Raw genomic sequence first — 860497 nt, 5'->3', positions numbered from 1 at the left:
AGATGTTTCGAGCTGTATTGGCTGCTAACACGCGTGCGCGGATTTTATCGTCGTAGCTGTTATCGGTTGTGATTTTCGACCCTAGAGAGGATAAATTATCAACGGTCTCAAAGTTGTAGTCTCCTATCTTTATTCTTCCCGTTTGACCAGTGCCGTTTGATGTTGTTGATTGATTGGTTTTTGGTGCTGACGTTGGCACCGTATTTTGTCTTGCCTTTATTGATATGCAGGCTGGGATCTCGCACCGCCTCCTCGATCTGGATGAAGGCAGCTTGTACGTCTCGGGCTGGTCTTTCCATGGTGTCGATATTGGTAGTATAGGCCAGTAGTTGGGGGTACTTAAAGAGGATCGTACTCTTAGCTTTTACCTCAGCATCACGGATCACTTTTTCCAGGGCCAGGTTAAAGAGGACGCATGATATGGCATACCCTTGTCGTAGACCGTTGTTTATGTTGAACGGTCTTGAGAGTGAGCATGCTGCTTTTATCTGGCCTCGTACATTGGTCAGAGTCACTCTGGTCAGTCTTATTAATTTCATCGGCATGCCGAATTCTCTCCAGGGCGTGTACAGTTTCTCCCTGGCTATGCTATCATAGGCGGCTTTAAAGTCGATGAATAGATGGTGCAACTGATATCGTCAGCAATCGATTCGCTATCCCACACCTTGAGCATAAGTTGATGAACCACTTGGTTTAATTGGTCGCCAACATATTTAACCAATTCGGCTGTAATTCCATCGGCTCCTTTCCACTTATGATTTTTAAGCCGATTAATTGCACGGCCTGTTTTTTCATGGTGGTGGCAGTATTTGTCCGTCGTCGTCAGTTGGAGGGACCTCCAACTCGCTGATGTTCTGACTGTTCAGCAGTTCATGAAAGTACACAACCCATCGCTACAATATGTCCATTCGGTTGGAAATCAAATTTCCCTCGTTGTCTCGGCAGGATGGGCATCGAGGTGTGTAAGGCTTCATCCTGCTGATTTGTTGGTAAAACTGACGTGCTGGTGCTTCTTGTACTTTTCGAGTTCACAGACCTGTTGCTTCTCCCAGGCTCCCTTTTTCCGTTTGTGTATTCGCTTCTTCGCTCATCGGAGCTCGCGATAAGTCTCCGCGCTTGCCCGCGTCCTCTGAGAATGCAACATTACTCGGTATGCGGCATTCTTCCGTTCCGTTGCTAGCTTACATCTGGGCTGCTGGGATCAAGTATGTTTGTGGTCATATTCATGATAACGTTCTTCAAGTGGTTACGAAGGTCATTTATAGATGCTTGATCTCCAGGATCTCTGTTAACTACGGCTATTGAGGCATCCATTCACCCCTTATAGGTGTTGCCGAGGGTTGCGCTGTAGATGACTTCAGTGTTAACTCTCATCTGATTGTCAAGGCGATTCTGGGCGGTGTTGTTAGTTCGGAGCATTAAGCCGTGATCCGAGTCGTATGGCCCTCCTATATGTTCTGACATTCATCAAGGCTGAGAGGTGGTGGCGTTCGATCAACACGTGGTCAATTTGGTTGAAAGTGGTACAATCTGGAGAGGCCCACGTTTGTTTTTGGGCAGCTTTCCGCGCAAACCAGGTGCTACAACGTATCGACTAAATACGGGCTCCGTCCGCTGGCTGTTAAAATTCCCAAGTATGATTTTAATATCATTACTGCGACAGGCTTCGAGGTTTCGTTCTACTGCCTTATAAAAGGCATCCTTCTCCGACTCTGCAATCTCCTCCTTAATGAGGCTTATATTTCTAAATCTGTCTTCTAAGCACAGACTGCATAGCCCTTGGCTTATGTTTTCAAATCCGATAACAGCAGATTTAATTTTTTGGCCTTACTAAGAAACCTATCTACCTACCAAGCACGTGGTTTGTTGGATGTGCGCTATAATATATGGTGTAGTGGCTCTTCTTAAGGAAACCGGTCCTCGTCCAACGCATCTCCTGTAATGCTGTTACATCAGCCCTACAGTGGTGTGGCGCAGCGGGGTTAATTCCATTGACAGTCGCCACCATCGCTGTTCTCCGTGGCGGAGCAGGCCGTGATTTGAGAAAAATAATTTATTTTGAAAAATGAATTAGATCTCAGTTTTTAAGAAAGACAGTTTACAAAAATTTTAGTTCCTCTTATATAATAAACTTATTTACATTCTTAAATAAAATAAAGTTATATGGTTGTTTTGCATTATTCGGAAACCTCTGCACGACATTTCAATTTTATAAAACTAAATAGATATATAATATGAGGAGATTTAATTAACAGTCAATAAATTGGGACAGCTGCTTGGCAGTTCCATTGCTGTACAAAGAGCGCATATTCCATGAAAAAATGAGCAAATTGTTATTCCGTTGTCGTTGCCGGGTCCGTCGTTTTGCGATCCATTCTTTCCGAGGCTCCTGTTGTGGCTTCGTAGCTTTGGTTTTCCGTGTAGGGTTGTCAGTCCTACCCAACCCCCAACTGAAGGACTAGTTGATACAATTTGTCCCGGTTTTAGGCTCGGGAGACTCGCGACATCTCTCTCCGACTGCAAGATTTCGTTAAGAAAGAGCTACCAACGGGCACTACGTGGAGGTGGAGATAGTGTTTCGTAGTAGAGCTATTTCTGTTGGTTCTGCAGGCGTTTGCCAGGTTTTATGCTCCATCGTGGCTACCAATCCACATTTCACCCTGGGACCTATACTACCCTTTGACCACCGACGACCATCACGACATAGCAGCACGAGTGTTCAGCAGAAACTCAAAGCGCTCATGAACTTCATTGTCAAATATAATGGCTTCGGAAAGGTACGATGTTGAATGTATTCTAAAGAGTGGCAAAAGAGACGACTACCTCATGCGCGTATTCTCCTATGGATGGTTGAAAAAATAAGACCGAATGAAATTGATTCCATTCGATTTCTGCGCAATCCATGATTTCGAGGCAGATCCAGAACTGTATGAAATAGTAGATAAGAACACGATTCATGGACCGTGAGGTGAACACAATTGTGAATCACCGTATATGATCGACAACAAATGTTGGAACCGTTATCCGCGTGCTTTGTTGGCTGATACAATTACAGGCAGTGTTGGTTACCCTCTGCATCGTCGTCGCTTTGTAGAAGATAACGGGAGAATAATATCGTTGCAAGTCATATTCGCTGTTACTTTCGAGAACATTTAAGGCACATTGTAATGTTGAGTACTGCAATTCGGTGAAGTCGATTAAATATGTTTGCAAGTATGTCACAAAAGGAAACGACATGGCTGTGCTTAGTATTGCAGCTTTAAATAATAATGATGAAATTTTAAACTATTAGATGTTAGTAGCAATGAGGCAGTTTGGAGAGTTTTTTCATTTTCTATACATGAACGTCATCCCACCAGTAGTCCATTTATAATAGTTGTTCACCTAGAGAATGGACAACAAGTTTATTTTACGGCAGAAAACGCAATGCAAAGAGCGGAACCGCTATTAGCGACAACGCTAACAAGCTTCTTTGCGACAGGCGCAAACGATCCATTTACAAGAACATTGCATTACTCACAAATGGCAAAATATTTTACATAGAATGCATCATCCAAAAAATTTAAACCTCGGAAACAAGGACAGCCTGTACGAGGATACGTGAGTGTATATTCAACGGATGCATTGGTGCGCATTAACACAGTTCACCCAAGCAAACACGAATGTTTTTACTTGCGTTTGTTAGTAGTTAATATTCGTGGACCAACTTCATTCGAATTTCTACGAATGATCAATGGTGAATTGTGCGCAACATATCGAGAAGCCTGTCAACTTTTACATTTATTGGAGGATGATGTTCATTGGGATCACACACTCGCTGATGTTTTTATTTCATCTACTTTAAAGCAAATTCGATCACTTTTTTGCAATCCTAATTTCAACATGCTTTGCATCGAATCCACATAATTTGTGGAACAAATATAAGGACAATATGGCTGAAGACATTTTGCATAAAAGACGTTCAACAACGGCTAATTCTCAACTTGAAATTTGGGCAGAGATAGATAATGAGGTATTGGTATCTTCAAAGGATTTGTGAAGATGGCCGGCAAGATGGGATGCCTGCTCCTAATCATCCCATGCACGATGCATTCAGTCGAGAATTAGCACGAGAATGGCAATATGATAGAATTGCTTTGAGTCAATCTGTACAAAGTAAAGTGCCACTTTTAAATCAGCAGCAGAAAATAGCTTACGATAAAATAATGAAAGCAGTTAATGTCGGCAACTGAGGATTTTATTTCCTTGATGCACCAGGTGGAATTTTAGATACAATTCGTCCACAAGGTAGCGCTGGCAATGGCATCATCTGGGATCGCTGCTATTTTGTTAGAAAGTGGACGAACTGCTCACTCTACTCTCAAGCTGCTATCAAATTTGCAAACAACAAATGAACCAACGTGTAATATAACTACTTGCTACTTGCTGGAGATTTTCGCCAAACGCTACCAGTCATTCCGAGATCAACAGCCAACGATGAATTACATTCTTCCTTGAAGGCATCAAATTTATGGAGATACGTGAAAAACCTCAAGTTAACAAATAATATGCGAGTGGCGTTACAAAATGACATATCGGCGGAAGTATTTTCAAATACATTATTATGGTAATAGGAAAATTCATGTTGACTCTTCTACTGCCCTCATTTCGTTTCCACCAAATTTTTGTCAACTCACAACGTCAATGGAAGAATTAATATCGAGGGCGTTCCCAAATCTTTCTATCAATTATAAAAACCATGTTTGGTTGAACAAATGAGTCATTTTAGCAGCGAAAAATAAGAACGTAGATGGTTTAATTATAAAAATTCCGAGTCAAATTGATGGACAAACGCATTCATTCAAGTCAAACGATTCAATTATCAATACAAATGAAGTAGTCAATTACCCAATTGAATTCCTAAATTCATTGGATTTGTCAGGATTACCGTCACATAATTTACAGCTCAAGGTTGGCTCTGTGATAATTATGTTACGCAGGACTCGCTATAAAAAAATTAAAAAATATTATAATTAAAGGAAAGTTTGAAGGTGAGGACGTGCTTATTCCAAGAGAACCACTAATGCCAACTGAATTTCCTTTTGAATTTAAACGTGTCTAGTTTCCAGTACGCCTTGCATATGCAATGACTTAATAAATGGCAAGGCGAATCGTTAGAAGTGTGTGGAATAAATCTTGAATTGCCATGTTTTTCGCATTTACAGTTGTACCTTGCGTGGTCAAGAGTCGGCAAACCATCGGCACTATTTGTTTTCTCTCCAGAAGTAAAAAGGAAAAATATTGTACATAACAAAGCATCACCATAATTATTGCCGAATAATTTAATTGTAATGTTATTTCATTACGACCATATAGTCGTATTGTAAAAAGAAGATTTTGTTTCATTTTTTGTCATTAAATAATAACGTTGACGGTAATTATTAATTTGATGGGTTAATACTTTCGATACATCAAACCAGTCAATATATTGTGAAATTATTGATAATCCAACTGATTCGATTTTACCGGAAGGGTTATATTTCCTCAGTCACGACTGGAGAAATAAAATATGGCAGTAAGAAGTTCGCAGGTCAGCTAGTTTTTTTATGAAAAAGTCTGGCAGAAACCATCAAAATGTGGATAATTTTTTTCTGGTAAGTCGAGATTTTTTTATCCTTATGCCACCTTTTCCACCCAAAAAAATCTATATTCTATTTTCCCACGTAGTCTCAGAATTGATATATTTAAGCAACTAGATTTGATTTCGGAAAGTGACGATGAGAACAGTGTTAGCCCTAACGAACTAAATTAGTATAAACCCGCGTAATAGGGTGAGTCAAAATAACTCCATGTTAATATTATTAATACAATGCCAAACGCAGGCAACAAAGTAGTCATGACTATTGTCGATATATTTAATTCTCGTCGTGTCCGGGGCGCAATAAAAGATCTCCCAAAGTTCGAAAGAAATCCACGACTTCTTTTTGATTTTCTGGGTAATAATAATAATAATCGTTGGCACAGCAATCCATGTTGGATCGGGGCCTTGAAGTGTGTTAGAGACTTCATTCAAGACCGTAACGGTACACTAGGAGGCAATGTGGTCAGCATTGCGCTCGCCCGAGATTATTACCCTGATTTGACCCAGGTCATTCACAGCTGAGTCGACTGGTATCCGACGTCAAATCATGATACAAATTCCACTGCCACCAGTGAGATTTGAACCGCGACCTTCCGTACGACAGCCTTGCGCTCTAACCACTCAGCTATCCGGACACACGGGTAAGGTGAATGAAATTCTATTTCAGTTAGTGCCATAAGTGGTACCCCTTCTGGGTAACTCATTGCGAGGGCTATACGGAGCGAAATAGTTGGCAAAGACAACAAAGTGCTTAATAAATACGGGACGCCCTTAGAGTGGGACAATTTAATCCTCCATTATTCAGATAAGAGAAATGAGACTTCTCTTATCAGAACCTCCACGGTCTACGGCAGAACAACGATTCTTTACGAAAATTCTACAACAACATCCTCGAAGTGCTTTGCAGTATGAATTCTAATGCAAACATATATGAGACAGAGGCTATTGTGGCAGAAAAGTCTTTATTTTCAGAAATGTGTCTGAATGCTTCCTTACCGACTTAAAAAAACCACTTGATTCAACCATCCGAGCAATTAAACCTGGAGCATCAGCACATGCTTGTTGTATTAAAGAACATAATATATATTATTCCAAATCTGATATGAATTAACACTTCCCCAACCTTAACCCACTCAATAATTCTAAACCGAATTCCCAACAAACAACAGAATAAATCTTATCAAAGACCAGGCCACCACATTTCACGTGCTAACCGGATTTAATCTGAGACCTCCCCATACCCAACCATAACCATCCTCCCTATAGCGATCCTTGGTTATCAAACACAGTAACCATTTTTGTCACCAGTATTACAACACCCCAAACCATTCCCCCAATTGTAACCCATTTATGATTCCGAGGAATAATTTTAGATCCAATCCAACTCAAAAGACCCTTACTCTCCAAAATAGACAACCGTCCTTTAGAAAACCAAATAATAACACCTACCCAAGACCTTACATACCTTAACTCTCAACCAGTATTGAAATACACTGTGGAATAATTGTCTAACATCTCGGAATATAGTCAAATTATCATCCATACAATAATAAATTTAATAATAAATTTTCCTCCGGTAGATTACCCCGGAAACCCAGATTTTGCAAACCCTTACGGACACTTTATAATTGATCCCCAAGACACTCATTACGATCAAAACCTATCTTCGAAGTTGACGATGAAAATTTTTAATTGAGTGCCTTGGTAGCCCAGTTGGCCAGTTAGATTCAGATATCTTCCTCTTTTGGAAGATCCCTCAACCTTTTGATAAATACCGGCGCATCGTCGTCTTTTAGAAATCGTGAATATGTAGACCCTCGCGACGTAAAACCAACAAAACCTACTTCAATCGCAACAATCCTAGCAAAACATGAAGTGAAGCAAGAAGCCACGCTTCCTGATTTTGTTGAATTATACGTCTTCTAGGTATTGATGCGCTATCCCACCAACGTAAGTAGCAGCATACAAATTTACTGCCAAATTGCCCGTAGACTCACGAAATGAAGAGGTCTTAAACCTATTTAGATTACCTCAGAATTTATAATTTCTGGAAGCATATATACAACTACCAATCGAGGTAACTAACATATCTCCAAATAAAACAAGTCGCTTCGGGTATAAATTTGTTGTGTTCATATTATGTGTAAACATCTCTGAACGTTCGTTTTGAGAATGAAGGGGGTCCTAAGTCCGCATCAACTTAATGCAGGACCGGACCAATTGAGGAGCAACTTACTCCTTCTTTTCTGGTCCACGGACCCCTCGCTTAGGGCTTGCACCCAAACACCCAGGGCAGAGGCAAATCGATTTGCCTCTGCCCTGGTAAGAAACCGTAAAGCCGTCGTCGCTTGACTTTTTTTAAAAAAGTTTGGGTGCAAGCCCTAAGCGAGGGGTCCGTGGACCAGAAAAGAAGGAGTAAGTTGCTCCTCAATTGGTCCGGTCCTGCATTAAGTTGATGCGGACTTAGGACCCCCTTCATTCTCAAAACGAATATTTCAGCTCTGGCCAGCTTTGGTCAATAAGGCGGATTTGCGCTCAATATAATTCGTAGGCATGTCGTGTTTTACGAATTATATAAAGGAGCATTCAACATCTGCGAGCCGCTACGGTCACGCTGCTCCCAGGGCAGAGGTGAGGCAGCGTCTGACGATTTGCCTCTGCCCTGGTAAGAAACCGTAAAGCCGTCGTCGCTTGACTTTTTTTTAAAAAAGTTTGGGTGCAAGCCCTAAGCGAGGGGTCCGTGGACCAGAAAAGAAGGAGTAAGTTGCTCCTCAATTGGTCCGGTCCTGCATTAAGTTGATGCGGACTTAGGACCCCCTTCATTCTCAAAACGAATATTTCAGCTCTGGCCAGCTTTGGTCAATAAGGCGGATTTGCGCTCAATATAATTCGTAGGCATGTCGTGTTTTACGAATTATATAAAGGAGCATTCAACATCTGCGAGCCGCTACGGTCACGCTGCTCCCAGGGCAGAGGTGAGGCAGCGTCTGACAATTTGCCTCTGCTCTGGTAAGAAACCGTAAAGCCGTCGTCGCTTGACTTTTTTTATCTCTGAACGATTTTCAATCCGTACACAGCTAAGAATAAAACAAGTCGGTATAGCCGTTTCTGAGAATAGTGCCTGTGACAGACAGACAGACATTGAACCGATTTTAATAAGGTTTTGTTTTACAAACAAAACCTTAAAAAGATAAAACGGAGTGTCAAATGTGAAGCACTATTTCAAAGTAGTAATCTGGTTAGGAATCATGGAGAGCAAAACCCTGGAGCAGAGGAATTACCCTTCACACAGCTTGGTGCAAAAATAGTGGAGATGTCTGAGTTCATCAAGGACAAGCACAAGCACCAAGCCGTAAAAAATATGGTGAGAGCAATTAGAGTGATCTACAACAAATCGGAGCAGGAGGAACGAAATTCGAAGGGGAAGTCGAAATCTGTTGCCCCAACGATATCACAGGCGGCCCAAGTGACACCTAATCGTATTGCAATCAACCTGCCACCAAATAAGAGAGTGCGGGAAGGAGAGGGTCGAAGGACGAAGAGTCCATTGTGAGTTTTGCGGAAAGCCTATGGCAATACTCAAACGGCCACAGTGCGATTGCCAGTGGACGCAGCGCAGAAGTTATTGGTGGCCGGGAAGGGTCGAATTGGATGGGTTGTTTGCTGTCTGAGAGAGAAGATTTCTTGAAGGAGGTGCTTGAAGTGCCTCGCGTTGGGCCATTTCGCGAAGGCATGCACCAGCGGCATTGATCGATCCGATCAATGCAGAAGGTGTAGGGAGAAAGGCCATATTGCCAAAGCTTGCAAGAGGGACCCCAAATGCTTATTGTGCGAAGGAAGTGAGGGACTGGACTACTGGTATATTGCCGGAAGTACCAAATGCTCGAAATTTAGGAAGGCGCTGACTTCAATGAGAAAATGAGGTTTACTCAAATAAACCTCAATCATTGCAGGGTCGCTCAAGAGTTACTCGACCAGATCATCTACGAGTCCGAGGTGGAAATTGCATAGTTAGCGAAGCCTATAAAAACCGTCATGGTGGCGTATAGGTTAAGATCCGACTGGTGGAGCGGCGATATGGGCATGCGGGTCGACAAGCCATACAATGTACTGGGAATCAAACATACAGCGGCTTTGTGTGGCCGAAAATAAACGGGATATACATGAACAGCTGTTACGCCCCACCAAGCCTGATACTGTCTGAATTTGAGGAAATGCTTGACATTCTTGTTCTCGACGCAAGAGGTCGTAGTCCAAGGGTGATTGCTGGTCACTTCAATTCTTGGGCCCGTGAGTGGGGTAGCAGACATACAAATGCAAGGGGCCGCAGTCTATTAAACGCTTTCGCACAGTTGAATATCAATCTGGCCAACGGAGGATATAAACACCTTTCAGAAAGGGGGTCTATCGGGGGTCAATCGTAGACCTAACTTTTGTCAGCCCTGACACGTGGTATGTCTTGGTGCGTCAGCTAGCACTTCACCCACAGCGATCACCAGGCAATCTTCTTTGGGCTATGGGTGGGGTCACCGGGTATAAGACCATCATAACCGAAACCGAGAAAGATGTCAGGCTGGTCCGCTTAAGCTCTGGATGAGCAGACCTTCATGGAGGTGTCGTTAGACCAAGCTAATAAAGCAAGCGCCTCTACGGAATGAGCTGTCCATATGTCCCAATGCATCGCCAAAGCATGTAATGCTTCCATGCCTAGGAGGTGCTCATTCCCCAGTAGAAGACCAAACTACTGGTGGAATGCTGAACTGGCCAGCCATCGATCACCCAGCCATCAAGCCAGAAGAGCAGCTCAAAGAGCGGCAGAATTGACCAAGGGCAAAAAGGGTGCGCCTATAAGGAAGCCCGCAAAGCCCTCAAGCTCGCCATCCAACGGAGCAAGAGGGAACGCTTTAAGGAGTTCTGTTTAGAAGCGGACGTAATCCCGACTCAGAGACCGATCATCTCCGCAGATCACGCGCCCTTCACTCTTGTTAAAAATTATCCAGGGGTTACTCCCCCGGCAAGAGGAGGGCATAGAAAGCTTCCAGCGACCTCTGAACGACACGGCAATACTGCCAGTCACCAGTGACAAGCTGCTGGAGATTTGCACTAGGATAGGAAATAACAAAGTTGCGGGTCCGGACGGCGTGTCAAATAGGGCCCTTAAGCTTGCCGTGAAATCCAGACCGTGCATGTCCGAGGGGATATTTCTGGCATTATAGAAACGACAGAAGTTGGTGCTACCGCCTAAGGCTGGCAAACCTCCAGGTGAGCCAACCTCCTACAGACCTATTTGTCTTTTGGGTACTGTGGGAAAAATGCTAGAGCGAGTAATCTATAATAGATTACTCCTGGTTGTTGAGAGCCAGGGAGATCTGTCAGATCGGAAGTATGGGTTCCGTCAAGCCAGATTAACCATTGATGCCATCAAAATGTTTACTGGCTTGGCCGAAGATGCAATTCACGTAAAGGGCAGTATTTGCAAATATTGCCTAGTAGTCACGCTGGATGTTAGAAATGCATTCAATCCGACTAATTGGAACCTAATACGGGAATCTCTGGAGAAGACTGGTGTTCCCGCTTATCTTGCAGCTATTGTGAACAACTATTTCCAAGAACGGAGGCTTTGGTATGACACCGATAATGGGCCCCAGGAGCACGTTGTTTCCGCGGGTGTCCCACAGGGTTTCGTACTGGACCCGCTGCTGTGGAACATCAGGTACAACGATGTTCTTAATCTTCCCTTTCCGGAGGAAGCCACAGTGGTGGGCTACGCCGATGACATAGCACTGGTTGTGGTCGCAAAGCACCTTGAAGATGCTGAGTTATACTCATGCGAAGCGATCAGTGCTGTTAAGGGTTCACTAGAGAGTTCTGGTCTGACATTTGCGGAGGAAAGAACACCAATTGGAAAGGCAAAGATAGGCTAAAAGGAGATAATTGGCCAAAAAAGGCGATTTCGACACCCATCGGACTTGAACAAGAGGTACTCCAACAGGAGCAAATAGATCCATTCAGGAGAAGCTCATCAATTTTACCATCACCTCCAACATGAAAGCCGGTAAAGGAGAAAGTCCTTGGGAGCTCAGTAATTGAAAAACGAGAAGGAGTCAGTAAAAGGAGTAATCTGGCCAAGACTCACCGAGAACAGAGCCCTGAGCTAGAAGAACTGCCTTTTATCCAGCTTGGGACTAAAATAGTTGAGCTGTCCGATTTCATCAAGGACAAGCACAACGTGCACTAAGCGATTAAGAACATGGTGAGAGCCATCAGGGTGCTTTACAGTAGGTCCCAGGAAGAAGCAAGAAAGCCTAAGGAAAAGCCGAACATTCCAGCCCCAACGGTATCACAGGCGACCCAAGTGACACCAATGCACAAGGTCATCGATCATCAATCAAGTAAGCGAGTGCGAGACAAAGAAGGCGAAGCTTTGGAGAATCAACAGGCACCAAAAACGAAGAAAGGAGTCTCGACCAGTCCAACAAACGGAACTAAAAGTTCAGAAGGACCCAAAGTGCCTAAAGTAGGAACGTCGGCTAGCGAAGCGAAACCGAGAGCAAATAAGAGTGGTGGTTGGACTAAGGTCGTGAACAAGAAAGACACAGGAAACCAAAGATGCGAATTCGCCCGGAGGCAATTGTAATCTCCAGCGGAGGACATCTAACGTATGCGGAGATACTGAAGAAGGTGAAATCTGACCCCGACCTAATAGACGTAGGCGAAAATGTCAGCAAAATCCGGAGGACCTAGAAAGGGGATCTCATGTTTGAGCTGAAAAAATCCAGCGTGGGGAAAACTAACAACTTTCGTAACCAAGTTTTAAACTCACTTGGGGAGATTGTAGCGGTTCGTTCCCAAAAACACGAGATCTCGATAAGGTAACATCCACAGAAGAGATCTGCACTGCCTTGAAGCAACAATTCAAGTTGGAGGAATTCAGCGAAGGATCTATCGTGAGCCTAAGAAAAGCGTAAGGTGGTACTCAAACGGCCACAATGCAACTGCCAGTGGAGTCAGCGTAGAAATTGTTGGCCGTGGGGAACGTTCGAATTGGGTGGGTTGTTTGCCGACTAAAGGAACAGATCTCCTTAAAAAGGTGCTTCAAATGCCTAATGTTTGGCACTTCGCGAAGGGATGCACTAGCGGCATCAATCGGTCTGATCGATGTCGAAGATGTGGGGAAGACCCAATCATTGGTGGAATAGTGAACTTGCCAGCCTTCGATCGATTTGCCACAGAGCCAGACGAATGGCTCAGAGAGCAATAGGTAGGATCGATCAAGAGCAAATGGGGTATGCCTTTAGGGACGCTCGCAAGAACCTCAAGCTCGCCATCCAGCGGAGCCAGAGGGAATGTTTCAAGGAGCTCTGTTTAGAAGTGGACATAAATCCGTGGGGTAGCGCCTATAAAGTCGTTACAGGACGATTCAGAGGCCGATCGTCTCCGCAGATCACGTGCCCTATGCTCTTGTTAATAATAATCTAGGGGTTATTTCCCCAACAAGAGCGGGGTACTAACACTTTCCAGCGTGCCCTGAATGTGACGCCGATTCCACCAGTTACCAGGGACGAGCTGCAGTCGAATAGGCGACAGCAAAGCTCCGGGTCTGGACGGCATACCGAATAAGGCCCTCAAACTTGCAGTGAAATTTAGACTTTGCAAACAAAACCTTAAGAACATCCGCTATACTTTGCCAAACTCCAAGATACACATATGTACATACATATTAACGACATAAATACTGTGTTCGTTCAAAATGGAAACAAGTCGGGAAACCGGAAGCTTGGCACCTCAGGTATGAAAGGTTTTGTTTGCTTCTTCTGTGAGTATATTTAAATGTAGAACTATCCCATTTGTACGTAGCCCGTTGTGTATATGCATTTAGCATGTCTGACTACCCACTTTAGTGTGATATTGATATTCAGTTGCAGTAAATTTCCACGGTAAAGTCAACTTTGAGCTACTGTAACTTTGTTACTAATAGTATGATTTTCATCAATAATATGCTTCATGTTATATTTTATACTACTACCAACTTTTATAATTCTACATACATACACTTAAGGGGGGTTTTACTAAATTTCCCCAAAAATATGGTAATATACTATTATTAACTTAATTTGGATAGATATCGATATGGAGAGTATTTTGAGGCCTGGGCACCACATAGTGGCTACTTCATGATTTTTTCAGATTTTTCGGTTAGTTAGTTTCTGAGAATGGGTTCGTTAAAGAAGTCATCACTTTCGACCCCTCCCACTCCCCGCCTTTCTAAAAAATCTCAAAACTAAGACTGGTTTCGAAAAGTACTAATCGATACATTTCATTTAATACCCCACATGAATATATTTGGTGAAAAAATGGTTACTACCAGCAAGCTTTATTACACATGCATATACATATACATGTATTCCTCGAGTAATACACAGCATACACATGTCTTCCTCGAGTACTTGACATCAAAATCCAAAACGCCTCCATCGGCCCCCCCGTTCATAAAAGTTCACTTTTACATGATGTTGACGTCATACATGTTTTAGAATGCAATAAATTTACCTGAAATGCGAAACTTTAACCTTCTATGACTTTGTTAACATTAGTTTCATTATGTCCAAATTTTCCAGAATTGTGTCCTATATTATCACCTATGCTGATTTTGTGCTTCTGCGATGAACTTACGGAGGGCTTTCCGGTAAATTTCTAAAACACGTCAATATACTACTACCGGGATTTATTTTGAGGCCTAGATTTCGTATAGATGCATCACACTTTTCAGATTTTTGTTTGGATAGGTTCTGAGAACGATACCTGTTTCACATTTTAGGGCCCATATTTTGAACCATATTTCCCCTATGTATCCCTCAAAAGACGTACAAACTGCCTTCATCCAGATCGAGCAGGCGGCGCGTGATCTTGGGCTGCACATCAATGAAGGCAAGACAAAAAATATATGGTGGCAACGTCAGCACCGAAGACGAATCAACCAACAACATCAAACCGCACTGGCCAAACACAAACACGAAGAAGAATAAGGATAGGAGAATACAACTTTGAGACCGTTGACAATTTCTCCTATCTAGGGTCGAAAATCACAACCGATAACAACTACGATGATGAAATCCGCGCACGGTTGTTGGCAGCCAACAGAGCCTATTTCAGGTTACAAAGACTGTTCCGCTCGAAACGTTTCACCATAGGGTCAAAGCTCTTACTGTACAAGACAATGATCTTGCCAGTACTGTATTCCTCGGAAACTTGGGTTCTTAGCAAGAAAAATTGCGAACTCTTGGCCGCGTTCGAGAGAAGAATCCTCCGAAGAATTTTTGGCCCCTACATGAGGATAGACGATTCCGTAGCCTACACAATGACGAAATTTATGAGCGATACCATTACCGTCCGGTTGTGGATAAAATCCGGCTCAATAGGTTACGGTGGGCGGGTCACTTAATCCGTATGGATGAAGATAATCCCACCCGGAGAGTCTATAAGGGCAATATCTATGGTAGCAAAAGAAGACGAGGCAGACCCTGCCTAAGATGGAGCGATGGCGTGGGCCAGGACGTCAGACAGGGATATCGAATTGGTGGACCTCGGCGCAAAGCCGGGATGTCTGGAGTTCCTTATTAAGGCAGGCCTAGACCGGATACCGGTTGTTGCGCCGTTGATGATGATGATCCCTCAATATTAGAAATAAAATCAGTTTTCGGAAATAACTAATCGGACCCTTTCATTTGATACCCCACATGATTGTATTCTGTGAAAAAAAGTGCACCCCTTTTTCGCAAATATATAGAGCCACCACCACCACATGTTCTGACCAAATTTCGTGATTATCAGTTCAGCTGTTTCCAAGTGTGGCAGGCAGGACGAGAGACGGACGGACGGACAGACGGACAGAAAGACAGACGGACAGACGGACGGACAGACACTCACGGGGCATGGAGGATATCTCTAATACCTTCACAGGTTTAAATTGGAGACCTCACCCCATTGTCTAAATTGCGATGGAGAGGACCCAAAGCACGTATTCTTCCACTGTCTGAGATTTGTGGAAGAAAGGAGGAATCTAGAGGAGACTCTAGGAGAAGTGCTGGTACCAGAAAATCTGGTGCCGAAAATGCTACCACATCAAAAGAATTGGGATGTGGTCAACTCCATGATCGCATCTATCCAAAATAAACTGCGAAAAGCAGAGGGAAGGAGAAAAGCGCGGTCACGTGCGCCCCGTATAGAAGAAAGGTGACTAAGCTGGAGTGAGCTGACTTCTCCCCGTGATGTAATACTTTATGGTGGTTCCGCGGTGAGGGAGTCGGGGGTGATTTTAGTGGGTAAAAATCCCACACGCTGGTGTGTCCCGACCAGTGTCTTTTGAAGATTTCCAGAGACGGGCAGGCGGACAGACGGACAGCTTTGAGCTGAGAAAATCCACCGTGGGGAAAACTGACGGCTTTCGTAAAGTTATAAACTCACTTGAGGAGAATGTCGCGGTTCGTTCCCAAAAACATGAGGTCTATATCCAGTGCAAGGATCTCAATGAGGTAACATTTAGACTAGAGATCTGCATTGTCTTGGAGTAACAATTCAAGTTGGAAGAATTCAGCGAAAGATCTATCGTGAGCCTAAGAAAAGCTAATGGCGATATTCAAACGGCCACAACGCGACTGCCAGTGGAGTCAGCGCAGAAGTTGTTCGCCATGGGGAAGGTTCGGATTGGATGGGTTGTTTGCCGACTAAGGGAATAGATCTCTTTAAAAGTGTGCTTCAAATGCCTAATGTTTGGACACTTCGCGAAGGGATGCACTAGCAGCATTGATCGGTCCGATTGATGTCCAAGGTGTGGGGAAAAAGGACATATTGTCAAAGAGTGCAATAGAGACCCCAAATGCATTTTGTGCGAAGAAAAGTAGGGAAGGGATAGCCGGGATCTTGCCGGAAATAGTAAATGACTAGAATTTAGGCAGGCGTTGACTACAGTGAAAAAAATGAGGTTAATACAAATAAACCTTAATCATTGCAGGGTCGCACGAGATTTCCTGGCGCAGACCATTTACGAATCCGCGATGGAGGTTGCTATCATTGGTGAAACGTACAGAAATCATGACGGCGATGTATGGGTCACAGATTCGACTGGTGGAGCAGCGATGTAGCTGTTACGCCCCACGACGATCTTGTTCACGAGGCAAGAGGATGAGGTCCAAAGGTGATAGCCGGTGACTTTAGTACCTGGGCTATCGAGTAGTGCAGCAAAGAGAATAACGCAAGAGGGCGGTTCTTATTAAAAGCATTCGCCCAGTTGGATGTAGTTCTAGCCAACGAAGGCGATGTAAACACTTATCCGAAAAGGGGAACTGGTTCAATTGTAGATCTGACTTTTGTCAGCCCTGCGTTAGGACGTGACATGTCCTGGTAAGTTAGCAAGGACTTCACGTACAGCGACCACTAGGCAATCACCTTTGAACTAAGGACGGAGCCACAAGGCAGTAGACCCGCACCCCGGAAGCCGAAATCTAAAAGAACACAGGATGGTCTGCAAAAGCTTAATATAGGACTTGCCTAGCAAAGCAGGCACCTCCTCGGATAGAGCTCTCCATGTCAGACAGAGCATCTCTAAAGCATGTGACGCGTCGATGCCTAGAAAATGCTCATTTCCCACTAGAAGACTCAATTATTGGTGGAATAATGAACTTGCCAGCCTTCGATCGATTTGCCACAGAGCCAAACAAACGACTCAGAGGCCAACAGCTAGGATCGATCAAGGGCATGAGGGGCATGCCTATAGGCAAGCTCGCCATCCAGCGCAATAAAAGGTAGTGTTTTAAGGAGCTCTGCTTGGAAGTGGACAGAAACCCGAATTAGAGGCCGATCATCTCCGGAGATCACGTGCCCAATCCTCTTGTTGAAAATAATCCAGGGGTTATTTCCCCAGCAAGTGTTGGGATGACACCTTCCAGCGCCCCTGAATGTGATGCCGATTCCACCAGTCACCAGGGACGAGCTGCTGGAGGTCGGAAGTCTAAAGCCCCGGGTCTGGACGGCATACCGAATAAGGCCCTGAAACTTGCAGTCAAATGTAGACCGGATATGTTCGCAGAGCTGTTCGAAACGTGCATGTGCGAGGGTATTTTCCTGAACCATGGAGGCCGCAGAAGCTGGTGTTGTTGCCTAAGGTTGGCAAACCGCCAGGGGAACCGTCCTCCTACAGACCCATATGCCTTCTAGACACTATGGGGAAAGTGTTGGAGCGGGTCATTTACAATAGATTACTTCCAGTCGTCGAGAGCCGAAGGGGCCTTTCAGATAGGCAGTATGGGTTCCGTAAAGCCAGATCAACTATTGATGCCATCAAAATGGTTACTGGCTTGGCCGAAAATGCAATTCACGGAAATGGTTGTACCAGCAAATATTGCGTGGTGGTGACCCTGGATGTGAGGAATGCATTTAACTCGGCCAATTAGAACCTTATACGAAAGTCTCTGGTGACGATTGGTGTTCCCACCTACCTCGCCGCTATTATCGATAGCTACTTGAAAGAGCGGACACCCTGGTATGATACCGATGGTGGACCTGTCTTTCTTCGCGGGTGTCCCACAGGGCTCCTTACTGGGCCAGCTACTGTGGAACATCATCATGTATAATGATGTACCTTCCGGTACCGGAGGAGGCCACAGTGGTGCGTTACGCCGATGATATAGCGCTGGCTGTGGTCGCAAAGCATCTCGAGGATGCTGAGTTGTACACAAGCGAAGCAATCAGTGCTGTTAAGGTTTGGTTAGGGAGTGCTGGACTGGCACTCGCGGAGGAAAAGACTGAAGCGGTCCTTATCACTAAGCGCCGCAAAAGAAATTACGCTTGCATTAGAATCAGGAATCGGATCATCACTTCCAAGCCGGCCATCAAATACTTGGGAGTGAGGATAGACGGAGGACTTAATTTTAAGCAGCATATAGAGCATATCTGTAAAAGGGCATACACCACGAGTATTGCTCTGGCAAGGATGATGCCGAACGTACGAGGCCCGCGGCATAATTGCAGGCTGCTCATAGCCAGTGTGGTGAGCTCTCTCATTCTGTATCCTGTCTCATTTTGGGGAAAAGCACTGCAGGTTTTAGGCAATACACATAAACTGAGTACGGTTTACAGAAGAACATCCCTAAGGGTGTGTTCTGCCTTCAGGGCCGTCCCAGACGATGCAGCGTTCGTCATCTCGGGAATGATGGCGATTGACATTCTTTTTTTTTTTTTTGGGGTAGGGTAGGCGAATGCATTAACGCACACAGTGTTGGACTGTCGATTCGGTACGTCGTCGGACTACCAACTAAACACCTCCCCATCGTCAGAGAGCTAGCCTGGAACCGTTTGTCACATTACTTCGGGCCAGCCCACGAACTCTCCCGCCTTGCGGAGCCTTCAAATCAGGGAATTCCTTTCACTAACGGGAGGGGAGAGGAGGAAGGGAACTGTCAGTTCAAGGAACCCCCTGCAATCCGGCTCCTCCACCGGTCGAGTTCTATCTTCTTAGCAACGGGAAGGGCCCGAACGTAATGGGCAACACGGTTCCACCTGTCAGCAGTCCTCAGCATCTCTTCCACAATGTTGTCTGGAGAGAGATCCCCCGTGTTTAAATAGAGCTGCTGACGAACCCCATCCCACCTTCCACAAGAAAAAAAAGTGTGGTGGGCATCGTCCACAACTCCATTGCAAAACACACAATGCGGAGAACGCGCCTTTCCAATCTTGTGCAGGTAAGACTGAAAATTTCCATGCCCACTTAAAAATTGGGTAAGGAAATAGTCAATCTCACCATGCTTCCGATTCAGCCACGCACCTAAGTTGTCGATGAGCCGCGCAGTCCATCTACCTCTAGTTTCATTTTGCCAAGAGAGCTGCCAATGGTCTAGAGTGTGTTGCCGTTCTTCGCGAGCAATCACCTCCCTTGGCTCATCTCCCTTGCGCTTGTATATGGCCTGACGCTCCCTAGCAAGAAGGGCAACGGGGATAACTCCCGCGATCACCATCACGGCCGGTTCAGAGACTGAGCGGTACGCAGACGCCACCCGTAAAGCTCCCCGTCTCTGTACTTGCGCGAGGCGTCTACGATATACCTCCTTGTTAAGAGCGCCAGCCCATACCTCTGCACCGTAGAGCATGGCAGACTGCGTTGAACTCATCAGGAGACGTCGCCTACTAGACGTAGGACCCCCAATGTTTGCCATTAGCCTACTTAACGCCGAAACTCCAGCCGCAGCTTTGTTTGCTGCTGCTTGGATTTGCTCAGAAAAGCTCATCTTTGAATCAAGAGTCAACCCGAGGTACTTTACCGCTGATTTTGACTCGATTATCGACTCGCCGAACGATATGGGACGCAGGGTCGGAATTCTCTTCTTAGTCGGGATGTCTAGTTCCGTTTTTTCCAGTGCAAGGTTGAAACCATGAGTAGTCATCCATCCACTTACCCGTCGCATCAATATGCCGAGTCTGTTTTGCGCCTGTTCGACAGTGCGTCCAGCAACAAGCGCTGCGACATCATCTGCGTAGCCGACCAGGCGCGACTCTTCTGGCATGTCGAGTTTAAGCAGACTGTCATAGGTAGCGTTCCAGAGATCCGGCCCTAAGATGGATCCCTGTGCTACCCCCAACGTGACCTCCATCCACCTTTGACCCTCTAGTGTTTCATAGAGCAGGGAGCGGTTCCTCAGATAGTGCCTCAAAATCCGTAAGAGATAGTTCGGCACGTTGAAGGTATTGTCTAGTGTGTGTGTCTAGAATGTCTTTCCATCTTACGGAATTGAAGGCGTTTCTGACGTCAAGGGTTACGAGTAGCACCACCCGTCGAGTTCGGCGGCTATGTGCCTCTGCTCGTCGAACGGCGTCGACGACCTGCATGACAGCATCAATTGTCGATCTCCCTGCCCTAAAACCAAACTGCCGGGGAGATAAATCTCCGGCAGCGCGTATCGCTTCAGCGAGTCTATTTCTGATGAGCTTTTCGAGCAATTTCCCAGCAGTATCAAGCATACATAGTGGACGGTATGAAGACGGCAGTTCGGGATCGCCTTTCCCTTTAGGGATCAGCGCAAGCCTCGCAACTTTCAAACGAGCAGGGAAAATGCCCTCTTTCAGGCAAGCGTTGAATGCGCCGAGCAGTAGGTCTGGCCTGTGTTGGAATACCAGTTTGTACACCTCTGCTGAAATACCATCGGGTCCTGGCACCTTCTTATTTTTCATAGAGAGGACTGCCTGTTCCAACTCTTTCACAGAGAAAAGTGGACAGTCCTCTGCGCTCTCCGCGACGACGTCACCATCCCATACGGGGTAGGCAGGGAAGAGTGCCCTCACAATGCGGTCCATCTGCTTGGCCTTAAGTGAACAGGGTTTCCGCAGAGCCCCGATTTTTCGAGTTACAAGTTTGTAACCGAGTCCCCACGGATCCCCGTTCACTTTGTCGACCAGATCTTGCCAGCAGCGAGCTTTGCTCTTGTTGATTGCGCTGCGGAGTCTCCTTTTGGCTGATTTGTACTAAATCATTATGGTACATGCCTCCTCCCGGTCGCCCAGACGTTGTGTTAAGCGGCGGAGCCTGTGACACTCCTTCCGGAGCTCTGCGATTTCCACTGTCCACCAATACATGGAAGGTTTGCCGCGCCTCGATGGCTTCCTGGGTATAGAGGCTCCGTAGACCGTCGTTATCAGGTTCATAGCTGAATTTACGACAGTGTCAGCAGCGGCGCCACCGCCTCCAAGAGTACCCTTCAGCGTGGCCCCACCTGTTCCCAGAGTTTCGACAAACTTTCCGATGTTCACTTTCGCGACGTTCCATACACAGAACGATCGCTGGAAGGGCGCATACCGAGAGTTTGTATCCACCACTTCGAAAGCAATGTATTGGTGGTCACTTGCCGAAAAGTCTTCCAGAACTCGCCACCCGTCCACCAGCGATGCGAAGGTTACGTCTGGAATGCTTCCTTCGCAACCCGGGCGCCGGAACGTTGGGGTGGAACCGGTGTTTAGAACTACCAGTCCTGTTCTCGCCGCCATTTCCAGAATTCGTTTCCCTCTGGAATCTGTGTGAGGCATGCCCCATTCAAGTGCCCTAGCATTGAAGTCACCCCCGACCAGGATCCGCCCATCCGTGCTTAAGATAGCGTCCTCCAAGGCCTCAAGCCTCCGACGAAAGTCCGGCATCGTCTCATTCGGCGTAAGATAGACACTAAAAAACGTTATCCCTGAACACCGAATCCAGACAAAGCCGTCCCCTCGGCCTTGGGCAAGAACCCCCAGGAGGGTGCCGTCCCGAACCCAGATGGCAGCGGTACCTGATATGTCTGGGTGCCATGTTTCGGTACTGCTCACTGATGAGTACTAAATCAGCTTTGGTCTCCGCAGCGAACTGCGCTAGCAACTCGTGAGCGGTTGCACTACGGTGCATATTGATTTGTAGTATGCGAATCATGTTGACCGTACCCTAATTCTTTCCAGTTCTGCTCTGAAAACTGGACACCGCCCCGATCCCGCAGTGTGCGCAATGCTCTCATCAGTCGCGCCACGGTCCCTGCATAGGACGCAGCTTTCCTTTTCATTGCAGCTGTTCGTTTTATGACCTGCCTGACCGCATTTACGGCATGTTGCCCTTCCCCGACAGTTTGCTGATGTGTGCCCGTAATCCAAACATCTGTAACATTTGGTTGGGGCGGCCCGAATTCGTATTCTAAACACTACCCAACCAATTCTTATTTTCCCGCTTTTTAGAAGCTTCCTCGCGTATTGCTCGGCAACTTCCACCACAGCGAGTTTTTGGCCTCGGGAGTTTGCGGAGGTGATACCAATCCGGACATTGGTTACCTCCGGGCATTCGCGTTTGATGGCCTCTTCTACCTCGTTCTTTTCCGTGGGACAGTCAAGGTCTCGGATTTCTAAAGCACACGTGGGTTCCAGGCTAGAAACCAAAGCTTTTTCTCCTAGAAGCCCCTTGACTGCTTGACAAAAGGTGACTTTATTTATAGTCTTCGGGTCTTTCGTTTTACGTATGGAAGACACCTCCGCTCCGTTGTCTTCGGGTTTCGGCGATTGCCTTTCTGGCAACCGAAATAATGAACATTTATAACACTAGGTCCATCTCTCCCTTATCTCAGCTTAAAAAAGCCAAAAAGGATGAGATCCATAAGCAGATGGCAACCGCGATGGGACTAGTCAGAAAAGGGTCGTTGGACTTACAGGTTGATGGGGAGATCAATTATAATCTCAACCAGTGTCTCACCGGCCATGGAAGGTACTGTCAATACCTGTACAGGTTTAAATTCGACACCTCGCCTAATTGTCCAAACTGCGGCGTCCCAGAGGACCCAGTGCACGTTTTCTTCCAGTGTCCTAGGTTCGTGGAAGAAAGAAGGAACCTAGAGGCAACTCTAGGTGAAGTGCTATCACCGGAAAATTTTGTCCGGAGAATGGTAGCCTGTCAGGAAGAATGGAATGCGATCAATTCCATGATCGCAGTAAACCACTATAAATTGCGAAAAGCAGAAGAAGTGAGGAAGACGCGGTTACGAACCCTGCGGGTAGACGAAAGGAGACCTAGCTAAAGTAAACTAACTCCGCCCCGTGATGTAATACCTAAAGGGGGTTCCACGGGGTAGGGAGGGAGTCGGCGGTGGTTTTAGTGGGTAAAAATCCTACACTCTTGCGTGCCCAGGCCAGAGTCATTTCAAGATTTCCACCTCATCAAAACAAAAAAAAGACGGACAGACGGACAGGCAGGCGGACAGACGGGCAGACGGACAGACGGAAAAAGCCTGCAAAGGAAAACCCAATTGTCTATTCTGTAGGCAAATAAACGACATTGGCAGCGCCCATGTCACAGGCAGCAGCACATGTCCGGTGTATAGAAAGGCGATTAACACTACGCACAAGTGAGGTTCCTACAGCCAAACCTGAGCCATTGCCAAGCGGCTCAGGACCTGCTCTCCCAGACGATATTGGAAAACCAAATCGACGTTTGCTATTATATGTGAGCAGTACAAAAATCTAGACAGGAGTATGGGTCGCGGATAAAAGCGGAAAGGGAACGATATGGACATGCGGAAATCGGGCCATAGAAGGAACTACCCAGATCCTCGAGAATGGCTTCACTAGAGCAAAAATAGGCGGAATATCTATTTACAGCTATTATGCGGCTCCAAGCCTTACGACAGAGGAGTTACATTGTTTGGTGGAGAGGCCAGCAACAGATGCACACAACCATAGTCCTAGGATAGTGGCTGGAGATTTCAACGCATGGGCTGAAGAATGGCAGCCGAGAAACGAACGCAAGAGGACGTATATTACTCGAAGCTCTTTCTCGTCTGAATCTTGTAGTTGCTAACACTGAATGCGTGAACACTTTCCGTAAGAGAGAAATGGGGTCAGTGGTATGTCAGTGATGAATATACACATAGCGACCACCTGGCCATCGTTTTTGAAATCACGCATGGTAAACGAATGAAACGGTCTCGGACGAGAGCTGAAAGGTGGACGAGAGCTGAAAGGATTTTCGGAGAAGTTCTGCAGCAAAATACAGCACTTGAAGGAAGCGCAGAAAATAAAGCTTTGCAGATTGGCGAGAAGTTGCGACGGGCATGTGACACTTCCATCCCAAGGTATATTGTATCACAGAAGCGAGTTCCGGAACTTTTGGTAGAATTCTGAAATCGGAGAATGCCGCAAGGCCAGAAGGCGCAGTTAGCAAAATAGAAACCGATCTGAATACGAGCAATTACATGAAGAATATAAAAACGCTCGGAAGAAACTACATGTGGCCATTATGAAAAGTAAAAGCGAACATTTTAAGTGACTGTGTAATGAAGCTGACACAAACCCCTGGGGTGGCGTCTATAAAACCGTAATATCAAAAGTTAAAGGCAAACGCTCCCCACCGTTCTCGTCCCCTACTCTGCTTGATGGAATAGTAACAGATCTTTTCCCACAGAATGTGAGTACCGCTAACCTTCCCACTGTCGAGGTAGACACCGCCGAAGTCCCCATGGTAAGCGAAAAGGAGGTCCTCGAAGCTGCGGATAAAATAGTTGGAAATAAAGCACCTGGCTTGGATAGCATCCCCCAAAAAAACTTGCAAGGCAGTTGTCAAAATAGCTCCAAATATGTTTGCCGAAGCGTTCACCACATGCCCTAAAGAAGGAGCATTTCCTACACAATGGAAGAAGCAGAAATTAATTCTAGTCCCAAGCCAAACAAACCTTTGGGTGAAGCTTCGTCCTACAGACCGATACGCCTGCTAAATAATACTGGCAAACTATTCGAACGAGTAATCCATAACAGATTAATTTGAATTGCCGAAAAGAGTAGTGGTCTCTCCGAAAATTAGTTCGGTTTTCGAAAGGGGAGGTCTACAACAGATGCACTTGTCCTAGTAGCTAACACATCTAAGACCGCACTTGACGAAGATAAATGTTGTGCAGTGATTACACCTGATGTGAAGAATGCCTTCAATTCCGCCAGATGGAGCAAGCTGCTTGAGTCCCTAATCAACTTAGGCGTGGCGAAGTACCTGGTGCGTATTGTTGCCGACTTCCTAATCGATAGGATTCTGTGCTGCGAATTAGATGAAGGAATGAAATCATACCAAACGACATGCGGAGTTCCACAAGCGTCTGTCCTAGGGCCACTCTTGTGGATCATTATGTATAACGGGGTACTGACCCTAAACCTTCCTACTGGTGTGGCCTCCATTGGTTTCGCGGACGATATCGGTGTGGCGGTTGTGGCACGCCTTCTCGAAGAAGTCGAGCTCTATGCAAATGAAGCAGTCTATGAGATTAAATCCTGGATAGAGAATGCTGGTCTACAGCTCGCAGAGCATAAGACGCAAGTAATACTTATTACCAAGCGGAGAAAGTGCACTTCCATGAAGATTAAAGTTGGAGCGCAAACAATTCATTCCAAGCGTGCACTTGAGTACTTATGTGTAATGATTGACCAGAGGTTGAATTTCAGATTGCATGTGGAGGGTGCAGCAACCAAGGCATAAGCATTGGAGCGCTGGTTGCGAGAATGCTACCAAATATAGGTGACCCAAGACCGAGCCGTCGACTCCTTATTTCAAGGGTAATCAGTTCGATCCTACTGTATGCAGCCCCAGTATGGGCAGATGCACTGGAAAATATAGTAAATAAGAGAAAGATTGAAGCTGCGTATCGCATAAGTGTACTTCGAACATGTTGCGCTTACAGAACAATTTCCAAAGAAGCAGCTTGCGTGATAGCAGGAATGGTCCCGATTGTGATTCTGGCGAAAGAAATACAACGACGTTACGATCCAGCGTACCTCACCGGAGAGTCTCCTGCCCGTCGGCGACAGTTCGCACGAGTTGAAACTGTCGCGGAATGGCAAGAGAAATGGGACGAGTCAGAGAAAGGCCGCTGGCCTCAGAAAATCATATGGGATATACGGAAATGGATCGAGCGTCCTCACGGCGAAGTAGGTTTCGACCTAACTCAATTCTTGAGCGGACACGGAGGCTATCGAGCATATCTGTATCGATTTGGGCGTGATGATTCGCCATATTGCCCACAGTGTGCAAACATTCCAGAGGACGCAAAACACGTCTTTTTTCACTACCCCAGATTCGAAACCTAAAGGGCTACATTAGAAGCTACAACTGGGGAGCACTTTACACCCGAAAATATCATGGAACTTATGGTGAAAGCCAAGGGGATATGGACCGAAGATGAAAAAGTGATTACAGCTATCGGAAAGAAGCTTAGGCAGGAGAAAGTCATCCGAAAGAATGAACGCGAGAGGAACACGAATGTTGACATGAGCGCAGAATAAATTTTGATCCAGCCCCGCGACGTAATATCAAATGGGAGTCCCGTGGGGAGAGTGGAAGGAGAAGGAGGTGGTCTTAGTGGACCTTCCATCGGCAAAAAAAAAGACGGGCAGACGGACAGATGGACAGATGGACAGATGGACAGATGGACAGATGGACAGATGGACAGGTGGACAGACGGACAGACGGACAGGCAGACAGATGGACAGACGGACAGGCAGACAGATGGACAGACGGGCAGACGGGCCTGTGAGGAGTGGCCAGATCTCCCATCAGGCGCGACCCCAGCTGGCGGATTGGGGCATACCTATTGATGTGTAAATATGTGTTCATGCACTTTCCTTTTCTGACTGTGCATGGGCTAGTGTTTGCTCATCTCTGGTGCGCGGACCAAAATGGCTATGGGAAGGATACCCAGAACATAAAACCACCATGGAAGACGAGAGAAGGAGGAGACTTACGGTGCAGGGGCTCGGAACCCCAGTGCCGGCGGCTTTTGGGAGTGAGCAAGCGGGCTCCCGGTCGTCGATATCCCTCGACCGCAGTGCCTCGGTGGTGGACAACTTGGCCACCTTGACATATAATGCTACAAGTGATTTGGATCTGGAGAAGGAGGTATTCAAGCGAAGTACGACTTTACCGAGAACACCAATAACAAGACCAAACAAAGATGAACTAAAAGCAGCTTTTTGGACAACAAAAACCGTGACAGCACCCACCGCACATGTTCAAGATGCTCGAAAGCAGGAGGTGCTCCTGGAACAAGGAAGAGATCCATTCAAAAGAAGCTCAACACCTTTGAGATCTCCACCAATGCCAAAGACGATGAAGGATAAAGTACAGGCCAAAAGTGAAGGACCATGTAAAAGGAGTAACCCTGCCGGGACTAATAGGGAGCGGAGTCCCGATTCGGAGGAATTACCCTTCACCCAGCTTGGGGAAAAAATAGTTGAGCTGTCCGAGTTTATCAAAGACAAGCACAACGTGCACCAAGCCATAAAGAATAGGGTGAGGGCTATTAGAGTCCTCAATAATAGATCACAGATGGAGGAAAAGGATAATAAGAACACGCCGAACCCCGCAGTACCAACAGTATCACAAGCGACCCAAGTGACGCCTAACCGTACTACTATCGAATCGAAAAACAAGGGGATCCTTTAAATAATCAGCAGGCGTCTAAGAGAAAAAGAAGGCGACAGGACATCCTGAAAATCAACACCAACAGCTCAGAAGGAGGAAAGCATACAGCGAATCTAGGAAACTCGACCAGCGTTGCGAAGCCCAAAACGAACGAAAACGATGAATGGACTAAAGTTACCAACAAAAAAGCGAAACGAAAAGCAAAAGTGCGAACTCGTCCAGATGCGATTGTTATCTCGAGTAAGGGTAATCTGTCCTACGCGGAGATACTCAAAAGGGGATCTCATGTTCGTGCTGAAAAGATCCAGCGGTGGCAAAACTGATGACTTTCGAACTCAAGTGAAAAACTCACTGCACCAGCAGCATTGATCGGTCCGATCGATGCAGAAGGTCTGGGGAGAAAGGCCATATTACCAGAGAGTGCAATAGGGACCCTAAATGCTTACTGTGCGAAGCAAAAGAGGGACTGGGTAACCGGCATATTGCCGGAAGTGGCAAATGTCCCGAATTTGGGAAGGCGCTCACTGCAATGAGAAAATGAGGTTTATTCAAATAAACCTCAATCATTGCAGGGTCGCACAGGATTTACTTGAGCAGACTACGTTCGAATCTAAGATGGAAGTTGCCATCATAAGTGAACCATATAGAAACCGTCACGGGACAGGCCATATAATGTGCTGCAAGTCAGGCAGCCAGTGGCTTTGTGTGGGCGAAAATAAATGGTGTATATGTATACAGCTGCTACACCCCGCCAAGTTTGACACTGCCTGAATTTGAGCAAATGCTTGATAATCTTGTTCTCGACGCAAGTTGACGAAGTCCAAAGGTAATTGCTGGTGATTTCAATGCTTGGGCAGCAGAGAATCCAATGCTAAGGGGCGCAGTCTATTAGAAGCTTTTGCGCAGATGGACATGGTTTTGGCTAACGAAGGTGCTGTAAACACCTTTCAGAAAGGGGGGTCAGGCTCGGTTGTAGACCTGACTTTTATCAGCCCTTCCTTGGAGCGTGGTATGTCCTGGTGCGTCAGCGAATGCTACACCCACAGCGATCACCAGGCAATCCTCTTTGAGACATGTGTCTAGCCACAGGGCAAAGAGCTATCATGCGTGAAACCGAAAAAGGTTTCAGGCTGGTCTGCAAAATCTTTGGATGAGCAGACCTTCATACAGGTGTGGTTAAATCAACCTGATAAAGCAGGCGCCTCTACGGAAAGAGCCGTCCATCTGGCTCAATGCATCGCCAAAGCATGTGACGCGTCTATGCCTAGGAGGTGCTTATTCCCCAGTAGAAGACCAAACTACTGGTGGAATAATAAACTGGCCGGTCTTCGATCAGCCTGCCACCGAGCCAGAAGAGCAACTCAGAGGGCAGTAGGTAGGGTCGATCAGGGGCAGAAAGAGTGCGCCTATAAGGCAGCCCGCAAAACCCTCAAGCTCGCCATCCAGCGAAGCAAGGCGAAATGCTTTAAGGAGCTCTGCTCAGCGGCGGACATAAACCCGTGGGGGAGTGCTTATAGAATAGTGATGGGACGATTCAGAGGCCGCGCCTCTCCGCAGATCACGTGTCCCACCCTCTTGCTGAAAATCATCCAGGGGTTATTCCCCCAGCAAAAGGAGATCACCGTCATATTCCAACCACCTCTGCAGCAGAATAGGAGACAATAAAGCGCCGGGCCTGGATGGAGTACCGAATTTTTGCTCATCTCTGGCGCGTGGACCAAAATGGCTATGGAAAGACTACCCAGAACATAAAACTACTGCGGAAGACGTAAGAAGGAGGAAACTTACGGTGCAGGGACTCGGAATCCCAGTACCGGTGGCTTTTGGGAGTGAGCAAGTGAGCTCCCGGTCGTCGATATCCCTCGGTGGTGGACAACTTGGCCACCTTGACATATAATGTTACAAGTGATTTGGTCACTGTGGCATCTAATGCTATCAATGTTCTAGATTTGGAAAAGGAAATGTTCAAGCGAAGTACCCCACCAGTAACAAAATCGAAGTAAGATGAATTGAATTCAGATCGCTAAACGACAAAAAGGGCAACAACACCGACCACACATATTCAAGAGGAGCAGCACCAGGAGGTACTGCAGGACCAGGAAAAGGATCCATTCAGAAGAAGTTCGTCAATTTTGAGATCTCCCCCAAAGCCAAACATCAGAAAAGATAAAACGGAGGGAAGGTCAATGACTGCCAAATGTGAAGGACTATTTAAAAGTAGTAATCCGGTTAGGACTCGTGGAGAGCAGAGCCCTGAAGCAGAGGATTTACTCATCACACAGTTTGGTGTAAAAATAGTAGAGAACTATTAGACTGCTCTACAACAAATTGCAAAGGAAAGTATAAATCTGTTGCCCCAACGGTGTCACAGGCGACCCAAGTGACACCTAATCGTATTGCAATCAACCTGGAACCAAAGAAGAGAGTGCGAGAAAGAGTTATGGATCTTCTGCGAAATCAGCAGGCGCCTAAGAGGAAAAAGGCCATACAAATAGTTTCGAAAACGGAACTAAAAGCACCGAAGAGAGAAAGCATGTCCCCGAAGTGCGAACTCCGGCAATTCAATCAGCAAAATCCAAGGGGAATGAAAACTGTGGATAGACCAAGGAAGTTGAGAAAAAAGCGAAGAAAAAGGCAAAAGTGCGAATTCGCCCAGAAACAATGGAAGTTTGTCCTTCGCGGAAATAAAAAGAAAAGAGAAAAACAGGTTAGCTGACCCCGACCTAAAAGATCTAAGCGGAAATGTCAGCAAGATTCGAAGGACCCCTCCCCCCCCATATTTGAGCTGAAAAAACCAGCTTGGGGAAAACTGATGGCTTCCACATTTAGGTTAAGAATTCACCTGGGGAGATTGTCACGGTACGGACCCAAAAGCATGAGGTCTGTATACAGGGCAAGGATCTCAATGAGGTGACATCCAAAGGAGAAATTTGAACTGCCTCGGTGGAACAGTTCAGGTTGGAGGAACTTGCCGAAGAGTCCATTGTGAGTTCGAAATGGATGGGTTGTTTGCCGTCCGAGAGAGCAGATTTCTCTAAAGAGGTACTTCAAGTGCCTTGCGTTTGGTCATTTCGCGAAGGCATGCACCAGCCGCATTGATCGGTCCGATCAATGCAGAAGGTGTGAGGAGAAAGGCCATATTGCCAAAGCTTGCAAGAGGGACCCCAAATGCTTATTGTGCGAAGGAAGTGAGGAACTGGACCACTGGTGTATTGCCGGAAGTACCAAACGCTCGAAATTTAGGAAGGCGCTGACTTCAATGAAAAAATGTCATGGTGGCGTATGGGTTACCGATTCGACTGGTGGAGCGGCGACATAGGCATGCGGTCGACAAGCCATACAATGTACTGGGTATCAGACATGCAGCGGATTTGTGTGGGCGAAAATAAATGGGGTATATTTGTACAGCTGTTACCCCACCAAGTCTGATACTGTCCGAATTCCACGAAATGCTTGTCATTCTTGTTCTCGATGCAAGAGGTCGTACCCCAAGGGTGATTGCTGATGACTTCAATGCTTGGGGTCGTGAGTCGGGTAACAGGGAGGCAAATGCAAGGGGTCGCAGTTTATTAGACGCTTTTACACAGTTGGATATCATTCTGACCAACGAAGGATATGAAAACACCTTTCAGAAAGGGCGTCTGCCTCAATGAAAGACCTAACTTTTGTTAGCCCTGCACTGGCACGTGGTATGTCCTGGTGCGTCAGCGAGGCCTACACCCACAGCGATCACCAGGCAATCTTCTGTGGGCTATGGTTGGAGCCACCGGGTATAAGACCATCATACCCGAAACCGAGAAAGATTTCAGGCTGGACTGCTAAAGCTCTGGATGAGCAGAGCTCCATAGGGGTGTGGTTAGATCAACCTAATAAAGCAGGCGTCTTTACAGAAAGAGCTGTCCATGTGGCCCAATGCGTCGCCAAAGCATGGGACGCGTCCATGCCCAGGAGGTGCTCATTCCCCAGTAAAAGGCCAAACTACTGGTGGAATACTGAACTGGCCAGCCTTCGATAAGCTTGTCACCGAGCCGGTAGGCAGAATCGATCAAGGGCGAAAAGAGCGTGCATATAAGGAAGCCGGCAAAACCCTCAAACTCATCCAATGGAGCAAGAGGGAAAGCTTTAAGGAGCTCTGTTTGGAAGCGGACGTAGACCCGTGAGGAGCGCCTATACAATCGTAGTGGCGCTGAGGTACTCGTAGCAGAGAATCTGGTGCGAAGAATGTTAGCATGTCAGGATGACTGGGATGCGATCAACTTAATGGTCGCATCTATCCAGAGTAAACTACGAAAGGCAGAGGAAACTAGAACAGCGCGGTTACATGCACCGCGTACAGACAAAAGGGGGCAAGCTAAAATGAACTGATTCCGCCCCGTAATATAATACCATATGGTATTTCCACGGGGCTTTGGGGAGCCGGGGTGGTGTTAGTGGATAAGAATCCCACGCGAGTCAAGGCAGCGTCTTTTGAAGATTTCCACTTCGTCAACAAAAAAAAACACACGCAGACAGACGGATATACTCACAGACAGACAGACGGACTCCTCTGAGGAGTTGCCAGATCTCGTATGGGGCGCGGCCCCAAGGTGCGGATAGGTCATACCTGTTGATGTGTAAATATGTGTTCATGCACTTTTCTTTTTGGACTGTGCATGAGCTAGTGTTTGCTCATCTCTGGGGCGTTGATCAAAATGGCTATTTTAAGGATACCCAGAAAGCAAGACAAACACGGACGAATTTATAAGGAGCAAAGTTACGGTGCAGGGGCTGGGAACCCCAGTGCCGGTGGCTTTCGGGAGTGAACACGCGGGCTCCCGGTGGTCGATATCCCTCGACCGCACTGCATCGGTGGTGGACAACTTGACTACCGTGGTATCTAATGCTACAAGTGTTTTATATTTTGGAGAAGGAAGTATTCAAACGAAGTACAACTATGCAAAGAATACTAATTGCCAAGGCAACGAATGATGGGCTAAAAGGAGGTAGCTGGCCAAAAAAAACGATTTCGAGACCCATCGGATCTGATCAAGAAGTACTCCAGCAGCAGCAATTAGATACATTCAGGAGAAGCTCATCAATTTTATGATCTCCTTTAATACCAAAGGCAGCAAAAGAGAAAGCTAATGGGAGCTCAGCAATTGTAAAAGGTGAAGGACTCAGTAAAAGGAGTAACCTGGACAACACTCATCGAGAACAGCGCCTTGACCCAGAAGAACTACCTTTTATGCAGGTTCGGACTTAAATGGTTAAGCTGTCCAAATTCATCAAGGGGAAGCACAATGTGCTCCAAACTGCTAAGAACATGGTGAGAGCCATAAGGGTGCTTTATAATAGGTCGCAGGAAGAAGAAATAAAGCCTAAAGTCGGACACCCCAGACCCAAAAATGTCACAGATGAACCAAGTGACACGACAGCACAAGGTCGTGGACTTTCGATCAAGTAAGAAAATGCGAGACAAAAAGCGGAAAGCTTTGGAGAATTAACAGGCATCAAAAAAGAAACAAGTCGGGAGACCGGAAACTGGACGCTTCAAGTACGAAAGGTTTTGTCTGTTTCTTAGTACGTAGCACGCAAATATATGCATATATTATGTAAAAAATCCACTTTCGGGTGATATTGGCATTCATAGTCTTGAATTTTCAAAGAAGTAACAACTTTGACGTATTATAACTTTGTTAATAATAGTATGATTTCCACCAAACTTGGTAAGATGTCCTCTATATTATAGCTTACATCTTGGTGTTTTTTTTTTTTTTTTGGGAGTAGGGTAGGTGAATGCGTTTACGCACAGAGTGTTGGACTCCCGCAACAGCACGCTGGCGGACTACCAACTAAACACCTCCCTGTCATCAGAGAACTAGCCTGGAACGGTTTGACACATTACTTCGGGCTAGCCCTCCCGCTCTCCCGGCTTTGGGAGCCTTCAAGTCAGGGAATTCCTTTCACCAACGGGAGGGGAGGGGAGGAAGGGAGTTGTTAGTTCAGGGAACCCCTTACCGTCCGATCCCTCTGCCGGTCGAGTTCAATCTTCTTCGTAGTAAGAAGAGCCCGAACATAATGCGCAATACGATTCCAGCTGCCAGCGCTCTTCAGCATCTCTCTGTCAATGTTGTCTGGAGAGAGCTCCCCTGTGTCTGCATAAAGCTGCTGGCGGAGGCCGTCCCACCTCTCGCAAGAGAAAAAGGTGTGTTCAGCGTCATCCGCCACTCTATTGCAGAACACACAGTCAGGAGATCGCGCCTTCCCAACCCTGTGCAGGTAAGACTGAAAACCTCCATGCCCACTTAGAAGTTGGGTAAGGAAGTAATCAATCTCACCGTGCTTTCTGTTCAACCACGGGTCTAATTTGTCGATGAGCCGGGCAGTCCACCTGCCCCTTGGCTCATTTTGCCAAGAAAGCTGCCACTCGTTAAGGGTGCGTTGACGTTCTTCACGGGCAACCACCTCTCTTAAGTTTTCGCCCCTACGGCGATAGATAGCTTTGCGCTCCTTGGCAAGGAGGGCAACGGGGATCACTCCCGCAATCACCATCACAGCCGGTTCGGAGACAGTGCGATAAGCAGACGCCACTCGCAAAGCTCCCCGCCTCTGCACTTGAGCGAGGCGTTTACGATGCACCTCCTTGTCAAGGGCATCAGCCCATACCTCCGCCCCATAGAGAAGGACGGACTGCGTTGCTCCCATGAGGAGACGTCTCCTAGTTGATATAGGGCCGCCGACATTCGCCATTAGCCGACTCAAGGCCGCGACTCCTGCTGCAGCCCTGTCCGCGGCTGCTTTGATTTGCTCGAAGAAGCTCATCTTCGAGTCGAGCATTAAACCAAGGTATTTAACCGTTGGTTTTGACTCTATAGTCAACTCGCCGATCGATATGGGACGCAAGGTCGGGATTCTTCTTCTGGTCAGGATGACTACTTCGGTTTTTTCCAGCGCAAGGTTGAAACCGTGAACAGTCATCCATCCGCTTACCCGTCGCATCAATATGCCAAGTCTGCTTTGCGCCTGTTCAACAGTGCGTCCGGCAACAAGTGCCGCAACGTCGTCTGCATAACCGACCAGGCGCGACTCTTCAGGCATATCGAGTCTCAGCAGACTATCGTAGGAAGCGTTCCAGAGGTCCGGCCCTAGGATGGATCCCTGCGCTACTCCCGACGTGATTTCCATCCTCCTCTGGCCCTCTAGCGTCTCATAGAACAGGGAGCGGTCTTTCAGATAATCCCTCAATATCCGCAAGAGATAGCTTGGCACGTGAAAGGAGTTCTCTAGTGTGCCCAGCATATCTGTCCATCTTACGGAATTGAAGGCATTTCTGACATCAAGCGTTATGAGGAGCACTATCCGTCGAGATCGGCGGCTGTGTGCCCCGGCTCGATTAAACGCATCTACGACCTCCATAACAGCATCCACTGTAGATTTCCCTGTTCTAAACCCGAACTGCCTTGCGGATAAGTCCCCGGTAGCACGGATCGCTTCAGCGAGTCTACCCCTGATGAGCTTCTCGAGCACTTTTCCGGCCGTGTCAAGCATACACAGCGGTTGGTATGCAGACGGGAGCTCCGGATCTCCTTTACCCTTACGGATCAACACGAGTCTGGCCACTTTCCAGCGAGAAGGAAAAATGCCCTCCTTCAAGCACGCGTTAAACGCTTCGAGCAGCAATTCTGGCCGTTGGTGGAACACCAGTTCGTAAACTTCCGCCGGGATGCCATCAGGACCTGGCGCCTTCCTGTTTTTCATAGTGAGAACCGCTTCTTCGAGTTCTCCCATTGTGAAAAGGGGGCAATCCACGACGCTTTCCGCGCTGTTTACATCAAGCCGTACAGGGTGTCTGGGGAACAATGCCCGCACAATGCGATCCATCTGATCGGTGCTCAGTATGCAGGGCTTCCGCAGAGCCCCGATTTTCCGAGTGACAAGCTTATAGCCAAGTCCCCACGGGTCATCATTCACCTCATTAATAAGATTTTGCCAGCCGCGAGCTTTGCTTTTATTTATAGCGCTGCGGAGTCTCCTTTTTGCTGATCTATATTGTGCCTTTATGGCACATGCCTCCTCGTTGGCGTACAAACGTTGTGCCAAACGGCGGAGCTTATGACACTCCTTCCGTAGGTCGGCAATTTCCGCCGTCCACCAGTACATAGAAGGCTTGGTGTTAGGATGAACTTAAGGGAGGTTTTGCAGCCAATTACTAAAAATTATGGTAATATGCTATTATTAACTTTATTTGAAGAGATAGCGGTATGAAAGATATTCCGGAGCCCAGGAATCATGGTGCCATAGTGGCAGCCTCTTGATTTTTTTCAAATTTTCCAGTTGGGCAGTTTCTGAGAATGGCCCCTTTAAACAATTTTCAAAACTAAGACCGGCTTCGAAAAGTACTAATCGAGACCTTTCATTTAATACCCCACATGACTATATTTGATAAAAAATATGTACAACCCCTTTTGCATGGGGGGGGGGGGTAAAAGGATTTAACTCACTGTACGCGTGAGCGTTCACAGTTCCCACCTTTCTACCAAATCTGGTATCAATCGCTACAACCGTCTCCGAGAGTAAACCGATTTTAATAAGGTTTTGTTTTACCCAAAACCACCAGTCCAACAAATGAAACAAATGGAACAGTTCAGAAAAGCCCAGAGTGCCCAAAGTAGGAATGCCGGCTAGTGAAGCGAAATTGAAGGAAAATAAAAACGGTGGTTGGACTAAGGTCGTGAAAAAAAAGAAACAAGAAACCGACGGTGCGAATTCACCCGGAGGCAATCGTAATCTCCAGCAGAGGACATCTAACGTATGCGGAGATACTAAAAAAGATGCAATCTGACCAGGACCAAAAGGACCAAGGCGAAAATGTCAGCCGAATCCGGAGGACCCAGAAAGGGGATCTCATGTTTGAGCTGAAAAAATCCAGCGTTGGAAAAACTGACGGTTTTCGATAAACTCACTGGGGGGGGGGGGGGGGGGGGGATATTGCGGTTCGTTCCAAAAAACATAAAATCTATATACAGTGCAAGGATCTCGATGAATTAACATCCAGAGAAGAGATCTGCGCTGCCTTGAAGCAACAATTCAAGTTGGAAGAATTCAGCAAAGAATCCATTGTGACCCCAAGAAAAGCTTATGGCGGTACTCAAACGGATTGGATGGATTGTTTGCCGACTAAGGGAACAGATCTCTCTGCTTCAAATGCCTAATGTTTGGACTTTTCGCGAAGGCATACACTATCGGCATCGATGTCGAAGGTATGGGAAGGAAGGGCATATTGCCAAGGAGTGCAATAGCATTTTGTGCGAAGGAAAGAAGGGAAGGGATAACCGGCATATTGCCGGAAAAGGTAAATACCGAGAATTTAAGAAGGCGTTAACTACAGTGAAAAAAATGAGGTTAATGCAAATAAACCTCAACCATTGCAGGGTCGCACAAGATTTGCTGGAGCAGACCACTTACGAATTCGCGATGGAGTAATATCTACGGTGGGGAATGGGTCTCAGAAATAGGCGATATATTCGTATAGAACTGCTACACCCCACCGAGCCTCACACTGTCTGAGACCTGTTAGACGATTTTGTTCACAACGCAAGGGGTGATTTTAATGCGTGCTTATTAGAAGCCGTTGCCCAGTTGGATGTAGTTCTAGCCAACGAAGATGATGTAAAAACTTAACGGCAAGGGCGGACTGGTTAGATTGCAGATCTGACTTTTGTCCGCCCTGCGCTAGCACGTGACATGTTTTGGAAAGTTAGCGAGGACTTCACGTCCAGCGACCACTTTGAACTAAGGACGGAGCCACAAGGCGGGAGACCCTCACCCCGGAAGCCGAAATCCAAAAGAACACCAGGATGGTCTGCAAAAGCGATGGATGAGCAAACATTCATGGAAGTGTGGCTAGACTTGCCTAGCAAAGCAGGCAACTCCTCGGATAGAGCTCTCCATGTCAGACAGAGCATCTCTAAAACATGTGACGCGTCGATGCCTAGGAAATGCTCATTCTCCACTAGAAGACCCAATTATTGGTGAAATAATGAACTTGCCAGCCTCCGATCGATTTGCCACAGAGCCAGACAAACGGCTCAGAGGGCAATAGGTAGGATCGATCAAGGGCAAGAGGAGCATGCCCATAGGGAAGCTCCCAAGAACCTCAAGCTCGCCATCCAGCGCAGTAAGAGGTAATGTTCTAAGGAGCTCTGCTTGGAAGTGGACATAAATCCGTGGCGTAATGCCTATAAAATCGTGACAGGACAATTCAGAGGCCGATCATCTCCGGAGATCACGTGCCCAATCCTCTTGTTTAAAATAATCCAGGGGTTATTTCCCCAGCAAGTGGAGGAGTACTGACACCTTCCAGCGCCCCTTGAATGTGACGCCGATTCCGCCAGTCACCAGGGACGAGCTGCTGGAAATCTGCAGTCGAATAGGCGGCAGCAAAGCCCTGGGTCTGGACGGGATACCGAATAAGGTCCTCAAACTTGCAGTCAAATTTAGACCGGATTTGTTCGCGGAGCTGTTCGAAACGTGCATGTGCGAGGGTATTTTCCTGAACCATGGAGGCCGCAGAAGCTGGTGCTGTTGCCTAAGGCTGGCAAACCTCCAAACCTATTATCAATAGCTACCTGCAAGAGCGGATGCTCTGGTATAATACCGATGACGAACCCAAGGAGTACACTGCCTCCGCGGGTGTCCCACAGGACTCTGTACTGGGCCCACTACTGCGGAACATCATGTATAATGATGTGCTTAACCTTCGAGGATGCTGAGTTGTACTCAAGCGAAGCAATCAGTGTTGTTATGGCTTGGTTAGAGAGTGCTAGACTCGCACTCGCCGAGAAAAAGGCAGAAGCGGTACTCATCACTAAGCGCCGCAGGAGAAATTACGCCTGGATTAGAATGGGGAATCGAATCATCACTTCCAAGCCAGCATCAAATACTTGAGGGTGACGATAGACGGAAACTTAACCTTCAGTAGCAAGTAGAGCATACTGATAAAGAAGCATCCACCACGAGTATGGATGTGGCAAGGATGATGCCGAACATAGGAGGGCCGCGGCATACCCCCCGACTGCTCATAACCTGGATGGATTTCTGAAGTTCTGTCATGTTGTATGCAGTGCCAGTTTGGGGAAGAGCACTGCCTGTTTTAGACAATGCACATGCATTTTGTACGGTTTACAAAAGAACAGCCTTAAGGGTTTATTCTGCCTTGAGGACCGTCTCAGATGATGCAACGTTTGTCATCTCGGGAATGACCCCGATTGACTTCCTGGCAACCGAAATGATGAACATTTATATCACCAGGTCCATCTCTCCCTTATCCCAGGTGGAAAAATCCCAAAGGGGGAGATCCATAAGCAGATGGCAACAACGATGGGACCAGTCAGAAAAGGGGCGTTAGACTTACAGTTTGATTCCTTCCATCGGGGAGTGGTTAGAGAGAAAGCATGGGGAGATAAATTATAATCTCATCCCGTTTCTCTCAGTCTCCAGTTCTTCAGTGTCCAAACTGCGATGGGGTACCAGAAGACCCAGAGCACGTATTCTTCCAATGCCCTAGGTTCATGGATGAAAGGAGTAACCTAGAGGAAACTCTAGGTGAAGTGCTATCACCGGAAAATTTGATCGGAGAATGGTAGCTTGCCAGGGGAGGAAGGACACCTAGCTAAAGTAAGCTAGCTCCGCCCCGTGATGTAATACCTAAAGGTGCGTAGGAGGGAGGGAGGGGGAGTCCGGGGTGGTTTTGGTGGGTAAAATCCCACAGTCTGGCGTGCAATTCCAACCTCCTTAAAAAAAAGATGGGCAGACTGACAGACGGATCGACGGACAGACGGAGCTGTGAGGAGTGGTCAGATCTCCCATCAAGCGGGATCCCAGCTGGCCGATAAGGGCATACCTATTGATGTGTAGATATGCGTCCATGCACTTTTCTTTCTTGACTGTGCATGGGCTAATGTTTGCTCATCCCTGGTGCGTGGACCAAAATGACTATGGGAAGGATACCCAGAACATAAAACCACCATGGAAAACGAGAGAAGGAGTAAACTTACGGTGCAGGGGCTCGGAACCCCAGTACCGGCGGCTTTTGGGAGTAAGCAAGTGGACTCCCGGTCGTCGATATCCCTCGACCGCAGTGCCTCGGTGGTGGACAACTTGGCCACCTTGACATATAATGTTACAAGTGATTTGGATCTGGAGAAGGAAGTGTTCAAGCGAAGTACCCCCTTACCGAGAACACCAGTATCAAGACCAAACAAAGATGAACTGAAGGTTGATCGTTGGGGAGGTGCTCCAAGAACAAGGAAGGGATCCATTCGAAAGAAGCTCATCAACTTGGAGATCTCCACCAATGCCAAAGATGGTGAAGGATTAGGTATAGGCAAAAATCAAAAAACGCCAAAAGTGAAGGATATAAAAGTTATAGAGTAACCCCGCCGGGGCTTAAAAGGAGCAGAGTCCCGATCCGTAGGAATTACCCTTCACCCAGCTTGAGCTGTTCGAGTTTATCAAGTACAAACAAAACGTGCACCAAGCCATAAATAATATGGTTAGGGCTATTAAAGGCCTTTATAATAGATCGCAGGTGGAGCAAAAGAATAATAAGGATACGCCGAACGCGGCTGTGTCATAAACGACCCAAGTAACGCCTAACCGTACTACCATCGAACCACGGCGAAATAAATGAGTACGTGAAAAAAAGGGGGATCCTCTACCAAATCGGCAGGCGGACGCCAAGACGAACGAAAATGATGGATGGACTAAAGTTACCAACAAAAAAGCGAAACGAAAAGCAAAAGTGCGAACTCGTCCAGATGCGATTGTTATCTCCCATAAGGGCAACCTGTCCTATGCGGAAGTACTCAAAAAGGTCAAAGCTGATCCCCACCTAAAAGATCTGAGCGGAAATGAGTACAGAATCCGAAGAACCCAGAAAGGAGATCTCATATTCGAGCTGAAAAGATCCAGCGTAGGCTAAACTGATGACTTTCGAACTCAAGTGAGAAATTCACTTGGGGAGAACACACAGTGCGTGCCCAAAAACATGAGATCTATATACAATGTAAGGATCTCGATGAAGTAACATCGAAGCGAGAAATGTGTACTGTTCTGAAGCAACAATTCAAGTTGAAAAAACGTACCGAGGAGTCTATTGTAGGCTTGCGAAAAGCCTATCGTGGTACTTAAACAGCCACAATACGAGTACCAGCGGAGGCAGCGTAAATGTTGTTGCCTGCCGGAAGGGTTCAGATTGGGTTGTCTGCCGTTTAAGAGAATAAATTTCACTAAAGATGTGATTTAAATGCCTGATTACAGGGTCGCTCAGGATTTACTTGAGCAGACCACGTTCGAACATGAGATGGAAATTACCATCATAAATGAACTGTATAGAAACCGTCACGGTGGCATATGGGTTACAGATTCGACTGGTGGAGCAGCGATGTAGGATTGCGGTCGACAGGCCATATAATGGACTGCAAGTCAGAAAGCCAGTGGCTTTGTGTAGGCGAAAATAAGTGGTGTATAAGTATACAGCTGCTACGGCTCACCAAGTTTGGTACTGTCTGAATTCGAGGAAATGCTTGATAACCTTGTTCTCGACGTGAAGGGACGAAATCCAAAGGTGATTGCTGGTGATATCAATGCTTGGGCCCTAGAGTGGGATAGCAAAGAATCAAATGCAAGGGAGCGCAGTTTATTAGAAGCTTTTGCGCAGACGGACATAGTTTTGGCTAACGAGGATGCTGTAAACACCTTTCAGGCTCGGTTTCAGCCTCGGTTGTAGACCAGACCTTTGGCAGCCCCTGCGCTGGCGCGTGGTAAGTCCTGGTGCGTCAGCGAACACTAAACATACAGCGATCATCAGGCAACCTTCTTTGAGACATATATCGAACCACAGGGCAAATAGTTATCATGCCGGAAACCGGAAAAGATTTCAGGTTGGTCTGTAAAATCTTTGGATGAGCAGATCTTCATACAGGTGTGGTTAGATTAACCTGATAAAGCAGGCGCCTGTATGGAAAGAGCTGTCCATATGGCTCAATGCATCGCCAAAGCATGTGACGCGTCCATGCTTAGGAGATGCTTATTCCCCAGGAGAAAACCAAACTACCGGTGGAATGATGAACTGACCAGCCTTTGATCAGCCTGCCACCGAGCCAGAAGAGCTGCTCAGAGGGCGGAAGATAGTTTCAATCAGTGCTAGAAAGAGTTCGCCTATAAGGCAACACCCAAAACCCTCAAGCTCGCCATCCAGTGAAGCAAGAGGTAATGCTCTAGGGAGCTCTGCTCAGAAGCGGACGTAAACCCATGGGGCACTGTTTATAGAATTGTGATGGGACGACTCAGAGGCCGTTCACCTCCGCAGATCACGTATACCACCCTTTTGTTGAAAATCATCCAGGTGTCATTCGCCGAGCAAGAGGAGAGCATGGACACATTCCAACCACCTCTGAATGTGACGGCAATTCCGCTAGTCACCATAGATAAGTTGCTGAATATCCGCGGTAGAATAGAAGACAATAAGGCGCCGGGCCTGGACGGAGTACCGACTAAGGCCCTTAATAATAATAATAATCGTTGGCGCAACAATCCATATTGGATCAAGGCCTTGAAGTGTGTTAGAGCACTTCATTCAAGACCGTAACGGTACACCACAGTACACTGTGGGAGGCACTGTGGTCAGCATTGCGCTCGCCCGAGATTATTACCCTGATTTGACTCAGGTACTCATTCACAGCTGAGTCAACTGGTGTCCGACATCCAATCACGATAACAAATTCCTCTGCCCTCAGCGAGATTTGAACCGCGACCTTCCGCTACGATAGCCCAGCGCTCTAACCACTTGAGCCATCCGGACACCCTTAAGCTTGCCGTAAAATCCAGGCCGGACATGTTCGAAGCGTGTATGTCCGAGGGAATATTTCCAGCGGCATGGAAGCGGCAAAAGTTGGTATTTCTGCCTAAGCCTGGTAGACCTCCAGGTGAGCCAACCTCATACCAACCCATATGTCTTTTGGACACTGTGTGGAAAATGTTAGAGCGGGTAATCTATAAAAAATACATTCAATTCGGCCAATTGGAATCTAATCCCTAGCGAAGGTTGGTATTCCCGTCTACCTCGCTGCTACCGTTGATAGTTATTTAGCTGAAAGGAGGCTCTGGTATGACACTGATGACGGACCCCAGGAGTACGTTGTTTTCGCGGGTGTCCCGCAGGGCTCCCTATGGGGCCTACTACTGTGGAATATCATGTACAACGATGCGCTTAATCTTCCCGTTCCAAGAGAGGCCACAGTGGTGGGTTACGCTGACGACATAGTGCTGGTTATACTGAAGCGAGGCAATCAGTGCTGTTAAAAGTTGGCTAGAGGGCTCTGGTCTGACACTTGCGGAGGAAGAAACAGAAGGGGTCCTCATCACTAAGCGCCGGAAGAGAAATTACGCCTGTAATAAAATCGGGAATCATATCATCACTTCTAAGGCGAGCATGAAATATTTGGGGGTGCTGGTAGACAGGATGCTCAGCTATAGGCAGCACGTACAGTATAATAATAATCATAACAATTTGGAGGGAGGCGTTGCGGATGTCAGTTAACACTAACAAACTGAGTGCAGTCTGAGGTATGCTCTACCTTCAGGACTGTCTCAGATGATGCAGCGTTCGTCATCTCTGGGATGATGCTTATTGACATCTCGGCATCAATCTCTCCTTTATCGCGGACGAAGAACGCTGAGAGAAAGACTTTCATAAATAGATGGCAAGAGCGGTGGGAACGCTTGGGAAAGGACCGATGGACTCACGGCTCATTCCTGCCATCAAGGAGTGCTTGGAGAGATAGACGGTGAGGTTAATTACAATCTCACCCAGTTTTTCAAAGGGCATGGAGAAAATCGACAATACCTACAAAGGTTTAAATTGGAGACCTCACCCCATTGTCCAAATTGCGATGGAGTCCCAGAGGACCCAGAGCATGTCTTCTTGTCCGAGATTTGTGGAGGAAAGAAGGAATCAAGAGTAGACCCAAGGAGAAGTGTTGATACCGCTCAATCTGGTGCCGAGAATGGTAGCACAACAAGAGAATTGGGATGCGGTCAACTCCATAATCGCATCTATCCAAAATAAACTGCGAAAGGCAGAGGAGAGGAGAAAAACACGGTCACGTACGCCACGTCTAGAAGAAAGGTGTTAAGTTAGAATGACTCCGCTCCATGATGTAACACCTTATGGTGGTTCCGCGGGGCAGGGAGGGAGTCGTTGGTGGTTTTAGTGGGTAAAAATCTCACACGGGTGTGTCCAGACTAGACTCTTTAGAAGATTTCCACCTCTTCAAGAAAACAAGACGGACAGACAGACATTGAATCGATTTTAATAAGGTTTCGTTCACAAAAAACCTTAAAAATTTGTTTTTATTGAACAATCGCTAATGGTTGAAAAAATTTCCAGAAATTATGAACAAACCCACTAATTCAAATGATCTCATTGACCTGCTACTGATTTCATATCTGAATCAAGAAGAAAAGAAAATATTATTCAAAATTTGACGTTAGTATGAAAGTGATCAAGATCCAACATGTATTAACCATGTGAAACACAGAACTAATACCAATGACAATTGCCCAACTGCACCAAATCATACAAATATCCCTATAGTCATAAACAAGAAGTTCAAAGGCAAAATGAAGACATAGATAAACAGGAGATAATCCTCCCTAGCTTTTCTCCTTGGTGCTCACCCGTGCGGAAAAGTTCCGAAAAAGGCAGACGCTAGTGGTAAACAAAAGTAGAGGTTGATGATGGATTACCGGAAGCTCAACGAAAAAAACCGTAAGTGTTAGATACCCACTTCCTAATACTAACGAAATACTAGACAAGTTGGATAAGTCTATGTATTTCTCAACACTGGAGCTTTCCCCTGGGTTCCATAAAATCGAAATGGGACCCAGAGTTATCCCGAAAACTGCGTTCACAATTGAAGGCGGACATTATGAATATGTCCGACCATCTTTCGGCCCAAAAAACCCTCCTCCCACATTTCAGCGTGTGATGGAAAAAGTGTTAAAAGATCTTTTAGGCGAAGTCTGCCTATCTTCTCTATATAGAGAATATGGGGAAAATTTAAACTAGTCGGCATACCGGAAGCTCGCGCTTCGGGTATAAAGGTTTTAGGTTCATCTTATGCGAAAAACTTCTACGTACATTTTTCCATTTATATATAGAAACAACATATTCCGTCATATTTTTCCAAACTAGAAGGTATTACAGATACAGATATTATCCTCATCCTAAACAAACTAACTACCCATACCGAATACTGTACACATTTATATATTTACTTATACAAATGTATTTTCTTCTTCTTTTCCTTCAACCTTTGTCCGGTTCACAGGAGAGGTCGGGTCGTCGTGATCAATTTCGCTATGTTTCGGCCTACCTTTCGGTCGCTCACCATCAAAGTTCTGACCAATCTTGGCAAATTAATTTTCGTTAGCGCGAATTACGCCACCATACTGTCGAAGATGCCTCTCTCGTAATTTTTCCACGATCGGTACAACCCCATATCGAACGCGGATATCCTAATTTCGGATGTCATCAAAACGTGTCACGCCAATACTCCAATGCAACATCTTCGTCTCCATTACCGCAAGACGGCGTTCATTGTCTATTATATTCGGCCAACACTCAGAACCATAGAGAGTGGCAGGACGGGCGACATTGCAGTAAATTTTAGATTTGAGACGAAGGACATGTCGATCACAATGAACACTAGTTGTGGAATGCCACTTCATCCAGGCTGCGTTAATGCGTGAAGCAATTTCATAATGCAGTTTTCTATTGGACCCGAGATATTTAAACCACTCAGTTCTGGGCAGGTCACTGCCGATGACAGTGATTGTCAATGTGATTCATTAATATGTACATACTGTACAGGTAAATTTTGGGAACGAAAGAAAACAAACACATATATATTTCAGAAAAACGGCAAGAAATACATTTGATTATTTCCAAAATCAAGTATAGAGTAGCGTGCGCAATATATAAAGTGCACAACTAGTCATCATTTCAATATGTATAAGATAAGAACAACGTACTTACTATTACACGTCACACAAACACACAAAATGGCGGCCGGCTCTTCTTTCTACACTAAGATATCAGCAGAATCAATGAAATTCTTCTTGCTAATGCTAATGCTAATGTTAATGCTAATGCAATTGCAATTGCAATAACAACGTGCAAATGTCGCACGGTGGCGGCTTCGTTCTTGATGCTGCGGCGCCGGCTATACAGATGGAAAAATTGTCGACAGTGATTGTCACTGCCACCACCAAGTTCAGGAGAAACAGTCCGTGCAATTCATCGGCTAAAAAATCATAAGTCGCCAGGAGCCGATGGAATTACAGCCGAATTGGTTAAATATGGAGGCGACCAGTTACACCAAGTGGTTCATCAACTTGTGCTCAAGGTATGGGACAGTGAATCAATGCCTGACGATTGGCAACGAGGTATTATCTGTCTCATACATAAACAAGTCGGGAAACCGGAAGCTAGACGCTTCAGGTATGAAAGGTTTTGTGTATTTCTTTTATAAAGAGATTTGGGTGTGCATTTGTCCCATTAGCATGTAGCACGTAAAATATGCATATATTATGTGAAAATAGCCACTTTCAAGTGATATTGACATTCATAGTCTCGAATTTGCAGAGAAGCGACAGCTTTAACCTAGTATTACTTTGCTAGTAATAGTGCGATTTCCACCAAATTTGGCAGGATCATGCTCTATGCTGTAGCCTATATTGCTGCAAAATTTTGTGATTCTAGGGTGAACTTAAGGGGGGTTTTCTTGTCAATTACTAAAAATTATAGTAATGTACTATTATTAACTTTATTTGAAAAGGTATCGGTATGGAGGGTATTTCGAAGCCTAGGCACCATATAGTGACAGCCCCCTGATTTCAGATTTTTCGGTTGGGTAGTTTCTGAGAATGGGTTCGTTAAAGAAATGACCACTTTCAACCCCCCGCACCCCCCACCTTCTCAACAAATGTCAAAACTAAGACCGGCTTCGAAAAGTACTAATCGAGACCTTTAATTTGATACCCCACATGACTATATTTGTTGAAAAAAAAATTTACACCCTCCCTTTGCATGTATGGGGACCCCCCCTTAAATTCGTCGCAAAAGGATGTAACTCACTATATGCATGAGCGTTCACAGTTTTCACCTTTTTACCAAATTTGGTGCCAATCGCTACAACCGTCTTCGAGAAAAGTGCGTGTGACGGACAGACAGACAGACAGACAGACGGACAGACAGACAGACAGTAAACCGATTTTAATAAGGTTTTGTTTTACACAAAACCTTAAAAAGGAGATATCACACAGTGTAGCAATTATAGAGGTATCACGTTGCTGAGTACCATCTACAAGATATTCTGTGCTATCTTACTAGGCCGGATAGCCCCATACGCCCAGACCATCATTGGCCCATTCCAAACAGACGTCACTCCCGGCAAATCAGCAACAGATCATATTTTCTCTCTGCGGCAAACGATGGAAAAACTGTTGGAATATGGACAACATCTATTCATCGACTTTAAAGCTGCATATGATATGATGATATGATAGCCAGGGTAAAACTGTACACGGCCATGAGAGAATTAGGAATCCCGACGAAATTAATATGACTGACTAGGCTGACCCTGACCAATGTGCGAGCACTACCACCATATACGAATCAACCAACAACATCAAACCGCACTGATCAAACAGGAAGAATGAAGGACGAAGAACGCTCGAAACGTTTCACCATAGGGTCGAAGCTTATACTGTACAAGACTATGATCTTGCCAGTCCTCATGTATTCCTTGGAAACTTGGGTTCTTAGCAGGAAAAATTGCAAACTTTCGGCCGCGTTCGAGAGAAGAATCCTCCGAAGAATTTTTGGCCCCCTACATGAGGATCGACGATTCCGTAGCGTACACAATACCATACCACGATACCATGACTATCCGGTTGTGGATAAAATCCGGCTCAATAGGTTACGGACGGGTCACTTAACCCGTATGGATGAGGATGATCCCACCCGGAAAGTCTATAAGGGTAATATCTATGGTAGAAAAAGAAGACGAGGCAGACCCTGCCTAAGATGGAGCGATGGCGTAGGTCAGGACGCCAGACAGCTTTTAGGGATGTCGAATTGGTGGGCCTCGGAGTTCCTTATTAAGACAGACCTAGACCGGATACCGGTCGTTGCACCGTTGATGATGATTGTCAAGAATGCGTTCAAAACTCTTCATGGTATGGAAAAGTAACCAGATCGGACTGTGATTTGAACATTCTGCTCGACTACCTTTCTTTTTCCATATTCGAACTGTGGTGTATGTTCTACCTTCCTCAATCACCCGATTAAAGAATTCACCGAGCTACAGTATTGGGTTCCAGCTCTTTGCTTTCCAGAGCTATTATTATTATACTGTTAAGGGAAAGTCGCACCGCGTCCTTGAAGAACTATTGTGCCCCTTTTACTGGTTATAGTGTACCTATTGATCATAGTATCTCAAGCAGGCCTGTGACCGTTAGGAACTTTAGTATGTTCCCCACTTCCAGATGTTTCAGCTTTGCATCTGGTATTAAGTGTTCTCCCAGATGTCTCAACCTACTTTGCACAAGTGCCGAACACTGTCCCAGGACGTGAGAGAGAGGTTTCGTCTTCCTCCTCATAAAACCAGCAGGCAGTGTCCGTAGATATCTGTAGCTTCCCTAGGTGATAGTTCAGCCGACAATGACCAGTGAGAATTTCCACCATGATTCGGAGGTTCTTTTTGATGAGGTTTAAGCAATCCTTTGTACGCATGGGTTCGTATCCCTCAATAAGCACCCTGAACTACTCCATCCCTGGTAGGCCCGCCCAATATAGTTCCCTCAACCGTTTCTCTTCGTTTCTTAGATTCATAACCATGAAACCGTTTCCGATTGCACAGAAGGGTTCTGGCCCGTGTAAAGGCATCCCTGCTCCCTTCTTGGCTAGTTCATCCGCTGCCTCGTTGCCTTCCAACCCAGCATGGTCTGGAACCCAAAGTATCCAGACCTTGTTGGACGAGCCGAGTGCATTCAGTCTCTCAAGGCATTCCCATACCAGTTTAGAGTTCACCTGGTTGAACCTAAGTGCCTAAGTGCCGAAGCAGCGATCAGCTGCTTGGCTATCGGTGAGAATACCTACGTTCTGCCCCCATTAGTTTCTTTGCAGATTAAAGGAGGCACATTTGTGTATGGTGTATGCTTCCGCCTGGAATATGCTAGTGTACCTGCCCATTGGCTCAAAGTACATTTTCCTTGGACCAATGACACCGGCACCCGCTTTCTCTACTGGGAGGGATCCGTCAGTGTACCAAGTAATCAGTTGCTGGTTTAAGCCGTATGTTGCAGCCACGCTCTCCCAGTTTGCCTTGTTACTCCAACATGTTTCAAACTTCTTATCGAAGTGAACCCTCGTTGTCATGTTGTCCCTCGGTATCAGTAATTCGGGATACCGCCTAGAAAGGATATCAATCTTCCTTCGATTTAGGCAGCTCCCCGCCTCACTCATACTACCGGCCATCCTGAATATTGATCTCCTTGCCTGCATCTGTATGTGCAGATGAGAGGGGTTAATCCCAGAAGGACCTACAGGGATGCTGTTGGGCATATCCTCATTGCCCCACTGATACACACGCAAGCCAGCCTTTGGAGCTTATGTAATTCCCTGGCTTGTGTGCTGAGTTCGGTTCTTTCTGCCCAGATTACCGCTCCATAGGTAATCATTGTCCTTACTATTGCAGTATATATCCAAAGTAGTATCTTCGGGCTGCAACTCCATTTTTTTCCTGCTATGGATCTGCAAGTCATCAGAGTCCTCGTGGCTTTCCGACAAGTGTTTCCGACATGTGTCTTCCAGAGTAATTTTTGGTCTAGCGTGATTCCCAAATATTCGACCTCTGTTTCTCGTTTCAGATCCATATCATGCAATGTTATGGCTTTCAGGTGATCCAGCTTACGCCTCCCAGTGAATGGTACTATGGTGGTTTTGGTTGGGTTGATCCGCAGTCCCACCTTCCTGCACCAGGCACTAGTAACCTTTAATGCAGTTTGGATTCTATCATATAGGGTATCTTCATATTTGCCCCTACAGATTAAAACAATGTCGTCCGCGTAACCCTGGACTTGTATTCCAGTATTAGTTAACACGTCCAGGAGTTCATCCACTACCATACTCCACATCAGCAGCGATACTACTCCACCCTGTGGACAGCCTTGAATGATGTTCATGAGAATAGAATTTGTACCTGTTTGTACCTCTATTTGTCTGCTTTCTAGTATTTTGCCCATCCAGAGTGCCAGGGTGTTTCCCACTCCTTTGCGGCTCAGGGCATCCCGTATCTCTTTGTGCGATGTGTTGTCGAATGCTCCTTCGATATTCAAAAATGCGCACAGTGCAATTTCTTTTGTTTCTATGGCGTCCCGTAGTACCACTGTCAGCTGATACAGAGCAGTTTCAGTTGACCGTCCTGCCCGGTAAGCGTGTTGACAGTGATGTTGGGGATTACGCTTTAGAGCGTTAGTTCTAATATAGTTGTCTATGACCTTCTCCAACGTTTTGAGTACGAATGATGTTAGGCAGATTGGTCTGAAAGATTTAGGGTGAAAAGGATCCTTTTTACCCGCTTTCGGAATAAAGACCACTTTTGCCCGTCTCCATGCCCTTGGTATGTAACCCAGTGCTATGCTCCCCCTTACCACCCTCAGAAGAGACTCTAAGGTAATTCCTAGGCCTCTCTGGATAAGTGCTGGGAAAATGTCGTCTACTCCGGTAGATTTCATTAGTTTAAAAGTTCCCACTGCCCATCTTAGCCTAGCTTCAGAGCATACCTCTTTTGCCAGTTTCCAGCTCTCTTTCCCTCTCTTTCGTTGTTGGGGGGTCAGGCAGATTGTTGTCGCCTGCCACCGAGGGGTAGGACCCCGGGAAATCCAGCGCTAAATATAGAAGAAAATAATTTATGCACAAACGCATACATATGTACATACACAACATACAAACTTCATTAGCACGTATATATGCCTACATACACATATAAGTCTACCTGGAGTAATCGATATTGAAATACAAATAACTAAAAAGCTAAAACAAAATATTTCCTTGGACCCCTCGCAAAAAATTGAGAAGTTTCACTCTCTATAACTTTGTTAATAATACAATAGTTGGATTCTTCTTCACCAGCGCAAAATTTTGTGCATCTAGAATAGGGGGGTGTTGTTGCTGGGTAAATTGCTAGAATATGAAAATATGCTATTATTATTTTTTCTTTTGCAAATATCGGAAACCAATATATTTTGAGCCTGGATTTCGTAGAGATGAACCAATGTGATTTTTTTCAGATTTTTCGAATGGAGACGTTCTGATTTTGAGCCTAACCTTTCAACTAATATCAGAAACAAGATCATTTTCAAAAAGTACTAACAGAGCCCTTGCATTTGATACCCAACCCACCGTATTCTACGAAAAAAGTTCACATATTTGTATATCTAGGAAGCGTGGTTTCTGACGACGGCGGCACCAAACTAGATGTCGCCCGGCGCATTAACAGCGTTAGATCCGCTTTTGTGCCCTCAAAAATCTGGAACTGTGTTTTTCTCAGCACCAAGATCAAGTTGAAATTGTTCTGTGCTAGTGTTCTTTCTGTATTACTATATGCGAGTAGCACATGGAGAGTGAACCCCACTGTTAACCAAAAGCTCCAAACTTTCGTCAATACGTGTCTGCGTCGTATCATCGGAGTATTCCGCTATTTCAAACGAACAACTTGGTCGTTCAACTTGGTGGTTCATACTGTAACAACCGCAGGAATAAAGCCCAATTCCCAAAAGATTCATACGATACTCGACTATCTAAGACATATCCCTTTTTTAAAAAGGGTTCGTAATATATACTATAATTACAAACGTGCTTACAAAAAAATGTAATAATCTTCATATGAATGATCCAATTCTGCAATATCCCGTTTTAACAAGCCTTTTATTTTAACAACTGAGGCAAGTTACTTTGTAATTGAAGCCGTTCTGTCACAGGGCCTTATTGGTAGTGACCGTCCAATTTGCTTTGCGAGCATAACCTTAAGTGACTCAGAAATTAATTACTCCACAATAAAAAAGAAGTTATTGCCCATTGTATGGATCACCAAATATTTCCGACTGTATCTGTTTGGAGGTGCTCAGAGGTGGCGGTGAGGAAGACGGGCCGGCAACCCTATCGGCCAAACCAAAACCAACTGGCCGAGGAGAACCTCCATAGTGGTGGCACCGGGAGACGCTGTACTCACTTTGGTTTGCCGGCCGTGATGCAATAGGTGAATGCTCCAAAGGCCTAATTAGGGCGATCAGACCCGAGTCTGCACGGGGACTCATCTGAAGTGGCAAATTGGTGACGAAACCTTACCAGGGGTATACTGGTACCATGGGAACCGGGATAGCTCCTGGACTCTCACCCTTCACCCTTCGGATGACCTCCCGTTGTATGTGAGTACAGCTCGGTTATTTGCGGTAGACCCCCTAGTGGGAGTTTCACGGAGTTGTGGTTATGTTCAAGCGAGAAGAGGCCTTGGCGTGGTGTTGCGTTTCAAGAGGGGTGCCGTACTCCTTAGTTCGGTAGAGATTTAGGTATGTCTTGCATCCACCAGTATGAATGCTAAGCCATGCACTTGGTATAGACTGGTACCGTTGTCGCTTGTCTTAGCGGGACTCTGATTGTGGTCACAAAATCAATCCGTGTCTGAAGAGGACCGTAGGATTAAGTCTCCATGGCAGGTACCTACGTTAAACACTCAAGGGCTTAACTGTATATGTTTGGAAAAAGTTTAAGATCATAACCGATCATAAGGCGTTAATTTGGATGATGAGTTTGAAAGACCGGAACTATAGGTTAATCCGTTGGAGGCTTAAACTTAAGGAATTCAATTACAATATTATTTATTAAAAGGGCAGCCAAAATAGCAACGCTGTTGCCCTGAATAGGATAAAAAACCCAAACAGTATCAATGTAGAGAAAACTGCAACCGCTCCGTCAAGCATTTCTGCGCAAAGCATTAGAGGTACCTCAGTATATTCAGCAGAGGATATGAACTATATTGAGAAATCTTCCTTAAGAAGGATGACGGCGAGCCTCCCGCCCCTAAAAACGGGACCAAATGTACCTATTGGTCCTCCCGGTTGGGCATTGTGCAGAGCTGACAACCCTACACGGAAAACCAATGTTACGTAGCCACGGAAGGAACCTCGGGCAGGATGGATCCTGCAACGAAGAACCCGGCAACGACAACGGATTAACGATTTGCGCATTTTCTCATGTAACATGCGCTTCCTATACAGAAATGAAGCTGCTGAGCAGCTAGTTGATACCCTGTCCCAATATAAGGCTGATGTAACAGCATTGCAGGAGATGCGTTGGACCTGTTTCCTGGAGAAGAGTCGCTACACCATATATTATAGTGACCATCCAGTAAACCATGAGCTCGGAGTAGGTTTCTTAAAATGAAAAAAAAAATGAAACCTGCTGTTATCGGCTTTGAAAACATAAGTGAACGGCTATGCACTCTGCGCTTGCGAGGCAAGTTTAGAAATATAAGCCTCAGTTACATTCACGTCCCTACAGAGGAGACTGCAGAGTCGGAAAAGGATACCTTCTACGAGGCATTTGAGCGGACCCTCGAAGCCTGTCTCAAGTATGACATCAAAATCATACCTGGAGATTTCAACAGTAAAGTAGGAAAGGAGCCCGTATTCAGGTGGTGCGCCCGTTTCCATAGCTTACATAGGAATACAAATGACAACGGACTGCGGATTATTCAGTTAGCAGTATCGCACGAAATGGTTGTTTAAAGTACCTAGTTTGCGTGAAAAGCGGCCCACAAACATACGTTGACCTCTCCAGAACGCCGCTACCTCTCAGCCTTGATGAATATCTGAACATATAAGGGGGCCAATATAGACTCGGACCACTGTCTCGTTGGCATGGTGCTCCGAGCTCGAGTTACGGCCACACCTACAATCCCTCTCTGACAATCAGGTGAAAGTGGATACCGAAGCTATTGACAACACAGCCCTCCGTAACACCCATAAGTGCGAAATGGATGCCCCAATAACCGTAGTGAACAGAGAACCTGGAGATGAAGCATCTACAAATGATCTTCACAACCACCTGGAGAACGTTTTCATTGATACGGCCACAAAGATACTTGGACCCTGCCGGAAGGAAAGTCGAAACGGCTGGTTTGACGATGAATATAAGCTAGCAACGGAACGGAAGAATGCTGCATACCGAGTAATGTTCTATTCTCAAAGAATGCGGGCACGCGCAGAGACTTATCACGAACTCCGTCCAGCGGAGAAGCCACTTCACAGATAGAAAACGGAAGCCTGGGAGAACCAACAAGTCTGTGAACTAGAAAAGTACAGGGAGAAACCGCACCAGGCGGGGAAGTTATACCAACAGCAGTATGAAGCCTAATACACCCCAATGCTAATCCCGCCGAGACAACGAGGGAAATCTGATTTCCGACAGAATGGGCATATCGGAGCGATGGGTTGAGTATTTCGATGACCCCGCTTGTGAACGGGACAAAGACTGAAGAAAAAGAAGAAGAAGGTCAACAACCACAATATCGGCGAGTTGGAGGTCCCACCAACTGAAGACGGCGGACAAATACTGCCACCACCAAGTATAGAAGAAACAGTCCGTGCAATTCATCGGCTTAAAAATCATAAGTCGCCAGGAGCCGATGGAATTACAGCCGAATTGGTTAAATATGGAGGCAGCCAATTACACCAAGTGGTCCATCAACTTGTGCTCAATGTGTGGGACATTGGGGGGGGGGGATCTGTCTCATACACAAAAAGGGGGATATTACGCAGTGCACAAATTATAGAGGTATCACGTTGCTGAGTACCATCTATAAGATATTCTCCTCTATCTTGCTAGGCCGGATAGCCCCATACGCCCAAAATATCATTGGCCCATATTAAAGAGGCTTCACTTCAGGCAAATCAGCAACAGATCATATTTTCTCTCTGCGGCAAGCGATGGAAAAATTGTGGTTATGATAGTATAGCCAGGTTAAGGCTGTACACGGCCATGAGCCGGTATCCCGACGAAATTGATAAGACTGACTGACAGACAAGTAAAAGCAGCATGATCACTTTTAAGACTATTCAACATCAACAACGATCTAGGACAAGCGGAGTCACTATCATGCGTCCTCTTTAACCTGGCTCTGGAAAAATTGAGTCGTGATGCCGATGTAAATGCGAGAGGCATCATCCTCTTCAAGTATACCCAACTACTGGCCTACGCTGACGATAGCGACATCACGAAGTACATGGTGGCGACGTCAGCGTCAAAACCAAAAGGACGAGCAACATCGAATCGCACTGGTCAAATGAAAGCAATGGAGATTGGAGACTACAACTTTGAGACCGTTGAAAATTTCTCCTGTCTACGGTCGAAAATCACAACCAATAACAGCTATGGCGATGAAATCTGCGCACGGTTGTTGGCAGCCAACAGAGCCTATTTCAGCTTAGAAAAACTGTTTTGTTCGTAAAGTCTCACCGTAGGGTCAAAGCTCTTACTGTACAAGACCTTGCCAGTCCTTATGTATTCCTCGGAGACTTGGATTTTTAGCAAAAAAAACTGTGAACTCTTGGCCGCGTTCGAGAGAAGAATTCCCCGATCAATTTCTGACCCCCTACATGAGGATGGACCATTCCGTACCCTAGATAACGACGAAATCTATGAGCAATACCATGACCGTCCGATTGTGGATAAAATCCGGCTCAATATGTTATGGTGGGCGGGTCACTTAATCCGTATGGATGAGGAAGATCCACCAGCGAGGCGGAAAATCTATAAGGGCACTATCTATGGTAGCAAAAGAAGACGAGGCAGACCCTGCCTAAGATGGAGCAATGGCGTAGGTCAGGACGCCAGACAGCTTTTAGGGATATCGAATTGGTGGACCTCGGCGCAAAACCGGGATGTTTGGAGTTCCTTATTAAGGCAGGACTAGACTGGATACCGGTTGTTGCGCCGTTGATGATGATGATGATCTTCCTTGCGGGCTAAGGAGGATGAGGGAAAAGGGAGTCCTCAAATCAAAGAAAATTATCTAGAATTCATAAAAATATAAAACTAAATATAATAAAAATGAATCCGGTAAAAAGACCGAACAATAAAAAAATAATTCTTACTTCCTCACCGTAGCTGGTCCCAAGTCCGGTTGCGAAAGGAGGAGGGATAGACAGCTTCAGTTTGAATGGCTGGACCCCACCGTCTCAGGGGTAGGTGAAGAAAGTGCAGGAATTTTGCAGTCTTGTAGATTACTCACTGAGGAAGGTATCACCACACCTGGCAAGTAGGTATAAAATGCAAACTCAAAAATGAGGAGAGAAAAATTTGAGGTCCGGTACGGATAACTGACGCGAGTCATCTGGGCTCCCGTATTGGACAGCACTGTGTTGAAACCGCTAATCGTGGGGTGGTTCGACCTCTAGGCACCATGATGATCAGGAGCATTGCTCCACCTGATGCAGCTGTTTCGTCACAATCAGTGGCGACCACTTCAGCAGGTTCGCGTAGGAAGTGGACTGAAGAAATAAGCTTCTTCCTCCGCCGCTCCCACTATGAAATAACGGCGAGGGTGGGTACAACATTCCAAAGCGAACTTCTTGAATTTACAAAGAAGCAACAGTTTTGTCCAATTGTAACTTTGTTAGCGATATCGCCATTTACACCAAACTAGGATCATAATATCTAATATAGCCTACATAGCTTCAAAATTTCGTAGTTCTAGGATGAACTTACGGGAGGTTTTGCAACCAATTACTAAAACTTATAGTAATATACTTTATTTTGGAACGCCATGCTATTAACATAGTATGTTTTTCCCAAGCCCAGGTAACGGAGGAGAGTCTGAGGCAACGTACTCTGCACTATCCTCAATAAAACAAAAATAAAATGCTGAGATCAGGTAAAGAGATAAATAGAATATAGTTGGAGTTATTCCACTATGCTAAATCCTACCTGACCACGACAGGACGACCAAGAAAATGCATACAATGTCGTTACAAACATGATGATTGGATTGAGTCACAAGCCTCGGAGAAATGCTAGGGCGTCAACCTCAGACGACGCGGCAGGACGGGCCCCAGTGCTTGCAAAGTCGTTCCCTATAAGACCATCGACCTCAGCATCGGCCGTCGATTGCCGTCCTGCAAATTAAGCCACCGATAAAACAGCGCACTGGTTGACAGAAACGATCTCACTCACACAAGACACGATCCACAAAGCGGCCTCTCCAACCCTCGGGGTCACCAAGCCGGGTAAGAGGTACATCAACCGAGATACTTTGGAATGATGATGTTGAAATGAAGGTCCGTGAAAAGAAACCCCTCTACTACAAATTTCTCGACGATAAAACGCCTGCTAATTGGCAAATTTATAAGAATGCCAACCGGGAAGCAAAGAAAGTGGTCGCACTCCTGTTGCGTTAATGGCAAGAATGGTACTTTGCTTACCAACCGCCGAGCCGCAACAGATAGATGGCAAGAATGGTACTTTGCTTACCAACCGTCGAGCCGCAACGGATAGATGGCAAGAATACTTCAACCAGATTTCAACTGAAAAATTTGCTCTTCCTCCTCTTCCACAATTATTGCCGACATTTGGAGCTGTTCTACCTGTCTACGCAACTTAGTGCTCAGAGGTGGCGGTGAGGAAGACGGGCCGGCAACCCTATCGGCCAAACCAAAACCAACTGGCCGAGGAGAACCTCCATAGTGGTGGCACCGGGAGACGCTATACTCACTTTGGTTTGCCGGCCGTGATGCAATAGGCGAATGCTCCAAAGGCCTAATTAGAGCGATCAGACCCGAGTCTGCACGGGGACTCATCTGAAGTGGCAAATTGGTGACGAAACCTTACCAGGGGTATACTGGTCCCATGGGAACCGGGATAGCTCCTGGACTCTCACCCTTCACCTTTCGGGTGACCTCCCGTTGTATGTGAGTACAGCTCGGTTATTTGCGGTAGACCCCCTAGTGGGAGTTTCACGGAGTTGTGGTTATGTTCAAGCGAGAAGAGGCCTTGGCGTGGTGTTGCGTTTCAAGAGGGGTGCCGTACTCCTTAGTTCGGTAGAGATTTAGGTATGCCTTGCATCCACCACTGGTACCGTTATTGCTTGTCTCAGCGGGGCTCTGATTGTGGTCACAAAATCAATCCGTGTCTGAAGAGGACCGTAGCATTAAGTCTCCACGACAGGTACCTACGTTAAACACTCAAGGATTTAACTATTAAGCGCGACTGAAGTCGAGGAGGCAATAAAACGAATGAAATCGGGGGAAAGCCACAGGACGACATCGCATCTGAGCTCTGGAAAGCGAAGAGCTGGGATCCAATACTGTGGCTCAGTAAATTCTTTAATCGGTTTATTCAGGAAAGAAGAACACCATCTGACTGGCAAAAAAGTACCACTGTTCCAATATGGAGAAAGAAAGGTAGTCCAGCAGAATGTTCAAATTACCGTCCGATCCGTATACTTTCCCATACCATGAAGATTTTTGAACGCATTCCTGACAGCCGTATTTGTTTGAAATTGTTCAAATAATCGTGAATCAAGCCAGATTTGTCAAATACTGGAGAAACACCGTGAGAAGCACCGCCCTCTTTACATTACCTTTTTGGATCTAGAGAGCATTTGACCGTGTACCACACGAACTCATTTGGTATGCTCTTCGACAACACTTAGTGCCAGAAGAACTTGTGCGCTGGATTCAATTGCTCTACCACGATCCGAAAAGTAAAGGCCGAAGTATGGCGGGTGTATAAAAAGCACTTCGTGTCTCTGTTGGTGTTCATCAAGGAAGCGCCCTCTCATCACTTCTCTTTGTTCTTGTTATGCCATCACACCGGATATCCAACGTCCAGCGCCCTACACACTGATTTATGCAGATGATATTTTTCTAGCATCTGATAGCAAAAATGATCTCGAGCAACTTGTTCAAAAATGGAATGATCACCTCATGCAACACGGTATTAGATTGAATCTAAACAAAACTAAATTTTTGACGACCGATCCCCATGAAACAGGCCCAATCACTGTCAGCGGCAGTGATCTGCCCAGAACTGAGTGATTTAAATACCTCGAGTCAACGCAATCAGCCAATGCCTATGCCTCGCCCAGAAACAAAAGAGCGGCTAAGGCATGTACCCAACAACACGGTGATCTCTTCACTATGCCGGAACGTTGCGTTGCGAAAACAACAACAAAGTTCCAAAATGAGGTATGTATAAACAAATGAGCTGAATGTACATTATCATATTATTTGTTTGCATAGTGCAAATGGTGAAATTAAAATAAAATTTGGAAAATGTTAGTTTAGTTTACTGGAGGGAGCCGCAACTCTGAGCACTCAGGCCACTGTTAGGCCCATTGTAATATCCCCGTAAATCGCCTATTCAATGCGGTTATTTATTGTCTTCTATTTGTAGTTAAGTCTAAAATTGATCGCCCAGTAGCTTACTTCAAACTACAACTTTATTTTATTTTATTATTATTATTATATATTTCGGGAGCAACTTACTCCCTTCATCAGTACAAGGTTACCTCCTATTCAATTGTTTCCCACCTACGGTGCCCGCAGGTTGAGAATATTCTCCAGAGGCAGAGAGTGTGCAGGTTGTTCATTAAAGCAAACCTTACCAAGATGTCAGCGTCTGGGACCAGAGAAAGCCGGGCAGCTGCATATAAAGTCTCCTCCTTCTCCTCACATTCGCTCTACATAGCCGAAACCACCACCCCAATCTTTTCCATATGGTAGTTTAAGGAGCAGTGTCCCGTTACAAGCCCTACTAGGGTTTTTATATCCCACTTCTTAATGGACAACAAAAACGCCGCTCTGGCGACCCCAGCTTCTTTCACAAGGATTTTCGCCTGCCGGCAAGATTTCAGTTGTGTGAATCCTTGCTATTTCACCCTTCAGAGTAGACTTCACAGTGGTTGGTCGGGTGCCAAAGCTGGTTCTGGCTGTGGGCTGTGGATTTAGACCTTCGGCGAGCCAGTGTGTCCTTTCCACGCTCTAATGGTATGGGAGTCTATATGCGTTGTTGGCTGCTTTCCTTTTCACCTCGAAGTGAATGGGAGGTAGATTCAGGATAGCTTCAAGTGCGCAGTCGGCGTAGTACTCATTGCTCCAGTAATACTTAGGTAATCACGCCTCCGTTAGCAGCTTCCTGCTGTTAGCAAAGTTTAGTTTCGGCCACCAGATAATACATGCATACATCAAAATGGCTTTTATTATAGATGTATACATCCAATGTATCCATTTTGGTGAAAGCCCCCAGGTTTTACCTATCCTAATCCTACAGCACCAGAGCAATCTGATATTGTTCCTGGATGTGGTTCTTCCACGTTAACTTGGACTAGAAATGTACTCCTAAATACTTGACTGTTTGCGCCAGCTGGTCTTCCGCCCCTGCTAAATAAATAAATAAATAAATTCCACCAACTGTGGATTTCATGCAGAGTTGCATTCAAGCGGTCACATACTGTGTCGGCAAACTTGCCGGTAATTATTGCCGCTAGATAGTTCGCAAATGCTTGCGCGGAGACTTTTTTGTCCTCCAGGAGCGATAGCAAAGTATTCATTATCAGGACCCATAACAGAGGAGAGAGAACCTCTCCCTGTGGGCAACCCCTAAGAAATCCTGCCTCAATAGACTTCTGGCCGACCAATATGTGGATATTTCTCTACCTGATTAACAGCGATTCCATTCCATACTGTCTTGCCGCCTCACAAATTGTTGCGAATGACCTAACATGTATTCTTTTTCGGCTATGTGCCCTTTTAATTTTTGCTGTGAGTGCATGGAGTGCTGTCTCCGTGAATTTGCTTTTCTAGTGAGCCTGTTGCCTATTGTGAAGTGGTCACTTAGGAATGTATATATCCCTTATGAACCGATGACGTTAGATTGATCGGTCAGAAGCTTTTTGGGTCCGTGTAGGTGGGTTTCCCTGGTTTGGGAATAAATATCACCTCCACATCACGCTGTTAATTTGAATATAAGCGTGTGTTGTGTAGACCATGGGATCTATTCCCTCTATTACAAGCGCAGGAATGATGCCATCCGGACTTGCAGACTTGCATCTATGGTACGAGTTAAATGCCCGTTTCACTCGCTTCAGTGATAGTATTTTGCATGCTAGATTCCAGTCTGTTCGTTGAGGACTGCATCTACCTGATGGCCCCGAGATAAGATTTTAGATGCTGCCTGGAAAGTGCACTTCAAGCAAATGGTTTACCTTTTCTTCATCGCTTTCCGTGTACCTCCTGCTCTGTAAACGTATATAACCCAGCTTCTGGCTAAGCTTTTTAACAAGGATCCGCTTCAGCTTTGAGGTTACCTCAAGAGAGAGCTTTTCACAAAAGCGTCTCCATGGTGATCGTTTAGCCGACCTTGTCTCTTCTTTATAGCCTTTTGTGCCTCTTTATAACGATTCAAGCCAGCGGCTGAATCACATGAAAGAGCAAGATTGAGGAATAACTTTGTCGTTCTCCCCTGTTTTGCCAAATACGAGCTCTACTATGGTGTTTTACCCTTCTTTAGCGTCTTGAGTGGCCAGCTTTCTTCGAAAACTTCCCTCATGCTGATTGTGATCATCTGGGTTGTCTTCTCAATTCCAGCAATGGATTTGATGCGCTTCCCAGGGTTCGTGACTCGGTGGCTCAGTTCCATTTTATACGTCACCCAATCTGTCTTTCGTGGATTCCAAAATGGAGTGGGTGGAGGTGGATGCCCATTACGAAATCAATACGTCTATGATCTGGGAGTGTAACATCGTTTGAAACTCTCCACTCTCCGACCAGAGCCGCAATGTCAGGGGATGCCACCGTGATGTCGGTGACCTCCCGCCTGACCACGTTCATCACCCAAATTAAGCATCTGCAGATCGGTTCCTACAAGATTCTCCCGCAGTCTCTCTTGACATCCCATCCTGCTATTATTCCATTACCTTTACTTTGGCATATTAAATAGCTCTAATGAATGTTCTACTGGGAACTTCTTCCACGTATAGGGGAAATATGCAGAGCGCCATAGTATCTTTTTATCACCCTGTTGACTTTTTATGGTTAGTTTAGCCGATGTGGTGTCGCCATCACATAGGTCGTTAACCAAATTAACCTGTAAGTCTTTTAAGATTACTATGCAGGAGCGGGATCGATCACTTCCAGTGGCATACAACATGTCAGTATGTTGAAAATTTAGGCCCCTGACTACCCTACCGACAACTCACGGTTCTTGTATGAGGTATACGAATGTCCTGCAGCTATTAATCCGACGACTGATAAGTGCAGTCCCCGCTGTACAATCCTGCTAATTTATTTGAGAAATACAACATCTCATCTACGCTTCAGATGAAGATGCCGAGAGTTGTGGGTTCCCTTCAATGGTTTTAAGAGCCGATATTGGTAACGTGATGGTCTCTAGCTTGTGGTAGAGGCGGTAGCCCCCTTTGTTCCCCAACGTTCTTAACACCAGGTTCGGGAACGCCGATAGTAAGGAAATTTCTCGGCTTATCGGCTCTCTCCCCTGTTATGCTGCCTAGCAGCATCTAGGTGGAGGTGTTTAGGTTATTCTGGACACCAATGTGTTCCAGAAATTCATCACCATTACGCTCTTCTTCTGGTAGTCAGAAGAACCACTTTTTGAGCGATGGCAGCTCAGAGACCCTTCTCAGGCTTAGTCGCGCACCTTCTAACATATCGTTGAGGGAGGAGCAGTATTGTCTGAGCCACATAACATTTTACGGAATACACCTACCGACTCGAAACGAATCTTAATGCCTTGTGAGGATGCAGACCTGACAGTTAGGAGGAATTGCCTCCTAAGCTCAGTATCATCAGCTTCGACAGCCTTGGCGGCAAATGAAGGTTAGGCCTTTGCCGGCAGAGCTGCCTGTTGTGGCGAGAGTTAGGATCGTCCAAGGACCGCTGCCGTTTCGGTTTCCCCTTAGCCACAGGTGCCCGCACGAACCTTTCCCCTCAACCTTGGCACAGCTCGTGGGTTGTAATTTGCCAGAAAGGGGTTTACCCAGAGGTGGTCTGCCCGGAGGCGATTTGCCCAAAGGCGGTTCGCCCGGAGGCGGTTTGCTGTCCGTGGACAGGCACTTACCCATGGACACGAATTTAGCCTCTGCAAGTGTCGTAATTGGAGCCCGAGGTTAGGAGTGCTGGCGGAAGGGGCCTGCTTCAGCTCGTCCGTTGAGGACTGGCTCCCAATTTAATTGGTTCCCACTTGAGGAAGTGGAGAATCTGAATCTAGACTCAGGTTCTCCATCGATGAGCGTAGGATGGCCCTTTCACTCGGGGTTGGATCGTCACGATCAAGATTTAATTTTAGTTTTTTAAAAGGTTGTTGTTGTTGTTTATTTTTGCTCATGATTGGCTGCCATGGCTTCAGTTTTATCGGGGAAAGTAAGTCGATCTGGGCAGAGCCTGTTTTTGTCAAGACAAGGGACAACCCAAAGTTCAGCGTTTACGGCCACATCTTAACTCCTGTGACCATTTAACCCTCTGCACGGTAATCAAACCTTGGCTTGGGGTTTTGATAGCCGCTTGGCGTCAGGGGTCACCTTTCTTTTCCTAGAGGATCCTTCTTACTGAGCTTCCTCACTACGACAAGGTAGGTAATCGTCGAGGGAGTGTGCAAATGTAAATAAATACTTGGGGTTCGGGGAACAGAACCAGTATTAGCGTTATTAAATAAATAAAAGTAATTAATTTAAAAGTTATATATATATTCCTTGTTTAAGTTAAAAGTTGAAATTGGAATGTAAGTCCATTCCCATACCTTTTTTAAAAATACTAAACTGGGAAGACCAAGCAGAATTAGGACGGGAAAAAACAGAGGAATATTGCATATTATTAAATGCATTTTTCCGCCGGATGTTGGGAATTGGTAAATTAAAAATACTAAATTGGAAAGGCTAAGAAGCCCTGGGACATGAAAAAAACGAAGGAATATTGCATATTATTAAATGCATTTCCCCGTCAGATTGCCTCTAGACAAGGCCAAGAAAATGACGCAATACCACGGCCACTACATCAAACACGTGACATACTTACGACTTGGGAACATTATGGAACTCGGCCCATCTTTAGGGATAACCAAAGATAAGCTTGCTTAAAGTTAACAATGAAAGTACTTCCTTTGTTCCCTACAGTTCATTTGAAGCAATACTATTAAAAGGAAAAGTTTCCAGTTTTAATTAGTAATGAAATTAATAAAGTACCCAAAAAATACCCCAAGATTTAAATATAAAATCCAACGAAGATACATACGCATGTTTATGAATTGCTAAGCCTTCAAGCCCACTTCAATACCTCTAATATAATCTTTAAGATTAGAGTCGCCATCATACAAAGAGAAAGTTACCTCTTATATCATATTATCTATCTCCCCATTAACAGAGCCAAAACCATCCTAACGAAACCGTTCCTCCTATTAAAAATACGCATTACTACTTGAGAACAACAATTGGAAGCTGACGCTTTGGGTATAAAGGTTCATGTCATGTCAAAAACTTTCTACGCACACTTTTCCATTCGTATTCGGACGTAGATAACAAACATCGCCTATTGCCTAGAATACTATACCATACTTAGCCATGCACGTCTATAAATTGATCGTAAACATATTTTCGATTTAATGCGTGCATAAAAGTATATATATATATATGTATATGAAAGTACGTAAATTGAATACCGCTTCCTCAAAATACAAATATATTTATCTGAATTAGGCACTACCCCAAGGCTTCATTTACATATACATATAAATACATACATATGTCTGAAATGATTAAAAAACTAAAACAAAATGTTTCCCTGCGCCCCCCTTCCTCGTGAGTCCACTTTGTGGTGACATTGACGAATTGATATGTTATGATGAAGTCATACACGTTTTAGAATGCACGAAATTCAAACAAAATGTACAAATTTTACCTTCTATAACTTCGTTAATAATAATTGGATTTCCTTCCAACATCAAACATCACCTACTGTTATGTCATGAACACTTGAACCTCAATTTAAATTTTTCCATGAGAATGTAAAATTGCTTCCTGTTGTACAATTAAACATTCGGTGCAACCTAATAACAAAGCATGCCCTGTAGCTCAGTATTTTTTTTTTAATTTAAGTAAGAAGTAAAGTGTAGAATTTGCAGTTAAGATTGGATTGTAATAGAGGAAGCACTGCCGGAATACCCTCGTAAGAGAGTTGTCACATACAAGACGCGTGGACTTATATATTTCCACGGGCTGTTGGTACCGGCTTAACACCTCTCTGGTAAGTCAGTCAATCGGTAGTAAACTACCTAAAGATTGCTTCTCTACTCGGAGAATTTTAATTCGAAACAGCAGCTGCCCATATTGCTGCATTATATTCACCACTGCCAGTTGGCCTTTTTACTTTACAAATAAAATTAATCAGGATATTTGTTACTTTCATGATCATACTACTTACTTACTTACTTAGCTTACTTTCACCAACTAAACACCTCCCCATCGTCAGAGAGCTAGCCTGGAACCGTTTGCCACATTACTGCGGGCTAGTCCCCAAACTCTCCCGCCTCGTGGAGCCTTCAAATCAGGGAATTCCTTTCACCAACGAGAGGGGAGAGGAGGAAGGGAACTGTCAGTTCAAGGAACCCCCTGCCATCCCGCTCCTCCACCGGTCGAGCTCCATCTTCTTAGCAACGAGAAGGGCCCGAACGTAATGGGCAACACGGTTCCACCTGTCAGCAGTCCTCAGCATCTCTTCGACAATATTGTCTGGAGAGAGATCCCCTGTGTTTAAATAGAGCTGCTGACGAACCCCATCCCACCTTCCACAAAAAACAAGTCGGAATACCGGAAGCTGGCGCTTCGGGTATAAAGGTTTTGTGCGTTCATCTTATCTAAGAAATTTCAACTGACATTTTTCTATCCGTATACAGCTACAAATCTATGAGACATACGTACATATTACAGCCGTAGATGTTATGTTCACCCTAAACAAACAAACTGCCTATTTTCGAATACTGTACACATATAGGCACGTATATAAATTGATCGTACCCATATTTCCAATTTACTTCTTATATCTATCTGAATTAGGCACTACCCGCAAAGTCCATCAGCACGCATATATAATACTACATACACACGTGTCCCGTTGGAATAATTGATATTCATATACAAATGATTAAAAAACTAACACAAAATAATTCTTTTCCACCCAATTCATATGAACTTCGTTGTGGTACTGACGAATTGATATGTGATGATGACGTCATGCAGGTTGTAGAGTGCACGAAATTCACAGAAAATTGTAAAGTTTTACCCCCTATATCTTTGTTAATAATAGTTTGATTTTCTTCAAACTTCACCAAAATGTGCATTATGTTCTTCATTATACGCGTGCTAAATTTTGTACTTCTGAGATGAACATAAGGGGGGTGCCGGGTAAATTTCTAAAATGTGGAAATATACTATTATTAACTTTATTTGTGCAGATATCGGAACCGGATATATTTTGAGGCCTAGATTTCGTAGAGATGCACTACCGCGATTTTTTTCAGATTTTTCGGTTGGATTGGTTCTGAGAACGAGACCTGTTACACTTTTTGGGGGTCATATTTTGAGCCCTCACTCCTCTATGTTTCACTCAACATCAAATATTGAACCAGTTTCGAAAAGTACTAATTGAGACCTTTCATTTGATACCCCACATGGCTACATTCTGTCAAAAAAAATGTTGCACCCTATTTTCACATGTATGGGGAGCCCCCCCTTAAACTTAACACAAAATGGCGTCAGTTACTGCATGTAAAGGGAACAGCAGATTACATATTCCTACCAATTTTTGTGACGATCGGTCCAGCCGTTTCCGAATAAATCGGCTGTGACAGACAGACAGACAGACAGACAGACAGACGGACAGACAGCCTGTGAGGAGTGGCCAGATCTCCCATCAGGCGCGACCCCAGCTGGCGGATAGGGGCATACCTATTGATGTGTAAATATGTGTTCATGCACTTTTCTTTTTTGATTGTGCATGGGCTAGTGTTTGCTCATCTCTGGTGCGCGGACCAAAATGGCTATGGGAAGGATACCCAGAACATAAAACCACCATGGAAGACGAGAGAAGGAGGAAACTTACGGTGCAGGGGCTCGGAACCCCAGTACCGGCGGCTTTTGGGAGTGAGCAAGCGGGCTCCCGGTCGTCGATATCCCTCGACCGCAGTGCCTCGGTGGTGGACAACTTGGCCACCTTGGCATATAATGCTACAAGTGATTTGGATCTGGAGAAGGAAGTATTCAAGCGAAGTACGACTTTACCGAGAACACCAATAACAAGACCAAACAAAGATGAACTAAAAGCAGCTTTTTGGACAACAAAAATCGTGACAACACCCACCGCACATGTTCAAGATGCTCGACAGCAGGAGGTGCTCCAGGAACAAGGAAGAGATCCATTCAAAAGAAGCTCATCAACTTTGAGATCTCCACCAATGCCAAAGACGATGAAGGATAAAGTACAGGCCAAAAGTGAAGGACCATGTAAAAGGAGTAACCCTGCCGGGACTTATAGGGAGCAGAGTCCCGATCCGGAGGAATTACCCTTCACCCAGCTTGGGGCAAAAATAGTTGAGCTGTCCGAGTTTATCAAGGACAAGCACAACGTGCACCAAGCCATAAAGAATATGGTGAGGGCTATTAGAGTTCTCTATAATAGATCACAGATGGAGGAAAAGAATAATAAGAACACGCCGAACCCCGCTGTGCCAACAGTATCACAAGCGACCCAAGTGACGCCTAACCGTACTACCATCGAATCCCAGCGAAATAAGCGAGTACGTGAAAAAGAGGGGGACCTTTTAAGTAATCAGCAGGCGCCTAAGAGAAAAAAAGGCGGACAGGACATCCGGAAAACCAACACCAACAGGTCAGAAGGAGGAAACCGTATAGCGAATCTAGGAAACTCGACCAGCGTTGCGAAGCCTAAGACCAGCGAAAACGATGGATGGACTAAAGTTACCAACAAAAAAGCGGAACGAAAGGCAAAAGTGCGAACTCGTCCAGATGTAATTGTTATCTCCAGTAAGGGCAATCTGTCCTACGCGGAGATACTCAAAAAGGTCAAAGCGGATCCCGACCTAAAAGATCTGAGCGGAAATGTAAACCGAATCCGAAGAACCCAGAAAGGGGATCTCATGTTCGAGCTGAAAAGATCCAGCGTGGGCAAAACTGATGACTTTCGCACTCAAGTGAAAAACTCACTTGGGGAGAATGCCGCTGTGCGTGCCCAAAAACATGAGATCTACCTTCAATGTAAGGATCTCGATGAAGTAACATCGAAAGAAGAAATTTGTATTGCTCTGAAGGAGCAATTCAAGTTGAAAGAACTCACCGAGGAGTCTATTGTGGGCTTACGAAAAGCCTATGGTGGTACTCAAACAGCCACAATACGAGTACCAGCGGAGGCAGCACAGATGTTATTGGCTGCCGGAAGGGTTCGGATTGGATGGGTTGTCTGCCGTTTAAGGGAACAAATTTCACTGAAGAGGTGCTTTAAATGCCTCATGTTTGGACACTTCGCGAAGGCATGCACCAGCAGCATTGATCGATCCGATCGATGCAGAAGGTGTGGGGAGAAAGGCCATATTGCCAGAGAGTGCAATAGGGACCCCAAGTGCTTATTGTGCGAAGTAAAAGAGGGACAGGATAACCGGCATATTGCCGGGAGTGGTAAATGTCCAGAATTTAGGAAGGCGCTCACTGCAATGAGAAAATGAGGTTTATTCAAATAAACCTGAATCATTGCAGGGTCGCTCAGGATTTACTTGAGCAGACCACGTTCGAATCTGAGATGGAAATCGCCATCATAAGCGAACCGTATAGACACCGTCACGGTGGCATATGGGTCAAAGATTCGACTGGTGGAGCGGCGATATGGGCTTGCGGTCAACAGGCCATACAATGTACTGCAAGTCAGGCAGCCAGTGGCTTCGTGTGGGCGAAAATAAGTGGTGTATATGTATACAGCTGCTACGCCCCGCCAAGTTTGACACTGTCTGAATTCGAGCAAATGCTTGATAATCTTGTTCTCGACGCGAAGGGGCGAAGTCCAAAGGTGATTGCTGGTGATTTCAATGCTTGGGCCCTAGAGTGGGGTAGTAGGGAATCAAATGCTAGGGGGCGCAGTTTATTAGAAGCTTTTGCGCAGATGGACATAGTTTTGGCTAACGAAGGTACTGTAAACACCTTCCAGAAAGGGGGATCAGGCTCGGTTGTAGACCTGACCTTTGTCAGCCCTTCGCTGGCGCGTGGTATGTCCTGGTACGTCAGTGAACGCTACACCCACAGTGATCACCAGGCAGTTTTCTTTGAGACATGTGTCGAACCTCAGGGCAAAGAGCTATCATGCCCGAAACCGAAAAAGATTTCAGGCTGGTCTGCAAAATCTTTGGACGAGCAGAGCTTCTTAGAGGTGTGGTTGGATCAACCTGATATAGCAGGCGCCTCTACGGAAAGAGCTGTCCATCTGGCTCAATGCATCGCCAAAGCATGTGACGCGTCCATGCCTAGGAGGTGCGCATTCCCCCGTAGAAGACCAAACTACTGGTGGAATGATGAACTGACCGGCCTTCGATCAGCCTGCCACCGAGCGAGAAGAGCGGCTCAGAGGGCGGTAGGTAGAGTCGATCAAGGGCAGAAAGAGTGCGCCTACAAGGCAGCCCGCAAAACCCTCAAGCTCGCCATCCAGCGAAGCAAGAGGAAATGCTTTAGGGAGCTCTGCTCAGAAGCGGACGTAAATCCGTGGGGGAGAGCTTATGGAATCGTGATGGGACGATTTAGAGGCCGTTCGTCTCCGCAGATCACGTGCTCCGCCCTCTTGTTGAAAATCATTCAGGGGTTATTCCCCCAGCAAGAGGAGAACACCGACACATTCCAACCACCTCTGAATGTGACGGCAATCCCGCCAGTCACCAGAGACGAGCTCCTGGAGATTTGCGGCAGAATAGGAGACAATAAAGCACCGGGTCTGGACGGAGTACCGAATAAGGCCCTTAAGCTTGCCGTGAAATCCAGGCCGGACATGTTTGCTGAGTTGTTCGAAGTGTGCATGTCCGAGGGAATATTTCCAGCGGTATGGAAGCGGCAGAAGTTGGTGCTTCTGCCTAAGCCTGGTAAACCACCAGGTGAACCATCCTCATACCGACCCATATGTCTTTTGGACACGGTGGGGAAAATGCTAGAGCGGGTAATCTATAATAGATTACTCCCGGTAGTTGAGAGCCAAGGCGGCCTTTCAGATCGGCAGTATGGGTTCCGAAAAGCCAGATCAACCATTGATGCCATCAAATTGGTTACTGGCTTGGCCGAGGATGCAATCCACGGAAAGGGTAGTACCAGCAAATATTGCGTGGTAGTAACCCTGGACGTGAAAAATGCATTCAATTCGGCCAATTGGAATTTAATCCGGAAATCCCTAGCGAAGGTTGGTATTCCCGCCTACCTCGCCGCAATTGTCGATAGTTATTTAACTGAAAGGAGGCTCTGGTACGACACTGATGACGGACCGCAGGAGTACGTCGTTTCCGCGGGTGTCCCGCAGGGCTCCGTATTGGGCCCACTACTGTGGAACATCATCTACAACGATGTACTTAATCTTCCCCTTCCGGAGGAAGCCACAGTGGTGGGTTACGCTGACGACATTGCACTGATTGTTGTCGCAAAGCATCTCGAAGATGCTGAGTTATACTCAAGCGAGGCAATCAGTGCTGTCAAATGCTGGTTGGAGAGCTCTGGTCTGATGCTTGCGGAGGAAAAAACGGAAGCAGTCCTCATCACGAAGCGCCGGAAGAGAAATTACGCCTGCGTTAGAGTCGGGAATCATATCATCACTTCCAAGCCGGCCATCAAATACTTGGGGGTGGTGATAGACAGGAAGCTCAGCTATAAGCAACACGTACGGTATGTTTGTAATAAATCATCCACTGCCAGTATGGCCCTGGCCAGGATGATGCCGAACGTGGGAGGGTCACGGCATACCTCTAGGCTGCTTATAGCCAGGGTGGTGACCTCAATCATGCTCTATGCGACCCCAGTTTGGAGCGAGGCGTTGCGGATGTCAGTTAACACTAGCAAACTGAATGCAGTCTACAGGAGGACAGCTCTGAGGGTATGCTCTGCCTTCAGGACTGTTTCAGATGATGCAGCATTCGTCATCTCTGGAATGATGCCCATTGACATCTTGGCAGATGAGATGGCGAATGTATACCATGCGAAGCCAATCTCTCCCTTATTGCAGACGAAGAAGGCTGAGAGGGAGAGATCCATAAATAGATGGCAAGAGCGGTGGGAACGCTCGGGAAAGGGTCGGTGGACTCACAGGCTCATTCCTGCCATCAAGGAGTGGTTGGAGAGACGACACGGTGAGATTAATTATAATCTCACCCAGTTTCTCACGGGACATGGAGGATATCTCCAATACCTTCACAGGTTTAAATTGGAGACCTCACCCGACTGTCCAAATTGCAATGGAGTCCCAGAGGACCCAGAGCATGTATTCTTCCACTGTCCGAGATTTGTGGAAGAAAGGAGGAATCTAGAGGAGACTCTAGGAGAGGTGCTGGTACCAGAAAATCTGGTACCGAAAATGCTAGCACATCAAGAGAATTGGGATGCGGTCAACTCCATGATCGCATCTATTCAAGATAAATTGCGAAAGGCAGAGGAAAGGAGAAAAGCGCGGTCACGTGCGCCGCGTCTAGAAGAAAGGTGACAAAGCTAGAGTGAGCTGACTCCGCCCCGTGATGTAATACCTTATGGTGGTTCCGCGGGGCAGGGAGGGAGTCGGGGGTGGTTTTAGTGGGTAAAAATCCCACACGCTGGTGTGTCCAGACCAGTGTCTTTTGAAGATTTCCACCTCCTCAAAAAAAAAAAAAAAAAAATAATAAGGTTTTGTTTCACACAAAACCTTAAAAAGTGTGCTGGGTGAGGTGACTCATTGGGCGCGACCTAGAAGTATGTAATCGATATTGTGATGGAAAGTGCAAGCTTTGTATTACAATATGCGGAACATACTTGTCGGTGAGTATTGTGTTGGAAAATGTTTAGTGTTTGCATAACAGCACTGACCTCTTAATCATGTTTTGAGGTAATCGTGGTTCGTCAAATGAGAATAAGAAAGTAGGTTAAGGTAAGTCTAGAATAAGCATAAGGAAATATAAGCGTCAGTCGATTTGTAAAAGCGAACCCGAAAGGTAGGGACAGTTTAAGTAGTGTAGAGTAACGAAAACGTAAGTGTAAGTGTAATTTAAGTATAATAACTAATAAAATTTGATTAGAAACGGAACTAAAGAGTTCGAGTGTTAAAAAGAAGTGAACAGTGAAAGTGGAGGTCACGACATTTGGCGCAGCCGGTATTAGGTAAGTGTTTTTACATTCCTGATTTTACACAAATTATAATTTATATAATTGAATAATTGAGTGAATCCTGCGTGGGGAAGTTAGTGTGCCATTAAATTTTGTGTGATGTTAAATTTATTGTGCCGTTGTGGAGTCCTGAGGGTGGGACTAAATGACCAACGTGTTGACAAAAGAGGAGTTTGCTCTTTTTCAATCGCTGCAAGTCGAGCAAGGTTTGTGGGCGGACACTATGGCTCAGCTGAAAAAGGATCAGGCAGACACAATCAAAAGCCTTTTCCTTCTTGCGGAGCAAATAGAAACCGAATTAAGGGCTCGGGGAGAGCAAGTAAATATAAAGGGTGATACTCTTAGTGCGGTGGAGGTTGTGGATACTCTACTATCTAGCCTGCTAGAAAGTGTGCAGCATAGGGAGGAAGGATTGGAGGGGAAATTAGCGCAAAGGGATAAAGACTTGGAACAATTAAGTAAGATAGTGAGTGAACTAAAGCGACAATTAAGGGAAGCAGAAGAGTGCAACGTGGAATTGGAAAAGCAGCTAGACATAAAAAGCGTAAATATTGAACAAGGTGGTCGCGGAAGTAAGGAATTGAATAAATACGAAAGGAGGAAAAGTGTCAGTGGCGTGAGTGGAATAGAAAGTGCTGTTGTCACTTCATTGAAAACGCGCGCAAGTGAAGTACAGGCTGGGTCCAGAAACGAAATTAACAAAATGGCTCCGGTAGAGAATGATATCTATGATAGGGTCAATGGTGATAAAGTTCGATCCTTCTTTTTCGGGGGAAAGATCACACTTCCTCGTTTCGGAACTATGTAAATTTTTAGACTGCGTGACGGAGCTTTATGAGCGACTACCAGATGAGCAAAAGGTTGTTCTGTTTAGTTGCATCAAATACAGGCTGACAGGGGATGCCTACTATTTGATATCCACGGCGGACTGTAGAACAATCAGAGATTTGGAATTGACTCTGAGCAATGCGTACGTCTCAAAGAGATCATTAGATGAGCTTCGAGATGAACTGAGAATGTGGAGGAATATGCGCAGCGGGTTAGCTTATTGCTAAAACGGACGCAGGATGCCATTAGCATGAAGTATCCTGGGGGTGATGAAGGTCTTAAAAAAGAATTTGAGCGCGATTGTATCGGTGCTTTTAACGTAGGTGTATTGAATGATGGTACAAGAGGGCATCTGGTGGGTAGAAGTTTCACGACATTGGAACAAGCTAAAGCAGATGCCATTTGTTATGAGGACGACTGCCGAAGGCTTTTAGGTTATTCGCGTTTTAGTGATCGCCCCTTCGGACAGTTTCCGGGAAGTAGCTTTGAGGCTACCAGCAGGGTTCCTTTCGGGAGTATGTCATATACGACCTTGGGAAACTACAAGCCACCTTTGGAATCTGCACAGTACCCGCCGGTCTCTAATAATGTCAGCAGTCACAATAACACTTCTTCCTCCTCGGCTGGACAGGATCCCCGCCAATGTCCTTCGTCGAGTTCAGGACCACCCCTTGGCAGGAAAGGGAAAATTGTAGATTGTTTCAATTGTGGGAAATTCGGGCACCGGGCAAGGGAGTGTAGAATGAGATAGGTTGAGCCTTTTTGGGTTCACTGCCGGAAGTACGGACATACTTCGGGACAATGCTCTCGACAGAAATCTCCCCGGTCTTCCCAGCAGGGTCGACGTAGCGTAAACTTTGTAGGATTACAGGATGATGAGGGGGCGCAACATATTAGCGAGCAGGGGTTGCCACAGTATTGCGACTTTTGCGCTACGCGGGATCACGACCCTTCGAATTGCTTGCGCAAGTACCTGGCGGAACTGGTTCTGTTCCGAGTAGAAGCCGTCCTTGAGGGAGATGAGACGAAGAGTGAGATACAGGAATTGGAATTTTCAGAAGTTGAAGTGTACTGTGATGGAGTGACTGAAGTCCCCGTTAATATAGGAATTAGAACAAAACTATTATTACTTGTAGACACAGGGGCGGCGTGTTACTTAATAAACAATTCAGTAGTGAGGAAAAGAGTAGGTTTAGATATAACCGAACAAATTAGGATTAGTGAACTGTTTGGGGAAGAAAGGAAAACACTTGGCAGATGAATCAACATTTGGAGGACGATATAATTGAGCCAAGTGATAGTCCGTACAACTCCCCATTCATTCTGGTACCAAAGAAGCAGCTAAAGGGCGGGGAAAAAACTTTTCGCCTATGTGTAGATTTCCGTGACCTTAACACTAAAGTGGTACCTAAGTCATATCCATTGCCACGGATTGAGGATATCTTGGATGAACTTGGGAACTCAAGATACTTCTCTACACTCGATTCGGCGCAAGGGTGCCACCAAGTGCTTATCGATGAGGAGGATAGGTGTAAAACTGCATTCAGTCTCTTGTACCAGCACCTGCAGTTTAAGAGGGTGCCTTTTGGTATTAAAACTGCTCCTGCATTTTTCCAGTCTTTGCTGAACCAGGTTTTGTCAGGCTTACAGGGTATAAAATGCTTTGTATGGATGGATGGTCTGGATGATGTAGTCGTGTTTGCCAAAAACCTGGACGAGCACAACCGAAAATTGAGAGAGATATTTCAACGATTCCGTGAAGGCAGGCTGAGACTTCATCCAGCGAAGTGTCAGTTCCTGCGAAAGGAGATAACTTACTTGGGGCACGTTTGCTCAGAAGATGGAATTAGACCCGATCCCAAACCAACAGAGAAAGTCAGGGATTTCCCAAGGCCAAAAACTCCCAAGCAGATAAAATCTTTCCTTGGGTTGGCCAATTACTGTAGAAGATTTGTACCCGGTTTTGCGAATATTGCCGCGCCTATTAATCGCCTGATGAGGAAAAATGTGAAGTTTGAATGGGATGAAGGGTGCGAGAAGGCTTTTGAGAGATTGAAGAAAGAACTAGTCTCGGCGCCCGTCTTGGCGTATCCGCAATTCGATAAGGAATTTACATTGGTGACAGATGCTAGTGGAGAAGCTCTGGGTGCGGTACTGGAATAGGAGGGACGGCCAGGGGGGTATGCGAGTCGTATGCTGAACCCAGCGGAGAAGAATTACTCAACTTCTGAGCGAGAACTTTTGGCACTGACATGGGTGACAAAAAATTACCGTTGTTACCTCCTGGGGAGGCCATTTAAATTGTTCACGGATCACAAGCCGTTGAAGGGAATGCTAAAGGCTAGAGACACCACTAGCCGGATGCTTCAGCTTCAACAGAAGTTGTCTGAGTATGATTACGAATTGCTATCTAAGCCGGGCCGTAATATGCAGATGCTTTGAGTAGGGTGGTACAGCGAGAAGTCTCAGCAGAGCCGGGGTCTGATTGGTTAGTGGTAACGAGATCAAGAGGACAGGTGCAAATAGAAGATGAAAAGCGCACTGGTAAGGAGGAGTTAGGGCAGCCTAAGGTCCGAGAGAGGCAAGACGTCCAAGAAATAAGGAGTCCAGAGGAAATACGGCTAGCCCTTAGAGACTATCATGACTCACGGTTCGGAGGCCACTTTGGGGCTAGTAAAACTTTCGCTAGAGTCAGTAGGTTTTTCAGGTGGAAGGGGATGAAAAAAGACGTCCAGCGACATGCGGCCAAGTGTCTTAAATGCCAGAAGAACAAGAATCATCGTCAAACGAGGATGCCGTTGATGGTTACTTCGGTATCGGACAGGCCATTCGATAAGATATATATCGATTTGGTGGGACCGTTGCCTGAGACCCCGAGGGGTCACAAGTACATTCTGTCGATGGTGGATGACTTGACAAGGTTTGTGGATTTCGCTGCACTGCCTGACCAGGAAGCTAATACAGTGACCAAGGTGTTGTTTAATGAAATAATTAGCCGCTATTTTTTACCACGGTCCATTATGACGGATCAAGGGACAAATTTCACAGGTGAGGTTTTCAAGTCTTTATGTAAACTTTTGAATGTGAAGAAGTTGCAAACGACGGCATATCATCCGCAGTCTAATGCTGTAGAAAGGCAGCATTCGACCTTGGGGAACTATTTGAGATGTTTCGTGGATTATGCGCCTGGAGATTGGGACGAATACCTCAAGACGGCGGCTCACACCTACAATAACACGCCCCACTCTGGAACGGGGCTGTGTCCGATGGAAACCCTTTTCGGATTTGTGTCAGATATACCGAGTAGTCTAAAGAGAACCTCTGAGCCGGTTTACAATGACTAACTGTACCATAAGCAGCTGCGTAGGAAACTGCAAGTTGCTTTCAAGAATGGGAAAAAAAATTGATGAACGCTAAGGGGGTATCTAAGAGGGGGTACGACAGGAAGATGAATTCTATTCAGGTACACATTGGTGATAGTGTCCTTCTGAAAGATACGCGAAGATCTAGTAAACTGGATTCTATCTTCTGAGGCCCGTACAAGGTTGTCAATGTCCATTCTCCTGAAAATATATCCATTCTAGTGAATGGGAAGTTGCGAAGAGTTCACGTGAATAGAGTAAGAATTTTTAATGCGTAGAAGGTAAAATGAATAATGTTGTTTTTTTGCTAGGTGAACGGACGGTTTTCTCAACTAGGCAAGCAAGCGGACTGGCGACGGGTGCTGTAATTGCGGTGAATAAGTATAATCGTTTCCCATTTGTATAAATCCCTCTTTAGGCGACCAAATTGAGTTTGTTTCTCTCTTTACAGGCATCAGCTGCTGCTACTCCCACCATTAGAGTAAAATTTTCAGTAGTTAGTAGTAGATAAGTAGGGAAAAGAAAAGAAAAAAAAAATATTGTATAATAGAAATAAGGCGACATGCACATTGCTGCTAATTCCGTGGTGGTGGACACTGGTTTGCGCCGGAATGCTGCAGGTGAAGCAGGTCGAGCCTACAGGAGCCCTGTTTGAGGAGATAGGGCGTTTGCATTTTTTCGCGTCCCGATGGTCTATCTTGACGAAAATCCAACTAGGAGATACGAGCGAATCGTGGAAAATGGTGGCAGACATCTCTAAGGATGCAGACAGGCTATGTGCACAGCTGAATGGAATTGACGCGAGGTGTGGAGTTCTGGCAGCAACCATACATCGCTGGCTGGATGAAGGGGAAAGCGAAAGGAGACAACTTCTCCACGTGGTAACAGAAACCCCTCGGCGTGGAAGGCGATCTTTCTTTGATGGTATTGGGAGGCTTAGCAAGACTCTCTTTGGTACTATGCATTCCACAGATGAGAAGCGAATTAATAACGGGCTGGCGGAGTTGGATGCCAAGGAGAATTGGACTTTCCATTTACTGGAGGAACAAGTGAGCGTGATGAAGTCCAATTACGAATTATATAACGAGACGAGGGGGCAGGAAGCAAAAGAACGAAAGCGAACCTTTAGCAGCAGCCTTGAATTCGACAGCGAGTGCGGTGAACTTCGAGGAGCGACGGAGTGATGTAATCGAGCTCTTTTTATTAGCGCAGTTGGAAATTCAGATTTTACTGGACCGTCAACGAACTCTAAGGGGGATAATTGAGAGCGCGAAATATGGAAGGCTACACCCAGGTCTACTTCATAATCAAGACCTCCTAGCACTCTTGAAACAGCTACCAAATCGGGATCCTCTGAATGTGGAGACTTTGAGTCTGGATCATCAATTGCTGGATCAATTGATGAAGGTTTAAATGGTGCAAAGTGGTCGCGAGCTGCTGTTCCGACTTGATGTGCCATTGCTAGAGAAGCGATTGTTTCAACTTTTCCGAGCGTATGCTATTCCGGCGGCCCTGGATGGAGGGTTTCATTACTACCATTTGGAAGCCGACTATTTGGCGGTTAGTAGTGCCGCCCAACATTTCGCCCTAATGAGTGAAAAGGGAATTAGCGAATGTACCCCGATGTTGTTGGCAGCTGATGAGACACGCTTCGCATGTGAAAAGAAAGTCCCTTTCATTGTGTCGGCTGAAAGGATGTGTGTGACCAGCATTTTTGCCAAAATTGGTAATAAGAGCTGCCGTGGCAGTTGGGCTAGCCCTTGGGATGGAATAATTAAAATGAATACACGTAATTACTGGCTCTTTATCCTGAGGAAGGTAGTGGCAGTTACCCTCCTCTGCTCAGATGGGCAAGGAGAGGATAGAACCCTCAGCGGAATGGGAGTGTTGTTACTTGGAGAGCGGTGCGTTTTGCGGGTGACGGGTTTCGCTTGACGTCGCAAGATGTGGTAAAGAAAGAGGTCTTCATTCATACGGGTCAATGCTGTGACGTGGTTCAACCGTTGCCGGAAGAGATTCGTGGGCTCGTGCGACTTAACGAAACAAGGCCCTTGCACGAATTGAGCGCTAAAGGATTAGGTGAGCGGTGGCGCAGCGAAGGTCGGGCGGTGGAGGAGCTAACAAGACGAGTTAAGGAGGAGGAATTCGTTCGATAATATCAGGCAGCGGGAAGACTGCATATGTACACATAAGCAGGTACACTAGGCATTATGTTCGTTATTATCATTGCAGTGGCGTTGATGGCATATGTGAGGTGGAGGAGGACAGCAGGACGAAATCAATCGATTAAGTGAAATGCAGAAAAAGGGGCGTCTTCGGTCGACAGCCAGCAAGCAGATATATTAAGAAAAGGAACACTCTTATCGAGCAGCAACCTGTCAAGGAGCCGTCCAGTGAAAGTTCCGATTCCACCACCTTTGCCGTTGGACACACGCACAGACACCATACAACAAGAGGGGTTAGCATCATCGAGCCAGGTTTTGTCAAGGAAAAATAGTGCCGAATGTCAGCAGCATCAATCTCGACTAGAAATACCTTCACCCAGCGATATTGGACATTGTCCACAGAAATCATCGGCATGTTGATCATTGTTTAAGTTAAGTTAAGTGAATTGCAATTATATTAATAGGAAAACTATTTATTTCTTATATATTGTTTGGGGCAAAAGGCATTGTAACGATAATATATAGTAATATGTTGTATAATGATAATATATAGTAATTGCTAATTAAGTTAGTAGTATCATTTAGCAGGCCAAGATTAACTCGGAGCAATTGTAAGGTCGCTCTCAGGGATAGCTCCATCTCGGGTGGGAGGGATGAGGTGACTCATTGGGCGCGACCTAGAAGTGTGTAATCGATATTGTGATAGAAAGTGCAAGCTTTGTAGTACAATATGCGGAACATACTTGTCGGTCAGTATTGTGTTGTAAAATGCTGAGTGTTTACATAACAGCACTGACCTCTTAATCATGTTTTGAGGTAATCGTGGGTCGTCAAATGAGAATAAGAAAGTAGGTTAAGGTAAATCTAGAATAAGCATAAGGAAATATAAGCGTCAGTCGATTTGTAAAAGCGAACCCGAAAGGTAGGGAAAGTTTAAGTAGTGTAGAGTAACGAAAACGTAAGTGTAAGTGTAATTTAAGTATAATAACTAATAAAATTTGATTAGAAACGGAACTAAAGAGTTTGAGTGTTAAAAAGAAGTGAACAGTGAAAGTGGAGGTCACGACACTGGGCGTCGTCCACAACTCCATTGCAAAACACACAATCCGGAGAACGCGCCTTTCCATGCAGGTAAGACTGAAAACTTTCATGCCCACTTAAGGATTGGGTAAGGAAATAGTCAGTCTCACCATGCTTCCGATTCAGCCACGCACCTAAGTTGCCGATGAGCCGCGCAGTCCATCTACCTCTAGTTTCATTTTGCCAAGAGAGCTGCCAATGGTCTAGAGTGTGTTGCCGTTCTTCGCGAGCAACCACCTCCCTTGGCTCATCTCCCTTGCGCTTGTATATGGCCTGACGCTCCCTAGCAAGAAGGGCAACGGGGATAACTCCCGCGATCACCATCACGGCCAGTTCAGAGACTGTGCGGTACGCAGATGCCACCCGTAAAGTCTCGCGTTGACGATATACCTCCTTGCTAAGAGCGCCAGCCCATACCTATGCGCCGTAGAGCAGGACAAACTGCGTTGAACTCATCAGGAGACGTCGCCTACTAGACGTAGGACCCCCAATGTTTGCCGTTAGCCTACTTAACGCCAAAACTACAGCTGCAGCTTTGTTCGCTGCTGATTTGATTTGCTCAGAAAAGTTCATCTTTGAGTCAAGAGTCAACCCGAGGTACTTTACCGCTGATTTTGACTCGATTATCGACTCGCCGAACGATAAGGGACGCAGGGTCGGAATTCTCTTCTTAGTCAGGATGACTACTTCCGTTTTTTCCAGTGCAAGGTTGAAACCACTTACCCGTCGCATCAATATGCCGAGTCTGCTTTGCGCCTGTTCGACAGTACGTCGAGCAACAAGCGCTGCGACATAATCTGCGTAGCCGACCAGGCGCGACTCTTCTGGCATGTCGAGTTTAAGTAGACTGTCATAGGTAGGGTTCCAGAGGTCCGGCCCTAGGATGGATCCCTGTGCTACCCCCGACGTGACCTCCATCCACCTTTGACCCTCTAGTGTTTCATAGAGGAGGGAGCAGTTCCTCAGATAGTCCCTCAAAATCCGTAAGAGATAGTTCGGCACGTTGAAGGTATTGTCTAGTGTGCCTAGAATGTCTTACCATCTTACGGAATTGAAGGCGTTTCTAACGTCAGGCGTTACGAGGAGCACCACCCGTCGAGTTTGACGGCTATGTGCCTCTGCTCGTCGAACGGCGTCCACGACTGATGACAGCATCAATTGTCGATCTCCCTGCCCTAAAACCAAACTGCCGGGGAGATAAATCTCCGGCAGCGCGTATCGATTCAGCGAGTCTACTTCTGATGAGCTTTTCGAGCACTTTCCCAGCAATGTCAAGCATACATAGTGGGCGGTATGAAGACGGCAATTCGGAGTCGCCTTTCTCTTTAGGGACCAGCGCAAGCGTCGCAACGTTCCAACGAGCAGGGAAAATGCCCTCTTTCAGGCAAGCGTTGAATGCGCCGAGCAGTAGGTCTGGCCGGTGTTTACTTTCACCTTAACAACCATATTAATCTTAAAGAAAAGGTGGGAATGACCGCTTTTTTAAGGTTTTGTTTGCAAAATAAAATCGAATTAAAACCGGTTCGTCTATCTGTCTGTCATACGCATTTTCATCAGAAACGACTAAGCCGATTGATACGAAATTTGTTGTGAAGGTGGAAACTATGAACGCTATGAAAGGCGGGCAGTGCAGGTGGAACAAGTTGGGCTTACTCTTTTTGAATACTTTATGAACTTCCCCAAAGGTTTGATGTTCTGTTGAGAGAATAATTTGCTTTGTTGTGACGCTGCATTCAGAGGAGACAGACAAAAGACTAGCCCTGGAAAGCACAAATTCCTCTTAAGTACTGGCACATATTGTCTGCGCAAGCTCCGGAATCGATGCAGCAAAAAGCCATTTGTCATGAAGCTTGTTTCACATAGTGGTCTCCAGCTTGAATTGGAAAGTGACTCAGATAAAGACTATCGGCAGTGATGGAAACATTGCTATCTTCGAATGACTTATATAATATTCGAAGTGCTCTTTCTAGCATTACTTCGGTTTTGTCAACAATATCAGCTAGGTTCTCTGGGTTCAATTCTACTAAAATGACTCGAATAAAGAATCAAAGCCCGCCCATCCTGAGGATTCCTTCAGCATCAATGAACGGTAGGAGTCGTGATAATTTCAAAGAACCTTTAACTGGTTTTCTTTTCGATAGTAATTTGACTTCTCCCGAGAAATGGATATTCTGCGGTATCCTCACACAGGCCTTCGTCGCTTCCTTTATGTTAAAAACTTTATATTATTTTTTTCTTCCAAAGCACTTGCGGTAATCAACGACTCGGATTCACTTTGAAAAACTCGAAAACCTACTTAAGGGGGTTATCTCGTGTGTGGGATCCAAGGAATCGAATTTTTTTGGTATCAATTGTATCTAGATATAGTGTAGAATATATAGGCAAAGTGATTTTTCGATATTCGGAGTCGTTCGTAAATTATAGTGTTAAACACGTGATAAGTCACATGCTAGATTTATGTCGATCGTCGTAATAAAGCTCGTATTTATCGATCCTAAAGACGTTCGGATGACTTCCCTAAAAGGACAAGAATTGAAACCAAGGCTGTACATGTGTCTCTTCAAGAAACCTAAGGTTTATCGACTAGGTATAGCAGATTAATAGTCAGTTAGGGTTTTATGGGTAAAAATCGCATTCTACTTTTTGAAAATCGGCTGCCACCATAGCCCACAATCTATCCACGAAATTCTTTGAAATTTTCACGACTTATTCAGAACATATTTCTACCGTCCGAAAACTAGGATAATTGCGATTCATTCAGTAGTTTTTTTTTATTCATTGAAGAAGCCGTGAAAAACATCAAAGTTCAAAGAAAAAAGTTTACAAGGCACCTAAAATGTAGCTTTTAATATTTTTTTAATAATCCCAGTTTGCGGACTGTAGTTAAGTCTGTACGGTAAAATGCCGTTTATATATAATAAATACCTTTTTTGGAGATGGGTGTATTAATTGCTCTGTATTTCAATAACGAACTATGCAAACGAGATGGAAAAATTACTGTGCACGCTCAGGATATTAATAAATCTATGGTGAAAAATTCGTATTTGTATCTTTATCCAGTTCTTCATAAAAAAAATTCTGAAAAAAGCCAAAAAAAACGGCCTTCACACGGGATGGCCCCCTTAAAATCTCAACATCTGCAGATGGCTCTACAACCACTGATACCGCAATTCGTTCATCCATCTTTGCTGCACTATCATCTCCATTCCAACCAGATGCATAGCTAATAACCGGACTCGATAAAAATTCAACTACACACCACCATTTCTTGTTGCATATATGTTAAGAGGTAATCATTCCCCTAGAGGCAATATCAGCCGGATTATCTGCTGACCTGACATGACTCTACTGCTTCACATGAGTATGTGCTTGAATCTCACTGACTCGGTTTACAATATATGTTTTCCACCATGATGCGTGATCACTAAGCCAATCCAGTACAACTGTGGAGTCCGTCCAATATCGGATCACATTGATGTTCAGTTCACTGATCGCTGTCTGGACCGGTGACATCAACTTCATCAACATTAAAATTGCATTCAACTCCAATCGGGGAATCGACTGTGTTCTTACTGGTGCTACCTTCGTTTTCGATGCTGTAAGATGGACTTGTGATAACATGTTTGGTGCTAATATACGTGAATATATCGCAACTCCCATGGCTCGCTCCGAAGCGTCAGCGAATCCATCGTGGCACTCGTATTTGCTGTAATTCTGGAAGCGTTGAGACAAAAAAAGCCCTCACTCCCTGGCCATTTCTTCAGGTAGATCGTCATCCCAATCCAGATTAGTGAGCCACAACATTTGAATGAATATTTTTCCAATGACTATTGCTGGCTGTAGCCATCCTAAAGAATCAAAATGTTTCGCAACTGCTGATGTCACTGATCTTTTTATAACTTTGTAATGCTGCAACATTAAACATGAAGGTATCCTTCCGTGGGTGTCATTCCAAATTTAATATCTTCACAGTGTTGGCCGAGTTTATACTTAGTTGATACGTTGTTCCTTGATATTCTTCTGGAATCTGCTCCATAACCATTTGATTGTTGGATGTCCATTTGCGCATGTTAAAACAACCCATCTTGAGCAGACTTTTTAGACGCTTCTGCAATTTAATCGTCTTTTCCTCAGTTTCTGCATACGTCAACATATCATCCTGCTTTACACAATCTGGAAATCTATCCTTCTAAGTTTTTGCGAACTCATTCAAACTTCTCGTCCTCAAATAGCTTCTACAGGTCTCTCCAAATACCACAGTTTTAATTCGAAAATATTTTATTGTATCCGAAGATGATAACCGATAAACAATTCGTTGGAAATCAATCCTTGCTGATCACTTACATCATCGTATACATTTTCTCTATGTCTCCATTGAGACCAATACGATGAGTTCTCCATCTTAGCAAAATTTCAAAAATGACCTTTTGAACTGCAGGACCTACTAGTAGAATGTCGTGAATTGACTGGCCAGTGGATGTTTTTTGGGAAGCATTAAATGCAACTCGGACCTTTGTAGTGGTTTTGTCTGGCCTTAATACTGCTTGATGAGGCAAGTAATACGACAGTCTACTATAAATTTCCTCTTTAGGCACTTTCTCCATATGGCCTAACTCAAGATATTCACGGATGCATTTGTCATATTCAGCATGAAAATCTTGACCTCGATGTAGCTAGGACTCCAATTGATTATAACGAACAATCGTGGGTTTCGTAGAAGGAACCAACACGGCCCTTGGATCTTCCTCCAAAGGCAGCCGCACGATATATCTTCCATTTTCACATCTTATTGTGATCTGTTGATAATGCTTCTCAGCCTCCTCTTCTTCTATCGTAAACAGAATTTTCAGAATTTTTTCGTCGGTATTTCTCCCTGTTCCCAAAATTGTCGAAGTTGCTTGTCCAACTGCGTCGTGCTCACAATTAGCACTACGTTGTTATTGCCATGGGACCCAAAAATATGCATCCAATTTTGGTCTGCTTTGCAGCGGGTTGACTGTGAATAATACTCGGCATTAGCAAACATCCATTAATGTCAACACATAGCAAGAAGTCTATGTTTGATTTAACATCGAACTGAAGACCTGCTAAGTCCTCCCTGGGTAAAATTACTCGCAGCTTTAGCAAATCAAGGGTAGGTAACAGCTCTACCAACTTTAAGGGGGTCATCCCGTGTGAAGGCCGTCTTTTTTGGCTTTTTTAGAAATTTTTTGTGAAGAACTGGATGAAGATACAAATACGAATTTTTTTGCCATATATTTATTAATATCCTGAGCGTGCAAGTAATTTTTCCAGGCCAATCGCACAGTTCGTTATTGAAATACAGAGCAATTTATACACCTATCTCGAAAAAAAGGTGTTTTTCTCCTGCCACGCTGGAGGGCGCTACGATCATCTTAAGGAAAAAAAGTAAACGGAATTTTAACGTACAGACTTAACTACAGTCCGCAAACTAGGATATTAAATAGGATATATTAAAAGCTAAATTTTTGGTGCTTTGTTAAATTTTTTTTTGAATTTTGGTATTTTTTTACGGCTTCAATGAATAAAAAAAACTACTGAATGAATCGCAATAATCCTAGTTTGCGGACGCTAAAATGGTGTCACTTACACGATTACCAACCATTACGAATGTGGAAGAATCGTGGAAATAAATGAAAGACACGCTGAAAGACAAACCGGTCTCTGCTGCCCTCGATGTCACCAAGCGGGGAAGCGGTACATCAACCGAGATACTTGGCTTTAGAATGCCGATCTTAAAATGAAGGTAAATGAAAGGAAACCCCTCTACTACAAATTTTTAGACGATAAATCACTGACCCATTAGCAAATTTATAAGAATGCCAACCGGGAGGCAAAGAAAGCAGTTACTGGCGCCCGAGCGGACCATTACAAAAATCTTTAGTATAAACTCGACATTCGGGATTGCGAGAGAGATCTGTATCCACTTACCAATAGCCGAAACGAATACACACAGGATTTCGAACACTTCTGTTCCGTTAATGACAAAAACGGTATTTTGGTTACCAAGCGTCGAGCCGTAACGGATAGATGGCGAGAATACTGAAGAATTTGCTCATCCTCCACTTCCACAATCATTGCCGACATTTGGAGCAGTTCCACCTGTAAGCGCAACTGAAGTCGAGGAAGCAATAAAACGAATGAAATCGGGGAAAGCCACAGGATCGGACGACATCGCATCTCAGCTCTGGAAAGCGAAGAGTTGGAATTGGGTTCCAGCTGTGGCTCAGCGAATTCTTTAATCGTGCTATTCAGGAAGGAAGAGCACCATCTGACTAACAAGAAAGTACCACAGTTCCAATATGGAACAAGTCTGAAAACCGTAAGCTAGACGCTTCAGGTACCAAAGGTTTTGTGTATTTCTTTTATAAAGAGATTTGAGTGTGCATTTGCCTCATTAGTACGTAGCACGTAATATATGTATATATTATGTGAAAATATCCACTTTCAAGTGATACTACATTCTAAGTCTTGAATTTGCACTGAAGCGACAACTTTGACCTATTATAACTTTGTTAGTAATAGTGCGATTTTCGCCAAATTAGGTCCATGCTCTATACTCTAGTCTATATTGCTGCAAAATTTCGTGATTCTAGGATGAACTTAAGGGGGGTTTTCCTGCCAATTACTAAAAATTATAGTAATGTACTATTATTAACTTTATTTGAACAGGTATCCGTATGGAGGGTATTTCGGAGCCTAGGCAGCCTCTTGATTTTTTTCAGATTTTTCGGTTTGGTAGTTCTGAGAATGGGTTCGTTAAAAAAAAGATCACTTTCAACCCCCCTCACTCCCCACCTTTCCAACAAATGTTAAATCCAAGACCGGCTACGAAAAGTACTAATTGAGACCTTTAATTTGATACCTCACGTGGCTGTATTTGATGAAAAACAAATTTACACCCCTCTTTTGCATGTATGGGCACCCCCTTTAAATTCGACATAAAAGGATGCAACTCACTGTATGCGTGACTGTTTACAGTTCCCACCTTCCTACCAAATTTGGTGTCAATCGCTATAACCGTTTCCGAGAAAAATGCGTGTGACGGACAGACAGACAGACAGACAGTGAACCGATTTTAATAATAAGGTTTTGTGTTTACACAAAAAAAAGGAAGGTAGTCTAACAGAATGTTCAAATTACCGTCCGATCCGATTACTTTCCCATACTGGAAGATTTTTGAACGCATTCTTGACAACCGTATTCGCGAAATCGTAGAAATTACCGTGAATGAAGCCGGGTTTGTCAAGAACTGTGGAACTACTGACGCGATACACGCTGCGCGGTTACTCATGGGGAAACACTGTGAGAATCATCGCCCTCTTTAACAAGTCGATTTCACACTTGTTTTCATTTATTCCGGGATGATAAATGGGATGAGACTGGGGTGGGTGGGTAATTAAGATGGGTTGTGTATTATTATGCATTTGCGTTTCAGTTCGATTTCAGTTATTGGGTAGTATTGATCTCGATGAGTAGTGACCGCTAAGTAGTTGCATGATTGTCACGCCATTGTTAAAGACTGCTGGAATGGGAAATATCCTGAATAATTTTAACTTGGAATATAGCGCACTTGGCCGTTAGTCGACCCTCTGCTGATGTGAGTCTGTACAACTGAATTTTGTCTTCTGGTTCAACGAGAAGGTGGACGTTAATCGGGAGACGACATTTTATTTTGATAGTTTCTTGTTGAAATTAGTGTAGCGACAGCAAGCGTTAACTGGTGAGTATACGATAACACGTCTTGTATCGTCTTTGGTATTTTTTCTATACTGCCCATAATATTCAGGCTGACCAGGATGAAAAGAGTTATTGAAACTGAAATTTATGGAGGGCATCCGTTGCATTGTTGGCTCGATCTTCAACTTTTCAGAAATGTTCTTCAAGGACCTTATATCGTTGATCTATGGCTTCCTGATTTTTTCTCATCAAATTAACTGTATCCACTATGGAAGTGTGGTTTTTGAAAAGTGATAAAAGCAAGTCGTCGTTTTTGTGTTTTCAAGCACGCCCGATTGTGGGCTGGCGACTGTTCCTACGATGTTGAAGGCGCGTCGTTTCATTCTCCCAGGCCTTTGTTTCGCAACAAGTAGATCGTTTACTTCCGCAAGATGTAAGCAGCGGTGTCGAATCTGGTGTTTACATGGGCCCTTGTAGAGACGTTGCTGGCAAAACTGTTGCAGGATTATTGTACTACCTTTCAAAGCTCGGAATTCATCTTGATAAGGTTGCAGATGGAAATAAACTACTAGCTTCCAATAGGAAGGGACCAATTTTATCTCTCCTTGGCTTTCGAAATGAACCCCTGATTGCTCGCTAAATCTCACTACCTCGACTTCCTTGCTATCGGAACTAGCAAGCAAGTGAGCAATATTTTCATGAGCACTTTCCCACCGTTCGCTTCTCCCGTCTCGGTAGGCTCGAAGGCTGACGTCTGCTGTGCTCCTTCACCTTCCTGATGGTTACGCTTTCTGTATTCCTCGCTTTCTGATTTCCACAAGGTGAGCCGTTGTTTCCTTTATGTTCTGAGCTGATGGCTAAGGGCGCTAGCCTTTCAGGATACTCGACATCGTGAGTATTCCTGCCACCTTTGCCAAGCCGTCGTCACTGTAATGCACCTTGATTATTCTCCGCAGAGGCCACTTCATGGTGAAAATATTATCTTCCTTGAAGATCACGATTGTGTCTTCTTGGACATTTTCTGCCAGCGTTTCCCAGCTATTGCGCTACTGAAGTTCCGACAAGAACTCTTGGGACCAGCGTTTCCAAAATTCTTCCTTGATGCGCGACATCAGTTTTCGCCGATGAGAAAATGTCCTGTTGTTAAGGCAGCTAAATCATTAGGGTCCAGGGATAGGGGTGTGAGTGGCCTTGAATTTAGAATTCCTTTCACTTCTACACTCCAGGTGCATAATTCCTCATAGGTTAATGAGGCTAACGCAATTTTTTCCCGAGGCAGATGTTTTGCCTATTTAATCGCTGCTTTCCAAAGACCAGGAAATATGATGCTCTTGGAAGGATGAAATTAAAGGTAATCTGTTTTGCTCTGCATTCATTCAAAATTCTCTCCTGTGCGTCTTGAGAATATATTGTTGACATTAGCTCGTTCAATTGCCGTTTTGCTCCTACAAAATTGGTGGCATTATCGCAGTAAAAGTTCTGACAATGTCCACGTCGTCTAATAAACCGTTTAAGTGCCCTATAGAAAGCATCAGTAGACAAGTTGCTAACTACTTCAAGATGTACCGCCTTCGCGCTGAAGTAGCAGAATACTGCCAGACAACTTTTTTTGTGGACGACTTCCTCGTGAGCGATAGTGAATCCAGATAGGCCCGCAGAAATCCACTACCCAGTTAATGAATGGCCATGCTGGTTGTACCGGATGTGGTGGTAAATAACCATGCTTTTAACGTGCAAGTCCATCATCAAACATTTCGCGATTAGATGCGCATAAGGTAGAAGTACGGGGTGTTTTGCCTCGAACGAAAGATTGGATCTTCCAATTTTCCTTTCGCTCGTAATAATTCTACCTCGTCAAGGAATACAGCGAGTCCGAGCAGCGCACTTTTCTTGTCGACTACCTTGTGCAGTCTTAAATGGACCGTATCACCTTGGAAGCTGCGTCCAACTCTTGTGGAGTCAATAGTTTATTGTTTGGCACTACCTTTGAACATATCCGGGTGTTTCCTGGAGGCCCAATTTTGCCATCCTTGTTTCATAAAAGTTTTATGAAACGGAGGCAATATGCTGGTATCGTTTGAAGTTTTTCAAACGAATTAGAATGTTGAATTTTGTTGACGAAACTGCCTTCGATCAGCCTTTTGGTTCTCGTCGTGCTCGTCGTGGTGTTTGTCGATCCTGGATTTTGGCTTGTGTTTGGCTTAAAGACTGCGGACCACAATCACTCTTGGCCATGGAAGGATGTCGGTCCATAGAACCATAAGTAATGCGGAAGAAGTTTTTCTGGGGGTATGCCCCTTGACAAAATATCTGCTGGATTATGAGCTAACCTTACAAGCCGCCACTGACCCTTGTTCATAGTGCATGAATTCTGGCTATTCGGCGCCTAACGAAGGCTGGCTGTGCTTCGTTTTCAGCGTGAATCCAGCGAAGAACGATCTGGGAATCTGTCCACAGATACAAGGTAGCTCCTTCTTTCTGCGTGAGGATAACTGTGCGTCTAATACCGCAGCGCAAAGTGCGAGGCGTGGAATTGTAAGGCTTATCTCGCCTACTGATGTTTTGGATATTTGATCTACTCGAGACAGCACAGCAACCTAACTATTACTGTACAGTCGGTTTTCACGGATCTGATGAATGCTGCAGCGCCATATGCCTTTTCAGATGCACCTGAGAATATATGAATCTGTACAGACGTTGGCACACTTTGAGGAAATACGTATCTTGGGATCTTCACCTTATCTAGCGACGGTAACCCTTCTCTGGATGTATACCATCGTGTCTGCATTCCCAATGCATCTCAATCTCAATCATATCGGAGTGCCCACAGTTTCTGAAGGACGAGTTTTGCAACAATTATCTCTGGAGGCATCATGTCAAGTGGATCGAAGATTCTCGCAATGTCCGGCGCAACTGTTCTTTTGGTTGCCCTACGCTGGAATACGCCGGTCGGAATATCCCACAACAGGGTTTTATGATTCGAACTCCATTTCCTAAGTTTAAAGCCTCCTTTTTGTAGGACTGTCACTAGCCAAAAATTCTTCGGAAGACGCGGCCAATAGTTCGCAATTTTCCTTGCTAACAACCCACATCTTCGAGGAGTACATAAGGACTGGCAAGATCATTGTCTTGTACAGTAAGAGCTTTGATCCAATGGTGAGATCTTTCAAGCGGAATAGTTTTTGTATGATGAAATAGGCTGTATTGGCTGCCAACAACCGTGCCAGGTTAAAGAGGACGCATAATAGGACATCCTCCTGTCGTAGACCGTTGTTGATGTTGAATGGTCTCGAGGGTGATCCTGCTGCTTTTATCTGACCCCGCACATTTGTCAGGGTCAGCCTTGTCGATCTTTTCAATTTCGTCGGGATACCGAATTCTCCCTTAGCTGTGTACAGTTTTACCCTGGCTATGCTATCATAGGCGGCTTTAAAGTCGATGAAGAAATGGTGCAACTGGTATCTATATTCCAAAAGTTTTTCCATCGCTTGCCGCACCGAGAAAATCTAATCTGTTGCTGATTTGCCTTGAGTGAAGCCTCTTTGGTATGGGCCAATGATGTATTGAACGTATGGGGCTATCCGGCCTAGTAAGATAGGGGAGAATATCTATAGATGGTACTGAGCAACGTGATACCTCTATAATTGCTTCACTGTGTGATATCTCCCTTTTTATGCATGAGACAGATAATGCCTCTTGGCCAGTCGTCAGGCATTGATTCGCTGTGCCACACCTTGGGCACAAATTGATGAACCACTTGGTGTAACTGGTTGCCTCCAGATTTAATCAATTCGGCTGTAATTCCATCAGCTCCTGGTGACTTATGATTTATAACCCGATAAATTACATGGATTGTTTCTTCTATGATTGGTGGTGGCAGCATTTGTCCGTCGTCTGCAGTTAGCGGTTGTTCAGCAGTTCATCAAAGTACTCAATCCATCGCTCCAATATGCACATTTTGTCGGAAACCAGATTTCCCTCTTTGTCTCGGAAGGATGAATATCGAGGTGTACAAGGCTTCATCCTGCTGACTTGTTGGTAAATCTTCCGCGCCTGGTGCGGTTGCTCCCTGTACTTTTCGAGTTCGCAGACCTGTTGCTTTTTTCAGGCTTCCTTTTTAAGTCTTCTCGTTCGTCGCTTCTCCGCTCGCCGGAATTCGCGTGCCTGCGTCTTTTGATAATGCAACATTACTCGGTATGCAGCATTACTCCGTTCTGTTGCTAGCTTACATTCATCGGTGAACCAGCCGTTCTGACTTTTTTTACGGCTGGGGCCAATTATGTTTGTGGCCGTATTTATGATTGTTTTTCAGGTGATTTGTTGATGCTTCGTCTCCAGGATCTCTGTTGACTGCGATTATTACGGCATCAATTTCTTTCTTATAGGTGTTGCGGAGGTCTGTGTTGTGGATGGCTTCAGTGCTAACTCTCGCCTGATTGTCAGAGGGGAGCCTGGGTGGTATTGTTATTCAAGCGCGGAGCACCATACCAGTGAGATAGTGATTCGAGTCTATATTGGCCCCCCTATATGTTCTCACATTCATCAAGGCTGAGAGGTGGAGGCGTTCAGTCAGCACGTGGTCGATTTGGTTGAAAGTGGTCCCGTCTTGGGAGGCCCACATATGTTTGTGGACTGCTTTCCGCGCAAACCAGTTACTTTCAACAACCATTGCATGTAACACTTCTAATTGAATAATCCGCAGTCCGTTATCATTTGTATATTGATGTAAGCTATGAGAGCCAACGTATCGCCTGAATAAAATAAAATAAAATAAAATCCCCAAATATGATTTTGATATCAGATCTGGGGCAGGCTTGGAGGGTTCGTTCTACTGCCTCGTAGAAGGTATCCTTCTCCGACTCTGCAGTCTCCTCTGCAAGGGTGTGAACGTTAATGAGGCTTATATTTCTAAATTTGCCCCACAAGTGCAGAGTGCATAGCCGTTCGCTTATGTTTTCAAAGCCATGGTTTATTGGACGGCCGCTATGATATCTGGTGCAGTGGCTTTTCTTCAAGAAACCGGTCCCTGTCCATCGCATCTCCTGTAACACTGTTACGTCAGCCATATGTTGGAACAGGGTATTGGCTAGCTGCTTGGTAGCTTCATCTCTGTACAGGGAGCGCACGTAAGAAAATGCGCAAATCGTTATTCGTTTGCTGTTGCCGGGTTCGTCGTTGTGTTATCCGTCCTGGAGGTGGAGATAGGGTTTGGTAGTACAACTGCTGGTGTTGGTTCAGCAGGCGTTTATCAGGTTTTATGCTCCATCGTAGGTACCAATCTACGTTTCGTTCTTGGACCTATACTACCCTTTAACCACCATCTTAGAATCTAAGATCGCTCGGCAGCTAACTGTACTTCCATCCCATCACTCCATATTAACGAACGCTGTACTGAGAAACACGTAACTAGTTTTCCGTTTGCTTTATCGTTGCTAACCGCAGCTAGTGTATCTTTCTCATTTTCTGCCTTTGCAGCCTTTCGACTCGAACTGTTTTGCGCAAGACTCTGCTTTTGGCCGTTTGACGAGGCTTCCTCCCGCACTTTGTCCGCAAAATGACCACCCTTCAGACAACTAACGGTAGTGACAGTCATCGTTGTCCTTGGTAATTTCTTCTTCACATCCTCTACCTTAGTATTCTTAGTACCTAGCGCTTCTAGCGACTGGAAACTTTCGAATCCGACTAAGCTAAATCTCTTATTAGACGTTTCGCTTCGCCCCCAAGATTCATTTTCAGATGCCACATTTTTTCACATGGTGCGATCTGCTGCTTATCCACTGTAAATAATCTCCTTCAAACTTGAACACAGTCAGTTTTGGTAAATTGGTGCTAACATTGTTGCTAGCAACGGGCCTGTCTGTGCACAGTGAATTAATTGTCCTTGCTATCACGACGAGCGTGTGTTTGAGTTGCTGCTCTGGTTGGAAAAAAGCATCAAAGTTGCATCCAATTGCCTCTGGATCATCGGAAGCCTCCCAAACACCAACTCAAGCTTAACTCAGTCAATCGTCCCTAGTAGCATCACTAGGGGAAAATAAAAAGGCTTGATGTAGCCACTTGGACTGAACAATTCGTTATTTAAAACATTCTCTTAAATACAGTTTTTGTGCTTACGTAAAATACACGGGAGAATAATATTCGTACAATGCACCTAGACATTGACCTTCATAGATTGTAAATTGCAAACACGTAACAAGCCGGGAAACCGGAAGCTAGACGCTTCAGGTATGAAAGGTTTTGTGTATTTCTTTTATAAAGAGATTTGAGTGTGCATTTGTCCCATTAGCATGTAGCACGTAAAATATGCATATATTATGTGAAAATAGCCACTTTCAAGTGATATTGACATTCATAGTCTTGAATTTGCAGAGGAGCGACCTAGTGTAACTTTGTTAGTAATAGTGCGATTTTCACCAAATTTGACCAAATCGTGCTCTATACTATAGCCTACATTGCTGCATGTAGGGTGAATTTAAGGGGGGTTTTCCTGTCAATTACTAAAAATTATAGTAATATACTATTATTAACTTTATTTGAACAGGTATCGGTATGGAGGGTATTTCGGAGCCTAGGCACCATATAGTGGCAGCCCCCTGATTTTTTTCTGATTTTTCGATTTGGTAGTTCCTGAGAATGGGTTTGTTAAAAAAATGACCATTTTCAACCCCCCGTACTCCCCACTTTTTCAACAAAAGTCAAAACTAAGACCGGCTTCGAAAAGTACTAATTGAGACATTTCATTTGATACCCCACATGACTATATTTGATGAAAAAAAAATGTACACCCCCCTTTTGCATGTATGAGGACCCCCCCCCCCTTAAATTCGTCGTAAAAATATGTAATTCACTACATGCGTGAGCGTTTACAGTTCCCATCTTCCTACCCAATTTGGTGTCAATCGCTATAACCGTCTCCGAGAAAAATGCGTGTGACGGGCAGACTGACAGACAGACAAACAGACAGACAGACAGACAGTAAACCGATTTTAAAAAGGTTTTGTGTTTACACAAGACCTTAAAAAGATGTGCTCACAGATTTCCATGATGTTATCGACGATAATTAATTTCTGTGTATTTTAAGTTTGCACAAAAGTTAAGTTTAATATTATGCCCGGGGCGGTATTGATGTTGATTGTGTAAAAACATCAGGGACATGGAGATCAACAGTATGTTATGTACGTACATTAAAAACCGCTGGTAACTAGGTACACACATGTCTATTATATTGGTTACTACCCACAAGGATGAATTGAAGGGGTGTTTCCGACTGAATTTCTAAAACATGGCAATATTCTATTATTAACTTTATTTTTGCAGATATCGGAACGGTATGTATTTTGAGGCTTAGATTTAATATAAATGCATTACTGTGATTTTTTTCAGATTTTTCGGTTGCATCGGTTCTGAGAACGAGATCTGTTTCACTTTTTGGGGCACACATTTTGAACCTTCACTCCCTTATATTTCATCTAATATCAGAAATAAGAAAGAACTAATCGAGCCCTTTCATTTGATTCATTTGAATATTGTTTTACAAAAAACCTTAAAAACCCAAAAAAGCAAAACTAAAACATCCCCATGTACCCCGCCGTTCATATAAATTCACTTCACGTCTTAGGGTGTAATAAATTTACCGGAAATGCGAAATTTCGACTTTCAACTTTTTTAATGATAGTTGAGTTGAATTCAAATTTTCCAGAATTATGTCCTATGTTACCGCGTCTGCTGATGTCAAATGTTGTATTTCTAGGATGAATTTAAGGTGGGTTTTTCGCTAAATTTCTAAAACATGGTAATATACTCTTATTAACTTTATCTGTGCGGATATCGGATTGGGATGTATTTACAATCCTAGATTCCATACAGATGCATTGCTGTGATTTTTTTCAGGTTTTTCGATTGGGTAGGTTCCTGTGCCCCTTTATTTTACCCAATATCAGAAATAAAATCAGTTTCTAGAAGTAATAATCGAGCCCTTTCATTTTATAATCCGCATGACTACATTCTGTGAAAAAAAAAATGTACACCCCTTTTTCCCATGTATAGGGAGTCGGCCGTCAAACTCAATACAAACTGGTGCTACTTGCTACATCTGAGACACACAGAATACATGTACTCACAAAATTTTGTGCTAATCGGTTCAGCCATTTTCGAGTAAATTGGCTGTGACAGACGGACAGACAGACAATGAATAGATTTTAATAAGGTTTTGTTTCACACATCTCGAAGGACCAGTGTTGGCTTTACAAATTGAAAATTGTTTGCCTGAGTATCTACGAACCTGGTGACTTTAAACGCACAGAATTCTGATAGGCACTAGTTTATTCACTAATCACATGACTGACTTTACATTTAATATACTTACACTAAATTAGGTTGCTTTGCATTGAATATCATACAATTATTCAAAGTAAATAACCGGTAAGAAGAAATTTCCGCATGCTGGACGCAATATCTGTAAATACTGTCAATTCCATAATAATCTTTCATGAGCCAATTGCGGAAAGAACATATCCGTATTTAGGACAACATGAAAAGAATTTTATAATTACGTATTTGAATAATTGATTAAAGAACTAACTGAATCTAATAATAATAAAACTAATCGATCATTGGAAAAATGAAGTTCAAATTCCCTACTAGCATATATAATTGGTCTCCCCTTCTGCTCTAATAAAACTCCAAAGTTCGGATATGCTAATACGGAGAGTAGAGGTGAACTTGTCTTTCAGTACAATAAATACCCTCTCACATTCATCGCTCCAAACGAACTTCACTTCCTTCCGCTACAATTTGTTAATGGGCGCTATAATTTTCCCGTAACCAGGTACAAATTTTCGATATTAATTAGCCAACCCCAACAACGACTTTACTTTTCTAACGGTCTTCACTCTAGGGAAGTTTCTCACCTTTTGGTTAACCTGGGAAACGGCCTAAATCCTTCTTGGGACCACACATGCCCTAGGTAAGTTACCTCTCTTTCAAAAATTGAAAATTGGCTGGTTGTAGTTTAAGATTAGTCTCACGAAACCGTTGAAAGACTTTCCTTAACTTTTGGTTATGCTCGTATAAATTTTTAACAAAGATTTTAGCGAAGATCATCAAGCTATACAAAACATGTTATGCCTTGAAGACCCGTTAGAATCTGGTTCAGCAGGGATTGAAAGAAAGCAGGTGCTGTTTTTGTATCAAATGGCAGTCTCTTGGTAACGCAGTTTTCCCCCATCCTCTTTATTTATCAAAACTTGATTGTGGCCCTGTGCCAAATCTAATGTGAAAAAATACCGCAAATTACCAAGTTCATCGAGAATATCATCTCCTTGGTAAAGGGTGCGATATTAATATGCAGGCGGAAACTTCTTTTGCCCCTTTCCAACTATTCTTTCAGTATGAAGATAAACGGGGAATTATGTGAGCTATAACTCGGTGGTAGTATGTCGTTGTTTAAGAGCTTATTAACCTGCTTCCGGCATTCCTCATGAAGATCTATGAGAACATTATTATAGAAAGTTTAACAGACAAAAAGAACCAATTGTTCTTAACCCAAAAAAATTATTTTGTTCTTAACCCAAATAGAGCACATTGTAACGCCAAGAGCAACCTAAAGGAAATACAGGAAAAATAATATGGACCTGATCAAAAGAAAAACAGAGAATCGAACACCCAAAAAACTGCGAAAATGGCTTGTCACATAAGTAGGACATCCAAAAAACAAGTTTTCCCTAAACTCCAGTACTACCAGCACCAGGGGAACATATGCAAAAGGATGTATTTTTTATTGATAACCAACAATACATACCATGCATAGGCAGGCATCACATACCGAACATCTTCCCAAAAATAGAAAACTTAACAAGGGATAATGAAAGTGTATTCACAGGAGCAATAACCCAAAGTCTTCTGAAACAATTAAATATATCGTATCATACTGTACACATAAACCATTTAATAACTAATGCGAACATTGAACAAATTCATTCTACATTGAGCGACTTCTAACTACACAAAATAATACCACCTTTCGAGATAAGGTATGTAAGGCAATATATCAGTACAATAACACCATTCATTTCGTAACAAATAAAAAGCCCGTAGAAATTAATTTTAACAAAGAAAGGTATAGACATCTATCAAAATAATTAACAAATATTCAACAAAAAAGTAAAGTTACGAAAGCACGGATCTTCGCAAAGAATAACAGAAGGAATGAAGCGCAGAAAATATATAAAAAGTACATAGTAAAGAAAGACCGCGGGACACGATTTTTACAATCACCGGCGGGATCATACACAAAAATAATATACGGAATCAAAAAACTAAGACCCTACTAATGATAACATTAATAATCAAAACAGCACAGACAACTTACATAACCAACGTATCCGATAAAATATCAACAAAAAGAGATGAGACTTTTACCTTCGAGAACATAATTACTATATCATCTAACCAATTTAGAAGTAGTAGCGAATACTGTACTGGTTAATGTATTAATTAAGAGAATAAAAACACTATTGGAGCAAGTCGATAACCACCGTCGCACAGAAGAGCAATAGATTTTCTAGGAACACTAATAAAATTCAAAACAGGAAATCCCGATAATAACGCCTTAATTGAAATGAAAACTACATTAAATAAATTAATTAGTAACAACGAAAAACAAAGAATGGTAAACACTGATTTTGATCAATGTATCGGGAAACTACAAAAAATCACTATGCACTATAATTTCTTATTAATGAAATATATAATACTTCAATTTAAAAAAAAATATAGAAGCAATCAATCTAGCAAAAAAAAACATTTTCGATCATAATCAAACCAGAAGAAATTAAGAACATATAGTAATACAACATAAAACGATTGAAATACTATAAGCGCCATTAGAATATTGAGTAATCAAGCTAAATGATAATATAACACAAATATCCTATTAAAACGCAAAAAATGGAATATTATTATGTAACACCCATAAGAAAATACGATATGGATAAACACATAGTTTAATAAACGACAAATATGTGCTATTGACAAATTGTAGGAACTGTTTGAACAAAAATATTTGTAAAATTAAGAATCCAGATAAATGAAGCATAGAACTTATAAGTAACCATATATGCATATTGCAATATGATAAAAGAAAACAATATTCCTTCTTGAGAATAAATCCAGGAACAATTCTAATTGACGGAATAAATATTGTAGGCAACAAAACATATATAGGTACATACCTAATAGCCTTTAAAACTGAAACTATAATTAACAACGAAAAATATGTAAACTATGAGAGTGCAGTAAAGGAAATTTTGCACGAATTTCAATATTAGATATACTAGAATCAGTAACGGAACATAAATTTACAAATATTCGATGTTGAAATAAATTCGTATTGCCCATAGAAAATTATCCAGTAGTTAGCATACTTAACCTTTCCGGAACTATACTTGCCGTTTCACTACTAACCCCCATAATTGTAAAGATTTCCAAACGATATAATGAGTACAAACAGAATAAATTTACCAAAGATCAAACGAATTTTACATGAGAATTCAACGAGAAAACAATGTTCCTATTGGTGAATCAAATTAAGAAAAGTGAGGATACTTTTAAATGGTGGACTCATATTGAACCACAAATAAAAATATCCATATGGCATGCGGACTATACCTAAGTTCGCACACATTATACTGACCATAAATGACTCACCGAGGTAAGAAAAATAAATAGGAAATTTAGTTAAGGACTCATAATAACTCCGCCGAAGCCGGTCCCAAGCCCGGTTGTGAAATAAGGAGGGATGGATAGCTTCAGTCTGAATGGCTGTACACCACCGCGACGTCTCAGGGGGTAGGTGAGGAAAGTGCAGGAATTTTGCAGTCTTGCAGATTACTCACCCCACACCTGGCAGTTAAGTATAAAATACAAATCCATTCAATGAGAAGAAGGAGGAATTTGAGGTCCGGTACGGATAACTGGCGGGAGTCGTCTGACTTGGTGACTGGGTGGAGCTCCCGTAATGGACAGCAGGGCATCGAAACCGCTAGTTGTGGGGCGGTTGGACATCTAGGCCCCATGACGACCAGGAGCATACCTCCGCCTGCTGCTGCTGTTTCGCCCCAATCTGTGGCGACCACTTCAAGAGGTTTGCTTAGGCAGCGGATGAAATGGACTAAAGAAATGAACCTTTTCATCATGCGCTCCTACTACGAAATAACGGAGAGGAGGCGGGTACAACATCTTACCACCCCTTGTTGCACCAGAGATTCGTCGAGCGTTTCCCGCAATTCGCGCACGAGACTGTGCAGCGAGTCGCACACCAGTACCACTCTGCTACTCGCAGCGACATAATCTTCGCCACCATCAGGAAGCGTGTTCGACTTGAGGTCATCGGGGAAACTGGTAACCGAGAGTCGATGGGAGCGGAGTCGGTGGCATCAACCACACCGCGCTGCACTGCTGCACGCCGTCCCGCTGAGGCTTCCACTGAGATTCGGGACGAATTCCAAAGAGCGTGTATAGAATTCTCGAATATAGATCCTTTGCATAGACCAGGTATTCCCAGGCTCTATGCATCTCCAGCGACTCCGGGAATTCTATCTCAAATCAATGATGAGATTGTGTCTCGGTTGTCACTTGTGTATTGTGGTGCAGTTGCGGCTATCAGATTGCACGGTCAGAAGATTCGCTTTCGTGTTATTGCTTTGAGTGACCAAAGAGATGCACCATGGAAAATTCATCTGGAACGTCGGCGGGACTCAACAAAGCGGGACATTGTTAGACTAATTCAGATCAGCACTGGCAATGCCAGCATACGGGTGAGAAATAAAGTGCAGAGGGTTTACCGGAACTATACCATCCCCATTGAGACACCCGTAGTTGAAATTCTGGGCACACTAAAATAGAAACTTTCTGTCATATGCAGTCGGTTACGACGGTATGGCGAAAGGTATTCCAGACGTGTCCAGAATGCAACATACGCGAGGAACCAGCGGAGCTTTTTTAGATCTCTCAACGAATCCCAACAGAGCGTCCAGACAATACAGTTCTCGGTGACGGAAGCGAAAGAGTATTGGGGTGGACTTTGGGGGTTACCTGCCCAGCATCCTGAGCATGCTGAGTGGATCACCGCCATGCCAATACGCTTGGCATGAATTTTGCGGATGTTACCGAAGAGGAAGTTCGACGGGCCATAGCAGCATTTCTGGTATAAGAAATTTACCAGCGTACCCAGTCGTTTGGCACGCAGTATAAATGAGGTCATGAGTCGGCCGACCTCACTGCGGGAATTTCCCTTATCCCTAAGAAGGACACGGTGCAGGACCCCGCAGACACAAGACCAATCACTTGCTTACTAACCCTCTACAAATTCATCACGTCCATTATTAGTGAAGGATCAATGCCCACCTCGAGACCAACAACATTCTGCCCGAGGAGCAGAAGGACTGCCGAGTTGGGTCAAGGGGTTGAAAAGAGCAACTCACTCAGTAGTTGTAGGACAAGCAACTAGAGGCCAAAGAAACCTCTTCAGTTGCTATACCGATTATTACAAGGCTTTTGATAGTTTGATAGTTCCGCATACCTGGTTAATCGATATCCTACATATGTATCGCATTGATCCGAAACTAATATAGTTTTGGCGACAGTCATGGAAGGGGTGGCATACCACCTTCTCGGTGCGTACATCTGAGGCTGCTAATACTTTGGTTTTGTTTGGCACTGAACCCCTTTCATGGCTACTGAATGATGCTAGAGGGCATGGTTTTGCAATAAAGTATGGCCTAGGTGCTAAGTGTAAACTGACACACTTGATGTACTTAGATGACATCAAGCTGTATGCTGGGACTGACGACCATCTTAGAAGTCTACTGCGAATAATAGACATGTTCAGCCGTGATATTCGGATCGAGTTTGGATTACACAAGTGTCGAATGCCGGACATAGCATTGGTAACCTCCACATCGAAGCTATGACCAAGACAGACTTCTACAAGTACCTAGGAATCCTACAAGGAACCCATGCTCGAGTTAGTGATCAGAAGGATGCTCCGCTGTCCGAATTTCTGCGACGTGTAAAGCTGGTCCTGAAATCGCATCTCTCGGGGAAGAATAAAATAACCGCGATATGTTGTATGTAAGGTTATTCATCAAAACCTTGCATACAAGCATGGGCTGATCAAGGGAACATGTCCGGTTTACCGATATGAGCCGGAAGCAGTACTTGATAGTTCTGCTTACAGCATGTATTGGCACCGGCAAGTTCTGACTGATCGCCACACTCTACACAACCAGCCTGACGTACTGTTAGTTGATAAGACGGGTCGCTTCGGGTATATTTTTGATGTTGCTATCCCCCATAATAGCAACATTGAACGGAAATACGTGGAGAAGAAGGTGAACTATGAGCCATTGGCTCGGGAAATCAAAGAAATTTTGCGTCTCGAGCGGGTGGTTGTACTTCCCATAATATTGTCAGCTACAGGTATTGTACCTACCTCACGGCTTCCTTTGATGTCCTGGGACTTTCGCACAGTCTGGTTCAAACTAAGCAGAAGTACACCATTCTGCATACGTGCTCGATGTTGCGGGAAATACTCGACGGATTCTCAGACTGACCTACCAACGGCTACCACCATCATCGCCCCTTTAGTTTTTAAGTAGGTAGGATCGTCCGAGCTTAAATGCTTGGCACTTAGTGCTAGTATTAGGTAAAATCCGGCATCTGCCGAGATTGTGCTAACTCGGTAATAATAATCGTTGGCGCAACAATCCATATTGGATCAGGACCTTCAAGTGTATTACATCACTACATTCAGGACTGAAACGGTACGCTTCAGTACACTGTAGGAGGCAATCTGGTCAGCATTGTACTCGCCCGAGATTATTACCCTGAGTTGACTCAGGTACTCATTGACAGCTGAGTCAACTGGTATCTGACGTCAAATCACGACACAAATTCCCCTGCCACCAGTGAGATTTGAATCGCAACCTTCCGTACGATAGCCTTGTGCTCTAACCACTCAGTTATCCGGACACCGGAGTTAAAAAAGCATAAAGAACCACAAATAAAAATCTCAACATATGTTATAAGGACCTCACCCAAGACCGCATGCATCATACTGATCATAAATGACCAACCGACCAAAATGAGAAGAATCCTAATGCAAAAAAATAATAAAACAATATAAGGTAAGGATTTCAGTTAGAATAAGCATAGAAGACGAATTATATTGGTAACCAAGTTCCCGGTTACAGTGCGGTTGCACGTCTGTGAGCAAATTCTTCATACAAACTCAGGTTACGGCAACGGTTGCAGGAATATCAAAATATTTTGATATTTTGTGGGCGGCGTCTCTAAATGTGAACCGGCTGCGAATCGGTTAATTATTTGCAAAGCTTTCGAGCGACTTTGATGGATTGCAATCTATTGAGCAGTTCACATCTGTATGATAACAATTTGAACGCATCACATGATATAAAATACACATCTCCAAGAGTTTAGAAGATGTTTATTTTATAAAAGATTTTGAAACGTGAGAGCTGGATTAGATTTTTATGGATGAATTTGTAGGGCACGATATTGATTGAAGTATTATAGTATCTAATAAGTGGAGCGCGCGCATTCTTGACAACCGTATTCGTTTGAAATTATTCAAATAAACGTGAATCAAGCCGGATTTGTCAAGAACTATGGAACTACTGACGCAATATACGATGCGCGGTTACTCATGGAGAAACACCGTTAGAAATATCGCCCTCTTTACATTGCATTTCTGAATTTAGAGAAAGCTTTTGACCGTGTGCCACACGAACTCATCTGGTATGCTCTACGACAATACTTAGTGCCAGAAGAATTTGTGCGCTGGGTTCAATTGCTCTATCACGATCCGAAAAGTAAAGCTCGAAGTATGACGGGTGTATCAAAACCACTTCGTGTCTCTGTTGGTGTTCATCAAGGAAGCGCCCTCTCATCACTTCTCTTTGTTCTTGTTATGAACACCATCACACGGGACATCCAACGACCTGCTTTATGCAGATGATGTTTTCCTAGCATCTAATAGCAAAAGTGGTCTCGAGCAACTTGTCCAAAAATGAAACGATTGTCTCATGCAACACGGTCTTAGATTCAATCTAAACAAATGATGAGAGAGATTGAATCTAAATAAAACTGAATTTTTGACGGCCAATCCCCATGAAACAGGCTTGTGCCTGCCACTGCCACTGCCAGCGGCAGTGATCTGCCCAGAACTGAGAGATTTAAATACCTCGGGTCAACGCTATCAGCCAATGGAGAACTGCATTTTGAAATTACTTCACACATTAACGCAACCTGGATGAAGTGGCGTTCCACAACTGGTGTTCTTTATGATCGATGTATCAACAACGTCTCAAATCCGTCCTGCCGCTCGCTATGGTTCTGGGTGTTGACTGACTATAAAATACAATGAACGACGTCTTGCGGTAATGGAGACGGATATGTCTCGACCTGACCCGCCCCCGCCGCTTGTGAATGGAACAAAGGCTGAAGAAAAATAAGAAAAAGTGGAGTTTGGTGAGAATTATATTTATTATATCTGTTTTGATAGTATGGGGTGTTGTTTGGGTGGTTTATGGGTAGATTGGAAGCGGAATACTATCAGGTTAAAACTATATTGTTACGAACATCGAACAACGAAACTTTGGAACATTATGTGTGACGTCAATGTGAACCATAGTTATGACAATTAGCCAAGACACCAAAATTGTATAACATTAGGGCGAATATTTAGTTAAGATAATTGTTAACAGGTGTATGTGTGTGTGTGTATGGTAGGGAGAAGCTACAGCTTCTGAGCACTCAGGCCGTGTTGGCCCATTGTACTCGCTTCCCCCGTCTAACGGAATATTCTGGATTCGTTAACGTATCGCAGGATTTCCGTTAGTGGCACCAAAGATCTGATGCCTGATGCGTCCACAGGCGGGGCATTAACATAGGAAATGCTCCGTGGATTCCGCTTCCTCATTACAGGAGGCACACGTATCATCTTCGGTAATTCCTATTCTGAACATATGCCCAGCTAGTGAATTATGGCCTGTCAGAATGCCTACAATACACCTGCAAATCCTCCTGCTTTTCGACAGGATAAACTTTGCGGTACGTATGTTCGGTTCTGGCAGGAAAAGTTTGGTGTGTCGAGCAGCATTTAGGCTCTGCCACCTGTCATTATGGAAAACTTGTTCCCAGCTTTTGAAAACAGATTTAGCCAATGCTACTGATACCCCAATTGCTGGCTCCAGTCCCGGCATAGGGGAGATTGACCCCTTTTTCGCTAAGGCGTCCGAGATTTCATTCCCCTCTATCCCACAGTGACCAGGTACCCAGAGTAGTTCCACCGTATTGAATCTAGACATAGAGTTCAAACGGTTTCTGCATTCCTGAACGATTTTCGAGGTGATCAAAGGGCTGCTCAATGCCCTCAGTGCAGCTTGACTGTCACTGCAGATTGCGATGCGCCTGTCCTTCAACCGTTCGTCAGTCACCCAGTTTGCCACCCTTAGGATCGCATAAACTTCGGCTTGAAAAACCGTTGCATATTGTCTCAAAGGAAAAGCCCACTTCTCGTTTTTATTCGGGAGGTAGACTCCGGCTCCAGAACCCTCTTTTGTTTTTGAGCCATCGGTGTAGAAGACTTCCGTATATCCCTCCACGCATTCCTCTGGGTCTTCCCAGTCCTCTCTACGCTTCAGGGTAACTACATATCTTCTACCAAACAGATGTATGGGGACACGAGAATCGGAAGGCATTGTAAGAACTGTATTTAGTCCTCCCAGTAACTCTTCCAATGCTCTGTGCCCCCCACATCCGTTGTTTTCCCATAGATCTAATCGAATTAGCCTATGAGCTGCTCTCATTGCAGTGCTTTGAATAAATATATCCAGGGGCTGCAAATTGAGTAGTGCATTCAGAGCTGCGCCGGATGTCGTGCTCATGGCACCAGTGATACCCAGACAAACAGTTCTTTCCAGTGCAGCTAGTTCACGGTGAAAACCTTTTTGTCTCACCTTAACCCATCACACTACGGATGCATATACGAACATCGGCCTAATGAAGGCAACGTATATCCACATTACCACATGAGGCCTGAGTCCCCATGTCGAGGCAAAGGCCCGTCTGCACAGCCCATAAGCTGTGAGAACTCGTTTCATCTTTACCTCTACATGTTTGTTCCAAAGAAGTTTTTTATCGAGAGTAACCCCCAGGTATTTCACTTCTTCAGAGAGTTGAAGGGTAGTACCCCTCATCTCAGGGAGGCAAAGTCCATCCAGTTTTCTCCTTTTTGGTAATAAAACCATTGTGGTTTTATTTAGATTAACTGGCAAACCATGTCTAAGGCACCAGCTGTCTATCAAATCAATGGCACGCTGTATATTCCTACACACCGTTCCAAGATCCCGATCAACAGCAAGTACAGCCACGTCATCAGCATAAGCTTGAGCCTGTATTGGCAAATTTTGCAGTTCGCATAGCAGTGAGTCGATCAGCATACTCCACAGAAGCGGCGAAAGCACACCTCCTTGGGGGCAGCCCTTCGTTGCCTCCGTAGTCAGGTAGCGATCGACCCCTACCTCAGCGCACAGCAATCTTTGCGTTAGCATAGCATGGATCCACTTAATTAAAGCATCATCAACACCATGCGCTCTGGCGGCATCACAAAGTTTTTGAAAAGGCGCACAGTCAAAAGCCCCTTCAATGTCCACGAACACCCCCATCGCCATTCAAAGTTGCATCCTCTATCTTTGTGACCAAAGAATGAAGAGCAGACTCACAGGACTTTCCACGTTGGTAAGCATGTTGGTTTTCACTAAGTGGGTGTGACCTAAGTGCCTTTCCACGAATGTGACGCTCCACCAGTCTCTCCAAACCTTTCAGCAAGAATTAAGTCAAGCTGATCTGTCTGAAGTTCTTTGGATTAGAATAGTCGTCTTTCCCAGGTTTCGGTATGAAAACTACTTTAACCTGTTGCCAAGAAGAAGGCACGTAGCCCAGAGCAAGACATCCTCGAAAAATATTTCTTAGAGGTCGCTCTAAATGCTCCATACCCTCCTTTAGCATTGCCGGATAGATGCCATCCATGCCAGGTGCTTTGAAATGTTCAAAGGACAGTATCGCAGTTCTCACCTTTTCAAGGGTAACAACCGCTTTCACAGTGTTCCAGTTCCTCTTGCAACACTTGCGTGTTGAAGGCGTTGCAAGAACCGCCAACTCTCCCCCTACCATTTCTCTCACCCGTTCCCCCGGGTGGTGTACTTCCAGGAGGGTCTGTACTGAGTCCAGTCTGGAGCTCGTGAAAGTACCGTCGGGTTTTCTAAGAGAATCCAACTTGGCCGACTCATCCCTTTTCAGGACTCTGCACAGCCTTGAAGTCTCCCTTTCGCCTTCTAGTTCCTCACAGTACGTTCTAAAGGAGTCTCGTTTCGAGCACCTCACGAGCCTCTTATATTCACGTTGTGAGTTCCTGAAATTTAACCAGTCTTCGTCCTTGTTACTTTTGCAAGCACGATTTAGAAGTCGCCTGGTTGATTTCCTGAGTTTTTGCAGTTCTCGGTTCCACCAAGGAACTGTTTTACCGCTTTGGCCTCGGGAAATAGGACAAGCCTCTTCATAACACTCTAAAAGTGTGTAGTTCAGAGTTTTCAATTCATCTTCCAGCACCAAAGGAGTCCTTAGTCGCCTAGGGAACTGTACTTTATTGCCAAGAAGTTCATTGAACTTTGCCCAATCCGTTTTCCTAGGGTTCCGTCTTTGTACTGCAGACTGTTCGCCCGCAATAGTCAGAGTGAATTCTAGATATCGGTGATCTGACAGTGAGACCTCGTCTAGCACTCGCCAGTGTGTAATCAACTCTAACAATTTTGGGGTACAGATTGTTAGGTCAATTACTTCGCTTCTTCTCGGTCCCACGAACGTAGGGCCGCACCCCACGTTTGCAGTCATAAGACCAGCTGAAGTGATGAAACAGGTGACTCTAATGCCGGTAGAAAGATCCTGTTGCAAAGTAGTTTTCTAGTAAAGTGTTTACATGCCTTTCTGGCATGCTCCACAGGGTATAAAAGGGACGGAAATCCGCCCACAAAGGCAGTCAAGTTTCAGAAGTGGATTTAAACGCGTCGGTTATAAATACGCCCCGAATTCTACTAGTTAAAGGAATTGTTCTATAATTAATTCTGCAGTACGTTTGTGTAATTTAGTGGTTCATAAATGCTTGTAATAAAGTTATAGAACGGTATTTTGTTTAATGCTACGCAATCCAGTGATCCGAGCCTACGCAAAGCAAGTACTGTAACGAGTACGAATAGATAAGAACATAACAATTGGTGACAGCGACGGGGTTACGTATAGGAAATCGTAACAATTGGTGACAGCAGTAAAAGTACGTAAAAGCAAATTCGTAACAATTGGTGACAGCGGTGGGATTGCGTAAGCTAGGATATTTAAATTCGAGCGCTTGAAAATGGAGCAACTGAAAAGGAAGCTGCTAGCGTTAGAGCTCCCTACGACGGGAACTAAAGCAAAACTGCAGAAAAGACTTCGCGAAGCTTTGGAGTCGCGAGGTATTAATGTCGAGGAGCGTGAATTCCAGTGTGAGCCTATACCGTCGCGATGAACAACAACGACATAGTAGCTCTAGCGCAAGCTATGTATAGAATACAACAAGAAGAATTTAGAAAGCAACAAGAAGAATTTAGAAAGCAACAAGAAGAATCTAGAAAGCAACAAGAAGAATCTAGAAAGCAACAAAAAAAGTTTAGAAAGCAACTAGAAGAATTTGTAAGATGGCAAGAGGAGAAGGAAGCACGACAAGAGGAGAAGGAAGTACGACAGGACGAAAGGCTGACAAAATTTATGAAAGAGATGACAAGTCAACAAGAAGAATCTAGAGAAGAGCATAAAGAAAACATGAGCAAAATGAACGAAGTGATCGAATGGTTTGCAAAACGACAGAAAGAAGAGATCAAACAGCATATGGGAAACCTTGATACCAAATATGACGAGATCACCGGAAAACTCGATTCAAAAGTCGAGGATTTGAACATTAAATTTAAGGATCTACAACTAAGCCTGGAATGTAATTCAGGAAAAATAGTGAAGTTGGAGCAAGAGCTACAAAAAATTAAACTGGGTGGATGTTCGATTGTATTCAAAGACAACCCGCTAATAAAGTTCAAGGCTCTCCCCTATGATGAAACAACTGCAGTTTGAAACCGCGGCCGGCCAAAATCACCATAGTGATGCAGATTCTGCTGCTGCGTTAGTAGTAGCACTCAAAGGTGCCGCAGCAGAAGTATTACAGACGGTACCGGAGAACGAGCGAAATAACTATACAGCGGTCATGACAGCGTTTCAGCGGAAATATGGAAGAATATAGAAAACAAGTCTTTCGAATGGAGTTGAAGAATAGGCTCCAAAGAGTTGGTGAAGCACTGCAAGACTTTACAGCAGAAGTCCCAAGATTGCCGCATATGGCGCATGCAGATTGCTCGCTAGACTACATCGAGCGATGCAAAATTGAAACATTTGTAGACGGCATTCGTGATCCTGAACCGAAGCGAATGGCTATCATCTCGCCAAAGCAAACTTTCATGGAGATTGTTTCGAACACATTAGCGTTGGAAGCTGCCTCCGCAGTATGTCGACCAGCCTACATAGTACGGAATCTGGAGTGCGAAGATGACGAATTCGAAATGAAAGTTCTCCGTGTTGTGAAAACTTTGGGACTACCAGCGCCTCAAGGCTTTAAAGGCAAATGTTTTAATTACGATAAGGTAGGACATATGGCTCGAGCCTGCCGAAAGGCCCGAAAAAAATCCAGTACGTCCGAATCGCATGAGGGAGGAAATAAAAAGAAATGGATAGACAAAAGCCAATAGGAGTCAGTTTAAAGGGGCATGAACTGGCTCCCAAAACGGACTGCCCCAGCATCTCCATTTACCAACTATCACGAAACGTAAACAGCCTAACGGTAGATCTAATATATTACCTTTACGATGGCATTGGACACAGGAGCATCACATTCGATTGTCCGAAGTGACCTAGTTGATGGAGGGGAGCCAGTCATAGGAATTCATCTGAGGAACGCTACTGGCGAGAAAACACCTGTATTGAGAAAAATCAATGAAGATATTACAATTGGTACAAGAACCGTGAAGCATGAATTTATAGTAGCAGACATTGTCGACAATATCATTTTGGGAATAGATTTCATGATAAGAGAAGTTTAGAATATAGAAATTTAGAAATACCGTTAAATTTAAACTGTGAAAAGGCACCGTCTATTCAGGAGGCCTCTGTTATACAGCGAGAAATCGTTCCCGCCAACACTCAAGCTATTCTATGGGTAAAACTAAGTGGAGATTCTGGTAAAGGTTCATTGTGGTTAGTCGAGCCTAATGAAGAAGATATACCGGATGGAATAGTTATTGGCAAAACGCTGGTTGAAAGGAAGGAAACTGAATTGGTACCAGTAAGAGTACTCAATTTGAGCAACACGCGAAAAGTGCTGAAGAAAGGAACAATCATTGCTCGATGTCAAACAGTTACGACAGTTGTCAATCGCAATCCCCAAGAAGATGACAACGTTAATCCCGGAAAAGTGGAGCATATCAAGAAGCTACAAAACAGTTGGAATGACAAGCTTTGTAGAAAAGAAAAGCGCAAAGCTGAACAACTGCTAAAGAATTATTTTGGATTGTTTGATAAAAACAACAATGGTAGCACTTCAATAGTGAAACATAGGATTGATACAGGTGAAGCTTATCCGATCCGCCAAGCTTCCCGAAGACTACTATAGAGTTAAGTTGCACGTCCTTTGTAGTATGGTGGCGAAATTTTGAAATGAAAAATCACTAATGCAAAATCACTTTATAGTCGCCGGCCACTTCCAACCTCCTTCGTGGTTGAGACAGAAGAGACCGGCTTATTTCCATGCGGTCTTTTCTGTCCCAACCACAGTAGATCTACTATAGGCAGTACCCTTACTAAAATGACCCCACTTGCGAATGTGGTTGCAGAAGCTTATCTGTACACATCAGAGACGCTAAACAAGGAAAAGGCATAATCTTCGTCAAATCGTATTGGTAAGAGAGAGATCGGTGAGCTTTTGCTATTCTGGTACTACGGCGTGCTCACCCATATAGCAAAAAGTTGTTTCACGTATTCACTTATACATAAGCAAAAACTTTCCAATCTCACCAATACATTGGCAAGTTCGGACGGTATGTCAAACACAGCTGATCGGATTTTTGTTACATCTCGCTCATGCTCAAGGGCAAAACAATTTGAAATCGTGTGTACTCGCACTGTTTTGCCCCCTTGAGGGGCAAGGGGGAGTGTGGTAGCTGTGGTCCCAACCAACGGCACATTCTCACCGCTAATTCTCCACTCTCGTGGCGAGTTCTAAAACGAGTCAGAGTTCCGCGCCATCTACGTGTCCGCATTCGCAACATTCGAAATAAATTTCGAATGCTGCGGATCCTGTCGCGCCACATCACTCCGCCCCCAGATGAAACCTAGGGGGTTTCGGCGACCGATCCAGAATTCGTTCCCCGTCAATCCACAAAGGGGACACGACGCTACTTCGGGGCGCACATGGGTTTCAGCCTGGACAAAGAGACCGCCTTTTTGTGTCCACCGATCTCGAGTTGGAAGAAATGTTCTCCCCGCTCGAGAACGCGGTACGGGCCCTCATATGGAAGCTGCAGCGGCTTCCGGACGGCAACCGTCCTGACCAGAACGTGCGTGCACGTGTCCAGTTCCTTGGGCGAACAGGCAGGTGTGGACGAGTGTCGAGTGGGTGGTGGCGCTTTGATGCGTCGGAGATTGTCCCTCAGCAGACGCACCAACCCCAACTCTATGAGACCCGATCTCTTGTCGAAGACCGGATCGCTTGGGAGTCTTAGGTTCTCCCCGTATACTAGCTCCGAAGGGCTAGCAGCAAATTCCTCTCGGCGGGTTGTACGTAGGCCGAGTAGGACGAGAGGCAAGACTTGAGTCCAGGACGGATAGTCACGTGCCATAATGGCGGCTTTCAGCGTCCGGTGCCAACGTTCTAGCATCCCATTGGATTGCGGGTGGTATGCAATAGTCCGCTGGCGTTTAAAACCCAGGAGTTTGTCTAACTCCGAGAAAAGGGTGGATTCAAATTGCATTCCCTGGTCAGTGATGACCACTGCAGGGACGCCAAAGCGAGGTATCCACTCTCGGCAGAGGGCTTCGGCACAAGATTGCGCCGTAATGTCTTTCAGAGGTATTGCCTCAGGCCACCGCGTGAACCTGTCGATGATTGTGAGGCAATACTTGTAACCATGCGAGTCTCGCAAAGGCCCTACTATGTCGAGGTGTATTGTGAGGAAACGCTTGGTAGTGCGGGGGAATGAACCCACTTCTTTCCTTACATGCCTGGAGACTTTACACTTCTGGCATGCGATGCACTCGCTGGCCCAGGAATTGATATCCTTGTTCATAGAGGGCCAGAAGTATTTTCCGGTGACTAATCGATTTGTTGTCCTGATGCCTGGATGCGCCAAGTCGTGAACTGCGTGGAACACTTCCTTGCGAAATGTGGCCGGAATGTATGGCCGAGGTCCCTTTTCCGAGTCTTCGCAGCAGAGAGAGAGGTTTGAGCCAAAGATGGGTAACTCCCGAAATTTGTATTTGGGGTTGGATTTGAAGCTCTAAAGTGCTGCGTCATCCTCCTGCGCCTTGGCAATAGCCGAGAAATCGAGTGAGGCGGGGATGTTAACCTCGGAGACACGACACAAAGCGTCAGCAACTATGTTGTCCTTGCCGGACACGTGCTGGATGTCTGACGCAAACTGGCTTATAAAGCTCAGGTGTCGAAGCTGACGAGGGGACGCTTTGTCGGGCTTTTGTTTCAAAGCATACATGAGAGGCTTATGGTCCGTGAACACTGTGAACGGCCTGCCTTCTAGGGAGAAACGGAAGTATTTAATGCTCAAGTACGCGGCGAGCAGTTCGCGATCGTAGGTACTGTAGTTCCGTTGAGCGGGATTTAACTGTTTCGAGAAGAAGCTCAACGGCTGTCAAACTTGATCCACCTTTTGGTGAAGGGCAGGGGTGCATCTTGCAGAGGAAATGCCAAGAGTGTAGCATGAGCCAGTTGCTGTCGGGATTTATCGAACGCGCGGACAGCCTCTTCAGACCACACAATCTCTCGTGTGTCTTTTGTTTTGGGGCCAGACAAGTACGCGTTCAAAACGGACTGATGATGGGCGGCCTTGGGCAGGAAACGACGGTAGAAGTTTAGCATGCCCAATAACCTCCTCAACTCCCTCACTGTCTTCGGACGCGGGAAGCTTGTAATTGCTTGCACCTTGTCTGGGTCGGGCTGTATTCCTTCAGGGAAAATGGAGTGGCCGAGGAATCTCACCAGTTTTTGAAGGAATTTGCATTTCTCAACGTTTAGGACTAAACCGGCCTCAAGGAGACGTTGAAAAATGCACTCGAGATGGGCTAAGTGCTCAGACTCAGTGGAAGAAGCGACGAAAACATCATCCAAATACACGAAACAGAAATCGAGATTTCGCAGGACTGCGTGAATGAATGCACAATCCGAAAGTCATTCGGGTGAACTGAAGAGTCCAAAGGGTGTGCATATTGCCGTCTTTGGAATGCCTTCAGGAGCTACTGGGATTTGGTGGTAAGCCTTGGCTAAGTCTAAGGTCGAAAATATGCGGCAATTCGCGAGGTGATGCGCAATGTCGTGGATGAGTGGAATTGGGTATCAGTCAGGAACAGTCTGTGCATTTAGCCTTCTGTAATCCCCACCACTCCAAGGAACCGGAGACGCAAGCTAGGATCGCCTGGGTGCCCTGCGGGAGCCGTCGCAGCCAGAGATGGTCAGGTCATCGCCAATCTTGCTCCCACCCAATTGCCTCATTTCGCGAAGCAATTGGCTGGGAGTTCGATCACCCAACGTTAAACCTGCCAGCAAGTGGTCTAATTTTGCTGACTCGCTTACCGACAGGCGCCTGATCAACTCGCTCTTGAGCTGCGAGTATGATGCCGACTTCACTACGTCGGACACCAGAAGAATCGACTCTTCATCCAGGCTGACCATCGCATAGTTGAAGCGGGTCGCGTCCGATGTGATTCCGAACATGTGGAACTGCGCTTCCAAATGTATGAACCACAGCTCCGGGTTCCGTCGCCAAAACGGAGGAACGCGTACGGCGAGGGCGGTCACTTGCGGGTCCGATGGGCCTGCCGGGTCTTTGTTGTCGAACGACATCTTGAGTAACAAAAAGTAGGAGTTTGCAATGAAAACGCGGTGAGTTTGTAATGAAAACGCGTTGAATTTGCTCCGACACGGCAGGCCGCACCCACAAATGACCGCACGAACAGAGTAGATAACACAACCCGAAGCGGACGCTCTCAAGCGCAGACCGAAATTAAGGAGGAACTCGCCAAAAGAATGGAGAACCCGCGGTGAATATAAATGCCTTGAAGCCGTCTCTTGCAGCGATTATTACTTTAATTGATTTAGGATTCGATTTTTAAAATGAATATAACTTAATATTACTATTAACTTTTTCAATAGTTCACAGCACAGTTGAAATGAAACTTAGAGCAATATAATTCGACAAACTCAGCACCCTAGGCACTTTTCCTTCTTTTGGACGTTGCAATGGTCCTTACAATTAAAGTTGCAAAAACAATACTAAAAGTAATGAATTTCACTTATTTACTAATTCACAAAGGTGCTGCAATTGTTGACGTGCGGGGCTGCGGTGATGGCGTCGGGGCTGTAGCGGCGGCTTTTTCGGTGGTAGTGGAAACTGCTGTGGCATCGACTACGGCGGCGGCGCCTTATAGCTGCGGCGGCGCTGGCGGTGCTGGAGACGGTGAGGGTGACTGCGGCGGCGGCGCTGGTGTTGGCGGCTGCTGCGGTGGCGATGGTTATGGCGGCGGCGTAAATGTTGGAGCCGGCGAGCGTGATTGCGGTGGCGGCGCTTTGCTGCGCGTTCTCGGGGTCACCAATATAGAGTTAAATTGCACATCTTTTGTAGTATGGTGGCGAAATTTTGAAATGCAAAATCACTAATGCAAAATCACTTTATAGTCGCCGGCCACTTCCAACCTCCTTCGTGGTTGAGACAGAAGAGACCGGCTTATTTCCATGCGGTCTTTTCTGTCCCAACCAACGGCACTTTCTCACCGCTAATCCTCCACTCTCCTGGCGAGTTCTAAAACGAGTGGAGAGTTCCGCGGCATCTACGTGTCCGCATTCGCAACATTCGAAATAAATTTCAAATGCTGCGGATCCTGCCGTGCCACACTACCATTGGCAAAGCGAGATGAGGTCGAAAAACTGATAGAAGAAATGCAGCAAAGCAAAGTCATTGAGCCATCAGCTTGTCCATGGAGTTCCCCAGTTGTACTCCTGAAAAAGGAGGATGGCGGTACACGGTACGGTGTGGATTATAGGAAATTGGACGATATAACAATAATCGAATCGATGACACTCTGGATACACTATCCGGCAGCAAATGGTTTTCTACCCTGGACCTGCAAAGCGGATACTGGCAAGTAGAAATCGATGAAAGAAATCGAGATAAAACTGCATTCAGCGTTGGTAATGCCTTTTGGACTATGCAACCCTGCGGCAACATTGGAAAGATTAAAGTCTACGACATTATTGTTATGGGAAAAGACTTCAACGACCATCTGAAGAACTTAAGGGAAGTGTTGCAACGAATTCAAGATGCCGGGCTCACACTGAATGCAAAAAAGTGTTCGCTGTTTCAGAAAAAGGTGAGGTATCTGGGCCATAAAATTACGGCAGAGGGAGTAAGTACCGATGAAGACAAGATTGCAGTAGTGAAAAGCTGGCCGAGACCCAATAACTTACACAAGCTGCGAAGTTTCCTTGGTTTGTGTACTTACTACCGCCGATTTGTACCCGGCTTTGCAGATGTTGCTAGCAGTTTACATCGGCTTACGAAAAAGGAGTGTAAATACCCGTGGGTTAAGAAGTTGCAGTGCACCGATTTTGGCATACCCTATTCCAGGAGAAAAGTTCGGAATTGGAGGAATTTTGTCACAGGTTATTGATGGACAAGAAAAAGTTGTAGGGTATTTTAGTAGCAGTAGTCCTAGGGAAACTTGAAAGAAACTACTGTGTCACGCGACGGGAGTTGTTGGCAGTAGTTAAATCGGTGAAACATTTCCATTAGTACCTCTATGAACAGCCATTTCATTTGAGGACAGACCATGCTGCTTTACGGTGGCTTCTACAGTTCAAGAATCCGGAGGGACAATTGGCTCGTGGGATTGAGAGACTCGAAAGTTATGGTTTTCATATCGAACATCGTAAAGGAGGGCAGCAGGGGAACGCGGATGCAATGTCAAGACGACCGTGTGATGTGGAGTGTAAGTTCTGTAACCGTGCAGAAGGAAAAGACGGAATCATCGATACTCGTCTACTAAAGGTTTTACCCGATGAAGAATGGACTAAGGAACAGATACGAAAAGACCAGAAAGATGATTCTAATCTAGCCATAGTAATAGAGTTTAAGGAGAAAAACCAGAAGCATATTTGGAAAGAAATTTCAAATGAAAATCCAACCGAAAAGGCTTACTGGGCTCAATGGCAAAGCCTCCAGTTGGAAGATGGATGTAATTATCGTGTCTGGGAAAGCGAGGATGGAGAAACCTTACAAAAGCTGATCATCGTTCCCAAGGCGCAAATAAATGAAATCATTAAGGAATACCACAATGGAACAAGCGGTGGACACCTGGGTGTAACCAAAACCGTTGAGGAAATCAAGCGTCGATTTTATTGGATTGGCTGCCGACAATCCGTGGCCGACTGGATAGGAACATGCGTGCAATGTATATCCGCAAAAGGACCGCAAACACGAAGTCGGGGAACCCTACGGAAATATAAAGTAGAAACACCATTCGAACGCATTGCCATAGATTTAGCCGGACCGTTTCCAGTGAGCACCAAAGGCTCGTCGTTATCGACTATTTTAGTAAATGGCCGGAAGTATACCCAATACCCAACTAGGAGGCAAAAACGTGCGCGGGAGTATTTGTGGAAAATTGGGTGTGTCGATTTGGGGTTTCGTTGGAATCACACACAGACCAGGGAAGAAACTTTGAATCGGAGGTTTTCAAGAATATATGTGAATCATTAGGAATTCGGAAGACCTGAACAACGTCAATGGGTCCGCAATTAGACGGAATGGTAGAAAGATTTAATCAAACACTGGAAGAGCATCTTAAGCAGGTCGACAAGGATCAGAGAAACTGGGACGAGGCAATACCACTACTTTTGATGGCATATCGATCGGCAATTCATGACACAACGTCAAATACTCCAGCAAAGATGATCTTCGGGTCTGATTTGCGGCTTCCAGCGGGCCTGAAATTCGGAATTTCTCACACGATGAAGGGAGGCGACGAAGATTATGCGCTACAGAAGCGTAAGGAACTCGATATGATCCACGAAATAGTCAGAGGACAATTACGAATCGTGAGCGACAGATGAAGGCAAGGTACGACTTAAGGGAAAATTCTGAAGGCACTCAACACAACAGGTGTTACTTCATAATCCACAACGCAGAAAAGGGAAATTGCCAAAATTGCAGTCACAATGGGAAGGGCCTTATCGAGTAGTGAAAAGATTAAATGACGTCGTCTGTAGGATTCAAAAGTTTGGGAATAATAAGGAAAAATTGAAAGTAGTGCACCTGGACAGACTAGCATCGTTTAAAACGTCCGGAGGATAGCAGCGATTCTTGTTCGGGACGAACAAGTTTAGGCGGTGGGCAGTGTTACGAAAATCACTTTGGAAAATTATGTGTGACGTCAATGTAAATCGTATTTATGACAATTAGCCAAGACACCAAAATTTTATAACAGTAGGGCGAATATTTAGTTAAGATAATTGTAGAAAGATCCTGTTGCAAAGGAGTTTTCTAGTAATAAAGTTATAGAACGGTATTTTGTTTAGTGCTACGCAATCCAGTGATCCGAGCCTACGCAAAGCAAGTTCTGTAACGAGTACGAATAGATAAGAACGTAACAATTGGTGACAGCGACAGGGTTACGTATAGGAAATCGTAACAATTGGTGACAGTAGCAGAAGTACGTAAAAGCAAATTCGTAACAATATGATTACATTGATATGATGTAGATCCTGCCACTATGTAAAATTAAAGTGGAAAACTTTAAATTATGCAGTCGCTCTTGTGCGCTCATATCCTTTTCTTAAAATTCATTTATCTTATTTCGAATGTACGTACATTACTGTGGTATCTTATAATGTTCTTTATCCTTGAATATTCAAACAGATATGCATTCGATATTTCATACATTTTATTATTGGTTTGGAATGCGCTTTGAATTCCTTATCTTCCAGTTGAATGGCTTATAATTCCTATTTGAACAAGTATTTAGGGTAGTGAAACGTACATTGGAAGGTGGCGACATTGAATTGATATTTGAACTAAGATGTGAGAATTGCCAGTATCCCATTAGGATCCCCTATAGTTTATCCAAAACTTTGAAGGACCTTTCAAAGCATGTATTTTCAGTTTCGGAGATGTATGTGATTATTTGCTCATTTTTTCCAGAATTAGAGTCTATGATTTGAGCAATAGTAGCCGAATATTATAAAAGAGAGGGAGTTGTTCTTTCTTAGCTGATTCCTACTGTGAGTTAGTTGTCCGTGTTTATATTAATTCTTAAAGAAAAGATTTACGGACACGTTTACGTTAATGCTTTCTTAATTATAAAAGAATTTTGCCTGTTTTGTTCTGTATTAACGAAACCTAATTAACACGTTTGGGTATTGCCCAAATAGGTATTTCGTTAATTTAAAAAATGGGTTTCCGATGTATCATACCTGGACATGCCTTGCATTTGCTAAAAATGTGAAATTATGGTCAAACTGGTCCTTTCTTTCATCTTTAAATCAAGAAGTTAATTAAGTTGCAACACGAAATCAAAGAAAAATCATTCAAGAAACGATAATCAGCAATTCGCTCAACATGCCGTTAATTTCTTTTTGTATTTATAAACATCGAATTAAATTAAATTATGCACAGTAAAAAATAAGAAGTCGATCTACCAAATTCTAATTAACCAATTGGTGAAAGATGACATAGATATGTTTTCATGTTTATTACTGCACTCCCTCTATGTGCATTATTATCGTGCTAGGGCTGGTCAATCCTTTCGTGAAGATCGTTTCATTGCGCTACAAGCATTCGCTACCAAAAATGATGGTGCCACAATAATGACTAATGATGGCCAAAGACATGCTGACAAATAGAAAACAAGTCGGGAACGGACGCTTGAGGTATGAAAGGTTTTGTGTATTTCTTATATAAAGACATTTGAGTGTTCATTTGCCCCATTAGTACGTAGCATGTAATATGTTACGTGAGAGTATTCACTTTCGGGTGGTGTTGACATTCATAGTGTTGAATATGCAGAGAAGCGACAACTTTAACCTATTATAACTTTGTTAGTAAACTTAATATTATTCTCTTCAATATAGCTGACATCGCTGAGCTGCTCTCATTACAGTGCTTTGAATAAATATATCCAGGGGCTGCAAATTGGGAAATGCATTAAGAGTTGCGCCAGATGTCGTGTTAATGGCACCGGTAATACCCAGCCACACAGTTCATTGCAGTGTGGCTAGTTTACAGTGAAAACTCTTTTGTTTCATCTTAACCCACCACACTGCGGATGCATAAGCGAACATCGCTCTAATGATAACAATATACATATGTCCACATTACCCCATGTAGCCTGAGTGCCTATGTCGAAGTGAAGGTCCGTCTGCACAGCCCTATACATGTTTGTTCCAAAGGCGGTTTTTCTTTAAAATGATTTCCAGATCGTTCACTTCTCCGAAGAGTTTAAGGCTTGTACCCCTTATCTTTGGTAGGCAAAGTCCATCCAGCTTTGTGCTTTTTGTGAATAATACCATTTTATTTGGATTAGCTGAAAGCTTATGCCTGAGGTCCCAACTGTCAATCAAACTAAAGATACGTTGTATATTTCTACACACCGTTTCCAGACTCCAATCAGCGAGCACAGTTACATCATCAACATAGGTTTGAGTGTGTATTGGAAAATGTGATAGTTCGCATAGTAGTGAGTCGATCAGCTTTTCGTTGATTCTGCATGTAGTAATCGACACCCAATTCACAGTAGATATACTATAGGCAGTACCCTTACAAAAATGACCCCACTTGCAAATGTGCTTGCAGAAGCTTATCTGTACACATCAGAGACGCTAAACAAGGAAAAGGCATAATCTTCGTCAAATCGTATTGGTAAGAGAGAGATCGGTGAGCTTTTGCTATTCTGGTACTACGGCGTGCTCACCCATATAGCAAAAAGTTGTTTCACGTATTCACTTATACATAAGCAAAAACTTCCCAATCTCACCAATACATTGGCAAGTCCGGGCGGTATGTCAAACACAGCTGATCGGGTTTCCGGTACACCTCGCTCATGCTCAGGGGCAAAACAATTTGAAATCGTGTGTACTCGCACTTGAGGGGCAAGGGGGAGTGAGGTAGCTGTCTAGTATCTAACTGTGACCCAATTCAGCAGAGCGCTAGCATGGCATAGATCCACCTAAATAAAGTATCATCGACACCATGCGTTTATGAAAAGGGGCACAGTAAAACGCCCTTTCAATGTCCACGAATATCTCCATTGCGTACTTAGATTTCATAGTTGTATCCACGATCGTTGGAACCAAACAATGAAGAGCAGTCTCACAAGACGCTGGTAAGCATTGTGGCGAAGTGAGCAACTTACGTGTCGGATGCATGCAACAATTTTTGACAGCGAACATTGTTTTCGGTGTGAGTGCACGAGAGTGCAGAATGAAGTCAAGAAAAGAGGGAAAAATAAACGGGAAAAACTGCAGCGTCCAAGAAACATGAATAATTTCATTTTATTTATTACATGGCTTGCAATCCTAAATGAAAAAAATACTGAACAAGTCGGAATACCGGAAGCTCGCTCTTCAGATATAAAAGTTTTGTGTTCATCTTATGTAAGAAACTTCAGTGTACATTTTTCTATCCGTATGTAGCTACAAATCCAATATATTCCAAGAAACAAACGGCCTATTTCCGAAAACTTCCGAATTTGAACGTATATAAATTGATCACACCCATATTTCCGATTTACTTCGTGCACAAAAGCATACATATGCACACATATAGGACGTATATTAAATACGGCTGGTTTAATGTACAAATATATCTATCTGAATTAGGCACTACCCGCAAAGTTAATTAGGAGGCATATACAATATACTTACATACACACAGGTCTGTTTGGAGTAATTGATATTCATATACAAATAACTAAAAAACTAAAACAATAATAATTCCTTGAGAACCCATTCATAAGAACCATTTCGTTCTGGTATTGATGAATTGAAATTTGATGATGACGTCATGCAGGGTGTAGAATGCACGAAATTCACAAAAATGGTAACGTTCTACCCCCTATAACTTCATTAATAATAGTTGGATTTTCTTCAAACTTGACCAACTTGTGCATTATGTACTTCGTTACACCCATGCCATTTTATAGTTCTGGGATGAACATAAGGGGGGTTGCCGGGTAAATTTCTAAAATGTGAAAATGTGCTATTATTAACTTCATTTGTGCAGATATCGGAACCGGATGTATTTTGAAGCCTAGATTTCGTAGAGATGCACCACTGAGTTTTTTTTTCAGATTTTTCGGTTGGGTATGTTCTGAGAACGAGACCTGTTACACTTTTTGTGGGTCATATTTTGAGCCCTCACTCCCCTACGTTTCACCCAATATCAAATATGGGACCAGTTTCGAAAAGTACTAATTAAGCGCTTAGCTTTAATATCCCACATGGGCACATTTTCTGAAAAAAAATTTGACCCTTGCATTCACATGTACGGGTAGCCCCATCCCCTTAAACTTAGCACAAAATGGCGCCATTTACTGCATGCAAAGGGAACAACAGATTACATACTCCTACCAATTTTCGTGACAATCGGTGCCGCCGTTTCCGAATAAATCGGCTGTGACAGACAGACGGGCAGTCAGACAGATAGAACAAAAGGGAAAGCAAAAGTGCGAACCCGTCCAGATGCGATTGTTATCTCCAGTAAGGGCAATCTGTTCTACGTGCAGATACTCAGAAAGGTCAAAGCAGATCCTGACCTAAAAGATATGAGCGGAAATGTGAACCGAATCCGAAGAACCCAGAAAGTGGATCTCATATTCGAGCTGAAAAGATCCAGCGTGGACAAAACTGGTGACTTTCGCACTCAAGTGAAAATCTCACTTGGGGAGAATGCCGCAGTGCGTGCCCAAAACATGAGATCTATATACAATGTAAGGATCTCGATGAAGTGACATCGAAAGGAGAAATTTGTACTGTTCTGAAGGAGCAATTCAAGTTGGAAGAACTTGCCGAGGAGTCTGTTGTAAGTTTACGAAAAGCCTATGGCGGTACTCAAACGGCCACAATACGAGTACCAGCGGAGGCAGCGCGGAAGTCGTTGGCGGCCGGAAAAATTCGGCCTGGTTGAGTTGTCTGCCGTTTAAGAGAGCAGACTTCACTAAAGAGGTGCTTTAAAAGCCTCATGTTTGGGCACTTCGCCAAGGTATGCACCAGCAGCATTGATCGATCTGATCGATGCTGAAAGTGTGGGGAAAAGTGCCATATTCCCAGGGAGTGCAATAGAGACCCCAAATGCCTATTGTGCGAGGTGAAAGAGGGACAGGATAACCGGCATATTGCCGGAAGTGGTAAATGTCCGGAATTTAGGAAGGCACTCACTGCAATGAGATAATGCGGTTTATTCAAATAAACCTGAATCATTCCAGGGTCGCTCAGCATTTACCCAGACCACGTTCGAATCTGAGATGGAAATCGCCATCATAAGCGAACCGTATAGACACCGTCACGGTGGCATATGGGTCAAAGATTCAACTCGTGGAGCGGCCATATGGGCATGCGGTCGACAGGCCATACAATGTACTGCAAGTCAGGCAGCCAGTGGCTTTGTGTGGGCGAAAATAAATGCTGTATGTGTATACAGCTACTACCCCCCACCAAGTTTGACACTGCCTGACTTGATAAGCAAATGCTTGATAATCTTGCTCTCGACGCAAGGGGACGAAGTCCAAAGGTGATTGCTGGTGATTTCAATGCTTGGGCCCTAGAGTGGGGTAGTAGGAAATCAAATTCTAGGGGGCGCAGTTTATTGGAAGCTTTTGCGCAGATGGACATAGTTTTGGCTAACGAAGGTGTAGTAAACACTTTTCAGAAAGGAAGGTCAGGCTCAGTTGTCGACCTAACTTTTGTCACCCCTGCGCTGACGCGAGGTATGTCCTGGTGCGTCAATGAACGTCACACCCACAGCGATCACCAGGCAATCTTCTCTGAGACATGTGTTGAGCCACAGGGCAAAGAGTTATCATGCCCGAAACCGAAAAAGATTTCAGGCTGGTCTAAAATCTTTGGATGAGCAGACCTTCATACAGGTGTGGGTAGATCAACCTGATAAAGCAGGTGCCTCTACGCAAAGAGCCGTCCATCTGACTCAATGCATCGCCAAAGCATGTGACGCGTCCATGCCTAGAAGGTGTTCATTTCCCAGTAGAAGGTCAAACTACTGGTGGAATGATGAACTGACCGGCCTTCGATCAGCCTGCCACCGACCCAGAAGAGCGGCTCAGAGGGCGGTAGGTAGGGTCGATCAGGGGCAAAAAGAGTGCGCCTATAAGGCAGCCCGCAAAAACATCAAGCTCGCCATCCAGCGAAGCAAGAGGGAGTGCTTTAAGGAGCTCTGCTCAGAAGCGGACATAAACCCGTGGGGGAGTGCCTACAGAATCGTGATGGAACGATTCAGAGGCCGTTCATTTCTGCAGATCACGTGTCCCACCCTCTTGCTAAAAATCATCCAGGTGTTATTTCCCCAGCAAGAGGAGAGCACCGACACATTCCAACCACCTCTGAATGTGACGGGAATTCCACCAGCCATCAGAGACGAGCTGTTGGATATCTGCGGTAGAATAGAAGACAGTGAAGCGCCGGGCCTGGGCAGAGTACCGAATAAGGCCCTTAAGCTTGCCGTGAAATCCCGACCGGACATGTTCGCTCAATTGTTCGAAGCATGCATGTCCGAGGGGATAATTCCAGCGGCATGAAAGCGGCAGAAATTGGTACTTCTGCCTAAGCCAGGTAAACCTCCAGGTGAACCATCCTCATACCGACCCATATGTCTTCTGCACACGATGGGGAAATGCTAGAGCGGGTAATCTATAATAGATTACTCTCGGTTGTTGAGAGCCAAGGCAGATTGGCAGTATGGGGTCCGTAAAGCCAGATCAACCATTGATGCAATCAAATTGGTTACTGGCTTGGCCGAAGATGTAATTCACGGAAAGGGTAGTATGTGGTAGTAACCCTGCATGTGAAAAATGTATTCAATTCGGTCAGTTGGATTCTAATACGGAAATCTTTAGCGAAGGTTGGTAATCCCGCCTATCTCGCTGCTATCGTCGATAGTTATTTAACTGAAAGGAGGCTCTGGTATGACACTGATGACGGACCCCAGGAATACGTTGTTTCCGCTGGTATCCCGCAGGGCTCCGTATTGGGCCCACTACTGTGGAACATCATGTAAAACGATGTAATTAATCTTCCCCTTCCGGAGGAAGCCACAGTGGTGGGTTTCGCTGACGACGTAGCGCTGGTTGTTGTCACAAAGCATCTCGAAGATGCTGAGTTATACTCAAGCGTGGCAATCAGTGCTGTTGAAAGTTGGTCAGAGAGCTTAGGTCTGACACTGGCGGAGGAAAAAACAGAAGCGGTCCTCATCACTAAGCGCGGAAGAGAAATTACGCATGTATTAGAATGGGGAATCAAATCATCACTTCCAAGCCGACCATCAAATACTTGGGGTTGGTGACAGACAGGAAGCTTAGCTATAAACAACATGTGCAGTATGTTTGCGACAAATCATCAACTGCAAGTATTGCCCTGGCAAGGATGATGTCGAACGTGGGAAGGCCACGGCATTCCTCTAGGTTGCTTATAGACAGGATGGCGATCTCGATCATGCTCTATGCAACCCCAGTTTGGAGGGAGGTGTTGCGGATGTCAGGGAACGCTACGAAACTGAGCACAGTCTACAGGAGGACAGCCCTGAGGGTATGCTCTGCCCTCAGGAGTGTCTCAGATGATGCAGCATTCGTCATCTCTGGAATAATGCCGATTGACATCTTGGCAGATGAGATGGCGAACATATACAATGCGAAGCCAACCTCTTCCTCGTCGCGGGCGAAGAAGACTGAAAGGGAGAGATCCATAAATAGATGGCAAGAGCGGGTGGAACGCTCGGGAAAGGATCGGTGGACTCACAGGCTCATTCCTGCCATCAAGCAGTGGTTGGAGAGTCCACACGATGAGATTAATTATAATCTCACGCAGTTTCTCACGGGGCAAGGAGGATATCTCCAATACCTGCACAGGTTTAAATTGGAGACCTCACTCGACTGTCCAAATTGCGATGGACTCCCAGAGGACCCAGAGCATGTGTTCTTCCACTGTCCGAGACTTGTGGAAGAAAGGAGGAATCTAGAGGAGACTCTAGGAGAGGTGCTGGTACTACAAAATCTGGTGCCGAAAATGCTAGCACATCAAGAGAATTGGGATGCGGTCAACTCCATGATCGCATCTATCCAAAATAAACTGCGAAAAGCAAAGGAGAGGAGAAAAACGCGGTCACGTGCGCCGTGTATAGCAAAAAGATGACTAAGTTAGAGTGAGCTGACTCGCCCCGTGATGTTATATCTTATGGTGGTGGTTCCGCGGGGTAGGGAGGGAGTCGGGGGTGGTTTTAGTGGGTAAAAATCCCACACACTGATGTGTCCAGACCAGTGTCTTTAGAAGAATTCCACACCCTCAAAAAAAAAAAAAGGAAAGGAAAGACAGACGGACAGGCAGAGATCGACTCGATTCTAAAAATACGATTCTAATACGCTGGATGAGGATTTAAAAGCCTCAAGATTGCATCCAGATCAGGCATTTGATATAGCCAAATGACGAAACCGATCTCGACGAGCCGACCTCACTTATGAACGGGACAAAGGCTGAAGAAGAAGAAGATTTGAAAATATATGCCTTTCAGAGTTCCTGATCGGGGAACTTGTGGCTATTCAAGTTTCACTGGAAGGCGAAGGGAGCACTCGAGGGGCAGTCGAGGTATCGGGCTACTTCCCAGGAGACGACATCCGGGCCCCGCCGGAGCGAGTCGTTAAACTGGTGAAGCACTGTGAGTGAAGAGCGGTGTCCAAACAAACCGAGGACTGGCCGAGGCAACGAATCGCAATCAGGGAAGCGAAACAGAACACCTTCAGGGAATTCTGTGAAGGCACAGAAGCAACCAGTCTTCACAAAATTGGAGCCAAAGAAAGGGCAATATTTTTTGTCTGTTTGAAGAAGAAGGATGTTATATTTACCGACAATGACCGGGGTTCTACCCCACGGCGGCAGACGACAACATTCTTCCTGACACCCCAACAACGAATAAAAGGGGATGAAAGGAGAACCTGAAACTAGCAAAAGAGGTTTTGTTTTTGTTTTTAAAATCATTTTTATTTTTAAGAAATAGGTAACAATAAAAAACAGTCTTTTAAAATAACAAAAATAACTTAAATCTAATGGCCACTGTGGGCTCTCAAAGTTTTCGAATAACAATTTACAAACAGAGAAGAGAAACAGTAAGAAATAAAAATCTAATTTAACAATAAGTTGTCGTGAAATGGTCAAAAATCCGACAGAATTCACTTGGCCCTAGTGGCAAATAAAGAAATATAAAAGTAATAATAGTAATAAATGTTTTATCGCTTCAAAAGATACTTTTAACTTAAATTATTGTGCTTAAAACTATCACAATTATATATTTTATATTATATACATTTTTTTTTTATTTTTCTACAATAACAATACAATAGAAAAGGTAATAATAACAGTTGTAATATTTACAAGAAAAAAAAATTATAACGTATGTATGTATAAGTTATTATACAACTGGAGGTAAAATCAGCGCCCGTTCAATATGTACATATTTACAAAGCCCCACCAAGAAACAAATGGCAGAACTGAGCACGGCCACCGCTAACCGGCATCCCGCAGCCACCAGTACCAGGATTTCTCTTTTTCATCCCGCTTCATATCAATTGCTCTCGCTCTGGAGTATCTCCAGTCGAATTCCGGAGCCCCCACTGTCAAACTCGGGGGGTATTCTATCCTTTTGTCCGTGGCCCGTCTATGTATATGATACATAACCGGATCACCGGCAGAATCAAAAATTAGACCATTCCTGTCAAGATACACGAACGCTTCGGGAGGAATGAAGCCTGTCGTGAGAGTTTTCTCGAAATACCCATCATTTAGGTAGAACGGCTGCGAAACCCAAGGGTTCTCACCATACAAAGCAGATCGCACTATATGATTCCGAATCAATCCGACGATAACTGTGTCGATTCTTGGCACAGCAGCAGCTGCATACATCACTTCATTAGTTACATAGTGCTCAAGCACGCAGACATTTGCTTTCAAAGATCCTTATTTTCTCCATTTGGCTAGCACTCAAATTAAACCAGATAGCACACCCGTAGGTGAGCACCCGTCTAACAAAGTAAGATAACAAATAATCTTAACCTTCCGGCTAAGATGTGGAGCATAAAAGAGTCTTCGAAGAGACATGAATGCCTTGCGAGCGCTTTCTAGCGCGACTTTAACATGCTGGTTAAATTGGAGACGCTCGTCAAGACGCACACCCAGGTATCTAACGCACTTCTTACGAGGAATGCGCTCAGAACTATCCTCGTTCGCGACAATGTGGAAATCTCTCCAATTCCTTTTCAAGTTCCTACTGGCATACGCCAAGGAATTTCGAAACAGAATCGTTTCACACTTTTGCGCATTGATTTTCATCCGCCAACTGTTCGTGAAGAACTTAATATCATTGAAGATCTTCTGAAGTTCAACTTGCACCTCAATTACCTTCTTGTGCGCCGTGTAGGCTATCAGATCGTCAGCAAAGGCAACCAACGACCTTTTAGGAGATTTATTAAAATCGAAAGAATTGAGTAATTCGCCGGCAAATACCGCAAAAAGTGTAGGCGCAGTCACTGTCCTTTGCTGTAATCCATTCAGAACATGAAATTCTCTGCTAGTAGTGAGATTTCCGTCCGTAATGACAAAGCACTTGCCATACAGCATACTACACATCATCGCTACAAGGTGGCTGGGAAACTCATTCTTCAGGAGCCTGAAAATCAGTCCATCCAACCAGACGGTATCAAAGGCTTTCTCCATGTCTATAAGGCAAGCGCCTACGCACTCACCATTGTTAATCCGCCAGCAAATATCAGACGTTACCTTCGTTATTGCATGTATTGTCGAATGTCCAGATCGAAATCCAAATTGCGCGTTCAGCAATAATTCCTTCTTCTTGATATGCCCGTTCAAGGTTTTCAATACCAAAACCTCAAGCACTTTGCTGATGTTAGGCAGCAAACTGATTGGGCGGTAGCTTTGAGGGCTGGATGAATCCTTCCCTCTCTTTAAAATCGGGAATACTCGGGCTTTCTTCCATTGTCCTGGAAAGAAGGAATTGTTCAATATATTATTGAACAAAATGCAATAATTACGAATGGCAATGTCTGGTAAATGCCTGAGGACCACGTTGGGAATACCATCCATACCGGATGATCCCTTATTGTTTACTCTTCTGAATATGGAAGTTAACTCTACACATGAGACAAAGTAATCAAGCAGATTATCACTCGGTATGGGATCAGCCTGCAACGCAGAGCTAAATTGGAGAACTGTGGTGCCGTTCAGCCTATATTTGAAATTGTGGACATCTCGTTCTACAATTTCCGAAAGTCGCGTTGGCTCTAAGTCCGTTCTGGGCCGATGCACCGATTCAAGCTCCCCTATAAGTTCGAGTTTCAGAGCATCATCCATCACGATGTAATTGCCTTCCGCATCAGCAGTTACACTATTCGTGTCCATACCTGAGTCAATAAGGTGTTGTACCTCGCTGCCACCGACTTCAATTCTCGGTACAGTTATTCGTGACTTCTTCCGAAATAACGTATTTATCTTAGTAAACATGGAATCTAAATCGCTTGGTGAAATACCCTTTAACTTCTCCCGCCATTGGAAGTTCACTTCATTTACGTAATGTTGACGGATAAAATCCCGCGCGATCTTTAGAAGTGATTTGAACTCAACCAATATGGGATGATGATAGTCCCCATATCTCCGATAGATTTTGTTGACGCGAGTGAGCAGAAGGCTTTTCACTTTTTTCAACCGTTTTATGGCTGCAGTTTCATATCCTTCCGTATTATTGCGAGGTTTAATCTTAGGGACGACTTGTTCAATTGTTTCCAGTGTCAAGTTCTCCAGCTTGAGAAGATACTGAAGTATTTCCTCGTTTCACAAGTTCCTGTCACCTGGTGCAATTGTACTATTGTTTTCCCCATCAAGAGGTGAGCATTCCTCTCGATATCCCCGAATAAACCTCTCTTGGTATTTCTTCCAATTTGTTTGTTTAAAGTTCAGCTTGTGGACGCCACTGTCCATCGGCAGAAGGCGAACTCTTCGTCCATCAAACAGAAATTCAAGAAGAATAGCGTTATGGTCGCTATCGTAAGGAAGAGTCTGTAGTTTCCCTTGAGGATTCCTAAAATTAAAGTTCAAGCGCGCGTCCGCAATGCACAAATCCAGATAGGAATTTACCCTAGTTGGACTCTCTGACCCATATAATTCGCATTTATACTCTATTTGGTATTGCTCCATCCAAGATTTGAGGAATACCGCTCTGGGATTGTTTGTGGCGTTTAGTCACGAGGTATGCTTAGCATTCAAGTCGCCAGCTATAATATAGTAATTATGTAGCCTATTCAGTTCGAGTATCGTAAACAGAGAATGGAATTCCTCCTTGAACTTGGCTCGGTTGTTTCCCACTGCATAGACTGACAGAATGTATAAATTCCCTCCTCTAGGCAGTGGAAAAAGAATACATGAGACTTCGATACACTCAAAGGTTTCAAATTCAGGCCTATTAATATGCCTGAAACGATAATGGCGACCCACAAGTATTCCGGTACCACCTCCCCCATCACAATTTCGTCTATCGTTCCTCACGAATTCAAAATCCTTGAATGTTAGCGAATGCCTCGGATTGAGGTGGGTTTCTGAAATCAAGACTATGTCAGGCTGTTGTCTGGCAGCGAAATCAAGGAGCTCCGCTCTTCGATGGATTCCTACGATGGAATTCACATTAATCGCGATGATCCGGAGACCATCCAGTGGTACCGCTGTGACTGCAGACCTAGCAACGGACATGCTGTTTGTGTGAATATTCTGTTATGCTATTTATTTTTGTATTGTGTACGTGTAGCGTATGCTGCATGTTTTCACACATGGTTAGTATTTTATTGAGGATAGTATTTATCCCGCCACTTGCATCTTGTTGGGGCTTCTTAGCTCCCCTTTGTCGAACTACTTCTGCAAATGGGATCCCCGAGACGATTGGTGCCGAAGGGACGGTACCGTCCAACGCCGCTGGCACCTTCCTTCTTTGGGCCGATCTCGGTACCTGCTGCCTTGTGACCTTAACATTGCGGTATGCAGGACATCCACGATACGAAGCCGAATGCCCTCCGCTTCCGCAGTTAAAACAGAAAGTTTTTTCCTTGCCATCTGCTTCAGTCAGGGAACATTCGACTGCGGTATGGTCTTTCCCGCACTTTACACATCGTAAGGTCATTTGACAGTTCACTGCCGAGTGACCATAGCGCATAGCAGGCGCATAGCAGGCGCTCAAAACGAATGGCCTGGTAACTAAGCGACCTGATGCCGATCAGATCGCTTCCCCGGCTCTCCAGGCTTATCTGCACGAGAAAGTGCGGCAGGATTCGTTTTTCCAAAACGGATCTCCTCGTACTAAACCGTGACACTGAGAGGAACTTGACCTCAGTTCCCGTCTCCCGGAGCATCTTGAGCACCTCATCGGGCTTTTCCTCCGCATCCAAGCCTTTCAGAAGGGAGGTTTGCACCTTCTCTTCCTTTGGAGTGTAGGTGAAGTGAGGAGCCTTCGCTCGCTCGAGGACCTCCCGTGCTTTTTTGTAATCTGCAATTTTATTACATTTGACTTGGGCTCTCTCGGCCCCCGTCTTTTTAATAACAAAATTTGAGAGCCCCGCGCTCCTATTAAGTAAAGTGGCTAAATCTCTACCACCTAATTTATAAACATTAATGGGGGGCACCCTTTTCCCCTTTTCTTGGGGCGCTAATTGTATCCCCAGTCGGACCATTTTTTAAATTTTCACTCGTACTTGCATTATTTTTTAAATTTTCACTCGTACTTGCATTATTTTTTACATTATTTAACATTTTTTCTTGAGTTTTGTTTTTTTTCTTTAATTTTTTGGAAACATAGACCAAAAACTCACCCAATTTTCCATCTTCACTACTGCAACTTGCCTGGTTAGCACCCTCTCCTGGGACATTTCCATCGCCACCGTTGTCGCTGACTCTCGTATCGTCTGCTTTACCGCTCTCTATGTCCTCCATACGGACAGATTCGCTGTCGAAAACTTATTCGCCTTCAAGACAGCCCGGTTCCTTCATGACTGCAAAAGTAGTCGAAGAAAGCTTAACCTTTTTTCTGGCTACCTTTGGAGACGGCGGGCCCGCCTCCCCAGCCATTAGCTGCTCTGTAAGCTTTCCATTTTTTTTTATCAATATTGTTATTTGATTTTTCAAATCTTCGAGTGTCTTCGCCAGCTCGCCATTTCTTCTTTCAAGATTGGCTATCCTCACTTTGGCTATTTTCAAGTCTGGATCCTCCTCGTTGCGGACTCCACGACCGACCCGAGGGCCCCTAGGCCTTAGGGTGGGGGGCCGGTCCGGTCCGCCACCCGCCGACGGAGAAAAAAACGATTTTTTTCTCAAAACTTTTTAAGGAAAAGTAACTTAGATAACAAATCGAAAGTGAATTAGTTTCAATTAAGTTTTAAATTATATATTATTAATTAAGTAATATAAGTATCTTTTTATATTCTTGATAAAAGTTAATTTAATTTTAATTTTAAATTATTTTTATTAATAATATCAATTTGTAGACAGGTCCGTTCTCTACAAATGTCAGCCTCTGCCTTAGCAAAAGAGGTATGCCTGCAAGCTAGGGTAAGGTGACAATTGTGAACTGTTAAACCACTGAAATCACCCGGAGTAGATAGTATTTTCCCCACGCTAATCCGCGGAGGCCTAGAAATCTGAGTCTCTGGGGCAGTATAGCACTGGGCATTAAGGCGGGCAAAAATGGTCTTTATTTCTAAAAAGGATCGTTTTCACCCTAAATTTTTCAGATCAATTTGCTTAACATCGTTCGTACTGGAAACAGTGATGAAGGTGATAAATAAATGCATTAGAACTAGCGTTCTAAAGCGTAATCCCCTCCATCAGTGCTAACATACTTAACCGGGCAGGACGACCCGAAACTGCACTGCATCTGCTGGCGGATAAACTAGGGGATGCCATAGAAACAAAAAAATAGCACTGTGTGCGTTTTTAGATATTGGAGGAGCATTCGATAATACATCGCACACCGAGATACAAGATGCCCCAGTCCGCAAGGGAGTGGGAAACACGCTTTCTTCTTTTATGGGAGGAATTTTATAGACTAGGCAAATAAAAGTACCAACAGTTATGAATTCTATTATAATGAATACTACTCAAGGTTGGCCACAGGGCGGGGTACTTTTTTTTTTTTTTATGGATGGAGGTGGAAATATTAGAAAGACGCTGCTGCGCTAGGTTGCAGCAGTGTGTGGGATTCACACCCACTAAAACCACCCCCACTCTTCCGCCCCTCCCCGCGGGACCACCGTGAAGTATTACTTCACGGGGGAGGCTCTGGTTCGCTATACCAGCTCGTCCATGTCACGTCTCCGTCGCGCCGCCTTCCGAGCTCGATCCAACTCCAGGCTACTGCCTCATTTACCGCCATCCAGTTTTCCTCCGACTTCAGCATCTCTTCCACCAGGTTGGAGGGCTCGATGTCCGCCCCTAAGATGCTGTTCAACCTCCTTTTCTGCTGCAGAAATCTGGGACAATAGAACATAACGTGCTCCGGGTCCTCGAGTGTAGCACCGCATTCAGGACAGTTGGGAGACTCGTCCAACTCGAAGCAATACAAGTACTTCCTATAGCCACCGTGTCCCGTAAGGAACTGTGTCAGGTGGTAATTCAATTCTCCGTGCTTTCGGTTGACCCATTTCTCGATGCACGGGATCAATATATGGGTCCACCTGCCCTTGTCGCAGTTATCCCATCGTTGTTGCCACTTTCCACACAACTCTCTCCTGATGGCTTTTCGGAAATCCGCATTCACCTCGGCTGGATTTGCCTTCCGTTTTTCGTAGAGCCAGTGTGCCTCGCTCGCTAGAAGATCTACAGGGATCATTCCTGCGATTGCACACACTGCCTCCGTCGACGCCGTCCTAAATGCGCTGCACACTCTTAGCGCAATTGGCCGGTATGGCCAACATATCTTCCTCCGGTTGACAGCGTGGTTCAACGCTCCCGCCCAGACAGGGGCCGCGTATAGCAAGATCGACCTCACCACTCCCGCGATGAGTAGCCTGCGACTATACTTCGGCCCTCCCACGTTAGGCATCATCCTCGCAAGGGATGAGCTGGCATTTGCTGCCTTTTCTCGCGCATAATCCAAGTGTCCCTTGAAACTCAGCTTGGCATCGATCATCACTCCCAGGTATTTGACAACCGATTTTGAGACGACCTCACGATTACCAACCCGGATGGTAACCGTGTTGTTCTTCCTACGGTTGGTAATGAGGACCGCCTCCGTCTTTTCGTCCGCCAGGTCCAGCTTGGCCATTCGTAACCATGACTTGATGGTATGAATGGCTTCATTTGCATAAAGCTCCACGTCCTCGGGATGCTTTGCAATTGCAACTACCGCCAAGTCGTCCGCAAAACCAATCAGCGTTGTCTCCTCCGGCACGCGAAGGCCAAGCACTCCGTCGTATATTATGTTCCACAGCAGCGGTCCCAATACAGAACCTTGAGGCACACCTGCTGTCACAATGTACTCCTCCGGCCCGTCGTCCGTCTCGTACCAGAGAAGTCTGTCCGAAAAGTAACTCTCGATGAGCCGAGCCAAGTAGCTAGGAACACCCAGTTTGGCCAAAGCGGCCCTTAATCCAGCTCCAGTTGGCTGAGTTAAAAGCATTTTGGACGTCCAGCGTCACCAGAGCACAGCATTTGCCCATGGCCATCGCATTTCGAGCCAATTCCACAACCTTTGCTACTGCATCGACCGTAGAACGGGCTCGCCGAAACCCATATTGCCGCTCTGAAAGACCACCCGCAAGCTCGATGAACGGGAGCAGCCTGTTGTATATCACCCTCTCCAACATCTTCCCCATGGTGTCTAAGAGACAAATAGGGCGATATGAAGAGGGCATGCCGGGTGGTTTTCGAGGCTTCGGTAGCAAGACCAGTTTCTGCCTCTTCCACTGGGCGGGAGACACTCCTTCCGCCATGCACGATTCGAATGTCCTTGCGAACCACCTTGGTCTGGCCTTGACCGCCACCTTCCGAGCCCTGTTCGGAATTCCGTCCAATCCCGGAGCCTTCCTGTCCCCAATACGTCTGCAGATTTCCCAAAGTTCCTCTTCGGTAACATCAGGGATCGAGAAGACGTCCTGCTGAGCTGCCAGTTGGGGTTCTTTTTCGTCCTGCTCCTGCTGCGGGAAAAGAGTTGTAATTATTTGCAACAAGAGCCGTGGCCATGTTACCTGAGGTGATTTTCGCCCGCGGATCTTCTTCATTACAACTTGGTAGGCTGTACCCCACGGATTCGTATTAGCCTCCATGCAGAGCTTCTGGTAGCATTCCCGCTTGCTTCTCCGAATGGCCTTCTTAAGGTTGCTTCGCATATCTCTGTATTCCTCATCACGCTCCTGGTGCTCCGGCCTTCCTCTTGTCCTGTGGGAAAGTCTCCTCGCTCGGAGACAAGAGGATCTCAAGGCAGCGATCTCCGTGTTCCACCAGTAGTTTGGCCTCTTGCCGTGGTGCAAACGTCGTCGTGGCATCGTAGCGTCGCATGCTTCGGTTACACGCTGAGACAGCTGTGTGACCCTTTCCACCGCTGTTCCATCCGGATCATGGGCTCCCTCCAATGCGACCAAGAATGTCTCCTCGTCGAAAGCTCCGATAGACCAGCCAACCGCCTTAGCCTTTCCACCTCCAGAGCGTCGTTGACTGCTTCCCCGGTTCCCAATGCGGAGGAAGATGGCCTGGTGGTCACTGTGGGTGTAGTGCTCACTCACTTGCCAAGCCATTCCCCTCACCAGTGAAGTGCTAACAAATGTCAGGTCAACGATCGAACCCGACCCTCTTCCTCGAAAGGTGGGCACGCATCCAACGTTGGCCAGCACGATGTCCAGCTCCGCAAATGACTCCAACAGAATTTGACCTCTGGTGTTCGTCGATCGGCTTCCCCACTCCAGGACCCACGCGTTGAAATCGCCCGCAATGATTTTAGGGCTGCGGTCCCTAGCATCCAACACCAGACTGTCTAACATCTCCTCATATTGTGCTAAGGTTGGACTAGGAGGAGACACCGTTGACCTTCGTCCTTATAAAACCGGCTGCCGGGGGGGGGCCATGACTTCCTGAATGGCCTGTCTTCCGCACGCCCAGATTGCCGCGTTGCCAGACACATCCACCGCCCAAGTCGCACCGCCGTAGTTTCTGTACGGCTCGCAAATAACCGCGACATCGACATTCGACTCTCGAATGGTTTGCGAGAGCAGGTCCTGAGCTGCCTCACAGTGATTGAGATTGATTTGTATCAATCTCATTTTCCTGTGCGGTTCAGCTCCCTCCTATATACCGGACATCTGCTACTTCCCGCAATATGCCGGCCGTCCACGCCCTCTTTCCCACTACATAACATACACCGTGGATCTTCAGTGCAATCTTTGATGAGGTGGCCCTCTTCCCCACACTTCCTGCAACTCCTCGACCTATCATGCTGGCTAGTGCATGCCGCCGCAAAATGGCCGATATCGAGGCATCTGAAGCATCTCTTTAGAGAGATTTGTTCCCTGAGCCTGCACACGACCCAACCTACTCTTACCTTGCCCGCGGTAATCAACTTAATAGCTGATTCCGCCGGCAAACTAATAATAGCGGTCTGTGTGCCACCATATGCCTTCTTCATCCTTTTTATGGCACTCTGGTCTATATCGCCAAGGTTGAACTGCTGCTTTAGCGCAGCACAGATGTCCTCCCGTGAGGTGACTTCATCTAGGTCCTTGCATTCAACGACTATCTCCTGTTTCCTAGCTCTTACCTCAGCTTCCTCTCCAAGTACACTTTCCACCTTCCCGCGGAAGTTATCGGCCGACTTGTCGGCGGATTTACTTAACTCCAGCATCAGATCCCCTTTTTGTGTTCGCCTAATACGGCTCACATTATCCCCCAAATCCTTCAATTCCGGGTCTGACTTCACCTTTCGGAGGATGTCGGCATAGGACATATTTCCCTTCTTGGAAATAATTATTATTTCCGGGCGGAGCTTCTTTTTGTCCTTTTGCCTCTTGTTGCTAACCTTAGTCCATTGTTCGGGCCACCGGGCGTTGGTTTTTTCCACTTTTGTAGGTGTTGTGGCTGCAATCGTGTGATTACCGACTTTCGCGGGTACTCTCGCCGGCTCCGCCTTCTTTGGTGAAGAGGCTTTTTTCTTCTTCGGGACTTGCTGTGGTCCAAGAGGCTCGCTGGTACCGTCTCTAGCCCGTTTTCCTGTCTTCCCGCCTGCTTTATCACGGGGAGGCGTCACCTGCGTTTCCCTTGTGACCTTGCCAACTGATATAAGACAATTTAATGCCTCTTATCAAGGCTCGAATATTTTGGTGGATATTCCGCCTCTCCTTGATGAACTCGCACAGTTCATTTATTCGTTCCCCGAGTGTAACGAACGCCATTCTGGTATGTTCCCGTTTGCTTTCGCGCCTTGCGCCACAAGGAATGATCTCGATTAAGGGACTATTCGTATTTCTTTCAGAGTCCCGCGACGAATCTCGACTACCAAAAAGAACCATTGTTCTCGGTGGTGATCTCCCAAGCTTCGAACTCCTCCTAAAGGTATCCGGTGTGGACCTAATTTCCACTCTACCATTATCTCTTGTAGCATTAGATGCCACAGTAGCCAAGTTTCCCACTACTGAGGCACTGCGGTCGTTGGATATCGACGGCCGGGAGCCCGCTTGCTCACTCCCAAAAACCGCCGGCACTGGGTTTCCGAAGCCCTGCACCGTAAAAAAACTACTTTTCTCCTCTTCCATATTTGGTTTAATTTCTGGGTGTCCTTCCCATAGCCATAGCCATAGCATAAGCATGCCCATACACGCATATCTCCGGATGCGTGCATGTGCATGCCCATGACACATTCACCGAGCATTCCCTTATCCGCACGAAGGGACGCGCCTGATGGGAGATTTGGCAACTCCGCACAGGAGTGGGAAACACGCTTTCTTCTTTTATGGGAGAAATTTTAGAGACTAGGCAAATAAAAGTACCAACAGTTATGAATTCTATTATAATGAATACTACTCAAGGTTGTCCACAGGGCGGAGTACTATCACCCATTATGTGGTGCATGGTAGTGGACGAACTCCTGCACGAGCTAACAAAACTGGAATGTAGGTCCAGGGTTACGTCGACGACATTGCTTTAATCTGTAGGAACAAATATGTGGATACCCTACGCGATAGATTCCAAACTTGATTAAGGGTTACAAATGCCAACTGAACGGGGGGTGGAGCTGCGTATCAATCTAGCTAAAACAGCCATAGTACCATTCATTAGGGAACATAAGCTTGATCACCTTAGCGCCATAAGGTTACAAGAAATGGGAGTAAAACGAGAAACAGAGGTTAAATATTTGGGAATGATGCTAGATCAAAAATTACTCTGGAAAACGTATGTCGGAAATATAATACTTGTCTGAAAGCTACAAGGGCTCTAATGGCTTGCAAGTCCATAGCAGGAAAAAATTGGGCTTGTACCCCGAAAATACTACTTTGGATATACACTGCAGTAGTAAGGCCGATGAATACCTACGAGGCGGTAATATGGGCAGAAAGAACTGAACTTAGCATACAAGTTACATTTACACAAACTTTAAAGACTGTTTTGTGTGTATCAGTGGGGCAATGAGGATACCAACTAGACTAAAAGGGAGCAGGAATGCCTTTACACAGCTTAGAACGCTTCTATAGAACCGGAAACAGGTTCGTGGCTATAACATTAAAACATGAAGAGGAACGGTTGACGGAACTACACTGAGCGAGTCTACCAGGAATGAAGCAGTCCAGGGTGCTTATTGGGGAATATGAACCCAATCGCACAGAGGACTGTTTAAACGTCACCGAGAATAACCTCCGAATCCTTGTGTGAATTCTCACTGGTCACTGCCGGCTAAACTATAACATAGGGAAGCTTGGGATGTCCACGGGCAATACCTGCAGGTTCTGTGCATAGTGTTTTGAAACCTCTATACACATTCTGGGACAGTGTCCGGCACTTGTGCAAAGTAGGTCGAGCACCTGAGAGAACACTTAATACCAGATGTCAAGTTGAAAATTTTGCAAGTAGGGAATATACTAATATTCCTAACAGTTATAGGCTTAATTGAGGTATTATAGTTAATAGATACACTATAACCAGTAAAAGCAGCGCAATAGTTCTTTAAAGACGCAGTGCAACTTCCCTTAACAGAATAATCGTAACAAGGGGGCCCCCATACATGCGAAAGGTGGGAGCAACTTTTTTTTTCATATGGGGTATCAAACGAAAGGGTCAAAATAGTACTTTTTGAAAATGATTTTATTTGTGACGTTGGGTAAAATGTGAGCGAATGGGGACTACCCCAGAAAGTGAACCAGGTCCTGTTTTCGGAATGAAGTTGTGCGGTTGTGCTATTTTATTTACAAAAGACCTGATGTGGGTTTAGTCGTGAGGCCTGCGAATCACCATCCAATATGAAGCCAACTTACTCCAGAAAGCACCGAAAAACGGTAAATAAATCGCTTGCTCAGATCGTCCGAAGGTTTATATTGTACAAACGAAAAGGCTGGTAATGCCTGGACTTAGGGAGCATATGAAGGAGGCCGATGTAGTACTCCCGAAAATCTATCAAATCCAATGGTAGCTAAGAATATTGGTTAATAAGCCCACTTAAGAGCAGGACTGTTGAAGGGAATAAGTGGTTCCCAAGAAAATCGGTATTTGCAAGCATTAAGCTACTTTTACTAGCGAATAGAAGAGAAAGAAATTTACCTTGTGTATCTCAACCCATTCAACCCGCTTTGGGTCCATAAATCCGCATAAATGTTTGTAGGTTGAGAATATGCGGTTACTGTTATATCGTGAGAAATGTCTTTTCATTGTATCCTTGTTTCAATAAGATCGTATCGCATAAAATAAAATCACCACTTCCAGATCTCCGCAATACGTTTATAAAGTCCTCCTTATTGAAATATTGTAATAAATGCACTTCCTAACCTACGATAATTTTGAGCCGCCGGTCAGTTGAACGTAAATCAAATTAAGCTTCGTTGAGGCCAGGAAGGCCGACAATATCTCATAAAAACTCTTGGCGATCCGCACGCAGTTTCGCTTGTTTCAATAATCGGGCTTCTTCTCAATCCCTCCGATGAACTACCTTTAGCATTTCCTATATCTACTATTCCTTTAGAATTTATTTACTATTCCCTTAGAGTTTATCCTAAATACACATCAAGAAATTCCCTCATGTTTTTCTTTTTCGTCGATCACTACACCAATCTTCCATAAACCCTTCATCGCCGGTCCACCTTCCTCAGCACGTCCATGCCCAGTCGCTCTTGCTTGACCTGCACTTTGAACTTCAAATTCCCTATCGATGGTAGCAAAAGCAAAAATTACATCAAATTTTTCCCATTCTCCCCAGCCAGAAACAAACATGGATATAGTTTGCACCCAATAATATGCAGTAGAGATGGGTAGATGATGTATTTAATATTTCAAAAGTGATATCACTTTTTAATGTGGTATCACATTACCATTACCGAGCGAGATGCAAATATTACAACTTCACTAAACATTATAACATTATCGCTTTACTAAGCAACATCGCATTGCAAAAGTGATGTTGTAATATAACATAACCTAACATTACTGCAACACCAAGCACGCATTACAAAAATGATGTCGTAATATATCATTACCGTTCTTCGTAGTACTAGTTACGATGGCGATGCCGAGCATCGAGCTGGCTTTGAGCTAACCTCGGGCTGGCTTTGAGCTAACCTCGGGCTGGCTTTTGGTGTGGTTTCGGGGTAATAAATGATTTCGGGTGCATGTAAAAGTGGGGATCCAGATTCTCGTCTTTAAGTAATTGATTTATAATGTTACGGTTTAGAATGAATGTCGGCTGCTGGTTGATGTGTGTACAACGCTGGTCTATGCAATATTCCCTGGTACAAGTTGCTGACCTGATATCAATTATCGGTTGTGTTTTCTGGACTTGCGTTGCTGTGAAAAATTGATTGCAATTTTGTATGTGATAAGGCAAACTTTAATTATGCCAAGCAAAGATAACATGAAAGTGCAGCAATATTCGTTTGGAAAAATCATAATTCCCTGATATTAGCATATGAAAATATTGTTCTATCTATTATTTTATATCCTTACAGGATCTTTCTTTTTCTTTTTTTTTCTTCTCTATAAATCATAAGTACGATTAGGGCAGTGAGTAGTGATGTTTGTGAAATAACTTTGTAATATCACCTTTTTAAAAAGTGATATATCACATTACCTACTAAGGTGGCGTTTCGCGCACCTCTAATGGACAGGTTTGTTTGGAAACAAAAGATCGACGATCCATTCGCAATATTGGAAAATTCCATATTCAAATTTAAAATATTCAAATAGAAATGGGTTATATACAGTTTTTTGGAATGATACAAGGTAAAAGTAAAATTTCAGCCAGAAATTACTAATAATCTTGACACAGTAGAATTAGTATGCACCACTTGATTTGAAGTAAATAAAAGGGTGAATTAATTGATAAATTGTAACGTTAATAGGCATATTGGTCTATAAGTCGAAGGATCACCCAGAGGTTTATTTGGCTTCAAGATTAGTACAAGTTTCTGTTTCCTCCACTTTTCCGGAAAAATCTTTTCTTTGAGACACATCGTAAATGTTTCAGCCAACTTCCAGAGCTTTTATTCGGAATGCCATCTAAGCCTGGAGTTTCATTTTCGACAATTTTCTTCATGGCTTTCAAGACTTCTTCAGTGGTTACCTTGGGAATTTCATCTTGACCCTATCTGGTGGGTAGCTTTGATTCACTTGAAGCTTATGAGAAGAGAGTATTAGACTGTCTTGTCTGCACCTCCTCATAGGTCAGAGTTGGCTTCCTTGCATAATCTCTAAATTTTACTTCTAGATATGCTCCTTGCCTTTTTTATTGGTTGTGAAACTCTTCAGACTCAGACTCCCGCCGCCTACGTTAGCTTGAGTAAATCCATATTCTGTGGTATCGTCTTCTGGGCGCTCTTGCTTTCGATTGTTGGTTTTCGAAGGTCCAGATTGCCGTTTTGTCGCTTCTGTCTGATACAAAAACATAAGCGTGGAAATCTTTGTAATAATCGCATATGATGGCAGCGTCAATCTCATTTTGAAACACACTTTGGGAGAGCAGTTCTTGAGCTTTCCTGGCAATGGTTTAAATTTAGCTGTAGGAATTTCATTTACAAAAAGCTGAAATCGCCTTCTAGCGTTCAAATATCTGTAACTGCCTGTGATATGGATGATGTTACTCTCATGTGTTTCTCTACATTAGTAGGGATTTAGAGTTCCCATTGCCACTTTTGTTAATATGCATGTTCGATACAACTTTGACCTTTCGTACTGGTTTGAAGAATTTATCGAAATATGTCCACTCCACGCATTTGAAACACCTTTTTGGCGATATCTGTTCTCGCAGTCAGCTGTCGCAAATATTTCCAGCAATAACTTTTCTCGCCGTTTGGAATAAGAGTTGAGTCGTTAAGACGCTGCAGATCTCGGTTTTTGTGGTCATTTCAGTATTCAGCCCTGGCACACTTTTACCTTTGTTGCTCTGTTCAGTGATGACTTGATCTTCTTATGGAGATCGTGGAACTTGCTCACTTGAAAAGGAAATTGCCTTTCTGGGCGTGTTTTATTCAGTTCACGCGTTCACCCAACCCCACGAGGCAATAGTCTGTCTTTACCTTCCGCTAAATTTGTGCATATCTCAACTCACTTGTTGATTTTATTATATATTCACCGCATCTGGCCAGGATCTATTTTGCGGCCTTCCGTTTCTCTCTACTTTGACGCAAGTAGAGTAATTGCCGCGTGTCTCGAGATGGCTCGGTAGAATTTGCCCAGGTAAGTTTGGATTATTTGGGGTTATTTATTTTCAAGCCGTTTGTGCTGCCACTGTGCTGTGCTGTTGCTTTTCCTTCTTTACAGCAGCGTAGCTCGTTTCGATCTAATAGACCGTACTTGGCTTTTTATTTCAACGTGCGCTTTCTTTCGGGGACCTACAAACTCGATATGAGATCATCACCCCTAGCTTTGAAAACGTATCTTTGTCCTCACCATTTGCAGCATTAACGCCGTTAGCTGCTGAGTTTTTTGTTCCACTTGCAATTGTTATATGCTCCAATTTCCGATCCCCACTATTTTTTCCTGTGGGTGATTTCAATACTTAAGCGCTATGCCGAAAAAATCGTTTCTAAATAATTCCGTGTTAGCACATTCGCTAGTGGATTGCCGCTTTCTGTCGTTATACCATTCGACAACGGGGTAAACATTTCTCCTTTGTGTTAAGTCTCACGTCGCATCCTTTAACTGTATTTGCAAAATTAAGTTAATAATTGACGATTTAAAAAAATTAGCCACTACAACAACTGCTCAAGACAAAACCATGAAAATTTACTTTCAGCAAAATACCCGGCTCAGTCCAGGATTGATCTCAATGCGGTGAAAGCATGCGCACACGCCGAATGTTTGTATCCGTCTCAATGTAACACTTCCTAGCTTTCACTCATTACGATAAACGAAATATAAATTATAAATTGCTGACCGTCTATTTTTATGTAAAATTAAACCTTATTAAAATAGTTTCAATATATGTCTGTCTATCTGTCACATCCGATTTACTCGAAAACGAGCATACGACCATAATAGTTGTGACTAGTGGGAGGATGTGGCGCGGCAGGATTCGCAGCATTCGAAATTTATTTCGAAAGTCGCGAATGCGAACGAATAGATGGCCGGGATCTATCCACTTTGCGGAGCTCGCCACGGGAGTGGAGGACCGGCGAGAAAAGTGTGCCATGAGTTAGGGGCAGAAAAGAAACACATGAAGCGAGACTCTCTTCTGCCTCTAACGAGCATACGGTGACACAAAATATTAAAGTTAAAATACAAAAGTCTAAATATTACGCGCATTCAAATGATCAAAGTTCACTTAAAGAAATTCTATTAAAATGATTCATGTTCACAATGTTTGGCTTAATAATTCTCATAGGAATTAACTGCAAAGAAAGTTAAACTGGTGACCCCGGGGCGAACATCGCAGCAAGGAGCCAGCGTGTCCAGCCCCGCTCCGCAGTCTATAACGCCAATCGTTAGCGTGAACCAATCAAGCGGGCAGATCATCGCACAAAACGTGAACATTGCCTCCTCCGCGACTATCGTTCCACTGGCTATTCCGTCGCAAACTCCAAATGTGATTACCAGCAGAGCCAGGGCACGCACTGGTTCAGCCAAAGTTAACCAAACATCAGCACCGCAGCCCCAGACGCCAGCACCGCAGCGCTAGACGTTAGCATCACTGCCGCAGCCACCATCAATTCAACGAGCGCGACCACCTTTCAACATAGACAACGCAGCAACGGCGGAACGATTCAAAATCCCATCGAGGTACAACAATATCAGCCTCAAGCTCAACAACATCATAATCAACAGCAGCAACAACAGCCACCACAAAATCAGCAGTTCGCTTCAATCAACTCGCAGGTTTAGTTTGAGTTTGGTGCCATCGTATCGTTCCCTGCAATTGAGTGCTCGTGCCAAATGAACTAGACGCCGCATCGCAACCCATCAGCGCTACGATCCGACGACATTATCATTAGTTTTGAATTTGTGCACTAATTGTTTATTATAGTATTAAAATTTAAAAATTGTGATAATAATAATCGAAAATCGCTGCAAGAGACGGCGTTAGGTGTTTCACATCGCGGGTTCTCCGTTTCCTTGGTGGTGTTTTTGGTCTGCGCTAGAGAGCGTCCGCTTCGGTCGTCATTTCTCTGTTCGTGCGTGCATTTGTGGGTGCGGCCTGCCGTGTCGGAGCAAAATTCACCGCGTTTAGGATTCGCAGCATTTCATCATAAACTCACCGGGTGTTCATTACTTTACTTACTTTTGTATTACTTTTTTTTTTTGTTGTTACTCGAGATGTCGTTTGACAGTAAAGACGCGGCAGGCCCATCGGACCCGCAAGTGACCGCCCTTGCCGTACGCGTTCCTCCGTCTTGGCGGCGGAACCCGGAGCTGTGGTTCGTGCATTTGGAAGCGCAGTTCCAAAGGTCCGGCATCACATCGGACGCGACCCGCTTCAACTACGCGGTGGTCGGCCTGGACGAGGAGTCTATTCTTCTGGTGTCCGACGTAGTGAAGTCGGCATCGTACACACAGCTCAAGAGTGAGTTGATCAGGCGCCTGTCGGCAAGCGAGTCGGCAAAATTAGACCACTTGCTGGCGCGTTTAACGTTGGGTGATCGAACTCCCAGCCAATTGCTTCGCGAAATGAGGCAATTGGGTGGGAGCAAGATTGGCGATGACCTGATCAAGTCGCTCTGGCTGCGACGGCTCCCGGAGGGCATCCAGGCGATCCTCGCTTGCGTCTCCGGTTCCTTGGAGGAACTGGCAGCGACGGCCGACCAGGTCCAGGAGGTGTACGTACGCCCAACCTTGGCGGCCGTTCAACCACCGTCGGATGAGGTGGGTGACTTGAGGCGCGAGATAGCCGCTTTAACAGCCAGTGTGGCCGAGATGCGGGCGACGTTGGACGCTCAGCGTTCGGGCGCCAGATCGCGAGCACGCTCGCGGTCTGCCACCCGAAAAGGGCGATCAGGTAGCAGGTCGTCAGGACAGTCCGCAGGCCGAGGGATTTGCTGGTACCACCGCAGATTCGGGGATAAAGCGACAAGATGTACGCTACCGTGTAGATTCTCTCCTACCGCAAAAAATTAGGTCCGCGGGGGGTCTTGGCGACGGCCACCCAGAGCGCAGCGCCACGTCGCCTAACTATTTTCGACCCCCTCAGCGGGCGCAGCTGCCTCATCGATACTGGTGCGGAGGTTTCGGTTCTTCCCGTACCTCAGCAACATCAACTTTTCCCACAACCGCTCAAACTTGCGGCAGCAAATTCCTCCCGCATAAACACGTACGGGTATAGGCAAGTGGACGTGAGTCTTGGCTTGCGTAGGACGTTTTCGTGGCGTTTCATCCTGGCGGATGTCAGCTTCCCCATACTAGGCGCAGACTTCCTGTGTCACTATGGATTGCTGGTGGACTTGCAAAACAAGTCGCTTATAGATTCCACGACCAACCTTAATTCGTCGGGACATATGGTATCTCACCCAGGCTATAATCTTTCCGTTCTTTTGGAAGACATTACCGACTCTCGTGTTCGGGCACTTCTCAAAAAGTTCAGCCAGATTACTACCAAGTGTAGTCTCTCCAAACCAGTGAAGCACAATGTGCAGCACCACATTATCACTACTGGTTCCCCGATCTTCTCGAAGGTGCGTCCTCTACCATCTCAGAAACTGGCAATTGCACGGAAAGAGTTTGAACAACTCGTTCAACAGGGTATCTGCAGGCCCTCAAACAGCTGTTGGTCTTCCCCACTGCATATGGTCCCTAAGCCAAACGGCGAATGGCGCCCATGTGGGGATTACAGAAGGCTAAATGCACAGACTGTTCCTGACCGATATCCAATTCCACTCATCCACGACTTTGCGCATCACCTCACGAATTGCCGCATTTTTTCGATTTTGGACTTAACAAAGGCTTATCACCAAATCCCAGTAGCTCCTGAAGACATTCCAAAGACGGCAAAATGCACACCCTTTGGACTCTTCGAGTTCACCCGGATGACTTTCGGATTGTGCAATGCGGCGCAAACCTTTCAAAGGTTCATTCACTCAGTCCTGCGAAACCTCGATTTCTGTTTCGTGTATTTGGATGATGTTTTCGTCGCTTCTTCCACTGAGTCTGAGCACTTAGCCCATCTCGAGTGCATTTTTCAACGTCTCCTTGAGGCCGGTTTAGTCCTAAACGTTGAGAAATGCAAATTCCTTCAACAACAGGTGAGATTCCTCGGCCATTTCATTTCCCCTGAAGGAATACAGCCCGACCCAGACAAGGTGCAAGCGATAACAAGCTTCCCGCGTCCAAAGACAGTGAGGGAGTTGAGGAGGTTCTTGGGCATGCTGAACTTCTACCGTCGTTTCCTGCCCAAGGCCGCCCATCTCCAGTCCATTTTGAACGCGTACTTGTCTGGCCCCAAAACTAAGGACACACGAGAGATCGTGTGGTCTGAAGAGGCTATCTGCGCGTTTGACAAATCCCGTCAACAATTGGTCGACGCTACACTCTTGGCATTCCCTCTGCAAGATGCACCCCTAGCCGTTTTTGTTGATGCCTCTAACATCGCAGTAGGTGCTGCAGCCGTTGAGCTTCTTCTCGAAGCAGTTGAATTCCGCTCAACGGAACTACAGTACCTACGATCGCGAGCTGCTCGCCGCGTATTTGAGCATCAAATACTTCCGTTTCTCCCTAGAAGGCAGGCCGTTCACAGTGTTCACGGACCATAAGCCTCTCACGTATGCTTTGAAACAGAAGCCCGACAAAGCGTCCCCTCGTCAACTTCGTCATCTGAGCTTTATAAGCCAGTTTACGTCAGACATCCAGCACGTGTCCGGCAAGGACAACATAGTTGCTGACGCTTTGTCTCGTGTCTCCGAGGTTAACATCCCCGCCTCACTCGATTTCTCGGCTATTGCCAAGGTGCAGGAGGATGACGCAGCACTTCAGAGCCTCAAATCCAACCCCAAATACAAATTTCGGGAGTTGCCCATCTTCGGCTCAAACCTCTCTCTCTGCTGCGAAGACTCGGAAAAGGGACCTCGGCCATACATTCCGGCCACATTTCGCAAGGAAGTGTCCCACGCAGTTCACGACTTGGCGCATCCCGGCATCAGGACAACAAACCGGTTAGTCACCGGAAAATACTTCTGGCCCTCCATGAACAAGGATATCAATTCCTGGGCCAGAGAGTGCATCGCATGCCAAGGCAATGCCTGAGGCAATACCTCTGAAAGACATTACGGCGCAATCATGTGCTGAAGCCCTCTGTCGAGAGTGGATACCTCGCTTTGGCGTCCCTGCAGTGGTCATCACTGACCAGGGAATGCAATTTGAGTCCACCCTTTTCTCCGAGTTAGGCAAACTCCTTGGTTTTAAACGCCAGCGGACTACTGCATACCACCCGCAATCCAATGGGATGCTAGAACGTTGGCACCGGACGCTGAAAGCCGCCATTATGGCACGTGACGATCCGTCCTGGTCCCAAGTCTTGCCTCTCGTCCTACTCGGCCTGCGTACAACCCGACGAGAGGAATTTGCTGCCAGCCCCGCAGAGCTAGTATACGGGGAGAACCCAAGACTCCCAAACGATCCGGTCTTCGACAAGAGATCGGGTCTCACGGAGTCGGGGTTGGTGCGTCTGCTGAGGGACAATCTCCGACGCATCAAAGCGCCACCACCCACTCGACACTCGTCCATACCTGCTTGTTCGCCCAAGGAACTGGACACATGCACGCACGTGTTGATCAGGACGGATGCCGTCCGGAAGCCGCTGCAGCCTCCATATGAGGGCCCGTATCGCGTTCTCGAGCGGGGAGAACATTTCTTCCAGCTCGAGATCGGTGGACGCAGGAAGGCGGTCTCTCTGTCCAGGCTGAAACCCGTGTCCGCCCCGAAGCAGCGTCGTGTCCGTTTTGTGGATTGACGGCGAACGAAGTTCCGGGATCAGTCGCCGAAACCCCTAGGTTTCATCTGGGGGCGGAGTGATGTGGCGCGGCAGGATTCGCAGCATTCGAAATTTATTTCGAATGTTGCGAATGCGAACGAATAGATGGCGCGGATCTATCCACTTTGCGGAGCTCGCCACGGGAGTGGAGGACCGGCGAGAAAAGTGTGCCATGAGTTAGGGGCAGAAAAGAAACACATGAAGCGAGACTCTCTTCTGCCTCTAACGAGCATACGGTGACACAAAATATTAAAGTTAAAATACAAAAGTCTAAATATTACGCGCATTCAAATGATCAAAGTTCACTTAAAGAAATTCTATTAAAATGATTCATGTTCACAATGTTTGGCTTAATAATTCTCATAGGAATTAACTGTAAAGAAAGTTAAAAGGATGTGGTTTATAAATCCCTTTACATATATGAGAAAGGGGAGCGCAAAATTTTTTTTGAAGAAAGTGTTCGTGTGGGGTATCAAATAAAAGGACTCAATTAGTACTTTTCGAAAATGATCTTATTTCTGGAGTGAATGTGGGATTGTTCTGGAGTGAGGACCGAAAATGTGTGCCCCAAAAAGTAAAACAGGTCTCGTTTTCAGAACCGACTGAAATGTCTAAAAAAAATCGTACTGAATTACATATACAAAATCTAATCCGCAAAATACATCCCATCTCTATATCTGGTCAAATAAAGTTAATAATAACACATTACTACGTCTGTCCGCCTTTCTGTCTGTCTGCTACGCCCGATTTGCCCAGAAACGGCTGAACCGATTGTCATCAAATTTGTTTGGAACATGTGGTCTGTATGTCCCTCTACATGGCATTCTTTTGTGTTGGAATTAAGGGAGGCCCTCCATATATGCGCAAGGGGGTGTACATTTTTTTCCACAGAATACAGTCATGTGGGGTACTAATGAGAGGGTTCGATAATTACTTTGTGAAAATGATCGTATTTCTGATAGTAGGTGAAACATAGGGGAGTGAGAGTTCAAAATGTTTGCCCCAAAATATTCTCAGAACCTACCCAACCGAAAAATCTGGAAAAAATGCATCTATATTAAATTTAGGCCTCAAAATACATCCCGTTTCGATATCTGCACAAATATCGTTAACAATTTTATATTAACACATTTGAGACATTTAATCGAAAACCTCCTCAAGTTCATCCTAGAAGTACAAAATCAGGTATCAGGCGATAATATAGAACATAATTGTGGAAAGCCTGAATGCAGTATAATCATTATTCACAAAGTTATAGAAGGTCAAAGTTTGCTTTTCACGTAAATTTATTGCACTCTAAGACCGGTATGTCACCATATAAAGTTAACTTATTTATATCTTGGAGTTTAGCAGTACCATGTATATTTTCGATTCTTGGCTATAGAGGAGTGGAAAAACGTGCGTAGAAAGTTGCTCAGATAAGATGGACACGGCACTCCGGCTTGTTTAGCTATTTGGATATTAGTATGAATTACTCGAGACAGACATATGTATGTATATGGATGGGCAAATTAAGTTTACGGGTAGTGACCAGTAGGATAGACTTGTGTGTACGTTAGTACTAGTGGTATGCCTTTGTGCACGGAATAAAGTGGAAATGCGTGAAGATGCGCTAGATCAATTTGGTTGAGCAACGTTTTACTATTTAGGATTACCACAGTGTTTTTGATATTTTTGATATGTATATGATGTTGGATGTTTTTGATATGTATATCTGGATTTTAGCAATTAATGAAGGAATATTTTGCATTTTTAGCTATGTACGAATTAAACCGATAAGGAGTTTTTCATGTCTCAACTTCAGTATCCAGACTTATTTCGTTTTGTTTCGACTAAGTGATCCCAAACACAAACATAATACCTCAGATTAAATGCTATTTATGAGTCAAATAAGAACTTTAATTTAAATTAGAATGGAACCTGAGTCCAAAGGACGCCCTTACAACACACCGCCTAGAACAGTTTTTAAGTTTTTGTATGAAACAAAATCTTATTAGAATCGATTCGATGTCTATCTGTCTATGACACCTAATTTATTCGGAAACCGGCAGACCGATTGTCACGAAATTGTGTGTGAATTGTGAGAATATATGGTCTGTGAATCCCCTTACATATAGCAAGTGGCGCTAGTTTATGTTTAGTTTAAGAAGAAGCTCACCGTACATGCGAAAAGAGGGTGCAAATTTTTTTTGCAGAATATGGTCGTGTGGGGTATCAAATTAAAGGGCTCAGTACTTTTCACTGTTACTCGCAAGTTATGTAAAGGGATTCACAGACCACACGTTCTCACCAAATTTCGGGACGACCCGTCTAGCCGTTTCTGAATAAATCGGGTGTGGCAGATAGACAGACTAGTGTGCGAAGTAAAAAAGAGATAGGGTAACCGGCATATTACAAGAAGTAGAAAATGTCCGGAATTCAAGAAGGCGATCACTGCAATCAGAAAATGAAATTTATTCAAATAAACCTCGATCATCAGGATCAGGGTCGCTCAGGATTTACTTGAACAGACCACGAATCTGAGATGGAAGTCACCATCATGAGTGAACCGTATAGAAACAGTCACGGTAGTATATGAGCTACAGATTCGACTAGTGGAGCGGCGATATGAGCTTGTGGTCGACAGGCCATACAATGTACTGCAAGTCAGGAAGCCAGTGACTTTGGGTATGCAGCTGCTACGTCCCACTAAATTTGGCACTGTCTGAATTCGAGTAAATGCTTGATAATCTTGTTCTCGACGAAAGGGGGCGAAGCCCAAAGGTGATTGCTGGTGATATCAATGCTTGGAACTTTGAGTGGGGTAGCAGAGAATCAAATACAAGGGGGCGCAGTTTATTACAAGCTTTCGCGCAAATAGTTTTGTCTAACGAAGGCTTTGCAAACACTTTTCACAAAGAGAGGTTCTCTGAGCTATGTGTCGAGCCACAGGGCAAAGATCCATAATGCCCGAAACCGAGAAAGATTTTAACTTTGAATGAGCAGATCTTCATGGAGGTGTGGTTAGATCAACCTGATAAAGCAGACGCCTCTACGGAAAGAGCCGTCCATGTGGGGCAATGCATCGCCAAAGCATGTGACGCGTCTATGCCTAGGAGGTGCTCATTCCCACTAGAAGCCCAAACTACTGGTGGAATGATAAAGTGGCCAGCCTTTGATCAACCTGCAACCGAGCCAGAAGAGCGGCGGTAGGTAGATTCGATAAGAATCAAAAGAATGCGCCTATAAGGCAGCCCGCAAAACTGTCAAGCTCGCCGTCTAGCAAAGCGAGAGGAAATGCTCCACACATACCCGTGGAGGAGTGCTTCAAGAATCGTGATGGGACGATTCAGAGGTCGTTTATCATCGCAGATCACATGCCCTACACTCTCAATGCGACAGCAATTCCACCAGCCACCTGAGGCGAGTTGCTAAAGATCTACAGACAGAAGATAACAGAGCGCCGGGCCTGGACGGAGTACCAAATAAGGCCCTTAAGCTTGCCATGAAATGCAGATCGGATATGTTCGCTGAGTTATTCGGAACGTGCATGTTCGAGGAGATATTTACTGCGTCATACAACCGGCAGAAGTTGGTACTTCTGCCTAAGCCTAATAAACTTCCAGGTGAACCATATTCATACAGGCCTATAAGTGTTGTGAATACTCCCGGTTGTTGAGAGTCGAGGCGGCCTTTCAGATCAGCGGTATGGGTTCCGTAAAGAGAGATTCATCATCATCAACGGCGCAGCAACCGGTACCCGGTCTAGGCCTGCCTTCATAAGGAACTCCAGACATCCCGGTTTTGCGCGACGTATACCAATTCGGCATCCCTAAAAGTTGTTTGGGGTCTACCATAAATATTGCCTTCATAGACTTTCCGGGCTGGATCATCCCGATCCATACGGATTAAGTGACCCGCCCTTCGTAACCTACTGAGCCGAATTTTATGCACAACTTGACGATCATGGTATCGCTCATAGATTTCGTCGTTATGTAGGCCAGGGAATCGTCCATCCTCATGTAGGGGCCAAAAATTCTTCGGAAGAAGATTCTTCTCCCGAACGCGGCCAAGAGTTCGCAATTTTCTTCTAGGAACCCAAGTTTCCGAGGAATACATGAGGACTGGCAAGATCATTGACTTGTACAGTAAGAGCTTTGGCTCTATGGTGACACGTTTTGAACGGGACAGTCTTTGTAAGCTGAAATAGGCTCTGTTGGTTGACAACAACCGTGCGCGGATTTCATCATCGTAGCTGTTATCGGTTATGATTTTCGAACCTAGATAGGAGAAATCATCAACGGTCTCAAACTTGTATTCTTCTATCTTTATCCTTCCTATTTGACCAGTGCGGTTTGATGTTGCTGGTTGATTCGTCTTCGGAGCTGACGTTGCAACCATATACTTTCTCCTGTCTTCTTGATGTGCAGCCTAAGACCTCGCGCCGCCTGCTCGATCTGAATGAAAGCAGTTTGTACGTCTCGGGTGGTTCTTCCCATGATGTCGATATCGTCAGCATACGCTAGTAGTTTGGTGGACTTGAAGAGGATCGTAGCTCTTGCATTTACCTCAGCATCACGGATCACTTTCTCGAGGGCCAGGGTAAAGAGGACACATGATAGGGCATCCCCCTGTCGTAGACCGTTGTTGATGTCGAATGGTCTTAAGAGTGATACCGCTGCTTTCACCTGGCCTCGTACATCAGCCGTCAGCCGTCTTATCAATTTCGTCGGGATACCGAATTTTTCCATGGCCTTGTACGGTTTTACCCTATGCTATGCTATCATAGGCGGCTTTAAAGTCGATGAATAGATGGTGCAACTGGTGTCCATATTCCAACAGCGATGGAAAGCTTACCGCAAAGAGAAAATCTGATCTGTTGCTGATTTGCCTGGAGTGAAGTCTTTTTGGTATGGGTATTCCGTCGGAAATCAGATTTCCCTTTTTGTCTCGGCAGGATGAAGATCGAGGTGTGTAAGCCTTAATCTTGCTGACTTGTTGGTAAAACTTGCGCGCATGATGCGGTTGCTTTCAGTACTTTTCGAGTTCACAGACTTGTTGGTTCTTCCAGGCTTCCTTTTTTCGCCTGTGAAGTCGCTTCTCCGCTCGCCGGAGTTCGTGATAAGCCGTCGCGCGTGCTCGCGTCCTCTGAGAATGGAACATTACTCGGTATGCAGTATTCTTCCGTTCCATTGCTAGCGTACATTCATCGTCAAACTAGCCGTTCCGACTCCTTGTGTGACACTGCTCATTTGATAATCCTCAGTCCGTTATCATTTGCATTTTGATGTAAGCTATGGGAGCCAACGTATCGCCTTAATACGAGCTCCGTCCCTACCTGGCTGTTAAAATCCCCAAATATGATTTTGATATCAAATCTGGGGCAGGCTTCGAGAGTTCGTTCTACTGCCTCGTAGAAGGTATACTTCTCCGACTCTGCAGTAGGAACGTGAACGTTAATGCGGTTTATATTTTTAAACTTGCCTCACAAGCGCAGAATGGATAGCCGTTCGCTTATGTTTTCAAAGCCGATAACATGAGGTTTCTTTTTTTGGGTGACTAAGAAACCGACTCCGAGCACATGGTTTACCGGATGGCCGCTATGATATATGGAGTAGCGACTCTTCTCCAGGAAACAGGTCCCTGTCCAACGCATCTACTGTAACGCTATTACATCAGCCCTATATTGGGACAGGGTATCAGTCAGATTCTCATGTTGTGGATTCGTAACTTCGGTTTTCCGTGTAGGTTTGTCAGCCCAGCCCCCCAACCTGGAGGACCAGGTGGTACAATTTCTGCCGGTTTCAGGCGCGGGAGACTCGCCTTCAACCTTCTTCGCCTGCCACTTTTCGTTAAGAAAGAGCTCCCAACGGTCACCACGTGGAGGGGGAGATAGGGTTTGTCAGTAGAGCTGTTGGTGTTGGTTCAGCAGGCATCTCCCAGGTTTTATGCTCCATCGTGGGTACCAATCCACGTCTCGCCTTTGGACCTATACTACCTTTTGACCACCAGATCGACCATTGGCGCCATTAAATTGGTGACTGGCCGGACCGGGAATACAATTCCCGGGAAGGGTAGTGGCCAGCTAATATTGCGTGGTAATAACCCTGGCCGTGAAAAATGCATTCAATTCGTCCAGTTGGAATCTAATACAGAAATTCCTAGCGAAAGTTGGTATTCCCACCTACCATGTTGCTATTGTTGATAGTTATTTAGCTGAAAGGAGGCTCTGATATGACACCGATGACGGACCCAAGGAGTACTTTGTTTACACTGGTGTCCCCCAGAGTTCCGTATTGCGGCCACTATTGTCGAAAATCTTGTACAACGATGTACTTAATCTTCCTCTTCTGGGTGAAGCCACGGTGATGGGTTACGCTGGTGATATAGCTCTGGTTGTTGTTGCAAAGCATCTCGAAGATTCAGAGTTATATTCGGGCGAGGCAATCAGCGTTAAAATTTGGCTAGAGAGCTCTGGTCTGACAGTTTCGGCTGAAAAAACGGAAACGGTTTTCATCACTAAGCGCCGAAAGGGGAATTAGTCCTACATTAAAATAGGAAACCACATCATCACTTCCAAGCCGACCGGGGACGGTGATAGACAGAGACCTCACTTATAGACAACACTTGTAATCTGTTTGCGATAAATCATCCACTGCAAGTATGGCCCTAGCAAGGATGATGCCGATCGTGGGAGGACCACGTTGTACTTCTAAGTTGTTTATAGCATCGGTGGTGACCTCAGTTGTGCTCTATGCGGCCCCAGTTTGGAGGGAGGCGTTGCGGATGTCAGTGAACTCTAACATACTGAGTGCAGTCTACAGAAGCACAGCCCCGAGGGTATGCTCTGCTTTCAGGACTGTCTCAGATGATGCGTCATTTTGGGAATGATGCCGATTGACATCTTGGCAGGTGAGATGGGAAACATTTACCATGCAAAACCAATCCGTCCCTTATCGCAGACGAAGAACGTTGAGAGGGAAAAATCGACAAATAGATAGCAAGAACGATGGGAACGCTCGGGAAAGGGTCGATGGACTGACAAGCTCATTCCTGCCGGCAAGGAATGCTTGGATAGGCAGACGGTTAGATTAATTACAATCTCACCCAGTTTCTCAAGGGGCACGGAGCATACCGCCAATACCTGCACAGGTTTAAACTGGAGACCTTACCCGACTTCCAAATTGTGATGGAGTCCCAGAGGACCCAGAACATGTATTCCTCCACTATTTGAGATTTGTGGAGGAAAGGAGGAATCTAGAGGAGATTCTAGGAGAGGCGTTTGTACCAGAGAATCTGGTGCCGAAAATGATAGCACGGCAAGGAAATTGGGATGCGGTCAACTCCATGATTGCATATATCCAGAACAAACTGCAAAAGTCAGAGGAGATTAGAAAAGCGCGGCCACTTTCGCCGCGTATAGAAGAAATGTGAAAAAACTAGAGTGAGCTGACTCCGCCTCGTGATGCAATACCTTATGCAGCTTCCATGGGGCAGGGGGGAGTCGGAATTATGGCTGCCAAGGAAGGAATTACTAGCGTATCGCTTCCGTTGAAGACGACTCATATCAAAGATACAGCTGGAGGTTTCTCATGATCTAAATTGTTTATTTCACACTAGCAATCGCACGACAAATCGGAAGGAAGTTAAACTTGGTTTACCACTTACTAATGTTAATGGTGCGTAGCGCTCTCAGGACATTAGGTATGGTGCAGGAATCATCGTTGTGGGTTTGCTTGTAAACGGGACATGCTGCCTATATGAATGCTAATATCAACTAAATAGGACATCACTGCTGGCTTGTCGGAATGTATTCCAGAAACCTACACCGGTAAAGAGTATCGGTTGGAGAACGCAATCTTGCTGAACTCCAATTGAATTGGAAATTTTATCTACCAAGTTTTACCTCTATATGACGCGTGACATTTGCCTTCACCATATGTCGCTATTACAATAGTTATTAGTTTCTGGAAAGAATTCCCGAAATATTCCATATTCTTTATTTAAAAAGTCGACGATAATATTTAAGAGTATCCAAAATACCAAAATAGTTGTTTTGATTCATCTGCAATTGATATCCTTTAAAATTAATTCTAGAGATACATATTTATTGCCTGTGCAAAGCATATCATGTACAATTAAATAGAAAAGCTTTTTGCAAATCTTACAATTATTGATAAATTTACAGTTAACCTAATGTATAAAAATTAGTTAATATAAAGCCTCCCATACCTAAAACTTTAAACTTTCGGTGTGCCCCTTCATAAAGAATGACGAGTTCTGTAAAACTACCTAATGCTTTTTCTGAGCATGGATGGAAGATTTAGAGCGTTTAAAGTAGTGCAAAAGTGCATGCTAACATTAAAGGTGACAGAATCCCAAGAAATTAGAAATTTATGGAGAAAACCATACTGTGTTAGGCGTTTTGGCTACTATTTGTATGTTTCTGAAGTCGTGTTAAATTCTTTTCATTGCTTGCTGCCTCTGCAAATATGTAAATGCATACAAAACTTTTTTGTTCAACAAGTTTCCCATTATTGTTCGGCTATACATGCATACATGCCTACATACGTTACATTCATATATCAGAATCGCGTACTCCCCAGTAAATTTACGTCATATTCGTATTTTTACAGGTTCCCCTTCACGTCCTGTGGTGTTAGTCAAAGGAGAACATACACTGCAAAAATTTCAAGGACCGTGGGCGTATGACGCAACAATACCCTGAATTTTAGTGGAAAGTATGAAAAAGTTCACACAATTCAAATTGTTTCGTTCATTAATCGATGGGAACACCTTTTGCACTCACTATCATGTTTACGCGTTAATCGAAACCGTATATCTCAATAACCAAACGTGAGTTGTTTACCTAGGGTGCAAGGAAATGTGTTTAGAAACTATTAAACAATTTTCCACATTAGCTCTATTTCCAAAATTACTGCTTCCCAGCATACATTTACAACATTTCTACGTATGTGTATACCTATGGATATCACATCCACTTCATGGTAGTTGTTGGCTTATTTGGAAGGGGGACTCGGGGCATGCGCAAATGAACTAAAGTGAGTATGAGCAAGCAAAGTGGGTGGTGATGAACGTAAGAAATTCATACCTGCATATATATAACGACTAGCTGGAGAAATTCACGTCCACATGCTTTCCCGCTTTTGAATTTTGTAATACAAGCTGGGTGCCCGGAGTTGGCAGATGGAAAGTAATGTAGCCGCTGTTGGACACTCGCTAACATATCTGCGCATGTAAATTTTGTAGTTTTAATTACGCTATATTCTCTTCTGTCCCCTTTTGAGGAGAACACAAAACATTGCCTGTATTTGTAGAAAATATACATAGGTCCTGATAGCGTTACGCACAGCCAGTATGCATCAATGTATTCACTGACTACAAGGAATCTCTTTGGGAAATATCTGGACTTAAAATGGGTAACGAACGAATAAATTCGTGGACAACGTTCATGTATGCAATCACAACAGGATTGCACACCAAGTTGAAAAAAAATATGGTAATTGAACGCAACAGCGTTGGACTTCGGTCTAGAAGAAAGAGAATACACAGACAGAATAATTTCACTATTATTTATCGTATTTGCTACAATTAACACCAGTACTGCTTGACTTGCGTAAGGGTCGATTCAGCCATGTACGTATAACGAAGGGGAGCAAATTTTAAGAGGAGTTTTTTATCTGTCTTATTTTGGTGAGTGTTTGAAATTCTCGTCCTTTCAGTCTCTGACAAAATTTTGTGTAGTTAGGTCGTCATACTTTATTGGCTACGCGTTAACACATATATGTACATATATTTGCACTTGTACACACTGAATCTGCTTTATACTTAGTGTCCTCGCTTTATCATTATCGATTTCTCTTAATTTTAACATTCCCAATTCATTGAAATAAAGTCTTTCGGCAAGCTCCAGCACACACAGAGGTGAATGCAAAAATGCGCAATGTCAGCTAAGGGTATATGGCCACTGAAATAAATAAATACAGTAACTATTCCAAAATCCGTGAGCAACAACAAGTGACTTCAGTTCGTCCTCCAAGTGCATCAAGTGGTTTCTGGTAGTGCATGTATGTTTTCCAATCGATGTTTTGTGTGCGATAATAAAGTTTCGACTCCTGTTTTAAAAACTGAAATTACCTCAATTTCGAGACAGTCACCAGAATTTTTACTTTTGTCAGAGTGCGCAAATTCAATTCTCACCTAATTTCCAATTTAGACACAGAATCGGTGATAAAAAAACAGACAATTTGTGATAATCTAGCAGAAAGTGATTGTGTAATCTTATAGTCATATTAAGAACAGGAAATTTGCATTGGAATCTAGTTTTGATTAGTTTTAGAATAAATACATTAAGAAAGTTCCTCAGCAAAGTTTAAATAAAATTCCATATGGTACATATGATTGAAATTGTTCATCCAGGGAAGGTGGACTTTCCTCAACAAGTAATAGTAAGTATCCTTTACAAAATCTCAAGGGTAATAGCGTTGTAGTTCTGTCAGTTATTTTCATTAATAGTGGTTAAAATCGATCGAATAGCTTCCAAAGAAAACTCTAGATATATCTCGAGTTCGCAGTTTTGAATATCGACCCATCAGAACATCATGCCGCTTATTGGCTTTATTTCACTTTAGTTTTGCAACTCCGCGCAGAGGGAAGAGAAAGCTAAAGGACAAAATGGGGTCACACCATTATTTCGACAAAATTGTTGATTCAAGTCAAATATTTATACATTTATACAATTTACTTAGAAAAACATGCTAATATACTGGCGTTTTTTCATTTTAAGCGCCTTTGAATAAAGAGTAAAGTTCCTTTCATCGTAAACGATGTAGCGAAGTTCAAATATTTCGAGTTGACGCATTTGGTGGTTGTACCTGCTTAAAATTTGTTTAATTCATTATTTCTGAATTATAGATATTTTCATAAAGACATCCCGATGTCAAAATCAAAATTGCATATTAAAAGAAACTCACAACTGATTTCTCAAGCATCTAGAATTAGTAACCAAATAATAAGAGCTGCTGGAATGAAAGCTCCTTGGCAATAATCCGTTCGGAAAGAAAAGCTTCGTATGCGTATGTATTATACACACATTTATAAGGTTTACAGTGTACGCAAAAAGCAACCTATTAGGAAACTTAATATGGCAAGTATTTTTTTTTTGGAATTTTATGCTCATTATAAACTTACACTTTCTTCTGTTCTATAATGAATTTGCTCTGATCTGATGATTTCTTAAGGTAATTCTTTTTAAAGGTTTGAATTCCGACATCAAAGTACAATTAAAACAGCTTCTTTAATAGTGGCGTTTAGAAGATTACGCGTTTAATGCAAAATGGATTTTTTATCCAAATTATCATATTAGCTACCTATCTGCGTACCGTGTCCGGATAGCTGAGCAGTTATGGCACAAGGCTGTCGTACGGAAGGTATCGTGATTTGACGTCGGATACCAGTCGACTCAGCTGTGAATGAGTACGTGAATCAAATCAGGGTAATAATCTCGGGCGAGCACAATGCCGAGCACATTGCCTTCTACAGTGTACTGTGGTGTACCGTTATGGTCTTGATGAACACAACACACTTCAAGGCCCTGATCCAATTGGATTGTTGCACCAACGATTATTATTATTTTTATCTGCGTACAGCACATATTGTACTCATAAATATTGACACCCATATTGGAAATTTTCTAGAGAGCCATAACGATTACATTAAACGCTGTCTCTATAGGAAATTAGACATTTTCTTTATATCTTCAGAAGAGAATCGCGAAAGAATAAAATAATCAAAATGATCTACCATTGACACAGAAAAACATAGTAATAAATATACACATCTGTTTATACATTTATATGCTGCATTCCTAGATACAAAATCAATCACTGTTTTTCAACTGGAGTAACTCCTAAGCAGAAAACCACATTTGAGCCGGTAAACGCTTACTTTTCAAAGAAACTTGGTCCAGTATTACAATAATCAGTAACCTGCTGGGATAGCAGAGTGGAGTTAACAGTTTTTTTATGAACTATATTGTTGTGATTTCGAAAAGTTATAGGGCTTTGAAACTTCAAACGCTCTTTTCACGAAACTTTGTTTTCGAAGCCGATGAGCAGTAAAATTCGAAGAGTTTTCATCCGATCAATATGAATTTTTTTAAAATAAATCTCTTCAGGGGGATGAGAACGGATATAACTTCTTAAAGACATTTCCAGAAATTTATTTCATAAACTATATACAGAACCTCATGTTGTTGCTTCATTGATATCAGTGTAAATACATCAATCAATTTGATGCCGTTCCCTGAGTATCAGGTGGCCCGAAAATCAGCTTGATTCTCAAAAAAAAGTACAATTATTTTAAAAAAAAAAGTACAATTATTTTAAATAATTACGCAGTTGTTGTTTTTTCGCTAGAATTATTCATTTTATTTGCATATACCGATATTTCGAAAACGAAGCCTGTACCCGACAATCGCTCGGTTCTATGCCCATAAAATCTTAAAGACCAGGAATTACGTTTTGAAATTTCTTTAGCTATGCAATAAAATTCTGAAAACCTCTTAATGTGGTTTCCTCCTTAAGGTGCAGCCCATCTGCTCGATTTGGATGAAAGTAGAATCTACATCTCGGATTGTTCTTCCCATAATGCCACTATCGTCAGTATAGGCCAGTAGTTGGGTGCACTTGAAGAAGATTAAGATGCGTTAACATTAGCATCGCGAATTACTTTCCCGGGTTAGGTTAAAAAGGATGCATGGTGGGATATCCACTTGTCTTAGACCGTTATTGATGTCAAATGGTCTCAATAGTGATCCTGCTACATATTAGTCAATGTTTGCCTCGTCAGTATTATCAATTTGGCTGGGATACCAAATTCTCTCATGGGCATGTATGGTTTTCCCATGGCTATGCTATCAAAGGCGGCCTTGAAGTAGATGAAAAGATGTTGCAACTGGCGGCCATGTTTCAATAGTTTTCCCATCGCTTTCCACAAGGAGAAATTTTTTTTTGTTGCTCATTTACCTGGAGCGAAATCTCTTTGGTATAGATTGATGATGTCCTGGACATATGGAGCTATCAGGCCTAACTAGGTAATGTCGAATATCTCATAGATCGTTGCCAGTCATCAAGCATTGATTTTCTATCCCACAACTTGAGCACCAGTTTGTGAGCCAATTGGCATAGTTGGTATAGGTATAGAGTAAATGATGTATTCGCCAGCTTTGATTTTCAATATTTCTGATTAAAACTATTTTTGTTTTATTATCAGCAAGCGATAGGTCGGAATTTTTTAACCAGAAGGTCTTCCATATCGCTTTTTTGCATCTCGTCTAGGCGTTTTTGATCCTTTTTAACCTTTTTAACTTTATCAAAATCGGTTTATTGTCTGTTTGTCTGTCTGTCACACGCATTTTCTCGAAGCGGTTGTAACCATTGGTACCAAATTTAAGAGCAGGGGGTCCTCATAAATGCTAAAGGGGGGTGTACATTTTTTTTACTAAATATAATCATTTATTGGAAAGATTGGCAGTGCAGGGGGTCGAAAGTGATTATTTCTTTCACGGACCCATTTTAAGAAACTACACAGCCGAAAAATGTGAAAAAAAGTGAAAAGCTGCCACTGCAGGGTGCCTAGGCTCCGGAATAGTTTCCATACCGATATCTATTCAAAAGTTAACAATAGTATATTACTATAAGCAAAATCCCCTTTAAGTTTATCCTAGAAATTACTATGCACTAAGTGCAACATTGAAGCGTGAAAATATCTATAGCAAAATCCGTCTTTTTACGTTTGTTTTTCTGCTACTCCATTCTTCTGTCTGTGCGTTGAAGTTGCCGGCTGTTATTTAGGGATTGGCTTCCTCTTATGTGAGGCTCGGTGTTCCGTTGCAACTATTGGTATATCTATATATACACCCTGGCACGTGTGAATTCGTCCTCAGGTTCCAGGTTTTCGAATTATTTGCACACAATGGCTACTTCCACATTGATTTCGAACTCACTCTAGGAAAGCAGGTCTTGGGCCGCTCGGCAGTGATTGGGATTTCGTTAAATAAACTCTATTTGCATCTATTAATGGACAGCCTTTCGAACACTGGGTATTTGCTGCTTTCTTCAATGCGGGCACTGTCATTATGTTCGGTTCCCATGCGAAAGCCGCATTTAGCTTTTCCGTTGCAGTCCTTGTGAGTTTGACGTTGGCCTCCGCATTTGATTGGAATGCCTTGTGAGCTAAAAACAATAGAATTTTCGCTTATCAAAAAACAATCTTTTTCATTTCACTGAAACATAGGACAACCAAAAAGTTCAACGTTACAAAGTCATGGAAGATCAAAGCATTGTATTTCACGTGAATTTATTGCACTCCACGATCAGACAGATCTATCATTCACAGAGCATTTATAAAAAATGTGCATCAACGATAAAAATACGCATAAAATTATCGCTTACTGTTTAGACACACATGAAATAATGATGATGATAAAATTCATCACCTCAAATAAGTACCGGTTTTCCTTCTCTCCTTTCGGGTGGTGGGATGGCCAAATCGTTTTCCATTCGATCATCGGCCGCCCGAAACTGATAGACTATACGTATTTCACTAACACTCCAGCCCTCGGTTGCCTGGGGGTATTCAGGCGTAATTAACAGGCCGAATTGATCGCGGATGGCAGCCTGACCTGACAGACGTGTATCTCGTCATCATCAAAAAAAGCAAACTCATATGCGCAGTAGGGTCCTTAGGAACACCTTAGTATGCTTTAAGGCTGAACCGACCCGAACGAAATTTGGTGGAGATATGGGAACTATGAAAACCTACGCATACAGTGAGTGACGTAAATTCACGTGGAGTTTAAAGGGGACTCCAGAGAGGATGTAAACTTTGTCTTCACCGAATATAGTCATGTTAGGTATCAAATCACAGGTCCCAATTAGTACTTTACGAAATTGCTATTTGGCGTAAATTGTAAGGTGTGCGAGTGTGGAGTCAAAATGTACACACTTGAAGTGAGACAGTACTCATTTTCAAAAACAACCCAACCTAAAAAATATGAAAAAATTCAAGATGCTCAAATGAACTTAGTAATATTACTAACTTTTGGAAATTAACTAAAAAACCCTTCTTAGGTTCATCCTAAGAGTACTAAACTACCAGGATAGACAACAATATCGCACATACGCAAGCCATGTGTTATATAAAAATCTAGCTATTACTTTCAAAGTTATAGGAGTTCAAACTTATCAATTTCGTACGAATTTATTGTATAAGATATAAATAAAATCCTATCGTCATAATTATTGAAAACCGTTTACTGTCTGTCACACGCACTTTCCTCAGAAGCAGTTGTACCGATCGATACCAAATTTTTTGGGGAGGTGGGAACTGTGTACGCCCACGCATCCAATGAGTTATATCGTTCTGTGTGGAATCATTTTTTTTCAGCCAATATAGAAATGTGCGGTATCAAATGAAAAGCCTCGATCAGTACGAAACCAAGTCTTAGTTTTGGAGGCTATTGTGAAATGGAGGAGTGGGGAGGGTAGTAAAAGGCTCACTAAAATTAAGGAGCCATTCTCAGAAACTACCCAATAGTAAAATTTGAAGAAAATTATGATGATGCCTCTATACGGCCTCTAGGCTCCGAAGTACCCTCTGCACTGATATCGGCCAAAATGAAGTTAATAGTAGTATATTAATTTATTTTTAAAATTTACTATATTTTGCATTAATATGAAGCAGCAAGGATTGAGTGAGTTTTTAACTTGAGTGCGAAACCTGTCAGTTTTGCACACGCTGGATTTTTTGAACTCAAACATCTGAGGTAGTGGCTTTTTTACATTCCATTGACATTTCTACAGAGATCCTTTAGATCGAGATAAGCTTGTCCTTGCTGAAGATTACAATGGCCTCTGGGTTAATTGGCGCTTTTGATTTCCTGTTCGTCTATTTGTTGGCAATTTTGATCCATTAAGTGTTTTCGTTTCGCTACACTACCCGAAATTCCCACTTTGACTATGTGTTTTTACTTTCTCCACTTTTAGTTCTGCTTTCCGGAAGTGCTTGTAAGCCCTTCTTTCCCTTAGGGGACTGTTGATTTAAAGGTCCCCATCCTTTTCCCGTACTATCTTATTCGAACTTAATTCGACAGCAGTACGGTTAGGCGTTATTTGAGTGGCCTGTGACACGTTTGGGACGGCTGGTTTCGACTGCTCTTTGGGATTTGTTTTGTCCTCCTGCGATCTGTTATAGAGAACTTCGATAGCCCTGCCCATATTCTTCATGGGTTGGTACAAGCCCATCCTTGTTAAACTCGGACAGGTCAACTGTTTTGCGCAACGCTGCGTGAAGGGCAATTCCTCCCTATCAGAGCTCTGTTCTTTATGAGCCCCGACGGCATTACTCGTTTTATATGCTTCACCTTTGACCTGCATAGACTGTACTGTATCTTCTTAGTTGACAAGTATCTATTGAATGTGTCCCTTTCTTGGTCCCGCAATACCTTCCGCTTTCGGCCCTGGTGGTGGGCTTTCTGGGGTTGTTACCGCTTTCATAGTATAGCGATCTTCTTTTAACTCATCCTTCTTTAGCTTGGTTCCTGGTGTTCTCGGTAAGGTGGTACTACATTTGGACACTTGTCTCTCCGAATCTAAAACACTTTTAGTATAATGTCACACTGCGGCCAAGTTGTCCACCACCAAGACACTGCGATCTGGGAATATCGACGACCAGGAGCCAGCTGCTTACTATCCATAGCCGCCTTTACTGCAGTTCGGAGTCCCCGCAGCGAAAGTTTCCTCCTTCTATCACCTTCCATGTTGATTTTATTATATATTTTGGTCCACGTACCAAATATGAGCAAACGCTAACCCATGCAAAGCCTGAAAAGCACATCAATAGGCTGCCCCAATCCGCCACCTATGGTTACGTCTGATGCGGGATCTGGGACCTCCTCACATGTCTGTCTGTCTGTCAGGCTGTCTGTCACACGCAGTTTTCCCAGAAACGGTGACATGAAATTTGAATGAAAGGAACGGAACCTTGAACCGCCGCATACGTGATGATGTACATTGCTCAACTTTGAACTTCAGGGGGTGGGGGTATCTATACACGTTAAAAATGAATTATTTTTTTTTTCATCCAATAGCCGTGTGGAGTATCAAGTGAAAGACATTAATTAGTATTTATCGGACAGGTATTACTTTCGACATTTTTCTCAGAAATTATCCAACCCAATCTAAAAAAAAATATGGCCATATCGCCTTCAATAAATTTAGTACTAACATTTTATTACATTTTGAAAATTACCCGCGGACACCCTTAGATTTATCGTAGCAGTGTAGTGTCCGCAGTTTTGTGACATGTGCACTATTTAATTTGTCTCGTCCAGTGACAATTTGACGAAGGAGTGCATTTGATACTATGCAGCATTTCGTCATCTTTTCTCACGTTCCAGAACCTCTTTCACTTTTTCAGTATCCTTCTTTCCATTTGTTAATTTCCAGCCCGAAGTTTACTTATATTTAATATTTAAAATCATTTCATTTTATTCACCAAAACCTGCCTTGCATCTCTCCCCAAATTTTAATTTAACTTTTCCTAATGTTGCCAAATGCTTCTAGATAGACTTTCTCACGCTGTTTGTGGAGGCAACCTGACGTTGTTATAGCTATCTGGGGCCGATGAGAATTTGCTCACGCAATGGGAAAAATTTGATCTAATTTTCATTTTTTCTACTGCCGATTTGAAATTCGCGGGACCTGAACAGGAGGGATATTACACATGTTCTACCACGATCCAGCTGGATCGCCGGCTGAGGAAATCCGTTTTGACGAGACAGAGAGCGTACATGGGATCATTTTAGTTTTCTCTTTTAAAGTTTTGTGTAAAACAAAACTTTATTGAAATCGATTCACTGTCTGTCTGTCTGCCTCACCCACTTTTCTCCAAAACCGCTAAACCGATCCGAAAGGAAATTTGGTGGACAGATGGGAACCATGAAACCCCATGCATACAGCGAGTGACATAAATTTAGGTGGAGTTTAAAGGGGGCTCCCCATACATGCAAAGGGGGGATTTAAAAAAAAATTCACCGGATATAGGGATAGAGTATCAAATGAAAGGTCTCGATTTGTACTTTCTGAAACTGACATTAGTTTTGGCGTAAATTTCAAAGTGCGTGAGTAAGGAGTCAAAATGTACGGACATAAAGTGAGACAAAACTCATTTTTGGAAACTACCCATCCCAAAAATCCGAAAAAATTAAGAAAGTGCGCTTAGATGAAATCTAGGCCTTAAAATATGTCCAATTCCGATATCTGCTCAAATAAACTTACTAATAGTTCTTTTAGAAATTTACTGAAAACAAAAACCCATTAAATTCATCCTAGTACTACCAGATTTCGTGTCAGCATAGAGAACCACATTTCGCATATACATGCCAATTTTATGGAAATCTGACCATTAACGCTAAAGTTATAGCAGTTCAAACCTAGCAATTTGGCGCGAATTCACTGCTTTCAAAGCCATGCAAATAAAATGCTGACGTCTTAATTAACATCATAATCTAAGCTTCGAGAGATGTCCCATTACGATATCTGTTCAAATAAACTTAAAAATAGTATATTATCAACTTTTTGAAATTGGCTAAAAAACCCCCTTAAGTTCATCCTAGGAGTACTAAATTTTGCATCGTCCTAGAGAGTAGTATCGTGCACACGCATGCCATCCAACTATTAGTGTCAAAGTTACCGCAGCTCAAACTTATCAATTTCGTGCTAATTAACAGCATCCTAAGCCATGCAAATAATATGATGACGTCAAACTTAACGAGAATATTTGACATTTGAGTGAAATATTAAAATTCCATTCATGAAGGATCTACTTCTCCCCAGCCATTTTTAAGGTTTTGTGTGAAACGAAACCTTCTTAGAATCATTTCGGTGTCTATCTGTCCGTCTGTCTCTCTATCACACCCGATTTATTCGAAAATGGCTTGACCGATTGTCACGAAAATTGGTAAGAGTATTGTCATCTAAGGTATCGAATGCAAAGTCTCAATTAGCACTTTTCGAAACTGGTTCCATATTTGATATTGGATGAAACGTTGGTGAGTGCGGGCTCAAAATACGACCATCAAGAAGTATAACAGGTCTCGTTCTCAGAACCTATCCTACCGAAAAATCTGAAAAAATCACAGTGGTGCATCGAAATCTAGGCCTCAAAATACATCCGGTTCCGATATCTGCCCAAATACAGTTAATAATAGTATATTTTTACATTTTAGAAATTTACCCGGCAACCCCCATGTGTCCATACCTCTTCTTTTTCTTCAGCCTTTGTCCCGTTCACAAGCGGGGTCGGCTCGTCGTGATCGGCTTCGCCATTTGGCTCGATCGAATGCCTGATCTGGGTGCAATCTCGAGGCTTTCAAATCCCCATCCAGCGTATCAAGCCACCGTTGCTTAGGTCTGCCTTTTGGTCGTTTACCATCGACATCGATGTTCAGACCAATCTTTGCAAGTGAATTCTCGTTTGCACGAATTGCGTGACCATACCATCGAAGACGCCTCTCTCGCAACTTTTCCACGATCGGTGCAACCCCATAACGATCGCGGATATCCTCATTTCGGATGTGATCAAACGTGTGACGCCACTAGTCCAACGTAGCATCTTCGTCTCCATTACCGCGAGACGCCGTTCATTGTCTTTTATGGTCGGCCAACACTCAGAACCATAGAGAGCGACTGGACGGACGACATTGCGGTAAATTTTAGATTTGAGACGTTCGTTGATACGTCGATCACAAAGGACACCAATTGTGGAACGCCATTTCATCCAGGTTGCGTTAATGCGTGAAGCAATTTCATAACGCAGCTCTCCATTGACTGATAGCGTTGACCCGAGGTATTTAAATCGCTCAGTTCTGGGCAGATCACTGCCGCTGACAGTGATTGTGCCTGTTTCATGGGGATCGGTCGTCAAAAATTCAGTTTTGTTTAAATTCAATCTGAGACCGTGTTGCATGAGGCGATCATTCCATTTTTGAACAAGTTGCCGAGATCATTTTTGCTATCAGATGCTAGGAAAACATCATCTGCATAAAGCAGTGTGTAGGGCGCTGGACGTTGGATATCCCGTGTGACGGTGTCCATAACAAGGACAAAGAGGAGTGGTGAGAGGGCACTTCCTTGATGAACTCCAACAGAGACACGAAGCGGTTTTGATACACCCGCCATACTTCGAACTTTACTTTTCGGATCGTGGTAGAGCAATTGAACCCAGTGCACGAGTTCTTCTGGCACGAAGTGTTGTCGTAAAGCATACCAGATGAGTTCGTGTGGTACACGGTCAAACGCTTTCTCTAGATCCAGAAAGGCAATGTAAAGAGGGCGATGCTTCTCACGGTGTTTCTCCATGAGTAACCGCGCAGCGTGTATTGCGTCAGTAGTTCCGCAGTTCTTGACAAATCCGGCTTGATTCACGGTTATTTCAACGATTTCGTGAATACGGTTGTCAAGAATGCGTTCAAAAATCTTCATGGTATGGGAAAGTAACCGGATCGGACGGTAATTTGAACATTCTGCTGGGCTACCTTTCTTTTTCCATATTGGAACAGTGGTACTTTCTTGCCAGTCAGATGGTGTTCTTCCTTCCTGAATAACCCGGTTAAAGAATTCACTGAGCCACAGTGTTGGGTCCCAGCTCTTCGCTTTCCAGAGCTCAGATGCGATGTCGTCAGGTCCTGTTGCTTTCCTCGATTTCATTTGTTTTATTGCCTCCTCTACTTCAGTTGCGCTGACTGGTGGAACTGCTCCAAATGTCGGCAATGATTGTGGAAGTGGAGGATGAGCAAATTCTTCAGTTGAAATCTGCTCGAAGTATTCTCGCCATCTATCTGTTGCGGCTCGACGGTTGGTAAGCAAAGTACCGTTCTTGTCATTAACACAACAGAAGTGTTGGATATCCTGTGTGCGTTTATCACGGCTTTTAGCAAGTCGATACAAATCTCTCTCGCCACCCCGAGTGTCCACTTTATCGTAAAGATTTTTGAAATGATTCGCTCGGGTGACAGCGACCGCTTTCTTTGCTTCCCGGTTGGCATTCTTATAAATTTGCCAATTACCAGGCGTTTTATCGTCGAGAAATTTGTGGTAGAGGCGTTTCTTTTCACGGACCTTCATTTCAACATCATCATTCTAAAGCCAAGTATCTCGGTTGATGTACCGCTTACCCGGCTTGGTGACCCCGAGGGTTGCAGAGGCCGCTTTGTGGATCGTGTCTTTCATTTGGTTCCATGATTCTTCCACATTCGCAATGGTTGGCAATCGTATGAGTGAGACCGTTTCTTCATTCTTCTCACCAAATTGCCACCATTTAATGCGCGGCGGGCCAGTGCGTTCCTCACGCCGTTTTATCGGTGGCTTAATTCGCAGGACGGCAATCAACGGCCGATGCTGAAGTGCGATGGTCTCATAGGGAACGACTTTGCAATCAGTGACAGTGGTAAAATGTTGACGTCTTATGAGAATATAGTCGATTTGCGTTTTATTGTTCCCACTATAAAATGTGGGAAGATGAGGCAATCGTTTGATGAACCATGTATTCATAAGTACAAGGTCATGGGTGTCCGCAAAATCGATTATACGCTCGCCACCTTCATTGCGCGCTCCGAACCCCTTTCCCCCATGGCACCTGTTACCGTCTGCCTTTTCACCCACATGACCATTAAGGTCGCCGGCAATGATTATGTAATCGTCAGCAGGCACGTGACAAGTCTTTTCATCGAGAAGTTGCCAGAAGGCATCTTTCTCGGCATCTGGTCGGCCTGTCTGTGGTGCATACGTGGTGAAGAAGTAAATAGTGCGATCAGCTGATATAATGGTGAGCTTCATCAGCCGATCATCAAATCGTTCGACTTCTTTAATGGCATCACGGAAACCCTCTGAGATGGCAATGCCAACACCATATTGAGTGTGTGGGTTACCAAAATAGAGAAGTTTGTAGCCATTTTTACCGCGTTCGCGTTCAATGTCGCAGCTTTTGGAACCAGACCATCGGGTTTCTTGCAGAGCGCAGATGTCAATGCACCTTTTCCGAAGGGCTCTTGCGAGTTCCTCGGTCTTTCCTGTTAGGGTACCAACATTTAGCGTGCAGACACGTATTTGTTTTGTTCGTTGTGTGCGGACTAACTCGCTTACGCCCTGACGTCGTCCATGCGTCAAGAACCCTTGCCCATTTCTCGACAGGACCGGGGCCCGTCCTGCCGCGTCGACTGAGGTGGACGCCCTAGCATTTCTCCGAGGCCTGTGACTTAATCCGATCATCATGTTTGTAACGACATTCTATGCATTTTCTTGGTCGACCTGTCGCGGGGCCTGTCACCAGGAGAGATCAGGTAGGATTTAGCATAGTAGAATAACTTCAACTATACTCGATTTATCTCTTTCCCTGATCTCAGCATTTTATTTTTGTTTTACTGAGGATAGTACAGAGTACGTTGCCTCAAACCCTCCTCCTTTACCTGGGCTTGGGACCAGCATACTATGTTAATAGCATGGCGGAGTTCCCATGTGTCCATACCAGAAGTACAAAATTTGGCATGGGGGTAACTGATAACACAGTGCACAATTCAAAATTGAAGAAAATCCATCTATTATTAACAAAGTTATAGGGGGTGAAACTTTGCCATTTTTTTTTAATTTCGTGCATTCTACAACCTTTTCGTCATCACGTCATCATCACATTTCAATTCATTAATACCAGAACGAAATAAGTTTTTATGAATGGCGTCGGAAAGAATTATATTGTTTTAGTTTTTTAGTCGTTTGTACAGGGTGCGGCAGCATAACTTCCTTTTTTAAAATGCGCGCCACTCAGTTAGTTGATGTCATAGCGGAGCGCTAGTGGTCTCGTTCAAGAGGGGATACTGTAAAGTTTTGTCCCGACACGGTTCAGTCGCCATCATGTGTTGGAATAGTGAGGAGCGTGCCTTTGCCGATGAGGTTTACTTTTAAAGCGGATGTCCGGTTATTGCAACACAGCGTGCATTTCGGAATCGCTTTAATTTAGCCCCGTTGGCTCCCGTCCCAGACCGCAAATCAATAGTTACATGGATCACTACATTCAGACAAACTGCAAGTGTGACAGAAGGAAGAACTGGAGTCCCTCGGCCCGTTAGATCACCTGAGAACATTGAAGCAGTGAGAGCGTCAATGTTGCGATCGCACGGCGTTCTGCGCGCAAACACGCATCTGCCCTTGGACTATCCGATCGTTCTGTGAGAAGAATCTTCGTGATGATCTTCATTTTCATCCCTATAAAACGGCGATAGTGCAGGAAATTTCAGAACGTGACTTCAATTCTCGGATAAACGCGTGTGAGCTTCTTCTTGATGTCGTTCCCGAGGGTGCTATTGTTTTTTTAGCGATGAAGCCCATTTTCATTTGTGTGGGTCGGTTAACAAACAAACCATGCGCTACTGGGCTGACACCAACCCTCGAGAATTGCATCAAAAGCCTTTGCATTCATCCAAAGTCACAGTGTGGTGTGCCATTTGCTCAGCTGGAATTATTGGTCCCTGGTTTTTTGAAGAAAATGAGGTTACAGTGACAGTGAATTCGGACCGGTATGTAAACATGCTGCAGAATTCTTTTTTTTCCATGGCTAGAAAATTTGGATTTGGGGAACACTTGGTTCCAACAACCCGATGCAACAGCACACACTTCAAGAGCATCGATGGCTGTTTTCAGGGAACACTTTCCAGAGCGCCTTATCTCAATTAGAGGCGATTTGGAATGGCGGTCCACAAAGAGACGGGACCAGTTTCAACCAAATTGACCACGTGTTGATCGAACGATACAACCTCTCACCCTTGATGAATGTCAGAACATATAGGGAGGGCCAATATAGACTCGAATCACTATCTCATTGGAATGGTGCTCCGAGCCCGAATAACAACAGCGCCCAGATTCTCTCTGACAATCAGGTGAGAGTTAACACGTAAGCCATTCACAACATAGCCATCTGCAATGGGGAAATGGAGGCCGCAATAATCATAGTGACCAAAGATCCTGGAGAATAAGTATCAACAAATGATCTTCACAATGACCTGAAAAACGTTAACATAAATAGGACCACAAATATGCTTGGCCCAGCCGCAAAAGGAGTTGGAAGGCCGATTGGACGATGAATGTATGCGGGAGAATGCCGCATACCGGGTAATGTTGCATTCTCAAAAACGGAAAAAGACGTACCTCGTACCTCGATCCTCATCCTACCGAGACAAAGAGCGAAATCTTATATCCAACAGAATGGGCATATTGGAGCGACGGAGTATTTTTATGAACTGCTCAACAACCAAAACATCGGCGAGCTGGAGGTCTCGCCAACAGAAGACGACAGACAAATGCTGCCACCACCAAGTATAGAAGAAACAGTCCGTGCAAATTAACAGTAATTATAGAGGTATCACATCGCTGAGTACCATCTATAAGATCCCCTCCGCTATCTTGCTAAGATGGATAGCCCCACACGCCCAGAACATCATTGGCCAATACCAAAGAGGCTTCACTCCAGGCAAACCAGCAACAGATCAGATTTTCTCTTGATAGCAAAACAAGGGTTAAACTGTACACGGCCATGAGAGAATTCGGTATCCCGACGAAATTAATAAGACTGACTAATATACAAGGCCAGATAAAAGCAGCAGGATCACTCTCGAGACCATTTGACATCAACAGCGGTCTAAGACAAGGGGATGATCTTTCATGTGTCCTCTTCAACCTGGCCTTCGAAAAAGTCATCCGTGACGCTAAGTTAAATGCGAAGGACAAAGACAAAATATATGATAGTTTAGTGTATTTGTTCAACTGGTTTCACACCTTTTATTGATTTATTGATATAAACATGGTATTAAAATGCTGCATGAATCGGGACAACCATTGAATTATTTTATGAGAACTAATTAGAATAAATTGAAGATTATTCCTTGTCAACTCTCTTCTTTCTCCTCGCTTTTAAGTTGAATAAATATGTATCGCGATCTAATTTTAAGGTAAAATAAATTGTTCTACTCTATCCCAAGTCCTTTAATTGTAACGAACTAAGGGATACCGTACAATACACACTATTGCAACGATTTCTTTTTATTTCTTTACGTCTGCTCTCCACTCCTCTGGCGAGGTCTAAACTGAGTGGAGAGCGCCAGTGGCGTCATCTGTCCGTTTGCATTCACAGCATACCAAATAAATTTCGAATGCCGCGAATCCTGCCGCGCCACATCACTCCGCCCCAGATGAAACCGAGGGGTTTCAGCGACTGAATCCGGAACTGTGTTCTCCCATCAGTCCTTGAAGCGAACGCGCCGTTGTTTAGGGGTGCCCACGGGCTTCAGCCTGGACAGGGAGACCGCCTTTTTGTGCCCACCGATCTCGAGCTGGAAGAACTGTTCTCTCCGCTTGAGAACGCGGTACGGGCCTTCATAAGGGGGCTGCAGTGGCTTCCGGACGGCATCCGTCCTGACCAGGACGTGCGTACACGTGTCCAGTTCCTTGGGCGTACAGACAGGTGTGGACGAGTGTTGGGTGGGAGGAGTGGCCCTGATGCGTCGGGGATTATCTCTCAGAAACCGCACCCACCCCGAATCTGTGAGACCCGATCTCTTGACGAAGACCGGAACACTTGGGAGTCCCGGGTTCTCCCCGTATACCAGCTCCGCGGGGCTGGCAGCAAATTCTTCTCGGCGTGTTATACGTAGGCCGAGTAGGACGAGAGGCAAGACTTGGGTCCAGGATGGATCGTCGCGTGCTATAGTGGCGACTTTCAGCGTTCGGTGCCAACGTTCTAGCATTCCATTGGATTGCGGGTGGTATGCAATAGTCCGCTGGCGTTTAAACCCTAGGAGTTTGCCTAACTCCAAGAAAAATTGCATTCCCTGGTCAGTGATGACCACTGCCGGGACGCCAAAGCAAGGTATCCACTCCCGAGAGAGGGCTTTGGCACAAGATTGCGCCGTAATGTCTATCAGAGGCATTGCCTGAGGCCACCGCGTAAACCTGCCGATGATTGTGAGACAGTACTTGTAACCGTGACAGTCTTGCAAAGGCCCTACTATGTGGAGGTGTATTGTGTGGAACCGCTTGGTAGTGCGGGGCAATAAGCCCACTTCTTTCCTTACATGCCTGGTAACTTTACACTTTTGGCATGCGATGCACTCTCTGGCCCAGGAATTGACATCCTTGTTCATGGAGGGCCAGAAGTATTTACCGGTGACTAACCAATTTGTTGTCCTGATGCCTGGATGCGCTAAGTCGTGAACCGCGTGCAACACTTCCTTGCGAAAGGTGGCCGGAATGTAAGGCCGAGGTCCCTTCTCCGAGTCTTCGCAGCAGAGAGAGAGGTTCGAGCCGAAGATGGGCAACTCCCGAAATTTGTATTTGGGGTTGGATTTGAGGCTCTGAAGTGCTGCATCATCCTCCTGCGCCTTGGCAATCCGAGAAGTTGAGTGAGGCGAGGATGTTAACCTCGGAGACACGAGACAAAGCGTCAGCAACTATGTTGTCCTTGCCGGACACGTGCTGGATGTCTGACGTAAACTGGCTTATAAAGCTGAGATGTCGAAGCTGGCAAGGGGACGCTTTGTCGGGATTTTGTTTCAAAGTATATCCCTTCAAGGGAGAAGCGGAAGTATTTGATGCTCAAGTACGCGGCGAGCAGTTCACGATCGTAGGTACTGTAGTTCCGTTGAGCGGGGTTCAACTGCCTAGAGAAGAAGCTCAACGGTTGGCAGACGTGATTCACCTTTTGGTGAAGAGCGCCACCTACTGCGGTGTCAGAGGTATCAACAAAAACGGCTATAGGTGTATCTTGCAGAGGAAATGCCAAGTGTGCCAGTTGCTGTCGGGATTTATTGAACGTGCGGACAGCCTCTTCAGACCACACGATCTCTCGTGTGTCCTCAGTTTTGGGGCCAGACGAGTACGCGTTGGGTGGCCTTGGGCAGGAAACGACGATAGAAGTTTAGCATGCCCAAGAACCTCCGCAAATCCTTTACAGTTTTAGGACGCGGAAAGCTTGTAAGCGCTTGCACCTTGTCTGAGTCGGGTTGAATTCCTTCAGGAAAAATGGAATGGCCGAGGAATCTCACCAGTGTTTGAAGGAATTTACATTTCTCAACGTTTAGGACTAACCTGGCCTCAAGGACACGTTGAAAAATACACTCGAGATGGGCTAAGTGCTCAGACTCTGAGGAAGAAGCGACCAAAACATCATCCAAATATACGAAACAGAAGTCGAGATTTCGCAGGACCGAGTGAATGAACCTTTGAAAGGTTTTCGCCGCATTGCACAATCCGAAAGTCGTCTGGGTGAACTCGAAGAGTCCAAAGGGTGTACGTATTGCCGTCTTTGGAATGTCTTCTGGAGCTACAGGGATTTGACGATAAGCCTTTGTTAAGTCCAAGGTCGAAAAGATGCGGCAATTCGCGAGGTGATGCGCAAAGTCGTGGATGAGTGGAATTGGATATCGGTCAGGAACAGTCTGTGCATTTAGCCTTCTGTAATCCCCACATGGGCGCCATTCGCCGTTTGGCTTAGGGACCATATGCAGTGGGGAAGACCAACAGCTGTTTGAGGGCCTGCAGGTACCCTGTTGAACGAGTTCAAACTCTTTCCGCGCAATAGCCAGTTTCTGGGATGGTAGAGGACGCACCTTCGAGAAAATCGGGGAAGCAGTAGTGTTAATGTGGTGCTGCACATTATGCTTCAATGGTTTTGAAAGACTACACTCGGTAGTAATCAGGCTGAACTTTTGGAGAAGTGCCCGAACACGAGAGTCGGTAATGTCTTCTAAAAGAACGGAAAGATTATTGCCTGGGTAAGATACCATTTGTCCCGACGACACACAAGAAGTCTGCACCTAGTATGAGGAAGCTGACATCCGCCAGGATGAAACGCCACGAAAATGTCCTACGCAAGCCAAGACTCACGTCCACTTGCCTATACCCGTACGTGTCGATACGGGAGGAATTTGCCGCTGCTAGTTTCAGGGATCGTGGAAATAGTTTATGGTGCTGGGGTATGGGAATAGCTGAAACCTCCGCGCCAGTATCCACGAGGTAGTTGTGCCTGCTGAGAGGGTCGTAAATTGTTAGGCGACGTGGCGCTGCGTTCTGGGTGGCCGTCGCCAGGACCCCCCACGGACCTAGTTTTTAGCGGCAGGCGGAATTGCACATTTAGTGGCTTTTTCGCCGAATCCCTCGGTCCGTGGACTGTCTTGACGACCTGTTACCTGATCGCCCTTTTTGAATGGCAGACCGCGAGTGAGCTCGTGATCTGTGGCGGCAGCGATGTCGGCTGCTGCGTCTGTAACGGCACCGATGGCAGCTGCTGCGTCTGTGGCGGCGACGGCGACAGCGGGGCTGCGGTGACGGCGGCGGCTTCGACCCCTGCGGCGTTGGTGGAAACGACTGCGGCTGCGGTTGTTCACGCAATTATGGTGCGTGCTCCGAGATTATCAATTTAGACACTTCTTTATTTTGTTCAACTGGTTTCACACCTTTTATTGATTTTATAAACATGGTATTAAAACGCTACATGAATCGAGACAACCATTGAAATATTTTATGAGAACTAATTAGAATAAATTGAAGATTATTCCTTGTCAACTCTCTTCTTTCTCCTCGCTTTTAAGTTGAATAAACATGTATCGCGATCTAAGTTACAGGGTAAAATAAATTGTTCTATTTTATCCGAAGTCCTTTAATTGTAACGAACTAAGGGATACCGTACAATACACACTATTACAACGACTTCTTTTCATTTCTTTACGTCATACCGTCAAGTCATGGCACTCTGCTTTCCACTCCTCTGACGAGGTCTAAACTGAGTGGAGAGCGCCAGTGGCGTCATCTGTCCGCTCTCATTTGCAACATTCGAAATAAATTTCGAATGCCGCGAATCCTGCCGCGCCACAATGGTAACGTCAACGCCAAAAACCAACCAATCAACGGAAGAATAAAGATAGGAGACTACAAATTTGATAATTTCTCCTAGCTAGGGTTGAAAATCATAACCGATAACAGCTACGCCGATGCAATCCGCGCACGATTATTGGCAGCCAACTGAGCCTTTTTCAGCTTACGAAAACTGTTCCACTCGAAACGTCTCACCATAGGGTCAAAGTTCTTACTGTACAAGACAATGATCTTGCCAATCCTCATGTATTCCTCGGAGACTTGGGTTCTTAGCAAGAAGAATTGCGAACCCTTGGCCGCGTTTGAGAGAAGAATCCTCCGAAGAATTTTTGACTCGCTAGATGAGGATGGACGATTCCGTAGCCTACATAACGACGAAATCTATGAGCGACACCATGACCGAGAGATTGTGGATATAATCCGGCTGAATAGGTTGCAGTGGGCGGGTCACTTAATCCGTATGGATCGGGATGATCCAGCCCGGAAAAGTCTATAAGGGCAATATCTATGGTAGAAAAAGAAGACAAGCAAACCCTACCTGAGATGGAACGATGGCGTAGGCCAGGAATCCAGACAGCTTTCAGGGATATCGAATTGGTCGACCTGGGCGCAGAACCGGGATATCTTCTCATGCTTAGGTTTTTTTAAGGTTTTGTTTGTAAACAAAAATCGGTTCACAGGTCTGTCACAGGCACTTTTCTCAGAAACGGTTACATCGATTGACACGAAATTCGATAAGAAGGTGGGACCTGCGTACCCCCAGACATGCAGTGAGTGGTATCCTCCTACGTTGAGATTTAGGGGGGTCCCCATACATGTAAAAGGGGGGTGTAAAAAGGAATGGTCTCGATTAGAACTTTTCGAAGCCGATCTTAGTTTTGAGATAGGTTAAAAGGGCAGGGAGTGGGAGGGGTGGAAAGTGATGATTTCTTTAACGGATCCATTGTCAGAAACTACCCAACCGAAATATCTGAAAAAAATCATGCTTCCTTTATATGGTGCCCAGGCCTCAAAAAATACTTTCCATATCGATATTTGTTCAAATTAAGTTAATAATAGTATATTACCATATTTTTGGGAAAATTGAGTAAAACCTCCCTTAAGTTTATCTCAGAGTTATAAAAGTTGGTAGTAGTATGAAACATAATATAAAGCATATTACCTCCAAGCTTGATCAAAATCATACCATTAGTAACAAAGTTACAGTAGCTCAAAGTTGTCTTAACCGGATAAATTTACAACCCGAAATACTAAATCTGATAGGCTAAATGCATATTCTTAACGGGCTACGTACAAATCGGGTTGTCTACACTCAAATATACTCACACAAGAAGCAAACAAAACCTTTCATACCTGAGACGCCCAGATTCCGGTTTCCTGACTTGTTAATTATTTGAATGTCAGGGTCAATTACTGGATACAGGCATGTGTGTCTATACGTATATGCTAATGAAATTTTCAGGTAGCATTCAATAAGATGGGTGCGTGTGTACGTATCTATGCTTTCGCACACAGAGTAAAGTGCAAATGCGTGATCAATTTTCTGCGCAATTTTGAAGGTTTTGTTTGCAAAACAAAATCTTATTAAAATCGGTTCAATGTCTGTCTGTCTATCACAGGCACTTTTATCAGAAATGGCTATACCGATTGACACGAAATTTGGTGAGAAGGTGGGACCTGTAGACCCCCAGACACGCAGTAAGGGATATCCTTCTACGTTAAAATTTAGAGGGGTCCCCATACATGTAAAAGAGGGTGAAAAATCTTTTTTCCTCAAATATAGTCATGTGGGGTATCAAATGAAAGGTCTTGATTAGTACTTTTCGAAATCGGTCCTAGTTTTGAGATTTGTTAAAAAGGTGGGGAGCGGGAGGGGTGGATTTCTTTAACGGACCCATTCTCAGAAACTACCCAATCGAAAAATCTGAACAACATCATGAAGCTGCCTCTATATGGTGCCCAGGCCTCAAAATACTGTCCATATCGATATCTCTTCAAATTAAATTAATAAGAGTATATTACCATATTTTTGGGAAAATTGAGTTAAACCTCCCTTAAGTTTATCTCAGAGTTATAAGAGTTAGTAGTAGTATATATATAGTAGTATATGCAGCATATTATCCCCAAGTTTGATCAAAATCATAATATCAGTGACAAAGTTACAGTAGCTCAAAGTTGTCTTTACCGTGCAAATTTACAACCTGAAGTACTAAATCTGACATCTAAATGCATATTCTTCACGGGTTACGTACAAATGGGACAGTTCTACACTCAAATGTACACAAGAATCAAACAAAACCTTTCCTACCTGAAGCGCCAACTTCCGGTTTCCCGACTTGTTATGTGTTTAATCTGTATGTTCACATGCATATTTTCTTTGGAAATATATGACGGAACATTTTCCGTTCTTGTATATATGTATGAATGGAAAATGGTTGGTAGAGAATTGCTTACATAAGATGAACGCAAAACCGTTAAATCTGAAGCGCCGACCTTCCGGTATTCCGACTTGTTTATATAAGAATATTGGAGTGGACATTTGTTTAATTTGTACTTTGCACGCACGTTTATGCATATATTATGTCAGAATATTTTCTTAAATTCTTAAAATTTGGACGTAACCGACAGTTTTGACCTACTATAGTAATAGTCGGATGTCCACCAAATTTTCCAGGATCGTGCTTTACTAGAACTCATATTGCTACAAAATTTCATGGTTCTACGATGAACTTCATTGGGGTTTCACAGTCAATTGCTAACAACTCGGAATACCGGAAGCTCGCGCTTCGGGTATAAAGGTTTTGTGTTCATCTTATGTAAGAAACTTCAACGCACATTTTTCTATCCGTATACAGCTACAAACCCAACATATTCCTTCATATTTTTCCAAACTACAAGACGCACGTATATATTACAGCCATAGATATTATGCTCACTCTAAACAAACAAATTGCCTATTTCCGAATACTGTACATATATACGCACGTATATAAATTGATCGTACCCATATTTCCGATTTCCTTCGAGCACAAAAGCATACATATGTACACACATAGTACGTATGTTAAATACGGCTGGTTTAATATACAAATTTATCTGAATTAGACACTCCCCGCAAACTTCATTAGCACGCACATGCCACACATGTCTATTTGGAGTAATTAATATTCATATACAAATGACTAAAAAACTAAAACAAAATAATTCTTTCCGACCCCATTCATAAGAACTCATTTCGTTCTGGTATTGATGAATTAAAATGTGATGATGACGTCATACAGGCTGTAGAATGCACGAAATTCACAGAAAATGGCAAAGTTTCACCCCCTATAACTTTGTTAGTAGTAGATGGATTTTCTTCAATTTTGAATTGTGCACTGTGTTATCAGTTACCCCCATGCCAAATTTTGTACTTCTGGGATGGACATAAGGGGGTTGCCGGGTAAATTTCTAAAATGTGGAAATATACTATTATTAATTTTATTGATTTTTTTCGGATTTGTGGGATGGGTAGTTTCCGAAAATGAATTTTGTCTCACTTTATGTGCGTACATTTTGACTCCTTACTCAGGCACTTTGATATTTACGCCAAAACTAATGTCAGTTTCAGAAAGTACAAATCAAGACCTTTCATTTGATACACTATCCCTATATCCAGCAAAAATTTTTTTTAAATACCCTCTTTGCATGTATGGGGAGCCCCCCTTTAAACTTCACCTAAATTTATGTCACTCGCTGTATCCATGGGATTTCATAGTGCCCTTCTATCCACTAAATTCCACCCGTTCGGATCGGTTTAGCCGTTTTTGGAGAAAAGTGCGTGTGACAGACAGAGAGATAGGCAGACAGACAAGCAGACAGCGAATCGATTTTGTTTTACACAAAACCTAAAAATTATAGCGTTGTATTATTAACTTTATTTGAACAGACATCGGCATGGAGGTATTTCGGATCCAGGGCGCAGTATAGTAGTAGCTTTGTAATTTCTTTGTTCTAAGAATGGGCAGCTGAAAGAAATGTCCACTGTCCAGCCCCGTTTTCCCTCCTTTGGCACTAAATGTTAGAACTCTGTATTGAAAAATACTTATCGGGACCTTTCATCCGATACCCCACATTGCTATATTTGGCAGGAAAATTGTACACCGTCCTTTTGCATGTACTTTTTTTTTTTTTTTTTTTGGGGGGTAGGGTAGGTGAATGCATTTACGCACACAGTGTTGGACTCCCGATTCGGTACGTTGTCGGACTACCAACTAAACACCTCCCCATCGTCAGAGAGCTAGCCTGGAACCGTTTGTCACATTACTTCGGGCCAGCCCACGAACTCTCCCGCCTTGCGGAGCCTTCAAATCAGGGAATTCCTTTCACCAACGGGAGTGGAGAGGAGGAAGGGAACTGTCAGTTCAAGGAACCCCCTGCCATCCGGCTCCTCCACCGGTCGAGTTCTATCTTCTTAGCAACGAGGAGGGCCCGAACGTAATGGGCAACACGGTTCCAGCTGTCAGCAGTCCTCAGCATCTCTTCCACAATGTTGTCTGGAGAGGGATCCCCTGTGTTTAAATAGAGCTGCTGACGAACCCCATCCCACCTTCCACAAGAAAAAAAAGTGTGGTGGTCATCGTCCACAACTCCATTGCAAAACACACAATCCGGAGAACGCGCCTTTCCAATCTTGTGCAGGTAAGACTGAAAACTTCCATGCTCACTTAAAAATTGGGTAAGGAAATAATCAGTCTCACCATGCTTCCGATTCAGCCACGCACCTAAATTGCCGATGAGCCGCGCAGTCAATCTGCCTCTAGTTTCATTTTGCCAAGAGAGCTGCCACTCGTCTAGAGTGTGTTGCCGTTCTTCGCGAGCAACCACCTCCCTTGGCTCATCTCCCTTGCGCTTGTATATGGCCTGACGCTCCCTAGCAAGAAGGGCAACGGGGATAACTCCCGCGATCACCATCACGGCCGGTTCAGAGACTGTGCGGTACGCAGACGCCACCCGTAAAGCTCCCCGTCTCTGTACTTGCGCGAGGCGTTTACGATATACCTCCTTGTTAAGAGCGCCAGCCCATACCTCTGCACCATAGAGCAGGGCAGACTGCCTTGAGCTCATCAGGAGACGTCGCCTACTAGACGTAGGACCCCCAATGTTTGCCATTAGCCTACTTAACGCCGAAACTCCAGCCGCAGCCTTGTTCGCTGCTGCTTGGATTTGCTCAGAAAAGCTCATCTTTGAGTCAAGAGTCCACCCGAGGTACTTTACCGCTGATTTTGACTCGATTATCGACTCGCCGAACGATATGGGACGCAAGGTCGGAATTCTCTTCTTAGTCAGGATGACTACTTCGGTTTTTTCCAGTGCAAGGTTGAAACCATGAGTAGTCATCCATTCAGTTACCCGTCGCATCAATATGCCGAGTCTGCTTTGCGCTGCGACATCATCTGCGTAGCCGACCAGGCGCGACTCTTCTGGCATGTCGAGTTTAAGCAGACTGTCATAGGTAGCGTTCCAGAGGTCCGGCCCTAGGATGGATCCCTGTGCTACCCCCGACGTGACCTCCATCCACCTTTGACCCTCTAGTGTTTCATAGAGCAGGGAGCGGTTTGCATGTACTTCACTGCGTGCATAGGCGCTCACAGTTCCTACCTTCCTACCAAATTTGGTGTCAACGATTGCAGTTTCTGAGAAAAGTGTATGTGGCAGACAGACAGACACACAGTAAACCAATTTTAATGGGGCTTTATTTTACAAAAGACCTTAAAACAACTGCCCCAAAATCTTTCACACAGGTAATTGCAAAGGGAAGCAAACTGCAGTGAAAAATCAGATTTGCTTCTTCGGTTTGAACTGGGACAGTATTGAGTGTTTAACTCTTTTAAAGATAATGTAAAACAATTATGCAACTAATGTATACTTAAAGCACGCAATTAAAATGTGAATTCAACAGAAATCTTGATGGAATTTAGGCCATTTATGAGTTTCATCTTTATCGATTTATTTTACTATTTTATTATATCTCCGTGAACCAACCCTTGAGCTCTACATAAGGGGTATTTTAAACTTTTCTTTTCTCTTTTTATGAGTAATATTTTGTTATATTTTGATTTATTTTATTTCTATTTGGTAATCTTTTTATTATTTTTTGTTCTTATTTTATTTCCTACTTATCATAATCTCGGCAGGTACCGGATTTTACCTAATATTAATACTACGTGCCAAGCATTTAGGTTCAGATCATGCTTCCTACTTAAAAAAATATAAAGGGGTTCTGGTAGTAGCCGATGGTAGGTTTGTGGGAGAATTCGCCGAGAACTCCTCGCAATATAAAACACAATGTTGTGTTCAATGTGTTGTATGGTGTATTTCTGCATGGTTTGTGAGAGACCCAGGGCAACAAGGAAAGTGGTGACGAAATGAGGCACAAAACCTGCTGACAATATTATAGGAACTACAAATATCCTCTCAAGATGCTAAATTTCTTTTATTTTCCGAGCTAGTGGACCATATTTCACTTTCTTCTCCACGTATTTCAGTTCATTGTTGCTATTATGAGGATAATAACATCAATAATATACGCGGAGCTACCTGCTTTGTCAATTAAGAACACGGCAGGCGTGTTGTGCGGTATGTGGCGATCAGTTAGAACTTGCCGATTCAAATACATGTCGTTGTAGCTTGCACATTTATTAATTATTAATTATGAAAACTCAATTACAAAACAATGTCATTTATAAACGTCCACTTGCCTGTAACCGTAAGTACATATGGATGAAGAATTTACCGCCGGTACTTTGAGTTGATGCGGAATCAGTTTGTGATTCCGCAATACCGGCGAGCGGCCGCTGAAGCTCCCAACGAGTTTAGTTTTTTGAAGCCGTGAAGGCAAAGATACGATAATTCCAGTAAATTGCAGGACTCGTTGAGGACCTCGACACACGACTACCCAATCGCCCATTTCGGTTGACGGACCGCGAACGAGTTCGGGACCTATCACCCGAACGCAAAGCTCGAAACGTTGCCGCGGGTGTGGCCACCATCCGCTGAAGCTCAGAGATTTGGCCCGTGGCTTCCCGCGCACTTCGCTGCCCGCGAGGCGCGCGTGCACCAAGATGGCCTTAATACTTTCAAACACAGGGACTTCAGAGGCCCAACCCCAACTGTATCCCCGCACAACTGCTTTATTTCACGCAGCTCGGGGGAAAAATTGCCTAAAGTGAGCTCCGTCAGCAAGTGATTCAGCTTTGTCGACTCACTTACCGAAAGTCGGTTGATGAGGGTGCCCTTTAACTACGAATAGGAACACTCCTCGAGAAAATCGACAACGAATCCAATCGACTCCTCATCCAGGCCGACGAGCGCCTGCTTAAACCCTGTGACAGCAGCAATGATGCCAGCGAGCGCGAACTGCCCGCGCCTTCAATTACTGGAACCAGGCCTTTGGGTAACGTTGCGAAAATAGTGACACTTTTACCGCCAGTCCGGCCACGTGGAGTGCGGATGTGCCGGAGGCGTTTGCCCCGCCGGTATCACAGTTAGATACTAGACAGCTACCACACTCCCCCTTGCCCCTCAAGGAGGGAAATCAGTGCCAGTATGCACGATTTCAAATTGTTTTGTCCTTGAGCATGAGCGAGATGTAACGAAAATCCGATCAGCTATGTTTGACATACCGCCCGGACTAGGCAATGTATTGGTAAGATTGGCAAGTTTTTGCTTATGTATAAGTAAATACGTGATACAACTTTTTGCTATATGGGCGAGCATGGCAGTCCTACCAGAATACCAAAAGCTCACTGATCTCTCTCTTACCAATACGATTTGACGAAGATTATGCCTTTTCCTTGTTTAGCGTCTCTGATGTGTACAGATAAACTTCTGCAACACATTCGCAAGTGGGGTCATTTTAGTGTGGGTACTGCCTATAGTAGGTCTACTGTGGCCGATATTAATTGACATTCACGAAAATAAACGAATTACTTAGAGACAATGAAGGGAAAAACTCAGTCACCAAGAGGAACTCACATACACCGGCAGCGGAATGATAACCAGGAGAACCAAATGAGCAATAGAGGAACAGGGTGCTCAACTTCGTTGGTTCCAAAATTCAAATGTAAATAATCAAATATTTAAAATAAATAATCGACGAATCTAATTTAATTTATAAATGTTTGTAATTTAGTGACGAGCGCTGCACGACAATACCTTCTCCATACACAAATAACCTACGGGAATCTACCACTGCTGTCGGCAACGAAACAATGCAAGCAAGCAACGCCGCTTTTCATAGCATGCTCGGCCAGATGCACACACTGGAAACTTGCACGATGTCGATGACGCCGATACTTGGTGCTTCTGGTTGTTGCGTTGCAATTGTCTGCCGATCTTGATGCTGTTGTGAATGGCCTAAAAGTCGGTTGTAGTATCGTAGATCAAATATTGTAGGAGCAATCCGAGTGCTTCGAACCCATTATTAGCGTGCACTTAATGCAAATCCACAAGTCCCTTGAATGACTTCACTTATTGATGCTGTTGTTTCTACTTATGAATTTGGATTCACCACTGTATGTAGAGCACCGCCGCTAATGTTGCTGTGCAAAACTCCAGCGGGTGGCGGAGATTGTGGCAGTGAATATGCCGATGTTGGAGTTGTGTTTGCTGTTGACGATGCATTAGCGGAGAATCCTCTTGGCAAACAGTTGTTTCTGTCGCGGTGTTTCTCTGCTTCTTTGATGTTTGATTGTCAAATCTCGATGCGTTGGGTCTGCGTTTTCTCTTCGGTTGCTCCTCAATTTCCACTAGCTCCGTTCGAATACCTTGATCCTGAATCTGCCTTGATAACTTGACGAGTATCTGACACGGAGTTGTAGTATAATAATAATAATAATCGTTGGCGCAACAACCCATATTGGATCAAGGCCTTGAAGTGTGTTAGAGCACTTCATTCAAGACCGTAACGGTACACCACAGTATCTGTGGGAGGCAATGTGGTCAGCATTGCGCTCGCCCGAGATTTTTACCCTGATTTGACTCAGGTACTCATTCACAGCTGAGTCGACTGGTGTCCGACATCCAATCACGATAAAAAATTCCTCTGCCCCCAGCGAGAATTGAACCGCGACCTTCCGCTACGACAGCCCAGCGCTCTAACCATTTGAGCCATCCGGAGTTGTAGCATGGGTCTATATAATCACGGTGTCATTGGTGGAGGGCGGTGATTGTTTTGTCGGTATTATCTTGAATTTGTTGGAATCAATGACAGAAAGCACCGTGCTGCTTTCTGTACGGGGTCAACAATAGTGCACACTTAAATTGCGACTAATGCATCAAGGAAATTTAAATCATTTATTGATTATGAAAACTCAATTACAAACATTTATGAATTATGAAAATTCAATTACAAAATTTTTTTTTTAAATTTAAAACTTTTTAAATCCAGAGGAAACTTTATTCAACTCTATTTCACCGATCACTGTTTAATATTTTTCTACTTCCATGGTTGCTCCGCCAGCTTCGTGACTTTCACCTCGGTACTTGGTACTCGAGCCACTCAGGCGGGTGAGTTTTACTCCGTGTTGAATTGCGTCATTCTCGTACGGAACTCGGGCGAATCCTCGCTAATCAGCTTGCGTCTTAACATCGTAAGCAGAACTATCGAGTGTGCTCGTGATCAACCCGCGCTTGTTCACACGGTTTTAATGATTCACCTTATGTACAGCATTATATTTGTTCGTGTATTGCACCGGTGGCGTAACAGTTCAACCAGAAATGAGATGATCCAGCGTCTCTAACTCCGAACGCGAAAATCTGAACTGGTCGTTCTCCACCCGCTCTGTCATTATCAGCTTTTTATAAACTCGGGCGCAAATCGTGCCGTCCTCAATGGTACCCATATATCTCTTCGCCTCAGCAGTCATCATAAAACTTGATTTTATCTAACTACACCAAATGTGTCAACTCGCAGTTAGCATGTAGACCATATTTGATTGCAAAACCATGCCCTCTAGCATCATTCAGTAGATATGAAAGTGGGTTCAGTGCCATACAGAACCAAAGAGCAGTCAATGAATCTTCTGGAAAATACCTCTTCATATGCGGTTGGGCTCTGAGATGTTAGTAGCCAAACTTTCATGATTGTCGCAAAAAAAATGTTATTATCTTGTAGGACATTGATTAGCCAGGTCTGAGCGTAACCGACACAGTAACTTGGCAGCACTTCTGCTACTTGTACAGAATGTTGTTGATCTCGAGGTGCGCATTGACCCTTCCACTAATAATGGAAGTTATTAACTTATAGAGTGTTGATAATCAAATAATCGGTCTTGTGTCCTGTTCCTGCGCCGTGTCCTTGTTAGCGATAAAGTTGGATCCCCGCAATAAGGAAAACTGGAAGTTCCTCCGGTCGCCTAATGGCCTGGTTTATGCAACTCTCTGTACCAGAAATACTGCATCCGGTCGAGACCAGGCCCCCTGCAGTTCTTCGAGCTGTTTATGGGTCGTCGGTAATATTTGCAAAATTCATGTCCAGTACCGTGGCAATGCAAATGCCTTCAGCAGTAATTCCCTTAACAGTGAGTAGTCTCCAAAGAGCATCCCATACACTTTGCTTCAATTTCTTTCTCTGGTCGTTCTATTGGGATTCGTTAAGTAATATGAACAAACTTCGCGTGATCGTGACTTTCCCCATACTTTTGCAATGGCCTGCATACTATAGAAAGTTTCTGCTTTAGTGTGTTCAGAATTTCAACTACGGAGGAGTCTCATTGGCGATAGGATAGTTTCGATAAACCCTTTGTACCTTGTGCTTCACCCGTCTGCTGTCGTTGCCAGTGCAGCATTTTGGAATTCGTCCCGGTGGTGGTGAAGAGTTCTTTGGTGAATAATAAAATTGTTGCGCGCAGTGCGGCAAGGAGTTGTTGATGCCCCTACCTCTGCGCCTTATCGCCTATTGTAGTGACCGCGGCTGTAGAGAATAGTGGTGGATTTCGTTGTGAACAGTGGGCGAAAAAAAGAAGTTTGGATTGGGAGTCTTGTGAACTGTTGGCGAAAGAAAGAAGTTTTTTTGATTTGCTTGTGAACTGTTGGCGAAAGAGGATTTGGGGTGCGAATTGTTGGGAGAAGAGAAACGTTGGGTGGAAGTCGGAATCGTTTTTGAAAGAGGTGAAGATTTTCGGAAGAAGAAAAGAAAAGAATTCGACCAAGAAAACTGACACCACATCGTGCTAAACCATTAGTCAAGTGTATTTAAACAAAGGATTCCGAGAGTGGGTTCAAATCGTAGAGTAACAAATGATAAATGCACAAGCAAAAACGAGAGTGCTTTGTTTTTTTTTTTTGGAGACGGTATTTGTTGGAATTTTCGAACGTTGGTGGAAATTCGGAAAAAATTGTCGTTCGTAGGAAACGACAGATTTTGAACAGCTAAGAAACGTGCGGATTCTAGAATAATATATTAATCGTTTCTGTAAGAATTTAAGCAATACGCCTGCTTGGTGCCAAGTGTTTCATATTTTGTTCGAGAAGGAATCGTCAAGTTATAATAAACTAAATAAATAGAGAAGAATTAATCTTTTTATAAATTATTTTAGAATTTGTACCAGAATCATCCCGAGCTCGGAGTCTTATCTTTATCTTTTAATTTTTTTTCTCTTGGTTTTCGATAAATTTTTGTTTTCTCTTTTAGTTTTTTTTTCCTTTGTTTCTTGAATTTGATTTAATTATTTTTTTATTTTTGTTATTATTTATATTTATAAATTTGTTTTTATTTTTTTTTTTTGCATGATAATACATAATGTTTGTTGAGTAAGTTTGGTGTAATTTGAGGACTTCCCTCTCTTTTCCTCCTTGCTCCCGCAGAACCTTTATCAAAGGGACATCCTCAAAAAAAATGATAAACTGGCCTGAGGATGTCGAGAAAGGGTGGGAACCTCAGGGGCCGCGCCTCATTCAAAATCTGGGGCAATAATTGGGACTCTGATCCGTCGTGGATCGTCCCCTCCTTGATCGCGGCACTCGGGTCTGGAGACTTACGGCTCCACGCGCGCGGTCGAGCGGTTTTTTTATTTTACAATTTCAGTTCGCGTTCGGGTTGCTATTTGATAGGCCGTCGCGAAGTCCCTATTAATGTCTATTTTGGAATCCGGTGCGACCCACGCATCGGAATAGACACGTTGATTTGTAGTGAAGCGTGAGGGATCAAAGCGCTCAAAGGACCCCCCACATTCCCGAGCCTGGCTAGCATAGAGGCGTGCAAGAACGTGTCGAGCGAGCACTTTGATGGAGCTTCAATCGTTGCGGGCGGACCTTCACGGTCAACTTAGCCAATTTTTTTTTTAGGTATCTGGGATAGCTCTGCCCTCTAGGTCGTTGTCGGCCAGTTAGGATGATCGACCTGATCTTCCTATCTACTCATACCATTACAAATGGCGCCCAACGTGGGGCCCAACATTTCCTGGATTCAGGCTTAATTACTTATTTGCAGGTGTTCTCAATCAAGTGGAAGATAGCCTATTCCGGCTCACAACTTCGTTTGGCGGTGTCGAATAGAGAATCAATAGATTCTCAATATTGTTCCCGGCTAGGCTCCACGTACTTTTGCCTTCAGATTTCTGGTTTTAGGTTTCACGCCTTTTTTCCCGGAAGCAAGTGTTCCTAAGCCTCATTTTCCTTTCTCACCTTGTAACGTAGAGTTTCCTGTCCTATCCTTGGTAGAATACCATAAGAGCTAGTCGTTTGTTGTGTTTGTCTTGAGATTTAACGTCTCGTAGGTGATTGCCTTCCAGAAGCCTCTGGATCTACGGGCCTTTGCGGCTATAAGCTGAAAGGTATTGCCGTCCGAGCTTCTAAGGAGTGTCCTTCCCTACCTGTGTGTGAAACGGCTATCTCTTCGTTTCAGCATTTGAAAAAAAATAAATATTCTTTCTTCTTCGTAGGGATGAAGTGACGGGTGAGATGAAGCCTTGATGGAATACGGAGGTAGTCGGCTATATGCTGTGCCGTTCCGTCCTCAAAGATTCATCTTCACTTTGTTCTCTGACTTCAGACGAGGAAGACTGAATTCTCGCGATCCATTTTTGCTTGTTTTTTTATTTAATAATATTCTGCGATGGGGAGCAACTCAATTGTTGTCTCTTCATGAAAAAAAAACACTGTGTGTGGAAGTTTTCTGAACACAGATGGAAAAAATTTATGAGGTTGGGATGGCTTTTTGGTCATCCGAGAGTTTTGCAGGAATTGAATATGTTGTTGACAATTTAGAGAGAGAGGAGTCCTCGCAATTCATTTTTCCTTTCTTATTGCGAATGTGTGATTAATTGGTTCGATTTAGATTATTATATTAGTTAATTTTTTTTTATTTCCTTTCCTTTGCCTTATTTTTTTTTTCTTTTCTTCGTTTCTTCTTTTCGCTTGATTCGATCATTTTACTCTTTTTAAGGTTCCAATTTATTGCTTCTTTTCGCCTTAGAATTTCGTTTCGTTCTTCTTTTTTTGGACTTCCTTTTGGTGGTTTCCAATTTTATTTATTTTTATTTTTATAAATGACATGTCACATCGACGCGATCACAGGTCTCGCGACCTTTATCGTCTCCCTTCCACACTACCTCCAGGTCAATGGAGTTCTGCTGAGCTTGACCTGCCAACACGTCGTGACGACTGACGGTGGCATGAAGCGGCGAGGAGAGATCCTGTGGGTTGGGTTGATCCTTTCACGCGGGATGCTAGGGCGACGGATGCTTCACGGGTTGAAGGATTGATTCGAGAGCAATTTGTTGCGCTTCGATTTTCGAATCCGAACACGCACTCACTGCATCAGGCAGCTCAATATCAGCCTGCTTCAACTCGTACAGTACATTTTGAGGACAGACGTGACTATGGACAGAATAATGACAATTTTTACACACCTGACCATAGACGTAACATTGATTTTTACGGACTTAGCGACAGGTCCGGATCCGAGAACTTTCACCGACATGATGACAGATCTGGGCTCGACTATATGTACAATTTTTACGACTCTGTCGATGACGATGGATGCCAGGCACGACCGCTTAATACCAAGTCAGCGGATCGTTTTTATTCAATTTTGGCATCCTGGAACTTGGTTTTTGATGGCACATCGAAAGCTTTGCCCATCAACCAATTCCTCTTCCGCGTGGAGGCTTTGAGCAACACAACCTTACAGGGGGATTTCGGCCTGTTGTGTACTTATGTACACACCCTTTTCAGAGACAGAGCAACTATCATCAGTCTGTCGGACGAATCGAGTGGACCGCTTTTCGTGAGGCTCTTCGCCAGGAGTTTAAGGATTCTCTAGATGACTGGATATCCTTGAACTGATGAGGGAGCGCATGCAAGGTCCATCCGAAGATTTCGACAGTTACTATAAAGCTGTGCGTTCACTAGCCTATAGGCTAGAAAATTCCTTAATGGAAGACAAGTTGGTAGAGTTGTTACGTCGTGGGCTGAGACCCGACGTTCAGAGGCAACTTTTCTGTGTTCTGGCTAGTACGGTTCGCGAGCTGCATAAGTTAGAGCAGCAAAGCGAAATTTTAGAGGAGCGTCTCTCAAGCAGGCTTTCTCACCAATTACACAGCTATTCTGCTGAATCTGAAGAGGGTGTTGACATAAAGAACATCTCACCGAATCCTCAGTCAAAGATTCAGAAAAGAGATTTGGACTTGATCTGCTGGAATTGTCGGCAAATTGGACATTTGTTTGAAGACTGTTGGGGGAATCCCAAAGTTTTTAGTTTCGGTTGCGGGCGCCCGAACACTCGTAAGCCCGTATGAGCAAACTGTCGAGTTCCAGAGCCCCCGTTGCGACAACATCTTCCACAGTAACTCCGAAAGTTACCGTGTTGAAGCGGTCCGACAAACTAGATATGACCTACCCGGATGTGACCCCACTACCAATTGTTTCAAGGAAATCGATGCTTTCAGTTCTGAGGCCGTTGCACGTGAGACTGCAACAATATCAAGCGGCCAGCGAGCGGATCTTTGGAGTAGCGGAGATGGCAACGAAAAAACCGAAGCGCTCAACTCTTCGCTTACGCCAATATTGGATGCGAATAATGCGTAACCGTCGTCTTTACTACTCTGCCATTCTCACGAGTCGGCCCAATAATGATATTTGCCCGTAAGAGGATGTCACAGTCTTGGGTGAGCGTGTTTCAGGACTGATTGATACCGGAGCCACCGTAAGTTGCTTAGCTTCGGATTTCGCCCAGAAAATTATTGTGGGTGGGAGAGATTACGCATCGATCTCAGGACAGCTGATGGGACTAGCCACTTGACAGTAGGCAGAGTGTCGGCTGACATCACGTTTCGTGATCGAACGGAATCGATGCCGTTCCTCCTTATCCCGTCGTTAACGCAAAATCTTTACCTTGGAGCTGATTTTGTGCGCAAGTTCGGTCTCGCACAGGACTTACTTGTACCTTCCATTTGTTCAATCGAAAATTTTGAGAACGTCAATCAACACCAGTTGACGACACACCAGCGAGCAAGGTTCGAGGCTGTCATTGGCAGTTTTCCATGCTGGCTTTGGGAGTCATCGAAAAATCGCAAAGCGCCTGATTTTCGCCAGTTACCCTTGTGGTGAAACCTGATAAAGTGCGACTTTGCCTTGATGCACGTAAAGTGAATAGTGTAACAGTGAAGGACGCTTATCCTTTACCTCTCATCGAGGGGATCTTCAGTCGTCTCCCGAAGGCTACATTCATTACAAGTCTTGATCTGAAGGATGCGTTCTGGCAAATTCCTCTGGATGAGGCGTCCAAGGATAAGACTGCCTTCACTGTCCCAGGTCGGCCACTCTATCAGTTTGTGACCATGCCGTTTGGGCTCTGCAATGCACCTCAAATCATGCAGCGACTGATGGATAAGGTCCTCCCTGTCCACTTACGTCATCAAGTCTTTGTATATTTAGATGACTTGCTGCTTATTACAGAGACCTTCGACCAGCACCTGCTGCTCTTAAGCGAAGTAGCGCTCTGTATGAGACGCGCTGGCTTGACGTTGAACATCCGGAAGAGCAAGTTTGTCATGAAGGAAGTTCGATACTTGGAGCACATCATCGGTAACGGGACGATTTGTACCGATCCCGACAAGGTACACGCCATCAAAGATTTTCCGCGGCCGAAAACCGTTAAGCAACTGCGGCGGTTTGTTGGGATGTGTGGGTGGTATCAGCGATTTGTGCCAAACTACGCTTCGCTGACTGCACCGTTGACAGACATTCTTTAGAAGAAGCGTCACTTTTGCTGGTCTGAGGAAGCTATCTCGGCCTTCGACGCTCTGAAAACGAGTCTCTCCTCGGCTCCAGTTCTGCATAGCCCCGACTTCTACAAGCCTTTCGCCATACATTGTGACGCAAGTCAACATGGTATAGGAGCGGTGCTGATGCAGAAGACAGAGGAGGGACATGAAGTTCCTATAGCGTATATGTCGAAGAAGCTTACACAGCCTTAGCGAAACTACACTGTCACTGAGCAGGAATGTCTGGTAGCGGTGGAGGCAGTGCGCAAATTCCGAGCGTATGTTGAAGGCACCACATTCGAAATGGTAACTGACCACGCTTCGCTCAAATGGCTGATGAACCAGTCCGACCTTCACGGCAGACTGGCCAGATGGGCATTGAAGCTTCAAGGATTCTCGTTCATCATTAAACACAGAAAGGGATCTCAACATCTGGTTCTGGATTCTTTATCTCGAATGTATTCACCAGCGGAGGTGGATGCTTTGGAGAGAAGTGGGAACAACGCAGAAGTGGATTTTGATTCACCACATTTTCGGTCTTCGGACTAACTGATAACTGATAGAGCGTATTAGGGAGAATTCCAATAAACTCCCTGATCTGCAGGTGTGCGATGGATTGGTATACAAGCGAACCAATCATGCCTCAGGAGATGAGCTGCAGGAACAACATGCTTGGAAGCTTTGAATTCCGGAGGAGCTGACGATGGAGGTGATCACCCGTGCCCATGATCATCCTTTGAGTGCACATGGGGGGGTTGGTAAAACCTTGGGTAGACTGCAGTTGTGGTTTTATTGGCCTAAAATGGTTTCTTAGGTCAAGGACTATATACGCAATTATGAAACGTGCAAGACGTCAAAAGCTGCCAACCAAACGCTCCGACCTCTAATGGGAAAAGCGCTCATCTCCGATCGGGTATTTCAACGTTTGTATATCAATTTGATTGGCCCATACCCCAGATCTCGCGCCGGAAATATCGGAGCAATAGTCGTTCCCGATTCTTTATCGAAGTTTTCATTTGTGGAGCCGATTAAACGGCTTACCGCGAACGTGCCGACTAAATACTTGAAGAAGAGAATCTTTCATGTGTTTGGAATCCCTGAGTCGATCACCTCTGATAATGGGGTACAGTTCAAATCCGTGGCTTTCAACGATCTTCTGAACCAGTATGGCATTCAACACATTTACACTGCCTCATACTTCCCGCAGGCAAACGCCTCGGAGCGAGTAAATCGCTCATTGTTGGTTGCTATACGCGCTTATATCGGTCTTGATCAAAGAGATTGGGATAACAAGCTGCCATCCATCAACTGTGCCTTGCGCTCAGCAAAACACGTCTCGATAGGGGCTTCACCCTATCACGTCGTTTTTGGGCAAAGCATCGTCACCCATGGGAGTACCTACGCCCTTTTACGACGCCTGAACGCCTTGTCTGATGCGACCTTGGAGGTCTGTTCTCAGGATAAACTTGCTATTCTGAGAGCAGAGGTTCAGGGGCGCATCCTTCAGGCAAGAGAGACACAGGAAAGGGGTTACAACTTGCGATCCCGAGCTCGTGAATTTCAGGTCGGAGATGTCGTGCATAAGCGGCTCTTCAACTTAAGCAGTGCAGCAAAGCGGTACAATGCCAAATTGGATCAGAAGTTCGTGAAGGCGAAGGTCATCGGTCGAGTCGGAACGGTTCAATACGAGCTGGAGGACATGGAGGGTCGCAACCTGGGCGTCGCTCACGCAAAAGACCTTAAGGCGTAACGTAGATTTGGATCTCGGGCTGCCTTTCCTCGTAAGTACGCCAACATTCAGCCGCTATCAGCAGTGATGACCTCACTGGTCCTCAGCTGTCTTTCCTCGAGCGGGTCTCGAAAACCCAGCTGCCCTGTAGGGACCGCGGCTGCGCGACCGGAGCGGAATCTCATTCGACTCTTTCTTAATTAATTTGCTTAAACAATGCATTTAATAATGTGCAATTGCCCCAATGTTCGCCGCAGATTGCACATTATTGAATGCATTCGGGCGAATTGATCTTGACAAGAGGCGAATGATTTCCCGCATCCGCGGGCGCATGCGCATGTTGCCGCAACATTGCCTAGAGAGAGTTGAAGACTATGTAGCGGCAAATGAAGCGGTGCGGCAAGAACGAAGAGGAGGCGAAGCGGGACAGAGGAAGAAAAACGGAAGGCCGAGGGCCGAGAGTTCGGTGGTTTTGGTCTTGTGAACTGTTGGCGAAAGAAAAGAGGTTTTTTTTGGATTTCGTTGTGAACAGTGGGCGAAAAAAAGAAGTTTGGATTGGGGGTCTTGTGAACTGTTGGCAAAAGAAAGAAGTTTTTTTTTGATTTCGTTGTGAATTGTTGGCGAAAAAAAGAAGTTTTTTTGATTTGGGTGTGAACTGTTGGCGAAAGAGGATTTGGGGTGCGAATTTTTGGGGGAAGAGAAAAGTTGGGTGGAATTCGGAATCCTTTTTGAAAGAGGTGAAGATTTCCGGAAGAAGAAAAGAAAAGAATCCGACCAAGAAAACTGACACCACATCGTGCTAAACCATTAGTCAAGTGTATTTAAACAAAGGATTCCGAGAGTGGGTTCAAATCGTAGAGTAACAATAAGCAAAAACGAGAGTGCTTTGTTTTTTTTTTGGAGACGGTATTTGTTGGAATTTTCGAACGTTGGTGGAAATTCGGAAAAAATTGTCGTTCGTAGAAAACGACAGATTTTGAACAGCTAAGAAAAGTGCGGATTCTAGAATAATATATTAATCGTTTCTGCAAGAATTTAAGCAATACGCCTGCTTGGTGCCAAGTGTTTCATATTTTGTTCGAGAAGGAATCGTCAAGTTATAATAAACTAAATAAATAGAGAAGAATTAATTTTTTTATAAATTATTTTAGAATTTGTACCAGAATCATCCCGAGCTCGGAGTCTTATCTTTATCTTTTAATTTTTTTTTTCTTGGTTTTCGATAAATTTTTTTTTTCTCTTTTAGTTTTTTTCCTTTGTTTTTGTTTTGTTTTCTTGAATTCGATTTAATTATTTTTTTATTTTTGTTATTATTTATATTTATAAATTTGTTTTTATTTTTTTTTGGAATGACAATACATAATGTTTTTTAAGTAACTCTGGTGTAATTTGAGGACTTCCTCCCTCTCTTTTCCTCCTTGCTCCCGCAGAACCTTTATCAAAGGGACATCCTCAAAAAAAATGATAAACTGGCCTGAGGATGTCGAGAAAGGGTGGGAACCTCAGGGGCCGCGTCTCCTTCAAAATCTGGGGCAGTAGAGGCAATAATTGGGACTCTGATCCGCCATGGATCGTCCGGGTTGCTATTTGATAGGCCGTCGCGAAGTCCCTATTAATGTCTATTTTGGAATCCGGTGCGACCCACGCATCGGAATAGACACGAACGGGTTGCTATTTAATAGGCCGTCGCGAAGTCCCTATTAATGTCTATTTTGGAATCCGGTGCGACCCACGCATCGGAATAGACACGTTGATTTGTAGTGAAGCGTGAGGGATCAAAGCGCTCAAAGGACCCCCCACATTCCCGAGCCTGGCTAGCATAGAGGCGTGCAAGAACGTGTCGAGCGAGCACTTTGATGGAGCTTCAATCTTTGCGGGCGGACCTTCACGGTCAACTTAGCCAATTTTTTTTAGGTTTCTAGGATAGCTCTGCCCTCTAGGTCGTTGTCGGCCACTTAGGATGATCGACCTGATCTTCATATCTACACTTACCATTACACTGTGATGTGTGTTGATCTCAGGTCGGACGTGCTCCCTGATGACGGCCGGGATTTTGCCACTACGAGTAATTAAGCTGTATTGGTCTGCGACTCGCTACGCAGTCACATGCTCATATTTCGGGAAACACTTGATGGATCTCCGATGCAACAAGTGGTGGTAAGATGTTGTACTTGCCCCCGTCGTTCTTATTCTCTACTAGGAGCGGATGATAAAGATTTTTTTTTGAGAATGTGGGGTCCTAAGTCCGCATCAACTTAATGCCCGACCGGACCAAATGGAGAACAACTTACTCCCCCTTTTTTTGGTCCACGGACCCCTAGTTTAGGGCTTAGCACCCAAACTTTAAAAAAATGTCTTGCGATGACGGCTTTACGTTTCCTTACCAGAGCAGAGGCAAATTGTCAGATGATAAAGAGTTTTATATCCTCAGTCCACTTTACCCACTGCCTAAGCGAACTTGCTGATGTGGTTGCCGCAGATTGTGGCGAAATATCTGCAGCATTCGGAGCCATGTTCTTGGTTGCCGTCGAATAGTACAAGATTAGCGGTTTTGACGATGTCTACTACAAGAGTCCTACCCAGCCACCAGATCAGATGACTTCCACCGGTTACCCGTACCAAACTTCACGGCTAGGTGTAGTGGTAGCTTCCTCAGTGCATAATCTGCAAGGCTACAAAGTTCCTGCCCTTTGCTCACCTACCGCCTGAGCCGATGGGATGGCTTACAGCCAGTTAGACCAAATCTATCCATCATTCACTTTTCACAACCGAGCTTGGGACCGTGTTCGGGTGGTTTTTTTTTTATTATTTTACTTTAATATTTTACTTTAATTTGAATTTGTTTTTGAATACAGAGATGTGAATTGTTCGAATCAATAAAGTGAGTGTCCAATCGTCGAAAACAGTCATATTTCCGACCATTATCCTGAATTGAAGTGACGAATGCTTCCGACTCGTAAAATAGTATGTACTCATATTTTCCCGAGCAGCTCTGTTTTCCGGACAAAATCCACACGCCGCTCAAATTCCCCCAGATTTAATCATTGCCATACCAAGTGTTATTACTCAGTTGGCGAGGTATTTGTATATGTCGTCTGAATCATCATCATTAATGGCGTAACGACTGGTATCCGGCTTAGACCTGCCTTAATAAGGAACTCCAGACATTCTGGTTTATTCGACGAGATCCACCAATTCGATATTCCTAAAAGTCATGGCTCCATCTGAGGTAGTGTCACATCTTCTTTTAAGGTTTTGTGTAAAACAAAACCTTATTAAAATCGGTTTTCTGTCTGTCTGCCTGTCGGTCCGTTTGCCTATTACACCTTCCATCTCAGAAACGGTTACTTTTATTGATACGAAACCTGTTGAAAAGTTGGAACTTGTGAATACTCTTGCCTGCATTAAGTAAATGGTTCCATGATGAGTTTGAAAGGGTGTCGCCATACATGCAAAAGGAATATATAGTCATGTGGAGAATCAAATTAAAGGTATTGATTACTACTTTCCGAAGCCGATATTAATTTTGACATTTGTTGCCAACTGAAGAAGTGCAGGGTTTCGAAAAGCGTTAGTTACTTTAAGGAGCGTTCTGAGAAATTGTTCAACCCAAATATCTGAGAATATTACTCTCCATATCAACACCTGTTGAAAAAAAGTTAATACTAGTATATTACCAAACATAATATTAATACATTCTTTAGAAATTGGCTGGGAAACCCTCTTAATTTTATCCTAGAATTAGGATAGCACAGACTATACCATAATACATGATGCTGCCAAGTTTGGTGGAAATCGCCCCATAACTAACACCATCAGAATAGGTCAAAATTGTCACCTTTGCGCAAATTTCTTGCACTGTAAGATTTTGAATGCATAAATATTATTAAGAGCTAGGTACAAAAGTATGCTTATATATGCAATACTCAAAACTTTTCATACCTGGAGTCTTCAGATAGTACAGATTGAAAATGCCATGTTTGACTTGAAAGCCGTTTTTGTTTTCATGCAAGATGGGATAACAGATTCAAAGCCAAACGATGTTTGAAAATATGTAAATATAGCGATAGTTTCATGCTCCAATTCTTCATCGCTGTTCATAAAAGAAGTATCATTTTCACGGTTGTTGCATCGATTATAACATCTTCTTCTTTAGAGCCTCTGTAACCATCTGCAAAACCTTTTTGCACCTCGGCTATCAATATGTGAATATCAAGATGTTTCGAAATATTTCCACAGAGAACTCAAGTAAGAATTTTGTAGACGGTAGGAAGACAAGTAATTCGTGGTCAGGGAAGGTCAGAGGCACCCTGTTCCTTGGCGATATGATGACGGCCTTCGTGAAAAATGGTAAAACTTCTTTCGCGTCAGCAATCATCTGAAGTTGTGAATCTTATCAAGTCCTGGCCCCTTCCAATTACCTGATTTTCCAAGAGTTGTTTCAATGGGAATTTCAGTTATATCAGGCCTAGTCATTTCAGGGAAGGGCCACGCATGAAAGCATAACATTTGGAAGACATGCTATTTCTAATTTAGAACTTTAGGGTTTCTGAAAATATTTTTGCAGAAGTCTTCTGCCTTACCAGATCGGGGCTGCTTTTCCGACTTGAGTTGGTGAAATCATGCTCGGCTTCGAAAGACAGGTTTTTGTGTCCTTCGTTGTAAGCTTTTTTAATATCTGCGGATGCGGTTGGAACACACCGCATTCTATTCTATTCTATTTTAGCAGTCCGAGGATTTCAGTGAACAGTAGCTTCCAACATCATTCGCAACATATATATGCGCTCTTGGTGATGCATTTGCAAGTTGTGCTTGTGTGGCGCAGCTTTCCAACTCTTTTGTTGAGTCGAAATACCCAGAACGGTAAAGTTCCCCTGCGCATACTTATGTGATACGCTCCAAAATGTTGATTGTGAAGATAAATAACTTTGACAACCGTAACGTAAATCAAGCTACGAAGTCTCATAGCAGTAATCTTGCTAGTCAAACCATCAACCAAAAAGTACTGTATTTCTGAAATCCTTGATATAGAGTCAGATAGAGTCTCAGCATATTCCGCAAACGGGGCTTGAAATACGGTCAAAGCCCCGTTATAAATTGGGTCGACATCTTTAGTTACTAATTTTTTCCTAATTAATGGGTTTATGGGGTGCCTTACGGATGGAGTATTTGAGTTGCTTCTTTGATCAGTCCGGTTTGTTGATGACTTCTCACCAAGTTCAAGCGAAATTTCTTGGAAAATTGTTGGCAGGGCAACTCGATTTTTATTCACTTCACATTCGTTTAGATATTTTAGTAGTGGAGCCATTATGGACACTCAGAAACAAAGAATCCTTCAGGATGCTTACAATATAGTCCAAGGTACTTATTATTCGATTTTATCAACGTAACTGTGCTAACTTGTTGACTTTAAATCAATCATGAATATAGAAGAAACCTCCAACAAATTTAATAGTTTTCGTTATATTGTCATGCTGCGCTCACAAAATTTAAGTTCTAACAACAGATACTAGCCAATTATTTTTAGTATCACTACACTACGTTACTATCATCTAATGAGCAACAGTTTGATGTCGATGCTGTTTTGCTGTTTCTCTGGAAAATTAGTTGGTAGCACGTGCGAATCCAGTGTCGCCGCAATGTGCACTTTCTTGACCTGGGAGCAAGCTTCTGACAAACTTCTAACTGCAAGATTCCGGTCGAGGTTAAGGAAGATCACAATTGTAGAATGCTGCGCACCAACGGAGATTTCCGATGTAGTGGAGAAGGATGCTTTCTACGAGTAATTAAACACAATTCAGGGGACCTCCCAGAGACGACATTGTGATTGTGATGGCTGATCTGAATGCTAAGATGGAGTTCTGTTCAGACATGTAATCGGGAAATATGATTTTGCCGACTGCAACGGTAATGATGCAAGGTTCGTGAAATGCAATTTCCGCTACACATTGTTTGAGCACGAAACCTATCATAAGGTCAGTTAGGTTTCAACTGGCTGACGCCGTACGAGCAATCAGATCGACCACTTCGCTATCAGCAGTAGTGCTAGAAGTTATCTCCTGGATGTGAACAACAAGAGAGACACTGACACTGGCCTCGAAAAAAATCACCATCTGGTGGTAGCTTACGTTCGTATTGTGTATACCACTACTAGCAAGCTTGTGGAGCCGCGACTCCTTAAGTTCAACTTCTACCACTTGTATCGGGGACTCCAAAATGCTCGTGTTTTTCCAACTCGAGTGAGACGAAATGGACATGCTGGCTTTAAATAAAGAGGGATGGTGGGACTCTGTAGGGTATTCCACGTCTGGCGCTTGACATTGGCAGAGTTATCTCGCTGAGCAACTCGCCTAAGAATATCAATGAGAATTAGGCCCCTATCAAAAATGCTCTTTTCTCGGGTGCTACAGAGGCTGTCCGCCACGTCCCGAAGGACCATCACAACATCTGGTTGACTTCGCAATTATGAAAGCGAGAAATTCAGCTAAGTGTATAAGGTGAGAAGAGAGTATATGCTATTTCGCTGGTCAGAGAAGCGGAAGATGCCGCAGATCGCAATGATTTCAGAAATGTATACCGTATCACGAAAGAGTTTGTATGTGGTCACAAATCTTTCGATAGTCCTGTGAAAGACGTCAACGGCCCACTTCTCACCCACAATGATGAGGAATTGAAGAGGTGGAAAGAACACTTCATCATGGTTCTTAATCGTATCACATCGGGTGAGGTACATCCTCTTATGGATGAAATGGCTAGTGACCATAACATGCGGGTACGGACTATTATTACAAGCAGCCAAAATGGTATATTTTCGGCTATCAATGCATTCAAATTGAGTAAAACCGCTGGGCTGGACGGTCTCCGTGCGGAGTTATTTATCTATTGCGTCTGCACACAGTGGAGATCTGCTGCTTTCATTAGTACGGAAATCTTGGGAATCAGCGACATTTCCCAAAGAGTGATAGAAGGAGATGACCATCAAGATCCCAAAGAAGGAGAACCGTTGTAAATCTGCCAATTGGATGGGTATCTGCGTGTTCCCTGCCATTTCGAAGAGAGTAGCGAAAATAATCTTTGAACGCATCAAAGAACATCTCGAAAGCTTCATCCACAGAGAGCAGGCTGGTTTTTTTTTCCGGATTCTCCTGCATTGACCATATCAGCCCCCTATCGATCATTTTTGAACAGTGCGTGAGGTTCATTCCGGATAAACTAATAGCTTTTGTCAGAGGGATATATGATGACGCCAAATGTCACGTGTTGAACCGAGGTAAAATCTCGGAGCATTTTTAGGTCCAAAGCAAAGTCCGCCAGGGTTGTATGCAGTCACCGATACTATTTCTTCTTGTTATCGATAACGTTCTTTATGCTGCCTTGTCTCCAGGACGCGGAGGAATTCAACGGGTGATGATATCTTTTTTCAACCACCACGATTACGCTGATGATATCTGTTTGTTTTTTTCACAGGGCCATGGTCCTTGGCCAAATGTCGCTAGATTTGGAAATTTTTTCGTCTGTAATGACTTCGATGTGTTTCTTCGGGAGAGGAAGAGTATATTAGGACATCATCCATATTGATATATGCGAACTGCCCAAGTGATCTAAGTATATCGTCAACGTTCGGAACATAAAATATCACGTTTTCGCCAAAAACGTTTAAAATGCTTTTGTGATAGATTTTTAAAATACCAGGCATTCTCTTTGTTACAATTACTTCAAAAACTCATCGAGAAAGAGGACAACCGGTCCTCGGAATTTCGATATATAATAAAAATAGAAAAACTCATTATTCGGCATTTAAAATAAAATAATAAAATTTGTCTTTTTAAGGTTTTGTTTTTCATTAATTTCAACTAGTCTTACATTTTTTCCTATTCTAATCTAGTAATAGAGGTATTTCTAACCGATTTGGTTTTTAAGGTTTTGTGTAAAACAAACAATATACAAGGTACTAATGGGACAAATGCACACTCAAATGTCTTTATAAAAGAAATACACAAAAACTTTCATACCTGAAGCATCCAGCTTCCAGTTTCCTTGCTTGTTAATTTTAAATGTGGTAAGACGTTCCAAATTCTAAAAAATTACTGCCGTCAAATTCGCCTGTCTTTTTAGATTCGTTTATCGATTATTAAAACGGTTTGAGGAGTGTCGAAATTCTCTCTTAGTTTGTCGGTACTTATTATAAGATGAGTAGTTAGTATAAAATGACCCTTTATTATGACGTCTTGATTATGATTCTGAATCTGATTTCTGTTTCGGAAATGATTTTCCTTTTCTATGCTGGAATTGATTATGTTCGAAGATTGGTTGTTGTGGACGTTGAGCATATCTCGGCGATAATGAAGGTTTCAAGATGTGATTCAATCCTTGACATTGCGTGTCATGATACATTGTCTGTGATAAAGCGTATGATTCACCCAGTGTTCTCGGATTCTGTCCATACAACATATTGCGTGTAGCTATACTTTTTAATCCATGGATAAATGTTCTGATCGCCTTTTGCTCTATTTCTGCAGTTAGGGCGTTTATGACTTCTTCCTTTCCATGAGTCATTTTTGTTTTTGAAATTATCAGATTGATATCGATATTCAGTTTATTACTGAAGGTTTCAAGGTTAATTCATCCTCGTCCGATTGAAGCCATCTCGTTTTCCAGGACGTACACGTTTATCTGAATACGTCGCGTCTGATCGTTCAATTATGGTTTCAAAGTTTTATCTCGTATTTTTAGACCTTATTATGATCAAGATTTAGGTAGGTAGGTAGGTATTTGTTTGTTTCAATTTTTTTAGCGTGTCGTGTAATAATACTGACATTTTTCTCCAAGGGCGACACCCGCTTTCTATCCCAGAAAATGTATGCAGATTTTCAAATATATTGATATTAACTTTCATTCATACATTTGATCTGCGAAGACTAAATCCACTTAACACAAATATACCAAATTGAGGAGATTTAATCTCTCGTTCTGTGTGGTTACTGATTTTTCTAGACGAGCAATTTGATGTTTACCCACTTCGCACTGGGCGCGTAATATGGTCATGTTCATTTTATTCTTACTACCTAATTTCAATTTGTTTAATTTATTGACTATATCATCCAATTCACTTAGTTTCTGTCTCACCAATTGTGGACAGTAGCGAATTCTGCTGTCTTTGCAATGCACTTAGTTAAGTATTTCTTCTGTCTCACTAAGCACGGATAGTCACGAGTTTTCCTAAAATTCAGTGGCAATTTGCGACTTACTTTCGCTCCACAGTTTTATTTCCCAATTTCTGATGTATTATTTTGCTAAACTCTACTCACGGTGGCTAGTCTCAGCGAATTCCTTTTAACTTGTTGGTTGACTTCCTTCTGGTGTGTCTGCCTTTGTTCTCCGAATTTCTCGGCTGGTGTTGATTGAAGTTCTTTTAGTCGTATGTTTGATCTATACCCTCAGGAAGTTGGCTTGAATGCAGGTTGGTTTTATGGAACTTAGCTGGATATTTCGTGGCTTACCTAGATACTCGTTAAAAAAACTGCTATATTTTATCCTTGTTGCCGCTGCCGGTTCACTTTCACTGCACCGCAATTGAGCCCCAATTAAATCTTTATACTTATTGCCAATAATAAACAAGTCGGGAAACCGGAAGCTAGACGCTTCAGGTATGAAAGGTTTTGTTTATTTCTTTTATAAAGAGATTTGGGTGTGCATTTACCCCATTAGCATGTAGCACGTAAAATATGCATATATTATGTGAAAATAGCCACTTTCAAGTGATATTGACATTCATAGTCTCGAATTTGCAGAGAAGCGACAGCTTTGACTTAGTATTACTTTGTTAGTAATAGTGCGATTTTCACCAAATTTGGTAGGATCATGCTCTATGCTATCGCCTATATTGTTGCAAAATTTTACGATTCTAGGGTGAACTTAAGGGGGGTTTTCCTGTCAATTGCTGAAAATTATAGTAATGTACTATTATTAACTTTATTTGAACAGGTATCGGTATGAAGGGTATTTCGGAGCCTAGGCACCATATAGTGACAGCCCCCTGATTTTTTTCAGATTTTTCGGTTGGGTAGTCTCTGAGAATGGGTTCGTTAAAAAAATGACCACTTTCAACCCCCCGCACCCCCCACCTTTTCAACAAATGTCAAAACTAAGACTGGCTTCGAAAAGTACTAATCGAGACCTTTAATTTGATACCCCGCATGACTATATTTGATGAAAAAAAAGTTTATACCCTCCCTTTGCATGTATGGGGACCCCCCCTTAAATTCGAGGTAAAAGGATGTAACTCACTATATGCGTGAGCGTTCACAGTTCCCACCTTTCTACCAAATTTGGTGTTAATCGCTACAACCGTGTCCGAGAAAAATGCGTGTGACGGACAGACAGACAGACAGACAGACAGACAGACAGACGGACAGACAGACAGACAGTAAACCGATTTTAATAAGGTTTTGTTTTACAAACAAAACCTTAAAAAAATACTTTGCAAATTGGCGTAAATTCTTTATTTGGATTCTGTTAAAATATTGCTGCTTAAAATTATATTGGTCTAGTAGAACTACGTTTCATAACAGAACTCGCGTCCGTTATAGGTTCAGTGTTTTTATAGCCTCCGTTTATCCTCTGCGTAACTGGCGTGCTTACCTTATATTGTTTCTAGTTGGACTGACGATAAACACAAACAGAACCAAGGTTTTCAATCCATTCCTAATGCAGATAGAGAGACTGCGATGATCCCAGTGTCTCTATCTGCATTAATGGACGGAGCATCGAAAGGGTTGATAAATTTGTATATCTAGGAAGCGTGGTTCCTGCCGACGGTGGCACCTATCTGGATGTCGCTCGACGCATTAACCGCGCCAGATCCCCCTTCGCTGCTCTGTCTAAACCCTGGAAATGCAATTATCTCAACACCAACATTAAGTTGAGACTGTTCTGTGCTAGTGTTCTTTCTGCGTTGCTATATAGGAATAGCACGTGACCATCAACACGCTGGCGTTACACTATCTCAAACGATCGCACTGTGATCGGAAGATGGAAGTGGCACTGGATAGTTTACATGTTAAGGAGGCGCGGGAATTCCATTCGAGGCTACTCCATGCAATGAAATCTATTCTCCCAACATGGCCGACGAGTAGGTCGTCCTAAGAATACTTGGCGCAGCACCGTAGAGAAGGAATGCGAGTGTCTCGGCAAATTGTGAGGAGAGTTGAGGAAAGTTTCAGGTAATCACGAACGATGGCGGTTATGTGTGGTAGATGCGCAATACCCCACCAAGGGGTTAATGACAACCATATGTGCACAATGCAAATTTCCGGTATAGTTTGGAAAGATGCTTCCATGAAAAATTACACGTTGCTCAGGAGAGCTTCCTTAGAAGTAACATTGTGATCGAAATGGGCGCTCTGAATGCCAGGGTAGACTCTGACAACATCTTGCCCGGACATGTTATGGGGGACACGACCTTGGCGGCCGAAACGATAATGGTGGGAGATTTACTGATCTCTGGAGCTTAAACTGCCTTGTCATTGGTAACACATTATTCGAGCAGAGAGCTTGTCGTAAGGTCAGTTAAGTTCCCGCACTGGTCACGATCCCAATTAACGATTAGATAACGTAACGTTGTTGTGATTGCAGTGACGATTCCATTAGCAGAGATGAGCACAGGAACAATATAGAATAGCTATATTGTTAATGGTAGTTTTAATCGGAAGATAATATGCTCTGCCATGATGCATCCTTCAATAGTTATGATATTATGCAGCTCTAGTAAATCGTTCGATTTAGTTGGCACCCGTAAATGTGGGGTAATTCCTCCCTGATGTTGGATAACTCCTGTTGTAGTTGTTGTGGTGCCAACAATTGCGGGTTAAATTTTCCATGGTGTGTCTCAATAAGGATGTCTACTAAACTTGTTTGTACCTTTTGATAGTAGTTGACTGATAATCAGAGCTGCAATGCTGCTGATGAAAAGTCTGCATCACTTCTTGCTCCCACACTTCCTTGGCTATTTTGTTTGTTTGTGTAGCGGTATGGTTGAGAGCTGCGTTTAGAGTTTGCATCGATTTGTGGGTTGATTTCTCCAAGTTCATCATTACATTGACCGTGGAGTCAACGATGGACGTCTGGTTTTTCACTAATTGCAGGAGATGTTCGTCGTTCCCCTTTAAGTTCTTTATAGTTTCTGACATCTTTGTAGTATAGTCAGAATCGACTACTCAGAAGAATGAGTTGGCAAGGTTACCAACGATATCTAGGGCTCCTCTTTTATGTCTTCGTGACATCTCGTTATTGAATGGCCGTAACAGTTCGTTATTAACTGCTATATCGCTTAAGAGAAGGTTAAGCTGCATTGTGTTGGCTAAACAGGAGTTATTGTTGTGTAGTTAGTTACAAATATTGTGAAGTCTCGCAATTCCTGTTTGTAGGTTGTCCATGTTCTTCCAGTATGATGTGAGGTTGTAATAGATTATCAAATTCCAATCGTTCAGGATCAAGTGGGCGGCTCCTAAATTTTCGAAGTAGATACCTGGTGGAGATTGGAAAGGGGTGATCCGTGCTGGGTTGGCTAGAACGGGTAGGATTAAACTAGTCCACAGTAGCAGGTTTACGGGGGAGTGCGAAATTCTCTTCTTCTTCGCTCTTGAACATCGAGTTCCTTCTGAGTTTTGCGTGTAGGTATCTATAATCCGTTCCTTTGATGGAGCTGGGGGTTTTTGCTGCGAGGAGTCTTCGGTGTCGTTCGGTTCTACCGGTAACGGTGCTAAGTTATGAATTGCTCTCTGTAGGACTCCTGACGATGTTTTGATATCTGCTATTCTTATTAGACCATCTCGACCTTTTATCCCCTTTATTATTCGCCCCTATCTCCACTGCAGAACGGGAATATTGTCTTCTTTGATAGCCATCAGCATTCCAGGTTTTACGTTTTCGCAGCTCTGTTTCCATTTTTGACGCAGTTGCAGTTCCGCCAAATATTCGCTTGACCATCTTTGCCAGAATCTATTCTTTATGTCGTTGATTTCCTTCCATCTTTGCAGTAAATCGGCCTTTACTGCTTGGACGTGGACATCAACTGGGTTCGTTAGTGGTTCCCCAATTAAGAAATGGCCTGGGGTTAATGCCGTAAGGTCTCACCGCCTTTGCTGCAAAGCAACAAAAGACAGCCAGGTACGCCTTTTGCGAACGATTGCCTCTCCCCTTAAAGTGAATCCATAGAGGGCCGGCGAAGTCGATACCAGTATTCGTGAATGGTCTGGCTGGTTGTACTCAATGGGCGGGCAGGTTTCCCATGAGCTGCGTGATGAGTTTTGGTTTCGCCCTTGCGCATTTCATACAGCTCTGCACGATAGATCTATGGCTGCTTTGCCCTTGATAGGCCAAAATCGTTGTCTCGCTATTGCCAATAAGGCTTGTGGTCCGGTGTGAAGATGCTTATGGTGCAGATCATTTAACATCAATCGAGTTACGTAATGGCCGTAAGGAAGGATGATCGAGTGTTTGGTATCATAAGTTAAATTTGAAGCTTCAAGCCGACCCCCGACTCTCAAAAGTCCGAATTCGTCTAAGAATGGATGCAGACTGCTCAATGGATCGCTGTTGTTTAATTGATTGTTACATGTTAGTTGCTGCATGGATTCTCGATACACATCCCATTGAGCTTCCTTTACTATTACTCGCAAGGCTTCCTTCATTTCGCTTGCAGTTAAGAGTGATTTTTCCCGTTCCTTGTGGTTCGTTGTTCGTGCATTCCTAACGAACCGTAGCACATGTGCCATTATGCGTTTCAGTCGTTGAAAAGAGTTTTGATGGTCGATTTAATTGATAAGGGAAATTGAGTCCTTCACTATGGACAATACCATTTTTGAACGTTTTTTCTCCAAGTTGGTATCTACACTATGAAACCTTTCCGGCCAACACTCTTCAGTCCCATGAAGAAATATAGGCCCATGAAACCAGAGGGCATAATTCTGCAGTTTTCCAGGAGCGACATCTCTCGATACCAAATCTGCTGGATTCTCCTTTGAATGTATGTGCCTCCATTGCTTGGGTGAGGATTTTTGTTGTATAACAGCGACTCGATTAGCCACGAACGTATAAAATGACGATGCTTCCGCATTGATCCAATTTAGGACAATTTCGGAGTCGGTCCAGTAAAAGCAATTATAGTCTGGAATTTCTATGTCCCGTTTAAGCCGATGAACGAGTTCAGCTGCTAGCCTTGCTGCACAGAATTCCAATCTTGGTAGGGTCACTCGTTTTAATGGTGCCACCTTCGACTTTGCACATAAAAGACGAACTGTGCGAACCCCATCTGACTGAATAGCTCGTAAATATACCGCTGCACAATACGCCTTTTCCGACGCGTCCGGAAAGACATGTAACTGTATTTTTCCAAGTGCCTTCCCCCCAAATATGTGACGAGGTACCTTAATTTGATTCAGCCACTGCAAGTCATTATAATATCTTGACCATTCCGCCTGTAGTTCTAAAGGAATTCCTTTATCTTAACCTATTTTGAGACTCCATAGCCTTTGAAGGAAGATTTTAGCAGTAACTGTAACTGGTGCCATCAATCCTAGCGGATCGAACAGATGAGTGATATCTGATAGCGCTGATCTCTTTGTATGGGCATTTAATTTGAAATTCATCTGTCTTGGGAGTCCGAATTAATCCTAGTGTCTTCACGTTTTCCTCCCTTTCTTGGGTTATGTCCAGTTGGAGTGCCTGATCTTCAACAGCAATTTTGTTAAAAGATTCTTGTTGTTTGCACACCACTTTCGAAGCTTAAAGCCGACCGATTGCAAAATTGTGCGAAGTTGATGTTGGGTCTCAATAGCTTCTGTCAAGGTGTTTGCACCTGACATCACATCGTCCATATAAAAATCCCGTCTTAATGCAGTTGAACCGGATGGGTATTTGTGCCTTTTCTGTGATGACAATTCTTGTAGGCATTTGGTGGCTAGATATGGTGCAGAGGAAGTACCATATGTGACCGTGTTCAGCTGATAACATCTTATAGGTTCATTAGGCTCATCTCGCCATAGAATTAGTTGAAATCTCTTGTCTTCCTCCGACACCTGGACTTGTCGATACATCTTTTCGATGTCAGCAGTAAAAACAAAGCATGGCAGCCGGAATCTTACGAGAATGGTGAATAATTCGGATTGAATGGTAGGGCCTGTAGCAAGTACATCGTTCAAACTGTATTCAGAAGAAGTTTCCGAACAGGCGTCAAAAACTACTCTAAGTTTAGTGGTGGTGCTCTCTGGCTTCAGAACGCTATGATGGGGAAGAAAGTAATGAAGACTCGGAATACTTCCTTCATCTTTTTCCGTCATATGCCCCAGTTGTTTGTATTCGTCCATAAATTTATTGTACTGTTTGCGTAGTTCTGGATTTCGTGCTAATCTCCATTCTAATTTGAAAAGTCGCCTCTCCGCATTGCCCCTAGATTTGCCGAGTTTTGCTGGATCAGCCTTGAAAGGCAGTTTCACAATGAAACGTCCATTGTTCGTTCGTTTCATGGTTTGAGCAAAATGATTTTCACACTTTATTTCTTGTGTTGTCATCGCAAAGTCCTTTGTAGATTCTGGTTCCTCCAATTTCCTGAATTCGGACCTTGCGATGGTTGAGAGGATGTCATATGTGGTAAAACTATAGCGTCTATCTTCCGTCCAAACGTAGTGATTCTTGATTGCAATGACAACGTTACCTTCTGTTGCGATTGTTGCGACGCTCCGCCCAGACCACGAATGTGTATATGGTAACTAGTTGGTTGCAGTCTCAGTTTTCTCACAGCCGTTTCTATAATTATGTTTATTTGGGAGCCACTATCCAACGGAGCTCTCATTTCTATCGACTTGCCCTTTTGGTTTGTCACCTTGATGAGTGCAGTAGCTAATAGAACAAAAGGCCCCTCTGATGCAGATATTTCCGTTGATAATGCAATAGAATGGTTGACATTTGTAGAACCCTTGTCCTTTACAATACGTGATATTTGCTTGCGTTGGCTGTTGTTTGAATTCCGGTGATAGAGGGCGTTGTTTTGTCTTGATTGTTGGCGTCCATATGTAGTAGAGTGTTGTGCTTCTTGCCACATTTAAGGCAACTTCCTGCGCTGCACTGTGCACTTCGATGTCCTTCCCGTAGGCAGTTCAAACATAGCCTTAGCTGCTTGGTTTTAGCTACTCGATCCCAGATGGACAATTGTTTAAAGGCTTCAGATGTGTAGATTCGATGGCTTCCCTTGCAGTTTTTGCACTGTAAAGCTTGACTGTCCTTGGTGGATATTAAAGCCGAGGTTCGGTTTGTTTTGACTCGTACTCCTCTTGTCGCTACACAAGGCCTCTAACGACTGAAAGCGCCTTTCTAAAAACGCGAGAAATTCATCAACCGGCTGCAGTTCTCGTGGTGAAGTCAAAGTTTGTTCGTATAAGGCGCCACTCTCCGTTTTTATGATCGGCACAAGCCTAATGAAGATGACCCATTCGAATGATCACCCAAAGGTTTATTTTGCTTCCGGATTTATTAGTGATATTTGCTAGAACGACATTCAGACATGAACATTTTTAAGCAATCGTCGGCACAAGCTTTAAAGTCGGCGGCTATTATGATAAGTTTTTGGCGGCTAGCTGCTAATCTTTCCACCATTGGTATGAATTCATCTAGTGACAGGCTTGGCGTAACATTGCAGCTGAATATGTGAATGCCGCCTCCCTTAGCTCAAGTGAATCCGTATTCTGGGCTATTGTCTTGTAGGCGTTCGCGCTTTTGCTTGCTTTATTTTCGCAGGTCCAGCATGCCACTTTGCTGTCACGTTGGTGGAGATCTTTGAAATATTCGCAAATGATGCAGGTCTTGAGCTGCCTGGCAATGGTTTAAATCGAGCTGTGGGTATTTCATTTACGAACGCCAGATATCTGTAACTACCTGTAATGTGGCGCCTGTTACACTCCCATTTTTCTCTGCATAGCAGCTATTTGGGATTCCCATCGCACTCTTTGGCAATATGCCCTTCTTCTTCGCATCTTCAGCATAAGTTAGAACCATCGTACTCGCTTGAACAATTTGAAATATGTCCAAATTCCAAGCATTTGAAATACTTCGTTGGTGGTATTTATTCAGTCAGCCGACAGCTGACACGAACTTTTCCATCAATAGCTTTTTCACAAATTTGTGAGCGTCTGAATCCCAATATGTAGCTTTATCTTGTTGGACTCAAAGATAGAATCTACCCCGAATTGAGTCTTTAAGGTCTCGCCTCTCTACTTTTGTGGTGATCTCGTCCACATAGATCCTTCCTTGTACTCAATTAGCATTGAGTCCTGGTTCATTTTTACCTTCGTTGCTTTGTCCAGTGATGATCGATCTTTTTGTCAAGATTTTTCTACGCACGTCTTTCCAATTCACGTGTTCACCTTCACCAAGATTTCCGCATATGTCAGCCCACTTGTTCATTTTATATTCAACATATTGGTTTTGAGGGCATTTGTGTTGCTACTTCTACTTTTTAAGGTTTTGTGTAAACACAAAACCTTATTAAAATCGGTTTACTGTCTGTCTGTCTTTTTTTTTTCATCTTTGGAAGGTGGAAAGGTTCAAAACCTACTGCTGGCTCCTGCCAAACAGTTATGTGAGACTTCTACTCACTAAAACCACCTCCTTCCTCTTCCACTCTCCCCACGGGACTGCTATAAGCATTGCATCGTGGGGCTGGATCAGTTCTTAACTGCGGCGCATTATTGTTCGCTCCCTTTCTTGCTTTCTTCGCAGTTCTTCATGCCTTAGCTGTTCATGAATCATTTTCAGCTCAATTACCACTTGATTCCAAGCCTCCGTTGATTCCAACATAAACTCCACTATATTTCCAGGTGTTAAGCGCCTGTCTGCGATCGCCTCCAGCCTAGTTCGGTGTGCTGTGAACCTTGGGCACTCAAACACAACATGCTCCGCATTCTCAGCGACGTTACCACATCTTGGGCACCATGGTGACTCGTCGTGTCCAAATCGATAAAGATAAGCCCGATAACCTCCATGTCCACTTAAAAACTGTGTTAGCTCGTAGCTTTGTTCCCCGTGATTCCTTTCCATCCATCTTCGAATGTGTGGAATGATATGGTAGGTCCAACGGCCAGTTTGTGCCTCGTTCCACCTCTTTTGCCATTTTGCGATGGATTCTCGCCGTGCTAGTTGCCGTCGAAGTACAATAGACTCACCGATTGCATACATATTGTCGTAGAGACGCCGACCTTCATCCGCCAAAATGTCTATGGGGATTGTCCCTGCCAGTACATATGCTGCTTCTCCTGATGTCGTCCGATAAGCACTGCATACCCGGAGTGCGCTTAGTCGATACGCCATTCCTAGTTTTCTGCAGTTTGATTTGTTTTCCAGAACGGTTGCCCAAACTGGAGCTGCGTAGAGTAGCACGGAACTAACTACCCTTGAAATAAGACGACGTCGACTTTGTCTTGGTCCACCAATGTTCGGTAGTATCCTCGAGATCGTTACAGCGATGGAAGATGCTTTAGTTGCAGCGCACTCAATGTGTTTTTTAAAGTTGAGTCTTTTGTCAATCATTACTCCCAAATATTTAAGCGACTCTTGGGAGTAAATTGTTTTTCCACCAGCTTTAATTTTCACGGTCGTGTCTTTCCTTCTTTTGCTGATTAGCACTAGTTCCGTTTTATGTTCAGCAAGTGATAGACCGGACTTCTTCAACCAGGAATTGATCTCCCATATCGCTTCATTTGCATAGATTTCGATCTCGTCTAAGCGTTTTGCCACTATTGTTACCCCGATATCGTCCGCAAAACCAATAGTTGTCACGCCTTTAGGAAGGCGTAGCGTCAGCACTCCGTTGTACATAATTAACCACAGTAAGGGACCTAAGACAGGTGGGGAGCGCTTGCCTTTCAGTGATGACATTACAGACCTGTAGGCGCCACCCCATGGATCAGAATCAGCTTCGGTACACATCCGCTTGAAATGTTCGGATTTGCTCTTCGTGATAGCTACTTGCAATTTTTTCCTCGCGTTCTTGTATTGCATGTGCAGCTCAACGAATTCAGGTTGATTTCTTCTGCGCTGGGAGCATCTCCTAGCTCTGAGGCAGTTTTTCCGACATTCCTCAATTTCTGAATTCCACCAGAAATTGGGATTTCGTCTTCGGAAAGCGCTAGGCCGTGGCATAATGGCATCGCATGCCCGCTGCAATTTTTTCCGCGGCCTGTAAAGCTTTTTCTTGTGCGCTTCTCGATACTAATGTGTCATCTAGAAGTCCGTCCGTCTGTCTGTCTGTGTGTCTGTCTGTCTGTCCGTCACACGCATTTTTCTCGGAGACGGTTATAGCGATGAACACCAAATTTGGTAGAAAGGTGGGAACTGTGAACGCTCACGCATACAGTGAATTACATCCTTTTACTTCGAATTTAAGGGGGGGTCCCCATACATGCAAAAGGGGGGTGTAAAATTTTTTTGCAGAAAATATAGTCATGTGGGGTATCAAATTAAAGGTCTGAATTAGTACTTTTCAAAACCGGTCTTAGTTTTGACATTCGTTGGAAGGGTGAGGAGCGCGGGGGGTTGAAAGTGATCACTTCTTTAAGGGGGCCATTCTCAGAAACTACCAAACCGAAAAATCTGAAAAAAATCAGGAGGCTGCCACTATATGGTGCCTGGGCTCCGAAATACCTTCCATGCCGATATCTGTTTAAGTAAAGTTAATAATAGTATATTACTGCAATTTTTTGTAATTAGTTAGAAACCCCCCTTAGGTTCATCCATCATGGTAGTACCATGAAATTTTGCAGTGATATAGGCTATAATATAGAGCATGATCTTGCCAAGTTTGGTGGAAATCGCACTATTACTAACAAAGTTATAACACCTCAAATTTGTTGCTTCTTTGAAAATTGAAGACTATGAATGTCAATATCACCGGAAAGTGGATAATCTCACATAATATATGGATATATTACGTGCTACGTACTAAGAAATACACAAAACCTTTCGTACCTGAAGCGTCCAGCTTTCGGTTTCCCGGCTTGTTCTTTCTTGGAGCAGTGCAACTCATTTTATGGTTCAAAATACATTGATATTATGGATGGTACTTGACTTTCTGTTTCACCGAGCATGTTGTGTCGGGGACCTGAGAACTCCATCAGGTTCCAGATCGTCACCACAAGCTTTGGAATTGCGTCGCGTCGTTTGAAGCGATAATGCCGTTTGCTGCTAAGCTTTTTGTTATACTTGCAATTGGTGTACGCTCCGATTTCCAACCCCATCACTTTTTCCTGCCGGTGATCTCAGCGCTGCTGCAAATAAAACGATGGCTTACGTTCCTAAACGATTCCTCTTTAGCAGATTCCTTAGTGGATTGACTAGATAGACATTTCTCTCGTGTTGAATCTGCTCCATCTTCTGCTTGAATATATAAATTAATAACTGACAATTTATAAAATTAGCCACTGCAAATACCGTCAGCCATGGTACTTGTCCGAATAGCTATTATAACATTTACACACATCGATCGATCTAGCATTTTATTTCAAATAATTTGTATGCAGCATCGGTATCCCCGACAGCACTGTGATTATTGAAAATAGCGCAGGTTTCATACAACTTACTTATTTGCTACGATACCATTTTCTATTTTCTGTTTCTGTATTTGAAACATTTGTTTTTTGGATTGGTCAGAAACATTTCGAGAATGCTATTATATATATTTGCTTTTTTAAGGCTTTGTGTAAAACAAAATCTTATTAAAATTGGTTTACTGTCTGTCTGTATGCCTTTTTGATGCTGTTTTTATGAGGTAGAAACCTTCAAAGGAGGCTGGCATGGGCATGCCATAGTGAAGGACTTTTACCCACTAAAACCATCCCCGAGTCCCCCTTCCTTATGGAACCACCTTGCGGTATTATATCACGGGGGGAAGTTAGCTTATTTTAGCTAGGTCATTTTCCGTCTCCGCGCCTTCCTCATTCCTTTGCTTTCCGCAGTTTATCCTGGATTACTGCCATCATGGAGTTGATATAAGGATATAACGTCGGCGTAACACACCAACACCGCGGTGGTCTTCTCTGGAATCGGAAGGTTAAGTACATCATTATACATGATGTTCCACAGTAGTGGCCCAGTACATAGCCCTGTGGGATACCCGTGAAGACAATGACTTCTCGGGTCCATCATCGGTATTATGCCAGAGCGCTCGCTCAGGAAGCTATCGATAATAGCGGCGAGGTAGGTAGTAACACCAATGGTCGCCAGAGACTTTCGTATAGGATTCCCATTGGCCAAGTTGGATGCATTCCCCACATCCAGAGTCACCACCACACAATATCTGCTGGAACAACCCCTTTCGTGAATTACGTTTTTGGCTAAACCAGTAATGGTTTTAATGGCATCAACGGTTGATCTAGGTTTACGGAAACCATACCCTGGCTCTCGACGACTGGGAGTAATCTATTAAAAATTACCCGCTCCAATATTTTCTCCGCAGTGTCTAGAAGACATGTTGGGTCTATAGGAGGATGGTTCTCCTGGAGGTTTGCTAGCCTCAGGCAGTGGCGCCATCTTCTGTAACTTTCATAGTGAAGGAAAGATACCCTCGGACACGCACGCTTCGAACAACTCCGTCAACATATGCGGTCTGCAAGTTTGAGGGGCTTATTCGGTATGCTGTCTAGACCCGCGGCTTGTTGTCGCCCTTTCGACTGCAGATCTCCAGCATCTCGTCCTTGGTGACTGGTGGAATTGCCATCATAGTATCCGCCTATTCATCATCATCAACGGCGTAACAACCGGTATCCGGTCTAGGCCTGCCTTAATAAGGAACTCCAGACATCCCGGTTTTGCGCCGAGGTCCGCCTATTACTGGGAAAATATTCCCTGGATTACTTTTAACAAGATCATAGAGCACGTGATCTGCGGTGAAAAACGGCCTCTGAATCGTCCTGTTACGATTTTATTGGCGATACCTCACGGATTTATGTCCGATTCCGAACAGAGCTCCTTAAAACATTTTCTTCTACTCCATTGGATAGCGAGCTTGAGGTTCTTTCAGGCTTCCCTGTAGGCTTGTTCCCTGATCGATTCTACCTATTGCTCTCTGAGCCGTTCGTTTGGCTCGGTGGCAAATCTACCGAAAGCTGACAAGTTCACTATTCCATCAATAATTGGGTCTATTAGTGGGGAATGAGCATCTCCTAGGCATCAACTTTGGAAATGTTTTATGGCATGGCGAGCTCTATCCGTGGAGGTGCCTGCTTAGCTAGGCAGGTCTAACCACACCTCCATGGATGTTTGCTCATCCATCGCTTTTGCAGGCCATCCTGGTGTTCTTTTGGATTTCGGCTTCCGGGATGCGGATCTCCTGCCTTGTGGCTCCGTCATTAGTTCAAAGGTGATGGCCTGGTGGTCGCTATGCGTGAAGTCTTCGCAAACTTGCCAGGACATATGACGTGCCAGCGCAGGGCTGACAAAAATCAGATATAAATTTAACTAGATCTTCCTTTCCGATAAGTGTTTACATCACCTTCATCAGCTACAACTACATCCAATCGGGCTTCTAATAAGCACCGCCCCCTTGCGTTAGCCTCTTCGTTGCTGCACTCGATGACCCACGCATTAAAGTCACCGGCTGTCACCTTTGGACCTCATCCCCTTGCGTCATCAACAAAGTAAAGGTCTAACAGGTCTTCAAACTCAGGCAGTGTAAGGCTCGGTGGAGTGTAGCAGCTGTATACGAATATACTGCTTATTTTTGCCCACACGAAGCTACTAGCCGCCTGACCTATGCTGTATTCTATGACATCGCTAGTGCATGCCTTCGTCCACACATTAGGCATTTGAAGCATCTCTTTAGAAGATCTGTTTCGTTAGTCGGCAAACAACCCATCCAATCCGAACCTTCCTCACTGCTAACATATTCTTCGCTGTCTCCACTGCCAGTCTCATTGTGGCCATTTGAGTACAGCCATAAGCTTTTCTTAGGCTCTAAGTAGATTCTTCCCTGAATTCCTTCAACTTGAATTGTTGCTTCAAGGCAGTGCAGATCTCTTCTCTGGATGTTACTTCATCGACATCGACGCGACATTCTCCCCAATGTCTACAGCTTGGTTACGAAAGCCGCCAGTTTTTCCCACTCTGAATTTTTTCAGCTCAAACATGAGATTCCCTTTCTGGGTCCTCCGCTGATATTTCCGCCTAGGTCTTTTAGGTCGAGATCAAGTTTCTCTTTTTTGAGTATGTTCGCATACAACAGATTTCTTTTGCTGGAGATTAACAATTGCCTCCAGGCGAATTCGCACTTTCGGTTTCTTGTTTCTTGTTTTCTTCATGATTTTAGTTCAACCACCGTTCTTATTTTCCTTCGGCTTCCCTTCGTTAGCTGGCATTCCTACTTTGGGCAATTTGGGCCCTTGTGAAATTTTAGCCCCGTTTGTAGGACTGGTCAAGACTCCTTTTTTCTTTTTTGATGCCTGTTGATTCCCTAAAGTGTCGCACTCTCTTACCTGATCGAACGTCCCTGTGCTTTGGTGTCACTTGGGACGCGCGACACTGTTAGGGCTGGGATGTTCGGCTTTTCCTTAGGCTTTCTTTCTTCTTCCTGTGACCTATTATAAAGCACCCTGATAGTTTTCACCATGCTCTTAATGGCTTGTTGCACATTGTGCTTATCCTTGATGAATTTGGTCAATTGTCCGCTACATAAAATCTAAAACTGTCAGCTACATAAAATCTAGTTCTGCTTGGTAAGGGCTCTGTTCCCGCTTCTCGGTTTTTCAAGCTCCCATGAGTTTCTGTTTTGCCGTCTTTGCTATTGGAGGAGATCATAAAATGGATGAGCTTCTCGCGAATGGATCTATTTGCTGCTGCTGAAGTACCTCTTGATCTGATCCGACGGATTTCGAAATCGCCTTTTTTGGCCATCATTCTTCGCCTTTGCAATTGGTATTCTTGGCAGAGTATTGGTTCGTTTGAACACCTCCTTCTCCAAATCTAAAACACTTGTAACATTAGATGCCACGGTGGCCAAGTTGTCCACCACCGAAGCACCGCGGTTGAGGGATATCGACGGCCAGGAGCCCGTTTGCTCACTACCAAAAGTCGCCGATACTGAGGTTCTGAGCCCCTTCACCGTTACTTTACGAACACATATTTACACATCAATAGGAATGCCCCCAACCGCCACCTGGTCTATCCTCACAGGTCTGTCTACCTGTTTGTCTGTCTGTCCGTCACACATATTTTTCTCGGAGACGGATGTAGCGATTCATACCCAATTTGGTGGAAAGTTGGGAACTGTGAACGCTCACGCATTCAATGAGCTACATAATTCTACATCGAATTTAAGGGGGCGGTCCCCATACATGCAAAAGGGGGGTGTACATTTTTTTTACCCAATGTAGTCATGTGGGGTATCAAAGTAAAGGTCTTGTCTGGCAGCTTCAGAAGCTATGACATTAGTTGGAAAGGTGAGGAGGGCGGGGGGTTGAAGGTGATAATTTTTTTAACAGACCCATTCTTGGAAACTATCCAACCCAAAAATCTGAAAAAGATCAGCAGGCTGCCTAGGCTCCGAAATACCCTATAGTATATCATATTAGTAATGTAATGCAAAACCCTCCTTAAGCTCATTCTACCACGACGAAATTTTGTAGAGTATAACATAGAGCGTGATCCTACCAAGTTTGTTGGAAATACCAGTATCACTAACATAGGTTAAAGTTGTCAGTTGAATTTTTAACTATGTTCACGCGGAACTGTCATGCCCTCATCGTACCTCACATAGGAAAACAGAAAACGCTTTATACCTGAATGGTCCAGCTTCCGGTTTCCCGACTTATTTCTGCATCGTTTTAGTGCAATGTGCTCGCGGACTACGACTTATGCGAATCTTTCTAGCATCGAACCAGTTAGTTTTTGTTTTCGTGGCAATGCCCAACTTTTTATGCAGTGATGCCGGGAACCAAAACTATTTGCGACAGTACCAGATATATGGCTCATTGAATTTTGCTTCATTCTCTTTTCATTTTTTTAATACAGATGAAAAAATTAAAGAAATATCAAGCCGGAAATAAGATACGCCAAGTAGAATGATTGTGAGGTTTTCTATTGTGTATTTACTTACCTAAATTGTGTTATAGTAGCCTAAATAATACATTTATGAAACTGTCTGTAAATGTACATTCCTCCCACCTCCTCACCGAAATCCGCGAACTGGACAAGTCCATTCGCGAACGAACCTTACCCTATATTCCCAATATCTCCACAAACGCCTCTCCAACACCGAACTGAACCCTGGTATATACAGGGAACTCAGAAAGACCTGCCCGCATTTGGGCAAATCAGTCCAACAAAACGCGATCCTTCCCCAAAACATCCCACCCACAGAAAAAGTGAAAGTCCTCGCGGACCACTTCCTGCAAGCTCACCACTGCACCCTCCACTTCCGTGAACCAAATTTCGATAACGAGGTAAACGGAAAGATCTCCCAACTTCTAACCCACCCTTCCTACCTCATTCCCCAACCCGCACAAAATCCCTTCACCAATCCCTTCGCCGACACAAGTCAGCGAGAGAATATCCTCCCCATCCACTTTGTCAGTCCAGACTCCGTCAGGGTTGGGCTTGACAAAATCCCCTCCATCGTCCTTAAGAAATGCGCCCCAAGCATTGCCCCTATTATGTCCTCCATCATCAACCACTGCCTTATCAACGCCCACTTCTCAACAGATTGGAAGAGTGCCCGAATTGTTCCTATCCCCAAAAAAAACCAAAACCCACTAAATCCCGATAGCTACAGGCCTATCTCAATCCTCTCATCCTCCGCCAAGATTTTCGAGCGGATCATCAAATTCGTTATCGACGAGCACTGTGACTCCAACCATTCAATCTGACAATTCCAATTCGCCAACCGCCCCAAACACTCAGTAGCATGCGCTACTCGTGCTCAAATCGGACGTCCTCCTTGGTCTCAACCGGAACGCTCCGACCATAGCCTGTCTCCTCGACATAAAGAAGGCTTTCGACTCCAATACGGACTCGCATACAAGCTTTCATCCGCACCTCTGCAAGCTAATTCTTAGCTTTCTTGATGGGCGGAAATCCCAAGTGCAACTCCATGAACTCCTCTCCCCCCATATTCTAGCCCTCCAGGCATCCCTCAGGGGTCAGTCCTCTCCGCTACCCTCTTTTCCCTGTTTACCGCAGCCCTTCCTAAACCAACTCCACACCCAAATCCAATTCGAATCCTTCAATACGCGGATGATCTCATCCTCTACACGTCCATCAGAAACATCCCTGCCGGCGAAGCCCGCCTGAATTCCTATTTGGGCGAGTTCTACCGGTATTTCACCCGCTGGAAACTGTCCCTAAATCCACAAAAATGCGAAACCATCGTATTCCGTGGTACCGCTAAGGTGACACCGAAAATGAGGAACGACATTTCAACCCTGTCCCTGAAGATCCATAACGACACCATCCCAACCGTCAAAGAAGTCACCTACCTTGGGGTGACAATCAGTTCCCACCTATCCCACGTCCCACATATCACGAAGTCACTGAACCGTGCAACTGGTGCCTTCAAATCCCTCTACCCAATCCTAAAATACATTAGCTCAACACCTAAGAAAGTCAAGCCGTTTTGCTACAAACAGCTTATCCGTCCCCTCCTCGTTTTCGACTTCATCTTCTGATCCGACGCTTCCCCCCACCAAATCGAACGACTCCGCAGCAAAGAGCGCAGAATCCTCCGCCACTGTACCAACATCTACAAAAGCGAAGACCGCTCCAAATACATCTCCGACCAGATCCGCTACGACTCCTCCCAAACGCCCCGCATTGACGCCGTAATAGCCCGTCATGCCCGCAAATTCCTAGAAAAATCCATATCCCACCCAAATCCACTTATCTCCCAGGCCATGCAGATCGAGATCGTCAAAGAGAATCTTCTACGAACTCATCTGTTCCCTCAAGTCCTCTTATCTCTCCAGTCCCGTAACCTCCTTTTCGACCCCGGCGGTAGAGTAACCTTCTACAACGGCATCTACTCCTCATCCCAGTTTTCAAAACCTACCCATCCTTAGCGCCACTCCTAGCTTCCTTCCCAAACCCCTCCCGCATGCCCCCCATCCCAACCCACATCCTAGTTCCTTCCCCGCCCCCCCGCTTTTATAAAAAAATTTAACGAGTGGAGGTTTTTTCGACTTTTCCTCCAGATAAAATTTCATGTATTTTCAAATTTATTCTTTAGTGATAAGTTAGTTTAAGCCATAGTTGGTACCTTAGATTAAGCTCAGCTGTTAAGGTAGTACATACGTTAGGTTAATTTAGAATTGTATTGTTATAAGTAGAATAAAAATGTTTGTTTTCGGTCTGTAAATGTACAGCATGAGGTGATAACTCCGCGGACTGACATATAAACGTCGGTATAAAAAGAATTTCATATGACATTCCAATAATACCAGCCTTTAGACGTTTCATCAAAATTACCCTCGGTTGCTTGGTGTTACCTTCCCTAATCTTGAAAACATGGACATGAAAGTCCTGGGGGTTTTACGTGAGTACCTGCCGTGTAGGCATAATCCCACGGTCCTTTTCGGACACGGATTGAATTCGTGACCACAATCTGAGCCCCGCCATGCAAGCACAGCGGTCCTGGTTTATACTGAGTGCAGGCTCAGCATTCATACCAGTGGATGCGAGGCCTATCTAACACCTCTGCCGCAACTAAGGGGTACGGTACCCGAGTTGGACAGCGCAACTCCACGCTTGAACTCCGAGGAGCTCTGCCCGCGATGTAGGCATAACCACAACCACCATGAAACTCCCACTAGGGGGCCAACCGCAAATAACTGGGCCGAGAACACATCCTCCAGGAATTCTCCCGGAGCATATGCTCTCAGAGGGCCGTCCCGGTTCCCATGGTACCAGATAACCTCCGGTGAGGCTCCGTGGCCGAAGCCACTTCAGATGAGTCCCTTGCAGACTCGGGTCTGATCGCCCTCCTCGAGTACGTGGGGACGGAACTCTGAAAACATGGACAAAAAGGAATTTTGTATAATATATAAATTCAACATGGGTTCTTAAGGAGGATCATCCCGTGTGGGCCGTTAATTTTTGCTTTTGTGATACGGCTGCGAATTTTTCACCATATATTTACTAATATATCGGACATGCGTAACAATTTTTCCAGCTCGATATATTAGTTTGTTATTGAAGTATATAGTGCCAGGTGGCGCTGTGTTCATTTTTAAAAAAATTAATCGCACATTAACGTGTGAACTATACCACGGTTCGCAAACCAGGATTATTGAAAAGTATTAAAAGGTAAATTTTGGGGCCTTGTTAAACTTTCTTTTGAAAATTTTGTTTTTTTCCTACGGCTTCTTTAATACAGAAACAAGTCGGGAAACCGGAAGCTGGGCGTTTCAGGTATGAAAGATTTTGTTTGCTTCTCCTGTAAGTATATTTGAGTGTAGAAATATCCCATTTGTATGTAGCCCGTTAAGAATATGCATTTATAATAGCATATCAGATTTAGTACTTCGGATTGTGAATTTACACGGTAAAGACAAATTTGAGCTGCTGTAACTTTGTTACTGATAGTATGATTTTGATCAAACTTGGAGATAATATATATTATATTTTATACCACTACCAACTTTTATAACTCTGAGATGAACTTAAGGGGGGTTTTACTCAATTTTCCCAAAAATATGGTAATATACTATTATTAACTTAATTTGAACCGGTATCGATATGGAGAGTATTTTGAGGCCTGGGCACCATATAGAAGCAGCTTCATGATTTTTTCCAGATTTTTCGGTTGGGTGGTTTCTGAGAATGGCTCCGTTAAAGAAATCATCACTTTGCACCCCGCCCACTCCCCGCCTCTTTAACAAATCTCAAAACTAAGATCGGCGTCGAAAAGTACTAATCAAAGCCTTTCATTTGATACCCCACGTGGCTATATTTGGTGAAAAAAAAATGTGCTGTTTTATCGGTGGCTTCATTCACAAGAGAGTAATCAGCTGCCGATGTTAAAGCGCGGTAGTCTGATAGACACAGCTTTGTACGCTCACCACCCTCACTGCTTGCTCCAAATCCTCTTCCTCTAGAGCACTTGCTGTTATTTGCCTCCTCAACCACATGGCGATTAAGGTTACGCGCAATGACGCAATGAGTGATTATGAGACATATTACAGGTCCTTGTGTGGAGAAGTTGCCAGAAAGCATTTTTCTTGGCATCTGGACTGTCTGTCTGTGGTAGGTATGCGGTGAAAGAATAATGGTAAGCTTCATCAGAGATGGCGTTGCAGACACTGGGCTATCGAAAAACAAAAGTTTGTAGCCGTTTTTGCCGCGTTCACGTTCTTTATCGTAGATTGTGACACCACAACATCGATTTGTTTGCAAAGTGCGAATACCAATACGTACTTTACGAAGGGCCTTTTGTGATTTCCTCTGTCTTTCCTGAGAGGGTTCCAATATTTAGTGTGCAGCCACGTATTTGTTTTGTTCGAATTAATTCAATTCCATCTAGATGAAGTAAATGTGTCAGGAACCCTTGCCCAGGGCCCTGTCCAGAAATGGATCCTGTCGACTGAGGTGAACGTGTAAAACAAAACCTTATTAAGATTACTACCGTCTACCGGATTATCATAGAAGCATAAAAGATAGCATCACTCATGATATTATAGAGTTTCGTGGTAATTCCGCATTAATCTCAAAGTAGTAACTGTTCAAACTTGTCGAGCATTTACTGCACCTTTCCCCAGTCCCTTTTAAGGTTTTGTGTGATCAACCGACTATCAGTCTGCCTGTCTTTTTATTAAAGAAGGTAGAAATCTGCAAAGAACACTGGTTTACACACGCCAGTGTGTGGGATTTTTACCCATTAAAACTACTCCGACCCCCACCTACCCCCTGAAACCAGCTTTTACTTGGATACCGCTGAACCAACAGTCACAAAATTTGATGCGAAGATGTTGTCTGTGAATCCCTTTACAAATGGCAAATGGCGTTATTTAATGTTGAGTTTAAGGAGGGACTCCCCATATATGTGAAAGGGAGTTGTAAATTTTTTTTCACAGAAAATGGTCGGGTCTAGTATCAAATGAAATAGCTCAGTTAATAGTTTTCAAAACTAATGATACTTACAAAAATACTTGGTGAAACATAGGGGAGTGTGAGCTCAAAACTTATTCAACCAGTAAATCTGAAGAAAATCACAATGGAGCATCCATCCGAAATGTAGGCATCAAATACATCTCATTCCTATATCTACTCTAATAATAGCATATTACCATATTTTAAAATTTACCCCCCCCCCCTTTAAGTTCATCCTATAGGTACCGTTATAAGCAATAATATAATACCCATTTGAAAAGTTTGAAAAAAATCCAACTAGTGTTAACAAAGTTATAGAAGGTCAAATTTGTATAATTCACTTGAATTTATGGCACTCCAAGACGAGTATGGCGTCATCATCATATTAAGTGAGCCCATATGAACGGCGGAGTTAGAATTTGGAGACATATCGAGGAATCTTTAGAATAGTTAGGTGTGACGAATGGGAAAACGTGCATACGAAACTTCTCTCACAAGACGAACACAAAACCTTTATACTCGAAGTGTCCAGCTTCCGTATACTGACTTCTTTACAATCCGCGGTGGTCATAACTGCGCCTTCCTTACCTCTTTCGTTTGCCGCAGTTTGCTTTGAATCGTTGCGATCATGGATTTGATCGCATCCCAATCCTCCTGGCAAGTTACCATTCTCCGAAGATTTAGCGTTGCGTGGTAAGTTCGCCTGTGACCTGTGTTCTGTCAAGTCCCCTTCAGCAAATCTTCTTACTAAAGGCTTCCCGATATTGGCCCCCGAAATTTTTGTAAGTATTGCATCAGATGAGCTGCATTCAGATGCCGATTTCTCAATGATGTGGTGGCAACATAACAATCATCCTGTTGAGTGTACCGCATTTTGTTTCACACCCACGTGGCCTTGTGCAGCCTCTAGTCTGTTGATATCTCGAGTACACACGCCGAATGACGTACTAACTTAAATTGAGGTATCCAGTAACTTCATTTTGATCTTCACCAAATTCAATAAGTGCAACAATTTGAGCAGCTTGATGGCAAGTCGTGTTCACTCCATGGCTTCCACTGATGATGGAATCGATTAACTAATGTACAGGCTAAGTACTAATATGGAAATGATAACCCTATACCTGAAAAGTACACTTCTACACCTGAACTGAGCGGTTAAGGGGGAGGTCCCTTTAGAACCCGATAAAGTACATTTGACATCTGTTTTTGGGAAAATGAAAACAGAGCATAACAAATCACTTTAATATACAGGGGTGGTACGTTAATTAGCACACCCTGGTACGTGCGCATAAAGACGTACAAAACAGAATAAATATAATACATATAGCAAATATTTATTGATTTTGTTGAAAATTTGCACATTTCTGGTTGATACTCAGACTTCATTTTAGAAAATAAAATTACTTTTAATTCAGGGAATATATGCTTCAAAATATTCTCAATAAAAATAAAGCTGCATCAAGCTCTCAATACACCTGAAAGAAAAAGAGGAAAATATTTCATAAATTTAAAAAATCAGGGAAATAAATGGAAATGTAAATTGTTTACTTACTTGATATTTGATTGGATGTCCTTTTTGTGAAATTACCACAAAACACCATCGTTATATAGAGACCATAAATTTTTCGCATACATTCTTCGGGATCTGCTTTCACCCCTACTCGATGACGGCTCAAAAATGTTGCACAGTGGTTGCAGTGGCCAGTCAGTGGAAATGGCCTCACTCATGAACCCTTGTTGCACAAAGAGTCGTACAATGATTGTCGAATAACTAGAGAGTATTCGGTTTCTGTGGTGGTCAACAACGCCTTCAATTGGAAAAAACTTTTCTTTTCCTAGTTGTGTTTAATCGCGTTTTCACTTTTTACCAACTTTTTTAATATTTTTCCACTTATAGATGTTCCACATCATTCACCTTCCATCCACCGTAGAACTTTAAAACTTTCACACTCGCCAAAATGTTCATAATCAACAGGGTGTGCTAATTAAGATGACAGGTGCCCATGCAGCTATTACCTTTTGACCTTTTGTCAAACAAATGAAAACCAGAAATGAGAAATTTTTGAGTGGTTACATTGCTTAAATATGATATGTGACTTCTATATTACATAACAAAAAAAAAATATTATATTTGCAATAAATACAGCATATTAAAGGTGTGGTAATTAATCAGCGCTGTATATTTAGTGTGATGTTTAAAAGTACAAAGAAAATACTTTTTTTAACATTGAAAATTGAAACTAAAAAATTATTCCGCGTGAAGTACGCGCCTGCCGCCGCAGATGTCTTAATTGGCGTGCACCATCTCGGCTGTAATTTTCAAGTAAAATCATAAAATCAAATTTTTCTTGATCAAAAGGGTTTTTTGTCGTCGATGAACTAGGATCTTTGCGAAATTTAAAAATTAACTATAAAAGCCAGCCTAAAAGATTTGAATTCTCACGACAAATTTTCAATTATTTGTGCGTTAAAAATGGTCTAGAAATGTTTAGTTTTAAAAGATCCTAGTTGATATAGAGTGGTTTTTTCCACCTTTTAAAATGAATGCTATTTGGAGCAAACCCGTTCAATAGTTTTTTAGTAATCTTACTCGCCAATTCAAAAAGAATGGTTTCTAGAAAACGCCGTTACAGAAATGTGATGTTAATCAGCTCCACCAGGTTCCTAGATTAATCAATATTCCCCGTATGCTCCATTGGTGACAGGTCCCGCGGCAGGCCGACCTAGAAAATGCATCCAATGTCGTTAGAAGCGAGATGGTCGGATCGAATAACAAGCCTCGGAAAAATGCTAGGGCGTCCATCTCAGTCGACGCGGCAAGATGGGGATCCTGTCGAGAAATGGACAATGGTTCTTGACGCATGGACGACGTTAAGACGTAAGTAAGTGAGTCCGAACAAAGCAAATACGTGCGTGCATGGTAAATGTTGGCACCTTAACTGGAAAGACTCGCAACTTGCGCACTGCAAGAAACCCGATGGTCTGGTGTGAAAAGCTTCAATACTGAACGCGAACGCGGTAAAAATTGCTATAAACTTCTTTACTTGCCACTCAATACAGTGTTGGAATTGCCATCTCGGAGGGTTTCCGTGATCCCATTAAAGAAGCGGAACGATTTGATGATCGACTGACGAAGCTCACCATTATAGCAGCTGATCGCACTATTCACTTCTTCACCGCGTACGCACCACAGATGCCGAGAAAAATGCTTTCTGGCAACTTCTCGATGAAAAGATTTATCACGTGCTTGCTGACGGCTATATCATCATTGCCGGCGACCTTAATGATCATGTGGGTGAAAAGGCAGACGGTAACGGATGCCATGGAGGAAAGGGGTTTGGAGCGCGCAATGAGGGTGGCGAGTGTATAATCGATTTTGTGGACACGCATGACCTTGTACTTATGAATACATGGTTCATCAAACGATTGTCTCATATTCCTACATTTTATAGTAGGAACAGGAATGCAAATCTACTATATTCTCATAAGATGCCAACGTTTCACCACCGTCACCGATTGCAAAGCCGTTCCCTAAGAGACCATCGCACCACAATATCGACCGTTGATTGCCGCCCTGCGAATTAAGCCACCGATAAACCATCGTGAAGAGCGCACTGGCCCGCCGCGCATTAAATTGTGGCGATTTGGCGAGAAGAAAAAAAAATTATCTTATTTACACGATGACCAATCATTATGAATGTGGAAGAATCGTGGAACCAAATGGAAGGCGCGATCCACAAAGTGACCACTGCAATCTTCGGGTTCACCAAGCCGAGTAAGCGGTAAATCAACCGAGATATTTGGCTTTGGGATGACGATGTTGAAATGAAGGTCTGTGAAAAGAAACCCCTCTACCACAAATTTCTCGACGATAAAACGCTCGCCAATTGGTGAATTTATAAGAATGGCAACCGTGAAGCAAAGGAAGCGATCGCTGTCAAGCGAACGGTCCACTACAACAACTTGGACACCCGGGATGGCGAGAGAGATCTGCATCGACTTGCCAAAAGCCGAAACGAACACACACTGGATATCGAACACTTCTGTTGACTTAATGAGAAGAACGGTACTTTGCTTACCAACCATCGTACCGCGACGGATAGATGGCGAGAATATCTCGAGCAGATTTCAACTGAGGAATTTACTCATCCTTCACTTCCACAATTATCGCCGACATTTGGAGCAATTCCACCAGTCAGCACAACTGAAGTCGATAAAACGAATGAAGTCGGGGAAAGCCACAGGACCTGACGACATCGCATCTGAACAACACTGTGGCTCAGTGAATTCGTTAATCGGGTTATTCACGAAGGAAGAACACCATCTGACTGGCAAGAAAGTACCACTGTTCCAATATGGAAAAAGAAAGGTAGTCCAGCAGAGTATTCAAATTACCGTCCGATCCGATTACTTTCACAGACTAAAAGATTTTTAAACGCATTCTCGGCAACCGTATTCGCGAAATCATTGAAATAGACGTGAATGAAGCCGGATCTGTCAAGAACTGTGGAATCACTGACGCAATACACGATGCGCGGTTGCTCGTGGAGGAACACCGTGAGAAAAATCGACCTCTTTACATCGCATTTCTGGATCTGGAGAAAGCGTGACCGTGTGCCACACGAACTCATCTGGTATGCTTCACGACAACACTTAGTACGAGAAGAACTCGTGTGCTGGGTTCAATTGCTCTACTCCTTGGTGTCTCTGTTGGTGTGCATCAAGGAAGCGCCCTCTCATCATTCCTTTTTGTTCCTGTTGTTGGCACCGTCACACGGGATATCCAACGTCCTGCGCCCTATACACTGCTTTATGCAGATGGTGTGTTCCTAGCATCTAATAGCAAAAATTGATCTCGAGCAACTTGTTCAAAAATAGAATGATCGCCTCATGCAACACGGTCTCGGATTGAATGTGAATAAAACTGAACTTCTGACGACCGATCCCCATGAAACAGGCAAAATCCCCTGTCTGCGGCAGTGCCCTGCCCAGATTTAAATACCTCGGATCAACGCTATCAGCTAACGGAGAACTACGCTATGAAATTGCTTCACGCATTAACGCAACCCGGAAGAAGTAGCGTTCTACAACTTTTGTTCTTTGTGATCGCTTTGTGACGCTCCCTATGGTTTTGAGTGTTGGTCGACTATAACGAATATGTTGCGTTGGACTAGTGGCGTGATACGTTTTCATCACATCCGAAATGAGGATATCCGCGATCGATATGGAGTTGCACCGTTCGTGAAAAACTGCGAGAAAGGGGTCTTCGATGGTCACGTAATTCGCACTAACGAAAGTTCATTCGCCAAGATTGGTCTGAACATCGAAGTCGATTGTAAACGACCAAAAGGCCAGCCGAAACAACGGTGGCTTGATACCCTGGATGGGGATCCTCGCGATTGCATCCAGATCAGATATTTGGTAAAATAAAGTGGCAAAACGGATCACGACGAGCCGACGACGGGACAAAGGCTGAAGAGAAAGAAGAAGGGTCCATTAAATAGTCTGACAGCAATGTAGGCGGCTATATTAAAAATGTCCTTAACAGAATTCAAGTGCTCTGGGTTCATTCGTCACACCGTAGTGTTAAAAGATTCGTTGGCGTTTTGTGTATTTCCATCTAAACATTTGGTCAGGAGATCGTCTTTAGGAAGGTAAATGCGAAGAATGCTGGACTCGGGATCGGATGGAATGAAACATAGCGGCTAGTTGGCGGGCAATTTTCGTGCCTGGCTTGCTGTCTGCGGAGCAGAATACCCCATAGATCTCTTTAAAAATCTGCCATGCACACTTTAGAAATACATACAAAGTAAGTAGTACAAAGTACAATAAAACAAATATTGATGCCTGAAGACAAAGACACTGTCCGATTTTATTGCTCCCAACTGTTTCAACTTTAATAATTGAGGATTGAAGTAAACGCTGTCGGGAAACGTGGCAAAGAATGTTGGAAGCAGATAATAAAAATACCTTAGGTAGGAAAGCACATTCTTGCACATTCATTTGAACGTAAACCTCAATCATGCAATTCTAATTAATACCATTATTTGTGAGAGTATGATTTAAATAATATTCAAGTTTTTTACCCAAATATTATTCATAATATTCGTAATTCATTTGTATGTTTTTAATCTGTCAACATATAATATTTGAAACATTTGATGAAATCTAGCGCTTTTGTTTCCATTTCAGATGAACCGTCCTATTCAAATTAAACCAGAAGAAAACGAAAACCGTGGTGGTGAGTCCTAATAGATAATCCATAGAAGAATATTTTTTGATGTTATAAATTTTCCATTTTCTCAAGTAATATATGCATATTACCGACATTTCTCACCAATGACATATAAGCAGATTGAGCATCTTCTAGTAAATCAAACTGTTCAGCAATTGTCTACGATATTAACATCGAAAAACACACCTACTAATTCATTACCACTTGATAATCAGAATCATAAATACTCGTATGTATGTTTACTGTATATGTGTTAAAGGTATAAATAGCCAGATAAAAAGAATATTGCCTATCAAGTATATATATAACACCCTGCAAGTTCAAGCAAATGATCTTGACTATTTTTAGTATCGCAGGCTTGCTATAAACTGAAAACACATAACTGAAGGCAGGAGTTTGATAGTATTATTGTGTTTACGTATAGAAGAATTAAGTACTTTTTTCTGGAACTCCTTGTTTGTGTGTTTGTAATTGCTTTTCGGAAGATTCTTTGCATTTTTCTGCGTTTAATAAATGTATTTTTCAGGTATATTTTACTTTGGGAAAATAGGGTAGAAAAGAGTTAAATGAACATAGGTATATGTCCTTTTGGTGTCGCATATCTATATTTTAGCATTCTATGCTGTTCTTCGTGAAGAAAAAGAAAAGCATCCAAGGAAGTAATCTGTATCCAAATACATACCACTCCTATGGAGAGAATCCACATCAGGAGGTTTTCCCAACAACCTTTTTTATTGCACAGATCGTTTGTTTAGCTATCCCAGAATACACTGCAGAAATTTCATAAGGATATTCCTGGTCCTTTAATCAAACTGTGATTTCTCTAATTGACAATGGAATTACGACTGCCGCATTTACACGGGGAATTGCTTGTTACAACGTTGCACGAACACTAGCTGGTCTATCTGCATGGAACACCCGCGGCTGTGATTTCGATACAAGCCAAATAATTCACTCCAGTTGCACTTTTGTCTGACTATGAATTGCTGTGTTGTTGCCGTGCGTGAAATGTATCAAGTCAACATCGTATTTCTTTGAATTCGCTGTTCACAACTGAGTCCCATTTTCACAATCGTAAATAACAATTTGGTCAACTTCCTTCTAAGAGTTTCAAGGGTTCAACGATGAGTAATGCGGAAGTACAAATTGTCGAAATCAACTCTAATGGGGCTTTGCTTTGAACGATTTGCAGATCACCCAGAACGACACTATCGCACTCGCATATACTTGTAAATGCTTGGTTAAAATGATTTATGCATATCGATACTATCTACGCACAAACTCTACCACTAGGAAAGCACGAAAAAAATCCAAACATGGAAACTCAAGCTTTACTATTATACTTATTTTTATTCACTAGTCAAAACAGCGTGCACTTTCTATGACAGTTGGAGCAGAAGAGACCGCCAATCCGCCGCCAATCAACGGAACTTTTTTCACCGCTGGTTTTCCCCTCTCGTGGCGAGTTCGAATAAGCCACGGAGAGTGCCGGCGGCGTCATCTATCCGCTCGCATTAACAACATTCGAAATAAATTTCGAATGCTGTTAACCCTGCTGCGCCACAGTCCCTTAAATTTTATGAGCGTAGAATCGAGTGATCATCTTGGGTATATGCTCAGAGTCTACCGCCCAGAAAGTAGTCGCCCTATGTCATTACGAAATCTCGTAACATTATATAAGTACAGTATTTTTAAATGCTTGGTGTCATCCCTCTTAGGAGTGCATTTGTATTTATTGCAACTGTAGTTTGCTTATAATTACCCCTTAACTGATGTCAATATTTTTAGCTACGTAATTAGTGTCGTGGGTCCAAAATAACCCCAACTGAAAAAGTAAAAACAAATAAATAATATTATATATAAAAATTGTGGGGCAGATTTAAAAAAAATAACCCCTTTTTAAGGTTGATTCACTGTCTGCCTGTCTGTCACACGCATTTTTCACCAAAACGGCTAAACCGATCCGAACGAAATTTGGACAGATCGGAACTATGAAATCCCATATATAAATTTAAGTAGAGTTTAAGGGGACCCCCAATACATGTAAAGGCTGGATGTAAAAATTTTTTCACCGGATATAGTAATGTGAGATATTAAATGAAACGGCTCAATTATTTCGAAGCTGATCTTATTTCTGATATTGGGTGAAACATAGAGAAGTGAAAGACTCAAAATGTATACCCCAAAAAGTGCAGCAGTTCTCGTTGTCAGAACATATCCAACTGAAAAATCTGAAAGAATTCACAATGGTGCATATAATATATCCCATTCCGATATCTGCTCAAATAAAGTTAATAATACATATTACTATATCTTGAAAATTTACCCGAAAAGTTTATCTTACAAATAACCAATAACCAAATAACCTTGCTAAATTTGAATGAAGTCCAGCTATTATTAACGAAGTTATAGATGGTCAAAGTTGTGCATTTCACGTGAATTTATAATAGTAACGCCTAGGATATATATGATGACGTCATCATCATATGAATTAGTCTTCTTTGAGCCGGGGATATTTTAGTTTTCCTTTTTTAGCTTTTCTTAGTTATTTGTATATTAGTATGAATTGCTCAAGCCAGACATGTGTATGCATATTGTATATGCTAATAAAGTTTGCGGGTAGCGTCCAATAAGATAGACATGTGTACGTCAGTACAAATCGTATGTACTTTAAGTACATATATGCATGCTTTTGTGCGCAGAGTAAAATGGAAATGCGTGAAGATGCGTTAGATCAATTGAATCGGCAGCGTTTGTTTGTTTACGATTAGTACAATGTTGACGACCGATCCCCATGAAACAGGCACAAACACTGTCAGCGGCAGTGATCTGCCCAGAACTGAGCGATATAAATACCTCGGGTCAACGCTATCAGCCAATGGAGAGCTGCGTTATGAAATTGCTTCACGCATTAACGCAACCTGGATGAAGTGGCGTTCCACAACTGGTGTCCTTTGTGATCGACGTATCAACGAACGTCTCAAATCTAAAATTTACCGCAATGTCGTCCGTCCAGTCGCTCTCTATGGTTCTGAGTGTTGGCCGACCATAAAAGACAATGAACGGCGTCTCGCGGTAATGGAGACGAAGATGCTACGTTGGGCTAGTGGCGTCACACGTTTAGATCACATCCGAAATGAGGATATCCGCGATCGTTATGGGGTTGCACCGATTGTGGAAAAGTTGCGAGAGAGGCGTCTTCGATGGTATGGTCACGCAATTCGTGCAAACGAGAATTCACTTGCAAAGATTGGTCTGAACATCGAAGTCGATGGTAAACGACCAAAAGGCAGACCTAAGCAACGGTGGCTTGATACGCTGGATGGGGATTTGAAAGCCTCGAGATTGCACCCAGATCAGGTATTCGATAGAGCCAAATGGCGAAGCCGATCATGACGAGCCGACCCCGCTTGTGGACGGAACAAAGGCTGAAGAAAAAGAAGAAGTATAATGTTGATGTCTTTGATGTGAATACCTAGAAGTTTTTAATTATATATTATATAATTTGTTAATGAAGGAATACTTTGCATTTTTCGCTATGTACGAATGGAAAACCATGCACAGGGAGTTCCTCACATAAGTTAAACACAAAACCTTTTACCCGAAGCGCCCAGCTTTCGGTATCCCGACTTATTTGTATTTTTGTAGGTTAACCTCTTCACATTTGCTAATAATATTGAATTCCTAGTGTGAAACGTATTAGGTTAATTGGTATCAATACAGTGCTTTCCAAATCAAATTGCTTGTGTAAATGGCTTTTTAAAAAATAGAGAGCAGTTGAATTGAAAACTATCTTTCTCACATAGGGAAATATAAAGCCTTTTATACTTGAATGGTCTAACTTCCGGTTTCCCGACTTGTTTTTGTTAACTTTTTCATAGACTTTTCAACACATATCTACTTACTACTTACACTCTTCGATTTTGAGTATCTTTTTACGATTTTGTGTGATCACATAGCGTTATTAAAATCGGTTCAATGTCTGTCTGTCGGGCTGTCCATCTCTCCTCTTTCCGTCTATCCGTCTGTCACACCCGATTTACTCAGAAACCCCTGGACTGATTGTTACGAAATTTGGTGAGAACATGTGGTCTATGTGTCACTTTACATGGTGTCATTTTATATTGAATTTTAAGGAGGCTCATGCGAAAGGAGGGTGTAAATTTTCTTTTCCCAAAACATGGTTATATGGGGTATTAAATGGAAGCGGGTTTTTCACATAAGATGAACACAAAACCTTTAAAGCGCTTAACTTCCGTTATCCCAACTTTTGTAAGTGTCTAATTCAGATAGTTGAAAAATATAAAAAAATAACGAAAAAAAAAACAAAAGCAAACATTTTTTGTTTAATTAGGTTCTGAACTTTGCAAAGGACTCTATTCATTGTGGTTAATTCCATACGCTTCATACTAGCGGCACACACAATAGTAAAAGGGCTGGGGAGAATTAGCTTCTTCATATACGGTACTTTAATATTTCACTCGAGTGCCAATAATTTCCGTTAACTACGACGTCAGCATGTTATTTGCGTGGCTAAAGAAGCAGAAAATTCTCGCGAAATTGGTAATTTGGATCTGCTGTAGCTTTGAAACTCATAGCCAGATTCTCACGAAATTTCGCAGTATTGCGTGCAATACTGTCCCCTAACTTCACGGGGTTTTCCGGTCAACTTCTAAAAGTCTGAATTTTCTCAAATTTTTGTGTTGGGCAGTTTTCGAAAAAGGGTACTGTCTCATTTGAATGTTGAGATTTTAGTCATTGTTCGCGCATTTTGCAATTTACGTCAAAACTAAAAGCTGCTTGTAAAAGTATCAATTGCACAAGATATATTGGGTGATTTTTGCATCTCCCTTTGCATGTATGTCAACCCAACCTAAATTTATGGTGTAGCCATTTCGGAGAAAAGTGGGCGTGGCAGACAGACCGACAGTGAATCGATTTCAATAAGGTTTTGTTTTCCACAAAAGTGATAAACTAAACTTAACTTCAAAATATTAGCTTTGTTTTCGCGAGTTCCTTAGAATATTCTTCTTAAATTTGACAATTAGAAGACATTATCGTCTTTATTAAAAAGCTTTTGTAAATATATTTGCAACATTTTGAACATTCTTGAGGTTGTTTTTGGTCTTTTTTCCGTCACACATCTTTGGTGTTCAGATTTTTCATGGCCCCCACACTTAGATTTTTACTGCTGTCAAGGTTTCGGAATGCTTCTTATGCTCTAAAAATTTTCTATTCTTTTTTTTGAAATACGTTTTTCGTGAACAAAAATTAGATACCTTTTCAAAACCTAAACATTTGCATCAATTGTTGTCTTAAAAATACCTTAAACTGTCTGCACGTGTTATTTTTCTTTTCTCTAGAGCTAATTGTAGTGTAAATGCTATCCCCATCGATAATACAGCACGTTCCGAGTAATTAACATTCTCCATTTCTTCTCTATTACTAATAAGTTCGTCGTCACATAATCCCCTTCCATCGATGACATTATCGCCCCTTGAAATCAAACTTATCTTGCAGAAATACATATACTGCGTGGACATTTAGGTTTCATGACAGTTTTATTTCAAATTAATAAAAACAAAAAAAAACAAAAATAATGTTCATAAGTTCAAATTAAAAAAAATGTGCATAACTGGTATCGTGGGTCCATTTGACCCCAAGCCATCTGTATTTCTGTTTCTAGCAACGACTAATGAGATTACTTAGAGGAGCGTGCGCGTAACTTAAAAAACACAAATATTATAGTAAAAATGCGGCCTCCAGTTAAAGGGTTAAAAGTGATAAATGTCTTCATATCCGCAAGGAGATTTTTCAAATAATTTTTTTTCAAACGCGTTTTTCTCAAAATGACGTTTTCCACATTAGCGACAATTCCAGCTTAAAAAGTAATGAATTAGCCATTTTGAAATTTGGAAGTGTGGTTACTTACAAAATGACGAAGAATATGTACCAACATTTGGGATAATATCATAACAAAGTACTTTTTTTTACATCATCAATGAAAAAATTGTGAAAATTGAAATATTTTTTTTAAATACCTGCAAAATTTTTAATTTTGACTATTTTTTGCGGTATTGCGGTTCATTTTTTTAGAAAATAAGTTAATGATGTAAATAAAAACCTTCTTGGTTGGTGGATTGAAGTCACTATATGCCCTGCAGTTTCGACCTTCATCGGATTATTGTCACCAAACTCTTTGATTTTTGGCTCAACTTCAAAAAAAAAAATTCTCGAAAGTTGTTGCCAATATGGATAATAAAATATCCGAATTCAATGGAATTGCAGAAAATTCTTTTCACTACAAATATCTCAAACAAGTCGGGAAACCGGAAGCTGGACGCTTCAGGTATGGAAGGTTTTGCATATTTCTTAGTACGTAGCACGTAATATATGCATATATGATATTATGTGAGAGTATCCACATTCGTATAGTATTGACATTCATAGTCTTGAATTTGCAAAGAAGCAACAAATTTGACGTATTATATCTTTGTTAGTAGTCTTGCAATATCTACTGAACTTGGTAGAGCATGTTTTATTATAGCCTATATCATGATGGAGTTTTGCAGCCAATTACTAAAAATTATCATCATCATCATCAACGGCGCAACAACCGGTATCCGGTCTAGGCCTGCCTTAATAAGGAACTCCAGACATCCCGGTTTTGCGCCGAGGTCCACCAATTCGATATCCCTAAAAGCTGTCTGGCGTCCTGACCCACGCAATCGCTCCATCTTAGGCAGGGTCTGCTTCGTCTTCTTTTTCTACCATAGATATTGCCCTTATAGACTTTCCGGGTGGGATCATCCTCATCCATACGGATTAAGTGACCCGCCCACCGTAACCTATTCAGCCGGATTTTATCCACAACCGGACGGTCATGGTATCGCTCATAGATTTCGTCATTATGTAGGCTACGGAATCGTCCATCCTCATGTAGGGGGCCAAAAATTCTTCGGAGGCTTCTTCTCTCGAACGCGGCCAAGAGTTCACAATCTTTCTTGCTAAGAACCCATAGTCTTGTACAGTAAGAGCTTTGACCCTATGGTGAGACGTTTCGAACGGAACAGCCTTTGTAACCTGAAATAGGCTCTGTTGGCTGGCAACAACCGTGCGCGGATTTCATCATCGTAGTTGTTATCGGTTGTGATTTTCGACCCTAGATAGGAGAAATTGTCAACGGTCTCAAAGTTGTATTCTCCTATCCTTATTCTTCTTCGTGTTTGTGTTTGACCAGTGCGGTTTGATGTTGTTTGTTGATTCGTCTTCGGTGCTGACGTTGCCACCACATATTTGGTCTTGCCTTCATTGGTGTGCAGCCCAAGATCTTGCGCCGCCTGCTCGATCTGGATGAAGGCAGTTACATCTCGGGTGGTTCTTCCCATGATGTCGATATCGTCAGCATAGGCCAGTAGTTGGGTGGACTTCAAGAGGATCGTACCTCTTGCATTTAGCTCAGCATCACGGATCACCTTCTCGAGGGCCAGGTTAAAGAGGACGCATGATAGCGCATCCCCTTGTCGTAGACCGTTGTTGATGTCGAATGTCTTGAGAGTGATCTTGCTGCTCTTATCTGGCCTCGCACATTGGTCAGGGTCAGCCTAGTCAGTCTTATTAATTTCGTCGGGATACCGAATTCTCTCATGGCCGTGTACAGTTTTACCCTGGCTATGCTATCATAGGCGGCTTTAAAGTCGATGAACAGATGGTACAATTGTTGTCCATATTCCAACAGTTTTTCCACCGCTTGCGGCAAAGAGAAAATCTGATCTGTTGTTGATTTGCCTGGAGTGAAGCCTCTTTGGTATGGGCCAATGATGTTCTGGGCGTATGGGGCTATCCGGCCTAGCAAGATAGTGGAGAATATCTTATAGATAGTACTCAGCAACGTGATACCTCTATAATTGCTGCACTGTGTGATATCTCCCTTTTTATGTATGAGACAGATAATGACTCGTTGCCAATCGTCAGGCATTGATTCGCTGTCCCATACCTTGAGCACAAGTTGATGAACCACTTGGTGTAACTGGTCGCCTCCATATTTAACTAATTTGGCCGATGGAATCGGCTCCAGGCGACTTATGATTTTTTAGCCGGTGAATTGCACGGACTGTTTCTCCTAAACTTGGTGGTGGCAGTGTTTGTCCGTCGTCTTCAGTTGGCGGGACCTCCAACTCGCCGATGTTCTGGTTGTTCAGTAGCTCATCAAAGTACTCAACCCATCGCTCTAATATTCCCATTCTGTCGGAAATCAGATTTCCCTCTTTGTCTCGGCAGGATGAGCATCGAGGTGTATAAGGTTTCATCCTGCTGACTTGTTGGTAAAACTTGCGCGCCTGGTGCGGTTGCTCCCTGTACTTTTCTAGTTCACAGACTTGTTGGTTCTCCCAGGCTTCCTTTTTCTGTCTGTAAAGTCGCTTCTCCGCTCGACGGAGTTCGTGATAAGTCTCTGCGCGTGCCCGCGTTCTTTGAGAGTGCAACATTACTCGGTATGCAGCATTCTTCCGTTCCGTTACTAGCTTACATCCTCCTACGTCGAGATTTAAGGGGGGTCCTCATACATGTAAAAGGGGGATATTAAAATTTTTTTCACCGAATATACTTATGTGCGATATCAAATGAAAGGTCTCAATCAGTACTTTTCGAAGCCGGTCTTAGTTTTGAGATTTGTTAGAAAGGCGGGGAGTGAGAGGGGTGGAAAGTGATGATTTCTTTAACGGACCCATTCTCAGAAATTACTCAACCGAAAAATCTGGAAAAATTCATGAAGCTGCATCTAGATGTTGCCCAGACTTCAAAATACTCTCCATATTGATATCTGTTCAAATCAAGTTAACAATAGTATATTTCCATATTTTTGGGGAAATTGAGCAGAACCCCCCCCCCCCCCTTAAGTTTATCCCAGAGTTATAAAAGTTGGTAGTAGTATAAAATTTAATATAGGCATATTATCCCCAAGTTTGATGAAAATCATACTATTAGTAACAGAGTTACAGTAGCTCAGACTTGACTTCACCGTGTAAGTTTATTGCAACTAAATATCAATATCGTACTAAAGTTGGTAGTCAGACGTGCTAAATGCATATACATAACTGGCTACGTACAAATGGGATAGTTCAACACTTAAATAAAACCTTTCATACCTGAAGCGCCCAGCTTCCGGTTCCCGACTTGTTTATTGTTATTATTGGATCAGAGCCTTGAAGTATGTTAGAGCCCTTTATTCAAGGCCGTAACTACACACTACAGGATTACATTTCCCTATAGGAAGCAATGTGGTCAGCATTGCGCTCGCCCGAGATTATTACCCTGATTTGACTCAGGTATTCATTTACAACTAAGTTGACTGGTAACCGACATCAAATCACCATACAAATTCCACTGTCGCCAGTGAGATTTGAATCGCGACCTTCCATACAACACCCTAGTGCTCTAACCACTCAGCTATTCGGACACTTTTTTCATTGACAAGAATTAATTGGAATTTAAAACAAGTTGGAATACCGGAAGCTCGCGCTTCGGGTATAAAGGTTTTGTGTTCATCTTATGTAAGAGACGCACATTTTTCTGTCCGTGTATAGCTACAAATCCAACATAATCCTTCATATTTTTCCAAACTACGAGACATACGTACATATTAGAGCCATAGATATCACGCTCACCCTAAACAAACTGCCTATTACCTACTGTACACATATATGCACGTATCTAAATTTATCGTACCCATATTTCCGATTTACGTCTTATATCTAACTGAATTAGGCACTACCCGCAAAGTTCATTAGCACGCATATATTATATACCTACATACACACATGTCTGGTTGACAAATAACTAAAAAACTAAAACAAAATAATTGTCTGCGACCCAATTCGTAAGAACTTATTTCGTTGTGATATTGACGACTTGATATGTGATGATGACGTCATGCGGGTTGTAGAGTGAAGGAAATTCACAAAAAATTGTAAAGTTTCACCCCCTATAACTTTGTTAATAATAATTGGATTTTCTTCAAATTTGATCAAACTGTGCATTATATTCTTCGTTACACGCACGCCAAATTTTGTACTTCTGGGATGAACATAAGGGGGGTGCCGGGTAAATTTCTAAAATGTGGAAATATACTATTATTAACTTTATTTGTGCAGATATCGGAACCGGATATATTTTGAGGCCTAGATTTCGTAGAGATGCACTACTGTGATTTTTTTCAGATTTTTCGGTTGGATAGGTTCTGAGAACGAGACCTGTTACACTTTTTGTGGGTCATATTTTGAACCCTCACTCCCCTATGTTTCATCTAATATCAAATATTGAACCAGATTCGAAAAGTAATAATTGAGACCTTTCATTTGATACCCTACATGGCTACATTCTGTAAAAAAAAAATTTGCACCCTCCATTCACATGTACGGGGAGCCCCCCCTTAAACTTAACATAAGATGGCGCCACTTACTGCATGTAAAGGGATCACCAGATTACATACTCTCACCAATTTTCGTGACAATCGGTTCAGCCGTTTCCGAATAAATCGGGTGTGACAGACAGACAGACAGACAGACAGACAGACAGACAGACAGACGGACAGACGGACAGACAGACACCGTCTCGATTCTAATAAGGTTTTGTTTCACACAAAACCTTAAAAAACACATTATATTGATCATATTTTGAACAATTTTCGAGAATCTTTTGAACTAATTCAAGCTAAAAGCAACCAAGTCACGCGGTATCAGTCCGCTGAAGGTCGTAGAGTTCTCCAACTAAAACCAAAAAGATTTTAATTTTCCATTGATAACAAAACTTATTTTCCAAAAATATGAACCTGAATGCAGGTGAGAATAATCAAATTTAAAAATTTTGCTGCTCCTGAAAAAAGGATATTTCAATTTTTGAAATTTTTAAGGTCTCGTGTGAAGCAAAACCTTATCAAAATGCATTCAATGTCTATCTGTCTGTCTGTCCGCCCCACCCGATTAACTCGGAAACCGCTGAACTTATTGTAACGAAATTTTGTGAAAAAGTGTGAATCCCTTTACGTAAAAAATATAAAAAGTGAAAACTCAACGTAGACGAGGAAGAAATAAATTTATTATTAATCAGGCGAGCCGGAGTCACCAAAAGTGAACTTAGAACTAACTAGTTATTAATTGCTTAGTATCTTTGAAGATCATAATTGTTTGCTTAGCAATGTATGTAATTGAATCTCGCGACGGTGCAACGTCGACACGAACAATAACATTTTTGTTACATGATCGTATCGTCAATGCACCTGACGAAACAATTCTAAGGAATTAAGATAGCAACTGTGAGAAATGTTTGATAAGGTCTTATTGCAAGTTGTTAAATGATGCCATGCTGAAATAAAGGCATATGCATATAGCGTAGCAAGTGGCGCCACTTTCTGTAGAGTTTGAAGAGGGACTCCCTATATATGCGAAAGGGGGCTGTATTTTTTTTTTCACAGAATGTAGTCACGTGGGAAACCAAATGAAAGGGCTTGATTAGTACTTTTCGACCCTGATGTTTTTCTGATACTGGGTAAAACATAGGGAGAGTAAGGGCTCAAAGCGTGTGCCCCACAATTTGAAGTCATCACGTTCCGATATCTGCACAAATAAAGTTATTAACAATATTTACCCGAAAACCACACTTAAGTTCATCCTAGAAGTACAGTAAAGGCGATAACATATGTTAGGACATAATTCTAAAAGTTTGAATGGAATCCAGCTGTTGTTAACAGAGTGATAAAAGGTCCAACATTTTACATTCCACCTAAATATATTCTGCTCTAAGGCGTATATGACATCATCATCATATAAAGTGAGGACATTTTCGTTTTCCTTTTTTAGCCCTTTTATTTATTTGTATATCAGTATCAATTGCTGGAGACATGTGTATATATACGTACGTGCGAATGGAGTTGCGGATATTATTCAATAAGATGGGTATGTGTGTACATCAACGATATTTAATTTGCGTCTATATATGTATGCTTTTGTGCACAAAGTAAAGTGAAAATGCGTGAAGATGCATTAGATCAATTTAGATGCGTGTATATATATGTACGTAGCACTGTAGGCAATGTTTATTTGGCTATGATGACAACAACATTTATATCTTTAATATGTACGTGCATATGTATATTTTACAGCTGGGCTATATATGACGTTTATGTACGAATGAAAAAACGTGTGTAGAGAGTTGGTCACAAAAGATGAACAAAATCATTATACCCAAAGCGTAGTGCAAAAATGCAAGAAAAAAAATCAGCCTTTAAAATATGGAATTATGTCAACAGCTGTTACAAGAATTGGAATTTGAGAATTTATTGGGAGAGTAACACGGTTATCAACGTCTAGTAACCGGATCGACCTGTTGATAGGTCGTTTGTGGGTACTAAATAAGAATCAAATTCAATACCTAGGAAATCTGACTGTGTCGATTTTCTAATAGTACAAATTTGTACATAATGCCTAGACCTTAGTCAGTTGACTATAACAAAAGATCGGGGATATTATAAAGAAGGGACGATTCAGTTAGTTGTTGCCATGTCCATTCCAATTACCTACCGCTTCGCTCTCCATTCTTTCTACTATAATTTTAGAAATATTTTCAATTTAAGTCTGAGATATTGACTGGAGATTTGCAGGTCGGAGAGTATTTACGGCAAAAACTTCACCCCTTACATAGTCTAAGGGGACAGGTGGGTTTCAAAGGCTTTATATACTCAAAGAAATACTTAATTCAAATATTTTATCATGCAAAATATACATATTTAATAAGTACTTTATGAAATTTTTATTGAATGCTTTTGAAAATTCACCCATTCGGGCCTCATTTCATGTGACCCTTCAAAAAAAATTCTCTCAAGGTGACTCATGACAGATTCATCTGAAATTCAAAAAACCAAAAATTGTCTGTTAGTAGATGTACTTGAACGAAGGAGAAAAAAGTAAAATAAATAAATATTTCCCTTTTTGGCGGGGTTGTGAACCAAAAAGTCCCATTTTTGAATAAAATTTGCATCCTCCATGGCCTTGAAAAATTACTTAAAATAAAAAGAGAAAATCCTTCGTTCAAGCAGTAGAAAATGTGATATTGAAAAAGTGTCTAAAATTTGAAGTAGATCGGTTCATAACTTTTTGAGAAATTGTGACTACCAACTTCAAAAATAGAGTTTGGAAAAAAGCGATTAAATTTTTACATTCAAATAACATGTGCAGAATTTGCTTGTAGCACCTAAACAGCCTGATGCAGTACAATATCCAAGGTATCTTTTTACAACTTGTCTGTGACGATCTCTTGCTTCTTGAGTCCTAGTGACATGTTAGATATTGCCTTCTGTTTGTAGTTAAGTCTAAAATTGATAGACCAGTAGCTTACTCCAAACTACAATTTTATTTTATTATGTATATATATATTTCGGGAGCAACTTACTCCCTTCATCAGTACAAAGCTGGTCTCTCAATCCTTGTGACAGCTTGGGAGTGCCCAAAAGGCCGTCCGTGGAGGCCCACCTGCGATGAAAGGTAGCTACATAGAAGTGACCATCGACTTTTGCATGCCACTACGCTATGTAAATAGTTGGGGAGCGTGGATAGAATCCTTGACACTCCTTTCCTCTAAAGTCGTTTACGAAAAGTACACGTTGTTTCTGAAATTCGCAACGGGATGCACCGGAAGAACCCATTTCATTTTCGCTTTGAATATAGCAGAATCGAATATGTTCAGTAATTTTTAAAGTCACGTAATGCCATATAATATTATGTAAAGTGTGTATTTAATTTGATTGATGATGCTTAAGAACACACTCAACGTCTTCCCTTTTTCTCACTGGTGGCAGTGGAATTTGTATCGAGATTTGACGTCGGACACCAGTCGACTCAGCTGTGAATGAGTACCTGAGTCAAATCAGGGTAATAATCTCGGACGAGCGCAATGCTGACCACATTGCCTCCTATAGGGTACTGTAATCCTGTAGTGTACCGTTACAGTCTTGAATGAAGTCCTCTGACACAGTTCAAGGCCCTAATCCAACATGCATTGTCGCGCCAACGATTATTATTATTCTTATATCCGAGTTGCCACAATCTGGGCAGATGCCGGACTTACCACGAAGTGCCAAGGATTTAGGATCGCTCCTACCTACTTAAAAACTAAACGGGTGCTAGTGATGGTGGCCGGTGGTGGGTCAATGGGGGAATCTGTCACGACCTCCCCACAACATCGAGCACGTATACAGAATGGTGTTCTTCTATTTAATTTGAACCAGACTGTATGGGAGTCCCAGGACATCAAGTTAAGCCGTGAGGGATTTAGATATAATACCTATAGCTGATAATATTACGGGAACCACAACCACCCGGTGGAGGCCCCAAATCTCTTTGATTTCCTGAGTCAGCGGCTCTTCTTCTCCACGTATTTCCGTTCAATGTTGCTATTATGGGGAATAGGAACATCAATAATATACGCGGAACGACCCGTCTTGTACACTAACAGTACGTCAGGCCTGCTGTGTGGTATGTGGCGATCAGTTACAACTTACCGGTCCGAATACATGCTGTAAGCAAAACTATCAAGTACTGCTTGCAGCTCACATCGGTAAACGCTTCGGATAAGGATTCTTGACAGCTACGACTTTTGGCTATTGAAAATGGACTGCGTTGCGCCCAGTCGCTCCTCGACATCGGTAGCGACGGTCCTCAGAATGCACGCTTTCTCCAGCTTGAGCGGGAATTCCAGCAACATAAGCTGGTCATTCTGAGTCTAAGCGAAGTAAGATGGTGGTTCTCTGGAAAGTACTCCGCTCCCTCTTGTGGCAATGTGCTTTTGTTCTCTGGAAAGCCAAGTGGTAGCACACATGAATTTGGAGCCGTGTTGCTACTGACGGCCACCGTAAGGTGCGCTATATTGACCTGGGAGCTGGTTTCTGAAAGACTTCTAACTCCAAAATCCCGGCCACGGGAGACACGGTCTTGGCGACCGCAATGGTAATGATGGGATGTTGGTGAATCTCAGTAACTTCCACCGCCTCGTCATAAGTGGCACATTGCTCGAGCATGGAATTTACCAGGTCAGTTAGGTTTCAACTGGCGGACGCGGTATGAGCAATCAAATCGGCCACTTTACGATCGGCAGTAATTTTGGGAGTTGTCTCCTGGATATGAAAAACAAGAGGGGCGCTGACATTGGTCACAAAACTGATCAAGATCTGATGGTTTTTTACGTTCGCTTGCTTGTTGCGTCTGACTCTTCTCACAAGGTTGGCGACTCGCGATCCTCTAGATTCAACATCGACCAATCGACCATCTGTCGCTGGACAGTGGGAGAGCTATCTTGCTAATCGAACGGCAGCTATGTTGAATAAACCGCCAAAGAATATCGATGAGCATTGGATCGACAACAAAAAGCTATTTTCTCGGGTGCTACAAAGGTCGTCAGCGACATCTCGAAGAAGCGTGATAAGGTCTGGCTGACTGTGGAAGTGTGGAAGTAAATCGATGGACAGCAGGGAATGTGGGCTCTACTGACCGCTACGATCGATGGCGGGCGTGACGCGCTCGAAATTTGCCACCGAACGAAATCCCGGGAAATTCAGCCAGGTGTACGACAAGAGAAGAGAGAATTTGCTATTGAACTGGTCCGGGCGGAAGATGCCGCAGATCGCAAGGATTTCCGAAATGCATACCGAGAGAACTTGCATGTGGCGGCAAATCATTCGATAGTCCCTTGAAAGACGTCAACGTCCACTCCTCATCCACGATTATGGGCAACCGAATGGTGGACAGAATACTTCACCATGGTTTTTAACCGTATCACATCCGGTGAAGTTCCTTCTTTTGTGGATGAAATGGCTAATCACCGTCAGTTTACATATTCGCTGCATCTTCATCAAGTTCAAGAAAACTACGCAGAAAAGTCGGAGAAACTAACAACTACTATTAAAGCGACATATACCACGTGCTACACCGAGGTAAAATCTCGGAAGATTTCGAGTTCGAAATGGAGTCCATCAGGGTTGCATCCTTTCACCGATATTATTTCTTCCTGTTATCGGTAACCCATGCTCAAAGTGTGGGACAGCGAATCAATGCGTGACTACTCACAATGAGGCATTATCTGTCTCATTCATAAAAGGGGGGATATCACACAGTGAAGCAATTATAGAGGTATCACATTGCTGAGTACCATCTATCAGATATTCTCCGCTATCTTGCTAGGTCGGATAGCCCCATATGTCCAAAACGTTTTAGAGCCCATACCAAAGAGGCTTCACTAGAGGTAAATCAGAAACAGATAAGATTTTCCCTCTGTGTCAAGCGATGGAAACACTGTTGGAATAAGGACATCAGTTGCACCATTTTTCATCGAGTTCAAGGCAGCCTATGATAGCATAGCCAGGGTAAGACTGTAGAAACCCACGAAAGAAATCGGTATCCCGATGAAATTAATAAGACTGACTAGGCTGACTCTTAGCAATGTGCGATGCCAGATAAAAGCAGCAGGACAACTCTCGAGACCATTCAACACCAACAACGGTCTAAAAAAAGAGGATGCCTTACCATGCGTCTTCTTTAACTTGGCCCTGAAGAAAGTGATCCGCGATGCAGACGTAAATGTGAGAGGGAACATCCTCTTCAAGTCCAGTGGACAACGCTGACGATATTGACGTTATGGGAAAAACAACCCGAGATGTATAGTCTACCTTTATCCAGATCGAGCAGGCGGCTCGCGATCTTGGGTTGCACATGAACGAAGGCAAGATGAAGTACATGGTGGCAACGTTAGCGCCAAAAGCCAAGAAAAGAACAACATAGAATCGCACTGGTCAAACGAAAACTATAAAGATAGGAGACTACAACTTTGAGACCGTTGACAATTTCTCCTATTTAGGGTCGAAAATTACAACCGATAACGGCTATGTTGATGAAACCCGCGCACGATTGTTGGCAGCCAAAAGAGCCTATTTCAGCTTACAAAAACTGTTTCGCTCGAAACGTCTCACCATAGAATCAAAGCTCTTACTGTACAATCCAATGATCTTGCCAGTCCTTATGTATTTCTCAGAAACCTGGGTTCTGAGCAAAAAAATTGTGAACTCTTGGCTGCATTCGAGGGATGAGACTTCCTCTGAAGAATTTTTGGCCCCCTACATAAGGATGGACGATTCCGTAGCCTACATAACGACAAAATCTATGATCGATACCATAACCGTCAGGTTGTGGATAAAGTACGACTCAATAAGTTGCGGTGGGTGGGTCATCCAATCCGTATGGATGTGGGTAATCCAGTGCGAAAAATCTAAAAGGGCAGCGGAGCGATGGCGTAGGTCAGGACGCCAAACAGCTTTTAGAGATATCAAATTGGTGGACCTCGGCGCAAAACCGGGGTGTCTGGAGTTCCTTATTAAGGCAGGCCTAGAGCGGATACCGATTGTTGCGCCGTTCATAACGATGATGATCAATGATTTTCTTGATGCTTCATGGAGAAATTGAATGGACGATGACTTTGCTGGTGACATTTGTTTGCTCTCTCACCGGTTCATGGATCTTGGCCAAATGGCTCTAGATTTTTAAAGACAGGCATGTAGAGCCGGGCTAATGGTTAACACCAACAAAATCAAGTTTGTCAATCTGACTGATCTGCATTAATGGGCAGAGCATCGAAGGCGACAATCAGTTTGTATTTCTAAGTAGCGTCATTTCTGCCGGCGTCATCGAACTGGAGTCGCCCAACACACTAATAGCGCTAGATCCGCTTTCGCAACCCTGTCCAGAATGTAGAAATGCCGTTGTTTCAACACCAAGGTCAAGTTGAAAGCGTTCTGTGCTAGTGTTCTTCCTGAGTTGCTAAACGAGAGTAGCACATGGAATGAATTCCGCTGTTACCCAAAAGCTTCAATTTTGCGTCGATCGCAGTGTGCTGTTCTGATACTATATTAAACGAAGAAGTTGGTCGGCGCACAGGTCTGTCACTCGTTCACACTGTGATCGGATTTCGGAAGTGGCAGTGTATAGGTGACACAATAAGGAGGGCCGAAAATTGCAATGCGGACTACGCCATACAGTGGAATGTTCCAAGATGGCCCAAAAGCACTTGGCGCAAAACGTAAGAAGAGGACTGCGAGCGTCTCATTAAGTCGTGGGGAAGCTGAACGGCAGTTCAGGTAATTACGAACCATTGCGGGTAGGTGTGGTTGATGCGCTATACCCCACCAAGAGGTCAATGGCAACCAATGTATATATTAGTATATGCATATGTCCGTTTATTAAAACGGGCCTTACTTGATTGGGATTGCAAAAGGCTTCTACCCTTTAGTGGCCGTACTAGTCTTAAATAAAGGATGCTATTTTGTTGATATGCCCAAAGAACAAAAAATTTCTAAGATAAATTCACCCGGCTTAGACTAAAGTTAACTTGTTCAATGTGTACAACATGGAATGGGCATTGTTGATTAATGTATTTCACAGATAAAAGTTTGAACTCTATGTACTGCTGCGCCATCGTAACGTTGTGCCAGGCTTCGTCAAAAAGAGAAGAGAAAATTTCGAAATAAAATAGCTTACAATCGAAAAACCGCAAACCCTTCAGAAAACACATCAGGATAACTTTGCTGAGGTATTTCGCCCGCACCTTATGAGTGAAACAAGAATATTTAGGGAAATTATTTCCGGTCAGGAGAAAATTTAAATTGATTTATTAGACTACTTCCCACGTGTTTGTATTTTTTTTGGTCACAATCGTTAAACATATTGATCTGTCTTTTAAGGGGGTCATCCCGTGTGAAGACCGTTTTCTTCGGCTTTTTTAAAAAAAATGTTGTGAAGAACTGGATAAAGATACAAATTCGAATTCTTCACCATAGATTTAGTAGTATCTTAAGCATGCATGCATTTCCAGCCCAATCGCATAGTTCATTATTGAAATACAGAGCAATTTATAACCCATCTACAAAAAAGGTGTTTTCTGCGCTGCGATTATCTTAAAGAAAAAAGTAAACGGCATTTTAACGTGCAGACTTAACTACAGTCTGCAAACTAGGATTATTAAAAATATTAAAAACTAAATTTTTGGTGCCTCGTTATGTGAAATTTGGTGTTTTTTCACGCCTTCATCAATGAATAAAAAAAATACTACTGAATAAATCGCAATCCCTAGTTTGCGGACCGCAGAAATATGTTCTGAATAAGTCGTGAAAATTTCAAAGAATTTCGTTGGATAGACTTTGGGCTACGATGGCAGCCGATGTTCAACATGTAGTTTCGAGAAAAACACATTTAAAAAGTAGAATGCGATTTTTAGCCATAAAACCTTAACTGGTCATTAATCTGCTATACCTAGTCGATAAACCTTAGGTGCCTTCAAGAAATACATGTACAGCCTTGGCTTCAATTCTTGTCCTTTTACTCATTCGAACGTCATTCGGACAGATAAATATGAGCTTTATTGCGGCGATCGACATAAATCTGGCATATAACTTATCACGTGTTTTACACTATAATTTCCGAACGACTTCAAACATCAAACAAGTCGGGAAACCGGAAGCTGGACGTTTCAGGTACGAAAGGTTTTGTGTATTTCTTAGTACGTAGCACGTAATATATCCATATATTATGTGAGGGTATCCACTTTCGGATGATATTGACATTCATAGTCTTCGATTTTAAAAGAAGCAACAAATTTGAGGTATTATAACTTTGTTAGTAATAGTGCAATTTCCATCAAACTTAGTAAGATCATGCTCTATATTATAGCCTATATCACTGCAAAATTTCATGGTACTAGGATGAACTTAAGGGGGGTTTCTAACCAATTACAAAAAAATGTAGTAATATACTATTATTAACTTTATTTAAACAGATATCGGCATGAAAGATATTTCGGAACCCAGGCACCATATAATGGCAGCCTACTGATTTTTTTCAGATTTTTCGGTTGAGTAGTTTCTGAAAATGGCCCCCTTAAAGACGTGATCAGTTTCAACCCCCCGCGCTCCCCATCCTTCCAACGGATGTCAAAACTAAGATCGGCTTTGAAAAGTACTAATCGAGACCTTTAATTTGATATCCCATATGACTATATTTGATGGAAAAAAATTGAACACCCTCCTTTTGCATGTATGGGGACCCCCCCTTAAATTCGACGTAAAAGGATGTAATTCACTGTATGCGTGAGCGTTCACAGTTCCCACCTTTCTACCAAATTTAGTGCGAATCGCTTCAACCGTCTCCGAGAAAAATGCGTGTGACGGACGGACAGACAGACAGACAGACAGGCGGACGGACGGACGGACAGACAGACAGTAAACCGATTTTAATAAGGTTTTGTGTTTACACAAAACCTTAAAAATCACTTTACCCATATATTCTACACTATATTGAGATACAATTGATCCCAAAAAGAAATTCGATTCCGCGAATCCGACGCACGGGATGACCCCCTTAAAGTGTGTCATAAAATGCAATGTTGTTATTACTAAGAGGCTATTATCGACACTTAAAATATTGCTGCCGCAGGACGATAGATACTTACGCTTAAGAATCCTAGGAATCTTTCTTCAATCCTACCTGGAAATTATTGCCAATAGACTCTCCCCGCTAGGAAATAGATATATGCTGTTTGAAGCCGAAATGGTAGTTTCACCTGCCCAATTACCATATCCGTTGAACAAAATCAATTCGTAACATTAATTTATTAATTATAATGGTTTAAAAATTGGATTCTCACAAGATGGAAAAGAAGAGAAGAACGTGGTGATTGGCTTACACTACATGTTTAGAGTTTATTACTTTTTACTTTTAAAGTAAACAATCCGTTTTTAATAGAAAAATGGGAGAAAGGACAATCCTGCAACTTCCCTTATGTTTTTGTTTAAAGCATGTTAATTATAATAAGTAGAATAATAGTGTTGTAATGTTGATTAATATCAGAAATCTTCGCCATATTGTTACATAATTGATTTACATATTCCAGCGTAAAAGTTATAGAAACAATGCAGTGGGGGGACTGCAGGTAATACTCACAGACAATGCTTACACGGCTTTGGCGGAAATAATTCCCGAACACAGGTGCAGAAAATCTTCACCCGCATCTTAATCTTGGTGTCGATAAAACGTACGCTTCTAAGAACCTTGGGTCAGTGGAATATTTTGCGGCATCTCTTCCTTCTAACTTGATTTGAAATTGCATAATAGTGACACACAATTCTAACGGATTCGTATATTATCAATTAAGATTGGAGTTCAAGTTAAAATATGTTAACTCACATTGAAATTATCAATTATATGAATAGCAAGGCACGAAACAATATTTCACAGTCCTTCTTGACAACTCACGCGCAAAATTCATATTGGACACTTTGATATTTTGATAAGCATCTTCCAGTTGTCGGTCTACTGAAGTTTCTTGACGCACTTTATGACGTCACACAATAGCGCGGCCTTTTCATTGCATTTGAATTTGATTGAAATTTGAAATACTGATAATTTAAAAAATACCTCTGAGAGTTTTATTAGATTGCGTCATAGAAATGATTTCCGCCATTAGTGAAAATAAAGGGGGGAAGTCTATTGTGCTCGACCGCTAATATCTGGTGTTTCGTGTACCATAGCCCCGAATGGGGATTGGTTTCTTTCCGAATTGATTTTATTTCGAACGTTAGTTAAAGCGACAATAAGATCGTTTTGGATTCCATGCGATAAGCCCGAAAATGAAGCATTTTATTTCAAAGAATCTAGGTCGGACTCAATTACCTGTCATACAAATTTAACAAATTTACCGTTTCAATAAAATTTTTACCATTCTCAGATAAGGAATCTTCATTATTTCCCCGAAAAACACGTATCTTTCATTTGCTGATTTGATACGGTTGGATATAATGAACTTGGAATAATTTCAAGCCCAGCAGTTTGGAATTGCTTTCTATGAATGCATATCGCTGGTAAATGGTTTTCGGTTGAAAGCGTTTTAAATAAGTTTTTCAATAGTTTACAGCAAACAAGGATACGTTCGTCTTATAGACGTATATGTAGGACTCTGGTATAGTTTATTTCAGACTATTGGCTATGTGATGTTAATATTTTCTGATGTCTTAGAATGCTGTAAATTCACAGGGTGAAGACAAATTGAACGTTATAACTTCGCTTAACTGAGATGAGTAAAAAGTAGAGAAATATAATAATAATCGTTGGCACAACAATCCATATTGGATCAGGGCCTTGAAGTGTGTTAGAGCACTTCATTCAAGACCGTAACGGTACACTACAGTTGACTGTAGGAGACAATGTGGTCAGCATTGCGCTCGCCCGAGATTATTACCCTGATTTGACTCAGGTACTCATTCACAGCTGAGTCGACTGGTATCCGACGTCAAATCACGATACAAATCCCACTGCCACCAGCGAGATTTGAACCGCGACCTTCCGTACGACAGCCTTGCGCTCTAACCACTCAGCTATCCGGACACCGGAAAGTAGAGAAAAGGTAGATAAAAATAAAATATGGCAAAATAAGTCCCATATGGCCTCCATCAAAATATGTGCGTCTAACACACCAAGCAAATCCGCATATAACAAACTTGCCTTAGCAGATGGTATTGTAATGGAATGATTTGTAGTGTAGGGCCCTAGTATGTGTGCCTCCAATTGGCAATGAATGTATGGTAATTAGTATTTTTTCATGGAACTATGAATGTTGTTGTTTTCAACACAATTATTGTGAAACCTGCCTGTATCGTGCCACATATAATCAGTTATTGTATATTACAGCAAAATTGTGTGCAACTACAATTAACTTAAGGAGGGTTTTCAAATAAATTCCTAAAATATAGCAATATGCTACTATTAATTTTATTTGACCAGATATCGGAATGAAATCTATTTTGGTGTGATTTTTCGGTTGTATATATTCTGAGAACGAGACCTGTTTCACTTTTTGAGGACAGATTTTGAGTCCTCATTCTTCTGTGTTTCACCCAATATCAGAAATAAGACCATTTTCGAAAAGTATTAAGCCAGTCCCTTAATTTGATACGCCAAATGATCATCACCGGGATGCAAACGGAGCTTTCCAATATATGGGAGTTCCTTTAGAGCCAACATAGAACCATGTTAATCGATGTACGTGAAGCCGTTCATAGACCATATATTTTCACCAAATTTCGTGACGACGGTTCTAACCGTAAATCTCATATGACAGGCAGACGGACAGGCGGACCGACGAACAGACGGACAGACGGAGAGACGGACAGACGGAGAGACGGACAGGCGGACAGACGAACAGACGGACAGAAGGACAGTCGGACACACGGACAGTTAAGCCCTTGTGTGTTTAACGTAGGTGCCTGTCGTGGAAACTTAATCCTACGGTCCTCTTCAGGCAGGGATTGACTTTGTGACCACAATCAAAGCCCCGCTGAGACAAGCAACAACGGTACCAGTCTATACCAAGTGTAAGGCTTAGCATTCATACTGGTAGATGCAAGAATTACCTAAAACTCTACCGAGTACGGCACCCCTGTTGAAACGTAACACCACGCCGAGGCCTGAAAGTCTCTTCTCGCTTGAGCATAACCACAACCCCCATGAAACTCCCACTAGGGGGCCTACCGCAAATAACCGAACTGTACTCACATACAACGGGAGTTCACCCGAAGTATGAGAGTCCAGGGGCTATCCCGGTTCCCATGGTATCAGTATACCCCTGGTAAGGTTTCGTGACCAATTTGTCACTTCAGATGAGTCCCTGTGCAAACTCAGGTCTGATCGCCCTAATTAGGCCTTTAGAGCATTCGCAGTAAGCATCACGGCCGCCAAACCAAGGTGAGTACAGCGCCTCCCGGTGCCACCACTATGGAGGTTTTCCTCGGCCACTTGGTTTTGGTCTGGCCGACAGGGTTGGCGCCCCGACTTCCTCACCGCCACCTCTGAGCACCGGACACAGACAGACGGACAGGTAGACATTGAATCGAATTTAATAAGGTTTCGTTTCATAGAATTCAACCTTGAAAATGCTGCCCTATTAGGTGACTAGTTCGGGTCCATCGACTATCGTGCATGCCATGTGGAATTCATTCATGTGGAATTTTAATTGAAATTTCCATTATTTAGTGCCATCTGTCACAAAGAGATATCAACTAGCGCTGGCACGATAGAGTCAGAGTCACTTACATTTTGCATGAGAAATAGTCTTCTTGCATTAGCCTCCACTTGTAAAGAGAGAATTCGGCATTAGAAAAAATTTCAGTTAAAATAAATACAACAGTCAGGGTCGGGGAACCAAACCCTTTAATTTTAAAAGGTTTATAGCTCCTGTAGGCAAATACCTTTGTGTGCACGATCACGACCATTCGTACGAATATTTAGCCAGAAGTTCCACTGTATACTATTTTTCAACGTTGTGCGTATTAGTGGTAACGTGTCAGACTATTCATCTCAATGAAACGTCGCCGGTCATGATTTGTAATAATAATAAGATTTACATTGAACTTTTCACTATGGTACAATTTTGGATCAAAAATGTTTCTCTTTTAATCCTTTTTTGAAGAATGAAATGTCATACCGTAGAGTGGGCTCCATGACGTCATCGTTCCACGCAGAGAGTGCGCTCTGTGTAAGGTCTGAGGAACATGCTGGGTCTTCTACTCTTTTTCGCCGCTAACAAGGGTTTGCGTGTGCCGACAGGAATATTTGTTTTTTTTTATTCGGCTCCAAAAACCTCTCAAATTTCACTCTTTATTGTGGACTTAACTGTGAAGACAACCAGCCTTTTGAAAAGCCAGTCTTTCAGCCCCCTCATTTTCAGCGATGGATTACATCGTTTAGTTAGCCAAATTTCTGCAGCAACATTTCTCTGTTGCTTCTCTCTGTTGTTTTTAGAGGGGTCGTGCCAATTTCATATTCAGGTTTCCCGAGTGCCCCTGAACCCGATCGCAAGTTAATCTCGTAATTAAGTAGCCGCGGACAAGCAGAACATTACCATTTGCGTTCGTCTTCCCTAACTTATTCCCCCTTTCTGGGAGAGTAAATATTTTTAAATCATCCATAATTCAGGGTGAAGTGATCGGCGCGCTTATCGAATAAACTGCAGTGACGTTACACTGTATTTAAGCAGCTCCTTTGCAAATGCCTCTCTACTTTTGCAGTTAACCATGGTACACTGTAACAATACTCGTGGGATAACAATTTAAATTATAGAAATGGGATCCCAGGGGCATCAAAACCGTACCCAACATTGTTTAGCGACACTCAACAACGTCAGAGCGGCTTTATACCCTTGGCTGTTTTGGCAGCTATGCCGTCAACCAACAGGGATGAAGACCTAGGCGTTGTATAGTTTGGACGAACCAACTCAACGAATTTATCGTCTGCATCATCGCACAGATTTGGAACGGAATCGAGCAGGGTGTAGGCTTCTCCGAGAAGCTAGGCCAAAGATCTCAAAACTAAAGTTTACTCCGGCTTTTGGCTGATGTGAATTTTTCAGGATTAATCCTGCCACTGAAATTACCACTTTGCGGAATATACTTGTCATACGAATGGTAGGTTGCCACTAATTTATACCTCAACGCATGAATTTGAAGGAGAATCTTGCAGACGGGGTTATGTCGACTAGTGTACTCGGTAGTAATTATTGTAGTAATGTATTAGGAAACTGTAGAGCAATATCTTTATTATGAGAGCGAAAAACAATGATGGTATTCGACTCACACAATATAGAGCCAATTGCAGCATCTTCGGTGTGCCTCTTTCACAATGGAGCAGCACGCAGAGAATAGGGGATACAGGGGCGGAACCCAGTTTTGGGGACTCGTACTGGTGAAGGGACTATAGAGTGAATCCTACCTGCTAGTAACTTCTCCTACACCTTCCAAGCAACAGGTGGAAGGAAGGGAAGCCAGAGACGTGAACGGAACTGACTTGATGCCAGTTCGAGTGTTCGGATCAATACAAACCGGACACCACACACCCATCAAGGAAAACAGACGAATGCCCTGCGGGATGAGATGAGAGCTTTCATAGATGAGGACATGGGAACTGTGGTACCTCCAAGTGCGGCTTTTCTCAGAGAAATCAAACACGAGGTTCTGGTGCAAGAACCGTGCGTTCGATTAAACAGAATCTGTAACGCTTTCTATAATGAAAGATCCATAAGGCCGACAGTTTGTGTCCTGATCCCAAGACGGTTAGAGGTAACCATGCTGAGGCAGTTCTGTTCCCAGGACTTAGTTACGGTCATCGTACAACATCAGATTAATGGCGAGAGGAAAAACATCATAGTTGCCTCCGCTTAGTTACCCTATCTGTCTCTATATCCTTCACCGACACAAGAACTTAGGGATCTGGTAGCGTATGCAGAATCAAATGGTCTCGAACTCGATGCGAATGCTCATATTTATTGGGGCAGTAGTAAATGCAATTCAAGAGGAGAGAAGCTATTTGATTTCATCACTTCAGCTGGTCTCATGATTGCAAGCGTATGGTGCGCTCGTACGATCGTGGGACAGAGAAGAAGCGAAGTAGTTGACCTAACAATCTGTATCTGAAAAGTGTTGATTACACACTGGCGAGTGCTGGACTAAGTCTCACTGTCAGATCACCGATATTTAGAATTCAATCTGACTATTGCGGGCGAACAGTCTGCTGTATAAAGGCGGAACTACAGGAAAACGGATTGGACAAAGTTCAATGAATTTCTTTACAATAAAGTATAGTTCCCTAGCGACTAAGGATTCTTTTGGCGCTGGAAGACGAATTGGAAACTCTAAACTGCACACTTTTAGAATGCTATGAAGAGGCTTGTCATATTTCCCGAGGCCGAAGCGGTAAAACGGCAAAAACTTAGGAAATCAACCAATCCATCAAGTGACTTCTGAGCCGTGCTTGCAAAAGTAATAGAACGCAGACTGATGAGAGCGGGCGAGAGAAGTGGTAGGGGGAGATTTGACGGTTTTTGCAACCCTTTCAATACACAAGTGTTGCAAGGGGAACTGGACCACTGCGAAAGCGGTGTTAGCTATGAAAGGGTGACAGCTACCATACTGTCCTTTGAACATTTCAAAGCTCCTGGCATGGATGGCATTTATCCAACAATGCTAAAGGAGGGTATGGAGCACTTAGAGCAACCTATAAGAAATATTTTTCGAGGATGTCTTGCTCTGGGCTGCGTGCTTCCTCTTGACAAAAGGTTAAGGTAGCGTTCATACCGAAACCTGGGAAAGGTGGCTACTCTAATCCAAAGAACTTCAGACAGATCAGCTTGACTTCATTCTTATTGAAAGGTTTGGAAAGACTGGTTGAGCGTCACATTCGTGGGTACGCACTTAGGTTACACCCATAATGAAAACGAATATGCTTATCAGCGTGAAAAATCCTGTGAGTCTGTTCTTCATTATTTGGTTACAAAGATAGAAGATGCAACTCTGAATAGGGAGTATGCGATAGGGGGGTTCATCGACATTGAAGAGGTGTTTGACTGCGTGCCTTGTCAAAAACTTTGTGATGCCGCCAGAGGGCATGGTGTTGATGATGCTTTAATTAAGTGGATCCATGCTCTGCTGACGCAGAGATTGCTGTGCGCTGAGGTGGAAGTCGATCGCTATCTAACAGCAGAAGCAACGAAGAACTTAATCCGTATGAATGGGGATGATCCAGCGTGGAAACTCTATAAGGGCAATATTTATGGTAGAAAAAGAAGACGAGGCAGACCCTTCCTGAGACGGACCAATTGCGTAGGTCAGGACGCCAGACTGCTTTTAGGGATATCGAATTGGTGGACCTCGGCGCAAAACCGGGGTGTCTGGAGTTCCTTATTAAGGAAGGCCTAGACGCGATACTGGTTGTTACGCCGTTGATGATGATGATGTATGATGATGTTTATATATATGATTTTGTTGCCTTTATGACAATTTCACCCAACAAAGTATATATCTTTATACGTCACAAGGAATGGAAAAACTGATGGGTGTCAAATTAATGGTCTCAGTTGGTACTTTTGGAAGCCGGTCCTAGTTTTGACATTTGTTGAAAAGCTGGGGAGTGCGAGGAGTCGAAAGTAATTATTTATTTAACGGGCCCATTCTTAAAAACCACCCAACCAAAAAATCTGAAAAAAACGAGCCTTCCGAAATACCTTCCATACCGATGCCGCTTCAAATAAAGTTAATAATAGTACATTACCATAATTTTTAGTAATTGTCTGCAAAATCCCCTTAAATTCATCCTAGTACTATAAAATTTTGCAGTAATGCAGGCTATAACATAGAGCATGATCGTACGTTTCGTGGAAATCGCACTATTAATAACGATAATATTTCAAAATTCGTCTTTTAACAAATTCAAAACCGTGGATGTCAATATTACCCGAAAGTGGATTCTCTCACATAATATATGCATATAATACGTGCTGCGTACTAATGGGCCAAACGCATATTCAAATGTTTTTATATAAGAAATACACACGCGTCCAAGTTGTTTGTTTTTACTTGGCGCAAAAATCCAGCTGCATCTGGGCTTTAGAGTCTACACTACCGAATTACAGTACATTGTAGAATGCAATGTGGTCAGTATTGTGCTCGTCTATGATTATTGCGCCGATTTGACGCAGGTACCCATTTACAGACGAGTCAACTGATATCCGACATCCGGTCCTAAGAAATTCATAGTTGACCACCACGGCCTTTATTTTACTGAGACAAGTAGATCGATCTCGGCAAAGCCCCTTTTTGCAGAGACAACTGCAAACTGGAGGTTATCAGACTGTTGTCCACCGCATCTTAATTCCTGTCATCATTCAGCCCTCGTCACGGTAGTCACAAATTGGTTTAGGGTTTGATTAACTTTAACTTTCTCCTCTAGTTACGCACCTTACCTTCCGCACCGCGGCAAGGTAAATAATCACCGAGGGGAAATATATACCATACATATTACTGATTTTTCCCGCTCTTACGACCAATATCACAACGAACACCTTTTGGATAAAGTGCTGACTGGAGACGTATATGATGTCTCACCCGATACCCATGACTCTATATTTGCCAATAAATGGCTTATTGAACGTCCCTGTTTCCTACATTTTAAGCAAATTGCACACATTCTCATAAAACGCCTCCATTTTCTTACCATCACCGAGAAGTAAGGCGTCACATTAGATGGTGGTGACTTTAGAAGAAAGGAGTTATCAGACTCAGTAAGCGATTCAACAACTGCAATATCGAAATTTGGAATGGCATGGTCCGAATAATGGTTCATGAGAATAAACGCTTCTCTCATTAGTTTTTCTTTGATAAACCCCAAGCCATTTAATAAATTTATGAAAATGCCAATCGAGAAGCAAAGAAGTTTCTTTCTCTTGATTTTTTCCCCTTGACTTTGACTTAGTACAGAATTTAAAATCTTCATTGATTGTACTCTTATTCACCCTACATATTGCAACTTATGGCATACCATACAGAAAATGAAACACCTGATTGCTGTGCTAAATTCAATTGAACTTTATTCCATAAAATTGAACTGGACTAAACAAATAGAATGAAATTTGACGCGGTGCAGAAAAAAACAAGCATTCAGACCGGAAGCTGGCGGCTTCAGGTATCAAAGGTTTTGTGTATTTTTTATATCAAAATATTTGCGTGGCCATTTGTCAGATTAGAACCTAGCACGCAATATGTGCATAAATTATCTGAGAATACCAACTTTCGCGTGATATTGACATTCAAAGTCTTGGATTTGCACAGAAGTGACAAATTCGACTTATTATAACTTTGTTAGTAATAGTGAGATTTACACCGGAATTGGCAGGATTATGCTCTATCCTATGGCGTATATTGCTGCCAAATTTGGTGCTAGGATGAATTTAAGGGGATTTGTCTACCAATTACTAAAAATTTTAGTAATATACTATCATAAACTTTATTTGAATAGATATCGGTGTGAAGGGTATTTCGAAGCCTAGGCAACATATAATGGCATCCTCTTGCCTTTTTTTCAGATTTTTCGGTCTTGTAGTTTCTGGCAATGGGCCCGTTAAAGAAATGATCAATTTCGACCCCCCGAGAGCCCCACTTTTCCAACAGATGTCAAAACTAGGACCGTCATCGGAAAGTACTAATCGAGACCTTTCATTTGATACCCCATATGACTATATTTGGTGAAAAAAAAAATTGGACACCCATTTTGCATATATCCCCTTAATTTGACCTAGAATGATGTAATCCACTGTATGCGTGAGCGTTCAGAGTTCCGACCTTTTGACTAAATTTGGTGTCAATCGTTGCGACCGTTTCCGAGAAAAATGCGTGTGACAGACAGACGGACAATAAACCGATATTAATATGGTTTTGTTTTAGAGTTTTACGCAAAACCTTAAAAAGAAAACTTGTCGCACATTACGGATTATCGTGTTGATGTCTGGGAACGTGAAGTTGTTGATAAGTATGCTTTCATGATGGATCAAAGTAAATTGAAATACAAATACGTTACAAATTTCATATTTCCTATAAGCATAAGTCACCACTTCCACAAGCCGTGCGGAGTTTGGGGAGGAATTTCATTTACCAGCGTCATTGAAGTTGAAGAGAAATTCAAACGAATGAAACTGGAGAGACGACTTAACGACATTATATCAAAGTGTTCTTCCCTTGGATTATTAACAAGGATGGAACACTATCTGATCGGCAAGAAATCCCAAACATTCCAATATGGAAAAGGAAAAGCAGTCTAGCGGAATGTTAAAATGTCTGCCCGTTATCCCATACCGTGAAGGTTTCTGGATGCATTCGCGACATTGTTCAAATTACCGTTAGTTAAGCTGGGTTTTCCAAGAACTGTCTAAGTGCTGACACAATATCTGCTTCGCGGTCACCAATAGTGGAGAATCGTGAAAACATCGCACATCGAATTCAGAGAAAGGGTTTAACCATGTGCTACAAAACCCATCTTGTATTCATTGCGGCAGTACCTATTTATGGAGGAACTCATGCGCAGGGCTACTTCGCTCTCCTGCGATCTGCTTTGTATCTCTATCGCTATTCATCAAGGGAGAGCCCCTTCTCGTTCTTTTTATGGACTCCGTCACGAAGGATATCCACATTGGTCTATGCAGATGATGTTTTCTGAGCATTTTATAACAGAGTTAATCATGTGATTTTCACGAGGGATGCCAGTGAAATACACTGTCAATGTTAGTAACGACATGCGACGATTGAATAATGTCAGAACATTGCATCGGTACTCCCAGGTAATGGTGAACTGAATTCAACTGCTTCGTGCATATCATTCCATAAATGAGGTAGCGGAAACCTTGTTGAAATTGTGCCCCACAATTTCCGTTCTTTGTAATCGACGCAAGAACAGACATATCTATTCCAAAATCTTCTACAGCATTATCATACAACGTGTTTTGGTCGACCTGTGGGCCGTTTCCCGTTGACTTAGATCTTCAGGCCCATCCTGCCAAGTGTGTTCTTGCGAGCGGAGATCGCATATGATCGAAGATATCTCTTTTGCAATTTTCCAATGATGGGTGCAACGATACATTTATTGTCGAAGTCCAAATTTCGAACGTAATCCTATTACTCCAATGAAATAAAGCAACACTTTCGTTAGAGTGGCAGCGTTTGTTTTTGATGGGCGACCACCACTTAGAGCCACAAAAGGTACCAGAGCGAACGCAATTTTCAAGCTGTACTGATGCGTGAAGCCATTTCATACGGTAGTTTACCAGAAAGTTGAAAGCATTGATCCTAGTTAGTCAAGCTTTTTTACATAGGAGTGCCTTAGTAAGAAACTACAGATATTGCAATTTTGCGCCGATGACCACCAATTCGGTATCCATAAAAGCTGCCTGGAGTCCATCTGAGACAGAGTCTGCCATGTATTCTTTTTGTACCATAGATATTTCCTTTATAGACTTTCCGGGCTGGATTATCCTCACCCACAGGAATTTAGTGATGTCTCCAGTCCAACCTATTAAGCCAGACTACAATCCACAACCACACGGTGGTGGTATCGTTTACAAATGTCATGGTTATTTTGGCTCCGTAATCATCCATCCTCAAGAATGTGGGCCAACAATTTTTCAGAGGTTTTTTCTCCCGAGCGCGGCTAAGAGTCCGCAATGTTTTTTTGCTAAGAACCCAGATCTCCGAAGAATACCTGAGGGCTGGCAAGATCATTAAGGTACAGCGAAAGCTTTCATCCTATGGTGAAACGTTTCGAGCGGAACAGCTTCTGTAAGCAAAAGTAAGATTTACTAAAAATATGCTATCAAAATCTCAGATTGAGTTTCAAAGTGTTTCAAAGTTGTACCGGAGAAAATGTAGTACGCTGCCCGGCTAACTATCCAATAGTTCCTTCTATTATATATCCTAGGTCCTTATTGTTATAGTCAAGAAGGTCTCACCTGCGTCCTAAGACGACTGGGTATTTCAAATGGGTTTGGGAAGACGATTTGAATATTCCGGGGAAAAGGGCGGAGGAAGTTGTAAGAAATTTCCGTCAATTCACTATGCTTTACCTCTGTTTTCCTAATCTGACCGGATTTAAAGTCACTTTTTAGTCTTTGGCAGCGTCAAACTCAAGCTGAAGGAAAATCGCCAAAAGTAATAGGTTCCACACGACAATATTTGGACTTCAAGAAACTTAGTCATATTCTTAAAACTCAACCAAATCGATAGATAGATGATTTTACTGAATTGTCCAGGGATTTACGACCACGAGATCCATGTTAAAAAAAATAATGCATATTTGCCACAAACTCGAGTATACTTTCCTATTTCTGCTTTTTATCTTGGAAATCTGTTTCCCTTATTCTAGTGAATCTATTTTCATGGTTCTCTCTCGAAGTTTGTTTAAGGAACAGAAACGATGAGTAACTGTTCAAAATAAAGGTCCGTAAAAGTATTTTGCAAAAATACTGCCAAGAATGCCATGATCTAGAATCCTGGAATATAAGGAGAAGGTTGCTACCAACAGTTCGTTTCACCGTACACATCTGCTTCAACGAACATACATCTGTTGAAAGTCTCTTCTCTTAAAGCGCGCTACTTCCAAAACAGTGTATGGTATCTCCATATTTGAGGTCCTGGGGTTATTGAAAAATATGATTTTGCCACCATTTCTCCTCTCTTGCTTTAATCTCTATATCTTACAATTCAGGCGCCATCCCCCATCTAGTTTTCAAATTTTTCGACAGCGAATCAATGAATTTTAGAAACGCAACAATTTACCAACAAAATTTAAGGTGACTTACCTGCATCTATCTAACTGGATCTTCCATCAAAATAAGTTTGCATTACCAGAATAAAATAAAAATAAAAATAAAACTTTAATTTATCTAGGTTTTTATTCAACTGAGTGTATTCTTCCGCTACTTTTAGAGATTGAGTGAATGTATCATACATAATTGAAGGTTTTTAAGGTTTTGTGTAAAACAAAACCATATTAAAATCGGTTCTCTCTCGTTTGTCTATCTCGCTATCTGTCTACCGTCACCATCAACGGTGGAAAAACGGGTAACCGGTCTAACCCTGCCTTAGTAAGGAACTTTCGGTTTTGCACCGAGGTTCACCAATTCGATATTTCTAAAAGACATCGGGCGTCCTGACGTCCCTATGACATTGCTCCATCTGAGCCACATCTTCCTTTTCTACCATAGATATTGCCTTTAGACTTTCCGGGCTGGATCATCTTTCATCATCATCATCAACGGCGCAACAACCGGTATCCGGTCTAGGCCTGCCTTAATAAGGAACTCCAGACATCCCGGTTTTGCGCCGAGGTCCACCAATTCGATATCCCTAAAAGCTGTCTGGCGTCCTGGCCCACGCCATCGCTCCATCTTAGGCAGGGTCTGCCTCGTCTTCTTTTCCTACCATAGATATTGCCCTTATAGACTTTCCGGGTGGGATCATCTTCATCCATACGGATTAAGTGACCCGCCCACCGTAACCTATTGAGCCGGATTTTATCCACAACCGTACGGTCATGGTATCGCTCATAGATTTCGTCATTGTGTAGGCTACGGAATCGTCCATCCTCATGTAGGGGGCCAAAAATTCTTCGGAGGATTCTTCTCTCGAACGCGGCCAAGAGTTCGCAATTTTTCTTGCTAAGAACCCAAGTTTCCGAGGAATACATGAGGACTGGCAAGATCATAGTCTTGTACAGTAAGAGCTTTGACCCTATGGTGAGACGTTTCGAGCGGAACAGTCTTTGTAAGCTGAAGTAGGCTCTGTTGGCTGACAACAACCGTGCGCGGATTTCCTCATCGTAGTTGTTATCGGTTGTGATTTTCGACCCTAGATAGGAGAAATTGTCAACGGTCTCAAAGTTGTATTCCCCTATCCTTATTCTTGTTCGTGCTTGTGTTTGACCAGTGCGGTTTGATGTTGTTGGTTGATTCGTCTTCGGTGCTGACGTTGCCACCATGTATTTTGTCTTGCCTTCATTGATGTGCAGCCCAAGATCTCGCGCCGCCTGCTCGATCTGGATGAAGGCAGTTTGAACGTCTCGGGTGGTTCTTCCCATGATGTCGATATCGTCAGCATAGGCCAGTAGTTGGGTGGACTTGAAGAGGATCGTACCTCTTGCATTCACCTCAGCATCACGGATCACCTTCTCGAGGGCCAGGTTAAAGAGGACGCATGATAGCGCATCCCCTTGTCGTAGACCGTTGTTGATGTCGAATGGTCTTGAGAGTGATCCTGCTGCTTTTATCTGGCCTCGCACATTGGTCAGGGTCAGCCTAGTCAGTCTTATTAATTTCGTCGGGATACCGAATTCTCTCATGGCCGTGTACAGTTTTACCCTGGCTATGCTATCATAGGCGGCTTTAAAGTCGATGAACAGATGGTGCAACTGTTGTCCATATTCCAACAGTTTTTCCATCGCCTGCCGCAGAGAGAAAATCTGATCTGTTGCTGATTTGCCTGGAGTGAAGCCTCTTTGGTATGGGCCAATGATGTTCTGGGCGTATGGGGCTATCCGGCCTAGCAAGATAGTGGAGAATATCTTATAGATGGTACTCAGCAACGTGATACCTCTATAATTGCTGCACTGTGTGATATCTCCCTTTTTATGTATGAGACAGATTATGCCTCGCTGCCAATCGTCAGGCATTGATTCGCTGTCCCATACCTTCAGCACAAGTTGATGAACCACTTGGTGTAACTGGTCGCCTCCATATTTAACCAATTCGGCTGTAATTCCATCGGCTCCTGGCGACTTATGATTTTTTAGCCGATGAATTGCACGGACTGTTTCTCCTAAACTTGGTGGTGGCAGTATTTGTCCGTCGTCTTCAGTTGGCGGGACCTCCAACTCGCCGATGTTCTGGTTGTTCAGTAGCTCATCAAAGTACTCAACCCATCGCTCTAATATGCCCATTCTGTCGGAAATCAGATTTCCCTCTTTGTCTCGGCAGGATGAGCATCGAGGTGTATAAGGCTTCATCCTGCTGACTTGTTGGTAAAACTTCCGCGCCTGGTGCGGTTGCTCCCTGTACTTTTCTAGTTCACAGACTTGTTGGTTCTCCCAGGCTTCCTTTTTCCGTCTGTGAAGTCGCTTCTCCGCTCGACGGAGTTCGTGATAAGTCTCTGCGCGTGCCCGCGTTCTTTGAGAATGCAACATTACTCGGTATGCGGCATTCTTCCGTTCCGTTGCTAGCTTACATTCATCGTCAAACCAGCCGTTCCGACTCCTTTTGCGGCTGGGGCCAAGTATATTTGTGGCCGTATCCATGATAACGTTCTTCAGATGGTTGTGAAGATCATTAGTTGATGCTTCATCTCCAGGTCCTCTATTGACTGCGGTTATTGCGGCATCCATTTCCCTCTTATAGGTGTCGCGGAGGGTTGTGTTGTGGATGGCTTCAGTGTTCACTCTCACCTGATTGTCAGAGGGGATTCTAGGTGGTATTGTTATTCGAGCTCGGAGCACCATGCCAACGAGATAGTGATCCGAGTCTATATTGGCCCCCCTATATGTTCTGACATTCATCAAGGCTGAGAGGTGGCGGCGTTCGATCAACACGTGGTCAATTTGGTTGAAAGTGGTCCCGTCTGGAGAGGCCCACGTATGTTTGTGGACCGCTTTCCGCGCAAACCAGGTACTTCCAACAACCATTTCGTGTGACCCTGCTAATTGAATAGTCCGCAGTCCGTTATCATTTGTTTTTTCGTGTAAGCTATGGGAGCCAACGTATCGCCTGAATACGGGCTCCTTCCCTACTTGGCTGTTGAAATCCCCAAGTATGATTTTGATATCATATCTGGGACAGGCTTCGAGGGCTCTTTCTACTGCCTCGTAGAAGGTATCCTTCTCCGACTCTGCAGTCTCCTCTGTAGGGGCGTGAACGTTTATGAGGCTTATATTTCTAAACTTGCCTCGCAAGCGCAGAGTGCATAGCCGTTCGCTTATACTTTCAAAGCCGATAACAGCAGGTTTCATTTTTTGGCTGACTAAGAAACCTACTCCGAGCACATGGTTTACTGGATGGCCGCTATAATATATGGTGTAGTGGCTCTTCTCCAGGAAACCGGTCCCTGTCCATCGCACCTCTTGCAACGCTGTTACATCAGCCCTATATTGGGACAGGGTATCGGCTAGCTGCTTATCAGCTTCATCTCTGTACAGGGAGCGCACGTTCCATGAGAAAATGCGCAAATCGTTGTTCCTTTGTCGTTGCCGGGTCCGTCGTTTTAATATCCGTCCTATCCGAGGCTCCTGTTGTGGCTTCGTAACGGTTGTTTTCCGTGTAGGGTTGTCAGCCCTACCCAACCCCCAACCTGGAGGACCAGTTGGTACAATTTGTCCCGTTTTTAGGCGCGGGAGACTCGCCTTCATCCTTCTCCGTCTGCAGCTTTTCGTTAAGAAAGAGCTCCCAGCGGTCACCACGTGGAGGTGGAGATAGGGTTTGGTAGTAGAGCTGTTGGTGTTGGTTCAGCAGGCATTTCCCAGGTTTTATGCTCCATCGTGGGTACCAATCCACGTTTCGCCCCGGGACCTATACTACCCTTTGACCACCTCATCATCTTTACACATACAAATTAAGTGACCTGCCCACTGCCACCTGCTGAGCAGGATTTTATTCGTAACCAGGCGATCGTACATCTACAAAATTGGCCGTTTTTGAGGTGTTGTGTAATTAAAAATTAGTAAAATTAAAATCGGTTTGGATGTCTATCTGTCTGTTTTTCTATTATAAGCACCTTTCTTCGCAACAGCTATACCGATTGACACAAAATTTGGTGGAAGGTGGAGTAAGTTACATTTTTTATGGTGAGTTTAAGGGTGGTTTGCTCCCAATATATTTATATAGGGTAGCAATTGAAATGTATCAATTAGCACCTTTCGAAGTCGGTCTTAGTTTTGACATTTGTTGGAAAGGCGGGGGCAGGTCCTATAGATTGATCACTTTTTTAATGAACCCATTCTAAAGAGCAACCAAACTGAAAAAAATTGAAAAAATCACAAAGTTGCCTCTATACGTTGTCCAGGGCTCCAAATGTCTTCCCTACCGATATCCATTAAAATTAACTTAAATAATAGCATATTACAATATTTTTGTGAAATTGGATGGAAACCCGCCCTAAGTTTATCCTAGAGGCATAAAGATTTGTAAAAGTATAGATTATGGTATGAGGTATGATATCCAAAAGTTTGGTCAAAATCGTACTATTACTGATAAAATTAATAATAATAACCGTTGGTGCAATAATCCAATTGGAGCAGGGCCAGTGTATTAGAGCACTTCATTAGTGTATTAGATCACTTCATTGAAGACCGTAACGGTACACTACAGGATAACTGAAGAAAAAAGGGAAAAACAGCGAATTCTTTATTTTATCTAAGTTGCCGTTCCATGAGAATGAGAAAGATGTACGGAAAATCGAATCAGCTGTGTTTGAGATGCTGCAAAGGTTTGCCAATCTATTCATAAGTTTGGCAACTTTTAGCCTAGATATTAGAGAAGACGTGAAGGTTTTGTAGCTACTTTCATTTGAATAGGTGACCACGGCAGTTCAGTTGTTGTTTCCATCTCTTTCTCATCAATAATATTATTCCTTTCCTTGTTTCAAGGCTAGCAAAATACATTCTTAAGTCTGAACCATCCTTTGAATGTGGTAACTCCCTATTAGATATAGTGTGGTACCTAGTCAAAAATCTCATGTCGACCTCATTCGTGCTTCTTTCCCAGGCGATCATGATATCTTTCGTATTTCTTCGCTTAGTGTCAGACATTCTATCGTTCCCTATGCAACACTCGTCCCTTCTATCTGTAGGGAGAACTGTTTATTAATTTATATTAAGTTGTAATTGTAATGTTTACCTTCTGTAACTTGGTGGCGATTTCAATCTCTGCATGATCAACTGGCATAATCACTTTTTCATAACTCCTCACGCGTCTCTATACTTTCCATGAATCTGTTGAAATGAGTACATAGCTTCCTTTAATTAACAACATATTTTCATTCATAAATGTTACATATTTTTAAGATCGGCAATAAGTGATGCTTATAGTTATATTCGGCTAATATTCGGTGACGTGGGTTCTTAGCAAGAGAAATTGCGAACTTTCTCTGGGAGAAGAATCCGATGAAGAATTTTTGGCCCCCTACTTGAGAATGAACGATTCCGTAGGCTACATAAGGACGAAAACTATGAGCGATACCATGACCGTGAGATTGTGGATAAAATCCGGCTCAATAGGTTACGGTGGGCAGGTCACTTAATCCCTATGGATGAAGATGATCCAGCGCGGAAAGTCCACAAGGGTAATATCTATCATAGAAAAAGAAGACCCTTCCTGAGATGGAGCGATGGCGTAGGTCAGGACGATAGACAGCTTTCAGGGATATCGGATTGTTGGACCTAGGTGCAAAAGCGGTATGTCTGGAGCTCCTTATTAAGGCAGGCCTAGATCGGATACCGGTTGTTTCGCCGTGGATGATGCTGATGAATGATAATGTTTATATATATTATTTTGTTGCCTTTATGACAATTTCACCCAACAAAGTATATATCTTTATACATCATTAACATATAAAGTATATATATTTATACATGCTATTAACATAGTATGCTGGTCTCAAGCCCAGGTAAAGGGGGAGGGTTTGAGGCATCGTACTTTGTACTATCCTCAGTAAAACAAAAATAAAATGCTGAGATCAGGGAAAGAGATAAATAGAGTATTGTTGGAGTTATTCTACTATGCTTAATCCTACCTGATCTCTCTTAGTGACAGGCTCCGCGCCAGGTCGACCAAGAAAATGCATACAATGTCGTTACAAACATGATAATCGGATTGAGTCACAAGCCTCGGAGAAATGCTATGGCGTCCACATCAATCGACGCGGCAGGACGGGCCCCGGTCCTGCCGAGAAATGGGCAAGGGTCCTTGACGCATGGACGGCGTCAGGACGTAGGCACGTAAGTTAGTCGGCACACAACGAACAAAACAAATACGTGTCTGCACGCTAAATGTTGGTACCCTAACTGGAAAGACCGAGGAACTCGCAAGAGCTCATCGGAAAAGGCGCATTGATATCTGCGCTCTGCAAGAAACCCGATGGTCTGGTTCCAAAAGCTGCGACATTGAACGCGAACGCGGTAAAAATGGCTACAAACTTCTCTATTTTGGTAACCCACACATTCAATATGGTGTTCGCATTACCATCTCAAAGGGTTTCCGTGATGAAATTAAAGAAGTCGAACGACTTGATCGGCTGATGAAGCTCACCATTATATCAGCTGATCGCACTTTCACTCCTTCACCGCTTACGCACCACAAACAGGTCGACCTGATACCGAGAAAGATGCCTCCTGGCAACTTCTCGATGAAGAGACTTGTCACTTGCCTGCTGATGATTATATAATCATTGCCGGCGACAATGATGATTGCGAGTATATAATCGATTTTGCGGACACCCATGACCTTGTACTTATGAATACATGGTTCATCAAACGATTGTCTCATCTTCCTACATTTTATAGTGGGAAAAGTAAAACGCAAATCGACTATATTCTCATAAGACGCCAACAGTTTACCACTGTCATTGATTGCAAAGTCGTTCCCTATTAGACCATCGCACCTCAACATCGGCCGTTGATTGCCATCCTGCGAATCTAGACACCGATAAAACAGCGTGAGGAACACACTGGCCCGCGACGCACTAAATGGTGGCGATTTGGCGAGAAGAAAGAAGAAACGATCTCACTCATACGAATGCCGACCATTACGAATGTGGAAGAATCATTGAACCAAATGAAGGACACGATCCATAAAGCGGCCTCTGCAACCCTCGGAGTCACCAAGCCGGGTAAGCGGTACATCAACCGAGATACTTTGCTTTCGAATGATAATGTTGAAATAAAGGTCTGTGAAAAGAAACGCCTCTACCACAAATTTCTCGACCTGCTAATTGGCAAATTTATAAGAATGTCAACCGTTAAGCAAAGAAAGCGGTCGCTGTCACCCGAGCGAACCATTTCAAAAACCTTTACGATAAATTGGACACTCGGGATAGCGAGAGAGATCTGTATCGACTTGCTAAAAGCCGTAAGAAAGCACACAGGATATCGGAAATCGATCAATCTGTTGCGTTAATGACAAGAACGGTATTTTGCTTACCAACGGTCAAGCCGCAACGGATATATGGCGAGAATACTTCGAGCTGATTTCAACTGAAGAATTTTCTCATCCTCCACTTCCCTAATCATTGCCGACATTTGGACCAGTACCACCAGTCAGCGCAACTGAAGTCGAAGAAGCTTTAAAACAAATGAAGTCGGGGAAAGCTATAGCACCTGACGACATCGCATCCGAGCTCTGGAAAGCGAAGAGCTGGGACCCAACACTGTGGCGCAGTGAATTCTTTAACCGGGTTATTCAGGAAGGAAGAACACCATCTAACTGGCAAGAAAGTACCACTGTTCCAATATGGAAAAGGAAAGGTAGTCCAGCAAAATGTTCAAATTACCGTCCGATCCGGTTACTTTCCCATACCATGAAGATTTTTGAACGCATTCTTGACAACCGTGAGAAAAATCGCCCTCTTTACATTGCCTATCTGGATCTAGAGAAAGCGTTTGACCGTGTATCACACGAACTCATCTGCACCCAGATCAGGCATTCGAAAGAGCCAAATGGCGAAGCCGATCACGACGAGCCGACCCCGCTTGTGAACGGGACAAAGGCTGAAGAAAAAGAAGAAGATGCTTTACGACAACACTTCGTGCCAGAAGAACTCGTGCGCTGGGTTCAATTGCTCTACCACGATCTGAAAAGTAAAGTTCGAAGTATGGCGGGTGTATCAAAACCGCATCTCTGTTGGTGTTCACCATGGAAGCGCCCTCTCACCTCTCCTCCTTGTTCCTGTTGTGGACACCGTCACACAGGATATACAACGTCCAGCGCCCTACACACTGCTTTATGCAGATGATGTTTTCCTAGCAAAAATTATCTCGAGCAACTTGTTCAAAAATGGAATGATCGCCTCATGCAACACGGTCTCAGATTGAATTTAAACAAAACTGAATTTTTGACAACCGATTCCCATGAAACAGGCACAATCACTGTCAGCGGCAGTGATCTGCCCAGAACTGAGCGATTCAAATACCTCGGGTCAACGCTATCAGGCAATGGAGAACTGCGTTATGAAATTGCTTCACGAATTAACGCAACCTAGATGAAGTGGCGTTCCACAACTGGTGTTCTTTGTGATCGACGTATCAACGAACGTCTTAAATCTAAAATTTAGCGCTAGATGGGGATTTGAAAGCCTCGAGATTGCATCCAGATCAGGCATTCGATAGAGCCGAATGGCGAAACCGATCACGACGAGCCGACTCCGCTTGTGAATGGGACAAAGGCTGAAGAAAAAGAAGAAGACATCATAAGAAAATGGGAAAGATTTTGAAATGAGAGCTAGAGAAATTAGAACAGGTTTCAGCCATATCAGAAGTTGGTCTTCTTGTTATTTAGGCGTTGTCCCGGTAAAAAAGTGGAGTCGGCTTGTCTTAATCGTTTGCTCCACTGGCCCCAAGCAACATTTTCATCCTCATTACCTTGAAGTTCCGTTCATTTGCTTTTATAGTTGGCCAACACTCGGAACCATAGAGGGCGATGGAACGGACGACCCTGTGGTAAATTTGGATTTGAGATGCTCGTTAACACTTAGATCATAAAGAATGTCACTTGTGGAACGCCACTTCATATAAATTGCGTTCAATTCTGGAAGCAATTTAATAACGGAATTTACTTTTTGCTGATAGCATTGATCCGATACATATGAGGCCATCATTTTATTTTTAACAAGCTTGGAAAGATTATATGAGAGTTAACGACGGTTTATAGCTTAAACGCGAAACAAATAATAGTCACTTCAACTTTTAAACAATTTACAATGTATGATTGCTACGAATAACTTATGTGTATTGCGGAGCGGTCATTGCTGGTCATTGCGTGTCTGTTGCTGTTCGTTTTTCGAGCGAGAAAGAGGACACGTAGGCGACATCCGAGATGAAAGGACACGTCGAGGCTTGCCCATGATGGTGATAGAACCGGCGAAAAAAGCAACATTCGGAAGTTATGTGCGGCGCGGAATTCAGTTTTGCTGACATATGGCGCGGTTCGACACAGTGCTCCCTGCCAGTGAATGAAACGCGAAAACAATGTGAGAGTAATACTGGTCTCAATTGAATCCTGCCTGGTAGCGATCCGCTCATCGGACTCGACAAGGAGGCTGCTGTTGTTCACGTTGTTCTGACGCAGCCGCATCTGGCCGGATTTGATCGAAATGCAAGTAGAGGTCCTTAATGAACGCTGTTTGATTGTTGATTGTTGTTGCTCGATGGACTTAGCAATTCCCCGGGTAGTCGAGTGATTTCGCCGTAAACAAGTTCTGCTGATGTTGTAGTTAAGTTGTCGCGCCATGCGGCTCGGATACCCAATACTACCGCAAGGAACGGGTTCGAAGCGTGAAGAGGGCTCTTGAAAAGTGCCCGTTGGCAATTTCATATGGCTCGAGACCTTCGACTGTTGGCAAACACGAAAAGCTCGAGGCTCGGGTTTTTTGCAGCCGATAGTTTGTATTTCGACAATGCCTCCGGGAATTTCACTTTGTCGAGCAGAAAGACACACAAATCAGAGCCACTAAGCCGACTAAAAAAACGCTTCATGAATCGCGGTCCGTAATAAAGAGGCGATGTGGTGTTACGTTAGCGTCGCTTGCCGCGTTTTAGGAAGGCTTTTGACGTCTCCCAGGAATGAGAATGGCGAGCTGCGTTTCTAGCTTCGGCATCGAAAACGTCATGGTGTCAACAGAATGATCGCAGCCGCGAATAACTAAGGCGTCACGACTGCGGTCGTGTTTCTGTCAACCGCCAATGTTCGCGGCGTTTAAGATTATTTCCATCACCTCGGGCATATCTCGTCTTTGACACCTGCGGTATCAAAGCTACGCTCCGCTATAGCGAACCATAACTGCAGTTCTAACGCGATAAACGGAGGCAAATGAATTTGCATCGCTGGTTCCTGGATTTGCGGCCACAGTTAGATACTAGACAGCTACCTCACTCCCCCTTGCCCCTCAAGGGGGGAAATCAGTGCGAGTACACACGATTTCAAATTGTTTTGCTCTTGAGCATGAGCGAGATGTACCAAAAACCCGATCAGCTGTGTTTGACATACCGCCCGGACTTGCCAATGTATTGGTGAGATTGGCAAGTTTTTGCTTATGGATAAGTGAATACGTGAAACAACTTTTTGCTATATGGGTGACCACGCCGTAGTATCAGAATAGCAGAAGCTTACCGATCTCTCTCCTACCAATACGATTTGACGAAGATTATGCCTTTTCCTTGTTTAGCGTCTCTGATGTGTACAGATAAGCTTCTGCAAGCACATTTGCAAGTGGGGTCATTTTTGTAAGGGTACTGCCTATAGTAGATCTACTGTGTTTGCGGCAGCTGGTCGTTAGATGGATTCGCCATCTTCCGTAAAGGTCACTTATTTCAAAGGTTGCAGAATTGGAGTGCTTGCTTGGCTATATGGGTACGGCGAGCAAGATGCTATGGTAGTGTATGGTCACTGTTGTCGCTGCGCGTTGTCTCACGATCACCATCTATTTTTAAACCTTCACAGCGAACTTGTCTTACACTTTCACTATCACCCACACTCAATGTTATAGCTGGAGGAGTTAACAAATCGCGAACCGAAAAATCACTAACAGAGAAGTTCAGAAAGTCAACAACAAGTCGGGAAACCAGAAGATGCTTTAGGTGTAAAAATTTTGTGTTTCTCTATGTTAGGAATGATTGCCCTCTATTTTTTAAAAAGACATTTTACATAAATAATTTAATCTTGAAAGCACTGTTTTGATAGTGGCGAAGCTCATACGCTTCATACTAGGAATTCAGCATTGTTAACAAATATGAAGAAGACAACATACAACAGATACAAACAAGTCGGAGTACTGGAAGCAGGTGCTTCGGGTATAAAGGTTTTGTGTTCTTCTTATATGAGCAACTTTTTACGCATATTTTTCCATTCGTATCTGGCTAAAAACTCAAAATATTCGTTCATATTTTTTTCAAACTACAAAATATACGTACATATTGCAAACGTAGATATTATGCTCACACTAAACAAACAAACATTGCCTATTACCGAAAACGGTATTTCATATAAATGTTTACAAATTGATCGTACACCTATTTTCGATTTACTTCGTGCATAAAAGTATATATATATTCATATAAAGTAAATGTATTGACTACCGCTTCTCAATATGAAAATATATCTATCTGAATTAGGTATTATCAAAATGCTTAATTTACATATATGTACATATACATATAAATACAAACATATTTCTGTCTCGAATAATTGATATTGATATATAAATGATTAAAAAATTAAAACGAAATGTTTCCTTGGGCCCCCTATTCATGTGAGCTTACTTTGGTTTCGTATTGATGAATTGATATGTTATGTCATCATAACAATGTAAAAGTTTCACTTTCTATAACGTTGTTAATAATTGTTAGATTTATTTCAAACTTCCCAAAGTTATACCGTATGTCATCCCTTATGCAAGTGTCAAATTCTGTACTTCTAGCATGAACCTTCCGGGGGTTTCCGGCTGAATTTATAAAATATATTAATATACTACTATTATTAACTTTATTTGTCCAGATATTGGACCGGATTGTATTCTAAGGCTTAGATTTTGTTTAGATACACTACTGTGATGTTTTTCAGATTTTTCAGGTGGATAGATTCTGAGAACGAGACCTGTTACGTTTTTTGAGGATCATATTTTTAGCCCTCACTCTCCTACATTTCACCTGATATAAAATATGGTACCAATTTCGAGTACCAAGTGAGCCCTGTCACTACTCGCTCCTTTCGCATATATGGGGAGCACCCCTTAAACACAAAATGGCGCCAATCATTCTTGTTAATCTTATTTGCATGGCTAGGGATGCAGCAAATTCGCATGAAATTAATCATTTCTATAAAACTTGGCATGCGTATGTGGGATATTGTCTTTTATGCGGCAAAATTTAGTACTGCTAGGATAAAACTAAGAGGGGTTTTTCAGTCAATTTCTAAAAGTTGGTAATGTACTATTAGTAAGTTTATTTGAGCAGATATCGGATTAGGATATATTTTGAGGCAGATTTCATTTAAGTTTTTACACAAAACGTTAGAATGGGCTGAAAAGAAGTAAACTTTTCATGAACGGGCGAATGCGCGAATGTCAATTATTCTTGCTAATTGTGACGTCAGTATCTTATTTGCATGGCGTAAGCTGCAGTAAAATTTTGTAAAATTGATAAGTTTGAATTGTTATAACTTTGATAGTAATAACCGGATTTCCGTGATCCATGGTAATATTATGCGCGATTCTGTGCTCTATTCTTCTGCAAAATTTGGAACTTCTGGGGAGCGGTTTATCTAGGAAACTTCGAAAGGTTGATATTAGCCTATTAGTAAGTTTATTTGAGCAGATATCGGAATAGCACATATTTTGAGGCCTAGATTCCGTATAAGCGCACCACCCTGATTTTTTTCAGAATTTTGTGCTGGGTAGTTGCTGAAAATGAGTCACGTCTCACTTTAAGTGTGCACATTTTTCTTCTTTACTTCCGCAATTTGAAACTTATGTCAAAACTAATATCAGAAGGAAGCTTATATCAGAAGAAAAGTACTAATCGAGACCTTTCATTTGATACCCCACATCATTACATTGGGCGAACAACATTTTTTTCCATTCCCTACTTAAACTCCACGTTGATGTCACTTACCGTATGCGTGGAATTTCATAGTTTCCATCTGTCCACCAAGTTTCATTTGGATCGGTTTAGTTGTTTTGGTAAAAGGTGCCTGTAGCAAACAGACAGATAGACTTTGAATCGATTTTGTTTTACACAAAATCTTAAAAAAAACCCACTAACTACCATTTGAGAAGTCAAAGTCGCGTGGTGCAATCGTCATTGTCTTCAGAAGATTGCCAATATAGGCAGTTTCCCCATTTTATGCGAAACAAATAATAGTCACTTTTATTTTTAAACACTCTACAATGTATTTCACTCTATTTTTTAAAAATGACTTATGTGCGTCTATTGCGAAGCGGTCATTCGTGGTCGGCGAATATGTTTGTTGCTTGAGCGAGTAGAACGACACGTGGGCGACATCGGAGGTGAAAGAGCACATTGAGGCCTGCCTGACGACGATGATAGGACCATCAGAAAAGGGAAGGTTCGGAAATCATGTGCGGGGCGGAATTCAGTTGTGTTGCCACAATTCTAATTTCACCTTATTATCTAAAGAATATTTTCTAATAAAAAGATGCCGCCTTTTGCGTTTGGATTAACTGCTGATTTCAAGAGACTTATTTCATAGGTTATTATACAATCTTACAATCTAAAGAAAACTGGGGTATGTATTCCTATTCTGAGGACAGGAAGCTCATTCGGTAACTGATAACTATGAAAGTCATAACTATCTTTCTTATAAACTAAACAGTAATTTATTCAGTGGTTTAGTCAAGGAAACTACATGCGCGAAACTTTTCATGCACAAGCGATTGAAGAATACGTGTGCAATATTTTCCTTCCACTATACAAATTGAATCAATACGCTGGGAGACGAATCTTCTGAGAAGAGGCGTTGCGGTGCTGCAGAAGAACGCCATATTGCCAATCAGATCATTTATTTTGGTGAGCTAAGAGATTTTGAAAATTACAGAAACGCTGTAACTTTCCGAAATCGTAATAATATAGTCCACATTAATTTTTTTTACTTCGCTCCGTTATCATAGCAGATTGGAATTGTCCTTCCACAACCGTATCTTGCTCTTTCAATTCTTTTGTGGTCAATATGATGCTCCTTCGAGTTAAATAAAGAGGTAAAGAGTGCTTCGCGGCTTGGTTGGATAAGGTCCTCTTCTATGAAGGTGGTCCAGAATAATTGGTTTCTTGGCCCATTTGTAATGTATACACATTTTTCCAGACTTCACTTTATGTAACATTCAGTCTAAGATTGCAGTAAATTTGCACAAAAGCAACAAATTTGACCTATTGTAACTTCATTAATAATAGTTTGATTTCTTCCATATTCATATCATCATCATGCATTTTGGACCGGACTGTTTGTGGAAGGCTAAAATTAGTATCCCTGAGTCAGGAATTCGATCTTTTGCTTGGAGTATTTTGTGGCTGATTTGCAAGACAAAAAAGGCGGACGTGGTGTACGGCAGTTTCGTCGCAAGTTGCAAGGATTTTCGAATAAAATTCAACGCAACAAAAGCAGAAAAGTTGTGATTTTATCATTTGTTTATCAGTGCCTGGTGCAGTGAAAAAAACGATGCAATGTTGATTCTCAGCGACCGCGAGTTCTCCGCGTTCAACGCACAGTGTTCTGGACGCCCTGAAGGAGATGTCTATGAAAGTAATTTTGGATAATTTTTATTTTGTATATTGCGTTAAAATAAGAACAAGTCGGGCAACCGGAAGCTGGAAGCTTCAGGTATGAACGGTTTTATGTATTTCTTATATAAAGACATTTGGGTGTGCATTTATCCCATTGGTAAGTAGCACATAATATATGCATATATTATGTGAGAGTATCCACTTTCGGGTGATATTAACATTCATAGTCTTGAATTTGCAAAGAAACAACAACTTTGATCTATTATAACTTTGTAGTAATAGTGGGATTTCCATCAAACTTAGTAGAATCATGCATCATATTACAGCCTACATTACAAAATTTCGTAGTGCTAGGCTGAACTTAAGGGGCCAATTACTAAAAAAATATAGTAATATACTATTATTGACTTTATTTGATCAGATATCGGTATGGAAGGCACTTTGGAGCCTAGGCACCATATAGTGGCAGCCTCGTGATTTTTTTCAGATTTTTCGGTTGGGTTGTTTCTGAGAATGGGTCACTTAAAGAAATGATCAGTTTGAACCCGCATTCCACACCTTTCCAACAAATGCCAAAGCGAATACCGGCTTCGGGAAGTACTAATCGAGACCTTTCAGTTGATACCCCACACAATTATATTTGGTGGAAAAAAATGTACACCCTCCCTTTGCATATATGGGGACCCCTCCTTAAATTCGACGTAGAATAGTGTAACTCACTGTATGTGTGAGCGTTCACAGTTCACACCTTTGTACCAAATTTGTTGGTAATCGCTAAAACCGTCTCCGAGAAAAATGAGTGTGACGCACTGACAGATAGTAAACAGATTTTAATAAGGTTTTGGTTTACACAAAACCTTAAAAAGGAGTGTTGTAAAAAATAAAGTACGGGCGCTGCAAGAGTCGACAGACGGTCTTTTGGAAGGTTACGCTCCGCTCTCCACTGAATCCTTTTCCATGTAGCTGCCGTAGTTGTGTTGTATGGGAGGGGGCGTGAGGTCATTACATTTTTTTTCCGCTTCGGTTGCCGGGTTCCGTTCCGATGTTCTTCCTCTGCTTCACTCGCTACCTTACATGTCTCGGGAAACAAACCTGCGGGAGGCGTGATCCCCCCCCTGTGGCAGTGGTTTCAGTCAGTCGCCTTTACCGGTCTCGACGAGGAAACCGCTGTTTTGGTCACGGACGTGTTGGAGGACCGTTCCTACGTCAGACTGAAAGAACAACTCATACGTCGGTTGCTAGCGAGTGAGGAAGCGAAGCTGAATCACATACTGAACAAGCTGCCGTTGAGCGACCGTACTTCCAGCGAGCTACTTCGAGAAATGAGTCAACTGGGTGGGAATAAGGTCGGTTCAAAGCTTTTGAAATTGCTGTGGTTGCAGCGGCTCTCGGAGAGCACCCGCGCCATTCTGGACTGCGTGGACTCGGAGTTGTTGGTGGTTTTGCCCTCCACGGCCGATAAAGTCCACGAGGTGTACGCACTCCTCGTGGTCGCGGAAATCTCCTGAGACAATCGTCAGGAAGTGCAAGACCCGAAAGCAATTGTAATCACACATACGGACGCCGTGTCCAAACTTACGACGACTGTAGCTACTTTGCGTTCGGTAGGTAAATTTCAATCGCAGCCACGGTTGAAAGCTGCTTCCCGAGAAGAGCGTTCGGGTAGTCGCACGCGGGGACTCTCATCGGCCCTGACCACCGTAAATTCGGAGCTCATGCGAGTAAATGTACCACCGGATGCAATTTCAATGCAACAAAAAATTAGGCTCGCAGATGCCTTGCAATATTCGACTTTCTGAGCAGGCTTTGCTTTCTGATCGACACGTCCACTGAGGTGACGGTTATCCTCGCACAAACGTTGATACCGCAAAACTTGTGACTGGCTCCCACGAACTCCACTCCCATCTGAACTTACGGCTACAGGCAGGTAGACGTGTGTCTCGGACTGCGCCAAACGTTTTCATGCCGACTCGTTTTGGAGGACGTTGGCGCCCCCATTTTAGGCGCAGACTTCCTGTGTCACTATGAGCTGTTGATGTACCTACAGAATAAAGTCTTAATAGACCCCGCAACCTTTTCAAAGCCATCAGGAAAAATTTCCACCTGCGTTTGATGTTGTTTTCGAGGACGTTGCCGATCATCGCATTCGCGCACTCCTCCAAAAATATGGCAACATCACCGCTGAAAGTAGATTCTCTAAGCCGATTAAGCACGACGTGTTGCATCACATTAATACTACCGGCCCCCCGATCTTCTCAAAGGTGTGTCTTCTGTAGCCCAGGAGCTAGCTGTTGCAAAAAAGTTTGATGATCTAATCATACACGGTATTTGCAGACCTTCCCATAGCCGTTGCTCGTCTCTATTTCATTTGGTCCCTAAGCCAAACGACGAATGGAGGCCTTGCGGAGATTATAGGTGTCTGAATGCTGAGACAATTCTTGACCGATACCCTATTCCATTCATTCATGACTTCGCGCATTACTTGACAAACTGCCGTATTTTCACGACCTTGGATCTAGCCAAGGCGTATCACCCTATTGCTTCCGAAGACATACCGAAAACGGCTATCTGCACACCTCTCGGACCCTTCGCGTTCACCAATGCTGCACAGATATTTCAGATATTCATCCACTCTGTCCTACGAAACTTAAACTTCTGTTTCGTTTACATGGATGATGTTTTGGGTCATCTTTTCTTCTGAATCTGAGCATTTGGACCATCTGCATTTTTCAACATTCAAGAAGACAGCCTTCCTACAGAAGCAGGTAAAATTTCTCGGCTACATGATAACCCTTACGGAATACATCCAGAGCCAGACAAGATTGAAGCGATAGAAACCTTTCCCTGTCAACCACGGTGAAGGATCTGCGCAGGTTCTTGGGCATGTTAAACTTCTATCGCCGTTTCTAGCATAAGTCCTGTCATCACCAAGCGATCGTCAACGCTTACTTGTCTCTGCCTAAAACTAAGAATTCCCCCGAGGTTACCTGATCTACTGAGGCCGTCCAGGCTCCAAGCTGGAACCTTCCAGCCATGTCCGACTTGGTCGCGTAAACTTTCACATCCTCCGGGAGTTTTGCAAAGATCACTATGGCCAGGTCATTTGCAAAACCGACCAACGTAGCCTCCTCTGCTACGGGAAGCAAGAGCACCCCGTTATACATCACATTCCAGAGCAGAGGGCCCAACACGGAACTTTTTGGTACCCCCGCTGTGATGATGTATTCATTGAGCCCGTTGTCTGTCCCAAACCAGAGAGCTCTGTCCGACAGGTAACTCTCGATTACCTCAGCCAAGTAGCCAGGTGTATTAATTTTGGCCAGTGACTCCTTAATGCGACCCCAGTTGGCGGAGTTGAAGGCATTTTTACATCCACCACGGCACAGCATTTGCCAGAAAGCATTGCCTCTCGAGTTAGGTCCACCACTCTTCCCATTGCGCCAACAGTAGAGCGAGCTTTCCCTTCATCCGCAAGACCTTCCCGTCTTCCACGATTGGGAGCATTCTATTGTAGATGATGCATTCGAATATCTTCCCCTATAGTGTCCAGCAAACAGACAGACCAATAGAATGCTTCGTCCCCCGGTGGTTTGCCGGGTTTGAGCAATAACATCGGTTTTTGCCTTTTCCATTGTGGAGGAAATACGCCTTCCGCCATGCACGCCTCGAAAGTATTTATGAACCAATTAGCTCTGGTCTTCACCGCCAGCTTCAGCGCTTCATTAGGGATGCTACCCTAACTCGGAGCCTTGCTATCGCCGATCCTTCCGCAGACCTCCCGAAGTTCCTCCTTGTTAACCCAAGGTATTACATTCACCTCGAATTGGGACTCCGTTTGATGCCTGCTCCCTGTATGGTGAGGAAAGAGCGTAGTTACACCTTTTCGTAGAAGCCGTGGACAGATCACCTGAGGCGACCCTTCCCACTGCAACTTCCTCATAACCAGCCTGTAGGCCATGCCTCAGTGGTTTATGTTCGCTACCACACATCCTAAAGCAATCTCTTTTACTCCTACGAACGGACTCATTTATTCTGCTACGCAACGTCCTATAATCCCGTTCGCGGTCCTTGTGATCGGGTCTTCTCCTAGATCGTTGGAACTGCCTTCTGCTTCGTTGGCATGCCGATCCTAGCTCCGCAATTTCACTATTCCACCACGCCATTCAATCCGCCACTTGGCCCACCAGCCACTTTAATAAAGATCGCCTGATGGTCGCTCTTCGTACAGGGTGCGGCAGCATAACTTCCCTTTTTAAAATGCGTGCCACTCAATTAGTTGATGTCATAGCGGAGCGCTAGTGGTCTCGTTCAAGAGGGGAAGTAAGTATTTACAGTAGTAAAGTTTTGTCCCGACACGGTTCAGTCGCCATCATGTGTTGGAATAGTGAGGAGCGTGCCTTTGCCGTTGAGGTTTACTTTTCAAGCGGATGTTCGGTTATTGCCACACAGCGTGCATTTCGGAATCGCTTTAATTTAGCCCCGTTGGCTCCCGTCCCAGACCGCAAATCAATTGTTACATGGGTCACTACATTCAGACAAACTGCAAGTGCAACAAAAGGAAGAACTGGAGTCCCTTGGCCCGTTAGATCACCTGAGAACATTGGAGCAGTGAGAGCCTCAATGTTGCGATCGCCGCGGCGTTCTACGCGCAAACACGCATCTGCCCTTGGACTATCCGATCGTTCTGTGAAAAGAATTCTTCGTGATGATCTTCATTTTCATCCCTATAAGATGGCGATAGTGGAGGAACTTTCATAACGTGACTTCAATTCTCGGATGAACGCGTGTGAGCTTCTTCTTGATGTCCTTCCCGAGGGTGCTATTGTTTTTTTACCGATGAAGCCCATTTTCATTTGTGTGGGTCGGTTAACAAACAAAACATGCGCTGCTGGGCTGACACCAACCCTCGAGAATTGAATCAAAACCCTTTGCATTCACCCAAAGTTACAGTGTGGTGTGCAATTTCCTCAGCTGGAATTATTGGTCCCTGGTTTTTTGAGGAAAATGAGGTTACAGTGACAGTGAATTCGGACCGGTATGTAAACATGCTACAGAATTTTTTTTCCCACGGCTACAAAATTTGGATTTGGGGGACACTTGGTTCCAACAAGACGGTGCAACAGCACACACTTCAAGAGCATCGATGGCTGTTTTGAAAGAACACTTTCCAGAGCGCCTTATCTCAATTAGGGGCGATTTGGAATGGCCGGCACGCTCTCCCGATCTGTCCCCTTGTGTTTTTTTTCTATGGGGTTTTTTAAAATCTCGTGTTTATGTGAACTGTCGAAGAACCCTACAAGATTTGAAGACCAATATCCAAGAAGAAATTGCCAACATAACACCTGCTATACTAACAAGAGTCATGACAAACGCCAGAAATCGGTTTACGCAATATATGGAGAATGGGGGACGTCACCTAACAGATTTGATCTTCAAAACAATGTAAATAAAAACTTTAGACATGTACCTACATTATAAAAAATAAATAAATATTTTCCGATGCATACAATTGTTTTTATTGAGTTTTGAAAAAAGGAAGTTATGCTGCCGCACCCTGTATAATGCTCACTGACATACCAGGTGGTTCCCCTTGACCACGGGGTGCTCACGTACGTTAGGTCGACGATAGAGCCCAGGCCCCTTCCTCTCAATGTAGATATGTAACTCGGCAAATGCCTCGAGCAGGATACGTCCCCTCTCGTTTGTCCTTCCTCCCACTCCCACTCACAGGCGGAGGCATTGAAGTCACCCAATATGATTTCGGGGTATGACTCCTTGCATCCAGCACCAAATGGTGCAGCATCTCCTCGTACTGCGCACGTGTTGCGTTAGCAGGTGCGTAACAGCAGCAGATATGAATCCCACCCATCTTTGCTCTCGCGAAACCAGCTTCCGTTGCATAACTTCCTGAACGCCAATTCCCTTCTCTCAGATGGTCTGTGAGAGGAGGTCCTGCGCCGCCTCACAGTTGTTGAGATTGATTTGAATCAATCTCATTTAGGCCTTATATTTAGCGCTCTCCTGCACATTGGACATCTGCTACCTGCCAGTTATATGTCGGTTGTCGATGTCCTTCTTTCCTTCACACAGCGTTCATTTCGGGTCAGCTGTGCACTCCTTGGCAATATGTCCCTATCCTCCGCACTTTCTGCGCCGTTTTGATCTATCGTGGATGCTGGCGCAAGCTCTGGCTATGTGCCCAAATTCGAGCCACCTGAAGCATCTCTTCATGTACATTCGCTCTCTGAGCGGACAGTTGGCCCAGTCTATCTTCACTCTGTCCGCCGTTAGTATTTTGAACGCTGCCTCTGCTGGCAGACTGATGACCGCAGTCTGTGTCCCCCATAAGCCTTTCGCCTCGATTTCACTCCTGTACTCCCGGAATCTCGAACACCTTTTCCAGTGCTGCGCGGACATCCTCTTTCGTGGTAACCTATTCGATGTTCTTGCATTCGATAGTTACCTCCTGTCGTTTGGCGTTTACTTTAGGCTGCTGGCCAAGGGATTTTTCCACCTGACTGAGGAATTTCTCCGCTGTTTTGTCATTAGACTTCTTTAGCTCCAGCAAGTGGTCTTCCTTCTGTGACCGCCTATTCGGTTGACGTTGTTCCCTAGATCCCTGAGCTCCGGGTACGACTTAACTTGATTAAGGATGTCGGCATAAGTTGCTTCCCCATTTTTGGAAATGACGATCACTTCTGGCCTTGCCTTCCTCTCCTTCCTCTTCTTGGAGACAACCTTGCTGCATGCCTCCGTGCCTCGCGCTTTATACTCTGCCTCATTTGCAGGCATCACAGGTACCGACTTTTCTTTGATATCTTTGGTTGTTTTCAACACCTCCTCCAGTTTCACTGCAGAATGCCGTTTCATCCTTCTGGGGATCTGTTAGGGTCCAGGTATTTCACCCATCCTTTCGCGGCTTCTTTTTACAGCGTTCTCGCCTCCTTTCTCCTCCTGGGTTCTGGCATACGCCATTTTGATACCTCTGAGCATAGCCCTAATATTTTGGTGGATGTTCTCCCTGTCTTTTATGAACTCACAGAGCTTCATTATCTTCACATCCAGTGCTGCAAATGTTTGCTGAAATTCGTCACACCCTTCATCTGCTATCAGAATCACTTCGCTGAGCTTGGCTTCCATAAATTTCTCCGTCGTCATCTGACAAACACCTCGTCCCCCAACGATCTCACTCGGCTAGGTGGCGATCTAAGAAGCACAGAACTCCTTCTGAAAGGATCCGGTATCGAATTAGGTGTCTCCTCCTGGACACCTGCAACTGAGGAAATACGGTCGCCGGTCATCGTCGGCCGGGAGTCGGTTCTTTCGTTCCCCAAAACCGCCGGCTTTTCAAGCCCTCTATTGTTGGTGCTCTTGATTCTTTGGTTATTTGACCCAAATTCAAGCACAGGCTCGCGTTCACGGACCACAGCCGTGGCAATTGGCTGCATTTTGCCTCCCGCTACCGCGGTGCTCCATAGGAAGTCCTATCCTTCCAGCCGTCCTTTCTCTTCTCTAAACTGCCTGCCTACCATCAGCAGGCAGCCGCTGAAGGTTCCATAGTCCTCTTAGTTGTGCTAACTCAGGTGTTTCCCCTAGTTTAAGGCCCGCTACCTTCCTAAACCGCGGTCCACCCGTCTCAGGAATGCAGCGAACTGGCGTGTTGGATTCCGGATCCCGCAGGAACACTCACCGACCTCAACCGACCAGCTACAATCTAACTCGGGTCGCCGTACCGCCCATGCGCAAAGAAACATGGACGCTCCATTGACACGTACGGCTGGGAAGACCGCTTACAAGATGATACAGCTGGTTGCCGTACCATCTTGCGTCAGTAACGGTTATAGATATATATAATTCAAAAACCCCACGGACTCTCTTCCCGCCCAACTGGACCGAGGGGGACCAACCTAAGGATGGGCTGAAGGCAACATCTAAGGGCCCGCACCACAGTTATGATGCGTTTTAACGCAAAGTGTGTGCGACCATGCGAAAATGTCGCAAACACTTCAAGCAATGACGCGATGGTTCTATACTACAGAGACAAAGATCTTAATTGGAAGACGCTACGAATCAACCTGAAGCCCATTAGGTCAGATTGTTACCGGGCAGGACTCTTCGGACTATAGTACAGGTTGCAAGTATAACCGCTTTTTGCATCTTCATGTATAGCCCGGCCCTTAGATCAAGCGTTTGCATATTTTTCGGGACTAATCCCGTCGATGAAATTACCATTGGGACTACTTCTATCTTTTATAGCCTCCAAGTCTACTTAATATCGTCCGCCAAAGGGCCGTAGTTCCGGATTTTTCTTGCTGTTTTTCAACAGTGCTCCGGTCCAACGGTACGGCTACATAGATTATGAAGCACGCTCGTTCTTCCTTGAGAAGCAGAACTATAATAGATCGGGCCTATTGTGATTTACACTGTGGTCGGTGGCAAAAGTGTGATTCCACAGTAGTTTAACCCGATCATTTTCCAATATTCTACGCGGAGTATACTTGTAGTAAGGATTGTAAATTGCCACAAAGTTACATTCCAACGCATGGTTTTGATGGAGAATCTTGCAGACGGAGACGTGACTAATGGTGTACTCGGTACTGCTCAACATCCTGGACGCAGATGTTATGTGCTGGATGGCCTCCTCTTCACAGTTGCATAACCTACAACTGAAGTTGGTGAGGAGTCATGAAGAACGTGCCGTTTATATTTTTTTGTTGAGAGTACACATTTAGTCAACCATCTGTTCAAGGCTTCGAGCTTCTGTTGGACTGAAGTAACATTCTCCTTCTCAAAATCAAAGGAGATAATTTATTATCTGCCATGACGGTAGCCTGATGTATTTGACTAGAGGATTGTTTCTCATAGAAAAACACACGAAGAGAATGCACTTGATTGTAGTACCATGTCTGACTTGAAACCCGCATCGGCGTTCATGCAGAAGATGGGATAATGGATTCAAAACCAAACAAAACCGTAGCGGGCTTAAAAAGTCGCCTTGGAAAATGCCACGCCTGATCGGTATCCCTCCTGATGTTTGTGAGGATACCGGCAGCTTCGTGCTCCAATCCTTCATTACTGTTCTTAGGAGAAGAACCACATTCGGAATGATTTTGTGCAAGTGTAACACTTGTAGTAACCACGAATGTGATATGAAGTCAAACGCTGATTTATAATCGATGGGGGCTGTCGAGATATTCCGTTTTTGGTGGACAGCCTGTTTTACAGCTACCGTACCGAATGCAAGATGTTCTTTTCAGCCTCGGGAGCCTTTTACGCATCCTTTTTGCTCTTCGGCTATCAATTTATGAACATCAAAATGTTTTGAGTTATTCGCGCACAGAAGTGAAGACCTTGTAGATGCTAGGAAGACAAGTAATTGGTCGCATTTTGAAGGGGAAGAGACACCGGGGGATGAGAAAAGCTATCTCCTTGGTGGAAAGTTCTGGAACTAATTTAAGATCGATAATCATCTGATTAAATTGATTTACCAATACTCTGTGAGTGCTCTTGAACCACTTCAGCCAGAAGTTGTGAATCTTATCAACTCCTGGCCCCTTCCAATTACCTGCCTTTTCAAGGGTTGCTTCTACGTCAGCTTAAGTAACGTGAGGCATGGTCATTTCGGGGAGGGCCTCGCATGAACGCATAAGGTGTGGGAGCCCCGTTGCTTCCAAATTGCAACGATTGGGTTCGCTCCAAACACTTCTCCAGAAGTTTTGTGACTGATCCAAATCGAGGTTACTTTCACGACTTGAGTTGGTGAGGTTTTCATAAAATCCCCGTTGGGTCTGGAAGAACAAGGTGACGTCTGCCCTTGGTTGAAAGCTCTTTTGATACCTACGGATGAGATTGGAGCATATCCCAAATTTCTGCTTCAGCACCGTGAGGATTTCTTCGATTGGCATATCATTGGAGTGATGGTAGTTTCCAATGATGTTCGCAACGCATCTGTGCACTCTTAGCGATGGATTTCCAAGAAGTAATTGCGTCACACGACCAATCTCCTTTCTCAACTTTTCGACCCTTTTGTTCAGTCGAAATACCCAGAATGGTAAAGTCCTCCTACACATACCCCTGTTCTTCGCTCCAAGATGTTGATCATGAAGGCGAATAACCGTGGCAACATAGATCAGGCTGTGAACCTCTGTAGCAGTAATCTCGCTAGTCAAACGACCAGCCAAAATTCTATCAACGGCAGCAATGACGTTAGTAGTTGCCAAAGTGAACTTTCAGCATATTCTGTAAAAACGAGGCAGACCCTGCCTAAGATGGAGCGATGGCGTAGGTCAGGACGCCAGACAGCTTTTAGGGATATCGAATTGGTGGACCTCGGCGCAAAATCGGTATGTCTGGAGTTCCTTATTAAGGCAGGCCTAGACCGGATACCGGTTGTTTCGCCGTTGATTATGATGACTTGGACCCCATATTTGCTTTCATGTTAAAGATGGGAAACGCGGATTCAAAGCCAAACGAAACCACAATGGGCCTAGGGAGCCGCCTTGTAAGATGCCACGACTGATTGGTATTTCTCCTGATGTTTGTGAGAATACCGATATGTTAGCTTCGTGCTATAATTCTTCATTACTGTTCTGAGGAGAAGAACGACATTCGGGGTGATTTCCTGAAAGCGTGATATGGAGTCCAAGGCTGATCTATAATCGATGTAAGCTGTCGAAATATTTCGTTTTTGGTGGCAGGCTGTCTACTGTACATATCGATTATAAGGTGTTCTTTATAGCCTCGGGAGTCGTTTGCGCATCCTTTTTGCTCTTCAGTTATCAATTGATGTACATCAAGATGGTCGCGCACAGAACTGAAGTGAAGACCTTCCAAACGGTAGACAAGACAAGCAATTGGACGACATTTTGAAGGGCAAGAGTCACTCCATTCCTTGGGGATGAGAAAAGTTGTCCCCTTGGTGAAAAATTCTGGAGCTAATTTCGGAGCGGCAATCATCTGATTCAGTGGTGGTGGTCAAAGGGTAGTATAGGTGCCAGGCCGAAACGTGGTTTTTTACCGACAATGGAGCATAAAACCTGGGAAACGCGTGACCGCTGGGAGGTCTTTTTTAATGAAAAGTTGTAAACGGGGAAGGATAAAGGTAAGCCTCCCGCGCCTGAAAACGGGACAAATTGTCCCAACTGTTCCTCCACGTTGGGGATTGGGTAGGGCTGACAACCCTACACGGAAAACCGAAGCTACGAAGCCCCAACAAGAGCCTCCGACTGATAACACAACGACGAACCCGGTAAAGACAACAGAATAACGATTTGCCCATTTTCTCATGGAACGTACGCTCCATGTACAGAGATAGAGCTGCCAAGTAGATAGCTCATACCCTTTCCCAATATAGGGCTGATGTAACAGCGGTGGAGGAGATGCGTTGGACAGGGACTGATTTCCTGGAGAAGAATCGCTACACCATATATTATAGCGGCCATCCAGTAAACCGTGTGCTCGGGGAAGGTTTCTTAGTCAGCCAAAAGATGAAACCTGCTGTTATCGGCTTTGAAAACATAACCAAACCGCTGCCCACTCTGCGCTTCCGAGGCAAATTTGGAAATATAAGACCCATTAACGTTCACGTCTCCACGAACGAGATTGCAGAGCCGGAGACGGACACCTTCTACGAGGCAGTAAAACGAACCCTCGCAGCCTGTCCCAGAAATGATATCAAAATCATACTTGGGGATTTTAACAGCCAAGTAGGGGCGGAGCCCGTATCCAGGCGATACGTTGGCTCCCATAGCTTACATCAACATACAAAGGATAATGGACTGCGGATTATTCAAGTAGCAAGTAGCACACGCAGTGGCTGTTGGAAATACTTGGTTTGCGCGGAAAGCGGTCCACAAACATACATGGACCTCTCTAGATGGGACTACTTTCAACCAAATTGAATACGTTTTGATCGAACGCTGCCATCTCTCAGCCTTGATGAATGTCAGAACTTATTGGGGGGGTCAATATAGACTCTATCTCGTTGGCATCGCGCTCCGGGCTCGAATAACAACACTGGCCGCAACCCCTCTGGCAACCAGGTGAGAGTTAACAGTAAAGTCATCCGCCACAAAGCCCCCCGCAACACCTATAGGAGGGAAATGGATGCCGCAATAACCGCAGCCAGTAGAAATAGTGGAGATGAAGCATCGACAAATGATCTTCACAACTACCTGAAGAACGTTATCATAAATACGGCCACAAATATACTTGGCCCCATCCGCAAAAAGAGTTGGAACGGCTGGTTTGACGACGAATTTAAGCTAGCAACGGAAAGGAAGTATGCCGCAATCCGAGTAATATTGCATTCTCACAGAACGCGGACACGCGGGGAGACCTATCGCGAACTCCGGCGAGCGGAGAAGCAACTTTACAGTCGGTAAAAGGAAGCTTGGGAGAATCAACAAGTCTGTGAACTCATAAAGTGCAGGGAGCAACAGCACCAAAAGCAGGATGAAGAATTACACACCTCGATGCTCATCCTTCCGGGACAAAGAGGGAAATCTGATTTCCGAAAGAATGGGCATATCGGAGCGATGGGTTAGTACCTTGATGAACCACAACAAGAACATCCGCGAATTGGAGGTCCCACCAACTGAAGACGACGGACAAATAATGTCACCACCAAGTGTAGAAGAAACAGTCCGCGCAATTCATTGGCTTAAAAGTTATAGGTCGCTAGGAACCGATGAAATTACAGCGCAATTGGTTATATATGGAGGCGATCAATTACACCAAGTGGTTCATCAACTTGTGCTAAAGGTGTGGGACAGCGAATCAATGCCTAACGACTGGCAAAGAAACATTATCTATCGCATACATGAAAATAGAGATATCACACAGTGCAGCAATTATAGAGGTATCACGTTGCTGAGTACCATCAATAAGATATCCTCTGTTATCTTGCTAGGCCGGATAGCCCCATAGGTCCAGAACAGCATTCGTCCATGCCAAAGAGGCGTCACTCCAGGCAAGTCAGCAACAGATCAGATTTTCTCTCTGCGGCAAGCGATGGAAAAACTGTTGGAATATGGACATCAGTTGCACCATCTTTTCATCGTCTTTAAAGCCGCCTATGATAGCACAGCTAGGGTAATGCTGTACACAGCCATGAGAAAATTTGATATGGTTGACTAGGCTGTCCTCATGTATTCCTCGGAGACTTGGGTTCATAGCAAGAAGAATTGCGAATTCTTGGCCGCGTTCGAGAAAAGAATCCTCCGAAGAATTTTTGGCCCTCTATATGAGGATAGACGATTTCGCACCCTACATAACGACGAAGTCTATCAATGATCGTGAAGTTGTGGATAAAATCCGGCTCAATAGGTTACGGTGGGCGGGTCACTTAATCCGTATGGATGAGGATGATGCCACCCGGAAAGTCTATAAGGGCAATATGTACGGTAGGAAAAGAAGACGAGACAGACCCTGCCTAAGATGGAGCGATGACGTAGGCCAGGACGCCAAACAGCTTTTAGGGATATCGAATTGGTGGGCCTCGGCGCAAAACCGGGATGTATGGAATTCCTTATTAAAGCTGGCCTAGACCGGATACCGATTGTTGCGCCATTGATGATGATGATACGACGCTTAGGTCTCTCGTCTTTGGTGGTTGACGGCATAACCGCCAAACCGCTTTGGTGTTGTTGAGCGACCCTTAACGGTGTTGCTTACTGTCTTCGTGTCTCTGCAGTCCCGTTTAAAAAATTTAGACAAAAGTCCTCAATTTTATTCTCACGAGTAATGGGGAACCAGTCAGGCCTGCAACAGAGCCCCAATGTTGCAAAGGTAAGGAAGGTATTTGGAGGGGTGCCGCGGAAGTACAGTGTAACGTCACTGCAATTCATGCGATAGGTCCCAAATTACGGATTTGTTAAGGAGGTTTACTCCCCCAGAAAGGGAAGAATAGGTTAAGGAAGACGAACACAAACGGAAACGTTCTGCTTGTCCGCGGTTACTTATTTAGAAGATCATCTTGCGATATTCGTAGCTGACCCGGTGGGTCATGTCATTATCCACAGCCCATGATACCTGCCTGGTGGTACGCAGCTCTGCGTTTGCCATACAGGTCGGAATAAATCTGGTACGCCAGGTTGTATATGACCTTCAGCTCTGCACTTACCATACAGGTCGGGATCAACCTGCTATGCCAGGTTATATACAACCTGGCGTACCAGGTTGGTCCCGACCTGTATGGCAAACGCCGAACTGGATGCGAGCAGGTGCGTCGTGGCTGTCATGGATTGCGGATAATGATATGAACCACTGGCGTGGCACGTTTTGATCACCTCCGAAATGAGGATGTCCGCGATCGATATGGGACCGTGCACCGATCGTGGAAAATCTACGTGTGAGACGTTTCCGATGGTATGGTCACGTAATTCGCGCTAGCGGGAATTCACCTGCCAATATTGGTCTCAACATAGAAAACAAGGCTAAGCAACCAAATGGCCGACCGAAACAACCGTGGTTTGGTACGCTGGATGGGATTGAAAAGCGTACATCCAGATCAGGAGTTTGATAAAATAAAATGGCGAAACCGATCACGACTAGCCCCGCTTGTAAATGGGACAAAAGCTGAAGAAAAAGAAGATGATGTAAGGAGCGACGAGTGCATGACAGCTCCGTGCCACATATTTTTGGTAAAATTTCCATTGCCCTCTAGTTTTCAGAAAGCGATTTAAATAAATCATTTGGTGGAAAGCCCTGCATTGATAATACTCAACCTCATACGCTTCTCACTCTAAGTTTAATATTATTAGCATATGCCAAGAATTTAACCTTCAACAGATATAAAATGGGCTGGGGAGAAGTAGATTCTTGATGAATGGAATTTTAATATTGCGACAATGCGAAAATGTATTGCTACATCCCGATTGTCGCAAACACTTCAGCCAATGACGCGGTGGTTCTACACTCAAGACTGAAACCCATTAGGTCAGATTGTTACCGGACAGGACTCTTCGGACTATAGCACAGGTTGCAAAGATAACCGCTTTTTGCATCTCCATGTATAGTCCAGCCCTAAGATCGAGCGTTTTCAGCGCTTTATGTAAGTTCTGTGAGACTAATCCCCTCGCTGAAATTACCACTGGGACTACTTCGATTTTTTGTAGTCTCTAAGTCTGCTTCATATCGTCTGCAAAGGGGCCGTATTTCCGGATTTTTCCGTGCCATTTTTCAACAGTGTTCCGGTCGGCTGCATCGACTGTGAAGCACGCTCGTTCTTCCTTCAGAAACAGAACTAGATCGGGTCTGTTATTATTAAGACTGTGATCGGTGGCAATAGTGTGATCCCACAGTAATTTGACCCGATCATTTTCCAAGATTCTCTGCGGAGTATACTTATAGTAAGGATGGTAGGTTACCGCTAAGTTATACTTCAACGCGAGGTTTTGATGGAGAATCTTGCAGATGGAGCTATGACGATTCGTGTACTCGGTACTGCTCAACATCTTCCACGCAGATGTTATGTGCTGGATGGTCTCCTTTTCATAGTTGCATAACCTACAACCGGAGTTGGTGATTGAGGAGTCGTGAAGAATGTACCGTTTATATTTTTTTGTTGGTAGCGAAGCATCCTGAATTGAAGTTAGGAATGCTTCGGTCTCATAGAAAAGTACAATATTTGTCAACCATTTGTTGGAGGCTTCGATGTCAATGCCTGACAACAACAAATTTTTTATATGACCTCCGTGAATCGGTTTCTCTTTCCACATGTCGATCTTCTGTTGGACTGAAGTAACACATGGGATTCCATTCTCTGCTTCTCAAGTTCAAAGGAAATAAATTTAGTATCTGGCATGACGGTAGCCTGGTGTATTTGGCGCTCGAAAGGATTGTTTCTCAAAGAAAAACTCTCGAAGAGAATGCACTTGATTTTAGTGCAATGTTTTAAAATCAAGTACCCCCCTTCCTCCTTGATGACGTGGGATAATGATCGTCAATTTTTCGGCAGCTCTTGTGCATTTCCTTCAAAATTTCCAAAGTAGTGCCTTATGTTATCCCTTATGCCACTGCCTTTCGGAGTTTTAGTAAGAACCGAAGGGGGTTTCCGGCTAAATTTCCAAAATATGCTAATGCCCCACGTGACTAGATATAGATCGTGAATTAAAAATTCACCGACTCTTTTTGCATGCAAGAAAACCCCTTTTACAAAAATTTTGCTCACCAGTTCCAACCTTTCCATCGAGTTTCGTGCAAATATTTATAACCGTTTCTAAGGTTTGTGTAGACAAATAAATTGGCAAACAGACGGACAATGAATCGATTTTAATAATGTTCATTTTAAATGAAATTTTAACCGGAAGCTAAACGCTTCAGATATGAAAGGTTTTGGTGTTGCCTACATAAGTATCTTTTTACCTAGCTGGTAATGTCTATGCATTTAATTTGTCAAGCTACTGACTTTAGTATGATACTAAAATTCAAAGTCTTTGAAAGCGAGAAATTTGCACAAAACCGACAACTTTGACCTATTATAACTCTGTTAGTAATAGTGCGATACCCACCAAGCTTACCGACATCATGCTCTATAGCCTACACCATTGCAAAAGATGATGAATTTAGAATAAACTTAAGGGGGCACCCAGTCATTTTTCGGAAAATGTACTTATACTAAATATGATAATATACTATTATTAATTTAATTTAAACAGGTATCGATATGGAGAGTACTTTGAGGCCTAGGTACCATGCGCATGGATCACCATATTTCACACACTTCCCTTTCGAATATATGGGGAGCTCCACAGTTAAACTCAACGTGGAACGATGTTCATTACTGCGTGCAATGGCAGCCGTAACCATTTCTAAGATAAAAGGCGGGAAGCGGAAGTCTCCGCATTAAATCTCGCGCAAATTTATACCACTCATTGTACGCCTGGGATGTTATTTAATGTCTCCGGATAGGTGAGTAATTATAGCACAAGGCTGTCGTACAGTAGGTAGCGGTTCAAACCTCACTGATGGCAGTGGGATTTGTATCTTGATTTGACGTTGGGCTCTGCTGTGAATGAGTACTTTAGTCAAATCAGAGTAATAATCTCGGGCGAGCGCAATGCTGACCACATTGCCTCCTATAGGGTACTGTAATCCTGTGGCGTGCCATTACGGTCATGAATGAAGCGCTCTAACACACTTCAAGGCCTTGGTCCAATTGAATTATTGGGTCATTATTATTTCCGAGTTATCACAATGTCGGCAGATGCCGGATTTTACCTAATACTAGCACTAAGTGCCAAGCATTTAGGCTCGGACGATCCTACCTACTTAAAAACTAAAGGGGCGCTAGTGGCGGTGGCTGGTGGTAGGTCAGTGGGAGAATCCGTCGGGTACTCCCCGCAACTTCGAGCACGTATGCAGAATGGTGTACTTCTGCATGGTTTGAACCAGACTGTGCGAAAGTCCCAGGGCAACAAGGGAAGCCGTGAGGGATTTAAGTACAATACCTGTAGCTGACAGTATTATGGGAACTACAGACGTCAAATTTCTTTGATTTCCCGAGCCAATGGCTCATAGTTCACCTTCTTCTCCACGTATTTCCGTTCAATGTTGCTATTATGGGGGATAGCAACATCAATAATATACGCGGATCGACCTGTCTTGTCAACTAACAGTACGTCAGGCTTATTGTTTGAAGTATGGCGATCAGTCAGAACTTGGCGGTCCCAATACATGATGTAAGCAGAACTATTAAGTACTGCTTACGGCTCATATCGGTAAACCGGACATGTTTCCATGATCAACCCATGCTTGTATGCAAGGTTTTAATGGATAACCTTACATACAGCATTATGCCTGGTGATGTATTGCACCGGTGCCATAACACTACAGCCAGAAAAGAGATGGTCCAACGTCTCTAACGCCGAACCACACATTCTGCACTGGTCGTTCTCACACTGCCATCTGTTCGACAAATGCTGCCAAGCTGCCGAAGACAATTCCCGTGTTTATCGTACACTGCCTTCGATTTCCATTCATCGATCGATCATCAGTCAATCCTTCAAGTTAAGTGGAGTCAGTCCACAGTCTGCCTTACATACAGCCGCATGCAAGGGACTCGCCTGCTCTTTGCTATAAAATTAAGCGCGCAGCGAGTCGACTTGGCGATGATGTTGTGCCGCCACGTCAACCACGTCCCTACCTCCAATGTCACGAGGCGGGTTCATTCACTCCACGGCAGACTTTGGATGATGCATTCGAAATTTGGACATAGTTGTCCGTATCCGCCGCTGGACGTTTTCCAGATCGGTCTTCGTCCACGGCAATATTCCGAATGCATAAGCCAGTGAAGGGATAGCGAATACAATCAACGCGCTTATTTTATTCTTGCCCGAGAGATGCGATTTCAGCACCAGTTTTACACGTCGCAGAAATTAGAACAGCAGAGCATCTTTCAGATCATCAACTCGAGCATCGGTTCCTTGCAGAATTCTTGTAGAAGTCTGTCTCGGTCATGGCTTCAATGTGGAGGTCACCAATGCTATGTCCAGCATGCGGCTCGTGATGACCTTTGCGGATGGCTTGGATTCGACACTTGTCTAATCCGAATTCGATCCGAATATCATAGCTGAACACATGCTATTATTCGCAACAGACTTCTAAGATGGTTGTCAGTGCCAGCATACAGCTTGATGTCATCTAAGTACATCAAGTGTGTCAGTTCACATTTAGCACGTAGGCCATACTTTATTGCAAAACCATGCCCTCTAGCTTCATTCATTAACCATGAAGGGGGGTTCAGTGCCATATAAAACCAAAAGGGACTCAGCGAATCTGCCTGGAAGATGCTCCTCCGTATACGGATGGGATCTGAGGTATTAGCACTCTCAGATGTACGCACCGATAAGGTGGTATGCCACCCCTTCCATGACTGTCGCCAAAAACTCTATTAATTTCGGATCAATGCGATGCAGATGTAGGATATTGATTAGCCAGGTATGCGGAACGCTATCAAAAGCCTTGACATAATCGATATAGCAACTGAAGAGGTTTCTTTGGCCTCGAGGTGCTTGTCCTACAAATACTGAGTCGAGTTCTGCTCCTCGGACAGAATATTGTTGGTCTCGAGGTGCGCATTGACCCTTCCAGTAATAATGAACGTGAGGAATTTCTGGAAGGTTGGTAAGCAAGTAATCGGTCTTGTGTCTGCGGGGTCCTGCACCGTGTCCTTCTTAGGGATAAAGTAGGTAATCCCCGCAGTGAGAAAGGATGGAAATTCCTCCGGCCGACTCATGACCTCATTTATACTGCGTGCCAACCAACTGTGTACGCTGGTAAATTTCTTTTACCAGAAATGCGGCACCCGACCCAGACCTGGGCCCCTCCAGTTCTTCGAGCTGTTTATGGTTCGTCGAACTTCCTCTTCGGTAACATCCGCAAAATTCATGCCAGGCGTACTGGCATGGCGGGTGCCTTCGGCGGTGATCCACTCAGCATACTCAGCATGCTGGGCAGGTAACCCCCAAAGTCCACCCCAATACTCTTTCGCTTCGGTCACGAGAACTGTATTGTCTGGACGCTCTGTTGGGATTCGTTGAAAGATCTGAAAAAGCTCCGCTGGTTCCTCGCGTATGTTGCATTCTGGACGCGTCTGGAATAACTTTCGCCATACCGTCGTAACTGACTGCATATGACAGAAAGTTTCTGTTCTAGCGTATCCAGAATTTCAACTACGGGTATCTCAATGGGGATGGCATAGTGGCGGTAAACCCTCTGCACTTTATTTCTCACACGTCGGCTGGCATTGACAGTGCTGGTCTGAATCAATCTAGCACTGTCCTGCCTTGGTGAGTCCCGCCGACGTTCCAGACGAATCTTCCATGGTGGATCTCTTCTGTCACTCAAACCAATAACACGAAAGGGAATCTTCTTTCCAAATCTCTGATTGTTCTATATTTCGCCGTGGATATCAAATAGTAGGCATCCCCTGTCAGTCTGTATTTGATGCAACTAAACCGGACAACCTTTTGCTCCTCTGGTTATCGCGCATAAAGCTCCGTCACGCAGTCTAAAAATTTAGATAGCTCCGGAACGAGGAAGGGTGATCTTTCCCCCGAAAAAGAAGGAACAAACTTTGTCACCATATCCATCCCTACCGAGGCCATTTTGGTAATTTCGCTTCTGGACCTAGCCTGTATCTCACTTGCGCGCGTTTTCGATGAAGTTACACCAGCACTTTCTGTTCCACTCACGCCACTCACACTTTTCCCCCTTTCGTATTTATTCAATTCCTTACTTCCGCGAACACTTTGTTCAATATTTACGCTTTTTCTAGCTGCTTTCCTAATTCCACATATTTTCTCATTTTCTTCACTTGCACTATTCTGCTTCCCTTAATTGCCGCTTTAGTTCACTCACTATCTTGCTTAACTGTTCCGCGTCTTTACCCCTTTGTGCTAATTTCCCCTCCAATCCTTCCTCCCTGTACTGTACACTTTCTACGTAGCTAGATAGTAGAGTATCCACAACCTCCACCGCACTAAGAGTATCACTCTTTATATTTACTTGCTCCCCCCCGAGCCCTTAATTCGGTTTCCATTTGCTCCGCAAAAAGGAAAAGACTTTTGATTGTGTCTGCGTGATCCTTTTTCAGCTGAGCAATATTGTCCGCCCACAAAGCTTTCTCAACTTGCAGCGATTGAAAAAAAGCAATTCAACGCCACAATAAATTTAACACCACACTAAATTTAACGGCACATTAACTCCCCCCGCACGATTCACTTAATTATTCTAAAATATATTTTATTTAAAATAAGTAATATGAAAACACTTACCAAATACCGGCTGCGCCAAATGTCGTGACCTCCTCTTTCACTAACCACTTCTTGTAATCACTAAAACTCTTTATTTTCGTTTCTTAATTAACTTCATTACACATATTTCCTCATTTTCTTCACTTGCACTCTAACGACCTTGTGGGTTCGCTTTTTAATATCGAGTAACTCTAATATTTCTTTATGCTTATTCTAGACCTACCTTAACCTTCTTTCCTATTCTCATTTGCCGACCCACAAAACATGTTTAAGAGGTCAGTGCTGTTATGCAAACACTCAGCATTCTACAACACAATACTGACCGACAAATATGTTCGGCATATTGTAATACAAAGCTTGCACTTTCCATCACAATATCGGTTACATACAGGGTGCGGCAGCACAACTTCCTTTCTTCAAAACTCAATAAAAACTATTGTATGCATCGGAAAATATTTATTTATTTTTTATAATGTAGGTACACGTCTAAGGTTTTTATTTACATTGTTTTGAAGATCAAATCTGTTAGGTGACGTCCCCCATTCTCCATACATTGCGTAAACCGATTTCTGGCGTTTGTCATGACTCTTGTTAGCATAGCAGGTGTTATGTTGGCAATTTCTTCTTGGATGTTGGTCTTCGAATCTTCTAGGGTTCTTGGACGGTTCACATAAACACGGGATTTCACCGTCTTGTTGGAACCAAGTGTCCCCCAAATCCAAATTTTCTAGCCGTGGGAAAAAAAATTCTGTAGCATGTTTACATACCGGTCCGAATTCACTGTCACTGTAACCTCATTTTCCTCAAAAAACCAGGGACCAATAATTCCAGCTGAGCAAATTGCACACCACACTGTGACTTTGGGTGAATGCAAAGGCTTTTGATGCAATTCTCGAAGGTTGGTGTCAGCCCAGCAGCGCATGTTTTGTTTGTTAACCGACTCACACAAATGAAAATGGGCTTCATCGCTAAAAAAAAAACAATAGCAACCTCGGGAACGACATCAAGAAGAAGCTCACACGCATTCATCCGAGAATTGAAGTCACGTTCTGAAAGTTCCTCCACTATCGCCATCTTATAGGGATGAAAATGAAGATCATCACGAAGAATTCTTTTCACAGAACGATCGGATAGTCCAAAGGCAGATGCGTGTTTGCGCGCAGAACGCCGTGGCGATCGCAACATTGACGCTCTCACTGCTTCAGTGTTCTCAGGTGATCTCGGGCCGAGGGACTCCAGTTCTTCCTTTTGCCGCACTTGCAGTTTGTCTGAATGTAGTGACCCATGTAACAATTGATTTGCGGTCTGGGACGGGAGCCAACGGGGCTAAATTAAAGCAATTCCGAAATGCACGCTGTGTTGCAATAACCGAACATCCGCTTGAAAAGTAAACCTCAACGGCAAAGGCACGCTCCTCACTATTCCAACACATGATGGCGACTGAACCGTGTCGGGACAAAACTTTACTACTGTAAATACTTACTTCCCCTCTTGAACGAGACCACTAGCGCTCCGCTATGACATCAACTAACTGAGTGGCGCGCATTTTAAAAAAGGAAGTTATGCTGCCGCACCCTGTGCTTCCCGGTCGCGCCCAATGAGTCACCTTTTCTCTCTTACTGATTTTGTGTTACTTAACCTTGACGAGTCGTAACTCTGTCCATATTGCCCATACATAAAAAATAAAAAGGTTTACTCTTTTTGTTATTAAATATGCCTTGTTTCTGTATAATATCATGAAATGCATGGTTTTCGAGTAATTTGCAAAAAACCGTTAAAAAACCTGCATTTTTTCTATGAAAAAGCGACATGTTTGAATACGAATAACTGGAAAACTAGTAGTTGTACGAAAAATTTTCACAAACAGCATGCTTAGAATCGACCATTTAATCGATTTCTGTGGTTATTTGGAAAAAATGTGGCGAAGGCGCACATCGGCGCTATATAACTTTTGAATCTTATGCCACCCTCTATCCCCATCCAACATTTCATTTCATTCGGTCTTGACTCAAAGAATTGCGAGGTTGAGAGCTTTAATGACTGGATTATAAGTTTTGAGTTGAAATACATGACAACCTTTCGAATTTGAGTCATTCAGCGGCCGGCTTCCTTTAGAATGAAAGTATCTAATACCTTTTCCCTAACCTTTCTTCTTTGAAAGGGCTTCATTTATTCAAATGTTAAATGGAGTTTTCGCATATCGAAAATATGTACATTAGCAAATCGGGCCAATCAAGCAGAAGTTTGTAGTAATCTCTGTTTTAGTGTTGTTTAGCTTTAGTTTCGAATGATTGAATATTTATATTATTATTCTTTTAATCATGTTTATTCCAGACTTAACATTGAGTGTGAGGTTGATGGGAAAGCAGTTTTGGTATCTAAAAACACCTAGCGCAATTTTAAGATACCTACACCGCCGAAAAGATTAAAGAGCTACTGAACAACCTTCACTTACATGTATTGTGATTCTGAATATTGATTGACTACGCAATATTTTTGGTTACCAAGTGTGTATAGTGAGCAAGCTCGAAAGATTAAGAGTCATAGAGTGCACAGTCCTAAATACGGAGCGAAGCTGGAATAATCATAAAACAAATTCATGTTCGTTTAGTTTGTGAGTTCAACTTCAACAACTCCAAATTATTCACGAACAGCTATATTATGAAAACATCGCCATAACAAAAGTTCCAATAAATATACTATAAAAGTGCTGTAGTGCACAAGAACTAAATAAAAGTAAACAAAGTTAATTGACGCGCAAGATTGTTCGCAATTACATCTCAATGAAGATGAATGTTGAATGGATCAAAATATTGTGCATTATTCATGAATTTTGAACAAGGATGCACGAGCAACTTTGAGGTGCGTTTTTAGGCAATTCAATCACATGACAACGGCAATTCAATAAGAAACTTGGTATGGAAAATAAATTTTATCGGCTACATAGGCCTGGCTTAAATGTGATACGCTTGTAGTGCTTATATTTTTGAGAAAAGAAACAAAATAAAACAATACAATATCTGTATAATTAAAAAATACTGCATTCAAACAACATCCCAAATTTCTTCTGAAGAGGTTCACGCATGTACATGAATATACTTTGCCTGATTATATTTCGATAAAAAAATGTATCAAGAATATCAATGTCACAAATTCGTTAATAAATGGCGTTGCGTCTCCGTTGTTTCCATAAAGTTACATTGGATTTTCATAAATGGCATCAGTGCTTGATACAGTGGTGATTGATTAAATATATGCACTACTTGAATTATTTTTCTTTTCGGGAGAATACTTTTCAATGAAACGAAAATTTTAAATTCCGTTTGGCGATTGCATTAAAATTGTATCACATTCAAAGTACAGGCACTCTTGATGTTGTTCCGTACTTCTGTTGTTTGTAATTTAGAAAGTCTATTTAATATTTTCCAATTCCAATTCGTTTGCTTATACACGTTGAATGTTTTAAATTCCCGCTCAATAGGAGGAGGCGGCATACATAGAGGTAGAGTACATTTTTTAGCGTCAGACATTCTATTTATAAAACATACTTTTTGTTCCAGCTTTAATCAAACATTTCGACCAAATTACAAACAGCATGAATTAAAAATTTAACTGAATTGCAAACTTCCCATGCATTGAATGCACAATTACTGCCAAAACGTTGAGTGTTTTCTTTCACGTCTTAGTTTCAAATTTCATTAAAGCTTATCTGATGTATTTTTGAAAACCAAATAAGTACTAAATTTTATTTCATGCAAATAATATCATATTTCACATGTTGAAAGTAGTATTAGTATACTAGCCCAAATGAATTCAAGTTCAGTATGACAATGAACATTGTAGGAAACATTTTCCTCTGCCAGGCTTTTACCCACTGCGAGCAACAGTAGTTATAAATTTATGTATCATATATATAAGGTTTAAGTGGAAATACTAGTCGAAGTTAATAATTACAGTGTGTTCAATAATAATGTACGGTGAAAATTAGAATAAAGCAAGTAAAAATCCAGAGACTCAGCGCTTCAGTTATTAAAGGTGTTGAGTATTTCGCATTTAAGAATATTTGAGTCGACATTTGTACTTACTCTTTAAAAGGGTGATGGGGAAAAAAACTAAAAAGAAAAAGGCTGTTTTTAAATGCTGAATAAAAATTTTTTATTGCTTATATACCGGTATTTCGAGGATCAGTTTTGTGAGTTTAAGTCTGAACTCCTTATGGACCTTGCCTGTGAAATATCTAGATCTAGAACTTAATTGCTAGTTAATTTAATCACTTACCTAATTAACCCAAAAGCCAAAAAGGCGCTGCTGATGTTTCATAAATCACCATTAATGTATCTTGTGCATAATGAAACTTTCCAAGGCCTCCAATTTACGGAAGTCATTAATATCACTTTTCTTCGTTATGGATGATGGCTTCACATCTTTTCTGCATAATTTGCACAAGATTTTGCATAATCACACTTAACTGTCTCCATATTCTTTTGAACGCTTGCTTATGTCGGGGGATCTTTGTCATTTTGTCTTTTAACTTAAGCTTCATCAACACACACTTTGAACAGGTCAATTTAAAGTGGAAATCTCATTTTCCATTGGTTACAATGTTTACGGTCGTCACCCTCTTGCAAAATCTATTCGCGGGAGTTCGTCCCATGCAACGATCTGGCGGCCTTCAAAAATGTCTTCAGCTATAATTTCACCATAAACTCTGCGTTGAGATTTCTGGTGAACTTATGAAGTTCACCAAATGATTGCTAATGGAACAATTCGTAAACGTGGACCTTCTATAACGTTTGAAGGTCCATTAACAAGTCCTTTCCTCTTTTATTGAGCGTGCTTGCTTGAACAACTACTAACAGTAAAAATGAATTCCCATGTAAATATTACGTGACTTCGGCCTCAATCTATATTATCCATTTACAGTGAAAACACCGGAAGTCTTTACCTTTTTGTATTTAATGACACCAACTGTTCTTTTTCTATAATTTTGCAAAACAAAACCTTATTAAAGTCAGTTCAATATCTGTCTGTCTGTCACACGCACTTTTCTCAGAAACGGCTATACCGGTTGACACGAAATTTGGTGAGAAGGTGGGAACTGTGAATGGCCAGACATTCAGAGGGTGACATCCTTCTATAGTCATGTGGGGTACCGAATGAAAGGTCTCGATTAGTACTTTTCGAAGCCGGCCTTTGTTTTAAGATTTATTGAAAAGGTGGGGAGTGGGAGGGGTGGAAATTGATGATTTCTTTAACGGACCCATTCTCTACTACCTAATCAAAAGATCTGAAAAAAAACGTGGAGCTGCCTCTATATGGTGCCCAGGCCTCAAAGTACTCTCCATATCGATATCTGTTCAAATTAAGTTAATAATAGTATATTACCATATTTTTGGGGAATTGAGTAAAACCCTGCTTATCCCACCGTTTTGAAAGTTGGTGGTAGTATAAAATAGAATATGAAGCATTTTATCCCCAAGTTTGATCAAAATCATACTATTAGCAACAGAGTTACAGTAGCTCAGAATTGACTTTACCGTGTAAATTTATAATAATAATAATCGTTGGCGTAACAATCCATGTTGGATCAGGGCCTTGAAGTGTGTTAGAGCACTTCATTCAAGACCGTAACGGTACACTAGGAGGCAATGTGGTCAGCATTGCGCTCGCTCGAGATTATTACCCTGATTTTGGCTCATTCACAGCTGAGTCGACTGGTATCCGACGTCAAATCACAATACAAATTCCACTGCCACCAGTGAGATTTGAACCGCGACCTTTCGTACGATAGCCTCTAACCACTCAGCTATCCGGACGTGTAAATTTACTGCAACTTAATATCAATATCATACTAAAGTGGGTAGTCAGACATGCTAAATGCATATACATAACGGGCTACGTACAAATAAGATAGTCCTACACTTAAATATTTTTCACAGAAAAAGCAAACAAACCTTTCGTACCTGAAGCGCCCAGCTTTCGATTTCCCGACTTGTCTTTTGCTTATCCATGCTTCAGTGGTGCCTCTCTGATCTTTCCTAGGAAGAGCAGTCACATTACCTGGAGCTTCATTTGGATATGAATGTGTTCGCAACTTTTGGAAGCCTAACTAGACTAGACTTGATTGGTTTTTGGGTCCTGTTTATTGCAGACAGAAAAACACCCTTCTGTGCTTTTTGCGTTTGCGAATTGAGAATGCATTTCCAATAATGCCTTTATACTAGAGGATTTCAGTACTAATTTCCTCAACTATTTGTTTGGAAATAATGGCCTATACTTCCTTACTGAGCCCAAAGTAAATCAGGATTCTTCTTTACATTTCGACCGTCAAAGAATTTTTTTTTTCGAATTTGAAAGTTAAGGTAAATAGACTCGAAATTTTGTATTTGTGAGTATGAATGGTTATCTATTATTGAACATTTTTGCCATGAAAGAAACTTTCTCCACTTAAATTACATTTTCGAAAATTAACCTTTGCAATAACAAGTCGGAATACCGGAAGTTGGGCGTTTCGAGTATAAAAGTTTTGTGTTTCTCTTAGGTGAGGAACCTTCTTTGCTCGTTTTCTTTTTCTTAATATATTTTCCCGAATTTTCAGATATATGTATATACGTATTAAAGACAGGCAAACACACATTTTCTATTACCGCATACTGATGTATACATATGTAAGTCCGGACAAACTTATCTAAATTGATAGCACACACCTGAATATCTCCACTTTACCCTATGCGGCATAGCATATATGACTACAAAAGTTAAATACGGCTAGTGCTGACGTTAATATATTTACATCCATCTGGATGGGACATTATGCGTAAACTTTACTAACATATACATATGCATATGACTATCTCGAGTAATTGATACTGATATACGAACAACTAAAAAGTACCAAGAAAGGACAACTAAAATTCGCCCCGTGTTCATGTGAGTTCACTTTATATAATGATAATGTACACGCCTTTGAGTACAACGAATTCAAGTGAAACATAAAACTTGTGAACTTCTACAACTTTGTTAGTAATAGTTGGATTGCCTTCAAACTTTAAAGAATAGTTTCTTACATTATCGCTTATGTCGATGAAAAATTTTGAACTTTTAAGATATATGCTACTTACTATTAATATTAGTTGTACAGATATCAGTATGGGATATATTTTGAAGCCTAGATTTCATATAGATAGATAGATGCTGATTTTTTTTTTGGATTGGATAGCTTTCACTTTTCGGAACAAACATTTTGAGTCCTCACTCTAATCTATTTAACCCAATATACAAGATAAGTTTTGGAAAGTACTTATTAAGTCCTTTCATTTAATAAATCCCACATGACCATATTCCGTGGAAACAATTTTTAGTCCCTGTTTCGCATATATGAGGATTAATCCCAACGCAAAATGATGCCACTCTTGTCTCTAAAGGGAGATACAGACCACATGTTATATTCAAATTTCGTGGCTAAAGGTTAACCCGGTTCCGAGTAGATCGGGTGTGACATACAAACGGACTGACGGATAAGCGGACAAATGGACTGATGGACAGACAAATGTTGAAACGATTTTAATAAAGGTTATTTCAAGTCATTAAAAGCAAAAGTCGAGAAATTCGTTTGCTTACTTTCAAATATAATTTCGATTCCTCTAAATACGTCAGCTGCTGAATTTATTTTTATATTGTTTGCCGCTTTCAACCTAGTTTCAAATTCTTGGTTTGGTCCTAGTTATACAATATGACAGGAAATCCATCCATTTGGAAACTGCTCGTTATTTTTGTCCCAGACTCTGTCATCCAGAACACCAACAGTCCATATGTTCCTAGCATCTCAAAACAAACTTGACCTAAAGCGATTCGCCGAACCTTAGGATAATGGACCAGTATGCTATACACCACTTCAAATTTAGACTAGACTAGACAATCTTCATATCAACCTCTATCGTTTCGAGTACTGACAATGGGATCTTGTAGTTATGGAATGCAGATTTTACAGTAGATTTGCGACATTACTTGCTACGATCACGTCAAATATGAGGAAATTCGTGGCATTTATTTGCGTTGAGCATTCTGGTATGGTACCCTTGAGGAATTGTTAAACAACAAAAATATTGGCGAAAGACGACGAACAAATGCTCTTACCACCAAGCATGGAAGAAACAGTCGGTTCAATCCATCAGCTTAAAACCTGTAAGTCGTCAGAAACCGATGGAATTACAGCTATCATACATACTTTTAGCGAATTGGCTAAAAGCCGTCTGTGATAGCAAGTAAAACTGTACACGGCCATGAAAGAATTCGATATCCCGACTAAACTGACAAGACAGACCCTGAACTATGTGCGAGCTCAGATAAAAGCATCAAGATCACTCTCAAGATCATTCAACAACAACAACGGTCTAAGATAAGGAGATGCTCCACCGTGCATCCTCTTTAACCTGGCCCTGGAAAAAGTGGTCCGCGATTTTGATGTTAATTCGAGAGACACAATCTTCTTCAAGTCCACTCAGCTACCGGTCTATGCTAACGATATTGATATTATGGCTGGCGTTGGATCTATCGCGAGCAGAAGAGCCTTCAATAGTTCAGTTATGCCATCAGTACCAACTAAAATTACCCTGAATATTTGCAAAATTCGATGAGAAATGACCCAAACTCCGGCCCTTATGAGGAACTCCATCAAGTGGAAAAGCGACTTCAAGACCGAAATAGGAAACCTTGGAGAACCAACAAGTCTGTCACTTCGAGAAATACAGGGAGTAGCCACATCAGGCGCGGGAGTTTAATAAAAAAGTCAGCAGGGTGAAGCGTTATACACCACCACCGGCTCATCCTGCCCACACAAAGAGGAAAATCTGATTTCCGGCAGAATGATCTCATTCCTGATATTGGGTGAATCATAGGGAAGTGAGTGAGTGTGTGCCCTGAAAGTGAAGCAGAACTCGTTCTCAGAACCTATCCAATCGAAAAATCCCTCCTTCACAATGGATCTATACGAAATGTACGCCTCAAGATACGCCTCTTATTCCGATACCTGCTCGAATAAATACATTACTATATTTTAGAAATTTGATTTTATTTTAAAAGGACAAGATTTGGCATTAGTATAAGGGATAATATAAGGTGTAACTTTGGAAAGTTTGAATGAAATCGAAATGTTATTAACAAAGTTATGGGCGTTCAGATTTTTGCATTTTACACACATTTATTGCATTCTTAGACATGTATGACGTCATTATCATGTAAAGTGAATTTCACGCATATGAACGGTGGGGTCCATGGGGACTTTTCAGTTACCCTTTTTTAGCTTTTTTAGTTATTTGTATATCAGTATGAATTATCAGGTTGTCCACAAAGTTTTCGCACAAATCAAAGACAGAATTCAGCAGATAAGTTTATAAAAACCTTTAATTATTTAATCTAATATATAATTGCCTCCATTAGATACGACTTCCCTGCATCTATCGGGCAACTTCAAAATCCCCCCTCTATAAAACTCTTCCCCCTTCCCCTCAAAGTACGTGCGAAGTGCACTTTGGAGGTCAGCTTCAGAAGTCATTTTTTTACCATCCAGAAAATGTTGGATAGACCTGAACAAATGGTAATCAGAAGGAGCAAGGTCGGGACTATACGCAGGATGACTCAAAACTTCCCAGCCAAGCTCACTCAATTTTCGCTGAGTAGTTAAAGATGTATGCGGCCGGGCGTTATCATGATGAAAGACAATATTTCGCCTGTTGACCAATGCTGGTCGTTTCGAACGTAGCTGGGTGTTTAATCTGTCGAGCTGCTCGCAGTACTTATCGGCGGTAATGGTCTCGTTTGGTCCCAAAAGCTCGTAGTGTATGGGGCCACGAACGTCCCACCACATACTGAGCATTCGCTTCTGCTGATGAATAGACGGCTTTGCTATCAACCGGGTCCAGTTGATCTCGATGAGTGTAGGCTCGTTTCTTCGCTACGTTTTCGTACACAATCCATTTCTCATCGCCAGTTACCAATCGATTCAAAAAAGGGTCGTTTTCGTTCCGTAAAAGGTTAGCGGAGCAAATTCTCACTCTATCGGCCAGATTTCGCTCAGTCAGTTCGTGCGGTACCCACTTTGTGCTTTTCAAAACATATCCAAGACGCGTAATGGCTACTGCTACTCCTGATTTTGATACACCGAGATCCTCTGCAAGCACACGTGTCGAAAGAAAAGGATTCGCTTCCAGTTTGTTGCGCAGAATATCGTCGTCAATCGTATAGGGTCTTCCTGAGCGAGGTTCATCTTCAAGTGTCAGGTCTCCGCTGTAGAATTTTTCGAACCAATCGTAAACTGTCCTGCGCTTTACCTTTCCTTCACCGAATACCTTCGACAAATTTTCAATCGCCTTCGGCACCTTCGTCCCCATTTGAAACTCGTACAAAATGCAATGACGAAAATGTACTTTGTCGAATTCCATGTTTATCCTTGAATATCCTTCACAACACTGATCCTTCAAGGATAATTTACCATGCATTTTATAGTTAGGACTCTGACCTTTCCATTGGGATATCACATGTTGTACCTGCTGTTTTGGTTTGTCTGCTAATTGCTTTTTAATTGTCACATTAATATTTGTGCGAAAACTTTGTGGACAACCTGATAATTAATGACTACCACAAAATCAATGTCTTTGGAATGTATGCCCATATATATATCCGAAATTTAGCAATTAATGAAGAAATATTTTGCATTTTTAGCAATGTACGAATGGAAAACTGTGTATAGAGAGTTCGCTACATAAGACGAACACAAATCTTTTTACCGGAGACGTCCAGCTTCCGGTATCTCGGCGAATATAATATGCAGACATAATCCGCAAAATTCTCTCTATATTGTGCAAGGCCCTTACGATATTCTCCCACCTGCAAAGAACATCAACCCATACATATAGCAGGCCTCCAGATAGATGTAGGCCTCCCAAACGTTTGCCATCAAACGACCTAAGATCGAAACTCCAGCAACAGCCTCCAAAGTGCTTAACCATTGGTTACGACTCTATTATCAGTTCGTCGTTGGACATGGAACGCAGGATCGGGATTCACTTTTTAGTCAAAATGATTACTCCACACAGAAGGCTGGACATGACTGAAACCATAAGCAATCATCCATACCCATACTCGTCAATGAGAGGGATGATGCCACATCAATATGCCAAGTCTGCTTTGTACCTGTACACGCGCGAGTCTTCTGGCATTTTGAGTCTTGGCAGACTACCGTTCCGGCGTCCGGGTGTAGGATGTGATCTCCATCCTCCTCTGGCCTCTAACCCCTCATAAAGCAGGGAGCGGTCCCATAGATAATCCATTAATATCCGCAAGAAATAGTCCGTAGCGGAAGGTCGCGGTTCAAATCTCACTGGTTGCAGATGGATTTGTTATCGTGACTAGATGTCGCATATCAGTTGAGTCAGCTGGGAATGAGTACCTGAGTCAAATCAGTGTAGTAATCTTGGGCGAGCGCAATTCAAACCACATTGCCTGCTACAGTGTATTGTAGTGTGTCGTAACGGTAACCGCCCGAAGTCTTCAGTATATGCGCCATTCTCTTTTTGTTTGCAAGTTTGTGGCTGGATTCGCGGAGGTGATACCCGTCCGCACATAGGTCTCTTCTACTATGGTCCCTTATTCTAGTCGAGTTTTTCACGTCTCATGGTAATATCTAGCGTACTATAGGGAGAAGTATACAACCCTCGAAATACAAGCCCATCATTACTCCCAAGCAGAATACAGATACCGCATCTTGCAGTGTTTCCTACACTACTTATTTTGAAATCCTGTTAAAGTGGTTGCTTCTCTCAGAACAGAGCGGATGACATAATTAACATTATCTCAAGAAGAATAAGAGCGTAACTGGCGCTCTTTGTGGCGAAGCAACATCCAAGATGCAAAATGGCATCCCCCCCCTTTTAAAAATAGGTGGGTTTCTCTTGGGAAGCACATCTCCATTTGTAGTTATTAATCTGAAATCAAAAGTTTTCTTATTCGGTCTACCTACCCTATCGTCCGAACCAAAATTATTATTTTACCTTACTAAATATTAAAATGGCGAGGTTGTAAAAAAAATTTTAAATTTTTCATAGCTTAAAAATAAGTTATTAATGAAAATACATAATTGTGGCACGGACCGATCGGCTAAACAGAATTTGGGTTGTGTTTGCCGCCATTTGGGGGGCTGTAACTCACCAATATTTTTACATAATTTTAGTCCAAAATTTCTGCAGTATATCCCCAACATGTCTGTTTGTCCAGTTTTTGAGGGTCATATTTTGAGCCCCGCCTCCCCTATGTTTCACCCAATATGAAATATGGAATTAGTTTCGAAAAGTACTAATTGAGTCCTTTCATTTGATACCCCACGTGACCATATTTTACGAAAAAAAATGATGCATCCTCTATTCACATGGGAGCCCCCTTAAACTTAACACAATATGTCGCCACTTGTTGTATGTAAAGGGAACAAGGTAGTCAACTGTCATTCGGAACTACCGAGAGCAATAGAGCGTTCCACATTGCGATAGATTTTGAATTTGAGACTTTTGCCGATGAGTCGATGGCAGAAAATTTCATACTGGTTGCACTCATCTTTGAGGCATGGCAACCACATCCCCATGAATATTTCTCACTTTTCAAAGGGGGCAAGACATGCACTAGAGGAGCTAATTATAATATCCGAGTAATCAGGAGGAATATCCATTTCATCAGCCAGATGAATAATCAGGAGAAAGGAGTAAAAGAGAATTTTTAAATTACTCATCCATGCTTAGGACAAGAAATATAAATAACATTTTTCGTACTTCTTTTCACCTTGGAAAGCAAGTGCTGAGGAAGGCAATACATAACTAGTCTTCGAAATGGGCATATTTGCAAACAAATTAAAAATTAGTAAAGCAAAAGGAAGCGGTTTTAAAGTTTTCATTTCAACTATGTATTATAGCTTTGCTCAAAACTCTGTTTAAGTTTTGTTGATATCATTTCAAATGCCTGGATGGCTCAGTGGCTAAAGTCATCTCACTGGTGGCAGAGGGATTTGTACCGTGATCGGGTATCGGATACCAGTTGACTCAGCTGTGAATGTGTAACTGAGTCAAATCCGTCCAACAGGGTACTGTAATCATATAGTGTAACGTTATGGTCTCGAGTGAAGTACTCTTCAAGTCCCTGATCTAACTGAATTGTTCCGGCGATGATCACTATTACAGTATCAAAACATTTTATCTGAGTGTAATTATGCGGTGTTCCCACCGATTAATTATCTGAAATAATAAAAAACTTGTTGTTTCTTTTTCGTAGGTGTAGATATTTATTCTTGCAAATACCAATATTTTGGGAATCACTTGTTTGCTTCATTAGTGCTAACAAAACTTTAGCACTGATGAAGGGAACAAGTGGTTCCGAAATATCGGTATTTGCAAGAATAAATATCTACACCAACGAAAAAGAAACAACAAGTTTTTTATTATTTCAGAAAACATTTTATCTCCTAGGATTTCACTATAAAGTGAATCCTAAGTAACTAGTAAAGCAGAGGAATGATCGCCTCATGCAAGACCATCTTCGTAGCCAACAGAGTTTCTCATCCCCGACCCCGATAAGATCGGTACGATCATGGCCACCGTAAGGTAAGTCTGTCAGCCAATGGAGAATTCCTCCATCAAATTATTATACCTATCAACACAAGCTCGGCGAATTTGCGCTCCAGCACTACCAATCGATGGATCGTAGAGTTTCTCAAATACACAGCTTGGTGCAGCGTCGCTCTTCCTGTCGTTATCTATCGTTCCGAGTAGTGGACACCTATCAAAGTGAATGAAGCCCGCCTTAGTGTTACGGTGCCATAATTTCTCTAGTAGTTGGCTATTCTAAGATACTGGGTTCTTTACGATTTAGCCAGGAAGGGAGTTTTCGATCTTTTACCTTGTCTGGCTTATCATTACCATTTCTGTATTCCGATCAACATATGCAATCCTCTGGCCAATTACATCGATCCAACAACATCCCATTCACGGAGATCTTATCAAAAATATACTTCGCTTCTATCAAAAAACTACAAAAGATACATCCCTGATGATTCCTCAATCACCATCTCCAGCTGTAAGTTATGCAATTATGAGGAGGAGACCATCCAGCACATAATACATGCGTGCAGTATATTGAGCAGTGCCAAATATACCGGTCGTCGTAACTCCGTCTGCAAAATTCTCCATGAAAACCGCATTGAAGTGTAACTTACCAACCTACCATCCTTGCTGTAAGTATACTCCGCAAAGAACCTTGGAAAATGATAGCATTAAACTACACTATAGTCACCCACCACAGTGTTAATCACAATAGACCCGATCTAGTTCTACTTTTCAAGGAAGAACGACGATGCTTCATAATCGATGTACCGAAACACGGAGGGATTAAAGCCAAGGAGTGCAATAAATCATGCCGAAGCTTGTATTGCATACATCATTTGTGATAGGGAAATCCTTGGACAAATGCGTGGAAACATTAAAACTTCACACGGAAAAACGGTGTGAGTTTCAGGTAGTAAGATAGATACCAGGTATCACAGTTGGTGGTCTACTGGGAAACGAACTTTCTAAACAGTGTATTGTTGAAAGGCCTTAGGGACAATTGGTGTTCCCCAAAATCCAAACCCCTGCTGATCCATTCCAAGTATACATCACTCAGGCGTGGGATTCATGGAAGTGCGATTGCCTAGCTACAGAGCGAGTGAGTTCTAACAGTAGCTTGAGGACAAGTAAGGTCAGACTCGAACCTGAAGTCAAAACTTCGGGGGGACCCTCCTACTACTGAGACTGAGGTCGAATAAAAAAATTTAGTATTCCTTACGCTGGAAGGGTATCATCACTCAGAAATGGGCGTCCTAAAGATGATGCCGACTCTGTAAACTATCTTGGTCAACTATTCACAGTCGATAGCCCCCAACAGAATGTAAAATCATTGCCAGATCGGAGATATCGAGCACAAATGGATGCGGTTTACTGTTGAAAAGATCATCAAGTATGTTGGTTTCCAACGCCTGCTTACTTTCTACTTGCATTATACAGCGTGCGGCGCGGGAACTTCCTAATTTGAATTATGCGCCATACAAGGTTCATTAATCTTATGAAAGTGTAGGTGCGCGTATTCAAAAGGGCACAGCCTAACATTTTATGCACGATTAGGTGACTAATGACCATGCAGTGCACAAGAGAAGAGCGTGCGTTCGCTGGGGCGACTTACTTTGCTAACAACATCGTCATCAGCGGCATAACAGCCGATATCCGGTCTAGGTATGCCTTAGTAAGGAACTCCAGGCACACCGGTTTTTTAGCCGAGGTCCACTAATTCGATATCCCTAAAAGCTGCCTGGCATTCTGAGTTACGCCATTGCCCCATCTTAAGCAGGGTCTGCCTCGTCATCTTTTTCTACCAAATCGACTGTCCTTATAGACTGACTGGGATCAGGTGACCCGCCCACTGGATTTTATCCACAACCTGACGGTCGTGGTATCGCTGATAGATTTCGTCGTTATGTACACTATGGAATCGTCCATCCTCATGTACCGAGCCAAGAATTCTTCTAGTGAGACGTTTCGAGCGGAATAGTTTTTGTAAGCTGAAATAGGCTCTATTAGCTGCCAGTAACCGTGCGCGAATTTCATCGTCATAGCTGCTATCGGTTGTGATTTTCGACCCTAGATAAGAGAAATTTTCAACGATCTCAAAGTTCTAGTTTCCTATCTTTATTGTTTTTGTTGAAGAGGATGGTGCACCTCGCATTTACGTCTGCATCGCGAATCGCTTTTTCCAGGACCAGGTTAAAGAGGACGCATGGTAGAGCATCCCTTTGTCATAGAACATAGTTGATGTCGGATGGTCTTGATAGTGATCCTGTTGCTTTTATCGGGCCCAGCACATTAGTCAGGGTCAACCTAGTCAGTCTTATCTGTTTAGTCGGGATACCGAATTGTCTCATGGCCGTGTACAGTTTTACCCTGGCTATACAATCATAGGTCACTTTAAAGTCGATGAAAAGATGGTGCAACTGATCAAATTTCAGCAGTTCTTCCATCGCCTGTCAGACAGAGAAAGTCTAATTTGTTGCTGATTTGCCTGGAGTGAAATCTCTTCGGTATGGGCCAATGATGTTCTGGGCGTATGGGGCTATCCGGCGAAGCGAGATAGCGGAGAATATCATTTAGATGGAACTCACCAACGTGGTACCTCTATAATTGCTGCACTGGGTGATATCCCCCTTTTTATGTAGGGGACAGATAATGCCTTTTTTCCAGACGTCAGGCGTGTATTCGCTGTCCCAAACCTAGAAGGTAACCGCTTGATGTAATTGGTTACTTGAATATTTAACAAGTTCGGCTCCTGGCGGCTTATGATTTTTAAGCCGATAAATTGCACAGACTGTCTCGCCGATATTCTGGCTGTTAAGCAGTTCATCAAAATACTCGACCCATCGCTCTAATATGCCCATTCTGTCAGATTTCCCTCTTTGTCTCGGCAGGATGAGCAACGAAGTGTATCATGGTCAGCGTGCATTTAGAAGAAGAAACTAAAATCGCGGCTGCAAGTCCTGTTCCTGATCGGAAATCGATTGTTCAATAGGTGGACACATTTATGGATACTGGCAGTGTGTGTAAATAAAAGCCAGGACCCTCAAAATCCATCAGGACTCCAGAGAACGTCGAAAAAGTACGGAATCCGATTTTGACATCCCCCAAGCGATCAACACGAAATCATTCTTTGCTCTTAGGATATCTAATCGCATAGTAAGATAATTCTACATGCAGACCGAAACTTTTATTCATGCCAGCTAGCAGTGGTGCAAAAACTTAATACACGTGATTTCTATTCACGAAAAAGGGCCTCTGAAACCTTTGTCAAAAACCTGTCTCATGCCGCGCTGGTGTCCTTCAGCAATTACGGAGTCATTTTGCACTCTGACTGCGTGGACAGCAGATGCTTTTTTTTCGGGCTCAGAGAAAGTAGATTGCCACCAACCTGCACCCCTGCCTACCCTGGGAAAATTTTCAGGTCGTTATCAACTACCAGCTTTTAGGAGCAGAGATTTCTATTGCCGCCAGACTGTCGCCGGACATTGTGACTCGTCAACCAAGATTTAGGTACTCGGTGTTGACTAATTTGCAAAATTAAATTTCTTTTTCCTTCATAAACTAACGGACCGTTTTTTAAAAATAGATTTTAGCAATTCTAGGTGATGAGTACGGAGAAAAGTGGCCCTAAGCACTGCAAAACCATCAACGATGCCCGGTGAATTAACGACGTTTCCGAAGATGACGTGGAGCCGGAGTTACCAATGCCGTCCGATGACAATGATTCCGAAAAAAAGCAACAAATTTCCAACGGACGCCAGCGCCCTCGACGAAATGCGAGCTAAGTACGATATTGTGCTGCGACAAAATAAGAATCAGCGTACTCAAATCGAGCTGCTGATGAAAACGGTCAGCGAACTTAGGGACAGTTTTTCCCACTATGAACCTGGGATAGTACGTTGCCGGCCTGACTATCACCCCCTGCGCGAGCCACGTCAGGCAGCGTTTTTGTCATCCCGTCCAATTCGGGAGAAGCCCGCAAGTGACCCAAAAGAGGGACCCGAAGGAGAAGAGATGCACCTTGCAGTCATCACAGAGGAGCAACAAGAAGACACTTTTGACATCGTTTGTCGGAGAAAAACGCTGCCCTAGCGCCAAGTGTCAAGCTTAGTTAGTGTCTTAATGCCCAAAAAGTAGAAAATTTCTCCAATTACGGAATATAATCATGCGAAAATTTTTTCACTCACTAAAAAGCAAGGGCTTAACGCCACCGCAAGAACCCCTCAATCCCTTAGAACACAGTTCATAATCATCCGCGGTCCCCATGGGGAACCTCGAAGAAATTATGCCGAACTCACTTCAGAGTACGCGCTTCTGGAAATTCGCTCGGTTACAAATTTTGTGACTAAACAAGATAGGGCTCTCCACAACGAGGAACCCCCGATTCCCATAAAATTTCAATCCGGTCGTTTTATAGCCAGCTTTGAGCCCTCCCAAAAGCTAAATGAAGTTTTCAAGGTGAACTACATCCTTTACCAAAAGATTACCTTCGAAAAGGTCAAACCAGTGGAGGTATGCAGTGTTACATATCATCCAAAATTGGCCGATAGTGCCCATATGCGTTAAATGCGCAAAGAGCCATCGGTGTTGGGAAAGCTCAAGATCTATGACGGAACTTCCGCACTGCTGCAATCGCAGCCAAACAGGGCACCCTGCAAGTTATCGTGCATATCCAGCTTATGAAGAGACGGTAGCCAGACGGGAAGCTGCCAAAACCCGGAAGGCAACTGAGAAATCTTCAGTCAAACAAACAGTGACTCAACTTTCCTAGAGTTTGACTAGCCCAGGCATGTCATACACGCAAGCTGCTAAGAAATCTCTTCTCAAAATAGCGAGTCAAGAAGACATCAAGCAAACAAACAAAGGTTTCCGAGAATTGGTTGAAGCTCCCGCCTCTGCGTCCAGCAGCGAGCAGCATCAGTTCGCTACGATAAAACTTATTCTTAACTTAACTTAACTTGGAATTAAGTATTATCACCTTTAACTCCGTGTCCCTGATCTCACACGCCCAACGTGCCACCGCCCAATAGTTAATTGACACTCGCAAGGCAGAATTCCACTGCATTTCGGAGACTCACCTTAAAAGCAGGCATAATGTAAACTTCACCAGATGTAACATTATTCGAAACGATAACAATTCAGGCACTGCCCTTATAGTCCGAAAAGACTATTTTTTTTAGGAAGTCGCATCTAGAACCTGCAAACATCTTCAACTGCAAAAGCGTCATCATCATCATCAACGGTGCAACAATGGGTATCCGGTCTAGGCCTGCTTTAATAAGGAACTCAAGACATCCCGGTTTTGCGCCGAGGTCCACCAATTCGATATCCCTAAAAGTTGTCTGGCATCCTGACCTATGCCATCGCTCATATCATGCCTCGTCTTCTTATTCTACCATAGGTATTGCCCTTTTAGACTTTCCCGGTTGGATCATCTTCATCCATACGGATTAAGTGACCCACCCACCGTAACCTATTGAGCCAGATTTTATCCACAACTTGACGGTCATGGTATCGCTCATAGATTTCGTCGTTATATAGGCTACGGAATCGCCAAAAATTCTTCGGAGGATTCTTCTCTCGAACGTGGCGAAGAGTTCGCAATTTTTCTTGCTAAGAACCCAAGACTCCGAGGAATACATGAGGACTGGCAAGTTCATTGATTTGTACAGTAAGAGCTTTGACCCTATGGTAAGACGTTTCGAGCGGAACAGTTTCTATAAGCTGAAATAGGCTCTGTTGTTTGACAACAACCGTGCACGGATTTCATCATCGTAGCTGTTATCGGTTGTGATTTTCGACCCTAGATAGGAGAAATTAGCAACGGTCTCAAAGTTGTATTCTCCTATCTTTATTCTTCCCGTTTAACCAGTGCGGTTTGATGTTGTTGGTTGGTTGGTTTTCGGTGCTGACGTTGCCACCATATACTTTGTTTTGCCTTCTTGATGTGCAGCCCGAGATTTCGCGGCGTCCTACTGGATCTGGATGAAGGCAGTTTGTATGTCTCGGGTGGTTCTTCCCATGATGTCGATATCGTCAGCATAGGCCAGTAGTTGGGTGGATTGAAAGAGGAATGTACCTCTTGCATTTACCTCTGCATCACGGATCATTTTCTCCAGGGCCAGGTTAAAGAGGTCGCATGATAGGGCGTCCCCTTGTCGTAGACCGCTGTTGATGTCGAGTGGTCTTAAGAGTACTCCTGCTGCTTTTGTTTTGCCTCGCACATTGGTCAGGATTAGCCTAGTCACTGTTATTAATGTCGTCAGGATACCGAATTCTCTTTGTACAGTTTTAACCTGGCTATGCTATGCTTTAAAGTCGATGAATAGATGGTGCAACTGGTGTCCACATTCCAACAGCGATGGAAAGCTTGCTGCAGAGAGAAAATCTGATCTGTTGCTGATTTGCCTGAGGTGAAGCCTCTTTGGTATGGGCCAATGATGTGCTGGGTGTATGGGGCTATCCGGCCTAGCAAGATAGCGGAGTGATATCTCCCTTTTTATGTATGAAACAAATAATGCCTCGTTGCCAATCGTCAGGCATTGATTCGCTGTCCCATACCTTGAGCACAAGTTGATGAACCACTTGCTGTCATTGGTTGCCTCCATATTTAACCAATCCGGCTGTAATTCCATCGGCTCCTGGCACGGACTGTGTCTCCTATACTTGGTGGTGGCAGTATTTGTCCGTCGTCTTCAATTGGCAGGACCTCCAACTCGCCGATGTTCTGGTTGTTTAGCACCCAACCCATCGCTCCAATATGCCCATTCTGTCGGAAATCAGATTACCCTCTTTGTCTCGGCAGGATGAGCATCGAGGTATGGAAGGCTCCATCCTGATGACTTGTTTGTAAAACTTCCGCTCCGCTCGACGGAGTTCGTGATAGGCCTCTGCGCGTGCCCGCGTTCTTTGGGAATGCAACATCACTCGGTATGCGGCATTCTTCCGTTCCGTTGCTAGCTTACATTAATCGTCAGACGAGTCGTTTCGACTCCTTTTGTGGCTGGGGCCAAGTATCTTTGTGGCCATATCAATGATAACGTTCTTCTTGTGGCATCCATTTCCCTCTTATAGGTGTCGCGGAGGGCTGTGTTGTGATGGCTTCAGTGGTAACTCTCTTTTGATTGTCAGAGGGTTGTTATTCGAGCTCGGAGCGCCATGCCAACGACATAGTGATCCGAGTCTATATTGATCCCCCTATGTGTTCTGACATTCATCAAGGCTGAGAGGTGGCGGCGTTCGATCAACACGTGGTCAAACCAGGTACTTCCAACAACCATCTCGTGTGACACTGCTAATTGAATAATCCGCAGACTATTATTATTCGTATTTTGGTTTAAGCTGTGGGAGCCAACGTATTGCCTGAATACGGGCTCCTTCCCTACTTGGCTGTTAAAATCTCCAAGTATGATTTTGATATATGATAATATCTGGGATAGGCTTCGAGGGTTCGTTCTACCGCCTCGTAGAAAGTATTCTTCTCCGACTCTGCAGTTTCCTCTGTAGCGTAGAGTGCATAGCCGTTCGCTTATGTTTTCAAATCCGATAACAGCAGGTTTCATTCAGGCTAAGAAACTACTCCGAGCACATGGTTTACTGGATGACCGCTATAATATATGGTATAGTGGCTCTTCTCCAAGAAACCGGTCCCTGTCCATCGCATCTCTTGTAACGCTGTTATATCAGCCCTATATTGGGACAGGGTATCGTCTAGCTGCTCATCAGCTTTATCTCTGTACAGGGAGCGTACGTTCCACGAGAAAATGCGCAAATCGTTGTCGTTTCCGGGTTCGTCGTTGTGAGATCCATCCTGACCGAGGCTCCTTTCGTGGCTTCGTAATATCGGTTTTCCGTGTAGGGTTGTCAGCCCTACCCAACCCCCAACCAGAAGGATCAGTTGGTACAATTTGTCCCGTTTTTAGGCGCGGGAGACTCGCCTTCATCCTTCTTCGTCTGCCGCTTTTCGTTAAGAGAAAGCTCACAGCAGTCACCACGTGGAGGTGGAGATAGGGTTTGGTAGTAGAGCTGTTAGTGTTGGTTCAGCAGGCGTTTGCCAGGTTTTATGCTCCGTCGTGGGTACCAATCCACATTTCGCCCTGCGACCTATACTACCCTTTGACGCTCACACAGATTGGGACAAATTCAAGTCAGACTTAGCGCCTAATCTGAACTTGAAAAAAATCGTTATAACCCGAAACTTGTCAGATACAAAAATCGACGAAGCATTAATTATGGCTACCGACGCCATCACACACGCAGAAGTACCATTCTAATAAAAGTCGATGAGTTCGAATATAATTCCCTACCCCATGATGTCATGTTACACATGAAAGTCAGATAATTATGGGACAGGAACTTCATGCGGACTTTTCAGAAATATGGAATAAAGTGCAGAATACAAAGAATTGCTTTGCCAGATTAATTGCCTGAGTACAATTATTCGATAAAGAATTAATCCGGAAATTAGTAGACACAAAACTCGGACCTAATATGTTTCGCAATATAAACAGGTTGACGGGTAGACACAAGTCCCGAAACTTCGTTTTTACTAAAAACAGAGAACCTGCCTGCAGTGACGCCAGAAAAGCGCAAGTTCTTGCAGAATTATTTGAAGCTCTCTATCTCCGAAACAATTCAGCCTTAACTGCGACTGTAGAAGCGACAATTAGAGATTTTCTTTCCAAACATTCCAATAAGTTGGTGACCTTTTCGACTACGAACACCGCAGCCAAACCAGTCGATTCGCAACATTTTCTGAACCTTTCACAACTCACCATTTTCACGCACAAGATAACGGTAAAAAATTAGCTGAACCTGAAGAGGTTGCCAGTTTCATCATTAACGATTTATCCATTGTCTCCTTAAAATTTTGTTTAGCAGTATTTAATAACTGCATTAATGACGGCTGCTTGGAAAACAAAAGTCTTTGCGATCCGATAGAAGTGAACCTCCTCCGAGCCAAACAATTTCAGATTCATTTCTCTGTTTTCCTACCTAGGAAAACTTTTTGAGAGAGTCTGGACGACTGAACTTGTCCAGGATTGTAATCTCAAAAATATCATTCGCAGTCACCAATTCGGTTTCCGGCATAAACACGGAACGCAAATCGCACTGAGCTACCTTCACGACACCGTCGTTTCTAGATTTTTAGGTTGGATTTAGAAAAGGCCTTTAACTCCGTATGGGGAAACGGAGTCATATACAAACTTATTGAAAACAACTTCCCAATTCCGATTATTATTGTTATTATATAACATTTTCACGGCACTGACATTACCCAATATGCTGGTGACACCCTTAACTTCGCGTCTAACCTCCGCCCCAGCATGACCGCCAAAGCAATAGGAAAATACTGGGTACTTCTACTTCCGCTATGGGGGCATTAGAATAAATGAGCCAAAAACGCAATTGTGTACTTTTAGGAGACAATCTAGACACTCAGGATCTAGAAGTATCCATAAAAATGCTAAACGCTTGAAAACTAAAATCGGAAATACAATAGTGAGCAACTCACAGACGATCAAATACTTGGGAGTTAATTTTCACGAATTTGTCAAATTTAATTCGCAATTGGAGTTCGCTAAGAACAAGGCGCGCAGCGCAGTTAGTAAGATCTACTATTTTCTTCGCTATAAAATAGGTCTCAGTACCAAAGCGAAGTCCACCTACGTGGATCACCTGCTCCAACCCTGCCATGAATAAATGCGAAGCAATTGAATGCCGAATACTAAGATATTGCACCGGCCTATCTTATAACTGGTGGATTAGAAAGGTCGGGAAAAATGCTGTATATCGGCGAGCAAGAGGGAAACCACTACGAGAACATGTTCTCAATTCGATGGAAAGGTTTTTCGAGAAAACGGAAGACCACCCAAATTCATTAATTCGACAATTCTACAAACAGGATAGCACTTCCCCATTGGCCATATTTCTCAAGCTCTGCCAAATTGTGAGTAATAACCTAGCACCCTTAATCTTTCCTCTTTGACACTCCTGGCCTGGTAAGTGTACATAGAAGATGAGCACAACTCAGTGTGATCTGCGATTGTATATAGTAGTTTTAACCAGTTGTAACTATCCTAAGTTAGAATTAAGCATGAAACCTTTTGGTGCTTTTAGTGCAAGCGCCGTTTTTTTAAATAAAGCCATGTTTGGTAACTTAGAAAATGTCAAGATTTACCTGTGTATTGTATATGAAATACACAGAAAAGTAAATTCACGTAGAAGGTCGGGTAGGCCAAACAAATGCAATCGCCACCCATTGAAATAGAATTAGAAGCTACGTTCAACTTAAGCTAGAAATAAGCAACCAATGTTCAGATGTAAGTCACTACTAAAAATAACACAAAACTAAAAACAAGTCGGAAAACCGGAAGCTGGACGCTTCAGGTATGAAAGATTTTATGTATTTCTTATATAAAGACATTTGAGTGTGCATTTGCCCCATTAGTATGTAGCACGTAATATATTGCATATATTATTTGAGAATATCCACTTTCGGGTGATATTGATATTTATAGTCTTTCAATTGTAAAGAAATGGCAACTTTGACCCATTACTTTACTTACGTTTTTTTTCAGCCTGTTTTCTGTTCACAAGCGGGGTCGGCTCGTTATGATCGGTTTCACTATTTGGCTATTTGTAGAAGTCGTCGATTTTAACCCTTACAAAATCGGGTCCCCACACATGTGAATGCAAGATACAACATTTTTTTTAGCCATATACGAATGGAAAAATATACGTGGAAAATTTCTCACATAAGATGAACACAAAATCTTTTTACCCGAAACACCAGCTTCCGGTATTCCGACTTGTTTCAATTTCTTAATCCTTTCTTGCTACAGACTTTCTAATTTATTTAATTATCTGTAAAAATTAAAATGAGCTGTGCACAAGTAATAACAATAGTCGTTGACGCAACAAGGTAGTTGGATCTAGATCGTGAAGTGCTAGGCAGTACTAGGAAATATTGGGTTCGTCCGTGATTATTATCTTGATTTGATTCAGGCGTTCATTTGCGGCTGAGTCATGATGAAAATCTCTCCGCCACCAGTGACCAGCGACAGCCCAATTTTAATCATAAAGCCATCGTAGAAGTAATAGCTTTCCAAATGACCATTGTGCCCACTCTAATATGCTTATATAACCAATACACAAGACCTTATATACCTTTACGTTTATTTTCCGGTTAGCCGACTTTTTTGAGTTTTTGATGACATTATTACGATTTTTTTTGCTCTGCCCGGATTTCAATTTTGCCTACGAAAATAGAGTTTCCGTCGTAATTCGTTCTCAATAAGAGGTTCTTTTTAACCTTCTTAGTAAATTTTCCTCGTTTTGAATCTAACAAGCTGCACATTACGTTGTTATAAAAAAAATACGTACAACTCATTTTATCTTCTTTCTGGGCATTTACTATATGCATTTGTTACGACGATGACCGATTGTCGGTTTTACTCCCTGTATGTTATTCTTCTTTTGCTCTTCTTCTTTTTCTTCAGCCTTTGTCCCGTTCACAAGCGGGGTCGGCTCGTCGTCATCGGTTTCGCCATTTGGCTCTATCGAATGCCTGATCTGGGTGCAATCTCGAGGCTTTCAAATCCCCATCCAGCGTCGTTTACCATCGACTTCGATGTTCAGACCAATCTTGGCAAGTGAATTCTCGTTTGCACGAATTGCGTGACCATACCATCGAAGACGCCTCTCTCGCAACTTTTCCACGATCGGTGCAACCCCATAACGATCGCGGATATCCTCATTTCGGATGTGATCTAAACGTGTGACGCCACTAGTCCAACGTAGCATCTTCGTCTCCATTACCGCAAGACGCCGTTCATTGTCTTTTATGGTCGGCCAACACTCAGAACCATAGAGAGCGACTGCACGGACGACATTGCGGTAAATTTTAGATTTGAGACGTTCGTTGATACGTCGATCACAAAGGACACCAGTTGTGGAACGCCACTTCATCCAGGTTGCTTTAATGCGTGAAGCAATTTCATAACGCAGCTCTCCATTGGCTGATAGCGTTGACCCGAGGTATTTAAATCGCTCAGTTCTGGGCAGATCACTGCCGCTGACAGTGATTGTACCTGTTTCATGGGGATCGGTCGTCAAAAATTCAGTTTTGTTTAAATTCAATCTGAGACCGTGTTATTGGTTATCGTTATTTTGTAAACAATGGAAAAATAAAAAAAATAAGAAAACTTTTGGTAAACATTGCAAATATTCATTAATTCTAACTTCTTTCGAGAGCAAAAGTCCTATAAGAGAGATTTTTGTTTCTTATCTTGCTAGCTTAATAATAATATTGCCAAGAACTGTCACAATGCGTCATAAAAGAACTATTGTACCACTTTACTGGATATAGTATACCTATAAACTATAGTATGCCACAGCAACCGGTATACAGTCTAGGCCTGCTTTCATAAAGAACTCCAGACATCCTGGTTTTGTGCGAAATCCACTAATTCGATATCCCTAAAAGCTATCTGGTGGCTTACGTTATTGCTCCATCTGAGCCAGGGTCTGTCTCCTCTTCTTCTTCTGCTATGAATATTGCCCTTATAGACTTTCCGGCCTGAATTATCCTCTTCCACACCAATTAAGTAACCCGCCCGCTGCAATCTATTGAGCCGAATTTGGTCCACAACCTGAACCTGAAAATAGCAACGGTCTCCAAGTTGTTGTTTCTTTATTGTTCTTATTTGACCAGCACTATTTAAAATTGTTTTATTATGTTATTTGGTTTTTGGTGCTGACCTTGAAACCACATATTTCGTTTTGCCTTCATTGATGTGCAGCCCCCTTACGCTTTTATGTATGGGATAGATATAGCTCGTTGCTGGTCATCAGGCATTGATTCGCTAGAGTTGACGAACCGCTTGATGTAATTGGTTACTTGCATATTTAATCAGTTCGGTTGTAATTCCATCGGTTCTGGCGACTTATGATTTTTAAGCTGATAGATTGCACGGACTGTTTCTTCTTTGCTTGGCAGTATTTGTCCGTTGTCTTCATTTGACAGGAACTCCAGCTCGGTGATATTCTGGTTGTTGAGCAGTTCTTCAAAATATTCAACCCATTGCTCCAATGTGCCCATTGTGTCAGAAATCAGATTTCCCTTTTTGTCTCGGAAGGATGTGCGTCGTGGTGTATAAGGTTTCAATCTGCTGACTTGTTGGTGAAACTTGCGGGTTTACTTCTCGAGTTCACAGGCCTGTTGGTTCTCCCAAGCGACTTTTTCCGTTTATGCGTGCCCGGGTTCTTTAAGAGTGCAGCATTCGTTATGCAGCATTCTTCTATTCTGTTGCTTCCTTACATTCATCGTCGAACCAGTTCCGATTTTTTTCCGAGTGGGGCCAAGTATGTTTGTGGTCGTGTTAATGATAACTTCTTTCAGACGATCGTCAAGATTATTTTTCGTTGCTTAATCTCCAGGAAATCTGTTGGCTACGACTATTGCGGCATTCATTTCCCCCTTACAGGTGGAAAATGGCTTCAATGAGGGCTGTATTGCGGATGGCTTATATTCTGACATTCATCAAGGCTGAAAGGTGGCCGCGTTTAACTAGCATATGGTCAATTTGGTTGAAAGTGGTCCCATCTGGAGAAGCCCAGGTTTGATTGTGGACAGCTTTCCGCACAAACCAGGTACTTCCAAAAACTATTTCGTGCGACACTGCTAATTGAATAGTCCGCAGTCTGTTATAATTGATATCCTTATGTAAGTTATGGGAGCCAACGTATCGCCCGAATACGGGTTCCGTTCCTGCTTGGCTATTAAAGTCTCCAAGTACGATTTTGATATCATACCTGGGATAGGTCAACCTGGCATCTGGTATTAAGCATTCTCCCAGGTACCTGAACCTACTTCGCACAAGTGCCGGGCACTCTCCCAGAACATGTATGGAAGTTTCGTCATTCATAGAATCTACAGGGGCTCTCCATATGTGCGAAAGGGGACTGCAAATTTTTTTTTCAATGTAGTCTGGTGGGCTATCAAAGGAAAGGACTCGATTTAGGCCTCAAAATACATTGCGTTTCGATATCTGTATAGTATAAAATTTGGCAATGCGATTTAACTATTATTGTATATGACGTCATCACTAAATAAAATGAACTTATATGAACGGCGAGTTTTTTAGTTATTCGTATACAAGCATCAATTACAGGAGACATCATGTGTGTGTTCATGTATGTCTAATGAAGTTTGTTGGTAGTATACAATAAGATGGACATGTGTGTACATTACTACCAGCGGAATTTACTCTACGAGTATACGTGTATGTTTTGGAGCTTTTTTTTTTATGGATGGAGGTGGAAATCTTAGAAAGACGCTGCTGCGCCAGGTTGCAGCAGTGTGTGGGATTCACACCCACTAAAACCACCCCCACTCTTCCGCCGCTCCCCGCGGGACCACCGGGGGACAATGGAACATAACGTGCTCCGGGTCCTCGAGTGTAGCACCGCATTCAGGACAGTTGGGAGACTCGTCCAACTCGAAGCGATGCAAGTACTTCCTATAGCCACTATGCAAATGCGCTGCACACCCCTAGCGCAATTGGCCGGTATGCCGAATATATCTTCCTCCGGTTGACAGCGTGGTTCAATGCTCCCGCCCAGACAGGGGCCGCGTATAGCATGATCGTCCTCACCACTTACGCGATGAGTAGCCTGCGACTATACTTCGGCCCTCCCACGTTAGGCATCATCCTTACAAGGGATGAGCTGGCATTTGCTGCCTTCTCTCGCGCATAATCCAAGTGTCCCTTGAAACTCAGCTTGGCATCGATCATCACCCCCAGGTATTTGACAACCGATTTTGAGACGACCTCACGATTACCAACCTGGATAGTAACTGTGTTTTTCTTCCTACGGTTGGTAATGAGGACCGCCTCCGTCTTTTCGTCCGCCAGGTCCAACTTGGCCATTCGTAACCATGACTTGATGGTATGAATGGCTTCATTTGCATAAAGCTCCACGTCCTCGGGATGCTTTGCAATTGCAACTACCGCCAAGTCGTCTGCAAAACCAATCAGCGTTGTCTCCTCCGGCAGGCGTAGGCCAAGCACTCCGTCGTACATTATGTTCCACAGCAGCGGTCCCAATACAGAACCTTGAGGCACACCTGCTGTCACAATGTACTCCTTCGGCCCGTCGTCCGTCTCGTACCAGAGAAGTCTGTCCGAAAAGTAACTCTCGATGAGCCGAGCCAAGTAGCTAGGAACACCCAGTTTGGCCAAAGCACCCTTAATCCAGCCCCAGTTGGCTGAGTTAAAAGCATTTTTGACGTCCAGCGTCACCAGCGCACAGCATTTGCCCATGGCCATTGCATTTCGAGCCAATTCCACGACCTTTGCTACTGCATCGACCGTAGAACGGGTTCGCCGAAACCCATATTGCCGCTCTGAAAGACCACCCGCAAGCTCGATGAACGGGAGCAGCCTGTTGTATATCACCCTCTCCAACATCTTCCCCATGGTGTCTAAGAGACAAATAGGGCGATATGAAGAGGGCAGGCCGGGTGATTTTCGGGGCTTCGGTAGCAACACCAGCTTCTGCCTCTTCCACTGGGCGGGAAACACTCCTGCCGCCATGCACGATTCGAATGTCCTTGCAAACCATCTTGGTCTGGCCTTGACGGCCACCTTCAGAGCCCTGTTCGGAATTCCGTCCAATCCCGGAGCCTAGCTGTCCCCAATACGTCTGCAGATTTCCCAGAGTTCCTCTTCGGTAACATCAGGGATCGAGAAGACGTCCTGCTGAACTGCCAGTTAGGGTTCTCTTTCGTCCTGCTCCTGCTGCGGGAAAAGAGTTGTAATTATTTGCAACAAGAGCCGTGAGCATGTCACCTGAGGTGATTTTCGCCCGCGGATCTTCTTCATTACAACTTGGTAGGCTGTACCCCACGGATTCATATTAGCCTCCATGCAGAGGTTCTGGTAGCATTCCCGCTTGCTTCTCCGAATGGCCTTCTTAAGGTTGCTTCGCAGAGCCCTGTATTCCTCCTCACGGTCCTGGTGCTCTGGCCTTCCTCTTGTCCTAGGGGAAAGTCTCCTCGCTCGGAGACAAGAGGATCTCAAGGCAGCAATCTCCGTGTTCCACCAGTAGTTTAGCTTCTTGCCGTGGTGCAAACGTCGTCGTGGCATCGTAGCGTCGCATGCTTCGGTTACACGCTGAGACAGCTGTGTGACCCTTTCCACCGCTGTTCCATCCGGATCATGGGCTCCCTCCAATGCGGCCAGGAATGTCTCCTCGTCGAAAGCTCCGATAGACCAGCCAACCGCCTTAGCCTTTCCACCTCCAGAGCGTCGTTGACTGCTTCCCCGGTTCCCAATGCGGAGGAAGATGGCCTGGTGGTCACTGTGGGTGTAGTGCTCACTCACTTGCCAATCCATCTCGCTCACCAGTGAAGTGCTAACAAATGTCAGGTCAACAATCGAACCCGACCCTCTTCCTCGAAAGGTGGGCACGCATCCAACGTTGGCCAGCACAATGTCGAGCTCCGCAAATGACTCCAACAGAATTTGACCTCTGGTGTTCGTCGATCGGCTTCCCCACTCCAGGGCCCACGCGTTGAAATCGCCCGGAATGATTTTAGGGCTACGGTCTCTAGCGTCCAACACCAGACTGTCTAACATCTTCTCATATTGTGCTAAGGTTGCACTAGGAGGAGCGTAGCAGCTGTAAATATGGACACCGTTGACCTTCGCCCTTATAAAACCGGCTGCTGAGAAGGGCCATGACTTCCTGAATGGCCTGTCTTCCGCACGCCCAGATTGCGGCGTTGCCAGACGCATCTACAGCCCAAGTCGCACCGCCGTAGTTTCTGTACGGCTCGCAAATAACCGCGACATCGACATTCGACTCTCGAATGGTTTGCGAGAGCAGGTCCTGAGCTGCCTCACAGTGATTGAGATTGATTTGTATCAATCTCATTTTCCTGTGCGGTTCAGCTCCCTCCTATATACCGGACATCTGCGGCTTCCCGCAACATGCCGGCCGTCCACGCCCTCTTTCCCTCTACATAGCATACACCGTGGATCTCCGGTGCAATCTTTGATGAGGTGGCCCTCTTCCCCACACTTCCTGCAACTCCTCGACCTATCATGCTGGCTAGTGCATACCGCCGCAAAATGGCCGAAATCGAGGCATCTGAAGCATCTCTTTAGAGAGATTTGCTCCCTGAGCCTGCACACGACCCAACCTACTCTTACCTTGCCCGCGGTAATTAACTTAATAGCTGATTCCGCCGGCAAACTAAATGTGTCCGGATGGCTCAAGTGGTTAGAGCGCTGGGCTGTCGTAGCGGAAGGTCGCGGTTCAAATCTCGCTGGGGGCAGAGGAATTTGTTATCGTGATTGGTCGGACACCAGTCGACTCAGCTGTGAATGAGTACCTGAGTCAAATCAGGGTAATAATCTCGGGCGAGCGCAATGCTGACCACATTGCCTCCCACAGTGTACTGTGGTGCACCGTTACGGTCTTAAATGAAGTGCTCTAACACACTTCAAGGCCCTGATCCAATATGGATTGTTGCGCCAACGATTATTATTATTATTATTAAACTAATAATAGCGGTCTGTGTGCCACCATATGCCTTCTTCATTCTTTTTATGGCACTCTGGTCTATATCTCTAAGGTTGAACGGTTGCTTTAGCCCAGCACAGAAGTCCTCCCGTGAGGTGACTTCATCTAGGCCCTTGCATTCAACCACTATCTCCTGTTTCCAAGCTCTTACCTCAGCTTCCTCTCCAAGTACACTTTCCACCTTCCCGCGGAAGTTATCGGCCGACTTGTCGGCGGATTTACTTAACTCCAGCATCAGTTCCCCCACTGTGTTCGCCTGATACGGCTCACGCTATCCCCTAAATCCTTCAATTCCGGGTCTGACTTCACCTTTCGGAGGATGTCGGCATAGGACATATTTCCTTTCTTGGAAATAATTATTATTTCCGGGCGGAGCTTCTTTTTGTCCTTTTTCCTCTTGTTGCTCACCTTGGTCCATTGTTCGGGCCTCCGGGCGTTGGTTTCTTCCACTTTTGTAGGTGTTGTGGCTGCAATCGTGAGATTACCAACTTTCGCGGGTACTCTCGCCGGCTCCGCCTTCTTTGGTGAAGAGGCTTTTTTCTTCTTCGGGACTTGCTGTGGTCCAAGAGGCTCGCTGGAGCTGTTTTGGAGCATGGGAAAAATAGAAATATGTGCAGATGCGTTAGATCGCATATATATATGTATGCAGCAGTATACGGCAATAACCAATGTTTGTTTGTTTAGAATGTCTTTAATGTATATGTACAGATTTATCTCTTGGCAATAAATGAAGAAATATTTTGCATTCTTAGTAATGTACGGTTGGAAAACATGCATAAAAAGGTGCTCACATAAGATGAAACCAAAACCTTAATACCCGAAGCATACCCGTGCTTCCGTGACTTGTTCAATGTTGTTGCGATGAGCCCATTTTCGACCGTACAGAATGGCTTTGGCCGGTATAGGGTATTTCGTATTTCTGTGTGCGATGTGTTATTGAACGCTCCTTGGATGTGCAAAACCGTACACAGTGCTATTTCCTTTTTTTTCTATGGCAACCCCCAATACATCCGTCAGTTGATACAGGGTATGTCAGTTGACTGTGGTGCGTGGTAGATCTGCTGCCATGGACGTCTACGACCTTCCTTATCGTTTTAAGTGCGAACGATATCTGGCAAACTGGTCTGAAAAATTTAGGGTGAAAAGGATCCTTTTTCTCCGACATTTAATGGGGAACCGAAACGATGAGGGTGGGAGATTTGTGGATTCCCGCAGCTATCAGTGCCTGGTCATTGATGGCACATCGTTTCAAAACAGAGCGAATGATCGCGAGCGAGGCTCACTCGAGTTTCGACACTGAGTGAAATGCAGGAAAGTTCAGTGTGCGCCGTGACAAAAGACAATTCGTTATTGCGGTGGTCAGCGAAGTGGAAGATGCCACAGAACGAATGTATACTTCACCACGATGCGGACTGTTCTCCAAGAAGGGAAATTTCCCTGGCCATCAATGCACTGAAACGGAGTAAATCCGCTGGGCTTGACTGTCTCCCCGCAGAGTTATTTTTTAATGCACCTGCAGCTTGTACTTATCTGCTACTTCCTTTCGTATGGAAATCCGAGACGTTTTCTAGTTGGAGGGAGAAAAGGATGATCGTTAAGATACCGAAGAAGGCCTGTACAGAGATCAGGATGGTTTCCGCTCCGGATCCTCTTGTACTGTCCACATCAACGCCCTACAGATCATTTCGGAATAGTGCGATGGGTTTAGATCAATGCTTTACCTGCTCTTCAGCGAATTCGAGAAAGTTTTTGACAGTGACGGAGAAGGAACATTTCGGAGAAACTAGTAGCTATTGTCAGAGCAACATATCATTGCGTAAAATGTGAAGTGCTGATCTCTGTTGAAGATCTCAGAGAAATATGAGACTGTCCGACAGGCTTGCATCTTGTCACCGATATCATTGATTCTTGTTTTCGGCGACATTCTCCTTTTTGTCTTGCCAGGGGAACGTAGGAGAGTTCAATGGACCACGATATCTTGTTTCAAACACCTCGATTACGCTGATAACATCTGTTTGCTCCCTCACCGGATCATAGACCTAGGCTAAGTTGGGTTTGGAAAGACAAGCAAGTAGCGCCGGGTTGAAGATAAACACCAACAAATCCAAGGTTCTCAGTCTGACGGGTCATCGTTCTCTGCATATATGCATTAATGCGCAGAGCATCGAAGACGTTGATCAATTTGTATGTCTAAGGGGTCGTGGTTATTCCCGACCGTGGCACGAAACTGAATGTCACCCGAAGCATTAGGAGTACTATATCCGTTTTCGACTGTTTTGAGTTTTGAGACTGTTTTGTACTGATGTACTGTTTGTGTTGTTATATGGGAGCAGCAGATGGAAAGTAGCCCGACTGTCACGACACCTTCAAACCCTCGTGAACATTTGTCGGCGACCTATAATTGAAGTACAATGGCCTGATACTCTTTCGAGCAAAGAACTTGGTTGGCGCACAGGTCCGCTACCCGGGCGATATGAGAGGAAAGCAGAAGTGGTAAAATATAGGTCATAAATAAAAGAGAGGCGATAATTATACCATATCGAATTGAATATCGGGTATATTATGCGTACATACGCTACTAGCCGAACCCGGCAGTCCTTGTTCTGTCTATGTATATTTGCAAAAACTGTACATTTTCTCAGGTGCTGCCAGAAGTGAAGCAAACTCATGATACCCTTGTTTGTTCACTTCGAATGTAGGTGTGAAATTACCGTATGTTATAATATTCGTCGCTTTGAACGATGTCATTTGAAAGCATGCATTGCATTTTCGAATATGCTGTAAAAGTATTTGGGTTCTTGAGTAGCTCCAGTAATATAAGTGAGATGTGGCTCTGACCAACTAACCTTCCTAGTACAATAACAGACATTTTTTACTGAAACTGACAGTTGCCTTCTATGTCTGGTCGATTTTTTGGATGGTATTTTCAATAATTTTGAGAATTTCGATCCCATTGCCATCCCCATAATTTTCAGAATTTTAGTTCCATTCAATCCCATTCCGGTTGAAAAATAGCAATGGTTACCCACCGTTAGAAAATTAAAGTGCCCCAAATAAGGAATATTTTAATATCGTTATGGCAAGGTTTGATTTTCCAACCGCGCAACTTGAAGGTACCTCCTCTGTTTCTGGTGACGGGAGGGAATAAGAAAGTGTCTTCCTTCTATCCCCCCCCCCCCCCCCATAAAAACCCATAAGGGTCATTTCTACTTAAAAGTTACATTGCCCTGAAGCGGGGCTATTTTCGTAACATATGTGCAACGGGGATTGCAGAGGGGCTGCCCCTTGTCCCTAGGCGAGGAGGGTATCTGTAACCACCCTTGCTCATCGCCTCCCCAATAATCTTATTAATGTTACGAAAAGAGCCCCTTGTTGGGATACTACCATATAACGGGGAAGACCACGACAAGTCTCCGACGATGTTAAAAAGTGGGAATCTTCGTCTTCTTCCTGGGCGCTCTCTGTATTCCCTCCTTTTCCGGGTGTCCCACAGACAAATCAAACTGCGCTATGATGTTGTCAAAATACCCCCATTACTTTTTAAGGAGGGCAATCGCTGCGATTTTTCAACGGGCTTTGAGAGAGAAGATTTCCTTTTTCTGTATGCATACTCTCCTTTCCACTTGGGAGATGGGTGCTCAAAGTTAAACCCTACCGTTTTGGCACGCAAAGGATCCCAATTTGGTTAGCTATAACTTTTTACGCAAGGTGGGCGTGATAATTTTTAACGGAGTTAGAGAGAGGGATCCCCCTCTTCCTCCTGTACACCTCTCCATTGTTTCTTCTTAAAGCGGCATGAAAATCAAAACACTACCATGACAACATCACAAAAACCGAATTTGAAGGGCGGACAGCCCCTATCCCCTTGCATAAACTTCGCCCTCCTACGAAGGAGGGATTGAAAATGCAATTACCCCATTTCCATGGCGATCGAAGGAATAGTGTAGAGGCTGCTCTCTCGTAGCGCCAGGTAATGGCGAGTTACAGAAACGTGGATGGGACCAATGTAATTTAGCCTAAAAATCTTCTCCGTTAAAAAAAGCACATACATATACCAATTTTCCTGCCGATCGGTGGAACGGTTTGTGAGTCCATCGATCACGAGCGAATACGTAGACGAACCATTTCCATTTGAAAGGTTTTGGTCAAAAATTGACACCAAATTTGGTGTGGAGGAACGCCCTTGCATGTAGTGAATTATATCATTCTATGTGGAACTTAGGGGGGTTCCCTTCTTTGCCTTCAGCCTTTGCCCGTTTACAAGCGGGGTCGGCTCTTCGTGATGGGTTTTGCCATTTGGTTCTATCAATAGCCTAACCTGGATGCAATTGCAAGGCTTTCAAATCCCCATCCAGCGTATCAAGCCACCGTTATTTCGGTCGGCCTTTTGGTCGCTCACAATCGACTTTTTCAGACCAATCTTGGCAGGTGAATTCTCATTAGCGCGAATTCCGTGACCATACTGTCGAAGACGTCTCTCGTGCAATTTTCCTACGATCGGTGTAACTTCATATCGATCGCGGATCTAGTCATTTCGTGTCACGCCACTAGTCCAACGCAACACTTTCATCTCCATTACCGCAAGTGTCCCGATAGCTGAGTGGTTAGAGCACCAGGTTGTCATACTGAAGGTCGCGGTTCAAATCTCACTGTTGGCAGTGGGATTTATATCGTGATATCGAATGCCAGTCGACTCAGCTGCGAATGAGTACCTGAGTCAAATCAGGGTAATAACTTCTGCCGACCGCAATGCTGACCACATTGCCTCCTCCAGGGTAATGTAGTCTTGTAGTGTGCCGTTACGGTCTTGAACAAAGTGCTCTAACACACTTCAAGGCTCTGGTCCAGTTAATGGGAGTTAATGGGAGAATCCGTCGAGTACTCCCCGCAACACCGAGTACGTATGCAGAATGGTGTACTTCTGCATAGTTTGAACCAGACTGTGCGAAAGTCCCAGGACATCAAAGGAAGCCGTGAGGGATTTAGGTACAATACCCGTAGTTGACAATATTATGGGAACTACAACCACCCGCTCGAGATGCCAAATTTTTTTGATTTCCCGAGCCAATGGCTTTCACCTTCTTCTCCACGTATTCCCGTTCAATGTTGCTATTATGGGGGCTAGCAACATCAATTATATACGGGGAGCGACCCGCCTTGTCAACTAATTATTATTATTATTATTACCGCAAGATGCCGTTTACTGTCTTTTATAGCCGGCCAACACTAGAGAGCGAATGGACGGACGACATTGCTGTAAATGTTAGATTTCAGACTTTTGTAGATATGTCGATCACAAAGAACACTAGTTGTGGAACGCCACTTCATCCAGGATAGGATTGAGCCGTGATATTCAAAACACTCAGTTCTGGGCTGGTGCCTGCTTTAAGGGGGTCTATCCTTAAAAATTCAGTTTTATTTAGATTGTGTTGCATAAGGCGATCATTTATTCAGAACATATTTCTACGGTCCGCAAACTAGGATAATTGCGATTCGTTCAGTAGTTTTTTTTTATTCATTGAGTTTAACACGGCACCAAATATTTGAATATTTTTTAATAATCTTAGTTTGAGGACTGTAGTTAAGCTCGTACGTTAAAATGCCGCTTACTTTTTTCTTTAAGATGATCACAGCGACCTCTAGCGTGCATAAATTGCCCTGTATTTCAATAATCAACTATGCTATCGTGCTGGAAAAAATACTATGCACGCTCAAAATGAAAAATTCGTATTTGTATCTTTATCCAGTTCTTCACAAAAAATTTCTAAAAGAAGGCAAAAAAAAACGGCGTTCGCACGGGGTGACCCCCCTAATGAACACCAACAGAGACACGAAGCGATTTTGATACACCCGCCACCCTTCGAACTTTACTTTTCGGAACGTGGTAGAGGATTTGAACCTACCACACCAGTTTTTCTGGCACTAAGTGTTGTCGTAGTGTTATTTGAAAGATTTTGCGAATACGGTTGTCAAGAATGCTTTCAAAAATCTTCATGGTATGGGAAAGCAACCGGGTCGGACTGTAATTTGAACACTATCAAGTACTGCTTCCGGCCCATGTCGGTAAACCGACCGGACATGTTCCCGTGATCAGCCCATGCTTGTATGCAAAGTTTTAATGGATCACCTTACATACAGCATTATGCCTGGTAGTGTATTGCACCGGTGCCATAACAATACAGCCAGAAATTTGATGGTCCAACGTCTCTAACGCCGAACTATACATTCTGCACTGGTCGTTCTAGATCCGTTCTTTCATGATAAGCTTTTTATAAGCTCGGTTGATGACCACGTCGTCTTGAATGGCACACATGAATCCCTTTGTTTCAGCAAAGAGCTTCCCGGCACACAACCATCTGTTCGACAAATGCAAATCGACAAATGGCTGCCAAAGACAAGCCACGTGTTTACCGTGCATTGCCTTCGACCTCCATTGATCGATCCGCTCTTGGTCCGACTTCACCCCACTCAGAGGATTGAAAGATCGACTTTCAAGTTAAGTGAGGTCGGTCCACAATCTACCTGCGTAGCGATCAACTTGGGGATGGCGTTGTAACGCCACGTCAACCACGCCCCTGCCTCCGATGTCGCGAGGTAGGTTTACCAGCTCCATGGCAGTGTTTGGATGATGTATTCCCGAATTTGGCCATAGTTGTCCGTTTCCGCCGCTGGACGTTTTCCAAATCGGTCTTCGTCCACGGCAATATTCCGAATGCATACGCCAGTGAAGGGATAGCAAATACATTCAATGCGCTTATTCCTCCCCGAGAGATGTGATAGACGTCAGCTTTACACGTCGCAGGAATTGGGACAGCAAAGCACCCTTCAGATCACCAACTCGAGCATGAGTTCCGTGCAGAATTCCTAGGTACTTGTAGAAGTTTGTCTCGGTCATAGCTTGGATGTGGAGGTCGCGAATCCCCTTGGAAGATGTCCCTCCGTATATGAATAGGCTCTGAGGTACTGACATCCTCTGATGAATGTCTTGTGTCTTCGGGACCCTGCACCGTGCCCTTCTTAGGGATAAGGTAGGTAATCCCCACAGTGAGGAAGGATGCCAGTTTCTCTGGCCGACTAATAACCTGATTTATGCTGTGTGCCAACCGACCAAGTATACTGGTGAACTTTTTGTACCAGAAGTTCTGCACCAAATCCAGACTTCGGCCCTTCCATCTCTTCAAGCTGTTTATGGCTCTTCGAACATCCTCTTCGGTAACATCCGCAAAATTCATGTCAGGCGTATTGGCATGGCGGGTACCTTCGGCGGTGATCCACTCAGCATGCTGGGTGGGTAAGCTACAAAGTCCACCCCAGTATTTTTTCCTCTACGTTATTCAAAACTGTACTGTCTGGACACTCTGTGGGGATTCGTTGAAAGATCTGAAAAAGCTCCGCTAGATCCGCGTTGCATGTATGTTGTATGTTGCATTCTGGACACGTCTGGAGTGACTTTCGCCATACCAGTCGGTTGCATACGACAGAAAGATTCTGCTTTAGTGTGTCCAGAATTTTAACTACGGGTGTTTCACTGTGGGTGGCATAGTTTCTGTAAACCCTGTACACTTTATTTTTCATATATCTGCTAACATTGCCAGAGCTGATCTGAATCAATCTAGCAATGGCTTAGTGAGTCACTTCGAAGTTCCGGACGAATTTTTTATGGTGGATCTCTCCGGTCACTTAAACCAATAACGCGAAAGCGAATCTTCTGACCGTGCAATTTGACATCCGCAACTGCAACACAATACACAAGTGATTGTAGTTGCGGCGGTGACATATCAGTATCAGAATTCTATGCGCGGTCTTTGGAATTCGTCCCGAACCTCAGTGGAAACCTCAGCTGGACGGTGGAGGAGAGTGCTTCGGCGAGTACTGGACCTGTTGCCTGCAGTGCGGCGTGGTATTGTTGATGCTGCCGCCTCCGCCCCCATCGACTCTTAGTAACCAGTTTCCCCGATGACCTCAAGTTGAACACGCTCCTTGATGGTGGCCGGGATTATATCGCTGCGGGTAATAAAGCGGTACTGATCTGTGACTCCCTGCACAGTCACGTACGCGAATTGCGGGGAACACTCGATGAATCTCTGGTGCAACAAGGGCAGTAAGATGTTGTTCTCGTCCCCGCCATTATTACGCAGTAGGAGCTGATGATAGAGAAGTTCATTTCTTCAGTCTACTGCATCCGCTACCTACGCCAACCTGCCGAAGTGGTCGCCACAGAATATGGCGGTAAAGCTGCAGCAAGCGGAGCAACGCTCCTGGCCGTCGTGGCGCCTAGACATCGAGTCGTCCTACGACCAGCGGTTTCGACGCCGTGCTTCTCATTACGGGAGCCCGACCCAGTCATAAAGTCAGACGACTCCCGCCGGTTCTCCGTACCGGACCTTAAAATTCTCCTTCTTCTCATTTTTGGTAGTGCATTTTATCCCTAACTGCCAGGTGTGCTGATAGCTTCCTCAGTGAGTAACCTACAAGACTGCAAAGTTCCTACAGCTTCCTCACCTAGTCAGCCATTCAAGCTGAAGCTATCCAACCGGATTTGGTACCGGCTAAGGCATAGTTAAATTTTATTATTTATAATATTAATTATTTTTATTTATTTTCTTAACACATTATCTTGAATTATTTAACTTTATTAAATTACTAAATTAAATTGAAAGGAGTGAGCTCCCTCCTCTGGCTTGTCTTATCTCGAACTCTAACTGAAACCAAAAAATCATTTTCGCTGTCAAAAACTGTTTCCGATGTCATGGCTAACGCGATTCGCATTTACGTTCATGTGAGACGCAAGTCGTTCGCTACGTCACAACATTCCATACTCAGCTGAAACCAAGGGCGGGGGGGGGGGGTTTCAGCGAGGAACCAGATACACGGCTCCCTCAACTGGACCGCAAATCGAAACGAGGCGGAGGCTTCAGCTTTGGAATTGTGTCCTTGGGCAGACGCAACAGACGGGTTGAATGTCGACCTAGGTGCCTCAGGTTCTCCTAGAAACCAGTTCCGTGGGACTTGCAGCAAATTCTTCTCGATTGAATGTCCGGATGCCAAGTAAAACGAGTGGCAGGACCTGCGACCAAGAAGGGTCGCCTTGGGTCATTATAGCGGCCTTCAGTGTCCGGTGCCACCTTTCGAGTATCCGGTTGCCCGGTGGCGTTTAAAGCCAAACTCCTCAGCTTTAATGCCGCCCAATTTTAGTCTTTTCCATAAAATGGTGCAGTAATGTCTTTCAAGGGTATTGCCGGAGACCACCGCGTGAACCTATCAAAGATTGTGAGGCAATACCTGACACCACGCGGCTAATTATGTCGAGGTCGATTATGTGGAAACGCATGGTTGACCGCGGGACCTCTTTCTTCACATGATTTGTAATTTTGCACTTCTGGCAAGCGACGCACTGTCTGACCCAAGGATTAATGTCCTTGTTCATGAAGAGCCAGAAATACTTTGCGGTCACTAACAAACTCGTTCTCCGTATGCCTGGGTGCACCAGATCGAGAACGGCGTGAAACACTACCTTGCGGAAATCGGCCGGAATATATGACCTTGATTCGTTGTCTGAGGTGACGCAGTATATACTAGATATTAGGCCGAAGATACGAAAGTCAATAAAAGTGGCTTTGGAGTTGGTCCTCAATCTCAGAAGAACTGCGTCGTCCTTCTACGCGTCGGCGGTTGCAGGAAAATCGACGGTGGTGGTGATCTTAACCTCTGCAATATGTCACAAAGCGTCAGCAACCACGTTATCTTCTCCAGACACGTGTTCAATGTCGAAAGTGAACTGACTGATAACACTCAAGTACGGAAGTTGGCGAGGGGACGCTTTGTTGGGCTTTTGTTTTAAAGTAAAATTGAGCGGCTTATGGTCCGTGAATAATGTGAACGGTCTGCTCGGTGAACAGGATGAGATTTTTCTTGATAACATAAGGGAGCAATCCATAGTGGAACAGGAAAGATGGGTGTGCTGATGTTCGCGATTGTGAAGCGCCAAGAAAACGTTTGTCGAAGTTTTAAACTCGCACTCGCCAAAACTCCCGCCAAGTCTGGTTTTTTCGGTGCGAAATTGCAGGGACTGGTACATTTCTCTGTTTTTTCTCGAACCTACGATGACACTAGCATGTCCCGGTACTTACTGAAGCTCCCGATCACCCATTTCGAGAAATGGATCTAGACCTTCATCTATTCCTACCTCCCGAACGCAAAGCACCGACGGCCTCTGCTAACTCATAGACGGTAGCTGTTAATAATGGCTGCAGCTGAACCTGAACCTGACTTGAGTTGACAGGCGACACCTCACCAACTATGGGTCGCATGTGGGTCTTATGCATTTTGTCCACGATGAAGGTTAACGTATCCAGAGACCCCGAATCCGTACATCCTCGAGCTGGAGGAACTTTGCTGCCGGGCTCCTACGCCAAAACGGCGGTATCCATACGGCCGCAGGGGTTACCGAGAGCATTGTCAGTGGAAGCGAGCGGAGTTCGTGAACCAAAGAAGTGAAAAAGCGACGAAGAAGAAAACGGCCCTGTGCCGTCTCCCGTCTCCGTCACCGTTTAAATTTTTCAATAATACAAATAACAATGTAAAAAAATGTCAGCTGTTGTTGTTGGTTCAATAGTGCAATATTGATGGTTTACAATGCCTTCTACGGTGTGATGTCAGCTTGCTCTGCGGTACATAGTTGATGAATCGCTCTCTCAGAATCAACAAGTTTGAAAACTAAAATATAATGCAATATAAAATAGATTCGTTATCCTCTTCCATTCAAATTGTTTACAAAACACGCGGGGATTTCGCTGTATTTACTATTGTGCCGTAAACTATAACTAAAATCGTCCGCAAAATGGTTTATACATTCGTCAGCCAGTAGCTGAAGTATGAAGGAATGTCTAATTCGGACATATATTTAGTTTTGGAAAATCAAGAATATTCCAAAATAAGATATTGTTTTTTATTATCATTTTAATTATTTTTTCCGCTATATCATGTCATTATAAAATGCATTCGTCACTAATACACAACGTCATAAACAACAGAAACTATATAGTTGTAGGAATTACCTGCGACCATCGATTTTCATTCTGTAAAGAAAAAATGCAACTTCATAATTTGTATTTCTTTTCATGCTTATGTTTCGTTGACGAAATATTGGAAACATTTCTTCTGTGGGAAGATCGGAAGCTATTTGTTGGTATGCTTAGCAAGCAGCAGACGGAAGACGATGTAAGGCAGTTATTTAACCCATTCGGCGCTATTGAAGAATGTACAATTCTTCGAGGACCAGACGGAACCAGTAAAGGTATGTTCAACGATCATGAAATTGTACAAAAAACAATTTTAAATACTATTATGTATTGATATAGATCTATATATATTCTGATCTCACGAAGAGTTAGCCAAGTTTAAGAACGTGATCTTAAATGTTCTCTGAACTATAAATGCATATACTCCATTTCTCTACATATATGCCGCACCTCCTATATAAAGCGCAGATTGTAAACATGTAACTGTTTTCTGTTATTGTTCCCATTTAAAGGCAACAATAACGTCTTTATGAAATATAATTAATTAATAATAATAAAATAAATGAATACATAAAATGCACAATATTATGAGATGTTCCCAAAAAATAGCTGGGTTTTAAATTATATTTCAATTCGTTCGTTTTTAATTTTCAATAAAACACAACATCGGAATACTTCTAGTGTTATTTTGTTGACAAAGGTAGGCAAATTACTGCTCTGTTTCAAAAAGTAGTAATCTCTTAAATACAAGCAAAATTGGACTCGTCTTTCTTTTCTCGGTTACTTCCTCACCAAGTCCAAAGGCTTTCAGTGCAATTTCGTAAGGTCAAAGGAACGACAGACCTCAGATCGTTATTAATAATAATCATCGCCTCCACATCCAATTGGATCAGGGCTTTGAAGCGTGTTACTTAATTTTGCATTAATCAATCAACTTCTCCCTAATGCAACCAATGTCAAAACTAGCATTTGCTTCGAAAAGTACTAATTGTGACCTTTCATTTGATCGCCACATGAATATATTCGATGAAAACGAATTTTGCACCCCTCTTTTACGTGTAGGGGATTCGCTTTAAGGTCAGCGTGGAAAAATGTAATTTATCGCATTGGGGGGTTCTCAGTTCCAACCTTCCTACCAAATTTTGTGACAACAGATTTAACCGTTTCTGATCAAAATGCGTACGACAGACAGACATACACAGAGGCAGACAGAAAACAGATAGAGAGACAGGCAGATAAACAGATAGGTAGTGAACACATTTCAATAAGGTTTTATTCTGAGCAAAGTTTTAATAAAGCAGCGGATTTGCGAAAAAAAATTTAACATTGTTGTATTTGCTTGCTAAATTGTTAAAAAAATTATTTAGCAGAAAAATCAGGTATGCAGAATAAAGGATTCAAATTTCAGCTAAATAAACAGCTTGGTGAGTACTTCTCCAAAACTTTTAAAACGTGATTTCTACACTGTGCCGATTTCTTATTTTCTAATAGTACATATTTTTACCTTAGTCAAGTGACTGTGACAATATAGGATCGAGGATATTATATTAAAAGGACGAGTCAAGTAGCTGCTGTCGGCTAATTTCAATTTCTATACCTACTGCAGCGCGTTCCATTCTTTGAAATGTTTTGAATTTCAATCTGAGATTTTAACATGTACATTTTTAATAAGTTGGACTTTCCAAATTGATGTAAAAAACTTTTAATTGTGACACTGTACTACCACCTTAAATTTCCTCGCACCCTAATTTTATAATGTTGAGTAATGCGTAATTTCCGGCCATAGTTGTAAAGGGAGAAAGTGTGGAAACTAGACTATTTCACGGTGCCATTCTCAGAAATTTCCTAATAAAAAAAAATAGTTCTTATCTTTTAGGAAATTTTCAGCTAAACAAGACACTTGCAGAAACTATTAACGGAATGTTACGAAATATAGCAGTAGAATGTTATATAATGTCAGAAATGCTTGATTAATAAACTTTACTTCATTGAAATTCTAAAATTTCTTGATAAGGGAATTTCTAGTTTGTAAGAATATTCCTATTGAATATAAAACCCTTCATAATAGCATTTCCGATTGTGCAGTTTATTGTGATACCGACATTCGGGAAAAATTTAGAAGATACAGAATATGAAACTGATTATTTTTGAAATCATTTTGTTATAAATAAATAACGAATTTTCAACATCTTTCAAGCGTCTATGCTTTCTCAGTTGCATTCTAACAATTTAATAATAGTTTTTTTAGTCCCTCATGAATATGGTATTAAATAAATTGTCAAAAATGCTATAGAATATGTAGACTGAGAAAAGGTTGCCGTCCACTTCCGAATTCTCTAGATCCTTTCACTTTGCCTTTTGGGCACATTGTATTCTCGAATTCCCGGGATGTTTCCAACTTTGCCTCCTGATATGTTGCACGTAGTAATCTTCTGAGATTATATGTAATCTCTAAGCTCTGCAGGCTGGTATTCCCTTCTGTCCTGGAATATGAAAAATCTTTAACCCTAACCCCCTCACCTACACTTCCTCGGCTCCATAGATCCAAATCACTTCCAAATTCTCACGTCTGAATATAGAAAACACTTCAACTTTTTCTTTTCCACGTTATTCAAAAACTTATTGACTATGGTTGGCCTGAACATTATTTAGATTGGTTTATTGCACTTGCGGTTGCATACACGATTACATAACAAAAGTGCATACAAACTTCGTGGTATATGCGCATTTTACGCGACCATGGTCTGCATTACCATTGTTTCATTTTAACTTGCAGGCACGATTAAATTACAAAAGTGCCTGCTTGCTGAAAATGACTTAACAGATATTACCAATCTATTGTTATTATGATGATGATCAAGGATTCTTTAAGCCTTTACTTGGCTGCGCTATCCTATTTGAATCATGATTTGATCTTCACGAAACCCCATGGAAGTTGAAGGAAGCGCAAGAGTGAGTTCTCGTTGGCCATTAGACGATTCTCGTAAACATTCCCCCACACGAAGCACACCCAACGATGTAATTATAAAATTTCCCCAGTAGCTGCCGTAGATGTCCAAGTTATTAGGTTCAGTAGATACTCAGCAGCGCAGCCCTCGATAATTAATCACGCCTGTGAAGATTACTTGCGGTGAGATTCGTTCCGTTTTTTAAGGTTTTGTTTGCAAAACAAAACCTTATTGAAATCGGTTTAATGTTTGTCTGTCTGTCCGTCTGTTTGCTTGTCCGCCTGTCCGTCTGTCCGTCTGCCCGTCTGTCCGTCTTTTTTTTCAGGAGGTGGAAATCAAAAGGCACTGCTCTGGACACACTAGCGTGTGGGATTTTTACCCACTAAAACCACCCCCGACTCCCTACCTGCCCCGCGGAACCACCAGAAAGTATTACATCACGAGGCGGAGTCAGCTCATTCTAGCTTTGTCATCTTTCTGCTATATGCGGCGCACGCGACCGTGCTTTTCTCCTCTCCTCTGCCTTTCGCAGTTTGGTTTGGATAGATGCGATCATGGAGTTGACCGCATCCTAATTTTCTTGATGTGCTTGCATTTTCGGCACCAGATTTTCTGGTACCAGTACCTCTCCTAGAGCCTCCTCTATATTCCTCCTTTCTTCCACAAATCTAGGACAGTGGAAGAATACATGCTCTGGGTCCTCTGGGACTCCATTGCAATCTAGACAGTCGGACGAGGTCTCCAATTTAAACCTGTGAAGGTATTGGCGATATCCTCCATGCCTCGTGAGAAACTGGGTGAGATTATAATTAATCTCACCGTGCCGCCTCTCCAACCACTCCTTGATGGCAGGAATGAGCCTGTAAGTTCACCGACCCTTTCCCGAGCGTTCCCACCGCTCTTGCCATCTATTTATGGATCTCTCCCTTTCAGTCTTCTTCGCCCGCGACGAGGAAGAGGTTGGCTTCGCATTGTATATGTTCGCCATCTCACCTGCCAAGATGTCAATCGGCATCATTCTAATGTCAATGCTGCATCATGTGAGACAGTCCTGAAGGCAGAGCATACCCTCAAGGCTGTCCTCCTGTATACTGCACTCAGTTTCTTAGGGTTAAGTGACATCCGCAATGCCTCCCTCCAAACTGGGGTCGCATAGAGCATGATTGAGGCCATCATCCTGGCTATAAGCAACCTACAGTTGCTTACAGCGGAGCTTCCTGTCTATCACCGCTCCCAAGTATTTGATGGTCGACTTGGAAGTGACGATATGATTCCCGATTCTTATACAGGCGTAGTTTCCCTTCCGGCGCTTCGTGATGAGGACCGCTTTTGCTTTTTCCTCCGCCAGTGTCAGACCTGAGCTCTCTGGCCAACTTTTAACAGCACTGATTGCCTCGCTTGAGTATAGCTCAGCATCTTCGAGATGCTTTGCGACAACAACCAGTGCTATGTCGTCAGCATAACCCATCACTGTGGCTTCCTCCGGAAGGGGAAGATTAAGTACATCGTTGTACATGATGTTCCACAGTAGTGGGCCCAATACGGAGTACTGCGGGACGAAGTGTTTAACACTATAATTTCCATGTTTAACACTATAATTCCCGAACAGCTCCGAATATCTATCTATCTATCGCTATATCTAGATAAAATTGATGCAGAAAAAAATTCGGTTCCTTGGATCCGACACACGGGATGACCCCCTTAATTTCGGGGCTACCAATGTTAAGTTCACATAGCGTACAAATTCACGTAACCGGATATATTTATTTAAGTGTTAATAATTTTTTAGTAAGTTTTCAAATTTATTTCACCCAAGTTGTTGTATTTTGTCCACCTTCAAGTAAGTTCAAAATTTTATTTTTTAGCTTGATTGTTTATTTTTATTACATTATTTATTTATTGCAAGTAGCGCTCTGGAATTAGAAAAAAAAAAATATTTTTCTGTGATTTATTTCCCAGTTTGCCAATATTCTCCAATATTCTTGTGTACCTTATTAAAATCGGTTTATTGTCGGTATGTCACACGCATTTTTCTCAGAAACGGTTTGAGCGACTCACACTAAATCTGGTGAAAAGATGGGAACTGGAAACGCTCATGTATACAGTGAGTTACATCATTCTACATCAAATTAAAGTCCAATACAAGCAAACCAAATATAGTCATGTGGGATATCAAATAAAAGGGCTTGGTTAGTACTTTCCGAAGCCGGTCTTGGTTTTGACATTTGTTTTAAAGGTGGGGAATGTGGGGAGTCGAAACTGACCATTACTTTAACGGACTCATTCTCAGAAACTCCACAACCGAAAATCAGTAAAAAATCAAGAGGCTGCCATCATATGAAGTTTTAATAGGTCAATATCACGCGAAAGTGGATAATCTCACATAATATGTGCAAACATTACGTGCTAGGTTTTAATGGGACAAATGTCGACTTAAATGTTTTTATAAAGGAAATACACAAACCCTCTCATACCTGAAGAGAAAGTGTTTACATAAAAAGTTGTTGAACTTCCGTAATGGTAAGCCGTCGAACCACCAATTGAATACCTTCGTTTACACATGACTTCAGGCTGACCTCACCTCAAGGAGGCTGGACCGAAGGGAGTGCGGTGGAGGAAGAGAATTGTTAGTTTAAAGAACCATCTGCCATCCGGTCGGCCACCGGTCGAGCTCTATCTTCTTCACAAAAAGAACCTGAACATATATATACATAATGGGTCCATTTATGGTCCATTTATCAGCGTCGTTCTGATAACGGTTTTCCAACCGAACTTTCATGAGAAAAAAGATGTGATTTACGTTGTCCATCTTGTGCAGGTAACATTGAAAACATCCATGCCCGCTTAGAAGCTGTATGAAGAAATAATCAATATCTCCATGCTATCGGTTCAACCACTGCCCTAAGAAGCTGATAAACCGTGCAATCTATTTGCTTCCTGAGTGAATGTTGCTGTTCTTCAGAAGCGACCTCCCTTTGGTCCCTTTCTTTGCACCTGTAAATAATTTTATGTTCAGTGGAAAGAGGGAGAATGGAAGTCTCTTCGGCGACCACCACAGCAAGCGGTTATGGCACAGCGCATTGGGCGGACACAATCCTCAATACTCGTCGCCTCTTTACTCACACAAGACTATTTCAATACAGCGCAGACTTGCGCACCAGAAAACAAAACGGACTGACGTATTCTGTTAAAAGTACGACCCCCAACCTTTGCTATCAGCCGATTTAAGACTGAAACTCCAGCTGTGTTTTATCCGCTGCTGCTTTGATTTCCTTCAAAAAACTGATCTTCGAATCGAATGTCAATCCAAGGTACTTAACTGTTGCTTTTGACTCTTTAATAATTTAGCTGATCGAATTATCAAATAATGCATTCTATTGCATGCAATTTCCTCACATTTTGCCACATATTGCACATTATTGAATGCATTGTCCGGACGGATCGAACGCTCTAAATTTCTACAAAAGCAGATTTTATTTCGGATCGCTAAGGAGCAATTAAGTTATCATACTTTGTGAAGTTGAGCCTCTCGGATTTCTAGGGTTGTCACAATAGAAAGAAGAACGTGATTTTTTCATAACGGATTCACATCAACGGGAGGCCTGCTTTGGATTTTCTGCGGTTTTCCTTTTCACTGAGGGACATCTTATTTAAAGACATTGTAGCTCTGAGGACTTTAGTTTAGTTATCATTGATACGGCCACAAACATACTTGGCCCCAGTCGCAAGAAAAGTCGAAACGGCTGCTTTGACGATGAATCTAAGCTAGCAACGGAACAGAAGAATGCCACATATTGAGTAATGTTGCATTCTCGAAGAATGTGGACACGCGCAGAGACCTATCAAGAATTCCGTTGAACGGAGAAGCGGCTTCATAGACAAAGAAAGGAAGCCTGGGAGAACCAACAGTTCTGTGAACTAGAAAAGTACAGGGAGCAAACGCACCAGGCGTGGAAGTTTTACCAACAAGTCAGCAGGATGCTCATCCTGTCGAGACAAAGAGGGAAGACAGACTGGGCATATTGGAGCGATGGGTTGAGTATTTTGATGAAATGAGGTCCCGCCAACTAAAGATGACGGACAAATACTGCCACCACCAAGCATAGAAGAAACAGTCTGTGCAATCTACCTGCTTAAAAACCATAAGTCGCCAGGAGTCATTGGAATTACATCCGTTCTTTCTTATTTTTTATTGCTCATCGACGCAAATACAAATCTAGCGTAAGATTTGTATTCGCGTAAAATAAGGAAGAACTTCCACGTTCACAACATTAAAACCATTTCATACAACGTTTTAAGAAAATTTATTAATTTATTATTCTCAAATTGACATTATGGCGGCTAGGTAACAAGAATCGGAATACTCGAGGAGAGCTATGCAATAGTTGCCTTATATTTAAAATTAATGCTGGTGCAATGTCTGCACCTCAGCCAGCCAGTGTAGAATTGCATTCTCACCTTTGTACGTCTGCTACGTTTCCGACACATGCCGGCCTAATTGACTCAGCAAGTTCTTAATATCATTCCCCCCCCCACACAATGAGAATTCTCCTGGATTTTGTCTGATTTCCAAAAATCTTCATTATCCTGTTTTATTGACAATATCAGCTCATTACTTTTCTAATTTTTTTTGGAAAAAGGATGATCACAGTAATGCCCATAAAGGTAAGTATGATTATTATGATTGAATCGAAAACATAACTAACGTTTCTATAAAATTTTATCATTTTAATGCGATCCAAATTTTCTATATCTTAATAATTTGTCTTTCATGTAAAAAAACTTTTCAATGCATTTAATATTACTGTTACCGATTGCTGTGTCTAATATTTTAATTGAACAATTATTTATAGTTATTAAATAGTTTCCAACCTGTGGTTCATTTAGTAAGAGCTTTCTATCATCACAAATGTTCCATGTTCTGATTTTCCATATTTTTTAATATTATTGTACTATCGTCTATGTTCTTAATTTCCTGTATTTTGTTTCTTTAAGTTCACAATTGGTTTAAGTTCATTTTCGTATTGTATGTCATTTACATAGTGAGTAAACTGGGGTGAACGATGCCATGTCTGGCCAGGGCTATACTGTCCATAATTTGGTTTAGCTTTTGTTTTCACATTTGTAACCTGTATAATTGGTCAAATATTAGCTGTTGGAGGATAATTCTTTTTTCATTAGTTGTAGCTGTCTATTTCCACTATATTTTTCAGGTTAGTAATACTATCAATTATTTGGGTTTCTATCTGTTTGTTTATACTACTAATTGCATATTCCTGTTTTTTTTTCTAGAATTTTGATGTATACTGATATTTTTTTCCTATCATCGTCATCCATTGTGCCAAAGAGCCATTTCTCTGCAGGTCTGGCGATATTATTTTGGATGGATGTTTTCTAATTATTTTGTTATTTCCAGATCGTTTTTAAGGTTTCGTTTGCAAAACAAAATCTTATTAAAATCGGTTCAATATCTGTCAGTCACACGCACTTTTCTCAGAAACGCCTAATCAATTGAAACGAAATTTGGTGAGAAGGTGGGAACTGTGAACGCCCAGACATGCAGTGAGTGATATCCTTCTATGTTGAGATTAAGGGTCCCCATACATGCAAAAGGGGGGTGCACATTTTTTTTTCACCAAAGTCAGGTTGGGTATCAAATGAAATGTCTCGATTAGTACTTTTCGAAGCCGATCTTAGTGTTGACATTTGTTAGAAAGGCAGGGGGTGGCAGGGGTGGAAAGTGATGATTTCTTTGACGGAGATATTCTCAGAAACTACCCAACCAAAAAATCTGAAAAAAAACCATAAAGCTGCTTCTATATGGTATTCAGGCCTGAAAATACTCTCCATATCGATATCTGCCCAAATTAAGTTAATAATAATATATTACCATATTTTTGGGAGAATTGAGTAAAATCCCCCTTAAATTTGTCCTAGAGTTATAAAAGTTTGAAATAATATAGGATACAATATAAAGCATATCAAGTTTGATCAAAATCGTACCATTACTAACAAAGTTACAGTAGTTCAAATTTGACTTTACCATGTAAATTTACTGCAACTAAATATCAATACCACACTAAAGTGAGTAGTCTGGCATGCTAAATGCACATACATAACGGGCTACGTACAAATGGGATAGTTCTACACTCAAATATACAGAAGTAGTAAACAAAACCTTTCATACCTGAACCGCCGAGCTTCCGGTTTCCCAACTCGTTAATGTCTAGTATCCTGAATTACTTCAGTTGTTTCCATTTTAATGACAGTATACCCATTGTTATTCGTAATTGGCTGCACTACTATTGTTGCTAATGTTGGTTGGATAAATGCTGATACTAATAGTAGATATGTTAAGGTTATTTGATGTGAAGTATGCTTAATGTACGTTAGAATCTCCATTAAAAGAACCCTGAAGGCAAAATACAATATATTAAACATTAGTAATTATTACTATAGTTTTCCGTCAAGAGTTTCTAATATCATTTTCTTTTGAATTTTAGGAAGGTCACCTTGTGTAATATCGGGTTCTTTCTTTCGAGTGATTTTTTTTGCAAATATGCAATTGAATATACCACAGCCATACCCATACCCGGCCCGTCTATGATGTTTCCTTTAATCCGTATTGAGGAACCTAGGGCTTTACTTAGTTTACCTAATGATTCCTCTTTAATTGGAAAATTATTTCCAATCGGTCTAACATTTTTCACCAAATATAATGGTGTGGAGCATCAAATGAAAGGTCACGATTAGTACTTTCCCAAACTGATCTTAGTTTTGAAATTTGTTGGAAAGGTGGGGAGTGTGGGGGGTCGAAAGTGATCATTTATTTAAAGGGGCCATTCTCAGAAACTGCCAAACCGAAAAATCTGAAAAAAATCAAGAGGCTGCGACTATATGGTGGGTAGGCCTCCGAAATACCTTCCATACCGATATCCCTTCCAATAAAGTTAATAACTATACTACAATTTTCAGTAATTGGCTGCAGAACCCCCCTTAAGTTCATCCTAGCACCACAAAATTTTGTAGCAATATAGGCTATAATATGGAGCTTAATCCTACCAAGTTGGTGGAAATCGCACTGTTGCCACTTCTTTGGAAATTCTTGATTTTGAGTGTCAATATCACCCGAAAGTGAATGTTCTCACATAATATACTTGGTGCAAATCGCACTATTACTAACAAAGTTTATAATAGTTCAAAGTTGTTACATAATAGATCAAAGTTGTCGCTTCTTTGCAAATTCAAGACTATGAATATTAATATCACCCGAAAGTGATATATATATAATATATGCATATATTACGTGCTACGTACTAATGGGAAAAATGCACACTCAAATCATCATCAACGGCGCAACAACCGGTATCCGGTCTAGGCCTACCTTAATAAGGAATTCCAGACATCCCGGTTTTGCGCCGAAGTCCACCTAATTCGATATCCCTAAAAGCTGTCTGGCGTCCTGACCTACGCCATCGCTCCATCTTCGGCAGGTTCTGCCTCGTCTTCTTTTTCTACCATAGATATTTCCCTTATAGACTTTCCGGGCTGGATCATCCTCATCCATACGGATTAAGTGACCCGCCCACCGTAACCTATTCAGCCGGATTTTATCCACAACCGAACGGTCATGGTATCGCTCATAGATTTCGTCGTTATGTAGGCTACGGAATCGTCTATCCTCATGTAGGGGCCAAAAATTCTTCGGAGGATTCTTCTCTCGAAATGTCTTTATATAAAAAATACACAAAACCTTTCGTACCTGAAGCGTCCATCTTCCGGTTATGAAACTCGCAGTTCCGCTATATACATAATTCTTTTTTTATGAATAGTTTCAAACTCTTTCGGTTTGTTATTGGTAAGAATAAATTGAGTCCTATATTTGCTAACGATCTTTTCCTTGATAGGAATGTGATCTAGAAGTTCTTCTCCAGCAGAGTAACACTGTCTTTTCCTTTCGCATTGAATAATATTCCTAGATCTGAAAATGAGTTGGTCCTGCTTTCAGTTCTATTTGACTTTATATGTTCCTGTTCAGCTTGTTTTGTTCTACTTAAAAAATCTGCCACCATATTTTCTTTCCCTTTAAGGTACTCGACATTGAACGAATATTCTCCCAATTAAAGTAACTATCGTTGGTGACGAGATAAGTCCTACTATATTTAGCGTGAAGAAAGTTAGTCGGTTGGTGATCAGTATAAATAGTAAATGTATTACCATACAGGTATGGGCGGTAATAATTTGCAGACCACATGATCGCTAAGAACTCTTTGTCTGTAGCGGAGTAGTTTCCTTCCTGAGAGTTTAATTTTCTCGAAGCGAAGCAAACCGGTTCTTTGTGCATGAAGTTGCACTTATCAGTTTGTATTTTTAACTGATGCGATTGCAACGTTGTGAAAATCTCAGTTAGTGATCTTATATGTTCCTTTAATAACGTGCTGAAAATAAGGACGTCGTTCAAGTACACCACGTAGATCCGGTTAATATGGTCTCTGAGGATGTCGTTTATTAACCTTTGGAGTGTCGCAGGGGCATTCTTTAGGTCAAACAGCATCCGTACAAACTCATATAACCCGTGAAGCGTTACAAAGGCTGTTTTGTGCCTGTCTTTCCCTTTCACGAAGAGCTGATGGTATCCCTTGTCTTCTGTTGTCGAAAAATACTGAGCTGTGCCCAGTTTATCTAGGATGTAGTCGATGTTTGGTTGGGACACTTATTAGAGGAGACGCAAATCTGGAATTACTTTTGCGTATAATCCCTTGCTCTTTCACCACTTTTATTTGCCAACTTACTTCCATTTCATGTTGTAGAGGGTACCGGCACAATTTAGAGTTTATTTGACCATCGGTTAATATTTTGATCTCGTGTGGAATGGTAGGAGTGCTTGTGAGCCTATCTCCTTCTTTAAAAAATATATTTTCAAATTGCTTAATTAATTTCATTATTTCCCTATGTTCCTCTTCGTCTAAATGATTTAAGTATGCCAGAGGTGTAAAGTCACCAAGCACATACAAAAAGAAGTAAGCTCAATCCCTCGGTCTCCGAAACGTTCTCGCACGATCAACATCAACATCATTTGCCCCTTGCGAAATTCGCTTGACTTTAAATATTGCCTCAGAATCATCTATAGGTTCAACCGGTGGCCTGAGGCAATGCCTTTGGTCGACATTTCCGCACAATCGTGCACCGTAATCCTTTGCCGGGAATGGATCCCACGCTTTAGGGTTCCAGCTGTAATTATTACTGACCAGGAGAATGTAGTTCGAATCAACCCTGTTCTCGTAGTTAGACAAACTCCTAGGCTTTAAGTGACATCGGACGACTGCGTAAAACCCGCAATCCAATGGGATACTGGAACGCTGCCATAGGACGCTGACGGCCGCTATAATAGCACGCAATGACTCTTCGTGGTCACAAGTCCTATCTTTTCTTCTACTTGGCCTACGTACAACCCATTGTGAAGAGTTTGCAGCCAACTCCGCCGAGCTAGTATACGGGGAGAATTTGAGACTTCCTAGCGATCCTGTGCTCAATACTAAGTCACCGCTTTCCACCGCTGGGCTTTTGCACTTGCCCGGGACACCGTTGCCAAAGTAAAATCGTTTCCAGGCTAAAGCCTTTTGTCCCCAAGGCTGAGTTCGTGGAGAAGAAAATGGCACGGCGCATGAGATTCTATCTGCACACCTAAAATTGACGAGCCAGGAGTCGAATTTTATCGCTGAAACCCAGTATTGGCTGCGGGTGGGGTAGTGTGGAGCTTCGAAAAATATCGAAAATCTCCATGTGTGCGCTTAGCAGTAATACCGTCGAGTTAATGTTAGAAAAAAAATAATAGAGACCATAATAAGATAAAAAATACCCCTTCAGTGCAAAGTAAATGTAGAAATAATTAAACAAATCACCAATGATCGATTGAATTTCAATTTAAGTCCTTATATAGAATGCTGTAAGAAAGCTGTGCGATAAAATTTATTATAGTAATTTTAATTACATAATAAAAGAGGTGCGCATTTTGCAGTTCTGCAGTCTCTACAACGATCCGGAAAAGTGAAACCTCTTCAAGGTTTCTTTGGCCTCTAGTTGCTTGTCCTACAACTACCGAGTCGATAATGAGTTGCTCTTTGCAACCCCTTGACCCAACTCGGCAGCCCTTCTGCTCCTCGGACAGAATGTTGTTGGTCTCGAGGTGCGCATTGATCCTTCCACTAATAATGGACGTGATGAATTTGTAGGGTAAGCAAGTGATCGGTCTTGTGTCTGCGGGGACCTGCACCGTGTCCTTCTTAGGGATAAGGTAGGTAATCCCCGCAGTGAGGAAGGGTGGAGATCTGAAAAAGCTCCGCTGGTTCCTCGCGTATGTTGCATTCTGGACACGTCCGGAATAACTTTCGCCATACCGTCGTAACCGACTGCATATGACAGAAAGTTTCTGTTTTAGTGTGTCCAGAATTTCAACAACGGGTGTCTCACAGGGGATGGCATAGTTCCGGTAAACCCTCTGCACTTTATTTCCCACCCGTCAGCTGGCATTGCCAGTGCTGATCTAAATCAGTCTAGCAATTTCCTGCCTTAGTGAGTCCCGCCGACGTTCCAGACGAATTTTCCATGGTGGATCCCTTTTGTCACTCAAACCAATAACACGAAAGCGAATCTTCTGACCGTGCAATCTGATAGCCGCAACTGGACCACAATACACAAGTGATTGTAGTTGCAGCAGCGACATATCAACACACAGTCGAGATGCCATTTCATCGTTGATTTGAGATTGTTCGAGGAACGCTTCAAATACAATGTCTGAAAAACGCGTTCTTAGAAAATATTGGAACCGGACTTCTTTCGACATTCAACCAAATTCACGGTTGGGTGAGAACGAGCTGATATAAAAAAAACACAAAGATTAATTTTGATTAGTTTTATTGCCCGCACAAAGCAGGATGAGAAGAAAGAAAAACGAAAACGAGAAAACAGTAAATAGCGAATTGCGCGTCAAAGTGATATGATAAACGTCAAGCGGAGATGTAGAAAGAGAACCGCTGTAAATTTACACACACAGTCGGCGCTAACGCAGAGATAAGATGAGATGAGAAGCGGGAGATTTGAACATTCTCCCACCTTCTCCACCCGTTGGAGAAGTTTAACTTGATGATCGTGGATGAGAATCTCCCTCGGTGGTTGAGACTGGCAATAGTACGGATTTTGATATTGGTCGCGTATATGTGGAGGTTGCAGTTTTGACGGTTACCACTTGAGTGAGACCATCTTTGTCGGGATGCGTTTGAATAACTCTGGCGAGCGGCCACTTTGATGGAGGATACCGCTCATCAGAGATGAGAACTAATGATCCTTCTTTGATGTCATGGTGCGATGTTTTCCATTTAGAAATGGACTGATGAGACTGCAGATATTCTGCTGACCGGCGTTCCCAGAAATATTGCAAACGTTGCTGGATCCGTTGGAAATGAGAAAGTCGTGTAGGCTCAGGAATGGTGTTGAGGGGAGCACCTCTAATGAAGTGTCCAGGCGTGAGGGCAGAGAGATCATCTGGATCTTCAGTGAGAGCACTCAGCGGTCGTGAGTAGAGAACGGCTTCAACTTGTACGAGGAACGTCGAGAAGTCTTCGTAGGTGAGAAGCGTGTCGGCGATCGTTCATTGCAGATGGTACTTTACGGATTTTACCGCTGCTTCCCACTTGTCACCCATATGTGGTGCTCCAGGTGGATTGAACTTCCACTGGGTCCCGTCATTTGCGAGAATTTGGCGCAAATGCTGCGATTTTTGAACACTGCTGTTGAGAAGTTGCTGAAGAGTGACGTCAGCACCCTTGAAATTAATACCGCAATCACTATTGAGTGATTTGCAAATCCCACGGCGACTAGTGAAGCGGCGAAATGCTTTAAGAAATGCTTCGGTGCTATAATCCGTGACAGCCTCGAGGTGGACAGCAGATGTTGAGAAACATATGAAGACGACGATCCAGGCCTTGCAGGTTTGAGGTCCGCGTCCTTGATAATATTTGAGAGACACTGGTCCCGCGTAGTCAACTCCTGTATGCTCGAACACCAATGAGGGTTGTACTCGTTTCGCAGGAAGTTGGCCCATTAACTGCTGAGCACGTATTCCTCGTATACGTGTGCAGGTGACGCATTTTTGGATGAATGATTTTATCGGAACCAATCTGAACCTGAGCACCATAGAGAGTGCTTGATGAGTTGGGAGGGGTTTAAACCCCGTGATGCACAATCAGCTGGATTCTGCTTGGTGGAGATGAATTCGCACACTGCTCATGGTGAGATTTCATGAATGTCACGTACTCGGTTCTTAACGAATTCCTTCCAACGAGTGGGATGACTGTTAACCCATGCGAGGGTGACCGATGAATCTGTCCACAAGGTAACTGGCACATTGATCAAGTTGAGAGCCTTTTGTGTGCGTGAGATGAGCTTCGCAAGGAGTAATGCGGCAGATAATTCTAATCGTGGAATTGTGAGACGTTTGAGAGGGGCAACTCGAGTTTTTGCACAAACAAGAGTTAATTTTGATTGCTGATTTCGATGAGACACTCTGATATACACCGCTGCAACCATTGCAGTTTGTGATGCGTTCGAAAATCCGTGTATCTCGACATGTGAGAGGTCAGATGTGAGATTGAGCCAGCGTGGAATTTTGAGGCTTGCGAGATCAACCAATTCACTCCTGAACGTCTTCCAACGATGAGTTATCTGAGGAGTTAGTGGGTCATCCCATCCAATCCTGCAAGTCCTGCATCAGAATTTTGGCTCGAACAATGACTGGTGAGATCAATCCAAGAGGATCAAACAACTGTGCTGTTTCTGACAGTATGATGAGTTCATGATGGCCGAAGTTTGAGATATCTGACCTGTAAAAGTCAAAATGTCCGGAGAACATTTCCAGGACATTCCGAGAATTTTACACGTAGACTCATTGAACTGGTGAGTTGTATTGCTGCTGAGACTTGATGAGTTGACTTTACAGAACGATGGATAATTGCTTTTCCACTTTGCTACTGGAAAACACCCGGTGAGACAGAGCGCTTCAACCTGAGACGCGATTTCGTTGAAACGTGAGAGAGTATCAGCACCTTCGGTGATGTCGTCGACGTAGCTACCTTTTTCAAAAGGTTCGATTGCTAATGGGAACTTGTGGTCCTCGTCGCTGAGAACTTGTTTAAGAACGCGACATGCTAAGTATGGTGCTGGCTTTGTACCGTAAGTAACGGTTGTAAGATCGTACATTGAAGGCTCGCTGGTGCTTGATTGATGATCAATCCAAAGCATTCTTTGGAACTTCCAGTCATCTGGATGAACATCGATTTGACGGAACATTTTGGTAATGTCCGTCGTAAAGATGAATTTGTGCTGCCTTACATACAGCAGTACATCGAAAATGTCTGCCTGAAGCTTCGGACCGGTATGCAACGTATCGTTGAGTGAAATTCCTGTGCTTGATTTACAGGACCCGTTGAACACGACCCTCAGTTTCGTAGTGAGACTATCTTCACGCAATACGCCGTGGTGAGGAAGGTAAAAGCTCTCAGTAGGTGATGTCTTATCTTTTCTCATGTGGCCCAGCGATTCGTATTCTTTTAGAAAATCTGAGTACAACTTAAAAAACTCAGGCTGATGAGAAATGCGTTTGATGAGCCTGGTGAGCGATTTTTCTGCAATATGCTTCGTTTGTCCGAGTTGTGGAGCATTCGATTTGAAGGGTAAGTGCACCACATACCGACCTGCACTGTCGCGAGTATGTGTGCTCTGAAAATGTGCTTCGCATTCTGCTTCTTCGGCGCTGAGGGAATCCTCCCGATGAGACGAGACATCCTCAATTTCCCAGAATTTGGAGATGTTATCATGTAGCTGCTCATTTGAGATTGTGAAACCAGTATGGGAAGGTGCACTGGATGAAAAGCCATCGACTGGACCAAGAATTGTCCATCCAAACATGTGTTAAAAGCCGTAGGCTGATTTGGTGAACCGGATTTAACTCCAGATCTTAAGATTTTGGCGTAAGAGTCTGCACCGATGATAATGTCAATCTTGCCAGGTGAGAGGAAATCAGGGTCAGCTAGTTCCAGATTATGAAGATGAGACCAACTCTTTGCGAATATTTCGACTGATGGCAATTTGACGGTGAGATTCGGGAGAATGTGTGCGTTGAACTCTGCCTGTTCAGTTGAGAATCTTGATAACCATGTAAAGGTGACAGCTCCTTCAGTTTCTCCAGATGAGACACTGCCTACTCCAACAATTGGAATGTAGACATTCGAGACAGTGTAGTTGAGAGTGCGAAAGAGTTCTTGAGAAATGAGGGTGATCTCCGATCCTGGATCGATCAGAAGTCTTACTGGGTGAGAATTCCGTGACGATGTTAAGATGAGAGCTTGAGCAGTTGCCAGCAAAACCGTTGGACGAGATATGATTTCTGACTTTCGCACTGAGTTGAAAGATGCTGAGATGCGAGATGATGACGCTAAATCCTGGAGATCTGAGGTATCAGTTTGAACTGATTGATGAGAACTCCACCAAGGTCAAATTTGTGTTGCCTTTTCCTGGCTGCTGGACGTTGTTGGATTAGCTAAGCCGGGTTGACTGTTCTGATGAGACAGCTTTCTGAAGAAGTGGGAGTGGTGCAGCATTGAATGATGTGCCACATGACAAATCTTACAGCGCCTTATACTGCGGCAATCTTTCACTTGATGCATACCGAGACAGTTAATGCAGAGAGCACGAGATGTTACCAGATGAAACCGTTGATCTGCGTCTAATGTCTGGAAATTCGGACATCCTACTACAAAATGATTTCCTCCGCAACAAGAACAGTAGTTCGATTTGAATGACAACGTTGATTTGACCTCGGGTTTCGGCGTTTGGTGGCCAACATCTGGCTGAGAAAGATTGCAGTTCGATTGATAATTCGCTGATGAATTAGATGGGTTAGATGTTGGCTTAAACTTCACAAACTGAGCAGAGTTCGAATGAGATGAGCGCGCCACATGTACATGAGATGGTTTGGAAGTTTGTGGTTTCCCAGTATTGATTCTTTCAGGCTGAGTCTTCTCTTTGCCTTTCTGAATCAGTCTACCTTCCATGGTTTCTAGTGCGCGTGCGCGGCACATTAGAAAACTAGTGAGTCGATCTAATGCTGGATACTCTGTTGAAGATCCCAGTGTGAACTGTGAGATGTACCAGCAGCTGATCCCAATGTTGAACTGGCGATCCTAGCGCCTTAAGTGAATTGAGCACCTCGGTCACTGTATTGATGACAGTGTTAAATTCTTTCGAGGTCCTGGATGCCATTCTTGGAAGCGTAAAAAGTTGGTTCAACTGTGCAGAAATGAGAAGCCGCTTGTTCTCATATCTATTCTGCAAAGCTGTCCAGGCCGAGTTGAACGCCTCATTGGTAATGGGAATGTTGGCATTTCCCTGAACACTGGTTATGAGGTAGTGCATTTTGTCAACCTCGGTGACACCCTGTTTCTCGACGACCGACAAAAGTAGCGATTTGAATGACGGCCAATCGATGATATTGCCAGAGAATTCTGGTGGCATGATTGTCGGCAAAGGTGCACGCTGCTGTACCGACTCTTGAAAAGAGGCTTTGAAGGCTGCTGAGGCATGAGAACGAGGCTTCAGCTCGTTTATGCGTGCTTTGAGAGAGGATTCCGCTTTGACGAACTGCACCTTGGCTTTTAAGAACCATTTGTCCTTAAAGTAAGGAATTTCTAGAGGCAGTTCGGCCTTCGAAGTCATGATCTTCTCATGATCACGAGAGATTTTCTCCCAGGCATCGGCAACCACGACCAATTTAGATTCAGCCTCGAAGATGGTAAGCTGAGCGATAGCACCGCTGTCCACTTCTGTGGTTATCTGCTCCACGTATTCCAAATTGATCTGTTGGACTATAATTAACTTTGTAATAGCCATAGTTAACAGATGAGAAGACGATTTAAAAGTTCGTAAAACTGAGAATGTGAAATGTTCTTCGTATTGTAGGATCGCACCACTGAGTCTAAAATCGCACTTCACGATAAATAGTTCGGAGTACTCGGCAAAAACTCGAAGTTGAAGACACGAACTACACTCTACACAGTTTTTTTACAAAATGTAAACTTAAAGAAGCCCGAATCCGGCTCGACGGACCAAAAAATGTTCGAGGAACGCTTCAAATACAATGTCTGAAAAACGCGTTCTTAGAAAATACTGGGACCGGACTTCTTTCTACATTCAACTAACTTCACGGTTGGATGAGAACGAGCTGATGTAAAAAAAAACACAAAGATTAATTTTGATTAGTTTTATTGCCCGCACAAGCCAGGATGAGAAAAACGAAAACGAGAACGAGAAAACAGTAAACAGCGAATTGCGCGTAAAAGTGATCTGATAAACGTCAAGCGGAGATGTAGAAAGAGAACCGCTGTAAATTTACACACACAGCCAGCACTAACGCAGAGATAAGATGAGATGAGAAGCAGGGAGATTTGAACAGAGATAGAATTCCCGGAGTTGCTGGAGATGCATAGAGCCTGGGAATACCTTGTCTATTCAAAGGATCCATATTCGAGAATTCTATACACGCTCTTTGGAATTCGTCCCGAACCTCAGCGGAAACCTCAGCTGGACGGTGGAGAAGAGTGCTTCGGCGAGTACTGAACCTATTGCCTGCAGTGCGCCGTGGTGTTGTTGATGCTGCCACCTCTACCCCCATCGACTTTCGGTCACCAGTTTCCCCGATGACTTCAAGTCGAACACGCTCCCTGATGGTGGCTGAGATTGTGTCGCTGCGAGTAATAAAGCGGTACTGGTCTGCGACTCGCTGCACAGTCACGTGCGCGAATTGCGGGAAACGCTCGACGAATCTCTGGTGCAACAAGGGGCGGTAAGATGTTGTACCTGCCCCCGCCGTTATTTCGTAGTAGGAGCGGATGATGAAGAGATTCATTTCTTCAGTCCATTTCATCCGCTTCCTACGCGAACCTGCTGAAGTGGTCTCCACAGATTGTGGCGAAACAGCTTCAGCAGGCGGAGCTGTGCTCCTGGTCGTCGTGGCGCCTAGATGTCGAACCGCCCCACGACCAGCGGTTTCGACGCCGTGCTGTCCATTACGAGAGCCCGACCCAGTTACCAAGTCAGACGGCTCCCGCCGGTTATCCGTACCGGACCTTAAATTTCTTCTTCTTCCCATTTTTAGGTGGTGCGTTTTATCCCTAGCTGCCAGGTGTTGAGATAGCTTCCTTAGTGAGTAATCTGCAAGGCTGCAAAGTTCCTGCACTTTCCTCACCTACCCCCTGAGACGCTGCGGTGGCGTACAGCCATTCAGACTGAAGCTATCCATCCCTCTTCCTTTCACAACCGGGCTTGGGACCGGCTTCGGCGGAGTTTATTATTATTATTATTATCTTCAAGATGCTTTGCGACGACAACCAGCGCTACGTCGTCAGCGTAACCCACCATTGTGGCTTCACCCGGAAGGAGAACATTAAGTACATCGTTGTACATGATGTTCCACAGTAGTGGGCCCAATACGGAGCCCTGCGGGACACCCGCAGAAACAGTGTACTCCTGGGGTCCGTCATCGGTATCATACCAGAGCCTCCTTTCAGTAAAATAACTATCGATGATAGCAGCGAGATAGGCGGGAATACCAACTTTCGCTAAAGATTTCCGTATTAGATTCCAATTGGCCGAATTGAATGCATTTTTCACACCCAGGGTTACTGCTACGCAATATTTGCTGGTACTACCCTTTCCGTGAATTACATCTTCGGCCAAGACAGTAACCAATTTGATTGCATCAATGGTTGATCTGGCTTTACGGAACCCATACTGCCGATTTGAAAGGCCGCCTCGGCTCTCAACAACCGGGAGTAATCTATTATAGATTACCCGCTCGAGCATTTTCCCCACCGTGTCCCGGAGACATAGGAGGAGGTTTACCAGGCAGAAGTACCAACTTCCGCCGCTTCCATGCCACTGGAAATATCCCCTCGGACATGCACGCTTCGAACAACTCAGGGAACATGTCCGGTCTGGATTTCACGGCAAGCTTAAGGGCCTTATTCGGTACTCCGTCAAGTCCCGGCGCTTTATTGTCTTCTATTCTACCGCAGATACTCAACAGCTCGTCTATGGTGGCTGGCGGAATTGCCGTCACATTCAGAGATGGTTGGAATATGTCGGTGCTCTCCTCTTGCTGGGGGAATAACACCTGCATGATTTTCAGCAAGAGGGTGGGACACGTAATCTGCGGACATGAACGGCCTCTGAATCGTCCCATCACGATTCTGTAGACACCCTCCAACGGGTTTATGTCCGCTTCTGAGCAGAGCTCCTTAAAGCACTCCCTCTTGCTTCGCTGGATGGCGAGCTTGATGTTTTTGCGGGCTGCCTTATATGCGCGCACTTTTTCCCCCTGATCAACTCTACCTACCGCCCTCTAAGCCGCTCTTCTGGCTCGGTGGCAAACTTATTGAAGGCCGGTCAGTTCATCATTCCACCAGTAGTTTCGTCTTCTACTGGAGAATGAACACCTTCTAGGCATGGACGCGTCACATGCTTTGGCGATGCATTGAGCCAGTTGGACGGCTCTTTCCGTAGAGGCGCCTGCTTTATCAGGTTAATTTAACCACACGTCTATGAAGGTCTGCTCAGCCAATGATTTTGCAGACCACCCCGAAGTCTTTTTCGGTTTCGAGCATGATAGCTCTTTGCTCTGTAGCTCGACACATGTCTCAAAGAAAATTGCCTGGTGATCACTGTGGGTGTAGCGTTCACTGACGCACCAGGATATACCTTGATTCCCTACTACCCCTCCTAGGGCCCAAGCATTGAAATCACCAGCAATATCCTTTGGACTTCGTCCCCTTGTGTCAAGAACAAGTTTATCAAGCATTTGCTCGAATTCAGACAGTGTCAAACTTGGTGGGGCGTAGCAGCTGTATACATATACACCACTTATTTTCGCCCACACAAAGCCACTAGCTGCCTGACTTGCAGTACATCGTATGGCCTGTCGACCACAAGCCCATATCGCTGCGCCACCAGTCGAATCTGTGACCCATGTGCCACCGTGACGGTGCCTATACGGTTCGCTTATGATGGCAATTTCCATCTCAGATTCGAACGTGGTCTGCTCAAGTAAATCCTGAGCGACCCTGCAATAATACAGGTTTATTTGGATAAACCTCATTTTCTCATTGCAGTGAGCGCTTTCCTAAATTCCGGACATTTACCACTTCCGACAATATGCCGGTTATCCTGTCCCTGCTCCACCTCGCACAACAGGCATTTGGGGTCCCTATTGCACTCCCTGACAATATGGCCCTTCTCCCCACACCTTCTGCATCGATCGGACCGATCAATGCTGCTGGTGCATACCTTGGCGAAAAAAACATGAGGCATTTAAGGCACCTCTTAAGTGAAATCTGTTCTCTTAAACGGCAGACAACCCATCCAACCTGAACTTTTCCGGCCGCCAACAACTTCTGCGCTGTCTCCGCTAGTACTCGTATTGTGGCCGTTTGTGTACCGCCATAGGCTTTTCGTAAACTTACAACAGACTCCTCGGCAAGTTCTTCCAACTTGAATTGCTCCTTCATAGCAATACACATTTCTCCCTTCGATGTTACTTCATCGGGATCCTTACATTGTATATAGATCATCATGTTTTTGGGTACGCACTGCGGCATTCTCCACAAGTGAATTTTTCACTTGAGTGCGAAAGCCATCAGTTTTGCCCACACTGGATCTTTTCAGCTGGAACGTGAGATCTCCCTTCTGGGTTCTTCGGATTCTGTTCACATTTCCGCTCATATCTTTTAGGTTGGGATCTGTTTTGACCTTTCTGAGTATCTGCGCGTAGGACAGATTGCCCATACTGGAGGTAACAATCGCTTCTGGACGGGTTCGCTCTTTTGCTTTTCCTTTCGTTTTGTTTCTGGTAACCTTAGTTTTTTTTTTTTTTGAGGATGTGGAAATCCTCAAAAGACACTGGTCTGGACACACCAGCGTGTGGGGTTTTTACCCACTAAAACCACCCCCGACTCCCTACCTGCCCCGCGGAACCACCATAAGGTATTACTTCACGGGGCGGAGTCAGCGCACTCTAGCTTAATCCCATTTCTTGTATACGCGGCGCACGTGACCGCGCTTTTCTCCTTTCCTCTGCCTTTCGCAATTTATCTTGAATAGATGCGATCATGGAGTTGACCGCATCCCAATTCTCTTGATGTGCTAGCATTTTCGGCACCAGATTTTCTGGTACCAGCACCCTCTCCTAGAGTCTATTCTAGATTCCTCCTTTCTTCCACAAATCTCGGACAGTGGAAGAATACATGCTCTAGGGTCCTCTGGACTCATGCAATTTGGACAGTCGGGTGAGGTCTCTAATTTAAAACTGCGCAGGTATTGGCGATATCCTCCATACCCCGTGAGAAGCTGGGTGAGATTATAATTAATCTCACCGTGTCGTCTCTCCAACCACTGCTTGATGGCAGGAATGAGCCTGTGAGTCCACCGACCCTTTCCCGAGCGTTCCCACCGCTCTTGCCAATCTATTTATCGATCTCTCCCTCTCAGCGTTCTTCGTCTGCGATAAGGGAGAGATTGGCTTCGCATGGTATATATTCGCCATCTCATCTGCCAAGATGTCAATCGGCATCATTCCAGAGAGTGAGAGTGAGTCCACCGACCCTTTCCCGAGCGTTCCCACCGCTCTTGCCATCTATTTATGGATCTCTCCCTCTCAGCCTTCTTCGCCTGCAATAAGGGAGAGATTGACTTCGCATGGTATATATTCGCCATCTCATCTGCCAAGATGTCAATCGGCATCATTCCAGAGATGACGAATGCTGCATCATCTGAGACAGTCCTGAAGGCAGAGCATACCCTCACAGCTGTCCTCCTGTAGACTGCATTCAGTTTGCTAGTGTTAACTGACATCCGCAACGCCTCGCTCCAAACTGGGGTCGCATAGAGCATGATTGAGGTCACCACCCTGGCTATAAGCAACCTAGAGGTATACCGTGGCCCTCCCACGTTCGGCATCATCCTGGCCAGGGCCATACTGGCAGTGGATGATTTATGCACAAACATACTGTACGTGTTGCTTATAGCTGAGCTTCGTGTCTATCACCACTCCCAAGTATTTGATGGCCGGCTTGGAAGTGATGATATGATTCCCGACTCTAACACAGGCGTAATTTCTCTTCCGGCGCTTCGTGATGAGGACCGCTTCCGTTTTTTCCTCCGCAAGCGTCAGACCAGAGCTCTCCAACCAGCATTTGACAGCACCGACTGCCTCGCTTGAGTATAACTCAGCATCTTCGAGATGGTTTGCGACAACAACCAGTGCAATGTCGTCAGCGTAACCCACCACTGTGGCTTCCTCCGGAAGTGGAAGATTAAGTACATCGTTGTATATGATGTTCCACAGTAGTGGGCCCAATACGGAGCCCTGCGGGACACCCGCGGAAACGACGTACTCCTGCGGTCCGTCATCAGTGTCGTACCAGAGCCTCCTTTCAGTTAAATAACTATCGACAATTGCGGCGAGGTAGGCGGGAATACCAACCTTCGCTAGGGATTTCCGGATTAGATTCCAATTGGCCGAATTGAATGCATTTTTCACGTCCAGGGTTACTACCACGCAATATTTGCTGGTACTACCCTTTCCGTGGATTGCATCTTCGGCCAAGCCAGTAACCAATTTGATGGCATCAATGGTTGATCTGGCTTTACGGAATCCATACTGCCGATATGAAAGGCCGCCTTGGCTCTCAACTACTGGGAGTAATCTATTATAGATTACCCGCTCTAGCATTTTCCCACCGTGTCCAAAAGACACATATGACCCATAGGTCGGTATGAGGATGGTTCACCTGGTGCTTTACCAGACTTAGGCAGAAGCACCAACTTCTGCCGCTTCCATACCGCTGGAAATATTCCCTCGGACATGCACGCTTCGAACAACCCAGCAAACATGTCCGGCCTTGATTTGACTGGCAAGCTTAAGGGCCTTATTCGGTATTCCGTCCAGACCCGGTGCTTTGCTGTCTCCTATTCTGCCGCAGATCTCCAGGAGCTCGTCTCTGGTGACTGGCGCGATTGCCGTCACATTCAGAGGTGGTTGGAATGTGTCGGTGTTCTCCTCTTGCTGGGGGAATAACCCCTGGATAATTTTCAACAAGAGGGTGGGGCACGTGATCTGCGGAGACGAACGGCCTCTAAATCGTCCCATCACGATTCCATAAGCTCTCCCCCACGGATTTACGTCCGCTTCTGAGCAGAGCTCCCTAAAGCATTTCCTCTTGCTTCGCTGGATGGCCAGCTTGAGGGTTTTGCGGGCTGCCTTGTAAGCGCACTCTTTCTGCCCTTGATCGACTCTACCTACCGCCCTCTGAGCCGCTCTTCTCGCTCGGTGGCAGGCCGATCGAAGGCCGGTCAGTTCATCATTCCACCAGTAGTTTGGTCTTCTACGGGGAATGCGCACCTCCTAGGCATGGACGCGTCACATGCTTTGCCGATGCATTGAGCCAGATGGACAGCTCTTTCCGTAGAGGCGCCTACTTTATCAGGATGATCTAACCACACCTCTATGAAGGTCTCCTCATCCAAAGATTTTGCATACCAGCCTGAAATCTTTTTCGGTTTCGGGCATGATAGCTCTTTGCCCTGAGGTTCGACACATGTCTCAAAGAAAATTGCCTGGAGATCGCTGTGGGTGTAGCGTTCGCTGACGCACCAGGACATACCACGCGCCAGCGAAGGGCTGACAAAGGTCAGGTCTACAACCGAGCCTGATCCCCCTTTCTGGAAGGTGTTTACTGCACCTTCGTTAGCCAAAACTATGTCCATCTGCGCAAAAGCTTCTAATAAACTGCGCCCCCTAGCATTTGATTCCCCACTACCCCACTCTAGGGCCCAAGCATTGAAATCACCAGCAATCACCTTTGGACTTCGTCCCTTCGCGTCGAGAACAAGATTATCAAGCATTTGCTCGAATTCAGACAGTGTCAAACTTGGCGGGGCGTAGCAGCTGTATACATATACACCACTTATTTTCGCCCACACGAAGCCACTGCCTGCCTGACTTGCAGTACATTGTATGGCCTGTCGACCGCAAGCCCATATCGCCGCTCCACCAGTCGAATCTTTGACCCATATGCCACCGTGACGGTGTCTATACGGTTCGCTTATGATGGCGATTTCCATCTCAGATTCGAACGTGGTCTGCTCAAGTAAATCCTGAGCGACCCTGCAATGATTCAGGTTTATTTGAATAAACCTCATTTTCTCATTGCCCTTCCTAAATTCTGGACATTTACCACTCCCGGCAATATGCCGGTTATCCTGTCCCTCTTTTACTTCGCACAATAGGCACTTGGGGTCCCTATTGCACTCTCTGGCAATATGGCCTTTCTCCCCACACCTTCTGCATCGATCGGATCGATCAATGCTGCTGGTGCATGCCTTCGCGAAGTGTCCAAACATGAGACATTTAAAGCACCTCTTCAGTGAAATTTGTTCCCTTAAACGGCAGACAACCCATCCAATCCGAACCCTTCCGGCAGCCAATAACATCTGTGCTGCCTCCGCTGGTACTCGTATTGTGGCTGTTTGAGTACCACCATAGGCTTTTCGTAAGCCCACAATAGACTCCTCGATGAGTTCTTTCAACTTGAATTGCTCCTTCAGAGCAATACAAATTTCTTCTTTCGATGTTACTTCATCGAGATCCTTACATTGAAGGTAGATCTCATGTTTTTGGGCACTGCACTGCGGCATTCTCCCCAAGTGAGTTTTTCACTTGAGTGCGAAAGTCATCAGTTTTGCCCACGCTGGATCTTTTCAGCTCGAACATGAGATCCCCTTTCTGGGTTCTTCGGATTCGGTTTACATTTCCGCTCAGATCTTTTAGGTCGGGATCCGCTTTGACCTTTTTGAGTACCTCCGCGTAGGACAGATTGCCCTTACTGGAGATAACAATTACATCTGGACGAGTTCGCACTTTTGCCTTTCGTTCCGCTTTTTTGTTGGTAACTTTAGTCCATCCATCGTTTTCGCTGGTCTTAGGCTTCGCAACGCTGGTCGAGTTTCCTAGATTCGCTGTACGGTTTCCTCCTTCTGACCTGTTGGTGTTGGTTTTCCGGATGTCTGTCGGTCTGTCTGTCTGTCTGTCACACCCGATTTATTCGGAAACGGCTGGACCCATTGTCACGAAAATTGGTAAGAGTATGTGATCCCTTTACATGCAGCAACTGGCGCAATTTTGTGATAAGTTTAAGGGGGGCTCCCCATACAGGTGAAAGAAGGCTGCAATATTTTTTTCCACAGAATGTAGCCATGTGGGGTGTCAAATGAAAGGTCTCAATTTGTACTTTTCGAAATTGGTTCAATATTTGATATTGGGTGAAACATTGGGGTGTGAGGGCTCAAAATATGACCATCAAAAAGTGCAACAGGTCTCAGTTCTCAGAACCTATCCAACCGAAAGATCCGAAAAAAAACACAGTAGTGCATCCCTATGAAATCTAGGCCTCAAAATATATCCGGTTCCGATATCTGCACAAAGAAAGTTAATAATAGTATATTGCCACATTTTAGAAATTTACCCGGCACCGGCCTTATATTCATCCCAGAAGTACGAAATTTGGCATGCGTATAATGAAGAACATAATGCACAATTTGGTCAAGTTTGAAGTAAATCCAATTATTATTAACAAACTTATAGGGGGTGAAACGTTACAATTTTTTGTGAATTTCGTGCAGTCTACAACCTGCATGACGTCATCATTACATATCAATTCGTCAATACCACAACGAAGTAAGTTCGTATGAATTGGGTGGAAAAGAATTATTTTGTTTTAGTTTTTTTGTCATTTGTATATGAATATCAATTATTCCAACGAGACATGTGTGTATGTAGGTATATAGTATATGCGTGCTAATGGACTTTGCGGGTAGTGCCTAATTCAGATAGATATAAGAAGTAAATCGGAAATATGGGTACGATCAATTTATATACGTGCCTATATGTGTACAGTATTCGAAAATAAGCAGTTTGTTTGTTTAGGGTGAGCGTAATATCTACGGCTGTAATATGTACGTATGTCTCGTAGTTTGGAAAAATATGAAGGAATATGTTGGATTTGTAGCTACATACGGATAGAAAAATGTGCGGTGAAGTTCCATGAGATGAACACGAAACGTTTATACCCGAAGCGTGAGCTTGCGGTATTCCGACTTGTTTATATCTGGAGTTGGTTAAATTCTTCGTAGCGTATGAGGTTGACTATTATCAGAATAAGGCTTTCCATCAAATGATTTATTTAAATGGTTTTCTAAAAAATTTATGGCAATGGAATTTTTAGCTATGTGACACGGAGCTGTCGAGGACTCGTCGCCCTTCAGATCTTCTTCTTTTTCTTCAACCTTTGTCCCGTTCACAAGCGGAGTGGGCTTATCGTGATCGGTTTCGCCATTTGGTTCTATCAAATGTCTGATCAGGATATAATCGCGTACTTTTAAATCCTCATCCTGCGTGTCACACTACCGTTGTTTCGGCTGGCAATTTGGTCGCTTACCATTGACTTCGATGTTCAGACCAATATTGGTAAGTGAATTCTAGTTAGCGGGAATTACGTAACCACACCATGGAAAACGTCTCTCTCGCAGTTTCTCCACGATCTATGCAACCCCGTATCGGTCACAGATATCCTCATGTCGGGCGTGATCAAAACGTGTGACTCCACTAGTCCAATGGAACATCTTGGTCCCCATTGCAGCAAAATGCCATTCATTGTCTTTTATAGTAGGCCGACACTCACAAGTATGGAGATACGGTGATCACAAAGAACACCAGTTTTGGAATGCCACTTCGTTCAGATGGCGCTAATGCGTGAAGCAATTTCATTACGGAGTTCTCCATTGCCTGATAGTATTGACCCGAGATACTGCTTAGCTCTGGGCAGGTCACCGCCGCTCACAAAACTGAGTGAGGCCACTGGAGAACTGCGTTATGCTCCTCACATAAGAAAACACAAAATCTTTTATACCTGAAGCGTCAAGCTTCCAGTTTCCCGACTTGTTTTATATTAGATTGAAGAACTTACTAAGCCACAGTGTTGGGCATCAACTGTTCTCTTCCTAGAACTCAACTTGCCACGTCCGGTTGGTTTCCTCAATTTCATTGTTTTCATCGCTTCTTTGACATCCAAATGCCGGTAGTTCTTGTGAAAGTGGAAAATAAGAAAATTTTTTCATTAAAATCTGTTCGAAGTATTTATTATTAAATTTATTTGAAAGGATATCGGTATGGAAGGTATTTCGCAGCCTAGACATCATGTAGCCGCAACGTCCTGATTTTTTCAGATTTTTTGGTTGGACAGTTTCTGAGAATGGGCCCGTTAAAGAAATTATCAATTTCGACCGCCCGCACTCCCCACTTTTGCAACAAATGTCAAAATTAAGATCAGCTTCGGACATTACTGTATATAGTGAAAAAAATGTACACCCCCTTTTGGATGTACGGGGACCCCCCCCCCCCCCCTTAAATTGAATAAAAGTGGATGTATGCGTGAGTATTCATAGTTCCCACCTTTCTACCAAATTTGGTGTCAATCGCTAAAACCGTCTCCGAGAAAAATGGGTGTGACCGACAGGCAGACAGGGAGTAAACCATTTTGTTTTACACAAAACCATAATAAAAAATGCATTGGCAACTGGAAGTGTCGTGAGAGTCAATAAAATTAACAACACCTTTACCAGCACAATTACGCTTTTCAATGCCTTAGCACTCATTATACATACTGCCGTTTGTCCTTTCACAATGAAGACATGGTCATCGGCAAGGAAGTTACTGGTTCTTGCGTCGAATAGTTACTAAAGGACATCTCTTTCGGCGTGGGGTTGGCATGTCTGTGGTGCGTATGCTTATCGTGCTATCAGTTAAGATAATAAGGGGCTCCATGTACCGATCATCAAATTGCTAAATTAATTGGGATCAAGGACGCCCTCAGAGATGGCAATCCCGACGCCATATTGAGTGTGTGGGCAGCAAAAGTAGCAAAGTTTATACCCACTTCTGTCGTATTTTGCGCATTTTACTACGTCTTATCAATGAGGGTACCAATATTCAGTGTGCAGATACGATCTATATGGATCATCCCAATTTACTTACGTCCTGATATCCATGCGTCAAAAAGGCTTACTTATTTTGCGACAGGACCGATAGCAGCGCAATTGCGTCGGCTGAGGACGCCCTTACATTTTTTCCGAAGCTTGTTAAATATCGTCATCAGTTTTGCATAGTCAGTAAATTTGCTTTCTTGCGCGACATATCGCGATTGATCCTCCGCCGATCACGAGACTCAGGTCTCAAATTTTTCGGCTCCACACAGCATATATTCGTTATTAAGGTTTTGTGTAAAACAAAACCTGATTAAAATCGGTTTACTGTCTGTCTGTCTGTTTGTCCGTCAAACGTATTTTTCTCGGAGACTGCAGCACCAAATTTGGTGGAAAGGTGAGTTACATCCTTTTATATGCAAAAGGAGGGTGTACATTTTTTGTCACCAAATATAGTCATGTGGGGTATAAAATGAAAGGTCTCGGTTAGCACTTTCCAAAGGTTGTCCTAGTTTTGCCATTTGTTGGAAAGGCGGAGAGTTCGGGGGATCGAAAGTGATTATTTATTTAACGGGCCCATTCTCAAAAACTCAGAAAAAATCTGAAAAAAAGCAAGAGGCTACCACTATATGGTGTCTAGGCTGCCAAATACCTTCCATGCTGTTATCCCTTCAAATAAAGTTAATATATTACTATAATTTTGAGTAATTGGCTGCAGAACCCCCTTAAGTTCATCCTACCACCACGAAATTTTGCAACAATGTAGGCTATAATATAGACCCTAATCCTACCAAGTTCGATGGAAATCGCACTATTCCTAACAAAGTTATAATTGGTCCAAATTGTCACTTCTATGGAAATTGAAGATTTTGAATGTCAATATCGCCCGAAAGTGGATAATCTCACATAATATATGCATATATTAGTGTTACGTACTAATGGGGCAAATGCACACTCCAATAAGAAATACACCAAACCTTTCATACCTGAAGCTTCCAGCTTCCGGTTTCACGACTTGTTTTTTAAAGTGGTTGTTTATTTCGGTGATAAAATTTTATGTAGTAGTGTTTACAAGTGTTCTCGAAAGTCCTTCTTCAAGAATAATGTTTAAATTGCAGTAAAAGATTAAAAAAGTCAAATAATTGATGGTCCCATAATTACGAAATTGTCCTTTTTGTATTAATCGGCTGCACTCCACAGCCTAATAGAATAACAATATCAGGTTCAAATGAATAGTCTAACATATGTATGTTGGCCTAAAGATTCATATGTAAGTTACTCGAAAATAGATAAAGGCGCATAGAATAATAAATTAACCGTTTTTCTAAACTAATTTTCGTTTATGCGTACTTTAATTGCATATAGAAGTTATGCTTTTTAAATAATTCTCAACTCTCATCGGTAAGGTAGGTAACAAGTAGGATGACCAATAGGATTTTGAAAACTAACTGGAACGTTCTGCTTCCAATTTCTCAACTTGTTTTCTTTTCTTTGTTTTACTCGCGTAATCAAATCACAGTTGTAAGATTTGATCACACATATCTTATTAGTTTCGAATTAAATCTTTTTTCACTATCATAAAGTAATCATTTCAAAAGACTGTGTTGGTTGATAAATTCGACATATGCTGCAAATATGTTTCTCTCCAATTTAGAAAATTAGAGACCGTTAAGGGACTTCCTCCATACATATGTATGTGCTATTATTCCTGCTCGAACTGATGATGACTTCCTTATTTTCTTACAGGGTGCGCCTTTGTCAAATTTAGTTCGCATCAGGAAGCCCAATCAGCTATCAGCAGTTTGCATGGAAGTCAAACTATGCCTGTGAGTACAAATTCTTACTGGAAATAATATCAAAAATAGATTTAGGCAATATGTGTGGATCATTTTATGCAATGATCTACAGATTGTTTTTCGTTCCCTCAGTGCAGTATAAAGGAAAAGGATTACATCATCGACACCATAGTGCAGAACGACTTCCAATCATTGGTCATTAAATGCCTCATGAATGGAAAGGCGAAACTCCAAGTAGTGTCGATGCCATCAACATGGAAGTGAATCGAAGAATAGAGTATCACACTCTGCAGCTTGGTCAACACTTAAAAACAAGTCGGAATACGGGAAGCTCTCCCCTCCGGGTATAAACATTTTGTGTTCATCTTATATGAAATATTTTCCATCCACATTTTTCCATTCGTACATAGCAAAAATTCAAAATAGCCTTTTCTATACTTCCAAACTGCAAGATATACACATATACATATTGAAGCCTTAATTAATATGCTCATTCTAAACAAACAGAAATTTCGAATCACCATATAGTTAACTATTTGATAAGAGTGTAATTTCGCAGTGTTTCTAGCGATTAAATTATTTGAAATAATTAAGACTTGCTTTATTCTATTCGCTATATTTATTTATTTAGCTTGAACAAAACTGTTAGCACTGATGATATCGGTATTTGCAAGCTTAATAAATATCACCAGCGAATAGAATAAAACAAGTCTTAATTATTTCAATTTGAATTTTAATATCTTCATCAATCAAAACTTACCAAATATACTATAACACTTACAAGTTATATGTTACAAAAGTTTTCATGGAGCTCGGGTGAATCTCCGCTAAGCCGCTTACACACTCCAGCGCCTCCACAACCCCATACTGATCGATACATATGTATACGTATATGCACGCATCTGTTGTAAATTGGTTGTACGCACCGCAACATCTACGTATGTCCGTACGGAAGCTGGACTGATTGGGGTATATTTTCTATGCACGTGTTTTCACTCGTACACAGCTAAAAATTCAAAATATTCCTCCAATTCGGCGGTTTAGATGAGTTTACTTTATATATGGCTTAGGGTGCAATAAATTCATGTGAAATGAAAAATCTTGACTTTCTACAATTTTGTTCATAACAGTTGCCTTCAAATTTTGTACTTCTAGGATAAATTTAAGGCGGGTTTTCGGATAGATTTCCAAAATATGGGAATATATTATATTATTATTAATTTTATTTGAACAGATATCGGAATGGAATGTATTTTGAGGCCAAGACTTCGTATAGATGCAACATTATGATTTTTTCAGATGGACAGGTTCTGAGGACGCGACCTGCTTCACGGTTTGGAGCTGACATTTTGAATCCTCCCACCCTTATGTTTCCCCCAATGTAAAAAATAGTTTGGTTTTGAATAGAATTAATTGCCTGATACCGTTCAGTGAACAAAATTTTGCACCCCCTTTTGGTTCAGCCTTTTCCGCATAAATCGGATGTGGCAGACAGAGAGGCAATGAATCAATTTTAATACGGTTTTATTTCACATTAAACCTTAACAAGTCGGAAAACGGAAGCTTGGCAATGTTGGTTGAAAGGTTTTGTTGATTTTTATTGTGAGAATATATTGGATACACTATGGTTCCATTTATACATAGCTAGTGGTTGTTTGACGGGAAAGAGGCAACTTTGACCAACTATAACTTTGTTAATAATAATAGCATTTCCACCAAACTTTGCAATATGATGCCTCATACCAAGATAGTTTCTGACAGTTTCTGAGAATGCGCTCCCTCCGTTTTGACCAATGTGAAAACTAACATTTGCTTCGAAAAGTACTAATCGAGACCTTCCATTTGATATGTTCGGCGAAAAAGGTATTGTGCACCGCGTGATACTGACATTCAAAGTCTGAATTTTCATAACTTTGTTAGCAATAATTCCAATTCCATCAAACTTTGAACAATCATGCTCTATGGTATAGCTTGCATTGCTGCAAAATTTCGATTCTAGGATGAACCTAAGCCAATTATTAAATATTATAGTAACATACTATTATGAACTTTATTTGAACAGATATCGGTATAGAGGGTATTTTGGAGTCTTGGCAAAATTAAGACCCGCTTCGAAAATGACAATGACAATCCACGTTCTGGGGCTCCCCTCTCCTTCAATTCGACGTAGAATGAGCATTCACAGTTTCCAGCTTTCCCAAATTTGTTGTCAATCGCTATAACGGTTTCCGAGAAACTTGGGTGTGACAGACAGACAGAGAGACAATAAACCGATTTGAATAAGGTTTTGTTTTCCCCACCCCTTCAAAATGATAAAAGGGTTGAACATCGACATAGTTCCGCCGAGGAGGATGCACCAGATAAAAACCAGGCTAGTATCCCCAAAAAGAAGGCCACAGGATTATATGCACAGCAGAAAGCTATATACGCAAAAAAGCTTGGGGATGTTACAGAAACCAGTAGGTAACAAATTAAACCACGACACGACCAAGAGTAAGCAAGAGCAATATGCTTCATTCTCACCAAAATTCCGGTTTCCTGAGTAAAAGTATGATAACAACTAAAAAATCACTTTGTTAAAATGTAATATTGATTATGTACTGAAAAATGGTGCAACTGTTGTGCAAAATACGTATACAGCTTTTTTGGTCCACGGACCCTTTGTTTTGAACATAGCACTCAAGTATTCCAAAAGAAGAAACAAAAATGAGTAAAGATTTCATCTAGGGCAGAGGTAACTCATTAGACGCTGCCTCACCTTTGCACTCGCAGCAGTGTGAAAATCACTCCTTTTTATATAATCGGAAATACAACACGTCGTACAACGTCGTGATATCAAAATTGTTAGAAGCAACCATTCTGAGATAATTCTGTTTGCAGGACCTAGTCGCGGTCAAGTTTCAATACCAGGTTAATGGCAATAGTTCCCTCTCCTTATTTACCCTATGAGTATTTGTATCTTCCACCGACGCAGGAGCTAAGAGTTCTGGTAGTGTATGCAGAATCAAATGGCCTTGAACTCTTAATAGATTGTGATACGAACGCTCAGCATGTTTGCTGGCGCAGTAGCAAATTCTATCCTAGAAAGAGAGAGAAGCTGTTTGATTTTATCGCTTCAGCTGCTTTGATGACTGCGAACGTAGGGTGCGCCCTTACGTTCGTGGGGACAAGAAGAAGTGAAGTCATTGACCTAACAATCTGCACTTCACAGTTGTTGGAGTTGTTTAGAAACTGGCGAGTGCTAGATGAAGTCTCACTATCAGTCAGTTGCAGTCAAATACAATACAAAGACGTAATCCTAGGAAAACGGATTGGACAAATTTCAACAAACTTCTTGGTGACAAAGTGGAGCTCACTTGGTGACTATCAACTCCTTTCGCGATAGAAGATCAAGTGGAAACTCCGAATCGCACACTTTTAGGGTTCTTTGAAGAGGTTTGCCCTATTTCCCTAGGCCAACTTGGTAAAACGGTTCAATGGTGGAACTGAGAACTGCAAAGACTCAGGAAAGCAACCAGACGACTTCAAAACCGTGCTTAAAACCAATAAGAATGCAGGCTGGTCGAACTTTCGGAAATCACAGCGTAGGCTCGTATGAAACGAGAGCATACTGTGAAGGTGAAAGGGAGACTTCCAGACGAGAGCTGCGATACTATCTTTTGGAAACTTCGAAGTGCTTGGCATGGATGGTTCCTATCCAACGATGCTAAAGAAGGGTATAGGGTACATAGAGCAACTTCTAAGAAATATTTTTCGAGGGTATCTTGCCATGGGGTACGTGCCTTCCTCTTGACAGAATGTAAAAGTAGTCTCCATAACTAAGCGTGGGAAAGATGACTATTGAAATCCAAAGAAATTCCGACAAATCAGCTTAACATCATTTTCGCTGAAATGTCTGAAGAAACTGGTTGAGCGTCACATTCGTGAGGAGACGCTAAGGCCACAAACTCTAAATGCTTACCAACGTGGAGAAGAAGACAAGGAACACCCTGCCTAAGATGAATGAAAATATGAAGTTATTTTCAAACGAAGAGAAAACTGGGACGACCCAGAAGAATACGTGTCAGGATGTACTGATGGTTTTTACACCGATGGCTTAAAAGCAGAAGAAGGTATTGGAGCCGGAGTCTACCTCTCGAATAAAAACGGGAAATGGGCTTTTCCTTTGGGATAATAGACAGCGGTCTCTATGGATGAAGTGCACGCGATTCTAAGGGCGGCAACCTGGGTGATTGACGAGCGGTTGAAAGGCAGGCGCATCGTAATCTATAGCGATAGCCAAGCTGCATTGTCAGTGTTGAGCAGTCCCTTGATACCTTCAAAAATTGTTTAAGAATATGGAAATCGACTTCGGTTTTTAAATTCAATGCGGTGGAACTACTTTGGGTACCCGGTTTTTGTGATGTAGATGGAAATGAAATCTCGGATGCCTTACTAAAAGAGGTTTTAATTTCCCCCATTTTGGAGTGAAACCAGCAGTTGTGTCAGTAGTATTGGCTAATGCTACTATCAAAAACTGAGAACAAGCTCAAACAAAAATAGAAAGAAAGATGCAAACAGTCTCGTCCAGGGCAGGGGCCACTCATCAGTAGTAACACACAAACAAGACAAGAGTGCGAATTATATTCAACTTAAAACCAAATTTTTTTTGGCATATGAGGAATCCTAAGTCCATATCTACTTGATGCTTGACCCAACCAGATGGAAGGCAACTTATTCTCGTTTTTTGGTTCACGAACCCCTCGCTTTGGGCGAGGCATCAGACGATGCCCTGGGAGCAGCATGGCTGAAAGTGACAATATATGGACATTGGCTTTTTATGTAATTGCAAACACGACAAGGCTGCGAATTATATCCAACTTAAAGCAACCAATTCTTTAAGCCTAAGTTTAAAGTAGGATCAGCGAGGACAACAGCTTTTAAAATATCCGGGCAGTAAATACCTTTATTAATTTTGACTCCTTGTGCTATGCAAATCAGGGATATCTTGCCACTGGCTCCAATTTCATCATATGCAATGTTAAATGATGGATGACGATCCTTTAGTTTCTGTTGTACAATTTCCATCCGTGGGCTTGTTCAACGATAAAAAGTTCCTCATCCGCGAAGACGATTTTTTTTTCAGCCCGTATCTGCAGCCGGAGGTGCAGGTGACATTTTTCAGTTTTCATTTTTTTTTGTTTTTATCCGTGAGTAGCTGGCTTGGACGGCTTGAGCTTAGGTTTGCTATAAGGCGCACTGATTCACGATTGATACCTGAAGATTTTTTTGGTTGTTAGAAATGTTTACAGCGCGTTTTTCTTCCTCTACCACCTCTACCACCTCGACCACCAAGCTCCTTAAGTCGCTTAATCGTACGAGTAATTAATGAACGAGCAATGCCAATGTCTTGCGCTATCTGGAAGTTGCGTTTTCCTAACCGATGGAAGGCTATGTTAACTGAACGATTACTTGATATCGCCGAACGAAGTTTTAAGACCAAAAAATAAAATTATGTAAGCAATCAGAAATACCAGTAACCGTAGAAAAGATTTTACCATTTTCTAATAGCGCAAAAAAATTTGCATGCATTTATTTCTTGCCACCCTGTCTAAACACTTTTCCATAGACTTTTCAGTGGTAGTTGAATAAAACTTCTCAGTTTGAAAAACATCGAAAACAACGATCTGAGCATCGAAGTCAATGGTAAATGAACAAAAAGCCGGCCGAAACAACGGTGGCTTGATACGCTGGATGGGGATTTAAAAGCCTCGCAATTGCATCCAGATCAGGCATTCGACAAAATGAAATGAGGAAAGCGATCAGGACGAGCCAACCCCGCTTGTGAACGGAAAAAAGTCTTAAAAAAAGAAGAAGGCATTTTCCGCCTTAAAAAGTGTTCTCTACCATTTATAGCAGGACCGTGACTAAGTTTTTGGACTACATATTTACAGTGGGGGACATAAAAACGTTAACACGTGGAAAAAAACATTTTCCGATATTTCTCTACAATTTGAAGCAAACGAAAGCCTTTTTGTATGGAAATTAGTGAAAACATTCTTAGCAGGGTGGACATTTTTAAATGAATCAATTTAAAAAAAAAATTTAGTTTTTAAACATGTTTAATGTATAATAATAATAATAATCGTTGGCACAACAATCCATATTGGATCAGGGCCTTGAGGTGTGTTAGAGCACTTTATTCAAGACCGTAACGGTACACTACAGAACACTGTAGAAGGCAATGTGGTCAGCATTACGCTCGCCCGACATTATTACCCTGATTTGACTCAGGTACTCATTCACAGCTGAGTCGACTGGTATCCGAAGTCAAATCACAACAAAAATCCCATTGCCGCCAGCGAGATTTCAACCGCGACCTTCGGTACGACAGCCTTGTGCTCTAATCACTCAGCTATCCGGACATATGTTTAATGTATAGTCATCTGTTATTTTATTATGTGTTAAAATGATTGCTGCCATAAATACGGAAAGCAATAGTTCCTATGTAATTATTTCTTATTATATAGTAAACGATGTTTCTTAATCTAACTTTTCGATATTTTTGGCGGTATCCCCCTTTTAAACCTTATTAATATCGCATTTTTCTCGGTGACGGTTGTAGCGATTCACACCGAATCTGGTAGAAAGGTGGGAACTGTGAATGCTCACGCATGCAGTGAGTTACATAATTCTACACCGAATCTATACATTCAAAAGGGGGGTGTGAATTTGCTTCACCACATGTAGTCAGCGGGGTGTCAAATGAAAGGCTTCGGTTAGCACTCTCCGAAGCCGGTGTTAGTTTTGACATGGTGGAAAGGGGGGCAGTGAGGGGGGTCGAGAGTGATAATTTTTTTAACGGATCTATTCTCAGAAACTACTCAATCGAAAAATCTGAAAAAGGAAGAACGCTGCCACTGTATGGTGCCTAGGCTCCGAAAAACTATCATTAACTTAATTTGAGTAGATATCGACATGGGAAGGGTTTTGGGCCTGGGCGCCGTATAGAGCAGCTTCATATTTTTTTTTTAGATTTTTCGGTTGGATAGTTTGTGAGAATGAGTCCGTTAAACAAATCCTCACTTTCGACCGCCCGCACCCGCCACCTATTGAACAAAAAAGTGCTAATTGAAGCCTTTCATACAGTCGTGTTGGCTATATTCGGTGAAAAACCATTTGCTCATCATGTGCTCATCCTAAATAAGCAAACGTTGCCTATTACCCCATAAGGATGCACACTTATACATATGTACCCATCTAGTTTGATCCAACACATCTTTATGTATCTCCATTTTACTCCGTGCACAAAAGCATACGTACGTACATATATGTACGTACATACATATATGTACGTAAATTAAATACTTCTAATATACATAGTAATATACACAGATATTTATCCTATTGGACGGCACCCGCAAACTTTGTTAGCACGTACGAGTACAAACACGTGCCTGTCTCCAGTAATCGATACTGATTTACAAATAGTTAAAAAAAAGATGAACAAGTCGGAATACCGGAAGCTCGGCACTTCAGGTGAAAGGTTTTGTGTTTATCTTATGCGAGCGCCTCTCTAAGCAGGTTTTTCTATCCGTACATGGCTAAGAATATAAAATATTCCTTCATATTTTGCCAAACTACAAGATACACTATGTACATACACATCAAAGGTATACGTAACTATTGTGTTCATCCAAAATAAGCAAACATTACATCTAATTGATCTTAGGAATATTAGCGCATTTCCACTTTACTTTATGCATAAAAGTATGTGTTACGGACGTCCGCATATGTCCAACTCATTGAACAATACCCGCAAACTCCATTAGCACACACATATGCATACACCTACCTATTACAAACAATTGCTACTGGCATTCAAAGAACTAAAAGCAGCTAAAAAAAGAGCAATGAAAATGATCCTATGGACCCCGCCGTTCAGATAATCTCACCTTATATGATGATGACGTCATACACGTCTTAGAATGCAATAAATTTACGTGAAATGCGGAAATTTAACTTTTAATAGTGAGATTGCGTTTAAACTTCAGGAATTATGTCCTATATTATCGCCTATACTGTCACTCAATTTTATATTTCTAGAATGAACTTAAGGGGGGTGTTCAACTAAATTTCTAAAATAGGGTAATATACTATTATTAACTTTATTTTTGCAAATATTGGAACGAAATGTATTTTGAGACCTACATTTTGCTTAGGCGCACCGCTGTGAAAACGAGACTTGCTTCACTTTTTGGGGCACTCATCTTGAGCCCTCATTCCCCTATGTCTCACCCAATATCAAAAATGGCAAGATTTTCACGCCCTTTCATTTGATGCCCCTATGATCACATTCCCTTCAAACCCAACATAAAATGGCGCCATTTGCTATATGTATGTCCAGATAGCTGGGTGGTTAAAGCACAAGGCTGTCCTACGAATGGACGCAATTCAAATCTCGCTGGTGGCAGTGGGATTTGTATCGTGATTTGACGACGGATACCAGTCGACTCAGCTGTGAATGAGTACCTGAGTTAAATCAGGGTAATAATCTCGGGCACTGTAATCCTGTAGTGTATCGTTACGGTCTTGAATGAAGTCCTCTTACACACTTCAAGGCCCTGATCCAATATGGATTGTTGCGCCAACGATTATTATTATTATTTGCTATATATGAAGGGATTCACAGACCATACGTTCTCACCAAATGTCGTGCCAATCGGTTCAGTTGTTTTCGAGTCAATCAGTTGTGACAGACAGACAGATTTTGTGTTCATACAAAAAACTAAAATGTCTCCCATGGATCCCGCTGCCCTAAACTTATGTGAGTTCATTTTATATGTTAATGGGGTCATACATGTTTCCGAATGCAATGAATTTACGTGCAATGTAAAACTTTGACCTTCTATAATTTTGATGGTTATAGTTAGATTGCCTTCGAACTTTTCATAAATATTATCCCTTCCACTGATACGAAATTATACACTTCCAAAATGTACTAAGGGGGGGTTTTTGGATAAATTGCCCAAATATGGCAATATACGATTATTAACTTTATTTAGCAGAAATCGGAACGGGATGTATTTTGAAGTCTATATTTCGTAAAGATATACCACGCCCGCGGTCGAGCCGTTATTGCTTTCTTATTTTCATCTTCCCGTTTTAGCTAGCATGATCATCTTTCGATAGACTCGCACGGATTCCCAGGTTTGAGATCCGGTACAGACCCACGCATCGCAAAGGAAACGTGAATTTTTGTTCAATGACAGATGAGGGATCGAATTGCTCAAAAGAACTCCACAAAGAAAGAAAGAAAGAACAACACGTTCCCAAGTCTGGCTAGTATAGAGGCATTCAAGTACATGTCGATGGAGCTTCAATATTTGCGGGCGAACCTTCATGGTCAATTTCGCTATCTTTTTAAGGTTTCGTGTAAAACGAAACCTTAAAATTTGATGAAAAGGTAGGTCATGTGAAAATGAAAGATATCGATCAGTACTTTTCGAAGCCGGTCTTAGTTTTGACATTTATTGGAATAGTGGGGAGTGCGGGGGGTCGAAAATGATCGTATTTTTAACGGACCCATTCTCAGAAGCTACTTAACCAAAGAATCTGAAAAAAATCAAGAGGCTGTCACTATATGGTGCCTAGGCTCCGAAATACCCTCCATACCGATTTCTATTCAAATAAAGTTAATAATAGTATATTATTATAATTTTTTGTAATTGACTACAAGTTCATTCTAGAACCACCAAATTTTATAACAATGTAGAAATCGCACTATCACTAACAAAGTTGTAATAGGTCAAAGTTGACGCTTCTTTGCAAATTCAATATTGAAAGTAGGCATATATTACGTGCTACGTACTAATGGGCCAAATGCACACTTAAATGTCCTTATAAAAGAAGTGGAAAAAAACGTTTCATACCTGAAGCATCCAGCTTCCGGTTTCCGTACTTTCTTCTTCTTCTTTCCCGAGTTTCTAGTTGAACCTATAATATGTTAAAACTATGGGAATTTTATTAAACATAATTTTAAGGTCAAAAATGCCTAAAGTAAAGATTGAGATTTTTTAAATTTTCTTTCAATAATATTTGGCAATTAGGTGTGGTAGATGGTAGATGGTGTAGATGGTGTGCATAAAAGGTATGTGCGACTTTTCTGCAAAATCCGTTCTGAGAAAAACGTGTTTAAAGCTCGGTAACGTAAAATCGGCAACTCTAAGAACTTACAGCCACTCAGCGCTTTCATCCATACTGTAATCCTTCAGCATACTTGTAAATGTCGGTATATCCCTGTATACTAATTATGTGCATTTACATATCAGTATATATAACAGTTAATCGTCCAGAAACCAGTCAGAATGTGAGAAATTATGAAAAGGTAGGCGCTCTCTCTCTGGTAGAGGCATGGACACCTGCATGGGATAAATAAGATTAACTTTATAATATTAATAAATTTTATTCCTAAATTCAAGTTTATTATTAAATTAGTTGGATGAGTCCTTCTCTCCTTTTCCTCATTCTGTCTCCAACTGACACCGAAAAATAATTTCAAAAACTGTTTTTCGATGTCATGGCCGTCACGATCCACACTTCCACGAGTCCGATACGCAAGTTCAGCGAGGAACTAGACGCACGGCTCTTTAAACTCGGTTGCCGCAAGTCAAAACGGACATGTCGCGCGCTTCTCGACATGATCGCTTTTCTTCCTGGACGAAGGACTTTAGCCGAGCCAAGGAGACCCGTGTGACCATGCTCCTGACGCTGAGGCTAAAATAATGCCGGCCTCGCTCGAGGACTTCAAAGAGGCCCTCATAAGACGGCTGCAGCAGCTTCCGAGGAGCGTCCATCCTAACTGGGATATGCGCGAAAACGACTGTGGCAGGGATCTCTTCTTTTTTCGGGAGTAGGATAGGTGAATGTGTTTACGCAGAGAGTATTGGACTCTCGCAACAGGATCCTGTCGGATTACCAACTAAACACCTCTCTGTCATCAGAGAACTAATCTAGAACCGTTTCACACATTACTTCGGGCTAGCCCTCTCACTCGCCCGGCTTTGGGAGCTTTCAAGTCAGGGAATTCCATTCCCCAGCGGGAGGTGAGGAAGTTCAAGGGACCGTCTGATTCCTCCGCTGCTCGAGTTAAATTTTCTTTGCAATAAGAAGAGCCTGAACATAATGCGCAATGCGATTCCAGCTGCCAGCGCTCTTCAGCATCTTTCTGACAATGTTGTCTGGAGAAAGCTCCCCTGTGTCTGCATAAAACTGCTGACGAAAGCCATCCCACCTCTCACAAGAGAAAAAGGTGTGTTCAGCGTCGTCCACCGTTCCATTGCAGAACACACAAACAGGAGATCGCACCTTCCTAATCCTGTGCAGGTAACACTGAAAACCTCCATGCCCGTTTAGAATTTGGGTAAGGAAGTAATCAATCTCACCGTGCTTTCTGTTCAACCATGGGTCTAATTTATCGATAAACGGCGCAGTCCACTTGCCCCTTGGCTCATTTTGTCAAGAAAGTTGCCACTCGGTAAGGGTGCGCTGACGTTCTTCACGGGCAACCACCTCTCTTAAGTTCTCGCGCGTACGTCGGTAGATAGCTTTGCGTTCCTTGGTAAGAAGGGCAACGAGGATTACCCCCGCGATCACCATCACAGCCGGCTCGGAGACAGTGCAATAAGCCGAAGCCACTCGCAAAGCTCCCCGCCTCTGCACTTCAGCAAGGCGCTTACGATGCACCTCCTTGTCATACATCCACCTTAGGGCAGAACCGGCTGCGTTCCTCCCATAGGAGGAGACGTCTCCTGGTAGATATAGGGACCCCAACATTAGCCGACTCAAGGCCGTGACTCCAGTTGAAGCTCTGTCCGCTGCTGCTTTGATTTACTCGAAGCAGCTCATCTTCGACTCGAGCATTAAACCAAGGTATTTAACCGTTGGGTTCGACTCTATAATCAACTCGCCGATCGATATGAGACGCATGGTCGAGATTCTCCTTCTGGTCAAGACGACTACTTCGGTTTTTTCCAGCGCAAGGCTGAAACCATGAGCTGTCATCCATCCAGTTACCCGTCGCATCAATATGCCAAGTCTGCTTTGTGCCTGTTCAACAGTGCGTCCGGCAACAAGTTCCGCAACGTCGTCTGCACAACGGACCAGGCGCGACTCTTCGGGAATATCGAGTCTCAGCAGACTACCATAGGAAGCGTTCCGTAGGTCCGGCCCTAGGATGGATTCCTGTACTACTCCCAACGTGATTTTCATCCTCTTTTGGCCCTCTAACGTCTCATAGAGCAGGGAGTAGTCTTTCAGATAATCCCTCAATATTCGCAAGAGATAGCTTGGCACGTGAAATGAGTTTTCTAATGTGCCTAGCATATCTGTCCCTCTTACGGAATTGAAAGCATTTCTGACATCAAGCGTTATGAGGAGCACTATCTGTCTTGATCGACGGCTGCGCTTTCCGCGCTATTTACATCAAGCCGTACAGGATGTCTGGGGAACAATGCCCGTACAATGCAGCCCATCTGGTCGGTAGTTAACATGCAGAGTCTTCGCAGAGCCCCGATTTTCCGGATGACAAGCTTATAGCCTAGTCCCTCCTTGTTGACAAGGTCCTGCCAGCCGCGAGCTTTGCTTTTATTTATAGTGCTGCGGAGTCTCCTTTTTGCTGATCTATACTGTGCCTTTATGGCGCATGCCTCCACGTTGGCCTGCAAACGTTGTGCCAAACGGCCGAGTTAATGACACTCCCTCCAGTCGCCAATTTCTGCCGTCCACCAGTACATAGAAGACTTGCCGCGCCTGGGGCCCTTCGGGGGTACGGAAGCCTCACACGCCGTCGTTATCAGGTTCATCACTGAATTTGCGACGATGTCAGCTATGACATTACAGCCTCCCGGAACGCCCTCCAGCGCAGCCCGTGTGGCGGGGATCTTGACCTCTGCAACAAGTCACAAGGCGTCAGCAACCATGTTATCTTTTCCAGACACATGTTAAATGTCGTAAGTCAACTAACTGATAACGATCAAGTGCCGAAGTTTACGAGGGACGCTTTGTCGGGCTTTCGTTTTAAAAGTGGCTTATGGTCCGTGAACAATGTGAAAAGCCTGCCTTCAAGGGAATACCGCACTTTTCAACGTTGAGTACTAGATCGGCCTAAAGGAGACGTCGAAAAATACACTCGAGGCAATCTTTGAATGGTTTGCACCGCGTTGCACATTGCAAAGGTCATTCCAGTGAACTCGAAAAGTCCAAAAGGTGTGCATGTTGCCGTTTTCGGAAAGTCTTCTGGGTCAAAAGGGTCTGATGATATGTCTTGACTAATTCCAAGGTGGAGAAAATACGGCAGTTTTTGACAGAGTGCGCAAAATTGTGGATGAGCGGTATGGGGTATCCGTCTGGAATGGTCCGAGCATTACAAGGTCTCCATTCGCATTGGGTTTAGGGATCATGTGAAGTGGCGAAGACCAACAACTGCCTGAAGGTCTGCAAGCACCCTGGTTAAAAAGTTCTTCCAACTCTTTCCGCGACTGCGAGCTTCTGGGGTGGTAGTAGTGTAGTGTATAGGAGGCAATGCGGTCAGCATCACGCTCGCCCGAAATTATTACTCTGATTTGACTCAGGTACTCATTCACAGCTGAGTCGACTGGTATCCGACGTCAAATTGCGATACAAAACTCACTGCAACCAGTCAGATTTGAACCGCGACTTTCCATACGACAGCCTTGTGCTCTAACCACGCAGCTATCCGGACACTTACTTAAACTCGTAGAAAATTAATTTTCTTCCACCCTTCGTGTTGGTTTTTGGCTTTTTATGGGGCGAACTTTTGGAAACCTGAAAAAAATTCAGGAAATGCAGCAGTCGCGCAAATTCCCTTGTACTTTTCTCCATTTCACGATACGGGCGATCAATCCGAAAATTCTGTTTTCTGCCGTCTTGTTTCCAATCGGCATGATTCTTGCTTTGTTGCTATAAAAACTTATGAAAAACACTTTCCTGCATACTTGCGTTAACACGGGGGTCACCAATTATGGTATTTACTACTTTATAGTATTATATATAATAAAATATTATATATAATATCTTAAATTTACGTTTATTATTAAATTAGTTGAGAGGAGTTCTTCTCTCTTATCATCGAAAAATAATTTTCGCTGTCAAAAATTGTTTTTCGATGTCCTGGCCGCCACAGTTCACACTTGCGTACGTCCAACGTGCAAGCTGCTCGTTCTGCCACACTTGGAAGGCAAATTATTCCAAATTTCGATATGAAATTTTCAGGGTTTATTATACGGGAGATTTTCAATATATTTATGTATAACAATCCGGGTTTTCTTTACCAGTTACAGGTATCTACCCGCTTGACATTTCTATGTCCACCAGTGTATGTACACTGCTAACCAAAAGGATGAAACCAGCAATGAAAAGCTTGTGTTACCAACTATACTATGTCGTTAAGCCTATAACCAAGAGGAATTTTATTATCAAACGAGGGACGAAGACGGCTACGATTTCATACCAGGGCAGAGGCAACTTATCAGATGCTGCCTCACTTCCGTCCTTGAAGCAACATCCCCGAAGCGACTCGCAGGTGTTATACGCTCCCTTCTGTAATTCGCAAAACACGACAAAAGTGAGAATCATATCCCACGTAAATCCGCCCATTGATCGGACCACAGCTTGCCCGGAGCTAGACAATTTTTGTTTAGGGATTGGGAATCCTAAATACGTATCCAGTTCATGTCGGACCGGACCAAATGGAGAGGAACTTATTCTCACTCTTTACGGTCCACAGGCTCCTCTCCTTGGGTTTAACACCCAAAGTTCAAAAATCAAACGAGGGACGAAGACGGCTATGGTTTCATACCAGGGCTCATCAGGAGTTTATTATGTTTTCCACTTCGAAGTGTTTCAACCTGGCATCTGGTATTAAGTATTCTGTCAGATGCCTCAACTTACATTCCACAGGTGCCTGACACTGTCGCAGAACATCATTTTCCTCACAGAATCTGCACACAGAAGTTTCCTTAAGTGACAGTTTAGCATGAGAATCCCTCCTATGATCCGGACGCTCTTCTTAGCGAGGCTTAAACAATCTTTCAAGCACTTGAGTTCATGCCTATCTAATAGGTGCCGTATACCGTTGAATTCCTGGTAAGCTCACCCAGTATTGTACATTCAGCCATTTCTTTTCGTTTTTTAGCGTAACAGGCATGAACCTATTTCTGACTCCACAAAATGACTCTGGCTCTGTGCCTTTTCTGGCCAGCTCATCTATTGCTTCATTACCTTCAAATCCAATGTGACTTGGAACCTAGAATATCCAGACATTATTGAGCAAGTCGAGCGTATTCAGTCTGTTACCAGTTTGGAATTCACCTGGTAGAACCTAAGTGCTGTTTGGTTGTCGGTCAGAATGTTCTGGCCCCTATAGTTCCTGTGAAGGTTAAAGGAGGCTGATCTATCTATAGTGCCTGCTTATTCATTGGTTCGAGGTACGGTTTTTTTGTACCAATGACGCCGGCGCCTGCTCCCTCTATCGTAACGGATCCAATTACGCAGCGAACTAAATTAGGTTGCATTCTTTTTGAAAAAGTGAACGAAAATAGTATGGATAGGCGTTTTCATAATTTCTAGATGATAGCGCCATCCATACAGCAAAAATTGATGCAGATATTGATTAAGTAGATTTTCTCAATGAAATCAAATACAATATATGTATTTGATAGTGGATTTTGATATCCGTGACTGAGACTTACAGCGTATTTTGTATAGAAATTCTCCTAATGAGCGAATTAGGGGATCAAAATGGAGTACGGTGGTTTTTGGCGAAGCAGGATTACCTTCTTTACAACAAAAGTTCTACCACAACTTTTGTAGCTATTAATGTAATATTTACTGTATACCAGACCCTGAAAACGCCGTGAATAAAAGAATGTTTGGTGACATGTCCATTTTACAGCTAACTTTTATTGGACTTGAAAAACTTGTTGCTTGAAGTGATGATAAAACAATTTAGAGGTCAAATACATTTGGATTGTAAGCGCAATGTGAACAAGTCGGGAAACCGCAAGCTGAACATTTCTGGTGTGACAGGTTTTGTGTATTTCATCTATAAAAATATTTGAGTGGACATTTGTCCCATTAGTACTTAGCACGTAATACAATATATGCATATATTATGTGATAATATCCGCTTTCGGGTGATACTGTACAGAAACGACAACTGAGACCTATTATAATTTTGTTAATAATAGTGCGATTTCTACCAAACTTGCTAGGATGCGCTATGATATGATGGCTGATACACTGCTGCAAAATCTACGATTCTAGGATGAACTTAAAAGGGATTTTCCGGTCAATTACTTCAAATCATAGCAATATACTATTGTTAACTTTATTTGAACCGATATCGGTATGGAGTCGAATTTGGTGGTTGGAGTCCCCATACAAGCAAAAGGGTCATGTGGAGTATCTCGGTTAGTAATTTCCGAAGCCGGTCTTAGTTTTGTTAGAAAGGTGGGGAGTGCGGAGGGTTGAAAGTGACCATTTCTTTCACGGACCCATTTGTAGAAACTACCCAACCGACAAATCCTGGAAAAATTCATGAGGCTGCCACTATATGGTGCCTAAGCTCCGAAATACCCTCCATATTAATATCTATCTAAAAAAAGTTTATTATAGTCCAATATATTCCTATAAATTTTAATAATTGACTGCGGAACCCCCCTTAAGAGGGAAGCCCTTTTTTTTGCCTTTTTTTGAAAAATTATTTTGGACGACTGGATAAAGGCAGAAACGTAATTTTTTCACCATATGTTGTTGATGTCTCTAGTATATGTGATAAATTTTTCAGCTTGATATCGTAGCTAATTTTTGGAATACGTGTCAATTTATGCACCCATCTCCAAAAAAGGTGTTTTTCTGCTGCCACGCTGGAGGGCGCTGTGTTCATCTGAGGAGTAAAAACTAAACGGCATTTTAGTGTGGACAATATTCCACGGTCCGCAAACTAGGATAATTAGAAAATATGAAAAAGTACATTTTTGGTGGGCTTTTAAACCGAATTTTTTGGATTTTGGTGTTTTTTCGCGTCTTTTTTTATGAATAAAAAAAAACGACCCGTCCAATTGCAATTATCCTAGTTGCGGACCGGAGAAATATATATTAAAGAAGAAAAGTGGCTATTTCTACGACCTTGACCCCAGAATGAAGGTGTTTAGGAGCGAAAGTCCAGATCAATGCATTTAACGACTCGTTGTTCTTCTGGGTCTCTGCTCCTAAACTTCTGTTCAAGAGATCATCTCGTGACAAATCTTCGCAGATTGGTTTGATGACTGTTTGAACTTCAGTCAAAGGTGCCTTCTCGTGGTGGAAACTATCCAGTTTTCCTTTAGCTTCCGTTTTGCGCCATTTGCACCAACTATCCTCGCCTGCTGGACAATTTTGATGCTGAGGATTTTCCTCCGTAGAACATTTATTGAAGAAAGTTGCCCAGATTTCTTGCTTCATTCATTCTATCGAATTTGCGTGTCGACGAATAGCTAGTCCAAAAAATTTGAGGTCGTTAATAACCTTACCAAGTAAGTTTTCCAGCCCCTTTCCCACCAATGCCTTTATGATTCTTCTTTGCATTTCTAAGCCGCGTTCCCATTCTTTTCTCGACATGTCCCGCGCATTCCTTTTTTACTACCATTTTTTATATTTTATTATTTGCAGAAATTTGCAGAAATACCGGAGAAAACTCCAGCAAAATTCAATATACAATATACAAAACTTGTCGCAATTGGAACATCCATGCTTGCTAAAAGTTTCTTTGCTGATGTTGATGCGAAGTCCTTTTTCTTCTCTGATAAGTATCGATTCCCATGAAATACTCATTTTTCAGTGCGAGCATGACGTTGAACGTTAAAGCGATCTCTCTTCGTACGATCCATTTAAAAAATCACTGAACGCACAAATAGCACAATACTTACAACAAAATATAACTGAGTATAACTTGAAAGCCTTTCAGTGCTCACTCTAGACTAGATTATCCTTTTTATTCCAATCTGCAAATAAGTTTAGACAATTGATTGGTTTTCCGTCTTTTTATATTTATACCTGTGTTCGAATTTGCAAGGCTCAGGTAAAAAATTAACAGATAAAAAAAGATTCGATACTCTTTCTTATCGAGTACTCTAGCCGCAGCTGCAAACTCCTTACCTGTTTAACACTGTAATTTCTGAAGGACTCGGAATATCGGAAAATCCCTTTGCCCACATATTCCCCACTATATATAGATACAATTCATGCAAAAAAACATCGATTTCTCCGACCCGACACACGGGATGACCCCCTTAAGTTCATCTTAGAATCACGAAATTTTGCAGCAGTGTAGGCTATAACATCGAGCATGATCCTACCAGTTTCGTGAAAATCACACTATTACTAACAAAGTTAAACTAGGTCGAAGATGTTACTTCTGTGCAAATTGTGTTTTTATAAAAGAAATAAACAAAATCTTTCATACCCGACACGTGCAACTTCCGGTTTCCCGATTTGTTTAAGGTTTTGTTTGAAACAAAACCTTATTTAAATCGACTGGATGTGTGTCTGTTGGTATGGTCACGCAATTCATGCTAACGAGAATTCACTTGCCTAGATTGTTCTGAACATCGAAGTCGATGGTAAACGACCAAAAGGCAGATCGAAAGAACGGCGGCTTTATACGCTGGATGGGGATTTAAAAGCCTCTCGATTACACCCAGATCAGGCATTCGATAGAGCCAGATGGCGAAACCGATCACGACGAGCCGACCCCGCTTGTGAACGGGACAAAGGCTGAAGAAAGAAAAGAAGAAGAATGTCTGTCTGTCACACTCGATTTACTCTGAAACGGCTGAACCAATTTTAGTGAAATGTGATGAAAAGATGTGGTCTGTGAATCTCTTTACATATTGCAAGTGGCGCTATTTGGTGTTGAGTTTGAGGGGGGGCTCCCCATATATGCGAAAGGGGGGTATACAATATATATAATATAGTCAGGTGGGATATCAAATGAAAGGGCTCGGTTAGTACTTTTCGAAACTGATCTTATCTGTCATGTTGCATGAAACATAGGAGATGAAGGTTCAAAATGTGTACCGAAAAAAGTGAAGCAGCATTTTGCTATATTATAAATTTACCCGAAAAACCCCCGGAAGTTCATTCTACCCTAGCCTCCGAATTTGGTATTGGTGTAGAGATAATATAAGGCACGGCCTAGGGAAGTTTGAATGAAATCCAACTATTATTAATGAAGTAAGTGATGGTCAAATCTTCGCATTTCGCGTGAATTTAGTGCACTCTAAGGCGTGGGTGATGACATCGTCATCACATAAACTGGTCTTATATAAACGAGGGATCCATGGAGATGTTTCACTTTTCCGCTTTTAGCTGTTTTTAGTTCTTCTTCTTTTCTACTTTTTCTTCAGCCTTTGTCCTGTTCACAAGCGGGGTTGGCCCGTCGTGATCGGCTTCGCCATTTGGCTCTATCGAATACCTGATTTGGGTGTAATCTCGAGGCGTTCAAATCCCCATCTATCGTATCAAGCCACCGTTGTTTGGGTCTGCCTTTTGGTCGTTTACCATCGATTTCGATGTTCAGACCAATCTTGGCAAGTTAATTCTCGTTAGCACGAATTGCGTGACCATACTATCCAAGACGCCTCTCTCGCAACTTTTCAACGATCGGTGCAAAGTCATAACGATCGCGGATATCCTCATTTCGCATACGATATAAACGTGTGACGCCACTAGTCCAACGTAGCATCTTCGCCTCCATTACGGCAAGATGCCGTTCATTGTCTTTTATAGTCGGCCAACACTCAGAATCATAGAGAACGACTGGACGGACGACATTGCGGTAAATTTTATATTTGAGACGTTCGTTGATACGTCGATCACAAAGAACACCAGTTGTGGAACGCCACTTCATCCAGGTTACGTTAATGCGTGAAACAATTTTATAACGCTGTTTTCCATTGGCTGATAGCGTTGACCTGAGGTATTTGAGTCGCTCAGTTCTGGGCAGATCACTGCCGCTGACAATGATTGTGCCTGTTTCATGAGGATCGGTCGTCAAAAATTCAGTTTTGTTTAAATTCAATCTGAGACCGTGTTGCATGAGGCGATAATTCCATTTTTGAACAAGTTGCCGAGATCATTTTTGCTATCAGATGCTAGGGAAACATCATCTGCATAAAGTAGTGTGTAGGGCGCTGGACGCTGGATATCCCGTGTGACGGTGTCCATAACAAGAACAAAGAGGAGTGCTGAGAGGGTGCTTCCGTGATGAACACCAACAGAGACACGAAGTGGTTTTGATACACCCGCCATACTTCGAACTTTACTTTTCGGATCGTGGTAGAGCAATTGAACCCAGTGCACGAGTACTTCTGGCACGAAGTGTTGTCGTAAAGCATACCAGATGAGTACGGTAGTACACGGTCAAACGCTTTCTCTAGATCCAGAAAGGTAATGTAGAGAGGGCGATGCTCTGCACGGTGTTTCTTCTTGAGTAACCGCGCAGCGTGTATTGCGTCAGTAGTTCCGCAGTTCTTGACAAATCCGGGTTGATTCACGGTTATTTCAACGATTTCGCGAATACGGTTGTCAAGAATGCGTTCAAGAATCTTCATGGTATGGGAAAGTATACGGATCGGACGGTAATTTGAACATTCTGCTGGACTACCTTTCTTTTTCCATATTGGAACAGTGGTACTTTCTTGCCAGTCAGATGGTGTTCTTCCTTCCTTAATAACCCGGTTAAAGAATTCACTGAGCCACAGTGTTGGGTCCCAGCTCTTCGCTTTCCAGAGCTCAGATGCGATGTCGTCAGGTCCTGTTGCTTTCCCCGATTTCATTTGTTTTATTGCCTCCTCGATTTCAGTTGCGCTGACTGGTGGAACTGCTCCAAATGTCGGCAATGATTGTGGAAGTGGAGGATGAGCAAATTCTTCAGTTGAAATCAGCTCGAAGTATTCTCGCCATCTATCCGTTGCGGCTCGACGGTTGGTAAGCAAAGTACCGGTCTTGTCATTCACGCAACAGCAGTGTTCGATATCCTATGTACGTTCGTTAGGGCTTTTAGCAAGTCGATACAGATCTCTCTTGCTATCCCGAGTGTCCAGTTTACCGTTCTTAAAATGGTTCGCTCGGGTGACAGCGACCGCTTTCTTTGCTTCCCGGTTAGCATTCTTATTAATTTGCCACTTAGCACGCGTTTTATCGTCGAGAAATTTGTGGTAGAGGCGTCTCTTTTCACGGACCTTCATTTCAACATCATCATTCCAAAGCCAAGTATCTCGGTTGATGTACCGCTTACCCGGCTTGGTGACCCCGAGGGTTGCAGAGGCCGCTTTGTGGATCGTGTTTTTCATTTGGTTCATTCGTAATGGTCGGAAATCGTATGAGTGAGACCGTTTCTTCTTTCTTCTCACCAAATCGCCACCATTTAATGAGCGCCGGGCCAGTACGTCTCTCACGATGTTTTATCGGTGGCTTAATTCGCAGGACGGCAATCAACGGTCGATGTTGAGGTTCGATGGTTTCATAGGAAACGACTTTCCAATCAGTGACAGTGGTAAAATATTGGCGTCTTGTGAGAATATAGTCGATTTGCGTTTTACTGTTCCCACTATAAAATGTAGGAAGATGAGACAATCTTTAGCTGTTTTTAGTTGTTTGTATATAATTACGAAATATTCGAGACGGATATGTGCGTGCATATGTATGTACTAATAAAGTTTGCTGATAGCGTCCAATAGGATAGACAAATGTATACGTTATAACCAGTGCTATTTAGTTTAAGGGGGTCATCCCGTGTGCCGGATCTGCGGAATCGAATTTTTTTTTGACATCAATTATATCTAGATATAGTGTATGGTTAAAGTGATTTTTTCATATTCAAAGTCATTCGGAAATTATAGTGTTAAACAAGTAATAAGTTACATGCCAGATTTATATCGATCGCCGTAATAAAGCCCGTATTTGTCAGTCAAAAAAATATTAAAAACTAAATTTGTGGTCCCTTGCTAAACTTTTTTTTTTTAATTTTGATGTTTTTTTAAGGCTTCTTCAATGGATAAAAAAACTACTGAATGAATCTCAATTATCCTAGTTTGCGGACCGTAGAAATATGTTCTGAATAAGTGGTGAAAACTTCAAAAATGTCGTTGGATAGATTTTGGGCTATGGTGATAGCCGATTTCCAACATGCAGTTTCGAGAAAAACGCATTTAAAAAGTAGAATGCGATTTTAAGCCATACAAACTTAACTGACCATTAATCTGCTATACCTAGTCCATAAACCTTAGGTTTGTTGAAGAAACACATGTACGGCCTTGGATGCAATTCTTGTGCTTTTAGCGAAGTCATTCGAACATTAGTCGTGTTTAACACTATAATTTCCGAACGACTCCGAATATCAAAACAAGTCGGAATACCAGAAGCTCGCGCTTCGGATATAAAGGTTTTGTGCTCATTTTATGTAAGAAATTTCAACGCACATTTTTCTATCCGTATATAGCTACACATCTAACATAATCCTCCATATTTTTCCAAACTACGAGACATACCTACATATTACAGCCATAGATATTACGCTCACCCTAAACAAACAAACTGCCTATTTCCGAATACTGTACACATATATGCACGTATATAAATTGATCGTACCCATATTTCCAATTTACTTCTTATTTCTATTTGAATTAAGCACTACCCGCGAAGCTCATTAGCATGCATATATTATATACCTACATGCACACATGTCTGGTTGGCAAATAACTAAAAAAAACTAAAACAAAATAATTCTCTGCGACCCAATTCATAAGAACTCATTTCGTTGTAGTATTGACGAATTGATATGTGATGATGACGTCATGCAGGTTGTAGACTGCACGAAATTCACAAAAAATTGTAAAGTTTCACCCCCTATAACTTTGTTAATAATAATTGCATTTACTTCAAACTTGACCAAACTGTGCATTATGTTCTTTGTTATACGCATGCCAAATTTCGTACTTCTGGGATGAACATATGGGGGGTGCCGGGTAAATTTCTAAAATGTGGAAATATACTATTATTAACTTTATTTGTGCAGATATCGGAACCGGATATATTTTGAGGCCTACATTACGTAGAAATGCATCACCATGATTTTTTTCAGATTTTTCGGTTGGATAGGTTTTGACAACGAGACCTGTTACACTTTTTGGGGGTCATATTTTGAGCCCTCACTCCTCCATGTTTCAAATATTGAACCAGTTTCGAAAATTACTAATTGAGACCTTTCATTTGATATCCGACATGGCTACATTCTGTGAAAAAAAATTTGCACCCTCCATTCACATGTATGGGGAGCCCCCCTTAAACTTAACACAAGATGGTGCTACTGCATGTAAAGGGAACACCAGATTACATACTCTCACCAATTTTCGTGACAATCGGTCCAGCCGTTTCCGAATAAATCGGGTGTGACAGACAGACAGACAGACAGACAGACACCGTCTCGATTCTAATAAGGTTTTGTTTCACACAAAACCTTAAAAACACTTTACCCATATATTTTACACTATATCTAGATACCATTGATGCCAAAAAAAATGATTACGCAGATCCGAACCACGGGATGACCACCTTAAGTACATATATGTGTGCTTTTGTGCACAGAGCAAATTGCAAATGCGTGAAGATGTTTTAGATAGATTTGGATGGGCAACGTTTGTTTGTTTAGGATTAGCACAATGTTGATGTCTTTGGTGTATGTGTTCATATGTATATCTAGATTTTAGCAATAAATGAACGAATATTTTGGACGGACGCAGTTTCATCACAAGGGGATTTTCATATTAAATTCAACAAGAAACAAAAAAATTGCAAGTTCATCATTCGTTTATCAGTGCTTGGTGCAGTAAAAAAATCCGTATTTTCGTATATATAATATATTTTAAATTTACTTGCATTATGTAAAACATTGATCTTTAAAATTAACTCCAGATGGCAAAGCCGATGCAAATAAACGACAAATCCACCCATTTTGATTTTTGACCATATTTCCCATAAATTCGATGCACTGTGAGACGAGCAGCTCGGTTACAAACTAAGGATTCCTTCGCCTTGAAGCACAATTTACTCGATTTTCCCATAGCAATCTAGCGTAATGGCTGTGGTGATGTGTGACAACAATATACTAGCCGTCTCTGGACAGTGGAATGCACACATTCTTCGGGTTGACTACTTTGAACCTGTAGTGATTTCCATAACCCCGATATTGGGACAGTATGAAAACTTCACATCTATATTTGTGTGATTCTAATCCATATACTGGAGACGATATTAGACATATTGTCGATGTTGATGTATGTTTGCTATTCGGTAACTCTCGATCTGTTATTGGGAAGTATTATCTCGGATATAGAATGATGGTGCGATTTTCTGCTTCAGTCATAATTATTATGTGCATTTGTTGATGTGCTGTAGGCACTGGTATGACATCATAAATACTATAAGGCCGGGATTCCAACAAAGAAATTGATAACTCTATTATCATGCGAATCTCTACCTTACATTGCATTATCGAGTAGATGTCGTGTGCAAATTGTGAACATCCGGGTTTGGTTGGTAATTCACTTTCGATCGGAAGATGCTGCAAAATCGAATGCGCATGTCCCAGCAAACTTTCAGGCGATATAATTAGATGATTTTTTTGTGTCTTGCATTGAAATAGAATCATAGTAATTCATCCTGCATTTGGGCCAAAGCTTCCAAAATTATTAAAAGAACAGTGCACTATGGTGCATAGAATAGTAATCTCAGTCTGTCTAATTTCATGTAGGGTCTTCATTTAGGTCTGCAATGTATTAGATCAACTAAGTATATCCTCACCTCCGCATTTGAGTAGTTTTTTGGTTGCATCTATTATAGGGGTTTGTTCTGTTTCAGTAATGAAATTTGAGAGTCATAAAACTTAGCATCTTCTTGGTCTAGGACTCCCAAAAAGGCATTGGCTACATTTTGGACAAGGTTAAGTGCGCCTCCCTTCTGCTTTGGTTATTTACTACGATTTCTTTGCTCTGCTATAGTCATCTGATCATCCTAGATAATTGGATTAGTTGTATTTCGCATATATTTTGATGCTTTTCGGTGCACTTTGCCTTTAAGGGGGTCATCCCATGTATCGGATCTGCGGAATCGACTTTTTTTGGCTTCAATTGTATCTAGATTGCGTTCGGAAATTATAGTGTTAAACACGTGATAAGTTACATGCTAGATTTATGACGATCGCCGTAATAAAGCTCGTATTTATCGGTCCGAATGACGTTCGAATGACTTCGCTAAAAGGACAAAAATTGAAGCCAAGGCTGTACATGTGTTTATTCAAGAAACCTAAGGTGGATTAGGTATAGCAGATTAATGGCCAGGTATGATTTTATGGCTAAAAATCGCATTCTACTTTTTAAATGCGTTTTTCTCGAAACTGCATATTGAAAATCGGCTGCCACCATAGCCCAAAATCTATCCAACGAAATTCTTTGAAATTTTCAGGACTTATTTAGAACATATTTCTACGGTCCGCAAACTAGGATAATTGCGATTCATTCAGTAGCTTTTTTAAGGTTTTGTGTAAACACAAAACCTTATTAAAATCGGTTTACTGTCTGTCTGTCTGTCTGTCCGTCTGTCTGTCTGTCTGTCTGTCTGTCTGTCCGTCACACGCATTTTTCTCGGAAATGGTTGCAGCGATTGACACTAAATTTGGTAGAAAGGTGGGAACTGTGAACGCTCACGCATACAGCGAGTTACCTCCTTTTGCGATGAATTTAAGGGGGGGTCCCTATACATGCAAAAGAGGGGTGTAAATTTTTTTTTCATCAAATATAGGCATGTGGGATATCAAATTAAAGGTCTCGGTTAGTACTTTTCAAAGCCGGTCTTAGTTTTGACATTTGTTGGAAAGGTGGGGAGTGCGGGAGGTTGAAAGTGATCATTCCTTTAAGGGGGCCATTCTTAGAAACTACCAAACCGAAAAATCTGAAAAAAATCAGGAGGCTGCCACTATATGGTGCCTGGGCTCCGAAATACCTTCCATACTGATATCTGTACAAATAAAGTTAATAATAGTAGAGCAGGATCGCACCAAGTTTGGTGGAAATCGCACCATTACTAACAAAGTTATAATACGTCAAAGTTGTTCCTTCTTTGCAAATTCAAGACTATGAATCTCAATATCATCCGAAAGTGGATATTCTCACATAATATATGCATATATTACGTGCTACATACTAAGAAATACACAAAACCTTTCATACCTGAAGCGTCCAGCTTCCGGTTTCCCGACTTGTTTTATTCATTGAAGAAGCCGTGAAAAAACACTCACATTCACAATAAAAGGTTTAACAAGGGACCAAAAATTAAGCTTTTAATATTTTTTAATAATCCTAGTTTATGGACTGTAGTTAAGTCTGTACGTTAAAATGCTGTTTACTTTTTTCCTTTAAGATGATCGCAGCGCCCTCTAGCGGGGCAGCAGTAAAACGCATTTTTTTGGAGATGGGTATATAAATTACTCTGTATTTCAATAACGAACTATGCGATCGGGCTGGAAAAATTACTATGCACGCTCAAGATATTACTAAATCTATGGTGAATTTGTATTTCCGTATTTGTATCTTTATCCAGTTCTTCGCAAAAAAATTCGAAAAAAGCCAAAAAAAAGACCGTCTTCATACGGGATGACCCCCTTAATTTAATTATTTCCTGGGAAATGCTTTCCAGTTCTTGCCAAGAGGAGTAAATATCGCAATAAACCAATATTGTCCAATCAGAATGTGAATTGTGTGTGCCCTTACCTCCGTAGCGAATACCAGGTCGATCTTTGAATGGTGCTATGTTAATGTTGCGTCCGAAAATAATGGAACATAATGTTAAAAAATTGACTATTTCATTTGAATTAATTTAAGTTGTAAGTAAATGAATATTAAAAACAAAGTAAGTGAATTAATTAATAAATAATTTAATAAAATAAAAATGCTTCAATACAGTCAGTATAACTATACTATAATTGATGACCCCTGATCTGTCTGTGATTTTTACTAGTACACCAACAGCACTGATGGCATGCACTTAACCTACGTTGGCAGAATCACACTATCGTTTATGGCCAAAAAAGGCGAAACACAATTTATTAAATTGGATTCCTTTCTGATTAGCCGATGTACGTACAAACTTATAAGTATCAGTGCCTGCACGAACAGACTGGACACGTGTTGCAAACTTGTCAATATTAGTCGTTAATGTTTTGGGATTATGGGCGTTTAGTCGTTAATGAGCTGCAATCGTTAATTTGATAATATCAATTCAAGCGATGCTGCATGTTAACCGTTTTAGTCGTTATCCAGTTGAATGAATGAGCAAGATTTATTTTTGGTTTTAATGTATAGTCGATGACATCCGGAACACAGGATGTATTCTAATATTAGTCAATAATGCTTTAGGATTCTGAGTGTTACGTCGTTATTGCGTTGATGAAGTTAAAGTGCTGAAATTAAATCTAAATCGTACGGAAGGTTGCGGTTCAAATCTCACTGGTGACAGTGGAATTTGTATCGTGATTTGACGTCGGATACCAGTCGACTCAGCTGTGAATGAGTACCTGAGTCAAATCAGGGTAATAATCTCGGGCGAGCGCAATGCTGACCACATTGCCTCCTACAGTCTACTGTAGTGTACCGTAACGGTCTTGAATGAAGTGCTCTAACACACTTCAAGGCCTAGATCCAATATGGATTGTTGCCCCAACGATTATTATTATTATTATTAAATCTCCATTCGAAAAGACCCAGAATGAACCAGAAGGCCGGGAAAACTAGACACACGAACGCATGCAGGTTGATTAATAATATAACTGTATCCAACAAAATGTGAAACAGGATATACTTGCCACAGCAAACCATTGGAGCGCAGAGGGTACGAATATATCAATGCCAAAACTCAAAGACGGTGGTGGCAAAAAATGCCACCCCACGAAATAGAAAAACTATCATAATCGGGCGTTAACCTCGTTAAAAAAATGTAAAAGGTCATCAATCAAGCAAGGATCCCTACTCAACAGGATTTGTTGAAGGTTAAAATAATTGTTATACCATCTACACTTTACCCGGAACCTGGTATATTGCTTACTGCAGAAGATTATGTGTTCATTAGTTTCCCTAACTTTACAAATGTTACATATGTCGGAAGCTACATCTCCAAACTTTCTTAAAAAAACTTTATTATATGTAGTATATAGTTTCAAGGCGATTCAGTAATTTTTCCTCGGAAGCTATAAGTACACGCGTGGCCTCCGGTTTAATTGTAAATAAAGTCGCATGAAAGTTGGCGAAAAAATGTCCTTTCATTCTCTCACTCCTTTTAAGAGTGCTCCTGAACGCCTTCAGATTTTTCAGTGACTTAAAACAGGGGTCAGAAATCAGGGTATGTATTTTGCCCACTAGGTAGTGCGATCGCGAGGTCTGTTTGAGTAATTTACAAGTCTGTAATTTTGACAACCTTCTCCTCACCCATTCTGAGAGCTTCCTTGATGGCCTGAAGGACAGTTAACTCCTTGGGGTTTTAGCGTAGGTACCTGTCGTGGAGAATTAATCCTACGGTCTTCTTAAGACACGGATTGATTTTGGGACCACAATCAGAGCCCCGCTGTGACAAGCAACAACGATACCAGTCTATACCAAGTGCATGGCTTAGCAATCATACTGGTGGATGCAAGACCTACCCAAATCTCTACCGAACTAAGGAGTACGGCACTCGTGTTGAAACGCAACACCACGTCACGTAATTAAGCCTTGGAGCATTCGCGTATTGAATCACGGCCGGCAAGCCAATGCGGTACAGCGTTTCCCGGTGTTACCGCGTGAAGGTTTTCCTCGGCCACTTGGTTTTGGTTCAGCCGACAGGGTTGCCGCCCCGGCTTCCTCACCGCCTCCTCTGAGCACCGGCCTGAAGGACAGCAAAAAGTTCAGCAACCAAAGCCGAACATTCAAGGAAAAGCGTAAGACCTGCCGGGACCGACAACCGCACAGGCCAAACCGTCACCTCTGAAGGCAGCATCCGACGCCAGGACCAGAAAACATCTAGATTTAAGGCACCGGCCAACTTACCACAAGCAGCCGCCACGTGGGCCCTGCCACAGGTTCCTCCCAAATTATAAGACAAGAATACCTGGACCTCATTTTAAATCACACGAACTTTATTGGAAACTGCAGTGTCAAACATGCTCCGGAACGACCTATAGTTCGAGGATGGACAATTGTGAGCATCCGGGTTTCCTACCACCAAATGGTTTTGGGAGTTCTTTCTCTTAGTTTAAGAAGTTCTTTGGCCGCCAAGAAGGGACATCTGAAACGGAGCGGTGGCTCCTTAGCCAAAGCAAAAATCTGGTTCAGGGGGTGGTTCTGGTCTGCGCCAGGCATCTTCGCAAAATACAAGTAGATATAGAGTTAATATTGTTTTCAATGTATCTGGGCGGATTCATAGTAGACGTAGCTGCATACTCTAAGATAGGCTTTACCACCGATCTATAAAGATTGATGGGCTTTCAGGGTGTCAGGCCCTAAGAAAAACCAGTTGATAAAATTAATCAGCCTGCCTGCCTTTAAGTTTTTCGGGGTAATAGAGTTCAAATGATCTGTGATCGAATAAGTTCTCGTTATTTCCCTGCCTAAGAAGGTGACGGTGTTTCGGCGATATCCTAGACGGCCTCTTCCATGGGCTACTCTGCTTGGGCGTTGGCCAAGCTCGCGCACTAGCTCCTGGATTTTAAATTTGATGACCGTGGCTGCTCTCGTTCCGGGCTGCCGAAACTTAACTGCGGAACGATGGGGTATTCAAAGCTTCTGAAACAGAAAAAGCTAAAGTGTTATTTTTAGAATCTGGAGGGGTGATAACTGCTACCTGTCTAAATTCCTCTTTATACGCGGGAGGAATTGTATATTCGATCGTAACGAGATCATTCTGAAGCCATGCAGACACTGGATTAACCTCCAATACTCTTTCTGGCTCGTCTTGTTTCGGCAGGACTACCCCGGGGACCTCCCTATTAACCTGACTTATAAAAGCCTCCAGTTCCTTGGTGGGTCGAATGTTTCGTAATTGCTCATGTTTGGCGACGATTTCGCTAATTAATATTTTAACTCCCAGGGAGAACTCCGACAGTTCCTGCCTTAACATTTCTTTCCCCTGCTGCTCCATTAGCTGATTTATTTGGTTCTCCACCTGATGGTACTCTAGGTCCGTGATGTTTAACGTCAACGCTACGATTTTTATCTGTTGATGTTTAAGAGCTTTCACTTCCTCGTGAATAGCTATGTCCCGATAACTAAGGTAAGCTACTGTCCCCGCCGCTAAGAGACCTGGGATATACTTGGCACCGGCTTTCAATAAACTACTTAATATAATGAGGACTATACCAAAGGCCCGCCTAACTCGGTTGACCTTATAGGAAGCGGTCAACTGTCGATTAACATTAGCGACTTGCAGCTCGCTTGCAAGTTTCAGCTCGTTGCAATGTTCTTGGACTTCCTCCACCATCTGTCGCTTACATATCCTATGGAACTTTTCCAGCTGTTGCGACATTATGTCGAGATCACGCGTGAGGTTTACTGAGGTTGCAGTAGTGTATTTTAGGTCAAATGCCTTCACTTGCACTAATCCCAATTCCAAAACTCTGGTTTCCAAGACCAGCTCCACTGCCCAGGACACCACTGTGGCGGGCATTAGGCATATGCACAGCAGAGTGGCCACTTGCGCCAGAGACCACGGAATGTTAGTTGGAACCTTGTCCGGTTCTAATGCATTATCATCTGCCTTCTGCATTTGAGAGGGCTCAGCTTCCTCTTCTGAAAGAAGGGGAACGAGCTGATGCATGGCCCGATGTATATTGTCCCTACCAGCAGTTTTTAGTTTTACTTGACGGATGGTGCCCTGTAGATTTGGAAAAACTTCTAACACTCGCCCGGTCTTCCAATCTAATGGCCTCTGACCACTTTCTTTGATTAGAACAAGTTCACCTGGCCTCAGTTGCCAACCGGAGGCCTTCCATTTATACCGCTTCTGCAGATACCCCAAATATTCAGTCTCGAATTTGACCCAGAAATGCCTCTGCAGTTCCTGGATCTGAAGCCATTTTTTGGTTCCTGGGAGACTTTCATTTAGACCTTCCCCAGCCGGAGGTGACAATACGCTCCTTTGAATGATGAAATGTGCAGGAGTTAGTACCTGTAGGTCATGACTGTTATCAGCCAGCGGATACAATGGTCGGCTGTTTAACATTGCTTCCCATGTGCAGACGGCAGTTTGAAAATTTTCATATGTCAAGTTGGAAATTGAAGGCATCCGCTTTATGTAGCGTTTTAGACTCCCCACTGCTGCCTCAAACAGCTCTCCGTAGTGGCTGGCTCTTGGGGGGTTGTGATGCCATACGATCTGACGCTGAGCCAACCTCTCCTCGCATTCGCTGGTCAACTTTCCCCAGGCTTCCCTGAGCACTTTGGAGGCCCCTACTAAGTTTGTGCCGTTGTCGGAGCGAACCATTTCCGGCTGGCCTCGCCGGCTCACGAACCTTTGAAACGCAGCCAAAAATGCATTTGTGGTAAGATCCGTACAGAGCTCTAAACGTATCGCTTTAGTAGATATACATACGAAGATCACTATGTAGACCTTCATAGATTTTGTGGTCCGTAAATTTGATGCCTTTATTTGAAATGGTCCGCACAGATCGGTTCCCACATTTTCAAAAACAGCGAATGACCTGATTCGCCCGGGAGGAAGGTCTGCCATTTTCGGGATTATAGTGGTTCCTCGCATTCGAACGCACCTAACACATCCTCTAATCCACTTCTTCACTCTCTGCTGCAACGCTGGAATGTAATATCTTTCTCGGATGATAGCCAGTCCTGTCCCACAATGTTGGTGAAACTTATGAACATGTTGAATTATGAAGTCAGCTAGGTGACACTTCCCGAGAATTATAGGGTGTTTCTGCTCAAACGGGATGAGCGCCTGCTCTAATCTTCCTCCTACTCGGAGAACCCCAGTCGACAAAAGGGTTTAGCGTGGACAGCCAATAGTTTTTCTCGATATTCAATCCGTTCTAAATTCTGAAAAGTTGCCTCCCGAAGAGTAGTTTTTGTTGATACCTGACGACTGCCCACTCCGCTTGCTTCAACTCCTGAGCTGAGAACGTACCGGAAGTTCCCGATCTCCATCGACGGTATCTTGCGATTGTCAATCAATCGAGGTAAACTTGAGAATCGCTGAATGAAATCTGGTTCAGGCGCAGGCTCGGAACCAACTTCTGCTAGATGAGTCACTTTTTCAGCGCCAGAACTGACGACCTCCGTGCGAGGGAGTTCCCCTTGCAAGAATTGCTGTCCATGGAACCACAACTTGTGAGCTACAAATTTCCGGGGACACATGCCCCTGGATACACAATCTGCAGGGTTATGGCTTGACCTAACGTGGTGGATATCTGTGGGTGACAAATACTTATGGATCCCGGCTACTCGTCGATGAACCAATTTGTTTTCGATATCCTTCCGACTCCGAATCCAGCAAAGAGCCACCTCGGAATCGGTATACGCCGTGAACTTTACTGGGCTAGTTCCTAGGCTTTTACGGACGTCTTTGAACAATTCCGTTAAAAGTACTACATTTTCCAACTCGAGTTTGTTGATCGTGCATGCTTTGGAACTTATACTCGATCGTGTCTTTAAAGGCGTGACGCGCCCTCTGGCTGCGATCAACCGCACGATGTAACCCGTCTCTATTTTGCGTCGGTTATAGATGACCGCAGCGTAACCATCACCGGATGCATCGTTGAAGCCTGCTGGCTCCATCTCTTCATTCTTCGAGGTGTGTCCACTCCAAGGTGGAACTCGGATTTCATTCACGTATTCTAGGGACGAGAACACATTTTCTAGTTGCCTTCGGGACGGTTCCTCAATAATGTCATCCCAGTCGTAACTTTCCTGCCATAGAATTTCTATTCTCAGCTTCATAAAAACTGGAAGCAGCCAACCAATAGGATGGAAAATAGAAGCGGCTATACTAAGCACTCTTCGTTTGGTATACCAAACATTTAAAATTGGCTTGATACTGTGCAGGAAACAGTCATCCCTGGGACTATAGTGTAGGCCAAGGATCTTAAGATCCTTATCTGCCTTATCAACCTCAACATATGAACTAATTCGGTGACTTTCGTCAATATATTTTAGAACTTCTGGGCAATTCGTCGCCCACTTCGTTAGCGGAAGTTTGCCTTTTCCTAGAGTTTCTGTGATTTTACGGATGACCTCTTGAGCTTCTTTAATACTGGACGCCCCGTACAACGGATCGTCGATATAGAACGCGTTCTTGATGATCCAGTTGACCTCCTCATCAGGAGCATTGTCGTCTACCACCTGGTGAAGCGTTCGAATTGCTTGCCAGGGTGCACAGTCTAACCCGTAGGTCACCGTTTTCAGGTAAAACTCGCTTATCGGTTCTTCAGGGTTTGCCCGCCAGATCTGATCTAAGCCTGATCTGATCCTCCGGTCTCAAAAGTATCTGCCGATACATCTTAGTAAAATCACTAGAGTATACATACGCAAACCTGCGTATTCTAGTGAGAGTGGTTTTGCAACTTTGGACGGGGATGGATCATCTCGTTAAGGCTCACACCATTTGATGTTGGACTGGAAGCATTGAAGACATTCCGCAATTTTGTCGAAGTGGCCTCTCGGCGAACCACGCTTAAATACGGGATATAATATACCTCGCCGCTAGTGTCAGACTGATGACCCTTTGGAACTTCAGCCATGTGGCCCAAATTAAAATATTCTTTCATAAACTCATCCGTTTTGAGCTTGTGGTCTTTGTTTTTCAACCACCTTTTCTCCTGACCGAGATAGTGCTGCACAGCCTTGTGGTAGGAGTTTCCTAGTTTAATATTATCTTGTCGCCACGGGGTCGGTACCATGTACCGGCCATCATTCTTTCGGTAATGACCCTTTACGAAAAGCTCCTCACAAATTTCGTCATCTATGCGACTAGATTCATCTCTACTTAGGGGCATATCCCAGAAAGCCCTTAAGTCCTGCTCCCATTCCTGATAGTGACATGTGTTGAGGTGAACTTCGATTCCGCCGGGCCAGACACAATCCATCCCAATTTCGTGTTCTGGAGTAGGAAACTATCTACAGTTTCTACTTCATTCACGAAAAGTTGTGGAAGGATACTAGACCCCAATAAAACTGGAACATGAGATGCATGTTCCGTTACGGGGTCCGCCAATTTCTTCCCTTGAAACAACGCCTTTACTTGCTGCGGTACCTGTGGAAGGGAACCTTTAGTTACCCTTCTGACTACCAGCGCTTTAGTGCTGACCTCGGAACCATCGTCCAATTTAAGGGTGAGACACACAACCGCTGACACTTTCCCTGCTGACACACCACCTTCACCTGAAATTTCGAGGTTGGCCTTTTTCTTTTTTAACCGAAGCTTTTGTACTAGATCTTCGGTTATATAGCTGCTTCAACTACCTTGATCGATCAAACACCGAACTGGAACGGTATGTCCTTCTCTTGCCTCTAGCTTAACGGCAGCTGTTGGAAGAACGGTTCCGGACCATGACAATGCTGTTGAATTTTCGGCATGATGAACAGCAGAAGACGGATTATCCCTTTTAGACGGATGCATGGCAGTAAGATGTTGCCCTTTGCATATTTCGCATTGGAGATTCTTGTGTTTATTGCACGCTTCCCCCCTGATATATTTGTGGGAGAGACAGTAAATGCAAACATGATAACGGCGGAGCAGTTTCTCCTTGTCGGTACTTTCAATGAATTGAGGACACTGGGTTGTGAAGTGCTTCCCCATACATAAGCAGCATTTAGTCCAGTTTCTCTTTTCACCATCCGACTTGGAGAGCAAGGCTATCTCCTTCTGGGTTTTTCTCTTATTCCGCCTTGGATATCCCACTTAGACCATCCCAACCGGGTGACATGACCACATATCTATTTTCTAGGAATTGGTCGATGTCGTTTATCGTAACGGGCATTTTTGGATCTCGTAACGTTAAGTCGAACTCCCTCCGAGTTGTCATATCCATTTTCCTCGTCAGGACGAATGGAATGAATGGAGTACCTTCATCTGCATTGAATTCTGCTTTCCGTAGGTCCTGAACTGCGGAACGCATGGTATCCAATGCTCTTCCCAGCGATCTAGCCTACCTTTGGTTTATCTGAGGTAAGTCAACTAACGCCTGAATTTCCTTTTCTATTAAGGCCCGTCGATTACTGTATCTTCGGTCAAGAAGAACCCATGCTTGTTGGTAATTCTCTCCGTATATCCCTAAATGGTCGATTACAGGTTTTGCATCGCCTCTTAACTTGCTCTGAAGCATCATTAAGCGCTCCGCAAAACCGATTTCAGAACCATCGTATACAGAGTTAAAGAGGCTTTTGAATGGTTCGTATTGACTGATATCCCCACTGAATATTGGAATATCTGGGATTGGTGGGGCGGGTCTAAAACGATATCCTGAGTTCGAAGGGGAAAAATGGTTCGAAGGACCAAAATGGCTTGATTCTGAGCGGTTTGGCCCAGGAGTCCGCAAATTTTTGGGCGGGGCTGACTAGTGTCTAATAAATACTCCAGTCGTATTTGGGTGGGGAAGGGCCCAAGATTAGATGTACGCGGTTCGTCTCTCCACGTTGGATTTCGTCTATCCGTATCACAGGCCCCCCATACCCCTCCGAACACAACTTCACACCTGCTTGAACTCCTCGACTGATCCCTAGCTGCCGCTTCACCATGGAGTCTGTCGTTGACGTCTAGGCCTAAGTCTCGTTCTAATAACTCTGTTTCAACGTGTCTTGGTACGGCCCCCCTATTCGAACTACCCTCACCGGGATCTATATAATTTTGAGTCACTTGCGGGAGTTTAGGAACTTCTTCCCTAACTGGCCCCAAAGATAACGGGTCGACCTCTGTATGTCTCTCCTCAGGAATAAGAGAGGATGAACTTTCTCAAAGAACTCCTTTGCTTTCAAATAAACAGATTGCATGAGTCCCAGCTTATTCTCTCTGAAATATATTAAATCTGTCGATAGATTCAATAATAGAAGCCGTTTATGTTCTGCAATGAACTCTGAATAGATCTGCCGCACCTCACTCCACGCGGTTTCAAAGCGTTCCTTAGTTCGCTTCTACTGCCGCAGTTTGCACAGAGTCTCCCGAACCTCTTCAATTTTCAAAACCCGCTTTTGCTGAGCTCAATGATCTCCTGGATCTCCATTTTTTAAGGTTTTGTGTGAAACAAAACCTTATTAGAATCGAGACGGTGTCTGTCTGTCCGTCTATCCGTCTGTCTGTCTGTCTGTCACACCCGATTTATTCGGAAACGGCTAGACCGATTATCACGAAGATTGGTGAGAATATGTAATCTGGTGTTCCCTTTACATGCAGTAAGTGGCGCCATCTTGTGTTAAGTTTAAGGGGGGGCTCCCCATACATGTGAATGAAGGGTGTACATTTTTTTTCTACAGAATGTAGCCATGTGTGGTATCAAATGAAAGGTCTCAATTAGTACTTTTCGAAACTGGTTCAATATTTGATGTTGGGTGAGACATAGGGGAGTGAGGGTTCAAAATATGACCCCCAAAAAGTGTAACAGGTGCATATGTACATATATAGTGGTCGTTCTCAGAACTTATCCAACCAAAAAATCTGAAAAAAATCACAGTGGTGCATCCCTACGAAATCTAGGCCTCAAAATATATCCGGTTCCGATATCTGCACAAATAAAGTTAATAATAGTATATTTCCATATTTTAGAAATTTACCCGGCACCCCTCTTCTGTTCATCCCAGAAGTAAAAAATTCACCATGCGTGTAATGAAGAATATAGTGCACAGTTTGGTCAAGTTTGAAGAAAATCCAACTATTATTGACAAAGTTATAGGGGTTGATACTTCACAATTTTTTGTGAATTTCGTGCACTCTATAACCTGCATGACGTCATCATCACATATCAATTCGTCAATACAACGAAATGAGTTCTTATGAATTGGGTCGCAGAGAATTATTTTATTTTAGTTTTTTAGTTATTTGTCAACCAGACATGTGTGTATGTAGGTATATAATATATGCGTGCTAATGAACTTTGCGGGTAGTGCCTTATTCAGATAGATGTAAGAAGTAAATCGGAAATATGGGTACGATATACTTGCATATATGTGTACAGTGTTCGGAAATAGGCTGTTTGTTTGTTTAGGGTGAGCGTAATATCTATGGTTGTAATATGTACGTATGTCTCGTAGTTTGGAAAAATATGAAGGATTATGTTGGATTTGTAGCTATATACGGATAGAAAAATGTGCATTGAAATTTCTTACATAAGATGAACACAAAACCTTTATACCCGAAGCGCGAGCTTCTGGTATTCCGACTTGTTTTTAACTGGTGATCAATTAATTGATTTAAATATTTCCGTTTGGCACGGACAGTTTGTGTGAACGACACACAGAAAACGTGGGAGGCGCAACACTATAAGGACCTCTCCTCTGGTCTGAACGCGCCCACGTAACAACAGCAATAATTTTTAAAATTTCCGTTTGGCACGGACAGTTTGTGTGAACGATACACAGAAAACGTGGGAGGCGCAACACTATAAAGACCTCTCCTCTGGTCTGAACGCGCCCACGTAACAACAACAATAATTTTTAAAATTTCCGTTTCACACGGACAATATATTATGAATGACACACAGAATACGTGGGAGGCGCAACGCTATAGGACCTTTCCTCTGGTCTGAACGCGCCCACATAACAACAATAATTTTTTCCGTTTCGCACGGTCAATATATTGTGAACGACACACAGAATACGTGGGAGGCGCAATACTATAAGGACCTTTCCTTTGGTCTGAACGCGCCCACGTAACAACAACAATACAGAAGTTCACACCAGCGATGTTAGAGTGTCGTTAGAGAAACGTGGGAGGCGCAACACTATAAGGACTTTGCCTTGGGTCTGAACGCGCCCACGGATCAACAACACCACAAAAATTCACACCAACGATGTTAGAGTGTCGTTACAGAAACGTGGGAGGCGCAACACTATAAGGACTTTGCCTTGGGTCTAAACGCGCCCACGGATCAACAACACCAACAAAATTCCCACCAACGATGTTAGACGATTTTTGTACGTGCCGTTCAAGTACCGTTTAATATTGTATAGGCGAAACACAATCACTATATGTTGCCGCACTTTATATTTCTTTTACACAAGAGAAATTATTTTTGTAATATTAATTTTGTGTAAAAACTTACTTTGGATCGTAAAATCCGGCTCGAAGGACCAGATGTTTCGGCGATATCCTAGACGGCGTCTTCCATGGGCTACTCTGCTTGGGCGTTGGCCAAGCTCGGGCACTAGCTCCTGGATTTTAAATTTGATGACGTGCTTGCTCTCGTTCCGGGCTGCCGAAACTTAACTGCGGAACGATGAGGTATTCAAAGCTTCTGAAACACAAAAAGTTAAAGAGTTAAAAATTATACTTACGTTGATGCTCACTTGGATTTATTAAGAACACTCGCGTTTCCACTTCTAAACACTTTTATTTCCAAAAAAACAACAATATTCTACTTTTTGACAATTTTCTAATTAATCCTAACAAGCGAATTAAAAAGTGACCGCGCGTAATAAAGTGTTCTCGATTAGAACACTTTAGCTCTGTCCAGAGACTTCTTGAATACTAAAAATGAAAAGTAATGTCATTCTTTAATTCACCTATCTTTGACCCTTCCGTGTTTACATATTGGTTCGAAAGTGTTCTTGTACACAACACAATAACACTTGTTTATTATTATGTATTTTGTTGTTTGTGGCAAATCGACACCTGCTGTTGTGTTGCGAAGTGATGACACGGAAGAGAGTCATGTCGAGGCCAAATACACCATTTGGCAAGTAACATGCTGATGCAATGACGGAAAAGAATCCCGCTATGTCGAAACAGCCCATTTGCATAGCATGTGATGTAACGACGGAAGAGGTTAAATGCGCAAGCAGACTTGTTTTCATTGGGCTGGCTCCAAAGATGCGGCTGCTGGAGAAAATTTGGCCAAATCGCTTAAACAATGGATTTGATATGAGCAAGGATGTGATTACTAACTATAATGAGCAAGGGTGTGACCCTGCTTCTCTTAAAGGATGTAGATTAGGATTTTGTTGTGCTGATTGGTAGGGAGAATCTACGGGATTCATCAACAAAGACGGACATTTGGAAGCCGCACTCCAATTGTCTCCGGTTGCCATAATCAGGAAATCGCATATTGGAATATTTCAATGCTATCAAAACATTTATTGTGCAGGGATGCTGTATAAATGTTGAAGAACATTGGACTTAAAACGCATCCTTAGTGGATGTCACTACCAACTTGAACGCTGTCCAGGCCTATTTGTAGGCGTCAATTGGACATTATGCTTGATACCCATAGAACAATTTCAGCAGACAAACGAAAACGCCACACAGAGTCGCAAGATCCATTTTCTGGTAGGCATGCTTTACTTGCGGCACCACAGCCAAAACCTGCTGACCCCTCCTCTTAGCTATCGAAATGTACAACAGAACATTATTAATGCAAGCAGACGTAGACTTACCTGGAGAATAGGTATAACAGTTGGCCGGCAAGACTCTGTATTCGTCAATGAAATAATTGATACGAACCTTGATCATCGAATTTAATAGTTTGGCACATTAATAAGAGCGATAGGGCGGTAACTCGGCAAAAGTTCAGGGTCATTAAGAGGTTTGCGAATGATAACCACCGGAATAATAGACCAATCCTCAGGTGAGATCAAATTGCACCAGATGAGGTAAAGCCCTTTAGCAAAGCTGGGAGGGCTTGAAAAGTGATGTTATCAGCACTAAGAGCAGACACACGCTTATGTTTACGGAGACGATATGGCTTCAACTTTTGTGAATTTTTTTTTAATGATTGATTTTGGTTGAAAATACATTTGAAAATACGTGATAAGAATATGAAAGTCGTATTCGATTTTAAAAATGAGGAGCCAGTGTATACAGTGCGACAGGTCAAAGTCACTTTGAACCTCTTACTTCTTGTATCGTGCTTTTCTCTCCAAAATGTCGGCTTTATATGGGTATGTTATACAAACTCGTTTTGGTAGCATGTTGTATAAATAGAATGGAATACTTTGGAAACTAGTTTTACCGGTTATGATTCGTACTCGTTTCGTTTTTCTAAAAACAACGTTTTTCGGGTTGGCGTGGAGGATTAAAAAAAAAACACTTGATCGTTCGCTTTGAGCTTTTAATATGCTATTGTACACATTCAAAGCAATAGAATGAACCTCAAAGATGGAGAAAGGGGCTAAATATTTTGATTTACATCACGTTTTTTCCCGCCAAAAACCACCAAAAAACGACAAATTTGAAAAATTGCCGCCATTTTGTTATTTTCTGCCGAAATAATTTGATTGTGATTGTGATTCTATAGAGAATTTCAAGCTGATTAAAACCCCATTGCTTGTCCTTTTATCATCATAATTGGGACCAGTCACGTCCTCATAAGCAAAACGGGAGTAAGCTCTTCTAAAGATAAGGGCAGAGACACTGTAGGATATCTGAGGACATCAAGAACGGAGGGAAGGAGGGGAGGGAGAGTGCTGCCCATCTAGAGAATCAAAATATTCCAAATTCTTCCTAGGATCCCAAGTTGGGGTCTGACGCGAAGATAGTCACGGAATGCCTTCATGCATTTCCAAAAGGATTTTTCATCTCAGATAAATCAGACCAAATTCCACGCCAACGCTTCCGCTTCGCGTTCGCAATCACCATCCTCCACAGCCAGTTAGCCTCCTCAAAAAGGAGAAAATTTGTAATTTTGGACCTAGTCCTAAAACGCGATTTGTTTCCTTTTAAAGTAGAATTAACCTCTGGAGCCTACCACATCTTTGGCTGGCCAGTGTGGTTAGTGCAAAGTCTAGTTGCATCAGTAATTTGCGCCTTCAAAATGTTCGTTTGATTGCGAATAGACTCCGGCGGCGCTGAGTTGCTGACCCGCGCATTTAACCTACTTGAATCAATCTTGAATTTAGGAGAGATATTGAGCATCTGCGTAGAGATGCAGATGGGAGTGTCGCGACTATTAGATATTTTGTCCCTAATCGAATTCCACTACCAACACTGACTGACAGAATTTGCAAGAACAGTGTTTAAACCAAGCCTAATTATTTACGCATTGACGGTTGGTTGTAAAAACTGGGCATACTATTATTAAGGAAGACAAGTGAGGAATTGAAGACCGCAGTCTCGAGACAACTAACCTTGCCATTCCTGAGGTAATCACCCAGATCGATGAATCTGTCATTCAGATCGTCTGTGATGAGAACGTTGTTATATTTTTCACAAAAAAGAGGAGCCTTCTAACCACCGTGTTGAAATCCCTGTTGGAGATACTCGGTGGGAGAAAAACTGAAACAATCACAAAATTGGATGAGAGGTTGAGCTTTTCCGCTATGACGATATCATACTCTGAAGTAGCGGAAGCCAATGGATTTACGGAAAGCCAAAATGACCCCAAAATAGCTGACCTCTCTAAATTTAACTTTAAGGTTAAACCCAAAAATGAATTTAAAGAGGGGAGAGTGATTAAAAGTGTAGGTATCTCGCAGTGCCAGAATATTGAAGCTTTGCTATTAGCATAATCTTCCATGTTTGATTTATTTGACCTATGACTTTGAATGTTATACTTGCAGTGTTTTCACCAATGCTACAGCGAGAGATTAGGTGATTACTTTCTAAGTCGGTTTGGTGGAGTGTCTTCACTATTTCAGCAATTCTTTATTCTTAAGTTTGTGATTATAACATCTTATAGCAGTTTCATTCAGCATTAACAATATTTTGCTGATTTCTCTCTGGTACTTCGATACCACCGCATACAGGGGGTTCTTATAAACCAGAGTGGATGGTTTGAGAACATTGGGCAGTGTTATTGCGTTGGGCTTTTGCTGAGTAACGCCCAGACGTTTGCATTTCACAACATTGCTAAATTTTGCTGAGCCTCTGGCAACTCTATTTGAGTCCAGAGTGGTATTATTGGTACCAGAATTTGTTTTACTAGGAAGAGAAGGGAGCGCATTATCATAGGCTATACGAACTCAGCAGATGGCTATAGTAGTTATTAGACTCCCGAGCAGCTTCTTCAACCATTATGTTTTTGATCGAAGCAATCTCTATATTTTTAATATATTCAACCCATTTCGGGCAACTCCTATCCCTGGTGTTGATGGAGTTTTCTCCAAACAGTAGGCACTTTCTGCGATCACACTTTCCAATGCAGTTCTCAGTAGCACAGATCAGACATCTTCAAACTCGGGGCTTGCAAAATTTGTGTATATGGCCCAGTCTATCACAGTTAGGACACTGCTACCTCCACTGTAGTGTAGGCAAAAAATATATGATCAGACAAGTCATTCCCCAGGAAAGTTACCCTGACAGTGGTGGAGGCTATTCTAACACCACCCTGCTTAGGACTGTCACGAGATAATCTTTCAGCATTGACGATTTTAGCCGGCGATTCAACATCCACAATAGTATCCATGTTATAACAGAGAAGTATATTTCTGATCACCCGAGCCTCCATTATTCAAACAATGGTAAACAAACTAGGTATGTAATGCATAACTCAAAATACAAAGCAGGCTAGAAAACAGATTACCCACAATTACATGGAAAAGATGCCAAAAAACTCGGTGCTAACGGCACAAAAACCATGCGAACGGAATTTCACCATGAAAAGCCACGCCAGGAACAAAAACGGGGCTTCCCCGCTAAATAATGGACAAACACCGGACCAGCTACGCGAGCTCGCTCCAAAATGCCAAAAATCCGAACTCAGAAAAGAGACGTGCAGCAGGAAAAACACGAGCAGCCTCCAATAAAAAATGTCCGCACGCCACGACGTCAGCCGAAGAAGTTCTTAAAACTTAATTCAAATGAAGTAAATCCTAAGTGAGGAGTTCTTTCTTCCTAATGACAAGCCAAATCTTAAGTGCTTTTTTTGCAAATTTTCTAAATGTCAATTCAGCCGACAAGACCTATTTCACATGACAACGAATACTCCATGTGAAGTAGTTCCCGTCTTTCTAATCGACATTGTGGCAGGTTGCGCACTCCCTCAGTGTATCCGATATCGCTCCGCTGTATTGATGGCTACCTTGCAATTCCTCTGTTCAAGAGACCTTGAATAGAAGGCTAATTTGGTATTTTCTCGTTTCCAAACTTACACAATCGGGTTTAATAAGCTTCTGCTAGTCTAGTTCTTCACCAGGAGATGGTTGCTTAGAATACTAACAATAATAATAATCGTTGGCGCAACAATCCATGTTGGATCAGGGCCTTGAAGTGTGTTAGAGCACTTTATTCAAAACCGTAACGATAGAGAGATGAAACGATGGATCGGCTAATTCGCTGCTATGAAGATTGGGTGCATGTTTCACAAATTTGTGCACGGTAAATCGTTTGCCACTTTCACAAGAATGAGAGCAGAAACGGTAATCGTTTTTGAAGTCCATTTTTCCTAAATTATAAAATCAGTTGCACCCCGTGACTCAGCCATATTAGTTAATAATTGGACCGCCGCTTCACTAATGAAGGATCGTTGAGATCCTTCATCTGTAAGAGCTCTAAATGGAACGTACTCACCAACTTTATTTCTTACCAGCACGATTGCTGCAGTAAGCAAGGACCTTGAAATGTGTTTGAGCACTACATTCAAGACCGTAACGGATGGTATCCTACAAGATTACTGTACCCTATAAGAGACAATGCGGTTAGCTCGAGACTTTTACCCTAATTTGACTCAGGTTTTCATTCACAGCTCAGTCGACTGGTATCCGACGTCAAGTCACGATTCAAACCACCAGTGAAACTTGAACTGCAACCTTCCACTATGACAGCTTTGTGCTTTAACCACTAAGGTATCCGGGCACCAATCCTGACTATGATTACGATTATGGTTGCGATTATAATCAGAATTGAGCGTGATTTTGTGATTACACGATTGTAATCATAATCACAGTCCATGATTACGATTGCAATCATGTAATCCTGTAATCTTGAAATCGTAATCACCGTAATCATAATCATGGAAGAATATGAAATCACCGTAGTTGCCATTACGATCGTTGTTGTTTATGCATTGTGCAATTGCTAACCGGTTTACAAACTTTTTAACTAGCAACAATTTAGCGGATTAGATACTATGGACAGAGTAAATAACAATTGGTTTAGTTGTCGATTGTATTGTGGGTTCAAGAGTTATGCAAGTTGAAATTGAAACTGATTTAAAGTTTTGTGCTGACATAAGATAAAGCCGTTTTGAAAACGACTGAGTTTCTGTTTGCCTGGCTTTGATGACTTATTCGACTGAAAATGAAACTCTCCATAATGCATTCTTAACTCAGCCGCTGATGCATGCCTTCGCGAAATGACCAAACGCGATGCACTTGAAGCACCTCTTTAGAGAAATCTGCTCTTTCAGATGGTAAACAATCCATCCGATCGAACCTTCCCGGCCTCCAATAACTTCTGCGCTGCGTCCACTGGTAATCGCAATGTGGCCGTTTGAGTATTGCCACAGGTTTTCCGCAAACTCACAATGGACTCTTCGGCAAGTTCCTCCAACTTGAACTGTTCCATCAAGGCAGGTGTCGGTGCCTAGGCTCCGAAATGCCCCCATACCAAAATCCTTTCAAATAAAGTTAATAATAATATATCACTATATGTCTATGGCTGCAAAACCCCCCTTTAAGTTCATCCTAGCACATCGAGAGAGCATGATTTTACCAAGCTTGACAGACATCGCACTATTTCTGACAAAGTTATAATAGGTCAAAGTTGTCGCTTCTTTGCAAATTGAAGATTATGAGGTCAATATCACCCGAAAGTGGATAATCTCATATAATATTGTATATGCATGTATTACATGCTATCTGCTAATGGGGCAAATGCGCACTTAAATATCTTTATATAAGAAATACATAAAACTTTTCATATCTGAAGCGTGCAGCTTCCGGTTTCCCGGCTTGTTACTAAAGGTTATTATAATTAGGCCATATTAGTAAAAATCAATGGTTTCACAACCGCAAGAAACGCTAAGCAGGTGGTGTCGATATTTGAACATCGTAAAATTCAGGAACTCTTTCGAATATGTGTGCTAATTTTGTGCAGATGTCGCCCGCAGCGTTAGCCAAGGAGATCCGCGCATTGATTTCGTTAAGTTAGTTAGGCATCCACCTCTTTTTGAACGATCTACCGTACCCCTTTCCTTCTGTTTTTTGTGGACTCTCCATAGCGCAGATTTTGTGACACCACAAAGAACTCCGACTTCTCATAAAGTGGTACTATTCTCGATTAGTTCCTTTATTTCAAATTTTGCTGATTTTTGGTTTTGTTTTTTAAAAATTTAAATTGATAGCAATAATATCCATGCGAAAGAATATGCAGAAAGCTTCAACACAAAAAAAAAATTGGAATACATCAAAAAATAAACTTTCCACAAGCATTTTGATTCTCTTCACAGAGAAATTTCCAAATTTGGGCCACTACTGTATATGTATTCTGTGAGTGGGCTGGTAATGTTCAATTTATATGTCCATATATACATACCGTGAGGCAGGCTTGTGCAAAATTTGGTTGTGTATAATAACTGAAAACTTAATGTTAGTCAGAAATGAGGAATTAATTTTTAAAATTTTGGTCAATAGTGAAACGATTTCAATTGACTAATAGCAAGTTCCACGAAAATCAGTTACTAAAGAATTGATCAACAATTTTGACTACAACTATGTAGATATTAAAGGGAAGTAGCCATATTAGGTTTGAAATATTTTGTGATTTCCTTATGAATTGAATTATGCCATTAACCACCATTGTATCATCTGATCGCACTATTCACTTCTTCAACACAGACAAGTCGACCTGGTGCCGAGAAAGAGCAACTAGCAACTTCTCGATGCAAAGACCTGCAACGTGCCTGCTGATAATTAATTACTCGTATATCACCATTGCCGACGCGGTTAATGATCATATGGTTGAACAGGCCGACGATAACGGGTGCCAAGGGGAAAAGGGGTTTGTCGTGCGCGTATAATCGATTTTGCGGACACCCATGACTTATACTTAAGAATACATGATTCATCAAACCATTGTTTCATTTTCCTACATTTTATAGTGGAAATAGTAAAACGCAAATCGACTATATTCTCATAATATGCCGAAATTTTACCAGCGCCACTAATTGCAAAGCCCTATGAGACTGTGGCGCGGCAGGATCTGCAGCATTCGAAATTTATTTCGGATGTTGCGGATGCGGACGGGTAGATGGCGCTGAACTCCGAAACTCTCCACTCACTCGTTTTCTGAACGCACCAGGGGAGTGGAGAACCAGCGGTAAAAAAAATGCCGTTGGTTGGGACAGTAAGGACCGCATGGAAATAAGTCGGTCTCTTCTGTTTCCAACCACGGCGGCGTCTTTTAGCTCAAGTTTCTTCGATTACAAGCAAGAAACCCGGGTGCAGCCGCAGCTCTCGTACTCGGCATAGTGTCAGGGGTTTTATTTTTCTTTTGCGCCGTCCCGTCGACGACGCCCTCGGACAGCCCGCTGCCGTCAGCCAGAGCTCGACGTGTCGTCCGTGTTGTATGCACCAGCGACTCCGCAGAAAATTCCATTATTCCGAGCAGTGCGACGAGAATCCGAGTGTGTTGTTCAGTGGTACTCCGCCGGGAATCCTCCACAGGAACTACACTTTTAGAAGCCGCCAAGTATCTGGAGCTACAAGAGCAGCAGAATTCTACATCGTCAGCAGTCGTGACATCACTAACAACCTGACCGCCAACACTTTCATCATCATCATCATCGTCTTCCTCGTCTTCTTCAGACATAGCCTACCGCAACTCCTTCATTAACAACAGACGCCGCAGCCGCCATCGTTGCCACCGCAGACGTCGTAGCCGCTGCAGACGCCGTAGCCACCGCCACCACAGCGGACAATTAAGTGATTTCGTGCATGCATTGTTAGATCAAAATAATTTAAATATTATAAATAAAAAAAAAAGAAAATCAATAAAAGTAATATCCGCTGTAAGAGGCGGCGTTAAGGTGTTGTCATCATCGCGGGTTCTCCGTTTCCTTCGTGTTTTTGGTCTGCGCTGGAGAGCGTCCGCTTCGGTCGTTGTTTTTCTCGGTTCGTGCGTACATTTGTGGGTGCGACCTGCCGTGTCGGTGTAAAGTTCACCGCGTTTCAGTATAAACTCACCGCGTCTGCATCTCAAACTCGTACTTTTCGGTAAGAAAAATGTCGTTTGACAATAAAGACGCGGCAGGCCCATCGGACCCACAAGTGACCGCCCTCGCCGTACACGTTCCTCCGTTTTGGCGGCGGAACCCCGAGCTGTGGTCCGTGCATTTGGAAGCGCAGTTCCAAATGTCCGTCATCACATCGGACGCGACCCGTTTCAACTACGCGGTGGTCGGCCTGGACGAAGAGTCCATACTTCTGGTGTCCGACGTAGTGAAGTCGGCATCGTACTCGCAGCTCAAGAGCGAGTTGATCAGGCGCCTGTCGGCAAGCGAGTCGGCAAAATTAGACCACTTGCTGGCGGGTTTAACGTTGGGTGATCGAACTCCCAGCCAATTGCTTCGTGAAATGAGGCAATTGGGTGGGAGCAAGATCGGCGACGATCTGATCAAGTCGCTCTGGCTGCGTCGGCTCCCGGAGGGCACCCAGGCGATCCTAGCCTGCGTCTCCGGTTCCTTGGAGGAACTAGCAGCGACGGCCGACCAGGTACAGGAGGTGTACGTTCGCCCAACCATAGCGGCCGTTCAACCACCGTCGGATGAGGTCAGCGACTTACGGCGCGAGATCGCGGCCTTAACTGCCAGCGTGGCCGAGATGCGGGCGACGTTGGACGCTCAGCGTTCGAGTGCCAGGTCGCGAGCTCGCTCACGGTCTGCCACACGAAAAGGGCGTTCGGGTAGCAGGTCGTCAAGACAGCCTGCGGACCAAGGTATTTGCTGGTATCATCGTAACTTCGGAGATAGAGCTGCAAGATGTACGCTACCTTGCAAATTCGCGCCTACCGCAAAAAACTAGGTCCGCGGGGGGTCTTGGCGACGGCCACCCAGAGCGCAGCGCCACGTCGCCTAACTATTTTCGACCCCCTCAGCAGGCGCAACTACCTCGTCGACACGGGTGCGGAGGTTTCGGTTCTTCCCGTACCCCAGCATCATCGACTATACCCACAACCCCTCAAACTGGCGGCAGCAAATTCCTCCCGCATCAATACATACGGGTACAGGCAAGTGGACGTGAGTCTTGGCTTGCGTAGGACGTTTCCGTGGCGTTTCATCCTGGCGGATGTCAGCTTCCCCATATTAGGCGCAGACTTCTTGTGTCACTATGGGTTGCTGGTGGACTTGCAAAATAAGTCCCTTATAGACCCCACAACCAAACTAAATTCGTCGGGCCAAATGGTATCTCACGCTGACAATAACCTTTCCGTTCTTTTGGAAGACATCTCCGACTCTCGTGTTCGGACACTCCTCCAAAAGTTCAGCCAGATTACTACCGAGTGTAGTCTCTCGAAACCAGTGAACCACAATGTGCAGCACCACATAAATACTACTGGTTCCCCGATTTTCTCAAAGGTGCGTCCTCTACCACCCCAGAAACTGGCTATCGCGCGGAAAGAATTTGAACAACTTGTTCAACAGGGTATCTGCAGGCCCTCAAACAGCTGTTGGTCTTCCCCTTTACATATGGTCCCTAAGCCAAATGGCGAATGGCGTCCCTGTGGGGATTACAGAAGGCTAAACGCACAGACTGTTCCTGACCGATATCCGATCCCACTCATCCACGACTTTGCGCATCACCTCGCGAATTGCCGCATCTTTTCGACCTTGGACTTAGCCAAGGCATACCACCAAATCCCAGTAGCTCCTGAAGACATTCCAAAGACGGCAATATGCACACCCTTTGGACTCTTCGAGTTCACCCGAATGACTTTCGGATTGTGCAATGCGGCGCAAACCTTTCAAAGGTTCATTCACTCAGTCCTGCGAAACCTCGATTTCTGTTTCGTCTATTTGGATGATGTTTTGGTCGCTTCTTCTACTGAGTCTGAGCACTTAGCCCATCTCGAGTGCATTTTTCAACGTCTCCTTGAGGCCGGTTTAGTCTTAAACGTTGAGAAATGCAAATTCCTTCAAAAACAGGTGAGATTCCTCGGCCACTCCATTTCCCCTGAAGGAATACAGCCCGATCCAGACAAGGTGCAAGCAATTACAAGCTTCCCGCGTCCAAAGACAGTGAGGGAGTTGAGGAGGTTCTTGAGCATGCTAAACTTTTATCGTCGTTTCCTGCCCAAGGCCGCCCATCACCAGTCCATTTTGAACGCGTACTTGTCTGGCCCCAAAACAAAAGACACACGAGAGATTGTGTGGTCTGAAGAGGCTGTCTGCGCGTTCAATAAATCCAGACAGCAACTGGCTGATGCTACACTCTTGGCATTTCCTCTACAAGATGCACCCCTAGCCGTTTTTTTTATGCCTCTGACATCGCAGTAGGTGCTGCCCTTCACCAAAAGGTGGACCAAGTTTGGCAGCCGTTGAGCTTCTTCTCCAAGCAGTTGAATCCCGCTCAACGGAACTACAGCACCTACGATCGCGAACTGCTCGCCGCATACCTTTCCATCAAGTACTTCCGTTTCTCCCTAGAAGGCAGGCCGTTCACAGTGTTCACGGACCATAAGCCTCTCACGTTTGCTTTGAAACAGAAGCCCGACAAAGCGTCCCCTCGTCAGCTTCGACACCTGAGCTTCATAAGCCAGTTCACGTCAGACATCCAGCACGTGTCCGGGAAGGACAACATTGTTGCTGACGCTTTGTCTCGTGTCTCCGAGGTTAACATCCCCGCCTCACTCGATTTCTCGGCTATTGCCAAGGCGCAAGTGGATGACGCAGCACTTCAGAGCCTCAAGTCCAACCCCAAATACAAATTTCGGGAGTTGCCCATCTTCGGCTCAAACCTCTCGTTCTGCTGCGAAGACTCGGAAAAGGGACCTCGGCCATTCATTCCGGCCACATTTCGCAAGGAAGTGTTCCACGCAGTTCACGACTTGGCGCACACCGGCATCAGGACAACAAACCGGTTAGTCACCGGAAAATACTTCTGGCCCTCCATGAACAAGGATATCAATTCCTGGGCCAGAGAGTGCATCGCATGCCAGAAGTGTAAAGTCTCCAGGCATGTAAGGAAAGAAGTGGGCTCATTCCCCCGCACTACCAAACGTTTCCACACCATACACCTCGACATAATAGGGCCTTTGCGAGACTCGCACGGTTACAAGTATTGCCTCACAATCATCGACAGGTTCACGCGGTGGCCTGAGGCAATACCTCTGAAAGACATTACGGCGCAATCTTGTGCCGAAGCCCTCTGCCGAGAGTGGATACCTCGCTTTGGCGTCCCTGCAGTGATCATCACTGACCAGGGAATGCAATTTGAGTCCACCCTTTTCTCCGAGTTAGGCAAACTCCTGGGTTTTAAACGCCAGCGGACTATTGCATACCACCCGCAGTCCAATGGGATGCTAGAACGTTGGCACCGGACGCTGAAAGCCGCCATTATGGCACGCGACGACCCGTCCTGGACTCAAGTCTTGCCTCTCGTCCTACTCGGCCTTCGTACAACCCGCCGAGAGGAATTTGCTGCCAGCCCCGCGGAGCTGGTTTACGGGGAGAACCCAAGACTCCCAAGCGATCCGGTCTTCGACAAGAGATCGGGTCTCACGGAGTCGGGGTTGGTGCGTCTGCTGAGGGACAATCTCCGACGCATCAAAGCGCCACCACCCACTCGACACTCGTCCATACCTGCTTGTTCGCCCAAGGAACTGGACACATGCACGCACGTGCTGATCAGGACGGATGCCGTCCGGAAGCCGCTGCAGCCTCCATATGAGGGCCCGTACCGCGTTCTCGAGCGGGGAGAACATTTCTTCCAGCTCGAGATCGGTGGTCACAAAAAGGCGGTCTCTTTGTCCAGGCTGAAACCCGTGTGCGCCCCGAAGCAACGTCGTGTCCGCTTTGTGGATTAACGGCGAACGAAGTTCGGGGATCCGTCGCCGAAACCCCCTAGGTTTCGTCTGGGGGCGGAGTGATGTGGCGCGGCAGGATCTGCAGCATTCGAAATTTATTTCGGATGTTGCGGATGCGGACGGGTAGATGGCGCTGAACTCCGAAACTCTCCACTCACTCGTTTTCTGAACGCACCAGGGGAGTGGAGAACCAGCGGTAAAAAAAATGCCGTTGGTTGGGACAGTAAGGACCGCATGGAAATAAGTCGGTCTCTTCTGTTTCCAACCACGGCGGCGTTGACACGAATTGCAAATGTCCGGTCGAACTGTTCGAAGTTTACTTTAAAAAAGTCAAATATTTAAAAATAAAGTTAATGTGTATAGAGTTTTGAATTGCTGATGTTTGTTTTGATGAAACTTAATATTTAAATATACAAATTTTTATTTATTGCCAACGAGGAGATCGAAACATCATAAGTAGCGTATGTGCTAAAAGACCATCCCACCTCAACAACGGCCGTTTTGCCGTCCTGCGAATCAAGCCACCGATAAAACAGCGTGAGGAACGCACTGGCCAACCTCGTATTAAATGCTGACGATTTCGTTAGAAGAAAGGAGAAATGATCTCACTTACACGATTACCAACCAATACGAATGTGGAAGGATCGTGCAACGAAATGAAAGACACGGTACATCAGATACTTGGCTTTGGAATGACGATGTTTAAATAAATATCCGTGAAAAGAGACCTCTACCATAAGTTTCTGGACTGCTTACCGACCGTCGAGCCGCGGCGGATAGATGGCGAGAATATTTCGAGCAGATTTCAACTGAATTTGTTCATCCTCCACTTTGGCAATCATTGCCAACATTTGGAGCAGTTCCAACTGTCAGGGCAACTGAAGTCGCGGGAGCAAGCTGCAAGACTTGAGAACATCGAATCTAAGGTCTGGAATGTGATGAGCTTGGACCGACACTGTGGCTCAGTGAATTCTTTAATCGGGTTATTCAGGAGAGTAGAACACCAAGAAAGTACCACAGTTCCAATACGGAAAAATAAAGGTAGTCCAGCAGAGTGTTCAAATTACCGTCCGACCCGGTTACTTTCCCATACCATGAAGCTTTTTGAAGGCATTTTCGTTCAAATAACCGTTAATTTGGCCGGATTTGTCAAGAACTGTGGAATTAGTGACGCAATACATGCTGCGCGATTACTCATGGAGAAACACCCTTAGAAAAATCGCTCTCCTTATGTTGCATTTCTGAATCTAAAAAAATTGTTGGACCGTGTGTCTACCGGACTCATCTATCATGCTCTACACCAATACTTAATGCCAGAAGAACTCGCACGGTGGGTCCAATTGTTCTACAATGCGTCTAATAGCAACAAGTCGGGAAACTGGAAGCTAGACGGTACAGGTATGAAAGGTTTTGTGTATTTCTTTTATAAAGAGATTTGGGTGTACATTTGTCCCATTAGCATGTAGCACGTAAAATATGCATATATTATGTGAAACTAGCCGATTTCAAGTGATATTGACATTCATAGTCTTGAATTTGTAGAGGAGCGACAGATTTGACCTAGTACAACTTTGTTAGTAATAGTGTGATTTTCACCAAATTTGGCAGGATATTGCTCTATACTGTAGCCTACATTGCTGCAAAATTTTGTGATTCTAGGGTGAACTTAAGGGGGTTTTCCTGTCAATTACTAAAAATTATAGTAATATACTATTATTAACTTTATTTGAACAGGTATCGATATGGAGGGTACTTCGGAGTCTAGGAACCATATAGTGGCAGCCCCTTGATTTTTTCCAGATTTTTCGGTTGGACCTTTCCTAAGAATGGGTTCGTCAAAAAAAATTAGCGCTTTCAACCCCCCGCACTCCCAACCTTTTCAACAAAAGTCAAAACTAAGACCGGCTTCAATACCCCACATGACTATATTTGATGAAAAAACAATTTACATCCCCCTTTTGCATGCATGGGGACCCCCCCCCTTAAATTCATCGTAAAAGGATGTAACTCACTATATGCGTGAGCGTTCACAGTTCCCACCTTTCTACCAAATTTGGTGCCAATCGCTATAACCGTCTCCAAGAAAAATGTATGTGACGGACAGACAGACAGACAGTAAACCGATTTTAATAAGGTGGCTGGTATTCTTTGTGATCGACGTATCAACGAATGTCTCACAAATGGGAATATCCGCGATCGAGATGGTGGAAAAACTGCGAGAGAGGTGCCTTCGATGGTATGATCATGTAATTCGCGCTAACGAGAATTCACTTGTTAAGATTAGTCTGAACATCGAAGTCCATGGTAAGCTGCTTGATACGCTGGATGGGGATTTAAAAGTTTCACGATTGCATCCAGGCCAGGAATTTGATCACTTAACAGGGTTGCCGTCTTAAAAAAATCATTATTTTGGGCGGAGCGGTTGTGCCTAGCGAATGGCTGCCGCTCTCGATTTTTAGGGTGTACATTGTGGGAAAAGGGGTTGCCTTCGGGGATTTCCGGTGAGTGAAATCCCAAAAAGCCGAATTACTACACAGTAAATTTTGCGACTTTCGGTGACGGTCAGCGGCCCAATATCCCTGGATTTCAGAGACAATTCTCAAACGGAAACCCTTTTTAAGGGTTTTATTAAAATCGGTTTACTGTCTGTCTGTCCGTCTGTCTGTCTGCCTGTCTGTCTTTTTTTTTCCCGATGGAAGGTGGAAAGCTTCAAAAGCTACCGCAGGCCCTGCCACACGGTTATGTGGGACTCTTACCCACTAAAACCACCTCCTTCTCCTTCCACTCTCCCCGCGGGACTCCCATTTGGTATTACGTCGCGGGGCTGGATCAGAATTTATTCTGCGCTCATGTCAACATTTGTGTTCTTCTCGCGTTCATTCTTTCGGATAACTTCCTCCTGCCTAAGCTTCTTTCCGATGGCTGTAATCACTTTTTCAACTTCGGTCCATATCCCCTTGGCTTTCACTATAAGCTCCATGATATTTTCGGGTGTAAAGTGCTCCCCGGTTGTAGCTTCTAATGTAGCCCTTTGGGTTTCGAATCTGGGGCAGTGAAAAAAGACGTGTTCTGCGTCCTCTGGAATGTTTGCACACTGTGGGCAATATGGCGAATCATCACGCCCAAATCGATACAGATATGCTCGATAGCCTCCGTGTCCGCTCAAGAATTGAGTTAGGTCGAAACCTACTTCGCCGTGAGGTCGCTCGATCCATTTCCGGATATCCCATATGATTTTGTGAGCCCAACGGCCTTTTTCTGACTCGTCCCACTTCTCTTGCCATTCCGCGACAGTTTCAGCTCGTGCGAACTGTCGCCGACGGGCAGGAGATTCTCCGGTGAGGTACGTTCGATCGTAAAGTCGTTGTATTTCTTTCGCCAGAATCTCAATCGGGATCATTCCTGCTATCACGCAAGCTGCTTCATTAGAAATTGTTCTGTAAGCGCAACATGTTCGGAGTACACTTATGCGATACGCAGCTCCAATCTTTTTCTTATTTATTATATTTTCCAGTGCATCTGCCCATACAGTAGGATCGAACTGACCACTCTTGAAATGAGGAGTCGACGGCTCGGCCTTGGGCCACCTATATTTGGTAGCATTCTCGCAACCAGCGCTCCGATGTTATATGCCTTGGTTGCTGCACCCTCCACATACAATCTGAAATTCAATCTCTGGTCAATCATTACACCTAAATACTTAAGTGTTGTCTGTTTGTCTGTCTTTCTGTCCGTCTGTCTGTCTGTCTGTCCGTCACACGCATTTTTCTCGGAGACGGTTATAGCGATTGAGACCAAATTTGGTAGAAAGGTGGAAACTGTGAACGCTCACGAATATAGTGAGTTACATCCCTTTACGACGAATTTAAAGGAGGGTCCCCATACATACAAAAGGGGGGTGTAAATTTTTTTTTCATCAAATATAGACATGTGGGGTATCAAATTAAAGGAATCGGTTAGTACTTTTCGAAGCCGGCCTTAGTTTTGAATTTCGCTGAAAAGATGGGGAGTGCGGGGGGTTGAAAATGGTCATTTTTTTAACAAACCCATTCTCAGGAACTGCCGAACCGAAAAATCTGCAAATTCAAGACTACGAATGTCAATATCACTTTAAAGTGGCTATTTTCACATAATATATGCATATTTTACGTGCTACATGCTAATGGGACAAATGCATACTCAAATCTCTTTATAAAAGAAATACACAAAAGCGTCTAGCTTCCGGTGTCCCGACTTGCTTCAGTATTTATCTCACTTAAAACCTGCTCGCGAGGGCAACATGCCACTCAATTAATATATTTTTTAATTTTCAAAGATGACAACCCTATCCACGAATTGCAACAAAGCAACCGCGACAAGATTCTGCCACCCCGCCATTCATCAAGGCTGAGAGGTGGCGGCGCTCGACCAACACGTGGTCAATTTGGTTGAAACCAGCCGTTCCGACTCGTTTTGTGGCTGGGGCCAACTATGTTTATGGCCGTATCAATGATGACGTCCTTCAGGTGGTTGTGAAGATCATTTGTGATGCTTCATCTCCAGGTCCTCTGTTGACTGCGGTTATTGCGGCATCCATTTCCCTCTTATAGGTGTCGCGGAGAACTGTGATGTGGATGGCTTCAGCATTCAATCTCACCTGATTGTCAGAGGGGATTCTGGGTGGTGTTGTCATTCGGGCTCGGAGCACCATGTCAACGAGATAGTCATCCGAGTCTATATTGGCCCTCCTATATGTTCCGACATTCATCAAGGCTGAGAGGTGGCGGCGCTCGATCAACACGTGGTCAATTTGGTTGAAAGTGGTCCTGTCTGGAGAGGTCCATCTATGTTTGTGAACCGCTTTCCGCGCAAACTAGGTACATCCAACAACCATTTCGTGTGACACTGCTAATTGAATAATCCGCATTCCGTTATCATTTGTATTTTGCTGTAAGCTATGGAAGCCAACGTGTCGCCTGAATACGGGCTCCTTCTCTACTTGGATGTTAAAATCCCCAAATATGATTTTGATATCATATCTGGGACAGGCTTCAAGGGTTCGTTCTACCGCCTCGTAGAAGGTATCCTTCTCCGACTCTGAAGTCTCTGTAAGGGCGTGAACGTTAATGAGGCTTATATTTCTAAACTTGCCTCGCAAGCGCAGAGTGCATAGTCGTTCGCTTATGTTTTCAAAGCCGATAACAGCAGGTTTCATTTTTTGGCTGACTAAGAAACCTACTCCGAGCACATGGTTTACTGGATGACCGCTATAATATATGGTGTAGCGGCTCTTCTCCAGGAAACCGGTCCCTGTCTAACGTACCTCCTGCAACGCTGTTACATCAGCCCTATATTGAGACAGGGTTTCGGCTAGCTGCTTAGCAGCTTGATCTCTATGCAGGGAGCTCGCGTTCCACGCGAAAATGTGCAATTGGTTATTCCTTTGTCGTTGTGTTATCCATCCACTCCGAGGCTCCTGTTGTGGCTTCGTAACAAGTTGTTTTCCGTGTAGGGTTGTCAGCCCTACCCAACCCCCAAGCTGGAGGACCAGTTGGCACAATTTATCCGGTTTTTAGGCGCGGGAGACTCGCCTTCATCCTTCTTCGTCTGCAGCTTTCGTTAAGAAAGAACTCCCAGCGGTCACCACGTGGAAGTGGAGATAGGGTTTGGTAGTAGAGTTGTTGCTGTTGGTTCAGCAGGCATTTTCCAGATTTTATGCTGCATCGTGGGTACCAATCCACGTTTCGCCCTGGGACCTATACTACCCTCTGACTACCGTTTAAATTGCCAAGTGTTTCTTCTGAAACTATTGCCGGCAGTGGTGCGTTTAAAAGTTCATGAGTTACGGAAGGTAGAGGTAGAAGATGATTTTCCAATGGAAGAGCTGCTAAAAAGACTTTCGTTCTTTGCGAATTTGCAGGGAGGTATAACTTACGTATTACAGTTTGTACACACTTGACTTTGTTCGAGTTATGGTAAGGAATTCTGGTTTTGGCAAGATGTAGACAACAGGAACATTTCAAGCAGGAGCTGAAACAGTTTAAGCAAGAAGGTGAGGTCAACTTTAGTAACCGGTTAGTTTCGTTAGTGCTATTCAACGATAGCGATGGTCTGATTCGGGTGATGGGACGGCTAGAATATGCTAACTCGAATTTTGACCAAAAACATCCTTTTGTCACTCTCTACAATAATGGAACATGCATTTAAAATAACTTTGCATGACGGGAAGGCATTAATGAGACAGGCATAAGGCAGACGTTTTAAATTTTGAATAGTGATAAGGCTGTCAAAAGCTATATTACGTGGCACTGAACGAAGCTAGAACTGCACAGCAGATGATGGGTATGCTTGCAAATGGTTACATCAAGGCCATTTTTAAAGCTTTGTGTGAAATAAAACCTTATTAGGATCAATTCAATGTCTGTCTCCCCGTCTGTCTGCCTGTCTCTTTGTCACATCCAATTTATTCGCAAACGGCTAAGGCTATTGCCATGAAATTTGGCGAGAAAATTTGGTCTGGAATCCCTTACATACAGCAAGTGGCCCCATTTTATGTTGAGTTTAAGGAGGGGCTCCCCATAGATGCGAAAAGAGGGTTTAAAGTTTTTTTTTTTACACAACATGGCGACAGTCATCTTGCTTCTGATATGGTGAAATATAAATGAGTTAAGGCGCACAACATGTGGCCGAAAAAGTGTAACAGGACTGTTCTCAGAATATATCTAAAATATGAAAATAAGAAACAACGCAATGATAAACCCATAAAAAACCTATAGCTCAAAATACATCCCATTACGATACCTACTCAAATAAAGTTAATAATAGCATATTATCATATTTTAGAAATTTGGTACCGTTAAAGTAATGATATATCGTAATACACAATTTTGAAAAAATATAACTATTACAAACAAAGTCAATAAGGGCAGTCTCGTATTTCCCATGAATTAACTGCAATCTAAGACGACTAATATGAACGACCAAGTTGAATATAATAATAATCGTTGGCGCAACAATCCAATTGGATTAAGGCCTTCAAGTGTATTAGAGGACTTCATTCAAAACCATAGGAGTTGGATAAATCAAGAAATATTTTAGATGTTTAGCTATGTACGAATGGAAAAACGTGCGTAGGAAATTTCTCACACAAAATGAACATAAAACCTTTATACCCGAAACGTTTAACTTCCGGTATTCCGAATTGTCTAGCGATGGTGTTGATAAAGCTGGATCGATACATTTTGACACTGAGATAGGGGAAGTCATAGCAAGAAGGGGTAAATCATAGTTTTTCTTTATCTAGCTACCAAACCAATACATCTCCAAGTTGTTACAAGTTTTACTTCTGGAGCTTTTATTACAACTCTGAGGCGGTTTGCAGTAGGAAGGGGCTCGGTAGTACAAATGTTTAATAAAAACTTTAAGATATATTTTGGGCAAATTGCTGATGCATAGCTCTATAGCCGCAAATGGAATTTGTTGATTTTTTATGATTTGAGTATACAAAGAGCTGGCTGGAATGACTCTCACTACATTGAAGTTGATTGAAATTTGTAGACAGTACACAAAATTGGGTGTATCGAAACATCTTTGTTTTTCCACTATTGTAACTGAGCCTACATATAACCGAGCTGGAAGAAGATTCTAGATCAACAGGATGAAAGTGGAACTTCTCGTAAGTGAAAAGCATCTTTCAAAATAGTCGGAGTGCAAGCAAATAAACCGTATGGTATTATGGATTGAGGTAGTGGCGAGCGCATGGACAAAACTGATGGTATTATAGGTAACGAGGAATGGTTCAGTGAATTGTTACGTACTCAAACCATTATCGCGGAAAACACAATCATGGTAATGTAATAAACAAGTCGGAAAACCGAAAGCTTGACGCTGCAGGTATAAAACGTTTTGTGTTTTCCTATGTGAGGAGCATAACGCAGTTCTCCATTGGCCGATATCATTGACTCGAAATATTTAAATCACTCAGTTTTGTGAGCGGCGGTGACCTGCCCAGAACTAAGCAGTATCTCGGGTCAATACTATCAGGCAATGGAGAACTCCGTACTGAAATTGCTTCATGCATTAACGCCATCTGATTGAAGTCGCATTCCAAAGCTGGTGTTCTTCATAATCACCGTATCTCTATATTTTTGAGTAGTGGCCTACTATAAAAGACAATGAAAGGCATTTTGCGGTAATGGGGACTAAGATGTTCCATTGGACCAGTGGCGTCACACGTTTTGATAACATCCAAAATCAGGATATCTGCGCTAGATATAGCGTTGCATAGATCGTGGAAAAAATTGCGAGAGAGGCGTTTTCGATGGTATGCAGGTGGCTTGATACGCTGGATGGGGATTTCAAAGTCTCGAGATTACATCCTGATCAGACATTTGATTGAGCCAAATAGCGAAACCGATCACGATGAGCCGACCCCGCTTATGAACGGGACAAAAGCTGAAGAGAAGGGAAAGAGGTGAGGGTCAACGAGTGTTCGACAGCTCCGTGTCATATAGCTACAAATTCCATTGCCCTAAACTTTTTAGAAAACGATTTAAATCACTTGATGGAAAGCCCTGTATTGATAATTGTCAACTGCATACGCTTCACACTCTGAGTTTAATATTATATTATTAGCAAATGCCAAGAATTTAACCGATACCAGATATAAACAAGCCAGAATATCGGAAGCTTGCGCTTCGGGTATAAAGGTTTTGTGTTCATCTTATGTAAGAAATTTCACCGCACATTTTTCTATCCGTATGCAGCTACAAATCCAATATATTCCTTCATATTTTTCGAAAGTACAGGACTTACGTATATATTACAGCCATAGATATTATGCTCACCCTAAACAAACAAACTGCCTATTTCCGAATACTGTACATATATATGCACGTATATAAATTGATCGTACTCATATTTCTGAATACTGTACATATATATGTACGTATATAAATTGATCGTACTCATATTTCCGTTTTGCTTCGTGCACAAAAGCATACATATGTACACATATAGTACGTATGATAAATACGGCTGGTTTAATATACAAATATAACTATCTGAATTAGACACTACCCGCAAACTTCATTAGCATGCGTATGCTATATACCTATATACACACATGCCTGTTTGGAATAATTGATATTCATATACAAATGGCTAAAAAACTAAAACAAAATAATTCTTTGGGACCCCATTCATAAGAACTCATTTCGTTCTGGTATTGATGAATTGAAAAGAAGCTTCATTCCCGGCAAATCAGCAACAACAGCTCTGCGACAAGCGATGGAAAAACTGTAGGAATATGGACATCAGTTGCACCATCTCTTCATCGACTTTAAAGCCCCCTACGATAGCATAGCCAGGGTAAAACTTTACATGGCCCTGAGGGAATTCGGTATTCCGACGAAATTGATAAGACTGACTAGGCTGATCCACGCAACAAGATGCTGAAGTAAATTCAATAGGTACGATCCTCCTTAAGTCCACTCAACGCTTCAATGGCCTATGCTGACGATATCTACATCATGGGAAGAACCACCCAAGACGTACAAACTGCCTTCATTCAGATGAAGCAGGCGGCGCGAGATCTTGGGCTGCACATCAATGAAGGCAAAACAAAATATATGGTGGCAACATCAGCATCGAAAACCAACCAACCAACAATATCAAACCGCACTGGTCAAGAATACAACTTTGAAACCGTTGATAATTTCTCCTATCTAGGGTCGAAAATCTCAACCGATAATAGCTACGATGATGAAATCCGCGCACGGTTGTTGTCAGCCAACAGAGCCTATTTCAGCTTACAAAACCTGTTCCGCCCGAAACGTCTCATCATAGGGTCAAAGCTCTTACTATACAAGACAATGATATTGCCCGTCCTCATGTATTCCTCGGAGACTTGGGTTCTTAGCAAGAAGAATTGCGAACTGTTAGCCGCCGCGTTCGTGAGAAGGATCCCACGAAGAATTTTTGGCCCCCTACATGAGAATGGACGATTCCGTAGCCTACATAACGACAAAATCTATGAGCGAGACCATGACTGTCAGGTTGTGGATAAAATCCGGCTCAATAGGTTACGGTTAATCCGTATGGATGAGGATGATCCAGCCCGGAAAGCCTATAATAAGCCTATGCTAATCTATGGCAGAAAGAGAAGTCGGAAACCGGAAGCTTGGCACTTGAGGTATAAAAGGTTTTGTGTTTCAGTATGTGAGGAGCATATTGTAGTTCCCCATTGGCTTATAGCATTGACCCGAGATATTGAAATAGCTGTTCTGGGCAGGTTACTCCCATTGTCAAAACTGGGCGATTTAAATATATCGAAGGGCAGGTTACTGCCATTGCCGGAGCTTAGCGAGTCAATGCTATCAGTCAATGTATAACTGTGTAATGAAATTGTTCACGTATTAACGCAACCTGGATGAAGTGGCATTCCCCAACTGGTGTTCTTTGTGATCGACGTATCGGCGCACGTCCCAAATCTAAAATTTACTGCAATGTCGCCCGTCTGCTGCTCTCTATAGTTCTGAGTTTTGGCCGAATATAAAGGACAATGAACTGCGTCTTGCGGTAATGGGGACGAAGATGTGGCGTTGCACTGGTGGCGTGGCACGTTTTGATCACGTCTGAAATGAGAATATCCGCGATCGATATGGGTTTGCACCGATCGTGGAAAAACTGTGAGAAAAACGTTTTCGATGGTGTGGTCACGTAATTCACGCTAACGAGAATTCAATAACCAGTATTGGTCAGCACAAATGTGGCTTTAAAAGTCTCGCGATTACATCCTAATCAGGCATTTGATAAAATAAAATGATGAAACCGATCACGACGAGCCGACCCCGCTTGTGAACTGAAGGCTGAAGAAAAAGAAAAAGATGTGAGGAGAGAAGAGTGCACGACAGCTCCGTGTCACATAGCTAGAAATTCCACTGCCCTTTATTTTCTAGAAAGCGATTTTAATGAATCATCTATTCTGTATTGATAATAGTCAATTTCATACGCCTCACACTCTGAGTTTAATATTATTAGCAAATGCCAAGAATTTAACCAACATCAAATATAAACAAGTCGATATACCGCAAGCTCGCGCTTCGGGTATAAAGTTTTTGTGTTCATCTTATGTAAGAAATTTCAAAACGCATTTTTCTATCCGTATATAGCTACAAATCCAACATATTCCTTCAAATTTTACCAAACTACGAGACATACGTACATATTACAGCCATAGATATTACGCTCACCCTCAACGAGAAAACTGCCTATTTTCGAATACTGTACATCGTACCCATATTTCCGATTTACTTCTTACATCTATCTGAATTAGGCACTACCCGCAAAGTTCATTAGCACGCATATACTATATACTTACATACCCACATGTCTGGTTGGAGTAATTGCTATTCATATAAAAATGACTAAAAAACTAAAACAAACTAATTCTTGGGGATCCCATTCATAAGAACTCATTTCGTTGTGGTATTGATGAATTGATATGTGATGATGACGTCATGCAGGTTGTAGAGTGCACGAAATTCACAAAAATGGTAAATTTACCCCCTATAACTTTGTTAATAATAGTTGGATTTTCGTCAAACTTGGCTAAATTGTGCATTATGTCCTTTATTATACGCATGCCAACTTTTTTGTACTTCTGGGATGAACATAAGGGAGGTTGCCGGGGAAATATTTAAAATGTGGAAGTATACTATTATTAACTTTATTTGTGCAGATATCGGAACCGGATATATTTTGAGGCCTAGATTTCGTAGAGATGCACTACTGTGATTTTTTTCAGATTTTTCGGTTGGATAGGTTCTGAGAACGAGACCTGTTACACTTTTTGGGGGTCACATTTTTAGCAATCACTCCCCTATGTTTCACCCAATAGCAAATGTGGAACCAGTTTCGAAAAGTATTAATGGAGACCTTTCATTTGATACCCCACATGGCTACATTCTGTGAAAAAAAAATTTGCACCCTCCATTCAGATGTATGGGAACACCAGATTACATACTTTCACCAATTTTCATGATAATTGGTCCAGCCGTTTCCGAATAAATCGGGTGTGACAGACAGACAGATAGACAGACGGACAGACGGACACCGACTTGATTCTAATGAGGTTTTGTTTCACACAAAACCTTCAAAAGGGCTAGGGAGAATTAGATTCTTCTTGAATGGAATTTTAATATTTCACTCGAATGTCAATTATTCTCGTTACTTCTCGCTCCGAACCCCTTTCCGCCATGGCACCTGTTACCGTCTGCCTTTTCACCCACATGACCATTAAGGTCGTCGGCAATGAATATGTAATCGTCGGCAGGCATGTGACAAGTCTTTTCATCGAGAAGTTCCCAGAAGGCATCTTTCTCGGAATCAGGTCGACCTGTCTGTGGTGCATACGCGGTGAAGAAGTGAATAGTGCGATCAGCTGATATAATGGTGAGCTTCATCAGCCAATCATCAAATTGTCCGACTTCTTTAATGAGATCACGGAAACCCTCTGAGATGGTAATGCGAACACCATATTGAGTGTGTGGGTTACCAAAATAGAGAAGTTTATACCCATTTTTACTGCGTTCGCGTTCAATGTCGCAGCTTTTGGCACCAGACTATCGGGTTTCTTGCAGAGCGCAGATATCAGTGCGCCTTTTCCGAAGAGCTCTTGCGAGTTCCTCGGTCTTTCCAGTTAGGGTACCAACATTTAGCGTGCAGACACGTATTTGTTTTGTTCGTTGTGTGCGGACTAACTTGCTTACGCCCTGACGCCGTCCATGCGTCAAGAACCCTTGCCCATTTCTCAGTAGGACCGGAGCCCGTCCTGCCGCGTCGACTGAGGTGAACGCCCTAGCATTTCTCCGAGGCTTGTGACTCAATCCGATCATCATGTTTGTAACGACATTGTATGCATTTTCTTGGTCGACCTGTCGCGGGGCCTGTCACCAAGAGAGATCAGGTAGGATTTAGCATAGTAGAATAACTCCAACTATACTCTATTTATCTCTTTCCCTGATCTCAGCATTTTATTTTTGTTTTCCAAAGATAGTACTCTGTACTTTGCCTCAAACCCTCCTCCTTTACCTGGGCTTGGGACCAGCATACTATGTTATTAGCATCGCGGAGTTTTTAGTCAACTTCTAATAGTCGATAATATACTATTAGTAAATTTATTTGAGCAGATAGCGGAATGGGACATCTCTCGAAGATTAGATCTTACCTAAGTGTTTTACACAAAACCTTAAAAAGGGCTGAAATTAAGTAGATTCTTCATAAATTCACGCAAGTGTCAATTATTCCGGTTAATTAAGACGTCAGCGTCTTATTTGCATGACTTTGGAAGCAGTAAATTCTCGCGGAATTGCTAAGTTTGAATTGCTATAACTTTGTTGTTAATGGCCAGATTTCCACGAAGTTTTACATATAGGAAATATTGTCCTCTATGCTGATACAAAATTCGGAAGTTCTCGGATGAATTTCGGCGATTTTTCAGTAAATTTCTAAAAAGTAGTAATATACTATTAGTAAGTTTATTTGAGCAGATATCGGAATGGGACATATTTTGAGGCCTAGATTTCATCTAAGTGCATCACCGTAATTTTTTCGGATTTTTAGGTTGGTTAGTTTCCGAAAATTAGTCCTGTCTCACTTTAAGTGCGTACATTTTGACTCCTTACTCACGCACTTCGCAATTCATGCCAAAACTAATATCAGTTTCGGAAAGTACAAATGGAGGCCTTCATTTGATACCCTAGACGACTATATCCGGTCAATTAGTACTTTTCGAAACTAGTCTCATATTTGATATGTGCTTAAACATAGGGGAGTGAGGTGTGGGGAGTGAACTCAAAATAGGTCCCCCAAAAAGTGCAACCGGTGTCGTTCTCAGAAACTATCCAACCGAAAAATTGGAAAGAATCACAGTGCTGTATCTAAACGAAATATAGGCCTAAAAATATATCCCTTTCCGATATCTGAACATATAAAGTTCATAATAGTATATTTGCATACTTTACAAATTTAGCCGGAAACACCAATTAAGTTCATATTCGGCAATTTTTATAAAAAATAACATAAGGCGTGACTGAAGGAAATTCAAATATTATTAACAAAGTCATAAAAGGTAAAACTATTACATTTTCACTCTAAAGACCATTCGACATCAACGGCCTACGACAAGGGGATGCCCTATCATGCTTCCTCTTTAGCCTGGCACTTGAGAAAGTGATCCGTGATGCTGAGGTCAATGCGACGAGTACGATCCTCTTTAAGTCCACTCAACTAATGGCCTATGCTGACGATATCGACATCATGGGAAGAACCACCCGAGACGTACAAACTGCCTTCATCCAGATCGAGCAGGCGGCTCGAGATCTTGGGCTGCACATCAATGAAGGTAAGACAAAATATATGGTTGCAACGTCAGCACCGAAAACCAACCAACCAACAACCATGACCAGTGCGGTCAAACAGGAAGAATAAGGATAGGAGAATATGACTTTGAGACCGTTGATAATTTCTCCTATCTAGGGTCGAAAATCACGATAACAGCTACGATGATGAAATCCGCGCACGGTTATTATCAGCAGGCCTAGACCGGCTAGCGGTTGTTGCGCCGTTGATGATGACGATTACATTTTATGTGAATTTCGAGCAATACCACAACAAAGTGAGCTCATACGAATGCGAGGTCGCAGGGAAACATTTCGTTTTCGGTTTTTAATCATTTATATGTTAATGTTTCTTCTGCCAACGATGACTTAACCAAACACAGTCGCTAAATATCCCCGAAAATGTGATTCGTAACACTGGTACTGTGTCAAAAATGCCATGATCTACTTACCCGTCGCTACGTACGTATTCCCGGCGGCTTAGGAATTCATCCGATGAGACTTTGACTTCTGAAAATGCGCTTTTTACTGTGCTTAACAGTGTAGCCTTAACATCTTCCCATGAGTCTATGCAACAGGCCTCTCAATCTGAATTGATTTCATCTGCAATACCCTTCTACATCAGGGCTGCTTCAATTGGCTCTGTATCTCTGATTCAGCGGCCCCTATGCAATGAAATATTATCATTGACACAACAAATCAATATTTTAATTTTCCCCCGTTTTCGTCCACTCGTCCCTGGGGCCCCGGGTTAAAGGTGGTCTCCCCACTTAAGCAGCTGTTTATCTTCAGCCTAGCGTTCGCAACTTCTAGGGAAAATGCATTGGAGTACATAAAAAGTTAAAGTTGATTTACTTTCTCCTCTATGCTGTGTCAAACTGACAAAAGACAGTAATATGGACCGAATTTGACGTCATCCTAATCCTTCTTTCCAGCCTTGTGTTCATCAAGTCAACTACATCCGTTTTTAATGTCCATCTATTCTATTAGAATGTTAGGGGTTTAAGAACCAAGCTGGGGGCCTTCAATTTATCTGCACTCGCTCAGCAGCACCATGCCATCTGTATCTCCGAAAGCTGGCTGGACGATGCCATATTAAACTCCGAGCTCTCCGAAGGGTACTCTACTTTCCACTGTGACAGGGACCGAGATCCATCTCGTAAGTCAGTTACAATATCCTGTCCGATCTCTTGTTTGGTTATGTCCCTTCTTCCCCTGCTTGACTGCGTTCGTACCAAACTTGATTCACAACGGAGATCTTTAATAACATTCGTCTATAAGATGCACTGCGGAAGAACTTACGGACTTCTAAGAATGATATCCACCTTGCTCACTTTAAAGCTTTTTTTCACAGAACATGGTTGTGTGGGGCATCGAGTGAAAGGACTTGATTAGAACTTTTCGAAACTGACCTTATTTTTGACATGGGATGAAACATAGGGAAGTGAGGGCTCAAAATGTGTGCACCAAAAAGTGAAACAGGTCTCGTTCTCAGAATCTATCCGGTAGAAAAATCTGAAAAAATCACAATGACATCTATACGAAATCTATTCCTCAATATACATCCCATTACAATATCTGTTCAAATAAAATTAATAACAGTTTATTCATATATTTTAGAAATTTACCCAAAACCCATCCTTAATTTCAAAGTGGCGCTGGTATAAAGGATAATATAAGGCATAACATTTCAGGAACATTTCATTTGTATATCAGTATCAATTACTCGAAACAGACATGACGATGTATATTTAGGTGCTAATTAAGTGTGGGGGTAGTGTCCAATAAGATTGACATTTGTGTACGTTAGTACCAATGGTATTTACTTTAAGTACGTATTTGTATGGCTTTGTGCACGGGGTAAAGTGGAAATACCTGAAGGTGCGTCAGATCAATTTGAACAGGCAACGTTTGTTTATTTAGGATTAGCAAAATGTTGATGCCTTGGACATGTGCATGATGCATAGACATATGCCTATCTGGAGTTCAGTAATTAATGTAGGAATAGTTTGCATTTTTAGCTATGTAGGAATATTTTGCATTTTTAGCTATCCGCGGATAGAAAACCATGCGCAGGGAGTTCGTCACATAATATGAACACAAAATATTTTACGCGAAGCGCCCAGCTTCCGGTATCCCGACTTGTTTCCACTGGTGAAAACCGTAGGAGGGAATTGCAAGCTATGATTCCCAAGAATGACGCAATTACGTAATATTTAAGGGGTTATATATAATTGCAGTGGGTGATATGATGACATCTTCATTATTTTCAAGGCTTTATGTGAAAAGCTGATGATATTTTTGATACCAGGTGAAGCGTAGGGGAGTGAGGGCTCAAAATGTGTGCACCAAAATGGGTTACAGGTCCCGTTCTCAGAACGTATCCAACGGAAATATCTGAAAAAATCTGAATGGTGTATCCATTTATTCCACTGTAAGACGTGTATGACGTCATCGTCATATAAAGTAAACTCGTATGAACGGAGGAGTTGGAGTTTGAAAATACATATGTATACGAAGGAAGATTGTGAATTGGAGCTTTGAACACAAAACTTTTATATCCGAAGTTTCCAGATCCCGACTTGTATTTTTGAACACTTAGTAAAAGTCCATTAAACAGCGGGAATGTTCTTTCGATTAGTGGATCAAACCAATAACAGTGGCAGTTTGTGTAACGGTATTTTTGACGTTAGAGGTCTGAAAATATATCTCGATTTTGGCGACTCGGGGTTCTAAGGGGTGAAATAACGGTGCAAAGTATTTGAAAAAAAAACTTTTTCGCATGTAACTTTATAACGAAAAAGTCCTGTGAGCTCAAATTCAGCATTTATATGCACGTTAAAAATTCTTATCATTTGACACGATACCCGGCTGAATATAATATTGCGTGAGGACATAAAGGACATTTATCTGAGTTTTTACATTTACAGTTGATTGATTAATTAATGTTTAATTCCACATCCTTAAATTTTTGTCAGTTCGTAGTACTAAAGCATCCCCTTAAGCTCTTATCTTTTTCGCGGTAAATCCTTGTTTAAGGGGTAGGTGTTGCGGTGGTGTTGGACGGAACGGCCATTTTAGATTATTTTTTTAAAATTCACTAATTTGGTAAAAGGCATACTACCAGTAAGTTACTGGAGTTTTATGGAAAGGAAATCAAGAGGGTTTGTACGTTTGTGATGTAATAATAAAATTCACTTCGTTCTTACTTAAAAATATTCTCCCGAATAAATTGATTTTATATTTTTGTTGTGTAAATTAAAACCTTATTAAAATCGGTTAACTGGCTGTCGGTGACAACCATTTTTCTCGGAGACGGTTATATCAATTGGCACCAAATTTGGTGAAAAGGTGGGAAGTGTGAACGCTGAGACATAAAGTGATTTACATCTTTTTATGTCGAATTTTGGGAGGGGAAGTCCTCAAACATACAAAAGGGGGTGTAAATACTTTTTTTTTCACCAAATATAGTTATCATATCAAATAAAAGGCCTCAGTTAGTACTTTCAGAAGCCGGTCTTAGTTTTGACATTTATAGGAAAGTTGGGGAGTTTAGGGGGTCGAAAATGCCTAGGCTCCAAAATACCCTCCATACCAAACTCCTTTCAAATTAAGTTACGAATAGTATATTACTATAATTTTTGGTAATTGACGGCAAAACCCCCCTTAAGTTCACCCGAGCACCATGCAGTAATGTAGGCTGTAATATAGAGCATGATCTTACCAAGCCTCATGGAAACCGCACTATTACTAACAAAGTTATAATAGGTCAAAGCTGTCGCTTTTTTGCAATTTCAAGACTATGAAAGTCAATGACACTCGAAGGTGGTTACTCTCACATAATATACATATGTATATATTACGTGCTACGTATTAAATGGACAAATGCACTCTCGAATGTCTTTATATAAGAAATACACAAATCTATCATACCTCACGCTTGCAACTTCCGGTTTCCCAACTTGTTTTAAAAAATCAGCGCCATAGAAATAAATGTAAATCGAAGTTTTCAGTTTAGAATCCATTCTTAAAAAAATTAATTTTGAAGACTTGCCAGCTACTGCCAATATTTCCTGAATGGCATCCAGTGACAGGATCAACAAAATTGTTGCTTTGTTTCACAGTTTTGTGGGTATATCCATAATCAGCCAGTTTTTAATATCCTTTTCAGTAGTCGAAAAAAATTATTGATCCCACCATTACATGTCTTTTTATAATATTGAGTAGGGTTTAGGAATCACGAAATCCTTCGGGGCATATTTCAATGCGATAGTTATTTGAATTTATTTCATCATTTCGACAACCCAGTGTCCATCAACTACAATCTGCGCTCATACTTTCATTTGCCAATTTTAGTTTCATCCACTTCTGTAATTTGACCGATACTGCCAATTTGTCCTTCTTGTTGATATAATTCGTTTAAAATGATCATACATGATCTTACAACTAGAATTACCGATCGGTTACAGTTTCTGAACTCAGGATTTCATCAAAAATAGATACTTCCCTTATAACAAAATTGTAAGAGAACTGATGGACAAAGCAATACGACCGCATAACCACTTGTTGCAGATATATTCGCGATGATTGAACCTCTGTGGCTTTAGCAATTTTAGTGGGTTGGGAACTCTCACCGGGTGATGAAGCAGACACGCCTTTGCCATCGAAAATCATTCCTTCCTCGACCAGTGGCAGCGCACATAGTCGAGAGAGCCCATACCATTCAACGCGAAAATCTTGAACTCTTGCGTCATACAAACCAAACGATAACCTTGGACCCTTGGGAAAGTCTAGAAATTTTGAGAGAAAACGCCACGCGGTTATTAAACACAGATTCCGCTAATTGCTCCTCAAAATTAATAAGACTCGCCGCGGTAATTAACAGGTAATTAGGCTAATAATTTAATATTGTTTCTTTTTAAGGTTTTGTGCGAAACAAAACCTTATTAGAATCGAGACGGAGTCTGTCTGTCTGTCTGTCCGTCTGTCTGTCTGTCTGTCTGTCTGTCTGTCTGTCGGTCACACCCGATTTATTCGGAAACGACTAGACCGATTGTCACGAAAATTGGTGAGAGTATGTAGTCTGGTGATCCCTTTACATGCAATAAGTGGCGCCATCTTGTGTTAAGTTTAAGGGGGGCTCCCCATACATGTGAATGGAGGGTCCAAATTTTTTTTTCACAGAATGTCGCCATGTAGGGTACCAAATGAAAGGTGTCAATTAGTACTTTTCGAATCTGGTTCAATATTTGATATTAGATGAAACATAGGGGAGTGAGGGTTCAAAATATGACCCACAAAAAGTGTAACAGGTCTCGTTCTCAGAACCTATCCAACCGAAAAATCTGAAAAAAAATCACAGCGGTGCATCTCTACGAAATCTAGGCCTCAAAATATATCCAGTTCCGATATCTGCACAAATAAAGTTAATAATAGTATATTTCCACATTTTAGAAATTTACCCGGCACCCCCCTTTATGTTCATCCCAGAAGTACAAAATTTGGCATGCGTGTAATGAAGAATATAATGCACAGTTTGGTCAAGTTTGAAGAAAATCTAACTATTATTAACAAAGTTATAGGGGGTGAAACTTTACATTTTTTTGTGAATTTCGTGCACTCTACAACCTGGCAGTTTGTTTGTTTCGGGTGAGCGTGATATCTATTGCTGTAATATGTACGTATGTCTCGTAGTTTGGAAAAATATGAAGGATTATGTTGGATTTGTAGCTATATACGGATAGAAAAATGTGCGTTTCTCACATAAGATGAACACAAAACCTTTATACCCGAAGCGCGAGCTTCCGGTATTCCGACTTGTTTTTTGTTAGAAAAGTAATTTAGGTAATTAGCGTATAAGTATGGTTCTATTTATAATCGCAATTGTTTTCAGCTTTGTACTGAGGAAGGGGGTAAGTTGCTCCCGAAATATATATACACTATAAAATAAAATAGTAATGTGGAGTAAGCTGCTGGTCCATCCGTTTCTCCATGAGTAGCCGCGCAGCGTGTATTGCGTCAGTAGCTCCGCAGTTTTTGACAAATCCGGCTTAATTCACGGTTATTTCAACGATTATGCGAATACTGTTCTCAAGACTGCGTTCATGGTATGGGAAAGTAACCGGATCGGACGGTAATTTGAACATTCTGCTGGACTACCTTTCTTTTTCCATGTTGGAACACTGGTACTTTCTTGCCAGTCAGATGGTGTTCTTCCTTTCTGAATAACCCGATTAAAGAATTCACTGAGCCACAGTGTTGGGTCCTAGCTCTTCGTTTTCCAGAGCTCAGATGGGATGTCGCCAGGCCCAGCGGCTTTTATTGCCTCCTCGACTTCAGTTGCGCTGACAGTTAAGTCCTTTAGGATCTAACGTGAGCACCTGTCTGGACGACTTAATCCCACGGTCTTCTTAAGACACGGATCAATTTTGTGACCACAATCAGAACCCCGCTGAGACAAGCAACAACGGTACCAGTCTATACCAAGTGGATGGCTTAACATTGATACTGGTGGATGCAAGGCCTACCTAAATCTCTACTGAACTAAGGAGTACGGCATTCGTGTTGAAACGTAACACCACACAGATGCCCCAAAGGCCTCTTCTCGCTTGAGCATAGCCAACAACCCCCATGAAGCTCCCACTAGGGGGCCAACCGCAAACAACCGAGCTGTACTCACATATAACGGGAGTACACCCGAAGTATGAGAGTACCAGTATACCCCTGTGAAGGTTTCGTGACCAATTTTCCACTTCAGATGAGTCCCCGTGCAGATTCGGGTCTGATTGCCCTGATTAGGCCTTTGGAGCATTCGCCTACTGCATCACGGCTAGCAAGCCAAAGTGAGTACAGCGTCTCCCGGTGCCACCACGTGGAGGTTCTTTTCGACCACTTGGTTTTGGTTCAGCCGACAGGGTTGCCGCCCCGTCTTCCTCCCCGCCACCTCAGAGCATCAAGTTGTGCTGACAGTGAAGCCCATAGTGTTTTACGTAGGCACCTGTCGTGAGACTTAATCCTACGGTCCTCTTCAGACACGGATTGATTTTGTGACCACAATCAGAGCCCCGCTGAGACAAGTCACAACGGTACCAGTCTATACCAAGTGCATGGCTTAGCATTCATACTGGTGGATGCAAGAATTACCTAAATCTCTACCGAACTATGGAGTACGGCACCCGTGTTGATACGCAACACCACGTCGAGGCCCGAAAGTCTCTTCTCGCTTGAGCACAACCACAACCACCATGAAACTCCCACTACGGGGGCCAACCGCAAATAACCGAGCTGTCCTCACACACAACAGGAGTTCACCCGAAGTATGTGAGTCCAGGGGCTTTCCCGGTTCCCATGGTACCAGTATACCCCTGGTAAGGTTTCGTGACCAATTTGCCACTTCAGATGAGTCCCCGTGCAGACTCGGGTCTGATCGCCCTAATTAGGTCTTTGGAGCATTCGCCTACTGAATCACGGCCGGCAAGCCAAAGTAATTACAGCGTATCCCGGTGCCACCACATGGAGGTTCTCCTCGACCACTTGGAGTTGTGCTGACAGGTGGAAATGGTGCAAATGTCGGCAAATATTGTGGAAGTGGAGGATGAGCAAATTCTCCAGTTGAAATCTGCTCGAAATATTCTCGCCATCTACCCGCTGCGGCTCGACGGTTGGTAAGAAGTGTTCGATATCCTGTGTACGTTCGTTACGGCTTTGAGCAAGTCGAAACAGATCTCTCTCGCCATCCCGAGTGTCCAGTTTATCGTAAAGATTTTGATAATGGTTCTCTCAGGTGACAACGTCTACTTTCTTTGCTTCCCGGTTGGCATTCTTATAAATTTGCCAATTGGCCGGTGTTTTATCGTCGAGAAATTTGTGGTAGAGGCGTTTCTTTTCACGGACCTTCATTTCAACATCATCATTCCAAAGCCAAGTATCTCGGTTGATGTACCACTTACCCGGCTTGGTGACCCCGAAAGTTGCAGAGGCCGCTTTGTGGATCGTGTCTTTCATTTGGTTCCACGATTCTTTCACATTCGTAATGGTTGGCAATCGTGTGAGTGAGATCGTTTCTTCTTTCTTCTCACCAAATCGCCACTATTTAATGCGTGGCTGGCCAGTGCGTTCCTCACGCTGTTTTATCGGTAACTTAATTCGCAAGACGGCAATCAATGGGCGATGTTGAGGTCTCATAGGGAATGACTTTGCAATCAGTGACAATGGTAAAATGTTGGAATCTTATGAGAATATAGTAGATTTGCGTTTTACTGTTCCCGCTATAAAATGTAGGAAAATGGTACACTCGTTTGATGAACCATGTATTCATAAGTACAAGATCATCATCATCATCAAATCGATTGTACACTTGCTACCCTCATTGCGTGCTCCGAACCCCTTTCTCCATGGCACCTGCTACCGTCTGCCTTTTCACCCACGTGACCATTAAGGTCGCCGGTAATGATAATATAGTCGTCAGCAGGCACTTGACAAATCTTTTCATCGAGAAGTTCCCAGAAGGCATCTTTCTCGGTATCAGGTCGACCTGTCTGCGGTGCGTACGCAGTGAAGAAGTGAATAGTCCGATCAGCTGATACAGGGTGCGACAGCATAACTTCCTTTTTTCAAAACTCAATAAAAACTGTTGTATGCATCGGAAAATATTTATTTATTTTTTATAATGTAGGTACATGTCTAAAGTTTTTATTTACATTGTTTTGAAGATCAAATCTGTTAGGTGACGTTCCCCATTCTCCATACATTGCGTAAACCGATTTCTGGCGTTTGTCATGACTCTTGTTAGCATAGCAGGTGTTATGTTGGCAATTTCTTCTTGGAAAACCCCATAGAAAAAAATCACAAGGGAACAGATCGGGAGAGCGTGCCGGCCATTCCAAATCGCCCCTAATTGAGATAAGGCGCTCTGGAAAGTGTTCCCTCAAAACAGCCATCGATGCTCTTGAAGTGTGTGCTGTTGCACCGTCTTGTTGGAACCAAGTGTTCCCCAAATCCAAATTTTCTAGCCGTGGGAAAAAAAATTCTGTAGCATGTTTACATACCGGTCTGAATTCACTGTCACTGTAACCTCATTTTCCTCAAAAAACCAGGGACCAATAATTCCAACTGAGGAAATTGCACACCACACTGTGACTTTGGGTGAATGCAAAGGCTTTTGATGCAATTCTCGAGGGTTGGTGTCAGGCTAAATTAAAGCGATTCCGAAATGCACGCTGTGTTGCAATAACCGAACATCCGCTTGAAAAGTAAACCTCAACGGCAAAGGCACGCTCCTCACTATTCCAACGCATGATGGCGACTGAATCGTGTCGGGACATCAACTAACTGGAGTGGCGCGCATTTTAAAAAAGGAAGTTATGTTGCCGCACCCTGTATAATGATGAGCTTCATTAGCCAGTCATCAAATCATTCGACTTCTTTGATGGCGTCACGGAAACTCTCCCAGATGATAATCCTAACACCATGTTGAGTGTGTGGGTTACCAAGATAAAAAAGTTTATAGCCATTTGTACCGCGTTCTCGTTCAATGTCGCATCTTTTGGCACCAGAACATCGAGTTTCTTGCAGAGCGCAGATATCAATGCACCTTTTCCGAAGGGCTCGTGCGAGTTCCTCGGTCTTTCCAATTAGGATACCAACATTTAGCGTGCAGACACGTATCTGTTTTGTTCGTTTTGTTCGGACTAATTTGCTTACGTCCTGAGGCCGTCCATGCGTCAAGAACCCTTGCCCATTTCTCGACAGCACCAGGGCCCGTCCTGCCGCGTCAACTGAGGTGGATGCCTTAGCATTTCTCCGAGGCTTGTGACTCAATCCGATCATCATGTTTGTAACGACGTAGTATGCATTTTCTTGGTCGACCTGTCGCGGTCAGGTAGGATTTAGCATAGTAGAATAACTCCAACTATATTCTATTTATCTCTTTACCTGATCTCAGCATTTTATTTTTGTTTTCCAAAGATAGTACTCTGTACTTTGCCTCAAACCCTCCTCCTTTACCTGGGCTTGGGAACAGCATACTATGTTAATAGCATCGCGGAGTTAAATCCGTAAACAAAGAATATGCTAAGAAAAAAAAATGTTGGAGCCTACTCTCAGTTGTCTAATTTTAAGGATTTGAAATTAACCGTTACTCAACTATAACTATATAATAAAAAACAAAAAAATGTCTGTGATGTAAACATTATTTTTTTAATGTAGGAACCATTTATTCTGGAAAATACGGATATTTGTAGCTAATAATGAAGCTAATTTTATCGTTTTCTCACAAAATGTTATACAAACCCTGTAACTGCCTTTTACTAAATGTTTCACCAAAGTTTTGATTTGTCTCTTTCTAAATACCGCAACGAATGGGCTTTTCTTTCATTGAAAGTTCATGAAAACTTACATTTCTCCTATTACAAAGTATGGAAAGAATGTTTTTCTGATTCTAAATGGGTGCCTTAATACTATGAACTGACAAAGTTTTAAAGATGTGAAATTAAACAAGTAGAACTGCAAACGTAAAAATCGGAAATGTTGTTATCCAATATTATATTCAACCGAGTGCGGTATCAAATGATAGGAATTTTTAATGTGCATATAAAAGCTGAATCTGAGCTCACAGGACTTTGCCGTTATGAAGTTACATGCAAAAAACGCTTGATAAGCTGGACGGGGATTTAAAAGCTTAACAATTGCATCCAGATCAGGCGTTTGATAGAACCAAATAGCGAAACCGATCACAACGAAATCACATCCCGCTTCTGAACGGCACAAAGGTTGAAGGGAAAGAAGAAGTTTATCTTATTATCTAGTCGTTGAACGAAATATTTGTCAGAATACGAACTATTAAAACAAATCGGAATAACGGAAGCTTAAAAATTCAAAATATTCCTCTGTATATTTTTATACTTTCGGCTATATGTATGTACATATTGAAGACATAAATATTGTGCTCTTCCTAAGCAAACAACCGATGACTATTACCATATACTAATGCGTACATATATACATATACACGCATATGCTTATGTAAATTGATCGCTCATATATGTATATTTCCACTTTATTCTATACACTAAAGCATACACGGCGAATGCCGCTGGCACTAGATAGATTTACATATGTCCTTCCGGATGAGACACTACCAAAAACTTTATTAGCATAGACATATACATATGCATATGGCTGTTTGGAGTGATTGACACGGATATATAAGTAACCAGAAAAAGCCAAAAAACGAAAATTAAAATGCGCCCGCGTTCATGTAAGTTCACTTCAAATGATGATGGTATCATACATGCCTTGGAGTACAATCATATGTTCAGATAATTCATGTGGAATACAAAATGTTCACCTTCGATAACTATCTGTAATTGTGTCTTATATCATCACATGTTCCATTTGGAACTTCTTGGATGAACAAACGGGAGTTTTTCAGGTAATTTTCTAAAATATGGCACAACGCTATTATTAACTTTAGTTCACCACTTATCGCAATGGGATCTATTTTGAGGCCTAGATTTCATATTTGTTTTCCGTTAAAACTGTTCATTTATTGGAAAAAAAGTGCTGAAAGTAATTTACTTAGTTTATTGTTGGTTTATTGTCTTATTAGAAAAGAACTGCCTGAGAAGCTGAGAGTTAAAGTGGTACAAAAAGCTAAAGTCAAAAATTAGTTGCTAGGGAACTCAGCGTCTCGCAGTCCGATTCCAGGACCCAAACCCCGCTGCAAGCAAGAAGGGTTGCGAACATCCGAGGAAATCAACTGAGACCTGGGACCGTCTGCATGTCCGTATTGTGTGAAAAGATCCGTTCAAAATGATGTTCCCATGTCTCACATTAGGACGACAACTCATGGAAGTTAGGAGTCACGGTAGGTACGGCTAGAATTATTTCGAGGTGGACAATGAAATTTGTTGCTTATGGCTTATTTATCTTACATTGTGTTGCCGTATATTTAGGCATGTATGCATGCATCTTTTGATCACTTTAGCTAACCGCTCGGGGCTCTGAAAGCAGGATAATTCAATCTCTTGAGACTTACGTACGCCTACGGGGTAATTGCTGCTTCTCACTAGACTAAACTTCTGCTTTATCAACTGTTTGGTATTTTCATGCTCTATTTCTTTACCCCTTCCACTAGAAATATTATTTGCGCCCTTACCAGCCCAAATAGTAAATAAAGTACTAAGGTTGAATTTGCAATTTAACAATTGGTTTTTTTTCAGCACCCGTCTTAGTCGGGCGTATTTTTGTAGAAAGAGCCAAAGTTTTTAAATGAAGAGAAATTTAAATGGTGGTCATGCATGTAGCTATTAATGCCTGAAACCACTGTAAATACACACTTTGTGCATAAATTTCGAACCGAAATCGGAACCTGGGGTGAAAATCATGCACAGAAACTGGGTACGCGGTGAAGCTTCTGCGGGGAACACTATTTTTTCATTGAAATTTCTATGTCGCACGTTAGTTTATGAATATAAACCTACATACATCAATATTGAAAGATTAGTTCTACCGCGGAATCGATTCTTTGATTTCAACTTAAAGGAATTGTAATGTCTGAAATATTTCTCGAAGAGTTAGGAAAAAATACTTCGACCAGTAAATTGATGGAAGCCCTACTAAAAGGCCAAAAGTTCCAGTTAGAGATAATTCGGTTTAGAAAAATTTCGACTTAGATTCGAATGTATATGTATTTAAATATTACTTGTATTTAGAGTTTTGTTCCCTTGTTCAATTCTCGAGTTTCTTGAATTTGCAAAGAAGTGACAACCTTGACCTATCATAACTTTGTTAGTAATAGTGTGATTTCCACGAAGCTTGGTAGGGTCATGCTCAATATTATAGCCTATATTGCTGCAAAATCACCATGCTAGGATAATCTCAAAGTGAATTTTCCCGTCAATTACTAAAAATTATAGTAATATGCTATTATTAACTCTATTTGAACAGATATCGGTATGGAGCATATTTCAGAGCCTAGCCACCATATAGTGGCAGCCTCTTATTTTTTTCAGATTTCTCAGTTGTGTAGTTTCTGAGAATGGCCCCGTTAAATAAATGATCATTTTCGACCCCCCGAACTCCCCACCTTTCCAGCAAATGTCAAAACTAAGACCAGCTTCAGAAAGTAGTAACCGAGGCCTTTCATTTGATACCCCACATGACTATATTTGGAGAAAGAAAATTTACACCCCCTTTTGCATCTCCTTAAATTCGACGTAACAGGATGTAACTTACAATATGCATGACAGTTGACAGTTCCCACCTTTTCACTAAATTTTATGTCAATTGCTGCTACAGTTTCCGAGAAAAATGTGTGACGGGTTGACAGACAGACGGACAGACAGACAGATGGAAAGTTTTGTTTTACGCAAAACCTGAACAAAAATGACTAACAAATTGCTCCTCAAGAAGAATGGAGAGTCACTTCATGAGATACAACAGAAAAACTCGTAAATTCACTGCCACGGCTTGACAAACTAATATTAACAACAAGTCGAAATACCGGAAGCTTTTTGAAGATTTTGTGTTCAACTTATGTAAGAAACTTCAGCGCACATTTTTCTATCCGTATATAGCTACAAATGCAACATATTGCTTCATATTTTTCGAAACTACAACACATACGTACATATTACAGCCATAGATATTATCCTCACCTTAAACAAACAAACTGCCTATTTCTGAGCACTGTACATATATATGCACGTATATAAATTGATCGCATGTCTGTTTGGAGTAATTTATATTCAGATACAAATGACTAAAAAACTGAAACAAAATAATTCTTTGCGATCCCATTCAATTGATATGTGATGATGACGTCATACACGTTGTAGAATCCACAATTATCATACACGTTGTAGAATGCACAAATGTACAAAAATGGCAAAGCTCCACCCCCTATAACTTTTTTAATAATAATTGAATTCTTCTAACTTGACCAAACTGTGCATTATGTTATCCCTTACATCCATGCCAAATTTTGTGATTCTAGGATAGACATAAAACCCCCCTTATGTCTATCCCGGATAAATTTCTAAAATGTGGAAATATACTGTTATTATAATACCTTTATTTGTGCAAATATTGGAACCGGATGTATTTTGAGGCCAAGATCGTAGAGATTCATTACTGTGATTTTTTTCAGATTTTTCGGTTGGATAGATTCTGAGAACGAGAGTTGGTCATTCCCTTATATTTCACCCGATATCAAATATGGATATTGCATTTGATACCTCACATGGCTACATTCCTTAAACTTAACACAAAATGGCGCCACTTGCTGCATGTAAACACGCTCTTACCAATTTTCGTAACAATCGGTCTAGCAGTTTGCCAATAAATCGGGTGTGACGGGCAGACAGACAGATGAACAGACAGACATCGACTCGATTCTAATAAGGTTTTGTGTGTAGTTATAAAAATCCTTAATCACGGAAAAGGTAAACAGACGAATACTTTCTTGACACACTGCATATACTTAAACTCTCTCAGTCATAGGAAATTCGAGACTCATACCCGTCAGATGATTGCAGGGTCAAATGTTTTAATAAAAGCAGTAATCCTTTGTTACCGGTCACCCCTTCATGTGAACGCGCAGCCAAACGAAGCGAAGACCATTGCCACTGCTCGTGCTTACCAATATTCTCAAACGGATTTGCAACAGGCAAAATACAAGGAATTGCATACCAGCTGGTAATGGCAAGTGTACTCATATAATGGTAACATTATCAACCATTAACTGCAATCGTCCAAGTGTATCCCACCCCACACCTCTTGCAGCCTCATATTTATATTTTGTAACTTACGGCCACTGCCGAGGCGGACAAGTCTTTGGTAAACGCAGAAATACAGCAGGAAATGCTTTTCAAATGGACCTTCCATACCGATTACGTTTTCGGTATCGGTTCAATGTTTGTCTGCCCGTCTTTTTTTTGGCTGGGGGAAATCCATCATTGATACGGATCTGGAATCTAGGACACGCATGCCGGACTTTTACCGACTAACACCTTCCACATTTTCTCCACACTCTCCCCGCGGGACCACCGTTTCGGTATTGCTTCGCGGGGCTGTTCAGTTGTTAGTTGTTTACTCTAAACGAGCTGCTACCGCTTTGCGTGGCATTAATTACAGTAGCTTCCCTTCTATGTCTCTGCTGTACTTCTGCTGCTTTTAGCTACTGGTGGATTCGTTTCACCATTGCAACTAGCGCATCCCATACTGTATTTGATTGCATCAGATACCTTATCAGATTTTTCACTGTTAAACGGGTATTTAGCTCTGTTTCAAGCTTTCTGCTTAAGCTTTTAAATCTGGGGCAGGCATTTTCCAATGTACCTTCATACGTAGGACAATCGGGCGATTCATCTAGATCGAACCTATAGAGGTAGCTCCTGTATTCACCGTGCCCGAATAAGAACTGAGTCAGATCGTAATTCGTCTCACCGTGGTTCCGGTCCCATGCTGTTTGCATACAGTCAGTGACCGTAAACGCTCACTTTGCTTGTCTAGGCTCGCTTCCTGATTTTTGTACAGATGACTTGCCTCATCGATTAGAATATCATCCCCACAATCACGCATGCCGCCTCATAAGATGTTGTTCGGTAGGCGCAACATGTTCGGAGAGCGCTTAATCGATATGCAACTTGAAGCTGTCTGCGATTTACTCCGATTTTGACCGCCGACGCTCATACTGGTGCCGCGTATAGAAGTACAGAGCTGACGACTTGCGATAAGAGTATTCGTCGACTGTGCTTCGAGCTGCCTACATTTGAAAACATCCTTACCAGTGTTGAGCTGATCGTCGCCGCTTTCTGCCCAGTAAACTTCAAGTTGCAAATTTCAACAGTTTTCTGTTTCCGCCACTTTGTAATGAGCACCAACTACGTCTTGTGTTCGGCGAGCTCCAGCCCGTGGTCCTTAAGCCAAAACTTGATCGTCCTTATAGTCTCGTTCGCATATATCTGTAGTTCGTCGGGGTAGTTGGATGTTATGACCACTCCAACGTCATCTAGCTACTGGAAGCCGTAAAACGCGATTATACATTAAGTTCCATAGCAGAGGGCCCAGAACAGACCCCTGCAGGACGCCTGCTGTTCGACCCTTCGTCCATACCATAAAGTAGCTGTCGGAACTAATCGAAGATTATATTTAATATATATTTTGGTGTTTTCGTTGCGATGAGCGCTTCGATGATATGATTCCGGTTATAGATTTTGTATTTTCCACTCTGCGGGGAAGGACCCTCCTTTTAGGCAGTCTGTAAATACCCGTGCAAACATGCTTGGTGCCATTCTCATTGCCAAGCGCTTTGTTGGGGATTCGATCCATGGCGGGGGCTGCGTCATTCCGGACCCTTTTCACTGCGTCCAGTACTTCGTCTGTGGTTACTGGAGTTATGTCTTCGATGCTCATTGGTATCATTAGGAAGATTGTTTCTGGATGTTGGGGGAATAATGTCGAAACTATCTCCCACAATTACCTGGGGCACATAATAGGAGGGGATCTTCCGCCTTTTATTAATGACATAACGGACTTGTACGCTAATCCCCATGGAACTGAGTTTGCCTCATTACAAAGTCGCTTGAAGGAATAATTTTTACTTTTCGTGATGGCCAACTGCAACTTTTTTCGTGATTGTTTATATTCGAGGTACCGTTATTGATACTCTGGCATGTTTCTTCGGCGTTGACTCCGCCTTCTGGTCTTTATTTATTTATTTATTTATTTATTTAATGAGGACAATACACAGAAAGCAAATTTCTTATTACATATTGTCCTCAGAGGGAGGAGCAAGTAAATGGCATATTTTGCGCTTAAAGCTAGAGAGGGACATAGAGTCAAATGAACCAAACTGTAGGGCATTGTAGGACCGGCAAAACCTCGGGATCGGAGAGTGAAAGTAAATCTCGAGCTCGGCGAAGGGCACATCAAAAATGTCCGCATTACGTGTGTCATGAGACGAGGCGATACGGAGAGTAATATCCGAGTTGGCGGAGCAGTCCATCAGACCATTGCAGAGTTTGAAAAGAGTACACTTATCAAGGAAAATACGGCGTTGCTGTAGGGAGGGGAGATTGAGGGTGCGGAGTCGTGACGGATAATCAACCCGTGGAAGGTTCTTTTTGTAAAAGAGGGTCCGGGTGAATTTGCGTTGTACAGCTTCAAGAGCGCGGCCGTCACGGATGCGGTAGGGGGACCAGACTACAGAGCAGTATTCAAGGATGTTTTTGACAAGGGAATTGAAGAGTGTTAAGGAGGGCTGGATTGAGGTAAAGTCGGACGAGGAACGTAGGATAAAACCAGACATTTTGGAAGCTCTATTGATGATGTCAACGAAGTGTGAATTAAAACGAAGTTTATCGTCGAATATTACACCCAGGTCTTTGAAGGAGGTCAGCAGTGAAAGGGGTTGACCACTGAGAGAATAGGAAAAGGATGATCGGGAGGGTTTCAGGGAATAGCGCATCCAGTGGCATTTGTTGACATTCAGTGTTAGCTTGTTGACCGAATACCAACGGGCTAAATTATCAAGGCCAGGGTGAAGTTAAGGCAGGAGAAAACCTCTAGTAGGATTCTTCCCCCTTCATTTGTTTTCTGGCTTCCTCACTCCATTGCCCAAACGTTGAAGTCGCCAGCAATAATTTTGGGGTTGCGAACTTTGGCGTCTCTCGCCAGTCTATCTAGCATGTTGTAACACTGGTATTGTCACACTTGGGGCGTTATAACAGCTGTATATGTAGAGCTCATCGATCGAACCCTTACAAAATCCTGTTCGCGGTGTTTCATTGCTTGCTGTAATGCTCGATTGCCGCAAGCGCACACCACAGCCTTTCCACCTATATATATTTCCCAGACGCCGTGGTGAAGGCTTTTGTATTGCTCGGCAACAATATTTCATCTTCATATACTTTCTGTGCTAGGTGCTAGTGCTAGTCCTGGGCGGCTTGGCAGTGATTTACATTCAGCTGGATCACTCTCATTTACGTAGAGTACTTAAAGCTATCCTGCAGGCTGACACCTCGTTATGGGGTTATAATTGTAATTTTGGTTTCCCTGCATAAAAGGGAATGAGGGTTTTGACTGCAATCCTACGCTAAATGATTTTCCTGTGGTGCTAGTGCAATCCTTCGCCCGAATCCGAGGCATTCAAGAGACTTTTTTATTGGAATTTGCTCGCGTAGCCTACACACGACCCAACCGATGCGGATTTTACCCGCAGACAATGCTTTTTTAGCTGAGGTCGTAGACATAGTTTGGGGCGCTATCTGCGTTCCACTGTACGCTCTCCTTAGGCTCTTGATGTCCGTTTCCTGCACGTCCTCCAGTTTCAGTTGGTGTTTGAGCGCTGCACAAATTTCTTCCTTGATAATGACCTCGTCAAGATCTTTACATTCTATCGCTACCATTGGCCGACTTACGCGGACGGTCGCTTGCTCGCCGAGTGAAGCCTCTATATTCCTTTGTAGGTCAGCGTGATCCTTTTTTTCCTTCGATAGCTCGATCAGCAATCCTCCTGTTTGTGTTCGCTTAATTCAGTGTAGGATCAGTCTTAACCCTTCGTAAAATATCAGCATAGGACTACCCTCTTTTGTTGTTATTAACAGCGCTTCCTGACAATTACGTTACGTTGTCTGTCTGTCTGTCTGTCTGTCTGTCACACGCACTTTTCTGAGAAACGGCTATACTGATCGACACGATGTTTGGTGAGAAGGTTGGAACTGTGAACGCTCAGACATGCAATGAATGATATCTTTCTACGTTGAGATTAAGAGGGGCTCCCATTCATGCAAAAGGGGGGTGTAAAATTTCATTTCACCGAACGTAGTCATGGTAGGTATCAAATGAAAGGCCCAATTAGTACCTTTCGTTGCTAGTTTTAGTTTTGGAATTTGTTAGAAAGGCGGGGAGTGGGACGGTGGAAAGTGGTGATTTCTTTAAAGGACCCGTTCTCAGAAACTACTCAACCGAAATGTCTGAAAAAAATCACGAATACCCTCCATATCGATATCTGCTCAAATTATGTTAATAATAGTATATCACTATATTTTTGGGAAAATTGAGGAAACCCACTTAAGTTTATCGTAGAGTTATAAAAAAATGTAGTATTACAGAATATTTATATAATATTGTCCCCACGTTTGATGAAAATCATACTATTACTAACAAAGTTACAGTAGCTTAAAGTTGACTTTACCATGAAAATTCACTGCAACTAAATATCAATATTACACTAAAGTGAGTGGTCTGACATGCTAAATGCATATACATAACGGGCTACGTACAAATGTATAGTTCTGCACTCAAATATACTCACAGAAGAAGCAAACAAAACCTTTCATACCTGAAGCGCCGAGCTTCGGGTTTCCCGACTTGTTTTAAGGTTTTTTGTCAAACAAAAACAACAAATTGAGCTCACATGAATGGAGGGTCACAAAGAAACATTTTATTTTAATTTTTTAGGTCATTTGTATATCAATATTAATTACTTCAGCCACACATCTATGTGTATGTAGGGGTGTGTGTGTGTGTGTATGGTGGGGGAGAAGCTACAGCTTCTGAGCACTCAGGCCGTGTTGGCCCATTGTACTCACTTCCCCCGTCTAACGGAATATTCCGGATTCGTTAGCGTATCGCAGGATTTCCGTTAGTGGATGTGATGCTACCCGTTGCAATTGGAGAACATCGACACCAAAGATCTGATGCCCGATGCGTCCATAGGCGGGGCATTCACATAGGAAATGCTCCGTGGATTCAGCTTCCCCATTACTGGAGGGACACGTATCATCTTGAGTAATTCCTATTCTGAACATATGGCCAGCTAGTGAATTATGGCCTGTCAAAATGCCCACAATACACCTGCAAGTCCTCCTGCTTTTCAGCAGGATAAACTTTGCGGTACGTATATTCGGTTCTGGCAGGAAAAGTTTGGTGTGTCGAGCAGCATTTAGGCTCTGCCACCTGTCATCATGGGAAGCTTCTTCCCAGCTTTTGAAAACAGACTTAACTAATGCTACTGATACTCCAATTGCTGGCTCCGGTCCCGGCGTAGGGGAGATTGACCCCTCTTTCGCTAAAGTGTCCGAGGTTTCATTTCCCTCTACGCCACAATGACCAGGTACCCAGAGTAGTGCACTGTATTGAATCTAGACATAGAGTTCCAACGGTTTCTGTATTCCTGAACGATTTTCGAGGTGATTAAAGGACTGCTCAATACAGCTTGACTGTCACTGCAGATTGCGATGCGCCTGCCCTTCAACCACTCGTCAATCACCCAGTATGCCGCCCATGGGATCGCATAAACTTCGGCTTGAAAAACCGTTGCATATTGTCCCAAAGGAAAAGCCCACTTCTCGTTTTTATTCGGGAGGTAGACTCCGGCTCCAGAACCCTCTTCTGTTTTTGAGCCATCGGTGTTGAAGACTTGCGTATATCCCGCTACGCATTCCTCTAGGTCTTTCCAGTCCTCTCTACGCTTCAGGGTAACTTCATATCTTCTTCAAAACAGATGTATGTGGACACGAGAATCGGAAGGCACTGTAAGAACTGGATTCAGTCCTCCCAGTAACTCTTCCAATGCTCTGTGCCCCCAACATTCGTTGTTTCCCCATAGATCTAATCGAATTAGTCTATGAGCTGCTCTCATTGCAGTGTTTTGAATAAATATATCCAGGGGCTGCAAATTGAGTAATGCATCCAGAGCTGCATCGGATGTCGTGCTCATGGCACCAGTGATACCCAGACACACAGTTCTTTGCAGTGCGGCTAGTATACGGTAAAAACGTTTTTGTCTCACCTTAACTACGGATGCATATACGAACATCGGCCTATTATTTTGCAGGGTAGGTTTGCTCTTAGGCACTCATCCTTCTTCTATTTGCAGCTTTTCTCCTTCTTTGTTCCTTCAGCAACTCCTCCTACATTTGAATGATTGCGGAGCTAACCGCAAGCCACTTCTCCTCGGACTCCAGCATCTCAGTAACCAAGCTCTCCGGGGTCCCGCTCCTGCCTAGCACCTGGTTTAAGCTCCTTCTCTCCATCGCAAATCATGGGCAGTGAAACATCACATGCTCTGGATCCTTCGGTATGCCATCGCATCTGGGACAGTTCGGAAAATCATCCAACCCAAAGCGGTGCAGATACTGCCTGTAGCAACCACCGTGTCCCGTGAGGAACTGGATAATGTGGTAGTTGGTCTCCCCATGTTTTCGTTCAAGCCACACCCTAATGTTGGGAATGAGCCTGTGCGTCCACCGACCTTTCGTAGACTCGTCCCATCTACGTTGCCAGAGATCAAGCGACTCTAACCTTGCCGCATTTCTACGCTGTGCATGCCCCTCCATACGTCTTGCATTGCACAGGACACTCATTTCTTTGGCCAGAATGTCAACCGGGATCATGCCTGCCACCACCAATACTGCCTCATATGATGTGGTTCTAAAAGCATTGCAAACCCTCAAAGCCATCCGCCGGAAAACCGAGTTCACCTGCTTCCGTCTCTGAGAGTTTGCAAGCGCCTCTGCCCACACAGGCGACGAGTAGAGCAGGATGGACCGCACCACTCCGGCTAGCACCTACCTCCGGCAATGTTTCGATCCACCAATATTTGGCAACATTTTTGCAAGTGCTGTGGTGGCACTGGCTGCCTTATGGCATGCATACTCTAGGTGTTCCCTAAAACTCAATTTGGTGTCAATTATTACCCCCAGGTATTTAATAGCCAGCTTTGATACGACCGTATGTGCACCGACCTCCACTTTCACGGTGTTATTTTTTCTGCGGTTCGTTATTAAGACCGCTTCCGTTTTCGCGTCTGCCAAGGTCAGCCCGGCCTTCTCTAGCCAGGACTTTACCGCTCTCACTGTTTCCGTTGTGTAAACCTCCACATCTTCTGGGTGTTTTGCTGCAACAACCACAGCTAGATCATCAGCAAAACCGACAATCGTAGTCCCCTCTGAGACGGGAAGAGCAAGCACCCCATTATACATGATATTCCACAACAGGGGATCAAGTACCGATCCCTGTGGTACCCCGGCTGTGACAATGTACTCTTTGGGGCCCTCATCCGTCCCGTACCAGAGACTCCTCTCTGAGAGGTAGTTTTCCACCAAATTCGCTAAATATCCGAAGACACCTATGTCAGCCAACGCCCCTTTAATTCTAATCCAGTTGGCCGAGTTGAATGCGTTTTTGACATCCAACGCCACCACAGCACAGCAGCCGCGAGAAATCAGTGCACCTTTTGCCAGGTTCACCACCATGCCAATTGCATCCACCGTAGAGTGGGCGCGTCGGAAACCAAACTGGCGTTCCGACAAACCATTGCTGGCTTCGACGATGGGCAGGAGTCTGTTGTGGATGACTCTCTCCATCATCTTCCCCATTGTATCCAGCAGGCAGATAGGACGATACGACGCTGGGTTTCCAGGTCACATGCCAGGCTTCGGAAGCAACACCAACTTTTGGTTTTTCGACTGGGCAGGGAATATTCCTTCTTTTAGGTACGCCTCGAAGGTGTTGGCGAAAAGGTCGGGCCTAGTCTTCACTGCCAGTTTCAAAGCTCGGTTGGGGATGCCATCCAAACCTGGGGCCTTGTTGTCACCGAACCTACCACATATTTCCCGCAACTCCTCCACAGTTTCAGGCGGAATTATGCCGTCATTTAGCTGGACAAAAATTTGCCTTCCCCTATTTTCGTGGTGAGGGAACAGAGCGGTAACAATCTGTTTCTGGAGGCGCGGACAGGTCACCTGGGGTGATTTCCGGAGCCTTTTCATCACCACTCTGTAAGCCTCGCCATAAGGGCTTATGTCGGCATGGTCGCACAGCTGTTTGAAGCAATTCTTTTTGCTCCTGCGAATGGCTTCCTTTAGGCGGCCACGCAATTGCTTGTAAGTCTCTTCTCGACAGTCGCCACCGGGTTTTCCCCTGAGTCTCTCGCAAAGACCCAACATTCGTCAGTACCACGTCTAGCTCCGCGAATGCTTCGAGGAGAACACGTCCCCTCACATTAGTTATCCGGCTGCCCCATTCAAGAGCCCACGCATTGAAATCGCCTCCTATTATGATCGGCCAACGTCCTCTTGCATCCAAAACAATAGCGGCAAGCATCCGCTCATGCTAGACGAGTATAGTGCTGGGTGGAGCATAGCAGCTGTAGATGTGGATGCCCTTCACTTTCGCTCTGATAAAGCCCTCCTTCGGGTGCTCCATTATTTCCTGGAAGGATTGTTCTCCACAAGTCCACAGCGCTGCTTGGCCCGTTTGGTCTTTGACCCAAACACTACCACCGTGGTTTCGGTATGGTTCACTTAGTATGGCCACATCGATGTTTTTCTCGCGGATGGTTTGCGCGAGTAGATTCTGCGCCGCCTCGCAGTGGTTGAGGTTGATTTGTATCAACCTCATCTGCGATTTGTGCTAAGGGCTCTCCTGTATTCCGGGCTCCTGCTGCTGCCTGCAATATGCCGATGATCCACACCCTCCTTTCTTTTGCACAGTAGACAATTGTGGTCACTTCCGCAGTCCTTGCTGATATGGCCTTCCAGTCCGCATCTCCTGCATTGCTTTGACCTGTCATTTGGACTAGTGCATGCCTTAGCAATGTGACCAAAGCCAAGGCATCTAAAGCATCTGTTCCCTAAGGTGACACATAACCCAGCCTATTCTCACTCTCCCTGCTGCTAACAGTTTGAGTGCGTTCTCCACTGGTAGGCTGATGATGGTGGTTTGTGTTCCTCCGTAGGCTTTCCTTAGCGTTTTCACCACTGATTTGGCTTAAGAATTTGTCCATGGTTACATCCTTGGATTTCTTAAGCTTCAACATAAGATCTTCCTTCTGGGACCGTCTAATGCGGCTGACGTTGTCTCCCAAATTCGTGAGTTCGTGGTCTGCCTTCACTTTCCTGAGAATGTCGTCATATGACCCTTCGCCTCGTTTGGAAATGAAAATCACCTCCGGTCTTATCTCCCTCCGATCATTTCTTTTCCGCGGTTCTACCATCCTTCAAGCTTCCGCATCCGCCTTTGAAGGTACGATCCCTTTTCTCGAGGTAGCCACTGCAATATTCTCACTGGCAGCTTCAGACGTACTTTTCATGAACTCCGCCTTTTTGGGAGTTGAGTCCTATTTTCTTTTCGAGGTTTGCTGGCCTGTTGAGTCATTCAGCTTCTCGCGCAGCCTCTTCCCCGGTTTCTCCCCTTTTGTGTTTTGAACCGGCATTACTTGAGTGGCCTGGTTCACTTTTCCAATCGGCGATTTCCCTACTAGTTCATCCTGGGCCTTGCCGTACGTCAAACGGATGCCTCTTATCATGGCCCTTATATTTTGATGAATGTTCCTGCGCTCCTTTATAAACTCACACAGCTGCATGATCTTTTTACCGAGGGCAGTAAAGGCAGCTCCAGACTGATCATTGCCCAAAACATCGCTCCCACTACTGAGGCACTGCGGTCGTTGTATATCGACGGCCGGGAGCTAGCTATACTACCCCTGGACTTCATTAACATATACATACACATGTTTGTCTCCACTAATTGATAGTAATATACAAATAACTAAAAAAAAAATAGTTAAATAGCTAAGACAGAAAAACTAATCTGTCTCCATGACATCCACCGTTCATATAAGATCACTTTATATGATGATGACATCATACACAGCTTAGAGAGCAGCACATTTACATTTTGACCTTCCCTAACTTTGCTAATAATAGTCAGATTACATTCAAACTTTCCAGAATTATTATTATCGTCTATATTGTTACCAAGTTTTTGCTTCCCGGATAAGCTTAGGGTGCTTTTCGGGTAAATTTTAAAAATATGGCAATATGCTGTTATTTACTTTATTTGAGCAGATATCGGGTTAGGATGTTGTAGATTTTTCAGTTGGATAGGCTCTGAGACCGAGACCTGTTTCACTTTTAGAGGCACACATTTTGAACCCTCACTCCCCTGCGTTTTACCGAATATCAAAAATAAGTTATGAAAAGTGCCTATTAAGCTCTTTCATTAGATACCCCACATGACTGTATTCCATGAAAAAAATGTACACTTCCCTTTCACATATATGGGAAACCCTCCCTTATTCCCAACCCAAAATTATGCCACTCGCTGCACTTAAAGTAACAAACAGACCACATATTCTCAAGAAATTTTGTGACAAGTGGTTCAGCTGACAAATAGCCAGCCAGGCGGGCAGACAGACAGACGGACATTGAATCGATTTAATAAGGCTTTGTTTCACCCTTAAAAAGGGTTATCGTTCTAAATTGTAAAGATTATTAGCGCAATTTATGGATAAAACACTATTTTTTCAAGTGGAGTCATTTTAGACCTTGTCAGGATCGGTCTAAACCATCCTATAACCGATGATGTGATAAAAGTGTCGAATCTCCCTCCATAATACGATGGCTGTGCCGGTTGGTGAAAATGATGGAGTAATAGCGACAACGCATCATTCGCCGTACGTAGTGACATAAACGAAGTGTTGTGTGAGTATGTCTCCACATGGATACTTCTGCCCCCTAAAGAATTCATTGACTGATAGGCTTTTATCGAATCTAAGCCTCAAAATATGTCCCATTTCAACATCAACCGAAATAAACTTACTGTTGGTATATTACCAATTTTTTAACTAGGCTCCAAACCCCCTTATGTCCATCCTAGGAGTAGCAGCATAGAAGACAATATCGTGCATAATACTACAAGGTTTCATGGGAATTCGGCTATATATTTCGCGGGAATTCACTGCATCTTTATGCATGCAAATAAGATGCTGATGTCACAATTATTGACAATAATTAACATTCGAGTAAAGCACTAAAGTTTTATTAATGAAGAATCTACTTCTCCCCAGCCCTTTTTAAGGTTTTGTGTCAAACAAAACCTTATTAAAATCAATTTCTTTCTACGCGTCCGTCCGTCAGTCTGTCACACGGGGTTCACTTCAAAACCATCTTTTCACCATTACCTACCTTGCTGGGGTGAGGGAGCTCGATGAAGAGGATCCTCTAGGAAACAAGAGGCGACACCTGAAATCAAGTGGTAAAAACACCTCACGCCAAGGCGTGACTACCGTGCCGAGAACTGAGTGGTCATAGGGCCTAAAATGTGGCCGTGAATGGTGAACTCTGGCTAGCAGGCGAACCTAACCTTCTCTTTGCAAAAAGGTCGACTTACTTTCTCCGATAAAACTGAGGCCATGGCAGCCAATTATGAAAAACTAAAAAACAGAAAACTTTTTAAAAAACTGAAATTAAATTTCGATCTTGACGAACCAGCCGAAGTTGATCCAGTCTTTAACGAACGAGCCGAAGCAGGCCTCTTCTGTCAGTACTCTTGACCCCAGGATCCAATCGGCGCCACATGCTGAAGCCTAAGTCTTACCCATAGGTAAACATTCGTCTTCAGACGGCAAACAGCAAGCAAACCGCCTCCGTCCAAATTACCACCCACGGGTTGTGCCGGGGTTGAGGGGACAGGAGCGTCCGGGGCACCTGCAGCTAAAGGAACACCGAAGCGGTAGCGGTCCTCGGCCAATCCAAGCTCTTCGACACAAAAAGCAGCGCAAAGGGCTCGGCCAGCGACTGCACTCATCACTCGTCAGATCAATAGCTGCAAAATTTTTATATAATAATCATTGTTGGCGCAGCAATCCATATTAGATCAGGGCCTTGAAATGTGTTAGAGCACTTCATTCAAGACCGTAACGGTACACTACAGGATTACAGTACCCTATAAGAAGCAATGTGCTCCCCCGAGATTATTACCCTGACTTGACTCAGGTACTGATTCTCAGCTCAGTCAACTGGTATCCGACGTCAAATCACGACCCAAATCCCACTGCATCAGTGCGATTTGAATCGCGAACTTCCGTTCGGCAGCCTTGTGCTCTAACCACTCAGCTATCCGGACACACAAGACATTTAGATACCTCATACAAAAACCATGGGTTGTTGGTGGTGTAATCAGGGACCTAAACTTCCAACACGCTGACCTGCTCTATGCCAGTGGAAGTGATCGACCACCCTTCTGCATGGTGGTCTCAAAAGACTTCCAGACTAACCATAAAAAGTTGAGCAGGAGATAAATATGGTGCTCTGCATATTCCCCTATGAGGCAGAAGAAGTTCCCATTGGAACATTCATCAGAACTTTTCAATATGCTCAATGTAAAGGCTGTGTGTGTGCCGCCACGTCAACCACGCCCCTACCTTCGATGTCGGTAGGTTCATCCGCTCCGCGGCAGTTCTTGGATGACGCATTTGTAATTTTTAGATAGTTGTCCGTATCCACCGCTGGACGTTTTCCACATCAGTCTTCGTTTACGACAATATTCCAGTGAAGGGATAACGAATACATTCTACGCGCTTATTTTATTCTTCCTAGAGAGACGCGATTTTAGCACCAGCTTTACACGTTGCAGGAATTCGGACAACAGAGTATCCTTTAGATCACCAACTCGAGCATGGGTTCTTTGTAGAATTCCTAGGTACTTGTAGAAGTCTGTCTCGGTGATAGCTTCAATGTGGAGGTCACCAATGGTATGTACGGCATGCGGCTCGTGATGACCTTTGCGGATGGCTTGGATTTGAAACTTGCCTAATCCAAACTACATCCGAATATCATGGCCGAACATGTCTATTATTCGCAACAGACTTCTAAGATGGTTGGCAGTATCAGCATGCAGCTTAATGTCATCTAAGTACATCATGTGTGTTAGTTCGTACTTAGCACTGAGGCCATACTTTATTGCAAAACCATGCCTCTAGCGCTCATTCAGTAGCCACGAAAAGGGGTTCAGTGCCACTGTTTGAGCGATTTCCCACAAGCAATCGATCGCGTAAGTCCGCATCAACAACGTCAGCAATCATCGGCCCCCTGGAAGATGCCTCTCCATATACGGATGGGCTCTGAGGTATGAGCAGCCTCAGATGTACGGACTGATAAGGTGGTATGCCACCTTTCCATGGCTGTCGCCAAAAACTTTATTAGTTTCGGATTAATGCGATATTGATGTAGGATATCGTTTAATCAGGTATGCGGAACGCTATCAAAAGCCTTGACATAATCGATAAATCAACTAAGGAGGTTTCTTTGGCCTCTAGTTGTCATTTATACCGCGTTCCGACCGACTGTGTACGCCTGTAAATTTCGTATACCAGAAATTCTGCACCCGATCCAGACCTGGGCTCCTCCAGCTCTTCGAGCTGTTTATGGCTCGTCGAACTTGCTCTTCGGTAACATACGCAAAGTGCATGCCAGGCGTATTGGCATGGCGGGTACCTTCGGCGGTGATTCACTCAACATGTTCAGCATACTGGGCAGGTAACCTCAAAAGCCCACCCCAGTATTCTTTCGCTTCCGTCACCGAAAACTGTATTGTCTGGACGCTCTGTTGGTATTCGTTGAGAGATCTGAAAAGCTCCGCTGGTTCCTCGCGTGTGTTGCATTCTGGACACGACTGGAATGACTTTCGCAATACCGTCGTAACCGACTGCATATGACAGAAAGCTTCGGCTTTAGTGTATCCAGAATTTCAACTACGGTTGTCTCACTGGGGATGGCATAGTTCCGGTAAACCCTCTGCACTTTATTTCTCACCCATCTCCTGGCATTGCCAGTGCTGATCTGAATCAGTCTAGCAATGTCCTGTCTTAGTGAGTCCCGCCGAAGTGCTCGACGAATTTTCCATGGTGGATCTCTTCCTTCACTCAAACCAATAACATGAAAGTGAAACTTCTGATCGCGCAATCTGATCGCCGCAACTGTATCACATTACACAAGTGATTATAGTTGTAGCAGCAACATATCAGTGCACAGCCGAGATGTAATCGCATCATTGATTTGAGATACAATTCCCGGAGTTGCTGGAGATGCATAGAGCCTGGGAATACCTGGCCTATGCAAAGGATCCATATCCGAAAATTCTATACACGCTCTTTGGAATTCATCCCGAACCTCAGCGAAAACCTCAGCTGGACGGTGGAGAAGAGTACTTCGGCGAGTACTGAGACTGTGTCCTACAATGCGGCATGGTGTTGGTGATGCCGCTGCCTCTGCTCCCATCGACTCTTGGTCACCAGTTTCCCCGATGAGCTCAAGTCGAACACGCTACCTGATGATGGCCGCGATTGTGTCGCTGCGAGTAATAAAGCGGTACTAGTCTGCGACTCGCTGCACAGTCACGTGCGCGAATTGCGGGAAACGCTCGACGAATCTCTGGTGCAACAAGGGGCGGTAAGATGTTTTACCAGCCCCCCTCCCCGTTATTTTGTAGTAGGAGCGATGATGAAGAGATTCATTCCTTCAATCCAATTCATCCCCTGGTTACGCGAACCTGCTGAAGTGGTCACCACAGATTGTGTCGAAACAGCAGCAGCAGGCGGAGCAATGCTCCTGGTTGTCGTGGCGCCTAGAAGTCGAATCGCCGCACGACTAGCCGTTTCGGCGCCGTGCTGTCCATTACGGGATCCCGACCCAGCCACCAAGTTAGACGACTCCCGCCGGTTATCCGTACCGGACCTTAAATATCTTCTTCCTCTCATATATGGATTGGTATTTTATACCTAACTGCCAGGTGAGGGGATAGCTTCCTCAGTGAGTAATCTGCAGGACTGCAAAGTTCCTGCACTTTCCTCACCTACTCCCTGAGACGCTGCGGTAGCCTACCGCCATTCAGACTGAAGCTATCCATCCCTCCTCCTTTCACAACCGGGCTTGAGACCAGCTACGGCGGAGTTATTATTATTATTTAATTTACATGTAAAATAACCTAGACCTCAATAACTATAATCGTATGCACGTTAACTAAATAGGTCGTTGTAGTTAAAAAAGTTAGTACACATTTAAAAAGTTCCTCTCAAAAACGAAATATAGCAACCGCTTTGTGGATCTGCCTAAAATTTATGTGCCCCAAATCTACGTTTTAACAGCTATCCAACGCGGTGTAACAATCTAGGGTTTTATTTAAACTCATAGAAAAAACTTAGCTTCTTATGCTACATGGGATTTAAAAATAAATTCCCTTATTTAATCTAATTTATTCTTTGAACTTAGATAACTAACTAAAACAATAGATGAGTACAAAATAACATTCATTTAACTTTTATGTTCAAATAAAATACCTCTAAATTTCATATTCAACATATCCATATTTGTTTTGCACAAATTTTTGCTCCCTTTTGCGAAATCCACTTTTTACTACACCAGTTGTCAAAGACCTTCTTATTTCATTCGCCGCATTAATTATTCTTTCTTTCAGGACTTCAACTGATTAAATTGGGTTGGGCTCACGAGGTACCCGCGGGTAAACGAGGCCCTTCATAAGTCCCCACACATAAAAGTCTAGACTTCTGGCTGGCCAGGGGAGAGGCCCACATCATCCAATCCATTTGTTGGGATAATTTGTGTCCAGCCATTCTCTAACACTTCTCCTGAAATGCGCAGGGCAGCCATCATGCTGAAACCACATGTCTGGAAATAGATTAAGTGGGAGATCCTCCAGTAAGTCCTCCAGGTCACCTCTCAGGAAATTTTCGCAATTCCCCCCTACATCAAATTTTGATTCATCAGTCCATAAAATTAATTTAAGGAAATTCGGGTCTTTCACATCAGAATTTAGCATAACTCTGGAGAAATCTAACCTTAAAATAGTTATCGTTCCGATGCTTGTAGTTCTTCTAAATAAAAATAAAACTAGGTAGCTTGCTCCTACTACAATATATTTTAATAGTTAGTAAATACGTATTTCGAAAGCTACTTACTTTCTTCCTCAGTACTTAAGCTACTAAATCATTGGGAAGTTTTTCCTGAATTTTTAAATAAAACAAATTAAAAGTCTGTAGGGACAGATTATAAAAAGTTGCTTAAAAGCTAAAGATCCGTATGTGGGTAAAGATTCTAAAAGGTAAAGAGAAAAACGTAAAAAGGTCCACATGCAGGTAGGGATAATATAATAACTTTTAGGGTTCATGGCCGTCAATTATCAATAGTTAGTGGGTGGTGCGGTCCCTGTGTTTGTCAGCGAGTTTTTTGATTAGCCTTGATGCACAATTCCCTCCATCTGTGTTCATCAATTTTGCCGCATCCTTTCGCAATATTTCCAAGCTTTCCCATGCGTCCAAGGTGTGTGGCTTATTCACTTGTCGTACCAGCTCAAGATTTGCCCTCGTCACAGAATGCCCCTCCTCTATGACGTGCATCGCAACCGAAGAACGCACCGTGTTGGCTCCTCGTCTTTCTCCCCTCTCTACTTCCTTTAGGTGTTCTTGGAACCTAGTAGTGATGAGGCGTTTTGTCTGGCCAATGTAGACCATCTCGCAGTCATTGCAGCTGATTTTGTAGATCCCACTTTTTTCCTCTTCCGTTAATGGGTCCTTTTCGCTCCCTAATTGTTTTTTAAGGGTTGCGTCTCTGCTTGATCCAACCACTTTTATATTGTATTTCCCTAGGAGAGATTTTATTCTATAAAAGTCATTGGATAATGGTATGCTCACCCATTTAGTATCAGCTAGAGTGCTTTCTTGCTCGAACAATGTTGACTGTTGGTTCTTCCATATCTGGTCTTTCTTTCTCTTGATCAGCCTTTCGATTTTTTCGACCGTGTAACCATTCTTGATAGCTGTATCAAGTATGAACATAAGCACAAACGAAATGATGGTATCATTCGATGTTAAATCCTTGTTCCCAAACACTCCGATAAAACCAGCTATTCACCAACTAGAAGTTTGGCTGAATAAATTTAACACCACAATTGATTGGAGGGCCAAAGTGAGACAATACACTAAATTGGCATCATTATGCATGGGTGAAAATTATTTCACATTTCGTGAAAAATTTTATAAAACCACAGCGGGAGTCTCCATGGGCAACCCAATGTCACCACTGGTGACGGAAATGTTTATGGCATACGTTGAAACAATCATCGAAGAAAAGGGGATAATGCCGAGGATTTGGTTCAGGTATGTCGATGATGTATTTGCCATAGTTGAAAAGGACAGGGTAGACAACACGTTAACAGAAATTAATAGGATACACCCGAAGATCCAATTCACAATCGAAAAAGAAGAGCATGGATCGTTACCATTTTTGGACCTACGAGTAATTAACAATAGCGGAAAACTCGAATTCGAGATATACAGGAAGCCAACGGCAACCCAAAGAACGATACCAGCAACCTCGGCTCATACCGCATCACAACAAATGGCTGCCTACAACTCAATGGTGCACCGTCTCTGCACATACCCCCTAAACAAAGATGGCTTCCATAAAGAAAGAATGTTCATACTTGATACAGCTATCAAGAATGGTTACACGGTCGAAAAAATCGAAAGGCTGATCAAGAGAAAGAAAGACCAGATATGGAAGAACCAACAGTCAACATTGTTCGAGCAAGAAAGCACTCTAGCTGATACTAAATGGGTGAGCATACCATTATCCAATGACTTTTATAGAATAAAATCTCTCCTAGGGAAATACAATATAAAAGTGGTTGGATCAAGCAGAGACGCAACCCTTAAAAAACAATTAGGGAGCGAAAAGGACCCATTAACGGAAGAGGAAAAAAGTGGGATCTACAAAATCAGCTGCAATGACTGCGAGATGGTCTACATTGGCCAGACAAAACGCCTCATCACTACTAGGTTCCAAGAACACCTAAAGGAAGTAGAGAGGGGAGAAAGACGAGGAGCCAACACGGTGCGTTCTTCGGTTGCGATGCACGTCATAGAGGAGGGGCATTCTGTGACGAGGGCAAATCTTGAGCTGGTACGACAAGTGAATAAGCCACACACCTTGGACGCATGGGAAAGCTTGGAAATATTGCGAAAGGATGCGGCAAAATTGATGAACACAGATGGAGGGAATTGTGCATCAAGGCTAATCAAAAAACTCGCTGACAAACACAGGGACCGCACCACCCACTAACTATTGATAATTGACGGCCATGAACCCTAAAAGTTATTATATTATCCCTACCTGCATGTGGACCTTTTTACGTTTTTCTCTTTACCTTTTAGAATCTTTACCCACATACGGATCTTTAGCTTTTAAGCAACTTTTTATAATCTGTCCCTACAGACTTTTAATTTGTTTTATTTAAAAATTCAGGAAAAACTTCCCAATGATTTAGTAGCTTAAGTACTGAGGAAGAAAGTAAGTAGCTTTCGAAATACGTATTTACTAACTATTAAAATATATTGTAGTAGGAGCAAGCTACCTAGTTTTATTTTTAATCTAACCTTCTCGTAGGATTTCCTTCTTCGATAGCTTGTACCGGCGTGTAATGGTATGGGTATAGACCCGCTGTATATACTGTAAGCCACACTTTTTGTTGAGAGAGTCCCAGTTCACGGAGAACAATGTTAGTGGAAGTGGTTGAATCTAAGCTAAATCGGTCAACTACCTCATTATCTTGTTCTTCGTCGTGTCAATGACATGTGGATTTCCCAAGTCTGTACGTCGTCATAAAACAGAGCCAGCTTCTCGAAGTCTTCCATAAATTCCATCGAACATGCTCACGGGATAGCGCGTTATGTATTCATTGCGAGCTTGTGCAGTATCCGTAGCAAATCATCATATCAGCATATTTGTCGTTCGTGTAGGTTGTCATCCTCAACAGTTCAGTACCACAAGCACAAATTGGTGTCGGCCGTATCAGGCGTACGCGAAAGAGGGATAAGTTATTATTCTGCTAAGGGAAAGTCGCACCAGTGATCAAAGGGTAGTATAGGTCCCAGTGCGAAACGTGGATTTGTACCCACGATGGAGCATAAAACCTTGGAAACGCCTGCAGAACCAGCACCAACAGCTCTACTACCAAACCCTATCTCCACCTCCACGTGGTGATCGCTGGGGTTATTTCTTTATGAAAAATTACAGACGGAGAAGGATGGAGGCGAGTCTCCCGCGCCTAAAAACGGGACAAAATTTACCAACTGGTCCTCCAGGTTGGGGGCTGGGTAGGGCTAACAACCCTACACGGAAAAGCGATGTTACGAAGCCACGAAAAGAGCCTCGGACAGGATGGATCTTACAACGACAAACCCGGCAACGACAACAGATTAATGATTTGCGCATTTTCTCATGGAACGTGCACTCCGTGAACAGACCGAACGCTGCTGAGCAGCTAGCCAATACACTGTCCAAATATAAGGCTGATGTAACAACGTTACAAGAGATGGGATGGACAGGGACCGATTTCCTGGAGAAGAGCCCTTACACCGTATATTATAGCGGCCATCCAGTATGTGCTCACAGTAGGTTTCTTAGTCAGCCAAAATATTAAACCTGCTGTTATCGGCTTAATCGGTATAAGCGAAAGGCTATGCATTCTGCGTTTGCGAGGCAAGTTTAGAAATATAAGACTCATAAACGTTTACGCCCCTACAGAGGAGACTGCAGAGTCGAAGAAGAGTACCTTCTACGAGGCAGTTGAGCGGACCCTCGAAGCCTGTCCCAAGTATGATATCAAAATCGTACTTGGAGATTTCAACAGTCAAGTAGGGACGGAACCCGTATTCAGGCGATACATCGGCTCCCATAGCTTACATAGGGATACCATTGATAACTGATTGTGCATTATTCAGTTACAGTATTACACGAAATGGTTGTTGGAAGTACGTGGTTTGCGCGGAAAGCGGTTCACAAACATACGTGTACCTCTCCAGGCGGGACCACTTTCCACCAAATTGACCACGTGCTGATTAAGCGCCACCACTTCTCACCTTTGATGAATGTCCGAACATATAGGGGGACCATATTGGTCGACTCGGATCACTATCTCGTTGGCATGGTGCTCCGAACCCGAATTACGACACCACCTACAAGCCCCCTGACAATCAGGTGAGAGTGAATTCTGAACCCATCCACAACACAGCCCTCCGCGACACCTATAAGAGGGAAATGGATGCCGCAAATACCGCAGTCAACAGAGATCCTGGAGATGAAGCATCAACAAATGACCTTCACAATCACCTGAAGAACGTTATCATTGATACGGCCACAAACATACTTGGCCACAGCCGCAAAACGAGTCGGAACGGCTGGTTTGACGATGAATGTAAGCTAGCAACGAAACGAAAGAATGCTGCATTCTCAAAGAACGCGGGCACGCGCAGAGGCTTATCACGAACTCCGTCGAGCGGAGCAGCGACTTCACACACGGAAAAACGAAGCCTGGGAGAACCAACAAGTCTGTGAACTAGAAAAGTACAGGGAGCAACCGCACCAGCCGCAGAAGTTTTACCAACAAGTCAGCAGGATGAAGCCTTATACACCACGATGCTCATCCTGCCGAGACAAAGAGGGACATCTGAATTCCGACAGAATGGGAATATCGGAGTGATGGGTTGAGCACTTTGATGAGCTACTGAACAACCAGAACATCGGCGAGTTGGAGGTGCCGCCAACTGAAGACGGCGGACAAATACTGCCACCACCAAGTATAGGAGAGACAGTCCGTTCAATTCATCGGCTTCAAATTCATAAGTCGCCAGGAGCCGATGGAATTGCAGCCGAATTAGTTAAATATAGAGGCAACCAGTTGCACCAAGTGGTTCATCAACTTGAGCTCAAGGTATGGGACAGCGAATCAATGCCCGACGATTGGCAACGAGGCATTCATTAATTGTCTCATACATAAAAAGTAGTTGATCACACAGTGCAGCAATTATAGAGGTATCACGTTGCTGAGTACCATCTATAAGATATTCTCCGCTATCTTGCTAGGCCGGATACCCTCATATGCCCAGAACATCATTGGCCCATACCAAAGAGGCTTCACTCCAGGCAAATCAGCAACAGATCAGATTTTCTCTGTCCGGCAAGCGATGGAAAAACTGTTGGAATATGGACTCAAGACAATTCGACATCAACAACGGACGGAACAGGATGCCCTATTAAGCGTCCTCTTTAACCTGGCACTCGAGAAAGTGATCCACGATGCTGAGGTAAATGGAAGCGGTACGATCCTCTTTAAGTCCACCCAACTGCTGGCCTATGCTGACGATATCGACATCATGGGATGAACCACGTGAGGCGTACAAACTGCCTTCATCCAGATCGAGCAGGCGGCGCGAAATCTTGTCCTGCACATCAATGAAGGCAAGACAAAGTATATGGCGGCAACGTCAGCATCGAAAACCAACCAACAACATCAAATCACACTGGTCAAACGAGAAGAATAAAGATAGGAGACTACAACTTTGAGACCGTTGATAAGTTCTCCTATCTAGGGTCGAAAATCACAACCGATAACAGCTACGATGATGAAACGGCACGGTTTTTGTCAGCCAACAGAGCCTATTTCAACTTACAAAAACTGTTCCGCTCGAAACGTCTTGTAGTTCTACCTTGTTAGGTAAAGCCACACATCACTTTGAGCGTCTTTATTTGGAATACCGGACAGAACTACACATTGCGCTTCAGTGAGGGGTAATGTTAAAATACCAGAACATTTTTCGTCTAGTGAAAACTCTTCCTTTTCACCAACTTCAGACATGTTAGCCACTACATGACACTTTGGAGAGCTTAATTAAATTGCAAATTACTTTAAATCCACTGAAGGCAAAAATACACTCATTACATCGAATGGTCGAATGGTCTTCAAAGTGATCCTGCTGCTTTTATCTGGCCTCGCACATTGGTCTGGGTTAGCCTAGTCAGTCTTATCAATTTCGTCGGGAAACCGAATTCTCTTATGGCCGTATACAGTTTTACCTTCGCTATGCTATCATAGGCGGCTTTAACGTCGATGAATAAATGGTGCAACTGATGTCCATATTCCAACAGTTTTTCCATCGCTTGCCGCATAGAGAAAATCTGATCTGTTGCTGCTTTGCCTGGAGTGAAGCCTCTTTGGTATGGGCCAATGATGTTCTGGGCATATGGGGTTATCCGGCCTAGCAAGAGAGAGGAGAATACCTTATAGATGGTACTCAGCAACGTTATACCTCTATAATTGCTGCACTGTGTAATATCTCCCTTTTTATATATGAAACAGATAATGCCTCGTTGCCAATCGTCGGGCATTGATTCGCTGTCTTATACCTTGAGCACAAGTTGATGAACTAGTTGATTAGTTGGTCGCCTCCACATTTAACCAATTCGGTTGTAATTCCATCGACTCCTGGCGACTTATGATTTTGAAGCCGATGAATAGAACGGACTGTCTCTCCTATACTTGATGGTGGCAGTATTTGTCCGTCGTCTTCAGTTGGCGGGACCTCCAACTCGAAGATATTCTGGTTGATCAGTAGCTCATCAAGGTACTCAACCCTACACTCCGATATGCCCATTCTGTCGGAAATCAGATTTCCCTCTTTGTCTCGGCAGGATGAACATCGTGGTGTATAAGGCTCATGCTGACTTGTTGGTAAAACTTCCGCGCCGATGCGGTTACTCTCTGTACTTGTCGAGTTCATAGACTTTTTCATTCTGCCAGGCTTCCTTTTTCCGTCTGTGAAGTCGCCTCTTCGCTCGACGGATTTCATGATAAGTCTCTGCGCGTGCCCGCATTCTTTGAGAATGCAACATTACTCGGTATGCGATATTCTTCCGTTCCGTAGCTAGCTTGAATTCATCGTCAAACCAGCCGTTCCGACGTTGGTGGTGTAATCAGGGACCTAAACTTCCAACACGCTGACCTGCTCTATGCCAGTGGAAGTGATCGACCACCCTTCTGCATGGTGGTCTCAAAAGACTTCCAGACTAACCATAAAAAGTTGAGCAGGAGATAAATATGGTGCTCTGCATATTCCCCTATGAGGCAGAAGAAGTTCCCATTGGAACATTCATCAGAACTTTTCAATATGCTCAATGTAAAGGCTGTGTGTGTGCCGCCACGTCAACCACGCCCCTACCTTCGATGTCGGTAGGTTCATCCGCTCCGCGGCAGTTCTTGGATGACGCATTTGTAATTTTTAGATAGTTGTCCGTATCCACCGCTGGACGTTTTCCACATCAGTCTTCGTTTACGACAATATTCCAGTGAAGGGATAACGAATACATTCTACGCGCTTATTTTATTCTTCCTAGAGAGACGCGATTTCAGCACCAGCTTTACACGTTGCAGGAATTCGGACAACAGAGTATCCTTTAGATCACCAACTCGAGCATGGGTTCTTTGTAGAATTCCTAGGTACTTGTAGAAGTCTGTCTCGGTGATAGCTTCAATGTGGAGGTCACCAATGGTATGTACGGCATGCGGCTCGTGATGACCTTTGCGGATGGCTTGGATTTGAAACTTGCCTAATCCAAACTACATCCGAATATCATGGCCGAACATGTCTATTATTCGCAACAGACTTCTAAGATGGTTGGCAGTATCAGCATGCAGCTTAATGTCATCTAAGTACATCATGTGTGTTAGTTCGTACTTAGCACTGAGGCCATACTTTATTGCAAAACCATGCCTCTAGCGCTCATTCAGTAGCCACGAAAAGGGGTTCAGTGCCACTGTTTGAGCGATTTCCCACAAGCAATCGATCGCGTAAGTCCGCATCAACAACGTCAGCAATCATCGGCCCCCTGGAAGATGCCTCTCCATATACGGATGGGCTCTGAGGTATGAGCAGCCTCAGATGTACGGACTGATAAGGTGGTATGCCACCTTTCCATGGCTGTCGCCAAAAACTTTATTAGTTTCGGATTAATGCGATATTGATGTAGGATATCGTTTAATCAGGTATGCGGAACGCTATCAAAAGCCTTGACATAATCGATAAATCAACTAAGGAGGTTTCTTTGGCCTCTAGTTGTCATTTATACCGCGTTCCGACCGACTGTGTACGCCTGTAAATTTCGTATACCAGAAATTCTGCACCCGATCCAGACCTGGGCTCCTCCAGCTCTTCGAGCTGTTTATGGCTCGTCGAACTTGCTCTTCGGTAACATACGCAAAGTGCATGCCAGGCGTATTGGCATGGCGGGTACCTTCGGCGGTGATTCACTCAACATGTTCAGCATACTGGGCAGGTAACCTCAAAAGCCCACCCCAGTATTCTTTCGCTTCCGTCACCGAAAACTGTATTGTCTGGACGCTCTGTTGGTATTCGTTGAGAGATCTGAAAAGCTCCGCTGGTTCCTCGCGTGTGTTGCATTCTGGACACGACTGGAATGACTTTCGCAATACCGTCGTAACCGACTGCATATGACAGAAAGCTTCGGCTTTAGTGTATCCAGAATTTCAACTACGGTTGTCTCACTGGGGATGGCATAGTTCCGGTAAACCCTCTGCACTTTATTTCTCACCCATCTCCTGGCATTGCCAGTGCTGATCTGAATCAGTCTAGCAATGTCCTGTCTTAGTGAGTCCCGCCGAAGTGCTCGACGAATTTTCCATGGTGGATCTCTTCCTTCACTCAAACCAATAACATGAAAGTGAAACTTCTGATCGCGCAATCTGATCGCCGCAACTGTATCACATTACACAAGTGATTATAGTTGTAGCAGCAACATATCAGTGCACAGCCGAGATGTAATCGCATCATTGATTTGAGATACAATTCCCGGAGTTGCTGGAGATGCATAGAGCCTGGGAATACCTGGCCTATGCAAAGGATCCATATCCGAAAATTCTATACACGCTCTTTGGAATTCATCCCGAACCTCAGCGAAAACCTCAGCTGGACGGTGGAGAAGAGTACTTCGGCGAGTACTGAGACTGTGTCCTACAATGCGGCATGGTGTTGGTGATGCCGCTGCCTCTGCTCCCATCGACTCTTGGTCACCAGTTTCCCCGATGAGCTCTAGGTTGTCATCCTCAACAGTTCAGTACCACAAGCACAAATTGGTGTCGGCCGTATCAGGCGTACGCGAAAGAGGGATAAGTTATTATTCTGCTAAGGGAAAGTCGCACCAGTGATCAAAGGGTAGTATAGGTCCCAGTGCGAAACGTGGATTTGTACCCACGATGGAGCATAAAACCTTGGAAACGCCTGCAGAACCAGCACCAACAGCTCTACTACCAAACCCTATCTCCACCTCCACGTGGTGATCGCTGGGGTTATTTCTTTATGAAAAATTACAGACGGAGAAGGATGGAGGCGAGTCTCCCGCGCCTAAAAACGGGACAAAATTTACCAACTGGTCCTCCAGGTTGGGGGCTGGGTAGGGCTAACAACCCTACACGGAAAAGCGATGTTACGAAGCCACGAAAAGAGCCTCGGACAGGATGGATCTTACAACGACAAACCCGGCAACGACAACAGATTAATGATTTGCGCATTTTCTCATGGAACGTGCACTCCGTGAACAGACCGAACGCTGCTGAGCAGCTAGCCAATACACTGTCCAAATATAAGGCTGATGTAACAACGTTACAAGAGATGGGATGGACAGGGACCGATTTCCTGGAGAAGAGCCCTTACACCGTATATTATAGCGGCCATCCAGTATGTGCTCACAGTAGGTTTCTTAGTCAGCCAAAATATTAAACCTGCTGTTATCGGCTTAATCGGTATAAGCGAAAGGCTATGCATTCTGCGTTTGCGAGGCAAGTTTAGAAATATAAGACTCATAAACGTTTACGCCCCTACAGAGGAGACTGCAGAGTCGAAGAAGAGTACCTTCTACGAGGCAGTTGAGCGGACCCTCGAAGCCTGTCCCAAGTATGATATCAAAATCGTACTTGGAGATTTCAACAGTCAAGTAGGGACGGAACCCGTATTCAGGCGATACATCGGCTCCCATAGCTTACATAGGGATACCATTGATAACTGATTGTGCATTATTCAGTTACAGTATTACACGAAATGGTTGTTGGAAGTACGTGGTTTGCGCGGAAAGCGGTTCACAAACATACGTGTACCTCTCCAGGCGGGACCACTTTCCACCAAATTGACCACGTGCTGATTAAGCGCCACCACTTCTCACCTTTGATGAATGTCCGAACATATAGGGGGACCATATTGGTCGACTCGGATCACTATCTCGTTGGCATGGTGCTCCGAACCCGAATTACGACACCACCTACAAGCCCCCTGACAATCAGGTGAGAGTGAATTCTGAACCCATCCACAACACAGCCCTCCGCGACACCTATAAGAGGGAAATGGATGCCGCAAATACCGCAGTCAACAGAGATCCTGGAGATGAAGCATCAACAAATGACCTTCACAATCACCTGAAGAACGTTATCATTGATACGGCCACAAACATACTTGGCCACAGCCGCAAAACGAGTCGGAACGGCTGGTTTGACGATGAATGTAAGCTAGCAACGAAACGAAAGAATGCTGCATTCTCAAAGAACGCGGGCACGCGCAGAGGCTTATCACGAACTCCGTCGAGCGGAGCAGCGACTTCACACACGGAAAAACGAAGCCTGGGAGAACCAACAAGTCTGTGAACTAGAAAAGTACAGGGAGCAACCGCACCAGCCGCAGAAGTTTTACCAACAAGTCAGCAGGATGAAGCCTTATACACCACGATGCTCATCCTGCCGAGACAAAGAGGGACATCTGAATTCCGACAGAATGGGAATATCGGAGTGATGGGTTGAGCACTTTGATGAGCTACTGAACAACCAGAACATCGGCGAGTTGGAGGTGCCGCCAACTGAAGACGGCGGACAAATACTGCCACCACCAAGTATAGGAGAGACAGTCCGTTCAATTCATCGGCTTCAAATTCATAAGTCGCCAGGAGCCGATGGAATTGCAGCCGAATTAGTTAAATATAGAGGCAACCAGTTGCACCAAGTGGTTCATCAACTTGAGCTCAAGGTATGGGACAGCGAATCAATGCCCGACGATTGGCAACGAGGCATTCATTAATTGTCTCATACATAAAAAGTAGTTGATCACACAGTGCAGCAATTATAGAGGTATCACGTTGCTGAGTACCATCTATAAGATATTCTCCGCTATCTTGCTAGGCCGGATACCCTCATATGCCCAGAACATCATTGGCCCATACCAAAGAGGCTTCACTCCAGGCAAATCAGCAACAGATCAGATTTTCTCTGTCCGGCAAGCGATGGAAAAACTGTTGGAATATGGACTCAAGACAATTCGACATCAACAACGGACGGAACAGGATGCCCTATTAAGCGTCCTCTTTAACCTGGCACTCGAGAAAGTGATCCACGATGCTGAGGTAAATGGAAGCGGTACGATCCTCTTTAAGTCCACCCAACTGCTGGCCTATGCTGACGATATCGACATCATGGGATGAACCACGTGAGGCGTACAAACTGCCTTCATCCAGATCGAGCAGGCGGCGCGAAATCTTGTCCTGCACATCAATGAAGGCAAGACAAAGTATATGGCGGCAACGTCAGCATCGAAAACCAACCAACAACATCAAATCACACTGGTCAAACGAGAAGAATAAAGATAGGAGACTACAACTTTGAGACCGTTGATAAGTTCTCCTATCTAGGGTCGAAAATCACAACCGATAACAGCTACGATGATGAAACGGCACGGTTTTTGTCAGCCAACAGAGCCTATTTCAACTTACAAAAACTGTTCCGCTCGAAACGTCTTGTAGTTCTACCTTGTTAGGTAAAGCCACACATCACTTTGAGCGTCTTTATTTGGAATACCGGACAGAACTACACATTGCGCTTCAGTGAGGGGTAATGTTAAAATACCAGAACATTTTTCGTCTAGTGAAAACTCTTCCTTTTCACCAACTTCAGACATGTTAGCCACTACATGACACTTTGGAGAGCTTAATTAAATTGCAAATTACTTTAAATCCACTGAAGGCAAAAATACACTCATTACATCGAATGGTCGAATGGTCTTGAAAGTGATCCTGCTGCTTTTATCTGGCCTCGCACATTGGTCTGGGTTAGCCTAGTCAGTCTTATCAATTTCGTCGGGAAACCGAATTCTCTTATGGCCGTATACAGTTTTACCTTCGCTATGCTATCATAGGCGGCTTTAACGTCGATGAATAAATGGTGCAACTGATGTCCATATTCCAACAGTTTTTCCATCGCTTGCCGCATAGAGAAAATCTGATCTGTTGCTGCTTTGCCTGGAGTGAAGCCTCTTTGGTATGGGCCAATGATGTTCTGGGCATATGGGGTTATCCGGCCTAGCAAGAGAGAGGAGAATACCTTATAGATGGTACTCAGCAACGTTATACCTCTATAATTGCTGCACTGTGTAATATCTCCCTTTTTATATATGAAACAGATAATGCCTCGTTGCCAATCGTCGGGCATTGATTCGCTGTCTTATACCTTGAGCACAAGTTGATGAACTAGTTGATTAGTTGGTCGCCTCCACATTTAACCAATTCGGTTGTAATTCCATCGACTCCTGGCGACTTATGATTTTGAAGCCGATGAATAGAACGGACTGTCTCTCCTATACTTGATGGTGGCAGTATTTGTCCGTCGTCTTCAGTTGGCGGGACCTCCAACTCGAAGATATTCTGGTTGATCAGTAGCTCATCAAGGTACTCAACCCTACACTCCGATATGCCCATTCTGTCGGAAATCAGATTTCCCTCTTTGTCTCGGCAGGATGAACATCGTGGTGTATAAGGCTCATGCTGACTTGTTGGTAAAACTTCCGCGCCGATGCGGTTACTCTCTGTACTTGTCGAGTTCATAGACTTTTTCATTCTGCCAGGCTTCCTTTTTCCGTCTGTGAAGTCGCCTCTTCGCTCGACGGATTTCATGATAAGTCTCTGCGCGTGCCCGCATTCTTTGAGAATGCAACATTACTCGGTATGCGATATTCTTCCGTTCCGTAGCTAGCTTGAATTCATCGTCAAACCAGCCGTTCCGACTCGTTTTGCGGCTGCGGCCAAGTACGTTTGTGCCCGGATCAATGATAACGTTCTTCAGGTGGTTATGAAGAATCAACATCTCCAGGTCTTCTGTTGACTGCGGTTATTGCGGCATCCATTTCCTTCTTATAGGTGTCGCGGAGGGCTGTGTTGTGGATGGCTTCTGTGTTAACTCTCACCTGATTGTCAGAGGGGATTCTGCGTGGTGTTTTTATTCGAACTTGGAAGACAATGCCAACGAGATAGTGATCCGAGTCTATGTTGGCCCCCGATATGTTCTGACATTCATCAAGACTGAGAGGTGGCGGCGTTCGATGAACACGTGGTCAATTTGGGGCAAGTTGTCCCGTCTGAAGAGGCCCATTCAATGAAGAGGATTCGTGGACGAAAATCACTCCAAGTGACGTGTCCGCGACTCTTGTTCAAAATAGTCGCATTCCTTTTCCCACAACAAGAAGAAAGCGGACCTCATCCAATGGTTCAACAGGACGTCTTCACAATCCCCGGGGTGACCGAAGAGGAACTACAGAAGATCGATGGCCGATTTGGGGACAATAAAGCTCCGGGATTGAACGGGATTCCGAACAAAGCCCTGATGTTGGCTGCTAAAATCAATCTCGCATGGTTCATAAGTACATTTCAATCGTGGTTGACTGAAGAAGTGTTTGACGCTCAGTGGAAGAGACAGAGGTTGGTTCTGCTACCGAAGCGTCAAAAACCACCTAGCGCACCCTCTTCATTTATCCTATCTTTCTGGGGGGAAGATGTTGGAGAGGGTGATATACAACAGGCTACTTCCGTTCGTCGAGCGGGGGATGGTCCATCGGAAAGACAGTATGGGTTTCGTAGAGCACGGTCCACGGTTGATGCTATTGTAACGGTCGTGGACCTGCCGCTGGCAAGTTCTACGCGGTGGTAACGCTGGATGTAAGGAATGCCTTTAACTCAGCCAACTGGGGTTGGATAAAGGCCCCCTGGCTAAACTGGCTGTCCCTAGTTTCTTAGCTCAGATAATCGAGGGTTACCTTTCGGAGAGAATTCTTTGGTACGAGACGGACGACGGACCAAAGGAATATGTTGTCACAGCAGGTCTTCCACAAAGCTCCGTACTGAGGCCCCTGCTGTGGAACATAATGTATGACGGAGTGCTCGGCCTTCGCGTGCCAAGAGTAGTAGTTGCGAAAGATCACCGGAACGTGGAAATGTATGCAAGTAAAACCATTCATGCTATCAAAGCATGGCTCAAAATGGTGAAATTGGACCTGGTGGAAGATAAGACGGAGGCGGTCCTTATTACCAATTGGAAGGAAAAACAACACTGTCGAAATCCGCGTTGGTAATCACGAGGTCGTTCTAAAATCGATCATTAGATACCTGGGGGTAATGATCGATGCCAAGTTGAGCTTCAAGGGCACGTGGACTATGCTCGTGAGAGGGCAGCAAGGCTAGTTCGCCTCTAAGAAAATTTTATTAGAATCCATTCATGTCTGTTTCTCTGTTACACCTGTTACCGATCTGGTGAGATTATGCGGTCTTTGACTCCCTTTCCATCCAACGACTAGTATAGTTTTTCGCTGGGTTTAGGGCGAGCGACACATGCAAAACGCGGGTAGGCGCGGGAGGGCTAATAACATTCGAAATTTATTTCGAATATTGTCAATGCGAACGGATAGATGACGCCCCCGGCACTATCCGCGGCTTTTTAGAACCCGCCACGAGAGTGGAGAGCCAGCGGTGAAAAATTTCCGTTGATAGGAGACAGTGGGACCGCATGGAAATCAACCGGTCTCTTCTGCTGCAACCGCGAAGGTGATCACACAAACTATCTCGTAGTTAAATTTAAACATATTGTGTATCAAGTGAATTGAATCACGATCTCTCGCGTAGTTAAATTTAAACTTACTGTATATCAGTTGAGGTGAATAGAACAGACGACGTGTATTCAAAAGCGCATGGAAGTATTATTGCAATACCTTGCTCGTTAATAGAGTGATATTTCCAAGTGGCCGTGAAATCCAGTTACGGGGTACAGAATTTACCCTGAATAGGTAATTATACGAAAGTGAATTTTCACAGAAGCCGATTTGCACGAAACTTCTATATGAAATCTTGTCCTCAAAACCCGTAATTGAAGAAGGGACAAGTTATTCCCGAAATATCGGTGTTTACAAAATAAAAACCCCTAATAGCGACAGAAACGGTGTTGCGTTTCGATTTTCAAAGTACATCCCATTTCGATATCTGCTCAAATAAATTTAATAATAGCATATTGTCATATTTTGGAAATCTTCCCGAAATCAACCATGATTCGACCATGATAGGCCCTTGCTGATTATACATTGTTCCAGGTTCCAAAATAGACACTGAACTTCCGAGACTAATTTTTTTAAGTCAGGCGATATTACGATATAGGAAAACAAATACATTGTGTTAATAAAATTTGTAAATTGTACAAACTGGTCCTCCAGGTTGGGGATTGGGTAGGGCTGGCAGCGCTACATGAAAAAAAACCTGCTACGAAGCGACAAAAGGAGGACTGGATATATAACGGCAAACCCGAAAACGAAAATGGAATAACGATTTGCGCATTTTCCCATGGAACGTGCGCTACAGAGATGCAGCTGCAAGAGAAGTCGGAACGGCTGGTCCGACGATGAATGCAAGTTAGCAACGGAACGGAAGAATGCTGTATACCGTGTAATGGTGCATTCTCAAAGGACGCGGGCATGTGCAGAGAATTATCACGAACTCCATCGAGCGGAGAAGCGACTTCACCGCCGGAAAAAGGAAACCTGGGAAAACCAACAAGCGTTTATACTCGAAAAGTACAGGGAGCAACCGCACCAGGCTCGCAAGTTTTACCAACAGTTAGCAGGATAAAGCCTTACACACCTCGATGTTCATCCTGCCGAGGCAAAGAGGGAAATCTCCGATAGAATGGGCATATTAGAACGATGGGTTGAATATTTTGATGAACTGCACAACAACCAAAATATCGGTGATTTGGAGGTACCGCCAACTGAAGACGACGGACAGCTAAACCATAAAGTTTAGTGGACTGGCCCAGAATCGATTTCACAAATAGTAGATGTCTCACCGATAGTTACAACACCGTCAGTCACAATAGAAAACGTCAAAACTATTGCCAAGTCCAAAGATGAGCCACAAATGTTAGAATGCTACTCCGACGTTAAAAACTACAACCTGCCTTAGATTCTGTTATAATTTGAGACTTTCTCAAGGACAGGGGAAAACGGGCACGCTAACCTAAGATTATATCAATCAAATTTTCAGCAGAATCATCTGGCTACTCCAATCAACAGGATTCAGAGAAGAAATCGAGCCCTCTAAGGGCAGCCTAAAACAACTGCACCCTTTTCTAGATGAAAAGGGGATTCTGCGAGTCGGCGGTTGACTCCGAAATGCAGACATCTCGGAAGACGCGAAATATTCCATTCCACAACACCATTATCATTATATTATTTCAGAGTAGAAGAATGATAACATCATGGAACATCAAGGAAGGAAAACAACGTTATAATATCAGCACTAATTGCAAGAAGCCGACTAAATATCATTTCAGGAAACCTTCCGGGGGCCGAAACTTTTCAGAAGATGAACAAGGTGAGGAAAATGCGTAACCTCGTCATTGTTTCCGCAAGTCAATCAACCACCTGCGGTTGCATTCGATCACATATTTTCTCCACAAGTAAGCAATCAATTAAAAATCAATTATTGTTAAAATGTCAATTGCATTATTAATTGATTACCTTAGGAATATGATGCGTTAACAATTAAAATAGCAATGGATTAATTGTAGTTCACACAATTTTGTATTATTTAAGTAATGTTTCAAATAAATATTGCAGTCAATCAGTAACCGTATGTTTTGATAATTGCCTCTTAACTCCTCCTTTTTCCCCGAAATCCGATATTCCTATACCACCATTAAGAATATCAGAGTCGCTTTCCACCATATCACCAAGTGGAGCCGTTGTATGATATTTGAAATTTCCAATCAAAAAACAAGTTTCACCCACTTACAATAAGTTTCGTGGCTAAAACTACTAAATCGGCTGCAATACAAGATTGCCGTCGATAACTTTTGCCTTAATATTTTATTAGCTGCTCACTTTGCCCCTTTTTATATATTGGCTGTATGCTCCGTTTTTCTAATGAAGAGTTTCCTGGCAGTCATCGTTAAACCAATCATTTCTCCGGGGCCGGGTTTCATATCCAACTACTACTGCTGTTTTGACGGCGTGTTTTATGTCATACCAGGTGTCATCTATAGGCTTTCTTGTGAGATTCTGGAGAATAGGATTTAGTCGTTTGTGCAGTTTGCCTTGTATTCTCCCGCTATTAAATCATTTTTTAACTTTCCCCCTTTTCTACCATTACATAGTGGTCGGAATAACAGTGTACTCCTCGATATGATCTCACTTCGAAGATGCTGCATGGCCATTTTTTGGTGATGTGAACGTGGTCTATCTGGTTGAAGGGAATGCCATCTGGGGACGCCCATAAGGCGTTGGCCGCTGTCATTTGATATATCATAGAAGCTGCGCGCTCTGGCCGATCCTCGCTGTGTCTCGGTCATTCGGATGCAATGGGTCGTATGATTTTTCTAAGCTATCTTATCTGGTCTATAACTTCGTCATCTTTTCCTTTAGTTCGGCTATAATAAAAAACTTTGCTTTGATGTGAAGGGTTAGGTGGAAGCAGCTCCGAACTGAAGTCTCCCTGATAGCTTCCCAGTTCTGAAAATTGTGTGTCAAGATATTCGAAGACAATAACACGAAACATAAAGTGAGGAAGACACCCATTTGCTTATTGTTCAATTGCCTGGAGGTAGAACAAACTCCTCTAAAATCCTGGGATTGGGTCGACGATTCTCTTTGCGAATGTTCCGTTTCGAGCAAGAAACACTTGGTGGAATACCCTCTCAAAAGAATTGAAAAAATTTCTGCCGAATATGTCCAGCGTCTTTTGTAATTCGTCTAAAGAAGGGTTTTATTTTTTCCTTTTTCTTTAATTTTCTTCGCATTGTATCCAATAGGCTGTAAGTTACGTTCTTTAAAAAAAAATAATACAAAAAAATCATTTTAGCTTTTCTGAATACTTATGTATTTTGTTTAATGTTTATAAAATCACTATTACCAGCCTCGCTGATTACATATTACGAAGTATCTATAGAATTTCTTCTTTTAAAATATTTAAAATTGGGGGATCTACATTTGTTTCATCCGGCTGGCGTTTTTTGGGAACAAGATTGGTGAATACGATAACTGGATAAAGGTTCATATGAAATGAGAATTTGAGGAGATTTTCTTTAGATATTGTTTCATCCAGTCGCTGGAAAAATATATATCGTTGCCATTCATACTTTGGTGGGTCATAGTACGTCAATCAGGTCTACGCACACTTCAGCCTTCTCCAAAACTTTCCCAGATACTTGTACTCTTCAGCCACATTTCTGTGGCTTGTGTTCCTGGGGCCATGCGCTCGTCAGCCATCTTGGAATAACGGATTCCATTGCCTGGCGGAGGTAGTACTGGTGTTGCTTGTCTGGCTGCAACACGCACTTTTCTTAGAAAAAGTTATACCAATTGACACAAAAATGCTACATTGAGTTTAAGGGGGTGTCTATTTTTTACAGGCAAGTACGGTATGAAATACAACGAACACATCCTTAGAAACTACCCAACTGGAAAATCTGACAAAAATCACCAAGTTACCACTATACGATATCTAGACCTCAAAATAACGCGCAACAATCCATATTGAGTCAGGGCTTCGAATTGTGATAGAGCACTTCATCCAAAACCTTAACGGTACACTATAGTGCACTGTAGGAGGTGATCAGCATTCAGCTCGCACGAGATTATTTCCCTGTTTTGACTCAGGTACACAGGTCACAGCTGAGTCGACTGGTATCCGCCATCCAGTCACAATAACAAATCCCTCTGGTACTAGTGAGATTTGAACTGTGACGCTCCTCTACCGCAGCACATCGCTCTAACCACGTGAGCCATCCGGAGACACCTCAAAATACCCTTGTCGATATCTTTTCAAATATTACTATATTTTTTGGAAATGGCTGAAAACCGTTTGAGGTTGAACGAGACCACTAGCGCTCCGCTATGACATCAACTAACTGAGTGGCGCGCATTTTAAAAAATTAAGTTATGCTGCCGCACCCTGTATATATTAGGTACACAAATTGTATATGGTTATATTGGTTACTACCGGGAAGCTTTATAAGCATATACATATACAATCACATGACTACGTGGAGTAGTTGACACTGAAATGCAAATTACTAAAAAAAGTCAAAAAAGGGAACTAAAACGGTTCCACGACCCCGCCATTCTTACAAGTTCACTTGACCTGAAATGCGAAGGTTCTGAGAACGAAGCCTGTTTCACTTTTTGGGGCACATATTTTGTGCCCCATCTACCCTATGTGGCACTCAATATCAGAAAAAAACACCATTTCCGTAAAGTACTAATTGAGTCCTTTCATTTTATACCCAACATGACCATGTTCTGTGAAAAAAAATGTACACCCTCCTTTCGCATGTATGGGGAGCCCCTCTTAAAATCCAATCCAATCCGCCACTCGCTGCATGTAAAGGGACAAGATCACATATTCTCACCAAATTTCGTAACAGTCGGTTCAGCCGTTTCTAAGTAAATCACGTGTGACAGACAGACAGACGAGCAGACCAACAGACTGACAGACAGACATTTAACCGATTTTAATAAGGTTTTGTGTATGCACAAAACCTTTAAAGTAGTGAATACGGCGCATGCCTAAATATAGCAACTTGTTGATCATGGAAAAAAAAAAATTGAATTGAAAACTTTCAAGAAATTATTTTTCCGATGCATTTGAATCTTTCCTCTTCTTTTCAGGGTGCCTCTTCTAGCTTGGTAGTAAAATTCGCTGACACAGAAAAAGAACGGCAACTTAGGCGAATGCAACAGATGGCGGGCCATATGAATTTATTGAATCCATTCGTTTTCAATCAATTTGGAGCTTATGGTGCATATGCCCAGGTAAATCACTAAACGACTTTCATTATGAAGCGCTTCATTATTAATATTTTCAGAAATTAGCATATTTTATTTTATATAAAAAGTTTTTTGTATGTGTTCAGGCAAATCATTTGCTAAGAAACCATGCCAAAGTGAAAATAATTATCATTGCAACTTATTTAATGAATACTTACAACCATATTACAATCACAATATGTACAAACTACATGCAGCCGCAATCAACTCTTTGAGTATTATTGGCAACTTCTAATGCACTCTAGTTAGATTTCGTAGCAGATTTTGTTTCTATGTATTATATCTTCTTTATAATAATTTGACAGATTAAACTAGCCACAACCAGTATTCTTTCTGATTGTAACATTTAAAAAATTCTGTAAAGCATGACGCATGCTAATTATAAAATTTGATTTTTACTGAATTGTTGAGAAGCTGAATCTTAGCATTGGTTAACTGCGCTCATTGTACTAACTCAACTCAATATGAACTACATTGTTAATACATAACCCAAAATCAGTAACTTTTATTGGAATCTGACGCTGTTATAAAGTAGCCATGTAAGGTATAAAATGAAAAGCCTCGGTTAGTACTTTCCGAAGCCGGTCTTAGTTTTCACATTTGTTGAAAAGAGGGGGAGTGCAGGGATCGAAAGTGATTATTTCTTCAACGGACTCGTTCACAGAAACTACCTAACCGAAAAATCTGGAAAAAATATACCCTTCATACGGATATCTATTCAAATAAACTTATATATTATTATAATTTTTAGTATTTGATTGAAATGTAGACTGTAACATAAAACGTTTATAGTTTTATGATGCTGCTTTTATGCAAATAATTTGATCTTGAAAGAACAGAATAGATAAAAGTCAACTTCATACGCTTCAAACTAGTATTTCAACATTATTAGCAGGTGTAAAGAAGTTCACCTGAAACAGATACAACCTTTCGCAAACCGAAAGGTCGGTATAAAATATTTTGTCGATTTTTTATGAAAGAATATTTGGGTACACGATGTTCCCATTCATATGTAGCCCATAGTGTATATATTATACGTTGAATATAAGCGACATCCAAATCGATGTGCTACGCACAGGGTGTAGTAATCTAATGCCAAGCAGGTAATTTCGAACTACCAAATTTTATCCTTTTTACTAAGAGTGTAGTCAGTGTAACTTCGAATCTTTCTAATCTCTCCTTAATTTTATTACAATTTACTTCTATTTAAATATATTGTTTCGGCGGTTATGCAATTGCAGAATAAACTTCTTAACAATGGATTTAGAACATATTTATCAATAAGCGAAATGGTAGTTTATTTAGATTGATCAGAGATAACAATTTTGATTATATCAAATTATCAAATGTGATCAATGCAAAAATAGAGTTTAACCTCCAGTCTGCAGACCCGCGACTGTGGAGCTCCCCCTTTTTTGGGTTAAATCCAAGTTTTCAAAATAGAACGAAAACGCTGACTGACGGTTTCGTCCAGGGCAGAGGCAATTCATCATACGCTGCCTCACCTCTGCCCTGGGAGCAGCGTGACCGATAGCAACGAAAAATGGAAATGGCTCCACTTAAATATAATCGCAAACATGTAATGGGTACGAATTATATTCAAGTGAAATCCGTCATAAGTCTAGACCTAAACCAGGCCGAAGTAAATTTTTTTTGAGGATGCTGGGAGCCCTGATTCCGCACCCACTTGGTGACGGACCGGACCACTTGGGAAGCAACCTACTTCCTCTTTTGTAGTCCACGGACTCCTCTTTTTTGAGTTAAACCCAAGTTTTCAAAAAAGAACGAAAAAGCTGACTGACGGTTTCGTCAGCAGGAGATGACTTATCAGCCTCACCTCTGCCCTGGGAGTAGCGTGACTGAAAGTAACGAATTTTTTCATGCTTGATCATGCCCCCGCAATTATTTTTTCAGGCCATATTCTGAAAAAGGTCCTCGTTCAATAGTTGGTATTGTTTGATCATCTCTTTACTAGGTTCCTATGTAAGTACAGAAGCACTTTCTATGTTGACATATGGGATATGCTTCATTTAGCGAATGTCTTTTACTCACCACCTTTCCGTCAACCTATGTTTATACCAGAATTAAGCATCTGAGCTGTCAACCTCGTCATATTGCTTGTGGCATGTTAGTCGTCATCCCATCCTTTAAAATTCCCATACCGCTCAGATCTCATATCCAATTTCTAATCGGCAAATATTTACTTTAAGCTCTAATGGCACTTAGCACAAACTCCAAACCGCCACAAATGTTTGGCCAAACCAAATATCGTCATCCAGCATCCGCCGCCCACCTTCCTCTTGCATCAAATGCCAAAAATGGAAACCAGGTTTGGAAAGTACTAATCAATTCTTTTGATTATCGGCTCGGTTTTGTTGAAAACAAAAATAATTGCAGAAAAATAGCTTCTCCATACACATATTCGACTTCAGAATTTCATGTTTTGTCAATTTTTCTCGATAATTATGCGAGAAACTGACAAGTTTGAAGTGCTATAAATTTGATACTCTGGTGGCACATTGGAGGCATAAACCACGAGCGCATTATAGTGGCGAATTCACCTCCAACGACGCTCTGTACTGTGGCCATCGCACTGCACTGTCGCTGCAGTTGCTGGCGGCTTGGCACGAGGCAAACTTTCCTCCTTTTCGATCTGACCGCGCGCCGGCGCGAATAGATGACCGTGTAAATTAAGTTGCAATAGTGCAATTGTGCTGTATGCAAATCAATTCAAATAAAGTGTATTGGAGTTTTGTTTAAATTAGACGTCGTTAAAATCGATTCAATGTCTGTCTGTTTATCTGTCTGTCTGTCTGTCTGTCACACGCACTTTTCTTCAAAAGGGCTAAACCGATCCGAACGAAATTTGATGGACAGATGGGAACTATGAAATCCCACGCATACAGCGAGTGGCATAAATTTAGATGGAGTTTAAAGGCTCCCCATACATGCAAAGGGGGGATTCAAAAAATGTTTTTCACCGGATATCCACTAATAGTTGGATTTTCATGAAACTGGCATGTGTATGCACGATACTGCTCTCTATCCCGGTGCAAAATTTAATACTCCTAGGATGAAATTTATATGGCTTGCTGTTAATTCGCATAATGATAAGTTGAACTGCTATAACTTTGACACTAATAGCTGGATTTTCATGAAACTTGCATGTATATGCACGGTACTGATCTCTATGCCAGTGCAACTTAGTACTCTTAGGATGAACTTAAGAGGGTTTTTTAGTCATTCTAAAAGTTGGTAATATACTATTAGTAAGTTTATCTGAGCAGATATCGGAATGGGACGTCTCTCGAAGCTTAGATTTCACGTAAGTGTTTTACACAAAACCTTAAAAAGGGCTGGGGGAAGTAAATTTTCCATAAATGCGTCCTTAATATTTCACGCGAATGTCAATTATTCTTGCTAATTATGACGTCAACATCTTATTTGCAAGGTTTTGGAGGCAGTGAATTCGCGCGAAATTGCTAGGTTTGAACTGCCAGACTTCCATAAAATTTGGCGTGTATGTGAAATATGGTCCTCTATGCTAGCGCGAAATTTGGTAGTCCTAGAATGAATTTAAGGCGGGTTTTTCAGTAAATTTCTAAACGTTGGTAATATACTATTAGCAAGTTTATTTGAGCAGATATCGGAATGGGGCAAATTTTGAGGCCTGGATTTCATCTAGGCGCACTTTCTTGATTTTTTTTCGGATTTTTGGGATGGGTAGTTTCCGAAAATGAGTCCTGTCTCACTTTATGTGCGCACATTTTTACTCCCCTTTAAACTCCACCTAAATTTATATTACTCGCTGTATGCGTGGGATTTCATAGTTGCCATCTCTCCACCAAATTTCGTTCGGATCGGTTTAGCCGTTTTGGAGAAAAGTGCTATGAAAAATAGACAGACAGACACTGAATCGATTTTAATAAGGTTTTGTTTTCTTCTTGAATCGAATTTTAATATGTCACTCGAATGTCAATTATTCTCGTTATTTATAACGTCAGCATCTTATTTGTATGGCTTAGGATGCTGTTAATTCGCACAAAATTGATAAGTTTGAACTGCTATAACTTTGACACTAATAGTTAGTTATAGCAGTTGAAACTGCCGGACATGCACATTTCCGGTCTACATATCCGGTCTACATTTGACTGCAAGTTTGAGGGCCTTATTCGGTGTACCGTCCAGACCCGGGGCTTTGCTGTCACCTATTCGACTGCAGATCTCCAGCAGCTCGTCCCTGGTGACTGGTGGAATCGGCGTCACATTCATGGGACGCTGCAAAGTGTTAGTACCCCGCTCTTGTTAGGGAAATAACCCCTGGATTATTTTCAACAAGCGCATAGGGAACGTGATCTGCGGAGATGATCGGCCTCTGAATCGCCCTGTTACGATTTTATAGGCGCTACCCCACGGATTTATGTCCACTTCGAAACAGAGCTCCTTAAAACATTCCCTCTTACTCCGCTGGATGGCGAGCTTGAGGTTTTTGCGAGCTTCCCTATAGGCATACTCCTTTTGCCCTTGATCGATCTGCCTCTGTGGCAAATCGATCGGAGACTGGCAAGTTCACTATTCCACCAATAATTGGGTCTTCTAATGGAGAATGAGCATCTCCTAGGCATCGACGCGTCAAATGCCTTAGAGATGCTTTGTGTAACATGGAGAGCTCTATCCGAGGACGTACCTGCTTTGCTAGGCCACACTTCCATGAATGTTTGCTAATCCATCGCTTTTGCAGGCCATCCTGGTGTTCTTTTGGATTTCGGCTTCCGGGGTGCGGGTATCCTGCCTTGTGCCTCCGTCGATAGTTCAAAGGAGATGACCTGGTGGTCGCTGTACGTTAAGTCCTCGCTAACTTGCCAGGACATGTCACGTACCAACACAGGGCTGACAAAAGTCAGATCTACAAATGAACCAGTTCCCCCTTTCCGATAAGTGTTTACATCGCCTTGTTGGCTAGAACTACATCCAACTGGGCGAATGCTTCTAATAAGAACCGGTCTCTTGCGTTAGTCTCTTTGCTGCGCTACTCGATAGCCCACGCATTAAAGTCACCGGCTATCACATTTGGACCTCATCCCCTTGCGTCGTGAACAAGATCGTCTAACAAACTCAGGAAGTGTGAGGCTCGGTGGGGCGTAACAATTATATACGAATATACGCCTTACCCATGCTATATTGTATGGCTTGACGACCGTACGCGCATATCGCTGCTCCACCAGTCGAATCTATGACCCAAACACCACCGTTAAGATTTCTGTATGGTTCACTAATGACAGCAATTGCACTTTGGGCCCTTCTGAACTTTTAGTTCCGTTTGTTGCACTCCTTTTTGGTGCCTGGTGATTTCCCAAAGCTTCCCCCTCTTTGTCTCGCACTCGCTTACTTGATCGAAGATCGATTACCTTGCGCTTTGGTGTCACTTGGGTCGCCTGTGACACTGTAGGGGTTAGGATGTCCCGCTTTTCCTTAGGCTTCCTTACTTCTTCCTGGGACCTACTGTAAAGCACCCTGATGGCTCTCACCATATTCTTAATGGCTTGGTGTACGTTGTGCTTGTCCTTGATGAATTTGGATAGCTCAACTATTTTAGTCCCAAGCTGCATAAAAGGTAGTTCTTCTGGGTCAGGGCTCTGTTCTCGGCCAGATTACTCCTTTTACTGACTCCTTCACCTTTTTCAATTACTGAGCTCCCAGGGACTTTTTGTTTTCCCGGCTTTGGTATTGAGAGCGATCGTAAAATTGATGAGTTTCTCCTGAATGGGTTTATTTGCTGCTGCTGGAGTACCTCTTGATCAAATCCGATGAGTGTCGAAATCGCCTTTTTGGCCAGCTATCTCTTTTTAGCCCATCATTCTTTGCCTTTGCAATTGGTGTTCTTGGCAGGGTTGTCCTTCGTTCGAACAGCTCCTTCTCCAAATCCAAAACACTTGTAGTATTAGATGCAACGGTGGCCAAGTTGTCCACTACCGAGGCACTACGGTATAGGGATGTCGACGGCCGGGAGCCCGCTTGCTCACTCCCAAAAACCGCCGGTACTGGGGTTCCGAGCCCCTGCACCGTAACTTTACTCCTTCTCAATTCGTCCATGTTGGTTTTATTTTTTGGGTGTCTTCCCATAGCCATTTTGGTCCACGCACCAGAGATGAGCAAACACTAGCCCATGCATGGTCAGAAAAGAAAAGTGCATGAACACATATTTACATCTCAATAGGTATGCCCCAATTTGCCAGCTGGGGTCGCGCCTGATGGGAGATCTGGCCACCCCTCACAGGTCTGTCTTTTTTTTTCGATGGTAGGCGGAAAGCTTAACAAACTACCGCAGGCTCCTGTCGCACGGTTATATGGGACTCTTACCCACTAAAACCACCTCCTTCTCCTTCCATTCTCCCCGGGGGACTCCCATTTGATATTATGTCGCGGGGCTGGATCAGAATTTATTCTACGCTCATGTTAATGTCCGTGTTCCTCTCGCGTTCATTCTTTCGGATGACTTCTCCCTGCCTAAGCTTCTTTCCGATGGCTGCAATCACTTTTTCGACTTCTGTCCATATCTCTTTGCTTTCACCATGAGTTCCATTATATTTTCGGGTGTAAAGTGCTCCCCGGTTGTAGTTTCTAATGTTGCCCTTTAGGCTTCGAATCTGGGGGCAATATAAAAAGACGTGTTCTGCGTGCTCTGCAATATTTGGGCACTTTGGGCAATATGGCGAGTCATCACGCCCAAATCGATACAGATATGCTCGATAGCCTCCGTGTCCCCTCAAGAATTCAGTTAGGTCGAAACCTACTTCGCCGTGGGCTCGCTCGATCCATTTCCGAGTCCAGCAGCCTTTTTCTGACTCGTCCCACTTCTCTTGCCATTCTGCGACAGTTTCAGTTCGTGCGAACTGTCGCCGACGGGCAGGAGCTTCTGCGGTGAGGTACGTTCGATCGTAAAGTCGTTGTAGTTCTTTCGTCAGGATTTCAGGATGGGTCGGCCTTGGGCCACCTATATTTGGTAGCATTCTCGCAACCAGCGCTTTGATGTTATATGCCTTGGTTGCTGCACCCTCCAGATGCAATCTGAAGTTTAACCTAGTACTTAAGTGCAGGCTTTCAATGAATTGTTTGCGTTCCAACTTTGATCTTCATGGAAGTACACTTTCTCCGCTTGGTAATAAGTACTACTTCCGTCTTATGCTCTGCGAGCTGTAGACCAGCATTCTCTAACCACGATTTAATCTCATAGACTGCTTCATTTGTATAAAGCTCGACTCCTTCCAGAAGGCGTGTAGCAACCGTCACCCCAATATCGTTCTTGCCGAAGGTGGAACGGGGTTCGTCAGCAACTCTATTTAAACACAGGGGATCTCTCTCCAGACAACATTGTCGAAGAGATGCTAAGGACTGCTGACAGCTGGAACCGTGTTGCCCATTACGTTCGGGCCCTTCTCGTTGCTAGCAAGATAGAACTCGACCGGTGGAGGAGCCGGATGGCAGAGGTTTCCTTGAACTGACAGTTCCCTTCCACCTGTCCCCTCCCGTTGGTGAAAGGAATTCCCTGACCTGAAGGCTCCGCAAGGCGGGAGAGTTCGGCGACTAGCCCGAAGTAATGTGACAAACGGTTCCAAGCTAGCTTTCTGACGATGGGGAGGTGTTTAGTTGGTAGTCCGACAACGTACCTAATCGGGAGTCTAAAACTGTGTGCGTAAATGCAATCACCTACCCTACCCTAAAAAAAAACAAAAAAAAATTTCGTCTGCGAAACCAATGGAGGCCACACCAGTTGGAAGGTCTAGTATCAGTACTCCGTTATACGTAATAATCCACAAGAGTGGCCCTAGGACAGACCCCTGTGGAACTCCGCATGACGAAGCTAGTATTAATTTCTGCTTCTTCCATTGTGTACATGTAAAAGGGGGGTGTAACAATTTTTTCAAATGAAAGGTCTCGACTAGTAATTTTCGAAGCCGGTCCCAGTTTTGAGATTTGTTTGAAAGGCGAAGAGTGGGAGGGGTGGAAATTGATGATTTCTTTAACGGACCCATTCCCCCCAACCGAAAATTCTGAAAAAAATCACCAAGCTACCTCTATATGGTGCCCAAGCCTTAAAATACTCTCCATATCATCTGTTCAAATTAAATTAATAATAGTGTATTTCCATATTTTTGGGGAAATTGAGTAAAACCCCCTTTAAGTTTACCCCAGAGTTATAAAAGTTATAAGTTATAGTAATATAAGTTATAGTAATATTATAAAATATAATATTAAGCATATTATCCCTGAGTTTGTTCACATTATACTATTAGTAGCAAAGTTATAGTAGCTCAAACTTGACTTTACCGTGAAAATTTACTGCAACTAAATATCAATATCACACTAAAGTGGGTAGTCAGACATGCTAACTGTATATACATAACAAGCTTCGTGCAAATGTGATAGTTCTGCACTCAAATATACTCACAAAAGAAACAAACAAAACCTTTCATACTTGAAGCGCCCAGCTTCCGGTTTCCCGACTTGTTATATCTGGTATCGGTTAAATTCTTAACATTTTCTAATAATATTAAACTCAGAGTGTCAGGACTTTCCATCAAATGATTTATTTAAATCGTTTTCTAAAATTTAGGGCAATGGAATTTGTAGCTATGTGACACGGAGCTGTCGAGCACTCGTCGCCAGTCACATCTTCTTCTTTTTCTTCAGCCTTCGCAGGTCACCGCCACTGACAGAACTGAGCGAGTCAATGCTATCGGTTAATGGATAACTGTGTTATGCTCCTCACAAAAGAAAACATAAAGCCTTTTATATCTGAAGCGTCAAGCTTCCAGTTTCCCGGCTTGTTTGTTCTGTCCGACCAGACAAACATACATGTTTGTCTAGAAGCGAATGAGTGAATATCAATTTCTGATGAGAATGAACACTTTAAACGGCTTTGTTTCTATTAATACTGATAACAGTTTTAATTATATTTATATACAGTTATTTCGGAAATAAACTCTAGAGAAGTGTGTCCCGTTAGATCGGTTTGAAACGACTACGTGCACGCTGCACGATGGCTGGAACAGGAGGGACCGGTTCTTCTCCATCCGGTCCACCTGCCTCCAACCAACGGCACTTTCTCACCGCTAACTCTCCACTCCAGTGGCGAGTTCTAAAAAGCGTGGAGAGCGCCGGTGGCGCCATCAACCCGCTCGTATTCGCAACATTCGAAATAAATTTCGAATGCCGCGAATTCTGCTGCGCCACATGTTACTGATGAAATGGACTTACTTTGCCTTTAACGCTTGCCGTTTTTGGAATCTCGTATGAAGGCCGTTTTTTTTCGGTTTTATCAGAATTTTTGATTAAAGTTGCAAATATATCTTGAGCATGTGTAATAGTTTTTCCTGCCCGATAGCATAGTTAATTATTGAAATACAGAGCAATTTATACACCCATCTCCGAAGAAGCTGTTTTTCTGCATCAATTAAAAATATTAAAAGCTAAATTTTTGGTGCCTGGTTAAACTTTTTTTTGTGAATTTTGGTAGTTTTTCAAGTATTCTTTAATGAATAAAAAGTACTGCTGAATGAATCGCAATTATCCTAGTTTGGGGACCATAGAAATGTGTCCTGAATAAGTCGTGCAAATTTCCAAGAATTTGGATGGATAGATTTTGGGCTATGGTGGCAGATTTTCAATATGCAGTTTCAAGAAAAACATATTTAAATAGTAGAATGTGATTTTTAGCCATAAAATTTTAACTGATCATTAATCTACTATACCTAGTCTATAAACCTTGGGCTTTCTTTAAGAAACATATGTACGGCCTTGTGCGGATTTGACACACGCGAGACTCCCTTAGGGAGAGTTTTCAGGCAATATTCCAAAATATGGTAATATACAATTATTACCTTCATTTGTCGAGATATCGAAACGGGATGCATTGAGTAGACAAGAAATCAATAGCAATAATTAGAGAGGCTTTATTAGAAGCAATTAGAAAAAACTATGGTTGAAATCAAAAGGTATCAATCTCTTTATTTTAGATTATTAGAAGCAATTAGAAAAAATTATGGTTGAAATCAAAAGGTATCAATCTCTTTATTTTAAAACCACTAATAATATATGAAGATAATATTAATCTTCTTTTCTTTTTCTGTAGCCTTTGTCCTGTTCACAACCCTGTAGCCATTGTCCTGTTCCGCGAATCCGACACACGGGATGACCCCCTCAAGGGTAGTTTTCAGGCAATATTCCAAAATATGATTATATACCATTATTAGCCTCATTTGTGGAGATATCGAAACGAATGAGGGTAGTAACCGTGCAGCGTGTATTGCGCCAGTAGTTCCACAGTTCTTAACAAATCTGGTTTGATCCACGGTTACTTCAACGATTTCGTGAATGCAGCTGACAAGAATGCGTTCAAAAGTCTCCATGAACATTGAACTTTCTGCTGGACTACCTCTACTGGATAGCTGAGTGGTTAGAGCACAAGGCTGTCGTACGGAAGGTCACGATTTAAATCGCATTGGCGGCAGTGGGATTTGTTTCGAGTAAATCTTCAGCTTTCCGCAAGTCTTTAATGGAACGCGGTTCGTCAAACCGTTTCCACAGGAGTACAGCTTGGTAGCGATATGAATACACACACCGAAGAAATAAACAAAACCCTTCATACCTGAAGCGCCGAGCTTCCGGTTTCCCGACTTGTTTATTTTCTTAAACTGACATTTTTCACCTACCACCTAGGGGTTTCAGCGACTGACCTCAGAACTGCATTCCCCATTATACGGCGAAGCGAACGCGACGTTGATTTGGGGCGCAAACGGGCTTCAGCCTGGATAAGGAGACAGCCTTTTTATGTCCACCGATCTCGAGCAAGAAGAAATGTTCTCCCCGCGCCCCCAGCTACAGCGGCTTCCGGACAGCATCGTCCTGACCAGGACGTGCATGCACGTCTCCAGCTCCTTGGGAGCGCAAGCAGGTGCGAATGAGTGTTGGGTGGGAGGTGTGGCTTTAGTGTGGCGAAGGTTGTCTTTCAGCAGAGGTAGCAATCCCGAATCTGATCTCTTGTCGAAGACCGGATCACTTGCAAGTCCGCGGGCTGGCTGCAAATTCCTTTCGGCGGGTTGTTTGTAGGCCGAGTAGGACGAGAGGCAAGACTTGAGTCCAGGACGGATCATCGCGAGTCATAATGGCGGCTATCAACGTCCGGTGTCAACGCTCTAGCATCCCATTGGATTGCGGGTGGTAAGCCGTAGTTGGCTGGAATCCCAGGAGTTTGCCTAACTCCGAGAAAAGGGTGGACCCAAATTGCATTCCTTGGTCAGTGATGATCACTGTAGGGACGCCAAAGCGAGGGGTCCACTGTCGACAGAGGGCTTGGACGCGAGATTGTGCTGTAATGTCTTTCAGAGGTATTGCCTCAGGCCACCGCGTAAACCTGTCAATGATTGTAAGGCAATACTTGTAACCGTGCGAGTCTCGCAAAGGGCCTACTATATCGAGGTGCATGACGTGGAACCGCTTGGTGGTGCGAGCCAAAATGTTTACTTACATGCCTGATGACCTTACAATTTTGGCATGCGATGCACTCTCTGGCCCAGAAGTTGATGTCATTATTCATGGAGAGCCAGAAGTATTTCTCAGTGACTAACCGATTTGTCGTTCTGATGCCTGGATGCGCTAAGTCATGAACCCATTCGAACAATTCCTTGCGAAAGGTGGCCGGAATGTATGGCCGGGGTCCCTTTTCCGAGTATTCGCAGCAGAGAGAGAGGTTCGAGGCGCAGATGGGCAAATCCCGAAATTTATATTTGGATTTGGATTTGAGGCTCTGAACTACTGCGTCATCTACCTGCGCCTTGGCGATAGCCGAGAACTCAAGTGAGGCGGGGATATGAACCTCGGAGACGCGAGACAAAGCGTCAGCAGCTATGTTTTCCTTACCGGACACGAGCTGTATGTCTGACGTGAACGGGCTTATAAGGCTCAGATGTCGAAGCTGAAGAGGGGACGCTTTGTAGGGCTTTTGTTTCAAAGCATATGTTAGAGGCTGAGGAGAAGCTGAAGAACTTAATACTCAAGTACGCGGTGAGCAGTTCTCGATTGTAGGGCCGCATTGCACAACCGGAAAGTCACCTGTGTGAACTAGAAGAGCCCAAAGGGTGTGCATATTGTCGTCTATGGAATCTCTTCTGAAGCTACAGAGATTTGGTGATATGCCTTGGTTAAATCCAAGGTCGAAAAGATGCGGCAGTTTGCGAGATGATGCGCAAAGTCGTAGATGAGTGGACTAGGATATCGATCTGGAACAGTCTGTGCATTTAGCCTTCTGTAATCCCCACCGGGGCACCATTCGCCGTTTGGCTTAGGGAGCATATGGAGTGGGGAAGACCAACAGCTATCCGAAAGTCTGTAGATACCGTGTTGTATAAGTTATTCAAACTCTTTCCGTGCAATAGCCAGCTTCTGGTGTGGTAGAGGACGCACCTTCGCGAAGATAGGGGAACCAGTGTTGTTAATGTGGTGACGCATATTGTGCTTCACTGGTTTACTTTTGGATGAATACCCGAACTAGAGAGTCAGTAATGTCCTCCAAAAGTATGGAAAGATTGTTGTTGGGAAGACATGAGATTTGGCCTAACGAATTAAGGTTGGTTGTGGAGTCTATAAGGGACCTGTTCTGCAAGTCCACCAGCAACCCATAGTGACACAAGAAGTCTGCGCCTAAAATGGGGAAGCTGACATCCGCCAGGATGAATCGCCACGAAAACCTCCTATGCAAACCAAGACTCACGTCCACTTGCCTATACACGTAGGTGTTAGTTCGGGAGAAATTTGCTGCCGCCAGTTTCAACGGTTGTGGAAATAATCGATGGTGCCGGGGTACGGGAAGAATCAAAATCTCAGCACTAGTATCTACGAGATAACTGCGCCATTGACAGGGTCACAAATTGTTAGGCGACGTGGCGCTGCGTTCTGTTTGGCCGTCGCCAAGGCCCCCCGCAGGCCTAGTTTTTTGAGGTAGACGCGAATTTACACGGGATCGTACATCTGGTGGCTTTTTTGGTACCAACAAATGCTTCGGTCCATAGGTTGTGCTGACGACCTGCTACCCGACTGCCCTTTTCGAGCGGCAGACCGCGAGCAAGCTCGCGACCTTCCGTCCGAACGCTGAGGGTCTAGCGTCGCCCTCATTTCAGCCATACTGGCCACTAGCACGGCTATTTTACCCTTCAGCTCGCCAACTTCGTCGGAAGGCTACTGTTGGAAGCGCGTTCACCTCGTGCACCTTATCGGCTGCAGCTGCCAGTGCTCCAAAGAACCGGAGGAGGAGTCGTCGCAGCCAGAGTGATTTCAACAAGTCGTCGATCTTGCTCCCACCCAAATGCCTCATTTCAAGACTCAATTGGCTGGGAGTTCGATCGCCCAACGTCAAACCTGCCAGCAAGAGATCCAGCTTAATTGGCATACTTACCGACAGGCGCTGGATCAATTCGGTCTTCAGCAGTGTGTAGGAGGCCGATTTCACAATGGCGTCTACCAGGAGGATGGACTTCTCACCCAGACGTACAATCGCGTGGTTAAATTTGGTCGCGTCCGCCGTTATTCCGGACATCTGGAACTACGCTTCCAAATGAACGAACCACAGTTCCGAATTTCGTCGTCAAAATGGAGGGATGCTTATAGCGAGGGTGGTCACCTGAGGGTCCGATGGGCCTGCCGTGTCTTTATTGTCAAACGACATATCTAAAGCTAATTTTCCGACCACAGTTTTTGTCGAAGCCGCGGCGATACCGAATTCTCTAAGGCCCAAGGCAGACCAAAATGAAAAGAAATTCGCCACAAGAGCGGGATTCCACCGCTAAATTTCTAAAATCGTCAATAATGTGTCTTCCGGCAGTTTAAAATTATTTGTATAAAAAATGAAGTAATGCTAATAAATACTCAAAACTTAAATTTTTCTTTCGGTGGCTTGCAGTGGCAGCTTTTTCTTTCTTGAGGTTTGGGCTCCTAAGTGTGTGTCCCCGCGGCGACGCCGTTGAAGTCAGCTGGCTGTTGAGTTTGTCTCGCCGAACTGGCTGCAGTCAATTTGCTATGAAATTATATGATGCTGACGACCGGACAGTCGCACCTAGTTCATGCTCTCGTCGCCGCTGGCGACACACCCGTTTAACGCACAAGTTGGGTGAAAAAAAGAATATCCAAATGTCACCGGGGAAGTAGTAGACTTCTGTAAAAATTGCAGACACACCATCGTGCAAGGCTCTTAGGTGGGGCTTCGAATTCAAGGAAAGGGCAACGAAAATGTCCGCCGGTGACGCTTTGGTAGCTCGGACCGTGGTCGCCGCTTCTCCTTGTTCCAATCGGGCGAGTTCTTCGGGGTCACTAATTTCAAATAAATCTTAAGCTTTCCGCAAGTCTTTAATGCAACCCGATTCGTCAGGAGTACATCTTGGTAGTGGTAAATATGCCTTCGATCGTACCACGCTTCTAGATTTCGCAAAGCCCTTTTATAAAGGCTACAAACTTGTTGTTTACGGGATAAAACCGCAGAGGGAAGTCAATCATAAAAACTTTATTTAATTTCATAATTTAAATAATTTTATTACGTAAAGTTGACGAGAAACTACACAACTTTGTATCAACTCTTTTCTTAATTTACATGTTAAAAATAAATTTTTTAAATTTAATTATTATTTCAAAAATTACGGCCTACTCCGTAGGTAGGTAGAACTGCTACAAATGTCGGCAATGATTGTAGAAGTGGAGGATGAGCAAATTCTTCAGATGAAATCTGCTCGCAGTATTCGCGTCATATATACGTCGTGGCCCGCCGGTTGGTAAACAAATTACCGTTCTTGTCATTAACGCAACACAAGTGTTCGATATCCTGTGTGCGTTCGTTTCGGCGTTTGGCAAGTCGATACAGAACACTCTTGCCATCCCGAGTGTCCAGTTTATCGTAAAGATTTTTGTAATGGTCCGCTCGGGTGACAGCGATTGCTTTACTTGCTTCCCGGTTAGCACTCTTATAAATTTGCCAATTGACCAGCGTTTTATCGTCCAGAAACTTGTAGTAGAGGCGTTTCTTCTTTTTCATTTCAACAACGTTATTCCAGAGCCAAGTATCTCGATTGATGTACCGCTTACTTGGCTTGGTGACCCCCAGGGTAGCAGAGGCCGCTTTGTGGATCGTGTCTTTCATTTAGTTCCACGATTCTTCCATATTCGTAATGGTCGGTAATCGTGTGAGTGAGATCATTTCTTCTTTCTATTTCTATTCCTTCGACTATGAAAGACAATGAACGACGTCTTGCGGTAACTCGGACCAAGATGCTGCATTGAACTAGTGGGGCGGAACATGCTTGGATCACATCCGATCGTGAAAAAAACTGTAAAAGGCGTTTTCGATGGTATGATCACGTAATTCACGCCAACGAGACTTCATTTGCCAAAATTGGTCTGAACATCGAAGTTGGTGGTAGGCGTCCAAAGAACGAGGCTGGATACGCTCGATGTGGATTTATGTAAAAGCCTCGCGGGTTCAGATCAGAAATTTGATAGAACCAAAAGGGGGAACCTATCTCGACGAGCCGATTGTGAACGGACAAAGGCCGAAGAAATAGAGGAAGATTAGTGCAACCTGGTTGAAGTGGCGTTCCATAACTGACATTCTTCATGATCGACGTATGGCCAGAAGTCTTATATCCAAAATTTACTATAATGTCGTCCGCCCTGTCGCTTTCGCCTTGATCACATCCGAAATGAGGGTATTTGCGATCAATATGGGGTTGCAAGAGATTTGTCTTCATGTAGTTCGCGCTGACGGGAATACCCTTGCTAAGGTTTGTCTGAACTTCCAAGTTGATAGTAAGCAACCAAAGGGCCGACTGAAGCAGCGATGGCTTGATAATCTGGATGAGGATTTGAAAGCCTCGCGACTACAGTCAGATTAGGCCTTTCATAGAACGTTATTGCATAACAAGTCACGACGAGCCGACCCCGTTTGTGAAAAGGACAAAGGCTATAGAAAAAGGAAAGAAGATTAATATTATCTTCATATATTATTAGTGGTTCTAAAATAAAGAGATTGATACCTTTTGATTTCAACCATAATTTTTTCTAATTGCTTCTTCTTCTTCTTTTTCTTCAGCCTTTGTCCCGTTCACAAGCGGGGTCGGCTCGTCGTGATCGGTTTCGCCACTTGGCTCTATCGAATGCCTGATCTGGGTGCAATCTCGAGGCTTTCAAATCCCCATCTAGCGTATCAAGCCACCGTTGCTTAGGTCTGCCTTTTGGTCGTTTACCATCGACTTCGATGTTCAGACCAATCTTTGCAAGTGAATTCTCGTTTGCACGAATTGCGTGACCATACCATCGAAGACGCCTCTCTCGCAACTTTTCCACGATCGGTGCAACCCCATAACGATCGCGGATATCCTCATTTCGGATGTGATCTAAACGTGTGACGCCACTAGTCCAACGTAGCATCTTCGTCTCCATTACCGCAAGACGCCGTTCATTGTCTTTTATGGTCAGCCAACACTCAGAACCATAGAGAGCGACTGGACGGACGACATTGCGGTTAATTTTAGATTTGAGACGTTCGTTGATACGTCGATCACAAAGGACACCAGTTGTGGAACGCCACTTCATCCAGGTTGCGTTAATGCGTGAAGCAATTTCATAACGCAGCTCTCCATTGGATGATAGCGTTGACCTGAGGTATTTAAATCGCTCAGTTCTAGGCAGATCACTGCCGCTGACAATGATTGTGCCTGTTTCATGAGGATCGGTCGTCAAAAATTCAGTTTTGTTTAAATTCAATCTGAGACCGTGTTGCATGAGGCGATCATTCCATTTTTGAACAAGTTCCTCGAGATCATTTTTGCTATCAGATGCTAGGAAGACATCATCTGCATAAAGCAGTGTGTAGGGCGCTGGACGTTGGATATCCCGTGTGACGGTGTCCATAACAAGGACAAAGAGGAGTGGCGAGAGGGCACTTTCTTGATGAACTCCAACAGAGACACGAAGCGGTTTTGATACACCCGCCATACTTCGAACTTTACTTTTCGGATCGCGGTAGAGCAATTGAACCCAGCGCACGAGTTCTTCTGGCACGAAGTATTGTCGTAAAGCATACCAGATGAGTTCGTGTGGTACACGGTCAAACACTTTCTCTAGATCCAGAAAGGCAATGTAAAGAGGGCGATGCTTCTCACGGTGTTTCTCCATGAGTAACCGCGCAGCGTGTATTGCGTCAGCAGTTCCGCAATTCTTGACAAATCCGGCTTGATTTACGGTTATTTCAACGATTTCGCGAATACGGTTGTCAAGAATGCGTTCAAAAATCTTCATGGTATGGGAAAGTAACCGGATCGGACGGTAATTTGAACATTCTGCTGGGCTACCTTTCTTTTTCCATATTGGAACAGTGGTACTTTCTTGCCAGTCAGGTGGCGTTCTTCCTTCCTGAATAACCCGGTTAAAGAATTCACTGAGCTACAGTGTTGGATCCCAGCTCTTCGCTTTCCAGAGCTCAGATGCGATGTCGTCAGGTCCTGTTGCTTTCCCCGATTTCATTTGTTTTATTGCCTCCTCGACTTCAGTTGCGCTGACTGGTGGAACTGTTCCAAATGTCGGCAATGATTGTGGAAGTGGAGGATGAGCAAATTCTTCAGTTGAAATCTGCTCGAAGTATTCTCGCCATCTACCCGTTGCGGCTCGACGGTTGGTAAGCAAAGTACCGTTCTTGGCATTAACACAACAGAAGTGTTCGATATCCTGTGTGCGTTCATCACGGCTTTTAGCAAGTCGATACAGATCTCTCTCGCCATCCCGAGTGTCCAGTTTATCGTAAAGATTTTTGAAATGGTTTGCTCGGGTGACAGCGACCGCTTTCTTTGCTTCCCGGTTGGCATTCTTATAAATTTGCCAATTACCAGGCGTTTTATCGTCGAGAAATTTGTGGTCACGGACCTTCATTTCAACATCATCATTCCAAAGCCAAGTATCTCGGTTGATGTACCGCTTACCCGGCTTGGTGACCCCGAGGGTTGCAGAGGCCGCTTTGTGGATCGTGTCTTTCATTTGATTCCATGATTCTTCCACATTCGTAATGGTTGGCAATCGTATGAGTGAGACCGTTTCTTCTTTCTTCTCACCAAATCGCGACCATTTAATGCGCGGCGGGCCAGTGCGTTCCTCACGCCGTTTTATCGGTGGCTTAATTCGCAGGACAGCAATCAACGGCCGATGTTGAGGTGCGATGGTCTCATAGAGAACGACTTTGCAATCAGTGACAGTGGTAAAATGTTGGCGTCTTATGAGAATATAGTCGATTTGCGTTTTATTGTTCCCACTATAAAATGTGGGAAGATGAGACAATCGTTTGATGAACCATGTATTCATAAGTACAAGGTCATGGGTGTCCGCAAAATCTATTATACGCTCGCCACCTTCATTGCGCGCTCCGAACCCCTTTCCCCCATGGCACCTGTTACCGTCTGCCTTTTCACCCACATGACCATTAAGATCGCCGGCAATGATTATGTAATCGTCAGCAGGCGCGTGACAAGTCTTTTCATCGAGAAGTTGCCAGAAGGTATCTTTCTCGGCATCAGGTCGGCCTGTCTGTGGTGCATACGCGGTGAAGAAGTGAATAGTGCGATCAGCTGATATAATCGTGAGCTTCATCAGCCGATCATCAAATCGTTCGACTTCTTTAATGACATCACGGAAACCCTCTGAGATGGCAATGCCAGCACCATATTGAGTGTGTGGGTTACCAAAATTGAGAAGTTTGTAGCCATTTTTACCGCGTTCGCGTTCAATGTCGCCGCTTTTGGAACCAGATCATCGGGTTTCTTGCAGAGCGCAGATGTCAATGCACCTTTTCCGAAGGGCTCTTGCAAGTTCCTCGGTCTTTCCAGTTAGGGTACCAACATTTAGCGTGCAGACACGTATTTGTTTTGTTCGTTGTGTGCGGACTAACTTGCTTATGTCCTGACGCCGTCCATGCGTCAAGAACCCTTGCCCATTTCCCGGGGCCCGTCCTGCCGCGTCGACTGAGGTGGACGCCCTAGCATTTTTCCGAGGCCTGTGATTTAATCCCATCATCATGTTTGTAACAACATTCTATGCATTTTCTTGGTCGACCTGTCGCGGGGCCTGTCACCAAGAGAGATCAGGTAGGATTTACCATAGTAGAATAACTCCAACTATACTCTATTTACCTCTTTCCCTGATCTCAGCATTTCATTTTTGTTTTACTGAGGATAGTACAGAGTACGTTGCCTCAAACCCTCCTCCTTTACCTGGGCTTGGGACCAGCATACTATGTTAATAGCATGGCGGAGTTAATTTTTTCTAATTGCTTCTAATAATCTTATATATAAAAATCAATTGCTATTCGTTTGTCTCGCTAAAACTCGAGAACGGCTGAACGGATTTATGTTATCTTGGTTTTGAAATGTTCGTGGAGGTTTAGGGAAGGTTTAAAAGGTGAGAAAAATTCGAATAATTGCCGGTAAATCCCTGAAAACAGCACTTTTCTTTTTCCCATATAAACGTTTTTTTCTAAACAAGATCCTACAGGTATGCAAATTGATTGTTTGGGATGAATGCACAATGGCCCATAAGAGGTCACTGGAGGCACTGGACAGAACGTGGAAAGATCTTCGTGACAAGCCAACTATTTTCGGTGGGGCCATGATTCTGTTGTCAGGTGATTTTCGTCAGACTCTTCCAGGTATTCCCCGATCAACTGTTGCTGATGAACTAAATGCATGCCTAAAACAATCGAATTTGTGGCAGTATGTAAAGACACTCCAATTAACAACTAACATGCGAGTATTTTTGGAACAAGATGATACTGCGAATGTGTTTGCAAAGCAGTTGTTAGACATTGGAAATAATAAAGTTGCAGTGGACACCTCGACCGGATTCATCACGTTACCCACAGATTTCTGTCACATCACAGACTCAAAAGAAGAGCTTATTCAGCGTATTTTCCCAGATATAGCGCAAAAGTTAAATAACCATAATTGGCTGGGTGAACGAGCAATATTGGCGGCGAAAAATAAAGATGTCGAGGATCTCAATGCGACCATTCAGAATTTTCTTCCAGGACAGTTGGTTTCCTTCAAATCAGTCGACACCGTTATGAACCAGGATGATGTTGTAAACTATCCCACGGAGTTTTTAAATTCACTGGAATTGTCTGGATTAGCACCTCACAATTTGCAGTTAAAAATAGGGTCAGTTGTCATGGTGCTGCGTAACATTAATCAACCTCGACTGTGCAATGGAACAAGACTGGTTGTGGAAAAGCTTATGAATAACGTCATTGAGGCAACAATCATAAAAGGAAAATACAAAGGAGAGGATGTCTTGATACCGCGGATACCAATGATTCCAACGGATTTACCATTCGATTTTAAACGCTTACAATTTCCACTACGCCTGGCCTTTGCGATGACCATAAATAAATCGCAAGGACAGTCGTTAGAAGTTTGCGGAATCAACTTGGAGTTTCCCTGTTTCGCGCATGGACAATTATACGTCGCGTATTCGCGTGTCGGACAACCGTCTTCTTTGTTTATTTACGCACCACAAAACAAAACAAAAAATATAGTTTATGAGAAAGCTTTAAATTGATTAACAAACTGTATCATAGCAGTGTGAGCCTGTCAATAACAAATTTAATCCTTATAAATAGCCAGTATCTCAGGAAAGCTCTATTTTGGCTAGTGGGGGCTCAAAATATATGCCTGCAAGGTGAAAGAGGTCTCGTTCTCAGAACCTATTCAACCAAGAAATCTGAAGAAACCCACAGTTGTACATCTAGATTAAATTTGGGCTTTAAAATGCATCCCGTTTCGATATCTCGAGAAATGAAGGTAATAATTTTATATTACCATATTTTAGAATATTGCCTGAAAACCTAAGGGGGACATCGCGTGCGTCAAATCCGCTCAATCGAATTTTTTAGCATCAATTCTGTCTAGATATAGTGTTGAATATATGGGCAAAGTGATTTTTTGATATTTGGAATCGTTCGGAAATTATAGTACTAGTATTAACCACGTAATAAGCCACATTCAAGATTTATGGCGATCGACGTAATAAAGCGCGTATTTATCGGTCCGAATGACGTTCGAATGACTTCGTTAAAAGGATAAGAATTGAAGCCAAGACCGTATATGTATTTCTTAAAGAAATCTAAGGTTTATAGGCTAGGTATAGTAGATTACGACCCTAGACGTACAAACTGCCTTCATCCAGATCGAGCAGGCGGCGCAAGATCTTGGGCTGCACATCAATGAAGGCAAAACAAAATATATGGTGGCAACATCAGCACAGAAAGCCAACCAACCAACAACACCAAATCGCACTGGCCAAACGGGAAGAATAAAGATAGGAGAATACAACTTTGAGACCGTCGATAATTTCTCCTATCTAGGGTCGAAAATCACAATCAATAACAGCCACGATGATGAAATCCGCGCACGGTTGTTGTCAGCCAACAGAGCCTATTTCAGCTTACAAAACCTGTTCCGCCCGAAATGTCTCATCATAGGGTCAAAGCTCTTACTGTACAAGACAATGATCTTGCCAGTCCTCATGTATTCCTCGCAGACTTGGGTTCTTAACAAGAAGAATTGCGAACTCTTGGCCGCGTTCGAGAGAAGAATCTTCCGAAGAATTTTTGGCCCCCCTACATGAGGATGAACAATTCCGTATGCTTTATAACGACGAAATCTATGAGCGATACCATGCCTGCCAGGTTGCGGATAAAATCCGGCTCAATAGGTTGCGGTGGGCGGGTCTATGTATGGATGTGGATGATTCCACCCGGAAAGTCTACAAGGGCAATGTATAGGTAGAAAAAGAAGACGAGGCCCGAGATGGAGCGATGGCCAGACAGCTTTTAGGGACATCGAATTGGTGGACCTTGGCGCTAAACCGGGATGTTTAGAGTTCCATATCAAGGCAGGGCTAGACCGGATGCCGGTTTTTGCGCCGTTGGTGATGATGATAGTAGATTAATGATCAGTTAAGATTTTATGGCTTTAAATGTGTTTTTCTCGAAATTGCATATTGAGAATCTGCTGACGCCATAGCACAAAATCTATACAACTAAATTCTTTGAAATTTTCACGACTTATTCAGAACATATTTGTACGGTCCCCAAACTAGGATAATTGCGATTCATTCAGTAGTTTTTTCTATTCATTAAAAAGGCTTGATAAAACACCAAAATTCACAAAATAATAGGAACCAACAGTTTCGTTCAGGTCAGAGGCAACTCATCAGACACTGCTTCACCTCTGCCCTGGGAGCAGGGTGACCTTAAGTGGCAACAGGTGGAAAATGGTCCTATATATATTTGCAAAAACACGTGACAGGTGCGAATTATATCCAAGTGGAACCGCCAATAGTTTGAGCCTAAGCTAGGCTAAAGCTAAATTATTGTTTAGGATAGTGAGGGATCCTAAATCCACATCCCCATTCACTTTCCTAAACAATAACAAACATCCAACAATCACAAAAAAAGTTTAACAAGGCACCAAAAATGTAGCTTTTAATATTTTTTAATAATCTTAGGTTGCGGACTGTAGTTAAATTGGCATGTTAAAATGCCGTTTACTTTTTTTTAAGATGATCACGGCGCCCCCTAACGTTGCAGCAGAAAAACACCTTTTTTGGAGATGGGTGTATAAATTGCTCTGTATTTCAATAATGAACTATGCTATCGGGCAGGAAAAATTATTACGCATGCTCAAGATATTATTGTTGTTCACCATATATTTGGTGAACCATTCGTATTTGTATCTTTATCCATCTCTTCACAAAAAAATTCTAAAACGAACGAAAAAAGCGGCCTTGACACGGGATGAGCCCCTTAAGTTCATCCTAGAAGTACGAAATTTGGTAGCTTTATGGGCGATAACAGGACATCAATATGATGTATTAGTAGATTCAAGTGATTGGCAAATGCAACCATATTTCGAAAACTTATAAACTTTTGCAACAGGTGCCAAAATTCCGTTATTACCCCCCTCCTAACATACTTTATATCTTACAGGATTTCCAAATTCGTCAGTTTCCACCCATTTACAATCCAGAATATTTTTATTTTCTGGTTTTAGTATTAAAGTCCAAGTTGTTGTTGTAAAGGATTTTTGTTCTTCCGTTATTGTTGCTCCACATTTATGTTTCTCATCACTATCTTTAATTTGATTATATGAATTTGGAATTTTGCAAATTATTAACTGAGCGCATAAAATATAATCATGATTGATACCATTTTTATTGTAATTACTTCTATCATCGCTTCTTCTTGCTTCATTAGAAAGCTTCATTTTACTATCGTATGAATTTTAACTATTATTTTCATTTACAGAAATTTCAATCTCACTTCTTCCACTCATAGGATTTGTTACATCAAATCTACCATGAGGTTAGCTTTCAAGGTTATCTACTAATTTTGACTGAACATAAAGGAGATTAGTTTCTAGATAAACATCGTTTCTATTTGATACATTTTTAGATTTTTGATCTTTTACTGGTTTTGACCTTGTGTCAACAACATTTTAAGTGTTTAATTTGATGTCTTCTTTTCAGACTTCACAATAGGTCTTGCCCTTATGAAATCAAGCTCATCAACAATGTTCCATACTTCTCTTTTTCCACATCTCATACTATATAGCCATTTTCTCCATATTTAAATAATATTCCCTTCCAAAACATATTATTAAACTTGGTTCTACTCGTTTTATTATGCACAAAATTCAAATATCTTATTTTATTATTATTTTATTTGTGGCTTTATACTATGACAAAATGCATAGCAGTGGCGTGGCGTGGGTTCAGAATGAAGGGACTTTTCTTTAATTTACAGAGTTGACCTTTTAAAATCATTTCAAGTAGTCAGGACCTCTCTCGTTAACTGTGAGAGTAGGTACACTGATTTCCAAGCGTTTTGGCCTCAATGTCACCATACCAAAACCATGGAAATCATATATAAATATATATAAAAACATATATAAATATTTATATATATTTTTCTGAGCAAAATGAATAAAAAAAGTTAACTAGTGTTAATATGATAACTGATATCTGTTAAAACGATTTAAAATCCAATAACATAGCATGCAACAACATACATGATATAAATATATACTATTATACATAACAAAATTTACATAAAAAAATAGTACTTCAATCAATAATTCTCTAACAAACAAACAAATTAATAATTCTCTAACAACAAACAAACAAGAGATACTTAATTTATATACACAAAAAGCAAATTTTGGAAAACTAGCAAGTCTTTACAGAAATACAACGTATTTGAAAAAAATACAATTTGTACTTTAGTTCAATTCTTCTATCTTTGGAAGCAGGCTTGTCAACAATGTTGTTATAAAAATTTTCGCGTGAAAGATACGTTTTTGACGTACATTTTCTTCACCCGTAGAATTTCCCGGATAAGTTCAAATTCGTTTCAATCTAGGAAAGCTACGTTCAGCGGACGCACTCGTAACCGTTAATGTCAAAATTGACTTTATAAGTTTAAAATTTTGAACGAAACTTGTTTGAAGATCATTTGAAAAGGAAATATGAAAGTATTTCTCTAAAACCTTTGCCTTTTAAGTCCTCATTTGAAAAAAAAATACCAATAAGTTCTGTTTTTAATGAAACAGTATCAGAAAATTTCGGTCATGTTTCCGAGAGGTTGCAAAGCAAATTGTCGGGAAATTTGGACTTGTAGTTTTCGAACTGTGAAGGAGTTCAGTGAATTGAAATTTGTTTGAAAATGGAAAAGGTGACATAGTTCCTTCATTAAGCGTATCAAGCATTTCTGAAAACAAACGCCAAAAAGTTAATTCGACATTTTCAGAACCGTTAATTGAATACCCAGCCCGCTTACATGGTGATTGGTCAGACGAAGAAGAAATTTCCTTCCACATGTCGGAACCAAATTGCCTTAAAGTTTGAAGTTGCTTTTGGAATATTTCCTGTACAAAAACTTATATTACTTTGTTTGGATTGAAAAATATCAAATAGGATGTGAGTTTGTGTATTTTAGAAAACACTCTGAGAAGAAAAATGAACTACAAATCATTTAGGAGAACAAAAAGACGTCGAGCACTATTTGTAATTTCCGCATCTGTTTGCCCTCATTATCAAGAATGTTTTCAAACAGGTCTTTAAGACTTTCAATATTATCATGGGTTGAAGAAATAAGTCCTCCGTTAAAATTCCAACGGGTTTATCCAACTTTTGGTATCCTACGTTTCAAAAAACAATCCATACCAGCGGTACGTTTTATTGAATGACTGGGGAAAACTGAGAAAGTCTTAATTGGCTGGAAGAATATTCGACATTCGCGAATTTTATCACACGATTGCGACAAAGCTAGATTTAATCGATGAGTAAAACAGTGAATAAAATGGGCATTTGAGAAAGTTTCTCTATCTCGAATTTGCAGGCCACTTATTCCATTTAAGTGCTGTGCCATCATAGCTTTGACCACAGTAGATCTACTATAGGCAGTACCCTTACAAAAATGACCCCACTTGCAAATGTGCTTGCAGAAGCTTATCTGTACACATCAGAGACGCTAAACAAGGAAAAGGCATAATCTTCGTCAAATCGTATTGGTAAGAGAGAGATCGGTGAGCTTTTGCTATTCTGGTACTACGGCGTGCTCACCCATATGGCAAAAAGTTGTTTCACCTATTCACTTATACATAAGCAAAAACTTGCCAATCTCACCAATACATTGGCAAGTCCGGGCGGTATGTCAAACACAGCTGATCGGGTGTTCGGTACATCTCGCTCATGCTCAAGGGCAAAACAATTTGAAATCGTGTGTACTCGCACTGATTTCCCCCCTTGAGGGGCAAGGGGGAGTGAGGTAGCTGTCTAGTATCTAACTGTGGCTTTGACGAACAAGTGGCATAACATCAACTACATGCTCATGCGTGCAGGGTGCGGAATTCACGGAACATTTTCTATGTGTGTGTGCCCCGCCTACGGACGCATCAGATATCAGATTTTCGCTGCTGATGTGCGCCAACTGCAGCGGGTAGCATCACATCCACTAACGGAAATCCTGCGGTACATAAACGAATCCGGCATATTCCGTTAGACGAGGGAATCGAGTACAATAGACCACTAAGGTCTGAGTGCTCAGAGGCTTTGCCTCTCCCACACCTCAAACACACACACATATGTTTGAAACCTATAAATGTTTCCTTGATCTCACCAGAAGAAGAAATATGTATATCTTAAAGTAGTTAATAGGATAGATGGACATGAAATATTGCGTTGTTTTATCATAAATTACTGCAACAAAATCAGCGGCTTGAATTTTATAATTATTTTCACTTTGAAGTGTAGCGGAAATAGCCGCGATTAAATCATTTTTAATGTAATTTGATAAGCCGGAAAATACGGAAGTTGTATCTAAATGATTTCTAAAATTTGGATTTATTTAGCTAATAATAGAATTCATTCAACATAATTTCCGTGATTTGAAGAATCGATATTTTCTACATGACCACGAAAAGTTTGTTTGTGAAATGCTAAATGGCTGACAACTTCTACTAAAATTTTGGTTTAATTCAGATTTTTTCATCAACTCATTGTGATTTATAATTGATGATCTATAATGCGTATTAATCAAGCCTTCAATTCTTGGACCGTTGCCGAATATAGACAAAGCCAATACCGATCTCAAATGTTTAGATGAATTTTTCCACTGCCTTTCAACAGTCTTATGGAAATTATTCAAATCGCAGAATCCTGTTGTTCGCCACATTTTCGGTAGAAAATAGCAGACAAGGCCAACAAGAGAATTTTCTTTTCAGCCGGTGAGCCAATTCGCAACATTATACAAATTACAAGAAAAATGGCGTACGCAGGACTTTTTTTCTGTTTCAAAATATCGGCATTGGGCAACCTCTATCAACAATTTCTTTCTTAATAGCAAACGAACGCGATCCAAGAAAAGATCATAAATTATACAAAAATGAATATCGTTACCCGTAACGTAATTCGAAAACGAACTCGAAACTTCTACTCCCTACTTTTAATTTTAAATCACAGCCACTTGCAAATTTATCACGTATTCATCAGCAATTAATTCCGCTGCTTGGGAGGCAAATCTGAAAAGACCTCTACTGAGATGGAATTCATCCCATTGGTTTAATGTAATTTATGAATTCGCAATGAATGCTAGGCATCGAAATGCATTTCTCAACGAGACAAATTTTAAATTGCCTTTCAAGGAATATGTATCGCCAAAAGAATATTTTCTGTTGTTTTTCTGGTATTGTTTTGCCAAACTGCTGTTAAAGAGCAGGAATTTGCGTTGCGTTACATTTTCCTACAGTAGTTTCTTATTTTTCTGTTACCATATTTTATTTATTTATTGTCCGGATAGCTGAGTGGTTAGAGCACAAGACTACCGTACGGAAGGTCGCGGTTCAAATCTCGCTGGCGGCAGTGGCATTTGTATCGTGAGTTGACGTCGGATCCCAGTCAACTCAGCTGTGAATGAGTACCTGAGTCAAATCAGGGTAATAATCTCGGGCGAGCGTAATGCTGACTACATTGCCTCCTTCAGTGTTCTGTAGTGTACCGTTACGGTCTTGAATGAAGTGCTCCAACACACTTCAAGGCCCCCTCCAATATGGATTGCTGTGCCAACGATTATTATTATTATTAGTTTATTTTATTTAGCTAAGTAAGGAAAGCAATGCTTTCGTTGCTTCCAATGACGCCACGCCACTGATGCATAATGTGCTTCGGTTCCTTTTTAAGTGATAGAGAGGCATGATCGGCCCAAGCGTCGGAATTTATCTCTCTTCTCGTGTGTTGTCAGAGCTAGCAGTTGGAATAGTTCTGCTACTGGAACGCCGCCACTCGACGCAATGCCTGCAAGGCATCTCGAGAAGAAATAATTACTTTATGGTTTGAGTTTCCAGAAGAAACAGCAGATGTCAGTGCCAAAATAAAATGTCGGACTCACGTGCAAAGCAAGCCGAATACTCTGCCTCTCAACTGGGTGCCGGTGTAAAACAAAGTGGTGAACATTACACTGACAAAAACTGTCAAATGCAAACGAAAACAGTTTCCCTGCGTCCCTGCTTATGCTATTAGCATTCACAAGTCACAAGGTGCGACGTTTGATGTCATTGTTTAAAAGTACTCCCCGAAACATCCACAACAGTTGGTGTACGTGGCCATGAATCGGGTAACGAATATAGACGCGTTGCACTTCATCACAGACAAAGATGCTCCCTTCATCTTCAAATATGGTGGAGATGGTAACGACTCCCACACTACGCGAGATATTCGTAATGAATACGTTCGACTCCGTGGACACGCACTGCAAATAATCACTAAGAACGCAGTAAAATTCTGTGATGACGCTACCAACGATTCTCAGAGTTTGTCCGCTTATTCCATGGATATTCTAACAGATACAGTGATTATTTGGTATTGACACATACATGGATGCGCAACAATTGTGATCCAGTTACAGTCAATAATTATGAGTCTGTATCCCGGCATAATAACCGATTGGATTCATATACAAACGCAGGTGGTAGAGTAACAATTTACCGCAAATTATCATCAACATTATTTCACACAACTCGCGCCATTAAAACCACAGGTAACGTGTGCTTGGGCGAAATTAGATGCTTCGCTGCTGGTACAACGTTTAAATTTGTACTTGGCACCGTGTATACTCATCCTGGAGAAGTATCCAAAACATTAGTACGTTGCTGTACCAAGCACTTGTTCCATTTTCCAGCAAATATGGTAATCCTGGGTATAACATAGCTCGATTAGTACTTTACAATGCCGCCCTCAGCTCTCACATTTAATGCAAAAGAGGGGGAGAGATTGGAAAATGGTCACTTATTTCAAGGACCCATTCTTAAAATTTAGCCGGAGCAAAAATCACAGCTGAGTCGACTGTTATCCGACGTCAAATCACGATGCAAATCCCACTGCCACCAATGAGATTTGAACCGCGACCTTCCGTAGGGCAGACTTGTGCTTTAACCACACAGCTATCCGGACTCAAATGTCTTCTAAGATGAAATCATAATCATGGTTACAACCATACGTCTAAATTCAATTGCAAATAGATAGAAATAAGTCGGAAACCGCAAGCTCGGTGCCGGCCGACCGAAACAACGGTGGCTTGATACGCTAGATGGGGTTGTAAAACCTCGCGAGACAAAATGACGCAACCGATTGCGACCAGCTGACCACGCTTGTGAACGAGAGAAAGGCTAAAGAAAAAGAAAGACGATTTACACGAAACTTTCGAATATGCTGCTTCATATTAAGACCTACTCGTATATTAGTGTAGCGAATTTTCGAAATGTAATAGCATACTATAGGAAGTCGAAAAATTGTTATTGAAATTCATAACGATCGGAACATTAGATCCGAAATTATAACTATTTTTAACGCATTAGCACACCGAGCCAGCGTAATTATGTATAGACTTTTGAACCTTCATCGCCGTCCATACTGCTTGTAGTTGTATCCACAAGAGAAGCTATAATGGTTTGTTTCCAGCATCGGATCAATGTTTTGGAGTCTGCAGGGTGAGTGCTATACAGCCCTAAAATCGACGAGTCCATGTAAATAAATAAGTTGGTTTCTAAAATAAAAAGCACACACTTTAAACGTGATTAACTAAGAATGTTTTTGTGAAAGTGTCTTTGTGGCGGACACGTAATCGTGTCGCTAGTCGTTGAACGGTGAACGGGTGAAAATTCACCCTTAAGGGATGCTCCCTGAAGTTCTGGTAGTTTGCTTCACTGGTTCGCCTATTTCAGAAGTTTGGCAGGTTCTCAGGGAGGTGGATTATCCAGCAGACGGGCGCCATTCCTGGGGAATTAACTTCTGAAATTATACTTACCTACCTGGCTTACCCTTTATAAACACATTTATGCTTAATCTTCGTCTCCCTTCCCATTTTCTTAGTAGTGCACGTTGCTTTTGACTTTGAATAATTTATTTTTAGGCACTTACTTCTTAAAATTATTATAATAGTAATCGTTGGCAGAACAATACATATCGGATCAGGGCCTTGAAGTGTGTTACAGCACTTCATTCAAGATGGTAACGGTACACTATAGTACACTGTAGAAAGCAATGTGGTCAGCATTGCGCTCGCCCTAGATTATTACCCTGATTTGACCCAGGTACTCATTCACAGCTGAGCCGACTGTTATCCGATGCAAATCCCACTGCCGCCGGTGAGATTTGAACCGCGACCTTCAGTATGACAGCCTTGCGCTCTAAACACTCAGCTATCCGGACACTAATTCTTATACTTAACGTTAAATTGCAACTAATTATGGGTAAGTATGGGGAAAATCCATAGTAGTTTTCTTTGTTAACAAGCAAGACGGAACTTGAATGAACAAAACGACCACCGTTGACCATGAAGCGATGGTTTGCCGCAAACACTCGATTTTTGCTGTTTGCATCATGATGATATTGCGGCATTGACTTCATTACAATTAGGCCATTAGCAATGTGGATGATGCATTGTCGACAGTAAATGATGTGTAAATTGCCTGGAAATGATTCACCAATAGATGTTTAATCCTTTAAACAGAAGCATTTTCAATTCTTTTAAAAAGTGTTTCTGTTTTAGTAAAAGAATCAATTTAAAATCTTGATTTCCAAAGAGTAACACCTTTGACCTGTTATAACTTTGTTCATGATACCGCGATTTCAAGCAAACTTGGTAGGATCAAGCTCTATGTTACAGCCTGCATTGCTGCAATTTTGTGGTACTAGGATGAGCTTAAGGGGGATTCTGTAGCCCATTACTGAAAATTAGAGTAACATACTATTATTAACTTTATTTGAAGGGATATCGGTATGGAATGTATTTCGGAGCCTAGCCACCATATAGTGGCAGATTTTTTATTTTTTTCAGATTTTTCGACTGGGTAGTTTTTGAGAATGGCCTCGTTAAATAAATGATCCCTTTCGACCCCCGAACTCCCCGCCTTTCCAAAAAATGTCAAAACCAGCCTAAATTACTAATCGAGAGCTTTCATTTGATATCCCACATGACTATATATGGTGAAAAAAAAAATGTACACCCCCTTTTTGCATATATTGGGACCCTCCCTTAAATTCCACGTAAAAGGATGTAACTCACTGTATGGGTGAGCGTTCACAGTTCCCACCTTTCCACCAAATTTGGTATCAATCGCTTCGACAGTCTTCGAGAAAAATGCGTGTGACGGACAAACAGACAGACTGACTGACAGACAGACCGTAAACCGATTTTAATAAGGTTTTGTTTTACATAAAACTTTAAAGACAATTGTAGAAGCGCCTTTTTAAAATTTTATGTTGAACAAAACCTCATTAAAATCGATTCACTGCCTGTCTGTCAAACGCACTTTTCTCCAAAACGGCTAAACCGATCCGAACGAAATTTAGTGGTATGAAATTCCACGCATACAGCGACGCACTTAAAGTGAAATAGGACTCATTTTCGTAAACTATCCAACCCAAAAATCCGAAGAAAATCAGGGTGGTGCGTTTAGATGAAATCTAGGCCTCAAAATATGTCCCATCCTGGTATATACCCAAGTAAATTTACTAGTAATACTGCTAGTAATATATAACTTTTAGAAATTGACTAAAAAACCTCCTTAAATTCATCCTAGGAATTCCAAAACGTAATTCTCCATTGGCTGACAACATTGACCCGAGATATTAATTCGCTTAGTTCTGGGCAGGTTGTTGAAGCTGACAGCACTGAGCAATTTATATATCTCGAGTCAATGCTGTCATCCAACTGAGAGAACTGGGTTATGCTTCTCACATAGGGAAACACAAAACCTTTTATATCTGAAGCGTCAAGCTTCCGGTTCCCCGACTTGTTTATTTGTTTTTTAAGCTTATAGAAGTAGCCCGCAATATATATTAGTTGATGGGCTTACAGTTTTTTAGTAAACATTTACCAAGTTGTCGAAAAAAATCGAGAAAATGTCGCCACTCCAACACTGCAACGTAACTTTATTTAAGCAGATATCATAACAAAGACTATTTTGGGGCCTAGATACCGTGTGCGTGGACCACTATAATCTTTTTCAGATTTTTCGGTTAGATGGTTTTCGAGAATGGGTCCTTGATTTAATTTATTTCGGGCCTGCTGTTCTTTGCAACCAATGTCTTCGGAAAGTACTCCTTGAGGCCAATTTCCATAAGCTTTTGTTTTACACAAAACATTTGAAAAAGGTTGAATACATGCCATTATGCTAGCCAGTCTCGGGAATGTAGGGGTCCTTTGAACACTTTGATCCCTCACGTGTCAGACAAAAGTTCTCGTGTCCTTTATCGATGCGTGAGTCCGGCTCGGAACCTGGAAATTGCCACACCAATACGCAACTTCATGTACACCAATCGTCAACCCACACACAAGCTAAATTAGAATTTAAAACAAATAACCGCTTTACCGGGCACGTGCGTTTTGCAGGGAGGAGGGAAAGTGGAAGTCTTCAAGTCTCAAATGGTATTTGTTCGGTTGAATTGATTGTTTATTGTTCTACATCACTTCGTAAACTGGTGCAACACCAAAGTAACACCAAACTCCAATCGAGATACCTTAACAACTAATAGTAATGTAAATAGTAGATACTAGAGCAAATAGACTAAATAGAATAAAATAATAATAAATAAAGATATGAAAATAAAAACAAAAGATAAGATATATGCGCAATAAAAAATATATATAAAATAAAGGAAACAAAGGGAATAATCAATACGTGCTAAAAATATTAAATTGAAACCGGGAGCCGGAGTATTCATGAAAGGGGACAAATTCGATTTTACGCCTCTCGTTCGGAAAATTTGCAAATCAGTTTTTTCAACAGATAATCATCATTGCAATCTACACTCGACACTCTAGACCCTTTCCTTAAGAACTGATTCTTGATCTGCTTTTCGCGTAATGCATGCGTGGTGGAGCGGAAGAGCGGGGCAGCGAGACACAACGAACCGTGTCCCCTCGTCAAAATGTTAAGTGGTTGGGACTTTTCTTTTTAATTTACCGGCCATTTAGTCGCTTAGCGGAGATTCAACGGAGATCCACACCAAAGTAGCGCAACACCACGACTTGAAACTCACCCGCTTGAGTAGCTCGCTTACCTGTTGGTTGCATGATGACAGTCACGAGGCCGGGGTAGGAACCGGGCTACTTATTCTGCAATCAGCCGTCAAGTTAATTACATAATCAAATAGTAAAATCAGAAAAATTAATCGTAATTTAACAAATAATAAAATATTTGTATATATTGTAACTTAATAATTACGTAATGAATTGGTGACCAAGAAATGAATAGTTTCCTAATTCTGTATAAAATAAAATCAAATAAAAAACGTCTGACAACAATTAAAGGAAAACCGTTTTTCAATTCCCTTTTCCTTTCGTACAAGGTTTCTTTTATCTCGTTTCAGTTTAAAAGCGACATTACTTAAATCGCGTACTCAGCAGTTACATTCGAGAGAAAATGAGTTGCTTGTGGTATTCCACTGAGCAGGAATATGCAGGACTATAATCGCCCAATTCAACTGAAAATACTGTCACTGGATGAGCCACGTTCGCCATTGTGCAATTCGCGTTATCCGCAAAAACAGAAAGTCGGTTAAGGCGTGTTTTTGTGACATGCACCACCCCGGGGTAGTGTGCATGCGCTGTAGTGCGGCGCCACTTAGTAGAGATTCACCCAAACTCCACACCAAAGTAGCGCAGCACAACTCACCACGACTCGAACTCACCCGCCTGAGTAGCTTGCCTACCCGTGGCTGTCATCCTGTTACCAACAGGTAGGCGAACGCTTTCGTATGCATCTAGCAAAGTGCATTTTATTACTTGCTTAAGAACCTTCACATTATTAATATCTATATCGTGTCCATCTTCTACCATATGCTTGGCCACCATGGATTTGATAGCCTTTCTATTATTGCTTCTTCGTCCCTTAGGTGTTCTGTGAATCTTGTGGTCACCAATCTTTTGGTTTCACATACTCATACATGCGCATACATGTTCCTACCAAGTTTGCTCGATATCGCACTATTACAAATAAAATGTATAATAGGTCAAGGTCGTCGCTTCTCTGCACATTCAAGGCTTTGAATGTTAATATCATGCGAAAGTGGATATTCTCACCTAATATGTATATGCATATATAATACTTTACGTGTTGGGCACTAATGGGACAAATGTTCACTTAAATGTTTTTATAAAAAAATGCAAAAATCCCTTCATACCTTAAGCGTCTAGCTTCCGGGTTCCCGACTTGTTAATAAATACACATGCACAACAATTTCGGCTTAAGAAGCCGTGAAAAAATACCATAATTTACAAAAAAAAAAGTATAACAAGGTACCGAGAGTTTATCTTTTAATATATTTTAATAATCCTATTTTTTTCTTTATGTCTCTTCTGTCGCACTTTAAGTTTGCACTTTCTGACCCTACTTCCTCACTTCACTTTCAGATGTACACCAAATTTCGGTTGAATCTATGTAGCCTAAGATGAAATTTGGTGAACACGTGCAGACTATGAAATTACACGCATATAGTTAAAATCATTATTATGTGTGGAGTTTTTGCAAATATGGCCGTGTGAGGTGAAAGGCCTCGCTTAGTATTTTACTAATCGATTTGACATCAGTTGGAAGGTGTTGGAATAACAAGCGACAAAGTACAAACTCAAATTGAGACAGGACTTATTTTTAAAGTTTTGTGTAAACACAAAACCTTATTAAAATCGGTTTACTGTCTGTCCGTCTGTCTGTCCGTCTGTCTGTCCGTCTGTCTGTCTGTCCGTCACACGCATTTTTCTCGGAGACAGTTATAGCAATTGACACCAAATTTGGTAGAAAGGTGGGAACTGTGAACGCTCGCGCATGTAGTGAGTTACATCTTTTTACGTCGAAGTTAAGGGGGGTCCTTACATATGCAAAAGAGGGGTGTACATTTTTTTTTTTCATAAAATACAGTCATGTGGGGCATCAAATTAAAGGTCTCGGTTAGTGCCTTCCAAAGCTGGTCTTAATTTTGACATTTGTTTGAAAAGTGGGGAGTGCGGCGGGTTCAAAGTGAACATTTCTTTTACGAACCCATCCTCAGAAATTACTAAACCGAAAAATCTTAAAAAAATCAGGGGGCTGCCACTATATGGTGCCTAGGCTTCGAGATACCCTTCATATCGATATCTGCTCAAATAAAGTTAATAATAGTACATTACTATAATTTTTAGTAATTGACAGGAAAACTCCCTTTAAATTCACCCTAGAATCACGAAATTTTGCAGCAATGTAGGCTACAGCAAAGATCCCACCAAATTTGGTGAAAATCGCACCATTACTAACAAAGTTATACTAGGACAAAACAGTCGCTTCTCTGCAAATTCATGACTATGAATGTCAATATGGTGGATATTTTCACATAATATATGCATATATTACGTGCTACATACTAATCGGACAAATGCACACTTAACTCTTGTTGAAATTGCGACGTATTTTGGCGACCACAGATGCCCCCAAAATGTGTAAAGTAAAATGCAGTTAAGCGAAAGCTGCCGGACTCCTGGCTTAGACAGACTACCGACTAAAACGCCCTGCTGGAGCGCCCAGGACTCTGTCCCTGAACCGTTTGCCACTTCACCTTGGGCCAAGCCTTTTCAGTTGAAGTGTACCGAATTATGGTAGATCTGCATTATTTCTTTTGTCTCTCTGGTTACAACCTTAAAAAGGTATGCATTTAATAATACACAATCTTCACCCCTTTTCCCCCAATTTTACACCCCTTACTATTTCAAATATACTTACTCAAATTTCCGTTTTACGCTCCCCGACATTCATTTACTTTGATCTTTTGAAATTATAATCATAATCATTATATTTTATTTATGAAAGCTACCACATATCACGTTTCCCTAAAATTTATTAAACTCATGTATATTTTTAAATACACACTGTTAATCGATAAACGTCACCAGATCATGTATTGTCACATGCAAAACCGTTAGATTGTCTTGATAGAGACGACTGAAAGGGCATCAACTTTGGAGTTTACGCCGGAGAGAGCTGAGCGATATAGATACGGGTTAGGAAATGACAGTAGAACAAGTCGGAATACCGGAAGCTCGCGCTTCGGGTATAAAGGTTTTCTGTCCATCTAATGTAAGAAACTTGAACGCACTCTTTTCTATCCGTATATAGCTACAAATCCAACATATTCCTTCATCATTCATCCATTCTTTTCCAAACTACAAAATATACGTACATATTACAGCCATAAATATTATCCTCACCTTAAACAAACAAACTGACTATTTCCGAATACTGCACGTATATAAATTATTATTATTACCGATTTGGTTACATGTGTACATATATAGTACATATATTAAATACAGCTGGTTTAATGTACAAACATATCTTTCTGAATTAGACACAACCTGCAAATTCACACATTTGTGTTTGGAGTAATTGATTCATATGCAAATGATTAAAAAACTAAGTAAAACAAATTAATTCTTTGCGACCCCATTCATATGAACTTATTTCGTTGTGGTATTGACGAATTGATATGGGATGATGACGTCATGCATGTTGTACAATGCACGAAATTCACAAAAAATGGCAGTTTCACCCCCTATAACTTTGTTAATAATAATTGGATTTTCTTCAAATTGTGCACCATATTATCCTTTACATCCCTGCCAAATTTTGTATTTCTAGAATGGACATAAGGGGGGTTGCCAGATAAATTTCTAAAATGTGGAAATATACTATTATTAACTTTATTTGTGCAGATATAGGAACGGGATGTACACCACTGTAATTTTTTTCAAATTTTTCGGTTGGGTAGGTTCTGAGAGCGAACCTGTTACACTTTTTGGGGGTTATATTTTGATCCGCCACTTCCCCACGTTTCACCCGATATCAAATATGAAACCAGTTTCGAAAAGAGATAATTGAGCCCTTTAATTTAATATCCGCCACGACCACACTTTATGAAAAAAAAAATCACTGGATAAATGGAATTTTTGCGATGAACGGTGTCCGGACGGATCGGATCGCTAACGTGCGGTAAGGACGGGACTATGGGTATCCGCGATTTTCTTTTTTTTCAATCAAGGGGGAATTGTCTAAAATGGGGAAAATGTATAGCTCAGAGGATTCTCCGTATTTAATGCGCAAAGCAGCAATTTTGTCTGAATTTTCGTGGATTGAATGGCCTAGGACGTGCAAAGTTGGCCACCGGGCGTGAGGAAGTGTTGAGTCATAGCTTGGTAAGAGTTATCCTTTCAGCGTAGAGGAGATGCTGCGCTAGTTTTCGTCTCCAAGTGTTTTTGTTGGTTTTCTTTTCGATTTTTGGTGAATTGTGTACAATTCCGATTTAGACTCGGACAATCCTACCTACTTAAAAACTAAAGGGGCACTGATGGTGGTGGCCGGTGGTCGGTCAATGCGATAATTCGTTGAGAACTCCCCGCAACATCGAGCACGTATGCAGAATGGTGTACTTCTGCATGGTTTGAACCAGACTGTGTGAGTGTTCCAGGACATCAAGGGAAGCCGTGAGGGATTTAGGTACAATACCTGTAGCTGACAATATTATGGGAACTACAACCACCCGCTCGAGATACCAAATTTTTTTGATTTCCCTAGTTAGTGGCTCATAGTTCACCTTCTTCTCCACGTATTTCCGTTCGATGTTGCTATTATGGGGGATAGCAACATCAATAATATTCGCGGAGCAACCCTTCTTGTCAACTAACAGTACGTCAGGCTTGTTATGTGGAGTATGGCGATCAGTCAGAACTTGCCTGTCCCAAGACTTCCTGTAAGCAAAACTATCAAGTACTACTTGCGACTCATATCGGTAAACCGGGTATGTTTCCCTGATCAGTCCATGCTTGCATGCAAGGTTTTGGTGGATAACCTTACATGCGCGCCTAAAAACGGGACAAATTGTACCAACTGGTCCTCCAGGTTGGGGGTTGGGTAGGGCTGACAACCCTACACGGAAAACAACCTGCTACGAAGCCACAACAGGAGCCTCGGATAGGACGGATGTTAAAACGACGGACCCGGCAACGACAAAGGAACAACGATTTGCGCATTTTCTCATGGAACGTGCGCTCCCTGTACAGAGATGAAGCTGATAAGCAGCTAGCCGATACGATGTCCCAATATAGGGCTGATGTAACAACGTTGCAAGAGATGCGATGGACAGGGACCGGTTTCCTGGAGAAGAGCCACTACACCATATATTATAGCGGCCATCCAGTAAACCATGTGCTCGGAGTAGGTTTCTTAGTCAGCCAAAAAATGAAACCTGCTGTTATCGGCTTTGAAAGTATAAGCGAACGGCTATGCACTCTGCGCTTGCGAGGCAAATTTAGAAATATAAGCCTCATAAACGTTCACGCCCCTACAGAGGAGACTGCAGAGTCGGAGAAGGATACCTTCTACGAGGCAGTAGAAAGAACCCTCGAAGCCTGTCCCAGATATGATATCAAAATCATACTTGGGGATTTTAACAGCCAAATAGGGAAGGAGCCCGTATTCAGGCGATACGTTGGCTCCCATAGCTTACACGAAAAAACAAATGATAACGGACTGCGGACTATTCAATTAGCAGGGTCACACGAAATGGTTGTTGGAAGTACCTGGTTTGCGCGGAAAGCGGTCCACAAACATACGTGGGCCTCTCCAGACGGGACCACTTTCAACCAAATTGACCACGTGTTGATCGAACGCCGCCACCTCTCAGCCTTGATGAATGTCAGAACATATAGGGGGGCCAATATAGACTCGGATCACTATCTCGTTGGCATAGTGCTCCGAGCTCGAATAACAATACTACCTAGAATCCCCTCTGACAATCAGGTGAGAGTGAACACTGAAGCCATCCACAACACAACCCTCCGCGACACCTATAAGAAGGAAATGGATGCCGCAATAACCGCAGTCAATAGAGGACCTGGAGATGAAGCATCGACTAATGATCTTCACAACCACCTGAAGAACGTTATCATGGATACGGCCACAAATATACTTGGCCCCAGCCGCAAAAGAAGTCGGAACGGCTGGTTTGAGGATGAATGTAAGCTAGCAACGGAACGGAAGAATGTCGCATACCGAGTAATGTTGCATTCTCAAAGAACGCGGGCACGCGCAGAGACTTATCACGAACTCCGTCGAGCGGAGAAGCGACTTCACAGACGGAAAAAGGAAGCCTGGGAGAACCAACAAGTCTGTGAACTAGAAAAGTACAGGGAGCAACCGCACCAGGCGCGGAAGTTTTACCAACAAGTCAGCAGGATGAAGCCTTATACACCTCGATGCTCATCCTGCCGAGACAAAGAGGGAAATCTGATTTCCGACAGAATGGGCATATTAGAGCGATGGGTTGAGTACTTTGATGAGCTACTGAACAACCAGAACATCGGCGAGTTGGAGGTCCCGCCAACTGAAGACGACGGACAAATACTGCCACCACCAAGTTTAGGAGAAACAGTCCGGCTAAAAAATCATAAGTCGCCAGGAGCCGATGGAATTACAGCCGAATTGGTTAAATATGGAGGCGACCAGTTGCACCAAGTGGTTCATCAACTTGTGCTCAAGGTATGGGACAGCGAATCAATGCCTGACGATTGGCAGCGAAGCATAATCTGTCTCATACATAAAAAGGGAGATATCACACAGTGCAGCAATTATAGAGGTATCACGTTGCTGAGTACCATCTATAAGATATTCTCCACTATCTTGCTAGGCCGGATAGCCCCATACGCCCAGAACATCATTGGCCCATACCAAAGAGGCTTCACTCCAGGCAAATCAGCAACAGATCAGATTTTCTCTCTGCGGCAGGCGATGGAAAAACTGTTGGAATATGGACAACAGTTGCACCATCTGTTCATCGACTTTAAAGCCGCCTATGATAGCATAGCCAGGGTAAAACTGTACACGGCCATGAGAGAATTCGGTATCCCGACGAAATTAATAAGACTGACTAGGCTGACCCTGACCAATGTGCGAGGCCAGATAAAAGCAGCAGGATCACTCTCAAGACCATTCGACATCAACAACGGTCTACGACAAGGGGATGCGCTATCATGCGTCCTCTTTAACCTGGCCCTCGAGAAGGTGATCCGTGATGCTGAGGTGAATGCAAGAGATACGATCCTCTTCAAGTCCACCCAACTACTGGCCTATGCTGACGATATCGTCATCATGGGAAGAACCACCCGAGACGTTCAAACTGCCTTCATCCAGATCGAGCAGGCGGCGCGAGATCTTGGGCTGCACATCAATGAAGGCAAGACAAAATATGTGGTGGCAACGTCAGCACCGAAGACGAATCAACCAACAACATCAAACCGCACTGGTCAAACACAAGCACGAACAAGAATAAGGATAGGGGAATACAACTTTGAGACCGTTGACAATTTCTCCTATCTAGGGTCGAAAATCACAACCGATAACAACTACGATGATGAAATCCGCGCACGGTTGTTGTCAGCCAACAGAGCCTACTTCAGCTTACAAAGACTGTTCCGCTCGAAACGTCTCACCATAGGGTCAAAGCTCTTACTGTACAAGACTATGATCTTGCCAGTCCTCATGTATTCCTCGGAAACTTGGGTTCTTAGCAAGAAAAATTGCGAACTCTTGGCCGCGTTCGAGAGAAGAATCCTCCGAAGAATTTTTGGCCCCCTACATGAGGATGGACGATTCCGTAGCCTACACAATGACGAAATCTATGAGCGATACCATGACCGTCCGGTTGTGGATAAAATCCGGCTCAATAGGTTACGGTGGGCGGGTCACTTAATCCGTATGGATGAAGGTGATTCCACCCGGAAAGTCTATAAGGGCAATATCTATGGTAGGAAAAGAAGACGAGGCAGACCCTGCCTAAGATGGAGCGATGGCGTGGGCCAGGACGCCAGACAGCTTTTAGGGATATCGAATTGGTGGACCTCGGCGCAAAACCGGGATGTCTGGAGTTCCTTATTAAGGCAGGCCTAGACCGGATACCGGTTGTTGCGCCGTTGATGATGATGAACCTTACATGCAGCATTATGCCTGGTGATGGTGCCATAACAGTGCATCCAGAATTGGATGACGCAATCGGAATTTGGACATAGTTGCCCGTATCCTCCGCTGGACGTTTTCCAGATCGGTCTTCGTCCGCGGCAATATTCAATAGATTCAATGCGCTTATCTTATTCTTCCCCAAGAGATGCAATTTCAGCACCTGCTTCACAAGTAGCAGGAGTTCGGACAGCAGAGGATCCTTCAGCAGTATGCACCTTGATGTCATATAAGTACATCAAGTGTGTCAGTTCGCATTTAGCACGTAGGCGTTATTTAATTGCAAAACCATGCGCTCTAGCATCATTAAGTAGCCATGAAAGTGCCATGCAAAACCAAAGCGAACTCAAAGAGTCCCCGTGGAAGATGCCCCTCCGTGTACGGATGAGCTCTGTGGTATTAGCTCTGTGGTACGCACTGATAAGGTAGTATTCCACCCTTCCATGACTCTCACAAAAAAGCTTTATTAGTTTTGGATCAATGCAATACACATGTAGGACAGGTATGCGGGACGTTATCGAAAGCCTTGGCATAATCGATATAGACGTTTCTCTGCCCTCTAGTTGCTTGTCCTACAACTACCGAATCGAAATTGAGTTGCTCTTTGTAACCCCTTGACCCAATTTGGCAGCCCTTCTGCTCCTCGGATAGAATGTTGTTGGTCTCGAGGTGGGCATTGACCCTGCCATTAATATTGGACGTTATGAATTTGTAGGTTGGTAACCAACTAATCGGTCTTGTATCGGCGGGCTCTTGCACCGTGCCCTTTTTAGAGATAAGGTGGGTAATCCCTGCAGTGGAGTAGGGTGGAAATTCCCTCAACCGACTAATGACCTGATTTATGCTGTGTGCCAACCGACTGTGTATACTGGTAAATTCCTTATACCAGAAATTCTGTACAAGATCCAGACCTGGACCCCCAGCTGTTTATGGCTCGCCGAACTTCCTCTTCGAAAACATTCGCAAAATTCGCGGGTACCTTCGGCTATGATTCACTCAGCTTGCTCAGCATGCTGGGCGGGTAGCCCCCAGAGGCCATTCCAATACTCTTTCGTTTCCCTCACCGAAAACTGCACTGTCTGGACGCACTGTTGGGATTTCGTTGGTTGCTCAGGTATGTTGCATTCTGGACACGTCTGGAATGACTTTCTCAATACCGACGTAACCGACTGCATGTGACAGAAAGTTTCTGCTTTAGTGTATCCAGAATTTAAACTACGGGTGTCTTATTGGGGATGGCATAGTTCCGGTAAATCATCTGCACTTTATTTCTCACTCGTCGGCACTGCCAGTGCTGATCTGAATCAGTCTAGCAATGTCCTGCCTTAGTGAGTCCCGCCGATGGTCCAGACGAATTTTCCATGGTGGATCTCTTCCGTCACTCAAACCAATAACACGAAAGTGAAACTTCTGATCGCGCAATCTGATCGCCGCAACTGTATCACATTACACAAGTGATTATAGTTGTAGCAGCAACATATCAGCGCACAGCCGAGATGCAATCGCATCATTGATTTGAGATACAATTCCCGGAGTTGCTGGAGATGCATAGAGCCTGGGAATACCTGATCTATGGAAAGGATCCATTACCCAGAATTCTATACACGCTGTTTATAATTCGACCAGAACTCAGCTGGACGGTGGAGAAAAGTGCTACGGCGAGTACTAAAACTGTTGCTTGCAGTTCGATGTGGTGTTGCTGATGCCGCCATCTCGGCCCCATCAACTTTCGGTCACCAGTTTCCCCGATGACCTCAAGCCGACCATGCTACTTGATGATGGCCGGGATTGTGTCGCTGCAAGTTATAAAGCGGTACTGGTCTGCGACTCGCTGCACAGTAACGTACGCGAATTGCGGGAAACACTCGACGAATCTCTGGTGCAACAAGGAGCGGCAGATATTGTACCCCCCCCCCCCCCCCGTTATTTCGTAGTAGGAGCGAATAATGAAGAGGTTCATTTCTTTAGTCCATTTCCTCCGCTACTTACGCGAACCTGCTGAAGTGATTGTGGCGAAACAACTGCAATAGGGGAAGCAATGTTCCTGGTCGCCGTAGCGCCCAGACGTCGAACTGCCCCCCGACTAGCTGATTCGACGCCGTGCTGTCTATTACGGAAGCCCGACCCCGTCACCAAGTCAGACAACTCTCGTGGGTTATCCGTACCGGACCTTAAATTCCTTCTTCTTCTCATAGATGTATTTGCATTTTATACCTATTTGCTAGTGTGATGAAAGCTTCCTGAGTGAGTAATCTGCAAGACTGCAAAGTTCCTGCACTTTCCTCACCTACCCCCTGGGACGCTGCGGTGGAGTACAGCCATTCAGACTGAAGCTATCCATCTCTCCTCCTTTCACAACCGGGCTTGGGACCGCCGGGGTTATTATTTTCCGAGTTATCACAATCCCGGCAGATGCCGGATTTTACCTAATACTAGCACTAAGTGCCAAGCATTCAGGCTCGGACGATCCTACCTACTTAAAAACTAAAGGGGCACTGGTGGTGGTGGCCGGTGGTAGGTCAGTGGGAGAATCCGTCGAGTACCCCCCGCAACATCGAGCACGTATGCAGAATGGTGTACTTCTGCATGGTTTGAACCAGACTGTGCGAAAGTCCCAGGACATCAAGGGAAGCCGTCTGGGATTTAGGTACAATACCTGTAGCTAACAATATTATGGGAACTACAACCACCCGCTCGAGACGCCAAATTTCTTTGATTTCACGAGCCAATGGCTCATAGTTCACCTTCTTCTCCACGTATTTCCGTTCAATGTTGCTATTGTGGGGGATAGCAACATCAATAATATACGTGGAGCGACCCGTCTTGTCAACTAGCAGTACGTCAGGCTTGTTGTGTGCGGTATGGCGATCAGTCAGAACATGCCGGTCCCAATACATGCTGTAAGCAGAACTATCAAGTACTGCTTGCTGCTCATATCGGTAAACCGGACATGTTCCCGTGATCAGCCCATGCTTATATGCAAGGTTTTGATGGATAACCTTACATACAGCATTATGCCTGGTGACGTATTGCACCGGTGCCATAACAGTACAGCCAGAAATGAGATGGTCCAACGTCTCTAACGCCGAACCACACATTCTGCACTGGTCGTTCTCCACTCGTTCTTTCATGTTGAGCTTTTTATAAGCTCGGGTGGCGACCACGCCATCCTGAATGGCACACATGAACCCCTCCGTCTCAGCAAAGAACTCCCCAGCACACAGCCACCTGTTCGACAGATGCAAATCGACAAATGGCTGCCAAAGACAATTCACGTGTTTACCGTGCATTGCCTTCGACTTCCATTCCTCGATCCGCTCCTGGTCCGACTTCACCCCACTCAGAGGATTGAAAGATCGATCCTTCAAGTTAAGTGGAGTCAGTCCACAGTCTGCCTTACAGATAGCCGCATGCAAGGGGCTCGCCTGCTCTTTACTGTAAAAATAAGCGCGCAGCGAGTCGACTTGGCGATGATGTTGTGCCGCCACGTCAACCACGCCTCTACCTCCGATGTCACGAGGCAGGTTCATCCGCTCCACGGCAGACTTTGGGTGATGCATTCGAAATTTGGACATAGTTGTCCGTATCCGCCGCTGGACGTTTTCCAGGTCGGTCTTCGTCCACGGCAATATTCCGAATGCATAAGCCAGTGAAGGGATAGCGAATACATTCAACGCGCTTATTTTATTCTTCCCCGAGAGATGCGATTTCAGCACCAGCTTTACACGTCGCATGAATTCGGACAGCAAAGCTTCCTTCAGATCACCAACTCGAGCATGGGTTCCTTGCAGAATTCCTAGGTACTTGTAGAAGTCTGTCTCGGTCATAGCTTCGATGTGGAGGTCACCAATGCTATGTCCGGCATGCGGCTCGTGATGACCTTTGCGAATGGCTTGGATTCGACATTTGTCTAATCCAAACTCCATCCGAATATCACGGCTGAACATGTCTATTGTTCGCAACAGACTTCTAAGATGGTTGTCAGTACCAGCATACAGCTTGATGTCATCTAGGTACATCAAGTGTGTCAGTTCGCACTTATCACGTAGGCCATATTTTATTGCAAAACCATGCCCTCTAGCATCATTCAGTAGCCATGAAAGGGGGTTCAGTGTCATACAAAACCAAAGAGGACTCAATGAATCCCCCTGGAAGATGCCCCTCCGAATACGAATGGGCTCTGAGGTATTAGCACCCTCAGATGTACGGACTGACAAGGTGGTATGCCACCCTTCCATGACTGTCGCCAAAAACGTTATTAGTTTCGGATCAATGCGATACAGATGTAGGATGTCGATTAGCCAGGTATGCGGAACGCTATCAAAAGCCTTGGCATAATCGATATAGCAACTGAAGAGGTTTCTTTGGCCTCTAGTTGCTTGTCCTACAACTACCGAGTCGATAATGAGTTGCTCTTTGCAACCCTTTGACCCAACTCGGCAGCCCTTCTGCTCCTCGGACAGAATGTTGTTAGTCTCGAGGTGCGCATTGATCCTTCCACTAATAATGGACGTGATGAATTTGTAGAGGGTTGGTAAGCAAGTGATCGGTCTTGTGTCTGCGGGGTCCTGCACCGTGTCCTTCTTAGGGATAAGGTAGGTAATTCCCGCAGTGAGGAAAGGTGGAAATTCCTCCGGCCGACTCATGACCTCATTTATACTGCGTGCCAACCGACTGTGTACGCTGGTAAATTTCTTATACCAGAAATTCTGCACCCGATCCAGACCTGGGCCCCTCCAGTTCTTCGAGCTGTTTATGGCTCGTCGAACTTCCTCTTCGGTAACATCCGCGAAATTCATGCCAGGTGTATTGGCATGGCGGGTGCCTTCGGCGGTGATCCACTCAGAATACTCAGCATGCTGGGCAGGTAACTCCCAAAGTCCACCCCAATACTCTTTCGCTTCCGTCACCGAGAACTGTATTGTCTGTTGGGATTCGTTTAGAGATCTGAAAAAGCTCCGCTGGTTCCTCGCGTATGTTGTATTCTGGACACGTCTGGAATAACTTTTGCCATACCGTCGTAACCGACTGCATATGACAGAAAGTTTCTGTTTTAGTGTGTCCAGAATTTCAACTACGGGTGTCTCACAGGGGATGGCATAGTTCCGGTAAACCCTCTGCACTTTATTTCTCACCCGTCGGCTGGCACTGCCAGTGCTGATCTGAATCAGTCTAGCAATGTCCTGCCTTAGTGAGTCCCGCCGACGTTCCAGACGAATTTTCCATGGTGGATCTCTTTTGTCACTCAAACCAATAACGCGAAAGCGAATCTTCTGACCGTGCAATCTGATAGCCGCAACTGCACCACAATACACAAGTGATTGTAGTTGCAGCAGCGACATATCAGCACACAGTCGAGACGCAATCTCATCATTGATTTGAGATAGAATTCCCGGAGTTGCTGGAGATGCATAGAGCCTGGGAATACCTGGTCTATGCAAAGGATCCATATCCGAGAATTCTATACACGCTCTTTGGAATTCGTCCTGAACCTCAGCGGAAACCTCAGCTGGACGGTGGAGAATAGTGCTTCGGCGAGTACTGAACCTGTTGCCTGCAGTGCGGCGTGGTGTTGTTGATGCCGCCGCCTCTGCCCCCATCGACTCTCGGTCACCAGTTTCCCCGATGACTTCAAGTCGAACACGTTCCCTGATGGTGGCCGGGATTGTGTCACTGCGAGTGATGAAGCGGTACTGGTCTGCGACTCGCTGCACAGTCACGTGCGCGAATTGCGGGAAACGCTCGACGAATCTCTGGTGCAACAAGGGGCGGTGAGATATTGTACCCGCCCCCGCCGTTATTTCGTAGTAGGAGCGGATGATGAAGAGGTTCATTTCTTCAGTCCATTTCATCCGCTTCCTACGCGAACCTGCTGAAGTGGTCGCCACAGGTTGTGGCGAAGCAGCTGCAGCAGGCGGAGCTGTGCTCCTGGTCGTCGTGGCGCCTAGACGTCGAACCGCCCCACGACTAGCGGTTTCGATGCCGTGCTGTCCATTACGAGAGCCCGACCCAGTCACCAAGTCAGACGACTCCCGCCGGTTATCCGTACCGGACCTTAAATTTCTCCTTCTTCTCATTTTTTGGTGGTGCATTTTATCCCTAGCTGCCAGGTATGTAGATAGCTTCCTTAGTGAGTAATCTGCAAGACTGCAAAGTTCCTGCACTTTCCTCACCTACCCCCTGAGACGCTGCGGTGGCGTACAGCCATTCAGACTGAAGCTATCCATCCCTCCTCCTTTCACAACCGGGCTTGGGACCGGCTTCGGCGGAGTTAATTTTTTTATTTTAATTCATTTATTCTTTTAATTTTACTATTTATTATTCATTTTTCAGGTTTTGTGTAAAACAAAACCTTATTAAGTTGTAAGTTGTTATACATTTTTAAGCTACCATTTTAAATTTATTCCTAATTCACTTATCTTTTTAATTATCACTTATAATTTAGTTTTATTATTTATATTTTTTACTGTAGTTCCCTTTTTAGAATTTGCGGGATTTTCCGTTTTCTCTTCTTGTTTTTTCTGTGAATTTGTATATGTATTTTATTTGCATTATCGATTGACACTAGGATTTTAAAATTTTCGCTTGGATACATATACCATGCATTTTAGATAATTTCTTTAATTTATTTATTTTCCAGGATTAGCTCGCGTTCTGGTTGATCTTGTTAAGCCGTCGCGAATTCTTTTCTTCGTTTGGTTATTTTTAGATCCGGTGCGGACCCACGCATTCGTATAGACACGTTGATTTTATCAAAATGACACGTTTGAGATCGAAGCGCTTAAATGAGCCCCCCCCCCCACATTCTCGAACTTAGCTAGCACAGTAGCGTGCAAGAACGTATGAATCAAGCGCTTTGAGGAAGTTTGAGTATTTGCAGGCAGATCTTAACGGTCACTTAGCCAATTTCTTTAAGGTTTTGGGGTAGCTCCTCTCTCTAGGTCATCTTCGGCCGCTCAGGATAGTTGTTTGACTAAACTAATTTAGGATAGTTCATTACACAGGATTCAGGAAGTCTCAGATACCCTGGCATCTCTCCTATCCATCTCCCTCTTTTTCGTCTTAAACATGCCTTGAGTGTAACTTGCTACTCGCTTCCAAGTGTCTTCGCTCTGCAACATGGCTTCCATTATGGTCTCGAACACCCAAGACACCCTTCCATCGAAAGGTCGTGGGGGTGCGACTCCCACCATCTGCAAATCCAAATCCAGAAGATTACATGCGATGTTGTAAAAGTGTGCAACATCAGCGAGCATATTTTGAGTTATGAAAAAGACAAAAATAAATGAAACCAAGAATGTACATACCCACGGTTTGAATTCAATTATTCTGTATGGAATCGCCGAAATTACTGCAAGTGACATCAATTCCCAGTAAAATAGCACCCTCCTTGGTTTTCAAAATGAATTCACATAAATTAAATAATAACGTGGATTGTCAACAAACCGTCATCCGTGTCGTATCGCAAAAGTTTGATTTTCCCAACTTTTCTGCATACAGTGTTGCAAATGGGAATCATTGTACATGAATGAACTTCATTTGGCAGCTCTCTCTGCTCGTACGCATGCGCGCGTATTCGTTATGCTTCGGCTTTTATAGCGGAACCTATAGTTCGAAATTGCCACTCTCGAACCATATCGTATACATCCAGGACGTATCGTACACATCCCATATTGTATTGGCATTAGATTTGCCACCGTAAAGTACCCTAGTTATGTCGTTACATCCTAAGGTGCGGTCCACCACCCTAAACACTTGTTCAGACAAGAATTAACAATTTAAAAATAGGAAAATCAAAATGCATCCGAAACATCATAAACCAATGTATGTCTAAAAAGTCAGAATAGCGGAAGCTCGCGCTTCGGATATAACGGTTTTGTGTTCATCTTATGGAAGAAACTTCAACACATACTTTTCTATCCGTATATAGCTACAAATCCAACATATTCCTTCATATTTTTCCAAACTACAAGACATACGTACATATCACAGCCATAGATATTATAATAATAATCGTTGGCGCAACAATCCATATTGGATCAGGGCCTTGAAGTGTGTTAGAGCACTTCATTCAAGACCGTAACGGTACACTAGGAGGCAATGTGGTCAGCATTGCGCTCGCCCGAGATTATTACCCTGATTTGACTCAGGTACTCATTCACAGCTGAGTCGACTGGTATCCGACGTCAAATCACGATACAAATTCCACTGCCACCAGTGAGATTTGAACCGCGACCTTCCGTACGACAGCCTTGCGCTCTAACCACTCAGCTATCCGGACACCATAGATATTATCCTCACCCTAAACAAACAAACTGCCTATTTCCGAGCACTGTACATATATATGCACGTATATAAGTTGGTCGTACCCATATTTCCAATTTACTTCGTTCACAAAAAGTATACATGTGTACATATATAGTACGTATATTAAATACGGCTGGTTTAATGTACAAATATATCTTTCTGAATTAGACACTACCTGCAAACTCCATTAGCACGCATATAACTACTATATACCTACATACACACATGTCTGTTTGTAGTAATTGATATTCATGTACAAATGACTAAAAAACTCAAACAAAATAATCCTTTCCGACCCCATTCATATGAACTTACTTCTTTATGGTATTGACGAATTGATATGGAAAGATGACGTTCATAAACGTTCTAGAATGCACGAAATTCACAAACAAGTCGGAATACCGGAAACTCGCGCTTCGGGTATACCGGTTTTGTGTTCATCTTATGTAAGAAATTTCAACACGTATTTTTCTATCCGTATATAGCTACACATCCAACATATTCCTTCATATTTATCCAAACTACGAGACATACGTACATATTACAGCCATAGATATTACGCTCACCCTAAACAAACAAACTGCCTATTTCCGAATACTGTACACATATATGCACGTACACAAATTGATCGTACCCATATTTCCGATTTACTTCTTATATATGGCTGAAATAGGCACTACCCGTAATGTTCATTAGCACGTATATACTATATACCTACATACACATATGTCTGTTTGGAGTAATTGATATTCATATACAAATGACTAAAAAATTAAAACTAAATAATTCTTGCGACCCCATTCATTAGAACTCAATTCGTTGTGGTATTGACGAATTGATATGTGATGATAACGTCATGCACGAAATTCACAAAAAATGGTAAAGTTTTACCCCCTAAAACTTTGTTAATAATAGTTGGACCGAAAAATCAAAAAATTACTGACGGTTTCGTCCAGGGCAGGGGCAACTCATCAGACGCTGCCTCACCTCTGCCCTGGGAGCAGCGTGGCCGAAAGGGCCAACAGGTCGAAAAACGCTCCCTTTTACCATCGCAAAAATACGACAAGGTTGCGAATTATATTGGACTTAGTCCAGACTATGCTCCAAACTAGGGATCCATGGACTAGAAAACGTGGGAGTAAGTTGCTCCTCATTTAGTCCGGTCCACCATCACGTGGATGTGGACTTAAGATCCCGCATATCCTAAATAGTTGGATTTTCTTCAAACTTGGCCAAATTGTGCATTATGTTCTTTATTATACGCATGCCAACTTTTTTCACTTCTGGGATAAACATAAGGGAGGTTGCCGGGTAAATTTCTAAAATGTGGAAATATATTATTATTAACTTTATTTGTGCAGATATCAGAAACGGATATATTTTGAGGCGTAGATTTCGTAGAGATGCACTATTGTGATTTTTTTCAGATTTTTCGCTTGGATAGGTTCTGAGAACGAGACCTGTTACACTTTTTGGGGGTCATATTTTGAGCCCTCACTCCCCTATGTTTCACCCAATATCAAAAATTGGACCAGTTTCGAGAAATACTAATTGAGACCTTTCATTTGATACGCCTCATGGCTACATTCTGTGAAAAGTAAATTTGCACCCTCCATTCACATGTATGGGGAACCCCCCCTTAAACTTAATACATTATGGCGCCACTCCATGTAAAGGGAATACCAGATTACATCCTTTCACCAATTTTCATGACAATCGGTCCAGCCGTTTCCGAATAAATCGGATGTGACAGACAGACAGACAGACGGGTAGACAGACACCGACTCGATTCTAATAAGGTTTTGTTTCACACAAAACCTTAAAAAGTCACTATACACGTTACCAGGATATTATATTTTCAACTTGTATTAATATCTATCCTATTTGATTAAAAGCGATATTGGTAAATTTGCATCCTCTTCTTTATATTTTTAGCAACATCAGGCTGCACTAATGGCAGCTGCTACTGCACAAGGAACATACTTAAGTCCTATGGCGGCTTTAGCAACACAAATACCTCACGCACTGAACGGTTCTGCCCAACCTATAAATGGAACAATACCATCATTACCATCACCAACAATGCCAACCTTCAATCTTGCAACGCAAACTCCAAATGGCCAACCAGGAACAACTGACAGTGTCTATACAAATGGGTTGCCGCAAACATATCCTGGTCGTAAGTAGTAATTTTCGTTTACGAAAACAGGTTGGAAACTAAGAAAAAGTTCGGGAAACTAAAAACGATGTTAGATTAGGATGACCTAGTAACAAGTCGGGAATCCGGAAGCTGGACGCTTCAGGTATGAAAGGTTTTGTTCGCTTCTTCTGTGAGTATATTTGAATGTAGAACTATCCCATTTGTAGGTAGCCCGTTATGTATATGCATTTAGCATGTCTGACTACCCACTTTAGTGTGATACTGATATTTGGTTGCAGTAAATTTACACTACTTTGAGCTACTGTAACTTTGTTACTAATAGTATGATTGTAATCAAACTTGGGAATAATATGCTTCATATTATATTTTATACTACTACCAACTTTTACAACTCTAAGATAAACTTAAGGGTTTTACTCAATTTCCCCAAAAATATGGTAATCTACTATTATTAACTTAATGTGAACATCTGCGAGCCGCTACGATCACGTTGCTCCCAGGGCGGAGGTGAGGCAGCGTCTGACGATTTGCCTCTGCCCTGGTAAGAAACCGTAAAGCCGTCATCGCTTGACATTTTTGAATTTGTTTGGGTGCAAGTCCTAAGCGAGGGTCCGTGGACCAGGAAAGAGGGAGTAAGTTACTCCCCATGTGGTCCGGTCCAGCATTAAGTTGATGCGGACTTAGGACCTCATCATTCTAAAAAAAAATAGTTTCTAATCGTTGGGAAACGAGATGACACTCACATTACTTTAAAAAGTAAGGTTCGAGGCCGCCTTTTACACCCCTTTTTGCAAGTATGAAGGAATTGAGGTGGATTTGCAAATACATAGTTATTTGCTGATTTACTAGAGAAAGTTTGCATAAAGCTTCTTACGCGGAAATTCATGTTGGTATGCAATGCGGAACTAGGTGGTATGCAACGCGGAACTCGGTGTAGACGAGGAAATTGATGTACACGTTTGAGTTAGCTTTGATGATAGTTAGGATTTAGTCCCCAGATGCTCAGGAAAAAAGTCAGAATTATGATACCTTCTGGATCCGTGGTAGGAAGGAATCTCACGAATGTGAACGACAAACTAGTTTTATATGAGGAGATAATATAAGTGTTTATCCAGGATCAATTTCTTTCAGGGCTGCTGAGTTACAATAATTGATCAAATTTCTTTTCTTTCAATTTTCAGATTATATCTGTTTACAGATCATATTTGTTCGTTGGAATTTCGACCTATAACTAGTAGCTCTTAGCTTTTTCATATATTTTGAGCACCAGGCCATACACACTTGAATGGATACAGATCTAATCTATTAGATCTACACAGTTTTTTTTCGATTAACTTAGGCTGTCAAGGAGATCCTATTATCTTCTTGTTTTGATTCATATATTCATATATACAGCACAGAGATGCTAATTTAAGTTAGGACTCATAATCAATCAAGCTCTGGATGAGTATTCGAAATGTATTTAAATTAAAACATGAACAGTGCGTGATTGCAAAATTAGTAGTAGTGTTTTCTTGCAGTTGGCCCTCCTTACTGTTGAGTTCTTGCCGGGTTGTCCACCACAAAGCTGGGTGCTAACATCGCCGGTGTAATGTGTCAGCATCGCATGTAGGTTCTTAAGTAAAGCAATTACAATTAAGCTTCCACTGGCACATATTAACGCAGACCCTTGAAACGTTCACGACTTGTTGAGCTATTGGGGTAATTTTAATTTAAGGGGGTCATCCCGTGTAAAGGCCGTTTTTTTTTTTTGATTTTTTTAGAAATTTTTTGTGAAGAACTAGATAAAGATACAATTACGAATTTTTCACCATACATTTACTAATATTTTGAGCATGCGTAATATTTTTCCCAGCCCGATAGCGTAGTTCATTATTGAAATACAGAGCAATTTATACACCCATCTCTAAAAAAAATACTTTTCTACTACCACGCTAGAGGGCGCTGTAATCATTTTAAAGAAAAAATGTAAACGGCATTTTAACGTGCCGACTTAACCACAGTCAAACTAGGACTATTAGAAAACTTTTTTTTGTGAATTTTGGTGTTTTTTTCAAGGCTTTTTAATGCATAAAAAACGACTAAATGAATAGTAATTATCCTAGTTTGGGGACCGGGGAAATATATTCTGACTAAGTCGTGCAAATTTCGAAGAATTTAGTTGGATAGATTTTGGGCTATGGTGGCAAAAGATTTTCAACAAGAAGTTTCGAGAAAAAACGCATTTAAAAGTAGAATGTGATTTTTAGCCATAAAATCTGGTTACATTAATCTGCTATACCTAATCTATAAACCTTAGGTTTCTTCAAGAAACAGATGTAGAGCCTTGGTTTCAATTTTTGTTCTCTTAGTGAAGTCATTCGAACGTCATTCGGGCCGATAAATACGCACTTTATTACGGCGATCGACATAAATCGGGCATGTGACATATTACGTGTTTAACAGTATAATTTCCGAACGACCCCGATTATCAGGAAATCACTTTGTCTATATATTCGACACTATATCTAGATACAATCAATGCCAAAAAATAAAAAATCCGATTCCACAGATCCGAAACACGGGATGACCTCCTTAATCTGTTCTAGAGGTCATAGCGAGGAGTAACCGTTTCGAACTGCTTGGTCTATTTTAATGCAGTGTGACAGCACGTCTCCCTTACTTGAAAACTTACCACATAAGGTGACAGGCAACCTTATATTTTACTGTGTCCTTTTACAGGTCACAGATATCCTGTCCTCCATTTCCTGAAATAACACTCCTAAGTTAGGCTTTATATGAACTATGAATGTTCCGTTGTCCCACTGCTTCCTATTACACCAGTGTTCTAGAACTGGGGTGCCTTTTCAAGATTTTTTGGAAACATGACGGTCCTGCCCTAATGAGCTATAATTCATACAACCCAAGGAGAATCCCTTTAGGGTTTGAAAATAGAATGCAAAATGAGGGCGTGCTGGCCACATCCTAGGTCACATTGTAAAAATTGGAGAAGGCAATAACCTTTCGGCATTTATCCTTATAGGCTAGTTGAATCAAATACTGCAAAGTAACTAAATCGTTCTCGAATCAATCGACGACTGGATGAATCTCGAAAACCCTGGCCAGCGGTTCTACATCCGGTAGGATGCTAGTGACCTCCTTGTGTAACTGGTTGACGTATTCTGCAAGTTCTGCTGTGTAACACATGTCGTGAAATTACTTGTACTTAGCATAAATTTCTCCTGTTAGGGATTTAACCTTAATAGAAAATTCAGAAATGTTTTGCTTCAGCATTGAAATTTATTGGCTGATGAGTTCGTTAGTTTGTCCTTCAATCTGATTGTACTCTTCGTCGATTATACTTAACATGATTCTACAAGTGCCCTAAATATTCCTGAACCTGTGGCCACCGTTTTGTGATAAGCAATCCTCCATCGGTTCTATTCTCCATGAGATATCTTTAAATTGTGAGGTGTGCTGGAGTCAATACCCGGAAGCCATGGTTGTTGTCGAATATCGGATATAAAGGCTGGCTGTTCAATATGGCTTTGTAAGCAGCGTGTGGAGCTCCTCGCATGTAAAATGGGATACTGTTTTAGGCAGCCTACGACGGCCTCGACTAGTCCTCCAAAGCGACCAAACAATTCTTTCTTGGATCATCGAACTATCACACTCAGATATCATTTTAAGCCATGACTCATACAATGCCTTTGACGCGCGTACAAAGTTGGTCCCATTGTTGGATTGGGCAGTACGTGGAAGTCCCCGGCGGAAACCTTGGAACGCTGGAAGAAAAGCGACTGGGGTGATGTCTGTGTATATCCCTAAATGTACGACTATGTAAACCTTTACTGGTTTAGCGCGACCGAACCTGGACGACTTGATTGTAATATCACCACCATCAACGGCATAAGAACCATGCTTTGGTAAGGAACTGCAGATATACTGATTTTGCGTCGAGGTCCATCATCATCATCATCCAGAAGTTACGGAATCGTTGCGGAATCGAAAGCGTTGTAGGGGCCAAAAATTCACTGGGGATTTTTCTCTGGATCGCGGTCAAGAGATTGCGATTTTTCTTGCTAAGAATTAAAGTTGCCTAAAAAGGCATGAGGAGGAGAAACAATTTCTGTCCACAGAAAAAGGCTCTGTCGGCTGTCAGGCAACCGTGCGCAGATTTTATCATCATAGCTTCTAGATAAGAGAAATGATGATGAAGTTATAGTCTGCTATCTTTGCTGTTCTCATTTGATTAGCCTGATTTGACGTTCTTGCTGCTTTAGTTTTAGTACTCTCGGCTGCTATCATGAACTTCATCTTGCCTTTATTAATGTGCAGTCCAGGATTTCACGCCAAAGATATGTATGCAGTTAAATTGTAGTCTTCTTTTTTTATTGTTCTCATTTGACTAGTCCGGTTTGATGTTTGGTGTTTTTTAAGGTTTTGTGTAAAACAAAACCTTATTAAAATCGGTTTACTGTTTGTCCGTATGTCTGTTTGCCTGTCACACGCATTTGTTTCGGAAACGCCTATAGGTATATTGACTCAAAATTTGGTGGAAATGTGGGAACTGTAAACGCTCACGCTTACAGTGAGTTACATCATTCTGCGTCGAATTTAAGTGGGAGGGGGAGTCTTCATGCAAAAGAAGGATGTAATCCTTTTTTCACCAAATATTTTCTTCCGGGGTTTCAAATGAAAGGTATCGGTTAGTATTTATTGAAGCCAGGCTTAGTTTTGACATTTGTTGGAAAGCCGAAATATCTGAAAAAAATCAAGAAGCTGCCCGTATGTGATGCCCAGGCCCCTTAATACCCTCCGTACCGATATCTGTTCAAATCAAGTTAATAATAGTATATTACTATAATATTTATTAATTGACTGAAGCGTCTAGCTACTGGTCCGCCGGCATGTTTTTTAGTGCTGACGCTGCTGTCATGGACTTTGTCTAGCCTTTATTAATGTGCCACCCAAGATCTCATAGCGTTTGCTTCATCTGGATGTAGTTAGATTGTACACTTCAGGTTGCTCTTCCCATAATGTCAATTTCGAAATCATCGTCAGCAGCCCGAATATTTTTCCCCTGGGCCACGTTAAATGGATGACAGTCATCCGTTCGTCTTAGACCGTTGTTAATGCTGAATGATACCGAGAGTAATGCTGTTACTTTTATCAGGCCTCGCGTATTGATCAGCCTCGTCAATTTTATCAATTGTGTCGGTATATCGAAATCCCTCATGGCTGTGTACAGTTTTACCCTGACTATACTATCATACGGGGCCTTGAAGTCGATGAAAAGCGCGATGCAACTGCAAATTCCAACAGTTTTCCCATTGCTTGCGCAGAGAGGAAATCTGATCTGTTGCTGATTTGCTTTTTTAGTATGAGCAGATGATATTGTGGACGTTTGACGCTATCTAGGCTGGATAGACAATGGAGGAAATTTTTTAGATAGTACTCAGCAACATGATACCTCTAAAATTGCTGCACTACTTGATCTCCCTTTTTAGGTATGTGAAAGGGCCACATAAATCCGTACCAATGATATGAAGCCAATTCACTTAAATTACTCATTAATTAATTAAATTAATTCCGTGAAAAAAGGCAAGTTTTAAAATTCTTTTTTTCATGGGTACAGATAGATAGAGCCAATTTATTCAATCAATTTCCATTAAATAATGAAACAATCGAACGAAATTTCTATTGTAAAAAATTTTAAATTGAACAAGCGGCAATGAATCGTCGGAGGCACCCCGGGAAATATTTGTTTGGGGTGTACACGATATCACGCGATAGGATCATCTGAAACACAAAAATCAAAATCCGTTACTTAAAGAAGATGTTTCTCGAGGTAAATCTTGAAGGATTTTGTTTTGGTGGATTTTTCGATTTTTTGTAGCACTTGGAAATTGACTTTTGCTAAAAAATCGGCTAATTTAAACAAATTTGTGATTAGTAAATATTAAACAAAAACAAAAAAGCCCCATAGATACCCATAATATTCCTGAGGTGTTTGGCATTCATTTGAAAGTAATAAACAAATAAATCGGGATACCGGGAGCTGGGCGGTTCGGGTATAAGGTTTTGTGTTCATCTTATATGAGAAACTCTCTGCATGATTTTCCATTGGTACATAGCTAAGAATACAATATATTCGGTCATATTTTGCCAAACTCCAACATACACATATATATAGACATACCAACCACATAAATACTGTATTCATCCTAAATAAACAAATACTGACTATTACCGCATTACGCATAACGCATCTGCGCGCATTTACATTTTGCTCTGTTAGGTACGTAAAATAAAAACTGCTGGTAACGAGGTACATACTTTAATAATAGTTGGATTGAGTTCATTCAAACTTTTCAGAATTGTGTCCTATGTTATTATATTTTACGGTGAACTTAAGGGGGGCTTTCTGGTAAATTCCTAAAACATAGTTATATACTATTATTATTAATTTTATTTGTGCAGATATCGGAATAGGATGTATTTTGAGGTTTAGATTTTCTATAGATGCATTACTGTGACGTTTTTTCAAATTCTTTGGTTGGGTAAGTTCTGAGGAAGACACCAGTTTCACTTATTGAGTTCCACATTTTGAGCGCTTACTCCCCTATGTTTCACTCGATATTAGAAATAATTTCAGAAAGTTCTAATTAAGCCATTGCATTTGATATCCTACATGGTCTCAAAGCTTCCGCACGCACGCTTCGAACACAGCGAACATGTCCGGTCTGGATTTCACGGCAGGCTTAAGGGCCTTATTCGCCACGCCATCCAGACCCGGAGCTTTGCTATCTCCTATCTTAGCGCAGATCTCTAGCAGCTCACCACTGGTGACTGGCGGTATTAACGTGTCGTTTAGAAGTCGCTGGAAGCTGTCTCTGCCCTCCTCTTGCTGAGGGAATAACCCCTGGATAATTTTTAACAAGAGTGAAGGCTGATCGATGGCTGGCCAGTTCAGCATTCCACCAGTAGTTTGATCTTCTACTGGGAAATGAGCACCTCCTCGACAGGGACGCGTCACACGCTTTGGCGATGCATTGGGCCACATGGGAAGCCCTTTCCGTAGAGGCGCCTGCTTTAGGTTGGTCCAACCACATCTCTATAAAGCCTGACATTTTTCCCGGTATCGGGCATGATGGTCTTATGCCCGGTGACTCCACCCATAGCCCAAAGAAGATTACCTAGTGATCGCTATGAGTGTAGTGCTTGCTGACGCACCAGGTCATATCGCGTGGCAGTGCAGGGCTGACAAAAGTTAGGTCTACGATTGAAGTAGACCCCCCTTTCTGAAAGGTGTTTACATATCCTTCACTGGCTAGAATGATATCCAACTGTGCGAAAGCGTCTAATAGACTGCGGTTCCCTCCATTTGTTTCTCTGCTACCCCACTCACGGGCATTGAAATCACCAGCAACCACCCTTCGACTACGACTCCTTGCGTCAAGCACAAGACTGTCAAGCATTTCCTCGAACTCGGGCAGTGTCAGGCTTGGTGGGGCGTGACAGCTGTGCAAATATACCTCCTTTATTTTAGACCACACAAAGCCGCTGTATGTCTGACCCCCAGTATATTGTATGGTTTGTCGATCGCATGCCCATATCTCCGCTCCCCCAGTCGAATCTGTCACCCATACGCGACCGTGACGGTTTCTATAGGGTTCGCTAATGATGGCAATTTAAACCTCGGATCCGTAGATGGTCTGCTCGGGTAAATCTTGAGCGACGCTACAATGATTGAGGTTTATTCGAATAAACCTCATTTTTTCATTGAAGTCAGCGCCTTCCTAAATTCCGAGCATTTAGCACTTCCGGCAATATGCCGGTAATCCCGTCCCTCACTTCCTTCGCACAATAAGCATTTGGGGTCCCTATTGCACGCTTTGGCAATATGGCCTTTCTCCCCACACCTTCTGTATCGATCGGACCGATCAATGCCGCTGGTGCATGCTTTCGTGAAATGACCAAACGCGAGGCACTTGAGGCACCTCTTTAGAGAAATCTGCTCTCACAGACGGCAAACAACCCATCCGATTCGAACCTTCTCGGCCTCCAATAACTTCTGCGCTGCGTCCACTGGTAATCGCAATGTGGCCGTTTGAGTATTGCCACAGGCATTCCGCAAACTCACAATGGACTTTTCGGCAAGTTCCTCCAGCTTGAACTGTTCCATCAAGGCAGTGCAAATTTCTCCTTTGGATGTCAATATAAGCCTCATAAACGTTCACGCCCCTACAGAGGAGACTGCAGAGTCGGAGAAGGATACCTTCTACGAGGCAGTAGAAAGAACCCTCGAAGCCTGTCCCAGATATAATATCAAAATCATACTTGGGGATTTTAACAGCCAAGTAGGGAAGGAGCCCGTATTCAGGCGATACGTTGGCTCCCATAGCTTACACGAAAAAACAAATGATAACGGACTGCGGACTATTCAATTAGCAGGGTCACACGAAATGGTTACGTGGGCCTCTCCAGACGGGACCACTTTCTACCAAATTGACCACGTGTTGATCGAACGCCGCCACCTCTCAGCCTTGATGAATGCCAGACCATATAGGGGGGCCAATATAAACTCGGATCACTATCTCGTTGGCATGGTGCTCCGAGCTCGAATAACAATACCACCTAGAATCCCCTCTGACAATCAGGTGAGAGTGAACACTGAACCCATCCACAACACAACCCTCCGCGACACCTATAAGAGGGAAATGGATGCCGCAATAACCGCAGTCAATAGAGGACCTGGAGATGAAGCATCAACTAATGATCTTCACAACCACCTGAAGAACGTTATCATGGATACGGCCACAAATATACTTGGCCCCAGCCGCAAAAGGAGTCGGAACGGCTGGTTTGACGATGAATGTAAGCTAGCAACGGAAGTAATGTTGCATTCTCAAAGAACGCGGGCACGCGCAGAGACTTATCACGAACTCCGTCGAGCGGAGAAGCGACTTCACAGACGGAAAAAGGAAGCCTGGGAGAACCAACAAGTCTGTGAACTAGAAAAGTACAGGGAGCAACCGCACCAGGCGCGGAAGTTTTACCAACAAGTCAGCAGGATAAAGCCTTATACACCTCGATGCTCATCCGGCCGAGACAAAGAGGGAAATCTGATTTCCGACAGAATGGGCATATTAGAGCGATGGGTTGAGTACTTTGATGAGCTACTGAACAACCAGAACATCGGCGAGTTGGAGGTCCCGCCAACTGAAGACGACGGACAAATACTGCCACCACTAAGTTTAGGAGAAACAGTCCGTGCAATTCATCGGCTAAAAAATCATAAGTCGCCAGGAGCCGATGGAATTACAGCCGAATTGGTTAAATATGGAGGCGACCAGTTACACCAAGTGGTTCATCAGCTTGTGCTCAAGGTATGGGACAGCGAATCAATGCCTGACGATTGGCAGCGAGGCATAATCTGTCTCATACATAAAAAGGGAGATATCACACAGTGCAGCAATTATAGAGGTATCACGTTGCTGAGTGCCATCTATAAGATATTCTCCACTATCTTGCTAGGCCGGATAGCCCCATACGCCCAGAACAGCATTGGCCCATACCAAAGAGGCTTCACTCCAGGCAAATCAGCAACAGATCAGATTTTCTCTCTGCGGCAGGCGATGGAAAAACTGTTGGAATATGGACAACAGTTGCACCATCTGTTCATCGACTTTAAAGCCGCCTATGATAGCATAGCCAGGGTAAAACTGTACACGGCCATGAGAGAATTCGGTATCCCGACGAAATTAATAAGACCGACTAGGCTGACCCTGACCAATGTGCGAGGCCAGATAAAAGCAGCAGGATCACTCTCAAGACCATTCGACATCAACAACGGTCTATGACAAGGGGATGCGCTATCATGCGTCCTCTTTAACCTGGCCCTCGAGAAAGTGATCCGTGATGCTGAGGTGAATGCAAGAGGTACGATCCTCTTCAAGTCCACCCAACTACTGGCCTATGCTGACGATATCGACATCATGGGAAGAACCACCCGAGACGTTCAAACTGCCTTCATCCAGATCGAGCAGGCGGCGCGAGATCTTGGGCTGCACATCAATGAAGGCAAGACAAAATACATGGTGGCAACGACAGTACCGAAGACGAATCAACCAACAACATCAAACTGCACTGGTCAAACACAAACACGAACAAGAATAAGGATAGGGGAATACAACTTTGAGACCGTTGACAATTTCTCCTATCTAGGGTCGAAAATCACAACCGATAACAACTACGATGATGAAATCCGCGCACGGTTGTTGTCAGCCAACAGAGCCTACTTCAGCTTACAAAGACTGTTCCGCTCGAAACGTCTCACCATAGGGTCAAAGCTCTTACTGTACAAGACTATGATCTTGCCAGTCCTCATGTATTCCTCGGAAACTTGGGTTCTTAGCAAGAATAATTGCGAACTCTTGGCCGCGTTCGAGAGAAGAATCCTCCGAAGAATTTTTGGCCCCCTACATGAGGATGGACGATTCCGTAGGCTACACAATGACGAAATCTATGAGCGATACCATGACCGTCCGGTTGTGGATAAAATCCGGCTCAATAGGTTACGGTGGGCGGGTCACTTAATCCGTATGGATGAAGGTGATCCCACCCGGAAAGTCTATAAGGGCAATATCTATGGTAGGAAAAGAAGACGAGGCAGACCCTGCCTAAGATGGAGCGATGGCGTGGGCCAGGACGCCAGACAGCTTTTAGGGATATCGAATTGGTGGACCTCGGCGCAAAACCGGGATGTCTGGAGTTCCTTATTGCGCCGTTGATGATGATGATGATGATGTCACTTCATCTAGATCCTTGCACTGTATATAGAATAATAATAATCGTTGGCGCAACAATCCATATTGGATCAGGGCTTTCAAGTGTGTTAGAGCACTCGATTCAAGACCGTAACGGTACACCACAGTACACTATAGGAGGCAATGTGGTCAGCATGGCGCTCGCCCGGGATTATTACCCTGATTTGACTCAGGTACTCATTCACAGCTGAGTCGACTGGTATCCGACGTCAAGTAACGATACAAATTCCACTGCCACCAGTGAAATTTGAACCGCATTGCAACCCAGTGCTCTAACCACTGAGCTATTCGGATACTTATATAGACCTCATGTTTTTGGGTCCGTACTGTGACATTCTCCCCAAGTGAGTTCTTAACCTGAGTTCGGAAGCCATCAGTTTTCCCCAAGCTGGTTTTTTTTTTCAGATCAAACATGAGGTCACCCTTTTGGTCCTTCGAATCTTGGTGACATTTCCGCCTAGATCTTTTAGGTCGGGATCAGCTTCGACCTTTTTCAGTATCTCCGCGTAAGACAAACTTCCACTGCTGGAGATTACAATCGCTTCTGGGCGAATTCGCACTTTTGCCTTTTTCTTCGCCTTTTTCTTAGCTACCTTGGCCAATCCACCTTTTTCATTCCCCTTGGATTTTGTCGACTCGATTGCCGGAGCCCGCACTTGGGGGAGCTGCTTTCTCTCTTCGGTGCCTTTAGTTCCGTTTTTTGGAACTATTTGTATGGCTTTTTTCCTCTTAAGCGCCTGCTGACTTCCTAAAGGATCCACATCTCCTTCCCGCACTCTCTTGTTTGGTGGCAGGTTGATTGCAATACGATTAGGTGTCACGTCACCTGCGACACCGTTACGGCAACAGATCGAGACAGTGTTTGTCTGTCTGTCACACCCAATTTATTCGGAAACGGTGAGAGTATGTAATGTGGTGTTCCCTTTACATGGAATAAGTGGCGCCATTTTGTTAAGTTTAAGGGGGCTCCCCATACATGTGAATGGAGGGTGCAAATTTTTTTTTGGCAGAATGTAGCCACGTGGGGTAATAAATGAAAGGTCTTAATTAGTGCTTTTCGAAACTGGTTCAATATCTGATATTGGGTGAAACATAGAGGAGGGAGGGCTGAAAATACAACCCCCAAAAAGTGTAACAGGTCTCGTTCTCAGAACCTATCCAACCGAAAAATCTGAAAAAAATCACAGTGGTGTATCTTTACGAAATCTAGACCTCAAAATATATCCGGTTCCGATATCTGCACAAATAAAGTTAATAATAGCATATTTCCACATGTTAGAAATTTTCCAGACACTCCCCCCCCTTATGTTCATCCCAGAAGTACAATTTGGCATGCGTGTAATGAAGAACATAATGCCCAATTTGGTCAAGTTTGAAGAAAATCCAACTATTATTAACAAAATTATAGGGGTTAAATTTTACTATTTTTTGTGAATTTCGTGCATTCTACAACCTAAATGACGTCATCATCACATTTCAATTCATCAATACCAGAACGAAATGAGTTCTTAGGAATGGGGTCGGAAAGAATTATTTTTTTTTAGTTTTTTAGTCATTTGTATATGAATATCAATTACTCCGAACAGACATTTGTGTGTGTAGGTATACAGTATATGCGTGCTAATGAACATTGCGGGTAGTGCCTAATTTAGATAGATATAAGAAGTAAATCGGAAATATGGGTACGATCAATTTATATACGCGCATATATGTGTACAGTATCCGGAAATAGGCAGTTTGCTTGTTTAGGGTGAGCGTAATATCTATGGCTGTAATATGTACGTATGCCTCGTAGTTTGGAAAAATATGAAGGAATATGTTGGATTTGTAGCTATATACGGATAGAAAAATGCGTGTTGAAATTTCTTACATAAGATGAACAACCTATACCCGAAGCGCGAGTTTCCGGTATTCCGACTTGTTTATACTGGGCGGCCAGCAATGCAATGTACTATGTTTCACATGCAAAAGTATTTTATGCATGAATGTTCAGAATATGATTTTTTGTTTTGCACATTTATTTATCACAATGATTGATACAGTAATGCACTGGACTGAAAAATTGTGATTGTTGGGGGTCAAGCAATGGTAATAGATAGAATGCCCTATGCATGCACCTATTTTCCTCAAACAAGTGATACAGGGTGCGACGCGCGAACTTCCTTATTTGAATTTCGCGCCACATAGCGTCCATTAATTTTACGAAGGTGGACGTGTGCGCATTCAAAGGCGCGTAGCCTAACGTTTTTTGTATGGTTAGGTTAGTTCGCCATCCGACTTACTTTTCTAACAATCGTTTGATTATTGCAACTCAGCGTGCATTTAGAAAAAAATTGAAATCGCAACTGCAGGTCCTGTTCCTCAACAGAAATCGATTGTTCAATGGGTGAACACGTTTATGGATACTGGCAGTGTATGAGCCAAGACAATAAAAACCACCAGGACGCCAGAAAACGTCGACAAGGTACCGAAGGCGATTTTGAAACCCCCCAAACGATCTGGATGCAAACATTTAGTTCCTCTTAGGATTTCTAATCGTATAGTAGGGCGAAGTCATCATGAAGACCTAAAATTTCATCCATACAAACTGGCTCTGGTGCAAAAACTTAATAAACGCGGTTTCAATTTACGAAAAAGGTCTTGCCAAACCTTTGCCGAAAACCTGCCTCATGCCGCGCTTGTGTTCTTCAGCGATGCGGCACATTTTCTCAACTTCACAAGCAGGCCCTGCATGCAGAACCTGTAACTGTTTGGTGTGTATTATCGACAGCTCAGACTATTAGACCCTGCTTTTCTGAAAAAAAACGATAAGGGAATTACATTTACTTCTGACCGTTATATCCAGATGATTGAACAATTTTTTCTTCCCAAACTTGAAGAAAGAAATCTGAGGGATGTGTGGTTCCAATAAGACGGCGCCACAGTTTACACGGGACGAACATCAATGGCTCTGTTGCGCGAGCATTTCCCTGAACGGCTTATCTCTTTGAGCGGTGGTCTCGAATGGCCAGCATGCTCGCCAGACGTGGCACTCTGTGATTTTTTTGTATGAAGGTATCTCGATTCCTTGGTGTATACTAATCGTCCAAAGATCGTGGGTATGCTGAAGACCAATATTCATGCTGCTATTGCTGACATTCACACGGCAACACTGGGCGAAGTGGAACAAAACTTTCGATTTCGACTCTCTCAATGTATTGACCAGAAAGAAGGTCACCTTCAGGATATTATTTTCAAAAAGTAATTAAATAAACTTTAAATGTTCCTCTACATAAAAATAGAAAGATTAAAGTAGCATTTCCAATAATTATGGTTTTACTATCTTTTCAAATAAGAAGGTCCCGCGGCACCCTGTACTATCCATCATTAAAATTTCTGCCATCGTGTACGGGACTCTAAATTATATGTGTTTTCTTACTAGTAACTTTTCAAAGTTTCGAGAAGAAATTTTTCTCATAGTTAATGGTGCTGCTACAGATGAAGTAAAAATAGTGCTGACTCCTTATAGTTAAAGGATGATTGAATCGATACAGAAAAGAGGTGTCGGATTAGCTTAACGATTCAAACAAAACAGTGCAAATGGCCGTGTCCGGAATTTTCATTCACAATGCCAAGGATAGAGCCTTTTCACTTCTATCCCCGAATCGAACGAAGAGTGAATGCACTTCGATGACGTAACGAGTGGCGACAGTGGCCGCTGGTAGAACTTCAAAGCCAGTAGCTAAACCGAACAGCAATTGACTTTTGTTTTTTATGGAACAACAAAAGCCTGCTTTATTTTGTAGACCTGAATACGGGTCAAACAGTCGGGTCAAACAGCCACGGCAAACTTCAAACAGAAATCAATTGAGCGGCGGGCACTAAGCTTACTAAGGAATAGAAACTAGGACTACGACATTTCTCCACGAGTACGTGCAACCACTTGAAAGCTTAGCGAATTGAACTGGAGAGTTCTATCTCACCCGTCACGCAACCTTGACTTGTCATCGTCGGACTACCACTGGTTTTGACCTCCGCGAGTTGTTTTGCTGAAACTCGACCATCTGTGGCCAATCATCAACCACCAACTTCTTCAGATTGTTTTGCGAAAACAGCCGCAATCAAATAATCCCCAAAACACATTGTCAATGTTAGTCTCGTTCAGCACAGGAAGATCAAGGACTCCACGTTCACGTTCAACGCGTGAACTCGCACGCATGACGAGTATAGCTTCAATACCACGTCTATAGCTCTATTCATACGATCCAGCAACTAACGTGTCCGACGAATTCCGACAATTCCTAAAATACACATTCACATGTCTATACTTCTTTGCTTCCGTGATGTACTGTGCGAGCTCGGACCGCCTGCTGCTAGATCGTATAAATATCCTCATAGCAAATGTGTGGAACAACTCTTTTGTCCTGTGTTGTGCATTGCTGGATACGCTAGCTGCTGGATTATATCAATACTTTTGTCTGTGCTGTACTGGGCACACTTCTTGTTGGATTCGGAACATATGTATGGTTCCATTCTTTTGTACCTGTGCTATGCAATGCGGGATATGTTAGCTGCTGGATCATATGAATAGAGCTTATGTCGCCGCGTTTGACGAAAGACAAACGGTTGCTCCGATAGGAATTCACTATATTCTATGATAAAGAAAAGTCCGCTATGAATGACCCTCTGTTCCTCCTCCATGAACTCTACAATATTGGCAGGTGTTGACCGCCTGTCTGATGGAGGCTCCAATCTTGTTCGGTTCAACGTAAACCTGAGGCAGGAGCACAATCTGCTCCACATCCTCGGTCACTTTACAGAGCAATATAGTGACTCGTCATACTCAAATCTATGTTGGTAAGCACGATAACCTCCCTGTCCACTCAAGAGTTGTATTACCTCCAAATTTAATTCTCCGTGCCTTCGCCCACTCCATCTTCGAATGCCGGAATGGTACGGTTTACCTAACAACCAGTTTGTGATTTGTCCCATCTCTTGTTTTTCAATCGCAGCCTTTTGTGAATCATTAATACTAAGTATTTAAGCGCTGGTTGATGGTAAATTATTTGCTCGCCAACTTAAATTTTCCCGATTGTCTTTTTTCTTATCTTGCGGATTAGAACTGTTACTATTTACTGTTTACAAATGAGGGGTCGGAATTTTCCGACAAGACGTTGACCTCCTATACTGCCTCTTTGGTGTAGATCACTATTTTGTCTAGGCGTTTTGCAACTTTCATTATCCTTATATCATCCGCGAAGCCAACGCTGTTAGGAAGGTAGCGTCAACACTCCATCATACACAATTCACCACAGTAAGCGACCTAGGACAAAACCATGTGGCATCCTGCAGATTGTCGGGAATACTTTCCTTCCATCGCTCCATTTGCAGTACACTTTTCTTGCTCTCCCTTTTCTTTCTCTCTGTCTATAACTCACTCATGTTGCTCAGAAACGATTATTTTTATTGATACGAGTAATTTTATCGGAAGATGCGCACTGCCAGTCCTCACGCATGGAATAAACAACAGGTTTTTTCCACGGAATGTAATCATGTGGGGATTAAATTAAAGATCAAGCCTGGTACTTTCCGAATATGACATCAGTTCTGAAACTTGATGCAAGATGAGGAGTGCGGGGTTGGATAGTTATCATATCTTTTACGGACCCATTCCTAGAAACTACCTAACAAACAATCTGGAAAAATATCATGAAGCTGCCACTGCATGGTGTCTAGGCCTCAAAATACCCTTCTATCTGTTTAAATACAGCTAATAACGATAACATATATATTAACTATATTTTTAAGAAATTAACCGCAACTCTCTTAAATTCGTTCTAGAATCATTGCAGTGATGTAGGCTATACCATAAAGTGGTGGGGGAAATTACACTATTATTTGCAAAGTTGTATTATCATAGATCTAGTTGTCCCTTTTGTGTAAATTCACTCCAATCAGTATCACCCTAAAGTGAATAGTAAATGCGTAAAGAACACGAACTATATAAAAGTGGAACAAATATTTACTCACTTGGTTTCCAGCTTGCTTCCCTTTATACAGAGGAAAGAATTCCGTCACTATACTGAGGAGAAGATACGGGAAGATCTGACGAATACAACGTCCTCTTAGTTCCTTAATAATTATCTTGTATGCTCTCCCCAAGCAATTTACTATATCTGCCTTCACGGAAAGTTTTTTCAATCGTTCCCGCTTGCAGGGTCTTATAGCCCGCCTAAGTCTATTTTGAAGGCTCGTGTAACATCCTATTTCTTGCTTTTGACGCCTGGAGATACCTAATCTTTTGATAATAAACTATTTATGCGTGAACAACATTAGTTTGGGACATTAATTGTAATAATTTTTATTTTTTAAATTGCAAGTTGTAAAGTTTAATGCGCTAAAATGATTCGTTTTTTTCCGACAACCTTGTAGACTCACGAGAAAGTTCGACACTCTTTTTAAGAGGGGCACCGGTTCAGGAAACTCAAATTCTTTTTCGTGCATGCTGGTAATCTTCCGTATAATTGACCTTGAAAATTTCAAATTAAAATTCGTAATAATCTTGGAGCCTTCGAAGTGTGCGTACTTCTACTGCGGAGAGAATTCCGACGTTTGATTCATTTTCGGACAATTAACTGTTATATTTATGCTGATGTACCGACTTTTATAAGGAAACTGCAGGATTACCGTATGGGATGAACGACTGTAAGTCCTTATAATTATCGAATTTCTTTATCAAAACTTTAATTGACTCTTTCTCAAAACACTGATTTTCAAATTGGTGTGCAGAATACCTCAAAGAGTATTAGTGGGGTTTGAGATGGTGTTGTTATTGGACCCCGGAGTACTATGCCAACAAAATAGTGATCCAAACCTATATTGGCCCTCCTGTATGTTCTGGAATTCATCGAGAGATTAGAGGTGGTAGTGTTCGATTAGCACGTGGTCAATCTGGTTGAAAGTGGTCCCGTCTGGAGAGGTCAATGTTTATTTGTGGTCCGCTATCCGAGCACATCAGGTACTTCTAACAATCCGTTTATGCAAAGCTGCTAGTTGGATAATTCGCAGTTCGTTATCCTTGATAATTGTATGCAAGCAATGGGAGCCTACGCATCCCCTGAATATGGCTTCCATCCCTACTTGGATGTTAAAATCTTCAAGTATGATTCTCATACTATATCTGGGGTAGGCTTCGAGGGTTCGTTCTAGTGCCTTACAGAAGACATCATTTTCTGACTCTACAGCGTCCTCTGTAGGGGCGTGAACGTAAACGCGGTTTATATTTCGGCATCTGCCTTGGAAGCGCAGACTGCATAGCAATTAATTTATTTGAAAACAGCAGGTCAAATTTTTTGCCTAAATAGGAAACCTACTCCAAGTGCATGGTTTACGGTCTCAGATTGAATCTGGCGACCCATCCCAATGAAACAGGCACTATCACTCTTGCCCTCTATCCCGACGTCTTGCGGTGATGGAGACGAAGATGTTACATTGGACTAGTGGCGTCACACGTTTTGATTGCACCGATCGTGGAAAAGTTGCGATAGAGGTGTCTTCGATGGTATGGTCGCGTAATTCGTACTAACGAGAATTCACTTGCCAAGATTGGTCTGAACACCGAAGTCGATGATAAACTACCAAAGGGCAGGCCGAAACAACAGTGGCTTGGTACGCTGGATGTGGATTTAAAACCACCCAGATCAAATGGCAAAACCGATCACGACGAGCCGACCCCGCTTGCGAACGGGACCAAGGCTGAAGAAAAAGAAGAAGAATGCTATCAGCTAATGGTGAACTGCGGTATGAAATTGCTTCACGCTTGAACATAACTTGGATGAATTAGCGTTTTTTGTGATCGAGGCATTCACTAACGGGCAATAGAGACAAAGACGTTATGTTGGACTGAGGTCATTCGTGATCAATGTGGGGTTGCATCAATCGTGGAGAAATTGCGAGAGGACGTTTTTAATGGTACGGACATGAAGTTCGGGCTAACGAGAGCTCGCACGGAATGGGACAAACGCTGAAGAAGGAGAAGCAGATATGTCGCATCTGAATTGTAGGACATCAGGGCCATCTCCCAAAACACAAAACGCGGAGTTGGGTAAAATTATAATAATGATTATGTGATTATGATTGCCAATTTCATGATTACGTGATTGCAATCATAATTAACCTCTCGTGATTATGACTGTAATCATGTAATCATAATTATATGATCACGTAATCATAATTATGTAATCATAATCCTGCATTTTCAGATGCGATCGACTTATCTCGTTCTTTAATAAAGTATATACTTTTTTGACTTTTAGCTGAGATGAGTTCGATGCTTGGTAATTTTGATGACTTCTTTGAGTAGTGTGGGGTAAGCGATCTTCCTCATCCTTAGAGAGAATAGAATATATAATTACATAAGAGGCGTTAAATTTTTAGATAGGTACTGATAACGTTTCGGTGGGCAGTGTTCTGCATAATGTTCTTGTAACTGGGGTTTGTACCGTGATTCGACTGAGCTGTGAATGAGTACCTGAGTTAAATCAGGCTAATAATCTCGAGCGAGCGCAACGCTGACTATATTGCCTCCTATAGGGTACTGTAATCTTGTTGTATACCATTACGGCCTTGAATGACGTGCTCGAACACACTTAAAGGCCCTGATCCATTTGGATTGTTTTGCCAACGATTATTATTATTCATTCGTTTCAGGCAAACCTCTGTTACAGGCAAGAATCTGTGCGTGAGTCAGACTAATAATATTTAACCCAATGCTGTACAATAATAATATCCCTATACTGTAAGTAATTGTAGCCACTCAATGTAAACAATCCGCATTCACAAAGTGTTAATATGAATTCCCATATATGTAAACATTTCATTCATAGTAAATAATAACTCAAAGTCAATGTCATCATCACCTGCCCATCCTGTGATATGGATAATGTCTTGCATGAAGAGAATTGACATACAAACTATACTAAAGAACGCTATCAGCGACCTTCGCTTATCATGTGCAAATGCACTAACCATTCAACGTATGCACAGACGAAACTTGATCTGCATACCGCCTGGGAATAAATTAATGTACGAATTGCGGATAGTACGATGAGAAAATTAGATTTAGAGTAAAATGATAGCAACTTTTCTGGTATAAATAAACTTAAGTAATTTGCGAATAAACAGTTCAAATCTGAACTTGAACTCAACCACAGCCTTTTGTTAGTGAAGTTAAGTGATTGCTGCTATCTTTTGGTTTGCGTCTGGAGTAAAGCCTTTTTCGCTGCTCTGATCAAATCTATCCTTACCACTGGAGTTAAGCCATTGCTACTCCTTTGAGTTTGAGTCAGGAGTTAAGGGAGTGGTGTCGGGGGTGTCGGATCTGCGGAATCAATTTTTTTTTGGATCAATTGTATTTAGATATAGTATAGAATATATGAGCAAGGTGATTTTTTGATATTCGGAGTTGTTCGGAAATTATAGTGTTAAATACGTAATACGTCACATGCTAGATTTAAGTCGATCGCCGTAATAAAACACGTATTTATCGGTTCGAATGACGTTCGAATGCCTTTACTAAAAGGATAAGAATTGAAGTCAAGGCCGTACATGTTTCTCGAAGAAATCCAAGGTTTGCGGACTAGGTACAATAGATTAATGATCAGTTAAGATTTAACGGCTAAAAATCACATTGTACTTTTTCGCGAAACTGCATCTTGAAAATTTGCTGCCACCATAGCTCAAAATCTATCCAACGAAATTCTTTGAAATTTTCACGACTTATTCCGAACATATTTCTATGGTCCCCAAACTGGGATAATTGAGAACCATTCGGTAGTTTTTTTTTATTCATTGAAGAAGGCTTGAAAAAACACTAAAATTCATAAAAAAAGCTTAACACGGCACCAACAATTTTGCTTTAAATATTTTTTAATAATCCTAGTTTGCGGACTGTAGCTAAGTCTGCACGTTAAAATGCCGTTTACTTTTTTTCGTTAAAATGATCGCAGCGCCCTCTAGCGTGGTAGTAGAAAAACACCTTTTTTGGAGATTTATGTATAAATTGCTCTGTATTTCAATAATGAACTATGCTATCGGGCTGGAAAAATTATTACGTATGCTCAAGACATCAACAAAAATATGGTGAACAATTCTTATTTGTATCTTTATCCAGTTCTTTACAAAAAATTTTTAAAAAAGCGAAAAAACGGCCTTCATTCGGGATGAACCCTTTAAGCGATCTGCGCTGCTCCGACCAACTTTTCCCTAGGCTTCCAAGTCCTTCCACCGCCAGGGAGTGGGTACCCGTGAACACCGCAATAGACATATTAGATATATGAGTCATTTTAAGCAGACAAATTTTTCCATTCGCTTATAAAATACACCATATATATGTATGTATATTTATGAATTGGGAATATTGATATACTTTGCGCATTCAGACTCACATTTTCGGCTTGCTACGCACGTGCTCGTAAATATGTTTATATGGATACGTCCACAAATTGAAGGCAACCGACATCACCCCATTTCGAGTCATCTATATGCAGATCGTGAAGGGTTGTTTGGGATTTGTAGTCATATACATAAGTATATACATATTTACGAGCGTGATCATAGTAAGCGGAAATAGTGAACTGAAATCTGTATAAATAAGTTCTTGTACTGTAACCACAGTCGCAATTGTCAAATCTCGTTGCCATGATCACTGCACTGATTTTGTGTCTTAAGGCGGTCATCCACGTTCAGTTCACTGAAAGCACCATCCACATACCGGTAAGCCAAGCAGCATCATTAGCTCAACCTTGGCCGTACAAGGTGCTAAAACGTAAATTTGAGATATTTTTATGTCTGGGCATTTATAAAAAATGTTTACCAATGATAAAGATGCCTACAAAATTCTTGCTCACAATCTAAACAAACACGATATTCTCGCTCGCTACCCATGCAACCTGTGAGCGACAACTGTCGACAGAGAGCATCAATTCACATACCTTCTGGTTTTCCTTATCTCAGGCATAAATGACAGGCAAAACTTATCGGGGATAACGATCTTCAAGAAGCGTACGTCGTTGGAGCAATATTGGCAGCGACAAAATATGGCTTGGTGCATTTGAGAGACAAATATTCACATTGGCAACTAATGTTGTGCAGCATTATTTGGGTAGTATGGTTATTAATTCGGTTATTAATAGGAATGAGCGCTAGCTAATTAAAAGCAGCGGGAATAGGAATGTGTAGGCTGTGAAACCTTTTACAGGTAATCAGTTTCACTATTTTGTGTTAACTGTTGCGGGGCGTATGTACCGGCTGTTCTTCTCGCGGATGGTTTGGGCAGAATGTTGCTTCCGTTGTTTTATTGTGGGCATGATTGCCATCTTTCATAATTTTCTATATTGTTGGGTGGTTGTGCTCGCAAACAGGCTCAGACCGGAAAAGTTGGTGTTGCCGCTCTTGATTTTTTGGGTCATAAATACTGAAAAGGGATTGCTGTTTGAGAATTTTCTCTCAACTGAAGTCTGGGAATTTTGGGCTGTTGACCGTCACCGAAAGTGTTAGCTCCATTAATGGCCAAACATTTAAAAATTGATTCCCCGTTTCTGACTAATATTGAGTTTTCAATTACTACACACAACCAAATTTTGCACAAGATTATTACACGGTATGTATGTATGAGCATATAAATTGAACATTACCAGATCGCTGACGGAATACACATATATGTACACGTATACGTATGTTTCTGAATTGAGACTATTGTAGCTGAAAAAACAGAAGTATCCCAGTAAAGAGTTCGTTTCAGCGAAGGATCTTCCCTTATTCTTTCACATAAACTCAAAATCATGTCACTATAGAGGGTTTCAGTTTCAATCGAATAAATTAGCCATAAAAAGCAGACGAACAGAAACTTAATTGTTTTCAAAACGGATTTATCTTACGTCAATACAAAACCTTAAAAGTAATTCCATTTTCAATTTGCATAACTCTAGAACGCATGCGTCCCTAGATTTAATCATCAACTAAACCAATTCTTACTTCTTAACTCAATATCAGTTAAAATATTTCTAAACCCCATATATGTGAAAGGGGGTGTACAATTTTTCACAGAATAGGCTCATGTGCGATGTCAAATTAAAGGGCTTGATTAGTACTTCTATTGATTAGTGCTGATTTGGTTTCTAATACTGGGTGAAACATACAGGAGTGTGGGAGGTTTCGCTCTCAAAACCTATCTAGTCGAAAAATCCGAAAAAAAATCACAATGGAGCGTCTATACGAAACGTAGGGCTCAAAATACATTCCATTTCGTTATCTACTCAAATAAACTCAACAATAAAATATTACTATATTTTAGAAATTTACCCGAAAACCCATTTAAATTCATCCTTGAAGTACAAAGCAGCAGCATTGGTATAAGAAATAATACAAGGCATAACTCCGGAAAGTTTGAATGAAATCTTCCTCTTTTTCTTCAGCCTTTGTCCCGTTCACAACCGGGGTCGGCTCGTCGTGATCGGCTTCGCCATTTGGCTCTATCAAATGCCTGATCTGGGTGCAATCTCGAGGCTTTCAAATCCCCATCCAGCGTATCAAGCCACCGTTGCTTAGGTCTGCCTTTTGGTCGTTTACCATCGACTTCGATGTTCAGACCAATCTTTGCAAGTGAATTCTCGTTTGCACGAATTGCGTGACCATACCATCGAAGACGCCTCTCTCGCAACTTTTCCACGATCGGTGCAACCCCATAACGATCGCGGATATCCTCATTTCGGATGTGATCTAAACGTGTGACGCCACTAGTCCAACGTAGCATCTTCGTCTCCATTACCGCGAGACGCCGTTCATTGTCTTTTATGGTCGGCCAACACTCAGAACCATAGAGAGCGACTGGACGGACAACATTGCGGTAAATTTTAGATTTGAGACGTTCGTTGATACGTCGATCACAAAGGACACCAGTTGTGGAACGCCACTTCATCCAGGTTGCGTTAATGCGTGAAGCAATTTCATAACGCAGCTCTCCATTGGCTGATAGCGTTGACCCGAGGTATTTAAATCGCTCAGATCTGGGCAGATCACTGCCGCTGACAGTGATTGTGCCTGTTTCATGGGGATCGGTCGTCAAAAATTCAGTTTTGTTTAAATTCAATCTGAGACCGTGTTGCATGAGGCGATCATTCCATTTTTGAACAAGTTGCTGGAGATCATTTTTGCTATCAGACTGCATAAAGCAGTGTGTAGGGCGCTGGACGTTGGATATCCCGTGTGACGGTGTCCATAACAAGGACAAAGAGGAGTGGTGAGAGGGCACTTCCTTGATGAACTCCAACAGAGACACGAAGCGGTTTTGATACACCCGCCATACTTCGAACTTTACTTTTCGGATCGTGGTAGAGCAATAGAACCCAGCGCACGAGTTCTTCTGGCACGAAGTGTTGTCGTAAAGCATACCAGATGAGTTCGTGTGGTACACGGTCAAACGCTTTCTCTAGATCCAGAAAGGCAATGTAAAGAGGGCGATGCTTCTCACGGTGTTTCTCCATGAGTAACCGCGCAGCGTGTATTGCGCCAGTAGTTCCGCAGTTCTTGACAAATCCAGCTTGATTCACGGTTATTTCAACGATTTCGCGAATACGGTTGTCAAGAATGCGTTCAAAAATCTTCATGGTATGGGAAAGTAACCGGATCGGACGGTAATTTGAACATTCTGCTGGACTACCTTTCTTTTTCCATATTGGAACAGTGGTACTTTCTTGCCAGTCAGATGGTGTTCTTCCTTCCTGAATAACCCGGTTAAAGAATTCACTCAACCACGGTGTTGGGTCCCAGCTCTTTGCTTTCCAGAGCTCAGATGCGATGTCGTCAGGTCCTGTTGCTTTCCCCGATTTCATTTGTTTTATTGCCTCCTCGACTTCAGTTGCGCTGACTGGTGGAACTGCTCCAAATGTCGGCAATGATTGTGGAAGTGGAGGATGAGCAAATTCTTCAGTTGAAATCTGCTCGAAGTATTCTCGCCATCTATCCGTCGCGGCTCGACGATCAGTAAGCAAAGTACCGTTCTTGTCATTAACACAACAGAAGTGTTCGATATCCTGTGTGCGTTTATCACGGCTTTTAGCAAGTCGGTACAGATCTCTCTCGCCATCCCGAGTGTCCAGTTTATCGTAAAGATTTTTGAAATGGTTCGCTCGGGTGACAGCGACCGCTTTCTTTGCTTCCCGGTTGGCATTCTTATAAATTTGCCAATTAGCAGGCGTTTTATCGTCGAGAAATTTGTGGTAGAGGCGTTTCTTTTCACGGACCTTCATTTCAACATCATCATTCCAAAGCCAAGTATCTCGGTTGATGTACCGCTTACCCGGCTTGGTGACCCCGAGGGTTGCAGAGGCCGCTTTGTGGATCGTGTCTTTCATTTGGTTCCATGATTCTTCCACATTCGTAATGGTTGGCAATCGCATGAGTGAGACCGCTTCTTCGTTCTTCTCACCAAATCGCCACCATTTAATGCGCGGCGGGCCAGTGCGTTCCTCACGCCGTTTTATCGGTGGCTTAATTCGCAGGACAGCAATCAACGGCCGATGTTGAGGTGCGATGGTCTCATAGGGAACGACTTTGCAATCAGTGACAGTGGTAAAATGTTGACGTCTTATGAGAATATAGTCGATTTGCGTTTTATTGTTCCCACTATAAAATGTGGGAAGATGAGACAATCGTTTGATGAACCATGTATTCATAAGTACAAGGTCATGGGTGTCCGCAAAATCGATTATACGCTCGCCACCTTCGTTGCGCGCTCCGAACCCCTTTCCCCCATGGCACCTGTTACCGTCTGCCTTTTCACCCACATGACCGTTAAGGTCGCCGGCAATGATTATGTAATCGTCAGCAGGCACGTGACAAGTCTTTTCATCGAGAAGTTGCCAGAAGGCATTTTTCTCGGCATCAGGTCGGCCTGTCTGTGGTGCATACGCGGTGAAGAAGTGAATAGTGCGATCAGCTGATATAATGGTGAGCTTCATCAGCCGATCATCAAATCGTTCGACTTCTTTAATGGCATCACGGAAACCCTCTGAGATGACAATGCCAACACCATATTGAGTGTGTGGGTTACCAAAATTGAGAAGTTTGTAGCCATTTTTACCGCGTTCGCGTTCAATGTCGCAGCTTTTGGAACCAGACCATCGGGTTTCTTGCAGTGCGCAGATGTCAATGCACCTTTTCCGAAGGGCTCTTGCGAGTTCCTCGGTCTTTCCAGTTAGGGTACCAACATTTAGCGTGCAGACACGTATTTGTTTGGTTCGTTGTGTGCGGACTAACTTGCTTACGTCCTGACGCCGTCCATGCGTCAAGAACCCTTGCCCATTTCTCGACAGGACCGGGGCCCGTCCTGCCGCGTCGACTGAGGTGAACGCCCTAGCATTTCTCCGAGGCCTGTGACTTAATCCGATCATCATGTTTGTAACGACATTCTATGCATTTTCTTGGTCGACCTGTCGCGGGGCCTGTCACCAAGAGAGATCAGGTAGGATTTAGCATAGTGGAATAACTCCAACTAAACTCTATTTATCTCTTTCCCTGATCTCAGCATTTTATTTTTGTTTTACTGAGGATAGTACAGAGTACGTTGAATGAAATCTAACTATTACAAAGTTACAGTAAGTCAAAGTTTTGCAGTTCAGGTAATTTTTTTGGCAATCTAAAGTTCGCCATCCACGCTCAGTTCGACCTGTCAGTTACGCCTGAAGAATCTGCCGTTGAACGGCGACCCGAACGACCGTTCAGGTGGCCGGTGTTCAAATAGAAGGTGATTGTCCTACCGAGCAGACAAATTTATTTAGGCTGTGAGCGAGAATTTCACGTTTCTTTTATGCTGTAAGCAAGAATTTTATGGGCATATTCACCGCTGCTAATCATTTTGAAGCTTTCGTTGGCAAAACAAATGTCTGTCACACGCACTTTTCTTAGAAACGGCTATGGAGATTGACACCAAATTTGTTGATAAGGTGGGAACTGTGGACGTCCAGACATACAGTGAGTAACATTTTTCTACTTTCAGATTAAGGGGGTCCTCATACATACAATACATCCTACCGGATATAGTCATGGAATGAAAATGATAGGTCTTTAGTTTGCCGTTTTGACATTTGTTGGAAGGGCGCGGAGTTGGAGGGATCGAAAGTGATGATTTAGCGACTCCATTCTCAGAAACTACTCATTCGAAAAATGAATTGAAACTGCCTCTATACGGTGTCCGGTCCTCAAAATACTCTCCACATCGATATCTGTTCTAATTAAGTTAATAGTAGTATGTTACTATATTTTGGGGGGAATTGAGTAAAACCCCCGTAAGTTTCTCCTAGATTTATAATATTGTATATATACACAGTAGTATGGACTGACATATGCCTATACATGTATGCGCTAATAGTTTGTGGGTAGTGTCCAATAGGATAGACATGTGTAACACCAGTACCAGTGGCATTTACTTTAAGAAAATATATGTACGCTTTTATGTACGGAGTGAAGTACAAATACATGAAGATGCATCAGATCATTTTAGATATGTACATATTCAGGGTGCGCCAGCATAACTTCCTTTTTTAAAATGCGCGCCACTCAGTTAGTTGATGTCATAGCGGAGCGCTAGTGGTCTCGTTCAAGAGGGTGTGGCGCGGCAGGATTCGCGGCATTCGAAATTTATTTCGAATGTTGCGAGTGCCAACGAATAGATGGCGCGGATCTATCCACTTTGCGGATCACGACACGGGAGTGGAGGACCGGCGAGTGTGCCATGAGTTAGGGGCAGAAAAGAAACAAATGAAGGGAGACGTCTTTTCTGCCTCTAACGTTTGAGAAGCAAGAAGGAATTCAGTTCTCAACCATCAACCGGAATGGTCGTTTTGGTTTTGTATTTCATCTTAAATTAATGAATAATTGTAAATAATGTAAAAAAGATAAGTTCTATGATTGTGTCAATTCAAACGATTCGCTTTTCAAAAATATTTTTCTTTTGAGTTAAATTAAATATTTTTGTATATAAAAGACAATTTAGTGACAATAATGCAATAGCTTTAATAAAACTGAATAAATACTTAATTGGTGACCCCGACGTGATCCGCAAAGTGGATAGATCCGCGCCATCTATTCGTTGGCACTCGCAACATTCGAAATAAATTTCGAATGCCGCGAATCCTGCCGCGTCACATCACTCCGCCCCCAGTTGAAACCTAGGGGTTTCGACGACTGATCCCCGAACTTCGTTCGCCGTTAATCCACAAAGCGGACACGACGTTGCTTCGGGGCGCACGCGGGTTTCAGCCTGGACAAAGAGACTGCCTTTTTGTGACCACCGATCTCGAGCTGGAAGAAAAAGTTCGTGCCCTTCAAAAGTTACAACTGATAACAACACATCTTGATGCCGAATTTCATCGTAAGGTCTATGAATTGGAACGCAGCTTGGTAGAAAGACATCGTGATATTTTCAAGAAACGTTTTGAGATCATAAATGGAGACTATGAGCCAACTGAAGAAGAATGCAATTATTCGGATGCTGAATATACTCTGGACTATACTCGCGCCATAGATGATTTCCCATTGTCAAGTAATAGAAATCCATCCACATCCCGAGTCGGAGCACAAGCAAGAAAGAAAAACGCCCTCCTGCACAACAACAACCACCACAAATTCAACAGCAGCAGCAACAGCCACCACAGCAGTATCAACAACAACAACATCAGTGCCACAACAATCAACAACATCAGTGCCACAACAATCAACAACAGCAACAAACGGACGTCCCCAGCACCGCCAACGCCGCAGCTACAGCCGACAAACTCGACCAGCGCCATCGACGAGGAGCTATACTTAAGAGAAATTATTATTCATTTATATATAATATTTATTTATTTATTCAGTTAAAAAAAAATAGTAATAAAAAATTTTGAAATCGCTGCAAGAGACGGCGTGGAGGTGTTTGGCATCGCGAGTCCTCCATTTTTGGTGGTGTTTTTGGTCTGCGCTGGATAGCGTCCGCTTCGTTTTTTTTCTCGTTTCGTGCGTGCATTTGTGGGTGCGGCCTGCCGTGTCAGTATAAACTCACCGCGGTTGCATCTCAATCTCGTACTTTTAGTGAAACAAGATGTCTTTTGACAATAAAGACGCAGCAGGCCCATCGGACCCGCAAGTGACCGCCCTCGCCGTACGAGTCCCTCCGTTTTGGCGGCGGAACCCCGAACTGTGGTTCGTGCATTTGGAAGCACAGTTCCAAATGTCCGGCATCACATCGGACGCGACACGTTTCAACTACGCGGTGGTCGGCCTGGACGAAGAGTCCATACTTCTGGTGTCCGACGTGGTAAAGTCGACATCATACGTGCAGCTCAAGAGCGAGTTGATCAGGCGCCTGTCGGCAAGCGAGTCGGCAAAATTAGACCACTTGCTGGCGGGTTTAACGTTGGGTGATCGAACTCCCAGCCAATTGCTTCGTGAAATGAGGCAATTGGGTGGGAGCAAGATCGGCGACGACCTGATCAAGTCGCTCTGGCTGCGTCGGCTCCCGGAGGGCACCCAGGCGATCCTCGCTTGCGTCTCCGGTTCCTTGGAGGAACTGGCAGCGACGGCCGACCAGGTCCAGGAGGTGTACGTACGCCCAACCTTGGCGGCCGTTCAACCACCGTCGGATGAGGTGGGTGAGTTGAGGCGCGAGATTGCTGCTTTAACAGCCAGTATGGCCGAGATGCGGGCGATGTTGGACGCTCAGCGTTCGGGCGCCAGATCGCGAGCACGCTCACGGTCTGCCACCCGAAAAGGGCGATCAGGTAGCAGGTCGTCAAGACAGTCCACGGACCAAGGGATTTGCTGGTACCACCGCAGATTCGGGGATAAAGCGACAAGATGTACGCTACCGTGTAGATTCTCTCCTACCGCAAAAAACTAGGTCCGCGGGGGGTCTTGGCGGCGGCCACCCAGAACGCAGCGCCACGTCGCCTAACTATTTTCGACCCCCTCAGCAGGCGCAACTACCTCGTCGACACGGGTGCGGAAGTTTCGGTTCTTCCCGTACCCCAGCATCATCAACTTTTCCCTCAACCGCTCAAACTTGCGGCAGCAAATTCCTCCCGCATAAACACGTACGGGTATAGGCAAGTAGACGTGAGTCTTGGCTTGCGTAGGACGTTTTCGTGGCGTTTCATCCTGGCGGATGTCAGCTTAGGCGCAGACTTCCTGTGTCACTATGGATTGCTGGTGGACTTGCAAAACAAGTCTCTTATAGATTCCACGACCAAACTTAATTCGTCGGGACTTATGGTATCTCACCCAGGCAATAATCTTTCCGTTCTTTTAGAAGACATTACCGACTCTCGTGTTCGGGCACTTCTCCAAAAGTTCAGCCAGATTACTACCAACTGTAGTCTCTCCAAACCAGTGAAGCACAATGTGCAGCACCACATTATCACTACTGGTTCCCCGATCTTCTCGAAGGTGCGTCCTCTACCATCTCAGAAACTGGCAATTGCACGGAAAGAGTTTGAACAACTCGTTCAACAGGGTATCTGCAGGCCCTCAAACAGCTGTTGGTCTTCCCCACTGCATATGGTCCCTAAGCCAAACGGCGAATGGCGCCCATGTGGGGATTACAGAAGGCTAAATGCACAGACTGTTCCTGACCGATATCCAATTCCACTCATCCACGACTTTGCGCATCACCTCGCGAATTGCCGCATCTTTTCGACCTTGGACTTAACCAAGGCTTATCACCAAATCCCAGTAGCTCCTGAAGACATTCCAAAGACGGCAATATGCACACCCTTTGGACTCTTCGAGTTCACCCGAATGACTTTCGGATTGTGCAATGCGGCGCAAACCTTTCAAAGGTTCATTCACTCAGTCCTGCGAAACCTCGAATTCTGTTTCGTATATTTGGATGATGTTTTGGTCGCTTCTTCCACTGAGTCTGAGCACTTAGCCCATCTCGAGTGCATTTTTCAACGTCTCCTTGAGGCCGGTTTAGTCCTGAACGTTGAGAAATGCAAATTCCTTCAACAACAGGTGAGATTCCTCGGCCATTTCATTTCCCCTGAAGGAATACAGCCCGACCCAGACAAGGTGCAAGCGATATCAAGCTTCCCGCGTCCAAAGACAGTGAGGGAGTTGAGGAGGTTCTTGGGCATGCTAAACTTCTACCGTCGTTTCCTGCCCAAGGCCGCCCATCTCCAGTCCATTTTGAACGCGTACTTGTCTGGCCCCAAAACTAAGGACACACGAGAGATCGTGTGGTCTGAAGAGGCTGTCTGCGCGTTTGACAAATCCCGTCAACAACTGGCTGACGCTACACTCTTGGCATTCCCTCTTCAAGATGCACCCCTAGCCGTTTTTGTTGATGCCTCTGACATCGCAGTAGGTGCTGCCCTTCACCAAAAGGTGGACCAAGTTTGGCAGCCGTTGAGCTTCTTCTCGAAGCAGTTGAATCCCGCTCAACGGAACTACAGCACCTACGATCGCGAACTGCTCGCCGCATACCTGTCCATCAAATACTTCCGTTTCTCCCTAGAAGGCAGGCCGTTCACAGTGTTCACGGACCATAAGCCTCTCACGTTCGCTTTGAAACAGAAGCCCGACAAAGCGTCCCCTCGTCAGCTTCGACACCTGAGCTTCATAAGCCAGTTTACGTCGGACATCCAGCACGTGTCCGGGAAGGACAACATTGTTGCTGACGCTTTGTCTCGTGTCTCCGAAGTTAACATCCCCGCCTCACTCGATTTCTCGGCTATTGCCAAGGCGCAAGTGGATGACGCAGCACTTCAGAGCCTCATGTCCAACCCCAAATACAAATTTCGGGAGTTGCCCATCTTCGGCTCAAACCTCTCGCTCTGCTGCGAAGACTCGGAAAAGGGACCTCGGCCATACATTCCGGCCACATTTCGCAAGGAAGTGTTCCACGCAGTTCACGACTTGGCGCACCCCGGCATCAGGACAACAAACCGGTTAGTCACCGGAAAATACTTCTGGCCCTCCATGAACAAGGATATCAATTCCTGGGCCAGAGAGTGCATCGCATGCCAAAAGTGTAAAGTCTCCAGGCATGTTAGGAAAGAAGTGGGCTCATTCCCCCGCACCACCAAGCGTTTCCACACCATACACCTCGACATAATAGGGCCTTTGCGAGACTCGCACGGTTATAAGTATTGCCTCACAATCATCGACAGGTTCACGCGGTGGCCTGAGGCAATACCTCTGAAAGACATTACGGCGCAATCATGTGCTGAAGCCCTCTGTCGAGAGTGGATACCTCGCTTTGGCGTCCCTGCAGTGGTCATCACTGACCAGGGAATGCAATTTGAGTCCACCCTTTTCTCCGAGTTAGGCAAACTCCTTGGTTTTAAACGCCAGCGGACTACGGCATACCACCCACAATCCAATGGGATGTTGGAACGTTGGCACCGGACGCTGAAAGCCGCCATTATGGCACGCGACGATCCGTCCTGGACGCAAGTCTTGCCTCTCGTCCTGCTCGGCCTTCGTACAACCCGCCGAGAGGAATTTGCTGCCAGCCCCGCGGAGCTGGTATACGGGGAGAACCCGAGACTCCCAAGCGATCCGGTCTTCGACAAGAGATCGGGTCTCACGGAGTCGGGGTTGGTGCGTCTGCTGAGGGACAATCTCCGACGCATCAAAGCGCCACCACCCACTCGACACTCGTCCATACCTGCCTGTTCGCCCAAGGAGCTGGACACTTGCACGCACGTGCTGATCAGGACGGATGCCGTCCGGAAGCCGCTGCAGCCTCCATATGAGGGCCCGTACCGCGTTCTCGAGCGGGGAGAACATTTCTTCCAGCTCGAGATCGGTGGTCACAAAAAGGCAGTCTCTTTGTCCAGGCTGAAACCCGCGTGCGCCCCGAAGCAACGTCGTGTCCGCTTTGTGGATTAACGGCGAACGAAGTTCGGGGATCAGTCGTCGAAACCCCTAGGTTTCAACTGGGGGCGGAGTGATGTGGCGCGGCAGGATTCGCGGCATTCGAAATTTATTTCGAATGTTGCGAGTGCCAACGAATAGATGGCGCGGTATCCACTTTGCGGATCACGACACGGGAGTGGAGGACCGGCGAGTGTGCCATGAGTTAGGGGCAGAAAAGAAACAAATGAAGGGAGACGTCTTTTCTGCCTCTAACGTTTGAGAAGCAAGAAGGAATTCAGTTCTCAACCATCAACCGGAATGGTCGTTTTGGTTTTGTATTTCATCTTAAATTAATGAATAATTGTAAATAATGTAAAAAAGATAAGTTCTATGATTGTGTCAATTCAAACGATTCGCTTTTCAAAAATATTTTTCTTTTGAGTTAAATTAAATATTTTTGTATATAAAAGACAATTTAGTGACAATAATGCAATAGCTTTAATAAAACTGAATAAATACTTAAAGGGGATACTGTAAAGTTTTGTCCCGACACGGTTCAGTCGCCATCATACGTTAGAATAGTGAGGAGTGTGCCTTTGCCGTTGAGGTTTACTTTTCAAGCGGATTTTCGGTTATTGCAACACAGCGAGCATTTCGCTTTAATTTAGCCTCGTTGGCTCCCGTCCCAGACCGCGAATCAATTGTTACATGGGTCACTACATTCAGAAAAACTGCAAGTACGACAAAAGGATGAACTGGAGTCCCTCGGCCCGTTAGATCACCTGAGAACATTGAAGCAGTGAGAGCGTCAATGTTGCGATCGCTACGGCGTTCTGCGCGCAAACACGCATCTGCCCTTGGACTATCCGATCGTTCTGTGAGAAGAATTCTGCGTGATGATCTTCATTTTCATCCCTATAAGATGGCGATAGTGGAGGAACTTTCAGAACGTGACTTCAATTCTCGGATGAATGCGTGTGAGCTTCTTCTTGATGTCGTTCCCGAGGGTGCTTTTGTTTTTTTTAGCGATGAAGCCCATTTTCTTTCGGGTGGGTCGGTTAACAAACAAAACATACGCTACTGGGCTGACACCAACCCTCGAGAATTGCATCAAAAGCCTTTGCATTCACCCAAAGTCACAGTGTGGTGTGCAATTTGCTCAGCTGGAATTATTGGTCCCTGGTTTTTTGAGGAAAATGAGGTTACAGTGACAGTGAATTCGGACCGGTATGTAAAAATGCTACAGAATTTTTTTTCCCACGGCTAGAAAATTTGAATTTGGGGGACACTTGGTTCCAACAAGACGGTGCAACAGCACACACTTCAAGAGCATCGATGGCTGTTTTGAGGGAACACTTTCCAGAGCGCCTTATCTCAATTAGAGGCGATTTGGAATGGCCGGCACACTCTCCCGATCTGTCCCCTTGTGATTTTTTTCTATGGGGTTTTTCGAAATCCCGTGTTTATGTGAACCGTCCAAGAACCCTACAAGATTTGAAGACCAACATCCAAGAAGAAATTGTTATGTTGGCAATTGGCACCTGCTATGCTAACAAGAGTCATGACAAACGCCAGAAATCGGTTTACGCAATGTATGGAGAATGGGGGACGTCACCTAACAGATTTGATCTTCAAAACAATGTAAATAAAAACTTTAGACATGTACCTACATTATAAAAAATAAATAAATATTTTCCGATGCATACAATAGTTTTTATTGAGTTTTGAAAAAAGGAAGTTATGCTGCCGCACCCTGTATATGTGTGTATCAGTATGCCGTAATGGGTAACATTTGTTTATGTAGGAGGAGCACAATATTTATGACTTTGATATGTATGTACAGCTTGGAATTTAGCAATTAATGAAGGCCGACGCTGGATAGTAGACACATACTCCCGTTTGCTGTGTAATTTCGGGTTGAATGTTAACAACTATTTTAAAACGATCTTTCCCCAGAGCCGATGAATCAAACGTTGGACGTGCTTTCTAGTTTTCCACGTGGTCTCCCGTCCATGTCTTTTAAGGCATGCTTTCATGGAAATTTTCGTAATCTTTGGATTTCGTGACCCTATTCCGTTGTAATATGTTTTCCTCTCCCTGATTTTCAAACAGTTGTTTTAACATTTGATCAATAGCCACGATTTTAGCTAACTGCCTAATATTGCACTTCGTCTGAATCACAGATACATTGATCTAATTTAGCAATGATGGGATTTCCCGGTTTATGTGCTCAACCAAAATGATTAATGCACTTTACTTTGCGGAGACCTGCACAGGAACTTTTTTTCCTGGTGTACATTTTGCCCTTTATAGGGTTTTGTTTGAAACAAAACCTTATAAGAATTCAGTCGTTTTCTGTCTGTCCGTCTGTCTGTTTGTCTGTCTGTCTGCCACACCCGATTAATTCAGAAACAGCTGGACCGATTATCACGAAAATTGGTGAGAGCGTGTGGTCTGTTGTTGCCTTTACATACCATACTGTACCATACATGTGAATGTAGAGTGCAATCTTTTTCCCACAGAATGTGGCTGTGGGATATCAAATGAAAGGACTCAATTAGTGCTTGAAATTGACCCCATATTTAATCACGGGTGAAACATAGGGGAGTGAAGGGTCAAAATATGACTCCCAAAAAGCGTAACAGATCCTATCCAATCAAAAAATCTGAAAAAAATCACAGTGGTATATCTAAACGAAATCTAGGCGTCAAAATATATCTCATTCCGATATCCGCACAAATAAAGTTAGTAAGAGTATATTAGCATATTTTAAACATTTAGGAAGTTTGGCGCCTGCATAACGGATAACGTAAGGCATAACTTGAACGAAATACAACTATTATTAACGAAGTTTTAGAAGGTGAAATGTAAATTTCGTGTGAATTTCGTGCATTCGCCTAGATCAGAAACCGGTTGTCGCGCCGTTGATGGTGATGATAGTGACTCTTATTATTTCCCATCCCTAAACTTTTAACCCTTATATTGTGAAAAAAGATTACTGAGCGAAATAACACGTACCCTTAGGAACTTGAAATCCCGGTCTTTCATAGTATAAATATTTGGTAGCGTTCAATGTAGCAGCTGTGGTCCTAAGAAAATCAAGAGGCTGCCACTATATGGTGCCTAGGCTCCGAAATACCCTCCATACTATTATCCTTTCAAATAAAGTTAATAATGGTATATTATATTCATTTTTGGTAATTGGCTGCAAAACCCTTCTTAGCACCACGAAGTTTTGCAGTAATATAGGCAATAACATAGAGCATGATCCTATCGATGGATGTCTAGACTTCCTTATTAAGGCAGGCCTAGGCTGGATACCGGTTGTTGCGCCGTTGTGAATGATGATGATCCTATCGAATTTGGTAGAAATCGCGCTATTACTAACAAAGTTATAATAGGTCAAAGTTGTCACTTTTTCGCAAATTCAAAACTTTCAATGTCAATATAACCCGAAAGTGGATACTCTCACGTGATACATATATATATTATGTGCTATGTACAAATGGGGCAAATGCACCCTCACACTGTCTTTATATAAGTAATTCACAAAACCTTTCATACCTGAAGCATCCAGCTTTAGGTTTCCTGGCTTGTTAGTCGTACGATTTAGTGTCGAGTTTGAGGGGAGGGTTCCCCATATAGGCCCCAAGGGGCGTGTAAGATTGTCTTTCATCGAATATAGTCATGTAGGAAATCAAATGAAACGGCTCGATTAGTACTTTTCGAAACTGATCTTATTTCTGATATTATTTGAAGCGTAGGAGAGTGAAGGCTCAAAATGTGTGCTCTCAGAACCTATCCAACCGAAAAATCTAGAAAAATTCAACATGGTGCATCTATACGAAATCTAGGCTGCCCAAATAAATTTAATAATAGCATATTTTAGAAAATTTACCCGAAAACCTCCCTTGAATTCATTCCAAAAATACAAAATTTGTCCGCGAAGTCTGAATGAAATCCAGCTATTACTAACAAAGTTACAGAAGGTCAAATTTTACATTTCCCGTGGATCTATTACACTCTAAGCCTTGTATGATGACGTCGTCATTATATAAATTGGTCTCATATGAGCAGGGGAAGAGGGTCCATGGGGATAGTTTAGTTCAAAATGTCGACTACCATCGGAAATGTTCCCACTTCCGTTCAGTGCGCGAACATCTCAAAATATCTTGATATTCATAAATTAGTAGCTGAGGAGCAAAAGAGATGCGCAAAAAGCTCCTTGCGCTGTAAAGAACAGCTTATAATCGATACGGTAGCTGTAAAGCAGGCTGTCCATCAAAATCAAAATATCCCAAAAGTCTACATCGATTATAAATCAGCCTTTGACTCCATGTCACATTCGTGGTTACTACAGCTATTACGTATCACGCGGTCCCATACCACTTGCTTTATGGCTTGCCTTTTACCTTTCCAACTGATCCTGCCGCGTCTCTTTTGACTGCTGCACTTCCCCTCCTTCTTCTTTTCCTGTGGCATCACGCAGGGATCTACTCCGGGCCCTTTGTTATTTTTATTTTTTATTAACACCTGTCCACACTTGAAAAGCAAAGAGTGGGATCCCATGTCGAATGTTACTTCAGTCCAACAGAAGCTCGACATGTGGAAAAGGAAACCCATTCACGGAAGTTATATAAATTTAAATTTGTTGAAACTTCCAACAAATGGTTGACCAACGATATACTATTCTATAAGACCGAAAGATTCTTAATTTCAATTCAGGATGTTTTGCTCCAACAAAAAGTTACACAAGGTACATTCTTTATAACTCCTCAACAACCAACTCCAGTTGTAGGTTATGCAACTGTGTAGAGGGATACCATTCAGCAAATAACATATGTGTGCAGGATGTTGAGCAGTACCAAGTACACCAGTCGTCATAATTCCATCTGCAAGATTCTCCACCAAAACCTTGCGTTGAAGTAGAAGTTAGTGGGAACGTACTATAAGTATACTCCGAGGAGAATCTTGAAAAATGATCGGGTCGGCTACATCGATTATGAAGTACGCTCGTTCGTCCTTGAGAAGCACAGATACATCGGGTCTATTGTGATTAGAACTGTGATCATTGGCAATAGTGTAATTCCACAGTAGTTTCACCCAATCATTTTCCAAGATTCTCTGCGGAGTATTCTCCGACTAAGCAAGTTAGTCCGAACAAAACAAATACACGCTAAATGTTGGCACCCTAACTGGAAAGACCGAGGAATTCGCAAGAGCCCTTCGGGAAAGATGCATTGATATCCGCGCTCTGCAAGAAATCCGATGGTCTGGTGCCAAAAACTGCGGCGTTGAAGGCAAACGCGGTAAAAATGGCTATAAACTTTTCTATTTTGGCAGCCCACGCATTCAATATGGTGTTGGCATTGTCATCTCAGAGAGTTTCCGTGATACCATTAGAGAAGTCGAATGATTTGATGATCGGCTGATGAAGCTCACCATTATATCAGCTGATCACACTATTCACTTTTACACCGCGTACGCACCACAGACAGGTCGACCTGATGCGGAGACAGACGCCTTCTGGCAACTTCTCGATGAAAAGACTTGTCATGTGCCAGCTGATTGCCGGCGATCTTAATAATGTGTGGTAGTGTGGGTGAAACGGCAGACGGTAGTAGGTGCCATGGGGAAAAGGGGTTCGGCCTTGTACTTATGAATACATGGTTCATCAAACGATTGTCTCATCTTCCTACATTTTATAGTGGGAACAGCAAAACGCAAATCGACTATATTCTCATAAGACGCCGACATTTTACCACTGTCACTGATTGCGAAACCCTTCAACATGAGGCCATTGGACCTCAACATCGGCCGTTGATTATCATCCTGCGAATTAAACCACCGACAAAACAGCGTGAGGAACGCACTGGCCAGCCGCGCATTAAATGGTGGCAATTTCGTGAGAAGAAAGAGGCAGTGATCTTATTTACGTCATTACCAATTATTACGAATGTGGAAGAATCATGGAACCAAATGAAAGACACGATCCAGAAAGCGGGCTCTGCAATCCTCGGGGTCACCAAGCCAGGTAAGTAGTACATCAATCGAGATAATTGGCTTTGGAATGACGATGTTGAAATGAAAAAGAAGAAATGCCTCTACCACAAATTTCTTTACGATAAAACACTGGCAAATTGGCAAATTTATAAAAATGCCAACCGGGAAGCAAAGAAAGCAGTCGCTGTCATCCGAGCGGATCATTACAAGGAACTTTACGATAAACTGGACACTCGAGATGGCGAGAAAGATCTTAACCGTCTTTCCAAAATCCGTAACGAACGCACACAGGATATCAAACACTGCTGTTGCGTTAATCTGAAGAACGGTACTTTGCTTACCAACCCTCGAGCCGCAACGGAAAGATGGTCAGAATTCTTCGAACATATTTCAAATAAAGAATTTGCTCATCCTAGATTTCCACATCCATTGCCCACATTTCGAGCAATTCCACCCATCAGGGCAACTGAAATCGAAGAGGCAATAAAACAAATGAAATCGGAGAAAACCACAGGACCTGACGACATTCCATCTGAGCTTTGGAAAGGGAGGAGCTGGGACCCAACACTGTGGCTCAATGAATTCTTTAATCGGGTTATTCAGGAAGGTAGAACACCATCTGACTGGCAAGAAGGTACCACAGTTCCAATATGAAAAAAGAAAGGTAGTCTAGCAGAATGTTCAAATTACCGTATTTGCCAAATTGTTGAAGTAACCGTAAATTAAGCTGGATTTGTCGAAAACTGCGGAACTACTGACGCAACACGATTACTCATTGAGAAACATCGTGAAAAACATCGCCCTCTTTACATTGCATCTCTGGATCTAGAGAAGACGTTTGACCGTGTGCCACACGAACCCATCTGGTATGTTTTACGACAATACTTAGTTCCAGAAGAACTCGTTTCGAGTCTTTGTTGGTGCTCATCAAGGCAGCGCTCTCTCACCACTCCTCTTTGAGCTCGTTATGGACATTGTTACTCAGGACATCCAGAGTCCAGCGCATTATACACTGATTTATGCAGATTATGTTTTTGTAGCGTCCAATAACAGAAATGGTCTCAAGGAACTTGTCCAAAAATGGAATGATCGCCTCATGCAACACCGTCTCAGATTGAATCTGATTAGAGCTGAGTTTTTGACGACCGATCCCCATGAAACAGGCACAATCGCTGTCAGCGGCAGCGGCCTGGCCAGAACTGAGCGATTTAAATATGTCGGGTCAATGATATCAGCCAATGGAGAACTGCATTATGAAATTGCTTCACGCATTAACGCAACCTAGATGAAGTGGCGTTCCACAACTTGTGGTCTTTGCGATCCACATGCCAACGAACATCTCAAATCGAAAATTTACCGGAATGTCGTCTGTTCTGTCGCTCTCAATGGTTCTAAATGTTGGTCGCCTGTAAAAGACAATGAACGCCGTCTGGCGGTAATGATATTGCGTTGGGCTAGTGGTGTTACACGTTTAAATCACATCCGAAATGACAATACCGCGGTCGTTATGAAGTTGCACTGATCGTGGAAAAATTGGTATGAGCACGCAATTCGCGCCAACGAGGATTCATTTGTCAAGATTGGTCTGCACATCGAAGTCCATGGTAAACGACCAAAAGGCAGAGCCAAATGGCGAAACCGATCACGGTTGTGAAAGGAACAAAGGCTGAGGAAAAAGAAGAAAAAAAGAACGAAAAGTAGTTTCCTGCAAAGGAGGGTAGCGTGGGTGTCCAAAAGGAGTCTATTATTTGAAGGACCCTTTCTCAGAATCTGAGAAAAAAGAATACTCTCCGTATCTGCTCAAATAAAATCTATAATAACATATTATTATATTTTGAAAATTTACGGCGAACCCACCTTAAGGTCTTCCAAGATCCATAAAATTTTGCACTAAGATTAAAATTATTTAAGACTTTATTAGAAAGCATCATACTGGAAATCCTACTATTATTAACAAACTTTCAGTTGCCCAAGACTTTCATATCAAATGTCAGTAACACGTTGAATTGAAAATCGGGTATATTCGACAATATACGTTATAAACTGTATACATATAAATGGACCTGTCGTTGGACCAAATATTCTTATATCAAAATCAGCAAAAGTATTCATACAAAAAGCGCCGAGCTTCCAGTTTTCGACTTGGTAATGTTGATTTCAAATCAAAACATTATGTGCAGAAGTATTGCTGTGGAGGGCTGACGCTGCATGGAACATGGTTTCAGGTCGGCGTGCAGGCCGGCTCGCGGGAAGCACCACTGCTGGAGTTTCTTTGTTCGATAGGAACGCAGTAAAAGCGATTACGGGTGCTGAGTCCATTTACAGTGCTGTTGGGAAATTCGCGCGACCAGAAAGAGGTGTATCGAATTCAATAATCTTTTAGATTTATATCACCGAGGTTAACTAAATAATTTAGTAGATGAGTTTAATTAATACCTATGCAAATAAGTCGTCTTCGAGTTCACCATTTTTAGCGGGAAAAGTGGAAGCACCAGACGGCAGAATTTATATGAAAGCTGACTGATTGAGTTGGTTTTTACGGACTTTGTTAGCTCTCAATTGAAAGGAACCGAGGTTAAGATATTAAGCCCTGCAGTCACCATTTATTAGATTATTCAAAGTGGACTTTTCCTTTTAGTTTCCAGTCAGAAATGAGTCTTAAAGGGGGACGCAGAAGTTGGAAGCTACCAAACTGAAAAATCACAAAGTTGAAACCGTATTGTAGTGTAGGAAATACGCACATCGGCATCTGTTCGAATAAAGTTAATAGTGTTACACGACTATATTTGTTATGAATTGACTTGAAGCCTCGATTAAATTGATAACAGATCAAACTTGTAGGTTTTGTACACATTTTCTGCAATCTAAGAGTTTTAAGGTTAGTATCATACCAAAGTAAATGTGTAATCTCAAAAAGATTTCGAGATACGTACTAGTGGGACAAATGTCCATTCAGATACTCTTATATAAGAAATACACAGAATACCTGAAACCGCGAACATATGGTTTTCGATTTGTTTATTAGTTTACTTCTACTTAACTTTATCTTTCCTTACTTTTTATTTTCCCCCTTCTAATTGCAATTTATTACTTTTGATTTCGTATTGCATTGACGCAGTTATCATGAAATTAACCAAAATTCTGAGGCAGGGGAAATATCAAGTCAGGACTTTTCCGCCACCACGGACGTTATCGAGCCGGTATATTTCTAAGGTTTAAAATTCGTTTACTGTCTGCCAGTCCATCTATCTTTCTGTTTGTCACACGTACTTTGCTCCCAAACGGCTACACCGATTGGAACGAAATTTGGTGGACATATGCCAACTACGAAATCCCACGCATACAGCGAATGGCATTAATTTGATTGTAGTTTAAAGGGGGGCTGTAAAAAGGAGTGTAAAAGTTGTATATCTGATTTATATGTATGAGGTATCAATGGAACAGTATCAGTCAGTGCTTTCTCGAAAGATTGTTTTAAGACCAGTTGCAAAATGAGAGAGCTTGGGGTCAAACATCAACTTCAAAACATTAAAAAATCAGGATGAATTTCTTGTATGGAATTCAAGCGTCTTTCCAATATATATTCAAATAAACTTAATTGTAGTATATTGCCAAATTTTTAAAATAGACTGGAAAACGTGGAGAAATCGAAAGCTTCAAAACTTACCGCTGGTTACTTTAATCCATTTATTGGGGACTTCTACCGAATAAAGCCACCTTCTTTCCCTTTGCTTAAATCACAGACTCCCATTCCAGTATTATCGCGAAGCAAGATCAGTTACGAACTGCGGCTCGTATTATTACTTAATACTTTCCTCCGAAGCTCCTTGTTCCCCAGCATATTGTGGATCAGCTCCACTGCTCTCCAAGGTGTGTTAGACGCTTTCGAGATCGAGATTCGATATTTGTCGACAATTTCTGTCTCGGCTCTTAGCGCAGAAAATTTCGGACAGTTAAAAACAAGATGCCTCACATCATCCACAATCATATCGCATGTTGGTCAATATAGAGCGGTCACGCCCAAAGCGATAAAGATATGCGCGTTACTCTCCGTGTCCGCCTAGGAATAGGGTTAGGTAGCTAACCTTTCTGCCGACGTTTAATCCAATTTGAGACATTTCGAATAATTCAGTAAGTCCAGTATTCTTTAAATGAATTGTCCTATCTCTCGTGCCAGTCCAGTATTGCTTCAGTTCGTGTCAGTTGTTGACGGTAGGCGTAGGACTCGTCGATTGCATAGCTGAGGCATCAAACCTCGTTCGCCGGAATGTCGATGGAGATCGTGCCCAATAACACACATGCTGATTCTCCTTATGTTGTACGATAGGTGCACGATGCCCGCAATATACTTAGTCAGTATGGGCCAGCATTTTTTAAGGTTTTTTTTACAAAACAAAACCTTATTAAAATCGGTTCAATGTCTGTCTGTCACAAGCACTTTTCTCAGAAACTGCTATACCGATTGACACGAAATTTGGTGAAAAGGTGGGAACTGTGGACGCTCAGACATACAGTGAGTGCTATCCTTCTAGGTTGAATTTAGGGGGGGTCTCCATGCAAGTAAAAGGGGGGTGTAAAATTTTCTTTCACTGAATGTAGTCATGTGGGTATCAAATAAAAAGTCTCGATTTGTACTTTCCGAAGCCGGTCTTAGTTTTGAGATTTGTTAAAAAGGCGGGAGTGGGAGAGGTGGAAAGTGATGATTTCTTTAACGGAGCCATTCTCAGAAACTACCCAACCGAAAAATCTGAAAAAAAATCATGAAGCTGCCACTATATGGTGCCCAGGCCTCAAAATACTCCCCATATCGAAATCTATTCAAATTAAATTAATAATAGTATATTACCATATTTTTGGGGAAATTGAGTAAAACCCTCCTTAAGTTTATCCCAGAGTTATAAAAGTGGTAGTGGTATGAAATGGTGGTGGTGGTAGTGGTATAAAATATAATATGAAGCATATTATCACCAAGTTTGATCAAAATCATACTATCACTAACAAAGTCACAGTAGCTCAAAGTTGACTTTCCCGACTTGTTCCAAATAATTTTGTGAAAACAGTTTTATAAATCCAATAAGCGAAACATGTTTTTTCGAACAAGCACTTTTGGCGTAGAGTTCTTCACTTGCGAAAGCAATCCACTTTTAGAAATCCACAATCGTGTACTTTCTTATTTTAAATCAGTGACGTTCATGAGTCTGGCGGCCACACCCACCCATTTTGTGCAAAGTGTATTTGTGACTAAGTGTCTGTCATGGTTACGTATTATGGGATTACGGCATAACAGGTCAACCACGAATACCGCGGGTGTAAATAAGTAGCCTCAGGCAAGCAGACCGTTTCCCTTTGTGTTTGTTTTCCTCCTCCTCCTCTTCTTCTTCTTCTTTGTTCTTGTAAAAAAATTGTAATCAGGGGTGAAGGAGTTGGATGAATTGCAGTTACATTACATTGTATTTCAGCAGCTCCCTTGTAGACACCTTCTCTAGTTCTGGGGGTAACCATGCGACATAGCATGAGTGGGATTCTGTTGTATGGCTGAATTGTCCACTTGTTTCGCAAGAAAAAAATTAGGGACACTAATTTAAATGTTTTAGTAGAATCCCAAAGACACGAAGAGAATAGCTAACACGGTTGGATAGCTCGCAGTTTTGACTCTGATGTCGCACCAGGGACGGGGGACTAATTGTACATATTTATCGTCCCCACCCACCAACATGTCAGGGATTTGAAACGGAATTTCGTAGAGAATAGACATGGACTGCGTGTTTATAACCAAATTGAAACTAGGACTTCTAAAATGGAACGTTGTCAAACAGTACCATCTAGCCAAAGAATTTTTGCTGTTGCTTCTGTTTAGTTTCAGCTCGGCGTGGAGTTTTCAATTTACCGGATTGATCAAAGGATTCAAATATTCAACTTGAAAGGCGTTATAAATCCAATAGTCAGGAAAAGTTTTGGTAACTGTGGATGATGAACCAAGTTATAATGAAGCTTTGGCCGCATGGATTCCCAGTCGCATTCACAGAATATGCTGAGATTCTTCCAGACACTAGACCACAGAGTTTACTTCGGAAACTGATAATATCATGGGCTAGCGAAATTACCGTGACAGGGGTTCATAACTTAGCCTATTACGTTGCTGCTGCCGCAGTTATTCGTTCCAACAACCAACATTATGAAAGAGGTATACGCAAAAGGACCACCCTTCTGGTCCTTCCAAAGCAGTAGACAAAAATTATTACACAACCTCGCCTTGGAAGTCAATCGTCAAGAGCGGATAAATGTGTTACAGATATCATTGGACACTTCCATCTCTCTAAAAATATGGCGATTACTAAAAGGCTTGAGATACCGGAGCAGAAACTTGCGATATGCTCTAATCACATCTGGAGATATCACAAAAACTTTCAGCGGCGTCCTATTCACCCAAGCCCGAAGAGGATTTTGTAAAAATTTCATCAACCTGGAAAGTAACCATGATCCGGATCGGGCAGCAGTCCTCTGGGGAAGTGTTTGGAGCTAAACCAGCTTTTGCAGTTCAGAAGTAGCATGGTTCCCCCACTTTATGCGATCACGCAAGGCCCTGGCCATAATGATCATATTAGTAATTTCTGAAAGTGACATTGGAGTATCCCTTGAATAAGCAGGTATTTGGAAGGCGTTAGGAGTTGATAAGATACGCAGCTTTCAGCTGAAGCAGTTTAAGGACACTCAGGGGAAATCGGTAAATCGTTTTGGTTTAATAATTTCTGACGCAATCCACCATTTTCCATCAAGGGTAACTAACTTCATCCTCAAAGAACCACCAATTGTACTTCCATCATCCGAAAGGTTCTTACTTCAGTTCTTTGCGCAAACCAATTAAAAAATTTTGATGTTCACAAATGAATAGCCGATGAGCAAACATGATGCGCAAAAGCTCCAGAGGATGTATAGAGCAGCTAACAATTGATACAGTAGCTGTGAAGTAGAGTGCTCACAGAAAACCAAACATCTCAACAGCTTACATCAACTATAAGTCAGCGTGTGACTGACTCAACCCGAGCGTGGTACATCCCCTAAAAGCAGTTATGAAGAATTGGATCACAAAGATACCCACATCGTGACAATCATTAAGAGATATATCAGTCAAGTATGGAATCTATCAAACCGGCTTTATAAGCCCACTGTTTAGCGCTGAATCCCCTATGCCATCTTTTGCATGAAAGCAAATACTGTAACTTCCCTCCAGTAGAAGATCGGCATCTTCTTCTTTCTCGGCGCTTGCGCTATTCTGCTCGGTAATAGATCTAATCTGGATGGAGTCGAAAGCGTTTGTTGTTTAGGCCGGTCTTTTAATCGTTTTCTCCCGACTTCAATGTTCAGACCAGTCTTGGTAAATTATATGCTAATACCACTCTCGTAATTTTTCCACGATAGGTGCAGCCCCATATCGATCGCATACATACATTTCGCATGTGATCATGGCGTGTTATAAGACTAATACCACACAACATCTTTATATTCGTCCAACACTCAGAACCATGAAATGCGACAGGGGGTATGCTAAATTTTGAAACGTTCGTTCATCTGTCGGTCACAAATAACACCACTGGATGCTAACATTGATCGTTAGTTTAAGTAGTCGCAGTGGTTATTTTAGCGTCGGCATTAGTCCCGCATATAAAACACTGAAAATGCATAGGGCACTGAAGATGATCGATCTAAGGACTGGGGTATATATTAAGATGCCAAAGGCTGTCATCCTTGTTACTAGCGCTATTGTCCGAATGGTACTGTCCGGTAACAGTCTCTAGTTATTTCGGCAGATTTGAACTTTCACGTCACTGCTTAAAATATGTGCGCCATCGTTGTGATGCATGTCTTTGGATATTATCTTCAGTCCCTCCTGAATTGGACGCCCCTCTATCCAGTTGAGTTTCGCTAATATTTTTTCTTCAGACAGTGGCAAAAACGCTAATATAATGGTAATAATAGGGCCGACAGAGCCTTCTGAGAGAAATGGTTACCACTCGGTATACTCACCATTAAAGTGCATGGTACTTCTAGTTCCCAATGAGGGACCGTCGGAAATATGAGGCAGGATCATCGCTAATAACGCTCTAGGTTTGAATAGAAATCCTAACAGAATTTTGGAACTAGCAATGAAGACTATCATTGGGACTACTTCGATCTTTTGTAGTCTCCAAGTCTGCCTTATATCATCCGCCAAGGGGCCGTAGATCCGCATTTTTTTCCTGCTTTTCAACAGTATTCCGATCAAACAGCACGGCTACATCGATTAGTAAGCACGCTCCTCCATCCCAGAGAAGTAGAACTAGATCGGGTCTATCGTGATGAACACTGTGGTCGGGGGCAATAGTGTCGTCCTACAGTAGTTTAACCCGATAATTTTCCAAGATTCTCTGCGGAGTATACTTATAATAAGGATGATAGTTTACCACTAAGTTATACTTCAACGCAAGGTTATCATGGGGAATCTTCCAAATGGAGATATGACCGTTGGTGTGCTCGATACTCAACATCCTGCACGCAAATGTTATGTGCTAGTTGCGAAGTTATGAAGGATGTGCCGTTTGCAATTTTTTGTAGGAGCGAAGCGAAGTTAGGAATGCTTCGGCCTCATAAAAAAGTACACCGTTAGTCAGTTATTTGTTGGAGGCTTCGATGTCATTGCCTGGCAGCAACAAATTTTTTATATGACCTCCGTGAATGGATTTCTCTTTCCACATGTCGATCGTCTGTTGGACTGAAGTAACATTCGACATGGGATCCCATTCCCTACTTTTCAATTTCAAAGGAAAAACGTGAAGGGTGACAGGACAGTTTTTCGCCAACATCATATTTACCTGGCGACTTTACCTATAATTAAATTGAAGGCCACCCGTGTAGTTACAGCTTCCAAGGAAAAATTAGGCAATCGTCATCAAACCAATATTTCTGGTATATAATATATAATAAAGTCTTTCTCAGAGGTTTGGAAACATCGCTTCTGACATATGTTATACTTGTAATGTTAGGGAAACTAATGAGCAGATTATCTTCTGGTGTAAGTGATATACTCTGGAGGAAAGTGTAGAAGTTATAACAAGTATTTAAGTATTCAACAAATCCTATTGAGTAGGGATCCTCACATGATTGATGATCCTTTACATTCTTTTAAAGAGGATAGAGTCCGATTATGATCCTTCTTCTATTATCTCATCATCAACGCCGCAACAACCGATATCCGGTCTAGGTCTGCCTTAATAAGGAACCCCAGACATCCCGGTTTTGCGTCGAGGTCCACCAATTCTATATCCCTAAAAGCTGTCTGGCGTCCTAACCTACGCCATCGCTCCATCTCAGGCAGGGTCTATTGAGTACGGATCCTCGCATGATTGATGATCCTTTATATTTTTTTAAAGAGGATAGAGTCCGATTGTGATCCTTCTTCTATTATCTCATCATCATCATCAACGGCGCAACAGCTGGTATCCGGTCTAGGCCTGCCTTAATAAGGAACTCCAGACATCCCGGTTTGGCGTCCTGACCTACGCCATCTCTCCATCTCAGACAGGGTCTGCCTCGTCTTCGTTTTCTACCATAGATATTGCCGTTGTACACTTTCTGGGATGGATCATCCTCATCCATATGGATTAAGTGACGCGCCCACCGCAACCTATTGAGCCGGACTTTATCCACAACCAGACGATCATGATATCGCTCATAGATTTCGTCGTTATGAAGGCTACGGAATCCTCCATCCTTATGTGCAGTTAGGAGTTCGTATATTTTCTTGCTAAGAACCCAAGTCCCCGACGAATACATGAGGACTGGCAAGATCATAGCCTTGTAGAGTAAGAGCTGTGACCCTATGGTGAGACGTTTTGAGCGGAACAGTTTTTGTAAGCTGAAATAGGCTCTGTTGGCTGACAACAACCGAGCGCGGATTTCATCATCGTAGCTGTTATCGGTTGTAATTTTTGACCTTAGATAGGAAAAATTATAAACGGTCTCAAAATTGTAGTCTTCCATCTTTATTCTTCCCGTTTAACCAGTGCGGTTTGATGTTGTCAGTTGGTTGGCTTTTGGTGTTGACGTTACCACCATATATTTTGTCTTGCCTTCATTGGGCTGCACACAAGATCTCCATGATGTCGATATCGTCAGCGTAGGCTGGACTTGGAGAGGATGGTGCCTCTCGCATTTACATTGGCATCACGAATCACTTTCTCTAGGGCCAGGTTGAAGAAGACGCACGATAGGGCATCCTGTTGTCTTAGACCGTTGTTGATGTTGAATGGTCTTAAGAGTGATCCCGCTGCTTTTATCTGGCCTTGCACATTGGTCAGGGTCAGCCTATTCAGTCTTATCAATTCCGTCGGGATACCGAATTCTCTCATGGCCGTATACAGTTTTACCCTGGCTATGCTATCTTAAGCGGCTTTAAAGGCGATGAATAGATGGTGCTACTGTTGTCCATATTCCAACAGTTTTTCCATCGCTTACCGCAGAGAGAAAATCTGATCTGTTGCTGATTTGCCTGGAGTGAAGCCTCTTTGGTATAGGCCATTGATGTCATAATTGGGACAGGCTTCGAGGATTCGCTCAATTGCCTCGTAGAAGGTATCCTTCTCCGAATCTGCAGTCTCCTCTGTGGACGTTAATGAGGCTTATACTTTCAAAGCCGATCACAGCAGGTTTCATTTTTTGGCTGACTAAGAAACCCATTCCGAGCACATGGCTTACTGCCTGGCGGCTATAATATAATATATGGTGTAGCGGTTCGTCTCCAGGAAACCGGTCCTTGTCCATCGCATCTCTTGCAACATTGTTACATTCGCCTTATATCGGGACAGTGTATCGGCTAGCTGCTCAGCTGTATTCGGTCTGTATAGAGAGTGCACGTTCCATGAGATCATTGTATCGCTCATAGATTTCGTCGTTATGTAGGTTACGGAATTGTCCATCTTCATGTAGGGAGCCAAATATTCTTCGGAGGATTCTTCTCTCGAACACGGCCTAGAGTTCTCAATTTCTTTTTTTCCTAAAAACCCAGTTCTCCGAGAAATACATAAGGACTGACAAGATAGTCTTGTACAGTAAGAGCTCTGACCCTACGGCTATTGGCTGCCAAAAAACTTAACGATTGCAGCTCATTACCGACTAAACGCTCATAATCGCAAAACATTAACGACTAATATTGAGAAGCTTGTAACAAGTGTCCAGTCCGTCCAGGTAGACTCTGACACTCATGTCTTTGTAAGTGTATTGGCTAATAAAGAAAGAATCTAATTCAATAAATTTGTGTTTGGCCTATTTCTTTTGCCATAAACGATAAGGTATTTCAGGTAACATAGGGTAAGTACACGCCATCAGCCAGTTGATGCACTTCCTGGGTGGTATCAAGTCCTTTTTGGGCTGTCAGTCTACCAGGTCCCAGGGGACAAACAAAAGTAAACGACAACAACAAGTTTGAAGGAGATAATTTAGTATCTGCCATAATGGTAGTCTGATGTAATTGGGTAGAGGATTGCTACTCGAAGAAAAACTCACGAAAAGAGTGCACTTGATCTTGCTGGAACGTTTTTAAATCCTCCCTGGTGACGTGGGATGGTGATCCTCAATTTTTCGGCAGCTCTATTGTGCATGTTGTTGTATGCAAGATTACCCTACTACTTACCCGTCTATTGACAGATTTTAAATCCGTATTACTCCACTGTATCACATCGAAAGTATATAGAACGACGAATGCGATAATGATTGCGATGATTTTATTTTTCCCGAGTAGCTCAGTGTTCATGATTCAGACGCCAACTTAGATTTCATCATTGCCATAGCAGGTAGACGTGGTTCTCATTCCTATCCCCAATTTGGATGTTATTATGGCTGTATCGTTCGTAGCCGGTGTGTCTTCCCCAAACAATTGTTTTCATGTGACATTTCTTCAAACCCAACTGCATGCCGCTGTCCTGCTCAACTGGATGGTGATGCTCAGCAAAGAACGAAGTTGGTTCTCGTCTTTGGCATACAATTTGATGTCGTCAATATACATTAAATAACTTTTATGTGCCCTTCGACAATATGCCATGTTTGACTTGGAACTCGTATTGGTTTTCATGCAGAAGATGTGGTAACGGATTCAAAGCCAAACAAAACCGCCTTGGAAAATGGCTGATTTATAATCAATGCGGGCTACCAAGCTATTTCGTTCGCTATCAATTTATGAACATCAAGATGTTTTGAGATAGTTGTGCACAGAACTGAAGTGAGAACCTTTTTATGGTAGGAAGACAAGTAATTGGGTGACATTTTGAAGGACAAGAAGCACACTGTTCCTGAGGATGAGGAAGGTATCCTCTTGGTGAAAAATCGTAGAACTAATTTCGGATCGGCGATAATCTCATTAAAATGATTTGCCGATACCCTGTGAGTGCTCTTGAACCGCTTCAGCCAGAAGTTGTGAATTTTATCAACTCCTGGCGTCTTCCAGTTACCTGCGAAATTTTGTATAATTTCGCTTCAAACACTTCTCCAGAAGTCTTCTGCCTGCAGGCCATCCTGGTGCCTTCCAATTACCTCCCTTTTCAAGGGCTGCTTCTACGTTAGCTTCAGTTATGTCAGGCATGGTCATTTAGGGGAGGGCCTCGCATGAACGTGTAAGATGTGGGAGCCACGCCGCTTCTAAATTGCAACGGCTAGGTTCGCTCCAAACGCTCCTCCAGAACTCTTCTGCCTGGTCCAGATCGAGGTTACTTTCCCGACTTGAGGTGGTGAGATTTTTATAAAATCCCCGTTGGTTCTGGAAGAACAAGGTGTTGTCTGCCCTTCGCTGAAAGGTCTACCTACGCATGCGATTGGAGTATACCGCAAGTTTGTGCTTCAGCACCTCGAGAATCGATTGACACATCACTAGGGAGATGGTAGTTTCTAATTACGTTGGCAACCAATCTCTGCATACGTGGTGATGGATTTCCATGCTTGCATGACACGGACGATCTCCTTTCTCTACTTTTCGGCTTTTTTGTTGAGTTGAAACACTCAGAACGGTAAATTCCTCCTGCGCGTGTCTCTGTTATTCGCTCTAAGATGCTGATTATTGAGATGAATAACTGTGGCAGCTGGGACGCAGACTAAGCTATGAACCTCTGCAGCAGTAATCTCACTTGCCAAATTAACAGCCAAAATTCTGTCAACGCCAGCGATTATTGATAGACCAGCAGCTTACTCCAAACTACAACAACACTACTTACCGCTTCCTTGATGTGTTCATTAAATCTAGCCGTTATCGGGCGTTTTGTCTGTCCTATGTATATTTTATTACAGTCATCATCATCATCACCAACCGCGCAAAACCCGGTATCCGGTCTAGGCCTGCCTTAATAAGAAACTCCAGACATCCCGGTTTTGCGCCGAGGTCCACCAATTCGATATCCCTAAAAGCTGTCTGGCGTCCTGGCCTACGCCATCGCTCCATCTTAGGCAGGGTCTGCCTCGTCTTCCTTTTCTACCATAGATATTGCCCTTATAGACTTTCCGGGTGGGATCATCCTCATCCATACGGATTAAGTGATCCGCCCGCCGTAACCTATTGAGCCGGATTTTATCCACAACCGGACGGTCATGGTCGGAATCGTCCATTCTCCGGGAACTCCAACTCGCCGATGTTCTGGTTGTTCAGTAGCTCATCAAAGTACTCAACCGATCGCTGCAATATGCCCATTCTATCGGAAATCAGATTTCCCTCTTTGTCTCGGCCGGATGAGCATCGAGGTGATAAGGCTTCATTCTACTGACTTGCTAGTAAAACTTCCGCACCTGGTGCGGTTGCTCCCTGTACTTTTCTAGTTCACCGACTTGTTGGTTCTCCCAGGCTTCCTTTTTCCGTCTGTGAAGTCGCTTCTCCGCTCGACGGAGTTCGTGATAAATCTCTGCGCGTGCCGCGTTCTTTGAGAATGCAACATTACTCGATATGTGGCATTCTTCCGTTCCGTTGCTAGCTTACATTCATCGTCAAACCAGCCGTTCCGACTTTTTTTGCGGCTGGGGCCAAGTATATTTATGGGCGTATCAATGCTAATGTTCTTCAGGTGGTTGTGAAGATCATTTGTTGATGCTTCATCTCCAGGTCCTCTGTTGACTGCGGTTATTGCGGCATCCATTTCCGTCTTATAGGTGTTGCGGAGGGCTGTGCTGTGGATGGCTTCGGCGTTAACTCCCACCTGATTCTCAGAGGGGATCCTAGGTGGTGTTGTTATTCGAGCTCGGAGCACTGTGCCAATAAGATAATGATCCGAGTCTATATTGGCCTGACTATATGTTCTGACATTCGTCAAGGCTAAGAGGTGGCGGCGTTCAATCAACACGTGGTCAATTTGGTTGAAAGTGGTTCCGTCTGAAGAGGCCCACGTATGTTTGGGGACCCCTTTCCGCGCAAACCAGATACTTCCAACAACCATTTCGTGTGGCCCTGCTAATTGAATAATCCGTAGCCCGTTATCATTTGTATTTTCGTGTAAGTTATGGGAGCCAACGTATCGCCTGAATATGGGCTCCGTCCCCACTTGGCTATTAAAATCCCCAAGTATGATTTTGATATCATATCTGGGACAGGCTTCGAGGGTCCGTTCAACTGCCTAGAAGGTATCCTTCTCCGACTCTGCAGTCTCCTCTGTAGGGGCGTGAATGAGGCTTATATTTCTAAAGTTGCCCCGCAAGCGCAGAGTGCAAAGCCGTTCGCTTATATTTTCAAAGCCGATAACAGCAGGTTTCATTTTTGGCTGACTAAGAAACCTACTCCGAGGTGTAGCGGCTCTTCTCCAGTCCCTGTCCAACGCATCTGCTGTAACGCTGTTACAGGGTGCTAGCTGCTCATCAGCTTCATCTCTGCACAGTGAGCGCACGTTCCATGAGAAAATGGGCAAATCATTATTCCGTTGTCGTTGCCGGTTTCGTCGTTGTATAATCTGTCCAGTCCGAAGCTCCTGTTGTGGCTTCGTAACAAGTTGTTTTCCGTGTAGGGTTGTCAGCCCTACCCGACCTCCAACCTGGAGGACCAGTTGGTACAATTTGGGGGGGAATTGGGTAAAAAAATACCAACTAGAAGTCGTATGTAGGTTCGAGTCGAGCGTACACCTTGCGGAATTTACTGGGAAGCGTCAAGGATTCTTTGGCAGCGGAGGAAAAAAGCGGGATTTATCGAATAAAGTGCAGCGACTGTAATAAAATATACATAGAACAGACGAAACACGTGAAACGACTAGATTTAATAAACACATCAAGGAAGCGGTAAGTAGTGTTCGGAAACAAAAGTCGTGCATATGATCAGTGGCGGCGTACATAGTCGAGAAAGCCCATACCATTCAACGCGAAAATCTTGAACTCTTGCGGCATACAAACCGAACGACAATCTTGGACCCTGGGAAAGTCTAGAAATTCTGAGAGAAGATGCGACGCGGTTATTAAACACAGATTCCGGTAATTGCCCCTCAAAATTAATAAGGCTTGCCGCGGTAATTAATAGATAATTAGGTTAATAATTTAATTTACCCATCTGCTGAAAGACTCTAAATTAGTCTTACTCCATTGTATCCCATCGAAAATATTTAGAAACATTACAATATCGAAGGTTTTGATTACCATGATTTTGTTTTTCCGCAACCCGTCCATTTCCAGGACAACATTCAGACTCACCCAAATTTCACTACCAACGTAGATTTTTCTTCTTTTTCTTTAGCCTTTGTCCCATTCACAAGCGAGGTCGACTCGTCGTGGTCGGTTCCGCCATTTTCTTCGACCAAAGGCCTGCTCTGAATTCAGTCGAGAAGCTTTCAATGCAGCATCCAGCGTAGCAATCGCGAATATTCCCATTTCGTATGTAATCAAAGGGTGTCATGCCCCGAAACGTCGTTCATAGTTTATAGTCATAGTCAAACACTCAGAAGCATAGAGGGCGACTAGACGAACGACACTGCGGAAAATTTTAGATTTAAGAAGCCCGTTGATATGTCGATCATAGAGAATACCAGTTGTGGAACGCCACTTCATCAAGGTTCCGCTAATGCCTCAAGCATTTTCATAGCACAATTCACAATTCGCTGATAGCATTGATCCGAAATGTTTAAATCGGTTCGTTCTGGGCACTGTCACTGGCAGTGATTCATTGAGACCTGTTGACAAAAATTCAGTTTTTTTTTAGATCCAATCTAAGACCATGTTTCATGTTTCATTTTGTTCTAGATCATTTTTGCTATTAGGCGTTAGGAAATTATCTGTATAAAGCAGCGTATAGGCCACGATTCTTTAACTTCCGTAATGGTTAGTAATGGCGCAAGTGAGATCATTTCTTCTCATGAAATTGGAACAATTTAATGTGCGGCGAGCCAGCGCGTTCCTCTTACTGTCGATGGCTTGATTCGCAAGACGGCAATCAACGGCCGATGTTGAGGTGCAATGGTCTCATAGGGAACGGCTCTACAGTAAGTGGCTGTGGTAAAAAGTCGGCGTCTTATGAGAATATAGTCGATTTGCGATTGTTCCCACTATGAAATATTGGAAGATGATGTACCCTGTATTCACAAGTACAAGGTCATGAGTGTCCGCACAGTCGACTAAACTCTCGCCACACTCAGTGCGTGCGCCAAACCATGGCACCTGTTGCCGTCTGCTTTTTCACCTACATGACCATTAAGGTCAATATTAATATAGTCATCAGCAGGCATGTCACAAGTTCTTGCATCGAGACGTGCCAAAAGGCATCTTTCTCGGCATTAGGTCGACCTATCTCTGATGCGTACGCGGTCAAGATGTGAATAGTGTGATCAGCTGATATTATGGTGAGCTTCATCAGCCAAAAAACCTTAGAAATGGCAACTCTAACATCGTATTCAGTATTGGGCTACCAAAAAAAGAAATTTATAGCCCAGTACCAGATCATCGCGTGTATTGTAGAGCGCAGATATCAATGCGCCTTTTCCGATGGGCACTTGCGAGTTCTTCGGCGTTTCCAGTGAGAGTGCCAATATTTAGCGTGCAAACACATATTAGATTTGTTCAGTCTAATTAACTTACGCCCTGACACCGTCCATGTGTCAAGAACCCTTCTCCACTTCTTGAAGAAGGCCCTAGCATTTTTCCGAGGCATTTTATTGGTCAGTCTGTGGCTTGATCTGTGACAAAGAGAGATCAGGAAAAATTTAAAATAGGGGAATACCTCAAACTATACTTATTTATCCCTTCTCCTAAGCTCTGCATGTAATTTTTGCTTTACTGAGGACAGTACAAAGTTCGTTGCCTCAAACCCTCTCCTGGGCTTGGGGGCAGCATGTTATACCAATAACATAGCGAAATTCTGAGTAACTTAGATTTAATATTAGTAATTGGTGCACCAGACGCTGTTGGATCAATTAGACATAATTCGCCATTTCTCGTGGTCATAGACTTGTTCCGAGTGATGTCAGCAGCTTTTAAATCACCATCTAACGCATCGACGTATATGATCAGACCGGTGTTAGCTAGTGAAGAAGAGGCAAAGCCCATCTACTTCTACCCTGAACTTTTAAAATATGGCATTTACTTGTAAATGTTCAACATTTATTAATAATGTCAGTTTGTTTTACAAATCAACTAGGATTTTGTTGTCACTATGTACTATTTATTTCAAAGTAAATTTACATGCGGTATGTTTCAGAAAAATTATTTTGGTGTGTGTAATAAAGCTTGTAAACCTTTCTGATTTATTTTCAGCTCATGCACTTCATCTTTCCATCCCAGCGCAGGGTCTTTCTAACGGTGACACAGCACTGCAGCACTCTGCTTATACTGGTATGCAACCTTATGCCGGAGTTGGTGAGTACAGTGTTCAGTTTCCTATATTATATCATGCAGTGGAGAAGGTAGAATGTGCGAGTTTCGTGTTGGTTGAATGCAGCTTTTTATTGGCTTCCGCATATAAAATCTATGTTTAATATAATTTTTTGTAAAGTATATTGTAAATACCTGCAGCGTAAATATAAATTGATAGTCGTAGTTTTTTTCTTATGGGGTGTAAAGTTGCAAAAGTCAATGGTAGTCATATGTATAAGTGTACATTTCAACAAATGGGAATAAAATAATAGAAATCATAATGATTAACAAATATACTTTACCACCAAGTAGCTTCTTACGAGCGACAAACGTTAAAGAGTAGTGCAAACATTGTTTTCTCCAATTAAACCGTGCGGGGTATCAAACGAAAGATCAGACCGTTGCATATTGTCCTAATGAAAAAGCACACTTCCAGTTTTTATAAAAGGGTAAATTCCTGCTCTAGAACCCTGTTCTCTTTTTCAGCTCGGTGTAGAAAGGGGCGCGAGGGTTGTTAGAGTGGGCCGAAGGGGGCGAGGCGGGTTGGTAAATACGTTTATGCACGAAGTGATTGGCTTCCGCAACGGTATGCCGTCTTACTATCAACTGAACACCTACCCATCTTTCCGAGATTATTCATAATAATAAATACGATTTAGCAAAGAGTTATAATAATTCCCAATATCTTGAAGAGAAACTGTAGGCCAGGCTCTTTTAATGGCAACAACTGGATATTAGTGTTATCAAATTGTCCCCCCCTATATAATGTTCAATGAAAAAAATAATACACTTTAAATAATATTTAGGTCGGGAGAGTATTGAGCCACTTGAACAATTTGACATTTCCATTCTAGATGGACTGTTTTATCACGCTGGTAGTTAGAATCAGGGCATCTTTGGACTGTACACGTAAGTGGCCAAAAATGTTCGGGAAGTGTAACGCAGTTTTATATGTACATTTTTAGTTTATAAGTTGCATCCAACGTCCAACGCCCTATACACTGCTTTATGCATATAGTGATTTCCTAGCGTCTAATAGCAAAAAGGATCTCGAGCAACTTGTCCAAAAATGGAATGATCGCCTCATGCAGCAAGGTCTCAGATTGAAACTAAACAAAACTGAATTTTTGACGACCGATCCCCAGAAACAAACACAATCACTGTCAGCGGCAGTGTCTACCCAGAAATGAGCGATTTAAATACCTCAGGTCAACACCAATCGTGGCGATTCATCCCGGTGGATGTCAGCTTCCCCATTTTAGGCGCAGACTTCTTGTGTCACTATGGGTTAATGGTGGACTTGCTGAACAGGTCCCTTGTAGACTCCTCAACGAACCTTAATTCGTCAGGCAGAATCTCATCTCTTCCCAACAACAATCTATCGGTACTTTTCAAGGACGTTACTGACTCTCGTGTTCGGGCATTTCTCCAAAAGTTCAGCCAGATTACTACCGAATATAGTCTCTCTAAACCAGTGAAACACAATGTGCATCACCACATTAACACATCTTCTCGAAGGTGCGTCCCCTACCATCCCGGAGGTGGCTATTGCACGGAAAGAGTTTGAACAACTTATGCAACAGGGTATCTGCAGCCCTTCGTACAGCTGGTGGTCTTCCCCATTCCATATGGTCCCTAAGCCAAACGGCGAATGATGCCCCTTTAATTACAGAAGGTTAAATGCACAGACTGTTCCAGACCGATATCCTATTCCACTCATCCACGACTTTGCGCATCATCTCGCTAACTGCCGCATTTTTTCGACCTTGGATTTCACCAAGGCGTATCACCAAATCCCTGTAGCTCCAGAAAACATTCCAAATACGGCAATATACACACCCTTTGAACTCTTCGAATTCACACGAATGACTTTCGGGTTGTGCAATGCGGCGCAAACCTTTCAAATGTTCATTCACTCGGTCCTATGAAACATCGACTTCTGTTTCGTATATTTGGATGATGTATTGATCGCTTCTTCCTCAGAGTCTGAGCACTTAGCTCATCTCGAGTGCATTTTTCAACGTCTCATTGAGGCTGGTTTAATCATAAACGTTGAGAAATGCGTTCCTCCAGACACAGGTGAGATTCCACAACCACTTCATTCCCCTGAAGGAATACAGTCCGACCCAGACAAGGTGCTAGCGATTACAAGCTTTCCGCGTCCGAAAACTGTGAAGGATTTGCGGAGGTTGTTGGGCATGTTGAATTTCTACCGTCGTTTCCTGCCCAAGGCCGCCCAAAACGAGTCCGTTTTGAACGTGTACTTGTCTGAACCCAAAACAAAGGACACACGAGAGATTATGTGGTCTGAAGAGGCTGTCCGCGCGATTTATAAATCCCGACCGCAACTGGCTGATGCTACACTCTTGGCATTTCCTCGACAAGATACGCTCCTTGCCGTTTTTGTTAATGTCTATGACATCGCAGTAGGTGCTGCCTTTCACCAAAAGTACATTAAGTACTTCCGCTTCTCCCTAGAAGGCAGGCCGTTCACAGTGTTCACGGACCATAGGCCTCTCACATATGCTTTGAAACAAACGCCCAACAAAGCGTCCCTTTGTCAGCTTCACCACGTGAGCTTTATAAGCCAGTTCACGTCCGACATATAGCATATGTCCGGCAAGGACAACATAGTTGCTGACGCTTTGTCTCGTGTCTCAGAAGTTAACATCCCCGTCTCACTAGACTTCTCGGCTATCGCCAAGGCGCAGGTAGATGACGCAGTAGTTCAGAGCCGCAAATCCAACCCCAAATATAAATTTCGGGATTTGCCCATCTTCGGCTCGAACCTCTCTCTCTGCAGCGAATACGCGGAAAAGGGACCCCGGCCATACATTCCGGGCACCTTTGGCAAGGAATTGTTTCACGCAGTTCAGGACGACAAATCGGTTAGTGACCAACAAATACTTCTGGCCCTCCCTGAATAAAGACATCAACTCCTGGGCCAGAGAGTGCATCGCATGCCGGAAGTGTAAAGTCACCAGCCATTTACGAAAAGAAGTGGGCCCATTACCCCGCACTACCAAGTGCTTCCGCAACTTACACCTCGACATCGTATGCCCTTTGCGAGACTCGCACGGTTTCAGGTATTGCCTCACAATCATCGACAGGCTTACGCGGTAGCCTGAGGCAATACCAATGGGATACTAGAACGTTGGCACCGGACGCTGAAAGCCACCATTATGGCTCGCGACGATGCGTCCTAGACTCAGCTCTTGCCTCTCGTCCTACCTGGCCTCCGAACAACCCGCCGAGAGGAATTTGTGCCAGCCCCGTGGTGCTTGTATACGGGGAGAACCCAAGGCTCCCAAGTGATCCGGTCTTCGACAAGAGATCGGGTCTTGCAGATTCAGGATTTCTGCGCCTGCTGAAAGACAACCTCAGCCGCATCAAAGAATTGGAGACGGACGCGAGGGCCGCCTGGGTGCTCTACGGAGGTCATCGCAGCCAGAACGACTTCAACAGATCTTGCTCCCACCTGGCAGTTTGGTCGCCCAACGTCAAATCTCCCAGCAAGTGATACCAAAATTCCGTCTTTCGCAGTTACGAAAGTACACTTTAGTTTTGTACTCTTTGGCCTCGCGTCTAGGAGAATCTCAGCATATTTAGTGAATGCGACCTGGAATGCGGTCAAAGCCCCATAATAAATTGGGTTGACATCCCCCGCCATTAAGCTTTTCCTGATTACTGGGTTGATGGGGTGCTTTATTGGTGGAGTATTCGTATTGCTCCTTTGTTCAGTCCAATAAGTTGATGACTCCAAACCGAGCTCAAGTGAAACTTCGTGGAAAATTTGTTACCTAGTTGGTAGGGCAACTTCATTATTTTTCACTATCACCCGGTATTGATTGACAACGTTCTGCTCCGGAACGTGACTTAGTTCCGGGAATCGGGTTATGAACGCGTCATGGAGTCGGTGTCTGTACCCTGATGGATTTCGTTCCAAATCCGTCACACGGTAATAGGCGTGGACGATAAATTCGTTAAGTTGGTTCGTTCAAACCATACGACGCCTAGGTCTCCCGTCCCTGATGGTTGCCGGCATAACCGCCAAAATATCCAAGTGCGAAGAGCCGCTCTGGTGTTGTTGAACCACCCTTAACCGTGTTGGGTACTGTCTTCGTGTCCCTGGGGTCACATCAAAAGAATTTGAAAAATTATCCCCAATTTTGTCCCCACGAGTGCTGTGGAGGCAGTCAACCCTGCAACAGAGCCCCAATGTTGCAATATCCCATGGTTACCTCCAAAAGTAGGGAAGTTATTTGAAGGGGAGCCGCTAGAATATAGTGTAACGTCACTACAGCTCATTCCATAGGCATTGCCAGTCCTCCACCCCGGATTACAAGTTTGTTAATTAGATTTACTCCCCCAGAAAAAGAATAGGTTAGGGAGGACGTACAGAAAAGGGAACGTTCTGCTTGTCCGCGGCTACTCATTTACAAGATCATCTTCCAATATTCGTAGCTGACCCGGTGGGTGATGTTATTATCCGCAACTCGTGACACGCGCCTGGTCGCATGCAGCTCTGCGTTTGCAACTTAGTTCAGGATTAACCTGGCACGACAGGTTATATATATATATATATATATAGTTAAAAAAGCCCACGAACCGTCTTTCCCCCAACCTCAATTTTTCGGTAGCCCTATTGTACATGTTATTGCTTACAAGAACTACCCTTATATTACTCCACTGTATCACACCGAACGTATAAAGAAGGACGGGAATGCGAAAGTGTTGATCACCATAACTTTATTTTTCCCGAATAGCTCAGTTTTCAGGAAAAGATCCAGACGCCGTTTAAATTCCCCAGTAACTTTGATTTAATTATTGCCACAGTATTTTTAGACGTCCGAATCCATACCCTCAATTTGGATGTTATTTTGGGTGTCGGTTGTCAGTGTGTTTTCCCAATTGCTTTTATGCAACATTTCTCCAAACCCAACTGCATGTCGATATCCCTGCCGAACTGGATGGTGATGTGCAGCAAGGAGCGAAATTGTTCCTCGTCTTTGGTATACAATTTGATGTCGTCAATATACGTTAAAGGGCTTAATGTACATTTCGACAATATGCCATGTTTGACTTGGAACCCATATTTGGTTTCATGCAAAAGATGGGATAGCGGATTCAAAGCCAAACAAAACCATAGTGGACTTAGAAAATGTCACGCCTGATTGGTATCTCTCCTGATGTTTGTGAGGATACCGATAGCTTCGTGCGCCAATTCTTCATTATCGTTCTTAGGAGAAGAACGACATTCGGGTTGATTTTGTACAAGCGTAACGCTTGTACTACCTTCGAATGTGAGATCGAGTCAAAGGCTGACTTATAATCGATGTAGGCTGTCGATATATTTCGTTTTTGGTGGACAGGCTGCTTTATAGCGACCGTATCGATTACAAGCTGTTCTTTATAGCGTCGGGAGCCTTTTGTGCATCCTTTTTGCTCCACAGCTATCAATTTATGAACATCAAGATGTTTTGAGATGTTTGCGCACAAAAGTGAAGAAAAAACCTTGTAGATAGTAGGAAGACAAATAATTGGTCGATATTTTGTCTACTTGGTGAAAAATTCTGGAACTAATTTGGGATCGACAATCATCTGATTAAAATAATTTGCCAATATCCTGTGAGTGCTTTTGAACCGCTTCAGCAAGAAGTGGTGAATCTTATCAACTCCTGGCCCTTTCCAATTATCTGCCTTTCAAAGGGCTGTTTATACGTCAGCTTCAGTTATGTCAGGCATGATCATTTCGCGGAGGACCTCGCATGTAGATATGGGAGCCACGCTGCTTCTAAATTCCAACGACTAGGTTCGCTCCAAACGCTTCTCCAGAAGTCGTCTGCCTGATCCAGATCGAGGTTACTTTCCCGACTTGAGCTGGTGAGATTTTTATAAAATCCCCATTGGCTCTGGAAAAACAAAGTGTTGTCTACCCTTCGCTGGCGGGTAGTATAGGTCCCAGAGCGAAACGTGGATTGGTACCCACGATGGAGCATAAAACCTGGGAAACGCCTGCTGAACCAACACCAACAGCTCTACTACCAAACCCTATCTCCACCTCCACATGGTGATCGCTGGGAGTTCTTTCTTTGTGAAAATTTACAGACGGAGAAGGATGAAGGCAAGTCTCCTGCGCTTAAAAACGGGAAAAAATGTACCAACTGGTCCTCCAGGTTGGGGGTTGTGTAGGGCTGACAACCCTAAACGGAAAACCGATGTTACGAAGCCACGAAAGGGGCCTCGGACTGGATGGATAACACAGCGACGGACTCGCGCATTTTCTTATGGAACGTGCGGTCCCTGTACAGACCCAATGCTGCTGAGCAACTAGCCGATGCCCTGTCCCAACATAGGGCTGATGTAACAGCGTTGCAAGAGATGCGATCGACAGGGACCGGTTTCCAGGAGAAGAGCCGCTACACCTCGGAGTAGGTTTCTTAGTCAGCCAAAAAATGATACCTGCTGTTATCGGCTTTGAAAATATAAGGGAGAGGCTATGCACTCTGCGTTTGCGGGACAAGTTTACAAATATAAGCCTCATTAACGCCCCTACAGAGTAGACTGCAGAGTCGGAGAAGGATCCCTTCTACGAGGCAGTTGAGCAGACCCTCGAAGCCTGTCTCAAGTATGATATCCAAATGATGCTTGCTGGAAGTACCTGGTTTGCGCGGAAAGCGGTTCACAAACATACGTGGGCCTCTTCAGACGGAACTACTTTCAACCAAATTGACCACGTGCTGATTGAACGCCGCCACCTCTCAGCCTTGATGAATGTGAGAACATATAGGCAGGCTAATATAGACTCGCATCACTACCTCGTTCGCATAGTGCTCCGAGCTCGAATAACAACACCACCTAGGATCCTCTCTGACAATCAGGTGAGAGTTAACACTGAAGCCATCCACAACACAGCCCTCCGCAACACCTATAAGACGGAAATGGATGCCGCAATAACCGCAGTCAACAGAGGACCTGGAGATGAAGCATAAGCAAATGAGCTTCACAATCACCTGAAGAACGTTAGCATTGATACGCCCACAAACATACATGGCCTTAGCCGCAAAAAAAGCTAGCAACGGAACGGAACAATCGAATGGAGTAATGCTGCACGCGCAGAGACTTATCACGAACTCCGTCGAGCGGAGTAGCGACTTCACAGACGGAAAAAGGAAGCCTGGGAGAACCAACAAGTCGGTGAACTTGAAAAATACAGGAAGCAACCGCACCAGGTGCGGAAGTTTTACCAACAAGTCAGCAGGATAAAGCCTTATACACCTCGATGCTCATCCGGCCGAGACAAAGAGGGAAATGTGATACATATATATATATATGTATCTTGTGTGGATGGAGGTGGAAATCGTAGAAAGACGCTGCTGCGCTAAGTTGCAGCAATGTGTGGGATTCGTACTCACTAAACCCACCCCCACTCTTCCGCCCCTCCCCACGGGACCACCGTCAAGTGTTACTTCGCGGGGGAGACTCTGGTTCGCTACACCGCACGCATGTCGCGTCTCCGTCGCGACACCTTCTGAGCACGATCCAATTCCAGGAGTTTTGATTGCACCACGCCTACTGCCTCATTTACCGCCATCCAGCTTTCCTCCGACTTCAGCATCTCTTCCACCAGGTTGGAGGGCTCGATGTCCGCCCCCAAGACGCTGTTCAACCTCCCCTTCTGCTGCAGAAATCTGGGACAATGGAACATAACGTGCTTCGGGTCCTCGGGTGTAGCACCGCGTTCAGGACAGTTGGGAGACTCGTCCAACTCGAAGCAATACAAGTACTTCCTAAAGCCACCGTGTCCCGTATGGAAATGTGTCAGGTGGTAATTCAATTCTTCGTGCTTTCGGTCGACTCATTTCTTGATACACGGGATTAATGTATGGGTCCACCGGCCCTTGTCGGAGATATCCCACCGTTGTTGCCACTTGCCACACAATTCTCTCCTGATGGCTTTTCGCAAATCCGCATTCACCTCGGCTGGATTTGCCTTCCGTATTTCGTAGAGCCAGTGTGCCTCGCTCACTAGAAGATCTATAGGGATCATTCCCGCGATGACACACACTACCTCCGTCGATACCGTCTTAAATGCGCTGTACATCCTTAGCGGAATTGGTCGGTATGCCGAACATATCTTCCTCCGGTTGACAGCGTGGTTCAATGCTGCCGCCCAGACAGGGGCCGCGTATAGCATGATCGACCTCGCCACTCCCGCGACGAGTAGCCTGCGACTATACTTCGGCCATCCCATGTTAGGCATCATCCTTACAAGGGATGAGCTGGCATTTGCTGCCTTCTCTCGCGCATAATCCAAGTGTCCCTTGAAACTCAGCTTGGCATCGATCATCACCCCCAGGTATTTGACAACCGATTTTGAGACGACCTCACGATTACCAACCTGGATAGTAACTGTGTTTTTCTTCCTACGGTTGGTAATGAGGACCGCCTCCGTCTTTTCGTCCGCCAGGTCCAACTTGGCCATTCGTAACCATGACTTGATGGTATGAATGGCTTCATTTGCATAAAGCTCCACGTCCTCGGGATGCTTTGCAATTGCAACTACCGCCAAGTCGTCTGCAAAACCAATCAGCGTTGTCTCCTCCGGCAGGCGTAGGCCAAGCACTCCGTCGTACATTATGTTACACAACAGTGGTCCCAATACAGAACCTTTAGGCATACTTGCTGTCACAATGTACTCCTTCGGCCCGTCGTCCGTCTCGTACCAGAGAAGTATGTCCGAAAGGTAACTCTCGATTAGCGGAGCCAAGTAACTAGGAACACCCAGTTTGTCCAAAGCGCCTTTAATCCAGCCCCAGTTGGCTAAGTTAAAAGCATTTTTGACATCCAGCGTCACCAGAGCACAGCATTTGCCCAAGGCCATTGCATTTTGAGACAATTCCACGACCTTTGCTGCATCGACCGTAGAACAGGCTCGCCGAATCCCATATTGCCGCTCTGAAAGACCACCCGCAAGGTCGATAAACGGGAGCAGCCTGTTGTATACCACCCTCTCCAACCTCTTCGCCATGGTGTCTAAGAGACAAATAGGGCGATATGAAGAGGGCAGGCCGGGTGGTTTTTGGGACTTCGGTAGCAACACCAGCTTCTGCCTCTTCCACTGGGCGGGAAATACTCCTTCCGCCATGCACGATTCAGATGTGCTTGCGAAGCACCTTGGTCTGGCCTTGACCGCCACCTTCAGAGCCTTGTTTGGAATTGCGTCCAATTCCAGAGCCTTGTTATCCCCATTACGTCTGCAGATTTCCCAAAGTTCATCTTCGGTAATATCAGGGATCGAAAAGACGTCCTGCTGAGCTGCCAATTGGGGTTCTCTTTTATCCTGCTCCTGCTGCGGGAAAAGAGTTGTAATTATTTGCAACAAGAGCCGTGGGCATGTCACCTGAGGTGATTTTCGCCCGCGGATCTTGTTCATTACAACTTGGTAGGCTGTGCCCCGCGGATTCGAATTAGCTTCCATGCAGAGCTTCTGGTAGCATTCCCGCTTGCTTCTTCGTACGGCCTTGTTAAGGTTGCTTCGTAGATCCCTGTATTCCTCCTCACGCTCCCCGTGCTTCGGTCTTCCCCTTGTCCTGTGAGAAGGTCTCCTTACTTGGAGACAAGAGGATCTCAAAGCAGCGATCTCCGTGTTCCACCAGTAGGTGCAAACGTTGTCGCGGCATCGTAGCATCGGATGTTTCGGTTACACGCTGAGACAGCTGTGTGGCACTTTCCACCGCTGCTCCATCCGGATCATGGGCTCCCTCCAATGCGGCCAGCGTAGCAACTGTAAATATGGGCACCATTGACCTTCGCCCTTATAAAACCGGCTGCAGGGGGGGCCATGACTTCTTGAATGGCCTGTCCTCCGCACGCCCAGATTGCGGTGTTGCCAGACGTATCCACCACCCAAGTCGCACTGCCGTGGTTTCTGTACGGCTCGCAAATTACCGCGACATCCACATTCGACTCTCGAATGCGAGAGCAGGTCCTGAGCTGCCTCACAGTGATTGAGATTGATTTATATCAAATTCATTTGCCCGTACGGTTCAGCTCCCTTCTTTATACCGGACATCTGCTGCTTCCCGCAACATGCTGGTCGTCCACGCCCTCTGTCCCACTACAAAGCATACACTGAAGATCTCCGGTGCAATCTTTGATGAGGTGGCCCTCTAACCCACACTTCCGGCAACTTCTCGACCTATCATGCTGGCTAGTGCATGCCGCCGCAAAATGGCCGAAATCGAGGCATCTAAAGCATCTCTTTAGAGACATTTGCTCCGTGAGCTGAGGTTGAACTATTGTTTTAGCGCAGCACAGATGTCCCCCCGTGAGGTGACCTCATGTAAGTTCTTACATTCAACGACTCTTCTCCTGTTTCCGAGCTCTTACCTCAGCTTCCTCCCCTAGTACCTTTTCCACCTTGCCGCGGAAGTTATCGGCCGACTTGTCGGCGGATCTACTTAATTCCAGCATCAGATCCCCTCTCTGCGTTCGCCTGATACGGCTTACACTACCCCCAAATCCATCAGTTCAGGGTCTGATTTCACTTTCCGGATGATGTCGGCATTGGACATATTTCCCTTCTTGGAAATAATTATTATTTCCGGGCGGAGCTTCTTTTTGTTCTTTTTCCTCTTGTTGCTCACCTTAATCCATTGTTCGGGCCTCCGGGCGTTGGTTTCTTCCACTTTTGTAGGTGTTGTGGCTGCAATCGTGAAATTACCAACTTTCGCGGGTACTCTCGCCGGTTCCGCCTTCTTTGGTGAAGAGGCTTTTTTCTTCTTCGGGACGTGCTGTCGTCCTAGAGGCTCACTGGTACCGTCTCTAGTCCGTTTTCCTGTCTTCCCGCCTGCCTTATCATGGTGAGGCGTCACTGCCGTTTCCCTTGTGACCTTGCCACCTGACGCTTGGGAATTCTTTTCTTCGAGTGCCTTGATATAAGACAATTTAATGCCTCTTATTAAGGCTCGAATATTTTGGTGGATATTCCGCCTCTTCTTGATGAACTCGCACAGTTCATTTATTCGTTCCCCGAGTGTAACGAACGCCATTCCGGTATGTTCCCGTTTACTTTCGCGCCTTGCACCACAAGGAATGATGTCGATCAAGGGACTATTCATGTTTCTTTCAGAGTCCCGCGACGAATCTCACTTACCAAATGGAACCATTGTCGTCGGTGGTGATCTCCCAAGCTACGAACTCCTCCTAAAAGGATCCGGCGTGGACCTAATTTCCACTCCACCATTATCTCTTGCACCATTAGATGCCACAGTAGCCAAGTTTCTCACTACTGAGGCACTGCGGTCGTTGGATATCGACAGCCGGGAGTCCGCTTGCTCACTCCCAAAAACCGCCGGCACTGGGTTTCCGAAGCCCTGCACTGTAAAAAAAACTACTTTTCTCCGCCTCCATATTTGGTTTATTTTCTGGGTATCCTCCCAAGGCCAATTTTTATCCACGGGTGGGTGTTTACTCCCCACCTACCTGGTCTGCGTATAATTACACCCATACACGCACCACTCCGGATACGTACATGTGCATGCCCATGACCCATTCGCCGAGCATTCCCTTATCCGCACGAAGGGACGCGATGGGAGGTGTGGCAACTACACACAGGGGTAAAAAAAGCTCCACAGGGGTAAACAAATATATATGTATCCGGAGTAAACTTCCTTAACAAATCCGTAATCCGGGGTGAATGAATCGACGCGCCAATCGGATGAATTGCAGTGACGTTACACTGTATTTCAGCGGCTCCCCTCTAAATACCTTCCCTACTTTTGGAGGTAACCATGGGATATTGCCACATTGGGGCTCTGTCGCAGGGTTGACTGCCTCCCCAACGCTCGTGGGAACAAAATTGGCGAAAATTCTTCAAATTCTTTTGATGGGACCCCAAGAACACGAAGACAGTACCTAAGGTTAAGGTTAAGGGTCGTTCAACAACACCAGAGTGGCCCTTCGCCCTTGGATGTTGTGGCGGTTATGCCGTCAACCACCAGGGACGGGAGACCTAGGGATCGTGTGGTTTGGAAGAACCAACTTAACGAATTTATCGTCCACGCCTATTACCGTGTGACGGATTTGGAACGAAATCCATCAGGATACAGACACCGACTCCATGACGCATTCATAACCCGCTTCCCGGAACTAAGTCATGTTCCGGAGCAGAACGTTGTCAATCAATACCGGTTGATAGTGAAAAATAATGAAGTTGCCCTACCAACTAGGCAACAAATATTCCAAGAGGTTTCACTTGAGCTCGGTCTGGAGTCACCAACTTACCGGACTGAACAAAGGAGCAACACGAATACTCCACTTATAAGGCACTCCATGAACCCAGTAATTAGGAGAATAAAAATAAAATTAGGTAGCTTGCTCCTACTACAATATATTTTAATAGTTAGTAAATACGTATTTCGAAAGCTACTTACTCTCTTCCTCAGTACTTAAGCTAGCTTAGTGACTGGGGATGCCGACCCAATTTATAATGAGGCTTTGACCGCAGTCCAGGTCGCATTCATTGAGTATGCTGAGATTCTCCCAGACGCTAGGCCAAAGATCCTAAAGCTGAAGTTTACTTCGGCAACTACTAACATCATTGCTGCCGTTGACAGAATTTTGGCTGATCGTTTGGTTAGCGAGATTACCGCTACAGAGGTTCACAGCTTGATCTACGTTGCAGCTGCCATGGTTATTCGTCTCCATAATCAACATCTTAGAGCGAATAACAGAGGTATGCGCAGAAGGACTTTACCGTTCTGGGTGTTTCGACTCAACAAAAGAGTCGAAAAGTTGAGAAAGGAGATTGGTCGTGTCACGCAAGCACTCCTTGGAAATCCATCAGCAAGAGTGCACAGATGCGTTGCGAACATCATTGGAAACTACCATCTGTCCAATGATATGCCAATCGAAGAAATCCTCGAGGTGCTGAGACAGAAACTTGCGGTATGCTCCAATCGCATCCGCAAGTATGAAAAAAGCTTTCAGCGAAGGACAGACAACACTTTGTTCTTCCAGAATCAACGAGGATTCTACACCAACTCAGGTAGGGAAAGTAACCTCGATCTGGATCAGACAGAACACTTCTGGAGAAGTGTTTGAAGTGAATCCAACCGTTGCAATTTAGAAGCAGCATGGCTCCCACACCTTATGCGAAATGACCATGCCTGACGTAACTGAAGTCGACGTAGAAACAGCCCTTGACAAGGCAGGTAACGGGAAGGCGCCAGGAATTGACAAGATTCACAACTTCTGGCTCAAGCGGTTCAGGAGCACTCACAGGATATTGGCAAATCAATTTAATCAGATGATTACCGATCCTGATTTAGTTTAGTATAATACATGTTGCACACGCTGCAGAGGGTGTGATCAAATTTTTGTATTACTGTGGCGCAAAAGTAAAAGATTGCCAACATGACTCCCAAGAACACAACTGAAGAAATCTCCTTTTTCACAATGCCCTCAGAAACAAATTTACGAAAAAAATGCACTGACCGTTGTAATTGATCCACCACAACAAAATTATCGAAGTTTACACCAACCGGACATTTTGTCCAACAAAAGTCCACCGTTCAAAAATCACTCTATCATCGTTCATCGCGGTCATGCTCCTCTCCTTTTGTCAAGCACAATCGACTCTTGTCAAAACTCTTCGCCATTCCTCCTATTCTCTTTTCTTTCTTCTCTCCCAAGAAAAAAATTACCCCGCCATGTAGCGCGGTAAAGCAGAGCATGGGAGCCACAACGATAAACTTCCCTTCCATGGTCGAAGCTTGATGGTTCAAATTTGAAATTTCAAATTTCGATATTGAAGCCTCGAAAGTGGCTAGGAAAATTCTACTATATTCGGTAGAAAAAGAAGTTTAACTCCTCTTTTAGGTTTATGCCCACCTCCCTTAACCTCAACGTGGATTAGTGTAGTTCCTCTGAAGGTTTACAGATCCAATCTTTTTAACAAATTGCATGTCAATGGATGTAACCGTTTCTGAGAGAAGTGCATGTGGCCGACAGATAGACAGGCGAACAAACAGACAGGAGTGACGCAAATTTAACAAAAATAAAAAAAAAATAAAAACCTGCTGTTATTTCCGGTTTATCATTTAAGAAGTACTGAAACCGAAGCATAAACTCATTAAAAAGAAAGTATGGAAAAAAATAAGTCGGAAGCTTAAAGCTGGGTGATTCTGTTGAATTATATAGATATATATATATATATATATATTTATTCAAAGGAATGGAAGATGTAACAATTTTTAATTTATTTTGCACTTGAGGTCATTTTGAAGCGAAATATCTGTCTGGCAGAAATGAATGAAGTCGTCAAAAGTGAAAGAAAACTACTCAATTAATCAAGAAAATTGGAAGAAGTTGAAGATACATGCAAAAGGGGGGTTTACAAATTTCTTTCATCAAATATAGTCATGTGGGGTACGAATTTAAAGGTCTCGGTTAGTACTTTTCAAAGCCGCTCTTAGTTTTGATATTTGTTGGAAAGGTCGGGGGAGTTTATAGTGATTATTTTTTTAAGGGGGCCATTCTCAGAAACTACCCAACCGAAAAATCTGAAAAAATCAGGAAGCTGCCACTATATGGGGCCTGGGCTCTGAAATACCTTCCATATCGATATCTCGACAAATAAAGTTAATAATAGTGTATTACTATAATTTTTTAGTAATTCGCTGCAAAAACCTCCCTTCAGTTCATGCTGGCATCACAAAATTTCGCAACAATATAGAGTATATCATAGAGCATGATCTTACCAATTTGGTGGAAATCGCACTATTACTAATAAAGTTATAATACATCAAAGTTATTGCTTCTTTGAAAATTGAAGACTGTGAATGTCAATATCACCCGAAAGTGGATACCCTCACATAATATATGGATATATTACGTGCTACGTTCTAAGAAATGCACAAAACCTTTCGTACCTGAAGCGCCCAGCTTCCGGCTTCCCGACTGGTTAATGGATTGACTTATGGCAGACCGATAAAATACTGATCGTGTCAGATCAGTCATATGTTTGGTAAATTTCGCTTCGTATAATAAGCATTCAGATTACAAACCGATCTTGATACGCACAATTCACATGCACATAAATCGGTTCGACAAAGCACGTGTATTCGAATTACTCGTAACAGCGATGAGACGTCTAAGTAAAAATAACATTCCAGGAAGAATCGTACTCGCTTCTAATTTAACACCAAATGCCATATCCGAGCCTATCAAAATAAAGGCAAAAAAATGATAGTTGAAATTTGGTGGTTATTTGCTAATCAGCGGTCAGATAAAAGCGACAAGATTTCCCTTTATTAATTAAAATTATTTGTTAGAAATCACACATACGGTATTTCGGGATTTAACTGTCCCTTTCAGAGAGAAGCGAGTACACCGTCCCCTTCATAACTTGAGAGAAGAGAGTAAACTGATAAAGGGAGCACTTGCTTCCCCAAATGTAGTATTTATGATTTCTAACAAAGTGAAATGGTCACCCCTTCTGCCGAATAACCCCAATGATACAAGCACCTGCCGAGAACTGAACGATTTAAATATCTCGGAGCAATGCTCTTAGTTAACGTCGAACTATGTATCAAAGCAACTTAGATGAAAGGACTATCTAAACCTGGCTTTCTTTGTGATCGACATATCAACGGACATCGAAAATCCAAAATCTAATGCCGTACCGCCCTGTTGGGCTCTATGATCGTCAGCGCTTGCCGACTAATAAAGACAATGTTACAAGTGCTATAGCTATCTCTCTCATGTAAATTTAATGTGCCCTAAGCCAGCTTAGAATATTAGCATCACATAAAAGTGAATAATCTGATGCGGCATTCATATGTTTGCAAAATCTCGACAAACCCTTGAAAACGCAAACGTGTGAATAGGCTGTTTGGTCTGGTCTGTGTAAATTTGCAAGCGCTTGCCACCGATCCGAACAAGTGTCGGTTTTTGGACAAATCAAATTTAACAACCGTGCGCCCAAACTTTTTTAGGCCGAGTCCACATGTCTGACAACCTTGAGCAAACTTACGCAGACGCAAACTTGTGGATAGGTGGTTAGGCTTGGCTTGTGCGCTTGCCACCGTTCCATCGAGTGTCAGTTTGTTGGACAAATGAAAGGGAGTTTGCTTGCCTGCTCAGAAAACAGAAACACATTCGCAAATGTGTGAATGTAAATGTTTAGTCCGCCAAACAGGAGGTTTGGACTTTCGGGTAAGCGCCAAATATGTTGAGTCGGCATTACATAAGGAAACCACATTTTGAATTTTCGGTTGCGGATTTGTTCTCGGTTATTCCCGGAAAGTTTGAACCACTTTTTCCTTCAGTCGGTATGTCAATTAAACTTGCTTGTTATGAAATCATTCGAGTATGTTCATATGCATGGTTCGCACAATTTTACTTATAAACCGCTGAAAATTGTGAATAGCAAATTTGTTTTATATTTGTCCGCAGGCAACATGATCGATGTATGTATACAGTGGAGCCCGCTTAAATGCATTCAATTGCCGCTTGAAAATCTTGTGCACTTAACCGGACTGTGCCTTTATTCCGAACTCGAATAAGTGCAATATTATTCAATTAACTGTCCTTTATATACAGGCAATTGCGAAATATTGCGTCAAGTCGTGGATTTAAAAAAAATCGCTTAAGAATTAATGAATTTACTTTATTACATAAGATAAAATAAAATATAAAATTCTGTCGTTATTTAAATAATATTCAATGTAAATTGTTCCTAGGAATAGGGCCAAAAAAAAAAAGGAAAATTATATTGAATCAGTTAAGAAATTCTGTGACCTTTGTATAAAATGTAGTTTAGTTGATCTCTCTGAAGTGGTTTCCTCAACAAATTGAGGATGAACGTTTTCATTATTATGAAAATGGAATACTTGAGGAGTACAGAAAGTACAGATAATGCGTTACCATATGCAGAAATTAGTTTTATATTTTCAATTCCTAGAGATGTTTGTCTTCGTTATTTCGATGTTGCATTCCACCACCTTTGCTACAATTTGCTCATGTGTAATCTTTTCATAGCACTTAATATTTGTATCTCACAGAATGTGTTCTTTAACTGCATCTATCGAAATTGGCAAAACAATGACTTCTTCATCGACAAATGCATCAAGACTTCGATTATTTAGATTGACCAACCATACCTTTTTGAAACAGTTTCTTATCTTTTAGTAAGTTTTGCAGGTTCTAGGATAGACGTTGTTTTTGCAAAAGTTTTCCAGCGAAACTTCGCCTTCTAACTCGAAATGCTGTTTTCGTACAATATGCGTACGGTAATACGTTTCCAAACACTTTATTATTCCTTGATCGAGTGTAAGAGTGTATATGTGTAGAGTCTTCTTGATCGGGTGACTGAATCGAGCTGGCTGCATTTGGAGGTAAAAAGCTATTCTAAAGTTGGTAAATGTTCTGCTTATGGTGTGGCAATTTGCGTTGTCCACTATAACCATTTGAATTATAATATGGGACTATCTGCATCTAAAGATTCTTTTGCACTTTCGATCATAAAAGTATGCTCATCAGATCCATAAGAATCGCATATAAGAAGCAAAGGTAGCCTCCGCGACGAGGTGCTTTATAGGATAAGTCTGATTCATCCCTATTAAAGATGTAGCTATTTCCGTGTTCTGAGTTTAAGAAGAATTCACCAGCAAATTATTACCAGTTTGGTGGTCAGCTTTAGCAACCTCTTTTGATTGTACTGGGACCCATCCCCCTTTAAATTCACCCTAGAATGATGTAACTCACTGTATGCGTAGGCGTTCACAGTTGCCACCTCTCCACCAAATATAATGTCAATTGGCGTAACAATTTCTAAGAATATTGCTTGTGACAGACAGGCGAACATACAGACAGACAGACAGTAAACCGGTTTTTATAAGGTGTCTTTTGAACGAAACAATTTAAACAACTCCACGTTGTTTAACAGAAGCTGGACATTCCGACGCTAAAAATTGAAAATATGCCTTGATATATCCAACTACACCGTTCATATCAGTTCACTTTATATGGTGATGGCGTCATACACGTCTTGGATTCTCATAAATTCACTTGAAATACATAATGTGACCCTCTATAACCTTGTTAATAATAGTTGGATTTCCTTCAAAGATTCCAAAATTGTGTGTTATATTATTACTTATAATGGACCAACATTTTGTACTTTGAGGATGAACTTAAGGGGGTCATCCCGTGTGAAGGCTGTTTTCTTGGCTTTTTTTAGAAATTTTTTGTGAAGAACTGGATAAAGATACAAATACGAATTTTTCACCAGATTTATTAATATCTCGAGCGTACATAGTAATTTTTCCACCTCGATCGCATAGTTGGTTATTCAAATACAAGGCAATTTATGCACCCATCTCCACAAAAAGGTATTTTTCTGGTGCCCCGCTAGAGGGCGCTGTCATCATCTTAAAAGAAAAGGTAAACGGCATTTTAACGTAGAGACTTAAGGGGGTCATCCCGTGTGTCGGGTTGGACAAATCGATTTTTTTTGGCATAAATTGTATCTATATATAGTGGAGAATATGTGGGCAAAGGGATTTTCCGATATTCCGAGTCGTTCAGAAATTACAGTGTTAAACAGGTGAGGAGTTTGCAGCTACGGCTAGAGTACTCGATGGGAAAGAGCATCGAATCTTTTTTTACCTGTTAGTTTTTTACCTAAGCCTTATAAATTCGAACATAGGTATAAATATAAAAACATGGAAAACCAATCAATTGTCTAAACTTATTTACTGTTTCGAATAAAAAGGATAATCCAGTCTAGAGTGAGCACAGAAAGGCTTTCAAACTATACTCAGTTATATTTTGTTGTAAGTATTGTGCTGCTTGTGTGTTCAGTGATTTTTTTAAATGGATCGTACGAAGAGAGATCGCTTTAACGTTCAACGTCATGCTCGCACTAAAAAACCAGTATTTCATGGGAATCGATACTTATCAGAGAAGAAAAAGGACTTCGCATTAACACCAGTGAAGAAACTTTTAGCAAGCTCATGATGTTCCAATTGCGACAAGTTTTGTATATTGTATATTGGATTTTGCTGGAGTTTTCTCTGGTATTGCTGCAAATTTCTGCAAATAATAAAATATACGTAGTAGTAAAAAGGAATGCGTAGGACATGTCGAGAAAAGAATGGGAACGCGGCTTAGAAATGCATAGAAGAATCACAAAGGCATTGGTGAAAAAGGGGCTGGAAAACTTACTGATAAGGTTATTAACGACCTCACTACATTTTTTGGGCTAGCTATTCGTTGACATGCAAATTCGATAGAAGGAATGAAGCAAGCAATTTGGGAAACTTTCTTCCATAAATGTTCTAGAGACGAAAATCCTCAGCATCAAAATTGTCCAGCAGGTGAGGACAGTTGGTGCAAATGGCGCAAAGCGGAAGCTAAAGGAGAACTGGATAGTTTCCACCACGAGAAGGCACCTTTGACTGAAGAAGTTCAAACAGTCATCAAACCAATCTGCGAAGATTTGTCACGTGATGATCTCTTGAACAGATGTTTAGGAACAGAGACCCAGAATAACAATGGGTCGTTAAATGCATTGATCTGGAGTTTCGCTCCTAAACACCTTCATTCTGGGGCCAAGGTCGTAGAAATAGTCACTTTTCTCACTGTAATTATTTTCAATGAAGGATTCAATGGCATTCTCAAAATCCTAGTGACAATGGGATGTCAAGTTGGTCACATATGTCAGGTTTATGTCGACCGCCGTAATGAAGGGCGAATTTGGCGGTCCGAACGACGATCGACTGACCTCGCTAAAAGAGCCAGAATTGAAACCAGAGAGCAACAATCGGCCTTATAAGACTTTTTTGAAGAAACGGAGGGTGCTCTCTATGGACGAGGTATAGCAGATTAATGGTGAGTTAAAATTTTACTGTTGATAATCACATTTAAATTTTTAAACGCGTTTTTTTCCAAACTGCATCTTGAAAATCGGCTGTCTCCATAGCTCAAAATCTATCCAACCAAATTTTTTGAAATTTTCACGGCTTCTTGAATACATAATTTTACGGTCCGCAAACTAAGATAATTGCAATCGGACGGGTCGTTTTTTTTTATTCATAAAAAAAGCCGTAAAAAACACCAAAATCCAAAAAATTAAATTTAAAAGCCCACCAAAAATTTACCTTTCAATATTTTCTAAGTATCCTAGTTTGCAGACCGTGGAATATTGTCCACATTAAAATGCCGTTTAGTTTTTTTTCCTCAGATGAACACAGCGCCCTCCAACGTGGCAGCAGAAAAATATCTTTTTTTGGAGATGGTTGCATAAATTAACATGTATTCCGAAAACTAGCTATGATATCAAGCTGAATTTATCGCATATATTAGAGATATATGTGTGAGATATGTGTCCGGATAGCTCAGTGGTTAGAGCACAAGGCTGTCGTACGGAAGGTCGCGGTTCAAATCTCGCTGGTGACAGTGGAGTTTGTATCGTGATTTGACGTCGGATACCAGTCGACTCAGCTGTGAATGAGTACCTGAGTCAAATCAGGGTAATAATCTCGGGCGAGCGCAATGCTGACCACATTGCCTCCTAGTGTACCGTTACGGTCTTGAATGAAGTGCTCTAACACACTTCAAGGCCCTGATCCAATATGGATTGTTGCGGCAACGATTATTATTATTATTAGAGATATCAATAAACATATGATGAAAAAATCACGTTTCTATCTTTATCCAGTCCTCCAAAATAATTTTACAAAGAAAGGCAAGAAAAACGGCTTTCACACGGGATGACCCCCTTAACTACAGCCCGCAAACTAGGATTATTAAAAATATTAAAAACTAAATTTTTTGGTGCCATATTAAACTTTTTTTTTATGAATTTTGGTGTTTTTTCACGTCTTCTTTAATGAAGAAAAAAAACTACTAAATGAATCGCAATTATCCTTATTTTCGGACCGTAGAAATATGTTCTGAATAAGTCGTGAGAATTTCGGAGAATTTCGTTGGATAGATTTTGGGCTATAGTGGCAGCCGATTTTCAACATGCAGTTTTTAGAAAAACGCATTTAAAAAGTAGAATGCGATTTTAGCCATGAAACCTTAATAGGCCATTAACCTGCTATACATATTATATATATATATTCCAACATCATTCGGATCAATAAATACGAGCTTTATTACGGGGCATAAATCTGGCATGTGACTTATAACGTCTATAACACTGTAATTTCGGAATAACTCCGAATATCAAAAAATCACTTCGCCCATATATTCTACGCTGTATTTATTAGGTTGTTGCAAATGAAATGGCCGTTTTTGTACAAAAATTTGAAACGACTGTAAAGCTTACAAAAATTTATTTATTTAATCAAAATAGGTGCCAGTCGATTCAAAACACTTCTCCCAGCGAGATTTAAGAGCATTTATGCCAGTTTCGTAGAAGTCCAACTTTCAGGGGTTGATAAACTCATTGAATTTTGATGACCTCTTCTTTCCTCAATTGTTATTCCGCCAAAAAATTATCCAAATGCTTAAAAAAGTGGTAGTCGGTTGGCGAAAGATCCGGTGAATATGGTGGATGAGGCAGAGTCTCATACTGCATTTCCTTCAACTTTTGAACCGTTGTTCTGGAAACATGAGGTCATGCATTGTCGTGAAGGAGTATCACACCATCTCTGTTGACCAATCTCGGCGTTGAATACTCAATTTTTGGTGCACTTCCTCGAGTTGGACATTTCTGTGCATTTATCGTTTCTTCGGGTGCGAAGAAAGAATAGTGGATAACTCGAGCTGTAGAGCACCAAACAGTCACCATTACCTTCTTCGGGTGGAGGTTCGGTTTCGGCATGTGCTTCGGTGGCTCATCAGCATTTAGTCATTGTGGTGATCGACGACGATTGTCGTATAATATCCACTTTTCATCACATTTCACTATTCTGTGCGAAAAGGGATCGCTTCTGTTGCGGGGGAGTAAAGAACTGCAAATTTCCATTCGAAGCGTCATGTTTTGCTCCATAAGGGCATACGGAACCCATTTGTCGAGCTCTTTACCTTTCCAAGTTGTTGCAAGTGCCGGGAAACTGTCGAATAGTATACGCCCAGTTTCTCTGCAATGTTTCTCACAGACTGATGTGTGTCGGATTCGACTAGCAAACGCAGCTCGCCGTTGTCAATCGATGGCCCTGGATGTCCACGTGGCCCACTTTGAAGCTATACGTCCCCTGATTGGAATTTTTCGAACCGCTTTATGGACGAGTTTGAACTCATACAGAAAAAGTATACGTTCTTGGCCCTTTTCCTTTCTATGCCCTGTTATCCCACCGATGGTCAAAACTGAAGTGACTCCTTAATTAAATGTAGGAGTATTTATACTTCAATATTCAACACCAACAGCGCGAACTGGTGGTGGTTTGATACACCAAAATCGCTATTAACTTCACTGATTGCCAAAACGGCCATTTCATATGCAAAAACTTAATAGATACAACTCATGCCGAGAAAAAAAATCGATCCGGCGGATTCACGGACACACGAGATGACCCCCTTAAGCAGAGTTTCCGGGTAAATTTCCAAAATATGATACTACACTTTTATTAGCTTTATTTGAATAAATATCGAAATGGGATATTTTTTGAGGCCTAGATTGTGCATAGGTGCACCATTTCAATTTTTTTCAGATTGTTCGGTTGGATAGGTTCTGAGAACGAGACCTGTTACACTTTTCGGGGCACATCTTTTTGAGCCCAATGTTTTCCTGAATATAAGAAATATGATCAGTTTTATAATACTAATCAAGCCCTTTCATACCCCCCATGACCATATTCTTTGAAAAACAAAAATACACTGCATACTCTTAAACTCAACAGGAAAGGCGCCACTTGCTATATAAAAAGGGATTCGCAACATATGCCGTTTCCTAAGAAATCGGGTGTGACAGGCAGACATTGAATCGATTCTAATAAGATTTTGTTTCATACAAAACCTGCAGATATGTGAGATTTGCTATTTAATCGGATCTAAATACATGCACTTATACGTGTTGCAATTATCAATCGCTTCTCCACTCGACGGAGTTCGTGATAGGACTCTGTGTGTGCCTGCTTTCTTTGAGTGCAGCATTGGCCCATATGCGGCCTTCTTCCGTTCCGTTGTTACCTTAAATTCATCGTGGAACCAGCCGTTCCGACTTTTTTTTCCGGCTGGGGCCAAGTATGTCTGTGGCCGTATTAGTGATAATGCTCTTCAGGTGGTTGTGAAGACTACTTGTTGATGCTTCATTTAAAGGACGCTGGCAAACAGTTATTGCGGTATCCATTTCTCCATTAAAGGTGTTACGGAGGGTTTTATTGTGAATGGCTTCAGTATTTATTCTGATCTGATTATCAGAGGAGATTGTAGGCGAAGCTGTAATTCGAGCCTGGAGCATGATGCCAACGGGATAGTGATCCGAGTCTGTATTGGCCTCCCCTAAATGTTTTGATATTCGTCACGCCTGGGAAGTCGCTTCGTTCAATCAACACGTGATCAATTTGGTTGAAAGTGGTCCCGTCTGGAAAGGCCCATATATGTTTATGGACCGCTTTCCGTGCAAACTCAGTGCTTCCAACAACCATTTCCTGCGATACTGCTTAGTGAATAATCCGCAGTCCGGGGGATGCATCGCCTAAATACCAGCTCCGTCCCCACATGACTGTCAAAATCTCCAAGTAAAGTGCGGAGTATACTGGCCCCAAGCCCAGGTAAAGGAGGAGGGTTTGAGGCAACGTACTCTGTACTATCCTCAGTAAAACAAAAATAAAATGCTGAGATCAGGGAAAGAGATAAATAGAGTATAGTTGGAGTTATTCCACTATGCCAAATCCTACCTGATCTCTCTTGGTGACAGGTCCCACGACAGGCCGACCAAGAAAACCCTCGGAGAAATGCTATGGCGTTCACCTCAGTCGACGCGGCAGGACGGGCCCCGGTCCTGTCGAGAAATGGGTAAGGGTTCTTGACGCATGGACGGCGTCAATGCGCGTACCGTACTCCTTAGTTCGGTATAGATTTAGGTATGTCTTGCATCCACCAGTATAAATGCTAAGCCATGCACTTGGTATAGACTGGTACCGTTGTTGCTTGTCTCAGCGGGGCTCTGATTGTGGTCACAAAATCAATCCGCGTCTTAAGAGGACCATGGGATTAAGTCGCAAGACAGGTGCTCACGTTAAACCCTCAAGAACTTAACTGTCAGCGCAACTGAAGTCGAAAAGGCAATAAAACGAATGAAATCGGGAAAAGCCACAGGAAATGACGAAATCGCATCTGAGCTCTGGAAAGCGAAGATCTGGGACCCAACACTATGACTCAGTGAATTCTTTAATCGGGTTATTCAGGAAAGAAGAACACCATCTAACTGGTAAGAAAGTACCACTGTTCCAATATGGAAAAAGGAAGGTAGTTCAGCAGCATGTTCAAATTGCCGTCCGATCCCGTTACTTTCCCATACCATGAATATTTTTGCACGCATTCTTGACAACCGTATTTGTAACTTCGTTGAAATAACCGTGAATCAAGCAAGATTTGTCAAAACAGCGGAACTACTGACGCAATACACACTGCGCGGTGACTCACGGGGAAACACCGTTGCATTTCTGGATCTAGAGAAGGAGTTTGACCGTGTGCCACACGAACTCATCTGGTATTCTTCACGACACCACTTAGTGTCCGAAGATCTCGTGCGCTGAGTTCAATTGCTCCACCACGATCCGAAAAGTAAAGTTCGAAGTATGGCGGGTGTATCACACTGCTTTATGCAAATGATGTTTTTCTAGTATCGAATAGCAAAAATGATCTCGAGCAACTTGTCGAAAAATGCAATGATCGCCTCATGCAACACGGTCTCAGATTGAACCTAAACAAAACTAAACTTTTGACGACCGATCCTCATGAAACAGCACAGTCACTTTCAGCGGCAGTGATCTGCCAAGAACTGGGTGATTTAAATACCTCGTGTCAATGCTATCAGCCAATGGAGAACTGCATTATGAAATTGCTTCACACATTAACGCAACCTGGATGAAGTGGCGTTCCACAACTGGTGTTCTTTGTGATCGACGTATCAACGAACGTCTCAAATCTAAAATTTACCGGAATGTCGTCCATCCTGTCGCTCTCTATGGTTCTGAGTGTTGGCCAATTATAAAAGGCAATGAACGACGTCTTGCGATAATGGAGACGAAGATGTTGCGTTGGACTAGTGGCGTCACACGTTTTGATCACATCCGAAATGAGGATATCTGCGATCGTTATGGGGTTGCACCGATCGTGGAAAAGTTGCGAGAGAGGCGTCTTCGATGGTATGGTCATGTAATTCGTACTAACGAATTCACTTGGTAAGTTTGGACTGAACATCGAAGTCGATGGTAAATGACCAAAAGGCTGGCCTAAACAATGGTGGCTTGATACGTTGGATGGGGATTTAAAAGCCTCGAGATTGCACCCAGATCAGGCATTCGATAGAGCCAAATGGCAAAACCGATCACGATGAGCCGACCCTACTTTTGAAAGGGAAAAAGGCTGAAGAAAAAGAAGACAAGCGCAGAGTACACAGTCATTCGCTTGTTGTCAAAGCCAATGGAGGCATTTTTTGGCTGACTGGGAAATCTACTCGGAGCATGTGGTTTACTGTAGAGGTAATTGAAAATTACAATAATATTAATTCACAGCGCGAACGCAATGCTGACCACATCGCCTCCTAGTGTACCGTTACGGTCTTGAGTGCTCTAACACACTTCAAGGCCCTGATCCAACATGGATTGTTGCGCCAACGATTATTATTATTATTAATTCACACTTCAAGGCCCTGACCCAATTCGATTATTTCGCCAACGATTATTATTATCATTATAATATTAATTAATTTGTAATTTTCTTTTTAAAAATTATTCAAACGACATTTCTGTCGCACAAGATCCCAGATTTGATATCGTAATCTATATAAGACTTAAATTAAAATTTATTTGCGATTTGGTCATTTGTTAAATTATTTATCATTTGCTTTGTACTGACGGCGTATTATTTTTTTCCTAACTCACGACGTAATATTTTTCACGACTCACGGCAGACTTTTCTGCCCGGTTGTTTGGCTGGCCCGTTGCTGTCAACCTGCCGCCAACATGTAGGCAAGCCATTCAGGTGGGTGAGTTCCAAGTCGTGGTAAGTTACGCTACTTTGGTATGGAGCTCGGATGAATCTCCTAAACATGTGGAAGGGAGTGTAAATTTGTTTTTCACAGAATGTGTGGTCATGTGGGACATCAAATGAAAGGGTTTAGTATTTTCCGAAAATGATCTCGTTTCTGATATTGAAGGATGAAAGAGTGAAGGCTCAAAATGTGTGCCCCAAAAAGTAAAGCAGGTCCGATTCTCAGAACCTATCCAACTAAGAAATCTGAAAAAAAATTCCAGTGGTGCATCTCTGTGAAATCTAGGCCCCAAAATACAAGCGGTTCTTATATCTGCACAAATAAAGTTAATTATAGTATATATCATATTTTAGAAATTTACCCCGCAACCCCCGTTAAGTTGATTCTAGAAGTACAAAATTTGGCATTTGTGTGAAGGATAACATAAGACACAATTCGGTTAAGTTTGAAGAAAATCTTACTTTTATTAAGAAAGTTATAACTTATACAAGGAAGAAACTTTTCCGGTTGAATTTCATGCATTCTACAGCGCTTATGAGGTCATCCTCACATATCAATTCGTCAATACCACACCAAAGTGAGCTAATGTTTGCAGGTAGTGTCTAATTCAAATAGATATATTTGTACATTAATCCGGCGGTATTCAATGTACATACTATATATGTACCTATGTATACTTTTATGGACGAAGTGAATCGGAAATAATTTATATACGTGCATATATAAGTGCAGTATTCAGTTTGTTTACGGTGAGGATGATATCTGTCTGTAATATGTACGTAAATAAAATATGAAGGAATATGCTAGATTTGTAGCTATATACGGATGGAAAAATGTGCGTAGAAGTTTCTTACATAGAATGAGCACAATCTTTATACCTGAAGCGTGAGCTTCCTGTATTCCGACTTGTTTTCGTGAAATAACGGTTCAGGATCGCATATTGTTTTCGATAGAAAAACTTGGGGGTGGCGATCTTTGAAATTTTGGAACAAGTCCGGAAACCGGAAGCTGGACGCTTCATGTACGAAAGATTTTGTATATTTCTTAGTACATAGCACGTTATATGTGCATATATTATGTGAGAATATCCACTTTCGGATGATATTGACATTCATAGTCTTGAATTTGCAAAGAAGGGACAGCTTTGACGTATTATAACTTTGTTAGTAATAGTGCGATTTCCACCAAATTGGTAAGATCATGCTCTATGATATACCCTATATTGTTGCGAAATTTCGTGATGCCAGCATGAACTGAAGGGAGGTTTTGCAGCAAATTACTAAAAATTATAGTAATATACTATCATTAACTTTTTTTGTGCAGATATCAGTATGGAAGGTACTTTGGAGCCCAGGCACCATATAGTGGCAACCTTCTGATTTTTTTCAGATTTTTCGGTTGGGTAGTTCCTGAGAATGGCCCCCTTAAAAGAATGAACAATTTCAACCCCTCGCACTCTCCACCTTTCCAACAAATGTCAAAACTAAACTCGGCTTCGAAAAGTACTAACCGAGACCTTTAATTTGATACTCCACATGACTATATTTGATGAAATAAAAATTTACATTTAATTCGTCGTAAAAAGAAGAAACTCGCTATATGCGTGAGCGTTCACAGTTCCCAGTTTCTACCAAATATGGTGTCAATCGCTGTAACCGCCTCCGTGAAAAATACGTGTGATGGACAGACAGACAAACAGTAAACCGATTTTAATAAGGTTTTGTGTTTACAAAACGGTTGCAATTGAGCTTGTTGTTTTGTTTTAGTCATTTTCATATAATTACCACAAAGGTGTGAAATTTTCCAAATAGTTTGGGATTTCACTCCGCCAAAAATTTTGAATCGGTGGAATGGACAAGCGGAAATGCTTCTATAGGGAGATCGTCAAGGTCGGTGGCTTTAGTCCATTTGACCAGGTTGATGGGACATGATGTTCCTTCTGTTTGGAGGAGCAACCTATCCGTATTACGATGGCTTATCATATCAGTGGATTGAGCAGTGGTTCTTCCACCTCGTCAACTGCTCGTAATCCTGAATAATACTGTCATTGTCGTGGGCCACCAGAAGGTTTATAATCACTTACAATCTTTTCCGTAATGCGATGTACTTTGTCGCCGTAACGGAGTTCCAGCGCGTCTCACTCACCTCCAATCTCAACGTTCAACGGAGCTCTCAGCTCGTTGTGAACATTAATCCAATCCCAATTTTCGGGAAAATGAGTCTTCTAGTCGCTCTCGACACCGTTGTCGACGAGCCTACGCACATTGCGGGAATCAGTCAAAAACTGTTTTGATAGCCAAAGTTCATAGGCTTGGGGTGAGATCCTATCTGGGTTGTTGTTGACCTTTCTGTAAAAATTTAGTTATAAAATTTGATAGTTGCTACTCCTCAGACGGAATTAGCAGATTTTCGCTCTGGAAAGGGACCACATTAACATCCGTCTTTAAGATTCCCACTTATACTGTTTTTGATCGATTTTGAGAAGGCTTTTGACAGTTCCAGTGTCCAAAAAGCTAAGTGGTTAGAGTACAAGGCTGTCATACGGAAGGTCGGAAAGTCGACTCACCTGTGAACGATTCTCTGGGTCAAATCAGGGCCCGAGATTATTTCACGGGCGAGCGCAATGCTGACCACATTGCCTCCTTCAGGATACTATAATCCTGTAGTGTACCATTACGGTCTTGAATGAAGTGCTCTAACACACTTCAAGGCCCTGATTCAATTGGATTGTTGCGCCAAAAAGTATTATTATTATTTTGACAGTTCCCCATAGAGAAACTCCGGAGTATGCAAACAGCGTGAGACAACAAGGCCACTGGTCAGCTCATTTATCGAGGGCGTCGAACAATATGTATATACAGTAGCACTCATAAAAAACCGACTTCATCTTGTAATGTTATCACCACATTATTCGTCAAAAATCATACAGATTATTCACTGAGATTGTAATACATGTTAAGATTCAGTTTTTGGTGAAGTGACTAAAGTAATTTTTAACAATAATATATTCTCACTGCCACCACTGAGACTCGAACCACAACCTTCCATATGAGAGCCTTGTGCTCTAACCACGCAGCTATCCGGACACCTATTACCGAATACGAACGCATTCTTGACAAGCGTATTCGCGAAATCGTTGAAACAACCGTGAATCAAGCCAGATTTGTCAAATCTGCGGAACTACTGACGCAATACACGCTGCGCGGTTACTCATGGAGAAACACCGTGACAAGCATCGCCCTCTTTACATTGTATTTCTGGATCTAGAGAAAGCATTTGACCGTGTGCCATCATCATCTGGTATTCTTCAGGACAACACTTAGTGCCAGAAGAACTCGTGCGCTGGGTTCAATTGCTTCACCATGATCCGAAAAGTAAAGTTCGAAGTATGGCGGGTGTATCAAACCGCTTCGTTTCTCTGTTGGCGGTCATCAAGGAAGCACCCTCTCACCACTCCTCTTTGTTCCTGTTATGGCTACCGTCACACGGGACATCCAACGTCCAGCGCCCTATACACTGCTTTATGCAGAGGATGTTTTTCTAGCATCCAATAGCAAAAATGATCTCAAACAACTTGTCCAAAAATGGAATGATCGCCTCATGCAACACGGTCTCAGACTGAACCTAAAAAAATTTTTTGACGACCGATCCCCATGAAACTGCACAATCACTGTCAGCGGCAGTGATCTGCCCAGAACTGAGCGATTTAAATACCTCGTGTCAATGCTATCAGTCAATGGAGAACTGCATTATGAAATTGGTTCGCGGATTAACGCAACCTGGATGAAGTGGCGTTCCACAACTAGTGTTCTTTGTGATCGACGTTTCAACGAACGTCTCAAATCTAAAATTTACCGCAGTGTCGTCCGTCCTGGCCCCCTCTATGGTCCTGAGTGTTGGCCGACTATGAAAGACAATGAACGGCGTCTTACGAAAATGAAGACGTAGACGTTGCGTTGGACTAGTGGTGTGACTCGTTTTGATCACATCCGAAGATCCGCGAACGTTATGGGGTTGCACCGATTGTGGAAAATTTTCGAGAGAGTTGTCTTCGATGGTATGGTCACGCAATTCGCGGTAACGAGAATGTCAAGATTGGTTTGAAGATCGAAGTCGATGGTAAACGACCAAAGGACAGACCAAAACAACGGTGGATGGGGATTTAAAAGCCTCAAGATTGCATCCGGATCAGGCATTTGATAGAGCCAAATGGCGAAACCGATCACGACGAGCCGACCCCGTTTGTAAACGGGACAAAGGCTGAAGAAAAAGAAGAATATACATACACGTATATAAATCATTTTCTGATTTACTTATACATACATTATACGTATGTACGTATATAGTATGTATGTTAAATACCGCTGGTTTATATAAATTAAATATTATTATGTTAATATAAATAAATAATATTAATTAATTATTTCCGATTTACTTCGTCCATAAAAGTATACATTGGTGCATATACAGTGTGTACATTGAATACAGCCGGATTAATGTTCAAATATATCCATTTTAATTAGACACTATCCGCAAACATTAGCACGTCTATATACCTACGTACACATACATGTCTGTCTAGAGTAATTAATATTGATAAACAAGCCGCTAAAAAAATAAAACAAAAGGTTATTTTGCGGACCCCATTCATGTCAGCTCAATTTATTGTGATATTAACGAATTGATGTGATGATGACGTCATACACGTTGTAGAATGGACGAAATTCAACTGGCAAATTTTCATCCTCTATAACTTTTTAGTAAAATTGTATTTTCTTCAAACTTAACCAGATTGTGCTTTATGTTATCCTTTACACAAATGCCAAATTTTGTACTTCCAGGCGGGTCAATTTCTAAAATATGGAAATATTCTATAATTAACTTTATTCGTGCAGATTCTGGAACCACGACTGTGATTTTTTCTGAGAACAAGATCTACTGGACTTTCACATTTTGAGCCCTCACTCCTCTACCTTTTACCCAATATCAAAAACGCGATCATTTTCACGAAGTACTAAGCCCTTTCACTTGATACCTCACATGGCCCCCCATTCTGAGAAAAACAAATTTACACCCCCTTTCAGGTTGAGCCCCCTCAACCTCAACAGAACGATTGGTTTAGCAATTTTCGAGTAAATCAGGTGTGACAGACAGACATTGAATTCATTTTAATGACACAAAATTCTAAATGTTAATTCTAAAATTCAGTCATATACTAATAATTAGGATTGCTTATTGAATGTTAACTCACATTCAAAAGATCTCCACCACAATTTAAACCTGACCGCAAAGAAACCGGGAACAGTTAAAACGGCTTTTAGCAGGGGTTTTGTGTAGTTATTTGTAGAGCAAGGCACGAAACAATATATCACCGTCCTCCTTAACATTTCACGCGTGAAATCAACTTTGACCCTTTTATATTTTTATGGGTAACAGCCAATTGTTGGTCTAATAAAGTGCCATGGTGCGACTTGTGACGTCACACAACATGGCGCGGGATTGTCAGGGCGTCTGAATTTAGTTGAAATTTAAAATGCTGACTATTTCAAAGAATTAGCCGGAAACAGGAATTATGAGGAACCCGTTAAGTTTATCCGTAAATTGCAGTAACATAGGTTTTAATATGTAGCAAGATACTGAAACGTTTGATGAAAATCATGCTATTATTAACAAAGTTATAATAGGCCAAACTTGCCTCTTTTGCACTAAATTACTACTCTCAAGGAGTTAAAATGTCAGTACCACGTCGAATTCAATATGGGGCATATTGACCATATGTACACTACGAACTATATATCAATGCAACTATTGTGTGCAAAAATATTCTTACATAAAAAATCAGCTAACCTTTTCATACCTGAAGTATAGAGTTCCCGGTTTCCGACTTGTTATGGTTTGTATTATGCAATGCCTTCCAACAATATAATTTCTCCACCACTTATTGCTCCTCAGCCCACAAAATATGGGGGGTGCTTTACAAAACCTTTTAAATATTCAGCACTGTATCCTTTGATGCTTCTATGTTGCACCATTGCTCCAGAGTGTGTGAGCATTAATTAGAAATGTTCACCAGCGAGAGAAATACCCATTAAATTATTGGTTCATATCCTAAACAAACAAGCTTTCACGCTCATTCGTCTTCTTTAAGGACCCAGTGTCCGACTGACGCACTAAACTTTCCCTTTTCAAATAATTCGTCCAAAATTTTCTTACTGATAATTCATGGCATTTCTACAAGCACAAATAATTTTATAAGGAATTCCCTTTTATTTTCACTAAAAATTCACTTATATCAAGAGTTGATCTGCCAACATTGATCAAATTGATGCGATTTTATCGCTTTGACACCAATAATCCCAAAATAAATAAAACAAGTCGGAAAACCGGAAGCTGGACGCTTCAGGTATGAAAGGTTAGTATGTAACACGTAATATTATATATGCATATATTATGTGAGCATATCCACCAAGCTTGTTAGAATCAAGCTCTATTATGGCCTACATTGCTGCAAAATACCGTGATGCTAGAATGAACTTAAGGGGGGTTCGATGGCAAACTACTGAAAATGATAGAAATATACTATAATTAACTTCATTTGAAGGGATGTTGGTATCGAAAGTATTTCGGAGCCTAGCTATCATATAAGGGCAGCTTATTGATTTTTTTAAGATGTTTGGGTTTGGCTGTTTCTGAGAATGGAGAATGGTCACTTTTGACCCCCCGAACTCCCCGCAATTCCCACAAATCTCAAAACTAAGGCCAGCTTCGGAAAGTACTAACCGAGACCTTTCTTTTGGGGGGGGGGGACAGGCAGACAGTAAACCGACTTTAATAAGGTTTTGTTTTACACGAAACCTGAAAAAAAGCCTGATGGGATAAGAGCTAAGAAAAATTGCCCTTTGTAGTTTTTTGAGAGCGAGTTTATATGAACCCTTGTTTCTGCCGACGACGGCACTGAACTTTATGTCGATTGTTTTAACTGCGCTAAACCCACTTTTGCTATTTCAATCAGAATTTAAAATAAATAAATAAAATAATAAAAAATAAATTTTTCTCTAAGTAAAAACTGCAGCTTTTCTGACTGCTGGCCATCCCAATCGTTTGGAAAATGTACATTTATACATACTGGAATATTCGGTAAACATATTTTTGTTAGCTTACCTTCATTAGATGTATTTTGTTCTTTTGTATGTACAAAATCCTTGATTGTAATTATCAGAATCTATCATCAAATGCTAACTTTGCTCTTGTTTACTTAAAGCGCCAATTTTCCCTTCGCTTAATGTACTCGCTGGAATCTGTGTTTCAAAATTTTGAATTTGTATCTACTACCTTGTTAATGCATATGTGTTTATGTATTCATTTGTGTATCTGCTGTTAGTGAAAATTGAGGGAACCCAAATTAAAATCTTTGAGAGACTAGGTAAGTTTATCTTACATTAAAACTGTACGTTCGAATAATTCAGATGTAAAAGTGTCAATAAACATTCAATATTTCCGTAACAAACAAGAGGTAAATTCCTTATTTTTATATATCTTTAATTGATATCAAGTTGCCTTCTCTCACCAAATCATTTTCATTTGGCTCAAATAGGCCTGATTAGCTAAGTGTCATGAGCTATTATGTTATCTTCACAGGGATCACAGTATTGTGACGCTAACTAATCTTCAAAGTCAATATATTTGAAAATGTTGACATTTCTGCTATTTCTTGTTTTATCGCGGAAAAGTATTAATGATGTATGTTGTCCAATGTATTTAAACTCAGCAGGTTTGGATATATTTGGATTTTTTTCTCAGTAAATTTTGCTAGTAAGGGCGTTGGTGTATAATATCGGAAAAGTTTGAATAACGAAGTGATACTAAGGTCGAACATGTTCACATCGAAACAGACAAATTGGCTGGATATTCAGATTGTACTCCGATTTCCAATACTCAAAAGTGATTTCAGATCCAGAAATGCATGGACACATAGGTATCTACTCGATTTTGTTGAAAATGATTTAAGAACTGCATTAGAAACTATGTAAAATATGGCACAAATTGGAGGATAGTCGAAGTAACCTCTGCAAAGTAAAGATATTGTAGAAATCGCATCAATGAAGGATCAAGAACATATCTGGCAATATGTCCCTAATGGGAATCAAAATTGACCCAACTGCAACGAGTCAGTTGAAGAAAGTTTGCGAGTGTGGTACCGCGCAAGCAGATAGACGAAGTAGCGAACAATCAAAAGGGGCCCGAATTCTGAAGAAGAAAGCTATGACCGACTATTTACAGGTGCTGAGAGAATAAGGAAAACCTCAATATTGGCTGGAGATGACGGATGAGAACTAAAAAAAATTTAAAAAGGGATGAAGACGGCTTAAGTTCCGTACTAAGGCAGAAGTAACTCATCGCACTGCTTCACCTCTGTCCTGAGTAAAGCGGATCGCAGGTGTTATACGCTCCTTTTTAAGGTTTTGTGTAAACACAAAACCTTATTAAAATCGATTTACCGTCTGTCTGTCTGTCTGTCTGTCTGTCTGTCTGTCTGTCCGTCTGTCTGTCTGTCTGTCTGTCTGTCTGTCCGTCACACGCATTTTTCTCGGAGACGGTTATAGCGATTGACACCAAATTTGGTAGAAAGGTGGGAACTGTGAACGCTCACACATACAGTGAGTTACATCCTTTTACGTTGAATTTAAGGGGGCGTCCCCATACATGCAAAAGGGGGGTGTAAATTTTTTTTTCATCAAATATAGTCATGTGGGGTATCAAATTAAAGGTCTCGATTAGTACTTTTCGAAGCCGGTCTTAGTTTTGACATTTCTTGGAAACGTGGGGAGTGCGGGGGGTTGAAAGTGAACATTTCTTTAAGGGGGCCATTCTCAGAAACTACCAAACCGAAAAATCTGAAAAAAAATCAGGAGGCTGCCACTATATGGTGCCTGGGCTCCGAAATACCTTTCATACCGATATCTGTTCAAATAAATTTAATAATAGTATATTACTATAATTTTTTGTAATTGCCTGGAAACCCCCCTTAAATTCATCCTAGCACGAAATTCTGCAGTTATGTAGGCCATAACGTATAGCATGATCGTACCAAGTTTGATGGAAATCGCACTATAACTAACAAATTTATAATACGTTGAAGTTGTTGCTTCTTTGAAAATTGAAGACTATGAATGTCAATATCACCCGAAAGTGGATACTCTCACATAATATATGGATATATTACGTGCTGCGTACTAAGAAATACACAAAACCTTTCGTACCTGAAGCGTCCAGCTTCCGGTTTCCCGACTTGTTATGATTTGCAAAACACAGCTTGGCTGCGAATTATATTGAACGTCGGAGCGAGGAAAACATTTTTGTTTAAGGATTGAGGAGTCCTAAGTCCGCATCCACTTGAGAGCAACTTACTCCCACTTTTTTTGGTTCACGGACGGAAATTTATTAATCGTTTATGCCATAAAATTATAGTAAGGACATCTGAAAATGAGGACGCTTGGTCTATGAATCCCCTTACATTTAACAAGTGGTGCTATTTTCTGCTGAGTGTAAGGGGGCCCATACATGAGAATGGAGATGGAATTTTTTTTGCCGAATTCGGTTGTGTGGGGTATCAAATGAAAGAGCTCAATTAGCACTTTTTGAAACTAGTTCTATTTTTGAACATAGGGTAGTGACTCAAGCTCAAAATATGTGCCCCAAAAAGTAAAACAGGTCTCATTCTCAGAACTTACCAAACAGAAAAATATGCACCCATTTGAAATCTAGGCCTGAAAATACACCCCCAGATATGCTCACATAGAGGAAATAATATTATAGGTTGGTTGGTTGGTAATATGTTACCACAATGTAGAAATCCACCAGTAAACCAGCCTTAAGTTCACCTTCATTCATGATAAAATAGAATATAACCCTCAAATTTGAAGTAAATCCAACTATTTATTAACAAAGTTACAGATAGTCAATGCTTTCTATTTGGTTATTGCTATTTGATATTTGCTATTTCACGTGAATTTATTGCATTCTAAGCCGTGTAGTGATGAAGTGAAATCATATGAGCGGTGGGTCACAAGAATACATCTTAATTTTCCTTTTTCAGCTTTTTGTACTTATTTACATATTAGTATTAACTACTCGAGACAGACATTATATACCAACGAAGTTTGCGGGTAGTATCCAATTAAGATACAGAAGTTTTCAGCTTATTTGATACAGTTAATTTTACATCACTGTAATATCGAAACTACGAGATTTATCGATAAATTTTGAATGCAGATGTGTAAGTGTATATTCAATAAACGAGTTTGTTCGAAACTCGTCGGGTAATCCGAATAATTGTCATTTATGGCGTACATGGCCTATTATCTAGGTAGTTTGCCAAATTTCAGCTTTCAGCTTACTTGATACCGTCTCCTTCAGTGCCAAAAATCTTACGTTTGTCGCGAATTTCAGAGGTATTTTTTATTTTACAAATTTTTTATCATGTTTGGGTATTATAACATGACACTTTTTGAGTAATTTTGGAACCCTCAGTACAACTATTCTTGAGTTTTCTCTCAAATATATGGTCATTCAACAATGGAGCAGCCTAAACTCGTAGTTTACCGCTTGGAAAAAAGGTTGAAGCGTCCGCAAAATTTCTGAAATAGTCAATTTAAGTCCCTCCACCGTCCGCCAAATAAAATGTTTCGCCAACCAGACGGACCTTGATTTATCCGAAAAGTCAAAGTAAACTCCAAGCTATCTGTTCAGGTAGCAGTCATAAAAGGCCAATCTGCACGCGTATTCGATGCATGCAAAGAGTATTTACATATCGATCAAAGGTGAATATTCTTGCATGCACGTATATTGAGCAGGTAAACAATTTGTATTGTATACGTAGCAAGTAAGCATTTTGTATATTTTTGATTTGTTATTAACGTGTAAGCACTTTTGTGCTATTTAAGCTCGATCAATTTATAAAGATTTTCTCTCTGCGGCAAGCGATAGAAAAACTGTTGGAATATGGACATCAATTGCATAATCTGTTCATCGACTCTAAAGCCGCCTATGACAGCATAGCCAGGGTAAAGCTATATAGGGCCATGAGAGAATTCGGTATCCCGAAGAAATTGACAAGACCTACTAGGCTGACCCGGACCAATGTGCGAGGCTAAATAAAAGCAACAAGATCACCCTCAAGACCATTCAACATCAGCAACGGTCCAAGAAAAGAAGATGCTCTATCATGCGTCCTCTTCAACCTGGTCCTGGAAAAAGTGATTCTCGATGCAAATTTAAATGCGAGAGGCACCATCCTCTTCAAGTCCACCCAACTACTGACCTACGCTGGCGATATTGACATTGTGGGAAGAGCCACCCGAGTTGTACAGTTTACTTTCATACAGACCGAGCAGGCGGCGCGAAATCTCAGGCTACACATTAATGCAGGCAAGACGAAATACATGGTGGAAACGTCAGCGCCAAAAACTAAACAAACAACATCTAACCGTACTGGTCAAACGGGGAGAATAAAGATAGGAGACTACAACTTTAAGACCGTTGAAAATTTCTCCTATCTAGAGTCGAAAATCACAACCGATAACAGCTTTGACGATGAAACCCGCGCACGGTTGTTTGTTGCCGATAGCCTACTTCAGCTTACAAAAGCTGTTTCGCATGAAACGTCTCATCATAGGGGCATAGCTCTTATTGTACAATACAATGATCCTCCCAGTCCTTATGTATTCCTCAGAGACTTGATTTCTGAGCAAAAAGAAAATGCTAACTCTTGGCCGCGTTCGAGAAAAGATTCCTCTGAAGAATTTTTGGCTCCCTACATGAGGATGGACGATTCCGTCGCTTACATAACGACGAAATCTATGAGCGATACCATGACCGTTTGATTGTGGATAAAATCCGGCTCAACAGGTTGCGGTGAGTAGGTCACTGAATCCGTATGAATGAGGATGATTCAGCCTGGAAAGCCTTTAAAAGCTATGTCTATGATAGAAAAAGAAAACGAGATAGACCCTGCCTGAGATGTAGCGATGGCGTAGGTCAGGATGCCACAAAGCTCTTAGGGGTATCGAATTTTGGGCCTCGACGTAAAACCGGTGTGCCTGGAGTTCCTTACTAAGGCAGGCCTAGACCGGATACCGGTTGTTGCGCCGTTGACGAGGCGAAACTCGACTTGATTCGATGTTGCCACCCAATTAAGACAGATCGACTCATTTGGTATATCACCGAATGAACCTTTCTGGACATACATTGTACTGAGGACTGAAATTGTATTTCATTTCATTTGGTGTTCCGCCTTATCAAGGGGAAAAACTCACTCGGTGTTTCACCGTCGAGATTAGATAATCTAGAGAATTTCTGGTCAGCATTTTCGGAGAGAAATGAAAAGCTCCGAGAGAAATGATCAACAACACTGCGAGAAGGAATATTTTTCTTCAATACAGCGCGAGTGCAACAAGTGCACGGAGGACTGCGCCTTCAAGGTCTAGAAGGCACCTCATAGCAGAATGCTCACTTTGGTACCCCAGCCACGGGAACTTTAGATACACGGGCGGCTAGGGCAGCAAACAGTGGTCAGATCAATCTTCCTAACTATATCGTCTAACGAGATAACGAGAATCTAAGATAATGACTGTTGAACATATCATCAAAGGCATCGGCGCCATTGAGCAGGCAAAACCCAAATCATACCACGAGCTGAAATCAGCTACTTTGACGAAATACTGGGAAGAGCTTCGTCAAAGCCATCAGAACATATGGTTATATTCCAGTGACCCAAATGAGTTGGGATACGATGAAGAGAATTTCTCAACATCGAAAAGCGAATTTAAGACACCTTAACTTTCCTCGTTGACTGCCGTTCAAGCCTACAATCTAGCATAGCTCCCACTACAAAGGCCTCTCCAAGTATCAACGTACCACATGTGACAATTCCTACTTTTGACTGCGGTTATGCACAATGGCCATCCTTCCACGACTTAATGCTCAGAAAATTTGGTAAAATTGTGACATAACATGGAGGACGCTAATCAACCGCTACATCAATCACCGTTTGATGGTATTCACATTATTGCGGAGACTAATACAGCAGCCTACGAATACTTCTGAATCCTCCAATGCTTTAAAAAAACTTCATGATGTTGCGAAGGAATGTCTAGTGTGACTCAAGAACTTCTATATCCTATCTTCCATATCATTCCATATCTAGTGAGACTCAAGACCTTCCAAGATAGAGAGTTGGGATCCCATCCTACTACATATTTTACTGAAGAAGCTACATAGATAAGACTACGCACCCCTTATAAGACCAAACTTTGACTTCACCATATGAATTTCAGCCAGTTGATGCATTTCTTACGTTTTTGGAAAGACGCTTTCAGTCGTTAGAAGCTTCGTGTAACGACAAGAGGAGTACGACACAAAACAAATTCACAAACAACCGGACCTCGGCTCTAATACCCATCAAGGACAGTCAACCTTTACAGTGCAAGAACTGTAGGGAAGGCCATCGAATCTACACATCTGAAGCTTTCAGGTAATTACCCATCTGGGATCGAGTAGCTAAAATCAAATAGCTGAGACTATGTTTGAACCGTCTACATGAAGGACATCGGAATTCACAGTGCAGCGCAGGAAGTTGCCTTAAATGTGGCAAAAGGCACAACACCCTGCTACATATATACGCAATCAATCAAGACAAAATAATACCCTCCAGCACCGCAAACCAAACAGCAGCCAACGCCACCAAACAGGGGCAAGTATCACGTACTGTGAACCACAAGGGCTCTAAAGATATCAACCATCCCATTGCATTGTCAATTTAAATATCTGCATTGGAGAGGCCTTTTGTTCTATTAGCTACCACGCTCATATAGGTGTTAAATCGAAAGGGCAAGTCGATAGAAATGAGAAGCCTGTTGGATAGTCGTTCACAAATAAACATTATTCCAGCAAACGCTGTAAAAAAACTGGGATTAAAACCCACTAGCTATCATATACATATTTGAGGTCTGGGTGGAGCATCGCAGCAAACACAGCAAAAGGTTACGTTGTCACTGTAGTCAAGCATCACCCCGTTTGCAAGGAAGGTAGGCACTATAGTTTTACCGCATATAACATCCTTTCAACCATCGCAAGCTTTGGATACAAAGAATTGGGCGATGCCCGTCTACATTCAACTAACCGATCCTCATTTTGACCAGGAAGGACTTATTGATCTACTTCTCGGAGCTTACATCTACTACGAACTATTAGCTGCAGAGCAGATGCGATCAAGGGACCTTCCACTGCTGCAAAACGCAACCTTCGACTGGATAATTGCTGGAAGGGGAACATTCTATCAGAAACAGTTTACATGTGGCATCCTCAACACTGATGATTCCAAACTCAGCGAGCAGATAGAGCGTTTTCGGAGATTGGAAAAACCCGAACCTATGGAATGATAGCACAGGAAATAACCACGAGAAGAACAAACAATGGACGTTCCATTGTGAAACTTCCTTTAAAGGTCGATCCAGGGAAAATCGACAATTCCATAGGCAACGCGGAGAAGGCACTTTTCAAATTAGAATGGAGATTAGCACGAAACCCAAAACTACGCAAACAATACATTAAGTTTATGGACGAATACAAGCAACTAGGGCATATGACAGTCGATGAAAGAAGAATTCCGAGTTTTCATTACTTTCTTCTCTATTAGTCTGAGAGTACCACCGCTAAACTTAGAATAGTCTTTGACGCCTCCTCGAAACTCTCTTCTGAATGTAGTTTGAATAATGTACTTGCTGCAGGCCCCACTATCCAATCCGCTTTGTTTTTACTGCCGACATCGAAAAGATGTATCGACAAGTCCTGGTGTCGGAAGAAGACAAGAGATTGCAACTAATTCTATGGCGAGATGAACCTAAGGAACCTATAAGATGAACACAGTTAGGTATGTTACTTCTTCTGCACCATATCTAACCACCAAATGTTTACAAGAATTGTCGCCATAACAGCGCATAAATATCCATCCGGTTCGGCTACATTAAGACGGACGACATAATGTCAGGGGCATACACCGGGTCAGAAGCTCTTGAGAAGCAGCATCAATTTCGCACAATAGTACAGTCAGCCGGCTTTAAGCTTCGCAAATAGTATGCGAATAACAAGAATCTCTTAAACAACATTCCTGTTGAGGACCAGGCACTTCAACTAAATATAACGCAAGAAAAGGAGAAAAACGTAAAGACACTAGGATTAGTTTGGACACTCAAGCCAGATGAATTTTAAATTAGATGTCTATTCCTGGAATCTAAGAAAATAACCAAGCGATCAGCTCTATCAGACTATTCGATCCGCTAGGATTGATGGTACAGTTACTGCTAAAATTTTCCTTCAAAGACTGTGGAACCACAAAATAGGCTGGGATGAAGAAATGCCTTTAGAACTACAGACGAAAGGCTAAAACAAATTTAGGTGCCTTGTCATATGCATATTTGGAGGGAAGGTAACAGAAAATATACAGTCACATGTCTTTTCGGTTGCAGTATATTTACGAGTTATTCATTCTGATGGAGTTCGCACGGTTCGTCTTTTATGTGCAAAGTCGAAGATAACAGACTCACAAATTGTCCGCAATTGGATTAATGCAAAAAGAACATCGTCATTTTATACGTTCGCGGCTAATCGAGTGGCTTTTTTAAAACAAACATTCTCACCATAGCAATGGAACCAACCAACTTATCAATCAAATTGACCATAAAACTCTTTTCAAGGACTACAACGTATAATAGCACACGTACTACGGTTCATTAGAAATGCTCGAACACAGAACCATAAGGAACGAGAAAAATTGCTCTCAACTGTAAGCGAAATAGAGGATGCCCTGCCGAAACCCAGGTCGAAACGTGGATTGGTACCCACGATGGAGCATAAATCTGGGAAACGCTCGCTGAACCAACACGAACAGCTCTACTATCAAACTCTACCCGCACCTCTACGTGGTGACCGCTGGGAGCTCTTTCTTAACGAAAAGCTTCAGACGGAAAAAGATGCAGACGAGTCTTCCGCTCTAAAACGGAACAAATTGTACCAACTGTTCCTCCAGGTTGGGGGTTGGGTAGAGCTGACAACCCTACACGCAATCCAACGTTACAGAGCAGCAGAAAGACAGGATGGACTTTACAACGACGAACTCGACAACGACAACGGAATAATGAGTTCCGCATTAACTCATGGAACGTGCGCTCCCTGTACAAAGATGGAGCTGCCAAGTAACTAATCTGTACCCTGTTCCAATATAGTGCTGATGTAACAACGTTGCAGGAAATGCGTTGGACAGGGTCCGGTTTCCTGGAGAAAAGCCACTATACCATATATTATAGCGGCCATCCAGTAAACCATGCGTTCGGAGTAGGCTTTGAAAATATAAGCGAAAGGCTATGTATTCTGCGTTTGCTAGGCAAATTTAGAAATATAAGCCTTATAAACGTTCACGCCCCTACAGAGGAGACTGCAGAGTCAGGGAAGGATACCTTCTACCAGGCAGTTGAGCGGACACTCGAAGTCTATCCCAAATATGCTGTACAAACGCTGCCACCTCTGCTGGATGGAAAAACTGTTGGAATATGGACATCAAAAGCAACATTTTTTCATTGACTGTAAAGCCACCTACGACAGCGTAGTCAGGTTAAAATTGTACACGTCCATGAGAGAATTCGGTATCCCGATGAAATTAATAAGATTAACCAGGCTTACCCTGACCAATGTACGTGGCCAATTGAAAGGAGCAGGGCCACTCTCGAGACCATCATTTGACATCAATCACGGTCTACGACAAGGGTTGCCCCATCGTGCGTCCTGTTCAACCTGCTCCTGGAGAAAGCGATTCGTGGAACAAACGTAAATGCGAGAGGCACCATTCTCTTCAAGTCCACCCAACTACGGGCCTACGCTGACGATATTGACATTATAGGAAGAACAGCCAGAAATGTACCGTCTACTTTCATCAAGATCGAGCAGGCGGCGCGAGATCTTGGGCTACACATTAATGAAGGCAAGACGAAGTACATGGTGGCATCGTCAGCTTCAAAAACCAAAGAAACCGAACAACATCGAATCGCGCTGATCAAACGAAAACAATAAAAATAGTAAACTACAAGTTTGAAACCGTTGAAAATTTCTTCTATCTAGGGTAGAAAATCACAACCGATAACAGCTATGATGATGAAATCCGCGCACGGTTCTTGGCAGCACACAGATACTATTTCACCTTACAAAACCTGTTTCGCTCGAAACATCTCACCATTGGATCAAAGGTCTTACTGTACAAGACTATGATCTTGCCAGTCCTTTGGTAATCTTCAGAAACCTGGGTACTTAGCAAAAAAACTCTTGGCCCCGTTCGAGAGAAGAATCCTCCGAAGAATTTTTGGTCCACTACATGAAGATGGACGATTCGGTATCTTACATAACGACGAAATCTATGAGCGATACCCCGACCGTGAGGTTGTGGATAAAATCGGGCTTAACAGGTTGCGTTGGGCGGGTCATTTAATCCGTATGGATGAGGATGATCCGACCCGGAAAGGTTTTAAGAGCAATATCTATGATAGAAAAGGAAGATGAGGCAGACCCTGTTGAGATGGAGCGTTGGCGTAGGTCAAGACGCCAGGCAGCTTGTAGGGATATCGAATTGGTGGCCTTCGGCGCAAAACCGGGGTGTCTTGAGTTCCTTATTAAGCCAGGCCTAGACCGGATTCCGGTTGTTGCGCCGCTGATGATGATACAGTAACTGACGTGTAACAAGCTATTAAACAACAGCAATCCATTAAACAGTCTGCATCCATTCTTAGACGAAGTCGGACTTTTGAGAGTTAGCGGTCGATTTTAAGCTTCAAATTTAACTTATGATACTAAAAACCTGATTATCTTTTCTACGTAACCAGATTGATTTTAAATGATCTGCATCATAAGCATCTTCATGCCGGACCACAACCCTTATTAGCAATAGCAATGCAAAGATCTTGGCCTATCAAGCGCAAGGCAGCAAATCAAGCGTGCGTCGTGTGAAATGCGCAAGGGCAAAACCAAAACTCATGACTCAATGTATGGGAAACCCACCCGCTCTCCGAGTGCAATCAGCCCGATCCTATAGATCCTGTTTTTTGCAGCTGAAGTGGTTCAGCTAGAACTAGTGACGAATCTAACGATTGAAACCTTCATCAATGCGCTGAAACGTTTCATCCGAAGTAGAGGACATTGTCGAAATTTATATTGTCACAATGCAACTAACTTTGTAAGCGCCAAAAATCAACTAGCAGAATTAAGAGAAAGCATATACGGGAAACAATTGTAATGATAAGTATGGAGATAAGGAGATCAAGTCGATCCCTTGAGTGGCCGATAACGACCTAGAGGGCAGAGCTATCCCAAAAAAACTAAACAATTTGGCAAAATTTGACCGTGAAGGTCCGCCCACGAAGATTGCAGCTCTATCAAAGCTCTCGGTCGACACGTTCTTGCACGCCTCTGTGCTAGCCAGGCTCGGGAATGTGGGGGGGTCCTTTGAGCGCTTTGATCCCTCACGCTTCATTACTAAAAACAACGTCTCTTTACCGGTGCGTGGGTCCGCACCGGATTTTAAAATCGAATTTTACGTAAGAATTCGCGACGGCCTATCGAATAAAACCAGAACGCGAGCTAAATTGGAAAATAAATATAAAAAAAAAACGGCTCGACCGCGCGCGTGGAGCCGTTTGTCTCCGGACCCGAGTGCCGCGATCAAGTAGTGGAAAATCCACGACGGATCACCTTCCCGATTGCCGTCCCTTCCGCCTCAGATCTTGAACGAGGCGCGGCCGGTGAGGTTCCCACCCTTCCTCGACATCCTCCGGCCAGTTATTCTTTTAGAGGATGTCCCTTTTCATGAGAATTCCGCGGGAGTAAGGAGGAACTAAGGGGAGGGAGTCCTCAAACTACTTCCGATTATTCCAACATTATTTATACAATTCCGTAAGATTTATTATAAACACCACAAATGAAAATAAAAATAAACAGTGGTTCAAATTCAAAAGAAATAAAAAAAAAAAAATACTAAAACAAGTGAAAAAAAATAAATAAAAATAAAAAGAAAGTAAAAATAAAAAAAAAAGGAAATTCAAACAATTACTCACTCTAGTCGTCACGCCGAGCTCGGTTGGCGGCTGGTGTAACAGGTTCTAGAAAAAATTTTTATAAAAAAACAATTAAGTACAATTAATCATGAATATACATATATGTGTATATATGTGTTAATATATATATATGTAACACTTGTCATCCAGCAGGCGTATTGCTTAAACTCTTACTGAAACGATGATTATATTATGTTCGAATTCACCTGTTTCCTAGCTGTTCAAAATCTGTCTCTTTCCATTAATGAAAATTTTTTTCCGGAATTTATCCCCAACGTTTGAAAATGAACCAATCCCGTCACAACGCAAAGCACTCTACTTTCTTGCCCTAAATCACTGTGCATTTATCATTTGTTACCAATTGAACGATTTGTCCATGATTTGAAATTATTCACGGAATTTTCTTTCTCTCGCGAAAACCTTCACATGTTCCGGATCTTCTTCTCTTCTCTCCACGACTTTAAAAATTCACTTTTTTGCTCCTCTTTTTCTTCTCATCTCCTTTCCTTCTCAGTACTCGCGGCACCTTCCTTCTCCAAGTCCACCAGACCTCCTCAAGATCAAAAACTTCACTCCTCCAGATCAAAAATCTCACTCCTCCAGATCAAAAACCTCACTCCTCCAGATCAAATACCTCACTCCTCCAGATCAAATACCTCACTACCCCAGATCAAAAACCTCACTACTCGTTTTTCCTTCCCGCCAAAAACCTTCTCCCAGCAACATTCTCGCTGCCTTTGTTCGTGCACCGCTTCTATTCCCGCTACATAGCCTTTCTCACTCGCTAGGCAATGTTGCGGCAACATGCGCATGCGCCTGCGGATGCGGCAAATCATTCCCCTCCTGTCAAGATCAATTCGCTTGAATACATTGAATAATGTGCAATCTGCGGCGAACTTTAAGGCAATTGCACACTATTAAATGCATTGTTTAAGCAAATTGATTAAGAAAGAGCCGAATGAAATTCCGCTCCCGTCGCGCAGCCGCGGTCACTACACAATCCCAAGGACAACTGATCAACTTCTGCACATCCAAGGGTATTAATTTTCATTTCAGTCCGCCAAGATCACTTTTTAATCAGAAAAGTTTTGGCAGCAAAACTTACATATGAAAAATTGCAACCTTAACAATCGAAATTGGGGCAATTTTGAATTCAAGGCCACTAACGCCTCGATCATGCCAAAGACCTTACGGAATTGACCCCTGGCTATTTCTTAATTGGGGAATAATTAACGAACTTAGGTGACGTACACGCCCAAGCAGTAAAGGCTAATTTACCGCAAGAAACCAACGACATGAAGCATAAATTCTGGCAAAGAATTGTTACGGCCGTTCAATAAAGAGATGTCACGGAGACATAAAAGAGGAGTTCTAAATTTCGTTGGTAACCTTACCAACTCACTCTTCGGAATACTGGATGCTGACTATGGTACAAGGATGTCAGAAACTGTAAGAATTTTAAAGGGGAACAAGGAACATCTCTTACAATTAATGAAAAACCAAACGTCTATCGTTGACTTCACACTGTTCTCAACCATACCGTCACACAAGCAAACAAATTAGCTAAGGAAATGTGGAGACAAGAAGCGATGAAGACTTTTCCATCAGCAACATTGCAGTTCTTATTATTAGACAATCACTATCAAAAGGTACAAACAAGCTTACTAGACGTCCTTATTGACTTAAATCATGGAAAATTTAACCCACAATTGTTGGCGCCACAACAATTACAACAGGAGTTATCCAACATCAAGGAGGACTTGTATCCACATCTTCGGGTGCCACCTAAATCGAGCGGTCCACTAGAATTGTATAATATCATGGCTATTGAAAGACGCATCATGGCAGAGCATATTATCTTCCGATTAAAACTAAAACTAATTATTGTAATATCGGTCGAAAGTTTCCAGCTATTCTATATTGTACCTATACCCATTGCTACTAATTAGAAGCATCGTGGCAATTATGATACAATGGTGCTACGTTATCTAATCGCTCATTGCGATCGGTACCAGTGCTATCCGTTGTCTGATCAGGAGGTGGAGCACTACCACCGAACCAGTGTTAACATTTCATTTACATCGATTCAAAACCTTACCGAATTCGTTTTACCCCCCCATAGTAAGGAATTACGTAATGACGAAAGCATAGGAAAATTCCTTCTAAAAGATCTTACAGAACTTAAGACGGACTTACACAGTTTACAACAATGGGAGCATTTACATTACTACCAAAGGACGTTTACCAGATCACTGCCAGCTACATTGGCCTTGGTGGTATTCTAACAATAGTAAATTACCTTTATTGAGGGGTATTACAACAACGAACAAGAACGCCGATTTACCTTTGCCAGGGAGCACATAAATGCAGATTCTACGTCTTAAAATACCGTAATTTTTGGGAGCGAGTTAAAATTAAACATTTTCGGCTCCTTTGGAATGTCTTATGACTGGCGCAAAACAAATACCAAGCTGGGAATGGTGGTGGGTTAGGGCCTGAATGTCTGCGGCTGGAATTGGTAGCCTATTTTTAAGGTTTTGTGTGAAACAAAACCTTATTAGAATCGATTCGATGTCTGTCTGTCCGTCTGTCTGTCTGTCTGTCTGTCTGTCTGTCTGTCTGTCTGTCTGTCACAGCCGATTTATTCGGAAACGGCTGAACCGATTGTCACGAAAATTGGTAGGAGTATGTGATCTGCCGTTCCCTTTACATGCAGCAACTGGCGCCATTTTGTGTTAAGTTTAAGGGGGGGCTCCCCATACATGTGAAAGGAGGGTGCAAAATTTTTTTTCATAAAATGTGGCCATGTGGGGTATCAAATGAAAGGTCTCAATTAGTACTTTTCGAAACTGGTTTAATATTTGATATTGGGTGAAACATAGGGGAGTGAGGACTCAAAATATGACCCCCAAAAAGTGTAACAGGTCTCGTTCTCAGAACCTGCCCAACCGAAAAATTTGAAAAAAATCTCAGTAGTGCATCTCTACGAAATCTAGGCCTCAAAATATATCCGGTTCCGATATCTGCACAAATAAAGTTAATAATAGTATATTTCCACATTTTAGAAATTTACCCGGCATCCCCTTTATGTTCATCCCAGAAGTACAAAATATGGCATACGTATAATGAAGAACATAATGCACAATTTGGTCAAGTTTGAAGAAAATCCAACTATTATTAACAAAGTTATAGGGGGTAAAACTTTACAATTTTTTATGAATTTCGTGCACTCTACAACCTGCATGACGTCATCATCACATATCAATTTGTCAATACCACAACGAAGTAAGTTCGTATGAATTGGGTGGAAAAGAATTATTTTGTTTTAGTTCTTTAATCATTTATATATGAATATCAATTATTCCAACGAGACATGTGTGTATGTAGGTATATAGTATACGCGTGCTAATGAACTTTGCGGGTAAAGCCTAATTCAGATAGATATAAAAAGTAAATCGGAAATATAGGTACGATCAATTTATATACGTGCCTATATGTATACAGTATTCGAAAATAAGCAGTTTGTTTGTTTAGGGTGAGCGTAACATGTACGGCTGTAATATGTACTTATGTCTCGTAATTTTGTAGCTGTATACGGGTAGAAAAATATGCGTTGAAATTTCTTAGATAAGATGAACACAAAACCTTTATACCCGAAGCACGAGCTTCCGGTATTCCGACTTGTTTATACTAAATTCATTACCTCGATATATTACAAACAAGTCGGAATACCGGAAACTCGCGCTTCGGTTATAAAGGTTTTGTGTTCATCTTATGTAAGAAATTTCAACGCACATTTTTCTATCCGTATATAGCTACAAATCAAACATATTCCTTCATATTTTTCCAAACAACGAGACATACGTATATTTTACAGCCATAGATATTACGCACACCCTAAACAAACAAACTGCCTATTTCCGAATACTGTACACATATATGGACGTATGTCAATTGATCGTACCCACATTTCCGATTTACTTCTTATATCTATCTAAATTAGGCACTACCCGCAATGTTCATTAGCACGCATATACTGTATACCTACACACACAAATGTCTGTTCGGAGTAATTGATATTCATATACAAATGGCTAAAAAACTAAAACAAAATAATTCTTTCCGATCCCATTCATAAAAACTCATTTCGTCGTGGTATTGACGAATTCACATGTGATGATGACGTCATGCAGGTTATAGAGTGCACGAAATTCACAAAAAATGGTAAAGTTTTATCCCCTTTAACTTTGTTAATAATAAGTGGATTTTCTTCAAACTTGACCAACTTGTGCATTATGGTCTTCATTACACGCATGCCAAATTTTATATTTCTAGGATGAACATAAGGGGGGTGCCAGGTAAATTTCTAAAATGTGGAAATATACTATTATTAACCTTATTTGTGCAGATATCGGAACCGGATATATTTTGAGGCCTAGATTTTGTAGAGATGCACCACCGTGATTTTTTTCAGATTTTTCGGTTGGATAGGTTTTGAGAACGAGACCTGTTACACTTTTTGTGGGTCATATTTTCAGCCCTCATTCCCCTATGTTACACCCAATATCAAATATTGAACCAGCTTCGAAAAGTACTAATTGGGACCTTTCATTTGATACCCCACATGGCTACATTCTGTGAAAAAAAAATGTACACCCTCCATTCACATGTATGGGGAGCCCCTCTTAAACTGAACACAAGATGGCGCCACTTGCTGCATGTAAAGGGAACACCAGATTACATACTCTCACCAATTTTCATGACAATCGGTCTAGCCGTTTCCGAATAAATCGGGTGTGACAGACAGACAGACAGACAGACGGACAGACAGACACCGTCTCAATTCTAATAAGGTTTTGTTTCACACAAAACCTTAAAAATTACTGCAAAGTGTCGAAAAGTGGGCGAACAGGAAGAGCTCCGATTCTACCAAGATAACGATCCGGGACACAAGTCCGGAAATTTGCAACCTTGGCTAATTTGGAACCGCTCTCACGTACTATTTCCACCGGCACAGTCTCCCGCTGGGCAAGTTTGGAAAACAACATATAATTTTCAAAAGGAAGACCTCAAAAAAGTCTTGCTGGCAGAATAGCAAAAAAAATTACTCTTGATTTTACATAAAAGCTGGTTAACTCAATACTAAGTAGACTCCAGTGTTATTAACACGAAAGGATATCAAACTAAATAATAATGTTACGTTCTTGCTTCACGTGGACTCGTATCACTGGATTGCGTAGCACTAGACCAAAACTTGTTCCAAAACTTTAGTATAATATAAACGTTTACTTTACACTAAATTATACAACCGTACTGCACAATTAATTATAGAAGAATGCCTCCAACTAGTACAATTCGAAGCGCATTTATAACCGACGGGTTTAAGTCTACTTTTGAAACTTGATTGATTTATTAGGCGGTTTTCTGGCCTTTTTATACCCCGCGGAATATTCCAGAAAGGCATGCAAACAATTTGCTGGAAAACTACACTGCGCCTTTGATAAGATCACCTTACTAGCATTAGAGCCATCTGCTAACGAAAATAATATTCGTTGGCGCAACAATCCAATAGCGCCTTGAATTGTGTTAGAGTACCTCATTCAAGAGCATAACGGTACACTACAGGATTACAATACCCTTTAGGAGGCAATGTGGTCAGCATTGCGCTCGTCCGAAATTATTACCCTGATTTGCCTGAGGTACTCATTTACAGCTTAGCAATTATCCTAACTTAAAATTCGCTCTATTGTTATACAATTTTAATGTGATTGACGTCACACTGCCCACGGCCTAAACTTGTTCGTTCCGAACAAGAATCACTGCTCTCCTTTGGACGTTTTGAAGGGGGTCTGTCTAGGTGCACTACTTTAAATTTCGCATTGTTATTATCAAACCTTTGAATCCGATAAACAACGTCATTTATTCTGTTTAATACTTGATAAGGCCCTTTCCATTGTAGCTGCAGCTTAGGCGAATTCCCTTTCTGCATTGTGGATTATAAAGCAGCACCAATTGTTCTTCTAGAAAGCTTTTAAAATTCGCCCTTAAGTCGTTCCTTGTATTCATCCAGTCACTTACGATTTGTAATTGTCTCCATGGATATCGAGCTGGCTATGCTTCTTTAGTACACAATTTTTGCCGCCTCCCTCCGTCATGTGGGAAATTCCGAATTTCAAATGTGCTGGTAGCCGCAAATCGTACAAGAAGATTATTTTCGCTGGAGCATGCCGATCCATATGCCATCAAAAGTAATGATGTTGCTGCGTCCTAGCTCTTCTGATCTTTGTCGACGACCTTCTTAAAATGTTCTTCCAGTGTTCAATTAAATCTTTCCACCATTCCATCTAATTGTGTGTCTGTATGTAATTCTAATGGAACTCCAAACCGGCATACCCAATTTTCTACAAATACGTCCGCACACGTTTTTTGGCTCCTGGTTGAGTACTCGATATACTTCCGGCCATTTGCTAAAATAGTTGATAACGACGAGCACATAATTTTGGCCTTTGGTGCTTGGAGGAAACCGCCCATATCCATGGCAATTCGCTCGAATGGTGCTTCAACGTTATATTTCTGTAGGATTCCTCACTTTGTGTTTGGGGTCCTTTTGCGGCTACACATTGCACGCATGTTCCTATCCAGTCGGCTACGGACTGTCAACCCAGTAAAATTGACGCTTAATTTTCTCAACGGTTTTGGTTATATCCAGGTGTTCACCGCTTGTTCCATTGTGGTATTACTACATGATTTCATTTATTTTCGCCTTTGGAACGATGATAAGATTTTGTAAAGCTTTCCGATCCTCGCTTCCCCATACACGATAAAGATATCCATCTTTCAACTGGAGGCTCTGGCATTGATTCCAATAAGCATTTGGGGTTAGATTTCTATTTGAAACTTCTTCCCAGATAGCCCTCAGGTTTTTGTCCTTAAACTCTATTATTGGTCTATTCATGGTTGATCTCTAGTCCATTCTTTATCGGGTAAAAATTTAGTAGATGAATGTTGATGATTCCGCCATTTCCTTCTGCACTGCTATAAATAACACTCCGCGTTACATGAACGTTTTCACAATTGTCCCTCCGGATTCTTGAACTGTAGAAGCTACCATAAAGCGATATCGTCCGTCCTCAAATGAAATGGTAATCCTTAGAGATACTTATTGAAATGATTTACCGATTCAACTACTGCCAACAACTCCCGGGGCGTAGCACAATAGCTCCTTTCAGGTTTCCCCAGGACTTGAAAAAATAATATAATAATAATACGGTCAGAAGATTCGCTTTTGTGTTGTTGGTTTGAGTGACCAAAGAGATCTACCAAAGAAAATTCGTCTGGAAGGTCGGCGGGGCTCACTAAGGCAGGACATTGCTAGACTGATTCAGATCAGCACTGACAATGCCAGCAGACGGGTGACAAATAAAGCACAGAGGATTTACCGGAACTATGCCATCCCCAGTGAGACACCCGTAGTTGAAATTCTGGACACACTAAAACAGAAACTTTCTGTCATATGCATTCCGTTACGACGGTATGGCGAAAATCATTCCAGACGTGTCCAGAATGCAACATACGCGAGGAACCAGTGGAGTTTTTTTCAGATTTCTCAACGAATCCCAAAAGGACGTCCAGACAGTTCAGTTTTCGGTGACGAAAGCGAAAGAGTATTGGGGTGAACTTTGGGGGTTACTCGTCCACCATGCTGAGCATGCTGAGTGGATCACCGCCGAAGACATCCGGCATGGGGGCCACGTCTGGATCAAGGACACGGTGCAGGACTGCGCAGACACAAGACCGATTACTTGCTTACCAATCCTCTACAAATCCATAACGTCCACGTCCGTGAAAGGGCAATGCGCACCTCGAGATCAACACCATTCTGTCCGATGAGCAGGATGGCTGCTGAGTTGGGTCAAGGAGTTGCAAAGAGCAACTCATTATCGACTCCACAGTTGTAGGACAAGCAACTAGAGGCCAAAGAAACCTTTTTAGTTGCTATATCGATTATGCCAAGGCTTTTGATAGCGTCCCGCATACCTGGCTAATCGACGTCCTACATCTGTATCGCATTGACCCGAAACTAATAAAGCTTTTTTGCGACAGTCATGAAAGGGAGATATACCACCTTAGCAGTGCGTACATCTGAGGGTGCTAATACCTCGAAGCCCATACGGGGGATTCATTGAGTCCCCTTTGGTTTTGTATGGCACTGAATCCCCTTTCATGGCTACTGAATGAAGCTAGAGGACATGGGTTTGCAATAAAGTATGACCTACGTGCTAAGTGCGAACTGACATACTTGATGTACTTAGATGATATCGAGCTGTATGCTAGGACCGATGACCATTTTAGAAGTCTGTTGCGAATAGTAGACATGTTCAGCCGTGATATTCGGATGGAGTTTGGATTAGACAAGTGTTGAATCCAAGATTGTGACGGAAAATAATAATAAAATACCCTGTAACTTTTTCTTGTTCATTAATAACCTGTGATAGGACTCCTCTAATTTCGTAATTGTTTGCGACAGTATCCAACACGAACTTGTTTCCCGGGATCGGGTATGACCACTGTCTTTCTTTTAGCTGGACCAATGATTTTTCCTGCTCCTTACCTCACGAGTACTTAGAATCCTTTCTCGTAAGCTCATGCAAGGTTTTAAACATTCCATCTACCTTTGGGCTGTTTACGTTTCGTGCTAGTTGGGAAATGGGGATACTAGGGCAGTCCGTTGCGGGAACCAGCTCATACCAGTTTAAACTGAGTCCCATTAGTTTGTCGATGACTTAGTTTGGCTTTTGTCTATCCATTTCCTTTTCTCCCTAATGAGGTTTGGACAAATGGGATCTTCTTCAGGCCTTCCGGCAATCTCGAGCCATATGCCTTACCTTATCACAATTGAAATGTTAACGTCAATGTTATCAAAATTGAAATGTTAACGTGCTTTGGGGCGCTGCTAATTCCAAAGTCTTTACTATACTGTCAACTATCATTTCGAATTCGTCAACTTCGAATTTCAAATCCCGCAACTTATATGGGTTCGACATACTGAAGAAGCAGGTTCTGACGCTAAGCATTAGAAACCGTCTGCATGAAAGTTTGTTTTGACGCGCTTCGTTTCGGCAGCACGAATTATCAACGGCGCAACAACCGGTATCCGGTCTTGGCCTGCCTGAATAAGGAAGTCCAGACATCCTGGTTTTGCGCTGAAGTCCACCAATTCGATATCCCTAAAAGCTGTCTGGCGTCCTGGCCTACGCCATCGTTCCATCTTAGGCAGGGTCTGCCTCGTCTTCTTTTTCTACCATAGATATTACCCTTATAGACTTTCCGGGTGGGATCATCCTCAACCATACGGATTAAGTGACCCGCCCACCGTAACCTATTGAGCCGGATTTTATCCACAACCGGAAGGTCATGGTATCGTTCATAGATTTCGTCATTGTGTAGCCTACGGAATCGTCCATCCTCATGAAGTGGGCCAAAAATTCTTCTGAGGATTCTTCTCTCGAACGCGGCCAAGAGTACACAATTCTTCTTGCTAAGAACCCAAGTCTCCGAGGAATACATGAGGAGAGGCAAGATCATTGTCTTGTACAGTAAAAGCTTTGACCCTATGGTGAGACGTTTCGGGCGGAATAGTTTCTGTAAACTGAAATAGGCTCTGTTGGTTGCCATCAACCGTGCGCGGATTTCGTCGTCGTAACCGTTATCGGTTGTGGTTTTCGACCCTAGATAGGAGAAATTATCAACGGTCCCAAAGTTGTATTCTACTATCCTTAACATATTCTTCCTGTTTGACCAGTGCGGTTTGATGTTGTTGGTTAGTTGGTTTTCGATGCTGACGTTGCCACCATATACTTTGTCTTGCCTTCATTGATGTGCAGCCCAAGATCTCGCGCCGCCTGCTCGATGTGGATGAAGGCAGTTTGTACGTCTCGGGTGGTTCTTCCCATGATGTCGATATCACCAGGATAGACCAGTCGTTGGATGGACTTAAAGAGAATCGTACCTCTTCCATTTACCTCAGCATCACGAATCTCTTTCTTGAGGGCCAGATTAAAGAAGACGCATGATAGGGCATCCTCTTGTCGTAGACCGTTGTTGACGTCGAATGGTCTTGAGAGTGATCCTGCTGCTTTTATCTGGCCTCGCACATTGGTCAGGGTCAGCCTAGTCAGTCTTATCAATTTCGTGGGGATACTGAATTCTCTCATGGCCGTGTATAGTTTTACCCTGGCTATGCTATCATAGGCGGCTTTAAATTCGATGAATAGATGATGCAACTGTTGTCCATATTCCAACAGTTTTTCCCTCGCTTACCGCACAGAAAAAATCTGATCTGTTGCTGATTTGCCTGGAGTGAAGCCTCTTTGGTATGGGCCAATGATGCTCTGGGCGTATGGGGTTATCCGGCCTAGCAAAAGAGAGGAGAATATCTTATAGATGGTACTCAGCAACGTGATAACTCTATATATCTCCCTTTTTATGTATGAGACAGATAATGCCTCGTTGCCAATCGTCAGGCATTAATTCGCTGTCCCATACCGTGAGCACAAGTTGATGAACCATTAGGTCTAATTGGTCGCCCCCATATTTAACTAATTCGGCTGTCATTCCATCGGCTCCTGGCGACTTATGATTTTTAAGCCGATGAATTGCACGGACTGTTTCTCCTATACTTAGTGGTGGCAGTATTTGTCCGCCGTCTTCAGTTGACGGGACCTCCAACTTGCCGATGTTCTGGTTGTTCAGTAGCTCATCAAAGTACTCAACCCACCGCTCCAATATGCCCATTCTGTCGGAAATCAGATTTCCCTCTTTGTCTCGGCAGGATGAACATCGTGATGTATAAGGCTTCATCCTGCTGACTTGTTGGTAAAACTTGCGCACCTGGCGCGGTTGCTCCCTGTACTTTTCAAGTTCACAGACTTGTTGGTTCTCCCAGGCTTCCTTTTTTCGTCTGTGAAGTCGCTTCTCCGCTCGACGGAGTTCGTGATAAGTCTCTGCGCGTGCCCGCGTTCTTTGAGAATGCAACATTACTCGCTATACAGTATTTTTCCGTTCCGTTGCTAGCTTACGTTCATCGTCAAACAGCCGTTCCGACTTTTTTGCGGCTGGGGCCAAGGACCATTGTGGCTGTCTCAATGATAACGTTCCTCAAGTAGTTGTGAAGATCATTTGTTGATGCTTCAGCCCTATATTGGGACAGGGTATCAGCTAGCTGCTCAGCAGCATTCGGTCTGAACAGGGAGCGCACATTCCATGAGAAAATGCGCAAATCATTAATCCGTTGTCAGTGCCGGGTTCGTCGTTGTAAGATCCATCCTGTCCGAGGCTCCTTTCGTGGCTTCGTAACATCGGTTTTCCGTGTAGGGTTGTCAGCCCTACCTAACCCCCAACCTGGAGGACTAGTTGGTACATATGGTCCCGTTTTTAGGCGCGAAATCCTTCTCCATCTGCAGTTTTTCATAAAGAAAGAACTCCCAGCGATCACCACGTGGAGGTGGAGATAGGGTTTGGTAGTAGAGCTGTTGGTGTTGGTTCAGCAGACGTTTCCCAGGTTTTATGCTCCATCCGCGTTTCGCCCTGGGACCTATACTACCCTTTGACCGCCCTTACATGTAAATCCTGAAATCTAATGTTGAAATCCTCGACTACTAGATCAAGTTTTCTGGTGGCGTCGTCAAATTTGGTATCAAGGCTTCCAATGTGCTGTTTGAGCTCTACGATGTCTTCTTTCTGTTGTTTTACCAACACTCGCTATTCTTTCGCTGGTTTAATAAAATCTATTAGTCTTTGTTGGGTATTTATAACTGCCGCTTTTAACTTTACATTTGAAAATTCACTAACTTTGTGGGCGGACTTATGGCCTTTTTTGGTGGTTTTCGCCTCAATATGCTTATAGCACACACGTTTAATTTAAGAGGGTCACCCCGTGTGAAGGCTGTTTTTTTTTTTTAAATTTTTTGTGAAGAACTGAATAAAGATACAAATACGAATTTTTCACCATAGGTTCCGTTCATATCAGTTCACTTTATATGGTGATGGCGTCATACACGTCTTGGATTCTAATAAATTCACTTGAAATACATAATGTGACCCTCTATAACCTTGTTAATAATAGTTGGATTTCCTTCAAAGATTCCAAAATTGTGTGTTATATTATTACTTATAATGGACCAAAATTTTGTACTTTGAGGATGAACTTAAGGGGGTCATCCCGTGTGAAGGCTGTTTTCTTGGCTTTTTTTAGAAATTTTTTGTGAAGAATAACGTACATAGTAATTTTTCCACCTCGATCGCATAGTTGGTTATTCAAATACAGGGCAAATACATCTCCAAAAAAAGAGGGCGCTGTAAGCATCTTAAAGAAAAAAACTAAACGGCATTTTAATGTACAGACCTAACAAACTAGGATTATTAAAAAATATTAAAAGCTAAATTTTTGGCGCCGTGTTAAACTTTTTTTTTTGCGAATTTTGGTGTTTTTTTCACGGCTTCTTCAATGAATAAAAAAAAACTGCTAAACGAATCGCAATTATCCTAGTTTGCGCACCGTAGAAATATGTTCTGAGTAACTCGTGAACATTTCAAAGATTTTCTTTGGGTAGATTTTTGGCTATGGTGGCAGTCGATTTTCAACATGCAGTTTCGAGAAAAACGCATTTAAAAAGTAGAATGCGATTTTTAGCCATAAAACCTTAAGTGATCATTAATCTGCTATACCTGACCCATAAATGTTAGCTTTCTTCAAGAAACACATGTACAACCTTGGCTTCAATTTTTGTCTGTTTAGCGAAGTCATTCGAACGTCATTCGGATCAATAAATACGAGCTTTATTACGGCGATCGGCATAAATGTGGCATGTGATTTAGCACATGTTTAACACTCCGAATATCGAAAAATCACTTTGCCCATATAATCTACACTATATCTAGATGCAATTGATGCCAAAAAAAAATTCGATTCCGCGAATCCGACACACGGGATGACCCACTCAACATTAATTTTAATCTGTATCAAATAAGCAATGACCTAAAATATTCAACTTTTTTTCGTTTTCACGTTTAATAGCTCCTACACTTTTGAAAAACAAAAAAAATCTTAACCAAACAACAACCTCCCTTTTTATTAAGGTTTTGTGTACAACAAAGCGTACTTTTCTACGAGACCGAAGCATTCCTAACTTCAATTCAGAATGCCTCGCTCTCAACAAAAAACTAAAAACGGTGCATCCTTCAAGACTCCTCAATCATCAACTCCATTTGCAGGCTGTGCAACTGTAAAGAAGAGACCAACCACCGAATAACATCTGCGTGCAGAAGTACCGAGTTCACCAGTCGTTATAACTCCGTCTGCAAGATTCTCCATCAAAATCTTGTGGATAACCTTGTGGTCTACCATCCTTATAATCTTGGAGAGAATCTTGGAAAATGATCGGGTCAAACTACTGTGGGATCACACTTTTGCCACCGACCACAGTGTTCATCACAGTAAACCTGATTTGGTTCTGCTTCTCAAGAAGAAACGAGCGTGCATCATAGTCGATGTAGCCGGCACCTTGGACCGGAACACTGTTGAAAAATAGCACAAAAAAATCCGGATGGACGGTTCCAGTGGAAATTTCAGCAATAGGGTTAGTTCCGCAAAATTTACATAAAGAGCTGAATACGCTTGATCTTAGGGCTCGAGTATACAAAGAGACGCAAAAAGCGGTTACCCTTGCAACCTGTGTTATACTCCGAAGAGTCATGTGCGGTAACAATCTGACCTAGTGGGTTTCGGTCTTGATTCGTATTGTCTTCCATTTAAGATTCATGTCTCTGTAGTTTAGAACCACCGCGTCACTGCTTCAAGTGTTTGCGATAATCGGAATGTAGCAATATATTTTCGCATGGTTGCACAAACTTTGCGTTGAAACGCATCATCGCTGTGATGTGGGAGTTTGGATGTTCCCTGCTCTGAACTGGATGTTGATGTCCAGCAAGGAGCGAAGTTGGTTCTCGTCTTTGGCATACAATTTGATGTCGACAATATACATTAAATGGCTTAATGTACATTTCGACAATATGCAATGTTTAACTTGGAACCCGTATTTGCTTTCATGCAGAAGTTGAGATAACGAATTCAAAGCCAAACAAAACCACAATGGGCTTAGAGAGTCGCCTTGAAAGATGCCACGCCTGATTGGTATCTCTCCCGATGTTTGTGAGGATACCGATAGCTTCGTGCTCCAACTCTTCATTACTGTGAGGAGAAGAACGGCATTCGGGTTGATTTTATATAAGCGTAACACTTGAAGTAACCACGAATGTGTAAAATTATCCCCTTGGTGAAAAATTCTGGAACTAATTTATGATCCACAATAATCTGATTAAAATGATTTGCCAATACTCTGTGGGTGCTCTTGAACCGTTTCAGCCAGAAGTTGTGAATCTTGTCAACTCATGCGCCTTCCAATTACCTACCTTTTCAAGGGTTGCTTCTAGGTCAGCTTCAGTTATGTGAGGCATGGTGGTTTCGGGGAAGGCCTCATATGAACGCATAAGGTGTGGGAGCCACGCTGCTTTCAAATTGCAGCGTCGGAGTTCGCTCCAAACACTTCTCCAGAAGTCTGCTGCCCGATCCAGATCGAGGTTATTTTCACGACCTGAGTTAATGATGAATCCCCGTTTATTTTGGAAAAAAAGGTGGTGTCTGTCCTTCGCTGAAAGCTTTCTTGATACTTACGGATGCGATTGGAGCGTACCGCATACCTGCTTCAGCACCTCGAGGATTTCTTCGATTGGCATATCATTGGACACATGGTAGTTTCCAATGATGTTCACAACGCATCTGTGCACTCTTGGTGATAGATTTCCATGAAGTCCTAGTGTGATCTCCTTTCTTACTTGGTAGGTAACTCGAGTATTTTTCACTTTCACCCGGTATTGATTGACGACGTTCTGCTCCGGAACATGACTTAGTTCCGGAAAGTGGGTTATGAACGCGTCATGGAACCGGTGTCTGCTCCCTGATGGCTTCCGTTCCAAATACGTGACACGGTAATAAGCGCGCACGATAAATTGGTTACATTGGTTCGTCCAAATGACGGCATAACCGCTCTGATGTTGTTGAGCGACTCTTAACCATGTTGGGTACTGTCTTCGTGTCCCTGGGGTCCCATTAAAAGAATTTAAAGGAATGGCCCCAATTTGATTCCCACGAATAATGGGGAACCAGTCAGCCATGCAATAGAGCCCCATGATTAGCTCCAAAGGTAGGAAAGGTATTTGGAGGGGAGCTGCTAAAATACAGTGTAACGTCGCTGCAATTCCTCCGATAGGCAGTGAAGTTACACTGTATTTCAGCAGCTCTAGTGTTTTTGAGCGACTCTTAACTGTGTTGGGTACTGTCTTAGTATTCCTGGGGTCCCATTAAAAGAATTCAAAGAAATGTGCCCAATCGACGTGACCATATTCTGTAAAAAAAATTTTACAACCCCGTTTTCGCATATATGGAGAGGCCCCTTAAACTCAATATAAAATGGTGCCACCTGCTGAAAGTAAAGGGATTCATAGACCACACATTCGCACGAAATTTCGTGACATTAGCGTGAGCCCTTTCCGAATAAATAGAGTGTGACAGACAGACAGACAGACGAACAGACAGAGTCGATTCTAATAAAGTTTTGTTTCACACAAAACGTTAATATCGGGTTCCAATTTGTTGCCCATATCAAGAATTTTTCATCATAACTGCCACGCACACTATTAACTCCACAAATCATTCGTTCACAACAAATAGAAGAACAACACGAAACAGAACACTAATTCAGGGAGACTGTGACCATTTGAATCCCCATTGAATTCATCCTAGAATCAAAAAATTGCAGTAATTAAACTGTATTCAAGTTGAAATCTTTATATTGTTTGCGGTTGTACGCTGCTAAACCGATTGCATAATGGACTGCCTGTTATTATACTGTTTATTAATGTTATTCGGAAAACAAAAAATTTCTAAATATGTTTTCCAGATATCTCCAGAAAAGTCTTTTTGCTATGAGCTATCACCATAATATGAAAAATGTTTTATTCAACAAAATATTATCTTTCAATAAAGAAAAGAACCACTTTTCAGGTTTTGTGCAAAATACAACTTTGTAAAAATTTGTAAGTGCGGCTTCATCAAGAAGACTATACACGGGAGGTGAAACTAGTTAGAAAAAGTCGGCCATAAAATGAATCATCCGGTTTAAAGTGTAGTCAACATCGCAGTACGTCCTGTGCATCTGTTAATATACGATACGAATATCGTATTGGGTGTAATGCTTCTATAGCACTTTTGTGTAGGCAAATTCATGTAACTAGGCAACCACTACAAACGACCAGGACATACATAATAACAATAGGACATTGATAAAGTTGGATTGCGATATCATTCGGATCGCTGCTTTCTACGATTGATTTTGGCACCAAGCTGGAGGATTTCTGTATCAAACGCAGCCACGTGCATAAACACTATCCCCCAAATAGCAACCAATACTAATGAAGATGCGCAGAATAGAACTGCAATCTTGACTGAAAAACTCCGCCCAACGGATGCTATAATTTTTGTCCTGCAAAAATTCAATGCTGGCCTAGGCAGTTCCACCTCCTGTATATAGTCTTCTTGGGCTAGATCGAAAATTACGTGATGGAACGTTTTCCCGAATAATGGAGAAAAATTCCAACAGAATATATTCAATGTTTGGTCAAATCCATGCCACTGCGCAGTGAAGGATGTATGTGATACTAGGAGCCTCCATACCGACTATTAACTAGTAATTTTTGGAGTTTTTAATATCATTATTACGGTTTTTTGGCACTGTCCGGATTTTAACTGTCCGTACGAAAATAACTCTATTTGTGTTTTTTAAACTCAGCAAGGGTTTTATCTTATCCTTTTTCGTTGATCCTTTTTGCATTCAGCATCTCACAATAAAGCTGAACAAATTAGGTGTCGAACAAGTTTAGTCTTGTCTTCCTTCCTGATAAATATTTTGGATTTCGCTTACCACCTTTAGAGCCTCGTAGAGTTGTTTATAATATTTCGTATATTTAGCAAATTAATGTTCTTCTTTTTCTTCAGCTTTTGCCCCGTTCACACGTGGGATCAGCTCGTCGTGATCGCTTTCGTCATTTCTTCATGTTTTTCTTCAGCCTTTGCCCCGTTCACAAGCGGGGTCGTCTCGTCGTGATCGGTTTTGCCATTTGGCTCTCTCAAATACCTGATCTGAGTGCAATCTCGATGCTTTGAAATCCCCATCCAGCGTATCAAGCCACCGTTGTTTAGGCCAGCCTTTTGGTCGTTTACCATCGACTTCGATGTTCAGACCAATCTTGGCAAGTGAATTCTCGTTAGTACGAATTACATGATCATACCATCGAAGACGCCTCTCTCGCAATTTTTCCACGATTGGTGCAACCCCATAACGATCGCGGATATCCTCATTTCGGATGTGATCAAAACGTGTGACGCCACTAGCCCAACGCAACACAACGTCTCCAGTACCGTAACACGCCTCTCATGGTTTTTTTACCATAGAGAGCGACAGGACGGACGACATTGCAATAAATTTTTGATTTGCGCCGTTCGTTGATACGTCGATCACAAAGAACACCAGTTGTGGAACGTCACTTCACCCACGTTGCGTTAATGCGTGAAGCGATTTCATAACGCAGGTCTCCATTTCCTGCTAGCGTTGATTGGATGTATTTAAAGGGGTCATCCCGTGTGAAGGCCGTTTATTTTGGCCTTTTTTAGAAATTTTGTGAAGACCTGGATAAAGATACCAATACGAATTTTTTGCCATAGATTTACTAATATCTTGAGCGTACATAGTAATTTCTCCATAAAATACAGAGCAATTTATACACCCATCTCCACAAAAAAGTGTTTTTCAGCTGCCACGCTAGAGAGTGCTGCGATCATCTTCAAGAAATAAAGTAAACTTTCTTTTTCTTCAGCCTTTGTCCCGTTCACAAGCGGGGTCGGCTCGTCGTGATCGGCTTCGCCATTTGGCTCTATCGAATGCCTGATCTGGGTGCAATCTCGAGGCTTTCAAATCCCCATCCAGCGTATCAAGCCACCGTTGCTTAGGTCTGCCTTTTGGTCGTTTACCATCGACTTCGATGTTCAGACCAATCTTTGCAAGTGAATTCTCGTTTGCACGAATTGCGTGACCATACCATCGAAGACGCCTCTCTCGCAACTTTTCCACGATCGGTGCAACCCCATAACGATCGCGGATATCCTCATTTCGGATGTGATCTAAACGTGTGACGCCACTAGTCCAACGTAGCATCTTCGTCTCCATTACCGCGAGACGCCGTTCATTGTCTTTTATGGTCGGCCAACACTCAGAACCATAGAGAGCGACTGGACGGACGACATTGCGGTAAATTTTAGATTTGAGACGTTCGTTGATACGTCGATCACAAAGGACACCAGTTGTGGAACGCCACTTCATCCAGGTTGCGTTAATGCGTGAAGCAATTTCATAACGCAGCTCTCCATTGGCTGATAGCGTTGACCCGAGGTATTTAAATCGCTCAGATCTGGACAGATCACTGCCGCTGACAGTGATTGTGCCTGTTTCATGGGGATCGGTCGTCAAAAATTCAGTTTTGTTTAAATTCAATCTGAGACCGTGTTGCATGAGGCGATCATTCCATTTTTGAACAAGTTGCTCGAGATCATTTTTGCTATCAGTTGCTAGGAAAACATCATCTGCATAAAGCAGTGTGTAGGGCGCTGGACGTTGGATATCCCGTGTGACGGTGTCCATAACAAGGACAAAGAGGAGTGTTGAGAGGGCACTTCCTTGATGAACTCCAACAGAGACGCGAAGCGGTTTTGATACACCCGCCATACTTCGAACTTTACTTTTCGGATCGTGGTAGAGCAATTGAACCCAGCGCACGAGTTCTTCTGGCACGAAGTGTTGTCGTAAAGCATACCAGATGAGTTCGTGTGGTACACGGTCAAACGCTTTCTCTAGATCCAGAAAGGCAATGTAAAGAGGGCGATGCTTCTCACGGTGTTTCTCCATGAGTAACCGCGCAGCGTGTATTGCGTCAGTAGTTCCGCAGTTCTTGACAAATCCGGCTTGATTCACGGTTATTTCAACGATTTCGCGAATACGGTTGTCCAGAATGCGTTCAAAAATCTTCATGGTATGGGAAAGTAAACGGATCGGACGGTAATTTGAACATTCTGCTGGACTACCTTTCTTTTTCCATATTGGAACAGTGGTACTTTCTTGCCAGTTAGATGGTGTTCTTCCTTCCTGAATAACCCGGTTAAAGAATTCACTCAGCCACGGTGTTGGGTCCCAGCTCTTTGCTTTCCAGAGCTCAGATGCGATGTCGTCAGGTCCTGTTGCTTTCCCCGATTTCATTTGTTTTATTGCCTCCTCCACTTCAGTTGCGCTGACTGGTGGAACTGCTCCAAACGTCGGCAATGATTGTGGAAGTGGAGGATGAGCAAATTCTTCAGTTGAAATCTGCTCGAAGTATTCTCGCCATCTATCCGTCGCGGCTCGACGATCAGTAAGCAAAGTACCGTTCTTGTCATTAACACAACAGAAGTGTTCGATATCCTGTGTGCGTTCATCACGGCTTTTAGCAAGTCGGTATAGATCCCTCTCGCCATCCCGAGTGTCCAGTTTATCGTAAAGATTTTTGAAATGGTTCGCTCGGGTGACAGCGACCGCTTTCTTTGCTTCCCGGTTGGCATTCTTATAAATTTGCCAATTACCAGGCGTTTTATCGTCGAGAAATTTGTGGTAGAGGCGTTTCTTTTCACGGACCTTCATTTCAACATCATCATTCCAAAGCCAAGTATCTCGGTTGATGTACCGCTTACCCGGCTTGGTGACCCCGAGGGTTGCAGAGGCCGCTTTGTGGATCGTGTCTTTCATTTGGTTCCATGATTCTTCCACATTCGTAATGGTTGGCAATCGTATGAGTGAGACCGTTTCTTCGTTCTTCTCACCAAATCGCCACCATTTAATGCGCGGCGGGCCAGTGCGTTCCTCACGCCGTTTTATCGGTGGCTTAATTCGCAGGACAGCAATCAACGGCCGATGTTGAGGTGCGATGGTCTCATAGGGAACGACTTTGCAATCAATGACAGTGGTAAAATGTTGACGTCTTATGAGAATATAGTCGATTTGCGTTTTATTGTTCCCACTATAAAATGTGGGAAGATGAGACAATCGTTTGATGAACCATGTATTCATAAGTACAAGGTCATGGGTGTCCGCAAAATCGATTATACGCTCGCCACCTTCGTTGCGCGCTCCGAACCCCTTTCCCCCATGGCACCTGTTACCGTCTGCCTTTTCACCCACATGACCATTAAGGTCGCCGGCAATGATTATGTAATCGTCAGCAGGCACGTGACAAGTCTTTTCATCGAGAAGTTGCCAGAAGGCATCTTTCTCGGCATCAGGTCGGCCTGTCTGTGGTGCATACGCGGTGAAGAAGTGAATAGTGCGATCAGCTGATATAATGGTGAGCTTCATCAGCCGATCATCAAATCGTTCGACTTCTTTAATGGCATCACGGAAACCCTCTGAGATGGCAATGCCAACACCATATTGAGTGTGTGGGTTACCAAAATAGAGAAGTTTGTAGCCATTTTTACCGCGTTCGCGTTCAATGTCGCAGCTTTTGGAACCAGACCATCGGGTTTCTTGCAGAGCGCAGATGTCAATGCACCTTTTCCGAAGGGCTCTTGCGAGTTCCTCGGTCTTTCCAGTTAGGGTACCAACATTTAGCGTGCAGACACGTATTTGTTTTGTTCGTTGTGTGCGGACTAACTTGCTTACGTCCTGACGTCGTCCATGCGTCAAGAACCCTTGCCCATTTCTCGACAGGACCGGGGCCCGTCCTGCCGCGTCGACTGAGGTGGACGCCCTAGCATTTCTCCGAGGCCTGTGACTTAATCCGATCATCATGTTTGTAACGACATTCTATGCATTTTCTTGGTCGACCTGTCGCGGGGCCTGTCACCAAGAGAGATCAGGTAGGATTTAGCATAGTAGAATAACTCCAACTATACTCTATTTATCTCTTTCCCTGATCTCAGCATTTTATTTTTGTTTTACTGAGGATAGTACAGAGTACGTTGCCTCAAACCCTCCTCCTTTACCTGGGCTTGGGACCAGCATACTATGTTAATAGCAACTAGGATTATTAAAAAATATTAAAAGCTAAATTTTTGGTGCCGTATTAAACTTCTTTTGTGAATTTTGGTGCTTTTTCACGGCTTCTTCAATGGTTAAAACAAAACTACTCAATGAATCGCAATTATCCTAGTTTATGTTCTGAATAAGACGTGAAAATTTCAAAGAATTTCGTTGGAGAGATTTTGGGCTATGGTGGCAGCCGATTTTCAACATGCAGTTTCGAGAAAAACGCATTTAAAAAGTAGGATGCGCTTTTCAACTATAAAATCTAGCTGGCCATTAATCTGCTATTCCTTGGCCATAAACCGTAGGTTTCTGGAAGAAACACATGTAAAGCGGCGATCGACATAAATCTGGCATGTGATTTATCAAATCACTTTGCCCATATATTCTTCACTATATCTAGATATCACGCAGTGCAGTAATTATAGAGGTATCACGTTGCAGAGTACCATCTATAAGATATTCTCCGCTATCTTGCTAGGCCGGATAGCCCCATACGACCAGAACATCATTGGCCCACTCCATGCAAATTAGCAACATATCAGATTTTCTCTGTGCGGCAAGCCATGGAAAAACTGTTGGAATATGGACACCAGTTGCACCATCTACTCATCGACTTTAAAGCCACCTATGATAGCATTTTTTTTTTTTTTGAGGTAGGGTAGGTGAATGCATTTATGCACACAGTGTTGGACTCCCGATTCGGTACGTCGTCGGACTACCAACTAAACACCTCCCCATCGTCAGAGAGCTAGCCTGGAACCGTTGGTCACATTACTTCGGGCTAGTGCCCGAACTCTCCCGCCTTACGGAGCCTTCAAATCAGGGAATTCCTTTCACCAACGGGAGGAGAGAGGAGGCAGGGAACTGTCAGTTCAAGGAAGCCCCTGCCATCCGGCTCCTCCAGCGGTCGAGTTCTATTTTCTTAGCAACGAGAAGGGCCCGAACGTAATGGGCAACACGGTTCCACCTGTCAACGGTCCTCAGCATCTCTTCGACAATGTTGTCTGGACAGAGATCCCCTGTGTTTAAATAGAGCTATGGGAATTTGGTATCCCCACGAAATTGATAAGACTGACTAGGTTGACCCTGACCAATGTGCGAGGCCAGATAAAAGCAGCAGGATCACTCTCAAGAACATTCGACATCAACAGCGGTCTACGACAAGGGGATGTCCTATCATGCGTCCTCTTTAATCTGGGCCTCGAGAAAGCGATCCGTGATGCTGAGATAAATGCAAGAGGTACGATTCTCTTTAAGTCCACCCAACTACTGGCCTATACTGATGATATCGACATAATGGGAAGAACCACCCGAGACGTACAAATTGCCTTCATCCAGATCGAGCAGCCGGCGAGAGATCTTGGGCTGCACATAAATGAAGGCAAGAAAAAGTATATGGTGGCAACGTCAGCACCGAAAACCAACCAACCAATAACATCAAACCGCACTGGTCAAACGGGAAGAATAGAGATTGGAGACTACAACTTTGAGACCGTTGATAATTTCTCCTATCTAGGGTCGAACACAACCGATAACAGCTACGACGATGAAATCCGCGCACGGTTGTTGTCAGCCAACAGAGCCTATTTCAGTTTATAAAAGTTTCCGCTCTTACAGACAATGATCTTGCCAGTCCTCATGTATTCCTCGGAGACTCGGGTTGTTAACAAGAAGAATTGTGAACTTTTGGCGGCGTTCGAGAGAAAAATCCTCCGAAGAATTTTTCACCCCCTACAGGAGGATGGACGATTCCATAGCCCACATAACGACGAAATCTATGAGCTATACTATGACCGTCTGATTGTGGATAAAATCCGGCTCAATAGGTTACGGTGGGCGGGTCACTTAATCCGTATGGATGAGGATGATCCCACCCGGAAAGTATATAAGGGCAATATCTATGGTAGAAAAAGAGGACGAGGTAGACCCTGCCTAAGATGAAGCGATGGCCTAGGTCAGGACGCCAGACAGCTTTTAGGGATATCGAATTGGTGTACCTTGGCGCAAAACCGGGATGTCTGGAGTTCCTTATTAAGGCAGGCTTAGACCGGATACCGGTTGTTGCGCCATTGATGATGATTTATTTCATTTTATTTATTTTATTTTATTTATTTATTTATTTAATGAGGACAATACACAGAAAGCAAATTTCTTATTACATATTGTCCTCAGAGGGAGGAGCAAGTAAATGGCATATTTTGCACTTAAAACTAGAGAGGGACATAGAGTCAAAGGAACCAAGCTGTAGGGCATTGTAGGACCGGCAAAACCTCGGGATCGGAGAGTGAAAGTAAATCATGAGCTCGGCGAAGGGTACATCAAAAATGTCCGCATTACGTGTGTTATGAGACGAGGCGATACGGAGAGTAATATCCGAGTTAGCGGAGCAGTCCATCAGATCATTGCAGAGTTTGAAAAGAGTACACGTATCAAGGAAGATACGGCGTTGCTGTAGGGAGGGGAGATTGAGGGTGCAGAGTCGTGACGGATAATCAACCCGTGGAAGGTTCTTTTTGTAAAAGAGGGTCCGGGTGAATTTGCGTTGTACAGCTTCAAGAGCGCGGCCGTCACGGATGCGGTAGAGGGGCCAGACTACACAGCAATATTCAAGGATGTTTTTAACAAGGGAATTGAAGAGTGTTAAGGAGGGCTGGATTGAGGTAAAGTCGGACGAGGAACGTAGGATAAAACCAGACATTTTGGAAGCTCTATTGATGATGTCAACGAAGTGGGAATTGAAACGAAGTTTATCGTCGAATATTACACCCAGGTCTTTGAAGGAGGTCAGTAGTGAAAGGGGTTGACCACTGAGAGAATCGGAAAAGGATGATCGGGAGGGTTTCATGGAATAGCGCATCCAGTGGCATTTGTTGACATTCAGTGTTAGCTTGTTGACCGAATACCAACGGGCTAAATTATCAAGGTTGGATTGTAAGAGAGCACAGTCCAATGGCGACGAAACAGAGGCAAACAATTTAAGGTCGTCTGCGTAAAGCAAATACGGACAGGTGAGGATGGAGGCGAGGTCATTGATAAAAAACAGGAAGAGTAGGGGGCCAAGTGTAGAGCCTTGGGGAACACCAGAGGAAGGAGAGAAGGAACGAGATGAGTGACCATGAAAAGAAACTTTGCAGGAACGGTATGAGAGATAGGAGGAAAGCCAGGAGATGACTGAGGGAGGGAAGTCTAGCGAAGAAAATTTAGAGAGGAGAATGTTATGGTCAACGGTGTCAAAGGCTTTGGAGAAATCAGTATAAACAGCATGTACCTCCTGTCGTGAATTCAAGCGTTTAGCAATAAAGTTGGTAAAGACCAGAAGATTTGAAGCCGTTGATCTATGTTTCACGAAACCATGCTGCTCTTTGACAATGAGGTGACCGAAGTGTGTGGTCAACCAGTCATTGACGTATCTTTCTAGGATTTTGGAGCAAGAGGAGAGAAGGGAAATGGGGCGGTAGTTCACAGCAAGGGAAGGGTCTCCGCTCTTGAGGATAGGAATGATAAGGGCCTCTTTCCAGAGACGGGGAAAGTAGCATTCGTCTAGATTTTTGGTGTAGATTATACACAGGGGGAGGGAAATGTGTTTTCCACAGTTAAGGAGGAAGAGATTAGGAAGCCCATCGGGGCCAGGCCCGACATTGGGGTCAAGGTTACCAATGAGGAACTCAACCAAGGAAGACGTGATTCGGAGGAATCTGTGGTTATGAAAGGTGTAGAGGGTGAAGGGCTCGAGGGAGAAAATACTGAAGAGAAGTAGGTGCAGAGAAGGTCGCAGGATTGTTGTGGGGAGTTGGCAGTGGAGTCAGCGAAGCTGATAGAAGAAGGGACAGATTGAGTTGGATTACGAGAGTTGCGAGCGTGAGACCAAAAGGGTTTTAAGTTACCGCGGGCAAGGGCGGCTTCGACGCTCAATAGGTACCTTTTACGCGCTTTCCTGACCATTGACTTCACAGTAGATCGTATAGCTTTAAAGTGAGCAAGGTCGGCGTAATTTTTAGAAGCCCGAAACTTCTTCCTCAGTGTATGTTTCAAGCGAATGTTAATATGAAGTTCCGTTGTGAACCAAGTTGGGTAAGAACGTAGGCAGGGAGGGGAAGAAGAGACATAACAGGAGAGGAGATCAGAGAGGATATTGTAGGTGTTAAGAGCTTGATCACACGATGAATTACTTAATATATGTACCCAGTTGAAAGACGCTAAAGCTGAGTTCAGACCGTCAAAATTGGCTTTGCGGAAGTTGAACTTAGTGGGTTTACGCTTGGTTTTGGGTTTTGAACGAGGGAGCTCCGCTTCAAATTCAACCGCGGGATGGTGAGCGTCGGTTTTTACATACGGGGATGTGCCAGGAAATAAAGAGAGGTGGCGCTCGGGGAGGTTGGAATGGAAGATGATCCAGAAATGCAATGTAAAGTGGGCGATGCTTCCAACGGTGTTTCTCCATGAGTAAACGCACGGCTTGTATTGCGTCAGTAGTTCCGCATTTTTTGACAAATCCGGCTGAATTCACGGTTATTTAAAGGAAGTAGCGAATACAGTTGTCAAGACTGAGTTCAAGAATCTTCATGGTGTAACCGAATGGGACGATAATTTGAACATTCTGTTGGACTACCTTTCTTTGTCCATATTGGAAGAGTGGTACTTTCTTGCCAGTCAGATGGTGTTCTTCCTTGCTGAATACTCCGATTAAAGAACTCTCCGAGCCACAGTGTTGGGTACCCGCTCTTTGCTTTCTAAAGATCAGATGCGATGTCGTCTGGTCCTGTGTACTCGCCAGTTTCATTCGTTTTACTGCTTCCTCGACTTCAGTTATGCTGACAGGCGGGACTTCTCCAAATGTCGGGAATGATTGTGGAAGTGGAGGATAAACAAAATTCTTCAGTTGAAATCTGCTCGGAATAGCTAAGCAAATTACCGTTCTTGTGAATAACGCAACAGAAATGTTCGATATCCTGTGTGCGTTTGTTTCGGCTTTTGGCAACTCGATATAGATCCCGTTCGCCATCCCGAGTGTCCAATTTATCGTAATGATTTTTGTAATAGACCCCTCGGGTGACAGCGATTGCTTTCTCTGCTTTCCGGTTGGCATTCTTATAAAGTGGCCAATTGGCGAGCATTTTATCGTTGAGGAACCTGTTGTAGAGGCGTTTCTTTTCAAGGACCATCGGGTGAATACCGATATTCCAAAGCCAAGAATCTCGGTTGAAGTACCTGACTGTGTGACCCCAAGGGTTGCAGAAGCCGATTTGTGGATTCTGTGTTTAATTTGGTTCCACGATTCTTCCACATTCATAAGGTTGGTAATCGTGTAAGTGAGATCATTTCTTCTTTCTTCTCACGAATCGTCACCACTTAATGCGCGGCGGGCCAGTGCGTTCCTCACGTTGTTTTACTGGTGGCTTGATCGCAGGACGGTAATCAACGGCCGATGGTGAGATGTCATGGTCTCTTAGAGAACGACTTTGCAGTCAGTGACGATAGTGAAATGTCGGCATCTTATAATAATATAGCCGATTTTACTATTCCTACTATAAAATGTAGGAAGATGAGACAATCGATTCATGAACCATGTGTTCATAGGTACAAGGTCATGGGTGTCCGCAAAATTGATTATACGGTCATCACCCTCATTGCGCGCTCCAAACCCCGTCCTCCTGCCTTTTCACATACATTGCTATTAAGGTCGCCGGCGATGATGATATAGTTATCAGCAGGCACGTTGCTGGTCTTTGCATCGAAAAGTTGCCAGAAGGCATCTTTCTCGATATCAGGTCGACATATCTGTGATGCATAAGCGGTGAAATAGTGAATAGTGCGATCAGCTGGTATAATAGTAAGCTTCATTAGTCGGTCATCAAACCGATCGTCTTATCTAATGACATCACGAAAACCCTCCGAGATGGCAATAGCAACCAACAAACCAACGTATTGAGTGTATGGGCTACCAAACTAGAGACGTTTATAGCCAATTTAACGGATTCGCTTTCTATGTCGTAGCTTTTGACATCAAGCCGTTGGGTTTCATGTAAAGCGCAGATATCAATGCGCCTTTTCCGAAGGGCTCTTGCGAGTACCTCGGCCTTTTCAGTTAGGGTGCCAACATTTAGCATGCAGACACGCATTTGTATTGTTCGGACTAACTTACTCACGTGCTGACGCCCTCCTTGCATCGAGAACCCTTGTCCATTTCTTGGTCTTACCGGTTCGACTGAGCTGAACGCCATAGCATTTTTCCGAGGCTTGTTATTCGATCCGAGCATATTGTTGCTAACGACTTTGGTTGCATTTTCTTGGTTAGCCTGTCGCGGGATCTGTCACCAAGAGAGAGTAGGTAGAATTTAGCATAGTGGAATAACTCAACTTTGTTTATCTCTTTCCCTGATCTCATCATTTTATTTTTGTTTTACTGAGGATAGTGCAAAGTACGTTGCCTCAAACTCTCCTAAATAACTGCCGCCAACTACGGGGAAAAAAATTCCCTGGTTTGACAGACCCTGAGTGCTTCTGCCCGTACAGTGGTCGGGTCACCCCATCTAGATCGCTATTTTTCTCGGCCATAAGCTTGATACGGTGGAATCAATAAGCTCTTAAATCACCATCCAAAGATATCCAGGCCAATCTTAGATAGGAAATTCCCGCCAGCGTGAGTTACATGACCATGCCACTTTCCTGATTTTTCCACGATGAAATCAACCTCATATTGACGGCGGATGTGCTCATTTCGAATGTGATTATATTGTGTTACGCCACTGATCCAACGCAATATGTTTATATCCATTGCCTCAGGGCACCCTTCATATTCTTTGGTGAACAGCTAGTAGTGAAAACCGTAAAACGCGATAGAATGGATGGTAGATTTGGGATTTGAGACGATGCGTCCACCGGAAAGAACGCCAGTTATGAAATGCCATTCCATCCAAGTTGTACTGATGCGTGAATGTAATTCACAGTTGGTTGATAGCGTTGACCCAGGATACACTGTTTAACTCATATTTACTCGGAGATCCTTCTACCTGGGGCAATCATTTCATTCATTTTTGACAAGTTGCTCCAGATCGGGTTTGTTATGAGAGCTCACGAAAACATCATCTACATGGGAAATGAGTGGAACTCTAGACATTGCACGTTCCTCGTGACAGTGTCCACGATAATAACAGGAGAGTTCAGAGGAAACGGTATGGAATTAGTCCGCAAATTAAAGATAAAGTTTAGTAATTCTGTCCTTTATTTAGACATTGAACTTTTAACATAATTGATTCAGAAATCATAACGCCTGTAAAGTTCGAAAGCTGAAATGATCAAGTACCGACCATCTCCGCTGCATCACATCCGATGTGGAAAATGCTCCACATTTTCAGGCATTCCTGGTATCTGCCCGCGTTGTTGGAAGTTCTAACATTCTATCCTCATTGAAATGCTCTTGCCTGGAAAATTTAATATCTAGAACGGAAGATTGTCGCCGTGAGAGCGCGAATGCTGAGAAGACTGTGGTCAGATTTGTGTACCTAAGTGTGTAGTTCCCTAAGTATTACTACCGGAAATGGGGTTTGCATTAACTTCAGACGCAAAACTTTTCATTAATATACATAAAACCAGCTTTGAATCAGCCGGTGATAGTCTTCATATTATGATATTTTTATCTTCAAGGTGAGAAATAAACCCAACCATAACTTTTGTCGGATACTAGTCGACTCAGCTGTGAATGAATACCTGAGACAAATCAAGGTAATAATGTCGGGCGAGGGCAATGCTGACCATATTGCCTCCTATAGAGTACTGTAATCCTGTAGTGCACCATTACCCCCATATTCCGCCCATGTAAAAACAAAAAAAAAACTGTTTTTAAAATTACTAATTGAGCCTTTTCATTTAATATCCCCCACGGCCCTATTCAGAAGAAAAAAAATTTGCACCTCCCTTTCGAATGTAAGACTATGTAAAGGGATTCACAGACCACAAGTTCTCACCAAATTTCGCCATTTCCATTAAGTTCGGCCTAACTCGATGCAGAAAATTAAATTTTGCGTTATCATAAGCTTTGATACTAGCTACTTCCTCAGAACGCACCTTTTGCATAGAATATACTAGATACATAAACGGAGAGTTCATACTGTCGAAAACTTTTTTGAAATCGGAGTAGGTAGGACCTAAACTCCGCGCACTGCAGCACAATGATTCGAAGGATGATGGTGTGTTCAGTGCGGTAGCAACGAGGCAGGAAACTAGCCTTTTCCTTATTGATTAAGATTTCGAATCGGGGCTTTATATAAAGTATAAAGTGCCTTTATATAAGTACTCCTCAAGTCGGCTTCCCCTCTGCTGAATCTTAACGATAAATCCCCTTCTTCAACTTCATCATCATTATCAACATCTTCAACGGCGCAACAACCGGTATTCGATCTAGACCTGCTTTAATAAGGAACACCAGACATCCCGGTTTTGCACCGAGGTCCACCAATTCGATATCCCTAAAACCTGTCTGGCGTCCTGACCTACGCCATCGCTCCATCTTAGCCAGGGTCTGCCTCGTCTTCTTTTTCTACCATAGATATTGCCCTTATAGACTTTCCGGGTTGGATCATCCTCATCCATATGGTGATACGTTTCGAGCGGAACCGTTTTTGTAAGCTGAAATAACCCCCCCCCCCCCCCCCCCCATTAGTGGTTTCCAACAACCGTAGCTGTTATCGGTTGTGATTTTCGACCCTAGATAGCAGAAATTATCAACGGTCTCAAAGTTGTAGTCTCCTATCTTTATTCTTCCCGTTTGACCAGTGCGGTTTGATGTTGTTGGTTGGTTTTTGGTGCTGACGTTGCCACCATATACTTTGTCTTGCCTTCATTTATGTGCAGCCCAAGATCTCTCGCCGCCTGCTCGATCTGGATGAAAGCAGTTTGTACGTCTCGGGTGGTTCTTCCCATGATGTCGATATCATCAGTATAGGCCAGAAGTTGGGTGGACGTAAAGGGGATCGTACCTCTTGCATTTACCTCAGCATCATGGATCACTTTCTCGGGGGCCAGGTTAAAGAGGACGAATGATAGGACATTCCCTTGTCGTAGACCGTCGTTGATGTCAAATGGTCTTGAGAGTGATCCTGCTGCTTTTTACTGGCCTCCCACATTGGTCAGGGTCAGCCTAGTCAGTCTTATCAATTTCGTGTGGATACCAAATTCTCTCATGACCGTGTACAGTTTTAGCCTGGCTATGCTATCATAGGCAGCTTTAAAGTTGATGAAAAGATGGTGCAAGTGATATCCATAGTCCAATAGTTTTTCCATGGCTTGCCGCATAGAGAAAATCTGATCGGTAGCTGATTTTCCTGGAGTGAAGCCTATTTGGATGTATGGGGCTATCTGGCCTAGATAGCGGAGAGTATCTTATAGATAGTACTCAGTGATACCTCTATAATTGTTGCACCGTGTGATATTTTTCTTTGTTATGTATGAGAGAGGCATGACTTTTTGCCAATCATCAGGCATTGATTCGCTGTCCCATGCTTTGTGCATCAGTTGATGAACCACTTGATGTAATTGGTCGCCTCCATCCAATTCCGCTATAATTCCATCGGCTCCTTCCGACTTCTGCATTTTTAAACCGATGAATTGCACGGACCTTTTCTCCTATTCTTGTTGGTAGCAGTATTTGTCCGTCGTTGGCGAGACCTCAACTCGCCGATGTTCTGGTTGTTCAGTAGCTCATCAAAGTACTCAACCCATCGCTCTAATATGCCCATTCTGTTCGAAATCAGATTTTCCTCTTTGTATCGGCAGGGTGAGCATCGAGGTGTATAAGGCTTCATTCTGCTGACTTGTTGGTAAAACTTCTGCGCCTGGTGCGGTTGCTCCCTGTACCTTGCTAATTCACAGACTTGGCCTTTTGGTTGTTTGTCATTGGCTTCAATGCCCTGACAAATCAAGGCAAATGAATTATCATTAGCCCGAATTACATGATCATACCCTCGAAGACGGTCCTCTTGCGCGTACAACCCCATATCCCATATCCTCATTTCGGCGTATTACGCCTTTGGTCTAGTGTAACATCTTCGCCTCCATTTAAGCTTCATTGTCTTCAATTTCTGCATGAGACGATCGTTTCATTTTCGGACAAGGTGCTCTAGATCAGCTTTGGAATGAGAGCTCAGGAAAACATCATCTGCATGGGAGGTGAGTAGAACTCTGGACATTGGACGTTCCTCAACAACGTTTCATAACAAGAACAAAGAGGTGTGGTCAGGGCACTTCCTTGATGACCACCGACAGAGACGCGAAGCAGTTTTTATATACCCGCCACACTTCGAACTTGACTTTCCGCACCATGGGAGAGCAATTTATTCCAGCGCACGAGTTTTTCTGGCGCTAGGTGTTGCCGCAGAGCATACCAGATGAATTCACGTGACACACGGTAAAACGCTTTCTCTAGATCCCAAAATGCAATGTAAAGGGGATGATGCTTTTCACGGTTTTACTCCGTGAGTAACCACGGAATTCGCATTGCATCAGCACAATCCTTGACAAACCGGGCATGATCCATGGTTATTTGAATGAAGTCGCGAATACGGTTGTCAAGAATGCACTTGGTAATCTTCAGGGTTTGGGATAGCAACCCCATCGAATGCTAACATGAATATTCTCCTACTTTCCGTTTTCGAACATCTGTGCTTCTTTGCCAGCCAGATATTGTTCTACTTTATATATAACCCGATTAAAGAGCTCACTAAGCCACAGATTCTGTTGCTTTCCCCGAGTCGTGCTCACAGGTTGAATTGCTTCCAAATGTCGTCAGTGCTTAAGATGATCAAATTCCTCCATTGAAATCCACTCGAAATATTCCCACCATCTATTGGCGCTCGCCGATCGTTCTGTAAAGCACCATTGTTGGTATTAACGCGATGAAAGTGTTCAATATCCTGTGCTCTTCGATGTCACCTTTTGACAAGTCGATGCAGATCTCTCTCGCCATCCAAGTGTCCAGCTTATCGTAAAGGTTTTTGTAATGGACGGAAAAGAGCCATTGCTTTTTTTGCTTCCCGATTTGTATTCTTGTAAACTTGCGAATTGGCCAGCGTTTTATCGTTGACAAACTTATGGTAGAGGCCTTTCTTTTCACGGACCCTCGTTTTATTTGTAGTTTGGTTCCACGGTTCTTCGATATTCCAAAGGAGTAGTAATCTCGTTCTTACGAAATCGCCATTATTTAATTCGTGGCGAGCCAGTTTCTTACGCTGTTTTATCGGTGACTTGAAACGTAAGACAATAATCAACGGCCGATGTTGAGAGTGCGATAGATTCATAGTGAACGTTTGTTCAGTCAGTGATGGTGATATACCGTCAGCGTTTTAATGAGGATATATTCGATTTGCTTTTTATTGTTCCCACTATAAAATGCAGAAAGATGAGGCAGTCATTTGATAAACCATGTACAGGTCATGGGTGCCGCAAAGTCGACTATACGCTCGCCGCTCTCATTGCGTGCTCCAAACCCTTTTCACCCCTGGCACCTGTTGCCGTCTCACTTTTCACCCGCTATGATGATGTATGTAGTTATCACCGGGTTACAAGTTTTTGCATCGAGAATTTGCCCGAGGGCATCTTTCTCCTCTAAGATAACAATGTCAGTACTGCATTGAATGAGTAGACTACCAAAATAGACAAGTATACAGCCATTTTTACCGCGTTCAGATTCAATGTCGCAGGTTTTGGCAACACTCCATCGAGTTTCTTGAAGAGCGTAAATATCAGCGTGCTTTTTCTGAATGGCTTTTGCGAGTTCCTCGATTTTTTCAGTAAGCGTGTCCAAAATTTAGCGTGCAGGCACGTATTTGCTTTTCCCGGACTGATTTACTTACATCTTGTCTCTAGCGTCGCGAACCCTTGCCTTCCTCCTGCCGCATCGAATGAAGAGAACGCCAACATTAATTCGACAGTGAGATCAAGCAGAACTTAGCATAATCGAGTAACTCCAAATATACTTTATTTATCTCTTTCCCTGACCTCAGCATTTTTTTTGTTTTTTTTTTTTTGTATTTTTCTGAGGATAGCACAATGCATGTCGCCTCAAACTCTCCTCCTTTATCTCAGCTTGGAGCCAGCAAGTTATATAAATAACATAGCACTATTTTCAACATAATATAGTTCGAAAAGCCCACGAACCCTTTTCTCGCCCAACTGGACCGAGGGCGACCAACATAAAGATGGGCTGAAGGCAATATATTATACAAAGGCCCGCATCACGCGTTTCAACGCAAAGTGTGTGCGATCATGCGGAAGTGTATTACTACATCCCCGATTGTCGCAATCACTTCAAGCAGAGACGCGGTTTGGAATGCTTCGGTCTCGTAGAAAAGTACACCATTAGTTACCCTCCTTCCTCACTGATGACGTGGGAGGGTGATCCTCGGTAGCCCTATTGTGCATGTTGTTGTTTGCAAGAACTACCCTTACCCGTCTATTGACAGATCAGTATCATACGAAAGTATATAAAACGACGGGACTGGCGAAGGTGTTGATTGCCATTATTTATTTTTCCCATACAGCTCAGTTTTCAGGACTAGATCCAGACGCCGTTCAAATTCTTCCAGCAATTTAGATTTAATTATTGCCACAGCAGATGTCGTTGCTTGCAATATGCCGGGGTATTTATAGACGTCGTCCGAATCCATACTCTCAATTTCGATGTTATTTTGGCTGTATTCTTCGTTGTCGCTGTGTTTTCCCCGAACAATTGTTTTTGTGCGACATTTCACCAAACCCAACTGACTCCCGATATCTCTGCTGAACGGGATAGTGATGTCCAGCAAGAAACGAAGTTGGTTCTCGTCTTTGGCATACAATTTGTTGTCGTCAATATACATTAAATGAGTTAATGAGCATTTCGATAATATATCATGTTTGACTTGAAACGCGTATTTGCTTTCGTACAAAAATGGGATAGTGGATTCAAAGCCAAACAAAGTTCTGCGGAGTAAAACCACATTAGGATTGATTTTCTACAAGAAGTGACACTTGTAGTAACCACGAATGTGATATGGAGTCAAAGGCTGATTTATAATCAATGTAGGCTGTCGAGATATTTCGTTTTTGGTGGACAGCCTGCTTTATAGCTACCGTATGGATTATAAGCTGTTTTTTACAGCCTCGACAGCTTTTTGCATATCCTTTTTGCTCCTCAGCTATCAATTTATGAACATCAAGATGTTTTGAGATGTTCGCGCACAGAACTGAAATAAAGACTTTGTAGATGGTAGGAAGACAAGTAATTGGTAGACGTTTCGAAGGGCAAGAGGCATTCTATTCCTTGGGGATGAGGAAAGTTACCCCCTTGGTGAAAAACTCTGGAACTAATTTAGGATCGGCAATCATCTGATTAAATTGATTTGTCAATATCCTATGAGCGCTCTTGAGGCGCTTTCAGCCAGAAGTTGTGAATCTTGTCAACTTCTGCCGCCTTCTAATTGCCTGCCTTTTCAAGGGCTGTTTCTATGTCGACTTCAGTAAAACCAGGCATGGTCGCTTTACCGCGTAAGTGTGGAAGCCATGCTCCTCCTAAATTTCTAGGTTCGCTCCAAACACTCTCTTCTCACTTCTCCTGAAGTCTTTTGCCTGATCCAGATCGAAGTTATTTTCACGACTTGAGTTGGTGAGATTTTTATAGAATCCCCGATGGTTTCGGAAGAACAAGGTGTTGTCTATCCTTCGCTGAAAGCTTGTTTGACACATACGGATGCCATTGGAGCATACCGCAAGTCTCTGCTTCAACACCTCGAAGATTTCTTTGATTGGCATATCATTGGAGAGTAGTTGGACTGCCTACTGGTCAGACCATTCAGAGATATGTCGGGCTTAAGCGCCATGGAAAACGTATCCCCCGCGAAAGCTTTCGCTGTCCAGCCAAGCATACTGCCCGGCATTCTGCGGGAAACCTTTTTCCAGCTCAATACGCCGTTTTTATGCAGATTGCTTTGTGGTCGCTGTGAGTATAGTCCTCACTGACATGTCAAGCGACTCTACTGGCTAAAGTGGCACTCACGTACGTCAGGTCCACTATAGACCCCAGTCCCCTTCCCCCGGAAAGTGTACTTCTAGCTCCGCGAATGCTTCGAGGATAACACGTCCCCTCACATTAGTTGTCCGGCTGCTTCACTAAAGAGCCCACGCATTAAAATCGCCTGCTATTATGGGCGGCAAACGTCCTCTTGCATCCAAAACTAGAGCGGCAAGCTCTCGAATTCTCCCCGTATACTAGCTCAGCGGACCTGCCGGAAAACTCTTCACGTTGCGCTGTACGTAGACCATGTAAAATGAAAGACAGGACTTGCCACCACGAAGAGTCATCCTGTGCCATAATAGCGACCTTCAGCGTCCTATGCCAGCGTTCCAGCATCCCGTTGGATTGCGGGTGGTACGCAGTCGTCTGGTGGTGTTTGAAGCCCAAGAGTTTGCCGAGTTTGCCGAGAACAGGGTAGACTCGAACTACCTTTCCTAATCAGTAATGACTTCGACTGAAACTCCAAAGCGTGGGATCCATTCCGATAAAGGCAAGATTGTGAGGCAATACTTGAAGCAATGCGAATTTCACAAGAAGCCAATGATGTCGATGTGGATCGTGTGAAAACACTTTGTAGATCGAGGGAATGTACCGACTTCTTTTGTACGTGCTTGGTCACTTTACAGTTCTGGCACGCGATGCACTGTCTGCCCAGAAGTTAACATATTTGTTAGTGACCAACCGATTCGTTGTCCGAATGCCTGGGTGCGCTAAATCGTTTACTGCATGGAATATTTCCTTGCAAAAAGCGGCCAGAATATATGGCTTAGGTCTTAGGTCCCCCCTAGGGCGATTGCCAAAAATCGACCATTGCAGGGATTTTGACCTCTAAAATGCGTGACGAAGCGTCCACAAATACATTGTCTTTGCCGGACACCTGCTCGATATCGTAAAGGATATCGGATATCGGAGTTGGTGAGGGGATGCTTTGTCGGGCTTTTGCTTAAAAGCAAAGGTAAGAGGCTTGTGGCCCGCGAAGTAGCTTCACCTGGTGTTAAAGAAATTTGCATTATTCAGCGTTAAGTACTAGACCAGCCTGGAGAAGATGTTGAAAACTGCATTCGAGACATTCCAAATACTCAGACTCAGAAGAAAAAGCGGCCAAAACATTATCCAAGTACACGAATAAAAGTTAAGGTTTCGCAGGACTGAGTTCTTGAACCTCCGGAAAGTTTGCACCGAACGTGTGAACCCGAAGAGCTCGAAAAGTGGGAATATTACCGTTTCCAAAATCTATTTTGGAGCTACAGGGATTTGGTGGTACACCTTGGCTAAAGTCCAAGGTCGTGAAAGCACGGCAGTTATCGAAGTTGTGCCCAAAGCTGTGGATGACTGGTTACATACCACTGCCTGGAATGGTCTGAGGATTCATATATCTGTAGTGGTCTCCATTCACATTTGGGCTTTGGGATTATGTGTAGTGGAGAAGACCAGCAGCTATTTAAAAGTATGTCAAATTCTATGTCAGCAACGGCTAACTTCTGGAGTGGTAATGGATGTACCTTCGAGAAGCTAGGGGAGTAAGTAGTGAGGATATCTGTGCTGTATATCATGCTTAGCTAGCTGCGAGAGACTAGTTTCGGTAGTTATATTGTTGTATCATATTTTTGAAGGAGCGCGCGAATGCGACTACTTCTTCAAAAGTGATAGAAAGACTGACTTTTGGGCAGGTGACAAGTTTTCATGAAGACTTGAACGAGGTTGTGGGGTCTATAAAAAACCTGTTCTTGAGATCAAACAGCAACCCATATTGGCCTAGAAAGTCTGCGCTTAACATGGGACTTCTGATTTCCCCTATAACAAAACGCCATGAAAACGTTCGTCGAAGTCCTAGACTTACCTCCACTTGCCTGTAGTCGCAAGTGTGTATAGTTGAGGAATTTGTTGCGGGAGGGCTGAGACGTATCGCCCGTGTCTTTTAGGAAATGGGGCTTGCTCAAGGCATTGTAGACCAATAGGCAGCATGGAGCTGCGTTCTGGGTAGCCGCCGCCGGAGGTTCGAACGAGTTTAGTTTTTTGATGCCGTGTACCTTGTCGGTAAAGATGCGGTAGCACCAGTAAATTAAAGGACTCGTTAAGGTCCCTGACGCGCGACTACCTGATCACCCATTTCGGTTAGTGGATCGCGAACGAGATCGGGACCTACCTTTCGAACGCAAATCTCCCACTCCTAATAATAATATAATAATCGTTGGCGCAAAAATCCAATTGGACCAGGGCCTTGAAGTGTGTTAGAACACTTCATTCAATACCGTAATGGTACTGTAATCCTGTACAGTACCCTATAGGAGGCAGTGTGGTCAGCATTGCGTTCGCCCCAGATTATTATCCTGATTTGACTCAGGTACTCATTCATAGCGGAGTCGACTGATATCCGACATCAAATCGCAATACAAATCCCACTGCTACTAATGATATTTGGACCGTGACCTCTTGCCACTAACTTAGAGACGGTAGCCGCGAGGGTGGCCATCGTCTGGTGAAGCCCGGTAATTTGGCCCGTGGCCTCCCCCGATACTTCACTGCCCACGGGCCGCACATGCACCTCGTGGATCTTATCAGCGGTGTTCATTAACATTTCCAAAGACTCGGAATCCACACAAGCCAAGATAGCTTCGGTGTTCTCCGGGAGTCGCTGCTTCAGAAGCTCAACCGCGACATTGTCCCTACCCAACTGCTTCATCTCACGCAGCAAGAAGCGAATCTTTTACTGACATTCGCTTGATGAGGGTGCCCTTTGACTTTGAGTAAGCACTCTTCTCGAGTACGTCGGCGACGAGCTAAATCAACTCTGGGTCCAGGCCGACGAAAGTGTGATTAAATAGCGTGGCGTTAGTAGTAATGTCAGCAAGTGCAAACTACGTCTCTAATTGGGGAAAGCAGGCCTCCGAGTTACGCCGCCAAAACAGTGGCCCCCGACCACCACTACGGTCACGGGGTGTACGGAGATGCCCGAGACGCATGCAGTGTTTTTGTCTAATGACATTGAGCGAGCTTGGTTGAATTCACAAGTAGAAAACGAAGAATCCTCCGAGTCCCATAACGAGGGTAAAACGTGACCACAGACTCACCCCCGAAACAGAAGTACTCGAACACCAATGTCAATACCAAGGGAAGAAAACCACGAAGCGGCCGAAGCCAGAACCTACACGACTTTGTCTTTCTTAAAAGAAACTTTGCGCCGAATTTCGCGGTCTAACTTGTTTTACTGTAACAAGAGACTAATAACAATAAGATTTAGATTTATGACAATTTGCAAACTAAAGCTTTCGTTAGTTTTATTATTCCACTTGTTGATGTCGACTGCAGAACATCTTAAAGGTTGAGTGACAAACACTTCTTCCTCCTCAGAGAATTTGTAATTTCGCTCTCACTATTTAAAACGAACATTATAAATTCGAAAATTTAGCCGATAAGACTGGTGAGTCGTCAATTTATAAGTAATTATGATACCAAATCATTTATTGGAAAAACCAACTGACATGAGGAGATTTAAGTTATTAAACCGATTAAACTTTTCTTCTTAAATATTAATTAAGCCGGGAAACCGGAAATTAGACGCTTCAAGTATAAAAGGTTTTGTATTGCCCTATGTGACGAACGATGAATGCATGGCAGTTCCGCGTGTAGATAGTTAAATATTCAACTGTGCCCTATTTTGTAAAGATCCATTTACATAAAAACAAGTCGAGAAACCGACAGCTCGCGCTGCGGGTATAAAGGTTTTTTGTTCATCTTATCTAAGAAATTTCAACGCACATTCTTCTATCCGTAAATAGCTACAAATTCAACATACCCCTTCATATTTATTACGCTCACCCTAAACAAACAAACTGCCTATTTCCGAATACTGGACACATATTTTTTTCTCTTTTTTTTTTGTGCGTACACGGAGGTGGAAAATCTTAGAAAGACACATCCGCCGCAAGCTCCGCCGCCCGAACGGCGGAACAACAGCGGGCGCGTGTGCGTTTCACACCCACTAAAAACCACCCCCGGTCTCTCCAGCCCCAGCCCCGCGGGACCACCATTGAGGTATTACTTCGCGGGGTAGGTTTGCTCTTAGGCACTCATCCTTCTCCTATTTGTAGCTTCCCTCCTTCTTTGTTCCTTCTGCAACTCTTCCTGCATTTGGATGATTGCGGAGCCAACCGCAAGCCACTTCTCCTCGGACTCCAGCATCTCAGTAACTAAGCTCTCCGGGGTCCCGCTCCTGCCCAGCACCTGGTTTAAGCTCCTTCTCTCCATCACAAATCGTGGGCAGTGAAATATCACATGCTCTGGATCCTCCGGTATGCCATCGCATCTGGGACAGTTCGGAAAATCATCCAACCCAAAGCGGTGCAGATACTGCCTGTAGCAACCACCGTGTCCCCGTGAGGAACTGGGTAATGTGGTAGTTGGTATCCCCATGTTTTCGCTCAAGCCACACCCTAATGTTGGGAATGAGCCTGTGCGTCCACCGACCTTTCGCAGACTCGTCCCATCTGCGTTGCCAGAGATCAAGCGACTCTGACCTTGCCGCATTTCTACGCTGTGCATGCCCCTCCATATGTCTTGCATTGTACAGGACACTCATTTCTTTGGCCAGAATGTCAACCGGGATCATGCCTGCCGCCACCAATACTGCCTCATGTGATGTGGTTCTAAAAGCACTGCAAACCCTCAAAGCCATCCGCCGGTAAACCGAGTTCACCTGCTTCCGTCTCTGAGAGTTTGCAAGCGCCTCTGCCCACACAGGCGACGAGTAGAGCAGGATGGAGCGCACCACTCCGGCTAGCACCAACCTCCGGCAATGTTTCGGCCCACCAATATTTGGCAACATTTTTGCAAGTGCCGTGGTGGCACTGGCTGCCTTTTGGCATGCATACTCTAGGTGTTCCCTAAAACTCAATTTGGTGTCAATTATTACCCCCAGGTATTTAATAGCCAGCTTTGATACGACCGTATGTGCACCGACCTCCACTTTCACGGTGTTATTTTTTCTGCGGTTCGTTATTAAGACCGCTTCCGTTTTCGCCTCCGCCAAGGTCAGCCCGGCCACTGTTTCCGTTGCGTAAACCTCCACATCTTCTGGGTGTTTTGCTGCAACAACCACAGCTAGATCATCAGCAAAACCGACAATCGTAGTCCCCTCTGAGACGGGAAGAGCAAGCACCCCATTATACATGATATTCCACAACAGGGGACCAAGTACCGATCCCTGTGGTACCCCGGCTGTGACAATGTACTCTTTGGGGCCCTCATCCGTCCCGTACCAGAGACTCCTCTCTGAGAGGTAGTTTTCCACCAAATTCGCTAAATATCCGAAGACACCTATGTCAGCCAACGCCCCTTTAATTCTAATCCAGTTGGCCGAGTTGAATGCGTTTTTGACATCCAACGCCACCACAGCACAGCAGCCGCGAGAAATCAGTGCACCTTTTGCCAGGTTCACCACCATGCCAATTGCATCCACCGTAGAGTGGGCGCGTCGGAAACCAAACTGGCGTTCCGACAAACCATTGCTGGCTTCGACGATGGGCAGGAGTCTGTTGTGGATGACTCTCTCCATCATCTTCCCCATTGTATCCAGCAAGCAGATAGGACAATACGACGCTGGGTTTCCAGGTCGCATGCCAGGCTTCGGAAGCAACACCAACTTTTGCTTTTTCGACTGGGCAGGGAATATTCCTTCGTTTAGGCACGCCTCGAAGGTGTTGGCGAAAAGGTCGGGCCTAGTCTTCACTGCCAGTTTCAAAGCTCGGTTGGGGATGCCATCCAAACCTGGGGCCTTGTTATCACCGAACCTACCACATATTTCTCGCAGCTCCTCCACAGTTACAGGCGGTATTATGCCGTCATTTGGCTGGACAAAAATTTGCCATTCCCCTATTTTCGTGGTGAGGGAACAGAGTGGTAACAATCTGTTTCAGGAGGCGCGGACAGGTCACCTGGGGTGATTTCCGCAGCCTTTTCATCACCACTCTGTAAACTTCGCCCCAAGGGTTTATGTCGGTATGGTCGCACAGCTGTTTGAAGCAGTTCTTTTTGCTTCTCCGAATGGCTTCCTTTAGGCGGCCACGTAATTGCTTGTGTGCCCCCTCTCGACCGTCGCCACCGGGTTTTCCTCTGAGCCTCTGGCAAAGCCTCCTTGCCCGAAAACATGCGGCTCGCAAACTTGCGATTTCATTGTTCCACCAGTAATTGGGTTGCCTACTGGGGAGCAATCGTCTTCTGGGCATAGTAGCATCGCATGCTTCCGTCACCCATCGAGTGATCTGGGTGGCTTTCTCTCCAGCCGTACCATTCAGGGATATGTCGGATTCGAGCACCGCGGAAAACGTGTCCCCCTCTCACTGTCCAGCCAAGCACACCACCCGGCATTTTGCGAAACCTCTTTTTCGAGCTCGATCCGCCCTTGACCTCTATGCAGATTGCCTGGTGGTCGCTGTGAGTATAGTCCTCACTGACATGCCAAGCGATTCTACTGGCTAAAGTGGCACTCATGTATGTCAGGTCCACTATAGACCCCAGGCTCCTTCCCCGGAAAGTGTACGAAGACCCAACATTTGCCAGTACCACGTCCTGCTCCGCGAATGCTTCGAGGAGAACACGTCCCCTCACATTAATTATCCGGCTGCCCCATTCAAGAGCCCACGCATTGAAATCGCCTCCTATTATGATCGACCAACGTCCTCTTGCATCCAAAACAAGAGCAGCAAGCATCCGCTCATACTCGACGAGTGTAGCGCTGGGTGGAGCATAGCAGCTGTAGATATGGATGCCCTTCACCTTCGCTCTGATGAAGCCCTCCTCCGGGTGCTCCATTATTTCCTGGAAGGCTTGTTCTCCACAAGTCCACAGCGCTGCTTGGCCCGTTTGGTCTTTGACCCAAACGCTACCACCGCGGTTTCGGTATGGTTCACTTAGTATGGCCGCGGATGGTTTGCGCGAGTAGATCCTGCGCCGCCTCGCAGTGGTTGAGGTTGATTTGTATCAACCTCATCTGCGATTTGTGCTAGGGGCTCTCCTGTATTCCGGGCACCTGCTGCTGCCCACAATTTGCCGATGGTCCACACCCTCCTTTCCTTTGCACAGTAGACAATTTGGGTCAGCTCCGCAGTCCTTGCTGTTGTGGCTTTCCACTCCGCATCTCCTGCATTGCTTTACCTGTCATTTGTGCATGACTTCGCAATGTGACCAAAGCCAAGGCATCTAAAGTACCTGTTCCCTAAGGCGACACATAACCCAGCCTATTCTCACTCTCCCTGCTGCTAGCAGTTTGAGTGCGTTCTCCACTGGTAGGCTGATGATGGCGGTTTGTGTTCCCCCATAGGCTTTCCTTAGCGTTTTCACCATTGACTCCTGTAGTCCGGCAAGATCGAACTGTTTCTCCAACGCTTCGCGAACCTTCTCCTTCGTCGTGATTTCATCTATATCTTTGCAGATTATAGTGATCTCCGGCCTGCTAGCTCTTATGTCGGCTTCCTGCCCTAAACTCTTCTCGATTTGACTTAAGAATTTGTCCGCGGTTACATCCTTGGATTTCTTAAGTTCCAACATAAGATCTCCCTTCTGGGACCGTCTAATGCGGCTGACGTTGTCTCCCAAATTGGTGAGTTCGGGGTCTGCCTTCACTTTCCTGAGAATGTCGGCGTATGACCCTTCGCCTCGTTAGGAAATGAAAATCACCTCCGGTCTAATCTTCCTCCGATAATTTCTTTTCCGCGGTTCTACCTTCCTCCAAGCTTCCGCATCCGCCTTTGAAGGTTCGATCCCTTTTCTCGAGGTAGCCACTGCAGTATTTTCCCTGGTAGCTTCAGACGTACTTTTCATGAACTCCGCCTTTTTGGGAGTTGAGTCCCTTTTTCTTTTCGGGGTTTGCTGGCCTGTTGAATCATTCAGCTTCTCGCGCAGCCTCTTCCCCAGTTTCTCCCCTTTTGTGTTTTGAACCGGCGTTACTTGAGTTGCCTGGTTCACTTTTCCAATCGGCGAACTTCCCTACTCGTTCATCCTGGGCCTTGCCGTACGTCAAACGGATGCCTCTTATCATGGCCCTTATATTTTGGTGAATGTTCCTGCGCTCCTTTATAAACTCACACAGCTCCATGATCTTTTTACCGAGGGCAGTAAAGGCAGCTCCAGACTGATCATTGCCCAAAACATCGCGCGGGTGAATCGGCGTCAGGGATTCTTCCTCATCGAAGACTCCCGCTATACGCTTCCCACTGGGGGTAGCGATCGTGGGGGCTTGTGCCCGTGTGGGAGGGGATCTGCGAAAAATCGAGCTCCTTCTGAACGGATCCATCACTGGAGCCAGTTCAAGTTCCTCCCGTACGCTTGTAACATTAGATGCCACAGTAGCCAAGGTTCCCACTACTGAGGCGCTGCGGTCGTTGGATATCGACGGCCGGGAGCCCGCTTGCTCACTCCCAAAAACCGACGGCACTGGGTTTCCGAAGCCCTGCACCGTAACTTCATTCTTCTTCTGCTCCTCCATGTTTGGTTTTATTTCTGGGTATCCTTCCCATAGCCAATTTTTATCCACGGGTGGGCGTTTACTTCCCACCTACCCGGCCTGCGCATAAACATGCCCATACACGCACATCTCCGGATGCGTGCATGTGCATGGCCATGACACATTCGCCGAGCATTCCCTTATCCGCACGAAGGGACGCGCCTGATGGGAGATTTGGCAACTCCACACAGGATACTGCACACATATAGTCACGTATATAAATTGATCGTACCCATATTTCCGATTTACTTCTTATATCTATTTGGATTAGGCACTACCCGCAAAGTTCCTTAGCCCGCATATACTATATACCTACATACACACATGTCTCGTTGGAATAATTGGAATAATCCTTTTCCACCCAATTCATACGAACTTACTTCGTTGTGGTATTGACGAATTGATATGTGATGATGAGGTCATGCAGGTTGTAGGGTGCTCGAAATTCACAAAAAAATTGTAAAATGTTACCCCCTATAACTTTGTTAATAATAGTTGGATTTTCTTCAAACTTGACCGAATTGTGCACCATGTTCTTCATTACACCTATGCTTTTGCGATGCACATAAGGCGGTACCGGCTAAATTTCTAAAATGTGGAAATATACTATTATTAACTTTATTTGTGCAGATATCGGAACCGGATATATTTTGAGGCCTAGATTTCATAGAGATGCACCAATGTGATTTTTTTCGGATTTTTCGGTTGGATAGGTTCTGAGAACGAGACCTGTTACACTTTTTGATGGTCATATTTTGAGCCCTCACTTCCCTACGTTTCACCTAATATCAAATATTGAACCAGTTTCGAAAAGTACTAATTGGGACCTTTCATTTAATACCCCACATGGCTAAATTCTGTGAAAAAAAATTTTGCAGCCTCCTTTCATGTATGGGAGCCCTCCTTAAACTTAATACAAAATGGCGGCATTTGCTGCATGCAAAGGTAACGGCAGATCACATACTCTTACCAATTTTCGTGACAATGGGTCCAGCCGTTTCCGAATAAATCGGCTGTGACAGACAGACGGACCGACAGACAGACAGACAGACCGACAGACGGACAGACAGACATCGAATCGATTCTAACAAGGTTTTGTTTCACACAATTTAATTTAATTTACAACAGATACAAACAAATCGGGATACCGGAAGCTCGGCCTTCGTGTATAAAGGTTTTGTGTTCATCTTATGTGAGAAAGTTCTACGTACATTTTTCCATCGGTAAATAGCTACAAATCCAACATACTCCTTCATATTTTTCAAACCACAAGATATATGTACGTATATATTAAAGACGTAGATATTATCTTCACCAAACAAACAAACTGGCTATTACCAAATACTATTCACATGCATGCACAAACTTCGTGCACAAAAGCATTTACATATATAGTACGCATATTGAATACCGCTGGTTCAAGGTATTATAGAAATATATGTATCTGATTTAGACACTACCCGCAAACTTCGTTTCCAGATGTCTGTCTGGAGTAATTGATATTGACATGCAAATGATTAAAAAACTAAAACAAAATGTTCCTTTACGAGAACCCATTCACATGAGCTCACTTTTAAGGTTTCGTGTGGTGGAAAGTGATGATTTCTTTAACAGACCCATTCTCAAAAGCTACCCATCCGAAAAATCTTAAAAATCAGAAAGCTGCCTCTATATGGTGTCCAGGCCTCAAAATACTCTCCATATCGATATCTGCTCAAATTAAGTTAATAATAGTATATTTCCATATTTTTGGGGAAATTGGTTAGAAAAACCCCTTAAGTTTATCCTAGAGTTATAAAAGTTGGTAGTGGTATAGAATATAATATGCAGCATGTTATACCTGAGTTTGATCAAAATCAACAAAGTTACAGTAGCTGAAAGTTGACTTTGCCGTGTAACCAAATATCAATATCGCACTAAAGTGAGTATTCTGACATGCTAAATGCATATGCAAACCGGCCTCCTCACAAATGGGATAGTTTTACACTCAAATATACTCACAGAAGAAACAAACAAAACCTTTCATACCTGAAGCGCCGAGCTTCCGATTTCCCGACTTGTTTGCAGTGTTGACGAATTGATATGTGATGATGACGTCGCACGTTGTAGAATGCACGGAATTCACAAAAAATGGAAAGTTAAAACTTTATAACCTTGTCAATAATAGCTGGACTTCCTTTAAACTTGGCCATATCGTGCTTTATGTTATCGCTTACACCAATGCCTTTCGTACTTCTAGGATGAACTTGCTAATAATGTCCTATTATTAGCTTTATTTGTGCAGATTTCGGATCGGGACGTATTTTAAGACCTAGATTTCATTAAGATAAAGCACTCAACATAAAACATCGCCACTGGTTATATGTGTCCGGATGGCTCAAGTGGTTAGAACGCTGGGCTGTTGTAGCGGAAGGTAGCGGTTCAAATCTCACTGGTGGCAGAGGAATTTGTTATTGTGACTGGATGTCTGATACCAGTCGACTCAGCTTTGAATGACTACCTGAGTCAAATCACTTCAAAGCCCTGATCCAATATGGATTGTTGCGCCAAGATTATTATTATTATTACTGGTTATATGTAAACGGATTCACAGACAATTGGTTCAACCCTTTTTGGAGTAAACCGAAAAGCGGACAGACAGACAGATATTGAATCGATTTTAGTAAGGTTTTGTTTTACAATCAATTTTTAAAAGTGGGTAATATACTTTTAGTAAGTTTATTTGAGCAGATGTCGGAATGGGACTTATTTTGAGGCAAAGATTTCGTAAAAGTGTTTTACCCAACACCTTAAAAAGGGCTGGAGAGAAGTAGATTCTTCATAAATGGGACTTTAATATTCCGTGCGAATGTCATTCTTTCTCGTTAATATGACGTCAGCCGAATGTCTTATCAAAGGGTGTAACCGTTTCTGAATAAACCATGTGTGATAGACAGACACACAGCAGCTGAAAGAACAAACCGACAGTAAATCGAATTTATTAAGGCTTTGTTTCAGATGACACCATAATACTTGAAAACTATTATCTATCCAAAGGTGTATTTATAAATAGGCTTAACGCGACCATCTCTGTTTCACTAAGTTTTTCCATTCCGCGGTTATTCTAGCTTATACATATTCGGACCATATAATTGAGAGTACTTAGATGTGTACATTTAATTGCCAAGAAGATAACGTGACATCTGCATAATCTGTAAATTTACTATATTCATGCATACATACATATATTGTAGTTCTCTTGTTGACAATGGGATTTGCCAACGCCAATTCATACACAAATAAGCTATATAATTAAATGCTTTGCGTAATACATAAGCACATATGTATAACTTTCTTGCGAGTTATTTTATGCACTTTCTCTGAATATTTTGAACATCTTGAAAAAATTACTATTATACAGCCTATCCAGCCATGTATGGACAATTCTCCCAGGCAATACCGAATCCAATAGCAGCTGTAGCACCAACGCAACGAGAAGGTAAGACCTCAATATTCAAAGTAAACGTATTGAGTTGAAAGCGCAGAGAAGATTCATTTTAAATATATACATATAGTATGTGTGAAAAAAGGAATAGAATGAATATGAAGTAGTTCTGCAAAAATGTTGACATGTTTTTAGGCCGCGTTTATTTGCCGGCGTAGAGGACTATATTGATTTAACCAGAGTTTACAGATCACAAATTAATTTTACGATAATATTGCAATCTTACTGGAGAAATGGTTTATAGTAAACAATCAAAAATTTTAATATCTTGCGCTTTGATAAAAAATAAATCCATTTATTTAATACCGTAGAAATGCATTCTTGCTCATTTCCGAAAGGACTGTTGATATAAAATTTACATATATCAGAAAGCCAGTTGATATGCACACCATATATTCCAGTATAAGTACTATTAGCTCCATTTCACACTCGGTGCTAATAACGCTTCGACCAAATACTTGGTGCATTTCGAGGAGTAAACAAAACTTTTTAAGGTTTTTAAGTTTATTATAATTGCTAGCGGGTGGAAGCTCCTACCATTTTATTGTGCACCAGCACATTCCATTAAATATGAGTACAATCTCCCTACCTCATTTTGAAGCCATGCTAAGCGTAATCAAATTTCTCCAGAAAAAGAAGTATGCAATGTAATTATTTTGCGCAAACTGATGCGTAAATATTTATACGTATACATACATTTATGTATCTATCCTTTTTGCTTGCTTAAACTGTTGTTAAGTGTAATTTATAGTTGTTATTTTATCATCGGAACTGTACTGTTTTGGCATTTCATTTGAGATTAAAGTGTTTTCAAACGAATCAAAACGTCAAATATTTCCTTTATTAAATGGGCCAGTAGTTAGGGCAGTATTCTGTAGACGGTTCTAGATGCATAAACTAGGTTCGAAATTAAACTGTTAGAGGATGCTTGCTGCACATAAATCCTAATGTTCCAAACATTAAAGGCATCCCCTAACTACATTCATTTCCATAGTGCCTACTTTGAAAATATAAACATATACATGTACATTAATCAAAATTTCCCTAACTACTGAGCTAAAAGCAAATTTCTAATGTTTACCTGAAATTGATAAAACTATTTAATGTTCTTTAAAGATTTTCTGATGTTCCCAGGATGTTCTATTTCGGGACCTGAAGGTTGCAATCTGTTTATCTACCACCTTCCACAAGAGTTTGGAGACGCAGAGCTAATGCAGATGTTTTTACCTTTTGGTAACGTTATCAGTTCGAAAGTTTTCATCGACCGGGCTACGAATCAGAGCAAATGCTTTGGTAAGTACTTCATCAAAATAAGTTCATGTAAAATTATTTCAAATGGTTAGAAATCCCAAATTGTAAAGACAATTTGAAATCGTTATAAACGGAATGGAAGCTAAATACTTCAAGTATGATGCGTTTTATAGGTTTCTTAGATGATGAACTTTGGGTATGATGCTCCATATGTAAGTCGCATAAAATTCAATTAGGCACTATTTTTCGATTCAGGATAGAGAATAGTACTTCATAAATAAAGTAAACATCAAAACATAATTGGAGAATAGTCGCTACTAATCTGTCTTTATCAATTCTACAGTAACTGTATTAGTTCCGCCATCAACTAAAACAAGTCGGAATACCGGAAGCGCGCGCCTCGGGTATAAAGCTTTGTGTTCACCTTATGTAAGAAATTTGAATGTACATTTTTCTATCCAACATACTCCTTCATATTTTTCCAAGCTACAAGACATACATACATATTACAACCATAGATATTATAGTCACCCTAAACAAACAAACTGCCTATTTTCGAATACTGTACATATTTATGCACGTATGTAAACTCGTACCCATATTTGCGATTTGCTTCGTGCACAAAAGCACACATGTGTACATATATAGTACGCATATTAAATACGGCTGGTTTAATGTATAAATATATCTATTTGAATTAGACACTACCCGCAAACTTCGTTAGCATTATACCATATACCTATATACACACACATGTCTGGTTGGAGTAATTGATATTCATATACAAACCACTAAAAAACTAAAACAAAATAATTGTTTGTGTCCTCATTCATAAGAACTCATTTCGTTGAGGTTGAGGATGATGACGTCATACTGGTTATAGAATACACGAAATTCACAAAAAATGGCAAAGTTTCACCCCCTTTGTTAATAATAGTTGAATTTTCTTTAAACTTGACCAGATTGTGCATTATGTTCTTCATTACACCCATGCCGAATTCTGCCGGGTAAATTTTGGGTAGGTTCTGAGAACGAAACCTGTTACACTTTCTAGGGGTCATATTTTGAACCCTGACTCCAATATGTTTCAACCAATGTCAAATATGAAACCAGTTTACTAATTGAGACCTTTCATTTGATACTCCACATGGCCACATTTTATTAAAAAACATTTTGTACCCTCCATTCACATGTATGGGGAGCCCCCCTTAAACTTAAACTTAAACACAAAATATCGCCACTTGCTGTATATAAAGGGACAAATATATCACACACTCTTACCAATTTTTGTGACAATCGGTCAAGCCGTTTCCGAATAAATCGGGTGTGACAGGCAGACAGACAGACACCGACTCGATTCTAACAAGGTTTTATCTCACACCAAACCTTAATAAAACAAGTCGGAATACCGGAAGCTCGCGCTTCGGATATAAAGGTTTTGTGTTCATTTTATGTAAGAAATTTCAACGCACATTTTTCTATCCGTATATAGCCACAAATCCAACATAATCCTTCCAAATTACGAGACATACCTACATATTACAGCCGTAGATATTACACTCACCCTAAACAAACAAACTGCCTATTTCCGAACACTGTACACATATATGCACGTATATGATTTGATCGTACCCATATTTCCAATTTACTTCTTATATCTATTTAAATTAGGCACTACCCGCAAAGTTCATTAGCACGCATATATTATATACCTACATACACACATCTGGTTGACAAATAACTAAAAAACTAAAACAAAATAATTCTCTGTGACCCAATTCATAAGAACTCATTTCGTTGTGGTATTGAGGAATTGATATGTGATGATGACGTCATACAGGTTGTAGAGTGCACGAAATTCACAAAAAATTGTAAAGTTTCACCCCCTATAACTTTGTTAATAATAATTGGATTTTCTTCAAACTCGACCAAATTGTGCATTATATTCTTCATTACACACATGCCAAATTTTGCACTTCTGGGATGAACATAAGGGGGGTGCCGGGTAAATTTCTAAAATGTGGAAATATACTATTATTAACTTTATTTGTGCAGATATCGGAACCGGATATATTTCGAGGCCTAGATTTCGTAGAGATGCACTACTGTGATTTTTTTCAGATTTTTCGATTGGATAGGTTCTGAGAACGAGACCTGTTACACTTTTTGGGGGTCATATTTTGAGCCCTCACTCCTCCATGTTTCACCCAATATCAAATATTGAGCCAGTTTCGAAAAGTACTAATTGAGACCTTTCATTTGATACCCCACATGGCTACATTCTGTAAAAAAAAAATTTGCACCCTCCACTCACATGTATGGGGAGCCCCCCTTAAACTTAACACAAGATGGCGCCACTTGCTGCATGTAAAGGGAACACCAGATTACATACTCTCACCAATTTTCGTGAAAATCGATCTAGCCGTTTCTGAATAAATCGGATGTGACAGACAGACAGACAGACAGACAGCAGACGGACAGACGGACACCGTCTCGATTCTAATAAGGTTTTGTTTCACACAAAACCTTAAAAAGGAAAAAAGATAAAAATAAAATGTTTTGGATCGTTCCCAACAACGCTTAACTTGGGTAATTTTAGAGTAATTTTCCAGTAATTTACAACTAGCAAGGATAATTTTGTCGTATATATATCATACACTTCTAATATATCATATACTTTAATATGATAGCATAAAGTAGAGTAAATTCTTCCCAAAAATTATGACAATTTCCATCAAACTTTCCAATATTGTACCCTGCGTTCTGCATCGCTACGTTCGTAATGTAAGAATGAACTTGTGAGCAATTAAATAAATTCAGTAGCTAAGCAATTATCATTTGCCAGCCGACATTGATACTTCGGCCAGCTTCGGAAAGTTCTAATAGGGCCCTTTCATTTCAGAGTCCCCTTCACTGTATTCTTAGAAAAAAAGATATACACTCCCTCTTGGATCGACGCTCGACAATCGGGTATGAAAGTTTTGTGTGAGAAGCTTTTCAAGCACGTTTTCCCACTCTCATACAGCGAAAAATTTAAAATATTCTCTGATATGCCTCCACCTCCAATTGCGCAGTGGATATGAGATCACTTTATGTAATGACACACGTGTTAGAGTGCAATAAATTCACGTGAAATACAAAACTTTCACCTTTTATAACCTCATTAATAATAGTTGGATTTCCTTCAAAATTTTGCACTTCTAGAGTGAATTTTAGGGGGTTTCCGCGTAAATTTCTAAAATACGGTAACATGGCATCATTAACTTTATTTCAGCAGATATCGGAATCGCATTGTGTAGATGCATCACTGATTCACTTTTTGAGGAAAACATTTTGAGTCCTCAATCTCCTGCATTTCACCCAATATAAGAAAGGAGATAATTTTCAAAGAGTACTAATCGAGCCCTTTCATTTCATGATCAAGGCCCTTACTGATGCGAGAATAAAATTGAATCGATTTTGTTTTGCACGAAACCTAACTAGTGATTTGCAATGTGTAGTAAATAATCTTTAGAAAACATTTTTAGAAACTAGAAATAGTTACGGCACGAATCCTGCTTTGTCATAACTAGTCATAAAGTCGTAAATCTATTGCTATTGAATTACATTTTTCTATACGAAATAACTTTTATTAGAGAGCTGTGCAATTTGTTCTAAATTCGCCTCCTAAAACTAAGTAATTATTTAATTTTATTCAGTTACATCCTGCACGAAGCTGTAGCTGGGATTTCTTGACACGTTTCGTTTCTACTTCCCTGACAAACCGCAGCTATTATTAAAACCTTAAGTTCCATACACTAGCCGATCCGCTTCTACTTTTTCGCAGCAACCAGGATTTCCAGTGCTTACAAAACCTTTCTAGAGAGGCTGCAAGGAGTTCCTCCTCCATATGAGCGCCCGTCAGAAACTACCGGCAAACCCTACTTTCCACTTTAATTGTTCTGCGCCAAGGTCTTCGAGGACATTTCCAGGAGAGGAGGGGGTGAGTTTCACAGTCAGTAACGCAATTATCACGTCTTCTTAATATGTGACCTATTCATTCCCACTTTCGCCTTCCGATACCATCGCGTACGGGCGCCAGGTCTATGCGCCGACCAATTTCATCACTTTTAATAATGTCATAGCAGCGTACTCCAATGATACGTCGCAGACAGGTGTTCACGACAGCGAGGTTCACTTTCCATATGCTACTCCTATTAAGCAACACAGAAAGAACGCTAGATATAAAAAGATGAGATGATTTTTCTTTTTTTGAAGGAACAATCACCATCTGCATGTTAGGATGATTATTCACGAGAGGTGAAATCTTCACTGGATCCGGAAATGCAATGTAGAGAGTGCGACGCTTCTTACGGTGTTTCTTCATGAGTTGCAGTTGATGCTTTTCACAGTGTTCATGAATAGGAGCGTGTATTACGTCAATAGTTCCACAGTTCTTGACAAATCAGGCTTGGTTTTCCGTTTTTTAATCAATGTCGGGAATACGGTTGTCGAGACTGCGTTCGAAAATCTTCATGGGATGGAATAGCAACCTTATTAAAATCAGTTCGACGTCTGTCTGTCTGTCTGTCTGTCCGTCTGTCTGTCTGTCTGTCTGTCCGTCTGTCTGTCACATGCACTTTTCTCAAAGACGGTTATACCAATTGACACTAAATTTGGCGAGAAGGTGGAAACTATGAACGCCATGCAGTAAGTTACATGTTTCTACGTTGAATGTAAGGGTGGTGTGATTTTTTTTTGCACCAAATATAGCCACGCTGGGTATCAAATGAAAGGTTTCGATTAGTACTTTAGCATTTCTTCCTCCACTATTGTCTTTCGGATGAGGTCCATCCTCTTCGGTGAGATGACTTGCATTTCCGCCTGGTTGGGGAGTTTCTTAAAAGTTATTATCGCGACGAAGATAGCTGTAACATCATCTTGGAAGCCGTTTTCACGAGATGCTACTTTCATGTACTAAGGAAACACAATGCCAGCTCATGTGCAACCTCTATTCGCAATAGTTTGCTAAATCATAAATCAATGCCATGCCGGGTCGTCGTCGTTGTCCCCTGTCGGTCCGAACCCGTCCTGCTACAATAAATTTTGTACGAAGCGTGTTGAAAATGTTTACTAACGGCTTTGCGAAGCTGATAAAAAAAACTTAGGAGAGCAATATATTGCAGAAATTGTGATTGAAACACCCCTACTGCACATATCGATGTGACTGCATATAGTCCTAGACGGCTACATGAAAATTTACATGACTCGTTGCATGAAAAAATTTACATGCAAATGGTTGGATTGTTACCGGTGAAGCTGCAGCCAGACAGCCAGAAGGGCTACTGGAAAACTAAGACTTTAGTGGGCTTTCAATCTTATCAAAATTTCGTAAGAAATAAGGTGACTCTTGCATGGTTGAATTTTTACATAGTTATCCAGCAAAAACCCTCAAATACAGGACAGATTCAAAAGGTTGTCAGAAGGGTTAAAGCTACAAAAAACACGTAGAATTTCCATATCAAAAAGTACTTTGACATCTCGAATTTATATCCTTATACAAAGTGCTTCAAAATTAGCGGACAAACTTTATGTCGGTCGATTCCTCATGCAATTCTAAGCAAAAATATTCAGCATTTTTTCGATTTCTTAACCCTTTAGCGACCACAGGCACTTTAATTTCTAACAAAATCGCAGCCTTTATGCCACTAAAATCATACTAACTCAAAACATACAATTGAAATGAATGTTGAACCGCAGCTAGGATTTCACTCTTTCATAGAACGTTTGTTTTTGAAAATAGAGTGAGTTGTGTAGAAACAATAGCTTTCCAAAGGCAAGAATTGTGTTTTACTCTCCAAAAATTTTGATATTTAGCCCAATTTTTCTCGAATTTTAACTTACACACTTCCTACTCACTGTGTTTGTTTCTTTTACTTCCTTTCTTCTCTGCCCGGAAATTTTAACGGAGTGTAAATTCATGGAAAAGTGGTGCATCAAGATGTAAGTCCCCACACAAAATAAATTTCTTTTGCTACTGCGGAATTTGAGAAAATTATGAGGTGTTCAATGTATCTATGACAATGCGTAGATTAACCGCAATTAGTTGAGTATGGTGAATTCCCGCCGGGAGCTATTTATTCTTGCTCGATTACTTTATAATAATAATCGTTGGCGCAACAATCCATATTGGATCTAGGCCTTGAAGTGTGTTAGAGCACTTCATTCAAGACCGTAACGGTACACTACAGTATACTGTAGGAGGCAATGTGGTCAGCATTGCGCTCGCCCGAGATTATTACCCTGATTTGACTCAGGTACTCATTCACAGCTAAGCCGACTGGTATCAGACGTCAAATCACGATACAAATTCCACTGTCACCAGTGAGATTTGAACCGCGACCTTCCGCACGACAGCCTTGTGCTCTAGCCACTCAGCTATCCGGACACGTTCGATTACTTTGATCCAGATAAAAATACGTGCTAACAAGTCGGGAAACCGGAAGCTGGGCGTTTCAGGTATGAAAGGATTTATTTGCTACTTGTGTGAGTATATTTGAATTTAGACTATCCCATTTGTACGTAGCCCGTTAAGAATATGCAATCAGCATGTTAGATTTAGTACTTCGGGTTGTAAATTTACACAGTAAAGATAACTTTGAGCTACTGTAACTTTGTTATAATAATAATATTATTTTGATCAAACTTGGAGATAATATGCTTCATGTTATATTTTATACTACTACCAACTTTTATAACTCTGGGATAAACTTAAGGCGGGTTTTCTTCAATTTTCCCAAAAATATGGTAATATATAGTATATTACCATATTTTTAACTTAATTTGAATAGATATCGATATGGAGAGTATTTCGGGGCCTGGGTACCGTACAGAGGCAGCTTCATGATTTTTTTCAGATTTTTCGGTTGGTAGTTTCTGAGAATGGGTTCGTTAAAGAAATCATAAATTTGCACCCCTCCCACTCCCCGCCTTTTTAACAACTCTCAAAACTTATTCCGGCTTCGAAAAGTACTATTCGAGACCTTTCATTTGATACCCCACATGACTATATTTGGTGAAAAAAATTTTACACCCCTCTTTTACATGTATGGGGACCCCCCTAATTCTCAACGTAGAAGGATATCACTCATTGCATGTCTGGGGATCCACAGACCCCACTTTCTCACCAAATTTCGTGTCAATCGGTATAGCCGTTTCTGAGAAAAATGCCTGTGACAGACAGACAGACAGACATTGAACCGATTTTAATAAGGTTTTGTTTTACAAATAAAACCTTAAAAATATTCTTATCGCATGTAAATAAAATAAATTATCAGGAAAAATTCTTTATGCCACATGCAAATCATGAAGGTGGCTGTGTTAACAAAATTTGTGGGTAAAATCGAAACAATCGTGGAGCGTATACACAAATGATTTTAATTGTTTCCAAGCGGCGAAAATTATCCTTATTTATTGGGAACCGGACCTTGTGAACTCATAAGGAAAGGCGAAGGTTTTATTTGATTTGAATTTTTTATTCTATATATTTTTAATCTGTGGCATATCTTCTTTCAAATTTTTATTTTTTTTAAGGTTTTATGTAAAAAATCGATTTCAATAATAATAATAATGTTTGCGCAACAATCCATATTGAATCAGGGCTTGAAGTGTGTTAGAACCCTTCATTCAAGACCGTAACGGTACACTACAGAACACTGTAGGAGGCAATGTGGTCAGCATTGCGCTCGCCCGAGATTATTACCCCGATTTTACTCAGGTACTCATTCACAGCTAAGCCGACTGGTATCAGACGTCAAATCACGATACAAATCCCACTGTCACCAGTGAGATTTGAAACCACGACTCGTCGTATGACAACCTTGTGCTCTAACCACTCAGCTATCCGCACATTTTAATAAGGTTTTATTAAAATCGATTCACTGTCTGGCTGTCTACCTGTCACACACCGATTCAAACCAAATTACGTGGACACGCATACAGTGAATGACACAAATTAAGGTGGAGTTTAAAGGGGGGTTCTCCATACATACAACAATTTTTTCTACCTTACGTACCCATGTGGGGTATCATATGAAAGGTGTTGATTAGTACTTTTCTTGCGCGAACAAGGAGCCAAAATATGAACATTTAAAATGAGACAGGACTTATTTGTATGAAATCTAGGCCTAAAAATATATTCGATTTCCATTTCAGCTCAAATAAACTTAATAATATTATCTTACCAAATTGACCAGAAATCTCCCCTTAAGCTTATCTTAGATTTGCCAGCAGCATAGATGACAGTATCGTGCACGATATTGCGCGGATTTGTGAGAATCCGGCTATTAGTTTCAAAGTTATATCAGTTCAAAATTATCAATTTCACGTGAATTTACTGCATCTTGAGCGATGCAAATAAGATGCTGATGTCATAATTAATGAGAATAATTGACATTCCAGTGAAATATTAAAGTCCCGTATATGAAGCTAATTCTCCCCAGTCCTTTTACCTTTGTGTGTACCCCTACTGTGAAGCGTGTGGAATTAACTATAATAGACAGAGTACCGAGCAATATAATAGATAGTTGCCGAGCAAATTATTTGTGTAAATGACTACTGAACAATGGTACGCACCTAAATTTTGAATTATTCTGCAGCTGCAACCACGCCGCACTCAAAGTTCTTCACATAGGGAAACACAAAACGTTTTATACCTGAAGCGTCCAGCTGGCGGTTTCCCGAATTGTTCATTCGTTAGTTTAAGATAATCATTATTATTTTTTTAATTATCATTTTTTTCTTTTCCAATTTGAGTTTCTGTTTATTTTTTTATGATGTCTGGATTATTTGCTCTTTTATTGTAAAGCTGTTAATTTCGTGTTTACGAATGTAAAGGAGTACTGGGCCAATTGGAAGGAAAGTTTCTTTCTCTGGTCCACTGACCCCTGGTTTTGGTCTGGTACCCAAGGTTTTATAAAAATAGAATAGGACCTAGTCCAAAGCAGAAGCAACTCATCAGACGCTACCTCACCTCTGCCGTGGGAACAGCGTGACCGAAGTGGTTATAATTTTTATATTTATTTATCATCATCATCAACATCAACTGCGCAACAACCGGTATCTGGTCTAGGCCTGCCTGAATAAGGAACTCCAAACATCCCGGTCTAGCGCCGAGGTCCACCAATTCGATATCCCTAAAAGCTGTCTAGTGTCCTGACCTACACCATCAACCATCTTAGGCAGGGTCTGCCTCGTCTTCTTTTTCTACCATAGATATTGCCCTTATAAACTTTCCGGGTGGGATCATCCTCATCCATACGGATTAAGTGACCCGCCCACCGTAACCTATTGAGCCGGATTTTATCCATAACCGGAAGGTCATGGTATCGCTCATAGATTTCGTCGTTATGTAGGCTACGGAATCGTCCATCCTTATGTAGGGGGTCAAAAATTCTTCAGAGGATTCTTCTCTCGAACGCGGCCAAGAATTCGCAATTCTTCTTGCTAAGAACCCAAGTCTCCGAGGAATACATGAGGACTGGCAAGATCATTGTCTTGTACAGTAAGAGCTTTGACACTATGGTGAGATGTTTCGAGCGAAATAGTTTTTGTAAGCTGAAATAGGCTCTATTGGTTGCCATCAACCGTGCGCGGATTTCGTCGTCGTAGCTGTTATCGGCTGTGATTTTCGACCCCAGATAGGAGAAATTATCAACAGTCTCAAAGTTGTATTCTCCTATCTTTATTCTTCCCGTTTGACCAGTGCGGTTTGATGTTGTTGGTTGGTTGGTTTTCGGCGCTGACGTTGCCACCATATATTTTGTTTTGCCTTCATTGATGTGCAACCCAAGATCTCGCGCCGCCTGCTCGATCTGGATGCAGGCAGTTTGTACTTCTCGGTTGGTTCTCCCCGTAATGTCGATATCGTCAGCATAGGCCAGTAGTTGGGTGGACTTAAAGAGGATCGTACCTCTTGCATTTACCTCAGCATCACGGATCACTTTCTCGAGGGCCAGATTAAAAAGGACGCATGATAGGTCATCCCCTTGTCGTAGACCGTTGTTAATGTCGAATGGTCTTGAGAGTGATCCTGCTGCTTTTGTCTGGCCTCGCACATTGGTCAGGGTCAGCCTAGTCAGTCTTATCAATTTATTATTATATATGTATTCAATTTATATATATATGTATTCAATTTATGATTTGGATAGCAATTTAATGAGGGGATTGAAGGGGAGTCTGTTGATACGGATGGAGTTAACACTGTCATAGAGGAATTGATAGGAGGGAGATAGGAATTGTGTGTGGCTAGACGGAAGAATCCTCTCTGGCATATGCGTATTAGTTCCATTTGGTGAGACGAGAGGTTGCACCAGGCGACAAAGTCGAATGTCATCAGACGTCTTATCGGCTGTTTTTAACAAAACAGTTAGTTTTATTCCGGGGCGGATTGAAAACATGCGTGTCGGACCCACGTAAGTGCAAATCGCGGTGAGCATCACATCGAAAAAAAAAAATTTTAACAGCGAAAATAGTTTTCCGGTGTCAGAGTAGAAAAGAGAGTACAGGATGGAGGACGTCCAAGAAGACATTTTATTGTTCTAGTTAATAATTAAGTAATTAACGTAGCAATTGATAATAAAGTTATTGTTTTAACAAATCTTTGACCCTGAAAGTGGCGCACAGTGCTTATCGAATCGTTCCAATAGTGCAAATGTCTCACACTGTCATTGGATACAGTTAGTCGAATTTTCTACGCGTCTTTCGAAGACAGTATGTAGGAACGGAATTCCTACATCAATAGCGAGTACAGCGATATTCAATTTTAGGGCCAAGGCGGTCAAGCTTGCTGCAACGACAGCTTCAATCGCTAGGTGGATAACTTTCAACGATTCGACGTTTGGGAGTCGGCTTCCAAGCCAGTGTATTAGACACTAAGCCAAAGCAAAATATTAAAATTTGGGACGCTTTGGGAAACCTAACCATTCAAAAAGTGTACAACTTCTCGAGACTTCCTTAACTTTCTTTGAAAAGGTTGAGTAGAAACCAGTAATCCAACTATTCCTTGTTACACAATCTGTGAATGTGGACAATATTTGCGGGGGAGATTCGTTAGAAGATACTAAAGGGGTTCTCGAGAACTGCTCTTATAAGGGGCTAACAGAACAGCTTATAAAACGCCTGTCAGTAAGTGAGACGACTAGACTTAACCACTTACTGACAGAACTAACGCTAGCTGACCGTTAGCCAAGCCAAGCTAACTGGTGTGTGAAATGAAGCAATTGGGTTGTGACAAAACTCAACACCAATCTTCTACTGGCTTTGCAGTTGCAGAGGCCCCCGGAGAACACACAGGCCATCCTGGCGTGTGCGGGTTCGTAGTCTCTAGGCATAGCCGTCATTGCTTAGCGTTTGAAAAGTAGGGCGCGACCGGATAGTAGATCGTCGGGAGCTTCGGCAAGTACCGGAGTATGCCGGTACCATCCTATAATAAGTTCGCCGAAAAAAAAAGAAATGTACCAGACCCGGCAATTTATCAGCAAAGAACCAGACTTGCCGGGATTTCTGGCGACTGCTACCCAAAATATGGCACCACGTTATATCACGATAACAAATTCTTGGTCCTTTTGCACGTATAGCTACAGGAAGGTAGACTTGAGTTTAGGACTTCGATAAGTGTTTTCTTGGGGCTTCATTATCGCGGACATCAGTATACCCATCTTAGGCACGGATTTCCTGTGCCACTATAGATTGCTATTGGATATACATAATGGGTCCCTCGTTAACTCCACAACTTCCCCTAGGTCATCAGGCAAAATCTCATCCTGCTGACCCAGCACTTTTTCCATCGTTTTCGGAGGCCGACGCACGCATTCCCGCACTCCTTTAAAAATACCGCAACATTACTACCGGGTGTCGTCCATCTGAGCCCGTTAAGCATGATATTTAGCACCACATCAACAGTACTGGCTCCTCATTTTTCTCCAAGACGCATCCATTACCACAGTAGAAGCTCGGAGTAGCGCGGAAAACGTTCGAAGAACTTTTAAAGCAGGGTGTTTGCAGACCTTCAGACAGTTGTTGATCTTCGCCACTTCACATGGCGCCAAACGATGAATGGAGACTTTGTGGCGACTACAGCCGTCAGAATGCTCAGACCGATACCGCATCCCACTCATCCACGATTTTGCGCACTCTATCGCTCAACTGCCGTACTTTCTCGACCTCAGACTTAGTGAAGGCATACCATCATATCCATGCAGCTCCCAAAGACATTCCGAAAATGCTAATATGCACACCTTTCGAACTATTCGAGTTCACTAGGATGACTTTTGGACTGTGAAACGCGGCGCAAACCTTTCAGAGATTCATCCACTCTGTGCTGCGAAATCTCCACTTCTGTTTCGTATATTTAGGTGATGTTCTTCCCCTGAGTCCGAGCATATAGAACTCCGGCCAGTCTAGTACTTTACGTTGAAAAGTGAAAATTGCTACAATCGCAGGTAAGATTCCTCGACCACCTGATTGCCCCTGAAGGCATCCAATGGAACCCAGCAAAGGTGCAAGCGACTTCAAGCTTCCCACTTCCAAAACTGTTAAGAATCTGAGAAGGTTTCTGGGCATGTTAAACTTCTATCGTTGTTTCATGGCCAAGGTCGCCCACTATCAATCGATCCTTAACTCCTTCTTGCCTTTGCCGAAAACCAAAGATTCCCGTCTGATTGTGTGGTTCTCAGAGGCTGTCAAAGCGTTTGAGATTATCAAGCAGCAGCTGGTGGATGTTACACTTCTGGCATTCATGCACTCCTAGCCGTAATCGTCGATGCCTCAGACATTGTCGTAGATGTTGCTCTTCACCAAAAAGTGAATCAAATGGGCAGCCGTTGAGCTTCTTCTTCAAACAGCTGTATTCCGCCCAAGAGAACAACAGCACCTATGATCAAAAGTTACTATCCGCGTACTTTGCAAGTAAATACTTCCGGTATTTCCTTGAAGGTAAGCTCACATTGTTCGCAGACCATAAAACTCACACTTTTGCTTTGAAACAAAAGCCCGACGAAGCGTCCTCTCGCTAACTTCGGCACTTGAGCAGTATCAGCCAATTCACTTCCGACATTCAATACGTGTCTGGAAAAGATGTTGTCACGTCTTGCAGAGGTAAGATCCCCGCCACAGTGCATTTTCCAGGAATTGCCGAGGCCCAGCAGGAGGACACAGTTCTTCAGAGCTTGAGGACCAACTCCAAACATACATTTGGAGAGTTTTCTACCTTCGCCTCAACATCTACTATATACTGCGAGGTCTCAGACATAGGACCATATATTCATATATTCCCACCGATTTTCGAAAGGAAGTATTCCACGCTGTTCACCATCCGGCGCATCCCGGCATTCAGACAGCCAATCGCTTAGTCACCATGGCTGGCCGTCCATGAACAAGAACATTAACTATTTTTTTTTTGGGAGTAGGGTAGGTGAATGCGTTTACGCACAGAGTGTTGGACTCCCGCAACAGCACGCTAGCGGACTACCAACTAAACACCTCCTTGTCATCAGAGAACTAGCCTGGAACCGTTTGACACATTACTTCGGGCTAGCCCTCCCGCTCTCCCGGTTTGGGAGCCTTCAAGTCAGGGAATTCCTTTCACCAACGGGAGGGGAGGGGACGAAGGGAGTTGTTGTTATTTCAGGGAACCCCTTACCGTCCGATCCCTCCGCCGATCGAGTTCAATCATAATGCGCAATACGATTCCTGCTGCCAGCGCTCTTCAGCATCTCTCTGACAATGTTGTCTGGAGAGAGCTCCCCTGCGTCTGCATAAAGCTGCTGGCGGAGGCCGTCCCACTTCTCGCAAGAGAAAAAGGTGTGTTCAGCGTCATCCGCCACTCTATTGCAGAACACACAATCAGGAGATCGCGCCTTCCCAATCATGTGCAGGTAAGACTGAAAACCTCCATGCCCACTTGAAGTTGGGTAAGGAAGTAATTAATCTCACCGTGCTTTCTGCTCAACCATGGGTCTAATTTGTCGATGAGCCGCGCAGTCCACTTGGCCCTTGGCTCATTTTGCCAAGAAACTTGCCACTCGCTAAGGGTGCGTTGACGTTCTTCACGGGCAACCACCTCTCTTAAGTTTTCGCCCTTACGGCGATAGATAGCTTTGCGCTCCTTGGCAAGGAGGGCAGCGGGGATCACTCCCGCAATCACCATCATAGCCGGTTCGGAGACGGTGCGATAAGCAGATGCCACTCGGAAAGCTCCCCGCCTCTGCACTTGAGCGAGGCGTTTACGATGCACCTCCTTGTCAAGGGCATCAGCCCATACCTCCGCACCATAAAGAAGAACAGACTGCGTTGCTCCCATGAGAAAACGTCTCCTAGTTGATATAGGGCCCCCGACATTCGCCATTAGCCGGCTCAAGGCCGCGATTCCAGGTGCAGCCCTGTCCACTGCTCCTTTGATTTGCTCGAAGAAGCTCATCTTCGAGTCGATCATTAAACCAAGGTATTTAATCGCTGGTTTTGACTCTATAGTCAACTCGCCGATCGATATGGGACGGAGGGTCGGGATTCTTCTTCTTGTCAGGATGACTACTTTGGTTTTTTCCTGCGCATGGTTGAAACCGTGAGTATTCATTCGTCCGCTTACCCGTCGCATCAATATGCCAAGTCTGCTTTGCGCCTGTTCAACAGTGCGTCCGGCAACAAGAGCCGCAACGTCGTCTGCATAACCGACCAGGCGCGACTCTTCGGGCATATCGAGTCTCAGCAAACTATCGTAGGAAGCGTTCCAGAGGTCTGGCCCTAGAATGGATCCCTGTGCTACTCCCGACGTGATTTCCATCCTCCTCTGGCCCTCTAGCGTCTCATAGAGCAGGGAGCGGTCTTTCAGATAATCCCTCAATATCCGCAAGAGATAGCTTGGCACGTGAAAAGAGTTCTCTAGTGTGCCTAGCATATCTGTCCATCTTACGGAATTGAAGGCATTTCTGACATCAAGCGTTATGAGGAGCACTATCCGTCAAGAGCGGCGGCTGTGTGCCCCAGCTCGATTAAACGCATCTACGACCTCCACAACAGCATCCACTGTAGATTTCCCCGTTCTAAACCCGAACTGCCTTGCGGATAAGTCCCGGCAGCACGGATCGCTTCAGCGAGTCTACCCCTAATGAGCTTCTCGAGCACTTTTCCAGCCGTGTCAAGCATACACAGCGGGCGGTATGCAGACGGGAGCTCCGAGTCTTTTACCCTTACTGATCAACGCGAGTCTGGCCACTTTCCAGCGACAAGGAAAAATTCCCTCCTTCAAACACGCGTTGAGCACTTCAAGCAGCAATTCTGGCGTTGGTGGAACACCAGTTTGTAAACTTCCGCCGGGATGCCATCAGGACCTGGCGCCTTCCTGTTTTTCATAGTGAGAACCGCTTCTTCTAGCTCTCTCATTGTGAAAAGGGGGCAATCCACGATGCTTTCCGCGCTATTTACATCAACCCGTACAGGGTGTCTGGGGAACAATGCCCGCCCAATGCGGTCCATCTGGTCGGTGCTCAGTATGCAGGGCTTCCGCAGAGCCCCGATTTTCCGAGCGACAAGCTTATAGCCAAGTCCCCACGGGTCCTCATTCACCTCATTAACAAGATTCTGCCAGCCGCGAGCTATGCTTGTATTAACAGCGGTGCGGAGTCTCCTTTTTCCTGATCTATATTGTGTCTTTATGGCACATGGCTCCTCGTTGGCGTACAAACGTTGTGCCAAAAGGCGGAACTTATGACACTCCTTCCGTAGGTCGGCAATTTCTGCCCTCCACCAGTACATATTATAGAAGGCTTGTCGCGCCTGGGGCCTCTCCGGGGCATGGAAGCCTCACACGCCGTCGTTATCAGATTCATCACCGAATTTCCGACGGTGTCAGCCGCGACACTACCACCCTCCAGAGTGCCCCCTAGCGCGGCACCCTCGCGACATTCCACACGCGGGGGGAGCGTCGTGTTGATGCTCGCCCGCAACTAGAGTCAAACACTTCGAACGCAATGTACTGATGATCACTTGCCGAAAAGTCTTCTAGGACTCGCCACCTGTCCACCGATAATGCCAGAGATTCCGACGCAAAAGTGATGTCAGGAATGCTTCCTTCACAACCTGGGCGCCGAAATGTTGGCGTGGATCCGATGTTTAAAACTACGAGCCCGGTTCTCGCCGCCATTTCCAGAATCCATTTCCCTCTGGAGTGTGATTGAGGCATGCCCCATTCAAGGGCCCTGGCATTAAAATCACCGTCAACCAGGATTCATCCCTCCGTGCTCGAAACGGCCTCCTCCAGAGCATCAAGCCGGCGCCGAAAGTCCGGTATCGTCTCATTCGGCGTCAGGTAAATGCTAAAAAACGTTATCCCTAAACACCGGATCGAGACAAACCCGCCCCCCCCCCCGGCCTTCGGCAAGAACACGAAGTCGAACGTTGTCCCGAACCCAGATGCAGCGGTGCCCGATAAGTCGAGATACCATGGGGACGGGTCCTTGTTTCGGTATTGCTCGCTAATCAGCACTAGATCAGCATTTACTTCCGCGGCGAACTGTGCAAGCAACTGGTGAGCGGTTGCACTCCGGTGCATGTTAATTTGCAAAATGCGGATAATGGCGTTCGCACCCTAGCCCTCTCCAATTCCGCCCTGAAGATCGCACACCATCCCGAGCCCGCAGTGTGTACGACGCTTTCGCCGGACGCGCCACGATCCCTGCAGAGAACACAACTCTCGCTTTCCTTGCAAGTCTTCGCTTGATGACCCACTTGGCCGCATCTCCGGCATGCTGTCCTCCTGTCCGGACCCTTGCAAGCTGCTAACGTGAGTCCATAGTCGAGACACCTGTAGCACTTGGTGGGGACTATCCGCATTCGTACCCTGCATACTACCCATCCGATTTTGATTCTCCGGCTGTTAAGAAGTTTCCTCGCATATTGCTCGGGGACTTCCACCACGGCGAGTTTTTGGCCTCGAGCATTTACAGAGGTAATACCTACCCGGGCATTGGTTACCTGTGGACATTCACGCTTTAGCGCCTCCTCTACTTCGACCTTTTCTGTGTGGCAGTCAAGATCCCGTATTTCTAGAGAGCACATGGGTTCTAGGCTGGAAACAAGAGCCTTCTCCCCCAATAGCCCCTTGACCACTTCGCAGAACGTGCTCTTGTTGGTCGTCTTTGGGTCCAGTTCGACGAGAACTCCACCACTCCTCGTTTTCCATATCGAAGACACCTCTACTCCGTTCTCTTCGGGTTTCATCCTGTAGCGGATTTCACTAAGGACTTCCGCAAATGTCTTGCCTTCCGTCGGCTTAATGAGCAGAGCCGACGGTCTAGTCCTTCTTCGTTTCCTCGTTTTTTCCGCTCCTGGCTTTTGGTTGGCAGCCTCCTTGTTTTTGGACAGACGTGTCTCTGGCGGCGGAGTCCGTTGTTTCTCCTTTTTCGCCTTCTTTTTTTGGGCCCTGGAGACTACTTCCTTCAGGCACGTCGTCCTCTTTCCGCTTTTTCCTCAGTTAACTTTGCAGAGGGCTATCTGCGGTCCGTTTGAAGCAAGCGGCATTCTCCGCGGGAGTGCGACTGTTTCTGCTCTACAATCGTCTTCCGCTGCTCTCCACGTTCGTCTATAAAAGGAAAGTTCAATCAGCCCGTTTTTGACGCCTTTGCTGACGTTCCTCTGAAGGAACGTTGCCGACCGCATGCGTTTCATGACTGCTGCGCACTTTCTGATGAGCCTTTCCCCTTCGGCTCTAGCGAGGACGGTCGAATGCACTTCCACTCGATTTGTGTCCAAATCCATCTGCTCAGGACTAGCGATTCTCACTGAGCTTGCTTCCCGAACAGGGGCACTGCAAGGTATTGGAGTTGCCACCTCCGCCCGGTCAGTCGCGCCACTTGATGAGACTTCCTCTTTATTTGGGCGCCCCGGTGTCACATCGGGTATGTCAGCCCTCGTTGCTTCTTTTACTGATCGCTGCGGTGAACGACGCATTTTTGTGCTCCGCCCAAACACGCTCAGCTCTTCTTCCTTGTCTATTGTTTCGTCGTTTTTTTATAAGTTTATGAATATTCTCCATGAAAAAGTAACCAGCGCATCGTGTGCAAGGGAGCGGGCCCCAATAGTCAGGAACGGGTATAACCTCGGGGATACAGCCCCTACCCAGTTCCCTGAGGGCTGACCTACGCTTAGCTGATCCCGGAATTCATGGAACGATGAGCGCTCACTCGGGGCAACGCGGTCTACTAACACCGGTTCAATGCACATTTCCCGATCAGGGTTCCGAAGGGGCTGGCTCCTGAGACACGTCGCAACTACCACCTTGGCAGAGCCACGCTCACATCACCCCGTCGACGCCGCCAGAGAGTTTTCGACGGCTCCGGAGATTCCCAGTGTGTCCCGACGTGTACCGGTCATTCGCGATTCGCTCTTCACCGAGAAGCTTTCTCGAGGCTACTATCTAGGACGCAGGTATGCTGCCAGCTAGGGGGCACCTCGGGGACGTCACACCCAGTATCGTAAGCGATACGTAAGTTGCTAACGACCCCTGAGGGTCTTAACTCTTGGATGAGACAGTGCGTCGCATGCCAACAGTTCAAAACTATAATACAAAGCATGTGAGGAAAGATGTAGGAGTGTTGCTTCGGTCGACCAAGCGTTTCAACACAATCCGCCTTGACATAATTGGCCCTTTGCGAAACTCGCACCGCTTCAGGTATTACTGTAATGTGGTGTTCAATAGGATATCATATAGAGGGAGAAAAGGGTGGATAACAAGACTGGTCCTCGTGGGGTACCTGCTGGAGGGGTGTATAATTTGGACAGTAAGTCGGAAATGCAGACGTTAGGTTGACGGTTGGATATGTAACTTACGATTAATCTGCAAATATGGGGTGGAATTCGAATGAGTTGCATAATTTAAAGAACAGGGCTTCGTGCCAGATAGAATTGAAGGCCTTTTGTATATCAAGGAGGCAGGCAGTAGTAAGGACGTTGTTGTTAATGTTGGTGCAAATGGGGGAGGCATGGGAGGTATTATGGGCTCGTTTGTTTGCGAAATGAAAAGGTGGTATAGTGTTATTATCAGAGATGTGGGAAAGGATGATGTCGTGTGGTACATGTTCAAAAAGTTTCTAAGTGGTATTATGGAGGGAAATTGTTGTTCGGGGAAACAGAAATATGCTATTTTCAACCATAGATATTGCCCTTATAGACTTTCCGGGTGGGATCATCCTCATCCATACGGATTAAGTGACCCGCCCACCGTAACCTATTGAGCCGGATTTTATCCACAACCGGACGGTAATGGTATGGCTCACAGATTTCGTCGTTATGTAGGCTACGGAATCGTCCATCCTCATGTAGGGGGCCCAAAAATTCTTCAGAGGATTCTTCTCTCGAACGCGGCCAAGAATTCACAATTCTTCTTGCTAAGAACCCAAGTCTCCGAGGAATACGTGAGGACTGGTAAGATCATAGTCTTGTACAGTAAGAGCTTTGACCCTATAATGAGACGTTTCAAGCGGAACAGTTTTTGTAAGCTGAAATAGGCTCTGTTGGCTGACAACAACCGTGCGCGGATTTCATCACCGTAACTGTTATCGGTTGTGATTTTCGACCCTAGATAGAAGAAATTGTCACCGGTCTCAAAGTTGTATTCTCCTATCTTTATTCTTGCCGTTTGACCAGTGCGGTTTGATGTTGATGTTGGTTTTCGATGCTGACGTTGCCACCATATACTTTGTCTTGCCTTCATTGATATGCAGCCCAAGATCTCGCGCCGCCTGCTCGATCTGGATGAAGGCAGTTTGTACGTCTCGGGTGGTTCTTCCCATTATGCCGATATCGTCAGCATAGGCCAGTAGTTGGGTGGACTTAAAGAGGATCATTCCTCTTGCATTTATCTCAGCATCACGGATCACTTTCTCCGGGGCCAGGTTAAAGAGAACGCATGATAGGTCATCCCCTTGTCGTAGACCGTTGCTGATGTCGAATGGTCTTGAGAGTGATCCTGCTGCTTTTATCTGGCCTCGCACATTGGTCAGGGTCAGCCTAGTCAGTCTTATTAATTTCGTCGGGATACCGAATTCTCTCATGGCCGTATACAGTTTTACCCAGGCTATGCTATCATGGGCGACTTTAAAGTCGATGAATAGATGGTGGAACTGTTGTCCATATTCCAACAGTTTTTCCCTCGCTTGCCGCACAGAGAAAATCTGATCTGTTGCTGATTTGGAGTGAAGGCTCTTTGGTATGGGCCAATTATGTTCTGGGCGTATGGAACTATCCGGCCTAGCAAGATAGCGGAGAATATCTTATAGATGGTACTCAGCAACGTGATAAATCTGTAATTGCTGCACTGTGTGATATCTCCCTTTTTATGTATGAGACAGATAATGCCTCGTTGCCAATCGTCAGGCATTAATTCGCTGTCCCATACCTTGAGCACAAGTTGATGAACCATTAGGTATAATTGGTCGCCCCCATATTTAACTAATTCGGCTGTCATTTCATCGGCTCCTGGCGACTTATGATTTTTAAGCCGATGAATTGCACGGACTGTTTCTCCTATACTTAGTGGTGGCAGTATTTGTCCATCGTCTTCAGTTGACGGGACCTCCAACTTGCCGATGTTCTGGTTGTTCAGTAGCTCATCAAAGTACTCAACCCATCGCTCCAATATACCCATTCATATTCTATTATTATTTAGATTCACATACTATTATTATTTCACACAATGCCTTAAAAATGGGATAGGACTATGGCCCTCAGTGCCCTTCTTTTGAGCAATAATTGGAATGTGGGATATGGATTTTAATGTGTGGAGGATGCCGGCTAGAATAGGGGAACAGGTAACAGACTAGAGGTTTGTGGTCCGGTGGAGGGATTGGGAAGTGTAGAGAGGATGGATGAGAAGCTGTAAGGTTCCGGACATTACTTCATTACTTCTTGATATTTCAAGGATCTGGAATGGATGGTGTGGCGGCAAACGTCTAACCATCGTGGTCTGGGATGGTTGGAAGATGTAGAAGACTGATGATGACATTGGACTGGGTAAGAAGGCTGTTGCTTGCAAGGAATAGGTTGATGTAGGATATCATGCTCGGACGGTGAAGAGACGGTCGATTCGTGGGAAGGAGCGTTAGTAGGAGGGAGAGGGAGTTTTGGGGGTTCCAGTTGGCCAACTTATTGCCGTTGATGGTACTATTTGTTTGACACAAAACATTAAAAAGTTTTTTATTGGATGTTTGCTGTCAACCATCAATCCCATCCAGTAATTCCCAGACAAGAAGGAAACTTGCACATAAAAATCTCTTAGTCGAGCAGCAGTGGGAAGTCAGGGACGTTTTCTCCACAGTCTGTTTCCTCGCAGTATGAATCATGACAGTGATATACAACCACAAGGAGCTCCACCGATGGTGGATGATAGTGCCCCAAACCAAAGCTTAGAACACAACATGATACGTAAGATATCAGATCGTCTGCATATGACAAGATTTTGATGGGGTTACGGTCGACAGGAGGCGGGGAGATGTCCGCACTAAACAATGAGAAGAGGGAGGTTGAAAAAACCGAACCTTGTATATGCCGGCTGGAAAAGTATGTGTCTTAGAGAGTTGGCCATGCACAGAAACCTAAACTTTCCTCGCGTGAAAATGGGACAAATCTGCACTCAAATATGCTTATAAAAAAAATACACAAAACTTTTCATTCTTGAAGCGTTTAGCTTCCGGTTTTCCGACTTTTTTGAGATTTGATCCAATTGCTCCTGCGTTTTTGACCAAACCGTGATCCCGAAAAAGTTTTGTTTAGAACACATATCGTTATGGCCCGAACTAGAACTAACGGGAGCGGTTACAAATCCGTCCTCATTGTTTTAACTAAAACATCGAAATAAAGGAACGTAATGTTAACGAGTCTAAAAAATTCTAGTCTAGTGGCCATAATGACGTGTGTAGCGATTACTTTGATAAAAGTTATTAAAATGAATCCAGTAGCTCCTGAGAAAAATAAGGAGAAGTTTTGAAAAACGTTTTTTCGAGATAAAGCCGTCAAAGTTTTAGAAGATGTTTAAAAAGCAAATCAAAAATAATCCAATCTGCTGTGCAGTAGTTAACTAATTTGTTAATAAGCTAATTATTCAACTAATAATTAGTTAAATTGTTAATGGCAATGATCGACTAACAGTTAAGTAGTCCTAATTAGGAAGCAATTAACTTTTTATTTATTGTTCTAACCTTGCAATTAACCATAAAAAATTAGAAAAATTAGTTGGCCACTAATCATTTGTTAGTCGTTAATTGAAATTTATAACTAACTTTCTAACCAATTCTATAAAAATTGAGAGTACGAAGGTGCCCGAGTTAAAAGTAAAAGTTTTATTAAAGTTTTGTCTAAAACGAAATATTTTTGAAAATGCCGTCCATCTGCCGGTCACATTTACTGGAAAACGTCTAAATCTACCTATTATTTCGAAATGTGATAAGGAATAGGAGTACGCAGTCTGCGAAACTTTTCACATGTAGTCAGTGACACAAGCTTAGGTGACGAGAGGTGGAAGGTAACATTAGGCGCTCATTGTTGGGTTGCTACCTTCTTTTACAGGATGCACTGGGATAAATTGGTGACGATTTCATAAGAAAAGAGAAAAACTGTTTTCTAATCAGTATTGGAGCTGTTTTTATGAGTATTTTGTGAACGAATGAAGGAGTCAGGATTGCCGCTCTTGATCCTTTAGGGGGCTAATTTCGGAAAAACCGGTTCCAAAACAGTTAGTTCCCGCGCTTGAATATTTTGCCACTTGGTGAAAATGATAAAAACTGCTAAAAACTACATCAGGAGTCTCGATTGATATGCTGAAAAGCAACTACAAAACAAGGTCCATAAAAATTTGATTGATATGCTGAAAAGCAACTACAAAACAATGTCCATAAAAATTTCAAGAATGGAAATTCTGCATGCGCTGCAACTCTTATTTCTCAGGATTTTACTTCGTGGCAAATAATTAAACGGTAACCTTTTTTATAGCCCTGTACTCTTAATTCTGAAGGGACCAGAAACTAACGACCGGTATTGGAAATTCGGTTGCTACTGGAAATAATAGTGTTTTATTTACACCTCCGTTTGAGCGTTTGATGTTCGAACGGACCTGAACAACTCACGGAATACATAATTTCAATTGCAGGTAACTATATTTTTCTTTAACCATTGTTTAGTTCACAAGCGGGGTGTGCTCGTTGTAATCAGCTGATCCATTTTGTTCTGTCAAAAGTCTGATCTGGATGTAGTCACGAGGCTTTCAAATCATCAACCAACGTATCAAACCACCTATTGGTTGCTTACCATCGACTTCAGATATTCAGATGTTCAGGCCAATCTTGGCAAGTAATTTTCGTCAGCGGCCATACCATCGAAAACTCTTCTCTCGCAATTTTTTCACGATCGGTGCAACCTCAAATCGGTCGCGCATATCCTCATCTCGGATGTGATCAATGCGTGCCATGCCGCTAATCGGAGGAGACGCCGTTCATTGTCTTTTATATTCGGCCAACACTGAGAACCATAGAGGCGACAGTGCGGATGACATTTCAGTAAATTTTAGATTTGATACGTTCGTTAATACGTCTATTGCAAAGAACACCAGTTACGGCACGCCACTTCATTCAAGATCCAAGGCAGATAGACATATATACATATATATATTCTTATGTATATGCTTTTGAAGTTTGCGGGTAGTGTACATTAAACCTACGGTATTCAATATGCGTACTATATATGTACATATGTATGCTTTTGTGCACGAAGTAAATAGGAAATATGGGTACGATCAATTTATATATGTGCATGTATATGTAAAGTAATAGGTAATTTGTTTGTTTAGAGTGAGAATAGCATCTATGTCTGGGAAATATTCTCAAATAAGATGAACACAAAAGCTTTATACTCGAAACACGAGCTTCCGGTATTCTAACTTGTTCCCTATTGGAACCGCCGTGATTTCTTGCCAGTCAGACAGTGTTCTACCGTCCTCAACAACCCGATTGAAGAACTCAGTGAGCCGCAACATTGGGTCCCAGGTCTTCACTGATTTCCCCAATTTCATTGCTACTCCGACTTAAGTGTCACTGACAGGTGGAATTTGCTTTACATATTAGCAATAGAAATGGAGGATGAACAAATTCTTCCATTGAAATCTCCTCGAAATATTCCCACCATCTATAGGTCGGGGCTCGCTTGCCAGTAACCAAAGTATCATTCTTGTTATTGGTATGGTGTTCCATGCACATGGTGCCTAGGTCTTAAAATACTCTCCATACCGATACCAGTTTAAATAATATACATACATATATAAAATTTTGTTGCAAGTGGGTTGTAACTTTGTAATTCAAGAACGGGCGAACCGATTGTCCCCAAAATTTAAGAGGACGTTTATATAGAAATGGTTTATGTGGAGAGTTTGGACGAAATCGGTTCATGCGTTCGTGCGTTATGATTTTTTATGTCAACATCTTTTTTCTTCGTATAAAATGTATATGGGAAGTAAAAACAAAAGCAAATACATAGGTGCATATAAGCGTTTGCTGTATTACATATACATTTGAAATGAAAGTTCAGAGTAAGCGAACAAGGTGTAATTATACTGTAAATAATTTGTTTTTGCTTTCTAAATAAATTGTAGATACAAGATTTAGGTACCTAAACTAATCTGCAACGAAACGTTACTATAGAGATTGCAATATTGAATTATCACTCAGTTATTTTCCTTCTTGTGTCTGAATAGCTGAGTGGTTACACCACAAGACTGTCGTACGGAAGGTCGCGGTTCAAATCTCACTGTTGACAGTGGGGTTTCTATTGTGATTTGACATCGGATACCAGTTGACTCAGCTGTGAATGAGTACCTGAGTCAAATCAGGATAATAATCTCGGGCGAACGCAATGCTGACCAATTGCCTCCTAAAGGCTATCTTGTGGTGTACCGTTACGTTCATGAATGAAGTGCTCTAAAATACTTCAAGGCCCTAATCCAATTGCATTATTACGCCAGCGATTATTATTATTTTCCTCCTATTTCGCTTTGTTCATGAAATATGTATATACGCATTGAAAGGCGCAAATTTAGGTGGATTAGATACACCCAAGGCAAAATGAAATAAAAACACCCCACATAGCTCTAAAGCAGCACAGACAAAATAGAAATAAATTGAGGAAACAATGTTTAATTTAGCCCGATTTGTGTAATAAGCAAAGAAAACTAATACTAGCAAGGTGAAACAAAAATAACAAAAAAGTATAAACCACGATGACTTCTAGACTACAAGCAAAAACTAATGAAATACGGATTCGCACACATGCATGAATGTACATCCAAGTCTATGGTAAATGTATTTATATTTATTAAAAGAAGCTAATGTTCAGAAGATATAACAGATCAAGCGACTGCGATAGCCGCGGAGTAAAATTGTCTTGCAAATTGAGCAAATAAGTTAAATCATACCTAAAGTGAGATCTCTAGTTGGATGCTGGGGGCTGGGCGAGCACAAAATCCCACAACATAAGTAAGAATCACCAGCTGTTTATTTTCTGCTCACCCTCCACCTATCAATGTCTAGGATAAGAAGTAATAGGAAAAGCGTCCCAACAGGCCGTGTAGTATTTAACTTATATAAGTCGATCATAAAACGAATTACTGAGTATGTGTAACACAAGTCAAGCGACGACGGCTTTACGGTTTCTTACCAAAAGGTGGTCCGGTCCAGCATTAAGTTGATGCGGACTTAGGACCCCATCATTCTCAAAACAAATGTGTAACGCAGTGAAGAAAATGGAGAAAATGAGAAAAAAGATAACAAAATTAAAGGATTAAATTTAGGAGTCGTTTGTGTGAATTATTAGAAAGAGTGTACGCAATAGAAAAGATGAATCATTTAATGTAACATTGAATTCTTTTAAAACAAGGAGGTGAGAGAAATTGAAAAGTCAAAAAAAAATTGCTCAATGGAAACTTATTCTTAATACCTATACCGTCAATATTGTAATGTTTTGAAGTTATATCTGTCCTTTTCTAACCCTCCCCCAAGAATGCGTCAGTCCTCCCGTTTATTTAGGGTTCTCCCCATTATGTGTGAAGCGGCAGGGGGTGAACAATTAGGTTGGGGTTCGCCGCCGCAGGATCACCATGTCATCTGGCCCACATGAAGAGGAAAGGAAGATGGGGGCCACTTGTCGCGTAGATGCTAGAATCGGCTCAGGCTAGTTCTTCTCCGTCAATCCCGCGCGTTAGGTTTTTCCGTGATTTTTGTCCCTTTCCTTATCAGGCTTGGCAGTCTAACTGTTTTGGTGAAAATTTTTTCGATGCTATGAACTCGTCTTATGACTTCACGTCTCTATTAGACTAGTTCACCCCGCACCAGTTTAGTTTATGACTATTGAGTCTAGGCACGTGAGTAAAATCTCTGTGTTCTGACAGGGAAATGATATTTGAGAACCGAGAACCTCGGCTCTGATCTCGCCGAACTGCTAGCATTCGGGTTAGCTCCAGCACGTGCCATCTGGTTCCATATATTATCTCGCGCAGTCAGTGTTCACGACTGACAAACCTGTTAGTGGAGTTTGGTTGGTTGACAGCCCTGGTGACCATGTTGATGCTAAGGTGTTTCAATGCCCTGCTCTTTTCGTAATAGGACCGGGGTTCGTCCTGCCGTGTCGACTAAGGCTTAGGATCTCTCAACACAACGATTTTGTTTTCAACGACATTGGATACATTTTTTTGGTCGCCCTGTCGCGGGACCTGTCACCAAAAGAGGTCGGGCAGGATTGGGAATAGCATATTCGAATAACTTTACAAGGATCTATGTAATAAAATGTCCGAATTTCATGAAGGTATTTTTCCCAAGTAAAGATAGGCTGTTGGTTTGCACAGATGTAGAGGAGAATTTTTATTATCTGACCTGAAGGAGCAAGATTTAAACACATTTAGTAAGTTGTTAGATAATGCAATGAAAGTGATAATTTCCTTTTTGGTGTGATCAACTCATTCATTGCTGTCGTATTATTAAGGGCATCCGTTATTACCGTTTGGTGGGGCGAAGACATTCGTCAAATGTGCAGAGGGAGCCGAAATGTTTGCTTTCTCACTCACAAGCGCTGGTAGAAATCGTGACACTACACTATCGCAAACGAGGTTTGAAGAGAGAATGGGACAATTCATTATAAATTCAATAGTTCCATTTCGCGCCGAGGCATATGTGCTTTTGCGTGCCATTTTAAGAAACCTAAAAGCTAAAAGTCAGGGGTTGAAATTTTCGAACAGACGTGCAATAGTTGTGCTGTGTGGCGGGTTATTACAAACAAATAATATTGTATGTACAACTGCAGGCTTAAAGGCTTTCAAAAGTTTCGAGTGCATTAGAATGCAATGGAAGCAAGTGGCGATACTTTCGCTTTTCCTACTGATGATGACAATATTCTACAGAAATGTATTTGTCATCGTACCATCGTACATGGTTGAGCCGCAAGATCAATTAGCGTTCATGTGTTTACTGAAGCAATGGGACATCTTCTGACTCCGAACCCACAGTGCTGTTCGCACTCCCTAAATTTGTGTGCAGTTAATGATGTGCATCATATGTCGATGCACCTCAACTTTTTAATGTGCAATACGGTGAAATGCAATGTGTTAAAGACTTTGTGCTCGCGACTAAAATATGCCTTGTCTAGATCAGGATGCAATGAAACAAATTTGTGCCATCACCGCAGGACAACTTTTTATAGGTGAAAGAGTACATTAACTGTTTGCCCCTTTGGCCGAGGTATTAAATATATTACAGGAAGAAAAAAAATGAATTTTCTTGACGGCATACCCTCTCTCCTGTCAGTTTGCCGTATCAATTTCATCGCATTAGCAACCGGCTCCATCTCCATTATATCTATTTGCCGTATTTCAACTTTAGGGATGGCGCCAATGAAGCACAAATTTGTAACTATTTTAACGGCCAATGCAGTAGCTTTATTATTTTGGGAAATCCTACGATAAAAAAACGTTTCCAAAAACGAACACTCCTTTTCCTTTCTCAGCTCCAAAAGGTTTTTTAAAGTTTTGTGTGGAATAAAAACTTATTAAAATTGATTCAATGTCCGTCTGTCCGTTTGTCCATCTGTCCGTCTGTCCGTCTGGTCATCATTTCGTCATTTTTTTTTCGAGGAGGTGGAAATCTTCAAAATCCACTGGTCCTGACACACCAGTGTGTGGGATTTTTACCCACTAAAGCCACCTCCGACTCTGTTTTTTTCCTCCGCAGGTGTCAGATCTCTCTAGCCAACTTTTAACAGGACTGCCTGGATTGCCTGGTTTGAGTACAACTCAGCATCTTCGAGATGCTTTGCGACAACAACCAGCGCTATGTTGTCAGCGTAACCCACCACTGTGGCTTCCTCCGGAAGGGGACGATTAAGTACATCATTGTACATTAAGTTCCACAGCAGTGGTCCTAATACGGAGCCCTACGGGACACCCTTGGAAACAACGTACTCCTGGGGTCCGTCACCAGTGTCATACCAGAGCCTCCTTTTAGTTAAATAGCTATGACGATAGCAGCGAGATAGGCGCGGATTTCATCTTCAGCCAAACCAGTAACCAATTTGATGGCATTAATGGTTGATCTGGCTTTACGAAATCCATACTGCCGATCTGAAAGACCGCCTTGGCTCTCAACAACCGGGAGTAAGCTATTATAGACGACCCATTCTAACATTTTCCCCACGGTGTCCACAAGGCATAAGAGTCCGTATGAGGCCGGATCACCTGGAGCTGGTAATCCTCCTGGCTCCAGAAGAATCAACTTCTGCCGCTTCCATGCCACTGAAAATATTCCCTCGGATATGCACACTTCGAACAACTCAGCGATCATGTCCGGTCTGGATTTCACGGCAAGCTTCAGGGCCTTATTCGGTACTCCCCCCAGGCACGGTGCTTTATTGTCTTCCATTCTACCGCAAATCTCGAGCAGCTTGTCTCTGGTGACTGGCGGTATTGCCGGCACATTCAGAGGTAGTTGAAATGTATCGGTGCTCTCCTCATGCTGGGGGAATAACGCCCAGCAATAAGGTGGAACACGTGATCTGCGGAGACGAACGACCCCTGAATCGTCTCATCTCCATTCTATAAGCTCTCCCCCACGGGTTTACGTCCGCTTCTGAGCAGAGCTCTTGCTTCGCTGGATGGCGAGCTTGAGGGTTTTGCCGGCTGCCTTATAGGCGCACTCTTTCTGCCCCTGATCGACTCTACCTACCGCCTTCTGAGCCGCTCTTCTGACTCGGTGGCAGGCTGATCGAAGGCCAGTCAGTACATCATTCCACCAGTAGATTGTTTTCTACTGCGGAATGAGCACCTCCTACGCGTGGACGCGCGCATGCTTTGGCGATGCATTGATAGACGGCTCTTTCCGTAGAGGCGCTTGCTTTATCAGGTTGATCTAACCACACCTCTATGAAGGTCTGCTCATCCAAAGATGTTGCAGATCAGCATGAAATCTTTTTCTTTCTTCTTTGCCTGCACTTTATCCTTCAGCGTCTTTGGCATTGGTGGAGATCTCAAAGTTGACCAACTTCTTTTGAATGGATCTCTTCCTTGTTCCTGCAGCACCTCCTGCTGTCGCGCATCTTGAAAATATGCGGTGGTGTTACTAGGGTTTTTATCGTCCAACGATCTGCCTTCAGTTCATTTTTGCTTGGTCTTGTTACTGGTGTTCTCGGTAAGGTCGTACTTCGCTTGAACACTTCCTTCTCCAAATCCAAATCACTTGTAACATTATATGCCAAGGTAACCAAGTTTTCCACCACCGAAGCACTGCGGTCGAGGGATATCGACGACCGGGAGCTCGATCGCTCACTCCCAAAAGCCGACGGTACTGGGGTTTCGAGCCCCTGCACCGTAAGTTTCCTCCTTCTCTCGTCTTCCATGGTGGATTTATGTTCTGGGTATCCTTCCCATAGTCATTTTGGTCCACGTATCAGAGATGAGCAAACACCAGCCCATGCACAATCAGAAAAGAAAAGTGCATGAACACTTGTTTACACATCAATAGGTAATCCCCAATCCGCCAGCTGGGGTCGCGCCTGATGGGAGATCTGGCCACTCCTCACAGACAGTCTGTCCGTCTGCCCGTCTCTCCGTCTGTCTGTCTGTCTGCCTGTCCGTTTGTCCGTCTTTTTTATTTTTTGTTTTTGAGGAGGTGAAAATATTCGAAAGACACTGGCCTGGACACACCAGCGTGTGGGATTTTTACCCACTAAAACCATCCCCGACTCCCTCCCTGCCCCGCGGAACCACCATAAGGGTATTACATCACGGGGCGGAGTCAGCTCACTCTAGCTTAATCCCATTTCTTCTATACGCGGAGCACGTGACCGCGCTTTTCTCCTTTCCTCTCTCTGCCTTCCGCAATTTATCTTGAATAGATGCGATCATGGAGTTGACCGCGTCCCAATTCTCTTGATGTGCTTGCATTTTCGGCACCAGATTTTCTGGTACCAGCACTTCTCCTAGAGTCTCCTCTAGATTTCTCCTTTCTTCCACAAATCTCGGACAGTGGAAGAATACATGCTCTGGGTCCTCTGGGACTCCCTGCGTTGATTTTGATATCATACTTGGGACAGGCTTCGAGAATTCGTTCTGCTGCCTCGTAGAAGGTATCCTTCTCCGACTTTACAGTCTCCTCTGTAGGGGCGTGAACATTAATGAGGCTTATATTTCTAAACTTGCCTCGTAAGCGCAGAGTGCATAGCCGTTTGCATATATTTTCAAAGCCGATAACAGCAGGTTTCATTTTTTGGCTGACTAAGAAACCTACTCCGAGCACATGGTTTACTGGATGGCCACTATAATATATGGTGTGGCGGCTCTTCTTTCTTTTTCCTGTCCAACGCAAACCGGCCCCTGTCCAACGCATCTCCTGTAACGCTGTTACATCAGCCCTATATTGGGACAGGGTATCGGCTAGCTGTTCAACAGCTTCATCTCTGTACAGGGAGCGCACGTTCCATGAGAAAATGCGCAAATCGTTATTCCTTTGTCGTTGCTCCTGTTGTGGCTTTTTTCTTTAATTGTAGGCGGAAAACTTCGAAAACCGCTGCTGATTTCTGCCATACGGTTATGTTGGACTTTTACCCAGTAGAACCATTTCCTTCTCCATCCACTCTCCCCGCGAAACTGCCTTATGGTATTACATCGCGGGGCTGGATCAATCTTAACTGTTAACTGTAACATTGTGATAACATTCTTTATTGCTTGTTCCACCGCTTTCCATACGTCAATCGAACTCAACATATTCTCCACTATGTTTTCCGCTGATAAGTGGATATTGGGTACCGCTTACGTTTCTGTTCTGCATGTTGCGAACCTTGCGCAATAAAAGAGTACATGTCCCGCATCTTCCATTATGCACTCGCAATCGAGCAGCTCGAATAATCATGGGCAAATCGGTGGAGGTATCGTCGATAACCACCATGTCCGCGTATGAATTGCGTCAAATCATAACCTACATTACCATGCCTTCGTTTAGTCCAGCCTTCAACATTCGGTTTCAACCTGTGAGCCCAGCGTCCTTTTTTGCTCTAATGGTAATCGTTTCTGCCATTCTACCAGATAGATCTCTTACCGACTGTTGTTGAGCCACGTTAGGTTCACCAGCTTCACAAATCCGTAGAGTTTCAGTCGCCAAAATATCGATAAGCATTATCCCAGCTATTATACATGCTGTTTTGTCGGATGTCGTTCGATAAGTGCAGCATGTTCGTAGCACACTAAGCCTCGTATATTTGGCAGCATTCGTAGCTGCATATTGCAAATGTTATTTGAAGTTCAACTTCTGATCGAAAATAACCCCTAGATATTTAAAAGCAAGCTGTAATTGTGTCGTGACCTCCACTTTCACTGTCCACTTCTTTTTAACACTAAAACTGATAATGAAATTTTATTATTTATTACACTTAAATTTATTATTCATTACACTTAATTTTCACTTTACACTTACATTTACGTTACTTTACATTCCTTGCGGGTTCGCTTTTAAAAATCGACTAACTCTAACATTTCCTTATGCTTATTCTAGACCTACCTAAACCCACTTTCTTATTCTCATTTGCCGACCCACGATTACCTCAAAACATGTTTAAGAGGTCAGTGCTGTTATGCAAACACTCAGCATTCTACAACACAATACTGACCGACAAGTATGTTCCGCATATTGTAATACAAAACTTGCACTTTCTATCACAATATCTATTACACACTTCCAGGTCACCTTAGATGGAGCTATCCCTGGGAGCGACTTCACAATTGTTCCGAGTCAATCTTGGCCTGCTAAATGATACTACTAACTTAACTAGCAATTACTGTATATTATCATTATACAATATATTACTATATATTATCGTTGCAATGCCTTTTACCCCGAACAATATATATGAAATAGATAGTTTTCCTATTAATATAATTACAATTCACTTAACTTAACTTAAACAATGATCGACATGCCGATGATTTCTGTGAAGCTATTTCTCGTCGAGATGAATGTTGCTGACATTCGGCACTATTTTTCCCTGATAAAGCCTGGTTCAATGATGCTAACCCCTCTTGTTGTATGGTGTCTGTGCGTGTGTCCAACGGCAAAGGTGGTGGAATCGGAACTTTCACTGGACGGCTCCTTGACACTCCCGCTGCCTGATTTTGTCGAACGAATTCTTCCTCGTTAACTAGTCTTGCTAGCTCCTCCACCACCCAACCTTCGCTGCGCCACCGCTCACCTAATCCTTCAGCGCTCAGCACATGCAAGGGCCTTGTTTCGTTAAGTCGCACGAGTTCACGAATCTCCTCCGACAACGGTTGAACCACGTCACAGCATTGACCCGTATGAATGAAGAACTATTTCTTGACCACATCTTGCGACGTCAAGCGAAACCCGTCCGCCCGCAAAACGCACCGCTCTCCAAGTAGCAACACTCCCATTCCGCTGAGGGTGCTATCCTCCCCTTGCCCATCTGAGCAGAGGAGCGTAACTGCCACTACCTTCCTCAGGATAAAGAGCCAGTAATTGCGTGTGTTCATTATAATTATTCCATCCCAAGGGCTAGCCCAACTGCCAATTTTGGCAAAAATGCACATCCTTTCAGCCGACACAATGATAGGGACTTTCTTTTCACATGCGAAGCGTGTCTCATCAGCTGCCAACAACATCGGGGTACATTTGCTAATTCCCTTTTCACTCATCAGGGGGAAATGCTGGGCAACACTACTAACCGCCAAATAGTCGGCTTCCAAATGGTAGTAATGAAACCTTCCATCCAGGGCCGCCGGAATAGCATACGCTCGGAAGAGTAGAAACATTCGCTTCTCTAACAATGGCACATCAAGTCGGAACAGCAGCTCGCGACCACTTTGCACCAATAAAACCTTCATCAATTGATCCAGCAATTGATGATCCAGATTAAAAGTCTCCACATTCAGAGGATCCCGGTTTGGTAGCTGTTTCTAGAGTGCTAGGAGGTCCTGATTATGAAGTAGACCTGGGTTAGCCTTCCATCTTTCTCGCTCTCAATGATCCCTCTTAGAGTTCGTGGAAGGTCCAGCAAAATCTGAATTACATCACTCCGTCGCTCCTCGAAATTTACCGCACTCGCTGTCGAATTCAAATCTGCTGCTAAAGATGCATAGAGCAACACGATTCGCTTTCGTTTTTTTGCTTCCTGCCCCCTCGTCTCGTTGTATAATTCGTAATTGGACTTCATCACGCTCACTTGTTCCTCCAGTAAATGGGAAGTCCGATTCTCCTTGGCATCCAACTCCGCCAGCCCGTCATTAATTCGCTTCTCATCTGTGGAATCCATAGTACTAAAGAGAGTCTTGCTAAGCCTTCCAATACCATCAAAGAAAGATCGCCTTCCACGCCGAGGGGTTTCTGTTACCCCGTGGAGAAGTTGTCTCCTTTCACTTTCCCTTTCATCCAGCGATATGCTGCCAGAACTCCACACCTGGCGTCAATTCCATTCAGCTGTGCACATAGCCTGTCTGCATTTTTAGAGATGTTTGCCACCATTTCCCATGATTCGCTTGTATCTCCTAGTTGGATTTTCGTCAAGATAGACCATCGGGACGCAAAAAAATGCAAGCGCCCTATCTCCTCAAACAGAAGAGTTTCCATCGGACACAGCCCCGTTCCAGAGTGGGGCGTGTTATTGTAGGCGTGAGCCGCCGTCCTGAGGTATTCGTCCCAATCTCCAGGTGCATCATCCACGAAACATCTCAAATAGTTCGCCAAGGTCGAATGCTGCCTTTCTACAGCATTAGACTGCGGATGATATGCCGTCGTTTGCAACTTCTTCACATTCAAAAGTTTACATAAAGACTTGAAAACCTCACCTGTGAAATTTGTCCCTTGATCCGTCATAATGGACCGTGGTAAAAAATAGCGGCTTATTATTTCATTGAACAACACCTTGGTCACTGTATTATCTTCCTGGTCAGGCAGTGCAGCGAAATCCACAAACCTTGTCAAGTCATCCACCATTGACAGAATGTACTTGTGACCCCTCGGGGTCTCAGGCAACGGTCCCACCAAATCGATATATATCTTATCGAATGGCCTGTCCGATACCGAAGTAACCATCAACGGCATCCTCGTTTGACGATGATTCTTGTTCTTCTGGTATTTAAGACACTTGGCCGCATGTCGCTGGACGTCTTTTTTCATCCCCTTCCACCTGAAAAACCTACTGACTCTAGCGAAAGTTTTACTAGCCCCAAAGTGGCCTCCGAACCGTGAGTCATGATAGTCTCTAAGGGCTAGCCGTATTTCCTCTGGACTCCTTATTTCTTGCACGTCTTGCCTCTCTCGGACCTTAGGCTATCATAACTCCTCCTTACTAGTGCGCCTTTCATCTTCTACTTGCACCTGTCCTCTTGATCGCGTTACAACTAAGCAATCATACCCCGGCTCTGCTGAGGCTTCTCGCTGTACCACCCCACTCAAAGCATCTGCATTCCCCATATTACGGCCCGGCTTATATAGCAATTCGTAATCATACTCAGACAACTTCTGTTGAAGCCGAAGCATCCGGCTAGTGGTGTCTCTAGCCTTTAGGATTCCCTTCAACGGCTTGTGATCCGTAAACAATTTAAATGGCCTCCTCAGGAGGTAACAACGGTAATTTTTTGTCACCCATGTCAGTACCAAAAGTTCTCACTCAGAAGCTGAGTAATTCCTCTCCGCTCGGTTCAGCATACGACTCGCATACCCCACTGGCCGTCCCTCCTGTTCCAGTACCGCACCCAGAGCTTCTTCACTAGCATCTGTCACCAATGTAAATTCCTTATCGAATTGCGGATATGTCAAGACGGGCGGCGAGACTAGTTCTTTCTTCAACCTCTCAAAAGTCTTCTCGCACCCTTTATCCCATTCAAAATTCACATTTTTCCTCACCAGACGATTAATAGGCGCCGCAATATTCGCAAAACCGGGTACAAATCTTCTATAGTAATTGGCCAACCCAAGGATTGATTTTATCTGCTTATGGGTTTTCAGCCGCGAGAAATCTCTGACTTTCTCTGTTAGTTTAGGATCGGGTATAATTCCATCTTCAGAGCAAACGTGCCCCAAGTAAGCTACCTCCTTTCGCAGGAACTGACACTTCGCTGGCTGCACCTTCACGGAATCGTTGAAATATCTCCCTCAATTTTCGGTTGTGCTCGTCCAGGCATTTGGCAAACACGACTCCATCATCCAATTATACAAAGCATTTTATACCCTGTAAGCCTGACAAAACCTGGTTCAGCAAAGACTGGAAAAATGCAGGAGCAGTTTTAATACCAAAAGGTACCCTCTTAAACTGCAGGTGCTGGTACAAGAAACTGAATGCAGTTTTACACCTATCCAAGTTCATCCAAGACATCCTCAATCCGTGGCAATGGATATGACATAGGTACCACTTTAGTGTTAAGGTCACGGAAATCTACACATAGGCGAAAAGTTTTTTCCCCGCCCTTTAGCTGCTTCTTCGGTACCAGAATGAATGGGGAGTTGTACGGACTATCACTTGGCTCAATTGCATCATCCTCCAAAAGTTTATTTATCTGCCGATTACATTCATCCCGATGAGCCTGCGGTATCCGATACTGTGGCTTATTTGCAGGCACCGCGTCCGGCCACAGGGGTATCGAAAAAGTCTTTACTTCCGTGTACAGCAACTTGTCCCCAGAGAGTAGGAATATATCTCCATACTCCAGCCACAACTGAGTAATGCTATCCCTCTCTTCCTGATTAAGATTGTCCGATAACTCCAGTATCTCCTTTAACTGCTTAAGTCTATCGGTGTTCAGATGTCGGCTCGGTCCTTCCTCCGACCGCCAGAGTTTATAGTCAGACAAATACCCGAACTCAGGCCTAAGGTTCCTAAACTTCACTTCCTTCTCATTCACGTTGATGAGCCCAATGAAAACCGTCCCATTTCGAGTTTTCACTACGGCATTACTTATAAATACACCTGGCACTACTTCCTGACGAAGACAAATTCGGGTCTCTTCAAAATCTACGGGTAACTCAACGATCCTTTCCTCTCTAAGACCTACCTTAAAATTTTCTAGCTCTGCTTCCTCTCGTGTGGAACCTTCCCAGTTTTCAAGCTCCGACCCTACGCTGTTGCTGCTTTTTTCCGCCCTCTGCAGCTCTTCCATTGTTATTCCTGTATCCTCCGTCACAGCTTCCGCACTCCTACCGTGCAGCTGCTTCGAGCCTACTTGAACGTCCTCATTCCTTATTTCGCCACTTTGTACCGACGCAAAATTCCTTTCACAGTCTTCATCCAACAATGACCGAAATACTCTCCCCTCCAGTTCGTCCTCGTCGGTTACCGGTAAAATTCCTGAAATACAATCAATGATGGCGTGCCCCTGCAAGAAGTCCCTCCCCAAAATTCCATCATATAAGAGGGACTCCTGGTTCTCAACCACATTAAAATTACAATTGTCCCATTCGGAACGCAGTTTCGACCGACGTTCACATCGCCCAAGTGTTTTCCATTCTTCCCCAAATAGTCCACTAATCCTAATTTGTTCGGTTATATCTAAACCTACTCCTTTCCTCACTACTGAATTTTTTATTAAGTTACACGCCGCCCTTGTGTCTACAAGTAATAATACTTTTGTTCTAATTCCTATATCAACGGGGACTTCAATCAGTCCATCACAGTACACTTCAACTTCTGAAACCCTTTCTGTACCTCACTCTTCGTCTCATCACCCCCAAGGACGGCTTCTACTGGTTTTTTGATTGGTTCTGTTCCGCCAGGTACTTGCGCAAGCAATTCGAAAGGTCGTGATCCCGCGTAGCGCAAAAGTCGCATAGTGGCAACCCCTGCTCGCTCATATGTTGCGCCCCCTCATCATCCTGTAATCCTACAACGTTTACGCTATGTCGATCCTGCTGTGAAGACCGGGGAGATTTCTGTCGAGAGCATTGTCCCCAGGTATGTCCGTACTTCCGGCAGTGAACGCAAAAAGGTTCAACCTGTCTCATTCTACACTCCCTTGCCCGGTGAACGAATTTCCCACAATTGAAACAATCTACAATTTTCCCTTTCCTGCCAAGGGGTGGTCCTGAACTCGACGAAGGATATTGCCGGGGATCCTGTCTAGCCGAAGAGGAAGAAGTGTTATTGTGACTGCTGACATCATTAGAGACCGGACCAAAGGTGGCTTGTAGTTTCCCCCGGTCGTATATGACATACTCGCGAAAGGAACCCTGCTGGTAACCTCAAAGCTACTTCCCGGAAACTGTCTGAAGGGGCGATCACTGAAACGCGAATAACCTAAATGGCATCTGCTTTAGCTTGTTCCAATGTCGTGAAACTTCTACCCACCAGATGCCCTCTTGTACCATCATTCAATACACCTACCTTAAAAGCACTGATACAATCGCGCTCAAATTCTTTTTGAAGACCTTCATCACCCCCAGGATACTTCACGCTAATGGCATCCTGCGTCCGTTTTAGCAATAAGCTAACCCGCTGCGCATATTCCTCCAGTTCCTCTCCGACCCGCTGTCTGCACATTCTAAGTTCATCTCGAAGCTCATCTAATGATCTCTTTGGGACGTACGCATTGCTCAGAGTCAATTCCAAATCTTTGATTGTTCTACAGTCCGCCGTGGATATCAAGTAGTAGGCATCCCCTGTCAGCCTGTATTTGATGCAACTAGACAAAACAGCCTTTTGCTCCTCTGGTAATTGCTAATAAAGCTCCGTCACGCAGTCTACAAATTTAGATAGTTCCGAAACGAGGAAGTGTGATCTTTCCCCCGAAAAAGAAGGAACAAACTTTATCACCATATCCATGACCCTATCATAGATATCATTCCCTGCCGGAGTCATTTTGTTAATTTCGTTTCTGGACCTAGCCTGTACTTCACTTGCGCGCGTTTTCAATGAAGTGACACCAGCACTTTCTGTTCCAATCACACCACTGACACTTTTCCTCCTTTCGTATTTATTCAGTTCCTTACTTCTCCTTGTTCAATATTTACGCTTTTTCTGTCTAGCTGATTTTCCAATTCCACGTTGCACTCTTCTGCTTCCCTTAATTGCCGCTTTAGTTCATTCACTATCTTGCTTAATTGTTCCACGTCTTTATTCCTTTGCGCTAATTTCCCCTCCAAACCTTCCTCCCTATGCTGTACACTTTCTAGGAGGCTAGATAGTAGAGTATCCACAACCTCCACCGCACTAAGAGTATCACTCTTTATATTTACTTGCTTAATTTGGTTTCTATTTGCTCCGCAAAAAGGAAAAGGTTTTTGATTGTGTCTGCCTGATCCTTTTTCAGCTGAGCAATAGTGTCCGCCCACAAACCTTTCCCGACTTGCAGCGATTGAAAAAGAGCAAGCTCCTCTTTTGTCAATACGTTGGTCATTTAGTTCCAGGCACAATAACCTGCGTACAACAATTCAACGCCACAATATATTTAACATCACACTAAATTTAACGGCACACTAACTTCCCCACGCAGGATTCACTCAATTATTCTAAGATATAATTTATAATTTATGTAAAGTAAGGAATATAAAAACACTTACGTAATACCAGCTGCGCCAAATGTCGTGACCTCCACTTTCACTGTCCACTTCTTTTTAACACTAAAACTATTTATTTCCGTTTCTAATGAAATTTTATAATTTATTACACTTAAATTTATTATTCATTACACTTAAATTTATTATTCATTAAACTTAATTTTCACTTTATACTTACATTTACGTTACTTTACATTACTTGAACTTTTCCTACCTTGCGGGTTCGCTTTTAAAAATCGACTAACTCTAACATTTCCTTATGCTTATTCTAGACCTACCTAAACCCACTTTCTTATTCTCATTTGCCGACCCACGATTACCTCAAAACATGTTTAAGAGGTCAGTGCTGTTATGCAAACACTCAGCATTCTACAACACAATACTGACCGACAAGTATGTTCCGCATATTGTAATACAAAGCTTGCACTTTCTATCACAATATCTGTTACACACTTCCAGGTCGCGCGCGCCTCATGAGTCACCTCAATTGCATAAGTTCGTCTCTGACTTTAATCATTAGAGACGTATTCTTCCTGCGCTTAGTGATCAGTACTAACTTTGTTTTCGGCTCTGTGAATGATAGTCCAGCATATTCCAACCACGACTTTATCTCCCATATTGCTACTTTGCTACGATTGTAATTCCGATGTCATCTGCAAATCCAATGGGGTTGACACCTTCAGGGAGATGCTACGTTGACACTGCCTTATAGATAGTGTTCCACATTAAAGGGCCGGGGCTGACCCTTGTGGTACACCACAAATTGTTCGGTGTTCTTTAGGACCTTTATCTAAGTCGCAACGAAGCCACCTTTCTCTCTAACCTCGAGAACAATACGTATAAGATACACCGCAATACCAAGCCTGGCAAGTGCCTAAATGATATTGTGAGTAATCTATTATAGATTCATCATCATCATCATCAACGGCGCAACAACCGGTATCCGGTCTAGGCTATAGGCTATATTATAGATTACTCGCTCGAAAAGTTTGCGGAAAGTTTTATATATATAGTTTGGCCTACACGTCGATGGTTCGCCTAGTGACTTATTTGACTTCGGGATGAGTATCAATTTTTTTTCTTCCATTCTGCAGGGAGAATAAGTTCTTTCAAGCAAGCAGTAAATACTTGTGCGAAAGTTTTCAATGCTATCCCTACTGCCTATTTGATAGTTATGTTCGGTATGCTATTTAAGTCGGGAGCCTTGTTATCTTTGGTGTTTTATGTCGCTTCCAACAACTCTTCGACGCTGCTCTCTGGTATTTCATCGAGGTTGATTGAACGGAATTGATCTGAGAGGAATTGATGATTTGAACGGAAAGACGTCGTTAATATTCTGAGGGTATAGGATTTTTATTTTCTTGTTCTGCGACTTAGGACATGTAATCCGTGGGCAATGCTTTTCTTAGAATGATGCCATAATGGTCTTGTATGCACCACCCCAAGAGTCAGAGTCAGTTTTCCTGCAGAGCTGCTTGAAATGCATGGTTTTACTCTTCGCGATAGCGGTTTGGAGCTTTTTTCTGGTAACCTTGTATAGTTGTTGCAGCTCCTCATATCCTGGCCTGTTTCTGCTTCGTTGGCGTCGCCTACTCGCATTTAAGCATTCTTTCCGATAATCGTTGATTTCATCATTTCAGAAACTTGGTCTTCTCTTTAAGGATCCCGTTCGTCGCGGCATGGAAGCGTCACACGGCAACTGCGTTCACTCCAGAATCTGTGCAGTCATATCCATTTCATTGTCGATAAATGTGCCCTTGTAGCAATACCTCCGAAAATGTTTCTCCATCAAGCTTTTGAAAAGTCCATCCTATGTCCGCAGTTCTGCGTTGCTTTGGTCTAAGGGTGCGCCCCATTTGAAAAATAATTGCTTGATGGTCGCCCTGCGTGTAGCGCTCGCTTATATGCCATTGGAGATCCTTAGCTAGTGTATCACCCATTTCCCCTCTTTGGAATGGGTTTGATTCTCCGGTGTTTGCCAAAATGATGTTCAAGCGCGAGAAAACTTCAAGAAGTATGCGCGCTCTTGTGTTTGTTTCGCGACTGTCCCATTCTTCAGCACAGGCATTGAAATCACCCGCTATAATTTTCGGATGATGCAATTCTGTATCTCTGACAAATATTTCGATCAGCGATTTTTACTCATCCTGGGTAAGGTTTGGCACAGCGTAGAAACTATAGATATATATTACAGCTATCTTGGCTCGCGTAAATCCGCATTACTATAGATCACAGATCTAGATTCTGTCATGCAGACTGGTGCAGTTTTTCGCTATATGCCCGAACTCTAGACATTTGAAGCATTTTCTTATCAATATTTACTCGCGGAGTCAACAGATAACCCAACCAACTCGCACTTTACCTACAGAGATGGCTTTCTTCGCTGCTTCGGACGATAATTTTACTGTCGAAATTTGAGTAAGCTTTTCTCATCCTTATAATAATCACCTCGCTGACAGATTGTAAACCCAGCTGGAATCATAGAGCAAAGAGCATAACTCAGCCTTGGTGGTGATATCGCCTGTCCGTCTGCCCGTCTGTCCACTTGTCCGAATCGTGAACGAATCCGACTGTTATTAACAAAGTTATCAAAGGTCAAAGTTTCGCATTTCACGTTCATTTTTTTCTCTCAAAGGCGTCTATGGCGTCATCACCACATAAAATGAACTTACATGATCGGCTGGTTCCATGGGGACATTTTAGTTTTTTTTTTTTAGCTTTTTTTAGTTATTTGTACATCAGTATCAATTACTGGAGACAGATATGTGTATACATATATATGTTTTTTTTTTTTTTTTTTTTTTGTGCGTACACGGAGGCGGAAAATCTTAGAAAGACACGTCCGCCGCAGCTCCGCCGCCCGAACGGCGGAACAACAGCGGGCGCGTGTGGGATTCACACCCACTAAAAACCACCCCCGGTCTCTCCAGCCCCAGCCCCGCGGGACCACCATTGAGGTATTACTTCGCGGGGTAGGTTTGCTCTTAGGCACTCATCCTTCTCCTATTTGCAGCTTTCCTCCTTCTTTGTTCTTTCAGCAACTCCTCCTGCATTTGGATGATTGCGGAGCTAACCGCAAGCCACTTCTCCTCGGACTCCAGCATCTCATTAACTAAGCTCTCCGGGGTCCCGCTCCTGCCCAGCACCTGGTTTAAGCTCCTTCTCTCCATCGCAAATCGTGGGCAGTGAAACATCACATGCTGTGGATCCTCCGGTATGCCATCGCATCTGGGACAGTTCGGAAAATCATCCAACCCAAAGCGGTGCAGATACTGCCTGTAGCAACCACCGTGTCCCGTGAGGAACTGGGTAATGTGGTAGTTGGTATCCCCATGTTTTCGCTCAAGCCACACCCTAATGTTGGGAATGAGCCTGTGCGTCCACCGACCTTTCGCAGACTCGTCCCATCTGCGTTGCCAGAGATCAAGCGACTCTGACCTTGCCGCATTTCTACGCTGTGCATGCCCCTCCATATGTCTTGCATTGTACAGGACACTCATTTCTTTGGCCAGAATGTCAACCGGGATCATGCCTGCCACCACCAATACTGCCTCATCTGATGTGGTTCTAAAAGCACTGCAAACCCTCAAAGCCATCCGCCGGTAAACCGAGCTCACCTGCTTCCGTCTCTGAGAGTTTGCAAGCGCCTCCGCCCACACAGGCGACGAGTAGAGCAGGATGGAGCGCACCACTCCGGCTAGCACCAACCTCCGGCAATGTTTCGGCCGCCAATATTTGGCAACATTCTTGCAAGTGCCGTGGTGGCACTGGCTGCCTTTTGGCATGCATACTCTAGGTGCTCCCTAAAACTCAATTTGGTGTCAATTATTACCCCCAGGTATTTGATAGCCGGCTTTGATACGACCGTATGTCCACCGACCTCCACTTTTACAGTATTATTTTTCCTGCGTTTCGTTATCAAGACCGCTTCCGTTTTCGCGTCCGCCAAGGTCAGCCCAGCCTTTTCTAGCCAGGACTTTACCGCTCTCACTGTTTCCGTTGCGTAAACCTCCACATCTTCTGGGTGTTATGCTGCAACAACCACAGCTAGGTCATCAGCAAAGCCGACAATCGTAGTCCCCTCTGGGACGGGAAGAGCAAGCACCCCATTATACATGATATTCCACAACAGGGGACCAAATACCGATCCCTGTGGTACCCCGGCTGTGACAATGTACTCTTTGGGGCCCTCATCCGTCCCATACCAGAGAGTCCTCTCTGAGAGGTAGTTTTCCACCAAATTCGCTAAGTATCCGGGGACACCTATGTCAGCCAACGCCCCTTTAATTCTATTCCAGTTGGCCGAGTTGAATGCGTTTTTGACATCCAACGCCACCACGGCACAGCAGCCGCCAGAAATCAGTGCACCTTTTGCCAGGTTTACCACCATGCCAATTGCGTCCACCGTAGAGTGGGCGCGTCGGAAACCAAACTGGCGTTCCGACAAACCATTGTTGGCTTCGACGATGGGCAGGAGTCTGTTGTAGATGACTCTCTCCATCATCTTCCTCATTGTATCCAACAGGCAGATAGGACGATACGACGCTGGGTTTCCAGGTTGCTTGCCAGGCTTCGGAAGCAACACCAACTTTTGCTTTTTCCACTGGGCAGGGAATATTTCTTCTTTTAGGCACGCCTCGAAGGTGTTGGCGAAAAGGTCGGGCCTAGTCTTCACTGCCAGTTTCAAAGCTCGGTTGGGGATGCCATCCAAACCTGGGGCCTTGTTGTCACCGAACCTACCACATATTTCCCGCAGCTCCTCCACAGTTACAGGCGGTATTATGCCGTCATTTGGTTGGACAAAAACTTGTCTTCCCCTATTTTCGTGGTGAGGGAACAGAGTGGTAACAATCTGTTTCAGGAGGCGCGGACAGGTCACCTGAGGTGATTTCCGCAGCCTTTTCATCACCACTCTGTAAGCCTCGCCCCAAGGGTTTATGTCGGTATGGTCGCACAGCTGTTTGAAGCAGTTCTTTTTGCTCCTCCGAATGGCTTCCTTTAGGCGGCCACGCAATTGCTTGTGTGCCCCCTCTCGACCGTCGCCACCGGGTTTTCCCCTGAGCCTCTGGCAAAGCCTCCTTGCCCGAAAACATGCGGCTCGCAAACTTGCGATTTCATTGTTCCACCAGTAGTTGGGTTGCCTACTGGGGAGCAATCGCCTTCTGGGCATAGTTGCATCGCATGCTTCCGTCACCCATCGAGTGATCTGGGTGGCTTTCTCTCCAGCCGTACCATTCAGGGATATGTCGGATTTGAGCACCGCGGAAAACGTGTCCCCCTCGAACGCTTTCACTGTCCAGCCAAGCATACCACCCGGCATTTTGCGAAAACTCTTTTTCGAGCACGATCCGCCCTTGATCTCTATGCAGATTGCCTGGTGGTCGCTGTGAGTATAGTCCTCACTGACATGGCAAGCGATTCTACTGGCTAAAGTGGCACTCACGTATGTCAGGTCCACTATAGACCCCAGACCCCTTCCCCGGAAAGTGTACGAAGACCCAACATTCGCCAGTACCACGTCCAGCTCCGCGAATGCTTCGAGGAGAACACGTCCCCTAACATTAGTTACCCGGCTGCCCCATTCAAGAGCCCACGCATTGAAATCGCCTCCTATTATGATCGGCCAACGTCCTCTTGCATCCAAAACAAGAGCGGCAAGCATCCGCTCATACTCGACGAGTGTAGCGCTGGGTGGAGCATAGCAGCTGTAGATGTGGATGCCCTTCACCTTCGCTCTGATGAAGCCCTCCTCCGGGTGCTCCATTATTTCCTCGAAGGCTTGTTCTCCACAAGTCCACAGCGCTGCTTGGCCCGTTTGGTCTTTGACCCAAACGCTACCACCGCGGTTTCGGTATGGTTCACTTAGTATGGCCACATCGATGTTTTTCTCGCGGATAGTTTGCGCGAGTAGATCCTGCGCCGCCTCGCAGTGGTTGAGGTTGATTTGTATCAACCTCATCTGCGATTTGTGCTAAGGGCTCTCCTGTATTCCGGGCACCTGCTGCTGCCTGCAATGTGCCGATGGTCCACACCCTCCTTTCCTTTGCACAGTAGACAATTTGGGTCAGCTCCGCAGTCCTTGCTGATGTGGCCCTCCACTCCGCATCTCCTGCATTGCTTTGACCTGTCATTTGGGTTAGTGCATGACTTCGTAATGTGACCAAAGCCAAGGCATCTAAAGCACCGTTTTAACGCCACCTGTTCCCTAAGGCGACACATAACCCAGCCTATTCTCACTCTCCCTGCTGCTAACAGTTTGAGTGCGTTCTCCACTGGTAGGCTGATGATGGCGGTTTGTGTTCCCCCATAGGCTTTCCTTAGAGTTTTTACCGCTGACTCTTGTAGTCCGGCAAGATCGAACTGTTTCTCCAACGCTTCGCGAACCTCCTCCTTCGTCGTGATTTCATCTATATCTTTGCAGATTATAGTGATCTCCGGCCTGCTAGCTCTTATGTCAGCTTCCTGCCCTAAAGTCTTCCCGATTTGGCTTAAGAATTTGTCCGCGGTTACATCCTTGGATTTCTTAAGTTCCAACATAAGATCTCCCTTCTGGGACCGTCTAATACGGCTGACGTTGTCTCCCAAATTGGTGAGTTCAGGGTCTGCCTTCACTTTCCTGAGTATGTCGGCGTATGACCCTTCGCCCCGTTTGGAAATGAAAATCACCTCCGGTCTAATCTTCCTCCGATAGTTTCTTTTCCGCGGTTCTACCTTCCTCCAAGCTTCCGCATCCGCCTTTGGAGGTTCGATCCCTTTTCTCGAGGTAGCCACTGCAGTATTTTCCCTGGTAGCTTCAGACATAATTTTCATGAACTCCGCCTTTTTGGGAGTTGAGTCCTTTCTTCTTTTCGGCGTTTGCTGGCCTGTTGAGTCATTCAACTTCTCGCGCAGCCTCTTCCCCGGTTTCTCCCCTTTTGTGTTTTGAACCGGCGTTACTTGAGTTGCCTGGTTCACTTTTCCAATCGGCAACTTCCCTACTCGTTCATCCTGGGCCTTGCCGTACGTCAAACGGATGCCTCTTATCATGGCCCTTATATTTTGGTGAATGTTCCTGCGCTCCTTTATGAACTCACACAGCTCCATGATCTTTTTACCGAGGGCAGTAAAGGCAGCTTCAAACTGATCATTGTCCAAAACATCGCTCGGGTGAATCGGCGTCAGCGATTCTTCCTCATCGAAGACTCCCACTATACGCTTCCCACTGGGGGTAGCGATCGTGGGGGCTTGTGCCCGTGTGGGAGGGGATCTGCGGAAAATCGAGCTCCTTCTGAACGGATCCATCACTGGAGCCAGTTCAAGTTCCTCCCGTACGCTTGTAACATTAGATGCCACAGTAGCCAAGGTTCCCACTACTGAGGCACTGCGGTCGTTGGATATAGACGGCCGGGAGCCCGCTTGCTCACTCCCAAAAACCGCCGGCACTGGGTTTCCGAAGCCCTGCACCGTAACTTCATTCTTCTTCTGCTCCTCCATGTTTGGTTTTATTTCTGGGTATCCTTCCCATAGCCAATTTTTATCCACGGGTGGGCGTTTACTTCCCACCTACCCGGCCTGCGCATAAACATGCCCATACACGCACATCTCCGGATGCGTGCATGTGCATGGCCATGACACATTCGCCGAGCATTCCCTTATCCGCACGAAGGGACGCGCCTGATGGGAGATTTGGCAACTCCACACAGGTACATATATATGTGCTAATGAAGTTTGCGGGTAGTTCAATAAAATGGACATGTGTGAACATTAGTACCAGCGGAATTTAATTTACGTATATATGTGTATACTTTTTAGCACGGGGTAAAGTGGAAATTCGTGGAGATGCGTTTAATGCGATGCGATTAATTTAGATGCGTATATATATATTGTAATGATACTTATGGAGATATGAGATCAAGTCGATCCCTTGAGTGGCCGATAACGACCTAGAGGGCAGAGCTATCCCAAAAAAACTAAACAATTTGGCAAAATTTGACCGTGAAGGTCCGCCCACGAAGATTGCAGCTCTATCAAAGCTCTCGGTCGACACGTTCTTGCACGCCTCTGTGCTAGCCAGGCTCGGGAATGTGGGGGGGTCCTTTGAGCGCTTTGATCCCTCACGCTTCATTACTAAAAATAACGTGTCTTTACCGGTGCGTGGGTCCGCACCGGATTTTAAGATCGAATTTTACGTAAGAATTCGCGACGGCCTATCGAATAAAACCAGAACGCGAGCTAAATTGGAAAATAAAAATAAAAAAAAACGGCTCGACCGCGCGCGTGGAGCCGTTTGTCTCCGGACCCGAGTGCCGCGATCAAGTAGTGGAAAATCCACGACGGATCACCTTCCCGATTGCCGTCCCCTCCGCCTCAGATCTTGGACGAGGCGCGGCCGGTGAGGTTCCCACCCTTCCTCGACATCCTCCGGCCAGTTATTCTTTTAGAGGATGTCCCTTCTGTAAGAATTCCGCGGGAGTAAGGAGGAACTAAGGAGAGGGAGTCCTCAAACTACTTCCGATTACGCAAAATTCATTATTTATAAAAAAATTCTAGGATATTATCTATTAACACAAAGTTGACAATAAAATAACCAATTATACTAATTCAAAAAGGAGATAATAAGGCATATGAAAAATATTAAAAATAAAAAAAAAAAGAAAATAAAATAAAATAAAATAAAAGAAAAGTTCAATCAATTACTTACTCTAGTCGTCACGCCGAGCTCGGTTAACGGCTGGTATAACAGGTTCTAAAAGAAAAACAACAAATTATGTCAAGTATTCAATGATAATATGTTAATTACAGCTTTTCTGTTTCACTTTCTTTTTTTTTAGTTCCGAATATAGGTACAACTTTTTCAAAGATTTCTTAGATAAATGTATTTATATTGTTCGTCTGATCACATCATTAGCGAAACACTTCACCGATCTCTTCCTTAAGTCAGTTATGTTTTATTACCTTTCTAATTTTTGCTTTCGGGTGAAAAGTTATCCAGTTGCCTTTGCATCTTTATGGCGAATCAATTGCCATTACTTCACCTTCCTTCGCTAAGTTCACTAGACCTTCTCAAGCTCCAAAAACTTCCGCCTCCACCAAGAAGTTCTTCAAACCGCTCTTACAGCTCTTCAACCAAAACTCCTCTTTCCTCAAAATTCCCCTTCTCCTCCTAGATTCTCTCGCTCAAGAAGAAAAAAAACTCGCTGCTGCCTTTTCCTCCTTCTTCCACTCCACTCAACTCCTCAAAATCCCATCCAAATCTCCTCCAACCACTCGCCTCTAGATCTCCAACAAAACTCCCCCGTTTTTTTCTTCCCGCCAAAAACCTCCTCCCAGCAACATTCTCGCTGCCTTTTCATGCACCGCTTCTATTCCCGCTACATAGCCTTTCTCACTCGCTAGGCAATGTTGCGGCAACATACGCATGCGCCTGCGGATGCGGCAAATCATTCCCCTCCTGTCAAGATCAATTCGCTTGAATACATTGAATAATGTGCAATCTGCGGCGAACTTTAAGGCAATTGCACACTATTAAATGCATTGTTTAAGCAAATTGATTAAGAAAGAGCCGAATGAAATTCCGCTCCCGTCGCGCAGCCGCGGTCACTACAGGGCAGCTGGGTTTTCGAGACCCGCTCGAGGAAAGAAAGCTGAAGACCAGTGAGGGCCTCACTGCTGATAGCGGCTGGGTGTTGGCGGTTACAAGGAAAGGTAGACCGAGATCCAAACCCACATTAGGCCTTGAGGTCCTTCGCGTGAGCGATGCCCAGGTTACGACCCTCCATGTCCTCCAGCTCGTATTGAACCGTTCCGACTCGACCGATGACCTTCGCCTTCACGAACTTCTGATCCAATTTGGCATTATATCGTTTTGCTGCACTGCTTAAGTTGAAGAGCCGCTTATACACGATATCTCCGACCTGAAATTCACGAGCTCGGGATCGCAAGTTGTAACCCCTTTCCTGTGTCTCTCTTGCCTGGAGGATTCGCCCTTGAACCTCTGCTCTCAGAATAGCAAGTTTATCCTGAGAACAGATCTCCAAGGTAGCATCAGGCAAGGCGTTCAGGCGTCGTAAGAGGGCGTAGGTACTCCCATGGGTGACCATGCTTTGCCCAAAAACGACGTGATAGGGTGATGTCCCTATCGAGACGTGTTTCGCTGAACGCAAGGCACAGTTGATGGATGACAACTTGTTATCCCAATCTCTTTGATCAGGACCGATATAAGCGCGTATAGCAGCCAACAGTGAGCGATTCACTCGCTCCGAGGCGTTTGCCTGCGGGGAGTATAAAGCGGTGTAAATGTGTTGAATGCCATACTGGTTCAGAAGATCGTTGAAAGCCACGGATTTGAACTGTACCCCATTATCAGATGTGATCGACTCAGGGATTCCAAACACATGAAAGATTCTCTTCTCCAAGTATTCGGTCAGCACGTTTGCGGTAAACCGTTTAATCGGCTCCACAAATGAAAACTTTGAGAGAGAATCGAGAACGACTATTGCTCCGATATTTCCGGCGCGAGATCTGGGGTATGGGCCGATCAAATCGATATACAAACGTTGAAATACCCGATCGGAGATGAGCGCTTTTCCCATTAGAGGTTGGAGCGTTTGGTTGGGAGCTTTTGACGTCTTGCACGTTTCACAATTACGGATATAGTCCTTGACCTGTGAAACCATTTTAGGCCAATAAAACCACAACCGCAGTCTACCCAAGGTTTTACCAACCCCCCCATGTGCACTCAAAGGATGATCATGGGCACGGGTGATCACCTCCATCGTCAGCTCCTCCGGAATCCAAAGCTTCCAAGCCTGTTGTTCCTGCATCTCATCTCCTGAAGCATGATTGGTTCGTTTGTATACCAATCCATCGCATACCTGCAGATCAGGGAGTTTGTTGGAATTCTCCCTAATACGCTCTATTAACTGCAAATAGTTCGCAGACCGAAAATGTGGTGAATTAAAATCCACGTCTGCGTTGTTCCCACTTCTCTCCAAAGCATCCACCTCCGCTGGTGAATACATTCGAGATAGAGAATCCGGGACCAGATGTTGTGATCCCTTTCTGTGTTTAATGATGAACGAGAATCCTTGAAGCTTCAGTGCCCATCTGGCCAGTCTGCCGTGAAGGTCGGACTGGTTCATCAGCCATTTGAGCGAAGCGTGGTCAGTTACCACTTCGAATGTTGTGCCTTCAACATACGCTCGGAATTTGCGCACTGCCTCCACCGCTGCCAGACATTCTTGCTCAGTAACAGTGTAGTTTCGCTGAGGCTGTGTAAGCTTCTTCGACATATACGCTATAGGAACTTCATGTCCCTCCTCTGTCTTCTGCATCAGCACCGCTCCTATGCCATGTTGACTTGCGTCACAATGTATGGCGAAAGGCTTGGAGAAGTCGGGGCTGTGCAGAACTGGAGCCGAGGAGAGACTCGTTTTCAGAGCGTCGAAGGCCGAGATAGCTTCCTCAGACCAGCAAAACTGACGCTTCTTCTGAAGCATGTCTGTCAACGGTGCAGTCAGCGAAGCGTAATTTGGCACAAATCGCTGATACCACCCACACATCCCAAGAAACCGCCGCAGTTGCCTGACGGTTTTCGGCCGCGGAAAATCTTTAATGGCGTGTACCTTGTCGGGATCGGTACAAATCGTCCCGTTACCGATGATGTGCCCCAAGTATCGAACTTCCTTCATAACAAACTTGCTCTTCCGGATGTTCAACGTCAAGCCAGCGCGTCTCATACAGAGAGCCACTTCGCTTAAGAGCAGTAGGTGCTGGTCGAAGGTCTCTGTAATAAGCAGCAAGTCATCTAAATATACAAAGACTTGATGACGTAAGTGAGCAGGGATGACCTTATCCATCAGTCGTTGCATGGTTTGAGGTGCATTGCAGAGCCCAAACGGCATGGTCACAAACTGATAGAGTGGCCGACCTGGGACGGTGAAGGCAGTCTTATCCTTGGACGCCTCATCCAGAGGAATTTGCCAGAACGCATCCTTCAGATCTAGACTCGTAATGAATCTAGCCTTCGGGAGACGACTGAAAATCCCCTCGATGAGAGGTAAAGGATAAGCGTCCTTCACTGTTACACTATTCACTTTACGTGCATCAAGGCAAAGTCGCACTTTACCAGGTTTTACCACAAGGGTAACTGGCGAAGACCAGGCGCTTTGCGATTCTTCGATGACTCCCAAAGCCAGCATCCTATCAATCTCTTCGTAGAGGAGCTTTTCGATGGCGGGAGAGACTGAGAAGTGTCTCTGTTTAATCGGTTTGTTACCGCCGACATCGATGACGTGTGTCGTGAGACTTGTACGTCCTAAGCCCTCCGACTCGAAAGATGGAAAACTGCCAATGACAGCATCGAGCCTTGCTCGCTGGTGTGTCGTCAACTGATGTTGATTGACGTTCTCAACATTTTCGACAGAACAAACTGAAGGTACAAATAAGTCCTGTGCGAGATCGAACTTGCGCACAAAATCAGCTCCAAGGTAAAGATTTTGCGTTAACGACGGGATAAGGAGGAACGACATCGATTCCGTCCGATCACGAAACGTGATGTCAGCTGACACTCTGCCTACTGTCGAGTGGCTAGTCCCGTCAGCTGTCCTGAGATCGATGCGTAATCTCTCCCACTTGTACCGACCGTCGTTAATAATTTTCCGGGCGAAATCCGAAGCTAAGCAACTTACAGTGGCTCCGGTATCAATCAGTCCTGAAACACGCTCACCCAAGACTGTGACATCCGCATACGGGCGAATATCGTTAATGGGCCGACTCGTGAGAATGGCAGAGTAGTAAAGACGACGGTTGCGCATTATTCGCATCCAATAGTGGCGTAAGCGAAGAGTAGAGCGCTTCGGTTTTTTCGTCGCCACCTCTGCTACTCCGAAAATCCGTTCTCTGGCCGCTTGGTATTGTTGCAGTCTTACGTGCAACGGCCTCAGAACCGAAAGCATCGGTTTCCTTGAAACAATTGGTGGTGGGGTCAAATCCGGGTAGGTCATGTTTAAGTTATCGGACCGCTTCAACACGGTAACTTTCGGAGTTACTGTGGAAGACGTTGTCGCAACGCCTGCGCAGTCACGTGCCTCCAATGTAGGAACGCCCTGATGACTGGGGCTGGGCTCTGGAACTCGACAATTTGGACATACGGGCTTACGAGTGTTCGGGCGCCCGCAACCGAAACAAAAGACTTTGGGATCCTCCCAACAGTCTTCAAACAAATGTCCAATCTGCCGACAATTCCAGCAGACCAAGTCCAAATCATGATCTTGAATCTCAGTCTGAGGATTTCCTGAGATGTTCTTTATGTCAACACCCTCTTCAGATTCAGCAGAATAGCTGTGTAATTGGTGAGAGAGCCTGCTTGAGAGACGCTCCTCTAAAATTTCGCTCTGCTGCACTAACTTACGCAGCTCGCGAACCGTACTAGCCGGAAAATAGAGAAGTTGCCTCTGAACGTCGGGTCTCAACCCACGACGTAGCAACTCTACCAATTTGTCTTCCGTTAAGGAATTTTCTAGCCTATTGGCTAGCGAACGCACAGCTTTATAGTAACTGTCGAAATCTTCGGATGGACCTTGCATGCGGTCTCGCATCAGTTCAAGGATATCCCAATCATCTAGAGAATCCTTAAACTCATGGCGAAGAGCCTCACGAAAAGAGGTCCACTCGATTCGTCCGACAGACTGGTGATAGTCCCAGTACCAATCTGCTGCTCTGTCTCTGAAAAGAGTGTGTACATAAGTACACAGCAGGCCGAAATCCCCCTGTAAGGTTGTGTTGGTCAAAGCCTCCACGCGGAACAAGAATTGGTTGATGGGCAAAGTCTTTGATGTGCCATCAAAAACCAAGTCCCAGGATGCCAAAATTGAATAAACACGATCCGCTGACTTGGTACTAAGCGGTCGTGCCTGGCATCCATACGGCGATTCGTCCTCGTCAGAGTCAGTAAAATCGTACATATAGTCGAGTCCGGATCTGTCGTCATGTCGTTGAAAGTTCTCGGATCCGGACCTATCGTCAAGTCCGTCAAAACCAACGTCACGTTTATGGTCATGTATGTAAAAATTGTCTTTATTATGTCCATAGTCACGTCTGTCTGCAAAATGCACTGCACGAGTTGAAGCAGGCTGATGTTGAGCTGCCTGATGCATTGAGTGCGTGTTCTGGTTCGAGTTTCGAAGCGCAGCAAATTGCTCTCGAACCAATCCTTCAACTCGTGAAGCGTCCGTCGCCCTAGCATCCCGCGTGGAAGGATCAACCCAACCCACAGGATCTCTCCTCGCCGCCTCATGCCACCGTCAGTCGTCACGGCGTGCTGGCAGGTCAAGCTCAGCTGAGCTCCACTGACCTGGAGGTAGCGTGAAAGGAAGGCGATAAAGGTCGCGAGACCAGTGATCTCGTTGCTGTGACATATCGTTAAAGAAATTTAACAAAAATAAAATTGGAAACGACCAAAAGGAAGTCCAAGAAAAAAAAAAGAAAAAGGAAAAAGAATGCGAAAGAAAAAAAAAAACGAAATATATAAAAGAAAGCAAAACAAAATTTAAAATAATTGAATGAAATCGAAAAGAAAAAGAAGCAAAAAAAAACAAGGCAAAAGAAAGAAAATAGTGAAAAACAAGAACGAAAAAAGAAAAAAAAAATGAATTATGAGGACTCCTCTCTATCCAAATTTTCAACTCCATATTTAACTCCCGCAAAACTCTCGGATGACCAAAATGCCATCCCAACCTCATAAATTTTTCTCACATCTGTGTGCAGAAAACTTCCACACACAGTGTTTTTCATCATGAAGAGACAACAATCGAGTTGCTCCCCGTCGCAGAATATTAAATAAAAGAACAAACCAAAAAGGGATCGCGAGAATTCAATCTTCCTCGTCTGGAGTCAGAGAACAAAATGAAGATGAATCATTGAGGACGGAACGGCACAGCATATAGCCGACTACCTCCGTATTCCATCAAGGATCCATCTCACCCGTCACTTCATCCCTACGAAGAAGAAAGAATATTTAATTTTCTTCAAAATTCCGAAACGAAGAGATAGTCGTTTCACATAAAGGTAGGGAAGGACACTCCTCAGAAGCTCGGACGGCAATACCTTTCAGCTTATAGCCGCAAAGGCCCGTAGATCCAGAGACTTCTGGGAGGCAATCACCTACGAGACGTTAAGTCTCAAGACAAACACAACAAACGACTAGCTCTTTTGGTATTCTACCAAGGATAGGGCAGGAAACTCTACGTTACAAGGTGGGAAAGGAAATTGAGGCTTAGGAACACTTGCTTCCGGGGAAAAAGGCGTGAAACCTAAAACTAGAAATCTGAAGACAAGTGTACGTGGAGCCTAGCCGGGAACAATATTGAGAATCTATTGATTCTCTATCCGACACCACCAAACGAAGTTGTGAGCCGGAATAGGCTATCTTCCACATGATTCAGGAAACCTGTAAATAATAAATTATGCCTGAATCCAGGAAATGTTGTGCCCCACGTTGGGCGCCATTGATAATGATACTTATGGAGATATGAGATCAAGTCGATCCCTTGAGTGGCCGATAACGACCTAGAAGGCAGAGCTATCCCAAAAAAACTAAACAATTTGGCAAAATTTGACCGTGAAGGTCCGCCCACGAAGATTGCAGCTCTATCAAAGCTCTCGGTCGACACGTTCTTGCACGCCTCTGTGCTAGCCAGGCTCGGGAATGTGGGGGGGTCCTTTGAGCGCTTTGATCCCTCACGCTTCATTACTAAAAATAACGTGTCTTTACCGGTGCGTGGGTCCGCACCGGATTTTAAGATCGAATTTTACGTAAGAATTCGCGACGGCCTATCGAATAAAACCAGAACGCGAGCTAAATTGGAAAATAAAAATAAAAAAAAACGGCTCGACCGCGCGCGTGGAGCCGTTTGTCTCCGGACCCGAGTGCCGCGATCAAGTAGTGGAAAATCCACGACGGATCACCTTCCCGATTGCCGTCCCCTCCGCCTCAGATCTTGGACGAGGCGCGGCCGGTGAGGTTCCCACCCTTCCTCGACATCCTCCGGCCAGTTATTCTTTTAGAGGATGTCCCTTCTGTAAGAATTCCGCGGGAGTAAGGAGGAACTAAGGAGAGGGAGTCCTCAAACTACTTCCGATTACGCAAAATTCATTATTTATAAAAAAATTCTAGGATATTATCTATTAACACAAAGTTAACAATAAAATAACCAATTATACTAATTCAAAAAGGAGATAATAAGGCATATGAAAAATATTAAAAATAAAAAAAAAAAGAAAATAAAATAAAATAAAATAAAAGAAAAGTTCAATCAATTACTTACTCTAGTCGTCACGCCGAGCTCGGTTAACGGCTGGTATAACAGGTTCTAAAAGAAAAACAACAAATTATGTCAAGTATTCAATGATAATATGTTAATTACAGCTTTTCTGTTTCACTTTCTTTTTTTTTAGTTCCGAATATAGGTACAACTTTTTCAAAGATTTCTTAGATAAATGTATTTATATTGTTCGTCTGATCACATCATTAGCGAAACACTTCACCGATCTCTTCCTTAAGTCAGTTATGTTTTATTACCTTTCTAATTTTTGCTTTCGGGTGAAAAGTTATCCAGTTGCCTTTGCATCTTTATGGCGAATCAATTGCCATTACTTCACCTTCCTTCGCTAAGTTCACTAGACCTTCTCAAGCTCCAAAAACTTCCGCCTCCACCAAGAAGTTCTTCAAACCGCTCTTACAGCTCTTCAACCAAAACTCCTCTTTCCTCAAAATTCCCCTTCTCCTCCTAGATTCTCTCGCTCAAGAAGAAAAAAAACTCGCTGCTGCCTTTTCCTCCTTCTTCCACTCCACTCAACTCCTCAAAATCCCATCCAAATCTCCTCCAACCACTCGCCTCTAGATCTCCAACAAAACTCCCCCGTTTTTTTCTTCCCGCCAAAAACCTCCTCCCAGCAACATTCTCGCTGCCTTTTCATGCACCGCTTCTATTCCCGCTACATAGCCTTTCTCACTCGCTAGGCAATGTTGCGGCAACATACGCATGCGCCTGCGGATGCGGCAAATCATTCCCCTCCTGTCAAGATCAATTCGCTTGAATACATTGAATAATGTGCAATCTGCGGCGAACTTTAAGGCAATTGCACACTATTAAATGCATTGTTTAAGCAAATTGATTAAGAAAGAGCCGAATGAAATTCCGCTCCCGTCGCGCAGCCGCGGTCACTACAATATATACATCAGTACATGACAGTATAAAATGTTTATTTATTTCAGATAAGCAAAATACTTATGTCCTTAATATGTATGTACAGATTTATATCTTGGGGTTTGGCAATATATAAAGAACATTTTGAATTTATTGTTATGAAGGAATGGAAAAATGTGCATGAGGAGTTCTTCAAATAAGATGAACACAAAGCCTTTATACCCGAAGCGCCGAGCTTCTAGTACTCCCACTTGTTTCGTTTCCTTCCTTTTCAACTCTTCAAAACTCGTTTATTTGACAAAAATTTCAAGATGCCGGTTATTTTGAAAGCCAATTCATTTCATTTTGTCGATTACACCAACCGATTTCAATTATAATAACCAATGTTAAAATGTGAATTAATGTGTATATAGAAATAAATACTAGTATATTATTATTTTCAAGAATTTGCATACTGTAAACCAAAAAACGCTATGCTCAACTAATTTTACTGTGTCGAGTACAATACATTAAGGTCTGAGTGCTTAGAGGTTGACGCTTTACCCCTACATATACACGCATAGTGTAGAATAAATTAAATTGGATGCAAAAAGTACTTCAAATAATTTTAAAACAAGTCGGAAAACTGGAAGCTGGATGCGTATTTCTTTTAAAAAAGTATTTAAGTTTCAAAGTCTATTAATAAAAAATATGGTAATATACTATTGTCAATTTTATTTGAAAGAATAACAACTGAGAACTTAATAATAATAATCGTTATCGCTACAATCCATATTGGATCAGGGCCTTGAAGTGTGTTAGAGCACTTCATTCAAGACCGTAACGGTACACTACAATATACTGTAGGAGGCAATGTGGTCAGCATTGCGCTCGCCCGAGATTATTACCCGGATTTTACTCAGGTACTCATTCACAGTTGAGTCGACTGGTATCCGACGACAAATCACGATACAAATCCCACTGCCACCAAGTGAGATTCGAACCCCGACCTTCCGTATGACAGCCTTGTGCTCTAACCACTCAGCTATCCGACCACTAAGAACTTAGTTCTGAGAAAAAACAAGGAAATGGGTTCAGCTAAATGCGCTTCATTAACAGTAACGAAAATTTCCATTGTAGATAATAATTCCCTGATATCGTGGTAAACTACTAAACTCTTCAATCTCTCATTTTCTGAATTGCAGATCTCAGCAGCTTCCTAGATAATGATATCTGATATAAATACATACACATGCATTTCTTTTTTACAATTTAACCTCTTATTTTCATTCACCAAAAATTAACTTTTGCATTTATAATTCATTCTTAATATACAATAGAACAAAAGGTATATCAGGTGATTCACCATGTAATTCTAAGTAAAAAAATATAAAGTAATTTTTTTTTCGAGCTTTGACCTCTTTCAGGTGCCATTTAGACATTTTAATTTTAATTTTTTAAAAAAAAGTGCCTTTCTAAAATACTAAAATCGCAGTAATTCAAAAATTATGATAGCTAGGGGAGAAAAACACTGGATGAAGACTTCACTCTAAAATATGAATGTCAATTTGTATAAATGGAGGGAGCTGTTTGGAAGTAATAAATTTCCAAATGCAAAGATTGTATTTTCTCCCATGCTGCATAACTATTATTAACAAAGTTATTGAAAGTTAAATTTCTGCCTTTCGCCCGAATTTATTCCACTCTAAGATGCGTATGAAGTCATGATCATATAAAGTGAACTCATGTGAACGGCGGGGTCCATGGGGTCAATTGGGTTTTTAGCTTTAGTTATTTGAATGTCAGTATCAGTTACCGGTGACAGCTATATGTACTTGCTAATGGAGTTTACGGGTAGTGTTCAATAAGTTGGACATGCATGTACGTATGTAAGGCATGCTTTTGTACATAGAATAAAGTGGGAATGCGCCAAGGCTCGTTCGATCAATGTTTGTCTATTTAGTATGAACACAATATTTACGTATAACTTTGATATGTATATAAAAATAAAAGCTAAAGCTATCTAGAGCTTGCTCCTACTACAATATATTTTAATAGTTAGTAAATACGTATTTCGAAAGCTACTTACTCTCTTCCTCAGTACTTAAGCTAGCTTAGTGACTGGGGATGCCGACCCAATTTATAATGAGGCTTTGACCGCATTCCAGGTCGCATTCATTGAGTATGCTGAGATTCTCCCAGACGCTAGGCCAAAGATCCTAAAGCTGAAGTTTACTTCGGCAACTACTAACATCATTGCTGCCGTTGACAGAATTTTGGCTGATAGTTTGGCTAGCGAGATTACCGCTACAAAGGTTCACAGCCTGATCTACGTTGCAGCTGCCGGAACGATAACTATCTTTGATATGTAGTTTGGCAAAATATGAAGGAATATTTTATATTCTTAGTTATGTACAAATGGAAAACGTGCATAGAGAGTTGCTCACATACGATGAATACAAAATCTTTTACCTGAAGCGCCGAGCTTCCGGTATTCCGACTCAAGCGTTAATGGTATCTTCCAGTGAACCAAAGTTAACAGAAAACAATAATGTTCATTATCTAAAAGTTATGAAAGATTTGTATCTATATACTCGTATAGATATATATCTTTGGTTTCAGGTATTTGAGGTATTTGTTCAATGAGGGGATTTCCATTTAAGCTAGTATAACTATAATACTATAAATAAAGAAGTTAGGACAAATCCTTTACATCCAGTAAGTGGCGCTATTTTCTGTTGAGTTTAAGGGGGGCTTCCCATATATGTGAAAGAGGGGTGTATCTTTTTCCACAGAATATGATCCTTAGGGATATCAAATGAAAGAATGCAATTAGACCTTTCCAACTGATAATATTTTCAATACTGGCTGAAACATAGGGGAGCGAGAGCTCCAAATGTATAACAGGTCTCGTTCTCAGAACTTATCCAACCGAACAATATGAAAAAAAATCAGAAAGGTGAATCTATACGAGATCTAGGCCTCAAAACACACCCCATTCCGAGCGTGATTCGGCGCGGTTGGAGTTTGGAATTACATACATATGTAATATCAAGAAATATTTTGAATTGGGGTATATATGAATGGGAAAACGTGAATAGGAAATTCACGAAGTTAGTTGCGGCTGAATATTTTGAATAAATCAATTGCAGCATTAATGCAACTAAATATTTTGAATGAATCAGCTGGAATGTGTAGTGACGTGAGCTGAAAGAAGAATTTGTAATGGTTAGGTGTCATATAAGGGATATTTTGACTATGCACAAATGCTGGTGCACTGGACAGGGGGCATGGGCACTTTACTTTGCCTTCACAGTTGTTTGGGGAAGAGGGTAGAGTATTGTTCTCGCCCGCGCGGTAATTAGCAAACGGGGTTGCCGGGGTCTTTTCAGAATAAATGTTACAGGACTCGCGCCGTTGTTTTACACAAAACTTTAAAAATTAGCTGCTTATTTGCAAATTGATAACAGAATTGTTAGTCCCAACTGATTTTAGAATGAATTAGTTTCAATTGTTAGTTGTTAGTCGTAACTAACTTTTGAACACCACTGTAAAGTAAAGCAATCTTAAAAAGTTTCCGGAAAAACGTGGTGTCACAATAACAATGCATATGAAAAATGTAAATTTCCTTACTTGCCTTCAAAAAAATATTTCAAAAAAAATTATTGTGAGTTTCGAGTTGAAATTTTGAGAAATGATTCTTCAGACTATATTCTATCGATTAAGTAAAGAAAAAGAAATGTAAAAATGTCCTAATAAGCGGAGCAATCAAAGATTTCGATTATCCGTTTTCTTCCTTAAACATTTTTTAAAAATTTGTTTAATTGATTCCCACTACTACTGAAATATGTAATGTAATTAGATATTCCACTCATCTGCTAATTTTTTCATGTTTAAGGTTTTGTGTCGTTCGACAACCCTGCCAGCGCTCAGGCTGCAATCCAGGCAATGAACGGTTTTCAGATAGGCATGAAGAGGCTAAAAGTTCAATTGAAGCGGCCAAAAGACGCGAGTCGCCCTTATTAACAACGAAACTATCCGGTGGAAGAAAGTGTTATTCAGGTGAGTTTAATATTAATTTGCTGTCAAGTAAATGCCGAACTTTTCGAACTTTGCGCCCATAAATTTGGAAATGCAGCGAATTTTGTGAAGTAAATCTTATATACGAAAAAGAAGACGCTGGCTGGTGCATTTACCTTCCTTTTAATTTACGTATTATTTTGCAGCTGCCAGTGCAAAAGAAAATGCTATTATTCTAATGCGTATTCGGCCAAAACCGCTAATGAATTTGTGGTAAGCAAAAAAACACTTTCATTCCTTTCCTTAAAATTTCGTATGTGTAGCATCTATGATGAAAGAAATTGCCACTGCTATAATGGTGGATGAACGTCCCATCCCCTAAAAAGTTCGAAAATATGCAAAAATTAGCTACAAAAAATGAAGCAGCCATTCTAATGAAGACACGATTTCGCTCGTCCTCAACCGACTTATAAACTCCCAGGAAGCAATTTAAATGAAATTAGTTCCTGCAGTGTAAATATCAAGCATCATACTATCCTGCAGACCGAAAGATCCTATCCCCGGGTGTAGGTGCCTGTTTACAGTGGTATTATCGTACATGATTACTCATGTTATCAGAAAATTCTAGTTTTTAGTTAGATTACAAATCAGCTCTTTTGTAAAAGAGCGGAGAAACCCGGAGAGCACATCTCGTATTTCTAAAAGTCATACAACTACCCGTGATGTTAACTTTATCGATCAATATCGAAAGATTTCACAGAAATAAACTATTTTTCAATCACTATGCTTCATCAGATACTGCCTCATCTTTGCCCTGGAAGCAGCGTTAGCCTCAATTCAATTTTACACGGTGTATTGAGTAATGCCTGTCTCTAGGTGTTGTTAATCCAAATCCCCAGAATCCATTTTGTACATTAAAGTCATCTCCTAAATTGAAGCAGCTTCTGATGACCTAAAAGAGTCGAGCGAAATCTTCTTTTTAAGGTTTTGTGTGAAGGAAAACCTTATTAAAATCGATCCAATGCCTGCCTGTCCGTCTGTCTGTATGTCCGTCTATCACACGGAATCTATTCTGAAATTGAGACTTTGAGATATATCAAGGATTATTTTGGACTTTTAACAGTGTATGCGTGGAAAAACATGTCAAGTACAAGATGAACACAAATTTTTTATAACCGAATCATCCAGCTTCCGGTATTCCGATCAGGGTGGACAGTATACTGAAGAGATCTTTACATCTTTTCTAATAGTTTTATACAAGCTGCATTCTTTCATTTTCGATTTTCTGTTCTTCATGGTATCTCACATCTTCTTTAACGTTCGTGGACTCCGTGAGGAGACTTTCTAGGATAAGGCATATGTCTATTTTCTAAGTATGAAGACATTTGTCATTTGCTTTTCTTGTTATGTTTTTGTCTCTTTAGGTTATACTCCTTAACTTTGTCAAAAACTTGTTTGTTTTTGTTTTGTTTGTTTGTTGCATGAATAGTGGGAGTCCTCACTTACTGATTATGGTTTCTCCTTTTTTATTGGAATCTTTTTTATTTCTAAAGTTTCGTGTAAAACAAACCCTTATTAAAATCGATTCACTATCTGTCCTTCTGTCAAACGCACGGCTGCACCCATTCAAACAAAATTTCGTGGACATATGGGAACTATGAAATTTCACGCATACAGTATATGCAAAAAGGGATCCAAGAACGTATACTTTTTCTGTATGAGTTCAAACTCGGTTATAAAGCGGCGGAGGTAACCAAGAACATAACCAGCGCATTAGGAGCTGATACGGTAACCTAACAAACCACTCGACGGTGGTTCGAAAAATTGCGGTCAGGCGACGATTGACAACGACGGGCTGCGTTTGCTAGTCGAATCCGACACACGTCAGTCTGTGAGGGGCATTGATAACAGAGAGAAACTGGCCGTACACTATTCGACAGTTTCCCGGCACTTGCAACAACTTGGAAAGGTGAAAAAGCTCGGCAAATGGGTTCCGCATGCCCTTACGGAGCAAATCATAACGTTTCGAATAGAAATTTGCAGTTCTCTACTCACCCGCAACAGAACCGATCCCTTTTTGCACAGAATAGTGACATGTGATAAAAGGTGGATATTATACGACAATCGTCGGCAATCAGCACAATGGCTAGATGCTGATGAGCCACCGAAGCATATGCCGAAACCGAGCCTCCATCTAAAGAAGGTATTGGTGACTGTTTGGTGGTCTACAGCTGAAGTTATTCACTATTATTTTTTGACACCTGGAGAAACGATAAATGCACAGAAATACTGTGCCCAACTCGAGGAAATGCACCAAAAATTGAGTATTCAACGGCCGAGATTGGTCAACAGCGATGCTGTGATACTCCTTCACGACAATGCCCGACCTCATGTTTCCAGAACAACGGTTCAAAAGTTGAACGAATTGCAGTATGAGACTCTGCCTCATCTACCATATTCACTGGACCTTTCGCCAACCGACTACCACTTTTTTAAGCATTTGGATAATTTTTTGGCGGAATAACAATTGGGGAAAGGAGAGGTCATCAAAATTGCCTTCAATGAGTTTACCAACCCCTGAAAATTGGACTTCTACGAAACTGGTATAAATACTCTTGAACACAAAACTTATTATACCTGAAGCGTCTAGCTTCGGGTTTTCGACTTATTTCAATATATTCACGCCGTCTAGGATCTTAAACCCCTTTTGCGTTATGTCTTCTACAATGTCGTCTTTTTGGCAAGTTGAGTGCAGCTCCCTAGTTATAACCTGGTGTGTTGTTGTTGTCTTCATACGTGTACTGTTGGATTTTTTCCATGCTCGAGATGGCCCTATAGTTATTCGCGATTATAGTGTGTACTTTCCAAGCATTGTTGTTTAGAGAAAATATTGAGTACCCCTTTATCATGGCTGCCAACAGTATGCTTTTAACTTTTTTGTGCTTATCGATTCCCCTAATATTAATCGACAGAGGAAATTTTACTTTCAATTTCATTGCGTTTTTCGCTTAGATGCTGGGACCTTGTTTAATGATTTCCGGTGACGAGTCTGCCTTTTCTTTCTTAGGTGCTCTTCTTGTTTGCAAAATCCAGACAGTTTATCTAGCCAATTCTTTTTCATCGATGTGGTATCCTTGGCGTAAGCAAAGGCCCTCACTCAGCTATTCCTTCTACCTATAATCGTTTCGGAACCATCCTAGAAGACACCACATTATTTATATTGTCAACAACACTTCTCGAAGACATGAAATTCTATCCCTCAATGAATTAACGCAACGGTCAGAAGTTTTCTATGGTTTTTGTTGTGTCTTTCTCTATCATCGATTGGTTTAAGCGGAACAAGAGGTCATTTCGAAATAATTGGTAACAGAAGATATCACCGTCTTTCCTCTGGCGAGGAATGCTTAGTGCTTACCATCTAGACAACAATTTGTATAATAATATTTGTACTTTAGTCGAACATACCAGCAGTTTAAATAAATAAATTGAAAATAGCAAAATTTTAATGTAATTTTGTTTGTTCTCATTTATTTGTCCACATCCAAAAATGATGTGTTGAAGAGAATGAAATGAAAGAATAGCGTAATTATCCTAAATATGACCCAACATCCTTGCACATTTTTTTCGATATATTCTTTACAAACAAAAAAATTATTGCTCTTTACTAAAGAGATGCAAAGCTCGCATCGTTCAAGTCAAAATACATAAGCCCTAGGAACGATGTTACGAAGTTTCCATACTAGCGTACTGTCAAAATCCATAACTGACTTCTCTAGGGACAGGCACAGCAGGAACACATGCCCTACGAAGCCAGGACCCATTGTAATCAGATCGAAAATCGAATGTGTAACTCCTTCGATCATATTCAACTTCGGTTATTAGGATGAAAAGTTTTGAAAAATCTGGATATTTTAAACCATGTAAATCTATGAATTTGTTTTTAAGGTTTTGTGTGTATCGAGACGATGTCTGTCTGTTTGTCTGTCTGTCTGTCTGTTTGTCTGTCTGTCACACCCGAATTATTCGGAAACCGCTAGACCGATTGTCATGAAAATTGGTGAGAGTATGTAATCTGGTGTTCTCTTTACATGCAGTAAGTGGCGCCATTTTGTGTTAAGTTTAAGGGGGGCTCCCCATACATGTGAATGGAAGGTGCAAATTTTTTTTCCACAGAATTTTGCCATGTGGAGTATCAAATGAAAGGTCTCAATTAGTACTTTCCGAAACTGGTTCAATATCTGATATTGGGTGAAACATAGGGGAGTGAGGGCTCAAAATATGGCCCCCAAAAAGTGTAACAGGTGTCGTTCTCAGAACTTATCCAACCGAAAAATATGAAAAAAATAACAGTGTTGTATTTCTACGAAATCTAGGCTTCAAAATATATCCGGTTCCGATATCTGCACAAATCAAGTTAATAATAGTATATTTCCACATTTTAGAAATTTTCCCGGACCCCCCCCCCCCCCCTTTTGTTCATCCCAGAAGTACAAAATTCGGCATGCGTGTAATGAAGAACATAGTGCATGATTTGGCAAAGTTTGAAGAAAATCCAATTATTATTAACAAAATTATGGGGGGAAAACTTTTCCATTTTTTGTGAATTTCGTGCACTCTACTATCTGTATCATCATCAGATATCAATTCGTCAATACCACAACGAAATGAGTTCTTATGAATGGGGTCGCAAAGATTTATTTTGTTTTAGTTTTTTGGTAATTTGTATATGAATATCAATTACTCCAAACAGACATGTGTGTATGTAGGTATATAGTATATGCGTGTTAATGAACAGTGCCTAATTCAGATAGATATAAGATGTAAATCAGGAATATGGGTACGATCAATTTATATACGTGCATATATGTTCAAAGCTTAAATACCTTTTTTTACTAAACTATTCAAATATTTTGATAATTCGGCAAAATTGGTATGAATCTTCTATAATAATTCGTCTGCATTTTTCGGTGTAGGATATTGTTCAACTGTTTTGTTTTTACAGGATCTGTACGAATACCTAAATAAATAACTTGACGTTTTAAGAATGAACATTTGTTTGGATTTAGTTTCAAGTTACATTCTCTTAATCTCCTAGATAGGAGAAATTATGGTTGGCGGGAACTCGCCGATATTTTGGTTGTTGAGCAGTTCATCAAAATACGCAAACCATCGCTTCGATATGCCCATTCGTTAGCAAATCAGATTTCTCCCTTTATCTCGGGAGCATGAGAGTGGTTCGTCATTCTGCTGACTTCTTGGTAAAACTTCCGCGCCTGGTGCGGTTGCTCCCTGAACTTTTCGAGTTCACAGACCTATTGGTTCTTCTAGGGTTCCTTTTTGTGAAGTCGCTTCACCACTCGACGTGATAAGTCTCCGCGCGTACCCGCGTTTGCTGAGAATGCTACATTACTCGATATGGAGCATTCTTTCATTTCGTTGGTAGCTCATATTCATCGTCGAACAAGTCGTTCCAACTGTTCCAATTTTTTTGCAACTGGGGCCAAGTATGTTTGTGGTCGTATCAATGATAACGTTCTTCAGGTGGTTGTGAAGATTATTTGTTGATGCTTCATCTCCTGGACCTCTGCTGTGGATGTCTTTAGTGTTAACTCTGACCTGATTGTCAGAGGGGATTCTAGGTGATGTTGTTATTCTAGCCCGGCGCACCATGCCAGCAAGATAGCGATCCGAGTCTATATTAACTTCCCTGTATGTTCTGACATTCATCAAGGCTGAAAGATGATGGCGTTAGTTCAACATTGGTCAATTTGGTTGAAAGTGGTCCCGTCTGTCGACGTGCACGTTTGTCTATGGACCGCTTTCCGCACAAACTAGGTATTTCCAACAACCATTTCGTGGGATACTACTATTTGAATAATTCGCAGTATCCTTATGTAAGCCATGTATTGCCTGAATAAGGGCTCGCTCCCTATTTGGCTATTAAAATCCCCAAATATGATTTTGATATCATACCTGCGAGGGTCCCCTCCACTGCCTTGACTGTTCTTAAAGCCGATAACAGCAGGTTTCTTTTTTTGGCTAACTAAGAAACCAACTCTGAACACATGTTTTAATGGATGAGCACTATAATATATGATGAAATGGCTCTTCTCCAGTATACCTGTCCCTGCCCAACGCATCCCCTGCAACACTGTTAGATCAGCCCTGTATTGGGCTCTTTCTCTGTAGAGGGAGCGCACGTTCCATGAGAAAATGCGCAAATCGTTGTTGTGTTGTGAATCCAGTCCAACAGTTCTTTTGTGGCTTCGTAGCATGTTTTCCGTGTAGGGTTGTCAATCCTACCCAACCTCCAACCTGGAGCGGAAACTTTTATCTAACGTAATTTGATGGAATGAACTTGTCATATCCAGGGTTGAAAAATATTTAGCTCAACCTAATTTATCTAATAAACACTCGATTCTAGTTATTTCTGTATTCAATTGTCTAAAGTCTACAACAACTCCCCATTTCTTTTTGTCGCGGTCGGTCTTTTTTGTCACAACAAGTAGTGGTGATTTATATGAACAAACAGAATCCTCAATTATTGCAATCTCTTTTAATTGAGATAATGGTCATCCATAATTTTTCATGCAAACGAGTGTTTTATCTGAAACCTTTATAAAAGTGATTTAACATTTTTGTTTTAATTTTTTAAAATGTAATTGTTGAAAGGTTCAATATCAGATTCAATATTTTTTAGTTGTGCAGCCTAATTAGTGGGCAATTCCAATATTTGGAACTATGTAATTACTGAACTATACGACGACGTCCTACTATTCCGTCAGTTTTTAAAGAAAATTGCCTTCTATAATTTGAAATTTATTGTTAATACTGTTGTCGAATATGTCAAAAGACATATTCATAGAACCATATAGTGTGAATAATTCGTTTGAAATACTAGATGCTTGTACGCTATTGGAATTATCAATTGCTGTATTCAATGACAAACTTTTTTTTACTTAGAGAAAACTTAAATGATTGTTTAAATATCTAAGGTTAATGAAATTGGTTACATCCACTGATGCCACTCCAAAAATTGTTTTATGTCTGAAGGGTTTATTTATTGGTTTGGTTTGGCTCCCTCCCGAGCTTGCGAGTTTTCCTGCACCAAATTTTCATTTCGGTACCTAACACAATTTTGGTTGATTCTACAATTATTACGGAAGCTATTATTATGATGTCTGCTATTATGATTGCGTTTTCTTCTATGATTAGCTCTTTGATTGCCTTTCTTCTTCATCTTTTTCGTCAGTCTTTGCCCCCTTCACAGGCGAAGTCAGTTTCACCATTTTGTTTTATCAAAAGCCTGATCTGGATGCGCGGAATTGCGTATCATCTAGCGTATCAAGCCAATTTTGTTTAGTGTCTTTAGTGTTAACTCTGACCTGATTGTCAGAGGGGATTCTAGGTGATGTTGTTATTCTAGCCCGGCGCACCATGCCAGCAAGATAGCGATCCGAGTCTATATTAACTTCCCTGTATGTTCTGACATTCATCAAGGCTGAAAGATGATGGCGTTAGTTCAACATTGGTCAATTTGGTTGAAAGTGGTCCCGTCTGTCGACGTGCACGTTTGTCTATGGACCGCTTTCCGCACAAACTAGGTATTTCCAACAACCATTTCGTGGGATACTACTATTTGAATAATTCGCAGTATCCTTATGTAAGCCATGTATTGCCTGAATAAGGGCTCGCTCCCTATTTGGCTATTAAAATCCCCAAATATGATTTTGATATCATACCTGCGAGGGTCCCCTCCACTGCCTTGACTGTTCTTAAAGCCGATAACAGCAGGTTTCTTTTTTTGGCTAACTAAGAAACCAACTCTGAACACATGTTTTAATGGATGAGCACTATAATATATGATGAAATGGCTCTTCTTCAGTATACCTGTCCCTGCCCAACGCATCCCCTGCAACACTGTTAGATCAGCCCTGTATTGGGCTCTTTCTCTGTAGAGGGAGCGCACGTTCCATGAGAAAATGCGCAAATCGTTGTTGTGTTGTGAATCCAGTCCAACAGTTCTTTTGTGGCTTCGTAGCATGTTTTCCGTGTAGGGTTGTCAATCCTACCCAACCTCCAACCTGGAGCGGAAACTTTTATCTAACGTAATTTGATGGAATGAACTTGTCATATCCAGGGTTGAAAAATATTTAGCTCAACCTAATTTATCTAATAAACACTCGATTCTAGTTATTTCTGTATTCAATTGTCTAAAGTCTACAACAACTCCCCATTTCTTTTTGTCGCGGTCGGTCTTTTTTGTCACAACAAGTAGTGGTGATTTATATGAACAAACAGAATCCTCAATTATTGCAATCTCTTTTAATTGAGATAATGGTCATCCATAATTTTTCATGCAAACGAGTGTTTTATCTGAAACCTTTATAAAAGTGATTTAACATTTTTGTTTTAATTTTTTAAAATGTAATTGTTGAAAGGTTCAATATCAGATTCAATATTTTTTAGTTGTGCAGCCTAATTAGTGGGCAATTCCAATATTTGGAACTATGTAATTACTGAACTATACGACGACGTCCTACTATTCCGTCAGTTTTTAAAGAAAATTGCCTTCTATAATTTGAAATTTATTGTTAATACTGTTGTCGAATATGTCAAAAGACATATTCATAGAACCATATAGTGTGAATAATTCGTTTGAAATACTAGATGCTTGTACGCTATTGGAATTATCAATTGCTGTATTCAATGACAAACTTTTTTTTACTTAGAGAAAACTTAAATGATTGTTTAAATATCTAAGGTTAATGAAATTGGTTACATCCACTGATGCCACTCCAAAAATTGTTTTATGTCTGAAGGGTTTATTTATTGGTTTGGTTTGGCTCCCTCCCGAGCTTGCGAGTTTTCCTGCACCAAATTTTCATTTCGGTACCTAACACAATTTTGGTTGATTCTACAATTATTACGGAAGCTATTATTATGATGTCTGCTATTATGATTGCGTTTTCTTCTATGATTAGCTCTTTGATTGCCTTTCTTCTTCATCTTTTTCGTCAGTCTTTGCCCCCTTCACAGGCGAAGTCAGTTTCACCATTTTGTTTTATCAAAAGCCTGATCTGGATGCGCGGAATTGCGTATCATCTAGCGTATCAAGCCAATTTTGTTTCGACTGGCCTTTTGGTCGCTTACCATTGACTACAATGTTCATACCAATCTTTCCGAGTGAGTTCTCGCTTTGATTGCCTCTATTATTGCCTCTATAATTAGAACCATTAGGATTTTCTGCAGTGTGGCTACTATGTTTGTTATTATTAGTTTTATTTCTATCGTTGTAATTTTTTACCCCTATTGTTTCTAAAGTATATAATTTGATTCCTCTCTCTATTAAATACTCCTCTTAAGCTAATTGAGGCGTCCACTACATTTTTAGGTATAGATGCGAATATGGTTGGTTTCAACTCATTGCTCAAGCTATTTTTAAATGCAGTTAAGGTGTAGTTGTTGTTGAGTTTTTTGAAAAAATGTTCTCTCCTTCGGAAACATTTAATTCTCTATTTATTTTTGATTAAGTTCCTTAATCAAACTAAAAATGTTGTCATTATATTCCCTGGAAGAACTATTTTTCTGACAGTGAATTGAAGTTGACCAATGGTTTTATTACTGCCTTTATAACCTATATTCTAGTTCGCTTTTCAAATCATTTATGCCGCAAGAACTCAAAATTGTTCTAGCTTTTGCCTCTAATTTTACAGTTGAGGCTAAATCTAACAGTATTTTTCCCTGGGATCCCTGAGATATATTATCTCTATAGCTTTTCAGAAGGTTTCGAGTTCTTTATGAATTGTGTGAAACTACCACTTCCATTACAATTTATATGTTAATGTTTTCTTTCTTTAAGGTTACCCATGACTCGCTTGTCTAGCAATGACAGGTTTTCAGGTCGACCAGAGCACGGTTTTCTGTCAACCCTATTCACAATTTTTTCACCAAATAGGGGCATGTGGGGTAGCAAATGACAGAAATCGATTAGTATTTTTTGAAAACGATCTTGTTTCTAATATTGGATGAAAGGTAGAGGAGTGAGGGCTCTGAATGTTAATTCACATTGATGCAACTCTATGAAATCTAGGTCTCGAAATACATCCGGTTCCGATATTTCCACAAATAAAGTCAATAATGATTTATTTCCATGTTTTAAAAATTTCGTCAAGTTTGAAGAAAATCCAACTATTATTAACAAAGTTATAGAGTGTGAATTTTGCATTTTTTTGTGAATTCCGTGCATTCTGCAACGTATTTGATGTCATCATAACATATCAATTCGTCAACACCACAACAAAGTCAGCGGATATGGATGGGGGTTCACAAGGAAATATTTTGTTTTAGCTTTTTAGTTATTTGTGTATAAAAATTCAGACAGACATATCTGTGTATGTAAGTATATTATACGTGCTAATGAAATTTGCGGATAGTGTTTAATGCAGATAGATATATTTATATATTAAACCAGCGGTATTCAACGTACGTACTATATATATACATTTTTTTTTTTTTTATGGATGGAGGTGGAAATCTTAGAAAGACGCTGCTGCGCCAGGTTGCAGCAGTGTGTGGGATTCACACCCACTAAAACCACCCCCACTCTTCCGCCCCTCCCCGCGGGACCACCGTGAAGTATTACTTCGCGGGGGAGGCTCTGGTTCGCTATATCAGCTCGTCCATGTCACGTCTCCGTCGCGCCGCCTTCCGAGCTCGATCCAACTCCAGGAGTTTTGTCTGCACCACGGCTACTGCCTCATTTACCGCCATCCAGTTTTCCTCCGACTTCAACATCTCTTCCACCAGGTTGGAGGGCTCGATGTCCGCCCCTAAGATGCTGTTCAACCTCCTTTTCTGCTGCAGAAATCTGGGACAATGGAACATAACATGCTCCGGGTCCTCGGGTGTAGCACCGCATTCAGGACAGTTGGGAGACTCGTCCAACTCGAAGCGATGCAAGTACTTCCTATAGCCACCGTGTCCCGTAAGGAACTGTATCAGGTGGTAATTCAATTCTCCGTGCTTTCGGTTGACCCATTTCTCGATAAACGGGATCAATGTATGGGTCCACCTGCCCTTGTCGGAGTTATCCGACCGTTGTTGCCACTTGCCACACAACTCTCTCCTGATGGCTTTTCGGAAATCCACATTCACCTCGGCTGGATTTGCCTTCCGTTTTTCGTAGAGCCAGTGTGCTTCGCTCGCTAGAAAATCTATAGGGATCATTCCTGCGATAACACACACTGCCTCCGTCGACGCCGTCCTAAATGCGCTACACACCCTTAGCGCAATTGGCCGGCATGCCGAACATATCTTCCTCCGGTTGACAGCGTGGTTCAACGCTCCCGCCCAGACAGGGGCCGCGTATAGCAGGATCGACCTCACCACTCCCGCGATGAGTAGCCTGCGACTATACTTCGGCCCTCCCACGTTAGGCATCATCCTCGCAAGTGATGAGCTGGCATTTGCTGCCTTCTCTCGCGCATAATCCAAGTGTCCTTTGAAACTCAGCTTGACATCGATCATCACCCCCAGGTATTTGACAACCGATTTTGAGACGACCTCGCGATTACCAACCTGGATGGTAACTGTGTTGTTCTTCCTACGGTTGGTAATGAGGACCGCCTCCGTCTTTTCGTCCGTCAGGTCCAGCTTGACCATTCGTAACCATGACTTGATGGTATGAATGGCTTCATTTGCATAAAGCTCCACGTCCTCGGGATGCTTTGCAATTGCAACTACCGCCAAGTCGTCCGCAAAACCAATCAGCGTTGTCTCCTCCGGCACGCGAAGGCCAAGCACTCCGTCGTACATTATGTTCCACAGCAGCGGTCCCAATACAGAACCTTGAGGCACACCTGCTGTCACAATGTACTCCTTCGGCCCGTCGTCCGTCTCGTACCAGAGAAGTCTGTCCGAAAAGTAACTCTCGATGAGCCGAGCCAAGTAGCTAGGAACACCCAGTTTGGCCAAAGCGCCCTTAATCCAGCCCCAGTTGGCTGAGTTAAAAGCATTTTTGACGTCCAGCGTCACCAGAGCACAGCATTTGCCCATGGCCAATGCATTTCGAGACAATTCCACGACCTTTGCTACTGCATCGACCGTAGAACGGGCTCGCCGAAACCCATATTGCCGCTCTGAAAGACCACCCGCAAGCTCGATGAACGGGAACAGCCTGTTGTCTATCACCCTCTCCAACATCTTCCCCATGGTGTCTAAGAGACAAATAGGGCGATATGAAGAGGGCACGCCGGGTGGTTTTCGAGGCTTCGGTAGCAAGACCAGTTTCTGCCTCTTCCACTGGGCGGGAAACACCCCTTCCGCCATGCACGATTCGAATGTGCTTGCGAACCACCTTGGTCTGGCCTTGACCGCCACCTTCAGAGCCCCGTTCGGAATTCCGTCCAATCCCGGAGCCTTGCTGTCCCCAATACCTCTGCAGATTTCCCAAAGTTCTTCTTCGGTAACATCAGGGATCGAGAAGACGTCCTGCTGAGCTGCCAGTTGGGGTTCTCTGTCGTCCTGCTCCTGCTGCGGGAAAAGAGTTGTAATTATTTGCAACAAGAGCCGTGGGCATGTCACCTGAGGTGATTTTCGCCCGCGGATCTTCTTCATTACAACTTGGTAGGCTGTACCCCACGGATTCGTATTAGCCTCCATGCAGAGCTTCTGGTAGCATTCCCGCTTGCTTCTCCGAATGGCCTTCTTAAGGTTGCTTCGCAGATCCCTGTATTCCTACTTATATATATACATATGTATGCTTTTGTACACTAAGTATATCGGAAATATGGGTACGAACAATTTATATACCTGCATTTATATGCACAGTATTCGTTATTATGCAGTTTGTTTGTTTAGGGTGAGGATAATATCTATGCCTGTAATATGTAAGTATATTTTGTAGTTTGGAAAAATATGAAGGAAAATGTTGGATTTGTAGCTATTATACATACGGATGGAAAAATGTGCGTAGAAGTGTCTCATACAAGATGAACACAAAACTTTTATACCCGAAGCTCCAGACTTTGTCTATAGACTTTGTTTTCATTTTAAGTTGCTTATCATTTTTAAGGTTTTGTGTGAAACAAAACCTTATTATAATAGAATCGATTCGATGTCTGTCTGTCCGTCTGTCTGTCTGTTTGTCTGTCGGTATGTCTGTCTGTTATAGCTTTTTAGTCATTTGTATATGAATATCAATTATTCGAACGAGACATGTGTGTATGTAGGTATATAGTATATGCGTGCTAATGGACTTTGCGGGTGGTACCTAATTCAGATAGATATAAGATGTAAATCGGAAATATGGGTACGATCAATTTATATACGTGCATATATGTGTACAGTATTCGGAAATAGGCAGTTTGTTTGTTTAGGGTGAGCGTAATATCTACGGCTGTAATATATACGTATGTCTCGTAGTTTGGAAAAATATGAAGGAGTATGTTGGATTTGTAGCTATATACGGACAGAAAAATGTGCGTTGAAATTTCTTAGATAAGGTGAACACAAAACCTTTATACCCGAAGCGCGAGCTTCCGGTATTCCGACTTGTTTCTTTTGTCCTATGCCCGTGTATTCAGTTATGTTTCTTTAGTATGTTACCAAGAATTTGGGCATACTCAATTTTTTTTCTCTTACTATGCATTTTTTTACCGTTGTTGACAAGCTTTTTATGTTTCATCTGTGCTTTTATGTGAGGAATTCTCTATCACGATTTTCCATTCGTACATAGGTAACAATACGAAATATTCAGTCATACTTTGCGAAAATCCAAGGTACACGTATGTACATATGTATATATGAACGACATAAATACTGTGTTGATCCTAAATAAACAAACATTGTCCATTACTGCATGACGATGCATACATATATATGTGCCTATCTAAATTGATCTAACGAAAATATACATGTCATCATCATCAACGGCGCAACAACCGGTATCCGGTCTAGGCCTGCCTTAATAAGGAACTCCAGGCATCTCGGTTTTGGGCCGAGGTCCACCAATTCGATATCCCTAAAAGCTGTTTTGCGTCCTAACCTACGCCATCACTTCATCTTAGGCAGGGTCTGCCTCGTCTTCTTTTTCTACCACAGATATTCCGGGTGGGATCATCCTCATCCATACAGATTAAGTGACCTATTGAGCCTAACCTATTGAGCCGGATTTTATCCACAACCGAAAGGTCATGGTATCGCTCATAGATTTTGTCGTTATGTAGTCCATAGCCTACCGTCCTCATGTAAGCGGCCAAAAATTCTTCGGAGGATTCTTCTCTCGAACGCGGCCAAGAGTTCGCAATTCTTCTTGTTAAGAGCCCAAGTCTCGTCATGAGTTGTAAGAGCACGTGAAATACATAACGATTTGATCAAATTAATAATTTAAATAGATGGATATGTCTTTATGCAATTAATGTCTTTATAATGTGGTCTTATTTTATTCGATATTTTACGTTGTTATGTATGTTCATAATAGTTACTATATCAATAAATCATGGATTTCTGAAATAAAGAATGGCAAGCACACCCTCTAGTATATAGTCCCTTTTTCGCATACAACTCCGTACGTACAATTACAATAGTTCCTCCTCTCAACTATAACTAGCAGCTCCCAAGTAAAAAGGGCGCACTTTGAGGTCGCCGTAAGTATTAATCCAACACCGGGTTCACGCTTGCTTCTGTCAGACATTCCAGAGTACAACGGTACGGTGCCACAAGAGGGAAAGGAATGCTTTCCAGAGTTTCACAATCTAACCCCATAAGCTCAGAATGTCCGGCTTGCAATGTTGGAAATCTGGCTCAAGTTGAAGAAAGCAAGCATTTTGGGAGTCCTTGATACTGTTGCTGAGGAGTGTACACACATACCAAAGCCTATTTATGGCTGTGTACGATGGTGAAAGCTCGCAACTGATAAGCCAGTCCTTACTCTAAGCATGGAGGACGCTTCATTGGCATTGTGGAGTATTAGCCATTCTCATCCTTCAAGTCTCCACAAAATCGTTCCTATGACTGGATTGCATTTATCCACCAAATTTTATTGTATTATGTGTAGCCGCTGTGTATACAGAGTTACAGTCAGTAATCTGATTTTAAAAAGGTTTGCTATAAAGAATAAGTCGCCTTCCTTACAAGTTGAGATTATGGTTGCTTTTATTACCTGAGGCATAATTGCTGCTATGTGCAGTTTGTACACATTATGGATTCAGTTTGTTCAAAATCGTCCGCCACTTAACTTTAAGCAGTTCCGCGACTAAGAATTTTCCTGAAAATTGTGACTCACCCTGCATGCTATTTTTTGTTTTTTTTATTTGTTAATTTAGTGCTTTATAATTAAAACTGCACAATCATTCAGCTGGGCACATTTTTGCACTAGGCTCAAAGTAAGTTACAGTTCCTTTTCCGTTTCAACGAATTCCGCTACCAAGATAGAAAAAGTTCCTTGAAAAATAATTTCTTGAAATTTTTAATATAATTTCTTGTTAACCAGTTCCCACAATCAAAAGATAGGTAAAAAATTGAAAGTAAGGCAAAACTCATTCTCAGAAGCTAATTAATGGGAAAATCTGTCCCTATATATGAAAACTCTTATTCCGATGTCTTCCCGAAAAGGTTAATAATAGTTATTAGCTTTTGTGTAAAACAAAACCTCGTCGAAATCGATTCAATGTCTAACTGTTTCTTTGTTTGACTCTCGCAGTTGATTCAGAAACCTACTCTTAGGAACTTTGGAAAAAATATATAGTGTGTGAAACCATTTACATGCGGTGAGTAGGATAATTATTGGTTGAGTTAATAGAGGACTAGGAAAAGTGACGAAAAATTTGCGAACTTTTTTTCTCCAGAATATGGTTATGGGTACCAACTGATAGGACTTGATTAGTACTCAAAATCGTTTTTTTCTGACGTTGGGTGAAACTTAGGGAAGTGAGGCCTAATAATGCGTGCTTCAAAAAGAAACCTATCCAACCAACAAATCTATACAAAATCTAGACCTCAAAATATATCCTATTGCGATACATACGTAAATAAAGTTAATAATAGCATAATACCATACTTTAGAAAATTTCCCGAAAACCCCCCTTAAATTCGGCCTAAAAATACAAAATTTGGTATCATTGCAAGTAACAATATAACACACAATTTCGGGAGAAATCCAACCATTATTAACAAAGTTCCAGAAGGTCAAAATTTTGTATTTTACGTTTACTTGTCGTAACCTGAAAAGTGTATGGCGTCATTATCGTATAAAGTGCACGCACATGAATGGTGAAGTTCGATATATCAAGGAATATTTTGAATTTTTAGCTACATATGTATGAATGGGAAAACATGCATAGAGAATTTCTCGCACAAGATGAACACAAACCTTTAGCCAAAGCTGGTATTTCAATTTATTCTATTGTTAGGATAGCTCTGATCTCATGATTGGCTATAGCCAATCCGGATGGTCTCTCTAAATATCCTACACACATACGTTCATTATAAATGGCGCCAAACGTGGGGCTTTTTATTTTAAGCTTTTCGGAACGACTAGAGAAATTGCACCTCGATTAGGGCCGAAACCGTACGCCACGAGATTTCGCGAGTGCTCATTGGATGGAAGGAAGAAAGATTATAGGGGGACGATTGCAAGAACGTTTCATTCGGAATATTTTCATGTAAAGACCTTCATTGTTCGAAAGCTTTCGTCGTCCACACGTCGATTTTAAGTAAAGACAAGTCTTAAGTATTATTACTTGCCGCCGCCGTCGGTGCTTCATTGGTAAAGGGTGCTGATTGAAGCCAGTATGTACGATTTAATAAATTATGATGGACCCCTTATGTATCATATATCTAAGAACATGGAAATACGAGTAGATGAAGGAAAGTTTTCTATATAAGAAAAACATAGAACCTTTCATATCTTCCCCATATTCATGCGGATCTTCGACAACCAGGAGCGAGTGACCGGTCTCCTGGGAATCTCGTCGTAGGGAATGTCAGAGCTTTACGCCCTCCCAGGCGTCGCTGATCTTAGCCACGCACGAACCGAGAAAGTCCATAGAGAACTGATCCTCGCAAGCTATGATGTGGAAACCACGGACCATCTGAGAGGAATCAAAGCAGGGGATAAGTCCCATGTGTTTGCCTTCGCTGTCCAGGAGATGCTCAATGACTATTTCCGACAGTCTGGCCTCAAAACTGGTCCACACCTCCTGCGCTAGTTTGCCACACTCTTGGCCACTCGCTAAAGGGTTTTGCAATTCGTGGCCCGTCGGCTGGCTGTTGCTGCGTACTTTTCTTCGGATGTTGCTTAACGCCTGAGCTCTTGCCGACTCTGCTCCACTTGTGACCTCGTCTTGAGATCGATTGCCTTTCAGAGCGATGGATTTTGCCTTCTACTCGTTCGCCAGGCGTTTGCTATTATATTTCCCAACAATTGCCTGGTATTTGGGGAGGTCTCTTTTCATTCCGTTCGTCGACAGTCCAGCCTCCATATTCTTAGCAATCTTGCTGAGAATATGCATGGTCTTCTGGTACTGACTCTTGAGCAGGACATCAATGAACCTTCGCTTCTTAGTGGGTTTCCGGCAACCGACGTTCTTGTCGGTTTTCACTTTTGATGGATCCCCCGACGTCGAGGGTTTCGGGTTAGGAGTACTATGTCTAGTGCTTGCTACACCCAGTTTGACGGCAGTGGATTCGAGGCTAGAAACCATTAGTCCGTCTGCCGCCTCGCTCCGGGAAGTCCCCGCGGTTGTTTTCAGCACAGCGGTGCTACCGCTGACACCGAGTGTACTGCTCTCGACGGCTACTGTCTCCTGGCTGGATACCAGCAGCTCGTCCTCCGATGATACGCCTGGCGTCACCCCCTCTTCTTCTATCGTCGTTTTTTTCATTTTGAAAATTGAGTCCGTATCTTGGTCGCACGAGTAGTCCGGGAAGAATGTCTACCCTGGCTGGCCCGGCCACCAGGGTATTTGAAACTGAAGGTGCGGAAGGTATTCAGAGTAGCTATATTCCAACGGTTTTTCCATCGCTCGCCGCACGGACAAAATCTGATCTGTTGCTGGAATGAAGTTTTTTGGTGTGGGCCGATAAAATTCTTGGCATATGGTTTGGATCTAGCAAGATAACGGACAATATCTTATACGTACGTGATAATAATAATAATAATAATCGTTGGCGCAGCAATCCATATTGGATCAGGGCCTTCAAGTGTGTTAGAGCATTTCATTCAAGACCGAAACGGTACACTACAGTATACTGTAGTAGGCAATGTGGTCAGCATTACGCTCGCCCGAGATTATTACCCTGATTTGACTCAGGTACTCATTCACAGCTGAGTCGACTGGTATCCGACGTCAAATCACGATACAAATCCCACTGCCGCGACCTTCCGTAAGACAGCCTTATGCTCTAACCACTCAGGACACACACGTACGTGATACCTTTATAATTGCTGCGCTGGCTGATATCCCCTTTCTATGTATGGAGCAGATAACGCCTCGTTGCCAGTCGTCGGAAATGTCGAGTTCAAAGGCTTCTTGGTTGTCTCAGGTTTCTTTTTTAAGGTTTTGTATAAAACAAATTATTATTAAAATTGATTTACTATCTGCGTGTCTGTCCGCTCGTCTGTCTATCTGTGTGTCTGTTTGTTTGTCACCTATTATCTCAGAGACAGTTGATCCTATTAATTCGAAATTTGGTAGAAAGGTGGGACCTGTGAATCCCATTGCATGAAGTGAGTAGCATAGTTCCACGTTGAGTTTAAGTGGTGATGCCCATATATGCAGGAAGGACACTTGGGATGGGGAGGGAGATCTGTGGCTCAGTGAATTCTTTAATCGGGTTATTCAGGAAGGAAGAACACCATCTGACTGGTAAGAAACTACCACTGTTCCAATATGGAAAAAGTCGGAATACCGGAAGCTCGCGCTTCTGCTATAAAGGTTTTGTGTTCGTCGTATGTAAGAAATTTCAACACGCATTTTCCTATCCGTATGTAGCTACAAATCCAACATATTCCTTCATATTTTTCCAAACTACGTCATGCAGGTTGTAGAGTGCACGAAATTCATAAAAAATGGTAAAGTTTCACCCCCTATAACTTTGTTAATAATAGTTGGATTTTCTTTAAACTTGGCCAAATCGTGCATTCTGTTCTTTATTATACGCATGCCATTTTTGTACTTGTGGGATGAGCATAAGGGGGATTGCCGGGTAAATTTCTAAAATATGGAAATATGGTATTATTAACTTTATTTGTGCAGGTATCGGAACCAGATATTTTTTGAGGCCTAGATTTCGTAGAGATGCACCACTGTGATTTTTTTCAGATTTTTCGGTTGGATAGGTTCTGAGAACGAGACCTGTTACACTTTTTGGGGGTCACATTTTTAGCAATCACTCCCCTATGTCTCACCCAATAGCAAATATGGTACCAGTTTCGAAAAGTACTAGTTGAGACCTTTCATTTGATACCCACATGGCTACATTCTGTGAAAAAAAATGTGCACCCTCCATTCACATATATGGGGAGCCCCCCTAAGCTTAATACAAAATGGCGCCACTTACTCCGCAAAACACGCATAACCTTAAGAAAAAAAGGTAGTTCAACAGAATGTTCAAATTACCGTCCATCCGGTTATTTTCCCATACCATAAAGATTTTTGAACGCATTCTTGACAACCGGATTCGTGAAATCGTTGAAATAACCGTGAATGAAGCCGGATTTGTCAAAAACTGACGCAATACACGCTGCACGGTTACTCATGGCGACGCATCGCCCTCTTTACAGTGAATTTCAGGATCTAGAGAAAGCGTTTGACCGTGTGCCACACGAGCTCATCTGGTATGCTTTACGACAATACTTAGTTCCAAAAGAACTCGCTTCGGGTCTCCGCTGGTGTTCATCAAGGAAGCGCCCTCTCACCACTCCTCTTTGTTCTTGTTATGGACACAGTCACACGGGACATCCAACGTCCAGCGCCCTATGCACTGCTTTATGCAAATAATGTATTCCTAGCATCTAATAGCAAAAATGATCTCGAGCAACTTGTACAGTACATCTCTCTGTATCTGGAATTTAGCTCGTCCCTTTTTCTTACGATATTCTTTTTCCAGCTATTTTTTCTTTTGGTCGAGAGTTATACCTAGATATTTTAATACACTTGCCTGTGGCATGCCTTGTCCGTTTATGATGACTTTAGCTGGATTCTCCTTTTTGTTTGTGGAGTTAATGTACGTTTATTTGCTCGCATTTAATTTTTCTTGGGTTATTCTACCGTGTTGTCAATAGCTGTTTGTAGCTTTATTTTTGTTTCCTCCGTAGTTTTAACCGCGGTAAGGATAGCAATATCATCTGGAAATGTCACTATTTTGGCTTCTTCGCAGCATGGTATATCATTGGTACACAAAAGAAAGTAATATTGGACCAATTTTTTTCAATTCAGAGTACATTCTTTCGTATTTCACTCTGGATAGGCGCTTTGATACATATGATTTTAGGATCTCGGAAAATGCAATTTATACAACAGACCTTGATGGCACACCTTAGCAAACGCTGGGGTGACGCCGTGACACCTCCTTTTTTCCATTGAATTTTTTATCGGATTCGTGATCATGTGAACATGGTGGGTTGTGAAATGCTTTTCAAGGAAACCGAATTGGTGAGTTGGTTTAGGTTTCAATTCACAATGATTTGGTTCAGTCTTTTAAGGAGAAGCTTTTCAAATAGTTTGGCTATAATAGGGAGTAGCGATATCGGTCGATACCATTCGGCTCTACTTGGCTCCTTCCCTAGTTTAAAATTAAACTGAAAACTGCATTAATTATTCGTAATAATTTGATTAGACCCTTTTCTATCAAATCTCTCAGTATTTGCCCTGTAAAAACTTCATAGCCAAGCGCTTTATTTGTTTTAATTTTTGTCTTCCGCCTACTTAGTTTTACACGGCGTGTTGGGTAATGGTTCACTTTTTGTGACTGGGGTAACCATGTAGACGCTTGTGTGTCTAGAGGCTGGAAGGTATTTTCTAGATGGTTTGCGCTTTATCCTGAGCAAAACGAACCCATTTCACGTTTTCTTATTTAATAGGTGGGATTTGTTGTTTGAATCTTTTTAAGGTTTTGTGTGAAACAGACAAATAGGCGTTAGTCTGTTTGGCTATCTGCCACAGCCGATGTACTCGAAAACGGCTGAACTGATTGTCATGAAATTTGCTATAATTTGCAAATTTGATATAATTCTGGAAAGTTTGAATGCAATCCAACTATTACTAACAAAGTTATTGAAAGACGAAATATTCCTTTTCACTTTATTTTTTCCCAATCTAAGACGCATGTGACGCCATCATCATATATATAATAATTTATATATACGGCGGTGTTTGTGAAGACATTTTCGTTTTTCTTTTTAACGTTTTGTGTGAAGCAAAACCCCCCAAAAACATGCGAAACTTTTTTACCCAGGATATCGTCATATGGGGTATCGAGGGCTCGAATAGTACTTCCAAAATTGATCTTATTTTTGATAAACGGTGAAACGTAAAGGAGATATGGTTCAAAATGTGTACCTCTAAAAGTGAAACAGGTGTTGTTCTCAGAACCTATCCAACCGAAAAATTTGAAAAAACATTACAGTGATGCTGATCTATTTTAAATCTAGGCCTCAAAATATATGCCGTTCCGATATCTGTACAAACGATGTGAATAATAGTATATTAGCATGTTTTAAAAATCTAGCGAAAACACCCCCTAATTCTGAAAAGTTTGAAGGCAACCCAACTGTTATTAACAACTTTATAGAAGGTCAAATTTTCGCATTTCTAGTAAATTTATTGCACCGTAAGGGATGCATGACGTCATCACCATGAAAAGTGAACTTATATGAAAGGCGTGGTCCATGGGGATCTTTCAGTTTTCTTTTTTTTTTGACTTTTTTAGTTATTTGCATATCCGTGTCAATTACACGAAGGAGACATATGTATGAATATGTGTGTGCAATAAACAATATAATAGACATTTATTTACCTGGTTACCACCGTTCTTTGACTGACGTACGTACTTTTGTACACGGAGTGGAAACGCGTGAAGGTGCGTTAGATCAATTTATCAATGCGATAATAGGCAATGTTTGTTTATCTAGAATGAACACAATAATTATATTGTTGATATGTATGTACATATGTGTATCTTGTAGTTTGGAAAAATATGAAGTAATATTTTGTATTCTTAGCTATGTACGATTGGAAAATGTTGCGTAGGGAGTTTCCCACATAAAATGATAACAAAACCTTTATATCCGAAGCGCCCAGCTTGTTAATTAAGGTTTTGCGCAAAACAAAATTTCATTAAAATCGGTTTACTGTCTGTCACACACATTTTCTTCGGAAACGGTTATAGCAATTAACGCAAAATTTGGTGGAAAGGTGTGAATGGTGAACGCTCACACATACAGTGAGTAGTATCATTTTACGCTCAATTTAGGGGTGGGTGACCATACATGCAAAAGGGGGTGCAAATTTTTTCACCAAATATGGTTATATGGGAGGTCTCGGGTAGTACTTTTCGAGGCCGGGCTTAGTTTTGAGATTTGAGGGAAAGGTGGGGAGTACGAGGGTCGAAAGTCATCATTCTTTTATAGGCCCATTCTCAGAAACTAGCCCACCGAAAAATCTTAAAATAAAGTTGTGGTGTATGGTGTCTAGGCTCCGAAATATCCTCCATATCTGTTCAAATAAAGTTAATACTAGTATATTACTATAATTTTTAGTAATTGGGTGCAAAACCCGACTTAAGTTCATCCGAATTGCGGTAATGTAGGCTATAACTTTGGAGATGATAGCGTAAAGTTGGGTGAAAATCGCACTAATACCAACAAAGTTATAATTGGTGTAAATTGTCCTGCGAATTTATTCGATTTATTCCTTTTTAAGGTTTTGCGTAAAACAAAACCTTATTAAAATAGGTTTACTATCTATCTGTCCATCTGTCACACGCATTTTTCTCGGAGACAGTTATAGCGATTGCCACCAAATTTGGTGGCAAGGTGGGAACTGTAAGCACTGACGCATACAGTGAGTTATATCTGTTTATGTTCAATTTAAGGCAAGATCACCATACATGCAAAAGGTAGGTGTAAATTTTTTTCACCAAATATAGTCATGTGAGATATCAAATGAAAGGTTAGTACTGTTTTAAGCTAATCTTAGTTTTGACATTTGTTGGAAAGGTGGGGAGTGCGGAGGGTCGAAATTTGTCATTTCTTTAGCGGGCTCATTCTCAGAAACTGCCTAACCGAAAAATCTGAAAAAAATCATGAGCATATGGTGCCTAGGCTTCCAAATACCTTCCATACCCATATCCCTTCAAATAAAGTCAATAACAGTATATTACTATTATATAATTTTTAGTAATTGGCTGCGAAACCCCCTTAAGTTCATCCTAGTTTCATCCGCGTTTCCACTATCAAAACTTGCTTTATTTACGCACACAATTTAATTCATGCTCTATTCCTAAATTATTTATATAATTTTCACTATTCCTATCGTTACTAATAGCGAATTAGTAAAGCGCGAGTAAAGTGTTCTCGATTAAAAACCTTAGCTTTTTTCGGAGACTTATCGAATACTAAAAAATCAAAAGTAATGTCATTCTTTAATTCACCTATCTGTTGACCCTTCAGTGTTTACACATTAGTCCAAAAATGGTCTTGTTCACAACACAAGAACACTTGTTTATTATTTACTAGCTGACCCTGCGAACTTTGCTCCGCCTTAGAGGCAAAAAGTAAGCAGATTTTTGATTTTATTTAGCTAGTTTTTTTATTTATCAAGTATTTCAATGATTTTTTAATAGGTTGCACTCTTCAGTTAAACACCTTGTGATACACGATATTTTTTGTTTTTATTAGCAGACGCAAGAACAAACAACGCCGATCCATGAACATGCCGCATATAATTGACCATGTGAAAAACATTGATTTTCCAAATTCAGACCACAAACTTTCAAGAATTGACCTTGTGATTTGTTAATGGTCATGGCGAATGCAAGACAGATCAGAAATTGGAGTCTTTTAAACTCAAACGGCATATCGATTGGGATCATCGGGATCCGCGGAATCAGAACTTCCTCACTTCCGAATTTTCCTTTGAGTATCGTCGCGTAAATCACATTGTTCATCAATTTACTTACCACCAAACGCGTACCATTGCAAAGTTTTGGTGGGTTTATATTTCGAAGCATTATTACTACAGAGCCAACCTTTAGGCGTAAATTGTGCGATAGCAAGCCAGGCACATCCAACGAGTTTAAAAATTCAATTGGAGTTGGTGGCTTCATCTTTATTTGTTATACAGTCAATGGATTTGAATGAATGCATTGTTCCAATGATATCATTCTGAAATATGTAGTTGAGGTCATCTACATCTTTATTCTTAGCCACTAAAATTGCTCGCTAACTCAATGATTCATTATTTTTGTAGTTAGTAACGATGTTTAGGAATACTTTGTTAATAAGTTCGCCTTTCGATGAGACAAAGTTACAGAAATTCTGAGGAAATAAAGTCAATCCGCTCGATTCGTCGACAGGTACTCGACCATTACCGATAATCAGCAATTGCTCAAAGAAATCTTCAGCAGATGTATCATTAAGCAATGCAACTCTTATGTTTGTTGTCAGCTGGAGTTTCTTCACATAACGCCATAGATTCGATGATTTGAGGCAAGTATTTATTTCGTCGGCAACCGTTGATCCTGGAATTACTGGGAGTGTTTGGCGGAAATCCCCAGAAACTGAACCGCCTTAAAAACATCTCGAGTCATTGCGTAGATCTTTCAATGATCGGTTAAGTTGCTTCTAATGCACGCTTATGCACCATTGTGCATTCAACTACTAACATGAGGAATGTCTTGCCAGTTCCACCAGGGGGATCCAGGAAATATAAACCACCATTTCCATCATCAATTGCCTTCATTAATCTATCATAAACTTCCTTTTGTTGGGAATTCAACAGTGGTCCATTCGTTTGAACAACTAAATCTAATTCCTGGTGATCATAATCACGTTCCCGTTCCAATTCTCGATTAAATGCGTCATTCATTTCGCGATTTGGCGCTGGCATTTTTAACCTGACTAATAAACTACCGCACATAAGGTAACACATGTCTTCGATCAAGAGTAAAGCCCGATTATGTATCTCCTCATTCATCTCAAGATCGGGATTTCTGGAACTGACACGTATTTGATGTCAAATATCTTCTGACATATTATCCTTGTATTTATGTCACAGGTTAGATGGGTTCGACGGAAAGCATGCCGAAATGATGATTGCAAATAATGTGCGTATCTGACTTGAAGATGCAGAGATAATGGCTTCAACGATTGTCAGATCCCAATGGGCATCGTTTTCTAGTAAATTGAATTCTTCACTTGCAGCACGATATATTGGGAATATTCTACCAGTAACAGTCCGTACTCACTCAAATGTTGTCAGTAGAACGCACGTCCGGATAACCAGTCGTTGAAAATTCCGAGTGTAATAAAGTGGCATCTCCCAGTAAAGTAAAGTTCGTGCAAACGGATCGCTTTGGCAGATCGCAAAGAAACTGGTCAATGTTGTCGCTGGAGGTTTTTCAGCACGTTGAACGACATTCGAAGCCGTGAAATATACTCGTTGACCATTCTCCAGATGCACCGCCAAACGCACAACAATAGGATGACGTTCGTGAATAGGGAACATAACGACCAACTTAATAGCGCGCAATTTCATCGTTGGCATTGGAAGATTGGATGCCAAGAACCGCGATATCGCTGTCTTTCGTGACATATTTGCAAATGTATTTTAAGTTGTCGACAACGAAATCCATTCTTTTCACTTTTGTTGTGACAGTTCGACCGTTATCATCGGGTGAGCGACGGCGATACAGTGGATAACCATCGTTGCCAGTGACAGTCTCCGCCGTTAATTTCCGTGGTTATCGTTTGGAATACTTGCCGTCGATCATATCGAAACGCTACTCGATTCAAATCAGCACTTGATAAATCTCTTCTTGTGCGTCGAAAATTATCTACTTGTTGATCTCTGTTATTCGCTCGACGATTTTGCATTGCCAACCGAGCCATTTCACGGGCTGCCTCGCTCTTGTGATTGAGAAGCACGAAGTCGAGCCATAATAACGCGGCGCTCTTCGGGGCAATTCCTTATGCTTATGTCTCCTGGTTCTAAGCTACCTCTCCACCATTTTTCAGCCAAATCGGTTCAGCCATTCTTGAGTTATAAATAGTGTAACTAACACCACTTTCTTTTATATATATACAGTATGCAAAATTCGTATTGGAAACATAGGTTTTTAACAGTTTTTTGCTTAAATCTTCGAAATTCGCACGAATTTTGAAAAATTAAAATGTGTTTTGGATTTTAAAGCAAAATATTTATTCAATTGTATAAAAATAACTAAAAATTTTGGTACAGCCCTTAGTCGTTTTGGCATCGACTGCACCAATTTTTCAGTCAAGTTTCTCGGAATTTTTTTCCATTCTTCCTGTAATGCAGTTTTAAGGTCACTGATGTTTCTTATGCTATGATATCTTAACCTCTGTTTAAAAATTGACCACAAATTTTCAATAGGGTTAATGTCTGGGCTCTGAGGAGGGGTTTTTAAATATTTTCTACAATTGTACAATAACCACAAGCGAGTATTTAAAGCGGTATGCTTGGGGTCATTGTCTTGCTGAAATATGTAGCGGTCCTCAATGCCCAAGTTTCTCGCACTTTTATGCAGATTTTTTTTTAAAATGTCGATATACTGCGCGGCATTCATATTTCCTTCGATAAAGTGGAGCTCTCCAACGCCGGATGCAGCGAAACAACCCCAAACCATTAATGAGCAGTACCCATGTTTAAAGGTTGGTCTCAGATTTCTCGGATGGAGGCGAGTATTTCGTTCACGCCAAATTCGTATGCGACCATCCGACGACTTAACATTAAATTTACATTCGTCGGTAAAAATTACATTTTTCCAAAATCGGAAGTTTTTTTTTAAATACCTTTTTGCGAATGTAATTCGCGTTTTCCGATTTACTGTGTTTATAAAAGGTTTTTTGCACTTACGTTGCTCCGAAATTGAAGCCGGCGAATGTAATTTCGAATCGTTTGAGCTGTTACACTTACTCCACAATATTTCTCTAGGAGGGCAGCTAGCTTTACAGCACTTACGGCATTATCCTTTCGAATTTGACGGAGAAGAAAGGACTGATGTCTGCGAGTCAGAAGCATTCGATTCGGATTATGCGATTTCTTATTGATCCTGCCGCTTGATTTGTATATTTTGATTAAGTTGTAAACCGTCGTATGACTTCTTTGAACGATTGTTGCTATTTCCCGGAGCGATTTCCCATTTTCATGCAAATTAACGATAAATTTTCGAACATCGTTTGATAACTCTGTTGACTTCCGACCCATTTTGATAAATTTTGAATAGTATAACTAATTATGGAAAATAAATGTAATTTTTATACTTAAAACTATTCTCTAACTCGACACACAGCCGATCATTAACTAAAACATCACAATCTGTGCAAATTGTGCATTTCCTGGAAGCGTACAGTGTCGCACCATTAGTGTTCTAATACGAATTTTGCTTCGACAATAATGATCTATAGCCCATTATGAAAAACCGGTTTTGTTATTTTAAAAACTTTTATGTGTTAAAAGTGTCTTAACTCAAATGCAAATAATTAGAAATATAATTGTGCTAAAATCATTTAATTTTCTCGTAGAATAAACCATTTTTCTGTAAAATCATAGGTGTTCCAATACGAATTTTGCATACTGTAGATTATTTTTTTGTTTGTGGCATATCGACACCTGTTGCTGTTCGCACAAATGTGAAGTGATAACAGAGAAGAGAACGATGACGAGGCCAAACACACTATTTCGTATAATAGGTAATATACTGATGCAACGACGGAAAAGAATCTCGATATGTCCAAATAGGCCATTTGCTACATGCTAATGTGATGTAACGACGGAAGAGACTAAATGCGCAAGCTGATTATGGCAGATTTTTTTTGCATTGTGCTGGCTATAAAGATGCGGCTGCTGGAGAAAACTTGGCCGAATCGCTTAAACATCCTCTCCTGTTATCTTTCTCAAGTGGCAAGCTGTCCCAAGGGTCCTGGTTATGAGAACCCTTGTATTTGTGTCACTCGTTGCCAGCTCGCATTTCAAAGGTGCAAGGTCATCCATCACCATCTAATGTTTGAAATGACGGCGCCCGAATCGGAAACCCCTAAGTGTTACATAGCGCCTTCCATTGGCAGTCTCCCCTGGTAGATCTCCGATCGACGTAAAATTGCCTGATGTTTTTTGTTTTTTTCGGTTTTGATGAAATTGAAAGCCGATTGTCTTGCTAGTACTTATCGAAACTTGTTCCTAACTTTCTCTTTGCGGAAGTTTTTAAGTACAGAACGTATTACATTGGTTACATATTTATATTTATTTATATATTTATTTTTTTCTCTTTTCTGCGCATTGTGTACTTAAGCGTGGTACATATGTTAGAAATCAAGTTACTCGGAAGCGATTTAATGCCTAGGAAATACATCATCAGTTCAATTTCACGATGACGTACCACGGAAAAGAAATGTGAACCATCAGGCATTGACTTTGTTTGTTTAAAAACAGAGCGCCGACCTCCCTAGGCATTGATTTACTTTTGCACACGTCTGCATTCATATTAGCTTGAGCTCATGTTACCAAACAACAACACAAAACAACATATCAAGCGTCCGTCACCCAACATAACATAAAACAAAAACAATGAAATCAAATCTAAAACTTTGAAGCCATGCTACTGCTGTTGTTAATTTGGATTAGCCACTTATGATATAATTTATTTACAAGACTTTTACGTGGGTTAGTGATTATTAATTAATTTGATTAATATGCAATACAATTTCGGATCCAACTACGGGTTTTCTATTTTTTACATGGAAATGTATATATCGTGTTCTAGACTGAGGAATTTCCGGGTGACACGGTACCTATAGGATTTGTCGATGTTTGACCTCATCCCCCGTGCTGCCGATCCTCTATTGCTAGATGGGTTATAAAGGTAGGGTGACCGTCATCCTCCTTTCACTTCTTTCTGGCTAACCATACCCAGATTCTTATGATAACGGCGATAACGATGATAACTGCTACCTGTCTGAACTCCTCTTTATACGCGAGAGGGAATTGTATACTCGATCATAACGAGATCATTCTGAAGCAATGCAAACACTGGATTAACCTCGAATACTCTTTCTGGCTCGTCTTGTTCCGGCAGGACTATCCCGGGAACCTCCTTACTAACCTAATTTATATAAGCCACCAGTTCCTTGGTGGGTCATAATTGCTCATGTGTGGCGGCGATTTCTCTAATTAATGTTTTAACTCCCAAGGAGAACTCCGACAGCTCCTGTCTTAACATTTCTTTCCCCTGCTGCTCCATCAGCTGATTTATTTGGTTCTCCACCTGATGGTACTCTAGGTCGGTGATGTTTAACGTCAAGGCTGTGATTTTTGTCTGCTAATGTTTAAGAGCTTTTACTTCCTCGCGAATAGCTATGTCCCGATAAGTTAGGTAAGCTACTGTCCCCGCGGCTAAGAGACCTGGGATATACTTGGCACCTGTTTTCAATAAACTACTTGATATAATGGGGACTACCCCAAACCCCCGCCTAACTCGATTGACCTTGTAGAAGCGGTCAACTGCCGATTAGCATCAGCTCGCTTGCAAGTTTCAACTCATTACAAAGTTCTTGGACTTCGTCCACCATCTGTCGCTCCCAGATCCTATGGAACTTTTCTAGCTGTTGCGACATTATGTCAAGACCACGCGTGAGGTTTACTGAGGCTGCAATAGTGTATTTTAGGTCAAATGCCTTCAGCTGCAGTAATCCCAATTCAAAACTCTGGTTTCCAAGACCGAGTCCACCGCCCAGTCCAGTCCAGTCCACTGTGGCGGGCATAAGGCATATGCACAGCAGAGTGGCCACTCGCGCCAGAGACCACGGCTTCCATCCTACTCCTCTCCGCGTTCGGGAGGGAATGTTAGTTGGAACCTTGTCCGGTTCTTATGCATTATCATCTGCCTTCTGGGCTTGAAAATGCTCAGCATCCTCTTCTGGAAGAAGGGGAACGAGCAGATGCACGGCCCGATGTATATTGTCCCTACCGGTAGTTTTTAGTTTTACTTGACGGATGGTACCCTGTGGGTCTGGAAAGCTTCTGACACTCGCCCGGTCTTTCAATCTAATGTCCTGTGACCAATTTCTTTGATTAGATGGGAGACTTTTAATTAAGACCTTCCTCAGCCGGAGGCGACACTAGGCTTCTTTGAATGATGAAATGGGCAGGAGTTAGTACCTCCAGATCATGACTATTATCAGCCAGCGGATACAATGGCTGGCTGTTTAATATTGCTTCCCATGTGCAGACGGCAGTTTCAAAATTTTCATAAGTCAGCTTGGAAATTGAAGGCATTCGCTTTATGTAGCGTTTTAGACTCCCCACTGCTACCTCAAACAGCCCTCCGAAGTGGGTGGCCCTTGGGGGGTTGTGATGGCATACGATCTGACGCTGAGCCAACCTCTCCTCGCATTCGCTGGTCAACTTTCCCCAAGCTTCCCTGAGCACTTTGGAGGCCCCTACTAAGCGCCGTTGTCGGAGCGAACCATTTTCGGCTGGCCTCGCCGGCTCACGAACCTTTGAACCGCAGCCAAAAATGCATTTGTGGTAAGATCGGTACAGAGCTCTAAATGTATCCCCCGCTTTAGTAGCCATACATACGAAGACCACTATGTAGACCTTCATAGATTGACTCCTCGCATTCGAACGCACCAAACGCATCCTCTAATCCACTTCGTCACCCTCTGCTGCACCGCTGGAATGTAATATCTTTCTCGAATGATAGTCATTGTGAGTCCTGTCCCACAATGTTGGTGAAACTTATGAATCTGTTGAATTATGAAGTGAGATAGTTGGCATTTCCCGAGAATTATAGGGTGTTTCTCCTCAAACGAGATGAGCGCCTGCTCTTATCTTCCTCACACTTGATGAACCCCAGATACTTCGCCGACAAAAGAGTTTAGCGTGGACAGCCAATGGTTTTTCTCAGTATTCAATCCCTTCTGAATTCTGAAATTTGCCTCGAAGAGTAGTTTTTGTTGATACCTGCCGGCTGCCCCCTCCGCTTGCTTCAACTCCTGAGCTGAGAACGTACCTGAAGTTCCTGATCTCCATCAACGGCATCTCGTGATTGTGTTTATCAATCGAGGTAAACTTGAGAATCGCTGAATGAAATCTGGTTCAGGCGCAGGCTCGGTACCAATTTCTGCTAAATGAGTCACTGCTTCAGCGCCAGAACTGACGACCTCCGTGCGAGGATCCATGGAACCACAACTCGTTAGCTACAAATTTCTGGGGAACATGCCACTGGATGCACAATCTGCAGGGTTATGTCTTCACCTGTGGGTGACAGATACTTATGGATCGCGGCTACTCGTCGATGAACCAATTTGTTGTCGATATCCTTTCGACTCCGAATCCAGCAGAGAGCCACCTCGGACTCCGTATACGCCGTGAACTTTACTGGGCTAGTCCCTAGGCTTTTACGGACGTCTTTGAACAATTCTGTTAAAAGTATTACACTTTCCAACTCGAGTTTCGGGATCATGCATGCTTTGGAACTTATACTCGATCGTGTCTTTAAAGGCGTGACCCGCTTTCTGGCTGCGATCAACCGCACGATGTATCCCGTCTCAATTTTGCGTTGGCTATAGATGACCGCGGCGTAACCATCACCGGATGCATCGCTGAGGCCTACTAACTCCATCTCTTCATCCTTGGAGGTATGTCCACTCCAACGTGTTCATTCATGTATTCTAGAGATGAAAACACATTTTCTAGTTGCCTGCGGGACGGTTCCTCAATAATATCATCCAGCCTTCCTGCCATAGTCGTTGAATTTCTATTCTCAGCTTCATTACAACCGGAAGCAGCCAACCAATAGGATGGAAAATAGAAGCGGCTATACTAAGCACTCTTCGTTTGGTATACCCAACACTTAAATTTGGCTTGATACTGTACAGGAAACAGTCATCCCTGGGACTATAGTGCAGGCCAAGGATTTTAAGATCCCTGTCTGCCTTATCAAACTCAACATATGAACTAATTCGGTGACTTTCGTCAATAAATTTTAGAAGCTCTGAGCAATTCGTCGCCTACTTCGTTAGCGGAAGTTTATGTGATTTTGCGGATGACCTTTTGAGCTTCTTTTATACTGGACGCCCCGTACAACAGATCATCGATATAGAACGCGTTCTTGATTATCCAGTTCACCTTCTCATCAGGAACATTGTCGTATGCCACCTTGTGAAGCGTTCGAATTGCTTGCCAGGATGCACAGTCTAGCCCGCAGGTTATCGTTTTCAGGTAAAACGCTCTTATCGGTTCCCCAGGCTTTGCCCGCCAGAGAATCCAAAGCCTGATCTGATCCTTAAAAGTATCTGCCGACATATTTTAGTAATATCACTAGAATACACATACGCAAACCTGCGTATTTTAGTGGAAATGTCGGAAATATGGTTTCGCAACTTTGGACCGGGGTGGATCATCTCGTTAAGGCTCACGCCATTTGATGTCGGACTGGAAGCACTGAAGACATTCCGCAATTTCGTCAAAGTGGCTTCCTGGCGAGCCACGCTTAAATACGGGATATAATATACCTCCCCGCTAGTGTCAGCCTGACGAGCCTTTGGAACTTCAGCCGTGTGGCCCAAATTAAAATATTCTCTCATAAACTCATCCGATTTGAGCTTGTGGTCTTTGTTTTTTGAACCACATTTTCTCCTGACCGAGATAGTGCTGCACAGCCATGTGCAGCTTAATATTATCTTGTCGCCACGGGGTCGATACCACGTACTGGCCATCATTCTTTCGGTAATGACCCTTTACGAATATGTCCTCACAAATTTCGTCATCTATGCGATTAGATTCACCTCTACTTAGGGGCATATCCCAAAAAGCCCTTAAGTCCTGTTCCCATTCCTTGATAGTGACATGCGTTGAGGTGAATTTCGATACCAAAGATTCCGCCGGGCCAGACACTATCCACCCCAACTTCGTGTTCTGGAGCAGGAAGCTATCTACGGTTTCTACTCCATTCACGAAAAGTTGTGGAAGGATACTAGATCCCAATAAAACTGGAACATGAGATGCATGTTCTGTTACGGGGTCCGCCAACTTCTTCCCTTACAACAACGATTTTACTTGCTGCGGTACCTGTGGAAGGGAATCTTTAGTTACCCGTCTGACTACCAGCGCTTTAGTGCTGACCTCGGAACCATCGTCCAATTTAAGGGTGAGACACACAACCGCTGATACATTCCCTGCTGCGACACCACCTACCCCCAAAATTTCGATATTGGCCTTTTTCTTTTTTAACCGAAGTTTCTGTACTAGATCTTTGGTTATATAGCTGCTCTGACTGCCTTGATGGATCAAACACCGAACTGGAACGGCATGCCCTTCTCTTGCCTCTAGTTTAACGACAGCTGTTGGAAGAATGGTTCCCGTCCATGACAATGCTGTCAAATTTTCGGCATGATGAACAGCAGAAGACGGACTATCCCCTTTGCACTGATTCATGGCTTGCCTTTTGCATATTTCGCATTGAAGATTTTTGCGTTTATTGCACGTTTCCCCCCGGGGAGACACAGTAAATGCAAATATGATAGCGGCGGAGTAGTTTCTCCTTGTCGGTTCTATCAATGAATTGAGGACCCTGGACTGTGAAGTGCTTCTCCATACATAAGAAGCATTTAGTCCAGTTTCTTTTTTCACCATCCGACTTGGCAAGCAAGGTTATCTCCTTCTGGGCTTTTCTTTTATTCCCAGGACCCTCCGCTATGAATATCCCACTTAGACCATCCCAACCGGGGGACACGACCACATATCTATTCTCTAGAAACTGGTCGATGCCATTAATCGTAACGGGCATTCTTGGATCTCGCAACGTTAAGTCGAACTCCCTCCGACTTGTCATATCCATTTTCCTCATCAGGACGAATGGGATGAATGGAATACCTTCATCTGCATTGAATCCTGCTTTCCGTAGGTTCTGAACTGGGGAACGGATGGCATTAAATGCTTTTCCCAGCGATCTAACCCCGCTTTGGTTTATCTGAGGTAAGTTAACTAACGCCTGAATTTCCTTTTCTATGAAGGCCCGTCGATTACTTTATTTTCAGTAAGTGCTGGTAAGTCTCTCCGTATATCCCTAAATGATCGATTACACGTTTTGCATCGCCTCTGAACTTGCTCTGAAGCATCATCAAGCGCTCCCCAAAACCGATTTCAGAACCATCGTATACGGTGTTAAAAAGGCTTTTAAATGGCTCGAGATCCTGAGTTCCAGGGGGGAAAATGGTTTGGCCTGGTCTACCTGGGATCCAAGAAGGATTCTGAGCGATTTGGCCCAGGAGTCTGCAAATATTCTGGGCGGAGCTGACTAGAGTCTAGTAAATAGTCCGGCCGTATTTGGGTGGGGAAGGGCCCATTAGATAAACGCAGTTCGCCTCTCCACGTTGGGTAATTTCGTCTATCTGTATCACAGGCCCCCCATGCCACGCGGAACGCTACTTCACACCTGCTTGAACTCCTAGGCAGGTCCCTAGCTGCCGCTTCACCTTGGAGTCAGTTGTTGACGTTTAGGCCCAAGTCTCGTTCTAACGGTTCTGCTTCAACCTGTCTTGGGACGGCCCCCCTATTCGAACTTCCCGCACCGGCATTTATATAATTTTGGGTCGTTTTCGGGAGTTTAGGGACTTGTTCCCTAGCTGGCCCCAAAGGTAACGGGTCGGCCTCTGTTTGCCTCTCGTCAGGAATAAGAGAGGGATGAACTCTCTCAACGAGCTCCTTTCCCTTCAAATAAACTGATTGCATGAGTCCCAGTTTATTCTCTCCCAAGTATATTAAGCCTGTCGATGGATTCAGCAATACCAGCCGTTTATGTTCTGCAATGAAATCTGAATAGATCTGCCAGACTTCACTGCACGCGGTTTCAAAGCGTTCGATTCTCCTGCCGTAGTTTGCACAGCTTCTCCCGAACCTCTTCAACTTTTAATATCCGCTTCTGCTGGGCTTCAATGATCTCCTGGATCTCCATTTTTATTATACCAATCTCCTCCAACTGGCGATCAATCAATTCATTTGAATATTTCCGTTTCCCACGTAATTAAACGTGGGAGGCGCAACACTATAAGGACTTTTTCTTGGGCCTCATCAACAACACCACAGAAATTAACACCAACGATGTTAGAGTATCGTTAGAGAAACGCGGAAGGCGCAACACTTTAAGAACTTTGCCTTGGATCTGAACGCGCCCATATATCAACAACACCAAAGAATAACACCACCGATATTACAGGATTTTTATACGTGCCGTTTAAGTGTCGTTTAATATTGTGCAGTCGGAACACAATCAATACTTTTAATTTGATCACTATATGTTCCCGCGCTTTATTTGCGCTAAACACAATTGTATATTTCACTAAAAAGGATAGCATATTAAATTGAATTGAATGAATGAATGAATGAAACTCAATTGCACTTTATTTTCCTTTTACACAAGAGAAGTTATTTTATAGGATTAATTTGTGTATAAACTTAAGTGATGGATCGTAGAATCCGGCTAGAAGGACCAGTTGTTTCGACGATACCCTAGACGGCCTCGTCCGTTGGCTATTCTGCTGGGGCATTGGCCAAACTCGCGCACTAGCCCCTGGATTTCACATTGATGGCCGTGGCTGCTCTCGTTCCGGGCTGCCGAAACTTAGCTCCGGAACGATTTAGTATTCCTAGTCCAGAAAAGGAAAAGCTAATAGATTTAATACAATCACTTGCGCCGCTGTTCCACTATGAACTTCCGAGTCTTAAACTTATTACAAACAGCCGCATTTTCACTTTCAAAACTTGCTTTATTTTAACACATAATTTGATCCCTGCTCTATTCCTAAATTACTTATATAATTCTCACTATTCCTATCGTTACTAATGGGAAATTAAAGAACAACCACGCTAATTTTTTCGTAAACTCGTCGAATACTAAAAAATCAAAAGTAATGTCATTCTTTAATTCACCTATCTGTTGACCCTTCCGTGTTTACACATTAGTCCGAAAGTGTTCTTGTTCACAACACAAGAAGATGCGTTAGATCTATATATATAATACATATATATTATCTGTACGCAGCAGTATACGGTAATAGACAATGTTTGTTTCTTTACGGTGAGCACAATTTTTATGTCTTTAATATATGGGTAGGGAGTAGGCTATATATTTTTTGAATACAGGACAGAATATTTCGCATTTGAAAAATGAATAAGAAACGAAAACGTGCATAGAAAGCTCCTCAGATAAGATCAATAGAAACCTTTATCTGTTTATCTGTAGTGCCGACCTGTATTCCGACTTGTTACACGTTTCGCAGCCTCCCACACTGTGCCTCTTTGTGCTGTCACATGTGAAATATAGTTGCTGAAGAAATCGTTTTTAAAGTTTTGTGTAAAATCAAACTTTTTTAAAGTTGGTTTACTGTCTGTCCGCCCGTCTCTCTGTCTGTCTGTCTATCACACATACTCTCTCAGAAACTGTTACTCCTATTGATGCGAAATGTGACATTTGTACGAATTTGGCAGAAAGATTGGACCTGTGAAATCCATCGCATGTAGTGAGCAACATGGTTCTATGTTGAATTTTTACATGCAATGCGAGGTGCGATTTTTTTTCTCCGGATATAGTCGCGTGGGGTATCAAATGAAAGGCCTTGATTATCACTTTCTGAAACCGATATATATTTTTACACCTTTTCAAAGAGGAGGGGTGCCGGGGTCCGAAATAAGTCAGTTATTTCAAAAACGATCTTAGAAACTACCCAACCCAAACATCTGAAAGAATATGGTGGTCCACGCACATTTAGGTCTCAAAATATAATACTTTCCATATTGGTACGTGTTTAAATAAAGTCAATAATAGCACATTACCGTATTCGCTTTTTTCCAGTGCATAGTTGAAACCATGAGTAATTATCCATCCGCCTGCCCGTCGTATCAATATGCCGAGTTTGCTTCGCCCCTGTTCGACAGTGGGTCTAGCAACAAGCACCGCGACATCATCTGCATAACCAACCAGGCGCAATTCTTCTGGCATGTTGAATTTAAGTAGACTATAATAGGAAACGTCCCAGAGGACCGGCCCTAGGATGGAACCCTGGGTTACTCTCGACGTGATTTACATCCTCCTCAGACCCTCTAGCACTTCATAGTGGTTCCTCAGATAGTCCCTCAATATCCGTAAGAGATAATTGGACACATGGAAAGTATTGACAAGTGTGCCTAGAATGTCTTTCCATTAAAGGCGTTTCTGACGTCAAGTGTTACGAGGACCATCAACCGTCGAGTTCGGCGGCTATGTGCCCCGCTCATCGAACGTCTTTCAGACAAGCGTTCCATACAACGTGCAGTAGGTCTGGCAAGTGGAATACTTGTTCGTATAACTCTGCTGGAATATCATCGGTACCTGGCGCTTTCTTGCTTTTGATACAGAGGACTGCCTTTTCCAACTCTTTTATAAAGAAAAGTGGACAGTCCTCCGCGCTGATGTCATCATCCCATATGGGGTGCGCACAGAATACTGCCCGTACAATGCAGTTCATCTGCTCGGCCTTATGTGAACAGGGTTTCTGCAGAGCCCTAATTTTTCGGGTTAATAGTTTGTAATCGAGCCCCCATGGGTCCCCATTGATCTCATCGACCAGATCCTGGCAGCAGCGAACTTGGGTCTTGTTTATTTCGCTGCGGAGTCCTTTTGCCTGATTTGTACTCCGTCATTATGATGCATTCTCCCGGTCGCTTAGACGTTATGTTAAGCGGCTGAGCCTCTGGCACTCCTGCATAAAATGTTTGCCACGTTTCGATGCCTTCCTGGGTATGGAGGCTCTGCAGGCCGCTGTTGTCAGGTTCAGAACTGAATTTACGACAGCATCAGCTGCAGCACCACCACTTTCAGGAGTAACCTTCAGCGCGGCCCCACTTATTCCAAGATTTTCAACAAACTTCCCGGTGTTCGCTTTCGCGGGGCGCCAGAACGTTAAAGTGAATCCGGTGTTTAGAACTACGAGTCCTGTTCTCGCCGCCATTTCCAGAATTCATTTTCCTCTGGAGTTTGTGTCAGACAGACTCCCTTCAAGTGCCCTGGCATTGAAGTCACCTTCGGCTAGGATCCGTCCATCCGTGCATAAGATGGCCTCCTCCAAAGAATCAAGCCTGGGTCAAAAGTCCGGCATCGTCTCATTCGACGTAAGATAGACACTGGAAAACGTTATCCCTGAACATGGAATCTAGACAAAGCCGTCCCCTCGGCCTTGAGTAAGAACCCTAAAGAGGGTGCCGTCCTGAACCCACATGGCATCGGTAGATAATGTCTCAGGGTACCGTGAAACTGGGTCCTTATTTCGATACTGCTCATTGATGAGTACTAAATCAGCTTTGGTCTCCATAGCGAACTGCGCTAGCAACTCGTGAGCAGTTGCACTCCAGTTGCACTATTGATTTGCAGGATGCGAATCATGCTCACCGCGCCTTAGCTCTTTCAAATTCTGCTCTGAAGACTGGACCCCCAGTGTAGGCAACGTTCTTATCAGACGTGTCATTGCATTCATTGCAGGTGTTCGCTTTATGTCCCGACTGACTGCATTTACGGCATGTTGCCCTTTCATCAGATCCCTGACAGGTTCTGGACGTGTGCCTATAATCCAAATATCTATAACATTTGGTTGGCGTGGCCCGGGTTCGTATCCTACCATCTCTTATTTTCCCACTGTTTAGAAGCTTCTTCGCGTATTACTCGGCAACTTCGACCACAGCGAGTTTTTGGCCTCGGGAGTTCGTGGAGGTGATACCAACCTGGACATTGGTTACCTCCGGACATTCGCGTTTGATGGCCTCTTCTATCTTGTTCTTTTCTGTGAGGCAGTCAAGATCTCGGATTTCCAGAGAACACGTCGGTTCCAGGTTGGAAACCAAAGCTTCCTCTCCTAGAAGCCCCTTGACGGCTTCACAAAACGCAACATTATTTGTTGTCCTCGGGCCTAGTTCGACTAGGAATCCACCACCTTTCGTTTTACGAATGGAAGATACTTCTGCTCTGTTATCTTCGGGTTTGATCTTTCACTGAGAACTTTCGCAAAAGTCTTGCCTTCCGTTGACTTAATAAGCAGAGCTTGCGGTCTTGTCTTCATTCGTCTCCCCACCTTTTCTTCTGGTGCTCCGTCCTTTGTACTTAATTTTAAGCAGAGGTTTATCTGATAACGCGTCGGGTTGTTGTCACTTGTCCCTCTTCGCTTTCTTCTTTTGAGCCCTGCAGATTACCTAAGTGAAGTCTCCTTCACATGCCCCTCCTCCTTTCGTTTTTTCCCCAATTCGCTCTGCAATGGGCTGCCTGCGATCCGTTTGGGCCTCATAGTGTTCTCATCGGGAGACGCGGTTGTTTCTCCTTCTCGCGGATTTTCTCTTACTCTCCTTCTCTGCCTATAATATGAAATGTCCAGGAGCCCCTCCCGCTCCATCAGTCCGTTTTTCACCCCTTTGCTGACGTTTTTCTGGAGGTACGTCGCAGATCCCATGCGCTTCAAAACTGCCGCGCATTTCTTAATAAGCACTACGTGGTACTGTCTGTGTTCCCGTCTCTGTTTCAGGTGCCGCATCACTTTGCGAGTCTTTCTCTCCGTCTGCACATCACCATATCTTGCCGGCTACGGGCCGCGCATTTTCGTGCTGCGAACAAACGCAGCCAGCTCACCCTCCATTTCCACTATTTCCTCTTTCTTTTTTGTTCTTGTTCGCCATTTAAGTTCTTTACCAGCGCATCGTCTGCAAGGGAGCGGGCCGCAATAGTTACTCGGCGGTGTGCAAAGCCCCGACCACAGTTCCCTGAGGCCTGACCTACGCTTAGCTGATCCCGGAATTCACGGACGGATCAGCGCTCGCTCGGGGCAACGCGGTCTACTAATACCCGAGTCTCGGAGGAATACATGAGGGCTGGCAAGATCATTGTCTTGTACAGTAAGAGCTTTGACCCTATCGTGAGACGTTTCGAGAGGAACAGTTTTTGTAAGCTAAAATAGGCTCAGTTGGCAGACAACAGCCGTGCTCCGATTTCATCATCATATCTATTATCGGTTGTGATTTTCGACCCTAGATAGGACAAACTTTTAGCGGCCTCAAAGTTGTATTTGCCTATCCTTATTCTCCCCGTTTGACCAGTGCGGTTTGATGTTGTTGGTTGGCTGGTTTTGGTGCTGACGTTGCCACTATATACTTTGTCTTGCCTTCGTTGATGTGCAGCCCAAGATCTCACGCAGCCTGCTCGATCTGGATGAAGGCAGTTTGTACGTCTTGGGTCGTTCTTCCCATGATGTCGATATCGTCAGCGTAAGCCAGCAGTTGGGTGGACTTGAAGAGGAAGGTGCCTCTCGCATATGCATTGGCATCGCCTTGTCGCAGACCGTCGTTGATGTTGAATGGTCTCAAGAGTGATCCTACAGTTTTTATCTGGCCTCGCACATTGGTCAGGGCCGGCCTAGTTAGTCTTATCAATTTCATGGGAATACCGAATCCTCTCATGGCCGTGTACAGTTTTACCCTGGCTATGCTATCATAGGCGGCTTTAAAGTCAATGAATAGCTGGTGCAACTGTTTTCCATAGTCCAACAGTTTTTCCACCGCTTGCCGCAGAGAGAAAATCTGATCTGTTGCTGATTTGCCTGGAGTGAAGGCTCTTTGGTATGGGTCAATGGTGTTCTGGGCGTATGGGGCTATCCAGCCTAGCAAGATAGCGGCGAATATCTTATAGATGGTACTCAGCAACGTGATACCTCTATAATTGGTGCACCGTGTGATATCCCCCTTTTTATGTATGAGGCAGATAATGCCTCGTTGGCAATCGGTAAGCATTGATTCGCTGCCCCATACCTTGAGCACAAAATGATGAACCACTTGGTGTAACTGGTCGCCGTCATAGTTAACGAATTCGTCTGTGATTCCATCGGCTCATGGCGACTTATGATTCTTTAGCCGATGAATTGCACGGACTGCTTCTCCTATACGTGGTGGTGACAGTATTTGTCCGTCATCTTCAGTTGGCGGGACCTCCAACTCGCCGATATTCTGGTTGTTCAGTAGCTCATCAAAGTACTCAACCCATCGCTCCAATTCCAACGCCCATTCTGTCGGAAGTCAGATTTCTCTCCTTGCCTCAGCAGGATGAGCATCGAAGTGTATAAGGCTTCATCCTGCTGACTTGTGGGTAAAACTTGCGCACCTGGTGCGGTTGCTTCCTGTACTTTTCTAGTTCACCGACTTGTTGGTTCTCCCAGGCTTCCTTTTTTCGTCTGTGAAGTCGCCTCTCCACTCGACGGAGTTCGTGATAAGTCTCTGCGCGTGCCGCGTTCTTTGAGAATGCAACATTACTCGGTATGCGGCATTCTTCCGTTTCATTGCTAGCTTACATTCATCGTCAAACCAGCCGTTCCGACTGCTTTTGCGGCTGGGACCAAGTATCTTTGTGGCCGTATCAATTATAACGTTTTTGAGGTGGTTGTGAAGATCATTTGTTGATGCTTCATCTCCAGGTCCTCTGTTGACTGCGATTATTGCGGCATCCATTTTCCTCTTATAGGTGTCGCGGAGGGATGTGTTTTGGATGGCTTCAGTGTTAACTCTCGCCTGATTGTCAGAGGGGATTCTGGGTGGTGTTGTTATTCGAGCTCGGAGCACCATGCCAAGCTGAGAGGTGGCGGCGTTCGATCAACACGCGGTCAATCTGGTTGAAAGTGGTCCCGTCTTAAGACGCCCATGTATGTTTGTGGACCGCTTTCCGCGCGAATCAGATAGGTATCCTTCTCCGACTCTGCAGTCTCCTCTGTAGGGGCGTGAACGTTAATGAGGCTTATATTTCTAAACTTGCCTCGCAAGCGCAGAGTGCATAGCCATTCGCATATGTTTTGAAAGCCGATAACAGCAAGTTTCATTTTTTAACTGACTAAGGAACCTACTCCGAGTACATGGTTTACTGGATGGCCACTATAATATATGGTTTAGCGGCTCTTCTCCAGGAAGCCGCTCTTTGTCCAACGCATCTCCTGTAACGCTGTTACATCAGCCGTATATTGAGATAGGGTATTGGCTAGCTGCTCAGCAGCTTCATCTCTGTATAGAAAGCGCACGTTCCATGAGAAAATGCGCAAATCGTTATTCCTTAGTCGTTGCCGGGTTCATCATTGTGTAATCTATCCAGTCCGAGGCTCCTGTTGTGGCTTCATAACGAGTTGTTTTCCGTGTAGGGTTGTCAGCCCTTCCCAGCCCTCGCCTGGAGGACCAGTTGGTACAATTTATCTCGTTTTCAGGCGCGGTAGACTCGCCTTCATCCTTCTCCGTCTGCAGCTTTTCGTTAAGAAAGAGCTCCCAGCGGTCACCACGGGTGGTAGGGTTTTGTAGTAGAGCTGTTGATGTAGGTTCAGCAGGCATTTCCCAGGTTTCATGCTCCATCGTGGGTACCAATCCACATTTCGCCCTGGGACCTATAGTAGCCTTTGACCGCATTCGCTTTGCTTTCCCCAATATCACTCGTTTTATTGCTTCCTCGTCTTCAGTTGCGTTGACAGGTCGAAGTGATCCACATGTCGGCAATGATTGTGGAAGTGGAGGATGAGTTCGACGTTGGTAAGCAAAGTACCGTTCTTCTCATTAACGCATCGGAAGTGTTCGATATCCTGTGTGTGTTTGTTTCGGCTTTTGGCAAGTCCTTACAGATCTCTCGCAATCCCGACTGTCCAGTTTATAGTAAAGATTTTTGTAATGTGCTGCTCGGGTGACAGCGATCGCTTTCTTTGCGTTCTTATAAATTGGCGAGCGTTTAATCGTCGAGGAACTTGTGATAAAGGCCTTTCTTTTCACGGACCTTCATTCCAACATCCTTATTCGAACGCCAAGTGTCTCGGTTAATGTACCGCTTACCTGACTTGGTGACCCCGAGGCCGCTTTCTGGATCGTGTCTTTCATTTGGTTCCACGATTCTTCCACATTCGTAATGGCTGGCAATCGCGTAAGAGAGATTATTTCTTCTTTCTTCTAAAAAAATCGCCACCATTTAATGTGCGGCTGGCCAATGCGTTCCTCACGCTGTTTTATCAGTGGCTTATTTCGCAGGACGGTAATCAACGACCGGTCTCATAGGGAACGGCTTTGCAATCAGTGACGATGGTAAATTGTCGGCATCTTATGAGAATATAGTCAATCTGCGTTTTACTGTTCCTACTATAAAATGTAGGAAAATGAGACAATCCTTTTATGAACCATGTATTTATAAGTACAAGGTCATGGGTGTCCGCAAAATCGATTATACGACTGCCATCTTCTTTGCGCGCTCCAAACTCCCTTCTCCCATGCTACCTGATATCGTCTGCTGTTTCACCCGCATGTCCATTAAGATCGCCGGCAATGATGATATAATCGTCAGCGGGCAAATGACATCGAGAAGTTCCTAGATGGCACCTTTCTCGTCATCAAGTCGACATATCTGTGGTGCGTACGGGGTGAAGAAATGAATAGTGCAATCAACTGATATAATGATGAGCTTCATTAGCCGATCATCAAACCGTTCGACTTCTTCAATAGCATCACGCAAATCCTCTGAGATGGCAATGCCAACACCATATTAAGTGTGTGGGCTACCAAAATAGAAAAGTCTAGAGCCGGTTTTACCGCGTTCGCGTTCAATGCCACAGCTTTTGGCACCAGACCATCGGGTTTCTTGCAGAGCACAGATATCAATGCGCCTTTCCCGAAGGACTCTTGCGAGTTCCTCGGTCTTTCTAGTTAGGGTGCCAATATTTAGTATTCACACACGGATTTGTTTTGCTGGGACTAACTTATTTACGTGCTCACGCCGTCCATACATTTCTCAACAGGATCGGGTTCAGCATTTTTCCGAGGCTAGTTACTCGATCCCATCATCTTATTTCTACCGATATTGGATGCATTTTCTGGGTCGGTCTGTCACGGGACCTGTCACCAAGAGAAATCACGTAGGATTTAACATGGTGGAATAACTCCAACTATACTTTGTTTACCCCTTTCTCTGATCTGAGCATTTCATTTTTCTTTTACTGCGGAAGGGACAAAGTACGTTGCCTCAAACCCTCCTTTACCTGGGCTTGGGACCAGCATACTACGTTAATACCATGGCGGAGTTTTCTCGCTTACTCACTATTGTTTCTCCCCTTTGGTTAGAAATTTTCTCTCTTTAAACTTTTCTGTAAAGCAAAACCTCATTAAAATCGGTTGAATGTCTGGAAGTATGAACACACACTCATGCATTGTATCTACGTTGAGTTTAGGTGGGGGGTGGAGGGGTATAGATGAAAAAGGGGGCTATAATTTTTTATATCAAATATAGCCCTGTGGGTTATCAAATGAAAAGTTTCGATTTGTACTTTCCAAAATCGTTTTGACGTTACTTGCAAAGGGGGAGTGCGGGGCTGGATAGCGAGCATTTATTTAAAGGCATCATTCTCAGAAACAATCTAACCGGAAATTCTGAAAAAAAAACACTGTACATTACCAAAGGCTCAAAATACTATCCATACCGATATCTGTTCAAATAAAGTTAACAATTATATATAATATTGGAAATTGACTGAAAACCGTTAAAGTTCATCTTAGAATCATAAAATTCTTCAATAACATAGACTATAAGGCTATGGTGCAAATTTACTGCAATCTAACACTGCGAGCGTCAGGATCACGCTAAGGTGCACAGTGTAGCATACTGAATGGATAAGCATACATGAAGCATCATCTAGGATCTTAAAACCCTAAAAAAGATCTTCTACAATCTCGTTTTTGGCACGTTGGGTGGAGGCCTCTAGCCATACCTTTGACGGGCCTCTTGTTTTTAGCTGTACCATTCGATTTTTTCCATGTTCAGCTTTTTTCGAGAGGGTCCTGTAGTCATCTGCGTTTACAGTGCGTAATTTCCAAACATTGTGGTTTAGAGCAAGTATTGTTATATTACTATCAAAGCTGCCGGTAGTAGGCTTTTATAATAACTTTCAGATCCTTGTCGATTCCGCTAACATAATCGGCAGTGAGAGTTTCACTGTCAATTTCGTTGCATTTTTAAAGTTTTGTGTGAAACAAAACCTTATTAGAATCGAGACGGTGTCTGTCTGTCCGTCTTTTTTTTTTTTTGTTGAGGAGGTGGAAATCTTCAAAAAGACACTGGTCTGGACACACCAGCGTGTGGGATTCTTACCCACTAAAACCACCCCCGACTCCCTCCCTGCCCCGCGGAACCTCCATAAGGTATTACATCACGGGGCGGAGTCAGCTCACTCTAGCTTTGTCACCTTTCTTCTATACGCGGCGCACGTGACGGCGTTTTTCTCCTTTCCTCTGCTTTTCGCAGTTTATTTTGGATAGATGCGATCATGGAGTTTACCGCATCCCAATTCTCTTGATGTGCTAGCATTTTCGGCACCAGATTTTCTGGTACCAGCACCTCCCCTAGAGTCTCTCTAGATTCCTCCTTTCTTCCACAAATCTCGGACAGTGGAGGAATACATGCTCTGGGTCCTCTGGGACTCCATTGCAATTTGGACAATCGGGTGAGGTCTCCAATTTAAACCTGTGAAGGTATTGGAGATATCCTCCGTGCCCCGTGAGAAACTGGGTGAGATTATAATTAATCTCACCGTGTCGTCTCTCCAACCACTCCTTGATGGCAGGAATGAGCCTGTGCGTCCACCGGCCCTTTCCCGAGCGTTCCCACCGCTTTTGCCATCTATCTATGGATCTCTCTCTTTCAGCGTTCTTCGTCCGCGATGAGGAAGAGACTGGCTTTGCATTGTATATGTTCGCCATCTCATCTGCCAAGATGTCAATCGGCATCATTCCAGAGATGACGAATGCTGCATCATCTGAGACAGTCCTGAAGGCAGGGCATACCTTCAGGGCCGTCCTCCTGTAGACTGAACTCAGTTTGGTAGCGTTCCCTGACATCCACAACGCCTCCCTCCAAACTGGGGTTGCATAGAGCATGATCGAGGTCACCACCCTGGCTATAAACAACCTAGAGGTATGCCGTGGCCCTCCCACGTTCGGCATCATCCTCGCCAGGGCCATACTAGCAGAGGATGATTTATCACAAATATACTGTACGTGTTGCTTATAGCTGAGCTTCCTGTCTATCACCACCCCCAAGTATTTGATGGTCGGCTTGGAAGTGATGATACGATTCCCGATTCTAACACAGGCGTAATTTCTCTTCCGGCGCTTCGTGATCAGGACCGCTTCTGTTTTTTCCTCCACAAGTATCAGACCAGAGCTCTTTAGCCAGCTTTTAGCAGCACCGATTGCCTCGCTTGAGTATAACTCAGCATCTTCGAGATGTTTTGCGACAACAACCAGCGCTATGTCGTCAGCGTAACCCACCACTGTGGCTTCCCGCGGTAGGGGGAGATTAAATACATCGTTGTACATGATGTTACACAGTAGTGGGCCCAATACGGAGCCCTGCTGGACACCCGCGGAAACAACATACTCGTGGGGTCCGTCATCGGTGTCATACCAGAGTCTCCTTTCAGTTAAATAACTATCGACGATAGCAGCGAGATAGGCGGGAATACCAACCTTTGCTAAAGATTTCCGTATTAGATTCCAATTGGCCGGTTTATGTTCGCTTCTGAGCAGAGCTCCTTAAAGCACTCCCTCTTGCTTCGCTGGATGGCGAGCTTGATGTTTTGCGGGCTGCTTTATATGCGCGTTCTTTTTGTCCCTGTTCGACTCTACCTACCGCTCTCTGAGCCACTCTTCTGGCTCGGTGGCAGGCTGATCGAAGGCCGACCAGTTCATCATTCCACCAGTAGTTTGGTCTTCTACTGGGGAATGGACACCTTCTAGGCATGGACGCGTCACACGCTTTGGCAATGCATTGAGCCAGATGGACGGCTCTTTCCGTAGAGGTATCTGCTTTATCAGGCTGATCTAACCACACCTCTATGAAGGCCTGCTCATCCAAAGATTTTGCAGACCACCCTTCTCGGTTTCGAGCATGATAGCTCTTTGGCCTGTGGCTCAACACATGTCTCAAAGAAGATTGCCTGGTGATCGCTGTGGGTGTAGCGTTCACTGACACACCAGGACATACCACGAGCCAGCGAAGGGCTGACAAAGGTCAGGTCTACAACCGACCCTGACCCCCCTTTCTGGAAGGTGTTTACAGCACCTTCGTAGGCCAAAACTATATCCATCTTGCCAAAAGCTTCTAACAAACTGCGCCCCCTAGCATTTGATTCCCTACTACCCCACTCTAGGGACCAAGCATTGAAATCACCAGCAATCACCTTTGGACTACGTCCCCTCGCGTCGAGAACAAGATTATGAAGCGTCTGTGCATCTGTTTGTCTGTCTGTATGTCTGTTTGTCGGTCTGTCATACCCGATTTATTCGGAAACGGCTGGACCGATTGTCACGAAAATTTGTGAGAGTATGTAATCTGGTGTTCCTTTTACATGTAATAAGTGGCGTCATCTTCTGTTAAGTTTAAGGAGGCTCCCCATAAATATGAATGGAGGGTGCAAATTTTTTTTTTCACGGAATGTAACCACGTGGGGTAGCAAATGAAAGGTTTCAATTAGTACTTTCCGAAACTGGTTCAATATTTGATATTGGGTGAAACACAGGGCTCAAAATATGATCATCAAAAAGTGTAACAGGTCTCGTTCTCAGAACCTATCCAACCGAAAAATCTGAAAAAAATAACGGTGGTGTATCTCTACGAAATCTGTAAACACAAAACCTTATTAAAATCGGTTTACTGTCTGTCTGTCTGTCCGTCTGTCTGTCTGTCTGTCTGTCGGTCTATCCGTCACACGAATTTTTCTCAGAGATCGTTGTACCGATTGACACGAAATTTGGTACAAAGGTGGGAACTGTGAACGCTCATGCATATAGTGAGTTACATCCTTTTACGTTGAATTTAAGGGGGGAGGTCCCCATACATGCAAAAGAGGGGTGTAAATTTTTTTTTCACTGAATATAGTCATGTGGGGTATCAAATTAAAGGTCTCGGTTAGTACTTTTCGAAACCGGTCTTAGTTTTGACATTTATTGAAAAGGTGGGGAGTGCGGGGGATTGAAAGTGATCATTTTTTTAACGAACCCGTTCTCAGAAACTATCCAACCGAAAAATCTGAAAAAAATCAGGGGGCTGCCACTATATGGTGCCTAGGCTCCGAAATACCTTCCATACCGATACCTGTTCAAATAAAGTTAATAATAATAGTACATTACTATAATTTTTAGTAATTGACAGGGAAACCCCCCTTAAGTTCAGCCAAGAATCACGGAAGGTCAAAGCTGTCGCTTCTGCGCAAATTCAAAACTATGACTGTCAATATCACATGAAAGTGGATACTTTGACATAATGTATGCATATATTACGTGCTAAATACTATGCACTATGGGACAAATGCACACTCAAATCTCTTTATAAAAGAAATACACAAAACCTGTCATACCTGAAGCGTCTAGCTTCCGGTTTCCCGACTTGTTTTTTTTCCGATAGAAGGTGGAAAGCTACCCCAAGCTCCTGCCACACGGGTATGTGGGACTCTTACCCACTAAAACCACCTTCTCCTTCTCTCCTTCTCCCCATGAGACTCCCATTTGGTATTACGTCGCGGGGCTGGATCAGAATTTATTCTGCGCTTATGTTCTCGTTGCTCGTGTTCCTCTCGCCTTCATTCTTTCGGATAACTTCTTCCTGCCTAAGTTTCTTTCCGATGGCTGCAATCACTTTTTTCGACGAACTTACCACCCTCGAAATAAGGAGTCGACGCTCGGCCTTGGGCCACCTATATTTGGTAGCATTCTCGCAACCAACGCTCCGATGTTATATACTTTGGTTGCTGCACCCTCCACATGTAATCTGAAATTCAACCTATGGCCAATCATTGCACCTAAGTAGTTAAGTGCAGGGTTGGAATGAATTGTTTACGTTCCAACTTTAATCTTCATGGAAGTTCACTTTCTTCGTTTGGTAATAAGTACTACTTCCGTCTTATGCTCTGAGAGCTGTAGACCAGCATTCTCTAACCAGGATTTAATCTCATAAACTGCTCCATTTGCATAAAGCTCGACTTCTTCGAGAAGACGTGCAACAACCGTCACACCAATATCGTCTGCGAGACCAATGGAGGTCACACCAGTAGGAAGGTCTAACGCCAGTACCCCGTTATACATAATTATCCACAAGAGTGGCCCTAGGACAGACCCTTATGGAAGTCCACATGTCGTCCGGTATGATTTCCTTCCTTCATCTGATTCGCAGCACAGAATCTTATCGATCAGAAAGTCGGCAACGATACGCACCAGGTACTTCGCCACGCCTAATTTGAATAGGGACCCAAGTATCTTGCTGCATCTAGCGGAATTGAAGGCATTCTTCACGTCAAGTGTAATCATTGCACAACATTTGCCTTCGTCAAGCGCGGTCTTATCTCTGTTAGCTACTAGGACAAGTGCATCCGTTGTAGACCTCCCCTTTCGAAAACCGAACTGATTTTCGGAGAGACAGACATCAACTGCCGACTGAGCCAGGCGAACTTTAAAACGCTCCGCGTCTATTTGGTGTTTCATAACAAATTTCGGAAGCAGTGAGCAATACAAACAACCAAAACAGTGAAAAGTGATGAATAAGTTGAAAGTGACTAACAAAAGTGTAAAATTATCTGAATACTTTGCAAGAAATTCTGTCTGTCCGTCTGTCTGTCACAGGCACTTTTCTCAGAAACGGCTATATCGATTGACATAAAATTTGGTGACAAGGTAGAAATTGTGGACCCTCAGACATGCAGTGATTGATATCCTTCTACGTTCAGATTAAGGGGGTTTCCCATACATGTAAAAGGTGGGTGTAAAATTTTTTTCCACCAAATGTAGCCATGTGGGATATCAAATGAAAGGTTTCGATTAGTACTTTTCGAAGCCGGTATTAGTTTTGAGATTTGTTTAATAAGCGGGGAGTGGGAGGGGTGGAAAGTGCCGATTTCTTTAACGGAGCCATTCTGAGACTACCCAACCTAAAAATCTAGAAAAAATCATGAAGCTGCCTCTATCTGATGCCCAGGCCTCAAAATACTCTCCATACCGATATCTGTTCAAATTAAGTTAATAATAGTATATTACCATAATTTTGGGAAAATTGAGTAAAACTCCCCTTAAGTTTATCTCAGAGTTATAAAAGTTGGTAGTAGTATGAAATATGAAGCATATTATCTCCAAGTTTGATCAAAATCATAGTATTAGTAACAAAGTTGCAGTAGCTAAAAGTTGCCTTTACCGGGTGAATTTACAGCAATTTACTAAATCTGACATGCTAAATGCATATTCTTAACCGGCTACGTACAAATGGGGTAGTTCTACGCTCAAATATACTCACACAAGAAGCAAACAAAACCTTTCATACCTGAAGCGCCCAGCTTCCGGTTTTCCGACTTGTTTAGTTATTTGTCAACCAGACATGTGTGTATGTAGGTATATAATATATGCGTGCTAATGAACTTTGCGGGTAGTGCCTAATTCAAATAGATATAAGAAGTAAATCGGAAATATGGGAACGATCAATTTATATACGTGCATATATGTGTACAGTATTCGGAAATAGGCAGTTTGTTTGTTTAGGGTGAGCGTAATATCTATGGCTGTAATATGTACGTATGTCTCGTAGTTTGGAAAAATATGAAGGATTATGTTGGATTTGTAGCTATATACGGATAGAAAAATGTGCGTTGAAATTTTTACATAAGATGAACAAAAAACCTTTATAGCCGAAGCGCGAACTTCCGGTATTCCGACTTGATTTCCATTGCATACGGGTGAGTGCAATCGGTCCCTCTTACCAGGTTCACCGGTCTCTGTATTAGAGTGTGCGTTGAGACACCGCTCATGTTTGTTCATCACACGACGGTCATCTAATGGTTATTCAGAGCTACCACTGGGAGAGGGAAGTCGACTTGATCCAGACGTGGACAAGGATCGTCGCTGGCCTTTGTCGAATTAAAGGTGATCAGAAACTTTACCATGAAATAACAAGTTGAAGGAAAATTTGAAATGATAACGTTACGCTACCTGTTGTCACCTCATGAAATATGTCAAAATCTCCGGCAGATCGCAAAAACTAAATAGCGATTACGGTGAATGCAGTTCATCATATTATTAGGGGGTATGCAATAGCTCATTAAGGGGGTCATCCCGTGTGTCGGGTTGGAGAAATCGATTTTTTTTTTTGCGTGAATTGTATCTATATATAGTGGAGATTATGTGGGCAAAGGGATTTTCCGATATTCCGAGTCCTTCAGAAATTACAGGGTTAAACAGGTAAGGAGTTTGCAGCCGCGGCTAGAGTACTCGATGAGAAAGAGCATCGAATCTTTTTTTACCTGTTAGTTTTTTATCTGAGCCTTATAAATTCGAACACAGGTATAAATATAAAAAGATGGAAAACCAATCAATTGTCTAAACTTATTTGCTGTTTGGAATAAAAAGGATAATCCAGTCTAGAGTGAGCACTGAAAGGCTTTCAAGCTATATTCAGTTATATTTTGTTATAAGTATTGTGCTGTTTGTGTGTTCAGTGATTTTTTTAAATGGATTGTACGAAGGGAGATCGCTTTAACGTTCAACGTCATGCTTGCACTAAAAAACGAGTATTTCATGGGAATCGATACTTATCAGAGAAGAAAAAGGACTTCGCATCAACATCAGCGAAGAAACTTTTAGCATGCATGAACATGGATGTTCCAATTGCGACAAGTTTTGTATATTGTATAATGGATTCTGCTGGAGTTTTCTCCGGTATTTCTGCAAATAATAAAATATGCGTAGTAGTAAAAAAGGAATGCGTAGGACATGTCGAGAAAAGAATGAGAACGCGGCTTAGAAATGCCAAGAAGAATCACAAAGGCATTGGTTGAAAAGGGGCTGGAAAACTTACTGATAAGGACCTCACTATATTTTTTGGGCTAGCTATTCGTCGACACGTAAATTCGATAGAAGGAATGAAGCAAGAAATTTGGGAAACTTTCTTCCATAAATGTTCTACAGACGAAAATCCTCCGCATCAAAATTGTCCAGCAGGCGAGGACAGTTGGTGCCAATGGCACAAAGCGGAAGCTAAAGGAGAACTGGATAGTTTTCACCACGAGAAGGCACCTTTGATTGAAGAAGTTCAAACAGTCATCAAACCAATCTACGAAGATTTGTCACGAGATGATCTCGCCTTACAAGACTTTTTTGAAGAAACGGAGGGTGCTCTCTATTGACCAGGTATAGCAGATTAATGGTGAGCTAACATTTTATTGTTGATAATCACATTTAAATTTTAAAATGCGTTTTTCTCGAAACTGCATCTTGAAAATCGGCTGCCACCATAGCTCAAAATCTATCCAACCAAATTCTTTGAAATTTTCACGGCTTCTTTAGTACATATTTCTACGGTCCGCAAACTAGGATAATTGGAATCGGACGGGTAGTTTTTTTTTATTCATAAAAAAAGCCGTAAAAAAACACCAAAATCCAAAAAATTAAGTTTAAAAGCCCACCAAAAATTTACCTTTTAATATTTTCTAATTATCCTAGTTTGCGGCCCGTGGAATATTGTCCACATTAAAATGCCGTTTAGTTTCCGTGTCCGGATAGCTGAGTGGTTAGAGCGCAAGGCTGTCGTACGGAAGGTCGCGGTTCAAATCTCACTGGTGGCAGTGGAATTTGTATCGTGATTTGACGTCGGATACCAGTCGACTCAGCTGTGAATGAGTACCTGAGTCAAATCAGGGTAATAATCTCGGGCGAGCGCAATGCTGACCACATTGCCTCCTAGTGTACCGTTACGGTCTTGAATGAAGTGCTCTAACACACTTCAAGGCCCTGATCCAACATGGATTGTTGCGCCAACGATTATTATTATTATTAGTTTTTTTCCCTCAGATGAACACAGCGCCCTCCAGCGTGGCAGCAGAAAAACACTTTTTTTTTGGAGATGGGTGCATAAATTAACACGTATTCCAAAAATTAGCTACGATATCAAGCTGGAATCATACACATATACTAGAGATATCAATAAATATATGGTGAAAAAATCACGTTTCTATCTTTATCCAGTCCTTCAAAATAATTTTTCAAAAAAAGGCAAAAAAAAACGGCCTTCACACGGGATGACCCCCTTAAGTTCGAAATAAAATGCAGTAACCCACTGCGGAAAGTAGCAATTCGAAAATAAGTCTGAATACTGGAAGCTGGACGCTTCGGTTATAAAGGTTTTGTGTTCATCTTGTGTTAGAAATTTCGTATTCACGTTTCCCCATTCGCATATACCTCGAATTCCAAATATTCGTTGATATGGATATGTATCTCCAAACTCCAACTCTGCCATTCATAAGATTTGACTTTATATAATGATGACGCTCTACTGGGCTTAGAGTGCGATTAATTCACGCTTAATACACAATTTGAACCTTCTATAACTTTAATACTAACTATCGTTGGATTTTTTTCAAACTTTGCAGCATTATGCATTATGTTACTTACAACTATATCAAATTTTGTACTTCTAGCATGAACTTGAGGGGGTTTTCGCGTAAATTTCTAAAATTTGGTAATATACTATTATTCGCTTTATTTAAGCAGATATCGGAATGAGATGCATTTACAGGCCTAGATTGTATATGGATGCACCATTGTGATTTTTTTCAGATTTTTGTGTTGGTTAGATTCTGGGAACAAGACCTGTTAGACTTTTTGGATAGCACATTTTGAGCCCGCACTATCCTATGTTTTACCCAGTGTCAAAAATATTATCAATTTCGAAAAGTACTAATTGAGCCTTCATACAATTGGCAAAAAAAATGTACAGCCCTTTCTCGCATGTATGGCGCCACCTGCTATATGTAAAGGGATTCACAGGCCACACCTTCTCACCAAACTTCGTGACAATTGGTTTAGCTGTTTACGAGTAAATCGGGTGTGAGAGACAGATAGACAGACAGCCGGACAGACAGATATCGAATCGATTCTTATAATGCTTTGTTTTACACAAACGAACGGACGAAGAAATATCGCGATATGCACGGGCAGACAACTTCCCTTCAGAGCATATGCTGACCATTTTGGGTAGCGAAGTTTTCTGACCGCCCGGGCAGAAAAAAATCGTTCATATTCCAAGAAAACATAAAACCTGCCTTTATGGTAGACCATATTACATTTTGTATTCAGTTATGTGGTGCGGCAAAGTAAATATAACCTCTTTGGTTTTTATAGAAAGCAGTATGCCTGTGGTAAAGTCAGTACGTAGTTTAAAACCCGCGACATACATTCAACCGCCGAGCATGAGGGTGGCCTTTAAAGGGACCAGAGTGATTAAAATGGCATTTATTGACTTGAACATGAAAAGGGAGTATGCTTTAATGTATGGTGCCTTAATTTGATGTGAAACGATGAACGACCAAAATTGTTTTTTTGATTAGGGACAACCCTATTACAGATTTTAAGCATGATGGTTCGAATGTGTCAAAACATTAATTTTATGTAGTTTTCGAAAATGGTATCAATTCTGGGATCAAATGATTGAAGGAATAGGAAATTGTGATTTTTTTGGGAAGGTCGCGCTTTTTGATATTTTACGAAAAACCTTATAACTATAGAAAATTGTTCCATGAAATAGACACTTCATAGACCAATTTTCCTCAAATAACTAGTATTATCCACCATTAAAACTTGTACCATCATAAAAGGGACACCATGCGTAATACACCATGCCGACACTATACGCCTCCCCTATCAATAACCTTTACCTTGTTAAACCATAGAGAACACAAAACTTATCAAAAGCTGATTTCCGGAAGCTGGGAGCGAAATTTTCCCCGACGTGACTGCATACTTTTCCAATTCAGTATATCGTTCTTACAGATTTAAATGCATACATAACATAAAAATTGAAATGGAAGTTCGAATTTGATTGATTTTCATTAGAATCCGCTCAATTTTCTTGCTGTGTCAATACTTTTGTAGTTGTTCAACAAAACCTTATTAAAATCGGTTTACTGTCTGTCGCCCTGTTTACCCGTCTTCCTATCTGCGCATCACACGCACTTCGGTGGAAAGGTGGGAACGTATACAGTGAGTTACAACATTCCATGTCGGGGTCCCTATACGTGCAAAAGGAGGGTGTAAATTTTTTTCACCAAATATAGATACGTGGAGTATGTATCAAACGAAAGATCTCGGTTAGTACTTTCCGTAACTTTAGTTAGTCTAAGTTTGGACATTTTTTTCAAAAGTGGTGTTAGAATTCCAATTTCATTGTCTTCTAATTTTCCAAATTCATATGTATGTAAAAGGTCAATAACTTCCATAATGGAAATCCCACAATATGATTGTACTAAGTGTGGGCGGAAATCACTACTGTAAGCAAAATTATAATCGGTCAAATTTGTCGCTTTTGTGCAAATTCAAGACTTTGAATGTTAATAACGCTCAAAAGTGGATATTCTCACATAATATATACATATATTACGTGCTAGGTATTAGTGGGACAAATGTCCACTCAAATGTTTTTATAGAAGAACTACCCAAAACCCCTACATGAAGCGTCTGGCTTCCGGTTTTCTGACTTGTTTTTGCTTTTTTGTATGATGATGATTACGTGGGAATAAAGGTTTTGGTATTTTCACTATATTCATAGCCCGGACAGCTGAGTCATTAGAGCACAAGGCTGCCGTGGGGAAGGTCGCGGTTCAAATCTCACTGGTGGCAGTTGGATTTGTATCGTGATTTGTCGTCGGATACCAGTCGACTCAGCTGTGAATGAGCACCTAAGTCAAATCGGGGTAATAATCGCGGGCGAGCACAATGCTGACCTGCCTCCTGTAATCCTGTTCTGCACCGTTATGATCTTGAATGAAGTGCTCTAACACACTTCAAGGCCCTGATCCAATATGGATTGTTGTGCCAACGATTATTATCATTATTATTTTCATTATTCCGTTTTATACGGGTTTAAGCACGTGTTTAAGCAGCAAATTCATTGCAATCAATGTGCCAAGTCACTTAACAATGCGGAAACGAAGTGTTTAATTGTTTACGCAGAAGTTTATCGCTTCCGGACACTCGCAAAATTGCCAGCAAAGCAATTTGCTAGCGGGTTCACGTGCTAGTTCGCTGTTGATTTGTAACGAGTGATTTAAAGTAATTCCGAAAGTAAGTTTAGTTAGTTTATAATAGACTCCAGTGCAGGTGTGATTTTAATGATATCTCTGAAAAAAAGGCTAGCCTACAGGGACAATTAGAAGACACCCAAGTTTAGGATTCTTAGCCGAGCGAGCAGACACAAAAATTAAGCAGGGTTCTAGGATTCGGATGCCCCAATCATTGCTTCCTGTAAGTAGTATACGCTCTTCGACTACATCTTTACTAGAACAATTGTTTGCATTATTGTTTAGGATAGTGAGGGATCCTAAGTCCACATCCACTTGATGTTGGACCGAACCAAATACAGAGCAACTTACTCTCACGTTTTTTTGGTCCACGGAGCCCTCATTTGGGTGCCATGCCCCAAGCATTTAAGAATAGGGACTAACGGTTTCGTCCAGGGCAGAGCCAACTCATCAGACGCTGCCTCACCTCTGCCCTGGGACGTAAGGCTCAACAGGTGGAAAACGATGCTTTATATATTTGCAAAAACACGACAAGGATGCGAATTATATTCAAGTGAAACCGCCAATAGTTTGAGCCTAAGCTAAGCTAAAGCTAAATTATTGTTTAGGATATAATTGTTTGCATGTCAGTATCCATATTCTACGATATCCATAGGTATGACAAAGAACTACAACTACAGCTTAAATTTTTTGCTAGAATCTAAGTACGCTCATATAATGGTACCATTTTATTGCATACCATGTTACCTACTTTGTATGTTACTATCCTCAGTAAAAGAAAAATAAGATGGTGAAATCAGGGAAAGAGATGATTATTCCATATGCTAAAGCTTACTGGATCCCTTTTGGTGGCAGCTCTCACGTCAGGTCGACCAAGAAAATGAACCCAATGTCGTTAAACTCAAAATGATCGTGTTGAATCACAAGTTTCCGGAAAATGATGTGGCGTTCACCTCAATCTGCGCAGCAGGATAGGCCCCGTCCTGTCGAGAAATGGGCAAGGCACGTAAGTAAATTAATCCGAGCAAAATAAATATGTGTCTGCCTGCTATGTATTGGCAACCTTACTAGAAAAACCGGGGAACTCGCAAGAGCCTTTCGGAAAATGAGCATTGAAATTTGCGCTCTACAAGAAACCTGATGGGGCTGCGACATAAAATGCGGACCCGGTAAAAATGGTTACAAACTTCTCTATTTTGGTACCCCACATACTCAATATAGCCTTTACCATTGTCATCTCAGAGAGTTTCCAGGTAAACATTTAAGAAGTCGAACGATTTGATAACCGACTGATCATATCAGGTAATTGCACTATTCCTTCTTCACAGCATAGGCACCACTGACAGGTCAACCTGATACCTAGAAGGATGCGTTCTAGCAACATCTCAATGCAAAAACGTGGAACGTGCCTGCTGATGACTATATCATCATTACAAGCGATCTTATTGGTTATATGGGTGAAAAAGCACACAGTAACAGGTGCCATGGGGGAAAAAGGTTTGAAGCGCGCAATGAGGATGGCGAGCGTATAGTCGATATTGCCAACACCAATCCTTGCAATTATAAATACATGGTTCAATCGTCTCATCTTGCATGTTATATTTTGAACAGTAAAATGCAAATCGGCTATATTCTCATTAGATGCCGATATTTCACCACCGTCACTGCCTGCAAAATCCGTTTCCTATGAGGCCATGGCATCCCACCATCGGCTGTTGATTGCCGTTTGGCCAATCAAGCCACCGAAAAAACAAGGTGAGGAACGCACTGGCGATTTCGTGAGAAGGAAGATGAAATGGTCTCACTTAAGCGATTACCAATCATTGCGAAGGTGGAAGAATCGTGGAACCAAGTTAAAGATACGATCCGTGAAGCCGCTTATTCTGCCCTCATGCTCACCAGGCCAGGTAAGCTGTTCATCAACCGAGCTCCTTGACGATAAAACGCTCGCCAATTGGCAAATTTATAAAAATGCCAACCGGGAAGCAAAGAAGATCTCTGTCACCCGAGCGGTTCGTTACAAAGATCTATACCATAAACTGGACACTCAGGATAGTCAGGTAGACCTGTATCGATTTGTCAAAAGCCGACACCAACGCGCACAGGATATCGAAAACTTCTGTTGCGTTAATGATAGGAACGGTATTTAGCGACCAACGAGCCGCGACGGATAAATGGTGAAAATATTTCGAACATATTTCAACTGAAGAATTTGTTCATTCTCCACTTCCACAGGTATTGTCGACACTTGAAGAAATTTCACCTCTCGGCGCCACTGCAGTGGAGGAAGCAAACAGAAACGAATGAAAGTAAAGAGCTAGGGCCACACAATGGACAATATGGAAAAAGAAAGGTGGACTACCAGCAGAATGTTCAAATTACTGTCCATCCGGTTACTGTCCCATATTATGAAGATTTTTGAACGCATTCTTCGCTACCGTATTCAGGGAAATTGTTCAATAAGTTAATTGTTATTCAATGTCAAGAACTATCGAAGTACTGACACAAGACACGCTGCGCGATTACTCATGGAGACAAACCGCGAGAAACATTGCCCTTTACACTGCATTTCTGGATCCAAAGATAACGTTTGACCGTGTGCCGCATGAATTCATCTGGTATGCTTTACGACAACACTTACTGCCAGAACAAGTCGTCCGCTAGTTTCAACTGCACCATCATGATCCGGAAAGTAAAATTCGAAGTATGGCGGCTGTACCAAAACCGTTTTGCGTCTCTCTCGGACTTCAACAAAGAAGTGCCCACTCACCACTGCTTTTTCTTTTTGTTATAGGCACTTTCAAATGGGACATCCTGCCTCCAGTGAGCTATACACTGCTTTTTGCAGGTGACGTTTTCTTAGCGCCTAATAATAAAAATGATCTCGAGCAATTTATCGAAAAGTAGAATGGTTGCGTCATGCAACACAGTCTCAGATTGAATCTGAATAAAAATGAATTTTTTACGGCCGATCCCAATAAAACAAGCACTGTCACTGTCAGCGACAGTGACCAGCCCAGAAAGCCAATGGAAAACTGCGTTATGAAATTCCTTCATGCATTAGCACAACTTCGAGAATGTGGCTTTCCACAACTGGTATTCTTTGTGATTGATGTATCAACGAACTTCTCAAACGTTAAATTTACCGCAAAGCGGTCCACTTGGTCGCCCTCTATGGTATTAAGTGTTGACCGACTATGCAAGACAATAAACGGCGTCTTACGGTAATGGAGATGAAGATATTGCGTTGGACTAGTGGCGTAACACGCCTTGATTATATTCGGAACGAGGATATCCGCGATCGATATGGGGCTGCCCCGATCGTGGAAGAATTGGGGAGCGTCGATGGTCATGTAATTCGCGCGAATGAGAATTCATTCGCCAAGTTTTGTCTGAACGTGAAAGTCGATAGTAAACGACCAAAAAGCTGGCCGAAACATTGGCGACTTCATACGCTAGGTGGGGATTTGAAAGCCTCGTAACAGCATCGAGATCAGGCTTTTGATAGAACAAAATTGAGCCAAAGGCTAAAGAGAAAGAAGAAGAATTCAGTAGATTGACATTCGTCGATATCATAATTTATTCGATTTCAACAACGCTGGTTATCACTGACCGGATGAGAAAATAAGACGCAATGTAGTTGTAGAACCTAAAACTCCTCGCTTTGAAATTTTATGCATTTTCTGAACAGACAAAAAACAAAAATTCAGCTGCGTTAAGAAAGAATTACGAGAAGAAAATTTAGACCACAATGAGTTTAGTTTACTATCTAGTTTTTAGTTTGGACCATTGTTACTGGTGTGTCCGGATAGCTCATTGGCTAGAGCACAAGGCTGTCGTAGGGAAGGTCGCGGTTCTAATCACATTGATAGCAGTGGGATTTGTATCGTAATTTGACGTCGAATACCAGTCGACTCAGCTGTGAATGAGTACCTGAGCGAAATCAGGGGAATAATCTCCGGCGAGCGCAGTACATTGCCTGCTACAGTGCAACATATTGTACGGTTACGGTTTTCAATGAAGTGCTCTAATACACTTCAAGGCTCTCATCCAATTGGATTTTTGCGCCAACGATTATCATTATTTAATTTGCAGTGAGCCTGCAGGAACCTGATAGTTATTTATGAAATGCAGGGCTATCTCCATAGCACCTAATAACAAAAGGCAACTCTCTTCCTACCATTGTGGAGCAGCAATCCTGCCGTCTATCAAGCTATTCATTACGAATTATGCTCGAGAATGTTGAACATACAAAAATCCATAATATCTTCCATTAGTCGACCGAATTTAAGCACCCCTGATGACAATTCAATACCAACTGGCTTGGTATGATACTACCCACTTTCTAAAGTGTCGCCGCCTGAATGTCGGAACTGATACATCCTCTCCAGTTTTTTGTAGAAATTCTTCTACTGCCAAAAATATAGCATAATCTGGTCACCATTTTTGTGAATGGATAGATAGATTATTGTTGATAATCGTCTCTAATCCCATTAATAGATTTGATGTGTCTCCTAATGACTACGACTGGTTAGTTCTTCGTAATGGTGCAGAAAAAGCAGTTCTTGAATGCTTAGCAATATTGAGGTGAGGTGAGGGAGGAACAGTACTGCGTGATCCACTCTTTCATTTTCTTCTTGAACAAAATTTATCAGTAGCATGTTACGTCTAATGACTTAGAACAAAATCTTACGCCTCGCAGCTACGGATAAATTTCTCTTAAACTGATGCCACCACTCGCTGTCATAGCTAGCTAGATTGACGACGTGATACAAGTCTCAATTATCGGCTCAATAGCATCAATGATCACCTACATTGGATTCTCCGTTTTTAAGGTTTTGTTTGTAAAACTAAACCTTATTAAAATCGGTTCAATGTCTGTCTGTCGTCTGTCACAGGCACTTTTCTAAGAAACGGCTATACCAATTGACAGGAATTTTAGTGCAAAAGTGGAAACTGTGGACCCCCAGACATGCAGTGAGTGATATCCTCCTACGTTGAGATTTAGGGGGTCCCCATACATGTAAAAAGGGAGTGTAATTTTTTTTTTCACCAAATATAGTCATGTGGGGTATCAAATGGAAAGGTCTTACTTAGTACTTTTCGAAGCCGATCTTAGTTTTGAGATTTGTTAAAAAGGCGGGGAGTGGGAGGAGTGGAAATTGATGATTTCTTTAACGGAGCCATTCTGAGCAATTAGCCAACCCAAAAATCTGGAAAAAATCATAAAGCTATCGATATCTGTTCAAATTAAGTTAATAATTGTATATTACCATATTTTTGGGAAAATTGAGTAAAACCCCCCTTAAGTTTATTTCGGAGTTATAAAAATTGGTAGCAGTATAAAATATAATATGAAGCATATTATCTCTAAGTTTGATCAAAATCGTACTATTAGTGACAAAGTTACAGCAGCTCAAAGTTGTCTTTACCGTGTAAATCTGACATGCTAAATGCATATTCTTAACGGGCTACGTACAAGTAGGATAGTTCTACAAATATACTCACACAAGAAGCAGACAAAACCTTTCATACCTGAAGCGCCCAGCTTCCGGTTTCCCGACTTGTTTATGGTTAGTGAATGGCAGACATGACAAAGAGAAGAAGTCAATCTCTACCAAATTTCTATTGGTGAAGTAAACCTTATTGAAAGCGGGGTTATTTGGTATCCAGCGCTCTTCTTTCTAAATAAAGAAAATAAAATATTTACTTTGGTGGAGATAGAGATTCTTCGTTTAGGTCAAAATTACCAACTGTATCAAATGAAGCTTCTCTAAGCTGGAATATAATCATGAACAAAACATATTTAATTTCTCGCAACTTAGTATGACTCAATTTTCAAAATGTTTACATTTTCTTGCAGATGTTTCCACCTGTGACCCATTGAATAAATCGGATTTTCACTTAAGTATTGGAATTGAGCGCTAATTAACCCGTAAAGAATCAACTGATCAAATTTTATGATTACGGGAAGTGTTAAAAAAGTACCGACATCCCATTACACACAGCCCTGCGTATTCGTATATTATATACTTTGGCGGCATTGGTAGTTTCCATACAAACAGCCATAACGAACAATTAGTACTATAAAAGTCAACCTTCGGCAACGGGGTAATATTTCTGGCATAAAATTTCGGTTAAATAATTACCACATTAACACAATCAGTGCCCACCTTTGAGTATACTAGTTAAATATAATTTACATTTTAATACCTATTGTAAACAGCAGGATTGAAATCAATAAAATATTTATAGGAAAAATGATGGTGTAAAAACATTTAAACGTTTATAATTAAATCATAAACATAAGTTACTTATACAATAAATTTATTATTAAATATACATACAACAATTATACATATTTTACTAATTATGAAACTATTGATCACCACCAATAAGTTAAGGAAAATGTCATTTGTAATTTACTTTTAAAGCAGAGGTATATTTTAAACACAAATTGCTTTATATACTGATATCTTCGAAATATATTTCTGAAAAACGTATTTATTATTAGAAAAATAATGTACAAACGTAAATTTTACAGCTAAGCCAAATATTACACAATATATAAATTTTTAAATAACGGAATTCTACTAGAAACATATTTTGTAAAAATATAAATTAAACGACTAAAGTTTACAATCGTAAAATAATCTAGGAGAATTAGTCGCGTTATTAAGAGAATGAAAAACCAACAAATAAATTAACAATACAATATTATATATACCTACATATAAGGGTAATGCAAATTTAGCAAATTGCGTGTTTTAACACGTAAAAACGATATTGATTGCAGAATTGGCAATAAAACTTTCCTGCAGTAAAAGATTTGATTATATCCTATTTGATTGCTTGATTTCTGTTCATGAATGGTTTTATCATAAGAACATATGTCAATTTATCCAAATAACTGGTGAAACTATTCAACCATCGACCTTAGTGGTAATAGAAAACATTTGACTTCTAAACCTCCAGTAGTTATTGAGTACTATCATTTCCGCAAAAGAAAAAATGATTGTTACATCCATAGCCGATTAGCAAACGGAAAAAAAATAGTTCCAGTTACCGAAATAAAATAAAGTTAAATCTGATCTATTATATTCCACGAATGGGCTGTGATTTAATTGTAAACATATAGATCTTAGAACGAAGAAACCAATTAAATACAATTTCGTCTACAGCGGCATCTGCTCTTTAACATTTTGAATTTGTTTTTAACTTTGTTTCTGTTGTTCTTTATATTAATGAAAACTTTAAACAGCATGCTAACATCTTACAGGATCCCTTTCTAATAAATTGGGAATAGTGTTGCCAATTCTTGCCTTTTTATGAATAACCTATTGAAAAGGAAATCCTATACCATAACAAATAGCCCATAGCATCCCACGTTGAAATATAATTGTTGAAACTAAAATGGGAAACTTAAACTTAGGGTGCGTTCTTACTGGAAACTCAACCAAGGGAATCAATTGATTTACATCGATATATAGACTTACTTATGCAGGTTAGTCATACACTTTAGAAAGTCGTTCACCAATGAAACGATAATTTATTAATGTTAACCATAGTGGGCGATAGATATACATAATCACATTGAGTGTCAACATAATGATTGCCCACAAAAATAATTGAGTTTTGCTTTCAACTTGAATATATATGTTACCTAGCTCATTGTGAATAAATACGTCCATCATATTAATTTAAGTTTGTTTATTTTTCAAATTCTGAATTCTTATTTTACATTTTTGAGTCAATATTCTGGGTTCAAAAATTTTCTTTTACAGATATATTTTGCAATCTAATAGAAACGTAACAATTTCAAGTTCTGTCGATTTATATTCTTAACTATAGTAATTGCATATTGAAAACACCTGATATGAACGTTGCCTTGTTCGTTTATGCTGTATCTTGTTGGGTTTCTAATTTCATTCTTCTTCTTTTTCTTTACCTGTTCACAAGCGGGGTCGGCTCTTCGTGATTGATTGCACCATTTTAATCTCTCATTTGTCTGATATGGATCAAATCACTATCCAGCGTATCAAGCCACCTTTGTTTCAGTCGGCCTTGTGGTGGCTTATCGTCCACTTGATGTTCAAAACCATCTTAGCGAGTAAATTCTCCTTAGTAAATTATCCATGCCATCGAGGACGCCTCTCTCCCAATTTTTTCACGATCGGTGCAACCCTATATCGATCGGATGTGGTCAAAGCGTGCCAGGCCACTAGTGCAGGGCAGGATCTTCGTCTCCATTACTTCCAACTTCGTTGCCAACTAACAATTATGAAGTTCAAATATTTCTATAAAATTTGTTTCCTCTTGGCCTTAGATCTGTGTTGATTTAATTTTGCTAAATAAATTAACAGAGGTGAGTAACAAAATAACTACAGAACTTCATTATTACATTCATAAAAAATATAACATTAATAACAATTTCTTCACCCTTTTCTTCCTTGGGAAATTTTCCAAAAATAATCATAAGAAGTTAGCTGAATCAAGCCAGAAAGCAAATGTTATGTATCTTTAACAAACAGTTTTGGAAATGCTTCATAAGATCTAGAAACATGAAAATGAAATACCTTTTACCATCTATTCTATTCATCTATTTATGCTATCCACTGTTATTTGCTGCTAGTTGAAAAGCCTGATAGTCTACAAATTCCGTTTTCATTCAAATTTTCTCTGACTTTGAGCAAGTAAATGGAAGGGAAAACCTAATTCTTATTGGATCTGGAGAAATGGAACATCTTAGTACGCAGGGTGTGCGACATTTGCCAGATGTTATCCTAGAATGTGTGCCTGATGTAAAAAATCACGACGAATTGAAAACTCTGTGTCTATTTTAATAGCTTACAAAAATCTTGAGTGGTGTCTCAAAAGGCTGTTATAAGCGTGTCAAAATCAAATCAGTTGCATTAAGAAATCTATAATAGTTGTAAGGGTTCACAACTTACACTAACATAAATCTTACTATCGTAAATTTTACATATGATCAACCCGTTGGCCTGTTTTTCTCCAAATTTCCATCATAAACGTTTGTTTGTTTCCATTTGCAAAGCAGGTTATACGAAGTAGAAGTCATAGGAACGAAGCCGCCTGAGCAAAATTTGATTATTTTGTTGAGGATGTCGCAAGTCAGATTGAAGGTAATTAACTTTTTGTCAGTTAACCTTGCTGCAACAGACCGATTTACTCGCATTTGAATTGTCTCATGATCCGCCTGCTTGAGAATTCTTTAAGTTAACTCTCGTTAATAAGTTTAACTTATATTTCATATTTTCAACAAATGTTCCTCTAATAATAGCGACACTATTATTATTTGATAGTTAGGTAATCTTTTCTTGTTAGTATTATTTATGCCTATTGCTGCAAAGTTCCTTAATTCCTTCTCAGGGGACGAACATTTATAGCAATTTTTTGACAAATCTTTTTCTTTTGGAAATAATCAACCTACAATCCCTAATAAAAATTGAAAATGAAATGAAAATATAATTTGAATGTGATACATACCTTTTCATTGAAAATAAGGGGTTCGCCGCTTCGCCGCTCTGAACGAGGTCTAAGGCAACCATGATATTTGTTTGTCAAGAAGAAGTTCGCTTAGCAGAAATATGCTAGATTATTTTGTATAGATTAATTATTCGTTGTGACCTTTGAATTTTTAAATAATTTAATACTTGTTTCTGCGGGAATTGCTTGAAAAATAATAAATATAGGTATAATAAAATTTTGACGCTTGGAAACTACTGAACAGAAATCAAAACCCCGCTGTATATATATATTTCGTAAATACTTTCAAAATATAATGTTTTTCAAAGTTTAACCGTGAAAATGAAAGTCAGGTGAAATTAGAAAAATGAAAAGAAAAGTTGATTAATATACAATTTGTTAAATTTAGTACTTACTATCCAAAAGATTTATTTTTATGTACCTCAAATTTAAATTTTCATCTTAATTACAGAGATGAGTGCCCTATAAATTAACAAGCCCTTTAGATAATCCGATATAATCAAATCAGATATTGTTAAAAGGAATAAAAAATAACAAATTTAGTTTAAGATATATTGAAATTATCCACAATTGTTAAATGTTTTTGAGTTTACGGGATACAAACAGGATATTCATTTATAACAATTATGAGTTCAATTTATTGTAGCAATTTAATATGTTATGAACAAGAAATGTCAGGCAATTGAAGCCACTTGAGCGAATTCAACTTTTTGAGCATTGCTGCTTTCTTTTTGTAAATCGATTAGATATCATCAGCTAATTTTGAAAAGAAGCAAGAAAGATTTTAACCGTATGTACATACAACATATTCAATATGCCTAAAAGAAGGCAATAAGAAATCTATGAAATGACGAATCCTAGATAAATGAAGTTTTGTAATAATATACATGCTTTTTATATATAATACAATAATTTCAAAAGAGTTCTGAAAAAAATTAAAAAGTATTACATACACCTATGATGGATAAACATAAAACAAATCGAAACGCCTTCTGGAATACACGATTAACTACAACAAAATATATATATGCATATTCATTTAAATTCTTTGCATGTACTCTTAAATAAAATTTGTTATTAAAGTCTATGCAAAAGGAAACTATAAATATTGGACACAGGGTATTTCACGCGATTATAATTGAAATTATCTTACCTACATTTGCTTTGCAATAAAATAAAATTCAATTATTATGTTTTCCATAAATATTTAAAATAAATTTACTATTCTGCTGTTTTTCTATCAAGGTTAAGTATGTCTGGTTTATAAAGATGTACTGCCACGAAATGAGTTCTGTAAAGACTCGTCCCAGAAAAATTTTGACTTGTAGGTAAAATAAGAATAACACAAACGCTATGTCAATGGAATACATCAGTAAACCGCAAAGGAAGGGAAAATGAATCAATTTATTTTGGCGAAAATATATTCAAATTCGTCCCTATAAAGAGACAATTGACTCGAAAACAGAATAAACAAAATTGTACTGCCAATGTTTTACGCCATCCTAATATTGCATATGGGTAGGGAAGTTATCGATGGTAGGTTCGAAGAATCCAATCGAATATTTTTTTTATGTTATTATTTGGGTCTTGATTTTTTTTTCAATTGACCAATTTGATAATTGATTGTATTTGTTTTTACGGTCACAATTGGATTAGTGGTGGGAAGCACATCTCCGTTTGTAGTTATCTGAAACCAAAACGGTTTCTTATTTTGTATACTTGCCTCTATCATCCGAACTACGATAATAATTTTAGCATAAAATGGTGGAGTTGTAAAATTGAGTGAATTTCCCATTGAAGATCCAGAATAAAAATAAGAAATTATTAATTAGAAAACATAATCGTGGTTCGGACTATGGATGTGTAGAATATTGTGTAAAAATTTCAGCCAGTTCGGTGGAACAAAGTTGTAGTTAAGCTTCCCACCATTTCAAAAAAGGTTTTGAGAAAAACATGTTTAAAGATTTCGTTTTGTATTCACACAACATGATTTGTGCTCTTGCATTTGCTATAACTTATTAAATGTTTTATATTTCCGTCTGAAAGATGCAATACACTCGCAACTCGTACATTCAATATATATAAAAATGAAAAAATCGATTTCTGGAAGCCGTCAGATAGGAAAGCCCCCTTAACATAGCGTATACCTAAAATCACTTTAAAATTTTAAATCAATTTTTTAGAAACAGGCCAAATAAATAAAAGGAATATACCAAAATTAAAAACGGGTCCGATTGCCGGAAACTGGATGCTTCAGTTATAAAGGTTTTGTGTTTATGCTGTGTAGAGAACTTTCTATGCATATTTTTTCTATACATAGCCAAAAAATTAAAATATTCCTTCATTTATTTCCAAACTCTACTATATATTTATGTACATATTAAAGGCTTATATATTATGCAATGCTTGCCTACTAAAGTATACTGATGCGTAAATGTACGCGTGTAAATTGATTTTAAGCAACTGATTATATCCGACTTACCAGTTGGGCAAAAGCATATACATATAAATATCTCCATAAATTGGGTACCATGGAATCTTGCGCCACCGATTATTATTATTACACAAATAACTAAGAAAGGAAAACTAAGATGTTCCCCGCGGAATTCGTTCGTTCGCTTTATTTTGGCACTGATATATTGATATATTATGTTTATCTCAGATGATATACACATCGCAAAGTGCAATAAATTCTCATGAAATATAAAATTTTGACCTTCTAGAACTTTGTTAATAATAGTTTAATTTCATTTAAACTTTGCATAATGATGTCTTCTATTATTACTTATACTGATGCCAAATTCTGTACTCAGTTTGAACTTGAAGGGGTATGCTATTATTAACTTTATTTGAGCATATATCGAAACGGAATATATTTTCGTTTCAGATCTAGATTCCTTAAAGATAAACACGGGGGGGGGGGGATTTTTCCAGGTTTACAAGTCGAATAGGTCTGGTTTTTAGACCTGTTTCGGTTTTTGGGGTATATATTGTGAAGCAAAATGAAACCACTCATTGCATGTAAAGGGTTTCACACACCAGCACAAATCGAAAAAAAGTTCCTTAAAATCCTTTCCTTCATCAAGTTTACTATCGAGTCCCAACCAGGCTTTCATACTTTATAAGGCAAGGAAAAATAATGACGATACCGCACAGTAACATCAGGTTGAAAAATATAAGCCGCTCAATACTTCAACATCCTACCAGTAGTCTCATTTTTGATAATGTAAATACTTCTGTATTATGTGGAAATGATTGAACGGTTTTTCTTTTTTACTAGTATTTTATTTGAGACAATATTTACCGAAATTTCGGGAACTACCTGTTCCCGTTTTTAGTGGTTTACGGTTTATGCGTTTTCTCCCGAAGAACAAAAACAGGCAGTTTTTATCAAATTGGAAAAATTTCAAACGAAAGCAAAAAAGGAAATGGTAATCCTTTTTCTCGTTAGTGCTTTGAGAGGCACTAAAATAAACTATTAAACCTCACGTGAAAAATTTTTTTTTGTTCTTAGACTTTTGGAATTTTGGTTTAGATATTACATGCATGCAAAAAACTTTATCCTCTTGAAAATTACTGATGTAATCCAAGAAGTTATTGTAGTCTTAATATGACAGATTTCCTGTGTAGAAATTTAATTTATTTACTCCGTGGTAAGTTGAGCTGAGACTTGGTGGGGTGAAGTGGCTCACTGTGACTTTTTGAGCCGCAGTTTTCACTGGTGACGCAATTGTGGTTGACTATAGCTAAAAACTGGTTGCACGTTTTCAATGAAGTTTGCGCTGGTGTTTACTTTGTATTACTTTGTATTATGTTAATGAATTTGATAGGCAGCATTTTAATGCTGATTTTAATCAGGCGTAACGAAGAACGGATATTACAGCAAAGTTTCAAGTAGCTCACTTAAGTAGACTATTATCTGCAAAGCAAATGTATTTAGGATCACTTAAAGTAAAATTATAAACAAATGAACATGTTTATTGTATATCTACGAAATTTGAAAGCGAAACAATAAGCGTAGAAGCAACTAGAAGAGTAAGACTTAATCAAGAAGTAAATAAATATTTCACTGAGAGGTAGTATTCATGATATTATGAACTATGGACTCCTACCACTGAGAAGTACGTTATTGTATGAGCATTAACGGAATAAAGTTTAGCTTTGGGAGAAACTCTCAAAACCATTATTTGGTTCGTTTATATTTTCTTATATTATAAGAGTGAGTATTTTAGAGCAGCTCTACATTGGACTATAAATCAAGTTTTAAAAAATATTACCTGACATGATTGGGATGGTTTTATAACTTCATAAATATTTGATAGCATCTACAATATTATACTCGAACTAATATTTATATATTTATTTAATATTGTGATTGAATATTACATAAACTTTATGCATTGCGTCATTTCTGCCAAAATGAACGAATTATCAAAGTAAATATGCAATACAGATGAAAAACTTTGAATTTGGATAGTCTAATATATTAAAATATAGCATATATTTTGAAGTGTGAAAACTTTAATTTAGTTCACAAATCAAAAAGAGAATGCGAAATCAAAATTTCACTCACACATTAAAGGCGAAAAGTATCCAAATTATATTAACTAAGTAAGACTAAGGGTAAATAACATTTCCACCGATTATATAAAACAATACACAGCACTACTTTTGCTAGTATTAGAAATATATCAATTTTGGGCTACCATGCAGTTACCATTTAAGCAGTAAAAACGATATGGCTAGAAAGCGAATTTATATTAACATGTTTGGAAAAAATATACAGATTCGTTCTATTTTTTTTTCATTTTAGATATTTTAATGAAACGTACCAGAAAATGATCTGCTTTTAAGCAAACAATAGGGAATATAACATTAGAATGATCTATATAAATATAAGAAATATAAAATCTCAAATCTACTTTTAATAGATATGAAAAGCGAATAGAACAATTATTTTTAAAGTTGAAAAAAAAAGTATTTATAAAAATTTAATATATATTTATTTGAAATAAACAAATTGAAATTTACAAAAAATTGAACAAACTATTTAATACGAAACATAAAGGTTTTTAGCAAGTAACCAAAAACCTAAACTAAAAACAATTGAAAATTATATATAAGCTTAAATATTTTGTCATACATACATGCGTACACTGTTATTAGTTCTAGAATGACAACCACGAATAGTGTTACGAAAATTATTCCGTTCTATATATTTTTACAGCAGAAGAATATTTCTGAACACGCCATAGACGTAAAAGTAATAACAGAACTGACATTCAAATAGTATATGATGGTTAGGTATTATGATTATAAGATACCGATTACTAACGACCTATAAATTTTAGTTAGCAGTGAATCCAACATTTGAACCGTACTAATGAAACTGTTATCAATAAAAGTAAAACAATTAAGTTATTGTACACAAATGGTTTTGTCTTTGTATCACCAAAAAGCATTATATTTGAACATTATACAAACAAAAGTTCACTGAAATTATCATTAAACGAAAACAACTTGCAAAACTGAAACTGAACATGAGTTAACAATGATGTCGAACGAGTAACTTACGCATTTATCGGCATTCAGGATGCCGTATCCTGAATGCGGCAACTATGTTGCGCGTCCAAACTAAGATTACTTTCTCGCCTTCTCAAAGTTCAGTTTTTTTATATGAAAACTATCAATGTATATGTGTTTTATCATTGCTAATCAATGAACATCCGAAAAATGGTCTTGTCTTACGTAGTAATGAAATATCACTGACGCATCTAAGGTAACCGTTCAGGCAAGGATGACGGTATTCCTGATGTATATAGCGTCATATTCAAACTGCACTGCAAACTGAACCAAAGCCGACATCAACAACCGATAACCCAATAAACAATCAGGTCAGTATCGACTCTTCACCCAAGGTCAAATACGGAGTGGCAGAAACTATGATAGTTTGCAAAAAAGATCAAAGAATGTCAGATAGGTACATTCTTGTCACCTACAAACACATGAGGAATCACCAAGAAAAAAGGCACGGGGAAACTTAATAAAACAATTCCAGCTGGCAAGAATTCACAGACCAGATTCAAATTCAAATGAAAATAATGGATGTTGTTCTAGAAATAGGTTAAACCCCCACATTCCACAACACTCAGCTTATCAACATAATTTGCGCTCATTACAAAATCATTACAATGGACAGAAGCCACCCGCACAATGCACCATACTCAAAGAACATGTCACCGACCTTCACCATGTACCACGAAATGTGCCAACCAGATGCGAACAGGTAATCGACCCGCACCATCAATTTTGCTTGCAGATAATATAGAGAACAAAATGCTTAGGCTACTTTTCTGCCAAGACAAGTCTGGCTCCACCGAATAAGTTGGCAATTATAAAATGCGAAGCGCACGAGAAGAGGTTGCGAAACAACCCGAAATATCTTCAGTATTCTGCGGGTATATGGAAGAGACACGAAAGGATAAAATTGGTTTACCCAAATATTATCTACCACATCATCATCATCATCGACGGCGCAACAACCGGTATCCGGTCTAGGCCTGCCTTAATAAGGAACTCCAAACATCCCGGTTTTGCGCCGAGGTCCACCAATTCGATATCCCCGCTCCATCTTAGGCAGGGTCTGCCTCGTCTTCTTTTTCTACCATAGATATTGCACTTATAGACTCTCCGGGTGGGATCATCCTTACCCATACAGATTAAGTGACCCGCCCACCGTAACCTATTGAGCCGGATTTTATCCACAAACTGACGGTCATGGTATCGCTCATAGATTTCATCGTTTAGTAGGCTATGGAATCGTCCATCCTCATGTAGGGGGCAAACAATTCTTCGGAGGATTCTTCTCTCGAACGCGGCCAAGAGTTCGCAATTTTTCTTGCTAAGAACCCAAGTCTCCGAGGAATACATAAGGACTGGCAAAATCATTGTCTTGTACAGTAAGAGCTTTGACCCTATGGTGAGACGTTTCGAGCGGAACAGTTTTTGTAAGCTTAAATAGGCACTGTTGGCTGACAACAACCGTGCGCGGATTTCCTCATCATAGCTGTTATCGGTTGTGATTTTCGACCCTAGATAGGAGAAATTATCAACAGTCTCAAAGTTGTAGTCTCCTATCTTTATTCTTCCGTTTGATCAGTGCGATTTGATGTTGTTGGTTGGTTTTCGGTGCTGACGTTGCCACCATATATTTTGTTTTGCCTTCATTGATGTGCAGCCCAAAATCTCACGCCGCCTGCTCGATCTGGATGAAGGCAGTTTGTACGTCTGGGTGATTCTTCTCATGATGTCGATTTCGACAGTGCGGTTAAAGAGGACGCATGATGGAGCATCCCCTTGTCGCAGATCGTTGTTTATGTCTAATGGTCTTGACAGTGTTCCTGCTGCTTTTATCTTGCATCGCACATTAGTCAGGGTCAGCCTAGTCAGTCTTATCAATTTCATGGGAATACCGAATCCTCTCATGGCCGTGTACAGTTTTACCCTGGCTATGCTATCATAGGCGGCTTTAAAGTCAATGAATAGATGGTGCAACTGTTGTCCATATTCCAACAGTTTTTCCCTCGCTTGCCGCAGAGAGAAAATCTAATCTGTTGCTGATTTGCCTACCAATGATGTTCGCCTCCATATTTAACCAATTTGACTGTAATTCCATCGACTCCTCGCCACTTATGATTTTTTAGGCGATGAATTGCACGGACTGTTTCTCCTATACTTGGCGGTGGCAGTATTTGTCCGTCGTCTTCAGCAGGCGGGACCTGCAACACGCCGATGTTGTGGTTGTTCAGTAGTTCATCAAAGTACTGAACCAATCGTTCCAATATGCACATTCTGTCGAAAATCAGATTTCTCTCTTTGTCTCGGCAGGATGAGCATCGAGGTGTACAAGGCTTCATCTGGCTGACTTGTTGGTAAAACTTCCACGCCTGGTGCGGTTGCTCCCTGTACTTTTCTAGTTCACAGAGTTGTTGGTTCTCCCAGGCTTCCTTTTCCGTCTGTGAAGTCGCTTCTCCGCTCGACGGAGTTCGTGATAAGTCTCTGCGCGTACCCGCGTTCTTTGAGAATGCAACATTACTCGGTATGCAGCATTCTTTCGTTCCGTTGCTAGCTTACATTGTGGTTGTGAAGGTCATTTGTTGATGCTTCATCTCCAGGTCCTTTGTTGACTGCAGTTATTACGACATCCATTTCCCTCTTGTAGGTGTCGCGGAGGGCTCGCGAGCTCGGAGCACCATACCGACGAGATGCCGTCGTCAAGGAATTCAGCGCTACAACTAAGATACGAAGTATCTTCAATGCATCCGCGAAAACTGCATCTCTCAAATCCTTGAATGACTTATTGAAGGTAGAACCGAGTATACAAGATTTTATTACCGCACTGCTCTTATGATGGCCGACGTACCCTGTCGTGTTAACAACAGATGTTGCTAAAATGGATCGGCAAATACGACTACGAGGCAAGGACATAGACTTGCAAAGAATGGTGTGGCAATCGAACGAAGATGTAATTCGTTATTTTCAGTTGAAGACGATTACATTTGGCCCAACTCGCACTCCCTTCCAAGCCAGGGATTTCTATGTCGACAATCTGATGGCTGGAGAGCACACCGTCGAATAAGCGAAGAAACCCGACACAGAATTCACCCAACTGCTTGCAATGGTTGGATTCGGTCTTCACAAATGAAACTCGTAGAGAAGTCTTGGAAGCCATACCAGAACATTTAACCACTCAGTTTCAATCAGGAAGACAGAATACACTCGGGATTAAATGGGATCTGAAAAGAGACATATTTATTTGCACCGTTGATGCGAAGACAATATTGATGGGCATACTGGCCAAAGGAACAGTGGCATCAACGATCGCATCCTTCTCAAGTTAAAGGTCTTTATTCAGAAGCTTTGGCTTTAGAGACTGAACTTCCCGCCAGTGATGGCACAATAATGGCAGTAATACCTGACGGACCTCAATAATGTGCGGGTTATTGAGGTACCAAGATGAATTCGGGCCACCGACAAGGAACGAATTTTGTAAAACATAGATGACGACAATTGCTGCCGTCATATAAGTACATTCGGATTCTTGGACGCAGCCCAAAGTTAGACTACTGACGGCCAAACTAAGATGACACCACTGGCTGTACAAATCATACCGCGGCTGGTAGTGCGTTATTGCTGGCCAATCTGATGAATCAAGTTAAGGTTCCAGGTAACAATTGGCCAGTACGGCGTCCATTAAAATAACGCACACTCAATCGAAAGACCCAAAGCACCCCACTTGCGAATATGCTGAAGGAAGCTTATCTGTACACTTCAGAAACGCTAAACAAGGAAAAGGCATAATCTTCGTCAAATCGTATTGGTAAGAGAGAGATCGGTGAGCTTTTGCTATTCTGGTACTACGGCGTGCTCACCCATATAGCAAAAAGTTGTTTCACGTATTCACTTATACATAAGCAAAAATTTGTCGATCTCACCAATACATTGGCAAGTCCGGGTGGTATGTCAAACACAACTGATCGGATTTTCGTTACATCTCGCTCATGTCCAAGGGCAAAACAATTTGAAATCGTGCGTACTCGCACTGATTTCCCCCTTGAGGGGCAAGGGGGAGTGTGGTAGCTGTCCAGCACAGTTAGATACTAGACAGCTACCACTCCGAGTCAATTCAATTTCTGAGATTACGACAAAGGAGGGAAATTCTGAGAAAGATCAGCATTCTTTGGAGTCAAAAATGAAATCTGTCAGTAGATAAATGGTTTTTCATCAAAGATTAAACAATATTAAGCCCGGTAAAACATAAAAAGCTCATGTTAAAAGCAACTCAAACGTTAAATATGAGGCTGCTACCATTATCACTAGAAACTGATCATCAATCGATTGCAGCAACCCAAAGCAACTATGACCAGCAAGAAATCACGATTCTAGGCTACTTGTCAATATATGGTATGACCTACACGACTATGATCTTGTACAAGCATCCGCAATTCCAGAACGATGAAAATCTGATTCTTATACCCGAGATTAAAGGCGTTATACCCGGATTAAACTATGACAAACAATTGTGCTTCCGAATTACCTGGGGAGTACTTGACAATAGCTTGGCGTTAAATGCTACAAGTTGTATGATTCAACTACGTGCAATTTGTAACATTAAAATCCATCCGAATTGCCTCGTCGTTATCTTCACAAACACCATGGAATGCAGTGCTACGGTAGGTAAGTAGCTTGATTTGATTAGTAGTAGATTACTTGAATGAAAAAATGGAAGGTGAATATGATGAACTCGGTAACACAACATCCAGTCTGGTTCCCACTAGCAACAGTGTCGGCGAGTAGACGCCACTGGTAAATATTGGAAGCGATCCATTTAAGAAGAGCAGTAAAGTAATGCGATCCCCGACAGCAAAGCCTGAAAATGCTCACAAAATTAACCAACGCGCCCCGGTGAAGGATGCGACTAGTGAGCCGAGGGGATAAATAAGCTATGGACGATGATAAAAAACATAATGTCCATCACGCAATTAAAGACCAAGTGCGTGCTATTAGAACTGCGTAACTTGAAGTACGAGAAGGACTAAAAGAAAGCAGTGAAGGTAAGAAACAGGGAGAAACTACAGCACTGCAGTCAACGCCTAGAGTGCTCCCATTTAGGGGCAGCCCCTTCACTATTAAAGATGCACAACGTATACTGGGCACAAAGGAAACTCCGGAGCCCCGTAAAAGACTGAGAGAGTCTAATAGGAAAGCGGAATCTCCTCGACGCAAAATGAAGAAGATGCCTCCACGGCAAATTCACGAAAGACTACCAGACCCTACGTCGAAAGACGGTAACTGCAATCAAGGTTCCACTTGGACTAAGGTGGAAAAGAAGGAAAAGCTGCAGAAGAGAAGCCAGCCCAATGCGCTAATAATAACAAAAACAAGTGAGCTTACTTATGCTGATATTCTGCCCAAGGTCAAAACAAACTGACCCCCTAGCTGGCATAATACTTGCATCCTAGGTAGTAGCCTCGAGAAAGTTTCTCGGTGAAGAGCGAACTGCTAATGACCGATATACGCCGGTACACACTGGGAGTCCCCGGAGCCGTCGACAACTCCTTGTCGACGTCGATGGGGTGATGTGAGCCTAGCTCTGCCAAGGTGGTAGTTGTGGCGTGTATCAGCAGCCAGCCCCTTCGGGACCCTGATTCTGACTATTGCGGCCCACTCCCTTGCACACGATGCGCTGGTAAACAACTCAAATGGAGAATAAAAACAAACGAAACGAGGAGATAGTGGAAATGGAGAGTGAGCAGGCTGCGTTTATTCGCAGCACGAAAATGCGCCGTTCGCCCCAGCGCCCAGCGAAGGACATAACAAGGGCTGAAATACCCGACGAGACATCGGGACGCGCACACAGAGATAAAGACTCGCAAAATGATGCGGTACCTGCAACGCAGATAGGCCCCCGGACCATACCACCCAGTACTATAATTGCGGAAAGAGGCACAGTGGAAATTGCCGAAACTAATCAAATGGTTTCAAATATAAGCGGGAGGACTGTCGACTACTCTGACGCAAGCTGAAGAGAAAAGGCTTATTAAAGCATGCACGGCAGTTGTGAAGCACATGGGATCTGCGACGTTCCTCCAGAAAAACGTCGGCAAGGGGGTGAAAAACGGGCTAATGGAACTGGAGGAACTCCTGGACAGGATTTTGTACTATAGGCGAACATGGAAAGTAAGACAAAATCCGCAGAAACAACCGCGCTTCCCGATGAGAACACCACGAGTACCAAACGGATCGCTGACAGACCATTACAGAGCGAACTTGGTAAAAAACGAAAGGAGGAAAGGACATCTGAAGGAGACTTCACTCAGGTACTCTCCAGGGCACAGAAGAAGAAGACGAAGAGGAACAAAAAACAACAACACGTCGTGCCATCAGAAAAACCTCTGCCTAAAACTAAGACGGACACGAAGGACGGAGCACTAAAAGAAAAGGTGGGGAGACAAAGGAGGACTAGACCGCCAGCTTTGCTTATTAAGCCGACGGAAGGTAAGAGTTTTCCGGAAGCCCTCACCGAAATCCGTTACAAGATTAAACCCGAAGATAACGGAAGAAAAGTGTCTTCCATTCGTAAAACGAAGGGTGTTGGAGTCTTAGTCGAACTAGACCCGAAGACTATAAATAAAGTCACGTTCTGTGAAGCAGTCAAGGGGTTCTGGGAGAAAAAGCTTTGGTTTCTAGCCTGGAACTCACGTGTTCTTTGGAAATCCAAGACCTTGACTCTCTCACGGAAAAGAACAAGGTAGAAGAGGCCATCAAACGCGAATGCCCGGATTGGTATCACCTCCGCGAAGTCCCGAGGCCAAAAACTCGCTGTGGTGGAAGTTGCCGAGCAAACCGCGAGGAAGCTTCTAAAGAGCGGGAAAATAAAAATTGGTTGGGTATTGTGTAGGATGCGAATCCGGGCCGCCCCAACCAAATGTTACAGATGTAAATGGGGTCAGGCAGGCCATAAAGCGAACACCTGCAATGAAAACGAAAGCTGTGTCCTATGCAGGGACCGTGGCGCGACTGATGAGAGCGTTGCGCACACTGCGGAATCCAGTGTCCAGTTTTCAGAGCAGAACTGGAAAGATCTAGGAGACAGTCAACATGATTCGCATTCTGCAAATCAATATGCACCGGAGTGCAACCGCTCACGAGTTGCTAGCGCAGTCCGCTGTGGGAACCAAAGCTGATTTAGTACTCATCAGTGAGCAGTACTAAAACAAGAGCCCAGTTTCATGGCACCCAGACATATCAGGTACCGCTGCCATCTGGGTTCGGGACGGCACCCTCCTTAGGGTTCTTGCTCAAGGCCGAGGGGACGGCTTTGTCTGAATTCGGTGTTCAGAGATAACCTTTTTTAGTGTCTATCTTACGCCGAATGAGACGATGCCGGACTTTCGTCGGAGGCTTGATGCTTTGGAGGACGCTATCTTAGGCACGGATGGGCGGATCTTGATCGGGGGTGACTTCAATGCTAGGGCACTTGAATGGGGCATGCCTCACACAGATTCCAGAGGGAAAGGAATTCTGGAAATGGCGGCGAGAACAGGACTGGTAGTTCTAAACACTGGATCCACCCTAACGTTTCGGCGCCCGGACTGCGAGGGAAGAATTCCAGACATAACCTTCGCGTCGGATTCACTGGTGTCGTTGGTGGACGGGTGGCGAATTCTGGAAGACTTCTCGGCAAGTGACCACCAATACATTGCTTTCGTAATGGTGGACACAAACTCTCGGTGTACGCCACCCCGGTGATCTTTCTGTGCATGGAACGTCTCGAAAGTGAACACCGGGAGGTTGGTCGAAACTCTGGGGACAGGTGGGGCCATGCTGGAGGGTACTCCTGGGGGCGGTGGCGCCGCAGCTGTGGAAATCGTAGAGCTCCGGAAGGAATGTCACAGGCTCCGCCGCCTAACACAACGTCTAGGCGACCGGGAGGAGGCATCAAATGATGGAGTACAAATCAGCCAAAAGGAGACTCCGCAGCGCAATAAACAAGAGCAAAGCTCGCTGCTGACAAGATCTGGCCGACAAGGTGAATGGGGATCCGTGGGGACTCGGTTACAAACTGGCAACCCGAAAGATCGGGGCTCTGCGCAAACCCTGTTCACTTAAGGCCGAGCAGATGGACCGCATTGTAAAGGCACTCTTCCCTGCGCACACCGTATGGGATGATGAGGTCGGCGCGGAGAATGCAGAGGACTTTCCACTTTTCTCTATAAAAGAGTTGGAACATGCAGTCCACTCTATGAAAAACAAGAAGGCGCCAGGACCCGATGGTATCCCAGCAGAGGTATACAAACTGGTATTCCAACACCGGCCAGACCTACTGCTCGGCGCATTCAACGCTTGCCTGATGGAGGGCATTTTCCCTGCTCGTTGGAAGGTTGCGAGGCTTGCGCTGATCCCTAAAGGGAAAGGCGACCCCAAATTGCCGCCTTCATACCGCCCAATATGTATGCTTGACACTGCTGGGAAAGTGCTCGAAAAGCTCATCAGAAGTAGACTCGCTGAAGCGATATGCGCTGCCGGAGATTCATCTCCCCGGCAGTTTGGTTTTAGAGCAGGGAGATCGACATTTGATGCTGTCATGCAAGTCGTGGACGCCGTTCGACGAGCAGAGGCACATAGTCGCCGAACTCGATGGGTGGTGCTCCTCGTAACACTTGACTTCAGAAACGCCTTTAATTCCGTAAGATGGAAAGACATTCTAGACACACTAAACAATATCTACGAACTATCTCTTACGGATATTGAGGGACTATCTGAGGAACCGCTCTCTGCTCTATGAAACACTAGACGGTCAAAGGTGGATGGAGTTCACGTCGGGGATAGCACAGGGATCCATCCTAGGGTCGGACCTCTGGAACGCTACCTAAGACGGTCTACTTAAACTCGACATGCCAGAAGAGTCGCGCTTGGTCGGCTATGCAGATGAGGTCGCAGCGCTTGTTGCTGGACGCACTGTCGAACAAGCGCAAAGCAGACTCGGCATTTTGATGCGACGGATAAGCGGATGGATGACTACTCATGGTTTCAACCTTGCACTGGAGAAAACCGACTAAAAAGAGAATTCTGACCCTGCGTCCCATATCGTTCGGCGAGTCGATAATCGAGTCAAAATCAATGGTAAAGTACCTCGGGTTGACTCTTGACTCAAAGATGAGCTTTTCTGAGCTAATCAAAGCAGCAACGAACAAGGCTGCAGCTGTAGTTTTGGCGTTAAGTAGGCTAATGGCAAACATTGGGGGTCCTACGTCTAACAGGCGACGTTTCTTGATGAGTTCAACGCAGTCTGCCCTGCTCTACGGCGCAGAGGTATGAGCTGGCGCTCTTAACAAGGAGGTATATGGTAAACGCCTCGCGCAAGTACAGAGACGGGGAGCTTTACGGGTGGCGTCTGCGTATCGCACTGTCTCTGAACCGTTCTTGATGGTGATCGCGGGAGTAATCCCCGTTGCCCTTCTTGCTAAGCAGCGTCAGGCCATATACAAGCGCAAGGGAGATGAGCCAAGGGAGGTGGTTGCTCGCGAAGAACGGCAACGCACTCTAGACGAGTGGCAGCTCTCATGGCAAAATGAAACTAGAGACAGATGGACTGCGCGGCTCATCGGCAACTTAGGTCCGTGGCCGAATCGGAGGCATGGTGAGACTGATTATTTCCTTACCCAATTTTTAAGTGGGCATGGAAATTTTCAGTCTTACCTGCACAAGATTGGAAAGGCGCGGTCTCCGGATTGGGTGATTTGCAATGGAATTGTGAACGACGCCCACCACACTTTTTTTTCTGGTGGAAGGTGGGATGGGGTTCGTCAGCAGCTTTACTTAAATACAGGGGATCTATCTCCAGACAATATTGTCGAAGAGATGCTGAGGACTGCTGACAGGTGGAACCGCGCTGCCCAATACGTTCGGGTCCTTCTCGTTGCTAAGAAGGTTGAGGAGCCGGATTGCAGAGGGTTATTTGAACTGGCAGTTCCCTTCCTCCTATCCCCTCCCGTTGGTGAAAGGAATTCAATGATTTGAAGGCTCCGCAAGGCGGAAGAGTTCGGGGACTAGCCCGAAGTAATGTGACAAACGGTTCCAGGCTAGCTCTCTGACGATGGGGAGGTGTGTAGTTGGTAGTCTGTCGACGTACCGAATCGGGAATCCAACACTGTGTGCGTAAATGCATTCACCTACCCTACTCCAAACAAAAAGGTCAAAACAGACATCTCATTAAGAGCTAGGTGAAAGTGTGAACCGCATAAGGCGAACACAGAAGGGCGACCTATTGCTGGAATTCAAACCAGGCGAAAACAAGTGACAACACTTGACACAAGACTTGCAGAAAAAAATCGAGTCGTCATTGGTTGAGGCAGCAGAAGTGAAGCTCAGTCAAAATCGTGTGGTTATTGAGTGTAAAGACTTGGACGAGATCACAACGATGGAAGAAATTTGTCAAGCCCTACGATCCCAGCTGGGAATACAGTCGGTCCAGGAGTGAGATATTCTACGCCTAAGGAAGGCATATGGCGGGACACAAACTCCGTCCATAAGTCTAACACTTGAAGCGGCCAAAAGAGCTATCACTGCCAGTAAAGTTCGGATTAGCTGGGTCGTCTGCCGACTACGAAAGCAGATAACTCTGAAAAGATGCTTCAGGTGTTTGGAATTTGGGCACGTTGCGAAAAAATGTACGTTACGTACGATAGGTTCGACCTGTGTCGAAAATGCAAAGGCCACATTGCAAAAGTTTGCGAAGAATATCTCAATTGTCCGTTCTGCAGGCAAATAAACGACATTTACAGTGCCCATATCACAGGCAGCAGCACATGTCCGGTGTATAGGAAGCCGATCAACACTATGCGCAAATGAGGTTCCTACAGCTAAACCTGAACCATTGCCAAGCGGCTCAAGACCTGCTCTCCCAGACGATATTGCAAAACAAAATCGACGTTTCTATTATCTGCGAGCAGTACAAAAATCTAGACAGTGGAGTTTGGGTCGCGGAAAAGCAGCGATATGGACATGTGGAAATCTGGCCATAGAAAAAACCACGAAGATCCTCGCGAATAGCTTCACTAGAGCAAAAATAGGCGGAATATCTATTTATCTATCTATTTTTAAATGAAATGGTCTCGGATCAGAGCTGAAAGGTGGGCAGCTAATAAGTTTGACGCTTCGCTTCGCTTTGCTTAAAGGAAGCGCAGAAAATAAGGCTTTACAGATTGGCGAAAAGTTGCAACGAGCATGTGACGCATCCATGCGAAGGTATGTTGTATCCCAGAAGCGAGTTCCGAACTTTTTGTGGAATTCCGAAATCGAAGAATGCCAGAAGGCCTGCCTCAAGGTTAGAAGGCGCAGTCAGCGATATAGAAACCGATATGGATACGAGCAGTTACATGAAGAATACAAAAACGCTCGGAAGAAATTACATGTGGCCATAATAAAAGTAAAAGCGAACAGTTTAAGCGAATGTGTAAGGAAGCTGACACGAACCCCTGGGGTGGCACCTATAAAACCATAATATCGAAAGTTAAAGGCAAACGCTCCCCACCGATTTCTTGCCCTACTCTACTTGATGAAATAGTAACGGATCTTTTCCCAGAAAATGTGAGTACTGCTGACCTTCCCACTGTCGAGATAGACACCGCCGAAGTTCCCATGGTAAGTGAAAAGGAGGTCCTCAAAGCTGCGGATAACATTGTTGGAAATAAAGCTGGCTTGGATAGCATCCCCAATAAAGCTCTCAAGGCAGCAGTCAAAATAGCTCCACATACGTTTGCCGAGGCGTTCACCACATGCCTTAAGGGAGGGGCATTTCCTACACAATGGAAGAAGCAGAAATTAATTCTAGTCCGCAAGCCAAACAAACCTTTGGGTGAAGCTTCGTCCTACAGGAAGATATGCCTCCTAAATAATACTAGCAAACTATTCGAATGAGTAATCTATAACAGATTAATTCGAATTCCCGAAAAGGATGGTGGTCTCTCCGAAAATCAGTTCGGTTTTCGAAAGGGGAGGCCTACAACGGATGCACTTGTCCTAGCAGCTAACACAGCTAAGACCGCACTTGACAAGGGTAAATGTTGTGCAGTTATTACACTTGATGCGAAGAATGCCTTCAATTCCGCTAGATGGAGCAAGATACTTGAATCCCTAATCAACTTAGGCGTGGCGAAGTACCTGGTGCGTATCGTTGCCGGCTTCCTAATCGATAGGATTTTGTGCTGCGAATCAGATGAATGACTGAAATCATACCAAACGACATGCGGGGTTCCACAAGGGTCTGTCCTAGGGCCACTCTTGTGGATTATTATGTATAACGGAGTAATGACGCTAGACCTTCCTACTGGTGTGGCCTCCATTTCGCAGACGATATTGGTGTGACGGTTGTTGCACGCCTTCTCGAAGAAGTCGAGCTTTATGCAAATGAAGCAGCCTATGAGATTAAATCCTGGCTAGAGAATGCTGGTCTACAGCTCTCAGAGCATAAGACGGAAGTAGTACTTATTACCAAGCGAAGAAAGTGCACTTCCATGAAGATTCAAGTTGGAACGTAAACAATTCATTCCAAGCCTGCATTTAGGTACTTAGGTGTAATGATTGACCAGAGGTTAAATTTCACATAGCATGTGGAGGGTGCAGCAACCAAAGCATATAACATCGGAGCGTTGGTTGCGAGAATGCTACCAAATATAGGTGGCCCAAGGCAGAACCGTCGACTCCTTATCTCGAGGGTGTTCAGTTCGATTCTACTGTATGCAGCCCCAGTATGGCCAGATGCGCTGAAAAATGAAGCAAATAAGAGAAAGATTAGAGCTGCGTATTGCATAAGTGTACTCTGCACATGTTGCGCTTACAGAACCATATCCAATGAAGCAGCTTTCGTGATAGCAGGAATGGTCCCGATTGAGACTCTAGTGAAAGAAATACAACAACTTTACGATCGAATGTACCTCACCGAAGAATCTCCTGCTCGTCGGCAACAGTTAGCACGAGCTGAAACTGTCGCGGAATGGCAAGGGAAGTGGGACGGGTTAGAAACAGGCCGTTGGACTTACAAAATCATATGGGATATCCCATCCAGCTCAATGGAAACTTATGTCGCGAATCGAGTGAGTGAAACTCGTGCAAGCAGTACACCATGACAATGGCATCATGTGGGAGGACGAGGATTGACCCAAGCGCAGCTAAACGAATTTGGATTAAGGTGGAATGGCCCAAAGATTCTCACATCCGATACTGTCAGCTTCCCAACAGTGAAGTGCATTGAACCCATCCATCTAGAGAAAAGAAACACCTTGCACACGTTACGGGCAGAAGGACAGGATCTGATCGATAAATTCTCCAACTATACGAGGCTAATCCGTGTAGTTGCATACTGCAGACGACTGTTGCCGAGTAATAATGGTTATCGATCCTGTGGATATCTCACCGCGGAAGAATTACGAACAGCCAGAACTGGGTGCATTAATCATGCATGCATGCTCATCATCAAACTTTACATGGAACCTCACAGCTAATGTTATCCACTCTACGGCAAGAATATTGGATTTTAAACGCGCAGAAAATGGTAAAACGATGCATCCATAAATGCATCACCTGTTACAAAAGTAACGCACAATCACAAGCTCAATTGATGGGAAGCTTACCATCCTCCAGAGTGGTACTAAATCGACTATTTTGGGAAACCGGGTTGGATTTTGCAGGGCCATTAAGGATTAAATGGTCAAACAGTCGGGGAGCAAAGTATTCATCTGCCTTGCGACGAAAGCTATGCATCTGGAGTTAGTCAGTGATCTCACGTCAGCAGCATGCATAGCAGCGGCAGAACGATTTGTATCCATGTAAAGCCATCGCCATCAGGACGATGTTTCAAACTATGACGCAAGAAACGCAACCGTGGATGGCGAATCACATTCCACCAAGTAGTTCCCATTTCGGTGGATTATGGGAGGCCGGAGTCAAATCGGTGAAACGACACCTCTTGAAAACCTTCAGAGAATCCCTTCTAAACATCGAAGAGATGTACACCGCCCTCACTCAAGTCGAAGCATGCTTAAACAGCACGCCTTTAGCACCATTAAGTAGTGATGCGAGCGACGAAGATGCGCTCACTCCTGCACAATTCCTAATCGGAAGTTCTATGTTTGCACTACCAGATAAAACACGGATAACGTCAAGAAACTACGACGGTGGCAGCTAATACAAAAATTGTCAACCAAATTCTGGAACCGATGGCATCAAGAATACCTGTCCAGATTATAAGAACGTCCAAAATGGTTGAAACCAATCGCCAATTTACAATCGAGCATGCTGATATTAGTAAGAAGTGAGAAAACTCCTCCCACAAAGTGGCCGCTAGCACGAATAATTGACGTACATCCAGGACAAGATGGATTGGTCCGGGTAGCAACGATTAAAGTGAATGGACATATCACAAAGCGACCAGTAGTGAGACTGTGTCCTTTGCCAATAAACGACGAATACCCACGAGAAGCCATTAAACCGGTACAAGAGGCCAATAATGACAAGCACCACGAACCACCTCCTTTAAAGCGAAAACGTGGAATAACCAACCATTTTATTAGCAACTATAATATTACTCTGTGTATCACATGTAACGGCCATCGTGAGCGTGAAAAATTCGAGTGGAGGTTTCTACCTAGAAGAGTTAGGAAAAGCGGTCATAAATATGGGAACATTCCAATTTAACATGCATGTACCTTGGAGTGAAATTCACACAGATAACATAAAAATTCAAGATGTAATTCAAAACATGACGAGGTTGTGTGAATATAGTAAGCAGATGAGCTATGACATAAGTTGCGAGAGAGTTAACCATCATTTAATGACCATGAATGATAACATTCAGCATCGATCAAGATCTATTCAGTTCCTGAGATCACGACAAAGGAGAGGTATACTGGGAAAAATATTCACCGCTGTCTTTGGAGTGAACGATCAAGTATATCAGGAGACAGATGATCTCTCGTCGAACCAAGTCAATCTATTGAACAGAGTAAAACATCAAGGAAAGGTCATTCTCCACGATAGTGCAAGAAGCATATAAGAACCAGAAGTTAAGCAAGAACATGGCATGGAAGGAATTCCACTCCCACGCATTCAATTTTCCAATAAACCTAATTATCCGTCATTGGTTTGACCAGTATCTTTATCGTCCTACTCATAAGAAAGAACATCCAGTCATTCTGTAGGACGCAGCAATCATCTCAAACCCAAGAACCAAGTTGGTATGATCCAACACAAGCAGCCAACAATGAAACAAGCATCTAAGAACCCAGAGGTTCTTGGTGGGCGGTATGTTCGAGAATGAGATCATCGAACAGTTTTCGCTGTATAAATCAAAAGAATTAGTCCACATCAAAAGATAAACTGAATGAAATACAAAATGTAAACAATTAAAATCTATTGCAACAATTCTTGCTGGGCACTAGCAAAATCCAACCACAATTGCCAAAGAAACAGATCATCAAACATTTTTCGCTCCACGGTAAAATGTTCATGATAGATACACGACACCCGCACAACGCCCCATACTCAATTCAGCGACCTTCACCGTGCACCACAAAACTTGCTAACCAGGTACAAACAGGTAATCGACCCATATCAACTATGCCTGCAATAATATAGGGAACAAAACGCTGACGGAAGTTCACCACGGTCAAGGCGACCGAATTACAACCAAGAATTTTTGTTGAACATGCAATTTAGCTTTTTGCAAAGAATTATAATTTGTTGTTTGTCCTTTGAGCGCTTTGATCCCTCACGCTTCATTACTACAAAATTAACGTGTCTATTTCGATGCGTGGGTCGGCACCAGATTTCAAAATGCAAAGAAATCCGCGACGGCCCAACGAAAAACAACAAGAATGCGAGCTAAAATTGAAAAATAAAAAAAAACGGCTCGACCGCGCGCGTGGGCCGTAAGTCTCCGGACCCGAGTGCCGCGATCAAGGGGGGAAGATCCAGATCACAATCCCGACTATTGCCTCTTCTGCCTGAGATCGTGAATGAGGCGCGGCTCCTGAGGTTCCCACCCTTCCTTGACATCCTCAGACCATTTCTGCGGGAACAAGGAGGAAGAGAGAGGGAGGAAGTCCCCAAACCATTTAAACTTTAGTGGAAATTTTTCATTCAATCGACCCCCAGGCTTCCTGAACCACGGCAAATGGTGTTTCTTTTGATGCTGGCTGTATTTCTTGAATGGTGTAACCGCAGACGCACCTAGTAATTGGCCACAGGAGCGCGCGCTATCAACTCTAAGATACCGTTAATTGTTAACGCGACGAGCTCGCGCTGGTCCTTAGACAGTTAGGCACTGCAGGAAAATGGCACTGATGGATTTAGCAGAGTCGCATCAATACCCGCGAATTCCTTCACAGTTGGTGGAAACACCTCACGAGCACTCAAGAAATCGCATTAACTCGCGCTGCGCGGTAATCACGCCTTTGTCTCTTCCTCCAACTCCGCTTTTCTCGGTATGTTGTTATAAACACATAGCGACAGATTAAACTTTGCTCGAGACGTTCAATTTCAACCTGCCGAACCTTTCTAACATTTGCCCAGTCTGGTTTTGTTGCAAAATTCATTAATGCTGATGTTACAGCCTCGTAGCAATTTGATATGCAACACACAGTTGCCACAGAACTATTCTCTCGTCGAATTCACCAACGATAAGGAAATTTAAGGGTCGCCAATCCCAACGTTCTTTTCCGTGCGCCGACTTTTCTTTTACCTTTCCTATTTTTCTTCGAAAAGGTATGGAAACGTCTTGTTGCAAATTTAAGCCCTTCGCCGCCACACAAACAATCCTTCTCCTACCAACTTGTCTCCAACTATCCAAATATCCGACTCCTGACTGAGTTTTTTACTGCTTTGTGCAGGGAAAATAAAATTCATACTTACCCATGAGATGAACGTGTCGTGCCTTAAAAAATTTCTTCCCGCGACCACCATCCCCGACAACACTCTTCACTTGACTCTTAGTTCAGCGGTACTTTTCTCGTCACCGAACAGCTGTTTTTCCAGAGAACCGCTCTGCAGCCGCTACTTGCCTTGAACTCTCTGGAGGGCATGTTGCAGCCACCACAGTTAGATATTAGACAGCTACCTCACTCCCCCTTGCCCCTCAAGGGGGGAAATCAGTGCGAGTACGCACGATTTCAAATTGTTTTGCCCTTGAGCATGAGCGAGATGTACCGAAAACCCGATCAGCTGTGTTTGACATACCGCCCGGACTTGCCAATGGATTGGTGAGATCCACAAGTTTTTGCTTATGTATAAGTGAATACGTGAAACAACTTTTTGCTATATGGGTGAGCACGCCGTAGTACCAGAATAGCAAAAACTCACCGGTCTCTCTCTTACCAACACGATTTGACGAAGATTATGCCTTTTCCTTGTTTAGCGTCTTTGATGTGTACAGAAAAGCTTCTGCAAGCACATTTGCAAGTGGGGTCATTTTTGTACGGGTACTGCCTACAGTAGATCTACTGTGGCAGCAACATGCGCGTACGCCTACGGATGCGACAAATCATTCCCCTCTGTCAATAATGTGCAATCGGCGGCGAACATTATGGTGAGTGCACATTATGAAATGCATTCTTTGGGCAAATTAATTCAGAAAGAGGAGAATGAGATTCCGCTCCCGTCGCGAAGCCGCGGTCACTACATATTTTACCGGCAAATAGCTGCAGAAGAGCAGGACACGGAGTTCGCCGTATTTTCTTCAGTTTTGGCGTTTACATTTGGCTAGCGCACCGCCGGTACGCACCGAGACCGAGATCTTCTCATAAAATACGACTCACACTTCGAGTTGAAACGCTCACTTCGTTCCTGCTTGTGGAGAGGATTGCGCCGAACACGCTCGCGCACAGCATGCACGACATTTGGGCCACAGTTATATACTAGACAGCTACCTCACTCCCCCTTGCCCCTCAAGGGGGGAAATTAGTGCGAGTACACACGATTTCAAATTGTTTTGCCCTTGAGCATGAGCGAGATGTACCGAAAACCCGATCAGCTGTGTTTGACATACCGCCCGGACTTGCCAATGTATTGGTGAGATTGGCAAGTTTTTGCTTATGTATAAGTGAATACGTGAAACAACTTTTTGCTATATGGGTGACCACGCCGTAGTATCAGAATAGCAGAAGCTTACCGATCTCTCTCTTACCAATACGATTTGACGAAGATTATGCCTTTTCCTTGTTTAGCGTCTCTGAAGTGTACAGATAAGCTTCTGCAAGCACATTTGCAAGTGGGGTCATTTTTGTAAGGGTACTGCCTATAGTAGATCTACTGTGATTTGGGCGACGTACGGACCGTGGGCGCCCCTCCCGCGGCTTGTCAACCATATCAGCTGTTTCACGGTATCGAGCTTATGTCCTAAATCGTTTGTTTACCGGCAACTTTTTTTAACAAACTATGAATCTTTTTCGGCGTATTCCAACATTGGTGAAACGCAATAATCGCGATTCTTTTTTTGTAGTTACCGAACTTCATCGTGTTGTCGTTCACGCGCTACTGACCTTCGGAACCTGAAAGTCTGACGGAAGTAGGGTATGGTTAGGTACTCTCCGTGCGCAATGTTACCAGTTTCCGTGGCCTAACATTTCACGCTATACGCATCGACTAACGGAATTTATGTATATATATGTATAACGCGCTACGTCAATTGAAAACTCCACTGCAGGGCCCGCATTTGAAAACGAGGCATCTTTAGTGCTTCTCGGTAAAAAAACGGCTTTATCCATGAAACGACTCGTATTCTCGTACACCCAATGCCATCTGCAGGCCGTAATTACTGCGAAAGGCATGCACACTAAGTATTAGTTCTCGCTTTTTTTTGCCTACAGATGTCGTGATTTCTATTTTTGGTTACCATTATTGTGTTCCCAGATTTTTTCGGCACTATTTTCTAGCTTTTCTTTTGTATTTTGTATCATTCGAATTTCATTTTATGTATGAGTGTTTCTTTTCTTCGGTTTTCGGACTTTCACTGTTAATTCAGTTAGCCCCCCTTCCTTTTATCACCATACTTACATTCTCCTGCAACGCTGGGTGGAATTGCTCTACCACGATTCAAAATAAAGTTTTAAGTGTGATAGGTACAGTCGAACCTGGGTAATTTGAAATCGAGGGCACCAATGAAAAATTTCGAATTAACCAAATTCAAATTACCGAAGTCAAAAAGTTCAAATTAACCATAGAAATCGATTAAATTTTGAAAATTTGATAGATATAAAGTGCGTAGTTTCGGAGGAGAGTGTGATTTAACTTTAATAAGTAGACAATGCACTGGCAACTATTTCAAAGCCTTTAGCTACCTGAAATTTCCGCGCGGATGGCATCTGCTTCTCCGCTAAAGTTAACGTTTTATATTTTGATTGCTTTAGCATGAGGACAAACGCACTTGCACAAACTCACAAGTTTTTCAAATAAACTCAACTTTTGAAAGAAAGGATTTCGCGGGAGTCATATATATAAAATGCAACTGGCTACACATTAATTGCATGTTTCATCTAAGTGAAAACAAGTCGGAATACCGGAAGCTCGCGCTTCGGGTATAAAGGTATTGTGTTCATCTTATGTAAGAAATTTCAACGCACATTTTTCTATCCGTATATAGCTAAAAATCCAACATAATCCTTCATATTTTTCCAAACTACGAGACATACGTATATATTACATCCATAGATATTACGCTCACCCTAAACAAACTGCCTATTTCCGAATACTGTACACATATATGCACGTATATAAATTGATCGTACCCATATTTCCGATTTACTTCTTATATCTATTTGAATTAGGCACTACCCGCAAAGTTCATTAGCACGCATATATTATATACCTACATACACATATGTCTGGTTGACAAATAACTAAAAAACTAAAACAAAATAATTCTCTGCGACCCAATTCATAAGAACTCATTTCGTTGTGGTATTGACGAATTGATATGTGATGCAGGTTATAGAGTGCACAAAATTCACGAAAAATTGTGAAGTTTCACCCCCTATAACTTTGTTAATAATAGTTGGATTTTCTTCAAACTTGACCAAACTGTGCATTATGTTCTTCGTTACACGCGGATTTTGTACTCCGGGAATGAACATAAGGGGGGTGCCGGGTAAATTTCTAAAATGTGGAAATATACTATTATTAACTTTATTTGTGCAGATATCGGAACCGGATATATTTTGAGGCCTAGATTTCGTAGAGATGCACCACTGTGACTTTTTTCAGATTTTTCGGTTGGCTAGGTTCTGAAAACGAGACCAGTTACACTTTTTGGGGGTCATATTTTGAGCCCTCACTCCCCTATGTTTCACCCAATATCAAATATTGAACCAGTTTCGAAAAGTACTAATTGAGACCTTTCATTTGATATCCCACATGGCTACATTCTGTGAAAAAAAAATTTGCACCCTCCATTCACATGTATGGGGAGCCCCCCCTTAAACTCAATTCGAGATGGCGCCACTTGCTGCATGTAAAGGGAACAACAGGTTACATACTCTCACCGATTTTCGTGACAATCGGTCTAGCCGTTTCCGAATAAATCGGGTGTGACAGACATACAGACAGACAGACGGACAGACGGACACACAGACACCGTCTCGATTCTAATAAGGTTTTGTTTCACACAAAACCTTAAAAAGAGCCTAAGTATGAAAGAGGAAACATAGGTCTAATTCAATTTGTCACGTCCCGTTCTAGGAAATTCAAGGGACCAGGAGAAAAATTTGAATTATACACGATTCCGAATTAACCAAGTTCCAATTATCCAAGTTCGACTGTGTATCAAAACTGCTTTACGTCTCTATTAGTGTTCACTAGGGTCCTCTTGTAGTTCTCCCTTATTAAGTAAAGCCACACATCACTTTGAGCGTCCTTATTCGGAATACCGGACAGAACTAGATATTGCGCTTCAGTGAGTGGTGATGTTTAAATACCAGAAAATTTCTCGTCTAGTGAAAATTCTTTCTTTCCACTAACTTCAGACATGTTAGCCACTACATGACACTTTCGAGAGCTTAATTAAATTGCAAATTACTTTAAATCCACTGAAGACAAAAATACATTCATTACATGGAGACGGGACATAAAATTCTTTTTATTTTCTTAAAGTAACATATTTCAACTTATCAATATCCATATTTACACATCAAAAATTAATTAATCGTAGCCTGCTCCGCCACGGAAAACACCGATGGTGGCCGCTGTCAATCGAATTAACAACATTCACTCGAGAATGCGGTACGGACCTTCATGCAGCGGCTTCCGGACGGCATCCGTCCTGACCAGGACGTGCGTACGTGTCCAGTTCCTTGCGCGCACAGACAGATGCAGACGAGTTTTGCGTGGGAGGTGTGGCCTTGATGCGTCGGTTGGAGCAGACGCACCAACCCCGACTCTGCGAGACCCCATCTCTTGTCGAATACTGGATCAGTTGGAAGTTTCAGGTTCTCCCCGTATATCAGTTCCACGGGGCTGGCAGCAAATTCCTCTTGGCGGATTGACTTGAGTCTAGGACGGATCATCGCGGGCCATAATGGCGGCTTTCAGCGCCTGGTGCCAACGTTCCAGCATTCTATTGGATTGCGGGTGGTTTGCCGTAGTTCGCTGGCGTTTGAAACCCAGGAGTTTGCCTAACTCAGAGAAAAGGGTGGACTCAAATTCTATTTCCTGGTCGGTGATGACCACGCCAAAGTGAGGAATCCACTCTCGACAGAGGGCTTCAGCACAAGATTGCGCCGTAATGTCCTTCAGAGGTATTGTCTCAGGCCAGCGCATAAACCTGTCGATGATTGCAAGGCAATACTTGTAACCGTGCGAGTTTCGCAAAAGTCCTACTATGTCGAGGTTTATTGTGTGGAACCGCTTGGTGGTGCGGGGGAATGAGCCCATTTCTTTCCTTACATGCCTGGCGTCTTCGCAGCAGAAAGAGAGGTTCGGGCCGAAGATGGGCAACTACCGAAATTTGTATTTGGGGTTGGATTTGAGCTCTGAAGTACTGCGTCATCCTCCTGCGCCTAGGCAATAGCCGAGAAGCCGAGTGAGGCGGGGATGTTAACCTCGGAGACACGAGACAAAGCGTCAGCAACTATGTTGTCCTTGCCGGACACGTGCTGTATGTCTGACATAAACTGGCTTGTAAAGCTCAGATGTCGAAGCTGACAGGACGACGCTTTTTCGGGCTTTTGTTTCAAAGTATATGTGAGAGGTTTATGGTCCGTGAACACTGTGAACGGCCTGCCTTCTAGGGAGAAGCAGAAGTATTTGAGCGATCGTAGGTACTGTAGTTCCGTTGAGCAGGGTTCAACTGCTTAGAGAAGAAGCTCAACGGCTGCCAGACGTGATTCCCCTTTTGGTGAAGAGCAGGACCTAGTGCGATGTCAGAGGCATCAACAAAAACGGCTAGGGGTGCGTCTTGCAGAGGAAATGCCAAGAGTGTAGCGTCGGCCAGTTGTTGACGGGATTTGTCAAACACGCGGACAGCCTCTTCAGACCACACGAGCTCTCGTGTGTCCTTAGTTTTGGGGCCAGACAAGTACGCGTTCAAAACGGACTGGTGTTGGGCGGCCTTAGGTAGGAAACGACGATAGAAGTTTAGCATGCCCAAGAACCTCCTCAACTCCCTTACTGTCTTAGGACGCGAGAAGCTTATAATCGCTTGCACCTTGTCTGACTCAGGCTGTATTCATTCAGGGGAAATGGAGTGAGCGAGGAATCTCACCTGTGTTTGAAGGAACTTCCATTTCTCAACGTTTAGAACTAAACCGACCTCAAGGAGACGTTCAAAAATGCACTCGAGTTGGGCTAAGTGCTCAGACTCTGTGGAATGAGCGACCAAAACACCATCCAAATATACGAAACAGAAGTGGGGGTTTCGCAGGACCGAGTGGATGAACCTTCGAAAAGTTTGCGCCGCATTGCACAACCCCAAAGTCATCCGAACGAACTCGAAGAATCCAAAAAGTGTGAATATTGCCGTCTTTGGAATGTCTTCTGGAGGTACAGGGATTTCGTGATATGCCTTGGTTAAAAAATCCAAGGTCGCAAAGATGCAGCAATTTGCGAGATGATGCGCAAAGTTGTGGATGAGAGGAATGGGATATCGGTCTGGAACAGTCTGCGTGTTTAGCCTTCTGTAACAGCTAACAGCTGTCCGAAGGTCTGCAGATACCCTGTTGCATAAATTGTTCAAATTCTTTCCGCGCTATAGCCAGTTTCTGGGGTGGTAGAGGACGCACATTTGAGAAGATCGGAGAACCAGTAGTGTTAACGTGATGCTGCATATTGTGCTTCACTGGTTTGGAGAGACTACACTCGGTAGTAATCTGGCTGAACTTTTGGAGAAGTGCCCGAACACGAGAGTCGGTAATGTCTTCTAAAAGAACGGAAAGATTATTGTCTGTGTGAGATGCCATTTGTCCCAACGAATTAAGGTTGATCCTGGGATCTATTAGAGACTTGCTTTGTAAGTCCACCAGCAACCCATAGTGACACAAGAAGTCTGCGCCTAGTATGGGGAAGCTGACATCCGCCAGGATGAAACGCCACGAAAACGTCCTACGCAAGCCAAGACGGGTATAGGCAAGTGGACGTGCCTATACCCGTAAGTGTTGATACAGGAGGAATTTACTGCTTCCAGTTTCAGTCGTTGTGGAAATAGTCGATGGTGCCGCGATACGAGAAGAACCGAAACCTCCGCACTAGTATCCACGAGGTAGTATCGCTTGCTGAGAGGGTCGTAAATTGTTAGGCGACGTGGCGCTGCGTTCTGGGAGGCCGTTGCCAGTGACCTGCCGCCCGAACGCTGAGCGTCCAGCGTCGTCCGCATTTCAGCCATACTGGCTGCCAAGGCGGCAATCTGGCGCTTTAAATTGCTAACTACGCCCGACGGCTGTTGAACGGCCGCTATGTCGGACCTGCGTGCACCTCGTGCTGCTTGTCGGCCACAGCTGCCAGCGCCTCCAAAGAACCGTAGACGCACGCGAGGACCGCCTGGGTGCCCTCCGGGAGTCGACGCAGCCAGAGCGACTTTATCAAGTTATCGTCGATCTTGCTCCCACCTGCCTAATTTCGCGAAGCAATTGGCTGGGAGTTCGATCGCCCAATGCTAACCTGCCAGCAAGTGATCCAGCTTAGCTGACTCACTTACCGACAGGCGTTTGATCAACTCGGTTTTCGGAAGAGTGTAAGAGGCCGACAATCTGGAACTGTGCCTCCAGATGGGCGAACCACAGCTCCGGATTCCATAGCCAAAATGGAGGAATGCGGACAGCGAGGGCGATGATCTGAGGGTCAGATGAGCCTGCCACGTCTTGCTTGTCAAACGACATAACTAATACTAATACTACGACGCGAGTTTTCCGTCGAAAGCGCGGCGATACCGAACTCTGTGAAGCCTTGCACTAACTACGGCAGAACGTACCCACAAATGTCCGCTCGAGCGAAACACAGGCACCAAGGACGCACTCCGAAGCGGATGCGTAAGCGAAAAGAAAAAGAAAGAACTCGCCACAAAAGCGAAACTCTACCGACGAACGTTTAAACAAGATGTATAAAATTATTTCTAAAAAACATAACAAAGTAATGATAACAAATAATGAAATAAAAAAAAAACTTAAATTTTTTCCTTTTGGTGGCTCCTTCGGACGACGTCGTCGAAGTAAGTTGATTGTTTACTTTGTCTCGCCAAACTGGCTGCAGTCGATTTGTTTGAACTGGCTATCGTTATTTGTTTGGACAAAATGGCCGGAACTTGAAGTAGTGGAGCTCGATGGACTGGGCGTCGAAACCACAGTAGATCTACTATAGGCAGTACCCTTACAAAAATGACCCCACTTGCAAATGTGCTTGCAGAAGCTTATCTGTACACTTCAGAGACGCTAAACAAGGAAAAGGCATAATCTTCGTCAAATCGTATTGGTAAGAAAGAGATCGGTGAGCTTTTGCTATTCTGGTACTACGGCGTGCTCACCCATATAGCAAAAAGTTGTTTCACGTATTCACTTATACATAAGCAAAAACTTGCGGATCTCACCAATCCATTGGCAAGTCCGGGCGGTATGTCAAACACAGCTGATCGGGTTTTCGGTACATCTCGCTCATGCTCAAGGGCAAATCAATTTGAAATCGTGTGTACTCGCACTGATTTCCCCCCTTGAGGGGCAAGGGGGAGTGAGGTAGCTGTCTAGTATCTAACTGTGGTCGAAACAACAGGCGTTCTTGAGGGGAAGAGGCTTAATGTTGAAGACTTAATATTGTTCTTTCCCTCTGGCTAATAGTTTGTCAAGTTGTAGCTTCAGCTTCGCAAAATTTTCAAAGATATTGTTTCCTATTTCTGATGGTGAGAAAGGCGTCATTTGTTTGAAATTGTTACTGGTTCTTGGTTCAATATAGTTTCAGCAGCGTTTGGAATTATATTAATTTCTGGAATCTGCACCGCTAGATTGGTTTTGAATTTCGGGGTCACCAATTGTACTTCTACCTTATTAGCCATACATCACTTTGAGCGTCTTTATTCGGAATACCGGACAGAACTAGATATTATGCTTCAGTGAGTGGTGATGTTTAAATACCAGAAAATTTATCGTCTAGTGAAAATTTTTCCTTTCCACTAACTTCAGACATGTTAGTCACTACATGACACTTTGGAGAGCTTAATTAAATTGCAAAATACTTTAAATCTACTGAACAACAACACTGAACAAAAATACACTCATTACATGGAGACGGGACATAAAATTGTTTTTATTTTTTTAAACTGACATTTTTCAACTAAATATTCACATTTACAATTCAAAAATTAATTAATCATGGCCTGCCCCGCCACGGAGAGCAAATTTCGAATGTTGTTAACCCCGCTGCGCCACACTCTCACCACACCTCTTTGTTCTTATTATGAACAGCATTGTCACACATCCAACTCCCAATGCCCTACATAGCGTTCTATATAGATGATGTTGTTTTAGCGTAGTAGTATAAATATGTATGTTCTAATCCACTTTCATATAAAAATCTTGCGGTTTTGAGACGGCATGTATGTTCGAATCCAGTTTCGTATGAAAATGTTGTGGTTTGGGGCAGCCGGTTTGGCGCGTGCCGGGGGCGACTTTTAGGGATGCGTAGTTCATTGGGGGTCGTCCACGGGGGTTCGTTGAGACTTGGTCCGGGCCGGGGCGGGGCGGAGCGGACCGGGGCGGCGTGCGTGTTTGTTGTTGTTGGATGTCATGTGCGTATTGCTTGGGTGATGGGGAATTGCTTATCAGGTTGACATATTTGGGAGTGAATATTAGACCGCAGGTGAATATGTAGTAAGTTTGAAAATGATGGTTTTTTTTTTGTAGATTTTAAATGTACTTGGCTAATTTTGTTGTTGTTGTGATAAGAGGCGATCGTTTGAGTGCCATGTGCTAATTGTTTGGTTGACATATTAATATAAATTGTGGAATTTGTGAAAAGATTTTGTTATAAGTGAAAAGTTGCCGTAGAGGATGGATTCGATTAACGAATTATTGGGCTGCAAGCCACTCATTTATATTAAAACGTCAGAGTTGGAAGTGGGAAAGCGGTACCACATCACTGGAGGCGAGAGAATGGAAACACGGTAAGTTAGAATTTAAAATTAAACTTTTCTTCTGCTAACAAGTTCTTTTTTTCATTGCTTTTTCTATAGATATGGACAGACTATCGTCGTGGATTTGGAGGGTACTATGCGGCTATTTTTACCATCGCGCTATAGTAAATGTAGCGATAATGTGTTGGACGACTTCAATACAGGGAAGTTGTCCTTGAGTTGCAGCGGTGCGGCCAATTCCAAAAACTTGGAATTCCATCTTCATATATAATTATAAACCATGAAAATGTAGATTTAGATGTGAACATTTATTATTATTCACAGAAAAATTACTTACAATAAAGAAAAAAAACAAAATTTATTATTTACCATGAAAACTTCTTTTTATTACATTTGATTATTATTATTTTGAGTTATACATTTTTTCAGAAGGAATGCGTTTTGTAGCGCGCAACATCCGCTGTGGGCATTACAGCGTAACATGTCGGGATAATTTTGTTTCAGTGATTTTAGATTCGGACAGCTGTGATCTTCCACATTGAATACTAGTGCAATATTTCCCAGCAAATCATCCAGCCATTTTTTCTTCTCTGTTCCTTTGACGTAGATGGTTGTATTTTTCATGTTTAGAAGTAAATATTCTTTCACTTCCCAAAATGTTGTTAGTCCACCTTCCCATTTCAATCCATGATGATTTTCGTATACCCAGTGTGCCTGGGATTGCAGCTCTCTTAATAGTGTTGAAAAACTGAAGGGAGGTTTCAGTATAAAGTGTCGATGAAAATTTTCGTTTACATTTACGACAGCTAACTCTTTGATGATGAAAGTATTGTTGCATCCTCTAAATCCTTGCATATCGATAACGAAAATCGTCGTCATGGTGATGAAATGGTGTAGTTTGCTTGCGTGCAGAATGTAAACGTGATACTGGATTAACATTTATAGTTTCCATAGTTTTTATACAAGTTTTTGAACTGAAGAAGTAAGTGGGTTGTACTCTATCACACGATCATGTAGGAGCAAGCAGTAAGCTGTTGTTAAGGCAGGCACATCTACAGATGTTTTCATGTCTAACCTTATATCCACTGAGCCAGATTTCATGGATTCATTTAGACGTGAACAATCAATTACTATAATTGGTGCAGATTCCTTATATTCGCTTCGTGAAAGTAGTGGCTGAGGTTGTACACCGTAATAAGATTGTTGAAAATTGCAGTACATATCATAAAGAAGAGCGAATCGATCACGGGAAAATTTAATATTCATATCGTCATAAGGATACGATTCGGAGTTTAAATGTGTTTTAATATTTGTTAAATCACAGTGATCAAATTTGCTGGCATCTTTGTCTTTGAGATTTTTTCGATTTGTCTGTAAAGCTAAAATAACATATCGAGGTTTTTCGAGTTGACCTGTGGTTTTCACATTCCACACATGATCTGTTGTTGTGGGTAGAACCGGATATTCGTACAGTTCCCAATTTCGAAAGCTTAATTGAATCGGATGTCCCGATTCAATATATTTCAACATTGACAATTTTTCAGCGCCATCGGGACTAACATGGAGCACCTTCCACTGTAGTTTAAAAATTTTGATGTGTACATTATCAGTGGATGAAATAAATGCATTTTCATCGCTTCTTGTGCGTACCAAAATTAGCTCGTGTTTAGCGTTTACAATAATTTTCTTGTAGTCCTCGGCAAATCCCAAAAGTTTTCTTACCGGAATAGAAAAGTTAAAGTAACCACTTGACGGCGTGATAGATTCGTTCGGTGACCAAGCGGCATTATAAAGCATTTTACTTTCGTTTTCATTAAGTGATACATAATTTTTTAAAGTCGGTGTTATTCCCACATTTTTGTTTCGATCGATTTCTACTCCATTCAGTTCATATCTTATCTCATCAAATAGGAAAGCTACGCTATTATTCGTCAATTTAGCTAGTGCTGATATTGTTCCATCTGTTTTAGTTAAGGCGCCTTCAATGTAAATGAAACTCTGACTCGGCAAAATACACAAATCCTGTTGTTGTATGGGTATTCGGATTTCATCACTGGAGTTGTATGATGATAAAAATGGAGAGTAGCTATGGTATTCGATTTTTGATATACTATTATCAAAACTGATTTTACGTGTAACGTTCAGGATATCGCTCATTATTTTTGTTTCAATTTGAATCCCAATAATTTTAGATACTGTTTATTTTGCAATGTTAATCGCGGTCTAGCTCGTTCGATTTTTCTGATTGAACTGGTTCTATCTACATTATCGGGCAGGTATTTATCATCGTTATATAGCAGCATCCTGAGGCTTCAAATGAAGTCTAATCGTTATTGTTTCCCCCTTGAAGTTTATTATATCTCCGTTTTGATCAATCAACTTAAGAGTTAGCGTGCTTATTCGTTTAAGGCTTACCGGTAAATAAATGACGTTACTAGGAACCTCCACTATTTTATAACCTGGTCCTACTTCAGGTGAGAATTCATGGATTGTGTGTGAGGGAATATTATTGATGTAAGAATTTCCAACTATGTTACACTCAATCCGTATTACGTTCACTTTACTTATACTCACAGGTAGATCAGAAGTATGTTTTTCATTGATTTTCAATTCTCGTTTAGCGAATCCCAACAATTGACCAATGGATCTTTCTTCATTGAAGTAAATTGGAGCATTTGACTTTATTTCACTTTTGAGTGTATTATTATTAGCCTGTATTAAAAGAATTATTTTGTCGCTAATTCTTTATACAGATCAGATCAATTTCGTACGATCCAATGGGTATTTCTATAATGTGCTTCCCAATGTGAAATAAATTATTTTTTTCATCCACGTTAGGTGTAGAATTATATGTTTGAAAATCAACAAGTCCGCATACGTAACCACCTTGTAAATCGATTGGTGGAAAATATTCAGTTGTAACAACGGATGAATTTCCACTTAGAGTTAATGTAAGTGCCATGGCAGTATATAAAACAATGATTGATTTTCAATTTTAAAAGTATTTATATATATATATTCATATAGATGCATTGAAAATTTACAAAAGATTGTACAAAAATTTCAAAGATAAACATCCACAGTTATATGAGTCGTAGCTTTGATATGCATTGTAGTTGTATTTTATATTAGAACCTAGATAATCTATTAGCTCTTTCGGTGGAGGTAAATTTCCAAAACTATCAAAGTATTCCACATATCGATTCTGTTTTTTGTATGCTACCCAATGAGTACCAGAACCTTGCATATTATCCAGATTTACAATACCACATTCGTTTTGCTTTGCAGCTCCCCTCGGTAAATTATTTCGCATGAAAACTCCTCAGAAGTTTGACAAGAATCTGGCGAATCTCTTTAAATCATTCTCATTTAATGCTCTCTTGGGTAGCGTTTTTCAAAATTTTTTGAATCAGGATTTAAAAACAACCCTAATCCTTTTCTGTACGGTTTTAAATGCAATCCTCGGCCTAATGTTATCTCCTTCATTTTCTGGTTATGACGCTTTTTTTCTTCTAAGGTCTTTTTGGCATTGGTAGCATCATTAACAGCTTTCGCTATTCCCGCAGCTCCACCTGATAAAGCACCAATAGCAGATAATCCTGCGAAAAGAGGAACTAGAAAAGGTAGAACTCCACCAACTTTAGGAATGGGTATTATCCTTGGAGTCTTGAGAGTCTTCTTCCGTCCCTTTGTTATATTCTTTGCAGCAGCTAAGGCTACTTTAATACTCGCTTTCATTGTGTCGGGTTTCTTTCTTTTGACAATCCTTCGGACTTTAGAAACAATTGTTCCAAATTTCGGTTTATTCTTCATTCCCATTCCTAATTTTACTTTAGCTTTCATCATGTTGGTTACAAGTAGTGCTTTAGCTCGTTCTGACAATCCTGCGTCTGCTGATCTGACTCGTTGCCATGCCTTTTCAGCTAATATTTTATCTAATATATGACGATCAGTCGTTTCTTTAAATTTTGAATATCCAATATCATGCTCTTTACAGGCTTGATCCAATAAGTTTATTCCTGGATCACCTCTAGCAAGCCGCTCGCTTAGTTTTGTACCAGGACCACAGTATTGATAACCAGGTAGATGCAGTTCAATTGGAAGTTTATTGATTAGGGTATTAATCACACCTCTTCCTCTCACCGCTTTTCGTGTTGTACTAGTATATTTATTTTTATGATCAATCATTTTATAGTGACCGTTCTCTTTGCGTCTATGTATGCGTATAATCCTGCTCGGTTCAACAACTCTCGCAGACTATAACACTTTTTACAACAACGTAATTACTTTCAGTCTGGTTGTTTAGTTGCACTGATAATGAGGTTTATACAACAACAACAAAGGTTGGTGGTGGAAAACACTGACATACAAATGAAAGCTGTATAGCTAAACACAGCAATTTATTGCCTAATAATATTCGGGGTATTATTACGGGTCCTTCTAACTGCGGCAAAACTAACGTTATGCTTTCTCTATTGAAGCACCCAAATGGTATAAAATTTGAAAATATTTACATCTACTGGAAATCATTACATCAACCCAAATATGAACATTTGAAGCAGGCTGTTAAAGCTATTTCCGGATTGGGCTTCTATACATTCTCAAATAATAGTGAAGTGATTTCGCCTGAAGAAGCCAAATCTGGCTCTGTTTTCATTTTCGATGATATTGCCAGCGAGAAACAAGAGAATATTCGATCATATTTCTGTATGGGACGACATCATAATATTGATAGCTTTTATCTGTGTCAAACATATACAAGAATACCGAAACACCTTATTCGAGATAACGCAAATTTTTTGATTCTATTCAAACAGGATGATATGAATATAAGGCACATTTACAAAGATCACGTAAACACCGACATGACTTTCGAACAGTTTAGAACCATTTGTGCTGAATGTTGGAATGATAAATATGGATTCTGTGTAATTGATAAAGACAGCTCCTTAGAGAAGGGTCGATATCGAAAGGGATTCGATATATTCATAATACTATAAAAGCAAATCCACAGTATGGAAAGAACCCCACATCTATTAAAAGCATCATTACCAACTTAGCAGTTCAGGAGCAGTTCAGGAGCAGTTCAGAAGCAGTTCAAAGCAGTCCAGGAGCAGTTCAGAAGCAGTTCAGAAGCAGTTCAGAAGCAGTTCAAAGCAGTCCAGGAGCAGTTCAAAGCAGTTAAAATCAGTTCAGGAACAGTTCAAAGCAGTTCAAAGGATCAGTTTGATGCAGATCAATAGCTGTTCAATACAGTTCGATAACAGTTCAATACGGTTTGAGTGCAGCAACAGTGAGGACAGTTCCAAACAATTCAAAAAGGAAACAAATCGATTTAGGTGCTGCAAAAACAGTTCAAAATCAAACTAGAACCTATTGAAAGAATATTTCAAAACATTTTAGATATATTTCGAAATTTGACCAATTGCATCCGTTGCTGTTTCCCTAAACAATGAAGAGAACAAAGCTTGACAAACAGTTGCTCAGAGATACTGTAAAGACAACCGATTCAATAAGGAAAAAAATATCAACAGCTGAAAGCTAACAAAGCCGGAACAGAGATTCGGTTGGAAGAAACATTTAAGCCCATCACGGAACCCCTCAAAGAATTTGTTAAAAAAGCTAAAGTATTGCAGGAACAAGACATAAAAAAACAAGAGTTTAAAGAAGAGTCTTCATCAGCTCGTATTAAATGTAAAGATGAGGAATTAAAGAGAAGTCTATGAAGAAAATCAACACATTTTTGAAACTCCTAAGTCTTCTACAAAAGCTGTTCGCCAATATGTTGCCACTCCGGAAGGGCAAGAATATCTGGGAGAATACCTGAAGCAAAATCATTTTTCAGATGTTGCTAGGCAATATCTAGATATCTATGTAAATCAACCATCTGTAATTGACAGTATTTATCGGGTATATAGGGATGACAATGATGGAAATCAGTGGAAAATAGGAAATTCAGATTTCGCAATCGATGATAATCATATAATTGTAGATGAAAAATCTTACATTGGAAGTCGGGGTTTATATGAACTGCTTTTTATGAAGTATCCAGATGAAACAATATATTCCGACGATGATTTAGAGAATTATAAAAGTATTCTTCTACACTCTAATGCCCACAGGCGTTCTTATGACAGTAGCAGTCAAATCAATGGAAATCGAAGCTTTAAATATACAAGAATAATTTCTAAATTGTTAAATAGAAAAGAAGGAAAAGGGTTAACACGAACCCCTAATATTAAATGCAAAAACCCTAATTTAATGGAAACGTCTAACAAACAAATTGACTATATATATTGGGATGATCCCAATGAACTAGTAAGTCGATTGCTGTTACTCATTGCGTCACAGCAAGCCGGTCACAATAATCATAACAATGAAATTATATCAATCATTGAAGAATTGAAAGAATCACAAATAATAGAATAAACACGCAGCTCACATCATTTATTAAATGGGTGTTGATAAATTTGGTCGATTTTCAAACGATACTGGAGGAGGAAAACGTGGTTTGCAAGGACTTCAAGGACCCCCAGGTCCTCAAGGTCCTCAAGGTCCTATAGGTCAGCAGGGGCCCTCGGGTCCCCGAGGTCCAGAAGGAAAACCTGGTAAGGATGGTCTACAAGGTTTGCATGGTGCGGGATTTAATAAAACGGAAAGCGGTGATTACAACATCAAATTCAAACAACTCAAGAATCTTGGAGAACCCGTTGAGGATGCTGATGCTTCTACAAAGAACTACGTTGATATTAACATTGAGAAACTCAAAGAATATATAGACAGACAAATTCAACTTGAAATCGACGAACTTACAAAACTATGATGATGACAGTTCAAAGTCATACCTTAAAAACAACAAATACAACTATCAATCATATTACGAAATTCAGTTCATTCTAAAATGAGCAAACGGCAAGTAGTAAACGAATTACATAGGTCAGCTCGAAAAAATTTTAACCGACGACCAGTCATAATTAAAGGTTTGGATGACTTGTGGCAGGCCGATTTAGTTGAAATGGGAGCATATGTTAGCGACAATACGGGGTTCCGTTTCCTTCTTACGATCATCGACACGTTTTCCAAGTTTGCGTGGACGGCTTCCATCAAAACAAAAACGGGCAAAGAAGTTGCTATAGCAATTGAACAGATTCTCCAACGAGGACGCATTCCTAAAAACCTACAAACAGACGACGGAAAAGAATCCTACAACAAACATTTTAAAAATGTTATGACAAAATATCAAATAAACCATTATTCCACGTATAGTCCACTTAAGGCATCAATTGTTGAACGATTCAATCGTACCCTAAAGAATATGATGTGGAAAGAGTTTAGTATGAATGGAAACTACAAGTGGATCAATCAAGTCGATGATATAGTTGACGCCTACAATAATAAAAAACACCGAACAATTAAAATGGCTCCGTCTGCTGTGAATAGTTCCAATGAAAAATTACTCCTGTCTACCGTATACAACAACATTAAGGTGATGGGTCCATTTAAATATAATGTGGGCGATCATGTTCGAATCAGTAAATACAAGCATGCATTTGAAAAGGGCTACACACCCAATTGGACCACGGAAATTTTCAAGATTCGCGAAATTCGTATTACCAATCCCGTTACATATCTATTAGAAGATTACAAAGGAAATAAAATTGAAGGTGGTTTTTATGAGCCTGAACTATTGAAAGCTGAGCATCCGTCAATTTATCTTGTGGAAAAAATATTGAAAAGGAATGGTAACCAAGCGTTTGTGAAGTGGCTAGGGTTCTCAACGAAACACAATTCCTGGATAAATACCAAGGATATGATATATTAAGATTCACAATGAAACACTGTAATTTTGATTGAAGAATAAAATTTATTTATTAGTTAATCTTTTGTAAAACTGAACAAGGTTTTTCATTTCATTTATTCTCCTACGAACACTATAACATTCACAAGTGTCTGGTCCGCATTTTGCATCGTCATATGCCCACGGGCAGCTCACGTAATGTTTTCCAAATTGGCTGACTTTCTGCGACATTTCAGCGTATGGTTTCAAAAACGTATAGCTGCTTATAAATTGGTTAAAGTGCTCCGTAAGAATTAGCAATCTGTTGGTACAAAAAAATTGTTTCAACTCCTCAATAGAACGCTGAAGGTCGTCGTCCACATCGTTGTTGTTTTTATTCGTCGTCGTCATCATTTTTTTAATTCGTTGTGTACAGGTTCGCGGTTCAAGCAATACTCATAGAATAGGTTTGCTTCATTTTCTTCAAGTGCAGAAATTCTATATTGCTCCTATAGTCTGGATCTGCCTGTTTTATATACTCAACCTCGCCATTACTGAGTATTCTTTCGGTTTCGAACTCATGGTATTCATAACATGCGATTTTCAGTGAGCGCATGGAATAGTTGCTATCATATGTACATCGAACTGTTAAAATTTTGTCATCATCGAACTCTAATTTAAAGTGCCTGTAAAAAATATTTTCGCTCTCGATAATTCCAGCTATTTCCATTTCCTTCTTAATCAAAGCTTGCCGAAATCCTTCTATTGCTTCATCGACTGTAACATATCTTCTAGACGGTTCTGTTGTTGTTGTTGTTGTTGACGTCGACGTCAGCCATGATGATGATGAAATAGCAACATCGACATCATTTTGAAACGACGTGTTCGTTTCTGTTGACACTGTACTAACGGTCATAAGTCGAAAAGATAATGTCACTTGCGCTGTATTGTTATCAGGTAGCACGAGATTAAACGCTAAATTGTTTGTACTTTGGTTGGTATTAAGATTCACCACTGGCAATGGGCTACCTAAAAGAAAAGGCACACCAAAACCTAACACAAGAAGTATATTTAAAAACTCCATTCTATTCCAATCGATCTGCGAAAACCAACTAATTGTATATTTACCGTCATGAGATCTATTTATACGGCTCTGAACGATTGAAATTACCTACCCTTTCGGCTGCTTCTATTCCATAAAAAAGAGAGAGAGAGAGAAAACTTTTTTTTGCTAGTCTACTGGATGTGATTATTATCATATGAATCATTTTATTCTAGTTTACGTCCATTCTTATATTAAAATGTGAAAATCATTTTGGAGTCTCGATGGTTTTGTTCAAAACCACATTGTCATGTCATCTATAAATTTCCTCAAGTGAAAGCCTTTCAAACTTATATAATAAAGAAAAAGAATGAACAATAAACAAATATTTACAAGAAAAAAAACAATCAGGTTGGATATACACACATTTCAAAATTTATCATTGACTATTTAAAATTCTCTTTCAGCTAAATCGACTTCAAGATTTCCCTCATCAACAGCCTCCAGATAACCACTCCTTATGCGAAACGTTTTCTTAGATCTTCCATTCTCCCCTCCTCTTTTGCAATAATTTTACTCGATAAAGATTTTTTATTTTGTTTTCTTCGAATCAATCGATCAAACTCCCGCTGAATTCGTATGATATCATCTCCATAATAATCATGATGACTTCCATTTCGGCGAAGAACCTCTTTAATTCTTTCCTCTTCCCCTTTTTCAAATTCATTTATTCCATATTTTTGCACCCATTCAACATCATCACCACCATCTATGTCGTTGAACAGACAACCTTTCGGATATCGGCTTTTCGTCTTACATCTAGTCAAACCTGGCAACACTTTTCCCATTATAGTAATTTCACCATTACCTGAAACAACAACACCAAAGTTGCAATAAAAATACACTATTACCTTCATCACCATCCCACTCACCAAATACTTCAATCTTAACATGTTGCCAGATTTGAAATGTAAATGTCGTATCGAAATTTCCAGGTTTGCAATCCTCTCCATTCCTTAAGCTTAGTACAAGCACCCTTGAACCATCCTCAGGTGTCATATAAACCTCCAGATAACCCCAATCAATCTTCACGTTGATAATTTTAAAACTCTTCCATACTTGTTCACATATACAATATTTATCTCTATGCGATAACCGCTCAATCCAAAACATCGCTTAACACTTCTAATCTTCCTTCACAACTGACAA

The 860497-nt window shown here is 42.9% G+C and overlaps 3 protein-coding genes and 1 long non-coding RNA gene across 19 annotated transcripts; 2 read left to right on the top strand and 2 right to left on the bottom strand.

The window, feature by feature from the left end:
- Window positions 1–156985: 156985 nt before the first annotated feature.
- Window positions 156986–823737, top strand: LOC119648834 (CUGBP Elav-like family member 4). 16 transcript variants are annotated; one of them, XM_038050701.1, is made up of 13 exons: window positions 156986–157288; window positions 230857–230905; window positions 230972–231128; window positions 301929–303096; window positions 341994–342119; window positions 373680–373759; window positions 490007–490150; window positions 541579–541822; window positions 598219–598320; window positions 690813–690890; window positions 692013–692189; window positions 752318–752481; window positions 814668–823737. In XM_038050701.1, exons 4-12 carry the CDS (start codon window positions 302967–302969, stop codon window positions 752443–752445), a joined length of 1209 nt encoding a protein of 402 aa, XP_037906629.1. In that variant the 5' UTR covers window positions 156986–157288; window positions 230857–230905; window positions 230972–231128; window positions 301929–302966; the 3' UTR covers window positions 752446–752481; window positions 814668–823737. The 16 variants fall into 16 exon arrangements, 15 of the variants coding, with proteins under 15 accessions (XP_037906629.1, XP_037906627.1, XP_037906626.1 ...); XM_038050699.1 differs by lacking the exon at window positions 230972–231128 and adding an exon at window positions 157491–158043; XR_005249062.1 differs by lacking the exons at window positions 156986–157288; window positions 230972–231128 and adding exons at window positions 157331–158043; window positions 752646–752712.
- On the bottom strand, window positions 225983–233104 carry LOC119648836. Its single transcript, XR_005249063.1, has 3 exons — window positions 231582–233104; window positions 226217–226688; window positions 225983–226139 (listed from the first exon to the last, which is right to left on the bottom strand). It is a non-coding gene; the product is annotated as an uncharacterized LOC119648836 (long non-coding RNA).
- Window positions 823738–851426: 27689 nt separating the features above from the next.
- Window positions 851427–852626, bottom strand: LOC119648463. Its single transcript, XM_038050221.1, has one exon. It carries the CDS (start codon window positions 852624–852626, stop codon window positions 851427–851429), a length of 1200 nt encoding a protein of 399 aa, XP_037906149.1.
- Window positions 852627–856923: 4297 nt separating this feature from the next.
- Window positions 856924–857292, top strand: LOC119648462 (short-chain collagen C4-like). The gene has a single exon (XM_038050220.1). The coding sequence runs from the start codon at window positions 856924–856926 to the stop codon at window positions 857290–857292; it is 369 nt and encodes a 122-aa protein (XP_037906148.1).
- The last annotated feature ends 3205 nt before the right edge of the window (window positions 857293–860497 follow it).

The sequence above is a fragment of the Hermetia illucens genome, chromosome 2, assembly GCF_905115235.1.
Source record: "Hermetia illucens chromosome 2, iHerIll2.2.curated.20191125, whole genome shotgun sequence".
Classification (NCBI taxonomy): Eukaryota; Metazoa; Arthropoda; class Insecta; order Diptera; family Stratiomyidae; genus Hermetia; species Hermetia illucens.
This window is presented reverse-complemented; position numbering and strand designations above follow the sequence as displayed.

Excerpts from the sequence above, each read along its gene's own strand:
- LOC119648462 (XM_038050220.1), top strand. The coding sequence starts at position 856,924 with ATGGGTGTTGATAAATTTGGTCGATTTTCAAACGATACTGGAGGAGGA.
- LOC119648463 (XM_038050221.1), bottom strand. The coding sequence starts at position 852,626 with ATGAGCGATATCCTGAACGTTACACGTAAAATCAGTTTTGATAATAGT.
- LOC119648834 (XM_038050698.1), top strand. The coding sequence starts at position 302,967 with ATGTTGTTCCGTACTTCTGTTGTTTGTAATTTAGAAAGTCTATTTAAT. Across the intron at positions 598,321-690,812 it reads GCAACCTTATGCCGGAGTTG|CCTATCCAGCCATGTATGGA; the intron begins GTGAGTACAGTG and ends ACTATTATACAG. Across the intron at positions 692,190-752,317 it reads GAATCAGAGCAAATGCTTTG|GTTTTGTGTCGTTCGACAAC; the intron begins GTAAGTACTTCA and ends TTCATGTTTAAG.